At 37.6% G+C, this 1,136,231-nt stretch overlaps 45 protein-coding genes, 3 long non-coding RNA genes and 1 pseudogene across 120 annotated transcripts; 33 read left to right on the top strand and 16 right to left on the bottom strand.

The window, feature by feature from the left end:
- The first annotated feature begins 7,414 nt into the window (after window positions 1-7,414).
- LOC105679084 (uncharacterized) lies at window positions 7,415-46,639 on the top strand. The gene is made up of 6 exons (XM_012378875.2): window positions 7,415-10,489; window positions 32,812-32,919; window positions 33,589-33,753; window positions 35,135-35,232; window positions 40,849-41,011; window positions 42,507-46,639. The coding sequence occupies exons 1-6, from the start codon at window positions 10,294-10,296 to the stop codon at window positions 42,749-42,751; spliced, it is 975 nt and encodes a 324-aa protein (XP_012234298.1). The 5' UTR covers window positions 7,415-10,293; the 3' UTR covers window positions 42,752-46,639.
- A 502-nt stretch (window positions 46,640-47,141) lies between these two features.
- LOC105679082 (Rho GTPase activating protein at 102A) lies at window positions 47,142-74,714 on the bottom strand. Of its 2 annotated transcripts, none has more exons than XM_012378872.2 (12): window positions 72,296-74,714; window positions 66,661-66,817; window positions 64,390-64,506; window positions 58,729-58,916; window positions 53,606-53,812; window positions 52,840-52,990; window positions 52,395-52,585; window positions 51,529-51,758; window positions 50,682-50,793; window positions 49,788-50,115; window positions 48,918-49,206; window positions 47,142-48,280 (listed from the first exon to the last, which is right to left on the bottom strand). In XM_012378872.2, the coding sequence occupies exons 1-12, from the start codon at window positions 74,165-74,167 to the stop codon at window positions 47,941-47,943; spliced, it is 4,182 nt and encodes a 1,393-aa protein (XP_012234295.1). In that variant the 5' UTR covers window positions 74,168-74,714; the 3' UTR covers window positions 47,142-47,940. The 2 variants fall into 2 exon arrangements, with proteins under 2 accessions (XP_012234295.1, XP_012234296.1); XM_012378873.2 differs by having other exon boundaries at window positions 48,119-48,280; window positions 49,013-49,206.
- On the top strand, window positions 68,545-72,294 carry LOC136997646 (uncharacterized). Its single transcript, XR_010888307.1, has 3 exons — window positions 68,545-69,069; window positions 69,259-70,325; window positions 71,832-72,294. It is a non-coding gene; the product is annotated as an uncharacterized lncRNA (long non-coding RNA).
- LOC136997650 (uncharacterized) lies at window positions 74,510-75,450 on the top strand. Its single transcript, XR_010888312.1, has 2 exons — window positions 74,510-74,598; window positions 74,691-75,450. It is a non-coding gene; the product is annotated as an uncharacterized lncRNA (long non-coding RNA).
- An 18,734-nt stretch (window positions 75,451-94,184) lies between these two features.
- Window positions 94,185-97,176, top strand: LOC105679085 (uncharacterized). 3 transcript variants are annotated; one of them, XM_067348660.1, is made up of 4 exons: window positions 94,185-94,463; window positions 94,536-94,921; window positions 94,999-95,119; window positions 95,214-97,176. In XM_067348660.1, the coding sequence occupies exons 2-4, from the start codon at window positions 94,637-94,639 to the stop codon at window positions 95,555-95,557; spliced, it is 750 nt and encodes a 249-aa protein (XP_067204761.1). In that variant the 5' UTR covers window positions 94,185-94,463; window positions 94,536-94,636; the 3' UTR covers window positions 95,558-97,176. The 3 variants fall into 3 exon arrangements, with proteins under 3 accessions (XP_067204761.1, XP_067204760.1, XP_067204759.1); XM_067348659.1 differs by having other exon boundaries at window positions 94,191-94,463; window positions 94,541-94,921; window positions 95,211-97,176; XM_067348658.1 differs by having other exon boundaries at window positions 94,191-94,463; window positions 95,211-97,176.
- LOC105679087 (uncharacterized) lies at window positions 96,357-102,571 on the top strand. 2 transcript variants are annotated; one of them, XM_067348666.1, is made up of 4 exons: window positions 96,357-96,498; window positions 96,651-96,805; window positions 96,910-97,080; window positions 97,209-97,713. In XM_067348666.1, the coding sequence occupies exons 1-4, from the start codon at window positions 96,413-96,415 to the stop codon at window positions 97,370-97,372; spliced, it is 576 nt and encodes a 191-aa protein (XP_067204767.1). In that variant the 5' UTR covers window positions 96,357-96,412; the 3' UTR covers window positions 97,373-97,713. The 2 variants fall into 2 exon arrangements, with proteins under 2 accessions (XP_067204767.1, XP_067204768.1); XM_067348667.1 differs by lacking the exons at window positions 96,910-97,080; window positions 97,209-97,713 and adding an exon at window positions 102,489-102,571.
- Window positions 97,511-102,256, bottom strand: Uvrag (UV-resistance associated gene). Its single transcript, XM_012378874.2, has 9 exons — window positions 101,869-102,256; window positions 101,574-101,778; window positions 100,836-101,423; window positions 100,594-100,766; window positions 100,286-100,512; window positions 100,024-100,194; window positions 99,002-99,949; window positions 98,853-98,922; window positions 97,511-98,774 (listed from the first exon to the last, which is right to left on the bottom strand). The coding sequence occupies exons 1-9, from the start codon at window positions 101,971-101,973 to the stop codon at window positions 98,580-98,582; spliced, it is 2,682 nt and encodes an 893-aa protein (XP_012234297.1). The 5' UTR covers window positions 101,974-102,256; the 3' UTR covers window positions 97,511-98,579.
- Window positions 102,572-102,669: 98 nt separating the features above from the next.
- Window positions 102,670-120,777, top strand: cyst (rho guanine nucleotide exchange factor 18 cysts). Of its 5 annotated transcripts, none has more exons than XM_067348558.1 (19): window positions 102,670-102,962; window positions 103,263-103,375; window positions 107,833-108,195; window positions 108,524-108,918; window positions 109,221-109,370; window positions 109,455-109,636; window positions 110,324-110,461; window positions 111,003-111,075; window positions 111,160-111,286; window positions 111,370-111,556; window positions 112,483-112,545; window positions 113,821-113,877; window positions 114,038-114,590; window positions 114,666-114,895; window positions 114,984-115,513; window positions 115,604-115,806; window positions 115,893-116,066; window positions 116,127-116,902; window positions 116,997-120,777. In XM_067348558.1, the coding sequence occupies exons 2-19, from the start codon at window positions 103,336-103,338 to the stop codon at window positions 117,328-117,330; spliced, it is 4,575 nt and encodes a 1,524-aa protein (XP_067204659.1). In that variant the 5' UTR covers window positions 102,670-102,962; window positions 103,263-103,335; the 3' UTR covers window positions 117,331-120,777. The 5 variants fall into 5 exon arrangements, with proteins under 5 accessions (XP_067204659.1, XP_067204658.1, XP_067204660.1 ...); XM_067348557.1 differs by having other exon boundaries at window positions 112,471-112,545; XM_067348559.1 differs by lacking the exon at window positions 110,324-110,461 and having other exon boundaries at window positions 112,471-112,545.
- Window positions 120,778-120,843: 66 nt separating this feature from the next.
- Window positions 120,844-133,918, bottom strand: LOC105679029 (uncharacterized). The gene is made up of 15 exons (XM_067349318.1): window positions 132,328-133,918; window positions 131,622-132,249; window positions 130,823-131,068; window positions 130,428-130,760; window positions 130,125-130,355; window positions 129,741-129,991; window positions 125,878-125,906; window positions 125,375-125,572; window positions 124,112-124,330; window positions 122,740-122,978; window positions 122,303-122,649; window positions 122,098-122,226; window positions 121,909-122,009; window positions 121,456-121,555; window positions 120,844-121,383 (listed from the first exon to the last, which is right to left on the bottom strand). Exons 2-15 carry the CDS (start codon window positions 131,950-131,952, stop codon window positions 121,324-121,326), a joined length of 2,814 nt encoding a protein of 937 aa, XP_067205419.1. The 5' UTR covers window positions 131,953-132,249; window positions 132,328-133,918; the 3' UTR covers window positions 120,844-121,323.
- On the top strand, window positions 125,411-129,066 carry LOC105679167 (protein tumorous imaginal discs, mitochondrial). 2 transcript variants are annotated; one of them, XM_012379048.2, is made up of 6 exons: window positions 125,411-125,681; window positions 126,276-126,745; window positions 126,810-127,073; window positions 127,162-127,606; window positions 128,036-128,154; window positions 128,487-128,673. In XM_012379048.2, the coding sequence occupies exons 1-5, from the start codon at window positions 125,432-125,434 to the stop codon at window positions 128,143-128,145; spliced, it is 1,539 nt and encodes a 512-aa protein (XP_012234471.1). In that variant the 5' UTR covers window positions 125,411-125,431; the 3' UTR covers window positions 128,146-128,154; window positions 128,487-128,673. The 2 variants fall into 2 exon arrangements, with proteins under 2 accessions (XP_012234471.1, XP_012234470.1); XM_012379047.2 differs by lacking the exon at window positions 128,036-128,154 and having other exon boundaries at window positions 125,417-125,681; window positions 128,487-129,066.
- Window positions 133,873-137,666, top strand: LOC105679168 (beta-1,4-glucuronyltransferase 1-like). Of its 3 annotated transcripts, none has more exons than XM_012379050.2 (6): window positions 133,873-134,002; window positions 134,350-134,707; window positions 135,104-135,326; window positions 136,296-136,684; window positions 136,909-137,110; window positions 137,262-137,666. In XM_012379050.2, exons 2-6 carry the CDS (start codon window positions 134,361-134,363, stop codon window positions 137,472-137,474), a joined length of 1,374 nt encoding a protein of 457 aa, XP_012234473.1. In that variant the 5' UTR covers window positions 133,873-134,002; window positions 134,350-134,360; the 3' UTR covers window positions 137,475-137,666. The 3 variants fall into 3 exon arrangements, with proteins under 3 accessions (XP_012234473.1, XP_012234472.1, XP_012234474.2); XM_012379049.2 differs by having other exon boundaries at window positions 133,993-134,144; XM_012379051.2 differs by lacking the exon at window positions 133,873-134,002 and having other exon boundaries at window positions 134,484-134,707; window positions 135,003-135,326.
- Window positions 137,667-138,021: 355 nt separating this feature from the next.
- schlank (ceramide synthase schlank) lies at window positions 138,022-142,487 on the top strand. Of its 6 annotated transcripts, none has more exons than XR_010888293.1 (9): window positions 138,022-138,225; window positions 139,489-139,678; window positions 139,889-140,006; window positions 140,244-140,356; window positions 140,432-140,762; window positions 140,833-140,951; window positions 141,164-141,308; window positions 141,426-141,622; window positions 141,787-142,487. XR_010888293.1 is itself a non-coding variant. In XM_067348637.1 (9 exons), exons 3-9 carry the CDS (start codon window positions 139,500-139,502, stop codon window positions 141,546-141,548), a joined length of 1,128 nt encoding a protein of 375 aa, XP_067204738.1. In that variant the 5' UTR covers window positions 138,085-138,225; window positions 138,389-138,512; window positions 139,489-139,499; the 3' UTR covers window positions 141,549-142,487. The 6 variants fall into 6 exon arrangements, 5 of the variants coding, with proteins under 5 accessions (XP_012234497.2, XP_067204738.1, XP_067204737.1 ...); XM_067348637.1 differs by adding an exon at window positions 138,389-138,512 and having other exon boundaries at window positions 138,085-138,225; window positions 141,426-142,487; XM_067348636.1 differs by adding an exon at window positions 138,389-138,666 and having other exon boundaries at window positions 138,085-138,225; window positions 141,426-142,487.
- Window positions 142,488-142,635: 148 nt separating this feature from the next.
- On the top strand, window positions 142,636-146,286 carry AGBE (1,4-alpha-glucan-branching enzyme). Of its 2 annotated transcripts, none has more exons than XM_012379071.2 (11): window positions 142,636-142,937; window positions 143,148-143,318; window positions 143,453-143,622; window positions 143,712-143,953; window positions 144,033-144,242; window positions 144,313-144,620; window positions 144,701-144,901; window positions 144,983-145,335; window positions 145,467-145,651; window positions 145,791-146,082; window positions 146,165-146,286. In XM_012379071.2, the coding sequence occupies exons 2-11, from the start codon at window positions 143,206-143,208 to the stop codon at window positions 146,170-146,172; spliced, it is 2,082 nt and encodes a 693-aa protein (XP_012234494.1). In that variant the 5' UTR covers window positions 142,636-142,937; window positions 143,148-143,205; the 3' UTR covers window positions 146,173-146,286. The 2 variants fall into 2 exon arrangements, with proteins under 2 accessions (XP_012234494.1, XP_012234495.1); XM_012379072.2 differs by lacking the exon at window positions 142,636-142,937 and adding an exon at window positions 142,941-143,063.
- A 382-nt stretch (window positions 146,287-146,668) lies between these two features.
- LOC105679038 (mitochondrial import inner membrane translocase subunit Tim29) lies at window positions 146,669-147,736 on the bottom strand. The gene is made up of 3 exons (XM_012378814.2): window positions 147,460-147,736; window positions 147,267-147,368; window positions 146,669-147,154 (listed from the first exon to the last, which is right to left on the bottom strand). Exons 1-3 carry the CDS (start codon window positions 147,602-147,604, stop codon window positions 146,736-146,738), a joined length of 666 nt encoding a protein of 221 aa, XP_012234237.1. The 5' UTR covers window positions 147,605-147,736; the 3' UTR covers window positions 146,669-146,735.
- A 207-nt stretch (window positions 147,737-147,943) lies between these two features.
- On the top strand, window positions 147,944-151,504 carry LOC105679172 (vacuolar ATPase assembly integral membrane protein VMA21 homolog). Its single transcript, XM_012379056.2, has 3 exons — window positions 147,944-148,306; window positions 148,406-148,511; window positions 148,641-151,504. Exons 1-3 carry the CDS (start codon window positions 148,283-148,285, stop codon window positions 148,781-148,783), a joined length of 273 nt encoding a protein of 90 aa, XP_012234479.1. The 5' UTR covers window positions 147,944-148,282; the 3' UTR covers window positions 148,784-151,504.
- Window positions 148,770-158,332, bottom strand: Hsp110 (heat shock protein 70Cb). 2 transcript variants are annotated; one of them, XM_067348580.1, is made up of 12 exons: window positions 157,968-158,332; window positions 156,443-156,641; window positions 155,652-156,008; window positions 155,242-155,563; window positions 154,892-155,147; window positions 154,682-154,812; window positions 154,303-154,574; window positions 153,990-154,097; window positions 152,384-152,506; window positions 151,977-152,216; window positions 151,557-151,847; window positions 148,770-151,460 (listed from the first exon to the last, which is right to left on the bottom strand). In XM_067348580.1, the coding sequence occupies exons 1-12, from the start codon at window positions 158,081-158,083 to the stop codon at window positions 151,269-151,271; spliced, it is 2,607 nt and encodes an 868-aa protein (XP_067204681.1). In that variant the 5' UTR covers window positions 158,084-158,332; the 3' UTR covers window positions 148,770-151,268. The 2 variants fall into 2 exon arrangements, with proteins under 2 accessions (XP_067204681.1, XP_012234476.1); XM_012379053.2 differs by lacking the exon at window positions 153,990-154,097.
- A 104-nt stretch (window positions 158,333-158,436) lies between these two features.
- On the top strand, window positions 158,437-162,266 carry LOC105679171 (mitochondrial disaggregase-like). 2 transcript variants are annotated; one of them, XM_012379054.2, is made up of 12 exons: window positions 158,437-158,577; window positions 159,090-159,225; window positions 159,312-159,747; window positions 159,830-159,882; window positions 160,032-160,221; window positions 160,371-160,621; window positions 160,687-160,777; window positions 160,856-161,063; window positions 161,143-161,275; window positions 161,349-161,561; window positions 161,625-161,922; window positions 161,998-162,266. In XM_012379054.2, exons 2-12 carry the CDS (start codon window positions 159,106-159,108, stop codon window positions 162,141-162,143), a joined length of 2,139 nt encoding a protein of 712 aa, XP_012234477.1. In that variant the 5' UTR covers window positions 158,437-158,577; window positions 159,090-159,105; the 3' UTR covers window positions 162,144-162,266. The 2 variants fall into 2 exon arrangements, with proteins under 2 accessions (XP_012234477.1, XP_012234478.1); XM_012379055.2 differs by lacking the exon at window positions 159,090-159,225 and having other exon boundaries at window positions 158,450-158,577.
- A 403-nt stretch (window positions 162,267-162,669) lies between these two features.
- Window positions 162,670-172,398, top strand: pch2 (pachytene checkpoint 2 protein). 4 transcript variants are annotated; one of them, XM_012378893.2, is made up of 7 exons: window positions 162,670-162,947; window positions 163,330-163,549; window positions 163,634-163,825; window positions 163,940-164,167; window positions 164,481-164,828; window positions 164,933-165,209; window positions 171,680-172,398. In XM_012378893.2, exons 1-7 carry the CDS (start codon window positions 162,898-162,900, stop codon window positions 171,709-171,711), a joined length of 1,347 nt encoding a protein of 448 aa, XP_012234316.1. In that variant the 5' UTR covers window positions 162,670-162,897; the 3' UTR covers window positions 171,712-172,398. The 4 variants fall into 4 exon arrangements, with proteins under 4 accessions (XP_012234316.1, XP_067204728.1, XP_012234317.1 ...); XM_067348627.1 differs by lacking the exon at window positions 171,680-172,398 and adding an exon at window positions 170,327-170,373; XM_012378894.2 differs by lacking the exon at window positions 171,680-172,398 and adding an exon at window positions 166,525-167,911.
- Window positions 166,087-175,045, bottom strand: LOC105679090 (kin of IRRE-like protein 1). Its single transcript, XM_067348592.1, has 8 exons — window positions 174,928-175,045; window positions 174,511-174,660; window positions 171,734-172,006; window positions 170,867-171,002; window positions 168,232-168,431; window positions 167,606-167,911; window positions 166,787-167,248; window positions 166,087-166,628 (listed from the first exon to the last, which is right to left on the bottom strand). Exons 1-8 carry the CDS (start codon window positions 174,962-174,964, stop codon window positions 166,087-166,089), a joined length of 2,106 nt encoding a protein of 701 aa, XP_067204693.1. The 5' UTR covers window positions 174,965-175,045.
- LOC136997645 (uncharacterized) lies at window positions 171,002-171,449 on the top strand. The gene is made up of 2 exons (XR_010888306.1): window positions 171,002-171,137; window positions 171,221-171,449. It is a non-coding gene; the product is annotated as an uncharacterized lncRNA (long non-coding RNA).
- Window positions 175,046-218,053: 43,008 nt separating the features above from the next.
- Window positions 218,054-364,312, top strand: LOC105679095 (lachesin). Of its 2 annotated transcripts, none has more exons than XM_012378895.2 (11): window positions 218,054-218,728; window positions 262,460-262,569; window positions 297,933-298,140; window positions 304,317-304,475; window positions 304,648-304,776; window positions 334,244-334,461; window positions 335,234-335,309; window positions 350,133-350,189; window positions 350,382-350,465; window positions 357,350-357,442; window positions 360,156-364,312. In XM_012378895.2, the coding sequence occupies exons 1-11, from the start codon at window positions 218,602-218,604 to the stop codon at window positions 360,224-360,226; spliced, it is 1,332 nt and encodes a 443-aa protein (XP_012234318.1). In that variant the 5' UTR covers window positions 218,054-218,601; the 3' UTR covers window positions 360,227-364,312. The 2 variants fall into 2 exon arrangements, with proteins under 2 accessions (XP_012234318.1, XP_012234319.1); XM_012378896.2 differs by lacking the exon at window positions 360,156-364,312 and adding an exon at window positions 357,553-357,898 and having other exon boundaries at window positions 218,056-218,728.
- Window positions 364,313-369,810: 5,498 nt separating this feature from the next.
- Window positions 369,811-372,501, top strand: LOC105679028 (venom acid phosphatase Acph-1). The gene is made up of 6 exons (XM_012378800.2): window positions 369,811-370,355; window positions 370,446-370,550; window positions 370,825-371,090; window positions 371,490-371,770; window positions 371,890-372,098; window positions 372,200-372,501. The coding sequence occupies exons 1-6, from the start codon at window positions 370,158-370,160 to the stop codon at window positions 372,395-372,397; spliced, it is 1,257 nt and encodes a 418-aa protein (XP_012234223.2). The 5' UTR covers window positions 369,811-370,157; the 3' UTR covers window positions 372,398-372,501.
- Window positions 372,502-373,781: 1,280 nt separating this feature from the next.
- Window positions 373,782-376,963, top strand: LOC105679027 (venom acid phosphatase Acph-1-like). The gene is made up of 7 exons (XM_067348629.1): window positions 373,782-373,857; window positions 374,480-374,724; window positions 374,812-374,916; window positions 375,198-375,463; window positions 375,858-376,141; window positions 376,243-376,451; window positions 376,555-376,963. Exons 2-7 carry the CDS (start codon window positions 374,524-374,526, stop codon window positions 376,744-376,746), a joined length of 1,257 nt encoding a protein of 418 aa, XP_067204730.1. The 5' UTR covers window positions 373,782-373,857; window positions 374,480-374,523; the 3' UTR covers window positions 376,747-376,963.
- A 1,036-nt stretch (window positions 376,964-377,999) lies between these two features.
- LOC136997642 (venom acid phosphatase Acph-1-like) lies at window positions 378,000-384,017 on the top strand. 3 transcript variants are annotated; one of them, XM_067348632.1, is made up of 8 exons: window positions 378,151-378,350; window positions 378,875-379,128; window positions 379,206-379,310; window positions 379,592-379,857; window positions 380,236-380,519; window positions 380,623-380,834; window positions 380,936-381,124; window positions 381,233-384,017. In XM_067348632.1, the coding sequence occupies exons 2-7, from the start codon at window positions 378,928-378,930 to the stop codon at window positions 381,101-381,103; spliced, it is 1,236 nt and encodes a 411-aa protein (XP_067204733.1). In that variant the 5' UTR covers window positions 378,151-378,350; window positions 378,875-378,927; the 3' UTR covers window positions 381,104-381,124; window positions 381,233-384,017. The 3 variants fall into 3 exon arrangements, with proteins under 3 accessions (XP_067204734.1, XP_067204733.1, XP_067204732.1); XM_067348633.1 differs by lacking the exon at window positions 378,151-378,350 and adding an exon at window positions 378,000-378,139 and having other exon boundaries at window positions 380,936-384,017; XM_067348631.1 differs by having other exon boundaries at window positions 380,936-384,017.
- Window positions 384,018-386,389: 2,372 nt separating this feature from the next.
- Window positions 386,390-389,133, top strand: LOC105679093 (damage-control phosphatase ARMT1-like). 3 transcript variants are annotated; one of them, XM_012378889.2, is made up of 7 exons: window positions 386,390-386,635; window positions 387,005-387,120; window positions 387,240-387,345; window positions 387,433-387,680; window positions 387,771-387,953; window positions 388,024-388,429; window positions 388,508-389,133. In XM_012378889.2, the coding sequence occupies exons 2-7, from the start codon at window positions 387,038-387,040 to the stop codon at window positions 388,856-388,858; spliced, it is 1,377 nt and encodes a 458-aa protein (XP_012234312.1). In that variant the 5' UTR covers window positions 386,390-386,635; window positions 387,005-387,037; the 3' UTR covers window positions 388,859-389,133. The 3 variants fall into 3 exon arrangements, with proteins under 3 accessions (XP_012234312.1, XP_012234313.1, XP_012234314.1); XM_012378890.2 differs by having other exon boundaries at window positions 386,618-386,690; XM_012378891.2 differs by lacking the exon at window positions 386,390-386,635 and adding an exon at window positions 386,718-386,892.
- Window positions 389,134-389,675: 542 nt separating this feature from the next.
- On the bottom strand, window positions 389,676-394,215 carry sau (Golgi phosphoprotein 3 homolog sauron). Its single transcript, XM_067348647.1, has 4 exons — window positions 393,337-394,215; window positions 393,017-393,263; window positions 392,726-392,901; window positions 389,676-392,038 (listed from the first exon to the last, which is right to left on the bottom strand). The coding sequence occupies exons 1-4, from the start codon at window positions 393,598-393,600 to the stop codon at window positions 391,790-391,792; spliced, it is 936 nt and encodes a 311-aa protein (XP_067204748.1). The 5' UTR covers window positions 393,601-394,215; the 3' UTR covers window positions 389,676-391,789.
- Window positions 394,216-394,331: 116 nt separating this feature from the next.
- On the top strand, window positions 394,332-396,549 carry CSN4 (COP9 signalosome subunit 4). Its single transcript, XM_012378897.2, has 8 exons — window positions 394,332-394,538; window positions 394,611-394,690; window positions 395,006-395,124; window positions 395,212-395,348; window positions 395,432-395,546; window positions 395,630-395,819; window positions 395,885-396,262; window positions 396,341-396,549. Exons 1-8 carry the CDS (start codon window positions 394,456-394,458, stop codon window positions 396,472-396,474), a joined length of 1,236 nt encoding a protein of 411 aa, XP_012234320.1. The 5' UTR covers window positions 394,332-394,455; the 3' UTR covers window positions 396,475-396,549.
- Window positions 396,550-397,319: 770 nt separating this feature from the next.
- LOC105679100 (voltage-dependent anion-selective channel) lies at window positions 397,320-400,704 on the bottom strand. Its single transcript, XM_012378905.2, has 6 exons — window positions 400,543-400,704; window positions 399,419-399,741; window positions 399,212-399,333; window positions 398,848-398,956; window positions 398,527-398,735; window positions 397,320-398,159 (listed from the first exon to the last, which is right to left on the bottom strand). The coding sequence occupies exons 2-6, from the start codon at window positions 399,736-399,738 to the stop codon at window positions 398,068-398,070; spliced, it is 852 nt and encodes a 283-aa protein (XP_012234328.1). The 5' UTR covers window positions 399,739-399,741; window positions 400,543-400,704; the 3' UTR covers window positions 397,320-398,067.
- A 504-nt stretch (window positions 400,705-401,208) lies between these two features.
- SmydA-3 (SET and MYND domain containing, arthropod-specific, member 3) lies at window positions 401,209-404,711 on the top strand. The gene is made up of 9 exons (XM_012378888.2): window positions 401,209-401,456; window positions 401,614-401,678; window positions 402,140-402,359; window positions 402,589-402,839; window positions 402,909-403,076; window positions 403,344-403,570; window positions 403,798-404,008; window positions 404,196-404,341; window positions 404,417-404,711. The coding sequence occupies exons 1-9, from the start codon at window positions 401,442-401,444 to the stop codon at window positions 404,647-404,649; spliced, it is 1,536 nt and encodes a 511-aa protein (XP_012234311.2). The 5' UTR covers window positions 401,209-401,441; the 3' UTR covers window positions 404,650-404,711.
- On the bottom strand, window positions 404,634-410,570 carry LOC105679097 (erlin-1-like). 13 transcript variants are annotated; one of them, XR_010888300.1, is made up of 9 exons: window positions 410,399-410,570; window positions 409,988-410,116; window positions 409,719-409,908; window positions 409,366-409,624; window positions 408,811-409,271; window positions 407,641-407,934; window positions 407,284-407,514; window positions 406,898-407,170; window positions 404,634-405,864 (listed from the first exon to the last, which is right to left on the bottom strand). XR_010888300.1 is itself a non-coding variant. In XM_012378902.2 (6 exons), the coding sequence occupies exons 2-5, from the start codon at window positions 410,093-410,095 to the stop codon at window positions 408,821-408,823; spliced, it is 1,008 nt and encodes a 335-aa protein (XP_012234325.1). In that variant the 5' UTR covers window positions 410,096-410,116; window positions 410,399-410,570; the 3' UTR covers window positions 408,330-408,406; window positions 408,811-408,820. The 13 variants fall into 13 exon arrangements, 1 of the variants encoding a protein (XP_012234325.1); XR_010888299.1 differs by lacking the exon at window positions 404,634-405,864 and adding an exon at window positions 406,292-406,810; XR_010888302.1 differs by lacking the exon at window positions 404,634-405,864 and adding an exon at window positions 406,292-406,803.
- On the top strand, window positions 405,140-407,915 carry LOC105679091 (SET domain-containing protein SmydA-8-like). Of its 2 annotated transcripts, XM_012378886.2 has the most exons (7): window positions 405,140-405,280; window positions 405,622-405,814; window positions 406,088-406,321; window positions 406,453-406,737; window positions 406,905-407,189; window positions 407,268-407,478; window positions 407,614-407,915. In XM_012378886.2, exons 1-7 carry the CDS (start codon window positions 405,231-405,233, stop codon window positions 407,913-407,915), a joined length of 1,560 nt encoding a protein of 519 aa, XP_012234309.1. In that variant the 5' UTR covers window positions 405,140-405,230. The 2 variants fall into 2 exon arrangements, with proteins under 2 accessions (XP_012234309.1, XP_012234310.1); XM_012378887.2 differs by lacking the exon at window positions 405,622-405,814 and having other exon boundaries at window positions 405,161-405,280.
- A 368-nt stretch (window positions 410,571-410,938) lies between the features above and the next one.
- LOC105679201 (trafficking protein particle complex subunit 13) lies at window positions 410,939-413,201 on the top strand. The gene is made up of 10 exons (XM_012379092.2): window positions 410,939-411,121; window positions 411,276-411,444; window positions 411,516-411,600; window positions 411,698-411,825; window positions 411,903-412,023; window positions 412,125-412,221; window positions 412,296-412,522; window positions 412,597-412,697; window positions 412,770-412,917; window positions 412,973-413,201. Exons 1-10 carry the CDS (start codon window positions 411,079-411,081, stop codon window positions 413,054-413,056), a joined length of 1,203 nt encoding a protein of 400 aa, XP_012234515.1. The 5' UTR covers window positions 410,939-411,078; the 3' UTR covers window positions 413,057-413,201.
- LOC105679202 (GPN-loop GTPase 2) lies at window positions 413,087-415,160 on the bottom strand. The gene is made up of 7 exons (XM_012379093.2): window positions 414,909-415,160; window positions 414,730-414,837; window positions 414,333-414,649; window positions 414,049-414,254; window positions 413,866-413,980; window positions 413,554-413,749; window positions 413,087-413,426 (listed from the first exon to the last, which is right to left on the bottom strand). The coding sequence occupies exons 3-7, from the start codon at window positions 414,451-414,453 to the stop codon at window positions 413,189-413,191; spliced, it is 876 nt and encodes a 291-aa protein (XP_012234516.1). The 5' UTR covers window positions 414,454-414,649; window positions 414,730-414,837; window positions 414,909-415,160; the 3' UTR covers window positions 413,087-413,188.
- Window positions 415,161-415,294: 134 nt separating this feature from the next.
- On the bottom strand, window positions 415,295-424,827 carry LOC105679129 (polycomb group protein Pc). 3 transcript variants are annotated; one of them, XM_012378968.2, is made up of 5 exons: window positions 423,823-424,827; window positions 420,420-420,463; window positions 420,218-420,341; window positions 419,143-419,571; window positions 415,295-418,801 (listed from the first exon to the last, which is right to left on the bottom strand). In XM_012378968.2, the coding sequence occupies exons 1-5, from the start codon at window positions 423,880-423,882 to the stop codon at window positions 418,187-418,189; spliced, it is 1,272 nt and encodes a 423-aa protein (XP_012234391.1). In that variant the 5' UTR covers window positions 423,883-424,827; the 3' UTR covers window positions 415,295-418,186. The 3 variants fall into 3 exon arrangements, with proteins under 3 accessions (XP_012234391.1, XP_012234392.1, XP_012234393.1); XM_012378969.2 differs by having other exon boundaries at window positions 419,143-419,565; XM_012378970.2 differs by lacking the exon at window positions 423,823-424,827 and adding an exon at window positions 423,323-423,700.
- Window positions 424,828-425,352: 525 nt separating this feature from the next.
- On the top strand, window positions 425,353-580,855 carry LOC105679130 (ras-related protein Rab-37-like). Of its 9 annotated transcripts, XM_012378972.2 has the most exons (12): window positions 425,353-425,493; window positions 434,430-434,592; window positions 445,236-445,374; window positions 447,746-447,856; window positions 448,141-448,255; window positions 520,346-520,457; window positions 522,750-523,022; window positions 533,463-533,573; window positions 575,065-575,173; window positions 577,044-577,154; window positions 577,771-577,912; window positions 578,233-580,855. In XM_012378972.2, exons 6-12 carry the CDS (start codon window positions 520,395-520,397, stop codon window positions 578,348-578,350), a joined length of 927 nt encoding a protein of 308 aa, XP_012234395.1. In that variant the 5' UTR covers window positions 425,353-425,493; window positions 434,430-434,592; window positions 445,236-445,374; window positions 447,746-447,856; window positions 448,141-448,255; window positions 520,346-520,394; the 3' UTR covers window positions 578,351-580,855. The 9 variants fall into 9 exon arrangements, with proteins under 9 accessions (XP_012234395.1, XP_012234396.1, XP_067204749.1 ...); XM_012378973.2 differs by lacking the exons at window positions 425,353-425,493; window positions 434,430-434,592; window positions 445,236-445,374 and adding an exon at window positions 446,020-447,249; XM_067348648.1 differs by lacking the exons at window positions 425,353-425,493; window positions 434,430-434,592; window positions 445,236-445,374 and having other exon boundaries at window positions 446,020-447,856.
- Window positions 580,856-581,049: 194 nt separating this feature from the next.
- Window positions 581,050-589,949, top strand: LOC105679192 (zinc finger protein 62 homolog). Its single transcript, XM_012379078.2, has 4 exons — window positions 581,050-581,422; window positions 581,992-582,138; window positions 582,227-582,316; window positions 582,436-589,949. Exons 1-4 carry the CDS (start codon window positions 581,264-581,266, stop codon window positions 586,021-586,023), a joined length of 3,984 nt encoding a protein of 1,327 aa, XP_012234501.1. The 5' UTR covers window positions 581,050-581,263; the 3' UTR covers window positions 586,024-589,949.
- Window positions 589,950-599,371: 9,422 nt separating this feature from the next.
- On the bottom strand, window positions 599,372-758,447 carry LOC105679089 (protein Tob1-like). 5 transcript variants are annotated; one of them, XM_012378881.2, is made up of 7 exons: window positions 758,008-758,447; window positions 711,049-711,221; window positions 680,929-681,240; window positions 680,433-680,471; window positions 653,595-653,661; window positions 613,548-614,508; window positions 599,372-612,571 (listed from the first exon to the last, which is right to left on the bottom strand). In XM_012378881.2, exons 6-7 carry the CDS (start codon window positions 614,276-614,278, stop codon window positions 611,827-611,829), a joined length of 1,476 nt encoding a protein of 491 aa, XP_012234304.1. In that variant the 5' UTR covers window positions 614,279-614,508; window positions 653,595-653,661; window positions 680,433-680,471; window positions 680,929-681,240; window positions 711,049-711,221; window positions 758,008-758,447; the 3' UTR covers window positions 599,372-611,826. The 5 variants fall into 5 exon arrangements, with proteins under 5 accessions (XP_012234304.1, XP_012234303.1, XP_012234305.1 ...); XM_012378880.2 differs by lacking the exons at window positions 711,049-711,221; window positions 758,008-758,447 and adding an exon at window positions 681,315-681,678; XM_012378882.2 differs by lacking the exons at window positions 680,433-680,471; window positions 680,929-681,240; window positions 711,049-711,221; window positions 758,008-758,447 and adding an exon at window positions 668,016-668,538.
- Window positions 758,448-759,476: 1,029 nt separating this feature from the next.
- deltaCOP (coatomer subunit delta) lies at window positions 759,477-762,489 on the top strand. Its single transcript, XM_012379106.2, has 8 exons — window positions 759,477-759,633; window positions 759,822-759,861; window positions 760,060-760,283; window positions 760,377-760,777; window positions 760,864-761,037; window positions 761,118-761,431; window positions 761,582-761,898; window positions 761,985-762,489. The coding sequence occupies exons 1-8, from the start codon at window positions 759,631-759,633 to the stop codon at window positions 762,072-762,074; spliced, it is 1,563 nt and encodes a 520-aa protein (XP_012234529.1). The 5' UTR covers window positions 759,477-759,630; the 3' UTR covers window positions 762,075-762,489.
- LOC105679212 (DNA-binding protein RFXANK) lies at window positions 762,176-764,324 on the bottom strand. Its single transcript, XM_012379107.2, has 5 exons — window positions 763,652-764,324; window positions 763,387-763,519; window positions 763,079-763,299; window positions 762,858-763,005; window positions 762,176-762,783 (listed from the first exon to the last, which is right to left on the bottom strand). The coding sequence occupies exons 1-5, from the start codon at window positions 763,910-763,912 to the stop codon at window positions 762,719-762,721; spliced, it is 828 nt and encodes a 275-aa protein (XP_012234530.1). The 5' UTR covers window positions 763,913-764,324; the 3' UTR covers window positions 762,176-762,718.
- Window positions 764,325-766,082: 1,758 nt separating this feature from the next.
- LOC105679026 (fatty acid synthase-like) lies at window positions 766,083-767,900 on the bottom strand. 2 transcript variants are annotated; one of them, XM_067348652.1, is made up of 3 exons: window positions 767,813-767,900; window positions 766,880-767,701; window positions 766,083-766,717 (listed from the first exon to the last, which is right to left on the bottom strand). In XM_067348652.1, exons 2-3 carry the CDS (start codon window positions 767,412-767,414, stop codon window positions 766,347-766,349), a joined length of 906 nt encoding a protein of 301 aa, XP_067204753.1. In that variant the 5' UTR covers window positions 767,415-767,701; window positions 767,813-767,900; the 3' UTR covers window positions 766,083-766,346. The 2 variants fall into 2 exon arrangements, with proteins under 2 accessions (XP_067204753.1, XP_067204754.1); XM_067348653.1 differs by having other exon boundaries at window positions 766,880-767,890.
- A 3-nt stretch (window positions 767,901-767,903) lies between these two features.
- LOC136996935 (fatty acid synthase-like) lies at window positions 767,904-768,895 on the bottom strand. Its single transcript, XM_067349317.1, has 3 exons — window positions 768,882-768,895; window positions 768,100-768,504; window positions 767,904-767,985 (listed from the first exon to the last, which is right to left on the bottom strand). Exons 1-3 carry the CDS (start codon window positions 768,893-768,895, stop codon window positions 767,904-767,906), a joined length of 501 nt encoding a protein of 166 aa, XP_067205418.1.
- Window positions 768,896-779,370: 10,475 nt separating this feature from the next.
- LOC105679045 (fatty acid synthase-like) lies at window positions 779,371-790,718 on the top strand (annotated as a pseudogene).
- A 2,122-nt stretch (window positions 790,719-792,840) lies between these two features.
- Gfrl (Glial cell line-derived neurotrophic family receptor-like) lies at window positions 792,841-1,135,557 on the bottom strand. 12 transcript variants are annotated; one of them, XM_067349573.1, is made up of 29 exons: window positions 1,134,885-1,135,557; window positions 1,134,684-1,134,736; window positions 1,134,524-1,134,608; window positions 1,133,958-1,134,105; window positions 1,127,030-1,127,409; window positions 1,126,669-1,126,881; window positions 1,126,103-1,126,250; window positions 1,112,620-1,112,668; window positions 1,111,943-1,112,156; window positions 1,111,494-1,111,638; window positions 1,109,046-1,109,265; window positions 1,108,076-1,108,753; window positions 1,107,716-1,107,760; window positions 941,420-941,542; window positions 923,971-924,141; window positions 920,488-920,635; window positions 851,618-851,745; window positions 842,431-843,372; window positions 840,859-841,035; window positions 832,573-832,666; window positions 832,329-832,481; window positions 829,780-829,917; window positions 826,296-826,501; window positions 823,887-824,171; window positions 823,384-823,448; window positions 822,492-822,705; window positions 821,912-822,057; window positions 821,326-821,454; window positions 792,841-802,373 (listed from the first exon to the last, which is right to left on the bottom strand). In XM_067349573.1, the coding sequence occupies exons 14-29, from the start codon at window positions 941,520-941,522 to the stop codon at window positions 802,155-802,157; spliced, it is 3,318 nt and encodes a 1,105-aa protein (XP_067205674.1). In that variant the 5' UTR covers window positions 941,523-941,542; window positions 1,107,716-1,107,760; window positions 1,108,076-1,108,753; window positions 1,109,046-1,109,265; window positions 1,111,494-1,111,638; window positions 1,111,943-1,112,156; window positions 1,112,620-1,112,668; window positions 1,126,103-1,126,250; window positions 1,126,669-1,126,881; window positions 1,127,030-1,127,409; window positions 1,133,958-1,134,105; window positions 1,134,524-1,134,608; window positions 1,134,684-1,134,736; window positions 1,134,885-1,135,557; the 3' UTR covers window positions 792,841-802,154. The 12 variants fall into 12 exon arrangements, with proteins under 12 accessions (XP_067205674.1, XP_067205668.1, XP_067205669.1 ...); XM_067349567.1 differs by having other exon boundaries at window positions 1,111,943-1,112,027; window positions 1,112,104-1,112,156; window positions 1,134,524-1,135,557; XM_067349568.1 differs by having other exon boundaries at window positions 1,111,943-1,112,015; window positions 1,112,104-1,112,156; window positions 1,134,524-1,135,557.
- On the top strand, window positions 1,005,520-1,010,099 carry LOC105679161 (A disintegrin and metalloproteinase with thrombospondin motifs 17-like). Its single transcript, XM_012379034.2, has 5 exons — window positions 1,005,520-1,005,902; window positions 1,006,001-1,006,213; window positions 1,006,317-1,007,050; window positions 1,007,374-1,007,819; window positions 1,007,891-1,010,099. Exons 1-5 carry the CDS (start codon window positions 1,005,786-1,005,788, stop codon window positions 1,008,469-1,008,471), a joined length of 2,091 nt encoding a protein of 696 aa, XP_012234457.2. The 5' UTR covers window positions 1,005,520-1,005,785; the 3' UTR covers window positions 1,008,472-1,010,099.
- LOC105679162 (A disintegrin and metalloproteinase with thrombospondin motifs adt-2-like) lies at window positions 1,026,892-1,031,250 on the top strand. Of its 2 annotated transcripts, none has more exons than XM_067350666.1 (5): window positions 1,026,892-1,027,020; window positions 1,027,334-1,027,546; window positions 1,027,657-1,028,387; window positions 1,028,730-1,029,178; window positions 1,029,250-1,031,250. In XM_067350666.1, the coding sequence occupies exons 1-5, from the start codon at window positions 1,026,907-1,026,909 to the stop codon at window positions 1,029,822-1,029,824; spliced, it is 2,082 nt and encodes a 693-aa protein (XP_067206767.1). In that variant the 5' UTR covers window positions 1,026,892-1,026,906; the 3' UTR covers window positions 1,029,825-1,031,250. The 2 variants fall into 2 exon arrangements, with proteins under 2 accessions (XP_067206767.1, XP_012234458.2); XM_012379035.2 differs by lacking the exon at window positions 1,026,892-1,027,020 and adding an exon at window positions 1,027,027-1,027,221.
- qvr (protein quiver) lies at window positions 1,093,868-1,106,057 on the top strand. 3 transcript variants are annotated; one of them, XM_067349589.1, is made up of 5 exons: window positions 1,093,868-1,094,145; window positions 1,095,401-1,095,538; window positions 1,097,803-1,097,850; window positions 1,098,774-1,098,920; window positions 1,099,321-1,106,057. In XM_067349589.1, the coding sequence occupies exons 2-5, from the start codon at window positions 1,095,514-1,095,516 to the stop codon at window positions 1,099,575-1,099,577; spliced, it is 477 nt and encodes a 158-aa protein (XP_067205690.1). In that variant the 5' UTR covers window positions 1,093,868-1,094,145; window positions 1,095,401-1,095,513; the 3' UTR covers window positions 1,099,578-1,106,057. The 3 variants fall into 3 exon arrangements, with proteins under 3 accessions (XP_067205690.1, XP_067205691.1, XP_012234518.1); XM_012379095.2 differs by having other exon boundaries at window positions 1,093,877-1,094,343; XM_067349590.1 differs by lacking the exon at window positions 1,097,803-1,097,850 and having other exon boundaries at window positions 1,093,870-1,094,343.
- On the top strand, window positions 1,114,228-1,119,600 carry LOC105679043 (uncharacterized). Of its 2 annotated transcripts, none has more exons than XM_067349587.1 (6): window positions 1,114,228-1,114,721; window positions 1,115,353-1,115,672; window positions 1,115,875-1,116,126; window positions 1,116,199-1,116,331; window positions 1,117,382-1,117,581; window positions 1,117,986-1,119,600. In XM_067349587.1, exons 1-6 carry the CDS (start codon window positions 1,114,719-1,114,721, stop codon window positions 1,118,086-1,118,088), a joined length of 1,011 nt encoding a protein of 336 aa, XP_067205688.1. In that variant the 5' UTR covers window positions 1,114,228-1,114,718; the 3' UTR covers window positions 1,118,089-1,119,600. The 2 variants fall into 2 exon arrangements, with proteins under 2 accessions (XP_067205688.1, XP_012234242.2); XM_012378819.2 differs by having other exon boundaries at window positions 1,116,196-1,116,331; window positions 1,117,986-1,119,598.
- On the top strand, window positions 1,120,112-1,125,834 carry LOC105679024 (uncharacterized). Of its 2 annotated transcripts, none has more exons than XM_067349586.1 (6): window positions 1,120,112-1,120,681; window positions 1,121,276-1,121,595; window positions 1,121,809-1,122,049; window positions 1,122,119-1,122,254; window positions 1,123,310-1,123,509; window positions 1,123,916-1,125,834. In XM_067349586.1, the coding sequence occupies exons 2-6, from the start codon at window positions 1,121,553-1,121,555 to the stop codon at window positions 1,124,016-1,124,018; spliced, it is 723 nt and encodes a 240-aa protein (XP_067205687.1). In that variant the 5' UTR covers window positions 1,120,112-1,120,681; window positions 1,121,276-1,121,552; the 3' UTR covers window positions 1,124,019-1,125,834. The 2 variants fall into 2 exon arrangements, with proteins under 2 accessions (XP_067205687.1, XP_067205686.1); XM_067349585.1 differs by having other exon boundaries at window positions 1,120,121-1,120,681; window positions 1,121,798-1,122,049.
- LOC105679042 (uncharacterized) lies at window positions 1,127,404-1,133,232 on the top strand. Of its 2 annotated transcripts, XM_012378817.2 has the most exons (7): window positions 1,127,404-1,128,545; window positions 1,129,168-1,129,441; window positions 1,129,655-1,129,895; window positions 1,129,965-1,130,100; window positions 1,131,146-1,131,202; window positions 1,131,279-1,131,345; window positions 1,131,749-1,133,232. In XM_012378817.2, exons 2-6 carry the CDS (start codon window positions 1,129,399-1,129,401, stop codon window positions 1,131,297-1,131,299), a joined length of 498 nt encoding a protein of 165 aa, XP_012234240.1. In that variant the 5' UTR covers window positions 1,127,404-1,128,545; window positions 1,129,168-1,129,398; the 3' UTR covers window positions 1,131,300-1,131,345; window positions 1,131,749-1,133,232. The 2 variants fall into 2 exon arrangements, with proteins under 2 accessions (XP_012234240.1, XP_012234239.1); XM_012378816.2 differs by having other exon boundaries at window positions 1,131,146-1,131,345.
- Window positions 1,135,558-1,136,231: the final 674 nt, after the last annotated feature.

The raw sequence follows: 1,136,231 nt of genomic DNA, 5'->3' as shown, positions 1-1,136,231 counted from the left end.
TAAAAATGTTTACAAAAGATAAAATTAAAATGTTTTTTCAAATTTAAACGTTGGACAGCGTACGATTGACCCTTGTGGAATTTTTCTACGCGCCGTTAATTAAAGCAAGATATCTACTTTAAAAGGAATAAATGAAAAACAGATTGAAAAATTTAACTGATTCAAAAATACTGGATATTCGTTTGAACAGATATTAAATAATTCTCGTAGGACTCGTTGTTGCTATCCGTGTTTGGTTTCATATTTTACTTGCATCTTTGCCCAACACCGCTCTAATAGGAAACAAAGTAGGAGTGACGAATTATAATCGATTGCAGATCTTGCTAATCGAGATACACATCTCTAACTGAAGACGATGTCGATCTCGATCTCATGCGCGAGGGGAGAGGTAAAAGGTTAAACGAGTTAACCCCGCGGAACCGCGATGATCTACGTTCTCGGTCCGAGTCGACTCTATGTCGTAAATAATCTCTCGTGGTAATGCAACGGGTGTCCCGGACGCGTATATATTCTTAAAATATTTTACCATTTATGTCAAATTTTGATTAATCGTTTAGTCAGTTTTCACGGAAATATCGAAGGTCGAATTTTCTGGAAATATATCTACGAGCAAGTAAAACCAAATTGAATTTGTAGAATAAACAATTTTTCTTCCAACGTAAAATACCGATTTATCAGTGATGTCTGTTTTCAGAGAAAATTTATATTTTTACATCTCTCGAGATTCCACGATTGCTTAACGGGAGCTTAAATACGAGGGAAAATTCAAAAGTAAAAAAATGTTTAAGTAAAGAGTCGTACCGATTAAAAGGATTCTTTAACTTTTAACTTTTCCTTATAATATAATCAACTAAGCGTCACTTTTATATGGATTTAATTACAAGCGAAGTTTCTCTTTAATAAAATTCATGATTTTACTCTCTAATCTTATTAAATCTGGGCTACTCAATAAAATTTCTGAATATATATACAACATATATACATTTACATATATTCCGTATTTTAATAAAAGCAATATTACAAGAGAGGAGTTTACGGAAGCTCATACAATAACAGAGGTGTTAACTCTTTCGCGACCGTTATATATTCGGCTCTGTTCAGTGCTTGGAGCCGCTCTATTATATTGAACTGATGTGAAATTCGATATTTTATATTACACGACATAATACAATGATGCAAAAAACAGTAAACGTAAAATTACACGACCGGCTCCTGACTTAACCAAAATATAAACGTAAAAATACGTGAACGATCGCGAAAGTGTTAATATTGTCTGTGCGCTTGTATTTAAATCCATTTTGATTCTCAATTAAAAAACTTTGTATTTCATTGATCAATTATGTTAAGTTCATTATTAATTATAATTGATTTAATTAAATTTTTTTATCACCATAACTTGTTAATTCGTATAGAACGGTAGAACGAGAACGTTTTATGATGAGATTCTACAATGAGTGTCTAAATTATAAATAATTTCAGCAATAGACGGTAATGAGAGGTGAGTCTGTATGTATGTCAGTGATGCAATAACAACGTCAATAAATTCTTATATCTAATCGGGCAAGCTTTTCATCACGCACGTTTTGCTCTCTTCTATTAAGCACACGTAGGTCAATTGTCTTTTCAGGTCGTATGGCGTGTGTCACAATTTATAAAGTACAAAATGTATTATACTCGACACCTTAATCCTGATGTGTGTGTGTGTGTGTGTGTGTGTGTGTGTGTGTGTGTGTGTGGATAATTAAATCTTTATCTCATTTAAAATTTACATACAACATATAACATCGCAAAAGAATAATCGTTTAACCATCTTTAAACTCTGTCAGAAATAAATATTTTAACACACTCAAGTAATCGCCAAATCCATACAAAAATTTCGGTAAAATGCCGAGAATATTCAAGATAGATGCTTGAGGCTAAAAAAAGATCGAGCATCTTCGGTTACAAAACATTGCCGAGTGAAAGGAGAGGAAGACGGCACCGGTTGAACTACGAAAGGATATAATCACTGTCGGAGAGTTCGACAACACGATCGCAGAAGGAACCATAATCTGTGAATCACGTTCTGCAGGTAGTTTGCAGTTCAATGAACCCGAATCTTTTACAGAGCGGTCGTATTTTTCAGCTATTCAAAATAGGAGATGAGCACGTGAGAGAAAAAAATAAAATAGCCGAAAAAACGGCGATGGATCATAATGTTTGAAGTCCTTTGCGTTGGCCATGTTATTGAAATTTACATAATGTAGTGTCTTATAACTTTATACAGCGCTTCAAAGCGTTTTTCGGAAAGAGTGTTTGTTTCACGTCGAATTTAAGATTGATAATTTTTATATAGAGTATATAATAGTATATATATATATACACATATCCTCTTTTATAACTATATGTAGCACTGAAACGTGCTCTGTACGGAAACGTGAGTTTATTTCATATCAGGATTGATTAAGATTGATGTAGATTACTTTCGTTACCTGATATTTGAAATATTAATATTTTTCTTCATTTAAATTTAATCCATTTTCCGAATTGCGCTTATTTCGTTTCTCTAAATGAGCTTCTCTCGACGGATTTTATTATAGGTTGTATTTTATTACGAAGATAATTACAAGGATAATTAATGTCCCCTTTATACTGTCGCTGCTCGTAGTGCGTACTGCGTTACGTCTTTGTTTCAATACTGTGAGATCTACCATTTATTTATTACCTGTGGCAGCTATCGCCGAGATCGAGAGCGAGTGGAGATCGTTCTCTAACTACGCTACGCGCCTTAATGGTAGCGCGAGTAACGGTCGTGCGATCGTAGAGAGATGATAGACGCTCGTAAAATGGCTGAACAAGCGGATAAAACCGAAGGTTACGGATTTGAAGAGACAATACGTTTGTTGTTTGTGGTGCGCACATATGTACATCTGAACGAGAAGCCGATCGACACCTTAATCACTTTTGTAAACACATCGGCACTCGCTTCTGTACCTTGCGCTTTATAGACAGAATTGTGGTATTTCAAACGTGGTGTAGAATTTCCATTATCTCGACTAATAGACACAGGCGTTTGAACAGATAAATTTTCAGATAACGGCACAATCGCATTTGCTTGTGACATTTGTTGACGACAAATTTTATTTAGTTTAGAAAAAGCAATAAAGATCTATAAAACTAACACCTGCACAAAGCTGTGATTCAGTTAATACATAAAACTAATATAAAATATTATTTTGTCCGCTTTTCGTGAATCACATATTTTTCAAGATATTATGATAACATTTTTATGATAGTGTGCCCGTCCTCTTTGCTCAGCCCTGTTTACCCAGTCTGTTAATGCTTTCGAAGCATATTACGTGGTCTCCGATGTCTCGGTACATCGTTGCGTAAGTGAGATTACTACGCGAGCGTGCAGCTCGTAACCTTGAGAGCAGACCATAAGCGAGCACGTCTTGTCTCTGCCTACGTCCTGACGTCATTTACCATCGTGCACGACCAGGAAGATGGGAACTCGTGACAGCAGACATTTACGATGTAAGGCGATAAAGCGTATTTAGGTCATGACACCTCATAATAAAGAGACATTTGTTTCTTCTAAATATCAACGTTGTATTAATTTTTTCTAACGACTCAATGTTTTCTCATACGCGCTAAAAAAAATTGTCTGCAGTGTAATGTAATTTCAACAATATAATCGATAATGAATATCGATAAAATAGTCGAATTTAAAGTATGAATTTATTTATAAAAAATAATGTTGCTTAGAAATTAAAAGATAAATTATAGTTTGTCACAGATGCAATAGCTGAAGATTTTAAACTTATTGTTAGGGATAATGCGTCAGTGTATTGTATATCTTCTATCTCACAGAATTGCTAGCTATCGACCCTGACTATCGGAAAATATGTCGAATGTTATGTATAAATGCATGGATAAAATACATCCGACAAATCCGTGGGTAGTACATATGAATTATCGCGGCTAGTTCCGGGAGTGTCACGAAAAAAAAGACTTATACATATCGGGACTACGTGTTCGAACATATGCATTGCGCTTTGTAATAGAGATTGAAAATAAAATTTTATGAAATACGCTGTGCGTTAGATCAATTTCGTTCTAATAATCTGTTTCTACTTCTACTTGATTATTTAACAATTATTTTCTAATTTAATATCTAATTTTGAAGTATTTTTTATACGAATTTAAATATTTTTTACTATCACTGAAATGTAATCAACATAAAAGCATTAATGTTATAACATATTATAAAACTATGTACATGTACAGTCATTACGTTTGCTGTAAATCAAATTAACAATGTCCAGTACTAGGATACTTTATTACGAGATTTTATGCATAAATATTTCAGTGAGCACTGCAAATGCAAGACAAGTATCACCGGATTTTCCTCATTTTTTTTTTTTTATTGCGATGCGAAATGCAGTTGAAGAGAGAGCATTTTTCAACCGCGATTTTTCAGTTAAAATACTGCTTCGTCCTTTCAACGTTTCGCGTGTAATGAAAACGATTTAGCGTGTTTAATCACGCAAAGCATATATTCTCGTACATATACGCGGAACGAAGAATTATTTCGCGCCAGAATATAATCTTTAACGTAATTTGTTTAGTTGTAATGTTCGCTCGATGCAAAAAGCGGCGCGTTGAATTTTACGATTCCCCGACATTCACCCGACTTATCATGACGGCGCGACATTCGGCCATCCGTTTCTGCAATTTTGCGCTCTTTTTCCCGCCTGCGCTCCATCCGCGCTCGAAATTTACCGCGTCGCGGAAATAAAATGTCCAACCTTAATGCGGTCGTAGGACCGCGGGTTTATTGCACCCGAGTTCCGCGTCGCGGAAATCATCATTTCAGCCCGGGACACGACACCGCATTCCACCACGCCTTCGATGACATGATAAATATAGAATGTCGCAGCTATTAATTAAAATAAAACGCTTTGCGGAAGTGATCGCGCAAGTTGTTTCAAGTTGTTTCTAGGGGCCTGCAACAGGGTACAGGTTTATTTAGCGGCAACCCGATGTGCGGACACACACTTATCGATTCCTTGGTAGATGCGTGCGGCTACACGGGCGCTAATTACTCCAATGTGTTCTGCCTACACGCGTTGTTAATTTAAATTACTTGCCGATATGGGAATTTCATCGGTCGCATGTGTACACGCGAGGACTTGGGGAATACGTTATATCGGTATATCGAACAGCCAATGACTTCCTCGTTAATAAAGCCGCGAAACAATAACGTCGATTATATTCCTGCCTCTTACCGCCACGTCTAATGGAAGTTATATTGCATTTGTCTGATTACTTTAGTGACAGCGGTTTCTGTATTATGAAAGACACAGCGAGAACAAAACGTTACAATTTCTTCTCATTTGCTACGATGTCATTAAATTAATTAATTCATCCGTCAGATAAATTCTGTATGTTCTGCGGTAGAATCTTTTTCTATTAAATCTTTATGTCCTTCCACTGTAACATCTTTTTACAAGTAATAAAATATTTAATCATACAGCTGAATTAATATTTTGCATTGAAACGTTAATAAATTATATCAAAATTGTGAGAAGTGATATCAACTTGGACTAGAATTTCAAGTTAAATATGCCTAAAGACCATTTGTACTTGGAGTTGGAACACTAGAGCCTTGGTTTTAAGAACTTAACTCGAAACATGAGTAAAACGGAAATCTAAGAGCGGAATATCTCGGCAAAGGCGGAAGTCCTCGCAATTTAAACAGGTTTATGTCGGCCGCCGGCGGAGATATGTGCGCCATGCGATGCACGCATGTATTGTCCTGCATAACGAGATTACATTACGGATGAACCATTACAACTGACGCAATACGCATAACGATGAGAAATTGTTGCGCCATACAAAAATGCAGATTTGCATAATAAATATCTTTTAGAAAAAGTTTAAATTGCGTATTATAAATATCATAATAATTTTTAGAAAATTTGATAATGCCGCGTAATTTGGATAAAGAATCTTTTTTATCAAATAAGAGGATCTTTCCATGTGTGTACAGGTTTAGAAATTAACATGGAATTTGAAAAATGAGCGTATCGAAGAAACTGGTTCGCGATGATATATATTTCCATGCGACATCGTCGTTAAATGCTCTTCTATTTTCACCGATTCTACGGCCAGGAAATTGTCAGTGCTGGCTTATTACATACCGTAAAACATAATTGCTCACTTAACTATTTTAACGGCGCTCGCTTCCCGCGTGATGCGACGTGACGATGAGTAAAGGCACTTGTTTAATTAAAAAAAAGAAGTGTTAATGTATCGCACTCTGATTTTAGTTCAATTGTCGAACGTTACGAAATGATTTCGGCTACGCTTTCTCTCTCTCTCTTTCTCTCTCTCTCTCTCTAACGTATTCAAGAAATTGCTAGCTCAGTCATTTTTTTCTTGAATGCGCCATTTAGCTAAATATCATTTTTGACACAGTAAAGATAAAAAAGAATTGAAATTAAAAAAATGTTTAATTTCGAATGATTATTGGAACAGAAATAAAATATAAAACATTTTAATTGACTTAGAACAATTGTTTGGAATCTCTGAACGCTCATAAATTGAAGAAAATAAAACTCCAATAAAATATTTTTCAATAAAGTAAAAAACTTTGAAGTAATAAACTGAATACTTTAGAAAAATAAACAATGCTTCGAAAAAATGCAGTTGTGGCACGTGTAAGCAATAAAATTGGTTTTAAATTGCTTTTAAGATCAGGATTTCCTCTCCACGTAATGCTTTACTGCATCATGAATGTTTAAAAAAATTATGTTTAAAATTAGTTAATTAAAACCTACTTTATAATTCAGAATAAAATATATCCTATAAATAAACTATACATACAGTGTATATATAAATTATAATACAGTTTTAATGAAGTGAATATTTTCATATTATAGAATACATAATCGTTAACATTTATTACGTTATAATTTTAATCCATAAGATAAATGTGTGGATAATATTTTAGAAAAATAACTAACTATCTTATCACATAGAAGCCTGTGCAAATCCCAATAATCAATTGCGCTTCCTACGATACATCGAAATAAAGTAGCCAAAATGGTAAAATCAATCAGATCAATTTTCTATCGATCTTATTCTTCCCTGTCTGTGGAATTCACTTGCACCATTCGCCTACATTCGGAAGACGGAACAAAAATGCGGTTTGGAGTAGCGAGGGAGGGCGAGGTATGAATACGAGCGAATGCAAGCGAATGCGAGCGAGTGAGTGCAAGCGAGTCGCCAAGTCATGAGTGGTGAGTATAGTGACAAGCGTGTTGGGAAGGGGTGCAAGACGGCACGACGAGCAGCGGAGAGACGGAGAATACGATGCACAAATGTGGAGGGAGAGAGAGAGCGAGAGAGAGTGACGGAGAGAACGGGTTCGAGGCAGCTCGGCCGCATCGGTCGGAATCGGAGCTCAGTATGCTGCGCAGCGCGCAGGCTCGCGCACACGTTTATTGTTATTCTCTCTCTCGTCATCTCCTTCCCGCCCACGGTGGGCGGCACGTCCTCTCTCTCTTCCTCCCATCGCGTTGTGTCCGCACGCACGCTCCGTATTCCTCGCGTACGCACGTAGTGCGCGCGTGTGCGATCAGTACGCAGGTACAAACATACCCCGCGGCTTTTTATCTTTTTCTCGCCCGCGGTTCGCGGCCCACCTTTTCCTGCGTGCTTTCCACATCGCTCTGGTGCGAGTACGAGTAATCGCGAGTGTGTGGCATGTGTGTGGTTCGTTTTTTTTATGCATGACTACTCGCGCACAACGTTGGGCAACGGGCGGACAGGTACAACACGGAGGATATATCTGACATGATCGGCCGTCGCGTCGCGCCAAGCCGACTAGTGGAATGCTCGCGCGAGTAACGCTAGTACGTCAAGCGCGCCTCGCGCGGACAACGCGCGCTGAAAAGTAGTCCTCGAAAGAGAGAAAACTCGTCGCGGACTCTCTCGAAACGGAGAGAGTGCATCGTCGGTGCATCGGCGACAACGGGTTGAGTACTCGTCGCGCGACCCACATACACGGTGACACGGTGACACGGGCGAAAGTGATCAGCAAGGCGAGAAGGTGGATGCGCGCACTCGCGATTGTTCCGAAGAGCGGGAAAATCAGGTGTCGGAGCCGGCGCTGTAACAGCGAAGGTGGCGAGAAGCGAACGAACGAACGCAAGTGTGCCCGGAGTTGCAAAATACACCTCCTCGGGTCTGAGAAACGTAGCACGAAATGAAGCGAGCATATCCGCGTGCGATCGATAACTATAGCGGCACTATAGTCGACTCGGTGAACAGCAAGCGACCCGTGCTACCAGCCAATCCAACCTAACGGACGGACGCGCGACCTCCAGGTACAGCGCGGCTGGATAGACAGGCAGGCAGGTAAAACCGGCGATCCCAACTGGTTCGACACAACGACGATGTAGAGAGAAAGTCCACGGCGGCGTTTTCTTGCGCATCGAACAAAAGGAGCGTCGGTTCTGCGAGGGAAAAAGAAGGAAAGAGACGCGCGCGACGTGGAACGTGCGTCGATGCAACGCGATGCTCGGGATCGCGAGCGATTTGATCATGGATGACGAGACGATGATTGTCGGATCGATCGTCGCACAATAAACAATCTAACGCGCACTGCGCGCCGGTATCTTCGTCCTTCTGTTCTCCGGAAGATTCCTCGGAGCAAGCGAGAGACCGGAGACGAAGCGTTCGGAGCGGAACGCGGACGAAGAGAATAAAGAGCGAGGGGGAGAGACAAACGGAAGAAGGCAGAAAGGAAGAAGGGCAAAGTGAAAGGACAAAAGAGAGAGAGAGAGAAAGAGAGAGACACACGCAGAGAGGGGGTTGAGAAAAAGAAGAAAAGAGAAAGAGAGAGAGAGTGAGAGGAAGAAGGTGTCTTATTTTTAGTAGTGCGCTTCGCACGTCACAAAAACCGGTTTCAGGAGTTCATGAAGTACGAAGGGAACCGATAGCTTTCTCGAAGGGTTTTCGAGGGAGGAAAATATAAAACGTATGCAGGTGATAGAGGTGTGTACGCGTTTATCTCTGTTACGATAGGAGGACGAATGTAGCGGGGGAAGAGAGAGAGAGAGAGAGAGAGAGAGAGAGAGAGAGAGACAGAGAGAGAAAGATATACTTATCAGACGCTTTGAAAATTCTCTTGGGCTACACAAAAATATATGACTTCAAGGAATTAGATAAAATAAAAACTAAGCACCTAATAAAAAAACTTATTATTAGTGCGTGCGAGAGACGGGGAAAGAGAGAAGAAACCGTGACACGGAACGTGGAATTTGCTTTAATCCGATACGCGCGCGAGTTTCTTCCACCCCGCCGCACCTTGCTCGTCCACCATCCTCTTTCCCCCCTCCCCGTCGTCAGCTATAAACCACCTCTGATGCTCCTCGCTCGGCGATCGATTGCATGCGTGTGTACGCGACAACGTGGTCGGCGCGAGAGATTCGATTATCGACCGCGACGACGACACAGCGACGCACTCCGGAATTAAAGGAGCTACCTGACACCAGCTGGTACTGTACACGAGACTGCCGGTATTGCGACCGATCACGCCAAGGACGCGCAACGGAGAGGAATTAACGAGACTTTTCGAGGAATATTGAATTTTTAATCGAGAGATCAAGAGTTTTCATCAACGAGTTAATTCAATTTTCACGAAAGAGCTGATACAAAGTAAACGAACTGATATAAATAAAATTTGATTTGCAAATATTTACTCAAGACACGAACATGCATTAGTTTGTGTTTTGCAAAAGAAAAACAAAAGTTGACAGAATTGGCGGAGGGTCGACACGTTCCCCGGACGATGAGCGTTAAATGGGAAAATCGATACCCGCCAGCAATATCGAATCGCGCCGATGCCCGAAGCGCTTAATTTCCGATCGCACTGGGCAGACCGTAACGATGAAATTAAATCCGACTGTAATAAATTGATACCTCGAAGGCGGGAATTGATCTCCGAATTATTCATCGGCCTACGTACAGTCGTTGTAAATCGCATACGCATCGACGTGATCGACATTGATTCAAAACTCAGAACGCCCCATTCGTGCTGTTATCGGACCGCAGATCGTACCGCAGTTGTTATAATTTATTGATCCACGATCGACGACGACGCGGGAGTATCGTTGAGAACTCTCGTCTCGATTGTGCAGTCAACTCGTCGCGGTCGGTCCGTCGCGCAAGACCGACGCGAGATTTATCCTAACGTCGTCGATGCGAGGCCGAGAAATCTGGGAATACCAAACGGCATGAAGAATGGCAACCGATCCCTCGAACACTCGTCAGGGCGTGAGGGCGGTCGCCACGACGACTACCGATCCGCGTCAAAACGAGATACGTGCCTGCGCGGCGCGGGGCGCTGCCGGGGCGCTTGCCGTGAGCGTTGCGGCTTTGGTCATCCAATCGGCGGCCGCTGGGACTCCCACCTGGGGATACTTTACCAATCCTAACGGTGAGTCACAGTTAGACACACGTGATCGGTTTTATTAATTAAAGATCGCCGCACACATGATTCATGTCGCGGCGATACGGGCTACCAAATTTTTTTTTCGCGATCCCGGCGACGTTCAACTTGACTTGTCTTGGTCATAACATTCTGCGAATATTTCTAACGAAACTGACTTACTGGAAGAGGGAAGATGTATCAAATCGTCGAATTGGACGTGATTGGTTTCATTAATTGCGGTTGATTGCGCGTAACTTATTTCACGGTTGTCATAATCAATCGATTCCGACAATGTTTTGTCGAAGTTAGCTGCCATGTCACGAGAATTTTGAAGAAACGTTATAATGAAAAGAGCAAAAAATGTCGCTTGGTTAATTTTTAATCATTTTTTGTTTAACTATATTTTGTGTATAATCAATTTCATTAATCTCGCGTATATGATAAAATAGGATGTTCTATGTTCTATACGTTCGCGCATCTCGCAGGATGATCGATAATCGAGAATCTCATCTCGTTCGTGCATTGATTAGCGATACAGGTCTTCAAGCACGTAACGGGATCGTCAAAGGATGTTAGATTATGCTGTATTGGATTTATTTTCGCGCCTGATAAATGAACAAACGGATATTGAATCCGTGATAACAATCTCTTCGGTGGGATAATGAGATAAAAACGTGAGACATAATGAGGCACTTTAAAGATATTATCCAAAAAATTACGCTGATTGATTTTAAAGACTCTATTAGTCTTTCCTAACAAAATAAAATCCTTAGATTAAACAAATCAAAATATTTACACTTTCAAGATTGCATTGCGAATACGTTTATCGAAAATTGCAAAACCCATAAATGCATTTAATGACACACCCGATGATACTCGGGTATTATAATAATAACAGTGAAATCATTTAAAGTGTCTTATTTTCAGATGCAAAACATGTTTGAATTCTTAGCTAGTTATCAGTTGTGATTCATATTTCCCATCAAACACGTCAAAAATATTTATGACGCCTGATACGAAGCTGATGACATCATGTTTGCAGTTACGCAAGTTATACCGATTAATAAGACTAATAAGACTTCTTTCATTCGTAATAATGATTTACACTTCTTCTTCAAATACATTCCAAGAAATGTCCATGACGTTCCACGGATCAGGAATGCGTAATTATCGCAGAGCTACGTTATTTCTCACGACATATGGACGAGGGCTATCGAGAGGATTTCAATGACTTCGCGGCGCAAGTAGAGCATGTTAAATATGTTCAAAGAGCCAGAAACGTTTCCTCCGCGTTCATTCATATCAGTCGAAGTATCAAAACGCAACCGGCCGGTGATTCCTCCTCCCCCTCTTCCTTTCGTGTGGTTTTACGTAGTAAGGTCTGACCCAATTCAATGCACATAGCTTCCCGTATATCGAGCCAATTAATTCCAGCTCGTTTTTACAGCTGCGTTACGCGCGCCGCTCTTTTCTTCATCCACTTCTCTCTCGCTCTCTCTCTTTCTCTCTCACCGACCTGTTTCTCTCTTGACTAATAGTTACGGCACTCTTCGGAGCAGTCTATGGCCTTCGACTTTACCGCGATATTTTCTTGCAGCATCGTCGTAGTTTCCACTATGAGGTGCTCTCAAAGTCCATCCAGTCTTTGCGTAATCGCGTTAATGATGTTTCCTCTATCCTGGTTAACGAGAGCAATTTGTCGCTCGTGCGTATAGCGTTCGTACTAATTATTTCGCGTTCGCCGCTGCGGAAGATGTTCGTCTGGATTACAGTTATTATTCAAACTTTATGCATCCGACTACTTAATTTCAAATTTCTTCGTATTTTGTGCAATGTTAAAATAATTAGTCACGTCGAATATTTGTTGTCTAAAGATTTGAGCATTTTCAACCGTGGATGTAGATTTGTATATTTTCACAGAATTATTTTTTATCGTCAAAAATAAAATTTACTTCGTTATTTATATTTATATTATTTTGTTTAATATAATTATTTATAATTAAAAATAAAAAGAACTCTAGTGAGAAATATCTGAAACTTTTTCAAAATTATTTATATACCGCGTAAGTGTTACATATTTGTAAAACATTCTGCGAACATTATATAAATTTCTTGGGATAAAAGTACCGTAAGTAGCTCTTACAAATCGCATTTATGAGATCGCAAGATTCCTTCAAGGAATTCCTTCAAAACGCTTCACATAAGTGACTGTTATATACGATCAAAGCACGTTTCTCGTCTTCACGCCACGTAATAAGCACATCGTCGCGACGCTCATTATCCATTATATTCTGCGGTATAAAAGCGCGTTTCAACGAACCGACGACGGGACGTTGCTCAATACACGCAGCTTGGAAACCAATAGTATGCGGTTTCCTCGTGCTAAATACAACAGTACACGTAATTTCTGATCCACGTTATTCCGCGTAGGATGTCGCGTAATAAATCCAGTAATACCGCGCGATCTTCCAACTTGCAATTATTTCGACGCGATGTTCTTCGCGAGAGCAATCGCTCTGACGGGATAATCATAAGAGAATCCGTTGAAATTCGAGCGAAACCGAGCAACGTATATGTGTATGTACGTGCTTACGTACGCGGATGCGAATGTTTCCCATACGTGCAATTCCCATCGTTTCCCGCTGCTATTGTCCGGCTCTCTGCTTCTCTCGTTCCGCGTGTAAGCACGCATATCGAGGAGCATCGTGGAAAGAGGATACGACCGCCAGGTCTCCTCCTGCCCGCGCGACAGGAGAAGAATATCTCGGCGGGAATAAAGTCCTCGCCGGAGCCAAGAAGGAACGCGCTCCCACACTCGTCGTCGTTCGATAAACTCGTAGTCGCGTTACGCGCTCTGCGACGCACACGTAAACATATAAGCACGGCCTATGCGTAGCAGGTGTCTGCCACCATATGTCGCTGCTGAATACCGGACGCGGATGTAGAGTATATCTATAGGGTGTTCCTGAAATAGATCGGCAAACTTTGGAAATGCGCTGTACGTGTCGCATAGTTGAAAAAGGAGATCAGTACACGTCGCTACGGAAGTAATTTATGAAGGTAATTTTTAACCATTTTTTTTAAATAAAAAAATTATATTGACAATGAGATTAAATTTTTGTAAGTATTCTAAGAGTTCGTAGAGAAAAGACAAGCAAATAGCTCTGCAGATAAGAATTATTAATAGTTTAAAAAGGGGTCACTTTTTTGGATCTGTAATTACGTAACTTCTTTATGTGAATGGAAGTTCGTTTGGCCACTTATTTCAGGGACATCCTGTATAAATGTAAAATGTGTAAATGTGAGGGGTACGGTCGCTCGCGACAGGTAACCAGGTTTGTATCTATCAACGACGGGATCCCTACGTTACACAGGTGTGCACGGTTCACAAGTGGCAGGGGGTACTGTTACGCACGCACATACACGCTCTTGTCGTGCGTAACGCGCGAGAGCGACGATGCGCGCAGGGAAGCTGTTAATTACGAGACGGAGAAATGGGGCTGACGGGCAGGTTCCGCGATAGAAGTCGATAAGCCGCGAACACATCTTTCGGCTCTTTCTCCCTTGCACGCGGCGCGCTATTGTTGCTCGCCGAATCGGGAGATCGGATCGATTCTGTTGCATAACAGTTCGGAAAGCCGTCTCTTTGTTACGTTTATTTGCAAATTATCGACACGACGTGCAATCATATTGATGTTTCAAAGTTGGATTAAGTAAGATATTCACATAAAAGTTTGAACAAAATTGAAACAAGCCAATAACACTTAAATTTCTAAAAAATAAAAAATAAAATTGATTCGATATCGATAAATAGTTTATTTTACTTACAATTAACTCTTTATAGATAAAATACCGTGAATACCAGTGATTTTATTTTCAATAGTAGATTTTGTATGGAATATTAAATTAATATTTTCGAAGCGAAAATTTGATAGAAAGTTATAAGCTGCAACTTGTTGATTTTTTAAAATTTTATTGAGTTTTTAGTTAAACTTCTATTTAAATATCTTATTTAATAAAAGACTGAATTTACGTTCAACTAAACGCGGTGATTAGTTCAGTGATTTGATAATCTCAATTAAATAATACGGTTTAATTTATATTAGCGTCTCGATTTTGTAGACGAATATTTGCCGAACGAGATTTTAAAAATTAATAAATTGAAGGTTAATGTGGCTCGAAGTAAAATGATGCAAAATGACGCTTTTAGTCGCGACAGACGGTTCCCTTATTTATCGGCAACGAGGCTGTTACATTCGAGACCATTGATCGAATCCGTTGTGCACTCGTGCCAGATTCGATTGATGACGTGATTTCTCGGAGCGGTACTATGCGACCGTAGACATCGTACGCGCGCGCACGATCGTATAACGATTGAACGAACATACCGCGTGTGAGTACGCGCGTGTGTGCCACGCAGAAAGAGAGAGGCATAAGGTACCGCTATGCAGGGCCAGGAGTCTTTGAGCCGGGGAGTGCAACGGCCTTTACCTGCCTCTCTCGTTCACCCTGCCCCTCGTCTCCTTCCCCATTGCCGCTCTCCCGTCTATGCGATCTTTCTCTAAAAATTATAGTTCTCGTGCGCGGGAGTCTCGTCTGCCGGCGTGAAGAATCTCATAACGGAACACGATTATCATAATATTTTTCATTTAAATGTTTCCATCGCAGGGTTACGGAACGTCCTTCCGACCACGATTCGCGTTCAAAAATTTCTTTGTTGCGCAAGGTTCTCGAGCAGTTCGATACTAGGAAGTTTCCTGTCGATCGACATGCATTGTGCTGCGATGTAATGCAATAATGAATAAATGCTTGCAAAGCTCAATTAATAATTGAGTGAAATGTTCCTGAATAAAGCTAATGCAAAAATCTATCTATCTTAAGAAATGTAATTTCTTTATAATAAAAATATTATTGACAATAAATTTAGTAATATTTTCATAAATTATTTAGAACACTATAATTTATCATACATTACGCAATTATAAGCAAGTGACGGAATATAAAAAAATGATGAGAAAATACTGTGATACCGCTTTTCTTCTTCGACGATAATTACCCTAAGACATATAGAGATGGATGCTAATTAGCGACATTAATTTTTTTATAATTATAAGAAATTTGTGTATTCTTTGTCACTTTAACGCGCTGTAATCCAGATATTATCAAAAAAATTGTTTGCGGTAATTAAGAACAACGTGTAGGGGACAGTTATTCTCTCGTGTTCGTGATCATTATGTCGCATTCGGTATCAATGCCTATATTTCCATGCCACGTGTGATGTAATGCCAGGCTTGGAAACACACATCAAAGGTGCCCGATAACGTAATTCGAGGGGGAAGTATGGGACGTCGTCAATCGTATCGTTTGCGTTCCGAATATACGGCAGCTAACAATTGCAACGTAATCCGTTTTATCGCCTACGAAGCAAATCGCTATATCCGTCGTAATCGCCTAAATTGCACACAGCAGCCGAAATTTCATTGATACAAATGGATAAACAGTTCGAGATATGGTAATGATTTAGCTTTAGTAGACTATTACATATTTTAAGCTCACGGACCGGATAATTTGATATTTACGAGACTAAAGAAACAATTTATAAGAAATATTAGTAATAATATAGAAAAAAAAGCTATCATATTTCCTCAACCTCTATTAATTTTTCATCAATTAGAAAAACGTAAACTACATTGAAATCGAGTCTATTTTATAACTTTAAAATTCCATTTGCGATACTACTGTGCTTGGCTGTCCACAATTTTATTTAAACTTTTAATTACGTGAGAGGGATTTGTGGAAAATTACTTCAGTAATTGGAAAATACCGGCTTAAAGGTAATTCCTTTTGAAACAAGACAAATGCTGCAGACGGAACTGTGCGTAAGATTGATATTAAATCGGAAATGAAGGGTATTTGTCGACATTAATTATGGAAATCATTTTTTTAGCAGTTTGTGGTCGTCAGTTATTGATGAAATTCTATATTTGGATTAAACATTAAATTTAAATTATAATATTATATTAAATTTCTCAATCTATATACATAAACAAAACTAGTAAGCTTATAATTAATAAATCGTATATCAATTAATCTCTGTGTTTTGAAAAATCTAATAATCGATTAACGCGCGCAATGATAACTTTTTATATTTCTTCATTTATTTTGTTATATCATTATTATAACATTTTTAATTTGTTTTATTTACGAGTAAAATAATAAAAACAATCATTAAACTCAATAGTCATCGATTATAAATATTTCTTTCAAGCTGACAGCTGTTATCAATTTTGTGGAGGAGAGAGTTAGAGAGAACACAAGATGCAACATGTATTGTATACACAAATATAGTGACCTAACATTTTCAGTAAAGATGCATCTACGTCAGTACTGACGCATCTTACTTATCCGGATACCCATGTCTTGAAATTCGTGGAATTCTAAGAATTTCTCCCTGCAGCAAACTGCTACGTATACAACATTTCGTGGGTGTATACTGTTATATTACACGATTATAACTTCATAAATTAGGGGGCGGATCAACTTCGATGAAATTGCCAGAATTTTTGAGAATAAAGCTTGCCGCGTGGGCGATGTGATTACAGGTAAGAGTGGGCGTATTATATCACGGCACGTTATTGAATAATAATATTAATAACAATGATTACAATAACATAGCTTTCAGCTTTATATAGTAATCGTATTAAAAGTTTATTTTAAAAATTTACGAAAGCGTTTTTAAAAATTTGCATGATATCTCCATATTATCTAGCTCCATTCTTTGTGCATAATAAATTCATTTAAAATACTATTTTGCTTATTACAATCAGTCGCATCTTGCTTTCCGAGAAAGGAAACTAGTATATTTCACACGATACAACGAGGCTAATAAGATTTGAATAGATTACAAAATATTAAAAGCGATTTCGATATCTTTTTTGAAAGAAAATTTTTGATAAGTCTGTGCTATTATAAAGATGTTAGATAAGGTTATTAATAACTTTTCCTATGAAAATTTCCTACAGAATTTAGTGCAACCTCGAATTCGGGAAAGTTCAGCTATCAAAATAATTAATGCTGAACTTTAAAGTAGGATTGTTATTGAATAGCAACCAAGCAAAACCGCACAATTTTGTAACAAAAATTAATAAACGCTTCTACTGTCTGTTCTTTTTTCCAATATAACTTGTAAACCTTTGTCTTTGTACCTTTTGTAATAGATGAAATTAAAGGAGTTTTTTTATTACGTAACGTTTGACTAACAAGTATTCCAAGGATAAAGGTATTAAACCTTTGCCAAATGGAAAATTATTGTAGTTCGCAAAGAGAAATAATAAAAAATATTACACCTACAACAAAAGCAATTTAAATTGCAATTTCTAAAAGAAAGAAAAATTATTAACACCTGTTTTTACATCTAGCTTTGAATTTTTTTGTATTTTTTTTATAACAATGAGAAAACTAATACTTTGTCGTTTTTGTGTATTGCGTAACGTTCAATTAACGGACGGTAAGGCACCGAGAGAAGGCGTATCGACCGTGAATCGTAAAGTTAAATGATGTTAGTTTCGCTTTTCCGATGGGGTGTGCAACACGAGTCACATTCTGTAATGCAAATGCCGCGAGCGGCAGGCAGCGTTACGCGCGACGCTCACAGACGATAAATCGCATTTACCGCCTCAGAGAAATTCTCTGGGAGCTCAACATCCGGTGCGCGAACGGAAGCGGCAAGAGTGCATCACTGTGGATTGTACGAGAAGAATGCCTGTGTGCGCGATCGCTTATAACTTGAGGATACAATCGATGTGCTTTAAAGGGTGTGAGACGATGCAGTAATTCGTTCCCTTACACGCTCTCTCACCTTTCGTACCAATTACAGATAGTTACCTCGTCGTTACCCTCAAGAGTTAATGGAGAAGTCAAGAGAATCATGGCGAAAACAGTCTGCGTTTCACGGCTTTTCTGCGGCTACATTACTCGCGATAGGAAAGCAGTGGATCGTATAATACGCCTTCGCAAAAGTTTTGTACCCTTTTTTTTTAAATAATTTTTTAAAAATGAAGATAGAAGAGTATAGAAGTAACTCTATTAAAACTGTTATAAAAGAGATGCGTATTTTCGTTTTTATATAGAAAAACTAAAAGTATAAAAATATGAAATGCGAGAAAATAAAAATGCGCATTTAAAACAAATTGGGATCACTTGTATGGAAAGAGAGATAGTGGTAATCTGTGTAACAACAGTTGTAAAATTTTATACCTCCCTCATAGAACGTTTTGTGAAATATTCCATTTCGGGAGTAATTTAAGAACATTTTCAAATATTATTGAAAGACGAATCGAGTTATTTATTTTAAATATAAAAACTAAAATAATAAATAACCACAATTCTGAGTAATAAACATTTATCGCTGAGTCTACATTTAACTTTTGTGAAGTCTAGAATCATGAAGCTATGAGAAAGGAATCCGGCAGCGTAATAGACGGAAGCACGAAGATAAATGCAAGCGTTAGAAGCGAGAGCGATTAAAATTACGGGTCTGCGGTTCGGAAACTTTGTCGAGGCACATTGTTATTGCTGTTATCCCGTGGGATAATTGAAAAATAGTAGCTGTGAAAGGCCACATAGCTGCACGCGTTGATCTCTGAATTTTTTCACAACTTTTAGATGAAAAAGAAAATTAAACTCAGAATGAAGCGTGTTAAATGTGGTGTACAGGCACGAATCTTTCCTTACAATGCTGTTTTTAACGATATTGCAAAAAATAATTATCATCGAATGATGAATCAACTGTTGCACACAAATGGTAAATGAATCACGTGTATTTCTCAATGGACATCGATTCCAGTAATTGCAGACCGCAATCAACTATTCTTAGCTACACTTGATGTGACTTCTCCATGAATTTTTCTTTATCTTTCAACTTTCTTTGAACATGCAAACTTGGAAATTTTATTTAAAAAATTAAGAAAGGAGTAATTAAGAAATTTTGCAACTTATTGAAGTTTCGTTATTTCGAAGAGCAACTTTTGTGGTGAAAGATATTAAGTCATTGGAAGTCAGAGGAATCTGTTCAAGGAACTAGAGAAATGGTCGAAAATGCAAGAAATTTTTACACGCTACTGAGTACAGACACAGATAATAAGTTTCACGCTACTCGTTACGATCAGATTTTTTTTTTTTGAGATAACCAACGGATATGGCGCCATAGGTATTTCGCAACGATTGCGCGGCGCGTTGTACGGGCAGGCTACACCCAGGTCATGGTTCGCGTGTTCGTGCCGATCGTGACGCCGAGATCTGCAGGATGTCATGCCGATAATAGTCCGTATTTAGCATAGATCGGTGCCATTACGATGGTTAATCGTTAGAACGACAATGGCAACGTCCTCTAGTACCTTCGCGCGTTTCTCATTCTTCCGAGATCACCAAAGCTCAAGACACGTGTCGAGATGAGGAGAAATTATACAGAACACAATCCTACGTGATATTAATTGTAATGTTTGATTGTAGATATAAAAGTAATTATTTTCCGCATTGTATTCGTATCATTGTTACGTTTTATGTCGGCACACAATAGGAACATCGCGATTTTTGTTGCAAAATATAAATTGTGTCTCGTGACATGTCAAATTGTGCCATACATTTTAAGCGGATATCCCAGCGAGAATTTGCCGTGTAGAATGCCGGATACAAGCTGCACGTACCCGTTCATGTACGTTCTCGTCATCTGCTATACAAATTCCAACATTTTTTTTTCAAGTTTATGACGCACGTGAAAGTATTCATCGAGATTGAAGGCAGTGAGCACAATTCATTTATGTTATAGCGGTATAGTACTATGTCATCGAGTGCATATGTCATACATACGGAAGCGAACAAGCATTGTGTGCATTGCACCAATGTCAGAGACAAACTGGTAAGCGACCGTAGCTGATGAATAGCTTTTCATTAAACACCGATGAAAGTTTTCTGACAGTTACAAACTTACAATTATTTTAAAATTGATGAATGAATCGCGTTAACTTCATCAAAAGTTTTCGTCACAAATTGATATGAATCTTGTTTTAAAGTTTCTTAAGGTAAAAATTGCTTAGGCTATTATTTACACCTCTTACTTCTATTCATTTTGAATTTCTATTTCTGCTATTTTTTAATCATGTATGTGTGTATTTTTTATCACAACTATGTACATACTTAAATAATGAATGGTTTTATAATGAATAGTTACGTCTATTTTATCGAAGGTCAATTCATAGACTTTACTTTTGCAAATCACAGGTTTACGTCACGAGTTTACTGTATGAAATACAAATACGAGATAAATGCACTTTTTATCGTAATTTAATTACGCAATTATGAAAATTGAGTAGTTAAATATTGTTCGTGTAATAAACAAAGATAAAAGTATACAATTACAATTAAAAAAAACAAATTAAAAAAAAATTATCAAAACTTTTTCCTGGTGTAAAAAAAGCTTTTTTTTCACAAAGTGTGCCGTATTTGTAAAACTCTTGAATTTTATGAAACCCGGTGAAAGAAGAGATCCGTTTTGGTAAAACGTGCGTCACAAAAGCAAATCGATTTTACTAATTGCGTGTACGCAATTGCACCAATAAACATGGTTTTTTCATCGCACAAAAAAATTACACATTTGAAAACGTACTTTAACAATTCGCTCTTTCACAAAAACATTAAATAATTAAACTGATTAATAAGATTAAATAAAAAATGTATTCATTAAAAATGATATTCATATAAAAATATATTTATTCAAATAAATTCAAATTCTAATAAAATTATATAAGAAATTATATTCTCAAAATTGATATCTTTAGAATTTTTATTTCTATATTTTATTTTTCTATATTATATTAATTATTTGTAAAGCTGCAAATTACAGGTGGAAAATGTAATTGTCAAAGTGCAATTTTTAATAATTGTGTAATAAATGAATGAATTGGCGAGTGAAAGGATGGTGGATAATATCAGCATTTTTTGTAATTATACAAGTACAATGAATGAATTCACTCACCGGTTGTTGCAGCTTTTCGTGAAGTGTGTTGTATAAAGCTCTTGAATTTTATCTGGTGAATGAAGAGATTCGTTCGGTGAAACGTGCGCCACAAAAGCAAATCGATTCTACTTGTTGTGTAAGCAATTGCATCAATAAGCATGGTTTTGTCTAGCTAAGTACGCTGTCCAGCTGCACCAGAAAAAATTAATATAAATATAAATTATTATGATTTGTCATATATTTCACATGTATCAATTATTACATATTAATTAAGATATAACTGTATGCAATAAATTGTGTGAATAATTACTTAAAAGTTTTAATAAATAAATATTTTAATGTTTTCAAATATCTTAAAAAATATTTAACAAACGCAAATTGTAAACGTATATGTACGTGTTATCACAATTGTGTGTATATATTTAAATAATGACCAAATTATACTCACCAGCTAGAGTATTGCAGTTTGCTCCATCCGCTGTAGATTCTGCCCAAGGCTACTCCGCATCAACTCCATCCAGGAATCGATGAATACCGGAAACTTGCACTTATTATTAGATAAGTGTGAACTACTGGAGGAAAATCAACTCACACACTTTACTTATGCGAAAGATCACGTCGCGAAATTGCTACACCGCGATATATAAACGTAAACGCGAGATGAAACGTATTTTGTACTGCAAAACGCGTCCACGGATATACGTAGCTGTATTATATTTTACACATTCGACGATCTAACTCGATATTGTACGACATTCAAAACGTGCGAGACGAATGACGATGGCAAAATAATCTTGACGATTACGCGGAAGTTACCGAGTTTAAACACACACATAATAAACTGCGTTTTACACGATTTTATTCCGATGAGCTAAATTTTCGACATATTACATCTAATCAAAATGGCGTATGTATTCGGAAATCAAGAAACCAGTCAGAGATAAGATGGCCAAATTCATGTGTAAGGGTTAGCAGATCGTTATAACTCGTTTTGTACTTATTAAGGCAGTATCGGTTTCAATCCACGATTAATCTCGACTATTTGCGATGAATAATACGTTCCAGCAATCGCCCGTCACATTAATCGACACTCTCGACCAAAACTTGCATTAATTAGATGTTTTTAGTGAATAAAATACGCGATTAATCGTAAGCTTTCCCGCCAAATGTTCCGTGTCACCATAATGTACTAAAAACTATTAAAGATGACAACATAATCGATATCGATGTTGAACTATCTGCGCCACCCCTCGGTGATCATTTTTATTACGCCACATCCAATTGGGACGCTGGATTTTTTTTGAATTTTTGCAACCCGTCATAACTGTCAGAAGGTGGCGCACAGTGTCGAATTTATCGATTTTGATCTTGGTACTACGTTTTCACTATTCAGTCGCCATGAAAATATTTTTTGCGGTAGCGTCGGTTTGCAGAACGGAGAAGCTACGTGCATATTTTACTCGTAAAATGCGTACTGAGTGCGAATTTTTGTCGGGAGTGTCGATTAAAGTAACGGGCGAATGTCGGAACGTATTATTTTGACTGCGGGTGATCGCGATTAGCAGTATTTCGTAGATCGTAGCTACGCTGCATCGGTGCGTATGTAGCGCGAGTTCGGAATTCGAGTTGTACAGATTCTGATACTGTAACAAGTGTCGAATTTTTATCGAGAGTGTCGATTAAAGTGACGGGCGATTGCCGGAACGTATTATTTACGTGGATATTATGCGATTGACTGTGGATTCGCCGTGGATTGAAATCTATGATTTTGGCAAGTATGGACGGGTAGAAATCAATCTGCTTCGTTATTACGCATGAAGTTGACGCAAAGTCGTGTTTGTGATTCTGGCGCGCATGTTGTTTTTAAATGTAGCATCTCGCAGTTTAGTTCATCAATCAAAACACTATTGTATATCTACGTGTTTTTATTTCGCGACCGTTAAAACAATCGGCGTCTGTTTCGCGTACCCGGAATGCGTACCAGTATCGAAGCTTATATTGCTACCAAAATACCCCTATCAAAGTTTATATAGCTACAATGATGTGCGAACGCGTTGCGATAGAAAATACGTTTTATCTCGCATTGTGCGCCGCAGTAAATTCATGATGTAAATCTATAATTTTCGCGTAAGTGAAGTGTGTGAGTTTCCTTCGGCAGTGTAACTAATTGCAAGTGAGGATTTCCGATATTCATCGATTCTTCGATGGAGCTGAGTAGCCTAAAACGGAATCTACAGCGGGTGAAGTAAACTACAATACCCTAGCTAGTGAGTATAATTTGTCCATTATTTTAATATGTAATTGTGTAAGTCTATATTACGATGTTTAAAAGTATTTATTAAATATGTGCTAAAATTTGGAAATAATTATTTACGCAATTTATTGTACATAATTATATTTTAATAAAATTGGAAACAATGAAGTAATCGATGTACATGAAATATATGACAAATTATAATAATTTGTGCATATTCTATTAATCCAGGTGCAGCTGGATGGCGTACTTAGCTAGGGTACAACGACCGGTGAGTGAAGTCATACATAATTACTTGCACAATTATACAAATTGCTGATGTTATTCATTGTTCTCTCCTTCGCGAATATTGAATACATAATTATTAAGAATCTTATTAATAAGTGTAATCATTGTTCTGGCGAAAAACGAGCTGTCAAAGAATGGTTTAGAATATATAAGTAATTCGTAATTTGATCAAAAAATCATGCTTATCGATATAATTCTTTATGCAGTTCATATAATCGAATTACTTTTAATGGATTTAATTGTATATTTCTTCTCTCTTTCATCGGAATTCGAAAAATTCTAAAGAAACTTTTAAACACGACACGCTTTGTGTTGCTTTGCGAAAAAACTTCTGCACAATGGTTCAAAAAATATCGGACGCTTTTTCAAAGCAACTCTATTAAGCTTTCGTAATTGCTTGAATAATCTCTATTGTGTAGTTTCAATTACAGTGCAAAGTGCATTTTATCTTGTACTTTTTCTGTACTGCTGCATTGCGAATTCGCGATAGAAATTCACGAAAGTGAAGCATGCGTTTATTTTCACTGAGTATTACATTCGGTAATTAATGCGGATTTCCTCGATATTCATCGATTCTTGGATGAAGCTAATGCGAAGCAGTCCAAGGTGGAATTATCGATTGGAGCAAACTGCTACATCGCAGTTAGTAAGGTACAATTTTTTCTTTATTATTTAAATATGTCCAAAATTTTGTGATAACATATATTACGATGGCAAGTTGACGTATGTGATTAGATAGAGAAAGTAGGTATCTAGAAAATAAAGCCGCACGTGGATCGAATATGAAAAAGAACTGCGAAAATGATCCGCAAAAGCGTCGAGGGAATCTTTTCACGGGTTGCCTAAGCTACTTAAGCTTTCGACGGAACAAAAGCGCGGGATAGCAGCAAAGCTGCAAAGCCAGACGGAATTGGACGTCTCGCTGACGGCGATATTTTTTCGATGGGTATCTTTCGCGAGTGTGTAAGTCGAGATCTCTGGCAAGTTATGAAGCGGGAAGAACGCTACATGAATTGCCACTCCGCGCCCGCGGACGTCCATTTATATTGGAAGCGGATAGCCACTTATCGTCACGTATGATTAAAGGCACGATATCGTAATTGACTCCACCCTGCTCCACGATGCTTCGCGTACGTCATACGGTAAAAAAGATATATCGGCACGTCATGACACGCGATAAATAATCTTAACAGTGAATGACAAAATTATTTCATTGACAGCGATACTTTATTTCTTTTATTTTTAGCTGATTTTTCTTCAATTTTATTTGGAATTTTATTCCTTACGAAGTTAAACAGTATCGATGTTATAAAAATTCTCTACTATGAAACGTTCCTTCACCTTTATGATTTTAAAGTTATTTCGTTTGGGAATTATTGTAACACGCTTTAATGCGTTTACGCCTTCGATCGCCCACGCCGAGATTTCTCGTTATAAGCTGTAATTTGCCTGATACATCACGCCGTCCGCATTAGACAGACGCCGTACCGTCATAACGAATTGATTAACGAGTTCGACGAACGCGAAACGCGGTGTATTGGAAAAAAAGTTTTTCGCGAGCCCATTGTGTTCCTTCACATTGTGAATATTGTTTCTAAAAGTGGTCAGTGAATGAATGAACAGGTATTTCCATGACTGTGAGAGCGGCAAGCAAGCTCCTTTCACCGTACGCGAAAAATAATGTGTTGGCTATATTTACACGCGCGTCGCACAGTCTTTTCATTTAGCCACGCGTAAGGTTTGCCCATTCACGGCGTTGTATTTATAATGCATTGTCGTGATAATCGACTGTACGCCGGAATGCTACTGACCCGGCCAAAAAAGGCGGCGTTCCGAAGCGAAATCGCCGAAATTATTAATATCTCAATCACGTCGAGAGACCGTGACCAAATCTGATATTAACTACAATATCAGTATTACAATTGTGTTTTTTCCACATAATAATACGCCTTCGTTTGCACCTACACAAGACGATATTAGCTTTTAATGTGTTGCTTTTAATGACGCAATGTAATCGGGACGCGTGTAAAGAGACATGAAAATCGCGATGAGAAAATAACTCTGCATTGACGTGTATTGTTGCTTTATACGCTTCGATTACGTTACACAAATATGATTTTGTTATTATTAAACCTTTAGATGAGATATTAATGATAAAAGTTGTTCTTTAAATGTTATAATACTTATATTTTATAATACTTATAAAATTTATTTTTCCTTGGGAAAACGCATATTTATAGCTCGAACGTTACCAAACACACATTTTTACTTTCATGTTTGGAAACTTCTGCTGCGACAATATGATTTATTGGAATCCATAACTATTGTCAGCGATAAATTGTCTTTTTGCTCACGTCTTTGAGAAGAGAGAAAACAGCGTTTCCTGGGTTTGGCGGTTTAACGGTTGCGGTCGAACTGTTGCAATGTTATACCGCCATTGAAATGCGAAACCAGTTTTCTTCAAATGCCACGAGAAGAATATTAACATTTGCATCTGGTGTTGCATTTGCACTTGTAGAAAGCATTTTTCTCGCAAGCCTCTGCGCCTACTTTATTTCTATCTTTTGTTTGTAGAACGTGAAAATCTTAAGCGCTTTCCAACTTAGTAATTCTAGTTAAATACATTCTTCACACGATTTCTATCAATATTGAATCACTTAAAATGCTATTTGCTCTTGCAGCATATCTGTTACATGTTGCAATAAGAAAAACAAAATTAACGATTCTTAATCTAATTCAGAACTATATAGATACTGATTTTTTTTAATTGCCCGAACTAAGTTCTAAATCAATTTTTGTTAGGAAAAGAAATTCTCCGCATAAGTAATTTTTTTTTGCATTTTTATGGTACATAGTGCGATGCATCTTCAATCTCGCGCGATGAAATGAATTCATATATTCGTGGATAACAAGAGGACCATAAAATTTAATGAATGATATATTTTATATGTACCACCCGGTAGATCTCTGGTACTGCCCACATATTATGCGCTGCCTACGGACTTGCCCGTATTGCATTGTATACGCGAGAACAAAACGATGTGGTGGTTTATATCGCATAAGCGTCGCGGGTGTCGCTTATTTACGCATGCATGGATCGCAGGAATATGCTTAATACGCGGCCGGCAAGTGCGGATCGTATTCATCCCGGGTATCCCGGGTCACGTAATCATCGTATAATCGTAGCCATGTATATCCCCCGCACGAATATTCATCTCTTAAATGCACGCCAAGTGCGACGAATGCATTAATTTCAGGCCGGGATTCCTGCGTTAATATTATTCGTAATGAGGCGGCGCGCCTCTCTCTCGACTCGGAAATCTGATATTAACTATCATTATCGCAATGCTCTTGCGTAATTAAAATTACGATCGGCTTTAATGTTCTTCATCGCTTTTCGCATCGATTTACACCGAACTTTAATTTTTTAATCGCTCAATTAAATTGTTGCAAAATTCCGCGACGCGTAGTTTTTCTTTCGCGTTAAAAACTTTTTTTCTTTGCATTATCGGATACTTATAAATTTTATTTAACTATACAAAACGATTATTCAGGATTATTCAGACAGAAGGGCGTCGATAATACTAATTAATCTCTTTTTCTCAGAGAGAGATCGCAGTTATTCAATTTATGGCTTCAAATAGTTATTGTATCATTAAGTCATGTTTAAGCTATAATTAATTTTGCAAACAATACGAACCAATCGATACCCATCTGAATTCGAAGCCATTCGCAAAATGCCCGTTACGCTGTGTCATGAAGCACGAACGCATAACCAACACGAAGGATTGCATAACGCATTGCGAGAAGGCTGCACTCATGGCGCAGTTTGAATCATAATAGCATACACCGACTACTAGATTGTTGTTTACCGAAACGAGACGGCAATTGCATGATAAATGGTGTCGTGCGCAGCGCGAAAAGATATTTCGATATGTTTGTTCGACAGTAAGTAGCATGATTGTTGGAGGAATCGCAGCGATCTGAATTCTAGCGATCTTTCAAATTAAAAAGTTAAAATTAAATTATTTTTTTCAAAATATTTTAGGGTATCGTTATGAAAACGTGGTGTTGCATATCGTCGAACGATATAATAACTCAAACTCGCGAAAAAAAGAGAGACACGCGGTCGACGCGATGAATATGTAGAAGTCTTACATTCCACAGATGTGAGATCTGCGATGCTCTTGCGTACTACTTTAACGGCCGATATATTCACCCACAATATCTAGACACCACGCACGTCTAACAGATACATGAAAAAATAGAACATTTTTGGTATTTTCACCTATTCGACACTTACGCTGTTAGCATACTAAAATGTATCGACGTATGATGGTTATTGCGTACGTGTGAATTACGTAGAACGTGTTTACCGTTGGCGTGACCAACGTCAGTGGTACCATTAGCGAATCCAACGTGGAAGAACAAACGTGCTTGACCTTTTAATGTACGAGCGAGGCCGCGTGGGTGTATGCACCACCGTGTGCCACCTATTCTCATCTCATTTGCGGCAAGAGCATCGGTTTGTCTTATCCCCGTGCACGTAAAGACGGTTAATGGAAAAAAATTCAATTAACGACGCGCGACGCGGCCGTGTCATTTTCAGCGATTACGAGTCGTGCCGCGCTATAGAAACGCGCATCAACGAATGTAAGATATCAGACGTTCCGGTGAGCGCGTCGTAAGATAATTAACTTGCGAGCCACTGCATTAAATTAGCACGAATGCATGAATAACATGAGGACATGAGGATTATTATACATTGTGTTCGTGCTGTCGAGCTAATGACAGGATTTATTTAAATAACCGATGCGAATTGCAGGCGTGATCGCGAAGATTTCTACATATTGAAGTCGATAGTTCTCGCGACACTGTAAAGCAAACATAAATAAAAGGAGGTGCGTCACTTAATTGCACGCGTTACAAGTAATTATTAAGTTTCTCGTGATTTCGTAATAGCGCGTGGGTATGTAAGTAGCGCATGACGGCGCCTGACATAATTATTGCGCAGTCGGTAGACTCGTAATTGATAGGAAGATTCGGTTGACAGATCACAGTCAGGAAAATTTGCAGATAATTATTGCGTACAAGAAAAGTGCATTTATTAATAGAATAACATATGATTTCCTGTAAAATGTGATGATTAAGGTTATAGTATCAACAATTCGATGTTACACGCATTTTGTATACGCATTGAAGTTATCTAAGCTTCGATGTAGAAAAATTGAGTCAATAATAGTAGCTAGTTTATTACATTACTCAAGGATAATTATCGTGATTGCTGAACGTTGATTATCGTAATTTTATACTACACGAATGGTGTTTGAAGTTGCAACATGCGATGATTACAATTACATATGCATGAATACATTCGAATGCATTGAAATACAAAACTATTGATTTCGTAATTGTGATATTTTCCAAATTTAAAATAAAACCGAAATATCGTCTCTTTTTCATTGATTATCGTTCTGAAAATTGATAGACAACATATCAGTATACATGCTGTAAATTATTTTATAACCTTTTGTATATCTTTGTCGCTGACAAGATATGGAATGGTTTATGTTTTCTATTATTTCTATTATCAACCACAATTTATCGAAAATAAATATCAGACACACGTTGCGATTCCATTATGCAAAAATAAACGATATTGTTCACGATACAATTCATGTTTCACGAAACGCTCTCACTGCGATATAATTACGCTTAGTGTCAGGTCGATATGTGTGTCGCTGAATTGCAAAAATGCAATTCCATATTTACGCTTCTAATCACACATTATACACGCATCATGCGTCACATTCACAATTATCGTCATCAGCACAATATAATGAATCAACCAATGCAAATTTATTTTACAAGAAATTATTAGAAACAAATATTGTGCTGTGCAAAATACATCTAGGTTTTTTTAAATTCTAAATAGAAAAAAGATGATAATCTATATTGTACGTTTTTCAGCACAATCGATATTTGTACTTTTTAAATTACTGTGCTTTAAATTTATGATACAATATAGAATCAGTGATATGTCATCTGTTTAATTTTTTAACATTTTCAAAATTTTAATATTTTTGTTAGAAGTGGCATATTCCGAGTATTTTTCGTCGGAAAAATCTAGTATGTCTAGATTTTTAAGTATTAATTCTTAACGCCATGGACTTCTCTTTGATCCATTGTATAACTGTATCTGTGGTAATTAGATATTACATACATCTCCCTAGAACATTGTCTTTCTTCCTGAAAAGCGCGCTATTTTAAGTGCCGCAAGTATGCCATTAAAAAACGCAACACCCGAGTGTGGCGAATGTGGATGAATGACATGTGGTTTTGTAGATAGGAGAAACTGCAGCGTGGAATCGCAAACGTACCGACACGAATGCACACTGATGCACTTCCGGTTCTCCATAAAGCCGCGATGCAAAGGACGAGTTGAAAAATTCCGCGTTAATCTCCATAGTTTTAAATCCACCAGCTATTTTCTAGGAATTTCAAATCTTCGTGGATCGTTAACTCTTGCCGCCGTGTTAATGCGTGAACATTGAGGTAAATGGTTCGAAAATATTTATTCTTGTCACGCAAGAATTCGTGACAAGTGTATTTCCTGCATCTTTAGACAGATGTGTAGATCGTATGTAGGTCCGTTTCTCTCTTCCTGAAGTGTCGCGCGTATTATTGTTGAAATAATGCCAGATGAGACAATTTCACGACAAAATATTAATAATAAATTTTTAGTGATATATTTTTCGCGTTGAATACGCGTTGCGTATCGCGACGTTTTTATACAGAACACAAAACTTATCAGGGAAAAAACTGACAAAGTATATCGGCAGGGTATTCCGCTCAACCGTGCGGACAGTGACAAATGACAAGAGCGACGCGTTTCACCTCGTGAGGCTAATGAGACGGAACGTGCTCGCCGAATTTCGCTCGGCGAAATACGACCGCGAGGGTGGTGTTATTGCATCTGCTGTGTCGCGAGTTTATAGAGGCGTACGCTTACCAGGCACATAAATTACGCTGTGTTGTGACACGGAATGATTGGTACGGTAAATACAATAGGGTCAAACAGACTCGGGTTTCCTCTAGCTATACCCTTTACCCAAATCGATCGCGATTTAATCAGAATTTGGAGGATACTGTAGAGATATTGGAATAAAAAAATATTTTTTCTGACTATTCTGTGTGCTATGCTAAAAATTGAAAATAAATGGAAATCGCGAAATATTTTTGCGCAAAATTTCTGCGCTCCTGAAATCATACAGCCATCTCGCATTAATATTCCTTCCGCATGAGAACGTACATCCAAGCCCTTCGAGATGCATTAGGTAACCCTTCGTACATCGCTGATTGTACCGCTGAGCAATTACGGAAGCCGTCGCTTCCAACAGCGTCTACGTCGTCCTAACCGCTCCGGCTACCGGAAAATTATCGCCGAAAACATAATCTTTGCGGAAATGAGATGCAATATCGCGCTGCGTACTTTCCAAAGCGCGTTCTAGGGCCGAATGATTTTATCGTGGTGAATTAATTCGTACAATTTCGTTCGAAAATGAAGTTTTTTCATACAATGAAGTTTTTTAATCTTAAAGTGGTAATGTAAAAAGTCTGCTATGATATACGAGAAACTGTTTTCATTAAAGTTGCTAAAGCATAATAGCATCTAATATTACAACTTGTCTCTAAATGCGCAATTTAAATGATCCTCTTTTCATTTTATATCGACTGACAACTTGTGAAATGGATTTTACATATATTTGTGCTGCCGCGTTTTCATATTATAATAAGATAGAAGCTTAAAAATGATAAAACATATACTTCAATTTTAGTGCAAAATTAAAATATAACCGATCGATATATACGAATATAATAATTTTATAAAACAAATATTAATATTTGATTAGTTTGTGTTATTGGATGCTCATGATCAAATTTATAATTACGGTTAGCATATATGTAAATATTGATCAATCGTAAATAATGGATCATTACCGAATTACGCATGGAGTGCGGTATAATGAAAAATTGATTTTTGTTGTTGTTTCGAATTTTAATGTCTGCAAATATTATTTAAATATAAATATCAAAATTTGTATATTGAATCACGCAAGAAAATTGTGCGCTTTATTAGAAAACACAATTATCTTGTTTCTGCCTTCATTTCACATCGGCGGAAAAGTGCGGGATACATTTTCCCTCTTCCAAAACATTGACCGAGATGAAATGACAGTATTCGCAACAGAACTAATGTGGCTAATAGGTACGTTTAAAAAATATAATTTTTTTTATTAGTCATTGTATTTAATGTATTATTTAATTGAAACCATAGTCGATTTAGAAGCAAATATTACTTTGTATTAAAGAATTATTTTTTCTAATTTTGTTTAGTTATATACAACTCTAATTTTGATTCCAATAAAACTACTATTGAAAAATATTATATTTTAAACTAATTTACATTTTTGAATTGTTTTTTTTATCTTTTTCTTTTTAGTTTTATGTGAAACGATTACATGCTAATGTAGTAAAATTGTCTCTTTATAATTTACATTTCAAATGGCACTTGGGCAAAATTGACACACTAAATTATACATTCTAGAATTAAACACGGATGCATTATACCTTTTTTTACCAATTATTTATTAAAGCACTCTAATGAAATCGAAAATAAAATGCGCGATTTTTTTTTCGTTTATCGGGTTCGCTGCCACGAAGAGAAAATAAACTCTTTTAGCCTCTGATTCTCTGTTTATGTTATTACAGCTGACACTGGTGCAGAGACGGGTTACTTTAGTCCATGGAGACAGTGCAAATACCTTCTTTACGGACGAGAGTGGTGTGGTAAAAGCGTCACCAGGTTTGAACCAGTGTGTGAGTTTCGTTTTATGTGTGATTATAAAGAATGATACATTTCATGTAAAAGATACTTTAAATTCCCCTTTGTGTTACAATTTTTTTGGTTATATTTTTATTGCGAAATCAATATTGCGATGAAATAAAATGAAATAAATATGTACAGTGAAATCCTAAAGAACATCAATTACATTTTGCCACTAATGTTCAACATGGCTTAATAAAAGAAAACTCTATAAGCATATTTTTTGATAAATAGATTTGTGGAAAATTTTAATTAAAATTTAAATTATTTAAATAAAGTACGACATTTTTTATAATTAAAAATTAAATATTTTTGGCAAATTAAACTTCAGTTCAATTCATAATTTTATTATTTGATAGTTTTAAGTCACGAGAACTATCTCACATTTTATTTCTATAATTAAAAGTTAAATATTTTCAGCACTGCAAAATTTTTAATGATTACTAAAAACTTGATACGATTTATTAAATAATGTTAATGATAATTAATTAACAGTAATTATTTTCCCGTTTTCTATTCTTCCTTTACTGATTATGTTACGGGAAAATTCGTAGCATGCAAAAAGATGAAGTTGCGGAATTATGCAGTGCTAAAAATATCTGGAAAAAATTCAACGAGCACAGGATTACAATTTAATTATGGATCTGTTCTTTTATTTACAGCGGTTGTGTATATAGCAGGAATAGTCGCTGTTATCGCCTCCATCGTTTTGGCGATCCTAGTCGCTCTGACTGTGCTTCAATTAGCGATGGCCTCCTCCGCGAAGCGAGTTGTAATTTCATACAGCACTGCCCTAATAGCCAAAGTTGGCCTCGCTACAGCGGCGTGTGAGTATAAATTTTCATTAGTATTTCCAATATAGAGAAAAGCCATACAAAAACCGAGTATATATTTACAGCAAAGTGGCACATAGCGGCGCCACGGAAACACAGATACAAATTATAATCCTATTAGTTGTAGACCTTTATGACATAATTTACTTTATATAATACGATCGAAGAGAAATTCTTTTTTAAAAGAAGCACAAATCTCTTGCTCGTTCATTAAGTAATATAAAATAATGTTTAATTAAGGTTTTATTTTATCACAAAGAAATTAATTATGATAAATGGTAGCGTGAAACATTAAATAATTGACATATCAAAGATTATATTAATTTGCTAAAAAATAATTTATATTATAAATAAATTATGTGGAAAAGTTGTAGCTTTGTGCGAGCACTTTAATCAAAAGCTCATTACTTTATTATCTCATGAAAAGTAAAAAAATTGTCTGAAAAAAGAGATTTAATATATTATTTAGACAGCAACACATTATCTAAATAAATATGTATTATCTTTAATCCAGTGGCCATCTATAATCCAGTAGCAAGAAAATTATATCAGTAATGTACATAATCTTATCTAAAATCTCTAAAGTCCTCCATAGATTTTAATTCGAAGCATGATGCATGGTATCTCGTAATTAATATCACTACTGATCTGTTATTATTATGTATATTTTTACGTTTTTATACATTAATTATTTTTGTTTTTATTATTAAGAGTCTTATTATTATAAAAAATTAAAATTTATTGCATACATCTTCCGAGATTATGTACTAACTTTTTGTTACGCGTATTTATGTATTCTACGTTATGTAATGTATTATTCATTGCGGTCCAAGGCCTTGACGTACGAAAGTACGAAGAATCCGAATCACGTTTAAGCGTAGACGTTCTTTTTGTCATAGCACGTAGTAGGTACGTAGTTTTGCAATACTACAGGCACGTAGTAAAATTACTGCTCGCTCACTCGTCTACTTAGTGGCCTACTTACGAGCCTTTATACCGAGCATCGAATGTCTGTGGTAGATCGTGTTACAGTAAACCGATATATTCTAATGCCAAGACAGCGCCGTGTTCTCCCTCCCTTACTGTGTTAATGACTTTGCATGTAAATTAAGGAAAGATCGGACATATCCTGCATTAGCACCCGATTTCCATTCGTGTAATAGCAGATTGACAGGACATGAGAAATTTTGTAGAATTTATTATAGACATCTCTTTTTTCATGCTACTTACAATTGAGTTTGCAAAATTAAATATGTAATATATTAATTAGGTATGAAATATTACTATAAGCTTGAAAATAACAGAGTTATTAATTTTTTAATCGTCTACGATTGGAGACTAGAAGTTTTATAAATATTGTTTGATATTTTTTCAGTTGTGTTGTCGATTCTGGCAGCGTGCCTTTTTGCCGTACAAACGGATGATCTAGCAAAAAGCTTCGTAGTCACGAGAGGACCCGCTTTTTATTTGCAGGTAATGTGGATTTTTTGTAATAGCATGATAGATAACTATTAGAAGTATTTCTAATAGTTAGATTTATAAGAAACAATTTTAATAGTAGAATACAAAATGTATTTGAGTGTGAGATATTTTATTGAAAATAACATGAACTGTGCATTACGAAAGTCCGTAATGCTTTCCTCCCATTACAAATAAAGTAGTAATGTTTTTGCCACATACCTTTCCGCATATGCGCATTAGCGCTGCTTTAACATAACGAATCGATTTCGTTGCTAATTTATTGAATTTGCACGTGAAAAATGTATAGAGTGATAATTTTATTTCTCCAATGCCATCAACGCAACATGCACTCGCTAATGCTTCCATAACGAGTGTCCTTCTAACTGGTTTCTCGTTCCGTTGAATTAACACCGCATCGTTAACAATTTTAGAGGTAACTTTCGATGACCGCTCGATGCGTTCTGATCTTCGAGTCTCTAACTTCTTCCACTTGATATACCGTTAGAACACATCATTCGTCGACGTCATTCACTGGTTTTCGGAACCTGTTGCACGCGGAAGCAGTTGCACGCTCTGCACTTGCTTGATTTTATGCATTTCTACATTTATATGTACATTTGATACGTCGATACAGTGGTGCTCAAACTACGACTTGTAGAAAATATCGGACCAAAATTAATACACCTCTCATTATGCACAATTGTAATGTAGAAATTTTTTTCCACAAAAATTCATATTTACACGAAAAAAAATTTTTTATTACAATTGGTACAATTTCGCTGTATATTTTATGATAATTATAAATAAACATTTACAAATATTGTTTTAAGAAAAATAGTATTAAAGTCGCAGAATTACAAATTTTGTACTTAATTATATTGATTAATTAAGCTGCAGAGGTACGAACAGATACGAAAACCACGTCATAAATAATATCACGTAGCTACAACTGACTTCATATTCATAAAATGATCTGTAATCAGTGGGAAGCATTGACTTGTATATCCTGCATAGCCAGCTATGTATAGAAACCTGTCGCGTTCAATAGACGAAGAGAATGATTTATGTGACAATTTCCTGACGAAGCGTTTCGCTTCAGAGGCAGGTGCCCAGAGTTCTAAGAAGATTAAACCTCGTCTCAGACTTCACGTATCAGATGGTACCTAACTTATTGAACGCGAATAAGTCTGAAAAAAATATATTTTGATAAAGTTGGAAAAGATCACCGAAGGAAAGATATCGTTACTTGGCGTATGAGAAGTGATGGAACATCATGGTCGCTAAAAATATCCTATTCTCGTATAGCCACATAATTACGCCAAGGTGTCGACACACGTCACACACATACACGTATTTTGTACAGGAAAAATAGGCCACTGATTATTAGATTGATAAATTAATGTCTCTCATACGATAAGGAGAAAAAGAAAAAAACAATAACGGTTTTGATCAGTCTGACATTATTAATTATTAATAATCTGCTTAAAACCACAGGTATTACACGTAAAATAAAGATAAATCTTCATTAATAAAATACGTTGAATGTGCATTTGCGTAAAATTTAATCTAGCTCTCATTAAACCGATTTTAATACGGGTACAAACTAATTAAGAAATTTATTGAAACATTGCATTCGTCGCTGGTGATAAATAGTAATTTAAATTGGATATCGATCAAAGCACAATGTCGCGCGCGCGGCGGTGGCGGCAGTCGCGTATGAAAGGACGTCACGTTTTGTAAAACTGAAACGATAACGTCGCCAACGTACCTTGAGTTCCTTCTTATCGCAAAACGGCAGCTTGGGTTTCTCTCTATTCACGATCGTTAATCTCGAGTAGTACCCTCGGATTCCGTTGAGGAAACACTCAGCTGGTTATTATGATTTTCTTGTAGGTTTATTTAGGTTTATTCTGTACGTGAGCAGCAGAAGGCTATATAAATCCAAAGATTGTAGATAAATCCAGAATCATGAATAAACGGAAGTGTAATATATTCGCCAGAGAAAGATTAAGATAATCGTATTTGGAAGTTTTTTAAAATCGGACTTCATTCATACTGCAATGGAAATTTGCAAAATATAATATTATTGCAGAATGCATTCGCAGAAATTTGCAAAATATAATATAATATTAAAAAATCTTAAAAATATTCCTAACACTATACAATTTTTAAAAATATTATAATAAATATATTATACTTTTTTCATATATAAAGCGCTTTCTTGGTAGAATATTCAGAACTTGTCTCAGTAAGAGATGCGTTATTAAAAAAAAGAAATCCTTGCGACATTCTGAGAATAAAAAATATTTATGTAGACATGAAACGCCGCGATTTCTTATCTTAATATAGTTTAAAAATATGCTTGTTATTTCTCGTTTTGTTGTGGCAGGATATCTCGGTATATTACGATTTCTCGGCGAGATATCTCGTCGAGAGCCCGCAGATCTCTCTTTGTTCTGATGAAAATTCAGGGGTAAAGATTACAATATTACGAATATACAAAGGTGAATGCCCTACTGGATTTAATCCATTTTGCCGCTCAAATACAGAATATATATTACGTTTATATATATATATATATTATATTATGTTTAATTTCGTAGTCCATATATTGTAGAATTAAATTTAATTAATTAATTAAAAAGAAGAATGAACACGGTACATCCGGATGATTCGACTCGATTGTGCGATACACTTTCGTTCGCGTGCCAGTCAATCGGCCGGGAAACGTACATCCGACCGGAGAATTAAACGCTTAGAGGCCACCTGATCGTGAGCCAGGCTCAGGTGTTCCCCTAAGTCCTTTCCTCCCACCTCCCTTCCTCCCCCCCGCGACTTAGTTAATATGTGTCGGAGCAGGCACGACTGGTAGATACTTTTAAAACAATGAGTCGACATTGACGGACCCGCAGTGAGCGTTTCGGTGCCGTGAGTTGATGAAGTCGTCACGTTGTTCTCGTTCTCTTCGCGATAAGTGAATTTCTTTTGTTTTCCGGCTGCCATTTTCAGTCCTTTGTCGTGACACGTAAGTTTCGATCGTACTATTTCTTGTTTTTGCGATTAGCTATTACTTTTCTTAGGCACAGTTTTTTTTCTCCATAATTATTGAGAAAAACAAGCTAAAGAAAACAGAATTCTTGATCGATTGTTCGGTACGTCGTATTTCTGGCTCCGCGATAAGTTCGTTCCGACGAAGACAATCGTTTCTCGTCAATCGTTGCGTTAAATGACAGTTAAATGACAGTTGTATGCTGATGTCTTATCGCCAAAATTCTCCGATGATGGATAAAAAGAGACGGAGTCTCTTGAAGGGGGCCAAGGACGAAATCGAATTGGATCGAATGAATAAGCAGAAACAAGGCAAGGTAATGGCATCGCTCGGGCGAGCTTAATCGAATTAATGTACTCGCCCTTGCTCTCCGGCATCATATTAAGCGATATTGCACAATAATGTAATAATTTTTACACAGAACGCGCGCACAGGTGAAAAATAGCAAAGGAAATTGTCTTTTATTGCATTTGAATCGAAGGCTTTCGATATTTCTATAAAAAAAAAGAAAAAAAAAGAGAATTCTCAAGAATTAAAGAATTTATGATCGATGGTGAACTGAAGTGTGTAATAATTACGAGAAAATTGGCGCGGCGTTCTAAATCAAGTTACGTTTAAAATAACTTTGAGCAAGAAGCGTCGCGTAAAAACATTACCGTAGTAAGCAGCTTAAGTACTCCGCACAACAGCCGCTGTATCTCGCGGTGATTTTATCGCAGTACAATGAAATCGTTTCGCTCATACAGCGGGCGTTCCGCACGCCGGTTAAATAACGCGTAAAATGAAGAGACGTAATAGGCGGACGCGCTCATGGAATCGCGTGATTGTCGCGTAAACGACGTATTCATTCGCGTGAAGTAGCTCGCCTTGTCCAAACAGCTGCTCGCAGGTATCCCACTCAATGTTTCCGCACATTTTTCCACTTCCTTCCTCTTCGCGCTTAGCATACCAGCGGTGAAGAAGCTCTTTCGACGCGACAGGAAAAATAACCCACCGCCTGGGTAATCGAAAAGGGGTGGCGGAGAACCGACATACACCGACGGGGGTAGCACACTGGCACACGTTGCTCTCTTTTATCACGTCTCTCGCGTATAGGGGAGAGAAGCGTCGCGACGCTCGTCCCCAAGGAGGACAAAAAGAAAGGAGGCAAACACGACAAACGACCAGATTAATTATAGCGGTGGAACAACAATGGCGCGCGCGGCTTCTTTGTTGGCCCTAATTAAATTTTCCCCCCTTCCTCGCGCGCGCTCCTTCCACCCCATCCATCCAGCCGATCACCACCTACGGACGGTGCTTCTTCTCCTCTTCGTATCGATAGTGCACACGATGGGGATCTTCTAGTTACTCGTACGACGCGTAAGAAAGGACGACGTTCGTGAGAGAGGGCTTCGTTCGCGCGCGCGGCGACGTGTACGGGGTATACAATCGTCTCTCTCGCGAAATAATAGGAGCCACGGTATTGTAGCGCGCGTGTGTATGTGTATGTGTGTCTGTGCGTACTGTGTGTGTGTCATAGCGAAGTCTTGCTGTGACTCGGGTGTTTCAATGGAAATAACACGAGGGTGTGAGAAGCCGGTGAATTAGAGCAGCGGACGGCGGACTCAGTAATTGGCGCCTGCGAGCCAATTAGTGGGAAAGAAAATAAATGCACGATTCTCGGGAAAACAGTTTATCGCCAGTTCGTGTACGTAAAGTTCACACCCGGAGCACGTTCGTGGCTTCATTTGTGTTTGATTCTCGGATAGGTCGGATATATATTTTTTCATTTGACGCAAATAATCGCGTGAATTAAATTCACTCCGGAATGAACAGTCTGTAAACGCAACGTTTAGTTTTTGTTTAGTGAATTAATTTCGCCGTTATTGAATGTGAAGTGTAATTATGAGAGGTAAATGCAAAATTTGCGTATTTAATTTTATTTAACATGCAAAGCATGTAGTAAAAGAATTAACATTAAAAATAAAATATAAAATATAAAACATTTAAAATAAAGAATTTTGATATTAAAAAAATTGAAACAGTTTATCCTAATTTGCATACGCGAAACGTTTTTCGAATTTTGAAATTGCAAAATATGAGTTTTGTTTACATATCTCATATACTAATGTAACTGCAAATAAATATTGCAACGGTACAAGCGTAAAGTGTATGGTGGTGTATAAAAAAATTTGTTTTCGAGACCGTAAGAGAAGATTATATATGCTTTCTCATTTTCAAGGCCGTACTCCAATACGAATGCGTTGACGGATTACGAGTCTCAGTATGTAGAAGGTTACTTCATAGTGCATGTTGCGACACCACTTGTTATTTGCATATTTCAAGCTGCGTGCAATCCGCGATCTATTACGAAAGTATACAGCAAATTTTCAAATTATTATCTGCAAGCAACTATATTTTTTCTATTTCTTATTTTACAATACGATAAGATATAATGTGCATAAAAATAGTAACAATTTGCGAATTGTGCTGAGAAAAAGTGTTTGAACGATATGTTCTATATAGTAGGCAGTTTTGCGTGACCAAATTTTTGTCAAGGGTCTTTCAATAAATTGAGACATTTTTATCTGTCATTGCAGGTGTTTGCCATCGTTGCGAACTTTGCCGTGCTGCTGATCGCCATTTATGAGGGCATTTACGCCCGAAGAGGCGGCGACCCAACCAGAATTAGGATCGCCACGGATCCCCGTGCAGCCACTATAAATAATCCAGGATATCGGGAATATCACCAACCTACAAACGGTAAGGTCGGCGTGGACAGTCGTTCAATTTCTCGAGATCTCGGTTACGACTCGACCGAATTTCCTGTTCGCTTTTAATATCGTGCCAAGTAAGCGTGTCAAATGATAGCGGCACAATAACGTTAACGCAATCAACATCTAGACGCTCAAGGGAGTTCGTTTAACGTAAATGTATTTTTTTTTATTTTATTACCGCTCGTCTCTCTAATACCTCTCGTTAAATGCAATGAGCACAATAAAACAACGGTCCAATGTCTTGAATAAAAGATACGACAACGTTAACAAGCAAGCTTAAAACAATAATTGCAGCTTTTGCTAAAGCAATTTTCACACAAACGGCTAGTTTCGGATGATTAGTCTTTCAGTTACAATTTTTTCAAGCAAGATTAATATCTCCTTTTTGCGATAAATTACTCCATCGAGAAAATGAGGCATCTTTCTCCATTAAAGATCACATTTTTTCCCCTTGAAATACTCGACTTCGGCTCCGCCGTGAAGTTACAGTAATTTATATCGCGCGTAGGTTGTATTTGCCGATACTCGGCCGGCTTGCCCGAAAGAACCACGTTTAACGGGCTGACAGAAAGCCAATATGCTCCTTCGCGGGTGAGAAATATGTCTGACGTGAAGGTGATGAAGTTCTGAAGAACTTTGTGCGTAAGTGAACGCGCGGCCGGGGGATGGAGAAGATTACAGGGCGCGACCGTGCGGTCGCTGCAAAATCTTATACTATGGATACAGGATGTGCACAGGCGTGTATACGGTTCTAGCGGCAAATTGTGGTGTGTCCCAGCGTATTTGCCCGCTGCTGCATAACGAGGCAGTGTTGCGGTGCACCGAATAGCCCATCACAATACAGCGCGGCTATGTATAGCATATTCCACGTGTACACACTTTTGCCGCAACATCGCACGTAAAGGTCTCCTTCCGAATGTATCGAATCTAACCGCTGCAATTTACAGACGCGACCTTATTTTACGTTTGATCGTAAAGTAAAGTGATTTTTCGCCGACGCGTGTAAACTACGCGGCACGTTGTGTGTAATATTCTTCTATCCATAAAATACGATTCTTCTATTCATAAAATTTCGAGTTATATGATTCGGGCATAAATTGTTTTCATCATTTTTGCTTTTCGGTAATTGTATTTTTTATTTAATAAAAAGGCAATTTTTAATAACAGTATTTTTATTTTATTTTTTTAGTAATAAATTTATATAGAATATGCAAAAATCGTGAAATGGACGTGATGGTCGAAATTTTTCTGTGGCTAATGCATTTTGTAACTGACAAGCTCTGTGAAATTTCATTTGCATATTACATATTGCAACATAAATTTTGCCTTGCAGATGCCTCGCGATACACGTGAAATATGTTACGTACCTATCTATGATGTATTGCGCGGTAATAATATTTCTAATTCGAAAGTAATAGAAGCTCATCGGCATTAATAACGCAGCGAGAATTAATCGCGTCAATAATTTCATCTCGTCGCAGGTGGTAGTATCTCGATGACAGACGCCAGCGGCAAGCCATATGTCGGCGGTGCTGGAAACGGATCGACGGTGTCGGTGGCGACTTCCGGCAGCGTTGCCAGCACGTCCTCGCCTCTCAGAAGCTCCCTGAAGAAACCGAAACCCCTCGGTATTCACAATCCCGGCTTCTCGGCGCACAGCCCGACGTTGTCTAGGAATGGCTCGCAGAAGAAGGTACGTATACAGACGCACTCGACGGAAGTTTAGCCGACGCTCCAAGCACATTGTTACCGGCGAGTGCTCGCTACGTGACTGCGGTGTGTACAGCGTTACGGTCGTTTGCGGCTGCTGCGACAGGAAGTCGGAAGACTCGTTCTCTCTGTTCAAATTAGTCCCACGTTCCACTAACGGCAGGTGATCTCCGATGTAATTATCGTCGATTGATATAGCGAGGGAGAGATAGATCTGTAACAAAATTGAGAATGAAGTCTGCGTCGTACGGATCCGTTGTGCTGCTTTGTCGCAACTAATAGCCCGTAAGTTTCTCGTCGATGACGTCGCTTGTGATTTTGATAATGAGACTTTTAATGAGTTTCCTGCGAAGGTGCAGGTTGAATCATGCGCGAGTTTGGAATATCATTACGACGGCGGAATGTAAATAGAGTGATACATGCGATCGATCGTCGCCGGGATTCTGCGAAACTACCTGAGTTTTAAATATCAAACGAATACAGATTAAACGCGCGATTGATGGTGACTTGTTAAGCATCGAGTCACTCTCTTCATCACTTTTTTTACGATACCTTTATACATTCGTAAATGGACTAACAAAATACAAATAGTGAACTTTAAAAGTATTGGCGGGAGAGTAAGATGATGAGAGGCTATAGACGTAGAGAAATATGACATATCTATATAATATTGATGGAAACGGAAGAAATTTTGAGATTATTACAAGCACGGCGCATTGTTATTATATCGTAGCGTGGAAGAAAACTTGGAGGAAAAATTTGGAACGAGATAAAAAAATAATAAATTCTGACCTAATACGTCATATTTGTAAGTCTGATGTGAAGCGTTGATCAATAAAATTCGCATACATATTTATACAGGGTATTCATAATACATAAGTAGTAGATCGTAAATACTGAAGGTTTTAATAAAGAGAATTAGAGCATTGATTTTAATTTATTACTGATAAAAAATCAAACTATTTACTATTGCAAAGATATGTAGTAACAAAATCAGGGTTGCCAAAAAGCAGCAGAATGTGTCAGTATATTATCGATACTTATATTTAATATTGAAACAATCACTTGCGTCAAATTTACAGCAAGCAGAACTAAGCACCAATTTTTCAACGGGGACGAAATTACGATAAGAGTATATGAATTTTAACTAAATAGGAATATATAAAAATGTTTTACTAACGAGAATTCTTACAGGGTTTATGAAATTTAAGAATGCATTTTATTCTGAGGCTCTATAACAACTCATCTTACTCTCTCGCCTTCGTAAGTACATATCTATACGCCAAAAGAATAACGCAATAGCAACTAATGAGGGACAGGAATTCGTTGTAGCGTGGTGATCGTTAAAAGTTCGTACTTTCTTCGTGAAAGTTCAGCGAGCGATATGAAATTCATCGCCTATGCGAACGTACCAATCAGATCTCCATTTTACATTTTCATATTTTTCACAACGTGGGATTTAATTATGCATCGAGAATTTCTAAATAGAATCAGGCTTTTATTCTGTTTTATTACAAAAACAATTCCGAAAGGATCTTGTGATATAATGTACTCTGATTATTATTATTATTTTAGTCACGTTGCTGGAGAGTTTATTTAATTACATAACCGTATTTCAACTGCAATAAGCAACCTTTACCATTACCATTGAACTAAACACATCAAAGTTTAATTGAATATTAAAACGGACAAATTCAGCTGGAAAGTTCACAGCGCGCGTGGTCCTTATATAATATAAAGTCGAGATAATTGTGTAACTACGTTTTCATTGTAATTGGGTATTGTGTTTCTAACTGAAATTCGACTGTTAATAGCGATAATTTTGTGAAATGCTTTAAACTTTAAAACTTTTAAGAGCGACGAGCGGAGAGAGCTGTTGAAGTGTGTATAGATTTCTATACAAACACGGCAATGAACCGTTACCGAATTTAATAATTAACACTCGAAGATTAATATTTCTTCGATCTAATATGTATATATCAATGTTGTATTTACGTGATCATTATTATTATTGATATTATCAGAAGTTTTCCGTCCAATCAAGTACTTCGTAATATTTAGTATTAACGGTTACTCTTACTGAACTGACATTCGTGATATATTGCACTTGGTACGTAGAAATTGTTACGTATGTTAAAAGTTATATAGTATATAATTGAACTAAGTTGCATAATATAATATTTAATTCTGCAAAGAAGAAAAACTATTTTTAATTAACAATAGAATGCTGATTGCACCATCGTCGGGCAACGCTAATTCCAATTTTTATTTATATGTGGTACTTTATGTGTTAAATTGTAGTGTGAAATTCTTTAATAGCTAATTTAGGATTAATTGAACCAGATTATCGGTACAAATCTAACCTCACGTTTTAAAAATTAATTACTTCTAGGGAAATGTTCAACCGTTGATTATTACTGTTCGGCGTAACGGATTGTCGTGAGAATTGCAGGATACGTGATACGTTTTCTTATTTTCTGTCCCTGTTTTTTTTTCTCATACATTTACTAATTTTAGTAATATTCTCACCATTCCTCGCCGCGAGAGGAAGGTGAAATCACATTACAACATTGCATCCGTCCAGCCCTAGGCAGCTAGCTCTGAACCGGCAAGAAAGAGAGAGGTATATTATAAATATATAAATATATTTATATTTTATATAGTGGTTGTTTTAATATAATATATATATATATATATAAAGAGAGAAATATATATATATAAATCTCTATGTACGTGTACTTGCGCACGCGTAAGCTTATGAATTCGTACGGCTCGTTTCGCGGAGATCCAGTCGCGCGTTTGTTTTTTTTTTCTTTTCCACCTGAATAGTATTATTATATTTTACCGCTTATGATATTTTTTCCATCATAATTATTGTTATCATGCAGTCTGCATACCTTTATTTCCACAGAGATATTTATGTGACGAGAGCCGGCCTTGTTAAAACGTTCGCGCTGCGAATCGCAACTGTGCAGAATCGTTCTGGATTCTTTCCTGAAAAATAAAAAGATGTTCGTGTGCTCGCTCGCGCGGAATTTAATTTATTGCCGCGCGGCTCTTGTAAAGCGGCCGCGTGCGTACGAAATTAATCAAACTAGAAATTAAGTCGTAGGTTTACTTGGTAAGACGAACGCAGCAAGATCAGTCGCAACTCCCTAAGTATGCAATACGCTCTTCTGTCGAGACCTGGCCATTTGTTCCAGTATAGTTATGGCAAACATATCGCGATGTGGGCTAAAGTTGTCGCGGCGAAGGTAGTTCTGCGTCAGAGTGAAACCAGATACCCATTAAATCGATAAGCTACAGTCTGTCAGAAGAAGGAAACGAGATCATACCCTCAATTTACTACAAATTGTTTCAAATACAATACTACAAAATATCGAGGTACAAGTTGCACTTCAAAACAAGTGAATCAAAATTTTTTTTTATATTTTTAGGGATATTATATAAATTGGTTTCAGGAACACCGACAGCTACGGTTTAAATCTGGAGAATAATTTTGCAACGCTGTTTCACGCTGGTGCAAAATTATCATTGCAAATGTATTCTCATGTCATCCCACTAAGATTGTTATGATATATTTCGTTTCGTTGTTATCGTTCATTAGATAATGTTTAACTTCTATTATTCATCTAGATGCCGAGCTGATACGACCGATGTAATCATATGTATTGTACATACCTACCTACAAGCGGATATATCTGATATTCACGTTCCGATCCGATCGGAACGATAGATTTGTCACGTTTGCACCAATCTATTTGTTAAGTCGGCTGTTTTTGTAAAGTTCGTACGTACTCGATGATATTACTGACGACGTAATGTAAGTGTTCGTTAAGGACGTGAAAGATTGAATAATAAATGAGTTTCAATAAAATGTATGCATGGCATACTTTGCATTATATCCTGCATGTTCGATTTTTTAGATGTTAATATTCACCATCAATTAACATACCGTATCGATGTAAGTGTTCCAGAACTCCGGCGTATATCAAGGTTACACTGAAAATATTGCGATGTCATATCTCATCCTGAAACCGCATCCTTATCCTTTTCATTGCAGCATACCAGTGATTATGTCATTATGTAATAATATTCGAAGGAAAAAAATTATATTTTTGTATTCTGAAGATATTTTGTAATGCATTTTTTTACAAGATTTCAGCTTTTCGGTATTTGCAGTGTAATCGTATAACGACAACTTGAGGATTTATACATTAAAAAAAATTTTTTAAATGTGACTGATATATTATACTGCTGATTAATAAACAATGAAAATCTATTGAGATGTTTTGTATTATGTAGAAATAATTTAGGAATATAAGGATATAGGAGCACTCTTGATTTTCTCTTTTCTCTTTCAGATGGATTCCACCTGCAACGAGATTAAAACAAAATGCAACACATCATAAAAAAATTAACTTTTATTTATTAGCTTACAGACTGAAAAAAAAGAAAACGCGTCTCTCACGGCAGTTTGTGATAATAATCACGTCGTAGAGAGGACGAATTAGAAAAGACGAATTAAATTCCAAGTTATCGACCATTTTCGCCGGATGCTGCAATCAGATAAGCGATGGCAGCGATAACAATAATCCAGGTTGACGTCGAACTTGCGACAATTAGTATTTACAACGCGAGAGCTGAGGTAATGTTCTACGTACGCGTTCCGCGCGAATCCCCCCCTATCCATTCGAGCACCCGCACTCCTAACATCGTCAAGGTCCGCCGCGAAGGGTCGATAGAGACACCATCGCGAAACGAGAATGCGCATTCGGTCATGGAAAGCCTCCGCGAGTACGAGGACGGCACTAGTCTAGGAACCGACGGACATCCCGCGACACTAAATTGCGCGATCCCACGAAATCACGAGAAACGTACCGAGGAACACTTTTCCAGGTCACGGTTTGATCGGCAGTGACTATCCCATTGCCGGTCGATCGAGCAGAGATTCGAGATTGGGTGGAAATGGAAAAAAAAAATATTTGCCTACATTTCTGCGAACTTACCGAGATATGTTCGAGCTATGTCGATTTTTAAATCGACGCAATCAGGTTTGTCGATCTAAATTCTTCTTTAGAAAAATTGTTTACTATTTAAAAAACAATAATTGGAAAATAAATTGCGCTGAGGGAAAATATTTATAATTTATCGGTAAAGATCGGTGATCAATTTCGAATCTCGACTCGATCTTGCGCGAACAACTTAGAAGTATCCGTCCCTATTCTTTGGAGCGCTAGAGATCAATTCCCGTCTTTTCCACACGGGCTGCACGCGTTGATTCTGCGTCGTCGTGATTGCCGAGGAAACGCCGGAGGAAGGCGATATCGCCGACGTAGCCGTCACGCCGAGCGATGTTCTGCCGGCCAGGGTATCGGCGTCCGGTATGTGGCGTGTTTGATGCCTCGAATCCGTGTACCGCCTCTTCGTGTACTTCTTGCTCTCGCTGGAGGTCACCGATGAGTTCTTGCTCATCTGCGGGGTCGCCGGGTCGACATCCGACCGCGAGATTTGCAGCATTCTCTCGATATCAGCGGTCTTGGACCTAAATCACGCGAGCGTTTGCACGTTAGCTTGCACGAAGTTAAATAGAATTTTCACGAACACATTTGCAAAATTATACGAAAGGTCATAGCGCTACGTGAGATCGAAATAACTTGACCATAAAATTATTAAGACAATTCTTAGCCAGGTAAATAAAATTTTTATGAATATCGTAATAATTAAGTTTTAAAATAAGCAAATATTTTTGTAGGAAATTTTGTTTTTGTTGTAATAATTTTAGTATAGTTGATTAATGCTACAAGAAAATCTGATTGAAAACTTGTATCGTCAAATGTTTACTCGTTTATAACTCTCAAACTTTACCTTTCAGGAAAATCGTATACATGAAGCTTTATCTTGAGCTTAAATTTTCTTTATACAGAATGTTTTAGACAAACCGTGTAAAATACCCTACATAATCGAACAAAAGATTTCAAGCTGTTCACGCGATATAGATGTTCATAAACAACAGCAGGTACGCAGAATGATCCTTTAACATACCAGCGTGATCTCTGTATCAATCTCGATAAAGAAATCATTGCGGACACTCAGTGTGTCAGGCAAGCCGCGTGAAAACTTCTCGTGAGACTTCGAGACGCGCGGCGGTAACCGCAGCAGGGAGTAAACAGGATACTCACCTCAAAACCGCACCGCCGATGCTGGTGATGCTCGGCGTGTACGGTACCGCCGCACTCCTGTTCACTTCCTGCTGCTGGCCGGCCGATCTGCTCACCTGCCTCACCTCGCCCGAGGTCGTGAACGAAACTCTTTGAAGAACCGCCTGATCCGGGATGTACGAAACGGCGGTAACAGCGCTGTCGGGACTCGCCGGTGGCGACGATGCCCACGAGGGCGGTGAACTCGGCGCCTGATCACCTGACAGGGTTGCCGAAGAGCCCACGGCGCTGTCACTTCCGTGTCTTCCGCCTGAAAGCGGAGATATTGGGTTGAGACTGAGATTTCGTAATTTTAGTAAGATAGTATATTATCAAGTTTCTTTTTTTACATGTGTTACGTCTAGAATTCGAGATAGAGAAGTAGAGATATTTTTGATACAGAAAATATGAATTGAAAATACTATAAAGAAAATTAAACCTGAATTATGAATTATTAAATATAAGATTGTTTGATCATCCCGAACGTTTAGCCCTTAAAAAGAAATCTAATTTAGAATTGAAAAGAATGTGTGAACATTATTTATTTAGCTAAAACGTTTATTTATTTAGTTCGCAAACCTAACTTTACTTCTTGTTAACTTCTTACTTCTCAATTCTCAAAAGTTTACTTAAGAGTCTATAAATCTGGAAAACTTTATTTCTTTTTAATGGATGTTATATCATCGAGTTGTGCCGTTTATCGCCTTTATTTTTAAATTGATTTGGAATTGAATTAATTGCAGGGAAAACAAAAATCAACGTAAACTGTTTTAAAGTTACAGCGTATGTCACTCTGCAGTTTGAATATATTAAGCATTATTGCAATGCTATCAAATGATGTGAAACACAAACCTTCGCTACAACCGGAAATAGATCTCTGCCTCTGCCGCCTTGGGGGAGCGCTTGGTTGCTTCGGTGCCTCCTCGATGTAAGGAATGTCCGGGTCGTCGAGGTTCAAGGTGAACGCGTCGGACATGGGTATAGTGAGACTGGCGGTAATCACTATTGGCGAGGATCTTCGCCGAGGATCGGACGGATCCTCGCTCGATCCGCTATCGACACTGTTACTTCTGCCCTCCTCCTTCCTTCGACTTCCTGGTCTTTTGGGCCGTCGTGGCCTTGGTCCAATATCACCGCCGATACCGGCAGTCTGATGCAGGCATTCTTCCCTTGTCCACATCTGAAGTAAAAGAGCAATGAATATTTCCAATGAAAAATTTATATTTTACGACATTCTGCACAATGGTAATTTATCAGATTATTTATTACTTTAATTTAAGTTATCCAATATAACTTCCTAATTCTAAATTCTTAACTTTAAAATTTACAAAAACTTTGATTTAAAATAATTTTCAGAATTAGTAATGAAGCAAGTTTTGATATCCTAAAGTTAAATTAGTTTTATAGTCTACTAAGTCAGACACACACATTTTGATAAAATTTGAAATTGCAGAAGTGCGAGAAGTGCGTGAACTTAAAACTTGATTGCAAGAACGTTTCCAATTCTCCAGAATTTATAAGGAACATTTTTAGATCGGCGTTATATTTAGAAAGGTGAGATTATTTATTTATTTATTTAATCTATCCGAATGTTTTTCTATAATGCTTATATACGCGATGCTTCTCAAGAGAGTCTTTGACACACGCCCGTAACATTTACATTTTTAAAGCTAAAGGTCCCGCTTGTTTCTTTCATCATTTTAAGTTTAACTGTAAAATAAATAGGCAAATAATGCACAATAGCACCTTTCTCGTCGATGTCGTCGTCGTTGCTGCAGTTGTGGTCGACATAGTCAACGTCTCCTCCACCGAGAACGTCTCCGCCTCGCTGCAAGGGTCTACTTCATCTCCGCATTGCCTGCAAAAGCATATGCGGAACTTCGCTTCGACTTTCTTACATCACACATTACTAGACCACGATACGCACACACGTGGGGACCATATTCTGCAGCGTGAACGATCGATCGCTGCTCACGGACGGGAGGCTCGGCGCCGGTAGGTCAAGGACAAAATTTATGATTCAAAAATTACTTTTTTATATATATACAATATATAAAATAGCAATAAAATAATTGATGAATATAAAATGTGCGACAAAACCAATAGATAAAGCCATTAACTTGGCGGACTTCGTAACTTGGAGTCTATAGAATCAGCGATATAAAAGTTGAGAAACAACTTTGACAACTTAAACGCGCTTTGTAATTTTTAATGCAACTCACAGCTGTTGTTTTACAACTCTCTTGACCAATATACTTTATTTCAATCATACGGAATATTGTTAAGCATGCCGGATGTTTTGATTTAATAGAATTGATAAAAATAATTATAAAATAATCGAGACATTAGAAAAGTATTCAATAATGAATATTATGATCATTATAACTAATTGATATCTTGATAGATATCAAATTATTAATGACAATGATTCTACTGAAGAAGGTAACAAAATGAAATTCTCGTTTTCGCCATGACAAAGCGTTATTTAGTTACAATTCGGTGAAAATAATCAAATGCCCACGCGTTCGCGACTATCAATCAAAAACCAATTACTTGTGAGATGATGACAAACGAACAAATATGCAATACTCACTCTTCGACGCGACGGGACAAAGCGATATCTAGCTCCGCCGGATGAGTATCCATCATGTGTTGATACACTTCGTCCAACAACGCCGCCGGTACCGTAAACAATGTCGACGCATGTTCTAGCAGTGCTCGTACCACGTTTATTACGTCTATTCTCTCCTCAGCCCTTTCCGCCGAAACCTCCGCCCTCATCTGGCTGGGCTTCACGCAGTGCAAGATATTCGGCGCGAATACCTGGAATATACGATCAAACGTTTTTGATTCGCGTCCAATACGCTCCATTTGGTATATCGATTTAATTAACGTTTTTTTCCCTTGATAACCGCGATGATTGACAGTAGCCGATAGCGTGCGTCGGCTGCTAAATTAATTAATTTTACACTTTGCCTGGGATCGCAGTGTAATAATTTAATTAACATAAATTGTAAAATCTTGTACAAAGCGTAGAAGCAAAATCAAAGTTAATTTACTAAGCAATTTCTAGATCAAATATTTTTTAAGCAATATTCCTTTATCTCTGTGCGTGTGAAAGACGAAGAATATATTTGCAGAATAATTGCAATTGATCTTACTTGATTTTTGAGAAATATATTTCTGGCATAAAAAAATCACGGAGAGATTTTTAGATAAATGAGAATATTGGAGGTGCTTTTATGCAAAAAACGATGTCAACTCAACGAATTAATTAAAAATCAATCAAAGGGAATCCGAAATATGCAAAAGTTCAATCTTTAGCTTAGAATTCCACCAACGTGGATGGAAAGTTCTATCTTAAAAGAGAAGTCAACGAGGTGCAATGCGCGGTGAAAAAAGAACGGTACGGATATTGGAAAGAAATCAAAGTCGAAGAGTGCCATGCAATATACTGACGGTCGCGAGATTTGTCGTATCCATTTTATTCCCCGGAATCCACTCTCCGCTCTCGCTCTTTTGGTCCTCGCTGTTCGCCGCGACGACGATCAAGAAGTTCAGAAGCGCCCAAAGAGTCTCGCGATTGGGCGTGGGTAGAAGTTGAATGAGATGCTGAAGAGCTTCCTGCTGCAACCGCCTGTTCCTGATCTCTAGAAAAACATTTAAATGTTCCGCTTATCTCACGCGCTCTCGATGAACGCACGAAAGTCGGAATATTGGAAATTCGTAGGCGGAATTGCAAAGAGAAAGATTGCGGAAAATGAGTGATGGCTCGGCGCGCAAATCAATTTAGAACCGGCAATGCGCAAATTGAGTTCGAGCTATCGATTACGAGCGAAGCTAAGACAAGAGCGGATAACGCTTTTAGCGGCTTACGTCGCATTAAAACTTGATGCTTGCTTACTTTGAGTGTGCACAAAGGCTTGATACAAATCCCTGCAAAGTAGGGGATCCGGCAGATCGCGAAAGTATTCCTTTAAGAGAGTGGCCACGTCGTGAGGACATTGATCGGCGCCTATCTTGGTCTCCCGACCGCAATCGAAGTCCTCCCTTAACTGGAATTAATTGCATGTCACGCTTAGGATTTGCGCAAAAGATACACTTATTCTGAAAGATATTTACCAACTTCCGTAAATGTATTGAGTCACTTGAGATAAAAGTGGACACTAATTTCTACCTTCGAGATAATATTGGTTTTTTATTTGATAAATATTTTATTTCTATCGACGATCGTAATACGCAGTAATGGACAGCATTATGAGGACATTAAAAGAAAATCCAATAGCACGTACAGATAATAAAAAATATATATCTGGATATCGTCTGAAAAAATTGTCAATTTTCGACTTAAGTCCACATTAACTCGAAATTGCTGGTTGAAATACTAATTACATTAATTTTTTTGCTAATGAAAATGTATGATTTTCGTATATGTTCAGCATTTGCATTTCATCGAATTTTTCAAAAGTAAAAATATAAAAAAATACACTTCTCTCGAAAAATATACATAGAATGTGATTACAAGAACAATTACGCATACTATAAAAGAATATTAATCGTCTCGCAGTATTTTTTAAGAAAAAGCATTCCAATATTCTTCTAAAATTTCGTATATGAAGATTAATATCAAGATGCTCTTTTCGTTATGAAGAAAAAAAAGTATCTCGTACCTGCCGCACCCTCTTTTTCGAGGGCGACACACGAAACACGCCTAGCGTCCGGAGACCAGTCGTTTCTAGGTGCTTAATGCATTGCCTGACGATACCCGGCACCGCATCCCATTCACCTCCTCCACCGCTATCGCTCAGCTCAAGCACTCCGGAGTCACTGCCTGTAAGAGCACCTCCTTTCGACGACAGAGACTCGCAGGAACCACCCTAGTTCAATAAAGGAAAATGTTATTTGCGCAAGAGAAAAAATAAGTGGAAATAAAAAAGACGGGAGTTGAAGCTTAAAATACCGAGACATAAAAAAAAAATTACTGACTTTTTTTCAATAAAATATAAACTAGAATGTACATCAAATTCGAGATCTGATATATAAAGTTACATGTTTAACTTTATAAATCAGAAGCATAAAGGATATTTTATCTTTCTACGTTCTCTATTTAAGGTTTATGAGAAAAATTCTATAAACGCGCTGTATTTGATTGATTTTTCTAAGCTTTCTAAAAAGATTAACCGGCTTAAATGCACGCAAAATGCATGCCATATTCGAGCAACTAACAAACGATTCGCTGCCTTCGTCTGGGAATCGCTAAAATAAAGCCCCTCGCGAAATTGAGGATTCTTAATTAATCCGCGGTTAAAATTAGCGGTCCCGTTCCCGTTCTATTCGCGTCTCTGATCTATGATGTCACCTCGACGGACGCGGGACACGCACGTGACGTCGGCACGAGAATTTCTACGTCGTCCTCTTTGCGTCGCATGTACACGATCGATCAATCGTGTTAGGCGTGGTCTCGCGAAGCTGCCAAGAAGAACGATGGCAGAGATAGACCGATTACATCTTCGATGATACTTTTCTAATTCCAAACACGATTTGAATAAATTTGTCTTCATTCTTTTACGTTTTTAGAATAGACGGAACGAATCGAAACTATTTTAAAATTCTTCCGATAAAAGCAATTTCGCCGTCAAATTTTTCATGAAACTCATCTTTTATCAAATTTTATGATAATGACCGGATCACAGCATACGGATGCTATCGCGTATAGGATTGTATCATAGCGTATAAAGTTACGTGGCGTTCATTTAATCGCGCAATTTTTTGGGGTGTAATAAGAACTGGTCGTAAAGGCTTCGGCTTCGCTGACACAAAACCGATCTCCTCTTCTTCCTGCTTTATGTTAACCGGTTAACGTCCTTTATCGATCAGCCGGAAGTAAACCGCAACGCACACGTGCGAGGGCGGCGGAGATATTATAAAATATATCGGTGCTATTTCTGCCGATGAAGCATAGATATTTCGGGTCCCGCGAACAGCTGATTTAATTTCTGTGGTTGTAAAAATTTCAAGTGCAACCGACACATTAATTTCTAGATACGTCGGCAAAGTCCCTTTATTACTCTGTGATTAATTATTTCGTTTGATTCTATAAAATAATATTCTGTTTTTCTTTTATATATTTTTTCTTACTATTTTTAATATGTGTTTTAATGGAAATTTACTTCTTTAATTTTTTTCTGTTTAACATATTTTTATTCAATTATTGTATTGTCAAATTTTTAAGAAAATTTATATTTCTGATACGAATTATTTATGTTACTTTATTCTATTGTATTACAACTTATTATTTAGTGGCTGCTTTATTTTCTTCTCTGTCAAGCGCATATGGTTAAACAAGTTGTTCTTCGATTAGACATTGATAGATTCGTACCAATGGAGGGATGTCTGTTTCCTACACGTAACTTTATACATGCGTATAAATGCGTAAGCATATATACAATGTGTTCCATTAATATATTTACATCCTTTCGACGGATTATTTAATAACCACAAGTTTTTTATTTTCAGCATTAAATATCACAGTGATTAAGTCTTGAGTTGAACAGACTTTTGAGTAATCTTACGTAAAACAAATTGAAAGAACAAAATTTTATCATGTTTTTCATGTTTATCAAGTTTATCTCGTTCAGAAAATCTTAACTTCCCTCGTTGTAAAAATAATAATTTGTATTCCGAGGACCATCAATATCTGAATGATGTGATTTTATAGTTATTTTATAATTCTACCGTAAAACTCGTCCTTTACATATTAACTGGAACTGTAGGTGTTTCTCCGCGGTTGCAAGGAAACAGGATAATTCTGCGACACTTGGTATAGAAACGAACGGAAAACCGTAGGTGGAACGAACCAATTTCCTTCGATCGCTCGGAATAATGACGTACGTCAGTATCGGCTGTCGCGGTGAGCGCGTTGCGGATATGCGTCAGTGCATTCGCAGCACCCAATTCAAATTCGCGGCGACGAACGAATGTAAAATTGTAAAGCTTGTCTTGCAGCCCTTTCGCCGCCACTGTTTCACTATTAACCTCGTCTCTCCGGCACGAATCCGATTTATCTCGAAGGAGAAAAAAAGGAGGATGTCGCTCGATTGGTCCGGGTTTATACGTATGTATACGTCACGGCGTTTAATGTCACACGGGATTTATCGCGGGCTGTCCTATAAAGACGAAGTTCACGATATCGATTCGGTTTTCTTTCAGTAGCCACGGCAGAATTTATAGCCACCTGAGAGAACGGTAATGCCGCGGATAATCTTCGCTCTTAAAGAAGACGCATGGCGAGATGTGTGACAGTAAAAAACAACTTGCATTTAATGGAGCTTAAAGAAGAAAAGACTCGAGATTTCGAGAAAGAAACTCCGTAAGAGCTTCGACATTTCGAAAGAGCTTCGTAATTTCGCCATGATTAATTTATACATCGTTGCTTTGCATTCGGCTGTGAGATACAAATTGAGATATTTTTATTTTGTCGACACGCTCGTCTGTTAAATTAGCGCTGTTCTTAAAAGGAACTCGTGAAGTCATTATATTGCGGAGTCATATAAAATGCAAAGTTTAGATTCAATTAAGAGAGTAGTTAGTGAAAGCATAATTGTAGCAGAAGTTCTCTGAAGTATCATATTTCTCAGAATATTATTGCTCTTATAATGAACAGCGATACAAAATGGGAGTTCACGCATTGCATTATATTGCAATGATTAATTGAGAAATTCTTATACAAAAGAGCCAGCGCACCACGCTTTCCAGCAGCTGGCGAAGTCACTGCGCGCCGTGAAAACGGAAGTTCACAGTCGCTTAATTGCTGCTGCAGATGCACTCTTGCTTGATACAGTGCTTCCTGAAGGGCTCGATAATAATCCAGTTCCAAGAACTGTTTTCAGCCGCTGCCGCGTAGTAACGACATGACGTTTGCGATATTGCGATCGGAAGTTTTGATCAAAAAAGTTATCGCAACATCTTCGCGGCAAAATAACATATAACTTATAATAATAACAACGGTACTTACATGAATTCTCCGCAAAGGAAACAGAAATTTTCCGCTGCGTCATTTATCTGGAGGAAAGTAATACAATGTATGATGGAGCCGCGGATCGTAAATACCGTCAAGAGAAGAAAGAAGTCGTATCTTCGAAGATAACTTTCCAGAAAAACACTTTCGCGAAATCGTAATTTGATTATATAATATGACCGCGTTACCGTAGGTTACGGTCGAAGCCGCAATTCCGACGGAGTCGGACATCGATACGCGATCGTGTATCGAAAATAATATCCAGAAGCGCACCGACGGCCTGCTTAAAATAACGATGAACGCCCGACGTTCTCGAGCAAAGCATAAAAAAATTTTGTTTTCTGCTCAGGTGGCGGTGTTTCTGAAGTCAAATTATTCACTTCCGGCTGGAAGGGGAGAAAGCCGGAGATTTGTCATATCCAAAAAAAGAAGGAAGAGTTACAAAATAGAACGCAGTACTATTTTTGTGCTGCACATCTTTATAATAAAAATAAAAATGAATAGCAAAGAAGTGTTTAGAGTAAACTTTTCCTTGGCAAAAATTTAAGAATCTACTCACGGCAATAAGCCAAGTTCTGTTGAATTTCAAAAGTTAAAGAAAGGCGCACGATTCCATCGGAATAAAAAGAAAAAACAAGAACCTTTGTCCTCACAGATTCAATGTCTGGAAGTTTGAGATTAAATTATCTAGTTATTTATTGTTGAAAATTTTCAATGTTAAAGAATGATCAAACAACTCGAATTTTTAATTAAAAAATTCTTACGAATTATATTCGTAAAAATATTAAATAAATTTTATTAAAAAGTATCTTTCTAGATTATTGTCAATTGTAATTTAGTAATAACACATTAAATATACAAAACAGTCAAAGCTTAATTAATTAATTAATTTTTAAATTATTATAAGAACGGAATAAAGAAATGTTCGTTTTTGCATGTAAGTGCACGATATAGAAATTAATTTTTTGCATTAATCCAAGTCTAGATCGACCATTTCTAGACGGAAAGTGCAATACAGAATACATGAACGCGTACTCGTGGCCATCGGTCAAACGTATCCGTCGAAAAATAACCACTTGCAAACTCTCGACGTCTGGCCCGCGTCGCAAGTGGTCATCGATAAACCTCTTGCGCCGACAGCACGATGACGCAACGAATGATGCCGTTAACGATGTCGGCGTTAGAGTGACGTCGGCAAGAAAGACGTGTCGCGCGCCGATATTTCGACATCGGTCGATAGTTTTGGGCGTTGTTCAAGTCGATTTTTATTCGCGCGCTAGCCTTAAACATTACTCCGTATGTGAGATCGAGAATGAATCGTCTTGAATTTTTCCAAGATTATAGACATGCTCTTCGCGAATTGTCTCTCTCTCTTTCCTAGCAGGTTTATTATAAGAGCTAAGAATTACATAAATTCCGCACTTTGTAGTGTACGTTGCCGTTTTACGCTTCTATATTTGCTCGCCGCCCGCGGCGCATCTTTAATGGTCGGTCGATCAGTTGCCAAGCTTTACCACTCGAAAGAAACTTTCGTAAGTAATACAGGTCAACGCCTTGAACAGCATGGAAGTCGATATACGGCGCAGATATAATTGTGGATACTCGCGTCTCTTCTTCAACGTTTCCCTTCATTATTGTCATGATTTTAATAAGAATTGTCTTTAAAAAATATACATTTCCGAAAATATGGAATATTTAGAAATAATCCGCCCAAAAATAGGATATTCGAAGGTAGATGAAACGTCAAGCCAAAATTATTCTCTAGTAATTTCTTACCTCTTCCGTTTTTGCCGCGATGGTCGTCGGTGTTTCTATAAGGCTGGAAAAACTGGTCCTACTACCGTGCCTGCTGCTCCTACTTAGGCAGCCGACATCGGTGACCTCCCCAGCGGCAATTCGAGCGATTCTATCATTCTCTATACACTGCAATAACGGTATACCGAACACCAGACCGCCAGCCACGTCTGCAAGCAAGAAAAAAAGATAAAAATTTCAGCGGTTTCTACAATTTCTTCGAAAATTTTAATAACAACATAAATAAAATTAATTGATGTTTCGTTAAGGAATTGAATTCTGTTGAAAAACATAATTAAGTATAAACGTGATTAATGTTTAACATTATGATAATTATTATTATCGAGTGCGCTAGCATTTTAGCTATTTATTGTATATGATTTCGTCAGTAAATCTCTTTTTCCGGGTAATCCATAATCTCCTTGATCGCTTGGCGAGCAAACGAGCAACGTGAGATCAACATCGATCTGATCTACGAGCCGCCAGCTGCACGACTCGACAAATTTGCGTATATGCGTGCGTACTCTGTGCATAAACAAGCCTCGCATCGACGCGATAGTGTCACGCTGACTGCTAATTAGGCTCATTAAAGAAAATGACTCCATCGAAAATAATTTTAACGGCTTGCCGTGTCGCATCATATAGCACATTGATTATTTTCCTCGAAGTACGACTTGTTTCATTGATTTATTATAATATATTTGTTTTAATATAATATAGAAAAATGTCTGTAAAAATAAAATCATTTCTGCAAGCGTTTTGTCGCACAAAAATATTTATAGCACGGTGTTTAAGAAAGTGATTTATTTTGAATTTCAACTCTTTGCTAAAAATTATTAATTTGTCATTTTATTATTAATTTTGAATCTTTTTTTTTTTCAGCGCAATTGTACACGGTGTCTCAACTCAGCGGCACTACTTCTGCTATAATGATCCAGATTTTCTACATTAATGCCGCTAATTCAATACGGCTTGAGATATTTTAGCAACCCGATTGCCGACATGCGGAGCAACAGGGTTTTCATAGAAACGACGTGTTTAATGTGACACTAATTAACATCAGCGTCTCACCCACCACGTATTGCGCATCGCGGCCAAAAACGTATTCCACGAGGCACAGTGTTGCCGTCCACAGACAGACGCGGACCTCTTAGTCTGCCCACGCACGCTCCTCGCGTCGATCGCGATATAAAAGTCAGGTAATTCGAAGCACATTCGCAGCGAGCGCCCGTTGAGGGCCCGCAGCTTCTTCTCACACATCAGCCTGTCTTCGATTGTAAGCGTCAGAAGCGGGGAAAATTACACGAGCGATTCTTACAATTCACGGTCCGCGTAAATGACTCTTCGTCAAGGGGAGTGCTTCAGTTCGATGAGGCACACTCATCGCTATCGGTTCGATATATCCACGTAGAGTGATTGCCAACGATTGTATCTTTCCAAGGCTCCGAACCATTTTCTCAGCCGCCTCTGTTCGTAATCGTTCCACGTTTCCACATGATATTTCGGACTTACGTCTATTCGCGCGGATTCTATTTTCGCGTTACGTGCGATTTTCCTTGCCTCGGACGTCATTCGATTAATACTAGTAATTACTCTGTTTTAATTAAATTGGTTTCGGTTTTCCGTCAATGTTTTGACTGGCCGCGAATACTTAGTCGCATATTAGCGTAACGGTATTTCCGCCAGTAATGACTTCACGGAAGCCGCCTCTCGGTTTTCAACATGTTCGACGTGTCTTGTATACACACATTCCGCAAAAAATTAACAAGATGTTTTTCTAGAGCCGGTTTTTATCAACGACGCAATTTTCCGCAACTTGGAGTTGAAGTCGAAGAGACGTTTGAGAGACAGACGGGTCAGTCACGATCGAGGGAAAGCGCTGTAGTTTCGTGGTCGACCACTTCTCGAAGAGCCAGCTGAAAACCGAAAGGCAATAAACCGTGTCCCTATACCGGGTCCGATTATAGACCGCGATCTGGGCCATCTCGGCTTCTCTCTTTCTTTTGCGCTCTCTTTCTCTCTCTCTTTCAAACTTCGGAATGTGCTTCTCTCTCGAATGAGCGTGAAACGCGCGAGAGCCACTTTACGAACTACAATGTGCGAAGAGAACGAGGCCTTTTCTTGGAAGCGTCGAAACGATCGGCATCGATCGTCAACACTTCGCCACCCCCGTACGATGTGTCCGGCGATGGTTGGGTACGTATTTAGACGCGCGGAGTGCGAGCATACGGACATTGCGCGTATAAATATCTTCGGTGTATCTTGTTGCACACACACGTTTAAATAATTGACATTTCCTGATAGGTGTATTTATACGTAGATGCAACTTTGTTTATCTGTGTATTTTGATCGCTTAAGATACTATGTGGGAAATTTATGGACTTAGATTCACGTGCTGTTCTACGGCGTGATTCGACGAGAGCGTTTTAACGCCTCTTCCAAGAATTGTCACGCGACTGTCAAGCAGCCTGCTCATCAATCTGCCGTAGTTGTTTTAAAATTTTAATTTTGAGCACTTAGCGTTGGTATTGTTAAGTTTGATGTCATTATTTTGAGAAACATAATTATTTTAAATTAATTACATTTTATTTTAATACTAAATAAAATTATAAATTTATTTTAATTGTCATAAATAGAATTTTTTAAATTATATTTTACTTTCTTTTTTTCCTTCTTTTTTCTAATATTTTGCACTTTATTTTTCAGAGACGGATAAATAGCTATTCCACTCGTTATGTGGAAAGATGGATTTTCGGGACACAATTGTGCATCGCAAGATGCGTGCGGCCGGGCGAGAGGGACACGCGAGCGGTGCATTAAAGGGAGTGAGCGACCTCGCTTACTCTCGCCGGCGAGGAGACTCCCGATTGACGTCTGGTGTCCCTACGCATGGGCACTTGTACCCAGCGCGCACGAACCGCAAATAAACCTGATATATGCGGAAATATGCACCGCTACTGAGCACCCCGTGGCTAATTTTAGCCGGCGAAATTGTGTCTCATACCAGCCTGGCCGGCCGATGCTGTTGCATCCGCCTCTCGCCTCTCCGCTGCACATGGCTCAATAGAAGGTACTGAAATTTTATATTAATTACTTTGGAGCTGATCGATGGAAGAATGTTAATCTTTCTCAATGATACTCTAGCGAAAATACATAAATTAGTTTTGTATATAATTTGTTTTTGTTGAAATGTTATGCACTTGAAATTGAACTGCTTTTGTTTGGTTCATTACATTTTTATTACCGAAAATAGCGATTCTTATATTTGTTGAGATGGGATTTCTTGTGAACATTGTACATTATGTCGAATAGTGTATACCGTGTTTGTATTTGCAATGAAACTCATGTTCTCAGTTCAGGCAATACGGAGAGACGTGCGCCACTAAAACTTTAGATGGCAGACCGTTCAACGCTGTATAGCTGTATAGCTGTCCGAGCTGATTTGTTTGTTACAATACTCGCAGCAGATTCTTATTTGAAATTTCACGAGTAGTGAGAAAGTGTAGCGCAAACAGCGTCGTAGCGCAAAATTGCGCGCCTACACCGCGCATAATTAGTTCGCTCGAAATGTGGCGGAATGAGAGCACGGTAAACATGCTAATGTCGGATTGCACCGGGCACATTTTTAGGTAGAGTTTTGAGAAATTACTTGCAGTTTTATTTGCCCACGCAGCAACTCCGAGAATCTCGACGAAAAAAGGTTGCTTTATGCGACCTACAAAAGTGTCTAATTTGCATTTCGCGGAAGCTGTAATATCTGTGAATAGCGTAATCTCCGCTCGTGCCTGCGGAAATAATTTCCCAACGGAGAATTTTTGCATTAGAGCATTATTGTTCTGATATAATATAACGAAAGTATCAATATCAACTCATTAGTTTTATGTCTTACTCATTTGACTTTTTTAACAATTTATTTAGTATAAATAATTAAGGTGAATTTATTTTTTACGTATTTTGATTTTCAGGAATGAAAAACAAAGTTGTGTTGCAAATTTTCAATATTTTTCTTGCAGAATTTATGCTGTCCGTTTTTTATTTATATACGTAAAAGTTGAATTAAGACGAAAAAATGCAGAGTTCAATTTTGTTTTGTAGCATAGAACACAATTTATATCTTTTTTTTTATCTCATGCAAAACACAGACCGCAATTGTAAATAATTTATTATAATGGCGGTAAAAGTAGGAATGCATGTAAATCGCATTCGCCAATGGTTTACTTGACTTACTTTTTCGCAATGACCAAGCATGGAATTCGACACAACGGGACTAAAGACGGCCGGCCGAAAATAGATGAAGAAAGTTGTCCCAAGAACAATATTTATCTTTGTTGCGGTAGATGAAAATATATATCACACGTACACGCACTAACGCGGGAATGTCGTAAACGTATCAAGTGATAGAGCACTCCACCGAACTTCGGGGCGAGCGCTATTGCGTCTGTCTGAAAATAACTGAACTAGTTATTCTCCAAACAAATAATTGCGCCATAAATTACGCCCGTTAAATACGTGGCTTTTCACACATTAAACTGCGCACGTCGCACTTAATTATTGACTCGCCCGAACAAAATTTCCGCGATTCGCCGCTTCCCCGGAGCAGTCACGATGAATTTTAGAATGCGCGTTCTACGTTCAGAATAACTTCACGCATATAACATTTCTCCGTATCAAAAATTGAAGATCGGAAAAAATATCTTGGTTGAAACAATGAACGAATTCAATACAAGTTCTCCGAAAGAATGAGATCACATTTTACTATGGAGAGGCGTGTTTTACTATTGCTCGTGATACGTAAAGTTTTATATATTGCATTATAACATATCATATAAAATTTTAATCATTGGATAAAGAATTATCGCCGAGAGAGAGAGAGAGAGAGAGAGAGAGAGAGAGAGAGAGAGAGAGAGAGAGAGAGAGAGAGAGAAAGACAGACAGGCGGTATCTGTAATGTAGAGTTAGTTTAATTCAAACCACCTGTGCAGAAATAAATTCCGACACGGTTTACGTGGCAAGAAAAAATAACCATAAAGAGAGACGAGAGGAAGCCGCGATCTTCGTTTTTTTTCTACTTCGTTTACACGCTGAGAGCGCATACGTCAACTGACTTCGCGCCTCCTGCTTTTTAAGAACTTTTCGTGCACATTTTTTACGCGTTATATTAAATTAATTACGTATATACTTACGTAATCTATGTCAATGAGGAATTGACTGTTTAATTAAAATTTACGAGATAATAAGTAGAAAATCGATTATTGATAATCAATCGTCATAAGCCCAGTTTCATATTTGTCAGAATTATTCAGGGAGTTATCCTATTTTTATACGACCCACTATTACGAGTTCTTTATTCTTTATAAGAATCGAAAGAGATCTCATCGAGATAATTAGAAAAACTCGTTGACCGGACATAATGTTTCGTTGAACCCTTTCATCAAACGACTTTTTTGTATCGACTTATAAGTAAATTGCACCGATATCGAGTGGTATACCGTTCCTTCGCGAACAGTGTTTTAATTGAAGAAGATAAACGCGACTTTTGATATAAATAACACCATTGTTTATTCCGGGCTCCCGATTATTCCTTATCGTAACAAAAGTACTGCGATATAGCCGTGCGATCAACCGATATTGCTTTGTACTCACCTTTCTCCTTGTCGTCTTTTCCTTTATTGTCGAAGAAGCCCGTTGTGAGAGCCTTCCTCTTCAGCAAGTACGCCCGCCTCTTCGGCTTTGTGGTCACCGACCCGCTGCTGAGTGACTCTGCAAGCAAACGAAGAGAATGACCTGACAAAAACGTACTTCGAAACACTCTTCGGGATTTTAATTCTACATTATGCAAACCCTCTTGTAAAATCAGAACAGTATCCACTTTTGTCCGGCCCGAATATTTAATAGAAGGAGATTATTTCAGGATGAATCCGCAATGAAGCTTAACAATTTATTAAATCCTTTCGAATGAGAAGAGAACAAAAGAAATTCTGAAGAAAGCTAATTACGTAATTTACACAACGAATTAGATCATATGAAACACCTCTACGTGTTCTATACGGTTTCATACGTGACGGGAATAATATGACGTCCACATAATTAAATATAGAAGCTCCGAATAGAATCCTTCACAAAAGTCGGGCTTGCCTAACACCACGTATATGAGATGTTTTATGAAACTCGCGAAATTCGCTTCTTGTTTCTCACATAATAGCTTTCATTATGATTGATTGCGCCTCTAGTCTACCGTAACTATAAATCCAGCTCTGCATAAGTGCATTTACATGGCTTTCCTTTCATTGCTCTTTCATTCCTTGTCCGGATGATGCGTTTCAGAACTTAATTTTACTATAACATCACGCTTGAATTTAATAATTTCTCATTATATCAGGAAATTTATTTTTGATACAAAACAAAGTATAAAGTTCAATTCTCTGTGCTTGATTATCAAATAATGATCAAATATAATTTACATTTATTATTATTTTCTTCAAAGGAATACCGTGGCTAAATATAATACGTCGGATGAAAAGTTGGAAGATAAAGATATCAAGATTCCGACGTCAAGCAACGATGACTTATTAAAGGTTTCTTGCACTCTCCATCGAGTATATATGCATGCTATTTCTATTATAATGCAGTTATTCATAGTCATTCTCTGCTCTGCGGTACAATACCACTTTGACAGTCGCGATATCCTCACGTTCGGGCTCGGATGTGCGCGTTATTGCGAATGAGGCTCGCGAAGGAAAGAGACATCGAAATTCGAGTGGATGCTCCACTGTGAAGGTGAACGAATACCCGTAGCCATAAACACGTCAATCATCTGGAGTTCAAACGAGACAGCCGAATGGCGCCACGTCTTCGCGATAAATGCCGAAGTAATCTCTCGCGATAGACACCAAAGATACACACTGAAATTCCGAGATTCCCTCCGCTATTATTATTCCTTGCAGGTACGCGAAGACGGTCGATCGCTCGAAGACTCAAGTTTATCTTCTCCGAAGAAGTGACGAAAGTTTCTTCACATGTGCGGCATTTAACAACGTACTTAAACGATGTACAAAACTTAATGTACAAAATCAAGACATTTAATTGAAAGAGCAAATCAATTATTATTTTTCTAAAAATAATTATTCTAATTTTAATTCTAATTTTAATTGTATTTTAATTTACAGTTAAATTTATTTGCATATCAATGATCTACAAATTTTCGCAAGGAAGAGTGATTTCAGCGAGAATTGCAAGAAAATAATTCAAGAAATCCGTGTAACGCGTGGAAGTGTGAATTTTGTGAAAGAAGGAAACTTATATCGAACAATACGCATCGCGCGCAGAGGCGTCGATGAAAAAGCATAAGAATTTGATTTTTCAGAACGTATAAAAGCACCAAAGAAACTCATGACTCCCATCGGTATTTATTAAATAGAAACCGGCGGGGGCTGCGCGCTTAAACACGCCAGGAATTTTGTTGAGCGTATTTTCCACTCTTCTCTTCGTCTTCGTTCCAGAATCAACTATACGCTACGAACTAACATAGTGCGGAACGCAGATGAGCTTAATAAAATTATGTGCTGGATGAATTCCTTTCAATCCTCGCGAAGAACGGAACGCGAATACGGAGCGCTCAAGAAGACCGTGCATGCTGTTCTTACGGTAATTATAGATACATACAAAAATGCGAATTGATACAAATGCAAAATATTTTCTTTCCATTAAAAACTGAAGTTCATTAATTAGGTTTTACATCTATTCTTTTCTTCGGTGTATTATATAAAAATTGAAACAATTTTTAATTATGCTGTTGATAAAAATTGGAACAACTCACTTTCAAGCTATTGATGAAGCAAAATTTTATGCTTTTAATGTATTCCACTGATAAAATTTTATCAAAATTCTTTAGTTCTTTCGGTTTTGAGAACTCACCACTCGGTGGCCTGATGTGCACACCCAGATTGAGAGCTTGAAGCTTCGCTACAGCCACCTTGCAGAGAACCTTCCTCTCGATATCAGACAGCGTTCGTATCTGTGTGTCCTGCAGAGTGACGCGCCGACCGCCCGTGCCTGCCCAAGTGCATTTTCCCTGCGACAGAAAGGAAATCGTGCATTGTTTACTCCCCCGGCTACCTTGTTGCAAATTGCGTCTGACAGATCTTGAACGAATTTTACAGAGCACGTACGTCGCGATGAAATACGGAGACAACAGGAAGCGTTGTGAAGCAGAACAAACTGAATTAAACGCGACCTCCAGAATATCTCATCTTGTGACGGAATTTTTGAAACAAAATTTAATTCCTCCCTCTCCTTCCCCTCCATCTCCATGACGCGAACCTCATTATCATGCAACGATTATTCAAATTAATCTTATCATGTAAATCCGCGAAATTAATATTTATGGACTCGCCTCCGGGATGGATCATAGTTCGCAAGTACCGCAGTTTATATCGAGTGTTATCGCGTAACAGTTGATTCGTTTAACTGCGGATCGATAATTCCGATCAAAACGTCGAGATGATGTATCTTCGTTCACTAATAGTTACACGTTTACAGACGCGTTTTAAAAAAAACTTTTACTATAGATCGACAACAATTTTTGCTTCCTCCAGATATAAGTAGAAAGCAGAATATCGAAGAAATGTGCGAGATAAAACGAGGAGAACAGTAATGATGGTCTTGTAACTCATACATTTTTTTTTACTTTGTAGGAAGAATTAATCTTGCGTTAGCTGAAGAGGCGAAATCATCTGAATGTGCACAAGATGACGTAGAGAATCATAATCAAATTGCTTGTGGTTTTATAATGAATAATTATATTTGATATATTTAATATTTTTTTTATATTTCAGATAAGCCATAAAGGGGAATATAAATAATATATTTTTATTTATTAATCTTGTTATCCTATGCATCTGCTAAAATAAGCTGCTAAATTTTTATTTTTTATGATATTTTCTGAACATTTCTTTTATTTTTTCTAGAACAAAAAGAGAATCGATTTTATCATCTTTTATCGGGAAAAAATCGTGCAGAGAAGCAATTCTCGTCATTTATAAACGTGTCAGCGAACCACAAAGGCATCAAATTACATTGCGTAAGAAAAACTAACAAAAGAATCGTTGAAAATTTGTGATAAAACATGAAAAGCATTCCCAGGGCAATGGCATGTGTGATCCGATGCTTTGCGCTTTTGTAAGCTCCTGATAGAGGAGAGAACGACATTCGCCTGTCGTTCTTCTAACAGGCAAATGCATTCTCGTTTTCTGTAACCGTACGCTTTTGCAATATCTCATAACGTTGAAAAAAGTCCGAAAGAAAGGACCTACTAATGGTTACCATTACTCTCTGTCAAACACAATTTTCGTGTGTTATCTTTTCTTAAAATCTTAAAATACAAAGAGACGTGCGACATATATAACTCATTCATATATTCACAATATATTATATGTTGCAAGAATACAAATTAAATGCAACGGGACGCCTAAAAAATAAAAATATCTAACAATATATTATGATTCAGCTACTAAATTTGTTTGCAACTTTATTTCAACACAAAAATGTATTTAACTACAAAATTTATTTTGAACATTTTTGTGACAAATAAATATAGATTTGAATAAAATTCATAATTGGCAAATACCATTTCAAAATAAGTTAAAAGGCGCTTTTTTCTATATTTTAAATGAAACATTAATTCTGTTTTTACTGCCATTTAGGTAATAAAAGGATGAATTTTTAATTATAACAATCTCGTAATTGGGTTTTTTTGAAATTACAGCTCTAAATTCCTCTTGCAGAGAAATAAAATAGCGTGCAATGAATCCGCTTGATAAATAATGTTGAATTGTTTGCGAAATAAATGCAAGCATGGAAAAATAAATGCGAAAATTTAACGAATGACATATATCTGTTTATAATGTCTGCGTTTATCGCAGAAAGTATTGAATGTGTTATCTCGTTGCAATACAATGAGTGAAATTGCAAGATGCGGTCGCATGGAATATAATGACATGGCAAGATACGGCGCCAGAGTGCGATAGAAGAAAAGTTGAAAATCGACGGCGCGCGCTCTGTTGTTTTGTCAGCATCAAAATGCATTTTCCGCGTGTTAAATTACTTTTTGTTTCGTTGACGTCATTGCAGTCGTGCGCCAAATGAAAATAACCGAGACGTGCTTTATCGTGATTAAAGTCATTAAGAACAGTCATGTTGATACGTGTAGGCGGAAAACTCGCGCTTTCATCCTTCCGCAAATATGCGGATTTTACATTTTTTTGTTTAATAATGACGTCTACATGGACTTTTTACTGTGGTTAAATATTGGAGGAGAATTAAAATGTATATTTATCTTTTATCTTTTAATCATTATCAGGTTCTCTATTATCAAGGATCATTATTGATTTTTTAGCACTGAAGTTTTTTAAATAATGTATGATAAGTTTTATTATCGTCCCTTATACAATAATTTATTATGTGAAATTAAACGAAAGTTATATGCATTATAAATTATATGAATTTTTTTCTCAGTTATCTTCGATGCGCTTTTTAAGATCAATATTTCAACGCGGAACCGATACTTAACAAGGTAATGCCTTGTAAGGTGCACACATAACTTTTAATATATGCCGCATATCAAGAATAATGACCACAATATCGCTGCTCGTTATTTATCCACTAGCAGCATCTGTTGCCGCAAGAAGCTACTTAAACTGACTTGCTCTTATTATTCCCAAAGGTTTGCTTATTTTTCAACAACGTATTTACGACCTTTGATGCAAGAGCACGTTGAAATTAACGGGATAATGTGAGCAGGGAGGTGACTGAAAAAGTTCGTGACTCGCTTGTTAATCACCCGGGGAAAATTGTTGCTTGTCATCCGTTATATATATTCCGAAAGCTGTCGACGTCTACGAGGAATCTCGCGGGAGAACACATGCGAATTAGACGCGGGAAATGTCCTCGGAAAGGGGAAAGACAGAGAGAGGTCTAACGAAGCCACATCTGAGACAAAGAGAATATACATGAGCTTCACCTTCTATGCAAATGCGAACAGGGACATTTGGTGTAAGTAATGATATTACTTCTTCACAAGTAAATTGAAGTCTGAAGTAATTGAAATCTTCTTTTAAAAAATGTCGAGTCATGAATAATTTTTGTAATGAAATTAGATAAAAAGAGCAAGGAAATTTAACGAATCTTGCTTCAAGCAAACAAATAATAAAATCTTATTTTTTAATTTATTTTAGGTAGATTTTTAACTGGAATGTTCATTTCTAGATACACAGCGTTACCCAAATACTTATTTTTTCCAAAGCCTTAAAGTTCCATAAAATATATTTTTCATATTTTTGAATTTTAACAGGAGAATAGTAATTCCAATTTTTAACAAGAAAATATCCGTTTATCAAATGCGTTATTGAATGTCCTCTGTAAAATATAATTTATTTTCCGTCATTCGAAAAATTTAATTACTAACTGCATGGAACATGTAATGATATTTGCTCTTTCAGAACTAAATTTTTGTGATAAATCAGACACCGGCTATCGAACAGCGCGCAAGCATGGAAAAATAAATGCGTTGGATATCGCAATAGGTGAAAATAATTTTTTGCACGGAAAGAGAAGACGGATTTCTTTTTCCTTTGCGATTTCGCAGTGAAATTATTCGTCGAAATAACGGAGGAACGCCACGTGAGAATAGCATGGACGCGGCGACGGTGGTAGTAGACTTTGGCTTTAGTGTTGGTATATGTCCGAGTAGTAGTAGCAGCAGGGGTTAAGTATAGTTTATACACACCGCCGCGTTGGCTGACTATTTCTGGCGGCGCCAGCGAAATTCCGAGGCCCTAAATTGGTTATCGCGCTTACCGCTTAACGAGAGCGTTTGCCACAAGGTCGACCTTCTTTTTTTTCTTTCGCGCTTGCCCCTTTCGCATCTTTCGCGTGCTTGGGCCGAGGATAAGGACGTGTCAAAGAAGCAAAGGAGGAATGTAGGTGGATCAACAGCTGATCATCGAGTACGGTTCAAGCTCTCTCTATGAAAGGAAATGTGTTCTGTAAATTATATTAATTTGCAAAAGACTAAAAAGTAATTACAATGAAATGTTCAAGTAAATTATTATTGTCAAAAAGCACATGTCTATGATAAGATTAAAAAAAATGAGAAATATAATTTTCTAATTAATTTAAAATGAATTTTTCTTAATAAAATTTAATAATAAATATTAAAAGAGAAGAGATAATTTAGAATTTAAAGATAAACAAATATGCGCGAGAGAAATGCCGAAATTTATTTCAAGAAATTTCTCATTACGAATTAATGCGACCGCCAGAAAATATTCAGCGTTTCCCCAACGCCGTCAAAGAGCTTGTTAAAGCGGCACTTTATAATGTATAAATGTTTTAATATATTATGAATGACGAAGAAGGGACACATTTTTTTTAAAACTCGCTAAGGGCAAATGCGGGAAAAGATATAAATGTGCGCATCAGGAATTTTCTTTCTTACATGCTGAAAACACTCAGGTGAATAGTGGCATATAATTTAATGGGATTTCTCTTAAATATATTTTTACAAAGCAGAAGGTCACGATACTTATATCGTGGACAAATAGAAAGAGAGAGAGAGAGAGAGAGAGAGAGAGAGAGAGAGAGAGAGAAAGAGAGGGAGGAAAAGAGACACGCGCGGCACTTATATTTATCGTGTTTATAAAAGAGATGTTTGGTGTGTTATTAACGTCTGTAAATAATTTCTTACTCCGGAATTAATTTACGCACACGCAAGAATACTTTCTCCAAAAATAGCGCGCGATCACCAATTGCCAATTTTTGCCAAAACACCCTTATAATTCAGAATCTCTACTCGTGCTCTTTCAAAAGATATTCCTGCCTCGCGTAACGTGGAGATCACCGCCAGAAACTGCCATTACGAAAATGCGGGTCTATGCCAAATGCACGGTATCCACTGTTCCTTTTTATCGAGCTTTTTGCTAATCTCGCGGAGACGCCAAAGAATGCGTACGCTATAGCTCGTTGGAAAGTCCGCGCGCGAGATGCATTTAATATAATTTCCAGAAGACGCATTTCATTTCTGCTCTCAGCTGTCTCATCTTATCACGAGCGGTGAAGGCAACTCTACGCATAAGTATACTCACAAATACATTATCCATTATTCAGCAGTTGAAACAGCGTGAAGGAAACAAGGTATTAACAATTTGCTAGTTAATTTATAATAATTTTAATGAAATTTTGATTTACTGAATGGTTACTAACTTGGAATCTCTCTTATTAAAGATATTTTAAAGACCGAATATTTTTATTCTAGGAAAAATTAACATTATAGTGTTTATTAAATTTATACCAATTTTTCTAATTTTATAAAAATTTTTCAAGATGTAAATATACAATTTTAAAAATTTTATTAAATTGAAAAATTTGAAAATGTAACCAATTATTGCAAATTGAATTAGATATTAAAAGCCTCGGCTTTTAGTGTGTAAAATCCGAAATTTTGGTTTCAGCTCCGTCACGCGATTTTGCTGCGCGCAAGTAGAAAAAGACTCACCTGAGGTGTCCATACGGACGGCTGGTGCGTCGCCCGCGACGTGCTCTTGCTCCTGGATCTCCAGATCTTCTTCGCCACCAGCCGGCTGCCGTGATGCACTACGCTGCTCGAGGACTTGCTCTTCTGCATCGCGGTGCCACCTGCGGAATTCGGGGACGTTGACGTGAGTGCCGGCGAACCGGGCGCCGAATGCGGCTTGTCTTTGTGCGCGTTGGAACCGTGCAAAAGGTGAGACAGGAAGGATTGATGATGATGGGATTGTTTAACCGGGGTGGACGGCTCCTCGGAGCCGAGGCCGGCGTCGATGCTGCTCCTGGAACTGGCGTTTCTGCTCGGCGGCGGCGACGTCGTCGTGTCGGCGTCCGACAGATTTTCGGACGACATCTCGCGATAATGCGCCGCCCAATTGTCCTCCGTCTGGCAGCCCTTGCTGTTGCCGTCGTCGTCGCCGGGCTTCGTGATCTCGCCCTTGGCCTTGATGTTCCGCAGATTCCGGTCGTAGTTCACCCGCTTGAACCTGTCGGTCTTGTCCGCGTCCATGGATTTTTTCCGCGCCATCCGCAGGTACCTCTTGATGGTGTCGCTCACGGACGGCGACACGTCGTCGTTGTCGACACTGCTGCGCCTTCGCCCGCTGGACTTGTGCGACGCATGGTCTTTTTGCAAGGATTCCTCTTTATCTTTTTCCAGACACGCGTCGAGGACATCTCGCGGCACCGGATCGGTCTGCACGCCGTTATCGAAGAAGCTACGATCGATGCTGGGTTCCTGAACGGCGATCAGAGGCGGCGGCGAGATCAGATCTCTCTTCGTGGACGACCAGCTGTCGGACTCCTTCGTCCTGAGTCTCTCGTGGCCCCACCATCGAGAGGACGGCGAGGTGTACGCGCCGGTCGCTCGGGGCCCCCGGAAACCTCTGGTGCATCTCAGATCGAAGTATAGTTTTTCGAGGAGCTTTCGATCTGTTAAAATATCGGAAATTACGTGCTCACGAGATGAAGATTTGCTATAGTAACGACTCAGCGTCTCCATCAGCGATTTGTGAACGTAATCGCCCTGATAAGGCAGCGTGGACGTCGCCACCGCGTCTTTTTCTGAGTAACCCTTACGAGGCGGAGCTTCCTCGCGCTTGGCCTGCGCAACAATCGTGTCTAGATGTTGCTGCAATTTATTTATGAGGCTGCGATAATCGAAAGGTTCTTTGCCTTCCGCCTGCTCAGTCGCCTGCTCCGATTTCGCGGCCGTTCTCGCCGGATTGGTCGCCTCACCCTGCATGTTTAGATACTTTTGCAGCATGTCAGCCAACTCCTTGGCCTCGGCGTCCTCCTGCGACGTCTTGCGACGCATCACCGGGCTCGACGGCATGCTCCCGTCACCGCTGGTCGACGTTAGCAACCATTCTCGCTTTGCCTTCGCGAGATCGAATGTACCAGACGTGGTCGCTTGAAGGACGAAGCTTTGCGGCGAGCTCCTGGCATCGTCGGCCTCATCGGCCGAACTTGCTTGCGTGCGATAACTGCCGCCTTTGGGCTGCCGTCGACGTCGCTGGGCGCGCAAGCCCAGGCTGCCCGGATACGAGGCCTTCCGCCAGAGCAGGAAACGCGGCTCCTTCTGACATACCTCCTGGAAGTACTGCTCGATCTTCGGTATGTCCTCGGGACGATTGTGCGCGCCGTCCGGGATGAGACGGCGGCCGGCGTCGGCCATATAGCGCCACGTCTTCCGCGTGAGCAGCCATCGTTCCTTCACGGGCTTCCCGGACCGCTTAGTCCTGCGGTCCCGCGACGTCGGCGGTGTCCCGCGCAACGAGCTCGCGGTGTCCGTGCTGTCGCGACGCGAGCGTCTCCTGCCGCCGCCGGGACGCTCCGCCATCGTCGCGTCCTTGTCCCGCCTCGCCACGCGAACCACTTTCGCGGAATTGTCGGTCCGTCCGGGTCGTACACGACGGGGCAGACACGCGCCAGGTCGTCCTCCGGCAGCGTGGAAGGATCACTGTACCATGCCAGACGGCGTGTCTCCTTCTTCCTTTCACCCACGATCTATCGCGTCACATTCGACCGGGGGATACATCAGGCGGAACGGACTTGCCCGCGCCAGGTCACCAACGTGCACACCACTGCACTTTGACACTTTGACCACTCGCCGGAAGAAACATCCACGCGAGACGTGGATCGATCCAGACGGGACGATGACGCGGTTCTTTCTTGGGCGATGATAATTCTGTCACCGCGCGAGATGAGGCGACTGGACGATCGAATGGCAAGCGCGATTGCTTTCGAGGAGGAAAACTCGGAATATCGGAAGTACTACTTATTTCTATTATATGCAACTTATTATTCAAAATAGGAATCTTTAGATTCGAAAACTTCGCCACTAATTAATCTTCTTTCAGCAGAAATTGAGAAGCTCTTTTGTGCGAAAACCGCTGTCGTGCGATCTGCAATGCCACGCGTTCTCCAAGCGGAAAAGAAACGACTCCGCTTGTAAAACAACACCGCGACGACGTCCTGACGTCCGAAACGTCCTCGACGTCGGAGAATCGCGCACGTTACAGTTGGCCGCGCGAGCCGGCAAGGTGGAAGCTACCTAAGGTACGCGACTACTGCTTCTCAGGGCGTCGCGACGCTCGTGGACGCTCCGTGTCTAAAAGCGTCTTCGCCCCTTCTCTCCGCCGCCGTCCCGCTCGCGTGCGGAAACGCGAGCGAGCGAGCGAGCGTGAGCGAGAAGAGGAGGACGCTGCGGAGACGACGACGACAACGACGACGGCGGACCAGACCGAGGAAGAGGTATAGAGATTGGCTGCGGTCTAGGATACCTGGGCCCGCCGCAGACTAACCGGAGGTGTAGCGTCGACGACGGTGTCGTCACGCTTTGCCAAATACCGACGGCGCTTTCTTGGCAGCGTATCACCCGGCCGCGCTGGCGTTTCTCGGCGAGACAGTGCCGGCTTTGACGAGATCGTGACGGCATAATACCGAATAAATATGACGAAGAAGCGTGACGTAAGAAGTAACAAGTTGCAAGGTAAGATATGAAGAAATGAATAAACTATTCTGTGCAAAATGTTGCGGCAAAAAGTAAAACAGCAATGTTGGAAATAATGAAAAAGCGAAATTTCGAAACAAATATAAAAATATGAAATATTTAATATTTAATTTAAAGCAAGCTTTATTTTTTAATTTAAAATCTAGATAATATTAAAATATTAAATATCGCGGAATTTTAGTAGAAAAAGGACGATTGTTTTCAACATTTTTACCCTGGAAAAATTATCTCCAAATATTTAACACAATAGCAGCGGGCATTGTAAAACTAATAATCGATAAATTCTCATTATTTTAACGATATAGTCGCGATTCGGCACGATTTCTCGGTAAATTTATCAAGTGACATTGCAAACATTGCGCGGATTTTATGCTAATCAATTATCGCGGCATAACAGAAGATCGTGTATCGAATAGATTAATTATCATTTTCGGGAATATTATTGTTCATATGCAGCGTGAATTATGCGAATCATTTGTCACATTGATGATAATTTCCGTCATTAATCACGATGATTAATTTCCATTAAAGCTCATCAAGCTCGTTCGATCGGGAAAATTAGAGCATAGATGTGGGTTGGAGAAAACGCCGGATTACCTAATGCGATCGCATTACGAAGACGCAAAATCCTTCTTTCAATATTCCGGCAATGACGTAGATACAGCGATAAAGATCGTGATAGGGGTATTGCCCGGTATTCTCGAGGATGTATTTTACGCCCGTGACTATTTCGGGACTCATTCTACGGCACACACAGACCGGACCACACCACGTGCCGCCGATATGGCGATCGTAAATCAGAGGCGAGTTAGCCGAGACCTGCCGGCCGCCGGACCCTCAATTTCTCTCTTTCTTTTCTTTTCGCTCGGAAAATCGACGTTTGATTTATCGCACTGAAATGTACGTCGTAGATGGCAAGTAATATCGACATAAAGAATCGTAAGTAAACGTTACCGTGCAATATGACACGCCTCTTTGGCTCCGCGTTACACAGGTACCCGTTTAGAAGGGAGACTGTTATTTATCTTTACCCTTTCTCAATTCGTACTTTTTGCGTCGGTGCACGTTGTTGTCAGAGACGCGGGAGGGTTTTTGCAGTAACGTCGACGAGAATGTATTTGCAGTGAGTAAACGAGTTTCCTCCGAAATTGCATCGCTCTTCATGCCGGTGGCGAATAGTTCGTAGAAACGCGACGTAAGGCAACATCAACGAATAATAAGATTCAGAACATTATCTCGGAAAAATATTTTCCCAGCGCAAACTATGTTTGCCGGCATGCGCTGGTTGACAAGGCGGAAACAAATCTCGTATCTAAAGTCCTTTTCAGCTTCCCGAAATTTTGATATGCTAATTTTTCGTAACGTATATTTATTCGTACGAAATTGTACAATGCAAAGACGTTGACATTTCTATCTGTGCTGAAAATCGAAATTTGTTTTTATAAAATTCTTCTTTAAAGATATATATCTCATAAAATTCAGAATATGTATCTAAAGCTCGACATACATACTCTGGAATGTCAGATAAATCGCATTTCGCTATGTATGTCAAGTTAAATAGAGGTGGAATTTGCAGAAGTTTCTTGCAAGATAATAATGCATGGTAAGAAGGCTGGTGATTTCCATGTTCCTTCGCAATATCTTCGCGCAAATTTCATCATTGTCGACTTGATAAGAAGTTTCAATGCGTTTCGACGGGTTCAGATAAGGCCCGTCGGCAGACACTTCGGCGTCTCGACGAGTGGTACGAAAGCGAACTCTAAAGATAGAGCGACTTGTGTCGTTCCTTCGCCTCGTTTCCTCCCTCGCTTATTTGTCATCGCTTTCTTGCATCATTTTGCTCAATTTTTCTCGCGGGAAATGCGTCTACTTTTTGCATCTTTAGATTTAAATTTAGATTCTGCTCTTCAGGATAATCTCAAAGTTTCAAATTGGCGAACATAAATATTTCAATGTTCTAATTGGTTTTTTAAATTACATTAAGGTTCTTTTGTACTTTCAGTGTCCATCCGGATTAGAATCTCGCAGTGAAAGAGCTATTGTATAGTGCACTCTTTATACTTTTACGACCGTTAAACGGTTCACATCCGCGACACATTACCGGTGTGATAGTTGATAGCAACCATGTTTTTCTCGATCGCGAAAAATGGAACAGACTCGTCGGAAATGATAAACGACTCGTTAACGACGATTGTAGGCAACATCCGGTGTTAAACCGCAAAATCCTTTCCCACATCCATGAAACAGCAAACGTAAAATATTTTATTATAACTATAATAATGCTATTTTCTGTAATAAATGAAGATTATATTTGTTTGCTTAGATATATAACATTCTTGCAAATTATAGTGAATTATAGTGAACTTTTGCTAATATTTTAAAATTTTAATATAATATTTCAGAGGATATTATTAGCCATTTTTTACGCAGAATATATTATTTGCAAAGTTGAAAAAAATATAAAATAATATAAGTCCGCAACGATAGCAAAAGATAATGTATCGTGAGTTAGCAGCGATAGCAAAATGTAACGCTTATCTTAAGTCGCTCTGATTTTTTTTACAGCTTTGAGAATATCGAAGTCGTCCTTCGAAGGTAAGAATTTCTTCGAGATTTAACCATCGGCTAGGCGGATTACCGTTTGATATCTGAGATTCGATTTCGGAATATTGACTATAAATGCGAACATTACACGAAATATTATACGGCAAGCTTATATAGTCCGATGCGGAAATCGAAGCCTTAACCATCTTGTGAAATCGATAATATCCATTTCACATTGAACATATATATTTATAATAAATTAATATACAAACGCTACATTAGACAGATCATTTGTAATTTGTTTTTTTTTTCAGATTTTGAGAGAAACTTGAATAATTTTTTGAAAAATGATATATAAATAGCAGTGCTACAAATAATTAATATATTTTATATTTTTTTAGTATATACTTTTAATTAACTATACAATTTGTCTGACTATTGTATTATTATAAAATAATCAGAGTGCAGAGATATCCTTTGATTTCGCTAGAAATAGCTGTGACATTACAGTGAAAATCTACCGATAAAAATCTAATTGCCGACGTGAATGAGACATTTCTACCGCGCGGCGATTTCCTGAAAGACCTTTCGGTCTCCGAGGTGTCCGATATGCGCCGGCACGCGCATTAAGATGAATCAAATCCCCAGGGATAGACGGAGTTAAATATCGCTGTGGCCGACAGCTATCTACATAATCTCCAATGATTTACATAGATAAAAACGTGCTATGGTGTTATCGTACGAGCTTTAGCTTCATCACGAACGGGGACAGTCAGTATCAAATGTTTTTTTGATTAAAACGGCAATTGCGTCAATAGAGGATAATGCAACTTAATTCATGTAATATCTCACATTTTCCAAACTTAAATAGAGTAATGTTTGTTACTATTCTATGAAATAATTGCAAAGGTTCAGGATTACCGTACTTTGTTTTTTGTTGATCTTAGCAAATTTTATGGAGATTATAGAATTAATTAATTTTAAGGAGATTTAGTTATATTTCATACAATTTTTCTTTATTTCAGCTCACAATCTCGCTAAAGGCAAGTGATTGAGATCGATGATTTGTCACTTTGAGAAAGTTACAAATTGTCGTCTCGTTCTAATTTCACGCACTTCTCTTAAGCGATTAAGCAATTATTATGAAATATTGTGACGGCTGTCAGTTGAAAAATTTGACGTAACGGTCTGTGTTTCCAACGTCAAAGCACTGATAAAGTGTGTATACGCGAATCTTAGAGTGATAATATTTATAGTAGCGTGAAGAGAGTAAAAAGTAAGCGTGTGCGAATAAATATACAATTCGAGACAAGGCTTAGCGAAGCTATTTGCTGCACGCTTTGATGGTGCGCTGGCCGCGCATTATAACGCACGATAAGTATAATATCTATTTGCCTATAAAACATGTAGAGAATAACATCCCTTGAATGGCTGATCGTAAATCTGTAATCACTGTAGCTCACATGTACATACACAGATGTTGTCATTAATCACCGTTCAAATAAATCATTTAATAAGCCGGATTGTTATCGTTCGCCCACGTGTAATTAACTGAATGATTAATTGCAGAATATATGGAGACAATAATGAAATTTATCATTATTTAAGGAAGAGTTAAACCCTCTATGCGATTTAAGAAAATCAGGAATAAGAGCGAGACGTTAGATGATCTTTATTGAGAATTATATAAAATATTATGGAAAATATATAGGGCTGCGGCAGTATTTGCTACTTCTAACATTTATTTTAAAAATTCTCTCGCTATAGATAACGAAATAATCATTAAATATTGTATAATATTAATCATAGCAAATCAAGCTTTTATACATGCATCGACATTTATCATCATTTTATAAATATTTATTAATATAAAAAGATATCGAGTATTTTTAAAACTTTTAGAGAAATTTTGAAGGAGCGACACGTCTTCCAAATGACACTCTCTTTGTTCTTATTATTCCTTTTCTTTCTATTTACGGTGTCCACTAATACTGTTGCAATTTTATGATTATATTTTTCTCGTCGTGTCTTTCTGATTCACACAATGTTGCACAATGAGAAAATAGAAGTGCAAGACAGAGGAAGAGAGAAAGAATTACGGAAGGACATTGGTAGCGTAACCGCGCCAGAATAATCGTCCCAGTGGCGTCTTTTAATCCGTACCGCCATACGAATCTATTTTTCGCCGGACAATCGCGCCAGAAATACGCGGATTGGCCCCCCTTCGCGATAATTCTGTTCTGGTGCTCACATGATCGCGGCCACCACTTGGTGCCGCGCCGCATACGCCGCGCGTCGAGTGAATCCCGGCGATGTATCGCTTGTTTCACATCTCCCTACTGCCACGAACTCTCTATGCGCGACCTATATCCGTTGAATGAAAGAATAATCAACCATCATTGATAAAAGTAAGATTTTATATTAACGGCGATAAGATCTCCGCAGAGTATTGCTTCAAAAAATTTCAAATATTCTCAAAATTTTCAGAGAAGATCTGACGAAAGACGGCGTGTTATGACACGTTCAGGAAAATGACAGAGGAATGTCCGCGTGAAAAAGCAAGCGAAAAATCAGCGAATGAAGATCGAAGCCGCTCGTTGGAATTGATCAGCGGAACGCTCTGCCATTTTCGATGTAATTTCTTGACGAGATATGCGATGTAATATAGATACAATTCGATCGGCGAGACTGGGTTAGAACCCGTCGTACGTATTATAAAATGCGCAAATTATTTTTAGATCCGCGCAAAAATATCGCAAGGTCGCCGCACGCGCCCATGCTGTTGCCCGACGCAGCCGTGCGCGATACGGGCGAGTTTCTCTACTCCGAGAAGAGCTTTTTGTGCTTTCAAGAAGCCGAATCGCGAGATGCCGCCACTATGTGGATGAACATTCCCGATGATGTTACCATGCAGGTCCATCGGCTGGATGATTCAGAAAGACGGGAAATATTCATGGAAGTCTGACTTCCCGACCAACGATAGGATGAAGTAGCTACAAGTAAGTTCATTAACAATCATTTGATAGTAACTGTACCAACGGTTATTATACAATAATAAAATATTAGATTAGACAATTGTAATATTATAATAAAAAATAGATAAGAAACCTTCATGACAATCGATTTTTCGATCAAGGATGAAGAAATCATTATTAAATTTATTAATGATTATACGATAAGATTTGAACGTTTTTAAATATTAATTTATATAATTTTTGAATGGCAAGAAATTTTTTTACATGCCCCTCTTTTATGCATTAATATATTTAGTTTTAGAAATGCAATTTTTATTTATTAATATATTTAATCTTGTGTATAAATCTCTATAACTCGATTTTTAATATTTTTCTATATTTTTTTAAATATCAATGCTTTATTCTGACAGTATAATATCAAGTCGCACAGTTTGTTGGCTTTATTTATCGTACTAGCGAGCAATTAAGATTTTACAAGTCAATGAAACGTACGACGTGACATCGAATGATGCCGACATTTGTACCTTCGTTGGCATCGATTGTAGAGCTCTGCGGTTTGCTTAATGCTTGTGATAAAATTAGACGTTCACTAATTTTAGGACAGTTTATTCTGTCATAGAAGAATAGACTAACGCCGCGAATCTTTTCGTAGCAAATAAACATCAATAAAAATTTAAGCGAGTGGAGTTTGTAACTACTGCGTTTTCTGCGCTCCACCGCCTCGGGATTTCTATGGCGTGTGTGAGCTTAAGGCATTTAAGTAATTAATTTAAAGTTTATCGTACTTCCAGCGTCTCCGCGGAATGTCTCGGTCGACGATGAGTCAAGGAACTAGGATGATACACAGTTTAATTTTACTTATAGCCGAATGATGTGGGCGACCAAGCAAGTCGCGAATGCTACTCTATCACGTGCGTATTTGACGTGTTTGAAGCATTCGCGTTTCAACAAAAATCAATTCATGCGTCGTTCTATGAAAATTTCCACAAAGCACTGGTGAGTCCTAATCTGAAAATTTAATATCAATATTGTGCAGGCAAATATCAGTATCGTCTGTAGGTAGAATTTACTACCGCATTAAATTTAAGGGCACACTCATATAATTAACAAAAATATAGCATTAATTAAATATCAGTCATAAAAATGCTATATTTGTAAATCCGCGATTTCAATGAAATAATAATTGTTCGTACTAGTTGAATTTTCGTGATTAGCGAACGATAGATTCGAACATGTTTTTCGAATCTGTTTCGCTGCAAGATCTAATAAGAGATCCCACCCGCAAGGCCTTTGGCCTTTCGTCGGGAGTGCACCGTCTGCACGCGTTAGCTTCGACCGAATGTAACGGCTACCTGTGACTATCTACGTACATCACGAATACATACGGCGCGCGGATATGGCTTATTTATGGATTATATGGTGGAACCTTTGCCAGAGACGGCGGAGCTCGGTCCGATCTTACGCGCGAGAAAACGACGAGGCATTGCCAAGCATCACACATGCCGTGTGTACGCGTAGTACGTGCGATCGTACGAGAAATGCGCGATTAAGCAGCTAAATTGCTGCCGATTATCGCAAACTCTCGGTAATTCTTGAATAAGTGAATAAGACAATTGTTTCGGTTTCTTATCGAAACTGAGAAACAACTGTAATAATTATTGGATAAAAATGAGCTTGTCGTGGAAGTAGCGCGTACGTGCTTTCAAATGAACAAAGCTAAAATGCGATGCGTCACAAGCGGTGCGGTCTCTGCATTGACAATACGGATATTTACAAATGAAAGACCTTGTCAGAGAGTGATAAGTCACATTCTTCGCCGGCGATCGTATCTCCGCGCAGCTTGCGAAGAAGAAAAAAAATCGACAAAAGGAAAAAAAAAATTTTGCTGCAGTATTCTTAGTAGTACGTTTATTTTACGTATTTTATGTGTTGTGCTACGCCAAAGATAAAAGGCCAAAGATGAAAGATGTAACAAAGTCGTTTGCAAATCATGCGGGTTGCAAAAGTCATATTTTTCGCGATGTAGACCGCAGTTACTATTTGAGTAGCTATTTTTTCTGTTTCATAGGCTGTTTTGCGTGAACTATTTCCAGTTTTTATATTTATGATGTCCGGTTCCATTTTAAGAAAGTAGCCGCGCGAACGTGACAGAATTTTTGTCTAGGTTTGTCGCAAAATGTTGTGAGGATGAATAAAAGAAGAAACAGTTCTATCAATCTAAAGGAAAGCGGGCGGTGCGTTGAAGTCAAGGATATATCTATAAATTATTTATTAACGTAAAGTGATCAATATAAATTGACATAGAGATAAATTGAATTTCCGGCAATATATATTATGACAGATGTTATTACGCGCGAGGAAGTGACAGCTCGAAAATTTTCCTCGACGTATAGTGCGAGTTTCCCAGTCATACAAATTTCACTGGTTTCACGCGAGCGTGCATACGACTCACACGTACGCGCCAACACAATCTTATGAGTCACAGCAGCTGGCGAGAATCCATGAAAATGATCCTGGTAAATGCATAAACGGTTTCGACAGGCGATCTATTAACCCGAAATAGGGTTTTTCTACTGCAAAACATGCATTCGGCGCGCGTTTATATTTCAGCAAAGTCGTAATACTAAACATTGACTGTCGTAATAACTTACTATTTAGGTATATGACAAAATTTCTTATTCACAAAGTACATTTGTAGAAATGTATATGTTGATTAATTATGTTGAGATGAAGATTTTGGATAAACAAAGTCAGACGAGTGGATCGTTGAAAATGAATTCATCAGAAATCGTAAATCAACGCAACGCTTTAGTGAGAAAAATTATCTTGCAAAACTATATCTACTTCAAATGCGATAGTTTACTAATTTAAATAAGACGTAGTGATTTTAAATCATTCTCGGTACATTTTGATTTGCTTGCCCATATACCAGTGGAAAGGACATAAAATGTTAAACGGACTTCTACAAAATAGTAAAATTTTACGATGATTTCGCAATTTCTACGGTAAGCTGTTGCAGATGTGTAAACCAAAAGGTTAAAAGCCATGTCCCCGAGACGTGATGACAGCATGCGTCTCAGCATTGGCCTTCGTCGCGTTTACAATTTCTGCAACACGTTTTCCGACAACAACGCGACTCCTTGACGGATTTTCGCATTTGGAGCGGAGAACCAGGAAACTCGTCAAATTGGCCGTATAAACGGTCCCGCGGCGACCGATGGATTATCGAACATGTCAGTCCGTCTGACGTATCCAAAGCAGACCCGGGGAAATCCCCGACGCGAGAGAAACGGTCTTTAAATATATACGGCTCCACCCTCCCGATCAGAGACTGTCTATCACGTTTCGCGAATGGTTACAGAAACGGCCGGGGAGATCCAGATCATCAGATTGTCTCGAGATGGTTTACGGTTACGTAGTTCTTCTTTTTCTGTTTCTCGCGTCTATTTCGCTCTCGACGCTACGAATAATCATCTAAATTTAAACAACACTCCCAGTGACGTTCATACGTGTTTATTGACAAATGAGCTCATGACACAGCCTGTACAATGCGAGGAAAAAGTAATCGAAGGTCTGGATAAATAAATCGACGCTGTCAAATTAATACATAAATTAAATTTAATACTAATCCACATTAGACTTTCTCAGTTTTTGTATATGCATTTATAAAATCAAAATTATTTATCGTTTTCTTCAATATAGTTAATTAAAAACTAAGTTATGAGCAAAAATTTAATTTTCTGGCTTGTAGCATCGTTAAAATCGACATTTGTTGCTTCTTATGTTTCGCATATCTTATTTGCTAAAATGTGCAACATTTTTTTTTAACGTTGAACATATGCGCAACAATTTTTATCTAGACCTTCAATCATAACATAACTTGAATATTAATATCAGTATCTTATTCAATACATTAATTTATCTTATATACTAAATCAGCGAATGTTGCATCGTTTGATTTATTTCACGAAGAAAGGATGATCACAAAAAAGATATCTCGTCGTAAATCATGTCACCAATATTATCGAGAAAAAAACATGAGGACGATCTTTTTGTGCTTTTGTTGTCTTCTTTGTCAATCATGAGATTTTTTCTTCTCAAAGTAAACAAAATGGAAAGAGGAAGGAAGGATTTACACAGGAGAGCACGTGTTAACACGATTCCAAACATTTCGGCCACTGACCGAGCGCAAATGCTAAGTAAATGCTATTGAGAGTATTTACGATTATAGAAATACTTCATATATTAAACAAATAAAATTAGCGAACTATTTACACTATTTTTTTTGCATTGATAATTCAAAAATAATAATTGACATGTGTGTAAAATTCAAAGCATGATGTAATTCTACTTTTATTGCATCAGAAATAATTTGAAAATCTTATATTAAATATTATATACACGTATTTTGTTATGTTTGAGTGAATGTTTTGCACGAAGTGATATCATCGCTGCTCTGTACTTTTCACATGTCATCTGCGCGAAGGAAAGAGCGCAAAGAAACGAATTTGTAAACTACGAGCTGACGAAAGTCAAACTAAAAATTCAATCTAACTGCAAATTTCATCCGTCACGAATTTCTAAAATGAAAAAGTTTCATTGTCACTCAATGCATCGCGGATTTTGCGTGTCATGTATTTTACACGCATCACAAAAATCGTCTATAAAGAATATTGCAAATTTAGTATTTTACGGGTCCAGTTGGCGAAGGAGAATCAACATTATGCAAAATGTTGTCTGCACACAAGATTTTACTCCGTGATTCACGCGGGCATCTTGCTGTCAAAGACGGGAATACATAAGAGCTGTTGAATTTATGAGGCGCGCTGGAGTCTCTGACGTTCAGAATGAAAGCGACGATCCATTACCGAATTCCTGAATTCGAGCTTGCGGAAATTCTCTCTGCGAACGTACTTTAACATCTAATAATTGTACCGTTCAACGCGCGCTTTAATGTACAGGCGTCGTATTAAAGAGTCTCTCGATTCGAAATATATCATCGCCGACGGGCTTGAAAAGCTCACTTGGTTCCTTTGCGCTGTTCCCGCCCGCGAATTTCGTGGCAACTTTGTAAGCTTCTTACCAATAATGTGGTGGTACTTCTCGACGAACTGCGCCGTGCTTTGAATTCCCATGAGTGCCGCGTCGGTGTCGGTGTACCAATTGGATGCGGAATGTCGCGGTTCCGGCTGCGCGTACTTCACACCTGGCATCTGCACGAGCGAATTATTCAGCCAGTTTCTACGGTGAATGTTTCTCTAATTACCGACGATCTGCTACACAGAGAGATCGCCGCGAGGGCCGAGAGCACCGGCGAACACGCGACGCGACGCCGCCGTCTGACCAAGCGCGGGCTTGAACCACTTTCGCTGCCGTCTGAACTTTTCGGAGGAGCGACTTTGCGGATTCACTCGCGTTGGAGCATTCACCTCACCACGTCGCTTGTCCACTGCGCAGATGAATCACTGATTTCCTGCGATTTCTAGGCTGAGTCACAACGTGCACACAATGCTTCCGAGAAGAGAAGAAGCGTCGGCCCCACCGATCTGTAAGTTTTGTCGCCTTATCAATTTAATTCGCCCGCGACACCACGCACCGGCACGCGAACTCGCGGAAACTGCAGAAACGAAAAGAAAATGAGACGCGGCACGGAAAGTTATAAAGCGAGAGGCGAAGAATAGAATAATATACAGGCTCGAGCGCCCGCTGCGAAATGCTCTGATATTAATCAGAGCCTAATCGACGTGTCGGAAGAGAGGGATCGCTACTTTTAGACGGTATTATCTTCGCTCGTAAAAATGGAGCAGTTAAGAAACCCGAGCAAGACAAATGCACTGCTGATGTTAAAAATTGTCGAGCGCGGCGTGATTAATTAGCAAATTTAATTAACCGAGTTCAACTTCATAAACTTAAGCTGACGTCGAGAGAGCATTTTACTAAATCAATTTTTTTTCAGAAGAAAAGATAACATAATCAATTTTGAACTAATTTTAAGCTTCTTGAGAAAACAATTGGCATCTATTAATATTAAAAGTAATAATAACTATCGAAAATAGATTAATGTAGTGAAAATTTGAAGAAAGTAGGCGAAAACTTGAAACATATAAATCGATATTTACGATGCTATTATCGTTTTTCTTCATGTCCAGACATGCAAATCTTTTTTTAAAGATTGTCCTGGCGCGTAACTCAATATTGCACCACAGCGGAATTTTCGCCGGATAAATATCTATCGCAGATCGATCTACCGTCGCTGTCGATCGTCACGTTAGACACTAGAAGCCATGTGATATCAACGTAACCGCCTGTGATACGGATTTCATTGTCAAGTTCATAACTTTAACTGCGCGGCGTTCTTCAAAACGCGTGTCATTCGGCGATAAGATAATTCCGAACGGTCACACTATTTGTCCAAAGTCAGGACACGCCGACGCGCAAGAATCGTCTAGGATTTTCTTCAGACGAAGATCTGAGCGATACGATGAAAGATTTCCTTAAGACGAAGATCTGAGCGATAAGATGAAATCGTCACTCGACTTCCTCCGCGGCGCGTGTCGCCCGATCAACGCGATCTCGCGCTCTCCCGAGGAATCTCCCGATCGATTGAACCTCTCGTGAGGATCTATCCGCTACCCGGCGTCGACAACCACCGTGTCGACACGCTTAACGACTACGGAACGACGCGCTCGTCTCTCGCGACTGGCGACGAACGACGCGGCGGCTGCTGCAAGCGCGATGTACGATCAACTACCACCGCTGAAGAAGAGAGCGCGAGCGAGCGAGCGAGCGAGCGAGGTACAGAACCAGAGAGAGAGAGAGAGAGAGAGAGAGAGAGAGAGAGAGAGAGAAAAAGAGAGAGAGAAAGAACGCTTGGACCGATAGGCATTGGCAGAGCACTGGGACTCTCGGTGCTTATTTTAAAACCACTGTCCTTCCAACTCGCGCGCGTGCGACCGTCCGTCCTGCAGCAGCGCGACACCACGGTGCCGTGTAATCCCCGTGGCCGCACGCTAGTAAACGTGTAATCGGCTTCTTGGCAGACCCCCCCTCCTCTCTCTTTGACGACGACGCGGTAAGCGCCGAGTGGATCATATCGCGGGTCTGCCAGGAAGATCGGTTCCTGATGGCAGTCGCGTGGACGCTGCGTGCGGAGCAGAGAGAGAAAGAGAAAGAGAGAGACACTGTGTCCTGTTTATCGGTGGTTCTCTGAAATTTTTAAGATAATGTCTGAAAAATTATTTGCAATAATTAGCAACAAATAGATGCGATTAATGTACAGAATTTCGTCGATTTTAATTCTTGCTGCGATCGAACGTATACATTGAAAAATTAAGAACCGACGTGCAAATCACATGCATATCGGCTTTGTGTTTTTACGACCGCATTGTAACATCTTTGTCGACCAATAACGTGATACAAATGGAGCTTGCGGGAACTTTGCAGATCGCGAAATGAGGGCGTGCAAAAACTTTGTAAATCGCAGAACGAAAACAGGGGAAATAACGGCGTCGCTTAATTATTGTAAAATCAAAAGTGATTTCTAGGTGTGCTATTTCCTCACAGAGCGACCTGTCGCTTACATAGTGGCAGCATCCAATTTATCGACAGGTTGTCTTTAATGCAACGGGAAAGTTCTTTTCATATGTGTATACCAAGAAAGAGAGAGAGAGAGAGAGAGAGAGAGAGAGAGAGAGAGCTGTGAACGATGTAGATAATAAATTATAATAAAGTCAGGCGTTGCAGAATAACGAGCACATATGTTACGCATGCATTACATTGCTATAAGTATCCTAATAATTTTCAACTAGCACAAATATTATTATAAATTGTTATTATATCTATTTAAAAAATGTGTTTAATCAAGATAATAATTTAATTTTGTGCAACAGATTTTTTCATTTTTATTAATTTAATCGTTAATTTTTATATTATTCTGAATATCTCGGTATTTTTGTTTTTTTTCTTTTACAATTTTTGTTATCATATGCTTGTCAGCCAAGCGAATTTTTTGGACACCTTACAAACCGACACCGCGTTACTGGATTTCTTGGCAGCGTTCGTGAGACACAACGTGACAGCCTTCGCGTGCGATCATCACTCGGAATTATTAATACAGCAGTTTTATTACTTCAGAAAAAAACTAGCTTAGCTCAGCATTGAAGTACTTGGAATTCTCGCAAGTATTTTGAATTTCTAGCCATCCTTTTCCTTGTTTTCTAACTATCCCAGAGTTGATTGCCGCACCTTTTCCACTTTTCCATCTCTTGCTTGATTAAATTTTCCCGCAAGTATTAAATTTTCTCGCGTCTTAATTTTCATGACATTATAATTCGCCGTACACGAGGCAAACTGATTTAGATTCTTTCGCAGAAGCTTTTTCGCGCGGAGATAGACGAAGTGTCGGCGGTGACATTTCCCGGGAGTAAAGTGACACGAGATCTACGAACTTTCATTGTTGCAGCGCCGTTTCTGGATTTCGTTGAAGTTCCGAGGTTCCATGAGCCTGCGAGCGGATGCGAAGTTCGTTAGCTTCTCGTGAAAAAGTCAAGAACGCGATGTTTCACTGAGCCGCTGACATCCCCCGGATTCTCCAAATGTTTCTCGTACCATGAAAAATATGTTCTCTCTTCATTCCATCGCGAAACAATGAAAATTACGCAGAAATAAAACTTGAAGAAATCTAACGCCGTATTTTGCATCTCCGTAAAGGACGCTTCTATTTAGGAATCATCGCTTCTTGGCATATAAAAATTTACACTTTATTCGTGTTTCCTTAAGCGAAAGATGATTCGGGAATTCTATATTTAGTAACGAAGGAGAAGATAACTGTTGAAGTGATGAGATCGTCGGCTATGATTCATCAGCTTCTATAAACGACCACTTTGATATTATAATTATAATAATTAAAAATCGCCACACTGCGGCGCGTTCTCAATTTTATAAAAATACATTACATTGTTTTACATTGTCATAAAAATAAGCGTATGCGATTGTTTGTTGCCTCATTGACAAAACTAATTTTATTATGACAACTACGCTCATATATAAATTTACTAATCTAATAAAAAGATTAAGCGTGACAACGTCGACTTGACGTTCCGTGTCAAACGCAGGCAGCTTAAGTGCGACGTGGACACTTTACGACGGCAATTCTCTCAGCTTTATACGACCGACGAACGACAAAGATAGAGACCTCGTGTTCGAGTGGTCCCTATCTGCGAGAACCCTTCCCGCCTATCGCGGATTAAACTCGCTTACTCGTTTAAGGTGAAGCGGTGATAAACGCTCGTTTACATCCTGCCATCCGGGCGTAATCTCCCGAAGAGAAACGTTTATTTCTGACCATTTCGCGCAAAGATCGCCTCGCATAGCGGCGATATTAGCGGCGGTAACGAGAGGATAGACTTCCAGGACTTATTTATTCGGGTATTGCGCACTAGGCTTTTCGACTCACGTTTTACGCTCGACAAAAAGCACTCTTGATCATACTCAGCGGGAGTGCTTTGCGCCAGTAATTTTACGCTTTGTACGCGCACGACTTCTCGCCATTCTACGAATTGCAAGGTCCTCTCTCTTTTTTTCTCTTTCTCTCTCTCTCTCTCTCTCTTTTGCTCTCGTGAATTATTTTTGCCGTGTCGTTTTGTGCGAGAGAATGCGCGGGTCTCGCTGCGAAAGTCAAAACATCGCGGTGAGACACCGCACCTCTATATCAAACATTTAATTGGAAACCGCGTCGTCTGTGGCAATGCGAATCCCTAACATAAATTTGACAGGACACCTGCGTGAACGTTTCCTGCGTGTCATCCGACGTAAAACCACGACGACACGAACGTGGAAACGTCACCATCGTAGCGTCGAGGTAAAAGCGCCGAAGAACGCACCGTGTCTCAGTTCCCTTTATAGATGTCTGATCCATTCTTTCGACACTGATTGTAACATTTAATTAAAAAATGGTAGTTAATTTTAAACAATGTCGTAGAAAATGCGCGATAACGAAAATAACTAACACTAAAGTAAGAAAAATTATTCGTTCGTTTTATTGGCGAAATATCGAGAGTATTTGAGTTTTGTATAAACAGTTCGTGACGCAAAATATTTTATTTTTTTTTTTACGTATAATTTTGTTCCGCTTAACTTAAAGTAGAATTTGCATGGACGAGTCTTTTTTTAATTTTGAAATTAATTGCAGATTTGCAAGGATAAAGCGTTCAGCAGAAGAAATCCGAATCAGTCATTCGTGAGATCCACTTTAAAGATGAAATAAAACAATATACGCAACTCTATTTCCAACTCTTTAATTAAAAAAGAATCTTATGAAAAATTGTTTGCAAAATTGAGAAAGAATTTATATGAACAAATATTTACTGAAAGAAAGGATTTACTGGCTACCTGGTGAGTAGAAATCTTTGTAGTTGGAAAAGTTCATTAAGCACAGAAAATCCACAGAGGATTAACAAAGAATATTTATTCTCCGGAGCTGAAATTAGACTGAATCTCGAGATAATAACACTTTGATGCGACTAATGCGACGCGCCATTAAATCCAGCCCATTAACTTTTCGGCGACACATTGCGCTCTACATACAGCTCGGCTTCTTTGTCAACAATATTTTTTTTTTCTCTTTCTCCCTTCGCGTCGTCGCGACTCTCAGAAGTACTGAGAATCTCGCGACCGAGAAGAAAGAGAGGAGAAACATAGGAACGCAGCTTATAAATCACATTAACGGCTTCTGGTCAGAGCCGATTACTATCTCGCGCTAACTCGCTCGAACAATAATTTGCTCCCGGTCTGAAAATTTACGGCGCGAACGCGCACGTGTCGGCGTGATTTTTAACGGCGTGCCGCGTCGAGACTTTTCTGCAATTTCTTGCCTCCGCACGCGAATGTTCGCGACTGGATCAAAACGGGAAAAGGCGACGCGATAAAACGCGCCGTAAATCTCTGTCGCGTCCTGCGCGCGCTTCGTTTCGCTTCATCTATTCTTTATCTCCTGATTTATTTTTTTTTTCCTCTTTGAAATCATTCCTTTTATCTCGATACACGCGATGCCGCATTGCTGCGTCTACAGCCGCGTCTACAGAAGCCATTTCGTGGAACTGCGCGATTTCGCAAAACGCTTCTTCTCCACCCACCCAGCTCTTCCATCTTTAATAGAAGCGGTCATCGGCGACGAATAGTCGAAGTCTCGATCTCCCCATCTGCCTGGCAGCTAGACTAGAAATTGGACGGTGTAACGTAGAAAGTTCCTCCTCTCGCGTGTTTATCGCGTTTAGCGGACGGCAGGCTGTAAATAAAATGAATTCGAGATTGCTTTCTCCGTATAAATAATGGCTTTATTTTTTCGAATAAAAAATATTATGCTGAGAAAATGTTTGTCTTGCTCAAAGAATATTTAGTCCTCCGCGCTGCATCGCGCGAGCCTCGCGCGATCTCACGTCGCATTACGGAGAATCGAGCTTGTGATCTGCGTGGAGGAGAAAATAAGCAGAGTAATTGACGGGATGCGATCCAAAGGGCCGATCTATGCCACACCGGCCGTAGATCCCGTTGGCCAAGCCGTCGGCGAACACGTCGGCATGTGTGTGCACGACTCCGTCTTCTTTCGTCGACGTGTTCAGCGACGACGTCACGGTTCTATTCCTGGCGGTGGACGCAGCGATATCTTTAGAGCGACCATTGGTACAGTCCGTTTCCGAGCTTTCCTTCCTTCGCGGATCGAAAATGTGCTGGTTGACGAGACGAGACGCGGACGCGGATGATTTATACCGACTAAATCGGATCGCCATCCCCTTGCGTTCACCCCCGCGGCGCCCTTAATTTCCGCGCTACGCTATTACTAGTCGAAAATAAAAATCTTATGACGTTTCCATTTTCCCGTGGAAATTGTAACGTCATAATTCTTATAATAATCCGCGAAAATGCATACAAATTCTCGACGTTGAAATACCCGACGCTCTCAAAAGCAATTCGAGTTTTATAGCGGCAAAAATTTTACTCCGTACAACGGAAACTGCAGATCCGCTACCGAACGTTAAAACGCCTCGCCTACTTGTCACTTTGCACTTTTTGTTTTCGCATTTGTGAACGATCATGGAACAGATCGTAAAGATAAAATGCAAGATGCGAAATGGGAAAGCTGTGAAGTCGTATGACTCAGATAAATTTCAACACTAAATTTTCTATCTAATAAATTTTATTTGTCGGGCGTAAATTATATTTGCCGTGAATGAATAATAGAAATTATTCTTTTACACATACATTGTTGACATTTAAAGAGACAGCGTATCTAACATTTTTCATTAAGAGTAATTAAAAATACAATTTTTTCACATAGCAAAGCGACAATATTTTTTAGAAAATTACAATGAAAACATTGATTATTATTGTTATACGATTTGAGACTCGTAGATTTCTCAGACGTACAAAGTCTTAAGGAGATAAGCAAAATTCGTTTGAATACTAATGAAAGGATTGGTAAGAAAGATCTTGACATGGCAGTTTGTAAATTTGCGATTCCGGAAGTAGTGTCGGGACGTTATTTCTAATCGTATCTAAATAAAGCGGACGTGTGTCCTTACCGTGCCGCCGATTGCAGCCGGTGGCTGAAACGCACAGCCTCATCATCTCCGGCTCTACATTAAACTATCTGTTGCCTTTGGATCGGTGCCAAATGTCGATGAAAAAAGCGTATGCGTGAGGATCAAATAGACGGTTCTCTTTAATCGACTTTCAAATCCAAACATTGTCCGAAGATCCTTAGATAATTATGCCTCAGTATTATAGTATATTAAAATTGATGAATGCAACAACGACGCAGTTTGATATTTGGTCGTAGAAAATTAAAGCGAACTCATTAAATAACGTAATTATCTCTCGTATTAATAATAACCGTTCGCGATGTTCAATTTGGGGATGAATAAGTTTTCATATAAATGGCATCGTGCCAAATATAATAATTTCCAGTCCACGGTGCCATCTTTTGTTGCTACTTTGCGCTTTTGTTTGTAATAATACGGCCGAATGCGAACAGTAATACTCGACCTGAATATTTACTGAACGAAGCTTATTTATCTTGCTACGTTACGATCTGCAATCAAATTCATTTTATCACTGATTATACGCGCGGCAAAAATTTTGTAGAAATTATTGATTTTTCTTAACAAGACATTGTCGATTTTGTTACCGCAATAATTAGTTATAGATTTATTTGCACATTCTACTAATGTAATACAGCTTGTATATAAAAAAATATTTGACTCTGAACAGTGACATTTTCTAAAATATTAATGAAATTTTTTTTAAGTATCCCCGTTGTTTTGATATAATATTCTTGATTATCATTGTGGTACCATGGCAAAAATTTGAAGAGCGTTTTCTCGCGTATCAAATTAACTATCGATCTACATTCATTCCTAACCGTTTGACATAAATCTACACCGAAAATGTACGAAAATTTGCAGTATAAAAATATAAAGTTAAGATCATAAAATATAAATTTATCATGGCATTAAATAATAAAGGACACATTAAATTTTGGAATGGTAGAATAAATATTTAGATTGTTCGAAATCTATCGCTGCAGGATGTGGACGACAGATTGGCAGGTAAATGAAAATAATTGCAAATTTTATATGTGTGTTTAACATTAACTTTTTATTTCTGGTGACATCGACAAGATCAGAAAAAATACATAACAATGGCTTGAGATCTCCGAAGATCCTTCGTAAAGCTTTCAGAAATCATCTGTACGCCGTTCAGAAATTCAACCATCGTCATAATGAATCATTACGTTTCGATCTACAAGCGGGACTACACCTCGCCTCTAGTGTCGGCTGCACGTCGACCTAAATCGCCAACAGCGATTTTTAAAAGTTGCACTTGCACCGACTCACGGCAAGCGCTTAAAAAGCTTGTAGATGTGAAAGTCGAAGAGTGTTTTGATTCAAGTCGTATGAAACCCACGGGATGGCTCTCAGAGCCGAAGATTTATCCCAAGACTCAGCCTAGGATTCAGGAAGTAGATAAAACACCGTTTGATCAGCCGCGCGGTTGCGTAAAAACAGTAAATGTTGAAAATTATTTTTTAACTATTTTAATTGTAAGAAATAACGCGAGCAAGTTTTTATTTAATTTTTACAGCTCGAAATACAATGTCCCGAGTTCTATAAAATGTTAGAAAAAGCACAGCTGGAGGAAAGAGCCTCGCGAGTAGAGGCTGATCGTATGAAGACGACGTATCAGATCGATTTCAGTGATCCTGGTAAGAATATCTTGAAAATCTTGTAGACGTAAGAAATTTATTTATATTATCCGTATTATTATTTGCATCATTTAAATTTATATTTCCTTAGCAGCTGCACGTATGACACAACTGTCCAGGATCCGTGATATGGACGATCAACAGCTGCAATGCCGTGTGCCAATAAAGATAACGATAGAAGCTGATTGCCCGCCACAATGTCGTCCCCCGTCTTTAAAGTATAACGGAAGCACGCGTGCTCGGAAATACGATTTCAAACAAAAGAATGCATTGAAACGCGGAAAGCCGTGCGAGGACATCGAGGGAAGATTGGCGCAATTGCCATCCTGGAAAACGGAGTATCAAGATAGTATCAATAAGATCGGTCAAACCATTATGAAAGTTAAATTACATCAAATGAAAAAAAAAGTTTTACCGGTGTTAACTGTGTCCAACTAATACATTGAATACAACGAAAAATGTTTTAATTTAATTTCAATAAAATAATAGAAAATTGAGAGTTTATGAATGTTGATGAACAATAATGTTTCTGTTTTGAAACATTTTGTGAAATTGCAATATAAAAAGAAAGAAAAATAATAAACTTAGAAAATACAATGTGACTGAAAGAAAGAGACATGCTCGATATTCAATTTTTATTCATAAAAAATATCGACTACTTCAGATCACACTGTTACAGTTATATATATTTCACAGCTTGGTCAAAATGTTACGTACATAATTATAAAAAATATGTGATCACTAAATTAAACGTCGAATTAATGAAAATTATTGAATATCTGATTGACTTTAAAGGGACATTTATCAACACGAAATATAATTAAAATTTACATATATTTAAAAAATGGTCGACGTTGAAAAAACAACCGAGTCGTTCGTCGCACGTGTCATAATTGTGCTATTAAATGCGATATTGCATTATGCGCTCTACAGAACGACAGTCGTGTCGATCGTGCTGGTGAAAGAATGTATCGTCTGGATTTTTCGAAGAATATTAAAATTTAACTATTCACAAGGTGCCACCAACGCTCTATCCTGCATGGATCCATCCCTGCCTTGTTCCGTTTAGTCGATGTTTTCCGATGTTTTCTCGAAAATTGAAAATTCCTGATGCAGGCACATTGTGATTTATTCTAAAAAAAAAACTCATAAATTCAGCAGTGTGAAATGTCAAATTTATTGGAGTTATTAATTATGAATTAAAAGTAAATGTGCCAAAATTTTACTATAACAAGAGAAATTTAATTGGCCTTGTACGAAACCTCTCAAATCGCAGTGAACACACACACACCGATGGATTGTACTCAACTGTATCTTCCAAGACCCGATCCGGAAGATTGTATATGTGATGTTCACGGCTTGGAAAGCAAAAAAACTAGGTATATTAGAAACTTTTGTAACAAACTTTTTTGTAATAACAATGTAATTTTCCAACCAAAAATTATTGTATTATTTTATCTACGAATCCATTTCCTTTTACGCTGATAATTATTTCATAAATTTTTCTAACCAGTTTTATTTCGTTTTACAGATACAAACAACTGGCCGATAAGGAACGTCGACTTCAGGATGAGTTAATAAAAATTAAACGTGAAATGACAAATCTCACATCGTTGATGTTAGACAGTGCTCATGGCATGGACGAGACGATGAAGAGCGTTTACAAAACGGATTATAAAAAAAGAGGTGAGTTTCCTAATGTTTATCCGAAGATTGTAATTATAATAAATCTGAAAGAATCTATATATTACGTTTTCTATTTATTACGATACAAAGTCATTTCATATTAGGTTTACCTGTTGCACAGTACAGGCCTTTAATGACTGCGGTAAAATTACCGATTGAATCACTTGTTACGCCAATCATTGATTTAAAGCCTTACAGAGATCCGGTTAGATTTAGATACTCAGCTATGGAAGATCCAACAATTGAACCTGCCAAGACCATGGATCTTTTAAAAAGTAAACGGAAAAATTATACATACGAAATGTATATAAATATGACACATGATAAATAAACATCTGTTGAGATTCTCTTTAAGATAATAAGAATAAAAATACGTCATGTTTATATATTGGATTATTCGTAGTTCCAGAAACTTGTTCTTTCTGGGATGAGCCATTCAAAGGCTGCTCTGAATATGTGGATGCCATTAGCAAAATAGGTTTGAGCAACATGAAAAATCAACAATGCTATCTAAACCCTCTCTCACCCTCGAGAAAATTTGGCGCTTGTAATTTACCAAAGTCGTAAAAAAAATACCCAAATTAATAAACAAAAATGAATATAAAAACTGAATTAAATTTCTTTACAAAACAAAAATAATATACAATTACGTTGCAGATGCAGGAAATGTAGAAACGTAGGGTATAACTTCACTTTCTTCGTGTCTTTAGATAGACAATTTTTTTTTATTTATCACATTGCAATAGTCCGTTATTAACGAGTTTCGCAAGGAAATCCTTTTGCGAACAATTCTTTCATGTTGCTTTTCCGCGTTTGTCTAATTAGATTACATATTCGTTTCGTTAAACGATCACGTGGCTTAGTACTTTGCTTGGTCCTCATACATAAATTTACGGTATATTTTAACGCTGTCGATGGCAAAAATATAATTAGCTATATTGATGCGCTCGATTGCTTGTATCATAAGCATGAAAACTAAATTAGTCGAATTCTTTACGTGAGCTAAGTACAGTGAAAAAATCTAGAGTATCTGTAATATGTACAAACTTTACGGTGTATTATATATTACCTCAATTTAATAAAAATGCTTTTTTTCGTACAGAGATAGTAACAGTATGAACTTTGTGTATATTACAATAGAATCGTAACTTAATAGAACGTATGAATAAACATATATACATCTTACTATCAAACTAAAAAAACGACCTGATATTATTATCGACTACGATTACTTTCAACTAAAGTTTCATTAAAGTGCACACAGTACGAATGTGTAAAATAATAATAATGTCCTCGCATTTGTATCACATGTACAAAGATACGCAGTCATAGAGGAACTATCAGTTCTACATATGCATCGTTCTATCCAGTAATATCCCTTTGTTGTATATCAATGATATTTTTCAGTGTTGTTTGCGCAAACACGGGAAAAAGAGAAAAAAGTTCGTTTGAAGAACAATAGATTTACATAACTTTTATCACAAGATAATCGCATCATAATTGGCTCCATAATTTGCTGTAAAGCTTACAACAACGTTTATAATAAACGTCATTTCATTATACCGATTAAATAAAAGATATAAATATTTTTGTAACAATTCTCTAATTAAAATTAACCTTGAATAAAACTTTTTATCATGTTACCGATATACGTAAGCAATGCTGCGTAACTTTGAGATATATATACTGAACATTTCATCTTCTTTTTTAACTCTTTAAAACCTTTGGTGCTTATACGTATCATTAGGGCACAGTTTTATGATGTAGGCAGGTATTAGAGACGTGGTTTCATTACTTTGAAACTAGTTTTCTTGTTGGCTAAAGCTTCGGTACGCGCACACACGTTTTCCGAGCTACGCCTAATAATGTCTATGTACTCGCTCGATGTTTGTATGTCACACTGCGATTTCGCTTCATCGTAGGAATAGCAATCTGACTTTGATACGCTTAAAATTGATCTCGTGTCCACCTAAAGATTGGAAATAAAACTTCGTTAGCTACTGTCGTTGGAAATCGTGAGAATAGAAAGCATTAATCTGAAATTTACCATTGGCTCGTTTCTTACAATATTCGGAGACCATTTCTCAACATGTTGAGGATAATCCGATTGCTCTACTCTGTAAGAGAAGTTATTACGTACACATTCGTGAAATTAAAAAATTATTAATTCATACATATACAATTGCATTTACTTACTTAGATTCAGGACTGTACTTCGATTGCGACACGATATCCTTTGTACACTCTTCCGGATAACTGCAAATGGACTTCGTTCTTTGCTTCCCCTCGGATTCATCATAAGTACACACATCGTCCAGAGATAAGCACGATTTAGCGAAATGTTCTCTGCTATAAATGGCAGTTTCCATAAGCGGGCTTTGTTCGTGAATACTACTACTATTTTGTTCGCTGACAGTTGTACTACTCGTGTCGTAATTCTGTGAGATATCGTTTCCGGAATAATGGCCTTTGCCGTACTCGCTGTTCTTCAATGCGCTGTCTATCGCGTCTTTGACGTTTCTTAAAGTGTCATCCATCGAGAACACATTATCGTCGGTTTCCTCTCTTCGAGCGATATAACTACCATTCGTACTCTCATCTACGTCGTTTTGGCTACTGCCCAGGGCCATCTCGCAGCTGCTTATAGAATTCGAACTCCTGTCGCGAGCACTCACGGAACTTTCCAAACTGTCCGGGACATTCCTCGCTTTACAAACCGATGTTGGTATCATGATCTCGATGTTACTTTCAATAATAACCTTATCGCTAATCTCGACAAAATTATCTTTAAGAGTTAAATCGTCGATATTATTCAGAATGGCACTATTTAATGTCTCGTTACTACTATTGCTCGATCTGTCCTTAGCCAGTACCAAGGTTTTATTGTCAATGGCACTCTCCTCTGATTTGCAAATACGCTTCGACTGTCTGCCTAACGCACAGGATGATTGCACAGGTTTGTCTAGACCTTGATCCAAGGAAGATCCGAGTGTCGACTTTATACTCTTTAATTGACTCATTGATCGAGAGGAGCGATGGCATTTCTCGAAAATAATCTTCTGCAATGGTGGTGTGAGAGGTGGATTCTGCTTGCCGTCGGTATCCAAAGATGAGGTAGAAAATGTTCGTTTTGAATCGTCCAAACTGTATGGAATAACAAGATATTGTAATCAAAATCAACGCGTATCAGATCGGTACATCGTGTCTGATATACGTACTATGATTGATTGGGTTTAATGTTAATCAGCGTAGCGAGATTTGGCAGCGTTGCTCTTAAATCGGTAGTTGGAAGGCCGCAATACCACCGAAGTTGTGCTATATTTTTGTTCAACAGGTATACGGCGTAATGGAATTGCAACTTGTCCTTGCTTCGAGCGAACAGTGGAAACCTAAAAAATAACATTACATTAACGTTACATTAGCGATAGTGCACGCATAGATCCATCAGTTGCGAATATAGGTAGTTACAAGCATCCTTACTGTCTGTCGTTGTCGGGCAAGCTTTCTGTGATGTGATCTATAACTTTACTGCGTGAGCCGTATTGTATGATGGGATATCTAGTCGGTACATTCAGAAAATTCGCAATCATTTGCGTCGTGTGTGCAACGAAACCTAACGCCACAGCCACTTGCGTATCATTTGATAATTCTAACTCTTCACTGTCTGGCAGATAAACATCGTTTATTCTGAACTTTCCAGCACTATCCTGTAAGATCCAGAAAAATATTAGCCATTCAATTTCAACACAATCTAGTTTCGCAATTTAATTTTGTTTTGTGGAAGATACCTGTCTAATAGAATATATTAAACTCAATTCTGAGATCAGCTGTCGTCGCCTCTGTGCAAGTTGGTTGCTCATTTGCAAGTACGTTTCCCTTGTGTCTACGTGATTCTGTCGCCATTCGTTCAGTCTTTCTACGTCCTTATCTAGCTCTTTGTATCTTAACAACAAATCAGAACCTAGAACAGAAACAAATCAATTAAATTGTTCTTATGTGTGAATATATGAAATATTGCAGTCATACTAACTGTGATCTATATTCTCTTCTACGATATTGCTATGCAATTGATTCAGTACACGAATTTCTCCCATTTTTCGCGCTCTTTCTTGTTCTAACAACTTTGTTCGAAATTTGGCCATTTCTAACTCTTCACGTATTTTCGCAATCTCCATCTTCTTCTCCCTGTTTACCCTTCGTGGTTGCAACAATCTGTTCAACATTGTTTGTGGATACTTAGGAGTGTGAAAATCATTGCCCGAAGCAATGCGTACTCTGAGTGCTTGTACCGATTCTGTCTGTTGTTTTAGTGCCTGCATTTTGCTTCTTAGACTGCTAAGCTTATTCACAGTATAACTATTCTTTGCTTCAGACACATTTATGTTCATGTAAAGATATCGTTTCAAATCTGGATTTGTTACGAAGCAGCACACAGGAGTGAAGTAGCCGCCATGAAAGTGGAATATTAAAGAGTTTTCTTTAAGAACAGTTTCCAGGTTAGTTGGGAGCTTAGGGCCAATATATGCCAAACCAGTGAATGATATTCCCCATGTGAAGAGAGTTACATCAGTTTTAGCATCACCTGGTGTTGAACGCTTCCAGACTCTTAGAATAATTTCTGTTTAAAGGAATAAAATGATTAATTTTATATTATAAAAAAAAGATTCAATAGGCTTGTAATATGAGAATATGAGACATAAATTAATATATATATACTTATACCAAAATTACATACATTAACTATTGTATTAACAGATTATAAACTCACCACTGGCTGTTGAATAACCTGTGGCATGCAAAGTAGGTACTTCCAGAGTTGACCATCTTGGATTTGCATTGTCAATCGTCTCACTTGTATACAAGGGGGACGACATGCTTGATCTGTGTAATGTGTAGTAAAACCAACACACTTCTCCATTTGTATTAGCTTTTAGATTATGGCCTATTATTTGTACTAAACTTCTGAGCCGCAACTGAAAATAATATTATACAATGTATAGAAATATTTATTAAATTGAGGTAATAATTGCTTATATAGCATTATGTTATTTATCTTTAGTTACCTGTTGTGTCGCGAGGGGAAGCCAGATTTTATACCGCGGGGCGATTCGCGGTTGAAGGGTTAAATCTAAATCCTTAACAAGATTTCGCGATTCGGAAAGCTCCATTGTGTAACTTCATAGTACTGCGATAGTATCATTCAGTCGCCCAAATTGTCACGACAATGAGAACGGAGTAGCGAATATTTTAATTAATACAAGTAATTATAATCATACACACAGGTTATACTCTGGTTTATCACAAAATATAGTTTAAATAAAGAAATCTGTATTTAGCAATCGCTCGATAAACGTGTTCGCGAACACTGGCTTATCGTTGATTTTAATCATTGAATCACGCGTATTCATTGAATATAATAACTTTTGACAAATCTTCTGACAAATCTTCTGACAACTCTGCGTATTGACACCTATCTGCACCTATCGTTACCCTGATAAGTTGTCGGCGCATCCCAATGCAGCCAATCGCAAGAACAATACAGTATTGCAACCTAAAACTCTAAAGTAGCGCGCGAATTTTAAAATACAATTTATATCGTACATTTATATTTTTAATGCATATTATATTATATTTAATACATGTATAATCTATTCTTACAATCTTGTAATTTTTTTTGTTCTAGCTACGGTTTCTGTATTTACATCGAAATCCGTAATGCAGTCAGAAAAAACTTGAGGAAGAACAAAAACAAAGTGCAGAAAGTGCAACTAAAACAAACAGTTATAGGGCTGATTTTTTTTAACGTCCATTATCCCCCGCTTCTTCTCCTAATTCTCTCCAGACGCGTGATACGCGTGTAGCTCCTATAAACAGTAAACAATAATTTAGTCGGCTGCAGTTAGTTCCAACTACCAATTAGTTCCAGCTTGGCGGAATCCGTATCTCAGGTGCAGCAACGCGGATGCATGGTCAGAGTGTACGACACTACCGCCAGTACAAAATGGTCGACGTGCCTTGATTGTCTCGCACGGTGGGCTGGCGATGCGAAACTGCATTATTCCGTGTTGCTGAACGAGCTGGCTGCAACGGCAGAAACGACGCGACGACGGCGTATGCGACGCTAAATGGCTATCGCAGGATAATACTCGCGTCTTGGGTACGTATACCGAACGAGCCGGTACGAGATCGACGAGATCGCGATCGCGATCGCCCAATCAACCTGTCAATGTGGGTGCATTCGGAATGACGACAAAGCGCGCTTAAACGTTTCCCAATTTTGCCCCCGTCGGTGCCGTCGACTTGGCTTCGGTCGTTCAACTTCCTAGAGTTTCGAACAACGCGTGATTCCTCAATGCGTGAGCGTTGCTTCAATGACGCTCCGCAGTTGAAAAAGCGTTCCATCGCGTGCTGCGATTTCGTCAACGTCGTTCCTCAGGTGATTTTTCGATTGTTGCAGTCTGTGCGGTCTTCGAGAAGAGCGAGAACGTGAGAACGTGCGCTGTGAAATAAGCAAGAGGACGCGAGAAGCGATGGAGAAGCGGCAGGAGGTGCTTGCTCCGTTTTCCTCCGGTAAGTCTCTTAGTTCCTTTGATTCGCTCTCAGCTTTCTCTGTCTGTCATAAGAAAGTGTGTGAATGGGTGTCTGTGTAGGCGTAAGTACAGCATATTTCTTGCAAATCAAACTATACATATTTATATAATTTACACGCACAATTTATGCTGCAAAATACATGCGTAAAATATTAAAAAATATATTAAATATATATATATAAATATTAAATTTTTTTATATAGCATTTTTAAAAATTTAATTATTTATGTGAAAAATTTATAAAGAATTCTTTCTCTCGTCTCTTTTAAAGTCATGTGATTGTGTGTAGAAAAAAATTTATACATTTAAACGTTCTTCAAAAATTTTTCCTTTACCTCCCAAAATACCTTTTAAATGTTGATAAGGATAAGGATAATCTAGTGATTACATCATAGTCTTAAAATATAATATGTATAACATTCTCAATTGGGAAACAAATAACTATTGAATATTAAGAAATATTATTAGGTGCATGAGATAAAAGTATTATTAATAATTTTTTTTAAATGGATTGGTGATGAGTTTATCAGAAATAAATATCACACAGGTATATCAAGAGAAATGAACGTGGCAATGTATATATATATCTCAGATACATTTTATATAGCAGTAAGCTCGATATGCCTTAGTGCATATATGTATCATTGCTATTTATGTCAGAACAGAAACAAAAGAATGTTCTTCAGGTAATCAATACCATGCAATTCAAGTGGAGAAGCACTTGCTGTGTTCTAAAATGTTTAAGATACACATTCATTTACTATTACTTATTAATTGCATGAATATTTAATTCTACAATAAATTATTGTTGAGTTATAATTACGCTCGCAAGTTGCTAATTTCAGCATGTTTTTTAATCTAAAAAAATTTAATTTGTTTTATTTCAGACTTATTTTAGAAATTTAGTTTAATTTATTAGCAGAAAATTAAGTTTTTTAAAATTATATTTGCATTATGCGTTTGAGAGCAAATTTATGTTTTATTATCATTATTTATTATTTTGGGACAAAAGTAGTCAGGGAATTTAATTCCTGAATTCTCGTCGACGTTTAGCTCGTTCGAGCGACGAGATTAACACTAAACAGCGTAAAGCCATTTACCGCGATATTCCATTACAAAAATTCCATTCCGTGAATATCGTGGTATCTAATAACGGTAACAATGTCAACTGCGCGCTCAGCGTGCACCATAATGAAAATAATGCAATTAGTTTTTCCGCAGCGCGATCGATTGCTCGCTTGTTACGGGAGGAAGAAAATGCGGAGAAAAGAAATGCGAGTCACGATATCGTTTAAAGGCCACGTGGTAGCCGCAACTTTCTCCGGAATGAGGGAAATACGTACACCGTTACTTCTTCCAGCGAATACGAAAATTCCTTATCGCCATCAGCGGGATAATTACCAGCGTTAAGAGGTTTTCAAAGTCAATAAGTGCATACACGTGATCTGGCGCCAAGAAACTCTTTTTCTTTCTCTCTCTCTATCTATCTCTGTCTCTCTTGCGATAAAGGGACGATCGTTACGGGCCACCCCCGGCGTAACCGTTGCGAAAATCATTACTGCCGGAATATTTAATAACACCGATAATATCGACTCGGAGTCACCGCGGCCTACATTCAAATGCCAGCTGGTACAATATGATTGCATCTCTCTCGCGGCACTCCTGGTAACCGATCTTGTTATCGGAGGCTTGTTTATGCCATTGACGATCGCTACGACGAAACCCTCCCGCGGCAGGAAGATGGATACTAAATTGTCAAATGAAGAAACGATAACGCGTGAAAGATGTAATGTTGAAGCAAATCGAATAGATTCATCGATAAATTGAAATATCTAATTATGGTAATTATTCAGAGAAACAGACAGATGTTCGAAGCTTTATATTTAGTCAGCTTCATATTTATTCACATTTATTTATTAGCCCTATATTTATTTTCATATTTATTTGCTATTTATTTATTAACTTCATGTTTATTGAATGTAAAATACATAAATGCTATATATTGATTTCAATTACAATTTATAATGTGGTGAAAGATATATATGAAATTTTTATTTGACAAAATAGAAATAATAAAAAATGAATTTGTAGAAATGAAAGTATTAAAAAAACATTAGAAAATAAAATACAGGTTTAATTAAATTATAAAATTCCACGAACCAAGTGGTATTGTTACTTAATGAGATTTTATCTACGTATACGTAGATAAAACTGTTGAAAACATCGATAAAGAATTTTTTAATTATTACAAGTAATATATACGTATAATAACTTTCATACAAATACTTATCGTGATACATTTGTTTTACTTAGATGAATTTATACATGGTCATCTTCTCTGAATTGATGCTAAAGTCCGCACTACGAAGAATAGCGATTGTTTGATTATCGAGGCACAAGCTTTAACTTGTAAGCAATTGAAGATTGGAGAGCTGCAACAGATTGAAATTCGTGCTAACAGAGAACGGAACTACTTACTGTCTAGTTAAGCTCAAATGGATTTTGTCTTAATGAGATTTTAATCTGAAACTTTAATTTTAAACTACAAGCATTTCCTTAATGTCAGATAATTGTAATCTGTTTAATCTCCTTGTCTCTTTCCCGTTCTATTTGTAGAATGAGAGAAGCAGTCGGCTGAATTTGAACCGTAGTTAACCGATATCGACGAAACCCCCGTCCGTTAGTTGCGAGGATATTCAGTGCTATAAATTCTCAAGAGTTTCCGGGGAGAGAGATGCCTGATGAAATTTTCAAGAATGGAGGATTATCCAGGAAACGCGTGAAAAGCCGCGCGGGAGAAAGCAGCTGCGCGGCTGAAAAGATTCGTATCGGACAACTTCGCAACGCTCAGGGCAGAGAGATACAAATCTAATAAACGCACCACTGCTGATGCCGCCGGCGGCGGAGGCGGCGGTGGTAGTGGTGGTGGTGGTGGTGGTGGTGGTGGTGGAGGCAACGCGAGTTGAAGGTTGGCGGCGGCAGGGTCGCGGGGGTGCACGGAGGCGGCGGGGTGGCGCGCGCGGGCCAGCGGATCAATTCGCGCTCCGGGAGCTACACAGGGGGAAAAGCAACAGTCTGTCAGCCCCTTTCCACCCGGAAAAGTGCTCGCCACGGTACGCTATCCCGCGCGACGGCTCCCGTGTCCCGTTCGCCAAGGACAACGACGAATTTGTCGCGGCGCCGAATCGAGATCCGCGCGTTGTCACCGCGTCACCGAGGTGATCGTAGAAAAACAAAAAGAAAAAAGGACCTGTCCTGGGACAGGATCGGGCTGTACTCGCGATCGGTGTGTGCTCGATGGAGATCCGTGAGATATCTTACGCGAGCATATCTGTCGCGCGCAGAGACATCGGCGTTCATTAACGTCGCGGAAATTGTAGCATCCTGCTTGTGCATCGGAATTAAGCAACGCGACGGCAACGACGGCACAAGTCGAATCGGTTAATAGCCTCGGTTGTTTTTTTTTTTTTTCTTACCGCAGCGCGCACTTATGCGCGGAGTTACGATTCTCCGGTTGTTTCTCACGAGCGAGATAATGCAAGATTGTACGCGAGTCGCAATTCGACCCGGAAGGCGAACAATCGGACGAACGTAAAAACCCCGCTCCTACCTTTTCGTCAGACCTCGTCCTTCGCCGTATTGTTCATTCTTCGTCGATCCCGTTTCCACGTCGGGTCTGTGAGATCGTGAGATCGCTTTAAAATTCAACTCGCGCTCTCGGTGTCCGACTCGAGTCCGGTTTCGACCTTAACTCGATCGCGATGCACTTTGACGATCTTATCGGTCGGCGAGCTCGTTTCGACGGACGCGCCGTGCAGATCGCGACGATCCTCTCGGATGACGTCGCGTCGATCTGAACGTGCGCTTAGGCGGAAAGCGCGACGGCATGAGTTGTCGCGCCGGCGGAATATGCAATCTGACCTGATTTCCATTGAATGCGTCTTTACGCGGCATCCGAGCGGAGCGGAGTCTGGGATGAGGCCGTCGCGGGGGCCGGTTGTCGCGATTGTCGCGGAGTTGCGCTTGTTTGTTCCCGGTGGCGCGAGTCAATACAGAAAGGCGGCGCGAGGACGTTTCGGTATCGGTTTTCTGGTATCGCGCTCCGGCTCGCGCTCTGGATCTCCCTCCGACTCGTGTGCGTCGTATCGCACGCCGCACCGTTAAACTACTTTGCGCGCTTTTTTCTATTGCCTCTTCACAGCGCGTTATCGCTGTCAAGCGGAGAAAAATGTTTTTTTTTTTTTTTTTTTTTTTTTTTGCGCGCACCGACGTCCTGAAATAAGACCGAGCCTGGTGTAAAGTCGATCTTTTTTTTTTTTTTTTTTTCTATTTCTTGCTCGGACATTAAATTAACGCAATAATGAGAGAGAGAATGTCGCGACAATAATGGCGACGCCGAGGAGAATTATAACCGGAGCGACGATTGTGTACTTGCAGACGAGTGTCCGAACAGCGGCGAGGACAGCGAGGAGGATGTAATAACCGATTACCTTGGCTCATCGCATCCCGAATGCGATCGCGTGCTACCTATCATTAATGGGGATCTGCGCGGTCTGAGTTTGCACGGCGGCATAGTCACGGAGACCGGCTACAACACCAAAGACAATACCAACAAAACATCTGTCACCATGTCCGAGGGCGGCGACGAGCAGCATCACCACCAGCGGCAGCAGCTACAGCAGCAGCAACACCCGTTGCTCGCACTCGGCACTAATATACAAATCCAGCCTAATCCTTTGGTGCCCATTATTAGTGTTACGCCGCATTCGCCCGGTGTGGCCAAGAACTATCCGGTCCTAGGTGAGAATCCACTTTCATATATTTTAACAAGCAGCAGAATACAAACATTGTGTATCGAAGTTACGCCGAGCTGGGATGTTTATGTCTGAAAAGATATCAATTTCGAATGTAACGCACACAGTAAACAATTACTTACAAATGTGCAAATATTTATTATTCACACAATTTGTATTTATTGCATAAACGTAATTTGTAAGATTAAAAATAATTATTGAAATGCAATTTAGAGAATCAAGTGCTCCACCAAATGTTTAATATACTTGAAATCATAGGCGTGATTCTTTACTAACTCAAGCTCAACACGTACGACGTTCGCTTTCTTCCGCAGAAGAGAATTTGCAACAGTTGCACGAGATTCACGACTGCATCCAGCGCATGCGAGACCTGACACTGGGGACTTTGGGATATCATCGCGTATCCAACGACGCTCACAGATTGACCTCCTCCTGTCCGTCTTTGTGTCCGCTGGCGGCAGCCGAGCATGTGCCTCGCTCTGCCAATCACGATACCGGCTCCGATCCGGACTTTATCCTCGGCAATTGTTCCACCAACAGCTCCCCGACGCATTTCCCGTTGTCGGGTCACGTTCGCTCGCAACGGGGGGTGGCGCAAGGCGTAGACAGGAGACGCAGCTGGACCGGCGATCTGGAGGATCTGGAGGAGTCTTCCAGGCACAACCATCGCCGATACTCCGGACAAAATCATCTGCAAGCCCAAAATATGGTTAATATTATTTGTTATTTATTGAAACCGGGATGCGCATCCGATGCAATCTCGATGATTTCGAGTTTTAACGCTAAATTATATTGTTGCTACGAAATATATAAGAAAAATATAAAAGAAAACCGAACTCATCGAGGTTATATCGGCTTCAAAATACCCGACAGTCACAATTACACTCTTATTCGCTTTACGATGGTGGCATGGCTCTGGTCGCTTTGTTGTTTTCTAAGCATTGCGCTTTTCGCCGAGGCCGTCGCTAATGCCGCTCTCATGCAATCACAACGTACATTTACTCGTTTCAGCGACAACGCAGCATTAGTTTAAGTAGCCTAGACAGCGAGAACGAGCTAGAATTAGATGGAAAATCGTGCACTGGACCTGTAGGCGTAGGCAATCGGGCATGCAGATCGCAAACGAGCACTCACTCGCTGAACGAAGCCGATCTCGTACAGGTAATTACGAAGATCCTGCGAAAGACGATGCGATGCGCGCGCAAGGACGGCATAGCAACTACATAGCGAATTTTTCTTTGACAGAGCGAATATCAGAAGATAGTCACAAAGAGGGGTAGTCAGAGATTAGCAGAAAGTAGCAGTTTAATGCCAGGGCTGACCGGTTCGCGTTTACCTCTTCAGAAATCCATATCGACGCCGTCGATCGTTACACCGCAGGTGCATTTAGCTGAAGCCGGAACTCGGACAACGCCTTCACTCGCAGCGTAAGTCCATTATGAATCGTAGATAAGGATCGCAAAGCTAGATTGAGAATGAAAAAGTGAAATTTATGTTTTCTGCCTTACGTTTTTCAAAGAACGAAAAATTATAATCTAGCTTGCGATCTTGTTATAAATTAACACACAAGAAGCTATGCACACATTTTGCGCCGTGTACGTTCATGTGTGCGCCAGGCACCCATGTGCGTGCATCTTCACGTAAATATTTATATACTTCGATTTTTCGATTTTTTGGCACAAGTAGAAACTCATTTCCAAAAAAGAACGTATTTTATGCATGAACATTATTTCTTACTAGTAGAATAAGTCTCAGAGATTCATTACATTCATGAATGCTTAAAACATTTTGCATTATGTAGATCTTCTAGCACAGCTGCTCGCGTTGTGATCGTAATTCATATGAAATGGAGAATGTCATATAAAATTAATAACAATAGTATATATTTTCTTATCGATTTGAAGGCAATTCTATATGTTTTCATCGATCATTCTTGTCAACCATAATTAAACGCGAGCAGTTTATTACTTGAAATATTGTCATTGTGTTTTTTTTTCCCCGTGATATTGAATCATCTGAGAATATCTGAACTACAAAATTCATTACACGATAGTCGCTTTACACGATAGTTTGTGTTTGTACTTGAAAATTTGCTACGATCCTGCATGAAACAGCCGTCATGAAAGAAACGAAAAGGGTAGTGGGAGTGAGACAGAAACCGAGGACCTTCATACAGCACACAGCCATGAATTCCACGAAGATCGAGAGGGCACTCCGAATGTCCAGATATCCCTTGACGAGCTTTTGACCGAGTGAGTATCTGCGACTGCCTTAAATCTCTCACACCTTAACTAAATTATTCATGATATTGCGAATATCCTTTAACGTCTCTGATGGAAATGGTTTGTACCGGTTTGCCAGTCGATCGATGATTTCGTAGTTACGAATGCAGACGAGTACAGATACGTTTGTTGGTTTTGAGATAACATACATTTCCATTTAGTTATTAATTAGAGATATATGTTGGCAGTTTAATATCACTTAACACTCATTGAGCGAAAAATCATGGAATTTTATATAAATCTCAATGTTACTGAAAATTATCACATCGTTTGTGCATGTTACACATTTTTTTTAAACACGTAGCTTTGATCGCACATATTTTACAAGCTACACACACACACGCACACACACATATACACACGTTCTTATAATGAGCTGTCTTATCTCTCTTAATAATAGATTGAAATGCTTCTATAGTTGCACCACCGCTGATCACCTACAATATCCGATTTTAAATACCTATTCCATATTTAAAATCGAGCAAGGTCGACATATCTGCTCATTTTTCAGTGGTGCTCCATACGATGATCATCCCGAGAAGACCAGAAGAAAGCGCGGTTCTATCTTTTTCCGCAAAAAGAAGGTAAAGCAATCGTTCAAACTGCGATCGTTCAATATATCCGATAAGGACACTTTTCAGACGAATCGTGCTGAAATCTCATTTCAGGATAAAAGCGGGAAGAAGACTAGTCAGCAGCATCTGTGGGTAACGACGACGGTGGGGACTCAGGGAAGCTTACTATGTGATGTTTGTATGAAACATTCGACGAATAAACCGCTCCTTCATTGCGACAGTAAGATGAATATTATATTAAGCAATATTGTGAAATAATGAAAAAAAAAAACGTTACGCCTGAATTAATTCTTATAAAATCAGATTGCGGAGCATCGGTTCATCAGAGCCAGTCGTGCAAGGATCAAATAGTGCTGGAGTGCATCAAGTCCAAGCATCACTCTGGCAAATCCGCAACGAAGTCCGCATCGAACGCTTCCACAATGTCGAGCAACAGTGTGAACAAGCGCGGTTCTACATCGTCGCTGCCTCTGCCTGCATCATCCGGAAGGTAATAAGTTTTACTGAGAGAATTCGTATATCTTTTGCATTGGATCTACGTATCTGTGGTTCAAGATTCGCACGCAAATGGCATGGCTGGGCCTAAGCTCGGAGTTTGTAACAAACTCCTTTTACCTGTGCGAAAACGAGTAATGAGTAACCCAGATCACGTTCGACACGATTGGCAGATTAGAATTCACCATTTCACGATTTAGGCAAGAAAGAAAATTCAATGTTTCATTAATTGAGTGACAAAAAAAGAAAGTAGTTTACGTATTGCATTCGATAGAGATAATGTAACATGAGAGAAAGCTTGAAACGGGAGAAGATGTGCATCTGCTTGTTACTCCGAGGCTTTGGCTGGCTCAGAAGCTTATTATTTCTGATTAATTTCGCAGTTTAGCAACATCAATAGTACGGCAAGCTTTAGCCTCGCGCCGCTACATCTCGATTGATAATATCGTTTACATATTATACTACTATATACTGTATTACTTATACCATGCTCAGACTACCTCAGCTAGCTTTCGGTTTGCTATTACACAAGTTACGTAATAATACTAGCGGCTGCGATATCGGCAAATAACATGATGACAAAAGATTATCCAGTACATCGACATAACTCCGAGAGTGTTTATTTCAATTTTCATTGCGTTCACGTCGATCGAAAATAAGACAAACAAAGTTATATATATATATATATATTTGTTAATGAATAAAAATAGGCGTGCGGGGAACGATTCGCTAAAACAGATATGTAAAGTCAAAGAGCGTGAAAGGCAGATTAGTGAGGGAAAATGGAGGAAAAAACAGTCCGGCAGGCGAAATGAAATTTGCCCTAATGCAGTATGTGCTTTTTCCTTCTCCCGTGCATTCCCTCTTGTGCAACCACGTGCAAACCGATCGATTGTACGACGATTAAAGGGAAATTAACAGCCACAAGAAAACCGTGTCAAGCTACAGCCCTTGGCGGCGAGTCGCTACTAAGCTTGGAGTCAAGTAAGTCTCTGATATCTGATGTGTTCCACCTGTATTCTGTCGAAAGCGTTCCGTTCGTTTCTGTTCGTGTGTCATCTTACACGCGTCTAGTAGGCAGGCGCGCGTCTCTCGTTCCTCGACTCTTTTCTCGCACACACTTACACGTAAACACGTACACAAACACATAAATATCGCTTCACGAATTCAGTCAAACGGCAGTCGAACTTTGTATACTCGAAAGAGACATCATCTTGCCCTGCCTGTGCTTCTGATCTTGTGCTTGCTTCTATGATATTTTTGTGTCCATTCAATGATATATATATATATATTTTTGTGTTCTCTTCTTCTCGTTGTAATCTTCGCCTAAATTGTAGCGCGTAAGCTCACCGAGTCTTAGTCTTAGTAAGGTAATTTCTCCGTGATAAGTATTCAAACACTGAAAAGTCACACATGATTATAACAAGTTGTCAGTCTCTCTTTCTCTCTCTCTCTTTCTCTCTTTCCTTTTCACTTTACACCTTGCCCTGCCAACGACAGCTTGTTGCGTTTCTCTATCTCATCGTTCCTACAATTGTCAATGTATCACGAGATTCCATACTCGAACTTTCATATAGACAGTCATATCCTTGCAGTAATTTGTCAAGCTCTAGGTCGGGCTGGGATTATGGTCTGACGGGTCCGAACTCTCGCACGTGCGTCTCGTACGTGCGTCCCGATGAAAGGAGCTTAAGCGGGACTGGGATATATAAAAGCTAGGAGAGCGCGAGGAAACATTCACGACGCATGTCCCAGCCGACCTGAACTCGGAGTTCCCCGGCTCTCTGTAGGTTCTCGCTCACGCGCGAATGGCTTTTGTTGCTATTGAAACTATATAAAGATCTTTAATCTCTGAATCTATCTTAGATCGCTGGCTTTGTTTAGCTATGCATTACGTGGGCGGTCGCATTAATCATATTACGGCAAATGCAATTGCTCAGTAAACGTGTCGGATACGTATTGACTGCGTAACGAGTGTTAAACGAGAAGATATTGCATACGCTTAAAAACGATGCGATCGAAATATCGTCCTAAGGAAGGTTTGTATAGAAGGCCACGTATCGAAAAGAATAATTTTTTTTCAACGCATAACTCACGCAGTCTTCTTAAAAGCGCCCCGCAACGTAAATACCGTTTAATTTCAAGAGTCTTTCAAGCTGGAGTTCGACCTAACATTGTATGCATCACTTAGGGGAAAGTAAGACTTCTTCTTTAATCACAAATAGCGCTTTATGAAACGAAGCTATATCTTTCTTTCAGTCAAACGATAAACGAAGAGAAAGACGCCGAGAGCGGGCAGCATCGTGATCTTCCCAGGTTTGTAAAATACATCTTTCTTTTCCTATAAATGTTGCAATAAAAACTTCAGCCCACAAATGAATCAATAAGTAGCAATATTGTCGTCCAGTAACGATGTCGTAGCTTTGACGGATCAACGGGAGGGAATTAATAAACCGATTCTCTCCTTCATTTCCAGCGGTGGGGAGGAATTTGACTTCGGCGAGGACGCTCATCAGTTCACGGTGAGCGACCTCGAGGAGATCGACCCCGAGCTGGAGCTGGGGAAGGAGGAGCCCGACTCCTGGAGCTCGACGATCGGGCGTAACGTCGCGTTGCGCCTCGTCGACAACTGCGAGCGCGAGGTGAAGCGGCAGGAGCACATTTACGAGTTCGTGCTCACGGAGAAGCACCACTGCCTGGTGCTGCTCGCGATGGAGAAGATCTTCGCCGAGGGGCTGCGACGTCACTTCCGTCTCGGCCAGCCAGATCTCGAGCGTATGTTTCCGCGGCTGCGTGACCTCATTGACATCCATCTGCGCTTCCTGCAGAAGCTGCGAAGACGGCAGAGCGCCGATCCCGTCGTCTCCACGATCGCCGACATTCTGGTCGAGCAATTCTCGGGCGATAACGCGCACCGGATGAAGAGCGCGTACGGCGAGTTCTGCAGCCGCCACAGAGACGCCGTCGAGGCGTACAAATATTACCTGCGTAACGATCCACGCTTCGCCCGTTTCGTCCGTCACTGTCAGGTATGCTTTGCATCGAGACAAAAGTCGAGATTCACAGACTCGAGCGATATCGCTGATTTGTAATTGTGTTTTTAGACGAATCCTTTGTTGAAAAAGAAAGGTATACCCGAGTGTATACTCTTTGTTACTCAACGCTTGACGAAATATCCGCTGCTGGTTGAGCCGCTTATCAAAACCGCCATCGTGCAAGACGAGGCTACAAAGTTACCTAGAGCGCTGGCCCTTGTTAAAGAGATTTTAGCTGATGTAGACGCCTGCGTAGCTGACAAAGAGCGTGAGGATAGAAAATTAGAAATATATAATAAGTAAGTTTCGATTTCTTTTTCTTTTTTTTTTTTCTTCTTATTATTCTTACTTTTACATCGTTGTTTCTGACTAATGACGTTTCCGCAGGATTGATGCAAAGTCCTTCGCGACGTATCGTGGTGCCAAATTCAAAAAGTCGGACATAATCAACCGAGTCCTGAAGTTCGAGGGCACTGCATACCTATTGCACAATCGTGGCTGCAAAATGACTGCCATCGTAGTGGTCGTTCTCTCAGACATACTGTTTTTCTTGGCTGAGAGGGATCAGAAATACGCGTTCTTCGTGCCTGACAATAAAACCGGCATAATGTCGCTGCAGAAGCTGCTCGTCCGCGAGAAGGCTCGTCAAGAATCCTGCATTTACCTGATAAGCAATAACCCGGCCGAACCGGAGATGTTCGAGCTGAAGATTCAGAAACCAAAGGACAAACAGGTGTGGATAAAGGCCATCCGATCGGCCTGCGAGGCTTGCCCACACGAGCACGACAACGAGGTCGACGCGCTGGCGGAGAACACTAATGAATTGCGAGATACTCGTTCCTCTTCGATTTCACTCACCGTCGAAGAGAAACAGCGTATCGCGAGGACCAAGGAGTCGCACATACACAAAATCGTCGGTATGTTACCTTCTTTTTCAATATCTTTTAATTTTCTCGTAATTTCAAATATTTTTTGCCGACGTGTTGAAATTGAAATTGTGTCACCAGACGAGATGCGAAAGAAGGACGCCGAGCTGGCGCTGTTGTTCGAGGAAAAGATCAACTTGCAAATGCAGCTTTTACACGCGACAAACATCTTGAGCGGGAACGAGAGTGATAATGAGAAAATCGAGAAATTCGATAAGGAAGGCACTGATTACAGTCGCTTGGTGTACAACGAAGGGATGGACACCATTCAATTGTGGCAGGAGGTTGATATCAAATTATATTTTTATTATTGAACTCTTAATTTAGCCGGAAACTGATGGATTAATCGTGCAAACTTTATTCAACATAGGCGTTTGTGGTTCTGCAAGAAGCGTCACGTCTCATCAACTTGCTGTCGCCCAGTTCAGGCGGCCTGTCCAGAAGTTTGAGCTCCGCTGGTGAACGCCACAGCGAGGCTTACATTCCGCCAGCTCTTTGCGTTCCTCGACGGGCCGAGACATTCGCCGGTTTCGATCATAACAAGGTACATGTACATATAAAGAAGAGAACACGAGCAACGAATTCTAACTGCTGTAATTTTCAGGAGAGGCATCCGCTACGCGATTCAAACGCGTTGAACACCCTGATTCCCGGTCCGAAGCTCGGCGAATTGCCGAAAGAGAATCCGGACGAGTTACCGAAGCAAAATCTCGACGAGCTGTCGAGACACAATTCGGACAAGTTACCGACGGAGAATCCCGACGAGAAGGAGGGTCAGGAACTGGACACGAGCAAAGATCAACACCGCGCGGCGTTACGCTTGTCTCACCACATTTACACGCTGTACAATATAGTGACTAGTCAGATGACGACAATCGACCGCTTTCAGGCACAGCTGGCTGTATGTAGGGAGAGCAAGTGCAACAGTCGTCCGAATCCGAATCGCCAGCTGGAGGAGCTGCGGAATTTGCAGGATCAGTTCTGTCGGGAGAAAGCGACGTTTCGCGCCGTGTCCCAGCAGGAGAAGACGCAATTGGAGGAGGAACGAACCGAACTGGCCCGCCAGAGGGAACAGCTGATAGCGGAGCAGCGGGACGTGACGCAGCAACGGGAGCAGTTGTATCGGCGACTTGAGGCGCTCGAGCGACAGGGCGTCACGCTGAGCTCCACGACCGGCTCGACGGCGATCCATCTGTCCCACTTGACGCAAAACACGGACACGATGCAGCAAACTGCGCGCAGCAAGACGCAGCAATCCGACGCGAAGCGCATCCCCCTGAATCTGATCAGCGCGACGAATCAGCAGAAAGTGCAGAGCAATCTGCCGGTGAAGCAGCAGCTGCCGTTGAAGCTCGCCAGCGGAAGCAACAATAACACAAGGTAAGCTCTCGCCTAACCTCGAAACGTTTTACTGACATCCACTTCTCAGCCGCAGGCAGTAACTTGTGTTTGTGTTTTGCCGCACGATCGACAGGAGCAGCAGCACTGCGAGCAATAACAGCCCGGATCGACACTCCAGAACGGGCAGCAGCCCGGCCCTCGTCACTGGCTCCGCGTACTCATCGCCGGAGCTCGGGAATAGCCATCATCACGGAATCGGCGGTGGTCATATACACTCGTCGAATCGCTCGCTTCGCATCACTCGTTCTCCACCCGACACCTCGTACGCGCATCAGCAAACGCAACAGCACCAACAGCAACGAAGCGCGGAAATGCAGTCGTCTCCACAACAACAACAACAACAACAACAGCAGCAGCAGCAGCAGCAGCAGCAGCAACCGCTGGAGGAGGAGGTAATCTTTTTCTGACGATTCTTTCGATTCGGTCGCAAGCACTCGTCGCGGTCGTCGCGCGGTGCCGCCGCCGCTACCGGCACGACCACGCCGACGTCCACGCCGACACCGTCGCCGCGCAGCCAATCGAGGAACAGTCAGCAGCCCCGCAGCCGCGTCAAGTCCTTTTGACTTTCGACTTAAATCTCGTGGCGATGCAATGTATATCCTGTTCCCTGCTCTGTGAATATTCATCGTAATCTCCGATTATTTTCTCCGCGTTTTTTTCTCCTGTCGCCCATCCTCGTATTTTATTCTTCATAATTTCTATTGTTTCGCGAGTTATTTATTTCACAACGAAGTTACACCTTACTTTTGTCATATCCCCAGCGTAAATGTCCACATCATAATGATAATATCGTTGATAAACGCGAGCAAGCCTCGGCGTAGAGTTGAGAAAAGATAGAAAAACAATTACGTTTCAATTGCTACAACTGATGGCAATAATGTTATTTTCATGCCAAATCTGACAAAATTATTATCTTTGCAAGGTTGACGTATTAAAAATAAAACGCAATTTCTATCAGTAGAGTGATTATAGATATGCTCGCGGGATAGAGAGAAAAAAAAGAGAGAAATGTTAACGGCCGGCTTAGCGGAGTAGAATCAGCCGATCTTGTTGAATTCTTGCTCGTTACGTTATTAAGCTGACTGACAGTTTTAGAAACACAGGATTTTAGACGAATCTTTTAAGCAAACCTGTTGCTGCTTGCTGAAATGCAAGGTAGATAAATACATATATATATATATATATATATATTACGGTTACATATACATGAATGTGTACATATATATACTTTTTCATAAGCATACGTGTGTGCGTGCATTGAGCGCGAATGGGAGGATGAATTATTCGTACACGCGTATATTCTTCTATGCGTGCACGCGCACGTGTGGGTCTCTCTGCATGCCATCGCGAATACGGGATGAACGGTCGCGAGAACGAATTTACCGGTAGCTATTCTTACATCGTAATTATTGAAGTATTTTAATACGTGCTAAAGCGACACGTGAGATTTATCATTAACAATAATGAATTATTATCGTTATTATTGCGTGTGCCAAGTCGTTAATCGAAATTAATCGTACTTCGTTTTCCAAATACACGTTCGTTTTACAAATGACTCTGTTTCCCGAGTGTAACGTTGTTGGCACAAGATACACCTCGGCTCTTCCTCACGAAAATAGCGAAGAAATCTATGTGTGTTGACATTCTGTTTCAAGATTATTCACTGCCATTATATTGTCCTTTGTCTTTTTGTCGTATCATTGTCTACAAACTACCTTATTTATTGCATTTTGTGTAAGATTGATGATAAAAGCCTGCGCGAAACCTATGCGAAAGGCGGAAAACTCGCAAAGCACTCCTACTCGCGAGTTTTCGCGTCAGTTTTCGCGGTTTTTTGTATTTCGCACTGTCTGATTATTTTATTTATATATCACACTTATCAACGAAAGAAAAGTTCTCGGGCGGAACGCGAGGAACCTTTGAATCATACAAAAATACGGTCATACTGCACGTTGGCGCTGATTCACTATTCTGTAATAGTACAGAAAATATACAAGTACGTATTTAGCTTTACTTTAGCGAGAGGATCATCATTATGGCGCATGTGAAATTCGAAAAGCAAGATAATTGTGACAACTGTATTATGCGTTAAGAAAGAAAAATACAAAAAAAGATATATTGTTGTGATGGTTGTCAATATGCATCCGAATTCCTAAAAATCGATTTATAAACGGTTGTAGTGATAACGCTATGTAAATATACATTCCTTAACAGATAAGACTGGCGTGCAATATGATCGAATTGAGAAAGGATAGAGTGTCGTTGAGGCACGATAGGTATGCGTGAGTGCGTATTAAGTAAAGAAATGACTAATGAATTAATCTTGTTAAGGAAAACTTAAATAATAATAATAATAATAATAATAATAATACCAACTCGTCTCAATCAATCGTGGTGACAATAGATCTTAAAAGTATTCCATAAGATACGAGTTTTTGGGAGAGAAGAGGCGGGAAGAGAAGAAAAAAAAACATAAGCGATGATTTATTACTATTACTACTACTATTAACTACCTACTGCGATGTCGAGTGTGCACAAGCCCTCAAGATAATATTGCGATTAGCTGTTATAGCGTCCACCACGGATGAGTGTTCGACTTCATTGCGAGAGTATACGCATAATATATACACATATATATATATACATACATATATAAACAGTAGATTAAACTGCATGGCTAGCGCTCACAATGCTCATCAAAGAAAGAAGAAAAATTGTAAAATATAAAATCAATTTTGAACTAACGAACTTCTGTACGAGAACAATCTCTTCGCGCACTCGTAGTTTGAAACGCCACGATGTAATAAAAGGCGAGTTTGGCGATGTACCGGTGTCTGATCGATGAATGAATTGCCACAACTCTATTTCTATCGGTTGAGTAATTTATCCTTATAATAAATAAATGAAGTCGCACACAATCCCGCGGTATAACACGAAGAATCAAATCGGTAACAGCTAAGGAATAGTGCGACGGCCTACGCGCGTTTCGTGGCGCCTTCCATCTTCTTTTTTTAAGATAAACGTCACGCGGCGACGCAAAGTTTAAGAAAGGATTATATATATATATATAAATATATATAAAGATGATATATATAAAAATATATATATATATATATATATATATATATATAAATGAAATTATTATATAGTGACGCGGTTTTCCACGTTTTAGCGAATCTTTACGTCCCCGATGCTCATGGGAAGTATTTTTGTACGTTTACTCTGTACCTACCGTTTCGCTCTAAAACTATATCTACTGTTATCATTGTGATACTCGCTGCTGCGATCGTCTTTTGAATCGTTAATGTAATAATATTATATAATGTGTAATAAGCGGGCGTGCGTTTGGTTATTGATACGCTCACAAGGATCAGCGATGGAAGAAGTCCCTTTGAATTTGAACGATATTTTCAAATGCAGAGTATTGATTGACTATAGACTGCGCGATCGATTGTTATTATTATCGAATTATTTGATTATTTTCACCATCGAAGACTACTGTTTTACTGATAATGCTCCGTACAAATCCATTTTATGACAACGTCGTCGACGTTATACACTCCGTTTTCTTAACTCTAAACATGGCAGAACGAAATCGTTTCCTCGCGAGTCACGCACGACTCGTAGACTGTCTCGTTCTTTTCCTCTTCGTCTATTAATTCCATGTATTCGCAGTTATATGTGATTTACATTCCTTAGCATTTACACGGAAACCCGTGGCTGCATTTTTTTTTTTTTTTAATCAGTATATTGACTCGCCGTTGAATAATTAATCGCATAAACAAATAATACCTATTTATTATAAATGTACATAAAACTGTTATTGTAATAAAGAAGAATGTGAGGGAAATATACGATTAACGACTCCATTTTATCTTTGCATATTTTTAAAACATTTATTGAATTGACAAGAGCTAAAATAGGAATAATGAATAATTTATTATTTGTTATACATTTGCATAATCCGGAATTTTGAGATTAGATTTAATTATGTAACACGAGGTTTGCAGTTGCAGACGAGAAAATCCACGTAGACACTTATTTGCAAAGGTTAAGTGTGATAGAAATGGCGAGGTGATTTTGCGCTGACGACAGCATGCGTTTTATTACGCGAAGAGCCAGATGAGATGAATTATCTCTCGCCTCCCGCATTTCCTGCCTTCTCCCGGTATCCATTTTCACGCAGTTCATCTTTAGACCGAGGATATCGACCGAGATCTCTCTGGTCCGCATTCTTCAACAACTCGGAACATAATATGTCACGCATAATTCATTACAAAATTGTTTCTTACAACGTTCTTCTGTATTAAGGAAAATCCCTTTTTAATTTTTTTTTAATTGATCCTAAATCTGCGATAAGAATCTTTTTTAAAAATCTTAAATACAATCTCTTCTTCTTTCTAACACAGTTTCCACACATCCAGAGAATTTCCTTCGCCAACTGTCACCAAGGTCTCACTCTGGAGATTGAAGGAGACAAAATCATGAACATTTTCCAAGTTGAAATAGATCTCTCTAATCTATTGACTTACCTTTTCGTGCAACCAACTGTCTCGCACTACTTGCTTATTTTCTAATAAAGGATCAGGTTCTTTCGAATCAGTCTCAAAGAACAAGCATCTTAGATATTGTCTGGAAAAGAAACGAATGTTATATACATAGTATTGGTATTTATCAATATTCATATATTTTGAAACAATTAAGAAATTATTTCAAATATTTATCAAAACAAAAATTGTATTTAAATAATTGTAACTCAGATAATTGTAACAAAACTAATTTAAAATTTAAATAATTCTGTCTTTTCTTTAATAATTATAATTAATAAAATTTTAATGAACTTTCATTACTGTTAGTGAGAAAATGGCTCTTTCTGATTATTTTTAAACAGCAGATATTTATGACATTGACACTTGAGAAAGTAATATTCTAATTTGGAGTAGTTGTATAGGCTATTTACACTATTCCAAATTATAAATTAGTACCTTTTAGATGTGCTACTGCCTGTCAGCGCAAACTTCTGAAAACGCAAAGGATGGTCACTCGTATGGACTTTTACTACATAGCAATCGTCAGGATTTTCATCCTGTAAAGAATAAAATTCATCCAGATTTTTTTCAAGGAACACAATAAGGTAGGTACAATTTTATTATTATATTAAAAACCATGCAAACCGAAAATATGGCTAAATCTTTGCGTTCGAGTGTCACGAATGGATTGGCACATTCACAATTCCAGAATTGCAGCGTTTCTGCATACGTTGAACACCATAAGAACCTGTTGGTTAACCAACCTAGCCGAGCCTAAAAAATAAAAACGATACGATTAATAAAATCTTCCCTATGTCTTCTAAAAATACACCCAAGATAATCAACTTACCACTGATGATTCAGTATTTAACGAGTACGTTAAAGCCTGATCTTCTGAAGATTGCCTAAGGTCATATATATTTATAAGACCGTCTGTACTGCCTGATGCCAAAGTAGCAGGCTTAACAGGATGAAAGATCAACGAAGTGATATCATCTGTATGTGATTCCCAATATCCACCAAGAAAATTAAGATCGGAAAACATTGGGTGGTGAACTTTCTTTTTTTTATATCTTATATCCCAAAACAAGATGAATGCATCTCCACCTGTAAGTTCTGTCCCAGCAGCTATATACTTTCCATTACAGTTGATGTCAAAGCAATTTATACTTTTCAATTTCCCTCCTTCCATGCTAGCTAAAATATTAAGATAATACCATTACAACAGTTACAGAGTATCTAATTATAAAAAATTGTACTCGTAATTGTGTTAGAGTTAACTATTACTTTCAAATGTTTCCACAATCTCAAATGCCATACGCTGATCATACATAGTAATTGATTCTTGAGTGCCTATATAATATATATCTTTAGAAAAATTACTGAACTTAATTCCCAAAACATCTGTCCCATGATTTTCTGGTTTACAGTCTTGTATTTTTACAGGACGTAAGGATTTATTAAGTACAAAAAATATTATACAGTTGGAAGTTTTATCCAGCACTGCAACGTTACTGTCTGAGTCACTATAAATAATAAACGATAGTACATATGATAAAAATAAAATTGATACATACGAACAATTGATACATAAAAACAAAATTGATACATATGAACAATTAAGCCCCTTCACGTTAAATCTAGGTACAAAATCGAACAAATACATCAGTAACAAAAATCACCAAAAATATATTATTGAACATAGAAAAAAAAAGAAAGAGTAGTATACTTAGATCTTAAAGAAGTATACAGGGTGTCATGTAACTGGTGGTACAAGCGGGAAGGTGGATTCTACATGAAAAACTGAATAAAAAATATAGAAAATTTTTTCATACGAGGTTTTATTTCCGAGAAAAATGACTTTGAAAGTTTATCGAGTACGCTTCATCAAGTCTTAATTCAACGGATTTCACTGTAGATTATCTCTATTCATGTTCGTAAACACTAAATGGATCAAATGACACAGAATATGACAAAGTATATCGGTCTTTATAATAATTAACTGCGGCCGAAGCATGCCGTTACATGCACCTAGCGCACGAATCATGTCCGTATACTCTCAATTGCCATATGTAGTCATATCGGCAATATAATAGAAATTAAGAACTCAATTCGATAAGCGTAAGAGTACGAATACAAAAAAAAAAACATTGACGGTATTTACAAACATCAAGATAGTCTACAATAAAATCCGTTGAGTTGAAACTTGATCAAGTACATGCGTACTCGATAAACTTTCGAAGTTATTTTTCTCGGAAACAAAACCTCGTATGAAAAAATTTTATTCTATATTTTTTATTCAGTTCTTCTTGTAGAATCACCACCTTCCCGCTTGTACCACCAGTTACATGACACCCTGTATATTATGAAAAAGAAAACTATGTATTACGTGCTAGAGCATAAGATACTAAATAGAAATTGTAATACGAAAATGATCAGAAAATTAGAATGTTTATTACAATATATAACAATGCTTTGCATACAATATTAAAGAACAAAGTGTCACATTAAGTGACCATATTGTTAATAAGATACTTAATAAAAGTGTTTACTGATTATAAACTATTTAACAATTTTTAAATCAATAATCAAGTGTAGTGTCACACTTTTTTTGTAGATTTCACGTGAAATATTTCATAAAGGAAAATGTAGAACTTGCCATTGAGTTCCAGAGATACTTAGAACGCAATATTGTTCCTCGCCTTTTTTAAAGATTGGCCCATTATCCCATTGGGTATGTTTATCCATTTTTTTATTCCTCAAATTCAGTTTCCTTATAGACTCACGTAATGATATTGCGGTGTGCCATGTCCACGTGAATTCCATCGTGAGACAATAATTTTTTTTATATTGAATAAATATTAAAAATACCTGCAATCTAAATTAAATAAGGTTTTTTTGACATCAACTCCTCGTTACTGTTCTTAAATATGTTCAACATTGTATTGTTACACTTTACTTTTTTCGTTTTTATATCGACCAATTTTCTTGAGAAACTTGTATTATTTCCAAGGCATTAATATAGTTTTCAAAATATCTTGCACTTACGTAGAGTATTTCACATTTAAGTGTGTAGCAAAATAAGAATGGATTGATTGAAAAATCACAGTTTGTCTTAGAAGCAACGGTTATATTTCAAGTTCTTGTACAAGTACACTAGCATCAGAGGCTTGTCGAAGTAAATAATAAACACATCCGTCCAGCTCGACCGATCCGCAACGACTCTCCAATAATCAATTTGAATCAGTTATATTGTGAAAAGAGTCATCGATTATACGCAACAAATCGTTATTGAGAGCCGTAGACGATCAAGTCAACTACAAATAATTAAATTTTTTTGTATATAAGAACTAAAAAAACGTGAAAAGAGAAAATAATTTTTTTTTTTATTGAGTATTTAACGTGCCGCCAACCACGTGATAAAAGCAAAATAAGCATAGTAGAAAGGTTATGGTTAGCCATAGACGTAGTAAGTATAGACTGCTCGTGGCATTTGCAGTGTCGAGAATTTAGAAAGAGTAAGAAGACTTTGAGAATAGAATGCCTTTCTCTGTCACACATACACCTCCTAGCCAAGTAGAAAGGAGATAGTGATTCTATTGAAATTGTGCGTTCTCTGTACGCGCTCCGCTTAGATGTAGAAATAGGAAACGAGCAGTCTATACTTACTACGTCTATGTGGTTATCCGATGGAACGACAGAAGGAGCAGCTTCGAAATTGATTGGTCCATTTCCTTATGCATTTGCTTATGGACTAATAAATTTCCTTATGCATATGTTTATGCGACTATGGCTGTGTTCCAAAATCCACAGTACTGAAAATCTATAGTTTACGTTACGTATATTGTAGATTTTCAGTACTAACAGTGAATTTTGGAACGCAGCCTATGCAAGTTTGTCTGGATAGGTCCTTACTGCTCACTGTGATTGGTCGATTTGCTTACGCTTTTTGGATACGGCAAAAACTTTTTTACGTGCAATGGCCTTAAGGCCCTTAAGTAACGTCGAACGTAACCTCATGGCTACTACAACCATGCGTCTCTCGTGCAACATGGCGACCGGCAAAGGACTGGCTGTGATTTTCCGACAGAAAACTATCAACTTGATCGGCAATAATAAGCTAAACAAATTTTCGTGCAATGTTTTGCAACAGTGCAACACTTGTGAGCGACACATGGCGACTATTGCATCGACTGTCGGTGGCTCAAATCGCAGCAAAGCAGAGAAAGGTGAAGTATACCCTCGTGAGTCGTGGCCACTTCGGTTGGATTACATCATTATCTATTTTCCTATGAAATTCCATTTGCGGCAGCTCACCGGCTTGTCAATCGCTCGTTTGTCTCTCGCGTTGGCGTTCGGATGGTCGAACGCTTGTATCTCTATTCGTTATACGATTTTATGCGGTTTTCGTCGTTTGATACATACCGCATGCAATGCTTTCCTAATATCTTAACCTGCAATTTCGCATTATGTATATACACATTTGTCATATACAGTATATATTGTTTTCCAGCAAAGGACATAAGTTGACACAAATCGACACAAGTATCACTCTGTTTTTGTTCGATATTCAATGAGCAACAGAGAGAATAATACTTTTGTGTTGCTTGTGTCTCTTGGTGGAAAACTACCATATTAGTCTGCTCTGAAAAATTTGAGCGCCAAGATATTTTTCTCTAAAGTATTATTGTATATATGTATATCAATTAATCTGTAATAGAATTCTGTGTCTCTGGACAATCGAGTAATTCAAATTTGATTTAGCTTTCTTAATATCTAAATCAGATTTGTATACACGCTGACTTTTTCAACATTTATTTCAGGTAACTTGGGAAGGATAGCTCAGCCACACAGGGCCTTACATTTAACAAATAGATTGTTGAAACGTAATTATTATGAAATTTTGGGAGTATCTAAGAATGCTTCAGCAAAAGATATAAAAAAGGCTTATTATCAACTCGCTAAGAAATATCATCCTGATACGAATAAGAAAGACCCAGACGCCAGCAAGAAATTTCAGGAGGTTTCTGAGGCATATGAAGTGTTGAGTGATGACACCAAGAGAAAAGAATATGATACATGGGGCGCAACCTCTGAACAGATGGGAATGGGAATGGGTCAGGGATCGAGTCAGGGGCCCAAAAGCTACAGTCAACATTGGCAATATAGATCAACTATTAATGCCGAAGAATTATTTAGAAAGATATTTGGCGATGCTGGATTTCAAAGTACATCTTTTAATGATTTCGAAGATTTCACAGAGTCACAGTATGGTTTTGGAGCAGCTCAAGAGGTATACAAATTGATTCATGTGCCAATTACTTAATACAAAACTAATACTCTTCTTTTTTTTACAGGTGATAATGAATTTAACGTTTTCTCAAGCTGCTAGAGGTGTGAACAAGGACATCAATGTGAATGTAGTAGACATTTGTCCAAAATGTCAAGGTACGCGTTGTGAACTTGGAACGAAGCCGGTAAAGTGTCACTATTGCAATGGTACCGGAATGGAAACAATAAGCACTGGTCCTTTTGTGATGAGCTCGACTTGTCGGTATTGTCACGGCACAAAAATGCACATCAAGTTTCCTTGCACAGAATGCGCAGCAAAAGGACAAACGGTATCGATTTTATTCTCTCATTTCTACGAGAATTATTACCGCTATTCTTTTTATTCGCAATTATTCTCTTATTGATGCCTTTTCACAGGTGCAACGTAAGAAAGTAACCGTGCCAGTTCCAGCCGGAGTGGAGGACGGTCAAACGATCCGCTTGGCGGTGGGCAGGAAGGAGATATTTGTGACATTCCGCGTGGAGAAATCTCGTTACTTCCGCCGTGACGGGCCTGACGTGCACACCGACGCGGAAGTCTCGTTGGCGCAGGCGGTGCTCGGCGGTACGATACGAGTGGAGGGCGTGTACGATAACCAGACTATACAAGTAATGCCGGGCACGTCGTCCCACACGCGGATCCGTCTGAGCGGCAAAGGATTGAAGAAGGTCGATGGAATCGGTTATGGCGATCATTACGTGAACATTAAGATCACTATACCTAAACAAATGACTGAGAAACAGCAGGCGTTGCTCCAAGCGTACGCCGAGCTTGAGAACGACACCCCCGGCAGTATATACGGTGTAACAAACAAAACGGATGGTAAGGACAAACAATGAAACGTAATTCTCCACTCATGACAGGTGCATTCGAGTATCCATCGATTTGTATGTACATTTGTTTGTGACATCATCCGTTCTACTTCGAATATTTTGTGATATTGCAACAGTATTCTTTCCGTTGCAATCATTTATCTTCATTAAACATTTACGCGTGTCGCTTGAGTTTTCCCCTGTGTACCTGCTACTGCTAATTCAATAAAACGAATGTTAAAATGTTTCAAAAGTGGGTTTCATTGACGTTTTACAAAATGAAACGAAAGAGATTGTCTCGCACACGAAAATTCTTGCGATAACAGTGGAATTTTGAGTGAAACATTATTTAACTAAACAGTAATTAACTCGATGATATAAGCGAGTACATATCTTGAAGTGTAGTCTCCTTTATCAGTAGCTGCAATATTTTTTCTAGGCACGGCAGGTCCAAAGGTGCAAACTCAAGCAGGACAAGAGGTCCAAAATAATCAGACTAATCAAAATGATGGTCTACTTACAAAAATTAAAAGAGCCATTTTCGGATAAAATCAAATTGTAAGTAAATCACTCGATAAAGCTTAACTCATTTCTCACATGATTGTCATAGATACTAATTAAAATATTTTCTATAAATAAAATTGTAAATTGTTTTAACACAATTTTCCACTTGTCGCAGACCAGTCAAGTTTAGATTTAAAGAGTAGAATCACATTTAAGAAACAGATTTTTTAACTTTGAGAAATATTCAATTTCCAAATTGCTATTACAAAATCTCTATCAGTTGATTAAACTTTTATGACAAGATTTATCATAAAAGTTAAATTTTATCATACTTATCCTATAAATTGTGAAAAACTTGTTAATACAAATCACTATTTATCTTGCAGGTACGAAAGAGTGCTACTCAGGTCCACTACACTTAGTAGAATCCATACGAACAGCATTGGGAACCATGTCTCATCGCGAGGAACAGTCTTCTGAACCTGAGCATCCAGGAGACAAGCCTCTTAATAATAAGTCTGTGCATGCTACCAAAGATACATCGGATAGAAAAAGTGAAACTGACGCTGGAAAGCAACGACAAAAAATGTCGTAAGACAGAATCACGAATATTTTAATGTTATTTACAGCGATCTAGAAAATGTTATTAATGCCATTGTATCATTGATAAATGCGCGAGTATCGGACAACGGGATTTAGGGGCCTGATGTCATGTACACTTTCATTTTAATTTGACCAAAAAAAAAAAAAAATCGTGACGAGTAAACGAGTAAAGTCAGCCTGATGTCGCTTAGATAATTTTAGCTGTACAGTCGTAGTATACGAGTTTGTCTTTATTTGTTACATCTTATTTAAATAAAGTGTACATGAAGATACATACAGCAGAGTTATTTGTACATCGCAATTGCCATGATGTACATTTGTAAAATAAATTCTGCACACCACTATGTGCCTTTATGTATTACATCCTATTGTATCCTTTTATTTTTCATCCTTTCCTATCTCTTATTTGTACTTCTTTTGTTTAGATTCATTGTTACGGATATAAATGATACAAAAGATGTTTTAGAACATGTGAGTTGATATATATTCGATTGTGTAATTTTGCTTGCTACGTATTATTGTTTACAAAATAAAAGATGTATCATTGAAAGTACATATGTATAATCTTTGTACTTTTTTTTTGCAGTATAATTACGAACAGTTCGACAATGGAGAATAAATCACCATGTTTTGATGATAACAAACATAATATAACAACAGAACGCAATAAGCAACATAATAAGCGCAATATCGACGAATTATATACAGCCTTGGCCAAAGTTATTAGGCATCCTATTAAAATACTTTTTGCAAAATAACAATTTATTTTTTAAAAGAAATAAAACATTTCTTAACTCTAACAACTTCACAATACTCTAATAAACAACTTTTAAACAATAGAAGTCCTTCCTGGTATTAGATTTAGTACAGTATGATTATGAGGGTGCCTAATAATTTTGGCCAAGGCTGTGGAAGATAAATTTTATATAAAGAATTATATAGAGAGGTTGACACAAAAATAAAATTACATAAATTAACGCGTTAAATTACATAAATTAATAATACGATCAGCAAGCTGTGAATTCGATGAATTATGCTTCGATCAGCAAGCCGTATTTCAGTCCGATGTTTGTGAGACTCTGCGTCGCTGATACTCGTAGCAGTGCTACTACTATCGCCGCAATGGTAACAGCACCTTCCAAATACAGACCGTACAATATCCGCACGTGACCGACGATAGTGGAGAGACCGCCCGCCGCGGTAAAGTCCAATGGAAATAGCACGCTTGCCTCGATTGGCCTCGATCGCGCTATGCCGAAGCATAGTATTCCCAAAATGTAGTAAGCGACTACGGTAAAAACCAAGGTGTTTTCTTTATGAAACATTTACTTAAATAATAAAATTCTTTCGACTCGTTTTTCTACATGGAGGTCCATGCATGCCAATTCCAGTCGAGAGAAATTTTTCTATAAATAGTTCACCTGAGCAAACAAACAGCAGAACTTTAACCCATCTCGGCATCTGCGTGGAATAGCTGGACTCCGCGTTGTCGAGTTGCACGCCTTGCCTGGCAATCGCGTATCTTTTCAAACGGAGAGCCACCATCAGGCCGAAATTCAGCACGAGAAGGAAATGCGCGGGAATGCCGATAGCGGCGAAAATCAATCCTACCGTGCGACCGGCGGTGGTTCGTGGAACCGGCGCTCCGAAACCTGCAATATTCAAATATAAGGGGAATCTTTTCGAACAAAAAAGATCGTGCGATTATACGAGAATTAGCATGCCTAAAGTGGTGATTAACGAAATGGCGAACAGCACGCAGCCGGGAAACGTCCACAGCTGTCCGCTGTTGCCGCCTTCGCCGTAACCGGAACTGACGGCGACCAGGAGGAGTTCCTCGTGTTTGCCCACGTACTGGCGAACCTTGTCGCTCCACAGCGGCTCTACATCCTGATCCTGCTCCGCGCGCAATTGCCGTAGTTCCGTCGCCAAACCGACGGCCAGATCCTTCTGCAGGTTCTTCAGAGATACAACTTGTTCGCGTTCGCGAGGCCCTTCCGTGGCGGAGAAAGCCGCCGCGCCAGCCACCGTCCAGATAACGAGCAACCACAAGAGTCCTGCGACAAATTATTATTAGCTCAATAAAAAATTTTCAGCGTAGAACGTAATTGAAGCGTACCGAATTGCGAAAGCGACAGTCGTCCCAGAAATCTTAAATGCTTCCAAAATCTCGAGGACTTCTGCGGAAACAAGGAGTTCCCGTTATCTTCCTCGATGTCTCTGAGAGACGGCAAGGCTCTCAATCGCAATGGCAATCCTTCTATAGTTTGAATAGCCACGGACTTTGTCCATTTCGTCCGTATTACGCCGTTCTTCAAGTGAGGTGAAATCTCAGTTGATATCGTCGTCGGCGTGTCCGTAATATCTATTTTTAAACATGTTTAAAAAAACGCTTATAATTGACACACTTATATCTCTTTTAATGTAATATATAAAAAAAAAATAAGACCGTGGAAGTTCCGCTTTAAAGTTCGAAGTTTCGTGTCAAACGATGAACGGTTGCACTAAAGAAAAATGTCAAGTCAAAGTCAATTTTTCTGCAAGTTCTCGATGAAAGTTACATTAGCCAAACACGCAGTGATCGATTGTTTGAAACTTGGTAACATGTACACGCTTGAATGTATATCACTGCTTCTATATAGCTACTATGTTACATGAACGCGCGTACACTTTCTTTAATGCATTTTTACTTACGCAAGCCATTATAGAATATTAATTATTGACCATCCAAAAAACATTTTACAAATCATGTAAAGATTGCGATATCTTTTCAAATCTTTTATTCTAAAATTTGTCTTCTATTATTTTTAGGTACCTATATTTTATTTTCAACCAGCGTTTATATCAATTTCAATCATTTCTACTGTATTAATTTTTCCATCAAAATTAAGTCAATTTTCAGTTTAAATAAAACTCACCGACGCCGCAAACGACATCGTCGTTGTCGTCTCCCTCGTCGTTCCTCGCACAGTGCTCCGTCATCCTCACGCGAAACTCTGTGACGTGACGGCGAGCAGCATCTTTGACGGTCGCGTCCTTGACCCACGGATGGACCAAGTTCCTGCTGGTGCGACGTCGTTGGTTTCCGGTGCCGAACGATCGCAGGGGCACGGCATGTCGCCCGCGTACGCGCGGCACGGTCAGAAGGGACGTCGGGCTGCGTGATAACGTTGCGACGTCCGGCGCGTCACTGAGGGGTGTCTCAACACCCCTGACGGCTGGCGGTCGCGGAAAAAGAGGCACGTTCATCGGCTAAGGTCAAGATGAGCCGCGGTGCTATAACCGCGATCGCTGATCTATTCGGTCGATCACACAAATCATGCATATTTCACGCAGCATCGATGAAAAGACCGCGTGTGTTCTCCTCCCTTCAATGTTATCGCGTACATCTCCACAGCGGACGCCAGGAAATTCGCCTCTCGCTGGACAATGACGCCTCTGAGCACTTGTTGAATCGATTCATTTCGCGAAGCGTTCTCCAACAATCTCTCCCAATGTAGAATTTCTTTTCACAGTCCACTGAATTCTTCGCAACTCCGCGTCGACCTAGAAAATTTATTTTATATAAAAAACGAGTTCACGTCAATACATTTATTGCGTTGATTTTTTTTTTTTTTTCCTTGCCTTCATGTTCGACGATGGCGTTGTTTATTTCATGTAGTTTATTTTCAGTAACCAGCCGATTGAGTTAAATATTAATCGTTAAGAGACAGACTTGATTCTTCGATTTCGCCGTAAGATAAAATTTTTCTCCGTTGATCAACCAACTGTAATTTTATATATTTTCTTGCAAGGACTTTTTTTGCTTATTTATAGTTCATGCATAGGGACCGGATCGATGAGCCTCACACGGAAACACACCTCATATTTCTTTAATAATAAAACTGTCTACGCTATTGAATACACATTGTATGAAATTATGATGACACTTTAACTTGATAATCAACACATGTCGTGTACTTTTATAACTTTCAAGAGCCGTAAATAATCCACGCGAGTATATCCTTTTTTCGGATAATCAATTTTTCTCAAACTGTCATGAATGTAAAAAACAGTTTATTTTCAGAGAAATATTGTTTACTGTTGACTTTTATCAAAAAGACTTGAGCAGCAACAACAAAAAACTTGCTTATTTGATCTCACGACAGAATCGCGGGAGTGACTTATCATTTAATTAATAATTCTCGAATAAGGAGCGGACTGAGAAAAGGAGACAGGATTGCAAACATCGCAGCGATTCGTCGCCTCAGAGTTTAGAGGAACTACTGGTTCCGCGGAATGAAAATTTCCTCGAATTCGGCGCGTTGCACCGCCACACAACCGGAAGCAGTGTTGCTGTATATATATATATACATCCTACTGCGAAACGTTAAAATTAGAACGCAGCCTTGATATCAATGACGACGACCCTAAGCGCCGCGCTCTGCCTTCTAACTAATTGCACACGACGTGTTGCCTTCGGCGAGACGATAATTCCGCATGATTGAACGGTGAAACTTGTACTCTCGTTCGACTATGGCGCGATAACCACATGTCGCGTTGTAACGCGTCACACAATACGCTCGTTTACAGCTGATTTCTGTAATACACGATATAATAGCGATAATTCGGAACCTTCGCTACCTCTTGCGTATTTGTCCGCCAATCTCATTCCATGTCATTTTTTTATCAGGGGGTAATGTCCTCTCTAACGTCTCTTCTCGACACGGAGATGCGTTCGTGACATTATCGATTAATTGACCTTGCTCCTTATCTACGTGTCATTGTCCTCGCGTGTGCAACGTTTTATTATTTTACAGAATGCGATTGCAGCAGAATTTTATCTTCAGAGATTGCACATTTTGCGTTATATAAATTATCTGAAAATTAATGAAAATCAATTACTATTCGTGATCAAATAAAAGGCAACGATGAAAAGGAAATATACGCAAGGATAAAATACATTTCATTAAAATTCAGTATTCTGAACAAAGAGCGTGTCATTAAAACACATTCCGATGCTAATGGGCGCGACTCCGGGCATAATCTAGGTTGAAATCTGCGCGCCATTAAAGCGATATCATTCGTTCTACACCCGCAATCACGATAATGTATCTCGGCTGCGCGTACTGAATCCTCGCGGTCCGCCAGCGCGTTTGCGCGTCATCGATCCGCGGCATTTCGCGGTCTCACCCTCGCAAAAGTGTCGTCTCGTACCAGTTCGACGGCGGATGTTCCTCGGAGAACCGCCGTTTGCGCCTATAATATGGAACATCGTTCCGCCGTTCTCGATCGACGACGAGATCGGAGAACTTTCGAGGTGCGAATGCGATCGATTCGTCGATTTCAATCTTGCTTTGCGTGCTGAACATATCGCTCCTTAAAATCGCTCCACATTTCCGCAAATTATGACAGCAACTAATTTTCGAGCATTATAGACAACACAGAATGATTCATTGCAGGTATCTTTAGCCCGGAAAAAAATCAATCCTTGATTTGCCGAAGGATTTGTAATCTGTTCCGCTAATTTAGAATAGAATTAGTTTAGTACGTCGTTATCGAAAATTGCCAAATTTTTCTCGCTTAATATTTAGTCATTTTTAAATTATTAGACCAAAAATTATATTTTAAATTGAATAATAAATTAGACTTCAAACGTATTTTTAGACGAGAAAGCGATGCGCAGCCTCGCTCGCAGATTACTAGTATGGTCGGCGTTGGTGCTGTCTCTTCTGGTGGTCGGCCGTCTGCTGTTCGGCCGTGACTTTCGTTTGCCGACGACGACGGTCGTTCTTCACGACGATGGAGACGTCTCGATTCCGATACTGGATAGCGGCCACGTGAATTTGCAGCCGGATGACAGTTCGCCAGGACCGCCCGCCTATGTGGCGGGTACGTACATGACGGGTCGGCGACCCCGTAACGAAAGTACCTGTAAATGGTACCATGGACTGCCGGATGTCCTCTCCTACTCGCCATCCAGGCTTTCTGGGACTCCCGAAATCGGCGAGAAGAGTCTCTACAGGTAAAGAATAATCATTTAAGAAAAATCATTATCTTTATCTAACTGATATCGATGCCAGAAATAATGCTCGATATCGAAAACGGAGCACGGAGAAAAAAAGGTTTGCTGGCACAGCATACTTTATGCTGTAGTAGCAAATTTTGTTAATTATATGAACAAAAATACTTGTTAAAAATATTAACCTTTTGCTAGAGATGATGTTATTTTGCCTTAAGAGAACATTAAGTTTGCTTTTGTAGAACATGTTGCGATTGAACAAGATTGTTTTCAACAAGATTGTTTTATTTTTAACAAGATTGGGGCAAATTCACGGTGGCGGCGAAATTCGATCGCTTTTACGTGCAAAGTAGTGATGACGACTTTGCTGCGACGGCAAGATTCTTTTTCTCCGTGCAGGGTCCTACCGTTCGTGTTGCACGGCGCTGACGAAGCGACGGACAAGTTGCCCCAGGTCACGTTGTCCACGCACGCCACTGCCGATCAGGTTTACGGAATCGTGGAGTTGGCCAGACGGTGGGAGGGACCGCTCAGCCTGGCGGTGTTCGCGCCGGGCCTCGACGCCGGCCTCGCTGTCGCTCAGCTTGATCGAGCTTGTCGGTGCGAGCCTGCCATGTACAAGGTCTCCTCAACTTCCTCGTCACGATCGCGAATCTCATGTGTCAAACACGTGCTACTCTCATCGACCTCCAAAGTTTCGACGGTTTCGTTGAAATGCGCAAAGCCAGGAATTCGTAACTGCAAGATACGCGTTTCTAGGACATACAAAAACATTGCAAATATTTAACATGATTTATCGTTTGCAAATTTTTTTTAAATAGATTTTTAATTGGTTTATAAAATTAGGTTTCTTTTGCTTATACATAAACATAATCCGACACAGATGCGCTGCATATAGACTAGCTCGGCTTTCACATTTTTTACAGTTGAGATACTTTTCTGGACACAGCGTAAAAGTTCACCACGTGCCGCATGTTAGGCAAAGTGAAATCGATATCGTCTGCTGTGAAGACGTACGCATGATAGACGCGGATTCCGTTATATCAATACGTCCGCTTATAATTAGCATAATCGTCATAATCCGTGAGGAATGCGAATTGAATTAAGATTATAGGGATTAGAAAACACTTGCCCGTTCTTTGCGTGTAAATAAAGACGGAGTTGTAAAAATAATTTTCAATTAAAGAACAGCCTGCTAAATCACGCAGAATAAATTTCACAGGATAATATTTAACATGTAATGACACGAAGAAAGTAGAAAATTGATAAAATACTGACTTCACGGATCAAGTATTAGATTAATGAAATTTACATCCAACCCAATTAGTCAAATGTGGAGCTCCGTTCAGAATAAAAATTTTTGAAAATTGAAGATAATTAATGTAATGTTAAGAAGAAATACCTGTAACGGTTTCTATCCAAGATAACAGTTAACTGCGCTCAATGTCTATAACGATACCATCAAATTCTCTTTTTTTTTCTCCGCATACGAATATTTTCGGAACACGCCATCATACACTTTTTCCTACATGTATTTAGCGCTCGATGCCACATTCATATGTTCCTACCCATAATAATCCGGCAATCGCAGGTTTCCGTCCATCTGGTGTTTCCGGCCGGTCGACCGCCCGTCCTGGGCGCGGTCGATTACACCCAGGGCGATTGCGTCGCTTCCGATCTCCAATGGCGACAGGCCGAGACCGAGAGACGCAAGAGGAACATGATGTATCCTATTAATGTCGCCCGAAATGTAGCGAGAGCAACGGCGAACACGTCTCGCGTGCTGGTGTCGGACATCGAGCTGCTGCCGAGCGTGCGGCTAGCTTCCGGATTTATGGAGATGGTACACCAAAGACCGCCTAAGGTCGGCATGGTCTTCGTCTTACCCGTCTTCGAAATCGAGTCCAGTGAACCGCCGCCAGCAACAAAGCGTGAGCTTCTCGCTGCCTCCCGAGCAGGTTTAGCGGTGTATTTTCATAGGTAGATTTATGGCTTTGACACCAAATACTTTGAATTAAAAATCAGTTTCTCTTTTTGTTCTTGCTTTCTCTTACAAGAATTTTGGGAATTGAATTAAAAATATCTATATTAAATATTTTATAATTAACTACTAAATTATTCTATAATCATAGATAATTCTTATCTATAAATATCTATCTATACCTATGTAACAAATAAGAAATCAAGGTCAAGGTCTTCCACAGATTTCTTTGTCCACACTGCCAGCGATTTCCCGGACTGACCAGATGGATGATTAGACCAGACCCAGGCAAAGTTCGACCACTGATCATCACTAAACGGGAGTATCCGCATCACAGATGGGAGCCGGTCTTTATCGGCACACGTGAGGATCCACTTTACACAGAGGAGATGTCCTGGGAAGGGAAGCAGGATAAGATGGCCCAGGTATAAAGCAACCCTCTTTAAATATACATTATCTTGTAACAATTTCTTGAAAAATATTTACATCAGCTGACTGTCAAAAGCTTTTGTTTAAGCTTTATTTTATTCTTACGTACTTTTTTCAGGAATTTTGCTTTATTGCTATTACTTGCAGATGTTCGAGATGTGTCTTCTAAATTATCGGCTAGTCGTGCTCGATGGTGCCTTCTTAGTGCATACGCCGGGAATTAAGCGAAAAGCCCGCCAGATCAGCTCGGCCATGCAGGAGATCTTTCGCCTGCACGAGAGGAGGAACGCGAGGATATATCAACGCGTGATAAAGCGTCTAATCAAGCAATATCCAATTAATCGTAGGTGTGCACAGTGAGACGAGGAATTCTAAAAACGAGAGAGAATAATTCTTCAAAGGGAGACCGCTTCGACATGCATACGGTGCCTGTATTCAACGATAGAAAAATATTTTTCGGTGACGTCGAGTTTATTAGATTTAAAATGAAGTTGCGAATTAATATATTAATCGTTTTTTCCACTGTGCGAATAAAAGTTTTTACACGAACAATTTTCACCTAAAAAACTCACCACAAACGTACCTTCATAATTCCTTTCAATTAAACATGAAATAAAAAATTTACAGATTGACATTTTTAAACTTAATATTTAAACATAAATGATGTGATTAATTTTCTTTAGATCTGGTTTTCATAGCAGCAATCATCTTTCATGGGGATTAAAGCAAACCGCATTATCCAATGAAGAAGCTAGAATTTCAACATAGTCGCATAGTCAAGGTAAATTGCTATTGGTCGCTGTTGCGTAGATCGTGAAAATTGCGCGGAAAGTCGTTTCAACGAACGCACTGGTAATCAATCAGTCTAACGATTTATATTCTAGAATATTTCGGTTTTCAGGGTGAGAAACTTCGGTCACCATTGCTTCGAGTGTAAACGGTAATTTTACAAAAATTGTAATACATGTTTCTATACGACGATGTAACGATCGATAAACGACACCGCTGGCTGCAAATACATATAAATATTGCGAAATTGAATCGATGCCGTTCGTCACGCCACTGAATCTAGCGACTCTACAGCCTCATGGTCGTTTGATGACTCACCACGGTAACCGCAAAGTTTTTCCAATTCCCGGCGAGATTGTATTCCCGGTTATCTATAACGCATGACATGACAGAACATACGTGATAGTAACATAATACATATATCTTTATTAACAATAAAGTAACATAATATCGTCGAACGTAACAATATCAAATTTCCAAATAAGGTCTATCGAAGGGAAAGCATTGCTGATTCCATACATGTGTTCACGTAAGAAAAAACAGAGCGAGAAATAGGCAGAGAACAAGAGGGAGATAGGAAGAAAGGGAATAAGAAGAGAGAGGGAAGAGGTAAAGACAGAAAGAGACGAAGAGTACTCCCACCGCAGCTGCGAGATCGGACACGATCGGATACGCTCGTCCTTGCCGGGCGCGCCTCTTGCCGGAACATCGAACATACGCACGAATGCAGCGGGGACCTCGTGCAATCATTAATTAATTAGAGGTATCTCGCGTTCCAACGGCGCCGGTTGCAGTGTTGGTGTGACCATCAAAGCGAACGTATTGGTCAGACTGCCAAATGGGCTCGTTATCTCGATCGTATGACAAATGCACCTCGTGATAGTGGTAGTGATTAAAGTAGTAATGATAGTGAGACTTTGACCAGAACAATCCACAGCGTTGACGGCACGACCGTCACCGACCGTCGCCGTCCCGCACATACGTGGGTCTCCTTATTGGCGCACACCGGAGTATCGTTTCGATAGCGCGAGCGCGCGCGCAAAGAAGCCGCTACTTTGCTACACAATACTGCACATAGTCGCAGCGTGAAAACGGCGCAGCCCGTAACACGAGCACGCGCGCATCACCGCAGTCCCGTCCGTCCGGTAGCGTGTTTCAGATTGCTCGGTAGATGCCGAAGCGGCCGCAGCGGCTCCGGGTAAGTGCGTGTGCGTCTCGCCGAGAGACGCTTCGGAGAAGTCTTCCCTTTCGACGCGCGTATATATATTTTCGCACAAGAGTGTTTTCCCGGGCCCCGACTTGACGATTAATTTTACTCGTCCAGCAAACATTGATAAATGGATAATGATATATGCTAATTATTTGTGTGACTTCTCCCTATTTCGTTCGCTTTCATCGAAATTCTTCCTCCCGCTGTGTCCATTAGGTTTCCTAGACGTTGACAGAGCAATTTATAGCAACAATTAATATTAAATATGTGCATTTTTTATTATGTGATGTAATATGTATGACTCATATACTTCGATTAATATTTAATTCACATATGATTAGATAATTTGTCCTTATCATAAGTATTTACTTGCAGGGCATAGAAAAATGAATATTTTGAGAAATATATCAGCGACCTTTTGGTCACCGGATATTTGGTTGCCTCCTAATATAACATGGGATGACATCAGTCCAAACTCAGACAATAATTATGCTAATTATCAACATTTAATATGTCCCTTGCCTATGGCATTCATTCTCTTAGGAATAAGATTTAGTTTGGAAAGGTAAGCTTGTCATATAACTTTTTATTTTGTAATTTTTGTTCTCTACTTTCAAGAATTACATCTATCAGAGAGAAAGTTTTTATAAACATCTATCAAATATATGTTCGAAAATATATATTGTAATTAACAAAAGATTTTTAATATATATTAAAAGATTCAAGTGTCTTTGAAAGAAGGTTAATATGTAATTTATCTGATCTTTTTATATAGGTATTTGTTTGCTCCTTTTGGCAGATCTCTTGGTATAAAAAATAGCAAAAATAAAAAGGCAGTATCCAATGAAATATTAGAAAAAGCATATCTCAGCAAGAAAACTAAATATAAGCAGGTGAGTGAATAAATAGAACTGTGTTCTGCGAACAAATTTTAATTGTATAATTATACATATAACGAGGGATAATCAAGTAAATTAATTATAAAATAATCAATTTCAAGAAATTATGCACATAAAAAATGTATGAATGTATTAGTATATACAAATTAAATAATATCAATTACTGACTAATTTATTTTTACATGTATCATTTGCACATTAGCATCTTGTAATGCATAATTGTGTTTTAAGATTTTGGCAATGGCTAAACAATTAGATTGGTCTGAAAGGCAAGTAGAGCGATGGTTACGACTACGTCGTTCTCAAGATAAACCATCTACACTTACGAAGTTCTGTGAAAGCTGGTTGGTTATTCTTTCAATTAACCTTAGAAATTTTATGTTATACCACGGATGTATGATAAAAATATGTTCTTTCAGTTGGAGATGTTTGTATTATACATATTCATTCGTTTATGGCCTTTACATTCTATGGGATAAACTATGGCTTTGGGATATCAAGTACTGTTACTATGGTTATCCGTATCATCCAGTTACCAGTGACGTATGGTGGTATTATATGATATCAATGGCATTTTATTGGGCATTAAGCTTTTCTCAATTTTTCGATGTAAAGAGGAAAGACTTCTGGCAAATGTTCATTCATCATATAGCCACAATATTGCTTATGTGTTTCTCGTGGGTTGGAAACCTAACAAGGATTGGATCTCTGGTCTTATTGGTACATGATTGTGCAGATATATTTATGGAGGTAAGAGGTTGAAAAAAATGTTTTGACAATATTCTATATTCCGATATATATATATATTTTTTTCTCTTAGGTGGCAAAAATGGCCAAGTATGCAAATTATCAGAAAGTGTGTGATTGTGTATTCGGCATATTTACAATACTATGGATTGTGACACGTGTGGGTATTTATCCATTTTGGATAATTTACAGGTATGTATATTTATGCTTATCACTTTCATGGCCGCTGCTACGTGGACTTTGTTAGCTAGTAGTTATCTTCTAAATAAGAGAACAATAGCAGACTTCCAAGAAATGAAAAACAAAAATACTTGCATGAAACGTGCGGCTGTAAAGTATTAAAATAACAAAACGTGTTTCAAATGCAGATGTTGATATTGATTTGAATTTCTTGTATGTTACAGCACGTCTATAGAAGCGCCTAAGATAGTGCCGATGTTCCCTGCTTACTATATCTTTAATTCTTTATTATTTTTACTACTGTTTCTTCATGCGATTTGGACTTATTTAATCATTAAGATCGCATATCGCGCTTTCAATGCTGGTCAGGTACGTGCTGCAGATTTATACAAATTGTCGCGTGCACGTTCGTTGAAACATTTTTTCAATGTTGACGAATAAATGCACATTTACATGCTAATCTTTTTTATGGAAAAAATATTACAGATGGAGGGTGATATTCGCAGTAATAGCAGCGACGAAGTATCCGACACTTCAGTCAATAATACTCCCATAAACAATACCGCAAATTACATTAACAAATCGAATTCAAAACCGAAAGCCCACTAACAAAAACAACACGCTAGACGAGTTATTTTAGTAACCGTTTCCAAGGCAGAGAGTTCATCCGGGCATTTATCCAGGTGCTAATCTCTTCCTACTATTATAATAAAATCTTCAATGCGATTTTAATCTCATAATCTAAAACTTTAACATTAACGTATCTATCTAATCTCATGAAATTTAAATATATCTTACATATATTTTTTTTTCTACTTTCCTTTCGGTGGTATTTTTCTTGAAGCAGTCCAATGCTTCGTGACAAATTTGTCAGATATTTGTGTATAGACGAGTAATATGGATAAAGGACAACGAAAACAAATGGGGACAATCCTTATTATTCGTATCATTAGTTTATACATCTTTACGCTATTTAAGAATTAATTATATACTTCTTTAACGAATTCTTAATGCTTAGTTAAGATAAGAATGGACCAAAGCTGCAAGACGTTCAGTGTCTGAACTGTATCGATTGTCTCAAAGTCTCCGATATCGTATAACTATTTTGAAGAAAAAAAAAAAACATAACGTATTTATTTATTTTCATATGCTTTGTGAGCGTCAGTCAGTAATCAATAAGTGAGTCAGTCAGTAATGAATAACTCATAATAAATTTCTACTAATTAATCACATATTCTCTCTCTCTTTAAGAGATCTCTTTCAGCGTAAAGTTCAACCAAAAATATTTGTGTACTAGTGCATAATCCGCAAATTGCGATGGTATTTAGTTTAGCATATTACAATATATTCCGCGGTATTTATGTCGCTTTAGTCGCTGGAACAAGCTACTTTTTGCATTTGTCAATGAATCAATGTTATATAAAATTGTACGTTGTACTTACATGTGAGTCTGCAAATCATCGGCATTAATTATTCTTACAATATATAATACGACTGCAATCGTCCTCGTGTATCTCTAATAAAATTTTTTGCTGATTCTGAAATTTACATGCTTCGCTTTTTTTATTCCCTTCTAAAATCTGTATTTATTATCTTTCAGCGTTCTGAAATCGAGTATATTTTGAGAATACTCGTTAATCAAGCTTTAAGCATAATCAGCGCGTTATGACGTATTCATCGCCATAATTATTCCAATATCATGATTGTATTCCTTTCAGTGGTCCCGTCTCTTTATTTTTCATATGTAATTTGGAAAATATTGTGCTTTTGCCATAATAAATAAGAAAATAAAATCAACATAATAAACAGAGAAAAATGCTCATACGCTGCCTCGATATATGACTAATATTCTTTAACGCAAGCTATTAATTTTGAGTTTTTATTTTGTAATTATTGCGCTTTGTCTTTTGTTTGCTTACGTCAGCCCTGAAAGATTTCTGGTCTTTGCACGGGAATAAATATGGAGACGGCAAGAGTCGAACTGAATTGCAGGTTATGGTACTAAACTTGTCACACTCGTGACACATGTTATTTAATTCGTAATTATGTAAACATAGTCGCATGGTTTGTTCACGTTTCAACTTGTGCGTCAAACTAGGTTTTCTTCCCTCTTTTTGTTCTAAGGTACGATGCGAATCGTACAGCATGAGACGGAGAGGGGATCACCTTGATTTGTCATTCAAATTTTGGTACCGGTTCATGCTTCAGACACGCTGGTGATCTCGTTAATCGACATCTGCAGATATTTGCGTGTTACGATTGAAACATGGGTGGAAAGTGGTCCAGCTTGCATCCCTCAGAAATCGTGGTTCCAGAAATCAATGCTCTTCTCGAAAGGGATCCTTATTTAAAGCAGTACGAGCATGACATTCGCCGCAGGTATTTTTATTAACAACTATTTATTAACGTTATGTTATTTATGTAACTTATGATTTTTTACGTACGCCGCATGTAATGATTGCGTAATAACGATATAATAATGATTTTCCATTAATATATTTCTTTATTTCTAGGTATGCTTTGTTTATGGATTATGTTGATAAAATAGAAGAAGGAGATGGAGATTTGGAAAAGTTTACAAAGGCCTATGAGACCTTTGGAATTCACATCCAGGATGATAATAGTGTCATTGCGAAAGAATGGGCGCCTGGCGCACAGGAAGTGCTCTTGACTGGAGAGTTCAGTAAGAATTATATTCATACAATTATATTAATATATTTACTTGTTATATCAGAATTATCTTTTAATTAATATAATTTTTTTGTTTCATAGATAATTGGCACTGGCTTGATACGCCTTACAAAAAATTAGAGTATGGAAAATGGGAGCTGCATTTGCCTCCAAACGCAGATGGCAGCTGTCCTTTGAAACATTTATCTGAAGTGAAAATTATTATCAGAGATCACAATAATGAGTTGCAGGAAAGGCTGAGTCCTTGGGCGAATTATGTAATACAACCAAAAGATAAATCTCAGGGAACTACTTACAAACAAGTTATATGGCATCCAGAAAAAGTATTACATAATTACTACTATAAGTGTTTTTACATTTGCGAGTAAATGACAGTAAGAAAAATAATTACGTTTTTTCCAGCTATATAAGTTCCAGCATCCTAAACCCAAGAAACCAGCAAGTTTTAGAATTTACGAGTGCCATGTTGGCATTGCCACACAAGAATTGCGAGTTGGTACTTATTTGGAATTTGCCAAAGACATAATTCCAAGGATTGTCAAGCAGGGGTACAACGCGATACAATTAATGGCAATCATGGAGCATGCTTATTATGCCAGTTTTGGATATCAGGTTGCGTAATCTCAAAAATAATTATGTAAGTATGCACAAGTGTCTGTAATTTCTCATTGAAATTGTTAAGGTGACGTCCTTCTACGCGGCTTCATCTCGCTATGGAACTCCGGAAGAACTGAAGGAGTTGGTAGATGTGGCGCATCAACATGGTCTTTACGTTTTACTAGATGTGGTACATTCGCATGCTTCCAAGAACACATTGGATGGACTGAACAAGTTCGATGGCACGGATGCGTGTTTCTTCCACTCAGGTCCTAAAGGAGATCATCCGCTGTGGGACAGCAGACTGTTCAATTACTCGGAATATGAGGTACTCCGATTCCTACTATCCAATTTGCGTTGGTACATTGAAGAGTATGGTTTTGATGGATTCAGGTACTTATCTTTTATATAACGTTTCTGTATAAATTTATGACACTTTGGTACGATTAATTTTTGATTAAAATATTCGACAGATTTGATGGTGTTACATCGATGTTGTATCACTCGAGAGGCTTTGGACAAGGCTTCAGCGGCCATTACGATGAATATTACGGTTTGAATGTCGATGTGGAGGGTGTAGTGTACCTGATGCTCGCCAATCATATGTTACACAAAATATATCCCGAGATCGTAACGATTGCCGAAGATGTTAGTGGAATGCCGGCCGTTTGCAGGTACAAAAGACATGATAATTTCAATAAGTCAGGAAAATGATTAATTATACAATTTTTTAATAATCTCGTAAAATATTTTAGACCAGTTACTGAAGGCGGCGTAGGATTCGACTATCGATTAGCTATGGCTATTCCCGATAAGTGGATTAAACTGTTAAAAGAAGTGAAAGATGAAGACTGGAAAATCGGTGAGATTTGCTGGACTCTATCCAACCGCAGATGGATGGAGAAAACTGTCGCTTATTCCGAATCACACGATCAGGCTCTCGTGGGCGATAAGACAATCGCGTTCTGGCTCATGGACAAGGAGATGTACACGCATATGAGCACATTAAGTCCAAACAGTGACATAATCAATCGTGGCATTGCTCTACATAATCTAATCACGCTGATTACACATGCTCTGGGCGGCGAAGCTTATCTAAACTTTATAGGTGAATAATAACTTTGATAATCTCTTACGCACAATCGTGTTATAGAATCATCAAACATATATCGTGCACATCGAGTTTATAGCCGAGGAGAAATATTACTGACGTACTCCATGCAAATGTTTATTTTATAGGCAACGAGTTTGGCCATCCCGAATGGCTGGACTTTCCGAGACACGGAAATCAAGACAGTTATCATTATGCCAGGCGCCAATGGTGTTTAGTGGACAATGAGTTACTCAAGTACAAATATATGAACAATTGGGATCGTGCTGTAAATACGCTCGAAGAGAAATATGGATGGCTGCATGCTCATCCTGTAAGTAGCTTTATACGACTTTATCATTTTATCATTTTACCTGAACAATATTTTAGCAATGTTTGAGAAATAGAAATTTAACATTGAAGGATTAAGGAAATTTAAAGAATTAGGAATGATTTCGGATATAATTTTATAGGGCTACGTGAGTTGGAAACATGAAGATGATAAAGTGGTCGTGTTCGATCGAGCTGATCTTACATTTGTTTTTAACTTGCATCCGAACAAGTCGTTTGCCGATTATCCGGTCGGTATAAAAAATCCAGGAACGTACAAAATCGTTTTATGCAGCGATGATGAAGAATTCGGAGGACATCGTCGCGTAGACACGAGTGTGAAACATTTCTCACAACCTGAAGGGTTTTCTGCATATCAAAATAAAATGATGGTCTACATTCCATGCCGTACAGCTATAGTATATGCACGAATTGGTAATATACCAATATAATATCTTTTATATTAATAGTAATATTCATAGAGTAAGCAATATTAATGAAGCTGATTAAATTTTAGATTCATAAATACTACTTGATGGATGGAAAAGAATTGTGCAACTGCATAATGATATACTATATATAAATGAATAGATCTTATTTTTATATAATATATCTCAGGAAATAATACATTGATAATAATGTGGATTTTTATTAAAAAATAATTTAGATTTGCTTAATTAAGTAAACGCTATTACTAGTAAAGTGCATTTAGTTTGTTTTTTTTTGTTTTGAAGAATTGTCTCTTCCAAGATTTTTAACTGATAAATTTTAGATATATATATATTAAAACTTGTTAAAATATTTTCTTATAAATTTTATAGAATATGTTCTATAAATTATATAGAGATTAATATAGAGAATTAAGTTTTTTTGATTTTTATAACTAATCAATGATTATATTCAAAAGTATATGTATTTTTCAGACAGATTTTTATAATGATATATATATATATATATATATATAGTATATTTGTATACCAAATATTAATTTATAAATATATGTATTTGTTTTTCGCAAAAATTTTTATAAAATTTGTTAATTTATTACCTTTTTACATATATGATACAAAAATTCTACTTAAAACTTATCATGTTGCTGAAACAATGTTTACCCTATTTGAAACGTCAGCAGCATTGAACTCTGCCTCATTTATATCATAGTCCTTCATTTTTCTTTCTAATAACCACCAATTGTCTAAAAATCCTACATCTATTATTCTTTCATAGAAAGTTAGATATCGTGGTTTCAGATAAGGACAAACAGCCTTATAAAAGGAGCAGTCCTTGTCATAATTATCTAACCAAATCAGAGACATAATACCTAAATTTAGTCTTCTTACAATTCCTTCATTGTAACATTGTTCTAACCATTTTATATGCTGCACAGAGATAGGATTGCGTATGGGTTCTCCTACTTGTATTAATTTTGTGTTATTTTCTATTAATTGTTCTCTGAACATAGTTTCACTCGGATTATGTCTATTAGAATAAAAGCAGCCTCCTAGAACTAAAATACATATAGTTATTCTTAATGCAAGTTATTTTTTAGACATATGATATATTGTAAAACTGGTTATAATATATATATGCTAATAATATATATGAAAAGTAATACATACTTGTGGTATATACTGCAGCACGTATAGGACGCTCTTTGCAATCTTTGACTACATCAATTGCAACATCCTTGTAATCTATATATAAACCCTGCCAGTATTTTGCTGCAAAGTGAAATTACGGTATTGCGTGAACGGTATATTACATATTTTTAAAGAATATTTTACATATTTCAATTTATTATGTTTAATTTACCCCATCGTTCGAGAATGGTGCCTTTAATCCTCTCAGGCATCTCATAGTTCCTAATTTTATTACCAATTTCGTTAAATTTAGATGTGAATAGCCGGAAAGCCGTCCTGAGTCTATGAGGAAGATGAACTATGTGTTGGGAATTCATGTCAAACTTTGGAGGTGTCAATTATAATAGATAATTCATAACACGAATGTCACAGTCACGAATGTTTCTCGTATATTTTTATAGGTTGTGTCTTCTAGCATATACTATGTACGTGTTTATAGATGGTACACCGAGAATATTTTTTTTTTAAATTTGTACTAATTTTGGACAACTTTAAAAGTCTCTAGACAACACGCGATAAAGACCCTATTTCTAGGGTTTCTAATATACAATTATGGCTGTGTTCCGAAACTCTGCCAGTACTGAAAATCTATAGTTTACGTAACGTATATTGTAGGTTTTCAGTACTGACAGTGAATTTCGGAACGCAGTCCATATCTATAAACAGACTAGAAATTTATGCATCGTGACTGTTAGTTAAAAATCTGAAACTACGTTTCGGTTATGTGTGTGGACTTCGCTTTTATTATTATAGAATTTTTGTTAAAGTGATAAGCATTCTCAGTTTTATTGAAATCACATATCATCCGCTTTTGATAAAAGTTATTATTAACTATAAATGTGTGACTATTGAATATTGCTATTATAGAGAAATAATAAGTAATGAATCAGTATTAGATTCTGTATATTAACAGAATTTGTACTGTAGAACTTGATATCAATTTATGCCAATATCAATTTTTCGACTCTCGCAATTTTGATATAAAAGTCACAGTCATGTCGAATGCAAAGGTTAATTCGGTATGTAGTTTTAATAAATAAAAATAACATATACTTTTGAATATATTTATTTATATTTGATGATGAACAAAACATAGTACTTATATTCTTCTGTTTTAGGAAGCAACCGAACTACAATCATTCAAGACAGTCTTGTATCATAGTGTGGTGATACTTGCCTTACCTGTGATAGCGTTCTTTACAAGCAAAGTTTTTCTTTTTGATGGTAAGAAATTGCTATACAAAGAAAAAATATTTCTATTCTATGTTTTTATTTCTATTCTTTTTTAAATTAATATCATCGAACATTTTATCTCAATTGTTTAAACTAATAAAATTTTTATTTTGTTTTTAGGTATATTGGGTCTAACTAATATTCGAAGTAATGTATACTCTGCTGGCATCGCGGTTTTAGTGTTACATGTTGCTTTAGGAGCTTTTATATACAGAGCATACTTTGACGATCGATCAAGAACACCAGCAGTTAAGAGAGATTAATTCTTTATTGTTAAGTACACCTTTGTGACCACATGCTTCTGACATAATCAAAGTCAACATATTTGTTAATATGTATTGTTAAATTAAAACTATGATATATTTTGTTTAGTTGATTGACAGATGTTTTCTGTACTTTAAGTCAAATGATCAGGTAAAAAACAGTTGCAATTTGTTAAAAATTAACAAATAACATAGATGGATTATTCACATAGAAAATAATTTTCAGTAATTTATATCCTAAGATTTCTTTGAACATGATATTTGTAATGTAAACTTTAAATGTACCATTTGATGTTAAGTAATTACATATTTCTATGTATGAATAAAAGTACAGTAAAATCACGTGGTACACTTTATATAGTTTTTGCTGATAAGGCGGGGATTATTATCATCTAAGTTATTTCATATTGCTTAATGAGAGACAAATGCAAATGTTAAGAGTATGGCAATACAGGGCTTCAATCATGGTTATGTTTTTACATTGAAAAATAAGATGGGTGCCCATATTTCTCCCTTTGTATCAGGCTTATTGTTCTAAAAATCGTTAATATTGTGTTTGACTACTAACAATCAAGTTCATAAAAAAAGAATTTTATAACAAACTGATAATTATCAATTAAGAACAATAACTATTAAGACTAATAGAAATTATTAGAAGGATGATCATGATATGGCAGAACGAAAAGAAAATAAAGTAACACATTAGAGGAAAGTTTGTTTTCAACTTCATTTTGTTGTTAACAAATTTATTTGATTTTTTTATTTAAAACAATGATAAATTAAATTAAGAATAATTAATTTCCAATTCCATTCTTGTATGCGCTAAATATTAGACAGGAACAATTGACAGTTAAAGAGTAAAATATCCAGTAAATTCAATATCTGATCCCATTATTTACAAATGAGAATTTATTTTTACATAAAAATAAGAATTCAATTGTAAATTATGGATCATTGAATTCTATTCATTGAATACGTACAAATATTAATTGTCTCCATCTGAAATACAGACAAAATCACATTGAAAATTAATATTCTTAATTTTATTTGCTATTGTTGTGCCGAATTTGCTGGGTATCAGATAATTGTCGGACATCTCCTCTAACTTATTAAAAAAAAATAGAATCTATATCTGTAAAATTATCCCAAGAATTGCAAATAGTATAATAAACTATGTATGTAAGATGTAAGAGACAACACATAAAAAACGAGATTTATATGAAATGGATTTTTCATTCGAGGGAACAAAATATTTGCAACACTCATTTTTTACATCTTGCTAATGTAATTATCCTATGTATCATTAAAATTGCGACTCTTAGTTGCTAAAAGCGACGTGGGAAGAAAGATAGGCAGGCACAAGAGAGAAATATGGACCGCCTATTGTATTTCAGGAAAATTAAATTTTCGCTATAATGTATTTTTCATGTGCTGTGAAGTAGTATAGATATAAATATGGTGATAAAGAAATATACTATGTCATTGTGTAGATGCTTACAAGTTATGTACAATGATATATCTAGCTAAAATCTCTGCTTCGAAAAGGATTTTTTGCACTAAAAACAATGATTCGAGCCCATTTGAAACCTGGCAAAAGTATTATAATAAGTTTCTATTATAACATCTCCATTGATGTTGATTCCAAAATCAAAGCAGATTTAGCAACCTCAAATAACAAAATTATTAATTTGTTTAAGTATTGTAAATGCAACAAAAAAAAATTTTGTAACAGTATTCACTACCGGCCGTGAGAAAATGTTGGAATGAATATAATTGTATTATTAAATACATAAGATCGCCAGCGATATTACCTAGTTCGCAATTAAATTTAGTCAATAGATCTAACTTAGCGCTCGCTCTATACGTTAAAAGTCGCAACATATTAATTCTTCCTATTAGCAATAGCTTTGAGAAGCCTTTTTCACATATCTATCCAGAGCAATTTATTAATTATGTATTTTGAAGCATGTTGGAAACTTAAGAAAAGATAAAGGGCTTTTCAACAGATTTAACTTCGCCTGTAATATCTATTTAATATGATGAATCAATCTATTTAATAGCATGTATACTACCATGACTGACTTCAAATTTTTGTAAAATGCTTTGTTTGAGAACAGTTTGTTAACAATTGAAATATATAATTTACGATATTGTACATATACATCATGAATGTCGACAAATTGTTTTAAAACAAAATACTTTTTACAAAGATTTGACTTCGTTCTTCAAGTTTCGATGCACTTACATTTGTAATACTATACAAATGCTACTAAATACATTATTTGAGCACATCGATAGACGTTACAGAGGAAGAAAAATAAAAAAAAAAAGAAAAAGAGGAGACGGAAAGACAATTCTGGGTGCAAATTCAAGACAGATCAGGCGCTTTTGCGACACAATAAACATAGTTTACCCAAATGAAATATTCGCTATTTCAATCATGGTAGATTTAATATTATTAAAAACACATAATTTGCAATGACCGTTACTCAACGTCCATCTTTTCCTCTTCCGCGTGTTGCTGTTGCTGATTAGGTTGACTATGATTCGCTTGGGCATTTTGATTCTGACTACTTTTCTGTTCGTCAGCAGGCTTGTCTTTTGGTTTGTCCTCCTTTGGTGGTTCTACTTTAGGCTTAGGCTTGTTAAGAATCGGCAATACCACACTGTCCAATGACTGTAAAGGGAGAAAATAAATAAATAAATAAATATATAAATAAACGACGTTTATATGATTACAATTGATTGTAGGATGATTTTTTTTTATTCTTACTTGTTTCTCGGTCCGAATTTGCGCCACTGTGACTGGTGGTTGCTGCGTACGGAGTGTACTCGCAAGTAGCATACGTTTCTCCTCTAACCACGTCCATTTGTCTTGCACCGTTTTTTCAACTGTCTTCACTTCTTCCTCAGTTAGATGAGAATATTTATCGTCTTTTCCGCTCGACGCTTTTATTTGATCCAGACCTTTCCTAGCCAGTTGTAATGCTCCTGCTAATTCTTCTAATGCATGCGATCGTCCTTCAAATTCTAATCTCCTTTCCTTTATTGGTTCTCCTTGAGACTAATAAAAAAGAAAAGCATTTTAAAAAATTCCGGTTTATATAAATAAAAAAAATTTAGAAAAGCGAGATAATTTTTAATACAGTATAAATCACGGAATCGACAATAAACATCTTGTCAAATGGCGCACCTTCAAACGCGTCAAGCGCTCGGAATAAATCTGTCGTTGACAATCTTCACCCTCCTCGTAAAGCCAATTTTCAGTGTCCTCTAATGTACGGCATAATGCTTCCTTATCCGTTTCCGCGATGAATGTAGCTAATTGATCCTCTTCAGACAGTTTAGCACGTAGGTCGTAAACATATTCTTCAAGAGCATTACGCGCATCAATTCTCTCCTTTTCCTGCCTGTCCTCGGCGATCATTTTGCCCTGTTCACGAACAATACACATGAAATTACATAATGTTTCAATGTCACACCGGCAAGCTTTTTTGCTATAATCAAAGATGGAATAATGCAACATTCGTACAAGGTAATGTAACTTACATAACTGAGATATATATATATATATATATATATACATCGAATGATATATACCTCTTTTTCCACCGCATTGTCGAGATCTTGTTGAGATAATCCGCAAACGCTAGCTTCGATAGGTAACTCGACTGTACGAATGGGGATCTTCTTCTTGCCTTTATCGTCGCCCTTATCATCTCCCTGAAACAGAGAAATTTATCAAATATTTTCTAACATATTTTCGTCAGCACTGCGTTTTGCAGGAACCTAAAATAAAAAGATCGTTTACAAGAAAGTGTATTATTCAATATTATTTTTGGTAAATTTTCAGAATTCATTCGGTATCCGCTGCGTAAAATAGCAGCTTGTTTCACTTGATTCTTCTCTTTTTCACACACAAAAATTGCCGTATCGTACCGCACACATAAGAATATACTTTTCATAGATTACAAAATTTTATTCTTACACGAACACTTACCTTATTGCAATACTTTCTTGAAACGCTTTTTTTTAAAACTTGTTTTTACAACGGTTCCGGGTAAATACTTAATGTGAAAATGTTAAATCAAAGAAACCAAGATTGTACGAGAGTAGCAAGAGAACTAAATTGAAATTCAGGTGATGACAACGATGAGGCAAGGATAATGGGGTATACACTTTCGTGTATATAGTTTTGAATCCGTATAGTGTAATCTCATGTAACAGAGACAGAATGTATGTTGAGTTTTGTAATCTACATTAAGTAACATGATAAGCGGATCATTATACATTCTCCTTTCTATACGAATAGAAAACTAATCAGCGTTGCCTGCCTTTACACGTTCGGGAACAATCATATTGCTCGGTATACTATACTTCTATTCACTGTCTCTTTTCCTTCTGCGACCCAGTATTTAGAATAGCAGAGCAAAGACAGACAGCACAGCGTGACACCACTGTTCTTGGACCCATATGCATTAAGTAAAAACGATTGTTACAGAGAATCAAATAATGGACTATTACACATTGCGATGTTACTTCATGTTACTTCGTAAACGAGCTAACTTACACTCTTTCTAGATTTTTACAATGCCGCTGGAGAGCCGAGTTTGCAGAAGAAATCGACACAGGGTTTAAAACTATGTCTAAGCCAAACATCCCGTCATGCATGCCGAAAGGTAAAGCTGATAATTATAATACAGATTTACAGCTCACAAGAGACGATAAAACTGCTTGCACTATCTACGCATAACTCAATATGCATGAGAATAAAAATGATAGGAGTTTTTCTTTAATTCTACGTATGAAAAATTATGCGCGCTATAAATTGAAAATATGGTATTGAGAGCATATCAATTTCTCCATGAATTGCTTGTACGAAGATGAGAACAAGGAATGGTGTGCGAAGATGTGTTTAGTGCACCAAAGTGACCACAAGTGTATCGCTTGTGTTATATAAGGCGATTGCAATTTGCTGTGCGCTCATCGTTACTATGAAGGCTGCGTCGGATTCTCGTGGGCGACGAAAGCGTAATGGAAAAAAAGCAGAGGATACCTAAATCATATACGGCCCTAAATATGGAGGAATGCTCACAATAATCGTCACAACAAATGCACAACGATTAAGCTTAGATTTTGGCGCACACATATGCTTCAATATTGAGCGTATGCGTATGGGTCCAAGTAGAGATAGTATGCCCCGTACCGAGCTGAACCAAGAGAGAATCCTGGAGGAGTAGGAAGGGGCAGAGCCCCTAGCACCTTTTCCACCATCATCAGCATCTGAGTTCCGTCGTGTCTTATCCATGCTCACCTAAACCACAATAAACTCACATAGTCATGCACCTGAACGCTTGGTGAACGCGTAGGATCACGCATCAACATAGAATTTCAATTCATATATTTGTTTTACATATTCCGTAATATTCTCTAATGAATCGAAATCTCGCGATATTGTCGTAACGGTATCACTATGCCATTGTCACAAGAATTCAGAATATTACAATGAAATTACAAACCTCTGGAGCTGGCGGCTCGTTCGCCTGTGCTTCCTGATCAGGCTTGTCCTTTTTATCCGCCGCTTGCGAATCCGTGTCCATGTTGTTCTGTTGCTGCTGCTGCTGCTGCTGCGCCTCCTCTTCTTCCTTTTCTTGCTGGGTAGGCTCACGTTTCTCGATAAGCGACGCCGACGCGACAGTCAAAATACCATTCAGATTCACTCTTACCTTCACTTTGACTTTTGCCGACTCACCTTCCGGCGTAGCCTTTACGTTCTTTATCGTGAACGTACCTGCAGAAAGTATAACCGGACATGAGAAATGTTTAACGAAACCGTCAATCTTTGTAAAAAGATTACTTTAGAATAATGAATTTTAAACAAATAACAAACATTCATACCGATATGTGTTTGAGGATAACACGGAGGTTGTACACCGTAACTTGCAGTAAGTGTAAATGGACTCAAACGATAAAACGTCAACATCTTCGAGAACGGCACAGGATGATTGTGCCCGAATACTTCCATTTCGCTGAAATATGGCGCAAAGATTAGAAACGCGAAACGTTTTATCTTTATTAGCGACAGCAAGATAATAAGAAATCGCATACCCTTCTTCGCCTTGAGTTGCGTCCCATGTTAGTTTCAAGGGATATGGCTGTATATCTGTGACAGAAAAGTCACGAACACGCACAGCAGGGCTGAGCATAGCGCACTGCAATGCGCAACCGCGAGATACCGCTTCGTCTTGGTTAAGAGTCGTCGATATCGGTCGACCAAAGACTTCCTCTATTAAACGTTTAATAGCAGGCACACGGCTCGATCCTCCCGTTATCTCGACTGAATGAATCTCCTCGAGCTTTAATTCTGATAAATTACACATTTTCTCGTTAGTTCAAGAATAATGTAGGTAGGAATATGTACATCGTTCACAAGGTAGATTTACTATTCGCGGACTTACTGGAATCAATTAAGCATTGTCTAAGGACTTTCTCAACACGTTCAAACAAGTGGGCGCACATTGCTTCCATGTCGCTACGCTTCATATCGCCGTGCACATCCTTCTCATCCATAAAGCACTCGATATTGAGGGGGAGGGTGGTCGAGTTAGCCGACATTTGTTTCTTCAATTTCTCGACTTCTGCTGACAATCTTAAGTACGCTCTCGGATTAGTGTGTACATCGATGTTGTACCGTGTTTTGAAGTCGTTGCAGAAGTGTTCTGTCAAAATCAAGTCGATGTCTCTTCCACCCAATTGACTATCAGCAGCACTCGCCAACATCTGTAATGAAATAAGAATAATTGAGCGATTCCTTCTTCGAACCTATGAATAATGTGACAATTTTTATTTCTGTAACAACGATACTGACCTTAAGTTTGCCTTTATGAAAGGCACAAACGCTCACTTGCAAGCTGGCGTTGCCGCAATCCACGAAAACAATGTTTCGGGGAGGCCCATCTGCCGCTGGCAAATCCTGTTTATAAATACCATAACAAAGAGCGGTAGCAGTAGGTTCATTAAATAGTCTTAGAACATTAAGGCCTGCGATCCTAGCAGCATCAAGCAGAGCTTGACGTTCAGCCTGAGTATAGTACGAAGGAACAGAAATGACACAATCGTTAACAGCAGTTTGTAGCGCTGTTTCAGAAATGTCTTTCAGTTTTGTGAAGAGCATAGCGGTGATTTGTTCCGGTGTAAAAATGTGCTCTTCCTCCAAATATTGTACCTAAAAAGAAGATAATAACATTTAAATAACTTTTAATATTGTTAGTTTAACATTATTCAATTCTACATGATTTAAGCAAGCAACATTAATGAATCATCCTAAAAAGATATAAATAAGATATGAGTCTCCAGAAATGAGGGACAGTAAATTCTGGCAAACTGCCTAAATTACTTTTGATTCTTGGTTATTGAATGATGCAAAAGGAATTACAGATTTTTAAATAACAACTAAACAAATTGCTGTTATCCAAAAGACTTTCTTTCTTATATAAATGAATCTTGTTGATAAAAACATGAATTATAGCTTTATAATAAAGAATTTTATCTTTTATTACAATTTATGAAGCTGTGATTTCCAATGTTTTTATAAGCAGCATAAAAATAATAATAGAAATGTATAAAATTACTTCTCTTTTTAATTGATGTAATACTTACATGTATATTCATGCTTCCATTAGCCTGTGGAGTTACTTTATACGGAAGATACCGCAGCTCGTTTTGCACTTGTGGATCATTGTATTTTCTGCCAAGGAGTCGCTTAAAGCCATGAATGGTATTTTTTAGATTGGTCACCATTTGATTCTTGGCAGCCACTCCGAGTATTCGGTTTTTTCCACTGAATGCCACACATGATCTATGAACCATAATATGTGTCAATGCAAATTACTCATTATTTTAATGATATTCAAGTGTTCATAATTCTCTGCATATACTAACATTACTCAATTTACTTGATTATTTGCATTTTATATTTATTTGACGTAGAGTAGTAAACAATATTAAAATCATAAATATATGTGGTTTTAGAAAAATCTAAACTTTCTTAACCCAGCCTATGTTTAGAGAGATAAAGGCCACATGGCCAAGTGCTTATCTTATTCATGGTGCAAGCCACTTTATCATAATTGCAATTTTTTACATAAAAATCAAAAATACATAAGATACCAAAAAATAAAACTGTCATTGCTAATAATAATTGTTTTATGCAAATTAGAATTGATTGCACAATATATATATATAATTAAATATTAAATAAAAATTTCAATTTTTATTGAAATCCATGTAATATACATTGCAGCATATAAATATTATAAATAAAAATAATGTGATATTTGCAGTAATTAAAAATTGTTCAAATAATTCCCACAAATAATTTTTTTATGCAAATATGCGAAATTCAGAACAACTGATCGCTAACGAAAGAATTATGTTGGTCGGCTACAGAGGATAAATATAAGTGCACTGAAAACTCCAAAAGGAAAGCAAAGAAACGGGCTAAAATGCGCGCAAGCGGAGCGGGACTTTTTGGGATACTCTGAAAACGCGCAACACGCGTGTGACAGCATAGTATTGGTAATCAGATGCCTGTAAATGGTAACGCGACCGATGTTCTCGAAAATACGATAAACAGTACGCGCAAATATCTACTACTTTCTCTCGTTACTTCTCATTAAAATATTTCATCAATATTTCATCAATATTTCATTCGAATTTATTTTTAGTAAAAAAAATGTTAAATTTTTATAATTTTTGAACTTTCTCTTTTCAGAAATTTTAACATTTCTTGGTAGACAAAGAAAGACAGATACTTTCTTGCGATAATCACAAGTCAATATATGTGGTTTTCTCGTATTTATAGCACGAAAAATCGAAATTCTCGAAATTTCCACGCTGTCTAATGTCTCAAGGTAAATAATATTGATAATCGGAATTAACAGCAACGAGCGGACGTAAGTCGATTAGCGGCGATCGATTTGTGTTCTTCTAGATTATTCTTCGAGATGCAGACGGAAAGACAAGAAAAAAATTAATTGAACTCAGATCATTGATGATTCACGCAGGTGCGATCGGGCCAAAATCGCGGCGCGAAGGCCGCGACGGGAGACCGGCGAGCCGATACCGGTATCCTTGGCGGATACGAGTGTGAATATCGGCGCGGAGAAATATCGCACTAACTCACGGTGTGTTACGAAGACTGTAGTCGTTCGCTATGGTCTCAATGCCGCCGGCGCGAGCCACGGCCACATAACAGCTCTCGTTACCGAAGTCGATTCCGATCACGGACATCGCAGCCATGGTTGTTGGTGTTGGGCCGAATCACACTTCCTCTCCGATACAACCGAACGGACTCGGGTGGTTCACGTTGCACGTCGATGTACTCGCACGTCTTCAATCCCGCGACCTCCGCAGGATCCTCCGCGGTACCAGAACACCAATTAACACGCGATTTAATCACCACGACTCGCGGATCACGAGTGTGCTCCAATATACGCTCACGCGCGATGCTCACGAAGAAAATGTTTTCCACACTGCACGCGAACACTGCCTTCTGCTAAGTTCGCTTCAAAACTGACCAATCATGGCAGCATTGGGACATGAGGCGATTGGCGCGCCACCGGCCTGGAATATTCTAGAAATCCGCGAGATTGGTCAGTTCCTGTTGGTTCCGCAGAATCGCCAACTGCTATATTTTCTCGAAAAAAATCGAACTCCGCTGCTGCGTTCACACCGGAGGTCGATGCAATGGCGAGCAGCTTGTAATTCAACAATCAGATAAAATTTTTCAAATGGTAAAGTCGTAAACTTGATTGCTCGCAATAAGTGCGATTACTAGAATTAGAACGTAAAATCTTTAATATCGCACAATATGGCAAATTGTTATTTTTATCTTGATTTATAACTATAAATCATATCTTTCAAAATCACTAATAGAACAAGCGTAAACAGTAACATTTTAATTTTTTAAATTGTAAAAATAAATATTTATTATTTTTTATTAATTTAATTATTGAAGGATATAGCGTTTATTAGAAATGAGAGGCTAATATTATAATTTTGATTTAGATATGTAAAAAAACAATTGCGTATCGTACAATTTTCCATATCTCTATAACATTATAAATTAAAAAATTACTAAATACCGCTTTTAATTTATATTTTGTTTTGCATTTCAATGCTACTGCATTGGAGACGATGATTTATGTCTGTTATTTGTAAGAAAATTGGTTTAATTAGATAATTAGCAATTGCATCATTGAAAGCCACGAGACTTTTCTTACGAAATATTCGTTCGTGCTTTCAGAAAATACCTGTGGTCAATGCGAGTTTTACTCAGAGTATCTACTACTAATATGTGTTGTTATAGTCTGTCCTGCAACATATATATCTGTCTGTCTATAAACATTATTGATTCATTCAGTTGTGTCAGTGCGAATCATGTAAATAATAAACCGACGTAAAAAGCAGCGTGTAGTTATAGCAACTATCTGTAATCTTTGAAATCGATTTGCGTTGAAACTTCTAGATACTTGGTGTTTCCACATGTTTCTACACGTTTCTAAACAATCGGCACGTGGTGGAAAATCTAGCGAAAAATCGACAAATTAAAATGTCACGATTATGCATCTTGAGATTATGTTCCCTGATGAAAAATGTCAAAACACCAGAGACGCTGTTGAGCCAATTGCATTTTAAAAACAGTAATCGTATCAACGAGGCATTGTGTCGGAGCTGTCAAAGAGGTTATGCCCAATATTCTTTGCAACTAGCATCTAGGAGTTATCCATTGTACAAATTAGTGGATGGAATATTTTTAAATTACCCCTCAATACTTTTGACAACGAGAGAAAAATATGGAAAATATAGCAATAAGTCCAACAAAAAACATAGTCATTTTGGAACGCTTTTGGGCTTCAGTCTTGGACTTATCGTGGCTTTTTGTGATGCTTCATATTTTGCAGGTACATGTTTTGATTATGTAAAAATATATATGAAATTATTTCTACAAGAATAAATGGAGACACTTACAATATTTTTTTGTAGATAAAAGATTTTTCCGTGCTGCTCAATATGGCAATATTTCGGAACTGAAAAGGGTAAGTTTTCTGATGCTGCATTGAAACAATATTACAATAGTAAAAAAAATTATTTATTTTAACTTCTAGATTATTTTTTCACATGCTAAATAATATTTTAAGATTATTCTAATAACATAAAACTATATGATAATGTTAATGTATTTCAGGCTTTAGAAGATGGTATTGATGTAAATATCAGACATCCACTGGGATGGACAGCATTGCATACTGCTGCCATAAATAATAAAGCAGAAATTATTAAAGTTCTTTTGGACAATGGTGCTGATATAAATGCAGGAGACAACTTTGTTAATGTATATAGAACTGCTATGGAAAAGAGTTTACATTCTTTAGATGGTATTTTATTTATATACCTTACAAAGAGATAGATATTATTATCAGATAATAAGCATGAAATACAATGTTTTATTAGTATTAAAGCTTAAGATGTATGATTCTTTTTATATAAAATTTATAAGCGATTAATTTTGATTTAAATATTTCAGTCCTTATGAGAAGAGAAGAAGAATTTTCTGATCGACTAAATAATCGAGCTACTTTTCAAGGTTTTACAGCATTACACTATGCTGTGTTAGCTGATTCAGAGATATGCGTAAAAACATTATTAGATGAAGGAGCGAATCCAACTATAGAAAATGAAGCAGGACATCGAGCGGTTGAATATGCTAAAGAAGGTGTAGTCAAGGAAATGCTCATCAAGCATGCTATTAAATATGATGAAATAATAAAAGAAAAGGTATATACTAAAATTACTTTTTTTCTTATTCGCACATTACATATCAATGAAAATATTTAATTAAGGAAGCAGAAGAACGTCGCAGATTTCCATTGGAACAACGTTTAAAGCAAAATATCGTAGGACAAGAGGGACCGATTTCTATTGTTGCTTCTAGTAAGATAATTTTATTTTTATTAAGATATAATCTTGCACAAAGAATTTAATTATACAAATTATTTATAATATTATTAGCTATTAGAAGAAAGGAAAATGGTTGGATAGATGAAGAACATCCACTAGTATTTCTCTTCTTGGGTTCATCAGGCATTGGCAAAACAGAATTAGCTAAACAACTAGCCGCTTATATTCACAAGAATAAAACTGACAGTTTTATTCGATTAGATATGTCTGAATATCAGGAGAAACATGAAGTTGCAAAATTAATCGGAGCGCCTCCAGGGTACACATTTTATTTATAATTATTAACTTTTAATGAATCATATTTTATTTAGAATTTAATAGTTTTATGTGTTATTTAGATATGTGGGACATGATGACGGTGGGCAACTGACAAAACTGTTAAAAAAATGTCCTACTGCTGTTGTACTATTTGATGAAGTTGATAAAGCTCACCCTGATGTATTAACTGTTTTGCTACAGCTTTTCGACGAGGTATTTATATATTTATTTACATTTTTCTGTCTATACAGTTCTTAAATAATTTAATAATTATTGTATTTTTCAGGGAAGATTGACTGATGGTAAAGGAAAAACAATTGAATGCAAAAAAGCAATTTTTGTAATGACATCAAATTTAGGAAGTGAGGAGATTGCAGAACACGCAATGCATCTAAGAGCAGAAGCTGAGAGGTTGTTAAATCATAGATTGGACAATGCTTCTAATGAAGATCAGGAGCCAGAACGCATTGAAATATCTCGTAACTTTAAGGATCAAGTGGTATGTAAAAGATAAAACTAAAAAGATAATTTGATATAGCTGCATAACAAAATTATGTTGCAGGTACGTCCGATACTGAAGGCTCATTTTCGGAGAGATGAGTTTTTAGGGAGGATAAACGAAATAGTATATTTTTTACCATTTTCTCGAGCAGAATTAATAAAATTGGTTGCCCGAGAATTGGATGCGTGGGCTGTACGTGCAAAAGAAAAACATATGATTGAATTGAAGTGGGACAGAGAAGTTCTATCAATATTAGCTGATGGATACGATGTCCATTACGGTGCACGTTCTATCAAGTATGAAGTGGAAAGACGTGTTGTTAATCAATTAGCAGCAGCTCACGAACGGGGCCAACTTAGTGAGTAGCAATTTCTCTCTATATACAATCTATTTCAATCATTGCACAATTTTTTTCTAATATAATTTTTTTTAGGTAAAGGATGTTGCGTATTGTTAAAAGCAAAGTGGCATGAAAATGGTGCAAGCATAACTCTTTCCGTTCGGCAAAAAGGTTCAAAAAATTTTGTCGATGTTGTAGAAACAGATAAGTTTACGAAAAATGTTAATTCAAAATTTTGATAATGGATTCTCTATGTATAGATACAATTTAGTTAGATTTAATAATTGGTGATGTTTTAACTTAGAAAAAAAATAAAAAGAATGTAATTTATACATGAATTAAATATATTAAATTTAAATATATAGGACATAATTTAAATTTATTATACAATCATGTTGCCTTTATCTGAAAGAAGAGTAAAAATACGAAAATATGTTATCGTATGCAACAAATATAATGCTTCAAAAGAGGTTATATTTAGATATTATTTTTGCTAAATGTTATTTAGATAATCTTTCATTGATAATTAGATTAATGTAAATTATCAAGTTGTTTATGCGATAAACAATAATAGATAAATATTATAATAGATAAATATTTTAATACCTTATACTAAATTATTGAATAAAAAATTATTGTTAGGAAAATGCTATAATATATTTAAGCAAATTGTACAATTAATAAACCTTTATCAATGAAAAAATACACACGAAAAGTTATTTTAAAAGTTTGCGCCAATTTTAATCGCGTCCTTCAATGTTTCAAACAGATGGCAGTATACGATTAAAAACAACATGGCAGTATTAGCCGGTAAAAACAGTGAAAAGGATAAGAAGCAAAGAACGAAAGACTGAAAAAGCCACTCATTATTTATGAAATAATAGAAGATTTGAAATTCCATTGAAATCTCACCTATTTTGTGGCATCAGTAATTATTTTATCTCATTTTGTAATTTTTCGCATCCTGTCAAAAACGTTTATATAAACATAAAAATGAACAAAGAAAACATATTACATGTGGAAATATGTCAACATGCTAACAGGTATTATTTATTTTACTCAAAGCTTATGCAGTTAGTTTCACTATTCTATGAACCATTTATATTATTTGATTATCAATAAACAATTATTTATAATTTATCTTAATCTTTGATATTTCTATGAGAATTTAATTAAGAAAATTTATTTTAATTTATTTTTTTTTATAAATTTTTCTTGAAACAAATATTGAATGGATATAAATCTGTTTGTCGATGTTTATGATATAATTTTAATAATAATTTTCATACTCAACTGTAATGTAATGAAATAAAACCTTGTAATCTAATTAAAGAAGTTTTTGTAACAATTTATCTTTTATCTCTAGATCTCTCTCTTATAATATTTCCTGATTCAGTAAAATTAAATTTACATTTATAATTTTAGCACTTTGTCGAAAGAAACCATTGAAAATATAGTACAAGCAAAGCTTAAGTCAATGGAAGAGATATCTCTGGATATTGTTTTACGTGGTGAAGATTTAGTTAAAAACACAATAAAAGATGAAATGGAAATAGAAAATCACTCTATAGAAGATAACTTTAAGTCAGATGAAATTATAAAACATCATGTTGAATCTGTTGCATGCTCTTCTGACCATTTAGAGGTATATTTTTATATTAATTTATTATAGAAAAAAATTTTAATATTTTTTAAAAAGTGTGTATATATATAAATATAATTATTCTAGAAAGGAACAGTGAAAGTTGAAGGACTCATCTTCAAGTATTATATCTACAGACTGGTATACGAAGATGGTGCCACAGAAACAATGCATTCTGATTCTGATGAATTGCCAGTTATGTCTCACTGGATGTTACCTGCAAAGGAATTTCACTATATGTGGGAAAATCTGTATTATGATTGCAACATAAAAAACAACGTTAGTAAATTTATATACGTAATAGAAATAAAAACATTCCCTGTTCAATTTGTTAAAGCTACTTGAGGTACACTTTATGCAAAGATTTTAATTTCTCTTTTTTTATTTTTTTAGTTATTGCGTTTTGTGGAAACAACAATGTTATTTTCCGATTTGACTGTTAACTCTAATATTATAAGCTGGAATAAAGTAGTGTTACTGCATGGTCCTCCAGGTACAGGCAAAACCAGTATGTGCAAAGCTCTAGCTCAAAAAGCTACCATTCGTTTAGAAAAGCGCTTCCAGTATGGAGAATTCATAGAGATTAATAGTCACAGTCTATTTTCAAAATGGTTTTCTGAGGTAAGTCTTTAACTATTATCTATTTCCATCTTGCTTCAGAGATACAATAAATTCTAAGTTTTCCAAAATAAAAAATTAAGAAAGAATTCAGAATCTAATCTATTATATTAATTAACAACATTTAAAATTAAATAACAAGATTCACATAATGAATATTTGTATCACATTAACAAATTTCAGTATATTAGATTTATGTATTTTTGATATTTTAAGGATATAACAACAATTAAAAAATTTTTCTGTATTTGATGATAGATTTAAGATTATTTTCCTTTATTTTTTACTCATTTTTAATCTATGTATTTTGTTACAGAGTGGGAAGCTTGTTATGAAGCTATTTGATGAAATAAAAACTATGGTCCAAGATGAAAAGACATTGGTATGCATTTTGATTGACGAGATAGAATCATTAGCACACGCACGTAAATTATGCAGCAATGGGACTGAACCATCTGATTCCATACGCGTTGTAAATGCGCTTCTTACGCAATTGGATCAAATCAAGCGATATCCGAATGTTTTAATCCTCACAACGAGCAACATGACACAAGCTATAGATCTGGCATTTGTCGATCGAGCAGACATAAAACAGTATCTTGGATATCCATCCGAAAGCGCTATTTATAGCATTTACCATTCGTGTCTGAGGGAGTTAATGAGGGTATGTAGATTCCTTCTAGTTCTCTGTAAGATACAAGTGATTAATATAGAAATATTAGTGATAGCATTAATAAAACTAACAATTTTGTATATTATACGTTTCAGGTTGGAATTTTGGAGGATGAAAAAATATACGACATATCGGATCTAAAACGTCAAAAACTATTCGGATACACGGAAGATTCTGAGAACAGTGTAAAACTATTGCAACTTAGTCGCGAGAGCGAAGGCTTGAGTGGACGTATCTTAAGAAAGATACCATTTTTAGCGCACGCTCTTTATTTATCCGCAGAGAAGTTTACGATGGTCGAATTTCTAGAGGCTATGCATTCAGCTATATCGAAACAAAATCAGCAAGATGTCGAGCTTCGTGAAGAAAAAGGTAATGATAATTCCTTGTATTCCATTTATTAAAATATTTTTTTTATTATGTATGCTATTTTTTATAAGAATATATGTGTCACGCGCATTATATAACAATATGTTTGCCGTAATTTATTTACTTTTGTAAATTAAAACAACAATTATTGCATGCTTACATATTTGTTATTTATATATCATATAAAATTTCGGTCCTATATATATATATAAATCTAAAATTGATCTTACAACTTTGGAAACAAATGGCTCGTTTGAGCGACGTAAATCTTGTTGTTATATTTTATCTTAAGTCTAACAATAAGTATCAAAATACGAAACTATGTAACAGTTTCTGAGGTCCAGTTTTGCACCGATTCCGCCTCCTCGTCGCGCAATCGCCATTAAAATCACTGAGATGCGACCGCTATTAAAGTCACGCTTCGTTCCGCACCGGCGATGCGGACTATACTTTGCGCGGTACGCTAGTTCTTCATACAATATTTATCACGACGTACTTTTATTTCGAATGGACTACAGTTACCAGTGCGGGTCTTATCTACTGTACAGCGAAACACAACAGACAACGTGATAATAAATAACTTAAAAATTCAGCAAAGGTCGTTAATTGCTCAACGATACACGATAACAGTCGACAGTCTCTCAGGAATTCTTACTTTATGTCAGATTACAACATTCGATACAAAATATATATTTGTATCGCGCAATTAAAATAGATCTCTAATTTAAAATAGATCTCTAATTTTCTATAATCTACATTAAACTAAGAAATATCCTTGTTAAAACAGAGACTGATGAAAAGGCGTGAGTATAGTAAAAGTAAGATCCGACGATGAAGTTTATGATAGTCGATAGCTGGGAAAAAGATAAAGACCCATATTTTACACAATGGTAGGCGGCTGCAGAACCGCGGGCGCTCTTCTGACCTTCAGCGCTTCCGGGCTCATGGCACGCGTCTGCTTCGCGATGTGATTGTAATCATACACGTTCTGGCTGCAATTGTCCAAGTTGGACTTCTTCGCGTGAGACGAATTAATAGATTTCTGTCGATCCATCGACACACCGTTGCCGTAGAGCGCGTCGGCCGCGATGCTGCCTTCCTCCTCCATTTTCTGACGATATCGTTGGCGTCGGATTCTTAGCAGTCCGTACACGCAGGCGGAGATCGCCACCAACAGGAATAATAGACCGACCAATATGGCGGCGAATATTACGCGGAACTCCGTGGGATCTCGCACTGTCAGTCTGATGATCGTCGAGTCCCGACCCTTCTCGCTCTCCACCACGAAAGTGTACATCCGGGCGTCCTCCTTTTGCAGATTCTTGATCTTCAGCTGGGCCCAGTAGCAATTCTTGTTCACCATCTTGTCCTCGATGATGGGCTCCAACGGCAGAGCCTCGTACTTTGGAGGAATGCTCTCTCCTGTTAAAAGTTTAAAAGGACAAATGAAACTAAAACGCAAAGTCGATGCGGCTACTGAGTTGATTTGGATCCCTATCTTAGAAAGTGAAATCGAGGTCAAATCTGGATTTTGCAATATGCAGCATTAATTATGTTTGGACTGAGATGTTTTTTCGTACCAGCTTGTATGTGAGAACTGCCCCATTGCCAAGCGACCAGTTTTGGCGGTGGCTGCGAACATACTCGGGATTTAAGCCTGTACGCACTCTCACCCGCCCATCCGATTGACTCGTTCCGGTCACCGAACAACGATCTAGCTTGTATCTCCGGCGGTCCGGTCACGTACAGCACGTAGTGAACGTCGCTGATGGTCTCCCGTTTGGCGCCGTTGATCATGTTGTACGCGATGCAACGGTATTCACCTTCATCGGACCATATTATGCTCTCGAGACGTAGGCGTCGGCCGCCGCTCTTGTACTCACGGTTCTCTCTCGAGTTACCGCGAAGATGCACCCACTTGTATTGAGCAGGCGGATTAGCGTCGTATTCGGGGCATTCGAAGGGCTCCGCCGCAGAGTTCAGATGCACCGTTTCCTTCACGTCCATGGTGATGTTATTTTCATTCTTGACTTTTGGTTCATCTGCGGAAAAGTATGAGAAATGTGAGATGGATTTTTATTGTAAGAACGCGGCATAAATTTGACTTGCAAATACTTGGAATTTTCTTACTTTCATTTTTTTCTACGCAAGAGAACGTAGCGTTAAAGAGCATTGTAACTTTCACAATAATGTAATATGCAATAATGATTGTGCATAATAACTGAATATGTAACTGTATGTGATTTTACGAAGGAAGAGAGATACAGGCGCAAGAAACGTGCGTTATCGCGAGAGTATTGTTATTTCGCGAGGAAAGTCATTATGTGTACACAGTTTGGGAAGAAGGAAGACTGAAGAGAGGAAATAGCGAATATCGAGCAAAGTATAATCCTACGAACATTGAACGTCCAGCCTGTAACTCGCGAGCGCGCTTTCACCGATGGAGTTCTGCGCTCTGCATGAGTATAGACCGGCGTTGTGCTTCTGGATCGGTTCGAAACGCAATTCTTGGCTTAATATGTTGCCGTTCAGATGCATCGCCGTTCTGCTTTGCTTCATCGAGTCGTTGAGTTGCACAGAGTCTTTGTACCATGTAATATTCGGAACTGGATTACTGTCCGCCAGACACTTCAGACTCAAGAAGCTCGCCGAATGCTCTGGCACGGCTGTACGCGGGTTCATCTCAAGTTGCACTTCCGGCTTGTCTGAAAGAAAATCATAAAACGCCGCTGTTACACATGTGCTGTTCGAATTGCCTTTTCTTAATGTGGGCTTGGGATAATTTAGAAACAAATTCTTTGAATAAGTAGCAGCTGTTCGAAGCTAAAAGCAGAGATTTTTTTAAAGAATTTTTAGAATACATCATGCATAAAAAATAATTTTTTATTAATTTTAAAATATTTCTGATAATTTTATTTGATGTATAAAGATATTGATAAAATTTATACTAAAATGATAAATAAGTGAGATAAATTTTTGTTTACTTATTCTACAACAATGAGCATAGATCGTATATTGCACATACAATAAATGTCTATTCGAGTTTCTGTGATGGCCGGTATTGCGCTCGTTGGATGCTCACTCACACATCGGAGCGGTAGACCGTGATATTCTTTGCGACCAAACACTTGTAGACGACTATGAGCCGCCCAGGTTTTCTTGTTGTCTACCTCCGTCGCGTTGTTCTGCTCTGTTTGAGGTTTCAGCTCGGTCTTCCCTATGAACCTGTTCGACAAATTCACCAGCATTATAAACATCGCAAAATATAACATTGAATCTCTGAGCGTATTTCAGTGGAATTTGTGATGTAAAAATTAGTTGCAGAAATAATTAAATGTTGAAAAGATCGCGACAAATGGGTGGAAAAAAGAATTAATTTTAAATTCTTTAAAAGAATTAATAACCGTGAAGAGCAATCGTTCATTTTGGACCATCTTTCTTGATACATCTTCCTAATTTTTCATTCTTAGAAAGAATTTCGGAACGCCTCTGGATCCATTTAATGAGCTCCGTCGTTCATCTATCAAACTCAATGCTGCGTTACAAAAAATGATGCGCGAACGGAAGTTTGATGCTCGTAATTAGCGGGTGACATGGTTCCGTGCAATATCGTTTCCGCGAGTGCGGTTCGCATAATCCATCAATTTCCACTAAGCGGACCGGCCTTCTTCCCGGAAAAAAAGGAGAACGCCGCCGAAGGTCCGTACCTTTTTCTAGCGTGATTCACAGGCGTAGCGGCGACGGGACTACGCTCGCGGCCAGTTTCTCCGTTTCTATGGCTATAATCTACATAATTACACTCGGTGAGGCCGTGTCCGCAATATGAAGAAAAAGAAAGGGCAGGGCAGGGATCGTTAAACCGCGCGGCTATTATTGGTCATAAAAGAATGCGCGCTCGATATTGTTTCAGACAAATCCCACCGGGTAAAATTCTTCATTAGGATCGTGGACCCTAAATAAATGCGTGGGAACGCGATCGTTACCGAACATTTCTCTTTAAATGATTGTTTATTGTTATGTTTTTTATAAAATTGTAATTGTAAAAAAAGTTGCAATGAAAAAAATGAATGAACTATTTCAAAGTTAAAAAAAAGTTAAAAAAAAAAAAAACATACAAAGAATACTTGAACAAACTGATTAGAACGACTTTGAAATGTTTGTATTGTCTGAGAAGTTACACTCGAGACGGTGTAACAGTGAATGTCGTGTCGGAAACTTAGTGTTTGCAACGTTTCTCACAAAGGACCTATTCATTGATGCGCCCCTCTCGAAGGAAGCACATATGCCGTCGTTCAGGGCTTAAATTACACCCACTGGTTCTTCTCTGGGAAGCGAGTGACGGCTCGTCCAAAAGAAGCGCGTGCCATCCGCAAAACAGATGTTTTATGTCGTAAGAATATAGATAAGGCGCGGCTAAATTCAGCGGACCGTAAACCAAAACGACGATCTCGCAGCCCGCGCACTGCCCTTTCCTGCATAAACATAACGTCACGGCTTCTTGCACCAGACCCACCGGCTCTCTCGGATCAGCGCACCGTGGTGCGTACGAACCGCCGATGCTCATGTTTGAAAAGGATCGCATTTTCTGCGAAGTAAGAAAACAAGTGTAAAGGCATGTAACTCAGGAATGTGTATAAAACTCACGGCGCCGCTACGGCAAAGCGCAATTCGAAAGCGATATCTCAGATTTCCTAGCGGCCAATTTCACGAGAGCGACCGCAATGAGGCTGTTTCGATATTGCATTAGGTTGGTAAATACTCGAGAATCGCTCCGATCGCAGAGGGATATTTATTCTCTCGAAAAATTTATGAAGAAAAATATCGTTTTCCCAGGATGCTATTTGGGAAGGATAAATATTTCTCTTTTCCTTTTTTATGCATAAAGTTTGAGAATTTAGAAATATATTTCTTCAAACAAAAAATTATAAATGTAAAAATAGAAATGACCAATTTTGTAAGATGGAATCGTTATATTAATTATAGCTACTTTGTTTAAATATGCTTATTTGCTTATAAAATGTGCATTTGCTTACCAAGAATCTTTCAGGTAGAAAGGTAGAAGATCTTATAAGTAGAAAAAGGCCTTTGTATGAAATCGTAGCTAATCCTGTCGATTTTAGGAATGGAACATGGGGTCAACATTCCGGTTTAAGTATGTACGAAAGGAAAAAATGTTACTTAATCGGTTAAGGTAACTTTAGGTAAAAGGTTCAAAGCTCGGAGATAAATGGATCCATTTATAATTATCTATATTGTGAAGCCCTTTCTACATTTTTTCCCTATCATTCTTTTTTATTAACATTATGCTAGAGTACTTGTTTCAAAAATATTTTTGATGAATAACAAAAATATATTTTAAATTTCTAAATTCTCAAACATATGATTTTGATTATTGATATTTTTTGGAAGTTTTTTTCTGAACTATACAATAATGCATCACATTTTATTAGAATTAAAATGAGATTTCAGCAAAATTATTAGAAAAAATACTTTTCTTAATTTTAAAAATAAATATTAGAATTTTAGAATGAAAACTAAATATTATTTATCTTTTTCCAATTCTTGAATTATTTTCTTTCTTACATTTTTTACTGTAGCTTTGTTAGTACAATTTTACTATAATAACAACCTAGTTCGTTTAGGGTACTGTGTCAACTTACCACTTGATGAAGGCGGGTGGGTTTCCGTATTTCGACACGCAGGAAACCGTCATATTTTTTCCCTCCTCTATCGTTAGACTGGGTCCCACCTCGTGCCCTTGGAGTCCATATTCCAAGCGAGGTTCTTTCGGTTTTACTGTAACACGCATTAGGATGCATTTAGATAAAAAGATAGAGGACAAAAATATATTATCATGCCTGGGTCATCCTCCGTTCCGCTTCCATTTTTGTGGTACAGATTTTACGACCGTGATCTTATCGTTTATCGCCGGTGAGTAATCATTAATAGCCGATTGAGCCACTGAGAGAGCTCTCGACCAAATTTCCATTAACACGGATATTGCAAAATTGCAGGAAAGTAGACCATAACGGCCGTTCCGTACGTCTTCTTGCATCACTTGAGGTCAATGTTCGCGGAATATTAACGATTCTTCCGAAACGCACATTACGCTTTAACGAGGCTTTCAAAATTGCATTATGTATAAATTATAATATATATGAATTACATATATTAAAATATACGTTACGTTACATTTAACCTGTAACTATTGCTACTAATTTAATTAAATTATTTATAAAAACATTTAGCAGATTCAGAAATACATAAATATTTTCTATTTATGATGTATAACAGAGCGCATTATGCGAAATGTATAATATAATAATTAATAGCTGGAAAAAATAAGTTTAAAAAATCGATATCTCTAAATTTTAGTACAATCGTAGTATTCGATGTATCTAAGAACAGTCTGTTTATATAAGATATACATACATTTTTCTAATAATTCGCACAATAAAAGGCATTGTTTACAGTGGACCTAACGCAACGTTTCGCCGAACACTGATAGATCAAACAGAGAATCTTACCCATAACAAGCAGCCGAGACGGATTGGACAAGAGGCCGTCTTGTATGGTAAAGTCGCTGGGCGAGACCTGGCATTCCCAGAGACCGTCATCGTAGGACAGAGCGACGTTCCTTATCTGCAGGGTGCAGTCGTTATCGCGCTTACTCGCCCACTCGTATTTGCCCTGTTGCATGCCCACCAGCCTATTATCCTTCTGCCAAACGCATTCCCCTCGCTTGTTATGCACCATGCAGGGCAGCTGCACACTGTCACCGGCCGATACTTCCTGGTAGTCTGGTGGCATTTCGACAAAATGTTGTATGCCGACGACGATGCGCGTTGTGTACGCGATCAGAAATATCGAGAAACGGATCAAGAAATCGATCGTCATTTTTGCGCGATGGTACCAGTGAATTCGCGATTAATTCAACGAAGGCATTTTCGTCAGGGACTGGCGAAAGGATTAGTCCCAACGTGCTTTTTCGATGTGCGGTTTGAAATTTTGCGGATTAAAAAATATATAGATTTGAGGAAACGTTCAGATTCGGAGATTTATAAAGCTAGGAATTTTTCAATGAATTAAAAATTAAAACGTTTGAAAGGATTTGTAGATTCGAAAATTTGTAGCAACGAGGATTTAAGGCGGATCTCATAAGCTGTGGACTCTTTGGGTGTGAAAGCATAAAGATCTATGAAAATCTGTATGCTGTGAAAAATTTCATAGGAATTTATGAAACAATTGATTCTTAAAACAATATAATTAATGAAATCACTCAATCAATCAAATTAATTTTGAAAAATAATCTATTGACAATCTACTATTCGATCAATTATATTTCTATGCACACGACGCACAGTCAAAGATCAATCTGAAGCACAATTCGTGGGAAAACATAGTTCACACATCTACGTTACGTTCTCAAGATCATAGGTCCACTCGCGTATAAACAGATCATACGCTGCCTTTCGCCAGCAATCGATGGAGTAAATCATTCGTAATCGCGGAACATTCACTCGCGAATCTCACGTTCGGAAATCCGCAGCGCGGACTCGCCCAAGTATGCTGGCATTTTATTACCACTACTAATATCGCGAAAGTACGCGGATGATTGGTTCTGCAATGATTCCAAGAATGCTTTCACCAGTATCGCTTCGTCTTGTTTTGCGCGATGCAAGTTTTTTTATAAAATCTTGAAAAAGTTGTTTGTGATAACTGAAAATTGTTATTGATTTACACAGCACTTGTTTGCAATTTCTGCTAATAACTGATTTTATAACAATAATTGAATATTTATCGTTGACACAACTGATAGCGATTATAGCTACGTAGAGAAGCGCGCACGATCATCCGGTGGCAGTAAACACTGACTGAATGAGCCGCCTTCACATTCGAAGGGTCGTATTTCCACGCGACCAACGCAGCGCTCTTGCCGCCGGATCGCTGAACCATTTCTTATCCTCCCTTTCTATAATCCATTATCCTTCCTTTCCATAATCTTTATCCTTCTTTCTTTTGGGATAATCCGACAGATTTTAACCTTTATCATTTTCAAAGAAAAAAATTCTGAAAAAAACATAATCAGCAAACTGAATAATATCTTCTGTATGTTTCAATTCAATACTATTCACAATGGATTCAATTTTATAAAACTTCTTATAATCTTATTAATATAAAAAGATCAATAATATTATCAATAACTCAATAATTATCAGTAACTCAATAATTTGACAATTGAAATATTACAAAACTTAAATATTATGCAAGAAATAAAAAAAAAACATTGATTTTCTATAAAATTCTTATCCAAAATATTATCGCATAACATAAAATTTACTATAAACTGCTGCGTCTTTAAATATATCAATTTTTATATATTTTAAATTTTATAAAATTAACAATTGACGCTTTTTTAAATGTAGTAATAATTGACGCTTTTTTTATGTAGATCTAATATTATGTGGTTGATGCAATTCATGGTGCAAATGTATACGCAATAAGAGAAAGTAGAGATATAGTAAAATACACGTATAATGTTATATATTAAAAATTCATCTTGGCTATAAGTTTGATAAAAATTTCATAATTCTCGACAATTCTTTGTAAAAGACTGAAAAAGAAAATCAGATATATTTTTGTAAAAAGAATCACATCCGAAAGGGTTAAAGTAGCGCGACGACGATGGAGTACGCGGCGCGGAAAATGTGCGTGGTAAATAGAGTGAGCGTCCAGGACGCGTGGTTCCAGCGGCACGACGCGGAACGCCGCGACTAGTGTAATTAACTCGTTGAAAATAATAAATTATTCTCTTCTCTGCAAAACAATTTATTAAATATTTATTAAACAGTCTTATAAAAGAAAGACTGTAAGCTTAAAATCTTTAGAATTATCTACGATAGTAAAATATCACAAATCCGAGAACTGAATTACTTTTTCCCTTGGAAATAATTTATTTCATATAAAATTTATTATAGAATGCAATTGTTTAATTGTCGAAAATGTGAAATTATGAAAGTAAAATTGAAATTTAGTTATAAAAGTTAAAAATCTCAAACAGCTGATTGTAGTCCATGAATTTATATGGATTTAATACCATAAATATCGTGAGTTTAAGTTGAATTCATCGAGTTATTTAACGGTCGTGAGAGATTTATGTGCTAGATTAATGAACTTGTATTGTCATTTTTTAGCATGATAAAATCCAAACTCTGCATTTTACATAGAGCTCTACTCCGGTTCCACATCGTGCGTCATAGTAACCGGACTGAAAGCGGAAGACAGACCCCAAACGCGGACTCACGCGTGCGTATCCAACCCTGTATCCTCTGTGCAGTGTTATCCTTATTATTCGAGCGTGTTATCGCAGTCATGTGTGCCATAATGCATTTTGGGTTAGGTTTGTTTGATTTAATTTCCTTTTGCCATTCATGCGTTGTACTCTTGCTTTTCCCTTTAAATATTCAAAAATTGTCATTATTGCGAATTAAAATACATAAATAATAGATGATAAATGATCAGTACTATAAAATACGAATCATGTTAATGATGTCATAATAAAAACTACATTTTATTGCAAGTTCTTTGGCGCACAGCTTCCGATTTATTGTTTTCGATAACTTGAAATTTTTGCGTAAGAACGATTTTTTGAGGTTTGTCGGAAAGACAATTCGAGGTTTCCTGACATTCAGAATATTCTCGCGCGTTAATACGATCTTACCTTTTTTTAATTCATCTGATTGAGAGAGAATGTACATTCATCCGCATCTGAATAAAAAAATTGCACAATGCAACATGCAGAGTAAGTAATTCGGACAACTGCACATACGTGGCGTTCTAATCATTTTCCGCAGAGAAAAACCTGCAAGTTACCATCTAAGCAGTAGGACACTTATCGACCTTTACTATACCGACATCTACTATATAGTAGTACCATCTACAGCTTGGAATTTGAACTGCATAGCTACTTGCGGTTATCTAGCGGTAGCTACGCGAACTACCTCATCGGCCGAATGTTTCTTTCAAACGTAACACGTAATGAAAATGTTCTCGATTAATTGCGTATTTTATCTGTATTAAAAGTAAAATGAGTGTGATTTTCTGTCGGGAGTGCCGATTAAAGTGACGGGCGATTACCGGAGTGTATTATTTGCCGCGGATATTCGCGATTAACAGTGTTTCGACGACTACCATTTGGCGGCCGGACGGCGGCGTCAAGCAGGTTATAATTCCAGCGAGAGTAGATTTTGAATTTGTGCGTTCTGAACAGATGCGTTGGATGCAGAGAAAAAGGTAAGAGCACGTTTGACGAGAATATCTTTGAATATCCTTATCAGGAAACTTTGAATTAGTTCTTCTTGACGAATCTCGAGATATTGTTTCTAATTAGAAGCCTCGAGATATCTGATAAATCATTGAACAAATTGTACGATTCACAGCTTTTGCGCCATAGCAATAAAAATACACAATACTATTGATTTTTATAACACAATTAACGCGTCACAATTTTGCAGTATCTCTTTATACCGGTTACTAAATGTTGTCAACGTTTGAAAAAGAGTGAACACATATAAAGCGCAAACTTTACATACCTAACCGAAAACGTCGCTAAGCGACATAACCATATACCTACAAAGACCTATACCATATACCATATATCATATACCATATAGAATTGATAGAATATAACGCATTTGAATAACACTGATAACTTCAATTCCTGCTGATAAACGCGGTTATTTTATAATAAAGTACAAAGAATTGACACGAAAGTTGTATCTGACTAATTGGTAACTGCGATTTCTCGCAATATAAATGCGCGATGAATATTCGCATTGAATTTATAAACGATCCCAGTTATTTCCGCGCGCGCGGCAATCAATTCGCAGTAATTATACCCGTTACAGCGCGCGCACCGTCCTCCCTTTTGAGCTTTTGAACTTTCGCTTCAATATCGTCGCGCGTTATGCAGATTATCGTAAAAACATTTAAACGCATTAACGCCGGGGCTTTGCGCGGTAGCGCGCAATCGTTTATCGCATCATTCTCGCGACAGCGAAACTTTATGCTCGCTAGTTTTTATCGTAGATTGAGCCGCGAGTCGTGTTTTTCAATTTAACCTGGCTGTAGCTCGCTTTGTGTGTGCGAGGTGATTACGAAATTACACGAATGCATGCATCGCATTTCGATTAAAACGAACACGGTGTTCTTCCGGCTGATACTTTCATTGAAAAAAAAATCCGGCGGCGAAATGCTGCGAATATCGATGATAATGTCGTCCGTGAAACGTGACCCACGCGATCGATATTCTTGTAGCAATAAATATTTCATGTCGTACACGTGTCTTCGCGCAAACTTGCGTATTTATTACTAACTTATGGTGCTAAATCGTGATACACTTTGTACCACGAATGAGAAGTGATGAACCGTAACAAGAAAGTTACGCTAAAATTGTGTGCCGTCTTGCACATCTTTGCGTTGCAATTTTGCAATACTGCCTGATGATTCTATATATTCTATTTTATAAAATATTTAATGTTTTTGCATGATTTTAAATATAGAATATAATATTACATTATATTTTATATTCATAGATTTTCGTTAAAATTTTAATTTGATAGTTTTCTAATGGAAAATTAATAACAGAACTTTTTTGACAATTTATATATTTACGTAGATTTAAATTAATAAAAAGTTATTTTTAAAAATATTTTAATAAACATTTTGTTAGTTAATCGAATTTTAATTCAAGATTTAATTACTTACTTAAATTACTTAGATGCTGGTGTAACATTAAAGATTGGAAAACTGCGATTAGCTGGCTTTGGACTAAATTTTCATTAAGATTTTTAATTTCTCAGCACATACACAGTTAAGGTATTAAATATCATCAAAAGCGAGAAAAAGATTATATTAATTTTTTTTTACATTAAGCCCGCTTCAGACGATAATTACGACAGATTTGAAATAAAAATTTACTTGCAACTTTATGTAACAGGAAAAGTTGGAAGAATTGGAATACGCATATATAAAATACATATCATAGATATATATTTTATACATGTGTATACTCCAATTCGAAATATTTTCCACGTGTTATGCGGTATATTAAATTATAAATAGAATTTTATTTTAAATTCTGTTACAAAGTATAGAAGTATACGTTTAAGGTGAATTTTATGATTAAAACAAAGTTTCTTCGTATAATTATATCATACATTTTTTTTATGAAAATAACTCGCGATATTATTATACGTATATCAATGAAGTTAAAATCTTTTTACATGAAACATCTATTTTTTCCAAAATATTCCATAACGTGAAGATTAATGTCGGCGTTGTAATAGATAATGGTCCCGATATTTACCGCGACAACTCTTAGAATCGTTGCGCGATATCTCGGCGGCAATTCTCAACGGCGAAATTGGCGGCAGTATATTACGCGACGGTGGGGATATCGAATGGAAGGAGTCCTCATTGTCACCGCGCAAGATCTCGGATTTCGTTCTTATCCTCGGACACAAGCGGCGAAAACTTTCCAAGATAAACTCGGTCGGCGACGTTCCCGAAACGGTTTCCGGCTTTTCCGTAGACCCAGATCCGCGTGCGTACGCCGAAAATGCGATTTCGTAATCTCGTAGAAAGTATATAGTTGCACGCCTTCTTCTTCTTCCTTACACCGTTCGAGATACCGAGATATAGATACGGAATGGGGCCGGGATTGGGTTGGTAAGAGAAAATACGGGGGGGATGGGCGGCCGGGGCGCGGTCGAGGAAGGATTTGGGATATCTCATGGATTCAGGGAGTAGCCGCCGGAGGCGTTCAACCAATTAGCTAACTCTACGGCACTTCGCCCTCGAAACCGCTAACGAAGAAGCTAAGCGAACGAAGAAAACCGGCGTGGAAGGAGGTAGGGTGCGGGAGAGGAGTAAGGGAGGTAAAATTCACCTACTCCTGCGGGGACGCGGCTGCTTGTGGTGTGGATTCGCTCGAGGGTATTTCTCGATGTTTCTGCTCAATCCTCCGAGGACGTATGGTACATATAAATTATGCTTGAGTTTGTTGCGTATCGGGATTTGACATTTTAAACTTAAAGCTTCTTACATTTCTCTTGATGTGCGTTGGGAAGCTAAAGAAACGATTAACTGCAAAAGTACAACTACATATTACTCTCATGAGATCATGTTTTTCTCAAAAAATTATCGCGCATATTAAATTTATTACTTTTTTTTATATTAGAACAATAATTGATATTTAACAGTGATTGATATTTTTTCTACATTATTATTTTTAATATCTAATATTTAATATTTAATACTTATTTTATTTTTGAGTAAGTTATATATATTTTTAAATCTTTGATTTTATTATTATTATTGCCCTATAAGAATATTTCTAAACTTTATTAAAATATTTTTAAGAATTGGCTTTTTTGAAATATTTTATGTACGTGGATTTTCAAAAATATTTATTTATAGTCTCTGTTTTTAGCAGTCATACATTTGACAAAATATTCCATACAGATATCTTTTATAACTTATTTTTATGAATTATTGCTATTGTGAAAACGGCAAATAGCAATTTTAGTTTTGGATTGAGACAACACGTGGGGTATTGTACGAGAAGTAATAGGTTTTCCAAATCTATCTGTTGCTTGCATTTCTACTATCTAATTTATATTGTTACCCGAGGGAAAAGATACACGTTTCGCGAATCACATATGCGAGTTATTTCGTATTTTATGAAAGAAATACATATACATTCTTTCATTATTAAAATGTTCCCTCTCAATTTTGATAAAAAAAATTAATAGTGTACATCACGTGTTTTAATTTAGAGCTAACCGCTTCGAATTGAGAATTATAAATTATAAATTATGAGTTAGTATTTATGTCTGTGAGATAGATTATTCGCTCTTCGACTACTTTGCGGTTCTTTTTTTGCTCGGTGGCTGAGATTCTTCTTCAAAAAAAGGAACTAGGAATTGCAGCATTCAGATCGCTAAGTTTTCATCTTCGTTGCTATTTAGCGCGCTTCGAAAAGTGCCTCGGGGCTATGAGAATGTGGAGATGACCGAACTGATAGAAGTGACGGAAGCGATAGAAAAAAGAATAAGTATTGAGAACAAAAATAAGATATATATATATATATATATATATATATATATATATAAAATACAAAGATGAGACACATATATAGAAAGGAAAAAGTTTGGAGAGGAATGATATCTTCTTTTTGATGGAGATATGACAACGAAAGAGAGTTAGCAACGTTATGTAATAAGAATAATGAGTTTTTATTCGCGGCCAGAGATGGCATCGTAATTATGATATAACGGTTGCCAGTCGTTCTAAAAAAGATATAAATAATAAAAGACGCGGTTTAAGTTGAGGCCGCAGCGCGTCAAGGTTTTCGCTCGGTTTTCGTGAAATAAAAACGGCATTGGGCAAAAAAATTAATTGAAAAGATTTTAATTTAGAATAAAACAATCAGAAAGGGCTTACCGGTTCTTGAATTTCCATCTCGCAACTCGTTGATGTCGAATCTCTGTGTACGATATCGTTTCTTAGGAAGATCAAGATGAGCCGAGAGTAAAAGCGTCATTTTATCGAAAGGCAAACGTTTTTTCTTATATGCGCGTGAAATTGCTGTTTGCCCCGTCCATTGCTCAAGCTGGCTTGACTTTTATCAAGTAGAAGGACTTTAATATCGCTGGAGTACGGCTATGTTTGGATTACAAGTGAGGAAACAGCGCAGCAGCTCTTCTCCTTTGCGTCAAACGCATTAAATTCTCATTACGTGATTTTGCAATTAAATTAGCGTCGATGAAAGGAAAGGATAGTTAAAAATAGATAACGGGTTGAAACGTGTCGGGTGACCAGTTCAAGAATATTAGAAAAATAAATAAACTCAATATGCAAGTCAATATCTCTCAAAGAGATTGTGTCACAAAGTATTGGTTGTACAGATAAATAAAAATTTTTCTCATAATTTGTATCGATAGAAATAATTATTAGACATATTAAACTTATTTTTAAAATTATTTATTAGACACACTCTGATTTGCGGATTATGTTTGTTTAATTTTCTTAATATTCTTAAAATATCCACCTGATAAATTTTAATCCGTTAATTATTTTTAACGTCTTTTACTTACTCGACGCTAATTTCTTCTCAAAATAGCTTCCGTTACTTAAATACGAATATAAATCTGTTCTATGTATAAAACTGATTCACTGATTCTGTTGAGATCATATTACTTAGAAGTGTAGAGATTTCATCTCACCCCTATTAAAGGACAAAAAGCATCGTATAGCATTGCATATAATCCGCTATTCATGTCACGTTCAATTTCTTGTTTATCGATTCGAAGCGAATTAGCTTCGAACGCTGCAGTCTACTGCGGAGATTTATCGTTATTTCGAGTCTCGTAGACTTTTCTTCGCGACAAGCATCGGAAACCGAACCGATACTCGCACATTGCTCTTCTCGCTCTCTCTTTCCTTTACACCTCCTTTACTCGACGTGACGGCGTAACTTTGCATAGCTCGATATGAGCCACCCACACGTCATCCGTATGTACAAACCCTTCTAGTCGAATCTTGCGATCGAGATAAGGCGTACGAACACGGAACGTGGAGCATGGCTCGTCGGCATCCGCGTCGCAAGATAAGCTACGAGGCGAATACGAAAGTCTCTTGCAAATTTATAGGGAACTGTGCATCGTGTAGCCGCGAACACGACTAGACCGATAGTTATTGTCATCATTTTTAATATTATCTCGCGCATTAATCCTTCTCGAGCTTTTATTTATACATTAAAATTGAAAATGTGATTTTATCGAATTAATATTATAAATTAATTTTTGTATAAATTTTTTATGTGATCTGAATATATGTCTGATATTTTTTTAATACATTCCGGGATTTTTAATAATTTCTCGAAAACTCATACACGTGCGTGTATTTTTAATTGTTTTGATAAAATCGTATATTTAAAACTAACCGTTTAATCCGTTAATTATTTTTACCATTTACAAATTTTCCGCTTTTTATCTTTCTATTACCGAGGTTTTTTAATGTAAATTTTGAATTTAAATAATTAATTTTCTGTGTTACATGGGTTCTAGATGTTAATAAAATTATTTGCTCGATACGACATTTGGTTAACTAGATATTAACATAGAAAAGCCGTGCTTTGAGATAACTTCGTTACTTTCTTTGGTAGTAGAAATATTAACGAAGTTATTAAAATGCATACTACCAGTACGACGCGTTCATAGAAGAAACTTTGATATTTCGAAACATGAACTGTAACTTAATGAAACATTTTACAGCAGTTACCATTTACGTGAATAAAGTCCGAACATTTTTGCATGATATTTGTACACACTAAAGATTAACGTCGATTTGCAAGTATGTGCGTACATATCATATATATATATATATATATATATATATATACATACGTGCAATGAACTAATTGAAAATACAATACATATACATATATACGAAGAGCTTGAGCACAAATGTCGCTTTTAATGTTGATTTTGAGTTAGCTCGGCGAGAATAACTTTAGATGTTAATTACGGGGAAATATCTTCATTTCCGTACGTACTTCATTATGTTATGACTTACAATTATGTGCGAACTTTACAAATATCTATCTAAATATTATATGTATATATATGTATTATCCGCGGATTACTTTTGGGCGACTGGGTTTTTTAACCAAGTGACCGACGTGTCAATATCATGTCCACGTACACGCGCGAAGCTTTCCATACATGATGCCGGTGTACACGTACATACTCATCTTTTGAATACAGCGATAACGACTACACGAAGGAAATTGAACGTCACGACGGAGTGAAACGCTGTTAGAAAGAAAAGCCGATTGACCCGATTCGACGTACTGTCGACGATTAAAAATGAAATATCGTGCAGCGATATCGTATAGAAAAATGTCCGAGACGGAAATACGACATCGTCGGATGTCTGATTTTATCCTCACATATAAAGCTCGGCATTGCCGAGGTAGAACGATAATTATGTGCCCCTGCTATTCACCACGCATATATCTCTCTTTTTGTAATAACATTCTTCATACTTCTCACACAAATGTCCATCTGAAAGAATTATCTCCGCGAAAAATTATATTTGTGACATTTGTTCCGCCGTTTGAACTTGGAGCTTTTCTGATAGCAATTTTCTGATTTTTAAGAATTTGATACCGTCGCGCTTAATATTGTAATATTAAATTTTAAAACGCATTTTTAATACAGTAACATCGTTTATTTATTAATTAATGATTAATAATACTGAATGCAAATATTGGTAAATAATATATAATAATAATAATAATGAAAGATTATCTTATTATCACTGAATTGATTATCGTTTTTAAAGTAATGATTACAAGTTTACTAGTCTCTTTATAACGGGACAACAAACCTCGAATACTCGTCCCTCTGGACTGCGCGAGAGAAAAGGAAATGCAGCTCACACACCGTCGTTTATTTCGCGCTGCATACGGTTGGTTTGCAACGTATAAAAAAGCCCTTTAGCCTCTCTACAGTCGAATTTGGTTTCAGTTGCAGCACCGACACGTACACACTCGTGCGCGTTTATGTACAGATGAGGCTGGATATCGCCGTCGAATGCGATGTTCGCATGCACTCTGCCGATCCACCACTTTCTGCTCCCTCCTACGCAACGTTGAGAGATAGAATTTCGATTTGCTGCACATACATGTATATAACCGTGAGAAAAAGCGCACGAATTGTGCCACTGGACCAATAGTCCGTTTTCAATGGCTCGTATTTCCCCCTCCTCCCTCCCATAGGATTTCGGGGTACTCCGCTTCGTATCTTTCTCCCGTTTTATTTTTTTTTTTTTTTCGATGACGTATCATCATCATCAGACTGTAGCGTGTGTTTGCGCTGCGTGTCGTTACGCTCTGAAACCGGGCTGAAATTAATCAATCTGACTCATAGATAAGCGCTGATAGATACAAACATTTTTTGGAGTATAACCGACCGCATCGTGATTTAAAGAAAACAGTTCGTACCAGTTGGTTGCGAAATAAATGAAAAAAAAAGAGAGAAAGAGAGAACGAGAGAGAGAGAATTACGCATTGCAACTTAAAATAATGCCCGATGACATTTAATTTAGAAAGTGGATTGCGCGGGTTTGTTGAAAACGCGAATCATTCGAATATTTTACATAAAATGCGTGGACAAATAAACGCTTATTCGCCGAGCGTGAGCACGACAGAATTTCTATCATTATAAAAATTCAATTATCACGATGGTGATTGCCCTTCCGTTCTCGCGATGCAAGCGGAAAATAAATCTTTCTGTTTCGACACCATTTGGCCTCGTATTGCGCCTCGCGAATTAGCCAGATTAATTAATTCGGATTCGTTGTCGGAACGTACGTAATCCTTTTGGGAAACATAATGCGCATTGAGATTCGATGCAAAATTGTGTATCAGTTATTTGCGAATAATTGCTTCCCTCTGTGATTTTGCCTCATGCTTCTGCTCGCAAGAGAAGTTTTATTTCTAATTAGTGCACGTTGAGATCTTGATCGTTATTAAAATCATTGTACATAACATTGCACATATATTACATAGACTGAACATCGCAATTTGATGATGCAGCATCATTTGTAGAGATTGACACAATGCATTTGTTCTTCCATAATTATAACATAATTATGCGAAATTAATTTGTAAAATTAAATGGACAAATTTTCAGTCAAAGAAATTATTTCACAATGAATTTAATTTGGGTGAATGTGGTATTATCGTTTTTAAAAAAACTACTATATTACGATCATAATTGGATATTTTTTCTGTGCTTTTTTTTAATTTGCAAGTACTACTATTCCATTATTCCATTAAAAAAAAAAAAATAAAATAAATTGGCGAAGGAGTTGTCTATGCTTTAATAGTGAACGATTTTTCTATATTTTCTGTCATGTAGAACGATCGTTGTTTCGAAATGTGGCGGCATAAATTATCGCGGATTTAAAGCAATTAATTATCGCGCATTGAATTGCGTAAACGTGTAAATTAGAGATCCGCGACTAATTGTATGCGTTCGTTGTAAAGTGGTTCGCATCCACTCTGATTTTTTTGTTGCTTTTCAAAAATTCTTATTTAATGTCGCAATATTTTATTAAAATATTACTAATACTTGCGCGCAACGATATCTCGAAGCGCGATATTTTACAAATAATTAACTGATCTGTGCGTAATTGTCTTAAGTGATTAGATTAAATCACGAGATTATTAGCGATCTTACTTGTCCCGAGATATTTATCGGATGCCTGGGAAAGGCGATGAAAAGTTTCTGCACGCGCCGGGCATTTTCCGCATGCTTACATCCACGTAGGCGAATATCATCGAATATTTGCATTTATGACCGATTTTTTTTCTAAAATAGATGTGTTAAATACCGATTAAAGTCTTATTTCGATATAAAGATTTGACTTATACTACTGTCTGATTTATACTATCTTTTTCTACTTATTCGATAATCTCTGAATTTTGTCATTTTTGAAAAAAAATTAAATCTGCGAAAAAGTGTCAATTTTATTTTTTAATACTGTTTATTTTATATAAGAAAACAGAATTAGTTTTTACAACTTTGGCGCGTAAAAATGCAACAATATTTGCAAATTATATCACGTTCTTTACATTGGTATCGCGGCTGATTGCGTCTAAATGACGCATACGTGTTTTCTGGCACACTCGCGTACATATAATGTTCGGTATGATACACAATTACGTGCGTGTATGTGTTTTTGTATATACAGATGACTATTTTAATTAATTCCCAGGCAGTAGCGAAGCATAAGTTACTTCGAGGTAACGCGAAAATACAAATGCAAGTAGGTATTTCGTGTGGGCGGGCGTGATATTAATATGTTTCGGATAATATTTCAATTTATTCGGAGTCTATACGTTATATCTCGCGATTTATTTCGTTCACACTTTATCATTTTCGCATCCGAAAATTCAGAACATATTAAAACTGTGATTATCGCGTACGTGTTTAAACGAAGAAATCGACAATATTTCACGCTAAAAAATGTACTTGATTTAATAGATATATTATTCTCTACTTTATAATCTCTGTCAAATTTACGAATATTATGTGTTCCTATAAGTTTCTCCAATTGTTTGTTTAAATTACATTCTATATTTTTTCTGTATTATTTGATCGCAAATCAAATTTGATTGTTACGCGCACGCAGAATAAACTTTGTTTATTAAATTTGCGTAATATCTCGATTTAGCTACAGCTAAAACAATCAAAAAACGGCTCGATACCCGGCAAACCGACATATGTTGTTAAATCAGATTAGACTGATATTGAGCTGAGAATGAACCTACACTGTTGTGCATCGATTAGCAGATACAGATTTTTCTATGCATACTGACGTACAAAATAGTAGTCGGTGGACACATATGGAATATACGACCGACACAATACAGATATTAGCCTTCGGCCATACACTGGGAGTGGTAGAGTGTGTATTACACGCCACCTCTCGTTTCCATTTGAAATTTTCTTTATTTGATTATTTATATTTTTCTTAATTAAGTGGTTAAAATGTGAAAATACTTGATAATTTTTTGAAAAAATATACTGCATAAATAAAGCTCTCTCTTTGCAAACGTAGATTTAAATAATTAATATTTTCTCTTGAAAAATTGATATGAAAAAAATATTAATAATTTTCTAATAATAACTTTGTGTAATTATTTATTGTTTAATAAAGCTAATATCTTTTACCAATCAACAGTCGTTTAATAACATTGTACAAATATCTAGAAAAATAATAATTTAAAAACATATAAAGTTTCTTGAAATAAATAAAACTGGCATACGCTTTTATATATTCTAGGATACAAAAATCACCCCGAGCGACGCATCACAGATTTGATGCGAAGTGTAAAATTACGAAATGGAAATATGAATTATGCATCATATATCAACGATGAGACGTTCAATATTTTGGAAAAGATTGCACGTTATTTGTTGTGGCATAATATTTTGCAAAGATCTCTATGTATTATAATAAAAATTGTATGTGGCGGCCTGTATATTCCGTTGTGACACCGTCTGCATTCTCATGTCATTGGCTAAAATTGGAGATATGATCGTTGCCTTCCCATACATACCAATATGGTACGTTCGAACGAATTTTCGTCTAGCGTTACGTCACCGCGCCAATTTTTAGGTGCAGGTCCATTATATTCACGTGAAACCACATCACGAAATTTTCGCGGTATGTCTGTCCACCATTTTCCGTATATGCAAATGAATTTGGATACGTGTGCGATGACCGCTATGAGATCGGTAGAACATTTGTGGAGGGCATGCTCAAATAGTGGTGGTGTCGGTGCAGACCACAATTCACTAATTGTTTTTCAAATTCGCGACAATCGGCGCTCCGCGTTTGCAATCGGCAATTTGTTATCGCGCAGATATGTCGACGACACAATTCTCTATTTGTTCAACAGTTTAGTTAAGTTTGAAACTTATTTTCTTCAAGCGTGAATTATATATCTGTGCATTTATTTAAGCATCATACGTGAAAAAGACGTATTTTGTAGATCATAAATTTTACACGATTATAGATTTAATACAGTGAACAGTTATATGAAGTAGAATATTTCATATCTGAGCAGCATTCGTTGATAATTTATATAAGTTTCACGAACAATGCAATTTAAATATATTCGTTTGTTACAATATTGATTAAAGATAATCTATCTGTAAGATAAACAATACTGTTCGTCTATTTTGGACGGACTTTCAGGCAATTATTTGATTGAAAGGAGCACAGACAAGGAGATCAGTGCTGACGCGAAATGTGTATTTCGCAGCCTTCCGGAACACGTCAAATCGCCGACAAATCGGGCATAATTTCCACACGGGCCGACATGCTAATTAGAAAGGGCATTTTGCCGTGGCGATTCTCGCGGATATTCCGCTGAACGCGGCTAAGCTAAATTATCCTTCGTCAGTTAGCTACATCCACGTACGACCGGGCCACAATAGCTAATTTATAACATAATGCCCCTGATATACGTATAAGCAATGTACCATTTTGTTTGCATTAATCTTCATTTCGGCGCTATCTTGCGGTTATTATATCTTGCAATTCTCAGATATGTTTATATAAGGGACTTTAACATTCATACGTATAAGGAGCTGTAATATCCTCTACTTTAAGAACAATTGATTCTCAAAAGATACGCGATTGTGTAAAACGTATAAAAGTCACAAAGATATATTCTCCGTTTTGCTATTCTTTTAAATTTATATTTACATCGCCGTTGTTATAATAAATCCTAGCCGCGACAATTTTATATTTGTAGAAATTTTTTATATTTCCAACAAACGCTGAAATATTTTAATCTATTATTTAGAGAATATTTTTCTACTAATAATTACACCAATTTCGAGTTTATCGCGTTTTGAGAAAACAAATTACATCATGCGTATGAGTGCATATAGATAGTACGCGTAAATTGATGATAAATCTCTCGCGCGTTCCACTTTTTTTCATGTGAGATTAATCATCTACAAAGAACCGATGCGAGTGCTTATTAAAACGGATTCGTCCAAATAAAAAAAACGAATAAAAAAAAGATAAAAAAAATATAAAAAAGTGAGGACATAGAAATATTTGTGCAATCCTCCGCGCCTTTCACGGAAAATCGTAAATCTCATCGATTCAGGCAATGATGCAGCGTTTTGAAGCAGAGGGTAAATTCGTAGAAATATTTAAATCCGCTTTCTGATCAAAATTGCGTTTCGCTAGCATTGCACCCATAGTATCGTTTTTACAGCGTTCCTCCAAGCTTAACGATATCGCTTATATGGTCTTTTTCATTTTATCAGCATTCAGTGCAAATATCCCGCTTTGACGCCTAAAATGACTTCAATATATCTCAACAGTCAGGATTACAAATAATCTAATATTTTTAATCGAGAAAAAAGAAGTCTTCTAGCGACAATGCATTCAACAATTGAGATAAACGAATGATTGTTTGAAAGATATATAATATTTGTGCAATAATATAATTTAGTTTCGATTATTGATATGATGACAATAAAATTAATTAGCAACAATTATTAATAATTATGAATATATCACAAGCTTCACGCATTTAAATCTTTTCACAAGTCTTTTCCTATTTGTTTCTTTGAACAAAAAGGAATTGACGATAAGTGAATTCCGCGGAATGTATGCGTGATTTTGAGGAGAATATATTAGTGTATTATGTATGTGAACTGCGGAGTATAACGTTACGCTGCCGTCTCTCACGCCTGCGTTCTTTGCAGATGCATTATGAATCAGAAATCACATTAGAATATTCTACACATACATATGAGTGCATTAAGGGCACAGGTGGCGATATAGATTTTTTTAGCATACTTTAATATCTACAGCCGGTTCGATTTATCCGTCGATCGTGACTGGGACGAGTACTGCAATGCATATTCTGATAACTTGGCAAATGCAAAGATTTTTGCCCATCATTTTTAAACAATTATTTCGCATGCTTCGTAGTTCAGTGGCGGCGTCGTAGACGCCGTCTCTTTAATAGGAAAGTGAGAATACTTTTTATACCTTCTGAAATGTAGCTTTATTTCGGAGTGAGCGGACTACTAATGTCGTGATTTTAATCGTACGGATGCCGTAGTACAGTTCCAGCGAATTATCTAGTTAACTCTAGATAACGCAAGATTGACCATGATCGGCCGCCTCTTTTTCTTATTCTCGAATTTCCCCGGTGGAGGAAAGGGGGGGCACGTCTACCAGTCACGAAAGGGACAAGTTCGAACTCTCAATCGCCGTTGAAAGTTGTGTGTAACCCGACGTTGGGACGAGAGCAGCACGGAGATTGGCTTTACAAGCTGTTCTAATGAGATAAGTTCGCCCATCGTGCCTTACTTTTAATATCTCTTCCACTTCCTCCTCCCGCCTTTCCCTGGGCGCGCAGCGCCGGCCCTTAACGAGCGAAATATTGTCTGACGTTGCTTCCGGCAATTTTACTCGTCACCAGCCTCGGATCCTGCCTGAGCGAGAATCGATTGCCTCGATCGGAGCGCAATGCCCTCGCGAGTCCCCCCGATACCGACGCCCATCGCTTTTTTTTCTTGCCACGTGAAATTTTTGCGATCCGACGCAGCCAAGGCCGGTCAATACATTAGCGGCTTGAGTCTGCCATCAGCAACACCTGTACGGGACATTAAAGGGCCGAAGCCACGGCGACCTTCCTCCCTACGCTCGTCTTGAATTAATTACATTCATAGTGGATTACTCCGGCGTACGCTAATCCGCGATTATATCGCTGAAAAGTCGGGAAAGCTTCGTGAGAAAGCAATATCTTGCGCGTGTTGAAATTTCGATATCGTACATTCTTATATTTTTCGATATGTACACACGTATATACTTTGATGATATACATTATTATAAATCGAAGTTGAGGCGTCTTAAAATTAAAAAAAGAAAAAAAGGAAAATGTGACGAGGAAAAATGTTAAGTTTTTTCTCGCTACTTTAACGACATGATAACAGTTTAATTAAAATGTTCGCGGGTTATGTAATCCAATAAAAATTATACAAGAGACAGATAACTTTTTTTTTGTATGGAAAATAAGTTTTGTAGTTTTTAATTAATTACGAGGTAACAAACGAAATGCAGTGGTCACTGATTTGACGAATATCGATCGATTTTATGAATTAGTTTTGACCAATATTTATTTGCAAGTACGTTTTCTCTCTCCCTTTTTTTTCTTCCCTTCTCTCTCTCTCTCTCTTCATATGGTGTGTTAAGAGCATTTACTAAATTGAAAAACCGCTTGCGCGAAGAGAATACATTCATATGAAACAATATGTTGCGGTTTTTATCAATATTTTGTCTAGTGTATAAAAAAATATATCAAAACTCGTATTATACGCAGAACGCGTATAAGAACAATTTAGAAGAAATAGAATGAAAAACCGTAACCGTACTTTACAATATACAGATTATATTTATATATAAGAATATCCAACTGTACGGATTTTTAAGATTTTGTATCAATCAAATATAAAACAGATTTAAAAAAAATTGAAAGCTAGCATTAGAAGAGAAAAAGATTTTGTATTCATCAAGTATTAAAGATTTGAAAAAATCACCTCTTACAGAATTGAAGAATAAAAAGGAGGGACGTGGAATTAGCGCAATTCTTACTTCTCATTTTTCATAGACTTCTCAATTGCTTTACCGGCAATATAATCACGGAATAATCGCACGTTCTGGTCGCACGGTGTGCATGAAAAAAAAAGTTATCCAATGGCTTTAGGCAGAATAGGAAAGAGTTAACGACCTATGGAATGTTCGATAATTATTCCACCGTGGTAGCGAAGGTGAATTGTATCTGAAATATTTTGTGCAAGCTTGCACCACGTGTCGCAAAATATCAGCTTAAAAGCATGCGTTTATTTTTTGATAAATTACCCCGTTAATCGGCTCTAGTAGAGGTTGGCAGTCCCGGTGCCCCCAGGAGGGATGAAATCTGCTCCGCAGCCCTCCATCGTTCCTGCTGCCATCAGATCGAGCTCACTCTCGTCCTCGGGCTTCCTCTCTTTCCGTCCTTCATTTATTCAGTGCCTTTCTCTGTCTGTATATACTATTCGCAAATAGGAACTTCATATATGGCTTCATTTTTTTTTTCCGCCACGCATCGCGCGCACCATTGAGTTACCGCGACCTGTGAAGTATTAGAGAACTAAGTTATTGCCGGTACAGTGAATATACTGCCGCTAGATAACCGAATTTAAAAGCAATCCTACCGGCTCGTCTCTTTCCGCTCTCTTCTTTTTTCGCCGCGGCATTCCATTAACGGCTTATCGCGTCCGCGATTCCAAGCGATTCAATACTCATTTAACCGTATCTATTAATGGATCTCGTAGAATAATTATTGTTAATCTGCCGATAAATCTCGCATCTGACAAAACGCAAATCAATCTGTTTCGATTTCGTTATGGATCGTAATAATAAATATGACACAATAATAATGTATCGCATTTTATGCAATATCCGTTCGATGGATAAGATTTATTTCGAGTACACATTTGGATGTTTGACTGTAAGCTATAAGATAATTAATTCTTTCATTAAAAAGATTCATTATTTTGTTTGGTAAATGTGTAATTATAATCGATTAAAAGCTTTACGATAACAACGCAAAAAGCTCATCAAGAGAAAATTTGGAAAATTATTTTTCGCCAAATTTTAATGTTTTTATTTTAATTTATAACTTCACAAATTAATTAAATATAACTTTATTAAATAAATAATAAATTTATTGAATGTAATTCGCATTATTAATCAGTGTTTGTTAATTAGATTTTGTGAGAGAGATTTTATGCATTCGAATCTATATATTTTTTATCGTTTTTTTTATCGCAATATGCAAATTCAAGCTTAATCGCAACAATTTGCTCTTATCTTAAAATGCATATCGCATACCATATTTAGTAACAATATTTGGTAATAGATGCGAACGCAAAATGTATTCGATTTGTACATAAAATTTGGCAGAATATTCGATATGCTTACATTTCGTACTCTCGATAAATGAAGTACTATTAATTAATTGCTCAGCGAGAAAAATGGCATTCTACAAATTTTATCCCTGTAATTCGCTCGTTTTCGACGAGCGTTACATTCCTCGCGTATGTTATCGGACAATATTAATCATCGCATGAAATCGAACCACTCGATATTTAATCGACTTCCGGACCTGGATATGAAATATGTTTGAAAATGATTGGAAATGAGTCTGCCCGTGGCAGCTGCTTCGCATCGCCGCTGCGTTTTAGTCTGTTTCGTTGGTAGTCAAAAACAATGTCGTGCGCAAAGTATGCGCTTTACAGTTGGCTTTATGATATGTCATGAACAATAGTTGAAGGGTGAATGACGGAGCAATAGAAGAAATTCAAATAATAATTTTAGAGTAATTTTCCAGAGATTATCAAAGCTGTAATTTTGCCGATGATTATAATTGTTTATTATATGCATTTAAAACAATGTGTTAAAAATAAATAATAATAATAATTGGAAATTAATATCTCGATGTAGGTTATTCGATACTTTCAGATTGCGTTTTTAAATTCTCTCTGTTCGTTCTTTTTTTCGTACTTATGTCAAGCTACGCGCGAATTATGCGTGCGTGAAATCTCCCGATTTGACTGTCAAGAGTATGGTTGCAGTTGACTATGAGGGGCAAATTGAATTATTTTTGTTAATATTCAGCATACGATCCAACACGAATACGACCGTTGGGCCGTGCACGCGCTTCATTTCCTCGCTGGGAAATTGCGTTTCGAAAATCCATTTTCAATCTTCATACGCGGACTCTTTCTAACGGGCGTAGGCTGGGCGCGTCCGTATACGCATGTGTGCAATTCACGTAACGTGCAAGTAGCAGCAAGCGAATTTATGTTTCGTCAGTAACTACGTGTCTCGCTTAAAGATATGAACGATGAACGAGTTTATACGTTGTAACGTCGCATGTTTTCCTTTTATTCGATGTTACTTTTTCTTAAAAATTGCGTGGAGATCCGGACAATAATATTTCTTACAAATTAATCTTGCACGATTAAACTGACAATTAGATTGCTTATTATCGTGCTGTAATATATTTTTTGTATTTAGTGCAATCTGTGTGCAATTTGACTTTTTTGAGCAACTTGTTGAGATTAATTAAAAACAGATTATTATAAAATAATGTACACGAGGAATCAACACATGCGTTATTTGCTACTGGAAACGATTATAAGTGATAGATATAATAATGTCCTGAATTTTAATATATGCGCATACGAATTGGCGGCGAAGAACATGCGAATGAATGGAATATAACGCGTTATCCCGGTGCTCGAAAGGTCCGTGGGATAGGCAAGACATTCTTGTTATTTGGTGGCGCAGCAAGCGTAAGCACTACAGCACGCTTGGAGAGCAGGCCTCTTCGTCCGAACTTTGAGGCCCCTCCACAAGTCGGTTCACAAATTGGACTCGCAGTTGGTTAAAGTATAATTGGCATTCGTTTCTGATAACGAAGCGCCGACGCCGCCGACGTCGCCGACCGTCTATGGACCATGCAGGTGTAGACTTCAGATTTCAGCGCGTTTTCGCATTCGTGCCTCTCATATCTCGTTTGGCATGATTAGACGGAAGAAAGATGGAAACGGGGAAACGCGTAAATTTCTGCTAATGAGAAACTCTTCTCCTAATGAAAGAAAAACTTATGCAATAGTAATCTAAATATCGATAATTAAAAAAGGTTATGCGCTGAGTTAAACGATGTCAATGTTTACAAAAAAGTGAGTGTTGGGTAAGTCGAAGAAAGAATATTAATCGAATTAAAGAAACTCTTCGACAAATTGGAAATCTTAAGTTTTCTTTAAATTGTTATTTATTTCATTTTCACGATCATAATATAAACGTATATCTTTGTTATTTATAATTAATTTTCATATTTTTATGTATACCTTATGTTTATATAAATATCGATGTCATCGATCATTTTGAGTAAAACACAAGCGGGACAACGGAGAAACTAGAGCGGAACGCGTATGACAGCATTGCTATTTCCAAAAAAAAAACCAAAAAAAAAAAAGAAACAAAAAGGAAACTTGTGTCTGACGATATGAGACTTACAAACATGAGGAAATCTTTGTAACTATTTTCCGTATGTTCCCAAGGCATTCTCTATCTCCGAGCGAAAATAGAAGCGGGTCTTTGGCCAGGATCAATAGGTCTTGATATATTTGTAGAAATGGAGAGAGCGGGACGCGACGCGGCATAATCCCGTGTATCTGCATACGCGTAATGTCGCCGCGCTTCCGTCGCTCGTTGTACAACGTAACGAAAAGTTCACGGGGAGGAAGAAGAGGAAGTACGGGCGCGCGTACGAACCGGGGGGGCCACAGGCAGGTGGAGAGGGGTATAGAGCGGGGCGTGTGCAAGGCATGTTCCTGTCGGGAGTCATCTCGATGGGGATCGGGGCCACGCTGCGCCTGACTGTTTCATATTTAAAGTATATTTTCGTCGATGGCACATTTATTGACGTGGACGCGGATACGTCTTTCAGCGCGGCCATCGACAATATATTCCCGGTATCGGCAAGGGAAGCATCATTTCCGGTGGCTTCTCCGATGAAGAAACCTGCCAGTCAGAACCAGCCCACCCCCGCAGCCTGCTTCGGCTTACAGCTTACTTACGGCTTGCTTCATGCCTCTCTACACCTGGCTGGATGTGTATAGGCATCGAATACCGACAGGCAGCCGCTCACCGTCTCTCTTATACCGTCTCCTTTTTCTCGCTGCCGCCTCTTTTCGCGTCCCTTCTCTTTCTCTCCTCCTCCTCTCTCGTCGCCACATCGTCCGCCACTGCCTCCTCGTCTTCGAAATCTTCTGCCAGTTCCTATGAAAGTTGCGACCTGATCGATCGAATTGCTTTCCCTCCCCCCTCGGTCTCTCCCGGTCTCGTATTCTCCCGCTCTTTCTCTCTCTTTCTCTTTTTATATCTGCTCGAGATTTCCGTTCCTCTCTCGCGCTCTCACCCCGTCCGATGAATTGTAATGCTATAACAACCCGTTGTCAGGTCTATCCTCCAAGATTTGGGTTACGATTCAATTAGAAACTGAGGCGCAATGAAAAGATGGTGTCTTCGAAATCGACAGCTTTCTAAATGTTCGAACATCAGCGTGTCGGCTCGATTTTATCGCACCATCCGAATGCACTTCGGACAGATAGCTGCATTCAATAAATTGTTCATGTGTGCCTTGAAGCAAGCGTGGTTGTAATGTTACATTTGATTTTCTGCTATGTATGACTCGCTCTTTTCTTATATGACTTGCAATCAGAATAGATGAAACGATTAAAACATAATTTCATTAATAAGATTTGTTTCAAATTGAATTTTATGTGAATGGAACACAAATTATTTCACTCTTCATCTATTTCTACTTTGAATACCTTTTGTACTTGATGGTTCTAGATTGCTAGAAATTATTACACGAATGCTTTATATCTCAGGTTATATCAAAATTATTATTACATCGAAACCGTCAGTTCGTGAGATAGTCGGAAAATCTATAACTTTGCAAACATTTGTTGTTGGCCGCATTGCAAGAATATGTACATACTCTTATATGTGCGTATATATATATATATATATATATATATATATATATATATAATGTGTATGTTATACATATTTTGTGCGTATATACACGCGCATACACATACACACGCACACACATATACATATTTATATATACCGCACTATATATACACATAGCGTTATCCACGCCGCTGGGAGCCGAGAGCTTTGCGCGGCAAGACTTTGGCCGCGCAATCCGCGGGCGGAATACTAACTCACCTAATACAATCAATTATTTGCCGCGGAACATCCTCTCCTTCTGCTTTACTTCCAGACTCCGTAGCGGTGGCCTCTCTCTCCGCTTTACTTCTATCTCTTTTCCAATCTCTATCCTTAACTATCGCGCCGTCCGCTCCGTTTTCCCCTGCGCTTTCCACGTGTGTGAATGTCGGCACACGCGCGGGTTATCGATAGCACATTTACGATCACCCTCGCTGTTCTACTTAGCATCTGTATGTATTAGCGGACACTTATACGTGTAACACACGTACACCACGATCTAAATCTTTTCTCTCAATACAGACATAACTGGAGGGTGGATCTTCGCCTTCCCTTTCCTCCCCCCCTCCCTTCACTTCCCCGCGCGCGGTACCTTTTCTTTTCGCAGAGTTTGATATTAGTTTGAGATTGGTAGTTGGTGTTGGTGTGTACTGTCGGTCGGACGCTGCTGGTGGTTGTGATCGTTCGACTGCGGCTGCGGAGGAGAGCATAAGAGGTGGCAGCTGCCGAACAGGGTAGCCCACCCCGCCGCCCCGTGGGATGGGCTACCTCATTGTTTCAGCGTAATTGTCGGACAAAAGCAAACTTGTTTCATTCAACGCTTTCATCAGCCTCCCGCGCTCGTCGTAACTCGGATTCGCGTACCTCTCCAACACTGCTATTTACATGGTAAGACTCACGAAAGAGTGCAATTTATAGTATCGATCGGACGGGCGAGGAGAGATTAGTTCCGCGATGTGCACATGGTGTTATAATAGATGTATGGTGCATTAAATCGGGATCAATTACTGCGATCGCGCGCACAGCGCAAATCATAAGTGTAGTTGGATGCGAAAACGTGAAATCAACTGCACGCATGTATAACATGGAATAATATTATTCGTATTAATTATAGTACATAAATATAATATATTAAAAATATGAATAACTTAAAAAGATATATAAAGTATTTAAAATCTCAAGATTTATTGCCGTTTTCCCACATTGCGCATTTCACAGCGATGTGTATTGCACGTGGCTAGAATTAAAAACCCTTCAACAGAATTCAAGTTATGTACAATCGAGTTATGAACAATTGTCGCGATTATTATTGCGATTTTCAGTATTTTTAAAAGCCCTCGATTGACGATCACGGAACTGCATGAACGGAATAATGATTATTATTGAGCGGCGACACGCGATAATGTGCGCAATATTTGTACTAAATTTTCGCTCCAATCACTCTGATTTCTTCGAGAAATACGCTTAATGGAACGAAGAATAACTTCTTTGATTTCTTCATGCTAAAATGTTATAAAAAAGAGAGCAAAACCTGTAGAAACTCTTCCATCATCTTGAAATCGGGCAATATACCACCAGAAGTTATGATATTAAGCATAACAAACGATCAATCACCATTCTTTTCCGATACGCAGACTTACGTTGATGTAATTAAATTGTCCATTCCACTATTAGTTTTGCCAAGTTTGTAATACAACGTTTTTGATACAGATTCTGGAATATGATTCCTGGTAATTTAATTACAAGTAATCTATATATGCAAGTAGATATAAATAAATACTGATTTATTTCTCGCGAGCTCGATGCCTACGATAATTTTATAATTTCCCCGATAACACGCATGTATACATATCGATCGAGAGCGGGCTCGTTTATTTCAGCTATTATTTAAAAAAAGAGAGAAGAGATATATACCGGATGAAGCGAAACGATAAATCAAAACTTCCTTCGTATACGCAAGAATCTCGAGTGGGTGGGCGCATTCGTGCGGGCACCGGGAACGGAGATTGCGTTCGATGTATTCCACATAATTACTTTCGTCTGCTCGATCTCTCGGATATATCGTCGGTGGCTGCCGCGGACTCGCTGCAGCTGTTACTTCTTGTTACGCTTGCGAAACTAGGTACGCGCGTTAAGTTCTGCAGTTGCAGGGAGGTTTTAGAAGGGTCTGAGAAGGGGAGGGGACGAAAGGGTGGATGTTGAAGGAGAGAGAAACGGCCGAGGTCGCGGGGATACGGAAGGGTGACTGGGAGAGGGCCGAGCGAACGAGCACGTACGTCATTAGGTTTGCACCGTTGAGGAGAAACTGCTTAAATTTCCCCCCTCGGCCTCGCATCATACACACTCGCGCACGTACCGTAACGGTGGACATCGGGACATCGAAATAAAATGCGAAACGAAAAGATAACTAAGCGTTTTTGAGAAGCCCCACCTTGAAGAGCCGAGTGATGTGCCATTAAGGGCGACGCGGTGGTTTGACTGATTGAAATGAATTAAATTTGTGTCAGGGTAACGAGGCGTTGCACGTCGTGGGAAGATAATAAATTTTATTTTGATAAAAATGTGCTTGGTCGAAGCTCACATCAAATATCTTGTATAATTCTGTGCATATTATTTATAATTATTTCATTACCTTGTAGTTTTGCTATAAAATTTATTTAAAATTGATGAAATTTATGAAAACTATTTTAATTCTATAAATTAAATCAATGCCTTAGTAGGAAAAAAGATTCTCAGTGAAATAGCGATATGCTTATCGTATAGTGTGGTTTCTTAAGTCAAAGGAGCAGGCTTTGTAGAATGTAACCGATATTACCAAGTTACCCGATCTAAGATTAAGTTTTACGAGAAGTTTTACAAAGATTATAATGTGTGCCATTAAATCCTTTTCTGACTTGAAAAATATAATTAATAAGCAGTCGTGCATATTAATTTGCTTATCATCATTCTCCGCCTCTTTCGTTTGTTATTGGTCTCTTTCGGCGGTGTTATCCTTGGTTTATACTACTGAATCGCAGATTCGTAACGCGCCATTCCATGACCCATCTCCCTTTCCTTCCGATTTTACGGCAACTTAAACTTTCTTTGGTTTCTTCAAGAAATAAAAGTTTAGGGAGAGGACTAAAAAGACGATTCCTGTTCTCGTGCGCTCTCTCTTAGCGATCCTACGGCTGTTATGTATCGAAGAAAATAGGAGCGAGAGAGCGAGAGTACGGAAGCGTTTTATGCGACGCGAGAAGAAAATGAAGAAATATAAGAAAAAGCGTCAAGGGTTTGAAAACTGGAATGCCAGTCTTGAGGGCAACGCTCTAAATCAATTAAAATTAAGACGCGACGACGATAAATCAATACATCGGTTCGTCCTGATAAAAACAAATTACTAGTTATGTGCGCGCGCGTGTATACGTGCACGCATCTATCGATGAACATGTATAGATCCGTAGACATACCTGTATACGACGGTGTGCTGAAGATTCACACCCCAATCAACGGTAGGACGCCTAATATTTACGACCGAAGTCATGACTCCACTCGTTTCTCCTCGGAAAGACTCACCGTTCACTCTCTTCGTCGCTTGCTTCGTTCTCAATGTCTCCGGTGCAATCCGCGGCTGCTAGGTATTTCGTGATACTGGATGATATTTGCACGATGCACGTGTCGATCGTACGTTCCGGACTCGGCGTGATTACTTGTAATTTGCGAAAGGTCAGAAGCCGGCAGAATTACGTCGAACAGACAATCTGCTAAAATATTGGAAGCAAGTATTCTCTAATCTCTCGTAGTCATTTGTCAACAGCATGTTATTAAAATATAAACGCTCGTCAATGTATTATCGACAACTATAATTAATTATAATTATAGTTACGGTACTCACCGACTCATTGTCGCGATAATTGGTTTTTTAATTTCTCCGGCTTATATACTTCGTTGAAAATATAAATTTTTGTTGTATACACACGACGCGATCGATCGCACGATAAATTTTACACAAATGTTTGCGCGAAGAATAACTTCCCGTCCGACACAATTTCACAATAATCATGATATTTTCTATTGCCTTATTAGTTAAGATATAATGACATGGAAGCTAATCCGGCTGTACTCCGTTTTCTTTTTCTTTTTTCGACCTCTCTTTCGAGGCGTTTCTCTCGAGCTAAGCGTGAACGTGCAGGGTCGGCCTGGCGCACAACTTTCCTGCGATCTTGATTTCATCAACGTGTCTCCTTTTATTGTTGCCAGTTTAACGCGGTCTTAAATATTTTGCCATCTCGACACGAACCGTCGGTGCTCGCAGCCGGGACAATACATTTGCTCGCATGCTGGGCCAATCAAGCAGCTATGAAAGATCACGTCCAACCCCAACCCCGCAGTCATCTCTGCAACCTTCGAGCTCACCGCCCGCCGACCATCCCTTACTTGAGACCGTAACTCTGTCTCTTTCTCTTTCTGTCCCTTTCTCTTTCTCTATCACTCTCGCTCTCTCCTTTTCTCTCTGTGTAGTAGGATAGGTGGGATAGATGGGTAGCCCCTGAACGGGTAGCTTGGTAACCGTTACGGCTTGCTTATATCCGCAACGCTCCCGTACGCTCCTGTATTTTAGACCCGTTTCACTCTACTAACGTTAACCTACGGCGGCGGCAACGCCTCTGTCAGCACGTCCTTCAACCTGAAGTCTATCTATCCGTGTAAAAATCCGCGTACACCGACTCCTTTCGATCAGCATGATGGACTACAGCAACATGAATTGATGACAGTATGTAGACTAAAAATGATGAACGTACATATGTACAGATATAAACGCGAGGAATATTTTTAGATTTTTTATTATTTTTTAACAGAGTATTTTAAAAAATATATGATACAACACTGGGAAAATTTCAAGGCTTTGAAATTCAGCAAATTAACCGGGCAAAAATTTGTTATTAATCTAGTGTTTTTCTCTCTCTTAAAACCAATTGCTTTATTTAATTTATGCGGAAAGCTAAAAATTTCGCAAGCATAATTCACAAAACATTGAGTTAAATGGAAAATAAATTCTCTTTCCATCTATAAAAACATACAAGATTTAATTCAAACATGTTACAGTATTGTATGATATTCGAGTAGTATAATAGACGTTTAAATTATCATACGTTTTTTTAATGATTTTTCCTTGTGTAAAGGATTGTGTAAATTTCTTTTGTATTTTTTATTTGACTAATATGAAAATAGATTGTCTGCGTACATAAAAAAATTTAATTACGTGTGTTTTGCGTAGTGTATTTATTTATATACTTTGAAATACAACGGTATAATATAAATTATACTACGATACACGATAGTATTTTATGGATACATAGCTTGACGATATAAAAGTATTACGCGTAATTTTTCAAACGCCATCACGTGTTATGGGTAGATGTGGTATGACGTCACAATAATGTTGCGCGACGAATTCAGTACGTAGGAGAGGGGCAAGAGTATCGGATGTAAACAAGTCGGATGTAAACATTGTCTTGTGTTTCTCTCGCGTGTTTCTTCTATCGACGTAAGTTCTGAGAATTCAGTATCGAAACAAAACACGGACGATCGCGTTATTAACCAGTAAGTAACGTTCACGAGCATCAGTCTTTCGACAGTCGCGGAATTGATAGTTTCTGTCGCATCGTGTCGAGCGTTACTTGATATATCTGTGAGCGCTAAGTTGCTCACGAATTTTTTAGACTGAGTTTTTTTTTGTTTCGATCAAATCAAGCAATGAGCGATTATCGTCATGGAATATATTGTTAATTAATATGTACAGTCATGAATTATCAGTCTTTCAATATTCGTAAAATTAATCGCGTCTTCATAGCCGTGATCTTCGCAGAATATCGAGTGTGATCATGTGATCGCGTCACATGACTATGACGTCACGAGATCTATCGCGCGTTGATCAGTACGTTGAGCAATGTCGGAAGTGTTGGATGCGAGTGAGCGTCGTTCCTCATTTCGCGTGTTCTTTCTCGTTTTCGGAAGCGAATTTTGTGCTCAAACAAATAAAATGTCGAATTCAGCAACGAACGATCGCCGCGGAGTGTTTATTAGTGCGTACGATTGCGACGCGTCGTCTTTCGGGATTCGTACAAGCAATCGGATTTGTCGCGACTTGTCGCGTCTTGTCGAACATGGTCGTTGACTTTTGAGCATCAACACGAATCAATTTCTCGCATTTTTTAGACGTATTTCGGTCGTGCCGGGAGTGTCGAATCGCAAGCAGTCAACATCGTGGCGTGTTAAGAGCGTCGTGACATGTTAATTCGATATTTGTCGAATCACTTGTATTCGTTGTATCGCGTCGTCCATTTTGAAATAATGGCATGAAGTTGCTCTTCGTCTTGCTAACTTTATATTTATGTGCACTTGTGTAATCGCGCGTCGATAATATCAAATGCATTGCTAATTGCCGTAATGATAAAGGTAAGACATGATAACTAGATCGATAATATTTGTATTTGACATTTTACAATGCTGTTCTTGGGCATTGTAATACTGAATTTGTTATTAAACAGAATTATTTTCGAAATTATTTTAGAATTGTACTATTTTATGTTATTTGTTATAAAATGTATCATATAAAACTTAGAATGGCGTATAGATTGATTGCTTAGATTGCGTAATAAATGTATTTTTATATTAAATAATAACTACTAAATAATAACTATATTTACAGCAATGAGGAAACTATTGCGGAGCGAGCAGATTGAAACGGCGGAGTCACCGGATTGTAACGGCGGAACCAATAGATAGCAACAGCAGGACATCAACTGGTGAGTAAATTTGAGTATTATATTATATTATATTACAGAATTACTGTACAGAATTAATTATTTACTTATTTACACGATACTTATTGACAATGTGATATTATTACGTCATGATATTCGAAATATATATCAATTTTTGCGAATTAAATAGTAAAGAATATTCTTTTATTTGTTGCATTATGTAATGTATTAAATTTGATAGATTTGTTAGAAAAAAAACTTAGTCTATTTTAAAGAAAACAAAAGATTAAATTTTTTTTATAAAAACTATACTTTTCATTAATCATATCAGAAGACAGATTTTGCATATAACTATTTTATGTAAAATTTTTAATCTCTGCACTGTTAAATTAAAATTCTTTAACTGATATCAATTATTTAAACACAGATTTTGTTCATAGCTCGATTAACAGTAAGCTCAGATGTTTTTGATGTGCATCAAATGTACGTGCTTCGGTAAACACTATTATTAGCGCATACAATAACTAGCCCGAATTGAGTACAGTAATTCCGTAATTTTGACATTTTTGTCGGGACATAGATTTTGTTGAGTCGGCAATCTCATCTCGTCCTTCACAAAAATTCGAACGGCGCGGAACATTCGTGACTTTACTCGATGATATCCGATTTCTCGAACTCAGCTTTCCTTTAAACGCGACAGACTGTAATTCTTTTAAGGTTTTCGCACCGGCAAGGCAGCAAAGCTGAGTCAAAAATCAAATCATTCTAAAGATAAACGATATTATCTTGCACGCGCGATAAATAATGAATATTGTGGAGGACGATAAAAATAAAAAGTAATAACGCTTGCTATAATTGTATTGAATGTTCGGAAAAATCTTTATTTTACTGGAGAGGTTGACAAATTGTAGGTTGTAATATCTTTAAAAATATATATTTTTCACTTTAAAAATAATTGCAATTAAAAATAAATAAGATAAAGAACTTTTGAGATTAAATCTTTTATATTTCGGCCTTTTAAAAGGAATCATAATTGCTTTTACAATAATTACTTAAAGTGATGACCCTTGACGGCGTTGCAGACATTGCAGCGGCAGACCATTGCATCTCTGACGTTCACGAATATATTCCTGATTATCTGGAATGTCATTGATTATCTGGCAGACCGCTATTATCCTGCTAAATAATACTTCTATAGTTTCTATTGGTATTTTGTAGTCGCTCTTATATATAAGCGTCAATTTATACTGCAAGTTTACAAAACTCTCTGGCGTAAAATAAAGATTTTTATGATTAATCGTTCCCGGTCTTAAAGGGAATATAAAGGAATATTCTGAAATAACCTGTGTTACAAGGTAAACCACATTTTTCATTGATTTCAAGATCTTTTAATTCTGTCAATGAAAAAATTACGAATTTCTACGATGCAATAAATAGTAGATTAAGTAAATGCGTATGTCAGACATAACTTTGTGGCAACCGGGAACATATTATCAAATCTCATCGTGATCCTCTTGTGGGAAGCTCACGAAAATCTTATGATAATACTGTACTCTAAGCACTCACGCATAGCCGCTTTTCGTCTTAAGTAGTTGTTTTCGTTAACGTTACATAATCTGACTTATGCTGCATATCTGGCAGCATATCTGGCTATATTTATACCTCCTACATCAAGGCTAAAATGAAATAAAGTTGAATTTAATACGGACGATATCGAATTTGTTGAGGAATCTGATTCTAAATTTTGCTCTCTGTAGAACAGTGTATCTTTCGTAATATAGTAACAAATGCAAAATTTGCTGAATTTGAAATAAGAACGATTGTGAGTTTTGGACATTTTTTTCTACAAATTTTGCGTAGGAAGCGTGATGTGATTCCAGATTCGTATTGATATCGAAGTTGCATTTTCTAAATTCAGGATGTAAACTCTCACGCGCGCGGCAATAAGTTTCGTCGTACATAAGTGTATACGACGTATACACGGGGGAAGGAAGAGTAGACGACACACGCACGCGTCTCCAATATGAGAATGATGTGAAGGTAGCATAGACGCCCTATTGAAGGGGAGAGGAAGACGACGATTCCGTGCGCGGGGTATGGATAGTAAAGACTCGTGGGAGGGCGGAGGAGGAGGGGGAGGGGGTTGGGGGGAGGGGGAGCGGAGGGAGTTGGTAGTTTGGTATTCCGGTGACGATCCGGGCTGCATTGCATCACGTATGCCGCACCTTGACTACGACATAGGCCGTAGGTTTACACGTATATGGATATTCGGTGGCGGATCAGCGATACCCAGATGTGCTCATCAAGCTATCTCGGCCACCGTTAAATTGGAAGACACTTTGAGGGCTTGCTTGCTTACTTTGCAAGTTGCGAACGCCGTGTTACTCGGCTACCCGGCTTGTGCTGTCGCTTGTCCGCCATTGATCTTCGTTATAAATTGCATTGCAATTACGCGGGAATAAATTGCGTTTTGACGTTGCACGTTTTTAGAATAATTAATATGTTTATGAGCCGTTTGCGTTGAAACGGCCGTGTAAGTCAGCGGAAATAAAAGCTCGACATGCACCGCTTTCAGAATGGAAGTGCCATTCATTATGGTTATATATGTAAAGAAAATCGGCGCTTTGTACCTCTCTCTACATCGAGTATCGATCGTTCACTAATTCCGGAAAACTGATTGCCAATTACAACGGAATGGATGGCCGTGCAAATATTAATTATGAATTTATTGATATAATTAAATTATAATCTATTATCTGGGACTACATGTTAAAAATGGCAGATTACAGAAAGTAAGGCGGACAATAGCATATGTAAAATCCAATAAATTAAAATATGTATATATTAAATTCTAAGTGATACATATATGAAGTACACGTGAAACCGACCTCTGTGAAGTTAGCCCCCCATTTTTTAAAATTGAAAAAAAATGATTAGAGTTCTAGATGCCCCCCGAGGAGTTTTAGAGTTCTCAGTCTATTTTAGAAAGAGTTCTGCCATTTAAAGTAAAGAAAACACCATCTGAAAAATCGGGGGGCTAAATTCACGATGCCCCCCATTATATAAAAAATCCAAATTTTTTTATAGTTTTGAGTAGATTTCAAATAATTTTATAGTTCTAGATAAGTTTCAAAAATAGTTCTGCTCGAAATACTACGAAAATTAAATTTGAAATTCTTGACTTAGAAGATAAAAAATAGCGAGAACTCGCTCAATTTTGGTTTTAGCGTTTTGAGCCTTAAGGATAATCGTTAGAACTCGTGAGGGGCTACACTCAAAAAAATATTTCGCTGATGTAGTTAGATTTCTAGATATCGCAACAAGAATGTATCGCTATTTTTCGTATCTGTGAAAACATTGTTTGTCACATATAGAATTTATAGCAGTAATGTTCTAGCAATAGCTTCTGAAAAATTTAGGTAGCATTGCTAAATGTTATTCATTGCATGATCTAACATGTGATTGACCTTATATAGATAGGCGCTTTAGAGAACCTTTCTTTTTAAAGTTCACAAACAATACAGATATATATTCTGTTTCTGTCATCTAAACTGATTAAGTAATTACATATGCAATATCACAACAGTTGTTAATCATTTATCTGTTTTAGTTAATTTTTTACACCTAGAAAATTTTAGCTATTATTGCAAGATCATTTTTTTGAGTGTATACAGAACTCTCAACAGAACTGTCGGTTATCGAGAAAAATTTTTACCCCTGTGGGACTCAGAAATTTTTCGGGCTCGTATAATTTCAATTATCGAGAACTTTTTTATTTGACTTTGGAGTGCTTCGAGTGTTAATAATTATCGCTAGAACTCTTCGGAGGGGCGTCCAAAACTCAGCAGAACTGCCGATTACCGAGAAAAATTTTTATCCTTGTGAAAAAAGGATTTCGCCCTCCGAAGAGTTCTAGCGATAATTATAATATTAACATTCGAAGCGCTCCGAGGCGAAACAAAAAAGTTCTCGATGGTTGCAATTATACGGACCCGAAAAATTTCTAACAAAAATTTTTCTCAGTAACCGGCAGTTCTGTTGAGAGTTCTGTATAACCCCTCACGAGTTTTAACGATTGTCCTTAAGGCTCAAAACGCTAAAACCAAAATTGAACGAGTTCTCGCTATTTTTCGTCTTCTAAGTCGAGAATTTCAAATTTAATTTTTGTACACTCAAAAAAATATTTCGCTGATGTAGTTAGATTTCTAGATATCGCAACAAGAATGTATCGCTATTTTTCGTATCTGTGAAAACATTGTTTGTCACATATAGAATTTATAGCAGTAATGTTCTAGCAATAGCTTCTGAAAAATTTAGGTACCATTGCTAAATGTTATTCATTGCATGATCTAACACGTGATTGATCTTATATAGATAGGCGCTTTAGAGAAACTTTCTTTTTAAAGTTCACAAACAATACAGATATATATTCTGTTTCTGTCATCTAAACTGATTAAGTAATTACATATGCAATATCACAACAGTTGCTAATCATTTATCTGTTTTAGTTAATTTTTTACACCTAGAAAATTTTAGCTATTATTGCAAGATCATTTTTTTGAGTGTAGTATTTCGAGCAGAACTATTTTTGAAACTTATCTAGAACTATAGAACTATTTGAAATCTTCTCAGAACTATAAAAAAATTTGGATTTTTTACAGAATGGAGGCGTCGTGAATTTAGCCCCCCGATTTTTCAAATGGTGTTTTCTTTAAATGGCAGAACTCTTTCTAAAATAGACTGAGAACTCTAGAACTCCTCGAGGGGCATCCAGAACTCTGATCATTTTTTTCAATTTTAAAAATGGGAGGCCAACTTCACAGAGGTGTGAAACCGTGTGACATCTGCAAGAATCATCACATCAGTGCTGTCTTGTACAGTTTACAATTCACTTGGTTATTTCCATTATTCAAATTAAGCACGATTGTCTTGTTTCAATCTGCTATCGGCATAAAAAATGTACGTCGTAATATATTAGCGTTTAAAACTTTTGATAAAGATAATTACGTCGACGATATTGTCAGTAACGGGAGAAGCATTGTGAACGACGTTAAGACGTTGTTATTTATATCTCAGATATCCCGGTAATACTCGCTGAAGTTTCTTATATCGGCCGATCAATCTGACATGCCCGAGATTCGTTTCCCTGAGAAAGAGGGAAGAGAAGGAGAATACGCGACGCGAAAGGGCGGCGCGATAGGCCGGTTTATATCTTGAGAATTCGTCCCTGGTGCGGAGCGATCGGGTTTCCGTGATGTTCCATCGGCGCGATTTCAGATTTTTCTATACATAAATGTGGCAAGCTTCCAATGCTGGACTTGTCCGGCGTACTTAGAGCGTCCGCGCTACCTTTACACCGGTGTCCTCCCTGTGTATACGTCTGGTGTGTCCTGTCCAGTGAGCCGCGTGACAGCTAATATCCGACCGGGAAACTAACACCTCGCTAGCACTGCCGCGCGTTGAGCGTCCTTCTCTTTGACTCTCCCTTACTCTCTACTTCGACTGTTCACTCACTACGTTCCATCGTTCTGGCTCGCTCTCTCGCAGCTGTTGACTGTTTCGTTGTCATAACATGTCGTTGGGCTAGCATTAAAATGACGGTGTTTGTTGTATCGGACAATTCCACAGTCCGCGTGCAAGCAATAATGTTGGAATAAACGAGATAATGTGTACGATAAGTGCGATGCACAATATGTGATTTTTATTAAGAAAAAAATAGTTAAAAGTTAAAAAAAAATCGACTTTAAAATGTTTTTTTGAATTTGCGTGATTATAATTATATTATATTGACAATATTCATATCGCGCAATTTTAGATATTTTGCAAAATTAACGTTTTCTAATAATTGATTTCAAGATGATTTATTATTGAGAACAATGTAATGTAGATTTAAATTAAATTCCGACTATCATTTTCAGTAAATTGATCTCAATTTAAGATTATTGGATATCTAATATATTAATTAAACTCATTTTACTTTGTTAATAAAACTATTTTATTAACAATGTGAAGTAGATAAAAGTGAGCAGCATTTAACTTGCAATCGAAACAATCATAATTAATGTATTTAAAAACATTTTATATGTGACATAACTATACATTTCTATGATAAATCATCAAGATAGCTATGCTCTTTCTTCACTTCAACCTACAATGCTTATCGTACCATTTATCTCATGCCGATATTAAAGTAAGAAACTTCGTTATGATATTAGCTAATCTATTTTCGTCTCATCTATGCATTCTTTCTCACTTTTCCTTCCTCGAAGTCTAGCATATTGATTATGAAATTTCGGAAGGCGCGGTCTAATCAGAATTGGCAATTTGTTAAGGGAAAAATAATGGAATTTAAATACACTGAGTGTACTATACTTGCTTTAGCTAGATTGCTATGAAATCTTTCTTTAGTGCTTTGCTATTTCGTTGCGAAATATGTTAAAGAAGCAACTGATCAATATCATTAAGATATTTAGTGATTCACATCTAGCAGTTCTCTTTCATTATATCTAATTTATCATTTTGAACAATGAATCACGAAAAGAGTTAACAATGGGAAACTAATTGTCTTTGATATTAGTCTTTCATTATTTGTTAATAAGTTTAATCAAATTTAATTAAGAGCTGTTTTCATATAAGTAGATCAGATTATTAGTGGGGTCAGTAATTGTTACATCACATGTTGCATTCAGCGAAAATATTTGTTTTGAAATTCAGCTTGCACACGCGATGTGCGTGCAGTTATATTAATAGTTACTGTTTTCGAAATATGTAACCTGGTGAGTTGTATAATAAACTCAACTAAATTCCATTACAAAACTCATATATGTCGCATTCTATTCAAGCTTTTTCGACTTCGCGCCGTTAATGTAATCGTAGTGAATTTATAACACTGCATTATATCGCGCGTTGCATATTACAATTGTAGTCGACAAACGAATAAACTTATGCTTTATACATAATATGACTCACAATTACATCAGCCATCTGTGTGCATGCATTTTTCGATAAACACCAGAATGTAATTAATCGACTGAATTAACATGTTACGCGTAATATAAATAGCCAAACACCACTCATTATGAATATTAATTATTACATTTCCAACTTTGTTTTTACGCTGTGCATTGCTTTATTATGTCGTGTTTATTGAAAATATGTTGCAAAATATATTATTACACAATGACACGTTATTCCATTTATAAATTTTTATCGAAGTTTGATTCAGCTCCTATTATTTTTATTCTATTATTTTCACATATTTCGGATAGATATTCGGTATTCGTTCTAATAACAGCAATTCTTATATTTTTTTTGTAGCCACAGCAGTATAATTTCTTTTTTACATTAAAAAAATTTTTATTATAAATCTTTTTTATCGGGGTGAAAGAAATAATTATATATATATATGTATATATATATATGATAGCAGAGCGGAATCGATTTTGCACATGCAGTTTGTTACGTGGAGATAGATCGAGGAGGTATAGGATCGGGCGAAGGTCGAAGAAGTAATAACCGAATCCAATATTCGTTCCTTTCAAACGACCGTTCGTTGACAAAAAGTGAAATTTGCCTGTGAAGACAGGGCTGTCAGTGGCAGCCTTATACGCAGATATACTCGCTGTTCTCTCTCTCTCTCTCTCTCTCTCTCTCTCTCTCTCTCTCTCTCTCCTTTTCGCTCGTGCTCTCTCACTACTAAAATCTATCTGTTATATATATGTAGATGGCTGTATAACTGTCTGTACACATTTGTATATATCATCTGCTCTTAGGATATGCGATACAAATGTTTTAACGTTAGAAAAATTGGACATTACTCGATTATACGCAACAGCCTTTCCTTGACTGATATTCAGCGTTTCTCGTAAATTATAATTTAAAGCTTTCAAACATCTGAAATAATTATGAAATTATTATGTGCAAATTATTTCAATTTGCTTTTATTCGTCACACATTGAATTGTTAATTAACTATTAAATTAACTATGACTTATGAATCTAAATTTTTCAGCTCAATATGAATGTTTCTTGATTTCCAATAATTTCGTTTTTGTTCTCTGAGCCATATATTTTTAATGAGTGTCGTTTACTTTTGCAATTTATAGTTAATTAGGCGACGCTTAATATCGCGCGGAACGTAATAACACGCGGCGCGCGAGCGACGATCTTTTTTAACGATTGTGTCACGCGTACGCGTCAATTATCGCGGTTGTTCTCGATCTAGCTATAGGAATTGTTATTGTTGGGCACGTTGGCACGTTTACGCGGCACATACGCGGCGGGGTTTTGATTTATGGAAAAGTCACGACGTAACGTCGACGTTTATATCGGCAGATATTTATCGGTCGCCCTTTCGTTTACACTGGTTTAATCGAATCGATCGGCCGCCTCGTTCATTAATCAATTTTGAGGGCCGCTCCGCGCTCCAGTCGCCACCCATCGTGCTGAAGTCTTCATAAATCGTGCTGCGTAAAAAGCTAGAGGCTGTATCTCGGCACGAATTATACGTAGCGAAACTTCTGCCTGCTAAAGCATTCCCCGATTTTTATTACACACCATGATTTTAAGTGATAAAACGGCATTTTAGCGTTCCATTAAAATTTCGATAAAACGATGTTCAAGAAAATAATCGACGGAAAAAAGATTAAAAAACTTAGAAGTATATACTTTTTATTTAGAAAAATAACAAATCTGTTTTTGACAAAACATATGTTTGCAAGACAGGTTGTTTGTTTTCGAGGCTTTCCACTTTTCTTTTAGATAGCACAGCTATTATTCAGAGATATAAATGTCACCAGCTGTATTATTTTTTTTTTTTATTTCTGGCTGTCGTTCATTCTCTTATTTTTGCATTTTTCTCGGGTGGCCGGCAGTCGGATCAATGTTAAAAAGGAGCAACATGTGCGCAACAAATTCGCTCTACTTCGCGAGCGTAGGGCGTTCAACGGGAACAACGCGTGTCGATAACCGGGACGATACATACCTACATTCGTTTGCATTCGGTACAACGGCTCGAAAACAAGCAGCGCGCTCGCAGCCCGCGCTCGCGCATTGTGCATCAAGCTCGAAGTGCGTAACGTTTAATGTGTGTCGGTGACAGATTTTAAAAGCTCCAAGCTCAAAAGCTCAAAACGCGTTGATGCGTCGATAGCACACTGTCCCCGCATAGTCCGTCGCAAAACTGGGAGGAACGTTTTGTTTCTCGTGCGCGCACTCTTTCTGTCTCTTTTCCTCCCCTCCCTCCCACCCCTTTGACATTTGCCAGGTGTCTATTTTTCTCGCTGCTTCTCTCTCTCTCGCTCTCTCACTTTTTTCGACGATACTCAACCGCGTTGTGTTTTTTTTATTTGAAATCCGACTTTTCCGCGACCCGTCCTACCTCGATACAACAACGTCGGTGTTGGCGAATGATTCTCTCGCGTCGTGCTCTATCTCTATTTCTGGACGCTTCGTCGTTCTCGCATATCCAGTTGCGATAGGCATCGGTTCTCTCGTCAACACTTTAGGAGGCACGTTTTCCAGTCCTGCATTTTTATCCCGTTAAACAAACAATTTTATTACCTCGTCGAAGCTGGATCGAGCCGTGCTTGTCTTTTATACGCTCCGTGAATCCCTTTCCTCGCCTACGGAAAACGCGCAGCCGTGAGCATCGATCGTGCACGCTCTCCCTGTTTTAAAGTTATTCGGGAAATATATCGAACCTTTTAGTGCGCGGGCACCTTACGTCTTACGTGAGATAAAAAAAAATCGGATACGCGGAAATTTTATTATCTTGCCAGCTCTCTAGCTGCACGGGCGTAGCCTTCGTACTTGGGAGATGTGGTTTCTGGCAAAGTATAAGATCTAGAGAAATCAGAGTTAATATTTTAGCATATTTGATAAAAATAGTATGAAATATTTTTTTCACAGTTTACTATAATTTCAAGAGGACAGCAAATTTAAAAGTATTTATATATATAATATATATTAAAATATATTAATTTACGGTATATTCACTGCGGTCATTCAAATTTTATTAAGCCAATAAGATTTTATATGGTATTTAGAGATAGCAAACAAGTTTTTTTTTTATCCTAAGAATATTTATATCGCGTGATTATTAGCCATCATCGTACTTCAATTTTGTCATTCTTTGTACATTACTTTATCCATTAGGAAGGCACGGAGGAATGTCATTAATCATACTAGTGAAATATTTGTGAAATATAAGAACGTAATTACGTGTCCCTAAGGATGACCACTCACAATCCTCTTTTCCCTCCTTTCCCGATCGTCCGCTCCATAGGAGGGCGTGGTACCGAGAAGGAAGAAGAGGTCAGGGTTTAAGGGAAGGGTGGGTGTTTGACAGAGAAGAGACGCGAGGAAAAGAAATTTAAACTTTCAGAATTGGCGCTCGCGGACTCGGTAAGAAGATTTCCACAAGACAAAAGCGGTCTGTGGTGGGAGGTAGTAGTGAAAGGACGAAGGTGCACGGTGGCGGGCTTCGGAAAATGAATTGGTATTCAGTAGGATCGGGGCGACGCAATTACATTCCGATTGTCTCATCGTTTGAATAGTCCCTCATCGATTGTATTGAATCTTAATTGGCTGTAGAGTACCGAGAGTCTCGAAACTGCAATTGTCTATCGCTTACGGAGTTTTGTTTGCAGAAGGAAACCGGCCTGGTCGACCGAAGATAATAATGTTTTGCGAATTGAGACCGATCCGTTGAAATATTTCGTCGCGATTGACAGGATCGGTTTGCGGACGATGAGTGCTTGAAAAGATATGCCTTCGGATATATTTCCTCATATTTTGAATCATTTATCCTGTAAAAGTTAAAGTTTTAATGACATCTTTTAAATGCGCATCGATGCATATACGCGTTTAGTATAAAATTATTTTGCTTCAATATTTTTTAATGACTTTTCGATGAATCTGTTAATTGTTATAAAATTTATACAAATAATTCTTCTTTAATAAATGTTACAAAATTGAATATTAAATAGCGACGCGACTCTAAATTATATAATCGGAGCATGTAATATTTCCGTATGTTGCATTTGCTTTATTATCTCAATGGATTTTATCATATTTTCATAAAATACAGAAGTTTTCTGTAGCATTCTAGAAAATATAATTATTAACTTTATTAATTGGACAGTTTTGCTATATAAGTTGCCAGATAATATGAATATTATTCGTCAGGAACGAAGCGCAGACACATGAAAGTTTATTTAAAACATTTTTTGTTTAATTGAGGATTATTTTATCACACCGATGTCATTCTATCTTACGAATTGATAAGGAAAGTTACTAGGAAAAGTCGATGTACCCAGAGACGGCGTGCGCAGACTTTTTCAGTTAACGGCGGGAAAGAAATCATTTGACGGAGAAAATGAAAATAAGAGACCAGATGTGTCCCGGACAAAAACTCGTCTCTGATTGTCACATCATTTTCTTTTTCCCATTCTTTCCTTTTTCTTCAAGCTCCATACCTAGCAAAACGATTCATGGTCTTATAGGGAAATCCTTCAATATGCAGATTTTCATTCGCAGCGATTCGTAATTTTATAAAGACTATTATTGCAATTTTTACGACCTTTTTAATCAACAGATTTATACACACGGGATATAATTTGAGAGTATTATCACAAGTATTATTTTATTATATTTTCTGTAATATTGAGCAAAATGTCATTACGATGAAATTGCATTGTCTATTCTATTCTTATTAAATCTCGTTGAAATTATACCGCATATTTCCACGGAATTACATTTAAGATTAAAAGCTCGTTATATTGATTGTTAAATTGCGCCATTCAAAGGTGCTTTACATATCTCATCTGAGAGATCTCCGATTTTCGTATTCCGGATATTATTAACGAGATCTCGCGCAGTATCTTCATGACCTTGTAACACTAACGAAGATATCACCAGTTTTCGCATAAGCGCGGAAGTTTCGCTTAACGATGAAAGTACCGAACTCATAGAGTCGATAGGGCTGGCTAATTGTTCTTAAAGAAAATTTCACGAACGATAACCGGGATGTCAATCTCGGCGGTCGCGAGGCGCGAGGAGTAAAATGAGATAACTAATAATACTGATAAGAACGTGAGGTAAGAGGTGCAACCGGGGATTTTGAGGATGGATTCGAAGAGTGAGAGCGTGGTCTTGCTGTTGATAACGATGGGACGAGGGCGGTTTATCTTCTTTCCGCTCGGAGGTGGTCTGCGGATCAGCCTAGACGCGCCTAAAACTTACATCAAGGTAATGAAAGCTCCGCTGTCTTCCTTCTTCCATCTTTTAGATGTCTGCGTTCCGTTCCGCCGGATATCCGCTTGATTCCTCGCTACTTTTATTTGTTCGTAGCTCTCGAACTTTAGACGCAGGCTTCTTGGCTTATTAAGAAAATTCTCCACGAATATACGAAGGCACGTGATGTGGGTGTATTATGAAATATATTGTACAACACGTACAATATGGATCATCGAAATTTTATATTTGCAAATTTTTTATACGATTTGTATATTCATTGCTTTAAAATTTGCTCACGTTGCGAAAAGTTTATACGCAAGAGACAATATTAAATTTTTCTACAAACATATATCGTTTGTGATTGCCCTCTAATTGCAAAACAATTTATTTCCTAATGAATGAAACCAAATGCAAATGTATCATAGATCGAATGTATTATGCACTGGAAAATTATAGACGAAGTAACGAAATATTGGTTCATGGATTGAAGATAATGTCGATAAAGGCAGGATATAATTATGAGCCGAATATAATTGCCATGTTTAATCTGAAATTTTCATGGAAATGATATGCGATCGAACTGGCCAGCACTGACATAACTAGTATAATTTTGTAAAGGAATATATGTTGATATAACTCTCTAAATGGCTGCCTTTTCCTGTTCATTCAGTTGATGATACATTAGTGTTTGATTATAATTCCTGGGAAATAAATTATTTAACGGTTAAAAAGCGTATTGTATTGCTGGAATAAAATTTCTGCCTATTTTTGAATTACATTAAAAAAATAATATTATTTTATCGAAAACGTAACATAAAATAGCATTTTAAAAGAGTAAAGCTCTGAATTTTATTTGCCACATTTGCAATATTGACATTAATGGGTAGGAATATTATAAATTCATTATCCAATTCGAATTTAATGCAGTACTATGCCTGTTCACGATTAATACAAAAATACAGAATTTTTAAATGCACTTTTCTCTTATTACGTGGGAACGTTACCGCCAAATCCAATCTTGCATCAAGATTAAAATTACATTAAAACGAACATCGGTAAAATTTGAATTTAAATTACTTCTTGCATATATGTTTGTTTTATACGTTCCAAACGAATTTTCGCCCGAGACACGTACACATATAGGCACATTGGTCATCGTAAATGCGAAGAAAAACATTCACCGACTTCATTAGCGAAGACAATTGCAGTTTCATATTTGAAATTTGTTGTCTTTACACGCATCGCATCTTAACTTCACGTCACAAAGTAGAAACAAGCTGAAATGTAATATCTTTTAGAATATATATATATATATATGTATATTTATATCACTCTTTTGTGATACTATATACGTAGTCAGGTTAGAGACATACATTTTTGTATTTGCGATTAGATTCTTCGCGGTTATTATTTCTGAATATTATTCACTTGCGGAATATGTATCTCGTTCGGATATTTTCGAGTGAGGCGAAATTACGAAACCTGAAAGAGTATATCCAAACTCATCCTGGTAGTTTTACGCTCTATTTCGTGTGAACAAACTCACCGGCAATTTTTCACGAAAATTAAATGTCACGTGAAATGAGTGCACGGCACATCTCTGACTTGCTTCTTGATAAAGAATGGGTGATATTATTCTAATGGCGCAGCAGCCGCATCCTACATGATTCTACCATCAACCATACTCATCAGTCTTGTATATCGTACGTTTCGTTCCGCGACGTTGCTCTTTGGTAAACGTGAACTGTATGTTTTTATCAGACCGTTTTTGCGCGCTAGGGTTGTTATTCAATAAAAGAAATTTAATAGGTCAGGCTATACATTTCGCGCAAACTGCAAGAGTTGTGTTTAGAAATCTCGAGCCGAGCAAAAACGACATGTAATGCATTAAAATCCTCGACGTTTGCCGATGCTTACTTCTTCGGTTATTTATAACTGTTTGCTTTGCGAAAATTGCGTTAAATCAATTATCGTTTGTTTATATATTGCGCTCATGTACGTAAATTAAAATTTTTTACGTACAACGCATCGGGTTTAAAACTAATATTTACACACCATAACATTTCTTTCCCTCTTCTTTTCTAGCGATATTGACAAAATGTTTTGTATAGCTATGAAATATTTCGCATATATGTACAAGGTGTCCAGGGTGTACAGACCGTGTCACCTGTTAATAGCAGATTACTCAGGTTATTTGGAGGCGAAAATTTTTACATAAAAATGTTGAGGCTACATTAATTTTTAAATGTAAAGCATATTGCATATTGGTTTTTGTATCATATGAGAAATCTCAGAAATCTACTATTGATACGGGTGATAAGGTTAATAGGATGTGAGACACTCTTTTATATTTTTTATTATTTTTAAATCTACTTTTTTAATGACATTAAAATAAAACAAATTGAATTGACTTACCGGCATGACGCGCAGCAACGGAGTTGATCTGTAACATAGAAAGTAAATTTAATTTATAGCAGCGTTTAAAATAACTATTTGAGAAATAATTATTACGCATGTTAAATTTTTATTTATCTTTCTTTTATACAAATATCTAATAATTAAAAATATTAAAAATTTCAAATCTTTTACCGAATATTTCAAAGTACGTGCAATATTTTGTAATGTTTCATACAATAAGGATATATCAAAAATCAATATGTAACGTGTCTGAGCGCGTGAATTTTTGACAATTTAATTGGGGGGAGGGGGGTTAACTTTACACACTTTGCATTTAAAAATTACTTTAAGTTTGACATTTTGATATAAAGATTTTTCTCTCCAAATGACCTGAGGAATTTGCTATTAACAGGTGAAATGATGGATCTGGAATACTCTGACGTAATGTAAAATAGTAACTTCTATGATAATATGATATATGTTGCTCGCGATTTATATCGTGATGGCATCTTTTTATGGTATGTTTATTTATAAACTAATGTCAATAAGGTAACATACCAATATTTCACGAGCGCTGTTTTCAATTTTATCTGAAGCGCTATTGGCAAATTGATTTTGATCATGAATGTTACATTTATTCACGGTAGATGCAGGGAGTGAATTATAATTCCATTACGAGCAATAACATATAAAAATGTAATAGACTCGCTACTTTGCAAAGCAGGAATAAAATTTTACTTTTACAAAGTTTTTAAAGCAATAAAGAATAAACCAAAATTGTTACTAATTATATTTTGCTATGATAGAGGAAATCGACACTTTGATAGCATCAAATGAATACAAATCTCAGACAAAATTCAGATATTTGCGTCATTATTATTGCATACGAATTGTCCACCTGATTTTTTCAATTGTAAGTCAAGAGTATCGCAACTCGCGTGTACCAAAGGGTGACAGGTCCTCGAACGAGGAGACAATGCGTGGTGCCGAAAGAACATGGTTCGCGAGAGGGCAAAGGAGAATAGACAGATAGCTAGCTAGGGGTAGACCGGACTAAGAAAAGTCGAAAATCTTAATTCGGGAGCGGTGCCGCCCCTGCGACGCGATGGGCGGTGACTCGCAAGCGCCGATTGGCCTGATTCAGGAAAGGGTGAGAGGTCTTCTACGGGGGTGGCAGAGATCTGCGCCGTGACGCCGGGACGGCGGCGTGTGCCGCCGACCGGTCCACTGGTTTCTCTCTATGAACGTCAGTCGACGCCGAGCGTCCCAAGCGCGCAGTTGTCGAAGCTGTTGCCGTTTCGTTTTACGTCAGACTCACGGGTTCACGTAGCTGAGATAGCAAGTAATGAAAACTGATCGGTATCGCGCATAAATTTGCAAACCGGGCGTTGTGGGGATCTGAGGGAGGAAACAAATAGTCTCGAATTTTATCGTTTCATGACAGACGCTCGTTGTACTTCGAAAGTGTCATCGCGCATTTTCTCGTTATATCTTTACTTGGGACACGTCGTCTAGGATGCACTGGACGGACATAATTTTCTACAAAATCTTGACGTAAATTGGACAGTCCTCTTTATGAGAAATCGCATTGTTAGTCGTTTTGGGCAACGCGAGCAGTGTTTTAACGCAGATCCTTGCTAGATTGAGGAAGAACGAAAAGAGTGTTTTGGGATAGTTGCTAGTGACTGGGGAGACTTTGTTGGTGAAACGATAGAATGCGAATGCGAATCTTATACTCGTGACATCGGATTTCTTATTCGGATATCGGTGATGCAGCTACATGTTGGAAGTAGCAAGGGGATGACCGTTAATTTTCTGCCGAGGATGGTGGCGATTTTTGTTTTCGCTTGCCTTCTACTGCAGAATGGTCGGCTAACATCCGCAGCATTTACTACTGGTAACGTTAAACTTTTCTTATCTTATCAAGCAAATAGGGCGTGCTATCTTTCGAGATGGAAACGTATGTTGAGTGAATAATTGCCGATTTTAAATTTATTAAATTATTTTTATCCGTTATTATATTAATTAACTTATTTTTTCAAACATAAGTGGATTGATGAAATTGTTTTCATTCATTCGTGATTATATGTGTTTTATATAACAGTTGAAAAATTTTTTCGTTTTATTTTGTTTCAATATTGTAAGTAAAAATAATTATTTAAATTAGACTGCTTATATTATCATAATTTTTTTAAATATATTTTTCTTTTTACACAGTTTTTCTTAAGAAAAATATCATTATTAAAAATTATTATCTTTCAAAGTAAAGTATTTTGTGTTTCAATAAAAAGATATTTATTGGTTTGAATAGCAAAATATTAAATAATCTATATATACGTTTTCTAATAATCTCAAAATAATCTACACACGTTTCTATCAGTGTATCATAAATCAGCATTGTCGGTATTAGCTTATAACGTAGATGATAGATGACTTCGTTGAGAGATTGCTATATAATATATTCATAATTATTCCACAATACATATCGTATTATTATTACTTGACAGCGCCACGATTATAAAATATTGTGACTCTGCCATTAATAGCTCTAGTTTTATACAGTTGATCAACATTTTGCATATTTCCGTGCATTTTGCGAAGTTTCTGATAATCTACATATAAACTGTCCACCATATATACCGCTGATGTCTCCCACGTTTGTTTATACGGTGACTTAAACGCGTACTATCCGATCAGCACGTAATCTCGGATTTAATTTTGGTCACGTTAAATCTGGCGCTGACAATGCTGTATGGTGTTTCGATATATTAGAGCTTTGCAACATTATACATGATGAAAATGAATTTGTCTAGTTTGTCTGAAGTAATTAGTTAACAGAATATAGTTTTAAACTATATTCTGTTTTGATCTTTCATAAAATTTCATGTGTTTTTTTATGTTGGATTTTGCCGTAAAAATGTTTTAAAAACGGAAGTATGGAAAAACTTGGTATGCAATGTAAATTATATACAACCATAGAATCATATATTTTTTTTATGTTCTTGCAATTGTGAAAAAGTAGCTTTTTTAATTTAGAAATATTTACTGTGGATAAAAGGACTTTTTGTCTTTATCGCTACAATAATATTTAAAAAATGTCAAAAATAAAACTTTTGAAGTATGAAAAATAAATACGCGAAGGTATCTGTAAGACAAATTGAAAACATCAATAGTCTAATTGACAAAAAAAAAAAAAAAAAAAAAAAAAAATACGTTTCGAATCTCATTAGGGATCAAAAATATAATACAATACGTATATAAAGCTAATATGTACTGTACTCTTCGAGCAATTGAGGTGATCATCGTCGTTCTGAATGACACGTTCTTTCGTCCTCCCTCGTAAGCACTATCACGAAAAAGCTGCTCGAGGGGTTCTAATACCGAGCTTGCTGAAATTACGCTTCAATGGCGAAATTGCGCTAGGAATGAGCTACGTCCTGTGCGCGTGCTTCACATGCATAATTCATAAGCGAGGCGTCACGGTGAAACCTCGGGCGATAAATATTTTTTGAGGACGGAAGGATGTAAAAGTGCATGCAAATGAATCTGACTGTAATGCAGTGGCTACTACTTACACGGTATTAAGCTCTCGGCCGACACACTTTCTTTTCTACCCGCCTTTTACTTCCACTTTATTATTTCGCGTATACCGCAATTAAATGGCGAGAGCGAATAAAATTTTCGGAAGTAGCGGAGTATAAAAGCAGATGCAAATTAATGCTTCTCTCTGCCGGTGTCGTTTACGTCGTATTACGCGCCTCATCGTAGCATACATGAAGGCGTTTTTCTTCTCCTATCTTTTGTGTCTTTTACGAAAATTTGTATAGAAAATACGTTATTATATGGTCATTGTATAAATATTAGATTGCTTATTTTATCAAATATTACATAAATTATACATTAAAAGAAAACTATGGAAATGTTTATAGAACTGGAAATCACGTTTAATAGAATATCAATGGTAATAAATTTTCTCGGTTTATATAAATTCATTTTGAATGCAAGGTTACATCTTACACAATTATATCATGAGATTATGAAGAAGAAAAACATTTGCCTCATATTAGCATTTATATTAAAATAAAGTTCCTCAAATGCGTATACATTTCTCGTATCGATATGTGTATATTTTTCGGACTTTTTTTTAAGGGAATTGCGCATTGGGCGGCCATCATTCAATGTTAAAGCAACATGTACATACATTAACTTTTAGTGATTTCCAAATTCAATAGTCTTTACGTACACGCATCGCACAGATTGCCGGTCTTGAAATCCGGAACGGAGAGTGGCCATTATCATCCCGGTGACGGTCGCGGTGGATGCGAATTTTATACGGTGGTCATTCAATTCGTATGTTACTGCCCTCGAGTGCAATCTCTTAGGTGGCGTAGTCGCGTCGGATAGAGACAGATAGATCCCGGGGTGCGCGCGATCGAGAATATGGAGGGTCTCTCATTGTCTCCATATCTGATCGCAGTGAACGACGAATAAAACCACTTTAGTCGGTTACTGCCGATTGCCTCACCGTCGTTACGTTTAATAACCTACTTGGTGTACGAGTTCCGATATCCACTCCGCCGCCGCGCGCTTATCTAATTTCAATGAATTATTGAAGGAATTTGATAACGATTGTCGAGTCGCATATTGGCTCTTTTTGCACGCATTTCTGCTCGTGGAATTTATCGTCGACGCGCACTCCGCCTTTCCCGGCTGGCATTTGTCCCTCCCTTTTTCTCCTTATCCTCTTCTCTGTACCAGGGGACACGCTAACTTTCCCAACTGTTCTCCGCGAAATTATCTCATAGCCTAAGGGTTGCCATCTGTTTCGATAGGGGAAGCAACCCCTAATTATGTACGGCGACAGTTGTAAGGGTGCTAAATCTGTAATATGTAATGTCCAGGCGAGGTCTGCGTTATACGTGTCGAAAATACGAAAGATTTCCATACATTTTGGCAACTTGCTCGACCCTATAGAGATATTTATCCATTTGCACAGATAGTAATAATACTTTTAAATTTAACAACGATTTATTTTAGATGTCTTTTTTATATGTGTTATATCTAATTTATAACATTTTTGTGCGAAATAATTGTAATTAATTATTAATGCATGACATAGCTATTTAAATCAAAATTTTGTTTTTTATCAAAGTCTCCTGGAAATTACAAAAGATTAATAAATTACATTTGTTGTCTATTTGCAATTTATCTTTTAAAACCTTACAAAAATAGATTTTTAATTGCTTACAATTTAGTATCTCTCATTTTTGTTCAAATTAAATTTGCTTGAAATAAATTTAGGAATCGCGAGAAGAAACTCCAGTATTTTTATAAGTATTATAACATTCAACGATGATGCGTGATTCATAAAATGTTTTTTACGACCTTCTTTAACTTTTTTTATTGTTATGAAATTGCACAATATAATATGCACAAGGCGCACGCGCATGTATGCGACCATCTGCCTTTAAGTGGGGTAAAGTGGGTGGATGGGAGTCGCTTCTGAACGTATACACATTCGTGTACACATATAAACAGAGAGAGAGAGAGAGAGAGAGAGAGAGAGAGAGAAAGAGAGAGAGAGAGAGAGAGAGAGAGAAAGAGAGAGAGAGAGAGAGAAAGAAAGAAGGTTTCACGTGCCACGCACCCTTGGGATTCTCGCTTCATGCATTTTATATTTCGGCAGACTTTGATTCCTAGACGGGCCACGCGGCTCACGGGAGTAATCCTTAATCTTTGATCGGAAATTATCTTTGATCATAGTGCAGTCATTGGACGTTCTTTCCCGACCCTCTTTTTATCTTCCTGCATCCCTTGGGTAGGTACCTATTCGCGTATGGCGGATACGGCAGCGTCTTTGCGTACTCGAGAGAGAAAATTTACGAAGTAACTTAAGCAGAGAAAGTAGAGACTAAAAAAATAATTATTTTTTTTGTCCTGGGAGAAATACAATTTCAGTTGTTCAATAATAATAAGGCACGGACATGTATGTACATTTACTTTATTTCAAGATATACTATATACACATATGTATATATTATAATGAAAGTACTTTTGCAGATATATTTTCCGCACAATTTAAAGTTAAATTTGATTAAAAAATTTAACAAGTAAAATATAACACTACTTGCCTCTTGATTTATAATTTAAAAAAAAAACCGTCTAGCACTTTGAACGTTAAAATGTTATTACGTAAAATTTTCGCAAAATATGAGAGTATTCTGACATTTCTTTCTTTTACTTTTTTTTTTATTTCCTACTTTTATTACGACTACAGCACGCGTATGCGTATACACATCATTATGGCTGTATTTGACATTCTGAATTCTCCGATATTCCGCACCCCTTAATCTGTTCGTGAAAGATTTGGTCCCGCGATGTAGTGAGGCAGACGGTGGCGAGAGAACGCGGCGTGAGGGAGGGGAGGAGAGATAAAGAAAGGAAATCGGTGCACGGGAAAGAAAGGAGAAGAGTGGTAAGGTGAGGAAAAGAGAGCATGTTTCCCAAGAAGAAATCCTCGCGTGAGCGATCTCGACTCGGCTTACCAAGTTGGCGAAATACTCGAAGCTCTCTCATCCTCTCGTTTTCTCTCCTCTCTTCCGCTCAGCTCCCCACTTCGAGTCAACTTCGCACCTTCACTACCTCCGTCTTCCGACCCTGTCTTCCCGTTCCTTTTTTTTTTCGCACCCCGGCTGCGTACGTGTGGAAGGAAAGCTTTCTCTCCCGCGGTCTCTCTTCTCGAATACTTCAGCTCTTCTGACTACTAACAACTTCCATCTTTGATCACCTCACGATTCTATGCATTCTATTTTTTTTATATCTCTCATGAATATATTAATTACTTGTTTCATAGTGTACGCATTAAATGTGTAATTTAATTTTATCTGATTAAATATTTTTTGCGCTTGTTGAAGATATAAATTATTCTATTTCTAATTGCTTTTTTATATTGCGTATATGAAATAATCATCTGATTGTTTGTTTTCTTCTGATTGTTTGTGATCTGTTCGACCAATAGTAGCATTTTTCTCCACTTTTTCGATCTTTTTCTTTCGTCTCTCTACTTTTTCTCAAACTTTAAGGATTCGAAAGTAGACGTTAAGACAGTAGTCGTAGTGTACGTGGACCATTAATATTTGAGATTGCCGCAACCGGTTTCTGAATCTACTGGCGAGTCCAAAGCCTCTGTGGCTACGCGGTTAGAGGGTGATACCAACGACCGAGAAGTCCGTAGAGGGATTACAAATCTGGCCTTCGAGAGGTGCGCGGCGATTTATTGGCTTTGGAATGTTCCATGCAGGGTCGAGCTTAAGGCATGGGCAATTGCGCGTAACGTTATTAACTTGAAGGTGTTAAAATAGCGGGAAATTGATATCATTTTATCTACATAATCTTGTGATTCAAAATTAAGTGCAATTTATTACAAGCCATTATAATGTGAGAAAAGTATATTAAAAGTATACCAAAAGAAATTGCGATAAGAATTATTATTAACGCCAGAAGCGTTACAAAAATTTCAACAAAATACTTCGTCATACATCACATCATGCTATCTTTCGTTTTATACCAACAATTCATTCGTCTTTGTATTCGCGTGCTGGCAAATACTTTGATAAAGTCGCGAATCTTGCAATTTTTTTTTTTTTTATATTTATGTCCACCGCGCGGGATAGTTTTTAATTTTTCGCTATTTGCTGCCCGTTTAAACGGATTCATCAAGAGAATAAATCGGCGGCGGCAGAAACCGCGATCCGACGTTTCTGCCAATCTGCGTCAGAAGCGTCGTCCGAGATATGCCAGCCGACGATATAATTCTTATTACGTCGTGGCGGAGAACGTCTCCCTTTGAGAATTGCCGCCTTTCGCAATAGCTGCTCTCTAACAAGGCAAAAAAGTACATTAATTGCGCGCTGTGTTGCGGTATTATTAAATTCTTATGGAAATGCAGCTATACGGGGCCCATCTCATAAAGTTCGCTATTGTGTTATAAAATCTAAATAATTTCAAGTTCTCTAGCGGCGAGGACGGATGGCGAGGGGGGTGGGAAAAGAGGGGGGGAAGGAGGGGTCGGGTTTCTATCCACTACTTTCCGCTATCCGCTTTCTGACGAACGAATATCCAGCGCGGGGTTACGAAGTGAGGGGCGGGGCTGGGAGACATCGGGAGAAAGAAAGAAAATGACAGAAGGCGCGGAGTCCGGGTTAAGACGTTCGCGCCACGCGGTGCAAGCAGATACAACGAAACTTAAAGCCGGCAGCAATCAGATATTCAAATTATGTTTACTAAATCAGCCGTCTTTGCGGGGGGGGGGGATTTTCTTTTTTTCTTCTCCATTCGCCGTACGTTCTCTTCTTTCGTTTCGCAACCGCTCGCCTCGTTCGCTCCGCTCCTCCAGCAAGAAGTTAACGGACAAGTTTGCTCCTGTCCGACTGCTGCCGAGTTAACAATTCGGTTAGGAAGTTAGGGTCCTTTCCATCCCACCTCTTCTCCACCCGCCTCTCCTCGTCCCCTCTTCCGTTACCCCGTCAACTAACGTTACTCGCTCTGCGACCTTTTTGGCGACGGCCAGTTCGATGGTCTTCTACTCGAAAGAGCTTGACTCCTCGTTACGCAGCAGACGTAGGACTTCGTGCTAGGGGTGAAAATCAGTAAATTCGTCGAGCGTCCGTTACTCCCGGAATAACAGAATCCAAGAGACCGAGAGAGAGAGAGAGAGAGAGAGAGAGAGAGAGAGAGAGAGAGAGAGAGAGAGAGAGAGAGAGAGAGAGAGAGAGAGAGAGAGAGAGAGAGAGAAAGAGAGAGCGAGCGCGGAAAGTAGCGCACTGCATTGCGGAAGATCTAAGTTTCGCGGGGCGAGCTAAAACTTCGAAGAAAATTCCGCAATATGTTTTAGGCGACATCACGTTTTACCCCTTAACGGGCACGATTCAGTTAGAGGCGATTTCTGACTCGATTACCGCTATTTGATGTAAATGCCGTTATAATAAGCCTACTCTCTCTATCTTACGCATTAATAATCATGATGCGAAAAACAGATTGCTCAAAAAATATGTCCTAAAGTGTATTTATTTATTTTTCAAAGTAAAAGATAGTAGATTTTTTATATAAAAATATTTTTTGTAGAATATTATATAACAATTGTGTGCATTTGATAATATCTTACGTGCTCGGATTGTATCGACGTAATAATTAGAATCAGTCGCGTATTACGCGTATATGCAGGAAAATGTATAGTTATCCTCATAAATTTTTCCGAGGGGCGAAATTGAGCAATCTGGAGACATAATTCACGCACATCGCTCGCCCTTGCTCTTTATTAACAAAAATTATCTTCTGATTAATCTGCTATTCGCCCCCGGGGATGAATGGATACGTATATATAGATACCTGTCTATGTATCTCGAAACTTATGTATACAGGCAGAAGGGATCTTTCCCTTTCTAGAAAATGTTGCACCCTCTTTGTCGAGGGTCCCGCAAACGGAATGACTTTAGTCTGCCGTTTACCCTCATTCTAGAGAAGTAAAACTTTTCCCTAAAATATTTATTTAAAACTTAGCTCGTGTCAAAAAGTTAAATCTTCAAATACACTCCACTACTCGAAGCAACTTCATATTCCGCGGTGTAATTATTTTATCATTGTAATTTATTCAGGTGCGACATTATTCTTGTTTGCTATGTCACGCGAGGGATATAAAGACAAGAAGGTAATTAAGATAATTGAGTCTATCAGACGGATGAGACTATCAGGTAAATGATGTTCTAATGACAAAGTGAATAGTTGAGTACAATGATTAAGAAACAGCAAGTCCATTTAATAATAATTAAAAAGTCATTACAACACTTTTTGCCAAGTTTTAAGACTTTTCTTTTATTACCGCATAAAATTTGCATTCGTAATCTGCTCATTATACAATATGTCTCTGAAACTGAAATAGCTATATTTGCGCATATTCTGCTCACTTAGCATGTAGCACTTAGGAAAAAGGTCACGCAATTATAGAGTTGATTTTAATATAGATATTGTTGTTTCTTTCGTGTTAAAAGAATCTTTGAAAATGATTTCTTTTTTCAGCGTGTCACGTTTCACACACTACCGTTTTATGAATTCATATATAGGGTGATAAAAAATTTACTATATCTACAGATTTATTGCTGTACAGTATAACTCACTTATCGGATTACAATAAATATTTTTTTATTGTAAAGAAAAAGAATGACAATATTCTTTGCATTTCTAACATCTTCGGATATCCTTGCGAAATTTTGCCGCGAAAGAAAAAGAATTTTCGGATCGTATGACCCTTTTCCCTCCACATAGCAAGTAGGATACGCCGCAAAGTTTGGCGACCTATTTTCAAGGATATCCTGCATTTACCATTGTTCATGACTTGCTCTTTCTTATCATGTGGAAAGGAACTTATCAGCAATAATACATCTCATTAACATACCCGGTTCGCGCTTGATTCCACCGTGATATCCTTGAGCGCGTTGAGTTTCCTCTGCCGCGCCAAGTCCATTCCCCAGCTTTTTCACGTTTCTACGAGTCGACCGAGTTATAAATATGATAATACACGTGGTGCAAGCAGCAGTCACGAAATAACCCCTTTCGATTCGCTCCTCCCCCCACTTCGGCCGTCGTTCCTTGCCCTCTTATGCTTCCCGTCGCCTGTCGAAAGGAACTTATCCCTATCGACCGTCATGTATTACTCGTCGTCTTCTTTCGCCGCTTTACGATATTGGAAATCCGAAAACGCGAATTAAAGTTCCACCGCCGTGCCGGTGTCGGCGCGACACACACATCTCCTACGAGGAGACTACGGGTCCCGACGCGACGTCGCGGCAGACACCATCTGCATTCGCGAATCGACGAAGTAAAGAATGCACATAAATCGATCGATCCGGTCGTTTTATAAAAAGCCGAATCCTCGGACAAATCGAATTTGTCGCGTCGGATATCGACGAAATGATGTTCAACTTGAATAATAAAAATTATAGATATTGCTGATTGTACAAATAGTTTGATAATACACGGATATTAGATGAATGTTGTAATAAACATTGATACTTACGATTTGTTAGCGATGTAATTTAAAGTGGTAGTTTAGAGAGATAGCAAATAATTGTAAGGGAATATTGGTTAAGAAATATGTTTTTATGTTACACATCGATGAATATAATGTAAATCCAAATATAAACTCCGGTTTAATTATGCATGATGCATTTCAATGTAAAACAGTTTAATGTCTCTCAATTTGCGATAATTTATTTGCACTCTGTTAAGATTGCATCCTGATGTACTATAAAAGCTTCGTTTGTTAGTGGGTTTTAAATTGCAAAATTTTTTATAATATAATTATGCTTTTTCGATATATATTGTATCAAATTTTTAACAACTTGGAATTATAACAATATATTATATGACGATATAATAATTTCATATTTTATATCAGAATATTCTATTTCATATTTATATTAAAATATTATGCCAAATAAAATATGAAATATGTAAATTATTAATTTTCTTTAATCTTATCGGATTTTATATGTATAACCGTTAGGAGAATTAATTTATATATTATATAAAATTATGTAGTTGTAAAAAAAGAAACAATTGCATTTACGGAAAAAGTTAACATCACAGAAAGTTAGACATCGTGAAGTCTTTCAACTTTTTTTTTCTATCATCAATCACGCGAGAGAAATATATCCAGTTCAAATTGTGTAACACTCGTATAACAGTGAAAAACTATCACACGCGTGCTTTCTTTTATTTTGAAGATAATTTTAACGTGTACTTGCGTCTGCTCGAACAAGCTTTTGGTAGTACAAATCTAATTTAATCAAAATCGACGAAACAATAAAAATATAAAAATCACGGGGAATAGAAATCTCGGTCGCACTTTCTTCGTATCGACGTTATCGATATCTCATCAATCTCGATGGACCGATCGGCACAATGTGTGTTACGGTTCTGCTCTCGCGGCTGAGGACATGGATGCGCACTCAAGCGTCCACAGAGGCCAGTGCCGATCCTTTGAATGCGCCATTTACACGGTAAATACAAACACTGTAGCCCATTAGAATAATTAGTCTTGCCCTGTAGCCGCTTAGTGTGCATAGCGTGCACCCTCAACGCAATTAATCCGACTTTATAGAAACTTTTCCGCATTTTTCCGCGTTTTATGCCCTCATTTTTTCAGTTTCCCTGATATTTCTGGCAGCTTTCTGCTTCTCTATGCGAATAACATTACGACAAATTGACTCTTTTATCATGCCGAATTTATTCTAATTCGCAAAGTATCAATTTCTCACGGTGTATCTCTAATTCCTTCTCTTTTCTTGTCGTGTATCTGCGAAGAAAATTTTATGAAAATTCAGTTTATGAAAATGCAGTCAAGAGGACATCCATTTCTACGCGAATATATTTTCGTAAACCAAAATCGCTGCACTGTAGGAGCTCCACGGGTTTGCGCAGCTGGTGATTCGTAAAATATGCAGCAGAGTTCGTGAGCGTGTGCGGCAGCGTCTATTCGGCCGTTTGTTATGTTTGAATTATTGTTCTGATATTTCAAAGAAATGATCGTTGACTTTCCTCATGGAATTGTATTATCCGCACGAATTCTTTTGTCAGAAGGTGAACGTGATACTTATCGTAATATTTTAAAACTCAAAAATATCCAGGATACATCATCGCGATAACGCACATTGCAATGACACGCTGACTGACTAGTTGTTAGCTTACGAAAAGTGTTGCGATGAGATTACCGGAGCATATTTATACATTTCCATAATAAATAGGGATCCGTTACCTCCGTACAGTCAAAGGCGAATTTTTAATTTCACGATAATGGATTCATAGAGTAAGGAGCTAACTTGCAAAAAGTTTCCTCTCTTTTCCGCGCGTTTCCCAAGGCGGTTTCTCGTCGTCGCGGCGGATATTCGTTCGTCGTATAACAGAAGCTAATCCTTCCTTTACTATTCATTTTAATTTCATTAAACGAGCTTATATGTATACGCTTGCGCGTACCCGGTCGTTCGTAATATTCTCCGTAGCTCACGGAATACCTAGGTCTCCACTCTATTTATTCATCCGCGTAATTCACAACCGGAAGGTGCTCACCGACCGGAAACGCATACACGGATGTGGCCATTGTTATTCGCCCTCTCGTACCGGAGCACCAGCCTCAATCCTGGCTCGTCGTCCACCAATCACCCTCGCGGACTTTCCCGTAGCCGGACTTTCTTTTAGAAAGCGCTAGAAATACGGCTCTGCTTACACAGCTAGGAAACTTCGATCTCGAAATCGTTTCGAGTTGAGGACTTGAGGATTCCGCGTTTTCGTTGGCGCGATTTGATATCGCACGACTTTATATGAAAACTGATCTCGACCGAGCTGAGCCGAAAAGTTGCAGAAACGCGTATCAATGATAAAGCTGACCTATATTTTCTGATTAAAAAGATACTGGAATTAAAAAGCTAGCTATTAAAAAATTCGTATAATTACGACGAGTTGAAATGGCAAATAAACGAAAATGATCTCAGTATTATATTGCAGCATTCATAACAATAGAAACGCCAGTTATTAGCATATTTCGCAAATGGGGTTATTGAATTCAAATACGTAATTTGATATTCTTAACATTATAGGAATTAAATTCGTAAAATTATAATTCCTTCCAAATTATTAATAAGAATATCGTACATTAAAGTATACAAAGGGGTAATAAAACTTTTATCAGGATATTAATGCCTTAATAATTATTCGTTTCAGATCTGAAATAAACGCAATTAAATCCGCTTGATATTAAAATAGAATTCATAAACATTCGTATATAAATTATTAAATGTTTGCACAATAGTGTATCGAAAAATTTTTCTCGTACACAACATTTGAAAATATTGATCTGTTTATGCATATTTTAATTAGATAAATTAAATCTACTTTATCGCCGTCCGATCTACATAAATATGCACATATATTTTATATTGATGAAATTACCTCAATCTCTCGCTATTTCTATTCGTGTGTTGCGCGAACCTTTGATTCCGAGGTTTTTCCCGAGGAATATCTGATAATGATTCAATTTGGGTTCCTCCCAGCGGGAAAAAAGTCATAATGAAGTTAAAACGGTACGGTCCCGGCATTCCTTCTGACGGAGCTTCCGTATCGGTTTTGCGTAGAACCTCAGATACATACATACGGGCCGAGGCAGAATTCATGAGCAAAATATTCGCGGCGCGGGTAATAACGCCCATAATTACATAATGTGATATTCCATCGACATCGTGTGTACCGTCTAACAATCACGTATCGACCATATGCCCGTCGGCTGTTTTTAGGAAAAAGCGCGGCCGCGCGCGCACGACCGCGCTGCCGACCGGAATCCTACCATGGGCAAGGAATTACGATCTTTATTTGCGTACGTTCGTTACGGGAGCGAAATCCCGTTCGAATCTCGAACCGTTTTGTTTGCAGTGCACTCGGGATATTGACGTAGCACTGCGACAGCCGGATAACGTGTACAATTATACCGCCGTATCAAATCATTTTCGAAACTGTCGCTGCAGTTTAAGAATTGGCTCGTTCTGATGATTAAAAGGAGATTGGCAGGCGCTTGCATGTGTTAATAATTAACTGGTAAATATAAATATAATATATTACATTAAATTAAGGCAGACAATTCGAAACCAGGAAATTATTATTTTGCATTGCTGAATAATCGAGATAGTTGTTTTCCATTAATGAGTTTTTTGTCGTGCACAAATGAGCTAATAAGAAATAATTATTTTTGCATTGCATCGATGCGAGCCAATAACCGGATTCAATTTTCGAAGGAATTTGACGTTGATATTTACATCGATTATTCACTGTTAATTATGATTTTGATTGAACTGCGCCGATGCACAGGTCCATGTAGTGCATTAGCACTTTAACGATTTGCAGTTATTACCATTACGACTCTATACATTCCGGTTTTATTAGAGTTTCACGGGATTTAAGAAAAGCGCGGGATCATTCGTCATGAGCTTAAACAATGTCTGGCAATTTAAGCGCGCAATGGTACTGTATTGTACTCCATTATTCGACCGTCTTCATAACAGCTAGATTTCATCTGCAGAGCCTGTGAGGTCATCGGTATAAGTCACACCGATTCGTTAAGATTAAGCGCTTAACACAATTATAAAGACTGATACGCGCATACCAGTTTTCTTTTCAAGTCGTTTAAGCGACCAGTTTTTTAAGAGTATTTCAAACTCGAATATACAATCTAGACTACCAAGACAACGTCCTGTTTGAAAATTTAAAGATTTAAGTCGCTAATGCTTATATCAACAATGTTTACTAAAGCGGGTTAATCAGAAATGACATTTAAAATTATGTTAATAGATCTATTTTTTTTTGTTATATTAAAAAAGAAGTTGGAAGATGATAATATCAAATCATAAAAAAAGGTCAGATACAGTTTAGTTTGTAAATTTTATGTCATGTTATTCTTTAGAAATAATCATCTGTCGTCTGATTTGTAAGCTTTTTAATTAGTCAAGCATTAATCAATCCTCTGCTCGATAAATCAATAAGCAATTGCGAAACATCACGTTCTCTTGTTGCAATATCTTGTTGTAGTTTGCAATCGTTCGGGAAATCGCTAGCGAATTATCATCTAATGGCTATACGTGAATGTAAAACGGAACATGAATATCCGAATACCGAAACCCTGCAATCCGGTAGCTCTCGCCTTCCGTTTTTCCAGCTTGCCGGTGTTTACTCTTACTCGTACAAACAATAGATATACGCCTTTTTTTTTTATTTAGTTGCACTAGTAAACTAGGGAATAAGAGTGAAAACGATAGTGCGAGCGAGAACGAAGTAGAAAAAAAAGAGAGAAAGAGAGAGAAGACGAGGGAAAGAATGAGGGAGAAACGGGAGGAGAGAAAAAAAAGAAGAAAAAAGAAAAAAAAGGAATAAAACCAAAGAGTAAAGGGACACCACAGTGGCACGACGAATATAACGGGTAGACGAAGACTCTGCGAGAATTGCCGGACGATTTCGCAGGATTTCGTAATTGAAACGCTCTCCTACGAGGTAGGACCGGTGAGAAACACGACAGACGAACGCCGTTTTCCTTCGCCGCGTCGCCGACCCTTTATTCTCCGTCTCGAGTGGCTGTAGAGAGCCAAGTTAACGGAATGTCCGGCTATTTCGGTACTATATACTTGCTCTTTTTTCTTCATCTGTGTCTACCGCGCGCTTTCTTCCATCTCTTTCCGCTTCCATTTGTCTCTTCCTCACCTTCATTAGATTCCACAGCGCTTGCGTGTCATTCCTTTGCGCGTTTTGCCCTTTGCTGCATGTAATTCGCGCGCCTCCTCGCGCCTCTGTTTTCTTTTCGCTTTCTTTAATTCATCACCTCCCGCGCCTTTTCTCTCGCGCTGTTTTGCTTTCATTTGCACGCGAGAGGCTCGTACAGCGATTGCGACGCTAATTTATTGAAGATCACACGCAATCTCGAGTATTCATAAGGGGATCCTTGTTGAGCTTAAATTTGAGATAAATAGCATCATACTTCATAGATAATGAAGGGCTAGAATATTTTATTTTAACAGATCAAATTGTTTGAAGGAGTGACGTTTAATTTTACGATGATATTTTGTAGTTAAGTGGCAGAAAATATTCAAAAGGATATTTATTTATAATTAAAGCTAATAGATTTGCTTAAAAAATATGTTAATTTATCGCGATTGATACATGTTTGTCAAATAATGATGATGTCAGAGAGTCTATAGCGAGAGTACATAGCGTTTGATCAGATCGAAATAAACCAAATATATTTATTCCGATCTATCCAGCCGCTTCGCAGCTGCGCGACTATTTCTACGATCCTTTTGTTTTTGTTTTACATCAGCTCTCCCAGGAAGTTTCTGTATACTCTTTCTTTCTCTTCTCTCTCCTCTGTCCCGCGCGCCTCTGACGCACACACTGACGCTGAACTCTCTCCGTTAGAGACAGTACATCGAACAAAGACCGAACATTTCTTGGCACGGAGTCACATGGTCTCTGTTAATGAACAGTCTTCACCAATTTTAGACGTTGTACAGAAACCAGGACGAGGCGAGAATATGCGTGCAGGGCGTATAACACCGTCGTTTTTAGAGACTCTCTTCGCAACTCAATTCTAAGAGAATATTTTTCAGAAATACACTCCGATTTTCAGCGAGAAATATTTATCTGATATTTGTACTATTGTACTACTGTAAAGCATGAAACACGTAATATAAAATAATCTAGAGACGATACGTATGTTTTTTTAATTCAAAAAAACATGTTCTTATATTTGTCTAATATTAAACAATTATTGATTGATTGAAAAGTTTAGTTCAGATTTATTAATCAAGCTAGAAACAATATTCAGTCCGCTGCGGCGTCTCGTATGTATGAAGCGATGCGGATACCTCAAGGTGCAATGTGGTTTGTAGAACTATTCTTAAATTCGGAACACGTTTCGCTTTTCGCGCCAATGCATTCTTCGGATCCGTAAATAGTCGCTATTTGTTTTGCTCTGATTAAATACAAACAAAAACGTTTAGCCGGAGAGCCGAGAGTGCAATCATACCCAGCGTTATGTGGCGTACCAGTTAAAATTAACTCTCTATAATTAAACACGGACGTGGTAAATTAAAACAATAAATATCGAGGAGCGCCGCGGAAGAAAAAAGCGCGCGTACACGAATTTGTCGAGGGAGCAACACATTTTCAGCAGACGGAGAGTACACATGTATTCCGCAACATAATGCATACATCTCATATTTATTCCCTCCCTGCATTCTCGCTCGATGAATCCGCGGTAAAGATGATTTAGATAAGCGCACATAGTCTTCGCAGTAGATATATATCAATTATGTTCTCCGCATATGAGCTAAATGATAAAAGGCCGAGATTAGCCGAGTTGAGATTAATTTTTGCCAGATTTTCTGCTTCGAATTTACGTTTTGCGATTAAAACACAATATTTATTCGCGAATACAATATTTATTTGCAACACATAAACAAGTTTTTATTCAAATAAAGACTTAATCACGAATCAGATTTTATTTCGTTATTTGTTGTTCATAAATTTGCCCGCTTCTGAATCAGTTGTAATAGATCTTCAAATATCATCATATTAATTCTGAAAATAATATCGTAATATAGATAATATCTTTTCGTATAAAAATGCTAGTTTCAAATATTTGATAACGCGGCATCGTCATGTTGTGCTTTTCATTCAATTATCGATTCGCATACTCGAATGAATAGGCGCGTGCAAACAGTCGTTTTGTCCTGCGCCGATAATACGCAATGTATCTGCATTCGGATTCCAATGTGAGCACATTGTCAGAGATTTGAGATTCTGCGAGCTCTTCCCCCACGCTCCATTATTTTGCTTCTGTGCAAATTTTTCCCGGCACAGCGAGTAAATTTTATTTGCATTATTCGATTGTATCGCCACTACATTTTTCTTTATTAACAATTATTTTATTGCACGCTTGATATATTGACATAATATTTTAATTTGTTTAACGGGAATTACACAAATATGTTATATCGCGCGTATGCTGCGCACAAATCATAAATATTAATTTTAAAATAAAATGCTGAACTGAGGGAGGATCTTATTAATCGTAGCCATTAATCTTAATAAGTGCGGCTAAACAGCAATTATGCGTATCATTACGTCGACTTTCTTTAGGATGCGGACTCTAAATTACATTTTATATGCATACGCGATTCAAAGTAAGAATAGACAAAATGGATTCATTTGCTACACTACATTTAGCGTAAATGAATTTCTGCAGATATTTGTTTACAATACCGTGGGAAGCTTTCAATTTATTTGCAGCATTGTAGGTGCGCAGTACCTAAATTATCTCTAAATTGATTTATTGTTATACTTGTATTTAGTTATAGGTGTATTTAGCAAAATTCATCTTTTAGAGAAAGCTTTTAATTTAATTCTATAACAATGACATATATATTTTAAAATTTAATAATTACCGAAAATATATAAATTGTCGAGTATGAATTCTCTCAATCGTATCTTTGGATCTTTAGAAAATTATGACATGTATACCATTGCTGGATTCTCTTGCAAAAGATGAAATTCCATCTACATACCGTGGAGTAGGACTGCGAATCCACGCATCCTGCAGGGCGATGTAGCACACGGATTCTGACTACGCTCGCCGGCGGCGATGCGAACGGGTGTACGGCAACATTCTCCCCTTTCCCCTTTTTGTCCCCTATTCGCCAGCCACCACATCCCTTTAAAATACGGTGCTACTGCCGTTGCTACTGCCGTTGCTACTGCCGTTGCTACTGCTGCTGGTCGTTGTATAGTAGCCTCCGCTGTGCTTTCGCTATTAACTTCTCGCGCATCGGTCGATAGGATCGATAGCGGTGTGTGCCCATCGTGCCGGCGATGCATCGGCGTTATCTTCTCGCTAGGCTGCATTAATGCACCTCCAGTTATTGGGAGGGTTGGACAAAATGGTCCGGAGCCGCTCCGGCGAAACGTTACTACAAACCGATACGTGGATCGTCCAGATGCACGAGGATGCACGCGCGCTGTGCCGCGCTTGCAGTCCGTTGCGATCTAGCTGGATGCGATAGAGGGGGAGAGAGAAACAGAGATTTACAAGCGGCGCTGGGACGAGGGAGGGTGGGAGAAAACGAGGGAGGCCATAGGTCGCAACTCCACGGGCCAAAATGCATTCCGCGGGATATCATCAGCGATATGGGGTAATTATTAATTGTCAGCGGTGGAAGGTAATGGAAGAGCCGCACGAGCCTCGTCATACCGGATATTGTCCGCCTATTGTCCTCCTTCTTGTTCGTCTTTCTTGTTAGCCCCAAATCGATGGTCGTCGAACACGCGCTTGTAAACTTTATGCATCTATCTTCTATAATAATTCTAATTTAATTCTACAATAATTCTAATTTAATTCTACAATAAGAGGGAAAAATATATAAACTTTTACGATCAAATTGAGGTAAATTTCACGCAGAACGCAGTTAACGATATCTTATCAACAATCGCAATTTTCGACGTAATTCACCTTAACGCAATGATGAAAATGTCTACATTGCGTACATTGCGTTCACATTTGCGCATTTATCCGTTTATCCGTTATTATCGTTATCCATCTATTCGTGTTATTGCGTGTATCCCAGTGCGTACGCCGCAGCAGTCCGTGCGTACGTCGCAACATGCCTCTCTTTGCTTCGCCGGTATATAAACCGGCATTCCAATTACGAAATGTGTCGTTTTCAACAATGGGTCGCGAAGAAGGGTGAGGGGGGACGATACACCTGTGGGCTCGTGCGTTAGTATGCAGACGCGTGAATATGTGCGTGTGACCCTCACGATACTGACCTGTAACGCGTCCGGTGCGCGTATGGTATGGATTCATTACGTTAGCGTGACGATGCGGCTCAAACCGACGCTACGCACTGCCACGTGCAGCATCCCGGAGAGAAGATGCGTTGCACGTGCGAGGCACGTAATAATATTCGTGGATGCTGTTAGGAAAGCTTCAGTTTTCACACTTTTATTTTATCCGCAACGAATAAATGTCAGTTTCTTGTTTTATTTTAGCGTTGAATCTCGCATTAAAAACATCTAAAAATATTTAATTGTAATCAATATTGGCAGACAATAATTGCTTCAGATAAATAGCAAAAATAGATTCAGCGGCAAATTGTTAGATGATATCGTTTTCCCCGTGCGAAAGCTTTTAATGAATATATTCTTCTATTCACGAAATCGCGATTTTTGAGATCATTGATGTTAAAGGCGCGAGTAAAAACAGTTAATTGATATACCGATGTACACAATATTGGGAATGCGAATATCTGTTGGACAGATAAATGATTTCGGGATAGATATTTAATATACGTCTATTCGTGCACACACGACAAGCATCAACCGACGACAGCAAACGAAACGTCGATATAAAGTTCCGTGAAGATAAAACGATAAATTTTCAATAAATGCCGTCGGAAGTAGCGGAAGAAGGATGCTCTGTCCTTACGACGCAACTTACGACTCCGGTCTTATACGGTCAAGTATCTCAGAAAGCAGTCACGTACGGACAAAAATGACCGCTCCCATCCCAGATCCCTCTCAACGCCGACAATTTATTTGTGACACTGCGAAAGTAACGCCTCGCGCGCATTGTACATCCCGTGATTAAAGAGTTCTAACCATCTCTGTCGCAATAACATCTCTCTTTGCTTTCTCGATTCGCGTACGTTTCGCGCGCTATTTTTTCATCCCATATCCTCATTATCGTCGAAAACGCGTTTGGATTTGGAACATCTGCGTAACTCGTTATAATCGCGAAGGTTGCAGCGAGTTATTTTTTTAATTGCGCCGAATATTCGGACGAACGATAAAGGAGCTTGTAACAATTTGGATTTAAAACTGCTTATGTAGGACACATCGGTTGTTAATGGAGTGATTTATATTTTTAGAGGGAGCTTTTAAAGGATTACTTGAAATATTTAACTAATTGATTTGATCTGTAATCTAAATTTTGCAAATATTATAGTCAATAGTTGAGAGAACTCGAATTATCACAAACAATTGAATCAAAATTCTCTTACGTAATGTGTGATGAGATTGTACACGTAAATGGATGTTATAGCAAATTGGATCAGGTTTCATGATATTGCCTTGTTGACATTTGTCTCTTATTAATTTAGATCATTAAGTGAACGATCGTGTTATTAATCGACCAGCTCATTATTTATGCATCAAGCGTAAACTCGTTAGCCATGGACATAGCCAGTGCTATTTATGTGCCAGAATAGAAAGATATATTTTAGCATAGTGACGTCCGCAAAATATTCAGGATAACGATCGTAAATAATATTATTTCAATCATAAATTTACTCGGGCAGAGACCGGGCGATATCGTTCTTTTCAGATTTTGCAAATCTGACATCTTCATTATTATTAAAATTGCTACATTCAGCGGTACCGCAAGCTCGCCAACTTGGCGAGTAAAGCTCGAACAGGGAAGCGGTACGACAAGCGATGATAAACGGGCGATTAAAAGTGACCATTGCGCGTTGTCTCTGCGGAGTCGTCGCGCGGCTTTATTGCTGAGAATCCGTATGTTGTTCTGCAAGAAAAAAAAAAGCAGCGGTGTTGCCAGAACTACTTGCGGCCGTATAAAAACACGGATACAATACGCAGTGATATATCATAATTTTTTTAAGTTTGCGCGCGCGATCTACGCGGGATCTACCGCCGCGGTTTTTTAAAGGGATATAACACGCCCCGATAGTCCCGTAAGAATCCGCGGCATTATATGCTTTCGTTTCTAATATATCTTGATAAAAGTATAAACGGCGAAGAATGTTTTGACGTAATTGTTAATTGCCGCACGGTTAAAGTTATATAAAGTTTTTATCTTTATTAAGTAAATAATAAGAAAATATGGAATAAAAATATTGCCGTCTCTATAAAAATACATTTTTGCGCAAATACTTTAGATAAATGTGAACTGTTCTTTATCTTTAATTATCAACGCTCTTAATCTTAATTATTAATTTTTTAATAAATGATTAAACAGGCATAAGTCCTTTAACTTTTGACGATGATAATGTAGAAATGAGAAAGGTGGGCAAAATAGCAGGAAAAGTTGTGTGCCTACGAGCGAAAACGTAAACGCTTCGTGCATTTCTGTATTTAGATCGATAATTAATTTTCATGCATTAATTGTGATATTTATGAGGTGCAAATGACATGAAAGTAAATTGACTATTATACGGCGCCTATATATACGCGCTCAACATATTTTAAATGGTGACGGTAACTGCGCGACTGCCAACGAAGCATCTCTAATTCGCTGAAAGAAACAGTCAGCAGCAGCAGCAGAAGCAGCAGCAGAAGCAGCAGCAACAGCGGTAGCAGAAGCTGCCGAGAGATGACATCGAAAAGGAAACTCGGTGCCGGAGGCACGGTCATTACCCGGACAATACCGCATTAATGGTTTAAATCGAATTTAACGGCCTACGAAGCCGATCCCCCTGCCTCTTCTCCCTTTATCCACGTCTCTCCAGCTACCCTCCGTACGACCCCGGCCCGGCCACCCCTCACACCGATGCGCGACCAACACGTTGGTAACGATACCACGGAGAATTTGATTGCTTTACGGGTTACCCGTGATTAGGTAATCTGCCTGTCTCATCCGGCCCGTCCCACTCCCTTCGCGCCGATGTATATGGGAGAGAAAAGGGGTGGGCACTGCCGCGTGGATTTAACGGAACGACCGTGCGCGGGATTTATCTCCCTTGATTCTTATCGGTGTGTACAACCTATTATGAACTACGGAACATCCTCGACAAAAATCTATAAATTTGCAAATAATGCCCGCGTGAATACGCGTTTGTTAGGAGGTGCGCGAGACCGAAGCGCAAGAATGGTGATAATTAAAGCATTGTTAATTCAATCGTGATGGATGATAAATGTCGCACGGTGTTTATCAAAAGTATAATAGAACTTGTTTAATAATAGAATTTGTTTATCTTTTTTACGCTAATTTTCATAATTTTTTAAACATTTATTTTCGTGGCATTTCATAATTGAATTTGAAATAATAGCGTGCAAAATATGAAATTCTAATCTGTGCCAGGTCAATTAGACGTATACAGGCGCGTACAGCAAGTTACAGACAAGTAATTTGTGGAATAAATAGTTTATTTCTATGAGCGAAGTTACCGATAAATTTCTCTTTGTTATCAACAAACCACGGATTTCGTGCAGGCGGAGAGAAACAATCCCCTTCGCCAAACTTTCCCTTCGGTCTTAGCAAACTTATCAGCGCTTCGTCGGACTATGCCGAGTCCTTCATGGATTGTCACGCGCTTGAATCACGATTCGTGCGAAGATAGCAACTTCGCCAGCTATCACTTCGGTGCGTGCCGCATTCTTTTTGCGACACACTCGAATCACAATCGCGTGTTTGCGGTGTACAAAAAAACGGAGTAAACAAGTGTGCGTGTACACGTATAGGTATACGTATAGCATCTTGCATGCCTACGTTCCATGCATGCGACACGAATGCGTCACACATAGGCGCACACACGCGCGCGCGAGCACGCTACTCACAGTACACTTGCATAAATGGAATACATGTATGCACCGTATGGAACATATCATGTACTTGAGAGCTTGATATTACCCCCGTACCAAGGGACAGCAATGCATACTGAATAGCCATTACCCTTTTCCCTATTACACGGTCACCTGGCGTGTATAGAATATCAGATTCGCGAATAATAACGAATCTATCACTGGCACTCGTAAACGAGTGCGGACTTTGGACTGAAGAATTCTTCTCTCGGATCATCCCGCGTCACGTCTGGTAAACAAGAAAATCGGATAATCGATGCTATTTCCGCTTTATTTCGCTGTCAATCAGAATGATTTTTCCCTTCATCGGCATATAGTTGTGATAACGTGTATAACGTGCTGTATCTCCTTCGTAATTATTCACGAGAATATAGGAATAAGAGTAATAGAAATGCACCGAATCGTGTTTGCTACATTGAATTGTCGACACAGTCGATTGACAATTTTGAATAAAAGTTAAAAAAATAATATTTTTTTACTCTTTGTGGATTGAGCTTTTAAATTTCAACTACCGAAATTCAAATGTCCTGGTTTCGCTGTTGAAATAAAAAACAAGTTTTGCATATACATTAATGGTTTGTCTCAAATATTTGTAAGAAAATTGTCCAGCTTTCTATTATGGCATTGAAAATTACGGACAATTGTTACTGCGAAAAAATAATTGAAATTCTTTTGCAATCTCAATTCGCGACTGAAAGTTTATAATTCGTTGTTAAAAAGTATAGCACAACATGATCTCTAGGGAAATCAGACGAAGCATCTGGCGATACGTTGCCTTGCAATCGCAAACGTCACATGAAACATAAACTCTATGCATCCGCGAACGGCACACCGATCGAGAATACTAATGATCAGACGTTATTTCCCACGTGTCGCTTTCGCCTGAGCACGCGTCATATATCGTTTCTTAAAAAATTTTTTAACTACATTTTTAATTACTTTATTATTTTTTTATTTTATTTCGCGCGCAAGATTGAGAAGTTCGCATCGGCGAATCGGCTTAAATGTGGTTGTCCGTCGTGTATCGGAGACGCATTTTGTTTCCATCTTTTTTACGCGCGCTATGTTCTCTTATTCGCGGACGCAATGCAATATTCGTCTCTCCGCCAAGTACACTCCACGAAAAAGTCGAGTCGAACACAAATCCGGCACGACGGATCGACTATTCGGCCGTTGAGCGCATCGCGGAGTCGTCTAGGTGCCCCTAAAATGTCGCCGGAAGGCATGTAACGTCGTTTATATAACTCGGACCCTGGTGTTCACCGGGATAGAATTTAATAAAAACCCGCGAGGCATCTTTACGCCCTCGTAACAAGCGCGCTCGTAAACCGAAGAAAATGCCGAACTCCTTTATATCTGATGCAATTCTTTTCCTACCATCTCGAATGTGCGTGCATGCGACCGAGAAACGATAATTACAACGGTAAAACTGTGGTTTCAGTACAATGAAATAAGTCTCTCTCTCTCTCTCTTTCTCTCTAAACCGATAGAATATCATCGGTGTTTGTACATCGATTGATTGTGTATTTTTTTTCTTTTAACGCTATTAAAATATATAATTTTATTCATAAGAAAATTAAATTGAATATCGGATACTATTCTTTGAAGTCTTTTAAAAATGATAAAAACTGTGAACACGCTAAAATCTGTTTATAATTCTTACGACTTTAATGTAAGGAATAAATCCTTGTCGACAATATAATTCGCGAACAGACGGCAAACCCGCGAATCTGAGATAGAATATACATCACAAATAGCGTAATACGCGAATAATATTACGTCGATAACGTTAATGTCGAGAATAGCTATGTAAATGCAGACTGTCTACACACAGAGAAAAGCACGGTGGAATTTACATACTCGACGAAGAATAATTACGAAGATAAAACTCTTTGCGTTAAATCGAAACGAACGTGCAAACGGTGGACAACTATTCGACAGTGTCTCCTTGTACTGTCGTAAATCTCGTCGTCCGAATATCAAGTACGGTATGCGTAGATATGTATATTGGCAAGATCGCAGAGTATAAGGGGACGTCAGGGAATGCTAATAATATTTGCATTTTATGAGAATTCTGGCATGTTGAGCCCGAGCACAAAAGTGTCGCCGATGTTTCCATAAGTGTATGTATTGACGTTATCTCAGATTTCGCTATTGAAGTCGCGCGAAATATGACTATTGCAAATAATTTCCGCAAGAGATCTTTACGATTTTCAAATATTTGAATTCTTTACCGTCCCGCAGACTTTAAAGAAAATATGACTGATATATGTATTATTAACGCGTCGGAGCACGGGGCTACATTTCATATTTTAGTAAAATTATCAAAATGTTATTCTCATGTAATGCACAATTTTCTTTATTAAAAATAATAGGTTTCTTCTAAACAATTTATTGTTCTCTTCTTAACAGAATTTCCAATTTTATAGTAATATAATTTTGAAAATGAAGGGTTTCCAACGTGTGCCGATAGTCTACGTTAAAATTGAATTTATCGACGAACATTCTCGCTGTTTACACGTGAAAACGATCTTTTATTCGCTCTTACGATAATTAAAGGTAAATTCTGGTGGTTGAGTCGTGTTGGTACGCACACGTGTGAGTGCTTGTACGCTCGGTTAGACGGTATGTAGCGACGTTGTTTGGAGAGCTTCTTACAAATTAGCCGTGAATATTCATGTGAGGAAGGTAGGGTAAAACCGCAGAGCACGTACTATCTTCGCGGAAAACATTTCGAGGGGATATTTCTACCCTCCGGAGGAGCAAAAGCTGGAGAAGGTGTTGTCGGCTGGTCAGGTTCGTCTGTAACTACTTGGTAAAGACACGTAAATCACACGATCCGGTATGCGCGCGAGCGAACAAATATATTTTTATCCGCATTAGGTATTAAATATGAGAATATTTTTATTCTAATTATTCCAGAAAATTAATATTAATTTATCGGAATTTACGGATCATATTTTACGGGGAAAATCGTCGCGTCTCCATTATCACGACTAAATATAGAGATCATTTTTTCCAACTGTATTATTTTTAAATTTATAAGCTTATTATGTCACTATCGATTATCGATTTTATGTTTATTTTGCATAAAATGTGACGTAAGAATTTAATAAGAAAATCAAATTTGATATATGCGATTATACGACGTCAGTCAATAGTACATATAGGTACTTATATTGTCGTAACCGTGAAAAGTCCATGATTGGCAATCGTTACATTGGAATGTGGCTGACAGGATTATTGGTAGTTTGACGCGGATACGAGCGCTTGGGGTTCTTATGAAGTCTAGACGACGGCGATCGGGGGAACCAGGCCAACAAGCATAGTAAAGCATTACTTACGGGGAATGCGGTTTCACGCATCGTACACCATCGTGGACGACAGGAGGATACAGGGTTGGGAATGGAATTTACTTCAATTTGCAAAAACTCTCACCGTGAGGGCGTGTAATACTAGCTTATTATCCTCGTAAAGCTGTCACGTTCTACGCCGTACTAGAAATCGGGACGGATTGTGGTAGCTTTCCGGCGGACTAGTTTCCTTATATAATTTCATGCCACGCTGCATGAGTGGTGCTTATTTAGCGGTTCATGTTGCAGCATGTCAGAATGGAAAAAAGAACTTTAATAATTTTTTCCACTGAGGAATTTTCGCGAGTTCCATTCAAATAAATGTAAATCCACGTGACAAACCGCAAACCGTAATGACAACCGCAAGAATAACAAAGTAGGACCGTCAAAACCACCAGGTATTTGACCCCAAGAATTAACAGGTGTAATATATTTTACTTTGCTGTGTAGCATAATGTCATATAACTTTTCGGTCATTTACCATGTGAAAGTTCGAACAACACTATGAATAATTCAGATATTACGCGAACGTCAAATCGCGTGAATGTCGAAATAAGCCGTGGAGCTTTATATAAACTTGAAAGTGCTGGCGAGCAAAAGTTACGCGGTGCAATATAATTTTATAATGTTGCGATTTAACACATGAATTGTGCAATATTATTTCTCTTTAAGAAATCTCCATACATTAGTTATCAAAGATTTGTGAGATTTATCGACGTTCCTGTAATATTCTGTAATAAATATTATTTATAACTGAAAAGTAATATAACTGCCGATTTAACAATTTAAAAGAATTTAAAATTTGGACAATTAATGCTTTAAATACTGCGGAAATATCTCAAAATGTTCTATTAACATTGCATCAAAATGCCGACAATGTGTTTAAAATTTGGCATAGCTGGAATGCTTATGCCAATATATCGTTTATTGCTCAATATAATTTATATATGTTGTGAAAGATAATTTGGGAAGTAACTCGAGCGTAATACAAGATAATTTGGGCGTGGAACGCGATAATGTTCAAATTAAAATAATAATCAAAAATATTTGAGAGCAAAGTTTAACTCGTGGTATAATGAGTTGATACGGCAGTTTTGGTAGTTTATTTTGCATAGTAAAATTCACGTGAATTATATGTACGTTGTTGTTTTATCGCGGTTGAAAATCTTCCATTAGATTTTTGTGAACTTTGAATAATGAATATAATACGTGTTTGTCGGTGAGAGATAGTGAGAGTATTATAGTTCGGTAAACTATCGTTAAATACATAAATATTTTTACATAAACTTTTTTCACTATTAGACATTCTTCTTATTATTGATGTATTAAAAATTCAAACTAGAATTTTTATATTATAGAAGAGAAAACTGCTACAAGCAAAATGCACACAGCAAGAGCTTATTATTCTACTTTTGACGAGTTAAGTTACAGATCAATGGCGTCGTAGCATTATCTATGAGAAAAGCAAGCTATAATTAAGGCGCATTAAAACAGGCATGCGGGCGGAAAAAATTCAGGAAGATAGAGGAAGAGTGAGAGAGAGAAAGAGAGGTTGGCATTGGGTGTAGCGCGTCGTTTTTCATTTCGCCCATTGTTTGCTACACAATTCAGGAGCCTATTATGGTTGTTATTCTTTCGGTCCTCGACAGCTTCGCCCGCGGTGTATATGTGCCGCGACAGACAACCGTACTGACATTTGTGCACCGATACGTTATTGCGTTTCGTTGCGGTGCAACAAGCGGTGCAATATACTGTCCGATGTCGCTTCTCCCGAACCTACAAATCCCGTACCGAAATCTATTCGTGTTTATTTACGTTCTCCTTCTATTTAGTGATTTGCACACTAACACCGATACTTTCTTTTTCGTCATCGTCAGTGCGCGTTTATTGAGCCGCGCTCAATTATTGTCAGTGAAAAAAATTGACCTTCGCACGTATCGATGCAAATTGTCATCGATAAACTGATTTGTTGCGAAAGATGATAAAAGTTGCATCGATTACGTTATAATTATTTAATTGCGTGAAAAGAAAAAGCGTTATATTTTGAAATTTTGAATTTTATCTGCTGCTATCCGAATTGAATGTGCGACAGTTTGATTAAACGGTAGCTCCAAGAATTATTGTTATAATTAGAGCACGATAGATAAATATAATTTTTAATTCCGACCACCAATTCTAATTAAAGTTTTGTAAGAAAATGCAACAGAGAAATTAATGAAATTTATGTATCATTATATGCAGTTAGAACGCGCATAAATTCGGGGTAAAGCAAAGCTATTTTTATTTTAGAAATAGATCGCTAAAGATTTTTTTCACAGCTTTTTGTTAAAGCAGTTGAAAACACGCGCGCGCGCGCGCAAGAGTGAGAAAAGAGCAGGAGGAAGGAGAGAGAGACAGAGAGAGAGGGAAGGATTCGCACCATCCCCGTATAACTTGTTGTTCTCCCGATCTCACTCCTCATCCTCCGCATTCTATTCCTCGTCGATTCAACTGGATGTTTCGTACACTCACCCATCGGCTACGACAAGCATGTTGTATCGGTGTATAAGCGCTCATCGTTCCTCCCCGGGTATATATACGGGGGAACTCGGAATGGGTGAGATTTACGAGCTATGCGGGAACCGATGTGCACACAGTTACGCACACGAAACTCGCGAACGACGACGCGCGACTGTGGGCACTCACGCTTTTTCTATAGTTCGGTGATTAAACAGTTTAATATCACAAATACCGGTCGTGGACAATGCCACGTGGTGTGAGGCGCCGCATACAGCAGCCCTCGCAGACAGAACGGACCTTTATTGTCCCGATACGCGCGCTGTTGTCCCATCACTTAGCGTCACGAAACTTCCGGATTTAAAGATCCTTTTTCTTCGTGACAGCGCGCACCGATATTCGAAGCTTGATGTCACTTTTTTCTACATTATTCTTGCAGTAGATAATAGTACGAGATTAGGATAAATATCTCTTTGATACTTTTTAAAATAGGAATTATGAACGTGTTTGAAGAGAGAGAATGCGGGCTTGTCATGCACATTAATATTGTAGTGTCATAAATTAACGTGGCAAGATCTATAATAGTTGCCCTAGTTGTAGGTAAAGGAAGTATTAAATAGAGAGAAAATTAATGGTTTAATTGAGTCTTGAGTTTTTATGATATTTAATAAACGCGTCCACAAATTTCAATTTCACATGAGAAAACGGGGAATATAAATTTGTTAGCGTTATAAAATATACCGCCAAACGCGCAAGACATCTACAGCTATCTTGTATTCGCAGTAAAGTGAGTATAGGTGCTTCCGCGAGGCTACACATAAAGCTAAGCCGCGGCAAGTTTCGTGAACTACATTACCGTCGCGAGAGAGCGTAGTAAAACAGAGAAATTTTATTACAGTATTTTGTGATGCGTCAAACAACGAAAATCAGAAACTTTGCAAAATCTTCAACAAAGCTACAGAGATTTTGTCTCTTCCACTTTTGATTTTTTTTATTGTCATATTTATACGTGGTACATTTAGAACGAGAGAAAGAAACACGCGAAAATTTAGTATTTGATTAAATTCTTTGTTCTGCATTTCGTTCTCATTAAAAATAACGCGGCCACAGTTTTGTTATAGTTGTAAAAACATTTTGCGATCTATAAGACAATGAATATAGTAGACACGAAAAGTTAATGAGATAACATTTTATGCAGTGTAAGAACTGTCTATGAACATTCCTAACGTTCCTTCGGATAATTTTAAAGAGCCGGATCGCCGTGATCACGAGACACAAGTTTACCTCGAATTAGAGTGACCGCGATACGCGAGTGATTGCTGAAACGGAAACGAACGGGGAGAAAAAGAGGGAAAGGAGGAAAAGAAATAGGGAGAGAGAGAGATAAAACCAGTGACCACCTCCAATCAGCCACTATTGCCGGCGAATCGATTTTCGTAATGAATTGTGGCTCGGTAACTCCCACCGTCGAACCAATATTGCTTCTTCAGGTTTACAAGTTCCTTCCTTGGCCCCAAACCTAAAACCTAAAACACGATCGCCCCTCTAGTTCACGATTAAAGCCGTAATACCTTGACGTCAAAATGTTTTTTCAGCGAGGAATTCTCGCTTTGCTGAGATTTTCGAAGGGGCGTTTCGAATGTGCTTCGAAAATTGGAACATGTAAAAGCTCGGTTATCAACGCGATACAACCACGTGATCGTTGTTTTGTAACTAAAAAAAAAACGCAAAAAAAATATTTCGAAACGTGTTTCAGAAAAGCAAAGACTGTGAATTTAAAAAAAAATTGACGCAATTTCGTGTTATATCAAAACCAATACGTTCGATTTTTTTCGTAAATGAAAGCGTGTCAACGGCGCAATTTGATTTTATATTAAATATTTTGTTCGAAAACGCATTTTTATTTATGTGATAAATATTTAATTGTGTTTAATGCAGAGGGATACATTTTTTCTCGAGAAGAAAATCTTTTATCGCAATTCTTTGATAAATTGGTGCATTTATATATATATGTTTGATTTTGGAATACTTGGAGTAATTTATTTTGGAGTAGTTTATTTGATTGAGCTTAACTGGTCGGCGATGCATCCGGGTGGGTGAAAATACAGTGGTGTTCTTTACGCAAGGCGATGAGTCATGCGTCAAAACGCGAACCCTCCTGAGTGGAATTCCTGAAATATGCGAAATATCCGTGGAACGGCACGTTTATAATGTGTTCCGCCAGCCAGCTCGGCGAGTTTTCGCGTCGTGATTTAAGTGCGATTTTCTTGGAAAAATCTTGCTCAGCAAACTATGCGAAATCTACACCTCTTCCTCGAGAGATGTAATCGTCGAGAATCCTAATTAATATATGGGATCTTGTCAGTTATATAAAGATGTTTCTGTTTTGTATATTCTCATTTTATCTGACAATGAGCTCGCTTATAAGTAACTGATTTATACAGCATCGATTTGTACAACTTGCCCAACATTGATTGAATAACAAAAGTTATTATACTATATAATTTTTATCATCTCATATATATTATATAAAATCTATTTAAAAGTACCAAAGAATATATATTCAAATTAATATATGATAATGATAAAACAGGTCTGAGTTGATTTTATTACACCGCGAAGTATTAAAAGTGCTAAATTTCTTTACGGTTTTGTAATTAAGTTTATTATCTGATTTGTTCTACGCCACGTACGGTACGGTTTGAGCGCGTATGAAACAATTGGACTAGTGGTCTCCAAATCAGCGTTCGTATGCATCTACGCGGGCAGATTTTGACCAAGTTGGCTCGGTCGATTGTCACTCGCGGTTTATCAGTGTGCGATGGAGCACACGTTTCGAATGATGGCACGAAAGGGCTGAAAGCACGGGACGTGAAACAGAAGAGTAGCTGCCGGCGGGTGTGCGAGTTGCTAGGCCGAGCGAGTGCGGGCGCTCCGTGTGACCACTAGATTAGTTTTGTTCGAGGCAATTTGAATTTAGATTAGTTGTCGCAAATTGCCGTAGCCGATCGCCACGCGCGACTATAACGCGTTTCCTGTCGTTATTTCTGTGGGGCGCTCATTTCGTTGACGCATATTCGACGTCATTTGTTTTAAATAACCGAGCGACTTGCATTTGAGATTTGTCTGTAAGTCAAGGCGTACGTGAATTTTATTTCGCATTCAATCAGAAACTGAAAACAGAAAATTCTGACAGCAGCGCGTTGTGCTTAAAAAAATGCCTTACGCAGATTCTTAATCTTAAGATTAATTTTATTCATCTTATTAATTCCTAATAAAATTAAACATTAACAAAAATAATTTTAGATATTTAATGATAATTAAAATTACAAAATATAAGTACGTCGAATGATTTATGCCGACAAAAATAGCTTTCTTTTAGTAAACTCGTCGTTTCACGTAAATACATATGAGATATTTCGGATTTAACATTACAGAAGCATAGTCGCGGAGTTCCATGATAAACAAAAAATCAGTCTTTTTAAGAGCGAATATATTTTCCGCAATACACGGATAATATCGTTGTTACACTTGGATAAACGGCAAAGAGTGCAATCTTCAGTTGTTCTGTTATCGACGTTTACATTTGCGAGAAAAATATCTTAACCCAAAAGACGGGTGGTCACACAAATGGATTTACTTCAGTGATCTGTATTATTTATCGAGGTACTGTGATAACAGATTGCGAACTTTGTAAGGTATTTTTTCGATATCAAAATAATAGCGATAAAATAGCATGGTTTTCATTTGCCACAGATCAACCGTGCTTAACCGTTCGAGCGCATAGAAAATAAAATTAAAAAAAAAATACCCATATACGGATAGACATATATAATTTTTCATTAATATCGGAATGTTTCGATAAAGTACGATCCGCGGACGCGACAGCGCATCAAGTGAATATAGCATTGCGTAGCGTGCAATTAATCATGGAAACTGTCATTTTATGTAATAGTCGACACGCAACACAGCAACGATTAGATTATCGCTCGGTCGATCGGTCGGTATCATTAAACACGTTCCATCTTTGTCTATCGGTGATGATGGACACTGTGTTGCAGCCATTTTCTCTTTACACCTGAAATAATAGCGCGTATCAGCTCCAAGTGTTGTATTGCTTTTCGAATTTTTGTCATCTGGCTCGCGGGTCGACTCGTTGGTACCGACGATGTATGCGGTTAACCACGCCGGATATTTTCCGCAATTGGGTGATATTGGACGGATAGATGGACGTACTGCTGAGCTTGTAGGAGAAAAAATGTGTAGCGCAAGCTTCGGCGGCGGCGGCAGCAGCAATGGCGGCAGTGAGGGGAAAACACGGACCGCGACGCGTCATTTTCATGGAATATTTGCGCCACTCGTCTAGATACAATTTCGAATAATCGCTGAAAGCTGTCGCGCTATATTCCATACGGTAACGTTTTATTTTGTATTTTCTGTTGCAGCTGAACTCGTCGGATACTTTATTTTTAACGTTCTGCTGCAATCCCAATCGCGCGATTCAACTAATTACTTATTCGATCTGTTTGCATTTCCATGCATATTAATACGCGCTCACATATGTCTAGCTTGTATTATGTATATGAGCACGTTTTAAATTTGATAATGATCCGATTGGCTTTTATTGCTTACTTGAAATTTATATGCTTCAGCTTTTAAATCCCCAATATTTTTAATATTTAAGAGTTTCTTCTATTTGTCAGGGGATTTTTCTTATTACGACGAATACTCGAGTATCCACCGGCATGAAACGAGATGAAACGTATACCGCCTTTCTCGCATGCGCTTTTAGATGTGTGTACGTGTGTAGCAAGTCTACTCGAAGATTCAAATCGATGACGGATCTTCAAAGCGTCAGGATATTTATGGAAATAAAATTGGGTCGAAGTAACTTCTCATTCGTATTTGAATTTTAGATTATTATTGTTCCTTAACAACAAAAATAATAATAATGTGCTTGGCATTTGAGGGCTGGATGAACGCGTCGCAAAGTGCATCTCTTGTCGCTGCCTGACACGCACGACATTTCAGAATATCATCGGAATAAGAAAATCCTCTATTCTATATTTCTGCCGTAGAATTGACCCAACTTACCTCTGAGCATTCTTCTAAGTATGTATTTCGTGTATTTCTATATATGAGGATTCGCCTCACGTTGCGCTCCCTTTTTCGCTCCGAGGATAAGTGTTGCTCAGAACTAAAATTTGATCTAGTGAAAAGATGAGGCGAATAGAAGAAGAATTCATGACCGAATTGAATACACAAGTTCTTAGGTGTGTTGTTGAGAAAACAAACAATGATATAAGCAAAATTCTTCCATTATCTTTTAGATCTTTATTTTCCTATTGTTCTTTTCGTTCCGACATAAAATTGTCATTATTGATCAGAAACTCGGAATGTCATTTGGAAAGTGTGTCTGACTTAAGATGAAACATGTTTGACACCGAATGAGACAATATCCGCTCTCTCGAAAGAGCCTCTTAAGACTGATTCATCCTGGATCACCCTTCTTTTGAATATCCTTCCCCGACTACACTTCCGTCTCCACCCACACAGGATCGCCCCCCGTCATCCTCTACGCGTGCCGCAGGCGGAAATCTTTTTTCTTTCATATGCTGCGTGGTCGGAATTTATGCGAGCGGCATGCACCGGGATCTGGGACGTCCGTCGTACGGACAGAAATGAATAGAGCGGCTGGCTGCCGGGTACTTTACAAATATGTGACCAGAAAACACGCCGAGGACTCAAGCTTCTCCATTCCGCTCCGCTCCCTCCGCTCTCCTCGCCACTTCCGATCGTTCTCGGCTTTACGATTTTTACATTTTGCGCGTTTATTCGATACGATTGATGATTTTGAAAACGGGCGACGCGGGAGAGAAGCGCTGCGGTGATGCTCCACATCGTGTGTGAATCGAAACTAAATACATGGAAAATTGCCGCCATTTCGTTTATTTGTCGCAATACAAGTATCTAAAATTTGTACCTAATTTTGGTTTATGTCAATGTATTATATTTTCGGATCCTATTTATCATTTTCCTCTGAACTATTTATTGCCCTCAATTTTGTATGTCGGGAAAATTTTACATTTTGAATACATTTAAGTAATATTTCTAAATATTGCAGTCGGGGGGTTTTTTTAGCGAAAGTGGAACATGGTAATATACTATCAATAATATATGAAATTCTCAGACTGATAAATTTTGTAGCGTGTCGGTTCTGCGGATTTCTACTTTTCACGAATCTGCCATATAAATCAGGCGTGTGCTATAAAGATCCTGCACATAGTCGTAAAATTTTCAACAGGCAGTTACGGCAATGATCTTTTTCCCCGCGTAACGAAAAGGGGAATGAAACATTGTCCTCGCGTGTGTATCATTGTTCAACCAATAGTGATGACTTTGTTATCAAAATTTATCGCGACATACAAAGCACATTGAAAGAATACTTATTACACTTTAACATTGCGGTGCGAAATTCGCGAGATACGCGCAGGATTACGGCAGCTTCATAGGTCGCAAGAAATAATAACCTTCCGCGACGATAAAAGCGCGCAGGAAATTAAAATCGGTTAACTGCTGCGAGACGAGGAAGCGCAGACGGAATGCAATCCATTGAATGTGGTGTTACGATTCGGATTGACATCGTGCAACACCATCCATTAAGCTACTACCGTTTCCGGCTTGTACGTAGCGAACCGCGTTGCCAGGATATCAGACGCTTTATAGATTTGGAACATATGGCGGTACGAATAATTACGCAGAGATTAGTTTTTCCAAATAAAAAAATATTATATTAATTTTATTTTATTCCATTTACAAATTACTTTCAGCAAAATATTGTTTTGTCAACTGACGTTTAATTAACTAATGCCGTCCGTGAATTATTTTTCCAACGATAAGTTGTACAAACCAGATTTCGCGCGAGACAAGAAAGTGCACTGGCCACAGTAGAACATTTAGTATTAGGGAATAATGTTTCAACGCGTAATCTTTTAGGAGAATGTCAAAACAACAACACCTGTATCTGTAACGCGAAGCATTAGACTTTGGCGCGAAGTCCGTCACGCGACGCGAAACAAAAGGTGGAAATCGCGTTTGAAGACGCCGGAAAGGAAGACGAGACTTTATGGCGTGAGCGCGCGGGACGCGGACGGCAGGCAAAAGGCGAGTTGCATAGTACGTAAATCCGATATTCTCACTCCGCGTCTTACCTCACTCTTCATCTCTATCTCTCTCTCCCTCTCTCTTCGCGGGAGCGCTGAATATCCGTCACACGATACGTGAGTCCCGAGAGGATTTACTTTACTGCAGATTGACGTATGAAAGAATATTATTTTACCGGCGTTGAAAGCAATGCCGGAATGTGTATATCGCGCGGTGATAGCAGTTGGGGAAACTGTTTAGCACTAAAACCACGCTCTTCCCGCAAAATGGCTCGAAACATTTCTTTAAGCGGTTCAAGGCTTTCGGAACTTTCGCTCGAACTTGTCTATGTGCTTTATTTTTGCTACGAACAATATTTCCCCGAAAAGTGGCATAAGCGTATATTCCTAATATTATCTCTGGGAATTATCAGATCTCGTTTTCGGGAACGATGCAGTCCGACTTTTCCATTTTACATCCGCGTCCAATTATACTTTTCCCAGAGAAACGGAACATTTCCACGTCGTTCGGCCGTTTAGCCGGAGTATGTAACGAAGTTACGACGCCGGCAGTTCATTTAGATAAGATCTCCGTCTTTCTCCATTCGACTGCCAGACTTCTCGGAGGACGGCACTCCTAGATTCTATCACTAGCAAAACAAATCCAATATTTTTTTCCCCCAAGTCAGGAGGAAAGTTTAATAGTTGTATGATAACGAACAAATGTTATCGGCTATTTGAAATTAATCCGAATGACGTAAATGTTACAAATATCGGATCGTTATGCCGAGTTAAAACAATAACGAGATATCTCTTTTTATTGAAAAATTTTTTGCAACAACTTCATTACAACGGTATCTTTCGTCGTTAGTTGGATCGGGTTTTTGCATCCTTTTATTTTCTTGCATTATTTTAAAATAAAATTCCTTGACTTCTCCCATTGTCTTTTTGCGTACGGAAACGTGGGAATTTTTCAGCGCTGACTTTTCATAAGAAAAATTCCTGGCGATACCGCGACGATTCTCGTTTTTCTCCTTTACACGCGAATAATATGTACGTATGCCGCTGCTTTTCCGCCGTTTGCAAGTTTCCGAGTCGGTCCACCACCATCGCGCCGTGCCGCACCGCTTCTTCCTCGTTCCTCTCCCTCCGCGAGAGAATGTAACGAGCATGCGGGGGAGGACCTCACGATTGTAAAAAGCTATACGGCGTACGACGCAAGGGGTGCAAGTTGGTTCTCTCATTTGAATACTTAGATTGGAAGGGTCGCGGAGGGGCTTCGGGATCGGAGTAAAGAGTGGAGGTAGATGGTATCCGAGCGAGGGGTGGGGAAGGCCTGGGGGCCGCTTAATCGCGTTTTCCGAGAAATTTATGAGATCTGAGCCGATAAGGTAGGGAATAAGAGCAAGTCTGAGAGACCTCGAAGAGAAAAAAAAGGAGCCGGAGTGGAGAGGGAAATAAACGGGGGCTCAAGAACGGGGAGACTGGAATCGCGGTTCAAATATAACAGTTCAGTTTAATGCGGGAAACGTCTGTGATTTTCAGAACGATACGGCGATTCTCCTTGGGACAGTTTGGAATGTTTCCGAAAGCAGAAAGCTAAGAGGGATGTGATGTTTGATAAACTGATTGATAAACAATTGACGAAAAATTGACATTTTTTTTATATATTTAGAATTTTTTAAACATTGTAACAGAAAGAACAGATCTTTTCATTATCAATTAATTGAATAATTTACTTGTAAATATTATTGTATAATTGTTATAGATTTGCTTCAATAAATTTTTTGTTTATCTCGTGCAGTTTTTAGCAAACAAATTGAAAAAGAAACATTCAGTTTAGAAGGATCTTTTCGATTCTTTTGCTATGTAGAAAAAACACTACGCTCGATGAATTCTTGAAAGCGTTATTGAATGTTAAATTGAATCGTTACTGAGTCTGACCAGTTGGGTGTATCAAAAGATATTGTGGAAAAAAAGCGATAAATGTTTCCTCTCTTTTTGTCACAATATATTTATTCCTTTCTCTTCTGTTCTTGGGCAATTTGTTAATTTAATATGTACGTGCGCCGGTCATTCGCCGGTTTTTCTTTGGAAATTTTCGGAATTTTTAACTATTCTGTGTGTGGCGCATAAAAAAAAGAAGAGAACATATTTTATTCATCTACACACAATTGTTCACATTCCCAATTTTGCACGCAACACTGCAACAACTTAATGAAAAAATAAAGTGATAAATTGAAATGCACCATTTAATGTGTGTTCAACTTTTCATATGTAACACAATGCAAAAGCGACAAAGAAAATTTGATTTATTCTCATCTTTGTGATTTTCCCATAATTTTTACTGCAAATAAGGAAAAAGTAGAAATGAATGGAAAGAAACATAACACGGGCGAAACGAGCAGCATCGTGGCGCGATTAAAAAAACGTGGTGCGATAAAAAACGGGAAACATTTGTCGTATTCTCGCGTTTTTACGTTGATCAATGTGATCGTAGAACGGGAGATAATCCGCATTAATAGGAGGTAACGGAGCGGGCCGGCGATGAAGGTTTTTTCGCGCGGTACGACGCGCGACGCGGCGCTAAGATAATTGTGATCGCGGTCATCGTCTCTAGCGCCCCACTAATCTAGGATATTTCTCTATTAAGGCCACTTAATCTTTGTAGCCGATGATGTCGGCGCGAAAGAAAGGTTTATCTACGCCCTCGTTCTTGTTTTTCCATCATCAGTCTACCACCATGGCAAAGAAGTGATATCGATAGATAGGTGAGCCGACGGCGGCTTTTTTCGCTTTTCCAACGGAAAAATCGAGAGGCTGCGGCGCCGTAAGCCGACTGATAAGGACGACTCATTGGTCCCGGGATAGACAGACTGGCTGTCATTTGTCAGGCATCCTCGTCGGAAACGATGTGTACCGTTAACTTCGCCGTCCCGAGCTTCCGATTCGATTGACTCGACATGAGATATCAAGAGTTTCTTTCCTCACACGTTCGTTCTGTATTAATGCTTCGACTAAAATGCAAATTCACTCTTTACTTCATACATTTCTCGCAATCCGAATTATTTGAATGAAAAAGAGCTCTCTCGAATATTTTAGATAGGTTCGAGTAGTCGATATACCTTTTCATACTCAACAACGTCAGCTTGCGCGAAGATTCATTCTTGGATATACTTACCGAAAAATTTTTTTTCATAAAGAAAGCTATTGCTTAAGCGAAAAGTCACTCAGGATTATTGATGGATTCGTTGCTGCCGGGCGTTAAGGTGACATTAGCATTGAAAAATCTTATCTGTGAAAATCTTCGTCTCGCACGTGCGCAATTCGCACGCCGAGAGTGCATTCCACGCGGGCGTGGTTTTTCTCAAGTCGGGGGGGCCAAAAAAGAACGCGAAAATGGAGGGAAAAAAGGAGGAAAGACGGCGGGTGAGACGCATCGACAGGAAATACTCCGGTGGAATCAAGATAAACTCCGTTCCGGGGAATGTCTGTGGACGGTGATATGTATATAAATTGTATACGAACGGTCGATGCGTAGCTGTCCTCGTGTGGGTTGCACACGTGTGCACTCGACCGTCTTATCTCGGATTTCGTTCGGACTTTACAGCCCCACGTAAAGGTTCTCCGCAAGAAGGAAACAGTCCTTTTTCTGGTTGCGGAGTCGGCTGTGGGAACCCCATGCATTTCTGATGAACGTTCAGACCCGTGGAACTTCGCGGCGGCTTCTTACGCCGTGCTTGGAAATCGAGGCGATTGTGATCTCGATTTAATGAAAATCCGAGTATTTGAAAACAATTCCACCCCCGTGCCACATAGTGGCGACTTTCCGCGCCAAGTTGCAATTCCCGCGATTTCATCTTTAGTGTACAGTACTTGATAGTGATTTTGCACACGATCTCTCATTGTTTTCACTTTATTTTATTCGCGTCTTTAAAGTTTACTCGTCAAAATTCTCTCGTTTTTAGATATAGATTTTTCTTCTTAATTTCATGATTATAGAATCTTTAAACGTAGTTTGTTAACTATAGCATACTATAATTATTATCGAGAGCGATTGAAGACAGAAAATGCGATGGTAAGCAAAGTAGTTCCGCCTGACGTCAAGTCGATCGCGCAAAGATCATCCCTTCCATACTAAATTACGCATTGTCCTTCGCGTTTATAACGGTGATATTTTCACGACAGTGTGCTTCTACCGCCGCGACGCGCTACGTTGGGCTTGCTTTTTCACGAAGAGTACGGCACTACATGAAGCGGAAAATTGACATAAACTGTTGCTTCTGGCACTTCTTCACGAGACCCCTTGCTCAAAGCAACGTACACGTTGTTGCGGTAATATAAGGCAGACTTTCACGGAGCTTCCTTGTACAAGTCACTCTCGAGATAAGTGCCGTCTTTGAGATTTACTCGATATTATCCGTTCTTAAGTGAATTTCTCGATATTACCCAGATTGCACATTTATTGCACATATAAAACTGATTTTCGTAACAATCGCAATTAATATTATTGGCGAGAAGACAATTGCAAAATGTTTGCATAAACAATGTAATTGCTATTACTGAATTTAATTATTTTGATACAAGTTCATATATGATAAACTGCAATTAACATTTTGCTCGTATCTGATGCCGCGCTACATCAGGAACTCGATTTCTCTAGCGGGAACGCTTTAAATTGTTTCATGCACCCTAATGCATACAATTTAGCTTCATACATCATAATAAAAATTCAGTCACGCGAGACTCAGGATTTACTATTTTCCGTGCAAAATTGCTTTTAACTCTTTCCTTCCTTTATTCTAAAAAAGGGTTAAACTTTTCGCCAATATTACGTGTTACAAGATAAGAGTTATAATTCTAGAGGAATTCCATTATTCCTTCCAGAAATAATAAATCAACGTCTAATGACAAGGTTGGTCAGTCAGCAATTTCTCATGGTGTCGCTATAGCTTAAAAAAAACTCTAGGATCCCTTTTTCTATTATACCTTTATCCTTCTATTAATATATCTTAAAAACTTTTAATAGAAATTTGCTATTTCTATTTGCCAAAACTTCAATTTACAAATTCAATTTTGATAATTGCACATTGAAAGGAGGAAACGGGATATCTTTCATCTTTGTAATATTTTGAAGCAGACACATATCACTATGTATTACATTTTTTTCAGTAGTAATGAAGCTTTGGCACGGTGGAATGACCGTAGAATGGAACACATATCGCTTAATTAAAATTTGTGATTAACGAAAATGTTGACTTCCTTAATCGCTTCTGGTCTATTAAAAAGTTGAATCACTTTTCGTTGCGCAAATTTATTTGAATTTATATTATTACTTATCATTAACACATATCACGTAAATATTACATTTCAATTGACTTTCATTTTGTTTATTATTATATAATAATTTTAATTATCTTATTCGTATTACGCATATTAATTACACAAAATTTGTACATGTGAACAAATTTTCATGGATTTTTCGCTTAAAATAGTATTGTACAATTTCGCGAAAACATTTTAAAATGGATTTTGTGATATTTTTTTCTCCCTAATAATAGAAAAAAAATAAAAATGGAGAGATTTTTATATGTTTGATTACATAATTAATGGATCAAAGTGATTATTATTTTGAATTTCTTAGAGGAGTGTATGACTTGACAGTGTGGAACGCGCGACACGTGACTGCGGACTTGCCACAGATATTAATTAAAATTCGCGCGGGCACTCAACCCGTAATGAAGAGATCTCTCGCTCTTTAATCACCTCCGCGTCACATGAAAACCATCCAACCTCATTTGTATATGGGTATATGTGCGTGTAAGCACGCTTTTGCGCGTCTCTGTAAGTTACTCTCCTTTAGGTTTCTCGCGTAAGCGGGAGTTCGTATTCCAATTACACGCCGAGGTTAAAGTTTCTACAAATAATACGGCGGAAGTTGCTGATCTCCGTGCCTTTTATCCGCTTCCGTTGCGCATTAGAGGCGGAGAAAAAAATCTTTCTCCCCACAGTTAGCTCGGGATTGCATCACTCGCTAGGTTCATTATCGCGATGCAGCCTCATTTAAGTGACGGCCGATACCTCGATGCCATATCAATTATCGTGCAACAGAAGCACCTCTTGTTGAACTACTTCCCCTGTTTGACTTAATTAACAGTTTGACGGCTGACGAGACTCTAGACAAAAGAACACTATCGGCAGAGTAGATGCGCACCGTGAAGCAATACGAAGACTGCCCAATGCCTTTCTCATGTTAAGCTTGATTCACGTTGCATCAGCCGGAAAATTTTCCGTTTATTTACACCCGTCTGTATAGATTATCGACAATAGCAGTATGACAATAGCCCTATTACTTAATATTAATCAATCATCGCATTCTGATCTCAATACAAATACTTGTTCGCAAAAATCAATACTACTCAGGCATCGCTAATTGCGATAAATGTCGAAAGCACGTCTAAGGCAACCATTTGGCAACAAAAGAGACTCCTGACTTTAAAGGTCTTCGAACAGACGATTCCGTGCGATGCAATTGCAGACGACGTAGTTAGGAAGACTCGGCGAGTTCGAAACACGGTCTCGCCAGAACCACCCCGACCACATACGCGCGTGTCGCTGTGCGACCGCCAGGCTGCTTTGGTCCCTTAGATGGTAAAGTCGATGGCAGCAGCCCAAAGAGAATTTTCTAGCAGTATACACCCTGGTTACTTGGCAAGCGGGAGTCACTTCGATTCACCTTTAAAAGTCATTCGACGTGCGCGAGCATAATCGTCGGCGACGTCACTCACACGAGCGCCGAGTCCGCCCGGTCCGATGTGTGTCTGTAAGAAAGGATTCGAGATGACTCACCAGAGTGGTATGCTAGTTGTACCGAGGGCGGCGAATCCAATTTCATAAGCTTCTCTTTCCTTCTCTCAATTCTCCTCCTTCCTCCATTCTTGTCTGCATCTAATATTTTTCTTCTTTTACTTCTTTTCTGTTTTCTCCTTCATCCGATATACATAATTATTTTTTCGCGATATTTTTCTTATTCCGCACTGTTATTTCACATCTATTTAACTGTAATATTATTATGTGATTGTTATATTTGATTTCCGCTGTGCATGCTATTTTAATGAATTTTATTCGAGAATACTATGAATTTCTTTTGTTCCTCGTTTCTCTCTTTCTAATCTTATGACCACATTCGTGCGCAACGAAATACGTGTTGTTAGCAAAATCGGATTTCAAGTTTAAAGTAGCGGCATTCTTGGGGAAATAATTCCAGATACACAGAATCCTAGTTTTCCCTCGATTCGCTTCTTTTTCTGTATTTCCATCTCGACTTTTTATCTTGAAATCTATTTGAAAGATATACACGGATAAAAATTAATGCGACCAGACGTTGGTGGACATTTTTAAATCAACGCCCATCTGTCGGACGATTGCAGCGCGAGATTTGCGCGAGATTACAGTGCGAATTTTCATAAATATTTAGATGAAATATGCGGCTGCGAGCAGGCGGGAAGCATACCCGAAAGTTGTTGCGTATATAATTCGACGCGCTAAAAGATACATGGTAGACAAAGTGATATCGTGTGTAAATTCGTTTCCGCGACATACCCATTACGAACTCGCGCGTATCGTGTCTTGCGCGCGCGGCACTTCTGCACAAATGCGGGCCGCACGCATGAAATAACATTACGCGACGGAGAAGATGCGATCGCGGGCGCCGGGACAGATGGGAGAGAGCTCGATCTCCATAAGCATCTCGAAATCCTCTCGTAGATTCGATCACCACACATACGAAGGGCCTCCGCCGCACTCTCGAGACGTCGGAGGGAGGGGGAGGGGGGGGGACAGCCTGCCGGTGGTGTGGGATACCGCGGAACGTAGAGAGACTTGAAAAATTGCATTTTGTATTCAATAACTAAGCTGTCACGCCGACTGGTGAGCTTCTATAACTCAAAGCGCATCCACGCAGCCACGCGTACACCGCCCTGTAGATCGATCGATCCTTTCCCGAAGTAAGCAACTGTAGGGGGATGCGCACGGATGGTATACTCCCTCTGGCACATTCGTGGAAACTCACTGACGTTGTGATTTCAAAAAATTTCGCTGTCGAACTTTGTATCGGATTTTGTCGATCGAGTTCGCGCTCGCCTTCCAAAGCCGTGACGATGTTTGACAGATCCCGAAACTGTCTCATATTTGTCAAGTAAATTTAGTTCAAGATTTTGTCGCATTGATATTACACTGATATTACAGGTGTTTTCATCCAGCGAACGGTACTTAATTTTGATTTAATTAAAGTTTGACATGACGATGATATTAATAATAGCATCACAAATAGCATAAACGCAGAATTTAATTAATCATGAAAGACTAGCTTAAATATTTTCTTGTAATTTTACAGTAATAATACGTTAAATACATTGATGAATTTTGCACTAATATCAGTATTGCTTCTTCTTTCAGCTGCCACCATCCCTGATCCCGAATTCGTCGATGAAATAGGAAATATTACAGTACCAGCAGGACGAAACGTTAAATTAGCATGCAGTGTAAAGGATCTTGGATCATTTAAGGTATGTACATTTCATTATAACTGTTGAAATATCAATGGAACAAGATCATACTAAATAATTTAATAAAAGTTAATAAATTAATAATATACGCTTGTACCACCCTATATTATTGCTGGATATTAAAGATTTAAAGATTTAATCATCTTTATTAAACCGAGCGGGGTATCTTTACTACTAACAATTTTAACGTAAATATTAAAAATTAATATTTTGCTAAGTCGACTTTTAATTAAAATTTTGAAGCGTATAATGTACTTTGTTTTTCACGTTTCGTTTCTGTTGATTTTTTAAACTCAGTTTTCACGAGAAAATGAAGTTGGCCTAAAATTATGCGTACGTGATACCGTTAGGTCGCACGCGGTCGGTTGATACCGAGATACTTTGATAAATGCCATTCATCAATAAAGGACCTCATTAAATTCGAAGCGTGGGACGGTGGAGAAAAATCGAGGGCGAAGAGGAATACATATCTTTGAGGATCTTGAATAATTTTCTCATCTGGCGCACTCATCTCACTCAGCTGCTTTCGTACACGGAATAAATTAATGACATCGCAGATGCATATCATATTTTATATATTTTCTTGCTCCAAACAGTGAAGATCACATTGGTAATGACTACTCGTCTGATGACAGTTAAATTTTAATACTAACACCGCGAATGTTAAAAATTTCAAGTTTTTATGTATTAAGTAATTTATTCCAAAGATAGCTCTAAACATATAGGGTGGTACAAATAGCAAAGAGAATAGGAACATATTTTATTTTATCTTTTATCGTGTTTTTCGATATCGTAAAAATGAGATTCATGTACAACTTTTAATGATTTTATAATGGTTTAATCCGCTCTAAAAATATGGATATCAAAGAAAATGCTTTTGAACAACTTGAAAACTAAATCACATTATGATATCGCTCGTATTTGCGAACGAGCCCGAAACATATACTCGTAACGCTACAGTAGTCGGAACGAGCGACGTCGGAAGTCGGAAGTTCGACGGCTACCTGAAATTTTACATCCGGAAAGGGAAGTAAGATTGAATTGGCACTTTCTGGATCCGCGCCAGTTCGTCTCACACTATACGTCGCGCCACTCGAATAGTCGTCATCTCGTTTTCCGAGACTCAAATTGAAGAGTTCTATCGTTCCGGCGGGACATATGCGATGTCTCAGATGCGTGCAGACTTTTTTTTACTGATGTGTCTTCATCGATTATCTTATTTCAATTTTGACAAACTCAGCACTGACGTAAAATGTGATTTAAATTTTATATTAGTTACTTAGAAACAAGAAACGACTTTATTTTTCAGAATTAAAACATTAAGTTAGAATTAAAAAAAATTAAAAACTTAGAATTTAAATTTATACATCTTATTTTAACTTTGATTGGATTCCGCATATTTTTCTTCATTCTGTAAATTGGCTATCAGCTCTTTCACTGCCTTTTAATGTACGCGCTGGAACTTGCCTCAGGATTCCAATTTCGATGGCAATACAATTTATTGAAATTTACGTCCCGAATGAGAAGAGAAATTATCTTTGATTATACATTATACTATTCATACGGAAAGTGCGTATTCGAAAATAGACTTTTTGCTTTTTCTTCTCGAGAATTGAATCAAACCAAATCGATCTCACTTTCTACGTCTTTTTGCGGGGATTTTGGTATTGAAATACACCGAAGATCGAACCGGACAATACTTTGTCGGGTGCCTGCGCGGCGTGATTTTATATTGTACGCGCAATGCCTTACCTCTCACTACCACCCCTCCTTACGAGCTTTATACTGCCCCTTAGTACCCTTTAGTGTCCCATGGAAAGGCCACTGGGGATCGCAACCGCTAAACACGCACTTAAAGCACCCCTCATGCCTCCTCATCGGAATCAGTGTTATTATCCTATGATTATTCTGTCCACCACTTACCGCATTCAAGTTCACGCTGATACCATATCGAACGGAAAATAATTGCTGTAAAGTTAAATCGGCCAATTACTGCCGCTGGACGCGGATCGTTCCGATATTATTTCACAAGCATTTATTTTCCGATTGATCATAATGACACGTGTAATTTTGCGCGTAACAGAAATCGCAATATCAGTCGATCGTACGTAGCCATGATAAACGTAAAGAGGATAATAACAGAATATAATATACAAAGAGAGGAATTTAATTTTACATTAATTTTGCAAATTTTTCGAGAGACGAATAAAAGTTCTAATTTCAATCTAAATACATGCGGCGCGTATGAATCACAAAGATTTTTTTTTTATTTATAACAGCGGGACGGAACAAGGCGGGATATTTTATATCGCTTTGAACTTCGTTTGATATAATTTTGCATTCATTGCCAGAGAATCCGAATTATTTCGCAATCTCTCTGAAGTTGCGCTTGACGTCGTTAACGGGTACATTTACGCGCGAAAAAATTTTATCGCGTTTAACGTATTTCTACATTTTTCTGGTCTTCTGGATCGCGCTCGGCGAGGTGAGCGCTCGCGTATTATCGAAGAAAAATTCGCGATATTTAATCCTCATCGATGCTGCAACGAGATTTTTCATAGCTTCTTTTTATTCGCCCATCGGCGCCGTAAAGATCAACCGTCCGTTGCCGCGAATCAAGATACAGCAGCGGAGAGAAATACTGCTAAGATATTAAAATTCCAATTTTTTTTAATACGTGTATCGCTGCAATATGATACTTTGCTGAGAAATTTTCTCTAGTCTCTTAAAATTTTCATAGTGAGGGAATATATAGTTAATCGCATTACATCAAAACTTTTAACTTGATAGTTGCCATTATTCGCCACCGCGTTTGAATTAAAGTTTTGATCAAGACAATTAGAATTCTGATTTACTTATTTTAATTGTAAATCTACATTTATTTATGTCACAATCTGAATTGCGTAGCTATTATCTTCGCGTTCGTGAATGCGAATGCGAAAAACTCACTGTCATCGCGCGCGTGAATGAAGTGCGGATTCGCGTATCTTAATGTTTTAACTGCGTGAATACTTGTTTTCCTCGTGTGTATTGTATCGGAATTCCTGCAGTGGTTTATTTGGAATTTCGTTAACTAGACGTGCATGTGGTCACACGTACGGCTGCCGGTTTTTACGCTTCAATACAGTGAAATCGCGAGAGACCGCGTGCACGCGCTATTCGCGTTATTCGCGAGCGCGGCGAAAAAACGGATGGAAGAAACGCATGATTCGCGATGTGCAGCCAACGAAAATGTAAATTCAACCGTAGCCGGTGGCACGCATCCGGCCGGAAGTAAAAATTCTCCATGGCATTATTGTTCTTTGGTCGCTTGCCCGATGTACGTCGGCTCGTATCTTAAACGGAGAATTTCTCGATTTATCGATACTATTCTGCGATGCAGGTCGCGGTTTCTGAATCCCGGTAAAACGTAAGGATATTGGCTTTGGCGATCGGTACTTGGGCGGAAATCGGACGAGGAAGAGATGTCTGATAAGAAAATGCATTTCGATTCCTAGCCGGGATGTGGGTAATTTTTTTCGTCTCTTGCATCGTCGGAAATTCGCTATATACGAATATTGCGCATACGGACGCGCGTACACACACACACATATATTGTAATATATTTTAATATTAGCAGAAATCCGCGTGTTTCACGACGATCAAATATCGCGCGAATATGATTTTATAAAAATCTGGAGTATAAAGTAAATAAAGCCTTTGATTGGTTTTTATTCTCCCAAATATTTCACGGCGAAGACTCTAACACGTATTGTTTGTGAACGAGGCTTGAATCGGGACGAACGAGTTTTTTATTCCATCGCTATATACACTCTTAATATTGTTGATTTGTCTGCACTTTATACCGTATTCGTGTGACGAGGATTTTCTCCCTCGCATCTCTCCCGCTCGACTTCGGATCTCTTTCCTCTTCGACAAGAGTCATCGTCATACTACAGACGGGTATGTCTGTATTAAGCTCTCCTCAGATTATTCTCCAATTAATTAGCCCGAACGATTCTTCAATTGATCCTCGGTGTGCAGGCCGCCACCATCGACGAGCTCCGAGAGGTTCGTTATCCTCGATTCGCTCTCACCCTTAGACAGGAATGGGTAATGAACTGGAAGGCGGTTCGTACCGAGTTGTGTTATTAAGATGTTAGATTGTGTTATGCTTGATCGCGCTTTTGGGGATAACGAGGATAATGGAATAGAGCGTGTCGGAAATATCGATATATCGTCCACCTACGGTCTTCTACGGGTTTATTTTCAACACCAAGTCCTTTGTTTTTCTTTCTAGATTCATTAGTCACTTCTAATTATTACCTCCCGAATAAACATCACAAGTCATGAATTATCTCGATTATTATTTATCGTCGTATTTTATGTTGATTTATTTTTGTACTAGTTTACGGTCACTACACTTTTTTTTTAAGTTTGTATTTCCATTTCTTTGTTTATTGTTTTTCGTTCAAATAGGAATAGTTGGGAGAGTTGTGTCGAAACGCGAGCTTTCGCTACCTTTAAAAACCCGGTGTCCCATACGGGAAGACTTTTTTTCCTTTTTCTGCAAAATAATCATCGATTTTTCCTCGCTTAGCTATCAGCTCCACCGACCCCGCTTGGTGTGGGCTTTTTTCTCATCGTTGAAAAATCTGACACCGACCGATCCCGCGCGTTTTTATCCCCACAAATCACACGGGAGCGGTGCGGCACGCGATTCGTCGATAAGCTCGAGCTGTCTGCTCGCAGAACATCTATCGTTATATCGATCGCGTCCCGTTCACTCTCTTGCACAGTACTCGAGTGCTGTCGTCAGGACACACAGTCAGACAGAGTCTGTGGATATATGTGGATATACAGTGTGCGCAGAGTCTACTTCGGAGCGCCGACAGCAAAACCACAAACACGCGGCTTGGCGCGACCAAACCTCAAACCAAAGCCAACACTATTGCCGCGGGGGTAAGTAGAGCTTATGTAGTTTCGATGAGCGGCCACGCGAAGGGAACTTGGCAAAAAAGGATCGCTCGTGCCTTCATTCATCACCCGCAAAATCGCCCGGACCGCAAATAGCGAAAGAATTAATGCTTTTCACTCGCTTCAATTATTCCGTTTATTTTATGAATAAAGATGTTCCTTTTTTTCGGTCGACAAAAATAAATTTGTGCAAGAAGGACCCGAGTGGATTATTCGTTGATAGTTCGTAAAATCGAATTTATAATAAAATTTTATTTCGCGTGATGTCAGTCTTTTTCTGTATATAAAAATTCATAAAATTCAAATATCCTGACTGACATATTCTAAACTAGGACAGTCAGTAGTCTCAGATTAAAATTATTGATGAAATATTGAAATATTGACAACTTACTTTTATAATTCAAGTGTACTACGAAGCTATATCGATAACGAAAGAAAATGAAAAATTAGAACTGTATAAAGAAGACAAAAGATACGGCAAATAAAGAACTTAAAGAAAATAACTTAAAGAATAATCGTCGACAGATTTTGCTTTTGCTTCTTTATATCTTTGCGTTGATCAAACTTTATTCTTCATAAATGAAATTTTTATCTCGAAAAGTAAAGCGCAAATTCTTTATAATTAGAAAACGCTTTTATTATTTGAATTCATGAAGCAACACAATGATTCGTGCTCAGGTATATACGCGAGTTTCCAGTTTAAAATATTTCCGGTTTAGTATTTACATTAAGAGGAACGAAATGTTTAAATGATGGATAAAAAGTCAGTATTACTGCGGAAACGGTAAATGCAATTCAGCGAGGATCAAAAACGCGCAAAGAAAATGTAGTCGTAGTTGGCGTAAAGAGAAAAATTAAGTATTTGCATCTGCGAGACGAAACCTCCGCTTCTGTAGCGGCTCTTCTTTCCTATTTTCGCTTTAACACGTAAATTGCTGCCTCCAACATAGCTTATGTATTCGTTCTGTTTGTGTTTTTTGTTTTGCTCATGTAATGCTATCTATTATGTTTGATCGTTATTTAAAATGCGCATTTATATTTTTGCAAAACATTCTATAGTGACGATTTTGTTTTTTATTTCCGAATTGAATATCTACTTTTAAATTATAATGATTCTATGTAGGTCAGAGAACATAATAGAAAAATATAAAGAGATAAATCTCATTTATTCAACATAAGTAGTCACAATTGGTATAACTGGAGGACAATTGAATTTATAAAGAACTTAATTTGATGATTGTTGAAGACACGATTGTCTGATAGTGCGTAGATAAGATCTAATGATAGTTTAGTTATCGTTCTCATTATAGGGCTTCCTTATCAGTAATTTCTCCATTATACATGATTATTATTTAATAGGATAGAATGATCTAAAACAAATTAACCATAGAATAGATTTTCACGCTGTGTCAAAACATTATGAATTTTTTTGACATTTGATCGTAACAATATTAAACTATATTTATTTGTGAATATAAATCACGCGATATAAATCACGTGAAAAGTTATTTTCACTAAATCCCGTAAAATATACAACACTCATTCGTCGGGGAAAGCAAACTATAACTAAAAAGACAAATATAACATTAAACATTTATCAAATTACCGTGCGGTTTCATAAAATATTTGTAAGATATCTATTTTATGATAGCGGATGTCATAGGAAATTCGATGAACATCTATTGCTTCTATAAGTATCCATCTGAAATCTATCGCCGTCTATTAAACGATTTTTCTTGTGAATGTATAATATCATTTCACATTTAAGTACCTACATCCGCTGTGAGCGCTGTATAATTTTCGTTGTTATGGGATTTTAAACGAAAAACATCGAGCAACCTTTACACGTGGAAAACAAACTTACTTCTTTACATTTTTATCCTTATAGCTTATTCTCCAACATGCAGTTGGTTCCTCTTCGATGGCATAAATCTTCCACACTAGCCGTCTCGTTTTTTTTTAATTAATCCTTCCGTTCATGTAAAAGCGGAAACTAATGAGATATTTATGGCACCAGAGTGCTGCTTTCTAATTCATCTACCGCGCGCGGCCGTTAATATTGCGAAATCGACACGCGCCGAAGATGGGAAATTGGCATTATCTCTCTGAAAAAAATTGCTCGTAGGATTTTTGTGTTAGGACAGCGTGTTATATCAGTCCGATGCAACGAGGCCTTATCCGGGTTCTCTTTTGGGGGGCAACTGAGCATAATAAAAAGAACGTACGGACCAACGGATAGTGACGGTAGAGCACACACGCGGTGCCAAAGTGCCGAAGAGTGTTTCGCCATGCTCGAACTAATCGATGCGTTAATCTCCTGACCTTTTATCCCCACGTTTCGACTCTCTCGCCACCGTTCCGGCCCACCCTGATCATCCAACGCCCCGTCGTACTATCCTTTCCCGGACCGCCCCGGCCATTCCGCCTGTTCGATAGAATATTTTCTATCCGCTGAGAATCGAAAAAATGACGTTGAGATATTTCGAAAAATTCTTCAATCTAACGCCACGCCTCTTTCATCGGCGGCGATATCTTTCCATAATTTTGTCCCGAGGTATTCTGTAGTTCACATTAAAGAATTCTTCTATTAAAATATTCATATATAGAGAAATAATAATCATTGCTATACAAAGTAGGAAAAATTTAATAATAGAGTGTAAATTTAATGAAAAATAAATTGTATAATATTTTTATTTGCAATTTAAAACAATTATTCTTGATTAATTGGTTGAATAATTGGATAAATTTTCGTTAGTAATCGAGTTATGATTCAATTTCGTAATTTTGTTTTATTTATTATGATACAAGCTTGTGTTAACGTGATAAAAAAATATGCTGTGAAAAGAGAGATTTTTACGAGGAACGATAGTTTTAATTCTGTGCAATAAAGTAATGAAACGCCGACGATGATGCTGTATTCCAAGTATCTCTTTCTCCATGTCGGCTAGCAATTTCGAAACGCCGATGTACACCGTTTTTACGGCGCTTTTATTTCGTGCTTAGGAAAACGCTGCTGTCAAAATTGCGCGCACGCAGCTGTAAAAGCGTCGACGTAATCGTTGTCGTCGTAACAATAACAGTCATTGCCGAATCGACGATAAGCTTACATGGTGGACAGTATAAAATTTACACCCACATAGTGATTTAAATGCCGTCCAGCGGCGAATATATCACGACGAATTTCGCGCCAGATGCGCTACGAATTTTATGAGGTTCGACGTTCCCGTGAAATGCTACGGAGCTTATGCCCTTCCCGAAAATAATGGCGGTAGATGGGAGAGAGTAATGACACAGTCGACAATAAAGCCGCCGGGAAATAATTGAGAAATGATAGTTGCAGATTTAATTGAATTTTGCACATTGAAACGTGCACGCGCTGCATTATCATCTCATTGCTCATCGAAGATTTACAGCAGCGCAGATGACGCTGTCGGTTGTTAACACGCTGAGCGTAAATATTCGTGCAAGTTGGGCAACTTTCAACTTATATGAATAAGAAATAAGAGGGGGAAGACGTCTGGGAAGGATAAGATAATGCATACCGCAATAATGATTTAACGGCGCCCTCATTTGCGCTAAAAAATTGGTGTCGCTTCAGCGAAAAATCTTCACTCCGCCATCAGTCATGGAATTTCGTCACCCTTCTCCGTGGCCTTTTCCGTGAATTTCTCACCGGCACCGTGATTCTCCGGGTGCGTGTTCCGGAAGAGATGGCACTCATTTTCCCGACCGTTGATTCCGGATGGTCTCACGAAACCTCCTTTCCTGCTCCCGCCGCTATACGCGACATCCTCCGTCGCCACTCTCGGTCGCTCTAAGGACACAAATAGACAAGGACACGGCGCGGCTGCATCACCCCCTCGATCAGCCGAAATTGCTACCGACGTAGTCGTGAAATTTTAGTGCCGCGAATCTCCGAATTGTTCTCCGTTCTCCCGCCACCCCTCTCGCTCACCTCCGCCCATGTCCCCGACGTCTTTATGTCGTCGGCATCCTGCCCGAAAAATATCTCTGTAACATTGCGTGCAATCTGGCGGCCGATTCGTTCTTCGTTGATCCTTTGCCTGTATGCAAATCCTTGTTTGCATGCATTCGATTGCATTGTAACTGTAAGGAAAGAGAAAGAGAGAGAGAGAGAGAGAGAGAGAGAGAGAGAGAGAGAGAGAGAGAGAGAAAGAGAAACAATAGAATATATGTAGAAATATTCATTTTTAGAAATCAATGAAAAAGTTAAAAAATGCATTTGTTAGGTATTTTGGTACATCTCAAATTCACGGTATAATATTATATATTTAAAGGTGGGATTGAAACTTTTTTTTACACCTGCATTAATTTTAGTTTAATATTTGAGATTGTAAAATTTTAAATTAGTGATTTAAAGTGTTCATTAGAGAATATTAAGTCCTTCCTGTAGCAGTCAAAAACTGTGAAAAAAAAATTTAGCGTTATAATTTGTCGATATGCGTATAAAGACATTATATAATTTGAATTTCAAATCGTGTATAATTTTCGATATCGAGATTGTTTTAAATATTGCAAAAAATAAAATTATCCGAATCGAAATCAGATGATAAGTGACGGAATAAAATTTCAATGTTAATTATTCACTTTTTCCACTCAATTCTTAATTATATTTTCTTCGCAATTTTGATATACTAACTGAACATACAATTTTGATATGCTTTCTGAATTTCTATACTTTTTCCGAAGTATTAGTAAATAGATTTTCATTTCGCCGTTTATATTAAAAAGTGTCTGTAATACAGTTGCGATTTACAATGTTTTTGCGATAGCTTGCAGTAAAATTATCGGAAATTATTGCAGAAGAGAGTTGCGTTTTTTTTTTTTTTTTTTCTTAGGACGAAATAATTTCGCCAAAGCTTCTTTCGAGTCTGTTTGTATTCATCTGCACCGGAGGGAGAGAGAGAGACTCTCTCTTTCAACGATACAGTAGTACCTACCTATTTGTTTTGTGCAAAAGCAATAGGGTTTGCATGGCACTATCGATCCCCGCTCGTGAGGACTTGTGATAATTGAATTGTGAATCCAATCAAGCAGTCGAGATTACGAAAGAGATCGCGATACGGATTGTAGTCATATATATATACGCGAAGAAAATTACACTTACTCCAACTCGGCATGCAATAACGACGTATTATCTATTTTTCCGCGATAATATTTATTCGCGGACTCGTTTCATCTTTTAAATCTCGAGCTTAAATAAAAAAATGGATATACATGTTTATTATATCTCTTGTCTTAAGCATATTTCAAAAGTTAATTAATTTCTCGGCCACTCGAATCGCGCCGGTCGCAAGTTGTAACATTATTTGACAATGGGGCCGACGACACGTTTTACGACTTGAATACCGGCCACAATGGTCCCGTTGTGGAATCGATCGCGCCTCGTTGTTCGTACGGGCGAGGGAGAGGAGGGTGAGGCGAGCCGGAGCGTTGAAGGCAAATCAGGGGCTTCGTAGATGATCACTATAGATGGGATGAAATATTAAGCACAGCATGGGAGGTACAGCGTCGAGGAGAGCAACGGCTGCGTGGCCGAGGCTGTAGAAGTTTTATTAAAAATCTGCGTTGAAGGATGATGGATATCTTCGAAGGAGTGGTGAGAGAGGCCTCGGCCTTATGTTCGGACGGCCGGTAAGAAGTCGGAAGAAAAAGCAGATGAAGAGTAGACGAAGAAAGCTGTTAAGGACAGAAACAGATGAAACTGCACGGATCGCACGGTTGATGAAGCAGAAGATAAGGAGAGATGAAGGAGCGAAAATAAGAGGGACGAGCGCGAGTTCTTTCAAGGCGATGAAAAGGGTAATCGATTTTTATCCGGATCGAAAAATTGTAAGAACGGCAACGAGGAGCGAACTCTCTGATTTCCTAAGCTCGGCATATCGTCTTTATATCAAACACGATGCACACAGTTTGCTGAGTTTGTTTATACGCTATTACTACAAGAGTTGTAAGAGAATGGAAGAGAATGATAGAGCAGCGAATACATTGAGATTACGATTGAAAAAGTTGAGTTACAAAAAGGGATGCTGCTAGAATTTACATGGTAAAAGAAGGAGTTTAACAGCTAAATATGCAACAGTAAAATAAAATAGAGTAAAACGGATTCAATGTAACACGGATGGCGCAGAAATAAACAGTTTGTTGAGCTAGAGCGAAGATGTGCAAGGAAAGAAACATGCATAACATTTGACAAAGGATGGAAATTTTTCATTCGACTGCTTCAAATTTATATGTTAAAGTTGCACATACTGAATAAGACACGACGGAAGCAGGAAATGGCGCGATCAACATATCAGCTGATACACAGCTGGTGCACAGTGAATATACATTGAAATCTATTTCGTACAACAAGGATTATTAATAATTTCAAAGAAGGCATAAGATGGCTTATGCGTTCGATAATAAACACGTTTTGAAAGGAAACACAGTCGAGGGAGGTGAAAGAAGAAAGTGAAAAAGAAAAGAAAGAAGAAGGCGAGCCATTTGAGACGAAATCGGCGTGGCCAAAACTACAGCGATGTGAAAGAAGACCGGAAAAAGAAGTTCCCTCGATATGATAAAAGAGACATTACTGAATTGTAGCTTATTCGGTATAGAAAATTCAAGAGACTGAAAGCATTTTAAGATTGGATGAAAGACAAGTATCCTGGCTGCCGTAGATAGTGTCACGTCGAAAGATGGAAGAAACGATAACAACAAAGCTGCGTGGATTTCTGATAAACGAGATTTAACGTAAAGTATGATACCCATTGGGATAGCCAGAAGAATATTCTAAAATTAACTTTGTTACGAAGAATATATATTTCTTAAACGTACACATATGTGCTCCGGAAATCCCCAGAAGAGAAGAGGTTAAAGATTTGAATACTTTACAAGCAGCAGTTTGTATTTTTTAAGTATGTATATGCAGCAAGTTTGCGCAAATATTTGGCAAATATAAAAATAACATTTTTATTTTGCACATATTAGATCTAACATTATGAATTTCAAATGACGATTTTAAACTGGATAGCAGGATGTCATGCATTAAGCATCGTGCGTTAGAAGAATATATTTGTTACTGCATCAAATTTTTATCGCGTACGATATGGTCGCAAAAAATGTTTCAGGTATATAAAACATACGGGAGAAAAAAGGTGATGTATGACTTAACTGGAAAACTATCAGCGACGGAAGTTCGCAAGATGTCAGATTAAAGTGCGAAGAACCGCATGATAACGGCAGCCGTCGAAGAAAGCGGCACAAAAAATTGCTGGATGCAAAGAAAAACGTGGAAGAACGAGAAATAGAGCGAGTTGGGAATAGAGAGAGAGTGGGGGGAGAGAGAGAGAGAGAGAGAGAGAGAGAGAGAGAGAGAGAGAGAGAGAGAGAGAGAGAGAGAGAGAGAGAGAGAGAGAGAGAGAGAGAGAGAGAGAGAGAGAGAGAGAGAGAGAGAGAGAGAGAGAGAGAGAAAGAGGGAGAAGGCGAATCGGCAGTTGCGGAATCATCGGAGAGGGATAGCTCGTAGTACAGGCGGCTCGAGGGGCACAGCGAGAGGGTAGTGAATTAAAGCGGTTCGTCCTCCCTAACGAAGTCAACACGCCAAGCGAACGGATGAGGCCGCCTTGTCGAGCGGAGACTGTCGTAACAAGCGTAATCTTATATAAGACAGGAAGGGGCAGGAAGGAGACGCGAGGGTCAATTGTAGGAAGCGGGATGAGATCGAAAGTGGAGACGGAAAGGAAGAAGAAGAAGAAGAGGAGGAAGAAGGAGAGAGGGAAGGTATCGAGAGAGGGCGAAGCCGGTAAGAAACCTCAGACCACAAAGTCAAGTTATGCCTCTTTCTTGCTTCAGGATCGACCTTCCGCTTCTATCCACCTGCAGCTCCCCACCTCTCTCTCTTTATTTCATCTTTTCTCTCCCTCTCCCTTCTCCTTTCTCCCATAGCCTTCTCTCTCTCTTAGGTCGCCATTAAAATGATAAAATAATGTTTGCGATGGTAAGTGCCACTAAAGCTCGCCGCTTAACCACCCCCACCGGAGGCTGAACCCTCGTAAAGAAGGCGACCCTCGACTTTGTACCACCTTGTCGAACCACTTCGCTCACGCTCGTTCGCCTCGGTGCTAATTTACGAACGCCGTGCTCGACGCGGCGACGAGTAATCGATTTACGGGCCCCCGGAAGGAAAGTAGCAGGGTCATAAGGTGGATAGATCGAGGCGGGGGCCGGCAGCGGCGGCGGCGGCGGAGGCGGCAGTAGCGCCGGTATTCCCGATCGAAGAATTTTGCGGCGAGCAGTCGCCCGTGTTGCGCCAAAGTGGACGAAGTATTGACGCGCGGATAATATCGTAATTATTCGACCGTCCGCTCGCCGCATCCTTATGCCGGTGCCGGTATTGTTATATTAACAGTCACCGGCAATGGTGGCGAAACGCTCTCAGAAACGCGCTCGATGCCCCGATGTCGCACGAGAGAGAGTTAAATTACGGGGCGTTTACATTATTGGGGATTAAATGAGCCGTATAATTGTGTTGTTTACCTCAATATGTTACGGAGAGTTGCATGGAAATAACGCTCTGTCCGCGCAAAGCTTTGTTTTTCGACACAATTCTAAAATCCGAACGCTTTTATCTCTGACCCCGTTCTTATTCTTAAATCATTTGCGCATATTTATTGTGTTTTATTTTATTTTAGACTCCGGCAGTGCAAAGAACGTATATCAAACCGAATTATGGATTGTCACGTTGGCGTGATATCCATTCAATTCAATATCGCGTATTCTGAAACGTATCGAGAATATGCGCATATTTTCCTACACACTTGGACTTATTAATAAACATTACGCGAGAATCGATATATCGCGAGTAATACCATGCGCGGTTTTTATCGCTATACAAACAAAAGATGTAAACTCCAACAAATCCATACCATATAAAAATCGGATAATAACATGATGTTATCCGCGTTAAGTTCGCTTTAACAAATACAATAATAGTACGTGTAATTATTTTATCTGTTTACAGTTCGGTAATTTAACAAGATTGCAATTTTTATAAAAATACTAATATCGACCGTCTGGTCATTAAAACGCGATATTTAGAAGATTAATTTACATTTTCGCGATCGCGCGCACGCTGATTTACCAAAAATTTCTTGCGCCAATTCGCTTTCGCGATCAAGCCGTGCCGCTTGACAAGGCGACAGCGTTAAACGATTAAGCTCAGTGCGGAGTGGGCCAGATTCGACGAAAATCCTCGATATTCCAACCCTCCGTGCCAACCCGCGTGCTAAATCCCTTCATCCCCTTTCTCTCCGCCTTATACACTCGAAGACGGTTCCGTCTGGTAAGATAGAACGAAAAGGGGCTTTGACGCCCCGATTAGCGCGGACACATCGGAACACTTTTCAGCACTTTAGCGCGGCACGATGCGCGGATTTCATTCTGTCCGCCCTTTTCTCCTTACAGTTTTCCACATTCTCCGTCCTTGGCCCGATTTTCTTCGCTCTTCATGATTTTTTTCTCTTTCTTTCTTTTTTACGTTTGCTTAGATTTCTGTTCCACATTAATTTTCTTAATTGTTCTTTACAATCTTACTTTTATTTTACAGCTTTCGGCTTATTCTGTTTTTTTTTTTTTCACTTCCTTTTCTTTCTTTTCGTTTTCATCTTTACTTTTCGTTTCTTTTAATCTCTCTTGTATTTCCTTGTTTGTCTTTCCTCCACGACATTATTTTTCGTATAAATTCTTCCTGCGCATCTCTCCAGCTCAGGATCTGTTTCTCTCTGATTTTATTTTCCTTTCTTATTTTTATATTTCTGTGCAGCTTTAATTTATATTTTGTCCTTTCCTTTTCTTTGAAAATTATGTTTTAATATGTTTCATTGCTTTTATTCATTTCAATTTTTTACTTTTGCGTTGTATGTCTCTAGTTCATTTTTTTCTTCTTTTCGCTTCTGCTTCCTCTTACTCCAACTTTTCATTTCGTTCTGTTACGTTGGCTTCTTTCATCGCTCTGCTTTTCTTTTCTCACGGCATTCTTTACTTCGTCGTATTGATTCCGTAACCGCTATATCGCTAAACGCACCTCTCTCAACCGGTTTCTCGGCTCTGAGTGTCTATTTTGAAAGGGTAGTAATTACCCCGACCATGGCTGTGAGCCTCCACTGTCTCCGTGGAGCGCCGCGGTGCAAGTGTACAATCCCTAAGAGCGACGCAGAGGCATATCCAGCCGGTCGGTAGTGGAAACGCTGGCGCGTACCGAGGATAGAAAGTGATAAAGAGGGAGAGAGAGAGAGAGTGAGAGAGTGAGGGGGGGGGGGCGGCTGGATACGGGGCTCATTAAACTGGGAATGCTGATTGCGTTAGCCTTGGGCAAGTCATTTCATCCCCTTCGGTCGCTAACGACCGTGCATGCATTTCCGGCGGTCTCGCACGCCGCGCGCGGCAGCCCGTTCGCGTATGTGCTCGTGCGCTTGCTTGCGAGCAGCCAGGCGTTCGCGAAAAAACGGGGAGCGCGATTCCGTATACTCCGCTCTTAATTAAGGACGAAGTATTCAATTAAGAACTTTTCCCAGCGCGCCGTCGAATCTCGTTGCTGCATCCGCGATTGTAATTGCACGCGAGCTGCAAAGCCGATTATTTTGATTGTTATGTGTTTTCGTCAGCCATTAAACTTGCATCTTTTTAACGTTCTGAATCCTGATATAGATAGATAAAATACTATACGTTTTCCAAAAAGAGACACGATTTGCATAGTGTTAGTTAACTAGAAGTAAGCCAGTTTTCGAAAACAACTCAGGTAATTAATTTACATAAATGATGATCTCATGATAAATAGTTGATTTTTGCTATTTTTGCAACATGTTTTCTTAATTATTTCAATCAACTATTTTTCTGATTATGAATTCTGCATCATTTTAGTGCTAAAACAAAACTCAATTAACGATGAAATATTTTATATTATATTTTATGCAATATCTTTTCTTTTATTTACATCGAATCGAGCAACGATCTGTTCAGAGTTATTTTTGTTTAATGATCGAAGTTAATGTTTCACAAGTCGGCAATGGCACATATAGAGAGCTTTGTGAAAATTTAACTACATGTTATGAATAAACAGCTCAGCTGGTCATAAGCTGCTTGACCATTAGTGCGAAAAAGAACGAGATCCGAAATATACACAATCGAGCGTCCTTCTCCGCGGGCCGGCTCCAAGTGCGATCTGTCGTTTTGTCGGTCATTAAAAAGCTTTCAACCGACGAACTGTGCCTCATTCCACATGTCGGAGCGCACCCACGTCCATGGAAAAATGTTTCGCCGCCGACCGCGGGAGTTTCCGGTGCGGCACGGTGTGGTGGCGAAAAAAAAAAAAAAAAAAAAGACGAGAGGGTGAAAAGGACGCGAAGAATGGCGCTCGCTGCAGCGCCGCGCCGATCGAAAACCACGCGCGCTGCGTGGTGTGTTTTTTTTACATGTGATCGGCATTCGCGCGGCGCGCTCATTGTCGCTTCCTGCATTCCAAAGATTTCCTGCTTTTTTTTCTGCGCGGGCTTGTTAAAGGGCGGATCGATATTTTTGCGCGTCCAGCTAATTCGCACACGGACGGTCCGAAGTTCGTTTATTCGGGCGGGAAATTCTGTTGATGTTGTAATTGGAACGTTAAAACCTTTTCCGCACAGTATATTTTATAAAATATAATTAATTTCCATAAGATAATTGCGCTCCAGAAATTAGAGACGAGTAGTTTAAAATCGCACCGCGATCCATCGGTATCCACTTTCCAGTTCGCATAGATGAGAGAACACGCCTTTATTCATAATTGCCATATAATCGCCGTACGTTTTGCTGCGATAATAATAAGTACAACGTTCGATAATACGCTTGATGAAAACACGCAAGAAATCTGACTACAATGTCAGTTTCCGTAACGTCGCAATTTCATGTAACAAAGTTTCGTCTAATTTGAATAACGCGAGCAAAAAGATTCCGGGCCCGTACATACATATTTCTCACGTCCTGGGCGAGCATCATGAATACGTATGATGCCGCAAGTAGTAAGAAAATAATGGGATTCAAAGGCGCAAATATGTCACGTTAAAATGCGCAGCAAGGTGTCCGCGAGTGATGACATCATGCAAAGCGGGGAATGCATTTATGTGAATGCGTATCGCGCATAGCCGTCCGAAAGAGTGCGGCCGTATTGCGCTGAATAGAAGATTTTCGCAAAAATGGCCTACGATCATTGATTCGATCGGACGGATTATTGTCGGGCTGCGGCAAATGGCGTGATAACGATTCGCGTAGCCGTCGGGCCAATAAAAAAAAATGATGCCCCGACGCTTTTATTTTTCGAGAAATCTCTCTCTCTGTCGGTCGGCTCTCCTACCCAGCCCATTTCACGCCGTGCACTCGCAAAATGCACCGCATACGTCAATGCGTGTGTGCCACGGTGTCATGTAGCTGCCATCGCGCGAGTATTTTTTTTATTCCTGCTTCTTTTTTAACGTAAAAATCCGCAAAGCGGCGTATTTGCCTGTAAAATTACTTTACCTCCGGGCACGGCTGCGGATGAAAAAAATCGGCTTTTGGCGACCCCGCGACCCATTGTTCGAGGAAATCGAGAGAAATCCGCGCGCCGCGCCCAAATAAAATATTGCTTCTTTATCTTCCAACCGTCTCACTACTGAGTTATATCTGGCGAGTACACCCCGACGCTTCTCGAAGAAGTTCGCCAGCGATAAGGCAGTGGAAATGTGGGATTAGGTAAGAGAACGCCGATAAACTTGGGTTCGACTCGTTACAGCGCTGCAGGCAATGGCTTCTAGAGAGACATTATGCCAATAAATTTAGAATAATATTATCACGGTTATCATAGACATGATCGATTCAAACGTGAGAGAGTTAATTAAATAGAAATTCTAGTTACGTATATAGAAATATACTTTACGTACGGCATTTGTGTACTTGGTTAACTCTCTCTCTCTCTCTCTCTTGTTTAAATCGATGATGTGCAGAAGAAAATTCTATATATATATATATATATATATATATAGAATTTCTATAACGTGAAACTATATAATATTTATCCTTAGTGTTTACATATCTAACTGGTTTTTTCATAAGCATGAATAAAATGTAGCAGAATATAGCAGAATTAAACGTTAAATGATTAAACTGTTATTTGTGTACAATAATCATTTCGCAATTATTTTCTTAATTGCAATTATTTATTTGTTTACACGTAAAGCGAAATAATTGCAATAATCTAGAAATTGTTCGCAATGTAAATTAGAAAAGCTTTTATAGCATTATTTTATTTGTTTTATCTCATCTTTCTCATTGAATCCAGCGAGTATACTTTTCTTGGTAAGATACGCTTCTTGCGCAATATCGATCGAATTTCTTTAGTTTTGAAATATGTAGCGCCGGGTATATCTGAAAAGCGAAGGATACTCACGAAAAACTAACAACGGTGCGACAGAATTGGACGTAGAAAGACAGCGAATTCAGGCGACGAACTGCGAAATCAATCAGAGTTCCTGATTGTTACTGCGCGGTGTTGATACGCCACGTGTCGAGAATGTAGGGATTTTGAGGGGGGCGATTACTCAGCAAAAAGAGAAGTATCGAGAGATTCGTACGAGGAGATTCGGACTGTGGTCTGTTGATTTTCGATCGAGATAGAGCAGGCTCGAACACGTGTACATGGGTTTTGTTCAATACGTTCGATGTGGGAGCAGAAAGATGAAGCGCTCTCTCGGAAATTTCGCGGGAAAGCTTTCGCAACATTACGTACATTGTGGAATTGCTACAATTTTCCGCGGAAGAGTTTGTTTTGCTGCAACACGGCGGAATTAATTATGAAATGAGAATATTGTTTGATTCTTATTAAAGGATCTCTAAATTAATATTTTATCAATCTTAGGATGTTTGGTGGTGCAACGGTAAGAAAATTGCTAGTATATGTTACAAAGGGCAAGTGAGGATGCTGTCTTTACAACCGTAATAAATAAGCACTGGTAGATAACCGAAATACATATATAGATGAAGAAGCGAAAGACAGAACGAAAGAGCGGATCGGAATAGAGCGAATGCGATAAATTACAGTGACGGAGTTATCGTCGACCCTACATATTTTTAGGTTTTTAGGTTTCACTTTCTTCTTCCTTATAGAATCTGTCTATTTCTCGCAGATCTTCTACGCGCATTTTAGAACTATTTCTACAGATTTTTGTAAAGAAAAACAAAGCGGGATTTTTTTAGGTGCACGCTTGATTTTTAATCGATAATACTTTTGTTTTCCTCCGTCGCTCGATTTTACTCCGTTTATTTTTCTTTCCTTTAGTTCCTTCTGTTTCGCAGTCTCTGATTGGACAGAAATTGTGCAGGCGGTTTCTGTCTGTACAGCGAGGAGAATTTATCGAATCTCCACGAGCGAGAGTAAGATAAAAAGTCGCGCGTCGTGTTTTCTTCCGTACCGATGCGAAAGAACGACCTCATTGTTAAAGCCGATTTCTGATTTACGGTCGCAAATACGCGACACATAAACGAGGGTGAAGTGTTTGCGTTGAGGCGCGCAAATAGGTATAAAAATATACAGCTTAAAATATTCAGTAAGTTCGGGATCTGTGTTTATAAGCTTCTTACATAATTTCTGATACAGCGAAGAATGGAGAAGCATTGTATATACATACGTAAGTTATATATAAAGCTGTGTGAAACAATTATACTAATAAACGTAATTATTCCGGCGTATCTAATTACAATGACAAACGTAACAATCTTGCTGGAATTTCGCAACGAGATTGTATTTTACGTGTTGAGTAAAGTCTTCTTATGCGATATCCTGGAAAAATTACGTTATCGGCAGGTTGACTTAACAGTCGTAAAAATGTGCCACAATGTTGAATCGCTTGTGGACGATTTTACGCTTTGTGGATTGAAAAAGTGCATGAAAAAATTACAAAGGAAAGAGCTTTTTGAGAACTCAAACGTACGTAGGTCGGGAATGGGGGCTACCGGATGCGTTCTGATTTCGGTTCTATTGAAAGCATTGCCGGACCTGTACAGAGTGTATTGCATACAACTTTACCAATATTCAATACAAGAGCGCGCGCCAACGCGTGGGACGTAGTATATATCTTTATATAAGCGCGTCGTCTGCAAAAACAAAAATAATCAGCGGTGCCTTGCGTCAATACGCCCTCGCGCGATTATTCTTCCAATTAGCTAATCGCAACTTCCGCTTTATTTCATGGAGAAATAATTAGCGTGTTCGCGGTAATTTTCGGATTTTGTGCAGCGAACGAGACTGAATACTCGGGCAGAAAATCAATATTTAACCCCTGAATTCGTTCAGTTTATTCGCTCTGGATAAGAGCTCACTCACATTCTGTGCATTTTACATGGTAAATAATACGAACATCGCGATATCTAATTTATCATTTTCCTCTTTTTCATTTGGTACTTTCTCTGTGTAATCGTACGATTAAATATCCCCAAAAATTCTAGAAAATCGATTGTGGAGAGATAGATATGTCGATGTCATATCAATTTTTGTCGAATCCAATTTCAATAAAATATAATTCTTTTCTTGCTGATTCTCTTTGAGATATCTTTTATACTGAACAATCGGAGATTTCGATACAAATACGTTTTGTGCTTTATGTTCACATATAATCGATCAGGACATGTGAGTTTGAAATGAGAATTGTAAGGATTCCATAATGCATTCAAAGATAACAGCGTGCTTTCAGAAGTACTGATTCATTTTTTGTGTCTTCTCTTTGCATAAAATACAGATTCTCTCAATGTTAAGCAATTTGATGGAGTGAAATTGAAATGAAATCCTCAAATCATTGTGACAGATTACGAGACAAAAGGGGATATATGTGAATAATTTATATATTATCAATTATCAAAGATCATGAATGCGAATAAAAAGCGTATAATTTTGACGTTTATCCGCTCTTTGTATTCGTTTTATCCGTTACGGCCTATCTTACACTGTAATTAACTGCTATTGTGTGCGTTAATGATGTATGTATACATACCATTTGTCATATTTGCAGTTTAACATTTATCATATTAATTAGTTAAAATTATTAGAGATGGCGGAATTTAATGAAAATACGAAATATTGCACAATGATTGTGGATTTTCATATTGAATAGTAAATAAGTAAAATAATTATCTCATTGAAAAAAAAAGTTTTATAAAACTGTCGTAGGAATAGAACTTTTTATATGTTACATGTGTTTTATTAAAGATTTGTGAATTTTTATCTTTGAATTTTGAAGAAAATGAATAATGGAAACAAATGTACATTAGGGTGTAAAACACACCCGCGCGTATATAAGAACGTTGAAAAAAACTGTGGGTTAAATCACATGTCCGATAAATTTTCGGGGCTTGCTAAATGTGCAGAAAGATCCACGTGTTCGCCCTGTAATCATTACCAACGCTCCTGTAAATATTCATATCGCGTTTCGCAACCGCACGGGCGTAGATATATCGCATCCGACATGTGGATCGCGGAACGAATATGACCGAGACGTATGAGAGCCATTAGACACGGGAACGAGTGCTGTTTATCCGCCATTTAATGGTTTCTTTGTATGCTGCTTGAATGTGCCGGTCACGTATAAAATGCACGGGCGCAGGATAATAAGATGAAAGATTGTGTGATATCACGATATCATGCGAAGTGGGTTAAAGCTTTGAAAAGGAAAGGAATGATGCTCCGTGTAAAAAAAAATCAAATAAACATGGCTGAGTGTTGCTCAAATTTTGTTTAGCAATGGCAACGTGGTGAATGAAGTCTATTCATGTAAAAAATATTCCTCGACACTTTATTTGTCAAATAAAGAACGGGAAGCAATTAATGGAGGAAGACCTGTGAAACTGACATCAATGTCATTCCATACAAATGTCTAACTCTCACAAATTAAGCGCTGTTTTATTTTTGAAATATCAGATGTCGGCGCGGAAAGTTGTGAAGTATATGAATCTATGTATCCTCTCGGGCGAAATAATGAAAACGAGAATGTACAACGGCGGCGAAAGACAGAAATTGGAATAGCCTTTTCGGCGTTTGAAATAAACAATGGCAATCAACGTTTGAAATAAACAATGATAATTGACACTCGGAATGCCTTTTCAACGCGCAGGCATAAAGAGCGCGGATCATGAGAGTGGCCGCATGACAAACGGCAACTTCTCGTTAACAACAATAGCCGGGGAACAAATCGCCCGATTGCTTCATACGTCCCGTCGCATACGTGTAAATTCACACGTGTCAGTCTATATGCATTTTTGCGCGCCCTCCTGATGGATATTGGAAAAGTTGCGCGCGACATCCTGTAGCTCAAATCGCTCCCGATGGAAGGAAATGTCTGCTCGACTGCGCCTCTTTCGCGTCTCGCAACAGTTATCCCGTAACTTTCCCGTTCTTCCTGTAGCTGTTTTCGTGTGTCTTTTCTCCTCTTCTCCCGCTTCCCTCATAACAACAACGCGCAACTTCGCTAGACACGCCTGTTCCACTCGGACGTGAAAACAACATCGACAAATATTTTGATTTACAGCCGCAGTCCGAGATGTTCATCATCGCGCACGTACATTATTAGCAGGATGTGAGTGGTCGATGCGCCCGGACGTCACCGAAACCGATCGCATTCTTTTCATCGATTCGTTCGAGAGTGCGCGGGATGATACCGTAAACTCTTGTATCCCGTAAGCGCGCGCGATATCCCCGCTTTTGTTCCGTTCTTATTTCAATCAATGTTGGCGAGCGTCGCGCCATTCACTCGGAAATCGTCAGTCCATTGCGCCTGCATAGATAAAGTTATTCGCAGTTTCCGATAAATCGTCCAATCGGCGATCGCGACGTATTAATCCGCATACATCCCTGATCGATGTCCGGACACGGCGAGCGACATACTCCGCTCAGGCATTCAGGCCTCCCAGATATCTCGCCGTTCGTGTAAATTCATCGTCCATTCGGACACCGACCAAACGAGATCTTCGGTATGTAGTATACACACGTATCATCTGGCGCACACGTCTCACCCTCGCGCCGTTGTGTTGGATATTGGTAAAGTTGTACGCGACATCTCTGCAACTCGAACACAGCCCACGTCCTCTATGGCGATGCCCGAATTCTCTCCGCTCGAATACCGTCCTCTTCTTTATCCTGATTCCTCGGGCCTCCTCCCTCCCTCTCCCCTTCAATCCACCCGTCGTCGCTCATCTTTTTACGCTCCTTTGACTCCTGCTCTCTTTCTTTGCCAGTCCCGATGCGGTTCGAACTTTCTCAAAAAGAAAGAAACGAGATGTCGATCCGATAAAAATTCTAGATCTAATCGTACTTTTACTATAGAAATCACGTTAGCGTTAGTTCATTGAATGATCGCGGTATTAAATGTCAAATCGTTTGAAAATGTCAAATTGGGAGAGTTATTCGTGTCCCTTGCACTCCGATTGTCACATGGATTACTTTATGCCTGTATGACTTTTTTCGCGTTTTTATATTAATTTTTACAATTTGTTATCGGGCACAATCGCGCGGAGATTTACTGAATTCGATTTGATCCGATCGCAAAATAGATGACCCGACATCACACCCGATATCAAAATCTGCAAATATCAATTGCCGCTCCCCACGGTCAATATTATCTACCTATCAAATAAAATGTCAAGACGGTGTATTTGCAACATTGTGTAACGTGCGCCTGCACCCGCGGGATACATGCAAGCATGTCGCTGTTAATACCAATCGATTTGTTGTGACCAAAAAAACAAGCAACGTGCGACGGGCCACCGCCGAGTGGATATATACGAGCTAGTAATTTTTTAATTGCGTTTCCATCGGACATTTTTATGGTCGGCTATTCTGGCGGCAGTGTAGGCTCATCCGGTCGCGCCCGCCTCTTTTACACGCTGAACGCGACGATACAGCAGCCATCCTTGTAAATTCGTTTTCATCGCGCGCGTCGTGAAATTAAATAAATTCACACTGGATTCTCCATTGGATGGAAAAACACGACAAATATAATTATATATTTCCCGCTGTGCGATAACAATACTGTGAAAAAAAATGACGGATTAATTTCTTACAGCTTTCTTAATTAAATTAGTTACACACGCTAGTTTGTTTCCTTTTTTTTTTTTTTTTTTTTATTATTATTATTAATCTAAATTAATTTCAATTTTACGCCACATTTTTATTTTCACAGTATGGTGATATTATATTCTCGCGTGCCAGGTAGTTTTCTCGCCGAGAAGTATCCTTATGTTGCACTCGCAATATTATCGCGGGTTCAATAATTCCCACTGGCGTGTAGCTCGCGCGCCCCTCCTACACGACGGTAAAAGTTTTCGATTTGACGTTATTGTGGTCCGGCGTGTACGTACCGCACGCCAAACTGCTATCCGTATGTGGCAATATGTTCGATCGCGGGGCCACGATGAGTCGCTTTTGTTTTCGTCTTTGTAACACGGATGGACGCGCGGTAGCTTCCACGCCTTTTCTCGCAGTTTGCTACGGCCTAATAGCTGTCTAGGATCGGCGCAGCTTTTATTACTTCGACACCGTACTGTGTAGCTCACCGTGTAGCCCCGGCGCCGTAGCCGCGTCGCGAAAACGGCGACGACGATGTGTGTGTGTGTGTGTACGTGTGTGTGCGAGCGGAAGAAAGTGGGAAGAGTCAAAGGGAATAAACGGGGGCGGCACGGAGTCGGAGGTACTACACGGACGTGAAAAAGAGAGAGAACGAGAGAGAGAGAGAGATAGAGAGAGAAAGGGAGAAAGACAAAGGAACGGATGGAGGGACAAGCGCGAGAGAGAATTAGAGGAGGCGGAAAAGTGGAGGGACGTAGTAGACGCGGAAAAAGGAGAGACAAAGGGACGGAAAAGGACAGGGGGGTCGAATTCCCAGTAGATCACTGTCACGCCGCGAGAAGCCAATATAAATACCTCAACGCCTCGCCCGGTTTGCCGCTCTCGCATTGCTATACGGCTGCTGCCCTGCTGTAACTTGTCTGTCCCGTTTGTTTTCTCACGCGCGGCGCTGTGAGGGGTGGGACGGGGACCGCCGTTGACGATGAGAAGGGCGAAATGCGGCGCTCGTGAAAAGAAAGGGATCATACGGCGACACGAAGCGATGCCTGGCTCTTGGATTATTCCACGCACACCGCGTCGTTCCCGCCTCTTATTTCGAGAACCGATTTCAAAGTCAGCCGTGTACTCGATTGAGCGCTTTACTCACTGCGCGAAGGAGAGAAGGATTGAGAAATGTCGCGTGTTTGTCACTTCACCGTGGATAAATTACCCGACGCATCCTCCCGTGCAAACAAAGCCGGCTCTCTTCACGCACCGGCGGCGTCCAACGAACGGAACTCGCCTCGGGCATACATTTGCGTCGCTCAATTAAAAGTTGTCGCACACTCGCAATGAGATGATTCTCCGAGAGGGGCGGTCGCGCGAAGCCAATGCCCCCCCGTCCATGCATATCGCGCGCTGCGTATTGCGCGGAAAATCACGCCGCGTGCAATCGTCGGGAAACAAACTGCGCGCGATAAGAGGCGAGCTTGAATTATTCCACGTGCATACGCCTATCCTTTTTGGTATCTTATCCTTCTCCAGGGGTCAGCTTGCGTGCCATCCTTCTCAGACACTCGTTTTTCATCTGTCTCGGAGGACAGAGCTCTTGACGGCACAGGGAATTGGCGTCCTTCCTAGGAAGAGAGGTTCGTGGCTTCTGTCCTACGAAGACGCCAGAGGGAATATCTCGTCACGTACGTCCGACAACTCGCGGGCGGAATTAAGGAAAACTTTTGTTCGAAAGTTTGTTTTTTGCGCAGTGCCGTGGCTCGACTGGAAGAGCATCGTCGATCGTGGAAAAGTTAAGGTTGCCGTTGGAGCTTTTTTTCTTTTTTTTTGTTATTTTTTTTGTTTTTTTCTTTCCGTTTTTTTTTTTGTTATTACAGCGCGCTCGGACCCCGGGTAGATCGCGGTTCTTCCCGGCATCTCGATGATTTTCCCCTTTTTGCTGGTTTATTATCGTACACGGGCAAATTGCAACGCTCGCACAAAATGAAGTCTAGTTATCCTTTCTACGCTACAGCTACGGGGGCTGGGCGTGACTTTGTAACTAAAGACGAAATAATCAAAAAGGCGCCTACGGTGGCATAAAATTAACGTCGGGACGCATTGCAAAGGTCGGTGAGTGAAAACTTAATTGGACGAAATGCAAACAGATTTGAGGAAGGCGGATTATGGTACACTTTTTCACTACCGGCGCATTCTTTCCGTTACATCTGCTTCGATTTAATTAACCGGAGATGAAATCATGCGTTAGCTTCGCGGGGAGTATTTTAAGCATTAAAGCATTATAAGAATCATAATACCGAATCCGAACGGAATTACGAGCCGTTTCTTATTGCGCTCTTCTCCTTCGGAATGTGTTGAAATTAGTTGTAAACATTTTCCGCCCAACGCGAACAATCGCGAGATTAAGAGCAGAACAATTCAGCTTTGCTACAAACGGTATGCCGACTGTAATATTTACCGCTGAGTTATGGAGTTCTTAAACTTCGTTATTAGTTCTCTATGTACGGATGAACGGAAGTTTCGTTTATCTCTTCCCGGTTGCTCTCCGGCCACGGAAATTTATCCCGATGCATCGCGTTTGACTTTATGTTCATTCTTTCCAAGAATCTTAAGTAATCGCGTTTGGAGCGTTTCGCTATCTTTCTATTTTCTACCGCTGCAGGTCGAGAGTGATTGCCTCGATAATATTTGCAAAAATCATTGCTTTCACATGTTGTGAAAAAACTGGGGCAGGAGTACAAATAACGGCTTTATTTGATGAAGTTTTTGTTTAAAATTACGACTTTTGTACAAATCGATATGAGCATTTTCAAATTTTATATACTTATAGGAAATCTTTCAGAAAAGTTATGAAAATATAATCGATTTTGTTTTTAATATTAATCTCTTTTACATTTGAAGCGAAAATAGCTTGACACTTGCTCACGTTGCGGAAACAATGCTCTTTTTATTTTTATTTTTTATCTTATTATTTTCAGTTTCGGTATCATTTGTATATATTGTTCCTAATTATAATGAGAAAAAGTAAGATAATTCGATCTATTTGTAATATTATATTTTAATTTTTAATGCCAATTTTAAAGTTTTTTTACGATTACGGTAAGGATTACGCAAGAGATTACTGCTGGAATGGTTTTAATTTTCAATCGCTTTTTCACACACAAGCGGCATTACTTTTATCACCCTGATGATCGGGGGATGATTTTATTGCCGATTCCGTATGCCGCGTGAGTACTGGGGTGGTTTAATGAGCCGCAGCCCCGCTTCACCGACATCACCTTCTCGTCCGCCACTCCGCCGACTATCGTCGTCGAATGACCTCGAGCTTCTCTCTCGGTCCTCCGCTTTGCCAGCTACTCCTCTTTTGCCCCCGTTTTACCCCTCTGCTGCTACCTAACGTCTCCGATTTTGCGCACCCTCCGACATCCTCACAATTACGCGTTGCGCGTGCCCTGACTAGAGAAACGTACACCACAACTAACGTTCACTCTTAGTTGATGGGAAGCAACATCCGAGCGGTCTCCCTTTAGTAGGGCCTGTTCTACGCCTTTTCCCCTTGCTTTTCTCGTTTTACCAATTGCAGTCTTGTACCTTTAGCATCTCGGAAATCTCAGGTTGATATTTAGGACCGGAATAATGTTTCAATTTAATTACTAATATAAGAATACATTTATAAAATTGCTTACAAGATTTGCAAAATAGAAATTATTTAATGTTCAGTTAATCGCATTTAATGAACAAACGTGGGTTATCGAACACACGCTTATTGAAATAACGCGAGTAAATACACTTCCAATTTGTCAGAGTCGAAATTGGATCCTCAAAGTTAACTTTTAGCTTTCAAAGCAGTAGTTAGAGATCTGTTCTGAACGTCACTCAAGGAATACACGATTGCTTGATAAACGTAAAACTGGTCCGAGTTTAACCACAATCTACACATTTATGTAGAAATAATATGACATTTGCACTTTAATCGACTATATATTATAAAATTCGTGAATAATTCATCGCGTAAATATTTTAATGCTCCAGAAATTATATAAGGTAAATCTGCGAGTTTTATGAGGCGTAAGTACTCTTGTTTGCTCGATATCATAGTTTATGTAACACGTTCTAGCACTAATAATTAGTATGAGTTAAACTTTGTCGTAAAGGGGGAGAAGGGGGAGTCCGCGTTGCGGGCGAAAGAAGTTTTGTAATCACTTAAAGTGCATTCGCGTGCGGCTTGGGAATTCAGGCTGCTAAGACGCAGATGACAATTTTTCAGCGTCTAGTAGGCTACATGATGTGTTGTAATATTGCAATTGCCTCGCTTCAGTAAACCGTGTATTAAATCTACACACGTGACTGTTAATAATTCGACGGCGTCGAAGAGTAAATTGTGAATTTGATTCGCTAAATATTGTTGCAGGATAAATGAATTACAAAGAGACGATTTAATTGTGCCATCTATATTAAAATTCGTATTAAAAAAATTCCATTTGCGTATAAAAGAAATCATTTGAATCTATCTTTATTAGAGTCAATTGTTAGCAATTGTTTTAATTACTTTTCCAACGAAGTTCTTGTTTATGCAACATATTGCATTCAGTAATTATACTACCATAAATCAGCAGTTATGGGTATGCATATGAATAATATCTTAGGTACGCGCGACATATACAACTCCCTCCAATGCAAACGCGAATACTAATGTGTGCATAAGCATGCGGTCCGGCATTATTAACTCCTATGTAGTTTAGATATTTATGTAATCTTTAATCGGCAATTTGAATAGAAATCCCAATGTGGTGACTTTAATAATTAAATAGTATATTATTCAATAATTTGCTTTGTTATAAACGTAAGCTCGCGTGCTGCTACCTTTAAATAGCGTACGTCGACGTGCATAATGTCGCTGCCTTTAAACAGTTGTATGCTAAAACGGGATGAATACACAATTTAGTATCAATATTGATTGAATATATAACGCCGATCCCGAAACATAACTTTCCTGATAGTTACACGCATATTAATATTATATTCAGATTTCTTCAAACTTATTCTATTAATCTTTCGGTATAAAGCTAACTCAGTATAAGTGATGTGAAAGATTAATTTTAGTATGCACAATCTTTTCTTCTATACGTGTACATAGATCTCAAAAGTTTGTGCATTTTTGTGAATAATCTTGCGAAATTTTTGATTCAAGCTATTTTTCTAGAAAATAATATATAGTGTTATCGCAAATACAATTTAACGCGTAAATAATTTCCAACTTATCTGAGTTTATAATAATTTTGACTACAATCTTCACGAAATATTTGTCAATTTTTGCACAACGCTAAGTTGTAAGCAAAATATTTTCCCGTGTTACGATCGCGTAAGTAATAGCTCTATTTCTTTATGTATCTTAAATCACACTGCTGATTCAAGTATTCCGCCTTCTTATTTGATTTTACTACCAAATGTGAGAAAATGCACTTTGGAGACGACGGTGGACCGAATACATATATCATTCTCTCGGAGCGCGTATTTTTAGCGCGCCACAGAAGTCATAGACCAGATATCATAGCGGGAATCCCGATGGCACACCATAATGTATCATACCGATGATCCGATCGTGAGTTACGGAGTTTCGAAGTACAAGAGTGGATTTACGATGGTGCGTGAAAGTTAGCCGCTGATCTTGCTCCAAGTGTGGCAAGGAATTCACTCCCGCACTTCGGAACCCCATAACTTACGAATGGAGACGTCAGAACGCCACGGAATAACGTAACGATTCGATTCGAAGTCGACCGGCAGCGTTTGTATCCCCTTAAACGGGACAACTGTGGTGTTTCTATTGAAATAGTATTCCAACTTATAGTTCACTTTCTACGTTTTGCGTATTTGCGAAACTATATAAAAGTACATTGCATTTTAATGCGCCTGACGTACGAAGCAGCCTGCCATATTTTCACCTGGCGTCTTCAATGCGCTGCTACACACGTTTTTGTCTATTTCCACGTATTTTCGCAATTTCTCGCTCACATTGTTTAAACGCGACAACTTCCAATAATGTCTCTTATTGGCGGGCGAACAAACACACTCCGTCGCTTGGCGCGTTCTATTTTTTCCGTTTCTCTTCGTAAAGTGAACTGAACGTAATGCGGGGCTGTTAGACTGCGCGACGATTAAACCGCAACGGTAGGGCCGTTGCCAGGGCGGTCCGAGCGGCCGTCCATATTTCGGCGTCGAAATGTCGAAGGGGGATTCATGACCGCCGGGGGTCCGCCAGGACAACGTGAATTAAAGCGCGAGCTAAATGGCCGACGAAGAAGCGCGGCGATGTGTTTTCTCGAATGAAAAAAGAATATTTCAGCCCGAAGCACTTAGCGAATGATTTTTAAATTGAATCACGTCTCTCACGCCTGCGTTCCGCTGGCGGGCACTGCGGAGTACTCGAACTCCGCTAGAAGAACGTGTTGACAAGCGCGAGGGCGCGAGGGCGGTGCGGAACGACGCGGCGCGCAATGCTCCTTGCTAGCGCGATGTCTTCTTGGCTGACAAGAAGCAGCATCCGGCTTGTCGTCGTTATGATCCAGCTGTAACGCTCGACTGTTTGATGAAAATGACACGCTACGCGGATGAAATTATATATCTCACATATATATAATGTTGCAAAGTACTTTACGAATAACATAACTTTATACGAACACAATGAGTATTTTTATACATAAAAGAAGATTAAATTTATTTATTAAATGTACAGCTATTTTAAGTGCGGAAAGATAAAGGAAAAACTTGCTAAAATTAGAAATATTAAAAGGATAATTTATTAATATTTCACAATTTTATTCTGCATTCCGCCACATATATCTTAATTTTATTATAAGCCGTGGATTTTATTATTTTCAAGATATATATAGATATATTTCTATTTTCTCGCTCGGTGAGAAATTTTGTGTCATGTGGACTTGGCGCTAGTGCGAGATAATTTCATGTAGAGTCTTTGACACGAAGTTTCCAGGTGCTTTTAGCACTCACGGCAGTGCTCTTGTACTTCCGGCCTGCGCAATGGCTTAGGGTAGCGTTCTATGATAATTAAGAGGTTGTCTACAAGCTCGGAGGACCCGACAGCTTGCGGGATAAGTGGTCCTAATACATTTATCTATAAGGTGTCCTAAGTTCTTGTATGGTGCTATATGTTATGATGGTGTGTTAAGAAGGGTTTGTTGTTGAAGAAGCTTCGTAAATCAGCATGCCGAGTCTCATTATTATCTTTTCGCTTATTAATTCAAAAATCGATCAGTTTCGAAATTGAGAGAAATTCTCAAATTTATGTAAATTAAAAGATTTAATGCATCGGTACTCGTTTCAATGAGAAAATACAATCCCGATGAAGAGATCGTGTGTCGGGATAAAATTTATTGCATTCAATTTGTTAAATCAAGTTGCAGAACACGGTCAAGCGGTCCGAAATTCTCGATAGTTCGAGTGCTAACCTGATAGACTTTCTCTGTGCAGAGAAGCGGAAGTTCGCCAAGTTAACTGATTCTTCTCGTTGTTTTTATTCACGTTAAATTTCCATGAAAGTTTCCCGATACCTGAACGCGTGTGTTTACAAACGTGTACGGGGCAGCAACAAGGCGGCTGTAGTTGTAAGCGACACGGAGAAAATTCAAAACACTAATGCATTTCTTCGGTCCGATAAAGTAAACCGAAAATGGGCGGGTTTAATTCCATCCGGGTTAACTAACCGCGTAACTTTGTGAATAAATTCGAGTCGCACGCGCGAATTACGGATAATATTTTTATATGGAAGAAAAGTGTCACCTGTCGCGCGAGATCGCTCTCCAAGTAGCGCCCCGGGCATCGGCGCGTTTAATGTGCCTATTAAACGAACCATCAGCCACGGTAGGTTCATACGCCAGCGTGGATTTCCCGGTCTGGAGGCCTCGACAGCTTGCGGGTTAAGTGGTTGTAATACATTCAGCCGGAATGTGGTCCAACTTTCCACATACACATCGGTCGGCGGTAGGAAACGTCGGGGTGGTTACGAGACGCGGGGGGGGGGGTTGGTTCAGTTCGCCGCTCTTTCGCTTTCCACGGTTCTATATAAACCGTCCTGGTGGTGAATGTGTTTGCGTACGCGGGGACCGCGGAGTACTCGCGTGGAAGAAGAACGTTGGAAAGGACGAGGAGAGTTGATCTTGACGTTAACTATAGGTCTCTCCCAGTCCAGACGTTCCGCGAGGGGGTGAAGAGAGGTGGAAGGAGAGGGTAGGGGAGGAAAGAGAGTCGCGGACTCTGCGGGCGGAAAGAGAGAGAGAGAGAGTGAGAGAAAGAGACGCGAGAGAAAAGAAGACACCCCGCCCGGCGTAGCCCAGCGCCAAGCCAGACTGGACGGCGCTGAGCTCGTCGCCCTCGTAGTAAACAAAGCTGTAACTCTCCTCTCGCACTGAGGAATCAATGCTTCGTACCACGCTCTTGGGGGAACAAACTCCTAGAGCAAACCCCTCTCTTGCGCTCGCACATCCATCTTAGTTTCGGTGTGGCTTGCATGTTGATGCATTGGAAAGCAAGCCGTGAGAGTCGGAAAGATGGTCACTCGAACTTGCTTTTCCGAGTAGCTCTTCGTGTCTCCCGCGTGTTAGACCCGGACCTAATGGCACGTCTCTCGATTCTACGTCGAATGGATCGTCTCTGGTGGCGCGTGTGACAAAGCGGGCGACCCTGGTGTAAGACGGTGAAATTTATCGCATTGTTTCTCCCTGATTGGACGCCCTGTTTCGGTGCCGTCGAGAATAATATTTTTAACAGTGTTTCGTCGTATTCTTTATCTTGGCGATGACGTACGTTGCAATATTTTTTCTCCTCTCCTTTGCGACGTATTTATCGAATATAATAGAAACCTCAGGAAGAAGCAGATTCGAGTTAATGCTGTTACTAGTGGCAATAGGAGGAAATAATGCGACATTTCTTCGATTATCGATACACTAGTACGAAGGATCAAACGAATCGAGTTAAGGATGCTTACCATACCGTAAAAAGCATAAGTGCCCAACGTTATGCAACTCATTTCCTGGTATTTGGAGCTTTTCCAAGAATTTTCGAAAGAACTTTATCACTACAAAGTTGAGAAAACTCTTCTAGAAGTATGAGAAGTGCTTAACACTTTTTGTCCTTCTATATTTAACGGCGATAAAATGGACGTATTTTCTCAAAGCAAAATTTCGCACAAATTAGTTTATGATCGATGATTTTCTTAGAATAGCACATAATTTGCGTACAACGGAAAGGTTCTTGTTGTATTTTTAGAGCTGCTATTTATGAAACAAATTCAATTTACATAACAGAAAATAATTAAACATTTCAACGTCACTTTAACTATAAATATATCCGAACTGCAATATTAAAGTCCTTAATCAAACTTTTGTAATTAACATGTGCTTGAAAGTAAAGACTTTATTTTCATGGAAAAGATAAGTAATTAGCCGTAGCATAAAAGCGTAACAATTAATGAAATTTTGTAAACTCCTAAAGTTTTTATCTCATTATTTACCTAATAAAAAGATTACATTTTAATATAATAAAAAAACAAAATTAAAAATATCTTTCAAGAAATTTGTTGCGGATTACGTACACGTGGTGAGTCTCGTTGTAAAATTCTTACGTTTAGAAAAGTCAATGATGAAAGTGTCAAGTACGATTTTCGGTATCTGTGCAATTCCATCGACGCCGGGGATCCCCGTCGAGATTCGTATATCTTTGCGGAGATAACCGCCGACAGTCGCCGGCAACAGCGACTGAATAAATGGGGGACGAAAATTCGGTTACGCTCGGAAGACGCGAGAAACGATTACGAAACGATCTTGCTTCCGAGTCAAAGGCGAATAGTTATACTCACTCTATAGCTATGGAAGCATACATATCTATAAAGCTTTTATCGTATCAGTCAATTGAAAGAAACGATTCTATTTAAATATTTAAAGCTTTATTATCGAGAATGCGTATCTTCCCTTTCTCGCACAAATGATCATAAATAATTATATGAGAATAATAATTGTGTATCACTCATTATATCATATTTTCAATATTTTTTAATAACTTACGGTGGCACTGCTTTTTCATGAATCGTTCCTCTTTTCGTCGCGTACACGTCTGGCAAGCTCCTTGTGAACATCGCAGGTTAGCGTCGCGACGCCGAGAGTTATCACGATGGCGCAATATAGCCTGTCCGTGCAACAGTGCATTTGCACATTGTGAAAAGGAAACGGCTATGTTGAAGTAAGTGCAACGCTCTTCGTACTCGAGCGTACCGCGAAAGAACTCACTGCCCTTCTTATTTCTCCAGGGACTTTTCGCAGCGAGCGAATGAGAGATCAGAATTTCTCTTTATTCCTCTCCTCTCCTCTCCTCTCTTCCCCTTCCGCAATCCTCGTTTTCCTTTGTTACCTTTCTTCGGTCTTCACTTTCTTCGACGTGAATGGGAAAATCGGCTAAATATCTCAGAGCACTTCCGGATCCGTTGTCACGATACTTTCTACTTATCTTCGCCTTTCGTCTCTTATTTTGTTTCTCTTCTCCGTGGAAAAACTACATACTTCCACGACAGCGTTTAACAATCGACGTCATTCAGTGGGCTATGCAAAGTGCTTCCTTGGTAGGAAAAAGCAGCCGTCCGGATTCTCAATGAACGGTCATTTGATGGAAGAAACGGTCGGATCGGGCTCTCCGCGGGGACCAGTTTTTATTCGTCTGCATGGCGCTGGTCGTCGCGTGTGCTCTCGCGCGGATGGAAAACTTGAACCATCGTATAAAACATCGAGCGCACATCACAACACGTATGCATATATCGCGCGCCAGTACGTATGCCATCGAGGATATCCGTAAGGAATGCCCTCGAAGTCCCGCAGCGATTTATCCCACTGGTGGATATCTATAACCATAGTAGGTTTGTAGATCACTCCGTGCTTGAAAGCACCATTGATCATCCGTCTCGTTCGTGCATCTCATTCCTCTGTCTCGTTGTTCTTTTCCTTTCTTCATATTCTTGCTATATATCTTTATTCTCTATACGTCCCTCGAATCCCGCTTGACAGTGCAACTAAAGAATATGCATCTATTCGTCCTTTGTCCTCTCGATTCTCCAAGTTTTTGGAAAATCCTTATTTAAAAGTATAAAATAGGCCAAATTTATTAACAGAAAAATAAAACATATCGCGTATGCATAATTTATTGATAAAGATATCATGGATTATCGTTCCTAATAATCGGGACTCAACTATACGAACCGAGCTTACGATGTAATATGATATTCGTCTCGTTTCAGGTGGCCTGGATGCTTTTCGACAAGAGCGCTATTCTGACGGTACAGAATCACGTTATTACCAGGAACCCCAGAATATCCGTGTCGCACGATAAGCACAGGACCTGGTTCCTACATATCAACGATGTGCACGAGGAGGACAAGGGAAAGTACATGTGCCAGATTAACACTGCCGCCGCCAAAACGCAATATGGCTATCTACACGTTGTAGGTAAGGCAATAGTTATGCAATATATTGGTTTTTGCACAACGCCAAAATTGCTCAATTTTATTTAATATTTTTATAGTGTTATTTTCACTATAAAATAGAGCTCTTAATACGAGATAAGCTATTCAACATGATAGCCAATTTTCTCTCAGAATAATACACTCTCTAATATTGTTCTTACATAATTATCAATTTATTTAGAAAATATTTATAAAACATTTTGCAGAATATATAGCGCTTTTGTTATAGCGTTAATGATAAAAGAAGCGATTTTTCTCGTTTCTGAATTTAGAAATATCAAGACAATATTAATGAAATGAGAACAGAAAAAAAGAAAAAGAAAAGATAAAGAAGCATATATATCTACGTACATATATATTTTATTTAAAAAATTTATATTCTTTATTCTCATATTTTAAATCTGCTATGAATATCTTAAAAAAGAAAAACTATCAATAACATTTTCAGATATGTAATTATTATGTAATTTATCCTTCATTAATGCCAAATTTTTAATTATATTTGTATTTTATTAGAAAATAGATTTCTCACGAGAAATATTTAATTTTGCAAGTAAATAATAAAGATTCATACTTTTTTAATATTATTAGCAAATAACATTTTATTCCGTGCATGTCTTACTTCTACATTTTATCGTTTACGAGAGAAAAAAAAACTATTCGCATTCTGCACACACGTTAATTCTGCAGTACCATTAGCGGAGAACATGCCTCGATCGATTGCTATTTACGGCCTTATCGTATCGTACTATGAACCCATTAGATCCTCCGAATAAATCTCATTTCACGTAATGGAATCAGCTTGCCGTCGCGGAGTTTATATGAAACGGAGCATAAGCATTTTATTGCCGGCGTCCAAACAGATTTCTGCTTAGAAAGCGAAAGTATTTTTTCCCCTCCCCGCCCCTCTGTCATCCGCTAATTTTACATAGAAGCAACAGACCTATAATAATTTAATCAGAAGAGAATATCAATAAGACCTGAGGCGGTCGCCGTCTCTCTGCCAGCTGAGAGAACATATTAATATCTCGAGTTTTGACGTCTCGGCTGCAGCCAGCCGTTAAAGCGAGAGAAACGATACCGGGGGATGAGATGGTAGATGCGCCGGTGGAGTAATCAGAGGGTTAGATTAATTGTTTCCACGGGACTCTTGCCCTCCGTCGCACAAACACACGCAAGATTTCCTCGCGGTATACTCTCTCCCGCTCTCACTCCCACTCACTCGACACTTCGTGATAATGCCGATGGAGCCGACACAATGGCGATCTGCCATGACTACATCGCGCGTAACAAGCTTCACCGATGCATTTAGGTATTATCTGTCTCCACATTTGCCAGTCGAGATAATCGCATGATTCATTTTGCGAATAGTTAACCGATTAAGCGAATCTTTTTCGAAAGAAGAGAGAGATACGGCTTATTGACTCTATCGGGAATTTTATTTCAGATATGATGAATGATAAACGCGCTTGCTTCATTCAAAGTCACATTTCTATTTAAAAAAAAGGGTTAAAATATTCTTTACAAAGTTAATTTTTGTTTTTATAAATCAATTTTTTTCATCTATTTAGTATTTTATTTATATATTTTCGCTGGAACGTTACGACAAAAATGTCATATTGTTAAAATATCGGTGCCCTCTGCCACAAGGCGAGCGGTAGTATCGTTAACTTCGTGACCAGGTGAATGTACTGGATATCATACACCTCTTGTTGTTATCTTTATTTAGTTATTGAACCTGCTTTTCGGTCTCTCGATGTGCCGCGCGCACGACGATCGACCGTCACCCCCATAAATAAAGCAGAAGTCTGAGCTATCTGACTTTTATTCGATTTAAAGACGAGTTGGCCAGTTTAAACGATAAAGAATCCGCGACGAAACTGGGATACAGACATGCAATGTTTTACTGCGCTTACAACTATTGCTGAAAACATTTCCATACTTAAATATCCATCGTATTATATCTACCGAGCGGTGAAAATAAATTGTTACAATTTATTTTTTCTCGAAAATCACTATAATACCAATACTGAATAACAGCACAAAATCCTTTTTTGATATTTTAAGAGCCTTTTATGAAACAAACAAGCAGTGTTGTTGGATCATCCTTTTTATTTTTTTTATATTTTTGGAAATAAAATAATATATAACTTTTGTCTTGTTTTCATATATTTTTTTTTTTTAACTGATAACTTTTATCTAAAACATTTTTTTACATTTGATGGTAGTTAAAGCAAGCATAATGACAATATTGGATTATTTTTCACAAGACAATACGCGATTACTTTTTTACAAGAAAAAAAAATCATTTGTTGATTGCAAATGGATCCTGCGCGTGAATTTATATACGATGTATTCTTCTCGAAGGAAGCGTCTTTGTTATTAGCATAAGCGTATCTGTCAAGAGGCATCTCATATTCTGTATTATAGGATATGATATAAGCTTGACGTTAGATTCCCTAAGGATACGCTGTAATTAGCAATCCACAGTTTACAACGACTTCGTTCATGACGGAATTCAATAATTATCTCGGTGTATGTTCCCTCTTTTGAATTAATTGTGACGTCCTGCCGAAACCAAACAAGCTTAGAATCACTATAATGACACAACATTCTGTTTATACATGTTTATACTGTTTGTACAGTTTTCTCTTTCGCAAAAAGAAACTATTTTACAATCCCTGGATTCCCATATTTATCTTTAAAATTGTTGTCGCTCCTAATTTGACACATTAAAAATATTGCAAAAATAGCCTATCACCGATTAGATCCATCACTTTTGTGAAAACAATAAAAAGTCCAAGTGTTTTTTCTATTTTATCGGAAAAAAGCGAAAATTTTCTCTTTTATCGGAAAAACTTGAAAGAAACTGCGGCAACCTCGATATGGCGAATAAATGGCAGTCCTGTTTAGAATTGTCAATATTTGGATATTTAGATGTACGCGATGCACACGTAACACTTTTGTGTACGTGAAAATAAAAATATCGGGAGATGGCTGCCGCGCGTTTATCCCCCAAGACTCCGCTTCGACCGGTGAGCATCGTTGAGCGATCTCTTCCCCGACGTCTCTCGAACGTTGTGCTGCCGGAGTTTAGGACAAGTTAACGCACAACAGCGCGGCAACACGCGCGCGGCAGAGGCGGCGTTTGCGCTTGAATAATGCATCAACAGACCGTTACGCGGCTGCAGTATAACGGCGTGCAGAACGGCGGGTAGGTAGGTGAGGGCAAACCCGTCCCCCGCGCGCGCGTTCAATCTGCCCTTGTTCAACAATTCGGTAACACCCCGCATTAGCATTAATGCAGGATATCGGCGGACACCTGCGGTAATTCATAGGATTGGCTGCGTTCCCTTGTAACGCGGTGATCGCGCGGCTGTTGACGGACAAAAAGGCGGATTTTCTTCTAGTTACTCTTGATGTAAGATCAGGCGGAGTAATTTGAATCGTGGTATATCCAAATGATTTTTACAATTAACAATCGCCGCGTAATTGCACACAAAGTATGCAACGGTGAATTCCGTTGGGGAGAGAAATTATATATTCGACGCGTTAAAAATTATGTTGTTCTATTTCACCATCTCTGCTGTTGTAATAATAATGCAAATTATATTGGACGGAATAATTTTATTTTTATACACAGAGGAACGCGCGAAAAACACAATATCGCAAAAAATCACGTATGTAGTTATGTGAATATCTTGAAAATTGCAATATTTCTACTCGAGTTAATTTTCATTACCGAGCATAGGTTGAAGCAAAGCCACCATTCAATTACGCTACCTTCATTTACAAAATTGCACAATTTATATAATATATAAGATATCTCTTTTTATATCATACATTCAGAAATTGTCCGTCGTGATAACTTTTAATTTCTTTTAGAATACTTTATAAATTGCTTGAATTGATTAGAATCTGAATAACTGAAGAACCTAATTGAACTTAAAAATAGGTAATAATCTGCTGTTTTAAACATTTGACCATTAGAGGTTGCGAGACGTGAATAATTTGGAGAAATTAAATCTTCCACCGAGGTTTTGTACGTGAATATATAAAATGAATTCCTTTTCATGTCAAATTTATTAAACGCTCAAAATGGATATTATTATTTTAATATCCGTTAGCAATGAATATTAATAGTATGTATATGAATTTATTTTAGTTTATACTTATATTTAAAGCAGTCTTAACTTCTTTTTTATGTAGTCCCGTTCCTTCTGTTCTTATGGTTGGCACGCTTCAAGTCTCAACAAAGAAAAGTTTCCTCTGATCTCTTTTTATAAGATTTTTTAATTTCAATTCTAGGTCATTTTAGTTTCTTCGACCTTTTGTGGATCAAAGAGCGCCGAATTTGCTCCATTTATTTAAGAGGGATGTAGCACATTGTGTTAATTTGTATAATATCGCAGAAATTGCTAACAGTTTATTAAAATGAAGTGATTATCACCAATTTGCGGAAAATTAATTAAGTAAATTAAAGTTAATTAGATACTCAAGTAAGTCAATATACTGTTCCGTATGAAAATCGAAACAATGGCAAACAATGTACGTGACATTTTTGTATCACAATCTAATTACCGCAATATTCTTTGTTAGTTAATATGCTATTAATACATTGATTGTCACAAGTTAATTAATTACTAAATATTACGAAGCAGAGAAATAGTTTGTCTGGTATGTCATAGTCTCATATAAGCGATGCGATATCTGTCCATTTAAGCGTGTCAGTCAATCTGGCAACTTGCATTCCCAGGTTTGATCAGTGTCGACGTTGCAGACGACGTATGTCCATATACTAATATTATTCGTCACCGCGACAATATAATTGAATTATACGCCTCTCTCGCGCGCGCGCATACGCGCGGTTAGCCGTTTAATTCAAGAGCAGTGACGACGTGCTCAATATACACAAATGTGAAATACGCTATGATATCACTGTCACGGCACAATTAAATAAAGTTATTATGCGCTGCTCGTTATATGTGAACTATGGTTATGATTCATACATTTTATCTTTTTTTTAATACATTTTATATATTTTTTACACGTATTACATACACTTTACACAACAAATTTTTACAAAACTTTTAAAAATTTTTATGTCCGTTATTTTACGAAGAAACGTATTTTGGTATTTTGAGAAATTTACTGAACAAATATGCTGTCTATATTTTGTCTGTATCGCGTGTATCGACTCTGTGACATATCTGTACGTATCGATTTTTCTCTTTCAACAACGTAATACTATTTGTTGTAATAAATATTTAGTAAACCATAAAGTTATGACATTTAAGAATGATTAACGAAATATTGACAGTTTGTCAAAACAAAATCCCGCCGGATTCACGAGTGTAATTACAGGCTCTTTTGCAAATGCAAATTATTTTATGAAGTAATTCACGATAAAAATTTTCAATTCGATTCTGATTGAACTGCTCTCCCCTCGCAGAAGAGCCGCATCGGCGTGATTTTTAATCGGTTATTACGTTAACGTGGGATTCCGTTTCATCTCGATGTTAAGCCGGTTTAGTAATTGCCGAAGGAGAGCGGCGCGGCGCGGCGCGGAGAGAATGAACGGAAGAATCTGTCAAGGGTATGCAAAATAGCGTGGAACTCTTGAGATCCCACACAGCGGAAGCATAGTCTGCTCTTTTCTTTCCGTTCTCGTGCTGCGGCGGGACAAGACTTTCTCAGTTTCGTCCGCAGTCCTCCGGAGCATTTCTCTTACAGTGGAGAGAGCGTTTCTTATCATTAGTGATTACGAGTTTTTCACAGGGGTTTCCTTCCACCGCGTCTTATCTACACACCATTTTTGTGCCCTGTTCATGTCCGGTATTCGACTCTGTCAGATTAATCAATGGAGATCTTTTTACAGCCGCAGAATTGAGTTCTTCTACATATGTCAACATTTGTCTGCATATATTAATGACTTGTGTGTTTGTACGTTCGTGGAATCGTTAATTGTATTAATTTTATTAATTCCAGATAATTGGAGAAATAAAAATAACAGAATTAAATACAATATTCATAATGGATTGATATTGAAAAGACTTGAAACAATAAAACGATAAAAATTCAAACAATGCGCTATTTGAAATAATTTGTTGAAAAAAATTAATTTCATGTTGCTAACCAATCATATTTTTATTGTTACAGTGCCACCGAACATTGACGATTCGCAAAGTTCGTCAGACGCGATTGTTCGCGAGGGCGCCAACGTGAGTCTCACCTGCAAAGCGACCGGAAGTCCAACGCCTAACATTCGTTGGAAAAGAGATGACGGTTCGAAGATCTCGATCAACAAAACTTTGTCCGGTACGTATGACAGAATTTAACAATGAAAATTTATATAGACAAAGGATATTTGATCATTTTTAAATATAAAAATAAAACTCAATTAAATGGAAAAAGAGAAATCAGAGAAAATGAGAAATAATTAATTTCAATCGATTGACCTATAATTTTAACAAGACAATTGTGATTTCAGTGGCAGAATGGGAAGGCGAGACATTAGAGATGTCGCGGATCTCGAGATTAGACATGGGTGCATATTTATGCATCGCCAGCAATGGCATACCACCGACAGTCAGCAAGCAGATTAAAGTATCGGTCGATTGTAAGTACATTTTATGTTCAACTTTGATCGAATAATTTACCGACGATCGACATGCAATTTTTTCACAATTGGCGAGAAAATATTATGATGCTATGAAAGTAGGTAAGAAGCTCTTTCCAAATTTATGGTGAGATTTTTTTATTAATAGTTTTGTTTTCGCGTCTAAAATTTGTTACACCGAAATAAACAAACATCGATTGAAAGTGGAACTTGCAATGGAGAGATTTATCGTACGCCTCGATGCGTCATAGTCGCAGCGTTACATTTATTCAAACGTTATTTTGTATTGACAAAAAACCCTCCTGAAAAAAATCGCATAACCGGATTTCGGCAAACCAGATTTCTCGCGGGAGTAAAGATACCTGCCGACAAATAAGGTATATAGGTCGCTACATCTGTAAGGTAGCCTCTAAGTGGCGTCGCACTATGCTCAGTACTATGCACTCCGCTCGGAAAGAGGTTCAACAACATACAATTTAATAACATAGAAAGGAAACCGGCGACAAAGCGGGCTTTACCGAGTCTCTCACCTCTCTCTTGCCTCTAGGCTGGCTCCCGCTGCGCTAAAATAAGCGTGAATTAGAGCGAGTGGCGAGGGAGAGGCGGGAAGGGGACAGAGATAGAAACAGAGTGAAAGACGACGACGAGGAGAGGGAGAGATGGCGGAAGGGGCGTTGAAAGTCACGATCATGTGTGAGTGAGCGCGTGAAGGGGATGTAGAGGGCGAAGGACGAGAGAGAGAGAAAGAGAGAGGGATAGAGAGAAACGGCGGTTCCCCGGTGAGACATAAAAGTAAGCTCGGGCGAACCGCGACACACCATTACCGTTTCCACCCCTGTACTTGCCTATTGTTACGTTACTGCTCCACCTAAATACCGAGGGCACGTGCCTCTCTTCTCCTCGTAGCTCTTCTATGACGTGCTCCCTCACTGCGACACACGTTTTGCTTCTCATTTCCGCATCCGGTAGGGCGCACTTGCTGGTGCATATCGAATGGGATCGCCCTTTGCGCGTTGTTGTTCTTTGCCTCGCGTCGCGTAACTGTAAAGAATTTTACGGATTTTGAGTCGGCAGAGACACGAAACACACACGGAGCTTCGACTATTTTTAACTGGATCGTTAAAAATATGTATGAGTGAGAAACGGGCATCGCGATATCCAATGAAGGAGGGACGATCTTCGTGCCGTATTGCGCTACCTTTGAAAGCGCCGTGATATTTAATTATTAATTATCCGTAAAGTAAAATTGCATCCGCCTTTTAAGTCGACTACAAAGAGATAGTGTAGAGCGAGGGAAGCGGAAGTTTGTCGGAGCTTATGCAAAACATAATCTTCGTATTCTTAAGACGGCTCCTTCGAGTTTCTATGTTAAGATCCAAACCAATTCGAAAGCTGCACGCGAGAGATCCTGCGAAAACAGGATGAGAAAACAAAATGACGATTTCTCTATATAGTTTAAACCGAAACTAATTAATTTAGCCGCACTAGAAATATACGTCGTAATTATGATTCTCGGATGAAACGTTATTCGAAAGAGACGAATATATTTGCCGACGCTGCTCGACGCGGATATGCCGCGGATTATTCTTTTACGTGGCCTTTAATTCTATTTGCGACCGCAAAAGCCTTTTGTCAACGAGTATTACCTCGGACTCTTTTGAAGTCTAATTACGATCGAGTAATGCAATTGTTTTGTCCGCGATATGTCTAACTATCGCCGACAACGAGAAGTTGCGTGAGAAATTGACAGTGCCATTGTTACGGCGCACTGCATTTCGCAGCGAATGTTTACTTCTAGATGCGTTGCACTTTGGCAAAAAAGTTCGAGGTAACAACCGAGAATTAATTTGTATAAACGAAATACTGAAAGCGATGCAATTACACGTTTTATCTTTTTTTTTTTGTACGCATAAGTGTTTATTATTATTTTGAAACATTCACTGCTGTATTTCGTGGAGTCCTATTTTACCAGCGAATTATTTTTGAGATAATTTTCATAATTCTGCATGAAAACTCTTATCTCTATCTTTAATTTTTAATTAAACTCCCCGCAGATTACTGTATCGCAGCGCATATATTCACCGATTTATATAAACGCAGAATGTTAATAATAAAATAGGGGTAATACCACTTTCCCCTTTATCGAAACGAATATTTCTCTAACAAAATGAATACAGTGATCAATCTGTATCATCAGGGTAATTATTCTGTTTAATTACTAAGTCTATACCGTGCAATGTATTGTGTATTAGGATAATTAATTTCTCATTACACACATACATTTAAACAGATTTGTTTCGACGATTGTTGTTAAAGATTAATGGTTAGCATTCGCAAAATCTCCAAATACACTATAAACATCACGTGGCGTTTGTCGTTCGATATAATATATAGTTTCCATCGCGATTGACCGATATATATTTTTGTCCAATATCCCATTTCGATTCGCATTCATTTAGAAGAAACACTTTTCGTATTGGCTCTCTCATTGACCCGTGGCCATTTCATATTATAACTTGTTTGCATATCGCTGCGGAATATTCCCTGGTCAATAACATCGACATAAATGTTAGCGGTAACCAGAAATCGGTCGTATCTGCTAGGTGAATATTTTGCCAAGTATATTTTGACGATTCACTCGCAATATAAAGCTTTTTTAAATAGCCGCAGGACTAGATTCGCTACCGATGTACAGAGAACGCTGTAAGAAGTATAAACTTCGATATAACTATTTTAGTACAAGAGTAAAAGAATTTCATACTCCAAGTACACTTTTCCACCAAATTGAAAGACAACTTGAAATCGTTGACAAAGATGACGAAATACATATTCGTCTAACTTTTTTAGAAATGGCCGTACAACGATTTTCAGACGAGCATTCAAAAGGTTAAAGACGCAGCTTTCATACGTCGTTGGGAAAAACCTTTGCGGAGTTTAAAAGTTAAGTTTTCAAGCTTTAAAATGCTTTTTTGGAAATTGTTTTACGAGTATTTCTGGCGAAATTTTATAAATTTGAAATTTGTTATTTTCATCGACGATTCTGACAATAAGTAATCTTTTAATTTTGTTGAGATATGTATTACAGTTTGTGCTTAGCTAGCGAAGAATTCATAATTGTTAAATAATGCTTTGACATATTAAATGACTATGATGACACATCCTCAGAAAAAAAACGCGCAGGTTGCAACTGAAAGATCAGCGTAACACTTGGCGCGTTTTTACGCGTTCAAGCGGAGATTAATTAAATGGTCAGACAGATTACAACCATCCTACCTTGGGCGACCCTCGGCCTGATGACATTACAAGTTTACGGCCTGAAAAACTGTTGTATACTCTTCTCACCTCCCGATCTCGCATCCTGTCTGCTGTCGCCGCTGTTTCAGCTCTCGTAACTTGGCGCGTCGACAACGTGACGTACGTGGCGATATTGTAGCGCGATAATTATACATGTATCGTCAAACATACTGTCGTCATGCCTGCAAACGTCTCGTAAAATATTTTCATCCTCGAACGCGTAGCACCAATGCGATTGCAGCGTCGCATTTATGACGACGCATTTGTTTATCGGCAAATGTAATTTCAGTAAATACAATTGGACTCCCTTGCTGCAGCCATTAATACAGTTGACAAAAAGCAAACACTGTATCGTTGGTACAATTATTAATATTCAGCAAGTGTTGATATATGTTTATATTTAGATATTTTATTACACGCATTATAATTCTAAAATCACAAAATTATGACACATATGTTCGATAAACATTGTTGATATTTTAATTTTTATGCTCGGCAATATCTGCAATTTAGACATTTTGGTTTTTAATCTTGACTTTATTATTCTTTGCTAAAGGAATATTTATATACATATTTACATATATGTATATATAAATATTTATCATATAAACATTTCTACTTAACTTCTTTCCGGTACAACTTTGGTATTAATTAATCTCATGATAATTACGCGGGGCTTATTTTTACGTGCGCTTTAATTTTCAAGAATGTGAAACACTGTGCGTGTTTCGTCAAAGAATATCACTTCTAGCAAAATAACATCCCGTTGAAGAATATAATTTTCGACTCTCATTAGTTAGCACGAATTTAGGATGATAACGTCGCCGTTTCCGACTCGGACAAACGGACTTGTTGATGAAGGGGAGAAAGCCGAAATTACGCGTAGCGCGTTCTGCATAAATTTCCATTAAGAAACGCGAATGTGTAAACTAGAATTTTTGAGCAAAGTTCTAGAAACGTTCAGCCTCACAACTTTCACTAAAATTCGGTAACAACGTAGCCAAATAAGCCTAATTGAGCGTACGCGGAAGAATTATTAGACATGCGCGTAAGCTAAAGCGATATTAAAAAAAATTTAATTTGCAGTTTTATTTGCCTGTTTTTATTTGACATACTTTATTTTTTCAATTCAATAACATATTAGAGATACACGAGTGCAATTGTGCAAATATTCAGTTTTATTCGTGCGGAGCGCAACTTTTTTAATATATGATGCATACCTTTTAAGGACGAATCCAGCATTGGAGAACAATAAAAACAGGTTTACATTAATATATTAACATGCGATCTATTTCGCATTGTTTCCGAGTTGTTACAAACGCGTTTATATACAATTTATTACATATAATTGACTTTACATAAATACCTCTTTATTTATACACATACTTTACAAAGCGACGGTCGTTTGTCATTATATGTTTGATTTGCGATTTACCGGCGTGATAAACGGCTTGATTTATGTACCTACTAAACAACGCGGTGAACCATTCATACGCGAGTGTACTTAGAAATTGGTAGCGATTCGTCACAGGTCGTGCTAATTTTATTTATCGGCTTTAACGTCGCCAAAGATGCTTCCCGGACGGGCGGAACCGGACGAAATGAGGCTGCAGGTCACGGAAAGAATCGTTTTAATTTATTCGAACGTGTCCGTCGTTCGTGTAGGCGGGGTATAGGTATCGCATTTGGAGGGAATGTAACGGCGAAACATTGCAGAGAATGCGGCACGGGGGTGTTATATCGGAGGTGGTAAAAGGGGCAGCGGCGGCGGTGTCGTCGCCGACGCCGTAGTCACGTATAAGCAGTGACTCAGGCACGACCCTTCTCTCTCTCTCTCTCTCCTTTCTCTCCTTGTCCCTCGAGCTCTGCGGCGCTAACATCCCTGTGTTCCCTTCCCGCGGCTTCCAGTAGCAATCTGTTATTAAAATCAGCAACGAGAAAAATCCGTGCCGTATCTCCGCGGGACGCACCGGAGCGGAGCGCGCGCGCGCAACGACAGACGTGTTACGGCAAAAATTAAGCCACCTGCAAACTCGGAAACGGAATTACGTAAAGGTGGCCATCGCTATTGCTGCAACGTGATGTTAAAAATTTCTGGCTTGTCGGAAAATATAAGATGCTATTAGTAAACCGCACGGAATAATCGCTGATAATCGTTGTGTAATTATGAAAATTTCGTTTACCTCGGATAATTCTACGCGAAATGAATTTTTTATGTTTGAATGGCGTTTCTCTGCAAATATATCATACATTGGCGAAAAAGGAAGATAATTTTCATTCTTCGAATGTAAATTTATCACGCAGAAAGCATCAGTTGATTTAAACACGATTAATCTCTCATCTCACGTAGCGTTACGCGTTCTTTTATCCCGAATAGTATGGATCGTAGTAGTGTAATTGGGCGAGAGGTACTGTTTGTTTCGATTACGTGCAAGAGATGAATGTACTCTCGCAAATAACTAAATGTTGGTTTTAGAAAATTGTCTTTCGAAACGTGTTTTTATCGCTCTTTCGCACTTCTCACTAAACGATTTTTAACGAGAAATCCGGTGCGGCAAGGAAAGTTTATTCAGAAAATTTGTTAAATATTTACGGCGTCGCGCAGAAAAAAGATGCACAGTCGTCGCGGTGTCACGATGGCCAATCATGATATTATTTACGTGTCAAGTTATTAACATGGGCGCGACACTTTCAGAAAAGCGAGGATCAGTTTCTATGATACAGGGAGTATTGATCTACATACATTGACGAATGGTGCGGGACAGTGTGTTTTTATTTGTCTCTTTTTTCGAAAAAAAAAAAAAAAGAGTCGACATTTTGATTTAAACGATGCTACCCTGCAACATCCATTCTGATCGGAACGATCGTGCTTATCGTGTTTGCCGATTGTAATTTAATTGTCCGACGCCCGAGGAAATTGGAATTCTGCTTGGAGCGCACGCCACGTGGGCGCCGATATTACAGATCGGCATTTGAATCCATTGATTTCGGTTTATCCGAGTAAAGCCTGGAAATCATCCGCTTTTCCGACCGACGAAAATGCGATTCTATAACCCTAGTGAATTTATCGATAAATTTAAAATTAATTGTTGCCTTACGGCGAATCATCTTATCGTTGCTCTCTGGTCTTTATAGTTGCTCTCAGTCAGCTCGATACGCATCGCGCATGAAAATGGCGTTAGTGTTGCTCGTAATATTTTCTTCAAACTCATAACTCCATATATGCGTATTTTTACTTTATTTTTAAAAAAATATACATTTGTTTTGCAATAAAATAAAGCTGAAATTAGCAATTATTGTCAGAATGGCTGTTATCAAAATATCATATTTTTTTTCAACGCTACGTCGTTTTGAAATAATATTTTTATATAGTGCAAAGCTATCCCAGCAAAAGCAAAGTGACAACATCAAACATACGCCCCCTTCAATATTTCTCAGAAGCACTATTTGCTCTCGAAGCGTTTATCGCTACGCTGTAAAGCGCCTCGGAAATCTCCGGCGGATGTACGTATTAGTGTAATGACGATCGGATTTTCTGATGATATTGATCTTACCGGAGGTCTGCGCTCGGGTCTGTCGCGCGTGAACAACTTAGCTGTGTGCGCGGTAGAAAGAAAGATTGCCACTAAAACGAGAGGGGTTCCGCGTCTATTGCGAGGCAGGGCCTTATCGGCTACGCGAGCTGGCGTTTATTTAAATTTAAAACTGGGGAATCGATCTTGGAACCGAACCCCGCTTCCCTCGATTTCACCGCCATCTCTCTCTTATCCCGTAGCTTTCGCTCGCTTCCTCTTTTGTTGCCAGACCGACCCCACCTCGTGGCTTTCTCGCACCTCTAATTCCCGCCTCTTGTCGATCGTCTCTGCGCCCGGCACGTCCCTCGAAAAACTCATTAACGTGTCTCGGTGGCCTATCCTCCTCTTTCTCTTTCTCTCTTTCTCTCTTCCTCTCCTTTCCACTACTCACCGGTACCTTGTGTGCACGAGCGATGCGGAGAGGCACGAGCATGGGAAACCCGTCGCCGCGACGCAACGAAACGCCGAGTGTTTTGAGAGGGAAGTATCGAAAACCGGGCTGTGAAAATCAAGCACGTGAAAGCGCGCTTAAGATGCGGTCATATAAAGATACGATCGAAAATAAATCGCCGCAAAAGCCCCTATTCCTCACTCGCCTTAATGTGAAAATGAAACGGATTTCAGTGATTGAACTCGAATACTCTTTCGTTTTCTCGTTTCTCTATTTTTGCATTTTTTTATGTTTTTTTTCTTTCCTTTTTTTGGAACACTCAAATATTATCATTTTCTAGATATGAGATCCGAAAATCCAGAATCCCAGATATGTCATAAAATAGAAGAATGTCGCTCAGAATCAATCTATGAATGAATAAATCTATGAATTTCTAGGATTTAATCGAAATTAACAAGTTAAATGCATTACGTTTTTGTTATACAAAAAATTTGACATGATAAACGCATTTCAGGCGAGCAAAGTAATATTTTTCGTCGAAAAAAAAAAAAATAATTTATGTTCTCCTATTATTTGCTCGACGGAGCGTCGACTTCTGACTTTTCAAGCTTTAATGCCGAATGTCTTCGCAAGGAAGCCGCGAGTTAAGATTCTATTAAAGGAACGCGCTACATTAAGCGTTTGTGCATAAATTTAGGATTACGGATCTTTCTGCGCGTGGCCGATAAATAAGATATTTCAGCGCTCACAAAATTCACTCGTCATGTGCGGAAGACTAAAACCAAGCCGTCACTGTTACCTTCGCAGCATATCAAAACGCTCGGTGCCATACATACGAAGAGACGCGAATTCTAGCCGCGCGTTCTCAAAGAACGGAAATGATATCTTTTTGCGACCGCAGCGAGAGAGCACAGTGACACGACGACGTATGCGTATTACGTATAAAAAAAGCGATCACAAGTTAAAATTGAAGCTTTCACGCTTGCTTTTCTTTTTAAGAACTTGAGAAAATTAATCTCAAAGTTAAAAGAATGAAATTTAAATTTATTTCCACACTTTCCCGGAGAGCGGCTCAAGGAGAGATCATCGCGCGGCGGCGTGCCTTTCAATTTTTTTACTTTTGCCGTCTCCGTGGCGTGGTGTTCGCTGTTTTTCTACGTCGCTCCGATAAACTACGCGCGACTACATTCGACGCAACCGGGACTAAGTATCTTTACGGAGAGTTTCGCTAGAACGGGCACGCCGTTCCAATTCGTATTTGGTTCACCGAACACAGCGAGACGATCGAACGCGAAACAATTTTGGGGCGTCTAGATGGGTGCCCTTTCCCCGACTTATCTGCTAACGCCCGTTACATTTAACGCGAACTCGGCTGGTGCAGTTCCTCTTTTACGGCGAAAGATTCGTAAGCGAGCATCGCGCGCGCAATATGATGAAATATCAGACTGCGCGGGCGGACGTCGCGTCATTCAGCGTCCCTTGCATGCGAAATGCGTTTACACGAGGCTGCCTTTGAAGAATTACTTTTGTGAAATAACGCAGGTCGCGTCAACTGCTTGCTCATTTCCGAGTGCGTTGGAAATTTATGCGACGCTAATACAATTTAGTTAATGCCGCTAACAGAACCAGGAAACACTGCGGACGAAATTCCGACTTACTGTCGAGTGAATTTTAAATACCGTAAAAGCCGGAATGTTACAGCGCGACTCTCCCTCTGTGAGTGGCGTTTTTTTTTTTTATAATCGACATTGATATGATATGAAATGTGCTTTATATACGAGAGTCGAGGCAAGATATCCGTACAAACATACGAAGGACAGAAACGTTCTGTCGCAAAATTGTCCGTGTCACAAAGTGACATAAAATAATCTCGATTTGCAGGATGAGTAACTTAATTTTAATTCAAGTTATATTGGCATACTTGAAAGTTGCCGGAGTTTCAACGGGACCGGCAAGTGACAGTTGTTTCCGGTCGTTATAGTTTCGACGATACGTGAAGTGCGCATAGTGATGTGCAGGTAGTTAAGCTTGAAAGCTCGCGGTTGAAAAGCCTTGAGTGCTCGAAATAGTGTTTTTGATCTCGGTACGACGAGTGGCTTCGTTGAAAAGGCATGCGGACTTTTCGTGCGCAGTTTGTGTTTTCCTGACTGCACACAATTGGCACACAATGCATAGCAAATCAGTTCTATGAAAATGAAATCCTTTTTACCGCCATTCAAACTGACAGGAAATGTCTCTTATCGTAGCGAACGTCTGTTTTATCGTAAGATTTCTCGGTAATTTATTGAAATGTCAAATATAATTACTTTCCGAGGACATTTTTTGCATTATTTTACAATTTGTACGTATTGTAAAATTTCGTGATAATCAAAGTGCATTTTTCAGAAGGAGAAATTTAATCGCTGTAATATAATACAAAGACAATTTCGCGCAATGAAGTGCGCGCGTTATCAAGGCGCGTCGTCGAAGCGGATATAATTCCCGCGTTTCTTCGAAGTAATTGTGCTTGCGCAACATCTCTTTACGCTTGTCTACCGTGATGCGCGCTGCAGTGACACGGTCGTGTCACTTTCCAGTGTTTAAGCTTCAAAGTCATTCAAGTCCGCGGCATAAAGACGATGAACGGGCAGTGGCGTAGTTTTTGATCTCGGTACGGCGCGGCTCGCTTGTTCGGAAGCGCACGCGACAGTGCATTCCGCCGCGTATAATTCTCTCCGGAGCCGCATCACGCGAGTACGGAACACCGTAGCACTCTTCAAGGGAGAAGAACGGAGATGCGACGATGTGCCCGGTGTGACGCAGCTTTTGTTTGCCCTTTTTAAATGCGGTCGCGCTGCACCGCATCGAGGCGACGCGACGCGGTGCGACGCGACGCGACGACGCGTATGAATTCCGAGGGGCGTTGAATTTTTATGAGCTTGCATACCGCGAATTAGCCCACGTTTCTCCTACCTTATACACACACACAGATATATATATACACACACATACACGTTTGTGCATCGCCGTTACCATTTAACTTCTTGCGCGGAACCCGCTGATGCGAACAATTATAGGATCGAGATGCGCTGAACGTTCATGCCCGAAATCACCGGAAACGAATAAATTATTCTGTCGACACAGTTAAAGTTTTTACAGTAATGTTCCAAAGGACCGCTAAAACGTCTCTTATACTTTAATATTTCCGTTATTGAAAGACAGTAGTATGTATATTATCAGAACATCTTCCGGCCCGCGGAAAATACTGCAGAAAAGCATAGATTTCCGCCCCCAGTCGCCAATATCTTCTCATTCTAGTCCTCCGAGTGTGCTACATTTCACTTCGCATTCGGCGCAAATGGAAAGTGCAGCGACTCTTTAGTTAGGCGTCAGCGCCACTATTGAAATAAGCATAAAGAAGAGATAAATAATAAACAAAAGCATACGTCGCAGGGGAATTCCATTGTTCGGTAGAGCAAAATTTGACGAATTAAGCTCGAAATAGATTTTATGCAGGCGACTTTTGAGTCTTGCAAGAAATATCCGGTAGAACGGTAACGTAATCAAAATTATGTAGAAAAATGTAACGCGCGCAGAGAGAAGTACACGGTAAATTTGCCTGCCATGCCTGTCGAGCCACCTTCCTGCTCATTCCTCATCGGGCAAGCCCGCGTCTACGCGTCTCTCATCGCATGACTCTCATTCTCTCTGTCCGACGCGGCGCGCCGAGAGAGGCGGGAGCGGCGTGCATGTCGCGTAGAGCCAGTATGCAACTACGGCACATGGAGTAGACGTACGGCTTGACGCATTGCCGGGTAGTGTATTGTAACTGTGCCGTTACACCAGAACCAGGGCCCACCCATAATAATCATGTCATAACACAATCCGCTCACGTGCGTGTATAATTGTTATAACGATCTTTATCAGCCTTTGACCCTGCCTGTCGAGTACGGCGGAGATTGCGCCTGGAAGAGGGACAGAGAGAGCGAGAAATACCGCGCGTTAATCTGCCCCGCGCATATTATTCGCTAATGGAATCCTTTTCTCGTACGTTTGAGAGCAAGAGTGTTCGCAGTTTTATTTCAAATGCGAAATTTGATATTCCGCAACGCGTGTCGTCTAAATTTCAGGCTCTCGCTCGGACTTGAGCATTAAAACTTTTTTATTCGGCGAACGATATTAAAAAAAAAAAAAAATGTATCGTTAATGTTAATACCGGAATGTAACGCGTCCGCGATCATTTAGCAGTTGCGCTAATTATTTCACTCTGTCGAAATGCGCGCGCGTGCGAGAACGCATAATTTGTGTTTTGATTTCCGCTCGATGGACCAAACGTTTTATATCGCCGCGTTTTCGTGGGCAAATTATAACGCGTTGTAATTGCGTATAAAGTGGACGCGCGACGTGACATATCGCCGGAGAGTGTATTGCGAGGCACGTTACACTATATTGCTGGCGGGGCGAGCTACAATAATCATGTCATAACGCAATCCGCGCGTGCTTTCCGCGGGTACCCGAGGCTTGTAATTATCGCGCCACACGAGGACTCGTTATAGCCTTTAACGCGGCATACATCGACTCCCGATGCACGCACACGTTAAAGTGCTTGTACAATTGCGTATATACGAGCTTGCGTCCTTCACGGACGCGATGTCAACGACAGAAGCGGCGCTTTCAAAGTACCGTCGCGCCAGGTTACATATTGAAGTTTAATTATACGTCTCACATTATAATCTGATATTACACGATAAGAGCCATTGTGACTTAAGCTCCGGTTACGCTTGCCAACCAATGATTTATTAGCTTTTGATAACGCGACCGACGTATTTACGTTGCCGAAAATCGCAAATCGTATCGCGCGGAACAAAACGATCTTTCCCAACTTCGGGCCATTGAATTCATCGTATATTTCTGACGGATTATCTTCGTTCCGTCCAAACGATTCTTCTCTCTCTCTTTTTTTTTTCTTCTTGTCATTTCCGTCCGTCCCAGCGTCATAAATCACGGAATGCGTTTGGCTAATCGCCGTAGCTCCTCCAACGGAGAGAGCGCGTCATCCATTTTCTTTGGCTTAAGACGGACGCAACGGTGCCCGCGCCACGTTTATCCGATAATTGTAATGTCAAGCGTCTCTCGATTCATTCGTCCTCGTCGAGAGTGAAGCGACTACGATGTCCCTCCGGCGCGCGCGATACGTGCCTCGACTACTCGAGCAGTCATTGTCCACTCGGGCAAACTACATTTCTTACGCGTTGTCGCAACGAGACTGCGAATCCTTCGTTCCGGAGACGCATTTGTAGTGTCAAAGTCCGTGGAATTCGATAAGGGCTTGACACGGTGGGATTTTCCCGCGCGTTGCTGGTCTGGAAAATACGCGGCTTTCGCCGATGTCTTTACTCAGATGAGTGGTCCACGCTGGAAAATATCCGCGTCGGATAGTCATTGTTATTTGATAATTAATTTAAATTAATTAGAATAATTGTGTTGAAGTGTGAATGTGATATTGAAGTACTTTTTCTATTCCTGTACTGTGGAAAATATCCAATTTTTTACACAACAGAAATTTTAGAGATGTAAAAATTTTATTATTCTGTACATTCGCGAAATAAATAATTAAAACTTTAGCATTTTAAGTTTAATATTTAAAAAAACATTCCCGAATTAAAATACGCAACTATGTAAAAATTACCTCGCGGAATTAATACATTCTTTTGCTTAATTAAATTATTATTATTGATCGATTAATCTTTAACCAGTATAGCGCTTAATTTATAATGAATATTAAAAGTCGCTAAATAAGAACAAGTTATTAAATATTGCATTTATGTGCAAAGGAATGTAATTTACTTTAATACTCTTGCATTAATATTCGATGTATTTCGTAACAACTTTTGCAGTTATATACTGCCTGAGGCTTATAAAAATTTTACGTGATGTGTTGCCAACGCCTCGCATTTAAAAGTTAAGTAACTTTCGTGAAAAAAATTGTCTTCACCATTGATATCGTACTTCATTTTAATATTTAAATCTTGCTACAAATTTACGATTGCATAAGCATTATTATACTGTGAGAAAATAAGCGACTTATCGCATAAAATATTTCTCTCGGAATGATGAAGGCGATTAGTATGCGATCACTTTATCGATTAATGTGTTTGCGAAACGGTCGCGATAATGCGATATCGCCGATCCAGAAGAAATCGCACAATTCTATAATTTTGATACCGCGTATCTTTATGATTCATTCGTCTATGTCTGGCCGAAGATAGCGAACGCTCCTGCGAGACAGGCGGGGACTACGTGCCCGGACTGGCAAAGTTGCTCTTCGATTTCATCATTCCACGACTTTTAACACTGCCGTCGATTCTGCGCGCCACACGCGTCGGCCCATGGTAATTTTCCCAGAACGATCAGAGACACTTCCGCGGCCATTTATCTGTCGGCGCGCAGTCCCAAAGGTGTCTCGAGTCTAATTTATCAATCATTTTCGTCCCAAGTGTTTTATTTCCACGACAATTACTTGAGAGCACCAGTTTAATTACAAATAGCAAATGGTTATAAATATTTATGAATATCTGAACAATTTCAATTTCAATTAAAAGTAAAATCAAAAGTTTCCTCGTAAACTACTTTTTACAATAATTCCGAGTGCTTTAAAATTTAATTGTAAAAATTTTAACAAGCCATTACTGTAAATGTAGCGTCAGTTACTTTCGTTGGGTTATTGTTAGATTTCGGTCGGCAAATTAATCCGTTAATTGTTTAACAATTCCCATCGGATGATACAAACCGGTCGACGTGGATTCGCGAGTCCGGACACGTAACTCTCTCCGCATTCATATCCTTCACCTTGGCGGCTTGGCCCTGAGCGAATGAATCAGCGAATATGTCGTCGTCCGGAAAAGTGCTTTCGCGGCCGAGGGCCCGAGGGTATGCTCGTCTTTTTGTCACGGACTCCGGTAGACGGCTACCGTAAAATTATCATATACCACCGATGGGGAGCGCGGGGCCGCGAGGGGGAGTGCAGGAGACGTTGGAGAGCGGCGAGGCGGAGCACACCCCCCCTTTCAACGGCCGTCGTCGCACGTCGCGGCCCCCTTCGCCTTCTTCTATTCGCTTTAAGTCCCAGCTGACTGACAGAATAATCTGCGGCGGCAAACGAGGGAAATAATTCAGCACCGTGCGGATAAGCAGCCGCGTGGAAAGAATACTCGCGCGACGATATGCGCCGCGCGCGCGTTCCAGCCTGGGCGGCGATAAAGGGTGGCCGCGGGGGGAGGGGATGATCCGCGGGTAGGGGCAAATTTATATTCTAGGCCCGTTACACGGTCCTTGATTAGCGTTTCGACGGAATTTTTGAAAGAAAAGAGAGAGCTTTGATCGAGGGACCATCGGGTAGGCGTGACTGCGTTGTCTTAATTCAATTCGCCGCGAAATGTCGTGAAATTTTTAAATTGTGAAATTTTTCCTGAAAATCACTATATTTTGCACTGCGTTATGTCATTCACAATTATATTAAGTTTTATCATTTATAGAGATAATTGTATCTACATTTACATCGACGTGTGGTATTTGCGCGTATGTGTGGTATGTTCGTCGGGTTTCTATTTTAGATGTCGTATAAGTAAGAAATCATATCTTTTTGATATATCGCAGCGTACACGCTGCAGTTATGTGCGCGTAAACTTGACAATAATTTCTTTGTCCCGCAAATAGATGCGACTCAATGGCATTGTATAGCGCGTTTGATGGCGCGGTTGAAGTTCGTCGAAACGGAAGCGCGACCCCTCGCAGGCCCAGTCTGACCGAGAATATGCGCAAATTACCTCGTTACTGTTTCGCGAACGGTTAAGATAGTCTAATTGCTCTATTTCCAGCCGCGCCACATCACCAATTTAAGCCGGGGCCACGCTGCGAGAAACGGGGCCGGGAATACTAAAATTTACGTAACGTTTACTTGACGTATGCGCCGCTGGTTGCCGCGGCACTTTTGCACACGTTAACGTCAATTAAAATGTTTCGCCGTTTACGCCGACGTAACGTAATCTGCGCGTCTTTGTTCCAAAGTGAGATATGCGCCAACTAATTACGCTCTATCACCTTTGTCACTGCCGTATATTTGACTTTGAAAACGCGGGCCATTATCTTATCGCGCGTATTGCATCAAGGAACAATTCGTAAAACCGCGGCAATAGCGAACGGCAGTTCGCCGCGCGGGCGGCGGCGGTTTCGCGCAACCCGGACCTCTTTTCAGCGCCGCCGCCAAACCCCCCGCGCGCCCGCTTGTAAAGGTGCCGCAAATCGCACAAAAGAACCGCGAGCGATCATTTAGCGCGGTTTCCGCGCCGGCGTCTGTTATCATCGGTAATTTTTCATCCGAGATTCTCCTCCGCTCTCTCCTCCTTCTCTCTCTCTCTCTCTCTCTCTCTTTCATTCTTCCTTCCTCTTTCTCTATGAATTTGACTGTGTCATTACGATCCCGGCCATCTCCCCCCCCCCTCTCCATACGTATTCTACGGCACCGACGCCATCTTCACAGTCCCGACCCTCTTAACTGTCTTCATTCCCAAGCAGCTTCTTCCTTCCCCGCGAAATCTCTAATCCGAGCAAGATGTTGCTCTTCTTCTTCCTCTCTCGCTCTGTCTCCATCCGCCGTCGCGGTGCTTTCCGCCCCCTTGCCCAAAACGAAGGAAGTCTAACGGCTCTTGGGAAGATTGGCGGGAATAAAACGAAAGGGAAGTAATTACTAATCTTTGAAATAATCATTTGCGCTTCCGGCGAATGATGCGATCACGCGCAGCCGCTCTAAAACTCTGTTTAGGCGAAACGGCACTCGAAGTTTACGCTTTAAAGATTCATAAGAAAATTTGAATAATTTTTGGGTCGATAAATAAGCTTTGGCATTATACATTTTTAATACGACATCGGAATCAATTTTAAACGTTTGCGTAAGCTTTTGGTGAATCGCCGGGATCAACCGCGCCGTATCTTACGCCAAATGTTTGTCGAGCGAAATATGCGATTCTCGCCCATTTCGGGGAAGCGAAGATGAATCTGCTTTGCGTGTATCGGCAATAGACAAACGGAATGGACGAATGCGCAAGTAATCGGTCATAGCATTAGGGAGGCGATTTTGTATTCCACTGTCGTCTGCCTAGAACGACGCTCGCGATACGATATATATAGATATATATACGCGTGCTTGCGTCTCTATTCCTTTTATCTGATTCTTTTTCTCGTTTAAATAGTTGCATTAAATCCTATACCGAACTCTCCGTCGCATTGCGCTGTCTTCGGATGACAAAGTAGACAGTGAATAAAATGAACCACGCGGGAAATTTGCGGAAAAATAAATATAATGTTGCCAGCAACGATATTAATATAAATTAATATGGATATCACACCGTATTTATGCAAATTCGATGTAAATAGTTCAACTTAATACAGTTCTAAAGTTGCATTGACGAAGTAGATAAAGTTTTATCAACGATACTGACGTTACGCCGAAATGGCATCTTGTTAATTATTGCGACATGGGAGGGAATGGTTTATACATAATTTTCCTTTCCTGTCGAATCGTCTCCCGAGCTGTCTGCTTTACGACATTACATTGAAAGCGCAAAAACGCGCAAGAGGGAGAGTGTCTTCACGGATGAGAAGGGCGTGTCAGGCTTCCCTCCCTTTTTTTTTTCCTTCTCCTCTCCCTGTTTTCTTTTTCAAGCCAGTGAATTAATGCACGTGCCATAAAGTACACTCCTGCAGGGGAAGCCAGCCGTTCGGCTTTACGTTCTCTCGATGGAGCTACAAAACTGAACGCCGATACGTACGTAGAATGGAAAAGTTAAAAGTACTCGTAACAGCGGAGATCCGGTAGTACCTTTCAGCCCTTCTGCAAATAAGACACGCCTTCATATTTAATTCAACGTTTCGACGCTTACACATAAAAATGTAAACGTTATTCAATTTGTAATTAGCGGCGTGTATTTCGTTGAAGTGGCGTTACGAAGAAAATACGTGTATATTTTTTATGATATTTTATTTATTAAAGGACAAGTGAGAAAAATGGTAAATTAAAAATCAATTTCTAGAGAGCGCAAAATATTTTAAAATATTAGTTGATTCAGAGATAAAGTCTAATCGAATTTGCAAGATATTAAATCACCATTTCGTTATACCAGTCGACTAGCCCGTTTCATCGGATTGAACGGAAGTTATTCATCGGTGAATCGGTATCGTTTGAGCAATTAATTGCAATTAATCACAGTTAATAACCTTAACGCGCACGAGTATCGGTTTTAATCTGCTCGCTGTACATCTTGCGAGCAATTAAATTCATGCTTGGATAGGAAACTGCGGTGTTGCGCGCCAGCTATGCGTGTGCTGCATTTTAAATCGATATATGCTAATAACGCGTTTCATGATACGCATTTCGGCTTGTTTCGACGGTGCACGGTGCGTACATCAACTAATCAACTCGACATGATACGAAAATTATGTCATGTGTATCATATTTAGCGCAAGCGTTACATTTGATATGGTTATGAGTTATTCCATACGTGTGACTGATATGCGGGATATGATCAGACTATGAAGTTATGTCACCGGTGCGTCGCCAATACCGAAATGATTTTAGCTTTGCAACATATTACAAATGTGTGCCGTTCTAAGCTTCATCGTTGCAATAAGACATATTTTCGCTCTATCGCGATATATCATTCATTCGGACAGCAAACTTAGTACCGCGATATATCATTCATTTAGACAGCGAATTTAGAACAATAGCTTCTGCGGACTCATCGTAATAATTAAGATTTGCAAGATTCATAAAATTCGCAGGGTATAATTCACATTCCACTATTAATACTCATTTCACATACAACTGGCACAGAGTTGTAAAATAATTTTCGAAATGTGGCGTAAAATTTTTCGTGTCTTTATTTGTCTTGCTTTGCGATTCGTTTAAAAGGTAGAGTTTAAAGTGCTACCGTTATCGATATTCGAAACGATGGTATTATTAATGTACAAAGTGCTCAAGATATTTTAACGAATAATATCGAATGGCGCGTCGGTGAAGTGTCGCGAAAAACTCTGTCACAAGGGTTGGATGAAACGCAAACTAGCGGGGTTCGTTCCACCTAGGTATAGAATTTCACAGATTTGGTTGCGGCGCAACCGATGGCGAAAGCATTGACAATTTATCGGCTCGAATCGACCAACTGCATGTGGCGTGCGAGATGCGACACGGAGGAATGTGCAACGTCGCAATTTCCGAAATGTATTACACGGTTCCGTTTCGGCAGATAATCGCGCCGATTTGCTCATTCCGCGTCATTTTAGACGATCCTCCGCGCCGATCTCATGATCCCGTGATGAATCGCCCGCAAGATGTAAGATTAGCGATAATAATGATCTCAATGAAAGTAACACTAGTTGGCACGCTCGTTAATTGGAATTTAATCACGAATTCCGTTGCACGGACGTCGTTGGAAGAAAATGTGCTAAAGCACGATATAAGTGTTGGCGCTATGCGAAATAGCGCAGGAGTTTAATGGACAGTGCGTCGGGCGCTAATCCGATCGATTGGCACGATAACGGCCGTGTACATGATGGAAGACAAGGATTTATCTACTGCGCGAGTCGAAGGATCAGGGATGCTGTTTAATTCGTGGGGAGTTTTAAGGCTCGAATCCCATCGACGTGCACAATGGCCACCGTCGACAGATGTCTATCTCTCAATTTCCTGAATGAAAGTTTGCACGCATATGTAAACCAATGCAACATGCATACTGCTGTGCGCGAGTTTTCGCGGGATTGGCGTGTTTCAACGAAATGCATGCGTTTCATCAGCGACATTTCAGCGCGATATGACTCGTGTGATCAATTTTCTCCTGTCCCCCTCCCCCTCCCCCTCCACCCATCAATCCCCCCCCCCCTATTCGATAATTAAAGATTCCAAGTGACTTTTCGCAGAGTTCGCTCGCTGCTTAATCAAATCTTCCTATTACTTATTAAGTATTTAATCAATTTTCAATTCATTGTTGGAGGAAAAAATTGCATTGCTTGCGATACACTTCCGACACGCTTTCCGCGCACTTCCAAGTATCGACATTTTCGACAAGCCTGACTGTATTAATATTAAAGCTGCAGAGCTAATCAATAATTCGTTCAAAATAAGCGCATATCTTTGTTTGTATTTTACAACTTTCTATGTGTATATCAATTACATTTTAATTTTATTAAATTTGGAGCCGTAAACGTTTCGCGAAGTTGCAGTTAAAACTAGGCAGCCGAAAGACAAACTTTGAGATTTTACTCTGGCCATTTAATTATCGGTTAACTCACAGCTTCCTTCGACCGAACACGCGGTTAACGTACCTTTCAGTTAATCGAGAGCCCTATCGAGTGAAGCGCGAAAAGGTAAATCGGCGAGGGTAAATTAAAGCTTGGTAACCCGCGTGACTGCCGGCTACGTTGCGTTTCGCCCCGCGAAAAACTTGGGCCACTTCCTTCCTCGCGCGCTCGGTTTTACTTAGCGCGCAATTTGCTAGAAAGCCAACGGAGATCGCCATAAACAAGCCATAAAGTGTTCACGTTTTACGCATCCATTTTACTTCACTTATCGTCCGCGCTCGAACTCTTTCTCTCTCTCCTCGGTCTGGCGTGCCAGCGCGACGGCGATCCCCCATTTTAAATGCGGACAGAACGCGGCGGGGATTTTTATCGCGAGCCGGGCGAGCTGACTTTACGTTAATCATACTAAAAATAACAGAGACGCCACCGGAGTGGTTTTCGCCTTGCGTATCCTTGCCGTGCGCATTAGTATGCGGCATGGGCAGAGATACCGAGCCTCGAAAAATGGAACATTAATCTGTTACATTACCTATGACAGTGAGAAACAGTGCCTTAAGTAGCTCCAAGCTCCGGGCAAACGGTGCTATTTATTACGTAGGAGCGTTTCCCTGTTGAAAAATATATAGTAATCCAGAGACATGAAGGGGAGAAGTTGTCCTATCGTTGCTTTCTTTCACGATGACCCGCGTCATTTGGTCAATGCGACCGAAGTTACAAAGTTTCCGTTGTTTATCATCTGAAGATTTCGCGTTTCCTTCAAGATCTCGTCCGTTCCAACTAATTTTCATTAATTTACGACTAATAAACTTATGATTGAAACAAAGCGACGTTGACTTTATATATGTGATTTTATTCGTTTTCTTATTTTCTATGGCTATTGATGTATTGTCATATGATATATAATTTAATGAGGACAAAATATTTGCACGCCTGCAACGAAAATGGAGATAGGAAATAAGTTTATTTATATCACGAAAAGGATCTGCTCGAAAAATACTTGAATCCTTTATGAGGCAGTTTAAATTAGAACTGGAATTAATTATAATTCTTATAATTCTATTATGACACTCTTTATTGGGCTGAAATTATTTATAAATAAGTCATTGTTCTTTCATAAAAGTAGGATTTGCGAAACAATTGAGTCGCATATACTTGGAAACAATTATGAAATATGAATATAATCTCTTTTGGCGAGAATATAATAACCTCTTGCTTTTTGACGTAGATGTTGCAACGAGTCTTTTACAAGTGCTGGCAGATTTTTACGGACTTAAGAGATTCATATTCGCCATTAAGTGCGCTCCACGGTTTCGCGCGATTTTATTCTCGAAATACACGTTCGCAAATACATTTACTTGTCTTTTTTGATTTTAAAATTGGTCGGGCGCGCGAAAGAAGATCTGGTTTAATTAATTTTTCATTTTTCTCTTGTTCCTAAATTCCTCTTTTTCACTTTACCCATCCAGAAATTTTTATTTCTTGTTCTTTGATTGTCACTTCTAATATTAAATACGTCTCGTCGACTGCTAGCTCGATTTTTTATAATGAAATCCACGTTGAAGCTTGCACTTTGCATGGAAAGAAAATTCCATGTGAGAGAAGTTATTGTTAGAAATAACAGTGTCTCTATTCTAATTAATCTTCTAGCAAAATACTCATGCATCTTTCGCATTTTTTCGATAACATCTTTGTGATTTTACCAGAGATTTTACTTTCACCGCCTGCTTTTTCCCGCAGTTTTTGTCATCCGTTTTATCGCTTTCTTTTTTACTTTTTTTCACGTACTGTATTACCGCTTATGAGACCCGTATTTGCATGCGCTCCTTCGCTTTTACTCGCATACATTCGTCTAGCTTATCTCGTCGCACGTGTCAGGATACTATCCAAAGATTCATATCTAATGGACACGCCACTGATAAATATTTATTATTCATGGTATATATGTATATAAATATTCTGTAGGTGTTTCATTATTTTAACACGAACAATATTTAACTAGTTACGGTTTTGCTTTTATTTTCTCCCATTCTAATTTTCATGGATATTTTTCTTTTTCTTTGGAGCAAGGATCTGACGAATTTTTTCCCTCAAATATTAGTTATGTTTTTTAGCTTAATTTCTTTTTTTTCGCTCTCTTTTTCGCTACCATCTTGGCTTTTTCTATGTCTACATTATTGACGAACAGCTCTTCTTTAGTTGACACAGTATCTCACGACAATTCGTTGCACGTATCTCATGGAGATGTATGCGAGCACCTTTCGTTTGCTAACCGAAACTGATGGCAACGCGCAAAGTGTCCTTTGATCCTCGGCTGTCTCGAATCCACGCGCTCACCAAATTTAAACGAAAGGAAGCAGGCTACAGAGGTCGGTTTTAATGGAAATATTTCTGACAGCTTTTGAGAAGAGAAATTATTCACTGTTTTTTTTTTATTTATGACATATATAATATATACGTTTAAATGTATTATTTTATCCAATCTACAAAAAAAAATTTTTTTTTTATAATTACTTGTTCAAAAAACGAAGTAAAGACTTGACATAAAAAAATGGGGAAACCAAAATAAATGTACATAAAAAACAAAAATTCTTTTTAAAATAATATCTAGATTAATTTAGATGAAGCAAAGAAATTTAATATTCACGGCGCGCATTGTAATGACGGTTTTTAACATGTTATTTTAATGTTAATTATAAATGTAGTATCCTGTTTTAATGCGAAAAATTAATATAATATTTTGTGCTTAATATAAATATGGATACATGTATGAAAGTATTGTCAATCGTTTATGCTGCGCGTCTAAGTGATTGATACGAACGGATGGAGTATACGCGGGATAGTAACTGGTGGCGTAATGTTGCTGCCAGTTGTCGTTACGAAGATAGTTTGTACCAGTCAAGTTTCATGATACTGTTAAGTAAGTTTGCGAAAGCCTTGGTTTCCGCGATGAAAATCGCAGCAGCGCGTCTGCATACGCTTAAAACAGATATACATATAGTGATATTTCAGCAATTCGCGTAATCATGTTAGCAGTCCTCAAACACAACGTTTCTCTAAAGTAAAGCAAAGTTTTACACGCTATGCGGAAATTAATGGTACATTTGAAGAATTATTATCCTTTAAATGGAACAAAATATTTTCTTTCCATATTTTTTGTTCCAAAAGAGGATAATTAACATCGCGTGCTTCGTGAAACTGTAAGATTTATAATATCAAATGAAAATTATGGTGCACATTACTGTTGTATAATATTTCGTAATACATTTTACTTCATTCACTTCACTTAAAGTTAACGGAATTCAGACGTAAATTAGCGTCGATGCAAAATGCAAACTCGAAAGATACGTTGCACAAAGCGATACTTTTCGCCTGTAATTAACACCGCTGTGTCGATGTTAAGTGGAGCAGTAAGCCGGCGAGCTAGTCCGGAGCTATGCGAACCCTTCCTGCGGCTTCTCCTCGTTAAAGGCGAAGACACTCCGAGCTAAATCGGAGAACCATTTCTCCCTTCCCCTCTCCTATCGCCCGACCTTTCACCCTCTGTCCCATCTTCGCCGTCGCGTTTTCGGTCCTCATTCCGGCGGCCGTTTGACATCTGAGAGAATCGGGACACCGGTGCCGAATACCAGTCGAATTACCGTAAATCGAACTGCCAGCCACCTTCCAAAGCATCCCGGGAGACGGTTAAGTCCCGATCTTAAGCCCGTGTATTAGCGCTTACTGAATTTCGGCTCTCTAAAACAGGGATCACAGCTCATTGCGCGCCTGGATACGTAGTCCGGATGCTCCGAAGCCAAACAATCTCAGCGCCTAACTTTATTCGATTCTGATACAAATTAGGATAATCTTCACACAACCCAAGTTTTATTACTAAATGTGAAATTTATTTCATATCATTTTTATACTTTCTCTTTTTTTGAAATAAAAGTATTACGCGGAAATAAATATTCGAATTTATGGATTTGACGATCAAAACAAGACTTGTCGATGTCACGTTCTTTTCCGACGACAGTTTCTTAAGCGACAGCGCGACCATCGTAGTGATTTGAAATCACACCTGAATAATTCGCGCAATCTGGAAGGAAGGCCATCGGTTGGATTAAAGGCGGGACCAATAAAGTAGAAAACGTTACAAAACCGCCAGTATGAAAACCGACGGTACAGGGCCGCGCGCTTGCCGTGATAAATCGATTTCGTGTGAAACGAACCGTGAAAAATGGCGGGCAGTCGCACGTGGAAAATGTGTTTCGGCTGATAGCGCTTTCGACGCACTTTCTCTCTCCCTCTTTCTCACAGGGCTTCGTCAGCTCCGGTTAATGCAGTTGACCCTATGCAACCGTAAATCTAATCCCGCTGCCTCTGCCGGACGCTGGTTAGGCCGGCTAAACGATCTCTTAAAGGTCACCGAAAGAGGCTAATGTAGCGTTAAATAATTTTAAAACTAGGTCAAAGAATTTTTCTCAGATAGATCAAGTTTCGATCAAAGTTAGCCGCGCACCCTCCGAGATGCAACTTTTTTCCACGCTAATTTTTTATCTTCCCTTTCTTTCTCCATGCTAATGATGAAATTCATACTAACTCTAAGTACCTGAAACGCGTGACTGAAAAGATAAGTTATTTACGATGCTGAGCGATTGTTTATTAATCGAGCTCATATCTTTGCTTTAAATTAGACATTAAACAAGGTAAAATGTAATTAAAGTTCATTAACTTTGGAAGCAAAAATAATTTAACCCGATAACCGTTATGTAAATCTTGTTAATTAAGATATATATAATTGTCAATTGTTCATTATTAAATTTTCGTGAAGTCCTCATATTTTCTTAATTTAATATAAATCGCGCGTTATTGTGTCAAAATTAATAGTTATTATAATAGAATGAACAAAAATTTGTACACAGTTCAATAACGAATAAACTCAAGAGTCAGTAATTCTTAATGAGTATATTCGAGAAATAGAAATACAAGAATAATTACGCGATACTAAAATCTAAAATCGCAAAATCTAATTTATAAATGTATTTAACGCATAATACGGGCAAAAGGTATTTATAAATTAAGATAAATGATTACACAGGAAACGATTAGAGGCGATTATGCCCTAAGGAAACCACTGTTGTTCTACACGATATAGAATGAGGTCAGGGGAGCCTCAAGATTGACGATGCGGAAGCATTAAGGAAGGGCAAGGTCAATGATAATGTTCTTATCGCGGTTCTGAAACAGCTGCTTGCTTATCGCAGCCAGGTTCCCCACCATTAAACGTTATGCGCATTGCGTTTGGTTCCGATAATCTGATCGAGCAAATAATCCTATGATCCAGCACAATTTCGCCAACGTCTTGGGCGTGTTTCTATATTAGCATTCCACTTAGCACTGTTCTTATTGCATACTGTTGAAGTTTGAAATTCCTAAAAATACTGAAGTTAAAAAAAAAGAAAAGAGGAAAACTTGGGAATATTTTGCCAATGAAGGATGCATACCGATAATTTACAGTTTCCAATCGCTTTACAGCTTCAATCACGTTTAATGTATTTAAATTTTGAGTGGTATTATCGCTTAGTAATATTTTGCAAACCGGTTATTGCCCTTTAATTCGAAAGCATTGATCCGGAATCTGTCATGAATTGAATTCATATTTTTATCACAGTTTTATATATGAAATGTTCCGTAACTGCTGGTAAATGAAAGAGGATTTTTTCACGATTCTACGCAAACGAAGCAGTAAGAAATAGTAGTAATGAGTAATACTTGAACAAAATAATAAGTTGAATTAATTATCATGTATATCATCGTTTTATTTTCGAAAAAATTGTTGTTAAAAACTGGAAAATTAAAACGTGTTTTTTTTTTTTTTTTTTAAATTTACACGTCGATAATTTTTCTATGGAATTACAAAAGTTAATAATAGTTTTTTTCATAAAACACGCTGTATAACAGAAAATAAATATGGAACATTTTTGTAATACGCCCATATTTATTTCCCTTTAATTTAATTTTCGTTCGCATTCCTTTTAATTTAAATTTTAATTTCTCTCTCGGATTAGAGAAAAGTTTTCCTAATTGATCAATATGCGCATTTATTTTCATTTTTTTTTCTCCTCATCGTGGGTAATTTGACGGGAAGGTAACGCATAGCGATTCGAGCGGAAACATCGAGGCAAAATTTCATACGCTGCATATATTGCCTGAATAAGCCCGCGTCCAGCCATTCTTTATTAAAGGGCATACCGATCCAGAAAGCTTCAAGGCCTCTGTGATGAATGTAAGGCCGAGCTCTCGTAACCTAACCCATCCCAACCTATCCTCTGGTCTACGTTCTCACCCACCTACTCTACCCTGCGCACCTAAAGGACGTACCTTTAACTCTGTTTAACTTCCACCTGAATTAGCTTTCATCTACCTTGCGGGCCGTTCCACACATTGTTCTCCGCAATCTAACTCAACGTCGTTTACATTTCGCAGTGGCCCGTGCTAATGTTTAAACCCTTCACCGTTCGCCGCGGATCACTTTGCTCGGTGAAATATCTATTACCTTACAAAAATTTCCCGCCGCAGGCATTGTTACGTTGTTACACACATACTGCGGATTGGTGAAGCGAAATTTTGCAGAAATTACTTTTTGAATCTGTGGCAGTGAGCGAAATTATTCAGCGCTTTCATGTAATAAGATTATTTTGTGTATTTTACAAACTTTTGTGTTTGTCATGCTGATTAAAATTACGTTGAAATAAGTGTTATTTCAAATTAAATGAAGAAAAGGGTTAAGATTTCTAATAACTTTAAACTTTGAGAAAGAAAATCATGGCATTTAATTAGGAATTAATCTAACTAAAGGACACAAACATGAAGGAAAATGCGAGGAGATTCCGAATACGTTCACGATACCGTCATTATCGCGTAATAAAGCTCAATGCGCGCTGAGAGCGCGAAGAGCTGTCTTATGCTAAAAGCACTTCACTTCTATCGATCGAATTTGACATCGCGCGTAACCGACAATTTGAAAAAGGAGGAAAAAAAACGCGCGAAAGACGTCCAACGCCCAGCCCCCCGGTCGGCAGCTTCCGTATAGCAAAGCCTGAGCTTGTCTGTGCAATAAGGATCCGAAGCATTACAGACAACCTAGGTCGGTCCCGTCCCTTCTCACCATCAGACGGAATGTTTTGCATTTTAAGAAGGTGTCGGATATCCTTTGCGTTATCCGAAGACAGGCCTCCCCCGTCGCCCGTCGCCCGTCGAGGAGCAAGAGCAATGGGGAAAGAAGGGAAAACGGGTGGAGAGAGAGACACAAGAGGCACAAGAGCGAACCCTCCCTTGAAATCCGTAGTAATTCACGGTCCTGTATTACGTGCCAAAAAGAACACCCCCACGACCGATGCTGGCGGGGTCGCATTACAGTGAACGAGCGAAGAATCCATGCGAGCGGTGTTTAGCAGTAGAGTTTCGTTTAACATTTATTTTAAATGCGCGTTACTTTTACTCACCCCGAATTATAACCGCGTTAAATTCTTATGATCTTACATAATATTAACATTTTATATATTTTACGGTCGAAAATAAACTTTATGGAAAAATTCACGCTGGATTAACTTTTTCCTCTTGAGGCTTGTTTACTAAATTATAAAAAGTCGTCGCTTTTTTCCAATTAATTTTGTTTAAAGTGTTTTTATATATAAACCTGCACGTTTAACGTTCCTATCGATCGTTTCCAAAACAATAGTTGTTAAAAAGTTAATAGAAAATTTGATTCTTTGAAATCTGACAGTTATTTTTAAATATATGTAATGTGATTTGTAATTCGTTGTTTTATGATGTTGAATATTTTGATGCGCTAGACAATTTTAACATTAATGTACATTTTAATATTTCTAGAATATTTAAAAAGATAAAGGCTAAAGGACTTTCTTGACATCTCCGCTGAGGAAAATTGATAAATAATTGATAAATGTTGAAGGCGATGAAAATTCGGAAGATCCGCAACGAATAAATGAAGGAGTCGAAAAATAATCGCCGGGAAACGGATTGGTCGGGCTCTTGTGTGGTCATTTTCTAGAGGACTCGAAGGACAATCGCATTTAATCGAGTCGTCGTTTACCGAGACTCTTGCTTAAAGGAGATCCCAGATGAAACGAGAGCAAACTCAATCGTTCCGGTATCCAAGAGTCGACAAACTCTGTTTTTCTCTCTTCCCTGAAAACCGTCTTAAAAAAACGGTACTTCCTTCTTCGTAAGATACATTTTTCAAGCCGTTTTTCAACGGTTCACTTTTATTGAATAATTAAATGGATATATATATATATATATTAAATCGTTAATTTATACGATGAATTATAGATTCTACCGTGTAATTTACTCGAAATTGCTAAGTTTGAGAAAAAAATGCCAAGACAGCACTTATTCCAAAGAATTACCCGAAAGATTTGCGACCGCGCCAAAAAAGTACCTCGAGAGACAGATGTATGTAAGGAAAGATGAACGGATATTTTAGCTCGCCGATAATTATGCCGTGTAATCCCGAAATTACAGTTTAGCTGTGAAATTTACGATGCCCATCCATCGCACACAAGTCTTTCATTCTGTAAAATGGGGTTTCAACTATTTTTGGCAATAGTACAGAGACAAGAGAGCATTTAATTCTCTGTGAAATTTATAGAGTTACCCTTCCTATCCGAAAACCATTCAGGGATGGCTGACATTATTTAAACTTCGAAATCATCTACGTGATATTTTCGCATGTTTTTGCACTGTTCTATCAAATCTTTCCTGTACGATACTATATTCTTTATCGATCTCTATTTTTTTAAGAATAATATATCTTGATTTTTTTGAAAATATATAAGAAATGTACCCATTTATTCTTGTTTATATTTTGGCTCTTTGTAATAGCTAGCCATTTGTATCAGGCTTATTTTGCGTGATATTTTTCTCGCGAACATTGCGACACTACGGGAAGATGGGTTAGGTATATTCTTAGGAGGTTTAAGTTAAATTGAAGCGCTCTTACCTCGAGAAAATGTTATCACCGGCGCCGACAACAACGCCAGGGGCTGTTCATCGAAATGGGATTACTTTTTTATTAAAGGGCCGCGTGATACGCATTTAGGTTTCACGGCGTATAGCAAAAATTAAGCCCAACCTTTTCCGTGTTGCGATTATGTAAAACTTTAGAAAATACCGCACCAAATCGATTTATGGAAAAAAAAGTCAAGATTTATTTTATGTACAAAAAGATTTTTTTAATTGGGTTTATATGATATAAACGATGTTAAAGATATTTAGAAAAAAGAACCAGAGCGCAAATGTTGATGCATCTGAAATCGCTTCCGCAATCATTCTCAAGCGCTTCAATTCGTTTTGCTTCTATAGTGATTGAAGAGATAACGATCGCAAAAACGCCAAACGCTTCAATCCGTTTTGGATCTTTTTTGATACAGCTAATCGCATTTTAGTTGATATAAATATTTACGCGCTAATATCTACGTTCTGATTCTTTTTTATATGATTAGTGAATCAGCGATTCTATACCGCAACTTTCACAAGTATTCTATGTATATTAATTTAAACAAAGTTTAACGTTATTAGAGTCTACTAATTAATATATTTATTAACCAGTTTTAATTGAGGACTGACAAAGTCGTATGACTTGGGTTTCACTCCGATATAATTTAGCCAATTGTGTTGTAAAATCGAGCGAAAAAATTCGCGATTGTCTCGATTCATTCTTCACGCTGGCTGGCGGCGCGCGGGCGCTCGCAGCCAAGCGCGGAGTCGGGCTTGAGATTTATAGACGCGCGGAAGGGATATCGATCGTAGGCCCATCGTGTATTGTTAGTAATTGGAACATTTATGAGCCAATCAATCACTTCTGCTGTTGCAGTCCCCCCTATGCTTTGGATACCGCACCAATTGGTCGGCGCACCCTTGGGTTACTCCGTTACGCTGGAATGCTATACCGAAGCTCATCCGACTTCTTTGAATTACTGGGCGAGGGAGGACGGCCTAATGATTCACGAGAGCAGTAAATACAAGGCTACGTCGTCACCCGATCGACCTTCCTACAAAACGCACATGACGCTCACAATATTCGACATACAGGTGAGTGCTTCTTGCGTTTTGCTTAAGGCAAATTACTATTCAATTTGCTTCTCTCGAAACTAATTTCATGAAAAATTTCTAAACGATTTCTGTACGACTTGTAATCGTGTCGAAATGACTCGTGAGAAAAAAATCACATATTTTTGCCTGTCGAACAAAAAAGTTATTAATTAACAACAACAATAACGCGCGCTTTTTCGCTCTTCAAAATAATAACGCGAGAAATTGAGCGATGCAAATTTGCTGGCGTATATAACAAATTAGGAGCGTACAATAATAATAGCAAAACACGCCGTAATTGTTGCAAAAAAGTGCGTGGCTTAATCGCGTGCACCGCGTTAAAATTCACGATTGGATAATAACACCGTATCGTAAATCACGACCGTCGCACGTTGACGATGGGTGCGAGAGAGCGTAATAAAGTACTCCTCTGTAGTATCTATATGTAAAATAAAATAAAATAAAAAATGGGTAATATTGAAGTTTAAATAGCGATAATTACTATATGGAATATTAAAATAATTTACCACTCGACAATAACTTGATATCATTGTTGCAGAGGACATAATTGTAGCCGCTAATTGAAAAAGCACTTTGATTGTATTTCTAATTATCAAACTCAATTTAATTATGGTAAATAAATTTATAATTATAAAAAGGTTATTAAAAGTCTCTTCGTATACGCTTTATACTTTTAAGTGTACTTTATTTCATAATTACTCTATTAAAATTTCTTCATATATTAATAATTCGTTCGCCGGTTTGCTTTCAGGCAGAAGACTTTGGTAGTTACAAGTGCATCGCCAAGAATCCACGTGGAGAAACCGACGGAACGATTCGCCTGTATAGTAAGTATCTCATTTTGCTTCTCTCTCTCTCTCTCTACGCCCCGAGCCATCCCGCAGTACCGTTTACTAAGGTAATGACGGTTCGTCGCGAGCTGTTTGGCGCGTTTATGTCGTGCTGTCATTCCCCGGTTGTTTACGAAGTCGGTGAAGACGGTCGGCTCTCAACGAACTACGTAATTTCTACGACACACCCGTCGACGGATATACCGTGGTTTCTTCGGGCAACACGCTGGGCGCACACGGTTTGACACGGTTAACTCGCGCGGTGAACGCACGCGCGTGACGATCTTCCTCTTAGACAAATATACCTACGTTAATTACCTCGGCCTAATATTTGCCAACAGATCGCGATTCGTGGTGGCACTTTCCTCGAATTAAATCGCAACATAGTTGGCTACAGTTTAACGCGGCTGTGTAGATACAGACGGTTCTAATGTCGTTTTTATATGATTAATTTTCAATATTACTCGCGCGTAGAATAATTTTTTAACGCGACGGTTCAAATATGTAGCGTATCTAGCGTGTTGAAAAAATTTTTTTTTTTAAATTTACACTGCATTTTTTTGAGTCGTCAGTATCCTCGCATTACACGTATTTTCAGCATGTGCGAAATAAGAGAGAATAAAATGCGTATAATCCAACATAGAGAATTTTATCTATTTTTAATAATGATGATGCACGCTAGAAATATGAATGAAATATGATCGAAGAATGCACGTATGTGCTTCATGAGGAAAAAAAAGTATAAATCGGAACATAAAAAACAAACAGAATCGGTCAATCGACGGCGCTTACGAAAACGAACGCGGAGAGGAGATCACTCCATTAGTATGGATCGGTTTTTCGCATTAGCGACATTCAAATGAAGTGAGCGTTTAGCATAAAAGACTACCAACAAGAGAGGAGGTGGCGAAGGGTAAATCTGTCTGGTTCGATAGAAAATAAAGAGAAAAATGATTGTTCGATAAATGCAATATTTTCTGTTTCGCTGTCAACTCCAGAGCTCACGGATCTCCGTGCATAAATATTTAACAAACTAGAAAATTCTTGGGTATCTGGTTTATTTACGTAAGAAAAATTGCACGAGAAATTGATATTTTCGTAGAAATAAAACTTGCATTACACACAATGCGCTTGAAAATTATTTGTAAACTATATTTATAAAAATATCTCCTTTCTCATAATTAAAAAGTTTTTTTATCTTGAGTTTATAATTGATATTTCTTTCGAGCCGAGTTGGGTGGCAATTAGCGTCGTGCGTGTCGTCCGTATCGCGGCGCAGGCAGAATAAAAATCGTTCAAAGTGCCCGTTCGACTGTGCACGCGAATGATATTTTTCTGAAAGAACCATTTTTTTTTATCACACGCCTCAACGGCGCTCAAGTTAACTGTTATCACAACGAACACGGTAAATTATTGAGAAAAGCATTTTCGCGACGAAATCCTATATTCCGACCGGGCGATTCGTTGGGCTATTGGTCTGGCGCTAATACTGAATTATTGGTATTCCCAAAAGGGATGCAGGATTAACTGCGCGCTAAGAGTCATGCTCCATAATCAAATGCGCTGCGGAGTTGTATACGAGCGTCGCTATAATCCTGTTCCGAGACGCATAATCGCTAATTATTGCAAACGTTTAAGAGTCGACTTATGTATATTTGTCATTAATGTATCGTAATACATATGCATAATGTATGTACGATTTGTGCAATCGGTATAATTTCTGCGATTTTTGCGAACACGCTTATCGCTTGCATCGCTCGTCGGTGTGCAGCGATGCTCGCATAACAATGAGATTGCGAAAACGCGAAGGGAATGCAATAAAATATTCTTAATCATAGAATCTCGATGGAATCTTTCATAAGCCAGGACCGCGTGTGTAAAATTATGCCGGCTGTCCGACGGAAATTAATATTCTCATATCGCGCGGCGGGAAATAAACAACAACAAATAAGGGAGAGGTGCGCGCACTTTTCCGTCCATTTAAAGTCATCGATTTCGAATCGACTGCGACCATTCCATTGTTCCGTCTCTGAGAGCGAGAGGATGAGGGAATACGAGGAAAAAGCCGGACTAGAAAGGAATTCGAATTTCTCCGGGCTTCTCCAAAGGAGAAATAACTTCGAAGAGGTCCAACGGAGGCTGGGCAGGGATGTACGACGGTCCGGAAAAGAGAAGCAAACAAACCCACTTCGGTACAGTCACTCAACAAGCATCGGAGGTTACGAAACCCCATCGGCAAGGAGGAGGAGCGAGGAAGGTCGCGCGACCGGGTTGAAATTAAGTGGCGGCAGTTAGAGATACGTCGGACGAGTTTTATTAAGCGGCATAAAAAAAGAGATTTGTGAACTGACTGAAGGAGACGGGCGGGACACCTCCTACGCGGCGTCGTCGTCCCGCGAAACGCGGACGATTCCGGTTGCGGCGAGCTCGTCTGGCGGCAGTAAAGAATAGGGGAGACAGGCGGTGGGGCCGAGATATGAATTTATTATTAAGGACCGCCTGAGGGGCAAAGTACCCCTGTTTCTTGATATCCAAGCGTGTCTCGCGCCCGCGTCTTACCTCGAGAGCCTTTTTTTCCATCGCGTCGCGTGCTCCTCTCCCCTGCGAAACCCCGTCTCTATTTTCGCCCGTCCCGCACCCCCCGTAGAGAAGCTCGAATTCCTTGGCTAATTTATTCCGTAGTCGAGTCAAACTGCTATTTGTAGCGGCGTTGAAGCGCGGACTTAGTGCGCGAAGAGTGACGAAAGGAAGAACGAAGGCGAAACTTACGACGCTCCCGGATAGTAACAATATCGTATTCATTCGGCTGCTCGTCTCCCCCCCCCCCCCCCCCCGCATCGTATACATAATGCAACGTCCAACCTTGCCGCGTCGCGCGCCGATTCAACCACTCTGTGTCGTCGCTAAGACGCGGATTTAATAAACGGCCGTTACGCGGGCGCTTTGTCGGCCTTTATAATATCATTTTTCGCTCCCTTAATTCGGACATGCTTGCTTATGCATAGAGTATTATCTTTTTATGCGCGGTCTGTCGGGAAAAGCATGTGGTATAAATGTACCGCCGCAATTTTTTTTACTTTTTTATACTCGTAACTTACTTTCCAGCGATTACAAACTGTATTTAAATAATTAGTTATTACTCTTTACGAGTTTCTCAAAATTACCGAGCGCGCCGGTAAAAAGTGTATCAAATTTTGTTCATCCTGCTCAAAGCCATTTAGGCTTCTTATTTGTACATAAATCATTATAATTGTTGTTATTTTTACAAACTGCATTGTTTTAGCGATTGATTTGTTACAATCTTTAAATTCTCAACGTCTGCAATTGTAATTCGCAGGGCAATTACAACGTGACTCACGACGATAAAAATTCTTTAATACTTAACAAGCTCTTGATGAAATTCTCGCAAACGGAAAACTTCCCGTTGTCTCAAATTCCTCCCGCAAATCTATACTGAGTTGTCGGACTTTGAAAACTTTCGCGGTCGCGGTATCGTGGCTCGCAAAGTTCCATGAGCTCTTTTCATTTGTGGATTTGAGAATTTCACTAACGAATTCTTCAACGCGTAAGATGCAAACGAAATCGCAGCCGGGCGTGACTTTGATAAATTTGTTGTAAAACTCTTTTCACACATGCAACCCGAACCATCCGGTAACACAACGACACTTAGCACAATTTTGCTCGCTAGAAGGAAGGAACTTACAAGGAGGAACGAATTTCGCCGAAAATCTCATTTAGATTTGGAAACGTTGCTGGGGAAGCATTTTCTCGCTGATATTCACGGAGAGATATTCCGCGAAGTTATATTCTTAACTTATCCGAAGTGCTGTGAAGAAATATTCATTCTCATTTTTTTTTCCAGCCATATTAGCATTCGAGATCTCTCGAGTAATTTTTGCACGATTATTGCGAATATTGCAGATTACGAAACACAAATATGTTCCGTTTGCTCTTTCGACACTAGCGGCGTAAATGTACGCCGTCTGATAAAGTTTGTTGCGGCCGCAGAGCACACATACACATGTACACACACGCCACCCTAATCTATGGATTCGACGCGTCAGCTGGCAACAACTGTTTCGTATTTTTATATCGCCGTAACTCCGGAAAAAGTTAATGTTATTTTTGGCAAGTAATCGATGATAATTCCAAAAGAGTTAATTTTATTTTTGCAATTAATGATATCTCGCAAATTAATTATCTGATATCAATAATCTTAAGTTTATCAGAAGTGCTAGAATCTCAGTCTTCTCAAACGAAACTTTCAATCCACTTCGATTTATTTGCACAAACATATTGATGTTTACATCGGCTCGTGACGATCCTAAGTGATCCTGATCTAAGACGGAGCCGTCAGAGCAATCGCGTGACTTACTACTATTGATCTCTGCTGATCAGTTGGTTACAGTAGCATGATAATTACGTAATTGCTTACGCGCGCTACATTATACACATGCGCGCCTCGTTCATCATTTATAAGTGGCACGCATATGCCAGATTATCGAAACGTAATAACTCGCAAAAAATTGATTGCATGAAACGATGAAAAGAGATTCATCTGACAATTATAGAATATTTATTTATTCGTAAATAATATTTCATTCACGAAGCGTAATCAACATTCGATGTTGATCGATGATAATTGTTTCGTGCTATTATATTTCCATTGAAAGAGTATTTAAAAAAAAAATTTTTTTTGTTTGATTGCGTAAGTTATAAATGCTATCGTAATTAAGCATTTTTTTAAAGCCGTTTCAGCGAAATGAAGATTGTTCACGTTATTGCAGCAAAAGCGATAAGTAACAATAGCGCGGGCGAGTACGCAGTATAAATTCACGGGTGACTGCAATTCTGCAGGATTTAACCTGCAGTATAATTTACAGTAGAAATCGCGTGAGACTTCCCGTTCGAGGAATTTGCCAATGAATTCTTTATTTCGGAAGGCGAGCGAACATAACTACTTGCACGGTAGCGAACACTTTTAGACGGCGCGATACCGCAAAGTTCTCTATTACCCTCGGTCGCTTTAATTATGAATTGATCAGACTTCCGCAAACTCGGCAGACACAAAACGGGACGCCCCACCGATAGAGCACACCTTTCTATAACTTCGTCAGTGCGCAGAGGCGTAAAAATTTTGTACCGGGTTGTATGGAGACCCGCTGTCTGCCTTCGGGGCATGAGTTCGTGCCGCATGGCCGAAACTTTAACGTGGAGAGCCTCGGGGTCGCTTTGAAACTTTTGTCCTCCTCGTTGAGTCGCGATTCTTACTAACCCCCCCGATTCAATAAATTATTTATGATGCAATGGACGAGCAATCTTACACTCTCGTTTGCTAGCTACGAAACTGCGCCGTTCCAGCAACCATGGCACTGTAACTTTGCCGATACCCTCACCGCAAACATTGATATTTATTTATTTGCTTATCGACTTTAAAAAATAAAAATCTCTCAAGGAAAGCACGAGAAAAAAAATGCGCTTAGCCGTCGTCGTGCTTTTAGAGTTATTAAAAATTTTTAGAAACCGCACTTTAAAATGCGATAACAAAATATGTATTAAAAATGATCTGTATGTTGAAGTGCGAGATGATAATTGCGAAAAAAATGGTTCGCGCATAACGGTGTAATATATATATTATATTATGTAACCTAAATGACTTCATTTAAACAAAATTAATCCACGTTATTATAACGCACTAATATTGCATAATCGGAAGTAATGTGCGCTGGTGTCGCGACACGGCATTCTCACTTCCACGTCCTGGAAATTGGGAGTCCATTTTTAATGGACGCATTTCTCTATACATGCGAAGTAATTATGAACGGTGGCATTGTTACCTAAATTCGCTGTATGCTTTATTCTGATTGCGGAGTGAAAAAAAATCACGCGCTATTTTGCAAATTCTAAAGTTGCGGCGTCAATCAACGGCGAAAATGAGGACCGATCGTACGTTTCGCTTGTAGAATTGAGTCACGAAATCTATTAGTGCATCCCGAACGATTTTCCATATTCTTGGGGCAATCATGAATATTCATAGCAACTTTGTGGCACATTTCCGAAAGTGAGAAAATCTTAGAACGACGACGAGGGGAAATTAACTTCACGCCTCGATGCGGTGCAGCGGAGAGAGTTGCCGGTTTCCCAACGCATTTTTGTCTCTTTACTGTGCAAATTTCACGTGGTGTATTTTTAATGGCCGCACGGTTGAATTAATTGCGGAGTAGCGGACACTGCTTCGTTACACTTCCTGAAAGGTAAATTCGTTAAATGTCTCGTTCTCACCGCACTCGCGGACAATATGCGTGCACACATATTTGCGTATGTATAAGCGTGGGAACGAGCGACAAGTACTTTTTATGAGAGATTGTACGGATTTGTCGCGACGTGCAAAACCGTAAAAATAGGTCAGCGGAAAAATCGGCGGGAAATATCTTCGGGAACTAACAACTGCTTTGCATGAACGTATCAATACGTATTTAGTTGTTTCACGTGTATCCATTTTTTATTAAGCCATTATTGTTTCCGCAGTGTACACTAGGTATTGTTCTGCATATTTTTTTGTGGCATAAAAAAATTAGATACGCGCGTATAGTGTGTTGTAATAAAATTTTTATAAAAATTTGGATTTCCACAGCATACGCTGTTTTTCATGCGTTCGAAATATCGGTAAGAGTGGCTAATGCGAAATCCAACAATCCATGTTATTTTCTAAATGCTAAAATTCGATCTCTCTCTCTCTCTCTCTCTCTCTCTCTCTCTCTCTCTCTCCCTTTTCTATATTTAAAACTGTGTATTACATCTAAAAATTGGATCTTTGGTTTTACATTTCACGCTCTGTCAAATGTAATAGATCTCACGCTGTAACTTGATTCACAGGCGGGAGGATGCGATGATATGTGCTGTCATATTCTGCACCTTGCTAACGATATTTGTCGATATTTCAAATTATTCAGGAACGTTATTTTCGACAACGATAATAGATAATAGATTCGCGTATCATTTTACGTAACCTAAGTAACCGGAAGATTCCGCGAATTACTATTATTGCGTTAAGACGGTGTTTATGTAAATTCGACGTCGCGGATACTTAGGAATAATTAAAATACCGTCAAAAATGGAACACGACGCCGCAATATTGTCGCCGGTTAAATCGAAGGGGACGGCCGAAAACAAATGACCGACAAAGAGGGAAAAAAGACTTACATTCTATTGCGACGAGCCACGCAAAGCAAGCTAACACCTATAAAAGCCGTTCCAAACTGGAACCCATCAATCCAGGGATTCTTTCTGCGGTCCCTATCAGTTGCGTTTCCGCCGGCGGACGCGCCCGGGATAATGAAAGAAAAAGTGTCGCCGTCTGTGTCAGCTTTAATTGTCATCCTTTATTGGACAGTCGCTCGTTGTCACGTCGAGACAGTCGGCGGAGACGTGTAAGTTCGGATCACTCTGGCACGCATCCGCGTCTCCTTTCTGTTTGTCTCTCTTTTCTTTTCCAAAGAAAAGAGGGTTCTGCTTCGCCTTCTTTCTCTCTCTCTCTCTCTCTCTTTCTCGCTCATTCAGCCCCTTTCTCTTGAAGCTCTCGTTCACTCGCCGGCCCCGCGGGGGATATCTCTGAGAAAGAGATACCAAATGAGAGAGCGATGGAGAGTCGCTTGTATAATTCATGGGACCACCCGACGTTCGTGGTCGATGGATCAACCCGCCATGCCGCTACACCTTTCTCTCTCTCTCTCTTTCTCCCTTTTTTTTTCTTTTCTCTTCGTCCAGTCTTCTTGCGATAGTAACCCCCGCAGCATCTCAATGCTGACCGACCAGCAGATTAGCCCAAGGAAATTGCCAAACTTCTCTTCGCTCCGGCAGGAAAGTCGATTCCGAAAGTCGTTCCTCAAACGGCCAGTAACATCGCCGCCGGGCGGCTGCAACCCTCCGGCTTCTGTCTCTTAAACAAACTAATGCGCCGTAACTTTGTCCCACCCTGCCGATGGCTCTTACGTGTCTTCTCTTCGCGAGACGAGTGCTAATTCGGATAAAGAAGATTCGGTACAAGAGTGAAAAAATCAAATAATATTTGATCTGATGAGAAAATAAATCGCTGACTAAAAGTTTTGAAATTAATTTCACATTTTCCAAAGAATATCTTGTAATGCAGCAGTAATTAAATAAGATTAAATAACTAATCTACAAGTCTGCTATATAATTATTTCCACTAATTCATTCCATTTCTGTATACCAAAGTTTTTCTTACATCTCGAGAAATGAGATTAAACATATAATAAATGCGAAAATGATGCAAAAGTTACTTTTACGTTCGTTTAATGAGCGAGACTTTCAATTATCAATGACATTGGCGATGTACAACACGTAAATAGGCGAAAGATGAGACGTCCGCGGGGATGGCAAAAAGGCCCAACCGACATCGAACCTCAATCGACATCGAACAGTTCGGCAAATGGAAATATGTATCTACGTACGGTAATGCGATTAAAGGGAGGGAGGGGGTCGAGGAGGGCGTAGAGCAGAAGGAGGAAAACGGAACCCGCGTTAAAAAGAAAATCCTCGTAGGAGGAGAAAATATTTCCATAAAATCCGCGAAGACGATGCCTTCGAGGAAAAGCCAATGTTAGTTCTCGTTCGGTGAATTCGCTGGAATCCAAAATCCGTCCTTGCGGTTTGTCGCTACCCGCTCCTCAGACGTCGACGCGATTTCATTCCGCGCCGTAAAATATAAGTTTTCCATAGATCTCCGAGACGCTGCGAGAGTATCGCGCGTTTGTCTTTCGAAGCGCGGCGATGCGTTCACTAATTTTCCTACCTTTATTTATCAACGCATCGCGTTAATTATAACGAGAAACGTTTATTTGCGCTTCGAAGACTTTGTATATTTGATGATAATAATTTTGTTCCTAAGAACATCGCGTGATTATTTACCGAGTTTACGTAGTCGTCGTTGAATTGTATATATATGCAAGTAAAAAAAAAAAACTAGCTATTTAAACTTTACTAAAGTAGCGTTCTAATACCTAAATCAATCATCTCATTGGCGTACTTTGTTAAAGTTGGCGTTCCATTTACACACTTACCGATTACCCTACGTGTTGCGCGAATCTTCACTCGCGACAGGATGAGCCCCGAGGCGCGTGTCGAAAGCAGATAATATGGATAGAGAACTCAGACAATAATAATCCTCGATGTTTCGCCGGGAGAGAGCTCTCGTAGTTGTTATTTTGAACGAGAGCGGTTGCTTAGCAATAGCGAAAGTAATTCCGCATCGAATTAACTGCATCTCGGTTCTCAATTGCTTCGTAGAAAAGTATCGAATAGCAGAATGTACACACCAAATATGATAATAACCTAGAATTAAAAAAAATCAATTAGAAGAGAATTTAAAAAATTTTATTTTCTCGAAAACATGCTAATTAAAATATAATGCATAATTTAATAATAATGGTATCGCGCAAAATTGGATACAATTATTAAAATTCTTGCTAAAATAATATTAATTGAATAATTCTTTCAAACGGCGAAAAATAATTCATTGCTGCAAGAAACATACTTATAACAATGCGAATTATTCGCGATATAAATGATTGCGAATTTATAAATGAAATTTCATCAATTTCTTTTTTCACTCTCAAGTGCAGAATGCCCAGTAGTATGAAAAAAGTCGCGTTGACGAATTAATCCGTTGGGTTTTAGTGATGCAAAATTGAAATTTCCTCTATTGGCTACGGCAATCAAACAATAGTCCGGTTAGCGCATACATCAGGCCAGTCGGACAAACGACGACGTGTCGTCGAGTATTTAGTAGTCGCGCGTCGAAATCAGGAAGCCGGAAATGACAGCGGCGGGGCGGCGGGATCCGAGGTGGCAGACGGTAACGTATCGAGAGCCAAAGGAGTGGGAAAGGGCCGCGGGGTATCGCCATAAGGGAGACCCGCTGACGGCGCTAAGATTGATTGGAGTCACGGGATGGAAAATTAACGGTCTGGCCCGGGTGGTCCAGGGTTGGGCAAAAGGTGCAGGAAGGCGCCGCAGTTGGGGTATGGCGCCGTGACAGCCGCCGCATACTAATTCTCCACTTCTTCTCCCTCCCCCCCGTCCTGCCCTGCCACGGTCTCTCGCTCTCTTCTCGTCTCCACCGACGAGAGAGAGTTGCCTTTAGCTACCTTTAACCGCGCGCATCCACGCCCTTCCGTTCGGACGACGACTACGCTCCGCGAGGAAAATGCCTTCCGGCGCGGGCACCAACGGCTACTTTATCGGGATCACCGTTTGGAAATACGGGCGCCGGACAAAGGCAAGCGACTTGATAGAATTATAACTATGTTACTAGCCACCGCGACCCTTTTGATCGTTAAGGGACCTATTTACCAGAAGCTCGACACAAAACGTGAAACTCGTCATAAAAGGAATCTTACGCCGGGGATACCGCCGCCGCGTTCGCTCTGGCTCGAGAGAAAACTCGCACACACGCTGCGTTCGCTCTCCCGCTCCTTTGTCACGTATGGGACGCGACGCGACACGCCGGCAACACGTCGTAGAGGAAGCCAGATCTCTCGCAGCCAGTGGCTCGGTGTAATCCCAGGGGGTATCAAGGCGGATCGTTGCAACATCCGCCTTGAGACTCACCTCGGTTGGCGTGTTAATGGATCGATGCGCAGGACGTGTTAATGTGACGAACCGTACGCCGGTAATTATCAAAGAGGACTTTGACTCTGCGTTTGAGAAGACGGCGCGGGGTCGATGACGGGCGAAGATGCGCGCCGGCAGGGTGTTAATACAACCTGTGTATACATACATCTGACCCTATCGCTAATTGGATCAAACGGTCGGCCGTCTTCGATCGATATGTTAGTGAGGGATTTCGTCACGAGTAATTACAGTCGTGTAGCGGGCAGCTGCTGACAAAAGCATCGGTAGCCCGGCCATTGTTTCGCGGGAATTGGGTTACGCGATCGTAACCCAACGAAGCTGGCAATTTCCTGCTTGTCGGAGGCCGCGACGAGATTCGATGACGCCTACGGCAAATTATTTCCTACGGATCCAACGTCGATTTAGTTAATGATCGCGGTCCGACCGCAATAATGGCAGCATTGACGATTGGTGGCATCGGACCTGCTCTAGCGCATCCGCGTACGATGATTGATTTACAATTCAGGCCGCGTGTAATTAAGTTACGTACATTTCGATATGCAATAAAAATATATAATATCATGTGGAACGTTTGAAATCCATCGTTCTCTACCAGAGTTAGGTCAGCTCAAAATACATTTTTTCGCGATAAAAATGAGGAAGAATTAAAATAAAAAAATATGGAATATCGAAAAAACAATTTTCAATAAGCAAACAATTGAGGATGCGGAATATTTTTGGCGTGCTCAATTCGAGAAAAGACAATGAAGAGTATGATTCTATTCGTTATTTAGTTTAAATTTATTCTATTGGAATTTAACTTAAAGCTCATTTACACAAAAATATCTGTATTAGAAATTGGAACGTGCATAAAAAAATAATCTTCAAGATTTTTAATATTTTCTAAAGACAAATTATTTTCGAATCGGTTAAAGGAATTATATCTGAAAGCTTCGAGTAGGTTGGAAATATCTCGCGTTTTAAATAATGTTGCATACTTTTTGATTTCGCTCTCAATTCAATACTTTGAAACAATGACACTTGTTAAAAATAGTTAAAAATAATTCTTAAAAATTCCCCGTGTTATTATTATTCAATTTTCAATTTTCTAACGCGTCTAGTTCAGCTTATCTAGATCAACTTTGATGCTGTAAATTTATTATACGTCTTGGTACATTCTACAAATGGATTCATTGGTTTCCCCAGTTGTACGTAATTCATTCTACACTAGGATACGCTAACAATTACTCGCGCAATGAATAACATTTACACTAGACAATATTTGAACGTCTTGCGTACTCGTTGTAGCCGCACGGTGGAAGGGGAAATTGGATGGCAGGCAGATGAGCGGATGGGAAAGGGAGAAACGGAGCGTTAGTGACGTACCGATGAAAAGGGATGATGCTATTAGACTAATTAAGGCGTCTTAAGATTGTAATGAGTTCTCCTCGCTCACTAACGACGAAAAGACGAAAACATACAAACTTTGAGCGGAGCAAACGCAAAGTGTTTGTTCTTTTTACAATGTTTCTATCGAATTCCACTTCTTACAATATTTCCTTGCAAAATTACTGTTAAATTAAAAAAAAATAGCACAATTTGTCGTGTTCGTTTGTGACGAATTTTCGTAATAATTTTGAACGGTCACCGTTAACGATCAGAGAGTTACCCATTGCGACCCGTATCAAAGTACCAATCTCGATACATTGAACTCTTTGAATTGATTAAATGGCAATCGAGTTTCCCCGCATTTCTCGACTCTGGTTCGTTAAAGACACACGCCATATTAATCGGGCATAATGAAAGAGTTGATTCGTCGGCAGAGGCGCGTTAACTGGTTCAATCATCAATCAGCGCAGTGAAGCTAAATGGTCAGGACAACGGGTTTTAATATCTCCTGAGGAAAATAAAAGTTAGCGCGATAAATCAAAGGTGAAAAGTCGCTGCCTTACTTTCTCTCTCTCTTTCCCTCTCCTGCTCTTTTTCCTCTCCTTCCTCCCCCGCGCCCCCGCTCTATCTCACTTTCTTCTGCTATCTCGCTTTTTCCTCATTGCGCTCTCAGCTTTAATCTCTCTGCCTTCCATCGGTGACTTGCAAAAGTGATAAATGAATTTCATCCACCGCGCGTGCCATATTTATATCTATAAAACTGGATAATGTCCTCGTAATAACCATGACGAGGAATGATGATAATTCCCAAGAATCGTAATTTTCTCGCTCGAATATCGAAATATATTGATTTTCGTGCGTAAAGAACTCGCACGACCGACGACGGTGATGATGAACGCGGTGCGCTTTCACATCTTCTATGATTTTCTATGATAAAAGATATATTACTTGATGTGCACACCTTTCCGCGCGTGTGTAATGTACGGTGATAAATGTCGCGAGATAAAGTTGCATGGGCATGCCGTTGTTGTAATTTTTGCGGCAAACATCGCGCCCAGCCGAGTAAAACGGGTTGAAAGTCATTTACGTATTATCTTACAGAAAAGACGGCGGCTACATATTTGCATTACGTTCGCGTGTGTAAACACGTCTGCTGAGGCGCATACTTTGTCATCCTATCCTATTTACCTTAGAGAGAACGCACCTTCGCAGCGTGCATCGCGTGCGAGGAGAGGCACCCTTTCCGCCACCTTGCCGGTGGTAATCGCTCAGACGCTTGTGACAAATAACAATGACCTGTTTTGCCGTGTGCATTCACGTCTGTATTAAAGCTTGTTGAATCGATAGATATCGTCTTTTTCACGACGCGGCATGAACAAAAGTAATTTGCCTGCTGTTTGATTATTCCTTGTAATTTTGCAAAAAAATAGATGGGCCATTCGATGCCATAAACACGATATTTAATTTAACTAATGTTTATATTGATATTAAGAATATGTTTTTTCTAAAATTTATTTTTAATTCTTCCGTTTTGTTTGCATATTTCTTTTTTTGCGTACACATTCGAATTTAAACGGACGCAAATATATTTTAGCACAGTTTTTAATCTACGTTTGTTTTGCCGTGCAATCGTGCAAAAATTTATTTGCATTAATGAAAAATTGACGATTAATTTAATAATACTTATAGCAGTGTGTACAAGAGATGTGAAAAATAAAAATGGATCAGTATAACAAAAATAACTGAATAATTAAACTAAATTTTGCATTGGTAAAATTAGACAGCATATTTGCAATATGGCACGCACTTAACGCGGCACCGCAATATTTTTAATAATAAGCATAATAATTATTATAAAACCATCAAAAGCTATATGAATTAATTTTAATGAATTCGCGCAATTATTAACACTTTACCTATCACGACCAATAGCCTATATTAATAGGCTTCCGGTAAAACGTTAAAAAACGGCGACTGCTAATTGCACCAGTATTTTGGTCACTCTATTTTCTCTTTATTGCATACAATTATGTATTCTGCCACTTTTAGCAAAGATCGCTGCAGTAAATATGTTCACGTGGACAGCCACGCACTTAGTAGTAAATGACGGTCGATGACGCGGTTGCCGAGGACAAATGGTGAAATTACGAATAATTATTGAGATATATACCCCGAGATAAGTTACATGTGAGGAAGGAAGGTGTGGATGTCGGTAGTGCGCGTACCGGAGTAAAATATGATGTAGAGTTTGGCCGGCTTGGCCGGCGCCACGACGGCTAATACGTTCCGCCGGAGAAGTTAGTAACAGGTGGCGCGATCCATAACAGCGCACAGTGTGAAATTTACCTAATCTAGAAAGACAAAAGTCTTTTACCTGATCGCATGTAAATACTTCATGCATAATAGCGCAACGTTTAACTCTATATATTAATTTCACGATTGTAATTGTTATAACATAGTTTCAAAGTTTTCAAAATAAAACATTGAAACGATAGATACGTAATACGTATCCTACATTATCGTTTAGATAAGAAAATTCCAGACAGAACGATAAGAAAATAAATGAGCGAGTGCTATGAATTGCAATTGAGAGTAAAAGATTTAAAAAATTCTTTTAGAACATTAAAAATAATAATTTTTTCACGAAAATTGTAAAGGAAATGAATAAAAAGTTCATTTTTCTTATATAAGCACTTTGGAAAGAATGTAAAAACATATTGCCGAAGAATTCTATAGTTAATTTTTTTTGGATGCATTAATATAGATTTATATTAAAGATGAAAATTTGTTTTGTCGCAGAGTCCGCGCCGCCAAGCACCAGTCCCAGTCCATCTACCACGGAGATCTCCAAGAAAGGTAAGATTTTAAGCACATTTCTATCATATTCGCGATAGTTAAGCATAAATCATGGCAGACTTGATAAATCACTCCGTATCACGCTATTAAGATCGCGACTCGCGTCGTAAAATTTGATGGTTCCATATACTGCAATCGATATTATACTCGGTCGCTTGAATCTAATTTTCCAACGTGCGTTTACCTTCACAGATTGGGATTTCATGGATACGAATAACTCTGTTTACGGAAATCCAAGTTCGCTGACAATTCATAATGAGAAGAATTCCAAGTCAGGTAAGCACTCGGAGCGGTGCATCTTTCTTCTTTTTTTATATTTACATAATGCTCAACGTATATCTTTACAATTTCGCGAATTATTTGAAATTGATCTTACAATTTCGCATTTCAACGTAGCGTAGTCGTCGGCTGTCACGCGAGTATATATGATGAGTAAGAAGCACTTGAGAGTATATATTTGGAAAAAAGATACGAGCGTTCTCCTCGATCTTGATCTGTGTTCGAAGAATGCATCAATCACTCGCATCTTTTTCGCGAAACACGTTTAAAAGAAAAGGCAGAAGTAACGAAACGGAGAAGAGAATTTCGAGACGATGTAATATTGAAAGTGGTAACAGGAGAAGTCTATTAAATAGAATATTTTCCAAGTTTAAGGGCTTCGGATGAATATTAATGGATGTTAATGAATATTAAAGCGCGAATCTCGCGCATGTAATAATCGAATTTATTTGTCTTAACTCCCGTAATGTATTTACAGCGGTATGGTTATCATTAAACATTCTTCGTGAATATATGAAGAGCGGAGAGATTCAGAAGTTTTATACAACTATAATCTGTATATCCTATAGCCTAGTAAAATTTCAACTCGCTACCGAATTTACATACTCAATCCAGCGTCACGTATAACCAAATGCGATCCCATAACTGGGTTTTCCAGTAACATACTTTGAATCTCCGGCGATTAACTTCGATGTTAACTAGAGCCAGGGGATCCACGGGGAATCCCGGGAATCGATTGCGGCTTTAAGAGCGGTTTGAAGAAGGATAAGCAGCCCGCTCAAAGCTGATAGAGCAAAAGTGTTTCCTGAAATTACTAAAAAAAATCTACAATCGGACTGTCGAAAACAAAAATCCTTCTTTCGCTATTATATGAAAATTATCGGAAAATACGGAAAAAATCTCGCTATATTTACGCAATAAATTGCATCAAAGTAACGTGTTGCCGTGCACGCGACTATAGATGTTTGTATACTTATAGTTCTTAAGAAAAGAAATAAATTGGTCTTAAATTAAGCCGGGACTTGTGAGCTTCGACAAGAAAAGATTTCGACTTTGATATATCACGCTGCTCGAGATTCCGACGTTTACTTAGGAAATCAAAACATGCGGTTACTGTCAAAAAAGCTTAGGGTAGAACGCGAATGGGAAGGAAAAGGAACAGAAGAATGAACATAAGGGCAACAAAGAGGAAGCAACTGAAGTGATGCTCGTAACAGGAACACATGAGTGGTGGTTACGCGAGGGAGCGAAAAGGATGAACGGATGGATAGACGGAGGCGAGGTAGAAAGAGAAAGGAGTTGGGAACAGGGTTGACTGGAGTAGAAGAGATCCCTGTAACATCAATATTTCATGTATGCTAACACGCCGGAACTAATAATGCTCCGGCGAGGAAGACCCAAGAATAATATCAGCCGCCGCTGTAGTCCGCGTTGTCTCTCCGTCCCTTATCCTCGCCTCTCCCCGCGCGCCCGCCGCCTCTTTATTTCTTTCTTTGTCCCGCGTTTTGCTCTATCGCCCTAAAACAGCATCGTGCAGCGCCCTAGCATCCTTTTGCGCCTTGTGTTAAATTTAATCGAAAATTCGTGTTTCGTCGGACCACCGTCTCCGTGTTCTACCGTGTCTCTTTCCCCCCCCCCCTCTCCCCATCTTCCTTTTCACCGCGTATAACCCAATGTCATCGCCCCGGGGGAGGGAGCGGCGGGTAGAAAGGAGAGAGTGAAAAGATGAGGCGGCGAAAGAGAACGGGAGTGGGCGGCGGGGGTGAGGAACAGCGAACGCGACGGGATGTGGTAAGTTTGAATACGGCATATGTCCTCCTTGTCTCTCCTTCTCTATTTGCGGAGACCGGGTGGGAAGGAAAGGACGGGCTGCGAAGGAAGGATGAGGTTTGTAATTGGTGCAACATCTGCGGTCTGCAAGGTGGCATTAATGTTTGCTCTCTTCGTGCTCTCTCCCTCGTCTGCTCTCCCCCCCCCGCGCCACCCCCCTCCTCCTCCACCTCCTCCTCTTCCGCCTCACCAATCCCGCCCTGAGAATCGCTCCTCTTGCCTTTCGCCGTTTCTTGTTTCTTTTTCTCTCCTCCTTATTCCAGTTACTTTTTAACCGCGTCTGCTTCCGTTTCTTTTGTATTCTTAAGCACTTTATTTTTATGTCATCTTCTTTCCTTAACATATCTGTTTGACTTATTCCCTTTTAGAGTCTTCCGACGTCTCCTTTTATATCCGCGCTACGCTTGTTACAATTCTCTCTCCCTCCCCTTTCCCTTATATTTCGCAGGGAATTTTTTCCCCCCCCCCCCCCCCCCCCCTTTTCCTTCCCACGGGATAATTTATTTCAGTTCCTTGTCCCACTGCTGCGCTGCGTGGTCTTCTTGTAATGCGTTCTTTAAACAATCCAGTGGTCGCCCTCTATTTGCGCCGTTGCTCCTCGTTATTTGTATCGTTGAAAATTCAAGGCCGCAAGTGTACATTTAAGATTAAACAAGAAGATTTGCTTGGGTTACCGTCTGCGTGAAGGAAATCCAAGCATAAACAGGGTCTTATTTGCTTGTAGTGAATCGCGACAATCTGTCGTTGAGAATACCTAAACGTAGCGCGTAGCGGTGCGTCTTAACTTTCCGTACAAGACGGTATAAATGTTATTCGCGTACGGCGCAACACGCGGAAAAGTGAGTTCACTCGCAAGAGTTAAAACAATATAAACACGTGCGCGGAAATGTTTACAGTTTCCACGCGAATGCCTTTATTATATCAATATGCGCGTGAAAGATTAAACAATATTTCAAAAACTTTCTTTCCGCGCGAATTTTGCATAATTGCGCGACGTCGCGAGTTCTGTGATTAATGCGCACCCGCATTAAGTCCTCGTACAATTGCCTTTCGCAAACATTTCCGTCTATTTCCGTTTGCTTTCAGCTCGCGTCGCGCTGCTCGCGACGGCCACTTGCAGCGGCGCGACTGTGCACGGCCTACGGCGATAAGTCACTTTGAGGCACCGATGGGAAACAGAGCAAGTATTGTCGCGATATCGCGACATCTCACGGGGCACATATGCCCTTAGGTGTCGCTTAATTCCCCAGGGCAGCGTTGTCCGCCTGTAATTCTGGGAGTATATATAGCGATTGGTTTAGAGCCGCGTGCCTTCGTACGATTAACATGTTCCCTATTCTATTGTACGCGCGCGCATACCTATAGCGTCAAAAGCAAAGGAATAGCGCATAAATGATATTCGGTAACATGCGCACGTTGCTATAATATTAAATCACAAGCGCGACGTGTAATAAATTTATTAGTTATTTTCTTAAATCAGTTAAAAGCGTGTGTAAAATAAGTATTTATATATATAACGAGCGCAATCGTGAAGAAAAAGTGTCGCGCGCGACTGTAGAGATATAAAATATAAAGACACTTTATCAAGCTATACTTATATAAAGTGCGTGCACGTCGGTTTTGGTAAAATTATTTATGGCGTGGATCAACATTGTAGAGGCACGTTAATTAGAAGCGTAACACGCGCTCGTGACGCCGTGACAATATTACGCGCCGCATGACACGGTCGTATAAGTTTAGAACCCAGCGTGTGACCTCAGACCTCCGTTAATTTTCTTGAGGAATAGTTGGCCAGCCACCTGTATCCTTGGAACGGAAGTAGCATTGACTTTGGTCGCGTGTCTGCGTACGGCATTGCATGATATCCCAATGCAAACAGACAAGAACCGAGCAGTTTAATATTCACGGAATGCAAAACGCTAGCTAAATCTACAAGCTCAGCGAAAATAGTTAAACGGCGGCGAACTGCACTGACCTGTCGCATAAGCCGTGTACGCGAATAAATAGAAACATCATCAGAGCCACCAGACATAAAATCAACGGCGCCGATGAAAAATATTGCGACTGCAAAGCTCCGGAGCTTTTGAAGAAACTCATTTATATATAATATGTAATTTTGTTTCTCAAAAAATAAAATCGTAACAGTTTGAATTTGTTTCATTTGCTCTTTTCTCTTCGAAAAAGAGAAACACGTTTTTTATATATAATTTAGGTGAAAAGCTATTTTAGGTAATACATTTTCGATGTCGTTGATTTCATCGAAATATTGCAATTATAGTTAAATTTTCATTGTACAAAATTCTCATTATATATCACTATAAAACATGTCGTGAACAGTAAACTATTTCTGATACTAAAATCGATATATTGACAGATTAAGTTATTATAAATTGCGCGATCCATGTTTGACTTATTTTAAATATCTCAAAGCTCTGAAAAGAGAAGTGACACAGATGGACGTAACTGCAATGACACCGATGAATGTTCCATTGCAGTTTTATGTACGATACAGATTTTCTGCCTCAGGTCAGAGCTTTTGAAAGCGTTTAATGGCTTTATCTTTGTAACTCGTGAAAATTCTATTTTCTAACAACAATTTACGTCAAATAGCTTCCGGTGTTTAACAGTCTATCGATTAGTTCTAAATAATTAGACTTTTATTTTTATTTATTTTTCAGTTTACTTTTATAAATATTTAATTTAATGATACAAATAAACATTTCAATTTGGATCCGACGGAAAGTCAATAATGTAAAATTTTAATACGAATTAACCATTTAAATTTGATTAATATTTTATTAATATTTAATTCCCATTTCAGAGAGAAGATGATCTTATAATTCGATAGAATTTAAGATCTCCATCTCTAATTTAATTTTATCGCGAGAGAAAACATTTGAAGAAATACAAATTTCATGTTCGATACATATTTTGTACACGTGTATACTCTAATTTTTCAAATATCTTCCGCATTAAACAGCACATAAAAATATGAGCAGAGCGCTGCTGTCCCGAATTGTGTCACGGATTACAGATCGTCGAAAGCGAGCTTGAGTTTTTTTTCTCAAAAATTGATCCGCATGCAATTGTGATAAACTCCCACTCGTCTTATTATTATATACGTACGAACGAAATCTCCTGAACTATTACAGATAACGAAGCTTACGCTCTCGTGAGCTTACACGCGTCCATGCCGCCGCGTTGAAGCGGCTATATGTCTAGCTCCCTAAACACGTCGTCGCCCACGCATAGCTACAGAAACGGCCGCACATCGCGATAGAGATTCTCGCGTATAGGAAACTATAGAACTGGTCCACAGGGCGGGCGGCGCGATACGTATAGAGCATGATACACACTGTCACTGCTAATGTTTGGTCGAGATTTGCATACGTCTGTCTGGCCTATCCATTGCGCCGCCGTACAACGGTGTCTCACCTCGTTGTCCGAGGGTGTATCCGGCGAGGCAGCGGCAGCGGCGGCGGCGGCGGCGGCGACCTTACTCTCTGTGCTATCAGCCTAGCATTATACAGAGACGTGCATACATGCGACCTGTGGTACGCGCAAGCGTACACCGTCATGATCGCCCATTACCTTACACGAAATAGACTATCGCGCCAAGATCGTGTTCCTCGGTGCTGTCTCTCGGTGCGGTCCTCCGCCCCTCGCCCAAACTGACTGCTCTGCCCTGGGGCCCGTGAACTTACAAATCTAATCACGAGCGAACGAAGACACAAAGCGGTATTCACAAGCACCTTGCTTCGTAGGTACCCCAAAATTAAGCTGTAAGTGCAGGTTGCCGGGTTTGCGGCTTCTGCTGTCTGCTGTTCCTCCCGTTAGCGCACCTGCATCTGTCAGTGGGACTTTGGCCGACTTTGATACGCGTACACGCTTGCTTATACGCGCACTTAATCGTGGAGAAGAATCGTTGAGCGTTATCTTACAATAATCGGCTTTAATATCCAATCGATAAATAGCGAGAAATAACGAGAAATACACGATTTATATCTGAACGTGAAAGATGGATTATCGTGGAAAAATCGTAAAATACTAGCCTGCAACGATTTGAGAATCTTGCGACAAGTAGCGAAAAAGTTGTTTTGCGCTCTTGTCGTAATCTGTGTTATTGCTAAAAAAAATCGATGCACTTCGATAAAATAATTTCTGCTCCGCGACATTGACTTTGCAAAATATCAGTCTGCAACATTTAAGACACAAATTCGTAAATAAGTCATTTTTACTGCGATATCGTTATCATTTTTCTTTATTTCCTCGTGATGATAGCATGCGCAAACTTTTGCTTTGAGGTGCGTGATTTTTTCGACAAACAATGTACTACAGTTTTGACAGGTAAAAAAAATACGATTTGTCAATACGACTTAAAAACAATTTAAAAGATTGGTTTGTGTTTATTTGTGTGCAACCTGCACCTGGCAGACGCGCACGTGAAAACACGATAAACTCCACACATGAGGAGGTTGTGTAATTTTATCAAAATATACTCATCACGAACATCGTGCCGTTACAAGAATGTAATCCAAACCGGCGGGCTTGCGACAGGCGTGTGTGTCGTGACATGGATAGAATCTACTTGGCGCGGATAAGGGAATTGTGTTTACTCGGAGTTTGCATACTAGTTAACGCGTTTGCCACCCACTTTATGCGTAACAGGCTCGTAAACATCTTCAGTCGAGAGGGCCACTCGTTGTACGTCCCTTTGTCCGTGGATCCACTATGCGAACCACGCAGTCCTCCTTTCGCTCCTTCTGCTCTCTCAGATCTCATCTCCTCTGTCTCACCCGGTGGCTTGCCACTATCTCGAAGCGAAAGATTCAATTTTTAATTCATTTCCATAACATCCGGAAAATTCATTCCCATAACATCCGAGAAACAAATCGTCGTTAGTTTGCGAGTGAACTTTTCAACTCGGAAAGACATCTTTCTCGGGAATATTCTTGTATTTCGTTCGTAAGGACTGTATTAACTACAGGCTAATACATATTATATTCTATAGTTGTTTTACATAATCACGTTCTGCATTTTTCTCTCACAAGGTAACAAGGTCGCATCAAACCAGCTCGAAAACATCGGAAAATCGGAGCACAAGTCGAAACCGGATAGAAATCCCAACTGGCCTCCTGATAAAGGTGAGTTTGACGTAAAGTCACTCTTTAACCCTTTAACATATACATTGTGTTTTTTCTTTTATTTTTTCAATTAAAAAAATGATCAAATTTTTGTTTTTACTTTTTTTCAGTGGTGACAAATTATCCGTATTATTCCGTAATACAGAGTAAGAAGCAAAATTGAACGTGACCAAAAAATTTTATTACATAATGATATAATATTTTACCAAAATTATTTTCTTGCATGATAATATTTTATTTGTTACTTAAAAAGTAAACATTTATTAACAATATTAATATAAATCAGGAGTAACTAACACTTTAGACGGACTAAACCCCGATGTAAACATGTATCTTTAGCGATTAAAGTTAGTAGCATAAAGACAAATAGATATGCGATCTCTCATGTATCTGCGAGTAAATCCTACTTGTGAAAGAACAATATAATCAAAATATATGAACAATGCATATGTCGAAGGAAGAGTGTCTTTTTACTTTTTAGATAAATGTTCTCGTTTTCTTCATAAAGATATTTCCGATAGATAAAATAGTTCACGATTTAATTACATTTATTTTCTCAGAAAATATCCGTCTTTCAGATATCGTTAATAAAACAACATTCCATGAAATACAGTATTTAAAAATATCCTGTTACTGTAACGCCGTATATATTCGCCCGATGCGGCCAATTAGGCGAAATACGTGGTACGTCGAATATCGGACACACGCTGGACAATAAGCAGGCGTCCGTTACTTCATTGAAATTCAGCCTGAATAGCCCTCGTGGAAGCAAACGAGAGAGAGAGAGAGAGAAAGAGAGAGCGCCCAGTGAGAGACAAAACGCGACGAGTTTTCTCGCCGAAGGTGCGGTTTATCCGGCATTTCGCGGCTTCGCCGTTGGCATTTAAGCGGCCGCGTCCACCGCATTTCTGGGGATCAGACCAGGTGTAGCACCTTTCATAATTCCGCCGAGCCTTCGGCATTATCGGATAATTCTTTTCTACGCCCGCATTTTTTCCTCCTTCTCCCACGAGCCGTCTTCACCCCCTTCTCCCGTAATTCAATCCTTGTCTCGCCCCTCCTCCCTGCTCTCCTTCTATATCACCGTCTCTCAATATCTCGCCCGACCGCGGTTACTTTTAAAAGGAATTTGCATAATGGCGTAGTGTGAAAATCCGTTTTCTCCGCGGGGACGATCGCGATAGTCTCGGAGAAGTAGGTAATTTTGCATAGAAAAAAGCGCGGGGTTGGATTGTAACGAGGGAAACTGCGTTGCAAGCTTCTGTATGTAAGTGCTTCATTGCGCCGGGAAGAACGTCGGTGCAAGAAATATCGAACGCTCCGTGAAACTCGGGGAAACAGCGCGTCTTGCTTTGAAACAAACGTCAAATCGCTAACAAAGACTGTTCGACGCGGGAGAAGCTTCAGTTTCTTACAGTTTCTTAAAGCCCGCCTCGAGACTCCACGCTATGTTTCATGCCGACGCGATTGCGGTGAGTTCAATATCCGATACTAGAGTGCGAAAAATTATACGGCACACATTGCGCCGTACATCGCTTTCCCATTACATCGAATAAATATAGATCAGACCTTCTCGGTCCCGTCGAAATTATACACCTTGATTTGAATTTCTAATGTCAGACCCGGGACGCAATCTACAATTTTCGCATCTTTGGCGCGCGCAATAATGAAATATAAATATCGATCATAAATACATAACGCACATTCCTCTCGTAAAAATGAAGATGACGAGAAAGGAGGGGACCGGGAGGGTGGATTGGGGTGAGAAATCGCGAATTGAAGGTAGGTAAGATCGTACAAAAGTAGCGAAGCGAAGAATTCTCTCGGGGCAGCACCAGGGACCGGATAAAAGAAAGGGGAGTCGAGGCAAGTTACTGCCTTGCGCGAGCCTTTGGATGAGAGTCGGGAAGACGAAGAAAAGGCCGTGGGAGAGAAAAGAGAGTGATCTCCGGCCGGCGGCCCACCGGGTTGTTTCTGATTCGTAATTAGAGATGAGTGAGGCCAGGAAAAGGCCAGGAGAATACATTTCTCTCCAAGCGAGTAATAGCTAACGGTACGATGCAAGCCAACCGGAAGAATAACTGACTTCCCATTTTTCCCGTTCTTTTTTTCCCTTCTTCGTCTATCTCCCCCCCCCCTCCTCCCACCCCGCCCCACGGCCCTTCTGTATCCGCTACGCTTGGTCCGTCGGCCATCGGCACCTTCCCCTTTTCATTCTCCCCGTCTCCGTCTCCTCCTATCCCTCTTGAAGGGAAGAGGGATTCTTTCATGGCAACCTTCCTGCAACGAGGTAACGACAGATTCTCGTCGGGAAGTCCTTGATTGTACATTGACCTCTCGAGAGTACCGATGGTGAGAGAGCCCTTCTTTTTTATCCGCGTGTTGTCTCACGACAACGACAGCGAATATTCCGTGCTTTCTTTTTTTTTTCTTTTTTTTCACGAGACGTTAGTGTCTTGCAAAAAAATAAACGGGGTTTTCAAAATACTTTGAAAAATTGAGCTATTTCGAACGAACTAAATAATAATTCGTGTACAAAGATTTTTTAGTGATGTTCAATATCTAAATGTATGCAATTTGTTTTCAAAATAAACATGCATCAATAGTTTTAAGCAAATTATACGAATTTTTAATACTACATAATTTGAAACTTCTATAGAAAGTTTTTTCAGTACTTTTTTGTCCTAAATAGTGAAACTTTGTCTAATTTCAGATTCAGCGACGGGCGTGATGACGACCGTGACACTACTACTAATCGCTCTGGCTGTAACGATAATTCGATAAGCAAAACCCAAGTCCTCATCGTTGGTGTTGATTTCCTTAAATAACGGACTCAATTAAAAAAAAAAAAAAATAGAATTTAAACGACACAAACAGACACGTACACAATTGCATACGTACACACGCGCACAACACGCATACACATAATTACACAAGTGACACAAAGACTGATCGGGGTAGTTAGCGTCGTATTAAATGACGGAGAATAATTTACGCGTGCCAAGTTTAGTGTAGCGACAAAGTCCAGGAGTGGCCAAGAATTAAAGGAGCACGGATCCCCTTCGCACCGAAATCGTGCGCGATGACTCAGACGAGGGATGAGGTACGCAGCGCAAAAGTGGGGAGAGCAACGAGAACGAGGAAGAAGGGATATTAACAAAGTGCAACGACTATCGCTTTCAGTGTAATATATTGTATAACGCCGTTTACGATGACGCCAACAACAATACCAGTGATCTCGTCTCTGCGAGTGCAATTTAGAACGTGTGAGAGTGAGTCGTTACGTTTTTTAACTACATTACGGGAGAATTTTAGTCGCGCGATAACTGGTATTCCGGAATATCAAAACGAAACCACATTCGAGCTTAATACTGGATTAAAGTTTGACCGAGCCAACTTGCTTGCACTATTTTCGAGTTTAGAGATTGTTTTTAATAGTTCTTTCTTTTTCATTAAAGATGATCGATGAATGGTTAAAGATTTTCGATTTTATCAGTGTGGAAACAATTGCGTTTGGAAATTCCTCATTACGGTACGCGCCTCGAGAAAAATTATATACAAGTTTGTCACGTTTCGAGCAAGAAATTCATTTTCTATCGATATCAAAATCAAATTCCACCCACATATGTTATCACTCGGCTCAGTTTCATCTGCATGTACTCCTTAAGCATCTGCATCGTTTTTTTTTTCAATATATATTAAAAAAATGTTAAAAAGAAAAAATTGAGAAATATGGAATTGCGAACGTGTATTATCTTCAGCATCGATTTCACTTCTTTATTTCGTAGACACCTTTTCTCTTCCGAGTATATTCTAAATTCTCCGATTCTCTTCCTCTTTCCCCTTCCCCCCCCCCCCTCCATCCTCGTCTCCTTATACGAAATCATGGATCCCATCTGGATACTTGAGATTAAAACGTCAGATTCGACACAGAGGAGCTGCTCTTGCTTGAAGAAGTAGTCAAAAGAAGCGCGCGGGCAGAGGGGGAAAAAAGAAAATGGAAAATTCGCGGCAGAGAATGAAACGGAGATGCGTCGTAACAAGGAGTTGAACACTATTAGTTGCGAGCGTTTTCAAATCAGTCCGACGATATTGCGCCGGTGTTCTGAAAGCGCTGCAATTCTCTTTTCACATTATACAGATAGATCTTTTTTACTTAAGTCTCACGATTACTCACTGCCACGTTCGATCGAGAAAATGAAAAATTAATTTTTTTCCCGAATTATACCTCAAAATAAATTAGACAAACGAAAAGGGACTTTTCAGCAATACTTCACCAATCTACATTTATCGGGCGCAAGAACGGTGGCGGAGAAATTGACTTTTTTTCAAGTGCGATTTGCAATTTCCACTTCTGACGTCACAATCTTATATAACTGTACATGACTTATATGAGTAGTTTGAGGCCGCCAGCATTAAAACATTTATCGTTTTACGAGTTATCTTTTATTGCTTGTTATTTTAGTTTTATTGATGCTAAGCCCCTTGAATAAACAGACAAAGAAAGACTCATATTAATACAATGTCGACATGTGCTTTAGATAAATGGGTTTCTAAATCAGCACAGTGCTTTTTTTTAAGCTAGTAATCTATTTATGATCTTAAAATGCAATTAATTGCTAAATAAATGAGATTTGCTGAAGATATTGAGTTCAATCGATTTCACATCGCTGCACCCGCGAGATCAATTTATTTACGAGTTAATTGATCAAATTGGAATTTATTCGTAGGCAGTCGCGAGGAGCTACCTTGTCGGCCATGCCGGTTTTAAGCGGACTTCGAACTACTTAGGAATATCCATTATTCAGCGTACATCTTGTTTAAAGCAACAGGTTCGAGAGCCCCTGCACTCTCTGCGCGCAAAGGAGTTAATGCCCGCTATGGATTAAAGAAGGGAACGGGTCGACTTAGGGATTACGCAGACTTACTCCTGATGAGGTCTGTAATCGTATCATTCGCGAGACTACCTTGCAGTCTTCCGACCTTTAAAGTCATAAGCATTTAACATGAAGGGATCATGCGCTTTTGGAGCATTGCAGTCGTCGCGGTGGTGCGCAATCTGTAAATCTTATTAAACAAAATTCAAATCCCGATCTGATCAACGCTACTAATGATTACTTCTCTCGACTATCGTCATAATAATTTGTATGTGCACATCAACATTAACCAACATTTTGCGTTAAAAAATTGTCATTTTTTATGGGTACATTATATTATCATACATGATTTTAGAGAAAGAGCGAGAGTCTGTAAAGTAAAATTGTGGAAAAGTTTAAAAAGTGGATTAAGTTCAATTTTCTAATCACAAATTAGTGATTATTTGTGCTTTATTTGTCGCTTTTGTAATCACGTAAATGAGAGAGAGAGAGAGAGAGCGAGAGAGAAATAGACACGAATATTTGACAATCCTTTCCTAAAATACGATTGAACTGATTTAAGATAATCTGGCACACAAAGGTGATGTCATTTGTTTCAGAGCAATAATTGAGACTTGCTACAATCAGAAGAAAACTCTGACTGTGAAATAAATATTTCATAATAGTCACGCGATTTTCGCACACTCATACGAAAAACAAGCAGGGTAAATCTTTTTTACCATAAAGACACGGCCAATTAGATGACACTTAAAAGACTAATATACAGTTTGATTTTATGATGAGCTCTTAATCAATCAATAAAGTACATGATAAGCGCGTGTGTTTTGTGAAATATAAGGATTTTAAAAAAATCTTAAATATTTCAAATAATTTTATCTAATAAAAAAGCTGCGCGACGAAATAAAAGAACAAGTCGCTCTCTTCGGCCGTGCCTACAATCTCAAAAAAAAAAAAAAATATCACCTACCTGAGAATCGATCTCTGCCCATACTCAAGTAGAATTCGTCTAGCGAATACCTGTGTATGTACGTGTGTGTGTGATATACGCGTGTAATATGATTACATGTAAAACAACAGTGAACTCTCGGGTGTACCCATGCGTAATTCTGTCATTTTCCGACATCGCAGCCGCGATGTATCTTTTTTCCTGCCATTAATCAACTACTGTTAGTCTAAAAATAAAATCCTTTTGTGTAAAACGTAAAAATTCCCCGGGATCATGAATTACACGCAGTTTCCTACGAATTAGCGCGACGGAACTCAAGGTATCAAATAATTTTCAAAAGTTATTTAAATTCCTGGCCGTACGACTTCGTTAAATTTGTGGGTGCTTTAGTAATTAAGGCAGAATGGTTGGCGCGGATTATTCAAATTATCGGTCTAAGGATGCTCGAACGTTGACTCGTCACTGACGAATTCTGTAAATACAAGTATACAAGTGATAAGAGTAACACGTAGAGTAAGCTTTCGCAGCCTGCGATAATAGTGTACGGCGTAATAGCGTTGCGTACACCGACATTATTATTAATCCGTGTTTCCGTTTCGCGGTTTTCGCCTTTCGGTTCTTTCGTACGCCGTCGTTTTCTCCGCAAACATGGAGGAGCGCGCAGAAGGGTAAATCTTAGCGAAAGATATTTTGACCGTAGCCCAAAGTAAAGTACGAATCGACGTGAAAAATTCGCCGTCTTAAGTATTGTAAGTGCGTGATAAGACGTATTAAACGCGAAGGTATATATGTATACATAAACGCAAATTATAAATATATGAAAAAAACAAATATATATATATATATATAAATATAAATATACGAATTATGGGGGACTATATTGAATATATATATATATGTTATATAAAATATATTATTATAATATGCTTTGCGTCGTTGAGTTGAATGTTGTTATTTACAAGAAAACTGGAAGAAAAAGAACGAGAAATTCTTATGAATTTGCTCGGCGTATGTAACAAAACAAGGGTTACGTAAGAACTCTAAAAATCGCATTTTTCTTTTCATTCAATGTCCCCTTCCCTATCTTTCATTCCTTTCTGATAAATAAAATATTGTCTCTCGTAAATACGAAGAAATATAGAAGGCTAAATGTCTTGATCTGACCAAGTAGTTATAGTCAATTATAAAAAGAGCATCGTCAGAAAGTAAAAACAAACGGCAAATCACAGCGGGCAATACGGGATTGAAATTCAATTTTCCTCTGATTTCTGATTGATAATAAAAGGCAGTCGTGATGAAATTATTTGATTCGTCTATCGCTAAATTAATAAACTGTTTATTATTAGTTTTACTCACTCGTATTAATTAAACGCTTAAGTCCACCGCGGGATGAAACGCATTGGGGATTATAGGAAACTCCGCAAACACTTCATCCCTCGATGCACGATTCTGTTTGTCAAGGGTAAGCTAAATACGTCGGCGCCGAAGGAAAAGGTGCTGAGCGCTCGTAACATCTGGGTCGCGTGGTGGGGCCGCACGAATTCGCAAAGTGAGACGCTATCTACCATCGACGGATTAAATCGGGTCGACTGTGTGTTTATGCGGCGGCCGAGGACGGCACGAAAGTTCAACAACGTCGGATACGTCGGTATAGCGAAGATAGCGGACCGCATTATAGCGGGGATCGAGAGCGCGGCTGGGAATATGTCAACCTTTACACAATATTTCGCCGCTTATTGTCGCTAACATTGTAACAAGCCGTGACTCGCCGGTCGCATACTAACCGGAGGATTAATTCCACGTGCAGCCCGAGGAGGCGGCTTGCGAGCCGTTGCGCGTAACACGGCGTTTCGCACTGACAAGTCGCTATCAGTTTATAAGCCCGTAAGCCCCGCAGTCGCTAATTAAAACTACGCTATTCCGTCCGAGAATTGGGACGAGATGACGGCGAATATTTAGTGGTGTTTCATCGACACTACCGTCCGCTTTATTCAGAGCTGTGCGTTATTTTTTTTTAATTTATCATTATTTGGCGGTGTAAAATGTGCAATCATATTATTCCGGAATAAATTTGCAATGCAGAAGTTTCATGCGTTATTTATCACAATACTGGCCTGATTGTTAGCAATTGTCAAGAGATGTATATCTTAACATTTGGATGAAGAAAAAATCAACGTTGCTCGCGAAGCGAAATATAGTTGCGAAAATTTATGAGATTTTCGGAGAGCGAGCTCTCCGTGGTCGAAGAAAAAAGAAGATTTCCTGAAAGCTTGATGAGCTGAGTTGCTGGCAAATGGGCATCGCAGCGGATTATGAATTAAATTCACCCTCGGTTCGCTCCCTGCGTTGGCCTCTTTTACGTTACTTCATAATAGCTACGACCCATGGCGAGCAGCCGTCTCGCCAGGTATTTTCGTCCATTCATTCGAACTTCTCTTTCCTCCAATCGTCTTTTCTCTTTCGTTCGGCCGCTTTGTCAACGTGTTTTTTTCCTCTCGAGAGACTCGCCAAAATGTACTTTGCCGTATCACAAAGTGGGTAAGTATAAATTAATTCGCGACATTTTAATTTGCCAAGAAAACCATATGCGACTGTATAATTTCAGAAGCAATTAAAATTTAAGTCTGTTAAATGAAAGAATACTAAGAATTTTGCAATAATTTTCACTAAATATAAATCACAAATTAATTATATTGTTTAAAAGATTGAAAATTCAAAAAAAGGTTCAATTTTCTTCAGTAAATTATTAAAAAATTTTAAATTTAAATTTATTAGCCTTGTTAATTAATTTTACAGATGAATAAAGAAAGCATAAAAGTAATCTTCTAAAAAGTGATCAATGTCAACAAATAAAAGACCGGAGAAGATGAAGAAGCAGGGTATGCGACGCGCAGAGTTACGTATGATGACATGATATCGATATAATCGTGCTCCCTCAGCAAGGATTCGTTATCTCGATTACAGCAATAGGAAAAGAAAATATCTTTACTGCGGACGACCGAAAGTTTTATATACTCTCTTATAATTGACGTCGGAAGAAGTTAGGGCGCTATTACATTCGGCTAGTCTACATTTATTCTCGGAAATAGCGGGCAAGCTATTTCTAATAACGTTGCAATCATTATTAAGTGGAGAAGAATGTCTTATGGGGCGGCTTTCTTAAATGTGTAGTGCAGAAAATAAAAAAGAAATGACAAGTAATAAAAATAATTTAGATTACATTTTCCATCATGCTGCATTGCTTAAGAATAAAACATTAAAATATTTTTTCACCGTTCAGCGTTGGTATATTGCTTATAAATAAAAAAAAAGTATGCTTTGTATAAAACAACAGATTTCTAATGCAAAGTGGTTTCTTAAAAATTAAACATAAAACACTACGTTAAAGAATAGTCAGAACAAAGTCTAATATGTTAAATTTGTTAGCATAAAAAATTATTGTACGAGTGATTTTGATAGCAATTACTCATTTTTTAAACCGACAATAAAAAATAATAATCTCAGTTTCCCCAACAAGTATTTTAGAGAAAATTAAAAAAGTGGCACATAGTTGCATCATCAACGAGAATGTGGATTCACACTCGAGAGCGATTCATGCACGATATTCCGAAGGCAATGATGCAAATACGAGAGAATGCCGTATCGATACATCTCGAAATATGACACTAGGCGAGCCAAACGAAGAGCTCTTCGGGCAGCACGTATCATGCATATTCGGCACGGAAGCCTCAGCGGGGATGGATTCTTAGTGCGAGCCGCGCCGAAGTCCCGGAATCCGCAATCCGTTTACGAATTTCGAACGGCAAGGTAATGGCTCGTGCGTAGTCGCGCGGTTAGAAATTACAATTCGAATTCCAGTGCCGTGGCTGACGACGGGGTGAGTGAAAGAGAGTGGGAGGGAGAGAGAAAGAGCCGGTCGGGGTGAGGAATTGAGCAAAAGGGGCAGGGGGAGGGGGTGGTGCGGTGGATATTGGAGTAAGGTAGGGGACGATGCCAGGAAACGGTTAGAAGTGGAGGAGTAAACGGGGCCAGCCGCCCCCCGGTGCTGGCAGTTGACCCGCGCGCGCTCGGATATAACGGGTTTTCGAGCTGTTCGGCAGCATTCTGGAATTGTAATCGCAGTTCCATTCGACCGGGGGATGTTCTACGCACGTCGTAGTCACTTCTGGGTTCTCTACCCTCCCGCCCCCGCGGGCGGTTACGATGCGGTCGGATTCCATTTTAATTACTTACCTTCGATCCATGTCGTCGTGTCCCGGCGCGTCCCGGCGCCTCGTATCGCACCGTAACGCGACGTTGGCGTGATGTATTCGCGCCGACGTGTTGCTGCTTACTTAACAATAAACAGTATCCGCGCGCTCGACGTAGATCTCAACCGCAAAAACACGGAGCGGCTTGTCTTCCAATTGTCCCGGAAGATGGATGACTCCGTAAATTTTATGATCCGCTCGTAAATTTTATGGTTTCTAAAAGATAAAATAGATTAGAAAAATCTTGACCTTCGCTCATATGAAGCTAAGTTTCATTTGATGGATTTATAAGTCAAGTACTATGGAATCTTTTTCGCAACTTCAATCTTGAGATGTTTTTATCGTCGAATAGGATCGATAAGAAGCAAAATGTTAGATGCTTCGCTCTTTCATTATTAAATTAATTAATTACGATATTTGTACGTTTTAGATATGATGAGCAAAATTACAAAAAAACCTGCATAAACTGTAACGTTAATAGAAAATATATAATACGTCATGTGTGAGAAGATTGACAAACCGAAATTTTTTACTTCTAATTTGACGTTGCACTTGACTTTCATAGTGAGTGAAAACCAGCGTATCCGCGAGACGGAATGGAAAATTGCAGAGCTACGATACCGGGATAGCCACTATTTGTATACGTGATACAGGTCCTGTCTACGAAGTGAGAAAATGGGAAAATTCTTGAAAGAATGCACATGGAACAGTATTCATATATGCTAGCAAAGAGAAGCAATAATATAATCAAGCTCGGTGAATTTTTAAAGCTTTGCTGTGCTACTTGCATCATTATTCCATTCGGGTATCTCGGGAAGAAATAGATCGTAACGCATAATGTATATATATACGTGCTAATTCAACGTGCAAAAATTCAAATAATGTATAATGAAGCAAATAAAATGCAGTGTGAATAAAAATGCGGTTCGGTAATTTGAAGCATATAAATGCAATATGCATATAAGTCTAAGCGAATATTTGTCAGAATTGTACGCACTGCGAGACGCAAATACCGCGAGAGAAAAATTTTTTTCTTTAACTTCAGTCGCTCAAGAATATCCGTATAATGCATATTAGAAATGAAAACACCAAAGGCACATAAACTAATTTTAGAGGAGCACATAATGACAAATATAATAATTGTAATTAGAGAACAATAACAATACAATTATACTTACTCTTGATATAAAAGTGTCTCATCTGTAATTAATGACGTGCACAATCAAAAATACTCTTCACCTAAATTCTTAAATTGAAAAATAAATATTTTCTTTCCAATTTAATATGAAATGACTCGTGATAAAAGTGATGATATTTTTGGCATATGCCTTTGCAAATTGTACGAGCAATAAGGCTTGCTATATTGATACAAGTTTCATTTATAACGTACGCTTACACATACGAGATATACACATACGTATAGTTAGCAAATAAATAACTTATCATATGACATAAAAGAAAAGTTCTACAAATATGATTACAATATATTGATTTAAGATCTTTCATTAAAATTCACGCTTACAAACGTGATAAAAATAAGTAAATATATATATGTACTATGTAAATATATATTGTATGTTTTAAATGTATATATATTTAAATAAGCTATATGTATATTTACAAATATATAGCTAACAGAACCACGTGAGTAACTATATCGAATTCAAAATAACACAGAATTGTGTTACAAGATTTTAACGATAAGAGTAAATGCTAGTATAAAAAGCGATAAAGCAGATCAGTTATCAAAGCTTAAATGACTTTGTGATGGCCTTGTGATGTCTGTGTGTGTGACGTATTGAGGCGTGATGAAAAGAGATGCTAGCACAAACATATGGCAGAGATACACACACAGTCGAAAAATCCTGAGCAAGAGAGGTGGATTGACTATAAATATGTATCGCAAAAAAATCGTTTGGTTTATCAAGAAATTATGAGTAACAGTAATATTTTTAAATCTCTTATCAGTTCTAATTCTTCCAACTCATTCTTCAAGGCGTACTGACGCTTGGCTCCAGTTTATTCGAATGTAAATCGTACGTATCTCATTTCGAAAGCGGATCTTTTAAATCGTTTGCGCGTGAATACAGATGAAAATGTTCTCAAGCAATTTTCTCTTACCGTCTCTTTTCTGTGTGCGTCTATTTTATTAATTATTTAAGAGTTTATATGTTAATAAAATTGCAAGACGTTGACCGTTTCCGAACATCTTTTCAACTATTCAGATCTCGCGTCGGATCTATCGATTCCGATTTCTTCAGAATCGATTTTTGCATAAACAATTAGTCGAATGTTAACCTTGTTTTGAGATAGTTAAACAATGAATAGCTGGAAAAAATGTAAATACTCTTTTCGGTCATTTTTCGTTAAAAAGAAACAGTGATAAAAAATTTAGCATTGCAAGTGAGTGCGCGCATTATAATCGACATCGATGATTTTATTTCAACATTAACCATTTTAATAATTTAAAAACATAATAACTTATTCGTCAACTTTAATTATTTTTAAATAATTAGTTGCTGTGGAGATACATTATGAAATAATTAAGATTTATCCGTATTGGAAAATAATATTTATAATATCTTTTTTTTGTTGCAGACGTATTCTACCACGGAATATTTAGATTTGATTCACTACATGCAATGTACAGGATGACGAAACTTCAATACTACCTAAACATCGTATTAATATTTTATTCCGGTTTACTTATACCGCCAGGACTTTCGACTGACAATGCTGACAATACCGGGTTATATCAAGTAGATCCGATACCAGATGAAGACCAGGATAATTTTACAGAAACAAAAGTCAATTACATGAAATTACGATTTGTCAGCGCGGTATAAAAAATCGATATATTTAAAAATAAATATTTTGAAAAATATACATCTCGAAAAAAATCAAGACTAATTAAACGCCGAAATTTTTAGATATTCAGACACGGCGATCGTACACCAGAGGACAAAGAAACTTATCCAAATGATCCCTACAAAGATGAGAAGTTTTATCCAACTGGCCGCGGCGAATTAACTAATGTAAGATATGACATATATGTTAAAACATACATTGTGTTAATTCTCTTGTTGCTAAGATCGTACGATAAAGCGCATATATATTTGCAATAATTTTAAAAAATTAAAGCGTATCGTGTCTTTAGCTATTTATAATACTTTTCATGTTAAAGTCAAATGGAATTACACATGTAAATATATGACAGTGAAAAGATTGATATTTTTTCAATTCTTTGTTTTTACGTAAAAACTGTAATTTCTTTTTTTTTTAATTTTTATTAATGATGTTATTATCAAGGCTGGTAAGGAAAGATCATATCAATTAGGACTACTACTGAAAAAATTGTACGACAATTTTCTCGGCTCTGTGTACTTTCAACCGCATATCTACGCACGTTCCACGCATTATGTTAGAAGCAAGATGAGCCTACAATTAGTGCTCGCTGCACTTTTCCCGCCCAATAACCAGCAAAGATGGCATAATGCGCTGCTTTGGCAGCCGACGAATGTGAGATATGTCTCTCCACACGAGGATGGTCTAATGATGCCATATTTATTCCCTATGTAAGCAATCTCTACTTTTTTAACGTTAGTAATGATAAGTAGTACATACATTTCGGATGGCATAATTTCTGTTTTAGTATTAATTGCGACAAATTAAGAGAACAAAAACAATGTCTAGACAATATATAAACTAACGTAGTTGATAAAGCGTAGATTAATTATCTCAATCCAGTGGCATTTAATTTTAGATAAAAATAATTTTTTTGAACTTTCAAATTTTTATCAATTACAAGAGTTTTTGTAGTAATAATTACAGTTTTAAAAAACTGCGTTTATTTATATATATACATGTATATGTGTATTGCCCTGCCATAAATTCTAATTATTATTTAATTTATTTCTTACAGCAATTTATAGATCTTTTTTAACGCAAATTTTGTCTTTTTTTCTTTTTGATAGATATAAAGAAGCTTACCAAAAAGTGTTAAACACAGAACTATTAAAAAGAACAGAAAAATATCGTGATTTAATGAAAGAAGTGTCGGTGTATGCAGGACATAATATTACTGATATATTTCGTCTTGGAATGGTGCATCACACTATAAATGTGCAATTATCTATGAAATTGGAGTTACCTAAAGCAGCGCGTACCTTACATGCAAACAAACGACTCGTTGAAGTGATATATCTAATTGCTAATCTATTCACCTACAATGACGAGCTAATCAGAATTGGTGGAGGCATGTTCGAATGAAAAATATATATGTTGCGATCATATGTGATTAATATTACGGATTTATATTACGAACCGCTAAATATTACGCATACATATATAATATATTCGTACGAATTTTTACAGGTACATTATTACGGAAAATAATCGAGGACATGAATGAAGTGATTAATGGAACATCAAATCGAAAGATCAATCTCTTCTCCGGACATGACGCTAATGTGGTCGCGATACTGCGGGCTCTGCATATAAAAAATGAGATTTACACTTTGCCAAGTTATACGAGTAGCGTTATTTTCGAATTGCGTGAATGGAAGGGCAAGTATTTTGTCAAAGTAAGTATCTCATTTCGTCCGCCTATCTATGATAACAGGAGTAATATTTAGCACTTGATTGAGGAATAATTAACGAATAATACTTATTTTCCTTGCTCTAGGTATTATATTATTGGGGTATCCCGGCGAAACTAGAAACGCTCTCCATTCCGGGCTGCACATTATTATGCCCGTACGACAGATTTCTTAATTTAACATCGACGCTGGTAGCAACAGATGCAGATCTGATAAGCCTGTCATTGAATTTGAAAGAAGATGAGTCTACATTGTATGTACTTTCTGAACTGTTAAAGACTTGAGAAATGTATAGTTCTCGCAAGATTTTTATAACATTGTTTTAAATTCTATATGACTTTGCAAAATTATTTATACTAATTTCTGTTTCTAAAATAAAAAATAAAAATGCAATTAACGAAAATAGTTCATTTCGAAGTAATGGAGAAACTTATACTTAAAAAAATTAGAGACGTTTTCGACTGACGTAATCGACGAAGCGTTCTTCTTTCCAATTAAATGCTTTAATTAAAAATTAAATTCTTTCTTTCCAATTAAATGGTACGCGATAAAGCAGTGATAAATTTGGCATATGCCTTTGGAAACTGTACAAATAATAAAATTTGTTATATCGATAAAAATCTCATTTATAATGTAAGCTTATCTATTTTATGACATTAAAGAAAGTTGTAGAAATACGATTACATTGTATTGATTTAAGATAGCCTTCCGTTATAAAATTCTCTGCTCACAAACATGATAAAAATAAGCAAATATACATATATGTATGTTTACATAAGTTATATATATATATATTTCTATATAGCTAGAACCACGCGAGCCATATCGAACTCCAAATAATTGAAAATTGTGTTGTAAGATTTTAATGATAAGCATAAGAGCTGGTCTAAAAAGCGGTGAAGTAGATCAGTTATCGGAGCTAACACGACTTATTTGTGTGTGAAGTATCGATGCGAAAAGAGATGCTGGCACAGACATAAGGGACAGACACATACACACACGAAAAATTTATGAGGAAGAGAGGTGGATTGACTATAAATACATATCACAAAGAAATCGTCTAGTTTGTCGAAAAATAATAAGTGACAGTTACATTTCCGGACCTTTTATCGGTTCTAATTCTTCCATCATTTTTCAAGAGGTACTGACACATAGAGGCCCTAGTTTATTCTAATGTAAATCGTACGTATCTCATTTCGAAAGCGGAATCTTCAAATCATTTATGTGTGGATACAGATAAAAATTTTCTCAAGCAATTTTCCCTCACTGTCTCTTTTCTGTGTACGTCTCTTTATTAATAATTTAATAGAGTTTATTATTTTAATAAAATAACCAGACGTTTCCAACACGTCTTCAGCTATTCAGACTTCGCATCGGATCTATAGATTTCGATTTCTTTAGAATCGATTTTTGCATAAGCAATCAGACGAATATTAGTCTTGTTGTACGATAGTTAGCAAGTAAATAGCTAGAAAAAATTTAAATGCTTTTTTCGATCATCTTTCGCTAGTCTGAAGCGGTGATGAAGAATGCATTGCAAGTGCATGCAGAAAATTATAATCGAAATATAATCCTAGGCAATATGACATGTATCGTATTGTGGCGATACAAATAATGTGTATACGTTTGAATATTTTGACTGTTTTTGTACGAGAGAAAATTTGTGTCCGAGATCAGAGCTAAGAATGTAAATAAAATAGTCAGTCGCGCATTAACACGGAGGAAAGACACACTGAAAAGAGACGTATGTACTTGTGTGAGAATTTGTGTAGTTTAATAATTTTTAAACTTAGGAAAGTTAACGTCCAGACGTTACTTAAAACAGACTTTCTATAACACTTTTCATTATTTCTAATTAAGCAGTAAATTTTTCTAATGAAAGATGATATATTTTTAATTTATTGAAATAAAATGCGATTTCTTTTCTCTTTCAAATATATGTATTATATGTTCAAAAGTATTGTGTCACTGACGATACTGTGACAATAAAAATTTGTCGTTACTAATAACGTAACAGGCTTTATTTTATATTTTTACAATTATTCAATAAATTTCAATTGATTATAAAAATGTTTATGCTTTTATATGATAAATTTTTTATATAACATTTGGGAAAACGTAAGAAATTTCTTTTCGCATTATAATCCAGTGCAAAAATAAAATATTAATTTAATAACTAGACATGAATCAATGCTTTTATTTCAATATTGACTGTTTTAATAATATAAAAATATAATAACTTGTTCGTCAACTGTAATTATTTTTAAATAATCAGCTTAGTTGCTGATACATTATGAAATAGTTCAGATTTATCCGTATTATCCGTATAAAAAAATAATATTAATACAATCTTTTTTTTGTTGTAGACGTATTTTATTACGGAATATTTAGATTTGATTCACTACGTGCAATGTACAGGATGACGAAACTTCAATACTGCCTAAATATCGTATTAATATTTTATTCCGGTTTATTTATAACGCCAGGATTTTCGACTAACAATACTGGCAATACCAGGTTATATCATGGAGCAAATCTGGTACCAAACGAATACCAGGATACTTTTACAGAAGCAAAAGCCAATGATACGAAATTACGATTTGTCAGCGCGGTACAAAAAAATGATAGAAAAATCAATATTTTGAAAAAAATACATCTCGAAAATAATCAAGAACTAATTAAACGCCGAAATTTTCAGATATTCAGACACGGCGATCGTACACCAGAGGACAAAGAAACTTATCCAAATGATCCCTACAAAAATGAAGAGTATTATCCAACTGGCCGCGGTCAATTAACTAATGTAAGATATGACATACGTGTTAAAACATACATTTTGTTAATTCTTTTGCTGCTACACTTGTCTAATAAAGCGCATGTATATGTATCTGCAAACATAATTTTCAAAAATTAAAGCGTATCGTGTTTTTAGCTCTTTATAATATTTTTTATGTCAAAGTCAAATGGAATTGCGCATGTAAATACATGACAACAAAATTGATATTTTTCTGAATTTTTTGTTTTTACGCAAAAACTATGATTTCTTCTTCTTTTTTAATTTTTATTAATAATGTTATTGTCAAGGCTGGTAAGAAAAGATCGTATGAGTTAGGATTACTACTGAGAAAACTGTACGACCATTTTCTCGGCACTACGTACTATCACCCGTATGTCTATGCACGTTCCACGTTCATTATTAGATGCGGGATGACCCTACAATTAGTGCTCGCTGCACTTTTTCCGCCTAATAACATGCAACAATGGAATCATCAGCTGCTTTGGCAGCCGACGTATATGAGATATAGCTCTTTAAACGAGGATACTCTAATGATGTCATTTACATTCCCTGCGTAAGTGATCTCCACTCTTTTAACGTTAGTGATGATAAGTTGTACACTTCGGATGGCATAATTTCTGTTTTAGTATTAATTGTGGCAAATTAACAAAACGAAAACGATGTCTAAACGATGTATAAACTATGTAGTTGATAAAGTATAGATTAATTATCTCAATTCAGTGGCATTTAATTTTGGATAAAAATAGTTTTTTTTAACTTATAATTTTTTTTTAGACTTCTTAGTAATAATTACATTTTTTTAAAACAGCGTATATAAAAAAAAAAATATATATATATATATATATATATATTGCTCTAGCATAAATTCTAATTATTATTTAAATTCTTTCTTTCAGCAATTCATAGATCTTTTTTTACGCAAATTTTGTCTTTTTTCTTTTTGACAGATATAAAGCAGCTTTCAAAAAAGTGTTAAACTCTACGGAAGTATTAGAAAAAATAGAAAAATATCGTGATCTAATGGAAAAAGTGTCGGCGTATGCAGGAAGTAATATTACTGATCTATATCAGCTTGTGATAGTGCGTTTTGTTATAAATATTCAATTATCTATGGGACTGGTGTTACCCAAAGCAGCGCATATCTTATATGCAAACAAAGAATTTTTTGAAGCGACACGTCTAGCTTATGACCTATTTGCCTACAATGAGGAACTTATCAGACTCAGTGGAGGCACGTTCAAATCAAAAATATATATGTTGCGATCATACGCTTAGTACGGACTGCTAAATATTATGCGTAGGTGTATAATATATTTGTACGAATTTTTACAGGTACATTATTACAACAAATAACCGAGGACATGAATGAAGTGATCAATGGAACAACAAATCGAAAGATCAATCTCTTCTCCGGACATGACATTAATGTGGTCGCGATACTGCGGGCTCTGCATATAAAAAATGAGATTTACAGTATGCCAAACTTTACGAGTAGTGTTATTTTGGAATTGCATGAATGGAAAGACATGTATTTTGTCAAAGTAAATATCTCATTTCTCGTCCGCCTATCTACGATAACAGGAATAGTATTTAGCACTTGATTGAGAAGTAATTAACAAATATTATTTATTTTGCTTCCACTAGGTATTATATTATTGGGGTATTCCGGCGAAAGTAGAAACGCTCTCCATTCCAGGCTGCACATTATTATGCCCGTATGACAGATTTCTTAATTTAATATCGACGACAATAGCAACAGATGCAAATCTGATAAGTCTGTTGCATTTGGAAAAAGATGCGTCTGCAAATGCGTGTATTAAACCGCTGAACACTTGAAAGAAATATAGAATTCGTGCATGATTTTTATAACATTGTTTTAAATTCTATATGACTTTGTAAAATTAATTATATAAATTTCTATTTCTATTTTTAATTCTAGAAATCGTTTCGAAGAAATAAAGAAACTTATATTAGTCGCTCAAGATACAAATATATATCCGTATAATGCACATTAAAAATAAGAACACTAAAGGTATTTCATCATTTTAAAGGAATACATAATAACAAATGTAATAATTGTAATTAGTGAACAATAACAATTATGCCTGCTCTTGATATAAATAGTAATTTGTAATTAATGTCATGCACAATCAAAAATTTCACTTTCTTTCCTATGGAATGCTTTTATTAAAAATTAAATTCTTTCTTTCCAATTCTATAACCTGAAAAAGCGATGATAAATTTGACATATGCTTTTGCAAATTGTACAAATAATAAGGCTTGCTATATTCATGGAAGTCTTATTTATGATGTATGCTTATCTATCTTAACATAAAAAAAAAATTGAACAAATATGATTACGTTACATTAATTTAAGATAACCTTTCATTATAAAATTGCACGTGCACAAATGTGATATAAGCACAAGTGCCAGTATAAAAAACGATAAAGCAGATCAGTTATCAATGCTAAAATGACTTTGTGTGTAACGTATTGAGGCGGGGCAAAAAGAAATGTTAGCAGAGACATATGGGACAGAAACACACTTGAAAAATCCTGAAAAACATCAAGAAAGGTGGGTTGTCTATAAATATGTATCGCAAATATGTCATCTGGCATTCTTGTCGAAAAATTATAAGTAACAGCTATATTTTCGGACCTCTCTCATCGGCTCTAATTCTCCCAACATTATTCAAGAGGTACTGACACTTAGAAGTCCTAGTTTATTCCAATGTAAATCGTACGTATTTTATTTCGAAAGCAAACTCTTCGTATCACTTACGTGTGGATACAGAAACAGAAATGGAAATTTTCTCAAGCAATTTTATATCTCTTTTCATTAATAACTTAATAGAATTTATATTTTAATAGAATTGCCAGACGTTTTTAATATGTTTCCAGATATGCAGACCTTGGGTCTTTAAATATTTATTTCTTTAGAATCGATTTTTACATAAGCAATTAGTCGAATATTAGTCCTGTCGTATGATAGTTAACAAGTAAATATCTGGAAAAAATTTAAATGCTTTTTTCGATCCTTTTTCGCTAGTACCGAAACGGTGATGGAGAACTTAGCATTGCAAATGAGTGCACGAATTATAATCGAAATATTATCCTAGGCAATATGGCATGTGTCGTATTGTGGCGATACAGTGCTGTGTATACGTTGGAATATGTTGACTGTTTTTTATACGAGAGAGAATTTGTGTTTGGGATCTGAGTTGAGAATGTAAGTAAAATTGTCAGTCGCGCATTAGCTCTCGGGAAAGTGCTACACGTACCGAAAAGAAAAGTATATTATACTTGTTTGAAAATTTCTGTAATTCATTAATGTTAAGAGATTTAATATCCAGACGGTTTACTTGAAACATTACTTTCTATAACATTTTTCATTATGATTTCAAACTCCATAAGCAGTAAATTTTTTTAACATATAAAAGGTAATATATTTAAAATTCATTAAATTAAAGTTTGATTACTTTCGTCTTTCAAATACACATATTATATATTCAAATATGTATTGTCACTGCCGATACCGTGTGACTTCACAAAAAAATTTGTCGTTACTAAAAACCTAATCTAACGAGCCTAATTTTGAATTTTTGTAATTTTTCCATAAATTTAAATTAATTGTAAAACTGTTTATTCTTGCATATGATAAGTTTTCCATATAAAATTTGAGAAAATGTAAGAAATTTCTTTTCGTATTATAATCCAATGCAAAAATAAAAGATTAATCTAATACCTAAACATAAATCGATGATTTTATTCATTGACTATTTTAATCATTTAAAAACATAATCACTTATTCGTCAATTTTAATTATTTTCAAATATGAAGTTTAGTTGCTGTGGGGACACATTATGAAATAATTAAGATTAATCCGTATTGGATAGCAGTAATTAAGATTAATCCGTATTGGAAAGCATTCAATTGGAAAAAAAGTGAATTTCTTTTGTCGTAGACGTATTCTATCGTGGAACATTTAGATTTGATTCACTACATACAATCTACAGGATGACGAAACTTCAATACTACCTGAACATCGTATTAATAATATTTTATTCCAATTTATTTATAACGGAACAGAACGAGAAAGAATTTTTGATTACTAATAATATCAGCTTATATCAGGCAGCAGACGAATACCAGGACTTTCACAATTTTACTTTTGTAGAAGCAAAAGCTAGTCAGACGACATTACGATTTGTCAGCATGGTACGAAAAACTGATATTTCGAAAAAAATACATCCTCTCGAAAATATTCAAGACTAATTAAACGCCGAAATTTTCAGATATTCAGACACGGCGATCGTACACCAGATAACAGAGAAACTTATCCAAATGATCCCTACAAAGATGAGAAGTTTTATCCAACTGGCCGCGGCGAATTAACTAATGTAAGATATGACATACGTGTTAAAACATACATTATGTTAATTCTTTTGCTGCTACAATCGTTTGATAAAGCGCATATATATGTAGCTGCAAAAATAATTTTCAAAAATCAAAGCGTATCGTGTCTTTAGCTCTTTATAATACTTTTTGTATCAAAGTCAAATGGAATTGCGCATGTAAATGCATGACAGCAAAATCGATATTTTTTTGAATTCTTTGTTTTTACGCAAAAACTATGATTTCTTCTTCTTTTTTAATTTTTATTAATGATGTTACTGTCAAGGCTGGTAAGAAAAGATCGTATGAGTTAGGACTGCTACTGAGAAAACTGTACAACCATTTTCTCGGCACTACGTACTATCAACCGCATATCTACGCACGTTCCACGTTCGTTACTAGATGCAAGATGACCCTGCAATTAGTGCTCGCTGCACTTTTTCCGCCTAATAACATGCAACAATGGAATCATGCGCTGCTTTGGCAGCCGATGAATGTGAGATATGCCTCTTTACACGAAGATGCTCTAATGATGTCATTTACATTCCCTACGTAAGTAATCTCCGCCCTTTTAACGTTAGTAATGATAAGTTGTACATTTCGGATGGCATAATTTCTGTTTTAGTATTAATTGTGGCAAATTAACAAACGAAAAAAAAATACGTTTAAATATATAAGCTAAACGTATTTGATAAAGCGTAGACTAATTATCTCAATTTATTGCCATTTAATTTAAAAAAAAAGATAATTTTTTTTAAACTTTTACGCGTATTTTTTAAAGACCTTTTAGTAATAATTACATTTTTTTAAATCGCATATATTTAAAAATATTGCCCTATCATAAATTCTAATTATTATTTATGTTAGATTCTTTCTTACAGCAACTTATAGATCTCTTTTTAGGCAATTGTTATGTTTTCTTTTTTATAGATATGAAGCAACTTTCAAAAAAATGTTAAACTCTTTGGAAATAATAGCAAAAACAGAAAAATATCGTGATTTAATGGAAAAAGTGTCGGTGTATGCAGGCACTAATATTACTACTCTATTTGATCTTTTGATAGTGCACATGGCTATACATTTGCAATTATCTATGAAACTGGAGATACCCGAAACAGCGCGTATGTTATATAACAACACACAATTTTCGGAAGCGAGCCGTCTAGCTTTTGACCTATTAGCCTACAATGAGGAACTTACCAGACTTAATGGAGGCACGTTCGAATAAAAAATATATATGTTGCGATCATATATGCTTAATACGGACCGCTAAATATTGCGCGTAGATGTGTAATATATGTGTACAAATTTTTACAGGTGTCTTATTACGGCAAATAATCGACGACATGAATAAAGTGATCAATGGAACATTAAAAAATCGAAAGATCAATCTCTTCTCCGGACATGACATTAATGTATTCGCGATACTGCGTACTCTGCATATAAAAAATGAGATTTACAGTACGCCAAACTTTACGAGTGGCGTTATTTTTGAATTGCGTGAATGGAAGGGCAAGTATTTTGTCAAAGTAAGTATCTCATTTCGTCCGCCTATCTATGATAACAGGAGTGATATTTAGCACTTGATTGAGGAATAATTAACGAATAATACTTATTTTCCTTGCTCTAGGTATTATATTACTGGGGTATTCCGGCGAAAGTAGAAACGCTTTCCATTCCGGGCTGCACATTATTATGCCCGTACGACAAATTTCTTAATTTAACATCGACGACGGTAGCAACAGATGCAGATTTGACAGGTTCATTACATTTGAAAGAAGATGAGTATACATACTGAACTGCTGAACACTTGAGAAATGTAAAGTCTTCGCAAGAATTTTATATATATAACATTGTTTTAAATTCTATATAACTTTGCCGAATTAATTATATAAATTTCCATTTATATTTCCATTTCTATTTCTAGAAATAGTTTTCTTTTCGAAAGAAATAAAGAATACTTGTATTTAAGAAAATTAGACACGCTCTCGACTGACGTAATCGAAGAAGAACGTATCGCATTTTATAATTTTGGACTTTGCACTGTGTGTGAGATTACGTAAACGCTGTCTCCCATCTGCGACAGCGGGTTTTATTACATTTTCCTCATTATATCCGCGGTATCGCACCGGCGAAAACTAGATGCCCATACGATCGCGGAAAGTTAAGTTCGTTAAGTATGCCGAGAGCCGTGTCTTATCGAAGACACGGAGCTCAGATCCTCCACCTACCGTGCCGTAGCATAACAATTACCCTATTATTTCGCACACACTCCCGCGGCAATTCGTTGGGCCTATACACCGCACATTTCCGTTCCACGATATACTCCCAACTTCCATTAAGGTTAAATCTTTTCGACCGTCGCGTAAGCAGATATCAGTGCTGAACTTTAATTTGCCCTGTTACGTTATTACTGTTTACGTTAGCGCCGAACATTATCTTATATGGACGATCAATCTCTTGCAATGCGTATAAAATATTTCTAGACCAATAAACACCTATCGAAAAATATTTTATCTTAATACTGTATTATATAAAATTAAATTTTTAAACTTTCCTCGCATATATGAAGCTTTTCGACAGTATTGTGTATCAAATTTAATTATTGGCAAATATATAAATATATAAATGTTACATAATCACTTGCTTTTCTTCAAGAATTAAAGAAACTCCTTTTTTATGAATGAAGAAAACTGCACAGAAAGTATAGAAAATTTTTGTAAAATAGAAATAATGTCAAACAATAGTTTCTCATACATTACGCTGAATTAGCAACTATGTTCTCTTAATTTTGAAAATCGCGAAACTTGTCGCTGAAAAGAATAGGAGGCTTCAGCTATTCTAAAGACAAAGCTCAGTCCCTCTTTTTCCTTTTTCTTTCGTGCCGGACCAACCATCCTTTTCTGTTACCCTTTTTCTCCTGTAATCCTTCCCTCCTTCCATCGGGATAAACTCTTGAAATTTCCGAGAGTTGCCCGGATGAGAAGAACCAGTTCCGCACTCCTAATTCTGCGGAATTAAACTCGCGAAATCGTTCTAATTGCGGATACAGAGCATCGGGGCACTTGCATCGAATCGAGTTGTATTGTACTTTTACAATGTAACACTACGATCGAATTAATCATTACTTAATTTCCATTATACGCTCGTTAAATTGTATTTATGTTAAGCGTTACGATTAGATTAATTGACTAATGAAAAGGTTTCGGTTTATCACGTACATTTACGCGTGCATTCTACGAGATATCTTATGAGAAACTATTGCCAAACAATGAATTCTAGAGACAATTGTCTAATTTCTTTTTAAATAATCTTAAAGATTTTATAAGGTATCAACGCCTTTAAAATTTAGTTTTTGCAAAATACTATCAATCTTCAATTATTGATAATTTGGTTTCTCTGTATTTTTATTCAATAGAAATTAACGTCGGGTTTAGCAAAGAATTTAGAATAAAAATATAGATGCTCCGAAAATTTCTGTGTAGCATAAAGTTTCAAAGATTTGAGGTATGAGAAAATAAAGCATTGCGTTTACTTAAAAATATATAAAATAGAACATTCCCTAAGTTCTTAGGCAGCTATGTGATACAATAGCACAGAAATGCAAAATTTGCCCAAAAGACTACAGTACGGAAGTTAGTTTGAAAACGCACGATTTAATTGAACATTCGTAATAATTTGTCTGCTCAGGAGAGAGTGCTAACTGAAACTCCACAGTAGCGTTCGCGTGCGATTCGTCGGCGGCGAGGAATTAGCACGAGCTGTCGAGTAGACAATACGGAATTAATTATAATTAACTGCCATTCACAAAAGTTTCCGCGAACAATTTTGTGGTCGCACCATACCGGTTATAATGAACTCTCTCCTAGCAGCTCCTATCATTTACATACTCTTACATTCAAACTGGGTTTTCGTTTGGCTGCTGTGCTAGTTCGCGACAACCCCAAGAAACTTCTTTAAATTATGCCCTTTGGAATATACCTTTGGCATGACATAGAATATAACAGCTGCGGGAAACTTTTCACCGCCACGAAGAAATATTGTTGCAACATCGTAAAAATACGTATGACACTGATTCTTATCATCAGATAACGGAGATTTCACATTTGGAGAATAAAATCTCTTAGAGAGAGAAGGAATTAAAGAATATAAAAGTTAAAAGAAAAATGTGCAATTCAAAATTTTTCGATTGTACAAATATTAACTATCCAATTAATTAATATATACTATTGGCATGTAGTCGAATCGACTAATTTTGCTGCTAACTTGTGAAGATTTTTCATAAATTTTTTTTGATTGCTTAAATTTTTTTAATAATTATAGAAAAATTTGATAAATCTATAAATTGTTTTATGTATTTATAACACAATGTGTTACGATGTAACACATATCGGATGTTAAATGCTTGTGAGAAGATTTGGAAAGAATTAATTTAAAAATGTTGCTATTTAGTTACACTATGCGTTAATACAGCTTAATATCATTTTGGCATCGATTAACGACAGATGCTTCTTGCCGCTCGATACTCTCGCACGTATCGTCGGTTTCATCGCAGGTTTTCCTCATTTCAAGAAGTAATGCCAGCCATGTGGTCCTCGTATTTATGACTTTGTCCTATATGTAATGATGTTCCCCATACCACCCATGTTAATCAATTTTGCGCTAAGATGTCATTTACAAAAAAAAAAAAAAAAAAAAAAAAGACAGAAGAACTGACATTTATAAGAACGTTAAAAGTTAAAAATATGATTTTCTTTATTCCCTTAAGCCAATTTCGATTATAAAGTTATGATAACAGAAGTTATTGGATTAAATTGAATTGGATAACATCTCGACTCATAAATGATGAAAATTCCTGTTTTCATTCGCGAGTTAATAAGTAATATAAAGCTGAATTAATTTAGGACGCATATTACCTGCCAATTTTAAAACTCCATTCTATTAAATCTTGAATAATAATACTTGAGAAAAAACTTCGTTTTTCAAGATGCATAAAAAAAGATAATTTTTTTTTTGTTTTCGCAATTTTACCAATAAATTTATGAATCTTAAAAAAAAAATTATTTTGCCTCGTGTGCGTGCGTGCGTGTGTATATAATATCGGGAAATGTAAGTGTTGAATCGAACTGACATTTGGTAGTGCATTATCAGTTCGCTTCGCGCTCATAGGAAACCGCAATTTCCACAAATTACACGGATGAAAACTGACTCTTGCGACTGTACACCATCGGCTACAGCGCAGTTGGAATTCATGGGTCGCGGGTTATGCCGCATTCGGTGGTATGTAGTAATTAGCAACATTGCTCCCAGATCTCGTGGATGGGAGGAGGATCAGGGAAGGGCCGAGGGGAGGATGGCTGGCGAATCCGCCGGCACAGATTTCATTTCGAAGGAATAGAACGCACAGCGATATTATCTTGCCTGCGTTGTGACTGTGACGTTTAATGATCGGCATAACGAGACTTGAAATCGCCAGAAAGCGGGACAAAAATACCGCGATATTCTTAGCTTAAGTGTCCTCTAGTTACCTGAAATCACCTCCTTAATAAAACTTGCAAAAAATCGTTACGATATCTAAATTAGAACTTGAAAAGACGTCTATAATGTCAATTAACTTTTAAATATTTTTTTTATCTTTATTTTTTCTTATAGTGTCTAATATAAAAATAAAAGAAAGTTCAAGTCAAATTAATGCTGGTAATTAAAAATTAATTAATTCTTCCCTCTTGTCTGTCTTATGCTACAATTTTCGATAAATATATTTTAGATATTAAAATAATTTTGCCGCGTAATATTTTTCTTCCTTTAATGTACGACATTTCCAATGTATCAATTTACATATTCATTTCGAGAAGTGTGAAAAGTTAAAATATTTTTGTTTATCACTTCTTTTACGTTATCGAGCAATGTGATTGTCGGTAAGCACAACAAAAAATTAATCAGCACGTTATATCTAATAGTACAATATTAAAATTTATTATGTAACTATTTAAAAAAAAAAAAAACATTATTCCGTATTATTTATCGCAATCGATACAAATCAAAGATATATTAACGCGTTTCTCATAGTCAAAGAATTAAGAGCAGCTATATTTCATTATGATTTTTCTTCCATCCGACAATGTCGGAAGACACGCGATACGCCGAGTTTTGCTTTATGTGCACAGACATCTCTTCCCTACCAAGTTTATTAAAGTGTCTCGCAGCTGTAGCTGAATTATCGCTGGAGTTTCCTATTTCGGTGGCGCGGGGGCAAAAAGTGCGCGGAACGCAGCGAGACGAGACAATCTGACCGCCTTATTCGAATCTTTTCTCCGTCCTGCTCGTATCTGTGCCGTAACTTTCGCCGAGACTGCACCATTACCCCCAAAGCTAATGTACCCTCACAACGATCATTATGTAAATTCAAGTGTGATAGAGCGCTTGCTGTTGGCTATAACGCGAGCAAAACTTTTTCACAGAGCTAATCAATTCATTTATCGTTTACTCGATATCCAATTGAAGTGATACAAATGTATCAAAGAATGCAGAAAACAGACCGTGTTAAAAAAATCGATGAATTGAGAGATTGATAAAAACTTGTTTCTAAAAAATTAGAGCGTCGAAATAAATTAACATTTTTCGCATCCTATCAATCCTTAACATTCTACATTTTTGTGAGCCTCAAATTAAGATTATTAATTAGTATTAAAGTAAAATCTCCTTCGATCGCGGCGAAGGTTAGATTAGGTTTTTTTTGAAATATAAAATTCACAAAATTAGACTCACCGGTGTTGCGGGAACTTCAACTCTCCTACGCCAAAGTGCGCAACAGACTAAAATCTCATTGTCCGTTTGCTGCGGTCTGTAAAGCAGGCAGGACGAAAATGTAACACCATCGGACAATACTCAATTCGATAGTCGTAAAGGTAGAGCGTCGAAAACTTTTCCGCGTTAATGAAATTTCTTTGGACTGAAAGTTCGCCGCGAAAGTAGCGGAGGATACGCCGCCACAAAACCGTGTGTGCAGTTAACTGCAGACGATAAAAGGAACTAGGTGGTGATTACTTCCCCCTCCCTGTCTTCCCTATTCTTATATGCGATTATCTGCGGCCATTTGAATACGCACCTTAATAATATTATAATTGTTGTAAATTTTCGTAATTAATGATTATATTCAGGAGAGAAATAGGAAACGCGCGATTGCACGCGTGCGCGTTGCGATCATATGTCACGCGTCTGCTTTCCAAGTGATTATGCTGCTTGAACAATTTATGTGGATGCTTGTGGATTATCATGTTCATGAATAGTGATTTTTTGATATCGTCCAATAAGAACAGAGCATAAAAGGGTAAGTCAATGTCATGTTACATACATTTGATGAATTACGGTCATAGAGAACAGCTGTGAGTTTGCTTTAAATTTTCGTAACCTCTTCAAAAACATGAAATATACTTGTTCTATCTTATATTTTACAGCGAAAGAAGCGTGAAATAGTGTATATGCATTGTGAAGTGTTTTGCCATATATCTTTATACATTTTTAGTTACTTTTTACTTAAAAAACTGTCAACTTTCTCTGCATTTGTTTCTCTACGTTGTGCATAAAGTATAAAAACTATGTGATACAAAACTTAATATATTTATATATATAAAATATGTTTGAAACTATTCACAGATACCTGCTCTTACCATATTCTCTCTTGTCACTTTCTTTTTAGTTGCTGTTTGGTGAGACTTTATCGTTCTGTACAATGACTACAGCCAGTCCTAGGATCCCAAATTTGCAGGACACAGCTACACCTTTTGGTGTACAATTGTCTGGAGTATATAAACAGTAATTCTTAGACTACTCTATTATTCACTTAATTTTTTCCCACTTGCCGCTGCTAGTAGCTTCTGATACCTAAAAACAAAAAAATGTATTAGTAACACATACTTTACTTTATGTTACAGAAGTTTTGCTTATACAACAATCAAAGATAGATTGCCAGTGATATTAACAAGAATTATCGATACATTCTGTCAAAACAAAAACCAGATTATAGATACATATGGCCAGGTAATCTTACAGACATTATGTATGTGTGTGTTTGATAGTGTGGTTTATGTCATTTTCTTGTAACATAATATTGTTATTAAATTACAGGGTGCAACAGAAGATATCAAATATATCATAGGGTTTATAAGTCAACTAAAAAATGAAATAGTTACTAACAAGACTTTAAAACCCTTGCGATTAAATCCTAAGGCAATTTCTAATGATGCGGAGGAATGGAATAAATATCTAGAATATAGAACTCGTGTAGAAGGTGAAACACCCACATGGTTTAATACAATATGGTTATACTGTGAAACTTACATGTACCGTGTGTTAGCTCAAGAAATTGGTTTAACGTAAGTTTCAGTGTATTTAATATGATATAAATTTATATATATATATATATATGTATAGAACGAGTCAAATATCTTTTCACAAAATTCTAGGAGTACCATACAGAATTATGATCCATTTGAACAACATAAACAAGCTGTCTTTATTAATTCCATTGATTCCGTGGATGCTGTTGCCTTGTATGTAAAAAATATAATATCTGATGAAAAATATAACAAGGAGAACTCTAAAAATGATTTTGTAAAATTATTAAAATTGAGCCTGTGGAGTAACAGGTAATATTTTTACATTTATCTTTTATACAATACACATTTTGAATAAATAAATAACATTAGTATGTTTTAGGTATGATCTGTCTTTAAGTGCTGGAGCTGCTCTTAAACAAACTGGTAATCCGGTTGATGTAGTGGAATCTTTTGATGAAGATATATTAGTAAATGATTGGGAGCCTGTATGGCATATCGTAAAAGAAAACCTGGAAGAAAATGGTGATAACATTCATATAGTATTTGACAATGCAGGATATGAACTCTTCTCAGATCTGTGTTTAGCAGCGTTTCTCGTCACTATTGTACCTACAACTAAGATAACATTTTATGTAAAAGCATATCCATGGTACGTGAGTGACACAACAATTGACGATTTTCACTGGATATTAGACTACATGAGTAGTCGAGACGGTTATCCAAACCTGCAATTATTGAGCAAGACCTTCAAGGAATTTTTGGATCGTAAAATTTGGAATGTTAAGGTATATCTATTTTATCTTTCAATATCGCTCAGTTATTAAAAATTGTATCATGTAATTTAAATCGTTTTTGTTAAACAGAAAGAGCCTTACTGGACAGGACCATATGACTTTAGGCAAATGAAAGAAAAGGAGATAAAGACGTATATTCAACTTTCCAGTGCTAAATTAGCAATATTTAAAGGTGATTTAAATTATAGAAAACTTCTAGGAGATATTAATTTTGAGTATAGTACAAGTTTCATAACTGCATTGGGAGATTTTCGACCTACAAACATTTTGAGTTTACGCACTCTGAAGTCTGACGTCTGTGTTGGATTGCCACACGGTATGGCTGAAAAATTATTTGAAAAAAATAAAAATTGGTTGCTAACTGGAGAGTATGGTCTCATTCAAGCAGCTGTTGGTCTACATAAATCACATCTTTCTTGAAGAACTGAATAAAAGAATGTGGCTAATTGAATTATAATTATAACTGATTGTAATTACAATCATTGCACAAATGTGAAAAGTATATGTTGAATAAAATATATGTACAAAGGATAACAATATATATATATATGTATATCAACAATTTTTATACTTATATTTATTATATCTATATTTATGTGATTCCGTGCTATATTGAATATCAATTATGAATATCTGTTATAGCTTGTATAAATTTCTATATGTACATAAATAAAATCTATATCTACTGACAATAATTTCCCGGTATTCTCTTATAAGTATTTTATACTTAAAATTTTTATCTATATACTTTTTTGTCAACTAAGCTATACACAGTTATATGTCTCGGTTGAATGAAAGTTTTCTATGATAAATGCAGTCAATATACTATTGATTTGCAACTTTGAGTAATATGAGATTACGATAAAACATGGTAAAGATAATCTTATGTTAATAAATATTTATAAATTGCTAATACACGTGATAATAATTAGTAATGTTTTTATACATCTGTACAATAAGTTGGAAGTGATGATGGAACTGTAAGTTAAGAATTCTTATTGTTTTATCCTCATTACAATTAAACGCTACGCCTTTTGCATGATTGCTTAAAATTACATTATAATTCGTATATTGGCTAAGAAAAGTGTCGATTGCCTTATTCAATAAGTTATGACACACCTTACATCAGCTGTTATATAACTTAAAATACTGCTCAACATTGCTTCACCAATGATAAAACCATACTTTTCCAATGTTGCACCTATAAATTTTAAAAAATTAATAAAAAAGTAATAAATGTTGTTTGTTTCTTGTTTATTGATATCTTCAATCGGCGGTATATTACATACGTATGTGCACATAAAATTATGGACCAAGCCTGTAAGAATATTGGATCATATCATATTTACAAAATATTAAAAAGTTAAATGTTAAAATTAATTAAAAAATTAATTAATTTTCTAAGTTTTGATTTAGATAATTTAGATAATTTAGATAATTTTTAACATTAATAAAATTTAATGTTTTGTATGTTTTTTCAAAAAAATATCACATAATAAATAAATAATAAGTTCCAAGATATAAGAAATATGAAAAATCACAAATTATTATCAGGCATTTATAATTGTAGAATGATAAATAGGCCAATTTTAATTAAACTTTGTATTACAAATCGATTGTTAAACAATTTTTGATTCTTAAATTTCTATAACATATTCAAATATAAAGATATGTTTTTTATTGCAAAAATTTAATTCTCAATAAAATGACATTTTCGTAATTATAACTGATAATTTAAGATGTTTCAATAGATTTCAGTGTCAAATACAAATGTTTATTTTGTATATCGTCATATAAAATATTATATATTCTGCTTCATAATTAAGCAGAACTTTACTTGGCTCTTTACGTCAAAGCATCATGAAAGAGAAAAGTTTCTTTTTACCGAGTAGCAATAAAGTGTTCTCAAAATAATATTCATAGGTATTAAAATTAAAAATGTAACATTGTCGTTCTTTAAAGAATGATAAAAAAAAGGCAATAGAAACCAGAAATACAACTGTAAGAGCACGAAAAATACTATAAATTAGTCTACAAAAATTACAAAAAAGATATTGAATTTTCGATATTAATTCAAGTATTATTATATATAAATTATAAATTTTAATAATTTTAATCATCTAAAAGATTTATTAGATTATAAATTTTCAGAAATATTTCCTATTTTCTACATGGAAAAAATCAAACATAATTTTACATTAAATTTTGCATTAAAAAAGTAAAAATGTCAGTAATTAATAATAAATAATTCGTTTATTTATTATATATTATATAGATAATATATAGAATATATTATATATATAGAATATTCTATATAATATATAGAATATAATATATAATAGTATATAAATAATATATTATATATATATATAACAAATAATTCGTTATTTATTATTTTACTTTAAATCTGAATACTTTACTGCCACGTGATAATATTATCAGTATAATCTTTTTACATATCAGGAGACGTAGCAATAGGATAACGATCTGTATAAAGTGAACATTTATATAGAAGCAGCATAAAGAATTTCTTACAAGATTTATAACATTTAAATGATTACCAAGAGTATGGTGTTTCATCCACAAGGTCCGTCATATGTAAAATCTTATCTATTAGTATTATTCACATAACGATTGAAAAAAAAATATAATTAATAGTTCTAAAAATATCTGAAAACCTCTGAAAGTGCGAATGTAAAATTAATTAAATTAAAAATGTATAAGAGGGCACGATTAAATCAAAATAATTTGCGAATATAACGGAGTCATATATAACGTAAAGAGGCACATGTATACATTATGTATTAAAAACTAGCATTTAAAGGAATATATGTACATATTGATATATCTCAATTATGGCTAAAATCATATAATCCAGATTTTTCAACATTACCACCCAGCATCCTTTTTGAGGCACTCCACATAGTGCATCCCATATCCGGCATGATGTTTATAAATAGACACATTCATAAACACAGTGGACACTAAGCAAAAGTGGAGAATCAAGTTCAGCACAATAGAATTGTCCATTTTCGAGCATGAAAGTATTACCCAGCACAAAATAACCCAGCGCATTCACACGTCTGGATTTGTTGCTTAATAATATTTAAATACGAACATTCGTTATTCAGTTATCAAATGTATGAAATAATAATAATGAAAATGAGTAATTTGCTAACAATTTTCTGTGGTGGAATATAGATTATTTGGTCTGAATGTTCTCATCATATAACAACAATTGTATCTATTTTGCATAGTATTGCAACTAAAAGACATGCAAAATTTGTAATTTCATTATTCACACTAGTGTCTGGTATTTATTCCATATTAATGTAATGTACGAAATGGATGTTACTTGGTGAATGCAGCAAATACAGCCCAAAGTACCGGGTTCGCATTTCGCTTAGCGGCTTCCGCCTCAAAATCAAGATCTAACAATGTTCGTACTCTTCGCATTGCTACTTCGTAATCGTCGTCTGATAATGGTGCAAATGCATTTTCTAATACGTCAGCTGCGTGAGCTAGAATAACTAATGCTAATGTTCGTCTATCCATGCGAGCAGCATCATTGACCCAACGACCTAATACAGCTTCTTGGATCTGAAAGACAAAAGTTAACATATGTTATTGCTCTATTCATAGATTATATAACACATGATTCTTTATCATCTTTTCTTTTTGCAAAATATCCAACTGATTATCTTTTTTTTTTTATTTTCTTTTATCTCTATGATGTTTGTATGCTTTTCTCTACAAATTCACTATGTGTATTATTTTTAGTACAAGTAAATAAAAAATTGTAATATTTATAACAATATTACATAATCAAATTTAACTTGTAGATTAAAAATTTTTATACATAAATAATCCCTTTCTTTTATTGTTATTCGATATAAAATATACAATTTCTTTGCAAAATAATGGAGAAAAATTATGTATATATGCAAGTGAAGAATATCATGCATATGTACATTTATATCAATCGTACATATGATTTGATTTGGGAGCTGTTTATCTTTTTACTCCCACACAGCTTTTAATTAATATAGATTGTAAGGCATACATAAAGATAAGATATTACTTCCGTAGATTATAATAGAATATATATACAAAATATAGGACAATTCTGCATATAAAAGATTACTTCTTTTAAAGAAAATAGACTATAATAAATAAAGCTTACAAATTTAATGATTTCAAGTAAATTTTGTATTGTGATCATAATTAAGCAATTAAAAAATTATCATTATCAATCACAGCAAAATATAATAAGCACAAATAATTTACCTTTTTCACGAGACGACTTTTGGCAAGATTATCAGTAAGAGGATGAGTTGTCATATCAAACAGTAAGAAATTTTGTTTCTCTGTAGTTAAGACACCTTTTTCAACAAGATTTTTTGCCAGTCGTTCTCTGACATTTTTCAATTGATATCTTAATTTTAAGGGGTTCCAAGTTTCTCCTAAAAATATAAAATATTTTATATAAATACCTTGCATATATAATAATATTTTAATATGTACATATGTCACATATTAATATATATATATATATGTCACATTAATAAAGAAACTAACCACTGAGATATTCTATCCAACTTGGCACAGTCTCAGGTGGATCTGTGTCTTTTAAGTGTTTCAAAGCTTCATCTAATAATACATCACCAGTAGGTGCATCATTTTTCAAGAGAAGTTTTCTCGTTAGCAAACTCTTCTTACGCATACCAGCTTTTTCCAATTCCACTCTACCCCGAAAACCAAGCTCCGCTAAGATACAACCCCTCAATCCAGAACTTATGCAGTCATTCCAAAAGGATGTGTATCCCTACAAACAACACTTGTCAACAATGTAGAATGTAATTACATGGAAATACCAGATCCCCAGAGTGTAAACAAACCTCTTTATCCTTCAAACCAAGCAGCAGGACCTCCTCCATAAGAGTCAGACGTGTTTCCTTGTCGGAATCCTCGTCGATGGTAGGATTGCAGTTAAGATCCTTCTGCGACGAGCAATCGGTGTCCGGGCTTTGGCCGGACAGTTTGTCATTGTGACCGGCGGGGTCTGTGTTCGAGCCATCCTGGCCGAGTCCACTGGCGCCTCCGCCACCGCTACTGCTGTTGACTACACGCCGTCGCTGCACCAGCCCGTCACCGCGATTCATCGTACGATGCAGGTACTACGACGAGCCACCACCACTTCGGAGTGCGTCCGCGTGTCAGATACGCCACCGTGTCACCAATGCTCTGCAACGTGACACTCCCTTCGCTAATAATCGGTCAACCGCTACCGTAATTACAGCGAGGCAGCGAGAGCAGCATTTATCATACGGTAAACACTGTGCCGTTGACGTTTATCCCAAAACGACATGTCTTTTTCCAAGATGGCCAAGCTTCGTCCTCTCCACCTTCTGTCGCTATTTCGTCCGGCTCACGCGATTATTCGTGGCGGACGACTTGACGCGGCGCAACGTGCGGTACAAGCGGCACGACGCGGCGTACGAATCGATCTACGAGTAAAAAATGCGAGAGAACGCGTGAAACACGTAGAATAGCGTGGCTCCGTTGGTTTACACGAGCTTACCGAGCTCGCGTATGTATTGGTCGTGATCGTATCAACTCACACCGAGCGACGATACGTGCGTGAGATGTTTATATGCGCAAAAAATCACGTGCAAATGTAGAACAAATTTGAGACATCAAACTCGTCTGTGTCTAGCAATACGCGTGCCGTTTCATGCCATTTGTGCCACGCAATGATAAAAGAACGGGAAAGAATGAATATACCGCTGCAGCTAATGACATCATTGTTGGCTGAAGGCAGCTGAAGGACAGCACGCGCTATCCAGCGACAACGATCGACACTATTGAGCTTGTGATTCGAGCCGTCAGATGGCGTATGCTGTCTCTACATGGCCGTAGAGACACAAATAAATGAACGTACTCAGAGTAGCGAAGTTGATGGTGATGTAGTCGATCAGCAGTAGCCGCGGTAGCAAGTAAAATCATCCTGAGAAAAAATGGTCGTGACAGTGGCTTCCGTACGTCAACAACTCACCAATTTGGCGCATTCCGGTGGTTCCCATAAAGATCAGGCTGAAAAGTAAGCTCACAAAACGTAATCAAGCTTCATCGATTCGTTTACGTACACGCGAATAAATTATTTTTTGTTTAGATATCGTGCAACTTTGGACTTGATATTGTTGTCTTCCGGCGAGGAACTAGTTGATGCCTTGAAGACGTTCATCGAAGCAAGTACGTTATTTTTATCCCACTGGTAGCTTTAGCACGCAGAAGCGTCTGAAGCGCTGGGAGAGACTGTGAAATCTTCTCAAAATTTACTCAAATTTCACGCCTGTTGACTAGGTTAGATAGGTCAGGTGCTTTCTAGAACATGCAATAAAATATCTTGCAAAATATCACATTGTCTTAGGATGAACTTAACATAACATTGAGACATTTGTAATACTCGTATATTTATCTTTAACATATATAAGTAGGATTAAAAGAGATTAACAATTATTTTAGTAAGTTTAGAGAACGATGCTTTTAAATGCGTGTTTATTACAGTTGTGAACGAAAATGTGAGTCTGGTGATTTCAAGGCAAGTTTTAACCGATGTCAGCAGTCGTTTACTATTTTTACCTGATGAGATATCGAAAGCTGTTTCACATTACACACTAGATAAGGTAAATTATTTTCTAATTAATTATGAAATCTAAGATCAAAAATAAATTATTAAAACATGTGATTAAAATAATGTAATGTTTACATAGGTCCAGCCGCGTGTCATTTCCTTTGAAGAACAGGTAGCTAGTATAAGGCAACATTTAGCTGATATTTATGAACGTAATCAGAATTGGCGGGAAGCTGCAAATGTTTTAGTTGGCATACCACTGGAAACAGGACAAAAGTAATATATACATATATATTTATATGACATTTAAATTTTGCAGTCTTTAATACATTTGATATTAATGGAATTAACTGTTTTAGACAATATACTATCGATTACAAACTTGAGACTTATCTCAAAATTGCCAGATTATATCTGGAAGATGACGACCCAGTACAGGCTGAAGCATTTATTAATCGAGCATCACTTTTACAGGTGACTTCTTTGCCGCTATAAATATTTTTTACAAATAATTCAATTGATTCGATAAATAATTCTTTCTGTATACTGTTTAACAGGCTGAGTCTAAAAATGAACAATTACAAATTTATTACAAAGTGTGCTATGCAAGAGTGCTAGATTATAGAAGAAAATTTATAGAGGCAGCTCAGAGATACAATGAATTATCATACAGATCCATAATTCATGAAGACGAACGCATGACTGCTCTTAGAAATGCCCTAATTTGCACGGTATTGGCTTCTGCAGGTAAGTGATTGACATTAATTAACATTATAGGCATTTCGAACTGTTAATTATTAATTTTATTACAGGACAACAAAGAAGTCGGATGTTAGCAACTCTGTTCAAAGATGAACGCTGTCAACAACTTCCTGCTTATTCAATTCTTGAGAAAATGTACTTGGATCGTATCATTCGACGCTCCGAATTGCAGGAATTTGAAGCGTTATTGCAACCTCATCAGAAAGCATGCACTATCGATGGGTTAGGTTCCACTATACTCGACCGTGCTGTTATCGAGCACAATTTATTGTCCGCTAGTAAATTGTACAACAATATTTCGTTCGAAGAGTTAGGCGCCTTGTTGGATATTCCACCTACTAAAGCAGAAAAAATTGCTAGCCAAATGATCACTGAAAGCAGAATGAATGGCTACATAGATCAAATTGATTCTATAGTACATTTCGAAAGTAAGTTACTTCAAATTTTTAAATATCTTATTTTTTACATAATTATCAATTGTTTACATATTCTATTTCTCTGTGCAGCACGTGAAACCTTACCAACATGGGACAAGCAAATACAATCACTCTGTTATCAAGTGAATCAAATAATTGAAAAGATAGCTCAAACAGAGCCAGAATGGATTGCAAAAGCGATGGACGATCAAATGGTGCATTAATATTAATTATTTAATATGAAAAAAAAAAACTACAAAACTCGGAAATCATTTATAACGTAACAGAACCAGCCAAAAGTGAATATTTATATTATAGCTCATCGTTCGAACAATAGTATCTAATATACGTCATTTATATTTCATTATTTGATTAAAAAATTGGTTTTTTTAAAAATATATTCGCATTGTTTTTAAACTCATCAATAGACAGTCTTGTGCATTTAAGATATTTTAGATGCACCTTCCAAAGTATCTACTCAAATCCACAAAAAATTTTTCTGCATTTTAATTTTTCAAGTATCTTTATTTAAATTTGTAGTAATGTTTAACCATTTTTACACATGTTTATCGTGGTTTAATGTTTCCTAATCATGTGAAAAAAACATGACGAAAGTAGGAATCACAGTCAAGTTGCAGATGTTAGATTTTAAAAAATATATTGCATTGTTTTTAAACTGAACAGTAATTAATTCAACCACGAGCGGTTTATCCTTGAAAAATCTTTGAAAAAATCCTTAATTTTAATAAAAATTTATGAACCTTACAATAAAATTTTCTAAATTTCTATAAACAGAAAAAATTTACTTTAAATTTCACATTTTAGAGATTACATATTTTGATATTGCATCTTTAAGTTTTATCATGTCAATTTTAACTTTTACTAAAACAGAATTTTAAATATTGATATAAATTTATCACACGCAACATAAATATAAATTTGTTCAAGAGTTAAATGCTTTTTCATTTCGGTGGCTAAAATTTAGATAAATTAGATTATAACTTATGTAAATTATAGATGAGAAAAAAAAAACAATGTAAGTTCTTGTTGTAAATAAATTACATTCATACTTCGTACAACGTTCTTTACTAAACCCATAACTAGTTTGCAATATTAAATATTTTACTGAAACAACACAATAAGTTTCATATATAATACTAGGGCATAAGTTTTATCAAAGATACTTTACATTTTTCAAAATTTATGCCGTTGTGCACAAGCTAATAAACAATTGAATATGATGATATGGTGTAAGAATAGCAATGTCCCGTATGTCAATAATTATTGACATGTATTACGTATTTATACTACAAAGCAAACAAACAAAAATTAATTTAAATAATTGTCTTTTAAAATATTTTGTATTGCTACCCCTTTTTATATCATAGCATTATTGATGTGTTTTTTTATGGAAAGAATTTTAATATCAACAGGAACTGAAACACAAGCTGCACGACTCAAATGCCATCAGTAGTATTAAAACTTTACCATCTGTACAATCGTGATTTTATGTTATTCATAAATTCATGATCATATAATTATGCAATATTGTATATTATATATGTATATATATTTTATTATAATATATAAATATATAATATATTTATTAATTAACCTTTTCTCCATTTAATTTCAAATAATGCATGATATTTTTGTAGTACCTATTCGAATATCAACTTATCTACATATTACATATATTTTATTTGAAGCATGTACTGCCAAATTGTTTTTATGACACATAGTCACAAAATGTTTATTTATAAGGGGATAAATTTTCTGCTGTTTTGTAATAAATGTTATTTCATAATGGTGCATATTTAAGCTTGAAGATCTAATGCAACACCATACTTGTGACCACCAGAACCAAAGTTCTTTCCATCAATGTTTGTGGAAAATGTCAAAGTTACACCTGTAAATATATGTACAATTATTTATAACTATAAATATATGTGTATATTTTTTAAAGAAACATTTATTTGCTAAAGAATTATGTATTGTAGAGATTATTACATCACAAGTCACTGTAAAATTGCTATTCTGCCAAAAGGTTATTCTCTATTGAGTGCAACTCAGACGAGTTATTAATAAACCAACTCACTAATATTACGAACAAAAAACATCTATTTTCTCTCATTAGATATGTGCACCATGACATAACCAATATTTTTAAGTTTATAAAAAAATCATGTTACACTTTGCACTGATAAAAATAATTTTCATATCTTTTTCCCACTCTATTTTCTTAAAGATCAAATATTTTTTTGAATATTACTTACCATCTTGCAGTTTCTGTTGATATCCCAACCCTATTTGAAGGTTTGAATTTATCTTTGCTCTAATGGCACCATCATTTTCAAGGTTATACTTAGCTCCAATACCAAACTGTGTTACGTTGTTACTGGAATTCCATGCCAAATTAATTGCTCCCTCCAAGCCTGGTTTTACTTTATGATAAATATAGCTGTTAAAGTCACGACCATTGTCCCTGAAAATATCATCACATATTGAATATTATATTTAATTAATAATTTGTAATGTTATTTAAATCCAAAAATTCAATACTGACATTGTATTTTTTAATTTCAAATTATACTCACACAGCGGTATGGACAGCAAAATCAGAAGCAGTAAATCCAACAGCAAAGTTGTTCCTTGTAAGTTTATTCCTTTGTGAATCAAAGGATGCTTGATAACCACACAACCATCCTGTAAAAAATAGCAATATATTAAATATAAACATTTTCAATACAACTTACATTTGTTGTAGAACTGGCTTACTTTTTTATCATAAAACATTCCGTATGTTCAGAACAAGGAAATATGTTTGGGACACAAGGATGACACAAAGGATTAATGATCCAAATAGAAAGTTCTTCTGACAATTTTACAATAGAAAGATAAACCTAATCAATATCATCACTAATTTCAATAATGTCAACAATACTTAATATTTATATTTACCTTGATAGCCCACGACTGCCGAGGCATAAACTAAAGGCCCAGCAGACAAGCTGAGATCAAAATCAGCATTTGCAGATACGTTTTCATGTTTATAAGCTGTCTTTAATTTTCCAGTTTTGTTCCTACACATAAAAAGAATATGTTTGAATATTGAAACTTACAGAATGGCTGATTTGTTAAATATGCACAATCATAAAAAAAACTCACCCAGTTTGTGGAGTAAAGGTACAGCTGTAACCAAGCGTAAGTCCCTTGAGCAACTTATCAGCAATAGAAACATCAGTCGCAAGAGTATTGTCGGTATTCCACTTCTCACTAAATGACAAGCCGTATTCCTTGAGCTTGTATTTAGTCTCCAAATTGCCAAACACTTTTCCAGTATCCTGATTGGACACACCGCCACAACAAAACTCTACATCAGAATTAGTTTTGGTCTTTACGTCTAGTTTGAAAAGACCAAAGTGATAACCTTGGCCAAATACATCACGAGCACTCTTTCCCAAATCGTTATACGTTGGGGGAGCCATGTTCTGCAAGAAAAAAACCGTGTAAACTTTCATTGAATAATTCAAACAATCAACAAATAAATCAGGTTCAGAACCGATAGAAAAAGCATAAATATAAATAACTACAAAAAGTAGCGGATAAACTTAGTCCAACCATATATACCAACAATGTACTCTGTTCTGTATACAGTTATATACATGTACATTAATTTAAATAATAAAATAAAACATTAACAAAGCAATTTACATGCTAACTTAAAATGCATAGATTTGAGAAGAGCTTGTCTGTCTGTCTTTCTTTCTCTTTCTTTCTCTCTCTCTCTCTCTCTCTCTCTCTCTCTCTCTTTCCAACAAATTGTAAACGAAATGACGCAATTACTGTCACAAAAGCCTAAAGCAAATAAATCCACAATGATACGGTATCGCGAGGTATAATCATCGACTTTACGCCAACGTACGGTACCAACGGAATAGTATTGACCTGTCCCAGGTATTACATAAGGCGTAGCTTGACCAGCAGATATCACTATTACTCAAGATTATAACTTAGAAATTGCTCCATACGCCGCCGCATGTCAAGAAGCAAGTTTCTTTCACCCAGCAACGCGAAGTGCTTCGAAAATACAATTTCGTTTAACGAGCAATAAGTTGGGAAACCCATCGAACGGTGAACGACGGTGCAATCGCGATCTCCATGCCGGTTAACTGAGAGAAAACTCGATACGATTCACTTCTCGCATCTAACACTTTGTTTGAATTGAGGTCAGATTTCGATTCGCGACACGATCTTACTCACGCGTAATTCTATAACGATGTTATACTTACAGTTTTACGTTAGCAGATGCGAGACGAAAAATGCGCAACTTTATCGCAAATACGTCGTGAGAAGCAACGGAAGCGGTGAGAACAGGAGAGCCACGACCCACGGACGTTGGTGCGCATGCGCGCTGATGCATACGAAAAAGTGCCCGGCCTATTTCTGCGCAACTGAAGCGGCACGACGACGCGACGATCTCCAACCTTCAAATTAGAATTTGCAGAAAAAATTTTCATAAATTACGCGATCGAACAATTCACAGTAAAAGCGTTCAAGCTTCAAATTGGAACAATTTCAATAGGATTAATAATCAAATTGTTCGATCGATTCCTGATGACCAAAGGTCAATGAACAGTTAAGAGTACAGCAAAAATAGTACATATTTGCAAAGAAGCAATAAATAGCTTTTGACTCTAAATTCAACTTGTAAGTTCAAGTTTTTTAAATTTTAATTTAAATTTTAATTACAGATTCTAACAATCAAATATTATAATTTAAAAATTTATTGCATATTATTAAAAATAGAAACAGAGAACACACGAAAAAATTAGAATCATAGATGCATAATGGCGTATGCAATTATAGTGGAAAATAGTGGAAGCTTTTGGATCTTTCTGTACGTTTAGAGATCTAAAAATACATCGGTCGTGTGGTCACGACAACGAATGCACTGACCACAACGTTTGAAGCCGGTGCACAAATCTCGTGCCTTGCTCAGTACATTCTAGATTGTATCATTGGCAGAGCTTGCGCGCTTATTTTTAATAAACCGAGAATATAAAGCGCGCAGTAAGCACGCTTTTAGCTCAGTTTAATAACGAGCGTTCAATCAGCATCGGTATTTCATTACCGAGAAAGTTACTCTGGAAATTTCTCGTCGTCGACAAAACTTGACTCTCAACCGAACATGTCGCAAGAATCGGTATGTTGTTGAATCGATTCTTTATTTGTTATTTATTCGCAAATATTTCGCGAAAAGAGTGTAAAGACGTGTGACGCAAGCTTTCAAGATTGCATTTTACTTCATGTTAATTTGCAAAGTAATTTTCTTACATTAGTGACTGTGATGAATGTTTCAGGGAAGCGGAGCATCCACGGGAGAATTGCAGGCGTATAAAGTGCTTCAGAATGCTCGAGTTGGCAGGTGAGCGGAATAAATTGTGCAAATCTGAAATAAAATACAAAGTTATGAATAATCTTCAAAAGGAAGCAATTTTTTAATGAAACGCTGCGATGAATGAATTCATTAGAGAAATAAAACGTTTAGCAAGTTATTTATTTAATTAAATTCGCTCGTATAAACTCAAATAGATTCACACAGCAATAAAATTGATAAATACCTAAATTAACTTAAGATAGAATTAGAAATCTGTGAATAATTTTAGAAAGAAGTAAATTTTTCAAACAAAATATACGTGGTATATTAATTCACTTGATAAAGTATTCATTAATTAGCGTAAAATAGATTACGATACGCGATTGATATGGCAAATACTTACTCTAACGTGGAAAAAGATGGTATCGACGTTTTCTGCAGCGATTGGAGAATGATTGTTTTAATTACGCGTGTTCTAATTAGAATTTATGAACTGCGTGTGATCTCAGGTATATGGTCGTGGCTAGAGAACTGCAGGCTGGCGAAGAGATTTTAACGGAAATGCCTTTCGTCGTCGGGCCGAAGGCATATACTTATCCGTTGTGTCTTTCTTGCTACACACCTTGGCCACCAAGTCCAGACGAAAAACCACTTTGCTCGAAGTGCGGATGGCCCGTTTGCGGTGAAGAATGTGAGAATTCTTCGCAACACAAAGATTACGAATGCCAGGTAAGACAATGAAAGAGCTTTTAATTGCCTTAAATCATGAAAAAAACAGAAAGCTGTAGTATGCAATCCCCATTTTTTACAAATATAATTTAAAAATTTTTGTACTTTTAATTTTATAATAGATAACTGTATTTTTGATGCTTTGAAGTACATTATATATAATTGAGGACATTTATTCATTCTGAAAACTGCGTGTTTTGCATATCTGAAGATCAATTTTCTTCGACAGGTGTTTGTGCAGGCGAACGAGAAGTTTAACGTAGACGCCGCCCTGAATGAGAATAATGAGAACGGTATTCCGCAATTAGAATGCATAACTCCGCTGAGACTATTGCTCGAATCGGAAAGGAACTCCGAGAGATGGAATAAGGAAGTGAAAGACATGGAAGCGCACAACAAAGTAAGGTGTCAAAAGAAACAGTGGGCGTCAGATCACGTTAATGTCGTGGATTATCTGAGGAAACGGCTCAAACTCGACAGGTATGCGTCAATCTACTCGATATTATTTGTCGATGAAGCTCTTCACTGAAATAAATATCTTGAATTCAGATTCTCGGAGGAACATATACAGACAATATGCGGGATTTTGGAGATTAATACGTTTGAAGTTCGAACGATAAAAGGATACTCCGCGCGAGGTCTCTATCCAACAGTCGCTATGATGAATCACTCGTGCGTCTCGAATACATCTCACAGCATATCGCCAATTGATTACAGGTACATTAATTGCTTTTCGCTCATATAAAATAAAAATATTAATTTCTTTTACTTTTAGCGATACGCAAAACGCTAATTGCGTTGATAAAAAGTTTCTAATTTAGCAGTATCTTAAGCCATCTTCATTTATTCATACTCGTGCACGCTCCTTCCGCAATTAATTCGTATACCGCGCACGATCCTCGGGAAATCTCAGGTTTATGCTGATGAAGATACTCTCGTATTATATATGGATGCGGCAATTATGTACGGTATTTGCGCCTACAGGATACGACTGCGTACCACGCTTAAAGTACCCGCGGGCGGTGAACTTTACGCGAGTTACACGCACTCGTTACTGCCGACGTTACTCCGGAGGGAACACCTATTCGAGGGGAAGCACTTTGCATGCGCGTGCCCGCGGTGTTCAGATCCCACGGAATTGGGCACTCATATGTCCTCGCTTAAGTGCAACAAATGCGAGAACGGAATTGTCTTGCCACTGGATTCTTTAGGTACTGCAATATATATATTTTTCCTTAATCGCGCGACACATCGTATTCGCAAATAAAAAAAGGAAGCAAAAGAGCTTGTATAGCTATAGCGTTAAAAATTGAACTCACCGAATTTATATCGGTTTCAATATCTATTGGCTGGATGAAAAACATAGAAAATGGTAGCTTAAAGATTGTTAATGATTAGAAATATTTAAAAAATGATATTGTATCTTGATATCTTTCAGACTCAAACAGTACGTGGAAGTGTACGCATTGTGATTTTTCTACTAACGGACAGGCAGTACAAAAAGTTTTACGGATCATTCAAGCAGAAGTGGATGCCGCAGAAGCTATCAGTGGAGCTGATGGAGCCGACGCGATTCATGAAAGGGAGACCGTTATGAGAAAGTATCGATCAGTTCTTCATCCTCGGCATGCCTTTCTTACGATGTTGAGGTACGACAAAGAGAAATAAGTAACTTTAATAGTAGCGTTGAACTATTTAAACTCTTTAAACTCTTTAAACTCTTTGGCGAAATTTCAACTCTAATAATATATTAAATAATTTCAATTCTATATATTATTTTTATATACTTGACGCTTTATATTATTAAAAAAAATTATAAAATATGATGTTTATTAGACATTCATTGACTCAAATGTACGGTCGAGTTGACGAATATTTGTTGGACGATTTGCCGAATGTTGTGTTAGAGCACAAAGTCGATTTGTGTCGTCTGTTGCTTCAAGTATTAGATGCTGTTGAGCCTGGATATTCTCGCATAAGAGGTATGTATTTTTTAGACGATTCGGAGAATTGAGGAAAGTTATATAAATAGTTTTATTGCCTTACCTTTTTGGCAGGTATGACGTTATACGAGTTGCACGCACCATTGCTCTTTTTAGCTAAGGGGCAATGGAATGCCGGTGTGATCGACGATGCCGGATTAAAGTCCAAAATGACGGAAGTCGCAAATATTTTGAAAGAGGCAGCCACAATATTAACCTTGGAGCCATCGGAGATGGCCGAGGGGCAGATAGGACTCGTCGCGAAGGAATCTTTAATTCAGCTGGAACAATCTATCAATAACTTATGAATATTTATTGTAAATGTCATTATTTGTACAGACATGTGCTAATAAACACACGCTTCTATATATTTTAATTGTTTTTGTATAGAAAATATCAGAAATATAAAGAAAACTTTTACATTTGAAAAAAATATTACATCAGAACAAATAATGATAAATCAGTATAAAATCATACACGCACACAATCCTTTTCTCCCTAAAAATATAGTTTTAAAAATGTTAACCAGATATTTTTGGTCGTTTTTACATAGATATTTATGATTTTCCATCCAAAATTGATTAAGATACTTGGTTTGTATGTGTAGTAATATATCTAATAAATCAATCAATTAAATTCGCTGTTATCAGATAAGAGTACGTCTAGAAAGTAATGGCAATTTGATTATATCATTGTGTTATGCCAATGTGTGCATCACGTACTACTAATTCTGTACTAACATTGCAAACTACACGCGATACTACTCTGTGTCTAATAATACAACCCGTCGCGTTCGTACCGGAAAAAGACGGTTCGTATTACTGATGATTCCTTCTTAATGCCAGTTACGGGTTGACAGTCGCAAACTTGAAGGAGGTAATCTAAAGATATGGTGCCCACCCCGAAGTATAAGACCGTGCATTCGACGAAACTTGGAAGGTACAGTTGTAGCTCCCCGATACGCATCCCTTTGTACAATCTTTTCTACATACAAACTATCGTGCATATAATCAAGTTGATGTTTGAAAATATTGCTATTTATATAGGATTTTTATTTTATATGCTAATTTATTGTCTGTTAACATTTTAAGTAATATGAGTAAAGAAAAAGTAGAAGCAAAAAAAGATTTGCATGTGTGTATGATTTTATATCCCTGAAAGTATACTTATTAGTTTCTTACATAAAATAGATACTTGCGCTATATATAAAAAAATTATATATATACGTATTTCGTTTTGCACGTTCAATTACATTGCAAGCTATATCTTTTGTTTCTAAGATACCTTGTAGCAGCTAGAAATATAGAGCCAGGAGAAGTTATCATTCGAGAGGAACCAATTGTAGTCGGCCCGATATATAGGAAAGATTGCTTCTGCTTTGCATGCTTACGTTCTTTAACAAATATAGACGGAGGAAAACAGTATGTTTGTTCCAAATGTAATGTAGCATCGTTGTGCAGCGTTGCATGCGAGGTAACAAGTTAAAATACACAACATCAATAATCCTCAAAGCTTTAGAATGTCTGGAAACCAAATGTATTATTATACAAAACAAAGAAATATATTCACAGAATTAAAAAAGATTAAAGTATTTTGAAAGAGCAAAATTGTTCGTGAAAAATATACACAACTAGTAGCTGCACAAATCTATATTCGCCTGAAAAGGAAATGAAAAATTTGAGAACCACTGCGTTACATAATGCCACATTAAAATAGCGCTTCTAATTTTTCTTTCTATTTTTGAAGATAAGAACGACTCATCACACAAATGATGAATGCCAGATGTTTAAGAACAATCGAGATCTATTGATAGAAAATGATGATGAAATTAACGCGACCGGAATATTGCTAGCCTTGCGATTATTGCTAATAAAATATAGAAATCCAGCTGTATGGGAAAAAATAAATTATATGGAGGCTCATTTAGATAAAAGGATAGGCACATCCATCTGGAAGGACAGAGAAGTCAATATTGTAGACGTGAGTTTTACATAAATCAGTTTGTATCAGTTACATGTATTTAAAATATTTTCCTAAAAAGTTTCTTCACTCCTTTAAAAGATCATTAGCTATTAAACTGCTTTATTTATGGATCATACATATATGTATAGGTGATTCGGAGGCTTCGCATGCCCGCTGAGATTGAGCCACCGAGTGCGGAATTAATGCAGAAATTATGCGGCATTTTAGATGTGAATGCCTTCCAGTTGCGATCACCTGGCGCTCTTGACGGTCTTCTTCTTCGAGGATTATACATCGAGGCGACTCTGATGGCTCATGACTGCAGGGGTAACACTCACCTCTCGGTGGATGACAATTTCCAGTTGACTATTTATGCAAGCGTAACGATCAAAGAGGATGAGCCTATTCTTTTCAATTATACTTCATCGCTTTTGGTCAGTTGATTACGGAAATATGATAAAATTTATATTTTGCATCCTCTTGTTTAACGATATAGCGTGCTAATATCTCAATGTCATATAAGTTAATTTAAACTACAATTTCACTATTCTGATATTTTAATTAAAAATTTAACAAAATTACGTGTATATTTACCTATCAGGGTACAGCTGACAGAAAGGAGCATCTTCGCGAGGGAAAGTATTTCGAATGTGAATGCTCTTTGTGCAGAGATCCTTACGAATTAGAGTCGCATTTAAGTAGTGTGTTATGTCCACATTGTAAAGAGGGATTCGTAGGAATGCAAGATACTTCCAGCCTCAATCCATATGAGCGAGGGAGTCGATGGCAATGTCAAATGTGCAAGAGGACTTTTAGTGGTCGTCTTATCAGAGCTACATTAAACATATGTCGAACGCTCATCGATGACTGCGATATTGACATAAAAGTTTGTAATGATACAAATCAAACATATGTGTTACATCTTTTCCACAATCTTAGTAGCAAATTAATACTTGGTTTTTAGAGTATAGAGGGCTTACTTAAAAGATTATCCCGATCATTGCACACCAATCATTTCCTGATGCTATCCTTGAAGCAGAAATTATTGATGTTGTGTAGAAAAGAAATAATATCTCCGAACCCTCAGAAAAAAATCATACAAAAGATGTTGGATACGTGTAAGGAAGTCTATAATGTTTTAGATATAGTAGAGCCAGGCATATCACGTTTAAAAGGTATCAATACACATCAATAACATAAATTATAAATACCTGGAAAATAATACAAATAATTTAAAAACATTTTATGAAAGTGTTGTTACGTCATACGTAATTATAAAAATATTTATCAATTATAAATATCGATTTCAGGCATAATGTTGTACGAAATGCATTTACCTATGATTATACTGGCGAATCGATCTTATTCTGCACGTGAGATCTCATCGGCGCAACTAGCCTGCCGACTGGAAGAGGCTAGAGATCTTCTAAAGAAAGCTCTGACTATGCTCTTTTTGGAACCAGTGACAACTCCAGAAGGGAAATTGGCTAAAAGAGCACTGGAAGAATTGCGAACGCTAAACCAAAATATAAGCGACGTCAAGTCTTTGCCGTCAGACAAACCGAAAATCCATGTTCGTAAAGCAAAAGTACACCGCAAAAAGATCAAATGATATCTATACTTTTGCTTTTCTGTGAATTAGTATATATATAATATTAGTTATATATAGAAGATAGTTTCTTTTTTCTTGTAAAGGTAAGTAATGTTAAAACAATCATTTATATACGAGCAATACATTAAAAAAAAATTTGTATTATTACTTGTATTATCATTTTTATTATCTCTAGTAATACATAAAAAAAATACAAATAAAAATACAAATAATTATGAGCAAATTTGATTTGAGTTTTATGCATAAAGATAAAATGCAAATATAATTAGAAACAAGAAAAACTGCAAAAACTAATTTAATGAAATCAAATTCAAATCAAATCACTACATTGAGTTCACTACAAAAATTTTGGAAAAAAATTATAATTATATGAATTTTATTATCAAAGTTTAATAAAAACTTTAAACCAAAATAGTTATTGAATCACTGTAATTGAACTAAAATCATTTCATTATGATAAAGGTTCCAGTTCGAGATATTATTTTGTAAACCTGTAATCAACATAGTTATGTTAATATAATTGTGTTATTTTATATTGCTGTATATTGCTTTGTATTATGGAAATTGGTCCTTTTATTCTATAATAAAAGAAACATCATCTATATTTGTAATTGTCATTATCTATTTATATGGATTTAATAAATATATTTATACAAAATTTTAAGTCCACACAACATTTTTTTTTAATTTGGAGGAACAAGTAACATTCCATTATTTTGAATTATATATATATAATATTTATGATATTATATATCGAAAAATGTGCTCGTGCACTATAAGTTGTAAATTTTCCAAAGCTTTTATAATCTATTTATCTTAAAAGTATTTATTCGATAAAGTCAATCGTTTCATTCCATGAATGAATAATCATGAAAGTAAAGAATAACAGCGTTACCTATCACTCATCACTTTTTCTCTTCAATATTTGTACTGGTGCTGATGGTGGATACTGGTGGTGATGTATTGAAACTGGGATCATTTGAGCAGCCTCCGTATGCGAACATTTTTGGAATGTCTTGTCCATAATATATTTTGGCATTATGTGCCAAAGCTTCATACTTCCTGAGTTCTAAGAATTCCTTAGATAGAAGCAGTTTGTTCGCTTCAGCTTGCATTTTCATTTGGTAAAATTCGGCGTCCGAACGACTCTTTTGTCTTGCTAAATGCATATCATCTTCTATTGCAGCCATTTGTTGTAGAGATTCTTTCTCCATGATTTTTTGATTATATTGAATCTTTGCAACTTGTGCTTCCTTTTCAGCTTCGATAATAGCCTTCTTGCGATCAGTTTCAGCATCTTTTTCCACTACTTTTTGATGCTGCGTAGATATCAACAGCTTTGTTTTTTCTGCTTCCCTGTTTTTTTTAGAAATAAAATTAATTAATATAAAATATAGAAATATCCAAGAATAAAACTTCAAGAAAATTAATTAACAGAGCAATTGCTTACATTAATTCATAGTTTTTCCTGATTGTCTCAGGAATCTTTGGTTTTGTTACTCTCACGGCTTGTATATTAAGACCAGGCGCTAATTCATTTAAATCCCTTTGAAGAGCAGTCTTCAAGTTCTCATCAATTTGATCAAACAAATCAATGTAAACTTCATGTAATGTATGTACAGAGCAAAATTGGTTTAATTCATGATGTATCTTGTTAAAAATCAATGTACGATCATAATCCGCTGTAAAATTCTTCACCATATTGTAGACTGTAAAAATATATAAATAGTGGTATAGTGGTATTCTTTTAAATTTTTGAGAATGCTAATAGTGAATAGAAATAAATGTTCCATCATAGCTTACCACTATTTGCATCCAATATATTCACAACTTCTATACGATCGAAGTATATCATTACACCACCGCTGGTTCCACATGGCACATTCTTTACTTCGTCTGTTTGCAAAGTTACTTGAACCGAACGATATGTAGTGAGTAATGGTACCATCATGTGAAATCCTGGGTTACTCACATAAGGTAACAGCGCACCACCCTGATAAAGATTTATAGAATAACTTAAAAATAATAAAGTTTTGAATACACAAATGAAGAATTTAGGTGAAATTACTCACTCGAAAGTATACTCCCACATGACCCTCTTCAATACGATGAAGGGAGAAGTTAAATACTATTATAAAACACACGAGGAAGGAGATTGCTATGATCCTTTGATCAAACATAATTGTTTGCTTATAGTGACACTAAAAAATATATGAAACAACTTAGTAGATATATATAGGATCCAATGTTATATACATAGTAAGCTCAAAATATACAGCATACATGAAGTGAATCATAAATAGCTTGAAATAACAGTATCACATATAGCTCAAAGCAATAGTTACGTAACATGTGAATGGAAAACACTAATTATATGATGTAAAATTAGCGAATCTATTGATGATCCAAGTCCCAAAATTTAAAATATCATAAGAAGAGGTTATCTCATATATTATACACACAAAACGAACGAATAATAATACCTTGACTCAAAAGATGAAAAATATGTTACAAAGTAATAACAGACATATAATTATAATTAGAAATTACAACATAGTCCATTAAATTCATATTTGTGAAATAAGTTGCTCAATTTCATCTAGTAGGCATAGCGTAGACTTGTGTTTATCGATATTGTGTACATTCGATTGCATTCGATTGCATTCGATATTATCGAATACTCGATATTTTCTCGATTTCGATACAAAAATATTGAATAGAAAAAATATGAATACAATATTTTAGAAGATTATCATGTGACCAACAATAATCGTTGCAGTTGTTTTTGATTATAAAATGTTGAATTATCTTAACAATCTTATTGTTAATAAATTATTTGAATAAATGTAAAAAAATTAAATTAATTAGACAAATATAATATTAAAAATAATAAAGATAAATTTTAATAATAATGAATTTTATACCGTTAATTTTAACAATATCTAGAAAAGATAAATATTCCTTCAAAATAGCTTTTGATCATAAATCGACTATACTTTCGATTCATTTCGATCAATCGACTTGAATCGACTGTAATTCTATTTGTTGACAAAATTTTATATAAGGTTAGATTTCTGAACGTGACGTTAGTTTGACAGAAGTCACAAATAAGTTTCAGATATCTTAACGGTGTGTTAATTTATTTTTGTGATTTATTTAAAAAATGGAAGTTAAAGCAAAGAGCGAACATTTGTTAGCATTGAAAGGTAAAATATTGTGACAAATAAAAATTGCATTTTTCAATTTTTAGACCATGCTATTAATATATAATTACCTATTCTAATATTTGTGTAAAAACTATAAATTTGAAATATATAATATTATGGAATTATCTTTATAAAAGCTACAATTATGTTATAGTAATGAGATTAACACGACCTACTCTGGCAAGTCCCATGGTTATTACATGTGATTCAACAGATTTGCCAGGTAATACATTAAACAATGAACTTAAGAATGATTGCACAGCATTGCAAGGAATGGAAGCGCTTGCTGTAGGACAATTCATGGTATTACCTCAAAGTTTTGGGTACGTTTTCTGGCCAAGAGTTACAAAAGTATATTTTTTAAATATTACACAAGTGATATTTATTATTGCAGAAATATATATTTAGGGGAGATATTCTCTAGTTATTTGTGTGTACATAATGGCAGCAATCAAGTGGTAAATAATGTTACTGTAAAAGTAAGTTCCAATTATATATTATCTATATTTTATTTTATATGCATTTATCCCCTTGTATATTTTCTAGTGTATTATATATTTTGCATATATTTTATAGGCAGATTTGCAAACAAGTACACAGACAATCCCTCTCTCTGGCAATAATCTAGAAGGGAAAGAATTAGCACCTGACAGTACAGTAGATGAAGTTATTCATCACGAGGTTAAGGAAATAGGTACACATATGTAAGGATATTGATAATTTATTATAAAATTTCATTCTTATGCTTTCAAATTGATAATATGCCTTTTTATTTTTCTAGATTAGTTTGTGAGGTATCTTATACCTGTGCAAATCAGACCTCTCCACTTTCATTTAGAAAGTATTTTAAGTTTCAAGTGGTTAAACCACTAGATGTAAAGACCAAATTTTATAATGCAGAGGTATAGTTTATATACTATCTAGTACTAACGTCATTATGTATAAATTTTCTTATATAGATTGTTATTCTAATACCATGTTCTCATTTTAATGTTTTCTAAAGTCAGATGAGGTATATCTCGAAGCGCAAATTCAAAATTTAACTGCTGGTCCAATTTGTTTAGAAAAAGTCGCTCTTGAATCATCTCACTTGTTTAGTGGTAAGTTCTCATAATAAGTAGTGAATTAATCATAATACATTAAGTTAAGAATCTTAAGGATCGCTTAATTTTAGTGACCACATTGAATACAAATGACAAAGGGGAATCTATTTATGGAAGTATGAATCTATTAGATACAGGTTGTAGTAGACAATATCTGTATTGTTTAAAACCACAGTTAAGCTTATTAAAAGATCCAAAAATGATGCAAAATGCCACTAATATTGGCAAATTGGATATTGTGTGGAGAAGCAATTTGGGTGAGAGAGGAAGGTTGCAAACTAGTCAATTGCAAAGAATGGTATGTTAGATTAATTATTGACAATTATGATTATATATATATATATATAAAATGACATGGACACTATTTCTCAGGCACCTGAATATGGAGATCTAAGGGTTATTATGAAGGATATTCCTCCGAAGGTTGATCTGGAAGAACCAGTTAATTGCAAATGTCACATAATAAATACTTCGTAAGTACGATTGCAATTAGAAAACTAGTATAAATGTGGTAGCACTTTTTAACTCCTTTTTTTTTTTTTTAGGGAAAGGAGTATGGAATTGTTATTGAGCTTAGAATCGAATAACTCCATAGCTTGGTGCGGGATGTCTGATACAACAATTGGTACTCTGAAACCTGGAGCTTCTATGGATATACCTCTCTGTTTGATTACATTGGATAGAGGCATTATTGTAAGTAATTTATTTACGGGAATTTTAATATATTACTAAATAATATCTTTTACAGACCATCTCCGGTCTAAAACTAACAGATACGTTTCTAAAAAGAGTGTATGACTATGATGATCTGGCTCAAATTTTCGTCAATTGATTGAATCAAGAGACAGATATGCCAGAAGAATACTTTTATCAATTATGTTATTTATTATTTGTAAACATAACAAATGTCGAGAAATATAATGTAATACTAGTGTATATTAAAGTTATTGAGTAATTAAAATGTTCATAAATACTCATCTAGTGTTGACATTTTTTCGGTTTCACTGACAGTCCCTACTGCACACGCGAGTAACGTTTGAATGTCTTGCGGCTCATTACCACCAAAAATATAACCATTTGCTTTATCCACCGCATTTTTCACTTGTAATAATAATGCTTTGTTAGAAACATCTAGCGGTACAAAACTAACAAGACTGTAGTCTTCAATTAGAGATACCAATGCAGAATTAAGTTTTTTGTACCTATAAAATATTATATCTGTTTAAAGCTTGTAAAAAATATTTCATTCATAAATAAAATATACACATTTGATTAAATTATATCGTAAACGCCGATTAATAAAATCATATTTTATTAAATTTAACTCACTTTGCGGTAAAGGGATTTTCATCTAACTGCTCCAAGAGATACTTTAAATCCAGTACTTCTGTATAAAAATCTATATTAAATGCTAAACAACTACCGAACTTTTTCATTTCATCAAACTTTGTCATAACATTCACATGAGGTAAACCAATTTGTAACATCACTGTTGTACAAAGTATCAGAGAGGATAGATATTTACCTATAAGTTATATTAAGAATTATGTTGAGAATAAACACACATAGAATGAAAATATAGTATTTCTATATAATGGTTTAATTAACTAATGCAAAAGAAATGTATGCATTAATATTTACCAGGATCACTGCAATGATGTGAATCTACAAGATGCACACTGCATAATCTCACTAAGTTCTGGTTCAATTTTTCTCCTATTTGACTCATCGATTTGTGATGTGTGTATAATTCGACCTATTTTATTTCATAATGTATTATTTGGCACAGAATAAAAAAAATTTGAAGATAATGTTATAACTTACTTGACCTGGGCAATCAAAAATAAGATAGTGATCTTTTAAATTTAAAACTTTTGTGATAAGCCATTTTACATTAGTTTCTAGAAACTCCATGCAATAAATTAAAGCTCCATTTGGTCCAAGTTTAAAATGCTTCATGACTTCTTCGTGTTTAATTAATTCAGATATATCTACTGCTGGAGTATACTCCATGTTTTCATTTGCTGGATCTAAAATATTATTCATTTAAATTTAATAAAAAAAAAAGCAATTAAAAAAATAGAGAAGCAACTAAAATATTTATATACCGATATTAATAACAGCCACTTTTCTTCCCATGGATTCCAGAAATTTGGACATTGCATTGCAATATGTTGTTTTCCCACTACCAGGCGGGCCGATAACAAGTTGACCAAAAATTAAACTCATGGTGTGTGCGTGTGTGGTTGGGATATTACATTAACATGATTTTATCTTATTCACAGCAGCAACAATAGATTTTAAAGTATTTAAGTCGTAATCTTTAAGCGCTATTGATAGCAGCAATGGTTTTTCAATGTCAATCTGTTGCGCTATGTATCTAGCAGCTACATGAGCATCATTGTTTTCATTACCAAAGAGAGTCCTGGAAATTTTAATTAACTTAGTTTAAAAAAACATCACACATTGAATATTTCAGAATTATTACAATACACTGCTACTTACTTTATTGTGAATATATCACTACTGTAACCATTCACAGAAGATTCACGGTTTACCGTTAATAATGTTCCAAATTTTTTGAAATGTGTTATAATTAACAATGTTCGATTGCTGTAAATAAAGATGTAAGAGTGTTGTAAATAAATTCTTAAAAAAAACTAATAGAGATTATTTTGTAATACCTGTATGATTTTAAAACGATATCAGTGTGAGAACCATTTGTAACGATACTACAAGCACGTTCACTCATCTTTCTTGTACATTCCTAATTGCAAAATTATACCGGAACAACTAATCAACCTCTCGATGATCACACTGAAAATCATGTAAAATCATATAGTAAGAAATAAGTAACAGTGAGAGCAGTGATGCCACAATTGAAACGCAACAAGCAGCATGTATCGCACGTGGTTTGCGATTGTGTACGATGTATCGACTTCATTCGATATATCGAATAAAGTCGATACATACAAAGAGCATGACGCGCGAAAATTAAAGCGATATATCTTATGCAATCTGATATCCAAATCTAGAATGCAGAAAGAAATGACAGAACGTACAAACAGCGTGACTTCAAGTAGAGATTTTATTGAAATATAAGGAATCTGTACCAGACAGAAAAACTAAAATTACTGTTGAATTTGGTACTATCGGGGTTCATATATCGTATATGCCTGCGTAATCACTGTTATCGTTTCACGTTTATCGTATAAGTTTAATAAGTTTGAATATTTATAAGTACAGAAACAATATCGAAGGTACGCGCACAGTCTATCTTGAAGTTCTAAAGCTAAGAAAAGGATTCCTCTCTATAGACCTATAGTTGCAAGTTACGTTTACAACTAAAGGGGGGGGGGGAGGGGGTTTCCGCTTCTCTTTATCTATGTACAACTGATAATTCAAAGATTTATATAAGCCATCCTCACATGATCCGCCCGCTACGGCGAAACGTACAGTTTCATTCAACTATTTACAATTTTTACAAAAAACACTGTCAATATACAAGTAGTACAACAATCTAAATGTACTTTTCATTCTTCCGCACTGATAATTGCAACGAATGTCAATCTAATCTTACGAAAATGGCCCCGTTTTAACAAAGATCTATTTCTTTTAATATTTGTATGTTTTCCAGGTTGTCGAGTTGTTATGAACAACTCTATAAAACCTCGTCCAGATTTTTGAATATATACTTAATGAGAAGCTATTTGACGAAGCAGTAATCTTGTGCTAACGCAAGAAATAACGTCATGTCGAACTCGCTTTCAAGTGGGACGCATCGCATATACAGTCTAATTACAACTATATTAAGAATGTGGAAATCTAAAAATCTTCGTATTAGTTAATAAATAAGCAACGTATATGTAGATTTAATATATATGAGTATATTAAATATATATTAAATTTTATATACATTTAATATATATTTAACTAAGAAATTGAACTTAACATTGTCCACAATAAGAATCTACCGCGCTGCTGTTTTTTTATTCTTTGCCAATTTATTCTTTGCAAACATGCTTTGCCGATGCTGTATGTGCATACTACGCAATAAAAAGAGCAAAGTATTTTCCAGAAAAAGAATAAAACGTGTCTCAAAGAGGCACACTGCCCAATTCTATGTTAAAAAAGGAAGATGTAGAGCTATTTTACACTATTGAAATATACATTAATCAATAACAATTTTTGATGTGACGATTTATAGATTCTCATTTTCGTTTTTACAAATTTATCAATCAAATTTTTCTCATCATTTATGTAATCATGAAGTAACTTTAAATCTTTGCTACCCATAAAATTCAATTTAGAATATGTATAATCTTATTCACAGTAAAATTAAAGTTGGAAAATCTCCATTTAAAAATTCAAAATGTACAAGATATTAGTCTTCAAAGAATTAAAATATACATATACTTTGTATATTCTTTAAATATTTTTAAATTTATACAAGACACGTATAATTATAAATAAAAATCTATTTTATAAATAGGAATGTTTAAAGAATTAAAAAAAAATAAAGAAAGCGATATGTAAGATAATGATAATGAGAAAAATTACTCAATACTGTACAAAATTTGGATAATGTCGAGATATAATTGTGTCGTGTTCACACCAATTGTGAAAACGCGCGCAAAATGCACGATACAGCATCATTGAAACAAGATGACAACGCTTGAAGCGTTTAAGTTTGAATACGATCAGATTTTAGTTGTTGTACTGAATTCAATATTGGAACGTGCCAGGGAGGCGTCCATTTGGTAGTATTGTATATAACGATCTATAAAAAATCTACAAAAAATTAAACTCACTAAGATATGCAATGATCTTAGTGCGAGATTGTCAAAATCGACATGTACGACAGTCTACGCTATAAATAAAATACTCGATTAATAAAAGTGAAGTGAGAAAATCTCAGAATCGAACGAAGCAGTCGATGACACGGAAATGCATTTGTCGCTAAACGATATCGCGAGTTAGTATGCTTGTCGCATCGAAACCGAGAAGGAACGCATCACCACCGATGGTGGTTGAAATACTGTGCATAATTGTGCCTTTCTACAAATCAAATGTCAAATTTCGTCGAAATTCTTGTCCAAACATTTACATTTTCGTACGTACGTTCAAAATCTAATTTACATAATTTTTTTCACGATATTCTATTTATTTTCGCGTAATAAAATTCCTCGATAAATGAGATACAACTTCGTAAACGTTGAAAACTACTTTAGAATAACTCGGAACATCTCCCCCCGAATCGCTTCCGCGAAGCAGTTTCGATATCCTAAAAACGAATTAGAAAAATACTTTTTCTAGATATATCTGGTATATATATCTCGTAGTAAAAACGAAAGTTAAAGATTTTATTTGTAGTATTCCCTTAGCGAAGTTCTAAGATAAGCAAATAATAAAATCAACTAGAAGATATAATATCCTCTAATTTTCCAGATCTTCAGCGTGATTAAAATCTACTAAGCATTTTAAAATATACAAGTATATATACGACTGCAGGTATAACGTATACTCGACAATAAACTCATACTGACATCACTAATGTCTTTACAATCAATTTACATAGATTCGCAGCACATGCGGACACATTGTTCGCCAATGATCGTTGGTGCTTAATTTTCAGTTTGGATAAAAACTCACGAATTTTAGTCTCTGATTTATAATCAATCGATTTTGCTTCTAGTCCAAGTTCGTAGTTCAGTGTCCAGTTTCGAAGGCCTTGGAGGCCTTCAATTGAAGCATAAGGACAAACAGATCTCTTCCTCCGACTGCCTTCGCGCACTGTGACGTCATCTTTATCAATCGTTAAAAAAGTTTAAACTTGCTTGGTACCATTACATCCTCGGCTTAATATCCGACATGCGAAAATAATTTATATTTACAATCGTTCAATACAACTCAGAGCAGATATTTCCGAGGCAGAATTGTTAATGGATATCGTTCTTGAGGTTCAAAGGGTTTCTTTGGGATCTCTCTCACGGAAGAAACCCTTTTCAGTCTTGCACTCCCTGATGGTAACGGTCTTCAAGTTAACGGTAACGTCCGTGATAAATACTTGATCGGCCACGGGGTTCCTCGCCTGCCAGTAATCCGTATCGGGACTTATAAGTGGAACGTAGACCTCTGGTTTCAGAATTTCTGTCTGCTTAACGCTCGGAGTATTGTTATTGTTATTGTTATTGTTGTTGTTATTATTGTTATGACTGTGATGCCCGTTCACAACGGTCGGTAACCTGTTGTTGTTGGTGTAAGAATCTGTGGGACTGGGTGACTTGTGACCGTTCGCTTTGTCAGTGGCAACCGCGCCGTTCGATTTTTCCTGCTTCTGCTCCGACAAGTGCCTCTTCTTCGTCACGGGTTGCTCCAAAGGTGTGTCTATTTGAGGAGAAAGCGGTGCCGGTGGTGCACGTGGAAGAGAAGGCGGCGGGCCGTGAGGTAGATCGGCTTCAGGACGTTTTTTGTCCTGTACTGCGGGTGCCGGCGTCGTCGGCACTGCCGGTAAAGGCTCTTCTGGTGTCGACTTCACACTGGAAGACGACGGCCTTCTACCGTTGACTTTGTGACTCTGTAACGGGAAGGATCTTGCTCTTATGCTACCCCGAAAACGCTAAGACGCCAAGATACCATTAATATTTTAACACTGCAACATTCTTATCTTTCTGCGAGTTGCAAGGCAACGGATGCGAATTATAAGAGTTTTATATATACTAAATGTTTGATTCTCCGATACAATATTAGTTAACCTAGATAACTTGTTATGTTACATATTTTTGAGAAATTTCTTTACAAACATGAAAGAAAGAATATAAAAAACAAGAAATACCTCGTGATGTAATGATTTTTTAGCTCCACTCTAGCTTAATGCGCTGATAACAGCTAATTACTTTTATAATAATCAACACTCACGTGATAAGAAGGCGTTGTGGGGTTATTTTTCAAAGGCAATAACCGAGGAACTTTGCTCGGCGGCGGACTACCACTACCACTACTAGGACTGCTTGTAGTAATTGTCACGCCAATTTTTCCAGATTCCTTGAGGACCTCCGCCTTCCTCTTCGTGCCAGCAGGCAACTCTCTTTCTCTCCTTGGCAACAGAGGTATGTCAACGCTGCTGTTGGAGCTGTCGGAGTCGACGCTGAACGTCGACGCCATTTCCGGCGGTGTTGGAGACTCATGGCCGTCCAAGGAACTCGGGAGTGTGTCTTCATCAGGCGCTACTGAATTTAAACGAGGGGCTGAGGTGCTGCCCGTCGTCGATTCGTCCTGACTGTCTTCGCCTACTCTTTCATCTCCACCGGGTTCTTCCTCGACGACAAGGTTGGCCAGCACCTGTTCCTAAACATAAATTTTGCTATCAACCATGTACAGTCTTGTACTAACCTAACTTTATGATTCTGTTAACTCTTTGTTTTAAATTACGATTGTTTCACAAAATAAAAGATAAAATTTTATGGCTAGTTATACTTATGCTGTGAAAAACACCATAAAGTTCGCTGAAATACTAAGCTATTAAAGTGATTCAGAGTAACACGAACATAGTGGATGGTTTCTTCCATCACAATCTGTTTTCATTATTAAGAAACGCTGTAGCATCTTACATCAAATATATACATAACCAATTTTGCCCCCATTATTATTAAGATTAATACTTCTTTAAATTGAATATTTCTTTTTTAATATGATACATTTTACAAAGTTTTATGTATAAAAAGCATTTTTTGACAAGTAACATTTTTCTTTAGAAAAGAGAATATAAATTCTTTGCATCTTTGATATATTTTTTTAAGGATGTTCAATTGAATGCAATGAGGCAAAACAAGGTTGATACAAATCATTGCATGTAACGGAATTTTTAACAGATATTTTAGCAACATTAATTCAACATGGTACTTGTCTAAATTCTGTTTCTTGTACAATGTAACTCTTTATAATTTACACGAAATCGATAAATATGTATGAAGTAAATATCATCCTTTCTTACGCTATATCTGGTATCCCTTCGCCTCGGCCTTCTAGCGGGCACATCGCTGCCCTTTTGACTTTCCTCATACAATTCGATTAACCTCACGTCCAAAATATTTTCCTCTGGCTCCCATGTATTATATCTGAAGATAAAATTACAAATGTGTATTCCAATCACAAGCATTTTTAATCAAGTGACAGATCTTTGATTTTATACTCACTTTTTGCTCCATCCTTTCCATTTGACAAAATACTCGACTTTGCCCTAAAAAAAAGAAAGCACGATAAATATAAAATCATTAATGATAATTAGAAATACGAACGTAAATAGTTTCGTTCGCGTACATTTTAACTGATGATCGAGAAATCACATTAAATGATAGAGACTGTCCTAGGGTAAAAATTTACAAATATTGATTTAAAGTAAAATATATGAGCATGGAGAGAAATTATTGAATCGTTTAATAGAATTACGCACTGACAGCAAATACGATGACCAATATTGCATCAAATGACACATGGAGAAGCATGTGTGAGTTGTCATTTCATTATTCTCAATTATCGCGGCGTCAACACGTGGATACCTGTCCACGCTACGTGAGACGACTACAATTAATGAGTAAATATATTTCTTTAAAAAAACGGGAATCTCTGTGACTCTCTCTCTCTCTCTCTTTCTCCCTGAAATTGCTGGCTCCGTTCTAACATAAGTCTATTTTACCTGCATTTTAGATAAAACTATCACATCTGCGATAATCTGTATATATTTATCTAAATTCTATTGAGTATACAACAGAAATATTTGCAAAAAATCTGTATTTAGAATCCTTATAAAATGTTAACAGATATAAAAATAAATAATGCCATGAGGATAAAAGATTTTCACATCTCATTCTGATATGTATTTTCTAAATGCGATATCGCATTTGATAAAATGTAATCGTACATTAATCATTTTCACCTTTACTCATAATTAGATTTATCATTATTTGCCAGTTACATTAACAGCGGAATTATACTTGTCCACGTGTTACGCGCTTTGTGCGCATCATATGCACGCCAACCGATCATTTACTGATAAGATCTGCCAATCGGTATGAAAGCCAATACACTTATCGATACGCGTAATTATAGCTATCATCGCGTGATAATTAATACAACGCGAGAGGCTGCTATATCGATTGTTCAATACGATTTTCCACGTTTCGTCGATCGTCGAAGAGATAAAACCAGGTGATTGGTGAAAGCCGGTTAACGCCATTCGCTGTCAATCAACAGTTACTCTGTAAAACCGGGCCAATTGCATACAGAAATAAATAGAATAGAATGCGTTTAATTTATATTTCAGAAGCAGAGAATCTCCCGACAGCACAGAACAAAAGTACAAAAAAATCCTAGACAGCATAAATATCATAAAAAAACTAGATTAGATTACCATAAAACTGATTTAAGTAATCTCAATTTGTCTTGATATTAATTTTAAAATTAGACTAAATTTTGTTTTAGACTGTGAGATTAATATATTTTTGATGTTGATCTTAAAATTGAAATAAATTTGATTTTCTTTAAATCTTTTCAGTTTATCAAAGACAGATTAGAAAACGTCACGCTGAATTCTGCAATTTATTTAACGTCACTGTCAGTGCTCGAGTTTTTCTAAAATTCGATAGAATCATGAGAAAGAGATTTCGTTTGCACAGCCGGGAACGCGTAAATTTTCGCATCCATTTCGCGTAGTGCACGGACAATAATACGAACTATGTTGATATCCACGACTTAACTATTGGCGGTGGGCCAATGACAGAAACGGCACGCCGGTCCATCGCGATGCACAAGTCAACCGATGTGACAGTTGGAAAACAATGACACACGCGATACGTCGCAAAACGGCGGGAATGAAGTCATACGCGCACACTGGTCGTCGACATGATCGACATGATAACGCGGACCAGGTTGTCATCCTTTCGCGAGCCGTTACCTGATATTGTTACATGTCGATAGTGTATAACAATCGTGTCATCGATTTATGAGTGAATGCACTTTAATGCTTTATGCGTGAGTCATCTCGAGAGTTTAGTCCATTTGATTGGAAAATTGACCGACGTTTGAAATTGTTTACGAATAGATAGCGTAAAATGATTAAGTTGCGTCAAATGAGAGAAAATTCTGCGAGTGGCAAATAAAAATTGTAGATTTCTTCAAAGTAATTCGTTAGATTCAAATGTAATTTATTCGCGACGATTCTCTCGAAATCAAATAAATTCAATGTTCCTTCATTTTGATTCAAAGCATTTTTTTGCAACGTTAAGAATATAATTCGCAAAATTATGACTAATCAATTCAGATCTTTTTTATAATCTTCAAGTAAAATAAAATAGTATATCTCGAAACATAGTATGCATAAATTTCGCGTGCATCGTAAAGAATTTTGAAAATGCAAAGTTCTATTGCATATTTTATAGAAACGTGCCACCGGTTTCCAGCTGATCATTATACGGGGCCTTTCTCCTATCCATCAGTGAATCCACCATTGTCCGCCTCCAGAGATTCCCGTTAATCAGAATTGTATAGTCTCGGCGTCAGTTGAGACATTTTTTTTCTTTAGCAACTCAATCTACAAAACATATTCTTACATAAACTTAAAATAATAATGATCATTCCAACGTTAAACACAACGAAATCAATGTATCCTCGAAAGAATTATATCAAATGTTCAATAATTATTATCAATTTTGGCATCTATAAAACAGAATTAAATTCATAGAAATTATCTGAAATAAAGTGTCTCAAACATATACGAATATTTGTCTCCCTTGAATTATACAACTGTAATAAATAAAATATTATATAGACACTGTAATAAGTAAAACAATATATACACATTGCATATCATTAAAAAATTAACTTAGCAGATATAATTATCTATTAGATATGGTCGATTTGTTTAGAAATAGTGTTTGTTAAATTCTGTTTCTGAACCATTAGCATCTGTGAAATGTAAAATTATTAATGGTTATAAAGTTATAATGGAAATACAAGATCATAATAGACAAAATAATAAAAAAATAATACATAAGAAATCGCAACTGCTCCAAAAATATCAATGTATAAATAAGAATCAAACCATTTGTCTAGAGAAATTCTCTCATTCTCCTTCAGTTCCTTTTTTCGCAACGTATATTTCCATATACGTTTGAAATAATAGTTGCGAGACAGACACACATTATTATTCTTCTCGTTAATGCCGGCATATTGCACTGTAAACGGCGTCGGAGGAAGCACGGTACTGCTTTTATAACGAGAGCGAATCGATAATCCTGCCAATGGTAAATTTGGTCGATCGATGGTTCGATGTCCATGCGTGCTTCCAAATTCGGTAAGTACGGAACATATATCGAAGATGCAAGCACAGCATTTCTTTATCTAACCTTTATTTAACCTGTATTCTAACGTTTGATGTGTCGCAAGGCGCAACTGTCAGAGAAAGAGAGAAGAAAAGAGAGAGAAAAGAAAGAGATATGAGTAGGTAGTATAAAGAGGGGGAATAGAGGCGGTAACAGCGCGTGGTAGTTCCGCTTAGTGGTGCCACCTGGGGACGACAGTTGAAAGCTCGCAAATACTAACCCGCTTTTCCCTCTTCTTCGTGATCCGCTCCGCGGCGTAAACTCTATCGCCTAGATCCATGGCTTCTCTAGTAATCCTTAATCCTGATATTCCAAACGGGCGTGAAAACTTCTGGTTAGTCTATAATTGCGTGTCGCGTGCGGTATCCTGCGAAACACCATATGTATCGACACAACTGCACGGCAGATCGATCACGGCACACACGCGGAAATCAGGGGAAACCACTGTACACACATATATCGTGGAAAAAGCAATCGACCGCACCTTCAAGCGGAGCACAGGTACTAGCATGCGCCGCCGAATAATACACGTAAGACACGTGCACAATTACCACGTGGTGTGATTATATTTATATTTCCTTGTGACAATCAGTCAGTTCGCATCCTTGCGACACACATCGCCGATGCGTCGTCGGTCGCGAAACGTGTCGTTTGTTGATGCAGCGCGACAGTACTCTCGGCATCGCCCAGTGTACTTTTCACAACGATCTGTCGTGCGGCGAAATGCGGCTCGGCATTTAGGAGGGATGTTATTTCAGAGGCACCACGGCAGAAACGCAGGAGCAGAAGATGGCAATGGACACGATGTTTTTTGAAAGGCCAGTAGTTGCAGCACGAGCGATGTGCACGGCGAGTGAAGTCTGTGTACATGCGTATTCCATCGGAAAAGGAGCCGGAATGGATGACGCGCGATGCAGTGAGTAAAATGGTTATGCCGTTTTGTAAAATGCTCCGACTAATCTTCCGCAGTGGAAGTTTTTCATAAATAACGGTGGCTACCGTACTCGTATGTATCGGTGGCTACCGGCGTGGCGGTGCACGTTTCACGTCGTTGCTAGTGCTGCCGTTATCGTCGTAGTCGTGATCGTCGTTCGTGGTCGCCGCACCGTTCGGGCAAAATCGCTTGCTCGTGCGTGACGTCAGTGATTCCCCCTCACGTCGTAAACACCAAACATGGCCGTCGTACGGATATACGCTGATCGAGTGCGTCCCAAGCTGAAGGCGTAAACCGGTCGCAATACGGATTGCCGCGGACCGCGGCTATGCGCAGGTAATGCGCGACGACGTTTGCAGGCCTTGCGACGTATGCACGATGGCCACGGGTAACGATTATACGTGAACCGGAGCGATCGACTAGCGGCGTCTAACGCACTCCGCGGATCGAGGCCGACTAGAGCCGAGGTCTGCCAAACTCCCCTCGCAAGCCTAGTGGACTCGCCCGATCCGCTCGAGGTTAGGAGAGGAGAGAGGGTAGAGAGGCAGAGAAAGATCGCAGCAGGGGAAGGGAGAGGCTCTCAACGGTACGTGCGGTATGAGCATGAGAGAGAGACTGGAGAGAGGGTGGAAGCGAGAAAGGGAGAGAATGAGAGCGCGATTGAGTTGACTGAGGATGAGAGAGGGGTGGTGAAGAGTCGAGGGAGAGGAAGAGCAAGCGCAATGGAGGTAGAAAAGAGAGACGGCGCGACCAGGAGCGCCGTCCTCGGAACAAGAAAGCTGTCTGCCTGGCCTGCTTGTTTGCCTGTCTGCCCTGCTTCCGTGCCCGCTAGCCTGCCTGCTTGCCTGCCTGCCTGCCTGCCTGCTTGCCTGCCTGCCTGCCTGCCTGCTTGCTTGCCTGCCTGCCTGCTTGCCAGCCAGCCAGCCAACCAGCCAGCCACCCCAAGTTCCCTTCTAGGTACGTGTGTATGCGTGCGTTTGTGTGCGAGTGCAGTCAATGCGATGTTGCCGATTGCTCGTTTCGTCGATAGCACCGCACCGCAAATGTCACTGGCGTACCAACGGCGACGATACTCGTAAACGGCGGCGGTAATGACGCCAACAGTCCGCGATTTTCTACGTTCCGGCTGCGAGTCGAGATCGATCGACGCCACTCGCTCTCTCCCTTTCTGTCGGAGCGTGAACGCGCGCGCGTCCACTCTTCTCTTTGGCGGCCTCACCGCACCGTACAGTTGTACGCGTATTCGCGCCTACATCCGACAACGTTGCATCCTCCTCCTGCGATGTTCTGTCACACACTGTACTCGACGCACACCAGTACACACGTACACACACACACATACACACACAGCGATTCGTAGTAGGCACTATATCCCATTAACGGCGAATATTACACTTGAAAACGAACGCCAAGCAGTGTCGTTAGTAACGTACGGATCCCAGAAGAGACGAAACACATACACACGTACACACACGGAGAATACCCAACCCGACACTTTTCTTCCTGCCTTGTGAAAACGCGTGCTACCTCCACGGATCCCAAAACGAGAGTGTCCTCTCCTGCGCCGACGAGCACATAGGGAGAGCCCGCGCAAACAGGACAGAGAATGCGTACCCCTCGAGCACGAGAGAGACGCCGCGGTTTTGTAGTGGGGATAGAACCGTCTTCTCCGTCCTCGGCGTAAATAGCAGGATAAAAAACTCACGACGCGGGCGCCTGATTGGTGGAGCCCTCAAGGCGCCCCGGATGTCCCGAGCCCCACTCGCCCGAACGTCCAATCGGTGCCTGGCACAACCCACGTCGGTTCCCCTCAACGCGTTGCGAAGGCGGGCATTACCAACGAACCCATCGGTCGCTCTCGGACTCCGAACTCTCCCCCACGTACCCCCGGACCCACCGCGTTGTATAAAGTCTCCGGCGTCTCTCGGTGAGAGAGAGTCTCCCCCCTCTCCGACGGGAAGAGAGCGGCAGAGCCCCTTCCCTTCGCGCTCTTCTTCTGGCGCAGGAAACCCGAATAGCGGAGCCGCGCTACCGTGCCATCGAGGCCTCTCTTCTCGTCGCCGAACAGCCGTGTAAAGCCGTACGATGCGAAGCCTGTGTGTATCACCGCGAAGGGCGGGCACATAGACGCGGGACGCGGGCTGGCGACGAGAGAGGGGAAGTATGTACAATCCGCGCTCGTATATAGACGCGCGAGCGCACACACATGCATGCATACATACACATGACCGCGTCGCGCCGTCGTCGTCGCGCTCCCTTCCCCGTTGCGGCCCCACGTCGGTGGCCGACCACCGTCGGTATTGAAATATCCTGGCCCTGGAGAGGCAAGTAGCCGCGCGGCGATACTGCTTCTTTCTATAACCACTACCGCGCGCGCAATTCTCACTCCCTCTCTCTCTCTCTCTTTCTCTTCTCTTCGCACTCTCGCTCTCTATTCGTCATCTCTCTTTCTCTCTCTCTTCCTCCGTACACCTCTTCCCCTTTTCTCATTCTCTTTGTGTTCGCATCTTCCTGACTCCTGGATTACCAACCTCGCTGCTCCCTTCCCCCACCTTACTCGTTGCTCTCGTGTGTCATCTTCTCTCCGTCGCTCCCGATTGTGTCGTTCGTGCTTGCGCCAGCCTCGTACCCTCTTTCAGGGGTCCATGCCTCTCTTTTCCTGTTTCTCTCTCCCTCCCTCGCCGCCCGCTCCGCCAACTCGAATCTCCCTCCGGAACGAGACTCGCCTCCCTTCGGAGCGCAATCAATCGTCGTGTACGAAACGCTGTGTAACCCCGCGAGCGGTGCGTAAATTGGAAAATGCGAGCGCGCGCACGCAAGTCATTGAATTGCATACCTTCAAAATCATTTCGAATACAATCGTACAGTCATTCTTTTCTTCCTTTTTTACATACGCCGATGTTTCTCAACGACATCGACGCCCGACATCGATGATGTATTTTTTTCATTGATTGCGCTACAACTTGTTAGATTGCAATTTGATAACAGATTCATCAATTTAAACAAATTTACCACGCTTGTTTCTTTTCTCTTATGTTCTTCATAAATCTCATTTTATCTTAAATACAGAAAATACAATGGATTTCAATTAAAACGCACAAATATAAAGATGCAGCGTGAACAGAAACTAACTAATTAATGAAATAATTGGCTGATGAAATTCGCAAAACAGTCCTTTCTATATCGAATCGAAATTGTATACAGCATCGTTCCAAAATCATAAACATTATACAAGTCTATGTTCGTCTCTGGGAGTGAGAGGCCCTGACACGCTTCTCTGCCGCGAGCTATGTCGATGGCGTGCGCGCGCGCGTTACCAAGCGTCGCTTGTCAAAAGTGGCTATTTAATATCTCAGGAATGACATGGGATATCGCGATAAAACCTTCACTGAACGATTCTCTACCTTTTGTCATGCTTATTTATTTGGACGCGGACCCGATTGGGTTAATAATTTCCGTGTGAGAGTCATTTCAAGGTTCGAGATCCGCGACGGAACGCATGCGTGTTATCGGGAAACTAATGGTGGGTTTTTCCAAATTTTTGTTTAATAACGAGTGGTAGGCGAAGGATGATTCGAAAATTGTAACACGCGCGATCTGGGGCGTTTTGTTAAGCCGTAATTAGCGTTTTTCGTTATTTACGCAAAGACGAATGAGATGGTGTCGAGAAAATATATTTAACGATATTTAAAGAGTAATACACGCATACATAATCCATGGTGTTTCTCATTTAGAATTAGAAAAGTTTATAGCGCTTATAAAAGCGTTATTTTTGAATTCTACTTAAAAGCGCGTTTAAATCTCTAAAATATTCTTGCGTGTATAATTCTTTTGCCAAAGACTTACTTTTTTCTAAATCTATTTACATGAAAGATTTTCATTTTTCAATCGATCGAGATTACCGGAAACAAATTATTTGGAACATTCTATCGTATTTAGTCGAAACGCTACGTTTCGAACTTTATGAAGTCGCGCTTTTTGTATTTAATAAGAATCGGACAAACGATGATTTTAATATCGAAACGAGTTCTTTGTTGCGGAAATATTCTTCATACGCCAAGTGATTTCCTCGGCATAACGAAGCATACGTGATTACTTGCTCGCCAGACTGTACCAGTACCAGCTACACGAGCTGCTCGAAGAGAAATAAACGAAACTCACCGACAGCTATACCTTCAACCTATGCTTTTCCAACGAATTATCGATTTATCGTCAGATCCTTCTCGCTCTTATGCGAACTCGTGCTTTCACGTCGGTCAACGTGTATGCCAGATCGTCCTGTGTAGACGCAACACTTTCATCGCGCACGCGTTACGAAATTATGCAATTTTTACGTGTGACAATGAACATAAAAAGTGTCTCTGGTAAAAATAAACAACCGCTCTGAATAGACTGTTGCGCGATAAAATAATGATAAAATCGAAGCAAGAATTATCAGTCTTTAAATATCTACTTTCATTAGTAGCGTTGCATTGCAACGGTTACATCCATTTTTACGGAGAGCCCGATTATTGGCGAAAAATATTACTCTTTTATGATTAATTCTTTTATTATGAAGAATTATAGCGCTTTATGTTACCGTCATAATACCACGCCCTTTCCCTCTCCTCTCGATAATTTTTGCTGAGCATGCAAAGACGTTCCTGTATCCGTCAAATTGCTAAACAAGCTTACAGCGAGACAGCGCGTATCGACCGGTATTTCCGTTTCACAGATCCGAGATATTTCCCTATCCGCGGATCTCTCTGGACACGGCGTGGTCCAGTAACATGGGCATTAGCATGCAGCTCCGGCCGACGTACTCGGCATTTGTGGGCTCCGGTTATCGTCCCTGCCCTCGGGCCGTATCGGCACTCCGAGGGACCATATGCACTGAGCGAGTACTCCCTTGCCTCTTTGCTCTCTTTCTTCTTTCTCGCCTCATCTTTCGCTTTCTTTCTTTGTTCCGAGTGTACGGCGGACACCTTATCGCCCTTTGGCCGAGCGTTCTTTGAGCGAAGCATGATGGTAGAGAGAGAGGGAGAGAGAGAGAGAGAGAGAGAGAGAGAGAGAGAGAGAGAGAGAGAAATCAAGGGTATCTTGAGAATAAATATAAAGAAATAATTTTTTTCTCCGGAATGAAAAAACACAAAATCAGTTGAGTTGTTTAGATTTTGTGTTTAGTGTAAAAGTAAAATCTTTAAAAAACATTTTGCAGAAACGAAATCGTTAAGAAAAGGAATAACGGTAGTCAGATAGCAAAGTATACAAACTTATTTAGACATTTTGTGACATGTGTCTACGAGGAATCCTCTTCTTTTTCGCTTTCAATAATATTAGTTTTGAATCTTTGAAAATATAGATCCGTTTCTGCAGCATGAAAGACACTGTGAAATATGTGAAATATGTGACCATAGGGACTGACTTTTAAATCATAAATCTTTGAATGAAATGTCTTGAAAGAGTAAAGAAACCTAGAGAATGAAAAACATGTTCAATAAAAATACGTTTATATAAATGAATTCATTATAGCAGGTAGTAGACAAAACTCTAGTCCTGTATAACCTTCTTTTGTAGCTTTTAAAATTTTTTGAACTATTCTGTAACTCTTTCTTCGCGTAAAATTCTTCTAAAAGGAAAAAAGTTAACAATAATTTAATTTTCAATATCTGCATTATTTCTCAGATGTAATAAATATTTATTCCATAATAGATAATTTTCCAAAACAACGTAGACCCGAGAGACATAAACAATGGAAAGATTTATTAATAAAATCGTTTTCCATTTTATATAACAAAAATAAAATCTCGGTGTGGTCCTCGGAGTGATTACGACCTGTATATTAATTTTTCGCTTAACGCTTTCAGTTCAATGGCGGGCGCGTGCAATGCGGAATTGCAGTTTGATGCATTGCACGTTCTTTAGGCTTTAGGCGACACATAATGTTGGCACACATGTGGCACGTATGCGCGTCGCCAACGTAACGCACACATAAACGTATGCGTCTGTTTATAATACGGTCGCGACTCTACGTCGTCGCGTTATCGGACTCGTGTTATCGCGCGAACTCGTCTCGCGGTGTTTAAGTACGTTTTGCAATGAGCGCGATGGTATGATGATTTTTGCATAGTCCACTCGAATCCCGAGAAAGGAAAATTCGAAGAAACTTTGTGAGAAAAATTTACGAAAAAATGAACAAATATATTGTCGAAAATAGGAAACTTTAGTGAACACATTTACGATGAAGTCCGCTTTAGATAATCTATGTACAATTCACGAATAAATTCGAGATAGAAATCTATTTAGAATCTCATGTAATAAGAAACAAATCATTTCTAGCAAATCGCGGAATACATATATACATACTTTATTATGCGTGTATTTTGATTTTTCAAATGTATCTATTACGAGACGCAAAATTATGAATTGAATTCTATTCCGAATTCTGTCGCGAATTGCATAGATCTTCTTAAGCTAATTTAAACAAAGTTTGCTCTGGATATTTTAATCACGTTCGGCTTGTTAAATTTATCTGAGCTGTTTATTATAGTTTATACTTACCTGTTGTTTGTTTACGTCGCGTGCAATGTGGTGTCATAACATGAATAAACTCAGAGAAGCTTATTAAAGACAAAAATCGATAAAGAAAATAGGAAAGTTAAATGGCCGTTCCTCTTGGAACAAGCGTTACGAAGCAAAAATTGATATATTTTTAGGATATTTGATCCCTATCGATATTTCCTTTCATACTAAAACAGACATTAACAAATAACTATAGCAATAGTAAGAATAATTAATTAATTTCTCAAACTCCGCGCGCGTGTTCGTCAATTTTTAATCAACACCACGCCGACACTAACACCGAATTCACTAGTAATCTTTTATTATTATTATCAAATGTGGATACATTTAATAGATGCATACATATTCCCTGATTAATGAATCAATAATATTACGAATATATTACAAATTATTTGTCAATTTTTCAAGTCCGATTCTTTTCAAGATTCTAGTATTTTATGTATGGCATGCAGGTGTGACATTCGGTTAAAATGTATCTTATTGGAGGTCAGAAATCTTTGACAACCGTATGGTTCCATTTTGTTAGCTTTAGTTCGTTGGGTCGTCCTTCCTTCAAAATTCATTCGTGTAAGACTGCAGGAAACCAGTCTGAACCGAAACGACTACCTTCTTTGCCGTTTGCTAAAGGGCTTCTCAATTTGTTTTCAGACCTTTTTCTTTATTGACTGCCTTTAGAACATCATTAATTATTTTTAGTTGACCGTTGCTCTCTATTACTAACTATTGGCACGACGGTGCCAATTATTCTTGATACATTTTTACACTGATTTCATTCTCCGAAACTCAAAAACAATAAAAATTAATTGAAAAGTTGAGATTTTCAAGAATGGCGATGCTCAACTCAGCGGACATTACGTCGGGCTTCACGAAGAGACTTTAATATTAATGTAATATCTAAATAATTATCTTGATTTCTGTTTTAAAAAATTGCCGTACACTATCTGTCTATGCGATACGTCTGTACTTTAACTCGAGCACGCTGTAATTTTCGTAATTTAGCGAATAATTAGTTTATCAAAGATTTAACTAATGTGCGGTGATAATTATACGATAACAAGTTGCGAATAGCATCTTTACTCTCTATTCAACTTTATTTAAGTTTAGAAAGTCAGTCATTTGTTACAAACATCAACATTTTTTACGTGTGCGAACCTAAAAGATGGATTCCAGAAATTCATTATAACTCTGCTTCCGCTCGAGCGATCGGGATGAAATTTAAAAGGTAAAGCGGCGAAATGGTATAGAATCGTATGCAAAAAAAGCGAAATCGCTATCGTGTCTCAAAGCCGTGATATAAATTAGCAGTTTTTCGTCTGCGCGCGAGGGGTCGAGATTGCGTACCACGCTGCGCATGTTGCCTGCCTCTCTCAGCGACTGGAACTTTCCACCGCACGAGACACGACGACCTCGACGTTAGTATTGATATCTTGAGGTGAGATCATCGGTTTGATCCTTCCTTCGGGGATATATGTTATAATTTGAGCATTTTCATTATTATTATATTTCTACGTTCTCAAATTTGCGTTTAAAAACGCAAGAATTAGTAAGAACTTTACATATTGCTCGACTTTGTCTAAAGATCAATAACGATAGGCACTGTAAAAGTAGATTTTTGTTAAATATATAATGAATTTTTGAGAAGCATCTCATTGACTCGTTATTATTTCGCGAGAATTTATCAGCGAAGATTATTGGACTGGATTTATTTGTCGCGAAACAAACAAACGTTTAATTAAATGTGATGCTTGATATTTTATTATGATATTCAACTGCATAGAGTGCATCTTTTATTAACGTAATACAAGATTGGAAGCGCATTTTGACAATAACGTTACAAATAACGTTTCTTGTAAATGCTTGTGATTATATTTCTGTATTATATCGACATTGTATTTCTTCTATCGTTCGTTTTCGACGTTACTGTTATTATTGATAGCATAATATTCTTATAAAAATAAAAGTTACAGCTTATTTATTTCGTAATTGAATAGACAATTAATGAGTTATGAGTCAACCTCAGAAACATTGCCAAAAAAAATTAATTTACATACATTCCTCTCCGCGTGTTCATATCACATTAGTATGAAAATAGTGCTGATGCAACGAATTTGTCCAATATCGTAAGACATTGTTTCTCGTATTTTTACTACATTATAATTGTTAATTACTTGTCTCTTGAGATATTATTCTTTAAAACATTTTACGATATATGAACTTTATATTTGTTATTTTGAGCACTGAAACTACAACGCGTACCTCGCAGAAATTCCTAGATCGCGATGGAGGATGAATTTATGGAATATCTTTACGAACAAGTATAGCTGCATTGATTAAGACTTTGTCAATGCATTACGATGTCGATGATTGTAAGCTAAACAGTTAGAGTGATACGTTCGCTCATTAGCAATCAAGATAGCAAATAATGAGCCATCTGCGAGGCACGCCCGCCTGTCGAAGCCATTGTGGTTGAACAACGCGCCGTCTTCTGCGTTCTCACGTGGGCGAAGATTAAAAGTAGACAGTAGAGAATTGAATGGCTCTCAGTCGTTTCTTAAATTAATTACATCGTCTCCATAAATGATCATTTCAAAAGCAACTTCGGCAAATCTTAATTTCGCTGCGTCTTTCCTTCGAAATATTTTACACGTTTCGGATAGACTCCTACGCAGAAATCTCGTAATCTACACCTCATGTATACTTTGCCTTGACAAAATATACATCTACTATAAAATACAGATGCGCTTATTGCGTAGGAATGGAGATTTGTGCATAGCCGACTGCAGCGAATGCTACATTTTGAAGAAATTGATGCTTAAAACTTGCGGTTTATTGCATCATTTTTGCCTCGCTTTCAGAAACGCTTATTTCCGTGAGTCATCTAATAACCATTTACTTAACCCTCTAACCGCTCGGTATGCTATTGACATATCCCTGATTATTAATTGCGTTTTCCTGCAAAATCATTAATATTATAGCAGAAACTCGGATATTTTCGCTGAAAAATCTTTGAATCCTCTTTGTCGTAGAAGTTTAATACTTTTGTACGTTTAAAAAAATATATAAGACAATTAGATTTGTAATAATTATATGGATGCATACTATATTAGTAAAAGATTGAAATTGCTTTGTATTAATTGTAAAAATAATAATAGGTAAATTAATATCGATGAAAGAAGGAAGAACGGTCGGTACTGAAATTTGGCGTATATTTTGCAGACAGTTGATCGAAACATGCATATATTTCCAAATTGACATGTCCAAATAACGACCAATCAACAGCTTTAATATCATGCCTGAGCTCATCCAAAATAATTAATTTTTGTTATTTGCAGCTCGACTTTGCAAGCTCTCGACGAGCCTGCCGGTTGATCAGCGTGGTGCGCCATCCGCGATATTCTTCTCTGTCGGCGGAAAAAGAAAGAGAGGAACCCTTTTGAGGACCAGCGTCGGAATCAGCGTTGCAAAATCAGAAGTTCGGCACGGCAAGAAAGAAAGGTAAGCCAAACCTGAGAGAAAGAGAAAGAGAAAGAGCGACGAGGGGTCCCCCCCTCGTGCGCGTCAGGCCACCCCTGCTGGTAATTCCCGTCGTCATGGAAACACCCCCGAGGCGTCCCCGCGCGCCATGCCACCCCCGCACCCCACAAACACCACCGTCGCTTTCTCGTTCTCCTCGGCACTCACCTCCCCTCTTCTCCTCCACTCTCTCCCTCCTAGCTGCTTCTTCCACCCCGAACCCCCTGCTGAAGCCCCCCTTCGCGCGAGTCCACCAGGAACCCGTATCGATCCGCGGACGAGTTCGAGGTCCTACGTATTCTACGGGGAGTGCTACTGACAACGAGATCGTCCGCTATCACCCTCTCGCTCTCTTTCCGTCTCTTTTTGCCTTTCTCTGCTTTTCTCCCCGTTTCTCATACGTTTCAAACTGCCGCCTGTTTCACTCGATTCCTTCGGACCCCTGTTTTCCTGACTTTCTCGCCGCCGTTTACCTTTCCGCTCCGCTCCATTCGCCATTAGAAATCGTTATGCGTTATTGGATTTCGGTTTATTTTCGCTATCTTTCGCCGTTTACGCGAGACTTAGTCGCATCGCTCGGCTTGGCTCACTAATGTGGAGCGATCTGAGCATGAAGTTCTTACTGTGAAGCTCGTGCAACTGCACAGTCGTACTGCTGTATGTGAAAAGTACATCTGTATTGTAACAATTATATAAAAGGATTGAAGCTCATAACAAATTTTTTTTTTTAATTTACGCATAATTAGATGTATGTTTGGTTGCTCAAAAACAGTACACTATACATTTGATCTTTGAAATTTACAAGCAACTCCAATATTAAAATTCAATTATAAAGCAGTCGTATTTTAAAAAATAGCACAAGTGGTCGCGCTTGCACTTTGTGCATTTGTTATGTACATATATTTGTCAAATTTTGCTAAATATCTACATATTCCATACATTTTTTGTCAGCATTATTAAGCAGAAAATTATAACTGAACGCGTTAGAAATCATTTAATCAACTTAAGATCTTCTACGTCAGAGTGAAATATTAGAAAATAAATTTGTAGTACGATAAATTCGCGAGCTTCACATGGCGAATCTTTCGCCCGTGTGCGTAATTTTTTTATTTCTCTCGACGTTTACACGTGCTCCATATTTCGTACGAAGTGTCCTTTTCATTTTCTCAATCGAGTTCGGCAATCACGGTCGATATACCTTCGTGTTTTCTAGACGTCTATTTCGCTTCGGTCATGACTTCGGCCCCGGCTCTCTCGGCTGCATCGTAAGCCACGAGGTGCGCGGCGTAATAAGATCTAACCGTCCCCTTACCCTCCCGCTTTTCCCACCTCCTCCTCCACCTCTTCGTCTTGTCGGATCCTTCTCGTCGGTGCCGCGCGCAGCGGCGGTGTTCGCTCGTTGCTCTCGTTCTATTTCACTCTCTCTTGCGTCCTTCTCCGGCTAGCGGAATTCTAACGGAGCCGCCGCGGTCGTCGTTCGTTGTTGCGTTTGGTGCACAGGCCTCTTGCAAAAATTCGCTCGCCAAAATAAAATTTCCACCGGATTGCGGAACGTGAAATCTGGATAGATAACATTTCTGGAATGAAACAGCTTTGGGAAAATATTTGAGAAACTTTATTTACATCGCAAAATAATTGTTTTTCCATATTAATACATTCGTACGTTGGACAACTCGCTGAAGCAGTTATCAAAAATCTTATCGCTCTTTCATTTTTCTCTACTTTTTGGAAACAAATCTAATCATATTCCGATATCCCAAATTTCCGCTCCATCTTACATTCTCACTTTCTCTACGATAAAACGTTCTTATCGTTGTTAGATTTTTGAAGGGATGAATATCGATATCACCGTTAAGTGAAGATGCAGTGTGGAAAGTTTCGGAAACAACGCGATATAAGAGCTGTGCGAGAGAAGGCAGCTTTACGATATTCCACGGGCCTCTAAGCGCGTCAGTGGGTACGTCGACGCTTCCACGTACACACAGAGAGATCTGTGTACGGACACACGTACACGTGCGACACGCTCACGCGGCTTGGTGTAGCGCGCGTATTATCTGTCTGCAGCTACGCCAAGAGAGCGCGAGACCTTCGGCTCTTTTGCCAGCCCTCTCGGCTCTCTCTCGTATTACGTTCGCTCCTCTGTTTCACTTTGCTCGTGCTGGCGGTCTCTCTCGCTGCTTCGCCAGCGGTAAGAGTTTCTTTCTCTTGTCCGCGTCTCTTTCCCCCTTCCATCCATCTCTCTGAGTCGCTCCCTCTCGCTCCTACATTTGGCCGCGTAAAATCCTCTCTCCCTCTCTCTCTTTTATATATGTTGCACGCTGAAGCTTTGGAATAATCTTCCAGATGAACATCGTAATACGCCTTCTGTGCAGTAGCCTGTAGGATAAATGTTACTCAAAATTCCTGCATAATAAATTTTGTTTCTTATTCAAATCGTATATCAATATCAGATATTAAGCGGTCGCGCCGTCAAAGAATATCTTGCACTTTTCTTTTGTTTATGCAATAGCGGCAGCGCGGTAATTATGTAAGTGTGGAGTCATCGATTGATTTCCTGCGACACGAGTCTGTGAACTATTTGTGCATAGTTTTATTATATACGTGGCTATTTATATCGTTAATCTGATCTCAGCTTATATTAATAAACTAAATGCCTCTCTTACTCTCCGTTGCATATAATTCCCCTTTTCCGGTTTTATTTGAGCGCTTCATCCAAACAAAAATATCAAATGTTACTTGTGTTTCTCTTGCTTTTTTGTGCTTTTTAAATTTCATGTGTACTTTTGTCATAAATGTAACTTCTATTATCCGCATCTTTTATATCTTACCTGTACCTTTCGGCAAATGAGATATTTACTCTCTCCTCAGTGCTTTTTCTTCACCGGCCGGCACTTCAGAGCCGCGATAAAGAAACTCTTGTTTTCGTCTTGCTCGTTTGCTCGACCGTCTCTCTCGCTTTCACCGCGATGCGATGAGCTCCTCCGTTTGTTGTAGGATTCACGGGCCGACATGCAGCGATGACAGAGCCGAGTGTCGGTCTCATAACGCGAATATCTAAACGGCAGAATCCAAGAGTTTACGGCTAATATTCATGTGTGACCGCCGCTCATTAAATATGCAAAGTTTGCGAGCGTTCGTGAAGAAAGTCAGTCAACGAGCCGCTAAACGCGCCAGTCCGAACTTTGTACTTTTATTTTTAGCTGGCGTTTTAGCGCGCGCCACAAAGAATCGCGTTTGCATGCGAAATACTTTCATCGTCCTACTGATCTTGGCCAGCTCGAAAATCGTATTCTCTATTAGTCGAACCTTGCCTCTCTTGAATCAATTTTGCGATTTTAATCTGCGAAGTGTACTCAAGAGATTGTTCTAGTTTAAAGATCATTTTTTAGGTTTAATTCGGAAAAATCGAAAACACATCTTATTTTGGGATTAAATTTTAAAATTTTATGCTTGTTTGCGAAAGAGCTTTGTATTCGGCGTAATTTATCGCGCTATCGGCTGTCTTATGCGACGAAATCCACGAAAGATTCGCAAAACGTGACTCCATTTTCCTTTTACGTATGAGAGAACTTTACGGCTATATTTCGCACATCTAGATATCTCGTCGTTTGCAGAAGTTTGGCGTCTTTCATGCCTTTTTATGCGAAGTAAACGGACACGAAGCCTGCCGAAAGCAGTAGGAATTGTTCAGATATCCCGAATTGTTTCATTGTAAATTCTAGATGGTAGAAATGTTTCACGATTGCACTTTTCGCTTCGAAACTCTCCGATGAGAATGCTGAAACGTATAGATACTGTCTAAGTAAAATAGTTCTTGGTGTAATGAATGAAGCTGTATGACGAATCATACGCGCAATCAGTGTTTGTTGTAATCGATCTCTTATTTGACAGATGACAATGTTGATACTTTGACTGTCAAAGTGTAAGAATGACGCCTTTTCTTGGCAATTACATTTGAGCGAAGAATTTATTTTAATCCGCATCTGTTTATTCGTGAATAATGTGAGTTGAACGATAAATAAGAGTTTTAACTATATGTAAGCGCTGTTGCCATCAAGGAAATGTAAATGTGATTTGCATAAGATTGCTTCGATAATCAGCGTTAAGTGATTCGTGACGCATTGCTTTCAAATAATTTCTACAAAATATATTTTTGTCGATTTACTTTTTGATCAAGGTATGGATTTCTTCGTTGCGGTAGGTTTTTCAGGGAGCGGAGGGAAAGAGAAATGTTTCGATCAAGAGGCGTATCGATCGAAGAAGTCTCTAGAGCAGGAGTTTCAGATACAATCGTTTATCGTGGGAAGTTGAAGTCGCGATGGAGATTGTCTTTGGAGTGCCTGCTTGTTTACACATCTGAATTCGCGCCCGGTGCCTGTATATTTAAGAAAATTACATTAATTTATGCATAAGCATAGTATTGATACACTATAAAACTATATTTATGATTGTCTCTATAATGTAAAATTTATGAAATAAGTATTTTTAACAACATACGTTTATTTTTCGTACATTGAACTGTGATTTACTCTATTTCTAAGATGCTGAGCTTCGTATTATTTTAATTATAAGAACAACAGGCTCACCATCGCGTACAGGATACAAAATTGTAAATTAAGCAAGCCGGTTACCAACCCAGAATAATCCGATATGTCTGTCAATAAAATTACGAAAAATATTAAAAGTGGCGTAAGAGACACTGCATCTCGATATTGAACGCAATGAAGACATTTGGCAAGCGAGGTGAACTCACTCGCATCTCGCGGAAATAAAAACAAACTCGATTAATGATGGATCGGGAAAAGATCGAGAACAAACCCACCAAGCCGGTCCCACTAATCCTACGGGAACGATTCGTCATGATCGTCAGTCGGTCGTCTGGTTGGTTGAGCCGGCATGGAAAGCCATTGTTACGCTTCTATGAGTGGCACCCGGCGGTCGTCTTGCCCTCTCTTTCTCTCTCCCTTTCGGCCGCAGCTCCCCCATTGCGAAGCCGTGAGCGGAACGAGGAGAGATCAGGAGAGAAGGGAGGAGAAAGGGAGATGGAGAGAAGGGAATGGAAGACAAGAGACGGAGACGCTTATAATTACCTAGCTTTTATGTACGCGAGAAAGGGCTCGCAGTCAGTCGTTCTTTTTTCAGCTTCTGCGTTCACTCGCTCACCTTCTCCTCGCCGCTCCTTCTTTCTCTTCCCTCTTTCTCTCGCTTGCTTGCACTGCTCGCGGCCTCGCGCGCGCGTTTTTCCTCTTTTTCTTTTTCTTTTTTTTTTTTTTGCGCGCGCGCTCGGCCCTCTTCCTCCCATGGCTGGAGCTGGAGCAGCGATGCGTCCGCACACGAGAACGCGCGCGTGACGAACACGAACACGGACGGACGGACGGACAGGCGCGCATGCATACCGGAAAGCCGAAACGAAGTGCACGCGAGTGAACGAGAGAGTTAAGTGACCCGACTCGCTCTCACGTGACCTCCTCGTGCAATGAGCCGCGCGCTCGTTCCAGCCTCGTAACTCCGATACATTTCTGTCATTTTCTCGCCCCTTTACTCCAGATTTTATCCCGCCTCCCGCTCCGCGCCGCTTTTTTTTGCAGATATATAAAATTCAGTTCACCGCGTCTGATCGTACGTTTTAATGGTTTCATGTTGACATTCGAGCTGTGAAGCGGGAAATAGGATTATACAATATGCACGCATCATTTTACTTGCATGCTCTTTAATTTTCTTGAGCGTGGCGCAATGTTTTCGCCAATCCCTGTTAAAGATATATTCTACAGGATAATATTGGCAAGTGTTGAATTATGTCATTTTAATTAAGTTTGATGATATCTGCACTCTTGTGATGGTATAATCATCTGGTGTTTGATACCATCGTATCTTCGACACCATCGAGCCCAGTTTCGAAGGCTGCTTTGCTGTTGCGGTACAGGTTTCTTCGACCGGTACCGGCATACAGCTGAGTATCGTATCGCTTAATGGAATGATGAGACAGACGGGCTGTCTGCGGTTTCACTGACAGACAGTCACAGTCCGACTGACTTGGCTTACGAGCTGTGCACGGGGACCACCGGAAGCGGCCCATCACCGCCCCACATTCTCGACTTCCGCTCCCGCGCTCTTGCCCGCTCGAATCCCGACTCCTTTTTACGTCTTTCCTTGCTGCCTTTGTCAGATACAAATTAAGTAATATCAATTTTAAGAAATTACGTAATCGCGATTACAAAGAAGCTTGCAGTCGCGCAAAGATTATTGCAACGTATTTTCCTCGATCGTCTTTCCTCGGTTTCGTTCTGTAAGATGTCAAAAGAATTTTTATTTCGAACCTTCGCGAAGCGACAACGATTTAATTCGCAAATTCTGTGTAATTTGACAACTAAAGATCGGTCTTTGTCGATCTTTATTCGGTAAAATTACACAGAGTAATAAATGATTAAGTAATTTGAAGTATTTTAGGAACATAGATATTTTGAGAAGAGATAGAGAAATGTGAAACCGATGTTTTCTTACCTAAAATTTCTCACAAAATTAATCCATTAGACATTTTATATTGAGAAATGATTATACGAATTACATTTCGCAAATGTAAATAAATAATAAAGCTCTATTTTCTGAGTGATTGCGCAAAATGGCGTCCTTTTAGTAGAAATTTCATATAATTTCTATTTGCCGAGGAAATTAATATCGCAAACTTTGAAAAACAAACTGTGAATATAAAAAAGTCTTTTTTTGTTTGTTTGAAACACCGTATATATGAAGAAAAAAGTAGGTTATGACAAATACGGCGAGACGGTACGCAAGACGGACTGCGGCAAGTCCCGAAAAAATGGCGGCCCACGCGCGCCGGCGACTCCCACGTCTGGACCGCTCGAAAATCTACGCTGTGACTCGCTCGGGGCTTCGGATTCGTCTTAACAATATCGCATTGGCTTGCGCCAACGAGTGTCTTTTGGAACGTCTCCAGGTGCAGCGTGTTTCCTCGCTTAGCCGGCCGTGGCGACGTGAACAAAAAACGGTCTCTAATTTGGGAACACCACGTTCCACGCGCGCAATGTTGCCGAAAATAATAAAGTATTCTCGTGCGCGAGAATAATGTGATCTACATACGTATCGTACGAGAATAGGCCTTTGTGTTTGCATTAGCATAATCAACAGCTTTATATTGATTTTTATTTGCCTAGAAAATGCAAACATATCCGCCATTCATGCAGCTGTGAAATGCTAATCGTATTAAAACATTCAATTTTTATTTAAATAAGAATATAAAGATATGTTGATTAACTCGATACTTCTGCAATATTTCTGTATTTGAAAGAATATCGCGTATTCCTCTTTACATATTTTAAAATTAATATTATATATCTTTATATATTTTTTAAATTCTTCGATAAAACCAAGTAATTTCATCTAACTTTGATAACTTTGATAACAAAGTTAAATTTTTATAACGAATTTTTAGGCGATAAAATCCTTGATTTATCTCTGAATTATTAAAAACGCGAATCTTCCCGCAAACGTGGTGACTGTGTCGACAGGTTAAACTCTGGCTTGATAATCTGAAACGAAAATCACGATGATTCCGCCACCGTACGTATCGTCGCAGTAATGCGGTTCTTAGCCAGCCGTTCTCGCAAATTACGCGTATTACGGGATCTCGCCGAGTGATCTATTAAAGTTTCGGCGATCCGCCTTCCAATCATACGCGAAGTGGTCGTCTTAATGGCGCATTATCGCAGGTTCGGCCGTGGTATCGACCGCGATCTTGGCCAAGCTGCTAGCGTAAAGATGGCGACGTCGGTGGGCGAGATTAACGAGGTGGCCCCGGGGTGAAATACCTGAAGGCGAGAAGCCGCTCTCCGGCAACGTGCCGGCACAATAGCGTAACGTAAGGGAAAGCCTCACACACCGAGCAGGTGTACCTGTCTGCCTGGCTTGCCGGGTAACCGGTCGATACCTCGCTCCGATTATAGAGGAGCGGCCGACACTGAATTCTGCATGAGGCTTTTGTTCCGCTCTCTTTCGCCACGGCCAATCGGATTTTCTATTTTCGCGCCCGGGGAGACAATCATTTACCCTCACCCCCTATCTCGGCTTGCTCCCCCTCCGCTCTTCTCATTCCACCGGTTTAATCACGGCTACGCGAAAGTTAATTGCGCGCGTAATGTTCATGGCGTGTGCGGCGTTTTTACATCGGTCGAGAAATCTTGCGTGCTACCCCGACGGCGAAAAACGATGAAATATATAAAATTGTAAATTAATAAAATTATCTCTCTCTCTCTCTCTCTCTCTCTCTCTCTCTCTCTCTCTCTGTCGTTTTGCCCCAAAGGCAGTGCTAACTATTACAGATATGGGTCTAATAATTTTTGGATTTTTATTTGACGCAATATGCATAATGAGACGTAAGATTATAAATGCAGTTTAAGCATTTTATTTAAGCGCAATGAGGTATCTCTATGTGATATTTTCACGAACTAGATAATCTGAGATCTTAGATTTACGAGAGATACTAGATAATCAGTGAAAAAAAATTTGATCGTAATTATATTAATAATTTAAATTTACTTTTGCTATATAAGCAAGCGGATAGCATTCTCTGCCACGATTATAGCTTACAAGTCGCACACATACGCTTATCGCGGTAAACTGCAGTAAATGCAAATAGCAATAAAGGAAATGGTACACACCAGTAACGCTTTCTTTTCATTGTCAACGCAACGCACACGTTTAATGAGCATTATAGCGTTAATAGCTTGCTAAACATGAGTCGCGCGGTATGCACATATTCAATGAGAATCGGGATATCCGACATCCGATGCGTCCCTTCACGATAATGAGGGTCGTACCTTCATACTTTCACCACGCGTTTAATTAAGGTGCAAAATATCGCTGCTATTCGGTTTTTTTACATTTACTGTACAGATTTCATTGAATCTTAATCTTTTATCTTATTTCCAAAATGGAATATCAGAACATGATGGCTTCTGTGATTTTGGAAGATGAAGGAATTTGGAAGCTGCTTTCATCAATCATTTAATAGTAATACAAATAAAATTTTTGACAATTTTATGAAAGTTAGATTACATTTAGATGAAAATTATATTTGTTAGTCTTTTTGAAATGTTATACAGGGTGTTTCAGATCAAACGCAGGTCCTTGAAGAGGTGGATAGATCTCGATAACGTGAGTAAAAAATGTCCGTACAAGAAAATTGTGAGGTCAGTAGTTTTTGAATAAAATGCATTTGAAGTTAACCAATCACGGGGTTCGCATTGTGCGCCGTCAGAAGAATTTATTTCTTATACACAAGCGATTGTTTAAAACAATTGAGTTTTATTTTAATATCTACTAATATGATAATGTTAATAATAATTTCTAAACAATATGTAATTGATGTGGCAGAATTGTATTGCAAACGAGAATGATTCATGCCGCGCTGCTCCTGACGGCGCGAAATGCGAACCCCGTGATTGGTTAACTTCAAATGCATTTTATTCAAAAACTATTGATCTCACAATTTTCTTGTATGGACATTTTTTACTCACGTTATCGAGATCTATCCACTCCTTCAAGGACCTGCGTTTCATCTAAAACACCCTGTATATTGCATAGTATTGCGTAACATTAATGAACAAGCTAGATTAATGAATAAAATAATAGAATCATAAAATATTTAATAAATAGTAAAGTTCAATCGGTCGAGTGATTTCTTTCAGTTAAGTTGCAGGCAGGGAACGATACATATCAATAGAATCATTGAGCAGCGCGATACGCCAATGGACTTCGGTGTGCAAACACTTTCGAATGCTGGCAATCAGTGACGTAATCAGATAGCAGCATGAATATTCATGAGAGCATGCGTTCTGGCGCGCCCGCGCACACTTATTAGCATAACTCGTCCGCTTTATCCATTAGCCATTAGTCGGAGACTAAGTAACCGTGCTACTGCGCTTAACTGCAGTGTCCAATTAATACGGCCAAAGGCATAAAGAACGTCCTTGATCACGTACGCAATTTCGGTCTTTCTTCCTTTTTTTTTCTAAACAAAATAAAATGTAAGAATAAGATGTGGAATACATACAAAATTTAGTTCAAGAATTGCGAAATATATAAAAAAGCGCTCTTTTGTAGTTTCAAATTAATTGGTGCTTTATCTAATCTTTATCTTCACATATTCAGCGGGTATAATTCATAAAAAGTAGATACGAAATTATGCAGAGAGAAAGAGAGAGAGAGAGTTAATTTATATTATAAAATATTTACGGTATTTTATTATTATAGTCAACGTTTAAAATTCTATATTCTTTGCCAGATTTTGTCTCGACGATTTTTGGCGACAATTCGTGTAATTTAACTTTAAACTTTTGCATTTTTTATTTGATCATATAAAAATAAATTGTCTGCGTAAATGCATAATTAATATATTTTGTATTATTTATTCATATAACACGAGATGCATCATAAAATAATATGAACTAGACTCTGTGTTATATATAATAAATAGATGAAAATAATTCATCGATGTAAGAATAATTTGCGACGATGTAAGAATAATGCATAGCGCGTTTGTTTTAATTGAAACATAATTAGATAATCACCATGATCATGAGACTTATTGCGCAAAATTTATTTTGTAGAATAAAGGCGACGGAATCGAGTACAAACGAACGAGGGTCCTGCGTTTCATGTGCATTTCTCTTCGTCGAAATAAATTTTGTGCGTAAACAAACGTCATGTGTGTGGAATCAAATTATAATTGTTATGGAATGTTAATTAGTAAGTATGGTCTTGATTACTAATCTTTTAACATTCGTAAAATCAATCACGTTAATCATGTCAAATTTACGAACATCAATGCGAGGTTGCTCCGTCTTTAAAACATTTTAAACTTTGCATTAAATTTTAACTCTAAATTTTTAATTTTAGCATTTAAAAGTATCAAATCGGGTGATTATCGTGAAATATTGGAGTGTAAATCGTGATTATCAGTCTTTCGATAGTCGTGTACTCAATCGCATTAGTCGTATTATATTGCTTGTTGTATCATGAAGTATTGATGAGTAGTTGTCACGTTTCTCAAATATTTTAAATGTATCACGTGACGTCAGACGTCACGATGTCTATCATTTCGTAGTTCAATGGCGGACGTGTCGAACGCGAGCGAGTGTCGTTCCGTTTCGCGTGCGTTTCTTCTGATTACAAAGTGGATTCCGCGCTTAAATAAATGTCGGACGGATTGAATCTAGCGACGAGCAATCGGTGTGGTGTGTTAATCGCGATGATCTGTCTTTCGGCATTCATACATTCGATCGTGTTAGTCGCATTGTGCCAAGCGTTACTTGTCGTCTTAGAAAGCATCGGTACGAAGTTGTCGCGCCTCTTAAATGTTTCAAACGTATTACGTGACGTCACGACATCTATTATTTCGTAGTTCAATGGCGGTGGTATCGGACGCGAGTGAATGTCGTCTCGTTTCGCGTGCGTTTCTTCTGATTACAAAATGGATTCCACGCTTAAATAAATGTCGGACGGGATGAATCTAGTGACGGGCAATCGGCGTGGAGTGTTAATCGCGATGATTTGTCTTTCGGCATTCATATATTCGATCGTGTTAGTCGTCGCCGTGCCAGGCGTTACTTGTCGTCTTAGGAAGCATCGGTACGAAGTTGTCGCGCCTCTCAAATGTTTTAAACATATTACGTGACGTCACAATGTCTATCATTTCGTAGTTTAATGGCGGACGTGTCGAGCGTGAGCGGGTGTCGTTCCGTTTCGCATGCATTTCTTCTGGTCTCATAGGAAAATCCGCGCTTAAATAAATGTCGGACGGGTTGAATCTAGTGATGGGCAATCGGCGCGGAGTGTTAATCGCGATGATTTGTCTTTCGGCATTCATATATTCGATCGTGTTAGTCGTCGCCGTGCCAGGCGTTACTTGTCTTAGGAAGCATCGGTACGAAGTTGTCGCGCCTCACAAATGTTTCAAACATATTACGTGACGTCACAATGTCTATCATTTCGTAGTTTAATGGCGGACGTGTCGAGCGTGAGCGGGTGTCGTTCCGTTTAGCATGCATTTCTTCTGGTCTCATAGGAAAATCCGCGCTTAAATAAATGTCGGACGGGTTGAATCTAGTGATGGGCAATCGACGTGGAGTGTTAATCGCGATGATTTGTCTTTCGGCATTCATATATTCGATCGTGTTAGTCGTCGCTGTGCCAGACGTTACTTGTCGTCTTAGGAAGCATCGGTACGAAGTTGTCACGTCTCTCAAATATTTTAAACGTATCATGTGACGTCGCGACATCTATTGTGCGTCGGTTAGTTCGTAAAATAATGGCAAGGGTGTCATGCGCGAATGAGTATCGTCCCGTTTCGGGCGCGTTTCTTTTGGTTGCGAAGTGGAATCTGCGCCTAAATATATATCAGACGCGTCGAATTGCGTCGGCCAATCGGCGTGGAATACTAGTCGCGATGATCAGTCTTTCGGCATTCATATATTTGACCGCGTCGTGTGCCGAGCGTTACTTGTCGTCTCACCGAGCATCGGTACGAAGTTGTTTCGTCTTTCCGATGTTTTCATCTCGTGACGTCACGAGACTTCGCGCGCTGTGATCATTTCATGAGACAATGGCGAAGGTCAGACGCGAGTGAGTATTATTTACGTTTCGTACGCGTGAAGTAAAATCCGCATGTAAACAAACATTGGGCGACTTGAGTCTCTAATAACGGTGTTGTGCTTATTAGTCCGTGCAGTCGCAAATATCAGTCTTTCGATGCTCGTAATAACTTCGTCACGTCGTGTCGGATATTGTTTTGTCGAATCGTCGAGCATCGATGTGAAATGTCACATCTTACGGGTAATTTAGATAGATCGAGCAAAGTGGATCTTCGCGTCGTCGATCGTCGGACGGTTGTTGTTTTTCACATTATTTAATACATAATCGGTCGATAAAATGATAAACGTAAATCTATTATCAGCTGTATCGCGATTTGAATGTTATATTATTAGATGTATTTTATAGATGATGATTTCGTGTTTCACGTTTCATGCTCCGTGCTCTGTATTCCGCGTTTTGCGTATTGGGGAATAAAACATAGCGTAATGATTGTATCGCGTATGGTTGTTAATTCGCGATTTCATAGGTCGACTCGTATCCGTGTGAGTGTGATCAGTGACATAAAAGTGCTTAAAAGAATTGGACAACATCTAAAAGATATCTTGGTTGAAGCTACAGTGAAAGCGACGACGTGATGGTAAGTATTTAACATTTAAATATTCTTACATTTTTATTCTTTATTTTAGTTTTTTATGCTTTTATTATCATTATTTCCTATTATTCTATCACATTGTAACAGCAGAATTTCTCAGAAATATTAAAAGTAAATTATATAACTCTAAAAATATGCAATTTGCTGATACAAAATGTGCTAATACTGGTATTTTAATCAAAGCTAAATAATAAAAGTCTTTAAAATTGACATAAAAATGGTAATGCAAAATGACTAGTTAAATATTAATTATATAAATTCTCTTACAGGAGCAATGCGACACAAGCAAGGAAACAACATTGACACACAGCACAACAATGAGATAACAACAATACAGCAGTACAAGCAGTGAGGCAGTATAAACAGACGGTGATGCAATAATTGGTGAGTGAATTAATTTATTATTTTATTATGTGCGATAATTTTGCATTATGAGATTGCGAAACGCGCTTTATTATTTTCGATGTTTGATTGTCTTATGATTTAACAATGGAAAGAAAAACACGTGTTTACCCGTTCGTAGTATGTTCAAGAGAGAAAGAGAGAGGGAGAGAGGGAGAGAGGGATTTGTTATACCTTATAGATACATAAGATGATTCGCTAAACATTTTACAAACATATTTTTATTTTCTTTGCATGAAAAGTAATTTGATGCGCTAATAGATACCTACTGCATACCAAAAGAAAAATTTTTATAATTGGTATTAATTTTATTAATATTATTTTTTTCTCTAATGCGCTAATCGAAATCAATTTTTCTTGTATAGTGGTAATGTAAATTTTTCAGTAACGCGTTGCGCGCTTTTTCGATTGCCTCATTAAACATCGAATGTTGAAGGATGATGCCGTGAGTGCACTTGTTCATGTAACAATTTTGTTTCTGGTTTGTACAAAATTTCGTTTCTTAATTTTATTTATTTCTGCAAATAATTTCAGATTTTCATGTATATTTTAGTACAACTTTTATGAAATTGTATCAATTTTGAAATTAATATGTTTTAGCAATTAATGTGTAATTATGATGTTGCAATTATTTTTTCGCAATCTCGCATTGTTGAGAGGGAATAGAGCTCGCGATATCTCTATTCACACTTTAGAAATTGTATTTACAATGTTAATTTATTAATATGCAATTAGTTATCAATATTCAGTTTGTTTAATAATCGTAAATTAATTCAAATTATTGCACTACTATTAATGATTAACATTAATTAAACGACATTAATGAAATATTTAATAAAAACTTTAAATTTTCAACAAAAACCTCAGCTACATTTTACGAAAATAATCGCGATAATGAACGTCACGAGGGGTTGCGATGGCAAGTGGCACCCTTCGTTACATGAACAAGTGAGAATAATTAAACTTTAAAAATGTTCTTCTTCAACGGATTTAATACGGGTGTTTTCGCATTTTCGTAATCAATCTCCACATCTTTCTATTTAACGCATTCCTTTGTTATTCTTCGTTCTTTTATGGTTTCCTGGATGTCGTTGTTCCAAGTAACGAAACATATCATTTAGGGTTCGGCTTTTTTATCTCCGTTGTCTGGAGAGTGAGAGAAAGAGAAGTGATAGAGTTGAAGAACGAGGCGTGGCTTCGACACGACCCCATAGCGTTTTACCGTAGCCTTTTAATTCGGCGCATAACGCGACTCGATAACGACTCGCGATTCTCCCCCACGGGAGTTGTTTTTCACAGTGTAGCATTTCTTCCGGGATCGAGGAATACTTTAAGTATTTTAGTATTGCATATGTTTGATATTTTTTACTTCGCGATATTTTTACTTATAAATGACGACTTAACTGAAGTTACTCCGCCGATGTTCCATGCTCTTCCTGAGCCTTTTTCCTCTTCTCAATCCTCTTTGCAGTTCTTCAAGGTACTCACACGTGTTCGCGACGCAAATACAAAAATTGCATGATATTTTTAAAGGGCACTCTCGATGCATACTTTGTCATATTAGGACAAAAGTAAAACTCGTACGGATTGCACATTTGACACTCTGTCGTGTCCGTAACAAGTACCGACAGAAAGAGTGAGATTAAAAACTACGGAAAAATGCTCGTTCCGCAACGAGGTGTCACCTGTTGAATCGTTCCGTTTAACGGAACGTGCATTTCTCTGGAAATTATATTGCTCTGCAACGCGAAAGGAGGATCATGGAAAAAGAGCATAAAAAAGAAATAAAATAAAAGAAAAAATACGGGCAATAAACTTCCGCCCGGACCCCCTAAGTGGGCGATCGCATGAATCGTTTTGACAGTGAGGTATCACCAAGATAACGTTCAAAGATATTTATCATAGCCGCCTTTTCAGTCTTTTCTTACCAGGTAGATTGTGACCATTTCTTCTTGACCACCTTTGGAGACATATCTTTTTTTCACCATTTGATTGTTTGATCTGTTGATAATTTAAAGTGTACAGTGATATGCAGAATTGATTTGTTGGAGCTTATATTATCTGTTGATTCTTGTCTAAGATTCCAAAGAAATTTTAAGAAATCTTAGAATTCTAAGAATTCTAAGAATTTGCGATATTCCAACAATCTTATTCATTTTTTGTTAATGCAATATATTTATTTGCTTAAAAATGATTTCAAGATTTCCATTTCTATTTTAATTTATCGCTATAGAATGTACAACAAACGTAGTTTTAAATAAATGAATTTAACGTTTATTTATATTATTTTCTTGGTTAATACTAAATTGGAATCTGTTAAATTCTATTAGATTCATAACAACAAATTAAATTTCCTGACTTATGCAGGAGTAAGTGCGAGAGAGACAGGTTTATTTTCTTATTTTTATCGGGTATACCGCGATTTGATAAATTTGATTCGTATACACGCGTTAAGAGAAAGCAATACACAAACACACACACCATCCTCTCCGATTCGTCTAGTCCCCTCCCCCCTCGTATCTCCGCCTAGCGTTGTATTCAGACATCCAGCAGCGATGGAGGGTATGTTCCGATGTATGTATTGGCATGCTGAAACACGGGGCGCGTTCGAAGCGCCGGCAGCCGTCGGGATATTGATTTACAATGCTTACTCCGCTCTATAGCGACTCCCATAACTACAGGGCTCTCCGCGTCTCGCTCCCCCGCTTCTCGCACCCTCTCTCGCTCGCACACGCTTCCGCTCGCACCCCGTTCTCTCGCTCATTTCTTCGCCGTGCTCTGCCGCTCCTGTTAGCGATTACCAATACCGCTGCCCATACACTGTCGTTTTCTCTCCCTCTTTTCCTCTTTCAGAGATTCGTCGAATCGGTGCGCGACGACGACCCACGACCTGAAAAACGCGTAACCACGACGCTCGAAATCGTTTTTTTGTGAACACTTCGGGAATTATAGATTTGGGAAAAATTGTACGGCAGAAATTAACGGTACCGTAAGTGTCATTTTCTTCGACGGTAAAAATTCCTAAGCCCGACGACCAGTTAACAAAAGATTTTGTCTTTACAGGTTGTATATAATAGGAATTATATTTAAAAAGTATTCTTATAGCTCATAAAAGATATTCTTTTACGATACATCATGATCCTCAAAACTGCAAGTATACGAAAACAGAAAAGTGCTTAGTATTATAATAAAACTTATGATTTATTACGGTGTGCTGAGTTTTATCGATATGCGAACATAATCTTGCCGTTTGTTCGGTCAGGCAAATTCCGTGGACATACGAATAATAATAATTGACATTGGAATTGCGCATCTATTTTTTTCAGGATTAATATAGACGTTTGTGCAATTTCGGTATTCTTATTAGAGGCAAAAGTAGATTTTAAACGGACTCACATTGCACTCTACGTTAGGTTTACGTTTCGGGACTTATTAATTTATTGAGCGAGGAAATAAAACGATACGAACGAAATTATTGGTCAATTATCTGATTCAGTTACACAGGCGATCAAATTTTGTTAATCATTATTAAAGATAATAATCGGACGTCAGGTATTTTGCTAAATTCACTTTTTCGCATCTTTTCGCGTCATCGGCTTTCTTTACGCTCTCATCGAGCAGCATAAGGCTTGTAATTACGAGTTATTAAATTACTGTAACTATAACGTGTCCGTCAAGGTATGTCTCGGTTTACACGGCAGACCGCGCTTCTTTTATGCCGTAATTTCGCGCATTAACGACGATACCATCGAATTTCCTAGCGGTCTTATCACGTAGAATCTTGCGGACGCGAGAATACTTTTTCTCTCTTTCTCTCAGTCGACGATGAGGACACGATAAAAATTTTCTTCGAGGAACGCCGCTTTGCTTCCGGGGCCAGGTGCGCGCCACGTGAAACCGCTCATACGGGTCCTCCTGGCTCAGGTCCTGCCGATCACGTAGCGATCATTACTCGTCCCGGCACGGGTCAAAAATTCGACACTCGAGCCTGTGCTTCGAGATGAGCACGATGTTGTCGGCGTCTCGAGGGCAGGTGGAGCTATTTGGAGAACAGCCCACTCGAGGGCCTACCATTTCGTTTCGGTCTCTCATTCTCTCGCTCCTTCTTCATCCTCCCTCTCGCCGCGTTCTTTCTCCCTTGTTCCTTCTCAGTTTGTCTCTGTCCTTCTCTATTCCTCTTTGTCCGTCTCACTCTCCTTCGCTCGGCTGGTTCATTCGTACGCGGCGGTGGCCCGCGAACTCGGCAACGTCGGGACCAGAGCGACGAGGAAGGACCATCTGGTCTTATATATCCTCGCGCCAGCTGCAATGGTCCTGTCGACGGCTTTCAAAAATATACGAAGGTTGTGCTAGATTAGGCAGAGGAAAAGCGTGACGCTGTGCGGTAATCGTCTATCTTTTTATATTTGCTGAATTCTTTCTTTTTTTTAACAGAACTTTGTTTACGAAAGATAACACTCGATATAACTCGCTGTTAAAATTGTTATTATTTAACGAAGAGTTTGAAAATGCCAACAATTTATTTACGTATATTCGGCGTTGTTATCATGAGTTTAGTGTGAAGAAACAAATGTTAAGCAGGTGTCAGAATTTTTGCCATTTTCGCCTTTAATGCACAGCGTTACATAATAGTTTATATAATTTATATTCAACAAATAACGATAATCAGGCTAATGAAATGTATTTCACAAGATGTCGCGCGATCGGCGTGTAATCGGCATACGACTGCACTGGACCACAAGTCTCCGAGATTCGTTCGCGAGGGCACGACCCCGGCGTCCATTTTGAAAGGCACGTACCTTATCTGCCGACTCGTGTCGCGATCGCCTCGCCTTGTGTGCGTAGATAAGAGCGCGACATAAGCGAGCGTGAGCGCTCTTTGTCGTATAGATATGACTGTAAGCCACTAGAAAACTCGCACTGCAGGCTTATCAGCAATCAAGGACGCGCGGGCCGTGCGAGCCGACCGGCTACCGACGATCGACAAATAAGTTTCTTCCAGCGATAAGAGAGTCATTAGCATTGCCTGTTGGATACCTTTGGACCCCCTTATCGATAGCGATAGAAGTTTCTTCATGTGTTGCGGTTTTAAACGATCGTACCTAAATCGAACTGCGTCGCGCGCGTGCAATTAGGCCGAGCGCGACCGAGCCGACCGAGGCGTGTGCTCAAATCAATTTAAATTTTTCCAATTCAAATTTTGCATTTTGATTAAAGCAAAGAGAATATCGCTTAAAAAGATCATCACCGTGTAGTAAATAAGACGATAAACTCTGACGCATTAGATATTTCCATTTTAAAGAGCAGTTCTGCAAGTAATGAAATAATGCACGGGGAGACTATTATATTAATGAATGGAACAAACAGTGAGGCAATGTTCAGTCTAATTTGCAAAATAGCGCTTAGGTCCTTTTCAAACACACCTTTTGTACGGAGAATTATGTATGCTTCTCAATGCATTCGTGCCTCAGCGATTGAAATATCCCATTGTTATTCACGTTTACATAAACAGGTATTATAACGGCTATTGTGAATATCGAAGGTCGATTGCGTGCACAATTTCTCGTTTCCCAGTTGCGACATCGATACAGATTTACAGATTACGTCGTGGATTCTACCATTATTACGATCTAGTCTTTATTATCGGTGCTTTAAATCCGGTGTTTTATGCAGAATTTCAAATTTTGTCCCGAAATCATAACAGATCATCTCAGTAGGCACAAAAGTAACAAAGAAGGGTGAGCCACGTGTTTCTTTAGCCTCGTTCTCTTGCTTTTATTCCAGTCTCGGAACTTGTAAGCGCTAGTGTGATGGATGTGCTATCGCGATGCATCCTAGAACCACGATCTGCTAATGATTATCGCGTTCTAGCTGCGACCCTCGTTCCCCTTTTTTGTGTCACTGTCGTCCGTCGTGTCTCGCCTGCTGCGGCGTCTCCGTTTGCCGGATTAATCAACCTCGAGCTAAAACCGACTCAGAAGAAGTCCGCAGTACGGCGATTGCGAGTTTGTGCTGTTGATACGAGCGAGAGAGATGGCGGATGACAACGCTGAAGAGACGGTGACGGAAAACGAGAGATGAAAGATGAAAGACGGAGAGAGCAAGAAAGATAGAGAGAAAGGGGGAAGGGAGATTCGCTTCAAGGCGATTTGCTATTTTAACTACGACGTCTACGCGGAGTCTAGATTATTTTATCGGAATTTCAGAGCTTAGAAGATGTTGGAAGTTCATCGATGGATAGTTAAATTAATATATAATTAAATTGATGAATTTAATTTTATTAGAATATGATTTTATTAAAAAAGACTGATGCGTTTTAAACGCAAATATTAAAAAATATATATTTCTAGTTGCCAAACGATGTAAAGTTTAGGATAAAAGATTAAAAAATAATTGTATTTCAAATCGCATTTCAAAGGACAAGTACTTCTTAGGTTCTAAAAAAAATATTACGCAACATCGTATAACGGAAGTAAAAGAGAACATCGCGCGATCTTGAAATTATCTTAAAAGCATCGAGAGATATTTTATGCGGTAAAATAAAACGCGCACCGTGGGTTTACAAGGAAAGACGACAGACCATCTGAAAATTAAATCGCCGTCGTATTACTTGATTACATACTCTCTCTATATCTATTCTTTTTAGTTATCCAAGCCACAAAAGAAAATCGATCATTTCTACTCACGTTTTTAAGGGTATTTTCAGTAAAAGAAGAATGTGGAAATCGTAAAAAGTCATAATACAATAAAACATATAAACGCTTATATTTTGCGACGAGTAAAACTCTCTAATTACGACTATTTTCATATTTTTATTTTTAAAAAATAATAGATGTATCAGGCTCTGATGATTGTTAAAATCAATAAATTTAAAAGGAGCGTAAAGAGCCAACAGCCAGATATTCGTGCGAAGGTTATCGTGTATTAATATATAACCATTAAACAATACATTAAAAAAAACAAACGTTTCAGCCTGTCATCAGGCCTTTATCAATGTTATTACAAAATTCAAAAAATACGCAACGCAAAAATTATAAACATAAACCGAAGTAAAATTGACATAATAAACTGAAGAGTAGTTAAAACCACGTTAAACTGTAATAAAAAAGAGCCAAATGAGAAAATTCCGGTTACAAAAAAAGCGCAAACCAAATAAACAGAAAAAAGAAACAATTTTTACATACTTGTGTTAAACATAGTAGAAAGCTCGTCCACACAAGATGGAACGAGGTAGGAGAAAAAACTTAGAACCATATAATGTGATGGTTGAAACCTCAATGTACGTGATAGAATAACGATAAGTTCAAGCTAAGAAAGATTAGTGAGAGGGCGGTGGAGAATGGGGGGGGGGGGGGGACAGAAAGAACAAGGAGTATGGAGGGGAGGGTATAAGTACCTAGGAGGGGAAGACAGGAATTCATATATGAAAGGAAAAACGATACAATTATAAAGGGGGAAACAAATTAATAATGGGGAGATAGGAGTCAGGTAACCGTTCTGTGTCATTTTGATTGTTCAAGCCTGCACGTTGTCTTTTTATGAATACCATTTCGGATATCAATCTCTTTCCATAAGAAGGTTCTCCGTCCAGAATTCTCACATTGTCCCAGTCAAAATCGTGAGAAAAATCCAATTTATGTTTGGATATAACAGAGGGAGAACAGCTCTTTTTAATATCATTCTTGTGTTCTTTGATTCTAGTATTAAGCTGTCTTTTAGTCTGACCCACGTAAGTTTTCTCACAATCTCGACATGATATCATGTAAACAACATGACAATGTGAAAACTTATTTAAACTGTCTTTCCCCGTCCGTATGAATTGTGTTAGATTGTTAGGAATAGAACATGATAATTTTATTTTATTTTTAAAATAAAAATTTTTGAAAGTATTTTTAGCAAACCAAAACTTACGGTTTTTAAAAAATGCAGCGCGGTTTCATAATACAATTAAATTTTCGTACTTTTAATTATTTATGATCTGTTAAGGAGGATCTTAAAGATGTTTGCATTAGCAATGAATAGATATTTGTATTTGGAGGCACAAAAAAAGGATCTTTCAATTACGATATTATTTCTATATGAAAAGGCACGTGCCGTCGACTCTCGCGTCTCTCTTCCATGCTAGCTTCTCGTTCTCTCTTGGATGTGAGTGTAATACACCCGAGCAAGGCCGCAGCGGCGTACCGTGCTATAGATACGATCGATCGCCTCTGGAGCCACGAACGCAGCAATTTAGGCTACGGTACCCTGACTCTCTATCGTAATAGTTTCCTGGAAAGTTACGTCTACGCGGCTAATCCTGGCCTGCTGCGGCCTTCCTGCCGATCGAGAAAACGCACCCTTTCCAAACGCAGATAACACTTTATCAGAAAAATTAGCTAACTTCTTCGATTCTCAATTAGCTACATTTAATTTGTTCGCAATTAAAACGCAAAAATCTATAAAGAAATAATAATAATTGTTAATCACTAAAATATTTTGAACATATAGTTATGAATGACGTGAACATTTTCAATGCTTCTTACTGCAATTATGTACTTACTCTAAAAACGAAGAAAATTGTCAAATTGTTTTGAATCGCCTCTGTAAAATATTTATGATTTTTTATAAACAGCAAGAGCGTAAAAGATTTGTCCCGCTTTAAGAATAACTGCAACAATCTTATAAATTTATCGTAGAAAAGACTTAATCTCCTTTCATGCGTGACTTTTGCTCAATCGAGCAACAGGTGGTGGGTTTGACCTTCGCAGAAGGTTCGTTCTACGCAGATTGAAAAGTTCTCTTAGCGTCTTTTTGATTAGTAAGATATACGAATGTCTTCCGTTGACGCTGTTCGCCGTTATTTCCGCACCAATTACTTTTTCACTCAAATTATGATTAACGGATGTAAATTCAATGTGTATATAACACTTAAAAATATCGGAAAAGCTTCAAAATTTTTTAAATTAGCATAGAAATAAAATTTCAAAATCAAACCATTTAGAAAGTCGATAAAAATAAAAAAATTACTTTTGCTTGTTTTCGACGATATTTATATAGACATTCGTTTATCGCATATTCACACACCATTCCACACGGTGTAATACATTGTCCGGCACCATATGAAGACTAATTGATTTTTTTTAACAACTTGCCCACTCGATACATCCGTGTATATCGGCCGCGCTCTATACAAATTAAAAGCTCGACAGTTGCCGTTCGCGCGAAAATTTCGCCGTATTTTACCTAGTGGAAAAAACATGCATGTTTGAATCGGAAACGATGTAAACGAGTACGAGAACTCTCGTCAAAATTCATCGTAAGTTTTGTATGAAAAAACAACTGTCAGATTTGCGACAATAATAATCACCATATCGACAAATTTTGTTGTTTTTTTAAACGCGGTCCGTATCGACTGTTCGCGCAACCGGCCATTAGCCAATAAATCGCAATTCAGGAGCTCGTAACGCTAAACATTGATTAAGATTTGCTTGGCGAATAAATCAGACCGTCGACTACTTGGCACCTTTCTCGCTTGGCAATAGGGCCATATTATCGCAGTTACCGCTTGATCATAAACTACTGATTCGAAATGCACAGTCGCGATAATAAAAGACTACTGCTCTCACGTGTAACAGCAAAGAAAATATACGTAGTACAGGCATGGAGGCGTCGAGAAACGTAACTTTTATTTTCCAACAGGCAATGCACGCACTTATTAACGAAACCACTGTCTCGCCGGAGAGCGATGAGTAGTTTGCCCAGAACTTTTTTGTCTAATAAATACCGCCGTTGTACATCGGAGATGTCTGCGCGTCCTTTGGATCCGCTTTACGATCGGGCGACCCCATTACTGCATTTTATTGCATTGGATACGAATACAATCGACTTCTCTGCCACTTGTTTTATTCATCGCGACACGTCAAATTTATTATTCGCAGAACTGTATCGTGCAATAAAAACTTCGCGTTCTCTACAATATAAAAATTTACGGTGTTTGACATATTTGTTTTCTGGTCTTGAATAAACACAAATATTTTATTAACAAGTAGATTCAAATTCTAAATTAACTTTTTTTTATCTACGAAAAGAGATGTAATATTTGATTTTAACGCGCAGTAGCTGTTTTCGTTGGATACATATTTTAAGAAAGCTCGTCGATGAGGAATGTAGATATGAAATAGGCGTTTGTCTTGCGCAATGCTCGAAATTAGTGTGGTCGTATAAAGCCGGTGAGCCCGGCGATTAATTCTAACCCGCTATGAGCGCGCGCTCGTGCGCCAGCCAACACACTCGAAATTCGCTCTATAATTTGGCCATTTCGAGCCATTATACGCGATATATCCAGCGAACCCCTCCACCACCCTCCCCAGGGACCGTTTTCCCTCTTCCCTTTTTTTTTCACGAACACAATGAACGGACGAACCGGCAGCTGCCTCCGGTGACACGCGCCAATGACGCACGGTCGCAGCTTGTACACGCAAACGGGCTTTTCCGCGCTATACTATGCACGTCCTGGCCGCTCCCGGTTAGATGCTTCCACATGTGCGCGCGATATCTAAGTATAGGATACATAGTGTTAGATACGTCGTAGAGGCATGTGTGTAAACCGAATCGAACATAATCCGGATCCCGAGAAGCTCCGGATCGTGCACCTTTAAAATCTGCCGTCGAAGACTGCAACTCTTTTTCTTGATCTTACTCCGCATGTAAAGGGTTTCGGGAGATCGAACGGAAAATATATTAGACCGTGCTCATTGAATTGGCAAATAGAAAATTTTATTTTTGAATATCGCAGTAAAATATTATTCTATAAAATTGAAAAAAAATTATTACATTTTCTTAAAAACTGTATACATTTTATCCTTGTATTTAAAATTTCTATTACTCCTTGTATTTTTATCTTGCATTGCTTACTCTTTTTTTTTTATTTAAAGAATATATATAATTATTGTAAATTATATACTTCGTACATATTACTTAAAACATATTAATTTTTTTTTTGTGGACTGCACTTAACACAGCTGTTACCGATTTAGTTAGGTATTTTTTGACGGCGGTTCTTTCGTGGCACGGGCCAAGAATTTACTTACGGGATTCTCAGGTAGTCGCACGCATACACAGAACGGAGAGATATTAGACGCTCTGGCACGGGCCCGGAGTTACAATGGTGAAGCATCACAAGGGTGAAGGGATACCTATAGACTCGGCTATCGTGGCGAGGGTTGTACAGGCAAGGGAAGTTAGTCGAATGAATTTAAATTGAATGAAACCTGTATGCCGTACACACAGATCTGCTCGTAAAATCGGCAGAAACAAAATTTATGCAGTAGTAAAAATTTCTCGGCCTCAAAACAGAACCTGAACTACATAATTACATTCATTTTTCGACATTATCGTTTGTGTATTACATTCGTAACTTCAGAAAATACGTGTTAGATTTAATTATATAATAATACATTGTTTTTAATTATACAATGTAATTCTAACTTGAAACGGCATGTAGATATTTTGTTATTCACTCAAAAAAATATTTCGCTGATGTAGTTAGATTTCTAGATATCGCAACAAGAATGTATCGCTATTTTTCGTATCTGTGAAAACATTGTTTGTCACATATAGAATTTATAGCAGTAATGTTCTAGCAATAGCTTCTGAAAAATTTAGGTACCATTGCTAAATGTTATTCATTGCATGATCTAACACGTGATTGATCTTATATAGATAGGCGCTTTAGAGAAACTTTCTTTTTAAAGTTCACAAACAATACAGATATATATTCTGTTTCTGTCATCTAAACTGATTAAGTAATTACTTATGCAATATCACAACAGTTGCTGATCATTTATCTGTTTTAGTTAATTTTTTACACCTAGAAAATTTTAGCTATTATTGCAAGATCATTTTTTTGAGTGTTACTGAATATGGATCTGTGAAGTTAGCACGACATTCTATTAATATAAAAAAAAATCAATTACAGTTTCAGTAGCGCATTTCATAATTCTACAGTTCCTTATAAAAATAAAAAAAGGTTTCGTAATTTTTATACAAAAAATAAAAACATTGTGCTAACTTCGCGAATCTAGCACGATATTTTTTCATTTTTGATTTTTTGGTATAAAAATTACAGAATTTTTTTATTTTTATAAGGAACTGTAGAACTATGAAAAGTGTTACTGGAACTGTACTTGTTTTTTTTTTTTTTTTTTTTTATATTAATAGAATGTTGTGCTAACTTCACAGATCCACTGAATATCTGACGAATAAAAAAGTTAAATTAAATTTGACACATTACGCTATTGATTTCTAATCTTCTCTAGTCTATCTATCAGTTTTTATTGATAACAAAATATCTGCATTTATTTTAAAGTTGGAACTATATTGTATTGCATTATATAATTAAATCCATACAAGTGTACCCATACAAAGTGTATTCTTGATAATTTGTGGATGTAACACGGAGCGTAATACTATATGGCAATGTCGAAAAAGCGATGGATTTATATAGCTCCGATTCTAAAATGAATTATGATAGTGATACTGTACAAGGATTGATAAATGTTCCATGAGAAATGCAGGGATGGCCGCTCTCATGCTTCTCTCCGATTTCTATCTACGTCGCATTGGTTCAGAACGCAGAGCACGTACGCTCCGCGATTAATCGTGTATCTTATCCATAAGAAGTTTATAATGAGTACGAATTTTTGTCGGGACTGTGCCGATTAAAGTGATGAATGATTGCCGGAATGTATTATTTACCGCAGATGTTCACGATCAATGGCGTTTTGTCGATCGCTTAGCGCCGTGAATTGAGATAGATTACAATTTCAATGAGTACAGATTTTGATTATAAACACGCAAAATAATGGGTGTAGAAGGTTGTAATCCTGGTAATAGTTCCCGATAGTATTTTAAAAAATAAAACTTATTATTGATCAAAGCGATCCGTTTAACAATTAAATAGATATTCAACTCTAAATACAGCGAAGTGGTTGGAATTTTTAAAAAGATAAGTTTTAATTACATACTTAATTATCTCAAAGTTGTTCCGTCAACACCCGATGTTTTGAGTTTTTCCTCCTCCTCCCAGTACACGATTTATTTGCGAAAATCCGATAATTATTATTGCGCAACATTTTATACGGCATTTGCAATGCATTTTTTGTCATATTAGGATAAAGATAATACTTAAATATTATTGTACGAATACATTCGATATTCTGCACGATGTCGGAAAACGATGGAAGAAAAGGAGAGATCGAAACGATTAATGGTAATTAATTTTTACGCGCGGCTATGCTACGTTAATCTACTTCAATGTGTTTTAAATATTTTTTTCACTCGAAAAACGCAATTGCGCCTTGCGGCATTCAAAGCGTTTTAATATTTCATATTGTAATGTACAAAAATGTAAATATATATGTAAATGTTAAAATAGAAAATAAATAGCCGCAGAATAAAATAGAAAATTATTAAACGTGGAAACTAAATAACGGGACAAACTATGAAGCTATGAACAATAGTCGCTTATAAAAAAAGATATAATATTATTTTTTATAAAAAATATTCTCACTAGGAGAGGAATAGAAAGAGAGGGAGAGCGAAGAGGAGACAAAGATCGACAGGGATAGCAAATGAATGAGAGTACCGTCGCGCTGGCGCGGGAGAGAAAGAGCGGGCGAGACATTTTTAAAACGTCCGGAAAAATGTCCTAAAAAGAATATTTTTTTTTAGGACGTGAATTAATTAATATGACATCGTTATGCGGCGCAACATGCCGCTTTTGTAAAAAATACATTGTATTGAAAAATATTGATGTTTGATCTATATAATTAATTTAGCGCAAAATATCTTGGTAATTATACGTTAAAATTCTAAAAATATTTTAGCGAAAAATTAATTTTGTTCGTAAAATCTTTAGCACTTTTTATTTTCTCGGTCACATAAAATTCTATAGTTATTTATTTTTGCCGACTAAAGTTAAGGAAAAATATAGATTCGTCTTGGGAGATTCTACATCTCACTTATTTAATTCACTATATGATCGTGCATTGAATATGCAAAATTCGCGTTCACGCATTTATTATTCACGATTACGCGCCGACGGACTCGGCAGAATGCTTTAATGATTTTTTTTAATACATAGTTACTAGTCGCCGTTCCTTGCGCTACCAGTCGGGCGACATTATATTAGCTAGATGTGCCCGGGGATAGGATTACTCAGCGACACCGGAGACTCGTGAAAACCGAGCATATAAGGTCTTTAAGTCCTCGTCTCGCGAGAGACCGTGACGATTGCACGTAGCGTCGCGTCGCGTTGCGTCGTCGTCGCCATCGCCGCTGTCGTCGTTGAATTGTGCCGTGCGGCACTTCATTGCAATAAAAAAACGAGACCGGATTCTTGAATATTATCTCTTTTCTCTTTATTCATACGTTAAGTTATGGCCATTTGACATTTCTCGTTCTCGTTGTTTAGCTATTTCCTCAAATATGGTCGGAGCTTTTGTCGCTTCTGCGATCTTTGGCGGTTTTTTTCTGTTTGAATGCAGCAATATCTTTAGGCAATATGTTAGAGCAAATATCAATAAAAAAGCGCAAGATTAATTTTTTACATTTACATTATTTATATTCGTGAAAATTGAAAGAAAACTAAAATCGTTTCTTGTCGAAGAGCGATAGAGCGTAAAAATTCTCTCGCGAACGCATGTAAATATACGGTAAAGCATAGATCTGTAATCGATTCTTATAAATCGTTCTTGTACTTCGAAATAGCGTATAATCATACATCTCGCTCTAATTTCAATATTTGCATAAAGAAGTCATTCTTTCATGTTTTCAATCATTATCTATCATTCCGGGGGGAAAAAATGATATGATTATTAGAAGTATTCGCGCGGCAGAAAATATCGGTGATTAACTGCCAAAGAATTCACGACGGGGTCTCGTATCGTCTGAAACGTACTCGAAATGTGCGTGACCTCGCTTATGTACTCGTGTGGACCCCACTTAACCAATCGCCCAGCAATATCCTCTCCTTCTTCCTCTCGCGGTGTCTCGCTCCGTTTTGCTGCCCCACCCGGTATGTCTCGCCCGCTCTTTCTCTCCCGCGCCAGCGCGACGGTACTCTCATTCATTTGCTATCCCTGTCGATCTTTGTCTCCTCTTCGCTCTCCCTCTCTTTCTCTTCCTCTCTCGCGCTCTACGGCCGTCCTTCTACGCGCCTCTGCCCCTTCGTCCTCCTGCATTCCGAGGCGCGAGCATCGCGAAGAGCCGTCTATTTAGTAAGCTGTAAATCAGTGCGAGTCGTCTCTTTGACTAACGATAGCAACTTCGAAGGCAATCCTTTGTAACCATTTCACAAAGTCGATCCACTTGTTTCTACTGTTCTTTTCTTTTCCCTGAAGCATGCGAGTGAAGGATTCGTGTATTTAAGTACGCTGGACGTAGCAGATGCGCTTATATGTATAACGAAAAAATAAAAAAAAAGAAATATTAATTATTATCGAACTACTGCGGTTTTTATTTAATCAAAATTTATTTTGATTTGAAAGATCTATTATTTTTTATTTATTTATTTTTCATTACTTATTACTTATTATTTATTTTTTCTACTCCCAACGAAAAATGATAGCAAAAATTATTTTTTTTGATAGAAGCATTAATATTAGTTTATTTTTTTACAAGCCACAAAGAATAAAAAATTTTGATCATTTAAAATAATCGGTTAATTTCTTAGAAAACTCAAAAGTCGGGAAATCTCTTTAATCTTTTTCACGTATACAAGTCAATACACTGCGTAGGTGTATCGACACACCCTATTGTATCCCGAAACACCAGTCATGCGACTTTCCCGGAGAGAGAGAAAGCCTCGATCCCTTCATCTGCTCATCAGGGGTGGAACCACCCTCGCCGTTCCGAGCGAATCCGACGAATGCGTGATCGCGACCACAAATAAGCTTTGTTTCGCCTCTCAGGCGTCCTTTCATTTTTCCGCGTGCCGTGTTTTTCTTTCTCTATGAATTCGTCATGCATCTTAGTTTGCTTAAAATTTAGAATGGCTTATCCATTGTCGGGAACAATAGAAGGAGCTCACATCCACTGCTCCCGTGGGCTCCCACAAGAAGGTTCGTAATAACTGCACGCACGCGTAATTGTAATGAATTGAAATTATTTTAATGGAATGTTCCGCAATAGAAACTTTCCAGGTACATGTAGTGTCGTGTGTGTATATTAAACGATATCGTGACGTTAATGCTCAATATTCGGCCCAGATAGCATATAAATATATGCAAATGCACACGCGTCAATCGATATCGAAGTGAACGATCTAGCGCAGATTAGTCGATATTGACGTAACGTGTTTTTTGTATCATTAGATCGATATTATCGTTTCTGTGTAACAGATGAATATTTATTATGCGGTTTCAAAAGCGTGATTTAACTGTACTTTCTCTTTATTCGCGAGTTTACTTGTGCCGACTTTTTTCTGCTCGGGATGCTGCAGTGTCATTTCAAGCGACAGCCCGTAATCTCCGTCGGACCAGTTTTTCCCCCGTGAAAAAAAAGGTATACCTTCCCTTTTTCTCCGAGTGCTTTCTATCATGAACGCCGCTGGCAACCGCTAATTAGATACACGCCTGTCCATTGTGGCGATGAGAATGGCGCGATGACGCGGCGATCTTTTCTCGTGATGAAGAGAAAGGGCTAAGAGAATGAGAGAATGAGAGAGAGAGAGAGAGAGAAAGAAAGAGGAAAAAAAGATGCAAGTAGTTTTCGGAATCAAGTAAACTCCACATAACTTTCTTTGTGCCTTTAATGCGAGTTTTAAATTGCAATAATTTGTCGGGCGTTTCATTAATTTTGATATTTTGTTGTAAATTTAATACTTTATATATAAAATACGCGGTTAAAATGTAGATCCTGAAATTTCGATATTTTTATTATTATTTATTTTTGCATATTAAAATGATTATTAAATTAAAAATGGCTCATTGCGATATAGAGAGTTGTCAGCTACGTCTGAAAATAGATAAAAAAGAATTATAAATGCGTATTAAAAGGGAACGCGTTAAAGAGCGCCCGAGACTCCATTTTGACGGCAGCGTCGCGATGCGCGTTTCTGGCAGAGAGAGTCACCGGCCCTAACGAGCCGCGGATAACTGAAAATTGTCGGTCATCGATGCAGCCCGTAATTAGATACTATCTGCACGCCGGGGATCAGTACTCTCGGTGAACGAGATCGGTGCATCCTTATCCGTCGGCTACGAGGACGATAATTGGCCTCGTTTACAATTGCCGTAATAGCCGTTCTCGCGTCTTTCCTCAGACGTCGTCCTCTCGCGCTTCTCCGCTGTTCAGCCGCAGCGGCGCGACGTACGAGGAAGAAGGAAGTGCAATCAGCACGATCGTGATGCTTGATGGCGCGTGACGAAATGACGTCATAATCCTAGTCGCGACTATGTGACTATACGATTCATAGTCGCCCGTTTCGCGGTCCGTGCCAGATGGCATAACGGTGTGCCGTTCCCGTTTAGTCGCTCTCGTAACTCGCGATTCTCTACATAGCCTTGTCCCTGAAGAGATCGATTAGTGCCGGAGGAAAAATCGCGGGCGATTCTTGCGAATTTTTTATGTAGATTCCTATAATAATTTAATACTTCAATGACATATTGTCAGCGTAGATATTTGAACAGCTACGTACTACAGGGCGTTTAAACGCGCGCGCGCGCGCGCGCGACAGTTCCAATATTCTAAGTCAGTAAAGATATTTTCATTGAATCGAAATTTTTTTATCTGAATGATAAGCAATCATAAAAAATAAATATTGTAGAGAAACGATATATTTGAAATGTTTGAAGTTTGATATTTTTAGACTTCGAGACAAATAATTACACGAATATTAGGGTTTCTTATTTTCGAAAGTAAATATAGTAGATTATTAAGACTATATCATAAAAATGTCATGACAGTCAATTGTAGACACTTATAAGATTACATGTTAAAAACTTTTTAGATTAAAGTTACGTTATATATAGAATGTAATAAAATCTAAGCCGAAAATAATTAAAATATTCTGCAAAATTTATGTAACCTATCGATGTTTCGGAAAGTCTAATAAAATTATAAGTCAAAGTATCGAATATTCATAAAAATTCGATAATCAGAGAGGATTTAAATTTATTTATTATCGGAACTTGATGAAACTAATTAAATTTTATGTTATTTTAATCCGACTTTAAATTTTATAGATATGCGCGCATCTTTAAATGATTGGAAACTGCGAGTTAGATATGTATAGTACACGAAGCAGCATTCTAAATATTGTTTGCCGAAATTTCAATATTAATGTCACTTTTTTGTGACAAAAATACAAATTTATCTATGGAACATTTTATCTCTCGTACACTCCATCGCTTTGCAGGATGCATTTGCGGGCGGTTTTTAAATGTACGATCAATCTTCTCGTGAAGGATGTTATGTCACTCATTTCTATTTATTCTTCTGGTATCGAAGAAGAGATACGAGGAGATTCTTCGTCGTGTCAAATTACATGGTGCGATACGTTTGGCGATGTTTATCGCAACAAACAAACGTCTCAGTAGTACGAAAAGACAAAACCAATACGCGGAAAGCTTCAGAGGACAATGTTTATAAACGGGCAAATCGATAGCACTTGATAAATAGCGTAAAGAGATAAACTTTCTTTTCTAAAAATACTTCCGTATTAGGATGTGATTGATGCAATTACGTCAATTACCATACGACTTTTCTCATCTCACAAAATTAGGTTGCGGAATAAAGGTAGTGAATAAAAGTAGTGGATTTTCTGCTTGCTTTTGCTGTATCTTTCGCAAATCTGGAAATAAAGCTGTCGCTTATCATTAATTATTAAATAACTTTTCCGAACATTTCACCCGGATTAGATTTTCTCGTTGCAGTCATATTTATATACACTATATCACAAGGTGTAGACAGTCATATTCCGTTACTCTTTTAAATGTCGACATTATGCGATCGCATAAACGTCCTCAAGATTATCTTCGCGTAAAAGTTGGAGAGATTTGCGGTCACCTTATTTCGCATACGACTATCGTTTTGCACGTTTCTTCTTTTCTATTAAACTTGAATAACGAGAAATTTGAGCAGCAATGGAAACGGTAGCAGGCGGCAGCGGTGGCCGCGAGGAATGACTTTGGTTCGTGTCTAAAAGGACCAAGGACAAGGAACGGGAGAGCATTTAGCTAAGCATGTGACTAGTTTTTGTCGCGTAACTGCGAAAGGCGGAAAGATGAACGGGGAGAAAGAGAGAAAGAGAAAGACACTTTACCGCCAGGTGGCAAGTGCGCTCTCGGAACCTGCGCCGTACGTGCTAAAGATCTTTCCACGATACGAACTTAACGAGGTCGCGGGAATATCGGATTTCCAACGCGCACGCGGCCATTGGACTACGTGGCCCCCTTAAACCGCATTCAGTTTAGAAGACATTGATTATCGTTGATGGTGATAATCCTCGATAAATGTAATAGTTGTTAATTGTTGTATAAAAAGAGATGCAAAAATTTGTCTCATGTCGATAGTTACAGCTTTTATTCAAGTGGGTGTGTACGATTTGCGAAATAGCCAGCAACGTCGACTCTTTCAAAGAACTTACGCTAAAGCTACAGTTTTGTGGGGATGTGTGAGTTCTCGGGTCCTCGAAACAATAGCAACTCTTTTATGAGAAATAAATATTCGTAAACATCCGTTAACAGTAACGCGTATCTTTGGCGTCAAGTACGAGCAGACATATGCAAAACAAAGTTTACCGATTACGCAAATAAACGAGAAAGCTTTAGAAAGGAGGATTCGCTTTGTCAAGCGTCGTAAGTGCGCGTCGACGTCCCAAAACGCGACGAAATAAATTTTCGTGATTAGTCATAACGGAATAAACGTCGACGAGCAGAATCGCGAAGTGCGAAATGGTCCAACGGCGCGGAAAACATTTTTTGAAATAACGGCTGGCGCGTTAGATCCCGAAATTACGGCCTTGGCCGTAAATCGGTGTGCGCGACGGCGAGCACGGCTCGTCGTCACAATTTCGCGCGGACGTTAATCGTTGTCGTTGTCCCGCGGTTGAAATATCGTCGGTGCCTTAACGAGGCCGAGGATGTGTGTCGGGTGTTCCGGTGACCGGCTATGAGATTCTGTGGCGCACTGCTAGTCGATTGCATTTATCCATCGGTCGTCACGCCGTGTCGAAGTGCGACGTAAATTACACTATCGCAAGCGTCAATGATCTATTTCAGGGATCATTACGAGACGGTTCTGTGACTCGAATCTCATCCATAAAAATTGTGTGTATCTACAGATACGCATCGCGTCTATTTACAGAGCGTGATTCGTCCTCGATGTCTAGCGAAAAATCTGATTCTTCGTAGAAAAGAAAATAGAATAGAAAATTGACACGTTGCTTTCTTTCTCCGCGCGACTAGACATATTGATTTTTCTTATGTAACTTTCGTCGTTCAATAGAAAATGCAATTTTCTACGTTTTTTTAGATAGCTTTGAGTTTTTTCTTACAATTCTCACATATATGTTTTTAAGAATTAACATGAAAAGGATATAGTTTTTTTTATCTCTGAAACTAAATTTATTGCAGGCAATTTAACTTTTGCCCATAGAAGTTTTTAATGAAAAGAAACCCATTTTTTTCTCATAATTTGCACAACTTTCGACATATTTAGGACTTGTTTTTTGTTGCAATGGTTTCCAGATATAAAACGCTGGGTCGGCAGTTTAGCCGTACCAATGGAGGGACGATAGTAGTCCACCTTTGGTCTACGTACTATTTTCGTCCGTGCAGAGTTTCAAATTGCTACATCTCGATATTAGCTGAATTATTCTATTTTTCTTGCGAATTTTGGGATTCTGAGATGATAAATATTCATAATTCCAAAGATACTCGATACCACGATTTCTAAAAAGATTCCACGGTTGATTTTAAATGTTTAAACCTTGCTGTTTTATTTCGCGCATTGAATTAACGCGCGCGAGGCAGCTCAAGGTGATCGTTATCCACGTCTGAAATCGTTACTGCCGGTATTCCTAATAAGCTTTTTCTTCGCACGTTGCAATCACGCGGGCCGGAAAGGATATTATAATAGCCACTCGTGTGTTTCCACGGCGCTTTTGCGGCCTCCGTCCTCTAGGGCATCTCCTCCCTCTCCTCGCTTTTCTGTCCGTCTCTCCCTTTCGCTCTTCGTGTCGGATTGCCTCTTGTATCTCCGCCACCACTCACCGTCGCGTTTGCGATGGGTACCATTGATGATCAGAGATTTATGACCCTCCGCCATCTTTGACCCTTCCGATGCTTTCTGCCCGTCGGTTTTTTCTCCGAAAGCATTTCTAAATTTTATCTTGACGGATTAAAAGCGGACCGCACTATTACTAAATTGTTCAAATGCATACAAACACTTTCGAAGTCTGTACAGAGAGCACGAAGGGCGCTTCGTGTACGAAATTAGTTACTTTCGAATTCATACGTATATCAGTACCGTTCGCTTAAATATATACTCATCGTTTAAAGATAAGGTGTATTTAGGATCGGCATAGCACAACACTCGATACTGTTTCATCTGTAAACTGTCGAGCATGCAATTCTTCGGCGGAAATCCTTGAAGATATAAACGCACATGATCATATGTCGACTCATCTGTAGTTGTAGTCCTGGACGCCAGTCATTTCCGGTTAACGAATCTGGTTATCTTTTTCTCTTCCTTTCTGTTATCATTATTTTTATCATGATTATTTTTTGATATATATATACCACTTTTAAATATATTACTTTCAAATTTTACTTTTAATAAAATAAATTTGAATACATTAACAAATAAAAATGATTTTAAATATGAATGAAGAGATAGAATATAGATTTAGCCGTCTTCGACGATGTCCATTTAGCGTAGTGAAGACGTATACATCCGCCATATAATCATTAATCACTAACGCTGAGGATGCACGCTATCGCTTATCTCGGCGCTTCGCCTTGCATTACCGTTTGTCCAATGTTTGCGCATTCCTGCTATTTATCTGTTCTATCTCTTTCTCTTTCTTTCTCTCTCTTCTCTAGCGATGAGGTTAGTTTCGCCGTAACTCCTCTCCGCGGTAGGCCCCTCCCTCCCCTTTCGGTGCTCCTACCCGGTTTCCGTCCTCCTCGTCGCTCTCTTCATCTTCTGCCCTTGTTGCCCCGACTCGGAACTTCCAGGAAGGCCCGAGAAGGAGCGACGGAGAGGCGCGCAGAAAGCGCGGTAATAACCCCTACGGCTTCTCCTCCTCGTATATGTATACACAATAGCGCCGGCATTCACGATGAAAGTTATCCACGACGTTGCAGGGATCTCTCCACCACCGACCCTACGACCTTCGTATTCAGGTGGTATCCGCGTTGGCGTGGATATCAAATCCCGCAGACGCGCAACGTTAGCTCTAACTCATAAACGTATCACTGAGAGCGACATTATTCGCGAACCGTCGTGACAAACCTTTGTTACTATTTCTCAATTTAATGAAGAACTCTAAAATTCTTTGGGGTGCATTGAGAACTTTGATAAAATATTAATTTTTTCGAAAATAGGGTGTCAACTTCACAGATTCCTCGGTTTTCCTTCTTTTGTTCACGTTGCGCTTGCTTCCTTTTGAAATGAAAGGAAATGGAGAATGATTTATGACAGTATCAGTTTAGCAATCTTTTTTAATTGAATCATAAATTTTTGCATAGGTTTGCTTTATTAATTTTGCACTACAAACGTTTGAATTTATTAACGAATCACATTTAAAATTAGAAAAAAAAAAAATATTAACAATAGTTTGCAATAATTTATCTCGATAGATTAAAATGCAATATTGATTGATTGTTTCAATATTTGATGAAGATAATTCAGAATTGGAATCATACATAAAATACAACACATCATAAAATACCAAGACCTTATGAAATATGTTAAATGTAAATTTTATATTAGTATATTCATCTCAAATATTCAATATACGTATCAATTGCAGATATTTATATTTGAGATAGCGATAAGATTACAATAGTCAAATATCAATTGCTTTTTTCATATTCACCCTGAGACAGTTTCGTTTCAGGGATAAAGATCATCCTATTTCTTGCAACCGACCATAACCAATCGCATTCGCCTTTTAGAGCTCGTACCGCGCGCGTGCCGACATTTTTCACTTCCTATTTGTCCGAGAAAAAGAACTACTGTATAAAGCGTCCGCCCGTTATTTCGCGAGGGAAGCTCGCCGCGGCTTTAGCTGCCAATAAATCAACAAGTACATACCACGTAGGTCTTTACAGTCTGTTGCTCTCGCATTGGTCGACTGTAGACACTCATCGACGTGTACTCTTAACTCGACACAAATATATATATATATACGCACACATGTAATGTAAGTTTACGCTCACACGAACGTCTATAGTGACGCGGACACGTGGACAGAGGCGACTTAAAAGAGATAAAAAGGAAAGTAGACAAACTCGAGCGGGAGTCATGATTTATCCGGTCGATGGCTCGCGCGCGCGAGATTTCGAGTCCTTTGGAATTCATGATGCCGTTCATAGGGAAAAGTCCGCCGGATGGGCGGGAAGGCAGGCAGAGCGGATGAGGGTGAAGGAAAGTCGGCCAACCGGAATGGCTCGATGGGACAAATCGATCTTTCCGGATTGTTTATTTTGCGTGAGCGGTATTTATGGTGTCGACGTCCGTCTGTCGGCGTTTCGAGGATACTTGCCACTCCATGAACGTGATTTATAACGCAAGGCTGTGTTTGCGACTGGAATTTCTGCGTTGGAACATCGCTGCGTGAGATGAATGAGCTAAATTGGGAGGTCTGCGCGTATTATTCTTCGAAGATGGGTTCTGCGCAGCTGGTTTTTATTATCTACCGCGAATTGACAAATTTTCTTTAATTACTTGAGGTAAAATATTTTTGAAAACATAATCTCTCGTTGAAAATTAATTTTTTAGTTGAAAGAACATTTATGATTATCGCGCTATGATAATAACTGACGATGAACGCAGTAAAGAACCGGTAAGAGTTATAAGTTTACGCAGTCGATAAATCTGAAAATACTTTATATTAATTAATAGTTTATACAAGCATTTGACGAGTTCCTTTATTCGCAATGCTGCAGCATTTTTTTCGCTTACGCGAAATAGTTACATTCGATGCACATATTTCACATCTGACTTTGGTAGAGAATTTAAAAATTGATCTCCGATCACGGGTTGCGAGTCTGGCAATTGTGTGTTTCCTGACAAACGTCGTTCTACCCAATATTCAACTGGTCACCTGTTGATCGCGAGGCATACGAACTCCCTATATGTCGGAAATAAAAACAAATTCGATGCTTCCGGTTTTTCGAGCGGACCGCGATACGAGAGCGTGCTTTTTCTCGTATTATAGTGAACGTACGTGTAGTCACGAACATTTTTTTCCACGCACGTCAAATCACACAGCTCGTTATTTATGCGAACTCGAGGCAGGAAATCAAACATACGTTACTTTGCATTTGCCAGTCAGTGTTTGAATTAGTTAGAACGATAGCGACAACTCTTAATAAATAATCATTTTAATGTCATTGATCCAAATACTTTTATCCCGATGTTCTAAATATGTTTATTTTTGCACATAATTATGAACAAATTCTCTTAAATATCAATACTTCTTTCATGACAAGTTAATATTTGTCCATTATTTTTTTTCAAATTCGGCATAAATATTGATATTATTTCTTACAAAATTATATATCGTGTTTAAAATCATATACGCGAGTTTCGAAAAGCAAATCAGGTTGCTTTTTTGTAAAATAGATAACAAATTCGTCGAGTTGTCCTCTTTTGATGCTCTTGGGAATTAAGAGCGTTGTAAGAAAGTCTCGCACGCTTTAATTACCATTCAGGCCGGAGGGCCGGAGGGAGGACTGGCTCATGCAAGTATAATTCCTCCCGAGTCTCGCACTATACTCTCGAATCATTCTTTGCCCTCCCCGCCTCTTTCTCTCTCGCGTCTGGCCTTAGACTGGCATTCACGAGAGGTATGATCGCACATCTCGCAGAAACAGATAGATAGATGTGTACCGAAGAAATCAGAGCTCGCGCTTAATCGTTTCTGACATTCATGACTTTGTATTTACATAATAAACTTTAAATAAACTCGTTTAACGCGATATGATATCTATATGTGATTCGACGCGCTCAAACTGACATTAAATAAGCGTGAATAGAAATAATGAAGCTTGAAGCGAAAGAAAGTAATTCAGTTACACGAGTATTATGATACGTAATGTTCCTATTAGACACATGAAAGAAACGCGATCGCGCGAGTGAACGTTCGTACTTTTCACTCCGCGCACAATCTGACGGCGCGAAATCGTGCGTGAGCCGCACGCAATGAGCCGCGTTCGTTAATGTTGGAAAGTAACCCGCACGTACTTCCGCGATTTTATAATAAATCTTGTTACGTAAAGTCGTAGTCGGCGGTGGCGCATCGGCGCGATGCCGCCGCGCGTGAAAACATCTCGTGGCCGTGTGCTCGCCGCGCAGCTTATTGCCAAATAGCATGATTAATTTTGTAGAAAGCAACAATCGAGTTTCTCTCCCCTTCCGACCGCGAGCCGAACACTGTCAGTTCGTCATTCATTCTCTTCGATTGTGAGAATCGAGATTGGGAAAGCGTAAGATGGTCGTTACGACAGATAAATATCATACTTATGTGCGCGGACAAATAATTAAAGGAAAATGAAAAACTTCAATTTTCCACAACGGAATTCTACTATGCAATTAAGTTTTTTCTTGCGTAAAACGGATGTGCAACAGTAGTTTGCGAAACATCGGCAATTGTAATAGCTCGTTAAAATTAAAATACGGTTGAAAGCTTAAGAACATCGAAGGAAAGTTTAAAGAATTAAGGAAATTGGAAAGAAAAGATTAAAGATTTTATAATTGTGAGAATTAAGAGAGATTGGAGGCGAAAATAATTGACATGGAAAATAATTTCGGAGAAAAGAACTTTATTTTTAGTTGCATTTATAGACCGCGGGTCCTAATGATCGCGTGCAGTCCCGCCAAACTTTTTGCACGCGAGTGTTCTCGCGGTTATTCAATCAATCTGCGACCGGCGCTCGTCTGCCGAGATAGGCGTGGCTTCTCTCTAGACGGTATCACTTATTTAAATTATCATTCGTGAGTGATACACGCTTCCACCGTGAGCGGGAATGGCATATCCGGAGATGCAACCAAGTGTGGCGTCAGCCTTAACGCGCCCGTTGCTACGCGCATAGTCGATGATGCATGAAATTATCAGCGGTTACTTTGTCTATGGCCATTTGAATTTACAGGCCTTACGATGTGTTTGAAGCATGTTATCATTATCGCAGTCAGAATGCAGTCGGATGTACAGTGTATGTCCAGAGATGATAAATTTTGTTGTTCTCAGAAAGATGTTAATCAGCTTCCTTAGAAGTAGATATTTAGAACTGAACTTTCATTGTCTCAAAGTTATTCTGAACGACTCATTCGAACAATTTTGCAGCGTGCTTAAAACTATCGATGACACCAGTTGTACTTTCAACTGTGACATTCATGAGTGATCAATTTGTCATACAAATTCGATTGATTTGTCCGCGCGCGAATGTTTTCTTTCAATAATTATTTCACGCCTTTGTTTCGTTTTCGAAGTCAAAGTACGGATTTTTCGAACCGAACGCGTCCGCCTTGAGGGACTGGAAAACGCGTCGGGATTTATCTCTGGGATTTCTCGATCACCAATATTATCATTTGCCTACAAGTATAATCGGATTCGGAGCGAGCGACGCGATGTCCATTCGAGGAAAAGAGTGGAGTAGAGAGAAAGAGAGGAACAACCGTGCCGCACGAGTGCACGCAAAGCCAAAGCGTCGCCGTTCGGTTCCTGCGTCGATCCCTCGGTGTTGCGGTCGCCTGTACGTGCGAGCTTCGCGATGCTATGATCCGATAAGCATCCCCCCTTGGGCCCCACCGTCCGCTCTCCTCCTCGCCCCTATCCGGATCGACCGAACGATCCCTCACGCGCGCCGCTCGCCATGCCTCCTCCTCGGCCGCGCCGCGACCTCACCGCGGTCGTAAATGCGGCGAGACCTCGCTACGTTCTCGTCCCTTCTTGAACCATCGCTCCTCGTCTCGCTCCTTGCGGTCGTCGCACACCTCCCCCTCCCACACGCGGGTTCGACTTCTCCTTCTTCTCTCTCCGTCGTCTTCTCCTTCTCCTCCACCCAACCTCGATGCCCTCACACAGACCTCCTGCCGTAGCAGCTATTCTCGCTTTCGCCGTCCTCGTCGCACCGCTGTCGCCGAAGGATCCGAGGGTCGTACCGTCGAGTTCCACTCCCGTCGGGCCGGTTCCCTCCTTCGAGAGATTCGAGGCAGCTGTAGTCGTCCTCTTTCGCAGCAGAGGGTCAAACGTGATACTCTCTCGTTCTCTCCCGCTCGCTTGTTCTCTCCTTCGCCACGCTCGATCTCGTCGCTTTCGCTCTATGTTCCGAGAGAAAGGGAGAGAGAGAGAGAGAGAGAGAGAAACATAGACCTCTCACACGCGTATCGTGCATCCTCCTTTGTCCACTCGGAACGATAATGCGAGTTTGTCTCCGTCTCTTCGATGAGTTCTTACACTTCAATCCTAGATCGACTCTCTCCGACCGCGAACCATCTTCGTCGCTTCGACGAGTGGCTCCGGAATCGCGCGTCTTCTTTTGACATTTGCTCTTTCTCGTTTTATCGAAAGCCTACCCGCGAAATTCTTCTCTTTCTCTCTTACGATCGCGTTCTCTTTCGCTGAATACGTTTGTCTGTTTTGCTTGTACCGACATGTGTATTTCTTCCCTCGTCACTTTCCTGCGCTCGCCTTCCTTCTCTCCGGGGATTGTCTTTGTCGGTTAGCCAGGTAGAATTCTCTTTCTCTCGTTTCACCGGATAAGTCCGTCTCCCTCTTTCTTTCTCCCGCGCTTCTTCCCTCTCTATTTCTTTATTCTCGACCGCTTCCATCTCTGTCGACCTACCGGATATATCTGACGTCCGTCCATTCGTCCCCTCTCGCTCTAGTCGTGTTGCATTTCATGTATACTCTCTCGCTCTATTCTTGCTAGCGCTCCTCTCTCCCTTTCCCTCTCTTTCTCTCTCGCTCTCCCGTACGTACGCATTCATTCGAACGCGTACGTGCCAACCTCGCCTTGGCTCGACGAAATACGCACGCGTGTCTCCACGGGCGACGCTCGTGATCCCTCGAGCGTGTGCGTTACGCGTACATATATACACGCGTGCAGCGGCTCTTCATGGTCGCGTTTATACGCGCGTAAACGCGGCGACGTGCACGAGGGACGGCCAAACCCCCGAGACCTTCACCGATCTCGATGCTGCCGTGTCGAAGTCCCCTCGTAAGTCGTTGCGATCGCCAACCCGTCTTAGATTTTTCTCCCGACGATCGTACGAGTATTGCCTAATGATGATTAGATCGTAACGTGTTGCATTTAATCCTAATGTGCATAATATTCTACACGCAATATGTATCAAAGCGCGATATTATTCGTTTTTCACTTTAAAATCCAAGTAAAATGCAGCGTACTATATATTTATTCCACATTGAATAAATACAAATTTTTCTGAAAAAAGTGCATATAATTTTATCATATTCTTCTGTAATGTTTTAGTATAATTCTCGTACAATAATTATCAAAAAAAAGAATTTAAAGATTCATGTACTGCAAATTATGAGAGCAAAATACAACTTTAATTAGACAGTCGATTTAATGTAGCGAGATTCATTGATTAAATTTATCTTTAATTCAACGATTAAGTACAATTCTGCCTTGATGAAACCAGAATTACAAGAGAACCGATAGCTCACCGATGGCAAACGAAATCCTGCAAGAGAGATATATTAACAGGTTCCATTTGACATTTTAATTAAATATCGAAAGAATAGTCGTCAATTTTCCGTCGCGTTTCAAAATATTCTTAAGAACCCTTTTTATTCGTCTCGCCGTTCGCGCAACGAAGACGCACTTATCTCCACAGCGCCGCGAAATGTGCTATCAATTGACGACAACTTTGCCATAAATTTCCAGGTTTCACGACACCGAATCGCATTTGCCCGAACGCTCGATACTCTCCTTGTTAATCGCGCGCGCGGTCGTATATTTTACGTGCAGATCACAATCCGCCGATCGTTTTTACTGCGCACCACCGAATACATATTGGCGAAACGATTTCCCGTTCCTTTTACAGCGCCAACGTTATTGGTTTCCGCCTACTTTACATATCCGCGAAGGATCACAGATTAGAAAGACCTATCGGTAAAACAACGTCGCGACGTTCGCCATGCGACGAAGTGCCGCACGTCCTGTCCGACACGTACTCATGCGAATCTACGAGATAATGTCATTTGTCTCTCTTCTGACGATCCTTCCGACGACAACCGTTTCGACTCGGCTAAACGAGAAATAGATATTCATGCCTTCGAGGAATTTTTCTTCTCTCAAGGGGACTAACCGACCTATCTCATGGGCTATCGGCTATCTCTTCTCAGCTATTCGACGTTCTTCGAATATCGGCGATTGTCGGAATGCCTTATTGCTTCTTAAACAAACGTGCGTGTGGAAAACTTGCGATTTGCCTTCTAATGCCCAGTTCCACCAACGTAGTTTAACTTTAATCTCGGTTTAACTTATTCTTCATCTTTTTCTAATTCTTAGAAGTAAAAAAAGATGACGAGTAAGTTGAACCGAGATAAAAGTTAATCTACATTGGTGGAAATGGGCATAAGACGGAAATTATCGGTGTTTTATTTTTTTTCAAACGAGCGTACAAATGTTTACTTTTTTTATTGAAAATTCGCAGTACTTTCTGGCTAAATTATCGAAATTTTGCCTAAAGTATCGTGTGTACGTGTGTGTGTGTGTGTATATGTGTGTGTATGTGGTTATATTATGTTTAAGAAATATAAACGATTTATTATATCATTCCTACTGCTTTTTTCCGCTTCAAGGCGCGATATATTACCATGATATTCTTAAGCGATATATAACCGATATATAACCATATATAAGCGATATATAACCATGGTATTCTTAAGCGATAGAAGCTTATGGTGACGTCTCGAGTTCTTACAATTAGACAAAAATTAAACATGACAAGCGGATAAGATACAGCGCATTTATACGTCATATAATAATGTATGCGATACATTATTACGTATATCAATGATATAATAACGCATGATCGGGGTTTGCGCAAAACTTTCACGCAAGATCGACTAACAGTCGAATGAATATAAAACCGGTTTTTGATATATAAACATGAAAATAAGAAATAAATGAACGAGCCAGTGTAAGTCAATTGTTTTATCTGGTAAAAGTTAATTCCTGATTTATGACACATCAATGCAACATACTTTTAACAAGTATTAGTGTTCGATGTGTATCGATAATTTGCTTGGAACACCGCGCGAAAATAAGCCTTATTTTAATCAATTCTCAATTACTTTGCATAATTTGTTCAAAATAAGAAAATTATTTTTGCGAAAGCGAATCCATAACTTTGTAAACTCCATTTTAGGTGTTTCATATTTATTCGTGCACTTTAACAGCGGATCCTCTTTACAAATTATGAACTTGCCTCATCCTTCCACCGATCCTTCCAATTTAAACTTTCACATTTTTACTCAAGTAGTCTCACGACACCTTTGTGAAGTGTGCACCCATCGGGATTCTAGCTGGAAACGGATACAGATAATTTCATTCGTAATTGCTGTATTATTACGGAATGAATTACAGCATAACGAGTCACTTAAGACGGGAGATGATTATTTTCCTCGCGGTTTGTGCTCGTACAATGTGTCAATTGATGCGACGATAAGATCACCTGCATTCGTCCTTCTTTTCACAGGCGTGTCATATCATAAATGTATAATTTATTGAAATTTTCATTCATCATTTTCAAGTTTTTCGCCATTCGAATAGAGACGAATGGCAGTTAATTAATTTATTCGTCGTGCACGCGGATGGCGGAAATTATCGACGAGAATAAAGAGGGGGAACGATTGCATTAATATCAGAGCGCATACAATATTACTATTTGGGATTTTAATGAATGATTTTAGTGATATTCGAATATTACATCCGACAAGATAAAACGATTGTAATTAATTTCTTACAGTGTGTTAGTAGCGTAATTTTCGAATGGTTATAGAATGAGAATTGTTATCATGTCGGTTATAAAACATATGTTAATTATGCAGAAAATATTGAAATAAATTGTAATATAAATTAAAAATGCTTACGCGAACTACGATCAATAAATAATATAATTAATAATAATTAATCTTTTACATGGAGATAATAATAGTTAGCGGATAATTATTGCTTTTAATCAATTAAGAGTCGGACTTTGTACCTTTGCTGCATGATGAGCTACTATCATTCGCAAATGGTAATGTAAATAAATGGTACGTCTAGGAGCCACGCCCATCGTAGACGATGCGCAACCCCTCTCGGCGATCTTATCGGTGTGTGTTCGCCGCTGCAAAGGAAATAAATCGACGGCCGGCGGTTCGCGCGCGACGCTTGTGTGCTAAATGCTTCATTTCACGGTTCAACATATACGCAGCGTTGTAAACAATGAGATGAGCGCCGTTTAACTGTCGCGTACGTTTTTTGTGTAATTTTACACATTGCACAGGTGCTTTACACTGTAAAAAATTAATGTAAAATTATGAGTAACAATTATTATACATTTCACGTATAAATTTGCTCCAAAAAAGATTTATTACAATATTTGTAATTTTACACTAATTTTTTTACATTGTAATCTCTTTACTATAAATGTTTCTACTACATTTAAACGCGTTTAATTCTTTTTTTATCGATTATTTCGCTAAAATTAATATTATATCTCACAAATTAAATAATTATTTTGGAAGCACAGATTTATTACTTCGCGAAACATACGAGTATATCTTGAAAAGTTTTTCGCGTGCGATCAAAGGAAAGTATTTGGAGAATTCGTGAAAAGGGCCGCCGTTAGTCGTCTTCGATAACAAAGATGTGTCACGTTCCTCCTTAGATACGGTCAAGGCTCAATTTTCTTCTGGGCTTTTTCCGCGCGACTTGTTAAATTTGTTGGGCCGCCAATTTAACGGAGTGCCCGAACGATCTCTATTACGTACAGTCTTATACACCGGATCGGTATGAAAGTACACGATGACGATGCGGATTGAGGCTGGCCCGCTGCCAACGAGAGTTTCAGAGGGTTCAGCCTCTTCGACCCTTGCCGCTCTCTGTCCGCCCTCTTTCTATCTTTTTTATTCCTTGTCGTCGATTTTCCGCGGCGCGCTCGATATTGAAAACGCGTGTAAGCTCGATACGATGTATCTCATTCGGGAATATGTCGAGTGGCTGTCGTAATTTCGGTAGAGTTAATATTTGACAATCTGAATATTCTAGACGTGGTATTGTCAGCTGCAACAAAATTTAAATTTTAATATTTTTTCAGGCGTTTGATTAGAATTCAGCCGTTGATTAGAATTTAAAATGCAAATTTTATTACATTTTGCGTTGCTCTTAAATGTCGAGTTGCTTATCTCGAGTCGATCGAAAAATCGATAATAATTATTAACTGGCGAACGATCATGGTATAAAATTATCGAGAACGCGCTGATACTTTTTTCCGCGTCGTCATAATTGCTTTTCGAGAATCTCTCGCAGAGATAATGGATGGTAAAAACCTTTTTTGTTTCTCGTCATAAAGTATGACGCTCCGCTGTGCGTAAATCGGCCCGCATTTATGCACGCGCGCGTCACACCGACAAAATTACATTCGCGCGACAAAGGGCTGCACCTGTAATCTAAAATACGCATCGGCGACCATAAGTACCAGCATGCGGACCGGCGTGCGGCACTTACGTGGTGACGAGTGCGTTTGAATGTTGATTATTCGACGTGTTATTGTCGTTGCCTCGAACGATTCAGCCAAACGGTTCGAAGTAACTTCGAAGTCAACTTAGATTGTCGCACACAATCGGGAATGTCGCCGCTTTTGTAGCGAAACAATACAGGGAGTGATAGAGCAGGGCGAAGACGGAGAAAGTGAAAACGGAAGCAGCGGCGGGAGGTTTCAAAACGATCACGTTGAATCGAATTGGACTGCACAGAATTGGCGGTGATTTAAATTGGCTGCCCTCTCGACCTGCCGTTTAACCCATTTACCAGCACAGTTGTGAATAGGCCCTCTCTCTTTTTCCTTCCTCCCGCCCTCTTCTTCTTCCTTTCTGCGCCTTCGGCACCTCCATCCTCCTCCGCGTCCCGTCCTCCCGCGTCCTCTCGTACCGGCTCGGCTCATAGGGCCGTCCTCTTGTTCTCCGAACTTCGTTGCCTGTCAGTCGCATTTATCCTCTTTGTGGCGCGGTTCGATCGGACTTTTAAAAGCTGCAGACAGGGCGCGATCGGTGCCAGTCGATGTTGGTGGCGGCGGAGAAGGAGGGAGGGGAGGGAGTTGACTGCTTTTTCGGATCAAAAGGGATCCTCCACTCTCACGAAGTAATCCGGACTACGTTTCGGCTTCGTCGTTAGACCTGTTGAGTTTTAATGTACGCATGAACCATTATTGAAACCCGTTGGATCAGACGCTTCTCAATGAACTCTCGAGTTTGTCGGAGAGATTTTTTGCGAGGCGAAAACGTCGCGATTGCTTCCAATACTGCGTTATTTTCAGACGGTCTGATTAAATAACGATAATAGAAAGTCATCCTATTCAATTTATTACGTTGTATTAATTAAAATCAGTGTGATAAAATTTTAAAGGATGAAAATTAAATAGAGTAGTAATGATAAAAAGTTGCATTTTTTACTACCATAATTATTATAAAATTTATGTTTATTGTATATATTCTTTAGCAGAAACTTTACTTTTTCTTAAGAATAGGTAAATAATAATGGCTTCTCATATAAGAATGGCAATATTTCTTTTTTATAGCAAGGCTGTCGACAGTGTGATCTGTCATAAAAATAAATTTTTATTGGCAAATTAAAAGAACGCTGAGTGGTGCAAAAAACGAGCAAATCATTATACGGCTGCCGCATCGCGTAAATCGTTACACGGCGGGTAAGTGTACAGCAGGGCCCATCACGGAGCCGAAATTATCGGCTATCGAGTCCCTCCTCGCGAACTCGTTCTCTTAATTGAATGTTTAGGATATGAGGTTCGATCACGCAGGAAATCGCGCTACGGGTTACCGCAACCTTCTGAATATAACTGGTGTTCTCTCTTGCCAATATCGAGCCTTTTTGGCTTACGCGCTGCGCGATATTTCGGCGTACACTCGGTATCGAACGGGAAGAAAATTGAAGATTATCGTGAGATGATCTCTTTGAGTACATAACGCAACTGCATATATTTTTCTAAATTACGCATCGCGCTGTTGAATCACTTTTACGCGAAAACGAGACAACTTTAAATTTAGCATTCTAAAAGAAATGAGATAAAAGAACGAGATAGCCGCCAGCAAACACTGCTCCCATTCTTCGAACAGAAATACGCGCCGCGAACTTTCCGGAACTATGACGGAATTGCATTAAATCGCTCGCGAATATCTAATCGTGCCGGAGTAAATTGATGTAACAACGTTTCGGTACATCAAACTCAATTTCAAGCTCTGATAGAGCTCGTTAACCAGGATTTAATTAATTATTCAATGTAGCTGTTCCACGACAAACTTACACATCTGCTCGATATTTCGTTCCCTAAGAATCGTTGATTTATGGACAAGGAATAAGCAGAAGTAATGTAGAAAAGTGGTCGATGTCGGCTTGTTCGTACGCACCGAATCGATTCCCGAACGACATTACGGCGATGGCCAATTACGGTGCGACGCGTCAATTATGGATGGTAACGGGAAATCGACTTTTACTCCCGGGCACAGCGGACGACATAGACAAGGGCGATTAAATCTTACTCTTAACGTCTTAGTTTCTTACTTTACGAGCAGCGTCTCGAGCGATTTCCCGACGCGAGTGGATGCGCGACGTTTTACACGTCGCTTCGCTCTCGCATCAAGCGCATTTTTTTTTTCTTTGAGAGGATAAGAATAACGAGGATGACACCGTCGTACCAAACCGTTAACACTCACGCCCAGTGTCTGAATCCATAAGGATCGATATTGGGATGTGATATTAATGATGTACCTCGAGCGCGATATCGATTTGCCTGGCGCGCGACGGAACGCTTTTAAGCACAATTTTTTACAGTTGGATGACCAGGTGCGAAAATGCGAAAAAATGCTCGGTGATACATTTTCCGCATTTAATTTTAACTTCTATTTAATTAAGAGCAATTTTTTTACATATTACCGTAAAAAGGAAACACTTTGCGCAGCGTTCCTTGCTATCGAGATGGTTCGGATATAATCATCCGCATTTATTTTTTTGCTTCGCGTTTTCCATTATACAATCTGAAATACATATTTTTCATAAAAAGAGTATTCAGTACATATGTATCTGCGTACGCATTTTTTGCAACCGAAAATATGAACTATTTACCGCATGATATTTTAAAAATTTATTAAGTTTAGATGCTTTAATTTATGATTGGCATATTTATTTTGCTCGACTATTTATAATTTATACAATTTCTTTCAATTATTGAAGAGTCCGAAATATGAAACGTTCATTGATTTAAAAAAATTTTTAATGATATGTTACCATGAATTATTGTATATTTATTACTAAATTTAAACTCTAATTAACTTTTCTTTTGTTCTTATAATTTTATATTAGAGGCTTATTTTTATTTATTAATTTATTATAATTGTTCTTAAAATGTTATGTTTAGTGGAAACTTTTTGTAATTTGTGCGGAGACTAAAATCATATTTTAGTTATCAGTTTTAACCAATATTTTTTGCTGAATAAAAACGAATAAATTATGAATATTAATATTTGGGCTTTTAAGATCTCTCTTCACGTGGACGCCATTTAAAAAAACCACGCGAATTTTACGTATTATGTCGTCGCGGGAATCGAATCGAAAGTGCGTTAACTAAATGCATGCCGCAAAAAGTGGCGGGTAATTCTGTTATCTAACGCGTAGCGACGATTACTGGCTGACGCTTCTGACAGGCATCGACTGTCGATGTTCTCTCGGTATGGCTGCTACGTTTACGGGCCGTTGATTGCGCAAATGGAATTAAAGCCCATTTGCTGAGCCCATTTGCTGCCAATTACGGAGCGTTGTGACGCAAACGGCCACGGGCGGCTTTGTAACGTCAACCTGACGCGCGGACGGACCGCGAAACAGCGCTGTTATTCCGAAAAACAGCGATAACGCGCGCATTCGTTCGTCACAACGCTGCGACACGCGTCAATGCGATTAAATAAAAAATAAAAAAATAAAAATGCCATATCGCCGACATGTCGGTACGAGTCGGATTGACTTAACGAACCAATTAATCGAGATACGTATTGATTATCCGACTACCGTCTATATTCATAAGATGGATTATACATTGCGTTAAATGCACTTTGAAATGATGCGACGCGAAAAGCATTTCTCTCTCTCTCTCTCCCTCTTCGCTTTTTAATTTTTTACGAAGCAACTAGTCGTATATTACTCATTCGCTGCAATAATCACGATGACAGCTCGTCGCGGTTTCTGCAAGCTTCGACGGGAGCTTGTCGCCGTTACATCATCCGGCCGAGTAGTATGTCGTGGACCCGTCTGTACGTCACTGCAATTCATTACGACGGACGCGGCAATGGCGTTTCCGCTTATTGTCCCTTCTGTCTTCCACTCGCGTCCGTAATAACCCATGTAAAATACTAGTGAAATTTTTAAATCTTCGATAGAGATTAATTTTTTAGCGCTTTAATATGCTAGACTTAACTCTAGCGTTTTACATATTCAGAAATAGTAATTTTCTGCGCTATGATTTTCAAATCTGACACGATTTATATAATTGAATTAATTTTATTTCAAAATATTTTTTTAAATTATTAGGTTGTTTAGAAAATAAGATTACACAGTTGGCTTGAAAAGTATATTGATTCGCTCCATATATTGGCTGATGAAAGAATAAGTTCCTCATTTTTTTAAAGATAAGCATTTGAATATGTATGAGTGAGACGCGTAATACGAGCGTATATTGGGTGGTGCAGCACGTACTTTGCTACAGGAAACGCTAAATTCCATTGATAAAATGGTATCGCGAGCGCGTCACGCCGATTGACTGATTTACACAAAACGTGCGCGGAATATCGTTTCCGAAGAGGCTACATTCTATCTTTGAAATAACTTGGAAAGCGGCGCGAAAAGATTTACTCAATTGCATCGTAAAATCGATGCTGCTGCTGTGCCGACATACGTGTGTGTGTTATATTAGGGAAATAATTGCGCGTTAATTTGGGTCCCGCGTGTGACGACGAAGTATGGAAAGCCGGAGCGTAGTCGTTTAATGGAATTAGTAAGGCAGTCGGGCGTGCGAGAGGGTGCTCAAATAGAAACTAACCCCCGAGACTCGTGGTATTTCGATCTGTTTTGTCTCCGCATTCACCCTCAGCGTTCCCGGTAATCAATCTTGTCTCTTTGTCGGTCCGCTCGTTGTAGCCTCTCTGTTCTCTCGCTCTGCCTATTCCCTCTTCGCTATTTTTAATTGGTATTGTCCGCTGCGGCGCAAATCGGGTCTACGCGGAGCGAAAAGGCTCGCAGGTAATGGATATTGCGTTTTAAACGATGTATCAGATGGACTGCGGCGATGTCACGCCTGGAAAGCGTTACTCTTTATATAAATGGCATTAGCTTTTATCTTTTTATTGAATAACCTGCAATATATCGCGTACACTGCCGGTTCTTTTTTTTTTTCTTCATAAAATGCATATAAATTTTTTACCACGTCTACACTCGCGGTGATATTACCGTAAAAAGAAATTGAAATTTAATTAATATTTGATTCTATTTTGTTGTGGCCGTACTTTTAAGTTCGAATTTTTTTCTTCCATGTCGCAATGTTATAAAATGGCCGGACAGTAGATATGATCTCGGGCGATGATATCGTGATTGGTTGCTAGTCGATGACATACGAGGAAATGATAAACGCGGCGAAATCTAGAGCGGCTCTTTTCAATTGCGTTTCGCTCCGTACGATCCTCCTATCTGGGTCAGGCGTGTGACCTGACTTACACTTGTATACGTGTATGGCCCACATCGAGAGGCGATGCATAAACATATACACTTGCCGCTAAACCTTTAAGTATGCTTACGACGTGGTGCTGCGCGTTTCATTTGAATAAAAAGCATATTGCAGCTAGCGTCGGGAATAATACCATTCGATTCGATCGTCACGCAAACTGTTACGTGTATCGCCGAGCATAAAAAGTAGCTTAGTATATTTTTTTTATACGTACATACCGATTTTATTTGACATTTTGAATGTTGATTTTGTTCTGCGTCTTGTATCGCGTCGGAATTACGTTCTCCCTTCGTGTTTAGCATTAAGTGTGATTATTTTATATTGTAACATTGTGACAATGAGCTTCCGCAGCAAGAGCTTGATCACTGACAGAAATGAGGCTGCTCACGAGAACCTGGAAATAATTCTGAAGAAAGAAAACGAAAGAGTCGGAATTTTTTTCTCTCGATGACAAAGCAGAGTTTCGCAGATTTATCGCCATCGGATCCGTTTTTTAGCAAAAGTAGACTTGCTTCTCATTGTACGCCCACATGTTACTCTCGCTCGTGCATCTCCGAAGGATACTTGATGCAGTTTTCGCTGTAAATGTAGTTACCCGGTACGACGCGCGTCCGCTCGAAGTGCAGCGGAATGCACGACCGAGATGCATAGCTGGCATGGATACATTCGTGTACACACAAATCCGCGTGTCTAGGAGCATGCGCCTGCGTGCGCGCGAATGCACGCGGTTTGCGCTGCACGAGCGTTCACGCATACACGTTTATCCGCGCGCGCGCGCGCGCGCGCGAGCGTGGCTTGTGCAGGTATGTGGCAAGCGCAAGGTCGTGTCGGGGTTGGGAATTCGGACCATGAAGGGTTCCCATCCCTTCGTACTGCGCCAGAATTCTGACACTGCCCGAGCCTGGAGGGAGACCCGACGCGCAGGGTGGGGAGGAGATATAGGGGGGAAAGGAAGGGAACGAAAGAGGGGAGCATATCGTCTCGTCCCGTTCCGAGGTTATCCTTCGGGAATATCTAGCGGGTGACTTCGCGCGATAATGAGTTGAACAAGATTGAAATCTTTTTTTTTAAACGAGGATGCGACTTCCCAAAAGATGAAAATAGCGTTGAAAGAAGTAGAAAAGTAAATAACGGTATACAATCGTTGGAAAAGATAATAAATATAGTAATTGTAATTTATATTAAGAAAATAATAATTAATTAATGTTAAATATAACAATAGTAATAATTATTCTAATAATTATCTACTGTGGTAGATAGATAATGAATATACATATTTTACTGTTTAAGTATGTTAATATATGAATTAGAAAATAAGAAGCAAAATTAAGAAAATTTTTATTGCTAAGCATTACTGCAAATTGGTAGTGTTTCAATTCGGTCACCCGTTATATACGTCGGGCGATCTGTTCGCGTAATATTATAGTCCGGTGAGCAGTAATCTGGGTTACGCCCTCCCCTCGATTCATAAGAACCGCGCATTCGAGTGGGAGAGAACGTGATTTCTATGCTTTTCTTTTTCTGACTCTCAACGCCGGTCCATTCTCTCTTTCTCTCTTTCTCTTCTTTCACCAACACAATTTCTATCGTCCTTCCTTTCTTTCCCTCGTTTTCACCTCTGTCCCGATTTTTACCCTCCTCCCTTCATCTTTCTCTTCTGCTTGAAGGCACGATCGATTATTTCGAATGTACTAGATAATCGATAGGATGCAAATTGGTATCGCAAAATACGATACCGTAAATCAAATAGAAATGACAGAGATATTTTGAAATAATTCAATTTCAGTATTTCAATATATTATTATTTAAATATTTAAAAAGACAATATTGACATTTTATGCATAAAGACAGATATTGCTTACTTCTATATGAAGAAGAAATTATTTATTAATAACTTTAACAAGCAAATAATGGGGCAAACATTTTTTTTCCGAAAAAGCATCGATATCTCACATTCACGAAATTTAACTATATTGTATTTCGCGGAAGAATAATAGTTGTTTTTTTTTAGGGTTAGAATATTGCAGTGCCGTGCGCTAAGTTAAAACAATTTTATTGACAGCGAGACATTCCCTCGGTGACATGCAGCAGGTTCCCGTGCTTCGAATTCCGTCCATGTCCGTCGCAAGGGACTTCTCCCTTCTTCCCCCCCATTTATTGCAAATAAAAAAAGTCACTATCTCCAAAGTTCAAATTCAACTTTTAATATTGCTTGAGCACACGACATCACGATGTCGTTTGTAGCGCGGGGATTCTGTGTGGTTTTTGCTTGTTATCACTGCACCGTACGAACTTCACAGTACATCCATTTATTCTCCTTTCCCCTTGCTCCCTCCGTGCCATCGCTTCCTTCTCGCGTTAAATACACGTACGTGCCAGATATATTCGCCTCTCACTTCTTTCGCCCCCTTTTCCATTCACGAGGGATTAAGTACCCGCGTGCGTATAGCGAGAAAGGCCGGATGCATCGGATGAAAGAGGAGCGAGAGCGAAAGAGAGAGAAAGAGAGATGAAGAAAAAGATAGAGCGAGGATGCGGATCGAGGACCGAGAGAGAGACGGAGAGAAAGAGAAAGAAAGACAGTAGAGAGCTCTCCGAGAAAGTCCAACGCCGGTGAAAGAGGAAAAAGGAGGTTGCCGACGTCAGAGGGGACGAGAGAGCGAGAAGGAAGAGGGATGCAAGGACCGTCGGTTCACTGTGGGAATTTGTAATTGCGCGTTCTTTTGCGCAGAGGGGATGGGAAGGGAAGTAGGGGGGCTTTCGGGTTAGGACAGGGATGTGTCGGGGAGAAGTGATTGTCTATTACGGGCACGGAAGCACGCGGAGCATACGGAATGTCGCGGTGGAAACGGGAGCACGCAGGGGGAAGGGATATATCGCTTCGCATCAGCGGGATTCTCATATCAGAAAGCCTAATAAGGCGCAACACGGTTCCCTCTCTTACTCTCCGGTCGCTCCTCTTCTCGATCACGCCGCAAATTCCCCCCCGGGGGAGTTTGTTTACGCGAGTCACGAGAAACGCGGTGAAATCCCTTCCCTCGGTTGGTCGATCGGTCATGCAGACATCGGCGCCGCTCTCGGTCTCGATTATACAGAAACGCGTGCGGGAGAATCCATCCAGTGAGCCGTAGTAAGAAATAGTAACGCTAATTGCACAGGGTACAACGACCCGATGAAAAGTAGACTGCCGGTTCTCTGGCGCATATGCGTTTCAATTAATCTTACGCTGGATATAAATCACTTTATGAATAGCCATTAGTTGTCCTGAATTAACTCGCGCGATTGGACGATCCGGAGACTTGCATCCCGACGCAGATGCTGCGTTTCAAGATATTGGATTTTAAATATGTGCGCAATTTATTTTAATATACTTTGCATAATTTTTATCAAAAAGATATATTATTTTTGATGTTTCCAAAATTGAGGCGTGATTATTTATCATGCGTTATTAATGCAAAGGATAAATATTGCTGCATTATCTCGCCGACATATTCTTATCTCGCCGACGTAATCGTCGATTATGATCGCGGAGCACGTTACGCTGGCGATCAATCTGCTCATCTTGGCAGTGATTTAGCGCGGCGCGGAACCAACAATAACCGGGCGACACGTTAAAATGTTCACTTAATCCATATATTTTTCATAAGCCGTCCGCGCTCGGCATTGTGTGTAAATATGCGGGGTAATACTTTCTCGCGTCTTCCTCGCGAACGCCCGTAACTCCCAGCGCGCGTATATCCCCGCGCACGCTCGCGCACAGCGTGTTAATAAATCTCGCCGAAGGGCGAGGAGCGGGAGAGGCGACGCGGCAAAGGAGGAAGGCAGTGAAGGAAGGAACGAGCGGAGAAGAGCCGCGGCAAATGCATGCCACCGCACACGAAGGGGCGCAAAGAAGCGGCATCGTTTGCGTTCGTTCGATCGGTTCATTAACGTCCGCCGCGATTCCGAGGTACATAGAACTCTCGCGGTGACTCGAGCGAATCTCTTTGTATCGCGAACTGCCGGAATTTCCAACTACGGAGATGAGCGTAATTGATTGCGAACGATTACATACCGCGGATGTTTAGGAATTTCACCGGGGATGTTGATATGCGAGTTGCGTGTGCATAATAATAAGTAATCTATAATTTAAGCGGTAATAAAATACAGTAAATAATTACACGACGGGCAAAAAATATCACGTTTATTTTTCGATACACGGCGGCGAGTAAATTGACATTTCCTCGGTGGCTTATCGACGGCGATCATTTGACTGCTCGCGCAGGCATGCCGGTCGTAACTTTCGAGCGCTATCGTGCGAGCCGCGCGGCAATAATAAGCCGCTTTACGCTATGCCTGTTACGCGGCCGGGTATGCATATGAATGAGGTCTCAATGAACGCACCCATCAAGAAGGGGCGAAGGAGCAGGTTTCGAGGCATCTCGGTGATTACGTACTTACGGCAAATCTGACCGCGACTTCTCCGGAGACGGGAATTCTGCGAGAGTAACGAGAACCATAAGGTCGCCCGGAGGCGGAGAACAGCCGCTGTAAAATTATGCGGGTTGACGAGCGAGACGACACGTCGTAGGATCGCTGGGAAAATGTGAGAGAATGTAGTACAGCGTTTTCATCTTTAACGATTGTTAGAAAAATTTAAAAGAGCTAACGAGCTTAAAGACATCGTGTTAACGTGGAAACCGCGTTCAACGAACAGATCGTTTTAAAATTTAATCGCATAATTTATATCGCCGTTATGATTAAGAGATTTTTTTTTAACATAGAATAGTTTCATTATTCATTATCATTAGAAAATAATGCTCAACGTCGGACACTGCCTCAGTCGATTCCGTTCGTGAGAAAACTCGCGGAGAATCCTCCCGTTTCTTTTTCTTTTTTTTCATTTTTGACCTTGTCGAAGGGGGATTGGCAGATCGTGGGGAAATTCGCAGATTCGGGTGTGAGTGACATGTGTCAGGAGGCACGCCGAGGCTGGCGTACCCTCGGGACCGGGCTGGAAGTTAGGCCACTTTTTCTGCTAGTTATACACACGCGGGAGAGACACAGTCGCCCCGGTGCGCATTGTAATAATTCTAATACCGATCGAATGTTTCTTCTTGCCGGCGCCGGCACCGAGGTGGGAATAGATACGATTCCGGTACACAATGTCGCGTAATTGCAAGTCGACGGGTGCTGAGAACTCGTCGCTTCCCATCGTGTTTCATCCTTGCGATCGCGACATACGATAGCACCTATGTCTTATATACGTGGCCATTATGTAATTTCACCGGTGTAAAGTTCTAAAAGTAATCCGGAACTAATTAACGCCGTGCGGATTTACGTATTATTATATTCGCAAGTGATTCGAAATAGTCCGTTAATTTAATTTAAAAACTGTACAGTAAAGTTATTTTCGTTCGAGTAGCTTTTTCCTCTCTTCATAGCTCTTAGAATAACAAACGGTTTTAAATATTTATAAATGCTTTTCTTACTTATAACTTTATTACAATAGTAAAAATAATTAGTGAGAAGCAAATTTTGACTAAATTCTATTTCCAAATGCATTATAAATATGAAGAAGATATTTGAGGTATAAATGAGATTGAGGTGTACAAATTATATAACATTTCTGACTCAGATAACGTACAGTTTTAATTAATTGTTCGTGCGTAGTAAAATATGGGTGCCGTCAATGGGAAATAACAAGCACGCATCTCACGTTTGCAAACCATTTCGTACCATCAATGAGCGTACATCATTGTAAATCTCGGAACCCTCGAGTAAACCCTCGGTGGCGACAAATAAATACAAGTGGCATAGGGGTTGGCCTCCCTCGCGATGCGACGACATTGGTAAGACGATTTGTAAAAAAAAGGAAGCGATACGTTTCACAGCAGCTTGTTAGGGTTCATTCTTCCTTCCGTTGCGGTCGAGAAGTTGTTTTTAAATTTAACATGTCGTTATTACTATCAGTTAAATCTATTTTTGCTTAAAAGCCAAGAGTTAAGATTCCCGATTCTTGCATTTGCTAAATATCGCGTCTATTTTATTCTTGATGGCATCGACCTTTCCTATATCGCCGTCCGCGAATAATCCGATAATCAAATTATCCTTAGACGAGAAAAAGCTCTCCCGGGATAAGCCGGTCGCCCGCGTCGGACATTTCGAATCGCTTGTAAAATTCATACTCTCTCTCAATCAATTCTTACATTACGCTCACAGGCGTGTATTTTTGTCCTTGCGCTAAGGGAAGCCGAGTGCTTCGGATGAAATTTATTAATGCTTTACGTCGATACCGGCGATTTCTTGCATATGTAGGATACATAACCACATCCCGTTCTTTATCGTATCTTATTGTAGAATACAATGCACTTACACCAATATTTTAATTTATAATTATATATTTTAAATAGTTATTTTTGTACAACATTAATATCATGATGGTATAATCCCTATCGGAAAAACACCGATAACATCTAGAGAACAACAGAATAACGGAAATCGATGAGTGGAAGCTCTTGTAATAATACTTTTGCAGAAAAGCAAAGATTTTTTGTTTCCAATTAATGCGTTCATAACGTTATATATAGCCACCGTGGGTCACCCGGTAGATTATCGTTCTCATGTCAATACGGTTATCGGACTACTCGAAGATAATGGGCCACTCGACAAGTCGATTCAAGTGGGCGTGCCGAGAGGCTTTACCGGTGTGTAGAATTTCTTTCTGTTGTTTCGTACAAAAGCAGCTTTTGAGAAACGTGTTTTTAAAAATCATTTAATGGCGAAATTATCTATAAAAGTCAAATCACTTATAAAAAAAAGTAATTTGTATCATTTTATTTAACTGAGATAACTACAATATAAAACATATTCAAAAGTCGAATGAAATTATTCGTAGAACATTCTTCACAATTTTATAGCTTGCTCATAAATGAACGTCGAAAGATCAACTGACTGTTTTACGAAATTGGTTTATCGCAATTCTTTTAAGATATCGACGTTTTCAAATAGTACGTATTTCCATCACGTAAAAATTAAAAATTCGCTATATTTATTATGGATGGATGAATATTTATAACCGCGCGCATCGTGCGTACCGTATTTACGATTTGTTCGCGCTAGAAATATGATTTAAAAAAGCGTATGTGTTTAGCCGGCTATAAATACACGTCGGCGCGGGATTTGCTGTAATTTACTCGAGTGCTCGTCGCGTATTCTTCTCTCCGAAATCGCGGGATAATAACGCGAATCGTGACCGTCGCGCGGAGCTTTCGCGGAAAATATCGCGCGAGCGATCACCGGCAGTGAGAGAGATGACGCGCGTCAGATGCGGAGATCTCGAAGTGTGCTTTATGACGCGCCTGCGGCGTCCGTTTTCGACATTCCTCGAGTTATCGTGTTAACTATCGGCGGCAGGAAAAAATAATTTATCGCGCTTTTACCGAGACACACGGTGCAACTAACGTCAATCATCCGACTCGAGCTCTGGCATTCAGGGAACCATCCGTTTATGAGCGATGTCAATGCTTTTCTCTTTTTTTTTCCCCTCTTTTTCTTTATATTTCTTTTTCTCTATCTGTGTCTCTCGCAGCCCAGCAACGAGTTAAATTATCACGAGTCTCAAACTAACCACGAGCGTTTCTCGCTCGAGTCGATGTAAAGTCGATGGTGGTGCGAAGGTAGCCGATGAACGTTGCGGTGTCTCGGGGTCGAAGGTCGCCGGTGGCTCTGCCAGGAGTTGAAGTAATGTACGAAAGCAATAACTCGTTTCCATCGCGAAACCTGTGTAATAGATGCCAATGTCAGATCCGGTACGGAAACCTGGATAACGGCAAGCGACGCTGATTTCGCGCCGGCAATGACGATAATTTTTTTTTCTTCTGGCAAACGCGATGTAAAATACGCGCTTAATAATTGCGCGAGTCATTTAGAGATATTTGCATTCTGGCGAATGTTTTACAATGGGCTTGCTTACGTTGGATTGTATGATCTAAAAGTCATTTTATAAGCATCTTAGTTGGAAACAATTCAAAAACAATTAGGAAATTTTATTCTTGTTTTTGTCAATTCAGAAATAATTATTCATATCTCAAATAATTCATATTATTTGATGTTGATTTTAATTATTTACCTTGCAATAATTAATTACTGATGCGGAGCAGATCAACGCGTGATTCATATCAAATATATTACACAATTTTATTGAAAAAGGTTTGTTAATTGTAAAACAAGAGTCACAAATACATATGCTGTAGAAAGATTCTTTAATTAATGAACTAAAATAATTATCTTTGGCAATTATTTGTTTTACGTTACGCACGGTTCCGTTGCGACCGGATAAATTTCTGTAACTTCAAACAAGGTGTCTGGAACTACGGTTTATGAAAGGCTCATCGCGGTAGGCCGTAATGCGAGTTCGAAGTTATTCGCGCGCGGCGAACGTAACTCGCTGACGCTCGCGCTCGCATCAGAGCTTCGTCAAGCGCAGATTACGTGCGCCACGAACGTTTACGTAATTGTGATTACGTGTCCTTGCCTTAAATGCAATTCCGTGCAGGCGTATCTCCAGCCGGTGCGCCTGGCCTGGCTGCCTGCTCGTCCGACCGCGCGTACATTCGTATGCGTGCGTATACGTGCATACACACGAGAGAAATGTATTACCGCATCGTTTGACGTGTGCCATTAGTTACAGAATTTTCTACGGTCGTTCGTACCGGCCACGCCACATAATGGCGTATGCAAACTGGGTGGATAAAAAAAACCGGTTCCAGCGCCGACCGAAAGTCGTGGTCGAGATGAGAAAAATATCGACGCTTCGAGATTCCGTTTATGCTGATGCGCAGGACAGCGCATTTTTTTCCCCTCGCATCGCCACATTTCTCGTTTTTGTTTCGCGCGGTTCCCTCCCCCGCTCTTCCCTCCTCATCAACCACCAACGCGATGCATGTAACGTCGCAACGGTGAAATGCATTATTTTCCTGTTATGCTCGGATGTCGCTGACGCTGTTTTTACGGGAGATTTCCGCTGGGATATCTCTGCATTCCGTTGATATGACGATGTTAATGTAGAGTTTGTAACTGGGAACGACGCCTTACGTTGACTTATCATCCGCATTTTATGATGATTAGATTTTACAGAATTTACACCTAACTGAAAACTTTTAAGAACAAATTCCTAATCGAGACTTTTCAATCGTCACTATTATTTTGAGATGATACGTGTACAAGTCATTGTTCCATTTATTTAGCGACATATATTTATGAAACCACATTTGCAATAAGTTTTAAAATAATTTTTGTGTCACAGTTACGGAAATTGTGTTATAAATTGGGAGTACAGATTTTTATTTGAGATATTAAAGCCGCGAAGGATGTTATTGCATTACATGTTCGCATGCGAGTTAGTAGCGCTCTGAATACGTTTAGCACGATAACTTGCGACTGTGGAATTTCCGATTTTCGAGACAGGAAACTGGCGGCAGCCACCCGCTCGCTCGATTCTCATTCTTTACCTATCCGATATATAGGCGTTTATATCCGCGGAGGATTCCGCGAGGAAGAGTTCCGACTTCAAAAGAAGGCATACATTATCCTCTGGCAGTCGGCCAAGGAAATCGGTCTCCGCCTGGCTCGAGTTAGCTCTAGTATGCAACTATGTTCGTGATATTACGAGGTCGCACGTGCAATCTTCGCCACACGCCGTCGCCTGTAACTGGAGATTTTCGTAAATTAATGCGCGTTATTCACTCTCGCCAGCTAACTAACACGTCGAGCTCATAAATAACACGAAACGCTTGTTTATGGGCCTTAATTCGGATTAGAATATGTTCATTTCCGCGTTGCGTCAGATGCATTAATCTGTTCACTCGGACGTTTCACGAAATCATACGCCGCGGTAATTTAACATCTGTATTTTACGGCGGCTGATCAATTCGGTATCTAAAACAAATCATTTCTTCAGTATTGTTGCGAATTATTTTAAAAGTTGCACCAATTATTCTATCAATTTATTTTACCAAAAAATACTGCATAATATATAATCTTCATCATTCTATATACAATGTTCTTTATTCTATTGCTTTGCGAAATAGCTGTGGTGAACTTTGCGGTTCGGTAACATGATTCAATAATAAAATTTGCGTTTGCCATGTTCGAAACATTGATGATTCGAAAACAAGTATCAAACGGCATGGAAATTGAAGAGGCAGGATATCGGTAGATTCTAGGATATATGTATCACACAGATCGTGTTTCCATTCATGTCTCACGTGTCGCTTTCATTAATTTTAATGGCGAATCCCGCTTCCCTTTTCCTACCTACCTTTTTCGTCGATAATCCCGTAGGCATCCGCTACCGAGTAGGTATGACACAACGCGCGAATACGCCGCTATAGATTTTTGTCATTAAAACCCATTGGAACTGCACGCGCGCGCGCGCGCGCGCGCGCGCGAGCAAATGTATCTGCGGGATGACTAAAAAATAATGCTCGACATTAATATGGAGCTTGCGTTCATCGCGACAACTTGTATCGCTCTAGTCAACCGGCGCATAAATGTGACTCGCGCTGATAAGCAACGCACAATTTTTCATGACGCGCGTAAAATTTTTTTACATATAAATAAATTTATATTGCAGCAAAAAGAAAAATAATAAGAAATTCTACACATTTTCTTGAAATATTATTTTGATAAGTAGTGTCGAGTGAATAATGATGTCACTATTCATTACTAATTATTCATAAATTCATTATTTGACTTTTCTAAATTGGACTTGGATCGCCAATGCGATATATTCCATGTAACCCAACGCGATGTCTAACGACGCAATTAATCTTATGTATAAGGATGGGAGGTGCGCAGGCTGAGAAAATATCTAATAGGACGCAGAATGAATATCTCAATGCGATCCGGGTACATTCCTAAAGCGCATTCCGTTTACGCCTATGGCAACGCCGCTCATCCCTCGGAGGAAGTTTATATATCTCTGTGCGAGATAATCGTGGCCGCGCGTGCGAGTTGATTAAAGACAGACGGGCGCAGGGAAGGCAGGAGCGTGCGCGCGAGGATGTCCTTATTTCCACGGCAGGAAATCGTTCGGACCGACGAATGAGCTGGCGGAGAGAGAGGTTTATCTTATCCGGTAACGGCCGACTACCGGCCCGGACTTGCCGCGCCTACCGGCTCTTTTATTGCCCGACTTTCTCGGCTCCTCGGTTGACTACAATATGGTGACCGGTCTCTCTCTCTCTCTCCTCTCGATGTGTTTCGTCTCGCGGGCGAGAGCGAGTCGCGTCGTCCGGATTTCCTTGCGCCTGGACCCGCGGCGCCGCCGCGGGTGTGTCCGCGCGAGTGCGAATAGAATTTCTCCAACAAATTGAAAAATCGGCAATTGATCACCTCAGACGATGCCGTGTACGTGCGCGGTTGTTAACAATAATTAAAAACATTTTTAAGGCCATTGAGTCGCGTGATGATGGTGTTAATTGCAGGCGCGTAGAGCTTTGCAGCTGTTAGACGACTGCTTGATTATTGTTCTCCGTTTCGTGCATTTCGTAGATAACCGGCGTGCGAAGAAGACATGAGTTTTTTTTATTGATGCACACTGGAAAAGGTTAACGAGCACCCGCTCGTAATTGATTTGACGTTCGTCGATCGCGAATCGACTTTCACTCGTGAATGCTTTTCAGTGGCGTATCGTCACGGCGAACGATGAATTACACGCGCGCAACAGAGGACAATGCCATATCGGATAACGCGTCGCTTGTAAAATCTCGCTTGTTATCGTTGCCACTAAATAACAATAACGCCGATGAATCGTCACGCCCACGTATGCCCGCGACCTTATCGCGCTCAACAAACCGTCACGCGTTCGCCTTGAGCAAACTGCCTCTGCCACGTTGATAGGAGTGTACGTAGAGAAACATTATTACCCCTCCTTAAACACTAGTCCCTTCTGTATTCTTTGAACAAACACGTCTTCACCATTCGCAATTTCCGCGCCTACATTTCTGTCGCGTCTAAGCAAATAATAATATATAATTAAAGCTTTGGGAGTGAACACGATTCTAGGCTATGATCTGAAAGAAAATAGGAAAATTTTTACCTATTTCGATGAATAATTTCATCATTTAATCATCATCCTTTAAATGAAAACGCTTATAGAATATCTATTATAATTTAGATCTATACTATTCTCGTCAATTTATCGCTAATTAAAATATTAATGAGGAAGGAAATAATTTATCATTTTTATTTAATTATCCGTAGAATGACAAATCGAAACAAGTCCGATAGAGATCATTCATTTCCGGTGGAATCACGCCGTTATTCTTGTATTTTTGTGAAAAGCGTTGTGCGACAAATGCATTTGATAAGTCGAGTTGAATGAATCGTAGAAAAGTGTGTGTAATTTATTTATTGCGACATTACCGATGTCTTGTCCGCGTACTAAGTAACGTTGCTGAGCGATCGATAAGCCCACGTACTAGAAAATTGCGCACAGGCACGAACACATATTCCTCCTCCTTATCGACTTGACGCTTTCGTATCCACTCGCAGCCAGTATCGTTTCAGCGAAATACGGCACTGGCGTTAAACGTGCGCCTGCAACCGCAGTCTTTTCTACTGGCTAAGCATTTTATCGCCACAGATAGAAGATACTTATCGTCGACTAGTATCTCAAGTGTAAGTCGCACGAGTAATATTGCAATTCTTTTTCTCTCTCTCTCCGCCAGGCATCTTCTCACACACACATATTTTGTACAAATTCCAAACTGAACGTCAATTCTGAATTTTTGTATTAAACCGGGAATTAAAATCGCCAAGCTTCAGCGACTATTTCGCGGCAAAAGTTAAGAAATATCTCAACTTATTACAAATTGATTATTTTATCATTAAGCTTGATTTCCTTTGTCAAATTTACATAAAGCTAAGTTAAAGAAAGTTATAAATTTTTAAAAAATTTTATAAGAACAAATTTCCAATATAATAGGAGTAACGTTTGACCTGCGTTTCGTTCGGAATTAAATTGAAAAATGTATTTTCGTCGGTTGACAATTCCATCTCTCAGTCCGCCATAGATCGAAGTTTCGTCCCGTCAGAATGAATTCTCTATCTTTTTCTGCTACCGAATGTAAATTTATTTGACGCGTGACGTATCCGCGAATATACGGGCTATTGTAATTTGTGCGCGCAGCTGCATAAATTTCGTCCGATACCGGCGAAAAACCGTAGTAAACGCAATATCGACGTTACATATACGTACGCCGGGTGTGACACGCGGAGCCGCCGCAGTCGACGCGGTCGCGTTCGTTCGCATAATGAATTATTACGCGGTATTATTACGAGCGATGCCTGTGAAAGAGATCTCGAAATAACGTGTTGTGACCTCGTTGTTCCACCGCGATGTGTTTCGGCCGTTGAGTTGCTCGTTGCTTGGCTCGTCGCCCGATTCTCATTCGACCTTCTCATTGCACCATTGTACGTTGTTGCACGGTTGCAGCTGAATATATATCCGCTGCATGTCGGACCGCTCGTAGGTGATATGTCTTTCGACGCGATAACAAGGCGAACTTCTAACACTGGGAACGCGCAATGTGTTCATATCATCTTGAAATTAATCCTTTCAGCGCTATGGACGTTTGTAGAACAATGGAGAATTCATATTTTCCCGATGTCTATAGACGTTCAATTATGGTCTATAGTGCGTTATAAGTATCTTATTGGGTCGTTCGAAATGTCACTTCCTTCTCTGTGATTTTTAGATAATTATCGAGAACATACGTATAGTTCAATAATGTTTCTCGAAATGAGAAATTGTTTTTACACTCTCATTTCGATCGAATTGAAAAAATTTAATAGTCAAACATTAAAAGCAGTCTCTCAATTTCATATTCCGGATGTTGAATTTCATATGTTAATATTTATTTTCCACATATTAATATATGATTCCTCCTGCATGTGAAATTTATATTACAAATTGTTTCTGTATTTGTAGAATAGTATCTATTATACAAATTTCTTGATTTTCTTTCTGCCAGAAATTTACCATAATTTGAAAATAAATTGAAAATATTTCACAAAAATTGATACCTTTATAAAAGATTCATGCCATTTTAACATGATATATAACACTCGGCTATCGGAAGATATTTACCGTATAAGAGTGTTCAATAAAACTGAAACATTCGAAATCCGATATTTCACATGCAAGCTGCAATGTAAACGATGAAATAAAACGTGAGATGAAAATACTTATGTGGATAAAGAACGAGAAGAGAACAAATTCATAATATCATGTGGTTAGTACAATTCTATTGCATGAATTGTTGTGTAATATAATTATTATAATAAAAATTATTTACATATTATACTATTATACATCAAATATTAATACTGCATTGAACATTATGCGTTATTTGTTTTTTTCTGCAACGAAAGGGTTCGCGGAATTTGCTAAAAATCGCTCACAACGATCGGTTGTGCTGCTTGAAGCCGAGCGTTGCAGCGGCGATGATACGTAATTAAGATTCGTCGAGAAAACGCGCTCGGAAATCGGCCGTAATCGCCACGTACTCGATTAGGGCAATAATTAGCGGCGCGTCTCCGATTACGCTGCGCGCGTGGGTGCTTTCGTACTCTTCTCTCGGTCGGAATCGCCGCACGCGGCGGGGGCAGCATCGGTGCGATGCCACCGCCGCCGACGCGGAAAGGGGGCAGGTATCGCGTGACTACGGGCCCCGGGGAATCCCTCGATCCGGCAGAGAGAACCAATAAAAGGGGAGGCCCCCGACCATATTTAAGGCTAACCGGATTCATTAGAATAAGGAACGAGGGGATCGCACGATCTACGCCGTGTTGTACGCGGCGCGAACCGGAGAAAGGGCCTCGGTTCCCTGTCACTTGTGTGTGTATGTGTGTGTGCGCGCGCGCGCGTGTGTGTGTTTGAACACCTACCGGGTGTACTTCTATGCGAAATGCATTCGGTAGCATGCTGAGTCGGACATATTGACCGCGATGACAGACGTTTCTAAAAAGCGCTGCATTTTTTTTGTCTTTTCAATAAGATATACGATAAGTTGCATAAAGATATGATTAATAATATAAAAGCGTTTATATTTTAGAGAAGCTTAAACAATTGGTTTCTCGATACATTTATTTAAATGAGGAACTTGTTGCATATTATATAATATATTGACTTTTATGAGAGCTCTGTCAGATACTTAATTAATCGGAATTTAATTTGTATTTTATTTATACATCATTTAATTTACATTATTTTTATTGTAACATTCAGTTTTTATAGCTTTCGCGTTGCAAAATATTACGGTGGCGGTATAAAATATTAATGAATTGAAAAATTAAATTGACATGAAATTAAATGTGACATTTTGTAATTAATATATGTTTTATGCAAAAGAACTTACAATGTTCAGTAAAGTTCCATGATTTAGAGTAAGATAGAGTCTATACAGAAATTCCTAGCATAATTTTTCATGAAATTTTCATTTATTTATGTAGAATTTCCTAAGCTGATACTCTCACATATCGATCGCCGACTAGCTGTTGAATTCTTTACTCATTTCAGAATACTGAAATATATTTCCGGCGCGACGACAATCGTGCAGTGCTTATCGTTCATTTAATTGTAAGAAGGACCTTTAATTCGATTACCGACCGGTCGCGCCGGAGCAGAGTCCTTGCGGAATTAATTAAAAGTCGGTCGACCTAAGGCCGACGTATCATACGACGTGTTCGAGCGACCCGGATCGAGGAGCCACCCCCCCGTTCCTCCAATCAGCAACGCGCACGAAAGCGCCGCGTCGTCTCGCGTACCAACCCAGCGTCCTGCTCCTCTGATCCCGCGCCAAGGGTTCTATTGTCCTTGGCGAACTTGGCCAGGCACGTTCTCCCGCTTATCCTGCTAACCGGCATGTCCTCTCCCTTCTATCGCGCCCCTAGAGAGTCCTTCCTTCCCACATTGCCGTTCGAGATTACCTCCGACTTCTAACTGCGATTTCTGGTCGCGGGAGCAGGAGCAGGAAACCCTCTCTCGTGGTGCCCTGGTAAATATTGGCACGTGGTAGCGCGAGAAGCGAGTTCGAAACTGTTTCAAAGCCGAGACTGGGTTGATGCTTTCGAAGGTCGATTCGACGGCACGCGGGAGTGTGTGCGTAAGTTTGCCGGGAGGGAGGAGCGAGAAGCACCTGTTATCCTGCGCCAGGACGACTCGCGCCCGTCGGGGCTTCCGGATCGATATTGCTCAGCCGCGTGTAAAGTTATTAATACAGCCGAGCCGCGCGACGTGAATCATCATCTCCTTTGCGGCGTGCATCAGTCGTAACGTTTCTCTTTGAGAACGCTCAAATTAATTGGGAAGGAGTTCGAAGGACTGTAGATTTCGAGCTTTGTCCTGTGCGCGAGCGTTCCCCGTTTGTGTTCATCGTGGCTCGCTATTCTGTATAATTATGCTCTTTGCGTTGCTTGTTACGATTGACCAAGTTTGATATTCGGAAGTTTATCATCTCATTGATTCTAAATACACCTTAATAATCTTCACGTAATCAAAATTAACTTTTGTTTTTAATATCGATAATAACTAGATGGTTTTCACGTCACATTTTTTAATCAATTCTATTCTCCAAATTTTATTTCTTGTGCGTTACGTTTGTATGAAAATCGGCAAGTTGGATAAATAAAACGTGTAGATTTTGTGCAAAATTTATAGAATCTACCGGATTTCTAGTGACGACGCGTTTCAGAACATCTCGAGCGTTCGAGCCTTCGTTATTCCCCCGTGTTTCGGATCGCAATAATTAAGGGTTCTTCGGCGAGTAAGGTTAACGAGCTGCTAACGAGCAGTCGCGAACGGGACGATTATCATAATCAATGGCGCATGAAGATGGCCGTGAGCGTATTATTTCTCGTCTCGGAAGTTGTGGTCTCTAGAAACACATAAAGTGTACATAATGTATGACATAAGAATACATAAAATGTATATAAAACGAGTTACGCAATGTAAACGAAGGGATTGCAAATGAGGAACCTTTCATTACACACATTTACAATTTGCATGCAAGTTAAGAAACTTCGGAATTACGCTTGCAACGATTTACTCTGTTTTTATCTCGAAAGAAAATCCGCAATATTTTTAATATATTTACATTTGATTCTCATTAAGATATTTTTCGAAAGTGGAAAGTGTAATAAAATATTGCGAATTTTTTAACGAAATTCGTTGGGTATCGAAATACGAACGTAAATGTGATTAGTAAGAATAAATTATTTGGTGTTTATGGTCGAATTGAAAAGCGAGACGAGAATCATTAGCAACGCAGTATGACGAATGTCAAGATTAGTGTAGTATTGCATATGTCACTATCTTATTCATAAGTGTTTTTTTCTCTTTTACGTTGCTTGAGAGTTTTATCGCCGGCAACACTCCGCATCCAACAGTCTGAAACTTCTCTTTTTTCCGGGAAAAACCACGGGTTCTCGGTGTTTTGTGGTTTTAATGAGTCTCTTGCACCCAGCTGCTCTTCAAACTCAATGGCGTAATTTTAAGCGAGTGTTTTCCGCTTTCTTATAAAGATATCCTTGAACGTTGTAGGAACAAGTCTATTTTTCGTTAATTAACCCTCCAAATAATGGAAGGAATACTTTTTAGAATGTTCTCATTACGGATAACGATAAGTAACATAACGCGTTTAACTTTTTCATAGCCGCATCGTTAATACATATTCCTTTTCTTTCCGAATGTCTTCTTTTTTTTCTTAATTATCATTTTTGAGGGCCATACTCTTGCAAGTTTTCAATATTTATGTGTCTCGTAGATCTCCATCTATCGAGGAAATGCTGCGGGTAACAAGAATAAAGTAGTTTCGTTAGATGCAAATCACTTCTGGAAACAATCCAAGGCAGAGTATAAAGAATGTACGAAAGTAAAAGGCATGACCGGTGATATTTCCGCTTGACAAGTTCAAGCGTCGTCTTCGAGACGCGACTGTCGAGTGCAATTGACTGGCGTTCAGTCCGAATTCAAGTCGTTTTACATCTTATATCGCTAAAATATACAGATGGAAATTTTTATGAAAAATTATTATAAAATAATGATTGTAATATATATTTTCGTAAAATTATCGTATTAAGGTATACTCATCTTTCGTTGCAAGATGGCGTTCACACACGTTCGTGTACACGGACTTTAAATGTGACAGATAGCGACAGTATCGAGAGACGGGAGGTATAAGGGTAGGAGATGAGACGAGAATGGGGGTGGCATAAGCGCTGGCGCCAAACGACTCAGTCGATAAACATCAAGTCGAGCACCCCGCGAGCAAGTCGTTAGGTCGTCCTTTCGAAGTTGTAGAGGCCAATGACGTGAAACGCAACAGGGGTGGCGCGGGGATACACGAGGGTTGAGTGGCAATGAATGCGTGAAGAACGAGGGCATTCATTAACCTCAATGAATCTGACAAACCATTAGGTTTAGAAAAACTAGAGTAATGATCTGTGGAATTCTGTAGAAATTTTGAAATTTTGATTTACTTAAAAGGACGACTGCGTAGAGAAATTAATCATTAGTATGCACAAATTGGCGAATTTATTTTCAAAGCGTTTTAAATCTATTTTTGAAGAACAGACATTCCGTTAGAAAGCTTTCCGTGACTTTGTAATATGTAATTTTTCAAAAATGTGGACTCACAAGATACAGTTGAAAAATACTCTTGCGCGTCACATTATATTTACATTATTTTTAATATTTCAGCCAAAAAATCGTGATATTTAGAACATCTCTGTATCGTGAAAATGGTGGCGGTATATTTTTATTTTTATTATTATTATTTTTTTTTTTCATTAAACATGCAATGTAAATTTGGTCTCGTAAAAGCGGGATGATGTCAGTATGAATTTTAGTGCTCATAACCGTTCGCAAGGGAATTGGTGAGTTCTTAGACTCCCGCCAGAAGTGAGACTGCGCCGCGGTTACCAGAACGCGCGGTAACGCGAACATCGTCTTTTTTCCTTTCCGTTTCGGGACCGTAACGTTTGCCGTGAGTTTCATCCAGGATTCCGAGCGTGTCTGCCAGTAAACCGAGCAATTTTGCTCGTCGCGGCTAGCATACGTGCGAAATTACCTTTACCTTTTCTACCTCAAATTACTTGTGTGGTAGAAGATGTTTCTCTCTTTCAACACTTGCTTTAAACCGTTTACTTCTTTATATTGCTTCGACTTTTACATTTTGGATCTCTGGAGTCATAGATCATATTTGTATGTTCATTGCCACTTTTTTTGGCGATTGGATACATTATGTAATTCTTTGCATCGTAGCGCCTTTTCCAACTCGTTGTTAAGCGAGCAATATTATACTATTTTTACTAAAATCAGAAATAGCTTGACGCGACAATATTTTCCGAAATTGTCACAAGATGGATTTTTAATTAAGTCTAAAGAGTTATGCATCGACAAATCGCCTCGCATTACGGCGTATCGTTGTCTAGTCTTCCTACAATCCGGAAATTAGTTGTTAGTCGCTAACGATGGTTAAGAGAGGGGTTAACGAGGGAATTTACGCGAGTTTCCCTACGCAGAAGCGACGACGAGACCGGGGAGGCAGGCGGCAACGCCGATGCGGGACCGAAATAACTGAGATTTATTTCGCGAGGGGTCCGGGACCGTTTGGCGCTAAACCCTGTTAAACGGCGCTCTCACACATACGCAAACACGCGGTCGTAGCGGGCGACTTAGCGCCGCATATCTTCGCGCCGCATATCTTCGCGCTCTCGATGCAATGTATGCGAGGTTCGTACGTTTCTCGCGCGTTGACGCTACCCACATGCGCGCCACATATCAGTCTGATTTATCGAGCAGCTGAAAGCCGCCGGTGCTCGTATTTCTCCGATCGAGCGAATAATTTTGCAGGAAGACGCGAAATATCGTCACGGCGCGAATCGCGGCTGTGGCGAACACTGCTGCTATATTTGTCGTAATAAGAATTTCACGGCGCGCTCCGTCTCTCTGCGTCAAACGGCATCCGTTCTTCTTCATCGCTCGCTGATTTTAACCGAAAAATTACGGGATAATCGGCGCGGAATTAGTCGTTTTGAAGCTCGCGATACGTGCGGATGCACGCGAGTGCCGTAAATCACGGGGCTCGAGGTTGCGAATTGTGGGCGTCCGGCGCACGGCCGGGGCTGGAGGGGGGGAGGAAAGGGTCCGTGAAAGGGCCCCGCGGTTGGAGTGGGACGACGTGTGGGACGGCACCGTGGTACCTGCGAAGGTGGTACGGGGGCCAACAGTTAGCGCCAGACGGTCAAAAACTCGCCGAACCGGCTGCCACCGCGGGGCTCTCCTCTTTTTCTGCCCGTTCGCTCCTTCTTTTGCGCCGCGCGGGTTCTCGCGCGCGCGAGCGCGCGGCTTATATACTCCGGGATATCCGCTCATTCATTTCGGCTTACTTTCGAGTGCGCGCTCTCGGCAAAGGGCGACCGCGACTAAAAATGATCGCTTGAGTTCTTTCCGCCGCGACCGTCGGTGGACTGTCGGTTTCAAGATTTATCGGAGCCATTTTTGTCACTATTATTTGAGACGTGAATATTATTATGCTCGTCGATGCTTCTCTCGCGTATCGGGTTTACGATTAATTTAGTTACAAATGTATATTTTAATCCTCAGTAGCTTCGAATATCATCATCGGTGTCCAATTATGAATAAATCAATAGAATATTATTCTCACAGATTTTGTTGATTACTATCAACATTAAAGATGCACAAATATATGATTATACAATTTATCCACAATAATGCATGCGCATATGTATCGTTATGCACAGTTAATACTACGCATTCATCATGGCAAAAAAAAAATAAAAATCCAATACACACGATCCAGTTTTTGTATAAATTTGTAGCGCTAAATACGACCATATTCAGCTTGCAATATTATTTTTAGCCGTGAAATAAATAAGCGTAAGGAAAGAAGAAAAGAATTAAATAGTTAAACATTAAAAAAGGGCTGACGAATGGATCAAAGTTTCTTTAGCTATTCAGCAATTAATTTCGGCAAGTGCGAGTTCTAAAAAGAAAGGATGCAGGCGGCATCCTCGTGGTGACATTGCAAGGGCCGAAAAGAGTTCCCTTTGTGCTCGCGGGGCCGGCGATGAGGAGATCGGGGAGAAAAAAGCGAGAGGAAGGTGGAACGGGGTGAGAGAGTGGGGCGAAGCGACAGGAAGAGCTAGACTCCCTTTCCTCTCATGATTCTCCCCGAATTTGCATGCCGAGCCGCCTTTGGACCGGTCGAGATATCGATTCGCAGGTGGCTGCCCAGGGGGATTGCTTACAATACGATTTATTACGGGGGACCACCTGCTCGCAGAAATCTCAATCGCCCGAACGCCGCCATGGCCGGGTAATGACGGATGCGCTTCCTCTCCGCTTCTCACGGATCTTCATTAAGACTTTCCTTGGTTTGCGCGTCTCGCAAGGCCACTTTAATCGCGCCGCGCGCGCGCGCGCGCGCCTTTGTCTTTGTTCTCTCTCGGAAAGTAAGTTCATCGTATGTTGATCTAGAATTCCCTTAAATTAGAGTGTTCTTTATTATATCTCTCTCGACATTGTCTTTTTCAAAGCAGACTTCTCAACAGACTTTTTCCATCAGCTGTATAAATGGAGCTGAAAGTGAAGTATAAAGAAAATTATGTATCATAATTAAGCATGAGAGAATTATGTAGGCTAATCGTAAGCCATGCTATTATCTTGCATTTAAAAATTATAAAGAAATAAGTAAAATTTACCTCTTTAATTATTATGCTTGTATATCTAGCTCGACTTATCGCAAGTTTTTATGCTTATAGTTGTTAAAAATCATGAAAAACAAGTAAATATATTCGGCAGTCGGTGAATTCGGTTACCTCGCACCGGACATTGTAAATGATGATGCAATGCTATGGTGGTTCGAAAGTGGGTGGGACGAAAAGGGAGTTCCAGTTTATGGTTATGGCATGTCGTGCGGGACATCGTTTCCAGGACTTTATGGCCATTGAACTTTCTGAAAGAAATGAAATTTATTTTCCAAGTTTGACAATGGCAGCTGTCTTTTACGCTAAACGTAATTTCGACTGAAGCTGTATGAAAATCTCGAGGCGCACATCGTGTCTTTATTTCCGCATGCGAGATATGCGACAATGCCATTTTACTTTTAAAACTTTCTAATGAAGAGTGGTAATTATAAGATGAGTTATACGAGCATCTCAAAGGACACGCAGTTAATTTATTTCTGTAGCATATCGTTATTACGCATATCGTAAAGTTTTGTACCGTAACAAATTTGACGGGATATCTCGGCGTTATCGAGTGAATCCTTGGACTCCATTTCGATCGGCGGGGAGTCGTGCGAGTTTGACGCGAAGGAGGCGCGAAGGAGGTATTTCTCGAGGAAGTTTGGGCTCGTAGGAGGTGGCAGATAGCTCGTCGAAGTGAGTAAACGGTACATCAGCGTGGACTACGAGGCGATATCGGCGAACGTCAGGAGGCCGGCCAACTTCCTTTTTTTCTGCCGCATCGAACAGACACAGACAAATCGATATCTACTCGCGCAGCGCAGCGGTTCCGCGTTTTCCTACTGCAGCCGACCGACCGACCTCGCGCTGTTGGGGTCACTGACACCCCGACGGTCGCCGTTTGATAAAACTGCAGCCGCCGGAAATCTCGTCGGTTGCAGCGCGGTCACGTAAAAAATACCGTAAACCGATACGCGAACCAGCTACTTGTCGAAGCTGCGTTTCCGGTTTCTCGATCGTCGGCCTCTCGACGTACGCGAGTTTCCACGAGTACAGCGTGCGCTTTTTTTTTTTTTTTTATTACGCAGCGCGTACAGCGATCGCGGGTCATCAAATCGCGTAACCATAGATTCGTTCATTCGTTCGTTCGCTTGCTCGTGATGCGAGCCGTTGTCGAAATAGGTCGCGAATTGCGCACGCCGCGAATTTCTTTGTCGATGAGTATCGATCGTGGCTGCGATATATATGCGCTTTTTTAGTATGTCGTCGGGAATTATTTTCCATTTCGCGAGGTACAGTTCGGACGTTTACGTGCGATAGGGCGACGTCCGCGAGAATAAAGTTGTTAAAATTGAAGCGGATCTCGGGTGGGCGAAAGGTAATATTTTCAATTTCGTATTAATTTTTTACATCGTCTCATATTAAAGAGCACCCGCCTCAAAGTTCAATCACTCATTTGTGCGTATTTGGCGATAATGCACGCATTGACCTTAATCGAAAATCAATTAATGTAATCATAAGGTTTAGAGTTCCGATCGGCCGAGCTGGTTCCACGTTGAAATCATCTCGTTCAATTTAATTGACTTTCCAGAAAGATAAATATTCAAAAAGTATACAGAGAAGTCTTGTTTTTATTCATAGTTTTAGAAATTGACGATAAAATATATTTTCTAGATTTTAATATCTGAGTTTTTCGTTTCACAAGAATACACGCGTAATCTGGATGCAATTCTGCATCGCTTTTATCTGACTCTGACCGACATTCCAGCCTTAAATTTCCATATTTGTATTGTACATTTTATGTATGTGTATTTCGGTGTTTTAGTTTACACATTAAATACCGCTCTGATTGCAGTCAGCCGTGCAAAAATTTAATTAAAGATTGTACACGATCGTTCAATGATACAGTAATTGCAATTTTTTATTTATTCGCACCATGATCGATTTTCATCGATCATGCACGTTGTCGACTCGTTGTCTTGTTTATCTAATCGGTTCTTCATTCGCATTGCAATTTTTTAAACGCAGTAAACTGCGTCTTACGCGTAAATTAATGAGGCATGTTAGCGCATCAATAATTATCGTGATATTCGACCGTGATATTATGTTAAACGCAGATTTATATCCGATAAGCTTGGTTTTTCCTCTCTCCGATATCTTTCGTCCGCGAAGCGTTTCTCCGGAAAGTTTTGAGGGGAGCAGTAGATGGCCGACCTTAATCAGCTATCCGCAGCTCGTAGGACCCAGTCGATCGAGTACGACGCTCCCGACGACTTCTTGTCGTTCCTGCGACCTTGCTCTAGCACAGGCCCTCTCCTCGTTTCTACGGTACACTGGCAGAGAGAGCGTGACGCTCTCCCGCATGGCAGCACCGGTTTGGTCTTAACGATTTCACGAGGAGGTCGCACGCGTGCTCCTTCTCGGCTCCACTTCCTTCCTCTCCTTGATGAAGTAGACCTTCGCCGTTGTCCACTCGATAGATATATTCTCCGACTCGTGTGCAATGCGCAATATATTCTCGGCGCGTGTGCAATGCTACATGCGACGTTATATCACCATTAAACCCAATCAAGATACTATCTTTTTCCACGAGATATAAGTAATACCTGGCGGTTTTTGGTATGATTTAAAAGAGGTTCAGATTCGCCACGAGTGCGCGAATGCGGTGTCCATTTTAATTTTGACCGCAAGTAAAATATAGTTTTCGCCACGAGAATTCTTGTCGAACGGAAATTTTCATCGATCATGTAAAATCGATTTTAATCCCCCGCTCTCGAGTGCCGGCGTTGCAGGCAGAGTTACGCGTGTGTATTTGGCGCGCATGCACTCGGCGGTTGTCGGTTGGTAGCGAGGAGGTGACTCTCCTCGATGACGAGACAGTTGGACAGAGCTAAGCGACGATATAATTTCTCCCGGCTGTTACTCCGCACGCTGTTCGCGGTTGGCACGTATTATGCTCGCCTGATACCATGGGCAGCCGGACGCAGACGTGCAAGATGGCACGCCCAGCTGTCGCGACGCAGACGCCGTCGACGCTGGCAGCCGCCACGGCAACAGGATCGCATGTGTCGGCCATGGTGTACGCCGTGTTCCGTCGTGTTCTCGCGATCACGCGCGACCTTGCTGTCGCGACGCTGCACTCGCCAGCACGGTCGCTAATAATAGTGATAATGCATCCGCGCGGCCAACTGATACCGCGCCTCGCAGCACTGTAGCCTTGCGATCATGACGGGACCGCGTTCGAATCAAACCGCGCCCATGGAAAATCGATGAGACATATGTGGGCGTTTCATATCATAACGCGTTTCAAAATCAATTTATTCGTTCTTGGCGTTTTTGGATGATCGCGAGGTACTTGGATTGTTAGGTAAATGGTTATGCGCTGCGTTTGTGAGAAAATAATATTTGTTACAATCTGAAGGAAGTGTTTTTCTTTCTACAATGCAAAAAAAGGAATATCAATCGTAATCTTATCAACATTGATTACGTTTACATCAATGTCACGATTTTGAAAATGACGTGTCAAGTGCTAGTCAAGAAATTTCTGTAGATTTTTACACATCAGCTTTTAAGATAAATTTTCATTTTTAATTCAGCATTGTATTCGGCATTAATTCAGCATTAATTAAGCATTTTTGTATCTATTAAAAAAAAAAATTCTTTGCAAACGCTATTCGAAACTTAAAAAATGAGATTGACTGGCTATATGTTTTTGATATTTTTTACATACAAAAGAACCTATAGTCTTTTTCTTGATAATTCTTATTGCAAGATAATTTTATCCATTTAACCATTAAATTTTTTCTATTTCTTTGCCGGAAAAAATTATAAAGTTTTTTGTTTCGTATAAAATGGTTAACACTAGTTTTCAGCTCGATAACAGCAGTAGCGCATGCAGAAAAGCATGCAACTGTACTAAAAGTATCTTGCTCGCTAGTCACTCGATTCCGGATGCCACTCTTTATCGGTTCGCGGTTTCGACTGAATTGTTGAACCTATCGTCCAATTCCGTGGCATCTCCGCACTCATGCTAATTGGAAAGCTTCGTCGAGCCTTTGCTGCAATCTTTTCTCCGTTTTTACCGCACTTTCGCCTGCTCGATGTACCTTTGTTCACGGTCTCCTCCATTCCTTGGCTACACTGATTCCCCCTTTCGATTTGAACACTCCTCTCCATAAAGTTCGACGTCGCGTCGTTGTTGCTTGCATCGGTCGCATGCAATTTACATCTCTATAGTATGCATATTTTCGCGATATGTAAATGGTTTCTTTCGCGCTGCCGCCGTTGTTGTTCTATACCAGCGGATCTGCATAATTGAGATGACGGATGGATAAAGGGCGTGTGGCCGAGTCTCCGCCTCGGAGATTTCACGTGTCGATGCGTCCCGTTTTCGAGAAATTTGTCGTCGTCGTCGTCGACGGCGATCGAAGCTCGAAGACGCGCGGGATAAATAAAGGAGAGAAGCGTCTATGAAAGTTTAATAAGTGCAGAGCGACGGCGTACTGCGAATAAAGCCTCCACTGTCGTCGTCGGCGAGTGTTGCTTCCATTTAAATTTTACGATATCTGTCCTTGCGATGCGGCATTAGGTAGGTTAATAAGTACGATACGATCGGAGGATGAATCTAATAAATCATGTATGCATTTCGCGTCGGTAGACTCGTGTTCGTAAATAAGCTGCCGAGAAAATCGCGAATCAAACGGCGCGGAGATCTACGCAGTTTTTCGCCAGCTTGGTCGACGCAAATACATTTGTTTTTACCTCGGCACGTGGATCGTCTATTTGCAAATTGCCTGTCTTACGAGAGTGTGCGCGTTTATTTTAATTTACACGTACAATATGCAGATGTATACGCAGCTGCACAATGTTTGCCGGTGCGAAATGCACATTCGTCGCGAGTGGCTCACGGAAAATTGTCTACCGCGAGATACTCGGATTCGGGCTTCAATTTTTTATAAGTTATTGCTAAATATACTTATCGATTGCTATTTAAATCTGCATGATTGAAGTTTCGATCCAAAGCAGAAATTTTTCGTTTATCCGCTACGATCTTGTTTCGCGACATCAGAAAGGGTTGAACAGTCGCGTGCGATTCAGTCCGCGCTTAATCGCGAATCATTATATCCGCCGAAGTCTCTTTGTCGCAACAACCGCGGCATTCTACCTACCTGGCAGCGCTTTTGCGGTGTGCAATCGCTGCGCAGCTGTGTATCTGCATAATGCATCTATCGAGTTGCATAACAAATTAGCGAAATCGCACGGGGACAAAGAGAGCAGTCGATCGGCGATTGGCAGGCACGCCTGAAAATGGCGGTCGTGTGCTGCCGTTGAGTTTCAGAAACTCTACGGGCTCCGCTCCTTCCACGATTGGCCGATTCGTCCTTGGCCCTCGCCAGGGGTCGAAGCACTTCCTGCCGTGCGAAGAAGCGTCGCCATCGTGTGGCGGGCCTTCAAACCACGGAAAGCCTCGCGCACGCGAATTCATCGAGCCACCCTCTGTGTCCCTCCACCGACCCACCACCCTCTTTCGCCACCCTTATTTTGTGCAGAGGGGTTGGTAATTCCGGCAGGAGCGCGATTTTATCGGCCGCGAATATACGAGAGTTGACTTGCGGAAAAGCTCGCGGGGGATGACGAGGGCTCTACTTGTCCCTCGCAAGAAAAAATTTCCCGACACAAATGTCCGTTTGTGGATTTTTGTTATATGTGAAACACGAGCGCTTAAAGAGTATTTAGTCTGGGCTAGACATTCTGTGCGAATTTGAAATTATCCTCTTTACAATTGCTTTTTTTGGTAATGCAAAGATAATAGAGTTGTTATTTTTGCAATTAAAATTGGAAATAATAGAAATTATTTGCATTCTTTATATCTACACTTCTGTATAATTTTACAATGATAGTTCGTTCGACAATTGCTTCAATTCCGTTTTAAAAACCAATGTTTTGAGAAAACAAATTTGGTAGATTGCGTATTTTTTAATCTGTCTCTTTAGGTCGTTTTGTCTCGCTTCTTGCCCAATCGTTGAATGTCGCAGATAGCATCGTCACATGAAATCGTCAATCGATCAACCTTTTATTTTATTTACATCACTAAAGAATCTTTAATCAAACGTAACATCTTATTCGAATAAATTCTGAGAATTTTTTAAGTTGTTTGAAAAGCTCAAAGTTATACTCAAGCTGGTTTGAGATGCGATTTGCAGAGACCTCTTAAAAATTCTGTCGAGATATTTTCAAAGATCTCTCGCGTAGATGATAATGAGGTTTTGTGATCTACCTCCCTTGGAAAACTACTAGATGCGTGGTATTCGTGTCAATAGCCATACATAATTCATGGTGAACCGGTGTGGACTTTAAGTTAACGCAAGATGCCGTCCGCTGTATCCGTAAGTTTGATCTTATACCAAGATTATGCTGCGACTTCGAAGCACTCTTTCGCTTTGAATAAGCGTGTGAAAAGTAGTCTTGTTATTTAGAAGATATCGGTAGTTAGTAAATAATATTCGACAAAAAGAAATGAGCTCTTTCCAAAAATTACAATAAAATTCAAGAGATTATCGCAATAAAATTAAATAAAATCGGAAATTATTAGCAAATATATTTACAATTATTTCTCCTGTGAGAGATAAACATGTGCGCGCCTGAGAATGTTATTATCATATTTGTCGAGAGATGCTACTGCTTTTTAAATCATAGTTATCACTATACTTTTGTCAATATTATCAGAGCTACCGTTTTATAGATATCAATATATATATCTGATGGACAAAAAGAAAAAAAAGAAATTTGCAGAGTTTACTGTTAACGGGATTGTGAAAGATAACGGATCTATCGAGAAAGTGCTATTCACGATAAATGTGTTATCAACAGGTGATTCAACTTGGCATTTTCTTCCCTCTCAACTGCATTGTTTTGCAAGAATTAATTCCTTTCATCTTTTAGTTATATATTTCTCATACTTTGCTTCTCCCTTTTCAAAACATTTTAATTTAAAGTCGAGGAAGTTTGCAGAAAAATAATTAGAAAGTAGAAGAACGGTTTTCTCTGTTTCACAATTTCATCATTTTTTCCCCTCTAATTAGATCTTGAAAGCAGCATCTTTCTCATTCCGTACGATTGCGCGCCTAATACGGGATCTCTGCCGCATATGTTTGCGCGAACATATGCATCCGACCACGTGCGCGCACGCGTCTTGGTGACGCAACATGTATCGCAGTGACGTAACGGCGGGCGAGGAGACGTGTAACGATATTGAATCGAGGTTAGAGCACGAGCCGACAGCGATGACGCTGCGGGCTGCGCTTGCGTGCGCCCTCGTTTTCGCGTATCGCGCGCGCATACACACGCGCCCGCCGCCCGTCCGTCTTTCATGCTCTTTGCACCCCGGAGGAATACATCTCTCGTGGAAACTCGCATCGTCCTCGCGTGCGTTCCGCACGGACACGGGGACCTCGTTGTTCCACCTTGCTCCACGGTGTTCCATTGTGCGGCCGGCCGTCAGCTGTGCGACGACCGTGACAGCGAGTCGTGTGTGTCGGTCAGGCCTGTGTGTTGTCACGTGACGGCGAACAGCGTACGCGTCGCGACGACTTGTACCTCGCGTCCACCGAAGGGTGGAGGAGCCAGCCCTTGGCCCTGGGCGAAAGTGATGTGTATCGCGCGCCGATAACACCACGCGCCGTTTAATGACCGAGTCTTCGAGCCAAGAGAGATTTCGCAGGAAGGGACGTCGAGAAGATACGCGGTGAGATCGATAGGGCGGACTCCGTTTCGCCGCCCGTTTCGTCGTTCATGGGAAAAGTGGGTCGACCTACCGCACGGTGGTGGAAGGTGAGTGTCTCCTTCGTTGTTACGTCACTGCGCGTTATCGGTCAGAACGGAGTCGCTAATCGGGTGGCCAACGGTAACAGGCAGCGCGAACAATTCTCCAGAGAATTCATTCATAGGTGTGTCAATGTTCAATTTCTGATTGAGAGTGCCTACGGTTTGCTACGACGATTCCGACGGCGCGCGCTAGAGGATCGACCAAAGGTAGGATGGTCAGTTAGGATAATCGTGGAGTAATTGGAGTAAATGTGCGGCATATTTTTTGTAACTAGTTCACTGATAGTGATCGCTTCTTAAATAAAATCTTTATTTAATTTTTTTCTAACAAATAGTTATTTTCGAAACTTATTATTGAGAAGTATTTCGGTATTGATCGCAGTCTCGCAGTTATCTTAAATTTACATTTCCAGATATAGCGAATGCTTAATCTTTTGAGAAGGTATATGTTTCCCTCGGAATGCAATTTCTGTGTGAAAACCGGTGGATAGCGATGTTATCTAATTGAAAGTTAGGAGCAATTTCCTGGCAGAAACATCCGGTAAAGACGCATTTAGCGTGCTAGCGTTCATGCAAGATTCAATCTGCGCCGTTTGCTCCATGAAGTTATCGTGTGCATTCTTGCAATACTGAAAATAGAAAAGCATATCGCTAACGTGCGACCTTGATGTCCATTGTCGACGGAGTAGCACGCACTTCGGAGACGGACGTAGTCTTTCGTAATGGCATTTAATCAATACCCAAGCGTTGTTTCAAAGTCACCGCCTATGTCTGTACAGAACATTTCCTTGCAACGCATTTCCTTGCACGTGAAGCAAATTTACAGTAATCTTGTTTCCGTAGTTTGTAATACTTTATCAAGTTGTTTCACGTTTTAGTTACAATTTCTCGCTTCCTGTTTTAATGCTTTTAAACTGCGTGTTTAAAGTGTGAAGCAAATTTCTAGATGCAAATATTGTTTGACTAATTGCATTGGCATTTATAGAAATATATATGTATGTGCAAGATAAAAGGGAGCAACAAACTATGAAAATACACTTACATTTACTTGTGATTGCAATCACTTTCGACGATGCGCATGTGCGACGAAAAGTGTAACAAGTTGTCGAGCATTCATAACTCCAGTTCACGGCATTTGACCGAGTTTTTGTTATCATGACGTAATCTTTCCGCTGATATATAAAATAAGTGAAAAAAATTATTAAAAATGATAAACTCTCTTAACATACAAACGAATATAAAAAATAGTCTTCCCGTCACCTTCGTTCGTAATCATTGTTGATAATTATGATTATTTTCCTGTCACAATCGCGGTTCTAAATATGGTCAGTGGGAATTTCCCGTATATCGTTAGCTGCACATTACGTTTTTAAACATAGATAAGTAAACTAAAAAGTGATTTATGACCTCGGTAGAATTCACAGAGTTAAAAGCCGCAACCTATAATTGCATCGCGCAGATGCAGATTAGAAAGTTCAGATCGCGGGCGCACCACGCCAGGTCGTATACGTGACTACGAATTGACAACAATAGCGCGATTCGATGTGATCTCGTTCGCGGATGTTACATGTAAAGTCGATGCTGTCGTTAATTTCGTAACCCGGATCGCGATAACCTACTGTCACGCGGTAGATCGTACATATAGATAAATGAATATTCGAGATGGTGCGTTGGCGATAACTTTGCGGTCACGACTATGTGTATCGGGATGAGGGATCGATAATCTCCATACTGAATTTGAATATGGAGCGCCACCAAATCGTTTAATGCGACGATCGACAAACCCGGCGTCGTCGATCGATGCTTCCAGGCGTGCGCGTGTAATTTACGTCAATTTTGCGGAGCGTGTAAACATAATAAAGGCATGACACGGACTCATAAAACACGCGAGCAGACGCGTATGTGCGGCGACGTGTAGGTGGGAAATATATACGAAGCCAGGGCTAAATATAGAGAATGCTTTTATGGCGCGCGCGGTCGTGCCGACGAGGACCCGAACGATCGACAGACCCTGATGGCCTTTACCCGAGATCGAACTTACTCTCATTAAGGCCAGCGAGCATCGTGCAATCAAATATCACCATGATTTCGTAGCGCGAGGCGCGGGATCGCAGCGCAATTTTGCAAAGGCAAGCTGCACGGCCGAATTATATTTGCATGGGGATTAATTGAAGAGCCAAATGCGATCTTTTTTAAAAATATTATAGAACTCTGAAAAAATTACACGAGACATTTAAAACTATTTACACATTTGCGCAAAGATATAAGAAAATTTTGAGATTACTGAAAAAAGTATTTTAACAAATAATCTTGATTAATTCAACAATTGAATTCATTATTGAAGATTTCAAGCGTTTGATACATTATAGTTTTTAGTTGACCGCGCTATCTAAGCAGTGAGAAAGATCAATTTAACGAAACTCACTTTGCGCAAATGTTTTTACAAATCGCCGATAGCTTTAGAAACTAAAATAATGACATCCCTTCTTTTCCGAGCGTGCTGATTCGAGTAACGTTCCAACCATGAGTACGTTTCGCTCGACTGATCGCAGAAATCGGAGAAGAAACTAAAAGATCAAGGAAGCGTACCGAGTACCGAGTTCAAGGATAAAGAATTTCCTCTGAGTCAACGAAGCATTCTACTAGAAGAGCCGCTTTTTGCTCCGATCTTAGTTGCTTCGCATTTGTCAAAGCGGTTCTATCGCCTTATAGAAGCGACTTACTTAATTTGTGAAATTTATTGACTGTAAATCGATAAAAAAATTGTAGGAGAAGAGATTTGAGAAGGATTTATACCGCTCGAGGAGAAATTTCAAGAGGGATTTGTAAAAAAAATGGACTAATTCCTAGAACGATCTAATAAATGGCGGGTCACTCTCGGCCTCGGAACGTATAATTTCCGCATTACAATTACGCGCGCGTAATTACGGTCGTGCGAGGAGAACGCGGCGGGAGCCGCGTATACGATTGAACCCGACCGAGGAAAAAATGCCCTTTGTCTCCCTTTTTCGGGCCGTCCGGTCGCCGAAAGATCGGCCGGCGAGATAAGCGCCAGTCCGCTTGCTTCCCCGATCCGCAAACGGATGATCGGCCGGCAAGAAGTGCGTGAGAGGTAACGTGGGCGGGTGGAACTTATTGCGGTGGGTGGGCCACGCCGAGAGAGCGTGTGACAGAGATGAACGACGCGCCGGTCTCCGATCGTGACGGAGAGGACAGCCGCGCGCGTGAGCGCGAGCGAGATGGCCGCGCGCTATTCATCGAGGGAGACGAAGAGATGGAACGAAGCGGCGATGCTGCGGCTAGGAGAGCGAGAGAGAGAGAGAGAGAACGATTGAGCGTGAGCGAGAGAGAACGAAGCAGCGGTCCTGTTGTCGGGTGTGACGAACGATACTCGTATGTGATTAAGCTAAGAGTGTGCGTCTGAGAGAGACGGAACGTCACGCGGAACGCTTTCATGTGCGGCGTGCGTGTGGAGATGATGCGTGCGCGATTGCATGTTTGAAAATGGAGAGATGGCTGGGGGGAGAGAAGGACGGTGAGAAAGCGCACGTGTTGAGGAAGAGCGGGATGGAAGGATGAGCAGAGGAACCGTAGAGCGCGTTAAGCTACACACAAGTCAGAGAGAGATGGAGTGAGAGGGAGAAACACCGCGCTCCCGAAAGAGAGACGCACGCAACGATGGAGTGTCGGGAGAGAAATGATCTCACGAGCGCTCTCTTGTTCGTGGCGTCACGAGGAGACGCGTGTATGTGACTGTGAGCCGGGGAGGGTTGAAATTGAATGGATTGAGCTGCGCATCAGGGCGGGGGAAGCGAAAATTTCACAGAGTGCGTTTCGATTTTCTCTCCGGCCGGAACGAAATCGGCGTAATGACTCCGCCGCGGCACATGTCAGTAATCGAATTTTGATTTTGGAAGCAAACTCTTATACCCCTCAAGCGAATTTATCGCACTGAAAGCGCGGCCGACTGGAAATATGATAACGTCTTTGTATTGCTTCCGCAGAGGAAGTTTTGCGCCGCGAGAGCTCAGAGCTAGGAAGATAAGAACCAGAATATTATTTTTATAGTAATCATTATGCAAATGTTTGTAGAGAGAATTTCCAAAGCGCTAGCAGAACGTTGTTTTAAGTTGACCATATATTAAAATTTCTCGAATATTATTAATTTATTGCAATAAATATGTTTATCGATTTCTCTGAAATACGTTTACTGATCAAAGAATTAGATTGTACTGATGAATGACGTTTTTCTGTTTGCAGTGACTCAATGCGGCTACTGAGAGACGGCATTCATATTTAGAAGAGCACAATGAAAGGCGGTGCTAATGATGGTTCATCCATGGTCACAGTTCCCGCTTCGGCGTCTTTTAATGTGAGTGGACTTTTGAAGAATCGATCGCTCACATGCAAGGTGCCATGATATCTCGGCGATGCTTTCGCAACCCAATTATCGCCGGCGACTTTATCACCGGTGTATAAGTCGTTGAGTAATGAGCGCGGAGAACCGGTGCAGCAAGTATCCCAAGAGCCCGGTAGTCGTACGCAGGTCACGGGACTCGCCATCGATCGTGCTCGATTAGGCATCTGGCTCGATCGATAGCGCACTTCTCAAGCTGTAATTTTCATCCTCTTTTTTTTCCTTCCTTCACCGAATCTTTTTTTAGACAGTGATAGATTACCATGTATCTCAGCTACGCAGAACTGCTTTCTTTCGTTTCTTTTTTTAATTTCATCAATATCTATGCAAATGCGTCTGTTCTAATATCATTGATAATTTATCAGAATTTTTACACATCGGACTATTATATTCGCGTTGATAATTATTGCATCCGACATCGATGTTTGGGCTGATCTTGCGCAATCAAGATCGCCGCACGCGAAACGCACGCCACGCGACAACAACTGAGAGGGGTGGGATTAATGTGAGGCGGTCTGTAGGGCAAAGTGAAATGGAGGGCTTGGAAGGGGATTGAGTGCGGGGCATTACATGTGTTCATTATCATGGCACTTCTGTCACTTTGTTCCGCCGTGCGGTTTGCGTAGCATAAGCTGTGTCGTGAGTTAATTCAAATGCCATGATTAACCGACGTAATTTTACGTTTCGAAAATGAGAGAAAAGTTGGAATGTAACGCAGAATGACGTGAAATATATTAGTTTCATGGCGTTGAATGCTAATAAGCTGGCGTAACGGCGATCGCAATGATCCGTTTCTGCGCTACTATTTGTACGTGCTATCGATAAGAGCTATTAAGTCGTGCGACGAGTGCGCGAAGAACCGAAGCAGTCGCTAAAGCAACCTACGCAGAGAGTATTCGCTAAAATATTCAGCGGGGAGCCGGCTACCCGGGAGATTATATCGGACTTCTTCGGTACCTCTTCGCGAGGAACAGCGCCATAAATCATGTATGCCATTCGCTTTCCGCCATGCAAATTTATCGATTCCACGTGAGCCTTTCAATTTCAAGGAGCACCATCGTCGGCCGTCACGACGCCGGCACGGAGATGTCACGGACACATGTGCGTCTTTGCATTATTGTATTTCAGATAAATCCTGAGCTGACGAAACAACACTCGTCGTGGACTTTTGATATTACAGCGAACTTTTATTAACGCTCGCAATTTAAACGTGATGCTTCCATTGCAATAGGCATTGCGATAGGAATGTTTATGATCCGCGAAGCGTAAACAAGATCGAAACTGATAGGATAAACGTCGCAGAACGAGGTACTGGTTTCCAGTTAAAGAGCGCAGCGAGGCTTTTGCAGGTAGCTGAAATTGAAATGGCACCGATATGCGAGAGTCGATCGTTCACGTTGCGTCCGCGACTTCATAAAGGTTTAATACTCAGTCTTATTTCACTTTACGATCGTGCGCGCGCGCGCGGGCGCAATCGTGTTGAGATCTAGGCGCTACATTGGGGCCATCGAGGACTTACTAATTGGCTTTAAGTGCTACAAGGCCGTGGCATTACAAGCGTGTTCGACGACGATGGAGATGTTCGACTGATCGAAGGACGGTTATTTCAGCATTCGCCGCGCGACGATAGTAGACAGAGAGCATCCTCTCAAACGAACTGGTTTTCTCTCGTAGCTTTCATAATGCGACAAGTGTTGCTCGTTCCGCGGGAAGTTATCGTGGATAAAAACGCGAGATGTTCTTCGTGATTTTCAAAGGGTTTCGAATTACAATGAAATACATAGCGAATCGGACTTATTCGAGGATTCTCCTCATTCGATCGAGTCGCCGATACTCTTAGTTTCTCGATCTTTCATTTAGATTTCCACAGAGGTTGCGTTAACGATCGAAATTTGGGAAGTTTGTACCAGCTTTATGTTTTTACACTTATATGCACACTCAAAGCTGTCACCATTAATTTATTCTAATCGTTTAAGTAATGATTTTTTTTTTTTTTGAAAATAAAGTTGGATAAAGACAAAGGAAATTAAATTATAAAACACTTAAATTTAAATTCCAAAGTTGATTAAAATTAACGCAACACAATCCGCGACATTCTTCTTCCGTAATTAAGTTTTTCATTAATTCATATATTAAACAAATGCTAGATTTCTCTACATCAAGCTATGCTTCTTTGCAAGTAACACTTAAAACATTTTAGACTCAAATATGCAAATATATTTGAAGAGCGTTAATTATGATTCGCAGTTTGTGACAGCAGAAGACAGCATGAGTGACGACGTATTCGAAATGGATGACGATTCTACCGTCACGAATGCCCTTTCCGGTGGCCTTACACCCGCGGTCGGGGAACGACCACTCGATAAGACACCCTCACCTACCGGATACCGCGATTACAAGCCACCTGCCGAAGTGCTCAGCAACAACTACAGCACGACCTTTCAAACAACGAGCGACTTCGACAGCGTGAGGAGCACCTTGAAAAGGGACCATCAGAAAGAAGATAACTTTGCGCACAAGGTAAGTGGCTTAGCGTACAATCTTTTGATGAGAAAATTTCTCTCATTCGCAAACGCGCACGTGCGTTAAAAAAATAAACTCCTTCTCTTTGCCTCGTGATAAATTAACTCGAATTGCGATATCGAACGCGACGGGAAGAAAGAATTGCGCGCAATGCACGTTTGATCCATCGTTTGATCGGTAGATCACCACCGCATTTCCGAGATGCAACGAGGTTAACCTTGTCTTCGTGCCAAGGACAAGCCAGCCTCCTCTACACGGCAAACCCGTGGAATAATGATCGGGAATGCCAGAGGTCCGTGGTAGCCGGTAGTACGGCCCCCGGGACGATTCCCCCGTCCTTCATTTCGCGTCTTCGTTCTCACTCGTCGGTTTCTCTCTTCCTCCTTCCACTCTCTTCACCCCGTCGAGCTCCGTCTTTTTCGCTTCGTCGTGTCCCTTTCTACCCCGCGTTCGCGAGTGTGCGAGCTGTCCGACCGTCACGAGCTTCCAGCCTCGTCGTAAGATTCCTCTGTCTTCACCGCCTTCTTATCTGCCCGTCGTCGTCTTCATTCGCATCCGGCCGAGCGAGACTTACGGACAAATTTATGCACGTGAATTAGATGACACTTGCAACGCCTCGAGACCCGTTTTCACTTAAATTGTAAATAATTTTTCTCTCGATAAAGAATATTTTGGCATTAACGCGTTAATACAAACACAAAGCAGCAATTGCATTCATTTCTATATTTAATTCTATATTTTTCTGCAAACCGCAGCGTTTGGTTACAATCAACGCTCTTACTTTTCATTTAATTTCCATATCTGAATAATAAATGCGAATTCAACTTGCGTGAAAAATAAAGTCATTACTCATCTGCAAGTACTGTAATGCGACAAAAAGAACCAAAATGTTTATTTATGTCGCTAATTACTTTAGTAATTGATAATCGCAACAACGCGATGCGTCATGTTAAAATTCAACAAAACGTTCAAGTGTGTTATCGAAGTTTTCAGGAATTCTTGATCGGTTTAACTCTGATAACATTTTGCACGATGAAACGTTAAATATGCAATTTAATCTAGCTACGGTATACTTTACCGCGCGCGACACTTAATTTCATATCTCCGAGTTGTAAGAGCTCGGCGCGCAATAAAGTAGAACCCAGAAGCCATCGAACATTTTTTTCGGTTGCCGCTGCAATTAAGGAGAGGGTTCTCTCGTGACTACTCAACGTAGGACGGAAGAGCGTGGGGAGGGGGGAGGGGGACCAGAGAGGGACGGCGGACTTGAATAAGCTACTACACAGGGGGACTAAGTAAAACCGGTAGGGGGTCTACCATCTCGAGCCGGTTCTTGCCTTGCACTTTCTTCGCCCGTCCGGGCACCTCGTCAGTACTCACTTCGTACCGCCTATAAAGGATAATTGAAGACCCCGGTGTAGCAAGCAGCTTGATTTTTGCGAATTCTTCGGGAAGGGGAAGATAAATATCGAATTAAGGGGAAAAAAGCCCGTAACCTTTCCTTTCTCCCTCGCGTGTCTTTTATCCCGTCGTGCGGTTGTTTTTTTTTCGCTGCTTCATATTTTATACCTTCTTATACTTTTTATCAACGAACTTTTCGCGAGTCTACATTCAGCTAATCATTTTAACTATATTTCTTTCGATCTTTTTGCACATTCTGATTTTTAAAAAATGTCAAGAAACTCTGTTCAAATTTCACAAAAATGTCACATACTGTGTGTTTGGTGTACTCTGAGCAGGTCCTATTTTTAGAAAACCGAAGTAAAGTGTTTTTTTTTTTTTTCGGGAATGTTAAAATTAATATTCTGACAGAAAAATCGTGGGTGAGAGATGCGCGTATTTTTTTCACGGTACGGTGTACACATCGGGTTGAAACTCGGCTAGACAACTGCACTGCACACTGACCTCAACGGCGGTCGTGCATCTGGTGGGCTCGCGCAGTCGCATACCAATTTAGTTAGCGGCCGCGTGGTAATGCAGAAAGACGGCGGGAAGACGAAGCGATGAGACTAACAACATATAGACCGAGCATTCTGTTCGTGAAGTAAAATGGCAGGGGAGATTATTCGCCCGTCAATATTTTTTCACAGCGACAACATGTCGGCCTATAAATGTCAATAAGATGGAGGATTTAAGAGAATAAAACAGAAAAGAATAGGAAGGATAAAAAGCATCGTGAAATTGAATTTTTTCTCGGAATTAGAATTGTCGAAGTATTAATTGTTCAATGGACAGAATTTATATTTATTTTTCGCAGACGATACATACGTGAAATCGATTTAATCGGCCTTGAGTAAAAATCAATCGCAAAATATTTCTATCTAGAAACGCAGTAACTTTTAACTTTTGGTGTCGTTGATACGTCGTTGAGCGACGATAGGAGGTAGACGGCAGTCGAAGGGCGATTGTATCCACCGCGGGAAGTCGCGACGTCCTTCGCGGTTTTACGGTCGCCGCAAGGGACTGTGATGTGCGATCTTCCCGCGTACGGGACCGCGTCCGCTCGTTAGATCTTAGTCACGACGATCATATGCCGTTGCGAACCGTCGTCCGGAAATGCGCGACGGATTCCTCGATAAGAGGACTCACGCTCATTGAGATACGCCACCGCGATTAGGGTAATCCAGCATGGAGGCAATAACCTCGACGATAAGACATAAATTTTCTTGTAAATGTAAATTTCATCTTTATTAGGATCTTGAAAAAAAATGTTTATCGGAAGATTTTTTCGCGATGTTGGTTGATGGAATTTCTTGCTGGAAAATAGTGGGCGATTTCGAATATCGAAAGATTACGGCGTATTAAATAAATAAACAGCAAGACTTGAGCAATAATCATAGTTCATAGAACAATAATTTTCTGGAATAGTAGATCAGGTCAAGAAGCATAATAGATTATGATTATAACTTGATTGCTCATCGCTTCAATTATGTTATTTTAACCGCTATTTTTTTATGCCACGATCTTTAACGGGGAAAGAAAATTAACGTTTCATTAGCAAGAGTAAGCTTTTTATGAAAAACTGTAATCGTGATTGCCATATCACTGGATCATTTTTATTGGCGAATCGAAATATTAGACGAATTTCTGAATAAATTGGCTCGATTGATATTCCGGCCCGGTTTACCGAGCTGAAAAAACGGTAGTTGATAAATTGCCACGAGTTGCCAGATAAGATTCGATAAGCATATTCACGACGTGTTCTTATCATAGTCATAATCATAACAATACGTTTTTACGGCATATATTCTTCACGGTTCTGAGCGAATAAAGAAATCACAGGGTGAATTTCCATTTCTTTTTCGTTCGGCGAATTCGTGCAAAATAAATATTCCCGCTATTCTCGCGATTTCGTCTCTTTTAAAGAGAACGTTAATTGGCTCTTTAATTGCACGTGAATGTTTAATGTAATTTGCAACTGCGTAAATGGTCTCTCTCTCTCTCTCTCCCTTCTTTAATAACATCGAGTTGATCCTATTTACAAGGAACGTGGTCGACGGTACTCTCGATCGTAGAATCGAGTTCATTTTGTACTTGGTTGATTCAATCCCGTTCGGTAATAATCTAACCACCCGCAGCTGTTGCATCGAGGAGTAGCGAGCTCCTATTAAACGAACGGTCGCCACTCCGCAGTTGCGACAGTGCGGCTCGGGCTATTTTTATCCGGGTGCTCGCACGAGATGTGTCTACTCGAGATTTCTCGACGACGAAGGAGGAAGAGGAACTTACGTCGTCGGCACCTGGTACGCGAGGGACGATGCGCGCACGGCGACTCATTAAAATTATCCGTGACGTTATTCGCTTGACGCTCGATGGTAACGACCGGCGCGCGCGCGCGCGTCCGATCTTAATCCTTCCGTTTACGCCCGTTCCACGATCTCGCGCCGCAAGGATTAATGTCCTTTCGCTCCGCGCTATTTACGCGAGATAAATGATAAACACGTGCCTCGAAACGAAGACGAATTATGACGGATGCCCGTGCAACGTATGTGCGTACGTGCGATGTGTACTTATTGCCTCTTGTCGAATCGTCGTCGTTGTGCATCGCCACCGACCGTATACGTGCACTCGTAAATGGCTCGATTCATTGCGGCGTACTCTAAAACCGTATTCACCGTGCGCCCCGTAATCGCGAAATATCGTTTGGGCTTTTAATAGTATCACCGAATACGGATTCGGATAACCACACGCGCTGCCGCTTTCGCAACATACGCTGCATGATCGATCAAATTTTTATGTGCGTATTGACGACCGCTCGTCTCCTCTGACGTTGACCTATTTCGACGTCGGATTTGCGTGTTCTAAGATAGAATGTCTGATTCTATGACTCTTATAAATAGAAAAATATTTTTGGGAAGAGTGTGCAAGAATGTAAGCCACGTAGAAATGTCTAGAAAGTAGGACAGTCGATGCTATTTTGCGAATAAAAAGTAGAAAAATTATACTATTAAAATAAATATATATTTATTATTTAAATAATAGATTTATTTGTTATTTAAAATTACTATTTAAAATTTGAGCAATGCATATATTTCAATACATTAACTTGCATGCCAATATATTTGCGCCGATTGTCCGATTGATCTGCAGTACTGTGCGATGCGTGCGATATTAAAGGAAAAGCGCGATTAATTTTTATTTCGACAAGCGAAATCGCGTCTAAGCAACCCATTCTCGTGTTTATCGGCCGTAGGACTGTATCGTATCGCCGCACGAATCGCCGTTTCCTCTGTTTCGTTCTCGCGTTTCTCTCCTTCTGCCTCGTCGACGATTAGCATACGAATGTACACGACCTTGTCGCGCCATTCGACGTCGCAACCACGAAAAGCCGCATTGTGCGCGACGCTGTCGCACCTAAAGACCATCGTATATGCGAACGATCGAGTCTTCAAGAGCGCGTTCAGAAGGATCGTATATGTAGAAAAAAGATATAGAAAACACACAACTCAATGGAGTTATATTTTACGGAAATAAAATTTATTTTTAGTAGCACTTAAATATTTTTTCGATAATATTACTATTCTTATCGTGTCTTTTTGCTTAAATTTTAAATGAAGGCGACGATTGTTTTATTTCTAACTTTCATTGTATGGAAAAGACGTTTTCCCTTTGATTCGTTCATCTCGCGAATATTTTGCTTTCTATGCGAAAATATGATATCGAATATTCTATTGAATCTATCTAGCTGTTTCCTATGTTTTCTTTTATGGTAGATTTCACACAACAAGAACGTCACATGAAATCATTTTCCAACTGCGATTCCCACAGTCCCGCATTGCGTCTCTCTTCTCTTTCTTGCATTTTCTAAAATTTCGTCCCGAGCATTTTCCTCGCAGTAGGATTTCCGGTTGTCACGTCAATGCAATTGAATATGTCTCCTGCATCTGTTTTGACAAATCTTTTTCCTTTAGGTATTGATAAATCCTTCCATCTGTTGACTCATCTTTTGAAGCGCATATCGTATATACGAAGGAAGTGAGTTTTTTTTCAACCAACACTATCAAACGCGTGAGGTATTAAAGCAACCTTTTTTTTTTTATCTAAATTTATTCGCCCATTTAGCAATCTACTAATTCTTTTAAATGTCGGTTGTCGATGATTATTGAGCACCGCTGCATACATGTTGCCTTTTTTGCGCACGGTGCCTCGCTCGTCTTTTTTTAAACGTCCGAGTTTGGAGTGCGTCGCCGTAAATGCACGCGTAACGCGATATCTCATGCGTTTTCGAACCCGACTGTTGTGATGCACATACATGCGTGCCGCGCGGGCTAACCGAGCGCGAATCGCCTCATGTAAATCGCAACGCGACTTGTATACGACGAATATTATCGCTTGTTTGAAAGTGGTTTTTTAAGATAAAAAATTTTAACTTGAAACTCTTAAAACATTTACAATAGTCTTTAATTTTTCAGCAATGCTCTGAAAAAATGTATAAACCTAACGATAGTTTATGAGAAAATCTTTTGTTGAACAGATGTAAGTAAACTCGTTTGCTTATGTCAAAGAGAGAATCGTAGGAAGGTTTTTTGGAAATTGTTACAGGAAGAATTTATTTGATAGAATCGAATACTATCGGCAATTGCGAAAATCCAGTAATCCCACAACACTTCGTTCGTGAATCTTTACGGCTTCTTCATGGTACATTGGTTTTACGATCGTACTTTTATGACAGCTTCGTGGTGTATTGGCTACGCCGATCGTGTATTCGGTTTTGTCATAGTTTACGAACTGTTAAGAAATATATTTGACCAGCAATAAATAGGGTTTATTGGTTCTATTAAAGAGCGATTGGAGAGCTTTGCATTCTTACCGGAAGGATTTAGGGTGGATTAGCCGACATTATGTCGATTACATACAAACCATCTCGTAACTTACGATTTTAATTCTAGTGCAACATTTTTTTGGACAAAATTGCACAATGTTGGTGAGTGTATAATTAACATTAATATTGATTAACATTAATTACTTAATTTTTCAAGTTTACGTATTTATTGATAAATTTATAATTTAGAAAGAGCTCCGAAATTTGGTTAATTTTGATTTTGCATTGAAAATGAGTGCGAAAGATCAGATATGTTAATTTTGTGCTCTCAAAAAGCACGACTGAAGTAAATCTATAAATCGACGGTGATTGAGATACGAGGATCTGATTGGACGAGATTGTTAATCGACAATGTTCTATTGTAGTTGTGAGAAGCACGCTCGTTGCAAGAAGTAAACGCGTGCCGGACTTTATAGTCGTCAATAAATTTTCCTTTGCGCGCGCGTTCGATAGAGATAAATGGAGTCTGCTTGATGTAATGTTCAGAAAGGTGTTAAGTTTGCAAGCTTTATGTAGCAACATGTCGATGGGATATAGTAGTATTTTGTACTAAAATTATCTGATATTCTTTCAACTGCAGATTTTTTGGTCGATTCGGATTTATCTTTTTGAACAATAATATCGAAATATTAAACTGCAATTTTCGTGTAAATCAACGATTAAACGGATGAAACGTTTTTGTCAAATCAAGCTTCTGAAAAGAATAAATAATAAAATTACACATTTTTTTTATTTCAAATAGATTTTATTAGAATTTTAAATTAGAATTACAAAGCGATAATTTTACAGAAAAATTATCTTTCGGCCAAAAAGGAAAGATGATCTTGAGGCGCCTTGTATTTATACATGTTTTTAATAATTTTAACATTAACTAGAATTGAAACAAATATTTAACTAACTAGAATGATTTTTTGAAAATGGAAAAATATTAAATATTTTATTCTTTAATCCTCGAATTTAAATGCGATATCAACTTTTCACAGTGGACTTTATATTTAGTACATTTTCAACAATTCATAATAAAATAATCTTTATAATTCCGACCGCTCAATGTGCGATGTAACTTTTTCTAAAAGCGTTTTCGCGCAACGCAATCGTCACACAACGAAATCCTCTCCGGCTCGCAGCAAGCTTTTAACGTTCGCTCACCCACAGCGATTACCGGCAATTAATTGAAAACGCAGCGCGGCGGCGGTACAGCCGTTCACAAAGAAACAACGGGGTTCCGCTGAGGGTGGAGGAAAGGGGAACATAGAGGTAGATCACTAACGGAAAGAGAATGAGGGAGAAAGAGTGAGAGAGAGAGAGAGAGAGAAAGCGGGAGGAGGGGGATCACAGGCAGGAGGGAGTGAGAGAGGCAGCGTGAAGGAGCGAGAGAGACGGGGAAGGGAGGGCAGTGTGAATTAAGTTTCTCCGCCCCTAAGGCCGACACATTCGCCGACACTCGTCACGACCACCCCCTGGGGGTCCTGCGAATCTTTCAATGGAAATTCTCCGCGAAGGGGACGCTGCCTCGAGGCTCGGGGATTATAAATTCTCTCGCGAGTTACGTGACACGACCGAGATTCTCTCTCGGCAGCCGTAGAGATATCGCGTTCGGAAAATGAGATTCTGAAAGCCGACTCGAATCAAAGCGTCCCATTTCGCGGTCTTCAGCGCGGCCCTTCACGCTTTTTACTACCGTCCTTCTTGCCGGAATCGCGCGCGTACTCACACGCTTTCGTCGCGAATGCTGATTGCGTCCTTCGCCCGGAGAGTTTTCTTCAACGACAGCTTTTGACGTAAGACAAGAGATAAAAACTTTCTTTGCGGTTTAAGATGTCGAGGGCGCGCGCTCGAGCGTCCGCTTCACGCGACGGAAAATGTGAACGTCAAAGTCAGTTTTTCCCTCTTTTGACACGTGCCACTTGTAATTCAATAAATTACTGTTTTACACACTTTATATCTTTATTACCGTGGCTGTAAAAAGATTGTTTTAGTGCGCAACAAATAGCTGTCGATAGCTCTTCTTGATTTTGGATGTGACAGGTTATATTCAGATTTGAGAGAATTACAACGCGAATGTCAGTTCCAAAAATACCGGCGGCGTGTGTCCATAAAAGTGCATTTATATTTCAATATCTGGCGTATGCTTCTCCCTTTCTCTCTCCCTTTCTTTCTTGCCGACAATAAAACTGCGAATGCAGGCGGGTTACAGCGTCTTTAACCACTTATTGCCTGTTCGCCGATGATTCGGTGACGTTTTACGAGGAAAGGACAACGATCGTGTGCTTTCTCCATCAGAACAATGGAGGCGCACCTGCCAGGACACAGTGCAGCCGTATACCTGCGTTATTACATTGAGCCAACCCTCGTTCTTTGTCTCGTTATTGGTCGCATTGATATTTTGCATATGAAACATTTGAAATGCACATCAATTTTCTGCTGGAATTGCTATTGTTTGAAAATAGTGGTCTTCTATGAAATGAGTAGTTAAAGAAAATTGGCTAGGTTTCTTTTGGAACTCAAAGGCTAAAATTTTTGTTTTTTTTTTCTTACCTGTTGATATACGATTCTTTTTAAACTAAAATAGCGGCTTTGTGCGAAACGAGTAGTTAAAGAAAGTTGGTTAGGTTTCTTTCAAGACTCAAAGACTAAAATTTTTATATTTTTCCTTACCTATAATAATACGATTCTTTTTAAATCAAAATAGCGATATAAGTTATAAAAAACAAATACAAACAAAATTCTGATACTTTTATTGCGTTTAAAACGGGAGAGAGAGAGTTATTTATTACTTCTTATCTAATCTTATTAAACGTCGAGTATGTTGCATATTCATGTAAATAGGTCGCTACCTAGTTTGTTATCTGTTGAAAGTTTTGCAAGGAGCAGAACAATATTGATATAGTCTGTAACATTGATCCGTTTTCAACAAGCATCGCGATTGCAAGCCAATGTGCGTAGATATTGAATAGAAAACTATCGTACGCTTATCGACTTCGGCATTGCTACCGATTGCACGCGGTTTATTGCGACTTGTGTATCGAATGCACCATCGTCATCGTTCTCTCTCTCTCTCTCTCTCTCTCTCTCTCTCTCTCTCTCTCTCTCTCTCTCTCACTCTTGCCTTGTCTCTTCATTGGTCTCGTATTCACTGGATAAAACAATCTCAAAATAGGAGCGTGATTGCGTTCGAGAGGGACACTTGACTACGAGTGCCGGAAAGTGTCCGGAAAACTGATAGGTCCACGTAATTGCGTTCTCCAGTGCTTTTTCCGTATCCGTGTTTGTTTTCACCTACGTCACAAATGTAAACTGGCACTGAGAAAATATTTACAGCGACCCAGGAAAAATAGGAAATGTATGTACGTGCGTGAGAAAAAATATTCCTTGGAAAATATTTCTCTTAAAAATTTGAAATCGAGATAAATTGCATCTCCTCTCCAATAAGGGAGATGTGGATCTTAAAAATAAAAATTTAAGTAAAAGGCAAATGAGAATCAGAGGGGGGGGAAGGGGGGAAGGCGGTTGTTGAAACTGTAAATTATCGAGATACGAACGTTTCGGCTACATTACGCGCTCGTAAGCAATATTAGTGTAGCGCATTCACAACAAGAGGGAATACTCTTTTTTTGTTGAATCCACACTGCAATTTATTTACTGTAATTTTACAGTAAATTACGACTGCGTTTGTTCTGGTTACAGGATTTGTTTTCCCTGTTTTAATTGTTTCATTTGTGGCCTTCTTGTTGTTCAGTTTGGCTGGATGTGTTACTGCGATTTTGACTTTTTTTCACAGTCGCACAGTCGCGCTATCTTACTTTTTACTTATTACTTCGTTAGATTATTTTAACGCACTTTTAATAACCGAATAACTTTTTGATTCCGTACTTTTGTTTTTCTTTTAATAAATCAATGAGTGATACGTTTTTCCGTCTTCCTGCAGAATTTTTTACGTGCGCAGCGGAGTTCTTCTTTTATTTGTACTATTTTTTTTCTTCTGCGATATACTGTATGTTTGTTCTTACTTGTTTTGTATTGAGTTTCTCATTTTTGTTCTATTCGGACAAATTTGTTTGTTGAAATTGTTAAAGTGCCCGCAATCTGACGATCGTTCGCATGTGTGCTTACAGACAATCCTTCTCGGCGATAGCGGAGTCGGCAAGACGTCGTTATTGGTTCAGTTCGATACCGGGAGATTCCAACCGGGAAATTTTGCGGCCACTGTGGGTATCGGTTTTACGGTAAGTAATACTACATTGAGATATTTGATTAAGCTTTCCAGCCTGATAGCATCATACGATATAATGAAATCTGTGGGTATTCACCAAGTTAAATTTTTCGCGAAACGTTCTGCATTCGATTTTCATTTCCACTTTTTTATTTATTTATGCGGACCTATTAGCGATCCGATATGATCATTGGTTCGCAATTTTCAAGATTGTTTTCAAGATTAATATTATATATATATAACACCCGTATTGCAATTTGCAAAAAAACAATTATTTTTAATATTCTATTTTTATGAAAATCAATATGCGGGCTGGAAAGCGTTAATTCTTTTTTGATGGAGTCATATTTTCTTTGTCCGATGTGCTATTAATTGCGATACCATGTCGAGCGACACATGAGCGGAATCACAATGTCGCCATGTGATGACGTATCGATGTCTGACAATGTGAGCAACGCATTTATGCATGAGACCGACGGTTGTGTGATGCATTCATGCGCATTTTATAAGCTTCATATAAGAAGAGGCTTGTACAAGCTTCTTGGCGCGCTATATATTAACATAGAACTGCGAAAGTTCGGCGAGGGAAACAGCTTGAATTAGAAGCATTTCAATTTAAACAGTCAGCATAATTATTCAAATTTATAATGTTATCCGAAATCTCTTACTCCTAAGAAAACCGATTATTCTCTGCAACAAATCTCATTCATCGTAAGTTCTACAGTACTTTATGTTTCACACTACCATTCAGATTGCATTTCGCGTATGAATATTGCTTAAGAGTAAGTAAGATATCATCCGGCGTATCGGGATAGAGACTCTTAAGGCTGAGTTATATGCGTCGTGTACATGTAACTTCGAGTTTCCCTAACTCAAAGTAAACCGTAACTTAAGGTAAACCGACAGCGAACCTGTCTCGCGGTAAACGCGCTCCACTTGCGAGCCCTTGCCTATATCACGACGTGGGTAACGCCACTTTTATGCTCCAAATACCAAACGATACATCATTCGCTGCACTCGCCTGCATGAGCGGCTTAGTATTCCTCTCGAAGGCAAGGAAAGAGGTATCGCCGTCTATCATTCTATATGCGTTCCAGACACCGTGTAGATTCCGCAGGCGCGCGCCACATCTAAAACGTCGGGCGTCGTTCGTCGCCGCAGCGTCAAATGAATATTTATGGTATATCTTGCCAAGTACGCGCGCGCGCGCGCGCGTTTCTTGTCGAAGAGAAATTCGATTTATGACTTCGTCACCGATTTGCAGGGAGAGAAAGAGAGAGAGAGAGAGAGAACGACAGATCCTCGGGCTGTATCTGTAAGAGAGCCATTTGCATTTGATATTTTCGCAGCCCGGCCGACGATTATCGGGGGCACCAGCCTCGAAAAAGAGTCGCTCGAGCGAGCGGGGGCCCCTCCCTTTTGTTCTCCACTCGATTCCCCGATCGCTCCCTCGGCATCGAGCTTTCACGGCGGTCTCCGGAAAGATGGAGGAGGGGCCGGGAGGGAAGGAGAGCAGGTCGGCGGGATTTACAGAGGCGTTTGTATTGAGGTTTTCAGGTGGCTTGGCTTACTCGCCTTTGATGGAAACCCTGGCAGAGAAAGTCTTTGTGATACAAACTATGCAATTACGGGGGAGGATCGTCGGTGGCGGCCGACTTGCGAATTGGACGCGGCGGTAGCTTTAGCCTTAGCGACCTTGGCATTTATAAAGCGCGCAGCACGCGTCTGTGGCCGGTAATGTGGTCAGTCATGTTTTCTCGCGTCGATTATCTGAAGAATTTTATTTTTTACCGCGTGAATTTTGCGAGGAGAAAATAATGTTCGTGCACGTGGTAGAGCGCACGGTTTTAATAAAAAATAAACCGAAGGAATTTCAAACGCCGCGAACTATCAAATTTATATGTCGATATGTTTGTATAAAAAATGCCCCGTGCGGTTTTATATGATTCTGCATGGAATAGAAAAGTTTTACGCGGGTTGTTTATATGTTTTATGTGGATTTTGTTATTTATATGTCACAGGGCTTTTATTTCCGCGGCGGGATGTCGTGAAATATCGAACGTGGACGTCGACCCGTTGATGATTATAGGGCATCGAGTCGCTGCACTTTCCAGTTACGAGAACACGTCTCGTATCTCCTCTCCCGAGCGAGGAGTTCGCGCGCGCGCGCGCGCGCGTCACAGCGGCCGGCCGCCACCGCCGTCGCCGCCGTTCGCTAACAGTTTACGGTATCGTCGAGAAAGTTGAAATTGCTCTATCAAACGACCGCTCCGCTGCGGATTTCTCCGCTAACACGAGTCTATCTCGTGACGTTGGCGTCTTGGACGCTCTCCCTTCCCCCGCTTGAAAGTTTCATTTCATTACGAGCCGAGGAACCGCATCGCGAATAAACGTTACGTGCGACCCAGAGAAATCACTCGCGCAACCGCCGAAGCGCATTCACGGCGCATTTTCCCCTCTCGGGACGTATTATTAATATTTAATTAAGTTTACATCGCGCATAAATTGACTCACACGCTTCACGTTTCACGTCGATCGATTTGAATGTAGCTTCCATGCGTGTAAAATCCGTCGAATAGATTACGCGATATTATAGATATTAATTTCTATTACGATTATATCTGTATTCGAGAGATTTCACAAACAAGATCCTCCCTTTCTGTGACATAATTTATATATATTTCAATGTTTAAATGACTTTATACAAATTAATTTTATTTTTTTATTAGAATTTAGAAAATGGGCACTCAGGCACGGTAGCTATACATTCGCTGCTTTAGCTCGAAGGCTTATATTTCAAATCTGCCAATATCTGGCAGCGTTTAATGCGCACATAAAAGTTTCGTCTTTGTGCAGTAACAATCTCGTTAAGATGTAGAGAGGACGTAAACGAGTTAGGTGTTTTCTGTAATCAGCACAGAAGCCCTCTCGAGAGTACTGAGGAAAAGTCGATAGTCAGAGCTAATTAATTCGCTACAAATTCCTGCTCAGGTTAAAGACCATTCTAGTTAATCAGCATTCAATGTGAAAAGAGTAATCCGGAAAGTACTAATTAAACGTTTACACGTCCCGAACATTCATCTTATTAATTAATCCCCGACTCGCTCAATTAAGTGTATCTCGCGAAATCTCTCAACATTATCTTCAATGTTGGACTTGTACCGACGACATTGCTCAAGCACGCCCGTACGAAGTCACGCTCGTTAATTAATTTTATCTCGACAATATCAGACGTTTAATAAAAATATCAATCATTATGCGCAACGTGAAAATAATTAATATCAAATTGCTAATTTATCTCGCGCGACTCGTTATATAATTACCGTCTGGATCCGACGATTATTTACATTCTATAATATAATTGATCCGAAACCCATTGGCTCGGTATCAATGGCAGCTTCTAATTATGCATTATGTAATTCACTATATTGTCACATTAGCATGCTAATACGCGTTTTTGTTTAATGAGATTAGTCTCATCTTTCAGTAATTTTTCATTTATGTTTGCTCAGTACAAGTTTTAATGGAGAAAATGCTCGCTTTGTATGCGCAATTTTATTTTCTTTATTTTTATTTCTTGAACTAAAAAAGATTAATGTATATTTTCTTAATCTTCTTAAAATTTCACTATTTATTCCCTTTTCATTTTTAATTTCTACTTTTTATGAGCGTGCAATAAAGACTGAGGGTTCGTTATAAATGTAGGAGAGGAATCAATGGCGGTGAAATTGCACCGCCTATGCGCTTTGCAATGGCAAAGGAGCAAAAACGGATCGTATTGAAATCCACCATCGCATGAGGCAGAAAATGTGAGAAAACGTCGGGGGGGGGGGGGCGATCTTTGACAAGATACGAAAGAAGAGAAGACAAAGCGCATGCTAGAGCCTTGAATCGAGCACGGAGACACTTAGGTAAAAAGCTAAAAAGGGTTGGGGGATGAATAAAGGAATGCGAAAGAAGCCGTACGCGATCTTGAATGCGGAAAAAAGCGCTGGTTTTCTTTCAAATGCGCAAAATGGAGTGAGATGTTCTGAAGATATCTGAAATGAGATCGTGGAAAGGCTCGATTGTAGATATTGCGCGTCTCGCTACTGAGAGCCGTTTTAAATATATTGCGCGGACGTGCAATGAACCAGTAGTCTATTTATAGGATTTTTTTTTAGCTGTACGTCGCAACGTGATTCGGTAATACCGATTACGTGTGGAAACCCGCTCGTTTCCTGAATTCGACATAATGTCAACGCGCGCGTCGATAATCAAGCACTTCCCCGCAAAATAAGGAGTGAAAGGCGGGAGTAATATTGGTTGTAATTTTAAGAGGCGGGCAGAAGATGGAGGTAGATGCTCGCTCGCTCGCTCGCTCATTGTGCGCAACCAGAATATCGAGGGTTGAAGGGGCGAGGGGAAGGTGAGCGATAAATCACTCGCCCCGACAGTGCCAAGTTAGGCTGCGCCACGTGACGAAGCAGATTCGGTCCTTCTGCTCTTTCTCTCTGTTCCAACTTCTTTCCTTTTTTTCCTTTTTTCTTTTGTCCGTGAAAGTCCCGCGCGCGCGCGCAGGGCGGAATGTGCCGATATTTTCAAGATATTTGCCAAATCGCCTATGCACTCGGGAATATCAGTTTTGACGCACGCGTAAAAGTTTCTCCATATTTCATCAAATACAGTTTAATATTTGAGAAAGAAAGAATACTTCGAATAGAAATGCAGTCTTTGATTGTGTTATTGTAGTAACTTGCACAATGCGTTGACCGCAGAAAAAAATCCGTATAACGAACATTAACTTATGCTGTAGTTTACGAAGAATGCCGTTTATGCAAGCACTTTAAAATCACTCTAACGCGCGTGATTTTTTTTTTAATTCTCGAGTAACGAAGTTCACTTGGCCGAAGCGCATTATCCAGAGATTGAGGGAAATGTCCGATCGCATTATGAAATTGAAGCGCGATTTAAAATGATTGCAGAGTAGGCGAGATCGCTCGTATGCGCCGGAAAGAATATTTTAATTGAACACAACCGTGCCGATCTATCTGAAGCAGCTGCCTCGTTACGACCGCGCGTCGGCGTTTATAGCGCCGAAGAAGCGATATGAAACGCAACGCGAGAGAAAAGCGAGGGGGAAGGCACTATCGCGCGCCTTTCTTGAAGACGTCGGAAGTGCATGCTGAGACACGCCGGCCGGCATCTACTCCGCTTAATTAAATTGACGTTGATTAACTGTGCTCTTGGCACTTCAATAAAATCATTCCGGATCTCCGGCGTAATTGCAGAGCCGCGTCGAGCGGATTCCGAAACGAGACGCGGAACATCCTCCTTCTGGAATTTCCTCCCCGCGAGTGGAAGCGCAAATCGAAGCAATCGTTATCGGCCACCGAATTTGTTTCTGCGCTTCGCGCGGCTGGAATGAGCAGTTTCTTTGATATGCGACTTTCGCAGATTTCTGCGAATTACACTCAATTGTATCCGTATTCTATCTCGTTAAGTCGAACTCGTTCAGTTGCGATCAACGCAATTACATTTATTTGTAGACAAGTATAATCTTTCGCGTCGATTTCCGAATTTTCAGATTTATCACAGGATTCGGTGTGCGCGTTTTCGGCCGGCGAAATTTGCCGCGCAACCCACTTCCTCCGCTAGATCCATCTGTGCATCTATTTCTCTCGTAATGTACACGGCGCGAGGCGGATGTACCGTTTGCTTTCTCTTACGTGATACCCTGAAAGCGCGATTTATCGGTGGTCTCCTCGCCGCGGTGGCTCGCCAGAACGCCTCGCCGCGAGAGCGAAGCGAGCTAAGCGTGCATCCACCGGCGCGGTTTGCGCAGACGGTACCGGTGTTGCTCGAATCGTTTCGGACCTTTTGCTCTTGCATGCGCCGGTATACGAGAGAAGCTTGGACGTTATTCTGGTCACGAACTCGGACTCCCCTTCTCACTCTCCGTTCTTCTTGCTCCACTCCGCCTCTTCGCCCGTGTTCTTCTTCTTCTTCTTCGGCTGCCGTCGTTGCTGCTTCGTCGTGTCTCCGCGCTGCCTATCAATATTTATGTTGATTTGCTTTCGTCAAAATATTGCCGCGCATCGAATTTCGCGATTTCTTGCTTCCCTTTAATCGAATGCACGGCAGTAGTGCGAAAGATTGCGACGAGTTTTCGGAGAATCTAATGAGTGATTGGAGACGAGAAACTCAGATTGGACGAACTAAAGTTGAGAACCGGTAAAAATGTTTTATTTGACGCTTGATTTAATAGCGAACTTGATGTTTTAATTAACCTTTGTAATCATATAAATTATTCAAAAAGATCGATAATCTAATATTTATTTTTAGAATATTTTTTCAAAGATGTAAAAATAAAAAGAGACAAATTAGATTTAAGATAATCTTTTCAATAATATTAGAAAATATTGCACAATTGCAAGGAATTTATCAATTTTTTTTATCGTAAAAGGAATGTGTTTCTCATTTTTTGAAATAAAGCAATTGTACTCGCGTCGTTATCCTTCCGAGGGTTAATATCGATCGAGAGGGCATTGCGTCTATTTCTCACGTTTCTTGCGGCGTGATATAATCGCCGATTATTTAGCTTCCCATAAATCGCCGGCACGTAGCGAATTCACGCGATGTAAAACGCGAAGGTGCGAGCAGGCTCCGCGCGATGTTGTCCGCCATCCGACAATATCGAATTACTCTTTCAGGCAGCGCGAGCGCGATAAATTGCGTCGGAGATTAATCCCACATCTGCCTGTTGCTCTGCCCCGTATAATCTAATCGAGGCCGAGTGTAAACTACATCGCTGGAAGATCAGGCCGTAGATCGTGTGACGAGGGGACCGCGCGACAGGCGGGCAACATTTGTCCGTTGATTATTGGTTTTCGATATTGTTGCGCGCGCGTTTCCAAAGCGCGGCACCGTATTTCCCTCGAAAATACTCGGCCACGTGCGGCCACTGTACAGTCATCCAAGCGCGTTTGTTCGATCGATTAAAGGGATTAAATTAGGGCCGCTCCGATGTTTGAGGTGTGTTATTGTTTGACGTGTTACTTCAAACGTTAATACGTCGCGCGTGCACTGCGAATTTTCTTGTTTGCACGTAGATTTTCCCGACGAATGTTTAATCGAAGTTAATATTTTACATTCAATCTACGTGAAAACCGATTGGTTATATTCCGCGAGGATTTTCATTCCTTTGGTTATTCGCGCAAACAACATGAATTATTGAGTCCGATCGTATAATTGTGGAAGCTACTTTTTTTCACTTGTTTTTGGAATTTTTGCTTCCTCCTCAAATTCAAATATCTCCCGTTTTTCTATCGTTTCGCCACGGCCTCTGCGAGCTCATATTCGCCGCTCGGCTCTCTTATTTCTCCGGCCGCGGCTCTCATTTAAAATCCCGTTACGTCTGTTTACCTTTCATTATCATGCGCCTTGACCATCGCGAAAAGATGATTATGCAAACCGAAGGCGTTCAAGCGACTTCTTCCATCTCGGCGAAACGCACGGACGGCTCGCGCGCGAGGCTCCGTCGCGCCTATCCCCTCGTCCGGGCCCCGCGATGAAAAGGTCAGGCGTGAACGGCCGGGACGTACGGCCCACGCCCTTCAAGTACTTTGTACTTCTGCCATTTTGAAAACACGCGCGAAAGAGAGTGGGAGGCCCGTACGCAGTCCCGCGTCAGAAAGACATCCAACATCTGCCAACAAGGGGTGGCACAAACGAAGTCATCCTGACCGCACGCGGCGTGCAAATAGCCGCTCTTCCTCCCCCCTTCCATTCCTTTCCATCTTTTTTTTTTTCTTTTTAGTTTTGCCGACGAGGCCCAAGCTCGTCGTTCCCCTATCTCGGCCGTAGCAGGGAAACACATTTCGTTTATGTGGCTGGAGGCGCCCCTATATGTTTTCTATGTCCCGAGTTCCATGTTGCCTGAGCGGCGGAAGGAGGGGGGCGGGGGGGTCTGGTGGGGTGCCCCGCCGGTAGCGATGGATTGGAGCCGCTTGCGGTGACGGATTACGCATGTATATTTCGTTCTAGTTTCTCGAACGGCGGGACTTGCTGATGAGAAACATCCCGAACGTGACAAGTGTGATTGTATTGCTCGCGGGAAGTGAAGATTTTCTTGTCGCGTATACCATCGAATTTTTTTTTAGTTTCTTCGAGTCGCAGTTTTTATTTTGCACAGTCGAGCGCAAGTCCAACGGCTGGCATATAGTTAACCTTTCGCGAAATCAACAACTTTCAGTCTACCGTGTTAATTCGACGTTGCGCCGGCACGCCGTACGCCACCCTCCTATATTTATGCTTTATTAGGTTTTTTAGTTGATGACACTTATTTTTTTATACTCGTTACTACGTCACTGCCATCGCTAACCGGGGGTTGAGCTAATAAACTCCGGCCTCCGGGGTTCCCTCGCAGTGGGACACCCGATAGCGGACTTTACCCACTTCGTCTTCCGTTTGTGTGTATACGCGTAGAATTACATACCTACACACGTAAGAAAAAGAGCCGGACGGGAAAGAGAAAGAAAGATACAGAGAGAGAGAGAGAGGCGCGGTATATTAAAAGTCCTGACGGTATATCCCCCGTGGACACGGCAGAGATTTCTACAACAATTGGCAAGAAAACCTTGAATTAATAAAACGTGTGCTAGAATACATGTCGTGGAATACAAATAAGAATAGAGACATTTTATAGTAAAAAAGAAGCTTTGGCAGTCTTTGATTTTGATTAGAGTCACGATGAAAAAGAAAGGATGAAAAAAAAGGATATAAAGAAATATAAAGGAAAAAATTAAAACGTAAATGAAAAATTTGTTAAGGCCAGTTGCAGATTACAAAGTCATGAAAATATTGAAATTTAATAATACTGCTTATCGTATACGATACATCGTAACATTTGATACGGGATATCATTGTCGATTCGTGTAATATAATATTATACGCGGGGTTAAAATGGGCGGGAAAGATTCAGCGAGGGAAACAGCGTGACTGCTGCAGATTGATGAAAGGTATAGAAAACCGGTACGTTTCGTCCGTCTTGCTAGAGCTGTCAAGTGCATAATTCGCGAAACCGCGAAGTTCGCCGATTGAAATGAGCATTTGTTGCACAAAATGGAATTTTGTGGTTGGCGCAGAGAACCGTGAAAATTCAGGCGTTACACCGGCGTACGTCGTGATTCTACGCGACTCTGCAATAAAAGCTCATAACGAGCGCAAATGCAATATCGCGGATTTTTCGTTTTATCGCGGAATTGTGATAAGCCCTGATGTTTCATATCGAATTTTCGTCTACTACTCGACAATCCAGTCCGAACTCAGCTTGAATCTAGGTTGGATTTTGAGTCCGAAATTTTGCAGGCTAATCTGATTTCCTACAAAATATAGATTAATGAAATTGAAGACAATGTTTTTTTTTATTTTTCTGTATATTAAAGCTTCTTTTGTTCCAAGTTATAATTTTAACTCTAATATTTATCTACTTTTCGCGATTCGTCATGTGTTGACGTTTATTTTATTTCCTGCCGATTTCCGCTATTTATTCTTTTATTTATTGGTTCTTCGGTAGTCGCACATAATTTCTATTGTCACGTTTGAAGCGGGCTTAATGTTAGTAGGACGCGACGTGATGCAAGGCCGCTCGCTATGGTTCATTGCGAGGCGCTATTTGCGACGTCGCGTGCAATAATTGTCGGACTTAAGACCGTATTAGTCCACACACGACGCTTGTAATAACATGCGACGCACTACCGACATTATCGTCACGATGCGTGCAATAATTGCCGGCTGTGTGCATGGGTAATCGCCTTAAGATTGCACTTAAGGCTTGTATAATTAAAGTTGCACAAACGTTCGCTACTGTAAATCGCGATGAAATGAATTTTCAATTCTTCATCTGGAAAGATCTTTTGTGGAATAAGTTGATTTGCATTGCAAAATTCAGCAGTAAGCTAAGATGGAGCATTTACATGCAAATCTGGATTGAAAATATGATTGATAGTTACTTTACGCAACTCTTTGATTTTCAGTATTGTAAATATCATTGTGAATAGCAGATAATTTACAATGCAACGCATACGCTTAGAAGACTTACGAATATGATCTATCAAATTCAATAATAATAATAATAATAATAATAGTGGTAAATAATGTCAGGTTTGCGGAATAATAGATTGCAATATAATTGAAGCGAGAGATTGTACACACCTGTACAATTGCGAATATTCATATCTGACTATGCGGTTCGTTTATTTAACGAGAAAGCACAGCTGTCGATTGTGTATATCATAGTATATATAATTTACATTTTGTTAATGACATCGTATTTCGAGAAATAATTAATATCGTGAAACATTAATATTGTAGTCGGGTAAACTTTGTAATATTTATCAAAGAAATTCTTCTTTAGAGATGAAATTTTAGTCTACAATATTTGCAGATTAAATACGAAACTGTCTATTAAACATTCTATGAAACGCATGTAGATATAAAAAATATTTAAAACTCCCAGAGTTATTCAAATATTTTTCAGATCGAACGAAAAATGTAGCAGATTCAAATAACACATTTTTATTAAAAATACGATCGTTCGCCTATAGTGTGGAGATTGATACGAAACTTTTAATTATTCGGTTAAAATAGAATAAATGGTTTGTTACCAATTTCACGGATTTTCTATGAATTTTCTACGAATTTATGCTTTTTGCCCATTGTATTTGATAAAACTTAAAAGAATTGTTTACAAATTTATTTTGGAAATATTTTATTGCCAATAAACAAAATTGTATCAAGCAAATATCGCGCGTGTTAGAGTAGCTGATCGGAGAGTGAACGCATGAATTTTCCAAGTTGCGGAAAGAGCAACGTCGAAAACTGTATAAATCACTCGCGTATCGCCGAAAAGAAACGAGTCACGGGTGGCTTTTTTGCGCCTGGAACGGGAGAAGGTTTCATGGAGAAAGATTCGGGCCAATTTGTTCGCGTACTGCGTTTCCCACGGACATTGATGGTCGAAAAACCATTTTTTTTTTCTATTTGATGCTTTTGACGTGCTAATAGTGTATCGGTTGCAATATGTGTATCGATTTCTCCGATGACATAGCTGATCGTACAAGTCGACGCTAATTGACGTTTGATGATCGGGAATCCAATGCGCGTATCATTTTTTTCTGCGCTCGTTGAGAATTTCCGAGTATATGCTACTGATAGGAATCTTTGAGATCAGAGTAATCATTTTTTGATCGGTAAAAAAGTTTACTAAACGGTATTTCAACGCAGCAGAGAAGTATCAGACGTGCATGAAAGTATCTAACGTAATCGATGACTATTTATTTCTGAACGAAGATCTTTAGTAGATTGCGCAATACGTCCTTAACGAGTTGGCACTTCAACTACAATCACAGACTTCAGCTTTAAACTACGGCGTATCAGGTGGTGTCCAGAAGATTTCGATTGAGAAAACTCCGATCGCACCCCAGGTGCGTTTAAGGACGCGAAACGAATTATCCAAATAAAGGGTCAATTGATCCCTTTGTTATACTTACATCTTAATTTATCTTAATACATTTTATCAACGAAATTGCTGCTGGCTAAAGTGTGCAACATAAAAATTTTTGTTTTTATTATTATTACATTATTAGAGACGTGTATTATCGTAAAGCATATTTGGTCAAAATTATATGAATTTATAATTATCGATATACATATTTCTCGCATAAATCGTCTTACAGGCTGAAGTAATTAATTCCTCGCTAATTGCGATTTGCGATAATAATCCCCGCATTTCGATGCACGTGCATATAATTTCTTGCGAGAGGGGAGATAAACTGCAATTCCACAATTCCGATCGATGAGGGGAACGCGTGCAAGTACTAATTGTGTCAAGTCACATTCACACAAGATCAAGATTCCGAGATTATCGCGATAACGCGTAGAACCGGTCAAAGGCGTTTCTACCCTCATGCCTGCTATCTTCTGATCATTTTCGAGGACCATTTCAGATGCTCGTTGACCGTGTTACCATCTACAGAGTCGGAGCGGCTTAGGGTTAGCTCGGTGACGAACGTGGATATTTCTCCCTCTGTTTCTTCCTCTAAATCGAAGCCGAAATGCTGACGTCGATTTTATTTGGAAGCTACTACGAATCGCTCCCAGTTTTTTCCTCTTACCAAGCAGAAAGAAGAATTATAGACAATTACTTTTTACGGTTCTTCTTCGCTCACGATGGATTTTCTTTTCTTCGGTGACAGTTTCGGAGTAAATATTAAGCTAGGCTAATATTTAAGGCTAATATTTAATAGAAAATGTACGTTGAAGGAAGTTTTAAATCACGCGACATATCAGAATCAACGTCGAACTTTGCGTCATTATTTCGACAGTATTTTATGGAACAACTGCGAAACAATTAATGCCAGAATATTTTGGAAATTAAATGTGTGCAGGATATGTGTTGAAAAACTTAGATATTTAAATAAATTATTAAAAACAAGCTACAGAGCCCAAACTGGATTTACGTGCTTAGTTTATTGACATATTATAACAAAACATTGTTTAGGTCAATTATAACAAATTATAAGGATCTAAACGTTTCGACCATTTGGTTGTGGTCATCTTCAGTAGTTAGTTCTTACATTAATTATAAAATTCGGAACATATTACAATAAAATCTTCTTACATTTGTTACTTTTAAAACTAACATTGTTCGCTTATAATTCGCTTATAACTCGAAAGGTATTGGCAACGATATTTTTTCAAGAAAAAAATTTATTCGAAATTGAATCTATTTTTAAAAACAATATTTGAGTCTCTTGAGACATCTTGTGTAAATTTATATTTTTGATGAAACAAACTCAGAGAAATCCTCAAGCAGATAAAATCGTAAACTTTACCATCGCCCTCGCCATGATAGTGATTCACTCCGCAAAAAACGACGACTAAATTGTCCCCTGAAAATAGCCCCTTAAAAAAAGTTGGACATCTCTCTGCGCTCGCAAAACCACCTCGAATATCTCATCGTAATCTCTACCAACTCTACACCCCTCTTTTTCGGTATACATTATTTTGGTGAAATCCCTGTTGCGGGGCCACAATAATCCAGATCCCGCCGCTCCGCAACCCCATGCTGTTCGATTCCTCTATACAAATTCTCTCTCTCTCCACGCGTCATGCCTCTTCGATCTATATCGATCGCCCATTCCAGTCCGGAATATTCTGATTCCGCGTGCCTGATTCCGGGGAAGCTGCTTCGCAACGCGGGCTCCAAAACCTGTTGCCACGAGGCGTCCGGTGGCGCGTGCGCTCGCGAACGTGCCTCTGGAAGAAGGGATTTAGGGGGGTAAAACGGGGTGAGAAACGCACGCGTGTCGTCATGGGAACGCGAGCGGGTTCCTAGCTCGCCGACGGCGAGCGTCGAACGCAGAGAGCGCCGAGACGCTCGCGCTCTTGTTGCCTGACGTGGGTGCGCGGCGACGGCGCGGGTACGGAGACGGTCGGACTTCCCCGGAGGGCCGCCGCCGCTGCCGCCGCCGTCAGGTGCCCGGTGCGCTATAGAGGGGGGGTAGGAAACCCCCGTCACACACAGAGCGCCGACAGTTTCCCCGAACTGTCGAAGTCGGCAGTTTCCGAACTCGCGCCCGTTCCGCGGGACCTCGCGGAGTCGTCTCGTCTCTCGATGCTCTCGACGGCCTCTCGTACGAGAGAGGACGACGCATCTCGGTGTCTCGGTTCTTTCGACGTGGGTGACATGTGGTAACATTGCTAAAGATTACTTTGTAAATTAATCGAAAGTTGCCGCGGTTTTTTATCGGTATCTTTCTTAATTGGCGTAAGTTATGTCTCAATTTTTACTCGTCGTTATTGCGATAGAATGCTATATTACAAATGTCTGATATAGTCTACCATTATTATTAATAATAATTAAGCGATTACTTTGCTAAATACTCAAAAACTCCTTTAGTAATTTATGCTACAGAATTCTCTAACAATGCGTGATAACTGTTTTGAGCGATAATTCTATTAGGCTTTATGTGCTGAACAATGCAATAACATACTCGAGTTCTCTACATATTTCATCAAAAATGCATGAAAATGTCGTAATTGTATAACAATGGATTGTATAATGATATAACGATACTTGATGGAGGACACATTATATCCGTATATCATATTAAATAAAATATAATCGTGTCGACAAACGGAATCATTAATTTCAAAGCTTAACAAGCTCTATATGGAATATAAGGAATGTTGATCATTCATGACTGCTCATGACACATCGAAAGGAATAACAAAGATACAGACTCATGTTTGAGAAATGACGTTGAGTTGCGTGTTCTTTATATCTGTCTGATTAAGAATAGAGTTTGAAGTTCAAGCGCGGTACATTTATTCATTTCACTGTCGTAAGTTGCAGCGATAAATCCCGTGTAATTATAGTCTGTCGAAACAGCTAAAAATCGGATGCACAGTCAGTTTTTATTGGTGACTTATGCTTCACTTAGACGGCAATCTCACTTTCTGAAAAGTTTTAGACGCTCTCGAAACATTTTCAGATAAAACCTTCTACTTTGCGAGAGGATTCAACTTTCTTATTTTTCGACTCAATGTTCGACTCGATGTTAATCTTGACTAACCGTTCTTTGCTTGGACAAAGTATAAAGTTGTAATGGGATACTCCGAAAAACTTGTGTCATTAATAATCGCATAATTTTTTGGACAAAAATATTCATAATTTTGCAAACTTTATTAAAACAGAAAAGTTATTAAATAAACACATTTCGGTTTATGTTTATCGTTCTGAATATCAAATAATGAAAATATATATCGCTTTATCCGTTTATTAAATCTGTGGGAATCATTCAGTGATTTATTTTATTTTTCTTTTGGTTACATGAAATTTTATGAATATATTTTTAATCATTGATAAAATGTAACTAATGGCATTTGTAAAGACTATTTTATAATAAAAGGGGAAAGGTACGGATGGATATCGATTGTTCCGCCTTTGCTTGATTAAAGAGAGCATTGGAGGCTCTTTAAATTATTCTTTCTTTCATTGTATGCAAACGAGACTGTCGTTCAAAATTTGACAAAATACTGTGACTTGATTAAGTTCGGAACGTCGCGCGATACGTATATTTTTCCTCCGGTCTGATGCGTTTCTCCAATTTTACACGACGCTCCATCGGAGAATCCAATTCTATCAATTTGCGGACAGGTTGTAATCGTCACTGATTCAGTTGTCGAATAATTCCTGTTAGCCCGGATCTCTGAGGTCGCGCCAAGCCCGCCGAATTCGTCAATTAATTATTATTTTACTGATCGCCGAGCAGGATGCGATTTGCACTCTGCCGGAAATCACATTGAACTTTGCGAAGCAGAAGGCAAATATGTCACACGGTCAGGCTACTCGATAATTATTCAGAGTTTGTATTTGCAAGATAAAGTTGCGAACGCCGACGCTCGGAGAGATTCAGCGCCGGAGAGAGGAGAGGAGAGATTCACAGCAGCGCGAATATAAAGCAATTAAAATTTAGCCAATTTCGTAAATACGTTTATATTATAATTTTAAAGTGGATTCAAGCTTCGTAATAACGAAGGTTCGCTAATTAATTATGTATTGTTTTCAGGTGTCACTAGTGGAATTTAAAATGTAGAAGCGCAAAATTTTTGTAATTTTATCACGTCATTCATACATTATTGCATTTGCAATTAATCAGTTTTATCCTTGAACAATCGAGAAATACTATTGATAAATCTTACCAATGCACTCGCATTTCGATGTTATCTCGCAGTGTTTTTTAGCGACAATGCACTAATTAACGAATATTTTCTCGATCCGATTTGCGTCCGACGACGAGCAATGCGATAAATACGATTAAAACGAAGAAAAAAAGAGCACGAAAATTCCGTTCGCGAGGTATCGTTAACGGATCTGCGATAATCGGTGTCCAATTAATTATCTCCACGGTGGGCGGACAAAAGGACGACCAAGTGCACGACTTGGATGTATGCAAGGCTCTCGCCATTGGAAACGGCCTCGGTCACAATACAGGCCGGCTGAACTTTGGATCAATTACCATTTCATTAGCGACTTAATTAGTCCGAGCAGGATAGATATCGGCGTGATCGGCTAGACGCCGAATCGTGAGATTCAAGCGGCGTGAAGGTCCGGTCGATCGACACCAAAGTGTCGCGATCGCTCCTTCGAAAGTAATTGAAGCGAAAGTAAGGAGCGAGATATCGGTTTATTATTCAGAACAGATGTTCTTGTCACAAATTCTTTAACCAATTCAAATCCGATTCTTAAAGAAAATACAGACACTTTTATTTTTATCTTTAATTAATTTTAAGTAATTTTTGTTTTAACAGAATGATGATATAAAATTCAATTACGAAGATATGAAATAATGTTGACAATTGAAAAAAAGTGAGGAAAAGTCAGGATCACGCGCGCGCCGCGTTTTTTAGATTTTTGATGGAGAAAAATGATCTTTTAAATTAGCCAAAGGTGTCATAATTCAAATATTCATCCGAAGATTATGAAACTGTCTGTATAGGCTCGCGCAAAATTGAACACCTGCGTCCTAAGATGCTATCGAAAGGTCATTAATTTTCATTGCGCGCGCCCGAGCTTGTGATAAGTATTAAATATGCATCACAAAAATCGAAAATTATCTACTATAATATTCTACATTTCACGCTGTTTAGATTACATCTAGAGCAGCGTCCAAAAATAATAAATGGGTAAATTTAAGTGAATATAACGTAACAGATATCTGCACGGGGCGCAATAAGTTACGAGTTAATGAAGATTTGCTGCGGTTTAATTTTCCTGAAGAAGTAATTGCTAATATTCCAACGCGAAATTCTAACCGATATTACTCATCTATATGGATTATTACTGCTCCTGCGAGTCAGAAGTCGGTAGCTATTAAATGAGGATTCTGGAAAGTACAAACGGAGTTTTCGCACGATCAGCATAATTACGGTTCATAGTTACATCGCGTCCGTCGGAAGGAAAACGTCGCGGACGTTACGTGGCGAAACGTTTTTATCTCGCCGAGGAAAATCAGGGTAAAACGCGGAAAAGAAATCACCTTGACGCGTTTATCACTAGAACTTCCCGCGTTCTTGCTGCGTATTCACGATCGATGTTACTCGGCGTTCCGTTAATGAAAGTTGGCGAGAATTCATCGAACATGTACGCGAGCGCTCGTGTTACTCGTATAACGATAAGTTTATAATTAGCAGAATAATACAATTTCAGAACAAGTGCGTTGCCTTTGATATCTCTTTTACATTATTGCGCCGCTTCGTAATCATGCCGCCAAGGCAAAAATAAATATTGACGGAAACTGGCTAATATTTAATTGCATCTTGATTTATGATATTATCATTATCAAACTAAAATATTTATTTCGATTATTCAAACGAAGTAATAACTTGGACGAAACATCTGAGATAGGAAAATGCGGCGAGAAAAAATGTTTGAGAAATGGATAAATGTCGAGAAAATTAATCATCACGATAATGCGGAACACCTTGTATACGCGATTTCTTCTTCCGGAGATTTCTTTTTCCTTCACCGCAGTTAGAAATGACGCACATCACGTGAGTAGCGCCGAGCATCGTTTGTCTGACATGCTTTATATAAGTATGAGGAAGAGAGTAACATCGGATATGATACTCTGATGAAACGGTCTGAGGTGAAAAACGCGCAACTACGTACGTACTAGATACCGCGATAAATAACAGCGAAAATTATAATAAAAACCGTGACACCTTGTGCACTGTTTGCAGAAGACTTCAACTCCGCGAAGAGCAAGCAGTTCACTTTAACGATCAAACTTCGCTGCTTACAAATTGTGACCGAATCGATGACATTTCACCGGAATGCAAAGTTTGGCTGGTTTGTTCTTGAGGCATTTCCATTACTTAAAGTTCGTATTAGTCGTTTAGCAATTCGAAAATATTTTTAATAACAAAAAGTAAAAAAAAATTATGCAAAATTAAAAAATCTACATTTGACTTTGAAGAGTGACTTTCTCGATTTGCTGAATTTTTTGACAGACATTTTGCATTTTGTTTCTCTTTTTTTTTGTCGATATGATTTTGGTTTTTTTCTTACATACTTTTTCCTCAACTGAAATATTTTTCGTAAAGACACGACAACGCGTACATTTTTCCCGGAATGGAACGGAAACTTTATCGCGTTACGGTCGACGCGTTAATTACCGCACACTTTTCCCTCGATGTGAATGTACTTGGGGCCCCTCCGCGATCGCGCTACAGAGACCGCACTTCCTGGTTCTTTCTTCGAGATGAAAGGGCTTCGACCTTACTGTTCCTGCCAAGCGTTACATTTCCAAGGGTGAGGGTGCTGACACGGTCGCCGACCTTGCCGTATACATCGCCGTTCATCACCTTCGGAAAAGGCATTTTCAGGCCGGAGGGCGACCATTTTTCTAGACCGTTTTCGTCTCTCGTGCAACATTTCATCCCGCGGAGATCGCGATCGATATGAGGGCGAAATGAAATCAGGGTGAATAATCGTGGAAGCTGACCCTTTAGCTCGAAATTTATAACCAGTAGCAGTCATCGCGTTTTGGCCACCGGCCATGATTTGATGGCCGCGTATTTTTTCTGGAAGGAACGACCCAGATGTGGATTTATTTGCGAATGCGTTCGGAAGGCGTTCGGAGGTTTCATTGACGATGGAAAAAAAGTGGCGAAATATTGGGCGTCGCACTGCGAGGCCGAAATGCCGAAGGACAGGAAGCGTCGCAATATTTGTAACGTTATTACAAACTTTGAGGACACGCGAAACTATTTATCGAATAAATGGGTGGGGATGTTTGGAGTTTTATTTTGTTTTGCTCCTGTTTTCATAGTGGATATAATAACTACGTCATCCGCATTCCCTCGGATGCTACAGGATTATTTGCGCTCGTACAAAGAGATAAATATAGAGGATATATATTTATTGGAAGACGAGTGCTCGCGCAGCTTCGCACAAAGCGCAGCGGGAGAAGACATATTGTAGTATAAAATCGAAACAAATGAAATAAATATTTTGTTCGTGAAATTGAATTTGAAAATCGACTTACACGTGCATGGAATATCAAAAAGACGTGCTATTTCACTTTTCGACGGTTCGAAATTTCATAACATATTACATACACTATCTTTGCACAATTGAATAATATTAAAAAATATTTGAAATGTACATAATATATTATTTCTGATCTGAAAAAGTACTTAAACGATGCACAAGTATAATTTTTCTTTACGGTTTCCAGACTGTAATTCGTCTGTGAAATGAATGAAACAAGAAAGATTGCATTTATACTTTTTCATATTTTTTCTCTTCATCAATTAATAAAATATTTGACAGTGTGATTAGCACGCAGAGAAACAATTTTCAATTTTACTGAAAGTTTAATTCGACGATTGATCACCGTTTTGAAATTATTTCGAAATACGAAGGTATTGTGGAAACTTCTGATTGATATTCCAAACTACGGGTGCTAATCCGTCTATACTGTTCACCTAGCGCGATAATAACTAAGTCATATATACATGTCAAACGGAATTCGATAGCTCTCGTCAACCGTAAACGATTGTGATATAGAAGGTGTTTCCATTGCGAGTCTTGTTAGTTGATATTAAGTTTGAGAAATAGAGAGAGAGAGAGAGAGTGTGAATATGTCTTAAAGCAGCGGCTTTGCATTTTGATTTATTGCACAGCCGGGCATCTTTGTAAAAGCGAAGGCTCGACCCAAATTCTCCGGGGAATTATCCGAGAACATCCTTATAAAAATTTGCACATCCTTATAGAATATAACGATTCCGACAGAGAGCCGTACACTTGGCCGATTATTAAAGATCTTAATTTTGCGCCTTGCACTTTTTCCATCGTTATGCACAACACAAATACCGCCAACTTTCAACGCAAATATGTCAAATTCGTATTTATTTAAGCACCGAAACATCGAAAATCTCCTTCGCTACATCGCCGTCGCTGCGCGGACGTTGTTATTTTCAGAACAAACGTTTTCGACCGAATGGAGGTCGCGCGTTCTTCGTCCGGCAATTATTGCATTAATCATTCGTCGGGGAACAGCGACACGTGTTCACCTAATTGTCGGCAAGCTTGTTATACGCGCGCCAGCTCATTAAGTTATGGCGTCGCTCCAAATTGCGGTGTTACACTGGATTGCGGTGTAACATCACGGCACTTACGTTTATGAGCGCGACCCGTCTCGTTTCATCCATCACGCAATAACAGAATTCAGCCGTGAGCGTACAATCGTAATTGTATTTCTATAGATTTTCGAGACGCGTGTCTCGCATGCCGCATTCATTTTGATTCCGTCGAGGGCTCCCGGGGCCCGCCGCGATTTGTCTCGCGGAATTTCTCCAGTGGCTAAACGCCGGGGTTTCGCATCGATCTGAGATAACCGCCGTCGATGCCCTTCGATTTTGCGATGCAGTCCGCGTACCGCCGTACGATGCGCATAATGACAGCATCTTGATAAGAAAGAGCTCGTTTCGTCGCTGGATACGCTACGTCGGATTCCCCGCGCATCTTTCATCGATCGCCAGGTGTATCGCGATCGGAACAACGAAGCAGTCGTGAGCAGATAAGCGGCAAGAAGAGCGAGTGATTTTACTGCAATATATTTATTTCCTTACCGACGCAGAGTCGTGGGAATGTCGAGCGCGCATCAATATGCGGATCCGATTGGGACTTGGTCGATGATAAATTTGCGATTGCATTATTGATATCTAAATGTCATTCTCGAGCGAACTTTCCATGCGAATTCTCGCATTAATGTCGACCAATCAATTCGCAAAATTCCCTTCACGATTTATAGTTTCATATAAATTGCAAGATTCCCACGTCATCTTTGTACGTCAAACGTGAGTGATATTTCACTTCGTAGACAACAACCTATTTTCGCAAAGAGATAAGCCCGCGCTGTGCTAAAAGCCGCGGAGCTTCGCAAATTCGTTCTTTCTCATTCTAGAAATAACGTTGTTCCGCCTTTCTTTTTTCTTATTATCTTTCCCGCGTTTGTCGCGACGTTCACGCTTAACCTGTTTCCAGTGATTATTCGTCACCGTCTCTGCGTTTTAATGAAAAGATTCCGCAAAAGTTTATCAATCATGTTGACTAGGCTTCGCGCTAGCCGAGAATATTAATGAAACTGTTACTGCAAGTGATATAAAAATTAATAGAGACGATGAAAATGAATTAAATCTCTGAAGGGCACGATGTAACGTCTAGCTGTGAATGCACGAATCAGTAAATGATAAAGAAATTAAGAAGCTTAATTTAATTCGTAATTTTAATTCGCAAGAGAAGAATGAAGTGATGTCTTATCGAGTGGTAATAAGTTGTCAGGGACGACTATTGGACCGGTAAAGGCCATTGTGATTGCGACCGTGCTTCGACAGCGGTAGGAAATCGGCCTTTGCTTGTCGCGCAAAGCGAACAATAGGCAATAAAGGCGATAAGAGTTAATTTCATCGGTCGGCACACGCTGGAGAGCAGCCACTCGAGTCGCGTATGCATGTAGTCAGTTATGTGTGAGGCCGGATGGAGGGAAGAAAAAGCACGCGAATGCACCGACTCGCATCAGTCGTGCGTACATTCGCGGAAAACGCGTATTGCCTCGTCCCGATCGCAGTTTCCTCCGAGTGTGCATTTAGTAGGAAAACCAAATAAACGCGGTGAATTGCGATTGACAGTGCACGAAATTACTAAATCTCCCGTTCAAGTATGAGTCTTACATAATTCATCATATGTCCTGTCAACGACATTTTTACATTTTTTTAAATCACATAATTATCATTGCCGTCCACAATTTATAATGAGTTGTTGGGAAAAATATTTAATTTGAGGCGCAACACGTGGTCTATTAATATGAGAATCAAGCCTTCTCAATTAATGCACTGATGTGACATAATTAACATAGCAATCATCATATTTTTACAAAATAAGTTTGTTTGAAATTTTTTTCATGCGTAACATAACGTGTTTTTCTTGAATAAAGAAATATTGTTCGCAATATCGATAATCCTTGCACAAGTAGATAAATAAATGCGTCCGGATATTTATTCCTGCATGAAATAGAGGAAAATTGTAAATATGTACTGCAATTAATTACGTTCAATCAATATTGATGAAATTGTACGGTGGTTTCAGTCGCGTTCGATTATCGACTGAATAAATCAGTGCGTTTCATATTCGCGAACGCACTTTTTAAGTGAGCAAACATTCATCGTAATACAGCAGATATACGCATTCCATTTCGTAATTCACGTGATGCACTCGTTATAATATCTCACAGAGTTGAATTTCAGATTTAAAACCTCTGTCACGATATTACTTCCATTCTGTCCCTCGAATCATTGTGTAAACGAGGTAGGATTACTATGCAATTCATGAAAACGTCGAGGCATCAACTTGTCACTGTTTCAGATATTTTTGACTAATAAGAATTATAAAGAGATAACGCACGTCATGTCAAATATTTTGTCACATACTTCAGAAAGGCTTAAAATCAATCGTTTAAAGTAACATATTTACTATCTTTATCGTAACAGGAATAATTGAAACATTTATTTCACGTACGGAAAATCCCAAAATCATCCATCTTAATTTCAAGGATATATTCATCGAAAAATTGGAATCTATATTTTGTAATATCTTCGGCAATCAGCAAAGTGCAGCAGCGTCGCGCTTATTTATCCATTGATAATTATTCGCATATCCGCCACTGACACCGCCCGGCCGCCTCGAGCTATTGCGTTTCCAATCTCATTAATTCTCCCCTTGCTCTCCGCTCATCCTTCACAGCGCGATTCGGTTGTTAACCGAACTGCAGAGAGTCCCGACGGTCGCCAAACCGGCGACTCATTCGCTCGCAGTGGCGTGTGGTGAGGAAAGAGGAAGAAGAAGGAAAAAAAGAAAGGAAAAAGACGAAAGAAGAGTGGTAGGGAGTGACAGAGAGAGAGAGAGAGTGGAAGGTTGAGTACTTTAGCAACGCGTTGTGCGGCGTCCGGCAAACGCGTCCTGCGACCAACACATTTTCCGTTTCGATGCACTTACCCTCGAACACCCTCTCCGCGCGCACTGCACCCTTACACGACACCGACGACGATCCACCCCTCCGCGTGCTCTCCCCTCCCCGTGTCCGTGCACACACGTATACTTCCTTTCGTCCGTCACCCCACTCGTCCACCCTTCGCTCACCTACGAGCGACGATGCCTGCCTCTGGAAATAGTCGCTACAAAGCGATTCACCGTGCATATCGCGCTGACGTGATTGTTAAGCCGCTCTTTTCTAGCTTCCCGGCGTTGTTGTTTTCCCGTCGTAAAAAAAAGAAAGAAAGCCACGGAAACGGGAAATTTTCGCGCCAGCGACGTGCGAGCATGATTTTCCGCGGAAAAGGTGCGCGTGCCAGCCGGCATCGCGCCGGATCCGTTCTCGCGACGTGCGGTATATCTGTGAAAGAATCTCAAAAGCAACAGTGAAATTCAGTCTAGTAAACTCATTTAGCGCGCGGTGATGAGATCTTTGAGATCGGCGATGTTATGAAATTATGCGCGGCATCGAGTTGTGCAACGATAATGAGAGTGCTTACCGGCTCCGCTTCAATCTGTGTAACATTCGCGTCTCGGTTGCGTATCGTGAAACTCTATCTTCATCGCAGCTCTCGGTTTCCACTCATCACGTCCGTCGCTAATCGGCTTTCTACGGGAAGAGTGCCCTTCTATGACTGAGAGAAAGTTGGGACGTATTGCCTAAAATGCAAACTGCCGAGTTCTATCAAAAACATGCGACACGACGCAGATCTGTGAATGCATCAATAACAAACGGAAGAGATTGTGAAATTATTTTATCGCTGGATTTGCTCTTGGCAAATCTAACAGAATTTAACTGTTTGTTTTATAGAAAATGATTTTCCACCGTTGAAACACTTTATTTTTACTTATTTTTAATTACATATTACAATAATATTTTAATCAGTGACTCAGATTTCTGTTTATCGACATGAATAAACATGTGCGAAGTAAGGGAAAATAAGTAAAAAATATTGTTATTCGTCAGAGACAAATAATAAAACTTCGCACGCAATCATCAAATATCTGGAATGACGGTGGAAAGTCGAGTGGTCAGTCGGCAAAGTGAATGAGAGTCGTCAGAAAAAGCAATCACGGTTCAGTGCAAGCGGAAAGTGAAAAATGATTCTACATATATCGTTGTGAACGGTATTCGTGGATAACCCGATGAATGATGTGTTGGTGATCGAATTTCACGCCGCCACCTCGAACCGGCTTATTATGACAGTCGAGTGGCGTTTTATTCATATATTATTCGCGGCGATAAATATCAATACATCGATAATCGACTGCGCTCACTCGACCGCTCTGGACCCGTGTCGGACATGTGCTCGTTAATCGCTGAGACGGATAAATGAAGGAAGAGAGACGCATCAAGAAGGTACCTCGTGTTCTCAATCCTTTTAACTGGACAATCTCTTCTTCGCTCAAAGTAAAAGCAATTTTCTTTATATTAATTATTTTATAAAACTTGTTGGAGGGAAAATAGAGATCTGCGTATTTAAAATAAGTTGAAGATGAACGACTGAATAATACAAATGCGCTTAATGTAGATTTAGGAGTGCATCGAGATTACAAATATTAATTTTCAAATGAGAACGAAAAGAAGATCCGAAGAGTTCTGTAATTTCAATGAATAACTTGCATTTATCTGGTCTTCAGCGAGAAGACAAAGAGATTGAAGAATATCTCTAGGTAATTTTATTCCATGCAAACATAATACGTGCGTCATATTTTAGATTATCAACTCAAATATAATGCGACTTTCTGATGGAATCTACAATCTATATCACTTCTGGCTCATCTTCGAGCGCTATCGCGAGCAAAATCGCTTCGGCGATAATGCGCGGCATTCGATTTCCGAGAATCGTACTTGCCGGGAGTGTTGATACGCGCGTGTGTAAGGGTGGCACGTGCCATTCCGGAGAAAGGCCGTTAATGAACCGCAAGCGGAGTCAAAACGACATCTCTCCGTTGGTGGAAAGGGATTGTTTGCGTCGTTAATTTCCATCCCCCTTGCACACGTCACGACGCAGAGTCTGGCACGAAACCGACGATAATCAGGACGTGATAAAGGGCGACTCGCCGCAGCTCTCTCGAGTTTATCGCGCCTTAGGGCGAGCGGATGGAACGCGCTCATCCCACCAAGGGTGCGAAAGGGTTCATGCGCATGATAATCGTCGGGAATTATACGACACGGGCGATCCGCGTTCTTCTGATAAAGCTTTGCGATAAAAGCGCGCGGGTAGAGACGCGTCTGACCCGGCGATCAGTCAAAGAACTTGGTTGTTTTAATAACCGACACTCCACAGAGATGTCGATCGGATAATTAGCGTACCGTGAAATGAATTGGAAAATACGTTTCTCTTTCTAAAAAGAAAAAAAAAAAAAAAAAAACGGAACGGAAAAAGGTGCACCAAGCCAATCGATATTTAAAGCGAGTTGACGGGAAATGCGAACGAAAGGCAAATTCGAAACGCGCGACACACCGAGGATTAGCGCGCGTTGCGCTGCTAGGTGGAGTTAAATAAATAAGAACTTAATTGCGAGTAATGCATGCTTTTTCCACTCGGAGAGCCCGGGCGGGCGAAACTTCCGTTTGTTCTATATTTCACTCCATTTTTCCGCTCACTTGCAGAACGGCGGACGGTAAACAAGATGCGGCGGCGCGCGCGCTAGGAAGTTAGCTTCCCAATCCCATCCTGTTCACTTAACGAATTAGCGTTTAATTCCAATTAGCGCGTACGCCTTTGTTGTAGCGGGGACACTTCGCTCACGAGAGTTCTACAATTCGCGCGACGGCGCTTTATAGGATTTGCCCGTTTAATTCGGTTTGTCCCGTGGACTGTCCCTGGTAGCCGCCGCTGTATCATTTGTTTGCGCCTGTCTCTGGATAAACTTTTGCATCTTCAATTATGTCCCGCTTGCCTCCTCTTCTCGTTGATTGCGAGTTTCCTGTAGTTTTAATTTCTTATTTTTTTTTTTTGGGGCAACGATAAAAGTAAAATTGTGCCGCGATTTGTCTTGCATTAGCTTTATATAAAGCAATCGTGCCATTGATCGCCGCTTCGCGTGTTCGCGATAAAGCGAATCGTGATCCATTTCTTTATGCTGATTCTGCGAATGGCACAATCGGGAGTTTATTCGGAGAATTAATTTCTCATTTCGGAGGAAATTGATTCAAAGATTATTTTGATATCCCGACGATGTTGGCAATTTAGCTGCTTTTAACTCGTAATGTATTTATCAAAACCGGTGGATATTGCAACCGATCAAGCTCGAGTTTATATTTTTCTTACTTATACCGATGCAGCATTATTATGCACTTCTTTCTCCGTGTACGTTACTGCGTTCAATATACGTATTACTGCACACTTATCTTTTTTATTTGCCCGTTTTATTCGCTGTTACGCAAAAATGGTGGATTGCGAATAGAGAGATATAAAAATTGCTTTGAAAAAATGAAAAATTCTCCATGTATGCATTACGCATATATTCTTTACTTATTCTCTCAGGGATATTCCGAAAAGTATAAAACTAATTCTCATATGATATGCAAAATATAATGAGGTCGCAATTTTCGACTAATTATGCTGCGCAGATCGGGCTAACTGAGGGTTAATGAATAGAGACGTGAATTTTCTGTCGCTGAAAGCGCGACGATGCATCCGGTTGCGCGTCGTTCCGGCAGCGTGAGACTGCGAACTGCCACACGTGACAATACGTGTGTGTGTGTACGAGTATGAGTGTGTGTGTGTTTCGTTTGTACACTCCGCAACTGCACGTTGTGGTCTTGTACGACACACGGAGCCGCAGCGTTGCAAACGGTGGCTACCAGCTGCACGTAAATGTCTCTGCGGACAGCCTCGCGTCAGAGACAGGCAGCACTTGTTCAAACGTGTCACACGTGGAAGCGCAATAAAAGCACGTGTCGCGCGCAGCTTGCGTTATTACGCCCTCAGGCCGTGTAATGACATTTTAATGCAAGTCCATTTCTTTACGCGGCGTAAACCCGCGAGGAATTTGTTCGTTCTCAGAAAACCGCGCTCCGCCGTGAGAAACTTCCGTAGGCGGGAAGCCCCGCCTACGTCGGGGTCTTCCACAACGGTGGAATTAAGCCGCTTTTATTTGGAAGAATATCAAGAGGCGCATTAAAGACGACGCTTTTGACGAGGATTCATTTGGGAGCTTTACGCGAGAGATTCGGAGACACGATCTTTGTGAATTTTATATTGTTCTCACGGCGGTATTAAATCGCGACTTGAGCTTTATTATTATCATAACTATCGTGAGGCAAATGGGGATGATTTAATTTTAATATTACACTTTCTTCGGATAAGACTTGATCTGCGTTTTGTAACAAAATTCAACAATAATGTTTTTTATATATTTTTTTTATTTTTGGGTTGCGATGTAGTATTTTGCCGACTACGCTAGGAATTATTATAAGTTTGAAGTTTACCCCTGACGTCAATACTCCTCGTGAAGTTCTCGGCGACCCTCTGTGGGGAACTTTCCACATCCTTCACATTGCCGCCGCTCGTTCATCATTTCTGCGCGTTCGCGCGCACTCGTCGCGCAAGTCGTCTTTTGACTTTCTGCGGTATCCTGCTGTCGACTTCTCACAGTCTTCTGTCGAAGACGCGACCCGTTATATTATTCCGACTCTTAAGAGCTCCATTATGGAAAGGCGGACGGGTATATTAGAATATGCTATGAATACGCTTGTGACGAATGTTCCACATCCTAAGGGAAACCCAACTCTAAATATATAAAAATAGAGTCTCTTCAAAAAGTAATTTTGTGGAGGGGAGACAAAGGAGACATCTCATTTTTTTCCAACATATATATTTCAAACCTTCATAAAAAAGAGCACGTTAAAAGGTCGGGCTTTACCTTTTCCTCCCACAAATCTTTCGAAACTTATAATTCGGAGAACAAAAATTGCGTAAGCATAATACTTTGAAAAATATTCCAACTCTCGATAATTATTCAATAAATCTTCCTTGAGAAAATATAATTTTTGTACGACTCGTCTACTTTTTGCTTTTAGTATTTCAATTAAAAAAACATTCTACTCTTTTACATTTGTAGGATCGAATATAAGATTTCGGCAAGATTTGCTTTCCAATTCTTATTACGAATTTCCGCGCGGAAAACTTCGCAGCTGCTCGATAAATCGCTGATCGGATCGAAGTGCACTCATGTTCGCGCGCGCTATCCAAAACGAAAAGGAAACTTTAAGCCGGATTTGACTTGCAAGTATTACTCTTCTTTCGAAGGCAATTTCTAGTTTAACATTTAAGACCATTATTATTTATTTACATAGGAGCAAAGGCGAGTCCGCGCGTGCTGTACGCACCGCCGCGTTAATTACGAGCAATTTGCACATTCGACCGCGCAGGCAAAACAGCTCGTAAAATCGTGCCTTCGTTTACCGCTCGACTTGCGCGATGCTTGCGCAATTAGGTTGTTTGCTCTGGCTTATTTCGTCGGTGTGCTTTTTTCCTCACTTCGCTTCTTCCTTTCGTTTTTTACGCTCTTCAAGAATGCGATCGTCCTGTCCACGAGGTGGTCATTTTCTTGCCTCGTTCCCTTCTTCTTCGAGTGTGGCCCCGACTGGCGCGTGTTACGTGAGGCGGCACGGGATAGTTTCGTTTAATCGTCCCACAGTCGATGCGGCTCTCGATCGCGGGCTCCTTCGCTCTCTTTCCTTCTCTCTCTTTCCTTCTCTCATTCTCGCGGAACGGCTCACAGCTCTCGTCGACCTTAACGAGTTTTTCCCATTCGGCGCCAGGCGACTTTGCTTCCTTTCTCACGGTCCGCCGGTCAGCTTTCTCGCTAGCGAGAGATATTCTGTCCGATGAACTCGCGCGGCTCGAGCGGAAAGTCGGATCGCTCCGTCCATTGTTTCGGTCGTCGGCCCGATTCCGTTCGCTCGTAAAAGCGCTCGGTTCTCGTCTTTACTCGCGTGCCGAGCGTATATTTTCGTGAAATCAATTGTTTAAGAAAATTAGGTCGGTTCGATAACGTCACTTGCGAATTTCGATGTAGCGCTATTTGAATAACCGTTATTACATTATTGATAATATCACAATTTCACAAAGCAGAACTTGCGAATATATGCGGTCGATCTATTCGCAACTCGCCGTTCGCCTGTGAATTCTGCGCGAAATTCTACTGCTTACAACAGAGAGAGAGAGAGAGTTTCCTCGAGACCATCATCGCGCTGTAAATAGATCGCTAACAAGAAATACGTCTTACCGTGCGTGCGGTAATGCCCTAGTAATTCTCTATCAGCTATTGATTCTTCGTTCAGGCGCTATTCCTCGGCGAATTAGCATAATGCTGCCGAGAGGGACTTTGCATATTCATCGCGCTGCAGGTTGCACAGACCGTATCGTATCGTATTATGCGTAGAAAGCAGATCGCTTCGATAAAGTTGCTTAATTTCGGGTTACCTCGTGACGTTTCAGCCTCGTTTCTTACCGCGGGAAAAATTGTTTTGACGAACCCCGCGATAATATCGCGCGAATTGCGAGCCCGGGCGCATATAACGCTTGTTCCACGTCGCCCCGGGCGACAGCTGTCTTGTCGCGCGGGCGCTTGATATTGCAAAATGTATCTTATCGGACGGATAATATGTATTAAGCCGTCTTGCTCGTTAGCGTCGAATCGTGCGGCACCGCTCGCGGGGCGATGTATCCGTTTGTAAATTGAATATCGATCGCCACCGATGTCGCAGCTCGTTGAACACCGAAACGTAAAATCATTGCGTCTAACTAATGCACGACAACAATGGTGATTAAAAGGGAGCCGCGCGTTAGGAAATGTTTAACTCTCTGTGGCTGCCCGCGAGCATTCCATATATCCGCGTGGATAACGACGTGTAATATACAGCTATCGATTAGGCGGTGAGCAATTAGATTGCGAGCAGTATCGGGCTTACATTCTGACATTAGCTAGATCTCTCGAGCGATAACCATGCACTTACCTTCTAAATCTAATGGATTTATCTCTGAGATTATTGAAAACGGTGTGATTGTTTTAGATTGCGAATGCATTTTTTAAATGGCAGATTGCATTTGTTTGATGAAAAGACTTTAATTTTTCAATATTTTTTTATTATGCAACTTTGCATTTTTATACTTTAAATATCAATCAATTTTTTGAACGTTTGTTCTCCGAGTTTGTAAATGATTGTTTATGTAAAATACAGAGGCCGTAATTATGCTGCAGGAGCGAAAATGTCTATCGCGTAGAATCGGCTGTCGCCGCTTAAGAATCGCAATATTGTCCTCGCGAGCGAGGAAGAGGGAGAATGTAGTAGAATGCGAACGCGCTACACGGTAGCGGCATTCCCCGGTTGGCCTGCAACAATTTATGCCGGCGCAACAGTAAGTACCCCTTCTTATTTCTTTACTGCCGTCCTTTACAACTCTTAAATTATCGGATTAAAGTCAACTTATTCCGCAGCCTCTGCATTGGTCAAAGTCGTTTCCCGTTGCGCAGAAATCGTGGAACTGCGATTATATAAACTTGACTGTACGTTTGCACGGCAGAAACTTGCGCGAATGCGATATAATTTCTAAGAAACTCTTTGCAATCATGTTGGTCCTCGGAGCAAAAAAGTAGATACTGAAATTATCCAACGAGTTTTTTCCGCATCGCCAGCGAATCTTTTTCTTTTTGAACTCGCATTCGTATTATATTGCGACTCTACGGCACCAATTCGTCAACATCCGTCGACGAGGATTTAAGTAATCGTCGGTTGATAGTTCTATCGGTCTTTTTATCAGAAGCGTCAGATTCGTTATCGTTCCAAAAGCAACCGCGTCGAGATAGCGGAAAAAACAGACCGACCACGTGGAAGCGGCGAGCGCGACGCAGACTTAAAGAGACGAGCAAAAAGAGGCGAGATCGGGAATCACGGAAAGTCCATGAAAGAACCAGTTTCTCGCAGAACGAGTCGGATAAACGTGCATTGCGAAGCGATCCAATATCCGTCGTATTACAACGATTTAAAGCGATAATTATGTCGCGCGTCGCGATGCACGATCGAGTTGCCGTGCGTGACGCCATAGCACTTTCCGATTTTCCAAAATTAGGCTAATTCGCAACAAGGCATTCTAGGTATTTCTCGCAGAATTTTCATCTTTGGAATGTTTCGTCGTCTGCCGTTGATAATGAAAGAAGACAAACGCCAGAATCGAAGATTCAATACTTTTTAGTTAGATTAAATAAAATCAAAATTTGAGAATAAATTATTTTAAATCACAAATTCAAATTTTATTATTATTTTACGTTAAAATTGTTCCAATAATCTTTAAATTAATTATTTTTATTTCAAACTGTTTCATTTTTTTTAAAACATCGAATGACTATAATACAGCTTTGATCTACGCACAGAAGACCATTAAAGTGAGATAAGTTAGATGCAAAATCTATTAGAGTTATCAGCCACATGTATCCACCATTTATCGTTAGCAGCCAGATTTGTCTGTGTCAATCGGTTCTTAGTGCGGCAAGTACCGAGCACCGTCAGCTGTGTGCGCGTGTGTGTATGTGTATGGCACATTATGTGAATGATTTATGAAAGGCACGACAGAAATTATTCGAGTGACTCTTAACTGCTAATGCGGGGTGTGGCCGCCCTCTTATTACGTAACTTGACGTCTTAAGTGATTGAATACATTTTGCGCCGCATCTTTCCATCAGGAAGTGCAGGTGCCTCGTGAATTCGGCGTTCGATAATAACTGTATATCAAATTGCGTTTTTATATAACACGATTCGCGCGAACGAGAGATAATTGACACGAGATTTTATCTCTGGAATTTAAATTTGGCCTGGATCTTTATCCACACTTCTATCTAATAGAGCTAATACAATTAAACGTATAATTATGATTGATTATTCCGACAAGTTACACGTGATAATAAACATTGCCAAACGACATCATTAAGCACGAATTTCAGAATTTGCTAATGAATACGGTCTCAGCAAATTACATAATTAATTACACGACCGATCGTCTACTCGTTTATTATGTATACACGCGCACTCCGCATGTAGAATGCACCTGCAATATATATCTATCATTTTTATTTTATTTATTATTTATAATATTCGCATCTCAAGAGGAATCGATAGAGTCGTGTTACATTACACTTCGATGTTCGGATAAAGCATGTTACTTCGCAACAGTTTTACATGTTTTAAATTGACGTAAATAATATCGCCTAAACGTTGACTGTTTACGAATTTATTGCAACATTCGCATAATCGAGTGTCATTTGGGGTGATTGATCAGAATGACAATTCCCATTAATATCTATTCATGCTAAATTGGCGACCCGGCTGTCGATTCAAAATTATTATCATAATTTACATATGAAATGTGGCATATAGCCATTTACTTCAAAGCGAATGTTATTTCCGAGAATCTCAACTATTACCTATGTACATTGATCACGAAATGCGGTACGAAGGATGATCCTTCAGATCGAGATGTCTCAATATTTTACTGATCAAACAAAATCTCAAGAGAGACTGTAATAACGACTTGTTTGAGGGTTGAAATAAGTAATCAAGTTCTCGCGAAGCGAGAATTTCTGCGCTTTAGCGGATCGATCTATATTCGTCGTCGCTTCACGGTTTTTGCGACGTGCAGCAGCGCACTAACTTGTTTTGAAAAGTAACGCCGGACTTGTAATGAAAAACGCATCAAGAGTGGAATTTAAAATAATTACAACAGAGTTTTTGTTACATATTGTTGGCGTCCATTTTCTAATTATGACGGAAAGAAAGACGAAAGGAAAAAAGTTGGCGTACAGGGCGACTCGGGAAAATAAATGCATCACGAGCGTAAACGAGCGACGCTTGTTGGTACATGCACATATGCGCGGACGTGGGTGTTGCACTTCATCGGAAAGATTAGATTCGTGTTGGCGTAATGGTATGCATATTCATTCATCCGCTCGGATTGATATTCGCCACGACGAGCCTCGCGCATCATGTCGCGCCGGCGTATACGCCTGCGACTCGAGAGCCAGCTTTGAAACCCGGCGAATAATTTAGCCCTCAGCCACGAATTCGCGAAACGCACACGCACGAGTGAAAATATCCATATTTACGTCGTGTCGTGTATCAATCAGGATTCGAATTCGCGGTCGATCCGTACGACCGCAATGTTTCAACGCATCAATCCGAGATTCAATCAACGAGCCGTTCATTTTCTCTCTTTCTCACTCCACGCCTCCTATCAATAACAAAGACAAAAGATACATATGCCGTGTCAAATGCGGTTACATATCTAGTTTCAACACTTTGATAAAATGAGAACTTGACACGTAAAAGGCTGCATTTCAAACATTATTCATCCGATTTTCATCTATAAAATTTTACTGAATTATTTAAAACGATCAAGATATGGTTAATAAGGATTACGGATATGATATACGTGTTTTTTCAATTTTAAACGATCAATTCAATTATTTTTTTGCTCTTCTGATCTCTCGACTGCCTTTTTCTTTCGACATTATCAAACATCCGCAACGTGTGTAAAACGCGACCACTAATTATCCGCCACAAATTGCCAGAACAAAGTGCTGTGGGATAAATAGAAAACGGTGTGTGGCGCATTGGCTGTGAATTTGTCGGAAAAATTCTGCAAGTGAGATATTTCATCGAGGCAAGATCAAAATCGCGAGACAGCGGTCGTATTTATTCGCGAGCGAATAACTGATTAAAATTTGCCGCCAAATAACTGATTAAAATTTGCAATCCGCATGAGAGACGACACGCGGTGCTCATATTTTTGTCTATTCCCCTCAGGCGGAATTCCCAGCGGCCTTCGATCCGTTTCAATTACCGGAGGTAATTTAGTTTTGGCGGTTTTTTTTTCGCTTACGCCGGAATTTTGTCGGTTACCATTTCCTGTGCTCTTCCTCTTTTCCTTTTTTTTCGATGTTGCGTGGGCGATTTAGCAGTGATGAAATAAATCGATAACTGAATACCTTCTGGCAAGAGTCATCCTATATTTTGCTATCAGAAAAGATTAACCTTTGATCCTTCGACCAGGGTTTTTTGTAACTATTTTTATAGAACAGAGTTTAAGTGTTGAAGAATTTTAGTAACCAAATTTTATCTAAACGTTACATTGATGTGTTTTATACAAAAATTTATATTAATGCAAAATTTAGAGCAAAATTGTCTACAATTTCGAAAGTTTTTATTAATCATAACAGTAATTAGCTTCAGTGTATTTTTTTTAATCTAAAGATCTTTTTTAATATTTTTTAAGACACTAAAATCAATAATTTTATTTAAAAGCGCCTTTTTTATCAATCTATTTCATATATTTTAATTTTTGTATTTTGATTTCCATGAAAATTGAAAGAACTACCTATGTTCGCTGAACGTTACGATTTAATAGCCGCGTTGGCCGTGCAGCCAGCGTGCTGTGTACACAGTTTGTCGTTTCGGAACGGTCATGGGTTCAAAACCTCTCGCCGTACCGGAGAATTTACTGTTGAGGGTTTCACACAATGATGATACTGAAACGTTTACTAGAGTAACGTTCGATCGAAGAAATCGTCGTTATAATGAATGCTGTCATAGTTACTCTGAGTGTGAAATTTATTAATATTTTTTTCAATTAATATACATCACAAGAAAAGTACATTTTCTTATTGTATGTTGTCTTATTTTCATTCTAATATTATTTGCAAATATTGCATATATTTTTACTTAATTCTACTCAACTATTATTTTACGATTTTATATTTTTTCACAAAAAAAAAATAATTTTGCATTAATATTTTTAATTAACAATTATTTCAAATAAAGTAAAGAATAGCAGTCTAAATTGCGATACAAAACAAACCGCAAAAGTGCGGTAAGAAAGGAAAATGCACGCCGACAGCCGCTGACGGCATGACGGCGTCGACAACATGTAGGCCGTCGCAATCAGCGCTTTAATTAGCATGTCAATTAACGGCGATGGTATCCGCTACTGTGCTTTGCCGACATTTCCGCGTGTGCAGCATGAGCCGACCTTTCGCCAGTTGACCTTAAACTTCACGGGCTTCTTTTTTTTTGTTCTCGAGAGCCGACCGGAAGAAGCCACATCGGCTTTCACTGTCGGCTAACAACTGCACGGCTGATGCACGCGTAATGACCAATGGCACGCTCCGAAAGGGCGTGATTAATTTCCATAATGGCCGCTGCGCCGATTAATAAGCGTGCTCTGCCGGTCGTCGACCGGCAATCTCGCGCGCGCGAGAGAAATGAGGGGCTTTTTTTCGCGACATTTTCGCAAAGATAAATGCGATCCGAACTCGCAGACACTCGGTGGATGCAGTTGGGATGCTTTGGTGCAACAGCCTCCTCCGGCAGGCCAGCATGTTGCGCGGAGTATTATTAACGTCGTAAACGCGCGCGAGTATGATAGGCACCTAACATCTCGGCTTCATCGTGAAAGCCGCGAAATCAAAGGCAGTAACGAGGAACAAAGTTTCTTCGTTATAACGAGGTGCTCAACCCTTCTTACGTTGCAGCCTCATAGCTCCGCTGAGGTATAAAATCGTTGAATAAGAAACACTTCCGCGTCTGTGGGATATAGGACGTAGATATAAACGCAGTTGGCAAATGGGTTATTTGTCACTCCGTAGTTATGTTGTTTACCTTGCGACTAAGTTATCTTCGGGTCGTGCGTCAATCGAGCGCTAATATAGCAACGGCGGAAGAAATAATATCGAAGGCTGAAGCGAATTAATTTGTTTCTTTATTTAACTGCAGCGTGCAAAAAAAGAACGCCTTTTTAGAATTATCGACAGACAGGATAGTAATTTTGGCTAATTACTTTCTGATTTATTGTCTATTAGTCGGTATAAAATAATGATCTGATAAATTTACAACGAGAAATCTTAATGGAGCCTGTTTAAAATTTTACTTGTTCTTGCTGCATATATTTCAATCTTTGTTAGATGAAAATATATGTATAACATTTGCAGTTAAAGGATTGAAACTGCAGAATGGTATATACAGAGCAATGAAATCAGTTTTGTTCTTGTGTAATATGATAAATTCATATGTTTACTATTTATTCATGAAATATTGCATTTTGATTTTATTGCAATTAATGGAACGTGTATATTTTAATTAATTATCATCGCCAATTATTATCATTAATAGACTTATATGTCGTGAAGAAAATACATTGCACGAGTGGTTAATAATTCAATACATGAATAATGAAATTAATGAGTAAAAAGATTTATTATTGAATGAATTGGACCAAATTGGCAGAAACCAGACAGTAAGCATATTAATTAATAAAAATCCAGCACTCTTCTGAAATTATTCACCGTCGATATTCGACGCCACGTTTCATCGATAGTATTAATTATATCTCGCAATTGATGATTCAATAATAGCATTGCTTAATTTTTCTGCCAGCTTCGGATTTCCCGCGATAACTTTCGTTCATTGTTGCAGATACCTTTCAACAATTATTTCATTACTCTGCGCTTTCGACATTATGTCAAAAATTTGTTAGGAAATGTCAATAAGATTGGATAAATTTGACAGGATTATGCGAATATTATACGAATATGTTCGGCTGAAGCAGTCAAGTGACAGGCGAACATACTCGCCTAGAACAGTTAAACAGTTGCGCAGGAAATTATCGAAGCGCTTAGAAAAGATATTAATGATATTACTAAATTCCGCATTACTCTTACGCACACATAGTCAATTAACGACGCAATGAATCCCGCCGCTTATTAAATCTAACGTTTTTTTTTTTTAATTATGGATATTACATAAAGAAAAATTATTCTGAATTTTTATTACACCTTACAATTTTACCGCGACGATAAAATATCTCGAGTCGCACTGGCTATTAATTAAACGTTGCGAGAAATAACGTTGGAGTCTTGAAAAATTGAGGAACTCCACGGGCGGCATGGGAGAACCGAATCACCGACGTGTGACGTGCGTGACGTAATCCGAACGAGTCACGAGAATCATGCGGGAAAGATGGTGTCAGTGGCCGAGCGCGGAGTCAAGGGCGCACGCACGAGTAATTCGTCTAGCGGCACGATTAATCACGTCGCACCAAGCCGCGTCGATGTAATTAATCGAGTGAATATCGTACCGCGCATTCGTGTCGGTCCTCGCTTCCTCTCTGAGAAATGTTGCAAAAGGGCGCCACTGGTCGGGTAACCGGTAGGTCGCCGGGGAGCCTTTTTGACGCCGGCTGCGGCGTGGGTGGGCCCAAACCGGGTAGGCCGGGCCTGCCAGCCTCGAATCTGCACTGCGAGCCGGTTTTTGCAAACCGACGTCGGAGAAATTTCTCCGAGGTTCGAATCGCGCCTCGTCGACTTCCGTCCCGCGGCTTCGCGTCCAGAATTCATTCTCCAACGCGCTCGAATGATAAATTCGAATGATAAATTCGCTTGTGTGTATTTTCAAACGATATATAAATTCCGCGTACGAGAGACTTGTTGAATAACGGTCGAATAATAAAAATAGCGTTTATTGTTGAGAATGTTAAATATTGAAATATTTCCGATGTCTATTCGCACGCGATGCGCATACGGGTACTCGGAACCCGGTCGCGTGTTAAATTATTCAGGATACTGTCGACTCCGCGTCTGCACGAAACTGCAAATGGACCGGCGAACATCCCCGCTCGTTGAATACAATCGTCGGGCGAATAATCAGCGGACTTTTTTTCTCGCGACTGCACAACTGCGACGAACACGTGTCGCAGTCGCATCGGCGCGAACGCCGATTGCTATTGCCTGCGCTGTTTCGCGCCCAATGACGCCGGAAATGATTGTTGGGCTCCGAGTTTTAGCACCTGCCGGGGTCCAATTTGTTGTTGAGCGTCGATTGGTGGGAAACGAGGAAAGAGACAAATAATATGTCAAAGTTGTTGGACGGAGTTACCGATAACCGCGTGTTTCTCACGATTGTCACGCATCCCGCCACTTCGCAACATTCACGTCTGTAACGAGCCACGTCGCGGCTAAATTTTCCCGTGTGAAACGCGCTTTATATTTTCGTCGGTTATACGTTTGCTCGTTTTCGCAACGAAAGCGGGGAAATGAAAGTTTTTATCTCTCGGCTTGCTTCCGCGGCAAACTGCGAGAGGAAGCGCATCTTTGTACAATTTTACTGCCACGGATGTGCAGGTGAAAAAAGCCGGATATGTGGAACGATATTGCAATAACAAAAAACTGGAACAATTGATATCTAGAAGCTCGGCGATGGATATATTTTGGAAAAAAAAAAAAAAAAAAGGATTTTCTGTGTAAAAATATGTTTTGATACAGCGTAAAGCACACACGGTTGCCAAAATTTCGATTGGAAGAAAGAAATCTGACGGAAATGATTGACAGCAGTCGGTCTCGATGATTTTCGACATTCCGAGCGAATTCCGCAATGTTTTTTTTATGAGCGCCGCAAAAGCGTAGTGAAAACGCGAGGTTCAGGCATTCAGCGTCATACATTTTTCTTTCTTGACGCGACATGATATGCATGCCCGTTATTATCAAACAACAATAATTTATGAGAAACGCGAAAGAGTCTTGTATGCTATCGAATGCATATGCCGTGAATATTTATTAGTTTCTCGACGGTTTTAAAATCTAAAAATAAAATTGCTTCTGCTTTTGACTTGCGCGCGAGGTAGCTCGTTATCGAGTGACGATGCTATTGGTATCGCGATGAACTTGTAATTGCCTCCACGTAGCTATAATACAACACAGAACATCCTGCGAAGTTGAGTCTGCAGCGAAAATTGTGAATTCTCTCGCGATTCTACGTTAAAGTGGATACTTTTTATAATGCATCTCTGCTCCAAATTGATTCTCGAAGCTCTGAATAATTGCAATGTGGAAAATCTGATTTTAATATAATTCTCAACTCGTAAAAATACGTATCGCAAACAACAGATTTTAGAGAAGCACTGCGAAAAGCATTCGCCGTCATTTTTCGAAATCCATCTCTGTAAAGTATCGGCTCATCAGTTTCGAAAAATACTGCACGCGCGGAATTTTTCAGATCGCATCTCCGAGCGATTATTCGCGCGATGCGCGTATTACATACATTGCGATCGATTTCAATCTCCTGGGAAGTTCGTTGCAGGTGAATGCAACCAGCGTTCCAATGCCTCCCGTGTTTTGCGCGAATTCGTTAAAGCCGCTCGCGAACGGTTTACGTAACTGGTCGTGACGCACTCGAGACAGTTCGACGTAGTTGCTCACTTGCTGTGTAAATTGCCGTCCGTCGACTACACGACAGCCTCGACGCTGCAAATTACACTCTCGTTCGTCAAACGTTGGGATATTTCAATAGCTCGGGCTTTGCGCGCTATTTACGCGTCGCGGATCAAAGGAGGATACTTTTTTGTCTTTTCGCACTCGTTGATTCCGGTTGCCGATTTAATATAAACGAAATCCCCGATGTAACTGCGTATTTATTAAAGCTGCGAGCTTTATTAAAGCGCACTATTATTGCGCTTTTTTTCCACGGCCGCGTGATTTCACGTGTTTGGTGCGCGAAAACGTGCGATTTCGAATCTTGCTGCCGATTAATGACCATTCGATATTGCTTCCGATTCATTCTCGTGTGTACGCCGCGTAAATGCATATTCCATCACGAGTGCGGCTAATATTGCAACATTCGATCGCGAACGCATGAATAATACGGCGCGTAATGAAAAGTGTTGGAAAAGTTGGATTTTGCGCGTAATTACAACGCGAATAAGCGGAGTGTTTTGGCATCGGCAGCACGAATACCGCGCAATCTATCCGATAATATCACTGAACAATGAATTATTCAGAATATTCGTATCAATCTAGGTGAATACATTCCGCAGCGTCGCACCAATCCCGCCGCGCAGCCCTCGAGTCGGCTCGACGCGCGCCACAAAGAAAGGATCCGCCGAAAAAGCCGGACCGCGCCGCACACACCGTTCAAACAGCGGGCCATACTTTCACTCCGTCTTGTTCCGCACCACGTCGACACGGTGTGGACCCTCGCCGCGACGCGAAGAGAGGAGAGCGGCTCGCGCGAGAAGGGAGACTCGCGAGGCAGAAGGAGAAACGCGAGAAAAGGAAATACGCACGCACGCACACGCGAAACGAAAACGTTGGGCCGCACTTGCGAGTCCGGGCAGGAGGTTTAGTGACCTCGACGTGTCGCCGTCGTCCTAAAGAGAAGCAGAAGGAGTAAGACGACGACGACGACGACGACGACGACGACGACGACTACGACGACTACGACTACGACGACGACAACGGCGACGTGCGCGAGCGCTAGCGGCGACGACGTCGAGCGCGACGAGACGACGAGGAGTGGTCGAGAAGAAGAAGAGCAAATTGGTGCTCCCGGTAGCAGGGGCTCATGAGCGTCGTGGAGGAAACGCGCAGCGCGTCGAGGCGAAGTAGGCACGGCACGCGCGGCGGCGGCGGCTCGGCCACCGGTGCCGATTGGTCCGGTATGGGCGCGCGGGGCCCGGCCCAGCCGGCTCCCGCTGCTGCGTCGGCCGCCTCATCAGCCGCCTCCACCAGGCCCCAGGACATCGCGACGGGCCCGACCAGACGCCAGTCCTCGCGCGAGAGCGCCGACTCCGCCGGCCAGCACACCCCACCTGATCACGCGGACCTCCTCTTCAAGGTCCTGCCTTGCCGCCTGATACCAAGCTCGTTCGCGCGCTCGCTCGTCCGATCGCGTGATATTCTAATTCCTAGCTTTGTTCGTTTCTCGCTGGAAAACACGACGGACTCCTCGGGTGTAATTTTTTGTCACCTTTTATCGATCTTGCATGAAATTACGTTTGTATCCCGATCGAAGATTATTGCTTCACTCTTACGCGCTCTTACGTTAAATGTAGCTGAAGTTTCGCTCAATTTTTATCGCCTAATTTTATTTCTGTAAAATTGTAAAGTATTAATTGCGTCAAATTTAAGATTTACATTCACGTTTATTTTGCGAGAGGATGAACGAGCTAGAATAAGCTAGAATAAAACGTTTATTTGAAAGTCCTCGCTCGATGCAGGTGATGCTACTTGGAGATAGTGGCGTTGGGAAAACTTGTCTTCTGACGCGTTTCCGCGACGGCCGCTTCCTGTCGGGAAATTACATAACGACTGTCGGCATTGACTTCAGGGTGAGACACATTAACTTGCAGCATACGTAATTAATAAAAAATTCTTTCAATTTTTTTATTATTGGTGAGAAAGATGCGTTGCTCACATTGGTTGGCATTATTATTTTTGCGTTCTATGATACAGAAATGTCTCAATCTTTCCTTGTCTTCGACCTTTTAGCTGTAAAAGTTTAAAAAAAAAATTATCTTTCATATCTTTGCAGAACAAAGTTGTCACTGTCGACGACACGCCGATCAAGCTGCAGATATGGGACACAGCCGGCCAAGAGAGGTTTCGAAGCGTGACGCATGCTTACTACCGAGACGCACATGGTAAATTCTTCCAGATCGTGAATCTTTTTTCAATTTAATATCAAAATATTATTCAATATTAGCGATATTGGATAGAATTAAATTAATTAGCGTACGTAAATTGACGGAGATACGTCGAGATAAAAATTAATAAGAATTTAAAGAATTAATACTAACGCTGAAAAATAAGAAAAATATATTTGTTTGATATTTGAAAATATATTTCATCAACAACACGTTTTGCATTATGCATCGCGATAAATTCCCCGCGGATACCGTGCTTACAAATAATGAGAGTTTTCCGTTAATTTAATAAATACACATTGATAAAATTGATATGATGATGTTTGATAAACATGTTTATCACTGTAGCTTCGCATAGTTGATAAATCCGAGATTGTTGGTGAGGATTTTACACGCGTTTTGTAACGACTCATTCTCGCGCTATAAACATAACGTCGAAGCTGTGAAATATTTTACTCGCTTCGCGTTTTATCGCAGCGGAAAATGATGAGAAATTACTGGGTGAGAAATATGACATGCTTTCGAGCCTCGGGTGTTTAATACGCGCTTCATTTAATCGCGGACATTTATCTTCCACGGTAATCACAAATCGCGAATTTTAACCCAGTAATTATGATCGATGCGTTACAGAAGTGCTAAAATTTTCCGATTTTTTTTATCTGCGAATTTGTCGACCGATTTAAAACCGAATTTTTTAAAAGGCGGAATAAAATGATTTTATGCTATGTTGTTTATAAAACTGTTCAATTTTCGCGAATTTTAAAACGCTCCGCGGCTGAAATGCTTCTTTAGACGATTGTGTGCGTTTATGTGCGTCTTTCGTATCGAAAAGATTAAATATCTTTATAATTAATTGCTAAAGTGAAAGGAAAATGTGAGAAATGGAGAGGATTTTACAGTTTATTTCTTGAAATTTTGTAAAGAACTTTAATTATACTTATGAAGCTATCAGTACTCTCGAAAGTATTTCTCGAAATTTTCGATAAGACCAAATTGGTCTTGGGATTAGGAGTTTGAGACTTCTTGCGTCGTGTAACAAATAACTTCTCGAAGTACAGTGCGGAGCGGCGATATTACATCGTCACGCCCCTCGGGGAAATCTTAATTGCTCATCCCGACTTGATTGTTCATTCTGCGAGACTGCGTCCACTTTTGGACTTGAAATGATCAATTTGCAATGTCGCCGTCATTCTGCATCACTCGCAGCAAGACTCGGTTTTACAATGCATGAACCATTCGTAACTTCGTCCCGAACTCTGGCCGCTGATTTTGTTGCTCCGCCAGTTTTGGCCAGGTGCCAAACTCGATTCTCGCGGACGGAAGACGGAGAAGGAATACGAAGAGGTTGCCTAAGGGGGACTTCATTGTTTGCCGGCGGAACCCATCTGCGAGTTTTGAAGTTGTTGCGCGACAATAGACCTTACGTTGCACCGACTTCTGAAGTAATCACTCCAGTCGAGCGAATTCAGCAATAATTAGACGCGTCATCTATCTAGAAGATTAAATAGCGACTACTCGGATCATAATTGAGATATTCGGGGCAAGAGTGCACTTAAGTCATTTGTAAAGCGCTTTGAATTTAAATAATTAACATTTTAATATGAAATAATGAACTTTCAACGCGGTAATTTCTTCCCAATTAATTATTACACTGAATACTAAAATATTAAAGCTTAAATTAAAATAATATTCAAAGTGGTTTATGTCAAATTAAATGTCATTACTTTTGTTCTGAATTCGATTAAGTCCAACAAGTGTATTAAAATTTTAGCTATGTACGAATAATGACGCATTTTGGATTATTGCTTGTCGGGTGATGTAAAGTTTATTAAAAAAAAAAAACATACAATTCACGATTGGTTTTCAGCGCTTTTGCTGCTGTACGATGTGACGAATAAGACGAGTTACGACAATATCAGAGCTTGGCTGAGCGAAATCCGGGAACATGCAAACGAGGATGTCGTCATCATGTTGTTAGGTGAGTCGCTGCTTATTTATGATTCCCGATACAATAGACCTGCCCACTTGAGATCCGCGAATACTTGGATCTTCAAGAATTTAGATGCTGGAAATAAGGATTGCATAATGGTTGAGCGGAAATAAGAGCTCCGCGAAAGCTATCTCTGGCTATGATTCTGATTCGATTCCAAAAATAGCACCGTCAGATTATCCTAATTGATATACATCCAGCCGTCGAGAGAATTCACTTCATATCGAAAATTCAGAACTAACAATCGATTTGACGAAGGATGAAATTTAATCCGCGGCATTATCGCCTAATTCAGTTTGGATCCCTTCGCAAACAATTATGATTAATTTCTCTGTGCCACGAAATGTAGCTGTAAAAATATAAAATGTATTTTATATGAATATGTAAAACGGATATATTTTTGATCTCCCGTTTTTTTTAAAATTTTTATTTCTAATTTTGATTCGAATACATTTCGCGTGAACTATCGGCTTATGCAAATTGACCTTAATTGCTTTCGGACAGTCCAGATCGCGCCAGCGGAGAACGTTATTAGCTTCGTCATGAGAAAGGCTGAATATTTTCAAAATATTTATCTTCTCCTTCGTTATTTATTAAACTGCAGGTAACAAGTCCGACTGCGGGACGGAGCGTATCGTTAAGAGGGAAGACGGCGAACGATTAGCGCATGAGTACAAAGTGCCGTTCATGGAAACGTCTGCCAAGACTGGCCTCAATGTTGAACTGGCATTTCTCGCCGTTGCTCGGTACGATCTAAACAGAGTTTAAAATCAACAAACGCAGAATAAATGGTAGAATAAATAACGCTTAAGGTAGATTTGTAGCCGGTTTCGTTAATAGTTAACATCTATTTTAGTTCAATTAATTAAGATTTATATTCTTCACCAAAATTAGAATTAAAATTTCGTGATAATTCAAGTCAGACAGAAAATTAGATAAATGAAGACAATAGTTGGACAAACTTGAAAAACTGAATATAAATGATATTTTGAAAAAGATAGCTGGTGGACGCACATGACGCTCGCTGAGAGATCGGCATAAACTGATCGATATTGTCTGCTTGCAGGGAACTGAAGGCCAGGAAAAGCGATAATCCTGACGAGACAAAATTCAACGTTCAGGACTATGTGCGTCAGCAGTCGCAGCGAAGCTCTTGCTTCAACTCCATCTGCTTGACAACCTGAATCGCTTTTTTTACGTTAAGCTTAAGAAGATATGTTAAACTGAAACTACATTTCATGGTCGCATGAGATACGGCGCGGAATTTCCATCGCGAGCCAAGCGAAGGGTTTATTTGATTTTTGGTAAGATCATCGGTATATATTTGTGCGAAAGGGAATAAACTTTATACTCGATTCGTCTGTAGTGACATCGCGAATAAACTCAGGCAGATTGATCCAAATTCATCAAAGCGAATCGGCGCATCGGGTAGAATAGATAGCATTGAACTTTTCAGAAGATGCGAGGCGTCTCTTTCGACAGTAGGTTACGCATTAGGGACACAATGTCGAAGATCGACGGCACGAAACCAATCACACTCTTAAAAAAATCAGAGTCAGCAGATTTTTTTTTTTTTTTATGCAATATATTAGATAGGACGCGTGGAGTTCTCGTTAAACGTAAACGATGTGCCGATGATCACTCGCATAAGCTGTATATTAATGTGAATAGTTCTAAGAGGATTCTAAGAGGATAGAGAATCTCAGGATACCTCCGTAGAGAGGTGTAAACTTCTAGCTCGATGGTTCTAATTTCGCGTACGCGCATATTTGCATATACTAGGTGCGCAACTAAGTTTCCGGGTTTCACACATGGATGGCGCTAACGATACATGTAGTTGATATACATGTCTAAAGTTGTGTTTTTTTATTAACTTGGACATCTGTCAGCAATAACCAGTCATAATACCAACACATCGCAACGCAAAAATATTTTTTCTAACGATAAAGATGTCGAGTTTTGTGCCAAATAAACAGCATTTGCGGGAAGCTTTGCTTTTCTGCTTCAACTTGAAAGAAAATGCAGCTGAAGCACGTCGTTTGCTTGAGAAAGCCTACGGCGAACACCATCGAAAACTATCTGTGAAGATTGGTTTAAACGCTTCAGAAGTGGCGATTTCGACACTGAGGAGCGCTCCGGAAGACCAAAAACATTTGAGGACGCCGATCTGCAAGCGTTATTGGATGAAGATGATACGCAAACACAAGATCAACTTGCAGAGGCATTAAACATGACTCGCCAAGGTATTTCCAAACGTTTACATGCCATGGAAATAATTCAAAAAGAAGGAAAATGGGTGCCGCATGAGTTAACTGAGAGACAGATGGAAAATCGAACGAGTGCCATTGCACTTCCATCGTCCAGGACACCATCAAAACGCTGAAATGGGATCTGCTACCGCACCCGCCGTATTCACCAGACCTGGCCCCTTACGATTATCAATTGTTCCGGTCGATGGCGCATGGCTTGGCTGGGCTACACTTGGCCAATTTCGAAGAAGTGCAAAACTGGTTGGATGAATGGCTTCGATTCAAAGACGCGTCGTTTTATCGTCGCGGTATTCATGTATTGCCAGAGAGATGACAAAAATGTGTAGCTAGCGAGGAACGATACTTTGAATAAACCGTTTTTTGTATTTCTCTTGAAATTTTCCATTTTGCATTGATAAAAAAAACCCGGAAACTTAGTTGCACGCCTAGTATATATCGTTAAGCGTTCAAGCTACGGTCATGAAACAATTGTAAGTGTAAATTGTAACGTTGGTCGTCGTACGCCTGGCTCTGTACGTCTCTAATCGTCTGTTACGTTGCGCTATTAGCGTCGCTATTTGCATAAAGGAGCGTAATCTTCGATTTGCATACAATATGCTTGTTACAAGTTGTACGTGTAGCGCGCACGGCATGCGGCGCGGTTTTCTTTCTCTCTATCGCGATGCCTGCCTGCGCAAGCGAACGAAATGCCAATACAAGCTCATTCAACGTACCAAGTAGTTGTGTAGTATCGAAAGGAAGAAGTTGCGTCTCGCGGCAGAAAGAATCGAGAAACAATTCGTAGCTGCCATCTAACGAAGCAGCGTGCAATCGCACTTGAGTTTTCCGAAGAGGAAATGTCTGCCTCTTTTTTTTCTTCTTTCTTTGTAGTTGACAAGTGCATGTACATTTCGTGATCGTTAATAGGCGCATGTGCGTGTTTTGTAACAAACGATTGAAAGATACTGATATTTATCGAGATATTGACGCCGATTGGCCGAGGAAACTGGTTATCTGTATGTAATAGAAAAATCTATGAATGAATTTTATCGATCGTTATCGAGTCAGAGTTCTAAGCGAAGTTGGAGACCGCTTTTGAAGAGTCAATAAAAACTTATAGCACTATTTAAATAAAGTTCTATCAACGTTACCGTGAAGGATTAATCACAAAAATAACATTTTTGTAAATTTTCATTTTGTAATAGAATTAATAGAAGTGCACTGGAGCGCGCGTATACGTGCGCAAACATTAATTTTATAGCAAACGAAAATTGGGAAAGAATTTATGGTTGGCTTCGGCGGAAGATCGAAGGAATATATTGCGTATGTTACATCCTGGTGTATATGATGTGCAATCTGTCTTACCTGCAGTGTACAAATGACAATTTCCTGTATCAAATATATATCAGAAGACATATATGAAATAAAAATATCAACCAATGTCGCGTTATATTCTTTTAACATTCCCATTCCAACGCTTAATCGCGTTGAGGTAGTTAGAGGACGCTCAATCGTGTCCATTTTTTCAAGGACGCGATTGGGCGTTCTCTGGCCGTTGAAATAATTAGAGAACGCCTAATCGCGTCCACCAATTTCCTAATTTTAAGGTCTCTAAGCGTGCGCTTACGCCATCTTCACGCGCCGTCAGCAAGCTGGATGTATGCGAATGAGGTTCACTCTTTCCCGGTTTCGAGCAGTTCCAAGAGTGTCGGCAGCAGTCGGCAGCAAACAAAACGTTGTGTCCCTAACCTGGGTCTGAAAGAGGTACGTGGCGTCGGCGACGATCACGGATTAGAATATCCGGTGATATCTCGCGCCGAGTAGCGTTTCAACGAGCATCGGTCCACGATGGACGAGGACGTGGTGGAGCTCGAGAGCGTGGAGGATGTCTGCCGGCTGTGCCTTTCCATCGATGAGCCGAGATCTTCAGTGTTCGCGGCGCACGAGCAAGAAGATTCTTCCTGTGTGACGCTGGTCGCCAAGATCCAAACCTGCCTCTCGATACAGGTATATGCACATCCGTCTGCCTCTTCCTACATAATTCCATGAAATATTTGGCCCAAATAATTGATCACGCCGGCTGAGAGATATTTTATCCGAATATGCCGACACACCACGAGGTTATATTCGTTCAAGAAGCAAGATCCATCAAGAACGTTGAGATCATATGACCGGAACTCTGTACTTTTTACCTACAAAGTTCTTTCCGTTTTTTCTAAATTTTCTTCTCGTCTTTCTTCCGATGTTTGAATATGTATTATATTTATTTCATTTGGGGTAAATTACAAAAAATTAATTATCTTGAAAAGATATAGTCTTGTGATACTTTAGGACTATGTTCTTTCAAAAGCTTGATAAAGAATGTGTACAATAAGAATAGAAATAATAAATAGTATGGTATAAATTAATGAATACAGTGCTGAATGGCAAAAATAATATTATGAGTTGTATACTTTTAGAAAATTAATTATAAATATAAAATATTTTATTAAATTAGATGTGTAATGCAACTGATTTAATTTATATTTGCTTAAAATTCTAGAAATTTTTATCTAACCTTATTTTTAATTTTTCAGATTTCCACCAGTGATAAACTGTCGACACTAATATGTGCAAATTGCGCGAAAAATGTCAACGAATGGCACACCTACAAGGAGTCATGCTTGCGTTCACAGGACAAACTACAAGAATGGCTATCAAAACAGTCGCAACAAAATCCTACAGTAAGCGACACTTTATTTTGAACAAAATATTAGAATATAATGTTTTATATCATTTTTGTTATTATTTACACATTCCTAATTCTTGTAGATTGTAACGATCAAGGATGAACCAATGGATATTAATTATGAGGACAATGTAGAGGTTATCTCAGAGACTACCAACAATCTGCAACAATTGGTAAGTAAGCTTTTCTGCATTAAAGAAAAAAACAATTAGAAACAAAATTTTTAATCAAGATTTCTTTGCATTATTTGTTTTAAGAATTATTTGTTTACAAAGAATTATTTGTTTTCCAGCCAACTAAGACCACTGAGGACAAAAAAATTGAAAATACTGAAGTTAATACTGAAGTTAATACTGAAGTTAATACTGAAGTTAGTACTGAAGTTGATACTGAAGTTGATACTGAAGTTGATACTGAAGTTAATACTGAAATTAATACAGAAGTTAATATCGAAAAAATGCAAGAAGATCAAGAAGATCAAGAAGTGCAGGAAATGTCAAAAGTGTCAGAAGTGCCAGAAGTGTTAGAAGTATCAGATGACAGCGATAATAATGATGGAAATGATGCAAAAGACGAACAAAAAGACACCGAAACAGTTCCATCTACAGAAGAGAAAGAGACGGACCAGAAAGATCCTTTAGCCTTATGTTCCATTAAAGTTGAGCCACAGGACGACGATGACACCGATGGCACTATAGAAGTAGAATCTGCGAATGGCAGTGAATTATTATCAAGTCCTTTAGCGGCCAGCGAGAAAGAAGACACAATTATGGAGGCCGATTCGACGCAAAAATCGAGCGCGGCCGGTTCATCGCCTAAGAAGAAACTGAGACGCGGTCCTCACACTCATTTCAGAGGAACGCGCGTCTTCAAGCAGAAATGCACGCACTGTCAGATCTTCCTGCATTCTAAATATTCATTTCTGAAGCACATGAAAAGGTTCCACAGTAAGGAGAACGGCGGCGAGAATTCGGCACTGATGTCGCCGAATGACGTTGAAGAAGAAATGGTGGAAGACCTGGAGGAGGAACTGGTCACCATGGAGAAGGATTCGCCACTGACGGAGGTGCAACAGGAAATTATCAGCCAATTGAAAACTTTCTGTTGTTACACGTGCGAGCAGACATTTAACGATCGGCGCACCACTCTCTCCCACATACGTCAACACTTGCCAGACCTGAGGCCTTACACGTGCATCGCCTGCCTAACGGAATTTTCCGATCGATCGATGTATCAGTCACATTGCGGGGCATCTTTCGAGTGCGCCATGAAGATTGCACTGGTTGTACCGAAGCACGGCTACGAGCGTTACTTCACGTGCAATATGTGCATGCGCCCGTTGCAGAACAGAAAGGAGCTGCTCAGTCACTTGCTGAAGCATTCCGACAAGCAATACGAGGAGATGATATCGCCGGCGCGCACGCCGCCCAAGCTGAAGCCTATGGCGCCGTTGCCGTCGACAACGAGAAACGACAGTTCCGACAATAAAGCGCGGAAAGCCGCCCGCGGGCCTTACAAGAACGGCGATCCGGCGCACAACCACGCCTGCGATCTGTGCGGCATGATTTACAGATACCGGCCGAACATGTTCAAGCACAGGGAATACTGCGAGCGGCTGACACTGGATAGAAGAACGATGTACAAGTGCGCGCACTGCAACATGACGTTCCTTCAATTCAAGAAGTTCCACAGTCACACTACGGTGCAGCACAAGAAGAAGGAGTTCACTTGCATCACGTGCGACTCCAAGTTCCGGTCGCCCAGCGACTTCCTGACTCATCACGAGAAACATCGCGCGATACCGGGCGGCAGTTCGCAAGCGCAAGGCGACAACATGCAGATTCAGAGCTCGAGCCAAGCGAAATCGAGAATTGTCGGTAACAAGTACTCCTGTTTTCTCTGCAACCAGCAATTCACCACGAAAAACGAGCTGAACGAGCACCGAAATCTTCATCTTAAAGTGAAGATATATTCGTGCGTGATTTGCCGCAGCATGTTCAGCAGCTCCGGCGCCTTGGAGATCCACATGAAGGATCACGGCATCGAGGATCCGAACGAGCGGAACGCCAACATCTCCTGCATGGAATACGGCAGTCTGGAGGGGGACGTGAGGATCGAGAATGATTTGATCAACGCCACCGCCGTCTCGGATCCCGGCACACAGGTCCACGAGTGCTGCGAGTGCGGCAAGGTATTGTCCAGCTATCCCAATCTCCGACGACACGCCAAAATCGCGCACCGGAACACCAAGATTTACGACTGCGTCGAGTGCTCGAAAATGTTCACGCGCACGGACTTGTACGACTATCACATGCAAGTGAAGCACAATGTTACTTCGAAAAACATGATCCAGTGCTCGCAGTGTCCCAAGAGTTTCGTTTTCCAATCGAATTTCACTTATCACTTCCGCACTGCCCACCTCGAGAAGTCGCAGAACGGTTATGCGTGCGACATCTGCGGCAAGGTTTTCGTCGAAGAGGCGTCTCTGAAGATACATAAGGGCTGGCACAATCGCGCCAACTCGCGTCTCAGCACTCGACATATACTGGGCAATCAGAAGACACCTAGTAACGTGCCGAATGACTCGAGCAACATCGAGTTGGGTGAAAATTCAGAACGGCCGGCGAGAGCACGAAAGTCCTTCCCCAATGCTCCGCTCCAATCACCGCCGAAGTCATTGGGGAATTTTCAGTGTCAGGTGTGCAATGACAAATTCAACGACGTTACGGAGCTGAGGAATCATCTGTGGGACGTCCACTGCGCTCGCAACAAGCAGGAAAAGAGTTTCTCCAACGACGAGCTTCAGTGCGAACTCTGCACGAACGTTTTCCCCGATCGAAAGACTCTGGAGTCGCACATGCAGTGGCACAAGGCCAATCCTATTCTCAGCGACATGCGAAAGATGTTCAATTGCGAGATATGCGGCAAGTCTTACAGTTCGAAGAAAGTTTTGTGGAAGCACAAGAGGCTGCACAAGGCCACCGTCGTGGCCTCTCTCAAATTTCAGTCCTTAGCCAGGAAGACGACGGCCAGCCAGTTCCTGTGTACGTTCTGTCGCAAGGTCTTCGCGAGCAGCCAATCCCTGCAGCGGCATAAACTCAGCTTCCACAGCGATCCGCTGCAACGCGCCCAGCAACAGTTGTACAACAGCAATCGAAGATTCTTGCCCGAGGACAACAGCGGTTTTGAGCCGAGGTTGAAGCGTCCGAAGCTGGACACGAGCAACGACAATCTACCGTCTAAGCTTCCGCCCTTCGCCATGAACTTCGCCGGCGAGAAGAAGAAGGCGGTTATGTGCGATGTGTGCAACAAAGGCTTCTCCAGCATGAGCGCGCTGTACAAGCACAAGCAGAGCGCGCACAAGAATCAAACGGATAAAGATCCGAGGATACCCGAATGCATACCGATGTCGACCCGAGACGGCAAGTTCTCGTGCAATGTCTGCTTCAAGAAGTTCCCGCGTCTGTCGAATTTGCGACAGCACTTCACGATCAAGCACAAAAAGACCGCCGGCAGTCCGGCCAAGTCCGGCAGCGGTTCAGCACCGAACAACGGCGGACTGTCCTTCCCGATCGAACGGCCGGATCGACCGGAACAACGGCCGAGGGAACAGGAGCCGTTGATAAACAACGTGTTGTACAGCTGCAAACTGTGCAAGCAGTGTCACGTCTTCAGTAGGGAGAACATTATAAGCCATATCACCAACGTGCACAACGCCGTGTACCAAATCGACAGCAAGATGTTCCACAGGGAGACCGATCTAAGCACTTACGTGGTGCACGACGCAATTGGGGCCGTCTGTCCGCGATGCAACGTCAAGTATCCTAATAACAAGGCTTTGAAGATACATTACATCAAGTTCCACGAGAACGCCGATTAAACATTGCTCGTACGAGGACAAAGATTTGTTTACGTGGCCACGAAGTTAGATCTCAATTCCTGAGATAGGATTATAGGACTATAATATTTCTATCTGAAAAAAAAAAAGGTAATCTGATTTATTTCTTTATTGAATTAAGGGGTTACATCACTTTGAACTTGAAAAATCAACGCTATTTTTGGCCATTTTTTTTAGGAAAAATCATTAAATAAATGTCAAATCTGTTATAAGTTTATTACTATTGAACACATCTTAAAGTATACCGAAATTTTTTTTTCTTTTTTTTTACAAAATGGCGATGCTGGAGCGGTATTTATGATAGTCGGTTTTGAGAAACCGCTTAATCGGCGTGCAAGATAACTGCAATACGGTTCGACAAAAAACTAAAATTTTCTACATGATATTTACTAAAAAAGTACATAGGAATATTTGGAAATATGGATTTTTGTAGAAATGGTGAACGTTTGAAAAAAAGGTATCGTTTTTACCCAAAACATTTTGATTAAAAATGTTAGTAAAAAAAGTTTCTAACATATCGTAAAATCCCTATGTACTTCTTTAGATTATGCAACAAAGAAGATTATCCTAAAATTTCATGTGAATCGGATCAAAATTGTAGAAGTGTAGGATCTAAAGTATCCGACCTCTCAGATCATACCGATCACACTCATGTTTCTACATAACGGCGTAATGTTATAGTTCGGCGTTCATTTGATATTGGAATCAAAGCTGCGCCGAATCAAAGTCGCGACGCCGACCGAAAACAGCAGCGGCACTTCTTTAACGATATGAGCCTTTGTAACAAATGTATAAAAGGGTGAACTGCGAGAGCTCGCAGTAGTCGTCTTGAAACTCTTATATAGTGTACATCGTTTCCGAATAAAGCCTACAGAAGATATCTTGCACGCCGATTTGAGAAATGTTATTTCGAGAAAAACGCGTTTAAAGTTTCGCTTAACGATATTTTGTATATAAAATTCAGAAATGATGAATAAAATTATATTTTCAAGACTCTAAATTAACATTTTAACAAAAAACAATCAATTTTTTCAAAATTTAAAGTGGTGTAATCCCTTAAACGACGATATAATCCCAGTGTTACGATAGACGCGGAATCTTTTTACGACTAACGTACATGATGTTGAAGTGCTTTCCAAGTATTCTTAAGCTACAATTAATTTGATATTCATGAAATTACGCAAGAAAAATATTGACAAGCTGTTTCCGGTATATATTGTTATACAGACGAAGTTCTTGATTTTACACATACGCGGGGATATACTTCCATAACCATAGGTTTACCGTAGACCTTGTTATCTGTTTGATACAAAGCGAACTGCGACCAATCGGGTGTGTAAATATCGAGGTGGTAGAGTAGACTATATACAATAACTTCAATAGAACGTGCAGCTTCTCTCGATGCAGTTAATGATAAATTGATCGCTGCAGTCGGATATATCCGCGTGGAAATCCCGTCATGACATTTAAAGACTGCGTACATACATTTATGTGCGTACACATTCGTTACATTACTACTGCGCGATTTCAACTATTCATATCATTAAAAAAAAAAAAGGAAAAATGATTCGTGAATCGTAGTTTAATCGATCGACGTTTTATTGATTTCTATTTTATCTTTTTCGCAATTCGATTGCTATAACAGATACACAGAGGCACTGCAACAGTTGCAATTTTCGTAGATTTACTTTTCCACACATATAAATATACATTAGGTATAATTGTGATTATTATTAAATATATGCAAATAAGAGTATCATAACTTGCTTACATAACAGTATTTATTAAGTTTCCCTTGTATCGATTGTTCTACTTTTGCTTAACTTTACTTCGTTTTTGCGCGCTTGTTGTTCCTCTCGTTTCTTTTCTCATTCGTTTTATCTTTACCGCATTAATAATCATTACGTTAGATTTATCACCGAACACGCATTTCTATTAGCAATATGGGTTGTAGCTTGTTAGGTATCGATAAAGAAAATATAATAAAATTCTTTGTTATTAAGTTAAGTTTCTCAGATTAATTATAAACAAGCTTCAATCGTGTATCGTCAATTATGTTATAATTATAAGATCTATATAAGTTAATTATGTTCTCCAAAATATATGTTATAATGTGGATCTTATAATTATCATAATTTGAAAATATATATTATAAATGCTAACATAAGTCAGGCAAATAATTAATAATTGTTGTAATCGCAAAGAAGCTTTGCAAGAAGAAAAAAATTTTCGAAAAGTTTACAGGAATAAATATTATAAATTATAATTCTAATTAAAATTAAAGTGTAATAAACAATCAAAATTTATATTTCGTTTACTTATATACTATACTCACCTTCAGGCATATGTATATGGCTTCACACATGAATAGAATATATATAAAAGAATTTAAACTCGCTAAAAAATAACGCTCATCAACTTGAACTGCTGCTGTCATATTGTTATCGTATGATAAAAAAAAACTTATAAAAAGAGCAAGCATGTGAAATATTCAATATTCTAATATTATTGCCACCATATAATAAACATTTTCATTGCATTTGACGATGTATAAGTGATGAATAAAAGCTGCAACTATATTGTTATTTTTAAACAATAAGTTTTCTTCTTATAAATTTTTATAAGTGAAAAAATATATCTTCCGAGATGAATTTTACAGAATTAAAACAGAATATAAAAGTTCTACATAATAATTCCTCTTTAGATTTATTTCTAGTCTTATTTATATACTTGTGTGCCTGTGTGTGTGTGTGTGTGTGTATATATATGTATATACACAACTCAATAAAGATTTATGGATAATAAGGATAAGTAGGATAGGCAATGAATGCATCACAAAAACACGGATATTTGGTACTTCTTTTTTTTTTATGAATGCACAAAACATTTTAATATAAACTTAAAAATTCGTACAACAATATGAAAAATTATAGACTATTATACACATGTATATAGATATATATATATATATTTATATGTCGTATTTTTTATTTTTTCCATTTTCCAGGTTTATCAATATATATATTTATTTATTTATTTATATTTTTACTCCTTTACTATATATCTTTTTTATTAACGGGATGGAAAACTTCCGTCTCTCACTAAGTATATGTATATTATATGTGTGTATATATATTAATATTATATATATATATAGGTATATATATTAATGTGTAGAAATATAAAGAGTGAACCGTCCCACATCGCGTTTTACAATCAGAGAGTGTGTCAACTTGCTAAATTCGGGGACATTAGTTAGATCGATAATCGTGGTAATGCCGACAAAAATTAAAACAACAACAGCAATTAGCGATGTCGTGGTACGCGTAGTTTATCTCAGTAACAGTATTAGGAAGATTTTTCGTTTTTTTTTTCTTTTTCTTTTTTTTACCTCAAGATGGCGAAAAGGTAACGAGAACGTCGCGCTCACGCACGTCGAATTGCGGGCGTGTGTGTGCGTTCCACATCTTACATGTGTTCCGTTTTGTGTCGCAACGTGACCATCACCGGAGTGCACGTGTCGTGCGTGTTCGTCTACGAGTGTGTGTGTGCGATGTCAGATGTCGAACGCTATGACGCGTGTCTCGTACATATAGATTCTATATAAATATTTATTTCCCTTTTTTTTTTCTTCACCGGATGTTTAATACATGTACTGCGGTGATGTGGGGGTAAACGGTAAGTGCATAACACATCAATAGAGACACAGATTAGGCCAAATCTTTCTCTCTCGTTATCCGGTGCTCGCCATACGGCGCGATTTTTAGTCCTTCGCGACTTGATATGCGAGTCTCATTGCGGTCGTATCATTGTTCCGTCTCGTTATAATCGTAGATATATCTTTCCGAAATCAATTGAACGACGTATCTATTCAAACGTGAGACAGTAATTCCTGCTAATAATGAAAATATTATAAAATTATAAAATATATTGCAGAATCTAGCACAGATATATAATATCAAAGTTTCAATCGCATAAAAACATTTTTTTTTACAAGTCTGAAATTTATTCAAGTGGGAAAAATAAAATTCGATTGACTATGGCGTGGAATGCACAAGTAGTGTGTCTGAAAATATCAAGAAATCGAAGGAATACACACATCGTATATACATACGTACAACAAGCCTTCAGTTACGGTCCTAAAAATTTGATTTTCTCCCTTTCAACACCCGAATATGTTAGAATACGCTACATACAAAGAGCTTTACAAGTAAAGAGGAGAGGTATGTCGTTGTGCTGTTGTCAGGCTCGGATGGAAATACAGAGAAGTGGGTTGTATTTCTCAGTAGGATAATCAAGCTAGAGTAGTGCATCGACGATGAGCAAGTGAAACGTTCCCGGGAATGAGGACAAAAATGTACGAAGATACGATTGAACAAAATGACGAAATAATTCTAATAATACAATATATATATAACACATACAAGAAAATAAGGGAAAAATGTGTAATTTAGAAAAACTGTTTCCGAACGAAAACGATTTAATTCTCATACAAGTTCGATTACGTTTCTGTATTGCGAAATCGCGAAAAGCAGCCCCGTTGTCAACGTCGCCTCGTTCACTCCAGTGTTCTTAGAATGCCGCGAGGGAAGGGCCTCTATCGCGGATTAATTATTCAGCCGTACGGGAGTTGGGTCAGAGAGGCGGTCTATCGATCGAATTTTTAACTAGTTCGCCGCTCGTATGCATATGGAACCGGCTTTCTAATCGCGCAATCGTGTTCTACCGCCGTTCCCTTTACACTTTGATAGTTTCCGGCCCACTTCCGGGCCGCCCCGTCATGATATACCCGCGACTGCTCGTTCGCGCGTTCGTCTGTTTGCAACCAAGAGCAGCCTGTAATCAATGGTCGCGCGTGAAAATACCTCGCAGGCCTGAATGGGAACGTTTGCACTTGCGGCGGTTTCCATCAATCGTTAAGGATATATTAGAATAAAGGAGTGCACGAGCTCTTTCGCGCGTGTAAAGAGTGTGTAGGAGAATCACATACAGTATAGTATTATATATATACGCCACAGAGAGAGATAAACGGTTTCGTCGACGGTTTCTCGGGATTCTGGATGATTCATTTCACGGCGCTCGACTCGAATTTCTTCAGTTTCTGGAACGGCATTACGCCGATATCCTTGCTTGAAAAATGTTCAGGAGAGAACGCGGTTTGCATACACAGTGCCGTTGCGTCATCGCCGGCCGATCGTGTCGAGGTAATACGCCGCAAGAGAAATCCGGTGTAGCGAATTACAATGCGTTACGAGGCGGATTCAAGTTTGCAGAAAACTAATTTGGCGCCCGATCGAACATCGGTGTGTGCGATCGTCGATCCTTCCTGAAAGTCGATCGAAGATGTTTTCACGCGATTACGTGCGATTTGAAATATATATAGTCGTCGCGGAATGTGTGGAATAATAATTATTATTACGAATCAATGGTCTGTTGCGATCTTTCCCGACACGATCGGCCTCGATATCGATGGCTATTTTACAAACTCGTTAATTACATTTAGATAGTCGGTTATCGCAAGGGTTCTTGCTGTCTAATCTTAATCGTTACCTATAGCGTAAATGTACTTTAACCCTTAAGATCATGTACGAGGTGTAGCTGCGCTGTTCGAAACTGCCCGATTAATCAGGCGTCCTTGAGTAACGCGTCGTGTGTCGCTGCTTAATTAATTGATCGACGCCGTGAATGGCTATATCAGTTTGGCTTCAACCCACGAACCCTTTCGTCTATAATCTTCGCCGGCAAGTTCACAGTTCGGAGATAAAGAATCTGAGTATAATTGAACTTAAGATAGCATCGGTTCTCGATTATGTTTATTTAATACACTTTCATTAATTATAAATCATAATTTTATCTTTTTTTTTTCACTTGTCGCGAAAGCGCCGCAATGCGATCAACACGACGATTTACGCAAGGGCAGTTTGTAAATTAATCATAGCGCTATTATACGCTAATAACACTGGCTATCGAACATTATTACGTCACACTCATTAATCCTAAAGAGATTGTAATTTAGATGTAGGTAGATACGACATCGATATCGAATCAACAGTAGTTTTCTTAAAGGTACAATTAGCTGGTAAGTGTAGGTCTTTTATTACGTCCGCGCTCAATTTGCAACGGAGATCGGACATAATTAACAGGATAGTAGAAACGCGTTAATTGATCGTTATCGAGTGAGGAACGATCGTGCCTCGCCCGAGGTGTTAAACCACGATTACACTTTCTCCTTTATTTTTTATTCGCAATAACGTCTAAAGTGCCGCATTGATACCGACGACGCGGTATCGAGAAAACTCAAAGAACCGCTTGTTTGTGGAAATTCAAAAAATTTTCCATTTCTCAAATATTAAAATTTTCTGAATCGTTATTACTGATATTAGAGGTACTTTTATTTTAAAAAGGTAGTTTTCACAAAGTATCTTGTACTTTTTTTCAATCGTTTAGAGTAAGAAAGAATTCTTGAATGACAGTTCGGAAAGCGGCGGGCTCCGTCGAACGAGCGCAGGTAAAAAGAGTTACGCTCGGCCCCAAGAATTCGACGCCATTTGACTGCCCGTGGCAGAAAAAGGGCCGCGGGGCCCGACCTCGCCATACTTCTGGCGAGTCTTCTCGCATTGGAGAACGCAGAAACTCGTCGGTCCCCTCGAGCGACTAATACGACCGTTCTTTCTCTCTGTCCTTATCCCTTCCCCGTATTCCCTCTTTCTCCTTCTCTCTGCTTCGCTTTTGCCATTCGATACTGTGACAAGGTGAATGCTGATTAAGCATTGCAGCGTAAAACGCTGAGGGTCGCTTGCGACATCCGCACGCTTACGTATCCCGCAGGTAAGTCGGGTTCCTAGCCGAAGGCGGATCCGAGCGGACAATGCGCGCGGACGCGCTCGTTCCGATTGAAAAATCCGATTTATCGGCTTTCGCATCGACTTCTCCCGCAATTTCCCCTTTCGATCTCGCGCTGGAATTCCTCCGCAAGTCGCACATTGGATTTCTCAATTTTTTATTCAATCGTGGATTATTTACCGACTTCCCGGCGAAGCTCGACGAGTCGATTCGACACTGAATGCGCCTGCCCGCGACGCTCGTAGGAGGCAATCGGCAAGAACGACAGGTGAATGGAATTGAAGGGTGAATCGGATTAAACATAAGAACTTGATCCCGCTAGAGAAAGTGTAATGATGGAGCGGAAAATTAACTGTTCCTCGACAATAATTAACGCAGTAAGAGCGGAAGCTAGTTGCAGTGAATGGGTTTGTAACTTCAAAGTTCGATCAATCTTTCGATTCACCTGTCGTCTCTAACGAAACGAGCGCTATAATTACGCTGAACCGAATCGGCAGAATTACAATATTGCTATAAGATATATATATATAATCGCGTCTACGGATGAGCGCTACGTCAAGTCGCTTTAAACTTACTTGGTATTCTTACTAATGGCGCATAATGTTTGATTATTAGTAATACTGGCAATCTCTAACTCGATGCAGTTCGAACAAATGAGATTCTCGCTCGAGTGAAATTAAGTCGACAAATTATTCAATTTGTTGCAACGTGCCGGACGCGTTCGGAAGCAAGCAAAAATCCCTACAAATAATGTATTGTTCCTGCGGAATAATACAAACTTTCATACTGTTTCGGTTTCAATTAAATCGCCTGTTTGTCTTTCACCTTAACCCGCGGCAAACGTGCGTTTGAAAGTTTTTAATTGGAGGAATCGGATGCAATAACAGCGTAAGCCGAAAAATATCGCTTTTAAAAATATCGTGCTTAAAATCCTAAAAATAAATAAACAGTCTTATCAACATTGTGAACTAAAAATAACATTTATCTACAAACGAATAATCCACTCGTAACATTTACAATTCATTGATTGAACGATTTGTTATAAATAAATATTAAAATTACGGCCTTCGCGCTATTATTGCGCTCATTTCACTCTCTTTGACAGAAACAAACGACGCAGACGCAATAACGTCGGCTATCGCGATACTAATTAATATTTCTTTCGCTACGAGCGGACAACAAGCCACACCTCTCCAGAACGTCCGCTCGAGTGTCACCGCTGCACATAAGGCTCATAAGCGTCGTAGAAGGCGGATGATTAACGTCGAAAGTGTTGGACTTTGTCGCATGCTCGCGCGCTACTGCATTCGTCCGAGAAACCTTTCGATGAAAACCTCCACACGCTCTAACAGTCTTCTGACAAGTCCATCGTAAGAAGCCGCGCAAAAAAGAGCCGCTTATCAATAGACAGTAGCAATCGATACTCGCGACTGATTATAGACTGATCAATATGAACACATAAAAAGTATGTTAATCTTAATAATACATATCGAGCAACAATCATAATCGATATGAATGAGATGAATTATCGCTCGATTTTATATTAAATATCGACATTCGAAAACGCTGAGAAAAAATTCGTAGAAAATAATTTCACAATCTTCGGTTGCTCCAGATGTTAGTTTCAGAGATTATATTCGAATATATCTCGCCGGAAACTCTTTGGTCGACTCTTTCACGATAAGCTTTTGAAGTTAAAATAAGGATCTCCCGGGTTCAAACTATTTATACGGAAATTGCATGAACATAATAAAAGGGAAAAAACGTGAAATCGCGAATATATATGTATAAAAAAAATATACAAATACTAATAATATCCGAGAACATCGTTTTGCGTTTAAATCGTTCTTGCATTCTTTGGCACTTAGGATCTTCCGGACTTCAAACTTTGCACCGTGCCGTTTGCATTTACATATCTCGTTTTCACGAGGCGCATTATCATTTGCTGTCGCAGTGCAGCCCTCGCCGGTTCGACTTTATCTTCCTCCTTGCATTTCTCACACGTTTTGTACAAGTGATTATAAGATGTGCATGATATTAATCGATTTTCATCGGTGCAATTTCCACGATACGAGCCTTCGAGAAACTGAAACACGCCGCACTTCTCTCGCTTCGTCGAAGATACGTCTTATGCGAACACGCAAAACTTCTTTCTAGAAAATTATCGCTAAATACTACATCTTCATATTTACGATACTATAATTATACAATATATGCATTTATTTATTTTATCTTCACTATGTATCTTGCGTTATATTTAAAAATGTAATTCTTACGAGCTACATACGAGAGTATCATATAGCTTAAAATCCGTGAAAAAGTATTTAGTTGCCGTGCTTATTGTTTAGCCGCGGCTCCTAATCTATAATCTCTCTTCTGGTTTCTTTTCTCCGTCCTTTTCTCCTGCCTTTCTTATGTGAGAGTGTGCTTGTGTGTACCTGTATGTGTATCGTATATGCACTTCGTATTCTGTCACTTTGACTTAAGAGTCCACGTAAAGACACATAATATTTTGTCTTTCGGCTAAGATACATTCTGTTGGTTAAAAAGCATCGACGATGAGACACACGCTGTTTGTTCAAGAATTCAACAAGCGCGATGCTGTCGATCGATTCACAATTTGTTTAGAAAGTGGATTTTTTTATTCATTAATTGGTAAATCAAAGTTAAAAAAAAATTCAAACATAAACCAATATTAATGAACTATTTACATTTACATTCGGCAACAAACAAAGTAATATCGTAATAAATCATTACTTAACTGCGTGTCTCCATTGCCTGTGGAACGCTTTTCGAGTTTTGTCTGCAATTAAATTTCCAAGCCTCCAATCTTCCGGATTGATTTCACGTAAATCGATATACAGCTCGCGAGATCGTTTTACGTACAGCGATTCCGCAGAGTTCACAACCGGAGTTCCTGACCGTTCTCTCTTCAGCCGACCTGTCCGGTTGATTTATATTTTGATTTCGTAACAACGCAGGTGTACGCAAGTGTGCGAGATTGATAGACGGGTAGACAGATAGATATACATAGGCGGACACAAATACAGACACGGTATGAATATATTATACAAGGGACACGTCCCGCAGCGGTAGTACAACAGTCGTCGTACGCTTGTCACGAAAATCGCGCGATCGATCCATCGATTTGTTAAAACTGGCCCGCTCAGCTTTGCCGTTAGGTATAATAATATCGAAATTCTGATCATTATTGCATTACGGAGGACATCCGAGCGAAATGGATGCTCTAAATTCTAAAATTACGTATTAAAGTGCTTGGATTGACACCAGAGAAAGTGCCCGATACAAAATATTTTCGCTTCCTCCGTGCAATTTTGTATAAATCTTTTTGTATCACTCTTCCTACCGTTGTTGTGAAAAATTGCGGTTCGACAAAGCAACTCTTCCGGCATAGATTTTAGACGGTCTATTCATCAAAGCGAATTTTCCTCTTACAAAGTTTTTATTACAACGCCGCTTATTACCGGAAGGATAATAAGAAGACTTTCAGTTTTCGCGGAAAATATTTATAACTTCTTTTTTTTTTTTTTTTAGTTTTCTTTTGCGTCCCTTTTTCTCAATCTCCTTGTCTCCGTCGACAGATTCTACAGACGCTGTCCGACTTAACAGTACACCGCCGAAAGTATTACATCCATATACTTACACGTACGCTTTCGCATATGTATCTAAAGGTACATGTTCTACGGCGTAAAAAGTATGCGTCCCTTAACGATCTTTTAGAATATAAAATTGAATATACATGTTTACATCATATCAGAGTACGAGGGTCTTTTTGGAGCGACGTAAAATATATATAGACTTCCCAGCATTCACGTTATACACTTACCATACATATGTATGTATATATATATATATATGTGCGACGTAACGCGAAATGCACACGTATTCTCAATCATCTCGCACGACTGTGTTCTCTAACTAAATGATCACTTTCATTCTGCAATTTCCTTTCTCGCCGCTTCTCTCTTTATGATCTAAGTAAAAAATATAACTCGCTTAATTTCGTCCCCCGCATTCTCTCACATCTCTCACGCATTCCTCCGAGACATAGAGATATCAATAATAAAGTTTCAGAGGTATATAAATGTACGCAAGAGTACGGAAGGATGAAAAACGCGTTTCCTTGGCCGTTGATACTTAATTATTCCTCCCGCGCCCCCGTCAGCTCTCGCACGACGGGGATGTATACGAAGTACTGGTTCTTTTTTTGGTTTAGCTCGTTTTATTTTTGTTCCTCCGCCCACTCGTATCCCACTCGTGTTCCCTTATCTATGTTTCTTTAAATAGCCTAGCCGTGACCTCAATCATTTTTTTTTGCATACGAAGACATCGCATAATCACAAAGAGAGTCAGAAAAATATTATGTAACATGAGGAGATAAACTAGATGAACGACTGCCGCGAACATTGATTCGTTAGATTTATCAGCGGAACGCGATCTGAGAACAACAATGAGCTTCAAAACGAAATGTAAACCTGAAACACCGTGTTATTGTGCGTCCGAAAATGTGGGTTCGTCGAGTCATCGAAATTCGAAAATGCGGGTATCGCATTCCCGTTAGTATCGCTCGATCAAACGCATAGAAATCAGATCTATCTGGTCATTCGAGACGCGTGTGATATCGGCGCATTGGCATTGTTGCAATAAATAATATTTGCGTTTCACAAGTGTACGATTCTCGCGTCACGAGTTCCCCGTTTTGTTATTCAATTTTGTTCTGTGCAGTTTTCAAAATTGCGCGATGCGTTATCGTGGCGTTAAAATCGAGCCGCTGAATTTTTGAAGCATCAGACGTGAAGCGTCATCCGTGCGGAATAATGAAAATCACGCTGAAAAGTGATCGTCTTTAAATTATTTCATCTCCTACGTCATGGCTTATGCAGCGTGCTAAAAATATAAAATGTCATAATTAAATAATACTTAAAAAAAAAGAGCAAAGTAGATTTCGAAGAACGATTTCAATCTTCGTGAAAGTTAGCGTTTTCTAATTTCGAAGAAACGCGATTATCATTATCAATAAGTTGCGAAAAGATTATATTCGATATAAAAACGTCGATAATAAATGGTAGATAAGCGTATCCGCGATATATGTATTATCGTATCATATAGCTATTAAATTTTAGTCACGGTCCAATAATTTTCTAAGACTAGAATCAACTCGGACTGTCCATTTTCAATTAGCGGCGGTCTTATCTTGCAATTTGCCCTTGAGACAAGAAACAATTGCGCAGTGCGATATATAAACTCCGCGATAATGACTCGAAGAAACCGAAAAAAAAAGATGAATCAGATGCTCGTATACTCGTAGCGCTACATTTAGTTTAGAGATAGACGCGCCGATATAGACATATAGAAGAACACCGCCGACTGCATCCGCCTCAAATAACAACATGCAGCATCTTTTTTATTCAGTAGCTTTTTTATTGTTTTAATTATAAAGAAGTAACAAAGAGAATAATAATTTTATGATATTACCATACATTCATTCGCGCTCGCTTGTTCTCTCGCATACACACACATACTCTCTCTTTCTATATATATATTTATATATATCTATATTATATGTCAATGTTATTCAATATATAGATATACTCATTCACATATTAAATATCGCGTGGCAAATATGTAGATAAAGTTTTTGTCTACCGCGCTTGCACGTCGTAGACAGCGACCCTGCCAAGAAGACGCGTCTCTCTCTCTCTCTCTCTTTACGCCGCTTCCTTATTTACTGATCGACCATTCGTGACGCACTCCCGTCGTCCCCCTTCGAACGGAAAACTTTCGAAGCATTCCCGTAGAATTTCTCACCTCGTCCTCTCGCGACGAACGGGCGGCAAGAATACCGGACTCGCTCGGAAAGTTTCCGCGAGAAATGTCGTCGGAGCTGAGCGAAATATTTCACTATTCATCGACGTTGTTCCCTCGCGATAATTGATATTGCTAACAAAAACTTTATTGTGCTGTTGTCGCTACGCAATAAAACATAAAGGAACAATAGGGATAAGGTAGCTCCGTTCTTTATATTATACTTTTGCCAGAATTATTTATTGACGGCAATTTAAAACTTTCATAAAATCTCGTTTTCCAAGCTCGGAGCTGCGAAACGGTAATGGTTTGTTCGCCCAGCTCCGCCGGGAGACGACGATCTAGTTTCTAGATGAGTCTTCTCGTTCGCTTGAAAATCTGCTACTGGACATTGCCGGAAGTATCCGGCACTCCAACACTCCATACAGACGCTTAGTAACTCGAAATAGTCGCGACTAACCACATATCGGTGACGAGGACGAGTCGACGGTCGAGGAAAGCCTGAAACCACCCTGAGCTCTGCTGGACGACAAAGTCCAAAATCACTATAAATTGTAGTCAGGAATAAATTTATACAAGACTCTTCAAAACTATCTATTTGAAACAAGCGTCTCATGCAAAATACGCTAAACAATATCTCGATAGATTTATCATATCTCTCTTCTTTTTTTCTTTTTTATTGACTAAACATTTTTATTTTATAAAAAAGACGGGATTTCAACAAAAATCTCCCTGTAATATATGATCTACTAAATTTGCTATTAAAATTTATAAAGATTTCCGAATTAATAATAACACGCACAGCACACACCGCTGTTAGAAGAAGACGTCTCTATGATATCGTTATTAAATCTTGATGTCACTATAATTTTTTTCATAAACATTTTCATTAGCAAATATACGACACGACAACTCGAAAAAATCTGCCCCGCTCGCACAATTCACTCAGCACTGTGTGTGGTTGCAGATTAATATACATATATATCTCTCCATTAACCAAAAAACATTATTTATCACGTGTTTGCTCGATTGCGTGTTTATATCTCTATCGCGCAATTAAACGCGCGCACGAAACCTTTTATGCGACTTCGGCTATTTTCCCTCACGGCGGTCACGTCGCCGCGAAACGCGCGCTCGCGCGTTTCCCGTGTAAATCCATTAAAACGCGTCCGCTTCGACGGAAGAACGCCGGGTAATTAGCGTGCCGAGATTTACGGTCGGGAATAAGCTCGCATTAAGCACGCCAAATGAGTGCGCGGAACGACCGCGACGTGCATATCCGCGCTATAATGTTTTATCGATACCAGCGGACGGTGGTTACAGCGAGAGAGTACGATATTACTGTTTCAATAATCACGCTTAACGCGCGCGCGCGCGCCCGCCGTAGAATCGCCAAGTCTCATGTTCCCGATAAAATTTCATCGCTCCGGTACAAAAACGGAAACAATATCGCGAGTTACTTTCGGTGGGGCGCACTCTCGCCTAAATCATCCCGATATTTCAGCAGGTTTTAATTATTGCCCCGATATTGAATTTTCATTGAAATTCGACGGACGTTACCGCGCGATGCGCGCCTCGGCGCGACAACGGCGGGAGAAAATCTCGCTCGTTTCCAGTTAAATTAAACACTGTTTATTATGTTGAAACAACAACACTTTTTCCTCGTACCGTTTTTTTTTTCTGAAATATTTTCCAAACAACCGTATAAATAGTTAATATCCATCGCTCAGGGCGTCGATTACCGCTCGGTGAGAATTCCCGGCTTTCCCCGACGCGCCTCACGCTCGCCTCGCCACGCTCAACTAATAGAAAACTCGACAACATTGAACTATATCGAGAATTATCACCTAGACTATAAAATTCCAACAACTAATTGGGCGCCCCCGAGCCAAGAAACTAATGTGTACTAATACCAGGCGCCCTGCCCTTCACCTCGCCGACGACTTCGTCCTGGATCTCGTTTTTAGATCGCCGTCAATCGCCTCTCTCTTTCTTTCTCTCTCTCTCTCTCTCTCTCTTACTCTTTTTCTCTCGATCCCTCGACGTCGTTCGATCAATGGTCCACGGTTCGACATTTATATTCCGACCTCGAGTTTTTACGGACTTCTCTCGCACGTCTCTAATTTTTACCTAAGGATATAAGAAATTTCGTCGTACAAATTTTAAGCCTATCACCTAAGCCTACTTTATTACACTTCTTTGCGCGTTACGTATCTTCGGTCCTAATTTGTTTATCAAGTACCTAATTAAAGGCTAATTACAAGTCCCAAGTGGTCGTATATTTCTCTCTATTAGCGGAGAGATCTCTACTAGATCTCACATTTTCATTCTCTTTGGAGGAAATCGAAGTTGTTGACCGAATTGCGACACTTAGGCTGCGCTAGAGGATCGCGGGAGATTACGCGAGCCATCTCCGACCAGCGCTGCGACGTCGAAGGACGACGAGAGATCAACCGACGACGGTTGCGCGATCCAGGATAATCGAGTCGTTCGGCAAACCACCCTCATCCACCGTGCTTGCATGAGAAACTAAGAAAGAACATTCACGAAAAGTGTACATCTTTCTCTCTCTCTCTCTCTCTCTCTCGCGCTTTCTTTCGCTCTTTCACTCTCTTTCACACGCAGGCATGCACGCTCGACGCCGAGAATCAAGAATCTCGCGTCGCACTCCTCGCTCATTTTCTCCCATGCATGAAACGAAATTTCTTGAAACTTCTCGACGGATCTCCAACCAGCTTTTTTTTTAAAAAAAAAAAAGCCACGGGCCGACTCAAGGATGGAGGCGAAATACAGCGAAATGACAAACACGTCGCCGCGTTTTGATTACTTTCGAAATCGCTGCCATGCCGTCGGGCGCGCGCGCGTGCGGAGAAATTTATTACCGCCGGCGGGATCGGCGCTTGAGAATCGTAATCGCGGGGTAATCGCTATCGGGTCGAGAGCTCGCAAGATTCAGATAAACACTCGGGGGAGTGCGGAATCGATTACCGGGGGTGGGGGGGGGGAAGAGGGGTGTATATTTCGTTATGAGATACGAGGCAATTATCTGTCATAATTACTCAGACTCTGTTACGGCTCGAATAGCGGTTAATTTACATAAGACCCGATAACATCTTACGCCGCGGGGATAATTCCGCGTGAAGCTCCGAGCTCCGACCGGCAGGACGATAAATCTTTCTCCGTATGCGCGCGCGAACACGGAATTCAACCCTCGACCGCGTGAACGTGCAGCAGCGCACGAGGCCTTCGCTTTTCGTCGTCCCGCGCCAATTCTCGGCGCGGTTAAATATTTGACTAACAGAAATTACGCGTCCCGAAATCATAATTCTACGCTCCGCTCATTATTATTTATAGCGGAAAAGTATCATCGCGCGCGCGCGCGCGCGCGCGGCTGGTGCGTAATAACTCCGTCCGATTTACCTTTGATATTTTATTTCCACACGTAACGTGCGCTCGCAGACAAAAATATAAACATTTCGTTAGGAAGTGAATTAACATAGTTATGCATATATATATTTTCGTGTTATTACACATAACATCTATAAAATATCTGTGTCGGTTAAGCGTGGAAAGGATTTAGATCGTCGTCCAAAGCCGCGGTCGAGGGCAACTAGAATCTAACATGCAACTTTCTTACTTTATTCGCTGTCCGATCGTGTTCTGTGCTTGATCGAAAAATAATATCTGGTACGCTATTATACGACTAAGTTGCTTGCGAGGTTACCAATGATTCGCGGCTCGGCCCGAAGATCGGCGGGCCGGCGGCCGCGCAATTCTTTGGAGTTGCGTTGCACTATTCACTAGATTGAATTAACATATATTTTCCTTTGATAGATGTATATAGTTGAGTACGCATTTTTCATCGGCGAACGGCGAAAAGAGATTGGTACAAAAAGACGGTGAGATTAATATTTAAAATATATAATAAATGAACAAAAAGCACTGACAAGCTGCAAAATACATACAGAGAGGTACAAATAATCGGGAACAAATCTTCGGGACTGGCGTGTCGTTATTAAAATTAAACATTGCGCTGTGTTTGTGTGTGTGTGTGTATGTGTGTAGGTACGTGTGTATGCACAGGTGTTGTGTGTGTGTATTATTACAGTTTTACAAACGTTGCATACGTGCCGTATGCGATTTTCGCGATTAATCGATCGAATAATAATCTTCTTGGTGCTGCTCTCGATCAACGAAAGGACTGTCAGCGACTGATTAAGTATCGTCAGTGTTAATCAATGCGTCACGAGGGTATTTTTTTGGTTTTTCTCTCCTTTCATCCTAAACGACTTTTTTTTTCTCCGTCGCACTCTCACGTTTCCCTTTCTCTCCCACTCTCTCGCTCTCTCAATCTCTCTCTCTCTCTCTTGGTTTCTCGCCGTGCGCATAACACTGTTCCGCGACTCTCTTTTGTATGCTTTCGTTATTTATATATGTATGTATATAAAAATACAAAAAATAATTTACAAAATGATATTATAAGTTATATTATACACGCGCGAGTTTCGATATCAATATTTCGTGTCGGAGCCCCTTATAAGTCGCTCGACAAATTTCAAGAAACGCTTCATTGTCGCTTCGTGACACTGTTAAACAAAATATAATGTAGCGGTATATGTATATATATATATATATAATCGATATTTATATATATATATAGGTATGTATATATATATATGTATAATATATATATCTATGTATATGCACGTGTCTATCTATATATATATTCACGGGCCGTAAGAAACAGAAACAAATCCATTATTAACAAGCTAATGCAGTTATCAAACCACTGTATTATTAACAAAAATATATATTATATATATAATATAGTAGTATATATTTATATATTATTTTTGACGCGCGGGGCGCGTCGGTATATAATCAAATATCATACAAAAACAACAATAACAAACTATATCAAAAAGAAGGGTTGAACGATAATCTTAAAGCGAGCTACAATTATAATATTCAATATATGTATATGTATATATGTAGGTAAAATCGACGACACGTCTCGTCATCGATGCTGGATCTTCGTACAAAAATAAAGGAACAAAATCTAAAGCCAACAGAAAATACATCTCTAATATAAAAAAAAGGGAGGGAGGGGAGGGAAGAAAATTAGAAGATCGAAGAAAAAAAAGAAAGGAAACAAAAAAAAAGTGAGGTGAGAAGGGACCTATATACAGATATACATATATATAGGCGCGCAGTGTATCCGTCTCTCTTTCTTTTTCGACTAAAGGATGGAGATAAACGGTAATCATAATCGTAATAATCATAAGTGCACACATATAACATATGTATATGCGCTCTATAACAATCGTAGGCGTGTGAAAATCATTCGAAAGGATCTTCAGCGCTTTTTCCTTTTACTCTCTATACCGAGGAAAAAAGTAACTAAGGCGAACGAACGTGTCTTGACACTCCCACACACACGCAAGCATGCATGCATGCACACAGAGACATATATTCATACATTGTCAATCGCTCTGCTCCGCATGTCTCTCTCTCTCTCTCTCTCTTTCTTTCTCACTTGCGATTTTTTTTTTCTCTACAAATGGCGTGGGGTTGGGGGGCTTTGGAGTAGGGGCAATTAACAGTTACATTTAGGATGCACTTACACGTAGTGTAACGTAGTTTTTTTTTTTTTTTTGGACACCGAGAGTGTGACTTGGGTGGGGTACAAAAAGATCTCGTAGAACTCTTCCGCCTCCTCGACGTGGTCGAAGAAAGGATTTCCGCTCGCTTCCGTTCTGGCGCGCGCTCCGCCACGACGAAAGGCAGTCGACTTTTTTCCGCGTTTGTTTTTTTTTTTTGCGTTCTTCCTCGGGCCTTTTTTTCCTCGATCCTTCGCGTGAGTCGCGACCGAGTCGGAAACGAGCGTCCCGCGCCGATGAAAGACGCCACCGAAAAAATCGGAGGACTCTGTTATTTTAGCCGATGGCGCGATCTTCCGCCTGGAATTTTCCGAATGTAAAATCACCCTTAAATTTCCCTTCCGCGTCCTCTCTCAGAGATCTTCCGCGAGGCGGCTTTCATCGCCGCACCCTTCCTCCCCCCTTTCGCGCGCGGCATCGCGCGCGTTAGGTGTGTATGTATAATATATATAATATATGTATATAATATATATAATTATATATATATGTATATAGTTTACATTCAGCAAGTAGTTAAAGTATTGAAAAATATATATGTAATTAATTACAAATCTAATTATCATCCTCTTGTTAATTCATTACTTGGTAGAATAATCGATAGTTTCTTTTTTTTTGGATCTCTTTTCCTGTACATTGTGTACGTGCGTGTGTGTGTATTATGTGTGATGTCGTGTGTATCCGTGTGATATCTTCATGCGCGTTCGGCAATATCGGAACTACACACCGTCTCTTTCTTCTTTTTTCCTCCGGAATAATTCCGGAGAGGGAAAGATCGATTTTTTTCTTCCAACGGCGTCATTCGATATTCCTGCGATGCGCATTGCACAATCTTTCGGGCCTCCCGCAGTCTGTTTGTCACATATAATCCTCATGTCGCATCTTTATAAATGTAAGAATATATATTATGTCATATATTGCAGAATGTTTGTTTATCGCTACTTTACACGACGTTACCACGGTTATTTGTATTTTTTTTTTGCCATTTATGTAAGAGACAATATCGATTCGCTATAGTTTATAGACACATGATACTTTAAAGACAGATTACTGACTTCTTTTTTTTTTTTTTCTTATAAATCTCTTGTGTGTACTCGAGCATGTGTGACTTCTCGAACGAGTATGTGTGCGCGCTTGTACATGTAATTACTTCTTTTTAACCGTCCGGTATGTCTCCGTGTGTGTGTATGTGTGTGTATATATATATGTACGTGTCGTTTATATGTGGACTTACTTATGTGTGGCCTCTGTCTGAACTTTCCCTTTTAACGAATTACATCCATTACGGGGTATGGAAAACTATGCGTAATTTTTTTTTCTTGCTTACAAAGTGTCCATTACAATCGTATCGTAAACGTATAATACTATATGTTTTTTTTGTATATCTCAATGTATGCTCTATCAGTATTATAATTAGATTCACTTAATTTCCCTCTCTCTCTCTCTCTCTCTCTCTCTCTCTCTCTCTCTCTCTCTCACATTGATTTCGCGCCCCATTGCGCACTTTTACGCGCGCGCTTCCCCATTTAGTATCCCCGTTTTATTCTCTCATCTCTTTCTCTCTTAGTTTCACTTTTGTTTGTTAGTTTTAAGAGTATACATCGTGTTTGATTCTTCGCTAATCTGAGCCTCTCGTCTTAAGCCGAGATCCATTTGATTCGCGACTTATTGCATTGTGAGTTGCTATTCTCTTTCTCTCCCCCCCCTTCCCCCCCCCATCTCCCCGCTGCTCCACCACTCTCGTCTTACCCTTCGCAGTTTCGCGTTTTGCGCTCCGTCGTCCTCCTTCTCGACCGCCGTCCCTTTTCCGTCGACCGATCCTCCTCGCGCGACGCCACCGCGCGAGTAACGCCGCTGGAATTCGTCGGAGCGCGAAACTTTCGGATCGCGTGCTCGGCCGTAAGTCGACGGCTTTTGTAAAACGCCGCCCAGGCCGGCAGCGCGTTATTCGCATTCGAGCGCCGTTCGAAAGTCCGGGGCGAAAACCCGTTTAAAGTCTGCCAAGTTTCCTCGAGCGCAATGATTTCGGAAGTTTTCCCGTCCCGCGTGCGCGCGCGCGCGTTCTTTTCATCGTCTCTTCGACTTCAACCGCCGTCGTCCGGCTGTCTGAAATGTCAGCGGAATGCGATCGCGGACCGTCGAAACTTTCGCGACCTCATCAGAGAGAAAAAAAAAAAAAAAAAAAAATCTCTTTCTCATGTCCGTCCGAGATTCCCTCGCGCGTATGCGACGTTACTCGCGCCGGATCGCGCCGTCCCCGATGTGCGAAAACACGACTGACGGATTTCCAATCTAATTGTCGCCGCTGCGACAAAGTCTGAAGAATCTGTTTGAAATCAATCATGCGCGAACGATTAGAAAAATTACAAGAATAAATGTCGTGTCTGTTTGAGGAAGATCGCGACGGAAACAAGGGGCGGCCGCGCGCAAAGAACAAGATTATTATCGCAGGATGAACTTCGGATCGTTCGCGAGGCTCACTGACAGATCGCGGTGCGAAACTGGTCTCGATGCACAATGACTCGAGTGCGTATCATCTGTGATAAGAAAAAGGTAGGCTTATCAATCTTGCAAGCTTGAAGATCGCGATTTACACTACGTTCATCTACAACCCCATCTATAAAATCAATGTATCAGAGCTCTATGGGGGAAAAAGTAGCTGTGGTAAATTGATATCTTTCACATCATTTGGTAATAACAATAATGAAGTTATTAATTATTAAAATCAAGAAAAGTGGACCGAGCGAAACATATTAAGCGAGGATATGTTCGTGACGTGGAAAAATCATCGTGGCAGTCACCGAATCGGTCATCGAATCTCGATACGCACTGAGGCACTATGCCGTAGCTCAATTCTTGCGGCACTCCCTCCACGTTTCCTTTGTCGTCCCCATCTTATTCGCATCTTCGTCGATTTCTCTTTAACAATAGCAGGTACTAGCATAGCTACCACAGTCGTACGTATCGTTAATAGTTTACAATTAAGTTTAGATATTACTAAAGGGTTCTGTTTTTTTTTTTCATCAGCGTTCTCTCTCACGTCTACTTAGTTAGTTCCGCGGTTAATAAAACTCATTTCGCATTCCCGGCCCGTCCGGAGACCACCCCGCGCCAATCCCCGAGCCGACGTTTGACTAATAATTTTCGACTACACTTCGCTTGGACCGAGGTATCGTATAAAAAAAAACCCGATTCTTCCCAAGGAAACACAGCTCACGCGACGTTGCAGAAACATCGGCAACGTTCGCCGCGAAATTGAGAATTTCAGTGCAACGATGAAGCAGGTTCGCAATTTGTAAAGTTTACTTTAGGTACGGGCTTTCATGCTTGAAACCTTATAAATCATGAATGTATCTCGCACCGAACCCTCCAATTTGGACGCGCTGCAGGTAGGTAAGTCCAACGTCGATCTTGCGATCCGCTTTCGGAAGCCGCGACCGAGTGAGGATAATTTACAAAAAGGCCTATACAAAAGTCCGTAAGAAAGAACGACTAAACACATCATTTCTAAAAATTACGCTAAACATTTACACGCTACGGCTATATCGACGCGCTAACACGAACATCGTTAGAAATTAGTCTAAGTAGAGGAGACGCGTAGACGCGGCCAGGGATCGGTGTGTCGCGGATCGACGCCGGCGGTCTCCGGATACCCCTGGGCTCGCTCCGTGCACATTTTGTCCCACGACCATAGGATTAACACTCTTGAATACTTTTAGCACCTAGTGTCCGCGGCTCGCGACACTTCCGCCGCCGTTACTGTCGCGCGAGATCGCGAAATGTTCGTCGGCGAGGCTCCCCGGCCGTTGCATCCGGGAGAGATCGAATACCGCGAACAGCGAAAAGTTCACTATATTTTCGCGAAAATTCCCGAGTTTCTCGGCTCGCGTGTATGCCGAGCGTTATTATTCCCTCGGGGATTCGCGTTATTATCTTGGAAATTATGAAGCGCAATTAATTTTGAATTATTTTCAGTGCGAGAAATTTGAATAGCTGTATGCGAACAGTGTTGAGAAGTCGATCGGTAATCGATCTCGAAGGCGCAAGGCGGATAAAATGTTGAGGGAGATGTTCATCTTGAAACGCGATCCACGGTTCTTTATAGGCAGTTTTTTTTACGGAAGAAAGACAATTTTAACTAATGAAAGAAGCTCTTCCTTGTAAAGTTTGATAGTCACAACTGTATTATATCAGATGTTTATTACGAAGCGAAGCTTTGATGGCGTTCCAAAATGAACATCCTGTAGCTCCGATTGATCGCGCACCCGACTCGATTAAACTTAAACCGCGAGAGTAAACTTGTTACAAGATCGGTATTAAAGCGAGTATATTAAATTCCGGAATCGGGATGTCTACTCAATCATCGGAAAAAAGCTCTCTGAGAATTTTTCAATTCTCCAACGTAAAACTGGACTTTTAGATAAAATTTTAAATAATCTAAATCAGTTTCTGTGCGCACAAGATTATTGATGTTTCATACTCACATAATCCTGTGAGACAACCTTACTAAAATTTCAAACAAATCTAAAAAAGTGCTGAAGAGAAATGGAAGGCTTATTACACGCCGATCGCAGAATAAGAGCAAAATTGAAGAAGCAACTTTCATAAAAATTCCCTGAGAGATTCCAGATTTTTCAATGCAATAGATATCCCGAGAATAAATAAAATAACTGTGCGCAAATTTAATACTCGCTTTAATCAGAATCCATAAAAACAACCGGTTTTTAACGTACGAATGATTCTCGCGAATGAACGAACCCGTTGCCTCGCCGACAAGGACAGTGAAGCGCGGCCTTTAATTAAGTAATCACCTAATTAACCCCGTGGACGTTAAGCGGCAGCGTTGCTCTCCCGAATCTCATCCCACCCGCTGTTCTTTCGGTTGGCTCTATGTTTGTACTTGACTCTTTTCTTAGCACCGTAGAGCCCCGCGGGCGATTTGGTTTGATTAAGAGAATACTATCGAGACAGGAATCAACTTCGTAGCAAACTATTGCTAAACTTCGGATCGCGGCTTAACTTATTATTTTCATATCCAAAGTATTTTAATCAACGAGGATCAATGATGATTAAAAAAATAATCGAGCAACTTCCGGCTTTGTTCAAACACAATGGCGAGGAGGAGCTGTTGCCGAGGTTTAGCGATTCGAAGAGGCACCCCGACAGCTCGGAAGGTCATCGACTCCGGATGTCAAATCGAAAGGCAATATCTCGAAAGGAAATCGATTCCCGATGGTTTTTCTGCGGTGGACGGGCGGGCGGGTGAGCGGCTTGCACGCGTAAGCGAACAAATATCGAGGGAACAGCAACGAGGCCACTTACGTCCCTTACGAACACACCGGCTGGCTCTTTTTCTATTTCTCTCTACTTTTCTCCCCCTTCCACCCCTCTTTGTCCCTTGCATATCACTCACCGCATTCTCTCTTTCTTTCTCTCTCTCTCTCTCTCTTTCTCTCTCGCGCGCGCTCTCGTTTTCTCCTACGTTCTACTGCATTTATTATAAAAATAAAATGTAAAATCGTACCGAGGACGAGTTTCCCGAACGGTATAAAACTGCGAGCTCGTTTTCCTCTCTTTCCCTATATTATCACTATACGCTCATGGAAGGATCGATCCTTCGTCCTAATCGTGTTGTTTCTCCTCAGATCTTATCTATCTATCCGTCTCGTGCGAATGAACGGGCCGTCTTTTGTAGGTTTCTTTATTCACTTATTTTTTTTTATCTCGATTCTAAGGATCTTCGCGGGGAAGCTATCCGCGATCCGATTTTTTTTTTTCTTTCCCGTACTCGTTTGGACGCGTATTTACGTATTTAGTGCCTGAATAGCTTCCGCGTTTTACACACACACACACATATATATATATATATATTACTCTCCGGTGCTGCGTGTATTCGGCCGCGTAATCCGCGCGAAACGAAGCAACGCCCCGCGTCGCGACGTGTCGACGCTCGATCGATGGAGAAAGTTGGAAGACTCCTTACCTTACAAAGACCTAATCGGTCCACCGGACGATCTCCCGACGGCTCGCTCGACACGAGTGGGGACAAGTGTGTAAGTTCCTACCGTTCCGCGAGAACCCGTGAAGAGTGAGTGCATCTTGAATATAATACATATATAGGCTCTACAGATATATTCATTATCAATTCTCCGACTATATACCAGTGAAAAAATAAATTATTACACGTTGGTAATATCTGTGTAGGTTTAGTGTCGCGTATAATGTGGTTTTTTCTTCGTTTTTTTTCTTTTTTCAACACGTGGTGTCTCGGTGCATGGATGCTCGCGTGTGACGTGTGGTCTAAAACGTGTGCCCGTGTAGGTTTCGTATCCGCATTGTTTGGATTGTGTCGGGGAAGATCCGTATGCTTGTCCTGCTTGTGTGTACGTGTGTGTCGCGTGTATCTCTACGTGTAAAACGCATTGAGTGTGTCCTTACTGTCACAGGTGTGGGCGCGCTCGATGCATCGTTCGAACGTCCGCCGGTCCGCTGTGGTATAAAGTATATATACGTTTACTTTTGCGCGCGCGTGTGTGTTTATGTGTGTACCTGTGTGGGCGTTATATACGCGCGTGTGGGTGTGTGTGTGTGTGTGTGTGGTTATATGGATGGTGATAGCCACACGGTGGCTTTCGTCGAACGAGCGTCTCGCGCCTCCGAGTCCTTATCGGGTGTTTTGGCTTTTAGCACATATACACGCTCTCATTCTCTCTCTCTCTCTCTCTTTCTCTCTCTCACTCTCGCTCTCGCTCTCTCTCTCACTCTCATTAGTCGTTCGCCACTTCCTTCCTTCTTCTCTTCTTTCCTCTATGCCTAAACGCACACGCTACCTCGCAATCAGGCGTATACCTCGAAACGAGGCATCGTCTTCACACGCACACGCTTTCCGTCCTATCGCGCCTTCTTTCCTCGCCCTCATCATCGCTTCCGTATCTCGTCATCGGTGCCGGTCGGTGCGGCGGCTGTCTCTCTCTCTCTCTCTCTTCTCTCTCTCTCTCTCTCTCTCTCTCTCTCTCTCTCTCTCTCTCTGCTCGCTCTCTATCTCTCCCCCGTTCGTCGACAGCTATCGATAATAGTGTATATACAAAGTGTTTCCTCGAGTTTCCTTGGATTAGGATAGATCGAACGAAAGAGCGTCCTGAGAAGTGTTCTGGATGGGAATCGCGGGAGGATCTAGATGATCTTGTTAAAAACCGTAGCCAGCGGAGTTCCAAGACTCTCGGGAAGAAAGACAGAGTGTGGGAGAGAACTGGCTGCGGGATGATCGTTATCAGGGTACGGAAGCCGGACTCTGGACGCCGTCTCTCGAATAGAGCTTCGGAGACGACGGTCTTCTCTCTTTTCCGTCCGTCGCCGCCGGACCAGCGGCACCGAGAACGAGGACGTTGCGCAGGACGTCGGGACGCTGCGCGGCAGCGTTGTCGTTGCTGATGGATTGATGAGCACTCGTGGCGAGGTATTAGTTGGCCACGAGCAGGTGCTGATACTGGCTGGCCGGATACGGCGCGACCGAGCCGAGGCCGAAGTTGTTGAGGCCCTCGACCAGGGCGCTCTTGTCCTGTTGCTGGGCCGCTGCGGCGGCGGCGGCCGCCGCGCCGGCGTTCACGTTACCGTTGGCCGTCGCGGAGCCGATCGGGCCGAGGTTGCTACCGGCGCTGCCGGCGTTCTGCGAGCTGGTGCCGGCGTTCACGCTACCGCCGGTGCCGGCATTGGTGCCGTTCACGGCGCCGCCGTAGAACTGGTGGCCGGCAAGCGCGGTCGGATCCAAGTACGACGACGGGAACTTGGCGCTAGCGTAAAGATCGGTCGCCGGCAGGTAGCCGCCGTGGCTCGACGAGTCGAAGATGTTGCGATGCGGAAACTGCGCGTGATACGCTGCCGCCGCGGCCGCGGCCGGGCCGTGCTGGAAAAAGTACGCGCTTGGATCCGTGTGCTGCTGCCCGGCGGCGCCAGCGACTATGCTACCGGGCGACAAGCTGCGGCTACGCGGCGAACTCTGTGAGACCGGCAGCCCTGCACCAGCGGTCGCCTGTTGCTGCTGTTGCTGCTGCTGCTGCTGCGGCTGCGGCTGCTGTTGCTGCTGCTGCTGCTGCTGCTGCTGCTGCGGCTGCTGGTGCTGCTGCTGGTGGTGATGATGATGGTGAATCTGCTGCTGCATCGCTGCGCGCTGCTTTATATAGTTCGAGAACTCGGTGGGCGACATCCTGAAACCGAGCGGTACCGTGCGGTTCATCAGTGGTTGTGCGTGTGTGCGAGATCCGGGGGTTTCGTGGTGGATCGTCTCGCGGTCTCTGGTTAGTGCGCGCGCATTATCGTGCGTGTTTCGACGGGTTAATGTTAATCCTCGTATACGCGGGCTAAGGTTAATCCTTGTTACTGGTAATGTGCGACGGTCTCGCTATGTGTTTGCTCTATCTAGCTGCAGGCGCGCATGCTCGATTGCTTCTATGCTTGTTTGTGATAATGATTCTATATTCACCCTAAAGGCGAGATCCCACTGTTCAATGTGTCTTTTGTACCGCGGGAATTATAGCGTTCATTTTAATAAAGCTGAATAGGTGAGAGTGTACCTGAGACAATTTCAACAAGCAGCATTCCACGAATATACACATAGATTATGTTGCCTAAGAGTTTCAAGGAGCGTAACATCGAAATTTTATCTACGAATCGGCTGAATTTTCTCAAAAACAAATTAGTTGAACAAATGCGATTGTGAAATGATCAAAATAAGCTTAATAATTCGTGATTGTTAAATAATTAGTTCAATTTTCTACACAATCATCCTCTCAATGCAACTCTCCTCGAGTAACAATAATATCCAATCGCTCGCATACGATAAATTTTCATCGCAATAATTATTTTCATATCGTTATCACGAAACAAACAATTATTTCCGTTGCAATCTTCGCCAAGCTCGCAATAATCATTACATTATTTCGGAAATTAATGCTTATTTGTATTCACGACCGATTGCGCTGATTAATTGTATCAACGAAGCCGTCCGTTTTTATCGATCGATATTTAAAAAGCATAAATAAATAAACTTCATTTCCGACGACGGCGGCAAAATGGAGGCAAGATCGCTCATAGAGACTCTCGTGAGAATTTCAACAACTAACCTCGGATGCAATCGGACGAAATCGAGAGAGCGTGGAATATATCGAGCGGCGATATACTGACCTGTTGGCGCGCTTGCTGCTAGTCTTGAGCTTGGTGCTGCCGAACTTGGTCTGGGCGAAGGTGGCGGTGGTGAAGGTGAGCGGGGCGGTGGTGCGCGGGATGAAGGCCGGCACGGGGCTGGGCGAGCCCTTGAACGAGCTGGTGATGGGCGTGGGCGACGGCGCCGAGGACGAGCCGGACCCGTGGCCGTTCTGCTGATTGTTGGACGAGCCGTTGCTGGCGTTGCTGCCGAGCGAGCTCGAGAACGGCGAGGTGGACTTGGGGCTGAGGCTGAGACCGCTCAGGGACGTGCTCACGGCCTCGATCGGCCTGAAGCACTGCGCCTCCGGGTTGAAGGTCTTGGTGACCTCGCGATCGGCCGAGGTCTCGTCGTGCGGATCGCCGGTCTCCGAGTAGAGAATCTTCACGGCGTTCAGCTCGCCGATGCGGTAGCTCACCTCACCGGGATCCACCCAGACGGCGAGCTCGGCCGGCAGGTTCTCCAGGATGTCCTGGATCGGCACGCCGCTCTCCTTCGCGGCGCGCTCCAGCACCGGATCCACCGGGTCGCCGGTCTTCAGACATCGGAACGCCGAGCCCTTGAACGGCTTCTCCGGGTACCAGTGACCCTTGAACTTGTCCTTCAGCGCCTTCTCGAGCTCCTCGCCGAAGATGTTGACCCGTCTGCGCGGCAGTTTGTTGTAGAGATACGATATCACGAAGTTAAGCGCCACCTGCACCTCGATATGCATCTTGGCCTTCGGTGGGAAAATCTTCGGGCTGTTGTCGTCGCACGTAGCGGCCGCACCGGGATAGCACCGAGGACGTCCGCACGATCGGCCGTCTTGCCACGGGCGGGGGATTGTTCCGGATGGTGGTGCACGTCCGATTAACGGAGCTGCCGGACTCGACGGCCGACTCTGCAACGCGCGCGGACTCTCTCGTCTTGCGATTCGGAGTGCGCTCGCGAGTGTGCGGGGATCTGTAATCATAATATTACGAACACCATGTCACACATTTATTCTGATAACAATGCAATCATTTTTCTAATTAACGACAACAATTGCTTTTTGCGATAAAAAATAGTTTTAAGTATCGATTAGGCCGATGCAAGTTATTCGTGCTATGCTATTTGCTATTATTTAACAATAATAGTCCAAGACAAATAATTCAAAATTTCCATCATTAATGGCTGACAAATTCCTCTCCATCGCGCCTCTATTGCAATTCGTATTACGGGTTAAACGCACTTCGAGGTATCTATTCTGCTCCTTCGGCAGACCTTAATTACGGTTCTCGATTCAGAAATGAGTGTGCGCCAAGTTTGCCGACTGGCGAATGGGAATATTATCACGCCGGGGCGGCGCCCGCTCGTATGCATTATCGGAGAACGACAATAGGTCGTCGAGTGCGCGCACTCATCCGAGTTGCACGTAAAGATCGAGGTGTTCCTCGTCGTCGCGGCGAGGCAGGCGAGAAAGGAAAGCGGCGCGTGGGAAGTGCGAAATCACGTCAAAGCAACTCGCCGACTATCTTCGAGAAAAGGGACTTTGCCGCCTCGGCGTTATCGGTTCCTTTCACGAGCACGGCTCGCGCATTGAAATGGAACGCGGCTTCCGGTTACTCGTGCCGCCGTTCCTCGGCCCCGCGCGCTCAGGGAACCGAAACAGAGCCGCTGATCGTTCCTCCTCGTCGTTTCCCTCGGAGAAGAAGCGAGAGATAATGCCTTCTCGGGGCTTGCGTCAGCCCCGACAAAAGGCAGGGCTGCCGAAGACCTCTCAGAAATGATTTCCTTTCATAATTTAACGAAGAATTAGCCGGTATTGTCATTATCGCGTATAATTGGATTCCATTTTCGCGTGTGCAAATTTAATAATAATTAAGAACCCGACATGTGTGCCGCTCTTCTCTCCTTCGCTAATAATAGATAAAATCATGTAATAATGTAAAATATTAATCTCGCAGATTGTTAACGATGTCGCGAATACGCTGGCCAAAATTTCAGGCGCTCCACGACAACAAGTCAATTGAGTTTATGCCGACGGAGAAAAACTGAAATAAAAAGCGTGACGCACGCGTCGCTCGTATGCCCATGTCTGCAAACAGTTTCTATGACGTAAACGAGGGAGAAGCAAGAGAGAGAGAGAGAGAGAGAGTGCGGGTCGAGAAGTAATAAAAGGGATTGCTCTTAGAAGCAACGAGATTGCGCGAGCGCCTATCCGCCATTCGCGAGCACCGCCGCAATTGCGGAAGTCGCCCCCCTCCCCGCCCTCTGAATGGCACCGAGAGCGAAAGGTGTTCCTCCTTCTCTCCCGATGCTCTCCCACTATTCTTATTCTCTTCTTCTCTACCTTTTCTCTTCTCTCGCAGTAGAGATTCTTGGGCGTCTACCAAGGGCTTCCCCGCGGACCCGAACTAAGAGTCTCAGAACTCGATTCCGCCTTTTCTGGCTTCTCTTCGTCGACCTCGCAGTATCGCAAGGGAGAAAAGCAAAGCGTGATTTAAGACGGGGAGAAAGAGAAAGAGAGAGAGAGAGAAAAAAAAGAGGAAGAGCGAGAACCACAAAAGAGTTTCCACGACTTTCGGGCCGGTGACCCTCTGAAGAGGAAAATGCGACCTCCTCGCTTCCAGTTTTTCACTTCCTTCTTGCGCGAATTTTATTTTTCAAAGGCTACTCAAAACGTGTACACTAACCAAAGAAGATATACATGCCATTCGACGGAATATCTCTTCATAGACAATTTTCATGTCCCATCGACTGTAATTGATTCAGAAAAATTAAATCACTTATAAACTTGATTGCTCCGGTAAAAAGTTGCGAGCAATTAAAAATCACGTTCCATTTCTTTATCACTTTTATCATGCACGCATGATCTGGAAAACATAATTGCTTAATGGAAAGTGTTGCATGACCGAGTCGTCGATTTGCTCCCCGTTGCGCAACGGTGGGCATCGCGATAAAACATTTCGACGGAGCGAGATAACGGAAATGGGCTTTTCCAACTTTCTTATCGGGAGACATTTCGTGCGTCCTCGTCGCGCCCGGAGTAGCGGGCTCGTTTTTTTCGCGGGGGCGGCTTTACCCCCGGCGCATCTGCGTCTCGTTTTTTTTTTCTCCCAGGCCGCTTCCTGTACTCGACTTGGTGGCAAGTTTCCACCACCGGTGGTGTGCAGGCTCGAGCCAAGAAGCGGGCGGATATGTAGGTTAAAGCTAGCGGCGGTCTCTACTTCCAATAGTAGTACACGACGGCGAGACGGGGGTGGTCGTAGGTATTGATCCCGCGGCACAGGACTCTGCCGGAAGGTTCTCAAGTTAAAAATACACGGCCTTGCGGCTCGGCGGCCCCAGCGCCTGACCAAGTGCTCGCGAAGTGCCGTAATTTCCGCCACCTTGATTTTCCCGTGATATTTCTCAGCCCGAGATATTTATCCGGTTCAGTCCGGTAGGCTTGACATTGAGGAAGAAAACTATTATTTCTCCATTTCCTATTTCTCTTTCTTTCTTCTCTCTCTCTCTCTCTCTCTCTATCGGCATCGATTTTAGAAATTTATATTTTAAATAAGATAAATATAATAAAAGGAATTTTTTTACATTTATAATTTCCGTGCAATTTTTATCACAGACCACTACAAAATTATGCTAACTTTATTCTCGTTCGCTAATTATTCACGGGTCGGCAAGTCGTCGAGATCGATTCGCGGCAGGTGTCAAAGTGTCAAAGGGATTTTTTTCAGCCGTTCTCTCTCTCTCTCTGTCTCTCTATCTCTCGTCGAGGGATGCGATCGAGCTCGGGTGCCGGCGCCCTTTGTATTTACGCCGGACTGAATGGAGGTCGCGTGGCAGAAGAGGGTACGGTATGTGGGCCGGAGATAAAGCGTCCTTCGGCGGATGAAGTCAATGGAGCGCGGGGACACCCCCTGATTCTCGATATTCTCCACGTGTGTGCGAACGGTGCGCGGAGCAGTGGCACCGCGCGTCCTTGTCGATATGCCGATGAACGCGCGCGCGCGCCGGCGACACGACGCCGTGACGATCATACGGAGAGACAAAGAAGGAGTGTGCGTGTGTATCCGGCTAATTATTACCCACTACTCGCTCGCATCACGCTTCGCCGAGTCATCGCCGCGCGCGCGAACGCCCGTTTGATCGCGGCCAGACGTCGATCAATGCACTCGGCGAGATACCTACAGCGTAAGACGTGACGTATCGTGGCGCAGCGAAGGCGCTAGTGCGAACAATGTGATTCCCGATGTCATCTTTACCCGTCTCGACGTTAAGACGCTGAGGGAAAAGTAATATATAGTTCATCATGGAATAAATGCGGAGTCTAATGAAATGAGGGAACTTCGCACTTGAGATGACGTGAGAAATTCAATTTCTAGCAAAAGTCTTGCGTTAAATAATTGTTTCTAAAAAACGTTACAAAGTATTAAAACGCGTGTTATTTCAGTCGTTACTTTTATCCCTAAAAATTGAGATTTAAATCATTACTTATTGATTGGAATTATATTTCAGAAGATAACAGGTCTGCGATGAAATAACATAAATGCTACGCAAAATTTTATTTCATCGATAATTCTTTCGTATATTTGCAAACATATATTTATTAAAATTCTTTCACTAACGATTGAATTTTTTGTCTTTAAGCGACCTCTTTTTATTTGATTGCATTCTGTAGATCGATTATATATATATATAATTTAATTAGTTATTTATAGCAAATTATGAGAGTATTAAATAAGCTTACACAGTAATTAAGTAAGCAATATTCCATTTAAAATAATGCCTAATCTTTCTGATACTCTGACCTTTGCATATGTAGATTACGCCAGACGATAGGGGATCGGATGAACTATAATAATAATTTTCCTAGTTGTCATGCGCACCTGGTTCCAAGTGCCCGAGTCGATTATCGTAACGCGAATTATTCTCCCAATTCAAAATTCAACAGAGCGGATTAATTCATCCGTGCGCGCGCTCAGCTCGCGCATATATTCGCTTAATCGATCCCCGAAGAAACAGCAGAGGACTGATTTAATTACGTCGGCCGTGCAAATTGGGTCAAGACGACGCCCAGCCCCGACGACGTCCCGGGGCGTCGCCGCTCGTCCCGGCGACATTGTATCCTTCGGATCGGATGAGAGGCGTTATCGACGAGGCTGTAAGCGAGCGCACGAGAGCGCGAAGAAGAAAAGAAAACACGAAGAGGGCTGGCTATTCGGGAAAGGTATGCGCAAATATAATCCATTCCTCGTAGCGGTGCGAGGATTATCCGATTATCGGACGGATTCTCATCGCGTCGATCATTCCGCTGCGACAATAAACACGGCGCGGCGGGAGGAAACCGTGTGGAATCGGCGTTGCGTAATCGCGCGCCGGTTATACAACGGATTGGCCGAGTCACGTGCGCGTGTCTATCCGCATCCTCAAATTCAACGACTGCTCTACGCCGGATAAAGAAACCCGTCGTTTCGCACGGAACGCTCGAGAGAATTCCGACGATGAGACTTTCATGACGAATCCCGCAGATGAAATAATCACGTCGGCGCGCTGCACAATTCACAGCTTTAGTGCGACATACAGACAGTCGCGGGTTTCAATTAATTCAAGAATCCGCAGATTAAAATGAACAGCCGAGCGAGTGAGTCATTTGTTTGGGCTGCGCAGCTCAAGAATTATCCGCTCCGAAGTCCGCTCACGCGGCATCAATCCCGGGAAGATAATAAAACGTGCACAAATCATCTTCCGCGTTGTCGTGTCGCGAGGCGCGCACGCGCGCGCGATTATCATCGCGCGTCTTCGTGAAAGCTATTTACGAGCGGGGCCGTGTCGTTTCAAGGCGTTTGTTATTGTTGGCCGTTTTTATATCGCGTACCACGTGGAGGAAACAGTCCGATCCGCGAACAGCAAGTCGCGGGGGAATCCTTCGATCGGGAAACCTTTGGAGCGCGGGCAAATCCTCACGCGCGTGTAAGCCCCGATATTACTCTCCGGGCACGTGTCGATCCGCTCGCGTGACACGATCGCCCGATGTGATCCGCGTTTCAGCTTATAGGCAGGTGACTCGGACCGGTTTCGCGCACAACGTCAACAGTCTCACAATAACAATTTCATCGCATTTCCCTCGTCGGCATATTCGAGAAGGCGGATACGAATTCCTCGCGTGCGCGGTCTAGCACGCTCCGCCGTTGCGAAGGAAATTTTATACCGAACGTATATACAATTCTGCCGAGAAGAAATTATATATAAATAAAATACTTGGCGGGCAAGATTCCGCGGACGGAAGCATTTTCCTCATAACGCTTATTGGATATCTTATTTATCGGGGAGCGGACTGCCATCCACGGCCATTATGGATCGACCTACTCCACTGGAGGCGATTCTTATTGAACTTTATTGTGTGGGTTATAATAAACCGCGCCTCTCTCCCTCTCGGTTCGCTCCCTCTCGCCCTCCCCGCTGCCCCCTGTCTTCTCGCCCGCTCGTCGTTCTTTCTCGAGCGCGGTGCCAGGCGGACCGAGAGATCAATACGACACAGTCTCCGCAGACACAGGCGCTGCTGCTCCAGATAACAAGGCGCGCGGACCTGCCCTATAAGCCTCCATTTAAATAGCGCCCCAAATAGATGGGTAGATTCGCCCCTCCCACGAAAAGGACGCCGAGCCCCCCCCCCCCCCCCGAAGGGCCCCGTCGAGCACCCAGACCTGGGCCAAAAATGTTACGCCACGCTTTTTGACCCAATTCGGCGCCATCGTAACTCCTTCGAAGCCGATCTCTTCCGCAACGATTCTCTTTTTTTTTTCAATTGTAAACACGATGAGACACTAAATCTACAATAAAGCGTATTTTGGGCAGAAAAATTGGACGATTTAAAAAAATAAAAATATATAATTATTCTTGAAGAAATAATGTTATTTGTATTTCAATCACTCGGAGAAAAAGTTTTCTAACGCCACAAATTACAATGGTTTACGGAGATAAAAAGCTGACGCGGTTTTAGCAAGACCTTTAAAAACTTTACTACTGCCATTGCTTTTAGAATGAACGACTCGTCCGTAATCATTTATTTCTACGAAGGCAGGATTCAATTAAACGCCGTGCCATTATCGCGCAGCAATTTAAAAATAAAATGCAATCGGATTGTACGCGCGAGCGCGCGAATTTTATGAATCGCTCGAGCGGGGAACAGATTTTATAGCTTGCGTTGCGAGTTCGATATTGCGGCATGAAATCGAATGGCGGCATGTCACCGTATCGTTGATCGACCTTATTGCACACAAACTGACGCGTATAACGCGACGAGACGACAGTATCGACTTATCGTTTATCTTACAAGCAGGATTAAAATTAAAAATTCCATCAAGAAAATATGTACGAACGTGTACTTGTGGCAAGGCTCTCGAACACTTGTGTGATCAAGATATAATTATTTACCGTAGCAGTATATTGTGTCACAGAACTTTTCTATTTATCTATCCTTATTTATTTAATGTCAATATTTGCTTACGATCGATAATTACTGATTAATCGATTAATACGCAATAATATCAACTTTTTGGAGTTAAATAGTGGTTGCGATAAGACAAAGATAATCGATAATTCTCAAGTTCTGTTGTCAAAGGTAAAAAATTCGAGGCAACTGAAACGTTTACCTTCGAAAGTAACTTTGATTTGTGCTGTCTAACAAAGGAAATAATGTATTAGAATTGATGAGTCAAAATAAGCAACGTGTGAAGACAGCAATCGTAAGACAGATGTCGAAAGAATCGAGACAATTTTTCATTTCCGGGTATAAAACGATTTCCACGGGTTCTTCCATCGTCTGATCGTGACATATGAGTGAGAATTAATTTCAGGAAGCGAGTGCGATCGAGCGGCACTTGTACAATGAAAATTTACGACCAACACGGACGCATGCGGAAGTAAACGCACGCGCGTCCACCCGCCGATAATTTCGTCGTCTGCGGAGAACGTTTGAATCGGGAGAGGTAAGCGAACTTAATGGCGAAGTAAAGGAAGAAGAAAAGGGCGAGGTCGGAAGAGCGGGAAGGCAGGGGGAAAGAGAAGAAAGAGCCAAGAAGCCCATTATCCGCGAAAATACGGCCGGTTGTCATCCTCAGAACTCGCCCGAGACGATCGGACGACGATTCGTCGTCGTTATTTCACTCCTTTCCGTCGTGGCGCCTTTTAAGAGAGAAACTGCATCGCCGTTTAGGGATTTTATGACCAATTTGTTCAACGACCGCGGAACGATCTATGGCCACGCGGTGGCCCTTAAACTCCCCACTAAAATTCGTCTATCTGCTATCATCTCGCGTTACGACAACTCCGAGTATCTTTTTATGCCTCAGATAATCCGCGCGGTCTGTTGATTTTGCGATAAATCGAATCGCGGAATGAAATGTCACGCAACTGTCAAGCATGTATCAGCCACTGAGCTTGAGTAATATTGCTGTTTTTTTTTTTTTTTTTTCACTTGTTGCAAGATACAACGTATCGCGTCGATTGTACCGTCATTTTTTACGGCGCTTAGATATACGGCTGTCAGATACACGAGGGAAAGGTACGCTTATCGTGTGTACCCAAAGAATAGAGCTTGGAAATACCAACAAGATACGAGAGACTAGATTTCATTGTCTGCCATTAACACAAGAATGTTGGAAGATATCCGCGTTTCGTAAAAGTAACTAAAAATGTACAATCGGCTGTATTCGAGGAAAAGCGGAATGTGTTCGGTGTCGTAAAAAGTATGCAATTAACGTGAGTAATGATTGAAAAAGATCTTTGTGTAGACTTATAATGAAATTTTTTTCTATTAATTAGTGCCGATAAATGCCTATTACAATACTTTATTATGTCGTAAGAAATAATAAGCCGTCATATTACGAGAGCTGAAAGTGTTGGAATCCTTGCTAAAGATCACGGCGACCAATTATTTCCTTCTTTTTTCACGGCGGTCTGTCTTGGAATTCCCGTTCCTCTCGAGGAAACGATTACTTCAGCACTTATACGTTAAGCGATATCTGACAACCGCATAATCCGACTAGTATATAAAACAGCTCCCAGTACGTAAATCCCTCAATGACATAATATGCAGCAGTCATCGTAACAACATATAAAGGCTCTTTCCGAGAGCTGAGAACGAGGAACGTCTCTTTTAAATTCGTACAATTGTAAACCGGTATTTAATGAAAGGATAATTCTCATCTAGGAAAATGAAGACAAATCTGTACAGTCAGTTGTTGAATGTTAGAATGTTAGAGAGATTTGCTTTGGGCTATCCAGCTTGAACAAACTGTTCCACACGTTTTTATCAAATTCAAGAGAAATATCAAATGTTTTGCTCCTGAATATTTTAACTCTACATATATAAAAATTAAAAACTTAAGATAAAAAGATTTTGATAACTTAAGATTGAACTTAAATTAATAAATCATTAAGAATTAATATTAGCTAGTATATTTTTCGAATATAAAAGACATCTCTAATAACATTTAGTTTTGAAACACGAGTTAAAGTTTATTTTATTCCTCATTAAAGAAATAGAAATAGAAATTTTCGAAAGTGAGAATACTTATCCTCTTCGAGGACCATTGCGACAAGAATTTTCCTCACGCGAGATTATTTAACGTCACGATCTAAATGTCAAGCTTAGCGCGAGCTACTGCTTTTTCTCGACGAATCTAACCATCGTCGATAATCGATAATCGTACAGAGAATTCCACGACTATCGGTTATATACAGATACATGCAATTGTTCGCAGAATACTAAGAGCGTGAAAACATTTCTCTTTCTCGTTAAGCCGTCCTTTGTATCACCGATATGCTACAGCAGACGCCGATAGGATTTCCTCGAATAGCTTCGGCACGGATGAATGAAGAATTTCTCTCACTGATCGTCGTTTATGGCCAGAGAACTCTATCTTTCTTCCCATTTTTATGCAAATTAGTATTCTTAATATTTTCAGCTACTATGATTTTATACTGACTTTCACATTTCACTTCAGCGATGAGGATGTCTAATCGTGTTTTCGTAATTGATAAAGATAAAATTAAAATATATTATTGCCTCAATAAATTCAATAAATAGTTATGAAACAGCAACGTCGCAAAAGTTACAAATATGTTTTGGAAATCAATCACGTGCAGACGACTATCGACAAAAAAAATATTTATAATTATTATTTTCCAATTTCATCATCACATCGAACATTGTACGGCAATATCAATTATATTAATAAAATACATTTCAGTCAAGAATCATTTCAATGCAGAGATTCTCGTAAAACATTATATATATGTATATATACACAATATATAAACGTATACTAATTTATTGTCTTTAATAATTTATAATTAATATACATTAATTTATTAATATATTATCTTTTAATTATTTATAAATTCATTTTTATTTTCTATCCTTCTTGTTTCCTCTCTTATTATTTTTGATTAAAATAAAGATAATGATAACAATAACACATAAAATCTGTATAAATTTCAATCACTGAATTGAAATTTCGTATTTGTTATTGCAGATGGGGATGTATTTTTTAAATATCGAAAGTACACAAGGGCTTTCGTATATGTAAATTATATACGCTCGCGGAATAACAGTATCCAATACGGCATGTAATCGCGATATTATATCCGGCCGGACGAGCGCATTGTGTCGTTCACGTCGTTGCCTTCGTTGTCGAATGCATAATTAATGTATTCAGATATTTCATTGCCAGTTAATTTACTTTAACAAGCAGACGTTGTGAAAAATGAGAATTTCGATGAGGAGAACACGTAGCGCCACTCTCGAGATTAGCCGTCACGTCTGCTCGTTATTACGAACGGCGATTAAAATAGAGATAAATTATAAAAGGTCCAAGATAAATGTAACAGAGACGTCACAAACAATATTACAGCACAATATTTCATCACAATGAAAGAGAGAAACCCGCACGTAGATTATCGAGCGCCTCCGATGAAATCAAAATCAACACAAATAGAAATAAACTTTCAAATTGCTCCGCAGACACACCATGGAATTAAATCATTTCCACATAAAAGTATTTTAGTGATTTCCACGAAGCACTTTTTTAATCGCCTCGTAAATAGCGTACTAAACTCTCCTAATATTCTAGATGGAGCAAGTCAATCTCCGAGAGGGGTAAGTTGCGTGTCCCCCCCTCCCCCACTCCCTCTCCCTTCCCGAGGGATCACCGCAAGTTTTGGAACACTTCACAAAAACCCTTTGCCGTGTCCGACAAAAAGCGCCGTTTTTGAAGCCGCGAGTGTTCTGTGCGGTTTCCATTGCGAAAAGCGGAAGGAAGAAGAAACATGGGCGAGGTGGTGATCGATCGTCGGTGGCCGCCCCCGTCGAGGGCAGAAATGGGAGAGAGAGGTGTTCCCGCAGGGTAGGCGAGCAACGAGTACAAGCTACGAGAAAGAGAAAAGAGCTTCGACACCGACGATATCTCACTGATATCCGACCACGTTTCACGATCTGGATTTGCGACGGGGCGCCGCGAACCCACCGTTGCCGCGGCTGAAATGCTCGCTAACTTCGATTGCTCGCGAGAAAAATCCGCATCCATTTGTGGAAGATAAACAAGGGATTTTGTTTCGTCGAGAATCGCTTTCCAACGTTACTAATTCATCATACTGGCATTAAATTATTTCGCGCGGCAGAATATTAAATTTTATCCGAATATTGTTAATTTACTCTAGTGTTGTATAAATTCACGAATAAGTATATGTCCATTGCATTAATCTTTTTCACAAAACACGAGAGAGAAAAATGAATGCGTCTGAATACTGTTGACAGTGTTGTTGTCGAAAAACACCGGCAAGATAAATTCTTTTTTCGGAATATTCCTCAAAAAAAAAAACCGTAGGCTTTTATTCAACGAGGAAATATGAAACGAGCGCGAACGAGGAAGTATGTGGCGAGAGAGCGGGTTTTGAAGTCACCGATATTTCAGCGATAGCACTGGAATCGAGATTTGCGATGGACATGAGCCAACGATCTCGAGAGAGTTGCACTAACTCGGATTACTTCCGTAGAAGCATCGCGCGAAATTGCGACGTAAGCGTAAAAGCCTTTAACGTATTTTTAACCGTCTCGGCCGGGCAAGAAGCTTCGGATCGAAGATCGGGGTCTTCTTTTCACGCGGAAGCTGCTGTTGAAAATAAACGAGCGCATACCCGTGCGCTAACCAAAAAGCTGCTTTATCAAAGATACACGATCGCCGGCGAACCTCATTCTATCGTCCGTCCCGAGTCGCGCGCGCGAGAAAAGGCGCGACACGGAGGATAGCGGGAAGAAAAATAAAATGTCTCGAAGAAATAGACCGATCGATACTTCTTCCCATGCAACGGACGCACCCTGCACCGAAGCCGTAGCGGCGGTGCTCCGCCGTAAATACGATCTCGCGAATGTCTTCGTGCGCGCTCGAAGACACGCGCCGAGCGGAAGCCCGCATTAAAATTCTACGCGCCTGGATCGGCGCCGCGCATTAATAATACTGCATCGCAAAAAACTCGTTGCTCATGAAAAACGAACAAACGTCTTACCCGTTGCATAAAATATTCACGATTACACGGAAAGCTTATTTTTTAAGAAAATCTGACATGATCTAATTTTTTTACTTCTAGCGTTCGAGAGCATTTTTCACTCGCCGTTCGTCACCGTCATCATGACAGTAATGAAAAAAAAAAAGTCATTATTTTTCACACAAATCTCACGATCTCCCGATCTTTTTCATTTCGGCATTTGAAAATGCTGAATTATGAAGAGCCGAGCATCCGATAATATTACTCGGCGTTGCGTAAAGCAGATTTCCCTGCAATTTTAATTGGCGGGACTATTAATACTTAATTGCGAAACGTTCTATTCGAGGTTTGGAGGAAATCTGTAATAGCGATTTCGCGGCGGTGCCTTTATAACCAGGCTCGGAGCATATTTCCAAGCCAAGGTTAAAGCTAGTTGGCTGGCATTTAGTTTAAGAATTTCTGGTATTTCCTACTGCGGATCGCGCGTATATAACCCGGAAGGGCATCGATTCGGAGGGTGGTCTTTCGAACGTAGCGTGAGACCGTAACCGCTCCGCGGAAACTGCACCGTTTCATGTGCCATAACTTGTTTTACTCGCACACTCGAGAGCGTTTCGCTGTGGTAACACAAGTGAGAGTTCCGCTGTGAAGAAGGTGAGACGAAGAGGCGCGCGCGCGCACGCGCTCACATGGAGCGCGCTAAACGCAGAAAAGTGTTGGTAAACAACGGTAATAATGATGATGGCGATGGTGGAAAAGTACGCGCGAAGGGAACGTGACCCGACTACCTCGTCCGAAATGCGCTTTTTTCATTTTCTCGCGCGACCCTCGCATTTTTCTTTCGCGAATGAAAATTCCACGGATCAACGAAGACAAAGATATATTTCGCGCGTGACAAACTAACCGTTCAATTTTCCGACGGCTTTAATTTTGAAAGTGTTTGTTAGCTGAATTAATTATTCAGAATCAGGACGTCGTAATAATTAACCTTCAAAATGGTAATAAATTATCAAAACTTCCTTGATAAACTTTAGCTAATTGCGCAAACTTTGCAAGGACTGTGTTATCTCTCGTCAAATATTAACGCATCCGGTGATGCAAGAATAGAAGGATAATTCTTGTTCGCGGATCACTTCCTTATTCGTCCAGCTCGGGCCGCGTCCTCAAGACCTGTTTACGTAAGTGTGAATACGACGTGCCGCATTCTGACGGTGATCTATTTACGTCCACTGCTCCCCGAAATCCCGGCCCGCCGCCGGCCCGAACGCGCACCTAATTTTATATTCGGAGCAAAAACTCTCTGGTACCACTGCCAAGTGGAGCTCTAACAATCGATCTCTCACCCCGCGACCTTCCCCACCTCGGAAACGGAATCAAAACGGAATACCTACGGGGAAAGGAAACCCCCCCCCCCTCCTCCGAGTCCTTCCGAAAGCGGCGGACAACTCGAGACGCTCGAGATAAAGAGGAGCGGCGCGCGGGAAAATAATGGCGGATTAATCGGATGACGTCGGGAAACGCGGAGAATGCGATTCCACGTGTTTCCTACCTTAATCCCGTTCGGTCGTAATTGGATCACGCAGTGAAAGAGCGAGGTCGGTCGAGCTTAGCCGCGAATTAATTCCGCTGATCACGTGGAAAGTTCCTTCGTGCCCAAGAGCGGTCTGTGCCGAAGCTCTCTCGAAAGGTCGCGGAAGGGAGCGAAGGGCTTCCCCAAGCCGCGCGCGGAAGGAGATAGAGCACACGTCGTTCGCGAAAATACCGCCGGTTACGGAGATAATCGCGTCGTGTCTATATTTTAGATTTATAACGGCAAATACCGCGATACAATGGCGCGATACACCCGTGCGTTACAGAATTATCACAGAATTGAGATTTATGGGTTCTATAAAGTCGCGCAGAGCTGTTGCTTTTGGCGCGTTTGTCTCCGCTTTCTGCGCATAATCCGCGCGCGAGTGACGCGAATGTGCTTTTCCCGTAAGACCGAAACGGATTTAGACCAGATATTAATCGCGGGCGAATGAGTAATACTCCCGAAAATACCTTTCGGTATAATTAAAGCGGCCGGGTTTATCGTCCACGAATATCGAGATCGAGATGCGCGCCCGCTACGTCGCGCGGTGTGCAGTTTTTTTTTTTTTTTTTTTTTTTTTTACACTCTCATGGAATTAACAGTTGCAGTTTACGCTAATGCAATTGCTTCGGAAACATTATTCGGAACCGCCGAAATACCGTCACGGTTTACGCGTCCACGTTCAACGATATTTCGAAACGAGTGTGCGCACGGTAGTTTCGGTAATTCCAGAAGAGCCCAGATTCCGTGTTAGCCGTATTCTATAGATGTAACTTTAATTAACCATTCCCCGGGCTCGAAGCTGTAATTATCGTACGTTCGACGTGCGCGAGCGGGGAAAAATAGTCGCCGCTCAATATTCCACCGATACTTTGGGAATATAGGGCCGTGTATGTGGAAGAGTAACTCGAAACGAAATGGATATATATGGAAAATGTTACTCTTCGTTTTAAAAGACAGCGTCCTAAATAAAATGACGACCGGTGTAAAAAGTTATGGCGATTTCTCTCTCGAGTGAAGTAGAAAATTCCGAGTATCGTTAAAAAATAGTTTACATCAAAAATAAATATTTTTGCAGAAACTAAATAAATTTTATAATATGTGGAATCGCATCAAAGTTCGAGAAAATATTAGGTTTATATTTCACGTTTGTTCAACATAATCAAGAGCAAGTGAAAGCATTGATCGTACTGATATACAAAACGTCTTTTATCTACTCGACAAAAATCGATAACAAGAGCTTAATTATCATTTTGAATCATTTAGCAGTGTAGCTTTAGAACTCTATATCGATTGCCTCAAAATTATTGAACGGTTATAAGCTTCGAAAATCAGATTTAAATCTTACTGAAAAGACATTTATGTTTCCGCAAAGCATTTATGGTGTGCGTGTAATTTACAGCGCCGCAAATCCTGAACGTATTATACATATTTTGTATCTCGCCAAATTTTTCTTATTGTGATTTCTACTGATTTCCATGTCGATTGCATCCGACAACTTCAGTGCAGTTGCGCTTGCCGATTAATGAACGGGGTCAATAGAAAGTGCGAGAGATTAATCTTTTCGATTTCCATCGGCATTGACCCTGTCCGCTCGCGTCGCCGATTTATCACTACGCACGCGAGCGAAACGTTAAACGGAATCAGCCATCACACGTCACAGCCCGAAGATAAATAGTGAGTTATCATCCTCAGATCGTAAATCGATTCTCATCTATTAGCAAATAATTACGTGACTGGAAGATTTTAACGTGTCGTAATATGCGCAACAAGGAATTGGCACCAGTTTACCTCTATTACACAACGAGCGGATCGGCGAAAAAATCCCGGCGATCGGCGCAGATTCTATGTACTTGGCGATGGAAAATCACTAGTGCACGATCGGTTGGCTGGCTGGTTAGCTCATCGCGGAAGTATCGGCGGGCCGATAAAGGCCGGTTCAACGGTCGCTCATCGGTCGAGAATCGGTCGCGTTTCCTGTGTTAGCCGCGGCTTCGCAACAATGAAAGTGCTCGATTACACGCTCGTTATGTAATTAAGATTGTTATGTGCGCTGGGCGGGAGTAAGCGCTGCGTTATGTTGCAGCTGGATGCTGCGGTAGACGTGTATCATTACAAAACGGTTCTGGTGTATCTCTGCTACGACTTTCTGCGGCTAATAGATACGGAATTTCGAGCACGTTTAACGAGGGAATGGTGAAAAAAAGAGAATATAAAAAAAAAGAGATGTAACATAATAAAAAAAAAAAAAAAACTTAATTAATTTAATTTAAAATATCCAATAAATTTGAAAGCTATACAATTAGGTATCTCAGTTAATAAAATTTTGCTAAAAAAAAAATAAAATAAAATAATGACGTGTTAAATAAAGAAAAAATAATTATTAGTTCTTTGTAGAGGGCCCTAAAAATTAGCCTACGTAACTATGTGTATTTTTAGAATAAAAGGAATAAAATAATACGAACGAGGAAAATGCGCATTATTTATTTCTACGTAATATTTTTTCTTATCTTAATCTTTCTGTGCTTCATTTCCACATTTGCGATTTCAATATTCCGCGATAATCGAAGTAAACTTTCCGCGAGCACGAAGCTTTTACCGAATTTTAATCTCATAAGTTTCGAAATCACGCACAATACGCACAAGGTGAAAATTATTCATTCGAGTGGAAGTTTATCGCGACGCTTTATGCGCGTGCACGCGCACGACGGTCATCGTGATAATGGCTTTATCGCGATTAACGTCGCCCACCGACGTCCGATATTACGCAGTCGCGGCTGCGGATCAGAACGGGGGAGGATATAGACCGATAGAGCGAGCAAACGTGGAGGAGCACAATGTACATGGCGCATCACGTGCGCTGGCGATCCCAATTTCCAGATACCATCGATCAGTCCTTGCACGCAAACCTTAAGCCCCGCGAGTTACAGTTATCTACTCCAAAGACCACACAGTTTTACTCGCCGGTAATATTTCGTTAAATCTATTTTCACGAATAGAGATAACCGCGGAAGTGCACTTCAATTTTCAGCTTGGCTGTTGCATCCGCGAGACGCGAGATGCTTCTTTACTTAAGATGATTACGTAGCTCCGTAGTAGATTTTTAAGTGCTTCTTTTAATGACTTTCGTGTAGTTTATGAGAATGTTGGTGGCAGACAATACGACATAAAATATATTTCTTTTTCTTCCTCTAAATTATAAGTCCGTGAAAAATAATGTAACAGCAACTTAATCTCCGAGCGGAAAAAATTAAAGATCTTTTCAGAAAAAAAATTACCTCTTTGACGGGTCATAAAAATAGTTGCGGCATCCAGCAGGACTAGCAGTTTTTTAATCGCTTAAATCTTCTATTCATATTCAAAGCAATTTGTACAAGTATGTACAAGCGATATGTCAAAAATTTTTGTTTCCTTTTTCTTTTCAGGCCGGACGCCAAGCTTGTACCGGTTTATTCTCGAAATATCCGTGTTACGAATACTTTAAGTCCGTACCGTTGCGCGCACGTGGACACATCCGTGTTCGGTAACGTTTCTTCTTCAGCTGACGCATCGATTACGGAGGTCAATGCACGAATAATTGCCGTTCGAATATCCGAGCGTGATGCGGATGGAATAGTCGCAATTTGAACAAATCCGCATCGTTACCGCTTTTTTACGATTCCGACCGAAACGCGATAACAATGTATCCTCGAGCGGATTTATCGTGACGATGATATCGATTACATTGGAAAGAGAAATATAATTATTCAAACATCACGGTAGCGAGTAATGCCATTTTAATATCTTGCATATCAATATAATAATAATAATAATAATTTTAATAAAACTGTGAGAATTTTTATTTCGCGAACATATTTATTCTAGTTCAAACATAACGATTGTATGTTCGATAATGAAAATAAACATGTGATTTTCATTAACATGTATTATAACACTTATTTTCAATCTTAATAATATACTTATCAATGACGTGTAAAGATAATGACTCCACGTGTGTATCTCAAGGCACTACAATTAATCCTAGAGACTGTGATTGCCTGATTATAATGTATTATCCGCCTACATTGACAAATTGTTCAAACATTGTCATCGTGAGATGGCTAGATTCGCGCAGATTTGTTATCAGTATTTGTACACCGCGTGACTCGTGACGAATACTCGGCGTGTGAGTTAGCGTTTTACACAGTCCCGGTGCGAAAAAAAATGATAACGTTGCAAAATAAAATTTCACTTGATTCCTCGCGCGCTGACGACGCGCTAAAGGAATTCAACGCGCGCGCGTTTCGACGTAAAATTATAAATCCTAATCGTAAAATCGAAAGTTTCGTTATTTCCAAATGTTATAACGCAACGTGTATACTTTAACGATTATGCTCGTGTCTAGTTAATCTCATACAAGCCGCTTGGTTTTAGATCGTCGTGTATCGGGATCTCGCACGATGCGCGTTTCGTTTTCCTTCGATGTATTACTATCTGCCGCTCTAACGTAACAGTCGATAATGCTCATGCACGATTTGTTCCAACCACTTTGAACTTGGTGGATCTTGCAAATCGCACGGAAAACAGGGTAGTAGGTCGCTCAACACCAGCGGCAGCGTTCGAGAAAATCCGTTTGGCATTTCTCCGAGCCGAGTCGGATGTCCCTTTCTATTCTGAGATCGAGTCGAGTCGCTGCTTTTTCACGGCGGATCGATATCTGCATAAAAGGATCGCCGGCGAACGCTAACGCAAGATAATAATATCATGTTTGTGAAAAAGGAAAGCGGCGCTGCTGTGTACGATGCTAAAATAAAATCCCGTGAAAATGCGAAGGAGTTTCGAAATAAATGAAAATCTCTATGCATCATATCGGAACGAAAGTCGTATGCATCATATCGGAACGCCGGCGTAAGCATGGAAAAGATAAGCTTGAATAAAATTGCCGAAAGATACAGCGAGCCGGCGGCGCTCTCGAGTCGAGGGGTTAAAATTACGCTTAACCACAGAGCAACCGGAGGTTCGTTTGGCAACCCTGTCATTTTCTCGAGGGTCCTTAACGAGCTCTCTTCTCTCTAACTTCGCTCCGTCCTCTCCGCCTCTCTCTCCGTCCTCCAAAAATCCAAACCCTCTCCAAGCCGTCGAGTACACGGCGATGCGAAATCTTGCTGGACGCGACGCGCGACGCGGAAAAGGGGAAACTTGTGTACAGAATACGCGACGCATTATCTGTCGACGGATGCTGCATGCACTATCGCACTTTTTCACCGCAATTGTTATGAAAGCCTCGCTGCCGCGAAACGCTTTGTCAGCTTGATTTCTTGCGTCCTGAGAATTTTTATCAAGTTCTAAGCGCTTCGTTGTTATCGCGACTATAAATTCTACACATTATCACACGTTCCGTAATCAGTTACATAAAATCGAGTGACTTGTTTGTTATTCCGAATTTTTCGCACTCTTTTTATATTTTATATTGATTAAAACACGCAATTCTAAAGCTGCAAAAATTTCGGGAATCGCGATATTCAAAAATATATTTGAAACAGCAGGAAAGATCAGACGATTTGTATCAGTGATACGAGCGGTCTATGAAAACGCGGCCAATACGCCGATGCGACTGTGCATTTTGTATATTGGATTCTATAAATCAATAAACCCCATTGACGTCGCGACCCTCTAAATTTTAATGCAACGTGCCTATAATAACGAGCAGATAAAACGTTATGTACAATGCTCACGGAATTCGTGTCGCAGAAGTTTCCAACAATTTTCAAAATTCGTTTTGGCAACTGTTCAATCGCCTCATTCTTCTCACCGCTAGTTATTTCAACAAAGATATAATTTAACCAACATACATACAAATTGTTGAAATATTATTTCGCGATATAATAATAATAAAAACATTTAGTCGTATAATTAGCACGAATTTCGAGTGTTCAAATTTATCACTTTCTGTCGCGGTGCGACGTCGTAAACGTAAGCATCTGAGCCAAGTATTTTTATGCGAAAATAATTGAATCCAGCAACATCATGATGACAAAGTAATAGATAGCAATTCGAAGAGGAGGAATGAGGAGAATCAGTGCGGTCGATAAAGTCGTAAAATATAGAGCGTCAGTTTTAAGCAAAAACATCGAGATTCGGATTCAAGAAACGTAGTAGATAAAATCATGCGAGAACATCATTCGATGAGTAGAATGGTGACGCTGACGTAACAGATATATCGCTGTAACTCGACGAGGAAGCATGCAAGCGATAACCCTTTCGTCGACGGAAAAGCTGATCGCGAGCCGGCTCTCGAATAGAAGATTAACGATCTTCCATTGAGGAAGAGCGAGTTCGTGTTCCGCTCTCGTTCGACAATGTTATTCTTAGGCGAAGCAGCTGCGAAATTAATGAAGGTGCCGCGGGAGAGAGAGAGAGAGAGGGAAGAGCGTGGAGTAATCTCGCTCTTGCCAGCACGAGTTACACAGGCGTCGTACAAAAGGATATTTCGCGCTTCTCACGCGGAAACGTCGCCGAGGAATAGCGGTTTTGTGAGTGATGGATGAGGTGTTTCCCCGCGCGCCGCACTCGAGACAAAAAAGTTGCCGTTTAAGCGAAGAGGAAGAGAGAGAAAGAGAGAGGGAGAGAGAGAGAGAAAGAGAGACTTTCTACGGTATCGTCGATTTGACTTTCACGCCGAGTTAGCGAATTAATACTTGGCGCGACGCTGCGTTCGATAAATTAAAGCGCGTCAAAGCGATGATATAATCCGAAATTTTTACATCAAATGTGTTTCATTGCGTTTAATTACAATCAGACTGACAAGAATCTAACGCCACCTCGTCGAGATGGATTTAAATTTGTTTCAACGACGCCCGTTCCATGATGCGACGATAGGTTGCAACTATTCATCGAGGAACATCGAGTATTCTCAATAATGCGCAAAGATCAATTGTGTCGGGGATTGTTTTCATGTACTTCGCGCGGGTCGATCGATTTGGTTGCAGTAGTCGGACAACACCGATGCAGTTCGCATATTACGTGACTGCCACCGATTCCGATGGTCCGCGTATTTGCCTAGGACGGGGCGACGGTATTTGCGCGCCGAGATTTTCCAATTAAACTGTGATTAATTCCGTGACGGTCAGAACGTGCGACCGGTTGTTTACAACGGAAACGAAAGAAGTCGAGGGAGGGTGAGAGGCAGGGAGGGAGGGAGGGAGAGAGAGTGAGAGAGAGAGAGAGAGAGAGAGAGAAAGTTAATCAAAGGGAGAAAGAGAAAACATGGAGGATCGATGAACGGGATGCCGGGAATCGACGTTAATCTGATTTCGGTAGTCGAGCAGGGCGAGTAATTTGTTTGACTCTGGAAAAGCGTGTACACGCCGTTTAAAATATATATATACGTGTATACCGGCTTGAGCGTTTATTCGATAAGCAACGTGTTATCCCGTTAACGCTTTAACAACGCTCGCGGATTCCGGCACAGTCGAACGGAATTTACGGTACATTAAACTTTTTTTCAGCCAAGTCTGCGCGTTAGAACGGGCGGCGAGTGCGGTGGGGATGAATGGGCCGCGAGTACATGCACGAGTACCGCCGCGGCGATTGATAGATGCGTACGCCAGCTGAGCAAATAAATTTTGCAAACTCGTTTGAAAACGCGAGCGCGCGTCGATGCCTCGCGGTTTATCCTTTAACGAGCAATTTGTGGCGGATTCCGACTCGAAACTTCGCTTTCCCCCGAAACGTCCATTTCAACCGTTTTATCGCCGTTAAATGAATCACTCCTCAGGATTGTGGCAATATATCGCGATAATATTATGAAGAATCATCGTCGGCTCGAGCAGCGTGATAAGCTAATCGCGCGATTTCCTTGAAAATAAAGTAAAAAACGATACAACCAGTTGATTTTAAAGTCGTGCATGACCGCCGCGTGTGTCGACACGTGTACCGATAGCAGACGCTATTACGGTCCGACGCTAAAAACCGGCTTTCCGTCGGTCTCGCGACCTTTAACGTAACTCGTCGTAATGACCGTGTTTGTGTGTGAGTGAATGCACGCAGAAGCCGTGTGAGTCACACAGCGTCAGCTCCAGATTGTTGTCCTCAACGGGAGCCTTGAAGAAATTAATCGTCTTGCCTCCGCGCGCGACTACACTCTAATGGAATTAAATCGATCGACGAGAGCACGTGTGTTTGCTGCCTCTTAATCCGAGAGGGAAAGCGAACGTAGAAGGATTACAAAAAAAAAAAAGAAAGATTTATTTATCTTCTCAGTCTCGTTACCTCGCGAATCAGTTATTCGATGCTTCATATTCGTGTAAAAAAAAATTCCAATGAAACGGAATACGATTGTAATTTTCATGTCTCCTTGATACGTGTGAGAGCACGTGTCTCGCATTCGTAGAGAACGTAATCGCCCAACGAAAGAGTTTAACGGATGACGCAAGATTTATGAAAATACATCGTACGGTGCGTCAACATATTCGTCTGTTTGCTACACGAATTCACGACGCGCCACGTTGGTGAACGAAAACTGGACTCGAAGATCGCAATCTTGCGACTGTGAAATGGTTTATCCGCCTCGACTTTCTCGCGCCGGCCGCATTATGTCTTTTTCGCGAGGCGACGTGCAGCGCGATATCAAGGCCGTGACTGTCGTCACCTGTTCTTGCGCTACATAATTGCGGCCGCGGAACGGGTAAAATCGAGCAGCGACGGGCTTATTACGTCGCAAATATTGTACACGTTGTCACGGCGTATTCGCGACGGCGGTGCTGGCGACTCGGCGCGGCACGGAACCCGGAGCATACGATCGTCACGCAACAACACGCGACCGCGTACACGCGCGCGTTACAACGCCACGGCGTGCCGCACGCGTGAGACTCCACCGCTCACATTCTCGCGTCGCGCGTGACAACCATCTCCACGGCGATTTGTTTCGTCGCGAGCGATTATCCGCGAACACGCGCCTTCTCCCCGACGCTGGTTAATTAATTAACAGACCGAGTTCACGTGAATCTAATACAATCTTGTCTCGCTTTACGGCAAGTTTTCGCGACAGTTATGGACTTTTAAAATTACTTCGCAATTGCTCCGCTGACAATTATTCAACAATTTTCTATCATTTTTTTCTAATTAATTTCGCGTTAAAATTCTGCAATTGGAAAGCGCAAGGGGAAAGACGGCCGGCCAGTTTACTGCGTAATTTTCACAATCAATTTGTGCGCGATTGTAATTTTGCATAAATTTGTAGTTTGACCGCGAGCTTATCAGTGCTTGCGAACGACAAGCGGGAGATAAGCGCGTCAAGGTACCGTGTGACGTAAATTATCGCTGATAGGTGTATCTGTTTCGTTGCGAATTGGAAATTTTTGCGATTGAGCACTTGTAAAAAAAAAAAGTGTAAGAAATATTCGCGCAGAAAAATCACTTCCTGATGGCATACGTACACGCGTATACGCGGCTCTCGCTTTGCTAAAGCCGGCGAAGGAACTAACAATCATTGATTACTGCATTTCAAGTGGGACGACAAGCGGAATTGTGTTGCTCACTCCGTTTCGCGGTGAGCCTCCTTCTTCTCGACGTCATACGCGAAAAAAAAATAGCGAGATCACGCAACCGTTTCACCGCGCTGGCATGCGGAATATGCGACGTGTACCATCATCGCTCGGCACACACGGCTCACGATCACGCCCACGCGCGCGTGTTTCAAGTTCGCGGCGCGAAAAGGCCGCGGGAGGCCGAGCTCGCCGAAACGATTGCGTACGCGCTCCGGAATTCTAGCTCTCATAGAATACTCACGTGTTTTCGTGCGGCCACGCTGCTTCAACTCCGCTATCCCGACACAACGCTGACGTGCGTGTCGTTCCCTTTTGCGCACCTGTCGCGATTTATCCACAACTCCGAACGGTTCTCGAAACGGAACTTCTTCCTTATTCACACTCTCTCATCAACACTCGCGCTGAGGATTAGAAGAAAAGGGATACGATAAAATGACGGGTGAGGGTGCGAGTACTTCACTCGAGTATTCTACGAGATTTCACGTACACGCGTCGCGTTTTCAGGATCAGAGTGTGTGTGTGTGAATGTATGCACGTATAAAAGTAAAAAAAAAAAGAAAAGCGCTAATACGGGATGCTGGGTAGGGTGGAAAACGGACTGCTGCCCTTCTCTTTCTCTCTCTTTCTCTCTCTCTCTATCACTCCCTCGATTACTACTGCTGCTCTTCGGTCTTCGCGAATGAGGCGGTGCGACGAGGTCGTGTCGGCTCCGAGCGAAGCATTGAAAAGAACTCGTCGCGCGCACGCGTACACGTACGTATAACACCGGTCCCCCGTGCTCGTCCGTGTACAGTGTGTCCGTAATACGTGGGTGTCTCGTGCTCCGTAAGAGAGAAACGTTTTATCGCCCCTTCCTGCCCCAGGCAATCCGTGCGAGATGCGCGAAACGACGCTCGCGAGTGCCGCTGCGAGACTGGAACGCGGGGTAACATGTGCGGGCTCTTACATAGCGCGGGCCGTGGTGGGATGGACGAGAGGTGGGGGCGGGGCGCGGGGAGAGCGCTCGGGGAGGGGTGCCGGGGGTAGGGATGACCCCACTACCCGTGGAAGAGAGAACTCGGACGTGGTGGTGAGCTGGCAAGGACGCGGGGGCTTCGACGACGTGTCGAGACCGCTCTCGCTCTCTCGGCGCACTCGACTCGCCGCCGCTCCGGTGCGCGCTTCGCGCACCCCCGCCGCCCTTCTATTATTATTTTCTACCTGATTATGTTTTAATGTGCTTGTCGTGCGTTCTCCTATTTGCCTCGAGCGAATTTCCTCAGAATAAAACTAATTTATTTCCGTCCGGAGACATGCTCCCTTTGTGTTTTCATACTCTTTCACCTTCCCGCTTCTATCGCAGTTCACGCATACGTTTAGCTTCGAATCCACTTTGTTTCGCTTAATACAATTTCGCATCCGTTTGCGATCTTTGATCAAAACTTTGCGTACTAAGCGCGCGCGCGCGCGCCGAGCACTTCCGTCAGTCTATAAGTCTGTAAAAGTGAGGAGAAAAAACTGAATTCTGAAGAAAAATTCGTCTCGAAGCGTGAAAACAACGAGATCACGCTCGATCGAGCTCGAGCCACGACCGCGGAGCCGCGAATTCGTCGTTGCAAAATAACATTCGAGTAAACAACAGCGGCGAACTGTCGTCGGATTCTTTAATTTCTATTTTCTGCCGCGACTTGGCATATAAGAGCTCTGCCGCGGCACTCTGGCGGCTAGGCGCGAGTCAAACCGTAACGCGACACGAGAGGAAAATTACCGGCGCAGGAAGATGCGTATCGTGACTTCCGCGATGAACTAAGACAGGAGAGGTGCGCGCACGATTGCATTGTACGTATCCGCCGCCATGCATCGCGCTCGCGGGATGGAGAAATGAATTCCTTTTTGCTCGGAGACGGGCGGGAGGGGAGCGTTTTGTTTGCTCGTAATAACGAGGAGGCACCGCGGTTTCGCGCCGCGCTCCGCTCGGCACGGTGTACGCGACACGCTTTGCACGCCGCGGAAGCAATTGTACATCTCGTTCCGCCGCTTTGTGCCGCGCGCGAACGTTAATTCGCGACGCTCGTGCGCGCGAATTCACCGGGTGTCCCGGCTCACGCGGCGCCTTTGTCTCACGTCGCGAGACAATGATGTCCGCGAAAGCGACACTTCTCGGATTACATCGCCGCGCGCGATGTCATCGAGAGTGCGTGAGCGTCCGTACGACGCGACGATTCGTTCGGCGCGATAAAGCGCGCTCTCCTTTCTACAGCGTGCAAGTTTTGTCCTTTCATCCCGGCCACCCGGTGTATCCTTGATGATACTCGCACACGAGGTACAGAGTTCAGGCAAGTGGAAAGTTCGCTAGGAAGCAAACAGCGGCGTTCTTCCTGCGCCTGATTTTACCGCTCATCTACATGTCTCACCGCCACCGTCAGAGTTCGCAATTACACGACAGTAATAAATTATTAATTAACGGCGCGAACGCGTTCCTCGTCCCGCGTCGAAGCGGGGAGACAGCTTGTAAAATTATTTTAACCCTCCGCCGTCAAACGTAACACATGAGCGCACCCGTACATCGCGGCAGCGCAATTAAATTGTAGATTTAATCAATACCTCATCGTTTGCGTAATTTAAATTAATTCCGGCATCAAAAATACCGAAATTAACGGGGTTTAGCAGTTTTCGTCGATAAAATTGACAATTTCGAGATGTCGGTTCGACTGTTTCGCACTTTCCTCGTGCGAACCGTCTGCAGCGTTTCTCTCTCTCTCTCTCCTCTTTTACAACTGAGATCACTGAGTAATTTCGTCGTCGTGCGCGTCTGTAAAATTTTACCGCACAATTTGAGGTTTAAAGATGATAGAAATCGGCACGCGCGGCAAATCAAGGATCAGCACATTGCGCTGCGGCCATGTATCACGTTTAACGACTGCACGGATTCTATAACACCGTCGTTGCCGCCGTTATCACACTTCTCGCACGCGTTTATCACCTTTCTTACGATCGCTCCAAGACCGATCTTCTGCACAGGCTGAGCTGTGATTATTAAAGCCCTTTTAAAAAATTTTATATCTAATTAATGTGTAATTCAATATTTAAATTAAATATTTAATTTAAATATCGAATATCCGTTTTTAAAATGTTTTGGGTAAAAAATAAAATGTCTCGATTTTTCAATGATAGTTTGGCTTATTAATTTAGATTCAGAATCGCAGCCGATACCTCCACGTCTATTTTTTTTTTGTTTTTTTTCGCAAATACCAGAAAATAACGAGTCGATACCTCAACCTGCTCTCTCTCTCTCTCTCCTCGCAATATTGCAATTTTGTCCGTGGGTCAACGAGGGGATCCGCACCGCGCCATCGAGAAATTCATCAATGTATTCGAGCGCGCGGCACGATCCGGATGGCGCGTTTCGCGTGCAACATGGCCACGCACCGGTTCGTTCGCGACAAAAATAAATTGGGGAAATCGCCCGGCAGGCAAGCAGAAAGAGGTGGAAAAAAAATGTTTCGGGATGTGGGAGGTGAGCTGTTCGCGCGCGAACGGCAACGTCAAATATTTGCGCGTAACAGTTGCGTACCACGGCGAGCGCGATCACGTGCGCGTATGCACGCTCGAGTTTGCACTTGATGAACGACGAAAAAAAAAAAAAAAAAAAAAAAAAAAAAAGAGAGAGAGAAACCGCGATATTTTTCGTACGGGAATCTGAATGATAAAAATATTAACGGAAATGAATAAAAATTGCTCACGAGGATGCCAAAGCTGTAATGTTTATTACGATGCAAATAATTTCTCTTTTCGCCGCAAATCATGAACATAAAAAACACGTTTTTGGCTAAAAAGAGCACGCGCCGCGTAGTTGTACGAACTGCTTTTGGCATACTTTTTTCCTCGTTGCTGAATCGCAACATTAAAAAAAAAAATGAACGGTCGAGAAAAAATATTCGACTTAGTGCGCGGTATTTTGCTTGAACAACTGAAGATGAAGAACGCATATGGAGATAAGACAATGTGCCGGACAATATACCGTGTACGATAAGAATTCGCGGTCATAAAACGCGCAACAATGCATTACCGTGTCTCGCCGTTGTCTGCGTCGTGAAATTTATGCGCTCGACGATAAATCGCTTGATCACGCTCGCCTTTGTGCCCGCTTAATCCGCGATCGAGAAATCATTAATTTTCTCTGCGAGAGAGCGCGAACGAGCGCGCTTCGCCAACCGGAAAATTCGAGAAAACGCTCCAAGTCGTTCGCCGCGGTCCCGCGATCACGGTAAAACGTAGCGTGAGTCATTCGATAGTCGTCCGAAGCGATTTCTGTGCCGATAAACGCAATCGTATTGCGCCGATAGCGCTGGCGTTATCGTTTGCAAGAAAAGCATAACGTAATCGCGCGGCGTACGCACTACATTAAGCTCGCATTTTATAAATTGACGCAACGTTACTATTATAATAAAATTTGATTACAGAATTTTGCTGATATCAGCATAACAAAAATGGCGCAATGTCATCTAAGTTTCTATAATAAATTAGAAATGAATGAATAAAATGAATGAATATAGATCTTTAAATACAAAAGTTCGATAAATACAATGAAGTAAGCCTGATTTGACAAAAGTCCGATATATAAATGTCTTCTGCTGAGTAATATTTAATGCAATAATTGCGACAGCGTGCAATATTTACATTTTCGCCTGTTAAATTATTTATTCGGAATAGAAACGACTTTTTGAGCATGAGGAAAGACCAAAGGCGCGTCGTCGTGGCGTCGTCGTAGAAAGTACCGGAAAGTGCAAGCTAAAAATGCATCGTTTTGGAACGTCCGATTGTCGCAAGGTGCGCAGATCCGAGCGCGAGCTCGCGCGCGCGCGTCTTGTTTTGCGTCTTACATAATGCGATACGCAACGAGAGGAACGGGGCGTTTCTGCCGCGAGCGGAAATCGTATCCGCGCGTTACACGCGCGTTGCGTAAGAGCCGCAGGGAACTGGCCGGCGACAACGGCGACAATGTAATCGCATCGATGCGGGTTTATATGTGCGCAACATCGCGCAAACTTCGAACATCGACCTTCGACTCGTGCGTTTTCGGTTTATCGCGCCGAATCACGCGCGCCCGAATCCGAAACTAGAAGACGAGCGAGTGCAGGGGGGAGGGAGATCGGAACCGAGACCTATCGTTAACCCTAAGTGTCTGGCTGTCCTCGTTCTAGATTATCGTATACAATGGGAAATAAGTTCTTTTGCGCAACTGGCACACACTTGCGAGCAAACTTTACATGCAAAATTTAGCAAGGCAAGTCTTGCGGAAATAGATTAGATACAGTAATGATGCATATATCAATAAACCGACCGCTATCTAACAATTTGGCCTAATTAGTTTGAATTTGAAGCAATCATATTAACATAACAACTGCTGCGATGCCAGTGTTTAAGCCAGTGTTCAGCCGTTTAAATCATACAGATACGGAATCAGCGTATTCATTCAGTTTATCCCTCCCCCGTTGCACCGGATACTTAACCGGAAGCCGCTCGCTTCGGCGGAATCCACGCCGCAATCGCCAGGATGAACGATCGCGCGATATCTACGCGATGCTATTAAGACACGCGCGTAATTTGGACGTAACCGAGCCACGCTTCAGCGAATACGCACCGGCCATTCATGAAGGCGCGGGTTCTAAGCGCAACGTTACGCGTACGAACGAGCGCTAGTCGGTCGGTTCACTCGATTTCATTCATTTGCCGGATAATCGTCGTGTTCCTGTTTGCAGCTCAGGGACGTGCCAACGCGAGCGAGCGCTCGCGCTCAAGGTCCTGGGTTCCGGAGCTCGCTCGTGGAGCATCGCCGCCGCGAGCGCATCGCGCCCATTGTCTTCCCACTAACTGCGCCCGTTGCCTCTCTCAATGTGCGGCATCGTCGTACGAAGCTGCTGAGTCGCGCTATTACGAGATGACGACGCGGAATTCTCCCGTCAGTCGTCGTGACAATGCGTGCGAGTCGTCGGGTTGCGAAATTTTGCGATGTTACTAAATTTGAATATTTTTTTAACGTTTGTTGCACTTCAGACCAATCTTCGAGGCGATTATCCTCGCAATGCTTTACGTCGTGTTGGAAAATCTCATTCATACTCTGCGAGAATTTTAAAAATATAAAAAATGCAGCCGCTTTTGTCTTTTCCGATCGAAATCTAACATTTTCGAAGCGTCAGAGTAAAAAGATTCATATTTATTCTATCGGAAAAGAAAAAATAAATCTTCTCTTAATGTAATATAAAATTTTACTTTAAATTTTATACACATTCTAGTAGTATAAACGCAAATTTTACAGACCATCATATGGGTATTCTAAGTTTTTTGACGTTTCTAAAAATTACATTTTGACATCCAAAATTTCTATCTATTTTATCTTTTTTGTTAAATTTCATTAATTACCTTTACTTACTCAATGGCTGTCATTTTTCGTCCTTGTTCAGTCGTGAAATTCTACTTTTGCTACGATACATGCCTCATATGACTCGAAATTAATCAGCTGCGCGCGGAACGATGCGTGTACAGGCACATATGCACGCACACGCTGGCGGGCCAGGCCAACACTATACTGCCGGCGTAACGCTGGCTCGGCCACGGTCATCTCGAGACCTTCTTGCGCAGCCACAGTCACACGCACGATCCGCGATACGCGTATGGTCGTGTGGTATGTTCGCGAGGCGGATTACGCAACGGTGCAATTGCGAGCGGCGCGCGAATTGCAATGCGACGACGCGGCGAGTTCCAATAACGACCGGTCGCTCTCGTCTTCTCCAAGTAACTAAAAAATATATATATAATATATATAAATGTGCATAAATATATATATATATATATATATATTTATGCACATATTTCCTTCTCGTCATACATAAACGATTCGACGATGACAGACGAAATAACGATTTCGCAATGGCATGAATAAATCTTCATAGTTATCAGAGCGACGAGATATTTGCTATGTTATTTTCGTACTTTACGCACTTGATGAAAGGCGGCTTCGACGAAAATGATAAGTCGCACGTTCCAGCTTTCGGATCGATACATAAATACGTAATGTCCATTTTTCAAAGGCGATAACGACGATTCTACTAAACCATTCAATTTTTTTTCACGTCCGTATCATTTCCGGGAACACACATTGAAAGCATTTGTCTCTTTCCTCGCGAAAGTTTTGAGTAAATATACATCGATTTTGAATTGTTTGTGGAAGCACCTAACTTTAATTATCCAACGTTAGATGATAGCGATCTAATAGCGATGGAATACGATGAATATTAGAACATACGGGAAGTACGATTTTTACGGCGAGTTCATCTGCAAGATTAATTCCTTCGTGCAACTTCAACAACGCCGGATAGCGTTAATAATAAAAAAATAAAAGTGTTACAAACGCACGCATTTCGTTGACGAAACGCTGTCAAGAGGTTTCGCCGAGGACAGGAGAGTAATAGCGCGCGATCATGCAATAAACCTGAAATGCGATTATCGATTATTGGCGCGCACTTATCAGAAAGCAACTACCTTGCTCTTGATTCCCGTCGACTCCCACCGAGAACTCTCACGAAAACGACCACGGCGAACATCATCGCTTGACGGTTATGTAATTTGGAGCGCAGTATCGTTCTCGTAATTTAACGAGATTGATATTAACGTGCCGTCCGATACTAATCAGACGTTCCTTTAACTCGGCGCTAATTAACGACGCTAACGTAATCTGTCGGATTTAAAAGCTTCATGTTTAAACATCTGTATCGACTTACGTTTTTAATTGCAGTAGTAAATTATGTAGAGATCAATCACTGCTCCACAGATTTATCACACCGCTCAAAATAACGAACTGCGAGGATAAGTCTAAAAATAAAAGGACATTTGGGGAATCAATCTTCTAATATTCTCACAAAATTGAAATGTAGGTCAATTTAAATTAAAGGAGTACTTTTATTTTTTGACTTTCCATCCGTATATATATATACTTTTTTTGCGAAATCACTAATATTTGAATAAAAGAAAAATTAGCTAGTTAAAACAATTGCTTTAAACAAAATGAATTAGAAACTGTATCGATAACAATGTGCAGCCAATGGCAAATATTATCTTCGTGATAATAACGTTGAATTATTTATCGTTAGAAGTGCACGTTATTGTGCTAACGAGACACGAACAATGAAGTAAGGACGAGGTATCGCGCGGCAGCTGAAAAGGAAAGCTACATTGGCATCTATGGCGCGTTTCTGCGGTGCGTAACCGTGTGTCACTTGACTCGCGCTAATAATCGATCGGCTGCCGATCGGCCTTCGAACATTGAAATATTGCGCACAACGTACCTGCGGCAATCCAATGCGTCCAAGGTCTCGCGATTAGTGGGTCACAGTGTACGATACGCCGTTTAGTCAGTTAAGCGGAGGCAACTGTATGCGATTAAGCACGCCGAATCGAATTAATCAGGATGAAATTAATGAATTTGTATCCGCGTATTCGGCATTACGTGCAGAACTGAAGGGGATGCGAGTAGAAATAAATGTACACGAGAATAAAATCAGTAGCGATCCTCGTCACTGCCTACATTAAATATTTATTTTATCACCTGACGACGTAAAGCGCAAACACACACTTAGCACATTTATCTCGATAATTACAGGAATTCGTTTATCTTTGATAATTACAGTGATAAAACGAAACGCGTATTCATTACGAATGTAGTGCACAAAAAAAAAACTCACAACACGATTCAGATTTTTTCAGAGTTTCTCTATTTTTTGGAGAAAGTAGAAAATTAAATTGTAAATATTTAAAGCAAGACAAGTTAATAGATTGAATTTTAATTTAACAAATTTAACTTTCCATTCTGACAAATACAGTCTGAAATCCGTAAATTAGATAAAACGATTTCGATGGCACGATATGGTAGAAATTTTTCATTCGCGTTATCAAGGAAATAAGCGGATGTGATTTCCAGCTTCGCTCTTGAACGGTAATGGATTCGATTCAGAATTGACTAACGAATTCTTATTGAGAGGTAGTCCGACGTTCTCTCCACCGGGCACTGTTATCGACGCGATAAAACCCGATTTATTTCGCGCGAGATTAAACTACCGTGGCTTGTCGTACCTCTCGGTGCCCGCATGATAGCTGCGTTCTAACGACTAAAGTAATATCGCGACGTGTCAGCGCGGTCGCAACGATTGGTGATTTAATCCTCCGCCAAAGTACAATATTTTTACCTGACTTTCCGATATGTGCAAACTTTTTCATATTTTGTACTAGCCTTCAATTTCAATGTATTTTTAATATAAACATTTTTAAAAGTTGTGAAAATTGATATAACAATAAATTTAATACAGATATAGTACAGTGAAACATAAAAAAATCTAAAAAAAATATATATATATTTGATATTTTTATAAGAAATAGATTATAATACGAAGAAAAAAGGCATATGATTATTTAAAAAAAAAAAATTATCATTAATGCGTTGAAAAATAAGGGTGAGACAAGTGGAACATTCGCGTTCTCGCGTGAACGGCCTTGAGACAGTGCACGCTTGCAATCGTCCTGATGATTATTTAACGCAACGGCATAAGCATCGTCGACGTAACGACAGCATAATTTACGACGTTACGCTATAGCGCGACATTGCCCCCCCCTTCTTGATATCGTTGTCGCACGCCGTAGATCGGCGTCCTTGAATTTTTTCTTCCGGTCGTGTCATAAATTTTGACAGTAGGAAATAGGCTTGACGTGTGTCCTGGGCTATTGTCCAGCGCCCACGAAAGGAAATGATGTCATTAACTGCGTATTTCAACAATAATACGGTAAGTACCGCCTGTACATTATTAATAAAGCCAATTATCGCTGTTTTCTTATTAGACCTGTTTTCTCTTCCCAACGCGGTGACCACTACCTTCGGAGTGCATATAAGCTTCAGCACAGTTCTCCGCGGCACGCATCGATTTTTTAAGATACAATAACAGTTTTTATATTCGCGCATTTTTTATTTGCACATATTTGCGATTCGATATTTTAAATCATTTTAAGCGGATTTAAAAGTCTCTCCTGTTTGCAGAGGAGTTAACAAAAATAATCGAATAATGAAAAAAGGAAAAATTATCTTTTAAATGTTATTACTTTAAATACTTTTAAGTGAATCAACTGCAATTTTTATTTTCAAGTTTATATTTGCTTCTGTATTTTCCATTTCACATCCGGCAAAATTTTGCAGAACATAATCCTACGTAAATACGAAGCTTTTACTCTGCACGTTCCGCTAAGCAATTTTGCGTAATTAAAACGATAAAAGATTACTTCCGAAAAAAATTTATGCAACAAAATACACTAAACTTTTAAACAATTGTACAGATTTGACCCGCCTGTGATAAAGTCAATCTTGAAAGAGTTTTGTATTCACAGATCGCGAGCGAGACAATGTACGCCGTTTAATTTATGATAATGTGATTCAAAAAGTGTTATAAGAAACGAAACTTTTTGATCCAATGGAATAGTACCGGCAGCAATCAGCCGACCGCCGCGAGTTGCAATAAAGTATAGCGCGATAGAAGCGGTAGCGACTGGATGGTGGTGGAATAGTACCGGTTAGCCTGTCACAGTCGGACGCAGTATCTTAATTCGGTGTAACGACATCTCTTATTACGAATTCTCCTCTCTGACAACGCGTTCTCGCAATGCAACGTGCGATGTTTGTAATTACTCGTTGCTTATTACGCAATTTCCGAGAGTTGGTCGTAAACGGTTCATACAAATCCTGCCTTTTGATAACGCTTTTAAATTGAAATTATTCTTTTATAGCGTGCATCATCTGCTGAGAAGTTAACGATCATGATACGATAATTAATTGTTGTATCGCCGCAAAAGTCATCAAGATCCTCTTCGAATCACGCCACTTGCGATCAATATTATATTTTTCCGACGTCGTGCGAAAATCGAAGTATAGCGTATATATATTATTTATATATATTTATATATATGATATATATTTAATCTTTTCTTCAACGAACGCCCTCGCTATATTTAATCGACTTACTTCGGCCAAGGTTAGGCATAATTAGAGATAAAAATATTATGACAGACGATGTGGCGCTACTGTTATGCCAGAGAATAACAATTTCTTGGCTGCCAACGCAAATAGCGTGACTGAAAATTTACTGATATTATCTAACATATATTAATGATAAAACATGTGACATTATTAACAGCGAATTCATATTAATAAATAAAAGTCGGTAAATTGATAAGTCAATCTTTTTAGTTAATAACAGATGTATACTTCAAAGTTTTCAAACACTTCATCTATTATCGATGGAATTAATTTTGATTATGTAATGAATTATTATCATGTCGCGTAAACATTTTTATCAAACTGGCGTTGTATCAATCACCGAAATGCGCTTTCTAAAAATATCGGCGTCAAAAAGTGGCAAATCAGATGAATTGTCGATTCACGATTGGTCAATCAAACATATTGTCGAGGTGAAAGAAGAAGATGAAGAAGATCAAGAGGAAGAAGAGGCAAAAGGCGGTCGTTCGGGACGAACGACTGCCAAAAGCAACGGTGTGGCAATCGCCCGCGTTCTTTTACGCTCTGCCAGCTCAGCTTCTCCGCTACCGTTTTAATTTAAGACCACCCCTTCAAATGTCACGAATACGCATTCCGTTCCGCGCCGCGTCTCGCTGCGAGATTGAAAACACTGCTTTCATGCGGGGGTACCTGCTGTCTGCCCCGATATTTCTCATATATATCCGACGTTTTTTGACCTCATCAAATACATCGTGCTTTAACAAAAGCCAGATTTCGCTAATTCGTTTTTGATGACGATCGTTCAGTATGAAACATGTATTTTTTTTTGTCGGAAACATAAAATCCTTTATGAGCCGCTGCATGCAAAGACACGGTTCCTTTAATCTCTTTTGCCATCAACAGTCATGAGACCCAATAAATAATTCCGACACAATCATTTGCATCGATTTAAAAAAAATGTAATAAATAATTTTGATATTGAATAAGAGAAATCGACACTTTGGAGCAGATTTGACAGATTGAATCTACATCTCGCTTATAAAATTATTTTATTTTTGTAAAAAGTATTCTCACCGTTAGACGAACGAGTGTAACGAAGAAACTACACATTTGTCGTGTCGGATTAGATGGCGGATGTGATGTCGGCGTGTTACACTAGACGAGGGGTGCTCGAGACAACGATACTATTACTACTCCCGGCGTTTTAGTGGACTCTAAGAAGACTCCAGAAATTTTCGACCTTCGGCGTGAGAGAGCGCGCTCGGTGAAATTCGTGCCAATCCCTTTTAATCGTGTTTACGAGCGCGACTCGCCCCGCCCGCTCCTCGTGCCTTCACGCGCAGAGCAACGGTGCAATTTCTAGTTTACGAGCGACACTGACTGCGCGACCGACGACGAGAACTCCATGAGGACTACGCTAACCTTGTCGCCGCTACTCGTCGGCGTAAAATATATATATATAACTACGCAGAGTTCACTCCGGAGTGAATATATTTTTTTTCCAGAGTATTATATGACCCCGCTATTGCTCCTATGAAAGTCAATGGGCTAGCAGGATGGCTATGAGGATCGAAATAACTTTGCCCGCATAGTTTATTCGCAACATCGTATATTAACCGCAGCATATCGTATTAAAATATGAATGACGACAGCGGTAGATAAAAGGAGATCATTATGGAAGTAATTTTAAAATAACGTCGGGTGTGTTGTAAATAAAGTAGAGAGCGCATGGGAATATAATGTGAAATAGAAATTAAAAAATTTAATCTAAATTTCTTTAGAAGCACAATTTTGAAGTTATATAATAGGGTTTACGTATTATTATTTATGTTTACAAAAATATAACCAGTATCTCGTATTTTCGCTCTCTCTACCTTTGACCGATAGATAACGCCTCCTCACTTGCCTCACTGATTAATCGGCGGCATGACAACAACGCTCATGACTGCGGCGCTATCTTTAGAATTTCGAACAAAACCGATAAGCGTTCGATCTCGAAATTTCGATTAAATTAATCGAATCTATCAGCGCGTGTTCCGCGGTTTCCGCACAAAATCGTAATAATGAACGCTCTTACCGCACCAAGTCGAGTGCCACGACGACCCACATTTATAAATAGAGAGGTCTCATCTCCGATGAGGCGAAGGTGCGTGCCGTGCGTCACCCCAGGAATATCACGGCCGACCGAGTGACCGGCTGTGCCAGCGTGAATGAGACTCTGACTATTTTGCGTGCACGCCGTGCCGTGTGCGTGCAATATCAAATTTGTCTAAGATATTCTGCTCACTCGTTATCACGAAGCCAATATAAAAAGCCTAATTAAAATTCGAGTTATTTTTCTAAATAAATTTTAAATAGTATTTTTGTTTTTATCTGACAAATTTTATTTTACACGCACGTATTTTTTCTCTCGGTTTATCGCGCTTTCTGAAACAAATCGAATACGCGGTCGTTCGTAATTTACGGAATAAATTTGAATACGAAATTTGTAGCGTAAATTTGTCACGTGAGATATCGGATTTTAAATAAAACGCAAAAGAGACTTCGCAATGTTAGTAGGGAACTTTTTTGTTTTTTTGCTATGTCATACTGATTGCGTAACAAGTTCAAAAGTTCGAGAATTGATGATCAAGAATCTCCAGAGAAACAATAAAAATTTGTTACTATAAATATCACGAAAATATTAAATACTTTTCAATTTACTAAGAATTATTGAAAATATTTTATATTATTTTTAAAATATTACAAAAATATTATTGGATGTTATTTGACATTTATATAAAATTTTCGTAAATATTTATATAAAGTTCTCTAAATCTTCACCGATCCTATTTTTTATCTTTTAATTGAATAGCATAAAATATTTCCCAATTATTTCTCATTATTTTGTGCGATATGGTAAAACTCGCATATACTCGATCTCGTATGTATGTTACAGTCCAAATAGTCGAGTGTCATTTCTTTCGACCCGCAATAAAGGCGAATGCGTGCCAGTTCTTGGGGTACTTTGCGAACGGCGGCGCTGGCGCGAGAAACGCCGAGATGGCAATTTATCGTCACATCGCGGGCACATTAAGGATCCGCTTGGCGATACAGTTGATATTTAAATCAACATGATGTGTCGTAATGGCCGAGACCGCGAGCATTCACAGGGGATTGGGAAGAACGACCTCGCCGTATTATTAGAAACATTATTATATATCTGTTATGTGGCGCGCGATATATGTATATGTGTGTTTTCCGGCTGGCATCGTGCTTCGTTCCAATCGTGTGCGCTGTAAACGTTCGAAATTATGGCTAATGGACGGAGCATTAAGTCTCGTACGCGTGTTTTACAAACGCGCGATCGAATGATAGATTTGTGCGTGACGAATGAAATCGTTAGATGAAACGTTAATAAATGAAAATGACATTTCAGACACATGTTGGACATTTTTTCGAGCTAATAATGCGGTCAGTATTTATTTTGTATCATTATTCAATAATAGATGTATAGTCTGTCGAAGAAACCTAGAGATTTCTGACTATTTCATTTTCCATCATTTTATCCTACAGTGCTTTTATGTTTCATCGCAAATAACGGAAACTAGAAGAATTATAGCTTCGGCACAATGTAAAATACCAGACGTTAAGCACCTACGTTCAACGTCATAATTCTTGAAATTTTAATTCCACGGTATTAAACTTTCTGCGAAACTTTCTTTTGATAAAAATTATGAATTATAAAAAAAGAGTCGAATATAATTTTATCACATATTAATTTTTACATGTCGAAAGATTATGTTATTAAGAACCGCGCGTGTTTATTTGCTTCCTTGTTATCTTTTACTTATTGCACGGAAGTAGATATCAATCCCTCTTATCGGACGGAAATTAATTTATACGTATTTGATAAATGAGAATTTTTGTTTTCAAAATCTAAAGCCGAAATAATAGATATTCATGAGACAAACTCGCCGAGTTGTCCGATTTAGTGCGGACAATTGTCTAAAATAAATTTTGCACCGAAATACGAGCTGCTTCTCTCCAGCCAGCTGCCATTGCGATTACATAGCAACTTTGTTATTTGCCCGGCTCTTTCGTGCATTGTGTGCGTTGGATGGACCATCGACTGTCTGCCGCTCTGTTAACTTACATGCCTACAAGCTTAACGTGGAAGTGAAAAATACCATCTGGAAGTCAGCCAGTGAAACTATTTCCAGAGCAAGTGGCATAAATAGCGTTGTTGTGGCGAACGAATGTTCGTTGTAGACCTCGTGCAAAGCGAGAAATTACTATTTGCGAGGCACCAAGGCGATAGTACTCGGGAAAAATGAAGCGCGATATATAATACTATTATAGAAACAGCTTTCAGGTTAGGAATTATGCACGAATACGAACACAGTTTTGTCTGAATTGTACTTTGTTTTATCTAAATTAACTCTTCAATTAAAATTCAAGTAATTAAATTATATATTCAATAAATTTGTAAAGAAATTTGATTATAAATTTACATCTAAATTTGTAAAAAGTCATAAATCCTACTAAATGGTAGTAATAAATTTGCAACTTGATAAATTTAATGTAGTAAATTTAAAATTTAGCCAAAATGTCACACTTTATGATTCGTGAGCAGGATTTTGATAATGTGCTCGCATCAGTCTACTTGCAACCCGATCATATTTATCGCGACACTTCCCGTAAGGATGTAGACACGTATCGTCGCGGACATGCGGCGGTTCGTGCGGTGTAAGCATCATACTTTTCCCGCTGATAAGCGCTCATGATAAAGCTCGTAAATCTCATTTATCAACCAAATGTCAAGTTGGTCAACTGGATTTGCGGTAGACCGAGATCAATGGTAGTATCTCGCGGGTTACACGTTTTATCGGAATCGATAGACCGATATCAAGGGCGCGCCGTATTGCGCTTTATTTAGTAATTACGTCCCACTTATGTAATTACGCAAATTGGTCTTATCGAATTAACATGCATACCGTATTTTTCCTCCTTTTTTTTGCGAATAAAAAAATGATCAATGTCATCCTTGTGCCGAACATGAGAAGTGCTGTTTATCTCGCTAATCGCGGATTCAAATCGGCGATACCGCTTGCCGGTTCCGAGAAAAGATCGCGACGATAACACTAATATGTATCATTGTGATCTGCCGGGATTTACATAACGCTGCATAAATCCACACCGGCGCGATACGCGAGTGCTAATGAGCGAACCGTGCGTGCCAAAGATTAATTGCCAGGTTTCCCCATAAGATCGCCGTATTTCGTTATCTTATAGGAAGTGCGCGCGTGTCATCTGAGAACTCAATCGAACATGAGAGTTCCGCGCTTTGTACACGCGACGCATTCATGCACACACGCGGCTATTCCATTATCTGCAGTAGGAAAGTTACCTTATTGTTCGCTGCTGGAGATCTGCCTTCTGCTTCTATTCTTGAGTTTCGCGCGTATGTCCTTCAACTGTAAGCACACAAAGAAACACTCATTTGTGGCGTTAGCACATTAAACTATATATCGATTATCAATCACACGCATGAGCTGACGAATCAATTTTTACTGCGGCGGAAGTAAATCGCGGCGTCGCTTAATAAAAAACGATAATTGTGACTTTACGCTCCGCCGGATAATATGAAAAGTGCTATAAATCCAGAAATTTAATCTACACGCTTGTTCAGCCATTATCGACGAAGATATTTCCATTTTGTTCGCAATTGACTAACTTTATATTTGTTCGCCGAATTCTTACAAATGTAACAAAATTTTTGCAAAACAACAAATAGCATTTGTCGCGTAAAACGGACATAGCAAAATCGCTAAACTATTTAATTTTTAAATTCGCAGAAACAATTGTTTCAAACGCAAGAAGTACTCGAAGTCGCTTTAAAAGAGTTCTGCAAAAAGGATGAAAAAATAGAAAAAGATTACTTAATACAATTCGCGAACGTTGTGGAAGTGAATCCGGCGAACAAAAGATCATAATTATTGCGGCCATGAACCAAGCACGAGTATTATTGGTAAAGTTCACAGATCAAAGTTCGTGTAGTCATGCGTAGTCGCGTGTGCAGTCAAGCTATTTATGTAATGTATTTACATGAACGGCTGCGAAACAATATATCTCTTTGAGAAAGGGTTTGCAGAGAATCTGTCACTTTTTCGGGTTTTATTGTTGTCAACTTATTCAATTGCTTCCTCTCAGTCTTCTATTGTTTTCTTTTCATGCAATGTTTAATAATACATAAAACTGACAAGCACATTTTCTAATTGTATTTTTAAATATTTTCTATAATAATATTTGCTGTAGCGTTTTATATATTTGTAGTAGTTCATTTTAACAGCGTTAAAAACTTGCGAAAGAATATTCCATAAAAATGTTAAAACATGCGAAACTATTGACAGCCATTTTTAATTCCATATATTTTAATAGCACACATTGTACGTACATATTTTTATTTTGAATTTACGATTTCCCTTGCGAAAGCGTCAATAGTGATTCAGCGATGTATGTGTCAATATAAACAATAGACTTCCCGTTATCGCTTGTTTGCGCGTTATTTAAAAAGAGCAGATGATGTAGCAGTGCCGCCGTCGCCGACGACGTGTTAAAAGAAACAACAGCGATTCTTTTAATGCGCTTTCGTGACGTCTGCACGGAGGAATGTCGTAATCTTTGCTACGAGTCGTCGAAGAAAATTCGCGAAATACACCCGTGAACGTGAGTCACATCCCCGTCGGCTGACCTGATCCAATTTCTAAATAATCTCCGAAAGAAACAAAAAACTCGCTGTCTGCACCCGCGCGATGAAATATAATCGCGAGGGAAAAGCGAGCGCCTGTTCGAGCCGGAAATAGCTTGCTCCGCCTTAATAAAAATTCTAAAACCGTAGAACGAATGCATCGTGTCCGCATTGATTGCCAATGCGCGCAAAAATACCTTTCGCTAAAACATTTTCTTAAAGCTCTTTTGAAAATTAATTAAACACCGAGATTTTTCCTCGTCGTACAATTATTTTTTTATTTCGCCTTTGGTAAACCGCAGATATTTAGAAAACGTTTTCGAGGAACTTCAAAACTGAAGAGGATCTGATGCTATCGAAAACCTCGACCGATGCATATCGAATCAAAATCGGCATGCTCGAAATAAATAGGAAGTCAAAAAGCACTGATGCAATCACATCGATCACTTTCGTCGCGCGAGAAATTCTGCGTTTCATGCGAAGTGGTACGATCGCTTTCATAATAGCGAGCGTGTTACAACCGTCGTGAGCTAATGCATTTCTTGCTAGGCTAGAAGTTTCAGGCGTGAGTGACATGGCAGGGAAAGTGATCGACTGTCCGTCCGTAAATAAAATCGAATGTCCTTTTTTCGCTGTCGCTGCGGTGGCCCAATCGCCCGTCGATTAGACAATGGACTTCGATCGCATTTGCTTGCAAACGGAGTTATTATTTCCATTCTTATCTACCACTTTTCTTAAGTACAGCAATACAGCGTCTCAGTAATAAGTTTTAATAATAAATTATTAATAAATAGCTGAATAATACGATAATTGAAGGCAATAACGCACAAAATAATAATAAATATAATGATATAATAATAATGTAATACACACGCAATCGTAATATGATAATTGCCTGTAAATAATTATATGTAAGAAAGTTTCTTTCGTAACGGGTATAAAATATATAGGGAAGTCACGACTTCATTCCTGCGTGTAGCAGTAAATCATTATGCGACGAATATTTGCATAATATTCGTGTTCGGAGTGATCGCTTTGCAGGCGGAAATGCAAGATTCATCTCGCGTAATCAAGCAACTTTCTCGCACACGAGTTCTCCAGGGTCAACGGTAACGTCGGGCAGACGCAAAAGAGGCCAACCATCAAGGCTCTTGGTCTTCACGACTCGGCAATAAGGGAAAGTACGAGAGGCTTTCGACGGAACGACCCTTTAAGGGGGCACGAGGGTAGTTTCGATGGCAGTGGGGAAGGAGCGAGAAAGGAGAGGTATATTGATCGTACCGAAAACATTCGCCCCAGAAACGGGATCCTCTGCATTTCTCGCCGGCGGCAAAAAGGAAAAACACGGCGAAGAGAGGAGGGGGAGGAGGAGAAATCTGGACCGTATACGTATATTTCGCGAGAGAGAAGATTTATTTGGACGCCAAGTATCGACATTCCGAAATCAAGTCGTTTCGACTCCGCCGCGGTGATTTAAATCCGCGACGACAGTCCGTGGAAATCTTTCGTGAGCGCAGCCAATTTAGCAGCGGAGGCATTTGCTCGAGAAAATTGCGACACACACAAATTGCACGTAATGGTTATTGTAGGGTGGCGGAAAAAATGGGGAAGGGAGCTCCGTCGACATCAAAATTTCCAACTTAGAATCAACACCGAAAGAATCGAGTGATATAATCAGAAAGAAAATACGAGATTTTCTCCTCTTATAATTCCCCGATTATTACATTGTCACGATAAGATGCGCACTGTGCGCTCGATACTCGTCGGTGTGAATATAACATAATTTCTCTAATTATATGCGCACGCAGAGTATGATAAATAGATAACCCGGTACGCTGAATATTATATGACGGACTGCGGAAAGTTGAAAAGGCAAACTATAACGAATCATACGGTTCTCATGTCATATTTAAATATACGAGCAGAGGTCGTACGAGGGTTGAATTCTCAAGGACGCGGTAGTGACGTAGGCGAGAGGGAGGGTGGTGGTCTATTTTAACGGGCGGTCGCAGGTGATCGATCGACGGGCGTCGTACCAACCTTGCAGAAAGCACCGGGTGGAATATTTCGTAACTGCTATTGCGCGATCTCCTATTCCTGTACCCTTATTCGCAATTTCGGGTCGTGGCACGCGAGGTTGTTGAACCGCGTTCGGTCACAGTTCGAGAGCAAGTTTCATTGCCGTCGAGTTTAAGTTCTCTATCGAATCGAACACGTCCGCATATCCGAAATTGATCGATCGTGGAATTAAACTGGTATAGTTACTGCTGATATTTGATTCGCACACGACCCGTATATGTCACGTGGAAGTTCTACATTGCTTCATTATGCGAACTATCGAATTGTTTCAATATGTAACATTATCTAGCAAATATAGCATTAATTAATATAAACAAATAATTTATAGTCATATAATTATTTACTAACGCTATGTTTAAATCTATATTTTATCTATAAATCTTTTAGCTAATTAAAATTCGAAAGATCCATTTTTAATACAAAGACTAATACTGTAAATACGCTTTTGCACTGTTTTGCGTGTAATTAAATAGTCGTTTTAAATTAATTAAATAAACGTTCTATACGATCGTGTTAAATGGAATCATTCGTTTAAGAGAAACCTACTTGGAAATCGCTGGAAAAAAAAAAAGGGACATGGCGAAGGAATCTAGGGCAGTCCGATAGGCCGTTACAGAGATAACACCGGCAACTACTTCTTTGGCAGCATTTCGGTGAACTGTTTCTCCCTTTGGCAATTTTCTCCTCTATCTGTGCCGGCAACGTACGTAGGAAGCCAGGTCGCTGGGAGCTTTTGTAACGTGGGCGGAAAAGCTCAGATCAATATCAAGCGCGAATTGGAACGTTACGTTGCGAAGATCGACCCGTGACCCAGTATGGACCCGCCCGTAGGTAGGGCGGCGATAGTAGCGCCATCCGAAAGATTATTTCACACATAGGGGTTGGAGCACGCACGCACGCAGAAGTCGGTCAAACGCGATATGCATTTTCCAACAGACTTTTCCAAAGGCGTTTGCATTGCAACGCGCCATTAAACACAATTATTTCAAATGTCATCCCGAATAAATTTGCATTAACAATATCGTTGACAATATCATACAATAGAGCGCTCTTATCAGCTCCGACTAGTGAGAAAAATACAATGCAACGTCAATGGCTCTTTTATAAACAAAATGTGATGCCGCTTTATTTGTCGCAAAAGTGCTCGTCTTATTTGAAACTAGAAAAGATCATCAAAGGGCTCTTTGAAGAGGCAAGGAAACTTATGCAAAGATTCAATTTTTCAAGGTAGATTATACTTTCCTCTTTCTCGTTTCACAAAAATTGATTCAAAATTGATTTCGTCTTTTTCTAACGAGTGCGGTGAATTAAATGAGATACATTATGTAGCAAAAGAGAAACGCACATACATTTTGCTTAAGTGTTTATTAGCATAAGAAAATTGGGAAACTACGTCACACAATATCATGTTGCAGGAAAGCCACGTGAATTATTTGCTCAGCTAAAATTAATTCCGCGCTCCCGATATCAAAAGAACAATCGTTAGATTTCTCATTGATTATCATTCATTTTCATTTGTAATATTCTCTTTAAATTTCAATCATTCTCATTTTTAAACTTTGAACCAAGCTTGTAAAAAACAAGGTTTGAAATTAATTCCTTATCCCTAGAGAAAAATATTATTGAATGTCTCAACCGCATATATTTCCTTTTTCTGAAAAATTACTAAAGTTTTTTACCAATTGGACACCTTATATGCAACGATTCAATAATATATGAATCAAATTTATCATATTACAAAAAAAATTAAATCAATATTAATGCCGCTTAATAATATTGCAAAGCATAATAAATATGCAGGAAAACAATGAGATTTCTGCCAGGAAAAAGTGCAACTGCTATAAAAATCGATTATGGTAGACTGCGTTATGTAATGCATCGAGAAAAAGACGCGACATTCGCGGACTTGCAACGACCTTGAGAGGATAGGTTTGGCAGTGCCGTGATGCATCTCGAAATAGCGGCGTCGCGTCGGCCTCGCAAAGGTTGTTATTGCCCGTCGTTCGTTCAGTTCGAACTAGTTTCTCGCAACGTCCACGGGCAAATGCAATTTGCCTATTCATGCGCGTTCGATGTGCATACACATGCAGACTTACGCGCTCATGTAACTTTCCACAGGTGTACGAGCTGATAACGCGAGCTCGCGCGCGGGTGCTCGCGACGATGTCGTACGACTTACAGTGCGCGTATACTACATGACGAGTGGAAAAAAGAAACAGTCACGATTCTAATTGAGATGCGCATAATTTAGCGGGTAAATGTCCACAGATATACGCAAATGGTCGCTTAAATAGCGCTCTCTTTTTCTCCGATAAATACATTACCAGGAGACACGAGCTAACCCGCGCGTACATTAGATTTTCATTTTTGCTTGTGAAAAAGTACGGAGAGATCGTATCCTTTACCATATTCCTTCCTTCGTGAATAAAACTTCGATTATAACAGCCTTGCGATACATATCGCGGCTATATCGAAATATCTTTCATTGTAAAACAACTCGTAAAACGCGCAAACATGATTTTTCTGCGATAAATTGCCTCACGACAGCGCAATATTGGATGTATTTCGACGCTCAGCGAACAACTGTATGCATTTCTTCCGCGATAAATGTCAAACAAATTACGTCGTTACGTATCTTAAATCGCATTATCGCCGAAACGTTTAGTGTTTGTTTACGAGATGGTGAAAATTCAAGCGATTTTTGCATCACAAGTATCTGGAACACCTGATTCAATACCAACGAACGCGTGCCACATTTGTCACATATGTTGCATTATGAAAGCGTTTATTCAGATAGAAAATGTTATTTAATACAGAAACGGTTTTTAAAGTGCAGCCAGCAAACAATCGTCTTTCCTTCTTCAATGAAAAAGCGACACGTGTAATTTTCTTTTAAAATTTGCATTTATCGACTAGACTTTGTCGGAAAGAAAAAGAAATTTATAGACGAACATCAATAGGGACAAACTTGTAACGTGAAAATTGAATCCTGGAACGCGTTTCCTTCCCGTGACTTAGTAATTTCATCGTCTTTCTTTTTCTCTCACAGTCATTCCGTTATCGGCTGTTGTCGATTCTAAATTTGACCGTTTTGCGTGACTGGTAAAACTCCTCTTAAGACAGAAACGGAATAAAAAACGTCCCCCGTCCTTCACGTCGCGCTCCCGTATTTCCTTCTGGTGACTACGCATCTTTACGTGGCTACTTTGAATTCACGCGAAGCGTGAACTTCTTACGTCTCCTGGAGAAATTCTGAGAAGACAGAAAAAAGCGATTGCACACGCGTGAAATGTTGGTTCGCACATTGGTTCGCGAAAAGACTCGATTAGAGTAAAACCGAAAAGAACGTAAGACATCTAGATATAATAAATATATATATCAAATGATATAAATAATTAAAATAATTTGTGATTTAATTTCAATCATTAATATAATTTTTAAAGTTCTCAATATTTACTATTTTAAATTACAAAATAATATTTATATTTATATTTAATTAAAATATATTTCGTTGGACATTTAAATTATTTACACAACGTTTAATATTCCTCAGCATGCATAAATATTTCGTAAAATTATTCGCGAGTTAAACGGTGCGCGATAGTTGCTCGTCCCATGTAATGTCATCGATTTTACCCTGTCAACCGTGGTTGTCACCGTCAGCGTGTTTTCGGCGCGATCCCGTGGTAATAAGGTTATCAAAACGCCAGGAACGACTGCGCTGCGCAGATAAGTCCTTTATTTACACGAGAAATTAACACGGGTTTGCACCAACTCGCGCGTGCTATTATTCGCCATACCTGTACACGTAATAAATTTCGCGAGATAACTTCGTCCGGACAAGAATAAATCCGATTACAAGTAAAACTGCCACTCATCGTCGTTATCTGGAATGTGTTCTTCTAGTTTCCGCGTACGTTTCTTGAAGACTAGTCGTTTCTCGAATAGAGTCGTCTTTTTTTTTCGATCGCACGCTGATAAAATTATACACGCGAATATATCAGCTTAGGCTTTCGGCGCGATCGACGCGAAATGACTTTAATAAAACAACGTCGCTTTATAGACTATACTGTAAATTGACGTTCCCTGTTATCGCGTAGTGCTGTTATATACTTAAGCGAAAGATATCGTCTATCAGCTGAAACGGTAATTTAATCCCAAAGTCCGGATTTCAATTCACTTTAAGAGTAAGACTGATGATTCAATATGCAGCGATCAAATACGATTCTTTGCAAATATTCTGGTTTAATTTGCTCTCTATTAGTGACGTGTATAATTTTTCCAGGTACATTCGATGGTGTTTAACATAAACAGTGACTGTGAGAAAATGAGTTGTCACAAGATGTTTAAATTAAACATCCCGTATATCAGTTAGCGCCGTTCAATGTTCATTGAAACATTTCACATATCGAAAATCAAATAAAAGAATCATAGATACATTACAAAATCAAAAAGATATATTATAAAGAATCATAGATATATTACCGTTGTCTAGTTGAAAACAATGGTTTTGCCATGCTATAAAATACGAAAGAATACCGTGTCTTCTCGGGACAAGTAAATAATCGTCGCGCAATATATCTCTATCGCGTTATACGATTATCGCATAACCCGTTTGTTAGCCGCGTTTGTTATCCTTTATCTAAAAGCGCCGTCAATTTGAAGAAACACTTGGCGAACACGTCGCATAGCTGCTCGACGACGTAGCATCGCGAATATCGCCGCGATAGAACACAATATCACACGACAATAAATAACGAGATCTGTATCCGGTCGGCCAAAAGACGGTGTCGTTTTGTTTGATGCACATGCAACGGCATGGCCGATTTCGTGCAGGTAATGCAAAATATCGGCTGCTATAAATTCGCCATGAATATCGCTCTCGCGTTCCCTAGCCTCCCCCCCCCCTCGCCCTTCCGCCCTCCTCGCAAACGACGATAGAACGGTGGTTCTAAACGCGTTTGAAAATTATGGCTTGTCGGAAAAGGCGATAGATGACGCCGAAACGAAAACGAAGCGCGCCGAGCGACCAATCACGAGGGTCTTGTGTAACTCGTGTGCGGCTAACTGATTGGAACGGGCGTGGGAGTATCGAATCGATTAGGTCGCCGATCGATTGTGTCGCGCTCGCTCGTTCGCCCGTTCGCGGAGAACACGCTCGTCCCGTCCCGGAAACTCGCCGCTATTGCTCCACTTTCGACGCGAGCGCCCGTGATTTCTTCGCTTCCCGTTCCCGCGCGCATTGTCCTCCTCCTCCTCCTCCTCCCCCCTCTTCCTCCTCCTCCTCTTCTCCACCACCTGCGCATCATTTTTCCTCTCGTCCGTTTCGCCCTCCCCCGACGCGAGTTTCAATTTTGCGGAAATTGAAGGTCGCTGTGCAACAGCAGGCTAATTTTTTCCAAACTTGACAAATTTTTCTTCAAATTTAATTCGTTTGCATTTGCAGATTTCACTGCGATATCGAAGCGAATGTTTCAACAATAAAACATAGTACCGTCATCTCTCCTTCAAAGCGTTCGCTAATGCTTATGCTAATTTTTTAATAAATATTCTACCTTGTTTTAAAATAGATCGGAAAAGTTTATTTTTAGGAAAACAAAACGCATGCGGGAACTCGAATATCGACGGGCTGGATAGCTTTTTCTGCTATAATATGGCAAGCCACGAAGAAACCTTGAATTCGCTCGAACAAACATCATCACGTGCCGACGCTTATTATCGTCGTATAATTACAAGAGAGTTATACGCGCGGGAGAGGTGCGCGCAACGAATCAACGCCGTCGCCTCGCGCTATGTATTTCATTTTCGCAAACTAATACGTTTTCCAATTAGGTGCGCGGTGATGTATCGACCGACGACGTCGCGTAACTTCGTCCATTCGCAATAACGACACCGAGATAGTTACGTAATCAACGCCGTATGTCACAATTGTGTCATCCATGCAATGCGACGCCCACGAGAATCGATTATTCCCTTATTCCACGATCTCGCCGGGAGAGCCTGCGAGAGACTGCGAGGGCCGATGCGATCGTGCAATTTTTCACGTGTCAAATACGCGTGTTACCCGACTTCGTCGAAGACTACGCCGTCAGTGGCGATCGATAGATGCATTACCATGCTTCAATATCGCTACGTTTCATGTTAAATGCAGCAGATTTCGAGGAAGCGAAAGTATAAATAATGTTGGTGCAGTGAAATGGAAGGGAAAAAAAGTATCGAAAAGATCGCGACCACTGACTCTGAAAAAATTTATTCCTTACCTCTTAAATGTAAAATGGATTCTTATCTCAAACAAATATAAAGATTGGAAACAATATGTGTAGTTATTTTCAATACTTTTTCTTCAAATTCGTCCAATTTGTAGAATCATTTTTAAAAGACAGAACAAAAATTCACTTACGTAAGCTGCAAGGATCAATATAAATCCGAGAATTAATAGCATTAAAATTACATTAATAGAAATTGTTAAAAATAATTGCCAAGTCTACATTTATGAAAGCCTTGAGAATCCGTAAGCATTAAGCGTGGAGAAGTTATAGATTAACACTCGACACACCGTTCTCGCAACAAAAATATAAAGAACATCTACGATTATCTATGATTTATAATTATACTGAATATTAATGATGCAAAAAACATGTGTCACTAATATTTAATATAATCATAAATCGTATGATATAATGTCATTAAAATTAAATATTATCAGAGTTACTTTACCGTGCTGCCTGTCCATACTACGTCTTACTGCGACGGATCTTATACTGATATTGCATTTTCACAACGAGGATATTTTCAACTTTTGTTTTAAGCACGCGTAGAAAAAATGACGTACGCATCGCGTGCATACGCGACTGCAAGTATGCGAGTTATGCGCGCAATTTGTAAACGCCCCCACGTCGTCTGTTCGATTATGCGAACCTGCGCGTGCGAGGGATACAAAGAAGGGAACGAGAGAAATAAGACGAGAGACGGCAGGAGAGCAACGAGAAACAGTGTGTCGAGGTATAATTGGCTAAGCCAAGTTCAAACGATCGTGTCTCTGGTCGGGCGACATTCCACGAGCAGACGGGCCTTTGGTATGCAAAATCCACAGGATCTGTAGAAGCGGGTGTTGTACGTGTGTATTGAGTGCAAAAGAGGCCAGCACGAATAAATAAAAAAAAAAAAAATAGACGTCTCGCATTAACTTTACGCCGAAAACATCCTGCATGTCGTAATAGGAATTATAATGAAGACTAATGAGAGATTATAATTCAGGTGACATCTTACATATTGCAGTAGAAGTTATATTTTATTTTTGCTTCAACGAAATCGGGCGCGAAAAGATTTTAGTAATCGTAGTAATCATTGAATCGTAACTCTAACAACAAAAATATAATAATTAAAAATATCAGTTTCATGTTGCTGCAAAAAAAAAAGAAGAAAATAAAAACTGATATTGTAATTTAACAAGAGTGAATTCTGAACATGTTTCTACGTATCATTGAATATTACAAAATAAAATATTTTTTTTAAACTAAAAATACATGCATTTCAGGTAACGTTGTTTAATTCGGTACACTACACGCGACCGAACAAACTTTTTTAAAAATTCGATTCAATGCAACAGATGCGTTTATTAAGTATGCCGTTGCTCAATTCTCTTTGTTGCATATCACATGCAAATATGATCTATAGAATGAATAATGATCGGTAAAACTGCACAATCGCAATTATTTGAACGATTAATCGCGTTGCCTCCACGTTTTTCCTGAATAGTCTCATTCTTTTACATCTTTTCTCGCATTCAAACGCGGGAAACTGCCACATGTACAAAACATGCAGTCGACTTTGAACAGCGGAGGATTCTCGTAATAATGTCGTCGGTTGAGTGACGTAACGTTAACGATGATAAAAAACAGCTTTAAAACAAGAAAAATGATCACAAAAAGCCTAAAAGTGAACACGACAGTCCACCCGTGCCTCGATTATGTAATCAATATAATTATTGACGAGAAATCCGTTAAAACAATAATATTGTCTTCACTGTTCGTAAAATATTTCTTGTTGCTGAATACATGTTTGCTCCTTCGCAATCGCCAGTCGAGTCAGCATGTTTTGTACAATTTTGTCGAGGAAAAGATTTATCTGACATTAATTTGAGAGAATGTCGAATGTCACACAAATCAAACGTCAAACAAATCAAATGTCGTACGAAATTTTCTTTATTTTTTTCACTCGACTGTCGGCGAGATCGGGATAATATCAATAAGTGATATATCGTCGATCCAGGCATCGATATTGATTCGCAAGCGATCGCAGCGGTTTCATCGGTCTTGCGAAATCGGTTCGCAGCTGTCACTGGGATATATTTGTGCGAGACAGTCCATTGGTAAATTAACCGGAATCTGGGCCAGTTACAACACCTGCCGAGCAAAACGGCGAAGCGCAATCTTTGACACAGCGAGTCCGACGACAGTGTGTGCCGACGCTAAATTTAAATCTGCCGTTCACGAACGCGACCAGAAATCGCATCACGATCTCGAGGCAGATACGGATCACGAGCGAAAGTGGTGCATTAAGAAAGTTGTGCCATCGCATTATTTCATAGTCTAAAGCAATTTTATAAGTATTATTTTGTGCGAACAATGTGCATTGTGTCATCGCGAAGCACGTAAATCGTTTTGAACGCAACATTCTTTTTTAAATATATAAAATCCTTGCAATTGTAATGCATAATTTTGGAATGTCGTAAAATTGTCCACTTTATACTCTTTATATGGAATTATAAAATACTATAAAATATATAACAAAATAATTCGATCTTGCATTAAGTCCTTTCGCAAGTTCTTCTATTTTTCGCAAGTAGCAAAATGTAATTTATATTATCGCATAGAGAAAATGTAATAGGACGTAACGCTATATACAACGATCTTATGCAACGGATATGCGCCGTATTTCATTCGTAATCTCACCCGAAAAGCACCGCTGATCGTGACTCTAGATTACACGGAGCGACGAGACACGCGTGTAATACGTAATACGAATATAAGCTACGAGCGATGCAAATTACAACTCTCGACGTCCGCTCAACACTCGTAAAGCGCAAATGACGATCCGATCCTCACGCCTACTCGGCTATAAGTCAATATTTACGAGACATTTAATGCGAAAGGGTAAGGTGCGCTCAGTTCCATGTCGAGCTTTACGCGGAACGTACCGGAGTAAAGTCAAAGTAAATGAAAGCAAAAGGGCGTAAGACGCCCGAAGAAATTGATTACGATTTTAACGATGTAATGAATACTAAATGCGCTACTGGTTAAGTAACGCGAAAAGTCGACAGGTTATTTGAAATAAACGTCATCAACTGCAGAATCTATACGCACGTCTGACAGATCATGCACACATAATTCATTTCGTTTGCATAATTACTTTTTTCGCAAACGGAGCGCGTTATATGAAAAGCTACTACTTAGCAATTTTGAAAAATTTTTTTACAAAGAATTAACTTCTTCCTATTATTTATGACATTTATGTTACACCTACATATCCAAATCTTGATTTATTTCTAAATCTTGATTTAGTTGTTATGCACATCCTTTCTTCTTTTTTATTGATATTTTTTATTTTTCTGTACGTGTCGCGTATGTGTTGCATACATTTGTCTGTCTTTAGGTAAGAATCGCATTTATTGTGTTATTACTATTATTATTTTCCTATTTCTCAATTATATGATAACTTAAGTTCTATCTTATGTAATATTATATAACTTTTTTAATATCCCTATCAAGGATTTATATATTATCTTCACTTTAAATTGTAATTAAATTTTCTGGATTTCGAGAAATGTAAAAAAGGCGCGAATAAAAGAGCATTTTAATGTCCATTCGTAGCATAAGTGCCGTAGCAAGGTCGAAATGTGTGGAAACGTATTACTCACGTCTTTAAAGAGGCACACTCACTTCACGGTTAGGCCCGATGACGATCGCGGGACGCACAAATTCGGTATTATCGGATTAACACTTGCCGACAATCTCGCACACCTCAGAATCAGCCTTGCGGTAGGTCGATCCGTCTAATATAATCATTGTAAGCTTTCAGCCTAAATGAGATCCTCGGAGGATTCATGCCATCTAGACCGCGCACGAGTCATATCTAACGAAAAATGAAATTCGCAAAATGAGCAAAAATATTAATAGTCGATAAATAATTTCTTTAGAATTAATAAAATCTCGCTGTTATCAGAACCATTAGATTATTGTTTGATTAATCGAAAAAAACTTAATTGTCAATTGATTTGTGTACTTGATTATAGGAATTTAAATTTTTGATATATTTAATAAAATCGTTTTCAAGTGACAACTAATTTATTCAAGAGTTCTGAAACATCGAACGAGAGTTTGCGGCGGAGAGTTCTTGTCAATAAATTAAAGATGGATAAGTTTCGACTAGTCAAATAAAGACGAGCTTAATCAAACCAACGCGACTTGATACGCGTTTCTTGATTTACGTTCACGACGAGAATGAATTTAACCGACGAAATCGCACGACGGTGTTTGAACAAGAATAAAACAGATGTCGAGATCAGTCGTTTCACTTCGCCGTCTAATAACGTCAAACGTAATAAAGATATCCCGTTAAAGCTTCATGATGTTAATAATGCATTGGAGCAACAAAAAATCGACACACACCGACGACGACGGTGTATCGATCGAAGCAACGAGAGCGTCGAGCGGGACATATGTGACGCCCCGATACGAGTATAATTAAAGAGACCTTTAAACGCATAGAAAGACTCGAGCGCAGTGGGAAAGCGTCGGAAAGAAATCTCATTTATTTCCGCGACGGTATCTCAACACTTCTCTCTACCTTCTGTCTCTTCCCCCCTTTCTCAACACATACACATACGCATGCGACACACAGAGTGACACACGAGCAGCGAACGGGCGCAGTCACGAGCGTGCACAAACGCCGCTCGTCGGTACAACACGTGCGCTCTAGCGCGCGACGATGAATACACACCTGTACGTGTTACTCCTCGGAGTCGCTGCTTAAAGCACCCACACACACGTCCCTGTAATCCGTCCTTGCGGTCCCCGACTTGCCCTCCACGCGCACCTCTACTAGGGATAAAGATCGGCCCGGGTCCGTGCTACACGCGTGTACGCGTGTGTATCGCGTGCGCGCGTACGTAAACGTTTGGCCGCCGAACGGTATTACGGACGAGAATGCGAGAGCGAAGCTTTTTCGGTGTGATTTTTTTATTTCTTCCTCCCTTTGTAAATTCCTTTTCCGTTTTGTCAGTTCTCCCTCTTTCTCTCTCCCTCTCTCTCTTTCTCGCTCTCTTTCTCTCTCTCTCTCTCTCTCGCTCTCTTTCTCTCTCCCTCTCTCTCTCTCTCTCTCTATCAACCTGAGACAAAGGCGCGAACGTAGTGAACGAGGAAGAGTAACACGCAGCTCGGTGTACCAGCGGAGACTGGCGGCTTCCCCTCGGTCTTGTCGAGTGCTGGCCGCTATAACGGAATAGATATATAGAGTGCTGCATATATCGCGCGTGTATACGGTCCCGCCGCCGCTGGGTGCCCACCGCGGGGCGTAAGGGGCGATCGCGGGGGAGTCGGGTCTGCGGAGGTAAACCGATAGGTACCTTTCCGGAAGGGAGAGAGGGAGAGAAACGAGGGGTGGGTGGGGGGGAAGGAGGAAAAGGGAGAGAGGGGAACAGGTCGTACGCTCTCGGCGTTGTGACGTAATTCGAGTCATCCTGGATGTGTGTTACGCGGAGGGTTGAGAGAGAGAGAGAGAGAGAGAGAGAGAGAGAAAGAGAGAGAGAGAGCGACGAGGGGAGGGGAAGAGGAGAGGAGGCGTCGAGCGAGTGGGGCGCGATTCTCGACGACGGGGAGAGAGCAAGGGCGAGATGGTGGGGCGCGGGAGAGCGTAGGGGAGTGAAAGGGGGTAGGATGGCGGTCATTAGTGCTACTGGGACACGGAAGCGAATTCTCGAGCGGGTACCTCCCGTGCTCAACCTTCGTCGGAGCTCCCTCCCTTCTCTCTCTCTCTCTCTCTCTCTCTCTCTCTCTCTCTCTCTCTCTCTCTTCCTCCCTTTCTCCCTCGTTCTGCCTCCCACGACCAGGCACCACCCTGGCGTCTCTCTCTTTCTCCCCTGCGCTCTTCGGAGGTGCAGGCACGATGCACCCACGGTGCACAACGCGGCCCGGGGGTACGGCTGCACTCTGCACAGCTCGGCACGTATATACATACATGGAACCTTTCCGCCGGCGGAAGCGAGCCCCGTTAGGGGCGGTTCGCGTGTAGCGCGGCCGCGGTGGGGCAGAAAGCAGAGGAAAGATTAGGTCGCGCTCGCGACCTCGTCCTTGCCGGGACAAGATCGCGGACATTCTCTTTCCGCGGTCAGCAATTTCGCACCGGCGCGTACGCGCCGGAACGCAAGGCGCGTACGCTCGCGCACGCTTCTCTCCCCCTCTCTCCCTCTCTCTCCCTCCCCCCCTCCCCCCCCTCTCTCTCTTTCTTTCCTGCGCTTCATGACGGAAAATGAGAAAATACACTTTTGTGAAATGTGTTCCTTAAAAAATTCGACAAAATAGTCATTTCACTCAATAGAACATGGCTCTTTAATAAGTTTACGTAATGAATTAATTGATCGCTTTGAAATATCGAAGGTTATCGGATGAACTCGTGATATTCGCAGCGTGCCAGTATAATCTGATTTCCTTGCTGAACTCGGTTACAATAATGGATCAACGTATCCGTTCATAAACGCAAGCATCGTAAATATCATCGTGAATAATCATTGATTATTCGTTTGTTGACGAAAATGATTGATTTTACGAGTATTTGTTAATTCCATACAGAGTATCGAATCATTGTAAAATTTTTAGTCATCCGTATTTTAATATAATCGCAAAACTGTTTTATCACATCGTCGGAATATAGATCTAGCTGTCTCATTCATGAAATTGTTTGAATTGTTGGTTATCATAAAGTTGCTCCATGCGAAATTTATTAATCTTACGATGCGCTCGCGCACTTTTATAACTCCCGATTGCAAAATTTCGGAAGATTCGAAGAACAAAACTTTTGGAGCCTAAGGTAGACTTTAATTACTCAATTACCGTCTTAATGGATGGCTTATTTCAGTCAGAATCTGTCACAAGGGCATAATTAATTCCGTATTAACTCAATTTCCTTACCTTTTGCCGTCAATTACGGAAGAAAGTTTCAATTTTTCACGATATTTTTTAATATATTGCTACGAACAACGTATTTTAATTACAATTCGTTCGATAATTGCCCTGTAGTTTGATTTTTCATAAATTATCTGGAAAACGAGCTACTAAATACCAGAAAGTTTCCAACTGTTTGAATTTTTCATTTATTTGTCAATCATTGTAAATTTACGATCGCGGAGTCACCACTAAGTGGAAATTACAAATTTGTTTCTACGTAGATCGTATTCATAGCAGCGGCAGTGGCTTTCGTGTATAAATTTACTCGCGAACAGCCTGCGACGTAATTACGAAACTTCCTTAATTTCCGCGGATCCTTTGTGCTTTGATTTACGTACTGTAATGGCGGCGATTATTTCCTGCGAATTCGAACGACGTATCACGATCCACGCGCCGTTATGAAACCGTAGAAAATTCTGTACAATATCGCTGCGAGCGTAAGCGAGCCATGATCGCCTATTATATAGCCGCGATACATAAAAGAAACGTATCCTTCAAAGTTGCCCGAAGAGGCAATATTGATCAACGTTATACTGAACTCTGACATTTGGGATTATAGCCGGGCGGCGGAAGCCCGGAGCTCGCGGAGCAAAGCTATTGGCGAAAACCCCGCCATACCTGGCCGATGCAGCGCGATGAATTGTAGTCTGACAATTCCTCTGGAAATCCTTATTTTCGCCCATTTCACGAGATAAAACTAATTTTTTTTAATATTTTACTCACACAATTGTGCGCAAATATTTCATTCAAAATTGATACTTTGCGTGAAAAAAATACGAGTTTTCCTAGAAATTTTAATACTAAAAATTACGAATCTATTTACAGTTTCACATGATTACTACCATTATTGCCACGACACTAATCAACGAATCCGTTATGGAACTATCGCGCGGAAACGCCGTTTCCTTCGTGGCACACAAAGTTGCTAGTATCGGTCATGCTACTGCGGGTCAAGGCTTCTCTCTGACATCGACATCGTGTTGGTGGCCACGCATCGGAGCGGCTTGTTCCGCGTGTCGTCCGCTCGAGTCCGATCGAACAGCGCCTCGTTATTCCCACGCAGAATTTTGTATCAATTTTAACAGCGCGGAGCGACAGGTTGAGTCAATATACGTACGTCAATATACAGACGTGACACTCAACTCGATTAAGCACCGCGCTAAACCTTCGTCACACCGGTCGGGATTAGTCTAAATGTCGTGCTTGTATAGATTTTGGCGTGAAGTGCCAAATGCACACTATCTTCTCTCTCGCTCTCTCTCTCTCTCTGCGTAAAGCTAAATTTTGATTCAACATGTATAGAGGTGACTCTAGACGTCCCAGAATATATGTACATTCACACATGATTGAAATATATAATACTCACAACATAATTAAACAAATTACTTATGCACGATTAACTAAATGTAATATTTCATGGCTAGAAATGCGATTTAAATTATTTGCTACTTTGTTCTCAAAGTTGACGATAAATACAAAAAGAGATGTAATAAAATTGAAATGTACACAAATTGTGTGTAGATAAAAATAAAAATTTTCTAATTAAACAACTTTCTCGCGCGTTTGCCAAGTCGCAATCTCCGCGAACATCTTTCCCGAGCATTGCTAAAAACTCGCTTTAGTCTCGAGTAAAGTTTATTTTCTATCACACGACTAACCCCGCGTAATCACCGCCGTATATCGAACATCAAATGAATTTGATCGATTCCGATGCCAGGGATAGGTCGCGAAGCTATAACGGTCCGCTGCTGCGATTGCTCTCCAACCAACGGGAGGATTCGTCAACGTGACGACGATGAGTTTCGAAACTCTCGAAACACGGCGAGTCGGACTGCTTGGGACTCGTAAAGGGGTGCCATCGGTAAACCCCAAGCACGGGGCAAACAACGAGCTAGGAAATCGACATATAGGATCCGCCCCTGTTTCGAAGTGACTCGGGAGTCTCTGGGACGTAGCGCACCCGTGCGTGTAGTTACGCTCGTCCGTGTTCGCACTGATGGAAAATCGACGTCGTCGGCGAAATTGCATCGGGAAGCGAATCCGAGTAGCGTCTCGCGAGAGATCCCGATCATCTGATAGCCATAAAACGTCGTATTCTATCGCAATCTCTATAAAGTAAACGTAAAGCCCAAGCGGCGGATTCGAGACGAAGCTTTATAACGAGTAAAAGTATAAATAATATGTTGCATGTATAAACGACTTTTACGATTGAAGTAATTATTTCTGATAAAAAAAAAACAAACATTTCGACGCCTTTACAAAAGTAAGATAAAAGTAAGATTTCTTTTTTTTCTCGCCAAATACGTCGGCTCTTAAGATAAAGGATTGCGATTTTTCCGGCGTCCGGAACGGTACAGTTGAGAAATTTGCAGAGCACCTGGCAACAGGATGCCCGTGAATGCCGTCGGGAATTTTGCAGCCGATTGTGCGGTCTCTCGCGCGCAGGAATGCTCCTCGTACGCGAGCTCCATCCTACGTGTTTATACACGTCACCCCGTTATCGCGCGAACGCATACCGTCGCACGCGCACATACTAACGAGATATTTCATAACGGCGGATTAGCGGGGGCGGGGGCTCAGAATGGTTCCCTAATCACCACGGCGACGGCAATTAATTCCGGGATGCGCGGGCGGCAGAAATGCCAGCAACCGGGTCGCACTTCGATTTACGGCGTCTCGAAATTAATTTCTGGCCCAACAGCGTGATCGACGCCATAAACGACGTCGACGCCGTTCTTTCCTGCGTGATTTCGTTCTCATTTCCTCGAAACTTGACAAATCGCGCTCGTGTAATTACGCGTGTAGCGCTCACATCTCGTCGTAAAGCGGTCGAAAGGTCAGAAATATCGTGCGCTCGTATTAATTAAAGTAGCTACCATAAAAATTATGATCAACGACGTACTGGAAAGATTGCAAGATATATTAAAAAGAAAATATATTATAATATTTCAATAAAATGCGACACACTCTTGCGGTTTTATCCTTTTTTTTCGTTTAATATGCGATTCGTTAAACGCATCGTGATAACGGTATGCCCTGACAAAGGGCTTTGCCGTAATATGCGACACAATGAAAATGGTCGACGTGCGCGGGAATTTTAACAAACGCGTCATGCAAATTGCTGTAAAATTATAAAGTTAATCGTACATTTATATCAAAATATTATGCAAAAATGTCTTCTTCATGAATCACTTTTATCTCGACGAATAAGGCAAACGCACATTCTTCTAGAATGTTCGGTTTAAAAGTACTTTCACAAAAGTTTGCTCCACGAGAGTTATTTGATTCTGAACTGTCCGCTTTTATCTCGCTTTCAGCGTCCGATTCAAGATTTGATTTTATACGAATTTTATGCGACAGTTATCCCGGTGTTCTTACAATTGAAGACGCAATATATCTGCGCGCAAAATAACACGCAAATAAAAGAAACAACTCGATTTGTGGTCCGGAATAAACGTAAAATAAACGTATGATGTAATCCGTAATAAAAAAAACCTCTAAACCGTTATCATGATGTACCCATTCTTAATCCGTCGACCTAATTAAACAGTGAGTAAAAAAGTGAATTGTTACTAAAAGCGCGAAGAGAGAAGTTTCATGAGTCAGATTTTATTTCTCGTAAGAAGGGTAGCCAATTCTGTGCACACGGAGATGACAATTTTACGAGGAAAGAAGAGCGTGGCGTAGAGATGAAATCTGTGGTTTTGTCTCTGTTATATTAAGAAATACCGACCTTATTCCAAGCCCGCTTGGATCAAACGATTTTCTCCGGTGAATTCGTGGATAAATACACGTATTTTCACACGGGTGTAACCACATCAAACGAGGCCTATCGTCGCATGCCGAACCCATTTAATTAACGAATTAATTAAATGAGATAGTTGTGCGCAGTTATCCAGCTATCGCGCGGAAGGCATTGCAATTATTTCTAGCAATTTATCGTCGAATTAGCAATCCTCTCATAGCTATATAGATAATGATTATACGCTTATCTTAAATGTAGTTGCACGTTTCGATGATTGCGTGAGATAGAGTTTATATTAACAGCAAATATAGATAAATAGCGTTGTGCTAATTTATAATTGCACAATAAGTCTATTCCGCGGTATAATGTTCGCGGCATGAATCAATCATTGATCAGGTTTAATAAATCTATGAAAATTGATATTTATCGATGGCGGTACATATTTGCCATTGCGATGTAATACACCGCGTAATATGTTATCATGCAATTTAATTAATCCTTTTCTCTAATGAACACTATATGTTGACGTTACGTAGAATTCTCTACAGTTCGTACACAGCAACTAGCAATATGCTAGATTGATCATTATTGCTTGCTATAAATACGTTGAATTAATAATGCCGTTTAAACGGGGGATGTTGCAGTTTTAGGATTTAACACCTCTGCAAAGTTGGCCCTCCATTTTTTAAATTTGAAAAAAACGATTAGAGTTCTGGATGCTCAGAGTTCTAGAAGTTCTAATTCACGAGTTCTAACGATTATCCTTAAAACTCAAAATGCTAAAACCAAAATTGAACGCTATTTTTCGTCTTCTATGTTTCCTAAGTCGAGAATTTTAAATTTTATTTTTGTAGTTTTTTGAGCAGAACTATTTTTGAAACTTATCTAGAACTGTAGAACTATGAAATCTACTCAAAACTATAAAAAAATTTGAATTTTTTACATAATAGGCGTCGTGAAGTTAACTCCCCGATTTTTCAAACGGTGTTTTCGTTACTTTAAATGGCAGAATTCTTTCTAAAATGGACTGAGAACTCTAGAACTCTTCGGGGGACATCCAGAACTCTAATAATTTTTTTCATATTTAAACATTGGGGGGCCAAGTTCACAGAAGTGGATTTAACGGCAAATCAATAATTCGGAAGCAGTCTGAATATGATGGCAAATAGAACGTCGTAAAAATAGAGACGGCGTGGCGAAAGTAACGCGAATCTTTTAACAACGTTCTTTCATCGATAAATCAATCGGCTAATCGTATTTAACGGTATATAGCCAATATGAATGGCGTCTTTACCTTTATTAAATCCCGGAGATATAGTTTGCCGAGAGGGCGATCATAATAAATTCCTCGGAACGTCTTGTTCCGATCTGATAGAATATCTCATTTTTGACCCAGTTTAGCGGGAAAATTATATTACGGATGCGACCGACGCGCAATCCGGTGAGCTTATTTCAAAATCACGTTCCGTAACAGATGGCGAGAAAACACTTTTAATAGATTTAATATCCTACGACAATAGAATCGTAGAGAAAAATCGATTAAAACGAAGGGCGCTGAGATATTTCGCGTCAAGGTAAATGTAACATTAAGTCCTAATCGTTTTTACATCATATATTTTTACATATTTGGGCCAAAAGTGGCAATATTGTTTCGCTCAGTTTCTTTGATATAAAAGGCCAAGGAGAGAGAGACTGAAAACCAGTGATTCGCTGTGAAGGAACGAAACAATGGAATTTAACAGAATTCGTATTGTCGCGATTTCATTTCTATAATGTTAGGAATTCCATAGCATTCCGGATTGCTCCTTCAGTCTCGCGTAACATTCCCCTACCTTCTTTCCCTAGCCACTGCCAGTAATCTGAACGAAACGTAGCAGATATGAGAAAGAACTTCTGTAACAAGAGCTTAATATCCGCAGCTTCCCTGCCCCTTTCAGGAGGACTCACGGCGCGATGCGGTCGCTTATAAATACGTTCTTGGATATTAATCCGTGAGGAGCCGTTTCGTTCTATCTTCTCCACAAAAGGGATTACCTTTAATACAAACCCGTCCTACTCTCTATCTCTCTCTCTCTCTCTCTCTCTCTCTCTCTCTCTCTCTCTCTCTCTCTCTCTCTCTTCCGATCCGGGATACGACCCTAGCGAGAAACCTTTTCTCCCTTCACTCGCTGGAAAGGTAGGAAACGCCCCCGTGGAAAGATGGCATGGTCGTCCTGCTCGGATCGCATCGCCGCAGGCGATAGTTATGCGATATGCGGTGTAGCGGCCTGCCTACGCCGACGCGAATTGGGTCATCGATGGGTATATAACTCTGAGAGAGAAAATATCGGGGAGAAATATACGAGAGGAGGGTGTGGTGAAAGCGACGCCGGGCATTAGGGAAGGCCGTGAATGTTGATTTTAGCAGCTTTCTCCATTCTGTTACAAATATCGCGAAAAATGAGAAAAATATTTGGTCGATATTTACACACAAAATATTTTCTGACATGTAACTATAAGTTTGGAGATAAATTCAGTAACAAAGAAAATAAGAGAATTTGTAAAAAAAATGTTGACCCATTTTTTTTTTTTCAATCGTTTCACGCAGCAGAGGCGTCCCGAAGTTTCTCGATACTGCGAAAATTATATATTTGCGCGCATTTCAATTATCGAAAGATGCTGTACGGAAAACATTTCTTTTAACAAAATGTGCTACATTGTCGCGCCGTCGCTGGACGTATAACGCTTATTTACGGTTGTGGGTACGCCGAAGATTCACTGTCGGACGTGAACAGCTTCTCAATGAGGAAGTCATGGGCCAAGATGACAATCTTCTCAACAATAGTCGTATTACCATAAAGAAACTCGACAACAGCGGCGGCAACGTGGCGTACTTATGCATTTACGATTATTATAACAGCGTTGAGGCCCATTACCGTGATGGCCGTGTTCGCGGTTCCGCCATCAGGCCTCCTTTTCCGTCAACGATTCGCTCTTTCTCCGGGTACTTTTTTTCAAAGAGATCTTTGTAATAAACCGTCCGCGCGCGACTATAATCACGTCTGACAATATTAGTATTCATGCCTCGCGTAATCGGCTCCATTTCTCGCGACAAACAATGCATAATTCTTCTAATAATGAATTTTAATGTCACGGCACACGCGAGTATTAAAAAATAAATAAAAACGTAAAAGAGATATTTTATCTAAATTTTCGATATACATATATTTCATCGAGAATTCCATCTGATTAGATATTTAGAGTTAAGATTGTAGAAATTTGACCTTTTCTGACGAAAATCGAACGCATTATTAATAATAAATAGTATCTAGTAGAAATATATGCGCGTGCCAAAGTCGCAAATGTGCTTGTCGGACATCGCATTTATGCAAGGATAATGTTATTGGCGATTTCGTACTGCATTACTGCGTTTGAGCGGGCTGCGCGGATTAATTGGCAAACTTTCCGAGATAGCACTTCGGCCCGCATCGTCACCAGGTGCAAGTGCGAACGGTTTAGTTATGCGCATAACGGATGCACCGCATAGTTCCTGTGTGCAAATTAAGTGGTGATTGTTCAACGAGCGTCGCACGCCGTTGAAACTGATAAAATATTGAAAAGCCGATGCCGACGATATATTTCAAGCGCGTCGAATTAAATTTTCGTACTCGCGATTGAGTTACCATGTCGGTTATTTTTAGACACGCGGAGATAAAATATTACGAGCATACCGTGAATTACCTTATTATCGAGAGTCAAGGACATCGTAGCTATGATTTCTCGAATCGCGGAAAAATTTGCAATAACCGTAGCTAAAAAAAAAAAAAAAAAAAATAAACGAGCAAAGTAGTGAAGAAAATCATCATAATTATTTTTCCTCGTATGAATTATTAGTAATTAATTCCTCATACTTCCTCATTAAAACCACACGTGCAATACAACTTGCTCTATCATAAATTTATAATTATTTCATTACTTATGCAACTTGTGTACAACTTTGTATAATATTATTTTCATCTGGAAAATTTTATCTTTTTCTGATGCCAAATCTTGCAAATAATAATAATGATAATAATAATGAAGCTAATGACGAATCAAAATTTTCTTGTCGGTAATACATTTTTCATGCATGCATTCATAAGCTTTGGGACCTCTAACCTGAATGAAACGCATTACGTTGAATGACACTTTGATCCCTAGATGATAATGATACCTCTCTTAACATGAAATGGATGCGCCATAAAATAAAAATTACGAGTTACGAAACCGTAAAGTCACGTGAAATATATTCTGTAAAAATTTACTGTACGCGTTAGCGAATGTGTAAAGCTGTCAACAACATTTGAATGCGGCGGACATGTCTATTGTGTAAAAGGCAAATCGTTTACAAAAGTCATACTATCATCATCTGTAAAACGCATTTCACCAAAAATGAAGAATTGTTGCGTGGAAAAGTCATACTTTATCAATTTCATATATCAAAGTGATTTATTGGAATCAATCGAACCGATAAAACTATTTTCTACATTTTATTTATTATATGTATATATTCAACAAATTTTTTTTTCCCTTTTATTTATTTCAATTAATGCGCGAAAATAAAAGACTGCCCTCATTTTCAATCGAAGAATTGTTTGCTTGAACTGAAAATTTAAGTCACGTCCATAATTTTAAATCAGACACCGTTTCTCCATTTCTAGTAAAGTGCACTTTTTCAGTTAGAGAAATGAAGATGCAAATCTCTAATGAAAGCAACTTCGTATTACTTTATAACACTTGGGATAACTCCAAGAACACCGGACAGATCTTAGTTAGTCAGGCCGTCTTTTTACCTCTTTTTCGACTAGTCGAGAGGTTTACAGTTTCATAACACTCTCGGTCCTCGGCGCGGAAACCATTAAAAACTGAGTCTTTCGCAGTTTTCTGAGGGGTCCTCGAGAGAGCGTGGAGGAATCGATAAAGGGGTCGGAGCCACCCTCTCCGGCGCTGCTGCCACCTCGGGACACTCTTAAGCGAGAGATCGTGGGACGGCGGTGAAAGGTCAAGGTCGAGCTATTTCCTGCACGAGCGAACCTCGAGAGTCTTTCGGATTATGTACCGAAGAATCGAGAGGGAGAAAGGGACGAAGGGGAGGTTAGTCGGGAGAAATCGACCGAGATGGCAGATACAACAGCGGTTTATTACTCGGCACAATTCTGGATAATGATCCTTCTCATGCTGACCCTTTCCCGGCGATTGTTTCGCGATCCGTCATAGACGGCAAGCAAAAAAAAAGAAAAGAAAAATAAGGATAATGTTGATGAGAATCACGAGATAAAATCGAATGCCACGTGGGGTCGGTCGTGTGGGAGTACGGGTTTAATTGTATCACGCGCCCTACGCTTTTTTCCCTTGTTAAAACACAACATTGTATTATGATAACGGGACACTCACGTAAGAAGATATTTTTGTCCGAAGATATTTATTTTTTCACGCGCGTTTTATTTTTTAAAAATTTATTTTAACATTTACAGGTAAAACATTTTAATACATTAATTTCTTCGCTGTCTAGTTATTTCAAGTGTGTTGGAGTTTATATTAAAACTTAAATTTATATGTAAGTGACACGAAAATAGCGGTTTGCGCAAATGTGAGAAAAAGGAAATAGGTCAGCCATAACAAAGGCGAGATTGCACTGGAATATATCTTAAATTGCTAGAAAATATAAGATTATGGCGCGTAAGCCAACGAATATCGTCTGGGTGGTCTCGACATTTTCAAGGAAGTGCAAGATAGAGTAAACGAAAACGAGTGAATATATATGTATATATTTAAAGAGAGTAAGAGAGAACATGAAGAAGCACGGAGTTATATGCGAGGAGCAAATATTGTAGAGAGAGTACAGTAAAATACGTCCCTTTTCCCCGTAATCGTATCGCCTGATTACGACGTAAAATTGTTCATGCTTCAATGTACTTGTAAACGCAAGTAATAAATTATTCCGTTTCTTATTATTAGTTTATTCGTTTTCGCTAAAAATTTTTCTGAATTATTCTCACAAGTGAGGCAATTATGTATATTCAACCTTTTTTATCTTCAATTTTAATATTTCTCACGATACACCGCTATTATGCGTACAAATTAAATTGATGCAAATATTTCCAAGTTAAATATGATAGTTTTAAAAATAAATAATAAATCCGAATCAAATAATTTGCGAGAATTAATAATACACATGTTTTACTGTCTATATTTGTCGCTATTGCAAATTTTGTCTCACATCTAATTTTTTCTCATCTCATTTTATATTATTTTTCAAGTTTATTGCTTAAAAATTAAAAATAATTCACCTTGCATAAACTATATATATTCTATATATTTTATATATATATCAACTATATAATTTATTGTTTAACATTAATTTGAATATATTATTTATGGTGAAAATAATTTATAAAATTTTAATCAAAAAGGAAAAAAATAAACACTCACCAATATGATGCGCAGCAGCGGAGGTGTAGCAACGTTGATCTGTAAAATAAAAATATATGTTAAAATTACAGTAGCGTTCTTCAAAATAATAATAAATAATAAATTTAAAAAATAATTGTGTACATTCAATTTTTTATTCAATCTTCAAGTTAAACATTTAGTTAAAATAATTAAATTTGATTAAAAATTTAAATTCTGAAAAACAAATTTCTTCTGACATATAAATTTGTATGAAATTTAATTAATAAAAGTTTAATTCTTATATAAAGATTCATCAAAGTTATAAATCTCAAACACATTAAAAATATTTAATATTTTTAATCATTAAATTTATAAATATTTTATGGAATATTCGAAACCATTTCTTTTAAAATATTGCAATATATTTTATATATGAATCTTGTATCGAATTGCGTATGCACTGAATAAAGTAGAATTGTTGCAAAAAACGACTATCAAGAGTAAATAAAAACATGGCAAATAAATAATAAATTACCTAATAGTTGTTCCGCCGTTGTCCGATACCGCCCGGGCCTCCTCCTCCTCACTGATTTCCGCCGTTGTTTTTTTCTCGTGGCACTCACACTACACTCGCGAAAATACAATAACGTACGAATCGTGCGACACTGTACGACACTCCCGACACTTCCGACGTTAAACGCATTTTTAATGCAAACTTTTTTGCATAGTAACAATTACGCGACATTTTACACGATACTACGGACTTTATCATTTATGTTAGAAAACTCACGCGAAAAAAAATACGGCGATAATGGAATTGTAGCACATTGAGCTGTAGCGCCTTAATCTGTAACATAAAAATATATTATAGTTAATATAAATTATGTTTGCGAAAGAGAGGTTAGGTACGCGCACACTTACCACCCGACGCTCGTGCAATACTTGACACGGTACTTCGCGTCGATATTAACCACGCTCTCGTCGTTTAGTATATCATGATGGAGGAATTAAGCGAAAAAATGCGATTCTACACCATTTTATAAAGCTAAATCCGCCAGACACTGTAATGTGTTGCAAATTAGCATAATGGACGAATCTCGACTGGAGAGAATCCGAAAAGTCGAGCGATTAACTTCATACGGCGGCCACCGCGAGACGGAGCTATACCTGTTGCTCCCATCTGCACTTTTCTACACTTTCCGAGCATTGAGTAACAAATATTAAATACGCCCGTATTTTAAGACGATTGTCATTTTATATCAACAGTATTAACATATTAACAACTCTGGCAACATAAAAAAGTAAATATAGTGGTTAAAATTAATGTTAAATATCCGCGGAATGTAACATGCGAAAATATGGTTAGCACCGCTTCGTTAATTGCGCATGATGGAATAAATCTCGCGCAATACGTGAGAATCATTCAGTTTCAACAAATCATAATGTACAAACATCAAATTTATGCTATACGGTTGAGAAATATCAAGATCTGGATTGGATTAAAACTTTACTTATTAATTAAACGCATCGCGATGCCACTCAACTCGGAGTTGATACGTCTTATACCTACGTTGTCTCGATAATGAAAAATTTAGAAGTGGCGCTAGCAACTTCACTCGGATACTACATAATATGCCTGATACCAATAAAGCTAAGTTAATATTTAATAAATACGTTGAATCGTGCGCGCAAAAATATGTAGCAGAAATACAATATTACATGCAAGCGCTACGTATTTCAAGTGTGTAAAATAACGTAACCTAATTTCGCAAAACAAATGTGTCATTAATAAATAATGAATGCATTGCGTTATCTGTTGTTTAAATCATCACAAATATTGCGATAAAACATTTACAATTTTCACTCGTCCATCGTTTCGATTTTACTACTTTAAATAAATGAACCGTATGAAATACCTGTTTCGATAAATAGACGTCGCGTCGATATTTACGCTTACATTACGATAAGCGATTTAATCAATTAAGATGCTAATTAATCGTAGAGCTTAATTATTCGTGGTCGACTGATCGCGTTTGTCGGGTACTTGTCGCGATCGTGGTTCGACGTTGATACGTACGGAGCGACTGCTGCCCGCCGAATGTGTCGCCGCGCGAAACAACACAAGGTGACCGCGCGCTCACAACATCACGCAAAAACAAGTGTTACGAGATGACTCATATGTTTAACGCGCTACGAAATACTCTGTTCATAAAATATTCTATTTTGTACTATTTTAATATTCTCTATTATATATAAATATTCATTATTCAAATGTTTCATGTTTCAAATATTAATTTCCATCTCGATTCTTATTAAACACTTTTGTAAATTCTCATTAATGTTTAAGATGACAAAATATTTGGCAGAAAGCCGCGACGTGATACGATAATATTTATGCTGGATACAAACTCATGTCATGTTAACTTTAGGAAACTTCAGTTTTCATCTGACAAACAACCGCCTCGGAAACAACCGCTGCTTTTTCTACTCACAGAAATGTTCCAATTCTCTTGAATCTCTATTTCTTCTGCCGTTTATCCTTGATCGTTCCTTAACTATCTATCACCGTGTCCTTTACGAATTTTGTCAGCATCTAACCACGAGAGCTAGGTCAAACCGCAATTGCGGCGAACATGTGTTCGTGAAACGCGATTCGCTCGTTCGTGCGCATCCGCTTCTCATTAGACTCTCGAATCGCTCAATTAAGTTTCATGGTATCAGATATAAAGTTAAGATAATGATAAATCGCTGTCGGTCATGAATGACGATGCCAAGAATGACGATGGATGATGATGACGAAGCGGGACGAGAGTTACGGAGAGGAAACGCCAGAGGAGGTAGACGAGCGCGCAGTTACCGAATACGGGTCACAGCGCCTCGTCAATAACGGCGCACTACGTCGACGCGGCATCGTCGACAACGGCGGAGACGACGGCTACGACATCGCGTTTTACGAACGTTTTAAGGACGCTCGACCCGGTAATAGCGGCTCATGACAATGGAACCACTGACACAGTTTCGCGAACATCCACGTATGCTTTCGGGTTCATCATTTATCCAAGTCGATTTGTCACATGGACCGTTTTATCGAAGAGACGCGAGAACAGACGGGAATAGCGACGAAAGAAGGGAGACGAGTATTGACGACGTACATTTTGACCGGCGATTTTCCTCCCGTGGACCTTTTCTCATCTTTCGATCGGACTTACATAATTTTATTTCAGTCGGACAGCGATACGGGTATATTTCTGACACGGTTTTACGTCGCTCAAGGGCATTCGCGACTACTTCCTGGATAGTTAATCCTCGAATCGGGGGGTGAGATCCATTCGCAGACACCTGCTACTTTCTCGTAATGGTGGAGCACGGTCGAAGGATGTGATTCAATTCACTTCCCGCTTTCAGAAATATTTCACGATAAAAGAAGAAAATACAAAGAATATCAAAAAAATATGACAAAGAAAATATTAATGTGACGGCACAATATTTCACGTCGCCGTAATAATAATAGCGGTGTGTTATTAATAATAATAATCTCTTTCGCACCGTTGTTACATTTTTGTTTTTCGCAAACAGAGAAAATAATAACAGCTTAGATCGATGAAAGTATTATGAGAAAGAATGAGAATAATAATAGAAATCCTACATGCGTTTCGAGTATGAAAATTTTTGCTCTCAGTTTCTTTCTTTTGTTGAATGCAAGCCATGAGAGAAAAATATCGAAATAACCCGTAGTTCAAGATAGAGTCATATATCGTAGCCTCGATTGTGCCCTGATAAGAATAGAGCAATTTGTCGAGCTCAGAAGCTCGCAGAAATCGGTCCTGCGGGCTTCAATCATATCGATTATCATCTTTCCTATCAGCATTTTCTTCCTTTCTATTTCACTGCATTTTTCGCGACATTCGCGTGATATTCCTACATTTTGTTCGCGAGATAAGTATTTTCTTACGTTGAATATAATTAAATAAATTTTATTAAAATAATTAAGCAGTTCTTTGAATTTAAAACATTAAAAATTTATATTTTTAACATTAAATTTATATTTATATTTATATTTATATTTTTTTAGCCACAAAAGCGAGAAAGATAGAATCTAAAAAAGACAAATCTAAATTTTTAATTAGAAGTTCGTATTATTGACTTCAGAATTCTTGAAACATCAATCACATTGCACGAGATCTTCTAATATTATTAAAGTATTAGAGCAATTCGAATAATTTACGAACGCCAGACTCTATGGAAGATGTGTTCAAGGTGAGAATAAAGTTAAGTAGTTATTTTCGAGGGGTAACCGAGAAACGTATTTACGACAGTAAACCCGCGCGAGTTTATCTTTGGTGGAAACATACTTCCTTCGATTCGAGCAAATTCATCATCGGCTGCCCGAGATAGATTAATGTCACCTTCCGCCGACTGAAAGCCGAGGCGTCGTCCTTCGGTCTTGTTAATGCCGGAAACTTTCAAGTCCTACTAGTCAGCAACTTCGGGCCTGGCCGCTAAATTACTTTGAATCAAGTTGCTCTCGAAGGTCCCGTCCTACCGTTCTCCCCCTTTCTCTTCATATAGAGCCTACGGCGAGATGGAGCAGAGAAATCCATACCGGCAAAATTTTAGCCTGTTCTCTAAGTGAGAATTCGACAGAAAAAAAGAAAGAAATGTGTTGCTTTTTTTTTCGTAAGCTCTACTTCGTGAAAAACGTAGACTTTGTTGACTGTGGATATCGAATAAAATTGAAAGATTTTCTGATAACGAGCAAAGTGCTCTTTACACTTTCTATCTATCTCTTTCTCTCTCTGATTGGGCTTTCAACGCGAATATGATGACCCACTGATTCGCGAGAGGATTCTGACAGACGCATTTTACGATAGCCATTCTCGTTCGACCGCTGACAGGCCGAGCAATTTCCATGCTCGCGAAATTCAGTCGACAATTCGTACGCTGCGCTTGACCACTATGCCCGAGTAATTAAATTCAAGTTTCTCCTATAGAAACTGATAGTCGCCGATGCGGAAGAAGAAGTTGGAACTACTTTCTCGGATGACAAAGCGTCGTTCCAGGTCTAATTGCGGCCGTATCCGGAAAATATTTAATTAGCGTACTTTAATTACTCTTCGCCGATAGCGGGGTATAATTAACTCTTATTAATTACGGTTCATTATAAAGAAGAGTAAATGGAGTAAATAGAAAAGAGCAGCAGCTAATGTATTTTCAATATCGCTGTTCTCCGTGTAATGTGTCTTGTAATTTTTTTCCTACAATCTATGGATTGTGTAATCAAGTTTGCAGCAATTAAAGAGAAAAAAATAAAGAGAGCTCTAACAAAAATTCTAGTAATTATATAAATATCTATATTCGATAACTGCAATATTACGTAAACAAATTGTGTAAAAGATTAAAGACTAATACTTTAAGTCGGACCTTAGCGGACTATTGATTCGACAATCTATACAGTTTATACAATGAAGGAACATTGGCGCTCGCAAAGACGGATCATTTCGTGCGAGATGTGTTTTGGGTGGGCGAGGTGGACGATGCGAGTTTTGTTCGCTTACAATGCCAGCATTATCTCAGTGGCGGATTAAGAGCTCTCCGCGTTGATCCCCGCGGGAAATGTTCGGCATGTGGACGTGCGGCGACGCGAATGAAACCCCGGATGAACTTGGCGATATCCAGTGCCGGATCGGCGGTATCGGTCGAAAACTTGAGCCAAGTTCCATTTAAGCGTCCTCTCATGTCGCCGACACAGATTCCGAGCGCTTCGTTTCTGGTCGGCAGGCACGATTCTGCGGTCGCCGCGACACCTTACCGATTACCGCGCACTGGCATAAGGTGGCTCAATTAGACAACACATAATGTGATAATATATTCCTCTCAATAGAAATAAGAAATATATATAAGTATAAAAGTAAAAAAATCCGTATTAAAAATTTACAACAAGAGCACCAAAATAATTCTACTTAATTCTTTGTTTCAAAAACGTCTCGTCGATGCATATTTTTTTCCTTTTCCTATTTTTACGTATTAGCTTGATATAATTTTAAACTTCTTATTAAAATGCTTTAGAACAAATTGTCGCAGTTTACTTATTTAATAGAAGAATACTTCGTATAATTATCGCGTCAATTACGAGCTTTTCGCGAAAATGCCTGGCTCAATTTAACCGCCCTTTTCTTGTCGCCTCAGAAGCCATATTAATCGGCTGATTTATATCCCTTGACCTACTCCTACGATCGGGTACGTAATGCGCTTCGTGGAATTTTTAACCATGACATAAGTACAAAACGGTCCTGCCACAAAATATCACGTGATAACAGGTAATTTGCCGTTATCTCATTCGCGCAATAAAAAATATCTCTCTTATCTGAAAAGTACATACGTCGCGTTGAAACGCGTGGACTTTCCTGGTACGACAGTTAATGTGTAATTATTTTACGAGCTAAAAAGTTCGAGGCAAAAATATTCAACTAGATATAGTAAATAATATAATCTTGCTGTAAAGAAGAATCTACTGTTATAAATTTTCGTTCGCGCGTGTTTCGGTATCTGTCGAAAATCTTTCGCGAAATGTTCGAGAACCGTCTTGAAAAAAATAATGCGCTCGCATTCTCCTAAGCCGTGACAGCGTTGTAAAACGAGCGGCTAGCCGCGCAGGATATGAAAAGAGAACGGCGCCGGTCACCTCGCAACGATCGACATCCGCGATCCACGCCCCGCGGGACGTCGTGGCGCGGGGGCGCGTCGCATATATTTTCCGCGAGCACGCTGGGGCTAAAGCGTTTCTCATTCCCGTTTGCGTTCCTCCTTCTTCCAACTGGCGAAAAACTTCGCTCGTTAGACCGCCGACGCCGGGGCATCGCGCGATATATGTGATAACGTACGTTATCTCGTGACCTACTTGCACGCGACGTCTCAAAAACTTGCGGCGGCGGCTGTGTGTTGCCATTCGTATCGATCTCCGCCAGGCAGCGGGCACGGTGATGTATTTGGAAGACTTCCATGTGACACCTCGCGCACCCGCTCGTGTATCGTGGTGCCTCGCAATCAATGCGAGAGCTCAGCCACAAAGAGAGCAGGCGGAGTGCAGTACACGTAGAGAGCATGCGTGGGTGTCGCTCGTTCTCTCTCCGTCTCTCTCTTTCTCACGCCGAAACCGCCCCGGTTTTATTATCTTCATGACCTTTCGCGTGTCTCGCGTCTCCCTCTTTTGCTCTTCTCCCTTGCGCCGGCTTTAGGACGAGGCGGAGATTAACGCGGAACCGGCCACCGTATCACGCCTCATCACGGCACGTTTAATAGTGCGGAATGCGTTGAGTAATACGAAATATAGCTTGCTGAAGATAAGCGAGCTGAGATGCGCGTTGGACGGAAAAGGATTGAAATACCGGCGCACACAACAGCGCTCTTACCTTTGCCCTATCTCTTCCGTGACTTTACGTCGGGAATAGCGGCTTCATAAGCGGCAGGCGTAAGAGAAGGTGCATTATATTTGGAAAGCTATATCGAGCCGCATTGAGCTGATATTTGCACTATTATTTGTCGCAGAAATACATTTCTCCGGAATATTTTTTCACAAATGTAAGATAATCATTAGTTTGTCGGATACCGAATGTTTGAAATCGGGCAAATTGACTGGTGGATCTTTTTTGCAGATCTCTTCTATGGTAGCTTCGAAATTGTCTGCGTGTTCAAGCTTTCCTCGCAGAGCTTGATCAAAAGATAAACCTACACCTTGCAACCGCTTCGTGTTGTCCATTGGTAAATCGCGAATCGAATTGATGCTGTTAAGAGCGGAGGAGCTGCGGGAAGCTTCGGGAAAAATGTGGAGGAAATTCGCGAGGAAATTCCCACGGCTCTTTTCAGGAGCAGATTGCTGTAATTTTTTAAAGTACCGGCAGTTGTTCTTGTATTATGGCGCAATACGTTCCTTGCATTAGAAGATGGACTTAGTGGCGTTTCGTCGATACCTGTTCGTTGCGTTTTCCATTTCGTTTCGTCGCATGTTCGCCGAGAGATATTTCCGCCGTTAGTGCTGCTACGTTCCGAGAGCGGAGGCCATATTACACGGGTTACTTCCGCTCGGCCGTAGATAGGTGTGCACTTTCCACTAAATTTACATTGCTGCTAAAAGATTGTGGTGGATATACGTGCAACGTGTCATTATTTCTCCCAAGCGGCGCTTCCAATAGAAAACAGTGGATATAAATCAATATTGTACGATTGTTGATATTTTCACTCGATTGTGCCGCAATGAGCTATATTTTAGTAATGGCAGTAATAAGTTTATCCACTAATTAGTGAATAGCACTTAACAGAAGGTAAGTGCTGCGATAATTACTATTTCTAATGCGAGTAATCCAATGATGCTCAAGGTGAAAGCCATGCTATATACTCGATTGTTATCGATCCGTCTCACCTGTGTCTTCTCCATTTCTAACCGCAATTGCACTCTCGAAATTGTTTTCTCCTTCTTACCGTGCCGAAAGCTACGAAGGAGGTGTGACGAGGAAAGCTTCTCCGGAAAGAGCGATTTCTAAGTTGCGCGAAGGATTTCGAGGAATTCCACGTTTCTAAGATACGAAAATCCACCGTGTGTTTTGTATGGGCGTGTGAATGGATCCGGATCATCGCGAAGAATTTAGATTAAAAGAATCTAGAATTAAAAGAATCTCCAGAATCCCAAGAGCAAATTCTGCGAATTCACGCAAAAGTGATAATATACGTAAGCGATATAATGATAAGAGCAGTGTTATTTATAATCGTACATGAATAAGCCCTTCATTCTTTTAATAACGTTTCCAACTAAGTCATTATACGCGCGAAATTTCCCATTAACGAGTTAAACAAGAGACCGGAATACATCCTCGTTTCAACCGACGCGATATCACCGAGTGTTAAGCTAGAGCGGCTCTCATTCTCCATTGAAGCTTTTCTGGTCTGGCAGGCTGCGCTTAATCGACAGAGCCCATCGTTGCGGCAAGAATACTCCGCCAAAATAGCGGAAATGCACGGCGAACGTTTGCCGAGTGGAAAGCGAAATTTAACTGAGCTGGCGTTCGAAATTCAATCGCGCGTGCAGTATTTACGGATCTCGACGTCTTCTGCTCTCAACGTTCGATAGCGTAATCAATTCCATCTGATCCTCTTTTTAGAATCTTATATCTCCGTATTATGTCCGTACAAGTTAATTTTCGTTCGCCTTGACCCGCCTTCTCGACTTACAACCAAACTCTATTGCTTGCTTGTTAAAATTCATCCGAGAGCGGAGTCTCGAGTCAGCCGAGAGACCAAAATTAACTTTATTAAAAGTTCGGATAATCCCCCGGCGAATAAAGCCACGAACATAGATGCCGTCGTCTCGAATCAAGGATACGGCCGTGATGCAGTAGATAAAGAACAGATCCTCACGATGATCTGAACAAGTCTTTGCAGTATCGCATAGTAGACTTGGAGTCGAAAACGAGTACTACGAACTTCGGGCTCTCCGAGAGACGAAGTAATTTCTTTAATGCTTGTATAATCCGAAGTCTCTCGCGGAGTTTCTTACTACACTGCTTATCCGAGACCACTCTGAGACTCAGTTACGAATAATTCCCGTCGATAGGCTCCAAGGATGATGGGTCCTCCGCTCACGGCTCGAAAGCCGGCGAGTTCGCGACTTAAGCCGCGCTTCGTGATCCCTGTTGCCTTTTTTGGCAAATTTATTCATTACCGGGCACGGCGAGACACTGAGTAATGTCCTAAGAGGGCAGGGGATAAGAAGCCGGCTTTGTTCTAATCTCTTGAAAGACACATCAAGGACAGATGCGATCCAGTTGCTTAAGGCTCGCGCCGAATCCTCCTTCCGACCGAGAGACTGCCGCGACGAATGAATTCTTCTGATGGAAGAATTCGACACTGGATGGAAATTTTTCATTTTCAACGCTGACACTTCGCGCCTGCTCGTCGGTGATCAAGCAAAAGTATGATTGATGCCCATGAGATTGCACGGATCTCTTACATGAATTTCCACTTTCGTTTGCGAATTAAACGTGCGTTTTTTCGAAAAAATATCCCATTTGAAAAATGAGAGAAATTCGATTCGTCGTGTGTCTCGAAGATATAATATCATAATAAATATTCGATACGTCCGAGAGAGAGAGAGAGAGAGAGAGAGAGAGAGAGATATATATATATATATATATATAATTCATTTTTCGAAATTTCTGTCTCGAGGATATTTTCGCGGAAAGGCGATAATCCAAATTGAAACGTACAACACACCGCCCGATAATGGATTAGCCGGATATTCTCCGGAAATTTCCCGGAACCTGTCGTATCGCCGGGCGATTACCTTCGCGCCGGCGTGTCCGACGTGTGTACGGCCGACATCTGGGGTTTCTGATACGAGCGATCCGAAAAGGTATGTGGGTTTTCTTTCTTCCGAAAAGGAACCAATTACTTGCCGGACGATCGCACGGACGAGATCGCGCGAGCGGACCGAGAGATGGTGCTTGCGTTATCCAGGGTCGGGTACTGCAATGCAGCTCTCGCCCCTCTTTCGCTCTCCCTCTCGCTTCGCCATTCCTGATGCTCTCACTCTTCTACGCCCCGCCGCCGAATCACCCCACCGCTCCCCCCGCTATTCCCCTGGCGTCCCGGTCGCACTGTGCACTTCCATTTTACGTGTGATTCGCCCTTCTCCATCTATTTCCCTCGACTTGCGCCTCGCTTTCCTCTTCAAATGTCACCTCGTGGACGATTAACTTTTGCGCTATCGCTCGCACCCCCGTTTGCTTGTTCTCTTTTTCGCTCTTCCGCTCCATCCGGGCCCCCTTTTCACGGCCGTTTGATTGGAGGGAGCTCTTGACCACCGGCTGGCCATTAACCACTCGCCCCTTCGCGCTGCCGAGTGTATCCTTCGTGCTATTCTTTTTCCGCTCCATTGTGGTTACCGCGGTGCGGCTGATACGCGCTTTAAAGGGTTCAATGTGCTAAAATTCACGATTTTTGTTACAACATAATTTCACGTTAAATTATCATCGATTGTTCCTTTCGAAATTCAACGTTCGGCACAATAAGAAAATAATTCACGGAACAACGAAACTATAATGCAGTTAGTTTTCAAAGTAATTTCATTACAACAGTATTGTTCTCATATTTGATCATAAAAAAAAAAAACTTTTTGCTTGAAACTGCAGCTGCTTGAATTACAACTGTTCAACTTTCATGTGCAACTCCGCTCGGAAAGTTTCGCAAGCAGGAACATTTTCCACGCGTATTTATCGACGAAAACGAGATATTTCGAGATGTTACGCGATCACGTAGCGCCGCAACCTAAACCGGCGCCACCGCCGGACCGATGAATGACCGGTGACGGACGAGCTCGTAAAGAAGATGGATCGGGAACGCCGGGAATAGATACACCGGCGATTATCTCGTGACCGTCTCGCTACGCGCATCACATGAAAACAGTGAATCACCGGATTACCGTTATGTAACAATTGTCTCTCTCCTTCGATCATCACCATCGGCCTATTACTTATTAACATAAAAATTCTGATTGCCGCAGCCAGCAAATATATATCTGCATAAATCTCCCCGCATTTTCTTGGTAGCCATGGCATTTGCATATGATTGTCTTACTCTCCGTTCATTATCGATGCATGAGCGACGGATAGGAATGCGAATTAAACGCAAGATAAAGCCGTCACCGTGCGCGAGCGGCATAATTTTCCAACACATATATGGACGTCATTCGCGTACGCGACAGGCTTGAGTGTCAATAGACAGTAAACTTTAGTAGTCGCTCAATGACGCGTGATACGTCACTGCGAAGCAACACACGACGCGAAGCGTCATCCTATTTAATCCGTCCCGCACGGAAAGAATTGTTTGCAAGAAGCGATAATTATTTTCCCCACCCGTCGATCCCGGAATAAAGTAATTTATCATTCTTGTTCTGTGTAATTACTCGGCTCGCAATTCGCAATTTATTGTTTCCGATAAAACACCGTCGCCGATGCTGTATTATCCCGCGGTTGTTTGCACGGCATGCGCGGTCGTCATATGCGTGCGACGTTCGCGCGCTTATACAGATCGCGGATGACGAGCACGAGAGGACTAATTACCGTTCATCATTCCAATCATCCCAGACTAATCGGGGGCTCCCCCCCCCCCCGTTTCGCATTAGACGATAATTTTCGAAAGCGTGCGCGGCATCAAATGACTATCTCATAACTGTTAAACTATCAATCACTAATCAATTGTGTGTAGAGATCAATAATTGCACGCGTTACATCAAAACGCGGACGAATTATAATTCAGTGACAATCTGTAAATTAATGAGAGATTTCCAATTCATTATATTTTATACGTTGAACAGTTCCGAAAAGAATGTCGTGTGTTTCACACACGATTGTGGGTGTTGGCGTAAAATTAATTATACTTCTGTCTTCGCATTTCTCTCATCTTCTAATGGGCGATCAAAGAAGATTTCTATTTATTCTCGCGCGGACGAAAACAAAATAGTTCCACGTGCTTTTCTTTCCTACTCAATGCCGACGAGGTTACGTGATGTATTTCAAAAATAGCGGCTTCGTTCTCCCTCATTGCGCAATCGACTGTCGCTGGTGTCAAAATTGTTTGTTATTTCCGTCGACACGATTTCCATCGTACATATTTGTTAAGATATGTCGAACAAGGACAAATATTCCCCCCCCTCCCCTCCCTCGTGTCAATACGCGGTAAGCTTTCGTCATTTCGAGACGCTTTTCCCCTTGAGTTTGTCGTACAATTACCGAGGGACTGGACTGCATCAGAGAATTCCTTAATAGCGCGTGAAACGCATCGTGAGAAACGATGTGATAACATGGTTATCAGTTTAAAAATAGACGACCGATGTCGAGGTAATAGAAGCTAAACGATACACATGCGGAGGTAGACCTACATTTCATCACGTAGCAAACTGATTTGCCGCCGCACGCGTGATTCGATAAAATTACAAGCTTTAGATGTAACCGTGATGTCGCAAATTATAGCGGTTATCCACGCATCCCCGGCATCATCGAATCACCATTAGAAGAAGGTCTCCCAAAATTTGGGATATAAATAAAACAAGACGATCCTACAAGACAATAATTACTTTCATTACAAAGATTAACTGTGCATTTTGGTAATTGCGGCGCCGCGACTTGAATATTTACTAGTCGTTTTACGGCAATTCATTTCAATGCGCTACATTTACGCTCCCGTGTAATTTTAGCGTCAACTATATAAGCTTGCAATAAAGCATTAGAATGTATTAAAAGAAAAAGTAAGAACATTCGCAGTCGAATAATAAGTATGAAATTTTATTTGATTATAAAAGCACTGATCCGCTCAACCGTCTCGACAAAATTTTATTAATTAATAATTTATTCTGTGATTCACACATTCGGCGAAATCCGTTACGATAAAACAAAAAGTTTCGTTCCACAAAGAAGAGTTTTGACAAATATATCCTTCGCGATTAAATTGGATTTCACGTTGTTTATTCGTGATTTGTACTTTTTCACTCGACGATAATAGCTCTCAAACGCGCGCGCTATTTTTAAACGAAATTCAAGAGAATGACTTATTTAAACAAAGTGCTCATTTAATTAAAAAAGCTTATCGATTGACCGAGAAAGTGTATCGTCCAATGGTTATTTTATCCCCTTTACGCGGCACGTACCGTATCATTCCATAATTCACGATTTTATCGTGATTCAAAGTATGTAGCTCCCTCCACACCTCTGCTCGCGATGTCCGTGATATCGAGTACAAATATTACAAGTGTCCCGATACAAGCAGGCGTGCCGTAAATCAGGAGAACACACCGGAAGAACATAGGGCCGGAAATGGGTCGTGTTCGCGCGATCGGCCAAGTAAAAGTGGAGCGGACTTTATGGCTTGTAGGTGGAAGCGGTGGAAGATATAGAGTAGAACCGAGATAAAGCAGGAAAACCCGGTGCGGAGGGATAACGATAGCGTATAACGCTGGAATTGATTTTATAACCGTAAAAGCGTAAAAGCGGGAAGGGGTTGTGGCGCCCGTACTCTCTCATGTCGATCGTAAAATCTGTCCTACGGCCTAGTTTCGCTTCAGACCGAGTTTTGGTTGCAGTTCGTCTCTCATTCGGATCGATCTGCCGTTGACGGCACAGTTTCTGCTCCTGATCGATTTATGCGAGCCGCTTTATGGCGCGCGGGACGTTCGGAGTGAAATTGCAGTGAGATTATTAAGATCGATAAGATTAATGCAAACGACGCGTGACTAAAGTAAAGGCTAATAAATTCTGCACGCAATTTTGCCGTCGCGAATATACGTTGACGAAAGAGGAAGGAAAGTAAGAATCATTTTTCGCGAGATATTGCGAAAATTTATACGGCATTCAAAAAATGCTGGAGTCCAAAGAGGATTCGAGACTGCAGCCCGGTATCAGTAACAAATCGCGTCGTTATATACATTGTGGGTCTTCTAGTTTGCGCCCCTCCACTTTTTAAAAACGACATTTGTCACAGCGATGGATGGAATCCGCTTGGAGCGCCTATCTCGTTTGCGTGTATCACGGAGGATGGATGAAAAATCTCGAGCGTCACTTCAACTTATTAGTTCAACAAGACAACGATCAATCAATATTGTCGACAGTCTATCCTTCTCCGTCTCACTCGCTCGGCTTCTGAAAGACCATCACATTTCTTTACGCAATCGAATTTTTTGCTGACTCGCCGCCACGAAGCGACGGTTGAATCTCTCTCTTTTGCGTTATCCTATCCGCTATCCCGCCCTTTGAAAAGAGCTTTAAACGTTCTTTTCAAGGTTTTAGAACTTCTACAAAATCCACATTCCCCTGAAAGAACCGTAAAAACTGGCAGTTAAAGCCAGTCACTCTCGCGGGAAAATAATTTACGGTTCGCAAACTATCGAAATGCGCCGTGAAAAGAATCCGCCGATGATTTCGCGAATTTATATATGAGAGAAATGAAAGGACTACGATAAAAATTACATTTTCAAATGTTTAGTGCGATCTAATATTTTCCCTTATCAGGCGGGTTTGCAAAATCTATCAAAAGTTGAGAAAACTGCTTAACATATCTGGTTCCGAATAATCACTCGACGAAGATAAAGTCAGTTGGCTGTAGGTCAGAGTTCATCAAAATATGATTATCTACCTGTTTTCGATATCATCGAGAATCAACTATCATCCGAGAGAGAAGTACTAATTATCGATAAACCGCTCATCCGCGCCCAAATCGTATTTTCAAGCGGAAATCCAATTACGCTTTACCAATTATACAGATTCCACCAATTATACGGAGTGTGGTCGACGAAGTACAGCGGAATTAATAAAGCAAAACTCGCTAAAACAAACGTCGCAAAACAGAGCGCCGGCTCGTACGTACAGAGTTTCCGCGCAAGTGTCGCCTGTCTTTCTGCTCTCGCTTGCGACCGGGAAAAATCAAAGGGAGCAGCAACCGGCGCTTCTTTCTCAAACTCGCCTTGTTTGTCGGCGCTTCGCGAACTTGCTAACGGGTGCGAGTGTGTAACTCGTGTCGCTCGTCACGCTAAAACGAATTAAAACTTAGAGAACAAAGTACGCGCCCGGTACTTTGCTTCGTGTAAACAAAACCTCAGAGCGAGGTTATCGACCCGAACTTACAATCCCTCGCGACGTCAATCCCCAATGCGACCGCGCGCATTTCAAGTTCGCAGATATAAAATCAAGTGCCGCGGCAGTTAAACCAAAAAGTTTACGTGCCTCACGCTGTCAAGAGAGAGAGAGAGAGAGAGAGAGTATTCGCAAGCGAGGAACGTCGTACACTCGCCAAGTTAATACCGGAGAGGAGCCTGACGCTGCTGAAAATGAGAAAATTCCTTTCTTTTCAATGTCTTGGCTGGCAATTTAACACGTGTCGGCCAGCTCGCTCGCTCGCGCGTTGTTCCAAAATTAAGTGCACCGAATGCATTTTACGACGCGCTGACCTTTGTCAACCGTCGATGCTACGTTACTCTTTTGTCGAGGAAATTTGAAGCTTCGGATCCATCAGCGGCAACCGTATCGGATTGTAACGTCAGAAGCGAGAAACTCTTTCTCGCATCATGCGCACCAAAATAGAAGCAATATATATAAAAATAATAAAATAAAATAAGGCATCCTTTAATACGCGATTCCGTCTTTCCCCAGAAAAACTTTTCGTATGCCAAATCTATGCGCTGAATAAACAAGCTTTTCAATTTCAAAATAAACAAGTTTTTCATCGGAAATCCAGCAATGGAATTCCGTTGTGACTTTAAATCCGCTCTCGTTATTAAAATTTCGTGCTCGCCGTATTGCGATGTATTGTATTACTTTACGGAATGAAATAAACGCGATACAGGGCGCGATCGACAACAAATCATAGCCAGGAAAATAGTCAGACGAAAACTTTAATCTTCCGGCGCGGTGTTTGCGACGAAACTTTTCGACGCTCGCGATATATCAACCTAAGAAACTTAGCGAGCGTGGCAAAACTTGCGAATAATTACGTTCCGAGGGGCGGCACTGGCGAGGTGTAGATAAAAGGCGCTACGCCATTTCCACGCGGTGTCCTTTCAGTTTCTGACTTTTATTAGCTAAGTTGGTCAGCTAATCAGTACCGTGCACGTATATCATTCTTTGCCAGCGAGGAACGAGCAATAAAAGAAATTAATTTACGTCATTGCTCCAGAATATTTGACTGGAACGTTGCCACGAGAAAAGGAGGAGCGCGCTACCTTTTTCACCGACGTATCTACTACAAATCGAACGGAAGAGATGAAAGAGAGTGACGGTCAAAGTAAAAATTCCAACACCGGTATAGCCGGCAGAATAAAACGATCGGCCGACAGATCGTTCTTTTTTTTTTTTTTTTTTTTTTTTTCGACACGCGATTCGCCGATCAGGACACGCGCGGACCTGCGCGCGGCGGACTCGATCGGATAGTTTCTGGCAAAAGCTCTCGCTAACAGCGTATCCTCCGGTGAGATTACGCGAGGAAAGCGAACGTTGATTAAATCCTCGGAAAAAAGTGGAATTAAAGCTTTTTGCCAGGGGTGCCATTTAATCTACCCGCGTATGTACGGCCACACTCGTGCTTTTCGCTGTCCCAACTGGTTTTCGCCAGATGAGGATTCTTTCGATTGCGCCGCAAGTAGGCGACGTTCGGAAAAGACGACGTTTGGCAAATCTTGGCCATTTTTCAAAATAGGTCATGCAAACGTTCCGCGTCGACCCTCCGCGCTATACACACATATTTCCCTTCTCGTATCTCTTTTATTATCCCGCGGCGTATTGATATGGATTCGACATTTGTGGAAAATCTTCGCAAAAGTTGAAATAAAACAAAGTCTTCCGAAAGCGTTGGAAATGCGTTTATCGCGCGATATATCTTCCCACGTGGGCGTATAATGCAGACAATCGCGATATAATGGGGAGATGGAGTTTTCAATTAAGAGCTCAATATCACGCAATTATAATCAAATTATCGGAGTAAAATGAATTTTCACTCGGATCAACGAAAGTCTTCTGCCGCGTTGATTCCGGTTTCGGCGAGCAAGACGGGTTCGGTCGTGCGAGAAAAAGGAAATGCGCGAAATAACGTCGGAGTAGCAAGAGGAATGCGAGGATACTCAGCCGACGCATCGAAGCGTGAATCGGCGGAAGATGTTGAAGCAACGCGCGCACCAATATTCCACGACATATCGAAGTAACGAGAAAAAGAGGAAACGGCTTCTTCATCCCCTATGATACGCAAATTGGACGTCGAATTCGACGTGACGAAGCAAAATGAATTTTTCTTTCATTCTCCGTTTCTTTTGTGCTCCGCATCTGAAATAATACCGGTGAAAAAGAATCTATTTCGTATGTTCTATCGAATTAATATCAAACGTCATACCAAAATCGTTGCACATCTCCTTTCTCGTATTTATTTCCATTCTACACCCGTTATTTCGCAATGTATTATTTATCCAAACATAATCGCATTGATTAAAATTTCGAGACAATTCGAGAATCGATGAGAAACAGAAAATTTTGAAAAGCCGAGGCGTTAATCCCGAGTACATCGAAGCAGCGGAAGCTCGAATAAGGCGCGAACAGGAAGAGCTGCGCGGGACGGAAACGAAAACGACAGAGTTAGCCGTCAAAAATGCAGAGTGAGTGTGCATCCTGTAGTTACCTACACAAATTTCCATTGGGCCAATTTAAATATGCATGAGAGCGAAAAAAGTGGGACCGGGTGCAGCCGGGAATGGGACAAAGTGAGGGGGAAGGTGGGTTGTTTCGCGGGCGACCTCGTTAACCCCTGCGGAAGGCGCAGGTCGCAAGGGTGGGATCGTGGGTGGCCGTGAGAGACGCGATTGATGGAGGAGGACGAGAGTGAATCTCCTGGATTATCGTGCGCGGTAATCAGCTCTCCCCGGCGAGTGTCGCCAGATCGGCATGCCGGGAGAGATTGTCGAACGCATATCTGCTGGAAATGCCGAAGAGATTGACGTCAGCGGACGGCTGCGTCCTCGTTTAAGCTGGAGCCCGTGCACGCGAATCGATATGATTGGATCGGCAAATAATGGCGGGCCGCTCGCTTGTCCGCGGGGAAACGCTCGTTTCTTAAATATGCACGAAGAGCGTTTCTGGACCGAAATATATGGGAGTGGATGTTTCGCAAGTGGGATATGAACGCTCGCTTCGAGATGGAGTTCTCATATACAGGGTGTTCTTTTATGACCCACTAAATATTTCTGTTTCCCTGATACATTTTAGAAAAATAAAGTGCATTTAAAAAATAAATGTTTCGAAAAACTGCTCGTCTAAAACAGAATCTTATACGGAAACTTTTCTTAAAATATCTAAGATAGATTCATATTTTCCTTTCTCTATATTTTGATATTGTTATGACATCAACAAATTAAAAGACTTATTATACACTACGGTGCAAAAAAATTTTCTTTTAATTTATTGCTTCAAATATATTTTAAATGTGTAAAATAAGTGTATGTATACAAATAATGAGTGTTGCAAGAATTTGTAGAATAAGTAATTTTTCCTTTTCGTTTGTTTGAAAAACGAGAATCAACGTAGCTTTAGAGCTGTGTAAGTGAATGACGCGTTAGAAAGTTGACTAAACTCGAAATACAATGCGCTCGAAGGGCAGTGAACTCCCAAATATGTCTGATCGCGTAAGTATCATTTACCACGTTGACGTCGACAATGGTCGAGCGTCATGAAATTATTATCAGCAAGCGCGATATTGCGGTTAATAACAGCAATTTACGCGTCATAATGATGCTAACTAAATAGTCATTTCCATGTATACTTAAAATATTTCTATCCTCATTTACATCACGTGAGTGAGTCCAATATCGTTGAGAACGAAATATGTAGGAGCTTATCTTTTTCTAATTGAAAACGCGATAGCACATGAACGAAACGTGACGCGACGTTATTGAGCAATATGTTCCGGAGATTATGCGAAGAAAGGACATAAGCGTCTGTTGATTAATCCGGATGTAGACTGTCGTGCAATGACATCAATTAACAGGTGGTATCGTATTCTCTTTCTTCTGCGAGTTAACGACTCGGTTGTCGACCAGTCAGCTTTGTTTGTCTTTATATATGTGTACGCGACGAATATTTTCGATATATATGTGTATATGCGATCGCAGCGAGATCATTGCCACGGCAAACCAGAAGAATCATCACCGTTTCTTTGTTTTCGACGTATGTAATTTAATCCGTCGCGCGAGCAAATCGAAAATTGCAGTCGAGTAACAATCATCAGTGAAATTACGAAAGATTAATTCATGCTATAAGAGCAGAAAGCGTACTTGTAAAAACAAACTTATCGAAATATACAACTAGCACTCTACGATGTAGAAAGTGTAACCGAAATGTATCCAATTAGCTTCTTTATACGCCTTTAATGCTCCGTGAAAAATTCTTTTTTTCTGCAGAGTAAAAACCGTTGAGTTTTGTGGAAGAAAAAATTCACAATTTGAAATAAATTTCCCTAATTTTGGAACAAGATTCTATGAAAATCGATAACGTACATATCGCAGTCCATTGATACTTTAATTTCTCTACGTAAAAATTTACGATTGGCATATTTCGGGTAGATCTAGGTAACGCTGCTCGCAGATAAGCACGGATTTATTATCCCTATTAAAACGCAACTGTCTAACCGGAGAAATGAAGAGAAACTCGCGATGGGTTCCGAAAGACATCCAAGGTTGGTTCACATGTAATATCATCGCCTTGACGAGTAGCAGAAGGAGATTCGCGGAAGAAGCGATCATCAGCTGATACGTGAGGCGAGCCCACGGGAGCTGCAGTCACGGACCGCAGATGCACGGAAAAGGCAATCATAACTTTCAATTATTCTTAAGCTACGCCTGACCCCTTCATCATCCTGATAACATCGTTCTCCACTCCCGAGCCCGCTACTTTCTCGTTCCAGCTGTCGCTATCTTCTCTGCTTTCCGCTATTTGCGAATATCTCGTTGATTGTATACAGCAAAAGCAGCTCCCGATTTTTCTCAGTATTTTTCCGTCCGCTCATATCGCGGACGTGATGACAGACTGCAGAAAACACTCAGAAGATCGGGAAAAAGTTTTCATAGATCATTTCATCATTTAGCAAGATACAAGCAGTCGTGTGCTTTGATCAAAACTTAGTTCTATATTTAAGAATAAAAGATATTTGTAATTATTTGACAATTTCTTTTTTTTTTTAAATCACGGAAAATAGAGTCCAATTTTTGCTGTAAAATTGATTTTAAATCAATTTTAAGACAAAATGCAGAGAATCTGAAATCTCTGTATTGATATTCATATAAATTTATTTAGTCTCAGCTTTTAAAATCTTGCTAAAGAACGGATGTTTACGACATGTATGAAATCTCATGTATGAAATCTGGAAGAGATGCTTATCTCATACGAAGAGACTCGCGCAAGGCAATCACGTTTTTCTGCTTTCGCTTTAATAAGGTTTTTAGTGAAAAACATTGCGCGTAACAGCAACTGCATAATTGAGATTGTATATAGAGCAAGTCGCGCGCGTGGAATGCGTGCAGCGAGGTGCAACTTTCTTCGATAGTCTGCCGTGAATGCAAGGTCGTGTAGAATTGTGTGCAATATTTTCAATAAGGTAGCCGCGCAATCTCAAGATTCCAGCATTGATCTATTAATAGATATCCTGTTAAGCCCAGCATATAGCGCTATTGGAATTTCCACTCTTCTGTTAACGTATCGTCCGTGCAAAGTAATGGTAACGTTGCCATTTTGTCCCAACATCCGCAATGCTTATCGCGGTCATGTTTGTAAGACATGAAAATTAAGTGAAACTTTTCCACACGTGTTCTACGAAAGATTATTGTCGCATAAGCATATATAAACATATTACGTACAGATAGTTGAAGTTTAATTACATTTTAAATTGATATTGTCACGTAGAAGCAATAAAAAGTGAAAATATAAATTTGTTTTACGATTTATGATAAATGCATAACAAACATAAATTTATTTTTATAAAAATATTAATTATTTTTCCCTTTAAAATAAAAGCTGCTAATCATATGATGTAAAAAGCATAATTCCACGCAATTTTCATCGATAATATAAAATTAATTATACAACGAGAAGTGAATGGTGCATATGCGATAACGTGACAATATAATCGCACATCTGAATTTTGATATAACGTCCTTTGTATTAGAATTGGATTGTAACCTGCTCTTTGTGCGAGCGAAATGGCTCCCACACGAGAACAGCGGCGATTGAATTTCTACCGCAACGCTATTTGTATCACCCTAATACAATTAAGCATAACTTTATGTACGAAGTACACGTAATGATGAAAATTAGTTTATGCTCTTCATATCCATATTCATCAATAAATCCCGATATATCGTAGAAAATCTACATCCAGCTAAAATCGAATGTTTGCATTTAAGATTCTTCATGACGTAATAATTCATGTTTCTAAATTCTGCCTTTATATTTTCACATTTTTTGAAATATATTTTATAAATCAACTTCGCGTAAATATTGCGACGAATGTTTTCTTAAACGTGACTGAAGTGTCCTCGTCAAATTGCGTTTACGTTCGTATTACGAAAAGAAAAGGTCGAACGTCGTCCGATCTGCGGCATTCTATTGATGACACGTGCCCCGCTATTTTTCTTCCTTGCATCTCATTTCGCTTTGTTACTCGTGTCTCACGAGAGATCCTTCGCATACACCGAGCAACGGCGTTTCAACGTACAAACATTTCGTCGAGTGAGAGAAAGGCTTTCATCCGCGACGAGGATTTATTGGCTTGAAAGAATCGACCCTTTTGATGCATCTCACGGTGCAGTCGCGCGGCACGGAGAACTGCGGAGTTGTGCCCCTTTCGCAGAATATTCCGTCACACATAGCTAACCGACCTGTGCATCAGAATCTTACATGCTGTATTTCCAGTTCTCGCTAATTCAGACAGGCGTATAAATCTCGCCACAAAAGGATCCGGCGGAGGCGCATTTTGCGCAACATTCTGCGAATATCATCGCGCGTATCATAATTAATTATGCTCGACGTTTAACTCTTGATCGAGCAGCGTTTCGCGATGGCGCGGGCTTTTCACGATGATTCAACGCTTCTGGACGCACGCGCGTATCATTTTCGCACAGTCGATGCATTTTCTCGCAGCAATTACAACGAAATTGTCAAAGAAGCTCTTAATCAAACAAATTTTCCGGTCTCAATTTTAACATTATGACAATTCACAGCCGGATGTTTGACAATATAATTAATGCAAAAGTTATAAATGCTTGATCATTATGTCAAGCGAGTGAATAAATACTTTCTCGCTTGATATTGATTTATTCATAATTTCACATCATTTCTGTTTGCGCATTGATCATTAAAGATGAAATTATCTTTTTAAACAACATCGAGATATTTGCTGAAATAATTCTTGATTACATAAAAAGAGGCGGAAATTAATTTCTTATTAGTATTTACAGGTGTTTATGAAAAGATCACGAAATCGCGTGCAGCATTCGTGAATCGCGTGATCCGTCGACCAAAGGACGAGTTCTGACGTGCATATAGGTCTTGACCTTTGGCTAACTATTAAAGGAAGTATTAAGCGAGAGTCATAACTAGACGTTGTTTCTTCACCTCGCGGAAACGCAAAACGATAAAAGTATTTTTCATAATTCTCATCATCATAGATTATTACGTGATAACAACTTTAAAGATTAAACTTCCGATTTTGCAGCATAATCATTTCTCTAATAATTAAATTGTTTCATATACTACAAAATATTAGATCCCACGAATTATTTTTAAAACTTTAATCTTCCAATAATCAAATATTAAATATCACGTGAAAATAACGTCGTTCTCTTATAAAAATAAAGTCTTGTGAAATATTTATGACTTTACAAATAAAATTGATAAAAACTAAAAAATTTAAAAAAGTGAAAAACAAAAATGCAAAATACTATTTCAATTACATTTATATCTTATTTCTAGAAAAACTACTTGAAATTTAATGATGTAATCGAGATTTCGTGCACAGCGATTTGATAAAAATTATTTTCCAATCGCTCTGAAATAAAAGAGTAGAAAATTCTACAAATTATACCCACATTTATAATGTCCATAATAAAAAATGTTCTTTCCAGGATATTTGCATACACGTGAGTGCATAAATGTGATTCAAATTAGCTTTTCACCGAGCTGATTTTACCAAGCTGACGTTTACACCAAGCGATTTTTCCGCGCAAGTTGTTACGGACGAGTAAAGCGACACAAAAGGTCAAAATGAAAATTAATAATGTCGCGAGCCGATGTGACGTTACGCAAATCCGGCGGCTAGATGTCTCGCACATCCGCGCGCCATTTACGTAAATGCGTGTGCACGAAATGCCATTACGCATTCGGCGATAACGCATGTCATGCGCAACCGGCAGCACTTTGCTAGTGTTGACTCTATGTACGAAAAATGTATTTGTGTGTGGTTATCTTTAAATCGATTTCTATGTTATGCAAAACGCGCTACAATTCTTAATTGTCATTTTAAAGAAACAACAAAATTCCCAGATAATAATAGTTCGAAGGAATCCGATGCTAATGGAAAATGTACGGAATTGATCTACCGAACCCGTAAGTCCTTCTTAACATTTAGCATTAGTTTATTTCATTCTGTGACATTTTTCCCCTAATAACTAGTTAAAAGGTAACTGTAAGTATTAAAACTATCGTTAGCTTTAAATACGTGGCATCAAAGACATCCAAGTAGCATTAAGCTTAATTAAAACCGCTTAGTAATGCGACAAACTTAGGAAAAACTCTTTCTCTCTCTCTTTCTCTCGTAACGCTGTGACATTATGCAAAGATAACGAGACAGACGTTGCTCGATTTATAATGTGACGCTAAACGATGGCGTGTATTTGCGGCGTAAGTATAACAGACCGAATCAGCACGGTCAACCGCGTATGTATGTATCGAAAATAATTCAATCAGTCGAATACGTGACGAATGATGAAAGCGCAATGCGTGTAATTAGCAAATACATCGCATAAGTATCGGCTGTTGCGGCGCTCGCTGGACACCGGCGAAACAGTCCCGTCGACAAATAATTACGACCCCCGCACCGCCTCGCGTTACACAAAAGCGCGCGATTGCGCCCGGAGTGATCCGCATAATTATAATTCGCAATTAAACGCGAGCTCTGTTGAATTTGGAATCTCCACCACGCCCAGCGTTCGATGTATTTTAGGAAGGAACCGCTGCGCGCTCGTAATATAGAACGCGTTCAACCAAGTTTATGTTTCATCGCTCGCGTAATGTGGAGAGTGTAACGAAAATACTTGGGAAGCCAAAAATTTATCCACTTTCAACAGAAATTTAATTTATTTGTAGTTAAATTTAATTTGTTGCAAATTATTATAATAATGATATAATTTGCATTATAATTATGTATTCTCGCTTATGCGTGCTCTCTCCTCTGGAGAGGAACTTTAGATTATTATAAAACTCATTACTGCGGTAAATAAGTGGAAAAATAGTGAGAATAACTGCGCGAGTTATGAATTTCGAGATTCATTCTTTTGTCTTCAAATAAAATCCACTAAAAGTTCCAGTTTATTTATTTGATTAAACGCACTAATTTACACAAAATTGCTGCAAAACAGTTCCTTACTTATATTTGTATAAAATTAATTATATCGTTATAAAATTTATGAACTCACAAAATCATAAATATTCTGATTATTTGCTTCATTATTGTTCTAATTTGACTGAATTATATTTTTGCATCCCGAAACAAAGAAGCGCGTTGCACTTGATGCGAAATGTCTATTCAAAAGTCAGCCGTGTGAACTAACGATACGACTCAACGCGTTTACGTTCATCAGGTTTCCGTGCATCGTAAACATCGCGCCAGCGAGCTGCATCTGCTGCATTCACATGTTTCGCGTGCTTTCATCCCTATTCCGTATTTTTGTCGCCGATCGCTGCTGACATGTCGGGAAAAATATTTCCGGAAAGCGAGAGAGCACTTTCGATGTTTGGTCACACAATATAAAGCACAATAGGACGTAATCTCCGCGCATGAGCTTTTCGCGCGTTTACGTTTTCCGCTGACGCCCGAAGACAGTTTCAACGCGTCGATGCGAAGATCGTTATGACGTTTGTAAAAAAATACTTCACTGTTCGTAAACGCATTTGTTTATCGACGCGAAGCGACGTGAAGTATTAATGCAAACCATTCGGCAAATTGCACGATAATTTATTTAACAAGCAATTGGACTTTAATCATGAAATCGCTATATCGAGATCATATATTATCGGTGTTCAAAATTTCATAGAATTTTGAAAAAACTTTCGGAAATTGATGGAGATCATTTATGTGCTAAAACTTATCTTTTATTTCAGATTTCGATGATATTCCTGAAATTATACTGCGCCAATATTTTGACGATATTGTTACGCAACATATTATTCGATAAAGTTTAATCGCGCTCTCATTGCGGTACGTGCGTTATACGTTTCCGTTTCGCGAATTCGTAATTAAATCGGATCATAGAACGAACTTTCGAATTCATACTGGTCATTCCGTCTTTTTTTTCTCCTCCCCCGACTGTCACACCGGCTGCTGGTCAGCCTCGTCGTTCACCGCGAGTTCTAATTGTTCTCCGGAGAACAATTAATGTTCCGCACTGCTGGGAATCGTTAACGCGATTACTAGTACGTCTGTGTTTCACGAAGCGCGGGTGAATTTCAGAGTGTACGTGTGTTAGTAGAGTCACCAGTCATCGGTGCGTAATCAATTTCTCCGGCGCGACAATGGCCGAAACGTAATTAATCGCTGCTGGAAATTTCAAGGGAATTCGCCTCCTCCTCGCGAACTATTATCTACTTCTTCTTAACACCGTCACATCGGCACGTTGTAAAGCATAATACGTCCTTCGAGTGTAATTAACCGCCTAATCACGAGTTATGGCGCGCTCCCCGTATTCGCGATCAGTTTCGCTCGCGCAACTTCGTTTCGCTAATATCATTTTTGATTGTATAAACGCCACTCATTTGCAAATGATATTATCAACAAGTGACAACGTTCATTTATAATGAACAAAATAACGAACAATACGCCCGCAGTGATATAATAATATTCATATCACTAATGATATTAATTATATTATGTAGTATTTATACAATTATATACGAAACATATGTATAACCGGCAGTGTGCGTATAAGTATTTTTGCACCGTAAACAGAAAAAGTTTCTTTTTCTACGCAAATCTATAAATGCAAATAAATGCAAGTTTTTAAGGTTCGGCAACCTCAGCAAAAAGTCGTCTAATATATCTAAAACATTTGCATAGCATATTTCACTAAAATATTGAATTGCGCGAGCCGCACGATCCGTCACGGTAGTACCGTCTTGAATAACAGTAAACGTGACGGCCGATGAATACGAATAGAATGAGTTATCGCAACGTGGTATTGCACTTTCGCGACGGCTCTTCTTTTCCCCGCGCCGCCGCGCGTTTCTTCACGGACGGACTTTAAAATTGATAAAATACGACGTTAAGCGTATACGATTACCGTCATGTTTACTCCATGTCTCTCACATGTAAATTACATCGTACGCGATGTGAATTATGCTCAGATAAAACTGTCTTATGTAATATTGTCTTATTAATTACATATCAAAATGCAGAAACAAATTGACGAATTAAATTGTAGAATACTAAACAGCTCAGTAACTAACGCAAAGATTTGGCAATAAAAGAAATGGAAATTAAATAAAGATCAGATAAAATAGATAAGAAATATTTTACGTAAAGACTTTACGTCAAAACTTTAATTTAGTCTGTGATTTTTTTTACTACATAAAAGCTTCCTTGCGACATTGGGCTGTTTTTTATTCTAAAAGAATAACTCACTATCTATTTTTCGAATCGTTACTCTTTCCATAGCAATCAGTTATTTATTTCGAGCTAGTAGCGTAACTAATTATCGCATATGTTTCTACAATGAACATTTAAATTACAATATCCGTATTTGATCCTGCACACACAAAACTCCATAATAAAATCTTTGAAAATAGCCTTACTCTCAATGTTGTTCGCTTCGTGCGTCCAACACGAGAGTCAAATGCCGTGAAATCATATCGTGAGCGTGTACATACGTGAAGTGCGCTCAAAGTAAATCCCTGACGCGGAAAGAGCAGCAGATCGCTACGAAACGTGCATTACTCGGCGATAAAACGTTTTGCATTGTGGTACGCGTGAGAATATGTAAACAACAATGTAACAGCGCGAAGACATGGCAGAAGTTTACTCCGTGGAAGTTTGAGACATGTCGCGTCGGATCGGAGAAACGCGGGCGGCGGCGACGAAATGCGCTCGTCGGGAGAAAATATAATAGAAGAGAAAGAATGGACGAAGCGGAGTTTATGCGCGTGGAATTGGCCATAAACGGATACGCGATATGAGGCATCGAATGACGTAAAACGACCCGCCATGGCCGACGCGCCATGGCTGACCCGTAGGTGAAAGGTGTTCCTCCGAGCTTCGCCCGCGGCGACACGCAATTATTTCTGTCTTTTAGTAGCTTAGATATATAATAACGGTTATTATTATTTATTATTTATTATTAACACGTACGATAATAATTAATCGCGATGCCTCCTACGTTCGTCTTTTCGCGCGACCTTCGCGGATAAAATTAACATCCTACACCACTGCGATCCACGATTAAATTTTACGATATTACTTTCAGCGGCGTATTATTCCCGTGACGCTTTGTATCGCAAGCGGCCGACACGTTTGATAATAACTAAACGCGCGCGCTCGTTCGACGTTTATATTGCAATTTTACAATTGTATAATTATCCACACGTGCGCGCGAAGAAGAACACGTACTCGAAGTGTTACATAAAGAAAGCTCTGACAGTTTTTTTTTTTTTCATTTCTGCGACGCCGTTTATTATCGCGGGACTTCCACGTATTGCATAAGCGGCGCATTGCGAAAACTGTGCCGACATTGTTTAATCGTCGCCCGCGCCGGACGACACTTTTACGACGCGTTTAAGCACCGTTTATAAACGCATTAAATAAACGCTCTTTTTGCAGATTCTATCGCGCGCCTTGCGGACGCGTTATTAACGCCGCGAAATGCCGCTGTGAAAATCTCATTAAGCGATGTCATTGTTTCGCGGACACCGCGATCGCGTCTACCTTTGCGTTCGATAAACGCACAAATATGAGCCAAAAGCCGGATGCTGCCTGAAGAGACGGCACGATTTATCGTTCCGCTTTTCACGCACATTAAACGCACCATTTTCACGCGAAATATGTATATTCCGTTATTATTCGCGAATTTTTTTTTCGCCGAGGAAATGGAGTGCTCACCTCGCGCCGAGAATACAGGCTGAATCATTCCTAATTAAGCGTCCGACCAGGTGCCTTTTTCGACAGGCAAAAACACAATTTTCCCACTGTGAATACTAATTGGAAAGCCGGAAATGAAATTCTTCGCAGGATTCGCCCGATGCGTTTAATTGCGCCAATTCGCAATAGCGCGAGGATGGGCAGAGCGGGCGGGCAGCTAGAGATAGGTCCATGGTGGAAAATTGGGTTACGGCGGTTTCGATTCGATCTGCTCTCGTGCGAGCGCTCATTATCCAACATTATCCCGGCCGACCTGCACTCGCTGCGCGTGGCACAATGACAGATCGCGCAGTCGATTGCCTCTCTTCCGCGACTGTGCGGTTCTGTAATTTATTTAAGCGCCAGCGAGCACGCGCACCATCATCGCTCGACACGAAATTTCGACTGCTAACTATCGAGAGGCACGGCGGGCGCAATTAACCACATATACTAGTAGCAGTAATAGTATCATTTAATCCCGCGTTTCACGATACTGTGCTTAAACACCAAAAACAAATAATTATACGTATAGTTAATTGAATACAAATATAAGCACGCACAAAATGACGAAGGATAGAAAGACAGAAGCGTAATACGGTAAATTATAATATAAATGTTCACATTGCTGTGCACAGTATTTCGAGTATTTTCCGTTCATAAAATGTCTTTTGAAAATTCCCGAGTGATCAAGTGATGTTTGCATAATATTCTTCGACAGTTATTGATTTAATTTTCGAAGACAAGAGATAAACTGGGAGAAGTGAACGTGTATTTCAAATTGATTTTCGAATCAACGCAGTTTTATATGTACATCACGAGTACATTGACAGGAATGTTAAAATCAATTGCTCAATTGCTGAGCGATGTCGAGGCGCGATTATTGATTCAATAGGTACCACCCGTGCACAGAGTAGCAAATTGTACCTTCGTAGTTACGAACGTACAAATTGCGGCGCGCCGTATCAGCCGCCGCCGATAAGCCATCGTTGCTGCGCGCGGCCGATTAGCATAATTCCAGAAATACCGGAGTCATTCTGGCGCACGTGATACCGTTCCGGCGATAGCGGCCGAAGAGCGAAAGCGCACCTGCACGCGTACGTTATGCGCCTAAACGCGCTATAATGCGCAAACTATTCCGAACGCGGGAAATTCCGCCGAGTTGGATATATGTACCGTTTTTACAGCGGTATTATTTCATCAATATTCCGCTTATATGAGATCGCCGAAATAAACTGGACATTTTGTTGAGCACGCGTGCCTCCGATTTAACTCGCTCAAAGCTTTTCACGCATTAGCCGTTTACTTAGAATTCAGATATTTCATTGAAAAATATATATAATTTGTTATCTATTCAAAACTTTAATTATCGTACTAATTTGTCAAAGTCTTTTGATCTCGATGCGGAATAATTTTGTAATTATGAATACCTCGTTATTAAAATAACTGTCATTAATTGACGTATTTTTAACGCCCTTGATAAGTCATCCGATGTTTTCTTGATTCATTCTTCTATCATAGAATAATTATTGACGCGCAATTAATGTTTCCCAAGAAGCATCAGATGTTGTAACGTTTCGCTCGACAGTTAATTAAATCGTTCTATCATTTTTTACGTACTTCGCGATAAATATACGTCATCGGTAGCGATTAACGTATTCTTAACTGCAAATCAAGCGAATACGATAATACGAGTAATGCCGCCACATACCTGGTTGTTTGCAGGAGACATCGTTTAATCCGCCGCTCGTCCGTCGTGAAAGTGAGTCGACAGCGACGCCGTGGCATTATGTCGTTTGACGTAATTAGCAGCTCGTCATTAATTCCCGCCACTCGTACGCGCACCGGGATGCAGGCGGGTGCATTCTACGAAAATAGCCGTCTCTGGAAAAACAAGGGAAATATGCGGGTGAAAATAAAATTCAGAGAAACGGGAAAATGTCAGCGGCGCGAATGCGCGCAAGGCTAATTGGATTTATTGCCTTTCACAATAACCGCGCACACTGATGAAAAGATAGGGAGCAGAAATCGCGGAGGTAAGTGCTTGTCATGTAAGGGTGAAATATCGTCCGAAATGGCCTGTAGCTCGGCAATAATCGCTGACATAGGCTCGTACGACGTTGATTTATCGTCAGTTAAGCATATATACCGGCGACTAATATTTTTTTTTCACGGACGTCTAAGGCTCCCCGTGGACACGCTCGCGGTCCTAATGTCTGCCAAAATCCTACGACGATTGCGCACTACGAATTTTGACGTAAGGTTATACGTCACAATCGTCGCACACGCGTATCCGATCGCGCAAGCTCGACCGCAAACACGGAACGAGACACGGATAAGCATTCGCGCGACAGTTAAAACGCGTGAACGCGATAACATTTACGTAACCCCGTTTTCTTCGCGTCGTCTTATCCTTGATGCCGACGGTGCATCTCTCGTAACATGTGTCGCGGTTGTCATATCTCATTTCACGATTCGCCGACGTTGAACGGCACTTTTTTTTTTTACGTCTTTTCTCTTGAGCGGAATATCGAATTTTTGCGCTTGACATTTCCGATCTGTGTACTTATTACACATTTAGCGCTGAGTGTGCCGTTCTGAATATTTCCAGTGAACGGCATTGATAACGGATAAAAATCAGACAGCTACATTTAGCGTAAAATGTTTACGATTAAAAATATATATCGGACTTCTTAGCGCAGATACATTTCATCCAAATTTGCCCTTTATACTTTTTTTATTTTTAAAAAACCGATTGCCTCACAATATTTCACTCTTCGCCGTACGTCGATTTCGTATCGCGGAATCAAATTCGTAAATATGCAACTGGAGCGGCGGTGGCTGACAACATTCAATTCCGTCCCGTCTGTGCGGCGCTTATTGGCCGCCATTCGAATTTCCCCGGATGCCGCGAATTCGTCCTCGTTTCCTTTTATTTGCATGCACACATCGCAGCAATTTCTCGCGTTTACTCGGCGTCGCCGTTGCGCCTCTCGCGCGTATACATCTCGAGCGAGATATTCGCGCCGGATTTCCGTCTGCCGATCGGAAATTGTTTCGCTGAAGCTTCACACGACGATGCCAATGAATAATTGCCGTACAATACCGACGGACGAAAAACTTTCGAAATCATCAACGTGATGCAAAAATAAAATCTTTTCTCTCTCGTGCGCGCGCTTTCGCGCGGCAAAGTGCCGCATGCGACAAGAACGAGGAGAGTCATTAATAGTCACTATCACGTTGCCACGTTGTCGGCCCTTCTAATCAGCTCCTCGGACCGAGTTAGTTACTTCGCCGAAGTCTGTAATCAACGCTTCCTCTACCGGCGGCCACCATTAAGCAGGTACCGTCAGGACTCGTCCAAAAGTAATAATTACGACATTCCGCTGGGGTTCAATATGCGAGGCTACGGTGCGGATTTTGTGTACATAAAAGCGCACGAGTAATTCCGTAGCATCTTGGCAAGAAACTCGCGAAGGGGAATATTATTTTATTAAAATGAGTAAACGGGCGAACGCTTAAAGAGTCATTTAGCTAACTTGAAGAGAACTTTGAGACCCTCTCATCACTGTTTATTAACTAATATGATTAATATTTGGTTCAGCTTTAAATATCCCATGCACAGCATAATGCTTCTCCCTCCCACGAAAAATAAGCGTATTTTTAACGTAATTTTGCAGAGCATCTCCAAATGTCTCATTAACTTTCCTCTAAAACCTAGAAAATCAAGAAACTATAAAGAAATTATCACTGAAACACTGAAATATTTTCACATTAGACACAAAGTGCAGCCAGTTAAAACCACATTTCCCGTGTAAAATTTAGTAAAGCTGCTAAAATTTACTTCGTCAAATAATACCATTACGTGGGATGGGGAGGGGGGGAGGGGCATGTGAGAGAAAAGGCAGAATAAACTGAATTTAGTCGACCAATCGTAATTTCAAGCAATCCCAAAACGCCGTTAGGACTTTGTCTGGGTTATTTTGCTTTTCCGGGCGAGCACAGTCGCGCGACGGCGCATGTAATTTCCCATAGAGATTAACATGCAAAACTACACCCACTAAGCGCCGTGTCGCCTAGATAAGCAGATACATACATTAAAATGCTAATTATTTCGGGAGCGTGTCGGGGGACGCGGTGATAAAAGTAACAAACCCGCCGCCACTCTCGCCACCCGACCGTGCCTGCCGACCCTCATTAGAACGTGACCCGCGACGCCCCGCTCGGCTCGCTTGTCCTAGTCCGGCGACTTCTGTTCTGCACGACCACTTTGAATTCTAAAGTGCCCTTCAGCGAAGAATTCCCGCGCCAAGGAAAGCAGGTGGCGAAGAAGAAAAGTTCAGAATTATTTTCATCAACAGAGAATTTCATACTCTTATTCCATATTTTTAATTTAGATAAAAACTTGCTATTAATTAAAATAACTGACGGATATCAATGTTACATTCGAAGGTATAAAAAGCATAAAGAGCCTTGTAATAATGAGAATACATTATTCATCAAAAACATTCAGACTAATATTCTACAAAGTAAAATGTTAGAGAGATTTAAAATGATTTTATCGTCGATTTTTTTAATAACCACTGATTGTAATTCTAAAATTAATTAAAATTATTAATTATCAACTTATAATATTGTTATTTCTCTCGTTTATATAAAAATAGTGGTACATTTAAGCAATATGTCGTAATTGCAATGCATTCCTATCTTGCTACTCGGAGATTACAAAAAAATGTAATATAACGTGCCGCAACTAAAAGGTTAATAAGCGCGCTGCGCGTATTTTAATTATTGTGCTGCTCATTATCGGGCGGGCTAGTTTGTTTTGCGCAACGATACCGATTATTAGCGGATCTCGTATTTCAATGTATAATTATCGCTCGGTAAATGGTGAACGCGTGTGCGCGCACATCTGCAAATTCATTCACCGTAGCCGGTGTTTCGGCTCGCAAAATTATGATATCCACATTCAACGACCATTTAACGACCGCGCCCGCCCGCCCGTGCTAGAAAGTGCACAGTAATCTGAAAGAACCGAGTGACCTCTTTTGATAATAAATATGGAGTTTCTGATAATCTGCACGACACATGAAAGCGATGAGTGGTATCAAACAAAGCTGCGTTCACACTGCGATCGATCTTAATTTTCTTAACATTTCCGAACATTCTTCAGAAATGCATTAACGTGACTTTAAATTCAATCATTTTTAATTTAATAAATTTTCTTTTTCAAAATTGTTGATATAATTACTTAAATTTTTTTAAAAGGTTTGAAGGCAAAGGATGAACAGATTTAGAAGACGCAAGATTGAACAAAGTATAACGCGGCAATGGCGATTGCAAGTCTCCCAAGCTTTTCGACGTCGATCTAAGTTTTAGGAGATTTTTCATTAAAATGCGCCCAGCGAGGTAAAAAAAAGCCATTCGGTTTAAGGCTCGCGAACGCAATGATGCCGCCACGTAGTTTGCCAGTCCTCTTAAAGCGCTCACTCTCGTTTACCGAATGGAACGGAGTGGATCGCGCAGTGTGTACGCAGATTAACGAACCGTGCTCGGCTTCCTTCCGCCTCGTGGGGTCGCTTAAGAACCTGTTTGCGTGCACGCGGACCGATAGCTTCTTACGGGGCGATGGCGGCGGCAAGACGGAGCTTGAGAGAGCCCGGGTAACGCATTAATTCAAACCAAACATAATTACCCATGTAAACGATCGAGGAACCGTAACTACTATAAATACGTCTATCAGTTGTAAATACACCACGCATCTACCAGCCTCGATTCTTCGAGCGGTCCATCCTTATTTCGTATCTCTGCCTGTCAGACGATAGTATCTTGAAACGTTTGATAAATGAGAAAACTGGTTTTACTAGTTATCATTAAGTCATATCCGCAATATACAATATAGTTTGATGAGAGTAATATTTTCCTATTAATTCCACGGAATAAGAAATTTGAATAAACTTCAGCTAAGAGCATTAAATTTTCTTTCAAACGCATCTGAATAAATAATGATTTTGTAAATACAAGATGTGATAAAGAAAAGAGTGAGTAACACAGTTACGAATGACGTTCACGATGACATTAATAGATAATTTTCACAACGCTAATTAACAACAAATATTGGAAATAAAAAAATTTCTCAAACATATAGCTAGTTTCCCGTGCGCTGTGAATATTTTGCAGAAATCAGCGACTCGATCCGGGGAGATTCGATGGGGTGATAGGCGCCATAGCAGGTTTACGGGTGAATCGGCGCGGCACAATGAACGAAACAAAAAACAGTGTAACAGACTTGTCTCGTTATTTTGCAGTCGGACATTCGCTTATTCGGGTTTTGCTATCGACCGGTCGCAACAATGAGAGGAGAAACGGCACGACGCGGCGCAGCGCGGCGACGGTACGGCTGGCAATTATCGCTCCGACTGCAAACTCATTAGTGCGCTTTAAAGGTGGCCGTTACGCCTTCGCGGAAGCACAGCGAGCGGCGAGAAGAAATAGAAACATATTTGCCGCGATAACGATGCCGCCTGCAAATCTCCTCCCGCGAGTGGCGGCCGAGGGACGGTGGCGGGAAGGGCGGCGCGCGTTATTAACGCCAGAAATAAAATATACGACTCTTTTGTGTCGCTCGGCGATTGCATTGCGACGCCGTGGCGGCGCGTCGCGCGATGCATCGGGCGAATTAATTACTCGCCGCGATGACAACTAATTAATTCGCCGACCAAGATGCACGGTTACCTCTCGCGCCACGCGATGCTCTTACTTTCCGCTAATTAATACGGCTTGTTACGTATATTTATTTTGCGCTATTAAGCCTGCTTAACGGAAAACATTTCTCGACAGCGTTTAATCAATATCCGAGATCCGCGCGAGCCTCGGGAAAGAGGGAGCAGAATTTATATTTGAGAAAAGATGTCGTATAATATAGACATATAAATAACGTTTGATTAAATAGCGAATAGATTAATAATTATAATCATTTTCTCTTGCGGCCACCGTTTTCTTATAACCGTTTATCTAAAACTGTAATTTTAATCAAGTCTTAATTCAACATGTTAATAACTTCTTGCTGGAAATAGTAAATTTTAGAGAAATATATGATATTCAAATTTATTTACCAGCAAACATGTAATTAAGCCTCACGAAAGCAACTATCTTCAAAGTACGCAAGCGTACACAGCTATCTTTGCGAATACACGCGATCCACAAAAAAAGAAGAAAAAGATACGCGATCCCGTACGAGCCGGCTTGACGCGGTTGCTCCTGCAAATATTTGCGCGCTGGCGACAACGAGCAAAAATTTTACCAAGACTCTCGCGTGCTAATTCGCAACCACGATAGACGACGTCATGAAATCAGGCGGAGAAGAGGGGCGGCACCGAACGTGTCAACAAGATCTTCTTCGTCGCGCTTACACGGCCGTTATTTGCACGGGCGCGAATGGCATGCGTGCACTCGCAATTATTGGCGCGACACGCTCGACACGGGCACCCTATATTGGCGTAGAGAGTTAACGCGCGCGAACGAAGGCAAATCTGCAGGTCCTTCGTGCTATTGAAGCGTACGAGAGAAGCCCGAACCGGCGAATTGTTCGAGACGACTGCGAAAATCGATGATGCAATCGGCACCGGCGTGCAACCGTAAGGTAATCATCGTCGTGGGTCGCATTTACGTTTGAAATTCACTCAAAGGGAGATTGCAATCCCGGCGGAACGCAACGCAAAATCGCCGGAATCGTTCAGGTGGTTTTCCTAAATCCCCATCCTCCGCGCGCACGTTGTTTCCCCGTCGCTCGCTCGGACGTTCTTCGTAACTCGTTTGATATCGCATTTTCCGACGATCCAGAAGCCCTCAAATCTGTACCACTCCCTCGGCCCTCCGCCGTGCTTTCCTCGCGCGTTTCTATTACTCAGTAAATTGGTTCTCGAGTGCGCGCCCATCTTCGCTCGCTGAAAAGCCCGCGGCGGATAAGAAACGGAAAGCGGAAGTGCAGCGGCGGGTCTCGAGGTAAGGATAGAGAAGCGGCGGTGAAGAGGCGAAGGGGGCAAAGGAGGGGGGGGGGGCCAAGGAGGCGGTCGTCTCTTTACTTTTCGCACGAATTCAATTTCCAGCGGTTTTTGCTTAATTGCGAATGCAGCCGGTAAAAGGAAAAGATGGGCGGGAGCGTTCTGCCGCCACCGCTTCTTGCCGCGCACCGGGAATGCTTGGCGTGCAAAATTCTGTTTACAAAAGGAATCACGTATAACAGTGCCGAACTGCACAACAGTTACAGCGAATGTATAGGCATCGCTTATTATATTGCAAACTAACGAAATAAATTAAACACCGCCGGCTAGAAGCTATGAATGAAGTATGTTTAAAGAGCAGACTCGCGTCGCCGACCTACACGCGCGCAAATCATTTCATTTGTAATTTTGTGGATTAACTCATCCTTAAAAAAAAAAAAAAAAAAAAAAAAAAACACAGTTCGTATGTTTATTCTAAGGTAAGCTTTAATTTTTTTCGAGTTTCACGTCTGCATGATATTTTCAATCGTGTTTTCGCGATTCTTTCCCGGACGGATGTTTGCATGACAAGCACGTAAGACTATTGGGTCTTTTTTTTTTTTATCAATCGTGCAAACATTGTACACGCACAGATGTATACCTGTGTACCTCGCCTTGACACACTGCTGCCCTGATTTGCAGCACAGTCATGCACGGCCCAGCCTCCAGCCGGGCACAGTCGGCCGATGATAAAAATCAAGGCTAGGTTACGGTGCTCTAATTATCGCGTTACGCATGTGATGAATAAATAAAAAGAGCGTTTACGAAATACTCGCGCGCGCTTATCCAATCTGCGGCCTCAATTCAGTTTTACTTCCAAATAATCCTTGATCTATTTCTACGGCTCTTACGGATCGCATTTCTAGAAATTTATTCGCCAGAGAAATTCATTCGCCAGAGAAATTGATCAAGCAAACTGTCATTTAATTATGCAAATCGAGTTCTATTTATATGCATATATAATAATTAATATCAGTGAAATTATTTATAAAAATTCGAACATTCGAATTATATTATCAGCAGATCTTTCGAAGCAAAATATTCTCTCCCGCGCGAATTTATACATGTAAATATACATTGTATTAGATATATCAAAATTTCAAAATATCTCATCTTCAAAAATCCTGAATATCTTCTCATCTTCGAAAATAATGAATTGAATTGGAAATGTTAGTTCTCAAGCGAGATCTGACGAGTAATTGTATGCAGAGTTTCTCTGAAATTGTAATGACATCACGCGCATAAAAAGACTGGTCCCGAGTAGATATTATGCAACGATGATATTTTGATGAGATTCGTTTATGTCGGACTCACCTCAAGCTATTACACAAACTAATATTTAAAGAAATCATGGATATCAAACAGTTCTTAATAACGAGAATCATATTACTGTCCACAGAGCAGGAGTTTCACAAATGGGAAAAAATATAATTAGCGAACCGACAAACAAATTGAAGGTCGAGTTAACTAGCTTTACGTTATTACGTTTCGAGATCCTGTCTTTTGTTTCGCGAAGGTTACTTCCGTGTTTTCATTTTTTCTCATTATTGACACTGGACACCAACGTTGGCTATTGCGTGTAAAAATTTCATATAACCTTTCAATCACTAATATTTCAATCAAAAAACCTGCAATATCTTACAAACGAAAGCAGATAGACAGATAAACGTAGATCTCGTTCGAAAGGTCTTAAAAAGAGAGACCTATCGAATGAGATCAGAAAGAAGTCTGTATCTCTCACCGTTTCCGAGGAAATCACGTTCGACGACAGACTTGGAAAAAAAACATCAAAGAAAATAACCAACGCTCAACAGCAGTGATTCAACACTAGTAGCCAATCAAGACTGGCGTGCATTGACTATCGTCGTGTGAAATTGGTTTAACACAAATGGATTAATTAGGAAAACAATCTCTTGTACATTTTCCACAAGTCAAACTTTCAAGCAACAAAATAGATACAGAAAAAACCATCGCGTGTTCGACTCGCTGATGTTTATAATTAAATACATAATTGGAAAGAGGAAAGAAGATTTTTGTCCCCTACAATACAAAGAATAATATCTAAAGAAATAAAAAACAGAGATAAAGAAAACGAAAAAGTGCGATTTAAAGTAAAGACGGGAACAAAGACGAAGAGAATGAAGAAAGGCTGAGAATAGAAAGCACGATGCAAGGTAAAATAGAGAATTCAACTATCGTCGAGTCTCTTCCGAGTATTTAATTTTGTAAAGATAAAGACCGGGAGGTGGGGCAAAATCCGAGCAACGGATCTGTAACAAAGTGCTGGCGTCGCAGCTGGCATTCGTGCGAGGAGGAAGAAATCTAAAGACGGCAACGGCAACGACGACAATTGTTCAGCAATGCTGACAATAAAGTGACGGGTGTAGTAACTGCGGAGTGAGAGCGCTGATTTTGCGAAAGCCTCTTGCGCGCAGAACTATTGGACCGCCCCCGATCTTTGTCGCAATATCTCGCTACTGCGAAATCCCATCCGTCTTCCCTCCCACGACTGCGGCGTCATTTGCATTTCGCCGCAAAATTGAATCTTTCTGAATCCGCGTTCAGGCTGCCACAATCCGTGCGACACTCGAGCAAAAGCCGGCGAAATTTCCACAAACAACATTGGAAAAATTACATTTGTGCGAGAAAATAATCATTCCTCCACTTTCCTCAATCGTTTGTGCGTCAATTTTTATGATCGACGTCCAATAATTTTGCGAAACTCTTTTCTCCGCTTGTGTACAAGAAATTTTGTTATAAACATTTTATAAATATCAGCAGTTCAATTGCTATTTCGTGTTACAATTTTTTATTCAGTATTCAATTTTTCGCATTTATAGTTTCAAGGAATCTCTTAACGAGAAATATTGACAGTTCGCTTTGAACAATCCGCTTGTTTCCTCGTGTAAAGCTTGTTACTGGTTAAAGGGAGGATATCCATGCAACAAGCGGTTTATGTGGAAATGGATCTAGCTGAGTAGCCAGCCGCGTAACGTGACATTGATAATTTGCCACGAAGACCGGGCATAGACGAGGAAATGTAAGAGACAATAAGATCCATTGACACCGTGTCCTTCCTGCTTCCGTAACGTGTTACACTCTCGAGTCGTATGACCGAATTCATTGATTTGCATTAATTCAAATTGTATAATATATTTGCATTATTATACGTTTAGAATTTTACTTTTTCTTTCAATAAAATCAAAAAAATAAAGTAAAATCACATTTAATACAACACTTTTCGGCACTACTGGACGTAAATGTTGATGTTTAAATGAAGTTATTTGGTCCCATTAGACTCGGCTATATAGATCCTTCCTTTCTTCTAGCTTCTAGGTACTAGCAAATATTTTGTCGGTAGTAATACGATACAGACTCTGCGCAGGCCGATACCATTTATTTGTTGGTTCGAAAAGAACATTGTATCTTCTTTTTACCGGAAATTGTGTCTGAGTGTCCCTTTTCCTTAGGTTAGTTTTTTCTGGTTTTGGTTGATATAAACCGTAATCACTAATGGCTCGTCTTATTGGTTTACACCCTTAAAAAATTTAACAATAAAAAATATCTAATTTCACGGATAATATTTATTTCTATTTATTTCAATTATTATAATTTATAATCTCAGATATATCAATGTATAGAAACGCAAATTTGTTCTCTTAAAGTTTGAATGTTTTCAGATGGATGAGAAATTTTTGCGAAAAAAATTACATAATTCCCTGTTGCGAATCGAATCCTGTTTGCGTAAACCGTGGCGAAACTGTCGCAGAGTTTATACGAAAATGCCGATAAAGCCTGTTACACTGCGCTTACACAATCCATGACAAAATCCTTGTAAACCTAGCGTGGTCAAAATATCCGTAAATCTTGCACAACCACGACCGCACGATCGGCTTCGATACACCGTCGACCACTTGCTATTCACGTGGCGAAATAAGTGTTGTAGAGGCATTATTGTTTTGGACCCGCATGCGGGACGGACTGATGGACATGTACATACATGTCGTTTAGAATATATGTGATTCAGTGCTTTGTCTAAAAATATTTAAACTCGAAAAATATATCGAGAACAAATAATAATATCTAAATTTCTTTTTCCGAAACAATCACTCAAAAAAATGATCTTGCAATAATAGCTAAAATTTTCTAGGTGTAAAAAATTAACTAAAACAGATAAATGATTAGCAACTGTTGTGATATTGCATATGTAATTACTTAATCAGTTTAGATGACAGAAACAGAATATATATCTGTATTGTTTGTGAACTTTAAAAAGAAAGTTTCTCTAAAGCGCCTATCTATATAAGATCAATCACGTGTTAGATCATGCAATGAATAACATTTAGCAATGGTACCTAAATTTTTCAGAAGCTATTGCTAGAACATTACTGCTATAAATTCTATATGTGACAAACAATGTTTTCACAGATACGAAAAATAGTGATACATTCTTGTTGCGATATCTAGAAATCTAACTACATCAGCGAAATATTTTTTTTAGTGATAGTCTGCCACAAGATAATATTGAATAAATATGTATATTTCGCGATATAAAATTCGTAATTTCTGTATGAAATTACGTCTAAGGTGCGAAAAATATTGTATTTGTATTGTAGGTTTAAAAATTGATGACATGAGAAATACGCCGAACTATCCGAAAGGTTAATCACCATAACGACGCATTAGGTGGAATCAGCCATTAAGAATCAAGAATGAACCGTAAATCAAAGTAACATCATTGCTGTGTTTGATGTACGGCTACGTTGTTCCCGCTTACGAAGCATCACCATAAGCCAGAACATTGTCGGGATCACGAAGAACAGTTGGGATTTGATGACCGGCCAACCGGTGCTGCCGCAATCTGTGTGTGCTCTCGCTAATTGCGTAACGGTTGGCACCATCGGTGCTCCGATACACGGACGGTACACATCGAGCACGTGCTCACCTGCGACGGCAAGCTAGCACTTGAGGAGCTGTTGAAATTTTCCACGCATGCAACTCGCCGGCGACGCGCTTACGAGCTGTCGCTTCAATTCTATCGAGAGACGCACGCGCTACATCCGCAATAACGGCTAACTTTTCCAAGATGATTAATGATCGTAATTAATGCTATTGTAAATTTGTCAGCACGCTGAATCGGCCCGAGTCGCCTGCTCGAGAAGAAAATCGCCGATACGTTCACTGAAAATACACGGCGGCACACCTACGCTCCTGAGCTTCCGAATGCGCTTTGGCAGCGGTCTCCGAAAGCTCTTGCGGCAATCCTTAACCCGATCGCAAACACACGAGGCGTTCCGGCGCGGCTGGCGAAGCCAATAGCAATTCGGCACGGCGCCCTTGCCTTTTCGGCGGATCCGAAAATATCCGCGGAAACTCGCGCCGATACTGATTTAGGAACGGATGATCGAGCCGCCGATAAGCGAATATTCCGGCGAGATGAAATCTAGAAGGCGATATCGTGAATTTTTTAAAAACTGGCGGAACTGTTAATGCGCTGTATTTAAAAATCGATTAATCTCTTTCCGTGCTTTCCCAAAGTCGCGCGATAGCATGCGAAATCGCTGAAATCACGTAATACGCGCGTTAGACGAGCATCTGTGATTAAATCCAGCGCAAAAATGAATCGAGCGATCGAATCGATGTCGAGTGGAATCGAGTTCGGTAAATGGGTCGACCTAATGATTTTCCAATGGAAAAATTCATAGCCATTACGAAATGGTTAAAAATGATGACTATCAATTCTATTATTGAACGTTGATTACATCATTCAAACGTTTCAATCCCACAATTAATCCTGTGCAATATTAGCGCTCGGAAAAGAATTTTCTCTCAAATAATATGCCTTCTATCGTTTCTATTCATCTCGCGCCTCGCGAAAGGCGGCGATATGTGAAAACCATTTGACAAGCCATACCGCAGGTGTCGCAAGTCTTTATGGAGATATACCGTGCACGGTATACCGGCGCCAAGTACATGCCATTAAAGCGCGTACAATTACCGAACACACAGGCCCTTCCGTGCAATCCCGATCCACGACGTTATAGTAATTATTACAGAGTGTGTGCATTCGCGCGGCGTAGTGCACGCACGTTCGGCTATGCAAAATTGCCCGGTCTGTAGCCGCAATGTGGTCACCTGTGCCGACATACATTTTCATTACCGTTTAACTGAATTAATTTTCTAAGCGCGCCGGACGCCACTTGCGCGCTGTCTTCCCTTGGCGCGCCAGCAGCGCGTTCGGAAATACGGTGACCTACGTTGTAAACACAAATATTTGACATGGGGGATGGAATCAACGTGGCACATTGTGTATACTCGCGTATACTCGACGTTCGGTAAGCGGCAAATGCTGTCCGCAGGGTTCGATAAATATTAATAACTTACTCCGGGGAGTAAATTGATGATTTCTGATATATCGTAATATTTATTATATATTATCATAACAATATAATATGACAATATTATATTAATATTGTCGTATCTTTTCACCAAGTACGTCACGTTTTCGATTCTAATTTTAACAACACTGCATTCTTTAATATCAGAATATTGATAGCATCGATATAATGTTACGTAAAATTAACGTATTTTTAATAAATTGGTTAAATATAATTTTCGAGGAAAGAATTTTAATTAAACTTATCTCAGAAATTTATCGTCACCTAATTCGACTCGATAACGGTAATATTGCATTACATGATTAGCGTCATACTTCGTACGATAATATTGCTTCTCGTCACGCTACGATGAGTTTTCGGCCCCCTCAATTGCGTCCGCACCGCGAAACACGGCTATCAAATCAAATCACGTTATTGATCGCACTACGGCGGCAAGAGCCGGAATCATGCGGTTTTACTGTCACCGTCATAAAATACCGTCGCGAGATGCCGACCGTGAAACTGTGCCAACCGATAAAGATTTGGTTGACCGGCCAGCTATTGAAGTGGTCTACACACAAACAGACGTTTTGACAACCATTTTAATGATCCGCTAACACAAGTGAAGTTACAGCGACGTCCATAATATCTTTATATCAATTGAAAGTAAATATTCCGGCACGGTATGATAATTTTGTTAATTATCTATTTACGCCAACTTGACCGAAGAAACTCGCTTCTATTATTCTGGTCTGAATAAAATCATAAGTGCGCGAACAATGGCTGCGCGACGACTCTTATTTCCGGTCGAAAGTCGGAGTGTGTGTTACGCTAGCTAACTGGCAGAACATTATTGGAAATCTCCTCAAGAGATAGAGCGCGGATGTGTGCGCGTGCTGAGAAACAGAATAGATGTAGTACAATATATTTTTGCAACTAATTCGCGTGGATGTAAAATATTTAAAAAAAACGATCCAAATTATCTTTTCTACCAACACGTTCTGCATATTTTGCGAGTTGATTTATCGCCTCTGTTTTTTTATAATAAATAGTCACTCATTTAAGATTAGCAATCGATACAAATAAATAAATAGCTCTTCATCGTGATTACTCGCAAATAACTAAAATATTCTGATTTATCTGCGATTACACGAGATACGACGTATCACTCGACTAATCAGCATTCGCGCATTAATGAAAATACATCGCAATATTATTTTATCCAAATCAATGCGTTTATTAATTGAAAAAATAATTTAGTAAATGAGAAAATGAGTATATTAATCAAACTTACACGATACATACATTATAGAACTCAGAAATTAATGATAAGTAAGCAGATAAATATGTTATTTATGTAGCTCGTATTAATCAATAAAATTACTCGATCCTCGTCTTTATAAACAAACACGAATTGATTTGTTTAATAGAAGGTAAGCGAATCGTGCGTATCACGTGTGTGGCGCGCGTAAGGCAGAGAGAAAAACGGGTATGTTTATGTTTGAGCGATTATATATAATTCATATTGTGAATATACAATATATAGTAAATGAGCAATCAGCCGTAAATACGCTCGCACGCATTTACGTTGCAAGTGTAGGAGTGTCGTACGCTTCGATTGTTTGAGAATTTTAAGTAAAATACGATTGGGATAACTATTCAATCCGTCCTTTCCGCCATTCTATTTGAAGTAAAACTTATATTTACTGTAGGAAATTGAAAGAGTTGAAAATCAATGGAAGATGGTGGCTTGTAAAAATATTTAAGTAAGAGTAACTAGGACACTGAAATACGACACGCCTTTCTAATTACTTACATCATTTTTAAAAAGACCAAAAAATGACGAGTAAATGATGATCTTAATAAAACTATGTTAATAGATTCGAACAATTCCACGATAAAATTTTACGCGAATGCAGTTTACAAGTTTGCAAAATTGATGATACAAATAGCTCTTTTATGTGCTTTGTCGAGAAAACTCGCGACTTTATGCAGCTATTTTAAACAGCTGGAGTTGTAAAATACAGTCACTTCACGATTACATGACATTTTGTCGAGCGAGAGAGAATGATACTAAAATACAACAGACTCAAACTTAAATAACTTTCGAAGATTGCAACGCTTCATAAAATATTTGTAAAATTATTAACTTTGCAACCATATTGCAGAAAATCTTTTGTTTTCAAAATAACTGTAATTTCGGATAAAATAATTACATTATTTTAGAACCTACATTAATCAAATTCAAATTTTAAGATGTCAAATTGATTTCGATACAAATTCGATTCTGATGCAAATAAGAATCGCATTACTATGGAAATTGTACAAATGCATGAAATTCTGAAAGTACTGTAATACTCTGAGAAATGCTACGACGCCACGTAGATATTTCATATTGAATAAAGGCAAATTGCATTAGCATTAAATAAAACAAAATCACTTACACGCGATACGTTTAACGTAAAGTTAATTAATTAAGAAGGCTTAAATTTTCAAAAACAAGTAACTCTTGTTTTTTCATACCGTTCCCCAGCTGAAAACTTACTCGATGTATCTTTATACATCCCCGTAATTCGCATCGTGCTTGCAATCTGGTTTGTCGAGTCGTCACCGTTTTGTGGCAAATAGAGAATAAATTACAGCATGTACGACAAAACGCCGGCGATTTTTTTCCCCGGGAACGAAACGCACATTTACGAATAGCGCGCGCGCGTACGGCGAAAACACCCCTTGACATTTACGCGGTCGAGGCCCAGTCTCTCTCTCTCTCTCTCTCTCGCTGTCGCCCGGATCTCGGCCCAGAATCCCAGAACGGAGCGCGTCGACGTCCTGGGACATTTCCCGGATTTTTCAATCGATATTGCGACGAGTCCCGTGACGTCACGGGAGTGTAAGCCGTGACGCCTACGAGTCGACGCAGGCGCGCCTCGCCACTGGGTTAATGGGTTAGGTTATCGATCAGCAAGACGTCCGACAACATGCAGACCCGACTGCTCTACCCTCTCGCGATTCAATCTGACCCACCCTCGGTACAGCCGCGCGAGGCACCTCCCCACCAGCCCTACGTCCTTCTATTGCCCCTTCGGGTTCTCCCGCGAGCCTCCCTACCTCAACAACCACCACCTTCGACTCCCTTCCATTCGTCTTCATCCCCCACTTGCATCTTCCGCCTCTCTCCTCTTGCTCTCCAGCTACGCGATCGCGCTGCTCTACTCGATCACTGACACTTTCAGAATTTCCATGCACCCTTCCGCGCCCTAGACGGAAACGCATGTATCGATTTATTAAGCCGCCTTTTATGGGGCAAATTACTTTTCTCCGTCGGAAAATGCTGTCGCGCTAGAGAATGCAATTTTCTTCTCTTCGCGGGCATGAATCGGCGAGAAAATGAGAGAAGGTAAACAGTTTTGAGATATTATTTTGAATAATAAGCGAGAAATGAGAAAAGTTTCGCAAACTCAATATAGTATTATTAATTTAAGTTATAATATTATCAATTAAATATTTATCAATTGCTATTATTGTTGCGAGCAAATAACGTATCTTAAATGCCATTCCACCAAAATAGACGATCTTATCGCAATTAAAAAAATTGATAATATAGGAACTATTAGCCAGAATCGGCCTACGTTTAATATAAATCTTACGCAAAGATTGTCTCGATGAATTGAGCCACGATAATCCCCTTGATTGAATTTTTCTTTACCGTGTCGACTCCTTCGTTCCTAACCGAATTGTTCGGGAGCGACGAGGCGCACATTTAAGGAATGATCCCCGGCTAAACCTGTTGATTCTTTTGTACCGATACCTTTCACCGTTACGAAGAATCGCATTCTTTACGGCGACTCGTTTCCATAGTAATTCTATCTAATCAATTTGAAGACCAAAGAAGCGCTGGTTCGACGCTCAACGGTGTCTTAATCGAGAGATTACTGTGATAAAGTACACCTTTTCGTAAGAGATAACCAAATGTTCAACCGCCTTCCGAATACGAGAAGTGAGAAATAGTAAATCGCTACTTTCGTACGTTCTCCTGTCCGAGCACGAGTTTCTGTATATTACACTTTTATAATTTCCCCCGGGATCTCTCTCACTCTCCGTCGCGAGCACGTGTGCATTGATATGTTTCAGGAACGGCGAGGAATCTCGCGCGGGGCTGCACGATTTTTCCGAAAGAAATCTCGTAAGTTGCATAAACATATGCGACGTGCGCCGATCGTAAGTCAAGGGTTAGCTGCGAAACCAGAAATACCTCGAAAAGCAGCCTACCGAAATAGCGTCGCACGTTGTCGCTGACGAATACATACCGCTAGTGTTTTATTCTGGTCTGCGAACGCGTCCGAATTAGAGAACGAACAGTAGTAAGGAAAGCCCAATAATTACGTTTCTCAGAAAGCGCACAAAAATAGTCGCTGCTATAACGCCGCTTAAATTTTTATTTCAGACACTCTCCAGACTTCTCTCTCTATCCCTCCACCTCTCTCTGTGACATTATCTCTTGGATAAATATATCCGTAAGTCTCGTAATGTCAAGAGGTTACATCGTTAACAACGACCTTTGATAATTAATAATTACAATATCTGACGAACTTAAATACTCGTCAAATTATGTTCAAACAATATATCCTATTTCCATTGAAAAATGATCAACGAAGTTGTGTGACCTATATTATTTTAAACGTTCAGAACCGTCAAGGTGTCAACAATGATTGATGTTTGCTCCGTGAACATCACAGAAGACACGCCACGAATTCTATTTATTAAACGGCCTGCGACTGTAAGACGCGTGAGTGTCAGCAAAAATATCACCATGTCCCGCGGGATGTTTTTCACAAACGGAACACCGGCGGCGGGCGAGGAGGAGCGTACAGGGAACGGGGAACAGGGCGGAGTCCCGGTCGATATCAACACGCGGGGTCTCTCTCTTCCGCGCTCCCACGGGAACGGACGCGAAAATTATATCGTCGTCCACCGTTTATGAAAACAGCATCGTAAAACGCGATCCCGCGCGCCGCGCATTGAACGCGAGACCGTTGTGAACCTGTCACTACCGCTTCCGGTACCGGAGTGTTTATCTTGCTTTGTGTACCGCGCCACTTGTGCGGCGCCCTGATGCGATCTTCAACGAGATCTACAAAAGACGCCTTAATATTTCAAACAGGATTCGCGAGACGAATTCGAGATGCAGCTCCGACGTTTGCTCTTGCAACATTGATAAAAAGTGCTCAGATGTTATAGATTTACTAAGGCATACGATTGTCATGTAGATTGCTATGTAAAGCGCGCGATTGCTATATCACGCATTTTACTATATGAAGAAGCTAAAGAGATTATGCGTACAAATGGATAATTTTTAGAATAAACAATGGAAGACAATTTTATCCCTGGATTTAAACGGTATTTGGAAAATAATGGCACAATTTCGTTACATTTTTATCTTGCGGTATCTGTCGTCAGTAAGAATACCCGAATGGAACTTATCGCCGGCTCCTTTAAGTCACGTTATAACAATTTGAATTAGCGGTACCCGCATTACTGTGGCACGAGATTACTCTCCCCGTTCCGCTCGCTTATCCGTCTCGCTGCGAGACGAGAAAATCCGCCGTTACATTAGCTGCATTATAAAAGCGTAAAAAAAGAGGATATGATCGAAGGAGTTCGTCGGGTACTTTGCATTCCGACCCTCGTAAACTAGTAAGCCGCGCATAAAAGGAGCATAAATGAATACTTAACGCCGAGCATAGCACACAGGGCGTTCTTTATTTAGGTCGAGATTCGAAGTACATTTAAAGCATGAGTACCGGATTCGTCTCGAAGCTTCTCGCCCGACTCGCTTTGACAGAAGCTTTCTTTTGTCGAAGCAGCGACTTCGGCTCTTTTTGGAACATCAAAATGATGCATATTTCACGGCGTTTTATTTTATCAACTAAATGTCGACGATTATTTTACCGACTAGAGACGGAATTTGCGCGCGGAAAACCGATATGGTAGACAACCTTGGCGACACTGTAATAATACCGCTGTTATATGCAATAATAATAGCGCGCGGACGCGTAAGATAGTATAATATCGTTAATGTCATCTAACTTTTATAGTTGACGCGAATATATCCGATATTATATATATATATATATATAAAACAGCAGAGATACTGTTATAGGAAAACCTGATATATCAATAAAAACTTATTTTTATTTAAATAAAAAAATAAAATTAACCCACTTCTCTCTTTTATAACAATTAATATTTTCTGCGATCCTCTAATCTTTGCAATATTATATATATATATATATATATATCCGTATCTATCTTATATTTATACATCTTTTTATATTCAACGATATTCCTCTGTTTTTGGGAAAACGCCTGCCTTCAGGAGCAAAGCCGTAAACTGGAGTACGGAAACAGTTCGGAAGATCGGAAAAACAGGAACGCGTCATGTATGATTTATTATCGTTATACCGATCTTGCCTCAAGCTCTTCCTTTCCTCCTCCTTCCTCGTTTCTACCGTCATCCCTCCCCCCCCTGCGCCCCCTCCTTCTCTCAATCACTTCTTTTTTCTGCAGCGGCTTCTTCTACAACTTTTATTACCCACTTTCGAAGTCACCTCACGACCTTTCAGACCCTCTGTCACCTCCCCGTCGTATAGACGGATCGAAGTCGGGAGGACATTTTTGCCAGCGCGAGGAAGAGAGAGAAAGTCGCCGGAGGGCACTTGAAAGTTCGAGTGTATTCCTCCTCTTCTTCGTGTACGCGCCGAACATTCGCGGAGGATAAAACGGATGACGAATGCCGTACACACCGCCGCGAGGAACCCACGAAGTTTCGCCAAGTTTCACCGTCGCGATTATAATTAAGCCGCCTGTGCATAAGTACGGGGAAAAAAAGGCGTATGCGTCCGCTATCTTCGCACGCGTTTATCAAGGCTGGCAGTGGATACGCCCCCTTCGCATTTCGTATACGAAATTTTATTCTGGCTCCGCTTAAGCCGCGCTTGAAATATGCGCCGAGCGGATGAGCGTTTCACGGTAATGTGCGTATGCACGTATAAATAGCGGAGGATATTTAGGGAGAATATTTAAGTATCGCGTGTGATAGTCATTGTAATTCAACGCGAGAGCGTCAGACTCTTTTCTGCATTAACATACGGCACGAAATATGTCGAGCATTTTTGAAGACCGGTCTGATAGTTTCGCTGCAATCCCGCGCGTCTCCACGCTTCAACAGTCTCTTAATATAAAAATCCAATTTCTCTCACATCTTTCAGCGATCTTTTTACCGCATAAAATGCACGAAGTGTCAACATTCGTAATGTACGTAATATAAAAATGTGTATTTTCGAGAAAAAGATATCATCGTCGCAACAAGGATATAAAAATTGATTGATTTTTAGCTGCAATATGTCAAAACCAATCCGTCGACGAATCGCGGACGAGACGACTTCAAAAGGGTAAAGCACAGCGCGACATCGGCACGGACGACACGCGAAATTGCATGAAAAAAAAAAGTGTTTTCGGAAGTGTCGTCGACGAACTCCTATTTCCGCGGCATGTATTGCGCACGAACGCGATTGTTGCATGCGAGCGAACGTCCCACGGGATATGAGAAGAGCGGAATAGAGCAAGAAAGAGAGAGAAGGTGGGAGAGAGAGAGAGAGAGAGAGAGAGAGAGAGAGAGAGAGAGAGAGAGAGAGAGAGAGAGAGAGAGAGACAGCGAATGAAGGGAAGTCCGTCGTCGACGATGCTACAAAACCGACGACAGACTCTCCCTATTTTCATGAACAGGTCCCCAGGGTGGTTTCCACGCACGTGGATCGTCATGCATGGTTGTAGGTAGCCTCATCCGTGGCTTTGGGAACGCGTACGGAAGCCTTTCACGATGCAAACGATCGTATCGAATTGAATTCACGAACTGCGTCCTTCTTTACGGCAAATCCGACCTCGGAGACGGGAATAACAGGATCCTCCTGGCGGGTAACCCCTCTTTCTCATCTTTCCCCCCCCCCTTCTCTCTTTCTTACTCAATCGCAGGTTGCCCTCAAAACCGTAGGAGAACGAAGGACTTACACGGTTCACGGCGATCCGTCACACGTGCGAAACATCTACTTGGAATTCCCCAAAGGGCTCACTTTCCGCTGGCCGCAAATAGCTTCCTCCTTTTGCAACGCACCTAATGGTTAATGGAACGAATCTCTGTGTCCTCGGGGCATAAAATATCCGGAGCACGAAACAGAGGTGACGAAGGTATCGATCACGGGAAACCGAAATACAATAGTAATTTATAAAAATTAGAAAGAATAATCTAAATCTAACTGACGTAAAATTTCAATGTCCTAAAATTTCTAAACAAACAAATTAGACATTGTCGTACTAATATTTTTAATTTCGATAAATCGTACATATGTGATGCAAAATTAAAGAAATATGCTATTTTCGCGAAATGTATTTTTAACTAACACTGTTTTAAAACATTCTTGCTATCTCGAGGCACGAAATAAAGCACAATCTAAAAATAGAATATCACTTATCTTGGGCACACATGAAGATATCAACATACCGACGATAACCTGTATACAATTCTCTTTCAAGAAACACATCTGATATTAATCTTGTGCTTCGTCTTCATTTCTCAGACTGAAAGTAAGTATGCATAATTCAGAATTTCAACATAGTAGAGCTTAATGAAAAGCTATATTATCTACGTTAAAATTATTCTTTAGAAAATAGTATTTGCACATCCAAGAAGCGTATGAATTTATACGTACATATATGTATGAATACATAAATGTATGTATTCGATAAAAATAAAACGCTCAACTGCGTCAATCCAGTTTTAACCAGCTGTTACTAACGTGCCTTAAAAATTCACGATAACAGAATGCGATCGTCATTCATCAATGAAAATTTACTGAGTAGGAGTGTTCTCTATTAATTCACATTATCTTTTCAATCTCTCAATTAAAAATTATTTCAGACGCCACGATATATCATTAAGCAGTGAAGCAATATTTGTCTCTGATGCATTAAAAAAAAAGATCAAACAGGAAAAATTGCTCAGAAATTTTCAAACGCGTTGCAAAATTATTAAACCCGGGTAGAATAAAATTACGATATTCTATTGTGAATTCATCTTAAGTTGAACCAATTTCTCAACGCGCCGAAGAAAAGAGTCCTCGAGAGGAAGAGAATAGATTGCGATGCATTGATAAGCGGGCACCGAGGACTTCTATTCAATCCCCGGTGACGTTTTCACGACACCCGGCATTTACAAGGTCGGCGATGAATGAAAACCTATGTAACGAAAAAAGGTTTTCTGCCGTTGAAAGGTAAAGCGTTGCCTGAAAAGAACAATGAGCACTCGAGCTTCAACGAAGTGCGTTTAGCGCAGTGCTATTATTATTCCCTTTGACACGTGAACTTTCTTCCGTCGGAAAACTCGACGAAACGTGTTGCAGTTATTTTCCCGTTCTACGAGAACGTTAATAAGGATTTACGATAATTACAATAATTTGTATATTAAAAAAGCTGAGTAAATTTACCTGCTAATAATGAATAATAATTTTGATAGATCAATTTCATTCGTTATCAGTCTCCGCGAGACTGCTTCGTTATAATTAATAACATTTAATCATATTTGCTCCATTTATCATTTTCACATGACTCGATAATAATATGTCACGAGAATGTTTGAGAACTAAGACTTTATCGACTTGATATGACGAAACTGATAAGAGAAACCAATTCATTCAAGAAATTCGGAATTTGATAGTAATCAAATCTAGGTCGTTCAAAGCGGTCCACGTGCATGAAATACGGGAACACTTATCTCGACATCACTGAAAAGGATTAAATAAATTTATCTCACCAGGTATAACGAGATCTCGAAATTTACTACATCCTGCAGTTAGCTCGACGGCCATTCTTTCTATACTGTTTAAAAAAAAAAAGAAAAAAAAAGAGGACGAAATCTGAAAGTACAAAACAGGCACCTTGACTTTAACAAATTCGATGCGATCATCACGTTCTTCTACTAGAAGTCTCCTGAATCTGAATTAAACGTCGGTTTCGCGCAGAAAACGAATGCGTGAGCACAGAATTCGTAAGTCAACCTTCACCTTGGAGGATTGCAACATACATGAATAGAAATGAAATTGAAATTAGAACCTAGTAACTTTAGCTGCGTTCTCTTTTACTCCAAAAAATGTCTCAGAATTGATGCCGATGCTGAGATAATCAATTTATTCACGGTACGTTTCGAAGATAAAAAGAAATTAAAAAAAAAAAAAAACGGGAAGAAAGTTATCGTACTAACACGATCGATAATCTTCCTTTCGCCTCAACGGACGTGACGTTAAGGTTAAAATTAGCATTGTAAATGCTTAGCTCAAAGTGAACAAGCATGTGGGTAACAAGATGGGTATCGATTCAATGCTGAAACTGTATAATCAAGAATGTTCCTGATATCTGCCCTTTGGTCTCGTTTGACTAAAATAAAAGGCAGCATCGCTAGATATACAAACTACGCGTCGAATTAAATTCAAATGCCAGAGTAGAGATTTTTCTACCAAAAGCGTTTCGCACCTTCCGTTTCTATTTATACAAAATTTGATCATTAATAGCAAAATTATAAGCGTCGGACGAAAGTGGTTCAATGTGATGCCGCGTTTCGAACTACGCCGCGTTACGTGCGTCAAATAAAAAACTCACGGTGACGAAACTATGTAGAAAGGAAAGGCGAAAAAGTAAATAGGCGACTAACATAAAGCGACAGAGGCTCGAATTATCCGGTATCCGATATTGGCTGGCTTGTCGCCACAGACGGCACGCGCCGGCCATCTGTCTCCGCCGGTTCTCGGCAGCTCAGCAAGTACAAGAGACACGAAAAAGGAAACGACCTGCTCGACTCTTCGATATCGGATCGATAGCTCGGCCGATCATATAAATTCAGGCCCGATAGAGAGAGGGTAGTTACCGCTCGTCAGACTTTACCGTCGACATCGTCATGGCGACAGGATACAGTAGATTGGGATGTGCCGCGAATCGTGTTCGGAATCTCCGCGCTCACGATGAAATTCATGAGCGAGCGCGATCAGATACGGCGCGGCGATAGAGCTCGTTCCTCGTCGCGTACTTATTTGCCGCCTCTTCGTATTTCACAACCTTGTCTCACCTAGCCTTGTCTCGCATCTCCGCGAGATCAGCTCGTAATTCGCACGTCTCTCATGCACATAAGAATGCCTCTACTTTCCACGAGTCATTTAATTTTTCATTTGTTAAATATGCAACATAAATGTGTGCATAAAGCGCGATGATAACAGAGATATTGATTTTTACGCGAAAGTACGCGCGTTCTCGCAAAAAGGACCGCGATGGATGTTTTCGTGCGAATTACGGCGGGGACCAGCATTCGCTCGCGTTATTACATTGCCCCTTATTATAATGCCCGGCCAGGGGTGAAACGCGTTAAGTGGCAAAAAATTCAGCGAACGCGGGAGGAAACTTGATCGATGGATGGACGGTTCGTTACGTTCTACTACGGCGACGCAACTACGTAGACCAAGAACACTGTTACAACCGTTTGAAAATTCGCTCGAATCCGTATGCCATGCGGAAACGTCGCAATTTTCCTTCTTGCGCCGGTTTCTCCAATCCTGCACGAATTATTTATGATCGTAAAAGCCGAAATTTCTTCCCGACACCGGCCGAAATATATTCGCATGCACATCGCTTATTAACACGATTTTGTTCGTGCGAAATCTTTTCATGAACGAAAACATAAAATTTTATATTGCATCATGTATCGAATTCTCGTTGCGTACAACACTCCCTTTGCCTTTTTATTTCTATTAATACTATTTTTTTGATAAAAATACGGCTGCTTGCATTTGCACTTCTCTCGCGGAGTTGTGCAAAATATAGTTTAAATTATTCATGATCTCAAACCGAACACTTTGTGCGACTTTAGTATGCAATAATATTCTCTCGATAAGTTAAAAAGTTGAAAAGTGTACTTCCTACGCAGTTTTCCATATTCCGCGCACATTCTCGATAAGAACGAAAGAAATTAAAACCTTTTCGCGAGGTCTTGCATTCGATTATCCATTGTTAAACCACGTTCGGCTTTACCTCTATGCTATTATTATACGCGCCACGTTTCCAATGGCAGTCCGCACACAAGACCGGAATCGCGAATTTCGTTGGAATTTATACTCCCCACGAAATATAAACTCACTCTTACGCGCGCAAAGGACGAGGAGGGAATAAAAGCGAATAGGACAACGCGATAAGCGACGGTCTCGACCAAATCGAAATCTCCACGTCGTCTGCGCAATTTCCTCGCACTGGCAGATTCAATGGAGGGATAGAAAAAAACCGACTTTACTACTGTGATCGAGGATGTTGCGTGATGATAACTTGCCAAAAACGAGGATAAGGCGTGCGTCGACACATAAAAAAACGTTCGATTTCGGCGAGAACTATCATAAGAGAGGGTCCCGGTTACGTTAAGATTGATACGATTCCATCATAGGGGAATCAACGAGCATATAATGTTACGTGAAAATAGCAGAACATTCGTTTACTAAACGTCATGAGCGTTGTAACATTTTTAAAAATTTATTTTCTAGAGTAATTCTTGAAAAAAAAAAAAAACGTTAATCTAATATTTGACACATTACCTGTATATTATTTACAGTCGTTTTTATAATAATATAATAGCTGAAAAGATTTTTAAAAATAAAATAAAAATGTGCGAATTCTGCATATTTCGATTAGATATTTCTTTGGTTAATGTCAAGAACAATTTGTATTTTTATCTATCAAGAACTGCAGCTTTAAAATAAATCTGCAATCTCTCAATAATTCATGCGTTTTCAACGAAATGATACGCCAGTTTCACACATAAACAGTTGCATCTGCGTGTGACAGTTTCCAAATGGAAGACGAATCTCGCTACGGTGGTCGTGCGCATCGTCATTCTCCTCGGCCGCATTATTACCGAGCTGTCAACCCTCGCTGAGTGTTCATGAAACGCGTTAGTTATAACATTTTCTGGAGACAATCAGAGAATGTAAATAAATTCCAAGTACGTGCCTGAAAACCGAGTTCCGCGTCGTTCTCCTCGTTTGCAGCGCGCATTTCGCTTGACGACTACAGATTTATGCATACAATAATTCATTTCACGTTTTAACAGTCCAAGTTTTTGTTTAAAAGTTAATAAAATTGTAGTCATTATCGTGTAAATTTACTTATCGAACGAATTGCAGCGCATCGTGTTACTTTTCGTTGAAGACACGCCAAGTGTGTGTCATCAAACATATCGATGCCGAACGCACTCTCGATCTTCCCTGTTCCGAGTGAATTCGCGCTGTACCTTCCCGTTTACCAACAACTAATGTAATCTCCGAAAGTTTCCGATTACCTGCCGACGTCAAAACTTTCCTGGCTAGCGAGCAAAACTCATTTCTGAGAATCCCCTCGCGATTACTTCGTATCGATGGCATTCTGCTCGCCACAACTTTCTATTCTTCAGTTTGATATTACGGCGACGAGTGTCTATACTTCGCAATTTCCGAACATCAAATATACGCCTTGTTATCGAGAAAGATTAACGTTACCAAAGTTTCATAGCATGTCAAAAGAAAAAATAAAATTAACAATATATAAGTATTTTAAATTTAATAAGAATAGTTATTTTATTCCCCATTGAATTCCAAGTCGAATTTTTATCTTTACGAAAATATCAGATTGGTTAATCGAATTCTATTATCTAATAAAAGATGATAAATCATCTTATAGTTTAAGATATATATATAGTATCGCGTATTGGAAGGATCGCTGAAAACGTCGGAGCAATTCGCGAAGCTCCTGTAATTGAATCGTGTATCAATGTCAGATGCACTTCATCACCAGAAGCTCTCTATTACATCTTGGACAGTTTCAGAGCTTTGCGTTGCACACATCAAGGCATCGAAGACAACTTATCAAATTCAAATTACCGAAGCACTGTCTGCAACTTATGGATCTATTCTAGCGTGCACATTAATCACCGTGGTGGATACAGCAACTTAAATGTCATTGAAAGTTTTAGAAAAATACCGGCATAAAATCGCCAAACTCGATGATGAATAATTTCGTATATTTTTTTACATAAAAAAAAACGTAAAAATATAATTATTTTTCAAATATTTGTTGAATAATAATCTACGAATCAAGAGTTAGTAATTGAATACATACGCAATTTTTGTAGAAATCCATAGTTGTAAAAGCACTTCGTGTGCATTAAATCAGTTTCGCGAATAATGCGTCACGACATTTTATGCAAAACTGCTTGCCAAAGATTAAACGTGGGATCGACATTAATATGAACGATATAAATGCATTTACGCTGACGCGTGTAGATAATCGGAATTGACGGCGCATCGTAGTTGTGTATCGCCAAACGGACATCCCTTCTTTCTAATTTCGAGTTTAAACCGACTACAGAAATGCAATAATGCTACTTAAAGCCCGTATAGACCGACTTGACGTTCTACAAGCGTTAATTGCGTTACGTTGAGTACATTGCGCTAAATCCGGGCCACGAGTGAACCTCACTCCATTAATTGAGCCAACTCCGTCGGACAACGTGGAGAAGTAGAATCTGTTCATCGAAAATCGCTCGTGTCCACTTCATCCGTCGGATATTTAATTTTCCTTCGCGAAGAATCAAGAATGAGAAACGATCCGGCTTGCGCGCGAGCTTAACAATTGACCGAACGTATCTCCGTTTACATCTGGATTCGCGTGAAGGCTCCATTCGTCTTCCGGGACGGACGTCTTCCCTCCCCCGCACAAATTGGAAGAAACGCTCGACGAAAATCCGAGCACGACGTGCTCGGGCGCGCGCGCCCGGCGGGAGACGGGGACTTTTGTTGGCGCGCGTAACAATAGCGCCGGAAGAGACGTTCTCATTCATCATATCAGCCGGACATAAATAATCCCACGTGGCCGGTCCCGCGGTACGTGAGTTATGAAACGCGGAATAACGAATGCTACACGCCTTTGCCCGCCGCTGTCGCGCTGTATGCACTTCCCGTGTGTCATCCGAGTTTGGGAACACGCGCAGCTGCATCGCTGCCGCGCGCCTCTCTCGCAGCGATTTCGCGCGAGGGTAAACGGCTCGATATCGCCCACGGAATCTTCGCCCCGGCGAAATTTCGTTCGTTCGCGTGGTACATAACGGGGAGGAGGAGGGGGGGGGGGGAACTCTCGACCCGGCGTGCCGCGGCAAATCGATTCCAATGTACGATATGTAAATGCTGCGGGGGCTCGCTCTTTAGGCGAACACAGCGGGCGGCCGTAAGCGAGTTGGAGTTAGCTACCGACGCGCGTCCGCAACCGTGCTAGTTTCCAGGAAAGCGGCCGCCGCTGCAACGCCGTGCATCACGAGGAATTGCACGGAAACCGTCGGTCCATAGGATTTACTTCTACCAATCCGCGATTATTCTCCGGGCATGCTCGCGAACATCGTGGATTAGTGCGGAACTTGAGCGGTTACGGCGGCGAAAATACCGTTGCGCGCGAATATTCCGGCAGAATTCGGAGAACAGCTTGCGCCGGGCGGATGCCTGGCGATATCTGTTATATGGAAAAATGCCCCGCGCAATTGAGACGGTTTAATCATGAACTCTGGACGCTCCCGTTCAAGTTTCTCGCGACAGTCCTTTAACACGATATTTGCGAAAGTTAAAGTCGCCAGATGTTCCGAATTAACAGTATTTGCGTGGGATTAATTAGACGATTGTGCGGGAGACTAGATTGTAACTTCAATAATAGATTGGGGAATTGCTGAATACACACACGCACACACGAGATGTATAATGTATTACACCGTGCGTGAAACGTTTTGTCCGCCGTGCATATAAGCCACGTTCCACAAATATCTTACGTTTATACCATTAAGTTCTGCTAATTCCTACTGGTATATTAGACATGTCGTTGCTGGTTGCATTCATCATGCATAATATATACGTTCAAGCGTCGTAATATGGGACGCGCCGCGTTTTGTTGGCTGCGCCGCAACGGGTTTCGTAAATAGCTTGTACGCTAATAACATTAAATTCCATTAATTCTTCCTGCCGCATACACATGTCGCTGCCGCTGTTGTATTCATCTTTTGTAATACGCACGGCTAATGTATAAATGGAACACGAAACGCATAACATTTTGATAAACTTGCGCAACCGGCTGCATTCTGCTAACGCACCGCTCTAGAATGTAAAAGTTAAGAACCTCGGAGAGTCGTATTAATATTTCAAATAATTCGGCAAAGTTAACTCCACTGAAATAAAACAAACTTCTAACATGACATAACTCGTTGCCGGTTCCATTTTCTCATTCATAAATAATCCAAGCGGCTTAGAGCGGGATTCGTGGATTGAATCGTTACGCGAGCCCGGGGAAAAACCATTTCACCCGCGTTTCCCAGCCCCGCGCTATCCCGCTCATCCCGCAAACTTCCGTTAATCCGCGCCCCGGTGCGGAGCATTCTTTGTAATTGGCGCCGACGCGTCTTAGCTCGCAGTTGTCTCGCGGACGCGTAGAAAAATCGAGGGTGTCGGGCGGAAGAAAGAAAGAGACGGAATAAAGAAGAAACTTGGCGGCCGATTCTCCAGGCAGCACGCGGAAGATCGGAGAAAGTGAGGGGACGCGCGTGCGAAACGACGGTCTGCAGCCCCCGATAATTGGCAAGCCGCAACAGTCGCGCCGATTGCAACGGCAATAACCTAGATCGGGGAATGGCTGCGGCGCCGATAACCTACATATAGAGTACAGCGCCGGCGAAAGAGGTCAACGAAGAGGGTCGAAACACTCCCGAACGGTTGTTAGACCCGGCGCTCGTAACCGGCACCGCCACAAAGCTGGATTAACCGCGATGCTCCCTCGTACGGAATGTCTCGTAAATGCGCTGACCGAGTCGATGGCGACGCACCGTTTGATCCGGATACTTTAAGCGGCGCGAAATCGGTTTATCTAAAATCGCGACGGTGCAAGCTGTGTACAAAGCTGAAAACTGTCGAGGATTTATCGTTAAGAAAATTTAATTGATTAAATTTTCGCTCCTGCGAAACAAAACCACAATTAAAATTTTCAATGAGTAAACGGTCGTTTTTTTTCTCCCCGCGTACATCGTTATTGCAAATATATAAAAAAATTTGTAAAAATTTACATGTAAGAGTGTTTGACAATTAAAATTAATATCTCGGAGCTTAACATGTGAGTAATAATCCCATGTGGGTAATTAGCTAGCGTTATATCTCACAGGATACGTTCCATTTTATAAAATATCCTCGTTTATTTAAAATCCCAAGGGAAATTCCCATTCGAGTTAACCGGTTTGAAATAAATCGTCGAAAATTCGTCGAAGCGAAGGCGGGTCGTTAAGCGGGAAATAGGACACCGGCGGAATAAAAATACAAACAAAATGCCGGAATGATGCTATCGAATATTCGTGCATATCGGCGCTCCGGTCCAAAATTACACGTAAATTAACGAGCGATCTCATCAACGGGCTTTATGAAATGCGTTCATCGATTTGCTATAATCGATGCGCACGAGCATTGTCACCGCTCGCGGAAAGGTCACAGGTCAAAATCGCTGCGCTGTTCATTGAAATTAGGAGAACTTAAAAATACGCGAGTTCCTGCAAATGCTACGCGTATCTTAGGGATAATGCAGTATTCGCGCGGACGCCACATAAATTTTTACGCACCTTTTAAAACGGACGTAAAAACGAACGAATTTTATTACCCGCTTCGATATTGCAGACGGTGGATTGAGCGTTTAAAAACGTTCGCTTTACTTTTTATTACCTTCCGCGCTAAGCCCGCCATTTCATGACAGGAAATGTCGATAAAAAGTGAAGGACGTGCGAAACATTTGCTGCGTGCTGCAAATTCGCAAGCTGCGAGGGAAACAATCGATGAAATGCAAATTCAGTAACGTTGATGAACGAAATGGCGAAATATGAGATCTAATCCTCCTGTTGCGTTCGTCTAATTGATTCTATTCCAATTTCCCGATCAATGCGTTTGTAAATATAGTACCGCGAAAAGATGACATCACATTTGAAGTGATCGCGCTTGTGAGTGGCGAAAACAATTTCTCGTGAATTTAATTATCATAAATGACTATCACGAAGCGTTAAATCTACTGTTTATGCAGCGGGAAGCGTTTAAACTGAAATTTTGACACAATAGGAAGTTGATATAACATTCGCTTACAATTCCGTCTCGCGTTATCTCGCATTATCATCCCGTGGCGTGGTCGAAGTGGACGATTTCTGAGATCAACATCTCGGCACGAGCTCGCCAACGTGAAGAGCGAGCGCGGCTTCGGATCGACGATTGGTCGGGGGTGGCGCGCGCGGTGGTGTAAAGCCGTGACGTCAGCCTGTGACGTCACTTGTGCCGGTCTCCTAGCAACCGCGGCTGAAATCCCAGCACGGGCACGGGGCTGCACGTATACACGGGCGCCCTTCGGGGGTGTGAGGGCCCATTCCCGGGCACGGTGCGAGCTAAACTTATCCTCCCTCCCCAACACACCGTGTTTCCCACCATCCCGATGGTGTTGCGTCGCGCGTCCTTCTCTGTCGTCGCCCCAGTTTGCGAATCCGTCTCACCGTACCAATCCCTCTCGCACGTCGCCTCTCGCTCCCACCCCCGTCGTTCTCTCCGTTCATCGCGTTGCAGCGAACTCCCGGGAACGGGATCGCGTCGTGACGTCACGACGACGGGCGGGGAGATGCGCGGGGAGATGCTTGTTCTGTTTGATCCCCGCCTGTGTCGTGTACAGGTGACAAACGTAGTGCGAGTATATGGCGATTTACATCGGCACACCCCTTTCTTATCTTCCGATTAAAGGGACTAGGAAGTAATCTCGTCAAGCGACGCGCTTTACTTATTTTTACGCGTAACACTTTGAATATGCGACATTATTTAATAGTAAAAGATCTTGAAAACAATTGGGAATGAACGGTTTCGTGAACGCGATAATACGCGTCGTTGAACCATTTTCTCTTAATTTATTCAATGTTTTATTTCAGAAAACATAACGCGCAGGAAAGTTGGAAAGACATGTATTCTGTCGACGGTTGTTAACCCAAGGGTTACGATCCAAAATTCAATTTCCAGTGGCATCGTGCCAAAGATGCCAAGAACTGCCGTGAATTTAGATTTATTTTCGAGTTCGTTAAGTTATTCTTTCCACATCTAACCTTGCATCCTTCCCTGATCATATTATAGTAATGAAATCATGCAGAATCTCATTAGTAGAATTTTGATGTGCGCATTAAATAAGTATATTTACGTTGCGCGGACATCAAAAATACATGTTCGCCCGCACTCGAGTGTATGTCAGCATGCGGGTTTACCGTGTAATTTAGTTAGCGCTAACATCTCCCCAACGTAAGAGATATATTGCGACGCACATAGCGACGCTTTTAGGGATAATAAAATTAGGACGGCACCGGAGTGTATCACGTGATTTGTTAGAATGTGCGTATCGCGGGATAAACCGCACGTAAGCAGCGAAATTGGAAAAAATTTACTCTTGCGTCTAAAAGAAATTATCGAGTTTCAAACGTAAATATAATAATTAAATAACGTCGCGTCTCGACGCTCAAAGTGATAACTGTTGCGCATAAAAATGTACAACAATTAAAAACATAAGTCAATTTTCAGTAATTGTACGAAGACTCTTAACCTATAAAGACTTGCGCGATTTAGTTTTTTATGGTCGAAAGGGGAATGGCATTCCTTTTTGCGTGAGGAAAAAGTACGTAAACAAGAAATTTTCTTAGGTGTGCGCGGCTGTCTCTTAATTAAGATCTCGAAGTTGGTGGCACATCGTGAATCCGTAATTAGCAGTAACGTTGCCACCGCCTCGACTATTACCTCGTCGAATCTCACTCGTTAGTAGGTACTACTCTGGCTGGCCGACCTAGACGAATGCCTCCCTTCTGTTTCAAAGGAGGAAAAGCCACGAAACTCGAGTCCGCCTCTCAAGGAAGTTTTCCCTTGCAAGGAAAAAGGGACTAAGAAGAAGAAGAAGGACTTCTCGGTTTTCTTAATTAGTCTTGTACAAGGCTGACTGCATGTTCTGTAGAATCGTTATTTTAGAGAGAACAAGCGGTGCAAGCTGCCGAATAATCTAAATTGACCAACTGAATCTTAGAGCTAACAGCAGAATGTATTTTAAACATTCGTCTTTTTAATAGCGCAAAATTAATATAATAAATATATTTTTCTATCAAACGTTTAATACAAAAGCGATTAAAATTCTCTTTTTATAACAAAAATCGCATTATATGTATTGTCCAATGCTTTCTGATTACTAGAAATATATATGATAATAACACCAAGTTTCGTAATATTTTTCATTAAAGCCGGGTAGCGATTCATCGTTACGTAAAATTAAATCGTTTACACTCTTATTCCTTTTTCGTGAGTTTAAGAGCCCGCTCGGGTAATGTTTTGAAACGGATGTTTCCGCGTGCTTTATTTTCGGACTTTGCGTTTTCCCTCGGGTAGCTGTTTTATGTGATTTCCTTTATTTCTCTCTTAACTTCCTAGCCTTAAAAGCCTCTATGTTTTCCGGCATCGCGCGGCCCAACATTTCTGTACTCGCAATTATAAAAATGTTATTGCGAAGCGCCACAGGCGAGAAACAGCGAGTTACGGCGAAGAAAGAGAGGCGGAATCGATACGGCGGAAGAAAAATGAGAATCAACGAGCGGGGAAGGAGATTGCGCGAGAAGATAGGATTGTGGGAAGTGTGGAGCTGCCTCGATTTAATTCTGCTAATCCTCCTTTGCATTTACCGGAGTTAACTACACTTCGTACTACCTTGCGATTACAGCCGCAGCCCCGCGAGTCGACTTTATATATGTAATTCCACAAAGAAGCTTTTATCTGCTTTCTCGAAATACAACTAAACGCGCGCGCGCGCGTTGCTGTATTATAAATCATTACACAATCCGATCGAATCGCCATTCAAAGCGCGATCGCGGTAGCCGAATCGCGCGCCTGTTCATTACGGATTGCGATCCGCAAGCCATTGAAGCGCCGACGAGTGGCGACGATCGTGAGTAGGTCAGAATGGCAAATTATCGGGCTACTCGGCAACCTCTTGCGGCCTCGTTATCTCCTTGTTGAGTCTTGCAATCGACAGCAGGGGTGCGAAAGAGACGGAAAGGGATCGAGGGGAGGATAGACAGACATCGGTAATCGCGGCTGTGCTCGGCTAAATTGCGGCGCTATCGCTAACGACGCGTAATAGACAATAAAGCTGCATCTACTTTGAGAGAGTATCGTCATCAAAGTCTAATATCTACACGGAGGAGAGGATGAGAGGTAAAAGGAGAGAAACGGAAGAGCTTTCCAATATCCGACAAGCAGCTTCGCTGAACCTAAGCGCGAGCTCCATCCAATTGTTGCATACTCTAACAGCTGTAACACTTTAACACCGCGATCACCACGTCATATTTCTCTATTTCCCGGCTTCAAAATTTTTATTTAATTAGAACTATAAATTTTATAAATTATGAATGAACCAAATTTAGAAAAGAATTGAATCGTAGTACTTTGTATATTTATCGATACGCTAGCATCATTTTTATTTTTTTTTAATTAAAAAAAAAAAAAAAAAAAAATAAATAAATAAATCATTCTTGATCAGTTAAAAAGTATCAGCACCTAAGTCGATCTATTAAAGGATAGCCGAACGTTCGATAAATGCAAGATGGATGGATGATCTTGATAGTGAATAGATGCAGATCAAGACACGCTGCATTGTCTCATTAATCGTCGTAAGGTGACGTCGTTTATTGATGTGCACTAACGAGGAGGCGGTAGGGATGGAATGGCAGAGAACCCCTTTAGCGGTAATTGCGAAGACCCAATTAAAGCCAATGTGGGGAGTGAGAGCGAAAGGGAGATGAAGGAGGAACGAAGAGACGGTCGGAGACGGGATCAAACGAGCATTTGAATGAGCGATGATGATCGTTTGTCGAGTGTGTCAAATCAATTGGATCACGCGACTTGTAGCCAGAACCACGACCTTAAGCTTGTCATCATTAACTCTATTTTTCACACGCGCACAATATACATAATCCAATTGAATTAAATTTGTTTAGACATGATTTAATTATAAATTTAATATTTAAAATTATTAATAGTTAAATGTGTGCAAAAAGCAACAGCTCTTAAGAAGTCTACAACGAAATAAATTATATAATGCGGGTGCGCTTAATTATGCAGTCACAGAAAATTGGATGCGTTCCGCTGTGTGCGCGTGCGTAAAATAATTTTATAACAAGATCAAACACCTCGTATCTCCACAACGCGACTGTTATTTCAACTATGACTGAATGCTTCCTGGAGATAGTCTAAGCAGAAGCGTCGGTACTCGAGAGCTTGAGAACTCCATCGTGCGATTAATAGCGAATGTAAATACAGCTGTAGATAACGAGCCGTCGTGCAACGCGTTGATGAGAACCGTGGAATTTATTAGATGCAAGCCGAGCCGTAAAAAAAGTATTCGTTCCAAATATTTCTATAATATATTACCGAAGAATCTCGATGTCGATAAAAATGCAAATTTTAGACAATAGTCGACCTTCAACTATATAAAATCTTTCAAATATCAAATGTGATATCTTATCAAGAATTGACAGGAAAAGAAAAGAATTTAGCAGTTCGTTAATGCGCAAGACAGGCTTTCTCATCCTGAGATGTGCCCTTAATCCAAACTCAATAAACCGAGTTTGATAATACCGCTACTTTTTACTTTCTTACAGCTAACTGCAGAAAACTGCCGATCCTCTAGAATCTCATTAACGATACTACAGGATTCTTCAAAGTTCGCACGATCAAATTTTAGTCCTGTTATCTTCTAACGAGTTGATTCCAGTATTTAAAAAAAGTTTCGCGAAAAACTGCGGCTCTTTCAAGTTTCTAAATTGCAGGATATTACAGCGACTAGACTACTGATTAGTAGCAAGCGCGTAAAACTGCTGACCAAATTTACCTTTCAGATTACGATAACCAACTGCTAAATTAGATTGTTAATTAAAAGAGATTTTTTTTTTATTTTATTTAACTTTTCCCTTTGAAAAATAATTTTAAAATAGAAAAAAAAAAAAACAACGAAATAATCTTAGATACACGTGCGTTTTTCGATCAACGGGACGTGATAAATCGCAACAAAAGCTATTAAAATAAATCCGAATATATGTATACAAACAAACGCGGCTTACTGGAAGAGATATAACGACATGTAGCGACGTAGAAAAAGAAATTTTAATTGGACACCTCCAATTAACACGTGTCACCAATCGATCGCGTCGCACAATGCTTATATTCGCGATGTCTGTATTTTTCATCTACGTCACAATACTGCGCAGTACACACACATTGAACACGTTTGTCACATGACAATATTTAATAATTTAAAATAATTAATATAAATTATGATTTTAAAGTTTTACGTTTTACAAGCAACCGACAGGCGTAAATTACTTAACGATATTTTCTACGCTTTTGAAGCGAAACTGTCATTACAATCTCTCGCGGTAAAGTCAAAAAGATAACAAATGTAGCTTTACAGCATGAAATTCCCCATTAGAACAAACACGTTCGCGAGTATGCTATTGATTTTTGAACAGATAAGGACGCGAAGTCCACTCTCTTGCGCTATCCGCAACGCCGGTTGCGGTTTCCTGGTCGCTCGCCCGTGCCGATCCAGCGCGTATATTCCTTCAGTAACGAGAACACGTTCATTGGTATTCCACGAAGGAGACGCTCGGTACGTGTCCGACGCCGTGGCGGCAGAGTAAATGCAATTACTCCGACCGTCTCAATTACCGATCTGCGTCAGCAATTGTAACGAATGGAATGGCAGAGCAGGTGTCACGATCGAGATCGACGTAACTCGAACAAAAAATATTTTAATACAATAAGACGTTCCTTCCGAAAACATCTTCAAGATGCATCTCGTGAAAAATAAGTTTTATCTATAACATATAGATAAAATGTAATATTAATTTCAATATTTAATGGTCAATTTAATCAAAATCCCCTAAAATGATCCTACGATGGAATTTGTTTTGAGTTTCGACAAACTATCGGATTAATAAACTCGCGTCCGTTAGAACGCAGAATTTCATAATTGTTAAACGCGTTTGCTCGGATTTCTATCGCGCGATACGAAGCGGTAATGCGTCGTGTGACCGGCGTGTAGCACCTACCAATTTCATGAACCCGAGAAGATCAATATTACTAGGTACGCGCGAGAGAAAGAGAGGAGAGAAAGAGAGAGAGAGAGAGAGAAAGAGAGAGAGAATACGGCGACTCGCCGACGGGAACGGGAAACGGAATGCGTTCGTTCGCCCGTTAGCTGCGAAGGGAAAAAGTCACACGGCGTAGCGTAAAGGTAGATGAATATCCTTTTCATGCGCACACCACTCGTAATTCCTTCGCAGCCGTAAAAATTCTAGTGCCGTACTCGGCACAATTTACAGTAATATTTACGAGTGTTGCCGTTGTTTTATTTAAGAAAAAAAAAAAATAATATTCAGAAATGTAAAATGATAATTTCACGACTTTTGAGATGGTGAAAAATTTTTCAACGATAGAGAACGTCAAGTTAACGCCAACAATTGTAAATAACATTATTGTCGCAGAAGTGGCGACTTCTAAATATCACGAGCTGACTGCGCCGACTAATTGATTAATCGCAATTCGTCCTACATCAAAGAGATCGATCCGAGAGGCCGTCACATCGCGCATCTCCTCTCCATAATCGATGCCGATCGGTGGCCGATTTCACATTTCGTTTACATAAGGACACTACTAATAGAAGTGTATATACGGAGTGCCGATAATATCGCGTGAATTATTTCTCGAAACGAAGATAGATGATCCAAAGAACTGGCGGGTGTCGTCGTCGCCTTCGGATCCTGGTTGGCGGAAATTGCGCCCCGGGGCTGGCAGTGCGGATTTAACGTTGTTTTGCCCTGACCTAGCTCTTCTCTTCCCCGGTCCCCATTCCCGACAGGAAGGTAACAGCCAGCACCGGTTGCCTTTCATCCCCACCCGCGCCTTCCCTTCTCCTACCCCCTTCGCCCACCCCGCTGCTCCACCTTCGCTGTCCCTGCCCGGCGTCATCCGCACCCTCGCATCCCGCCGCGCGCCACACGTACGCACGCACGTCGTCGTGCATTCAGTAGGGTGTCTTTCAGCCCTCCCCCCCCCTCACGCCCCGCGCCGGTCCGAAAGTTTACAAAGCCGATGTCGTCGCACCAACGCGAGCGGAGCTCTAATCGTTTACGCTACTGGGACCTTGAATGGGATCGCGGAAGCGTGACTGTTACAATTTACAGTGACCGCGTATCAGGATCGCTACGGGATAGCTCTGCGGAAACCCTTTTTCGTTATGCGCGGCGTAATCGCTGATTCAACGTTTTGTTAGATCGCCGTATCTCCGTAATAACCGTTGAGATTATATTAGAAAGAAAACTACCTTCCCGCGCAGCGTATTTCAATATTTCTTTGCGTAATCATCGCGTCGAGATCTGGTAACGATATCGCTGGCGTGTATATTTATTAGAATTACTTTTAATTAATGGATCACGAGGTCGGCCGGTCTCGCTGTGAAACATCTTTTCAAACAGACTTCTTGGAAATATATTTTCGCTAACCTTTTCATCGATAACCGAAAAATAGTTTGCATTTATATTTCGTGAACAATTTTACCGTCAAATTGTTTAAAATGGAGAATTGATTTTCATTCTTTTGCATCGATAAACGCAGAACTGATTACGATTGCATATAATATTTTATTTTATTTTATTTTAATATTTCGGAGAATGGTCTGGCGATTTTACTCATACATAGCGTCGCTATGTTAGAAATGTAATTTTTGTAATTTCGTGGGTGTCGGCGGCACCTGGCATGGCGCCCTACCATCGCGGCATGTTTCATGCAAATGAAATCGAGAATACGAGCGAGCGAACAAAACGCGCGATCGCAAAATAGAGGAGCGCGGAGCCAAATGTGATTCCCGTTATAGAGCGGGCAGAATTAATAATGGTCAGCCCCGATTGTTATCGTTCGACGATAACAATCGAAATGCAAATTCGTCATGCGGACACGTCGAAATCACTCTTGCATCGGTTTGTTTCGCAAAATGATTATTATTCCACAATATTTTCGCTCGCTGCGAACGGACGCGTAATACTGCGGATCTCCGATTAAGCTGAAACATTAACGCCGAAGATGCGGAAGCTCAATAAGTAAAGTAATAAAGCGCGCATTATCTAATTATTTATCTCTCGTGCTTCCCTTTAAACGAATTCCGTCACCCACCTCAGGATCGCTAATAAAAGTTCTCCGGAGAAAGGAAGAACAGCGATTAAAGCAAAACAACCAAGACAAGCGAGAGAAAACTAACTAACGGAGCGCGCTCGGGCAGGTTTGCAACTCGATACGGAATACAAGTTAAATAAAAGTTATATTTCATTATTTAATCTTTCGCAAAAACAAGCAGACCAAAGTCCGTGATGTTTCTATACTACTTTTATAGTTGTTTGTTTGCGGATGCGATAATAATTAAACAAGAGTAATCGTTGATGAAATCTTTCGCGATGCAGCAGTGTAATGTAATAATTATACTCGTTGAATTCACGGTATTAAAATCTCAGTGTTGAATTTCACTCTAACGGTAAAGCCTAATAAATCATTGTTCGTCTCGATAATCGTGATACAACGCGATGCGAAATGTAATTCCAGACTAAATGAGCGCGGATTAATAAGATTAGCTTAACCGACAAATCGCCAGTTGATGCGTTCTGATGTCTAGAAAGCGAAGAATACGCGAGGTGCTGCGTAATTCCGGTTGATGGAATTCGGATTTTGCGGGCGCAACAAAAGCGAGACGCCATCGCGCGCGCGTTATACCCCTGTTACAGCCCCCCTTCGTTGTGGGTCTGGCAGTGACAAAAGGGAGGTAGAATCGAAGCGAAGTACCTGAGCGGTGAATTTATTCGAGGCCCCGCCTAGCCCCGGCTCGCCGCCGCTGAGAATGCTAATGAGTCGCCGAGTTCGTGTTGGCGGATTTACGCGGGAACCGATGCACCGGCGCGTTTATAAATTGCACGACATTCTGCGGCGAAAATTATAATCACTGCTATCTTCGAACGATCAAGCATCGTCCGAAATAAAGCGCATGGAACATTCCCTATAACTTCATAATTAAATATTGAATTAATTTGTTTTAACACGCTAACTAAACACACAAACAATACAGAGATATAATTTTCAACTATTTAACTACGAACGAGCGCATAAATATATCCAGAAAGTATAGAAATCAGATTTTTAAAGAATAATTGTCTCGCCATTGATACCGCTATTTCAAACTGATCACTATGAGAATAATAAAAAGCATTGAATTGAAGCAACATGTTGCGCAAATATAGCGTATTCATTTTCGGTTTATTGTGGATTTCAAAACAGATTTTTTTTTGCAACCGCAGTTAAAAGCTTAACAATAGCGTTTTGCAACTATAACGAAAGATACTGTCATGCGCAAACTATCTTCTGGCCTCCAATTTCAGCACATATACTCACAGCTATATTCTAAGTACAAAATACAATATTTACTCCCGCAATTTTTAGTGCCAACAACTTTAAGCGAGGATTGTGCCGCAAAGACGTGAACCAATTTCCAGCAACGCATTTTTCAATCTTTATGCGCCTAAATATTTGTTTATCTTATCGTAATTATATAGCAATAATATATTATCAATCGCATAGAATTAACATTTGCGGCAGATGAGAAAGAGAAAGAGAGAGATCGGTTCTGAAGCAAGGTGCAACGATGTGCGCTAGTTACACAAGGATACCTATACCGTCTGTTACGTGCCTATAGTTACCGATCGATATTGGTGCAAATCGTAGACGAGACTGAATTGTGTAGTATAGACGATCATCGGATTACCCGAGCCCTATGAGGAAGATTACATATATTCCATCTACAAAGTACATAGACCGGCGTCGTCGAATGTTATGCATACGGATCGCGCGCTGCCATTACAGAATTTCCCCCGATCGTTACAGAACACGATGCGCCGAGCGTGTCCGAAGATAATGTAATATCGCCTTACGTGATGAGGCGGAATCCGGCAAACCACGTGAGAATTATAACAAGGTGTTCCAGCCAGAACTCGCAACCTACTTTCGTTCCGTTTCCCGGTCTCGCGAGCTGGCATGTCGAGAAACTTGGTAGCGTTGTCCCGTGAAATTATCTCGTATTATTACAGGCGAGTTTTTGACAACATGTTATGCGGAGTTCGTTTACCGCCAGTTAACGCGTGTTAAACCCGTCGCCGGGTATGAAGACACGAAACGGCAAAACTGGAATATTTTGTAAATTATAGACATTAATACTAGAAACCGCGGGTATTTTTCATATCTAGAACTAGCTTGAAATGTTAAGCTTAAATTTAAATATGTCATGTTTAATTTCACTATTTTTACTGCAAACTAAAATGTATGAAAATATTTTTACTTAAAAAAATATAACGGGACATTAAGAATCGTTCAAAATGATTAAAGCAATTGCGATTCTAATTGGATAATGATGAATTTATATTTATTTATTACGATAAAATTTGCTATTTAAATCAACTGTTAATTATTTTTTCGCACACTTGCAATTTCTTCATTAGCATCGGAATAATCATTCAAACATCCTGCATGGAATAATTTCACAATTCGATCCAAAAAAAAAAAAAAAAAAGAAGCGCGGTACGCAACGTTGTAATATGTTACGGTCTGGTATAATTCATCGAGTCGGGCAAAAAGCACATAAAAGACAGTGAAAAAGCGAGAGAGAATTAATCCGCCGCACGAACTTTTCTCTTTTCTCTTAGCGCTCGCACTTTTCTCCTATCCTTCCTGCCTATCTCGTTTGCGCGGAGAATGTCGGCTGTAATAACTTTGCGACTGCTGGCAACGACAGAGCGTTTAGGCCCCTGAATATGCAATGGAAATTGCTGCTCCGCGACTGGCGCGGCGCGTCGTTCGCACGTGAAGGGAGCTGATGAAATTGCGGAAAAAGCGTCGATGTTCCGGCGATTTCGCGCGGAATGTCCTAGAAACGCTCCCCGTTTCGCATCGATTGCCCGCCGTCACGTTTTCATCAGAATATCGCCCGTCTTATTACGACACCACATCACGATATTAAAATCACGCGACATAAATGTTGATTCGTGTATTTAATTAAACGAATCGTGTATCTAATTTAATAAATGAAACGGCCATAATAAAATGTAGAATAATTGCCTAGTAAATCTCATAATAAAAAGATAATTCATTATTTTAAGCTTCAGCTGTTAACTTTTTTCCACAACATATAAGATTTTGAAAAAGATTTAGTTAAAGTTAAATAATGTTGATAAAACCAAGATCGCGAACGAAATTAATAGTTTCGAGCATTTTTTGGAGATTTATATAATTTATTATAGTGAAAAAGAAAAGCTATTTTTAACGGACGGTATCGTGAGGAAGATTAAAGGCCAGGAGTGCTGTCTTTCGATATTATTGGAAACGTACGTGTTCCACAGCCGTTCCCATAGCTGAGTCGTAGCAGCCGAATCGAACCGAACTACACGGCGAATCCGCGCACTTTGTTCGACGTCAGAGCGACGTTTTGCATATGGAAATTGGCCGCGCTCGGCACACGATGTTTGCGCCAATCCCGACGTGGCATCGCATGAATAAAATAATGTAACTTCCGGCACGGAAACATTACCATCGACCATCCCCTTCGCCGCCGTTGCTCGTAGGCCTGTTTCTCTCGAAAATTCACCACCTTAATGTATCACTCTACGTGTGAAGAAGCATCGTCTTATCGGGCCAAAGGAAAAGTCGCCGTTTTAAAACGTTTTCCAATTCTCCGAGCAGAGGATCTTTACGGCACGTAAAGTTTTTAGGTCAAAGATTGTCGCGCGAAAGGGAGCAAAGTGCGAGAAAGGGACGAAGAACCGTGAGTTAAGTTCGAAATTTCGGCGAGATAAGCGTGAAATATCTATTTCTGTAAATGCTCTGTTTGAAATGCTATATATTATTCTGCAAAGCTGAGAAATGTCTTTAAGATCGTAAATTGTCAGCGGAATTCACGTATGTATAACGTGCTTTCTTTATATAAATATCGCCCCCATCCCACGTGGCCTTCGGAGTTCTCGTGTAATCAGCGTGTTTCTATCTTTCCATCTAGATCCATCCCTCTCGACTTTTTTTGGCCTAAGCCTTCTTCCCCCCCCCCCCCCCGCATCCCTTCACGCTCGATGAGAACGGCGCGGCGTGCGACGCGCGGGACGGTGTTGGCAATCAGCGCGCATTAACAGGCCTTGGAGGACATCTGGGCTTTCGCTGGGATGGAGAACTGGTGCACTGGTACGGCGAAATGTCAAGAGTTCGCGATGGCTAAAGCGAGAAAGGGCTTCTTCCCTGAACGCGCGGGAGAGCGAGAGAAGCACGGGGCGGCAGAGAAAATCGGGATAGCGCGATAGAGTGAGAGAAAGGAGGGAAGGAGAGCGAGAGAGTGTGTGTGCGAGAGAGAAGAGAGTGAGAGACGATTGTACAGAGTAGTAGTAGGAGGAGATTTCAGCTGCAACTACTACCTACGGCTCCGTAGCTGGGATACTGGATGAGAGAAGTCGGTCGATAGAGCTCCCGGGCTCCCTCCGCGTTCCCTCTTCCCACTCTGACACTCTGTCTCGCTCTCGCCTGGCCGCTCGAAAACGGAGAGCGCGCGCGGTCGCGCGCCGTGTTGCGAGAGAGTTGCATCTCGCTCTGGCCCGCCGCCGCCGCTGCCGCCGCCGCCTCGCCTCGTGGCGTGGAGAACCTACCAACCGACCGACCGACCGACCACCGACGGACAGATGAATGGACGGTCCGACAAATGGTGGCGCGAACCCTCGCTTAGCAAAGTGGAGGAACCGTGCTCGGCTGAAAGAGGCGCCCATCGCTGACCGCGATATCGCGACGAGGATCCTCGTATGGAAAAAAGGAGATCCGGAAGGAGGGCTCTCATAAATCGAGAGGCGACACCGAGAATCGAGGGAAAAAGAATTCGCGAAATCTTTTAGAACGACGAATGTTTACGGCGCGACGCATGAAAATACGAGAATCAAATGAATAATTATTTAATTGCGAAACTTGTTCCGCAACGTAACATTTGCGGATTATATTTTCATTATAAATGTTCGTAAAAAAAAAGAAATTAATATTGAAGATAATTAAAATATTGTACAATGTTATTAATGATTAATTCAATTTGCGTTACTATTGCACGATTAATTAAAAATCTCAATGTAATTGTCGCTAGATTAAACGTCACAATTACTGCGAACCTTGATGACAATTTGCGGCATCGCTAAACACTCCATCCATTATATTTCGTTATAAATATTTCAGTTCTTTTGAGCGATCCTGCGATTAGTTGGAAACTCGTCTAGTAAGTCTATTTCTGCAATTACTATCGCGGTAGACCGCCGTAGCCGCGCAGAAATTTCTGAGCGCGCGGTTTTCAGGAAACGGCGAAGATATTAGCGTAATATTAATGTGAACGAAAGTTCAACCGGATAATGCGAGAGTAATAATAAGCTTGGCTATTGCCATTATGTCGAAAATATTCTGCCGGATAATATCAGCAGGAACGCTTTCGATGTTTCATGAGATTGACAAAAATCGACGACGCGGCGCTTCACTTATTTTACACTTGTGTGTTACAATCAATTTCCTCGCGTTTAAATTAGCGAATACCGCCATCCTTTTACCGTGAGAATTTCCATTTTTCCCCGCTAAAATCAAGTTATATAGTCCTTTCCTCTCGAGAATTACGTGTGCGCGTTATTGCAACCGTGTGCAAATCGTTATGAGGATAAATTTCGATAAGAAAACCTGGCGTTATCGCGGTAATTCCCGTGGCGTCCAAAGAGCAGGAAAAAAAATATGCAGAATCGTCGAAGATAAACGACGCCGTGCGTCATACGGCGACGGATATGATCGCGAAATCCGCGCTTTCAAATGCAAATGTAACGAACCGTCCCGCAGCCTCGCCTCGGGACAATCGGCGCGCGCGACCGAGATTTACTGCTGTTTACCACAATTTATTTTTGCGCGGAACAGAGCTTTTCGTCCGACGGCGTTTTGTTCTATCGGCATCCGAAGCGAATTAATAATATGCGGAGAAATCTGCGGCGTTGTTTTCGCTGCCATTCATCATTATCCTCCATGTTATTTATGCGCGCTCGTCTTCCGCGATGGTTCGCGCGAAATTATCGTCATTTTCATTACATCGTTTACACAGACAGCACACGCTATTATCGATGAATACATTTGCTTGTAACTCGCCACTAATCATGGAAAATGTTTGCTCTTGCCGTTGTATCACACTAGTAATTGCTATATTAATAATACATTCCTTCTAACTATTAAATTTCATGCTCCTTGTTTATATTTGATATAAATTGCAATTCCATCTCAATGTTTCTGCAGCATTATACTGCAGACATTAGTCGAGAGATCAGACATAACTGCTGCACTCGGCAGCCGCAAACACTAACGTCGCTCACGTATTAATCGACGCGGAGAAATTAGTTGTTAATTGCTCGGAAAGAAAATTAAATGCCCGGCAACCAGGAGCGGCGTTCTTAATTAAACGTCTCGGCAATTTCTTGTCAATAACAAATTTCGCGATGTAATAATCAAACTGTGCTGATTATTTATGAAAAGTAGGTGAAATTTAATATTTTGCGTATTACACATTTATATTTAAAATTACTTTTACATAAGCTCTTTTAAGAAGCTTAGTTTCTTAATTTATGATTTATTTAAAAAATAATTATAAATAGTACACCTATATATTTTCGTATTTAATTTAATATAATTAAAACATTTTAATGTCTTCAATTTAATTTGATTTAATTTACGAAAAAGCACCGTCATAATTTAAAACAAAATAGTTTGAAGAGTTTTACAGTTTTCTCTCCGTATTAAAGTGTTGAGTACAAATTTACTTAGCCTGACGTGGAGCTTTATGAAGGCTATAAACGAAGTTGGTATTCGAGTGACACGGGCAAAGTTGATACGTAATCTTATTAAACGAATGGGGGGGTTCACCGCTTGAACACGCGAAATGTGGGTCAGTGGTTTTGACAAGGCCGGCGAGCGTGAATTCGAAGGAAGCGGGTCGCGTAAACGCCGTGCAACTGCTAGAGTTTGCGGTAAAGTTGATCAGTTTTACCGTAATGAAAAGACTTAATGCCACACCGATATCTCGAACATGTCCCACGGCGATCGTTAAGTTAAGGCCCGGCTCGTGTTTCCCTAATGACACGCTCGGAACTTGGGATAAATTAATCTTCCTGCGACCGATCGTTCAGTTATCAATGTCCTTTCCAAGGAGGATTCCGGCGCGCGTAGGATTTCCAGCGGGAAGGATAAGTTCCTTCTCCATCTTACCCGATTCAATCCTCCCCTGTTGTTCCGTCCGGCTTTGATTAATTAAAGGTCGTGCGAAACGATCAATCGCTTCATGTGGACAACGGCCGGCTACGTGAGCTTGTATTGACTGATGATCGACGTTTGACCGAGTCCGTGCCGATTCGAAGCTCCCGATTAATGCGCGAATTTCACGCCGATCGACACTCGTCTCTAGACTCTGCACCCTCTTCGCTGTCGCAAACAACGAACGGCTTTTTGTGATTAATGAGCGACATTTAACGAGGGCGCCGTCCTTGTTACACTTCTTCCAGCTTCCTGATCGATTGTCTCGCTTGATTAGAATCGCATAATCGAGTAGTCGGCATGAAATTGTAAATGCTGGTCACAATAATTGTGACGCTCAACCCAGCGACAATTACATTGAGATTTTTAATTAATCGTATCGCAACAGTAATGCAAACTGAATCAATCATTTCGGTTAATAACACTGCACAACACTTCAATCATCTTCAACATTAATTTCCTTTTTCTACGAACATTTATAATAAAAATATAATCCATAATGTTCATTTTGAGTTATTATGATATATATAATGGATACACGAAACATTGGCTTGATGGCAGTGAGCGTAATATGCGCATTACTTTCTTTGTTAATTTATCTATTAATAGAGAGAAAACATCTCATGTGTGTACTTACCATTTGTTGTTCGACCTTGCTTCCGGATGCCTTCCTTTCAATGAGGGTTTCCTGGAAGAAGCAGTCCACAGCGAGGAGGGGGAAGGAAGACTGAGAAAGAGTCGCAGCGAAGAACGGGAACGATGAGACCATCCGAGCGGAAACGTGAACGGAATAGCGGGCGCTTGAGCTTTGCACCGTCCATCTTCCACGTTGACTGCTGTTACACCGCGACACCAACGAATGTGCAAGCACAATAATGGCCGCCATTAAATTAACGCACGACCTGACGCAATGTGCCTGACGAGACTGCCGCGTACGCGTACAGCGGGATGTTTTCGGTGCCTCCCTGATTCTCACCGTTGTCATTGCTCGTATCACACCGAATCTGCGATTAATTAACCATGCACGACCGAATTAATCATTACTTCTTATCTAAAATTCGCGAAGATGCTCCGCCGTGTCCGAAAGTTCGAGAAGAAAGAAAGAATGCGCGAACGCCGTGAACTTAGCGCTTGAGAAATCGGGCGGGAACAATAAAGTCGGCGCCAAAATATTTTATTTGAATTAATTAGAAATTTAATGTACTTGCTACGAGAAATTACTTAATTAAATGGCAATTAAATGTATATATTGTCGCTTTAAAGATAAAATTGTACATTATTTTTACTTGTATGTGCAAGTGAAGATCAAAATTGTTTCAAAGACGGAACGTTTTACTTTCATCGTGATACAATTTCAGTTAAATGGCGCCCTCTGTCGTATAATTGCAAAATTAAGTAAAATTCTAGAGATATTACAGACTTGAAAATCTCAATTTTGCATTCAATTGAAATTTATAATAAAGCTTCTATATTTTTGATTGCTTAATGTAATGAGCTTTCATAGATACTAGCTAGCATTATACATAGATGCAACAAGTCAATTATATGCAATTCTTGATCAATGAACATGTTCAATATTATATTGTTGTACGTGTTGAATATGTAATTATTGAAACTTAAGCTTAATATTAATATAATCGTAAAAAATAATAGTTGCATGTGTTCTGAAAATTGCGTTTCCTCAATAACAATATTTATTAATAAAGACACAATATTTACCTGAATAAACGCAGCTCGAGCAATGAGGTTCACTCAATTTACTTTACTCTTTATTTCTTTCCTCTTTTTCTTTCCAAAAACCTAAATGTATACATGACATTAAATCTCACTTTAAATACAGAAAGTATAATTGATATAATATGAAGAAACTTATGAATACCTTTACTCCTCGAATCTTTTTTTCTCGGCCTCGGCGAAACGTCTTCGCAAACTTTGCGGAAAGATTCACCGTGAATTCGGTCACATATGTACATACAATTTGCAATGTGTCCACATTGACAATTGTAATTGGCCAAAATTCAATAAAATTTACGAACGCACTTATCACGTGATTCTCGAATGCATTTGTTGTTTCCCAACTACATAACCTCATAGTCTGTGGCGAGTGCCTTTCATCATGGCACACGTCAGCACGGTGCGCCCTCTGTTCTCCTTTTTCGTGTATTTGTATATGTGATGTGGAGAGTAAATTGGTGCATGTAAAAAAAAGTACGCTTAGATTAATCGCGAGGTACACGACGTATCGAAATTACACGCCAGGATGGTAAGTGACTGTTCCTTATACGCGCGAAATCGCTGTCAAAATCCACGTTTATTAAAAGCGTCTCGCTGCGAAACCACGAGCTCGCGACGTCGACCGCAGATGTCATCCATTAGCAGTGGATTGTCAGGCGTTATCCCATAAGTGTCACGAACCGAACGTATTTGAAACACTTGTTCTCTTTTTTGCAGGTCCTTATCGCTGCTGCGGTATGCACCAAAGCCGGAAAAAGTAAGCACAATATATTACTGTTCCTGTATGTGTATGCATATGTATATTCGTTTTGATAGTACCACCCGGTTCTGTTAAATTAATTACATGATAACATTGAAATTTATCTTTTTGCTACAAACGAAAAGTATATATTTTTTCTGTCAATTTTACTTGCAACGATTATTTCACCATCCTTGTTTTGTTTTATTTTTCTAGCCATAATTTCTCGACAGTTTGTCGAAATGACGAAGGCAAGAATAGAAGGCCTACTCGCTGCATTTCCAAAACTAATGAGCTCGGGTAAACAGCATACATTTGTTGAAACTGAATCCGTTAGATATGTTTATCAGCCACTCGAAAAAGTATACATGTTGCTTATCACAACCAAGGCCAGCAATATTTTAGAAGATTTGGAAACTTTGAGGCTTTTTGCAAGAGTAGTAAGTAGATCATATTAATACACTATGTATAACAATTATTAAAAAATGTTTTATGAGTTTTATACATATATGTATGATACTTGAATTTTTCAGATTCCTGAATATTGCAATTCGATGGATGAACTTGAAATAGCTGAGAATGCATTCAATTTGATATTTGCATTTGATGAAATAGTTGCGTTAGGCTATAGAGAGAATGTCAACTTAGCACAAATCAGGACTTTTGTGGAAATGGATTCACACGAGGAGAAGGTTTATCAAGCAGTCAGGATGACGCAGGAACGTGAAGCTAAAAACAAAATGCGTGAGAAGGCCAAGGAATTGCACAGACAAAGGATGATGGAAGCTAATAAAAAGGGCAGGGCTAAAGGACTTGGATTTGGGGCATATGGAAGCAGTGATGCCCCAACTTCTTTAACTAATCTGATAGTAGAAACCAGTGATACAGCTAACTTTGTGCCTGATTCGAATAGACCTTCATACAAACCCAAGCCGTATGATTCATTTTAATCTTAATCATAATTATATATGAAAATATTTTCATTGTTATAGCATTTATACATTTGAAATTTTTTATCAGAAAACCATCTTCCAATTCTGGACCAGGTGCGATGAAATTGGGTGGCAAGAGTCGCGACGTGGATTCTTTTGTCGACCAATTGAAGGAAGAGGGAGAAAATGTTGTGTCAGGGCCTCTTGCTGCTCCTGGAACAAAATTAACACCAATCAGTCCTCAAATAATGAATGCAGAATTGTATGTGATCATACATTACCTAGAAAATTTCAAATTTCTAGAACTCGCAAACAAATATTTAAATGCGTTTCTATCAAAAGGGTTCACTTGAGGCAAGAGGAGAGATTGAACGTACGTGTTGGTCGGGACGGAGGTTTACAAAACTTCGAGTTGCACGGCTTGGTGACCTTACACATTTCTGATGAGAAATGGGGACGTATCCGCGTGCAAATTGAGAACAACGACACGAGGGGCATCCAGTTGCAAACTCATCCAAACGTGGACAAGGAATTATTTAGAGCACATGGACAGATAGGTTTGAAAGTACCCACCAAACCATTCCCATTGAATACTGATGTTGGTGTGCTGAAGTGGCGTTTCCAAGCTCAAGATGAAACAACATTACCAATTTCAAGTAAGATTACAATTAATAATCCTTACATTAATAATTCTATATATTTATACTGTAATTTCATAAAATAATTGCATTATTCATAAAATAATTGCTATTAAATTCATAAATTTAAGAATATACACATTTAAATTGTATTTGTTTATTTAATAGTCAATTGTTGGCCTTCTGAAAATGGAGAGGGCGGCTGCGATGTGAGCATCGAGTACGAATTGAAGCAGTCCGATCTTGAATTGAATGACGTTCAAATAAACATTCCTCTACCTATTGGATGCAATACTGTCGTTAGTGAATGCGATGGGCAATATTCGCAGGAAACACGACGAAATACATTAGTCTGGACTTTACCAGTGATCGATGCTTCAACAAAATCTGGCTCGATGGAATTTATAGCACCTTCTTCTACGCCTGCAGACTTTTTCCCACTTCAGATTACGTTTACATCTAAAACACCATATGCTAAAATTAAGGTAATGAAATATATGTATTTATATACATGACATATACATATAAATCATAATGTACACAGTATCAAAATAGTTCTTTTACTTTCCAGGTTAGCGAAGTTTTGCTTGTAGAAGACGAGAGCCCAGTTAAACATTCAGTAGAAACTGTATTCTTTACTGATAATTATGAAGTTGTATAAGATACAATAAATAATAGATGAAGTATTTACTATGCATATAAGAACGTGGAAATGGCGCAGTTCAGTGGGAGGCATAATTTTCAATGAACAATCAAGATTGATTATTGTTTGATTATCTTTATTGCCATACAATCATTCCTTATATGATTAATGAACATGTTGGCACGTATCGTTTGGTATGTATTTGTATTGATGTATTATTATGCTATTTGACAACTGTCTGACAACAGTGCCGAATACTTATATACGTCTGTAAAAAAAAAAAAAAAGATATATTTTAATTAGAAAAAATGGGGTCGTGACTCATACACGGAAAGTTATTGTATTCTCTTTTTATTCGGTACATATATTTTAGTATTGCAATAGCGCTCGTAAAGAATTGTATTATCAAATATATATACATCAAATTTTGTTACTTATTTGTAGATTCATATACCCTATTCTTAGTATATTTCATGTTATATATGTCATGCTTTTTTGTTTTATTAAAACATTGTTCAAAACATTAATCATTTATAAAAAAAAATTTTATATAATTGGGTAATGAAAATATCACTATTTCTAATAATACTTTCTATTTATGATTTGTAGAAATCTGTACGTCATTGAATACAAATTTGTTACTAACTATTCATATTGAATTGTTACAAATCATCGAATACTGCATTTATAATTTGTGGTATCAAATGGTTCTCGATAACTGCTTTAGCTGCAAGAAAAATAAAAAAATATAAATAAATCATTTGTTTTAAGTTTTTAATTTAAAAAAAAGATGTTACTTACCATTCATCGAATTATTCATGATTGCTGCTTTGTAAGCGCTTATACTGGAAGAATTGGTTACTGTTACCTCTGCACCTTTTGTTAATAATTCGTAGCATACATGTGGATGATCAAAATATGCTCCGTATATTAATGGAGTATTACCATCCTATAACAGAAGAGTTCTAACATTTTGGATATTAAATTTTGTTAGAAAAGAAAGAAAAAAATGTTATACGTACTTCATCATATGCGTTTGGATCCGCACCATGACTTAATAATAATTTAACTACATCATGATGACCGTAAGCAGCTGCCAAATGTAAACTTGTCGCTGATTTTGGTCCATGAAAATTTACGTTGGAATTCCATTTGAGCAATTGCCTAGCGCTACCTAATTGTCCATAAGCACTCGCCCACATCAATCCTGTTAGATCATTTTCATCAGTCGCATCTACTGCACCTGTATTACACATAAAGATAAATTATTTAATGATAATACAATTGTATATGAAAGATAAAAATAAGATGTATAAAGTATATACTTTACACGAGTGCATATGATCGGGTGTAAGTTCCCCTTGACCTGCTAAAGTATGAAACGTGATATCATTTCCAACATAGAGCTGATGTATTTGAGTTTGAGTATTGCCTCGTTGCAAATTTGTGAGCAAGGTAGGTGGCTAGAAATAAAATATTGTTAAATAAAGTGTTGTCCCATAAATAATATGCTGTCCACAATTTGATTGGTATTGTATTGTCAAAGAATATCCTGATTTTTTAAATGTTTCAGAAACAGATTGAGAGAAAAGTACCTTGTATGGTTGAAATGCACTAGTTCTAGTAGCATCTTGCCATGCTCCTGGAGCCCAATGCCATTTAGTCTCAATCGGCTCAGACTTACAACCAATGCTCACATTTTCAGGTTTGCAAATAAGAGGTTTTGGTCGTATGCCGATCGCTGACGCGTCGGGTGTGATGCTCTTGCCACTTTCAGTAGAATTTCGACCTTCCTTTATCTCATCCTCGTCCTGTTCTTCCTTCATAATCAACTCTGAATGTACTTGATTCTCCATAATTGTCAAATTACAAATAATTGCAAATTTCGGTTTGTACAAATATCACTTTAGAATATATTAAATTATCCAGAGCTTTATTTTATAATGTCCATTTCATCCGGTATATCAAGTGTAAAAATTAGAGCCTATAGTTGTTAACAAAATTTGTGTCACGATGGAGGTTAGAAACATGATGTTAGGTCGAATTTCTACTGAGATCACATCCTCACAATATTATTTTAAAAAATTTAATCACTAAATTTTGATATTTTAATTGGCAACTCCACTTCGTTTATTTCTTATTAAATTATATATTTTTAATAACATATTTTCATAACACTCTGCTGATTTATCGGCAGGGCACACTTCGAATGCTTGCAATGTGTCTCACCTGACAAATCATCTTTCGTTACATTATTATTGTTAGAAAAGCGAAATCAAAACGAAAATCCAAAACGAAAACTTTGTTGGTGGACAGAATTTCTCTGCGTATTTATGTTAGACATAATCATCATAAGTTAAGACATCCTGAGGTAATCCTCAGGACATTGAGATATCCCTAAGATGTCATAGGATGTTTTGTGCTGTGTGGGAAATAATATTGTAAATAATTTCACAAACAGTTGTAAAAATTAGCGTAGAACAGTGCCAAAATTAGTTTTAAATGTTTAAAATTAATTTAAAACAATTAAAAATACTCTTTGCATTTATTTTTATCGAAAAATTTGAAGAAACTTTTTAATCAATCCAATACAAATAATTATTTAAATATAATTAATTATATAATTATTTATTGTAATTATAATTAATCAAATTCTTTTTTTAAATTTTTATTTAGCTGCTTACATTAAAAATATAAATAACAACAACTTCATCTTTTTTATAACTAAATAATTTTTAAACACATATTAAATTTTAATCAAACCTTGCCCACTCCTCCACATCAAAAGGTTGCACCAGATTCCGTTCCCAGTAAAGAGTATTAAATTCTTAAACTAAAGAAACTTTTTATCATTTGTTACCATTATATCGTTTATATCACCATTCGTAATTCAGTTTCTTAATAACTAAGTTTCGTAAAATCCAGCTTATTCATATCAGTTGCTTCAGCTTATAATAATTCAGTTTATAATAATATCTTGATGCTATTAACGTCTACATTAGATATTTTATTGAGTTTTGCAAATGTGAGGTTCCATACTTCTTGTGTAGTGAACAAAATATTAAATTCTCGTTCTAAAGTTTGTTTAATTTCTACAGCCATCATTGAATCCATTCCAAGTTTAGCCAAAGATATATTTTGACTTATTATTTTTATATTTTTAATATCTGTAATATAAAATTCATAGGAATATTATGATTTACCATATTATATGGAAAAAAATTTGATAACATATTGTACATGCAAGTGTATGTGTTCGTGTATACATTGAGATGTGCAATAATGACTTATGGGATGCTGCGATAAATAAATAATGCATGTGGAAGTTATAATGATCTAAGAAGGCTATAACAGAAAAAAATCTATATGTTAATTCTTACTCATAATATTAGCAATGATTTCCACCATATTGTATAATCTGGATAAACCCATTTCTTTCTCACTTACAATCATACTACTTACAATCGGTCGGTTTTGAAGTAAAAATTTCTCGAGTTCTACAAAGCAGAAAGATATTTTTTGCCGCAGAGCACCGCAGCTCTGTATCGTCTTTTTGCATGTCAACGAGAAGACCTACGTCACCTATAGGTCCTCATTGAATTACCAATCCGGGTAATCCTTCCGCTCTTTTTTCGCACACTCTTTTCATAATCAAATTCGCCGTTTCACTGATTAATTTGCCCAACGTTCCCTCTTCCGCAAGAAAGAGAAGAAAACACTACAAAATGTCGAAGTTTTAAATAGATCTTTCTAGATAGTTTATCTAACGTTTGTGTCGTCCAGGTCTTTGGTATGAAAGATTCCGTAAAAGCTAATATTTAATATATTATACGAGTTTTATCGGTTTGAAATATCACGGGCGACGTTTATCTTTTCATATTCGGCCCTGCGATATTGTGTATTTTAAATAATGTAGTATTTTAATTTATACATAATTTACATATAATCAAATGAATAGATGAAAGATATGTGGAGACAGAAAAGAAATAAAGATGTGCGTCACCCAAATAGCTCATGTATGTTTTATATAAGTCTTCTAAACGTATCTAATGTTTTCTAACCGTATCTAATGTTTTTTAACCGTCAAGCATCACGAAGAGACGACTTTTTGAAACCACTCGACAAAAACGTTTTTGAAACCATAATTTAAAAAACGTTTTTTCAAGTTTATAAAAAACAGAAAAATTTTGTAAAATTTTATTTGTATCTTAATTTTTTTCATTTATTTTTTTTTTAGTATAATGTTGTTTAAATGTTCTTTAAGAATTTAATGTAATAAAAGTTACATAATTATGTACCATTTGGCACCAGCAAATCAAAAACGTTTCCACAACCCTCTATACCTGGCAATAGGAATATTTCGCTTTCCGTCGTGCTTTTTTTCGTCGGAAGCTTTATACAAACATCGGGAATAAATTGATCGTCGCCTGATATGCGAATGAGCAATTTCCTTCCTGTTGTCTCGGTGAGTTCCTCGTTCTTCACATCTTTCTCGAACATTTTGGCGAGCTTAATGAAATTGAGATCGCGAATATCCTGCGCGGTAAGGAAAATCTCATACTCCCGTTCCAAGGTCTGTTTAATTTCTACAGCCATCATCGAGTCCATTCCAAGCTCGGACAAAGGAATGTGATGAGCCACGGTACTCATGTCCTTCAGATCTATATTTAATTAATTTTTTATATTTAGTTTTAATTACTTAGTTTATATTAAATATTCTAATCATATTTAATTAAACACGTTGATCTTTTTTATCAAATAAATTCAAATTCAAATAAATTGATTAATTATATTGTCTAATTTTTTTAATGTTATTAACTTACTCATAATATTAGCCACAGTTTCGACAATACTGAATGCATCAAAAGTGTTCAACCGCTTCTCGGCTACAACCATGCTCGCCACTATAGGCTGCTTTTGTAACAAAAAGTCCTCGAGTTTCGCGATGCAGGAAGTTATCTTTTGCTGCAAAGTGCCACCAATAACCATTTCTTTATCGTTGTCTTGCATATCAGCCACGAGGCCGACATCGCCGACCGCACCCCATTGAACCGCTAATCCGTGCAAACCCTCTTGCACTCTTCTCTCGCAAATTCTCTTCACGATGGAATTTGCCATGCCGTAATTAGTCTGTCCGGCATTTACTCTGCCGCAAGATACCAAACAGAACACAACAAAGTGACAAAGCTGAGGACATATTTTTCTCAAATGGTCCAAGTTCTTCGTGGCCCAAGCTTTCGCTTTGAAGGGCTCCTGAAACGTCTTTACAGTTTGATTCTGGCAAATTTTATCATTCAATACCACAGTCAGGTTGAATATAACGTCCACCGGTGCCAGTTTTTCCGCCGATTTCAGCATATATTCGCAATCTTTGACGTCCGATACATCGACGTTCGATATGATTTGACTCCGTAAGATTTCCACAGATCGATCTTCATCTGCTGATATCCGTTTTTTACTCCGGCGCGCGAGATGAACACCAGATTCTGAGCGCCACGAACAACCAGCCAGTCGGCTAATTCTAAGCCGAAGCCATCCAAGCCGCCTAAGATGATGTACGATTTGTTCGATAGACAGTAATAACGTGCAAGTGCAAGAATGGGTGCGCTCATAGATTCACCTTCTTCGTGCATTTTTATGATTATCTAAAAGTACGTTAACTCATTTATAACTAAGCTTTTATTTGATACATTATGATTTATTTTTAATTGATCTCGCGTATTAAGTCACAATTAATTCCAGCTAAATTGATTTACCTTTCCTATATGCTTTCCAGCTGTCATGTATCTGAATGCAGCCTCCACTTCATCCTTTTCGAAAATCTTCCTGGCAATCGGTTAAATAGCTCTATTCGCTAGATTTATGGCCATTACCGAATTCAAACGTTCTTTTAGTTTCTTTGGAGCTGTGAATGTTATCCAGCATAACGCTGTAAAATGAAATTCTTTTCGAAAGAAACGACAAATTTAACAAATTATTGATTATTATATCGAATTTTCCTATTTTCAGAAAACGCCCGCCCTTCGCGAGGCAACGGATAGACGTCTGGAGTTTCTCTTCGGCGAGCGAGTTCAATATAATGTCTACGCCACGGCCGTTGGTCTGACTAAGTATCATTTGCTCAAAACTGTTGTCGCGCGAATTTCCAATGTGATTCTCTGGGATGAACGGGAACGTGTCTCTGATAAATTTTCGCTTTTCTGGAGTGTCAACGGTGGTGAATATCTCGCAACCTTTGTGATGCGCTAGATGAATCGCAGCTTGGCCCACGGCACCGGTACCGGAGTGGATAAGTACCGTATCGCTCTTTTTCATATTCGCCTTGACGATTAATCCGTAACAACACGTGCCGTAAGCGCACAGAATCGTTGCAGCGTCCTCCATGCTCCACTCGTCCGGAATTTTCCAGTATAAGTCTTTGTAAGATATGCACATATTTGTTATGGATCTGAAAATTAAAAAATTGAAATCTTTCTTATATTTAAAAGAACAGGATTATCTAGGATAGATAGGAATAAAATGTTTCTTTCTATAATTATCAAGAAACATTTACAGAAATTGCGTGCATATAATTTGTAAAAGTAATTTATCACCTGCATTACGGTGATGCCCACAAGTGAATTCAATATGTCGTTAAAAATATCTTTGTGTTTACTCGTTAATATGTCAATGATATACATTCCATGCATTTTTAAAATTGTATCGCATTTTTTTATGGTTTTGGAAAATACTGGGAATCGCAGCAGCGCTTGACCTGTTAACATGTAAATTTGAGTTTAATTGCAAGCAATCACTTTTCTAACATATGCAAAAAAGAATGCGTACCCATGCCAACCCATTGCGATCCAATTCCGGAGAACACAAAACAAATCGGTTTTCTCTCATCTGAATAATATTGTATTTCTTTTGTTGCTTTGATCGGCGTTTTAGATTCGACAATTACGTATCCTCTGTAAGGATGATTTTTCATCTCGTCAGCGTAAAGATCGTGTAATAGCCGTACATATTCGACGTCTATCAGCCGGTTCTCGATCTAACATACAAATTTTTGCGGTGTAAGTGTGCTTTCATTGACTGTGTAACCGCAAAATTTTTATATACCTCGTTTGGAAATGATTCAACTGCTTGTTGGGTACATCCAGACAGGACAACGAGTCTGGGCAGATTATCATTCGGCGCTCCTTTATTGATCTTTTCCTTTGTGTTACTTTGCATCAAGATGTGGCAATTAGCTTCACCAAAACCGAACGAATTGATACCCATAAATCCAGAAGTCCACGGTGTTGTGTTGGTCACCACGCGTATACTTTCATCTTCAAAAGCCTTAACACCTTTTTGTACTTGTGTGAAGTTTATATTTGGCGGGATTAAGCCAGTTTCTATTGCAATTATCACCTTACGAAAAGTTAATTAAATGTTAACTTGTTGCTTCTTATTTTTTTATTAAATTATTTAATAATTAATAAATGTTTTTTATCTTTTTATCATGATACTGTTAATGATTTAGCAGCAAAAGAAATGTTATACAAATTTTTGTTTGTAAAGTGTAAAAATTTCAAAAATCTACGATCATAAAAATCGACGGCTACTATTATAATGCATATAATACTTATTGTTACCTTAGCAATTTGACACATGCTACTAGCACCTTCAGAATGACCCAAGTTTGATTTGATAGAACCGATTAATAGAGGAGTTTGTCTGCTCTTGCAGAAAACCTGCTCGAGTGCATTGATTTCTTCTGGATCACCAACATAAGTACCGGTGCCGTAAACTTCCATGTAGCCTAAGTCGGCGAAACACCGCATTCATTGTAAAACTCTTCAAGTAAAGTTTGTTGCATTTTGCTCAACGGGAAGGTAATGCCTTGTTCCTTGTATTCGTCGCAATTAGTTTTCCCGTAGACGATGGTCGCATAAATTCTCTTAGCCACTTTTGTTTTTTGTAAAAATGCGACTCCGATTGTCTCGCTACGCATGTAACCGTTTGCATCGTCGGTAAAAGGTTTGCAGAATCCGTCAGGTGCTAAAATTCCTGAAATTGTAAAATTATGTTATATAATTTAATTTAGATATATTTTTATATATATTCCAAAGTATTTAGATGATAATAATTTTTATATTTTTTATTTTCTATATTCTAAATTAATGTTTCAATAAGTATAATATCAAGTCTCGCAAACTGCAAAGATACATAAGGATGCATGCAAAGAGTTACACCGCCGACAGTAGCTGCGTCACACTGCCCTGACCGGATACTTCTATAAACGTTCTCCAAAGCTATGACACTTGAGCTGCAGGCGGAATCAAATGTGCAAGATGGTCCTGTTATATTTAACCAGTGAGACATCCGATTTGCGTATAGAGGCTTGTAACATCTAAAAGCTGCAGTGCCAGCTATCTAATGTGTACATAAATAGTTTAGAGAATTTAAATGTTCATTGTATGAGCACTGTACGATCTGATTTACAAACAAGTACATTTTTTACAATATGATATAAAAATGTTATTTATCAAAATTTTTATGTTATAAGCTTGTGCAATATTCTTGCTTGATAGAGTAATTTTTCGTACCTGTACTTTTTCATAAAACCAAGTCTTCTCCAACTCCGAAAAACACATTGCAATAAAAATTCCAGTTTTCGTTCCAAATAAATCTTTCGGATTTATTCCTGCGTCAACGATAGCTTCATACGTATGTTCCATGAGCATCCTACTCATAGGATCCATAAAATGGACTTTGTTGAAGGGAATTTCAAAATAATCTGCATCGAATTTCTCGCAACTATTAATCAGTCCCATACGTTGAGGTAGATCTGGGTGACCTGTATATTAAACCGTATGTAATAAGTGAACAGTTATTTTCGTTCCAACTAATATAGAAGTTTAGATAAAAGAGAAATTATGGCAATAAATAAGAAATTTAAATAGAACAGTAATTTTATATGTTTCTATGGAATATTTTTAATATAATTTTTTATTCATAGAACGAAGAAGTTTTTACCATGATTCCATCGTCGTTCCTCATCTGATCTAAGATCTACTTTGTTAAATAGATTCTCTTGAAGCTGCGTAATATTGTCCGATTTAGAAAATCTACCGGCGATGCTAGAAATAACGATGTCATCTGCAGATTCGACATCAATGACCGTGGCTTTTTTATTAGAGTCCATGTCAACCCTAACGATAGTAAATTTTACTTTACTTTAACAAAGTTTCAATATCAGCTTTGCAGATATTTTAAATAATCTTTATTTTACGTTTTAACATTTACACACTTTTTTTTCTTAATTTTTAATGATAATATTTAAGTAAGATTCTAAAACTCAACTTACGTGATTGCCTGTGCAACTGATTGCGACTGCGTGACACTAGTTAATAGCTTATTTTTAAACTTTACCTGTTTTTATATAAAGGACATACATATGTTAATTATTTCCTCACTACTTATGCAGGAACATTATAAATTTATTATTAAAAAGACAATTGATTGATCTGAATAATAATTAATGGTTCGTAATCGTGTAATATCAATGCCACGTATTTTAAATACAGTTATTTCCAATCATTTGCCTTTAAAAGTAAAGACTCTCCTGATGGAAATATTTTGCTGAAAGTATTATGAAATCAATAAAAAGTAAAATAAAAGTTTTTAAAAAATTACTGAATATATTTCAAAATAAATCATAATTTTCCGTATGAAAATTTAATGTAATACTATGAAATATAAGGAAAGTTAAAATATACTGCTGAAAAGTAATAAAAGAGTTTTGAAATAATTATCATTATGAAATTTATTGAATTAAACTGAAAACTGTTACTCTTTAATGAAAAATTGCTAAAATATTTATAAAATTAATTAATGGGGTTAATTGAGAGAAATTTTCAAATACATTTCAGCAAAATTTCGTTATATTTCCAGAAAAATATTTCCATCAAGGTTTTATTTATTTTACTATCTGTTGCATTGAGAAACGCGAAAATATGATATATAAAAATAAGAATTTTGGGACCAGTTGTATATATCTAATAGAAAATTATTATAATTTTTAGTTATATGAGCTAATTACATAATAAATTACATAATTCTAAATAATGAACTACGCTGGTTTTAGAATAAGTAAATTTTTTTACCGTAAGAAACAATATATCTCATTAAATAAACATTTAAATCAGTGTTGTCAGCTATTTGCAACTTTCGGCCGGATTTCTCGATGCACGCCTACTGCTCCCCCTCCTACTGCTCGCGCGTTGACAACGCGCGTTGACAACGCGCGAGCAGTAGGAGGGGGAGCAGTAGGCGTGCATCGAGAAATCCGGCCGAAAGTTGCAAATAGCTGACAACACTGATTTAAATAATATAAATGTAGTTCAATGCGTTTAATCTTTTGAATACAATAAATGCGTTGCATACAATCGATGTGGCCGATGGATATATATATAAATATACTACAGTATTTAAAATTCACAATTCTTTAAAATGTCCGCAAATAGAGTAAGACTTACTTGATCTCATTAACATTGCATTGCGTAATTTGGCCCCGATCTTTGATGACACTTAAAAAAAGTGTAAATTTTAAATAATGTAGAATTTTTATTTATATATAATTTACATATAATATAAAGAAGACTTACTCGATCTCATTAACATTGCATTGCGAAAAAAATCGATGTAGCCGACGAAGTCATATTAACATTTGGCGAAAACAATCAATGTGGCCGATGGATATACAAAGTGTCCGATAATTGCTGAATCACCTCTCGGGTGTAGGCAGAGCGGTTTAAACCGAATAGAAAAGTCCTCTATCATTTTGCGATTTTTGCAATAATTAATGAGGAATTAATTAAAAAATATCGGTTAATTCGCGCGAGTTTAAGAGCGCGGCGAGAAGAGACCCATGGCGATACAGCCCACTGTTATTTGGTTACTAGGCGCGCGATAAATCGTTGGGAGGAGCGCTTTACAAATGACAACGGCACATTCGAGCGGTGTGTAACGCTAGATCCTTGCGTCCTAGCGACCACGTAACAACGGGCTGTCTCTTCTCGCCGCGCGCTTAGACTTGCGCAAATTGGCCGATCTTCTTTAATTAATTTCTCATTAATTATTGCAAAAATCGCAAAATGATAGAAGACTTTTCTACTCGGTTTAACCCGCTCTACCTGCACTCGAGAGGTGATTCAGCAATTATCGGAAACCCTGTATATAAATATACTGCAGTATTTAAAATTCACAATTCTTTAAAATGTCCGCAAATAGAGTAAGACTTACTCGATCTCATTAACATTGCATTACGTAATTTGGCTTCGATCTTTGCTGACATTTAAAAAAAATGTAAATTTTAAATAATGTAGCATTTTTATTTATATATAATTTACATATAACATAAGGAAGACTTACTCGATCTTATTAACATTGCATTGTGTAGTTTGGCTCCGATCTTTGCAATCATTTTGAAAAATTGTGAATTTTAAATAATTTAGTATTTTAATTTATATATAATTTACATATGTGCCGGTTATTATGAAAGTGGCCTAAGTCACAAAACCAAAAAAAATGAGATTTTCATTTAGTATTATATTATATCAACTATATTTCATTATTATGGAAGAATTTTTGCAAAGTTACCATAAAATAAGCAATAAAATGAAGTTGTCATTTTCATTATTATCAGGTGTAATTGCATGCTTATTTTGATAGTGGCATAAGTCATTTTTTTTCTAACATTGCGATAGAAAAAGTAACATTATCATAATTTTCAACATATTTTTCTATTATGTCGTCAGACAGCGGCTCAGGTAAATTTAACTTTATAAAAATATTTCATATTTATTTATAAATGTAATATCAATAATGTAAATAATGCTTAATATAATTAAATTGCCGTAATAATTTTGCGAAACATTAAATTACTAATTGAGGTTATTTTGATCGTTGTGTTTCATAGGCTTAGTACCACAAAATAATGTTTGCAAGAAATGGAAACGGATAAAATAATAATTTAAAAAAATAATTAATACAATTAAAATAGTTAATACAATTCTAAAAGTAAATAAATTTGTTTCTTTTTAAGTTATTTTTTCAATTAAATTTATTAATTTTTTGTTATCGTAAATCATCAATTCGGACTACTATTAATTTTGAAAGTGGCATAAGTTATTCAACGGTTAAAAACACACAGTTTCGTGCAAGTTATTCATAAAATTTAATGATTTTTAATAAATTTAACATCACGAGAACATTATAATTTTTTATAAATTTTGAACCATGATGGAAAAATATTTTTAATATGGTCAAACGTAAAAATTTGAATATCTCGAAACGAGAAATATATGACTTAGGTCACTTTCATAATAACCGGCACATATAATATAAGGAAGACTTACTCAATCTCATTAACATTCCATTGTGTAGTTTGGCCCCGATCTTTGCCGATATTTTAAAGAATTGTGTATTTTAAATAATGTAGTATTTTAATTTACATACATTTTAATTTACATATAATCAAATGAATAGATGAAAGATATGTGGAGACAGAAAAGAAATGAAGATAAGCGTCACCCAGGTAGCACATGTTCGTTTCATATACTTCTCTTAAATGTATTTAATGTTTTCTAACCGTCAAGCATCAATAAGAAACGTTTTTGAAACCACTCGACAAAAACATTTTTGAAACTATAATTTAAGAAACATTTTTTTCACGTTTTTAAAAATCAGAAAATTTTTTAAAATTTTGTTTTAATTTTTTTCATTTATTTTTCTTTAGTTTAATGTTGTTTAAATGTTCTTTAAGAATTTAATGTAATAAAAGTTACATAATTATTCTTAGAGTTTAATTAATAGAAATGATTTAACATACGAATTTTTTTAAAATACTATATTTTACTATATTTGTACAAATAAATAAATAAAGCTATGGCTTTAAACATTTTCAAACAAGGTATATTTATTAAAAGAACGCATATCTTTGCTGCTTAATAAAATAAAATTTGATATGTTAACGATTATCTTTATTATAGCAAAGGATTAGTTGCTTTATCAATGCAATACAAGTTGGAACAATAGTGCTTATTAAAAATTTTAATTTTTTTCTACTTTTATTTAAAAATATAAGAAATAACATAATAAAATAGTAGAATTGTTAATATACATAATTTATCCTTATTAATTAATAAAATTATTTATATATATGCATTTATATATATGCAATAATATATATGCATATATGGCGCATTTCACGTGTCAGAAGTCTACCTAAAAATGAACTGCTTGGGATTTTTAAATGATCATGAAAACACGTTAGTGCACATATTGTGTAAAATTAAAGGTAAAAAAAATTAGTGTATATGTCTTGTATTAGAGATATTGGAAGTAGTCGTTTTAAGAAATTTTTCTTTTTTTTGACATTTGTAGTTAAAATTTCAAAATTACATAATTTTGATAAACATGAATTTTTGGGGATTTTTCCGTACTTTCAGATAAAAATATTAATTTTAGCGAGAAAAAATGATTACTATAGAAAAAATCAATTTTTTAATTTTAAGTGAATAATTGAGAAATTACATCCACTTTTAAAAATCTGAAAAAATTCTCAAAAATACTCCAATATATGTAGAATATGGTACAATAAAGGAAATTTTGGGATCGCAATGGGATCCACTCAAAAATGAGTATTTTTTCCAAAATAAAATTGGCATTTCAGGTAAATCACTATAATCACAAACAGATTTTTTAAGATACTTTCTTTTACAGTCAATTTTTCAATGTATTGTTGCTCAATTATTTGTTAGTGGTCGTAAAAAATGTTCATTTTCCTTATATAAAAAAGACATTGTCCTCGTATATAATAAAATTTTATATTATAACTTTCGTTCTCCTAGTTCATTAGTTGATCATGTTATGCAAATTTCACGGCGATATTAACATTATATCATTTCAACGAATCACGGCAAATTAAGCAAGTTTTTGGAACCAAGATTTGTATTAGCGAAACCTATTCCGGGTACTTTAAAATATCATGCTATTATTCCTGCGAGCGAAGATCAATTGATAATCAGAAATTATTAAAAATTGAACAGCCTAGTTATCATAGAAAATAATTTTGGTAAGAAGATTGAATAAATAAATCTTCAATTGTTTAATATATCTTATATAACTGCAGCATTATTTTTTATTAACATTATTGAATTGTATTTTTTAAACTCATATTAATTTTCTATACTAATTGTATGACTGAGATGATAATAAAACTGAGTTTGTTTTATGAGCATGCTGAACTGCTTTCAGATATAACTTTTTTGTTGAACCAACAAATCTGTTTAGTTATAAATACAAATTTTATATAGTAAACTATAGCTTTGCTGACTCAACAATTCCATTTTTTTTCCGTAATATAAATAAAACAGATCGAATAAACTAAGTTTCTAGGTTGAATAAACAAAACGGATTGAAATGCTAGGAATATTAAAGTATAATAAGTAAATATAATTATCTGATTTAAGCAGAATTATACGGTTTTAAATCAATTCTGTCGGAGCCAGAGGTTAAATAATTTTAAAATAAGATTACATAACTGCATAAAAAGTATCAAATTAAGTAGATTAAACATATCAATTAATTAGATTATAATTAATTAGATTGAACATTAAGGTCAAAAATAGGAGAAAAATTTCGACTCGGGAAGAATCATTTTTTCTATATCAATAACGGCTCAAAAACGGCATTTTGAGTTATGTCATTATGTATTGCAAATAAGCGATATTTTACTTGTGATGAATTTATTTATTGTGGGAATTGTTTTTGGTTATTGATTAATTTATTTTATTTAAAACAAGTAGATTTATTCAATATAGTGAGTTGAGTTAAAGGATACGGATGATTACAGCTGTTCTCTCGTCGACGGTCGCAGACGTTCTCTCTCGAAAAACGAGATCGTCATCGCCGGTCAAAAGCATCGCCCTTCAAAAACATCTCTGATTTCGTTAACAATATACACATAGTCGGACTAACACCAACCGTCGACTCGTCTCTAACACGACTCAGATCGGCGTACGCCGATGTACGAAATGTTATTCTCCCATATTCGGCCGTCCTGACTGAACATTCACTTTGAATGTTCATCCACCTGGTCCCCGGAGTCGCCGGGCAGATCGTCGTCGATGTCGTCCACCCATGGCTTCATAAAATCTGCAGCTGACGAGGTCTGGTAAGGTCCCTCGTGCTCGCCGACCTTACGCACCAGATATCGATCGTTGCGCAAAATTTTAACAATTTCGTACGGTTCAAGATATTTAGGCGCCAACTTGAGACCTGAATCTTGTCGCGTTCGCTTAATTGCGACAAAATTTTGTAACGCCTTGAAAATATCAAGAACTTCTAGTTCGTAACTAGGATATTTCTCCTCCGCGGAAGTCGTTCTGCCGCTCGCGTAATAAGCTGGATGCAGCAATTGATTTTCACTGTTTCGCTGCAAAAGAATTGCTCCGTAGTCATACATTGACGCATCTGTATGCAATTCTGTTTCGGCGCCGATGCGATATAAGCTCAATACCGGCTGCTCACTCAGAAGAATTTTCAATCGTACGAACGCGTCTCTCTCCGTCGCTTCAAAACAAAACTTAACATTTGCTCTCAGCAGGATAGTCAATGACTGCGTTCAGCAGAACAACTGCTGAATTGTCGTCTAGTCAACACTTAACGTTGATTTGTTGGTTCTAAAAGTAAGAGCCAATCATGTTCGATTGCTACCAAGCGATTTGTTCTGCTGAACGCGCCCACTGGCTGCGTTCAGCAGAACAACTGCTGAATTGTCGTCTAGTCAACACTTAACGTTGATTTGTTGGTTCTAAAAGTAAGAGCCAATCATGTTCGATTGCTACCAAGCGATTTGTTCTGCTGAACGCGCCCAATGGTCGCGCGATCTCGGCATATCTCGGAATAAATTTGCGGAAATATCCGACCAGAAACGTCTGAACCTGTCGTTTTAGGCTCGGGAAAACGCTTTACAGCCTTAATTTTCCGTTCGGATGGTCGAACATGCCCGACACCTATCGTGTGTCCGAGAAATTCAACCGTTTTTCTTATAAAGCAACATTTATTCCAGTTAATCGTTAGACCGGCTCGACCAGCTGTGTCAAGTACGCTCTTCAAATTTTTTAGACCACTCTCGTAGTCATCAGAAAGTACAATTAAATCGTTCATGTAAATTAATGTCGCTTTGTCTCGTATCAAGTCTTTAAAGATAGCATTGATATATCTCTGAAAAACAGAAGGAGAATTGCACAAATCAAACGGCACTCGCAAAAACTCGTATTGGTTGTCAGGTACAATAAACGCGGTGTATCTTATACTCGCTTCGCCCATTCGCACATGAAAAGACCCATTTTTCAGTTCAATCGTACTGAAAACTTTTGCGCCTTGTAGCATGTTTAGCGTGTCTTCTATTAAAGGTAAAGGATAGCGATCCTTTATTATCTTTTTATTTAGTAGCCTATAATCTACGCATAGTCGATGCAAATTGTCTTTCTTTTTCACCAAAACAATCGGACTGGCGTAATCAGAAAAGGATGAACGGACAATCCCCTGTTTCTCCTACTCCTCGATCTGGCTATTTACAATGCTTCTTTCCGACGATGATAAACGTCTCGCTCGCTGATATACAGGTTCGTCATTTTTTAAAATAATTGTCATTTTTATATCGGTCTCTAGTATTTTGTTCGGTCTGTATTCGTCAATTATCGTCGCGACAGCGCGTCGGAACAGGAGGCGTCGTCTCGGGAATCGGCCCGAAATGTGCAACTAATTCCGAGCGCTGTTCTAGAAAAATAAACTGGTCTTTTTGATCGCTTTGGTAGTTCCAGTGTTAAGCTATAGAACCACGGATGCATCGATAGGCTAGAAAAGATTATGAAGGAATTGACATATAGTAAGAATAAATATATTTCAAAATTGTTAATAAAATAAAAAATGTTAATAGAAAATGTGCTCCTTTTTTTATTAGATAAATTGTTTCAAATATACTATAATTTATTGATATATTTATGTTTGTGTAAAAGAATTTACTTTTTCATTTTTAATTTATTATATATTTGTAATACGTACATATGCATTTAAAAATTTTCTTACTTTTTTTTTTTAACGCTAATTTATGCAATATTTAACCCTGTGTGGAAAGATATAAAAAGATAAACCACTTACTGTAGGGAGGGAAGAAATAAAAATACACATTTACACAGAAAAAACGAATTTTACTATCGCAATAAAATAATCGTTGCTGTTGCATGTTTTAAATATGTTAGCGGCAGCAAATTATATTTTTTTAAATTTTTACTTAGCTGTTTATATTAAAAATATAAATAACAACAACTTTATCTTTTCTATAATTAAATAATTTTCAAACCACAGATTAAATTTTAAACAAACCTTGCCCACTCCTCCACATCAAAAGATTGCACCAGATTCCATTCCCAGTAAAAAGTATTAAATTCTTAAACTAAAGAAACTTTTGACCATTATATCGTTTATAATATCACCATTCGTGATTCAGTTTCTTAATAATTAAGTTTCGTAAGATCCAGCTTATTCATATCAGTTGCTTCAACTTATAATAATTTAACTTATAATAGTATCTTGATGCTATTAACGTCTACATTAGATATTTTATTGAGTTTTGCAAATGTGAGGTTCCGTACTTCTTGTGTAGTGAACAAAATATTAAATTCTCGTTCTAAAGTTTGTTTAATTTTTACAGTCATCATGGAATCCATTCCAAGTTCAGCCACGTGTATATCCATCGGCCACATCGATTTCACCAAATGTTAATATGACTTCGTCGGTTACATCGATTGTATTCGCGGAATATATACGCACTTATCGTATTCAAAAGGTTAAAAACGTTGAACTACGTTTATATTATTTAAATGTTTATTTAATGAGATATATTGTTTCTTACAGTAAAAAAATTTACTTATTCTAAAACTAGCGTAGTTCATTATTTAGAATTATGTAATTTATTATGTAACTAGCTCATATAACTAATAATTATAATAATTTTCTACTAGATATATACAACTGGTCTCAAAATTCTTATTTTCATATAATATTTTTGCGTCTCTCAATGCAATAGATAGTGAAATAAATAAGGGTCTTTACTTTTAAAAACAAATAATTGCAAATAATTGTATTTAAAATACGTGGCATTGATATTTCACGATTACGAATCATTAATTATTATTCAGATCAATCAATTGTTTTTTTTTTAGAGTAAATTTATAATGTTCCTGTATAAGTAATGAGGAAATAATTAACATATGGTCTTTATATATAAACTGGTGAAGTTTAAAAATGAGCTATTAACTAGTAATCACGCAAGCCGCAAGGTAATCGCGTAAGTTGGGTTTCAGAATTTTACTTAAATATTATCATTAAAAATTAAGAAAAAAAGAGTGTGTAAATGTAAAAACGTAAAATAATGATCATTTAAAATATCTGCAAATTTGCTGATATTGGGACTTTGTTCACCAGTAAAGTAAAATTTACTGTCGTTAGGGTTGACATGGACTCTAATAAAAAAGCCACGGTCATTGATGTCGAATCTGTAGATGACATCGTTATTTCTGGCATCGCCGGTAGATTTCCTAAATCCGACAATATTACGCAGCTTCAAGAGAATCTATTTAACAAAGTGGATCTTGGATCAGATGAGGAACGACGATGGAACCATGGTAATATTTTCTTTGTTCTATGAATAAAAAATTATGTAAAAAATATTCCATAGAAACATATGTATAAAATTACTGTTCTATTTAAATACTTATTTATTGTCATCATCATTCCTTTTTTAGTAATACTTCTATATATAATAGTTGGAACAAAAATAACTGTTCACTTAATATATACGGTTTAATATACAGGTCACCCAGATCTGCCTCAACGTATGGGAATAATTAACAATTGCGAGAAATTCGATGCAGATTATTTTGAAATACCCTTCAACGAAGTCCATTTCATGGATCCTATGAGTAGGATGCTCATGGAGCATACGTATGAAGCTATCGTTGACGCAGGAATAAATCCGAAAGATTTATCTGGAACAAAAACTGGTGTTTTTATCGGATTGTTATTATCGGAGTCGGTGAAGGATTGGTTTTTTGAAAAAGCACAGGTACAAAAAATTATTAATCGGTCAAGCAAGAATATTGCACAAGCTTATAACATAAAAATTTTGATAAAAAACATTTTTATATTATAATGTAAAAAATGTACTTGTGTGATTTGTAAATCACCTCGTACAATGCTCATACAATGAACATTTAAATTTTCTAAAAAATTTATGTACACACATTAGATAGCTGGCGCTGCAGCTTTTGGATCTTACAAATCTCTGTACGCAAATCGGATGTCTCACTGGTTAAATATAACAGGACCATCTTGCATAGTCGATTCTGCTTGCAGCTCAAGTCTCTTCGCTTTAGAGTCCGCTTATAGAAGTATTCAATCAGGGGAGTGTAACGCCGCTATTGTCGGCGGTATAAATCTCTGCCTGAATCCTTATCTAGCTTTGCAGTTTGCGCGACTCGGTATTATACTTATTGAAATATTAATTTAGAATATAGGAGATAATTAAAAAATATAAAAATTATTATAATCTAAATAATATGGAATATAATATAAATATATATCTAAATTAGATTTTATAACATAATTTTACAATTTCAGGAATACTAGCATCTGACGGAATCTGCAAACCTTTTACCGACGATGCAAACGGTTACATGCGTAGCGAGACAATCGGAGTCGCATTTTTACAAAAAGCAAAAGTGGCTAAGAGAATTTATGCAACTATCGTCTACGGGAAAGTTAATTGCGACGGATACAAGGAACAAGGCATTACCTTCCCGTCGAGCAAAATGCAACAAACTTTACTTGAAGAGTTTTATAATGAATGCGGTATTTCGCCGACTTGCTTAGGCTACATGGAGGCTCACGGCACCGGCACTCATGTTGGCGATCCAGAAGAAATCAACGCACTCGAGCAAGTTTTCTGCAAGAACAGACAAACTCCTCTATTAATCGGTTCTATCAAATCAAACTTGGGCCATTCTGAAGGTGCTAGTAGCATGTGTCAAATTGCTAAGGTAATAATAATTATGATATGCATTATAATAGTAGCCGTCGATTTTTATGATCGTAAATTTGTGAAATTTTTACACTCTACAAACAAAAATTTGTATAACATTCCTTTTGCTGCTAAATCATTAACAGTATCATGATAAAAAGATAAAAAACATTTATCAATTAATAAATAATTTAATAAAAAAATAAGAAGCAACAAGTTAGCATTTAATTAACTTTTCGTAAGGTGATAATTGCAATGGAAACTGGCTTAATCCCGCCAAATATAAACTTCACACAAGTACGAAAAGGTGTTAAGGCTTTTGAAGATGGAAGTATACGCGTGGTGACCAACGCAACACCGTGGACTTCTGGATTTATGGGTATCAATTCGTTCGGTTTTGGTGGAGCCAATTGCCACATCTTGATGCGAAGTAACACAAAGGAAAAGATCAATAAAGGAGCGCCGAATGATAATTTGCCCAGACTCGTTGTCCTGTCTGGACGTACCGAACAAGCAGTTGAATCATTTCTAAACGAGGTATATAAAAATTTTGCGGTTACGCAATCAATGAAAGCTCACTTACACCGTAAAAATTTGTATGTTAGATCGAGAACCGGCCGATAGACGTCGAATATGTACGGCTATTGCACGATATTTACGCTGATGAGATGAAAAATCATCCTTACAGAGGATACGTGATTGTCGAATCTAAAACGCCGATCAAAGCGGCAAAAGAAATACAATATTATTCTGGTGAGAAAAAACCGATTTGTTTTGTGTTCTCCGGAATTGGATCGCAATGGGTTGGCATGGGTACGCATTTTTTTTTTGCATATGTTAGAAAAGTGATTGCTCGCAATTAAACTCGAATTTACATGTTTACAGGTCAAGCGCTACTGCAATTCCCAGTATTTTCCAAAACAATAGAAAAATGCGATACAATTTTAAAAATGCATGGAATGTATATCATTGACATATTAACGAGTAAACACAAAGATATTTTTAACGACATATTGAATTCACTTGTGGGCATCACCGTAATGCAGGTGATAAATTGCTTTTACAAATTATATGCGTGTAATTTCTGTAAACGTTTCTTGACAATTATAGAAAGAAATATTTTATTCTTTTTTAGGTGGGATTAATCGATCTCCTGAGATCCGTAAGTATCGTGCCAGATTATGTCGTCGGTCACTCAATTGGTGAACTCTGCTGCGCATATGCGACCGGCAATTTCACCCTTGAACAAGTGATTTTATCTTCGTATTACATAGGATTGGGATTGAAGGAAACAAAAAAAATTAACTGTGCGATGGTGAATATCGGTCTCAGTTATGAGGATGTGAAGAACATATGCCCACCGGATATCGAAGTGATCTACAGCAACAGTCAAAATACTTGCTCCATAAGCGGTCTAGAAAAATCAGTAAAAGCGTTTACAAAACAGTTAGAGGTACATTAATTTTTCATTTAAATATTTTGTTGAATATACGTGTAATAAACTTAAACAAATTATACTTTTTATATAATTTTGCAGGCCAATAATGTATTTACTGAGGAAGTCAACTGCTGCGAAAATCCTCTGCATAGTCGTTATTTTTTTCCCGCGAGAGCAACGATTCTGGCTTACTTAAATCGAATAATACCGCAAAAAATGACTCCCAATCAGATATGGCAAAGTTTATTTGACAACGCAAAATTGTCCGGCGCTGAATATTTCACGAATAGTTTATCAAGTTTTGTATCTTTCGATAAAACGGCGCAATTAATTCCGAGAAACACAGTGACTCTTGAAATCGCGCCGGATGCTATTCTTCAGAGTGTTACGAAAGAACTGTTGGACACAACAAGCATCACGTTACTTCAGCGTAATCACGAGGATAACGTCAAAGTATTTTTGCAAGGTTTGGGAAAAATGTACAACAATGGCTTGCAACCGCAATTAGCAAATCTATATCCGACCGTGAAATTTCCTGTTAGTCGTTCCACGCCGATGATCTCGCCGTCAATCAAGTATGTCGAACACATTCTTCATTTGTTAAACATAACAGAATAAAAAATTATTTTCACAGTAAGAAATTTTTATTTTCTATTTCCAGATGGAACCATTCCGAGGACTGGTACGTAACAAGTCATAAAATGCAGACGAAACTCTCTAACGGAGAAAGGATGGTAGAAGTTTCGCTAAATGACGAAGATTACGAATATATGAGCGATCATGTGATTGACGGAAGACAGTTATTGCCGGCTACTGGATATCTCATGCTAGTTTGGGAAACGATGGGTTTGATGAAAAGTCTATCGTATACCGAGATGCCAATCGTATTTGAGAATGTCAAGTTCATTCGGGCAACGCATTTTCCGAAACAAGGACCCGTGTATCTAACAATAATGGTGCAGAAAGGTAGATTTTATTTAAAAAATTTATTTTTCAATAAGTTACTTTATTTGCTGCATTAAGAATGACAATACTCAATTTATGCGATAAAAAGAAATATTCAAGATTATTTATTGCAGCAACTGGAAAGTTTGAAGTCATCGAAGGAGATAACGCCGTCGTCACTGGCACTGTGCGTGAACCGACAGATATTACCGAAGAAATGTTACCGAAACAATTGTTAAATGAAGAGAACGACAATGAGGAAGAAGTAATGAAGACAAAAGATATCTACAAGGAACTCAGATTACGCGGATATCAATACGCCGGCATATTTCGGGGTTTGAAGAGTTCGTCGACTACGGGAAAACAAGGGCACATAGCTTGGATGTACAATTGGGTAACATTTATGGACAATATGCTGCAAATGAAAATCCTTGGGATAGACACGAAGAGTCTTTACGTTCCCACGGAAATACAAAAGTTGGTGATCGATACGAAACTTCACATACAGCAAATACGGAACGCAGCAGCTAACGATTATCGTAAGTTTGTCGATTTATTTTCTTTCCAACAACTTTTTAATATTAATTTTTTAATGCAACTTTAAATGTTGTGACTAGTTCTCAAATAAAGAAATTTGTTTAACGTGAGAGAAGTTTAAGTGTAAAAAAATACATTATTTATAAATATCTTTCTAGAGCTTCCTGTGCGTGTGTACAAAATCTACGACGCGGTAGTATCCGGCGGTGTGGAAATTCGCGGAATCAAGGCTACTTCCATATTTCGTCGAAAGCCAGCGGAGGAACCCGTTCTCGAAGAGTACAGATTCATAGCTCATCGCGACGGAGCCGAGGTTTCCTTGCAGGAAGGCGTGATGCTGTCGACTCATCTCGCTCTGGAGTATCATCAAGTGATAAAAGTAAATATTATCGAATTGATCGAAGATGATGACAAAGTAGAAACAGATGAAATAGCATCACCACTGTTTATCAATGTCTTGGGTGATCTACCGTTGCTTCAACCAAACATTACTCTGGTGACCAGAACCGATCGCTTCGATTGCGTTACTCTTCCTTCAAAAATCACAGTCGCGCAATCGAAGAAGTTGTCGAATGACGATAATGCGATATTAATCACAGGATACAATTTGTTCACGAAGAACAAAAGCAAGACCTTAAAAGAAATTTTGCCGGCGTTACAAAACAATGGATTCTTATTGACACGAGAACAGTCCTTCACGAAAGACGACATTGCGACTGCCGAAAAGTACAATTTAGCAGTAGTACTTGAGAAACGCACGCAGAAAGAGCACATTATACTGTTAAAGAAGAAAGAACAATCGACGAGGAAAACTAAAGTTATTCACGTAAACAATTACGAGTTCTCTTGGTTAGAGCAGCTTAAATCGATCTTGAACGCGGAGAATGAGTCAAAAAACGCTGCAAAAATAATTTTAGTCAGCGAGAAAGATTCGGAATGTGGCTTGTTGGGCCTCGTCAATTGCTTGAGAAGAGAACCAGGCGGCGAATCGATCAGAGGCGTGTTTATTCAAGACAAAACTGCACCGGAGTTTTCTTTGCACGAGTCATTATACGCGGAGCAACTCCGGATCGATCTTATCATAAATGTCTTGCGTCCGGGTAAAACATGGGGTTCATACAGACACCTTCCGCTAGCGCCGCTGACACCGAAGCTCGTGTACCACGCATTCGCCAATCAATTGGTATAAATGTTTTATAAATTAATAAAAAAAGTTATTCTTACAGTTCTGTCATAATAAAAGATATTTCTCAATTAGGTGAGCGGTGATTTGAGTTCATTTCGCTGGATCGAAGGCCCGATTACACCGGATTATAAGGAGAATAATCTCGTTCACGTAGCTTACTCGTCTATCAATTTCAAAGATGTAATGATAGCGTCCGGCAAACTTACAGGAGGTGGTTTCAACTTAACGCGTGGACGACTCGAGGATTGTATGGTGGGTCTAGAATATGTCGGCGTGGATAATACTGGACAGAGAGTGATGGGAATTTGGGAAAACAGGTACGTTATTGTTACGCAATTATTTAAAAGTTTACTGTTTATAAAAAAAATTGACGCATTTTAAAGCCAGCTTTTCTATTGGATAAATTGATATATTATGTGTATATATATTGTATGTGCATGTGTGATAAGAAGATAAAAAATAAATAAAAAATAATTTATTTAATAAAATTACTATCTCAAATGTTGCAGACTTTGTAATGTAACTTGCAATATTTTGTAAAGCCAAAGCACAAACGTAGAATTATTTTACTGGAATGCATAAATTTTTTATAAACAGTATTACCGTATTTACTATATTTACTGTAAAGCCTACTATATTTACTGTACAAGTTATTCTTATCTATCCTAGATAATCCTGTTTTTTTAGATATAAGAAAGATTTTAATTCTTTAATTCTCAGATCCATAACAAATATGTGCACATCCTACAAAAACTTATACTGGAAAATTCCGGACAAGTGGAGCACGGAGGACGCTGCAACGGTTCCGTGCGCTTACGGCACGTGCTGTTACGGATTAATCGTCAAGGCGAATATGAAAAAGAGCGATACGGTACTTATCCACTCCGGTACCGGTGCCGTGGGTCAAGCTGCGATTCATCTTGCGCATCACAAAGGTTGCAAGATATTCACCACCGTTGGCACTCCGGAAAAGCGAAAGTTCATCAGAGACACGTTCCCGTTCATCCCAGAGAATCACATTGGAAATTCGCGCGACAACAGTTTTGAGCAAATGATACATAGTCAGACCAACGGCCGTGGCGTGGACATTGTATTGAACTCGCTCGCCGAAGAGAAACTCCAGACGTCCATCCGTTGCCTTGCGAAGGGTGGGCGTTTTCTGGAAATAGGAAAATTCGATATGATGACCAATAATTTGTTAAATTTGTCGTTTCTTTCAAAAGGAATTTCATTTTACAGCGTTATGTTGGATAATGTATTCACAGCTCCGAAAAAACTAAAAGAACGTTTGAACATGGTAGTGGCCATAAATCTTGCGAATAAAGCTATTCAACCAATTGCCAGGAAGATTTTTGAAAAGGATGAAGTGGAGGCTGCATTCAGATACATGACAGCTGGAAAGCATATAGGAAAGGTAAATCAATTTAGCTGGAATTAATTGTGACTTAATACGCGAGATCAATTAAAAATAAAACATAATGTATCAAATAAAAGCTTAGTTAAATGAGTTAACGTACTTTTAGATAATCATAAAAATGCACGAAGAAGGTGAATCTATGAGCGCACCCATTCTTGCACTTCCACGTTATTACTGTCTATTGAACAAATCGTACATCATCTTAGGCGGCTTGGGTGGCTTCGGCTTAGAATTAGCCGACTGGCTAGTTGTTCGTGGCGCTCAGAATCTGGTGTTCATCTCGCGCGCCGGAGTAAAAAACGGATATCAGCAGATGAAGATCGATCTGTGGAAATCTTACGGAGTGAAAGTGCTAATCATATCGAACGTCGATGTATCGGACGTCAAAGATTGCAAATATATGCTGAAATCGGCGGAAAAACTGGCACCGGTGGACGCTATATTCAACTTGGCTGTGGTATTAAATGATAAAATTTGCCAGAATCAAACTGTAGAGACGTTTCAGGAGCCCTTCAAAGCGAAAGCTTGGGCCACAAAGAACTTGGACCATTTGACCAGAAAAATATGTCCTCAGCTTCGTCACTTTGTTGTGTTCTCTTCGGTATCTTGCGGCAGAGGAAATGCCGGACAGACAAATTACGGCATGGCAAATTCTATCATGGAAAGAATTTGCGAGAGAAGAGTGCAAGAGGGTCTGCACGGACTAGCGGTTCAATGGGGTGCGGTCGGCGATGTCGGCCTCGTGGCTGATATGCAAGACAACGACAAAGAAATGGTTATCGGTGGCACTTTGCAGCAAAAGATAACTTCCTGCATCGCGAAACTCGAGGACTTTTTGTTACAAAAGCAGCCTATAGTGGCGAGCATGGTTGTAGCCGAGAAGCGGTTGAACACTTTTGATGCATTCAGTATTGTCGAAACTGTGGCTAATATTATGAGTAAGTTAATAACATTAAAAAAATTAGACAATATAATTAATCAATTTATTTGAATTTGAATTTATTTGATAAAAAAGATCAACGTGTTTAATTAAATATGATTAGAATATTTAATATAAACTAAGTAATTAAAACTAAATATAAAAAATTAATTAAATATAGATCTGAAGGACATGAGTACCGTGGCTCATCACATTCCTTTGTCTGAGCTTGGAATGGACTCGATGATGGCCGTAGAAATTAAACAGACCTTGGAACGGGAGTATGAGATTTTCCTTACCGCGCAGGATATTCGCGATCTCAGTTTCACTAAGCTCGCCAAAATGTTCGAGAAAGATGTGAAGAACGAGGAACTCACCGAGACAGAAAGGAAATTGCTCATTCGCATATCAGGCGACGATCAATTGATACCCGATGTTTGTATAAAGTTTCCGACGAAAAAAAGCACGACGGAAAGCGAAATATTCCTATTGCCAGGTATAGAGGGTTGTGGAAACGTCTTTGATTTGTTGGTGCCAAAAATCGAAGGTTCAGCAACGTGCCTTCAATACAACACGTATAACATTGGCACAAACTTAACATCAATAAAAGATATCACTAACAGCCTTTTACAGGTAAATTCTTCACTTAATTAACAACTGGACTTCATAATGTAGAAAGAAGATTGTGATACAATAAAATACTGCATGCTAGAATACAATGATAACAAGATAGCAGTTCAAGATATTTTTAGTCCCATTTTTTCTATGTTAAGTTTTTTTTATACTTTATTGTTTTTTATGTGTTTTCAGCACATTTTGAGCAGAGAACAAAAATTGCCACATAATTTTGTACTAGTCGGCTATTCGTATGGATCAATAATTACCATTGAATTAGCGCGGAAGTTAGAAGAAATGAATCTCAAAGGCCGATTAATACTCATCGATGGAGCACCCGAGTATATAAAGGCAATAGTTAATGTAAATTGTCCTTTCACTACGTTAGATGAATTCCAGAATAATATTCTTTTGGGTATAATGGATTTGTTTCAACCAGCAGCTAGTGGAAAGGTATATATATATATATACTGGGTGTTTCAGACCACCCGTCCCACCCTTTTAAAACGTAGGGATGTGCTTGTACAAAAAAATGTCTCAGACGAAATTTGCATGATTTCGAGGGATCTATCTGATGGTGACCTTGACTTTGACCTCGCAGTTGATTTTTAAGGTCATTTGAAGGTCAGAGTTATTTTTTTAAATAGAAACCCCTATTTTTGATTCCAAAATCTAATAGCTGGTGTCAAGAGCTTTTCAAAACACTATAATGAAGTTATTTTTCATTAAGTACTTTTCGAGTTATGAGGCTTGTAAATTACAGTATTTTGACATAAAATACAAAATATCTTGTAAAACATATCAATCATGCAAAAAATCATGCAAATTTCGTCTGAGCCATTTTTTTGTACAAGCACATCCCTACGTTTTAAAAGGGTGGGACGGGTGGTCTGAAACACCCGGTATATATATATATATATATATATATATATATAGTAGATGATGGTCTTAAATGATGGATTTTTCGGTAAAAATCTCAAATCTATTTTTTTTAGTTTGTGTTGGAGTTGAACAAATGTACTAATACTAATTGGGACGAAAAGTTAGAAATTTTTTTGAAACATGTTTCTTCAGCTTATTCACAAGTAACGATTGACAAAAGAAAAGCCTTGTGCACAACAATATATAAGCATTTGATCGGTCTTTATGAATACGATGTGACACAAATACCGAAGATCGAATCACCTATAATTCTTCTGAAGCCCACGACATATTCATTACTTTTTCCTCAAGAAGACTATGGCCTGCACAAGGTAATTGAAGTATAACAAAAAAATAATTTATACAGCAGAACAGTTGTAATTAATATAAAGTTACTTGCAGATTACTAAAGGAAAGATAGAAATACACTATGTTGAAGGCACTCACATGACAATAATAAACAATGAGAAAGTCGTTGCTGCAATTAATGAAATTATGAATTAATTCCATCGAATCTATTCAAAAGCATGCAAATATAATAGGTAATAATAATATGACATCTGTTTAAAATATCCACACTAGAACATAGAAGTTAATTTGCAATTTTAAATACTATATGTATACACAATATACAGGGTGTCTGGCAATAATCGCCCCACCGGTCATATACAGGTAGAGGAGGTCAAATCGAGTAGAAAAGTCCTTTACCATTTTTTAATTTTCATAATAAGTACTGAGTAATTAACGAAAAAAGATCGGCGAATCCGCGCGAGTAAAGCGCGCGCGGTGAGAAGGACATCCCACTGCTATGCGATCACTAGGCGCGCGATGAAGCGTTGGGAGGAGCGCTCTACAAATGACAATGGCAACATACGAGCGGCGCGTAACGCTAGATCCTTGTGTCCTAGTGATCGCGTAGCAGTGGGACGTCCTTCTCACCGTGCGCGCTTTACTCGCGCGGATTCGCCGATCTTTTTTTCGTTAATTACTCAGTACTTATTATGAAAATTAAAAAATGGTAAAGGACTTTTCTACTCGATTTGACCTCTCTACCTGTATATGACCGGTGGGGCGATTATTGCCAGACACCCTGTATATACACTATATACATATATACAAAATCTATACATTTAGTTTTATAGGATTTTATAAAATACAACGTTAATATATAATTGTTTCTTTAAACTATGTATATGTTACAAATAATATAAGCAGAAATTATTTGTTTCAAGTCACAAATAAAAATATAATCTTTTTCCTAAAATTAACACAATTTTGTTTTTTCTTTTAATATATCGTTTCCATATAGTCTGAAGCAAATTTAGTTACAATATTAAGTTGTTTTATCACTTTATTGCCGTTCTTCAAGATATTAAAAACCACTTTAATTGCGTAACAAAATTTAACTCATAACAAACTATAATCACGCAGTCTTTCAAAATACTTATGATTTTAAGATATGTGTATAAAATGAGGTTGATTAAAATTTACTCTTGTCAACATACTGAAGATAATTTATTGAACGTAAAATATGATACACTCTGTGGTCATTAATGCGTTTTCGCGTATAGCATCAGCAGATAAAAGAGGTGCAGGCAAGGATCGAATTCAAGTATAAACTGATATTTCACAGAGAATATACATTGCTCGTAAAAGTAACTGGCAAAAATAGAAGACATAGAAATATATTAAAAATAACTCTCAAAAAATCTTTTTTTTTAAATTTTATTTACCTGTCATAACGTATTGTTTCCTCCACCTACGCAGATGAGTTTACTTTCTACATGTAATTTTCACAATCCTAATTTTTTCAATGTCTAAATATTTTGGTTGAAATGGATTTTGAACACTTCTTCCACATTATATTATCTATGTAATCACGGCGTTGCGATTCTTTCGTTTTTTATTGTACACTGAAGAAGGCCTGATGTCAAGCAGAAACGTTTGTAAATGTAAATAATTTTAAATGAATATATCGTAACTTTCGCAAAAATAAATTTAATTTCAACAAATAAATTACTATCATATTTTTTGTTCTATTATACTCTTAAAATCTTCAGATTTATTCTCATTGTTTAAGATAGTAATTGATTTCAGTTCATTAAAATTTCGCAAAATTAATTCTTATCTCAGACAATGTTAACGAGTTTATAAAATGAAGGCGCACAAGTTGTAATATTAAATTATAGATTATATTATCTTTATAGAAATTAAAATTCAAAACGCAAGAAACAGCATATTATTTTATAATACGTAAAATATTATATTTTAAAACTGGTCGAAAATGCGCAATGTTTCAATGCTGACTTAATGCGTTTGTTAAATGTTTCTTTTTTTGTGATTCTCTACACATTCATCTTCTAACTGCGTTTTGTTTAAATCAAAATTGTAATTAGTAACATAACTTTTTATAAGTAATTATCGATTAATTAAACGACGTTAAATATAATGTCGTTAAATATAAGATATTTAAAAGATTTCAGTAAGACTTTCAATATAAAGTATTTAAAATATTTAATATTCATAATTATTAGAAATTTTGAATGTATTGTACATAGTATTGTTTTAAATATCTAAATATTTTTTATTCAAAAATTATAATTTTTTGGATTATATATATAAATATTATTTTTAATTAAAATGAAAAGGGGTTTGAAAGGGTAATTGGCTGTTAAATAAATAAACGATGGTTCCAGTGGACAGGATTTCCCTGCGTATTTATATCAGATCATACATAATTCCCAAGATCATCTTTGGAAGCCGCGCATCACTGCGCGATCGAGTCGCTTTGCGAACTTCCGCATGTGTATTTCCTGTCGCGAGAAAAAGCGTCGAAAAAACTGAATCTACGCGAAACCAGAGTAGAAATCCGGATATTGGCTGGCCTTTTCTACGGGGCCTTGATATGTTCAGTTAAAACCACCATTTTTGTCCTTGGCTTCGAGCAGTAAAAAATAACTGCACATTTAACTCCTTGCGTCTTCTGATTCTTTTTAGCTTATTTCATAATTAAACATCAGATTAAAAAAAAAAAAACAATTTTTAAATACATATTGAATTATAGAGCAGTCAACGTTTATATTCCATGTGACCGTTAATTAATGCTGCTATTAATATAAAATAATTTTTAATACTTTGACCATTTTTTTTTACTTTATGCACAACTAATTTGTGAAGTCAAAAGTTTTATTATCATTTAATTAAAAGTAAATTTAGTTGTGACGCAAAGGAATTAATTAATTCTAAAAATTAATAAGTAATTAAGCAGCTATTGTAATTTCGGCGATTCGCTCATCTTTCGGTGTCGTTCGTTGCAAAACGTTTGAAACTATCGCTGGCACAATCGATTCCGCGGGTCTTCGTACTTCACAATCGCCTAACGACTAAATCGATCGATACACCATAATATACTAATAAGATTCTAATATATGTTGATCATTCATCAAAGCACGAGGCTCGAAGAGAACGAACGTTCGACGGATCGTTGGATACGACATAATTGACGGTTACAGACAAATTGTTCTATAATGAGGCGTTTACATTACCATATAATACCGTAGCACTTTAAGCCTTTATGCATCGAATGTAAATACGATTATTGTAAAAAATTGATTATATTTTTAATTTTGTAACACTATATATGTATATATAGTATAAGCGTAAATTTTATGATAAAGAAAGGAATCTTTTCCAAGTCAAAGTTTACGTATGATTCAAAATGTGTCTTTAATTTTATATATTTTAATTGCTAAAGTTTGTTAAGATATGCATACAGATATAATTCTTTATCAACTTCTTAATTTATTTAATTGAGATTAAGATATGTATATGTAACAATTCGCTTTGTATATTTGTCAATTCATTAAAAAAATAATTTCTTATTAAGTTTAGAATTTTTTTACTACTCAAAATGCGAAGTATTGTATTTATGCACAATTAACATCGATGCATATGGCTTAAAGACAACGTTTGGGCTGAATGTTATTTAATTTTATAACACTTATTGTAAATTGTTTTAAATGTACTGCGTTTGACGCATATTTTTCATTTCTCTTTTAATTTGCAGGATATTTTCCTTTAACAGCACTACATCGATGTAATAAAGTCGCTATGAAATTTCAACATTTAACGCCATTTTCAAGACGTTGTAACAATCGGTGAAATTTGTTTTACGTATTTACGGAATAACCATTGCAAAATTATTGTAGTCTCTATCTCGTAACTTTATTACAAAACTCATGACATTTCTTCGATCTTTCTAACAAAGTCGTTAGAAGTTATTATAGTCATTAAGCTTCAGAAACTTTGTATAACCGGAATTGTAAAATTCTTAAACTTTAAAGCCACTTTGTGGCGTTATAACAATTTCCATAAGCTCGGTTTCACTCGTTTAAGTGACACCTGGAGAAAGATTTGTATTTAATTAAGGACGTTTGTTCATTGACCTAACGATTAACACATGCCGTGAAGAAACATGTAACGTATCGCTCTAACGCAATCGCGCGCAATCGCATGAATGATATGATTGATTCGGAAGAGAGTCGTTTGATTCAATGTTAATTATTCGCGTTTAAGCCGATTTTTCGAGACATTTTATATACATTTTCAAAGATAATTCGCGTCAGATTGCCACGTTTGACAAAAAAGTATGGAGCGTCCTGAAAAGGGAGCGCAAATGTTTGCTCAGACCTATTGTTTAATTGTTGAATCAGTTCGATCGATCTGTAATCGCTCAGATTGCAACGATTAATATACATAATAATATGCGTAGGAGTTAGAATTCGCATGATTTGTACGAAGACCCACGCCCGCAGCCCGTTTGGAAGAATTTAATATCGTGAAAAAGAGTTACTTTGTAATTGCGACATTATCTTTGCTGAAGATTTTGTTTGAGAGAATAAATGGCGTAAGTTAAAAGTTAATCAGGATTTCCTTAAAATAAAGCGTGTCAGAAATGATCATAAAATAGTTACGAGTAAAATTTCCAATTCACGCAGAATAAAATATTGATTTCGTAACTAGCCATACAATCGCCAGTTTTTGATTTTTATAAAAATTCTTTTATTTCCTTGAAAAATAAAATTAAATTTTGAACCACGTAATTTATAAAAAAATAGCTTTCTGTTTTTTGTGTGATTCTTTTCACATCCAACTAGCAATTAGGTCACTCAATTCATGTAATTCAACAAATAAAATTGTTGAAACAAAATAAGTATTTTAATGTGTATAAAATTAATGTTGTCACGTTGTTTTGTAAACTTTGTAATCAAGCAAAATGTAATATAAACTTTCCTCGAAAGCAGGAGGCGACTAAGTTTGAGAAACATGGAAGTTTATCAACTCTCTCAAGCGGGATCGTCGCTTCAGTCGCATCATCACAAAGTAACATCGCGGTCACAAAGTGAACCCTTTATAGTAACGCATGCCCTCCGACGCATCGGCTGCACACACTCACACACACACACACGTGCGCTGTCTCGTATGCATGCATGCTTGTAATTATTGCACCGCCCTCGCGTCACTTTTTACAGTTAAGCAGTCATCCTCACATTCGCACGAAGCACGGAAATTATTAATAACGATAATATGAAAAGGGTTACCTAAAGTAAGACCTAAAGTAAGACATACAAAATTATAATCACGAAGAATTCTTTTTGAAACGAGAATAAACTAATTTCTTTGAAAAGAGATCTCTATTTAGCAGATTACACTAACAAAGTTTTTGGATATTTACTCATTATTTTTTACTAAGTTGCTTTGGGAGTTTAATTGTAACACTACACTAAACATTATAAAATACTGGCAAGCGTGCACCCACATCTCGCTACATTTATGCGATCTGTAGAATGGCTCCCCAACAAGTTAGATATATCATTATCGTTGACCGTCGAAATCGTGAGAGCCTCGACGTGCGCGTGTATCTAATGCGCAATACATTACGGAGAGTAATTAGGCCGCGTGCAGTCTCGACTTTGGCGCCGGATATTTGATTATCTGATTCAGCTGGACCGTATGAGATAGCCGCGAATAGATACACGAGCAACGCTTAGCGTACATTAATGATGATTATGCAACCCTAATTATCGTCGAGAAAGACAAGGGATTGTAAAAGATTATTCGCGAGATATCTGCAAAGAATCGCTGCAAAGAATAAATGGAGCGTAATCCGTCTTGCAAAGAGAGAAATTTAAGAATAAAATAAAGAATTAAAGAGCACATTTTTTTATACACAATGTAAAAAATAATACCAATAAGATTTCGAATATAATATTAACGATTAAACGCGTGTGTAACGTAAATTTGATATATATTCTCATAATAAGATTTCTTTTTTGCTAATACATGATCAAAATGTTTTGCGCAATGTCCGTGCTTCGTGGAGGAAAGTTGCATCAGTCGAATGCAGCAGTATTAAAGCTACTCGTCCTCTTAGCGAACAGTGCGTCAAAAGTACCTTGCCAGTGAGTAATAATTGAGCGTAATGGTTCTTATCGGCTGATTTCGTGCATCTATAATCGACGATCTAGGACCTCCAGGAGTGTTGTTTTTCGCGCGATTATTTACACTCTGATGCAGCGAGCGCGTTCGAGTAAACGTCGTCGAGTCTGCGAGTTACTCCGCTCGGGCACATATTCGGGACGCCCCGAGTGTCGATCAAGGCCGGCGCTCCAATGCGGTGTCGATCAAATGCAGGGCGCTCAAAGAATAACGATTGCGACGTCCTGATGAAAATTTAGTTCAAACACCGGTGCGATTTCGAATGCACGTTTAATTAATTATTAATTAAAATGTGAATGCAATCAAATGTGCGGAATTAATTGATATGACATTACCATAGAATATAATTTGTGAAAATACACTATTAAAATACAACGAATTAATATGGGCATTAAATTAACGAAAGCATAATTCAGAATAATAAAATATGCAATTTACATTGCTACCAAAATGTCACGTTAAATCAATTGAATTGAGTCTCTCCGTTAAATTCTTTATACGCGCATTATAATTGCACATGCATCTCAATTAGGTTTACATGCGTATGACGTGATAATCATCAATATTTGAGACACCCGGTGCATTTATCTGATGCAAAAGCGCTTGCACGCTTCGTATCGCGAATCGGAAGAACATTCTTCAACCTTGATCCACGCTTCTTGCGAGATTCCTCGCGTTTGGTCCACGTCTTCGGGATCAATCGAGTTTGTCGAGAGATTTGTCTCGCTTTTCACTCGATCGTCCCCGAAGAGCCCATCTCGGCGCCGTTGAAACGCGATTAGCGTCGCCGCTTTCTAACTAATCAACATATATTATATCCTGGCTACGTGCGTGTATGTATAACGTGACATTAACATCTGCTGTCCCTTTGAGCGAAGTGCCCGCGATTCATAAACTTTATACATTATTGCTTTTCCATGTTGCGCACGCACAATCCACCACGCGCTCTTCCTTACTGTATCACAATTTCGGTCGTTCAATTGTCATTATTTAATCAGAAGATGCTTCTTCTTAGTCATTGAACATTAATTTGGTTTGATCATCAATTATTAATTAAATATGATACCCATATTTTTGAAATTAATTTTCTTCAATCTTTTAATGAGTTTTTATTTGTTATATGAGTATCGTAAATATAAGTTTATAAACAGTATCAACGGCAGAATTAATTAATAATTAAATTTAAGAATAAAATTTAGTAACTCAAATACGTATAATATCGATTATACTTTACGTATTATACGATTATATAATAAAAATATAGCGCAACCGAAAAGTTAATTAAAACATAATTTTATATATTTCACAATATTTTCTGCTGTGCAATATTATTGGTAAATTGAAATGTGCGAGAAAATAAGATATTAGTATTCACGTTCATGTAATTATTTTATCATTTATGATAATAATACGCGCGATTTTAAATTATTGTTTTTTAATGAAAATCGCAGAAAGAGCGCGAGGAATGATTTTAGCGTGCACAAACGCACTCTCACATTTCGCACGCAGGACTCACACGCACACAAGGCGCAAGTTACTCGCGCCTAGATCGACGAATGCCACCTAAATGAATTACCGTATTACAACTTGTCATTTTATTCGCACTTGTCCATGTACAAACAATATGGCAGCCACGCTGACTGTCCGCCTTTATATCTCGCGTTATATACTTATATTTATATTTATATATAATATATATATATATGCACTTACGCGTAACGTATATTTATAGAGTATATCGTATGCATAGAAGGGCTCTATTTATTTGCCGTATTGTTCCTGCCGCTACATTGTCTAGCGAGTTTTCGTTAGTTAACTCCGGAGCCCGAAGGGCCCCAGATTCGCCTGAAGCTTTAGCGCAATTATAATCCTCAGGATCCCGTCCGACGGATCCCCCTTACTTTATTCGGCTAGCAGGAGTCGCAAGGATAACAGAAGTCCTCGTAGTAATCGTTATATTCGCGTTTTCATCGACGGTCGCTCGTATAATCCGTATCTACTTTCCCGGATTTACTCTTTTCATTTGTTGATCGTTGCTTCATCGCAACTTCTCGGCAATAAAAACAAAAAGATGGATATCTAATAAATAATTTATGAGAAATTGATATTTAATTTAAAAGTATTTTTTAAATCTGTAACTGAGAAGAAAGTAGGATCTAACTATGATTAATATTTTTGTTTCTGCATATTTTGCATAGCGAGTTAAGTGCTTCATTATAAATAAAGAATAAACAGTCCAAGAAGTATAAACAAATAAAATGAATCAGAAGTTATATGTGTGATATAACGTATGAAAAATTTTCCTTTCAATTAAGAAAAATATGACGTTTAAATTATAATTAAAGTTTAATCACTAAAAATCCATATCTTTATTCCGCATTTGTGATTTATCTTCATGATAAATAAATCTCGACGTGTTTGGGGCTTTATTAGATAAAACTTACTTAGCATCTTCCGACGTTCGAAATAAGTTAATGACGAACGATTATGAAGATTTTCAATGAAAGCAAAATTAGAGCCAGTTCAATCTTTGAAACACTAAACTCGCTAAACATTTTAGTGCCGTCTGCAGGACGATAGTAGCGACGAGTCCGTCGCAGGAAGGGATAATTATCGGAATCCCGAGGGTTATTAATCGCCGGTATCGAGATTATGATCGAGCCAGCGGGAGGACTTCTCCGGCTGCTGAATAATTCCAGCTCGTGAATTTCTGAGTAATTTGTAAATGTCAAGCGTTCGGCCGCCATTTGCAAGTTTTCCGCCTTGTATATCCCCCTCTCGTCTTTCGGGCTGACAAATCGACCGTTTATACAGGGTGCCTCCCACAGTCACGAACTATTGACATTGCGCGCCGTAATTACGGAGACGCGATGCGAGGCGACGCGACGCGCCGCGCCGTTTCGCATTGATATGCGGCGTCCTTATCAGGACGCCATCGGTTAATAAAATAATCGATGACACAAATACGACAGCTGAAGAAGTAATAATCAAATAAACGAGTAGCAGCGAATAAAACTGTAAAATAAAAAAATATTTACACTGTGAAATAAAATAATAATATACATTGTTCGGAAATTACAATCAAAAAAATAAAATTGTGTCTAAAATGTAATCGATGACACGATTACTTTTACTTATGAGTTAAAAATTAGACTATTCGATTTGTGAGTAGTTCTTTTCAGAAACATAAAAAATTCTAAGATATATTAAAGAATTTATATCTATCAAGTTTTAAGGCCGTTTTTATTAGTAAAAATTTGATTGGACGATTTATCTTTCTGGAATTCAAGGCACCCCGTATATTTCAAACATATATTTACAACTTAATAACATAAAAAAAATAAAATAAAAAAAAAGAATTCGGGGACTATTTGTCGGGATCGATTTGTTGTGAGATATTCCGTATACATGGGCGCAACGAAACTTGAAAACGGGCCACGATCGACTTCCTCGCTCGACCGTATTTTTCCAGCCTACCTCTATTACACACTTTTTTCTTTGCTTAAGTCGCTATCAACAATCTACATTTATCTACAACACTCGAGCTTCTCGCGACGCACAGCAGACGCACGTTTTTAGGTTTAGGTTTAGGTTTCAACTTTAACAAACACCTAATGGTCCAGTACGGGAGGAGGTTTGTGTTGCTTGGCCGTTAATTATACAGTAGATTAGTGCTTAGCCATTTATACAGACAGCCTCTCGCGCTACGGTCGATTTATTATACACGCGCCATACTCTCGTTCCAAACGATCGCGAATCACACCCACCGCTCTTCATTTCAATTTCTCCTATCGAGATATGTCAAATTCGAAAGTTCAACTTTTAATATCTTTTTTTTTTCATCGATTTTCTTAAATTTTATCGACCAATTCGTGCCGAGATTGCTGCTTGATCAGTCGTAGCAAAAACGCGATGTATTTGGTTTCCATTTGTTAATAGTTTAATATATCAACAATAATATCACGAGTTTCAACGTTGAAAAATAAAACATTTCGAATATATATATATATATGCAGTATCTTTATTCAACAATTTGCAACAAAATGTTTAGTTTATAGCTATTCACGGATTTTTAATTATCCCCCGTGCAACATGATTCTAAGTAATGAATTTTAATTTTTTTTTTTTTTTTTGCTAACCGAGATTAGTCGTCGAGAAAATTTATTCTATATACATTATATATAGAATGTATATACATTATTTATATATCTAGCACAACTCTCTAACTTTGTTACAACCCCAAAATTTTGATTATTTATTTTTCAATGTTTCCCGGTTTTTATATATCTCATCAATTATTCTCTACCAATCACTCCCTCCAGTAAATCACCATGTAACCAAACAGCACCGCGTACGATTGTTAATGATCAACTTGCGATGCAACTCGCGCCGAAGTTACGTCGGTTGCATGTCGATCGCGCAACAATCTCATCGCAAGACAAGATTGTGACGGCGAATTGTGCACTATGCGCGCAAAACGAAAACACAGCTTGCCCGATGATTTCCACCTGATTTCGCGCATTTGACAAATGTATTTCGCGTCAATCTTACTTCCGTATCAAACTCAAAGCGGCACCAATCGTTGAGTGCGTCATCGATCATTCGTCGCTAACCCTTTGAGTACCGAGCTATATAAAGCGCTGTTTTCTCCACACAAGGTATTGTTGCCGTGCACTACAGTATCTTTATTCAAAGTGGTAGAGTTATTATTTCCATGGGATGCATTAGCATCGATATTAAATGGTTTCAAAATATTGGAATATGCAATGAATACCTTGTAAAAGATACCCACATGAGTTTCTCATTTCCTTATACCAATATTATAACGATAAAAGTAGGTAATCCCAAAATACTTTAAGCTTTCAAGTAAATTAGTGCAGTTTTAAACATGTGCTATTTTTTTTATAGTTTTAATATATCTCTTATGATTATTATAAAAATATATTAATAAACAAGTTTCGAATAAATGTAAAATAAAATAAATATACTACATTATGTTAAATATAAAAACAATTTGTTTTATTTTCAATATTTTATTTTGAAAGAAAATAAATATATTTCTGTTTGTAAAAAATTAATATTAATTGACAATGATATGTTTCAGAATTAAATTTAGAATTGTGTTCAAGCCGTGGCAGTCGAAGGGTTAAAGACAAGACTCGAGGACACTCTTATTTTGAAGTATAATAAAAAAGTATCATTAAACATGAGTGTATGTAATAATGTCCTCAGAGGGGCGGTGAGCGATCCGCGATCGGTAAGCACGAGTGGAGATCGCTATGCGGATTCACCGATCGATTCCTGCAATCTGTCGATCCGCACAACGATCGAGGAGAAAGCGGGAATCCTTCCCTTCGTTGATCTGCGCCCTTTAAGGCCTCGAGTCCTCTCTCGTACGAATGGACTCCGCTGTCGGAGCTACCGCGATCACGTGCCCGCGGCACGTGGCGATCCTTTGCGAGGGAGACACTCGATACAGACTCTTCGCGGTGTCTTCGTGTCCCTGTCACGAGCCGCAGAGACACGCCGACCCGAGAAGGCCGACTGCGAGTAGAACGATGAAGAACGTTGACGACGACCTGGAGATCGCCGCCTCGTTGGTGTACGGCATTTTCACCTCGACCTCGGCCATCTTGAAGATCGAGAGCAGCGGATGCGTGTGCACCTCGTGGTGCTTGTTGTTGATCTTTTCACTGAGGTCTTGCATCATCGACGCACACTCCTCCTGCAAATCAAACCCTTTCATCAGCATTTATAGAGATTCAATGTTCAAGCTGGTTTTAATTCAACGAGAACTTGACATTTACTTAAGAATATTTAATATATTTAATGCTTAATATTTAATATACTTTTTAAATATTAATTATAATTTTGATAAAAAATCGACGCATTTTAAAATAAGCCTTTTCACCAAGTAAAACTTTGCTGTGTTAATCACAAAGAAATGATATCACAGCATAAAAACCATTTATTTAAGAAAATTCGTGTTTTACGTGTTAGAAATATTTTATAAAGCCAAACGTGTCTCGGAACTAAAATTATTTTATCGAAATGCGTCAATATTTTTATGCACTTTTGCTTGATCTGTAACATTCAAGTGAAAAATTAGTTGGAGATTAATCAAACTCAAGAACTTAAATCAGATTTGTGTTCCATAAAAGTCGTCTTAATAGCTATCGAAGAATCTGAAGGTGAGATGACAGTTCTCGTACACTCTAGATCGTTATATAACAGTTCAAATAAATTCTCTCCGCGAAAGTATAATCTCCTCGAAAGCACGCGCATTTTCCGCTCCACTATCAATAGTTGTTCCTCTAGAATTTGAGTTTCCCTCGAATACGACTTAACGACGTCGGATGTAACTTCTTCCCTCCTTCGTCTACCTCTTTCCAGACCGAATTCGGCATCGATTTCCATTTTCAACCCTCGCCCGCCCCCACCCGCCGCGCGCGGTTCTTGTTCCTCGTCCCCAAAATTACCCTCGGCTCGTTGAATCTTTAATTTCCGGCGTAGGAGTCCGCGAGGCTGGGAGCGATTTTTGGTGATATCTTTCTGGTGCGCCACGTGGCACGACCAGATTTCTCGACGCCGGCGTTTCGCCCGCTCGTTTCGTGCCGAGTGAGGTTTTCAATGAGATTAAATTCCGCGTGGAAGCTGGAATCTTGCGCGAATAACTTCGCCGTGACAAGTCGGCAGCGTAGCTCTCAGCGTGGAATGAAAGTTTCGACAAATTCGACCATGATGTCTCTGGTGCTTGAAAAAGGAACGCGTTCGCCATCTAATCTTATTTGTCATCCAATCTGAGATACATCATCAATTAAATCTACATTTTTTAATTTAAATTTCTCATCAACGCAATCGTAGCATTAGCACTAGAAAAAGAATTTTTTCTTTTATTTTTAAAAGCATTTCACCCTCTTTTTTTTTTAATTTTTCACAATTGCGACGTGTAATTGCATAAATCTGATATTCGTATGCATTAAACGATAGATTTATTTTCTCCACATTTACATGGTTATCGCTTGTATCCTCTACAATTGCTCGTATTCTGCAGGTGTTTTATAGGATACGCGGCATGCGACAGTAAAGATGCCACAAAACAATGTTGCGGCGTATCCGTATATTCGGTAATTAACCCGCAACGCGAGAGGAACTCGGGACTACAATTAGCACCAGCCAATACGTAAAATGAATTATCGCACTGGGCTTTTGTCCGGCCGTGTTTGGGTCATTACTGCTTCGCGCAGTTCCATTCAATTAGCCTAAAAACCTGGCCAGACACATTCCGAATGTTTCATGCTTCCTTTTATCTGCGCGGGTTCTGTCCATTTTGCGGTCAAACATAATTACAAAATTTAGATGGAAAATGGCAGATGCGCTGCACAAAAATAAAACGGATTAAATGGGTTTATAAGTAGTTTGAATCGCAAACCTGACCACTTTTTCCACCTTAATCCACTACATTAAATGTCAAAATTTAAGAGAACAAATAATTAGAAACGGAAATAAATAATAAAAATATATGAATAAAAAAAACGTTTTTCTTATGTAATAATATGAAATTTAATTATTTAATATAATTACCAACTCCTTAGATTTTTTTCTCGTAAGAGACGAGCTTATTGTACATGATAAAAGTACCGCATTGTATAATTGGTGCATTAAATAGAATAGCTAAGTATGTGAGAGTTACTCATTTTACTTTTTGCTGTATCATCATAATTTTTTTACGAGGAGTCGGCGAGGCTTTTAATTGCTATGTGTGTTCCCGTGTGTGCTCAGTTTCTCTACCAGAATAATCCGGCTTTGAATGCAAATGCGCAGTGTGACTTTTTTTTTCCATCGGGATTATCCGGCAGATTCGCAGCAGTATTGTGTGTTGCGGATATGTAACTCCTACTTTTTACCTCGCGGATTGCGCTGCTTATCCCCCCGTCGTGCTTCAACATCAGCCGACACGCGCTTAATTTTTCCCTAGATAATATTTTATTTAATCCGGCTTCGCCGCGAAATAATATATGTATAATACATAATGGTCTTTTACGAGATTTTCGTTTGTTTCTTCAGTGAAACATCAGTTCCAGAGTGAAAATGCCGAATAATTCAACGGAAATCTTAATAAAGTTAAATAAAAGCGTTTTTAAAATTTATATTAGATGATTTTACAGAGGTTTTTGTTCATGTTAAATTACTTATTGTTAAATTAATTATTGCAGACATTTGGTAAAGAAGATTTCTTTTCACGGAATAATAATGATGATTTTACTCTTGTTGTTCTTTCCTGGTGTTTTAATTAATAATATTTTGAGAGGTGTTTAATATTAAAATTACAAATAATATTAGGTTATTGCTCTTCCTTAATTAAATTAAAAATCGTGTTAATATACAGCAAATAGAGCAAGAGCTGGGTCGAGTTGCTCAAAAATTCATTTTTATTACAAAATAATACAGACGTTTCGGCCAAGGGATGTGGCCATCTTCAGTGTAAATTTTTACAAGACAAAAAATTTTTTAAATTTAGTACATGAGTAGAGAAGCGTTGATAATGACATTCAATAAACAAAGTTTTTGATTAAGGAAACGCATCCTCTGATAATACGTGTCGTATATTATTTGTAGTTAATTAAAATATATATGTGTGAAGCCACGAACCGTCTAACTTGAACGGTTCGTCAAAACTATGTAAAAAGAAATTAGGAATGTGACATGTGTCCACGGCAGTGAGTGGGACTCGACTGGCATTTATATTATTTATATTTATCTTTTAAGTGAAAACAGTATCTTTTAGTATCACAGATTGACTTAATTATTTCTCCTAATTCCGTATTTATAATTTCACATTCATCACTAAACAACTTACGACAGTTTAATTTCTTTTTACCATCATTTGTCATTGCTTATTAATTCTTTCTTTCAAGGAATATTTTCAACTATATAATAATTGTATCGACCTACTAAAATGATTAATTGTGACCGAAATGATAAAATTAATCGCGGATTGTCGTGATTTCGTGTCAAACATAACGTTCCTTTGTTTATGACGATTATTTAATATTACATTTTAATATCAAACTATCGTACAACGAAACTCTCTTGCAGCTCGATGATTGTTCTAATTTACGCTCTCTTGTATTATGCGGTACGTGCCTCTTCTACTATATTAATCCGGGGTTAGAAGTACATTCGTGTTACGTTGCGTTCCGGTGAAATAATTTTGGTTTACAGACACGCGCTAATATAATTATTCGGAAATTTGCGAATACAAGTAAATATATATATATATATATATATATATATGTATATATATATTTGAGAGACAGAGCAGAGAGAGTTAATAAATCATTTACATAAATATCTAATTTTAGAAATAGATATCTCTCACGAATAATATTAAGCTCACTCATAAAAGATCGTGTAGCATAAATGATCCTAAGCGGTTTAGAAATGAAGATTACTATATGAGCTCGTGCTTAATGATCGCAGATAAAAGTAATTTTCAATGAATTAAAGCAATTTCAGCGAATAATTTGCATGTAATGAATCTACCAAAAACAAATTAATCTAAGCCTAGTTTTGGAAACTATTAGCAACCTAATAAATTTAATAAAATGTATTTTTAAATTGATTTGTATCGATTTCTTATCAAGATTTTGGAATTAATTTTAGATAGTTTTTAAAATAGTTACTATAATTTTGTATGCAAATTGCAGGCTTGTACAACGAATCTATTAAGAATATATTAGAACTTAATAACTTAAAATTTATATTATATCACATTGTGATACAATCTAAATTATACTCAGCTTTCTATCTATGACAAACCAAATATAAAAGTAATAAATTGAAATTAAACTGCAACATGATTAATTTTGAATGAAATTGTTTATAAAATATATTAAAAATCTATTATAATATATTAATTTAACAATGAGAAATTTAATTAAGATAATTAAATTTTGAGAAAATCAAAATCAATATTTTTATTTCTATCAGTAATGTACTCTAGAATTAGTCATTCTACTTTTAAGTAGTATAAATAAAAATTAGACAATAACAATTGCGTGCTTTTTGCATAAAACTCTTCGGAAACTCTATGTATTATATTGATCCAAGAGATTTAATTAGAAAGATAGTCTTAAGAGAATTAAAATGATAATTTTGCATGTGTCAGTAGTGCAATCGAAAATTAATCAGACTTATTTCAAGTGATATAAACCGAACAGCGGCAGTCGCGCGCTTATCTCTGCAATTAAACTATTTAATAGCACCAAAGAAATGTCGCGAGCAATGGCACTAAGCTTCGAGCATGATCACGCTGTTCTCTGCAAAGGACGATCTCAATTCACGATCACCGGAAACTAATGGTTCTCCATATAACCAGCGTCGTCACGAGATCGGCCATTTATCCCTGCGTGAATGAAGACAGGTGCAAGACGCAGTGCAGTGCACTTGCAGATGCGATTGCTGTTGGCGACTGGGGCAGGTACTATTATCTCTTCCGTTAGGACGAATTCCTTATTAATGATCGGCTAATTGGATTTCTGGATGAAGGAGTGATTACGTCAAAATGCAGTCTGGCGCATGTTGACAGGAAAGGGAGCAAGAGGTAAGAGATATATAGGGTGTTCCAAGTTTCTCGTAGTCCCTTTCTACGAATTCTTCATTTGATTTGAAGGCGAGCTTGCTTAATAGGCAAGTTTTAAAATGTAGAGTGACACATGGCACATATTATAACAATAAAAAAAAAAAAAAAAAAAAAAAAAAAAATTAAAATTTATCACACTCTGTCGCGCTTCCCGGCGATGACGGTCAGCGCAAACGTTAAGGATTCGGGATTCGCCGTGCAAGAGGTCGATTCGGGATAAACGATCTAGTAGTCAATTTGTGAAATAAACTATACTTATTCACAACCTCGTTTTGATACACTTTTTAATCGGTTACCTCGCGGAACCCCGACGTGACGTGCACGCTACGAGACTCGACAAATTATAACCCGCGGCGCCTTGTGTGCTGCAATTATTTATATGGATACCGGTGTTTTGGCACAGTAGGGCCGCTTTAACAATAGGCCCATTTATTTTACAAAATTACTGATCTGTAAAACCCGCTTTGGGCGCGATGACGCTCGGATTTTGGAACGAGTGCTCGCGTCAGCGCCCTGATTAATTACAATATTATATGAGCTAGCAAATTCGCATTTGGTAATATTATTGGGAAATGCGAATTGTAAATGTGGTTAACAAATACTGATTGCGTTGTGATCTTTCGATACACAACTTCGACATCCACGCTTTGATTCTTGTAGACTGTTTTCTGTTATCTTTTTTTTTTTAATATAATATAATAAAATAAATGAATATAAACAATTAAAAATCTAAATATTCCTACAAGTTTTACAGATGCAGATAAAAAAATCAATATCTCACTTTTTATTTAATGCAACAATATTTAAAGTGAATCGTTTAACTGTTGTGAAAAAGTATTTTAATCCAATATTTGTTAAAGTATGATTGTGTGTTAAGAAGGAAGTACGCATAACTTTTCAGACACTCTGTATACAGCTAACAGAAGACAGATCCTTCCTATAACATACAATGGTGATATCTCCATTGGCCTTTGCATCTCGCTCAATGTTCTCCCTTTCAAATGCATCCGATATCGAGAAGCAATTGTTCCTATCGGCGCTCGAAGACGACTTGTAATTGCAACTCGCAATGATGAGACAATGGGGTTGATGTATAATGGCGCGGATATAGAGTTCATGTGTAAATGACGTGATGATATCGCCGCCGGCAAGAAAATAATTATAACAAAATAATTGCAGCGGTTTGCTAATTATGTGTAATAAAGGATTAAATTTTTCTGAGGTTTTTTTTTAGCACAGTAAAAAATTCAAACATAATATTTTTAAAGTATTTTCTAAAACTCACTTTTAGAATTATTTTTTTTTGTATTTACTTCAATTCGATTTTTAATAATATTTTTCGTATTACTTTCATAAATTTATCTAAATCTTGCGGTGTTAAGATTTTATTTATTGTAGATAATGTCACATAATTATATATTTTAAAATTGTTATAATTTAAAAAAAAGCGAGAAAGTTACAATTTTCAGAAACAATAGAACAGTCATTGTTGTTATAAAATTTCTAATGCAACAGAAGTTTTCGGCATTAAAAATAGCGATATCTTCATGCAATCGCGCGGCGTCACGTTTCGTGCCTCAGAGTTTTTCGCCGTTTGAGAGGAGGAAAATTGCCATCGCGAGGCAGCCGCCAATAAAATTTTGTCGTTAAAGAATCCGGGCGCGCTTTCGCGTGGCCACTTAATCAATAATAACATCGAAGGACCCGCTCGGTGTTACTCGTTTAAGACGTACGGGGAAAGGAGCGTAAGAAAGACGACGCAAGCAAAAGCTGTAGAAACAAGAACGGATAAGAAGGATAAGAGACCGTCGTGAGAAGGAAAAAGGGAGAGAAAGTAGACAGGAAAAAAAGAAACTTAAAGAGAAAGAGTAACGACATGCAACGCATACCGGCTTTGTAACACGTAAAGACTTGCGGAAAGCGGGCGCGTCACGCAATGCAAATGAGCATAACGCTCGCGAAAAACGATAGTAGGCTCTACCTTTGGCAGGCAACGCTGGCAGGCCCTTTAAGTTTAAGAATATCAAGTTTTCTCTTGGCTGCGTGTCGGGAAGTTATAAAACAAGGATGGCTTGATGACAGAATATTTTGTGATCTAATAAACAATTTTATGAGCGATTTTATATTTGTACGTTTTCAATAATTACTAATTATTACAATTATCAATTCTTATCACGCGTGTAGGTATTTATTTAGGCACTAAAATCCCAGAAGTAACTCCTGCGCTTTGATGTTGCGCAATTTGACATTATGTTTCATTGCGCAAATTCTTTTTGCGGCATTGAGATCTCATGTTTTTGCACCCGTAATCGTATTTTCCACGTTAAACACACAAGTTCTGAGAGATTCTTAGTTCTAGAACACAAAATATATCCTACTCTATTTCTCTCTACGTTTATACTGGCGGGCCAAAAAACCGTCTCGACGCTCTCGCGTTAAGGAGCTCGTCCTTTTCTTGTCCTGGGATGCATCGTTAAGGAGATTCCCGTTCATATTTCATCCTCAGTGTATCTCATCGAAGCGAGCTATCCAACGATCTCGCCATTTTTCCGCGTCCGTCCTTGCTCGAGGGTGCAAATCTCGACTCTCGGTGCCAACCCTCTCCCCTCACGCTATCTTCCTTCTTCTCTCTCCGCGTGCGAATGCTCTTAACTCGTCTGGGTAATCGCTAGATTTGGCGGACCTTAAATCTCGCGCGTCGACGCTAATCGTCAACCAGTTTAAAAGCCTTTCCATCCCGCTCTTCAAAGAGGTAAAACCGAGCTATGTGAGGTAAGAGGATTCGCCGCGGTTTGTAAGTAGTCAAATTCCCGACCGTATGCCGCGGTTCGTCTCAATATTTATAGCAATTTGCGGCGACACGCGTAAGAAAAGTTTTCTTTCCCTCGATTTCGAAGTGGAGCGCGTTCGTAATCAATAATTTCGTATACTATTGAGTTGCTCCTACTTTTTTCCCTCATTCCTCTCAATTCCAAACCGGCACTGTTATGAATTATTGAAGTACAAGAAAGTTTTTATGGAAGATCCGTTTGTACATATACCTCTTGAATACTTCATATTCTGAATTTTGGTATTTGTGTGAGAATTTCTGTGACGCTGCTTTCATCAATAAATTAATTACAGTCGATATAATAAACCATGTAACACAGTCATTTACAAAAATCGCTTATTGTTTCGAATAGGATGCTTTAAATGCCACTATTTCATTTCGGTAATGTCGATAAATTCTTTGTTCAATTATCGTGAAATTCTAATGGAAAATACGAGTACATTTTCATGCACTTTCATATTAAAATTGATATAATGGAAAAAACAATATAAGTATTAAATACAATGTTAGCTACTTTTACCAATAGCATAGTAAAAATGGAACTTTTTTTCTCGGTTATGAGCTAATCAGTTTAAATGGCAACTGTTATATGTATAATTAACACGTTAAATGTGAGTCACGTGTAATTTATTCGACACTTTTGTGTTTATATGTCTAGAGAGTAGAATGAGATTTATTAAATTAAACATTATTATAGTAACACAATGTTCATCTAAATTTTTATAAAAAAAAAAAAAGAAATCTGGAGAGAGTGTTATTCGTGAGAGTGTAAACAAATTTAGCAAACTGCATTTTAGACTGTAAATTACTTGATTAATTCACCGCCGCATTAGAAGCGTTATTGTTTAAACAAACTGTCGTGGTCACCGTAAGTGTCTGCGGCACATTAATGTTGATGGTCGGATATTAGGATTATAATGCAAAACTCGGAACATAACGTTCAATTATGGGCTGCGCAGCGTATGTTGCGCCGCGAAGCCGCTTGCATTTTGTATAAAGCTGCATAATGAGCATTATCGGCTTTGCCGTGTTTCGACTCGGAGAAGACGTCTGCTAGTAAGAGGATTTGCAGAGGATCGTGATCGAACGATCAAGATCGTCATAAGTTATGTTTCATTTGCTTACCTCTTCATTCGCGGATCATTAAACATTAATACGATAATACATTTTGCTTCATTAGATATTTTAATCTTTATATTTTTAAATATAATAAATATTTTTAGCTTATATTTAGTTATTTATACAATTTAAACTGACATATGTATATTAAATGTTCTATTAAGAAAAGAAACGTGTGGAAATTCTTCTTTTACTTGAAAATAATTGACACATATTATTTGCGAAAATGTGTATCAATGTGTTGGCTTCAATAATATCATATGCATATCTCATATCGGGATAACATGTCACAACAGTTATGTCAAGGTGTATCAAAAATATTATCTTTAATTTTCTGGCATATGCTCCGCAAACACGCAAACAATGCTCGTGCAGAAAAACAAAAGGAAATCGTGCCAGCAAATTGCCTCACGCCCGAATCCTGTTCCAATTTACTGCCTGAAAAGGTATCCTGCATAATGGAGCCGCAGCCGAAATCGCGTTAATCCCAAAAAACAATCGGCACGAAAGCGGCCCGCATCGTTGCTAAGCGTGTTGCGAGCGGTAGGTAAGTACGTGTGAACACACCGCGGCGATAGTTTGCGCGAAAACTTTTAAAGTAAACGAAACGAGTCGAAAGTAGTCGGGGAAAAAAGGTAGCAACATGGCCCGGCAGTAAATTTCTCTAAAGGAAGAAAAAAAAGAGAACGGCCGCATGACAGGGCTGCCTTCATATCCTTCGAATATTCTCCGATCTAAAATATGAGATTTATAATAGTTTTCGTTATTAATTTTCATATTATGTTGCAATAATTCATATCTTTTGTAATGTATATAAAAGAGATGTTTTAACAGTATCTCTATCGCAGTTTCTAAGAAAATTATTGTTAAAATAAAATTTTTGACAATTTTTATGCAAAATTATCTAAGTGTACAATAAAATTTTTTCTCGGAAAAATAAAACAGTTGCATGTCGCAACTTAGGGCTTCGAAGATTGCAACAGCAGCCCAGCCAGTTGCAGCTTGCACGAGTTGCTTCCCTTTAAATCGGCGAAAATAAGAGGTTTGCGTGTTAAAGGGTCTTTCCCGTTGTTCCGTGTGTTCGTTCTTAAACTCTAAAGCTCTCGAGGCGTTGGCGCCACGTTGGACTGTTCTAAAAATGGAAGAGAAATTTCGTATACCACCACAAAGATCGACTATTCAGAGCGCGAGAAGTTACCTGCCACTTAGCATTCACCTAGAGTGAATATTGAGTGCAAAGGAAAATGAAGCGGTTAGTCTTGTAATCTCTGCTATACTTTTTGTATAAAATTGTTATTTAGAACACTTTAAGATAATTGCTAAAATAAAATATGAAGATATTTGGCTTGTTTAATAGAATAATAGCAAATATTAATTGAACAGTAGCATCACTGCTTTCGATTATTTTTCTTTTTAAAGATTTGAGAATAAAAATAATAAAAATCTGCGAGAAATAAATAAAATAATAAAATATAATAATATAATAAGATAAGAAAAAAGGTTTTTCTTACGTGCAATAAATTTACAGTGCAAATTATTGTGCATGGTTGCAATAAAAATAAAATTGATTGCTAAATAGTAACAAATAAAAAAAGTTTTTAAAACGTCAACATTTTTCTATGAATGATTTATTTGTTATGTAATGTGCGCAAAAATATGAACAAATATTTTTTGTATTAAATAAGTTGAGAATGAAAAGGTTAAAGAATGACGAAAATAAGAATTTATTTTAATTTAATCTTGAAATATACATATAATATGTATTTGAGAATCTCTTTTTTTAAGTCATAAATTTCTATTATTGTTTTTTCTCTATTTCGAGTGATATAAAAAATTCCACGAGCACATCTATTTGAAGTGACATACATCAATAACTTCTAGCGTCTCTTTGTATTTGAATCACAAGATATTCCGTCGAATTCAAGTATTAAAGTCTGATTAAAATTGACGAGTCGACTGTCAAAGAAACGACTGCCCTTTCTCTCGATCTCTCACATGATTTTAAAACGCTCGGAGCATCGACGCGACGTTAAAAATGAAAGATCGCCCTTCTCTGACTTTCGCTTTGTAGTCGAGCCCGCGGCACCGCCGTCTCGACGTCGAACTTCAGATAGCAAGAAGATCTCATACATGTATCAAGTTCGTAGCTCCTGTTAGTGTGAGATTAGATCGAAGATTTCAAGGGAAAATTCTCGGATGTGTTTTTTAGCCGCGGCAAAAGTAAAATCGCTGTTGATTGCTTTTTTAGTTGTCAATCGAATACATTAATTACATCCATCAGCTTCCGTGTAACAACTTTTGACTTGCGACATAAGGGAAGAGTAATATACTCGATACTTGTGTGTGGGTTATAAATTACGGGAAATAACTTTTCTTACAAATCATTCGCGTGTGTCAGCTCGAACAAGCAGACTGATAAAAAGTAGCTTCGTCTTGCTGTCGCAGAGCGAGCACGGAGGAACCGCGTCGTTCGTCGAAAGCGATCGTCGCGGCGCGTGAGGGGAATGCTCGCGTGCGAACACGTAGCGCGAATACGTGTCCCGCCGACTGTGACGACAAGTCGTTTCTCTCCTCGTCAAATTGGCAGCCCGGCAATACGTATACGTAAGGAGCTATTAAGAGCATGCGTCGTTGTCTCGTCTTGTCATTCTCTCGACGTTGCGACTAAAGTGGATAACGAAATCCGGATAAACGTTCGTAAAGAGCGCCATATAGAGATGATTCTGCAGATTAATGTGAATGACAACTCCGTGTTTATTAGAATTTGAAGGAAAAATGGGGACGGAAAGAAAAAGAAAGCGTAAAGAGATAGTATTAATTTCGCGCTAATGCCTACAAAGCAAAGTATGTAAAAATAAAAATCTTGAAGACTAATAAATTAAAAGATCTCTAAATTTGTACGGAGAACAGCTATTTAATTAAAATATTTAATACAATGACTGTAAGCTTACTTTCGAAGCTGGACTTGAAAAATTCACACTTTTTTATTTCAGTAAAAAGATAGCTTAATATGTGCATGATTTTTAAAACATATAATCGACAGCGACTTCCGTGTAACAATTGCAATAATTTATACATAGAAGAAAAATTCTAAAAACAAAATGATGTACATCAAACGATATGCATAACTTTCGTCCGCGACAAATTTGACTTGCGATATAAGGAAAAGTAATGTACTCAATACTTTGTGTGTATGGACTATAAATTACGAGAAATAAGTTGAACGTCACGGCCGACAATCGCTATGCAGCGCATTTCTTCTATCATACGGAAATCCAAGAAAGGCACTCAGCGTCGGGTAGTTTGATGCTCTCATGCATCTTTGATGAAGCTCGTAAGAAGCCTCGGGACTTCGTCCGCTCTTCCGTCCCACTCTCGTAATAAAATTTAGATCGATCTCTTTATGACAGTTGGAATGACACTGTCGCCTCTAAATTATAAATTAGAATTTCGAATACAATTGTTCTTATTACCTGTACGACTAAGATATTAATACTTTTTCAAATAACGGCGAGCCGAAAGTTTGTATGATTGTACCGTTGAGAATACCAGTGTTATTTTACTTCGGACTGTCAAATATCAAAAAGCAGCAGTTTGTCATTTATGAATTATATAGATGTAATGACTCAAAGCTCTTCTGTTGTCAGTTGCGTTGGTATTTTTAAACTTTTTTTTCAAAGAATATATATACAATTTTTATTACTTTGTAGCTAAAATGTAATAAAAGTATATTTGAATACGTTAATTTCATTTTGACATCGCGAAACGTAGCTACGATATCAAATATCCAGCAGAAATAACGTCACAATCGTGCATTTGTATCGACATCCTCGCTGTACAAAAGCACCAGTGACGTCAGGATGTTAGGTGGTCTGGTTCGATAGGTTGACCCATTAAGGTATTGAGACCTTATCTCAATGAAGACGATATCGCGCAAATGGGTAGACCGTCATTTCGAGTCCCATCGACTTGGCCGATCGACGGGCACCGAAATGTAACGATTCCCCGTCGTGTTTGTTCTGGAATCTGGGACGAATCCTCTAAGGTGTTCATGTACAGAAGTGCAACGAGTCGCATGACGTCATGCACCATTTGATCAAGTGCCAGAAATCGATTTTCAGATAAAGACAACCTTACTTTCATCTTTATTTTGTAGATAATTAAATTTCTATTCAATATAAAGTTATTTTTAGTATTATTAATTAAGAAAAAAATAAGCAAAAATAACTTTATTTTATAGATAATTAAATTTCTATTTAATATGAAGTTATTTTTAGTATTATAAATTAAGAAAAAAATAAGCAAAAATAACTTTGAAAAAGAATATGGAAGCCGTATATCTCGTTTTGTTTTATTTATTTTATATCTATTCACTATTACAGCTATGCTATTTTTATTGCTAATTAATCACAAATGCCAAATTAAATTGAAATTTATTTTCAATCTTAATCATCGGTTTTCTAAATTTTGCGTATCTGAAAAAGATTTATTTAGACAGAATTAAATTGTAAGCAAGAAAGTAAAATTTGTAAATTGGAGTTCTTGTTTTAATCTCATTACCATTACAACAAAATCTTGTAAACTCTCATAACGTAACCAAACTCAGAAATGCTCTTTCATTTTGAAGGGCTCTCGTTCGCCCGCTCCTTTGTCTTAAGATTCTCGTATTGTTCGATCTGTCGCGACTCGAGACATCGGCCGAATATCGGGTAGACGCAGGTGTTCCACATAGATAGCAAGCATTGGCACAAAGCCAATAAAGGCACCTATACCTTCCCTCCTCCACATTCCCCTCATATTTCCTAACGCCCTCCCGTCGCGTTCAACTTCGCATTCGAGTATCGATCTCGAAGCTTCTGCGACTTTTCATTGAATTTCCATGCGTTATTTAAGAGGCTTTTCGATCCTTTTTTTCCCATTTCCGACTAATGATAAAAAAAATCGTGCCAACAGTTGTTTATAATGTTTCAAAAATATAGGCATGTATAAAAACACAGTACATATTGCTAGCGCGTGAAGCAAAGTATTTTTTTTACGTTATTTAATCATAAATAATTTTTTATTTTGGTTTTTAAAAATTGTCGACTATCGGGACAGTTTCATTATACTTTTTGATAATAAAAGGATTAATAGCAGCGGAGTAAGAGCTTTTTCCCGAGCCAACCCCTTGCATGCTTCACACTTTACACGACAGGCGTTTCATCGTGATTTGTCCTTCAAAGTGCTCGATTTCTCGCATGTCGTCGTGCACGGTGTCGTAAAAACCACCTCGTCTTTTCCGTCGCTGTTCGTTACGGTAGCGAGCGTGTTTAGTGGTGACGTTAAACACGACGAGCTGTGCCGTTAGCTCAACTGAAGGTAAAGTACGACGGATTTTAACGAGCTCCAATTTTTCTGCAATTCCACTTTTAGCAGTGTAAAAAGATGAAATAACAACAATCTACTCGACACAATGGAAAAAGAAGTGGTGATCATCTGCGAAAGAATGACGAAGATAGAAAGCTAGAAAAAGATCGCAAAGTGTGCCATATCGAGATGAGTTCTGAATTATTAGACACGCACTTTGTGCACGCGAGACTTTTATTTCCAGATTCTTAATTTTCCAATTTGATGGCACCGACGTGAATTTAGATTGCTCCATTTTCCGATTTTTCTATATTTTCGGATGATTGCCCTCTTTTCGAATTTGTAAGAAATTCTAACGAAGAAATTGTAAATCTAAGAGGTTCCTGGAAGTTTAATAAATAATAATTAAGTTACTTTTCTTCGCTCGTGTAACTGTAAAATTACGAATTATGAGATCTGAGGACAATAAAAAAATTTTCCTAAATTGTTCAAAACTTTAGGAATATGCGTACCAGATAAAAAGCGAGAGCACACTGCGAGAGCACCCGGTATACAACTATCGGCGTAAAGATGGTGGCGTTGAATTATTGTTAACCTCGTAAATGCAGTCCGGCAGCTGTCGTCGCGCTCGTCGCTGAATGCGACAAGGCATTCCGGTAAAATATGCGAATGCATAATTGAAAAACGGAGCGCAGCGTCGGAAAGCCGCGGCTTTTTCGCCGTTTCTCGAACTGCCGTAAGATGGGATTAAACTGCGCCGTCAGGACGTAACTTCGCGTCGCACTGAATAAAGATTGTAGTATCATTCGGTACCCAGAAGAGTAATTCGTTAGTTTTCAGTCACGATATATATATATATATTCACGAGCTTCCGAAATCTATCTTTATTTCGGTATGAAAGTCATCTTCGCCGGTGCAGTCTAATTTTGTTTTTACAATATCAGTTTTCCTGCTATTTTTAAGCAACAAAAAATGTATGATACTTTAACCCGTCATTTTTTTGACACAAAAATTCTTACTTTAAGGTAAACGGAAAAGTTGAGTTTATCAAAAGTTAATTGTTGTTTTAATGAAAACGGTAAAATATGTAAATCAGAGACACAAAAAAATGGATAAATCATAATTATAATAATATAATAACAGCGCATTTGTAATAATGGCAAAGGAAAATTTCTGCAGAAATAAAACAAATTTGTAACGTGACGCTTAAAATAGCAGCGACTGCTGCTGTTGTCTTAAATATCGTTTGAATAAAAATTGACAGAAATTACAAATTTAATGCGATCAATTTAATTGTTTATCAGAGAAGAGATGTTTGGTAATTTGATTTAAATACAATTCAAAAACGTGTAATTGGAAGCGTTTTGCAGCTACAACCACGGTTAATTGAAGAGACGTAATTGGCTGCACAAAATCTAAGAGCACGATATTGATATCGAATCAGGTCAAATTATCGAACAATCACGGTCGAACAATCACGCTGAAAAATCATATAAAACGGACAAAAATAATAATCGCGCAAGCGATTGGATAGCGAAGTGCCAATTAAAGACAATCGATTCTTCTTCCTCGATAGAAGAACTCGATTGCATCTGGCTGACAAACGATTAGGTGATTCGAATAATGATTCGAGTGGGATGTTCGAAGCCGTAAAGTTCTGCACGAGCTTCGAATCGCATAAATCCCGCTCGACAGTGGAAGGAGAGAATGAGGATGAGAGTACAGATGAGGGCGAGGGTGGAGGGGGGAGGGAGGTGAAAAGTGAAAGATGAGGGAAAGTAAGACGAATGCAAGCCCGGCGAGGTGGAAACGAGCGATTTCGAGTCGCCGGTGCAAAGACGGCGCCGCCGCCGCGGTCCTCCGCTATATTAGCAAAGTTTTATGACGTATGTAGCCGCGACGTGCAGTCGCCGGGGGAGAATGCAAGTGCAGGGCCGCCGCCGCTACGAGCCCCGTGGGTGTCACGGACAAGCATGGGTCGACAAGAGCTGAGATGACATCGGGGACGGACCGTGGGCCGACTGCCAGGAACTTGCACGAATCGGAAAATTTTGAGACACCGCTCGCGTGCCGCAGGTCTACAATGACTCGATATCACCAACTGCCGCTTCATGATATCCAGTCGAGCGCGCTATCGGACGCTCGGAGAAAATGCACAATTCGGCGCGATTGCGCAAGATTATCTCAATTCGTTATTATTTCTCTTCTACGAATTTATTATCCGCGATAAGGCTCTTTTTCATATTTAGAAATAAATTTCGCAATACTGAATTTCTTCTTCGAGCACATTCCTTAGCTACATTGCAGCGGGAATTGGAGAGGGAAGAAAGAGAGTAGTCTTCCATCAATGATAACGGTCATCTCGGGGCTAGTAAGTTCACTCAATTCCCTAAACTCGCCTTTCTCATCGCGACTGTTGCTTAGCGCGATTCGCCGATCTCCACAGCCATCCTCAATCTATTTATCTATATATCTATCGCACAGTTGTCGAGACGACCATTTTATTCGAACTGAAATCCGCTATCTTTCTCGCTGGCAATAAACGGAAACGAATTCCCATAATCCCATCAGACGTTTTTCCGTCGAGCCGTTATTTAAAGCTCTCCGCCGGTCGTTCAATGAACGAACTCGATCACAAAATGATATTGATTCTTCCGAAATATGAATATTCTTCTTCGCTTGAATATACGTGTTGTTTAATTACTTAAAGTAATTAAACAACTCTTCGATTAACTGTGTATTATTGAGCCGACTTTTTTATATTTTTTTATCATATTTATTTTGTGCAAATATTTATTTTTTATTTAATTCCTTACTAAATCCGTAATTAATCTCTGCAATGCAGTATTATCTGTGATTTACTCCGAATTTAACATGATTCTGTCTCAAATGTAGCTAATGAGACTCTCATCGATGCTTTCCGTGTCGTTATATTGCAGTACCGTGTGATTTTCCATCAATGTCGTTTCTCACGCATCGATCGATTGTGACGCGTCTCTTCGGTGCCCTGTACATCGCTAAATGCGCGTTGCTTTCTGCTCGCGGCACGCATTTTACAGTCATACAGGTTCCCGAGGCGATTTCCAATCTGTGATCAAGCGCCGGTCCATTTGCAACTTGATGGAAGTATTCTGGATTCGAATTGGCGTGTTGTTCCGTTGGTCGATCCTTTTTTTTTCGTGCAAATTTTTCAACGTTGAGAATTCGCGATTATAAAGTCTCTCTCAGGTCGAATATTTACGAAATACATTCTCCGAATAATAAGAATAAAATACATTATCGCTTTTTTAATGATTATAGCGTGTAAATTGAATGTAATCGTTATAGTATAGTCAACAATTAATTTGTCTGCTATTTCAAAAGTTATTATAAAAAGTTAGTAAACTAAAATCATATTAAATTTAATGTGAAACAATTATTCTAATAAATACATGTGGATTAAGACTTTTTTATATCATCTAACCTTTTGATTAAAAATTGAAAAAAAACAAGATAATTTATTAAATGTGTATAAAAAACAATAGATTTATTTATTACATCTAACGGTGATTATAAATTAATATTATAAAGAGTTCGTGAAAATCTTTCACTTATTTCATATTCAATAAATCAAAATATTTTTATACCAAAAAGATTTTTTTCTGACATAATAACATTCAATCAATCAGTTGACTAATCGATATATTTCAGTTAGTATTTCATACAAGTTGTTTTAATTCTGTGTTCTAGCGCGTCATAAATTCGATCACGATGACATATCTAGTATATTTAAATCGCGACACTGTGTGTATGCAAGTCGGCCATGAATCACAGAGTTTTAATCACCCTGCGTGCATTTTAATGGAGCGCATTATGTGTTTCGGACACGCGTGAGACTGCATTCTCGCGTGCAATAACCTGGAGATCGATCGGCGATTCGCGCTCAGTCGAGATCTATCGCGGCGCGTAGGGTGAAATTCGGCAAGGAACGGGTGGATTAATCGCGATAATTACGCCCGAGCGACGCCGAGACTCGTCGAGGAAATTAAAACTTTCGCGAGGACCCGTTATCGCCCTTTCGCACCGACTTCCTGTCGGGCGCACGCACGCGCGTGCATCGAATCGCTGTCGTTCACGCGATCAGCTTTTCTTGAACCTGTGGTTGTTGTGAAACCTTCTCATAGATCCCATAAAATCTCACTTTTTGCACACTGAATATTTCAAAGTTAATCTGGCTTTACAATTCTTGAACAGCACATTAAAGAAAAAAATAGCAAAGCAAACAAAATAAATTCGCGGACGAGAAGTCATATCACGTTTTGAGAGCGCGCTGCGAATTTAAATCAAGTTGCATCTCACTCTTGCCATTCTGTATTTTTAATGTACTATGTTGCAAACTTTCAAGGTAATAGCAACCTGTATGTTGCATTAAGTTCAGAATATTCTCTCTCATACATATCAAATAGATAGTGATTCTAAAATTTACATATTTTTTTAAGTTTCCGAAAAATAATAAACAGTGTTAGTGTTAAATTCAAAATGTCTCCTTATGCTTCTTAAGCTTCTTAAGAAATAATTGCCAGAAACTTTTACATTTATTCATATTTGGAATATAGTAAAATATTATTTTCTTCAAACGCGCGGATTTCTTTGTCTCGTGGTTTTTGAAAAAGTGCATTCGTGGACTTATCAAGCGCGCACCAAAAGCTTTCAATTTTCTCCATGCAGTGCGGAAAAGTCCATTCGAGATTCGCTTACCTTGACGCGCAGCAGATGCTGCAAACTCTGAGCCTGGCTGCTATTTAAGGGTGGATTGTCGGTTCCGAGCCGCGCCACTGCAATCACGTTTTCTCGGGTCGCATTGTACAAGAAGAGCGTGCATACTGTCTGTAAATGGAAGACGGGGGAGTTGGTCTGGGCATGTAGGTGTGCGCTGGTCGGCGCGTCATTCACCGCTCTGTACCGCGGTGGCGTTATTAAATTCCGCGCGGCCCGATTTAGTTTTTAATCGAGGCGCAGTTTGACGAGCCATTACATTTCTCATTGACGTTTCTCATTATCGGGATTTCTCGCGCCGATCGGAGATGCTGCGCATTAATTGCATTCTGGGAATTTTCCGGAATGCCCTCTTCGTCTGTTCTCTTGACGCCGAATGAGTAACACGAAATGTAATAAATCCCGGAATAATCGACTGATTTTAAATTCTATTCTAGTAAAATGCTTTCAAAATAATCTCGATTTCGGAATTCAAGCGAAATTTCTGTCCAAGTGTGATATGCCCCGCGTTACTTACGGAGCGGCGATTTCGAAATTAATTCAGCGAGTGTTAACAGTGACGCCTCACCTGATTATTGACTTCCTCTCTCATGAAATTGTCGAGAGACGACACCGCGTCCAGCACGGTCACGTTGTTGTGCTGCTTCAAAAAGGTCTCTTCCTTCTCGCTGTATCCCAGGAACATGAAAACCCCGTGCGGAATATTGTATGTGTCTGTACAAAAATAGAATGGCATTATACCGTGGAAAGAGAAGTAGTTTCCTGTCAATCTACTCGAAAATCGTATTTCACTACGTGTCCAAGTTTTGAAAGCAGGAAAGGAAAGCGAGATACTTATTGTATTTAACAATAGTTATTCATTGTAAAACGTAGGAATATCCATTGATAAACATTTATTGATTGTTTGCTTTAAATAAAAAATAAAACAAACTGACGTCTTAATTTCGCTAAACTACGAGTTTGCAAATTGCATTAAATTTAATTAATCTTGATTCTTTAGACATTCATTTCTATAATAAAGTAAAAAAAAGCATATACTATATTAATTGTGTCTTCCTAGGAATTTAATAAAAGTGCCCCACTCAATGCTGCTTGAGTAATCAATTTTTTATTTAATGATATCAATTATGAGAAAGATGATCGCTCACCAGGCGAAGGCCGCATGCATATAAAGCCGCCGCTATAACAAAGGCAAGGACCCCGATGCGCCTGGTAGGCCGGCGCTTTGTGGTTGTAGAAAGCGAAGTCCGTCTTGCAGGGTGACATTTCAACACAGATGACATGGCAGACAAGTTGCTCGCCCTCACCGCAGTGGCAAATATCCGAGCAATCGTTCTCCGAGGAATCATTTTTGTGATACATCTATAAAAGCGTAACACATGTTGCAATTGAAATGTCTGCTACAAATAAAGAAAATTATTATCAATAATAAAATAGGCAATAACTTCAACATCAATAATGTTCACTGTCTTAAAAAAATTATTCAAAGATTGAATTTGAAAAAATGTTGTAATACATATATTTTGGTTTTAACACTTTCAATATCGCGCAGAAATCAAATATACGAAAACATTTAAAAATGTATTATTAAATTATATACATTTTAAACTACAATAATTTTTTCGATATTTGCTTCGGATTTAATTCACACTTATCGACAAATCTTTCAAGTTCTGTGTTGGAAAAGTTGACGTTGGAAAAAATTTATAATTAATATTAACGCGCATCATTTGTCTTATTAAAAATTTCTCACAAAATTGAGAAAACTTTAAAGGAAATGCGTTAAAGGAGACATAGTTTCACAGCGATAAGATTCGAGGTGAAACTGCGGTCTGTTCGCCTATCCCTTCAAATCCGATAGTGTGCAGCAAATATCCGATTTCCGCCGATTTCTCGCCCACCCCGTCGCACATGACGCCCACAAAACCTTCGCTTCCTTTCTGTCTCGCGAGCGTCGGCTCTCGAAAGCGACGGCGGTGGACGCTTTGCATCGCGACGACGGTCGCGGGAGACTTGGAAGATTGCATGCAAGCGACTCACCCTTTTGCCCTTGCCCTCTCTTATGTATTGGTGACTGTGACTCGCTCTTTGAACCACGCAGAAGCCTGCAAAAAGAATGACGTGAGAGGCTGCCTTTTCCGCCAGATTGTTTCTCCAGCCCTTTATCAACCTCTCTCACCGCCTCTATCTCACCCCCGGGGGCGATCTACCTAATTTGCTTCTCGATGCAGACGAAAGAAATTAAAAATTCTTCTTTTTCTCAAGCTACTCTGTTTGCAAACAAGACACACTGTATACTCCGGATAGATTAAGAAATACGGACGTATAAAATTGGCGATGATGTGCAAATCCAGCATTTGAAAAATTCCAGGTTTCAAGAATAATTTAGTAATATTTTAAAAATCTAAATATAAAAAATAGGATTTTTGTTGCAGTAAGTTTTAATAAAAGACTTGACGAGTTCAATTTTCAATATTGAATATTTTATCAACTGAATTTTTTATTAGATAGAAAATAATGATTATGAATGCGCTTAGACTCACGCGGCGGCGTCGTGGTGGTGCTCGGCGTAGTGCTCATAGTGGTGGTGGTCGTGATTTCCCAAGTTTCCGTAGGTTCGGTGGTCGGCCACTTCGTTACTTCCGGTATTCGATTATCTTCCGTTTTCTCGACCGCGATGGTCGCCGTCGTGCTTGCCGGCGACCTTGTCGTCAATGCAACGATCATCGTTGTCGTCGTCGTCGTCATTGTCGTTGTCGTCGTCTTCGGCGTTGTCATTCGTGAATGATGGTGTTTCCTGCGTGCGTGGTAGTCCTTCTGCGATTCCACTGTAATCGACGATATGCTCGAAACAATGTCAATTAAGAGACACAATCGATTTCATCGATCGATTGTACAAAATGTAATAAAACAAGCAACAGAATTTTAAGCGCGTTTTTTACAACATATGTTAAATTATCAAATGAATTGATTTCTACACACCAGTTATCTGTTATGCTTTCATTAAAATGCAAACTTTCGCATTTTTAATTATATCCGCCATTCCGCGACACTTATTGCTTATGTACAAAATTATTTACGATTCCACGTTTTATTGGATGACACGCATCAGAAAATTCTTTCACTTTCTGTTGTAACTTATAGTATTTCACGGTACAATAATAAGCAGGAAAAACTGCCGACTCGAATCGGCATCGTCGCCTCGGAGTAACTTCAACTTAATACTTTCTCTCTCATACTCTTTCGCGCGCGCCAGGAAACGGACGTGCGGCCGCAAATAACAACCGCTAAGCAATATAAAGTGCCGAACGGAGAGCCTGTAAAATTGCAGTTGAATGTACACGTGTAGCCATCCGACGCGGAAGTATGAAAGTATCGGGAAAGTCGCCCGGTCCCGTATCGCCGGTGGCGCAGCTGCTGCGAAATATTTCAGCTACCGGGGGGCTCCGGGGTGATTACACTTTCAAGGGGCACCGCGCGCCTCTCCTCTCGCGGGACGCGTACAGCAATAATAGGGAACGTAAGATGCGCGTAATAATATTTTACGAGCTGCAGCGGCGACCTGAAAAACTTTTATTTCTGTGAAATAGATTATACTTATCAACGTTTATAAATGCATTATTATAATACGGTCAAATTTCTAAAATATGTAAAAATGATAACAATATCCAAAAAAATATAAATATTAAGAATTAAATTGTAATTAAATTTCTGAATATTATAAGCTATAATAAAAATACGTTTGTTATGTTTCTTATTCAAAATATTCTAAAGAATTAATTATCAAATTGTTGTATTTTGAACAACTTAAATAAAGCATCGCCGTCGTCGGGGCGACTTTAAAGGATAAGGTCTGTGATGCGTCGATTTATAATAGTCTACAACCGTTTCATCGCAATGCTACGCGCAGAACCGCAATTACACCGGTCGAACAAACGACACAGGTTGGCTCTTATCGATCCTTCTCAACCCTATCGAGTTGTAAAGCACGGCAAACGCAATGGGCTGCATTCAGCCGGTAGATAAGTCATTTAGATACGAAGAAATTGCATCTCCCACTGCGTCCTGGAAATACATCATGCCAAGCGCATCGGCAGCGCTTCATACAGTTCTGTCTGTTATGTGCTACTTATGCGCTGTAAAGTTTTTTTGCAATGATCCAACACAGTAGTTATAGCGGGTAATTTCAGTAACAATTTCAGGATCGATTTTTATTGTAATTTTCCAAGTTGTCAATGTTGAATATCTTAGCAAATTAGGAGCCAAATTAAATTCTTCTTAAAACGAAGTTAAGGCAATGTTATAGTTAAAAAGTCAAGTTTTGTTACTTAATTAGTTTTTGAAGTTTAATATGTCTTTTTAATTTTCGTTATTAAATGACTTACGTCAGATTTTATTTCAAAATGTTATTAAGATAAAATTTCAAGCTTAGCAAAGAGTGCATTTTAATGTTAAAACGTATATATTGATATTATTAACAATTCATTTCTATAATAATCATAACATGTCGGTGTATTCTTTCTACGTTCTGTTATAAATATACGCAATATATACGTGAAATTGTGAAACGCTGTTTGAATGAAGAACCGACTGATAAAATCGTATTGCGAGATAAATATTTGCAAATATCAATTAAACATTGAGGCAGTATATCGTCAGGCTACATTAATTAACGTTTCAATAACGGCCAGTGTTCAGCTTATAACTACTTTTATTTAATTCCGATGACTTAATCTTCTTTTTTCTCCTTATTTTATATATTTCGTGTTTTCAAATAATATGTTGCCCAAATCAATCTCGCTTTATTCAGAGTAAAGCAATTATTTTAAAAAATAACAGTTATTTTTATAAGCATTTTTTAGAATTTATTTTAAAAAAAATATTGGATTAGTGCGATCAAATTTTCCGTTCAACATGACGAATATATTTCATGATGATGATTTGTCACTCACCTACGCAAGGATTCACCCAGAGAAGCCGTTGCCAGCCTAAACAGCCGTAAAGCTGATTGATTTCAGTGCCTTTGCAGACGCAATTGGTGTGTATTTCAGTGCCAAGAATGCCCAGTATTGCTTTCCTGCATTCTGCAGTTGGTCCGGCGCACTTCTTTGTTACGCTGTCGACTGCGCAGCTCTGCTCATAGTTTTCCAGTTTGTTCCTAGAAAATTCAATGTTATTTATCGTTTTTTAGAGTTGCCTAAACAGTCAATAATGAAATTCTTGCCTTAAAAAATCTGCAAATTAACAGAAAATTGGATCAAATGTCATTGTATATCATGTGTGCCATAAATATGATTGCAATCTGCGTTAAAATACTGACTATTTATTAGTATTGTATATATGAATACAAAACGATCAGTCCTATTTAAAAAAATTATATATTTTGTCAATTAAAAGCAAATAAATGAAAATTGATGTGAAAAGTGTATATCTGTTCTCATCCTAACATTAGAGATGCACAACTATTTTACAATATTAAATTATAGAAGCTGATATTTATTTGTTAATTAATCATGAATGTTCTGTTAAAATATTCAAACTAAAATAGTCAAATATAAATAAAATGTCACGTTTTGACAAACTATTAGATGGGAAATTGGCTTAATTGACAAGTTGACTGGATTTGAATGCGTAAACAATTCATTTAATTAAAAAGTGTCTAAAAGTATCTCCGGCGTTGACTAAATAATATTCTAATGATTGTTGCACGTATCTGTGTGCTCAATAGTAACATATTAAATAGCTAAGGGGATTTGTGATGCAGCAATGGATAATCGCTAAGTGCATCCTTGACGACCACTGGGATTATTGGTGACAATTGATTACCTATAGTGACTGAATACATACTGATAAATTGTGAACTCCGCTCTCATAGAAACATTTTAATTACAAATTTTTATTTACAATAATGTTTAATATTGTAACTGATAAAATATACACGAGAAAATACTGCTTCGTCAATTATTTTAATTAATATTGCTAGGATACAAATTTTCGATAACGCAGTAAAATGTTATATAAATTAATATTCTATTTAAAATATTAAATAAAAGTATATTATGTATTTAAATATAAAGATTCTATTTCTTAAAATTCATTCTAATTACATTTGACCTAAAAGCAAAAGCTATTTATTTCGAGATTTGTCAATCGAGTTTTTTCAATAAGATCACTACATATTGGCAGAATACGTTTAAATAGACGTTTAGGTTAACATAGATACGTTGATAATTAAATAAAAATTTTAAAAAACTGAGAAACGGCAGAAATCTCTATATATTTAATTGATTTTAAATGTTAACAAAACTGCTATTTATACGAAACATTTGTCACATCCGGGAAAAAAATATTTTCGTTGTAACTGAAACGATCAATTGTGCAGCGGTAATTTAATCTATAAATGCTAGTTACTGAAATGAAATTGTCTTTAAATTCTGTTTAGTATATTTGATGTATTTTTACTTGTAATAAAAAACGAGATAACAATTTAATCAGTGTTCAAATTAAAAAATCATCAAAGTTTGCTAATAACATTTTTGAAAATAAAGTTTCTGTTAAATAAATGATAATATTAAAATGCAAATAACAAATCAAGAATAAGTAACAAAACATAAAAGAACAAAAAGTAATTTACTTTAATTTGTTTCATTATAGTTTCGAGTAGCGCGTTGATTTCAACAATTTAATTATTGCAAATTTAAATCACGCATCAAACACTATCACGATACAAATAATAGATATATTTCAAGCGATTATTATAGTAGCAATTAAATAAAAACTATCGAGACACCTCGAAGCGAGAAACGCATCGAGGCACAAAGCGTGCATTGACAGCACGCAGCAATCGCTCGTTTCTGTGTCGCCTTTATATCTCTAAATGGCAAAATTAAAAATGGATTCGTTTGCCCTCGGCGATAAATCAATTAAAACGCCGAATCGAGCCGTGCATGCGTGCGCGCGCGTGTGTCGGCATGCGTGCATGAGCGCGTGTTTTAATTTAATCGATCGGCGAGGCAATCGTGTACACAATTGCGCTTTCTTTTCACTCATTTTAATCCACCGTTATTCACGCTGTTTTTTAACCTATTCAACGCAAAGTGTTTTTTATGCCGTGTATTTCCGTTAAGTTAACAAAATTTATAAAATAAGTTTATCCAGATTGCTATTACCTGAGATCACATTTAAGTTTCGAGCAGTAGAGCGATCGACAATTAGACAAACATCAATAATGTATTGTCGGTTGCAGAAACTAAAATTGAGTTGCACCGACAGTTTGAGTTAACTGATTCCGATTAGCTCTGTGATTCGCTGTCTCTTTCCGTCCTTCTCTCAAGAGTACAATCTTAACTGTATTATAGATGGGCAAAGAGAGCGAGAGAGGAAATTGAATTTGCCAGAAATAGGCTAATCGACATTGATGCAATTCGCAACCATTGAGATTTTAAATATTTAATATACTATTTAATGTCCGAGCTTAATTTATAGAAATTCTACTATCAACACAGAATTAACTTTTTTAACTCATCTTGATGAAACATCAATATTTTTCAGATTGTAAATTTTATACGCAATTACTGCCCTATCTTTACTCCTCATTAATTAACGCCGTCCACGTCATTTTGAGAAAGATTTAATTATTAATATTTAGTTTACAAAATTACACTAAATGTGTCCCGTAAAATATATCATTTTAAAAAATAAACAATTTTGCACGATGAAATATTTTTCTTTCCGTTCTCGCAATTTTTTGTGAGACTTTTCGCAAGGAGTGAAGAGATCGTTGTGCGATGTAACGGGAACAAAATTGACACGTAAATAGTAATATCCAATTAGAACGGCGCAATCTTATCTCATTGAGTAAACCAGAGAAGCACCCGATTAAACACCGCAAACACGTTGTTCCTTATTTTTTCTCGCGATTCCGTTGGAACTTTTTCAATTTTAAAGTTAAATCGCGATTCAACAAGATTTACCCGCGTGCTAATACAATATTTCCTTAGCCAGAAGAACGTTCGTCAGACGACCAGTGTGAATATAAAAGCTGAAACGATGTGTCTTTTACCTTACCGATTTCGTATACATAGCAGTGTACACGAGTGTAATTTTTTAAGCGAATCCCCTTAAGTGCTTAGAAAATCATTTTATCTTATGAGAGATTTTTGCACGACTGCTTCGTCAATAAAACTTTCGTTCAAACAAAATTATCGACATTAAGTCTTATTAAATTTACTTCATTAAAAGTTTCAGGGTTTATTTAAAGCTCAACTGTTTATAATACTATATTATTGTACTTTCGTGTGCGTGCTAAATTTGTTGTTCCCTTTGAAATATTTCTTTCATGCTTTTTACCAGTGCCTACGTTTGTGCAAAATTGTGACGCACAGATAATTCACGAAGAAGCGTGCAAAATTTCAAAAATACGAATGTGGTTCTCACCTGCACACTTTGTTCGCTTTGCAACTCTTGGCCAGACTGTGACACGTCGGCATTTCAGCATCGTCCATGCGCTGTGCGCACATTGGATGCGTTTTCTCTTGCGCCACTATGCATTCATCCTTCTTGTCGTTCGTTTTTCTACAAGAGAAACAAGCGGGTACATAATAAAATTTGAGAAATTATGAATTCTTTAAAAAGCACTGTAGTCTGAATAAAGAAGTATTCTGATAAAGATGCGACTTTGATATTACAAAATACTCGAATTAAAAAAAAAAAAACTTATATTTTACAAAATAACAAAATTCTTTAGTAATTAAAAACCAGTTATTTATTTAATCATTGAAGCAACGCGTCAACACGCGTTAAAGTTGTCTTAATATTAAAAAATAAAAGCAATATTTCATAGCAATAGAGCGTTTTTTTTTTTAATTAAAAATATTTAAATTGAAACATTTAATTTATGCTTCTTAATTCATACCTCAATTATTGTAACTAAAGAAAGATTTAGGACTCTCGTAACAATAATGTAATATTTATTGCGTGGTCGGTAAAACAAAGTTTGTGTGGCGCGCATTGTTCGGTAAATATTAAACGAACGTATTTTATTCAGCCCTATTTTCTTATTCCGTTCGGTCCTTATTTTGAGACGAATGTTTGGACAAAAGGACGACTCGATAGAAAAGACTGCCGCGAGGATTCGGTGGATAAAAGTAAGACGCGAGGCGAGAGCGGAAAGTTTCCGCATTGTTTCGCGACCGAAAGCCACTTAAAAGTTAAAGGAGTCTCGTTAAAAAGGACGATCTTCCGCAAGACTCATGCAAGAAGGATATTATAGGGCTGTTTCGAGGACTCTGTCGAAGTCGTCAGATTTTGAAATTGGTCTCACGCCTCGATTCTCTAAGCTTTCAAAGATTTTATAATCGGCTTTCCATTCGTTATTGATTTTTGTTAAAAAAAAAAAAGGTAATTTGATTTCTACAAGTGATTCTCTCCAAAGTTAATTGTCGAGATTGTAAAATTTTTTTTTGCAATACTATTGTAGTCACTACGCGTAAAATTAGATCAACGATTACTTTGTCACAATAAACAAAGATTGTAGTATTGTTTATTATTTGAGGAGATAATTTGGTATCATGGGAATCCCATTACTTCCTCATTAATTTCCTCGACTCCGGCCTGGTATTAAAGCCTTTGTTTACTCTTGTGCAAAGTTGCACATGCTGATGTAAATTAACTCCTCCTCGTCGTGTGTTTTTCATCTCATGATTTCCTTTCACATTAATCATATTGCAGAAGTAATTTGTTTCCCAAGCAAAATTGTATTAAAAATTCGTTAAAAATTCATTATTGTTTGACATGCATCAGGCAGAACTCGTTTTAGTTCAAGAAAAAAAAGAAAGAATGAAGATTACATTTGACTTGGCACAATATTTCTACATCCCCATTGCTCTAGATAAGAAAGGAAATTTCTTCAACGTTAACAAAAGTTGAAAGAAGTTTTCTTCTTATAAAAAAAAAAAAAGTCAAAAACACATCTGTAATAAAATATTGATGCGCGCAAGAAAATTGCGTCTTATCATTACATCATCATAATTCAAACTTCTATTACATCGAACTGCGATCGGATGCATCGAAAAATTGGCTGCGATTATACGCTTCCGCTGTGTTATTCATCCCTGTAATTCTGCTTATTATTACCTTTACATGAGCTTGCATAATGCATTGAGCCGCATCAGAGATGCATCGAGATCGTGATCTGGCGTTCCTGGCCGTTAAACACGTTGCGTTTTCTTTTTCAATATATCGATTACCGTTCGGCCGCGCGTAACCGATGGGATGTAGTAACGCGTCCATAGCAATACGCGCTGCACCGCACACGCATCGCGAGATACGCATTGTTACGCGTGGCTGCAAAAGCTTCGGATTCAATCACTCAATAGGTTGGATTTTGGAAAAAATTTATCGTTGGCGCAATCCGTGCGCGCGCACAGGCGTAATTAGAGCGCAAATTTGTAACGCGCTGCGTCCTTCGATTAATTCCCAATTAATTTACGACGGCGCCGACGGTTGATCCGTCGTTTCGCGTGCGCAGGCGCCCGTTAAAATAATCCGTTATTAATTCACGTTACGTCGCGCATTGTGCTACGACATAGTTGCTCGCGCAGCGCCGCGCACGTATAATATTTTAACGCGACTTTCTCGCGACAATGAAGGACCAATTAAACATTTAGCGCTATTAGAGCAAGACTGAACAGAACAATAATCACTTTACTGCAATTATGTAAAAGCAAATATTTTTTGCTGAAAAAAATATTAACGAGCAACTTGAAACATGCGGTTCTCGCTTACATTTTCTGAAATGACTGAATTATATATTGATTTGCAGAGCAATAAACGATGAACGAAGAAGAAAAGGGATTGAATTTGTTTACAGGAAAAATGTGGAGGAAAGATGTACCTAAATAAAATATAAGCCACGGATTTGCAATAACAAAAAATGTGGAACAAAACAATAGCAATAAAAAGGATTCTGTGTCTGCGCAACCGACCTGCAAAGACAGAAGGCGATTTCCAAGGTATGTTTGTGATTAGCGTTCTTATAGAAGTGTTGCAGCGCTTCCATGCACACGTTCCTCGTGCATGCCGTTGACTCGCAGTAGTTCAGAACAGGTTGCAGCAAGTTCTTGCATTCCGGATCGTTTCTGCACAAAGAGAGATGTTCCTTATGTAGATTGTCCGGGGTCTCATCCGGAATAATCGATCAATTACCGCTACGGGAATTCGTGAACTTACTTGCACGACGTATAAGCGTGGTGACACGTGCTTGACAGGATCAACTTAACCGGTTGGTCGACGTCCGGCGAGGAGGACGATAGCATCACGCCCTCTGCGAAACAAACAAGTATGTCAAATGGATGGAAGATGCAAATTGAAGAGTTCATAACAAAGACAACCCTTGTCAAAATTTGAGGAAATTGAAATGATAACGTATTTTAGCACTCACAGGTGAAATCTACAATGTGATTGCAGCAATTCTCGCAAAAACAACTCTTGATTTATATTCTTAGGAAGTTTGGATGGTTGAAACTATTGAAAATTTAAGGATGACAGGATGTTTTTTCTTCTCCTAGGAAAATAAAAAATTGAAGGGGTTGTTTTCGTAGGGCATTATTTTTATCTTTTCATATATGACAGGTATATATTTGATCCGTTGAAGGCAAAACACAATAAACAATATGAATTATATTTTCTTATTTTAAGATAGAAAAAAGTTCGTGATTTAATACAAAATCCAGTCATTGACTAGATATATTATCTGTTTATAATTTATTACAAAAAATTGCAAAAAGAAAAATCTAATATTCAGTATTATGAGCAAAACAAACCCTAATCAGAAAAACATCTTTTAAACACACTTAAAATTTCTTTTCTTTAACTAATGATATTCTGGATTCAAATTTAAATATCAATTTAAATTATTTTTGTCTTAGACGTTTCAAAATTCTAGTATATTGTTTAAATATTTTAATTAGAATAATAGTTACAGATATTTGTAGTTGCACATAAAAATTCCACGGTTTTTGGTACATTTCGATTCATAAGGACGGATATGTAACAATTCAATGTCTTGCTTGAAATTTCTATTGATCAAATATGCGTATAAAAATAACAAGATGAAGGTTTCATTATAACGGGCGAAACTTTTCCAATTAGCGCTGTGTAATGCAATTGTATATCGGGTGCGCCCGGTATTTGATAAATTGTGAAAAGCATCGTTTATCATAGATATGTCTACCATTGTACGCGCGACGTGAAGGTTCTTCCAGCATAAATTGAAACGCGAGCTTCCACCATCGATCGCAACATCGAGTGATGTGTGCAACGCTCTTCCTTTAACATAGATCGACATCAGCGTGGTTAAACATGGCAGCCTGAACTCCACCTGTTCTATCTGTAATGCACTGTTTACACAGTCACTGGGGAGACCCACTTTTCTCACCGGCGGACACAAATAAATGATAAATCATCAATGTCACACTATGAATGCGTTCATATGCGCGGTGGGAAAGAACAACGCTTATCGCCTTCGTTATTTCCAGCCATGTCAGAATCACAAATTTAAATCAGGATAAATAGATAATCCATCTTTCCTTTCTTCATTTAGGTGCAGTATTATTAAAACGTTTCATAAAAAAAAAAAAATTGAATTAAATTTGATTTCATTCAAATGTGATTAATTGTGTCAGATTGCGCGCTTATATTGATTTCGAATGGATGTTTTCTACGAATTCGGAAAAATAAATCGATAGCGCTTTGAAATATTTTAAAGAAAACAGCACGATAAACCGCTGTAAAAAACCGTATTGGAATTCCGGGCTCCGTAACAGACTGAAATTCGACAAGCGATTGTCAGGAGAGACGGGTATCCGCCCGATGACGAATGATCGCCATCATTAACCAACATCCTCTCTTCGATTGATGGATCCCGGTGACGGGGTTAACGGTTGTGGGGGAGGGGGGGGGGGAAGGTGTCTGTGAATATCGAGACAGAGGGACTGGCGAGGCTACCTTTTCGGCTGCATGAAAAAGAAAAAAGGGTCTAGGATTCCCCATGAGAAGAGCCGTCCCGCCAGATGACTAGCCATAAGTCAACCACACCATGGCGAGCGTGGCTTCGACGCACTTTATTAAGACAAACGAGCGGCCGGCAACCCCTCACAGCCCCTCGGAGGCCTTAATCGCACCCCTGAATCGCTCGTGAGTTGTCTGTATGTGTGTTTGTTTCGATACTTTTGGAAAAAGCAAACCGACCGCTGTTTAAAGTTTCAATGGTAGCCGCGAGTAAATTAATTTCCATGAAATTGCAGTAGTGGCAGGATAAAATGGTGTTTATTTTAAATGCATGCATTTAGTGGAAAGTACTTTCGTTATTCATTACGCGCTCTTATTTATATTCTTGTGAAATCTGCACAAAATTTATTATGTCGCAGGTTAACATTATTTATAAATCCACTTTGTTATTATTGCTTAATCAATTTTGTATAATGTTCAGATAAAAGGCTATTATATTAGATTATCAAGAAATATTTAAAGAGAAATGAAAAGCTTCGTTTCAGCTATCTGCGTGAAATAAATAGAAAATAAAAGGATATATCAAATTACAGATATATGGAAACTATACAGATAACCGAAACAAGGTTGAAACGTTTACAAAGGTTATCGGAACACAAATCGGAACGTGTATCAAGCGTTTCCGATGGAATATCAATATCGCGAGTTCCGGATCCGGTCGGCGCGCTGCAGGAAGATTCCCGGATTTAGTTTCGGCGAAACAAGGGCAATTCCGAGCGGAGGTAATTGGAACTCGTGCCGCTCCTCGAGATCGATGCCGAGCTCGACTTCGCGTCGCGAAATATATCGCGGCTCCTCGGTCAGGTGAGGACCTTTTCAGTGACACAGGTGCACGGATGCAGAAACTCGCTCGGCGAGTCGTTAGACTCCCGAACGAACGAGATCATTTGCTGGTGGAGAATGGACTCGGCTAAAACACTGCGAGTGAAACATGTACTACTTGTCCTATGCACTTAGGCTAATGCTTAGGTGTTGAATACACACCTCTTTTTGCAAGTCAAATGAAAAAAATTTTGTTTGCCTTGTGAAAGGTTTTCCGCATATCGAACTTAAATACGGTGCTCAGTAAAATATCGTAAACCGAATTTTTTACATTTTGCGTGTTTTACGCAATACATTAATAAAATTATACGATCTCTTAATCCTGATCACACTATAAAAATAGAAAATTTGTTTAAAAAAATTTTTTTAAACAATATTAGAGTATTTGCGATGTTTATGTCGATAATTTTGAAGCAAGAAAATTTATACGAATGATTCTTGTCAGCCAATTCGTTTTTGTTCTGTAAAGCAGGTTCATAAAATGAGCCGCAAACTTCACCATCAGTCAGACGTGTCACGTAGGAACGTAGAAACGCAGGACAATGAAATGTGACAGATGTTGTCAGAACGCTTCAAACCTCGACAAAACCCAGGTTGCGGTTTATATCTGGCTCCATGTTCCCGTAACTTCTATCAAATTTCGCCTATTACGAAAGCCAGAAATAATCGGGGAGCCGCGAATACATCTCGCAACTTCGCGGTTGCAATTTTTACCGCGTCGCATCGCGAGGCTGACGGGGATGCAAATCGCCGGTTAACGAAATTGCAAGTTCAACGTCGACACTCGCGGCTTGTGCCTGTCCGCGTTGCATATTCAGCGGCAATGTTAAACTGACGAAACATTCTGACACCACGCAATACTAACGATTGAATACTGTTCTTAAAGAGGATCAAGATTCACGGTGTAATTCACTTTCCCGCTCGTCAAGAGATTCGTTCACACAAAATTCAAAGCTGCTAATACTTGTTCGCAGCCGTGAGTTTTCGACGTCGAATTTGCGAAATCGGCTGAAATTTATAATACCATAACGAGCTCCGAGAGCGAATTCGTCGAGCACAAGATCTGCCTTGTGGTTATTCTCAACGTTTTAGCGAGCGTTTCAACCACGTCGGTTAGCCGGAAAGTTCTCATTATACGCGTCTGCTTCCGGGTTAAATATTAAACGATGTAAAAATTAAATAAGATCAGTTACTGTTGAGATAAGTCACCTCTTAATATAATTTTAGTCGACAGGTATGATGTAAGAATATTTCAATAAAGATACTGCTATATTTAGAACAATTTTTCGCGTTTGTAATTGATACTTCCGATATTTAATATTTCACTTAATCTATAATCGTATTCTATTACAGAGTTTAAAATAAACATCTAAATAAAATTTTTTTCTGTACTTTATAGCATGTATGATTCTCTAAATTAATTAATTTACTCAACATAAAGACAATTAATTTTAGTCGAGTACAAATGCAGCCAAACAGTAAAAGAAACGCGTTTGCAAAAAAGATGAAATAAAAATCTTCTTTTTATTTTGTTTTATGTGTATTACGTATATAGTAATGTATTATTTACTGCAATTTTTGATAAAGCGGCTTATCAAGTGATTCTAATGTGCAAAGTAAAAAGAGACCAAAACACACAACTTGTGACAATTAATAAAGGTGCGAGCGAACGTGCTAATTAATCATTAGATCACTACCGTAGAGCGGTTTCGATTTTATCCGCTATTTATATATCTAAAACCGCAATGAATATCCGTAATTGATCGGCCAACCGAGTAATTAGCGCAGCTGTAATTGAGAGAAAATCGCGTTAAAGAAGCGCGCAAAGCGCTGAGCGAGCGGCGCTTCCCGATTGCAATTGCGTTTCCCATATTTGACGTTAATTGGCCGAGCGGGCAATTAGTTACAGCAATAATTTGTGGAGAAACAAGATACGCGCTAGTGCCAAAAAACGCTAGCTAATCGCGGTGGTTATTCACGGTTAACCCCGGCGCGTTGTCAGACAAAAAATTTTCCAACACATTTCTGGTATCACTTTAACCAATAGCTAAATAATTTACATATTTCGCTCTGTACTCATTGTGTTCTCATTCCACAGCTTACTTTAATTAGTTATCAATTAAATCAACTTACATATGTAAATATGTAACATATATTTGTAATATATATAATATATATTTTTAATAAATTCTACTATCTGCTGTTTTTTACAAAAAGTACGTGTAGTTAGTAGAGATTTATCCTAGTTTTAAAACTGCAAAATAAATATTTAATTTTTTTTGTTATAAAACATATGAATATTTTTATATTTATGAGATTTTTTATTGTGCTTTAGCAAAAATATTTTGCAAAAAATATTATTATATAACAATAGCATTATTATTTCTACAAAAATTTAGTTTATACGAATAAAAACTGAATTTAAAGCAACAATTTTTTGTATTATTATTTTTTATATCCGATAGCGTCCATGCAAAAAAAAAATGAAAAATCAACGTTTCAATTAATCATATAAAAGATTCGTTAACCAACTTTTTCTCGTTATTTTGCAATTAATTTTCTTCTAGTCTCTCTTGAGTGCACAGGTGTAATCATACATCAAAAATAAATATTGACAATGGATTATATGCTATCGGATTATGATGCTAATTAATCGACAAGAAATTAGCTAGTCTGTAATCGATGAATAAAAGGTTCGCAACGCGCGATTGTTGGATACGTTTTTAATTACTGGTCGTTTTTTCGCAGTGTTAATTGTCGCGGTGGAATTCCGATGAGTCAATCCGAATCCGTTTTTCGTAGCTCTTTTTTCCATTTTTTTTTTCACGTTCGTCATTCCCTTGGGCATGGCAATGTACAAATAAATGAACACGTGACGTGGGTATGTAAATCGTTATCGGCGAGACTAAACAAACGCACTGACATAATTATAACGTATAGGCTAGCATTAATGTTCATCAAGATATGACACTATCAATTTGAAGCGCTTTCAATGATTTCTGTTTAATAAATGGTGTATATACTTTTTTACACAACTTTTTATGTGATTTATTAAAACAAAAATTGCAAAAAGATGGGAAACAATTTTTTAAGTATTTAAAATTCTAGATGTCAGTCCACATCATTTTGATCGCTAAGTTAAAACAATCTTATTAAAATTATTACATTGTCAATAAATTTTTTATTTAGTTACTTTCTAACAAAAAATTAATAAAAAATAAATGAAACTTTTAATATGAAAAATTTAGATCATCTTAACTGTGTTTCACTTAGACGTGTTGTTATATGAATAATTATAAGAAATTGTTGAAAATAAAAAAAGTTTTCGAGAAAGAAGATCGGTTTCCTAGTAAAATCCTCTTCTCTTACTCGAACGAGAGTTCGAGCGAGTGCACCTGTTCTCTCAAGCGCGTTTCTCTCAAATCTGGGAAACGGCGATCGATGTAAAACCGTCGTGTAATATCGAATACGACGAAAACTTGGACGAGTCTTGGGCACGATGGCGGATTAAAGTTCGAAATCCGGCGGTTCGTGAAATAATATGCGGACGCGCGGGAGAGATACGAGAAGAGGCAGGAAATGAGAGCAACCGGAGAGAGAGTCGAAATTAAATTAAACTTTCGCTGCGATAAATCTTACTCGTTGAGGTGATATCTTTGCGAGATATTACGCGGAGATGCAATCGATCCTCCGCTCTTTCATCGCGTCGACAGAAAATCGCGATCGTAGAAGTAGTCTGAAGATTAATTCCTATTATTTGCTCGTTCTATCATTTATCTTGATTAATCGAGAATTAGTAATTGCCGATATTATTTATTTTTACAGGTATAGTTTTTAAAACTTCTTCTTGAGTTTTGCAGGGATTTTGAAAGATTATAAGTTAGCATTTTATTTTGTTATATAATAATTTTTTTAATTTTACAAGAATAATCATATTTTTTTAGTTATACTGTCGTGTAATTTCGTGGAAAATATCGCATTATTCTGATGTGATTTTAATTTTGTTAATGTACAACTATATGCATATAGTTATATGATAGTTTATAATAAAATAAAAGTAAAATAAAATATAAATATAATATTTTGCGTTAAAGAGATAAAAATGTAAAAAATCAGGTTTCACAAGTATCGCAATATCAGATGAAGCAATTTGTTTATTTGCCGTTTTTTTTTTCGGTATTCATGTATATTATATGTACATGCATACGGAAATATATTTGTTGTGTGGAAACTAATGAATTTCATTCTGGTGCGTTGCATCGGCTCACTGGGAAGCATTTTTATTGCAATTGGTAATCACTATTCGATATTGAAACGGAAACGTGTTTTTTATTCTGCCCGATACACGGAAAATTATTTCGAATGTGCGAAGATTTAGTCGACCGTGTTGTAATTAATATTCTCGGCGAGATATTGCAATAAATTTTCAGATTCCTATTGTACCTCCTTCAATAAACTTTTCCGTTATCTTTTTCTTCTTATATTTGCAATGCGTAAACTGTTTCCTATTGAAAATGTTGCTATATTTATATTTCTGATGCATAACAATTAAATTCAAATCTGCATTTTGTTCGTAAATAAGAGTACATACTATTTTTTTATGTTTTTAATTTACTTATCTTTTATGTATAAAAAATCAGTAAAATTTAAAAAATTTTGTTTACCCAAATGTACATATATATTTTTATTACTTACGTAGAAATTTTGATATTTTTATATAAATATTTTTATATAAACATTAAGCACAAATGGCATAAGTTTTTGAAACATTTTTAATTTATAATAATTAAAATTGAACTAAAATTGAATCTTGCTCTTTATATATACAATACATATTTAATCATCGCGCCTTGTCAAAATAAAAGATCAAACATTTACGATATAATATTATATAAGATAATTTGCTGTTATTGAAACAGATTAAGGCAATTACCACGCTACGATCTATGATAAAAGTCGCATGCATAAAATAGATTTCATACATCTCTTTTCTCTGGATTTTTCTCGCGCAAAACTCGCCTATCCTTCAACAGGATGCCGTCGCAGGCAGTTTGCAGGAAAATATGAATTTGCGCAACGCATTAAAACAAATGGAATTTTCCATGACGCGAGTATAGCAGTGATGCCGTGACATTTTTAACATAACCTTCCGCCATTGGCAAGAAAGATCATCTTGATGGAAAAATTTATGATTACGCACTGAGTACTTTATTACTCGTACTCATTGCGCGTAATTCGCGCTGGAATATCGAAGAGTGCAATTTTGATATTGCGCATCATTTCACGTAAGATCGCTCGAGCGAAACAATTTAAACAATTTTATTACTTTAATCATAAGACATATTTGATAACAAAATAGTGCGTTTATTGTAAGTAATTGCAAAATTGACACCACTTTGTTATCCTTACAATTTTTGTAATGTATAATTATAAAAATATATATAAAGAATATTTTTTTACATTTACAAAAACTGTTTTATTTATAGCTAAAAATAATTAATTTATATCAATCACATTAAAAAGCGAACACATCCGTCGTTATATATTTTCAACGGTAAACGGGATCTTTTTAGTTGAAAAATAACTCACTTAATAGGTTAAAAATAAGATTGATGAGAGACTCACGTTCCACATCGTCAGTTTGGTTCTTTCTGTGATGACTGCGATGATGATGTCCGCCTGGAATGGGGATTTGCTTCATGGCGAGTAGGTCTCGGTGCTGGGCGTCGATCAGCGGATTCTCCAACTGCGATTCAATCACCTCGTAGCTGGTGGAATTGTCGGGATGGGCGATGACCTTCACTGTAAACGACCGGGCGTAACAAGTTGCGCACAGGAAGTGCAATCTTCGAATAAATCCGTCCTCGCGAAAAGAGGTAAAAGGACCCATCTTCCGACTCTTTTATAAAGAAGCGACGGAAGAAAGATCGTAATCGCACAGCTCACAGTGGAGTCGTACGTATTTTTACATTGCGACTGCACTCGCGAGCAAAATTGCGCTCGGAGGTCGTTGCGAAATTACAAGAGCATCTCTTTTGGATAATTCGTGAAAATGTTTATGAGCAAGTTTTGCTGCGAATGATGCCGCAGCGCGACGCGGAGGGTCTGAGAAATTAATGCGGCGGAATTGAAAGCTTTTTCTCGGCTGCTACAATCGTAGCATCGTATGCGGGAACAAGGCAAATGATTAATCACGACTTTTTGACCTGTCTTAAGTGCACTCAGATGTATTAAATGAAATTTCTTTCTTGCTAAATGAAGAAATAAGTGAAGAACCTATTGCCAATTGCATTTCCAGCTGCGACAAGATATGTTCGTTTTCTCTTAAATTTGTAAACAAAAAAACCATTAGAGACAATAGTTTATCAAAAAATTGAGCATTTCGAATACATTCAAGATAATTATTTAAGAAAATATTATTTTATACTAATAATCTAGTCCACTAATATCTCCAAATTGAATTTAAACAATTCTTTAATTATTGTGAATACAATATGTTAGATAAAATGCTTGTAGGTCCAAATTTAAAAGAAATTATTTTAACAAAATAAAAATTATCTTCAAAAATGTTATTCTATGTTTAAAAAAAAAATCTATTCGTCAATTTAAGTTTAGAATGTTTGTCCTTTTACCTTGTTGTTAAGAATTTATCATGTCAATTTGTCGTCACTATAATTTTTACGAAGCATCGTAAAAATTATAAAATACCTGCATTCAGATAAGTTACCTGTATTATTATTGATTGCAAACAATCAGTTTTTGCAGATAACAAAAATTATTAAAGCGAATTACGCTGAAACACAGATGGGTGTGACATAACATTTCCATTTCTAATATATTGATATTTTAAAAAGAAAAACGGAAACAATAAAAAATAAAAAATAAAAATTGATCAAGATTGAATCGTAATCGCGCGTAATTAACCATCAATTTTAAGAGCTATGTCAATGAAAATCAACAATCCGCATCTCTGTTCAGAAATTTTTGAGGCTGTTGCTCGACACTTTTATAATTTCTCGAATCTGCGTAATAGAAAATTTGCAGAAAGACACGACACATCGTGCCCATCGCAGAGTGCCCGGCGTACTCGCGCAGTGCAACAACTCTCTTAAAGATTCCGACGCATTCTCCGGACGGGGCCTTCGGCGGCTCCGCAAAATGGGACTCCTCGAGCGCGCCAGCAGCTCCGGTACGAACCTTGGTCGACGAACCCTTCGAAGGTCTCGCGGGGCTCGAAGAGCCGGTCGACGGGCAGCGCGCCTTGCTTGAACTCGAGATCATCAAAGTCGTCGTCGGCGCGGTCGACAATCGCGCGGTGCTCGTAGGTGGGCCTGGGTGCGAACTTCCTAGGTGCCGGCAGCCGGGGCGGCTCGGCATGGCCGGGCCCGCGTGCCCCCCCCAACGGCTCGTCCAGCACGGTAGGCGTGGGACGAGCGGCCGCCGGCGCGTACGAGCCCGCCGACGACGACGACAGCGTCGCGACGACGGACGGCGGTGCGGGTAGTGCGGGGTGCTGACGATGGTGATGGTGCTGGTGCTGTTGGTGATGGTGGTGCCGATGCTGGTGCGGGTGCGCGTCATGCTCGCTTTGGGGCTGCAGGTGCACTGTGCTGGAGCGATCATGCTTGGACAACGAAGACGAAGAAGAAGAAGAAGAAGAAGAAGAAGAAGAAGAGGAGGAAGAAGAAGAAGAAGAAGAGGAAGAGAAGGAGGAAGAAGAAGATCCATCCGTCGACCGATCCGGGTGATCAGCGCCTGGACGCGAGGTCGCAGCGCGATCCTCGAACCGATTCACGTCGATCTCGTATCGACCCGAATCGATCCGAGGATTGTACGCCTCGACGACGAGGACGGCTGGCCTGCCGGGCAGCTCCGGCGCCTCCTGGTGATGATGCCGATCGCCGTGACGGTGGTGGTGTTGGTAGTGGTCTGGGCGTCGGTCGCCGGACTGCCGTATGTCGTGCGTGCTGTCGGGATCGTAGTACGACGGGGTGCGCGCGGTCCCGGGGAACAGAAAATGGGGGTACATACTGGTCGGCGGCAACCAGATCTCCTGGTAGTTCTCCTGCTGCGGGTCGAACGGGTACAGGGCCGAATCCGTGCCCGACAGGTCTACGGAGGTGGAGGAGGGCAGGATCTCTGTAACACAGAAGCAGAGCCGCGGACGAGAACGGGGTGAGTGAGGGTGCGCGTTCGCCATCGGTACGCAACGTGCGGGGTTTGCGTGCTGTTGTTGTGAGGTAAAGTGTCGTGATGATGGGTGATAGTGATAGTGGTAGTTTGGTAACGGTGGTAGTTGCGGTGCACACTGGCGCGACGGACGTTGACGGAGGATCGTTCGCGGAGAGGAGATTTCGGCCCGATCGCTGCAGGACGCCACACAGCTCTGACTGTCGAGATAAATAATCGCGTGGATATTGAGTATTGATATTTCCAGACGCTACGAGCAAACATATTTGTAGAGCTAACGTTTCGCATCGTCAAATTAATCTAGAACGCTCGGATTAACAAATGGATTCGCGTTTGTCTGGAGATTCTGTAAACATCGGAGTTTATTTAGGAGATAATGTGAAAGATATAGATCAAGTTGAAATGGATAATATTACGGTACGCAAAAATAATCAGAGAAAAACAATTATAAGAAACTTAATTAGAATGCGTTTGAACCATTTGTCTTTCAAACGAATCTAGATTAACATCGCGTACTTAAATCGAGTATTTAATTCCACTCATTCGATTCAAATTTGATCGCTTCATTGCTCCATGGTTTCGTTTAGAAAATTTTATCATATTTATTATTGTAATTTCATGTACATAGAGTGTTTGTGAGTTTATTACTTTTTCTCTTATTTACAATTCTCTTTCAATTTCTTCTTGACAACATTTTTATTAAAAAACTTCAAATTTTCGTCACTAAATATTAAATTGTAAAATTTTATTCATCTACTTACCATATTTTCAATTATTTGCTAATAATTAAAAAATTATGAATTTTACAATCTTTTTGTTAGAAAAAAATCTATGAAAAAAGTTTGTACGAAAAAGGAAATATATTAAGGAACAATAAATATCTTTATCCCATGTTTAAGGACTGATGGAAGTGAATATGTCAAATATATGAGATAAATTATATTCTGAATAAGCAGTATTATACGCACGCAAACACACGGAATAATATTATAATTGCAGAACGGAAGTGTGCGGAAATCAACCTGGGAAAATTGTATCGCACTGCATAGAAGATAACCAACGAACAATGCTTTGTTACAAAGCATAATCCAATTGCCTTTGAAATAAATATCAAATGCGAACCTATTCAAAGAAATCATAAAAGAAATTAAAACGCCTGTAAATAGGCGGGTAAACCAACTCGTAATTACCGGTTCTTTTTAACTGGTCAGTTGAAAAATTCTGCTTTATCGTTGCGCGCTTTTAATATTTACTCTCGACGTTTCGATCACTTTCAAATGCATTGTTAATTGCATTGCAATGACGCGCGTTAATGCGATAGAAAACCAGTTCTTGCAATGAATATAATAACTCTTACAACATTTTTCCGTTATTGGACATATCAAATATAACAAGCAAATTATATTTATGAAAGGAGATTTTCAACCAAGTATACTTATCGTACTCAAGACTACTTGTAGAAATTCGATCGCATTTTATAGAAAAGAAGCAATCAACAATATATTGTCACAGATCCTCAACCAATTGCTTTTGAAACGAGTATTAAGCACAGATATACTCAAGTAAGTAACAATGCAAGATCCTTTTTCCGTTAATTAAAAAGTTTAGTTTTTATTGAAACTTATTTTTGATATCTACTTAATATTATCGATAAAAAATCAATTTAATCCAATTGCTTTTAAAACAGATACCAAATGCAAATTTACTTCAAAAATCATGAAACAGTTGAAGGGAAAATAGTAAGTGACGTTTGAAATCAATTCGCAATACATTCAATCGAAATAAATTCCAGTCATTTTGTTGTCAATTATAAAGATGCTTTTTACATTTACATTTTTTATGCACTTAATATTTCACATTAATCCTGTTGAATTCTATTTTTTCGAAGTGAATGTTTCTGTTGTTACACTTTCTATGTTCTTAATATTATCGTTTCTTCCAAAGTTGCACAATTAATCAATCGCAGATTACTTCGCGCTTTATTAATGCGCCACAAATGTCTTTTTAAGGTGTCCTGCCGACGACGTTGGTATTTTCTCATTTGTTGGGCGCGATAGTGTGATGCGAAATAAAAAGCCGGCGAGAAAACGAAGTTAAACGAAGCGGCTGGTAATCGAAATCGACAGGCGACTTGGTGTCTCTTCTTCAGAGAGTCCTCTCGGGCTCCTTCGAGAATTCCGCAAAACCGGAAACTCCATCCGGAGCCGCGGAATCCTCGCATTGAGCGTTACTGCACGCGAGAAATTATCCCAGAGCGATGCCGTGCTCACCGAGCGTGATTTTGTTCTTAAGAGATTTTGGGATTCCCCAGGGATCATCGTAAGGTCGTGGGACGCCGACCAAGAGGGTCAAACCCGTTCCGCGTCGATCGTTCGCAAACGAAGTGGAAACCTGAATAAATTACTCGCGCCACGCGTGCCATCTTCTTTCCCAATTGTATTTTTCTCTCAAACGTTACGTCCTATATTTTGCAACCAGGAGTCTTTTTTATTGCAAATTTCATAAATTTGTTATGCAGTTAAAGCAAGAGAAATATAAAAATATCATATGCAAGTATCTCATGCAAAAGTTTCTACTGCTGTTTGTTGAATTTAATTAATCGTAAAAATTAATGTATTATCGGAATTAAATATTCTCGTCCAACTATTTATTTTTTATTCTTAAAGTATATTTTTGTTCGTCGCAGAGTGTTACCAGATATTTGACTTGTCATGGGATATTTTTACCATAATACAAGTTAAAACTAGACGAGTTTACTCTCTATTCGGTATTACTTGATTTGTCTAAGTGACAAATTCGCCGAAATAGCTCCGATAACGATTCGGTGTCTTCCGATAAATCATTCGGCGATACTGAGGAACGAAGGGGAGAGTATAGTGAGTCGAGTACAGAGAGTAGACAGAGTCGTAATAGGCGCTACACACACTAACAAGCTACACACTTCAGATAGAAAACAAGCCGTAAGTTACAGACATGCGGGTGCCGATTTGTCGATTCTCACCGATGTGGATTTTCATGCAGAAGTACGACATGCGGTGCACAATTCCTGGCGCACTCCGCCCCGCAGGATCGTTCGAGGCTCATCGCCGCCACCTTGGACTCGCACTTCATCCGTCAAGCGCGTTTCATATTTCACGACGCGGGCAATCTCGACCGATCGCGACGTCGATTTCGTCACGGATTTACGACGACAAAGGAAAATTGCGGTGTCGATGCGAGCGATCGAGTTCTGTCAGTTGTTTAGTCATAAATTCCGCAGTACGAGTCTGAGTTCGACGATCAAAATGGTAAAAATTGGAAGGGCTCCGATTTAGAACGATATAAAAGAAATAAAAAAAACAAAAAAAAACATGATGTATGATCAAATACCAAGAACTCCTTTCGCTGTAATTATTCATGGACTGTGAAAGTGAATTGATTGCGATATGTACAAACATTCACCGTCGCGTTTCGCCGTGCTACAGCCATTAATATTAAGACAATTCGACAAAGCTAAGAGTCGTACAATCGTATTCCCATGATGCCGCTTCGTCCCGATAACGTTCTCCATCTCGTCGATTTATCTCGCGGGCGTTTGTCGATGGGGCGCGCGAGCTATCATACTGTGCGTCGAAATATTCATGGCATAGAGACGCGGCGGAAATAGACATATATATATATATATATATATATGTACGCAGACGGATGAAAGACACGAGAAATAGCCTCCAAGGGCGGTGACGAGGATATTGGTCTCGAAATGCGGATCCTTCGGGGTGGAGTGCGTACTCGTAGGGAGTGCCGGGGGTGCGTTTTCTCGTGCAGACGGTTTCTCTCGTGCGTTCCGGGACTTGGAGGATCGATCCTCGCGCTTCTTCGGGCTTCCCTCCATTTGGGACGGACATCTTCCTCTCGTGGACCGGACTGGTGAGGAGGAGGATCCTCCTCGTCCAGCCCTTTCGAGCACTGATCGAACGTCTCGAGACACTCGCTTCCGAGTATCTCGTGCTCTGCTGCTCTTCGCCCTGCCTTTTTTTTACTAACTCCGAATGAATAACGTGAGGTGTGAGTAATTTTACGTCGACCGAGATAGTTGAAAGCTTTGGTGGCACTTGAAAAAGAGATGTATCAGTTATAAAAGGAACTTAGTTTACTTTTTGCGCCATGGCACACGGAAGTATTTCTCAAATAAATAACGAAATTCAAGTGGATATTCAAAGCACCTCACATTACTCGAGGTATTGTACTTCGGAATATTATGTGCTCAGAATTAGCAATCGAGCGACGATTGTCTGAGTTATAGAGATCTTTACTTCATTGAGAAGGCAGCTTGATGTATAAGAATAATCAAGATTATAATGCCACAAATAAAATACGGAAATATTTCCCACAATAATATTATACTCAATTATATGAGACGTGAAGAAGTTATTAAATTCTGTTGTAATTAAGAAATGAAAAATATTGTCACAGAAATAATAAATAATCTTAAGACATAAGATAATTAAATAATGTCTTTGTACGTTTCAGAAATAACGAAGCAAATGTAAAATTTATGTCAATTAATAGAGAGGAAAAGCGTGCTGGAAATAAAAATTAATTTGATATGTTAGAATTGAATTATGCAGAAACAGATATCTCAAATTATCACGATTAGTCTAAAGTTTCATGTTACTGTATAAAAAATTTGACATAATTATAATAAATTTGATCTGTAAAAAGATATTTAAATCAATTTCTGCTTTTAATTTTAATGACAATCGTCCCTCGTTTACCGATGATTATCAATAGCACACGATTAAATAGCAATTAAATGTTATCATGAATTGTCATCTATTATTCAGACAATTGACGGCTATTAAACCGTGATAATCGCGAAAGGACTGTCTATATCAATCAACCAAATATATCCTTCTCAATCAATTGTGATTAAAAAAAAAAAATAAAATAAAAAAATATAATCAAACGATAGGTAGACACAATTGTGCGTCAAAATGGAAGGAAAAATCGAGAATGGTTCTTCATGCCGAAGATTCGATCGTATGCAACAACAAGGAGTAATTTAATTCGATTGCGGAGTAGTTCAAACGTTTAAATAAATTTCGTGTTCGACAGCGGCACTCTTCCTCGTTTCTCGCCTTCCTTCCTCCCTCATTGCTATTCATACATCCACCGTCTGGTTGTTCGATATCTTGGGGAAAGAAGAACGGAGGATGGCGAAGGGCCGGCCCATTTAAAGTCGCGCTTCCAATCTCAATTCAAGATCCCGATCTACATACCGGGCGGATCGTTTCGTATTACAGGCTCAAACGTCTCGTTTATTTTTAAGCTAGCATGAGGCCGCGATGTCGTAAGAATCGCGTCGCTTTCAAAGGCACGTAAAAAGAAATTTATTCGCGAGATTTAAGATCTTTTCTATCCGTAAATATTTATTCCAATTTTGAAAATAAAAGCTTTAGAAAAAATGTGTGCGGAGAAATGAAAATATTTAAAATATAAAATTCAAAGAATATTGTTCTGAATCCATGATTGAGATTTCAATTTTGCTACTTAAATATTTTTATATATTCTGGAAGAGAGAAGCATAAAATTGCACTTACATTAGAGCAATGTGAGCGAACGATGGAATCTTCGACAGTGAACGATTAAACTTTATACGAGATAATTGTCCAATTCCAATTTAAGTTTAGAATTTTACCTATCGATGCACAAAAGTTTTAACGTCTTATTTCGAAAATTTTTTCTTATAAAGAACTAATTGCATCAAGCTTATTGGATAACAGGTTTCTGAAGAATAATTTGCCATTTAATCCTGCTTATGAGTTGTCGCTGAATTGTATTAGTTTGTAGTTGTTGGCTCAATAATTGAGATAACATATAAAAATTAATTAAAAAATGTAGCGAAGGTACGCAGAATTTCTTCGTTTCGCGAAATAAAATTGTTTCGCCGAGAGCTAAAGCTAAATTCTTTGTACGTTGTGTTTGCAGCATTGAGGCTAATTACGTTATAACATTGTTTCCGTCATAATTAATTGTTTGCTTACGGTTCCGTGCTAAAAACTGCTCTCGGCCAGTCACGCATTCCATAATTGTTAATGCTGTCATAGAGTATGTATGCCGCATTCATCGCTCGCATATGCATCATTGGCGCGATTCATTCGTCAAACGCATCGCAAGAGACACATTTGTCACACATGCGTGTGATGCGTGTAAATATATACTTACGTCTCGTGTGCGGACAACCGCACACTTGAGTCTTAATGTTGCCTTAAATTATGATTGCGTGGCATGAGCGGAAGCGTACATCGATCCTGGACGTACAGTCAATATCAGTAATAAAAATAAAACAAAAATTAGCGTAAAAGTGCGATAAATTTTAAAATTATTAATTTTTAGAAAAGATAAAAATATCGATTTTCAATTGATGTGTTACAAAGTTATATGTTTCTTTATCGTGTTATAAAAATATATAAAGTATCATAAAGTGCGCTAAACTTTCTATTATCATTTCTATGGAAATAATAAGATATGGTTTCAAATATTATAAAAAAAGAATAAAGCAATTCTAAAAATTATAATAAAATATTTCCGTTTTAATATTAAAATATTTAAATAATGTTTTTACTGCGAGTCTTGTAATTAATTTAAACACTTCTTTTTATATAAAAAATTATTATCTCTAAGCAGTTGTATGAAAATATATGTCTGAATATATCAATTATTGTCTATATTAAAATTAAAGTTATCTTTATTTTAATGCTTTTAATTCTCTTTTTAGTTAGTTTTAGTTATAAAAAAAGCTTATCCGTTGGTAAGTAATATTCTCTGACGAGCCTTAAACACCGCAGCATCACTTAAAAGTAATTGCTGTGCCGAGCAGCATTCTACGTTGCTCGCAACTTTGACACCCAAAAAAAAAAAATGAGACGATAACAGGAAGTGGCTTCAGTTTAGTACGCGGCAACTCTCACCCGGAAGTCCGCTCTAAACGTGAGAGTGATGCTACGATGAACCTTCTCGTTTATGCACTTTGTTGATAACAAACTTCGCACATTGTTGCGAGAGTACTGTCGATTATGCTCATAAACCATGTTATATCCATGTTACGACCATCGTAATAGTTGTTAGTAAACGTTAAAATTAATCTGTTAATTTTGGTAATTAACGGATCAAAAATTTTATATTTTCATCAAATATTTTAATAATTTAATAATTTTATGACATATAATTTAATAATTTAATGCTTTAATAATATACACTATATGTGTTTTAGGATTCCTATCAGAAAATATAAAAAATTATTCTTACTTTAAATTATTTAATTAAATAAAATAAAATAATTGTTTTAATTGTGGTAAAATATAAAACTTTCAGAAATTCAAACTTATTATTTATTATATTTTATTTTTGAGATGTAAGATAATAAATATATGTAAATAAAATAAATTTCTGAAATATAATGCGCAAAAAATTGAATTTTTCTTTCAAAAATGCAATCAATTTTTGCCAATTAAAATCCAGGTCTTCATCATTGCAATTTATAGCTGTCTAGGATCGACGCAGACGCTCCAATGCATACATCGACAGAAAGAAACCAAATAAGAATTCTGTACAAGATACACACAGACAGACACGCAAAAGTTAACCCCGTAAACTCAACGTAGATATATATGATAGAATAAATTTCTTATATAAATATATCCAAAATTACTTCACAACACCGACAATCGCCTTTTACAAGGTGCTAATAATAATTATACTCGTTCATTCATGTCACAACAGTTTGCTCGAATCCCAATTCACGATAAAACTTATTAAACAAAATCCCGTACACGTAATTGCATGTCACGTAACGTGCGTTTATGCACATCAATACAATTCGATCAATAAACGCCGGATTATTTATCCGACATTAAATTGGAGAAGGTATTTAATCCGGTAACTGCACTTACAATTAGCAATAAATTTGCATTTACAATGGCATAACTTTTGTACGATTAACAATTTACTTTAGTCCTCTGCAATAGAACAAATTAAATCCTGATTTTTGATTTTACAATTAAATTGTAATGTTTGCTTTGGATGGTGACATAAATTTAATACACCACACACACACACACGCGCAATTACGTGTACGATGGAAATAATTATGAACACATGGATAGAGAGAGAAAGAGAGACAACTTTACAAATCGTATATTATAGTTGAACTTACCAACGCAGGGATTGCGATTCACCATCGAGAAGATTTTGTCGCATTTCTTGCCATGAAGATTAATCGGACATATGCAGCCGAACATCGGTGATAATCGCAGTTGAGTCCAGGACTCATGGCACGCATCTCTGAAACGATAATGACATAATATGTAATTAAATATTATAACATTTTGCGTATGCTGCAAATTTTAGAATGTAAAATTCAATAAAAATGTTTAAAATATTTATCACACAAATATATTTATGTGATAATGCGTTTGATATAAATATGTATAAATATTCAATACAGATTTGTTTGACAAAGTATATAATATATATATATATAATAATATTAGAGATTATAACTTAATAATGAAAAGTGAGTAAAATGCATTTAAAGAAGGTTATCTTTGCAAATAAAAATTTCGTATTACACGTTCAAATGCATAATTCGAAATCCCATTAAAGGGTCACTGTGGCGCATTGTAATTGTGACCCCTGCTAAACATTATTAATTAATCGCGATGTATTCCCGCTTCGCCTTTGGCCATGTAAATCTCTCGCGCGGAGGATTAATGACTAGCCATCAAATATCGGCGTTTTGCCAAGTACATTGACCTACATCTGCGCCCCAATAGCCGTTAATAAATATTAAAATACGCAAACTCCGATATTCACCGAGCTGCCTTCAATATTTCGCAATATTTTTGCGCACGTCTGTGTTCCAATAATCCGCGGTAATTGCAAGACATTATCGACGGGATACATATCGGAATTTCAATATGCGCATAATTAGTGATTGTTATCCGTGTATACTAATACAACATGGAAATAATGGTATGTTTTTTTATAAATCCGCCAATTTTTAATAGCTCAATAGTGAAATTGTAAATAATTAAATTTTTATGATAATTCACGAGATTAAAATGAGCTTCACAATTTCTGATTGAGTTAACGGAAACTCGATGCTGTTATTAAAATTACAATAAAATATTGGGTTTAGAATTATTTGACCTCAGGTATTAAATAACACAAAAGTATGAATACATAATAGCAATAAATCATACGCATGTGTAATTTAATATTTGTTCCTGTGAAGCTACCTGTGACATCGATTTTATTATTTTAAAATTTGAATGAATATTTTATTTTAGTCATTATAAATATATATTTCTAGAAAATTTGTGCGGATTGGAATCTATGAATCAGCGCTATTGCCTTTTAGATTAGAATTGGAAAGCGATATTTTGAACATTCCCAGAACAGAACTCAATATTGCAAGCTCTATATTATTGAAAATTTAAAAAAAAAAAAAAACATTAAATATTTATTAATAAATATAAGTTTTATATTGTTCTATATAGTAATAATAAATAGTACACAAAATATTCAATTGAATAAATTGCTATAAAAGATATAAATCTTAATAGAAAAATTTTTTACAAATAAAAATGTTTATGATTTTTATTTGTTAGACAGAGTATTATAAATACATATAATATTGTTCAATAATATATTTTTAACTTTGACGCAACACTTTTATAGATAGAACAACGATTACATTTTCTAGTTTATTCGTAAAAGAAACTCGCCTAATTTATGAAATATAATTGATTTAATTATATGAAATGTAAAAACTAAAATTGGATTAAAAAATTGATACACTATTATTATTAGTCTTCCGAGTAATTTTCCCTCATCGATATATTTTTGTTTTTATTTCGGTTTCGATTTTTTCTTCTTATTTTAGGTTCAATTCACGTACACATACACGTTACAGATTACAGATAACATTGAAAAACTTCGTTCATCATAGCTGTAAATCGTAGTTCCTTTTCTCTGTCATAGAACTTTTGTTAGCTTCGTGAACCCAATCGTGGTTACACTCTGAGCCACATCTAGCACGAGAACTGAGATCAAGAATCGAAAACTCAACTCTTTCCTCCCTCTTTTTCCTTTTCCAAAGCTAACGTAAAAACTTTACGCGAGTTTCTGACCAATCGATTGTCAAACTTACACCGGAACACTTAACGGACTTTCCCTGCACACCGATATTTCGCCGCTCGATGTACCTAATAATGCACCAACTGATTAAAATTTCTTCGTTAATAATGAATAATTTTCAATTATTTTGTAATATACAAAAAAAATGAAAAAGAAAGAGATATTAAGTTCAATTACAAAATTCTAAAGTATTTATTATTTGGTGTTTCTTCAAAGATACCTTTAGTATCTGTAAGCTATTCGTGTGCTGTTTTAAATACAACTTGAGCAAGATAATTAGGATAAATTAAAACTCACTACAATAACGATAATTAGAAACGTGTGTTAATAATAGAGCACAGCTAAATATTGATTGCTAAATAAAAATAATAATGTTGATAACAATTTTATAATTAATTTATTTGCTAGCTCTCGTAAAAATGTCCTTTAGCATGCATTTCGTGATGTTTAATCTGCAATCTTAGGCACTTAGCCTAAATTTTTCTTGTTGAGTCAATGCCGTACTTTGGTCACTTTTATCGAAAAGAATAAAAAAAAAAATGTGGGACACGAGCGCTTGGGGAGAGTAAAGGGTAGGTAAAGGGAAATTCGACGTGGAGACTCAAGCTCAAAATTATTTGGGTTAATGGTACATACGCTACGATGAATCTTGCTCGTCGAATTAGAGGTCAAAGGAAGCAAAAGCGAGCGGATGGTAAAGCTAGAACTGAAGAGATGGCGAGAGCGAGGAAGGAAGATGCATCAAAGGGTGCAAAGGTCCACATAAGAACGAGAACGCAAGTCACGTTTCATTCCACATCACGTGATTTTGTTTGACCTCCCCTTCTTTCTTTTTGAATATAATGCTGCGAGAAATTTTATTATTGTATCATAGTGTTAAAGTATTTTATTATTTATCCTTATAAAAACTATTCACGTATGCAATTAATTTCAAAGCAGAAATAAGTAACATGTTGCTTTACAATTACTTGATTGGTTCTCTAGTCCTGTCGATAAATTTTACATTTTAAATTTGGTTATTTTAAAGTAATTCAAATTTATTATCATAAATTATTGAATGTTAAAAATTACATCATGAATAGATTAAAATTAATCGTGTATGTAATAACTTATATACTTTCGCAATATGAGAAATATATTTTTTATTTCAATCTTCAAATAGATTCTTGTGAAAGGTTAAAAGTCAAAGTCGAAATTCACAAATGTTTAATATAGATACTATGATCACAAAGTCACACGTAAAGAAATCTCCGTGACCTCTTCTTTCATATACAATGTCCCTCAAGATGTAGCCAAGTTTACGGTAATCTCATACATAAATTAAATCGGAAGTGACAAGCCGCAGGACTTTTTCGAGCGAACTTTATCATATAGACGGTGCAAACTTCGCGATTGCTACAAAGAAATCAGTGCAACCTCGTGACCCTGTTGATTTTTAATCGACTCTGTAGTTGTAGGAAAATTTTGACATATATTCTTGAATTCAGCTTCATTTATATAACAACAAAATATTTACTTCTTTATTTTGCAACAAATTATCTTACTTGGCGCTCGCTAACAATCATTGTTATTCCATCTTCGTTACACTTGATCGCTTTGCTACTACTGAATTCAAGTAGCAGCTGCGAATTTCGCGCAGCACCGCGCAAAGTTTCAGCAAATTTCGCGACCCAGTGACCCGTACGTATACGCCATCGGCGTAAATAAATCGTACCACGGCAATGTAAATACATGCACACATATATAACCGGTTGAAATAAAAAAAAAAATAGTAAATAAGAGATTCGTGATTATCATATGCCGAAATCTTCGATCTGAAAATTCGTCGGTTCTGCGTCTTGTAGTTCGATCAGTAAGTGGCATATTTGTTTCCGTTTCATCGATCGAGGAAATTGTTCCGATTGAGGAAATTGTTTCGATAGAAAGTTTACTTCCTAAAACAATTCATTCTCTCTTCAATGTATTAATAAGAGGGGCTCTTTTCAAACTTTCCTTCAATTTCAAAATTTCATAAAAAGATAAAAAAATACAACATTGATTTTCAAAGTTAATATATAAAAAAAAATTGCAAAAAATTATATACTCTAAGACAAAACCCGAAAATTCGTGTAAAACGTATCACTATCGAATCTTTCGAACATTAGCTAATTAATAGTTTTACAATAATGAAATAACATTAATATAAATGAATCATAGCTACAACATTATTGTAATATTATTTAATTGCAGTATCTTGTTATATCATGTGTTGCTAAAATCACATGAATTTAATGTAATAACATAAAATCACATGTAATAAGTTTTCAGTATTTTATCTTAATTGATTATAAATAACGACACTAATTATTTCTTAAATGATAGATGGCATTCAAATAACTACTACGTCGAATTCTCGTAAGTTCCGGCCGAGTTGAACGAGACCGAGATTGGCGCGAGGATCGATAGCGAGACGAAGTGGTACAGACGCGAATTAGTCAGCCGCTTCTGCAGAGGAAATCGCGATGGCTCGTAGGAGTTTCCGCGACTAAAAGTGTCGACGACAGACGCTTGAGACGTCGTTTCCTCGTGTTCTACAGTCGACCGGTGGTTTTGCCTTGTTTCAAAGATAAACTATAATCCCTGAGCCATTATAATGCGATTCAGAATAGACAGGAGATTTCAAAATGGAACAAAACAAATGGAACATTAACAAATTATTAAAGACGTAAATGTCCGACTGAAAAAGCGTTGCAGTGAGAAAATATTTCACAATGTTCTATTCATGATTTGCCATGAAATAAGTGTTTCAATATTCAATAAAATATTGAAAGGTTAAACAAATATTTTTACTCAAGTTTCAAGAGCAATATCTTTGACTAATGTAAAATCGATTTGATTTCAAGAGAGAGAGAGAGAGAGAGAGGCACGTTTACAATTTACGTAATTATATTCTTCCCGTTCTCGTGAGATATCAAAATCTCTAAAAGATTTCTCGAAATGTTAGTACAGGAAACGTTGTAAAGTATCGCGAAGGAAAATGTGCGAAATGTATGGCTTAAATTCAATAAGCACGTAGAATCCTGAAATATATTAACGCGTGCTTAATATTCGGTACGAGTTAAAATTCTGTTAACATCGCTATATCCAGTCCAGATGTTACGATTTCTGCGATTTATTTATTACGCAAGAATGCAAAATTAATTCGCAGAAAAATATGTATTGTAAACTGACTGATTATTCGTTAACTATCGGTTCTTGGCAAAAAAATTGATTAACATTAATGTTATTTATTTCGAAAGCATTTCTATTCCTGTAAGAATTTATTTTTACATGCATACTTGTGTTCAGAGATATGTTTTTGCATACATATATATAAAAACAACTTATGTTTATAAAGGCAATTGTTTTAATGGGCGTTAAACGAGCTTCTCAAAAGTTTGATTGTCCGCGATAAAATAGCCGGGTTATCGCGAATGAATTACATCGAGGGTCCCATATGTGGCCGATATGCCCGCAACAGAGACTCACTCTGCGGCCGCCCGAGCTCGAGCGAATTCACTCTAGTTTTGCACAAGCCTGACGGCTTTTCCGACGAATGCGGCCGCTTGAACGTCGACAAAAGCTATGCATAGTCGGCATCGAAAAGCTACTGAATAATGTATCAAACAGTCTATCGAACCACGCTCAAATGATTAACGACGCAAGATCCGAAAAGTCGAACAACTTTTTTTGCTCACGTCCACTTTCCTCCTTTCTCGTCTTTCCAAATTTTTTAACTTCTTCACATGTCTCTTCAAGTGAGAAGCTATAAAATGCCACAAAGATATAATTCTTAGATTAGAAATTATTATTCAAATATCTGATAGCGAATGGATTGGATGGTTTAAAATAATGCCACTCGCGCGCGCGAAAGTTTTTTTTATTTCAATGTCAGTGATTTCGTGAGATTTTTAAATTTGACTATCATCAATGTTCACGAACGTGCAAGTAGCAGCATCTCTTACAGACCATCCTTCCAATGTGTAAAGTTGTAGTCTCGACGATGGAGACCAGCGACTAGCAGCTTGGTTAAGGGTTGTTTGACAGCGAGTACGAAGCTCAACTCGGGACAACCCTTACACCTATCACGTGACGATACGGTCTCATTAAAATTCATAAGGCGACTCGCCGGTTCCCGCTTTAGCGCCTTGCGTCGTACGGAGAGTGCGCATTATATATTTATAGATGCCCTCAAATATATAAAGGGTGTCTCAGACTTTCGCGCGCATATTCAACGATGCGAAATGAACGTGTCGCACATTTTGCGTATTCTTTGTTAGATTGGCTTTGTCTCATTTACTATTTCAACATTTCAATTATATGCGCATAGAAATATATTTTTATCTCATTGTATAATAATAAAAAAAGATTTATTTTTAGACACTTTTTCTACAGATTTATTCTCCTTTTCACAATTTCAACATTTCAATATATACACGTGGAAAGATATTTACCTCATTGTAATAAAAATATTTATAATATTCGAAAGCAACATGTTAAAGAAGTAAACTCTGAAAATCTTGGTAATATTTGCATAAAAATGGCATAATGATACTAAAGATAAGTTCTAAAAGTTGATTAACAAACTGCACCGTGTAAAGAATAAAAGGTCAGTTGATAGTAAATATTTATTAAAGTTTTATTTTTGCCAGTTACTTCTTTAGCAGGTCTTCAATGATGAAAAATATCCACGCGTATATAATTACTGCAAGTCGCGTCAAAGCAGAAGCCCACGGAAACTATATTTACTTTTATCTCTCTGCCTTCTCTTCACCCCTCCCCCCTCCATCGCATCCAGAGATTGTCTCCTCTCCCTCTACCCACTACCCACGCCGAGAGAACCACTTTTACTCGCTCCTTTTTACTTTCTTTTTCTTCAATTCTCTCGGAAAGTTACGCCGAAGTCGATGGGCTTGAAGTTCCGCTGGAAACTCGCAGTTGTTACTGCGTTCTGCGATTGTGAGCGTTGGATGCGCTCACGCGCGCGCGCACATAGGAAAAGTTTGCAATTAGCGCTAATTACGCTCGAATGGTCGACAATTAATTCGCGCAATCTGCCCCTCAATCTCGGTCACGGTTACCGGGGTTTTGCGAAATAGCACATTGATGCAGCTGCGTTTCGACTGACTGATGATGTCGTGCAAAAAAAAAGCCAGAAATAATTTGGCATCTTCTGAATGATTCATTATGTAAAATTGCATAATTTACTATTGGTAATAAAAGCGTGAACATTCGTACATTAATTCTTTTTCTCCTTCCCGATTTTCGTACATGTTGAATGTTTTATTATAAAAAAATTTACAACGTAAAAACAAGTTTTCTGCCGTCAATATAATATTTATATGCGTAATATTTGTTTCCATTTCATATATAAAAAATGTAAACATATGTAAATGGTGAAATAAAGTATGCCAAATAGTCGCTGATATTTTACTTAATTGAGAAGCTTAATAGCTTTGCTACTTAATTACTGTCATTTGTCTTATAAATACTCAATCAAAATGTACGCTAAATTTATGGTTATATTATTAATCAATAATAAATTTGTTATTTTTCCAAATGCAAAGTTGTGTACAATTTTCTTACATTTTTATAGCTATAAATTTTAGAACGCTTAATGTTTTTCTTAATGAATGAATATATACAATATTTTACATTCTAAAGTGTTCTGGGGTCGCATTTTACGAATATGAAATCGTATTTCACACCGGGCGAGCATACGGAGGCAACGGTATTCATGATGAAGGCAATGCTACATTACTCTTTATTCATATCCTGAGAAAGTTGCAATAACTTCAGCACCGCGCGATAAATGAAAAGTTTTATCGAAGTTTGCGCTGCACTTGCGCGGATTGCACGCGTTCCGCGCGCGCCAAACTTCGATATTAACGCTAATTAGAGACGAGATTAATTTCAGTACAAGAACCGCCATCCTGTTGATAACTCGTAAAAAGAGAAAGATAAGTTCAGCAAAGCGAATTTAATTGCAGAGATAATAATAGTGAAAAAAAAAACGCTTCCATAATTCTTTCAACACCGGAAATTATAACATTATGTCAACTATCGTCAAGCAATAATCGTTAAAGGAATGTTAACTTCTAACGTAAGTGACGAAGGAATCCATAGACAAACATTGTAATCAAAATGGTTATAACGAGCATATTCTGTACATGACGCAATTTCAATTTACCTTTGTCTAATTTATGCGCTTCTATTTACCTAGATAACAATTCACGAATGTAAAGATGGACATGCATCGCGCAATACGCTGCGTTAATTGACTATCTAATTGTGTTAATTGACTCGCACATTTGCAATCGCTCTTGTAACCAATGGCAAGAGTCGTATCGTTGCTATCGCACTCCTTCGTCGCGACGTGCCGGAATTCGCGCTGAAACCATCGAAAATCCCATTACGGAACTACGTCGTCGTAATTATGGCGTGGCGGGTTGCATACGTGCCGCACGTACGTTGCATCCCGCTGCGTTTGCACACATTCATGCATATGTACACGAGCACTCATCACGGTTCGCAACGCGACGAGAAATTTAGTACGCGATAAGGTCGTTGCCACCAAAAGAGCGTTTGCAGAATTATGACTGATTTTTAGGAAGAGATAGCTAAAGAATGAGGGTGCTAAATTTCAACTTTTTCCGTATATTACTTCGTAAAAATAAATTGCTTTTTATATTTCTCGAATAAATGTAATGTATTGTAATTTCAAGCATTTATTTTTCGAACACATCCCGTTATTTATTGTTTAAAATAAGAGTAATTTTGCAAATCTCCGGGAAACTTAATGCGCATGTATATATTGTCGCAGCTCAGAGCGCGGCCAGAGATGCGCGTCGCGATAATATTGTTTTTGTAAACATTTCAGAAAATTGCAACTGATTTTTAGATTTTCTGACGCAAAAAAAAAAAAAAACTAGCGACGGAAAAATAGGGGCACTTCTAAATTTGTGGCTCGCGCAACTAATATGCAGAAAAAGAGGACAGCCTTTGTAAAAGCCTTTCTTCTCTCGCGTGGTATTGTTATCGCGACGTTTTTAGAAAACGCAACTTACAGAAGTGCATTCAACGCTCGGAGAGACCCTTGCGGAGGGCATTCAAGATTCATCAGCGTAATGCGATCACAATGATTAAGGGCAGTGCAGCAGGACGGTGCCGGCGAGAGAACGGGCGAGAAAGAGGGCGGGAGGGGAGAGAGACAGAGGCTGAAGAGGGGCGCATGGAAAACCGGTGGCAGGTGGAAGAGCCTCGTTCTCACCTGCATATTGTATGCCGTATGCTGCGAGTTTACCGCACTGAATTACCACCGTTCCCCCGCGGTTGCCTTCATGGCGCGTCTCTACCCCCCCCCCCCCCCCCCCGTTAATCCCACCCCAACTCATCCTCGCTCGCTCACTCGCTCGCTTGCTTGTGCGCTTGTGCATGCCAGGCACGAGACTAACGCATAAATTAACACTTTGCCCTCTTCGTTCCGCCGGGCCCGGAAATTCTTCGGGACGCCGGCCGCGCTCGAATCCCGGTGTAATTAACCTTCAAGTTAACTCCGCGCGTCGCGGTTAGTATTGTTATCGGAATCTCGCGAATTAGGGCAATTCCGGGGGCGCGCGAGAGCGGGATATCGGCCTCGATCGCGAGAATCGCCACGGGATTTCGGGTTCTGCTGAAAATTGTGCTGATGGATGGTGCTCGATTTAATTCCCGTATGGCCGCGCGTTAAAAACTAGATATACTTTTTCAAATTTACTTTCCGATATAATTAAATTCTTTGTCCGCAAACGTTGTGATAACATTTTTCAAGTCTGATCCGCAATCCGTATATCGATGTTATAAAGTTATACGATAAAACAATAGATTGGAATAATCTAATTATTCCGATATACTTTCCAAATAAAAATAAAAGTAAGAAAATTTTTTGGTATTTAAAATAACCATGGAATTTTACTTTAAGCAATTTAAAATAAACTTCGTACAAACGGACGAAACGATAAAAGCGTAATAATTTAAGAATGAAAAATTTGCGTCTCTCAAATGTATTGTGTAAAATAAGAGGTTTATATATAAACCTTGTAGATTTCTCAATGCACTCCCGCAATTTGAAAATAAACACTTCTAGTACTTTCTTTAGCTACCTTTACCATGTCAAGACGCAATGATGCGTTTTGACGCGCGAGCGCGTAATTCCCGGTCGTGCTCGGCGTCAGGACGTGCGTAAAAAGAGGCAGCGGAGAATGAGCTGGACCGGAAAGGATGCAGGCGGGCAAAGCGGGGATGGCGCTTTCAACCGCATTGCAGAATTACCCGACCAAGTTCCTGCTCGGAGAGCATAAAACAACCGCCAGCGGCTGCTGGCCGACGCCAAATTTATGACGCGCTTATACACCGAAATAGAAAGCGTCGGAGTCAGCCCCTGCCAAACTCCCCGCCGCCCCCGACTCGATTTTATCGAAACTCCATGTGGCGATCGTGAAACGCGAAGATAGAATATATGAAACGGCGTTAACCTTTTATACCCTCATACATGAATATCATCATCTCGGCTTCTTAACACCTTGAGTTCAGTTTGCATCTGACTTTTAAATTCGTTAAGCGTATCTATTAAGTCAGCTCTTCACGAAATGAGTACGTGAAAAGTATATATTTCTAAACCGAATAAATGTTTGTCCATATAACTTTATCTGTATGTTTTTTGAAATGCCTAACCTCCGGATTTTTATTTCGACGCTTATATTCTTTTACATCCAGAATCTTCCATTAATTGTTATAAAGCATTGCGTTTAGCGTATTGATCAAACAGACATTGATTTCGTCGACATTGAAAAGAAGTCTGCTAGGTTATTTTATTTAATATCTTGGAGACATTTATATCTCGGAGACTTTATATTTTAGAACTATATATTTTCCATTCTTGGATCACTACACTTTTGTTATCACGTGTAAAAGTTAATTTAAAAGAGTTCAAAATAAAACTGACATTCTGACAATTTCAAATATTACACATTCTTCTCGAGATGTTTCTTTTCATACTGCTAACAGATGTGGCGTAATTTCGCGCGCCGCGTACAGAATCACGTCGCAGCGAACAGCTTTGTCGGGAATCGTCCTCGAAGAGGAGGAAGTTCGGCCTTTAACGAACAACCGGTCGCGCTTCTGGCTTTGATAGTCTGTTATGGGCATCTAGTCCTGCTAGCTAGCTGGCTTTGTCTCGCCACCCTTCCGTCCTTATTTCGCGTACAATTCCCGTTGTAAGCGTTACTCCTCCGCACCAGGAATCGCGGCCACGTCTGTGCCAGTTCCTCGAGATGTAACTCCGCAGATCGTGACTGCGCAAACCCACCCGAGGGAGACATACGTTCGCCGTTCCGCCGTTTCCCTCGGATCTCGATGGACGCAACGTTTCGGATTGATGAGTCCCGGTGTAACGTGAAGAATGTAATGCGAAAACTTGCGGAGATATTTTCCACGATTTTTTTTTTTCAATTTTCAGACCTTTAAATATTCGCGTTTAAGGATATTCTAATATTTGTTGTTTAACAACCTTCGATTAACATTTTAATGACACAAAAGTTCGTGCGATTAGTTAGATTGCAGCACGCAGATGATAAAGAATAATTATTGTTATTATAAAAGAACATATTAATTAATGACAATCACGTACAAACTGATAACTCCTGTCGAAGTTAATATGCACGCGAGAATTGATGTCACACGATCGAAATGCATCACTGCGTGAGCGTTTAAACACACTCAGTTATTATGTATATTGTTAATAATCCATTATAATTAATATTAAACAGCAATATAATTTCAGCTTAAAAATTATAATGCTAATTTGTACAAAACACTTTTTAATACATTGTAAATGTACTATAATGTAATAATAATTTTAAAAAAATATAAAAAGCAGGAATCGACTGTGATAGGAATATTAAAATGACGTATATATTGCGTGTAATAATATATTTTAGAGTCGATTGACTTAGTCACAAATTAAAGTCGATAAAATAAGAAATGAATAAGACGTTCGTAATATTACGAAATAAACTCTCAATAATTTCTTTCACTAACTCGCGATAATTTGGAACTTGCAGATTAATCACTCAGATCTTGCATTTGACGATTACTTATCTTTTGGTCTTTATATCAATTACTTTAACATTTAAGCAGTACAATCTTTTACAGTGCATATAAACATTCTAGAAACTTCCAGAAGATTGTTCGCTAAACGGTCACTTCAATGAATATACCAAGAGAAAAATAAATAAATTTTTATATCTCACAAACAGTTCCTACATATAATATATTTTTGTGTTTTTAAATAACATAGCTTAACTTGTTTAAATTTCTATTTCAAAAGTAAATTGTTTTTCTTTTGTGTCCAAAGTATTGAAAAGCTTCAATCAGAATTTAGGAAGAAATTAATGCCTCCTCCATTGAAATGCTATAATGTGCTGTATATTGTGCGTAAATCCTTAATAGCAACTGTTCAGTTTAAAATTTATTCCTAGCAAAAATATGATTAGTTCCTATAAAATCTAATTTGTTAATTACATTTATCTACGGATTACAACATAAAAATTTAAGGTATCTTTGAATATGGCAAATAAACATTGATTACAGTTTAATTTTCCACAATTCATTAAAACTACTTATATTTTGTAGTCACAATATTATATACGAATGTTACATTTTAATAAAAATATTTATCATAAATGTAGTATTTGTTCGCGTAACAATGGAGGATTCACTTTCTCAATCGATCATCCACATACATCCCGGAACTTATACCGAACTCCGTGGATCAATCTGATCCATCAACGAAAGATGAATCCGCCGCTCGTCTCACGACTTAAGATTCGCGTGCCGGGAGAAACGGTGAATAAATCAAATCGCAAATGCGTTTGACGTGCGGCCAGATTGCAAAGTTTTCCGCGGAATTGACCGCAAGTCGAGCTTCATCATCGATCCGGAGATCGCGCGCTTATTTTGCGCCGTTCGAGCGACTCAATGTATAAATTGGATCGCGGAAAAAGTCGTTGATGCACCGTTTCTTTTGGTCGATTGCACCAGCTTGAAAATTACTATACATTGGAAAATGATGTGACGCAGTGTGGTGAGAAATTTTATTCCAATTGATTAACGATGGATTAACGAAGTGTGATTGGTTCAATTTACGTAGTTGATGTTCCTAATAGTTTATTGTGATATTAGATATCTATTTAGACATTATTTCGTCAAATATTAACTGATATTTGATAGTGTATTTATAAAAATTTATCTGCATTAAGCAATATGTAATGTAGAAATAAATGTAGATATATGTAATAAATTATGTGAAGATTATATAAAGATTCCTCTCTTAATAAAGACTACGATAATATTTGATAGGCCTAGAATTTTCGAATTCACATTTTATTATACTGCGATGAATTGAAATCTTATATTTTAAAAGCTGCTTGATAGCTAGCGTAAAGTTATAGAAAACAACGGTTAATATTTTGACGATTAAAATATATACCATTAATAAATAAAGAATTTAGTTAAAAACGAATAAAATTGACTGACACATCTAATAATTATTTCATGATAAAAAATTGCTAAATTTGCATGCAATGATTGGAAATTCAGCCTCAATTAAATGTGTATCGTGTAATTAGTCATGTAATTCTGTAGAGAATTCTATGGAGAAGTTCAAGAGGGATGAGCGGAAGGAGGGATCTAAGATCGATTTTAGGGATTTGCGAATCCGGTAACAGTGGAAATTAATTTTCGACCAGCAGTAAAGGAGAGAATTTAATGGCGTTCAGAAATCCGAACTAATCGCGTTAATTCGAGACTTCGCCCATCCTACTTTACTTTCTCAAAGTAAATAAAATCGAATAAATATCTTTCTTTACAACGCGCGCGCGTTTAATATTATCTAGAGAATTAAATTAACTTTTTCAAAGTATTATATTCTTATAAAGCCAATAAAAAAATTAATAGAAAAATATAAATATAGAATATTTCAGAATTATTGGCATTTCTTACGTGTACACATGCCTTAATTAACTTAACGTCAATATTCTCTTAAAACTTTAGTTGCAAACAATCTCCTGACCTTTGAACTCAATATAAGATTCTTGGTAATTAAATCCCAATTAATTTTCTGTTACATTTAAAATTAAGATATAAATTTTTAATTATGTGCTCTAAATACTAAAGCTCAACCTGTTGAAATTTCTCGGTTATTATACTTTTACCACACAAAATTGATTCTGTATTATTCAGAAAGCATTTAGAAACAATAATAATTACTCAACACTCAATGAGGAGAAGAGAAAAAGAAAGAGAATACATATAAATGAAATGAGATCGCAAGAATATGACGAAACAAGCAGCCGCCTTTTTTGCGCAACTCTCTCAATCGAGGGAAGACGAACGAGACTCGGTTATCTGATAAAAACTAGCCACCCGAAATCGGGTAAATATTTATCGAGCAGCACGGGCGATCGCTCGGTCATGTGAGAGCGGCGGCACCATTGTCACGGTCGGACATTAACGGATGGCTTCCGCGGCCTGACCGCGCATAAAGATGCAACCATTTTTTCCCAGCCACCGGCAACTTTTCATTCTACCACCACACGCCACTGCATTCGAGATGCAGCATTCGATCGCGTGCGATCGATGTGTTCCTGTCAAACCATTCTAACCTGAAATTTAATCAGAATTGCTTATGACACTTTCAGCAGCATTGAATTACATAGATTTATTCTATTCTCATCGCAACTTTATTCACAAATTTTATAGATTAAATTAACAATCACAATGATTTAATTATTCGAGATTTATTCTTTTGATTCTTTACATTTTTATGCGCTGCCGTGTTATTTTTGTACCATTCGTTACTTCGAGCTTTATTAAAGAATTAGGCGATGGAAAAAGGGGGAAAGAGCGTCAAAGCGAGAGAAAAGGCGGCACCGATTGCTCGCAAAAAGCTTGTCCTTCGTTAAGGAACCGCCTCATCGTCATCGTTGTTCGTTTCAGGCGAGCTTATACGTGAGTCGCATCGCCTGCCGCAATTACGCTGACCTCGAAAAACTCGTTAATCTGGGAGATAATCAGCCCGCCGAAATGCAAGCTCGAACGCGCTGTGCCGGCTCGACGGAACCCATTAAGTTTCCATACGTGCGCGGAAAATTAGCGAGATAAATCTGCAATGCGTTGGTACGCTCGGCGAAAGGAGCAGAAGTCACGATTATGAATTGCGGGCGCAAGAAGCTTGTATTCTCATAAATCAGCAGTTTGCGCATATAATCAATTTCTAATAACTTGTAAATAGAACTTGATTGCCGCTATTACATCTTAATTAATAAATACGGAGTAGTGTTTGAAATTTAGTTGCAGTTATTAGTTGCACTTACACAGTAATTAGAGTGGCTCTTGCCACTGTGTAAGTTATAATAGCTTTTTATGAGAAATCAATATTTATCATAATTAATAATGAATTAAAGTGTTGAGCATCGCCAGTGATTAATTGCACTAATGAAATCAATTCTTGCCTTCTAAAATTCCAAATTTAATATCAGGTTTTTTTCAAATATATATGCGAAATGTTAATATAAATTGCTTCGAAAAATTGCTCGTCTTAAATTGTCGCAGTAGCGTGTTTGTTCGCTTCGTGAATTTTCCGAAAGTCGTGGCGGCAAATAGCTCGCTTGCGATTATACATATAAAGCAAATGGCGAGCTGGGAAATCCTATATAGATTATTCTCGTGTGATGGACCGGTCTGCTCCCATCACTTCCGCATGGTCGCCTCGTTGCGATTTCTGCGCTGTGCAAGATGCATCCACAATGCGAATCGCCATATCGGCCTTAATCGGCCACGTAATGAACGTTTGCTGAGTAATTATTACGGCCGCATGCCTGCTGTGTAAGCGAGCAAGTTATTCCGTTTTTCTCTCACACCTTCTTCGATAATTTTTTTTTTCTTCCGACTGAACAAGATTAGCGATTTTCTGTCCGTCGCGCTAATGCACATCGCGCAATTCGGCGCGAATTTGCGAGAAATTGAGATCTTTGTGCGAGAATTATTCGGATTTACACGGGATTTATTTTTTTATGCTAGGATGAGATTGAGTATATAATGAATTGTATCCGATAAATTCCGCTGTGTTTGGACTCCACACACAAATCTGGATAATGTATTTTAACAAACTATTCGAAAAATTTCTCTACGCACTTGTACAACATAATTTATATCGATTGCGCAAGTCAATAATTATTATATTTTGTAAATATATCATGTCATTTATCTGCATTTATTTGTAGAATTGTTTACCATTCTTAATAAAAGACTAATTTTTATGGTGGTTAATTTTATATTTTATGATAATTTATATCATTGATTAATGCGAGAAATTATTTTTGATATCGTGATTAGTTTGATATTTCAATGTGTGAGTTGAAGCGATTGTCTAGGCTAGTTAAATATAACAGACCTCATGATATTATTATTTAATTTCTCATTTCTAGGACATTGTATGGTAGAACGACATCTGTTGACTGCATAATTAAAGTGTCTATTTCTACTTTATTATCTTTGAATGTATTTCTAAAATAGCCAGAAGATAAAATAGCAATATGAGACCTAAATTGTTTCGGAGTACAAAACATTCAACATTTCTTTATCTATAAATCATGTAGCTATTGTTTGCAGCGATACACGATACTTTATACATTACTTGTTTTGTGCGAAACGGCTATATACGAGCGACGGCAACGAACTACTTATTCCAAAAGATTAAACTTGCAAGAAGTCTAGTGAGCGGAATCCTGATCCACCCGGTAAAAACGGACCGACCAGCCTTGTACAGAGGGGCAGCGCCGGAGTGAGGACGGGGGGGGGGGTCTTCGAGGCGGAATTGAAGGAACGAAGAACCGATGAAACGAAATTGCCTGCGATGTACGATGAACGGGGGGTGGAGTGGGCCGCCGGGGGTGGGTTAGGTCCCCGACCTCGTTAAGACACAATAAAATTGCGCAGCGTAAAAAAAGGCCGCGAGGCAGAGATTGCCCCGAGCGATCTCCTAATCAAGCTCCCACCTCCTCGCCACCCTTTTTCTTTCTATTTTTTTCCTTCCCGCAATCCGGCCACTTATTATCGCTCGCGGCGCCGACTTCGATCCCGATCGAGACGAGCCGAACGAAAATCCGATCGAAATCTCGGCGACGACATCGGCCGGCAGTAATTTCTGCTCCGCCGATTACGGACTCGGATTTTTCCAAATGTCTTAAATGTATTATTACGTTTTGACTTTGCTTTCTTTCATTCCGCGAGTAAATTCTACATTTCACGATAATAGCTTCTATTTCTTTCTGCATGAGCTGTCATTAATTTCAAGTTTCTTTAATTAATAACTGATTGTTTTGTCGTTAATTACTCGTACCAAAGCAAATATGCGAAAAAGTTAATAGTCTATTAATTATTTTATTATATATTAATATTAGATAATTATATACGATTATTATAAATAATTTGTATTGGCTCTGTGAAAATTCTTATTGTCGATGTCATAAAATATGCATTTAGCAATTCTCTTTAAAAGTTGCTTTACTCTTCTTCAGTAAGTGAACCTTTTTATTTAGCGCACAGCATTTTTATCTTAAATTAACTCCGATATAGCGCTTGACCGATCAATCTTGAAGGTTCGTGACTATTGAAATAGATATGTAAAAATCGGATCAATAGTGTGCTGAATATAAGCAATGTAATGTAAGCAATTTATATTAGCTTTGTGAAACTTTTTATCTTCTCTCGTCATGTTGGAGAATACGATTGAATTTTGCGAAACTCTTTGAAAATGATTATTTCTGGACAAATAGAACCACCGTTTGTTTAATACACATATTTTTCCTTTGTCTTTAATTAACTGCAATCTTCTTGTTGTTCACGAGCGCTGGTATTAAAATAAGAGACGCAAGAATTGGGTCAACGATCCGCTAAATATATCGCGCCCGCAGCGGAAGGGTAAATCGATAGAGGAATTAAGAGTTAAGTCAATAGTACGCGGGGCAACCAGTGACGCGGTGCCTCGGTGACGCAATAAAGCTTCGCCTCATTGTACAAGGAGGCATCATAGTCGTCATTCGCAAGGACAATCGACATGATAGAGGACTTGCGTGACATAACAGAACGGTTCTCAACCGGGAATCAATCAAATAATTTATTTTAGCGATTCGATTGCTTTATGCGACGGTGTTTTCGCATTACTCCGGATTTCTTTATAAATTCTCGCCGACAATTGATTAAAATCTTTTTTACTCGCAAATGTATAATACAAAAAATGTAGTATTATTCTTCTGTTTTAAAATTATAGAAAATTTTTACAAGATTAAGCAATATAAAATTTTAAATTAATACTTTTTTCAATTATTTATTTCTATTTCATCACTTTCCTATATTTTGCTGTATATTTTTGAATGAAATAAACGTGAAATTTTCTTTGTTTATGTTATGTTGACAAAGCATTATTCTCCTACTATATCCAAGTTTTCATTTGCTGTTGGAATCATGAAATAACATTTTGGAGTTTATTTTCTATCATACAACTATGCTCAAATCGCATTTATCGCATTTAATCGCTGTTTGCAACAATTTTGATTTACGATAGGATCTGCAGCACGCAAATCGACTATAATTCTATTCGATAAATGTTCGAAATATTTCGAAAGCATCGACGTGCATGATTTTAATCAAAACCGCGAGACAAATTATCTTGAATGAATATTGACGCAAAAAGAAATGGATCATTAATCCGCCAACTTCTGTTGCGGAATAATGCTTTTTGCGAAAAATAGATATTTTTGAAACAAAAAGCGTCGACAATACAAAAGATACGAAAAATATTTCAGACAATCTGCCATGTGCGTGTATAATGGTACACACGGTGCATTTGGAGAGTTAATTCGGTCGACAATTTAAGCTCGCGCGCGCACACGCGGAACGCGCATAATCGCGATTCTGGGAGTCGCGCGCGCGTATCGGTGCGTTCTAATTTGTCCGGCTGCAGCCGGGATTGCGACGTAATCGCGTATGAATGCGTGCAGTCGCGTGCATCGCGTGAGCAGCCGCGTTTCGTATCGCTCACGTAGCGGATTCCAGCGCGTGATCGCGTCCAGACGCGGATTTTCACGAGGTGGACGAACAAACTTTGCTATGAGAATGCCGCGCGTGCTTGGCTTAGTCGCGTGAAAGTGCTTCGCAAGTTTGATTTCTAAATACTGATATTTTTACGGATTGTTTGTTAAGACTGTAACAGGCGAAAGCAAGTTAGATAGTAAGTAAATGTTCGTTTTTTTTTATAATTTATTAAAGAATTATTTTAATTATTGTTATTCGTTACTTTCGATCACTGAAATTATCAATGTGGCATCGCATATATTATTAGAGTATAAAAATGAACAAATTTTTAATGTTTACCAATTAAGTGCACACAAAATGCACATAGTGATTCCAAGCTCCAAATATTACGTATTTACATACTGTATATTTTTTCTTTTAATTAATCCGTGTATTTCGTGAACATTTGTACCTTCGTTCTCATGAGACTCGAAACATGTTGCGAGTATGAATGCAACATTTACATTCGGAAAAAATCGTTTGAATGAACTCGTTGGCAGCATGGCAAAGATTAAGAGCCAGTAGGACATCGACATAGTGACAGAAAATGGGAACATTTACGTTACACGTAGCTTCGGTGGCACGATTTTTCGGTGCGACGCGGTCGTCTGGGTTTTCCGAATGAAAAAGCTCGATAATGGTGCAACTGTTTAAAGTGCGCCAGGCAGCCGCGGTCCTATTCTCAATATTGCACAATGCAATTTCCTTGTATATGCAACCCCTGCTGTTGCATCCGCGCTATGGGCTTTTTCCAGAAAATCTTTACGCTATTCTGGGCAAAATATCGTGATAAAACATTTAAAGAGTCAATTATTTATTTATATATCTTTAGCTTCTTTATAAACCGCAATTTGCTCCACACTGTACGCCGGAAAGACGCAAAAGATAAGATACAGCACGCGCTGTAATGGATCGTTACATGCAATGGGGTTAATGAAGATAAATTGCCTTATGCAATATTAACTTGCAATTATAAATGATACGTATATAATATTTATTTATCACAAATTAAGAAATATAACTTTAGTATTTAGGCAACAAGAAATAGAATATAATTATTGCATCAAATCACATCTTAAGATGGCGTAAGAAATTGTTTTTCTATTATTTATCGTTGCATAAATTTTTTATAAACTATATATTTTATGCAAAACATAAACATCAACAAGCACTGTAATAAAAATTTATGATAATAGTATTAAAAAAGTCACGAAACTACAATTAGTAAATAATAAGTTTTTAAAATTGGCAAGCAAGATATACCTGAAAGCGGAAGTACATAAAGTTTAAATGGAATATAGCTCTTTTTCGTAATATATAAAACATACGAAAATTTCCACATTTACCGATTTTTAAATTCTAGCCTCTCGAGTTAAACCTCTGTTTTGTATTCGTCCAAAGTTTGTTCAAGAAATTCTATCCAAGTCGTATTACCTCGTCACGAGTGGCTTTACTGGCGCATCTTTTAAATTGAATTTCGGAAAGGCTTTAAATGCAACGAAAATCATGCGTGCACCGTTTGAAGGCAACGATGTTACACGTATTTTTATTTTAATTTATCAATATACCTGTGAGTTTAATTTTGCTGTAAGAGAAACATCTTTTTTAGTTGGTTTTAAAAGTTTTGAAAATTTCCAAGTTTACACATTTGACGAAGTTATACAAAGCAAAGTAAGTGGCATTCGCATAATGCGATCCATTTATTTGGAAAGTGGTGTAAGTTCAGTTTCGAAACATTATGCATCTCAATGAGAATAGGATATATAAACTCATGTGGCGTATCGATTTCAACAAGTTCCTCGAAATTGAACTTACACGACTTTCGCGACCCAAGACTAGTATCGAACTCTAGTGAGAGTTTATGCAGCACTATTGACGCGCTACGATGGCATCTCCCGCCCCGATATTGCCTCGTGTAAAAATGGAATCGTAATACAAATCCAATATAGAAATTATGGCATATCGAATCCAGTGTCGATATTAATGTCAGTGTCTATAGTGCGAATGTTATTTTCGTTACATGAAGCGTCGAGATTATTTTAGAATGCAGAACACTGAGGAATAAATACGCGACCGATCGTCTCGTAATATTTAATGCCGTAGAGGCGACAGGGCATCGATCGGTCGTAGACTTCTGTCTGGAGTTGTGGCCTCCACAGAGGTCTCGCATATTAGATCCATCCCGCCGCCATTGGCATAGTTTTGCGGTGAATTTCATATCATAATTCATTCTGATTATTTCGAAGTCACGTTTTCGTTACATTCTGCGAAAAATCACGTTATGTATTACTAAAGTAATAATAATAATTATATATTATTATTTATGTATATTAGTTATATTTAGAAATAACGAAACATTTTATATAAATATTAAAAATATTTGCTGTATATTCATATGTAAATTTATTTTTGCACATCCAAATTGTTTAATTTCATAATTTTTAAATAGATTATGAAATTTTTATTTTCATACACTCATTTTATACTTGCAAGTTTAATTTTATAATTATAACATTTGCTCGGCGTCTCAGAAAATTTTATCTGTTAAAATTCTCAGATTGCGTTAAATATTTTTGAAAAGAGTGAGCGATGATTCGGCGATTCTTGAAAATTTATCAGTTTACCAATTTTTGAATTAAACAATGTTGACTTTAGAATGTTCGCGATTTGGAGATGCAAATTTTACGGTTCAAGCACTTTGCAAATTGAAAAGTTAGGAGTTTAGCATTCCAGAGTTTTGAGGATTCCGGGAGAGAAATCTAGGTATTTGTAGAAATCAAATAAGATTTGAAATTTGATTAAAATATAAGTATTGTAAACTTAAAATTCTGTAACTTTGTAAAAGGTTTTGGCAGCATGACAATTTCTACAATAATTTCGCTGTTTCAGCAGTTGGATAATATGGACGTACTGCAATTCTCGCGGTTCGTCGCGTTACCAGAACATTCGTGAATACAGTAACTTTCAAATTTTTAGTCTCGCAGTTGGAACAAATAAAACAGCTTCGATTGGATGATCGCCAAAGACGGGGCCGAGCCGCGCGACGAAACTATCGAAAGCGTTCGAGTTATCAAACTTTCATACTTCGGAATTCCACTAATACACCCCGATAACGGGACACAGAAATCGGTAATACACGCGCGCGCGCACGTGTGCGCTCGTATGTGTATATACATTGGATAATCTCGACCCCAATATCCGACTGACGTTTTGCGACGGTGACTGCATCTCCTTACTATTTCATACTTCGCCATTCCTAGGGGAAAACCGGCTCGCTTTCCACTTCTCGGAAAACGCGTTTCTTAGAATATTCGGGCGAGATAAAAAAGGGTGGCTAAAATAACAAAAGTAGGTAAAATTAAAGAAGGGCAGTAGCGCGAGGTTCGGCGCCCGCGATATTTTTAAGATCGAGCTTATCCATTGTTCTTTTACTTCTCAGTCTCTCCTTCCTTCCTTCTCCTTCCTAAAGTGTCAAGAAAGGTATTCAGTGCATTCGCGAGAGCACATGACTTTAATTCAACCCTAAAATATAATTATATCTTGCGGGAAAAATGCAGAGATTTTCTTTAAGCGTATCCTCGGAAATTAAATTATTAAATTCGATGTGCACCGACGCGAGATCAGCCGGAACCTCTTGTCCCCTAAATCCCGGTATCGTCCTACGGGAATTGCAACCCCGTGGATATACAGGGTGACCTGAAAGCACGGTCGTGAGAACTGATTTCGTTTGAAATTGAATTTCGGGTGAATTAAATACAGGATTTTATTTTGGTCAGCTTGGAACATGTGTATAAATAAAGTGTACTGAAATAGGGCTTTTATTTTATCCTAATCAATGGGCGGTTAAGTTAATATATCGGTAATTCGATCTAAACCGAAATATCGGACAAGTAAGACGAAAATAACCATTTTCTCCGTCGCAGACTAGTCGCCGTTTAAATTTATCGTAAGATTAGATATATTTCTGGAGTTTCATTCGAGACACTCGATACATGTATGCTGGACCGATTTCCGAAGTGTTGCCCCGCGCACCACCTTCGTCGCTTCCCGCCGCTTGCGCACGAGAAAACGAGTGGCGGAAACACTTGATTCGGTGACCGTGTCGAAATCCGACATACACCTGTATGCGTACGTGTTCACCAGACACACGCGCAGTTATAGTTATGTCTCGAGTAGCGTCCGACCTGCATATCCTAGTGACGTCGCGCGACAGAGATTGCATCTCATTCCGATTTCATGCGTTCCATTCCATCGGAAATCGCTTCGTATATAACAAAGCGACGCGACGTTGAATAATGCACGTAAAGTAAAAAAATAAATATAAGTAAGCCTGTTTTACATATTGTAGAATAGCACTATTTCTTCGCCAGCTATCAATTGTGATCAAATCAAGCATCTTTGAGATATAACTAAATTCCTCTATATTTCATGTCCGGTGATTAAACGTTACATCCGATTATTATAAACGTTTTACGTGTAATTTAATGCACTTCGAGGATTGCACACGCCGAGACACGCGTGAAGACTGCAAAAGTGATGTATTGAACGCGATTAAGAATATAGCGTATTGACAGGGCACATAAAGAGAGCGTGTGTAGCTGTAGGGGCGGTGCTTTGCCGCGGGGATTTCCGAACAAATAGAAGCCGCATATCGCGGAACATTCGTGCTTGCGAATACTACGAGGAAATCCAGTCAACCGGGGAAGGTGCACGGGATGGAAGCCGAGATCATAATGCTAAGGCTTGCATAAGGCATATGCATTGGCGGATACTCGACAACGTACCGAAACGCACTAGTATAATCTTTGATGGTGTTGCGAGCACTAGATGCTATCATAACATCCGCAAACTTCGACGATTTCGGCCAAGTTGCAATCAAGTAAATGAAACTGAGTTTGTTGTTAAAGCATGATGGATGTGTTTGCGGATATATAACTTGCATTACATAAATATCGATGGACGTAATTCAATCAAATTACACGCTCGCGAGCTGCGCTTCAAATACGTACGTACTTTAATGAGAAAAGTTGATCAGATGATAAATTAATGTTCCGATTTAAAGCGATCCAGTTTCGATTTAAGATAATAATTTTACGAAAAAAACTCGAGCCTTCCTCCCAGGATTTTGGAAAGGGCTTTATTGTGGAGTTGCCGAGTTTTCGGATTTGTTGCGAATAGCACGCCAGTATCGAGGCTCCTCGTTATGAGGGCACTCGAAGTGTATTACTACTACGAGAGGCGGACTGAGCCTTGTCAATATTGGTCTCAAGTGACAAAGGACTAATCAGAACTAGGCTCAGTGGTGGACATATTGCTTATTACTGCCATTGCCTGCTTATACAATCTCGCATGCAAGCCCTACAACATCCCAATATCTAGCAAACAATAGAAATACCGCTGCAGGACAGATTGCGATCGTTTCAATTGTGTTCGACTGTCTCATGTCGATTCTTATGACAACTGCAATTTATAGTGTTGGCGTAAAATTCAAATAAAATTAAATGTTTGTATCATACAAACTGTAGTTTTTTTTTCAAATTTACAATTGTAGAAATTGTACGAAGTTTAAACGTGTGTAAATATTATATGAGAAACTTTGTTTTGAAAAACAGTGCAAAAAAGTTTAAGTAAAATGTTGTTATTGCTATGCGTAAAATAATAATGACAAATGTTGTAAAAATGACTGTTATTGTCAATAGAGATTTAAAAATTTTGTAATTTTTTTTTTCTCTTCATCATTATTTTTTTTTGTTTTATTATCTTTCCGACGACAACTCTCGATGAGGAAATAACGAGGAGTGATTTGCATCGCGGATGCGCTCAGCAACAATGCATGAGCACTCTTCGCTCGATGAGAGCGGTTGTATCCTCGAAGCGACCGGAAGTGGTTGTCGCAACTTTCCCAGTAATGACGCATTCTCGGCCCTCTTAATCGTTGCATTTTAATCATCGCTTCGCAGTATTTTTCGTGTTTCGCGATAGTAATTAAGAGTAAGAGAGACATCAATCAGTCTGATCGATCGGAGCAGTTGTTAACGTCGCGTATAATTTATTGAAGATTATTTGGCGCCATTAATTAGAGTTATGCGACGCTGATCAATAATTACGAAGTCAAAATCAATTAAGGGTGTTTACATCTAGTACGAGACTCCAGATAAATCAATTATTTTTTACATTCGCAGAGAGTGTACTTGATTGGATGATAAACTACATTAATAAACTATATTAATGTAGGAATCTATTAAAGGTCTTGTCATATCTAATCATTTTCCTTTTACAATTGGTATAATCATAATTATACGTTGCTTAATGAGCAATTTTCTAGAGCTTATATGTAGGTACTTATATGTAGAAGAAATTATACTAATTTTTCTGATATCAAGAGCAAGCAAGTAATCATCATCAAAAAGACCTGAACATCCTACAAGTTTCGAATTACCGCGAGTTACCAAAAAGTTAACGAGAGTTCACTTTGTAATATTGCGAAAAAAATTATGGAGAGTTTACTTTGTAATATTGTATAAGCGCCTTATTCTTCTTATTTTATCGATTTTAACTTATAACGGAGCCAATTAAGTCAAATGTATTATTACAGGTATACATTATTTCAATAATGTTCCTAAGGTCAATTTCCGTTTTTAATATTTTTCAAATTATCACCATAACAAAATTTCGACAAAAAAACCAGTATTCCCCGCTACACAGAACTCTTTGCGATTCTTTCTGCTGACCATTTTATCTTTTCTACTTTCGTTTACAACCAGAAACGCGTGGGTAACATTTTGCGCGCGCATTTCGACGGCGTACAAGAGCTGGCGTAGGTATTTGTTTCTCGACCGAGAGAACGGACGGCACGAATTGTCAGCAGGAATTGCTTGTTGCCGGATTAAACGCTCGCGTTTCCATGGGCGATCGATCAAAAGATCGACTGTCGAACGTACGCCGTTGTCCGGATCCGATGGGGTTGAACGTAATGTCAGCTCAATCCCCTGCACGTCCCTCATCGCCGCCACACTTTATCTGCTGCGCGTGCATCCGATGCATCCGTCGCGTGTACAGCGCACGTTTGAGGTCTTTTCCATGTAGCGTTCACAAGCGCTACGCGATGCGCACGTTCATACATTACAATATGGAGTCTTTGATGTACTGTTCAAGTTTCATCTTATTCTTTTTAATTGGACAATATTACGTAGAAGTGAAATGTAAAATCAATTTTGTATTTTTCTCATCATGTAAAATGTAAAAATAAATAAATGTATTTAAAGTAATATTTTAAAATACAATGCTAAAAAAATGTATCGCTTATACAACTGAGAATAAATGTTTCAATAGTCAAAAATATTTAGAGAAAATCATCAAAATATATTTCAAAAAATTATTGTAACAAGTGAAAAATACAGAAAGAAATGTGCCAATAGCACACGGTGTTTTTCAAATAATCAGCCATCCAAGTGCTAACAGCGCTCGGATGAGAACCTTTTCACGCGATAACAAAATATTTTGTTGAATTTCTAACAAATATTGATCATAATATATTAAAGTCGGCCATTATTTAGCGAATTAAAGTCAACCATTATTTTGCAAGTATGATAATATCAGAAATTCCCATTTCCTTCGAGAGACTCAACTTATCGAATACGATATAATCGGGCGGATAAATTTTTTCTCGAACACGACTAAAATGCAACCTTATCTGGGCGAAATCGTCGCTTCCCGACGACGATGCCGGAGTAAATTAAAAATTACGAAACACGCGAGAATCTCAGCCATCTCCCGCGACCGAGAAAAGCGCGAGAGGAGAGGTGGGGAGGGTGCAAATCTGCGAAAGGAGGTAAAAGAGGGGGGAGGAGGGGGGGGAGGCAAAATAATTCCGTCTCCGCGGTAATCCGTAATTTAATTAACTCGGAACAATAGAAGGGGCTGCGCGAGACACCCGGATGGATTATCACTGCCCGGTGCAGTTGGATAACAGTATACATCACCGTATAAGCCCACCTACTTGGAGAACGCAGCGTGCGCAGGGTTGGCGAGAAGGGAGTAGAAGGTGGATGGGACGATAAATCTCGCCGTTCTATTTCCTCGGCGGCGCACTGATGTGCGAGAAATCGATTCGACCGATGTCAAGCACTGTCGCTCGTTATGACTAGGTCTGGCACGTCTCATGAACTGCTCTCCCATTTACTTCGGCTACAATCACGGTCACAATTGCGGGATATCTATGCAGTCGAGTAAATGATGTACAGATTTCTAAAGAATATTCTTGATAATTAGCGTTGAAAAAGATGAGAGAAACAGACAAGTGCTTTGTGTACGAGATATTCAAAGGTTTGTCACGACTTTACGTGCATTCGTTTTATTAATTTATCCGATGAATTTGAAACATAATTTACCGAATTTTATTATATTATTTTCTTTTTTATATTAATCATTGTGTTTATTATGGTTATTATTTTATATTTAACATATAATTTTTATATCGCCAAATAATTTCATAATGAAATAAAAAGGAAAGGGCGAACGAGCTAACAATAAGACAAAAGTGCACAACAACAGTATGTGTATATCTCAATAAGAATTTTAAAAAATGTACTTAATATATATCAGATTATCTCTAGTATTACTCGAAGTAACACAAAATTGAATAATACAGTTGCAAAATGAAACTAAATTGGTAACATAAAAGCTAAAGTAAATTTGCAAATGTAATAGTTTCAGTGCAGTGGAATAAAATGATTGATGTAACTTTTCAGAAAATAAACACGCAGCTGTATAAACTATAAAAAGTCTAATGCGTTTTACTCATTCTTTCAGTGAGTTGCACACAAAGTTTTTAAAATATTTTCGGATACGATTAAAAAATGAACGTAGAAAGCGAAAAAATTGTTAATAAACATAATTTTCACAGCTAAACTTCACCACGATTCGGTCCTCGTCTTCGCAAATTCTGTTTCAATTCTCTGTTCCGCTTGCATCTTCCGAGCTTACCGATTTCCGGTGTATATTACAGAAGCGCATGGCGGAAAAATATCGGTTCCCCGATCGGGGTTCCAGCGCCCAGTGCAAACATTGCGGTCGGAGCAAACAGGTGGCCCAATATCGGGCGTGTTTGCAGGCGGATTAGCGATTCTATTGGATACTTTATTCTGGAGCAGCGACGCCGACACCGACACCCACGCCGTCGAGAAACCCGTCGGGAGAAAATAGCGGACGGAATGGCGCGGCGGGATTTATCGCGCTTGCGAAGCGGCTGACGGCTAACATTTAGCGGCGAGTGCATCTCTCGCACGAGCTGCACCGCTCGAATTGCGCGGTATGCCCTGCGGGGGAAACGTCCGATTTTTCGAGCGTTGAGACGTGGCTGCATTTTTCACAACTGCAAAGAGTTCGCGCTAGTTGCTGCAAATGAGAAGCGCACGTCAACACGTCGATTTTTATACACGTCCATTTTGTAACTCGTTTATATGTATTTATGCGTTTTTTATATCAACCGCAAGTTATTGTTAAAATAAATAAAAGATATAAAAAAATAGAAAATAGTAGAAGTCAATCTTTAGAATAAATATATTCGACTTTGCATCACTGATATTTCATGTATGCGGTTTTGAAGTATCGAGATTAAGAAATATTAAGATTGTAGAATAGGCTTTTTATTTATTAAAGTAGCAAAAAAACAATATTCTTATATTTTTACATTGACTAAAAAGTTGATTGATCGTTGTGTTAATATCAAATATAATTTTCATTATTATTAATTTTACGTGAAGTTTTTTTGAACAAAAAGTGTTCTTTATTGTATAACGTGAATATAGAATCTATTAGCAAATTAATTTTTTTTCTTGCAATCACTATAAATATAAGCATAACAGAACCATTTTTTGTTTGATACGTGTATGGCGTATTATTTTCAAATCTAATTAAAGAAAGTATTTTTTTATATTTTTATAAAATCGATTGCATTCAGAATCAATATATAATCCGCATTTATATCGCGCATAATACACGCATATCTCGTAATCACGCGCGGCTCTTCTTTCGTCCTTCCAATGGCATTATTTATGACACAGCAGTGCGGTGCATCATGATGGGAAATTCTCGGTGCGATTGTTTGATAAGCAGATTTGCAACTCTGAATGCACGCGATCGAGCATTTATGTTTGACCTATGCAACACAAAATAGAATATTCCAAATAGAACTTGTGTGTAAAGCTTATATGTATTACGATGAACCTGCGCGTGGTAGCGATAATGCTTAATCAGTGATCTAGTTTTGCAGAGATTCCGAGTTGTTTTGGGAACAGACAGAGACGCGTTTGCAGCAGAATTTCTAATGTGGCATTATATACAAATATTCAAAGTTCCCATCGCTCATGTATAGATAGATTGCTTCGGAAACAGAGATTTTTTTTATCGCAGTGTGCATCTTTTGGTGGAAAAAAGTGGCAGATAATGCCAGGAAATATTTCGACAAAAAATATTGTAGTCTTTATAAGATATTACTAATGAAACAAGTAGATTTTATGCATGCAAACGGCGACAAAGACACATAACCGTGAGGTATATTAAAAAGTATGATTTAAACTTCCAACATATTATCTGCATCCTTATTGGACAAAAATCACGTTTAACCGAAAGCGTACACACTTGCAATCTCCTCGGAGAGTTTCTGAAGAAAAAGATAAAAACTTTCTGAAGTATTCTCAAAATGTGCTTATCCATCGCAATAAATATCCATGCAATTTACATGTCGTAGCTCACATTTACCGCATTATTCAAATTTTTGGAGTGACAAGTTTGATTATAAAATTAATCTTACAGTTTAATGTGTGCTGGAAACAAAACTAAAGATGTTTACGCGAGAACCGTTCAGGCACTTTTTATATATGTACATATATTTCGCAAATATAATTATCAACTTTGTTTTATATTCAAATAAATTCCTACATGCTATCTAATTGTTAATCGCAATTACGTAATAAATTCATTCACAATCAACCCCTCTCTGCCACTTCACCTTCGTTCAAATATCGTGATTTTAGATTGTGATTTCCTCGCCTCACTTTGCGACACTCAAACGAAAGCGCGGTGACACCTATTCTATCGCGCGATCCATCGATAAGAACGGAATGCGATCGCGCGTCCTGCCAGTCTGCCGGACAACCCGACAGGATAATTACCCCCGTTTCGACCTTGACATTCGATCGCTCGAGGGGTGTGCGAGACGTCGAAAATAGAAAAGTCGATGTGGGATGCACGCGAGTACTCGTGACATAAATAGGTGCTTAAGAACGCAAGAGAACTTATATGTTCGTGTGTCTGCTGTGCGAATATACACGTATGCTCGTGTCTGTGCATGCTCACTTCCTTATTGATTCGCGAGCGCGTCCGTGTGCACATGTACTCCGCGCATACTAAGAACATACACCTGCGCCTTCACCGTGGAGATTTACGCGGCCTTGAGATGCATACACGATTCAGCGAGAGCGAGAATGTCGAAAGGTCCTTGCGTAACTCTCCGAAAATGCCGACCTACTCTACTTCTCGGCGCGAGAGAGTTTACTTTCGGTTATAGCGCAGCTCGGAGATGTATAGATATTTTGATGGGATGTGAAAAGTTGACGCGGGATGTAAATGCGTTGTGAGAATCCAAGTGGGCACAAGAGGAAGTTTGGAATTCGAAAAATATTCTGACAGATCGAGTCAATTTTCTTTATATCGGAATTTGAAACTTTTACAATTGAAGAAAATAAGATAAATCTCCGAAATAAGCGCTACGGACGGCTGACACTAAAAAAGAGCACATTTGCATTTTTTGGAAAGTAATATCGCACATAAACATCTACGTTACGTTGGTATATCAAATTACAATAAAATGATTCTTCCGCGCAAAGTAATTTTATTCATATCCGGTTTAAAACACTCGAAGATTTAAGCGTATATGTCACTAAATATAAAAAAAACACTATATTCCAGTTTTAACAACATAAGGTTTAAATTTCTTTCAGCGATCTCTAACCTCGTTTCTTACTATATCTCGCTCTAGAGTTCAAGCTGAAGACGGAGATGCCCGGCGCGGTGCTAAACATTCATCTCGCGCGAGGTCGGCACGATTGATGCTCGCCATAATGCAAACCGAATTGCCAGAGCCCTCATTCTGCGGGAATGCCATTGTGCCGCGGCTATTTTTCACTATTTTCACGAGCGGCGGAGATCTCGTCGACGGTCGATCCTGGAATCGGTAAGCGGCACGGGACTGTAAATTCCGCGGAGGTTGTGACTTTCCGGGTATGCGGAGAGGAAACCCACAAACATATTCGCAAAATTGAGAATTATGCGTGCAATTCTGCGGTTAAGTAGTCGTGTGATATTTTATGGGATTAATATTTACGGTTTGTTTTATCGCTGCGTGACGTAAGTAATACAAGTGTATGTAATATAAGTATGATATATGAGATAGTCGATAAATTAATTGTTAAAAAGTGTATTTAAAAAAAAAACACACGTTAAAATTACTTTTCCATCAAGTAATTAAATTATATTATAGTTAAAATAAAATTTAATTTAATTAAAACACTTTTTAAAATTAACAACAAATTAAAGATATAAAACTGAATTTAATTACAATATACAATTTTTGTTTATTGTATTTTAATTTATATAATTCTTTAATATATGTTATATAATATCATCAATATAAAGTGTTATATATTTGCAGCAAATCAACTTTAGAAATCGATATATTTTTAGAGTATAATTTTAAAAAGGTATTTAATTACATCATTAAACTTAAATAATTTAAATCACGCTTACTGAAATTTTTATGAAGAAACGAGTACTCTTAACCCAATTAGACAATAATCCTCGATTTTTTCTATTCGGTGTATAATTTATTTATTTAAAAAATGAGAGTTGCTCCATTTAAAGGCTGAAGTTAGCCAGTTCGTAAAACCGTGCTCTCTGAATTTTTCCGTAACCACATCTCAGAATTATTATGTTGAAATTACAGCACGTATAGGAAGCATTGTGAGAAAAGTTAGGAATTAGCTGGCAGTAAACTGTGTATGTGAGTGCAACGCATGCTGCTGGTTATTACCGTGTGAACGTCATCAAGCGTGAAGTCATGACAGGACGATATTGCGCATAAAGCAAATTATATAGCGCCGCGTAAAATTATCGCGGCGTGCAGTTTACACGGTGGTTAGGCATGTTCTTACGCGTGCTGTACCACTGCCATTTTCAAGCATATGCCGAACAAACATTTCAGTAAGGTACATAAACTTTCAATGTTTTATGAAATAGTGGTACCGCAATTGCGAACATTTTCTAGATTCGTGATAAAAATAAAGAACGTTAAATTTTAGAACTTTTTAAAATAAAGCAACTTAACAGTACAATTTTTGCGTAAGCTATTTATTTCTTTTCGTTTAAATTATTGACTCTCATAATAGAATATATTATTGTATGCATTATTATGTCAAATTGTTCGACAAAAATAAAACATCAAAATATCGCAGGACATCCGTTAATTTAAGAATTATTTTTCCTTTTTTTTTCTTTTCGCTGCATTGTTCAGCTTCAATAATGTTTTCTCCGATTAACATTTTCCTCCATTTATATTCTAAGAAAAAAAAGAAAAAAAATATTCTTATGACTTAATTGGTTCACATAGAATTAAGATAGAAAATCCTGAATTTAAGATTGTAAATCGGAGTGTAATGACCTGGTTATCACGCGAGGATATGCCTGTATCGCGAGTTGCAGGCCATTGACACGAACGACGCCAAGTGCAAAGTCACGAGAACTCTACATCGAGTATAAAGCGAACCGCATAGCTCCACACGGTCCATTGCACCACTCGTGTATCATGTTAAAATAATTTACACAATTACATTTTTTCTTTCAGAAAAAGTAGAACGTCATCATTTTACCCAACTCTTCAACATTAAACTTTTAACACTTTTTTTCTCATTTTTGCAAATGAAAAATTGAGTGAAATTAAACTCGAAGTAAAAATGAATTTTTTTATCCGCTTTAATAAACTCTAAAGTAAAAGGTATTTTCTATTATTTATAATTTACGCTGGATTGGATTATTCAAATTCAGCGATTAAAATATCTCATTAAAATATGCTCTCAATATCTAATCTGAACTTATAAATAATTTATACGAAAAGAAAATTAAATATCAACGCATTACAACAAAGTTGCATGCAAGAAATAGATTAATAGGCAATTATCGAGCCTATCAGTTTCGAGAATTGATGTGTCACAAGTAACGTGATTAATGATAATCGGGCAGCTGCGCATTCGGCAAGTTCATTTCTGCGTTATGTCATTCTACCCATTTCGAGTAGAATTCGGCTGCCATTCGGCGTTTGGCGTGCCGTAAGAGCGAGAGAGAGAGAGAGAGAGAGTGAGTGAGCGATATTATGTGACGGCGATATCTGGCAGCAGTGAGGGTCGCAGAGAGGGCGATTGTCGTCGGCCGCTATTGGCGAGCCCTTAGCCCTAACCGTGTATGCAGGCGCGCATTACCGGTCGCCCCGAGTTATCTACGTCGACCACCTACGTTACCGCACAAGCGACTCGTCGTCGAGCAGCTGCACTGCGGGATCCTGATAGTGCACGTATCCGCGGCCTATATGCAGCGTCGAATCCAGCCGTTTATGCGCTCCCTCGCACCCCATTTCGGTTCTCCCTCTCATCCGCAGTGAATGACGATTTTCGACCACGGACTTTCGAGAATGATATTCCGGCGCCGATAAAATTATAATATTCTGTAATAATGTTACAGATACGCACATACATACATAAAGACGTCAATCTTTAATGTAAAATGTCGTTCTGACACATTCAATCTTCACTTTTCATCGAGACAGATAATGTCAGTTAAAAATCTGTCAATATTAGCTTAGATCATTGTTAATTTTTAGACGTATAAAGTTTTAGATTGATAAAAAAAATTAACATTGTAAAGTAAACACTGTATCTAATACATCTATTCTGCAAATAATTTTTAGATCTAAAAGATCAAATTGTTTTTGTTTTAACAAATTGTTTGAAATCATAAATAGCTGAAAAGTTGTTAATTTAATTCTTGTTGAGTAAAATTTGAAAATGATAAAATCGATTAAAATGCATATTGATTTTTCAATAGAAATGCGTTGCATGTATCAAATACAAAAGATTAAATAGACTCGTTTGTCACAGCGGACAAAAGAGTGATCGATTAATTCTAAATTTTTATGGACACCGCCCTTTCAGATACGAAGCTATGCATGTCCAAATGCATACGTGCGCGTCGACGTCGCTGGAGGGTCATAAAGAGGGTGGCTTGAGAGATTGTACATTTAAGTCATGTCTTATCGCGAGGGAGTTGTAGCCCGTAGGCCAAATCGAGAATCATCGCGAATCGCTTCGAGTCGGTTCAAGAATGCCTCTCTACGATTTACTAAGTTTCGTGCGTTCTTCTATGCATAGGCGCGAGAGTCGCCTTAAAAACGATTGGCATCGCGAAATCGCGCGCAATGACACATGAAAATTGAATAAATTAATTATTCCTTTCTCAATGTTAAGAATCTTCTAAGTTTTTATGGGCAAGATAAATGCGCTGATTTCTTGAGATATATAATCTCTATATTTAATAATATAGGATATATTATAGTATTTGTATTTATCTTTACGGAAGATATTAAAGAAATGTGAGAATGAAGTTCACTTGATGATCAATTTCTGTCTTCGATTCTGCTATGCATTGCACGGGCCGCCTTGTGGCATGCTCGTTTCCCTGTTAAGTCGGACTCTCGTACCTAGCTATGTCTGAATACATGCTCACGTTAGTTGGCGGGCGACTGCATTGCAGTACTCTCTCCTCCATATGCCGGGCCGGCGCGCACCGGCCGAGAGACCGCATCGGGAGAAAGAGAGAGAGAGAGAGAGAGAGAGAGAGAAAGAGAGAGATCGGAAACCGAAAGAAGAAAGCGACGATTTATCGAGTTTTCGAATTTCAAATTGCCCACCGAATGCCAGCAAACTTTCTTATCGGATTATTTTACGAGTGATCGACATTACGACGCGAATTCCAAGTTGGATGCACGGTTCACATCGAAGGAATGATAGCTCTTCGCGGTTCTATTTTCATTCCTCAAGGTCAGATATAATGTATTCCTCGATCCCTCTCTTTCGAACTCTTTTAAATGAGAAATTATATATTGCGCAATTCATATTTATGATCATGTGATATATAAATTTACGAAACGCGATTTATGAAATTTGAATCTAAAATGGCAATATAACATGCATTTATGTATACATAATTTATATTATAATAGATTTATTGCAATAAATTGAACAAAAGCAATGCCAATCACTTCCTGTTTAGACATACTCTATATATAATTACGTAAATGTTTTAACGAACGGAATAATTGTGAACAGAAATAGTTTGCATACATGCAAAGCTGAATATTTATAAGCTGTCTTAGTCAGAATAATATAAAAATCTAGCATAGCAGCGTAATTTCCTGGATTCTGGTAAAAATGTTGCAACAGTCATAGTCACGTGAATATGGATCGCCAAGCATGACTATGACACACGGTGTTAGAGAATTCTCTGACGATTTCATCTTCCGCGATCGTACGCGCGTAAAATATTCCAAAAAAGAAATAACAAGTTGGCTTACATGTGTCAGTATGAAAGCCCTTCGGGCACAAAATAGAAACGATTGTTTCCAAAAACGTGTATATAAAACCTTGCAACTTCCACTGAAATTTTAAATTGCTTCATCTTCCGATACGTTTTCAGATTCGTAATTAAGAAACAATATAATATTTGTCACGTGAAAACGAAAACGTTTATAATACAAGAATCGCATGCTTCAAAAAATACATCCATGCACGTTTGAATTCGATTTTACAATTTTTTTTTTTTGCAACGCTATGGAAATATTATATTTTTTTATTCGCGGTAAAAATATATATATGTATCGCATATAAATCACAAGTTAAATTTATTAATTTATGTTTTACTTTAATAATCAAAAATTTTATCTTCATAAATAGATTTATTCATAATTAGATTTTATTTTTAATAAAAATTTAACAATATAACAAGTATTACAATATCAAATAAGAAATAACATTTTTAAATGTAAATTACTCTGTCCAAAAATCGTATATCATTTGAAAAATAAATGTAGAATAATATATTATCATCCTTTTTCTCTCTCTATATACTTCTTTCTCTTTAAAAAAAAAAATATAAACTTGTTAGAAATAATAAGAAATAAAAAGTTTGAAAGTATGTAGAATTCGATTTTTCAAAGCTAGCGTACTCGACATTTTAAGAAATGCAATAAAATTCTTCCAGACAATGCATTTATCACAAGAAATTCATATTTTACGTCTCACTTTTAATGAATAATACTCAGTAAGAGTTGCATAAGAAGGCCTAAAAACTTTAGACGCACACGTAAACCTTGGAAAGTTATAAAATTTGAAACTTTTTCGAAGAAACTTGATATACCTAGAGCGCAAGCAATAAACTTCTTTCAATCAACACACGTTTATCATGAAAAGCTCGTGCTTCGATTTCGATCAATGATTCAACCAGGGCGGGATAGATGAGAGAGTGGGCGCTTAAAAAATTCTCATAAAAGGCAATGATGTCGCTGTAATTCAACGCCTTGCAAGAATGCCGTGGTAAATGGCGGCCGGCTCTGGCACTTTCGAAAAGTACATAAGACTGCAAAAGGAGCAAGGTTCGGTGAAGGACGACAGTGTGCAAGTGCAAAAGCGGGAAAGCGGATGCACCGGAGTTAGGAAAAGGAGGGAGCAGTCAAAGGGGACGTAGAGGTGGAGGGTGACATATTTTCCGAGCCGTAGCGTCGGCTCGTGGCAATTTTGCCACGCGTGTTTTTCCCAAGATTTATGTCCGACCGTGCCGCCGTTTAACGGTGCCTCTTGCCTCCCACGGTTATTATCGCCCCGATGCCGGGCGTCGCCTCGCGACGCTCCACGAGTTATCGTCCGATAACTGTCTGGCCCTTTCGGCAGCGCGACGCTGCACACGAAATTCCAAAGGCGAGCCCGGCTATGAGAACGATGACAACACCCGCATGATCTCGGTTGGCCGGCATGTCGCGCAGCGTTCCGAAACACCGGACATTACGCCAAATTAATCCTCCATTGCTTAACTTTTGAGTTTTATGTGAAAGATTTAGATAAGTGAATGAAATGATTAAACGAGTGAATAAAATTGATATAACACAAATATCGCAGCGTATATTTATCTATAAAGTTGAGTCGCGTTAAGCAGAGAAATTATTGTAGCAAAACATTGATAATAATCAAACAACGAGCTTAAATCATAAAAATCAGAATATAAGTATGATGTAAATAATAATTACGAAATATTTTTGATATCAACAAAGTATTCTGCTTAATTAGCAATTTATAGACAATGTTTTTAACGTGCACAGAGATTGTGATTTATATTTAAAAAAATCTTTAAAGATTGTAGTTTCTAATTTGTTAAATTATATCTTTTCAAACATTATTAATCAATTGCCAAACGATATCTGTATATTTTCTTCGCGCGCACATTCCTTTAATTTAACATCTTTAATTTAACATCTTAGGACATCTTTAGCATCTTGAAAACATTTTTAATGATATTCGCGACTGCTCTTACTATCTTCGCCGAGTCGTAACTCTACCGTGCGCGTCGAGACAGTAAAAAGAAAAGAAAAGCCAGAGCAGCGTGCGAGATCCCGGACGAGCTCTGAAATTAGAAGAGCGGCTGCACGAGGCGGCTGGGATCCTGCGGGAGAATCCTTTTCGGTACGTCGATAAGGTCGGCCGACGGGAAACTAATTTCTGGCCGGAAGATTACAAACGGACGGCGGAACACGTCCGGTGGAAATTTACCGGCCGGATCGGTGCGCTTGGCGAAAAATCGACTTTTCGCGCCGGCAGCTTCGATCGGGCCGGACATAATTGCCGCAATTACAGGGAACTGCTGCCCGTCCGAGCGACCTGAAGAGGCTAAATCCTCCGACTGATGAGCTCGTCTTGCGTAATTGTTATTCCACCTGTCGCTCGCACCAAGGACAGGCCTGATGCTCGCGCTTAACGACCGTCAGTCTTTTAAGGGTGATCCCTTTAGGAGCAGATGCGAATAGCGCCGTGTCGGAACTTAAAGCTGGAGGACATTTCTTATTTGTATTTGACATATAAAATTAGAGTTTTCTTTTCAATTTAATTAAGTTCATTGTGCCTGTCGATTGGATATCATGTTATTTCCGTAACGCAGGTACGTATATAAAAACTCCTCATTTTTCATCAAATTTATCATTATAACTTAATCTTATTAAAACGAGATATGTTTTATATGTCTAATAAGTATTCTAATATAATATATATCAGTCATGTTATAATTAAATTTCCAAAGTTCGCTGGATGAACAGAAGTAGAGCAAAGATGAAATAAGTGTTTTCAGAGGAAACCACACAGTAAAAAAGTTGTTATATATAAATTTGATTAAATCAATACATTCTTTAAGCTAGTCTTTAGTGAGTGAATGCCACGATAAAGACTTATTTAAAGCGAACAATTTTCAAGCCGTATCGCATAAAAATTCTCACCAATTCGCAGCAATTTGTGCAAAGATTTATCCGCTTGCTTCGCTCGCGAGGCTGGTCGCGCGAGAAAAAAAAGGAGAAAAAGACGAGGCGGGTCAGCCGCTTTCACGCGTTCCGGCATTCAGCGAGAAATTGGAGCGAGCGCTTTAAGCGTTCGCTGAAAGCACAAGGAAGAAGCGAGGGATTGAGAGGAAGGAGGCGAGGAAAAAGGTTCCTGTATGAACGAATTTGGCGAGCATCTTATTTCGTCTCTGAAAAGGCCGCATGTATTCGTTCGATATTTGTTATCATCCTGTATCTCGATTATCCCGCGCTAAGAAATTTTTTTCTTGCGCGAACGCGTCCTCTTTTTTTTTCTTTCTTTCCCCTCTTTTTTTCGCATTTCGCCTGTTTTTCACTCTTTCTCGTCACTGCTCTCAAAAAACGCGCCGAGTGCCTCGGGGACGACTTTCAATCGCGGCCGTAATTGCGTCGCGCGCAAAAGCGCACCGTTAGCGCACGAATCGGCGAAGTGCATTCGCCAGTGCGGTCGCGTGCATTCTCTTTGTGGCGGAATAACAGAGAAAACAGAGAGTAGTGAGCGACTCGAGTGAGCCTTTTGCGGGTTTTTGCGTCACGCACGGATGCATTATGCGCCCGTATGCAAATACATCGTTTGGTCGATCAGTGTGGCGCCGAGTAACATTTCGTTGAATTTCGAGTTTATATTGTTGCACGTTGCACAAACTTTTAATCAGTCCGATTAAATATTAGTTTGCTCCGTGAGTAAGATCTGCTATCGTGAAAGAACTAATCGCGAGGCAAATACATACGCAATGTCAATCTTTCCAAAGCGTTCATAGAAAGTACATGTCAAAAAAGATTGCGTAATGGAAGCAAACTTTCTATTTCAAATTAAATCTTTCTCATTTTGACTCTCTCTAATTCAACCTGTAAATATATTCATACATTTTTTGATAAGTGCAACAAAAGTGAAAAGCATCAATTTGCGCTTTTCATAAATTTATATATAAATTTCAGAGCAATGCAATTTGAGAGATAGAGATATCTCACATTAATTAACAAAATTAAAATAAGATCCATAGCACTCTCTCATTGCCAAAGCAAACCGACAATTTATTCGCAAACATGTTTCCGACGTTACTATCATCAAGTGCCGTCGTCGAAGAAAAATATCCGCGGGACATTGTGCCGCGCCGCAAAATGGCGGACGGAATTTACCACCTGCAGCTGGACAAGCGGACACGTAATTAAGCCGAGCGGATAAACACGCAATTACCTCGGCGACGACGTGGGGGCGTACGCCGAGCTGGGTGGAACCGTCGTACTTGGTAGAATCGACGGTGGTGTTAGTGGCGGCGGCGGTGGTGGTGGTGGTGGTGGTGGTGGAACCGGCGGCGGTGGTGCTGCTGTTGTCGGCCGGTCGGCGAGAGACGCAGGGAAGAGAAACAGTTGTTCCCGATCCCGTTACTTCGCCCCTCGACCTACCCTTTTTACATTACCCTTAACTGCAGTAGCAGCATAATAACGTTCGTCGTCGACTTGCGCGCGGCGTTAACTTTCCGGCATTATTAATCCACCCGGACGACCCCGGATAGATAATAATGATACTGCCGAGTATGAATTACGAGCTCAGCCCTGTCATTACAAGGAGCATTATCGAGGCGTTTTATACTTGCACGTATAACGCAAAGGCACTCGAAAATTTCATTATCCAATTACGATAAAAACACAATAAACACAAAATAATTTTCCAGATATAATCTCGTTGCGAAATTATTGATGCTCTTAAAATCGAATTGACGCCGCAAGTTGCCGTGAACATTAAGAATAGGAAATTATGCCTGGGAAATTTTGTGAAGCTCTCGTTATTCGCGCTCTGAAATGTTAATGTCGGAATCAAATCTCCACAAACTGCTAGTAGTTGAAATAAAATTTCGCTACAGGAAATAATATCGCACAATAACCAGCGGCACATGAATGTGCCCGTTTAATAGTGTTACATATTTCTCACTTGCAAGTGAAAAGAATTTAACCAAGAATTTTATGTCACATGTTTCTAGCAGGAAGCAGTTTTATGTTTCTGAATGCAAGAAACTTTGCGTGACCCGGCGCTAAGTGCAAACCATTTTATACTGCGCTTCTCTAAGTTGAATTTAGTTAAATAAACTGATACAACTTGCCATTGTTAATTGAAAAAAGGATTTTTGCTCTTTACAATCACTTAGACTCTTTTTTTAGAGCCTTTTGTAAAATATAAATAGATTTATAAAATATTATAAGGAAGAAACCCCCCCCCCCTCCCCCGTTGTCTTATTTACAGGACCATGAAAAATAAAACAAAGAAATTAACGCATGCCGGATGTTTCGCGCACGTATAAACTCCGGCAGATTTAATCTATCTACGCCGCAACGCTTACCGACTAACAAAAGCCAGAAGGATTTCTCGCAGCAACAAATCATTCAGGCATTTCTTCGGTTTCTGCGGGCCAAATTTTCCGCTCGCCGACGCGCGGGATTGAAATATGGTCAGGCAAAGAAATCGCATGGCCGCTGCTCCTTTTCGCCGGCACGGCAATGCTACTAGTTTTTCGTTCTCGAACTTGTACTAGAATCGAAGAGTTTATATCGCATTGCGCCGATTCCGTAGGATTTCTCAGTAAAGTAAACACATATACCGGGTGACTGAGAAACATGATTTTGAAATCGATAAATAATATTTCTTTTAAAAGTGAATAAAAATATGTACACTGAGAGAAATGTTCTGTTTGATTCAACAAACCGTCTGTTCGATTTTCGACGAAACAGACAGATTCTGATTAAATCTATCAGAATTCCTATTAATGCAACAAGATTCTGGTAGATTCAACCAGAATCTGTCTGTTTCGAAAATCGAACAACAGAACATTTTTCTCAGTGTATCGATTTAAATTTTGATTATTTCTGATAAGTTACGCGCGCACGTATGTTGCGTCTACATAAAAAAATTAAAAAGACAAATCGATGTTGTCTTCTTTGACTTAAAACTCTAGAAATAATTTCAGCTTATTTAAACAATTTTTAAAAATAATTTTATTTGACGTTTCATTATTTTTTCTTCTATTGCAATCGCTTTTTCCATCTTTAATTAGAATTGAGATATTTATATCAAGATTTTCTATTACAAATTGCGATTTTATTTTTGGACATGTTAACAAAACAAATAAACTAACATCATTGCTGAACGCAGACAATTGTAGTTTTGATTAAGTTTCAAAACGGAAATAACGAGCGCTTCATGAAGCTTTCATAATTCACTATCTTTAACTATGTCGCAACTTACGGCAATGACTTCATTTTAAAAGTATCATAAAGTACTGAGAAAGATTTAAGCGGCGGATACAACGGAAGAGTTGCGGCGGGGTTCCGGTTGCAATTTATTGTTTTTCGCCGCGCCGCGAAGCTTTCGGGAGGATCAGGGGTGCGCTTGCAGGGTGTAGGAGCCACGAGCCGAAGCTGGGGCGCGCTCGAGCAAGCATAATCGTGTTAAGAACAATAACGGAGGTAATAATGGGACTTTATTACACGGCGTCGTGAAGCCAGGTGCCGGCTGTGTGCCCCGCGTTACAACGCGCGGGTATATAAGTAACGGGAGAAATTACGGCTCCCGCGAGATGCTGAATAGCGAATAACTAGTGTCCAACGGATACTAACGCGACTTCAAAACAGATTTACAATGAGTCACATTTCATAATAACAATAATTGCGGTGTCTTCGTCAACGAAAAATAAAAAGTACATTTACGAAACAACTTTGAGTTAATGAAAAGTGCAAATCGAACGGTAGAAAAGGCACGACGAGATTAGCGATTGACGCAAAATACCTTGTTAAGTTTTAGGAAAAGCGTTTTTGTAAATAAGCGAATATTGGCATATAGTGTTTTCATCAAACTTGGGCAATTTTTGCCTCAAAGGCAAAAATTCGACAGGTATATAGAAGAGAAATCGCCTGGAGAAAAGAAAAGCGAGACTGCAGTAGTTAGTGAGAAAATCTTTGAGGAGCAAAATGAGTGTCCTCGTCATTCGAATTGCACCAGTGCATTTGTTAACGCGGGTCAGGTTGTGTTCCGACAACCCCCTGTGTACACAACATCGCACGAATTACTCGCGCGAACGTCGTCGAGTGATTCCGGCGGAGGTTCATTAAGGGAGATAAGGGCTCGCTGTACGGGAAGGCCGATCTCTTTCCCTCCCACAGAATCGAGAATCGACGTCCTTCAGATTGCATTCTCCACCGCAGCGACGTTGGAAAACTTTCCGCGAGGAAATCCGGGGGGGGGGGAGGTGGAAAGGGGGGGGGGGCGTGAGAGATAGTCGAGCGAGCGAGGGACGGGCGGAACGGGGAGGGCGACTTACTTTTGCGGCTGTGGAATGTGGGTCGCGCGAAAATGCAATCTTCTGGCTCGATGCACCGTGCAATGGCTGACGTATCCGTGGCGGTTTCCTTCTCGCTGGATCATAAGTGAAGACGCGGCGTAGTTATGAACTGTATATTACAAGATAAAGCGAGTATCTAATTCAAGAGGGAAAACCAATTAAGCCGAGCAGCGTAAGGCTTTGCGGTGAGCAACATTGTATTCTCGAAAACGAGAGATGCTCCAGAAGAGTCTTACATAATGTAAAAGTTACTTAGCATCTTATAGAGATGCTATCGATATTTCATAGGGAGGTTGGTGGGAAAAAGCGCGTATCTGTGCGATACATACACATCGTTATTTTGTAAAAATTGTACGCATCGATCTTGTTATTCCTTTCGATATAAATCATTATAGAGTCCTGTTACGTGTAATCTATCTTTGAGCAAACCCGTTAAAGACGCCGAGCTCGAAAGGTGTACGCGTGTCACTTTCGTCGGATGTACATGGAACATCGTAGTAATGTAATGGTCGTGTATGGCGGAATATGTTCTCTTACTATCTCACCCCCTGCGGCCCATTTGCTGCTCGGGAGATGATCCAACCCGAACTTAGCGGTCCGATACACGTGACCGATACAGCCGCTGCACTTTGCCATTAAGGTGTAATTGAGAATCGATAGCCGATCCTACACACGGCGGGGTTACCCGATATCGGCGCTTTCCCGTGATTTTAATAAGACGATGGTATACCTTTCGAAGCCTCACCGCCACGCGCTGATTCGCTGAAATTGCCGCAGAAGCTGAATATCGAGATTTTTATGCGGACAGAAAGTGCATCGATCTTAGCATTTACATGTTTTGAGCGATGTCGTTATTCTTGTCGTAGACAAGAATTATATTGCATGTTGCAAAAATAAAAATATCTAGATAGTAAGATAAATAAGAAATAAATGATAAGAGATGCTTTTTTAATAATTCCGGGAAAAATTATATCTGTTATAATTTTTTTTCTTGTAAACAAGAATTTTAAAAAAGCGTAAAATTGTATATTTTGCATTAAAAAATTATTAAACGTTACCGAAATTTAAAATATCTACCGCATACATAAATTCTTGTTTTCTAACGCATATTTTATATTATAATTATATTTTTTAATTATTTTAAAAATAATTATACGCTAATTGCTGTTTCTATTTTTAATGATTATTGTTGTTTTATGTGTGTTTTTATATTTTTGTGTAAAAACCTGCGATATTCATGAAACTTAGTGGTAGATATGTAACAAGTACTTAAAGATACGCAATCAGTATTTAAAGTTTCGAAAGGTTAAGAAATTTGCAAGTAAATTATAAAATTTCTTGAAAACTTCTCCCTGCCTTTCTCTTTCGTCTGTATAATTCTTTTCGCAAATCCTCCATCTTCTCGCGATCTCCAAAAGTATCCTTCGTATCATCCTCGACAGCTTATCTCGCGAAACTTACGCATGGAAATATTCAGAATACGTCTGTACTATTGAAACAGAATCGACTGAAACCATCCTACAGAAAATCAAATTCAAATCGCTACTAAATAAACAACGGTACATACATGTTTTATAGCTTGAATTAAAGTATACAGAAATATAAGTAAAAATTTAATTTACATGATTAGAGTTTAACAGAGTTTTAAAATATATACTAGATCATTATAATAAGATGTAAAAAACCTTAGTCAAATATATTTAATTGTGTTAAAAATAATTATTAAAGTAATTATTGATAATAAAAAATAATTAAAAATAATTAAATAATCAGTATATTTATTACTTTGTATGTAATCACTGCATAAAATATTTATCATTATGCTGAGATATTATAGTTTTTACATGGAATGTACGATTTAATTCTGTGAACCACCTAAATAAGCGCGATAGAAAAAAAATTTTTTGTTTAGTTAAAAGCTTTAAAATTTTTTTGAATCTTGTAATTCCAGTGGTGCTTGAAAAATTAACATAAATGTATGTATAAAAGTTGTCTGTAAATTAAATTTAAAATTTTTTTAATTTGTTTCAAATTATATGTTTGCTTGTGTAAATTCTAATTTGCACTTTTATAAATCAAAATTTAACGTGGCACAAGGTCAACTAGGTAATTTTTTACAATTGCGAATTCTCTTCAACGGCAGAGAACAGCTGTCATGAGAAAACGATTAATATAATTAAACGTAAGCTATAAAATTGCACTCGCGGATATTACAACACACGAAAGTTTAATTGAAAACAATTTGCCGTCCCATCAACAAATTGTTGTAAATGCAATTATAATATTTGTAGATGTAATTACAAAATTTGTCTTGAAAATATTTTCATCGATGCAATGCCGCAATTCTGTTTTCTCTAATTGGCTATAAATTAACCGCGATAAACGCAGTGGAAATTATAGCAATTATACAGATAATGAATGCGATAATTGTGCAAAAATACGAGCATCCTTTTATATCTCTGCGCGGGAAAAAGAGAATTGGCGAAGGTTTAATACCTACTTCTGGTTTCTTTCAGCTCAAAAGCTGAATAGGACAGCAGTCATACCCTCGTATCGAAAACCTGTAAATTGACCGAGCCACGACGATAACTGGTTCTATTCTCTCTCTCTCTCTCTTTCTTTCTTTTCTTTTCGTCCCTTTTTCAGTCGTTTAGATACACTCGATGTCTCCCGCAGCACAATTTCTCATTATAGGAAAAATCTATAGGCTTCATAAAGCATGTCAAATTCTGTGATTTTAAAGAGCAGAAAAACATCTATTAATTATTTCTTCCTTTCTTCAAATTAAAAATATATAAAGAAAAAATGTTAATTATTATGCTTAGTTCACGAATAACGTAATTACTATGGTAATTTAATCTTTATGAATAAAATACTCATTTTGGTTTACAAAATTTATATTTTCAGCAAAAAGTTATAGATTATAAATTAATCATATTATAATATTCTCCTTCTATTTATTTTTGTATCATAAATGTGCTGACTCACTAATAGTATATTTTATCGAACGCAACCAAAAAAAATATATATATCAATATAACATTCGTATAAATTTATACTATAAAATGTATAAACAGGTTTTGTAGAATTGTTTTTAATTTATAGATATTACATATCTCTCTCTCTCTCTCTTTCTCTCTCAAATAGATGGCATTCAAACAAAATAGAAACAACAAGTTGTTAAACGAGTATTTGAGCGATATCATGATTATATATCAACAATTAAAGAAATTAAAGTAGCAGCTTTGCGTGATGAATATATCGAAATTTTCGGCGTTTGTTTTTGCGAAGCAGAGAAGCAACGATCGATTGGTCGGCAATATTGATGTTAATGATATCGCTTGGCGGCGTAATAACAACTTTTGGACGTCATTAGGATACACAAGCTACGTCATAGCTGCGGCCATCCGACAGCCATTGAAGATGTCCCTCAGCAGGCTGAAGCGATGAATGCATTAATCAGCATCGCACAGTTGGCACAAATTCGATGAAATTAAATATCGAGTGCAAATACCCGACGAAAATGTTTTTCATGTTGCATTTTGAGGGAAAATTGGACAAACAAACTACGGGAGAAGTGATTTAGTGAGAAAAATGCGAGGAAGAATTGAAGTGGATCTATGAATGGATAATTCACTGGGAATGGATTTTGCGCTGCAGCTCTTAGTCCTTAAGGGGACTATAGGATTCAATCGGATATTGAAAGGATGTTAATTCTTGCAAAGAAAATTAAAAAGCAACACCGATATTCATAACTCGTAAAACTAAAATGTTAAAAATTTTAGTAAAAAAGCATCGACAAGTAAACATTTTAACAATGAAAAATTAAAGCATATAGTTACTGCAAATTTCAAAATTAAGCATTTAAAAATTGTGAATAAATATATAAATATTGTTGTAAAAAAAAAAAAAAAAATAAAAAAAAAAATATATGTTTCTAGAATAAATAGTTGTGCAGAATTTTTGCAGAAAATTGAGATAAATTCTTAATTTTTTATTAATTAATTATAAAATGCAATTAAAAATTTTAAGTAAATTACAATTAAATGTAATTTGTAATTTAAACATTAAAATACATATATTTATTATTGAAAATTATCAATAATAAAATAAATTTCCTCTAAGAAAATGTTTGAAAAGTATGCAATACAAATATAATATTGACATGGTACACAATCTCTATAAAATAACAAATGATCAGCTGTATCAAATATCAAGATCGTCTGAGATTCGTCTCTTCGTCATGTTTGGTTTGCATAATTAAATTGGTACTTTACGCAAGCTCTTAATTATGTTGTAGTAATTAAAGTCGTCTGCTTACATCAGCCACGCCATCGCTATGTGTTGTGTCTAGTCTGTTTGATCTTTCACACGAGTCACGATAGATCGCAGTCATAATTTATTAATTCAATACTTGCAATTTTTCAACACGATTTTTGTAAAAAATAAATCGATTGAGAGAGAGAGAGAGAGAGAGAGAGAGAGAGAGAGAGAGAGACACAGTTCTGCTTCAACAATAACATATTATAATTTTCATAAAAATTATATAAAAATTATAAAAAATTTAAGATAAACATTATATAGTGAACAAACTTTTACTAAAACAATATTTACATAAAAAAATATATAAAAAAAAGAAAGTGTTCAATAACCTCAGTTTTTCGACCACCCTATATAACTCGTAGCTCTTGTTACAAAGGTATTAAGACTTCTTGAACTTTTCAGACGAGATCAGTTCACTTAAGTGACGATAAAAAAAACCGACGAGGGGACAGCATTTGAAGGACCGGCGCGTCGATCGCGTAATTAGTCACGACGCGCCGGAAAGCAACGAAAGAGGCTTTGCGGAAAATAAGAGAGGCAAACAAGGGTGCAATGAATCACAGTCTGATTTGTAGGCACAGGGTGATCGCGCGAGCTCGTCGAGCTCATTGAGATTCCGCGAAAGCACTACGACTTTTTAAGAACGAACCGTTTGAAACCGTAAAAAGTGCATACCTCTTCCTCTACCAATTAACTTGTCGCGAGAATGCGGAAATCCTACAGTGATCTTCACAAGATCGATGTATAATAAAATGTAAAAGAATTGTCGCACCTAAATTCACGTACTTGACACGAAAATTGTGCAATTAATGCGACAAGTTGATTCCTAAAAAAACTCTTCATTTAGCAAATTATACATTTATTTTAATTTCGAAATTATTTAGAATTTGTAACGCGATTCTAAATAATCCCTGAATTTTATGCGCGCGCTATAAGCCGTAATACATAAAATTTATACTGTAATTAATAAACAGAGAAATGCGTAAAGATTGCCATGCTCCAGGATTATAATAATAATCTTGTAAATTATTCTGTGTCAAAAAAAAATTATGTTCACTGCGTAAATGTCGCACAATTGTTAGTTAGTATTTTTCCTTTATGAAATGAAAATGTAGTTAACCATAATTAATTGCCTCCACAATTTACGGGTCATATCTATTAACCTTTAGGGAACTTTTTCCTGGGTAGACGGCTAAAGTTTACGCTTCAATTATTACTTGCTACGGGTCGACGCTTAATATTGCAGAAGAATTTTCTGTAACACACCTAATTAATGTAAATCGCGATCCGAAGTAATCGTTATAGAAGCCTTCTACGTCGTTAACTTACGATGAGATCCTTCCACATGTAGCTTATTTTAATAAATTTGACTGATTACAAATAATTATTATTGCTTATTGGACGACATAAAATTTAAAAATTAAAAATTTGTGATATTCATAAAACTGAAAAATTTGCGAAACATTCAGCATATAGAGATGTATTATCTATACAGTTCTGAAGTTTACTCGATGTCTTTAATTTGGCGAACTAAAAGAGAGAAAAAAGCAAACATTAAAAAAAGCCCTTAAGACATAAAACGCTTAATAATGATGCAATTTGTTCTGCTCTACAGTTTCGTAACTAAGCATCAAATATTGCGCGACCAACCGCGTGAGCTCTCGCGAAATTGACTTGGCGCGTTTATTACGAACTCTCGCACGGATGTACGAATATATTAAATGCATCGCCGCAATATAATTTTGCGCAGGCGAGTTTACACCGAGAGTGACGAGCGGCTCGTAAAAGCCAATGAGTTTACAATGAAATTACATCGTCAGTCGAGCAGCGTGCCACACCTTATTACTGTCATTACGCTTAAACGATCTATCGTGCCGTGAATCAATTCGACAACCAGATTGATAATCGTTCCGATGGCGAATGTTCAGGTACGGTTCATTTTCACGTCGATTTATATCCTGCCGGCACGCCTGACAAAGACATCAATGTATTGAATGCACGCAAATACGCAACAGGAGTTGCAAAAGTTATTATAGATAATTTGTGCAAATAGGAATATCACACATATGAATCGTACTAGCGAGAGTGTTAACAATACGATACATTGATGATTAAAATGTTGAAAGAAGTCGTATTGCTATTTCATTAGACAAGATAAATATTCTGAAAGTTAATTTAACCCACAAACAATTTTCTATATTTATGAAGGTAACAATTTCAAATTGTTTTTGCATTTCCAACATTTGACATCTTTAATTCGGGGGAAAAAAAAAGGAATACCAAATTTCTAAAACATGAAGCGCGGCTATGTAAAATAATATAGACACAGCGATATACTATTATATTTATATATCTCTGAAACTTGTCAAATTCCTAATTTAATATCAATGAAGAAAATCCAAGATTCATAAAGCGTTGAAAAATGAAAGCAGCATTTATTGGTATTCGTATTATGTCATATTTTTATAAATTTTAGAAGAACAATTATTTTTTTCCTCTTCTCTACGTTATTTAACCTTTCTCTAAGTATAACGGGTGTGCAATAAAATAGAAAATGTGAACTGAAACGTGAAGATAAAATAAGAAAACCTTATCCAACCTACGAGTAATCGCCCGTAAATATCATCTTAATACGGCTTGAGGCCGCGCAGCTATTCTAGTCGATACTTTTCAAGCCTCACTTTCCTTTGCCCAGCTTTGTGCAACTACATCGTTTGCGGTTGTACCGTTCACGCAAATCGACGGCCGTTACATCGGATCTGTAATCCGCGCCAATCTGTCCGCCGCGCGCGTGAAACTTCACTACTGCAATAACGATTTCACAATGCAGTATGCAGGATTACTCCGCCGCGTGTGTACACATGCAGAAGCACACGGGTGCATACGTACGCGCGTAACTTTCCCCTCCCCCCTCCCGCACCCCCCCCCCACATTCGTCCGATATCTTCCGGCACAATAGCGCGAAAGGATATCGCGTGACGCGCTCTTCCCATTCTGCGACGGATTCTAATGCGAGCCGGTTCGAGTTTAAACTCGAAACAAGACACTCTTTTGAGAGTGTCCTTCGCCTTTGTGCCGAGCGTCGATTTCGCACCCGCCGGATGTCGATTCCCATTTAAATAATGCCCCGTGCAATACTTGCAGAGTGAAAAAAATTGCGAAACACCAAGTTTTAATATTTTACAAAATTCCGCAGCGGAATATTTATGGCATGTAAAAATACAGAATACTTGTTCGGAGTTGAGGTGGCGCGATTTGATGTTTCAAGTTTGGGATCTCGAAGGAAAATTTAGTAATTCGCGCTAGTTTCCAATTTCTCCTGTCAAATATATTACACTTGTACATTTATTGGTTTCTCAGATTTGTGTCTCAAAAGTGATATTTTGTCGCTAAATATACGAATGGGATATTTTAGAACGCAGTGCAACAAAAATAACAGTTGAATTTAGAATTATTATTCATGTATATATTGGACTTATTAAAGATCAGGCAAGGTACTGCTGTCTGATTCTTTGTAAGGTCGACGACCAAAAGACCAAGAGAAAAGAAAGAAGAGCTCGACAGGGGTTGAATATGTATTCTCGCGGCTCATTAACGTTCATCCAGGCTAACGAACTTGAGGAAGTGTGAATGCTCTGCGAGGGCGAAGGGTTTTCAACCCCTGCGCGCGATCACGTCGGACGGTTTTTCATACCGTCGCTACATTATGCACACACAACGAAAATAAATCTTATAAAAATGTATTTTTATCCTGGGATGTTTTAGAAAAGTACTTTACTATGTAAGTATCTGCTTTTGCATCTTTTTTTCTATTTTTTCTCTAATTTGTAAATAAAAGGATTAATTTTAAATTACTATGAATTATAAAAGAGACGTTTTTTCCTCTGCAGGATTAATTTTGCTTTTAACCAGCACAGCAGCTTTCGAATAATTATCGCTGCGGATATTGGAAATTAAAGGAAAAACAAAGCAATTATTTTTAAATGATATATCCGCTGAACGATCTGCTCGCACACTATCGAAATATAAAGCTACAAAATTATCTATTACGTACATAAAATGTAATGCTCCTGTATTCTTCATTAACTAGAAATATTCTGGAATTAAGAGTATAAGTAAATTTCATGTAAATTTGTGTCATGCTAAATTTAGTTTTCTAAGCAAAAAAAAAATAACCTTTGAATATAACGTGCAGGTGTTTAAATTAGTAAGTAACAATAATTTATGCTCTTCAGTGTTAATGTAATTCTGAAGTCATTTGACATTGTTGTTCATAAAATAAAAAAATTCTCAATAATTCTCAATAAGAACAGCTTAAGATGTATAAAAATATGTGAACTATGTATAACGAGAAACAAGTACTAGATACTGAAATAAAGAATGTCTGTCGCAATTTTACTGAAAATTATTTCGTAAAAACATATTTTGCAGAAATTGGATTCTACAAAATAATGTTAGTTATATATTTTCAATACTATGCAATTGACATTTTAAATTTGCAATCTTTTCAACTAATGAAGAATTGTAAAATCAAACTTTTATTTTGAAAGCTCAGGGGATACATAAAAATTATATATAATTGCAATCATGGAAAAGTATAAAAGATAATATATAATATATATATAATATATAAAGCTAAAAAGCTAAAATGTCTATTATTCTTATTAAGTGATAAAATAGACAATAGATATTGAACTAAACATGAAATGTGTGCGTGCGATGGATACTGGAACAACAGTTATTTAAATCTTTTGTATTCTTCGCTTTGCGCTATTCAAGCCGACGCGAGGCTGCAACGCTTGGTCCTTTTATTTTACCAGTAGTCGAAAAACAATCGGCTGTTGTCGTTTTTCTTGCAAGCGCTATTCCTCGCAACCGGCCAGTCGGCGCGTTGCTAATTTTCTAGCATGAATTCGGCTTAACCAGCGGCGAGAGTTTGTCGACGAAAATTCGACGACGCTAAAACAATCGGACTAACGCGAAAACTGCATCAGACGCGCAATTCGCGCTAATTGTACCTTCCAGGCAGCCCACTCCCCTTTTTCACCGGTGATAACTACCCGCCTCCTAATCTCCGAGCTCGCGCTACAATACGGTGATGATTGCCCGAACGATGCAATTTGGTACTCTCGAAACGGAGGATACGATAAAGTGTCCTTGCTCTCTCTTTACTCATCCTTCTTCACACCGCGTCGCGACGCTTTAAAATCCCCCCCTTTTTCTCGGCAATTTCGAATCTATTAAATGGAATTTTTTTGAAACAAATGTAAAATATTTTAATCATGATAATTTCAACTTTTCAATTTATCAGTTTTTTTATCTTGACAAAAAATTTCTTTATTCGTCCGTCAATATTCCATTTTTACTTTGGCCTTTTTAAGGAAGAATTACGTTCTTTATTAAAGATTGCAAAAAATGAATTACATACGAATTGTAATTTATGAAACTGTCACATACTTTACATTGTTGAATTTTCCGTGTTTTATCGCCAACGATTCTCTTTCGTAATGGCTATAATTTTTGACCGAAAACAAAGGGGTCTTAATCGCGTGAGATCGTCGCGCGGGAATAGTTATCCATTATGTTTCTACTTCGCGTTCCGCGATAGGCTGTATTTCTCTCGGCAGTGATCCATCTCCTTCTCGTCGTTCGTAGATACATGTACTTATCCGAACATCCGTCTAGCTGCACGTACATCTCTGGAGAACTATAGCTCTTTGCGTTCCAAAAAGGACTTCCCATTCACTACTTTAGCCCAAAGTAGATTTTCTTTTTCCATCTCTCTCTCGTCGATCGTTTTCTTACCTCTTTTCTATCTATTTCATCCCCTAACAGCGTAAATTCGCAGCATTTGCATGTGAAAGCGAAACTGCATATATTCCCGCGTTTATCAAAATATTTCATTTCGTGAAGATGCAAGATAAACAAATCTCTTAATAGAAAAAATATTGCTCAATGAGCTTAATACTTATTCCTTTATTCGTAGAGTAAAAATTAAAAATTTATACTTTTCAATCGCCGCCTCTCTTCCATTTTCATAGAAAGTAATTCTACGTTTATAATTTGACGAATTAAAATATAATGGTTCTCGAAGCTCTGAAGAGATTTATCAGTTTTCAGGAACAAATTTATCAACACTCTGGCGGCTGTACTTGCAATTGCGACGCGTAACGAGATGAGCAAGAAGCGCAACGGGATGCGTGTGGTCATCGAAATGATTCATGCGTTCCGGAGCGGCGACAAAGCGGCGCGCCTCCGAAAACTGACACGCTTCATAACCACAGAGGACGCACCGGGCCGGATAAACGCGTTATTGGAAAGCAATCAGCAGGATAACGTAATTATCGAAGTGTACGCACGCCACGCACAGGATCGTTATGACGACACGAGTGTGCATCATAAGCTGAGAAATAGAGCGAGCATTCGACGACTGTATGCGCGTATTTCCGATAGAATGGCTAATGGAAACTTGAAAGTTTTCGGCGGATAAAAGGCCGAGTGTACATACGCAAAGCGCATAGAGGAAATGTATACGATCCTTTAGCGAATTTGACGTCAGTTTTTCGGCTTTTCAGAGAAAAAGAAATACTTCTTCCAAAAGAAATATAACCTATCGCGGAACGCGAGAGTGGAAACATAATGGATAACTATTCCCGCGACGATCTCACGCGATTAAGACCCCTTTGTTTTCGGTCAAAAATTATAGTAATTATGAAAGGAGAACCGTTGAAGATAAAATTTGAAAACTCGACAAGCACAAACATTTTCGTCCGCAGTTAATTTGAAACAAGTCTCCTTTTAGTACAATTCGACTCAGATTTAATGAACATGATCTTATTAGATGTAAACTCGTGCTGGGAAATTAAATAGCACTACGTTTTATTCCCGACAGTATTTCCAGTGTATATCCAACACATTTTGCCGCGCAATGAACGAATGTCGCGGAGCCCCAGCTACAAAGAAGCCGTATCAGGAGAACGTAAAAGGCCACGTCTTTCCGTCGAGTTGTGTTCTCGTGGCGAGAAACGCGTCAAACTCGAAAACGAAAATCAAGGTAAAGCCGGGAGCCGTCGGGTGGAAATGGCAACCTGGGCGGAAGGTGGACAAGCAAAAAGCTATCCACCCGGGGGCGAATAAATATTAACTCTTTTATAAATATGAAACGCGCTCGGCGCATCCTCTTGTTATGTCGACGGACGAGCGTGGCCGCGAGGTAGGTATGGAGAAAAGCGCAGGGGAGAATTGTGGTGAGAGAGAGAAAGAGGGGGAAGAGAAAGTGCGGACGAAGGAAGCATAATGTGTGGAAATTGCGCTTTGTCGGCGCCAGAAGTTAATTTACCATCATCGTCTATCGATATCGTTAATGTTCGTGTCCATAAAGTCGCTGTGAAATGACTCGCGCTACTACACGCTGAAATACACTTTGTTACAGAACGTAACAATAATCTGTTACGCCGTCGCGCACAAAGTGAGGTAATTTCTTCGAGAAAAATTTATTAACAAAGTAATAAATGTGTTGGAATATTTCTCAAGAGATTTCGATGTGCGTTAAAAATGTAAGATGAAGGTTCTGAGCTATGTTTAGAGACTGAAAAGCGCTTTCTGGAAAAGCGCAGTGAGTAGATTTGCCCGAGTTTCCGAAGAGCCGGTTCTCTTCTCGGAGACGTTCCGCTCACGCTACACGCGTAAGCGCGGATTTCAATAAACTCCGCCTCGGAAACGTATCGAAGGCTCTCTCTACGTATGGAAATCCCGTCTCTCGGCTTTTCTCGCGCTTCCCGAGAAGATTCCGGGAGCTCGTATCTCCGCTAAACAGCAGTCGAACCATGGCGCGGCTGGCGGGAAAAAGGAGGGGAGCTCGCCCGGGGTGGCTAAAGCCGATTGAAACAATCAACGATCAGTGTTTGGTGATCCCGTCCGGAAATGGGCGGGAGAAAAGGAAATCTTCAAGCCTCACTCTCCACTCCGCGAAAAATCCTTTCCAAGGCGTCGACTTGGATAAATCTCCGACGGATACAGCCGCCTCGCGACAGGAAAATAAAGGCGGCAGATTCAACGGCGGCTTGTCGATAAAGTTTATATTGGTTTCTTTCGCGGGATTTTATCGGCCCCGAAATTTCCCGAAATCGAGAGGCGATTATGCGATTGGCGTAATGTAATCGGTAGAACGCTTTACCGGAAATGGAAAGTTTTACGCAATGTTAACATGTTCGTTTAATGTCGATTTAAATAAAAAATTACAAATAATATTTTAGAATTTTTAATTATAAACTTTATATGATCTAATAAATGAAAAAAAAAAAAGAATTATGAAATGACACGTAAGATACACGTCAAGGTAGACGTTAAATCGTACGCTAGCGCTAATAAAGATTTTAATATCTTAACGATCTTAATTAATATTTAATTTGCTTGAAGTAGCTTAGATAGAAGGAAAGTAAAACGAAGAAAATCGATGCTCCGTCTTTTAACTGTAGAGATTTCCATTTGCTCTAGCTACTTCGAAATTCTCTGTCCGAACTTGTTAAACCGTAAACGCTAATGCACTCGGTATGCAGTTCGGTAACTCACGATCCACGTATATGCGCGCGCGCATTTAACACGTAGCTTTGAAAATCCCAGGCCACTTATGATAATGAAATTATTTCTCATCTAATACTCCAAGACGGCGAGCGTGATCTCCAAGGATATAACGTCGCCCTTGTATTTTCATCCCGACCTCGCACGTTGCCTGCATCCGGCGAGCCAAGAACACGAAAAATAAATTTTAGAGACAATTTCTAGCTGCTTCAGAGCTGTAGAATAAAATATCCGTACAGAATTGAATTTATTTTAATATTACAAATAATTTGTAATCTCGATTCAATCAAATTTTATATAACCAATCCCTGAGATTAATGTTACATTTTATGGATTTCGTGTAGACAGGCGCTGTTTGCAAAATTACGCTTTGGTTCTGCATTAAGTAAAAAGTTCTATCGCAGTGTTCGACAAATGATTGACGACATTTGACTTGGTCGGAAATAACGGCAGACGACTCTTCAATTCCTAGGCGGTAGGTCATTATCTTGGATCGTGTCTTTCGTATCGGTGTGAAACTGTTCCGCGCTCTTCCTGTTCCACCCCGCCTCCCCCCTTTTCACGCTTTGCATTCCCTCTATCGCAAAAATGGGGGAGAAAGTATAAGCGAGAGACTTTGCGATAAAAGGAGGTATCGCGGTTGCCGCGGATCAAAGTAATTTCTTCAAAGCCACGTATTCCCGCGGGGATCAACGGGAATGGCCTCGAAGAGGAGCAGTTTGGCGATGGAAATATTTTTGGCTCGAAATTTCTCGAAGCGAGAACGATGGTATAAGATTCCGAGTAAGAAAAAAATAAATAAAGGTTTGGCAAGCACGTGGATTCTTTGTGCATGTAGGATTATTTTCAAAGTGATCCAAAGGGATGCGTAAACTATAGTTACAATGTCACAAGTCAGAAACTGTACGAGCAAATTTCTTTATCTGAAATCCTACGTTTTTATGAAAGAAATTAAATAAAAACGTAGCGATTGAAGCTGTGCTCACTATCAAAAAATAAAGATATATTCATAAATTAATTCATATCAGAGAAAGAACTTCTTGAACGTTAACATTTGAATTGAATAGTTGATTCAACGATAATTTAAAAACTTTTGTAATTTTTTTTCAACTTCAATTGGTTTTAGAATAAATTCTCTTGACTTGCAGAAAGCAATTGTGTATCGTGTCTTTTCTTTGTAAACAAAACTCGCAGTTTCTTCCAATATTGCTATTCCAATTCGACGACAAATTTGACTGTATCACATCATATATGCGCGACTAGTTCCTTTTCTCTTTTTTAAAAAAAAGATGCTCAATTATTAAAGAAGCTTTATGCACACTTGCTTGCTTCTTTCTGATATTCACATTTCTATTCTCTCACAGGCAACAGTGAAAAATTTAAATTCTCCCGAGGAGTCATTCGTTTATAGCGAGAAATCGTCACTTTGTCCATCGATGCCGCCATGAGCAAGGGAAAAAAAGACAGGGAGTTTTTAATTAACGAACAGAGACGAGCGAAATCGGCCAAGTTGTATTTCCCTTGACGAAGAACAAACGCACGCGACGACTTGCCGATCGGCAAAGTTGAGACTCGGCGAAGGCTGTTGACATTTAATTTAAATCGAGCGAAGCGCGAAGCGAATTTCCGCGCGCTATCGATCGCGACCGGTTGCGACGATGATGACAGGATGCTCGTTACATTCTGACTTTCGTTCTGCCACTGAGCTTCTATAGGAATTATTTAGCAACGCGACCATGCTGCTGCGGTTTTGTTCGGGCAAAGGTGCCGGAGAAATGAATAATTTCTCGTTTCCCGTTTTGAGAGCAAATACATATGTATTACATGAATTCTTAATACTAAAATTACTATTACTATTACTATTACTATACTAAATTACTATTATTATAAACAGTTCTTTTTATTAACTTAGGTTAGACTCATTTTAATTATTTGTCTTGTCTTTGATGCGATAAGGATGAATTTTTTAATAAAAATATTTATTAGCATTATATAATAATTTGGAGAAGATGCGTAAATATAATTTTTTTTTGTAGAAACGCTGCTCCATTTAAAATTAATGTTAAAAATTGAAAATGTTCAAAATCATCTTTATTCGAATAATCTATCCTATTTCCCACTGCCCGACCCGTTCGCTAATTTTCGCAGATAATTCGTCATCGGTTGCAGCTTCGCGTTTTTGAGAGGCCGACACGAGGACGCCGACGTGACGTACCGGTCGATGCAATCCATTCGTTTCGAACGTCAGTTCCTTCGTCAGGGACCGACAGTCTCGCCGACACGTCCGTAATTATCTTCGCTTTCCGATCCCTTGGGAACTCCGTGGCAGCCCTAATTAACGCGCTACACAGCTCGGCCATTTCGCGTCGTAAATATTTTCGACGAGAGATGCGTTCCGTCACGCTCACGTCTGTTCGCCGTTTCGCGTTGGCGTCACGTGACGAAATTCATGGATCTAATTTGTTCAAACATAATCACAAAATATTGTTTTTTTTTTGCGGATAACAATTCTTGCTGTATCAATAACATTCGCACAGCAACGCAGAATTGTTGCAGTTTTAACATTAGAGAAAAATGCAATAAGATGAAATTAAGTTGATAACAAGATGGATAAAAAAAATTTGAGAATTTTTTTGGAAGAAAAAATTAGTACAAAAATAATTAATCAGAGATTACAGAACATTCTTACGAATTTGAATCAGAGTTTATAAATTTGCGGGTTATTTTTATTTAAACCGTTTTTTCGAGATTCTGCTAATGTTCAACTTTCTGTGGAAAAAAAGTTTCGAGAAATTTGATAATACATTTATATTTTATACCGCATGTTTTTAACGTACCAGCCTTGATGTACTTTATAAGAGAGAAGAATGTACTTTACAATTTATACACACAGTATGCTGGAATATATATTTTGTAATAAGATATTTAATGTTTCAGTTTAGTTTAATATATTATTTATGGTCTGTAGCGGATATTCGCGTTTATTATTTTGTGGGTGAATATACGTGTATCGACAGATAAAATATAAAATTATTTGCACCGATAAATACAAAATTATCCGAAAGGGGAGATAAAAGTGCTGATTCATATGTACAAATTATTCCAGAATATCGTCAACTATAATACAAATAACAAACTTTAGACAACAAATCACAATTAATTCCATTGTCGTCTCAATTTCATTCTCGCGATCCATTTCGGAGAGTCATTTGGGTTCAGACATCTTAGATCGAATTACGATACTCATTTACACACACACACACACAGATCGATTATTCAATAAAGGAAACGTTAAGCTTTTTTCCGAGAGAGAGTCATATTGCTCTTGAGATAAGTGTGTTGTATTCTTCTCTTTTCTTCTGCGAAAGTGGATATTCCTTCACTACTCGCGAGTGGTCGGAACGCGCTGTCGGGGAAGGTTTGTCTTCGTCAAGACGACCGAAAGGAGCGGAAAAGCGGCAGCTTTTTAGAAAGCACACTCCGCCTTCGTCTTCAAAACGATTCACTCGTTGGGGGAGAAAGATGGTGTATTGCTGCTTGAAAAATGAATAACTGCGGGAGAAAATTCTGCACTGTCGGCCCGATCGGCCTACGACGAATGACACGTTTTGCAGCAATTTTGCAAGAGGATATTTCCAATCCTCGACACAAGCAATTGAACTTCATTTTCACGATGAAATTAATTTGCGTAATCGATGGAATCGTAATACGACATATTTAACAAATAAAATAAAAGGCGCCCTCATTTCCAGAAAACACACATACAATGACATAATAAATAAAATAACGTGATAAATAAAATGTGAGGAAAGAATGGAACTGGAGATGATGAGCATTATCTTCCGGCGAATGTCGTTACTCATCCTGGTGCAAACTCTGTCGTTTTAATTATTAACCCGAGATTAATCCCCGACGCAAGCTCCAACGTATCCGGCGATGCATCCGACGATGCAGTATCCTCTTTTCCCCGTTCCATCTCGCTCACGCAAGAAACTCGACGCGCGCGGCAAGAAAATTTCCGCCCTCGAGGAGGAAAGACAATTTCCTCCCTGCTTAAGGATCTTCTTTCTTCCGGCCCTCGGAGCACCCGACTGCACCCTTTAACGATACTCGTACCGCGATAGAGGGGGAGGGGAGGGTAGAAATAGATGGTAGGGGAAGATGCAGTGGAAAATCCGCACTGTGCGCGCCCGCGGGATCCAAAGTTTCCAGCAACACGTAAGTGGGTAGTTAAGCCACACGATAGTGGTTCCGACTTCAATCTCCTTCCTTCTACGGTGTAAGGCGCCCTCCACCTTCTACGCAACTTATCACCCTAATTAATATCAATTTCGCTAATCTGTAACGCGAGCGCCATTTCGCTCGGTTCTTCGCGAAGATAGTCGCCGATTACGAGATAAATCTAATTTAGCGCCGTCTTTCTCAAAATGTCGCAGTCCCATTTAGTTTTAACTGCGACGTCACAATCCTAAATTTGACAAAATTGAAGAAATCAATTTAATATTGTAGCAAAGATTGCAAAAGGAACCTACTGCTCGTGCGAGAAAAATTAAACAAATTTGCTACCAAGACATAACTTACGCGGTTCTAATTAAAAGATTGCTTAATAAAAAAAAAATTGAAAATAATATTAATGTAGTAAAAAACTAACAAAATCACGTGATTTTTATATGATCGATAGAATATTGTATCATATATATTTGACGTGTTTGACAAAGTTATGGTCTTTTTAATAATTCTCTTTTTGAAATAATAATGTTATTTATACGAACTTTTCCACACGCGTCAAATACGATATAGTATTTTAATTTTAAATAGCTAAATATGAATATATACCATCGATATTATGCTAATATTAAATTTAATACACGAATCACGTTTTCGTATGAAGTGCCGAGTGCAACGTATAGGTAGCATACGTATATCATGATATTTTAAATGCTAATGCGGACAATGGGATATCGATACGGAATCTCTATAATCCGACGTTTGTAATTTCAGATTTTGATTTCAAACCCGACTCAGATCGACAAATTATTATTATAAAACATAAGTATAATTGTAATCATATAACTAACAAACTGAAATCAAATATCTGTTAATACACTTCAATAAAATCAATCTACGTTTCAATAATAATCTACTTTTTAATTTAAAAGTATTTCTTATATTTTTTAAATTTAGATTTTGCTTTAATTTCGATATATTCTATAATTTAAACTCAAAAGTATAACATGTTGGTATCATAATATATCGATAAATTTGGAACTATAAATAAATTAAAAACAGAAAATATTTAATAAATGACAGTGTGTAAAAAAGTAATAAAATAACTGTTTTGCAATAAATTTCAAACTTTACTTTTATAATATTTTGTGGCCTGATTACCAAGTGGGAAATTAAACTTGCAACAAATCATAACTTATAATTAACTTTTCCATAGGTACAGCAATATAAATCCTACATATTCACCGTAGTGTAAAAAGAACGTAATCGATTTCTTTTTATTAAATTTTTTTTAATTAAAAAAATTACACATATTATATTACAGGTAAAAATATAATACGCAAACACATTAGTAAATTGTCCAGTTATCTCTGTGACATACTATTTACTGTAGCACGGAGATGTCAGGCTATTATTGACAACGATGACGATTATTACAACTTACTGATGTGGTTGCATATCAATATTTATTTATATTATATATGTAATCTCTTCTAAAATAATGCAAGTAGCGTGAACGGAAAATCAGTTAAAATATGCTTGACAGTGAATGTGCTAACAAAGCAAAGATCACGTTTCTTCTGACATACTGTGTGAAAAAATCCAGTATAAAGTCATATGAAAATGTCATACTTCTAACATATTCTGTATTTGTTATTGTATAATGCAATAATTAATTGCATCATCTAACGGTTATCAATTAAGCAAAAAAAAGTGTTAGCTTTTTTTAGACATCGACGACGAGTGCGACATTTTCTCGAGAGCAACTCTCGCGACACTGCCTCGACAGAAGTGGAATAGAAGCTTATTGACACGCCAGAAAAAGGGTGGCGGGAGGAAGGATTCTCCAGCTTTGCAAGAGGTTGGCGCTTCGATATTGGACTCGTTACATTCTCCACCGATCGACAAGTTCTCAATTCTGCTAATTGAGCCGCCGAATGCAATAAGAGGACGAGGATAGACCTTCTTTTCTCTTTTTTTCCCACTCACCCCTTCCGCACTCTCGAGAACCTTCGATGCCGCGTCACTGGTGATGACGAGCATGTCATGGAAAGAGATGAGAGGTTAATGAGAAAAGGAGTATGAATTTGTCGGTGGATTAATTTGATTCATGAAGTGAAAGGCAGGAGGAGGGCGGAGCAAATATACTTTCTTCTACTGTAAAGACAAACATTCTCCGGTGTACAAAGACAACCCATTTATGCAAGTAAGAAACCTATTTACCGAATCATAAATAATGCTTAACAAACGTAATAAAAATAGGAATAAACATTATTTGGTTTTCTTAATGCTTAGCTTAGTTTTCTTAACGCAAAAAACAATTTTCATAAATTTATAAATGTTAAAAGGTAATTTTGTCAACAACTAAAATCTGCATGACAATTTTGTTATTTAAGCGCACGTTTAACTGATTATATTTTCCAATTTCTTCGCTTTTCTTTCTATTCGTAATGTATTTTCTTGTTGAGTGACCTCTTAATAGCTACTTATGTATGTGTGTGACATAATGTATATATTATATCGATTATCAATATTCTTCTTAGTGTTCGACTTCTCGAAACAATAAGATTGCAAGTTTACTTTATATATCCTTAATATTTATGAATTGGAGCGGTGTTAACTGTATTATCGTTATAAAATTGCTAATTCCTGTGAAGTACTGTATTTTAATTGACATACGATTTTAATATATATATATAAATGAGTGTTGTGATCCCAAACAAAATATTTCTCATTAAAAATATAAAAAAAATTATGAAGCATAATAAATACAACTTTATTATCTCAAAAGTATTTTTAAGAGCTATCTATATTATCAATTCCTTTTTATTTTTATTTTACACTTTGCACAGCGTGACCTACTTCATGCGTAATGAATAAATATCATTTCTGCGGTGTAAAAATTAACCAAACAGATATTATAAACTCATTAGAAATATAATATTTTAATTCTTTACGGATTATTTAAACAATTTTATTTTATAATTTCATAAAACGATTTAGAATATTATATTGTGCAACTGTAATATATGATAAAAAAATAAAGAGTAAAATAAATACAAATTAAAAGAAGTTTTGTTATGAAAATAATATACACACTGTAACATATTGACCAAATATTTCATACTTTGACCAAAATATTCATAATATTAAAATAATTAATATTATTCGTGTGTTTGATTCAAACTGGCTGTGACGCAGTATATTAAAATAACTAGAAATAAAATTATTTTGATTGGCAATATTAGTAATACAAAAATTTATATTCCAAAATTTTTATTTATCAATAAACTAAACATGTTTATTATTCACATATTTTACCAACATGCCGATACTTTTAAAATTTTATATCTTTCTAGTGTGAGTAACTGCAATCGTTATTATATTTGTATTTTGTATAAAAATTAAAAACTAAATGTGTTGCATATGTTTTATTTCTAATATAAGAATTTTTCTTGCAGACATTTTTTTCTTTACATCAAATAAAAATTAGTCTGGCATTTCGAAGGCTTTTAAGAAATAGCGAAATATTAATTACTACAATAGCTCTTTTTACTTATTAATACCGAAAATGATACTGCAGTTAATAATAATTTATCGAGTTATGTAATATCGTTATATTTTGATATCAAAGTAAAATTAAACTTGGACGAAAATGACATTTTTGGCGAATACAATATTATTATCGATATTATGCGTCCAACGGAAAATATAACTATGCATCCAGTGACTTTTGCTATACTCAAAATTGTTTTGATTGACATTAATAATACAAAAATTTATATTCCAACGTTCTCATTCATCATTGAACTAAATATGCTTATTATTGATTTTACCAACGCGCCAAATTTTTTATTATCTGAGAGATACATTCTAAAAATGTCACATATGAGTCAAATATCTGATAATAAAACAGACATTTTTGAATCTTTACATTCACAATCAGACAAAATGTAAGTAAAAATTATTTAGAATGCATTGTTATAATAAGAAACACCTGAGCTATTACTTTTTACGAAATATATTAGTCGTTACCCCGTGATAGAACTGCAAATTACATAAAATATATAAAATAAAAAAAATATTACCCAAGTATATTCAGCACTACGCTTAAAATTTCTCGATTTTGAAAAATAAAAGTATACTTCAAATCGGTATATTCAGAACAATGTACATACACTACTCCACAAAAAATAGAGAACACTTCAGGCAAAATTGAAAAATTTTCAAACCACTGAAATTCGGCAAAAAATCACCGACAAAAAATTCAAAAAGCAGTTCAAAGCTTAAAGTTTTCTTCTTTCCTTTCTTTATATTCTTTATATTGCATAAATTAATATATAACAATTAATAATCATCTGATTTAGTGAGAAAAGTAGTTGAACAAGTTCATGCACATTTAGAAGTCAATTATATATATATATATATATTATAAATATATAAAGAGTATATATGTGTATATACTATATAAAGTATATACATATATACTTTTGTTACGTATATACTATTGTTTCTTTAAAAACTATTTGGTTTTTTGTTTCTTACACTATATGTATACCCAAGAGAAATTAATGCTACGCATTTTTTATTCTTTATTTTATCTGTAATGATTTTAAAGACATTATATTTCAATGGAATAATAATATCAAGAATATAATCTAGATGTTGTGCATAGATTATATATAGATAATTTGTCATGCTGGTAGATTGCATATAGATAATCTGTCATGCTTGGCAATTGATGCATCGGCAATATTAATCTCTCATTTTCATTTTCACCTAAATAGTGGCATTTCCACGCTGCAGTCTGCCAGGATCCCTTTAACACGAGTTACTAAATTCTTCCCTGCGTTAAGGAAACCGAGTTAAGCATCAAGAAAACTAAATAACATTAATTCTATTCTCGGTCTAATTACTAAAACCCACATAGTAAAGTTGAATAACCGATGGATCTGCTTAAAAAATACAGAAGAACGGTAACGAACGGTATCGATCGGCGGATTCACCGTCTTACTCAATCTCGAGGTCGCAGATTAAAGGAAAATGGGAACACGGATAAAGACCGATGATCGAAGAACTTCATCGGCGAGGTTTACTTTTATCGGGAGGTACGACGGATTGAATTTCAATGTTATTACGGATAAGGAGAACACTATCGCGGCGAGAGAAAGAGAGAGGCCCTAGGAACTTTACGGATTTCTTCGGAATTTGCAGAACCACCTCCGTGACGCGACTTACGAAAGTATGTTATTATTTCATGGCACTCAACCACTCGCTACTCAACTATCGTCGACGTTCATTAAATATTACTCCCGTATACTCTAATCTCTGTATCTTTTTCTAATTTCTCTCCAATTCTTGTTGTTTTTCTTTATTACGAATCAGCAACTAGTCCAGTAAACACATTTTATGCGTTGCACTAAAATTATAATTAAATATTAAAGGCGTAATGTCTGAGATGCATATTTCTGGTAACCATCTAATCATTTCATAAAGACGCGAAACATGCCACAAAGTCGTTCTTCGGGCAGTTTACGCGGATTTACGGAGATACAAATCCTCGGCCAAGCCAAGAGGCCACAATAAATGATCCCGTTAATTTAATTAATGCTCGCCGTAAAAACCACAGGCTACGCTTCCTAGAGGTCGACTTCATTTTGCAGCAAGAAAAGAAACAAGCATTGAGGCAAAGAATATGAGCAGTATAATGCAACTCTATCTGAATTAATAATGCGCAGGTTTAATTATTTGCAAATATGCTACATGTTATGAAACTCAAAATGTGCTGTAAAATTTCTGAAAGGACGCGCGCTTTCTTTCATGACGAATCAAGTTAAAACTGGAAAAAATAGTTTGCAGGATAACTGCATGTTGAGAAGCTTCGATTTTGAATTAAGATACGATAACGTTGACGAAAGTTTATCTCTGAATTAATTTTAAGTAGATTTGACGTACCATTTCACGACAACTATATTTGCATAAGTTTACGTCACTCTACATAAAAACTTTATCATTTTTTCGCATTGTTTCCGTAAAACTAAATTGATTGAACTGACCCATATATGCTGTTCCTTTCTTCACTTCGAGGATCGCAAAGTGATAAAAATGTTGGGGGCAGTGTAGCGAGCTAATACGTTTCTACGAAGAAAATTATACAACGTTGCATGCAACGTGCGCCCGTCGACTACCTACTTCCGCGAATATAGTCCGACGTTTTCCCACGATACTTTCGATCCAGTGATTTTAGCGCCGGCGACGTCGGTCGTGTCGCCTCTTTGCACGGTTAATAAACTAATTTGCGCGCGCTGCTTTAACGGAAATTAGTTTATTGACGTTTCGCGAAAACGAGAACGCGACGACTTTAGAGAATCAAAGACCGATATGTGATTTAACTTTTAATTAGTTGGAATACGTGGAATTAGCAAAGGTAACATTTATTGTTTTGTAACGGCTTATACGTATTTATCTGATAAATATATCACAGAAAAAATGTGTATGTTATATTATGTTAATAAATTAATTTTCTAATAAGAAAAATAAAAAGTAAACAATTTTAGCGTACGCAATTTTGTGTATGTTTCTATTAAAATTTTTGAGAATAGTAAAAAGCTTACAAACAAAAATCTTTTGCAGTCACATTTACACAAACTTTTTATTAATTGTTTGATAAAAAATATTTAATATTTGTTTTCGAATATTCTTAAATAAGTAATTAATACTCGAAATCTGAAGTTAGAGTCAGTTTAAGAAGAAATGAATGACGATAACTAAGCGACATTCTGCACAAAGAAATATAAGAACAATAAAAGGAAGATGAGGTTATTTCGCGTTACGAAGGATCAGTCGTAAACTTTCGAATAACAGTCGGAGAACTCACATAATTAAAAGTGCGTATACGCGCGCGCGCCGTTAATGACTTTACTGCGAAAACGGAGAGGCGACTGTCATTCAGGAAAACGGAGTGATATATTGCTCGCATCCTTCGTGCTTCTAAAGTACTGGCCGCAAGTTTTAAAGCAGCACATTTACCAAATTTACTATCATAAAATCAGATGTGACAAAGTAAAGTTAATTTGAAAAGAATTAAGAATTCGAGGTTCTATTCTTTATCTATATTCTTGAAATTTAATTTGCCAAAACGCTTTAATCATTAAACTTCTTAATTAATATTGTTACGCACCAAATTTTTTCTTTAAGAAATACCTTTGTTCTTATATCAATTTGCAATAAAAAAATCTCGTGAAAATATTAAAGTTATCCAATGTTTTGATTTTTTAATAAAAGAATTGTTCTTTAAGATTCTCTCATTGTTTGGAAAAGTGACAATTTGATAAGTCCGTGTTTCGACAGGTTGTAATTTTGGCCTCGTTCTTAGATACATCGCAGTCGATCTCGAAAGTTTGCAAAGCTCCGGCCTCGGCATTAACTCGACGAAGTTACGATCCTAGACTAGAGAAGCTCTCGTATCTCGGGGTTTAATGGGACCGGGACAAAGTGGCCGCGGAAATTCCGCGGCGAGATAAAACGAGATAGCGCAGCGCACAATGTGCGCAAACTTTTAAAACTACACAACCAGGAAACGTAATTTACCGTCGATTTCCGCGCGACAAGTCTCCCACTTTGTTCCTATGAGTTAATTACATGCAAACAATTAATTAACCGCGCGCCCATCGGCGCGCCGTTTGTCTTCGCTAGCGCTCCCAAAATGCCGTTCGAATTATTTATCGTTGCTGATGCGACTAATTTTCGCGGCAAGCTACTTTAACTAACTGAAGCGTTACTAATTTCATTGCACGGATTTTAGACCAGAAATCTACGATAGAAGGGGATTAAACTGTATCCCCGACAGGGACAACTTTGCACCAAAGTGAAAATTGCGCTGCACTATCGTGGAAAATTCTTCAATAGTCAACGAAAATTTCTTGTATGCCAAAATTGTCGCAAAATTCTTTTCATAAATAATGCTATTTTTTTCCGTTCCAACAAAGTTAGTTTTCAATACAATATGATTTCATATGATTTCATATTCTATATTTATAACGAAATAAATTTATCGTATAATCATAAAATCCTATTTTAATCTTTTTCTCTCTCGAAAAATGACAATTTATCATGCCACTTTGTTACAGAGTATAAAATAAACTATTCCATTTATATTTGTTTAAATGTATAACATTTTATATTAAATAAACATGTAATATCATGGAGTAACAATGCTGTTACATCGTAGATTAATATGCGGAAGATGAGCAAAAGAAAATAAATAAATTCATGTTTTGCTCACTGATTCTCAATAATAAATCTTCCTCCCCATACATCTCTCCATTTCAAAATAAACACTCATGCCATTTGATTATAGTAATACAGAATTTAATTTTTCGATCATATTTACTCAAATGCATCCGGGGTTTACTTTATTTTCATAATATCACGGTCCAGCAATTATACAGCACCATGATGGATTAATAAACAAAAAGCAGAATAAAGAGCAAATAAAATTGTTGATTCACTCACCGATTCTCCATTCTGCACTGGCCCTCTTCAATCTTGCAGTTGGTCTTGAAGTTCTTGAAGATCTGACTGCAAGACTTTTCGCGCGCACAAACACTGTGTGCATGATTGCACGTCGGCAATGCGTCTATTATCGGGTATGGATCCTTGTCTGTAAACATATTTATTTCGGAGGAAATAAGCAAAAGATAAAATTCAAATTAACACTGTGAAAGAGTAAAGAATTAATAGCGTGTATGACGCGAGATGAAGCTACCACTCCGTCCGTTCGACAACCAACACACATACTAACTCCGGAGCTACTTATGTTCCTTATTTATATTACTTCCCCCACTTCCGCGGGGATTGGAATTTCTTAGTCACAGAATCAAAACATCACGCATTCCAGCTTACTTGGAACTTTATTATTGATCAAAATTCCAACGCCAAGTACAATGCGCGAACGGAGCAACGAGAAGAGGGAGAGAAAAGAAAGAAAGAAAAACAAAACAGCAATTTATCCATGAACAATTCACTCCATAAGGTTTTCTCACGGTAAAAAACATCAATTTCAATAACTAAATAAAAATTCAATCATGCTCCTTTATTGAAAGAAAAACTTATCGAGAGTTCTTTGTTTTCCCGAAATTATTCTCACAATTTTCTGTTTTCTATCGACGAATCTTAAATTATTTTTTTAAACAATTGTAAACTTATTTGTGCTATCAAAATACGATACGTTTGTTTGCGTATTATCGATGCGCGTTTCCTTTTTAATCCACCCCTTGTCGAGAAAGTAAAGAAATAACTTGCTGACCGGCCACTCTCTTCTCTTCCCCTCTACGTCGTTCTTTATTTTATTGCCAGACCCCGCTCTATATTTGCACCCCGTCAAATCGAACGCGATCGGTCGATGATAAGTACGGCTATCTCTTCTCGCGGTCGATTTGTATCGTCACTTTTATCGCGGTTTATTCCACCCGCGTTTAAAGTTTATGTCGGAAAGCGTATTTTGGAACGACAACGAATCGGAAAGTTTTTATGTACAGCAATATCTAACTCATAGCTTTATTCTTGAAATTTCTGGTTTTATGTAGAAAAATTAATGCAGTCGCAGAAATAAAATTTTGAGAAAATTTTAGAAAAAAAAAACGTATAAAAAGACTCTTGAAAATCTTTATAACTTTTATATTATTCTGACTTTAAAAATCGTCCAATATAGCCATATCAAATGCTTTAGTGCTTTAAAAAATCTATCGCTTGACCCGTATCACTTGACGCACACACACATTCAATATAGCCTGCGATTTGCGGGCTGGTTTTTATTTTTACAGCCGGCTTCCTGCTTCCGTTTCCTTTTGCGAGGCACGGGAGCAAATTTAATCTCATTAAGTGCCGAAGCTTCCTGGTTTCGTAGCCGGCGCCGGGTGCGCAGCGGGGGTTTCCATTATCCGCTGCGCTCCCGTATGACCGGCTTTCGGCAGGATAAATGTAATTAAGCCGCGATCCGGAGTGGCCTAATTGTGAGACTTATTACCTCGTCGAATTATACTCACGCCTCTTTGCATGTCTGCGATTTAGCTTAATAAGCGCTAGATGTCAATCTACAATGGTCAGCATAGCGTGTCCCAATTTTTATTTTAATTTAATCGATATTGGTTGAATGGACGGGCATTAAAATAACATTTGATAAAATTAGCTTGCTCTGAATATAAAAAAGACATTCCTGCTGTTTTATAATTCTATAACAATTTGCGGTAATATTATAGATGGAATAAAACATAGGTGAAACAAAGCTGTGTAAGTTAAGCTCGCTTTAAACGATCCACATTACTTGTAGCAGAATTTGAAATAAAATTCTGTTCACAATGTTATGTATTATGATATAATAATTTATAAAAAATGTAATGTATAAAAAGCATTTAAATTGAAATACCTTTTTCTATTTTCCACCAAGCATGCACCAAAATATATATTAGTGATATGCATTTTGCATATATCCAGATTTCTTTGTATGATATTATATGAAATTATAAATAGATTTTTATCTTGGATTCCGTTCTGAGAATTATAAAGTCGGCCTTAGAGAATATTACAGTAAGCAAATAAACCGTCAATACAACAAACTATCGATCCGTCTACTGAACCTAAAGGTAATCCGACCATTGATATTTGAACTCTAAAGAGCTTTCTTGAAGACAACCATTTTCTTCGAGACGGGGGCGGAGATGGAAGATGCAAAAAAAGGAGCAAGATATAGACGAGGAAATGAAGCGAGTGAAAAGAAGCGCATCAGGGAATTATCCGTGAATCATTTGGAAAAGCTCAAAAGACTCGGTGGCGCGGATGAGCAAGTCCTCGGAAAATCAACAATAAAGTCCGTAAGAGCGAAATTATATAGAACGGCAGGAACCAAAGATACCGCCAGGCTTTTGTTTCGCCCTTCAGAGAAACGTTTGAATTGCACCCACCGTCATCTCATTCTATGCCGGTTATAAAATCGCGCATTTTTTATGACGTTATTTGCGACCGATTTACAGCTGAATATAGAATTGATTTATGCATTTTCCAAGATAATAATACGATCAAATTTTCACACAATTCTAAATATTGCCGAGGAATGACACCCATATAGAAATCTCGGTTCATTAGTAGCATCAGATGATAAATTATCAGATATATCGGAAAATCAAAGAACTAAAAATAGACAACGAAAATGGTTGAAATTAAAAAAAAAAAACATTCTATTTTTTGTTTGGCAAATGATTGAGTGCACGGTGACTTCAACACATGCACGATACACTAATGCATTCGCGCGTACTAATGGCGCATCGTTCTGCACTACGTGCAGAAAAATCATGGTGCTTTCAGCCATTCGGTTGCACTGATCTACCTGCCGCGTCGAGATGTTCAGGCGCTTAAAATTTTCAAACCACTGTAATTCGGCGAAAAAATTCACCGCAGACAAAAAATTGAACATTTTTAAGCTTGAAACCTTCACGCGCTTTAAATCATTTTTTGAGAATTTTTTTATCTTTACACTTTTGATGCCAAAAAAAAATTGAATGTGTGTTTTTTAGACTAATACTGATTCCGGCGGTAAATATCATTTTTCACAAAATATAAGATCGGTTTTAAAATCGCGTAACTCGACCAAAAAAAAATTGTGGCAATATTTTAAAAAACGTAGGTAAATAAAATGTTGTAGTTTTTGATATTTGTCAAATTTTTGGAGAAAACATTTTTTATCAAGCTGCAAATATTGAAAAAACGTACTTTTAAGGAACAAAACAATGTGTCTTTTTTTCAGAATTATAAAAATAAAATTTCCAAAAAACAGCCTAAAGCACGTAGAAGTACAAACTTCAAGTTGTTTTCTTTTTTGCCAAATTTCAACAGTTTGAAAACTGCTCAATTTTATGCGTCTGATAACCTCTATTCTTTGTGGAGTAATGCACAGTGTATAACTTAGAATTAATTTCATTTCATTTCAATGGACATCCTCACCTTTCAATTCCACGAGGTCGCACGGATGGTCGAACAGGAAGGTCAGGAAGCTGTTGCAGTCCGGATCGACATGCGGCTCCCTGCAGAGGCACGTCGGTCGGAAGAAAGTGAAAGCCTGCAGGGTGCGTAGAGCAGCCCGACACTTAGTCACCGTCACCGTCGAGCAAGCCACTGTAATCAGGAAATTATTATTAGAGCGATATACAGCGATGTTTCAACCGGAATGACAAATCGCAAGTGCAAATTTTGCCACGTGACAGCGGCCATTGCGTATGAGAATTAGCACGACAATATAATATATAAACTTCGCGAACAACGTAGAGCTAACTATGAGCTGTCACATTGTTCGATTTACACAAAACGAGAACTGCAATTTTGATTTTTACTGATTCTTTATTGTCGATATATTTAGGTAAGCCAAATATTTTATCTATTAAGAGGCTTATGCGCTACACTTACGCCCTTATATTAATTGACATACAAAAGCTTTAAACCGCGAGTGCGAGCGCGAAAAACTGCCAATGCGATAACGCATTCTCGCGTGGATATTATTTTTGAGAGTGAATCCGTCCTGCAGATTGTTATAAAACGCGTTGACGCGAGATCTCCGTGGAGCGATTAATTTCTCCATCGATAGCCACTCTCATTCGCCCCTGTTTCGATGTTGATCCAGCCGTTCTCGTCGACAACAATCGAAAATCATGGAGCGCACGAATAATTCGTTAAGCTGTTACCAATAATTATATTAAAATGAAACAACAAATAATATACATTTACGTACACACGTATATACACAAAATCGGATCAAATGTAATATTGCATAAAATAATTAAATATATAATAATATTATAACAATAATTTATATAAATATCACATCTATAGATATGATAAGATATATTATTTCATATGACAAAAAAAATATAAAAAATATACAATACATTATTAGAATTAGACGCGATTATGTTCTCTTTGCATCTAGAAATGCATGCGTGACAAAATAATTATAAATATAAAATTAAAAAAGTTGTGTTGATATTTTTGAAAACATATTAAACGTGACAAAAAACATATTACATTATTAAAATAATAATTATAAATTATAATTTGACGTGAAAGGTTAATTTGTAGGCAACATGATTGATATCAAATGGCACTGCATGGCCGATATCGAATTCAAAATAATCGCGAAATCCAGACAAAAGTTATTATGCAATACGTAAGTGAATTTATCAACAACATGGAGAGTGCCATGTTGTAAAGTAATAGCAATAATTATTTGCCATAGCACACGTTCGCGCATTAATCACGCCGCAACGAGACAATGACATTAATGTATGCCATTATTACACAACATTTGCGACGTGGTTCGCCTAATTTATTTATCATTGTCGACATTCTTATGTCTCGTAGATTTATAATGCATAATGCAGACATACGTATATAAGGTTGGCAAAATCTTGCATATAAAATGTTACAAAGTACTGTATAAAATTCTGAAACTTGGATTTCAAAGAATATTTTCACAAAGTAGAGATTTATAATCATATTAATATCACAAAAGAAATTTTCACTTTTTAATAAAATGTTACTTGCATATATAAATCTTTTCTTAATGCGCACATGTATAATTACTTTTTTTATTTTCATCTTATTATAATTACTATATTTCGGCAAGAATCTTTAATCACAATTTAAAGTTTACCGTACGATTTAATTGATGATTATCGATAGATAATATGTAGATTCTTTTTCTAACACCTTTAATAATTTTTCATAAAGTACCATCTTTCCTGATGCGATTGAGATAATTTCGATGCCCTAAACGTTTTCTTTTAAAGCCGGCTTAAGCTTCATTCAAGATCCCAGCTCGCGGCTTAATTAGTACAACGTCGTTCGGAGAAAGAATGGAAGCGAGAGAGGGCGCCTTAATTACTATCTCGAGACACCGTAAGTTTCGTAATAACCGAGCGGTGCCAGATTATAAGTAATGAATCCAGATGTCTGCGTCACCGTCGACGTCGTCGTCGAATGTCAGACAGAAAAATGACGGAGCAGCAGCGCAAAAGTTTCAATTTCATTCTAATGTTATCACCTGCTGCTTCTTCGTCCCTCTTCAATTCATTCTGCCGGTTCCAATGTTCAACCATTTTGTTCTTGCACCCTACGTTCCTTCATTAAACACGAAGCAGGACGCTCAAAAAGGAATATCTCCAGTAGTTTGAAAGTTACAAAAAAAAGTTTCAGTGAGAAGTTTCAAGGGTTAATATTGTGACAGAAGAGTAATCTCTCACTGGGTCAGCTGTTCCAAGTCTTCTCGAAAGGAATACTAACTTACATCGATCTTCCACAAATGGGGCTGATTGCACGATTTCCGACGCGCAAAAATAAAAAGTCGGGAACTTTTGTCTAAGAAATCCGCTAATTAATATTTAAAAATTAAAGTCTATAAAATCTATACAGAAATTGATTTGAGAATAAATAAAAACCAATGGGCTTAAATAATTTCCAAAGTATTACTCGTAAATAGTATTAATCATATAAAAAATTAATGGAGAACAGTAAAAGTTTAATAATATTTTCAACCAAAATACGTATGTGCAGTTTTATAGAAAAAGATAAAAAATAAACATAATTAAAAAATAAAGAGAATAATTCTATAATAATTTTAACATAACTGAATTGGAATAATGACAGTTTTAAGTATTTTATTATTTGTAACAAAATATGTATAAATATTTTGAAATTTAAATCAATTTCTACTTTTTAATTTTCTATCTTTTTCTTCATTAATAATTTGTTATTAGTTTAAATAATTATTTTGGTTTCTATTTCTTGTTAATCTTTATAATCACTGCTTCTTCGCAGTTTCGTAAGAAACTAATTAGGTAATTATTTGTAACAATCATATAAAATCAAATATTGTATTACATAAACTATTTACGAGGAACTGTAATAACTGCAAATAAAAAAATTTCTCTAAAATAAAATATTACATTAGTAATAAAAATAATATTAACGCTATTTCTCTGTACAACTGCAAATAGATGTTGTTCCGTGACTCGGTATATATTTATATTTCTGTAAACATATCGCATTTACACCAATTTTTATTAGTATAATATAAATAATCAGAGATGTGTCAAAATAAAGAGTCCCATAATACGATGAAATACGACTACTGCGTAAATAGCAACAAGCGAAATGAAATATGATGGTCGAGAGAATGTTTTCAACCAAAATGCTAATCCATTATACCGCTGAAAAGAAAATAGCTGGCAAAAAATAATTAATCAATTAAAATATTAATAGCAAAAGACATTTAAATAAATCACAAGAAAAAAGTATTTAAAAAATTTAATTAAATCGTAGAAATATATATATTTCGTTATCAGACTGCTATACTAATTTTTAACATTAAGTTAATACCTGCTATTTACAAATTTTTACAGTATTCTTCTACAAATTGCTGGTAAATTTCGCAAAATGCATACCCATTAACGCAAATGTGCATTATGCACGCACATCGAGATGGAAAGTACGAATGTAAAAAAAAAAGTTGAAACAAGGTAAACAAACTATCGACCGCCAAAAAAGTCGGAAAATGGACTTTTCATTCGTGTGTGCAGCGAGAATGAGAAAATATGCGAGAAACTTTGAATTCGGCGCTCGACTATCACTTGCAGGCACATACATGCTTCTGTTTCTGACGCGTTTGTGCTTTCGAAGCTGTAATAATTACAAACAAAAATTATCGCAATACATTGCATCATACATTATAATGACTTACAAGTTGGACATAAATTACACGTTTTTAAATATATGCATTTATCGCTTTGCACATTTGTTGCAACGACTAGTAATGCGTGAACTCTCGTCGCGCGTTGATCTTTATTATATTATTATTTAAAGCTAATCGACAAAACCCGGACAATTGAAAAATTGTTTATTGTTTACTGTCTCGTCAGATCCTCTCGAATAATACAATACATACTAAGATCAACATTATGTGTTCTCTCACATAATACGTTTTTCACAATTACGCTTCGAAATAATTAATTAATTTTTCTTACGTACACCTTTCTCAATCGGGTGCATACATCATTCCAGTCATCGCGCAAAAGTTAAAAAGCGAAACGAAAATTTCTTGTTCGAAACAATGCTCGAAATAAATAAGGCACGACTCGTCCCGCGAGGTCCTGCTCCGCTTTAATTATCGGGATGTGTATTCGAGAACATCCTGCGGTGATGAACGGCGCCGCGGTTCCATAAAAAGCGCGGGCGCTCCAGAATCGTTCTACCGTGAGCCATAATTCATGGATGGGAAAAAACAGTATCGGAAAAAAGTGTGCCAGTAAGTGAGAGAGGGAGAGAACGAGAACAGCCGGGAAAGTTGCAGTCTCTACGCCGAAACTGACGACGCGTATTCTCTCTTCGCTAGGCTCGCGCTATCTTCCTCTCGTACCGGCAACTATTGTGCTCGAGGGTCGTGCATGCCGCTTTGGCATAACAACGTACATTGTACTTCCGAACAATGCTATCCTTCTGTCAGCCCTGTACAACCAACACTCCCCTTCCCGCGCTCTCTATCGCCACCCGCCTTATCGCGCGGTGGGTGCTCGTCCTTTTTTTTTCGAGCTGGGCTTTTGGGAGAATAAACGACACCACGATTGACAGTTAAGGAGGGTGTGAATGGCTTGTGTCGTTTCAAACAAGCGTCATAAAATCGAAAAATTGGTGAGTTAACCTTAGGGATTATTTCTATTTTTCAAGAAACGCTTTCGTAATTCACAATTTTGTTAAATAATTCTGTTTCTAGGAAAACATTTCTACTCTTATGAAAATGTGTGAATAAATAATGACTGAAAATCTTTGAAAGTTCTTTGAAACGTAAAAGAGAAGACAAAGTTGTCACGCAGAATGGTGCTCTGGTGGAATCGTTACAACTACAATAAGCCGATCATTAAGTTTGCATGAGGGAAGCCGCTCGCAAACGTGAATTAATGAATTAAAAAGGATCCACTGTCGGGGAAAGTGGCTACTTTTCCAACATTAGCGATGCTAAACAACGACGAGTAGCAGCTGCTCACTCAAAAACTCGCGTAGCCTGATGACGCTGGATTTCAAAGTCCACTCAGACCACGCAGCCTTTCCAACTCTCGCGAAAGTACTGGGTCAAGAATTTCCCTTGGCTCCCTTGGTAATGGCCATCACATTGCTCGCTCTTTGCAAAAAGTTTCACCAAGAGAGTGACGCAAGATTGCAAAATTTGTATAATCCCTAATGTTAAAATAAAAGCGCCATATTCATAATTTCCCATATAAAGCGCCACCATCAACAGGTTGCTATAATCATCTTATATAAATATTTCCAGATGCGATAAATGCAAAGTTCAGTATAATTTGTTGCAAAAAGTGATATAATAAACGTAATAAGAATTCAGCAAGTAGAGAAAACTAATCAAAGTAAGGAAAAATAATAAAAAATACAAAATTTATAAAATCTTCTACCATTGCGAGTGTGTTTCTATCATCTACATGTGCCTTAATTCTCTCTATCTTGAAATTATTTGTTTTAGGGTGGAAGCGTAAATGGAATTCGTGCAAAAACATGGGCGGCGCGCTATTCGCCGTTTCTAAATTGAAAATTTGTCTACAACCCTTTCCCCTATCAATTGCTCCCCGTTCCCCATTTCCGGAGAAAATTACACTCTAAGCTCTCTTTACGGAACGCAGAGTTACGGGTGGTGACTCGTCGATTGCATTTCGATATCGAAATTTAAGCGCAAAACTCTAGGAAATTCTTCTATTATGGATTGAAATCTTTTCTTCCTTTTCTTTTTCACGTTATTTATAAAACAAATATAAAAGTATAGTATGCAGAAAAACGCACTGAAAAGTTTGTGCACAACACAAAATGATAAAAAAAATTTAAAATACATTTATGTTTGAAACTGTATCGGTCTAATAATTAATTAGAGTATAATTATATTAATAATAAATAGTTATTGCATATAAATTGTTTTGGACTGCTCTGATAGGGCCTGTTTTAATCACTTTGATAATTAAATTCCGTAATAAATTATATTCCTACATCCGGATTTTTTAATTATCTCAATAATTGTTTATTCTTTTGACGAATATGGAAATAACGATAAACAACCACAAAAACAGTCCATATTAGCAATTAATATCTATTTAAATTACTATATGTATATAAACATTTCTTTAATCAGACTGCAAATTACCGCATAATTAAACAATAGCTTATTAAAATTAATCAACTGAGCAATTTCATAATTTCCTTTTTGATTTCACAAGGTGTGCACATGGTGATATTTATTAATTTATAATGACGATATGCTCGATATCGGTCGATATCGTGTGACGTCGCGGATTATTTACGTCTGTAATTCAGTTCTGCATGCAAATTAACCTGCATACATACGTTTGATTATGCACGGTTGAGATCGCCTTCTCACGTCGCGTTCGACGACCTGATTAAATGTAAAATCGGAGCGCGCTCCGACGTTACTCGTATTCTAGCTCATTAGATTACTAGCTAGATAACAGTCGGCAAACCAACTACCGTTTGATCATCGATAAAGCAACCTCGAATCCAAATCAGCATGTAGAGAAAATGTCTCCCCGGCCAAAATTTCTGCAAGCATGTTCTATGGTAATTAGTGAATCTAGTTTCAGTTAAACCAGTTAAACACTTCCAAATTTTAATTGGTCCAGTATACACAAAATTTTATCAATTTTTATTGATAAATATATGTCGAATATACAAAAGTTAATATTAAGACCAAACGTACGTTAACGCTTATATTTTTCTTTTTTTGCAGTCCCAAGTGAAATAATTACACTGCATATGTTCGTTCTGCCAGTAATTTAACTCTTAAAAACAACCTGATCCATCACTCTTGATATACTTTTAATTTGTTTCACGTCTGCATGTATACGAGATGCGATTTATGAGTGTTTTATGAGCGTTCAAGTTACATTGAGCTGTCAGATAATCCAGTATCACCGGTGAGACTGATTTATTTAATATAAAATGTACTCGAGAATAAACGAAATGAAAACGAACAGCGAGAATTCCCATAATGTCATACTTAAAATAGTAATGACACACATATTAATGAGACCTTCTGTACATTTTACCGGAAAAAACTGAGAAAAAACCAAGCGTTGATAGCTATATATTATACATAATTTAATCTAATGTATATATATGTATAATTGCAGCGAAAAAATTCTACAGACATATATTGTATTCCAATAAATTTATAAAAGTAGAAAAAAAATTATATTAACGCTCTTCTAAAAAATTTTGTAAAGGAATTTATGATTAATCTATAAATTATTTGCTTTAAATATACAGTTATTATCGCAGAAGTAGATTTGCAAATTTAGTTTTTTTAAAAAAATAAAAATGTATAGCTTTTTAAATTTATTATAAAATTTAAAAACATGTTATATTTATGTAAGTATCTTATATTATACATTATTTTATCAAGAAAAATATTTCTACAAATAGAATATCTCTTTTTTGCTTTATACGAGCCATTTATTTTAAAAGTGATATAAGTCTATCAAATTTTAAAGGATTTGCATTTCAGTTTACTCAAAAATTTGATCTTAATTAACTTTTGTATATTTGACATTAATATATTTATCAATCAAAATTGATAAAATTTTGTGCTACTGTGCCAATTAAAATTTTGAAGCGTTCAAACTTTTGTAGAATATTTAGAAAAGATAATTTAAAGAAGAGATTTAAAATAGCATTATTTGCAAATGAGAAATCAAGGAAGTTAAATGTCAACAATTAAGGAAAGACACTCGTTAATTATTCGGGATAAATCAGTCTGCTATTTTCGTCAATTACTTCCTTGAGATAAATCGAGAAGATGAATAATTCAAGTAGACAATTATATTTAAGATCCGATTGATCCGTGCTATGTAATCGTCACCGATACGATTTCGTTTCCCTAAATATTAATTATTTGTTTGAATACAAAACAGCCTGTTTTATTTTCTACGGCGCAATCAGAGAAACATTCCTTCATAATATAATCTTTCTCGATATTTTCAGCGAAACACAAGGCAGTGCGAGTGGTTTTATTTATGATCCGACGCTTGCACGGGCCGCCGTATTGCCTCCGCAATTTGAAATATCACCACTGCGTTGAATATATTCTACAATAACTACTCGCTGGCCATGGAAACGATGCAACAAGCATCCCTTCTGTTCCGTTTGTAAATAAGTGAGAGGCAAATATTAAGCGACGCCATGCGTCGCATTTTACTTGTATATTTATTAATGCAATCCTGGTTGGTATTTTAATACTGAAAAATAGTGTTTGCACAGGTTCAGTGCTGGAACTTTACGCTGCCACGAGCGAAATATAGCAGACATTTCATAAAGCTTACGTTCACCAAAGAAAATATTCTATGGCCCATTTGAAGTCGATGCTTTTCATGCAAAAATTTAAACGTAGGTAAATTAAAAAATTGTGTAACGCTCGAGCAATTAATCAGATTTAATAAATACAACTAAATGCAAATAAATTTTTCTTTATTTAAATAAACTTTAGATTTTAAATATTTTATTTGTTATGAAGATAATTGGCACAATTAGTTTAAATGTTATAAATAATGTTTCTTTTCAATCAATTTTGTCAAATTATTATTGTTGTTTAAAACAGATTTTTCTTTTTAAATTAATTTTAAAATTATTGAAAAATTACTTTCTATCAAAACTATATGTAATTTATTTTAAGCCTCAATTTATAAATTATGCGAGTGTTAACCATGCATTTTTTTTAAATTAACATGTCGATTGTTATAGTGGCTATTTGTGATCAACGTGTCTTTTTTCCAGAGAAAAAATAGCTCTGTATGTTTAAAAAATCAGTTTATATGTAAAAATTCAGGACAGAGTATGTGATGTATTCTGTTATATAGTCGTTGCTCTGAATTCGTCGTTGCAAAGAATTTGAGCAAGTTTAACTAAAAAATCTTTAAAAAATGTATATTTTTGTCTATATAGATCGACACAATAACGCTTTCTTCTACAATGTGACAAATTTCATTTGTACGAAGTGACAAATATTTATTACAAGCCTCATCGTATTCAAAAAATTCAAACAAGAGAAATATATAATATATAACATTAGTTTACGAAAATGGTTTTTGAAGCTATTCACTTTTCAAAGTAGATAATATAAATAAATTATATATAAAAGCACAAAATTATTAAAATTAATTTATTGCAAATATTTTATAATTTTTATGGGATAATTATTTAAATATTCTTCAATTTGATTTTATTCTCATCAAGATAAGGATTTCCAATAAGAGAGATTTAACTTTAAAAGAATCTTCTTGCTTTCCTAAAATTTTCGATAACATTTTGTCAAAGGAAAATGTTTAATATCCTTTCATAATAATATTTTATTTTTTTATAGTTTTTAATGTTATTTACTAATAAAATATAATTTGAAGCTAATATATTCTGATGTATTTTGTGTCAATTTTTGAAAATCTCAAAATAGAAGCAATTCAATTTAATATCACATTCCATTACTGACTCCACACAAACATTTCTACATCTTTTCTGAAAATTTTCACTGTTATGTCACCTCACCACTTTCTCGAAAATCGCAACATCTACTCACAAGTATCAGCAAAGTGGCAAAATTTCACGATAAAATGCGATCGGCCGTGCGGTTAGCCGCAAGTCAGCAACAGTGATTCCCGGCACCGGTGCCGTCGTTGTTGTGTGTCTAGCTGTACTTGCAACGACGAACGCGCGGTTCAAGAAGAGCGATACGACCTACACTTTGGAACTGGACCGAAATCTCCTGAGTGGTCCAAACGCGCCTTTGGACTCGATCTAGGTTGTGCGCTTGACAGCCCGCGGCGGCTAACCGGCTGCCTTGGCACAGCCGAAGGGAATGGCTGCTAGTCGGTCCGGGGATTTCCGGCTCTGTGGAAGCGTCAATGTGTACACATTCCTACGGCAGAGCCCCTTTCGCGCAACCCCCAGCCACCTTATACGAGCCGGGATGTCGCCCGCTCCCTGGAGCTCCTTTCGGATTTATCCGTGCAACACTGCGGAAGATTTTTCCGACCAGCGGACTACCATAAAAGATCGCACATCTTTTTTTTCCTTTTGACTCAGCAGATAGGCATGGAGTCTATTTATCAACGGAAATGTCTAATTTATATGTCATTTGGTGAAAATCTGGAATATTCTGTAACATTCGGAACCTTTCCAGGTCTTGCCTCGCCATAAGCAAGTAAATAAAATCTGTATTGAAGATATTTCAAACATTGAACTTCAATTTCACGCAATTTATGTTTTACACGGCAAAAAACGAATCTATAAAGACATTTTTTTCGCTAATATTTCATTATTATTATTATGACGGTATAATTGTTGCATCATTCCTATAACATTTTTTGAGTTCAAATGTCGTTAATGATTTATCGAGACTTCATCAAATAGTACACAGTTTTCGCGAAAAATAATCTCTCTCTCTCTCGTCAAAGTTTCATTCAAAACATCAAATTTTCGAGGAAAGCATTCTGCGCAAAATTAGTGCGGATGCGCGATCGGGCTTGTGTTACACGCATCGTCGTTGCAATCTGTTCATCATGCCGAGCGAAATATGCCATGTTGGCTGAAAAAGTGCATTTCCCGTCATTTCAAGCCAGTTTTTTAGGCTACACTAGATTTTTTTTTACATATTCGCGAAACCCCGTATTGTTTTTTTTTTTTCTACTTTTATTGGCTATTAGAAAGTATGCAAACAGATATTTTTTGAAACCGGGTTTTTTGAATAATACTGTTGACTTTTTTTTTGTGACGGACAAGCACCATATCGTTTACAAACCAATGTTTTTTTACAGTGAACATGTAATAAAAAGAAATAAACCACAGTGCTATATTTATTAAGATTTATTAGCGCAGCTACACTTTTTTCGAACAGTTAACGTAGTTTTAATATAACAGTAATTTTTTTAATTGCCTACATTTTTACTTTCTGCAATTGTAATTCTATTTATACATGTTCACAATTAACTTTGCAATGATTGAATTAAATATGCAATATCTTTGAAGCAATTTACTAAGTAATTAGTGACTAGTGACCTAGCGGCTCGCAATTTAATTTTACATATTATGTAAATAAATATGATTTTGTAATTAAATGCGGAATAAAATATACAAATATATATATAAAAACATTTTATTAAATTACGTAATGAAATATGATATAAAAAAAGAATAATTAATTCTTGTTTAATTTCCGTATGTTTTTTTAGCGAATATTAATAATACGTTTGACATTTTCTATGGTGTTATATTTAAAAAATTCCATTTAGCTAATTATGCTTTCTCCTCAAATTATTTCTTACTCATTTGTTTTCTGTTCACCTATCATAGATTTCCACAATAAAAAATGTTTGCATACATTTCCAATTATTTCATTAAGCTGTTTTATGTTGCTAATGTAACATTCGGCTTAATGCTTTCATATTATCAGCAAAATTATGGTTTTACGATACGTTTGTAAAAAATAACACACAGACTTGTTTGTCAAAAAGCTTCTAAGCCCTTTGAATATACCTAGATAAAAGCAAGAAGACATTATACTGCAACTCTCCACTCGTTATGTGAATTTACTCGGCTCGAGACTACGGGAATACAAATCGCATAGGCTGCCGACATAACTTGTGTTTCCGTGCACATCGTTAATGTCGCCCGAGTGACCGTGAATAGCGTCGGTACGTAATCCACATGACCCTTATTTCGCACTTCAGTGGCTCGCAAGATGAATGTTATCGACTATGCCGGATCCACCTACACACTCTATCGACGTAAATGATCGTCCCGGGACAATGAGCCTCAACATATTCCTTGCATTGTAGCCATAATCCGTTTTCCGGTTTACCGTGCTATTTTTATCGTTAAAGTATGATCGATGACGCGTCTTAATTATCGCAAAGTACCGCATTTATGCTAATAAAACGCGAATTAATCAGTGGATCAACTTGGAGATTTTATATATTAAATTTAAGCAACAATTGTCCCATTAACTATTATTATTTTCAGGAAGATTTCGAGCAACAGATAAAAATCGCTCTTTGAGATTCTAGGAGATGAAATCCGAGAGTGCGGGTTCGATGCACTCGCGAGCATTTGCGGAGCTTGCGATCGGCTGGTTGTTAACAGTGCGGGCCCCCCCGATAAACGCGCGTATCGAGATATCGATCTCGGTTGGGTTTCCGACGTGGTCCGTCCAAGCTGAAATTCGGCGGCGGAAAGGGCTGAAAACAGGTCAGCCGGAAGTTGTCGATGTACATGCCGCGTTCCCACGCACGTTATTATCGTCCTACGGAACCATAGCAGAACCGGCCGTTCCGGTAATGCTATCCTATTCGCGAACCCTTATTTCACAGCCCGCTACTTTGCAAGATGAGTATCGCGGACAGACCTTAACCTCGTTTCCCGCGAGATTTGCTCTGTCTATGATGTTGTTAGATGAGTATATTTTTCCCAAAAATAAGGAACTTGCAAAATAGTTGAAGAAATTTCGGAGAAAAATAAAGTTTGATGCAAAAAAATAGTGAGAAGGGAGAAAAAGAAACAGTCAGAAAAAGAGAGAATTTTTTAAATTGGAAAATTTGAAAACAAATCATAAACAGATCTATCTGTTATAAGTTGAATATACACTGCCTAGTTGCACTGTTTGGCACTGTCCAAACTAAAGCTAGTTATATTACTTTCTTTAAAATATAAAAGAGAGGAAAGAGAGAAATAATCTAAAAATGTAACAAATGTCAAACTATCTTAGTAACATTTTGATGAACCAATAACAATTTGGTGTAGTTTGAGATATTGTAAAACATTTTGATTAATTAATAACAACATGGAAGACATGATACAGTCCCGTTTGTATGCAAACCGTTGATTTGTACATTCATTGATGATAATAACATCGTAATTATAGGAAATCTGAAATCTGATCACGCTACGCAATTTGTATCGTGATAGTGCTGTCTCTAAAACAATTATCGTTCAACGAATTTCGTGGTGTTAATGGGATACACGCGGTCTAAAAAGGAAAATAAATTTAAATTTTGCTTAAGTTTGACAAATAATTTCCTTTCTAATAGAAAAGATAAAATTTTTAAATATTCTCAGGAACATTGCTGTTATTTGCAACGGAAACGTAATCACTTAATGTAGCAAAGGGTTAATTTCGCAAATAATCATGTATCCATTAGTCATACAATGATCATCAATTATACGTGTGTAATAATATCGACTGACGAAAGAGGAAGTACAGAATGCGTGTAGTAAGCTAAACAGAATTTCGCAAATAGGATGAATCACGTTATGCAGAAAATGAAGATCTCTCGCGCACGGATATCCTCGCACAATCGAATGGCCGTACTATCATAGCTCACTATAATTCGCGCGTAAATGGCTTTTGTCATTAGTAAATGAAATTAGTCCAGAAAATTTAGTTAGTGGATAGCCATTTATCTCCGTGTTAATTAGAATTTATTTATACACATCGTTATATTATTAACAATATTATTATAATAATATTAGGGATTACATTACATTAGCTTAAACCCTCACAATATATCCACTTACTTTTTCAATGTTATTATATGCATTTAGCATTATGATTAATAAACATTTTCAAAAAATATATATTTTACTATTTACTCTACAAATAAGAAGCGAGAAGAAATGAGATTTTAAAAATATCTCAATACATTGCACTGTGGAAGTAAAACGAGGTTAAACTTGCTATATTTTGCCAAAGCTAAATATATTACTTTATTACGTCAAGCATTTAAAACCAATCCACGTGCTAGAATTATTATCGACGTAACTTCAACACGTCGTTATAAATATGTATGTCATTAATTAATGATATTCTGATTCAAAGATCTATTATTCTAGAAAGGAAATTTTTTTGAAAATCCTAAGTTTATTATTAATACCGCTTTTTTTTTATAATGATATAAATTTGAGGATATATTTTAATGTTGGCAAAAATGCAGTCGATACAAGTTAAATGCGGTTATAGAATTTCAGATAAAAATGTTTTAAATATATAAAGACTCCATATAAGAAAATAGGTCAAATAAATATTTAAAGAAAAACTCAGTAAATCTCGAATTATACTCAGTTCCACAAATTGTTATTTTCCGCGTGAAATAGCGGCTTGAACGATGGAGAAATCTCTCAATACCACTGTTATTCGAAATAATACGATAATCTAATGGCAAGTTACGCGCGGATCTGGCTACAAAGTGATTACTGAGTAAATTTATAATCGCTTGACGATGCTTCAGATCCAAGTGCTTTACCAAATCGGTTTTTAAGTGTGATATTAGTGTTTTTGTGACTATTAGTTAACAAGTTTTCGCGTTGATTGCGGATAAATTTTGCAAAATTACTGTAATTTATTAATTAAACAAGCAAACAAAATTTTTCACAAAGAAATATGTAAAGGTTGAAAACATAATAATATTTTAAAATTTACGGATGATAAAATACTTTGACGTTCTTCTAATCATTTTATAACACAAGAAATAGAAAATATCTTAAAATACATTATTTTTAAATTCTGCGTAATAAGAATAAAAATTTATTAATTTATAGTTGCATTAGCATTTACTTATTATTTTGGTTCAAATAATTCACGCATATAGCATAATTATATATAATATAATTAATATAATATATAATTAATATAATTGAAATCTTGTCCGAAATAATAAATATTCGCGTCTCTCGCTTTTTATTTTTCTCGTTAGTTTGTAATAAAAGTGAAAAGTAATTGCGTGACAAAAATATAATTGCCACCGCGTTAAATTGTCACATTGACGAGCATTTTTAAATCTCCACGGTCGATTTATTTAAGTTCGCGAGTTAAGACCAAGCTTTTCACTGTATAATTGTTCTCACGGGGGTGATTGATTCAATGACGAAATCGAAGAGTGTAAAGTTGAGTTCTCCATCTCTAGCCGCGACACGACAGTAACGAGAGAGGGAAAACGAGGACGACTCGAGAAGGGACGGTCGACGACCTCGTTCTTTCCACCCTCGTTGTCTGTCCGCCGCCCTCAGTCGCATCTTTTTCCTTCGTCGCCTCCGAATGGAAATCGCGTTACGGACGATCGCGGCGCGAACTGTAAATTATCCCCGACGCCGTTAAATCCCGCCAGCGCGCCAGCTGCCCATCGCTTCTAATTGTCACGTTGTCAGCGAAAGAAAACTCAATACATGTTTTATCGAGAAAAAGCCAAGCTATTCTTACTTACGGCTTAAGTCTCTCATTCAGAAATATGCGCAGTGTTTCATTATTTTAATTAAATACATGTGAAAAGTTTAAGAAGCAAAAGCAGAGAGAAGTCTGAAATTATTCTCAGAATAAAATTGAAATAATTTTAAGAGCACCATTAAACGACGCACATTCTAATGTGTTTTTTTTATAGATGAAACTGAAAACGTTCAAAATTATTTTCGAACAAATCGACATTAGTCGCAACTGAAAATTATATATAAATGATATCAAATTACTGGATAAATGCTCGGAAATCAACTTAGCATTTTAGATCATTATATAATCAATAAAAAATGCATTTAAATAATAATGTTACGTTCACAAAATGTTATTTCCTTTCATCTCTTAATCGGAAACGGCACGTCGTTGTTGCTTCGTAAGAAACGCGCCCGGAGCTCTTGCGAACGTTGTCGACGTGCAAAATGCAAAATAGCGTGTGTTGCATTAAAAAGCAGTCCGCCTTCGAGCAAAGTCGAGAGCACACGAGCGCCGTTATATATTTTATTTCGTTCGACATAGTGGGAGCGCGCGCACGCGGCTTTTTAAAACAAAGACACCGTCCATTGTGATTTATGCCGTGGCTCCCGCGCTGCTTTCTGATACCAGGGAGTTACGTGAATAATCTATCATGTAATCGTCCGGGTGAAAGTAAAACAAATGGCACTGCTTTCGGAAAGCTTTTAGCTAGGAAAACCTATCGAGGCTTTTACTTCTATTTCAAGAACCGCACGACGAGCTACACCTTTTATTTGTCAATGTCTGATATGAGAAGCGGCATCCATTATGATTCATAATCATTGCGAGGGAAAAGTCACGTTGCGAACTCCGCAAATGGGAAACACGAGAATAGTCAAAATTACATAAAAGATAATGGAATTATATCGAATCGAAAATATGGAATTCGACATGTTACAGGTAAAATTCAGTTATTTTATAAATATTATATCATCATCGAATATATTTATAAACTGACATTCAATCAAATTGATATATGAAATATTTGTGAAATAAGACAAATTTCAAATTCGCAACCAATTTCGATAAATTAATGCCGACGTATAAAAATTGCTAGCAAGACACTTTCAGAAGTTTCGTGACACTTCCACTCACAATTCAAAATTCAAACATTAATGTCATCATCGTTTCCATAAGAAATTTCGCGGGATTTCGAGATCCGTATGTAAATTTCATGGAAATGCGGTGCCTTCGCATCGCAAAATTTCAAATGTGCCGTCGCGCTAGCGGACCACCTTTTATTTTACATGGACTAATACGAGATTTTACGAATCATGTGGATCCATTGGGACGCATGATTATTACAAGGACTGCATGAATAATGTGTCGCGTAAAATTAAAACATCGCTAGGGAAAATTGAAGCTTTTATTTAGAGCTTATTGGTAACAACAGATCGCGTCAAATTATATCTCATTTTTCCAAGAGCCAACATCATGTTCGAAGCATGAATAATGGATCGTGTGTATAAATAAAAATAGAGAAAACAATGTCGGCGCAGAGCAAATTCCCCGGTTTCTATTTTATAAGACGACTGGGTTTCGCATTTAATCGCGTTTTTTATTGTTTTACGGACTGACTTATTAACTTACGTTTTATTAAATTCTTGCGATATATCGCAAAGTATAGTACAACATAGAGAACGAGTAATATGACAGATTAAAAAGTGAGATGTATTTATTACGCAAACACACGTTATTATTAGCACGTGCGTTATAAATTATATTTTTAAAATCAATAAGTATTCAGTGGAAATTCGATTGATAAATGTGGAATTAAGTACTTTATATTCGTGCAGATAAAATATATAAAAGTGAAAATTATATCTCTGACCTATCTAATGTGTAATTAGATGATAACACATAACCAATTGCCTCCATTATCACTGATGCGACTATTGTTAATTCAGATTTAAACCAATATTGAAAATCTCGATTAACCACGCATGGTTAACGTCGAAGCGTAAATGACGTATTTAATTAACGATTAATTATTGGCAATGGTAATTAATTAATTGCTGTGAATTGTTGGAAAAAGAAGTCATGTGACTCACTCACCTAATTCTGGACCGCAAACTCTCGGTATAATCTCCAAAATAGCACTGCACGACGGATCCTCGTAGCATAATTGGCGAGCGTAGAGGCAATTCAGGATGGCCATCGGCACCTTGATGCCGGATCCTGAAACAGGATCGACACGGTACATATTAAAACGCCAGTCTGCACATAAAGAATGCGCTTTTAACATTTTTCTCGCGCCGCAGCGCGACGAGCACGATTAAAACTCGACGACGGCGGGAAAAGAAGAAGAGGAAAGGGGAATTCCATTGAGATCGGTCCACCAGCGCCGAAAAATTCGGGAAATTCGTCGTTATTACGGCAAATTATCGTGCGACAAAACGCCGGTCGAAAGATGGAGGGGCAGGGCGAAGAAGGAAGGGGGAGAGTATGCAGTGATTTAATATTCCCGCGATAAAGCGTTTCCGTTATTTATAACCGGCCGACGTGAAACTCTCCAGCGACGACAAATTATATTTCATTAGGCGCGCACGGATAGTTTGAATGAGAATGAAGGGACGCGAATAAAACGGGCGCACGCGCCTGTACCGACTCGTAAATCAGCGCGAATAAATTGTGACTGAAATTTTTTTTATGAGGACAAACGCAGTTTAGTCTGATTTTTTATAAAACGCCGATTTTTATCAAATCTGGTTGCCGGATAATGCAGTAATAAAATTAGTGGAGCAACAAAATGTTTACAGAATTACAGAATTGTTACAGATCAATCATTTGAGAGAATATTAATCCACAGACTCTGTCTAAGCATGTTTAAATCATAAATACAAAAATGGAAACATATATTGCCTAAATATTGAGATATTTAAAAACTTTAAATTTGAAGAACAATAAAGAATTTAAAGAATTTATCGGTTTAATTTGTGTTAGCTTACATTGTAAAAATGTTTTTGTCATAAAATGTTGTTTTTTTTTCAATTTGTAAATTAGAGAATAAAACAAATAACTACTGTTAAAATATTAATAATTTTAAACTTTGTATGAAAATGACATAATTGTAAAATATAAAAATAATAGAAAATTTTAAATAAAAAATTTTCGAGTGTCGAAATTTTAGTAATATATGACAAATCTTTTCAATTCTCAATTCTGGTTATTGGAGTGTATAGGAATTGATAGCAACCAATTACAATAGCCATATTTTATTAGTTGTTTAGTATGTGATTTTTTGCGTGACCACAAACTCGCAAATTGTCGGACCTGAGAGTACCGAGCGCAAATTGCGTCGCCGTTAATGCATCGATAAAACTCCATCGAAATGAAACGGGCTTTTTGGTTAATCAAACGATGAGATCAGTCGTGCGTCACACATAAAAGAGCACAAAGACCTTTGATTTTGCCAGTTTACGACACGATATTCGTTCTCCCGTGATTAGTTTGGCTTAATTAATCCCTGTATTTTTTACTTAACTTGGTTGCTATTGGATATGCAGTTGCAATTCATTCTTTACTGCAATATCGTTTTTAATACAAATACATATATTACCATCAAAGCAACAGTAAAATTCATAAAAAATATTTAGAAAGACAGTAATGTAAAAATATTGCAGATATTATTCTTCAAATCACAGAGATAAATTAAAATCAAAATAAAAAATTAACGCTTAGTTTTGCGAAAAAAGCTATTCAATTGAATTGTGAAAGATAAGACATTACTACAAACTATAGAAATTGTAATTAAAAATTCTATTTCTTAATTTTTACCATTTAAATTTTTAAATCACAAATAAATTATGAATACATTAAATCATAAAGAAACGACTGTTCTTACTATAAGCACTATTATGGAAGATCAGTTATTTTTGTCCGAAAAATAGTTCTTCTGACAAAAGTAATATATCGAACGTCAAATAATATTGTATTTCCTTCTCTAGAGTAGCTATACTGTCGTAGAATTGAGTCGCCACCGTGGAAATGTCTTTTCGCATTACTGCGTGTACCGGAAATGTTGTCGCTAGCGGGATTACATCTTGCGAGATGAACGGACGAGAGCACCGTTGCCGAAGCAGAAAGGGGGTCACGCGAGCGTCGCTTATGATACCTTATGATATCACAATGTGCCCCCCCCCCGTGCGCGCACAAATTTGTTTTGCGTTTGATGTATCGCGCAATAGCGTAACGGGAATACGAATCCTTTCATCTCTCTCCCGGCGACGGCGAAATCCTCAAAGATGTAGGAGCACTTTCAGAAATGGCCGCTGTCAAAGGTCTCATTCGGTGCTCGCAATCGCGGAAATCCGTCTATTTCGGCGCCGTGCAAGGAAATACAGCATTGTGAACCGGGCTCTTTCAAAATGGCTCCCGATTGTCAAAATTTTGCATCTCCCGCGGATTTGCTTCGACCAGAGTGTAAGTTGTGTAAACGCACGAGTATTCCCGCGTACAATTAAATCCTCGTCTCCGAAATGCTATTGCACAAAAGATTTTTCATACTCAATTATATTCGATGAAACAATGTTGCAATATGAAATAAAGACCATAACGAATATATTATGTAAAATATGTGCATACGTATTGTATGTACTTGTTAGTGAATTTTTTAACATTTCCTATTCAGATGTTCCAACATTTATATAAATGGCCGGGAATTCTCCTTTTTAATCGATTACAATAACATTACTTTTCCACTTATATTTGAACGCATTAACGTCGCCGTTATATAGCAATTAACCACCGCCGCTATAAATTTTCCCCTTATTCACGCAGGACGATCGGAAAAATCCCGCTGTCGCAGTGCTGCGCCCGAGCGAGTATGGCCACGAGGTGACTGCCTCGTATAAAGAATTTTTTATTACCGTTCGTAGCCGCCGACCATTCTCCTCCAATTCCCCGCCCCTCGCCAAACGTTTCGTAATTAATTACAGTACAGGCAGGGGGGAGGGAACGGTGCGCGCTCTTTTTTTATAGACTTCCGTTTCGCGAGTGGCTCGTAAAAATCCGCGTGCTCCAGTTTTTGCAGTCTCTCTTTCACTCTTTTCCGTGTCCGTTTTATTCCATTCTATCTTTTCATATATGCCTCCTCTCCATCCCCCCCTCCCCCAATTTCTTTTTTTCATCGAGCAAAATCTGAGCAACTCTCTGTTACGACAAGAGACAAGCAAACAACTATGAACGACCTATTAAACTCGAAGAGTATAACGATGAGAGGTTGCGTTGAGTAAAGTTCGTTAGTCAGTAAACTTCCAATGTCTCGTTCATTTTATCGGCGTGAGAATATACATTTTTCAAGTCAGCCAAAATATATAAATTTATTTCAGTCTTCAAAATAGTAAAGAGTTTTAATAAGGCAATACAGAAAATTATAAATTAATGAGAATTAATTTTAGTTATTCGATAACAAAAATTCCACAGCGAATTTTATATTAACTTCCAATATTTCTAAAATTAAACCAATAAAAAATTACTCCTTTCTTAAACTAATGATGAAAGAGAAAATATAGTTAATTGCTCTCTTAATTGTTTATTTTCGAATTAATTCAGTAAAATTTATTCGATAACTTTTATTACCGAATTAAACTTAATACTATTACAGAACTTGATATGCGACTGATTATTAATTTTAGAATAACCAATATTATATATCATTATACAACTGCAAGATTATTTAAATAAATAATATAAAATATTATAAGTAATGTATGTAAGAAGTTATTTTACCACACTGCTATATTCTGATCACCACGCAAACATATTCATTATGTATTATTTATATGCAAGAAAATTCAATTGCATGTTAAACTTTTACTCTATCTAAAAATTTATCTTTGTTGAAAAAACAGAAATGAAAGTTCTAACAGCACACGCAACGTCCTTAGTTGCATCTTGCATGTTCACACGAATGCATACTTCCGCTTTCGAATCTTTTTAGGGTAAAACTATTGTATTCCGGCTGCAAATCGGTTTTTAAACCGAACGTTCCTTTAAAATTCAATTTAGCGAGTGGATTTCGCGCGCACGCTTGCTCTCAAGATGCACAGCGCTTTATGTCCTGCATTAAAAATGAGTGGCACTACTTATTTTTCTTCCCGCCGTCGTTAAGCGAGAAAGTGCTTTCGCGAAAGACGATGGAGAAGAGAAAGAAGAGTGACAGAGAAGGACCGAGAGAAGAAAAAAGAAAGAGCGAGAGAGAAAGAGGGAGAGAAAGAATAAAGAACCCCCCATTCGCCTAAAACAACAGACGATTATAAAACCGCGGTCGAGACGCTGCAAAAAGATTTGGAGGAAGAAAAAACTGCGCGTTGCAACGAAGAATAATTATCCGCGAAAGGAGGGCAACAAACGCCTGTAAAGGAGAGATTCCCGGGTCTGAATAAAATGGAGCGAGATGGAAAAATTATTTCTATTTTTTTTCCCTTTGTCTTTTTTATCATCCCTGCGACACATTGGTAGAGCGTAAACAATACACAGCCGTGACTGAAAGTAAAAATTCTTATAAATCACGATTAATGTGCGTGTATGCTATATTAATAACAATTTATTCTAATTGCGTGTACCGAATAGTTTAAGGACTTTTTTAGAAAATTTTTTCTGCCGTAAATTCTTCAGTCGCACACTCTGAGAGACAGATAATACGTCCATTACGTGATTATATGATCTATGGTCCTTCATGAGGCACGTTGATCATTGCTGCCAAATAATCCCGGCGATATTTATCGTGTGCGTGTTCGAAAGACCGAGTTGAGCGAGCAACGTTGTTTACCTGGCCGAATCGCGTAGGGGCGTTGTGAAAATCGGGCGACCATCGGTCACAATTACGTCGACGTGTTGATATTCGAATATGTTGCGACGTTAGGTGAGGCGAGCACACGTAGGTTTATCGCGATGAATCATAATGCGTCGCATGATTACAAATTACGCGATTCCCCTCGTCCACCGCGCCCTTCCATCATGTCGGTATTACTGTAGGAGTGGGCATCTCGATATGTCGAGAAATTGGATTACGACTGTACAATGTGGCGATACAAGCCACTCGTGGGAATAAAGGGTTTAATATGCACGATAGTTGGACGAGAAAGCGTCAAGTGCGAGATTATGTTTCTCACTGGTGGCGCATTTTCAAAAATATCGAATCTAGAACGGCAAGTTGGAATTATATGCCATAAGTGGGTCACCTTTATATGTAGCTAAAGAAAGGAAGCTAAGCAGCTCCATTTCAATCTTGAGGAATAATAGTCTTTCAAGGTTCTCAAAGATTCCAAGGCTTGAGAGAAAAGTACGTGATAATATTGCTACAAAAATCATTTAAGTTTAGAACTGTTATAATCTTAATTTATTTGTAGATATATTCTTTATAATAAATATTATTTATGTAACATTATTATGTAACTTTTTAAGAAAACTTGGTTTAAAAGTTTATAAAGTTTAAAAAATGTAAAAATCTCTCTCTGAGATTATAAAGTTAAGAATATTAATTAATATATTACGTATTTCTAGAAATAGAGAACAGTGCAAAAGAGAAAGAGATAACACACACTGAATATAGATGAATATCAATTCCAAAAGAAAATATAAATGTAGAAACCTATGAATACATTAATACAGTTTAGATTTATAAGAGTTAACGCACTCTGGAAATATCAATTATTTATAATTATGCAGGAAATCGTAAATTTACTAAATTTTACTTCGAAGCAAGATATCAGAGCAATATTATTTATAACGTTCAGTACCCGAAATAGATAATTGAGCTTGACGAGCTGTGATTGCAAATAAAATTCTGAGGCAGCAAAATCCAATAGGGAATTCATTGATTAAAGAATGAATGACGGCCGAAAAATGTCGACTTCAATTTTCACCAGTTGGCGCAACACATTCCCGCTTTTAATTTATTCGCTTTCCAGCCGATTTTTTCTGTTTGCAGTGAAATCTCTCAGCGCTTAAAATTGCGTCGATTATTTTTATCTTTTTTGTTTCCAACAGAATATTTCGGCGCGCACAAAAAAGCTGATCAAAAATAGCATCAGTGATTTGTTATTATTATCGAACATAATAAACACGTAACCATGTTCATAGTTAAATTTAAATCATAAAATTTAAATGCTCCATACAAATATTCTACTATATAATTTATTATTTATTTACAATTTCATATCTCTGTTAGAATTTTCATAGTAAACCAAGTTTTCTTACGTAATATTCCGTTAAAAATATTTGATAATAAGCTCACATTTTTTATGAACATTTAGCTGTTTGTAATCCTTTTTCGTTTTATTAAGTAAGATTTTTTATTTTTTCACTCGCATCATCTGTTGTCTCAGAAAAGAGGCATTATTTATGGTTTGATAGATAGAACTTTAACGATTTCTCATCCCCACTTTCATTAGAAAAATTTAGAATTTACTATCAACGTTCTTCTGAATGGTTACCCGTCGGCCTTCATTTTTAAAATCATAAATAGTAGGCTTAAGTGTCTCTTTCACGAAAATAAAAATATAGCATCAGAGTGGAAAAGAAAGAAGTTTTTTACGATTCGTACGTTCCGTACGTTTAAACTGTTTCAGAGAAGTTTACAAGACTGGTTGGGAAATATGATTATACTATTGCTTTCTCTATAGTGCCCATTCTCTTGGAAGGTTCATAAAAACCAGTGAAGACCATCTCGATTTTATGTCTCATTGTGATGTGGTTTACAAGATTTCTTGTAAAGATTATATGAGGCCGCATATAGAGCAAACTAGTTTACAAGATTTCTTGTAAAAATTGTGAGGCCACATATGAAGGGCAAACTAAGAGACAATTAAAAATCTGAGCTGATGAACATCGGGCTGATATCAATAAAAGGTTTATGTTTTCATCAATTATTTCCATCACTTTTGTTAGTTTTGAAATCATGATTTTGATTCGTAAAATATTCAAATTTTGGACGAAAAGTTTTCTTATAGTAAAAGAATTATCTCTCTGAAATGTACACATTAAATGCTAAAATGCGTTCAATAAACAAAATGATACGGAACTTTTCTCTGATGCATATCCGGTTCTCAATTTATTTCTCATCTTGTAATTCCCTTTGTTTTTCTTTATTCCTTCCTTTTTTATCCTTGTATGCTTAGAAGTACGGAATTAGCTCGTTTATGTCCTTTCTTATTTAAACACACGAGATGAACTTGTCGATGTAGTTTTATCTTTTGGAAAGCGTTTTTGCTTCTCATTACTTATATATGTATAATTTTATTTTATTTTATTTTATTTTATTATATTAATTTATTCGCTTGATTTATTCGACTGATTTTTTATTTATTATTACAGTTTATCATTTAACAAGTATTAATTTTCAACGCGGAAGAAAAATCGTTTTTATTGCATTTTAATTCTTATTTTGCAAATGCGTTTACTTTGACATGTTTTATGCACTTTCCGTTATTGTGTTTATTTTTTATTTTTTTATTTTATGATTACGCTTACTTTGAAATATTGTAACAAACAACATGTTTCATACATCATTCCGATGATTACTGTATCACGTTTAATTATGAATTTTGTTGAAGATTTAATACAGACCGAAACGTACAATTGAATTATAATTTGACAATTTTTGGCAGAAACACCTAGTTGTGGCTCTTAGTTCTTTGAATGCTTTTTGCAATTTAATTTTTTTTATCTTTTCATTCAATATTGCTTATATTGTCAACTGCAGCTTTGTAATCGGATATGCACAAATAAAATTTATTATATTTATTTAACCACCTCAACATATTTAAAATTTTTCAATATTTTAACATTTAAATATTTCAACACTTTTTTACAGTCACTTTTTTACACACAGAAATGCTAGTATTTTTAAAAAGAGTTATCATCAAGCATGTTTTAACTATTCATGATAAAATATAATTTTGATAAGTGCTTAGTAAGAAATAATTTTAGTTGACTAGTAAAATTTGTATTATTGTTTCCTAAATTAATCTAAAATATATAAATGTCGTAAGAATGCAGAAGATTTGTGTTAATAGAATGTTGAAAAGAGTTTTATGTTTCCGAATTTTAAGGACGCCGCGGAGGAAAGGAAAACAGAAAATCTTTTTTCTTATCAAGCCTTGTCGTTTCGTGAATTAAATGAGAGCGAATGGATTCCCGTGAGACCTCGATGTCGCAATGCCGCGAGCCGTGTCGCGCTATGCGGCATAATAATTATAGTTCGCGGCTAACTTCACCAAGTGGAAGTTCGCGCGGGACTAACTCAATTAGGATAGAGAAAAAAATGAAACTTAATGGCACCCCGCTCGAGAGGACCCTGCAACAATTTCGACCGAGACCATTGCGCGCCGACTATCGCGCCTTAAAAGACAATAAAATCACAGCTTGCGCCTCGATGTTTTCTAAAAATAAATGCTTATACACGCGTGCTGCAATGTTTCTCGATTTACATACATGCCACTGCAAGCAGCTGCGCAACGCGTGGATGTATTGCAACGATATTAATAAAAAGTTATTTTCCAAGTATATCTAAATCGATTCAAATAAAAGCAAATATTATTTTCTTTATTGAGAAGTGCAAAAATAAACCGCAACGTATGAAATGTGTTTTAAATAAGTGTTACGTTATCGATTTGCTAAAGCTTTTATTTATTACGATATTGATATAATATTATAAATTTAACGCTTTCGCTGCTCTAGAAAAAAAATGTCTTCAATTAGGAGTAAATGTGCCTAAATTAATCCCGCAAAAACTTTAAAATACCGTTACGGCTCACAATGAACGGCTCACAATATTGTCGAAATTGTTACGTTTCATTCCCCAGTTTCTGTAATCTTTGCAACGTCATGACTCGTAGCTCGGGGCCCGCTTTAACACGACAAGATCATCAGCAAAACGAAAGGGAGGCACCAATGATATAACGAGGAAGAGGCGAAAGAGGAGAAAGAAAACTTTTCTGTAGCAGAGCGCTGTTTCCCGAACGGGAAAATTCCTTATCGCGGCTCTCGTCCGCCCCCGTCCGGGGGAAAATCCATTTGAGCATTTTCGTGCGCGGATATATTTAATTATCTCAGACGATGGCGGACGAAGGCCGGTGCCGGTGGAGTGGAGGATAATTCCGGCGAAACTTTCGCGCTCGAACTGTGCGCCGCGACCGACCGCCCCGGCAGAAAGTATAACTCTCCTGTCTTATTAAATATAGATCCAGCCGGCAATTGGAACTTCCGTCCGAACAGTTACTTCCGTACCGTCTCTCGTTTCCGTGTCTCCCTGTCTTCCTCCACTTCGCCCACACTCTCTTCGCTTTTTCTCTAACCCTTTTTATTCGTGAACTTAAAGCGACCGATATTGCTCGAATCATGTTACACTTTCGCTCTTTCACTCTTCTATTTTGACATTTGAGAGAAGGGATCGTTTATGTTTAATACTTTCGCAAAACAGAGAACATTATCATAAAATAGTACTTTTCAATCGCCGTAAATTATGATCAACTCAGCAAAGTTTTGAACGACACAATATTCATAGTAAGAATTTGTATTTGTACAAAACCAAAAAATTGAACAATTTGAGCTTTTAGAATGTTATCTTGTTAGAAAACAGATTTTATCGCAATATTTTAATAAACGAAAAGAAGTTTGATTTTATAAGGTGCGCAGAAATCGCAAAATTTGTGGTTAGGTTAGGTTAGGTGTCGACACATACACAAGGCGTGTCTCTCTCTCTATACAAAAAAACTGGTCTTTGATCCTAAGCTTTCGCTTTAGAAACGATAATTAGTATCATAAAAAAGTAATCCTATTTTACTTACATATATATCCGCACGATCCTTGTCCCTAGGCTAATGAACCATCGCGTACGAGAGAGAACTATTACCGCGCTAGCGCCAAATTGGCGCCAATACGAAACACATAATTGTCGCGTTTGCATGCTCTATGTGTATTAATCCGCGCTTTCACTTTCGCGACAAGTGTGTTCTATAATGGCGCAACAATTACTTTCCAACATATCTTATTGTAAATATAGGATTATTTGATAGAAATATGAATATGCACTTTTATCACACAAAGAACTGAACAGCCAGACTAATAATAAATAAATTATAAATAAATTAAAAATAAATAAAAATTCATGTTTATATATAAACATGTTTTACTCTTGACAAAATACAACTTCTATATTTTCTTTCAGATATTCTCTCATCATTTATATTATAAAAGCCAATTGACAGCTAATCACATTGGTAACATCGACCAAGTGCACATGAAATTTCAATTCAGTGACAGCGCGTTGATTCGCAGGAACGGTCATTTAATTATGAAACATGTTTCACAACAAGCGGCCTGCTTTATCTCGCGCTTGGAAAAGTCGCGATTTTTTAACTGCTCGTTATCACGCGGCCAGCCATGCGTTGCATAATTTGTTGGGCGTCCCCTTCGCGGTCGCGCATCGCATCCTCGAAATCCGGAAAATCCTCTTAACATTCATATCCGACCGGCTGACTCGGATACGAGGATTACACCGATTATAACACGAAAAATTACCCTTCTCGACGGTGTATATATATATATAAAAAAAAAATGAGCGATAACTAAATGAGATAAATTTAATACAAAGCATACTGCCGCTATGACATTCAGATCGCAGATTTCTTAAGTAAATTTCTATTGTAAACATGTCTATTGTTTTTAGATAATAAAATTCTATCCTAAAAATGATTTGTTGAAGACTTATATTAGACTATATAATTTTTTATTTTTAACAAATGTTTAAAAAAAATATATACAACTAATTATATTTTTATTAATTATAACTAATTTTGTTATAATACATGTACAATTTTCCTGTTCGCGATTTTATGAAATTAATAGTAAGAACATATTAAATATCAAAAACTTGAACCCATGCACAAATAATCGGGAAGAGATAAAGGGGCAAGTTCAGTTTAGAGGTCCGACAATCCGGTGAATCGATATATGGGACACTGATTTTCAATTATCGGTCCGACGCGGAATTCGCGCATCCCACGTCCTGTTCATCCGTTCGACAGATCATGAGATGTTATCGTTTTGGGGACGTGCAACGGCGCGAACAATCGTCCTCGCGCTACCTGCAGCTTGCGCGAGGATTGCCGCCGATGCACGAATTGCACTCGTCCGGGATTTGCTACGGATTTTCCCTGTGCAGTTCGCTCGTTCGTACGCGATTAACCCGCGAGTGTTCGCGTCACGAAACATGCGTCGATTTAAATTAAAATAGCGAATGTACAATGAACATTGGTGATGCCGAATACGCAAATTATACAGCGTGTCACAGATGCAGTGCCGCTGTTTTCATCTATATATTCTTGATCTATTCAAATCATTTTAATCACAACAGGATAATAAATAATTTTTCTAATATTACTTCGTAAAATTAGATCTTGAAAATAGAAAGATGCAAAAAAATAATGACGTCGAAGATGATTTAAAATTAATTAAAAAACAAAATAGCTTTATTCACACTCTTCAAACTTATTTATAAAATTTTGTTTACTTTTAATTGTTTACAAGCTAAAATTAAAAAAGAAGCAATAAATACTATTTTTGATCATTGACGTCGAAGCTATTATTAAACATGTATTAATAATTTTAAGATTGATAATGTAATCAATAATTAATCAATTGTATAAGTGTCGTACAATTTATGTAAAGTTATGTATTGTCTTAATGTATTATACATATTATCCCATGTATATGTATATATCACCTAAACGTTTTCTCACATGTATATTTATACAATACTAATGTTTATCATATATTTATTTTCAATTCTAATTTATGTATAAATATTTCAACTGATTTGTTCGATTTTTAAACTGTATGACAGATAAATTTATAACGAGTATCAAAAGAATAAATTCTCCGACACAATAAATCGTAATTTCAAGCCATTTCTCCAGAACAGAATTTTGACAGGATTCCGCGGGTCTCTCGAACTGCGAAAGCGATTAAAATGTTCCACACCGATGAAATACGTTCACATAAAGTAACTATGTACACGGTGGGACGATCGAAAGGAGGTCAGGTGGGCGCGAAACGGTCGTTTAATTTCGACGAAGGCCGCGAGCACTCGATAAAAGCGGGTGTTTTCGCCGTTATAAATCCGGATTGCGCTACAAAGTGAGACTCACTCGTTCATCCGCAATGATCGCTTGCGACTAAAGATAGGTTTGCACAGCGCAATTTTTGGCATATTGCAACGATGTAGTTGCGAGGTCGGTTCAAAATCGCATCTTTGTTCATAAAAGACCATATTGCATTGCCACATCTCATAACAGTATTACAGAGCATGGTATTGCATGGAAATTATATAACGCACATATACGTCTCATTTTTAACGTTTGTATAGATTGTAAAAAAAAAAAATATGCATATCTAGTTATTGCTTCTAAAAGTTACGTTGGCTTATAACGTCAAATCATAAATCTTAACAATCCTGCGTGTAAAATATCACATGAAGAAATCATTTAACCTGAATAAGCGATAATTGTTTAAAATTAAGCGATGCAAATCTAAATAATCTATTTGTACAGCGGCTGGAATACAGCAACCAGTTTCAAGATCGAGATTATGCGAATGTGAATCAACGTACGCAAACACTGAACGGAGATGCATAATCGATTCCCGTGTCTCGATGCTGCAAGCGATCCGACCGCTCGTTTACGTTCTCGTTGTTGCTCAGTTATTAATGCTCGCGATGAACGATAACGCTGGCTGGATAATTTGGAAATAATTCCGGATTGCGAAGTAGCTGATTCGCGGATAATGCAACGGCTAGCAGTATGATAATCCGCGAAATACGATAGCCATTCGCTTGTATATGATGGGCATTTGCTGAAATAAAGTCCGATGACACAATTTTGTCCCGTATCGAAAATTTCGCACCCGTTGAATGAAGTTCCGTTTAATTTCAATAAAGCCTTGCGATCATCGGTCCGCCAGTGCATCGATATAAATCAGGATTACGTCGTAAAAATGCATCAATACACGACGGCAGCACGATTTAATTCTCCCACGCAGATCGAAAATAATAGAGATAAAAATATTCCATCCCGATCAGCTCCCGCTGACTTTGAAGCGAATATCGTGCAAATGGCGACACTGCAGCTTCATTAGTCGCTCCGTTAATTTGATTAATTAATTAATTACGAAAGCATTCTCTTTCAAAACTTTTCCTCTGATTACCTCAGATTGCTTTATAAATTTCTGTAATTGTTTAATTTATTTTAAAGAATTTATTTAGGTGTATTTTGTGTAACAATTTTTATTTTCTTTTTCGTTAATAATTGATTTAATTTTAAATTTTCTTCTATATAAACAATAATTAATTTTGGGAAAATAAAAGAAATACTTTAGAAAGACTAAAGTAAACTCTCCTCAAGTAATTTGGAAACAAGTCAAAATTTCTCGAAAAAATTTTTTTAATATATAAATTCATTAATTATAATAAAACTTCATTAATTTTGTAAAAAAATGTTGTCGCAGAAAATTCTATCAATAGAAAATAAAGGCAAATTCTGTGAACAATATATGCACCGGATTGCGAGGTGCGAAAAATATTTTACATTTTTTTTTATAAGCGCTGAATATCAAACTGATATCGCACGGCAGAATAATTTCACCGTATAGAGTTTTTATTCTCTCGCCACAATTCGAAAACCGGTGATATGTACCGGATGCATTAATTGAGTACCCTCACCCATTTTATACACAGCTGCAATATTAACGAATTGTCCATTGTTGTGTGACAAAAAACTCTACAAATTCTTAATTTTGTATTGTAACCATTTTGCATAATCGATTATTGTCAATTATCGCATCGATTTTCTTGCAAAATAAATTAGCAAAATTCAAAATTTGGTTATTGAGTGTGTAAAATAAAACTAATGTTTAAAGAAACATAAGACAAACAGCACATTGTAATATTTAAATAAGTTAATAGATAGGTATTATATAAAAGAACCTAAGCGTAATATTATAATAATTTAGTTCACATAAAATTTTATCAAAATTTTTACTCAAAAAGAGTAAATTAAATCACTATAGCATTACACTAATTGTTAGATTTTTTAATATCTATTAACTTATTTAAATATTACAATGTGCTGTTTTTTTTATGTTTGTGTAAACATTAGTTTTATTTTACATACTTAATACTAAGTTTTAAATTTTGTTAATTAGAAAAATGACTTTCTCTGTTTTTATAAACTATATGCTAAAAATAAAATTGTTTTATTATAATTTAATTAAAGTTTTAATTAAAGAATTAAAGAAAATATAATTATTCATTCTTCTGCTTACACTTTCATGCTCATTTTTTCCCCGACAAGTGGATCATTAATCACACATTGTCGCTCAACTGCATCATGCGATTGCTCACGTCCGTAGACCACAATTTCGATCGTGCGATTATGGCCAAGCGGGCACGCGTAAACGCCGTAAATTGCATAACCCTTGCGGCCGCGCATCGACGGCGTTGCAGTTAATGCAGTTGCCGATAACAAGAAGTGTCGTGCACTCGAGCGTGAGCGCGACAGATTCTCGAGAGCGTGTGTTAATTGGATCGAAGTGTTTTCAGAATGGTATTCTGTGTAGGCAATTAAACGAAAGAGGCAGTGCGCAAAGTATACATAAATAAAACGAAGCGCGCACATCGGCAAGCTCAATATAAATCGGCTTATAAGATTGAAATCCTTCTCAGCCTTGAGAATTACAAATTTACAGCCTACAAATAGCGGACGTAATTAACATTTCAATAATTTGTCGATACGGTAATAATTCACAGGTTATGAATAATTAGATCTCGGCGAGAATAGAACGTGATTAATAATCTGTAGAGACATAAGCCATGTGGCTTACGAATCTAGTATTCAAATGTAAAATCAACCATATCCAGCACACAAGATCCTTTTCTGATTAAATTATGAAGAATATATATCTCCTTAAGAAAAGCATTATTAAAAAAATTAAAATTTTTAAAAATTGTATTTAATTTATTCTTAATTTGATATATCTTTAAATAAATATTTTTTCACAAATTATCGTTTACAATGCCTTAAAGCTAATCCAAATATAAAGATGCATAAAGATTATTAAATTTATAAAAATTTTTGTTAATTAAATATGAAAAGTGATTTGTGTTTTAAAGTTTATCAAAAGAAGTCGGAAAAACGAGAAAAGCCTTCAATAATTCGATATTTTCAGAAATTATCCGACAGTCTACTTTTTATGAAAGAGAAGCATGGCTGAGATCGAGGAAAATTTAAAACAAAAAAAGGAAACCCAGCGGGCAGTTTCAATAAACGCGCGTTCGCTGGTCGGTGCGAATCGCGTCTGAAAAATGCATGAAAACTCCGCCAAGGGAAATCAAAAAAGCGGACTCGTAAGTTAGCGGAATGGCAAGCGAGACATGTGTAGTATGCATATGCCTGCGTATGGATGCATACACGCACGTATCAATATACGTGTACGCTATCGATATCTCGAGCTTTTATATTCACAACTCATCGCAGAAGAACAACGTCTGGTAACGATAAATCACTATGGGACTTTGCGGTTTCTCAACACCCGGTTGCAGGAAATTTCTCTTTTTTAAGCTGCGTTTATTTGCGATACCAGAAGAATAATTACTACCGGCGTAGATTGACGTAAAAAGTCAGCAAAAAGTTTATAACAAGATTCTTGTGCGATATATGTTGCGTGATTTGTAGTTGCATTTCACATTTTTACAGTATAGGAATTAAACTGTTTTATTTCAACAAATTTTTAACAAAATGTGCGTGAATTAAAGTATTATATTGCTTTTTTTAAATCAATCATGACAATACGTAATATTAAACGCTATGCAATTGACTCTTGTATTACTTTTATATATTTCTAGATGCCATGTAATTATAATTGAACATTAATAAACAATTTTAATTTAATGTACCTAATACATACTTTTCCTATTAATTTGTTATCTCTTTAATAATCTTTCAAATAATTTAATAAATTTGAATCAACATTAATATATGTATATTATATTTCATAAATATAAAAATTGTAAATCTTCAATGTTTTTATGAATATTAAACATAGAAATTTTAATCATTCTAAGGAACATTATATTCCAAATTTTATTTCTCTTATTTTACGTTTGAATAAACTTTTTTGCATTAATTCTATTAAAATTCTTGATAGTCATAATCTTTCTCTCAAAACATAATAAAAAGTCAAGACATCTCGAGAGTTGTTCGACTATCGATCGGTAGAAAAATCGCGCATCGTCGAACGACTCGCTCTCAGAAAAAAAAGGACAAGAGTTGCGCGCCGGCTTCCAAACTTTTAAAAACACCTCCACAGAACGAAACTAACTTACAAAAGTGCCTATCCACTCGCCCAATTCCTCCTTCCGCTTGCCCCTTTCTCTGTTCAACGACTTCTCGATAGCGATATGGGAATCCGAAGCAGCGCGGCATCTCTTCGTCCATTTGTATCCCCGGATGTATTATCCAATCGAGCGCGTCTCCAACAACCTCTTTTCCTTCCCGCCAAGTTGTAAGAAGCCAAAGCAACGTCTCTTCCCTCACCGGTTCTAATTTCGCGTATCTTTTCCCGCTATCGGAAAATTCCGAGAAGGAAAAGGAAAAAGGGGTGCGAAAAAGTGTATTAGATATCTAAATAAACAATTTCAAAATTGGCGAATTTATCTATGTATATATTTTCTTTGCAATTTTCAAAGTTTTGTTAATATTTTCGTGACGATTATAAATTCAAACCAATAATCCAAGCTTCTTTAAAGTAATTCAACTTTTTTTTAAGACATATTTTGTCTCCTAATATTGTGAATAATTAAAGTGGCATAAATGTAGTATATCTTCTTCAGCCATTTGCCTTTTCGATTGAATTAAACGCAGTAGTTTCTTTTTATAGAGGGAAATGACGAGTGAGAATGAAAAGAAGGTGGCCGCGTGCAGCTCCGATCACGAGGGTCAATCACGGTGTAGATTATGATCGCATTGAGGCGCACGCCAACTTGGCGGGGATGGGTGACTTTAATTGTCGAGTGGAGATCGATTTGTCGCCACGAGGCGGCCTATCGTGCACACGAACTACTTTTTACCCCCCTTTTTTCCTACCTCGCCGTCCACCCCTCTTTCTCCCGCCCCTCTTTGGTCTTCGAAACGCGAGTGAGTGCGTTTTCACGCCACGGAAACACTTATCGTTATTACGCCACGTCGCTTGCAAAGCCGCCGAAATCGAATATGAAATCCAGCGCGTGAGCAAAATTCTATGGCGTGCTTTTGTGCCGCTAGAAGGTTTTACTTTTATCCAGCGGAATGCTGTCGCGCGATTTTATTCAATAGAGTTTGAAAATTGTCGCAAAACAAAAGAAATTAATATCCTGCTACGCACAATTGGCATCAAATTAAATAAGATAGCAGAATTATGATTATTATAAGTGTAAGAAAAGTTACAAACTTATTGTATTACGCGAGCAGAGAATACGTGTTAGCATTAAAATAAAAATTTAGAATAATTTTCGATCATAAAAATAATTTATATAAACCACACAAATAACAAATAATGTTCTGAATTATTTTAGCACTTGACATTTAGAGTTTAATTTTTTTAAGACCATTAAATTTCTTGTAATAATTTTTCTATATTCAAGAAATATTTAAGGTTGTAGGTATAAAATGATCATTTTGAAAATCATGTAACATCAGTTTTCTGTAAAATACGAAAATTAACAAAATTGCAACTCTCTTCAGAATCGATTCAAATCAGCTAGCTTTCTGTTTTCTGCTATCGGCAGTTTGTCTTCATAACGGCTCTTATCTTACGACAATTCGCGCACGGGCGTGCTTCAATATCGATTTCGCTTCATTTCACGGCCAGGAAACTGCGAGCGCGGAAAACGACGAAGCGTAGGAACGCGCGGCATTCCGCGTCGAAATCGCCGCGATGTCTGCAAACGATGGACGATTATTCGAGTTTCCAATTTCTCAACTAAAAAAAGAAAAAAAAAGAAAAAAAAAAAAAAAAAAAAAAAAAAAACAGAGAGAAATCGCACTGATCTGCGAATATTCTTCTTGTGTTATTACCAGGCGTTTTGCAAGAACAACCGAAGTAATCCGAAATACTATATCCAATTGTCCAATAGCTATCACTTAACAAAATTTGAATCATTCAAAATTTATTACCAAAACTCATATACAATTATTGCAGTTTTTAAAGAAATTGTTTATTCTTTTTAATATAGCGTACAGTGACGAGTATATAAACTAAAAACTGTTGTACGTTTCAAAACTGTTTCGTTAAAGATGTATTAAAAATTGTTTAATTATTTGTCAGAGGTGAGGTGACTTGTTCAGTAAGCGAACTCTCAGCAAGCACCCACAAAGATCGTGAAAGGACTTTCAAAGTAACTATGAGCTAGTTATCGATTATCGAGTTCCTGCATTTTACATCCAACCATTTTCACGATCGACAGGAGAAACCGAAGGAACGCGGGCGTTTCACGAGAGAATCGTTCAACGTCTATCGACGATCGACGGGTATTCGAGTTTCCCGAGCGCGAAGTAATTTCTAAGGAGCAAATTGCACTTACAAATGCATGAAGTCGGGCTTTTCCGCCGTCTTGCGTCTGTTCGCAATCTTAGAATCATGGTAGAATTGACGCGACTAATAAGATCGGCGAGATTTTAAGATTGCTTAAGGCGCGTAAATCGATCGCTTATCGATTTTTCATCAGAAAGTTATAAATATATAAAAAAAATTATAAATTCTCCATATTATTTAAAAATTTCCCCATATTTAATACTTTTAATATTATAAATTCCCTATTAAAAGTTCCTCAGTTAATATTTTTATCAATTTTAATTTTAATTTTTGCTTAAAATAATCTTTTCGATTTTCATAATTAATAGTAAAATAAAATTTTAATTTATTATATTTATTTCCACTTCACAAATTTAACTTTGTTATTCAATCTTCTCCAGCATTTAATATTGTAATTCAAAAGCTTCTAAAGCTATAAAATAAATTTTAGTGTAATTTGTGATATAAACAAAAAGCACGATAAATGCAACGTTCAATTAAACTAAGAAATTAAGCAATTAATCATTGAAACCAAATAAAAAAAGCATAACAAATAAAAAGTATTTGCCTTTCTGTCTCAAAATTAATCACAGAAGTTCCAGCATGGTCTGTATAATTATTGCCTACTTGTTAACACAAACAACAAGAAATGAAGTGTAGCTACATTGAACGTTTGATACAATTTACGTAAATTAAATGAGAGAATCCTACAAAGGACGCACGTTTCAACGCTTTGTCGAACATTGAAAAATCTTTAACTCGATTTACAGTCTTCTATTTACGACAAATCTGCAGTGATTTTAGTTTAAACGCGATCGTCTTGATGCACATGTCGTCTGATGCGCGCCGTCTCACACCGACACTTTATTTATTATTGAATTTGTGGTATGTGCTAACAGGACGTTATATGAAATACATTCTGCACTTTGGCGATGTTATGCATATTAAAATGCAATATGTGCAATGTAATCTGCACCGTGCAGGCTATTGCCATGTCGTCCATTGACCGTCAATGAAATATTCAATTCGATGCTCTAATATTTAATCGCAAACGCTAATTAATAGTTCAACGGTAAATGTGTTACAAACTTGTTAATAAATTACATTATTTTAATGAATACACTGGGACAATTCTTAAACATGCATATGTAATACGATGATAAAATATATACGCATGTATTATATAAAATTTTATTTAAGCATTAAATATGTATCCTTTAATGATAATTTATGAGAGAATATTTGATCGATCATTATCTTCTTTCGCAGTTCTCTAATATTTCCAAGAGAAAATATTTTGATAATATTAAAAATTCCGTAAGTTAAAAACTTTCTGTAAAGTTAAATAAAGCCGCGTTAAGCTGTTTTATGAATTTTTTATGAAATAATACGTATTATAAATCATCTTAAATTTCTCGACGGAGAAAATATCGCACACACGCAAGAAAAGTGACATGAATAAAAAAAAACAAAGAGAGAAGAAAGAAGAAATTGCGTTAATAATAACGTTTCTTATTAATAATATTATGAATTGGCTTTTATCTCAAATTCTGTCGCAAATTATAAATCATCTAAAGCTTAATTTTACGGAAAATTAAAATTAAATTAAATTAATTTCACGGATAAATTCACACGTCTGTGCTTCGTTAAACAATAACTTGAAAATTAATTATTTACGGCAGTATTAAACATAGTGAACTCACGCGGCAAGTATTTGAATTCAACTTTCTATCACTTTTCCCGATTGAAGACCGATGTATTTAGAATACACAATCCGCACATAAAACAAAATTTAAAAAATTTCGACTCGTGTCACTTTTCTTGCGGGTGTGCGATATATAAAAGCACTGCGCAACCATATACATGCCGCGAAGCGCTGATTCTATGCTCGCAATCTCATTAAGCGTAGTATTATTACAGTAGCAACTTTTTATATGTATATAAAAGATAAAGGAAACGCCGTAATTACCAAAAAACTTGGATATAAACGCGAATTGTGCGACCAGATTTTTCACAAATGCAGCTCGCAGAAAACGTTACTTTGCTTTATTAAATTTTGAAGATGTAAAGAAACATTTAAAGAGACTTTACAATATTATAATTATGTTATTAAACAAGTATATTATTACTTTAAGAATGTGATACTGCATTCTTCCGTAAATATTTTTTGTATAACATAAAATTACGTTACGCTTTTATTGAAGTGAATGCAAATCTATTATTTATGAAGCGTCCATCTTATTAGAATTTGTCGATATATTTTATACAGAATCTCAAATTTAATGTTCCATGCAACCAGAAATTATTTCTATTTCGAATGCGATATTTTTAAAAATAAAATAAAATGAAACTTTAGGTAATATTAATCATAAGAAATGCGCGGTTACTTTACGAGAATTATATGTTTTCTGAGATTTTCGGAGACGCAGTTCGGTAAATTGTCTTAAACGTTGAACAAATCTTTGTAACAAGACGCGAAGAACCCCAAGGGTCGGTACTTGTCACTGTGTATACAGTTATGCACGACATGCTGTTTGCAAAATTACCGTCTCGAGAGAAATTCTCGCTCCAAAATTGTCGTACCGAGTACAGTACACGTAATTCGGACAAAATACAAAATAAGTGTGGATTACTCCCAATGCTTTCCTCAAATTTCATGTTAAAAAAAAGACAATTATTTGCGCATATTATGTTAATCTACAAAGCTGCATTATTTTTTACACTGTAATAATTTATGCAATATAATTAGATAAAATGTTCCAATGCCATTTGTGTCGAGATCAGATTGTCTCTCTATTTTGCATATAATTGGATTCCAATTATAATGCTCGTGCGATAATCAGTGAATTCCATAACAATGATTTACGATTCAAAAATTTGGTTAATACAAAGTTGTTTTTTTTTATGACATAAGAATGTAAGTTGTGCAAAAACTTCATAGAGTGGTGCAATGAGTCCTGATTAATTTATGACGGTGGCGCGTTAGAGCGAGGTTTATCGATCGGTTATCTTATCGGTAACATCTGCAGAGCTCACGGATTATTTAAGCAGCCACCGCAAATGACTATAAAGTCAGCAGTTACGTCGGGCCCAACCCATATGCATAATGCGTTCTATTAGAACGGGAAGCGGTGTTTGCACGGCATAAAGCACCATGCACACTGCGCACCCTATTATTTCTCCGACCCTTCCTATCCTGATAAAAGCTTTAAACTTATGCAACGTGCCATCCTAGAAATTCGTAATGTTTATCGTGCAACAACCATTATACGATAAATATGTTATAAACCGTGCAAACAGCAGACACACTAATTAACATTCATAGTAACGAGATCATAATGAATGCGTAGCCCTATAAATTTGTCGGAATTATTGCAAATTATACAAATTTTAGGAATTTAATTAGTTATAAATATCAACATTTGATTGCATATTCGAGAATGCAAAATCATATAAATTTGTTTCTGATTATCCCTTACGTTTGACTTTTATATGGAGTTTTTTGTAAACAAAAATCAAAAGGCATCTACAGTAACTCTAAGACATTGTGTATAAGATACAATTTTTGCAACATTCAAGAATTTGCAAAAGAAAAAGAAAAGAAAAACAATAGTGAAAAAAATTAAATCTCTTACAATTCTCGTACAAACTTATTATTGCAAGTACGAAATATTATACAAAGTATAACAAGATTCACACACGAAATAGCTTGTCCGAGATACAAATCCCGCGTTTGACGACGTTGCGGAAAGATACATTATTTTTTTTTTTTTACATATTTATTAAAGCTACTTCATCACAGGCCTACGCGCGTTTTTAATTTTGCACCACCAAAGGTACGAGCGTTGAAAAATCGCGCTTTTTCCTCAAATCGCGTTAACCATGTAGCCTGCGAAACATTCAGCACGCAGAATTGAAATTATAACGAGGAAGCGTATGAATGGAAGTTGACGATGTCGATAACGACGGCGCGACGGCGATGCGACTCGCGAAGCATAAACAAATCGATGCTCATCGAACTAAGAACTGGAATAAAATTGAATGAAAATTTTATTGTTGGAAATTTATACGATACAGCATGTACGTGTAGCGTTAGACGGGAACAATATTACTTACACGTGGTCGATAGATTTAAGGTTTGCATGAAATAAATAATATTTGGTGTGAATGTGTACGTGTATAACTGCAAAATGATATAAATAAATAAAATGCCTGCCAAAGAATTTTATAATTATTATATAATGTACGATTATAATATATATTAAGTTATAAGCACTTTTGGTTATAAATATATATTAAATTATATATTTTAGTTATAAATATATATTAAGTTATAAACACTTAATAAATTAAAGCACCAAATAAATTATTTTATACTTAATTTGTGCGTATTTTAATAATGAATAAATAATTGTATTGAGTAAAGACCCAATTTCAACAGCTTATGCAACTGCAGAATTATCTATTATAACAGGTACAACAATAATGAACTCGGCCCTATAATATTATCCAAGTAGAACTTTGCACAAATCCGACAAGATTCAATTTTGCAATTCTTGAATTCTCCGCAAGTAGTGGTAATATTATTAGCATTACGAGAATCCAAAATGATCAAATTACAATGAAATAGAAATCACGTTATTGAATCATCGAATATAAGCAAAAGTTTTAAATTTCCTCAATAAAATTTTAATTGCAAGCGTTTTGTTACAATTTACGCGCAATTTATTTATAGATTTATTTTTATATTTTATATTTAGTTTTATATTATATTTTTATAAAGTTCTTTAATAAACTAGTTTAACTAGTTTAAAAATCTAGCTTTGTGCGGTTAACCTATTTGTTAAAATCGTATAATGTTTAATGTTAAATGGTTTTTGCATTAATAATTTGTTTAGTGATTCACTTGTAAATATCTTATGATTATGATGAATATCCTATTCTTGCAGCAATTTTATTAAAATTTTATTAAAATTTTATTAATCAGCTATAAACAAATAAAAAGTTTTATAGAAAAAAATTGTAGATGTGTACATGGATTATAGAATGCGATGTAAATTGAAGTTAAATAAGTTAATTAAAAGTAAGTGAAGAGTTGCAATATTTCACACTCTGTGATTATAAAGAGAAATATTAAACAATTATAAAAATCCTCAGCGCTCAAATCTAAATTAATCACCGCCGTGAAACTGTCGCGGAAAAGCTTCGGACAAAAACAAGAACGCGTTTAAACGAACAGAGAAAACACCTCTGTGAAGTTGGCCTCCCATTTTTCAAAATTGAAAAAAATGATTAGAATTCTGGATGCCCCCCCGAGGAGTTCTAGAGTTCTCAAACCATTTTAGAAAGAGTTCTGGCATTTAAAGTAAAGAAAACACCATTTGAAAAATCGGGGGGCTAACTTCACGACGCCCCCATTATGTAAAAAATCCAAATTTTTTTATAGTTCTGAGTAGATTTCAAATAGTTCTATAGCTCTAGATAAGTTTCAAAAATAATTTCGCTCGAAATACTACGTAAATTAAATTTGAAATTCTCGACTTAGAAAACGAAAAATAGCGAGAACTCGTTCAATTTTGATTTTAGCGTTTCGAGCCTTAAGAATCGTTAGAACTCGTGAGGGGCTGTACAGAACTCTAATCATTTTTTTCAATTTTAAAAAATGGGGGGCCAACTTCACAGAGGTAGAGAAAACGCATCACGGTAAACGGAGGAGACATCACGGCGGCATGTTGGAAATTTGATGTCCTGCGGCCGATAAAAAGCGCAATAACGCGCTGCGATAGCACGCGCTTGTAAATCATGTTTTTCCGTCAACGTAAATTCTCACCGCGCTATGAAGCCGACCGAGATCACCGCATATCCGCGATTAAACTGTAATAAGCTTTCTCTCACGCCCGCTACTGATTGCTAGTTCATTATTTGGCACTGTATGGATGAGCGTGATGCTTTGGGTAACAATTGCGCTGAGATAAATACATAATAACATAATCACATCGCACTTGACGATATATCAAAATATATTATTATAAAACTGCAAATTGAGCCCCTGAAAATTACTAATAAATAATTTATAGTTAATTAAAAATTGAAAATAATTGTAACTATGCAGTAACTTCATTTTATAAAAGCGATTGTGCTTTGCATAAAAATGCAATGAGAGAATCGACTTTCTTTTTTTCAAGAATCTAACGTCGTCTCACAAGTCGACGCGATAACTTTTAGTCTGTCAGGATATTTATATCACCAACGTAAAGTATTGCGGAATGGTGAGAAATGTCTTACCCGGAATGTTGATATTGCGCAGGAAGCAGAAACTACAACAATATCTTTCGATTCCGTTCCGTCGCGATAAATCGCGGTTTCCACGTGCTGTAAATTCTTGTCAATGAAAATCGAGCTTCGTTCGTTTTCAATTTCTCGATCTTCGTGTGAAAAACTTGTCTGACTACTCTTTTAAGTATTCAACTCAAATAAAGCAAAATTCATTCGCTTTCAAAAATATAAAAACATTCAGATTAATTATTATAACTATTAATAATTATAAATTTATCTATAAAATATTTATAGATTAAAAATAATTAATAATTATAATTTCTTTATATTTAAGTTTCAAAATTTATTAATTCATCGAATTAATTTTGATTGAACATTCACAGACTGAGGCTTAAAATTAAATATAAATTATTCATATAAAATTTTATTTAAAATAATAATAAATATAGAATTAAATGAAATTAAAATTTATATTATAAAAATAGTCACTTGAATCTTTTCAATTACGAAGTTTATTTTTATTTCTATATTATTTGTCTCGAAATTTTGTTTTGAAATTTTTATTATCTCTGGACCAGTAAATTGATCTTTGCTGCACTGAATGTTTTCGGTATTTATACTCTCGCTCAGATTTGCTTTATTTACGACGGCAACATAAATTTTAAATGTAGTTTAAAAGAAAGATTTTTTAACTCCCTGGCATTTCTCGACGTGAACGTCCCAACGGCGTCATTAAAATTAGCGCAGGATAACGAGAACGTCTCGATCGGTGATCCCGCTGGGTTCTCGATTAGCGGATGTGCTCTCGAGAAGATTAAAGGCGAAGCAGTTGAGGATCGGGCGCAGGCGCGTACTTAATGAAACGTAATTTCGCGTCCATTACGGCGTAAAAACGGCGGAAAAACGGCACTCGCGTACATTTTAATACGGCGCGAGTTCAAAGGGGATGAAATTTGCGCAAGTCCGTGCCGGTAATACGCGCCATGCAAAACGAACACAGAGATTCGCCCGACCTATTTAGAATCCCTGCAATTTTTATTTCGCCGCAGAATGCGCGCATTGTTCCGCCTGCAATGCCGTTCGATCATCAACTCTTGCGAAAAGAAAAAAGTATCTGCAAAAGCTCGTTGTTAACGATCGATTTTTCGTCTAAAAGAGGCATGTTATTTACTCTTTCAGGTCTCTTTTCCGCGTTACTAATTGATCAATTCGTGTTGCGCGTTACTACGTGTCACTGAGCGATTGTCATCACGACGATTGCGTTTGACAGCTTGTACTTTGACAGCTTTACTTTGACAGTTGTTTAAAAGCTTGTACTTTTGTTATTAAAGTAGAAGTGTTTTAAAAAAAATAAAAATTTAAATTATTATATAACGAGAAAAAGTAGCGCACGTTTAAATTAAAACATAGTCATTTTTAAGTATTATAATGTGATATTTAATGTAATAAAATATAGTAATATAGTTTTATTGAAAATAACACATGTAAGATAAATGTTTCAGTGGACATGTCCGAGTATATACATATGTGTACATATATCATTTAATAATACTAGGCCACGCAAGCGCGTGCTATTTTGTCCCGTTTTATAATAATTTACATTTTTACTATCTTTAAAATACTTCTATTTTTTGTATAATAACAAAAATACAAGCCTTCGAACAACCGTCAAAGTAAAGCTATCAAATCGTCTCGATGATATAAATTGTAAAAATTTACCACTCACGTTTTACAAAATTTCAAAGGTATAAATCTAACCTGAAATTATGGATGAGCAAACGTGCAAACAGAAGGGACTTCGGTATCAGTCGTCGTTCTGATGAATCGGATGTCAGCAATAATCGTCGTCGTTTGATTTATATAACTGCCGGGTCGGGTCGCCGGCATGCCTACAAACGCGTGTCCCTGTTTTCCCAGGCACCTTCATCTCGATAATTAGACGACAGCGGAGAGTCGCTCTTCGTGCGCTTTCTCGCGCGTTTGGCGCAAAAAACAGGCGCGCACACTCGGACGGCCTCTCAGGCTCGTACGTTTGGAGTGGACTCGAGCTCGCATTCTCGACGAAGAAAAAAAAAAAAAAAAAATAAAGAGAGAAAAAAGAACACTATCCATCTCGGCCGACCGCCATGAATCCGTAAGATCGCTCGGCATATCGGCCATACATGGCGGAAAAAAGAGGAAAAGGAAGCTCGACAGAAGGGGATGATTCCTCCATACCTTGCTCGCGCGCCTTCGATCGGAAAGGGAAGAGGGGTTGCACGGGATGTAGGAACGTATACGGGGTGCGCTGATGTTAACACGCGCGGCTCGATCCACGCGCAATTACTCACGATCATATAAACCGTACCTATCCGAGCATAGATGATTGCCATTATTACTTAGCCCAGAGTAATATTTTTACCTTAATTTTCTATATGAAACACTATTTCTAGATAACAAATAGCGGGCTTAATGTAGATTATTTTCAAAATAATTTATTCAAAATAATGCTATTTAATAAAATAAAATTGACGACAAAAGTTATGTATTCTAGATTCAGTTTTCTTTTCCAAGTACAGCGTTGCTGATTGCACAGTAGACTATAATGAATTTTTCAATTCATTATTAAATACAATTAGAATAATTTTAAATCGAAGGAATTAAGACGTTAGAAAAAAATAAACTCATTTTTCAAACCATTACTGCATAAGTTAAAATTTCCTCTTACATTAATGTTCAAATAAAATGTACAAATCTGTCCAATGTACATTGTGGAAATCATGAAGATATTTAAATTTACTTTCCATAAATTAGTAAGAACGCAAACCGTTCAAATTTGCCTTCCAGATTAGGGTAGTTCAAAGTATCCAATTTGCTTCCTATTTTCCACGGAAATTTAATGCCCCTAAATTTACTTTCAACGCTCTGCAGTAATAGCGAATACTCAAATTTACACTTCACAAGTCGCACAAAGATCCAACGCACTCTATTTACATTCCACAAATTGAAATAACTCAGAACATACGTATTCATTTTACGAGAATTATAGAAGCCCAAAGCATTGGGATTTGCCGGATCCGCGGATCGCAAATCCGAAGCATTCCGATTTACGTTATTTCGAGGACACCCAGTGCACGCACGCTTGCACGGAATCCTGCGAAATCCACGAGAGGAGGTCGACCGGGAGTTGGGGATGAACCCAAATCTAGGGGAAAATTTTATCGTATATTCAGGACGTGTTCCGACTCACAAATACGCGGTCTGTTAGATGGAGAAAGATAGAAAAGGGAAAGGAGAAAACGCTCTTCTATGGTGTGGAGGGGATAGGCGTCCGGAAGGGACGACCAAAATCGTTGGATTTTATTACCAGCTTAAACGGTTTGCAGTCGAACGCATGCACGAACCGTCGCGAAATTGCACGGCCATTTTGCAGCCATAATTTTTGCCACTCGCTGCAAATCGCAATAATATATTTAAAGTAGCGAAGCGCGAGATTCCTTGAGACCCCTCAAAACTAAAATTGTCGTTTTACTTGTAGTTCAATTTGAAATGTTCTTTAAACGCATTCTCGGTAGTATGTGCGATGTTTTAGAAAAATTTAAGTTTAAAAGTCTGAACGAGCTTCGGAAAGATATCTTTGAATAAAAGCATTGTAACTTCTCCAAGCGTGGACCACAAATTACAGAGTAAAATTTTCAATTTCTTTTAACATCTACAAATATAATTTTAACATAACTTTTGTTTATATTTTTTAAAACATATTACATACTTTAAATATTTTATTTACTTAAATATTTCATTTACTTAAAACATATTACGTACTTAAAAAATTTACTTTACATATTTTTTACCACATTTTAAAAATACCTTTAAAAAAATAACTTTAAAAAAATCGAAATATTTTAATATTTTGATGGACAGTAATATAATAAATAAATAACAATATTGCTTTAATAATAAATTGAATCAAAGAGCATTACAATTGGGGTGTATTTCTTTGTATTTTTTTTTTTTTTTGTATCAAGAAATATACCGGTTGCGCAGTAAATGTTACAAGAAAAAGTAAAGCAGTATTTTCATGCTAAAAATCACAATAAAGCAGATCCGTCAGTTAACTTTTTCCTCGTTGTGGATAAATACGCCTCTTTTAATTTCCTTCAACGCATCGCAAGATGTAGGCGAGGCGCAACATGGAGGAGTAATTACGCGGGGGTGAGCGGAAGCGAGCGAAGGAGCGTTTATGAAAAGCTCCGCGTCGCCGAACGACAATAATAAAACGGAGAAAAGTGGATAATAATTCTAAGAGCGACAGAAGGACCTCCGAGCTCTGGCGTCTCTCCAGAACAACCGCGAGCTCGGCGGCCATTATGAAGAGTCCAAGCTCGAAAAAGAAGAAAAAGACAAAGAAATGGAGGTAAAAGAGAGGACTATGGCGGCTTGAGACATTTTTTCGCGCTGGCAAATTCCTGGAGCATGGAATTCCGCGCCGAATATGCAAATTCGCTCAAATGAGACACGCGGAAAAATGTGCTGCGAACAATGTGCAACTTTTTCCATTTTGTCCTGCTGTTTTGCGTTTTCGTATTTCTTCATTTACCGTTACGCGTCAAATCGGCGCAACACGGTCGTGATTCAATCTCTTGCGGCAAGAAAATGGCCCGCGACAAATGAGCTTGCTATACTTTCTCATTTGCGTTGTTGGATTTATACAACTTGAAAAGAGAAAAGTTTGTCATCTGAGCAGCATTTCTCGTACTACTGTAATTTAAGCCTGCTTCAAAAAGTTACTTAACACACAACTAAACTTGAGAAGATTGATTATATACATATATAATACAGGCTCTTGAATAGTTTAAGCTAAAGTTTTATTGAATTCGTAGAAACATTCCTGAGATTAAATGAAAATGGTATTACGATAAATAATCTCTATAATAAAGTAATCTATAATTCTCTCAGTTTTCATTTATCAAATTTCATAATCGTATAATTAAATTTTGATTATTAGATCTTAATGTTTAAAGATAGATTATATTTTAGAGAACTTGCGGACTCTTTTGTTTACAAATTTTGAAGTCAGTGCTTATAAATCACGTAGTAAAAAAATAGGGGGAAAGAGCTTGAATTGATAAATTTTGTTTAGATTTATGAATTGAATCTATCCTGTTTCGTTTCGAAAGAATTGAATTGAAATGTAAAGAGTCCCCACAAAGTAAAATATAAAAAGTCATGTCGCGTACATCGGTGTAATCTGTGCAAACTGCATTCAGCTCAGGTAATCTATGGCCGCAAGTCACGTATGCGACATTCGCGCGGAGGCTTTAATCAGAACGCGTTAATGCGACCGATCGCGTCAGAAAATTCGCTTTTTGTGAAAGCCGTTGTTCGTTATTCTGAAAATGCAACGGGTGCAACGAACCGATAACTTCGCCCGAGCGCACAAAATCAAAGCGTCTTAAACACGGCTATAACGATAGAAACGCGGCCGAATTCAAAAGACCATTGATGTTGCATTCGGTATCGCGATACAATGTCTATTGATGTTGGAGCGTGTGGTTGACATTTCTCTCCTCAAATGTATACAGTATACATACATATGATGTACCAGCTGTGAATAGAATGTTGCATTGGTCCATTAACTGCCGCCGCCAATTCAAAGCTACGTTGTACATATATAACGAGTAAACAAAAACTTACCGCTATAATATGAAATGTTAAAGACATTGAATTAATTCGCGCGTTTCGGGAAAACAAACATTGACAACTAATGAATTGCAAAGCGACGAGGAATGACTTATAACGCCAGAGGAAAGAAGACGCTACACAAATTTGCATTTCACTCTAATTTTATTCGCAATCAATATGTCTAATGAAGCGAGAAGATCTTTATTCAAATACGTATTGCGTTTTACTTTCGTCAATTGCAAAGAAGGAGAATATATCTTCATTCTATACAGCAAACCATCGACGTTACATCTCGAGATAACCGATCCGCGGTCGATCAATCAACGGCGCACCGAAACGAGCAATTCTACCCTCCGCATAATGCATCAATCGCGCCCTCGTTACCGACAGCTTCATCCACCTCGTACCTCGACGTCTTCCGAAGACGGACACTCTCCCTCCACTCCGCCTCATCCGCCTCTAGTCAGCCTTTATGGACAACGTTTCGTTCCTTGTCACTGCAGGATTTGCCAGTGACTGAGAAGGATAAGAAGAAAGAAAACCAGAAAAGAGGGGGTTGAAAAGCGAGCCGTCTCAAAGATCACGAATGTTGGCGAGACGCCACTCTCTGGATGCTGGGAACAGTGAAAGATTGATTGGAAGGGGGTTACTTTCGCACTTGTCTTACTCACGCCGATCGACACTTCGTTTAACCGAGTCTTAGAAGCGAGAAGGAATCCACTATCCTGCCACCCCGCCTGACTCCCCAAAATTACTGATAAAAAGAGGTGAAAGATTCTCAAAAATTTTGTTCAAAGGTTTACGAGTTTTGTAAGAATCGAGCGAGCTTATTTCTTGAACGAAGCGATTGAGTAAGCAATTACAATTAAGTATAAAATTATAAGAAGATGAATATACACGTACAAATGCACTTTAAAATATTTTTTTTCAATTTTGTCATATTTATAAATAACAGCGCAGTTTATTCTTTTTTTTAATATCTTTTTGTTGTATATCAATCTCTCTGTCACATCGTTGATTACTGTTACTACACGATAAATGACGTGTCCACTAAAATGGACTTTCTAAATCTTGCATTTGAATATTTGCTGAAAAATTATTAGGATTTCCCAAAGTTAAAAATAAATTCGCTTTGAAATTTAATTTCGTTTAGATACGTTTGTGTGCGTTTTGCACAGTTCACTGTGCAAACTGAAACAGTGATACGGAGTTATAGTTTGAAGATACTTCCACGGGGGCAGTGAGTCTGATGGATGTTGATTTCGCGATGAGTTTTGTGCAGTGCGAGATATACATGAACACACGAAAGGTTATTTTGGCGGTTTTCGTTAATTTGAAATTTGCTTTTGATAGCCATTAATGCTTAATTAAAATAATAAAATAATTTGCTACCAAAATGCGTTATCTTCTTTCTATTTAACATGTAGTTTGTATGTTAAATCCGCTTTTCAAGACCTCTCAGTATATCGACTTTGTTCCAGGCATACCTGTTTTACAAAGTGAGTCGGGCACGTATTTTAAAACATATTAGAGGCACCAAAAATATTACACAAAGTGTACCTGGGAAAAAACTTTAAGTTTGTCACATAACATTTTTAGAAAATTAAAAAACTTTCTTCAATAACACTTTTTCTCCGCCGAATATACAATACTTAAAAATAGACGATCTAGACATTTTGCATAAGCCTGCGCAAATCCTATCTTAAAAAAAGGCATGTAAACTCGCATTCATTGTTGCCGCTTTTCCGCGACACCGATCAGCTTTCTCGATGCATGTTGTGCGTTACTTCGATTATCATTGCGAAAGTTGCATAAGTAAAGTAGAGTAGATGTGTAATGACGCCGAAGGATCTCTCCTCTTACGGCCATCTGAATTTGGTGGGGGTAATAAAATTTATATGGTACTGATCACTACGTGCAATATGTAAGTGTGCTAGTGTATGTGTGTGTGTGTGTGTGTGTGTGTGTGTGTGTGTGTATGATCGCAGTGTGTGAGCTCAGGTCCGTGGATTTGCTAGGCCCAAATGGCTGCGCGGTTCAGCCATCCTTGCGGGTGTTGCATAAGTTTTTTAATTGACACATATACATAGAATCAACGTATCATGATCTCTCAATGAATATTCTACATTAATAAAGAAGGAAAAAAAGATGAGCGAGAAAAAATTAATTTGTTTTAAAGTATCTATATTTTAATTGTTCCCCAATATTATCGTCTCGTTTTGCCTCGACTGTTATCGACGGAGAGAAACAACCCGAAATTACCAAAAGCGCGAGATCACCAACAATCCTTATCACCCCCGACGTGTCCCTTTATCCAACTTTCTGAAGAGCAAAAACGGAGAGGCAACAGGGGTGCTTTCCACGAAGCGATACGGCACTGTTAGTTCCAACAGATACCAGGAGAATGTCGCTGAAGGGAAGGAAGCCTAAGGGATCGAAGCCTAAGGGAAGGGCTACGGCGAACTTGTCGAAGTGGAAGTAGCAAAGGACGTATTATCCGAGCGGATCGAATTGTCCTGCTCGTCATTCAAATTCGTTTAAGTTACCCAGCTCCTCGACCCGAGATATCTCGGCAGCTACACCAACTCCAAGGCGTTATCTTTCTCTGAGAGTTTCCCCATCCCTCTGATCGATCCTCCTCTCGGCCCTTCGAGAACACTCTCGACCCTTCAGGAGAGGAGCCGGCCAGCAAGAAGCACGAATTGTTCCTCTCAACGAAAGTTCCGCTCATTGCCGTGAAATGACACGTTCTGTTTTCTCTTATGCGAAACGAGTCGCCGCTGGTCTGAAAACTGCTGTCGATTTTCAGAGCTTCTTTAGTCAACTTAAAGATTATTTATCAAACTACTTTAGGTGATTTTTTTGCCCTGCTCAAAATATTTGTCACTTGCTTTATTAGTTTTAATAGAATTAATATCTTATACTAAATAATAAATAAGAATATTCTTGTAAAACCGCAATTAGCAAGACGCTAATTCATATTAAACTATCTTATTGATTGTATAATGACAAGGTTACGATAAAATAAGTAGCGTAAGGTATAAAAGTAAATGAGAATACACAAAATGGATGTAAAGGTGACGTTTTTCGAATTAAAAAGCTACATTCTTGATTGATATCATAAATGTGTCTCCGCGACGGTATATCAATGTCGGACGCGACTGTAGCTGCATTTTCTAAGAGCATCCGCAGGAAAGTGCACTAAATCACTCGAACTAATGAACGACGTCAGCCGCTCGCTCGTGTTTCCTCCCGTGAGCGCGCGGAAAATAAAGCGAGATCCTCGAAGAGATTCTCGAGGGCCGAGTGGAAGAGACGGCCGAGAGCATCGACTTAATTATGCGATGATGAAAACTCGAGATACTACCAATGTCCGTCCAAGTACGCGTATAAGTAGTAATGCTCGAAACTCTCAATGTCGGGAGACCGATCATTCACCATATTAATTCTAATTTTTTCCAAAGATTTATTTAATTTTAAAACATCCTGAAATAAGTTCGAAGTAATAAAAATTCTTGAGAAAAAAATGACATAAATCAAATTGCACGTAATAAATTTTAGACAATCAAATTAATGGAACGTAGAAAAAATAATGATCAAACTCTCATATACGTAAAATCAGAGTATATCAGAGTCGAAATGAAATAGCAAAGACTATTTTTTGTGCTTTGTGTAATCAAATCCGTTCTATTTGCCCTGGAGATTAATCTCTTGCATAATATAATTATTAATTTCGATGCTGACCAGCGCGCATCCGATCAATAATGTTAGTGTGTGGAGTCTTTATTCATGCATGGATGAATTAGCCACTAATTATTTTCGTATAACTACTTGATACATTTTCGTGCATCACGAAATGCCGAAAGTCTGTCCTTTATTTTAACTTATATTACATCATTTGATAAAAGAATTCAAGTAGAATACATTTTTTGCTTTGTAATTTTATCAGGTCTTTGTGCGTTAAATATATATATATATATATCTTACTTTTATATTTCAGATATTTAATTAAAATTTAATTTAACATAATTAAAACGTAAACGTAATTTAGTATATAATCGGAATTCAATGGCATTCGTTGTAGCTCAAGAGTTAATTGAGTGAATTGATTTAAAACGTTACTACTGCTAATCTTTATCTCCTTACATTAGTTGAAATCTGTTTTACTTCTTTATTTCTCTTTATTTACGATCTTTCCTTCTTTATTTTATGAAATAAAATTATCAAATATTTTAAATTTTAAATTAATGTCATTAAATTGAATATTTTTCTGGTGATTAAATAATAGAAAAATAAAAATATTTCTCTTTTTATAATAGTTTTAAAAGTTCTTATAACTATTATATCTCTATTTATAACATTTTTCGTAAAATTAAATTTGCTTTTTTGGTGAAAATTTTTCTATTTTTTAAAATTTATATATTACGACAAAATTTTAAATATCAAACAATTTATCAGAATAATCAATAAAATTTATCAAAACAATTGTTGCACTGAAAAAAAAACCGTTCGACATTTGCGTGCACCTTCTCGCGCAGCTATTCGATTATTAAATATTTGGACATTTTATTTTTATTCTTGCGCTGAGAAAAATATTCTGTTTGATTCAACAACCCGTCTGTTTAATTTTCGACGAAACAGATTCTGGTTGAATCTACCAGAATCCCTATTAATGCAACAAGATTCTGGTAGATTCAACAATCTGTTTGATTACAAGCTAACCGAATCAGACTCTGGTTGAATCTACCCAGAGTCTTGTTGCATTAATAGGAATTCTGATAGATTCAACCAGAATCTGTTATGTTTCGTCGAAAATCAAACAGACAGGTTTGTTGAATCAAACAGAACATTTTTCTCAGCGTGAAAAATTAGTCGATTTAACATGTAATTTTAATAAATTTGGAGCAATTCTAACGTCTTTACAATTTATTGTCTCTCTTCTAAAATTCAACAATTTAATACAGTGCTGCCCAACCTTTTTGTACATTTGAGCTACTTTTTTTTTTTTATAGAGCGATCATGCGATCCATATACGAGAGAAAAAAATACAAAATTAGGATATGATTTAAACGTTTATCAAATATATTAATAGAAGCAAACTAAGTGTCATAATATGAATTAATAGGAACAAAATAAACATGAAAATTACAAACATAAATTTTATGGTAATAGAATCAAACAAATTAAAAATCGAAATATGAAAAATCTATCACAAAGGATGTCGCGATCGACCGGTAGAATCGTGATCGACTGATTGGGCATTCCTGGCATATATCTTTTCAGAAAAATTGTTTGATTCTATTATAAAATTTATGTTTGTAATTTTCATATCTTAGTTCGTAACACTTAGTTTGTCTCTATTGATATGTTTAATAAACATGTTGAAATTACATCCTAATTTTGTATTTTTTTCTTCGAACATAAATAGATCGCGGTCACTTTATCAAAAAAAGTAGCTCGCATGTACAAAAATTGAGTAGCACCGCCATAATATTGATAAAAATTTAATTGCATGCACATTATATTTTATTTCCATATCCATTTCCTTATTGGGTTATATATGTTGAGTCTATTTTCACATTTTCTATAGCATATTATATTTTCGCAACGTCAAAGATCGATATCACACAGATATCGGAACTTGGGAACGCGATAACCAATAATCCCATCCTAAGAGCATCGCATGATTCCGCGGCGGAAAACGTTCATCCTGTTCGCGGACAAATATCCTTGTCGAAGAACCCGTGTCTTATGCGTCACAAAGTTTTCGGGAGATACGGCGAACGGAATTCGTGACGCTCGGAATTTGCTGAGCAAATGCGCCCCGACCGGCTGATTGATTTTAGCTCTCGAATCGCATCGCAACCCGGCTAGATTCGATTCGACCTCGACCGAGTTACGTGCTTGCATAAAAAAAAACGATGATCTCGGAGAAGTATTCGCATAGGAAATGCAGATTGTTCAAGAAAAGAATCCAAATATTTATGAGCACACAATATTCGTCGACAAATCAAATGAAGAAACATCGTATAGCATCAAGCTTTATGCAAACTTATTTTTCATATACATATAAATATATAAATATTTGTATGTACACAAGATGTTTTTTATGTTTTGAAAAATTGCTAGCTTGTTTTGTATTAATTTTCTCAAAATTATCTTTCTTCTATTACAAAATGTAAAAAAAAAAAAAAAAAAACATCTTTAATCGACAAATTTATCTAACAATAATTTTAAAATATTATAAATAATTAAATATTTAATAAGTTTTGATATTCTGTAAATAGATTATTTATTTATCTAAAAAGTGCTAATATTGCGTTAAGAATGATAAATAATACTCACTATAATGGGTAATTAGTGCTAATTATAACAAAAAAAAAAAACAGTTTCGGATAAATATAAGATTCATTAAGCTCTGTTTATTTTAGTTATTGATAAGATATTAGCCAAAAAAATGACAGCGAGTTACGCAAATTTTTGAGACATAAATATTTCAGAGTTGATTAAAGAAGTTTTTGAAACATAAATATTTCAAAGATTTGTTCACTAAGCCCTTTTTGCTTCTACAGATGAGCGCTCTTAAATTTTGGAACCCTTTTCTTTCACTCCCTTCGCGAAAGATAGGAACGAGACGAAGGGATGCCTGCAGCCAGCAGTTGCACTTTAGAGGGGACGAAAGGGAGATCGTTCGACTGCTCGAACACGTCTCGCCCTTTGATACTTCTTGAGAATACGCCATACGCCCCGGCGATCTTCACGATCTCTCTTATGATATAAAGGGCTACTGAATATACGGTGAATATGGTGAAAGTGCTGCTGGTCGAGTGTGACATACAATTTATACAACCTCATATACACGTAATGCAATATCTTCATCATTAATCAGAGAGATTAATCTCGCGATAGAACATGTTACAGATGATCTTATTTAGGCTTAAAAGATTTTAAAAATAAAATGTATCAAAAAATAAATTGTTTTGAATTATATAAATTCCATTCAAGCCAAGATTAACGAGGAACGCACTAATTTTCTGTTCTTTCCTTTAAAATGTACTCTTCAGAAAGTTATATCATAAAATTAGACATAACCTTTAATTTGACATAACCTAGATCTTTAGAAAGCACGATTTTCTTATTGTAATGCATTGAAATCTTATACTTTAAACAAAAAAAATGCTCCAGAATTCTAGAATATAAGATTTTAATGCATCGCAAGAAAGTTGATAAGTGCGATCAATAATTCTGATTTCATTAATGCTAGACTCTTACCTTTCGTATGACACTTGTTAGCTGCGATTCATCATAACCTCGCCGAAGTACAGCGTCGCTGTTACAGCAAGAGACGATCTCATCGATCAACGATTATATATGTCCTCCCGAATGATTCTGATTTTATTAATGCTAGACTCTTATCTTTCGTATGACACTTGTTAGCTGCGATTTATCTCTCCGCAAAAGTATAGCGTCGCGAGAGACTGACGATCTCATCGATCATTGATCACATATATCCCCCCCGAATGATTTTGATTTTATCAATACTAGACTCTTATCTTTCGTATGACACTTATTAGCCATTATGCACAAGACACATTAGCTGCTATTCACTATAACTCCACTATAAATTACAGTGTCGCTGTCACCAGCTGTCACAGCAAGACTGAAGATCTCATCGATCTATCGATCACATATATCCCCTTGAATGACTCCGAAGTCAGCCGAAGTCGACCGATGCACCACTACGTCTCGCAGGGGTCTAGGCCGTTCAAGGCCGTTCAAGGCCGTAGTATAAAAATAGCTATTACCGCAATCCGCGCATTCCAGTGCCGTGTCCGCATTCCGCGTCTATTTTTAGACGATGCACCTGCCGAATTTTCAAAACGCTATAACTCAGCGAAAAATCAACGTAGCGACCTGCGACAAAAACGGATCTTCTCGGTTTTTCACGCTGCAGATGTTTATGCACACTGCACGTGCTCTTATCATGACACTCATATATGTATATGTATATTAGGGTCAGATAAAATTGGAATATTTTGTACATTTGAATTATTCGAACATGTAAATTGTATTTTCTTGACAATTGGCCAACTCAATTGATCTCGATATCGCTCGCTTATTTCAATGCATCGAAACATCGCGACATAATAAAAATATATTATACAATAAGAAGAAGTCTAAATTCGAATTTTTATGATTATTTTGCACTTGAAAAACACGTACGCGATGAATTTTCCCGAAACAAAATGTATATTTTAACAATACTAAGGTAATAAGCTCGGAGTAACGCACAACGTGCATCAGGAAAACCAATCAGCGTTGCGGAAAAGATTTTATTATATTATATTATTTTATTATTATTTTATTTATTATTTTCTTATATTACATTTTATTTTATTTTTTTATTTTATGTTTGAGAAACACGAGCTATAACTTTTACTAATAGTGATACGTCCAAGTTTAATTTACAAAACCAGATTTATTTCATACTTCAAATATATTAAATTAAATCCAGTAATCTAAATTTATACTACGAACTGATTGTAATTATAGATAACATACTAAATGTTATAAACCTAGAAAATATTTAATGTTTGATACAAAATAGATCGAGATATTTAGATCATATGTAATTATTCTGATCAAAACGAAAGATAGAACTTAATCAAAATTAGTTAATCATTATTATTAACAAAGTGTCTTTACTATAAATACTATGTGACGTATATATTACGTACTGATACGTAATAGTTTTGTTTCTTATTTTAAAATAGCTCTGATAAAAATAATTCAGGCGTACCCTATATATACTATACCTACACACACATACACACACACGCGCGCGCGCGCACGCACACGACACGCACACGCACACACACACATATTTTCATGACGGATAATATGTTAAATATATTAATGCCTCATATTTGATAAAAACCGCATCTCGCGCAAAATGCGATAATCCTCGTTGGTTTAAACTTTCCATTATCATCCATCTCGTTACGAGCACTTAGCGGAAGTTGGCTAACTTAGATACCGGAGATATCAATCTTTCCTGCAGGAATATTTCTGAGACGAGGTGAGCTTCACGGGAAGAAAGATTTCAAACTATGTGTGGCGCCTTATCGATTTTTCATTACGAGTTTATCTCGTGCTTTATTGACTGAAAACTTCGTTAGAACGGGAGTTAACGCGAACCGGCATACCTTTGACTTTTAACGAAATTGCAACGGCGATCTAATTATTACGGGGACGCGATTAAATTTCTTAATGACAATAATCGCATTCGAACTATGCGCAAATACTTCAAGCGCGTCGCAGCTCAGATCTCATTTCTAAAAATTAAAAATCTTTGATTGTAAAAAAAAACAAGCAATTTAAAGCTTTCTTAAATGTTTTCAGAGTTTTCGAAAATGTATTTGCGAGCGCATATTGTTTTTGCTTCTAATCACTCTATACATACAATTTGTTATGTAATATCCATTGTGTAATATATTGTATAATTGCCTTTGTATATTTTCGACATTATATTGCCAAACATCTTCTGTTGACTTTGCTATAATCATCGATAAGTATATGTATACGGATTTTTCGCCGATGGAAACTAACGCTACGCACGAATGCGCCATCATTGTGGTAGAATATTCTCAGCGCAAATAACCCCACATATCAGAAATATCGTATTTCGCGTGTTGATACACAGAAAATACCTGCCATTTCAAACATCGCACTAAAAGCTTTCGCACTAAACCTGTTCCCGATGATAATATTTCGATTTTCTTCAACCGTGCGTGTCTCGATTTAGCAAGTGGTTTCATAGAATTGCCACTCCGTTCAGAAAAGAGAAACCATTTATCTTTTTAATAGCGTGTAATCATTCCGAATAATTTTAGATTTGTATTGATTGATAAATTGTAGATTTTTTGATACTAGAAATTGTACTCAAGACATATATTTGGATAAGCATATATATCTTCTCATCTCATTGATTTTACGTTAAAATAATTCTTTTTTGCTTTCTATTAAGTACAAGTAAAAAAAATATTTTTTTTTAAATGCCTGAATGTATGCAATAAATTATAAATAAAATTTCTATATTAAGAGACAAAAAAAATATGGAAAAGTTACTTGGCTACGAAATATAGGCTGGCATAATAGAGCCAGTATCGCTAAAAATATTGTTAGTGGATAATGAGAGTTTGGCACGATCAAAAATATAGTGTTTCCTGTGAGGTTGCACTCGATTCAGCAATAATTCACCATCGATTTCGAGATAAACATTGCGTGACGCCGATGGAACGCGGATACCTGACCCAGATTCGAATGCAATTGCATATATGTACACATGTAGACACGTACACATATTCGCTTTAGTATAATTATCGACGGCGCTTATCGCTCTGCCGCGCTCGAGATTTCCAAATTCAGCTTGTAAAATTAATTGCAAAAATTGATCCTTTCTCCGCAGCGATGATAACGTTACTCGTGATTAACTTAATAATTTACGTACGTACAGTTCTCGGTTGCAGAATATAATACCAAAGGAAACCAGTCATGAAACCAGCCAAACTTACCTGAAACAACAAATATGAAATGTATTAATGCAAAAGATAATCACCAAATATTATACAATTATAATCTGTTATAATAAAGATAATATACTAATAAGTACCGCAGGTTAATTATATATATATATACTATTCTCACACAGATGTAATAAGAAAGGAATGCAATTGTCAATGCGGTTTTGTGAATAAATTGCCAATTTATAACAACATATGTCACAATTGATTATAAATTTGACCTATGCAACACAAAACTGTATATTTAAAGTTTCATAAATATTTTCACAAAATGTATAGATTTGTAAAATAGATGTACATTTAAATGCATGTCCGATAAAATGTCAAATGTCACATCAGATATATATACTATCTATTTTTTAACTCATTCCAAATAAAAACATTTCGTAATACAAATACGTTACCAAGTATGATAAGCGATATTCAAACATATTTTGTAAAAGAGCGAATAAAAAACAAAAAAAAAAAGAATGTCAATTGTCAATTTAACACATCCCATTATATTTTTTTGATATAAAATAGTCCAGAAGTGTGTATTCATGGAGCTGCCGTGAGATAAAAGGGTCATAAACACGCGGGTTCGATCGCGCGGCCGTTGATGCTAAACGCGCGTCGTGCATGAATTGACATGGGCATTGCACGTATGCAAATTATCACGTATCGCCATTAGATTACTTAAGCGCAATTAGTGTCGCATAGAGCGCGTGCACGGTATCCTAATTGCTGCGATCGCCGTGCCACTTTCAACGCAGTTCGAGCGCTCAGAAAGGATTGTCCTTGCGATTTTCGATAAATTACTACTTAATTCTTTAAGATCGTCAACAAATGCACACATTATTCGTTTAATAATTTTTTTCTTCTGCTTAAAATTTATAGAAAATTGCTATTTTTGTTCTAAAATATTGATTTGTGTATTAAGCAGGTAAAGTATATTTTGTTAAACTTAGAAACACAATTGCAAACATTGCTTAGCCGGAAAAAAATGGAATATAATAAAAGAAAATCAATATTATAAAAAAAAAAAAAAAAAAAAAAACATTTTTTTCCATATGATAAAAATGATTAATTTGTAACATTTTAGCAATTCTATACAAAAATTCCCACGATACAATTTAACAAAATTTATATTCCATTCACTATCCTTGGTTGTGCTCCCCATCTTTTCCCTTTTGCTGTTCATATTTAATGCGATCCTTGGCAGCCAGCCGATTCGTCCTACATCGTCGTCATTCGAGAACCGAGTGGATTCATTCCTTTTACTGGAAAAATGTCGGAAAGTTTAAGGGAGGCTAAGGATGCAAAGCGAAGCTGACGTGAAAAGAGACGCGGATATCGGCGTTGATCGTTCCGGCCATAGCCGGCCGAGGCTATGGAGAGGGCGTGAGAAATTTCAGTTTTATAGCGGCCTGAAAAATCGTCGTCCGTATTCGGTTAGCATGAAAAATCACCTGAAAAGCCCCGAAAGATCCCCGTTCGATTGACGGCCGTCACTAGCATGCCGAAGCTTTCTCCCTAGTTGAGCAATAGAAATTACAGAGCACTTTCAAATTACACTTTCGAATTAAAAAAATTTAATATATATGTGTTGCAATAAAACCTTTTTGTATCAAGTACGTATTGTATTACGATGTATATTTGACTATCACAAGATTACAGGAAACACGAATGTATTTTGATATCCAAATAAAACGATTTATTAGACGAAATTGGATCGTCCTACCACAAGATTAAACATTACTTTAATTAAATAAATTAATATTAGTTTCATGCGGAACGCAACGTGTATTTGTCGAGTTTAATTAAAACGAATATTCACCTATATCTGATCAATTCACGTTTTATAGAGTAAGTAATTAAAAGCTATTCAAGCGTATATGTCAGAAAGAGAAAAAAAATTAATTAACGGATTATTTAACTTTGGAGATGTAAGAGAGGTCGCTTCGTTCTTCTTTTCCTCTCTTGCAAACCAAATATTTCGACAATTCGTTCCGTCGCAATCGATAATCGGTAAACTTTTGAATAATTATAACGCCTGGCATGATATATCGGCGACAATCTGATTATATAAAGGCCGGATCAGGCAGCCAGAAAATTGGAATTGGCTCCATCGGCGGAGATCAGCCTTTACTCCCCCTTTTCCTAATAATTCGCCTCGTTACCCTTTGAATTTTCGTTGGACAAGAGGAAATTTGGAAAACTTGCGAAAATTTATATTATTATCACAATTAAAGAGAATTATCAGTGCTCAACTGTTTGCAAGTTCCAGTTTCTTATCGCACACTTTGTTCAAAGTTGTTATAGAATTTAAAATTAATAATTATTACTAATGATTTGAATATTATTTAGAGAGCTAATGTTTTGTAATATAAATTTGTATTTGTATTTGTATAACAAAGTTTAGTTTAGAATACATAATTTTTATCATCTTATAGAGTGTAACAATTTCTTATATAATATTTTGTTAGACTTATATTATTGTTTTATTAAGTTACTGACAAACGTTGCTTTTATCTAATGTTGCAAGAAATGTTGGATAAAAAAGCAAATTTTTTAAGCAGTAATAAAGACGAAGCGATTGTATAAGGAGCTTCTCAAAAGTTTACACCATTTTTCCGGGAAATTTTCGATCTTCCTTTCCGCCGATGACATCTCGACACCGACGATTTATGGTGGTGCGGACGCCGCAAAAGTTTGTGCATAAATTTCATGCCGATTCGAAGCGCCGGCACGTTTCCCTCTTTTTGAGTTCCAGCCTTTCCGTGACCCGTCATAATTATAAGGGATGACTAATGTTATCCCTCATCAGTCGATCACCATTTTTCTAAAAACGTGTCAATGTTTTCTGTGACCTACTACCCTTTTTAAAATTACAGCAAAAATATTTGTATCATTTATCATTTCCCATTTGCTACAGAATTTAGTAAAAATGCAAAAAAATTAATTAGATTGCATATAACGTTGAACTATTAAATTTTACAAGAACGCATGTATTATATAAAGAAAAATATTGCTTAAATAATTACTTTATTGACTGATTTCGGCTTTCTTTGCATTTCTAACACATCATAAACGTCTTATAAACTTGGAGTGAATTTTATGCAATTACAAATATTTTTAATTACGACGCACACATTATTCAGAAAAGGAAATATCAAAAAAAGTAAATTATTAATTATTAGAGTATTCAATTTGTTTAATATGTAAATAATGTGCTCCAAAATTGGACCAATATACATATGGCGAGTGCGGTAAGCAACTATTAATATCCACCTTATTGACAATCAACATTCACCAGATGGATGTAGATACAGTTGCAGTATGTTGATTTACATTCCGTATATTTATAGGGTAAATGATATTGCGTGTAATATTACACCATTCTCTATGTGCAATTAATGGCAACATCATCAGAAACAAAATAACAAGAAAAATAATACTGTCGCTATTTTGCATACTTCATAGCACTTCGCTTTGAGTTACACGAGATTATGAAGAGCAATATGCACGAAAATAACGTCGATTAATAAACATGAGTTAATTTTGCAATAAATAATGCATTATTTAAAAAAAAAAAAAGCTAAAAAATTTGTAGACCATGCGTTTTCACGTTAATACAGATTTGGCTAATACAAATTTTTCACAGCTCGCGGAATTCACGGCAACGACGAAGAGGGCAAAGCTGTCTGGCCGCATTATTTTCCGCGTGATCGTCGCGCTCTTCGAGGTCGGCGACAGTGACGGATCGTCGGCGACGTCGATAATGAAATAAAAGCGAGTGGAGAAAAAAAAATGAAAGCCCGCAGGAAATTGATGCATCGAATCGAACGGTCCGTCAAGCCGCGGGACTTCGGCGTCACTCCGACATCGAAAAGGTGTAATTCCGAGTGAAACGCGCTTCCGGCCAGCAACGAGAAAAGCTTTCACTTGTTGCGAAATAAATTTTCCACCCGAGATGTCTGTCATCGTCGCTTTGTTATATCTCGGCGATTTTAATCGCATCGAAATTAACGCAGCGACGGCTTCATAATTTTCGTCGCGATACCGGAGCCCTGCATGGATCCATTCGTTACTTAAGATTGTTAAAAAAATAGATAAAAGGAATAACACAAAAAAAACCGATAAACGTAATCTTAGCTAAATAAAATAATGGTTTTATGTATGTGATTAATTTTAAATAAACATTTAAAAAAAAGAAGAAAGCCATCAGAGAAAAATTAGTGTAAAAATATTTCAAAATAAATATCGATTATTTTATTTATTCAATATTCATTTTCGAAATATCTCACGACAGTCTTCACCACACAGCATAGTTTTGATAGTTTGAAACTCGATAATCCAAGATTCCGCAGTGCAGTTAAAGTTACTTTAAAAGAAATTACAAATAGTTTTTCCACGGCGAAACAAGTTGTTCATGCTCTTTTAAGGAATTTTACTTTTAAATAATAAAAAAAATTGTCGCATTAAAATTTTGTTTTACATTTCCTTTGAGACAACATTACACGCGTCTTTCTTTCCTCATCTTTTACCGCAATATTCCAAGTCGGTTCTGATACCGTCCAATTCAAACTGTCGAGAACTCCGATGTAGATTAAATCGGCAAAGGATTAATCAAAATTGATCATGGTAATATATTCACGATTACGTAAGTGGAATCGCGGATGTGTTAAAGAGAGTGTATATGCAATATGTTATCAATACATCGACAGCGACGAAACATTTCCGTCCATATGCAGATATCCCGCTTCTCACTCACCTAATTGATTTGCCTAATTGAATGAGCTTTCAACGACCGGCGGTTTGATATGAGCCTCGGACATGTAAACGTGGCGATCGCATTTGTGAGATGCAACCGGTTTACAACGACCTGCTGCGAAAGCATTTATAAGACAAAAAGCTTGTGCTAAAGCAAAAAAACTCAAGCTAATTGTACAAAGAATTAGAAAAACGTATTAATCTATAATTGATATTTCTATTTTTTTTACATTTTTTTTTAGAACATTAATATATAAATCGGAAATTTGTTTACATTTAATGTATGATTTTATGCTTCCATAGTTTAAATAAAAATTATATAATACGATTCAACTGTTCCATGTTTGCAAAATAAAGACAGCGAGAGAAAGGGAGAGAGAGAGAGAGAGCGAGAGATAGAAGAACTTCCAAGTTGTAAAATATCCTTATAAATACAAGTGTATTAGTAATGCACGTGATTGTACGTGCAACTAACTGCAAATTAACTAAAATAGCAATAAGCAAGAAGGAGAGCTACATTTACGTAATATTAATAATGATATTAACTTTTGTTATTTGTCTTTTGCGGATAAATTTGAAAACATCCAAATCTTAGAGTTTGAAGCTTTCCATATCGTTGACGTCAGTCGTATAAATAAACCGCTCGCGGAATACATTACTTAACATTAATGCAAACTCAGTCGTCCCTCTCGTATAATCGAATTGCATTGAGATGCAAAGTGTATCTGGACTTTAAGATTGCAGATTTTGCTCTTTAAATTTAAGGTTCCGTGAAGCAGCTTTCCACTGTGTTAAGAACAATAACAAAACAAGCGTAGACGGAGGAGCTATAGAACGTAAGAAAGAAACGTAAAAAATATTTCGCTATTGAGTGAGTGAGTTGTAAATAGTTGATGCTTAATATTAGTCTCTTCTTTAATTTTAGTGTCATCAACCGCTTTCAAATAACATTTTAATTAACATTTAAATGTGTATTTTGCTAAAGTATTGATAAAAAGAATAGATCATTACAGTCTCAGTAAAATAAAAGACAATACAACATACATATTAAACACAAAATAATGACAAACATTTTAACATGTGTTATTCAAATGATAATTAAACTCGAATTAATTCTGCATTGCATTGTTTCAATATTGAACAATGAGGTTCGACGATAAGGGCAATATAAAAAGTACAAGAGTTCGGTTTTAAATAACAAATCATTAAAATGTTAAGAAGATCTAACAGACCTAACCTGTTAAAGGTTAATAATTGATTATGCATAATACATTGTAGATGCATTACACATTGTAAGTAGAATATTGTATTGATCGAGATTAAAATTTTATAAACACACACACACACACAGCTGAAAGGAGTAGTGTATTCATTTCCTCCGTCGGGTAATTATGGTTAATCACGTATTTATTGTGAAAGTGATATGCTTACCTCCAATGTCCATGAAACTCAAGAGCCTTCTATAATGGAATTACTGCCGAAACTAATAAATCCTTCTAAAATTTTAAGCGGATCATTGAAACTGCGTTGGTGATGCTGAAGTTTTCCTAATTACTACATAGTAATTAGCATCATGCATATCTGCTCGACAGATGCCGACATAAATCTTTTGTAAGAATCTTGATTGCGCGTGATAATAATAAAACACAATTTCTTGTTATGCCAATACGATCGCGAACAAAGCGTTAAATTTCGTATTCACAAATTATCGACGTTACAGTCAAGCTCGAATTTACGAACCCGAATTAAATCGGTCACACGCGTAAGCTAAGCCGTATTTCGTTCAACTTGTTCCGATACGCTTTCCGAAATCGCACACGCATTCTCTCTTACTGCTGACTCAAAAAACAATTAGCGTTATCTTTTTTAATTAAAATTTACAATTCTGACATTTTGAGTAACTTATACTTTTTGTATGTCGTAATTAAGTCCTGAGATTTGTGTGAACAAGTCATGCGATTGACCATTACTCTCAAGGCTCGTTTCACGAGTGAGTTCGACTCCACCAAACGATAGACATTCAGTACTTTTTATTAAGTACGTAATTCGATATAAGCTGTAAAAAGCGAACCATGTTTCCCTTCAAATAGTCAACTATCTTTTATCGTATTAAATATAATACAACCTAATTGGATATCAATGGGGCTTGAAAGAGCACAGAAGAGTCGATCGCTATACATAGCATTTCCAAAATATTGTTCTAACATAAAACATTTTAAGGAAAAAAAAAAAGATACGCAGCTGACAAACGCAAGAAATGATCAATTCTCTATTCATAAATATTCATCACTAATAAACGCCAGGCTGTGACGTTTCTCTCGCTAATTAGGAAGGATTTTCAGTCTCGAACGAAAATATACGTCGTAAATATTTAACGGGCCCCGGTATTATCCTCTAACTGCGCGTATTTAGCGTCGCGATTATAAAGCCGCGTGCAACGGGTGTCGTGACGTTTACAGAAGCGACTTGTGTTTCCGCCTCACGTACAAAGCGGTTTATTTCGTGCCGGCGTTCTTCGCCCTGAGCTTAATTAAGGTCATCCGACGTCCGTACACGCGCGAAGAGGAGGTCGCTTTGACGAACGCACGCGCGCGCACGTGACAAGGCACCTGTGATTAACGGTTGAACGAGACAAGACGCGACGCGAGATAAAAGATGCCACCGAAGATAATAATCGTGTGGAAATGTGTCAAGGTTCTCCACCACCGCGCCCTTTCGATCGCCGATGCTTTATCTCGGAAATTCAAACATTACAACTAGATCAGATGGATTAGATTAGGATTAGCACATTTAGCATGTTTCTTAACACCTTGTACTCGTGAGCTAAATGTATCAGATCACAATGTTACTCTTCCCCGTGCGATATTATCTAATTTACTTTGCTATTACATCACTTTATGTGTGTGCGTGTATGTAAATTTATTTTATTTTTAATAAGTTCAAGTCAAATTAACACAACAAAGTGATGAGCAAGATAAATGGTCTAATTTACTTATCCCATAGTAGATTTTCAGATTTGTCATCTTTCCAGAGAATTTCTAGAGAAAGACCTAACTTTATACTATAATTAAATAGATTGAATTGAATAAACAAGACGTATATGTAATGCGTATAGTTTAAAAGCGTAAATTTCCTGCCACATACAGAGCGCTTTTCGATAAAACTTTTTGAGAAAGAAAAGAGATACAAAGTATAACTGCTGTACAAAAATGTTAAATGTTGGTTTACTTTATTTTATTAAATATATTAATATATTAAATGTAGTTTAACGCACCAAGTATTCACATGACATGACGTGAGGATGAAGCTACCGCTCCGTCTCGACAACTACAGACTTTGAAGTTACTTATCTTTTCTATTTATATTACTTCCGGCGGAAATTGGAATTTCTCAGTTACTGAATCAAAACACGATGTCACTTATTTCAGCATAATTAATTCAAACTTTATTACTGATCAAAATTCCAACGCCAAGTATAATGCGCGAAGCGAGCAACGAGAAGAGGGTAAAAAAGAATGAAAAACGAAATTTATCCGTGCACAATTTTCTCACATTTTGCAAAAATTCGATGTACAAAAGTTTCGAATAATAGCAATTTTACGATATGAGCGATATGTTAAAAACGCCTCGTATAAAAAATTGTTATTTTACATACAAGAAGGTTTCATTACGAAGATCTCGTATACAAAATTACCGAATTTATAGATATTTCATGTTACATAAATTCTGTCTTTATCGTATTACACTTTAATTAATCACACACGGTGAACTATTTGCACATTCATCAAAGAACTTATTTAACTCCTTCAGTATTATGACTGAACTTTGAAGAATGACTGCCAGGATTGAAGAGACAAGCCGGAAAAGGACACTCGTATCGCTGTACTCGCGAAGCGCATAATAAGGTATGCAAACTGTGCAGAAACTGCGACATAGCACGCCGAATCTTCATTGCGTATTTATGCACGTAAGTTAGAAGCTAGTATCCTTTAGTTAAAATCCTATCTTACAGACAAGCTTGTTATGCGTCTAAAGAAAACTAAAATTCGAAGAAAACGAAGAAATCAAAAGAACTTGTCAAAGTGCGGATAACAATTGTCTTTTCTAATGATTAAGAAGATTAAACGAAATGTCCAAAATTATGATGCTACATATTGTGAGTTTTTATAATGAGATACAAACAATTGCGAATCACATAAAAAGTACTTATATCGCGCGAAAGCACATACACCATTTCGTAATCATTCCAATAAAAATGAATTATTCAGACGAATCTGAATAATAAACTTCCTTTATTTTTATTGTTCTTTCAAAAGATATTCGTTCGATTCCGCTTTGTCCCTGTCGGGAAACGACAAAGCCCGGTCTGAATCGAAACGGGGATTAAATGCGCGCGGGCGGAGGGAAGGTAAGAAACTCTCTCTCTTCGGAAAACTTTCCGGGGACGAGGATAAAGAGTATAAAGGAGTATAAGAAGAAGTATTTCGAGATGGGGGCAGCAATCTATCCACAAAAGGCTCCGCGATGGGCCGCACGCTCGATCGGACGAGGCATCTCGACCCTATTGTCGCAGACATTCAATCCGTTTACGGCGATTTAATTGAGCCAAACTAATCGGCCATTCAAAAGCGTAAGCCCGAAAGACGCGGACGCCCATCGCGCTAAAAAAAAAGAACGTGTCTATCGAACTTGCAAATTGATTTTTCTGCTTCCTACGTAAAGGCAATTATTTTTAATTTTATCACATAATTTTAACACAATTGCTTTAAAATACACGTGATCAAAATAACGTCATTATTAAGAAAATTAAGTATTTAAATTTTTCCTTTACAAATAAAATTGCTGAAAGGTATTATTAAAAAATATTTAATAATTAATTGGCTTTTGTAAGAAATAAACTGAAGCGTTTCTACGTTCTAAGTAAAAAATAAATTTTTTGAAACATTTATTCATAGATTAGAGAAATAAATTAATTAATTATGTGGTTATTATTAACGTATTCATAGTTGGTTCATGAATTATTAAATTAAAATGACGTATATTATGAAATACTAGATTTTTAATCGTTGAATATAGGAAAATTAATATTTAATGTTTCGCGAATCTCGTGTTTATCATATCAATATGTGATATGTAATATCAATGCAGTAAATTAATAATTGATAATATTTACAATAAATTAATGATAATTTCAATTACCTACCAACGTTGAAATACTGAAGTTAAAGCTAGTATGTATCGATTTAAAAGCAAATATAAATATAAACCAATTTATAAATAAAAATAGGTTCTTTTATAAACATTTATTTACGGCAAAAAAATTAACAATTTTTTTATAAATAATATTCTTAACCAGATAATGTCGAATCAGAAATCCAAATCGATTTATCTGCTAATAAATGCCACTTCATGTTTATCGCTCTCCAATATTTTCGTAAATAATCAAACGTGTGAATAGATTTAACCCAATGACACATAAACAATCCGATTATTCGTAAATTTACACAAATTATAACAAAGTTGACTTTTGCTATGTTAGATTATTAATATCCAGAATTAATACGATAGCCGATTATATGTTTTCATCGATCAAAACCCATCATTTTAATGGACTGAGTGTTGTTGTAATTTCAAAGGAAAATTTCTCTCGCGCATGTTCTTTAGTCACAGAGAAACAAGACATATAATGTACACAATTCTTCCTGCAAAAGCATCTTGTGTACATATCGTTTAAGAATTAATAATAGTAATAGAACGGTGCATCTCGCAAATGAATTACGTTCATTACTAAAGACGGGGCGAATCGCCTGGTATTGACCTTTTTATTTTTCCGCGGAAGCCGTATAAAATTGAACGAGTTCGAGGCTCTTTCTTAACAGACTCCATTTCCAAGTGTCGCAAATTGGTCGTACGAGGTCGACACACCTCGGCACTGGAGTTAAGTCGCTTTCTGGTTAGAGATGGGGTTGTTCCGGCGAACCTCTGTTAGGTTCGTCGGTGTGTAACTGCGCGTGTCGCCCTTAGTGACGACATTTTAACTAGAAAGACCATTCGAACAGTCACGAACAACTTCTATCGTGTACCTCACGCTCGCAGTTACGCCGCGACTCCGAGCTCAGAGCTGAAGCTTTCGCCTCCTCGTACCGCTACGAAACGCGACACGATCCTTCCTCGCGATCCCCGACAACCCCCCGACGTGTGATGCTCGTGCGATAACTTCGTGTTTGTAAACCATGGAAGAAGGTCGAGTAAAACGCATCATTTGTTCTTGCGCGGAAACGCAAAAATATGATTCGCGCGACATAATCGTCAATTGCAATATCAATTATATTAAAAGAACTTTTTGCATATATTAAGATGGAATATATTATAAAAATTATAGAAAATTTTATTTAAAAATTTATAAAAAGAACACAAATATTGAAATCGAAATGAGTACAGGTTTTCTACGATTTTTTTAAATTTATAAAAAATTAGATACACACAAAAAACCAAGCGGTTGTAGTGTGCAAAAAAGAAATTTCAATTTTTTAGATTAAATAATACATTACTGGTTGACATGGAACTGGCGTAAAATAATCTCGCAAGAGATTCTATATTAATAATTCACACAGCATGCATATCCGGAAGACGTTCGGGGAACATTCCGAAGATATCGTATCTCTCAAAGATTTTCGGGATGTCTTCTGGATATATGTGCTGTGTGTGGGAAGGAATACATAATGATATCACAACCGAGATTCTTTATTAATAAGGAATAAACAAAGAATGAGCGAGAAAGGTATCAGAGTGCGAGTTACTACGTCGAGAGTCGAACTCGGGGTCTTCCAAGATCATTGCACATTCCTTATTAATATAAATAGCATTTCCGTCAACAGATTATATCGCTTTATATGTCGGTTCCAAGTAGACCATTACTGAATTTAAGAAATTTATTTCTCCCACACTAATAACACCGGCTGGCTCTTTACGTCTAAGTTCTTATATGTATGATTTTAAACATCAATTTCTTTTATTTATTCAGCAGATATCGGATTCGTTGACTTGTATGAAAATTATTCAATAAATATCCATTTTTCTTCAAATGTAGTTCGTAAGAATCCTACATTTGACAGAAAACATATATAAGTTTGTCTGTCTGATTTATCTTGTCTATAATCATAATTAATTAATAATTCCCCCCCGACAGCTTTATGACTTATAAAAGCTATGAGACATATCTGATAAAACATCAAGTATTATTATTGCCTATATGAAGTTAGCCCCCCATTTTTCGATTTTGAATATTTTTTTAGTTGTTCCAGGTTGTTCTACGTTTGTTCTATATTGTTCCAAAGTTATGAACAAAAAAATCGAAAAACATGACGGGAAAAGCAAAAAAACGATTTATTTTTGTGGCCACCCATTTTTTTTTAAATTCAAATTTTTTTGCTGTTCTGGATTGTTCTAATTGTTCTAAACATTGTTCTAAAATATTAATCCCCCTAAAAAAGAATTTAAAAAGATATAGCAAAAAATAGCATTAAGCGTCCAAATAGTATTTTTACATTTATCGCTATTATTATATTATGTTTTGACACCAAATTACATATTTAAGCTAAAAACGAATAGAACAACCCAGAACAACTATAAGGCGCTTTACTCTTGAAGGTAGAGAATTATTTTTGTCTTTTTCGACCGATAATGTTACACCAGCGACACTAAAACCTGGAACAATGAGAAATAGACACAGAACAATCCGGAACAACTTCAGTTTTGTCAGAACAAACGTTTAAAGAGCACTTTACTCTTGAAGGTAGAGAATTATTTTGTCTTTTTCGACCGATAATGTTACACCAGCGACACTAAAACCTGGAACAATGAGAAATAGACACAGAACAATGGAACAACTCTCAGTTTTGTCAAAACAAACGTATAAAGAGCACTTTACTCTTATATTTAAAAAAATAAAAAAATTCAAAAAAAACACTAATCGACACTAATCGCTGATGTAACATTATCGGTCGAAAAAGACAAAATAATTCTCTACCTTCAAGAGTAAAGTGCTCTTTAAACGTTTGACAAAACTGAGAGTTGTTCCAGTTGTTCTGTGTCTATTTCTCATTGGGTCGAAAAAGACAAAATAATTCTCTACCTTCAAGAGTAAAGTGCTCTTTATTTGTTCTGTCTTTTTCGACCGATAATGTTACACCAGCGACATTATCGGTCGAAAAAGACCTCTACCTTCAAGAGTAACAATGTTTGTTCTGGTGAAACTGAGAGTTGTTCTGGGTTGTTCTATTCGTTTTTAGCTTAAATATGTAATTTGGTGTCAAAACATAATATAATAATAGCGATAAATGTAAAAATACTATTTGGACGCTTAATGCTATTTTTTGCTATATCTTTTTAAATTCTTTTTTAGGGGGATTAATATTTTAGAACAATGTTTAGAACAATTAGAACAATCCAGAACAGCAAAAAAATTTGAATTTAAAAAAAAATGGGTGGCCACAAAAATAAATCGTTTTTTTGCTTTTCCCGTCATGTTTTTCGATTTTTTTGTTCATAACTTTGGAACAATATAGAACAAACGTAGAACAACCTGGAACAACTAAAAAAATATTCAAAATCGAAAAATGGGGGGCTAACTTCATATAGGCATTATTATTATACTCTTAAGCATATTATGACGAAACTCGCATTATAGTTTCCACCGGAAGTCGGACGTGATATATTGCGAAGGGAAGACGAGAGAAGATCGGTCGTTGAAGGTCGCATTTCTACTTTGGCTTAACGAGTTTTCGCGTGTCGCGAGATGCACCAACCAGACGGCAGTTCAGTCTCAACTTTCAGAGTTGCAACTAACCAAACGTCGGCAACCCCCACCATGGCCGTTTTGAGGCATTTCGATGCAATCGCAATTACCCCGGAAAATGGAATTGTCAGGAACGAAAACGCACAACCTTCATGCGCATGCCAGCTTACAGTTCATCCTGACGTCGTTTATTTTCGGTTTATTTCCCAAAGATTATTTGCCGCATTAAACGATCCCATTTACATTTCAGTTCTGCTGTACCGTTACTCAGGTTGCACATCATCGTCTATTTCAAACTAATGTAAGCGCAAAATACGTTCGTACATTTATCATAAATAATTAACAAAATCAAAAAATAATCGTCCTCCTTTATAGGACATTAATCTCGTAGTGCATTAAACTCTCCAATTTTATTTATAAAAATATTTTGAAATACCAAAACTCACTATAAAATCTTAACGCCAACTTCAAAAATACATATATTCACGTTACTATTCACGTTTTCATTATTTTTACAATCTTGTCCAATAACAATATCATGTCACAGAGTAAGAGAAGTGCTTTTTATGCCATTAACAAACCCAATATTTATTAATCTTTTACTTATCTCAATGTACAACGCGCCGTTTCTCCCGAATTCACTAAATCGCTCTCGATCTCGCGGTGGGACATTCTCGATTGCCACCAAAATCCTGGCGATCGAGCATCCTTGGCATGGAATTCCACACACAAGACATTCCAGTCATAACCAGCACCATGCCACCCATTCCACATAGAGTACGATTACGAGGGCGATCCGATTGTTTTTTTTTCTTTCATATTACAAGTGAGATCGAAAGCCGGACGATCGGGGATCCCGAAGCTCTCGACTTCGCACTCTATTTCGCGCGGCATTTGGCAGGCTTGCTTTTACGGGGTACTTTATCTCGAACTAGGTAAATAAGTGGGTTACTTACGTGCCTGGCGCGCAAAGTCGCACTTTGAGACGGGATTAACGAGATTCGGTCTGTTGCCAGTGCACATCGTCGACCCGATAGAAAAATAAACAAGCTCGTTTCATAACAACTCGATTATCTTCAGCGACTCACAGTGCTAGAATATTTAATCTTATAATATAGCAATCAAATAGCATATGCATGAATTTATATTATTTTACTTATATATAAGAAACGTCAAATTATTATTTCTCACTTATTTACTTTCAACTCTTCAATTTAATTAAGTTAGCGAATATTACATATGATAAGATTACAACAATCAATTTACGCAAAAGCAAGAATCTTGAAATCTGTAAACATTACACTCGTATTTTCGTATCGAGCCGAAGAGATTGGCGGACAGTTGAGGCTACATCGCTTCGATGTAATGTTTATCGGCGTTGGCTTAAGGCTTCAGATTGCGGTAGCAAACAGATCAAATTTCTGTTTAAACTGTTGGTCATCCACGCCCCAAGGGAACGCTTCCGCGCGGTCCGTGCGCGGTATGCACTAACTACTTGTGAAACTGCAGCAAAATCGCTTGCTGGCCCGCGAACTTGATCCTCTCCTTAAGCGCTCGATACGTATCGCGTGCGCTTTATGAAATAACAACAGTGCAGATTTCCTTAAAGACTGAAAATTCTAAAAGTCCAATAAATCACAATAACAATCCGTGTATGCGTATAATTTAATATTTAAATTTGAAAATATTAAGCAAATAATTATACCTACGTAAAATATTTTAAACGGGTACGACATTTACATTGTAAAATATTTAAACTATGTAGAATATTAAATAAGATTATAAAATATTTCAACAATTTGTTGAAAGAATTTGCAAAAGATTTTAAACACTTTAAATGTGTGACACAACGACTTTTCTATTCTCTTAGTGTGTGTGTGTTGACTCGAAAATATATTCACATTTATTCGCATTTTTTGAATAAATATTTAAATAAACGAATTTAAAATAAAGGAGTAATTTATGTATATGTCCAAAGATTTAAATTATTAAAAAATTGTAAGAATTTAAAATGCTTCATTTACTTAGCGAGTATACATACTGCACTTGTAATCTTATAATTTATAATAGATAATGTAGATTTTTCATGATTTACAAAATACAATTTTTTTTTGCCCAAGAAGTGTCAGCTAGCGTTGTCAATTGTTAAATCCTTCCTATTTTCAACAATCTATGAAAGATAAATGGCTCATCAATTTAACGTTCGTTAACGAGAACTTGATGAAGCTTGGCGAAATGGGTCATCATCAGAATATTTTGCATTTATAAGCCGTAACGTTGCGCGAGTAAAACGCTTTGCTCAGGGGATACGTTTCTCACTCAATTACCATAATTAAAAAGATTCGCGCGCGTCGCAAGTGTTAATCCGCAAAAATGTAAATCACCATTATTCTTACCGCACACGCTCGGCTCTGCGTAAAAATTTTTCACGCATGTGTCGAGCGAATTCTGCGGTTTCTCTTTTGTCGCGAATTACGGCGGAACTTGTTTAGCTTGGGAGACGGTGAGTTTCTTGGTTCGCATAGTTCTACTCGTCCTCGACAATTCCCCAATGGGACCCAAGAACAATGAAGTGGCATGCCTGGTTACGTTAGAAGTAGCAAATCCTCGCACATGTACGCCCGGGAGATTAATCAAAATCTTCCGCTACAACGCGCATGAGAAAATAGCTACATGGAGTCGAACTCGAAATTAATTTTCCGCGCAAATACTGTTTAATACTCGCCTTAAGTTTACAACAATTATCTTCCGTCTATCTTTATATTAATATTTTTACTACTTCGTGAATACTCAGAATGTTGATACGTGAAATATAAAAGAATAACATATCTTATCATAATAATTTTAATTAGCACGCTTTATATGGTGTTTCATATTCATAGTTCTGTGTTTTTATTTATATCAGAATTCAATATTTAACAGAATTTCTAAACATTTTAAAAAATAAATAATGTAGAGTTCTCTTATCTTTCTTATAGGTTTTAATTGATTTCTCGGGTGTACAAAGATGTATTACTTGTAACGTGATCAGGCGTGTCACTTTATTGTCATATTTAAAAAAAAATATTTAAAATAAAACTAAATTTTAATTGTGATTCAATAATTTTCATGTAAAAATCAATTTTTTTAATAATAGAAAAGCAAATTTTTGAAGATTTTGTAAAGAGAAACTCGCAGGAAACTAAATACATGTAATATGAGGTTTTTGTTACGATAAACTTTGAGTTCCCGCTTTAAATTTATTTTTATATTATCTTTATTTATTAATTAAGTTTAACGGCAGCGGCATTTTCGTTTAATTTTCACTCACTATCCGTAAGAGTATTTTCACGAAGACAAGTTAACTCTTAAAAGCAGAAATAGATCTATTACCGCGCGTCTCAGTGCCATAATTAACGCTCAATGTCGTTTCTCCTTCTGTTTCGTTTGAGAGCTTACGAGATCGATCGGCGGATTACGAGGGCCACTAAACGCTCTCGTGGTCGCGGCACTCGCTTCAATCTTCACGATACGGATCTGTAATCCCGCGATTAGCTCTGCGCCGACTTATATACGCGCTCGAATTCACGCGAGACGATGCAGGAGAGTTAGCACGGGAGCGCTATGATTCGAATCGACCCGGAACTGAATTTAGATGCCCTTAATGACTAGTCAGAGCGTATTTTGACGCAAGGCAAGAGAGTGTCGCTAACTGAATTCTAGCCTCAAGTTAAAGGAAAATTTATAAAAGTTTTGACAGTGAATGTAGCTTACAGACATATAATTATTATTTTTAAGTTTTTGTTAAGAAATGCAAAAATCAAAAAGTTTTCTATCATTAGCTTTCTATTACAATATATACGGAACATCTTGTTTATAAAATAATAAAGCTTCATATAACATGTAAAGTTCGTATGCACGTATGCTTTATTTAAAAATTTTTAAAAACTACGTCAAAATTAAATATTTAACTTTATACATTCCACAGACAAAAAATAAAGATCTATATTATTTAAAAAAAATTCCATAAATTTGTAAAATGTTTTAAAAAATATTGAATTATAAATATCTAAAATTTTGTAAAATTTCTTGCATCTGGAAGTAAAATTGAAAATTTTGCTACTTATTCACAATAAATCATGCCTAGCGTAGCGACGTAAAATATTGCATAGCCATCGTGCTAAATCAGACATCGAGGATTAAATTCGACAGTGGCGCAAACAGGCTTGTTTGTCACGTGCTGACCAACAAAACGAGTCGAAAAGGGGAAGCGGTGGTGATTTCAATGGAGTCTCGGTAGTCTCGGTTTTACGAGGAGGCTGCGAGACAGCCGAATAGGCACCTACGTGCCTAATGGGAGATCGCACCACGGCTTAGGTCAATGAGCCTGTGCAGACGATTCCTCCTGCTGCTGCGGGTTCTCACTCCGGAATTTCAAACGTATCCGGGCCGTGTGTCGTCCCACCGTTTCGATATCCCCCATGGGGATCTGTCAAAGTGTAGCTATTTGGACCAACAAGTCTACTAATACTAAACAACTCCCATTGAATCCCAAGCAGAACAACGCCGTCGTGAAGAGTACCGGTTCTTCCGCGATTGAACACCCGGCGTCACGATGCTTGGCGTCCGGCTGCAAGAAATGATTCTGCTGATTTCTTTTCACTCCGATAATTCAGATACACAATCTGATATTCCTAAGTAAAAAAATTATGTATTATTTTCTTGCTTATTTGCGCGATAACTATAACATAATTAAGCCAAAACATCTTAATTTTATTATTAATGTTGTTGCTCGCAAAATTTTATGACAAATACACACGACATCCTTCAGCTAATTCAAATTAAATTATTGCGCATGTAACTGAGTTCTGCCTTTTTCGAGATAAACCGGGCATACGTGATATTCAGTCGTTGCGAGTGTTTACACGAACAAGAAACTTTTAATGAATAACACACACGATGGTCGATAGATTAATCGAACATGCAACAAACACGACAAACGATTGCCGAGTGCGGCTGCGGTGGAGCGTTCGGAATTCATGAATTCGTTAACGAGCATAGAACTCTTTTTTAAAGGGCGCTTATCGCGGATGCGAACCTGCGCGAGAAAATTAAAAAACCGATCGCCCGGCGGTGCGCAGCAATTTTTCAAGCGTTACTGTCGCCGCTGTCATCGTCGTTGTTATTGGCCTCGTTGTCGTTCGCGTTGTCGTACGACGGGCCCTTTCGCGGGAATCACGCGAACCAGGTATCAATCAGGTGTACCTGCCCCCGTCCCGGTATCATGATAACCCCACTTTCCACGAATATGAATATATTTACGTCCCCGCCAAGAATGCGTGACACACGATAGTCATTGAACGGTCACAAGACGATCAGTAGCATAATTTCAGAAAGACTTCTGATGATTCTTATTTTTCAATGAAAATATACTTTCCGTATGATTTATGAGAAAAGATAACAATGAATATTCCCTGCAACATGCAATATCGATTAAAATTAACTTTTTCGTGCATTTCACTTTTTGCGAGAACCAGCTTTTAAGATCGTTTTTTTTAGATAAGCAGTAACAAAATACTTTAATCTAAGAATAATTTCAAATGGCATCCAGTTCTTAAAAAAGTATTTTTCACGATATAAATAAAATGATATTTTCAATAACTTTTAATAATCGTGCCACATAAAATTATAATCATCTTATTAGCGTTATATAAATTTTCAACTTAAAATATAAGGTTTCTTCAAATATAAATTATGTAAAATATAAGGTTCTAATTTCTAGACATACATGAATTATATAAAAATTTTTAATTTCTAGATAAGAATTATGCATAACACGTTACAAAGATAGATTTACAAATTTTAAAGCTTTCGATCTTCTTCTTCATTTCAAACATATTCATTACTCGCGCAGAGACATATTGCGTAAAAAGAATCGACACGTCATCGCGAGAAGAAATCTTAGTCGTATGTTTACGTTCGCGCCAAGCTAATTTTCTAATTTCCAACGTCCTAATTTGCCGGCTAATATCCCATTAGGCCGTGTCCCGTCGCCCACCTCCTAATTCCGTCGTTAATATCTAATTAGCCATCGGGCTTGCAGTCGATCCAACTAGAGCGTCGGCAGAGCGGCGCACTTCCTCCAAGATCCGCACGCCCGCGCGCGTGCTCGTACGAACGAGCCCATTAGTCACCCAAAATTTATTAACCACATCCCGATGCTTTCGAGTTTCCGCAGAAACCTCGAGGACGAACGAAAAATTGTGATTCGTGAAAAAATAATTTGGAATTGAGTGCATCTTTCTGCACAAATTAATGAGACTTTTCGGTTCCACGCAATGCAAAGTGTGTAAAAAAATTGAAAATTTCTATTTGATCGATAAGATTATTAACTTATTTAAAAATTTTGTGTTTAATAAATGCGTCATTAAATGTCAATGTTATTAATAAAAACTTAATATAAATAAAGGAACGTTTACCATAGTTTGACAGTTCTATGATGTATTACAGGTAGGATTGCTTCACGGTCGTTCAAGTAGAACAGAGGAAGATGGAAAGGAATGAAAGCGAAGCGAGCGTCGTGGTCTACGGCCGAAACAATTAAACGGAATACCTTCAATCGTTTATTTACCGCAAATAACTAGCGGAAGGGATCGTTCTAGGGAATGAGTCTTGTTGTTCGTAAAGGCACGAAATTGGGTATACCGATTATAACCGCTTCGTTGGACGCAAGAAACCACTACAATCTTGTATTTGTACAACAATCTGTATACATTTACACTTGTATGCTTTTTTATTTCTTTTCAGAGACAAATATTTTTTATTGCAATACGAATGTGCGTAATTAAAATCAACGTTAATTCAAATATATTATAAAAAATAAAATTGATATCACATGTCGAAGATTAAACAAGGAGAAAAAGCACACCTTGTAAGATTAAGATTCTCTAAAAATATCTTCTGTTGCGCAATAAAAAATATACATTGTATGCATAAATGTACACGGCTGTTACATCTTAAAGATTTTTCAATTTACTCATCCCAAATCTTGACAAAAATTTATTATCTCTGATAATTGTACGCACAAATGCCTTGTGATCGGACAAGTTGTCGTTACTGAGAAATGAAGATAAATTCGTTGCAATTACTCTTGCAATGCTTCTTTAATTAAGAGTCACAATTGAAGAGCGGAAAAAAGTGCAATACAGATCGCGGAGTCATATGTGCCTGACAAAGTGCGGCCGCCATCGCGGGCAGACGTATAAATTCACGACTCTTTATTTTAGCAGTACGCGTCCACCCGTAAAAAAAAGAATAAAGAGTCGACAAAAAAAGAGGGATAAAACGGAAGTCGCACATCCGTCCGTTTGCCGGAAAGTGCGGCTTGATTAACGAGTCCGTTATTGGAACTAGTTATCCATAACGTGCAGATACTTTTTCTCACTGCAGCGCTACTTCAACTTCGAAATACGGCGAAAATGAGGATGAGATCGGAGAAGAGCGTCGTTTGTCATTTACGTAAATGTTTGAACAACTTTGTCTAACGAATTTCAACGAGAAATCGTGCATTCTTAGCAGAAAGAAGGACGTTCCAATTTATTATTGATTCGTAAAATTTCAAAATTGTGTTCAAAAGATGTTTGCAGAAAGACAAATAGTTTTGCTGAACACAACCTATTTATAAAAAAATAAAGTTACTTGAAAATTCTCTGCAACAAATCTAAAGTATAATTAATCACGACTACATAAGCAATAAGCATGAAGATATGAAAATTACGCGATCCAATCGACAGCAAAAAAATAACTCGGAAAAGCACAATTGCATAAAGTTATGATCCATTCGACACTCGCAGAGTAAGAAGCAGATAAATCGACGAAAAAAAGCGAAAATTGGATGCTAGTTTTGCGCTCCACTGATCACTATTCTGTTGTACACACGATCACAAGAATGCCTTAACACATGAACTTGCACGAGTGTAAATTTCACAAGCCAATTCAAATGTGCCTTGACACTCGTTGACAAATTCATGTGTTATTAAGGCATTCCTGTGATCGTGTGTACATGTTGTGTTTAAATTACTTTCGTATGTTTTTTTTTGCACATATAAAATAATACACGTTCAAATATTGACAAATTTCAAACATTTAATACATTCAAAATCTTTTACCTATTAATTTTATATTTTTCTGTCTTTCTAATATTTTTACGAACTAGAATAAAAGAACACAGAACAGATATCAATGAAAAATCAGGCTCTCCCTCGGTAATTTCTTGCCACAGAATGGAATTCAATCACGACTTCAAATGGGACAAAATCGACATATTAGACAAAGAACTTTGTTATAGTAAAAGATTAACTTCCGAAATGCTACATATAAAAAGACAGAATACAGGACTGAACAAACAGGAGGACACCGAATTATTACCGGATACATATCTACCAATACTTAGAAAATTCCCCACCTTGTAATCCTCTCCATAACTTATCCCATCTTTCCTTTCCGTTTCTACATCTTTGCCAGTTGAGTCGCACTCACTACCGTGGACACATGTCATATTATAAATTTCTCATTACATAGTTTTGACGGACCGTTCAAGGTATAGATACTTTTCAATATTAATTTATTATGTTTGATGTTTTATGTTTTTTACTTGACTTTGACCTTTTCTCTTAATTATTTCTTTTATTTGCCAATTTATTTTGACTAATTTCTTAAAATCTGGTTTGCTTTTCTAATTGCAAGTTAGATGGTCCGTGGCTTCACACATATTTTATAAAACTAACTACAAATAATTGTACGACCCTTAGTATCAGATGTATTTATACACATAAATTTATTCAAAAAAAATTCAGCTTTGAGAATGCTCCTAATTCGTTGTTGTTTCGTTTTTCACATTAACAGGATGCGTTTCCAAAATCAAAACTACGTTTGGAGAGCGTTTTGTATATCAATTGTTCGCATCAACGCTTCTCTACTTTTGTAATTAAAAAGTTTTTGTTTGTGTTATCAATTTTTACACTGAAGATGACCACGTCCCTTGGCCGAAACGTCTGTAATAATTTGGAATAAAAATTGAATTTTTGAACATCTCGATCCAGCTCTTGCTCTATTAGCTTTAAATCAACACAATTATTAATTTAATTAAGAAAGAGCAATAACCTAATATTTATTGTCAATTTCTAATATTTCTTTCATCAATAGTTTGCAAACAATTAAAATAAGTACTTAAAAAACAATAGTCGGAGAAAAAATCAATATCTGTTAATTAATATTTTCTTAATTAAATAAAAATTTTAATATTTCTCTATATACATAAAATAATCTCTCAACTACGTTTGTAATATATACTGATAAAGTTTAACTTTCATTTGATTAAATATCAAAAAGCCTTTATCCTTCTATTACACATATTGTACGTTTAACATTTTTAAATAATAATTATAATTGTAATTATAATTTAATATTTTCAAATATTAGTTACATGTTTAAAACATTTAAAATATTTCATACTGAGTATAGACGAATATAACGACGATTACATTATAAAGCATGCGTGTTTAGCATAAAGAATATGTATGTATATAATAGATGTCACGGCACAAAAACGGTATTCCCAAAGGCCAGTACGTGTTTAGTTCCCGATCTGTTAAGACACAACAAACATAAAGAGATTCATAACGTACGTATATAAAAATTTGAAATATATAAAAAGGCTTTAATTAAATATTTCCAAGTGTTTAACATTAAAACATATTAACTAAACATGTTTTTTATATTGAAAGTGGTATTAATAATTTTATTAAACGAAACGTACGCGTATATCACGCAAGATAGCGAAATAATATTGCTGCCGGCACGGAACCCGACAGGCGCAAAAAAAGTACGTACGTTTTACTGTACAGTTTTATTCATTGCTTAACATCCAAAACATAATTCTAAAATTATCAAATCTTTTATTAATTGTCACTCAATTTGCAGATATCATTAACTCTAAAAGCCTTTGGAAAACAGATTCAGTTAAACCTGCGTAGAAACGACAAGATAGTATCGTCTGCGTTTAAAGCATGGAAACGTAACGCAAAAGGTATCAAGGAAGAACTGTCACAATTAAACACATCTGATTTTTGCTATTATTTTCACGACAATTATGTCCACACCGCGGCCATAAACTTCTGTCAAGGACATGGATTGGTATTTACAGAACAAATTAATTTAAATATTTTTATTCTTAATTATTTTTGCACTTTTATAAATTAAGATTGAAGAAAAACGAATATATCTTTGTTGGAAGTAGAAAGGAACTATTCTTCTGGAAAACACTACATTGGATATTACACCGTTGCAAAATGACTTGTCGTCGTCATCTTTAATTGGCGATTCTTGTGTTAAAACAGAAGCTAATGTTTCATTTGGCAAACCTCACTTAATTAAACGATCACTGATACCTAATGATTGGGAGCAATCTGACGACCCGATGCGACCATCACCGCACATAATCATAGAATTGGCCGTCTTCTTGGACAAAAGCGCATATGATTCGTTGTCGCCACTTCATAACAGAAATTTAACGAAGGTTCGTGATATGTTATTAGCGTACCTAAACGGTCTTCAAGTTGTGTTTCATCATCCAAGTCTTGGTGTCCGTATCGATATATTGTTGACCTACATGAAAGTTATGGAAACTCCGACAAAAGGTCTAAATTATGTCGGTGATGTTAATGAAATGCTGAAATTGTTTAACGAGACATTGACCTACTACTTGATTCAATATGGTACGCACTATCATTGGGACATCACCCTTTTCCTAACCGGAAGTGATCTTTATAATATTACTAAGTCACAGGATGAGAATTATATACTTGATAGGACAATCAGAGGATCCTCCGTTAAAAATACCTCATGTAACTCGAAACCGTCTTTGGCGATAGTAGAATTTGGTCTCACATTCAATAGAGAAGATAGAAAAAAAATTGTACCAGGTGCAGGTTTTGCATCGATTTATGATGCCGCTCATCAGATTGGCCGTCTGTAAGTTGTTAGTCATATTATACTTATAAGTGTATATACATACACATTACTAACTAATAAGTGCGTGTGCACGCCTTTATATACAACATATATATATGTATATATGTTGCATAGAAATTATGCATATAAGTAAAATTTTTTGTATAAGAAAAACTTAGAAAGTAGAAACTAATTTAATTTTAAATTCTTAAAATATTTTGTTATCTTTATAGTTTCATTAGATTGTTAAATGTTAATAAATAGTAACATATGTAAGTTTATTCAATTTGAATGATACAAAGTTAAGTATATTCTTATAATCAATCATTTTTGTTGTTTGAAAGCTTAGGGATGCAGTATGATAATGAAATGAGCGAATGTTCGAAGGGTGATTACATTATGACACATAAAAAACGCGACCTTCATACGCCAATTTGGTCCAAATGTAGTCGTCAAGTAGCTAAAGAACTGTGGCGGACGAAGCAATGCCTTCTAAATACAACGATCGAAAGTAGCTATACGTATGAAGTCTACACCGTAAACAGAACAATAGCGACCGCTAAAGTGAAAGCGCAATATGACAATACCATCAAAAGAGAATGGACCGCCAAAAAGCAATGTGAATTATATCTCCGTAACAGAAACGCCAATGTTGTCACACTGCTTAATGTGTGCCAGTACTTACAATGCGAGGAGCCTACCAGCGTTAACTATGTTTTGACTACCAATAACTCAAATTTTATGTATAATTTTAATTATACTTATTTCTTTGCGGGACCGGCGCTGGAAGGTACTTTTTTTGTCGCTGATTAGATACATTAACGTTTAATTAAACTAATCTGTTTTTTTTTTGTTTTTTAGGAACTCATTGCGCACTCCATAGTGAATGTCAAGACAGAGAATGCGTTTTTGATTATAGACTCGAATCGCTCATCTCGGGCCACAGTGAAGAGGGTACCTGGAGTGAATGGGAAGAAGAGTCCTGTAAAAGCCTTTGCTTGGAGAAATCCAAAGGCGTGATTGCTAAACGTCGCATTTGTCGGGCTGAGAATAACAGAATGGCGAATTGCAATGGATCATCTTATGATGTGAAGATGTGTGATGACTCGATATTTTGCAACAGGATGAACACGCTTGCCGCTCGCTTGCCGCTCGATAAGTTCATTGATATTAATTGCGAAGAATATAGTAAGCATTTACCACAGCTAAATCTAAAAGCTAAGGGAATACAGGAGGTTCACAATTTTGACAAGCCGTGGATGGCTTGCAGTATATACTGTCTACAAACACAAAAAAAGGAGTTTGTCATTAGTTATTATTCTCCACGTGAAGAAGTGACCAATACAGGGCTTGATCCGTACTTGCCGGATGGAACGTGGTGTCATACTGAAAATGGTCGGCATTATTTTTGTCAAAAGCGTCTTTGTTTGCCGGAAAATTAGTTTGAAATTAGTTAGACCGGAAAATTGTCGAAAAACATCTACTGATCCGGAAGAAAATTATCACCACGTAAACAAGAATGCGAAGAATTTGGGACCGCAAAATGTGCGCAATCAATTCAAAACCGTCCGTCAATTTGTCAAGTACCTGCTGTAAACAGATTACTTTTGTTAACTTCTGTTTTGCAATGGCATCGATTTCATATTCGATGTAAACGAATAGATCAAGAATTACGTTGAAAAGCGGCATTCAAATCAAATGTTATTAATTGGTATTAGTAACAGCAGAAAAAAAACGACAAAACTATTATTAGTTATTAATTGACATGCTTACGAAAAAGGAAAATTGATAAAGACGCACTCTTATTCTGTATGAGAAATATGAGAAATAAGACGAGAGCGATGACGTCTCTCACTTTATTGTGTATTGTAAAAATGTCCCGATGTTATAGTTGTATTGATATAAGAGCGGAATGTAGAATCGAGAGTAATAAAGAAATGCATATTATATAACTTAATAATTTTCATATTATTTAGCGTGCAAATAATTAATGAACCATTAAATTTAAGAGCACGTTGCATGACGATATATTGACGAGGACGTTTCAGAAACAATCAAGCCACAATATATTGACTAGTTTGTCTTATTATTTAATATAAACAATCAATATAATTCTTATCTTTTTATCGGTTATAAGCTGACACTGACATTCTTTTATCTCTGTCAAGTTCATGTAAACTATACTTCTTCTCCTCGAGAAAGGACATTGTTTATAAGAAGATAATTAGATAACAGCATATGCAAAGCAAGCTTGTTCCTGCCGGAGGGATTCAAGTGGCACGAAATATATCGTTATCCACTGACAATCCTAGGTCAGGATCGACGTGGATGGCGCATCCTTTGTGCGGTACATAAATTAACTCATAATACTCTATGCAATTAAAACCTCTGTTGAATTCAGGATTGCTTCTACAACTCAAATTTAACACGCAAGGCCTTTCATCCTCTTTCATCCGTCTTTCCCTTCTTTCTCTGTCGATTAAAGTAGCAACTTTTTGACACAACACAAACTTTAAAGTCAACTCTGTACTTAAATCGAATCAAAACTTTCTCACTCCACTCCTTTATTCCTTCCTCCCTTTTCTTCCATGCCGTATTTTTTCACTATCACAACCCTCGTTTCATCGAAATGTCTTCACTCGGTAAATGTTGGGAAAAAAGGCTCCGGAGGGTTTCTGAAGCTAAACGACAAAACTTCTCGATTAGGGTGACGACGAAAAATTCGCGGCGGCTAGATATTACATATCTGCTCCAATTTTTTAGCTTGATACCTTTTACAAATGGCGAGACAGACGCTGGCGCGCGATTAATCGAGGAGACACGAGTCGGACGGTCGTTTGTATGCTCACTCAATTATTCACAAAGATGTTTAATTCTAGGCAGATAAATAAATCGAACGATAACTGCGGATAATTGCGAGTAATAATCTCAACATGTTTGTCTTGTTGCAGTCAAATCTTTATTTATATATGTTAAATGACGTCACTACTGTGAAATAAAACTAAACTAACTAAAAGGAAGCTATTGAAATACAAAAAGTAACTTTATTAAAAAAAAAAAAGACAAATAATTTTATAATATTCAACAGGTTAACATTTAATTGAAAATTGATATTTTGTATTAATATATGGATTTTAGATAAAGATGTAAACATAGACATATTTACCATCTTCCTGTTTTTGCGCGAATGCATTTGATATTTATCGATCGTTCGTGCGAGGTAACTCATAGCGGTTACGTAAGAGGATCGAAAGGAACGAGGGAAGATCTACACGGTGCATACTGTTTCTACGGGAGAACAGGATCGCCATATAAATCTGAAGGCGGTAGTTCGGGGATTTTACTTCCATGCTCGCGCGGCGAATAAATCTCACGGGTGGTCCCGAATGCAGGAATCGAGCCGAAAAGCTCGAGATTTCGTGGACGATTCGGGGAAACGCGCGAGTTTTCCCAGCGAAGTAGCTCCATTAATCATCATTTGTCGAAGCGATCGCCGAGATCGAATCGTGCACTCGATTAATCACGACACCACGAGCAAGGATAAAGCCGAAAGGAAGCGGAATCGTTGCGCAAATTTTCTATGAAATTTATTCGTCGAGGTAATTTCAAACCACCATTCGGATGTCGCCGTTTTCTCTACAAAGAGGGCGAGTCTATTTGCATTCCTTTGATCTGCTCTAAAAGAGGTTAATTGTTAGTTTGCTTTTCGAAGAAAGTTTTATTTTTTTAATTTCTACAATCTACGCTTTAAATATAACAATTTATTTTTTATCTGTTTTGAAAATTTAAACAAATTTATTTCCAAATTTTTTAATCTGCTTATGCAATGAAAGAAATATGTTTTTCAATTTAATTTCTAAAGAGAACTTTTATTTTTCAATTTTTCGGATTTGGAAAATATGTATGACAAAAATTTCATATTTACTTAGCAAAATAATTGCATTTTTCTACTTTTCTCGTCTAATTAAAAAAAAAAAAAACAAGATTATTGCAATAGAGAAAATAATTGAATTTTGAATTTTCTTTCAAGAGATCTAATGCAATTGTTGAATTCTCTTCATACAATTTTTATTTTAATGTCAATTTTATCTCATATATATTAATGTGAATAATATTACATTCAATATATTATTTCAATATTAAACCATACTGAAGAATACATGGATGCAACAGTATAAATAATGCAAGCGGATGAAAACGTGATGTGCGATATTGTTAGCGAACACTTTCAACATTTTGAACGATAAACATCAGTAAACCCCCCCGAGCGCACGTGATAAGCGGAGAAGCCTGGATTATCGATATTCCTTGGTAAACCTTCCTCGAACAACCTTTACGATGCCGTTCGATCCCTCAAGCTTCCCAGGATACTCGTACAAAATTGATGTGAGTATCAATTTATTGGCGCCAAACAAACGCGTTTCATTTGAAATGCTCTGTGCGATCGCGCAGAATCCACAGATATTTTCATCATATCCGAAATAAGATAGATATTCCAACAATTTAAGCAACAATTTTGAAAAGTATCTGATAATTTTATTATCCTCGCTTTATTATTCTGTACATATTTCAATATTTCAAGTTTCATCATTGAAAATGATTTTACATTTAATTTTTCACATTATAAAGGTATATACAAGTACATATATAGAACTATATACATATATTATTAAAAATTCTTATTTAACATGCGAGAATAAAAACAATTTAAAAAAATGTAACATAAATTTCCCCTTCAATAATTAATATAAATTATTAAAATAAACTGTCTTTATGTATTAAATCTTGTGATAATAAAGGAAAAATTTTAATTCTCTAAAATAAACAGAAATACTTGAAGTTAAAAACAAATTATACAATTATACATTTCAACTATTGGATTATGAACCATTCAATCAAAGCCATTTAATTGCCGTACTGTTTGTTTTGTATTATATTTCAGTGTAAAGTCAATTGTTGAGATTTTTCTACTATGTATTAATAGACCGTATCAAATTTTATCAAAGTTTTATTTTGCACAACAGAAAGTAAAGCAAGTCAAATTTTTAAAGCAAGAAATAACATTACTATTGATAACTGTTGATCAAGCTTGTAATGTTGCAATTAATTGTGCATAATTGTTTTCTTAATATTTTAGTATACATTTCTTGAAAGTATCTTTATTCGACAATTTATTAATATTATTTTTATAAATTATTGTGTAGAAATATTAAACCAAGTAATTTATTTATTTCTAATTTTGTAATTGTCGAATTATATTGTTGATATCGTGTAATTTATGTATATAATCAAAATATTAAATTAAGTTTTTATTTACAACAAAATTCAAACTATTCAAGTTTCACGCATAATTCTTATCTTTATTAGCGCGAGTTATAGCATCACCTGTCATTTTTAACGCAAAAATCTCTTGCTTTTACTAAATTGTACGATTATTTTAGTATTTATATCAGCTTCCACTTTATCTCATTTTGACGAATAGAAATTCTAGTAAAAATCATACACCGTAACACGATTGGATCGTGTCTAATCAATGTCACGCGCCAAAGAAAATTGCTCTCTGCACTACGAACAATGCGTATATCCATGCTCATGCATCCGCGCGGTGTACGACACTTGAAAAGGCCCTTCGTATCTTCATCCCGTGTAATACGAGCCCTCGAATATCTCCCTCTACTCCGGCCCTCTTCAGTCTCTCCGCGGGAGACTTATTGTCTTGAGCGAACTGCTTTGATTCAAAGTCATCGAGAGAGACCGGCCCCTCTCGAGAAACGCACGAGTGATTTTCAAGCTCTTTGCGACTCTCTTGAGGCCCTTTTCTCGCTCCGCATGTAACGTGGTCTTTCTTGAACTTCCTGTCACGAGAAAGATCATGGAGAAATCCTCTTTAGAAATCCTCTTATTTACCATTTTCCGTATTACAATTAATTCTAGCAACATCATGAGAAATTTTCGAAATTTTTTACTTCCTACATAAAATTATATTTTTAATTTCTGAATTATGTCGATCAATAATTTCTTTGCAAAGTCATAATTTAATTAAAACTGAAATTTTTTAACATGTTTGCATTGTTGCATGTGCTTAATCTTTATCTTACGAGGTTTTGTCGCAACGAGTTTGCATTGAGTTTACACGTCGGATAGTGCAGAAATAAGTTTTACACGATAGCCGATATGGATGCGATCGATGTAATTTTCTTCCCGGCTCGGCTGCATCTGTAAACTTACAGGCTACGTTATGTGCAATCATTCACCGTTGGTTTTCCTTTCCGGACACTTCATTTTTCATATTTCTCGTCGCAGTCGACGTACAGTGACACTTTCGATTACCTGTGCAACCTTCATACAAGCTAGGACATACATGTGTGCATTTTTGAGACACGCTATATTCTTCGTTGACGCTTCTTATTCCAATAATATTTAAATTTTACTGTAAGCATTATATATAAATAGAATAACACAAAATTATAAGATTATAAATTCTTACCAATCTAACACTATCGTCCTTTTTATTATTATAATAATTTGCTGATAATTTTATGTTTATGTTATGCAAAAATATTTTATTTTTTAAATTAAAATTTCCTCTAAGTTAATGAATAGGAATATTTATCAACTGTATCAGAATTAGTTAAATGTATAAGTATTTGACATAAAAAAAAAACATTTTTTTAACAGTTGAGGAATTGCTAAAATCGAGACTTCAACTCTCATTCAAACTCAACGAGAGTTCTCGGAAACTGCATATTACACGCGTACGATGCAGCTGTAGCGCTCAACGCGGTTATAATTGAGTTATTTATTCTCGGCATAATTTCCCTTGCATTTCCGCCTCTCACACCACCATTCCTTTCGCTCTTTCTCTCGCCGTACTCCCCTTCCACCGTTTATCTCCCTTCCCGGACACTTCATTTCATATATCTCGTCCCTTCGACGTATTGTCGCTTTTTGCAATTTTCCATACGTTTCCGCGTCGCGTATTTCACGTCACGCGCGTCCCTCCACTATTTTCGCGATGCAGCACACTAGACGTTATCGTGATGAAGCAGATGAGACGACACACGCGCCCATAAATTTTTTGCTATCTGGTTTCGAAAAAGTCGTATTAACCCGCGCGACTTGGATCTAAATTATTGTCAAAATTTTGCGCGCTCTCGTTCGAAGTTTCAAGTAATTGTCATTTTAACTTGAGATTATTCAGATTTGCAGACATAACTTTCTTCGATTATGAAAAAAGTCTGTAAGATTAATTAAAATTTAAAACATATTTATTAAATTTTTATTTTGGTCTCTCTACAAAGAAAATTTATTTAATCGATTATTATGTTTATGTTTCAGAAATTTTAATAATTTTTGAGATATTTTTTTTAACAGTTTTAGTACAAAGATAATCAAAATAATTCAATTTATTGATCTCGGAGGAGCAATGTGTGTCCCACAAATTTTTAATATTTAAAAAAAATTAAATAGAAACACTTTACTAATTTCTTTATTTCAAAATTATTTCTCCGCATGTTATAGAAGTTGACGTTTATCGAAAATTTAGTACGCAGTAACTTAGAAACCGGGACGTATGTCGCTTGAATCATTCAATAGGCGAAAATTATCTATAGCTCAGACGCAGGCATTTGATGTAATAATTAAATATTGAGAAGAGAAAAAGTAATATAACTTTTTTCATAAAATAAAAAAGAAATGACATAAATATATTTTACATTTCTTGAATTTTATGAAGAAAGAAGTATCAGGTTGGATAATAATAAAAATTGCATGTTATTCGTGCGATTATACACATATATACTCTAATAATTCTCCGTTCTAGTAACGCGTGGAATAACGACAAACAACAGAGCAGTACAAATTTACTTTCAGTTAGCATGCAAATACGGTAATCTACTCCGTGTAGTACATCAAATTTACATATTATTCATTAACACAGTACTAATGACAAATATAGATTTCAAAAACAATCATATCTTTCAAAATAACGATAAATCAAAGAGAATGTAAAAACAATCCGCAAAACTTTACATAAAATGTCGCACTTAACATTTGGTTTCTGAAAAATTTAACATTATCCTTATAAATCAGACAATTCGACATTTTAGCCATTAAAAGAAATACGCACATTTAATATTTCTCAAATTATATCGGGCAATCAACAAGGAGCAAAGAACTCGAATATAAACTAGGGTTTATCCGCCTCAGTTTGCCAACTCAAGAATGTTGTATGCATGATCTGTTATTGAGAGCACATCCCGTAAAGTTGCTGACTCTTGTTCGAAACAGCCTTTTCGGATAAGAGTGCCCGAGAGTTGTAGCGGAAGAGCGCGCTATAGTTGGTATGCGAAGGGTTACCCGCGCACCGGGTTCGCGTATCCATCACGCTGGTTCGAACGGCCTCGGCGAAGCCCGTCGTCCCTCACTCTGCGAACCATGATAGGGCTGGGAGAAGACAGATGCGACCCGTGCCTCGCCAGTGAGCCACGGACTGACGCGAACCAATCTCCGAATCCTACCCCCCCCCCCCCCCGTGACCCCCGCCGGTAACCATGGGTTCGTACGCGACCCCGAATGGCTAAACTGGCTCTATCCATACCACGTAGCTTGTCTCGAAAGATCAACAGAGCGGTCTAATTCCACGTTAAACGACTGTAACAGACGGTACTTTCGAGCTTTGCAAGCCGCGGACGATTACGCCGGAGTGTCGGAGAGCAAAGGGCTCATTCGCCGAACCTCCAGCGACTAATTGTGCATCGGGAGTACCAGGATTGAATGAGGATGAAGGCTCTTGTTGTTGTCTACAATGTATAAAGGAGAAATTTAGATTTGACATTTTTGCTTTTAAATGTACTGTTACATTTTTTGGATCTCTCTGTGCGAAATTATAAATATACATGTAAATCTATGTTATATTTGCATATTTTTTTGTCTAATTTGTCCCCCAAATTATGTATTGTAGCTAAAATATAATGTCGATACCAAGCTGTCTTTTTTTTTAATTACACATTTAATTAGCAATATTTAGTTAAAAGTAAATTTCTATGCATATATGTGCAATGCTATGAAATAAAAGCTATCGCGTAAGTATGAAACTCATGAAAATTCATAAGTGATTACTTAAGCTCTAAGAAGTAACTTTGTTTTTGTAAGAATCAAGTTTGAGAATAATTAAAGATTTACTTTAAATACATAACTGGTAACTTGCAATAATTAATTTATTAAATATTTGTAAATTTAATTTTTAAAATAAAGTTTAATTAGGCAATTTAAATGTTGAAATGTTATAAAAATTTCGCTTGCAAGCATAATTTTCCACATGAATTTTTAACGTGAATTCATTAAAAGCTTAATTTAAAAAGTTTTACATTTTTATAATAAAAAAAATTTTCTGACTAATTTTCAAGTCAAATTGGCAAGAACATATTTTCGCAATAATCGATTGATATTGCGATATCTACGGGCGTTCTTGCGGCGGGGCGAGTCTGTATCGACAAAACAAGCTTCACTGAAGACAAAATGGCACGATCTCTAATCCACCTCGTTTCCTTTCTCGTCATGAAACATTAATCATCATGTGGGAAGATAAATATAACGAAATAAAATTGTACATCTCGCAACTTATGCGTGTCATGTCACACAATCAGATCCATCTCTAAATCGATAAACGTGCTTACGTCATCACAATAACTTAATTGTCAGGCGGGATCTCGATGCCTCGACAACAAAATTTTCAAAGCTGCCAAATCGACCAAAAACGATTGACGCTAAGTAGATTCTCGAAACTCAATAACTAAAGCGATGTATTGGCCTTTCTTCTCTCCTTCTTTTCTTCCTCTGCTATCTTCATTCCACCACCTCGTCGCTTCCGTTTCTAGAACCTCGATTTCGTTTCATGTTTATATAAATATATATGCATACGCGTGTTTTATATATAAGGTGTTTTAGAAGTTACACTCTTTTTTACACTCCACGAGAATGGAAGCGATTAATACACTACGAATTTTTTTAATTTTTAGTGTCGAGTCTGGACGATTAAATTAAATTACAAATAGGATCTTTGTTGAAATAGAAGTCTTTTAAATTTATTTATGCATTATACGTTCTATAATTGTAAATGCCTAGACACTTGTTTAAAATAATTGAAAAGATAAGTCGATAGAAAAACACGATACGTAAAGGAAATTCGATTTTATCAATTTCTTCAATTTTGACGAGCACCTGATAAACTTTAGAATTTAAATTCTTAAAATTTTCAACTTAAGATTACAATACTTCTTACAACCCAACTGGTTCCGTTGTCATCGTTCTTGTCCTCTGCAAGAAGCAAACAGTTTCTAGAACACCCTGTATGCATACGTGCATATATTCGGTCGGAAATCGATCCGAAGCTCTCGTGTTTCTCATTGTCAGCCGGGTAGCTTCCCTTGGACCACGCGTTTATATTGCAAAAGGCGCTTGTATCTCTCCCTTTGCCCATAGGATCGCAAATCCTTCCAGGATATTTTCCGATCCCGGCGACATCCGGCTTTAACGTCACCTTGCATTTATTCAAATGCGTCCCTCGCCTCTCTCGTGCTTAACAACGCTGATATCCGTACTTGCATCGAAGCATTTTCTTTTTTCTTCTTTTTCTTTTTTTTTGACGAAGCAATTTGTCGCGCCATTGAAGCGCGGGTACCGCCATGAATTTTTCAGCCTTATTGCGTTTTCATTCTGCCTCGTTGCCGCATTCTCACGGCGATGAAATCGACATAATATTGACAGTCGCGTCAACCCCGCGCTTTTTTGCCAGGCGGATAATTTAAACCAACGGCGGTGCATAAAACGTCATCGTCGTGCGAACTCCACAATTTCCGAACTCCACAATTTCCTTAAAAATACCTCCAGGCGTCTAAATTAGAATATTTTTCAGAAATCTCGTCTTTGTATTAAAACAATATTGATGTGTTCGTTAAATGTTTAACATTAGTGAATGATCTTCGGGAATGAATAAATCCGATATTATTACCTTTCACGCCGTCGTAGACCATCAGAGAGTTACCGTATATCTCGATGTATCGATACACACATCTCCCGTCTCTGCCAGTTCGAACATGCAAGAATAGACGTACGTTGCCGGAATTAATTTCTGAAATTGAAACACTTCCGAGTGGCGGCATACGGTCGGTTATAACGTTTTCAGCTCGCCAGTGGATTAATGCCGAGAAACTGGCAGGTTCTAGGACGTAATTTAACTCGACGGGAATACAAGCCGCGGCAGTTCTCCTTCTGAAGCGGATAACGATTCGATTTCGATTTACAGCACTCTCGCGTATACATGTGCCATGCTTTTGCGAACTGGTTACAAATTATTACGGAAAATTCTTCAGAGAGCGCATTAGTAAATTTCAATCATATCGGCATTGATAAAATTAACCTCATCTGATTTAACTCTATAAATATGCGGAGCTGGTGCAATTTTAAGGAGGAGAAATAATCCAAATTATAATATTGTAGTTGATATTTATAATTGTTATCAATAGTTTAGCACTTAGGTATTTTTATTAATATCTAACCTACTTTTCAATATAAAAATACATTGTGTCGCTGATAAAATATCTAATTCTGATAAAATTATAATATGTCATTTTGAGATCCCTAAATAAATATGAAAAATCCACAAATACGGCAGATTTGATTATTAAATTATAAAATCTTTAAAAGAGAATAGTTATGGAGACTATTTTTATTATTATAAAAGTGAGAGATTTAACATTCTTTAAGAAATTTAAAATTTAAAAAATGTAAAATCAAAGCTTTGAAATCAATCTTTTTTTTTAATTCATTATTATACTATGTTTATATAATTCAACTTTACATAACCATATATTTATACAAATATGTAATATGAATAAAATGTTTCCTCTGTACGCACACATCTTGACAATATTTGTGGAAGTAATATTTATGCAAGCCATATCTAATAAAAAATTTAAAAATAAATTACTCGTTTTCCAGCATGTTTCCAATTATTTCGTCCTTTTCCAAGCAAATAACCAAGTCGGAGCTGTGCTCTTTAATGGTCTTTACGTCAGCTTGAAAATGCGAGTAAATATACTATAAATTTCGGGCATAAGTGGAAAACACATGTATTTATTTGCATTTTGATGCTGCGAGCGAAATAAAAGTGAAATACATTATGATTGTTTATCCGGAACGAAGTAGCTTGAGAAACACGTCGGAAAGTAGTGAGCAATTTTCTGTGCGTTCGGTTACACGATGCATTTCAAACATCCTTCCCTCAAGCTGCCATTTTACCCGCCTTATACGTTTCTCTGCACAGAGTTCCGTAGCGGAACTCCGGTACAGCTTATTCGGAAAACGTTTGATCCTCCCCTCACGCCTGTCCCTTCATCCCTTAATCCTGCGGGTTAAGCTGCTTGCGGTGGCGACAAAACGACGAAAAGGATCACACGTTGTACCTTCGGCCTGTTTCGCCTTTGAACACGATAATGCATTGTTTTCCCTCCACGGAATGTCATCCGCCATAAATCGCTAACTCGAATAGTTGTGAAGTTTATAATGAGGATATCAAGATTAATTATCTTTAAAATTTCACTCACAAAATATTTTCAAGTTTTAATTAATCTACTATTCACACTTTGTTCTGTTTAAAATTCTTAAAGTTCTCCGCTTGCAACCGATTGTGTCGGTGTGATTTGGCCAATTGATCGAATCAAATGCAATCTCCCTTCCGAGCAAAGGACATCGAAACCGCTTTTAATCAGATTACCATGATCGATCTCGAGGATCGAGATACAAAGCGCCAGTGTCTAAGTATCGACCTACTCACGTAGATGTCCAGTTAATTTTCTGGTAACTACATGGTGATTGTCTATGCGGAACATTGCTTTGTGCTCCTGTCTTTAAAAGGAACTCTCAATTTAGCTTTCAAAATCTGTTATCTGGTGACAATATAATTTTCTTGTTTAATTTATACGAACAAATGCGACACATGTTATATAATTCAGTTATTAGATTCTCCAGTATTGCATCTCTATTTGTCAAATAAATAATGCGGAAGTCTTATAAATTACATTTATTTGGTTACAAATCATTCAAAATTTAGAAAAAAAATGTAAATAAAATAGTTTTGACTTTATTATAGACCAAAAAAGTAACAGCGAATAATTTTTATATTTTAAATTACACAATATTTCGTTAACTATGTTTAAAAATTAAATAAAAATGTAATTTAATTTAAAATTGTTGAGCACGATTTTCTACGATAATTTAAATTAATATAAATCTAATATTGTATAAATGTATTATAATATTACAAAAATATTACATTGAGAAAACGCTAGATATCGAAATAATCGCAATGCATCGAGATAGATATTCTTAAATATTGTAATAAAAGTACTTTTTATTTCGAGTTTCGTACTTTAAATGTCTGGCATGATTTCTCGTGTTTTTCAGGGAAAAATAAAAATAATAGTGAATCTCCGGAGTTATCGAAGGGAATACAGATAGCAGGTTTGCGCAATTTCCCGGACATCTTCGCTGTCGCACCGATGTCGGCAATGCAAGCAATATCGATAACTGCATACATCGCAATAAAATGGAGCGCATTAGCCTTGTCCGCTGCGAATTTACGCGGGGATTTAAAAATTCCCTCGAAATGTCCTTTCAACGATTTGTCCGTATCATGATATGGACGTATTCCGAAATAGATTCCGTCCGTGGCATTCATGCGCATGACGACTAGAGAAGCAGGTGGACGGAGAAATTACATCTCATTCTCGGAAAAGTTGATTTTCTCGTGAATAAATCGATGTTCGATTGCACATACTATCCGTTGCAATTTGACCTGATTTGTCAAAATTTATCGCATCTCGATCAAAATAACAGAATATTAATTTTTATAAATTCACGAGCGCAATACCATTTGATCTGTAATTTATATCGTAACAATTTGTTAATATTAGTTAATAGATTATTAATTAAGAGGATCAGAACAAAATGCATTTCAGATTTTTAAACAGACAATCTAGAATTACGGTTTAATTTTGTTATATACACACACATTATCTGAGAGTTATAAAAAATCCTTTAGTGTGTGTGATAATAAATTAATGTAGAACATACAGAATTATTTTTATCGTAGGAAAGAGCATTAGAATGACACGAAAATAGAATGAAATACCGTTCCTTCTTGTATTCGTATGCAACTCTATTTTTATTCAATTTCTGGGAGTGTTGTTAAAGATACGATAAGCTTGCATGGTTTTCTACTAATTCAGAGTAAAACATGCCCTATTTTTTTATCTTTCACATTTTATACCGCTTGCATTTACTCGTTCTTATCATCAATCGGGATATCTCACAAGTAAAATTAAAAATTCTGCGGTACGTGTTATGCGATTGGTGCAGCTACAAAGAGCGGCCTAAACACTTTGTAAGAGCAAAATGTTAATTAATTTCGTGGCTGCTTTTACCACGGCGGCTTCGATTTTGTATAACACTCTTTCGAACATTAAACATTAAATGTCTTACGAAAAATATATATCTTTGAAACTGAATGTAGAACACGCATCTTTAATATTGTTTTATTTCTTATATAATTATATAAACATATTATATTAAAATAAATCGTAAATTGGATTACGTTTTTTGTTAAAAATCACATAAAATATTGTTTTTATGTATTTACATTATTATTGCATACATTTAATGTCCATTTTTCATCCATCCACACAACGCGTACTATTTGCAAAGAAAAAAAAATATGAAATATCGAAAAGGACAGAGAAAAATAATATCAATATTTATGTTTTGGTATTAACAAATAATAAAATATTCATAATTGTAAATCAGTATTCCGTATTACATCAAATATTAAAATACTATACAAAAATACTGTAATTGTACTGTTAATTAATTTTGTATAATTTTATATTTTATAATTCAATATTGTATAATTTTCACATCAAGTTTATTATTTTAATAAAATTTATAGATTGAATAGATCAAATCTATATTGATCTATAGATTGCAATTTTAGGATAAACAAATTGGTAAAAGAAGTTATCGTATTAGAAACGCTCGTACTTTTTGCATTTCTGTTACAAAATTGACTATATTAATTTTTTTTTTTGTGTTTGCGACATTTCTTAGCAGTCAATAGTTTAAAAATAAAGTTACCAGTTAACGGTATCTCAGCAGAAATTGGATCGCGGTTGCATCAACTTTTCGATTTCCTCAATCTGGAAGAACGATTGGATGAGGCAAGGGGGCCCTTTTCGTGTTCGAATTACTTTCCGTGTATCGTACAATGGACGGAATTCGCTTTCCGCGATGCACACATACCACCAACAATGGCGGACAATGGCAAAGGGCTGGCGGTTTGGAGATGAGAGATAGATACGAACGAAGAGACAGGAAAATAGGAAAGAATTACAAAAGTGGCTGCAGCGGAAAAATCTGAGACGATGGATGGGAAACTCGATCAGTGGTTCACATATACACATTAAACAAGAACTACCAACGGGAAATTCGTCGCAGTAAATGCATGTGTATATATTCAACTTGCCTCAATATATATATATATATATATATTAATATAATATAATATAATAAATATAATAAATATACATATAACGTAATGAAAAGTTTATAAACAAAATGGAACAGTTAAACTTTACATATGTGTGTGTGTGATAAAAGAACAGTAACAATGTCACATACATACATGCGCGCGCGACATTTTTATACGTTCTAAACATTTTCTGTAATTTAATTGTTAAATTTACTTTTTACAAAAAATTACCTAGCATAAAGTAAAAATATTAACATAAAATCTTAAGCTTTAAATTTGGATGTTGAAAAATCGAGTATAATAGTCTGCGGCCATAATAAATTTTATCATTGCAAAAAAATCTTATACAATCAGAGTGGTGGATTTACAAAACTTTTGTCGACGTATTAAAGTTTCTAAAGCCATTGAAAGGCGAGAAGTGTGGTCACTCGAAATCTCGAAAGTCTCAAGCCTTCGTTCTATCGTGAATTCCCATCTCGAACTTCTTCAGCAGAGAGTAGTTCAATTTTTTTCATATATTCACATTGCTGCTGAAAAGTGTGACGCGGGCAGTTTAATTATAAAATTCGCAAGTATTGTAAAAGTACTTCTGTCTCTTTAATTAGATTTTTAGCACACACGGAATCTATTAATGTATCAATACGACGTAAAGCTAAGTGTAATATAAACCAATAATTAAAAGCTTGATATAAAAAGATTACAGCTACCATATCTGTAAAATAATATTTAAAAAAAAATTTTCTGTATTTTTATATATAATTAGATTAATAAAAAATTCTAGTAATATTTATAAAAATGTCTATAAGGCAAAACAAGTGCAAAAATTATTTTTTTTATACTTTCTTGAATAAATAGAAGCATTGTCTAAAAAACATAGTTTTTTTATGACAGTTACTTCTCCTTTCGATTTATTATTAAATTTATGATTACTGTTAAATCTTTAATTAAACAACTAATAAAAATGTTTACTAAAATACAACAAGCTATTGTAAGTAGACATTTATATAATTTTATATACGCGCGCGCGTGCAGACACAGAGATTTATCAGAAGTTGTTTCAACACAGCAGCAAGTTTATTTATACTTTTCTCACTTGATAATGCAATAAAAGTGCAAACGAAAAATTCCAATAAAATATATTCCGCGAGTTAGATAAAATGCGAAATGGGAGTTTACACGAGTTATATGTCACGGCAAAAAGAGCAAAACGACGCTGCATGCTCGGTTGCTTTTTGCTATTTCTAGGCAAAGGTTGACGGTAAATAACTTTTCGCCTTAAGTCCAAAGCAACGCTCTATTTTCAGCTTTTTACAAAGAGTGTGAAGTTCGCGAGGGAATACTTTCAATGGCGCTTAACGGAACTCGCCAAAGATGAATTACTATCGCAAATTTTCAAGAGAATATATTGATTTGCAAAAAAAAAGAAAAGTTGTTTTAGATATATAACAAAAAAATCTTCCACGAACAAAACCCTTAACTTTTATAACTTTAAAAACAACTTTGAATAGAAAATGTTCCAAGTTTTGCAGTATAAATAATGTAAAACAAATAAAATGAAACGCTGTGTTTTACAAATTCCTATTTTCAATTTTCTAAAGTATTGTCGTATTAATTATAATAATTATGTAGCAATCTGTTTCTATATCATAAACTTATTATCTTCAGAAAATCTTAATTTACTTTCGTTGCAGTTTATTCGGTCTCTGTCTTTCTTTCATTTTCCTCTTTCTCTACTTTTGCTATAGTTTAATCTTGCTCTCGCTGCTGCGGTTATCGAAAGGCCATCATATCGACTGCACACCGCGAAATGGTGAGCTTGTGCAGTGGACTATAATGTTGCCCGATGCACGTAAAGGGAAAGCAATGCGGCGGAAGAGTTTCCGTTTTCTGCCCGCTTCTAATGCCAACTGTAACGGAACTTAGTAAATATAACTAGTATCGAAGAAATTGCTTTGTTACTGAAAGCTGAAGCGAGGAGGAAACGATTATATAGCAGATTACGAAAAGATCGAAACTTGCAGAAAACGAATACATCTTCGCTTATAGCTTTTGCTCTAAAAAAAAATATATATAAAAATTTGTTATTACATAATGCTAAATTGACTGTTTTCGCGTAAGTAAAATTGCATTGATAAAATTTATTGGCATAATTATGTTGCAAAAATATTATATTATCACGCATTAATAATACAGCTAATAATAATATAATTTAAATAAATGTAAACTAAATTTTGCAATGTAAATTGCGGTTGTTAGAAAATATCTGTACAAAAACCAATTTTACTATTTGCATAAATGCAATACAAATCATGCTACAATTTCTAATTTAATTTTATAAAAATAAATGTACTGAGATTAAGACAAATCTTAGAGTGCACAGAGATTTTAGGCGAAAAATAATAATAAAAATATATCTATTAAATATGATTTCACATAAAAAAACTTATTATAATGACGGTAATAAATAATGTCGATATCCTCGAATTGTTCACGATAAAGCTGTAAAAATCTGCTGGCTCGAGGCACTGACATTATTCGTCCATATCAGAAGCCATCAACTGTCCCATTCGCGCTCTTAAAATCTATCGAAGACTTCCTTCAATCAAATAAACTCGACTTGATCGATCTTCCTCGTCTCTCCTTCGTACGTCATTCAACCGCCTCTTATCAATTTTCCATCTCAGCTCATCCCGCGGGCCACATGCCTACGGGAATGCGCCTGTGTTTTAATCTTAAAGAAGGTGCAATCGACGCTAGTCCACCCACTATCGTCGTCAATACTATTACTAACTCCATCGAACATTCGACGATCAGCGGACTCGTTCCGCCGCGTGTCGCTCCGTAAGCAATAATTTTATCGCCGCGAGGCGATCTGCCATTCTCGATGCTTGCAGTTTTACTATTTGTGCAACAATTTTGCCATTAGTGCACTTTTCATTAAGATATATTTCACGCACTCGTTATCGAGTTTCCAATTTTTAAATTAAAAGATAACTCAAAATATTTATAATTATTAGAAAAGTACAAATAACGCATAAAATCAAAGTAAATTGACAGTTTAATGAAAATATTAACAATAACAAAAATATTTTACTACGCTAGTATATTAACATATAGTATGTTATAGTAATGTTACATCAATATTTCTATTTTACATTCACATGGAAAGAAAACTTTAAATTAATAATTGACAATATAAGTTTGATAAAATTTTATAAATTTTATCTTAACAAATCTTGATAAATTAAAATAAAATCAATTATTAATTACAGATATTTAATAAACTGATAATCAATGGATCAATGCTTTTGCCAATACTTTTAATGTCACATATTTCAACGTTGTAAATGATAAATAATACTTTGAAAGCACCGAATAATTTCCTATTTTTCGGTGCTTTAGCGGAAACTATAGAATTTTAACAAGCAATGAGAAGAAATATCAACCTTTGATGTAACAAAAATCGATCAACCGCGGCAGTACAAGAGATACGCGTATATGTATACATATATATGTATATATGGGAGTATGAAAGCCTTCTTTACCGATACCCAAATCGATTTCAGATCTAATGATATATGATAAGGACTCTCTCGCCTCTCTTCTTCGACTCTTCCCCGTTATTAATCGTGCGAGGCGCATAAGCGCGCACCTATCAGACGACCTAAATGCAAAGTTACTGCGACGTCACGCACCCTATATCTCGCAAGGCGCTCTTCCGTGTTTCCATCCTCCCTTTTACCCCCGACAATAATGAGCTACCTCTTTCATCTCATCGTTCCATTGCCCCCCCCCACCCACAGAGAATCCGAGAGCGAAATAGGTCGGTATAATCGACGCCAAGCGGCGCAACGTTGCTATATCCGTATCATAGGAAAATATAGCTTGAGATGCATGTAGATGCATACCAAGTCCAATTTTTGCAAGATAATTACTTAATTTTAAACATAATTAGCAACGTTTCTTTTTAACTTACAAATTTTATTAATTTCTTACTATTCTATTATCATTTATTCAACTAGTATCCTATCTTAAAAAAGGCTTGTTATTTAATATTATATGTTTAATTTTGATGAGGTTTAATTTTGATTTAATTAAATATTAAAAAAAGCCTTTATCTTTCTATTATACAAATTGTACGTTTAATATTTTAAAATTATAATTATAATTGTAATTATAATTTAGTATTTTTTAATATTTGTTATATATTTAAAACATTTAAAATATCTTATACTGAGTGTAGATGGAATATAAGACTGTATTATTAAATGTGTTTACGTAGTATAGAAGATAGATGTATGTATGTAATACATATCACGGCACAAAAACGGTATTCCCAAACCCAGAGGCCAGTACGTGTTTAGTTCCCGATCTGTTAAGACACAACAAACATAGAGAGACTCATAACGTACGTATATAAAAGATTGAAATATATAAAAGAGCTTTAATTAAATATTTCCAAATGTTCAAAATTAAAACACGTTAACTAAACATGTTTTCTATAATGAAAGTGGTATTAATAATTTTATTAAACAAAACATACGCGCATATCACGCAAGATAGCGAAATAATATTGCTGCCGGCACGGAACCCGACAGGCGCAAAGAAAGTACGTGCGTTTTACTATAGCAGTTTTATTGCAGTTTTATTCATTGCTTAACATCCAAAAAACATTATTCTAAAATTATTAAATCTTTTATTAATTATCACTCAATTTGCAGATATCATTAACTCTGAAAGCCTTTGGAAAACAGATTCAGTTAAACCTGCGTAGAAACGACAAGATAGTATCGTCTGCGTTTAAAGCATGGAAACAAAACGCAAAAGGTATCACGGAAGAACTGTCACAATTAAACACATCTGATTTTTGTTATTATTTTCACGACGATCATGTCAACACCGCGGCCATAAACTTCTGTCAAGGACATGGATTGGTCAGTGGTATTTACAGAATAAATTAATTTAAATATTTTCACTCTTAATCATTTTTGCACTTTTACAAGTTAACATTAAAAGAAAACAAATGTATCTTTGTTGGAAGTAGAAAGGAATTATTCTTCTGGAAAACACTACATTGGATATTACACCGTTGCAAAATGACTTGGCGTCGTCATCTTTAACTGGCGATTCTTGTGTTGAAACAGAAGCTAATGTTTCATTCGGCAAACCTCACTTAATTAAACGATCACTGATACCTAATGATTGGGAGCAATCTGACGACCCGATGCAATCATCATCGCGAATAACCATAGAATTGGCCGTCTTCTTGGACCAAACCGCATATAATTCGTTGTCGCCATTTCATGACGGAAATTTAACGAAGGTTTGTGATATGTTATTAGCGTACATAAACGGTCTTCAAGCTGTGTTCCATCATCCAAGTCTTGGTGTCCGTATCGATATATTGTTGACCTACATGAAAATTATGGAAGTTGCGGAAAGAGGTCTAAATTATGTCGGCGATATTAATGAAATGCTAACATTGTTTAACAAGACATTGAACAACTTGTTCATTCAAAATGATACGCACTATCATTGGGACATCACCCTTTTCCTAACCGGAAGTGATATTTATCATATGATTAAGAAATTTGAGTATAATATGTATGATTTGACAATCAGAGGATCCTCCGTTATAAATACCACATGTAACTCGAAACCGTCTTTGGCGTTAGTAGAATTTGGTCTCATATTCGATAAAAAAACTAGAAAAAAAATTGAACCAGGTGCAAGTTTTGCATCGATTTATGATGCCGCTCATCAGATTGGCCGTCTGTAAGTTGCTAGTCATATTGTACTTATAAGTGCATATAGATACACATAACTAACTAATAAATGCGTGTGCACGCCTTCATATACAACATATATATATATATATATATATATATATATATATATATGTTGCATGAAAATTATACATATAAGTCAAATTTTTTGTATAAAAAAACTTAGAAAGTAGAAACTAATTTGATTTTAAATTCTTAAAATATTTTGTTATCTTTTTAATTTCATTAGATTGTTAAATGTTAATAAATAATAATATATGTAAATTTATTCTATTTGAATGATACAAAGTTAAGTATATTCTCATAATCAATCATTTTTGTTGTTTGAAAGCTTAGGGATGGAGTATGATGATGAAATGAGCGACGAATGTTCGAATGGTGATTACATTATGACATATAAAGAACACGGCCTTCATATGCCGATTTGGTCCATGTGTAGTCGTCAAGTAGCTAAAGAACTGTGGCGGACGAAGGAATGCCTTCTAAATACAAAGATCGGCAGTAGCTATACGTATGAAGTCTTCACCGTATACGAAACAACGACGTCCGCTAAAGTGCAGGCGCAATATGACGATTCCATTAAAAAAAAATGGACCGCCAAAAGGCAATGTGAATTATATCTCCGTAACAAAAATGCCAATGTTGTCACACTGCTTAATGTGTGCCAGTACTTACAATGCGAGGAGCCTACCAGCGTTAACTACGTTTTGACTACCAATAATTTAAATTATATGTATGATTTTAATTATACTTATTTCTTTGCGGGACCGGCGCTGGAAGGTACTTTTTTTATCGCTGATTAGATACATTAATGTTTAATTAAACTAATCTGTTTTTTTTTTGTTTTTTAGGAACTTATTGCGCAGATCATAGTGAATGTCAAAACAGAAAATGCGTTAGTAATTATGAATTCAAATCGCTCATCTCGGACCACAGTGAAGAGGGTACCTGGAGTGAATGGGAAGAAGAGTCCTGTAGAAGCCTTTGCTTGGAGAAATCCAAAGGCGTGATTGCTAAACGTCGCATTTGTCGGGCTGAGAATAACAGAACGGCGAATTGCAATGGATTATCTTATGATGTGAAGATGTGTGATGACTCGACATTTTGCAACGAGATGAACAGCCCTCGCTTGCCGCTCGATAAATTAATAGACATGAATTGCAAAGAATATAAGAAGCAATTACCACACCTAAACCTAAAAGCTAAGGGAATGCAGGAGTTTCACAATTTTGACAAGCCGTGGTTAGCTTGCACTATATTCTGTCTACAAAAACAAGAAAAGGACTCTGTTTTTATTTATTATGCTCCACGCGTAGAAGTGGCCAATACAGGGCTTGATCCGTACTTGCCGGATGGAACGTGGTGTCATACTGAAAATGGTCGGCATTATTTTTGTCAAAATCGTCTTTGTTTGCCGGAAAGTTAGTTTAGAATTAGTTAGACCGGAAAATTGTCAAAAAACATCTACTGATCCGGAAGAAAATTATCACCACGTAAACGAGAATGCGAAGAATTTGGGAAAATGCGCGTAATCAATTCAAAACCGTCCGTCAATTTGTCGAGTACCTGCTGTAAACAGATTACTTTTGTTAACTTCTGTTTTGCAATGGCATCGATTTCATATTCGATGTAAACGAATAGATCAAGAATTACGTTGAAAAGCGGCATTCAAATCAAATGTTATTAATTAGTATTAGTAACAGCAGAAGAAAAACGATAAAACTATTATTAGTTGTTAATTGACATGCTTACGAAAAAGGAAAATTGATAAAGTAGACGCACTCTTATTCTGTATGAGAAATATGAGGAATAAGACGAGAGCGATGACGTCTCCCACTTTATTGTGTATTTTAAAAATGTCCCGATGTTATAGTTGCATTGATATAAGAGCGGAATGTAGAATCAAGAGTAATAAAGAAATGCATATTATATAACTTAATAATTTTCATATTATTTAGCGTGCAAATGATTAATGAACCATTAAACTTAAAAGCACGTTGCATGACGATATATTGACGAGAACGTTTTAGAAACAATCGAGCCACAATATATTCACTAGTTTGTCTTATTATTTAATATAAAGAATCAATATAATTCTTATCTTTTTGCCGGTTATAAGCTGATACTTCTTGACATTCTTTTATCTCCGTCAAGTTCATGTAAATTATATCTTTTTCTCCTCGAGAAAGGATACTGTCTGTAAGAAGTAAATACCAGTATATGTAAAGCAACTTGTTTATTCCTGCCGGAGGGATTCAAGTAGCACGAAATACATCGTTATCTACTGACAATCCGGAGTCGGGATCAACGTGAATGGCGCATCCTTTGAACGGCACATGAATTAACTCATAATGCACTATGCAATTAAAATGGAAAATGCATACATGCGGTAAACGTATATTTTTATACGTATTTTTATACTCTGTATTGATCTAGTTTCTTAACACTTAATTAATTTAACTGTTGTATTTTTTATAAATTTTTTATTTTATTTTTTATTAATAATCAATTTTGTTAATTTTATTGGTTTTAATCTGTTTTAACTTGTTATTGCATTTATATTTCACTCGTAATTAAATATATATTGGAAAAGTCTCAAATTGTATAATTTTTACAGCAGAGTTTTTTTAAATTTTTGTTATTAAATATGTTACTTGTTCATGCAACACCAATCAAAGCAAAGTATACACATTGAAGTATAAGAGTGCAAAGTAAAGTAGAGCAGTGTACATTTTGGTGTGACATCGAAACTGGCAAAGGACATTGATCTTTAATCACTCAAGCTCCGACTGAAAAGGCTTGGCTGACAGATGATCGATCGAGGTAAACAGTGCGTAGCTAGACGGAAAATTGTCAATCATAAATGTTTATTCATCTTATAAATGAGATTGATCGCCGGATTTGACTCGTTGACGCGTGCTAATCGTAACTTTACGCACAAACGTTTCAATATTCGAACGAGTGAGCAAAATAAAAGAAATGACAGATAAAAGATAATAATAAATCTGACAACATAGATGGATACTGCGGATTTAAAATATTATCTCGTTTAGATTTATTTTTTACTCCAAATAAATAAACTGCTATGAAAAGTTTATGTAACTTATACAAGTATTAAACAAATCATAAAATAATGACATAGAAGTTCTGCTATCATCTATTATTTTGAGAATGTAAATAAACTAAAAAAGAGTTTTTCTAGCTTAATTGATTTGTCACTGATTTTACTCGTATAAATTATTAAAAAGATTGACCTTTTGCTCTGCTCACAAATCCTATCTTCATCGTTTGATAAAACGTACGTGAATAGTTCGTACTATTCACGTACTAATCGCCATTACGATTTGATTCGGACACAATAAAGTAAGTTTATTATCGAACATTTCCATTATAAATTTTGAAATACGTGTAAAGTGTAGAAGAACATCTCTTGGAATAAGAATAGAGCTTTCAACTATTAATGACTATAAAATTCTTAGATATGCCAGTGCGATCGTGCACAACATAATACGATAAAATTAACCATCGCACATCAATATTTACCAACATATTATTATTTGTCAAAAAATAATTAAAAATGCTTTAATTTTTGTATTCATTAATTGCACGATCTAATAATGAAAATGTGCAAAATCTCAAACATCAGAAAAATATAATGTTAATAAATTTAAATTAAATACTGTCTCAAGGACATAAAATTGTTCTAAAAAGAACAAAAAATGTGACTATAAATATTAAAAATTAAAAAAAAAAGGTAACACTTTTTTGAAAGCTGCATTCAAGAGTTCAAAATTCAACATATAAGTATTGCTTAATTCTAAACTCGGCTGTAAAGTTTCGAAGCAAATTTTATTAAACGCGTAAAGATTCTTCCAACTTGTGATAAATATGGATTTGTAGAAATAAGCCACCAATAAGTAGAATTAGTGATAAAATACAGAACCCACAATCGTATCATTAAAATTAAAGTATCAAGAGCGAATTAATAATATCTAGCGCGCAGCAGTAGTTGCAGTCGTGCATGTTAATACGTCGTGATTAATTAATCATGCGTATCTTTTAACTAATTACAGTATTTCTCGGGATTAAACGTCAAACAGCTAATAGCGGTATTCGAGAAGAGCCGGTTGTCCGCACAATCGCGTTTTATTATTTGAAGTACTATGGGAGCTGGGCGTAGCTGGGCGCAGCGACAGGCCAATTAACGGAGAGAACGGTTTAAATCCTGTGACTCGTTACGGTGAAAACGCTTTTTTGAAGGGGCTGTTATTATTACCGCGGCACAAGGTACCTTTGATGCCGCGATCCCGAATAGATAGAAGGAAAACAAAGCCGACCACGGAAGAGAGAAATGGAAATTTTAATTGCGCGAAAGGGAGAACGCGTATTCCTATTCCCTTCCCCTCCTTCCCCGCATTCTCCACCTCCTTCTTCTCCTCCTCATCTTCCGGATTATTTTCAGATCTTGACGGTAACGTCCTTTTTATTTCCGCCTGTTTCATTACGCCCCCTCTTCCGTGTCAGTCTCTCTCTCTCAGCTCGAACGAGTAAAGATTAAACGCGCAGCATTTAATGCCGGAATCGCGCTTTCCATTGGTTGTGTAATATCGCGTTCAGTAGAAAGATCAGCTATTTCAAACCAAATAGCAAATATGAAAGCAGCAAGCAATTATAAGATCGCAATATTTTGTGATGTTACTAAAGGATTTCTCTGTTAACATAGTTTAACTGTTTCTTTTTCGCGTACTTGCTTTACTGGTCGTGAAAATAGAAAATACATTTTCACGGTTTAAATATGTATGTGTTTTTTTTGTAGAACATAAAAGACCATGTTTTTGGAACATATAAATAAAAAATTTAAAGTAAAACATAAAAATAAAATTCAAAAGCAAAACATAAAAATAACAAGTGATAAAACTTACAATTAAATAAAATTAATTAATAATAAAATATTAAGCGCAATTAAATAATAAAAATAAACGAAGAACTAGTAAAAATAAAAATTTATTTACTTTTGACATTTATTAGGCTACTATGTAAAATGCAAAAATATCGAAATTCTATAACATTATGTCATTTCAGTTAATATATCGAATTTTCTGGTCCCACACTTCTTTGACTTTTCTATCAATTCCGTTTATCTAATATTTGAAAATTTTACAATTTTTTATATGATTTTGAAATTCTTAACTTTCCCTTCATATTTCGCATTTTTGATCATTATTGCTTTTTAATTTACCTTAATCAAAAGAAACACACACATATTGTAATAATAATCAAACTCTTATGTTATGTAAATGATATAAGAAATATTAAACTGGAATATGTTACTACATACTCCATAACTGTATAAAATGGCACATTTCTCTCGAAAAACGTTCGTTAACTGTTCACTTCAATCGCAAGCACAAATGCATTTTCAATCTTACACGTGAGAGAAATGCATTCGTACGCCGTGTATTGTTTCGGCCTTATAATGCTGAACCATCGTGAGGCATTTCGAATCGATACAATGGCGCGCAACGTTCTGACGTGAGAAACATCGATTAAGGAGCGCTTCGAAAAAGAAAAAATAAACACTGCTTGCCAATGATAAGATGTCAGACACACAATTGTGCGCCCCTTTCAATTTCTCATTGCAAAGCCTGTGTCACTATCGTATCGATTCCGCGCAATTGTTATTCGAAATAGGGCTATCCGTAACTATGACGATACAAGTTGATTTATTGGTATTTAAAGAATCCAGAAAAATATTATATAACAATTATAACAAAAAAGATGAAAATATGATAAATGCAATAAAAATTTGAGATACCGAAGATCTACTTTTTTTTATTACTAGTTGAATAAAAATTTGTATTTTCACTTCAGCTATGCAGAGCATCTGATAAAAATTGAACAACCTCTCGCGTGCGGGCAGTGTAGTAAACTGAACAAAAAAGTTTCGCAATTTTTGTTTCGCAATTTTCGCAATAAATATTGAGAAATTAATTAAAAAGAATTGGCAAAGCGCGCGTTTTGCGCGGCTTAGACTGTGAGATGTGCGCTCTAGGCGTGACAACGACGAGTGTCGCATGCTCAAATGTCGTACATGCCACGATCTAGCCATGCGAGATGCGTGCTCATTTCTTTTTAATTAATATCTCAATAATTATTGCAAAAATTGCAAAACAATAAAGGATTTTTTTTGTTCAGCTTACTCTCCTCTATTTACTTACGAGCATTGGCACAATTATTCACTAAAATGCATATTAAAGTATTATTTATTACTAAGTATTATAAATTACTAAGATATTTTAGGGTTAATAAAATACAACTAGAGTAATAAAGCGCTAGAAATTTTGCATATTTTATACTTGAACATTTCGTCAGACACACAAAACGCGCACGCGCGCAAGTATTCAGTTTTCGATCTTCTTAATCATAAAAAACATAATGTAAGCAATCTTAATAAAATTTTTTATAATATATCGTATTGGAAAATAAGAAATATTTCATAGTATAAATTAGTAAATGATGACTCTCTTATTAATACATATTTTTAATATTGCAATTTTTTATCATAATTTCCATGTTCTAACTTGCTATTTATGAGTAAGATAAAATTATCCTCTTCATTTTTAAATTACTGTCATAAAGGTTTACAAAGCGTGTCTGAATAGTGTTATAAATGCTTTGTCTACACAAACAAGTTTAATAACTGAAATGATTAATTTCTTACTTTAGTGTGATTAATTACAATTAATTTTTTAATGCCGTGTGACAAGTGCTATTCTCTCATCTGCTCGCGTTCTCACAGAATCTTGTTCTTTTCATGTTGAATTTTTCAAAGAGCTTGCCCGCGTCCTTTGTCCGCGCGGGGTGTCGCTACGAGGAGAACGAAAGAAATAATAACGCGATGAGGAATAACTGCGACGAGAAGGGCGGAAGTTGAGGAAAACAGAGTGTATATAAAAGAGATGGGCAAGCAGCGGGAGATTGCTTGTAGCAGCGAGAGATGAAAAGAAAGGGAGGAGCGCGAGAGCGCGGCTGGCGAATTCGCCATAATAATTATCGTGGGCTTTCTTCCTCGCATGCTGCAAGAGCAACAGGTGGCCGCGCTCGCGCGCGTCACTCGCAAGCGCGCGGACAAATCGTTCGGGATAACGACGAATCGCAATCGAAGTCCGGTGATTAGCGAGCCCCGATAGAAACTCGATTACCTCCGCCGGTTGAAGGACGACCTCGATTGCACAATCCGGTCGAAACAGAGAAGATATCGAAGCCGAGCTTTCGCTCACTGTGATTGCCGTTTCTCATCTTTGGTCCACAACAATACCGATGTTTTTTGCAGTTTTTGTGGCAAAATAAAAAATAATAATTCTATGTTAATTTAGAAAAGTAAATTTTGGAATAAATTAAATTTTTACTAATAACATTTATCTTTCATTCTACGGAAAAAAGTATTTTTTCAAGTATTTATTCAATTCATCTGAAACTCATTTTTAATTAACTGTTTGTTAATTACGTTCTATCTTTATTTTAATATAGTTAAAGATTAATTTTGATTTATTTTACTATATGTATAACGAAAAAATCACACGTATGATTTTAAGATTGTGTAAAATATAATTTTAAGAAAATGAGGAGTCAGAGTCAACGTATAAGGCGCCGTTACCGCTTGAAAAGAATAGTAGCCTTTTAACCTTTTCTTTATAACAAGCTGTATAACTAAGAACTATTTACATTAATGTGCTCAACATGCAATCATCCTAATGGAATGGCACGTGAAGTTTAAAGGAACAAGGGCGCCTTGGCCGGCTTCCCGACTTTCCTGTTCGCGCCCTTTGCACGGAAGGATGCACTTGCAGAGGGCTATTTGCATGGACTGATTGCAGTTTCAATTAGGAAAGCGCGACGTAACTTTTTCGCAAGTTACAAAGACGTCGTGGCGAGTGGAGCGGAAAGGAAAAAAGCCGAGAAAAGAAAAGGGGAGAGAAAAAGCGAACTAGACAGAAGGAGTTTGCCGTATCCTATTGTTGACGACACAATAGAGCCGACGATCCTTCGACGAATGCGACTATTTTTGTACTCATGCAAAATTGATAGTGAATCTATAAGTAAAAATACAATGAGCTACGCAGTAAAAATTTCTCTCTATGATATGCGTCTCTAACGTACGATAGATGAATTCAGCATTTTTATCACACAAATACATAAATCAATAAATCTTTTTGCGTGAGTAGATATCGTTAAATAAATTCACTTTGCAAATTTAATGAGACATTAATTCAATTTCATGAAATCTGTTCATTTTGCGAATCATTTATGCTCTTATCAAGCCGTGAATCACATTCATGCGCGCCAACAGAATCCAAAAATTTCATAAAACCGGAAATGTCGCTTGCAAGCTTCTCTTAAATCACGACCAGCGGCAAAAAATGCCGACGACGATGCTGCGCGTTCCGACGGAAAATTAATTTGTCTATATAAAACGGCGGGAAGAAACGCGCCGAGACACGAGAACGACGGGGACGAAGAGAGATAGCCCGCAGCAAAACCGATTCGCTGCTGCTTTTTGCGCGGCGTCGCGATGTCGGAATTTAAAGAGAATCGAAATCCGGTTATCTTCTATTTTTACGGTTTATGTATAACCTGCAACTAAGACGTTTGACAATATATTTAATTACATAGAAAGTTACACTTAAAGGGTGTAATTTCAAAAGTTTATTTTGCGGTTTTTATTATCAATGTTTTGTGCACATTTTTGTAGCTGCTTTTTCTTAGAACAATATTTGACACTAAGAGAGACAGAGAGAGTGTTAGAGAAATAAATTATTATTTATTGATCATGGACAATTGATTATTAAAGAAATTAACAACTAATAGAAAATAGAAATAGAGAATAAAAATAAGGTCAAAATAGAAATTAATAAAAATTGCATTATTTCTTTTTTATTCCACTTAAAAATTTTATTTTTGACTGTAAAACTACGAACTAAAAAACCAATTAAAATTTCACTGATTCGACCTGTGCTTTATCTACACAGCTATATTTACCATCCGTTCTAACAGTAAAAAGATAAAATGAACCGTCCTGTATAACTCGAAGTACACGCAGAGTCCTTCTATCTCGCGACGATATATAAACTGTACGCGCGTACCGATGTGTATCACTTGAAATTGAATTTCGAGATATGAACGCGGTCCCATGTCCAATTTTCGACACACACACACGCGCGCATACACTGCCGCACATCGACACGCACACACAGCGTGCGCATATCGGGACACGTGATCACGTAAACGTGTGCATGCCCAATCGATACTCTTCGACCTACTTGCGGGAAAGAGCACGGGAAGCAGAGCATATATGTATGTGACGGAAAGACATTATGTACCGGTATCTCTCGAGTTATAATGATCCATAGGACACTACGTAACAGGTCAATGCTTCCAGTGCGAGCCACTCCAAGCTTATTGCTCGCAAAAATGTTCCATCTTCAAAGAAGTCGCCCGTTCGATGTTGAACGTGTGTGTAAATAAAGTCCGGCAAACATTCTCTTCGCGATATATGGGATTCAATCAAAAGAACATCGGTAATATATTTGTAGTATTTTATGTATTTGGGGAAAAAGCGTATAAATTATATCAATGAAAACTTGAAATTTTATGCAACTTACATTCTATATAAAAATTTACCATTTTATAATTAATAATTATAATAATAAATGAGTGTGCTAGGCATAATCTATAATGACCTCGATCTATTATTATTTTACTCTGTTATATATATACACTTACAGTAATGGTAAATGGTTAAAGTTTTATAATAGCACATCAATAAACAAACAAATTAATTATATTATCTTAAATGAGCATGAAAATATCACTATCTTAAATGAGCATGAAAATATCACCTTTACGCCGAAACCACAAATGTGCAATTTTGTGGTTTAAAATTACTGCTATTTGAAAATTTGATGTGTTCGTTGTTTAATTGAAAAATCAGATTCTTGTAATTTTTTCAGATTATTCAAGCACTGATTTACCATTGCTATCGCATTCGCGTCTCTGGCGTAGAATTTTTGCCCAAAATTAGGTAAAAGGGTGAAAAATCGGAAAATATGCACATTTGTGTTTTGACATAAGAGGAACATATAATCGTCTGTTGGTCATCGGTCAACATTGTTCATTTAGCCAGCACGTATGTAAATTGAAACATTCTTGGCTGTAATCCGAGAATAACTTACTACATCGACATCGACTGAACTGATCTGTGTTTCGTGGAGTTCTGGCACAGGCGCGAAACATGTGAATGCACACTATGTGCCCGTTCACACGTCCGCGAATATGGCATTCCAATAGCTCGCCAAACGGCGTTAATTAGCCGGAAACGTGGAGGAAACGGAATTCAGAGACTGCCATGCAGGTCTGGATTTTTGCGAGATCACACGACAGGCTTAATCGGAATTTCGGTATCACGCCGACGATTGTCGGCGGAATTATAAATGAAAATACAATACTTGAAAATTGTATAAAAATAGAATTTTATTTATAATAATTTTAAAGAGTATTATAGAATCATTTTATTTGTATCAAAGTCATCAATTTTTACTTTAAGTACTAAAAAAATTAATTTGGCTCTTACTTATCGTAATAAAATATTTCTAAAAGTAATATTTACTTTGTGGTAATTTTTTATACAGAAATTAAACAAATATAAAACTTTATCTTTTCTTGAATCTTCTTTTACTTGATATGACCATTCTTTATCATTAATTAACCGACATAATTCTCAAAGTAAGCGCGCATTTTACATAATTAAAAATGTATGTATTTATATTGCAAGATGTTCTTTTTGATTTTTCAGTTTAATTAGTACAAAAAACTTTCTGATGCATGTTTGCGACAACAAATACGTTGTTTTAATTAATTATATCATCGTGTGAAGTATAGTAGCGATCAAAGCGATATTTGATCGCTTCGAGGAGGTCAATGCATACCTATTCAGTCGCATCTCGTGTCCCAGCGGAAATTATCGAATCGCATCGAGGTACGACTTTGTAAAACGGTAGTCGGTAGGTAGTTTAATTAAACCTCGCCGCTAATTAACGCCGATTTTACGGCATCCACATCTCTCGAGGTTCGCGTCACGACCGACTGATTTCGAATGGTCCTCAGACTGCAAAACGAGAACCAGAAGAATGCGCGAAGCATACCGTAATTGCAATTTTTGTTAATTTACGTTCTTGTCGATGGTCAAAAACAAACAATATTTTAAATCATACTCCTTATAAAATTATTTGTCTACAAATCTTTTAGAAGCGTTAAAATCATTAATTTTATAAAGTCGTAAAATATCGTAAACTAAAATCATAGTTATTAATTTTGTGAATATAAATCGTATAATTTCTAGATTTATAAATTATATATAATAAAATATATATGTCTTGTTTTTTTATACGCGCAAGAATTAAAGACAAAATATTTCCATCTCAATGCTAAAACAGTAAGTCACAGATTAATTAACATGCTACAATAATTATTTCATATAATATTTGATGCTTCTGAGATTCGCATGCTTCGAATATCTGAAATGAGCAAACGATGCAAATTCCGCGAACAATGCTAGGCAGCAGATTTTACCATAGTCGCATAGAGCGCCTTTGCTGTCACATTTACTGCCCACAAACTGAACATCGCAAACAACTAGGTATACGCTCTACGAAACACTTTAATTAACACGCTACAACGATCACTCAATCTTAATTAGCACGCTAGGCGGAAAGTTCACGTAGCATTTGCATAAATTAACTCTCTCATGTGTGCATTCCAGTCCTCTGATCAATGTATCTGCACAATTATTGGTTAATGAATAAGAATATCTTTTATTATAAACAGTTGTTAATAATTTTACAAGTTAATACATGTGAATGATCTTCGACCTCAAACGTTTCAAAGTATTTCTTGCGCTGTCAGTCTTGAAATATAAAAATATATAATATTCATTTAAAAAACGATTTATCCTTGTATTATAATTAATATATTTCTTTCACTTAATACATATTTATTTTGTCAGAATAAAATTGTATCTGCAGACACAATTTTAATATGTATTATTTTATTTTTTTAATATGCATGCATGTTTGATTAATATAAATATTGTACTTTTTCACCATCTTCCTATGTCTAATTTAAATTTTTATTACATTATCTCCGATGTTGTAAAATTTATTTTTATATTATTCATGTTAACATTATAATTTTTAAAAATATAGCGTTTTTGTCATTTTTACAAAATTACCTTAAGATATTCAAAATTATTTATTTTACTAAAATAAAAAAATAAAATGAAAGCAAACAGAGGAATAAAAAGGTGCAAGAATAGCTTTTATTCAAGATACGTTTTAAATCTGGAGCGAGTAAACGAAACGGAAAGTATCCGGAAGGAATGTGCACAAAGGGCGAAAGCGAAAGGACGGGAAAGGGTCGGACGGCTTTCAAATGGAAACCCAAAAAACGTATCCGATTTCAGTTAGACGAACGCGCTGCCGTCGCTTTACGTCCAGTTTACCCCGGCAGCGAGTAAACTTCCGGCTGCGACGAGTAAGTTTCCAGTCATGTCGACCAGTCGGGAAAAAGCGTTTCCGGAGATTATCACTTGGAAAAGAGTACTTTAGCCGATTCCCAATTTGATTAGCGTTTATTTTGATTATTTTCAGATTAAATGTATCCTGTAAATAATATTAAAACTATTCTATTTTATATATTTTTTTAATTACATATTTCATCTTGGCATGTAGAATTTTTCACAGATTTTATTCTACATCCAGTTAAAGAAATATAAACATTTTGTATATGTCAATGTTCCATACTTAAAAAAAAATTAAAAATTGAAGAATAATAATACCAAGGATTCATTCAGTAAATAAGTTTGTGTACATAAAAAGTAAGACAAACAATAAAAAATAGCAATTAATTCTTTAAGCATATCTAACTAATTTATAAGAATATAAAGCACTTATATCTTGCATTAAAAGTTATAACTTGTATTCTCACATTTAGTATGTTTGTATATGTATGCATTATTATATCAATTCTATTAATTGATTACATAAATTGTACCTATACGCAGGATTCATTATCGCACCCGCTTATTATTATTTGATTTATGTATGCTATATTTTGCCAATGGTATTAATTTCTCGCCGCATTCAGCTCGCGTTTATTCGTCATTAAGCGTCGCCGCGATGAAAGTCACGCAATTAATTTATCGCGCGATTGCCGTTTGTCCGCTGCAAACGATCGCTGGTGGCCGCAAAATGCCGCCTTTAATTCGTCCAAACGCTACCGCGATGCAGCTGATAACGCTGCCAATAAGGTCTCGTTAAAATTTGCCTCCACGCGGCAATTAGGGCGATCAATTTTTATTGTACGGTTGGGGCATCGCTGGAAATTTCGGGCAAAATGCGTCGCAGACAAATAATAAACCGCTGCATCCGACGGTTGGTTAGCAGAACCGATTTCTCGTGCGAAATATGGTCTTTTGATGGTGACAGAATATTGATGCTTTTACCCTAATTAACACTTTTATCGTTTATTTTAGATAATTATCTTTCAATGTTGAAAAGTAAAAAAGATAAACTTAAAATTTTATTTAAAAAAAAAGAATAATAAATCTCAAATATAAAAGAAGACACTTTCCATTTTTTTTTATTTAAACTCAGAAAGTTAGATTAGATAGAGAGATAAAAAATTTAGATTGGATAGAAAAAGATAAAAAAGTTTCTTTTAATTATTCACAAATGTCAAACGTGCACTTTTAAAAATCTAGAAAAATTCGTTTTCTCTAATTCCAATTGAATGGTCGAAATCGAGCTTTTTGGCCAAAATGTAAATTTGATGACTCTGCCAATTGTGCTGAAAAATCTTCGACTTTTGCGGTGATAGCAATTCAATTAGGTATAACAATAGATTTTCGCGCTACACAAACGTAATACTCAATAGATATTGTCTAAAACGATTATTCGACAATAAACCAAATTCGCTTTATCAAAATATCACGCTAAATTTGCAATTTATAACGCGACAATATATTTCTCATCCATAAACAACTTTATCTACAACTTATTTTATTGATATAATAATGTTCTAAATAATGAAAACAAAAACACTCTTTTTTTATTGAGTAAATATAGAAACATATCCTTGTAACGTGCGAATTGTCCTTTAATTTATTTTTATATTTTTACCAATTTTTGTATAAGTTTTTATATTTAATTTAATATTGATCCAATTGTTCAAATATGCCATTGTATATAGATATGTATTTACAATATTAAAACATTGCTGGTTTAATTAATCAACCAATATTCTTTTTCATTATAGCCGTATTACACTATATTTTTGCATTATTCATTTTCCAGGTTTCTTTTTTAATTATTAATAACGTAATATCGATGAGAGTGTACAATCGTATTATTACAATCCCGAATACCAATCGCCCAACTCCTAAATTTAATTTTCCATCACAAATTCCTGATAATATTGAGAATATATTACGCAAATATATTACACATTATTCAACGCGGACGTAAAACCAACAATATTGAACAATACTATAAACAGATATCTCTCGAATTTTATTTCAAATAATCGCATGAACAACACGTGATTGCAGAATTGAATGACGGTTTTAAGAACTTTAATTATATATATATATAATTCAAAAATATCTTCAAAAATTGGAAATGTGACATTAAAATCCATATTCGAGAAAGTCTGATACTCTACAGTGTTCTCTATTTCCCCGAGAATGAGAGAAAAGTAATTTTAATACTTTCTAATAATATACTTAATTAATTTTTTATTATAAGTCGATTTTTGAAATAAGAGAATTTAGTCTTTCCACGCAAAAAATTGCATTGCGCAGCGAATCTTTTTCGCGCAATTATTTCAGCGCGATTCAAGTTAATCAGCAACACATCTGATAATTTCTTAAATTTTTAAAAAATTTGTTTTCTATATGTCTATAAAAATTATTAATAATTATACACAAATATCTTATATAGGGGAAGGTGGGGTAAAACGGACCGCGGGGTAAAATGGTCCATTTGCTAGATCTTATTAGTAAGTACCTCTATCTGCTGGATAAACATAAAATTAATTTCCTTTTTGATGCTTTTTAACTGTTTAAAAATTACGTCATTATATCATAAGACTATCATAAGTTATTTATAAAAAAACGTCAAATTCTTGCAAATAGATCTCGTGATCTAATTTCTTAGTATTACATTTTAAGTGACTAAGATTGCAAAACTTAATATTTTTAAATTTTTCTACAAGTTCCATATTTCTGGTTATTGAGAAGTAATATTTCATCAGTTACATTTAAAAAATAATTTTGATACAGGTAAATAAAAATAAGATAATATTAATGTTGTCATGTGGGGTAAAATGGACCAATTTAAATGGGGTAAAACGGACCAATTTATATATTTGTTCTACTTATATTTTCTACTTATACTTTCTACTTATAGTTTTCTGCTTATATATTTGCTCTGATTTGAAAAATATTTTACATTTCATTTTTTTTTACTGAAAAAAGCTATGAAAAATAAAAAACGCACTGTTAAAGTAGAAGAAACTTGAAATTTATTGAAAATAATGTCTCCAAATAAAAACAGATTTTATAATAATTATTTATTTTATTTACATGCTTTATTTTAAAATGTTATATTTAATGTTATATTTAATATAAACGTTAAAAATTATAAAGATTATAATTATTTTAAAGATTTGTGTGTATAATAAAATGATTAATGTTAAATTAATTTCTATTCTTATTCAAAAATATTTAATAAATACTATATAGTTTTGATTTTGAGTTGATCAGTTAAATTATTTCTTGATCCATATTATCTCGGCTTGGTCCATTTTACCCCATGGGATGGTCCATTTTACCCCACCTATGGGGTAAAACGGACCAAAATTAAGTTTTTAAAAATCTTAATAATAATTCAAACTTTTGCAAATTTTGAAAATTTAACATTATAATCTTATGATAAACATTCTACAGTTTCTTCATGCTAAATTTCAGTTATTTTTTGTCATTAATATAAAAAATATAACCATTTTTGCTTAGGGGGTCCGTCTTACCCCACCTTCCCCTACATGTCTATAATTTCTTACTCTGATATAAACTCTTTTAGCAATATTACTTCTCATTTTGCTACTTTTTTTATTCGAGTCCGTTTACGCGTTTGCGTTCACTTCCGCTTACCGCTCATGCCGTCTACCTTATGTCGTGCCTCTCGATCTACGTTCGAGATCGAACGCGCATAACGCGAGCGCGTGCACGCGCGTTGAATTTCTATGGAGCGGAATTCCCCATTCATTCATGCCGTTCGCTCGCGATTTCACCGCAGATGTATTCATACGAATTCATATCGCGCCTCCTCGAGCTTTCTTGATCGTATCGGAAATGCACCGCGATGGATGCAAAGCATACATGCAAGGCCATTCAACGCGCCCTTTTCTCTTGACCCTTTCAATACCACATTTTTTTAACCTTAGAAAATGATATTTTCTTATAACTGTAAGATGCAGTAAAAGCTCTAAAGAGATAACAAAAATATCTGAAGAGTTAAATGTAAAAAATTTTATATGAAATATATTTGTAAATATATTTTACATTTACAAAAATCTGTAAAACAAGATTTTAAGACTGTATTTATAAATTATTATAAACTATTAATAATTAATATATTTTTTAGTAAAAGCAAACGTGTTTTAGAGTTATTTTATAAAATTATTATAGAAAAGTAAATGATATTATTATTACACACATAAGGTAATTATTTGTTTTAAATATATACAAAAATTGTTAAGAATTATATTCAAATATTACATAATTAACAATATATTTTTAAATATTTTTATATGCAAACGAGAACAGAGAGCAAAAAAAAGAACTGTGCGGTGAAACGCACGCCATAAAAGTAACTCGACTACTGTATAATTGCTGCATGACTAATTATATCGGCTTTATCACAACCGCTCATCCGAAACCACACTTTGACGATTCGTTTTATGACAAAAACATTGATAAAACTCTTTAATAAGATGAAGTAAAAAATCTCTTTATGTATATTGAAGTTATATTGAATATTACATTTCTATAAAATTTGCACTTTTAGGATTTTAATTTTTAAATTCAATTTTTTATAATTTATATCTTCATAGACATTTGTTTTTTTTTACATACACATATTCATATGATTTATATTTTCAAAATTTTACGAAAAAAGAGTAATAAAAAGTTAAATGCGTAACTTGTAAATTATTGTATATATAAATTTTCTTAACATCACGTAAACATATTTAAAAAATAAAAAAATAACAGACTTTTGTCCACTAGCTAAAATATTTTTGCTTATTTATTGCAAACTCCGTCTTAAATTGCTTCAAAAAAATCACATCCACAACTTGAAAAGTATGAAATTGTTAGTTATGTTCACTATTAAACAAAAGACAACTTGCATAAAACATGAAATTCACGAATGGAATTATGTCGCAATTTTATGCCACGTTATACAAATGTAAAATAAAATCCACATGTCGCGGTACGTTTACGTAGAAAATTATAATTATTATAATCTTACATGTTTGGTGGCCGGCGTGACATTATATACACATTGCAAACGAGCAAATGAGCCACGATCAAATCATCAAGATACCACAACTACATTTTATTCAATTTAATTCCAACAAGCTAAATTTTCAATATACTACTAATAAAAAGTACATCGTACTTCGGTTTTCTTGAGTGCACGTGATTATTGTGCATGTTTATGGCATCAAAACACATGTTTATTAAAATTATAACTCGCTCGAACTCAGGCGTCAAATGACGATTGACAAAACGCTATTAATCACAAACAGCCGCAATAAATAATACGTTCGCCGCTTACTTTAATCGACAATAATTTGCACTAGTCGTGCACTTTTATTACGCAATTACTACAGGCAAATACACGATTACATAGTTTATGTTTCGCAAGCGCTTGTGCTCTGTTTTTTTTTAAATTAAACCGAAAAAGCTCACAGCAATAAGTAAAGTAGAGCGTGCATCCTACCGAAAGTGTATCCTGCGCGTATTATCCTACCGGCTAGCTATGAATCTTTTCCGGTTGAATTTAGAATACACACACAGAGCGCAAACGCTTTGCGAAACGTAAATGTTTAATCGTATAGATATTTTATCCATAGTAATCGTGCAGTAAGAATGCATAACAATTGCGAATTTTCGACGAAAGTCGAAAGCCGATTAAAGTGATAGACGTTTACCGAAACGTATTATTTATTGCAAATGTTCGCGATTAACAGCGCTTTGTCGATACAACAACTGCGCCATAGATTTAAGCAAGTTATAATTGCAGTGAGTACAGATTTTGATGAAAGAAACACGCGAAATAATTCCTACGCTCGAAAGGATCGCGCACCACATGCAGCATGTTGAAAATTCAGCTCGTTGAAATTAAATCACACATACACACACGTACAAGTGAAACGTAATTATGTTGTGTACATACGCACTTGACGACCTCCGGATAGCCGTCAAGATAGTTGTCGTTCGTCTCGCTTGCTCCGAGTGTGTGCACGGTATCGCGAATGTACCGCGGAATGTGTAATGTGATAATAATCGGGACAATTATGCGCGTGGACGCGTTATGGCACAAAATGCGTTTCGTGTACGTTCAGCAGCGTGGCAAATTTGCGATGTGAATTCATGATTTTCGTGCAAGTGAAGTGTGCGAGTTGGCTTTTATTTCTGTAATATGCATAAATAAATGCGGATTTTCATTAGTTAGATCGATTCTAAGACGGAATTCACGGCGGATAGAACAATCCACGCTACTCTAGTTAATGAATACAATTATTGGCTTATCAATTAAACGCGTACATAATTGTGACATTACTCAGTATACAATTATGATTTGTATTCACTAAAATTGAATAAGATGTTTGAAAATATTTGTTAAAATTTTTAATTAGTTACAATTTATTGCACATGTTTTAATTAAAACTAAAACAAATAACACGTAACAATTAAAATACTTAAAATGCACAATAATTTGTGATAATTAAATGTATTAATTTTTTCAGATGCAGCTGCAAGATTGTATTTGAAAAGAATTTCTAATGAGTAAATTCATTTACTGCATTATATAAAATGCTTATATTATTCAGTCTTTTCGTTCGCCAATATTTACTATAAATTACTGAAAATCCTGCTTTGATCTTCTCATCTGTAATTTGCATTCTGTGAATAAATAAATTACAAGTCGAGTTCTTTGCAACGCGACGCGAGAAAGGTTTGTCGCATAAATTTATGGCTACAAGAAAAACTTCGGGTTGGCGTGCTCGCGAAAAGCGCGCGAATCTGCCGTAGATGCACACACCGTGTGTCACTCGCCACGAGGCGAGCTTTATCGTGCAAAACGCGCGCCGTTGCGTGAGCACGCAAGGAATTTGCAAGCAGAATTCCCGTTTCAGCCAAAGGAGCGCTTTTCCATCCGCCGAAGTTCACCACTCGCACGTTATTCTTGTAAAATAAATATTACATAAAAATCGGCCATGCGGTTTCTACAGTTCCGCTATTTGCGAATGTGTAATAATTCTTGGCTAAAAGAGTCAAAAGTTACTCCTTTATCGCCGAGCGTACGTTTTCTTTTAATCATCAAAAGCGTGCTCACTCTTGTGTTTTATGTATGTATTACTTTCTGCTAGTGATTTGCTAAATATAGAAAAAGTAAGAAAGAGAGAATAAAAAATAAATATGTCATAAAAAAATGTTAAGTATTTTAGTATTCTTTTAGATTTGAATTACAAAATCAAATATAAAATAATTTGAACAACAAAGATTATGTATGTGATCTAGAAATTTAAAATATTTTCCAGATTAAATTATTTGTTAATTTATTTATTTAAGATTTTATACTTATATTTTAATACATTATAAGTTAAAAATTTCTATACTTTAAAATATTCGGTTTTAAATAAAAACCATTGACGTATTTCTCATTCTCTTTTCTCTAAATGCCGGCCATTTAAATTATGATTTTTATATGTAATTGATATTATTTTATTAGCATTAATAATTTTCAAACGTTTTCTATTTATAAAATAATATTGAAAAATTATCTCTAAATTCAATATCAATTATTTCGCAAATTATTTGATAATATTAATAAGATTTGCACATTAATTTATAACAAAAAGCTTTATTTAATAAATAATAAGCTATAATTAATCAAATATAATTTCAAACCACACATAAATATAAATCAGACAAATATTTGTAGAAATAAAAAGAACGTTTTATAAATTGTAATAATTAATTTCTTTATATCACCATAAATCTGACCAGAAGTTTCTCTTCTATTTTATATTTTACGAACGTTTCCGGGGAGAATATTTCTGTCATCCCCTCCACCTCCCCTCCATCTCACACCTTTCCTTGCCATTTTGTTCTCAGCCAACCGCATCATCTGATCTTTTTTGATCTTTCTCGCTAGTGTTATTTTGCGACAGAATTTGCCTGGCGAACATTATTCCTTCCAGCGAAAGCTTTCGGTCTTCCGTTCGAAAGCGCACTCCTTCGATATTCAGAAAATTCTTCAATTCGTATTATTAAATTAATTGAGAAAGCGGTAATAGTTAAAGAAAAATTTGGAATTGATATATCAAATTGAACATACAACATTATACAAGATTAAGTTGCCTTTTCTAAATAAACGAATTTTTGTGTATTTATGTTAAATAATATTTATTTATAAACAATAATAGATATTTTCACGCATCTACTGCCACAATACGTGCAATACGTCACAAAAATAATGCGTTAATAGCGGTCTCTAACAAGTACAGAAAAATAATTGCTTGCGTGTATCCTCGTTGTTTTCCGTTTCCATAAAAAAGAAAATTCTACGAGAGATTTTCTACGATCTTGCCGTATTTTAAGCGCTTCTCTTCTTACTTTTGAAAGAAACCTTAGACTAGTTTGTAAAGTTCCTATCTCACTGGCGAGGCGCACCTTTATCTCTGTATAATTCTTAGGTGGAGTGATGATGTAAAATTTAATCTTGCTTAAAGTTTTGCCGCTGATGAGACGCGACGATTTTGGCCTCGTCATACCGAGATTTAAACTTTCAGGTCAACTTCGATAAAAACCGGCCCATTATAATGTCGCCCTGTTGTTTTTATCAGTTTTATTTTTACGACAGGTACGGATTTTTGCCGGTCATGTTACACGTATCAAATATCTCAATTTTCATCATTGTCTTGTCTGTGCGGGATTTCTTTCAACAAAGACTTTGAAACGCGTTATCGATGCGCGCAGCAACGTTGAAATCAAGTTTTCATCGCAGTCGTTTCTCGCCAACGACAGCGTAAGTTTATTGAGAATGCCGGTAACTGGGTGAAAAGACTGGCGCGTGACGTGCTCTCTCGCTTTTATATGGTGTAGTATAGCCATGTCATGAATCAGAATTGTTTACGAGAAACACTGTTTTAGACCAATTTCGAAATATCTAACACGCGATCCGGAAAAGTGATAAAAAGTGTTGTTTATTTTATAAGCCATATATTGGTTCCAATTATAACAACTGATTTAATCTGTGCAAAAATATTTTTAAAAAATATTTTATTATTTATTTTTTGCCACTCATATCGCGATCTCAACAAGTATTTTACCTCCTTTCGCGTTTGAATAAATGTTTAAAATACATCTTGGTCAAAACTGTGTAGAATATATTTGTATTTGTCCGCACTTGTTTATTTAAAATATTTTACACAAAGTTAAATTAGTCAATCCGAAAAATCGTGTCATCTGTTTAAAAATAATTATGTAATCTCACGAAGACATATGAGAAATACAACTGTTGCAATTTCTGGCGTTATGAATATTTTGCACGCGTCGGTGTTTCTCCTCTGTGTTGCTTTCTTCGCGGTACGTTTGGAACGCGCGCGGTGTATAAAGCGCAGAGAATGCGAGCGCACGAATTTGGTTTGACTTACAAAGTCCACCGGCACGGCGGAGTACTCTCAAATTTTTCTTTCTCGCACATTTTCGCGCGCCTCCGGTTATCAGCCGACGTACTTCAAGAATAAAATACACCGCCGCAATAATTTCTTACTCGCAATTGTAAATATAAATAGATTTACGACTAAACTAAACATGTTGTATGTATCGTAATAATATAATTTTTATGGCATGCAATAAAAATTGTGCAATAAATATAATACTTTACAATTAGGAACCACATATTTTCATGCGAGATAAAATACATGTTTCGTCATTTTATTATTCTTAAATCCGCGAGTTTTATTAATTGTTGAATAGATAAATGATTAGAACATTGATAATCGAAATAAGGTAGTATGCGGTTTTAACGTAAGCTTTTCCGACACAAAGGGACGGAATTTTCCGGGATCTGCAAAGTTTACGAGGCGCAAAGTCATGCTAGTTTAAAATTTTAGCGAGAGTCTCGTTCGCGTAGCCTGAAGCCATCGCGTTGGATACTCTTAATACATCGCTGACTGCCTCGAAGGCGAACCTCGAGTAAAAAAGAGTATTTCTTGGTTGTTAGGCGTTGACTTTCTTTCATCCTAGAGTGTATGAAAAATAAAGATTTGTTAGAGAAAAAAAGTATAGCAAAAAAAAACTCCGGATCTTTTAATACCCAAGTTAGTATTACAATACATTCATAAAGCTCATCATAGTGAATCTTTCATTAAAGAATTACACACTGTTTATTTTGTACATTCTACGAAAAATAGCGTAATAAGTGAAAATTTTAAAGAGAATATTTTTTTTTTAAATATCGCCTAATAATATAACTTCGTCACTTTTCAATAACTTTATAACATTTAATTGGATAAATAGCTAATTATTATTATTTAAAAAGTTTTTATTTTATTAATAATTTTCCGAAAAAAGTTTTGTCAGCTGGAATTAACAAACGACGCTGTGAAGATACAAGAAAACGACACCAAGAATGCGTGCGAGGTGAAATAATCAACGACACGTCGTCACTTTCTAAGAGGACCGCTTTTCTAAGCACGTTTCGGGGAGCTTGGTAGAACCAAGGAAATAGTTACGGAAGAAAGGAAGTCCCTGGAAGAGGGAGAAAGAGGAGGATGATCCTTTATCTACTCGCGAGTTACGACCGGTTGTTTGGCGGAGGCCATTGTACCGTTTCTATGGTCAAGACACGTAACGTGCGGAAACAGCAGCCGGCTCTACTCTTGTCTTCTCTCTTCCCGTCGCCGGAAGAGATGATCTTCGCGAGAGAGTAGAAACATTAAGCTATGGAACTTCTCCATCTGATATCTGCGCCTGCGATCCCTTCTAGCCGAGAACATTTATTTTCGCATTTCTGGTTTTGCAAGAATAAAAAGTTGTATGCAAAAATGCTTTTCAGATAGAACACTTAACTCTCTGCACAATCGGAAATAATCATTTAGATAAGCGAGTTTATAAATCTACATTAAGCTGTCGAAAGATCGTACGGAATAATTCCGCTGAAAAGTACCTGCGGATTTTTTAAAATTATATATGCATATTGCATGGAGAATATATTTTTACATTGCAGCCCTCTTCAATGATAAAAATAAGACTCCGGAGAATACGACATATAGCGCATGGAGTTCTTTCTGTATACAAAAATAACTCAGTCGAGAGTACGCAGAGATATAACTCTTTAAAAATCATTTTCCACAATTTAATCTCTTTAAGTACACTGATTAGGGCTGAAGATTTTTCTCTGCAAGATCGGGGACGTACTAATCAGCGAGCATTCATTAAGAAAGAGAAATGGAGAATTGGAGAAAATGGCAGAAGGACGAGGACGAGGAGTATTCGAGACGCGATGAGTGGAGTTGGTTCGAGGACCGGTCGTCCTCTGTCTAAGTCCGGGGGATAACAGCCGGATTAGCGCACGAGGATGCAGCGTTAATGCCGCCGCCGCCGCCGCCCGCCTGGTTCCTCTCGTTCCTTATGCACCGACGCACTCCTGATGCACTCCGCCGAGTTAAACTCCCACCAAGGAAAACAGTGACGAGGCCACCGCCGGCGAACTTTCGACTTAAGTCAGTCAGCCCGGCAGTCGACTTTCGCCGCCATCTTCGCCGACTCAGATCCGCGAAAACAGGATTTCCGGCTAAGCGCCATTACGCACTCCGCGCCAGGCGGCAGCTGCCGGTGTAAAATGTAATAGGATGCGTGGCTTGATTAAAATTGGCAACGCGGGCTTGCTGATTTCGCGTTCTGATGAATAGCGCGAACGCTGCGGAATATTGCGAATAAATCGCTCGAATGGTATAAAAGATATGGATTTTTATAATGTATCTGTGAAAAATGTTAAATATTACATTTAGCACAGTGATTTGCTACTTATGTATTTTATCTCGGAATGTTTCACAAGTAATTTTTCGTTCTTAATTAGTACAATACGGAGAGAAATAATATTTTGTTGTGTTTAGAGAACAAATAATGAGAATATATAGTAGATAAATATTTCTTCTTAATATTCACAGCGAATTAATCACATTTTTTTCAAACAAATTGTGCATTCAATGATGCACTTTGGTTTAATTTGCATATGCTTTTAACAATGCATGTCAAAACATATAAGAAAAAATTATCAAAAACTTGATGAAGGGCGCAATAAAGGGTTAACGCATTGAGACTGTTTCCGACATATGCATATGTCCCTTTCGGGCTGCTCAGTTGCACTATCAGATATTATGAACGCTTTTCGCAGATTCTCTTTACCGATGCCCTTTATCAAGTCGAACCCCTCGAGCGCCGCAATTATTAGTACCGGTCGCGCAGCAAAGGCGGATTTAAACGGTCGCCGCCGGTGCGCATGAAATATGTATCGGTTCTGAAACGCCGGGCTCTGCCTATTAATTAGCGTAGAAAATAACGGCGGAAGTAGGAGGCTTTTATTCGCCGTTTCTACGTTTTGTTTTTCTGTCTCCCTTTTAAATCTATGCGCGTGAGTAAAACGCAGTTGCATTGTGTTGACAGAAGATCCCCCGCAATTTGGAACAAACGGTATAACCGGAAAGAACGAGAAGAAGCTACGTCTCGAAACTTTTATTTCGCATTTTCCACATTTATGTTGTCCGCAGAGCTAGAATTAATCAGTTTTTTTTTATTTATAGCATAATAAAGCTGAAAAATGATCCTACATAATTATTTGCATATCAGTATATACGTAATACATAAATTTAAAAAAATGGTAAATTTATTAATTAATTAAACCTGATGTTTAAGTTTTAATAATTTTTATAAATGCAAAGCAAAGTCGATCTAATTTCAAAATAGTATGTGATGAGATAATCTTTAATTTGCGCGACTACCGCTATTTTTACGCAAATTGTTCTTTACTATAATTTTACGAAGAACTTCATTGTTAGTAAAAGTAAAAGCCATATACAATGATGCACTTCGGTTGTTTGGAAGTGGAACAGTAGGTAAACAATGTCAAATAAATATTGACGTATGTCGAGCTAGCGTTAGTTCAGCCGCAATGTTCAACAACAACCTTATATTGCTAGTTTTTATTGACATTTATACGTATTTTGTTAGTAAGAAACGGAGTTATTTGTTGCGAAACTTTTGAAATTATGTCTGTTTCAAATTTTAAAGTGTTAAGTAAATTATAAACTTGTTCTAACGTTTATTTTATATTCTTTCATAAAATAAATTAATAAAAATAAAGGCATTGCTACATTCGCAACTTGTTATAAGATTTATGTAATATTTTGTAGCAATAATAAATGGTTTATAGAAATTTGTAAATTAGAATAATAGTTAATTAGCAAAAATTAGTATTAAAAATCTTCTTTTCTTATGACGTAACGCAGAAACACTCATTAATTTCACTGTTTCACCAAGATTGTACAATCTGAATAGCAAAATGTTACGCTGTGAGCGTAGTATCTTAAGACAATCACGTTTTATAAGCTTGCGCTAATTAGTCTGCGAAACAACGGCAATCTGTTGATCGTCTTATGACCTTAGTTGCGGTTTGCACGTTCTTCATTTGCAATGTTCTATCTGTATAATATTATTTTCCGAAACATAATTTTGATAATATTTTCTAGATAATAAATGAGTATATTTTCTAGATAATAAGTGAATAAGAACACGATACAGAAAAATTTAACTTGTGGATATTAACTTGTTAATTCCAAAAATTAATTTCTCAATTGGATTGTTTTTGTCGTATTTTAAATATCACTTATATCAATTTGGCAATATAGTTACAATTACATAAAAATTTTCAAAATCTTAAAACACTTGTTATTTAATAATTTACATTTAAAAATTATAATAAACTTTTTAATTCTTTTTGTAAAGCTGTTCAAAAATGATGAATTCTATGATTTATGAACGAAATTAGAAGATTAAAGAGTTTCAATAACAATTGAGAGTAAATGCAATCGATAAGTTAAGCAGTGAGAATATCTCATGACGTCAACTTGCAACTTTGCTATGTAATTCTTTTCATTGAAGACAAAAGTTTGCTTATTAACAGCAAAATATTTATATTTTTTTCCAAAAACAATTTTTTGTGAAGAGCGTTATTTAAATTAGGAATAACATATTAAGATTTATAGCCAAACTTTTTCAAATTTTATATTAATAGGCTTTTTGAAACCGTATGTTTGCGATTTTCTACAATATAAAGAATTGAGATTGAACTCTATTTTGTAGAATAATGTGCCTAACGGAAAATTAACGAGAGAATGGAATTTCACCAATGTGAAACACACTACACGAAGAAACGTGAAACTCGAAATCCCTGCGAACGGAATTGTGGTCTCTTCATTCGTCACTTCAAGCGCACGCAAACGTCCCGCGAGACGTAATTATCGCTGCGGCGCGCTAATTTCTGTTCGCATTTATTATGCAACGAGAAAACATTGTCAAAACCAAATAGATGCGTTGGCAGAAGGAAAAGAAAACAGGAAGAATCGGGTTTTCTGCAGCTCCAAGCAAAAAATTTTTTATTTCACCCCTTTTTTTGTTAATTCTTACACATGCTGCATTTTATAGCGATTCTTCCTGCCTTTTCACTGACTGCTACAATTTTAAAAAGATTTATGGTTTCTGAAAATAAAATAATTTCTTTATTCTTAGCGTTTTCGTTCGTTTTTAATAAATTCAAAAGTAATAAATAATATTATATACGCTTCCGAAAATCTGAGGAAAACTTCCTATTCAAGTGTTTATTTATCTGATGCATAGAAAGAGGCAGTTTCCTTTTATACCAAGAAAACCGCAGCCGCACTCTCGCGAGTTGAGGCGCGTAATTGCGCTTAGCGTGAAAATCCTGTTTTCGCGGATGCGCGTCGACAAACGACGGCAACCGAACGGCGCCAGAGTTAAGTCGAAAGTTTCCACGTCGTCATGACTCGGCTTGAAGTTAAACTCAGCGAAGTGCGTCAGCGGTGCATCAGCGACATCGCGGATGTACGGAAAGACAGTAATGCTGAAGCGGCGATTAAATCGCCGAGACGTTTCGCGAGCTCAAAGAGACGCGGTAGCGCTCGAGTACCACCATTCTCCGCGGTGCGTTAAGACGGATGAGAAGAAAATTTGATTTGACGGTCTCATCGTTTCATGACCCTTACTTTTAAATGTAATAAAAACGACCTATTTGCTTGCAACAAGTATATACCCTGTAAAAACCTCGCTCTAAGTGCAGAAACATAAATGAGAGAGAAAAATAATCTCCTTTGTTCTTTAGAAAACATAATATTTCGTCATCAGAAAATTGTATGAAAATTATCACGTTGATGCTGCAACAGTAGTTTTAAAATTTTATTTAGCAGAGTTATTTTAAATCCAAGTAAGACCAAAATATGTCTAACAAAGATATTTTCTCCGGCAAAAGTAGGAGCTTACGCTTAAGCTTTCGTGATATTAAAATTACTTTTATAAAATATTACCGGGTTTGTAATACGTAAATTCGTTATAAATGCTCTAATCACAATTCTACAATCCGTTTACCTCGCTCTCAACCGCTCTGTGTACTTCTGACACACTCCAGCTGGAAACTCTAAGGATAACAATGACGTGACGGTGAAGGACGGAACTTCCGTCTTAAATCAGGGCGAGCAAGCGGTTTCTCAACCCGTCCGTTCTTATCCTCTTGTACCAGGTTCGCGAAAACAAGATTTTGCAGTTGACAGCCATTATCAGCTTCATTTCACATACAGTTCGCCTGGAGCCGATCGGCTGCGATTTATCTGTTTGATTTCCTATTCGCTTCGCTCTTGTTTTGACTTCGCAAATTCGCTCGTCACTTGTCAGAACGATTTTCCCGAGTGCAAAATTTGCCGTAAATCCGCTTTGATGCATCTAGTAGCACGTAGCATTCAGTGTATCGGCGCACTTCCGACATATTTCATTGATCGCGACTTCAAAGACTGGATTTATCGACGAGAGTCAGCCCGCCTCTCGCAAATCACCATCACACTTTGGCCGTGCAATGTGTGGTTAAGAATTTAGCATGCGATTATTTTTACTATTATAAAAATTTAAAAGCTAAGAAAACGTTTTCCATCAAAAAATCTTTAAAAATTGGAAAATTTATTGCTCGCTTCGAAGAAATGAGAAACAAAACACATCTTTTAAATTAAATACATAATCAATTAAAAAAAAAAAAAAAGATTTTACGTAAGATTACATATTATTTACTGATATAAATAAAAAATATATTTTTCAAAAGCAAATAAGGTAATTTAAATTTGATTAGCAATTACTTGCATGAAGCATATATAAATATTTTGTACAATAAATTGTACTGTTATATAATTTATTTAGAAGTAAATCAATTTTTGGAAATTTTATTGAAATATCAACGCTCAATTATAAATAACTCTCAATAACATACATACATATTCACATTCTAAATTTAACTTCAAAATAAATAGTATCGCATATAATGCAGCGAAGCATTACAAACAAAACAATGTAAACAACGGGAAATACGAGTTGTCTGTTAAAAATTATTTCGACACGAGTAATTTATTGATATGCTTTTTTTTAGAGTTAAAGCTTTTTGTATTATTTTATTAATATTATTTTTGTTTCGCAGCATGATTTCGTCCAAATGAAAAACAAACTCGACTAGTTGACGTAAAAATTTCGAGATGCTAACGTTATCGTATTTTCTCTGAAGAAACAAAAATTCCGTGTAACCAAACATACGGAGGCGTGTATCATTTCGCAAACGATAACATTTACGTCGCCATATCGTTATATTTTCCTTCGTGCTTTGCCTCGCTGGTATTACCAGCTTGTAATGGAGCCGAGTCGTTCGTATTTTTCTATCGCGCGCTACGGAAGATGAAGTAATAAACTAAGCCTCGTAGTTTTCAGCAGCAATGTCGCCAAGCTATATCTGAAGAAACAACGAGGTGATTTCGCGAAGTTCTTCCTTTCTTCTTTTCTTTCTTTCTACACTGTCACCGCGTGTCTAACAAAACTGGAAACACGCTCGCAAAAAGGAACGACCGGTCACTCTTCCTCACTTTGTTTACTGGCGGCTTGCGGATACCCGTTCGATTTTCTACGGAGAGAAACGCTGTGGGCACCATCTCGTTTCCTTCGTCTCGTTTGGTTCGTTTGCAATAGCGCGAGCATCCAATATAACGGATAATAAATGTTACTCTCGACGAAAGCTCGATCTCGAGCGGTTACGATTTTTCGTTTCATGTCTTGATTTTTATTATTCGTCTTGATGCGAGAAAAAAACAATTGATTTAAACGTACAGTTAGTATATTGTGCACGCGTGCAAATAAAAATGTATTACTTTTTTTCTTTCCTTCCTCTAAAAATATTCGCAAATTTTCTCTTTTAATATTTAAAATCTTTTTTTTCTATAATCATTTTTATTTATAAATATATATTAATTTTATTGGTCTCGACGCAATTGTAAAATTTATAGTGTCATTTGCAATATAAAATAATAATAGTAAACATTATTACCAATAAAAATTTGATTTTATACTGCTTTATATATAACTTTATTTTATATTTGACTGTAAAAAATCAATTTAGTTAATAAAAAGATAAAAATAAATAATTTTTACTGTTTTACTGTTGATTGTTTTTTTTATTATTTGATTTAAAGTTTTCTAAATTTTCATGTTATATTTCTACTTTTTTACAAATATAATTATTTCGTATGGTATCATAACGACCTTCTACAGAAACTCGATATTCTTCTTGGCGCGTTTATAATTATCGCCGTTTGCGAGCAGTCGATCGATTGCGCCAAAGAGAACACCTTTGGAAAATAGGGTGTGATACTTTAGCACATATTTATATCCAAAGACAGACCTCAAGGCAAAAAGTGCTGATCGTAACTGATAAAAAATCACCAACCAACTGATTAAAAAATAGTTCCGCTTGCATAAACATTTTCTGCGATATGCATAAAGAAGCTTGGAAGAAACCTTCATTTTGTTAACTAAATTAATTTATTATTCTTATCCGAAAAGATTTTTTATACTTACATGCAAAATAAACTATATTTACTAGCTATGTAGTACACATTATTTCTATATAAAAAATTTATATTCAAAAATAGGTAAAATAAGGTATAAAACATTTTAGTTTTCAAATTTCAGTTATCGTCTAACTATATAATATATATTTATATTCCTGTACAGAATTTGCTCGTTACTTTATTCGTTTACGTCAAATTGAATAATTCGTATCGGACGATCTAAATTAGCCGCTTAGACGCAATGCAGCTCTCACCAAAACGTGGCTCTCTCTAATCCGCATTTTCGCAAGCGGAAACAAGCGGGCCGTCGAAGCGGCCGTTGTCGTCGTCGTGACCCGACCGATCAATGCCCCGCACGAAAGTGAGGTCACGAGATTCCGTCGTTTCGTTTATAATTTCGCCGTCGAGGGAAATGAATCGCACGTGAGCGCAAAGAGACCAGAAGGAGCAAAAATCGGGGAAGAAAGCAGCCCGGCCGTCGGGAAATCAATAACGTCGCCGGTGTGTTTTATAAACGGCTGCAAGATGCGACATTTGTCCAGAAATGCAGGGAAATAGCCTCTTTTTATTGATGGCCATTGAATTATGTCACGTGAATGTCTACATACCTTGGATTCTTGGACCAAATTTGATTCATTGCTAGATTTATTAACGCGATATAGTTTTGGATTGTCGTCGTAAAAATGTTATATTCATACGGTGTCTGCAATTTTGAGAATATTTGAAATAATGTGTTTCTTTTTTATATCAGAGCATTGTATACGTAAACTGAACACTGACTATATCTGCAATGGACAAATAACGAAACGCTATAAAAAGTTATAAAAGTATCGCAGAATAGCGTCATAAGATATTATCGTTAAAAATATCTTCTTGGTAGTTTTATAAGATTTATGCAATTTAATTTAGTCGCAAAGCGAGACACTCGCGACGTTAAATCTGTCGTGACTGAATAAGATTGAGAGACGTTAAAAAAATGACAAGCACTCGAGACGATATCGTGAACGTCTCGTCATGCATAACATTGCTGGATGGCGTAATCGGCATGCGCGTCTTTCCGTTCGCGTCATATAATTGCACTGCAACGCGCTGTGCAGCGACGCAGCCTCGGAATTGCCGGGACGTGCAGCGGGCCCGTTCCTCCGTCCGACAATAATTTATCTCCGGCCCGATGCGCCTGGCGTCGGTTTATTGCCAATATATCGTTGCACCTCCGGCGTACTTTCCTAATCTGCATCGCGCCCGCGATGCATCGAGTGTCTCGGAATTCACGGAGAAAGGAGATCGTGCACGTGCCGGATGTACTTTCTAGTGGTGTCACACAAATGATTTAGGTACACCGCATGACCTATTAACGACAGAAATCTCTTGATTGTACGTTTCATTTAACGATAAACGTTATTGCTTGCTTAAACATTGGTATTGTATATCATTTTATCAATAATTGGAAGAGCTGAAATTTTAATAGTAATCTATTATTATTATTAGTTATTATTATTATACAATTAGTAAATACCAATTAACTCTCTATTCTCCAAAATGATTTACTATGATTGATAAATTTCTAAATTTATTTGTTTCATAAAAGTATTAAACATTTGCAATACGCAAATTCGGTGGTGTTAGAAATCATCATTCAATGCACAGAAAACGCGCAATCAGATTTAAGTTGACAACAGTTTGCGAGAAATCCCCGGCGTTGATGTGTTCCGCAATATTCAGTAGTAAAGGTCGACGATGAGCGCAACCAGTTCAACTCGATTTTTAATTCGATCGATACGCGTAATCCGGAATCGAATCAAACGCCTCTCCATGTGGTTTTACCGCTGTGGTGTTTGCGCTTGCATTTTCGTCACGATAAAGCTTTCGTTCCTTCTTGTGTAATCGTTATCGACGCTATATCGCGCTATCAGATATCTTGGATAAAATCATACACGAAAAACTTCTTATTTAAAATGTCAGTGATACCGATTCTAGCAGAATAATAATAATAAAAAATATAGAATTTAAAACAACTTAATAATACTGTTCCATTTTTATTGCTTAATGTTTGAATCTGACATGTAATGTAATACATTACAAAGTTAATTCCATAATATATGTTGAACTGTAATCAGATTAGATAAAGTTGATTTTGTACTTTTTTTTTCTTTATACGTTTCTTGCATATATGCATGTTTCGATAGTCGTATAATATTAAAAACATTTTATTTTATAAAAAAACACGAATAACGTTTTATACAAAAAATATATAGAAAATGTAAGAAAAATATTTAAAAAATTCAAATCGAGTGAAAATTGGTTATATTCTAAAATTACTCAATGTGATATATCACAATTCATTTACGTCGCAAACTTTTTACGAAAAAATAATAATAGAAACATGTCTGCAAATAACAAACAGCTTGATGAAACCTTTTATGTTCCCTATAGAAACTATAAAACTTCTTATTACTCAGCAAAGGGACGACCGCCTACGTTTACAGATTTTGCCGTCCCTTCACTGATCATCAGGAATCACAGCCGATCCTTTATTTCTGGGACTGGGGAACAAGTCGGGGAACTATGACGACAACTTCACACGCCATGTGGCGTACCAACCGCCGCAGGTTTCTGCTTTTAATGTCGTCGTCGACTCGGCACGCGAACGCGAAGAAAGAAATATAAAAGCACCGCACTAGAGTAACGACGGAGTATACCAGCAACTATTGTCGCTCCTCACAGATTCCTTGAGCAATACGACGTGTAATTGAAAATTTAATAACACGCTATATTTTTTTTTATTGACAACTGTTTTATTTTCTTATCTGGAAATAGCCTACTTATTGCGCTAGCAAAGGAACACTAAGGCGAAAGATCTACAATTCTTATTTTATATATGAAAATGCCTGTATTTCTTGCGCAAAATTGATATCGGCAGATAGATCTAATGTGCATACAATAAATGAAAGTATGCTTAAATAAAAATACAAGGAGAATATATAGAACAATAACAAAAAATAAGAATATTTGTAAATTTTATCTTTATAAAACATTTCTCAAGTTTAGTTTAAGTTTATAGGATTACAAACTTCCGAATTTAATCGTTATGCTCGTTTTAGGCCTTGCAGTCGCGTGTTAAAATAGGCGACGGCGCGTGCTTACCAGGTGGCGTGTAAACTCGTCATCGTCGCGCAAACGGAGGTCGGGGGCTGGGTAGCGTATCGTCTACTGGAGGTCTCGACGGTCATAAATGACGGAGGAGGGTGATTACAACCTTCCTTACATTATACACCTTCGCAGCTTGGCGATGATTTTGTTATTCAATTGCTGAGAATCAAACTGTCTCGTCGGCGAATTTGCAACGGCTAACCCGCCCATACAAAGTCGACTCGTCTACATTTAAGCCTTTCATTACCGAGATCCTTTCTAATGATTAGTTAGATCATAATGGTTAGTTAGAAAGCACCTGTAAATTATGAAGAAGTATGCGCGACAAGAAGTTAAAGGATTATTATACGTTTCCACATTTTCTCTAACTGTTTTAAAAAATAAATATACAGATATTATTTGTCTCAATGTAGTATATGAAAAATTATGGAATAGTATTATTTGCACATTAAAATTTTTAACTTATTTTTTTTCTTTATTTTATAACTCTATTTTTTTAACTTTTTCCAAGATACATTATTAAACCTTGAAAACGACATGGAATAAAATATACTCTTATTTAAACCACATTTGTTAGTTTAAATAAAAATATTTTTAATAGATTTCTAGAATTTTTTCTACTATTTATCTATATATTTTTATTGGAGATGCTTTACTATATTTCTTTCAAATAACTGAAACCATAAATATTGGGAGGGTGATATTGTTTTACTTAAACTATTGTCTTGCCGGAGGGTATTATTTTTGAGCGATTTTTATCAAACCGTGCGAATGTCTCGATTATTTTTAAAAGACTGGTGTGTTTTCATATAACTTTAATTTTCAAAAAATTTTAAATTACAACAATTTTTTTGTAAATTAATAATAGTAAAAAAAAAAAAATAGCTAGAAAAGATACAATCTATAAAAAAATGAGAAATAAAAATTAATAAAAATAAATATATAGTAAAGAGCGCAAATATATATTTTTTGTAATCAGCAAATTATCCGAGCGCGGTCAAGTTCGAGACATCGGAAAGGTGCGATCGACCGGCGGCTACGAGATTTGCGATAAGAACGGAGCTCGCATAGTCTCTCAAGCATATTTGCGAGCGCCCTTTAAGAGGCAGAGATTCGTGTCACGAATGCTTGCGTATCGAAGAAACCACGAAAGGTGCGCCGGAATATTTTTATAACGCCGTCGCCGCTGGTCGGTGGAGTGTCGTGGGGGAGCGACACGCGAGGGGGCGTCGGGTTTCGACACGAAAGCTCTGCGAACGAGCGCGTTTGCAGGCCTTATCGCAACGTAGGGCCCCGGTAGAGCTTAACCCCTTCGAGGGAAAGATTTAATCTGGCCAGCGGTTTCCTTCAGCCTGCTGCTGCTCGTTCTCGTGCTCGCCGCTCACCTACACTCTCCGCAAGAACTCGCCACCATCCCACCTTGGAAAACCACCCTGTTCGCGCCCTACCAGCCCCCTTTCCTGCCACCGGGGATCGCGGTCGACCGTTTACTGCCGTCTGGCGGTCGACACGATGACGACGATCTCGCACGCCAGAGCGCGAGCACGCTCGTACGCTCTAAGTGCGAGCGTATGTGTATGTACGCGCTCACCGGATATTCCAACAACGCCGTGCCCCGGGTCGCGGTCGATCATTTATTCATACGTAATCCATAGGGTAGGTAGCGGAGTGCAGTTTGCCGCGCGCGACAACGCGCCGAGATCGAACGACTCGATGGAGCAGAGCGCTAATCCCCGTTAATTGCGTTTTGCGATAATTCAAACTTGAGATTTCCATTAACGCTTATAGACAGAAATTTAATTCCAAAGAATTTCTACGAGTTTTATGGCAGTTGTGGTTTGAGAAATTAATTCGAGTTGATTTGCACCAAACAATAGAGTATTAGATAGCTCAAGAGATTCCTTACGAGAATGTAAATAACAGTTGGTGTGTGATACAAGCTAATTTAATTACAAAAAATCCGATAGATATTAGTTTTGTTACAGTTAATACAGAAGAATATAAAGATACATACTTAGAAATAGTAATTTATTTAGCGAATCTTTGTAAAGAATATTGCATGACATGAACTAATTTAAAATGCTGTTTGAATAATTAATTTGTTCCCTTTACAGTTTCTGCCTATACTCTCTAGTGTCTTCTTTTATTTTATATAGAGTTAAATATTTATTGACTTCTTCATTTACTTGCGATATATTTTATTATTTCAGAAATTATTGCATGATAATAAGTCTTAAGCAGATTATGATAATTCGATGACAAGTCAATCTCAAAAATTTTTGACCTGCTTGAACCGCAACAAAAATAAAGTTTTTCGACTTATTTATTCCACAGACTTATTATTTATTATTAGAGATATAATTAGAAATCCGAAAACTCGAATCTATCTAGATATATAATAACGTTTGCTTCCACAGAATCCTCTAGATTTAATTTTCTATCGGTAATTTATTTTTAAAAACCAATCAATCAATTTTGATTTATTTATCTTTTTTTTATAGTAGTTTACAATTCCGTATTCAATATATAAAAAATTGACGTGTTATTTCCGTTCCAATATTAACTTAGAATTGCAAAATAATAGATATTGTCTTGAAAAAAAAAAAAGTAGTTTGTCACAATTTCTACCAATTTCTACCAATTTCTACCAATTTCTTCTATCTGACATATAGCAATAATCGAATAAAATACGGTTATACGATATTCAAATGGAAGTTTAATTACGCAACCTAATTTCCAGAAATGTTCTCGACGATTCTCGAGATCGAGGTACATCGAGATGATGTTACAACGGCTTGTTGTGACGCTCGTTGACAACGCAAACGCATCGCGAATGCATAATTGCATATCGAGCGCGTTTAATGCACGCTTTGCCAGTATAATCTTTCAACGGCGTCTTTGCCAAATGTGTATCGACGGTGCATGCATCCCGCTCGTGTATATGTGTGTGTATGTGTATTTATGTGTATGTGTGTGTGTTGCGTGTGCAACACAACCGGTCCACGTACGCGATCTACGTGACCGCGCCGACGCGCCGACTAGCATAGCATTATGACGGTTGTAACTCATCGCGAGCCGCCGTGTTTGCGGAAAAATGGTGGTAGCGGTGGGAAAAATACGCCGCGCGCATTTCCGAGCGAGCTCAATCGCTCGGAAAACTTCTATTTTACCGCGCTTCCGATTTATCGCGGGCACGTCGCAAGCCTTAGCGTGCGCTCCGCTGCGCGGCGTGTCTCAACGATATTATGAGTGTGTACCACCGTCACGTCCTTATTTCCCGTAAAAGATAGACAAATTAATTCTTGCAACATCGATATCAATTTGAAAAGTCGAAGATTAATAAGTTCTCTGAAATGTACTTGCTAACATCCTTGTGTTTAAGCAGACGATATTGCGATAACATGACTTGGAATTGTTAATTCAATTAGCAGTTTCAGCGAAACACCGAAGGTAATATTTTATTGACGCGAAACACACACGAATTGCCTGGAAAATGATTTCGCCGAATAGCGGCGTAAAACATTCGACCACTGTGTCGTGACGTATTTAGCGCGACATAATAATTTTAATTAACGTAATTATTTGTTGCGGCATTGTACAAGGCATTGCAGTACAAGAAACGTCGATATACGAGCCTTCGGCCGTTACAATTACATAGCAACTGCACGCACACTATTAACATAAGTCCGATCAAAGAGCGAGGATATCTGTAATACCACCCTGTATATAACCCTGAATTTGCAGCGCAAATGCTGCAGGTAGAAACCGGAAACGCGAGCAGTAAGTCACTTATGATGTCGTTACACGCAATGCTGCGCACCTTCGTTGGCAACATTGCAATGTGACTCGAAAGCTTGAAAGCCGCTTCGTTAAGTAATGTTATTCTAAGCAATTATGCAAATTCGTCTCTCAATAGATAAGAACGCGGTAAAGGGATTGAACGAGTTTACTCTCTTCTTTTCGATCCCCTCAACGTCCTAACGCATCGCGTTGCGGAGCTGATCAGCCGCTGTTTTTATTTAAACACGGACTGCTTCAGCGCATTTAGCGGGCATGTTGACACGTGGAGGGAGAGAGGCGCGACTCGTTTTGGTAATCGCATTACATAAATGCACATGCACACGAAGATGGCAGAAGCACGAAGGATGCGTATGTAAGGGGTCGGCTCGAGTGCTCGATAAATCGCGTTCACAAACGCCGGGCATATTTGCGTCCCGTTTACCTGCCAGGAGTTTACCTAGAAATCGTTGGCGCGAACGGAGCGCAATTCCTGCAGACGAGGCCCGTAATAAGGGTGTAAACGATGAAGCGACGACTGAAGTCGCGCCGACCGCCTGCGATTCCTCGAACGTGCGTGCCTCGCGACTGCCGCGGCGGTAAAAAAGTTCCCGAAGGGATTTCGCTTACATCGCGCTGCGAGGAAATCGCTTTTCGGAACGCATCTCTGAAAGTTCCGTCTTTGCGTAATGGACAAACAGAGAGGATAATGCCTCTTGCAAAGAGTAGCAATTGAAAATAAAAATTTCTTCGTGAACCAAGTTTCAGGAAAGTAAATAGATAACAATAGTCTGTGTAGTTAGCTTCAAGTAAATTTTACTTTAATGGGAACATAATTCGAAGCTTACTTACAAAGATATCCAACGTTAAAAGTTGCAGGAATTATTGTGTAAGATAATACATGGTAAAATTCTTGAGAAAAATAACTTGTTTTCATATTTACAAAGAAATCTGAGAAATATTAATAGACGAAAGAAGTAGATATTCTACATATATTTAACATATTCTTTTATTTACGTTGGTATTAAATTGTGTTGTTAAATTGCTGAAGCTATAAGCAATCAACTATATCTCAAATGAATTATGCTAATAAATTCAAAGAACTGAAGCACAATGTTTTGTAAAAAAAAAAAAAAAACGCGAGTGCTGAATGCTGCAATTGTTGTGCAATTTAAAAATCATTCTGATGTTCTGCACGCACTGAACTTTCCATTTTAAAGCGTCATACGCTCAGACATCGCGCGAGTGTAATATCGAAGACTAACCGAGAGATTGATAACAGACTCGATTTCCAACTGCATCCGGACGAAAAAAGCCATTTCATGAATTTGATACCCTCCGCGGGTCCGACAAACGCCAGTTCTGCAACACGTATTCTATATTCAGTGTGCAGCGGAGAACTCGATCGGCAGCGAGACTCGTTGCGCCGCGCGAATGCGCTTAATTCGCGAGATTTCAGAACGATCACGTTACGATATGTTATTCGCGCGCATTCAAATATATTTTACGTTTTTCAAGCTTCCGCCATTACATTCGCATCCTCGACAATGAACGATCTTTGTTTTTACCTGCCTCTCTACATCGTTTTATTTCGAGAAACAATGGAACTCAAATCTTAACTGAATCGAGTATCATATTTGATGCAATGTACTACCGATTCCTATCTCGTTTCATAGCATATCTCGTTTTACGCAGCTCTATGTTATAAACACATAATACAATATTTGCTCAATTACAAAAATATAAAAAAAAAATGATTAAGACAATCTGCAATCCAGCAAAAAATTGAAATATGATTACATTTACCATTATATCGCTCAACGTATCCTAAAAAAATGATATGTAGAAAGGTTTTATAAAAATTGTGAGTGTTTCTCTAATCAATCAGTTGTGATAAAAATATCTGAAATTTTTAAAAATTTATTCGTCACAACGTTAATTCGATCGAAAAATTTCTCATGGAATATAAATATCGAGATAATATTTAATAACTACTAACGCTGTGTTGCAAACGGCGTTTGCAACACAGCGTAATGGCGCTTAGGGAACATCATTTCGCGAAAAACGTTACATTTTCCGCGAAAACGGACAGTTACAGCCGATGATCGATGAGGGTAACGGACGCGAGCCTTATTTTCCTCCTCTCCAACCCACCGCTCCGTTTTCTACTTCTTTGCTGCAACACTATTGCCGGAAGTTGCCTTTGCCCAGCTCGACCAGGAAACTTTTGTCTTGCGAGCAACTGGAGCTTTGCCGATATTGGTTTCTCGAATGTTATTTACCTTTTCCCTCGACTCCCGGTCCCTCGCGTCCTCCTTCCACTCCCCACCCATTCTGAAACCTGCATCAAGCAGTGCCGCTGGTTTATAATAATAAGGGTTCGACGCCCCGTGAGGTTCGACCGATTTCACTGAATTCCGACGGCCGTAAAGCTAAATCGTTCTACATCAATCCTATTCTTTCTTTATTTACTGCAATTCAAAGCAATATGAATATTAATGTCGTAAGTATTATGAAAAACAATTATTATTATTCTTTTATAATTATTATATCATATATCATATTATATTATATTATCATTTGATACTGTTATTGTTATATTATTATCGCTCAATTATATATTATTGCAAAGGTATATTATTGTCAATTTGAATATTCTATCACTTCTTTAGTTGCGATGCGATACATTACGTTATATTGCATTTCTTGAAAATTTCGAAAAAAACAGTTATTCATGCTACAGTTAGAATTGTCATAATCAAAATCTTTTTAGAGAGTAACGATTCAATTAGTCAAATTTGAAACACACACACTTATCAGCAATAATTTGAGAAGTATTGATCTACAAAAACTACAAAAAACATTTTGATCATTTCCAACAGAAGTTTAACGATATCAATAGTTCCATAATGACATACTTCAAATTTTGAAGAAAGATATTCAAAGAGCTTGGAATTTGAGATGAACAATCCTGAACGTTTCCTTATTAAACGGGCGAGTATCGAGGTCAACAACGATGCCGGCGCTTCGCATTTCCGTTACCTTTCGATTGCTTTATTTTGTTTTATTTTCAACAATGCAACATCGAACTTGCTCAATTTATTTTATTTTACTTAAAGCGTGCTTGTCTTTATTTTATTTCAACCAGGTTACGATTTTGTTAATTTATCTCATTGTTGATTTCGTTAAACTGTGATTGCACTTGTCTAGCTGGCTTTATTTTAATAGGACTCTGATCGCGTTTACTTACTTTATTTTATATTAATTAAACCGCGTTGCAATCCGCGTATTTTATTTTACTTTATTTTACATTGAGTTAGATTAATTATCCCAATTTGTTTTGATTTTATATCAGTTTGCATTTGGTTTATTGCTTTAATTATATTATTAATTTATCTATTTATAATGTAACTAATACTTACTGTTGGTGCATTTTATGTTCTTATGTTATTTTATTTTGCACAGCAATGAGTTGATTTCAATTAAAATACATACTGTTCTCATATCTCTAGATACACACCACAATCCCCTAATCTTACCAGAAATTTCATTCCAATGTAACAATAGAACTTATACGTAAGCCAAAACTAGTGCACAAGTGCAATATCGATAGTATGGCACACTGTTTCTTATCCACAGCTCTCTCGAGATCGTTTGTCGAACAAATATCCACCTCGACATCATTGAAGTAGAACATTTTATAAATATTGCAATAAACTTTAGCAGCATTTTCTTAAAGAATTTGAAATAAATTTTGCATTCACAGAATTTGATTGAAAGTTGAGATAGAAAGAATGTCAAAAGGTAAAGACATTTTCAATTGATTTGAGAATTGAAAAGTCCCTTTTTTTAAGATTTTAATAAAAATATGTCTCTTCAATAGTTTATATAATATTAATTAATAATTTTTTTTATACGTCTATTTTTTTTAAAGGACCGCCCCTATTTCTTCGATTAATTATTAATATAAAATAATTAGACTCTCACAAAATGAAGTTTTTATCAATTAATAATATTCTGTAACAAAATGAATATTCTTAACAATATTAATAATATTCTTAACAAAATGAAGAATCTGCTTATTACTTTAATAACATAATAGGATATATTTTTTGCAATATCTTTTGTAACTTGTTATAAAATTATTTCTTTTGATAAACAATTCAAGAATTTGATGACTCTATTTTCGTAGTTAATTTATTGCATAATAAAATTTTATTTTACATTTCCATTATCATAAATTCAATTTGTACAACAGAATATTTTATTGAGATATAAAACACCGTGTATATTCTTGAGATATGCCGGCGAAAATTTCCGTGCTGTCGATTTTAATGAGCATCGAGGTTTTCATTTGGCTGGTCAACAAGGTTAAGACGTACATTTATTCTCTTATTTTCATCCGGACATCTTTTCTCGAGAACGACGTTTCTCAAACATGTCTTCTCCGACGCGATCTTAAGTGGATTATTACGTTAATCCTTTAATCGGAAAACGGACCGGGTTGGTTATTCGATTGAAACGAAAGGAAATAACTAATTAATTGCCGTCTCTCGTGATATTACATAATTGCCGCAAACGTCGTGGATTAAACGGTCGCTTGATTTATTCACCGATTTCATTGCCCTTACAATTTTCGACGAATCCACCGCTGCATTCCGAACTCACCGCGATTAATCTCTCCCGACATGCGCATCCCGCAGTCGCATTTCATTAAGCGTTTTCTCCGGACGAAAGTCGTTATGCAGCTCGATTCGCTCCGCTGCCTGGCGTTCGCACGGCGATCGATTCGCGTAAATTTGATTCTCGGGATAACAAAACGCGCCAGCTTGCATAAAATGCATTTCGGCGTTTATCGCCTTTTATGCAAAAAATTTATAATCCTCGCCGCTTTTAAAACTTCTTTATAAAAGATAAAATTACAAATAAGATTTTTTAGGGCAACTAATTATTGTGTTTCTTTTCTAAGTAAGTTTTGTGGTTATTCTGTTAAAAATTGACAATTAAAAAACAAGTTAGTATCGCGATTGCTCAGTCGCCTATCATCTGCAAGAAAATCGTCATCCAAATCTCCAGCAAACCGTCAACACTCGGTCGGAACGAGCAGCCCTCTTCGATTAGAATCTATTCAATTACGTAATAAGTCTACAAGTTTCAATTTTTTATTTGCAGAGGTGCTTTCCTGTCACTACATCTTACTCCACCTGCCGTCTCGAGAGCTTCTCTCAATTTCCCTTTATTTAAATACACCGTGACCATCTTGCTTAAGAAAATTCTTTGGAATATAATCATATATTTTTCATGCAAATCTATCCACGCGTGTTTTCTTGCATTCTTGCACGAAAGCAACTCCCAAGATAGCAGAAAGCGCCGCGAGGCTGACGCGTTTCCAAGAGATGAGCTCGACAAACCGAGAGGTGTTAAGAGTGCAGACGAAGGAGAGATAGAAAGAGAGAGAAAAAAAGAAGGAGAAATAAACACTTCTACTTGAGTAAAAAAAGCTACGACGACTAGACACAAGGAGTAGGACGACGCGAAAGGGCCTATATGATCCGAGTGCTTAGCCAGCGAGATCTTCTTCGCTGATGGCGAAGATGTGGAATTCCAGGGTTGGTCTCGTAAACGTGGCGACTTCGTCGCAACACCGGACGACTCCGGCGCGCATATGAAACGTCATTCTGCATGATTAACGGCCGTGAAATTAATTTTGCGCCGCGTGACGCCAAACATACTTGAAACGCCGTGCCTCAGGAAGAATGTCCCAACTATTTTGGACTGGTCGATTATACCGTACAACGAAATAAAACATCCTTTGTCACGCAAAATCCTTAATAATGTGACTAAAATTAAAAGCTGCGAAAGCAACAAATATTTAACGTCTCTATCATTTAATCTCGCTTCTATTATGTATATTTTATTCTATGTTAAATATGGAAAATGAGAAATCTAGTTTCGTATCAGAATTTTAAAAAATATAAAATCACCTTTCTACTGAAAATAAAACTGTAACGTGATTTTCAAAATTTTTTTAATTTATTTAATTCTCGAGGAAAGAGAAAGAAACGTTAATGAAAAAGCATTATTATATAAAATAATGTAAGTTCAAATTATATAAATAGCAGTCTAATATAGATAAAAAAATTAAAATTTTAAGAGGAAATAAAAACATAAATGATTAGAATTATAGGGATTCTTATTTTAGGAAAAATTTTATCCGATAATCAATATACCGATGGCTTTTGGCTCGATTAATGTACAAGTTTTTCTCTAGCAAGCAGTAAAATCATGCAATTATAACGGAAATAAAATCGCAAGGCTAAGAGTTGCGGTAAAATTTTATGCCAAAGCGGTATTATCGGCACAGCCGAAAATTTTGAAATTGCCGAGCAAACGACCAGAAACGTCGACTTGGAGGTACTTTGAATTTGTTCGAAGGCAAGCTCGTTATGGTGCGACCCAGCATAAAGTAGGTCGCATGAAAATAGCTGCGACGTTAAAACGGGTTCAGCGTGCGATTTAACATCAATGGGATATTCATCCCTGCCTCTTCTACATCTTCCATACTTTGCCCCGCGATCGTATTTATCTTATGTATGTGCACTATGTTACCCAAGTAAGACGATGTTTAAGAATTTTTAAAAAATATATACACTTAAACAGATATAAAAAATATATTTAAAATTATTATAAATTTTCTATGTGTAATATTTCTTTGTAGTAATGTTGATTTAAAAAATTAAATTTTATATTTGTATTTAGAAATTAATATTTTTACTTAATTACAAAAGGATTTACTTATTATTGCCAGTAATTGTCGATGTTGAACATCAATGTATACATTTTATACATTTGGTTATTTTGAATATTCCGATCTACGAAAGAAACCGATATATAACTGAATATGCATTATGTTTGTCAGCATTAGAATATCTTTACCTTTTGGTGACTTGCAAATTATTCTAGTTAACTTGTATGAAATGATAGTTGTTTAGAATTTCTGAATTCTTAATTGGTGAAATATTTACTAACATTAACTTGTACAATAATAATAAATAATTTAATATTCTAATGGTGCGACCCAGCATAATAGCTTACTAATTTCTAGTAAGATAAATAAGCCAAAAATAATTTTAATAATAAAGATATAATATATTATTTGAAATTAGTTTCGAATTCAAATATTTAAGATTTTAACATAATATAATTCAGTTTTATTGTAATAAAAATGCATTGTGTGCGTGTCAATGATATTAAAAGAATAGTATGAAATTAATCACCGACTGTTATGCTCTTTTGTACATTTTTGTACATTCGTCTTGCGGATCGACTTTCGACATTTGAAGTACGTAGAAATGTGCAACCTTGTGATTTTCTTCCCCCTTTTATCCTCGTAGCTTGATATTTTATTTTTTCGAAAAAGTTTCTTCTAAACGGACTGGCACCTTCTGTATCGTCCGCCTTAACGCGTCTTGGCGGATGTGAAAAGAGCGCTTTGACGTCCGAAACACGCGGCAAAGGAAGACGGTTGATGCAAGAAACTTGTTAGTTCAAAGAGCATCAGGGTATATATGGTCTATCAGGAATCACACTTTTCAATGTACAAACATAGAAAGTCAAATTGTAAAAGTAGTGAAATATTTTTTCAATGGCACCAATAATTATCTAAGCAATTTAACATTACGGTCTCCACATTCGTGGAAAAATTTGTTTTCAAAATATTTATAGGCTGATTTAAGCTACAATTAATGCTATACTATGCACTTAAAATTATGATTGTATATTAAATAACAAAATTTTGAAGTAACAAATTGTAAAAGAGAAAAAAACCTATTTAATACTTTTGATAAAAGAAAAGATATTCTATTGACTGGGTTTAAGCGACTAATTGACATATTCTAAGTATTGTAGATGCTAAGTATTACAGATCTATAACTTTACCGCAGTTATACACTTCATTTGTGTTTTACTATTCAGTAGTTCAGAATTACATGAATCGATATTGCCTACATGTGGAACAAAACATGCTATCGACGAGAAGCAATCCATCTGGTTCGTAGTTCGCGTCGAGAGGTGTATTCTGCGGCACGATTCACAAATCCGGCGTGCTAAGAATCGATGAATTATGCAACACATCGAACGATAAATCTCGGGTCTAGCCCGGTCTGATCGGATTAAACGTATTTCGTTATTTATACTCCACGCCTAGATATAGCTAATGTTTCTGAGCGTACGGCGATTCCGTAGGGAAGCAAACAATTTCCGTCGTAAAGTACCCACGTAGTACCCTCGTGTGACAAAATCAATATAAAAATATTAATATATGACAGATATTAATTCAATTACTTTAAATTATCAATATGGTAATAATCGGAAATCTGTCAGTCATAACGTTTATAGTGGTATTTTTATTTTTGACTAAAAATTTTTAATAAGAATCAACAGAGTAAATAACAATTACATTAAACAAATTAAACAACTACTCTTTGAAGTAAGCCATATATTAGAAATAAATATATGATTCAAATTATAAATTTTATTGAGTTGAAATGAATTGCTTTGTTTCATAATGTACATGCAGCACAAATCAATGTTAATATAAACTGTAACAAATTGTATAAGTAAATTTGACGAATATAATTCCAATTATAAATAATATAAATTTATAATGTCAATATTCATATAAATGAAATGTTACACTTTTGTTGTTGCAACAAAATTTCTAATAAAACTTGCATATCAAATAATCAGTCAGTGATCGATATTTTCTACAAACGCATTTAAATTATTGCTAAGCAACCATAAATTTCACCATAGAAGTATTTAAATTATTTTTCTTGGAGTATATTAAATGTCATTTATAGTCTCATTTTGCAGGACACGCGGTACATTTTATTCTGGATAGTGATGGATTGCCCAGCTGCTTAACTTTCATCAAAATTGCTATCAATTCTTAAGTCAAAGTTTTCCGGTTAACGCAAATTAAACTCCCCGCCGCAAGTTTTGCAGGGAGAATTGTTTCGCCCTCGATTGGTCCGAACGTTTATGAAACGGCCGGCCGATAAACGAGCGATAAATTGGAGCCCGCCCGGGCGATCATCTTTCATCATTAAGCACGTAGACCGCGCCACCGCGGCAAAGTTCCGTGGGGAATGTAAGACGATTCCCTCGCGGAAGCTTATTTCGGGGTGTCACGGACGAGAAGGTGCAAACGAACCGACTGCAATTATGCGTTTACGTGACTCCCGTCGTTCCTGATTACTCCGCGAAAATTCAGCACCCCTCCCTCCCCCAAAAAAGAAACCAGCTACGCTTCGCGAGCTCATAATCGCCCGTCAGGAAATTAATTCCACGATCGTTAAGCGGAGTAATCGATGAAGCAGATCACGTTTCGTCATTAACTCTCTTCTGATGGGCACTTCACAGAAAACGTTTACATAATGTGTTCGAAAGAATAACTTTTGTAAGTAACAAGTATCGGTCTTTACAAATTTTAACGACATAGTGAATATTAAATTTCAATAGTCATCTTGTTTAGTAAAATAATATCCAATCAAAATTTATAATTAAAATTATTCCTGTAAATAGGATTGTATTATTATTAAAATAATATACGACAAAATCTCTAATTTTAACTCAAAAAGATTATTATTATTTAATAAAATATATTAAATAATATAATATAATATAGACGATATAATAATATATATATATATATATATAGACGATTTTTCCTTTTACAAAATTTTGTCCAAAGTTTAGTTTTCGAGTTATAATTGAAAATAGTTTGCTACTTATGAGTCCGATACAACGGACAGACAGGGACGGTGTAATGTGTCATGAGACGATAGTAAACACTTGACAGTCTCATTATACGTTGCGCGTCCCTGCCTGCCCGTTGTACCGAACTCGTAAGTTGCTATCTATTTTCAATTATAACTCGAAAACTAAGCTTTGGACAAAATTTTGTAAAAGGAAAAATTGTCTCAGAATTCGCTCAAGAATATGGCATTGCAAGGACATCAGGTTATTTTGAATCACCCTGTATAAATAAATTATTGTTTTAATGGAATTGAGTACTCGTGAATAATTTTAAAATTTCTTTATTACATCTTGGCTTATTTTTTAAATAAGTTTTCAAAAATAGCTTAAATTTATATATTATTAACTACTAAATTTATATATTATACTTATTACTTGATTGTTTTTCATTCAGTCGGTTGACAATAACAATATATCGTATTTTTAAAATGATAAAAACAAAATGTGACAAATATTCTCTTTTTAAATTTAATATCCTCTTTTAAATAAATATTAAAAATTTTCACATCCTACTGCATCAGAAAAATATTTGATATGCATGATTGTATGAAAATAAAGAATTAGCATTGAACGCCGACGATAAAATAAAATAAATATGGACCAGTTTAAATGGTGAATATGCGAGAATAATTAGATTTGTGCGTAACGCAGTGAAAATTACGCTTGAATAAGTTTTTCATCAACATACTAGCATAGCTATGTGTACGTACAGAATATCTGATAAATCTGATAATTCTCTTAACATACAAATATATAAACTGTATCGACAATATCGAATAATTCTCTAAAACTATTACCATAATGTGAAAGAAATGAAATATGTTTACGATTGAAAATGGCGAAAGTGAAGAATCAGACACAAAAATACTTAAAAATCCAATAGCTACGATCAATAATCTTTCAACAGATTTTTATTTAGCTCGGAAGAGCTATTTATAACAACTCACAGATAGATACTTATAACTGGAATCTAGAACTGAGAACAATTTAGGGACATCTAATATAGATCGGCGAATAAAGCGAATCATGTTGATCGTCTTTCATCATTAACGCTCTCTATGACCATGTAGGCGATGGGTTGCCACATGAGAAATTCCACAAGGGATATGAACGACTCCCATCCTGCCTGAACTTACGCCGCTACTTTAGCAAGAGCGTAGATAACCTTCGATCGAGCGCGCGACCTCAATCGAAGTTCATCCGAGTACGAAGCCCGAGTGCTCACACAGACACAAATAATGCGACCAATTACGCGGTAACTTCTCTCGTTACTTACTTTATACACCGACGACGATGCGACGCGACTATAAGGTTCGAGTTCATTCGAGAAAGTCACGAGTCGCGGCTTAAAGCCGGCGATCATAGCAAATCAATGCGTTTAAAAGCACGCTATAGATTCTTAATGTTAGTTATTTATCAAAGTTCGTATATCTACATTTGCTGTATAATTAACAAAAAAAAATTACTAATAAGTTTTATTTAAAAAAGCTGCTTGTTAATTCTGTGAATAACTGAGATTCTTTTTCATCAAAGAATCCTTCTCTTGTACAGTTTTGTATAGGTTTCTACGAGCAAACCTGCTGTCCAATTTAGCTATTATTTAATGATGATGCAATCAGGAAATTAACGACTTGTTTATTTGGACTACAGAATTTCTCAAGCATTTTTCTTGAAAATATAAACTTACTATTTCTATGTTTTACGAACTTAATAAACATTGTCAATTATGTATAGAATAATATAATTCTATATGATAATATTTTGTTGCAGGAATATTTTTTCCTTATTACTCCCGATGGGTTAAAGACACGCAAGTTATGATGATATCGGATTGACCATTAAATTCATAATGCGGCGAACTTGAGTTGGCTACGCATTGTTAAATTAATAACCCCTTGTAACCGAATTAATGATCCGCTCATCCGCGAACGGGCGAATCGCAGTATCCAGTAGCTGCGGTTAGTAGAACGTGGCTTGGGCATATCTATAGTTATTGGTTCCCGTTCAATTATTGGAGCCTGTCTCCCCTCTCCTGTCAGTTCCACGCAAATGGAATAGTCTATTATATATATATGGCAAAGGAAATCAATGTTTTTAAAGATATCGATCAGTTATGAGCATAAAGCAAGTTACAAGACATTTAGACCGTAACTTTCGGAAACGTCCGTACTGTTGGAATTTTTTACTTCCCATTTATATACAATTATGTTTAAAAATAAATCTAAATTTATTTACACATCCTTAACAAATTGCATTTAACTAAGTCCGATTTTATCTTCTTGTACTTTGAACTTGGTTTTGCGTCGGATCATGAATGATTTTACAAGCCGTCACACTACTGAATGTAAATCTAAAATATCGCACGATTAAAACAACGCTGTGAAAATATATTTCGTGTCAATATCGTGTATTATTTAATTTCAGAAAAGTACTAATGAAAACGTATTTCTGCCACGGTTAGCCATAGCACCACTGTAATTAGATTGGAATTTATTTTCCGGCTCACTGCTATTAGTACCAGAATATTATTTCATTGTTCCACTAATAACCGGCGTTGTGTGCGAATTGCATGAATGCAGATTTTCGCGTTCGTGACCCGGTTTATATTCCTCCAATATCTCATTAAAAATCAAAATTCGCCATATCTTATGGATGCAGATTACAATTAATAGACTGCATTGTTAATACTAACACGCGTAATCTTTTTCAGCTTTTTTCTATTTATGAATAATTTTACAGCAAATGTCAAATGCGCAAATCTTTTTGCGCGAATTTTCATTAATCTTTTTTTCAGATTCATGTTTGCATTTGTAATAATTTTAGAGAACGCATTATATGTTACAAAATAAATTTCCGTGACGCTGTTTCAGCAGTGCGACGCTTTATTAAATTAGTATTATTTTATAACTTTAATTAAAGATCTCTAAAAGGCATATTAATATGCCAGATATTATTTTTTTTGGAAAGTTTCCAGTATTGTTTGAGTAAGAATCAGTATATGTAACTGCTAAATTAAAATAAACGAATGATTTATACGGTAATCCCAGTTCAAGTAACATCTCTTTTTTAACGTCGACCCTATTTCTGACGGACAACTTACCGCTTCTTCCGGTCGGCGTCGGCGCGGACGTGGACCTGCCGGTGGGCTCCGGGATCGGGTAGGGTGGGTCGCAGCATTCCCGATCGGGGAATTCGCTAGCGCGAGCGCAGCAGCAGGACAGCGCGACGAGCAACGTCGTGAGGGTCGTCAGTAGAGGCCGCGAGCGCGACGCGAGCGTCCCGGCGACGCGTGGCATGACGCGCGCCCTTAGACCGCCATGCCCTGTCATCGGTCCTACCAGTCGGCCGGGGCCGATTCTACAGCGCGAAATCTTCCTTCCGCTTTCCTCGTCCGCAGCATCCTGCGAGCCGCGGTGCCGCCGCTCGGTCCCCCAAGAGCCGCCGCGAGTCACCTCGGTGATCCCCGCGGCGCGATCCTCATCGTCATCACACATACACACTCGAATCCTACACTCGTAGGACCAACTCCCGCAAACGGAAGAGCGATCCGTCTGCGGAATTGATGGCACGGCGAGTGGGGACTTGTCTGCGCCCTCAATGTTGCAATCACCGTTTCAAGATGTCTCTTAGCTATTTGGGAGCTGCTCCTTTCCCTATTCGACTATTGGGATCCGCAACTAATCCTTGACCAAGTAGTGATCCCTTGAGCAAGTTAGTCGAAGGTGAAGTTGCAGGACTCGGATACTTCATGAAAGTGTTCATTGAGACTCCACGAGAGATCCTTCTTCTCTCGCAGGTTCGATAAACCAAAATCTCACGATTTTAATTTCTAGCAAAGTATCGACTGACTGATGCTAAAGATATTTTTTTTTTAGTACACCGTGTAATAGATACAAAATGGAAGGATTTACACTTCGCTACAGTTCTCATCGTATCAGATTTTCTACTGTCAATAATCTTACTTGCTCGTAGATTTAGAATCTATAGATCATCCTCGCAGTATCACGATTTTTGGAAGGCGCCAAGATTATGTACACAGTGGAAAAATCAAAACGTATTGCTTCGCTAAAGTATTTAGCAAGTTTTTTTATGATGAGGAAACGCCTTTTTTGTAGATTTAGAATTCATAAATTGTTTTAACAATGCTATGGATTTTTTTTCTAGCGAGGCGTTAAATAGATCAAAGGGTAAACACTTTGCAAAAATGTTGTCCAGCACTTTTTATTAAGACGCTTCTCGTTCGCCAATTTTTGAGGATCTCTCTTACAAATTTGAGATCTACAGCACTTGGAGCATCTTTGCGCGTCAAGTTGAGGACACTTCCGAAAAATATTCCACTATTCTATCCACTACACTGAATCCTTTTACCCTTCAAGATTCAGGATCTACGAATTCCCCAAGAGTAGCGAGGATCTTTTGAGCAACACACGGCTTTGATTGGAAGAATATCGAAACTGTAAAAAAATGCTTCTCTCGAGAACCAAAGATCTTGAAGATGTTCTTTGAGGTACCGAAATTCACGCGGTATTCTCATTCAGCCTTGTTGTCAAATTGTAACACACGCGCACACACACTAATAATCAATCCGTTAAATCTCAGGGATCTTCTGAAAAATCGAGTCACCTTCAACAGATCTTTCTCGCGCAATAACAGATTCTCGTAATTGCCGTCACATTCAGGGACACCTAGTTCGACAATTTACAATAACGACTATCATTTTTCCGCATGATTTCGATTTTGTCCCCGAGAAATCAAGTAATGCCAATTTTGGAACGACGTTACGATCTTCCTTCACGCGTTTCGGTTTCGCTTTCTCAGATGCGTGCTCGAGGAAGCGTTTGCATGCGATTTCCGAGAGCTCGTAAACGGATATTCGCTCGAGGGATCCTAAAAAGGATCCCGTCCTCGTGTCGCGGCACTTCGCGATCGCGCTTTCGCGTTTCGAAGCCGAGAGCGCGGCGTCGTGGCGGCGTCCCGACGCCCAATGACGTTGAGGCCGCTCGTCGTACGAGCGAGAGCCGCCGTAAGGACGCCCTTCCCCGCCAACCCCTTCGTACCCTCTGCTCGTCGACACGCGATAGCTCCTGCGCACGAACTGCCGCTGGCTCGCTCGCCCGTATGTATACGGGGTGTCGCGGATCTACCCTCTAGCCGCACATAGCGGGAAGTAGGTTACGTGCTGATAATTCAATGTTGTGACATTGTTAATATTCAAAAAAGTTTAATATAAACAGTTGGGGTGCATTAAAGACGGCGAAAAGAGCACTTGATAAACTAGAAATTAAGAATTGAGAATTCTGCTTTCAAAAATATTTCCAAAACTTGTAGTCTCTGAGAATGACACTTGCAATAATTTATAAAATATTATTTTCTAGTTACATCTAAATCAATAAACGTGAAAGAAATTTCATTTTACGTTTCATGATGGAAAGATTTAAGACTTAAACGACAAGTGTCTCGACACACACTTAATGATCAGCACTTTGCCAACTTTTTTTAAATTTTACCAAAACATTAATAATATATAATAGTGTAAAAATAATAAAGAAACTCATATCTAATTGCAAATATGAGTTAAATAATCGATAAAGTGAAATTATGCGGATTTATCACCGTATTTCAGATCGAAAAATTCTCGAAGATTTGTCAATTCAAGCAATTGTTCAAGAATTCGCGATTTAAGATGAGAAAGAATAAAACTAGGACACCCCATAGGTATGTGTACAGGTGTGTGTGGTCGCGCGTTGCAGGTGTGCAGGTAGAGTGCCGCGAGAGGGTGTCCCCGCGCGGCGTCGTCGAATCGAGCCGAGCGGCTCCGAGCGGGCGAACTACCCCCGGCTGGCAGCAGCTAGGCTGCCGTCGCGCCGCACCGCGCCGATGGGCCGCGAGGCGAACGCGCGACCCTCGTTCGGCGTCGTGTGCGCCGTTCCTGACCTCGTTTCGCCCCGGCTTGTCGAGGTCGGTTACGCGGAAGTGCCCGCCGGCGCGGCAGGCTACACTACAGTCGGCGCTTGTAACTGGACTGGGGATGTTTAAATATAACAGGGTATTGATACCTTACTTGTCCGACATCGAATACCGCAAACATCGATGACTATTCGATACTTTCTGCGAACAACATCGGTACTTCACAGAACGGACAATGTCGATGATAACCGAAAAGAAGTATTTCCATAAAGATTAATAAGAACAGAGGACAATTATCATAAATGTATAAAGAAGATTGCAGAAGATTGCACGTATTTTAATATAGTATGACAAAAAAATGCCAATATCTTCTATTAAATATTACATTCCAAGTATTATTGTAATATTAAAGTGTATATTATTAAATTATTTTATTCGATAAGAATAAATGACAACAAAATTGGGTCGACTTTGTCACATTTTTATATTACAAAAATCAGTACAGCTCTTTATTTCAAAGAGTTATAAAATTTGACATAATTTAATCAATACTTTTATTGATTAAATTACAACAAATTCAAATAATTGACATAGAATTCAATATAACGACAAAAAATTAAATCAATAAATTTTATATAAAAGTATTATTTTTGTACTACATGTCTCTTATCATAATTAACATTTTATTAAAATTACAGAGTTCTATATGAAAGGTGACCTAGATTTTACATTATCTCAGAAGTTTAAAATTTGTTTTAGAAAATTAATTAAAAGAAGTGACTTATAATACTCATGTCATGGTTTATAATATTTATGTCATGCAGGCATACCATTAGCTATTTCTCAAATAATTGTTCTCCTTAAGAAAGATAGACTTTTTTTTCAAAAATTGAAAAAATCTCTGACCTATATTCTTCAATCCGTATATTTTTAACTTTAAACGTGATTGTTTAATTTAATTTAAGCTTCTAATTGATCTAACAGAAGAATGATGCTAAACATGAAATAAAAATCAAATAACTGCATTAAGCACTAAATGCATAGCAAAAATGGAGATCTTTTTTTTATATCTTTTGGAATTGGTTTTCAATGCAGCCAGTATTACACAAGATAGAATACCTTTGTACAAATAAATTTAATTAAATGCCATTGTTAGCGTCAATCAGAAGAAAGTCAGCATAGTCGAAATTAATCAGAGTTAGATACGCGCGCAATGCATTATTTTGCTGCAGATTTGGCTATCGACAACTTTCCATCCTGCGGCTACAAAATTGGCATCCGAAATCCCGGTGCAACTTTTTCGACTGCGCGTCCTAGTTTTTATTTTGCTCTTGCTCTTTCGATCGAGTGTTGAATTAATCTGTGAACTGTGCTTTAGATGAATTATTTGTTTTTGAGCGATAATTTTGTTCTTACGGAATTCCTTATTTATTGATATATTTAAAAAAAATTATTAAATATTATGTAAAAAAATTTGTACAATTGTAAAATTATTTATGATTTTATGCTAGACTTCTAAAAAAATAACTATTTCATATACGTTTAAATAAATATACAGTATCTCTCGAATATAGTGAAATCATATCACGAGTGATCGGTGTGCGATGCAACTGCATACAAGTCTCTAATGCTAATCATGATGCTCTCTGCTTTTCATTAGTAATGTAAGACGTGCACGGCACACAATTGTAATTCGGTTGCGTTCGTTAAACGCGATTGAACTAATATTGGCGATATTAACTAAGTTTAATTGCTAGATCGTAATTGTTTGATTAGTTGAGTGCAGAAGTGCTGATAGATCGCAATGCACCGCACGAGCTTCCTACTCTTCACTTGATTGCAATCATTTTAGGTCCACAGATTTGTATAATATAACGTCATTACATTTTCGTGTTAATGTACAAACTGTCATAAACTTCTTGTTTTTCTATTTTTGTATTTTTTTATCAGTCTTAGATTACTTTGCTATAAAAAATTTGCATATGTAATTAATTTGTATATACAAAATATTAAAAACAAAATTAATGTTTTTCCTTTAAATACAATATTCTGTTTATAGAAATCTGTGCAATGCGCGCAGTACAAAGTTGGTGGAAAGATTCGACAATGTATTTTTGTCGACAATATTACTTTCGACTGAACAAGCAGAGGCTAGCTAACCGAATCTCGCATCAGCAAGTAGTACGAGCCACTCACGAGTCAAACTCACGTATCAGTGGAGCGAGCGTTTCATCGGTGAGACGGGCTCCGTTTCTGTCAGTAGTAAAAGTTTACCATGTACTCCGACAAGTCGCCCCAACAGTGATATCGTAGCGTCGACACGACGCACTACGTCAGCTCATAGCGGTCAACAAAAGAAATTCGCGCACCAAACCCGTATTTGCGTTTTTCCTTGAACACTATTCTTCTACAATACAATACGTATCGATTGATTAATTGACACGCAGGTTTTATTTTTAACTAACTTTTAAATTAAGGCAATAAAGAATTGAAATATTTTTATATTCCAAATGCTAAAACTGTAAAACAAATATTATTCCTAAAATGAAAGATTTGTATAAAATTATATCGTCGACAAAACTACAAATGTGCAATTTTGTAGTTTAGAGTTATTGCTATTTTGGAAAATTTAATTTACTCCGAAAAATCAGGTTCTTGTTTCATTTTTGTAATTCCTTCAGATTATTTCAGCACTATTGCTGAAATTGCATTTGCGTTTAATTGATAAACTCATCTGTTTCTAAAATGTTACAATGTTACAAATTTTGTCTCAATTTTTCTGTATCGGATTTTTCATTGAACTCAATTAGAACATGTAACTGTCGTTCGCTTCTTCAATAATCTTACCAATTATGTCTAGTGTTTCGTAAATATAACCGCGAAAACGAATGGCTCACTGAGAACCAATCTTGAATAAATCCAATGATCCAAAAAGATAACCGTGGAAACGAAATATGTGGAGATTAAAGCCTGAAATTTAATCTGAGTTAACTATATCGCGCAATCCAATTGCACCTTTTCATCCAATTCTAAAATAAGCTGTGCAATCATCTTGCCATAAACCCAAAATCAAATGGGCAAAACCGGTCAACTACTCGCTGCCGAAATTTATATTTGAGAAAGTTAATCCGGTGTGTCTTTAGTGCGGAGAGAAATGTGCAATCGACATGCACCAGTATAAAACAGAGGAGGATACGAAATTAGCGTAACGAAGCAATATTTCACGACCCACCGCGGGCTTATTTCGGCGACTGCAACGTCATTGAGTGCAAATAGGATTCGTGAAAGAAATTCTAAAGGTCAGGGAGCCGGCGAGTCACGCAACCGCGATCGTGCAGCGATCGCATACCCCAAGAGCCAAGAGACGCTCCTCAAGTTCGGTGATTTATCTAGCGCTCGTGAGCACCCGATGTGTATTTATAGCATCGGCCAAGTGCTTCGATCGGTCACTTCGAAGTTAAAGACCGGGCGGGGTCAGCCGCGCGTGTCATTGTTTCGTATACCGGCTACTGATGTAGACAATTCAAAAACCAGGGACCTAATTCGTTGTTGTTGTAGTTTTCGACAACAAAGTGATTACACAATAAAAATTTTTTTGTATAAATTAAACTAAAATAAATAAATTGTGTATTAAACATTATTTTGTTCATTTTTGCGAACGCACTATTTCGTTCTTGTGAGAAAATAGTTGTTGAATCCCAAAACGTGATTAATATTATTTATATTTGTATAATATAATGTTATTGTATATAAATATCCGATTGCTTGTCTGATTAGCATTTATTAATAATTTGAAAGAATTGGTATTGTTGATTAAATATAGTTAATAATGCCAACAGCAGACAAAGACACAAATAAAATTAGAAGATATATATAAATATAATGATTTCATTCAAAACACAGCAAGATTCAGATTTGTCTAATACAACAATTACATATTATAGAGAATAAAAAAATAAATAATTATATGAAAAAGCAATTTAAACTGCATAGCACTTTTGTTAACATAAATATCTAATCAAAAACTTGTTCATACAACTTATTTATTTTGAATCATTTCGTTTTGTTTGATATGCAGAATGAAAATTACTGAAAATTGCGTAAATCAACCTTTATGCCAGTATACATTATCGGAATGGTTTAACCGGCAAAACCAGATTATTTAAACCATCGATAGATGCTAATTAGGCAATCGATTGGATGATGGTATTCATATGCAATAACGTTGAATACAAATCGAATCATAGCAGCCATGTGTTGAGATCAAAAAGCTATTTAACTACAAAAACGAAATAATGCACCGATAAATAATGTTTGATACAAAATTTATTTATTGAGTCAAATTTTCATAGAAAATTTAATCATGCAATTCCACTTTGGTTACCTTAATAGTAATTTGTAGCATGACATGTGCTTGCGTAACGATTATAAGCGGAATCCTGCTAATCAACGATATAAACAGGCCATTGCATTGATATTGTGGAATAATAGATGTGTGCTTAAGATAGCACTACACAATTTATTATTTACAAACATCTATTCTTAAACCGAGAAAAAAATTGGGTTGTGTAAGTAATTTCGGATTTTCCAATAGGTGTTATTGTTTTTTACGCAGTACCTTAAAAAATCGTGATACGAGCAAAACTTGATTACAATTTCGACAAACAAATATTTAATTTGACTTGTTAACTAAACTGCGCTTTGTCTGACCCCCAAAAAATAAACTTTAATTTATTTGAAAAATCCGAAATTATTTATCACACAACTTTTGTTCTTTTGTTTCAGTTTTTCGAAATTTTAAAATACACAGAATAGAATAAATATACAGCGCACAAAACAAAATTAAGCAAATAATTTTTTAAAATAATGATTCGGAAGATTCAACTTATTTAATAAATTACTCTAAAATATTTTTGTACCTTATATTTTTCGCGATACGTCATAATGAGTTAAATAGAGATCGATCTTTCCCAACAAAGACGTAAGTTTTAGCTGAATTGCTTCATACACTTTTCCAGGTTTAATTTTCCAACAACTCAAACCCTATCAAAGCCCTTTAATAATATGATCGATGAAAGAGAACATCGTACCTTAACATGATCGTCCTTGACTTTGTTTAATTATGTCATTGGCTTCGTCAAAGAGAATTTCTTTGATGGAACAATTACGTGCCAAATGAGTTTTTCGAGTTTAGTGTGAGTTCTTCGCGATCTAAAAAGTACAATTAATCAGCGACCACGACAAAACTACAAATCGCAAGCTAGCCGCATAGTCGATGACCAGTTCCATCACGACATTGTAATTTTAGCCGGAAGTAATTGCTATGTATCGAGATTTATGGACTGCAACTCGCAAAGTTTACCAGTGAAAATACTGCTCTGGTGAAAATAGCAGGTAAAACGCACGAGTAAGAATATTTAAGTGAAGTGGATCGATATTTACTGAAAGCAAAACTCAATTGAGACAATGTTTTTGATTTGAATGTTTTATATATAAACTCCGAATTAAGTAAAAATACTTACTAAAACTAAAAAATAGTTACTAAAACCTGTTAAAATCTTTTCTACAGTGAGATTAAAAAATAAAGTCTCAAGTTTTTACTTAGACTTGTTATTTCATCACAATAATTTGAGGTAACTTAACAATATTAATAACGTTAATTGAATTAACTGATATATTTATAGAATTTTCTTATTTGTTCTCTCTTTATCCTAATTTGCAAGAAAGTGCCATTTATATTTCATCTAAAAATAATACAATACATTCCATAATCAACAAAAAAACAGTTAATACTTAAGTTGATACGCGTTGAAACCGAAACATTACAAATTATCGAGATAAAAGAAACATCCCGCATGGCACAGATGCCCAGGAAGGATTAATGAGTTCGTAGCAAGCAAGCGAAACATGGTTGAGCGATGGAGCGAAACGACAGTCTCACTCGTTTTGTCATAAACCGGAAATTATATTCAGCGTGATATAATAGATTCAGCGGTTCACCGGCGCGATGCGGCGACGAGACGAGTGCAGCATCGCGTCAGGATGCAAGTGCACTGGGAGTCAACACCGGCGACAGTCAACACTCAACGTCGGTCTGCGGTCGTGGACGAGCTAAAGCGACAGACGGCAGTACCTGCATAATGACTCGACTGCAGCCGTTCACTGCGGCGCGCGGGCTCTGCGCGATGCACCGGTGCGGCCGGGGCAATCGTGGCAAGGCCAATTCGCGTCACATGCACTCCGCGCTGCGAAGTGCACCGATGCATCTTTCACGCGTTGAAGTCAGGGCCGTTTCACGGCTTTCCTACTAGTAAAACTTGAACATCCTTTTTAAGGATGCCTAATGTAATAAAATGCCTGCACGCTTTTACATTCAATGTTATAAATTTTACTTTTAAAATCGTATAAAAATAAACACTTATGTTCTGACATTTAACGTAAATTTTTATAAAACGTAATTTCTCACGTGTTATAGTGTAAAATATTACGGTTGTTGATTGTATTAATGTTATATTTATCATTTAATTTAACGCTGTAATTTGTTTATGGAACTAATAAATAATTATATTAATATATAACCACTTGCCAAATTTAGTTCAATTGCAATTTAGTTAATCACTTATCTTTGAATAATAATAATCTAGATTTGTAATTAAACATTTACTAATTGTTAATTTATCGTTTTTTATATTTTAGACTATTAACAAATACTTTTTTTTTTAATAAAATATTTCAATAAAAGTTGATTCTTAGCACTACATTACAAATAAAACATTTGTTGTATAAAACAAACTACTAATTTGAATTTTTAAGTTACTGCAAATTTTACAGGTTATTTCGATAAAGCTGAGGTTAGTCTCCCGATTGCAGTGGTTTGCAAGAGGACATTTTAAATTTACTTGCTATTGACGTCAGCAATATATACAGCTAAATCGATTGTGTTACACCACAAAGAAGACTAAGAGCGACTATGTTTTCCACGAGACACACAGATTCAGAGTACCACTATCTGCATTTTACAATCAAAATTATACAACCGCTTACATTTCGACACTGTCGATAAACGACATAGTCTGTCCGTGCAATTTCGTGCTACATTTATGAATTGTTAAAATTAATTGATATTCTATTGCATAAGAAAATACCAAAATATATCAAAAAATGACGCATCGATATAATGAACTCTATTTTGCGAATTTTGTGTTTTTTCGTACACACAATAAATCGACAAAAAATTTTCCAAAGTTGAATATTGACACTAATTTCGTCTTAATCCATCCATTTTGATTCATATATTTATGACATGTTGTAATTATTTATAATATTCTAACGTCTCTCCCTTTAAACTTATACTTTTTAATCTTTTTAATTCGGGTCTATATATTTGATATAATTCTTAAATGTATTCAAAATAAAAATATGAATAATTTGACCTAAATTCATCGACATAGCAATGGAATGGCAACGCACACGCTGTGATCTGTAAAATACAAATCCATCTAACAAGTTATGACTTAAAATAATTAACATTTCTAAAATAATTATTACTCAAATTTAATGTTTAATTCACTGTTTAAAATTGCGTTAAAATTCACGACAATTAATCGCATTCTGTTGCTTAATGTGCCACGCGAAATACCGCGTTACCCTTCGTTCACAATAAATGCGTACTATGCGTCGAAACGCGCATTAGCGACTAAAAAAGAGCGTCAAATTAGCCCTACATTAAAGTATCTCGTGCGAATTATCATTGTAAATAATTCTCCTGGTCTTTATAGCTTTAAAAAATATTCTCGACACAGCCTCTAGAAACCAGGTTAGAATCGTAATCGTCAAAATCTCAACTGTTTATCTAAAGTACGAGCAAATCAACAAAACAACCGCTTTTGCACGAAATAGGTACAAAATTCATGACTCACTAATCAAGACTCGCACATGAGACAAAGCGTCGGAATACTTGAATATTCTTTCACCAAATTTATAAAACTCCGCGAAGTTCCGAACGTTCTCTTATTGCATCGCTTTCGTAGTACACGCCTTGCAAACTGCTACTCTGATGTGCATAATTATCCGCGCGCAACCTGATTAAATACCCAAATAAAAACGTGTGACTTTATTCTCTGTGTGTCTTGCATGTCGTGTATCTCGTCTCTGTCGTCGCTAGTACATTCCACACGCGCGCGCATCGTCTGCTCGCGACATTCACGCTTTAATCAGATATTTAGAAAAGTGTTATATAATCATAAAAAAATAAATTCTTTATGTAAATTTTATGTATATTAATTATAAATATATTAAATACGTTAAAAATACTCATTTTTATAAATAATAAATACTGTAATAAAATAACAATTGAAAAATAATTATAATGAATTAGTTTAAGATTGATTCGCCGTTGTTTATCGCCAGATTTTCTCTTTATCTTAGTAGTTTATCACGAAAAAACACGATTAATTATGATTGCGCGACGCTTGACACAGTATTTAAATTTTAGCATGATGAAGATCTCTAAAATCTCTGTTTAGTAACAATTACGCGCTGTGTGTTCTTTGGTCAGTTGCACGACAACAGTTCTGTTAAACGGATCAAAGAATTAATATTGTTTACATAATTAAAGGTGTTTTTTATATTTTTTCAGAAATAAATATTATATTATAAACTAATGCAGAAAAGTAATATGCATATATACCATATTCGGAAAACTTTTTAAAATACCCAAAAAAAAATATAAAAAATTAAAGATTTAAACCGCAAATATTTCATACAATATATTCCAACTAATTTTTATAATAGAAAAGCACGCGTCCGCAGTTATTGATTGTATTTATTGCAATGCACCAATTTTATTCCATTCTTTTCTGTTCTATCAATATTTATCGATAACGAAGTATTTGCATCTATTTTAGAGTTGAAACTACATTGTATTTGATTATATAATTAAATTTATACATATTTCTGATCTACAATTTGTGGATATACATATACCGAAATGCATGCAATGTCACTTATCGACAGTATCAAAATGCAGGTGACTGTATAGTTTCAACTATGACGTATAGACAGCAGTACTAAATAGCGGTTTTAAGCATCCTACGCAAAATGCAGAAATAACCTCACTTTCAAGCTTCTCTCTGGTCGACAAAATATAGTTCTTTTCTTGTGCAATGTATTTTTGATGCATTGCAATTAGTTTTATTTGTAATTTCTTTACCATATATAAAACCAAACAAATAGATTCTTTTACAATCTTTCTTTTGTTGTAAAATCAATGTTTTTAGCATATATCATTTTTGCCATAAAATATTATTATAATGTTTCTATTTTGCCAATATATTCTATTATATTTCTCATTCTTATAAAAATTAAATACCAAGAGGTTATATAAAAATTAAATTTATATTAGTTACATCAGAGAGAAGCCTGAGAGGGGCTAGCACGGACATGCACCAATCGGCCATTTTATCATGTGGATCAAGTGGATCTGGCCATGTAGTTCCGCCGGCTCTAAAATAGATCCAGTTAGCAGTTAGTTACTGTACGGCCTAGAGAAAGCATCGTATGAAAAACGACGACATGGCCTCTCTCAGGCTTTTCTCTAGTTACATATAAATTGTTTTCTATTGTATGGACAATACTTTTAGACCTATTATTTAGGCACATATGTATATCGATAGTAGAGAAGTAAACTTTCTAGATTCCTATATTTGCTATTGTAGATATACTTTCTATTTAATATTTAGCATATTTTTTTATAAACAAACTCGAAATATTATTATTATTATTATTCTATTAAAAATATCCAATTAATAATCTGTTATCCGTTATTTAAAATAATAAAATATTATTTTTATAAATAACATTTTAAAAAATGTAATTAAACAAAAAGTCACAATTTGTTATATCTAACAGTTATATTTAGTTAAAATTTTTGTAACAACGTGATATTTCATGCAAAAACTTTTGTCTACCATCACCTTTTGCAAAATCGTTTATACTATTTTTCACGGAATCAGAAATCTTTAATTAAACATCAGATTATTGCGCTAAATGGTGACATAAATAATCACATAAGCGAAATCACTTATACGTGACAGCGTACCAAAGTTAGATACTACTTTATTTAAGATAAAACTTCAAAGTTTTCAAGAAAGATAAACAAAATTCTTGAAAGTTTCTTCATAGAAAAAGTTTTCTCTTCCTATAATTCAAAGCTACCGTATTTCAAAATTTTGTCCACAATCTTATATCACATTTATTTTGTCAGTCAAGATAACTCTCGAACGCATTCTGTAAAATCTGTACTATTTTAATTAAATAACATTTTTCAAAACAAATATAAGGTCACACAAACTCAATTAAAATTATCTTCAAACGCGTTTTGCAAACTTATGTTCTATTTTAATTAAATTTTGCTGATTTCTTAAACCAAATATAAAATCGCAAATTTGATTAAATAATAAAATAATTATATATCTAAGGTATAATAAAATAATTTCTGAATTAAAAAATACATTTTATAAAATATTTTAAATATTATAATTCATAAAATTAATATAAAAAAACAAAGTGGGACAACTAATAGGACAGTAAAACTTGACAAAGAACTTTCTTCTACCCTAGTCGCGATATTTTCTAGAAATCATTATGAGAGTCGTTTAAAGTAAAGAAACAAACGGTTGTAGTTTCAATATGGTTTATTCAATCAACGTAACAATTTATCTACTTTTCAACATAATCTCTTACAACAGTTATATTGTCCCATGTCTCTACTAGCTTTTTTATTCAGTACATTTTTTTGCACATTTCTTTCACATTTTCGTTATTTGCTTGAAAAGATAAATTTTTGGAAAGAATAGTAATTTGTGACCTAGATCTATTATTATGAATCAAAATCTAAGCGCCAAAGTATAGAGATGCGACGAAGCATGGAGCGAAGATGCGAAAAAAATGTTTATTGCAAAAAATATTAATTTGCAAAAAATGTGCAAATCTGGCTCAAACAGCAAACATTTTTTACTACTGTAATAAAAAAGTAGAGAGAGAATAGGACAAGTGTATAATTGTTGAAGGAAATTATGTTGCAAAATAGGTAAATTATTATATTGATTGAATAAACCGTTTTGAAACTATGCAACCGTTTGTCTCTTTACATATTAATTAATCCTCGTAATACAAAAACGCTAAGTAACAAATTTTTTAGTTTAAATAAGTTTTTATAGATTTACTAGCTTAGGTTTATATTTTAACAGAATAAATTGTAATAAATTTTACGATTTTTTATTGTTTATGTTAATGTTCCACATTAACAAAATATTTCGCAGAATTACATAACCAATAATTTGTTATTAAAAACAAGCAAAATTATTTCTCTTTTAGTTCATAAATAATTGCATTTAAACGAATTTAAGCCAATAAAGAAATAGATGAATGTCTTATAAATTATTACCTTAAAGTATCCAAAATAACGAAAATTACACACTCAAATGCGTTTAAGAATCATTGGAAAGTGCCAAAAATTAAACAAGATAAATAAACAAGAGAATGAAAAACACAATATATATATATATTGCTTTAAAATAGCAAAAATATATATACGCAAGAATATCGTTTCACATAAATTATATCAATTTTAGAAAGCTCGAAATGTGCGCATTGGATGTATCATATATGTATTTGAAATCGGACAATTTTATGTCTTCAAATGTTTAATAAATGTGAGAGATTAGACATAATATTAACAAATAATTAATAAATTATATAATAAAATTAAAATATACATAATATATAACAATATATAATATATAAATATTTTAACGTATAACAAAATTGTAATTGTAAAACATACAGTTTTAGATTTTTCATTGACAACAATAATACATAAATATATAGATATGATGCATACATCTTGAGTTGTCTAAAATAGTGCGTTGAGATTAATTGTTAGATAATTTTACAAAATATTATCAAAGAATATTAATATTCATTTTTCGAGCTTTCAAACTCTGTAGGAAATCAACCCCCGAAATGCGCAAGCGCTGCTTCTGCCGACTCATACCTTTATAGAGAATTATCCTGACATTTTCCTGGTCTAACGACAATTGTATTACTGATTACAACTTTTACGACTACTTCTGATTTAAAGGCTTTGTGTCAAATGGGAACAACAAAAGCTATTGTACGGCTATACAAGTCTTTCTCGAGCAGTAGCAGCTTTATCGGTACAGTTGCCGCAACGTGAGCACGTGGCATGCACTGGCGACTCCTGCTCATATTGATCGACCTGAATCCGCGCTCTGGTCGCGCGCGGTCGCGCTCGGTCCCGCGCTAGTCAGTTCCGTAAAAGCGATTGTACGACGCTTTTACAGCGTAGTCGCAATCGTGTAGTAGCATCGTGGTGCCTCGCAAAACTGCATCGTGCTGCATTGTGCCCTCGTTACGCGCATTTCACCATCGTTATGCATCGGTGATGTAGACTCGTCGATAGACGCACTGGGGTGTCTGAGCTTAAAGAGGGTGTAAGTCCGGAAGAGTGCCAGTCTCACTACACAGTCAACAATAGAATTCGAGATTGCGGAACGACATTGAGGGACGATACTGACAACAACCAGTAAAACAAAATAGGCTTTGTGTTCGAGATATCGTTTATGAAAAAGACACTAGTGGTGCCACGAGAAAATTAATTCTTTTAAACTCGGTGATGCAAAAACGAAAAAGTATGTGCCAATTGCAGATAGATTCTATGAATATGTTAAATCTGTTTCACAGTCTAAATACAAATAATACATATTTTATTTTATGTAGCTTTGATCCATATTCGAATTGAATATTGCTAACTTTTAGCTGATTGTAAGTTATTATTACTATAAAATAAAATAAAATACTTTGCATAAATAATGTATGCAAATTAAAAAAAGCTTACAGGAATTTAATTTTTTAAAATAAATTTGAAAATTTTTGGACTGATTAAATAAGTAATCTTTTTACTACTGTGGAATAAATTAAAATAAAATAATCAAATGAATAATCAAACTTAATATGATAGAAGAAAAAATTGATTCTATCGTTTTAATTATTATTAAATAAATGATTTAATTCTATCAAAAAATTTAAATAAATAAATATAAAAAAACTATTTTTCTATTTGCTTAAAGATTCAGATTTTATATTTTTCTATAATGATGATAATGAGTTTTTAAAATTTTATTTAAAAATTGTATGTAGTAAAATTGCATTTATCAGAATAATATTAAGCTTTATGTTAAAAAATTCTAATTTACTTTATTAAGCAGCGTATTTATTAATTAGTAAGTATTATAGCTCAAATTAAAAGTTTGTTAGCATATACTTAACATTTTGCTGTTATTGGATGACTTATAACGAAATCTTATAACGCTGAACTTTGCGACGAGTTAAACGAGTTTAATACGTTATTATCTCATTGAGATAATTTGTGTTTAAATTAAATGTCGCGTAATATGAGATATTTTAAACACACGTATGTATTTGCATATCAACTGAGGAAGATGACGTAATGATTCCAATGCCAAAAAATAATTTCAATGTCAAAAAATATCAAGAGTTATTCACTAATCAAAAATATTAAAAAATTATATGTGCATATTAATTAAGGAAGATGACGTAAATGATTCCAATGCCAAAAAAATCAAGAGTTATTGACTAATCAAAAATATTAAAAAACTAGCTTAAATTTTTTGTTTAATTAATATTTAACATCGATCGACTCGTAATAAGATCAATTTGTAATTTCAGAGGCTGTCTGAAATATACGAATAAATGAGATCGTGCTAATTACTTGATGTCTGAAAAAGTCTCGACATGACGCAAAGCTAGACGAATTGTAAGGAGATCCCGCCGCCATCAGCATGTGGACGAATCACTTAATAGTGGGTGAGTGCGCTTACATTTCTCACGAACTTCCACTTAATGCTTTTAAAGGTTTTATATCCGAAGAAAATAGATATAGACATCGTCGAATCGAATCTTTTTTCGCGAATATCAAATGTATTCAAATCTAATTGTTACGTCTTTAAACTAGAGCAACTAACATACTCTTGTTATTTGAAATTTGAAGCAGAAAAATACCCTACATCCAAACTATCGGATACTTGCCCCTTTAATGTTAAGCTAACTTTCTCTCAAGTACAGATTTTAAGAAGCAAAGTATGTAAATCTAAACATCCATTTACTGAGATTAGTACAGTCCTATTTGCAATTATTATAAGCCTTATTAAGAGTCTAGATCATAGGTGTTATTACATATTAGATCGATCAACACGCGTATGGCCGCTACCTCTGTGCTGCTAGGTACGTGAACACGTACGTATGTACGTAAGATCCATGAAAAAAGTCCACAATTGAAAATATCTAGAAGACTGCATGAACGCAACATACTATTGTCCCTTCACATATCGTTTCTTTATTGACCATTTAAAGTTATATTGAAAATAAATTAATTTAAGTTAATAAATTGACAAATTACATTAAAAATATATCTTCTAGATTCGATCAAATGCGGAAGTTTATTTTCAGAAAACTGTGCGGGCATATTCATATTTTTGTCGGTTTTCTAATGCAAGTAATTGTTATTGTCATGTGTAATAAAATTGAAATGTTTGTTTTTTATATATAAAATATAAAAAAGCTTCATATACTACAGAATAAAATAATATAATAAATATGTTCGTTAATTTTGTAGAAAAATCTATTTTTAGTATTTTGTCTATATTAATATTAATGCATTTCTCATATCATTTCACTTCTTTTATTCTCATATATATTGTTTATCAAAAGACCTTTCTGGGGTTTCTTTTAATGAGTATAAAATATTGTTTAATTAAATTGAAATAATTAAACATTATTTTATACTCACTAAAAGAATCTCCAGAAGAAACTTCCCACAAACAATATCATTCCATATACTTGCTGCGCAATAATCGCCAAAATATGCAGTGCACGCATAAGAATATCGATTTAGTTCACTCACCTCTTTCACTGCAAGAAATAAGTAAACTCAACCGCCAGTTCGTGTTCCACATTACACAGTAAACTATGAAAAAAGAATGAATAAAGTGTAATTGTTTTAATATTTGTACTGCAAAATAACTCAATATTTATGCGTGACGTACTGCGCAGAAGTGATTAATCGTTTGCCCTTTATTAATCGTACACCTACACGTAATAAAAAAATTAAAAATATGTAAAAGAATTCAAATGTCTCGGAATAAAGTTTAAAGGGTACGTACACTTTATTCTAAATATATGTTATTACATGTGCACATTATCTTTAACTGGAGCGGAAACTGTTTCAGCGTGCGTATATATCGTACATCATAATATCTAACATATTAAGTTTCCGTTTTTCCAAGCAGTTTTTTCAAGGTAAAAATTGTTTTACAAGCGACACGTAATAACATACATTTCTAGATTGTCTTGAAATTGTGTCACCAAAATTAATTTTTACATCATTTCTATTACGATATTTTAGTTCGTATATGAAATACAGATTTTCTATCACTTTCTATAATCTGTATATTTTCTCTTTATATTTATACTGTTCTTTATGCATGCAATATATTCCACATCTCATTTTTCATATTATATTTTATCCTCGAGCATTAAAAGAAAGTATTCTGCACTATATATTTCACAATTTGCAAAGCGTAGCAAACTTAAACCACTCGACAAACCGACAAATCTGGATGTGTCTGTCGCAGGACCTTTTTTAATCGAGTGATAGCATTATTAGCTAGCGCAACTATCAGCGGCCCTCAACATCGTTAATATCGGTACGCTAGAGGCGCGCTATAGAGACAGTAGCGGTTGTAGTGGTAGTCGCAGTCACCGTAGCCGATATATAATGCACGGAGAAAATTTTATATCAAAAATTACTATGTACGGCATTAATCGCGGACCATGAAGCCGCGGACGGAACATTTTTACTATGTTTCATATGTGAAAAACATGTAAAAATTTTTATAATTCCTTCATAGTCCGCGGCTACTATCGTACATAGTAATTTTTTATATAAAATTTTCTCCGTGCAGTACTGTCGCTTGTTTTACCAGATTCACCAAGTTATTTAAGCTAGTAACCCATACAATCCGGTTACCGACGCATATTACCTAAAGCAACAACCAATTTTTCGTTTTCAGCGGCAATTGTACTCGCGGTTGCCAACGTCTGTCATGCGGAGTGCCAGAGTGAGTGATTAAGCTAGCTTACTCTCCTCGCGGTGTGCCCGTGCCGTGTCATCGGACTCGTTCGCTAGGGACCAACCGACTTTGACTTTCGTCAAAGAATTCACCCCAAGATTTTAATGAGGCGGAAAAGTACTCTCCGTTGGGAATTACCGGTCCGAGATTGCTCCGAACTGGACGAGAAACGTAGACGAATTTCTCTTCTAATATCTTATTGGCAAAAGTCTTTCACTTAAGAGGCTATTTAGCTATTTTAACGACCGGGTATTAAATTATTCCCGATAAATCAAGAATGTTGTTTAGCAGTCGACGCAATTTTTAGCCTCGTCCAGTCTCATCGAGCATAGCCACGTCATCGAAGCACTTGCGCTCTTCTAAAGTGCCGTGAGAAGCGAACGGTGCCTGATAATCTTTTTTTAAAAGTTCACGCGCGTGCGGGTGCCCATCAATGTGAAAAATTTTATGACAAGAGCACTCGGAAAACGATGTATCTTCGAAATATAAAATGTTGTAAAATAATCTTAGGCATATTAGTCTGCAGCAGAATATTGCACTGATTAATCAATAAAAAAAAATGATTCAGAAATTAAATAATGCTTAATCATATACTTATGGACTTATTAATTAAAGTCATTATTTTTTAGCGACAACTTGTAAATTTTAACACTGAATGTGGCTACTAATTAAAAGATAACGTTGATTTTTTACAAGTTTGGTTATAACATCATATGCATAATTTTTATAAATTAAATACCACATTTAGTGCTAAACACATATAAGAGTAGAGATAGCTATATAAAAAATCTTATATCGATTAAAAAAATTATTATTATTGGTGAAGCATTTTACTCTTTGACTTCATATACATTCTTTTCCGAGTGCGATAAAGGCGATGCACGGTTTTTGAAAATGTATCTATTTCGCAGCTCGCTCCGTTTACTGCTACGAATGCGACTCATGGACGGACCTCAGATGCAAAGATCCTTTCAATTACACGGCATTACCTAGAGACCAACCACCTCTAATGACCTGTAACGGATGCTGCGTAAAAATGGTTCGCAACGCAAATTCGCGTGAGTATCATTTTGCTACAAAAGTTTATCCAGCGGAGAAAGAATCCACAATTAGGCTAATTTACACAGATGAAAAATTTATACAAGAACATAATTCTTTTACGAACTTTTTCTTTACAAAAATACGTATAGTTTTAGATGTAAAATAAAAAACTTGACAAAAATTTTTATATTTAAATCAATCTGTAGGTATTTCAATACAGAAATAATTCTTTTACCCGGTTTTGCTTTATAAAATAATAGTTTTAAGTACAAAAATAAATATAAGTTAGGTTTATATAAATAATTATGAACATTAACTGATAACATAACGATGATAAAAAACATAACTATAGTAGAATACTTTGTAGTGATTCTATAAGCAGCTTTACTTGCTGCTTATTAAACTTTTTGCTTATAGCGTACGAGAGCGTGAGAAGAACCTGCACCTCGCAGCTACAAATAAACTTATTCATGGTGGACCACGTGTGCATGATGGAAAGTACCGGCACTGGTCACATGTGCTTCTGTGAGGAGGATATGTGCAATCGTGTACCCCCGACTTCGCGTTCGAATTCCATACTCCTACTAATCCTATCGACTATCCTTGTTCTGCGTTCGACCATCTTAGGAGCCTCAGCTTGCTTTATAGAACGTTGCAATGACTACATCGTATAACACCAATTAATTCGATCCACCTATCGCAGTGGTGTCCAATCATATCCTTTGTAGAGATTCTAACCAGTCAACAAACCACTCATCGGAACGAACGACATAGCTGTGGCTTCGATCTTGAAAAGACTAGATTCTTCAAGATATAAAAGATAAAAGTAGTTAAAAAAAATGAAAAGCGGTGCGAACGATCAACGTGTCGTTATAGTTATCGTTAATTTTGTGCCTCTTTCAACGCGTTATCGATTCATCAGATCGCGTAGAAATAAAATATATTTGTATGATATAAAAATTTTATCGCAGTTGCATATCGTAGATAGTATACGCATAATAGAAAAAAATGTGAATAATGAGATAAATTTAATATATATTGCTGAAGAACGGGGAATATTGAAAAGAATTATATATAGTTAACAGAGTTTTACACATTACACATACACGTGTACACACATACACATTCATACACAACGTACAAGTGATATCTATTGTTACAAAGAATTATATTATGCGTTATAATACAGTAAAAAATTTTATTAATTGTTTTTATGTTATACTTTTAGCACAAAAGTGCTAAAATAAAGTTAAAAATAAAGTGATACTGAATTATATCGGCAATAAATCTCGTTTCGGGATCAAAGCTCAATCTAAAATTTGTTGATTTAAATAATTGTTACATTTATCTGATTAACGGATAAAAATTCCATTTTTTTTTCGAGTTTTATTGTTAGAGTTTGTGTGTAAATCGTTCGTTCCGATCGCTGGCCTTAGACAGAGAATACCTAAGTGTTTCGTGTAGAAATCATCCCAAATATCCAAACCAATTTCTCTGACGATCTCGGCGCGAGCTCCCTGTTAGTTGTTCTTCGAGCAAGCACGGCTGGCATCGTTACAATGCATTCGTGACATAAATTCCAAAGAAGAAGTTTTATTAATAATTATAGTTTACACTAATGACATAAACTGCTAAATAATAAATTGAATAATTTATCCTTAAATTGAGTGATAGATCTAAGTTGTACTTTCAACAAAACTTGATTAATGCGATAATCCTATCAGCAAATGCTTTCTAGCTCTTTTTGCAAATTACTAAAAATTATTTGTCTAAATTATGCAATGTTTCACATTTACGTTTATTCTTGGTGTTTTGAATCTAACTAATTCTACTTACAAACCAATAAGTAAAAATATATGAAATTGTACACAATTTTCACTGAAATTGAACTCCTTCTTTGGCGTTATCGTTGCATGTATTCGATTGTCTGGGAATATCAATAATAATTTAATCTAATTAATTTTGCTCGAATAGTACAGAAAAAGAACAATGTGTGTGGATACTCTAGCTTTCAGATTTTTCTCACAATAATGCACCTCATTATGTTGCGTTTTTCATTTTAATGCGACAATATGCGACATGACTGATCAATTTCTCGTTCAATGCGAAAACTTATTCAGATATAAAGCAAAATTGCGCGAAGTATGAACACCAATTATACATGATTTAATATAGAAATATTTGTATGACAATTTTTTAAAATTTTCCAATTTCAGATACAATTGAGTAAATGAGATGAAAATGAAACAATTGCAAAAATTTTACTAACATTTACAAAATATATTCATAAAATTTGTACAACTTATTTTTAAAGATATTAAAAAATAAGGAGCAATTTTTTTTAATAATTCAAATGTTGCAAATACAAATATTAAATATATACGTATATAAATTTCTCTGAATCATGTTTTTGCATTTCTATCTACTGCTTTTCAGCAATTATTTATTTTATAAAAAATTATTTTATAAAATAACTTTTAAGCAACATTGATAATATATAACGCAACAATCTTTAAATAATATATGACGATATCGAGAATATTATACCGACGTCCAGCGTTCAAACGTCGCGCAATTTAATTAATGTAGCAAAACGTTTCTTATATTCCATTTAATTATTCTATCTCATTCTTCTTCACATTGTCTTTCTCTCTAGTTCTTACTCTCTTTATATTCTTTGCACTGTTATTTCGTTTTTATCAGTGTTCTTTGATGCACTCTCTTTCTCTTTCTTTCTCTCTTTCTCTCTCTCTCTCTCTCTCTCTTTCTCTCTCTCGTGGACGTCTTGTCCATTCGCTATTCTGATAAGACATGCTCATAGAAATGACGAGAGACAATAGAGTCTGTAATAGAAGGCGAGCTTGTACAATAGAAAGGTGCTCTACCGTAAAAAGCATGGTTGCAGCATGTATATCTGATATAGCATCGATAAATGCAGTAAGAATTGCCTGATGAGCAGCGAGAATAATTTTCTCTAGTTTGAAAGTTGTCCACATATGTGCACGTTTTTTAAAATATAAAAAACTTTATGTAAAAATCTTAGATATACATAAAAAGATTGGATAATAAGAGGATTGAAATTCCAAATAATGCTATGCAAAGTTTAAAATGCTTAAAAATAATAAAAAACTGCAAGTTTTTTGGAACTAATACTCTAAGAGATTAAAAAATTTGGATTTGAAATTTTTTTAAAACATTTGTAAAGCTTGTAGAATTTATGGATAGTAAAAATCTCCCAGTAAAAATTAAGTAAAAATTTGTTACATATTTCCTGGAAACGGGCACGCATTAAAGAACATAGATCGCTATAATGAAAGAGTTTTCAGATATTTGTTATTAAAAAAAATCGAGTTATACTATATACGTAGACGAAAATATTGTTGCATGAATAGCGTTCACGAAGTTTATATGGCTTATCAAAAGTTGATGCGGAAAAATTTTAATTATAATTACAAATTTGAATTTCTTATTTTCGTAAAGATCAATTTATTATAACATAAGAGTTTTATATAAACTCAGTAGGTATTGTCATATATTTAAGCTATTATAGAATTATATTTTCTTTAATGAAGCTTTTTAGAAATTTATATGATTATATTCTTTTCTGAAAAACTATAGCTTTTTTCCTATCTTTTACCGTTTAATTAAAAATCTTTTTCTATTTATTTCTTATATTATTCTGTGTGTGTATTGTACTTTTACATAAAATTGTTTGAAACATATTTACATCAAATTTTATTCTATGATACTTTATAAAATATTTTATACAATTTATGTGTTTAATTGCAATCAATTATGTAAAAACAGCTACGGTATTTGACTTTCAAATAGCTGTACAGCAATACTTTGCATGATACTGCATGACCCCTTGTTATTATTCTTGCGCGTGTGAACGAATTCTCCACTTCCACGGCCATTGGTCGAAAGTGAACAGCACTTCGCAATCTTCCTTAAATCTTATTAAATACATATTATTGTGTATAAGTTTTACACGCAACTGATAAAATCTAAAATATTCAAAGTTCAAAGATCGACCCGCTGTTCCTTTTCACCTACGGTTTATCTGAATGCAACATAACAACAAAACTAATAGTTATAATAGCTATAACAACCCACGATACCTTCCATCCCGACGAATACAACGCAAAGCAAACGAAAAGCAAAGCACAACGTGGGCCTTCAGCTTCGATCGTGCCGCAACTAACGAGCCTATTGCTTTCGATAAAAATCGAATTCAGCTATTAAATCGAGCTTAATCCCATTTAATCACTTGAATAGATTTTAATCATTCAGCAGACGAAATTGTTGAATCATCAAATATTGTAGTAATTGAGTCCGACCCAGTTCATTTAATATGAAGGTATATATCAGTGATTTCCAATAAGCATTCTATCAATATTAATTATTAAAATTTTTTAAATTTTAAATACAATTTTATTCAATACAAAATTTTACTTTCCTGCTATATATACTTATTTACAATATATAATAAGTAAAACACTGGTTTTATTGTTTAATGAAACGTAAGTTATAATGATAGCGATACTGTATTGAGTGCAAAAAATTTGGAAATCAATAATGTACACCATTTAAATTCAATTGTTATTCAACGGTGATGCAACTATTACCTCTGCCGAATGCGATCGCCGATCGCTAATGCAATCGCTCGCGACTGGCACGGCCAAGCTGGACGCGCATGTCCTCACAGAGAGGCTTTCGAAGCGGAGCCTTTTGCCAAATAAGCTTCGGTGCTTGCTTGACCGATGGCGAGCAAACCGACGTTTCTCTGGCAAGCCATGCGGCTCGTGTCGCGTCATTTGTTCATTGTCGCACGCGCGGCTGCGAGACTATCTATTAACATTAACATTCCGCGAATTACGCTATTCTTACGGTCCCACCCGTTTCTCTGTTCCTTTCACTCTTTCTGTTATTGTATTCATCTTTCAATTATCTGATCTAACGCGCATTGCTCTTATGTTCAACGTAAATGTTCGTCGTGCGATTGAGGAAAGTGCTCAAGTTCGATTACTTGACTTTGCAGTGGTTTACGGTCAGTAAACAGTAATAGTCTATAATCCTGTTAATCAACTATCTTTATCTTAAATAATAATGTTAATGAAAATATTAAGCAACTTTTATTTTCCTATGAATATTAGCAAGAAAGTATTTCTTCAAATAAAGATGTTACTACGAGAGGCATCACTACTGCAAAGTTAAGAGGTCTGCAGAATTATAAACTACAAAAGAATAATGAATTACTAAACTAAGCTTAACCAAATTAATTAAATATAATCATCCAGTTTAGTGACTTTTTAAATCATAATTCTAGCTAAAGTACACATTTCGAATATTTTTAAAATACATACAAAAAAATTCTGTAACAAATGCGGAATTAGGCAAATTTCTTTCGATTAGTAATATAATATCATAAATATATTTTTTTTTAAATTAGTTGACGAATATATTAGTCGAGCACCCTTCTCGTTTGAATTGCAACGGAGACACGGGAATATATCATTATCGAATCTTTGTTTACCGATAATAATCGGTATTAAACCTATATAGTCTCGCAGCTGAAAAGTATCCACGTATAGCTATTAAATCAGCCGATCTACGATATGGATTATTTAACATAGCAAAAAGTGTCGACGCAAGGACAAGTACGAATGTAAGAACAAAAAATTTAATCCTTTAACTAGTGCATTGATTTTTAATCTTACGCATCGGAATGTGATATTTGTTTTAAGATTGTTGTAGAATAAAGTTATAAAATTGGAAAAATACCGTTACATTAACCAAGAAGTGAAGCCCGAGATCACAGTTAAAGGGTTAACTATTGAGATATATCTTTTATGATACGTACGTTGTATTTCTATAATATATTTGCGATTGTATAATTAGTATATACATGTGATAACTAAAAGATAAATGTAACTTTCATTTTAATATAATGTATCACAGTCATGATATAGCGATTTCATTTGTAAATTTAAGCGTAAAAAGCGTTGAATACATATTTGTTATCGTCTGCGGTGATGTAATGACGATAAATTTTGTCTCTCATTCTCAAATCGTTAATAATTAACATACTTTACCATATCAATAAGTTTTAATCTATTCTTGCGAGTTTCTATCAAATATAGACCTAACTCTCATTAATTACATTTGTCTCAGTCTTATTTTTATTTGACTAAGCAGAAGCATTTTTTTTCAGAAATGTATCTCTTATATTTATTCATACACTTATTTTAATTATTACAACATATTCTGTCGTAATTTATAAGTAAAGTTGTAATAAAAACTCTAATACATATTTTTTAAGTTATACGATAAACAAATACGAATTAAATTTATTACATAGTTTTGGATTTAGTGATAATAAAATAATTTCTAGAAAAAATAATTTATTAATATCTTAATGCTCAATTTTGTATCGATACTTGTGGCAAACGGTTTGAAAGTTGCAACATTATACTTTCCTGAAGAAATTAATAAAAATGTTATATGGTTGCTGAATCGTTATAAAACTAAATAACTTGTTTTTTAATTACAAGTCTTATAATTATATTCATAATAAATATTAATATTATTATGTTAGATTTCGTCTATCAATTTATAACGATTACTTGTGTAATGCTACATTGTCGAATATTAATCTAGAATTGATTAACTTTTAAATTAAAAATAACATGTAAATCAATTCGATTTTAATATGTCTTAAATTAAAATATTAAATTAAACTAATTAAAACACCAAATTAATTTATTATATATAAATTAAAATTTATCTAGACGAAATGTTGCCAATTATATATTTCAGAAAGAATTAAGTACATAACATCATGCCAATGTTTTACGTATGTACGATTACGTGTGTACGATTTATAATTGGGAATTTTGTAAAATTTAAACCTCATAACAATTTTACTTATGGCTGAAAAATACCAAAAAAAATAAAATAAAAATAAAGTATATATTTATCATTTCAAACATGCCAGTATTATTATTTAATTTTGCCAATAATAAACAAAAAATAATTTAAGCTTCAGCACACAAATAAAATGGTGTAAACAAAAAATATGAACAGAAAAAATAATTAATAGGATTTTTCGATTTGTATATGTAAAAATTATAAATAAATACATGTTGCAAATATTTGTTAATTTCCTTTACCCACCCAAAGTTTCGTCATTATCTCTGTCATCAATAAACTGCGAACTAACTGTCAAAGCAGAAGTTCCAAAGTTTATCGACAGCAAAGAATTAAAAAAAAAAAAGTAAAAAGTTTTAAAATTTTACCTATCCAAAAACTCTAATAAAACATCCTACCTAATAAAAATTCTACCTAACAGAAAAACCTAATAAAAAATTCCTAATCTTCGTACTAAAAACCGTAAATTGATAAAGTTTAATGAGAAAATGAGAAGAATTTCTCACAGGATGCTAGCGCAGAGCTCAGCTAAGTTTCCGCTAGTTGCGTCCAAAATTTGTGTTGATAGTCGATCATTATTCAATGGTCGATCGTATCAACATTGTTTCAAGATCCGTGCTCGACCATCATCAATAGGACCACGAATTTCGAATTTCCGTGCTCAACCATGGAATCAATTAAGCCATGGGACCACAGATGCATGGATAAGCTAGGAAAAATTACGAAGAAATTGGCGTATAGCAATAATAAATATATTTCAAAAATCGTTAATCAAAAGTGCGCTCTTTAAATAAATTATTTTGAATGTAACATCAATTTTTAATTTCCGTCGCGTTATTGTAAAATATATCTTTTCTATTTTCAATGTATATTTACATGCACATATTTCAAAATTTTCTTAATTTTATACTTTTCTACGCCAAATTGCACAATATATAACCCTGGCAAAATATAAAAGCACAAATCATATTTAAGGGAAAAAAAAGAGAAAGAAAGGAAAGAGATAATAGCGATATTAAATATGACAGCGATAAAATTCAGAAAAATAGATAAAATTTGTGAAATACATTTATTTGTGAAGATTAAATTGCTGTTACAACATAATAATTTATTGTCAACAAATGCATTTTACTATTGTAATAAAATTGTCGCTGCTAATTTTAATGAAAAAATAAACACCAATTTCTCATTATATAAAAACGATATAATTTACAAATAAAAAAAAATTATTTTCAAAATAAAAAATTATTTACAAATTCCGTAACAAATTTCTTTGTTATCTAGACAATATGTAATACATATTATATGTTAATGCTGCTGAATAAATAAATATTACTGAATAAATATGAACATATAAAAATATAATAATTATTTTTAATTGTGTCATAAAAAAATTCTGCAAACTTTCCAAATAACTCAATATGTCTCACTCTGATCTATTAATCGTAAAATGTATTCCAGGGTTAAAAATCTATCGATAAATCTAAGTCCTAGCCCATCCATTTTAAAATAATGGATCTATAAAATTATAAATTATTTATACTTTTATTTTTAATATTATTCTGCATAATTCTGCAATGCTTTACAACATTATAACATTATATGTAATTTTCTTTATTATAAAATTGCTAATATTTTATTGTATTCATATATACGAGAGTAAGACTATCAAATAATAAAATAATTCTTTTTCACAAATCAATTAAAAATATCTCAAATATTAAATAAAAACAAATTATCCCTCGTATAATATTCTTATCTTTTATGTACTTTTCAATTCATACATGAATTAATACATTGCAAACGAAAAACGTAATGACGACTATGTTTTATATAGACCCATTATTTTAATAAAAATTGTAGATAATTTGGATTCACTCACTATGAATGATGCGCAGCAGCGGAGTTGTTGATCTGCAAAGCTGATCTGTAACACACAAAAGTAAATTCAGATTAGAGCTGTGTTCAAAATGATTAATGTCTGTGAAATAATAATTGCGTACATTAAATTTTTATTCATTTATCTAAGCAAAAATCTAATAAAATATTTATTAAAAAAAAGTTTAATTAGATTATTAATTAAGTTATTTAGAATAATAATTATATATGTTAAAAATTTTTAAGAATCAGATATAAATATTAAACATTGCAAATATTTTATTGAACATTTTACTGAATATTTCTAATATTTTATGCACAACATTTCGTAAATAATAATAATAAATAACAAATGATTACTTACTCTAGAGTTGCTCCGCCGGCGCCCGATGCTCCTACTGAGCCTCCTCCTCCTCTCAGTGGTCCATCGAAGCACTCACATTGAATCACACGCGTTCGCGGCGCATGCATTGCTCGCATGCGTACCTGAATACAAAAATCGCGCGATACTTAAAATGGCACTCCCGACATCACAGGCGAATCGAACCAAATTGTGTATGTAAAACTGTGACGTTACGCGCGAATTCCGTCCGCGTTTCAGACGACCACATTTACCAATTGGGGCACGATTCTCTCAAAACAGAGGGCAAAGGTAAGCTCGAAAAAGGTGCGATTAGTCATCCAATCAACCGACTAGATACAAGGCATCTGAAAAGCAATCGGTAGCCTTTGACTAACTCCGGTAGCCGTCCTCGACTACCTTCGACAGTCCGACTATCTGTACAACTAGCGCATTGCACGTAGAACCGAAGATTGCCTTGCCGTAGTCGAGATTTTATGATTGAAACCGACCTTTCCCTCCCCCAAGCCAAGCCTAAAGTAAAAAAAAATCGTGTCCCAATATTTGTCATACAGCAAAAATGCGTTCATCTATAGATTCGCTATAACTCTCGGCATTAACGGCACTCCCGACGCGCATTTTGTTATACTATACGACGGAACAAATATATTTTGTAGCACCGATTACGCGCACAAAGTTGATCTGTAAAATAAAAAAATAAATCCAGATTAGTGTTTGAAACAATATTTATAAAATAATTACTGCGCACATTAAACTGTATATTCGTTTATTTTCATAAATATATTTTTTGAATACAAAAAAAAGTTTAATTAGTTGAAATAATATGTAAAAAATTTCTAAGAATGGTGAATACTAATTTACTATAATAAATATTTTACTAAATATTTAAAGTATTTTAAATATTTTATATGCGTTACATTATATAATATTTTATACCTAATATTTTGCGAATTACAAATAAATGAATATTTACGTAAGCGTTGCTCTGCCGGCGCCTGATGCTCCTCCTGAGCCTCTTCCTCCTCTCAGTGCTCTTCAAAGCAATCACACACGATTTCGCGGCGCGAATACGATAATCATACGGCACTTTAAACGGCACTCCCGACGCGTATTTTGTCATGTTATGACAAAAATAAAACTAGAATATTACATGAATCGCACGGAACACGCATTTCGACACTCTGCCATGTACACTGTAAACAAATTCAATAAATTTACACCAAATAATACATGTAAAAATTACAAAATTAATATTATAAAAATAAAAAATCATGGAATTTTAGAGAAATTTGTGTAATTTCACAAAAATTATGTAGTTTTGTCTTTTATTGTGTAAATATGTTTTATTTTATGTGGAAAATTACATAAGTGATAGAATATTCTAAAAATCGTATGTGATTATTCAAATTTTTGTAATTCATTCATTTTACAAACGCATAGAAATTTACAACAATTATAGTGAGTTTCAAAATTACCTATTATAATAGTTGTTATATAGGTGTCAACTTTTTCAGTGTACGCAACAGATACTGATAAAAAAGGGAAAGAAAGATGGGAGACTGTAACGAATAATACTAACAATAAGAATAACGCGCCGATACGCGAAATGATCTGCTTCACTCAAGTATCGCCGTGCGAATAGTAACAATCCAGGAGCAAACACAAGGTCGCGCTGAAGAATCGAAAAGTGATTTGGAAGAAGTAGGAGAAAGGAATGTGCGTGCTGATACGCGTACGAAAGAGAAAGTGTGAGAGTAAAGGAGAGAGGATATACATCATATGGCGCGTACGAAAACAATAACAAACCTAATAAACCCACCCCTCCTCGTCATGAGTTAGAGTCGAAATTCCTTATGTGATATAAAATATTTAGCATATTACAAGATATTCCTTGCGTTCAACATTTTAATTTTAATAAATAATTTACCATTGTATTTTTTGTTTTCTCTATCGTATTCTTAAAATATTTTGTATGATATTTTTAAAATTTTTATCGGTAGATTTGTTAACGTTTTCTAAGATAAAAATTAATTTTGCTTCATTAAAACTCCATTTTAAAACTCTTTGTGCTTTTACTATTTCGTTTTATTATAACACATGTTGCGATATTAAATATTAGTTGCGATAAAAACACGCGTGGGCCCACGAAAAAGGTATCGCCGACTTCAGTCGGCATGCGACAAAGGCTTCGCCGATCTAAGACAACAAACAACCAACATGTCTGGCGTTGTCCGATAACCGCGTCACATAAGATTATGACCATTTAGATTGGTTACTTAAAGCATATTTCTTTTTGATTGGTTCCCATCTACCACCGCAAGATGTTATATAAGCAGCGAGATTAATTCACGAAGATCAGATCTGTATAATATCGCGACTTTGTAACAAGCCGAGATACATACGAGACCGAATCCTCTGAACCCTACAGTATTATTTGTACGAAATATATAACATAATAACAAATAAACATAGATACGAAACTAATACATTGAGTGAAATTCTTTGTATAAAAATCACGATACGACATGAATATTTAATGTCGCAACAACACAAATGAATAAATATATAAATTAAAATTAAAGATAAGTACTCACGTAATATAAATGCGTGAGACTCATTATAATATAAATTTCCAAGCGTTTGTAAAACGAATAAATTACAAAAATTTGGATAATCACATAAGATTTTTTTAAAATATTCTTTTGCTTATGTAAATTTCCACACAAAAAAAAAGATAAATTTTTAATATATACTACATATAATATATAGATATATTTACAATAAAAGACAAAACTACATAATTTTTGCGTGAATAAGACTGCCCGCGCGATGAATTTGGATGAAATAAATCTTTCGAAATACGCGATTCAATCATCAATGTACAATGCGAAATTTATGTTATATTATTCTTATTTATTGATATATAATTTGTATTCTTCATTTTTTTATTAGCTACTTTAAACCAATCGCGTAAAATTCCTTCTTTTATGATAAATACTCTTTTAAGATAGATACTTAAATGTTTATTTATTTATTTGCGAATAGTGATTAAATAATTTTAAAATAAAATTATTTAAATAAAAGTATATAAAATACTTAAAATAAAATAAAATAAAATATTTTTATGCAATCAATAAAGAATAATAAAACTTTTATAATTAATATGTAAAGTGATGTAAGTCTCAACGTGTTAATTGAAAGTATATCTTATATAATTATAGATCCATCAGCTTAATATAAAAACATTAAAATAAAATTAGAAAATAAAAATTATTAAAAATATATGTATTTGAAATAATAATATTATAAATATGTAATAAAACTTAGTAATCATAAATATTAAATATTGTAAATGTTCTTTAAAAAATTTCAACAAATTTACTGTGTACATTTATACAAATAATAAATAAATGAGAAATACCTTAAAGTTTATCTACCGATGCCCGATGCCCATCTTGAGCCTGCTCCTTCTTTCAGTATAACACGATTCAGTCACGAAAATTTGATTAATTATTATGTCACGATATTTTATGCGGCACTTTCGACGCGTACTTTATTGTTGTTATCTGTAAAATATAAAAAAAAAACTCACATTATAGCAACATTTGGAATAATTAATATCAGATAAATAATTGTGCATATTAACTTTTTATTTGTCTTTCAAGCAAATAGTTAAAAATAGAATTATTAAAAATTTATATGTCTAAAATAATATATTTAATATTGTAAATATATAAAAAAATCTAACAATCATAAATATTAAATATTGTAATATTGTAACATTGTAAATGTTTCACTGAAAATTTCAACTATTTTATTATGTACCTACAACATTTTGCAATTAATAGATAATAAGTAAACAAAATATACCTTAAAGTTGCTCCATCGATGTCCGATGCCCGTCCTACGCCTCATCCTCCTCTCAGTATAGAAATGTAATTTACTTGCAAAAATCCTGTTAATTATTATCGTGCAACATTTTATACGGTACGTAAATACGTACGATATAAGTATTCTCGAAGCTTACTTACATAAGAACAAAGATAATACGCATAGATATCATCGCACGGATACATTTGATATTCTGTAGAAAACAACAGGAGGATAATTGTAAGAAATAATTTTATCTCACCAAGTGGCGAGGATGAATTTGAAGGTTAATTGTAATGAGAAAGTAATAAAAGTGTAATATGGCACTTGTTAGGATGGTTGAAATGATAGAAATAACGTACCAATATGCTCCGATACACGATCCGCGCAGCACGAGTATCGCCGTGCGAAACATAACAAAATAATATCAAAAATAAGATCGCGCAATTTTAGATTTGAAAGATTCGTGGAATGTACGCGCGTATGAAATGTAGCGTGAAAGAGAGAAAGAGAGGGAACACGAGTTTCGAGAGTGAGCCGTATGGTGGAGTTGTTGTCGCACGTGACGTAACCTCATATCATCTCTCACTCTTTCTCACTGTACCTTTCTTGCATCGTGTGTCGTCGCGCACATTTTACATATGCCTTCAAATCTTCTTAATATCGAACTTACTCACCACAATGCGCAACCGCGAAGTTGTTATTCCGTTGATCTGCAAAGTCAATCTGTAAAACACAAAAGAACATTCTGATTATAGCAAAGTATAATTAATTATGCAATTTACGTCAATCTATAATATCGAAATAGCTCAACATAGATAACTATAAAAACATATGACTTTTATAATCATCGAAAGATATAACACAACATTATACTTGTATGCATTAAACTTTAATTTATGAATATTATAAATAGAATTATATATAAAGTTCCAGTTCAAAATTTACTTTGTAGTAAATTATCTAAAAGAAAAACAATTCCATACTTTGTTTAAAAAAATTAGAATGTTTATTTTAAATTAGTTTTAAACATAACAATAAAGAAATAGTGATATCTTCAACACTTTTAGTCAATATATTTACCAGTTTTACTTATTATCTCATTTTTCTTTAATAAATTATTAAATTATCTTTAATAAATTATTAAACTTTTTAATTTTTCTAATAATTAGATTCTTAAAATAATTATTTTAAAAATTAAAAAAATTCATAAATATGGAAGTTGGATTTAAATTGAGCAAATGTTTACCTCAAGAAAGCAAAATTACTGCAAAACACAGGTAAAGATTTATTATACTATCTCGCAATGCACTAAGAAATTATTTATTATTGTTTCCATGATTTATAAAAGCGATAACAAGTGTTACTTTAGAGAGGGGTTCAACTGCCTACATTCCCATTTGCCAACAGCTTCGTTTGCCCACAACATTTTGCCAACAGCTTCAATTGCCGACATTCCCGATTGCCTACAGAGCGATTGCCTACAAGCATTATTGCGCACATTTAAAAATTAAAAATACAAATGTACGTTTGCACACAAGACATTATTGCACACATACACATTGCGCACATGACATTATTGCGTTTTGTGTAGAAACTCGTAAACCCATGTTGAACCTCGCTTTGTTTAAAATTTCACGCGTAGGCGGCGGAGGACTTCGCCCCTATGGGGCGAAGCCTCTCCCCCGCGTAAAACAAATAACAAATCCTACTCAGGTTATACCTAACAAGGTAAACCTAACAAGGTTAACCAAGGTTCACAAACAAAGTTGTAAACCCATGTTGAACCTCGTTTCGCATGGAAAGAATATGCGCAATAATATTATGTGTGCAATGTGTATGTGCGCAATAATGTCATTTGTGCAATGTGTATGTGTGCAATAATGTCTTGTGTGAAACGTACGTTTGTATTTTTAATTTTTAAATGTGCGCAATAATATTATGTGTGCAATGTGTATGTGCGCAATAATATTATGTGTGCAATGTGTATGTGCGCAATAATGTCATGTGTGCAATGTGTATGTGCGCAATAATGTCATGTGTGCAATGTGTATGTGCGCAATAATGTCATGTGAGCAATGTGTATGTGTGCAATAATGTCTTGTGTGCAAACGTACGTTTGTTTTTAATTTTTAAATGTGCGCAATAATGCTTGTAGGCAATCGCTCTGTAGGCAATCGGGAATGTCGGCAATTGAAGCTGTCGGCAAAATGTTGTGGGCAAACGAAGCTGTTGGCAAATGGGAATGTAGGCAGTTGAGACCCTCCCGTTACTTTATTGTAAAATGTAATAAAAAACAGGTAATATATGTTCAAAGAAGTTAACAGCGTTGTAGCATTTGCAAAATAAATATAATAAAGAACATCTACTATTATATATAAATTAAATATAAAATTAAACTAATATTAAAATAACTCCAAAATATGAACGTGCATGTGTAGTATTGCTAAGCTGCTGCAAAATTTATAAAATGTAACGATTTTCCGGCCACCCATTCGATTCTTAGATACTCTGCTTCTGACCAATATCAATAACAAACCATTAAAGAACTGAAAACATCATAAACGAAACAAATAATATAAAAACCAATGCTCGGCGCAAGCTCTAGAGTTCAGTTCACACTGAAGCGGCAAACCAATAAGAGTGTAAGATAATTCGTTGGATAAGATAGAAAATCCAGAAGAACAAAAAGACTTTAATACTAATTGTCAGTGGAAATACTAAAAAATGGAAAAGTAAAGCAGATAAAGTTCATCGTTAACTACACACCCACGAAATGGTATTTATTGACTAAAATGTTCGCCATTTAAAAATAATAAAAAAATAAGCAATGTGCAAAAAAATAGTAGATCTTTTAATAACAAACAAAAATTTATAGACAAATAACAAGAAGAATTTTTACAATACAGTACAATACAGTACAATACAGGACAATACATTACAATACAGGATTTAAAGATGACGAAAGTTGTTTTACGTTTACCTTACATTCTTCTCGGTGTTAAAACAATAATTAATTAACATTCTTCTTTTTCAATAACAATAAATTGTCCACTGTCCACTGTTAGCTTGCTATTATTTCACATCACATTCTCGCATTTCGCCTCAGCACAACACATAAATACAATATTTAATCACTATTACATTACCTTTTATATTATTGAAGGTAGGCTCATATACTGACAGAAACGTTTAATAATTTAATAATTTATATTAACAAAAAAAGAATGTTAATCATTCATTGTTTTCATACCATGAAGAATGTAATACCAGCATTATACGCATTGCACAAAATCCAAATCCTTTATTTTCTCTTTATTATTAATTTTCTTTATATAATACGAGCCTGTATGTAAATATTAAAAACAATAGAAATTTACTATTTATCACGCAAATTAATGTGATTCCAGAGCGGAGTAAGAAATATGTTAATGAGTGCTGCTGCAATTACGGCGGCCGTCATAGTAGGGTATAAAGTTATTAAATCTAGGAAAAAAAAAAATCTTTGCTCCCACAAACAAACAAGTGAAGAAATAAAAAATAAAAAAAGGCGCGATGTTGACAAAGAATATCCTACTTTACAATCTCCAAATTGGAGAAAAGTTGGTGAAGTATTTGATTTAGCAATATTTCCAGTGAAATCAAGTGAGAGACAATTTTCTTCTAAATCATTCGATTTTCGCGATTATGGAATGTGTGTACACGATATGGAAACATATATTTGGGACGGGTAAGTACAAAATCTTGCATTCTTACTTAAATAGTATCTAAAAATTATAAAATTTTTCGAATCGAAACAAAAAGATTAAACTGGCATAAGGTATTATTGTAAAATTTATTCTACTATGTTCTCAATTAAATTAATTATACGAAAAAATGATTTTCATTACACAATAGACTGAATATAATAAATAATATTCCACATTTATTAGAATGTTTTTAGTATATAACAAAACAACAGGTAAATTTGAAGATAGCAGAAAATATCCTTTATTGGAATCATTGTATGTAGAGCTCACAAACCCTGGCGAATTAACTTTAAGCAGCGTCATATCGTCCAATACAATAACAATGAATATAAATCGAGATCGCAATCCTTTCAATCAATTTCTGAAGGAGATATGGAATAAAACTTTGGGAACATTTTATAGTTCAGATAGAAACGTTAATACATGGTTAAAAAAGTAAGTATCATGTAACCTCTATTAACGCTTATAATTCTTGTATCTGAATAATAAAAAATGCAAATGTAGCAGGATATGTGAGGAGACAAATGAGGATGTAATTTTGGCTCATATGCTTCCACGTAACTGGTATTCGACAGGAAGGATAAAAGACAATTGGTTCCACTTTGTTGATGGGTACGAAGCTATGGAAGAAGATAAAACGGTAATAATTACATAAAATACAATTAATAATTAATAATCATTATTGTAGAAATAAAATTATTAATTTGTATTAGTTTTCGTACGCACAAATTTGTTCGTTACAAAAATAACAAAAACAAAAGACTGAAATAAAAAGCATAAAATACATTTTCTGTTTTTGCTGTATATCTTCAAACATAAGAAATAGAATTACAGTGTGCTTAGTGCCGCGTGCTTAATTGCTAAAATTTAACTAAACAATTGTTACAAACGTTTATGTCTGATTAAAGTATCGAACGTTTTGTGCAGCGATTTTTGAAAAATGATTTGCCACATTTCACCCTTTGCACAGAAAAAGTTTCGAGGTCCACAAACAAAATACAAAAGAGACTGATTCGATACATCTTGCGGAAGATACTTTTAAACTCAATAAATCTTATGAAACAAATGTGTCCCAATTCTTTTTTTGCATCAAAAAACTTTTCTGTATCACCCACAAAATTCAGTCGTATAATAAAGTTTCTGTTATGTGTCATTATCCTTTTTAGTATAGCAAGAATGAATTTTAAGTGATCTAGGGTGGTTTCACGTGTGTAAGAATGACCGATACGATACACTCTTCTTCCGTAGAGACTGTATCGTATTGGTCTCTTTTGTATTTCGCATAAAGACCTAGGAACTTCCTCTATGCAAAAGCGGTAAAAAGCGACAAATCATTTTTCAGAAATCACTCCAGGAATGTTTCAAATTTCAACCAATTAAATTTATTACCTTTCTTACTGTTGATTTTCGAAAAAAAAAAAAACACATTTACTAAGAAATTGCTCAACTGATCTCTACATTTAAATTAATTAATTGATTTCTCTGACATAAATATGAACTAATATAAACTCGTGTAATATAAATAATTTGTTGCCAGAAATGTTGCAAGAAATTATTCTTTTAGCATTAAAAAGCAATTAAAAAGTGACACATTGACATTAGGGTTGTTAAGTTTGTTTGGATCAATACATCATTTTAATACATTTACAAACAAAAAAAATTTTCACAAAATAACTTCATATTATTTTAGGGAAAATTCATAACTTTACCACGTTTTATACTGATGACATTAAAGACGCAATTAGAGGTACTTGAAAACAATGAAAATGTGACGGCAAATATTATAGTTTACACTGACGATGAATCGATAAATCCTTTTATAGAGAAAACCTGGAATTGGATAAAAGTCGGTGACAATGTAATTCTCAGAAAAGTCAAACCAGTTCCGAGGTATTTGCACGCACTTATATACTTAATTCTATCTTTATTTTTACAGCTATGCTTTATGTATTTTTATTATCGAATTTCTAATTAAAGAGTTCAAAATATTAGTATTTATCATAGTTATCAAAAGTTTGACCAATTCTGTAAAAAAACATAGTCTGCTTAATAATTTCTAATCATTATTTTCAAAATTTTATTAATTTTTAAATTTTGACATATTTTCGTTAAACAGTCGTACTTGTTATTTTTCTATTTAATAAAATGTATTTTCAAATATTGCTATATATTCAATTTATTTCATTTTATTCGTGATACTATTTTCACAATAATTCTTTACGCACTGATTCTTTTCAGTACTTATTATTTTACTTATAAATTAGTTAAACATATGTTTTATATTCTCGGTTCAGTGCTGATAAAACAATCCAACATTGTGGAATTTATTGTGCTTTATGGTCTGGTGGGAACGTAAAGGTGAACGATGAAGTATATATTTACTGTTCTGATATATAACACAAGTGTAAAAAGAATATTGTTTGAACAAATACTGTTTCGTTGTCATAATAAGCGTTTGAGCTAATTTTACTTTATTGACTTTTATACAAATATGTGTAGATAAATAATTTAGTGCCTTCAAAGTCTGTAAGTGATACACAAAAATGGATATTTTACCGATATTAACATTATTTTATTCTTTCTAGTGATTCATAACATTTAATTTTCTCATAACTTGTTTATTATCTTTTTTTTAATGACAGGTTACTTTCTTCGTAACTAAAAAATATATTATTATTCATTACGTATCATTTATAACATATTCCGATTAATTTAATAAACATAAATTTAAAATTACATTTAAATTTTAACTTAAAATTTAAAATAATTTTAAATTGTTAAAAAATAAGTTTTTGGGATCATTAAAAAAAATTTGATAAATGAAAGTATAAAAATACTATCATAACAATTAAAAAATGAAACTGATAAAAAATTCGAGGTACAATTTTTATAATTACCAAAAGATATAAATGTTATACATGTATGCATTACACTTTAATTTTTGAATATAATGCCAATATATGTATAACAGAAACGAGAGATTCATGTATATATGTATGTTTATAACATATCATGTGTGTCATTGATTATAAAAGTAAATTACGTCCAAAAACTTGTAGCAAAGTAGCTAAAAGTAGAAAAATTCTATGCTTTGTTTAAAATAATTAAAATATTTATTTTAAATTTATTTTAAACATAATACTAGTGATATCTTCAAGTTTTTTGGTGAATTTATTTACAAGTTTTACTTATTTTCTCATTTCTCTTTAATAAATCATCGAATTTTTGAGTTTTTCTAATCATTATCGTCTTAAACTAATTATTATTATAGAAATTAGAGATATTTGAAAATGTGCAAATTAGATTTAAATTCAGCAAGATTCTATCTCAATAAAACAAGATTACTGTAAAATATTAAGATTTATCACACTATCCCGCTATGCAATTAGAAATTTTTGACTTCAGTTTTCTTGATTTGTAAAAGCGATAATAAGTCTTACTTTATTGTAAAATGTAATGAAAAATACGTATTATATGTTCAAAAAAGTTAACAGCGTTGTAGTATTTCCGAAATTAGTATAATAAAAAACATGTATTATTATATATATAAATTAAATATAAAGCTAAAATAATATTATTGAATTTGTGAATCTAACCACATGTAATTTTAATAGCTTCAATTTCAATTTTATAGAAACCACTTTTGACCAGTTTCAACGCTATATTCATTTCTCATACTTTTAATTATCACGCTATATTCTTGAAGATATCAGCATTTTTGTCACGTAAGGATATTCAGAAGACTGCTCGAATTATTTTATAACAGCTGACAATATATAATTCAGTAATATAAAAAAAATATAAAGTTTTATTTTTGTTATTTAATATCCAGCAAAGGATACGTTTTTGTTTGCAGTTAATTATATATTTTAAACATCCTGTATAACTTGTTAATTTTTGCTGATACAGTAACACGCGTATTATTGTTGCTTCTCGTGTTTTGCATAAAATAATTCGTTTATTATAAGGATGAAATAACGTAAAACGCATACTTCTGCCTCTAATGATAAAAAAATAAATTATGCATTTAGAAATGCATTATTGAAGTTTCCTGCTCCTGTCTCAGATGTGACTTCACAAAACGTTTACAATTCAATTGTGTTATAACTCTCAACTATGCTCTTTCCAAAAATCCAAAAAAATTTATCCTCCTCCTAACTAAAATTTTCAAATTTACTCAATAATTTTTTAAAATGCTATACAAACATATGCCAATGTTCTTTAAAATATATTAAATTCTATAGAATACGTTAAAAATTACATATTACATCAAAACTATATTTTCAAAAAATACCAATAATTACGTTAAGAGTGTGGGATTTTTTATCTTTAATTCTCAGATATAATTTAAAAATTTAATTCTATAAGTTACCAAAAAAACGCTGCATGATACAAATTAAAAAAAAATTATTTAAAAAAAAACATTCAATATGACTGTAAGAAAGCAATGCTGAATTTAACTATCAATTTGTTAAAAATGTGGTAGTATAACGTTTCACAGCTTGAATTTTATTATCAATTTTCGTGAAAGAATACTGAATGTTACATTACTGATATCTGAGATACAGATAGTAACGGACAGAAAAAACATAGAAAAATGTTCTATGTAAAGTAAGACACTGTAAGTAGCTCCGCAATATGAACGCGCGTGTGTAGTATTGCTAATCTCCTGCAAAATTTATAAAATGTAACGATTTTTCGGCCACCCATTCGATTGTTAGACACTCTGCTTCTTACCAATATCAATAACAAACCATCAAAGAAGTCAAAACATCATAAACAAAACAAACAATGTAAAAACCAACGCTCGCCACAAGCTGTACATTTCAGTTCACGCTGAAGCGGCAAACCAACAAGAGTGTAAGATCATTCGTTGGATAAAATAAAAAAACCAGTAGAAGAAACTATAATACTAATTGTCAGTAAAAATACTAAAAAGTGGAAAAGTAAAGCAGATAAAGTTCATCGTTAACTACACACCAACGAAATGGTATTTTTCGACTAAAATGTTCGCCATTTAAAAATAATAAAAAAATAAGCAATATGCAAAGAAATAGAAGATCTTTTAATTAAGAAAAAAAAATTCATAAACAAATAACAATAAGAAGACAATACAGGATATAGAGCCGACGAAAGTTGTTTAACGTTTGTATTACATTCTTCTCGGTGTTAAAACAATGATTGATTAACATTCGTCTTTTACGATAACAATGAAATGTCCACTGTCCACTGAACTGTTAACTTACTATTATTTCATATCACTTTCTCGCATTTCGCCTCAGCACAATACATAAATACAATATTTGGTCACTATTACATTACCTTTTACATTATTGAAGATAGGCTCAGATACTGACAGAAACGTTTAATAATTTAATAATTTACGTTAACGGAAAAGAAGAATGTTAATCATTCATTGTTATAATACCATGAAGAATGTAATACCAGTATTATATGCATTGCGCCGAATCGAAATCCTTTATTTTCTTCTTATTGTCATTTCTCTTTATATAATACGAGCCTGTATGCAAATATAAAAACAATAGAAATTTACTATTTATCACGCAAATTAATATGATTCCAGAGCGGAGTAAGAAATACGTTAATGAGTGGTGCTGCAGTTACGGCGGCCGTCATAGCAGGGTATAAAGTTATTAATTCTAGGAAAAGAAAAAATCTTTGCTCCCACAAACAAACAAGTGAAGAAATGAAAAATAAAAAATGGCGCAATGTTAACAAAGAGTATTCTACTTTACAATCTTCAAATTGGAGAAAAATTGGTAAAGTAGTTGATTTAGGGATATTTCCAGTGAAATCGAGTCAAATAAAATTTAATTCTGAGTCATTTAAATTTCGCGATTATGGAATGTGTGTACACAATATGGAGACATATATTTGGGACGGGTAAGTACAAAATCTTGTATTCTTACTTAAATAGTAACTCAAAATTATAAAATTTTTCAAATCGAAACAAAAAGGTTAAACTGGCATAAAGTATTATCGTAAAATTCATTCCACTATGTTCTTAATTAAATTAATTATACGGAAAGATAATTTTTATTACACAATAAGCTAAATATAATAAGTAATATTCCACATTTATTAGAATGTTTTTAGTGTACAACAAAACAACAGGTAAATTTGAAGATAGCAGAAAATACCCTTTATTGGAATCATTGTATGTAGAGCTCACAAACCCTGGCGAATTAACTTTAAATAGCTTCATATCGTCCAATACAGTAACAATGAATTTAAATCAAGATCGCAATCCTTTCAATCGATTTCTGAAGGAGATATGGAATAAAACTTTCGGAACATTTTATAGTTCAGATAGAAACGTTAATACATGGTTAAAAAAGTAAGTATCATGTAACCTCTATTAACGCTTATAATTCTTGTATTTGAATAATAAAAAATGTAAATGTAGCTGGATATGTGAGGAGACAAATGAGGATGTAATTTTGGCTCATATGCTTCCACGTAACTGGTATTCGACAGAAAGGATAAAAAACAATTGGATCCACTTTGTTGATGGGTACGAAGCTATGGAAGAAGATAAAACGGTAATAATTACATAAAATTCAATTAATAATTAATAATCATTATTGTAGAAATAAAATTATTAATTTGTATTAGTTTTCGTACGCACAAATTTGTTCGTTACAAGAATAACAAAAACAAAAGACTAAAATAAAAAGCATAAAATAAATTTTCTGTTTTTGCTGTATATCTTCAAACATAAGAAATAGAATTACCGTGTGCTTAGTGCCGCGTGCTTAATTGCTAAAATTTAACTAAACAATTGTTACAAACGTTTATGTCTGATTAAAGTATCGAACTTTTTGTGGAGCAATTTTTGAAAAATGATTTGTCACATTTCACCCTTTGCACAGAAAAAGTTTCGAGGTCCACAAACAAAATACAAAAGAGACTGATTCGATACATCTTGCGGAAGATACTTTTAGACTCAATAAATCTTATGAAACAAATGTGTCCCAATTCTTTTTTTGCATAAAAAAACTTTTCTGTATCACCCACAAAATTCAGTCGTATAATAAAGTTTCTGTTATGCGTCATTATCATTTTTAGTATAGCAAGAATGAATTTTAAGTGATGTAGAGTGGTTTCACGTGTGTAAGAATGACCGATACGATACACTCTTCTTCCGTAGAGACTGTATCGTATTGGTCTCTTTTGTATTTCGCATAAAGACCTAGGAACTTCCTCTATGCAAAAGGTAAAAAGCGACAAATCATTTTTCAGAAATCACTCCAGGAATGTTTCAAATTTCAACCAATTAAATTTATTACCTTTCTTACTGTTGATTTTCGAAAAAAAAAAAAAAACACATTTACTATATAAGAAATTGCTCAACTGTGATCTCTACATTTAAATTAATTAATTGATTTCTCTGACATAAATATGAACTAATATAAACTTGTGTAATATAAATAATTTGTTGCCAGAAATGTTGCAAAAAATTGTTTTTTAGCATTAAAAAGCAATTAAAAAGTGACACATTAACATTAGGGTTGTTAAGTTTGTTTGGATCAATACATCATTTTAATACATTTCGAAACAAACAAAATTTTCACAAAATAACTTCATATTATTTTAGGGAAAATTCATAACTTTACCACGTTTTATACTGATGACATTAAAGACGCAATTAGAGATACTTGAAAACGATAGATATGTGACGCCAAATATTTTAGTTGACACTGACGATGAATCGATAAATCCTTTTATAGAGAAAACCTGGGATTGGATAAAAATCGGTGACGATGTAATTCTCAGAAAGGTCAAACCAGTTCCGAGGTATTTGCACGCACTTATATACTTAATTCTATCTTTATTTTTACAGCTATGCTTTATGTATTTTTATTATCAAATTTCTAATTAAAGAGTTCAAAATATTAGTATTTATCATGGTGTTCAAAAGTTTGATCAATTCTGTAAAAAAACATAGTCTGCTTAATAATTTCTAATCATTATTTTCAAAATTTTATTAATTTTTAAATTTTGACATATTTTCGTTAAACAGTCGTACTTGTTATTTTTCTATTTAATAAAATGTATTTTTAAATATTGCTATATATTCAATTTATTTCATTTTATTCGTGATATTATTTTCACAATAATTCTTTACGCACTGTGATTCTTTTCAGTACTTATTATTTTACTTATAAATTAGTTAAACATATGTTTCATATTCTCGCTTCAGTGCTGATACAACAATCCAACATTGTGGAATTTATTGTGCTTTATGGTCTGGTGAGAATGTAAATGTGAACGATGAAGTATATATTTACTGTTCTGATATATAACACAAGTGTAAAGAATATTGTTTGAACAAATACTGTTTCGTTGTCATAAAAAGGATTTGACGTTTGAGCTAATTTTACTTTATTGACTTTTATACAAATATGTATAGATAAATAATTTAGTGCCTTCAATGTCCGTAAATAATACACAAAAATGGATATTTTACCGATATTAACATTATTTTATTCTTTCTAGTGATTCATAACATTTAATTTTCTCATAACTTGTTTATTATCTTTTTTTCAATGACGGGTTACTTTCTTCGTAACTAAAAAAATATATTATTATTCATTACGTATCATTTATAACATATTCCGATTAATTTGGTAAACATAAATTTAAAATTACATTTAAATTTAAACATTAAAATTAAAATAATTTTAAATTGTTAAGAAATAAGTTTTTGGGATCATTAAAAGAATTTGATAATTAAAAGTATAAAAATACTATCATAACAATAAAAATGAAACTGATAAAAAATTCGAGGTACGAGATTTTGGATTTGAAGTATCAATATAATTTTATGTAGTGAATAATATTTGTATATATAATCCCAATATATGTATAACACAAATGAGAGATTCATGTGTATATATATATATATATATATATATATGTTTATAACATATTACATGTGGAATTGATTATGAAAATAAATTAAATAAAAAATTTTGGAACATTGATTGTATCATTTATTTGGTGTTACATCGATCTATGAAGTCGAAATAACTCCAAATAAATAATCATAAAGACACATGATTTTTATAATCACCGAAAGATATAAATGTTATACATGTATGCATTACACTTTAATTTGTGAATATAATGCCAATATATGTATAACAGAAACGAATGACTCATGTATGTTTGTAACATATCATGTGTGCCATTGATTATAAAAGTAAATTAAGTCAAAAAACTTGTAGCAAAGTAGCTAAAAGTAGAAAAATTCTATGCTTTGTTTAAAATAATTAATATATTTATTTTAAATTTATTTTAATAATAGTGATATCTTCAAATTTTTTAGTCGATTTATTTAAGAGTTTTACTTATTTTCTCATTTCTCTTTAATAAATCATCAAAGTTTTGAGTTTTTCTATAATAATTATTATCTTAAACTAATTATTATTATAGAAATTAAAGATATTTGTAAATGTGCAAATTAGAATTATATTCAGCAAGTTTCTATCTCAACAAAGCAAAATTACTGCAAGATATAGGTAAAGATTTATTATACTTACTCGCTATGCATTTAGAAATTATTTACTTCTGTTTTCGTGATTTGTAAAAACGATAATAAGTGCTATTTTATTGTAAAATGTAATAAAAAACAGGTATTATATGTTCAAAAAAGTTAACAACGTTGTAGCTATTGCAAAATCAATAAAAAACTAGATAAAAAACATGTATTATTGTATATATAAATTAATATAAAATTAAAATATATATTATACATTTATAAAATAATATTATTCAATTTGTGCCAAAACTAATTTTAATATTTTCAATTTTAATTTTTAATAAATCACTTTAGACCAATTTCAACGCTATACTCTTTTTTCATACTTTTAATTATTTCGGTATATTCTTGAAATGTTAGCATTTCAAACACATAAAGATGATTATAAGACTGCACGAATTATTTTATAGCAGCCGACAATATAATTCAGTGATATAAAAAAATATAAAGCTTTATTTTTGCTATTTAATATACAACAAAGAATACGTTTTTGTTTGCAAGTTAGGCGTATAAACATGAAAGAACAAGATAATAAAAGAACAAGACTTTTCAACTCTTTTGTTCTTCGCGTAGCAAAGTATTATATTAACAACAAGAAATGACATATAAGAAAATTTCGTTCTGACATAAATCCCTAACGCAACGAGCTAAGCTCGCCTACAATTCTCCGTGCATGCAATTTAACGATCCATAATAAAAATAAAAATGTAATTATCGATTGTTAATTTCACTTGCGTCTTGAGCGAAATAAAAAATTAACTTTTACAAAATTTCTTTTTAATACACAGTAAATTTCAACAATTTTACTGTATACACTTATACAAATAATAAATAAATGAGAAATACCTTAAAGTTTCTCTGTCGATGCCCGATGCCCATCCTGAACCTGCTCCTTCTTTCAGTATAAGAGAACACGATTCACTCACAAAAATTTGATTAATTATTATGTCACGACATTTTATGTGGCACTTCCGACGCGTACTTTTGCTGTTATCTGTAAAATATAAAAAGACACTCAAATTATAGCAACTTTTAGAATAATTAGTATCAGATAAATAATTGTGCATATTAAATTTTTATTTGTCTTTCAAACAAATAGTTAAAAATAGAATTATTAAAAATTTATATGTCTGAAATAATATATTTAATATTGTAAATATATAAAAAATCTAATAATCATAAATATTAAATATTGTAATATTGTAACATTGTAAATGTTTCGCTGAAAATTTCAACTATTTTATTATGTACAACATTTTGCAATTAATAGGTAATAATCCAGACAGCACAACATATCCAAAAGACGTCCAGAGGATATCTCAAAGACATTTTTGGGACGACAGGACATTCTCTGGATATCTTTTTGATGTATTTTGGACATGTGTGCTGTCTGGGAAGTAAACGAGATATACCTTAAAGTTGCTCCACCGATGTTTGATGCCCGTCCTACGCCTCGTCCTCCTCTCAGTATAGAAATAGCAATTTACTTGCAAAAATCTTGTTGATTATCATGCAACATTTTATACGATACGTAAGTATGGTACGATATAAGTATTCTCGAAGCGTACTTACATAAGAATAAAGATAATACGCATAGATATCATCGCACGGATACATTTGGTATTCTGTAGAAAACAACAGAAGGATATTTGTAAGAAATAATTTTATCTCACAAAGTGGCGAGAGTGAATTTGAAGGTTAATTGTAATGAGAGAGTAATAAAAGTGTAATATGGAACTTGTTAGGATGATTGAAATGATAAAAATAACATACCAATATGCTCCGATACACGATCCGCGCAGCACGAGTATCGCCGTGCGAAACATAACAGAATAATATCAAAAATAAGATCGCGCAATTTTAGATTTGAAAGATTCGTGGAATGTACGCGCTACAATGTACGCTGAATGTAGCGTATGAACGTGAAGGAGAGAAAGAGAGGGAACACGAGTTTTGAGAGTGAGCCGTATGGTGGAGTTGTTGTCGCGCGTGACGTAACCTCATATCATCTCTCACTCTTTCCCACTGTACCTTTCTTGCATTGTGTGTCGTCGCGCACATTTTACATATGCCTTCAAATCTTCTTAATATCGAACTTACTCACCACAATGTGCAACCGCGAAGTTGTTATTCCGTTGATCTGCAAAGTTAATCTGTAAAACACAAAAGAACATTCTGATTATAGCAAAGTTTAAATTAATTATGCAATTTACGTCAATCTATAATATCGAAATAGCTCAAAATAGATAACTATAAAAACATATGACTTTTATAATCATCGAAAGATATAACACAACATTATACATGTATGCATTAAACTTTAATTTATGAATATTATAAATAGAAGTATATATAAAGTTCCAGTTTAAAATTTACTTTGTAGTAAATTATCTAAAAGAACAATTCCATACTTTGTTTAAAAAAATTAGAATGTTTATTTTAAATTAGTTTTAAACATAACAATAAGGAAATAGTGATATCTTCAACACTTTTAGTCAATATATTTATCAGTTTTACTTATTATCTCATTTTTCTTTAATAAATTATTAAATTTTTTAATTTTTCTAATAATTAGATTCTTAAAATAATTATTATTTTAAAAATTAAAGAAATTCATAAATATGGAAGATGGATTTAAATTGAGCAAATGTTTACCTTAAGAAAGCAAAATTACTGCAAAACATAGGTAAAGATTTATTATACTATCTCGCAATGCACTTAAAAAGTATTTATTATTGTTTCCTTGATTTGTAAAAGCGATAACAAGTGTTACTTTATTGTAAAATGTAACAAAAAACAGATATTATATGTTCAAAGAAATTAACAGCGTTGTAGCATTTGCGCGCGCGCGCGAAATAAACATAATAAAAAACATCTATTATTATATATAAATTAAATATAAAATTAAACTAATATTAAAATAACTCCAAAATATGAACGTGCATGTGTAGTATTGCTAATCTGCTGCAAAATTTATAAAATGTAACGATTTTCCGGCCACCCATTCGATTCTTAGATACTCTGCTTCTGACCAATATCAATAACAAACCATCAAAGAACTGAAAACATCATAAACGAAACAAATAATATAAAAACCAATGCTCGGCGCAAGCTCTAGAGTTCAGTTCACACTGAAGCGGCAAACCAATAAAAGTGTAAGATAATTCGTTGGATAAGATAGAAAATCGAAAAGAACGAAGAGACTTTAATACTAATTGTCAGTGGAAATACTAAAAAATGGAAAAGTAAAGCAGATAAAGTTCATCGTTAACTACACACCGACGAAATGGTATTTATTGATTAAAATGTTCGCCATTTAAAAATAATAAAAAGATAAGCAATGTGCAAAGAAATAGAAGATCTTTTAATAACAAAAAAAAATTTATAAACAAACAACAAGAAGAATTTTTACAATACAGTACAATACAGGACAATACATTACAATACAGGATTTAAAGACGACGAAAGTTGTTTTACGTTTATCTTAGATTCTTCTCGGTGTTAAAACAATGATTAATTAACATTCTTCTTTTCCGATAACAATGAATTGTCCACTGTCCACTGTTAGCTTGCCATTATTTCACATCACATTCTCACATTTCGCCTCAGGACAATACATAAATACAATATTTAATCACTATTACATTACCTTTTACATTATTGAAGGTAGGCTCAGATACTGACAGAAACGTTTAATAATTTAATAATTTATATTAACGGAAAAAAAGAATAATAATCATTCATTGTTTTCATACCATGAGAATGTAATACCAGCATTATACGCATTGCGCCAAATCCAAATCCTTAATTTTCTCTTTATTGTTAATTCTCTTTATATAATACGAGCCTGTATGTAAATATTAAAAACAATAGAAATTTACTATTTATCACGCAAATTAATATGATTCTAGAGCAGAGTAAGAAGTATGTTAATGAGTGCTGCTGCAATTACGGCGGCCGTCATAGTAGGGTATAAAGTTATTAAATCTAGAAAAATAAAAAATGGCGCGATATTGGCAAAAAGGTTCCTACTTTACAATCTTCAAATTGGAAGACAGTTGTTACAGTAGTTGATTTAGGGATATTTCCAGTGAAATCGAGTCACATGAAATTTTATTCTGGATCATTTAACTTTCGCGATTATGGAATGTGTGTACACGATATGGAGACATATATTTGGAACGGGTAAGTACAAAATCTTGTCTTCTTACTTAAATAGTATCTAAAAATTATAAAATTTTTCGAATCGAAACAAAAAAGTTAAACTGGCATAAGGTATTATTGTAAAATTCATTCAACTATGTTCTCAATTAAATTAATTGTACGGAAAGATGATTTTTATTACACAATAGGCTGAATATAATAAGCAATATTCCACATTTATTGGAATGTTTTTAGTATATAACAAAACAGAAGGTGAATTTGAAGATAGCAGAAAATACCCTTCATTGGAATCATTGTGTGTAAAGTTCACAAACCCTGGCGAATTAACATTAAGCAGCGTCATATCATCCAATACAGTAACAATGAATATAAATCGAGATCGCAATCCTTTCAATCAATTTCTGAAGGAGGTATGGAATAAAACTTTGGGAACATTTTATAGTTCAGATCTAAACGTTAATACATGGTTAAAAAAGTAAGTATCATGTAACCTCTATTAACGCTTATAATTCTTGTATTTGAATAATAAAAAATGCAAATGTAGCTGGATATGTGAGGAGACAAATGAGGATGTAATTTTGGCTCATATGCTTCCACGTAACTGGTATTCGACAGAAAGGATAAAAAACAATTGGTTCCATTTTGTTGATGGGTACGAAGCTATGGAAGAAGATAAAACGGTAATAATTACATAAAATTCAATTAATAATTAATAATCATTATTGTAGAAATAAAACTATTAATTTGTATTAGTTTTCGTATGCACAAATTTGTTCGTTACAAGAATAACAAAAACAAAAGACTAAAAAAAAAAGCATAAAATAAATTTTCTGTTTTTGCTGTATATCTTCAAACATAAGAAATAGAATTACCGTGTGCTTAGTGCCGCGTGCTTAATTGCTAAAATTTAACTAAACAATTGTTACAAACGTTTATGTCTGATTAAAGTATCGAACGTTTTGTGGAGCGATTTTTGAAAAATAATATGTCACATTTCACCTTTTGCACAGAAAAAGTTTCGAGGTCCACAAACAAAATACAAAAGAGACTGATTCGATACATCTTGCGGAAGATACTTTTAGACTCAATAAATCTTATGAAACAAATGTGTCCCAATTCTTTTTTTGCATAAAAAAACTTTTCTGTATCACCCACAAAATTCAGTCGTATAATAAAGTTTCTGTTATGTGTCATTATCATTTTTAGTATAGCAAGAATGAATTTTAAGTGATGTTGAGTGGTTTCACGTGTGTAAGAATGACCGATACGATACACTCTTCTTCCGTAGAGACTGTATCGTATTGGTCTCTTTTGTATTTCGCATAAAGACCTAGGAACTTCCTCTATGCAAAAGGTAAAAAGCGACAAATCATTTTTCAGAAATCACTCTAGGAATGTTTCAAATTTCAACCAACTAAATTTATTACCTTTCTTACTGTTAATTTTCGAAAAAAAAAACACATTCACTAAGAAATTGCTCAACTGATCTCTACATTTTAATTAATTAATTGATTTCTCTGACATAAATATGAACTAATATAAACTCGTGTAATATAAATAATTTGTTGCCTGAAATGTTGCAAAAAATTGTTCTTTTAGCATTAAAAAGCAATTAAAAAGTGACACATTGACATTAGGGTTGTTAAGTTTGATTGGATCAATACATCATTTTAATACATTTAAAAACAAAAAAAATTTTCACAAAATAACTTCATATTATTTTAGGGAAAATTCATAACTTTACCACGTTTCGAACTGATGACATTAAAGACGCAATTAGAGGTACTTGAAAACGATAGATATGTGACGCCAAATATTTTAGTTAACACTGACGATGAATCGATAAATCCTTTTATAGAGAAAACCTGGGATTGGATAAAAATCGGTGACGATGTAATTCTCAGAAAGGTCAAACCAGTTCCGAGGTATTTGCACTTATATACTTAATTCTATCTTTATTTTTACAGCTATGCTTTATGTATTTTTATTATCAAATTTCTAATTAAAGAGTTCAAAATATTAGTATTTATCATGGTTATCAAAAGTTTGACCAATTCTGTAAAAAAACATAGTCTGCTTAACAATTTCTAATCATTATTTTCAGAATTTTATAATTTTTAAATTTTGACATATTTTCGTTAAATAGTCGTACTTGTTATTTTTCTATTTAATAAAATGTATTTTTAAATATTGCTATATATTCAATTTATTTCATTTCATTCGTGATACTATTTTTGCAATAATTCTTTACGCATTGATTCTTTTCAGTATTTACTTATTATTTTACTTTTATATTAGTTAAACATATGTTTTATATTCTCGGTTCAGCGCTAATAAAACAATCCAACATTGTGGAATTTATTGTGCCTTATGGTCTGGTGGGAACGTAAAGGTAGACGATGAAATATATATTTACTATTCTGATATATAACACAAGTGTAAAAAGAATATTGTTTGAACAAATACTGTTTCGTTGTCATAATAAGGATTTGACGTTTGAGCTAATTTTACTTTATTGACTTTTATACAAATATGTATAGATAAATAATTTAGTGCCTTCAATGTCCGTAAATGATACACAAAAATGGATATTTTACCGATATTAACATTATTTTATTCTTTCTAGTGATTCATAACATTTAATTTTCTCATAACTTGTTTATTATCTTTTTTTCAATGACGGGTTACTTTCTTCGTAACTAAAAAAATATATTATTATTCATTACGTATCATTTATAACATATTCCGATTAATTTGATAAACATAAATTTAAAATTACATTTAAATTTAAACTTTAAATTTAAAATAATTTTAAATTGTTAAGAAATAAGTTTTTGGGATCATTAAAAGAATTTGATAATTAAAAGTATAAAAATACTATCATAACAATAAAAATAAAACTGATAAAAAATTCGAGATACGAGGTTTTGGATTTGAAGTATCAATATAATTTTATGTAGTGAATAATATTTGTATATATAATCCCAATATATGTATAACACAAATGAGAGATTCATGTATATATATATATATATATATATATATATATATATATATATATATATATATGTTTATAACATATTACATGTGGAATTGATTATGAAAATAAATTAAATAAAAAATTTTGGAACATTGATTGTATCATTTATTTGGTGTTACATCGATCTATGAAGTCGAAATAACTCCAAATAAATAATCATAAAGACACATGATTTTTATAATCACCGAAAGATATAAATGTTATACATGTATGCATTACACTTTAATTTGTGAATATAATGCCAATATATGTATAACAGAAACGAAAGATTCATGTATGTTTGTAACATATCATGTGTGCCATTGATTATAAAAGTAAATTAAGTCAAAAAACTTGTAGCAAAGTAGCTAAAAAGTAGAACAATTCTATGCTTTGTTTAAAATAATTAATATATTTATTTTAAATTTATTTTAAACATAATAATAGTGATATCTTCAAATTTTTTAGTCGATTTATTTAAGAGTTTTACTTATTTTCTCATTTCTCTTTAATAAATCATCAAAGTTTTGAGTTTTTCTATAATAATTATTATCTTAAACTAATTATTATTATAGAAATTAAAGATATTTGTAAATGTGCAAATTAGAATTATATTCAGCAAGTTTCTATCTCAACAAAGCAAAATTACTGCAAGATATAGGTAAAGATTTATTATACTTACTCGCTATGCATTTAGAAATTATTTACTTCTGTTTTCGTGATTTGTAAAAACGATAATAAGTGCTATTTTATTGTAAAATGTAATAAAAAACAGGTATTATATGTTCAAAAAAGTTAACAACGTTGTAGCTATTGCAAAATCAATAAAAAACTAAATAAAAAACATGTATTATTGTATATAAAGTAATATATAATTTAAATATATATTATATATAAAATAATATTATTCAATTTGTGCCAAAACTAATTTTAATATTTTCAATTTTATATTTTAAGAAATCACTTTAGACCAATTTCAACGCTATACTCTTTTTTCATACTTTTAATTATTTCGGTATATTCTTGAAATATTAGCATTTCAAACACATAAAGATGATTATAAGACTGCACGAATTATTTTATAGCAGCTGACAATATAATTCAGTGATATAAAAAAATATAAAGCTTTATTTTTGCTATTTAATATACAACAAAGAATACGTTTTTGTTTGCAAGTTAGGCGTATAAACATGAAAGAACAAGATAATAAAAGAACAAGACTTTTCAACTCTTTTGTTCTTCGCGTAGCAAAGTATTATATTAACAAGAAATGACATATAAGAAAATTTCGTTCTGACATAAATCCCTAACGCAACGAGCTAAGCTTGCCTACAATTCTCCGTGCATGCAATTTAACGATCCATAATAAAAATAAAAATGTAATTATCGATTGTTAATTTCACTTGCGCCTTGAGCGAAATAAAAAGTTAACTTTTACAAAATTTCTTTTTAATACACAGTAAATTTCAACAATTTTACTGTGTACACTTATACAAATAATAAATAAATGAGAAATACCTTAAAGTTTCTCTGTCGATGCCCGATGCCCATCCTGAACCTGCTCCTTCTTTCAGTATAAGAGAACACGATTCACTCACGAAAATTTGATTAATTATTATGTCACGACATTTTATGTGGCACTTCCGACGCGTACTTTTGCTGTTATCTGTAAAATATAAAAAGACACTCAAATTATAGCAACTTTTAGAATAATTAGTATCAGATAAATAATTGTGCATATTAAATTTTTATTTGTCTTTCAAACAAATAGTTAAAAATAGAATTATTAAAAATTTATATGTCTAAAATAATATATTTAATATTGTAAATATGTAAAAAATCTAATAATCATAAATATTAAATATTGTAATATTGTAACATTGTAAATGTTTCGCTGAAAATTTCAACTATTTTATTATGTACAACATTTTGCAATTAATAGGTAATAATCCAGACAGCACAACATATCCAAAAGACGTCCAGAGGATATCTCAAAGACATTTTTGGGACGACAGGATATTCTCTGGATATCTTTTTGATGTATTTTGGACATGTGTGCTGTCTGGGAAGTAAACGAGATATACCTTAAAGTTGCTCCACCGATGTTCGATGCCCGTCCTACGCCTCGTCCTCCTCTCAGTATAGAAATAGCAATTTACTTGCAAAAATCTTGTTGATTATCATGCAACATTTTATACGATACGTAAGTATGGTACGATATAAGTATTCTCGAAGCGTACTTACATAAGAATAAAGATAATACGCATAGATATCATCGCACGGATACATTTGGTATTCTGTAGAAAACAACAGAAGGATATTTGTAAGAAATAATTTTATCTCACCAAGTGGCGAGAGTGAATTTGAAGGTTAATTGTAATGAGAGAGTAATAAAAGTGTAATATGGAACTTGTTAGGATGATTGAAATGATAAAAATAACGTACCAATATGCTCCGATACACGATCTGCCCAGTACGAGTATCGCCTTGCAAAAGATAACAGAATAATACCAAAAATAAGATCGCACAAATTTAGATTTGAAAGAATCGTGGAATGTACGCGCTAAAATGTACGCTGAATGTAGGGTATAAACGTGAAAGAGAGAGAGAGAGAAAGAGAGAACACTAGTTTCGAGAGTGAGCCGTATGGTGGGGTTGTTGTCGCGCGTGACGTAGCCTCATATTCTCTCTCACTCTTTCTCGCTGTTTCTTTCTTGCGCTGTGTGTCGTCGCGCACATTCTTCGTATACCTCCAAATCAAAATTTGTGCGGGACCTTGTTTTTGCTGTTATCCTGTGGCTAGTGTCCTGTGTCTTCCGCAAGCGATAATCGTACGGAGCGAATCGCGTATCAGGATGAATCGGTGCGTTATTTTTATTATCTTAACCATCCAAATAACTTCCGTTCTATACTCTTTTTACTACTCTTTCATTACAATTAACCTCAAAATCACTACCCCGGTGAGATAATTACTTTTTACAAATATCATTCTGTCATTTTCTATAGAAAGTCGAACGTATCCATGCGATAATATATTCGAGTATTATTTTTCTTCTTATATGATAAAGTACGCATCGCGGGAGTGCCGTATAAAATGTCGAGCGATAGTAATTAATCAGATTTTCGCGAGTGAATTGCGAGTGAATCGTGTTCCCTTATGCTGAGAGAATGAGCAGGCTCAGGAGGAGCATCGGGCATCGGCGGAGCAACTTTGAGGTATTTAACGTTCATTTATTATCTATTAATTGTAAAATATTGGAAACAACATTGTTGTTTAAAAGACGAATAAAAGGTTCAATGTGCGCAACTATATTTTTAATACTAATTAATTTAAAGTTTGCTATAAGCAGAATGTTCTTTTGTCTTTTACAGATCAACGGAACAAAAACTCCGCTGCTGCGCATCGTGCCGGTAAGTTCAAAAAATTTTGTACTTTAATCTTATTAAGAAAATGATAATAAAAAGGATACACAAAAACGCAAGTTGTTTTCGGATTTCTCGCACAATCGGATGAGAAATATAATTTGCGCATATGCGAGAGTACGTATAACATGAAGGTATAATAATATAATAAGGTATAATAATTATAAAGTATAATATTGTCGTTGACACTGTGACGAAGAATCGATAAATCCTTTTGAAGAGAAAACCTGGGACTGGATAAAAATCGGTAACGATGTAATATATTCTCAGAAAGATCAAACCAGTTCCAAGGTTTGCACGCACTTATATAATTAATTCTATTTTTATTTTTACAATTACGCTTTATTCATCTTTATTATCAAATGTTTT

The sequence above is a fragment of the Linepithema humile genome, chromosome 2 (genome assembly GCF_040581485.1).
Source record: "Linepithema humile isolate Giens D197 chromosome 2, Lhum_UNIL_v1.0, whole genome shotgun sequence".
NCBI classification, from domain to species: Eukaryota; Metazoa; Arthropoda; class Insecta; order Hymenoptera; family Formicidae; genus Linepithema; species Linepithema humile.
This window is presented reverse-complemented; position numbering and strand designations above follow the sequence as displayed.

Excerpts from the sequence above, each read along its gene's own strand:
- LOC105679130 (XM_012378972.2), top strand. The coding sequence starts at position 520,395 with ATGAAAGGCGGTGCTAATGATGGTTCATCCATGGTCACAGTTCCCGCT. Across the intron at positions 520,458-522,749 it reads CCGCTTCGGCGTCTTTTAAT|TTTGTGACAGCAGAAGACAG; the intron begins GTGAGTGGACTT and ends TATGATTCGCAG. Across the intron at positions 577,155-577,770 it reads TGTCGTCATCATGTTGTTAG|GTAACAAGTCCGACTGCGGG; the intron begins GTGAGTCGCTGC and ends ATTAAACTGCAG.
- LOC105679091 (XM_012378886.2), top strand. The coding sequence starts at position 405,231 with ATGGTGCCCACCCCGAAGTATAAGACCGTGCATTCGACGAAACTTGGA. Across the intron at positions 406,322-406,452 it reads GAGAAGTCAATATTGTAGAC|GTGATTCGGAGGCTTCGCAT; the intron begins GTGAGTTTTACA and ends ATATATGTATAG. Across the intron at positions 406,738-406,904 it reads ATTATACTTCATCGCTTTTG|GGTACAGCTGACAGAAAGGA; the intron begins GTCAGTTGATTA and ends TTTACCTATCAG.
- pch2 (XM_012378892.2), top strand. The coding sequence starts at position 162,898 with ATGAACAAAGAAAACATATTACATGTGGAAATATGTCAACATGCTAAC. Across the intron at positions 162,948-163,329 it reads ATATGTCAACATGCTAACAG|CACTTTGTCGAAAGAAACCA; the intron begins GTATTATTTATT and ends TTATAATTTTAG. Across the intron at positions 164,829-164,932 it reads GTCTGAGGGAGTTAATGAGG|GTTGGAATTTTGGAGGATGA; the intron begins GTATGTAGATTC and ends TATACGTTTCAG.
- Uvrag (XM_012378874.2), bottom strand. The coding sequence starts at position 101,973 with ATGGAGCTTTCCGAATCGCGAAATCTTGTTAAGGATTTAGATTTAACC. Across the intron at positions 101,779-101,868 it reads TTCCCCTCGCGACACAACAG|TTGCGGCTCAGAAGTTTAGT; the intron begins GTAACTAAAGAT and ends TATTATTTTCAG. Across the intron at positions 100,767-100,835 it reads AGAAGAGAATATAGATCACA|GTTCTGATTTGTTGTTAAGA; the intron begins GTTAGTATGACT and ends TTTCTGTTCTAG.
- schlank (XM_012379074.2), top strand. The coding sequence starts at position 138,159 with ATGCCGTTCGTCACGCCACTGAATCTAGCGACTCTACAGCCTCATGGT. Across the intron at positions 138,226-139,488 it reads TCGTTTGATGACTCACCACG|GGCATAGAAAAATGAATATT; the intron begins GTAACCGCAAAG and ends ATTTACTTGCAG. Across the intron at positions 140,763-140,832 it reads GTGCAGATATATTTATGGAG|GTGGCAAAAATGGCCAAGTA; the intron begins GTAAGAGGTTGA and ends TTTTTCTCTTAG.
- deltaCOP (XM_012379106.2), top strand. Across the intron at positions 759,862-760,059 it reads ATGCACCAAAGCCGGAAAAA|CCATAATTTCTCGACAGTTT; the intron begins GTAAGCACAATA and ends TTATTTTTCTAG. Across the intron at positions 760,778-760,863 it reads CCTTCATACAAACCCAAGCC|AAAACCATCTTCCAATTCTG; the intron begins GTATGATTCATT and ends ATTTTTTATCAG.
- SmydA-3 (XM_012378888.2), top strand. Across the intron at positions 401,679-402,139 it reads CAGAATGCTCGAGTTGGCAG|GTATATGGTCGTGGCTAGAG; the intron begins GTGAGCGGAATA and ends GTGTGATCTCAG. Across the intron at positions 403,077-403,343 it reads ATATCGCCAATTGATTACAG|GATACGACTGCGTACCACGC; the intron begins GTACATTAATTG and ends TTGCGCCTACAG.
- LOC136996935 (XM_067349317.1), bottom strand. Across the intron at positions 767,986-768,099 it reads GCCGAAGAGAAACTCCAGAC|CGTTATGCTGGATAACATTC; the intron begins GTCTATCCGTTG and ends TTCATTTTACAG.
- LOC105679085 (XM_067348659.1), top strand. The coding sequence starts at position 94,637 with ATGAATCATTACGTTTCGATCTACAAGCGGGACTACACCTCGCCTCTA. Across the intron at positions 94,922-94,998 it reads CGCGCGGTTGCGTAAAAACA|CTCGAAATACAATGTCCCGA; the intron begins GTAAATGTTGAA and ends TAATTTTTACAG. Across the intron at positions 95,120-95,210 it reads GATCGATTTCAGTGATCCTG|CAGCTGCACGTATGACACAA; the intron begins GTAAGAATATCT and ends ATATTTCCTTAG.
- LOC105679162 (XM_012379035.2), top strand. The coding sequence starts at position 1,027,105 with ATGTTTTCTATAATGAAAGTGGTATTAATAATTTTATTAAACAAAACA. Across the intron at positions 1,027,222-1,027,333 it reads ACCCGACAGGCGCAAAGAAA|ATATCATTAACTCTGAAAGC; the intron begins GTACGTGCGTTT and ends CTCAATTTGCAG. Across the intron at positions 1,029,179-1,029,249 it reads TGCGGGACCGGCGCTGGAAG|GAACTTATTGCGCAGATCAT; the intron begins GTACTTTTTTTA and ends TTTGTTTTTTAG.
- Hsp110 (XM_067348580.1), bottom strand. The coding sequence starts at position 158,083 with ATGGCTGCGATGTCCGTGATCGGAATCGACTTCGGTAACGAGAGCTGT. Across the intron at positions 156,642-157,967 it reads TACAGTCTTCGTAACACACC|ATCATGTGTGGCATTCAGTG; the intron begins GTGAGTTAGTGC and ends TATGGTTCATAG. Across the intron at positions 154,098-154,302 it reads ACGAGCCGCCAGCTCCAGAG|GTGAGCATGGATAAGACACG; the intron begins GTTTGTAATTTC and ends ATTGTGGTTTAG.
- LOC105679089 (XM_012378881.2), bottom strand. The coding sequence starts at position 614,278 with ATGCATATCGAGGTGCAGGTGGCGCTTAACTTCGTGATATCGTATCTC. Across the intron at positions 612,572-613,547 it reads AGCAGCAAGCGCGCCAACAG|GATGTCGCCCACCGAGTTCT; the intron begins GTCAGTATATCG and ends GCTCGGTTTCAG.
- CSN4 (XM_012378897.2), top strand. The coding sequence starts at position 394,456 with ATGGTCGTGACAGTGGCTTCCGTACGTCAACAACTCACCAATTTGGCG. Across the intron at positions 395,547-395,629 it reads ATCGAGCATCACTTTTACAG|GCTGAGTCTAAAAATGAACA; the intron begins GTGACTTCTTTG and ends ACTGTTTAACAG. Across the intron at positions 396,263-396,340 it reads TTCTATAGTACATTTCGAAA|CACGTGAAACCTTACCAACA; the intron begins GTAAGTTACTTC and ends TTCTCTGTGCAG.
- LOC105679029 (XM_067349318.1), bottom strand. The coding sequence starts at position 131,952 with ATGAACGTGCCTCTTTTTCCGCGACCGCCAGCCGTCAGGGGTGTTGAG. Across the intron at positions 130,761-130,822 it reads ACTGTCGCTTTCGCAATTCG|GACTCTTGTGGTTGCTCGTT; the intron begins GTACGCTTCAAT and ends AATTTGTCGCAG. Across the intron at positions 121,384-121,455 it reads ACAGTTGGTTGCACGAAAAG|AGTGAGACCTTGGTGACAGT; the intron begins GTAAGTCAATAG and ends TTCAATCTCCAG.
- LOC105679129 (XM_012378968.2), bottom strand. The coding sequence starts at position 423,882 with ATGGATCTAGGCGATAGAGTTTACGCCGCGGAGCGGATCACGAAGAAG. Across the intron at positions 420,342-420,419 it reads TGGAAAGGATGGAGCAAAAA|ATATAATACATGGGAGCCAG; the intron begins GTGAGTATAAAA and ends TTTTATCTTCAG. Across the intron at positions 418,802-419,142 it reads CCACAACGCCTTCTTATCAC|AGTCACAAAGTCAACGGTAG; the intron begins GTGAGTGTTGAT and ends TTCCCGTTACAG.
- LOC105679212 (XM_012379107.2), bottom strand. The coding sequence starts at position 763,912 with ATGGAGAATCAAGTACATTCAGAGTTGATTATGAAGGAAGAACAGGAC. Across the intron at positions 763,520-763,651 it reads GTGCATTTCAACCATACAAG|CCACCTACCTTGCTCACAAA; the intron begins GTACTTTTCTCT and ends TTTTATTTCTAG. Across the intron at positions 762,784-762,857 it reads CATGAATAATTCGATGAATG|CTAAAGCAGTTATCGAGAAC; the intron begins GTAAGTAACATC and ends TTTTTCTTGCAG.
- sau (XM_067348647.1), bottom strand. The coding sequence starts at position 393,600 with ATGAATCGCGGTGACGGGCTGGTGCAGCGACGGCGTGTAGTCAACAGC. Across the intron at positions 392,902-393,016 it reads TTGGATAGAATATCTCAGTG|GAGAAACTTGGAACCCCTTA; the intron begins GTTAGTTTCTTT and ends TTATATTTTTAG. Across the intron at positions 392,039-392,725 it reads AAAGTCGTCTCGTGAAAAAG|ATCCAAGAAGCTGTATTAGG; the intron begins GTAAATTATTTG and ends TTTGTCTTTCAG.
- LOC105679161 (XM_012379034.2), top strand. The coding sequence starts at position 1,005,786 with ATGTTTTTTATATTGAAAGTGGTATTAATAATTTTATTAAACGAAACG. Across the intron at positions 1,005,903-1,006,000 it reads ACCCGACAGGCGCAAAAAAA|ATATCATTAACTCTAAAAGC; the intron begins GTACGTACGTTT and ends CTCAATTTGCAG. Across the intron at positions 1,007,820-1,007,890 it reads TGCGGGACCGGCGCTGGAAG|GAACTCATTGCGCACTCCAT; the intron begins GTACTTTTTTTG and ends TTTGTTTTTTAG.
- LOC105679038 (XM_012378814.2), bottom strand. The coding sequence starts at position 147,604 with ATGAATTCCCAACACATAGTTCATCTTCCTCATAGACTCAGGACGGCT. Across the intron at positions 147,369-147,459 it reads CACCATTCTCGAACGATGGG|CAAAATACTGGCAGGGTTTA; the intron begins GTAAATTAAACA and ends TTCACTTTGCAG. Across the intron at positions 147,155-147,266 it reads TGCTGCAGTATATACCACAA|TTCTAGGAGGCTGCTTTTAT; the intron begins GTATGTATTACT and ends TATGTATTTTAG.
- LOC105679171 (XM_012379054.2), top strand. The coding sequence starts at position 159,106 with ATGCGAGTTTTACTCAGAGTATCTACTACTAATATGTGTTGTTATAGT. Across the intron at positions 159,883-160,031 it reads ATATTTCGGAACTGAAAAGG|GCTTTAGAAGATGGTATTGA; the intron begins GTAAGTTTTCTG and ends AATGTATTTCAG. Across the intron at positions 161,562-161,624 it reads GTAACTTTAAGGATCAAGTG|GTACGTCCGATACTGAAGGC; the intron begins GTATGTAAAAGA and ends ATTATGTTGCAG.
- LOC105679100 (XM_012378905.2), bottom strand. The coding sequence starts at position 399,738 with ATGGCTCCCCCAACGTATAACGATTTGGGAAAGAGTGCTCGTGATGTA. Across the intron at positions 398,957-399,211 it reads GGCAGTCGTGGGCTATCAAG|GATGGTTGTGTGGTTATCAA; the intron begins GTAAATATAAAT and ends TATTTTTTACAG. Across the intron at positions 398,736-398,847 it reads TTTGCTGTCCATACCGCTGT|GGACAATGGTCGTGACTTTA; the intron begins GTGAGTATAATT and ends TGATATTTTCAG.
- LOC105679043 (XM_012378819.2), top strand. Across the intron at positions 1,116,332-1,117,381 it reads CTATGGAAGAAGATAAAACG|GGAAAATTCATAACTTTACC; the intron begins GTAATAATTACA and ends ATATTATTTTAG. Across the intron at positions 1,117,582-1,117,985 it reads AAAGTCAAACCAGTTCCGAG|TGCTGATAAAACAATCCAAC; the intron begins GTATTTGCACGC and ends TTCTCGGTTCAG.
- LOC105679172 (XM_012379056.2), top strand. The coding sequence starts at position 148,283 with ATGTCGAATGCAAAGGTTAATTCG. Across the intron at positions 148,307-148,405 it reads CGAATGCAAAGGTTAATTCG|GAAGCAACCGAACTACAATC; the intron begins GTATGTAGTTTT and ends CTTCTGTTTTAG. Across the intron at positions 148,512-148,640 it reads CAAAGTTTTTCTTTTTGATG|GTATATTGGGTCTAACTAAT; the intron begins GTAAGAAATTGC and ends TTTTGTTTTTAG.
- Gfrl (XM_067349566.1), bottom strand. The coding sequence starts at position 1,079,217 with ATGTGTGATGACGATGAGGATCGCGCCGCGGGGATCACCGAGGTGACT. Across the intron at positions 851,746-920,487 it reads CAGTGCAGAATGGAGAATCG|AGATGCGTGCCATGAGTCCT; the intron begins GTGAGTGAATCA and ends TTATCGTTTCAG. Across the intron at positions 824,172-826,295 it reads CTGGGTGAATCCTTGCGTAG|TGGAATCGCAGAAGGACTAC; the intron begins GTGAGTGACAAA and ends CGTCGATTACAG.
- AGBE (XM_012379071.2), top strand. The coding sequence starts at position 143,206 with ATGGGTGGAAAGTGGTCCAGCTTGCATCCCTCAGAAATCGTGGTTCCA. Across the intron at positions 143,319-143,452 it reads GAGCATGACATTCGCCGCAG|GTATGCTTTGTTTATGGATT; the intron begins GTATTTTTATTA and ends CTTTATTTCTAG. Across the intron at positions 144,621-144,700 it reads TATGGTTTTGATGGATTCAG|ATTTGATGGTGTTACATCGA; the intron begins GTACTTATCTTT and ends AATATTCGACAG.
- LOC105679024 (XM_067349585.1), top strand. Across the intron at positions 1,121,596-1,121,797 it reads GAGACATATATTTGGGACGG|AATGTTTTTAGTGTACAACA; the intron begins GTAAGTACAAAA and ends CACATTTATTAG. Across the intron at positions 1,122,255-1,123,309 it reads CTATGGAAGAAGATAAAACG|GGAAAATTCATAACTTTACC; the intron begins GTAATAATTACA and ends ATATTATTTTAG.
- LOC105679026 (XM_067348652.1), bottom strand. The coding sequence starts at position 767,414 with ATGCTGAAATCGGCGGAAAAACTGGCACCGGTGGACGTTATATTCAAC. Across the intron at positions 766,718-766,879 it reads AACTGTGGCTAATATTATGA|ATCTGAAGGACATGAGTACC; the intron begins GTAAGTTAATAA and ends AATTAAATATAG.
- LOC136997642 (XM_067348633.1), top strand. The coding sequence starts at position 378,928 with ATGACGAAACTTCAATACTACCTGAACATCGTATTAATAATATTTTAT. Across the intron at positions 379,311-379,591 it reads GCCGCGGCGAATTAACTAAT|GCTGGTAAGAAAAGATCGTA; the intron begins GTAAGATATGAC and ends GTTACTGTCAAG. Across the intron at positions 380,520-380,622 it reads ACTTACCAGACTTAATGGAG|GTGTCTTATTACGGCAAATA; the intron begins GCACGTTCGAAT and ends AAATTTTTACAG.
- LOC105679202 (XM_012379093.2), bottom strand. The coding sequence starts at position 414,453 with ATGAGTTTAATTTTTGGTCAACTTGTTATCGGCCCGCCTGGTAGTGGG. Across the intron at positions 413,981-414,048 it reads TTTTTGATTGCCCAGGTCAA|GTCGAATTATACACACATCA; the intron begins GTAAGTTATAAC and ends GAAATAAAATAG. Across the intron at positions 413,427-413,553 it reads GAAAATCCCTTTACCGCAAA|GTACAAAAAACTTAATTCTG; the intron begins GTGAGTTAAATT and ends AATATTTTATAG.
- LOC105679027 (XM_067348629.1), top strand. The coding sequence starts at position 374,524 with ATGTACAGGATGACGAAACTTCAATACTGCCTAAATATCGTATTAATA. Across the intron at positions 375,464-375,857 it reads ATGTCATTTACATTCCCTGC|ATATAAAGCAGCTTTCAAAA; the intron begins GTAAGTGATCTC and ends TCTTTTTGACAG. Across the intron at positions 376,142-376,242 it reads ACTTATCAGACTCAGTGGAG|GTACATTATTACAACAAATA; the intron begins GCACGTTCAAAT and ends GAATTTTTACAG.
- LOC105679042 (XM_012378816.2), top strand. The coding sequence starts at position 1,129,399 with ATGGAATGTGTGTACACGATATGGAGACATATATTTGGAACGG. Across the intron at positions 1,129,896-1,129,964 it reads GTTAATACATGGTTAAAAAA|CTGGATATGTGAGGAGACAA; the intron begins GTAAGTATCATG and ends ATGCAAATGTAG. Across the intron at positions 1,131,346-1,131,748 it reads AAGGTCAAACCAGTTCCGAG|CGCTAATAAAACAATCCAAC; the intron begins GTATTTGCACTT and ends TTCTCGGTTCAG.
- qvr (XM_067349589.1), top strand. The coding sequence starts at position 1,095,514 with ATGTGGACGAATCACTTAATAGTGG. Across the intron at positions 1,095,539-1,097,802 it reads GACGAATCACTTAATAGTGG|CGGCAATTGTACTCGCGGTT; the intron begins GTGAGTGCGCTT and ends TTTCGTTTTCAG. Across the intron at positions 1,097,851-1,098,773 it reads CTGTCATGCGGAGTGCCAGA|CTCGCTCCGTTTACTGCTAC; the intron begins GTGAGTGATTAA and ends TCTATTTCGCAG.
- LOC105679093 (XM_012378889.2), top strand. The coding sequence starts at position 387,038 with ATGACTACAGCCAGTCCTAGGATCCCAAATTTGCAGGACACAGCTACA. Across the intron at positions 387,121-387,239 it reads TTGTCTGGAGTATATAAACA|AAGTTTTGCTTATACAACAA; the intron begins GTAATTCTTAGA and ends TTTATGTTACAG. Across the intron at positions 388,430-388,507 it reads GTAAAATTTGGAATGTTAAG|AAAGAGCCTTACTGGACAGG; the intron begins GTATATCTATTT and ends TTTGTTAAACAG.
- LOC105679090 (XM_067348592.1), bottom strand. The coding sequence starts at position 174,964 with ATGTACATTCTCTCTCAATCAGATGAATTAAAAAAAG. Across the intron at positions 174,661-174,927 it reads ATCAGATGAATTAAAAAAAG|GGAAAAGCAAGAGTACAACG; the intron begins GTAAGATCGTAT and ends GAATATTTAAAG. Across the intron at positions 166,629-166,786 it reads CAGTTCTCACATACAAGCTG|GAGAGAGCATTCCTCCAAAG; the intron begins GTACGAAAAAAC and ends AACTTTTAACAG.
- LOC105679192 (XM_012379078.2), top strand. The coding sequence starts at position 581,264 with ATGGACGAGGACGTGGTGGAGCTCGAGAGCGTGGAGGATGTCTGCCGG. Across the intron at positions 581,423-581,991 it reads AAACCTGCCTCTCGATACAG|ATTTCCACCAGTGATAAACT; the intron begins GTATATGCACAT and ends TTAATTTTTCAG. Across the intron at positions 582,139-582,226 it reads AGTCGCAACAAAATCCTACA|ATTGTAACGATCAAGGATGA; the intron begins GTAAGCGACACT and ends TAATTCTTGTAG.
- LOC105679168 (XM_012379050.2), top strand. The coding sequence starts at position 134,361 with ATGCGCAGCCTCGCTCGCAGATTACTAGTATGGTCGGCGTTGGTGCTG. Across the intron at positions 135,327-136,295 it reads GCGAGCCTGCCATGTACAAG|GTTTCCGTCCATCTGGTGTT; the intron begins GTCTCCTCAACT and ends CGGCAATCGCAG. Across the intron at positions 136,685-136,908 it reads TTAGCGGTGTATTTTCATAG|ATTTCTTTGTCCACACTGCC; the intron begins GTAGATTTATGG and ends GGTCTTCCACAG.
- LOC105679095 (XM_012378895.2), top strand. The coding sequence starts at position 218,602 with ATGCAGCTACATGTTGGAAGTAGCAAGGGGATGACCGTTAATTTTCTG. Across the intron at positions 298,141-304,316 it reads TGGCTATCTACACGTTGTAG|TGCCACCGAACATTGACGAT; the intron begins GTAAGGCAATAG and ends TTATTGTTACAG. Across the intron at positions 357,443-360,155 it reads CAACTGGCCTCCTGATAAAG|ATTCAGCGACGGGCGTGATG; the intron begins GTGAGTTTGACG and ends GTCTAATTTCAG.
- LOC105679167 (XM_012379047.2), top strand. The coding sequence starts at position 125,432 with ATGGCCTTAAGGCCCTTAAGTAACGTCGAACGTAACCTCATGGCTACT. Across the intron at positions 125,682-126,275 it reads TCGCAGCAAAGCAGAGAAAG|GTAACTTGGGAAGGATAGCT; the intron begins GTGAAGTATACC and ends CATTTATTTCAG. Across the intron at positions 126,746-126,809 it reads GTTTTGGAGCAGCTCAAGAG|GTGATAATGAATTTAACGTT; the intron begins GTATACAAATTG and ends TTTTTTTTACAG.
- LOC105679087 (XM_067348666.1), top strand. The coding sequence starts at position 96,413 with ATGGATTGTACTCAACTGTATCTTCCAAGACCCGATCCGGAAGATTGT. Across the intron at positions 96,499-96,650 it reads TTGGAAAGCAAAAAAACTAG|ATACAAACAACTGGCCGATA; the intron begins GTATATTAGAAA and ends TTCGTTTTACAG. Across the intron at positions 97,081-97,208 it reads GACCATGGATCTTTTAAAAA|TTCCAGAAACTTGTTCTTTC; the intron begins GTAAACGGAAAA and ends GATTATTCGTAG.
- LOC105679028 (XM_012378800.2), top strand. The coding sequence starts at position 370,158 with ATGTACAGGATGACGAAACTTCAATACTACCTAAACATCGTATTAATA. Across the intron at positions 371,771-371,889 it reads GCTAATCAGAATTGGTGGAG|GTACATTATTACGGAAAATA; the intron begins GCATGTTCGAAT and ends GAATTTTTACAG. Across the intron at positions 372,099-372,199 it reads AGGGCAAGTATTTTGTCAAA|GTATTATATTATTGGGGTAT; the intron begins GTAAGTATCTCA and ends TCCTTGCTCTAG.
- LOC105679097 (XM_012378902.2), bottom strand. The coding sequence starts at position 410,095 with ATGTTTGATCAAAGGATCATAGCAATCTCCTTCCTCGTGTGTTTTATA. Across the intron at positions 409,909-409,987 it reads ATGTGGGAGTATACTTTCGA|GGTGGTGCGCTGTTACCTTA; the intron begins GTGAGTAATTTC and ends AATCTTTATCAG. Across the intron at positions 409,625-409,718 it reads TATATTGGATGCAAATAGTG|TCTACAATATGGTGAAGAAT; the intron begins GTAAGCTATGAT and ends ATATTTTTACAG.
- LOC105679201 (XM_012379092.2), top strand. The coding sequence starts at position 411,079 with ATGGAAGTTAAAGCAAAGAGCGAACATTTGTTAGCATTGAAAG. Across the intron at positions 411,601-411,697 it reads TAAATAATGTTACTGTAAAA|GCAGATTTGCAAACAAGTAC; the intron begins GTAAGTTCCAAT and ends TATATTTTATAG. Across the intron at positions 412,918-412,972 it reads CATTGGATAGAGGCATTATT|ACCATCTCCGGTCTAAAACT; the intron begins GTAAGTAATTTA and ends TATCTTTTACAG.
- cyst (XM_067348557.1), top strand. The coding sequence starts at position 103,336 with ATGGAGAAGCGGCAGGAGGTGCTTGCTCCGTTTTCCTCCG. Across the intron at positions 110,462-111,002 it reads CTTGACGAGCTTTTGACCGA|TGGTGCTCCATACGATGATC; the intron begins GTGAGTATCTGC and ends CTCATTTTTCAG. Across the intron at positions 114,896-114,983 it reads AAATTAGAAATATATAATAA|GATTGATGCAAAGTCCTTCG; the intron begins GTAAGTTTCGAT and ends ACGTTTCCGCAG.
- LOC105679084 (XM_012378875.2), top strand. The coding sequence starts at position 10,294 with ATGGCAACCGATCCCTCGAACACTCGTCAGGGCGTGAGGGCGGTCGCC. Across the intron at positions 10,490-32,811 it reads ATACTTTACCAATCCTAACG|CTGACACTGGTGCAGAGACG; the intron begins GTGAGTCACAGT and ends ATGTTATTACAG. Across the intron at positions 35,233-40,848 it reads GACCCGCTTTTTATTTGCAG|GTGTTTGCCATCGTTGCGAA; the intron begins GTAATGTGGATT and ends CTGTCATTGCAG.
- LOC105679082 (XM_012378872.2), bottom strand. The coding sequence starts at position 74,167 with ATGGCGGAGCGTCCCGGCGGCGGCAGGAGACGCTCGCGTCGCGACAGC. Across the intron at positions 53,813-58,728 it reads TCGCGGCAAAAACGGAAGAG|GGTGGTTCCTGCGAGTCTCT; the intron begins GTAAGAAATTAC and ends TTATTGAACTAG. Across the intron at positions 50,794-51,528 it reads TTGTCCCGTCGCGTCGAAGA|GCAATGCGGAGATGAAGTAG; the intron begins GTGAGTATTGCA and ends ATGCTTTTGCAG.